General features: G+C 36.6%; 7 protein-coding genes, 2 long non-coding RNA genes, 2 other non-coding genes and 5 pseudogenes across 33 annotated transcripts; 8 read left to right on the top strand and 8 right to left on the bottom strand.

The window, feature by feature from the left end:
• Positions 1 to 57,583: 57,583 nt before the first annotated feature.
• On the bottom strand, positions 57,584 to 57,923 carry LOC100976228 (NADH dehydrogenase [ubiquinone] 1 alpha subcomplex subunit 5-like; annotated as a pseudogene).
• Positions 57,924 to 195,782: 137,859 nt separating this feature from the next.
• CSNKA2IP (casein kinase 2 subunit alpha' interacting protein) lies at positions 195,783 to 334,059 on the bottom strand. 7 transcript variants are annotated; one of them, XM_055110165.1, is made up of 5 exons: positions 333,810 to 334,045; positions 329,172 to 329,305; positions 238,003 to 238,177; positions 237,294 to 237,350; positions 195,783 to 199,071 (listed from the first exon to the last, which is right to left on the bottom strand). In XM_055110165.1, the coding sequence occupies exon 5, from the start codon at positions 198,799 to 198,801 to the stop codon at positions 196,600 to 196,602; it is 2,202 nt and encodes a 733-aa protein (XP_054966140.1). In that variant the 5' UTR covers positions 198,802 to 199,071; positions 237,294 to 237,350; positions 238,003 to 238,177; positions 329,172 to 329,305; positions 333,810 to 334,045; the 3' UTR covers positions 195,783 to 196,599. The 7 variants fall into 7 exon arrangements, 6 of the variants coding, with proteins under 6 accessions (XP_054966140.1, XP_054966139.1, XP_054966137.1 ...); XM_055110164.1 differs by lacking the exon at positions 329,172 to 329,305; XM_055110162.1 differs by lacking the exon at positions 329,172 to 329,305 and having other exon boundaries at positions 237,294 to 237,353; positions 333,810 to 334,040.
• A 19,293-nt stretch (positions 334,060 to 353,352) lies between these two features.
• On the bottom strand, positions 353,353 to 355,219 carry LOC100975426 (ATP-binding cassette sub-family F member 2-like; annotated as a pseudogene).
• Positions 355,220 to 477,264: 122,045 nt separating this feature from the next.
• LOC134730014 (uncharacterized) lies at positions 477,265 to 480,434 on the top strand. Its single transcript, XM_063602865.1, has 2 exons — positions 477,265 to 479,673; positions 479,743 to 480,434. The coding sequence occupies exons 1-2, from the start codon at positions 479,103 to 479,105 to the stop codon at positions 480,207 to 480,209; spliced, it is 1,038 nt and encodes a 345-aa protein (XP_063458935.1). The 5' UTR covers positions 477,265 to 479,102; the 3' UTR covers positions 480,210 to 480,434.
• A 41,028-nt stretch (positions 480,435 to 521,462) lies between these two features.
• On the bottom strand, positions 521,463 to 530,197 carry C2H3orf38 (chromosome 2 C3orf38 homolog). 2 transcript variants are annotated; one of them, XM_008956862.5, is made up of 3 exons: positions 529,276 to 530,197; positions 525,978 to 526,219; positions 521,463 to 523,407 (listed from the first exon to the last, which is right to left on the bottom strand). In XM_008956862.5, exons 1-3 carry the CDS (start codon positions 529,406 to 529,408, stop codon positions 522,796 to 522,798), a joined length of 987 nt encoding a protein of 328 aa, XP_008955110.1. In that variant the 5' UTR covers positions 529,409 to 530,197; the 3' UTR covers positions 521,463 to 522,795. The 2 variants fall into 2 exon arrangements, with proteins under 2 accessions (XP_008955110.1, XP_003831564.1); XM_003831516.5 differs by having other exon boundaries at positions 521,463 to 523,410; positions 529,276 to 529,795.
• On the top strand, positions 529,547 to 538,830 carry LOC129397417 (uncharacterized). Of its 2 annotated transcripts, none has more exons than XR_008624775.2 (2): positions 529,547 to 529,746; positions 538,369 to 538,830. It is a non-coding gene; the product is annotated as an uncharacterized LOC129397417 (long non-coding RNA). The 2 variants fall into 2 exon arrangements; XR_008624774.1 differs by having other exon boundaries at positions 529,587 to 529,889.
• Positions 534,792 to 620,375, bottom strand: ZNF654 (zinc finger protein 654). Of its 8 annotated transcripts, XM_008956863.6 has the most exons (9): positions 619,979 to 620,338; positions 593,056 to 593,201; positions 566,261 to 566,342; positions 553,198 to 553,333; positions 550,460 to 550,662; positions 549,651 to 549,790; positions 544,254 to 544,395; positions 538,399 to 540,742; positions 534,792 to 537,808 (listed from the first exon to the last, which is right to left on the bottom strand). In XM_008956863.6, the coding sequence occupies exons 1-9, from the start codon at positions 620,162 to 620,164 to the stop codon at positions 537,801 to 537,803; spliced, it is 3,387 nt and encodes a 1,128-aa protein (XP_008955111.1). In that variant the 5' UTR covers positions 620,165 to 620,338; the 3' UTR covers positions 534,792 to 537,800. The 8 variants fall into 8 exon arrangements, with proteins under 8 accessions (XP_008955111.1, XP_034812841.1, XP_034812845.1 ...); XM_034956950.4 differs by having other exon boundaries at positions 534,792 to 540,742; XM_034956954.4 differs by lacking the exon at positions 593,056 to 593,201 and having other exon boundaries at positions 619,979 to 620,240.
• Positions 580,225 to 593,045, top strand: LOC117979708 (chromobox protein homolog 5-like; annotated as a pseudogene).
• Positions 620,376 to 620,436: 61 nt separating the features above from the next.
• On the top strand, positions 620,437 to 627,485 carry LOC100974639 (uncharacterized). 2 transcript variants are annotated; one of them, XM_003831519.8, is made up of 4 exons: positions 620,437 to 620,669; positions 621,261 to 621,465; positions 622,190 to 622,291; positions 623,485 to 627,485. In XM_003831519.8, the coding sequence occupies exons 1-2, from the start codon at positions 620,437 to 620,439 to the stop codon at positions 621,343 to 621,345; spliced, it is 318 nt and encodes a 105-aa protein (XP_003831567.2). In that variant the 3' UTR covers positions 621,346 to 621,465; positions 622,190 to 622,291; positions 623,485 to 627,485. The 2 variants fall into 2 exon arrangements, with proteins under 2 accessions (XP_003831567.2, XP_003831565.2); XM_003831517.8 differs by lacking the exon at positions 622,190 to 622,291.
• HTR1F (5-hydroxytryptamine receptor 1F) lies at positions 621,535 to 884,680 on the bottom strand. 7 transcript variants are annotated; one of them, XR_004670617.2, is made up of 4 exons: positions 884,204 to 884,680; positions 855,152 to 855,268; positions 660,061 to 660,119; positions 621,535 to 621,658 (listed from the first exon to the last, which is right to left on the bottom strand). XR_004670617.2 is itself a non-coding variant. In XM_024928309.5 (3 exons), exon 3 carries the CDS (start codon positions 688,749 to 688,751, stop codon positions 687,651 to 687,653), a length of 1,101 nt encoding a protein of 366 aa, XP_024784077.1. In that variant the 5' UTR covers positions 688,752 to 688,793; positions 855,152 to 855,268; positions 883,714 to 884,680; the 3' UTR covers positions 679,433 to 687,650. The 7 variants fall into 7 exon arrangements, 4 of the variants coding, with proteins under 4 accessions (XP_024784077.1, XP_024784076.1, XP_024784075.1 ...); XM_024928309.5 differs by lacking the exons at positions 621,535 to 621,658; positions 660,061 to 660,119 and adding an exon at positions 679,433 to 688,793 and having other exon boundaries at positions 883,714 to 884,680; XM_024928308.4 differs by lacking the exons at positions 621,535 to 621,658; positions 660,061 to 660,119 and adding an exon at positions 679,433 to 688,793 and having other exon boundaries at positions 884,143 to 884,680.
• On the top strand, positions 623,508 to 627,485 carry CGGBP1 (CGG triplet repeat binding protein 1). Its single transcript, XM_057301834.2, has one exon. The coding sequence runs from the start codon at positions 623,508 to 623,510 to the stop codon at positions 624,009 to 624,011; it is 504 nt and encodes a 167-aa protein (XP_057157817.1). The 3' UTR covers positions 624,012 to 627,485.
• On the bottom strand, positions 769,272 to 769,397 carry LOC112439472 (U6atac minor spliceosomal RNA). The gene has a single exon (XR_003027749.1). It is a non-coding gene; the product is annotated as a U6atac minor spliceosomal RNA (small nuclear RNA).
• On the top strand, positions 883,727 to 1,003,250 carry LOC130541339 (uncharacterized). The gene is made up of 4 exons (XR_008955382.2): positions 883,727 to 883,833; positions 915,740 to 915,883; positions 945,956 to 946,264; positions 1,002,697 to 1,003,250. It is a non-coding gene; the product is annotated as an uncharacterized LOC130541339 (long non-coding RNA).
• LOC112439359 (U6 spliceosomal RNA) lies at positions 935,008 to 935,114 on the top strand. Its single transcript, XR_003027657.1, has one exon. It is a non-coding gene; the product is annotated as a U6 spliceosomal RNA (small nuclear RNA).
• A 49,863-nt stretch (positions 1,003,251 to 1,053,113) lies between the features above and the next one.
• Positions 1,053,114 to 1,054,648, top strand: LOC100972935 (26S proteasome regulatory subunit 4-like; annotated as a pseudogene).
• Positions 1,054,649 to 1,089,556: 34,908 nt separating this feature from the next.
• LOC100986209 (MICOS complex subunit MIC26-like) lies at positions 1,089,557 to 1,090,839 on the bottom strand (annotated as a pseudogene).
• Positions 1,090,840 to 1,153,433: the final 62,594 nt, after the last annotated feature.

Below are 1,153,433 nucleotides of genomic sequence, written 5' to 3'. Positions count from 1 at the left end.
TCATAGTGACATTTTAAGAATTAGGCTTTTTTCTTTTTCTCTTTGCCTTTCCTCATTTATTTTCTTCTCTTCCTTTTACAGTGTTTTCAAACTCATGGGTTTTTTGTTTTTTTTTTTTTCTTATAATACATTCTTGTCTACAAAAAAAGTCACTAGGTGTTCCTTAGGGGATAAAAGAATGTTAGTTTAGGCAACACTGACTAGATAAAAGCTCAAAATATTGTTTGCCTCACATTTCTCAGACTGCAATATGTTATGTATTTTTAAATTTCTAAGAGAAAGAATTATGTTGAATTAAACTTCAAGCTTATTTAACTGAAGAATCTTTTAAGAGGAACATGCAGAACAAGATTTAGGACATGATATTTGATGTTATCTGTAGAAGGTAGGTAATATTTACTTTTAAAGTTACACACAAATATACACAAATACATGCATGCAAGATGCAACAAGACACATTGGAAATTTATGAAGTCTTATTTGACCTTTTATACATAGCTACTGATTTCAAGTTGATGAATATTTATACTGCTGCTATGCATTTACATATGTATGCATAAAAAGAGTTTTGTATTAAATTAGTTGTTTTAACATAATTGGTGTCATACACTATGCATATTTGGGTGATTGGTTTCTTTTGTAATTAACAATATGTTAATTATCTATCCATAGCACCACTTGTGGATCAACTTCCTTCTTTTTATTGTTACACAGTATTATATAGTGTACATGTATCCCAATATTTTTAACATACTGATTAGTGAATATATGATTATATCTAATTTTATCCTTTGTGAACAAGCTGCAGGAAATGCCCTTGTCCATTACCTGTGTTATGGATAGGTATCCAGAGAAGCTGAATGGTTCATTACTCAGTTTTTGCTGTGGTTAAAAACAATTCTCCAAAACATGTTGGAAATATTTCAAGACAATGAAAGCTCACTCTTCAAAAAAGCTGCATTAATATACATTCCAACCACCACCAGAAGAAAGTGATACGGGAGGGGTCAGGGAAGTGCTGGGTAGAGAAAGGCAGGTCCCTGGCTAGGGGTCCACCTCCAGGTGAGTGCCCACAGACCTAGGTGAGGACAAGTATTTCTGTTTACATGCCTAAATGTTGCATTTTCCAATACCACCCAGGCCCACCATGCCCTGATCCTGTGCCTATAAAAACCCCAAGACCCTAGTGGGCAGAGACACAAGCAGCTGGACATGGAGAGGAACACACCAGAGGAAGAACACACAAGTAGCTGGACGTCGAGAAGAACACACCAGCAGACACCAGCAGATGCCAGCAGGCCATCTATGGCAGAACAACGTGGTGACAGGAATCCGGGCTGGGCCATGGAGGAGAATCCCGCCATTGAGCAGCCCAACTCCAGGGGAAAACCACCTCCTACTCCATCCCCCTTCTGGCTCCCCATCCATCTCCTGAGAGCTTCAATGGTGGCTGTCAACGATGGCTCATGCCTGTAATCCCAGCACTTTGGGAGGCTGAGACGGGCGGATCACGAGGTCAGGAGATCGAGACCATCCTGGCTAACACAGTGAAACCCCGTCTCTACTAAAAATACAAACAAATTAGCCGGGCTTGATGGCTGGCGCCTGTAGTCCCAGCTACTCTGGAGGCTGAGGCAGGAGAATGGCGTGAACCCGGGAGGCGGAGCTTGCAGTGAGCCGAGATCCAGCCACTGCACTCCAGCCTGGGCGACAGAGCGAGAATCCGTCTCAAAAAAAAAAAAAACACAAACAAAAAAAAACCTTGCACTCATTCTCCAAGCCCACGTGTGATCCGACTTTTCTGGTACACTAAGGCAAGAACCCCAGGATAGAGAAAGCCCTCTCTCCTTATGAGTAAGGCAGAGGGTCTAATTGAACTGATTAACACAAGCCACCTGCAGATGGCTAAACTAAAAGAGCACCCTGTAACACACGCCCACTGGGGCACCAGGAGAGGTAAACACTCAAACCTAGACCCTGCCATGCGGTCACAGCCCCACAGCCGGCCTGTCTGCATGCTCACCCTAGAGGTTTGAGCAGCAGGGCGCTGAAGAAGTGAGCCACACCCCCATCACCCACCCTGCAAGGGAGACAGGAAACTTTTCCCGTTTCAACAGAAGAAAAGAGAGAAGAATCAAATAGAAGCAATAAAAAATGATAAAGGGGATATCACCACCGATCCCACAGAAATACAAACTACCATCAGAGAATACTACAAACACCTCTATGCAAATAAACTAGAAAATCTAGAAGAAATAGATAAATTCCTCGACAACATACACCTTCCCAAGACTAAACCAGGAAGAAGTTGAATCTCTGAATAGACCAATAACAGGCTGTGAAATTGTGGCAATAATCAATATCTTACCAACCAAAAAGAGTCCAGGACCAGATGGATTCACAGCTGAATTCTACCAGAGGTACAAGGAGGAACTGGTACCATTCCTTCTGAAACTATTCCAATCAATAGAAAAAGAGGGAATCCTCCCTAACTCATTTTATGAGGCCAGCATCATCCTGATACCAAAGCTGGGCAGAGAAACAACCAAAAAAGAGAATTTTAGACCAATACCCTTGATGAACATTGATGCAAAAATCCTCAATAAAATACTGGCAAACTGAATCCGGCAGCACATCAAAAAGCTTATCCATCATGATCAAGTGGGCTTCATCCCTGGGATGCAAGGCTGGTTCAATATATGCAAATCAATAAGTGTAATCCAGCATATAAACAGAACCAAAGACAAAAACCACATGATTATCTCAATAGATGCAGAAAAGGCCTTTGACAAAATTCAACAACCGTTCATGCTAAAAACTCTCAATAAATTAGGTATTGATGGGACGTATTTCAAAATAATAAGAGCTATCTATGACAAACCCACAGCCAATATCATACTGAATGGACAAAAACTGGAAGCATTCCCTTTGAAAACTGGCACAAGACAGGGATGCCCTCTCTCACCACTCCTATTCAACATAGTGTTGGAAGTTCTGGCCAGGGCAATCAGGCAGGAGAAGGAAATAAAGGGTATTCAATTAGGAAAAGAGGAAGTCAAATTGTCCCTGTTTGCAGACGACATGATTGTATATCTAGAAAACTCCATTGTCTCAGCCCAAAATCTCCTTAAGCTGATAAGCAAATTCAGCAAAGTCCCAGGATACAAAATCAATGTGCAAAAATCACAAGCATTCTTATACACCAATAACAGACCAACAGAGAGCCAAATCATGAGTGAACTCCCATTCACAATTGCTTCAAAGAGAATAAAATACCTAGGAATCCAACTTACAAGGGACGTGAAGGACCTCTTCAAGGAGAACTAAAAACCACTGCTCAATGAAATAAAAGAGGATACAAACAACTGGAAGAACATTCCATGCTCATGGGTAGGAAGAATCAATATTGTGAAAATGGCCATACTGCCCAAGGTAATTTATGGATTCAATGCCATCCCCATCGAGCTACCAATGACTTTCTTCACAGAATTGGAAAAAACTACTTTAAAGTTCATATGGATCCAAAAATGAGCCCACATCGCCAAGTCAATCCTAAGCCAAAAGAACAAAGCTGGAGGCATCACACTACCTGACTTCAAACTATACTACAAGGCTACAGTAACCAAAACAGCATGGTACTGGTACCAAAACAGAGATATAGATCAATGGAACAGAACAGAGCCCTCAGAAATAACGTTGCATATCTACAACTATCTGATCTTTGACAAACCTGAGAAAAACAAGCAATGGGGAAAGGATTCCCTATTTAATAAATGGTGCTGGGAAAACTGGCTAGCCATATGTAGAAAGCTGAAACTGGATCCCTTCCTTACACCTTATACAAAAATCAATTCAAGATGGATTAAAGATTTAAACGTTAGACCTAAAACCATAAAAACCCTAGAAGAAAACCTAGGCATTACCATTCAGGACATAGGCATGGGCAAGGACTTCATGTCTAAAACACCAAAAGCAATGGCAACCAAAGCCAAAATTGACAAATGGGATCTAATTAAACTAAAGAGCTTCTGCACAGCAAAAGAAACTACCATCGGAGTGAACAGGCAATCTACAAAATGGGAGAAAACTTTTGCCATCTACTCATCTGACAAAGGGCTAATATCCAGAATCTACAATGAACTCAAATTTACAAGAAAAATACAAACAACCCCATCAAAAAGTGGGCAAAGGACATGAACAGACACTTCTCAAAAGAAGACATTTATGCAGCCAAAAAACACATGAAAAAATGCTCACCATCACTCGCTATCAGAGAAATGCAAATCAAAACCACAATGAGATACCATCTCACACCAGTTAGAATGGCAATCATTAAAAAGTCAGGAAACAACAGGTGCTGGAGAGTTTGTGGAGAAATAGGAACACTTTTACACTTTTGGTGGGACTGTAAACTAGTTCAACCATTGTGGAAGTCAGTGTGGCGATTCCTCAGGGATCTAGAACTAGAAATACCATTTGACCCAGCCATCCCATTATTGGGTATATACCCAAATGACTATAAATCATGCTGCTATAAAGACACATGCACACGTATGTTTATTGCGGCACTATTCGCAATAGCAAAGACTTGCAAGCAACCCATATGTCCAACAATGATACACTGGATTAAGAAAATGTGGCACATATACACCATGGAATACTATGCAGCCATAAAAAATGATGCGTTCATGTCCTTTGTAGGGACATGGATGAAATTGGAAATCATGCTTCTCAGTAAACTATCTCAAGAACAAAAAACCAAACACCACATATTCTCACTCATAGGTGGGAATTGAACAATGAGAACACATGGACACAGGAAGGGGAACATCACACTCTGGGGACTGTTGTGGGGTGGGGGTAGGGGGGAGGAATAGCTTTAGGAGATATACCTAATGCTAAATGACGAGTTAATGGGTGCAGCACACCAGCATGGCACATGTATACATATGTAACTAACCTGCACATTATGCACATGTACCCTAAAATTTAAAGTATAATAATATAATAAAATTAAAAAAAAAATTAAAAAAAACAGTAATTTCCTCACACTGTCTTAAGTTCCACATATCATCCGCTCCTCTTAACTTTTGCCATTCTGATAGATAAAAAATTATACGTTGTTTATTTAAGGTTTATTATTACTTCATTTTGGAGAGAAGTAAGATTCAAAGATTTGAGTTAGTCAAGCTTCTTAGTCCATTGTACATCGGTCTGTGTAATTCTTTCTTCTTTCATTTGACTTCACTATTAGTTTTTCCATTATCCCCCTTCATCACTCCCATTTTGCTTCCACCTACAGTCTCTCCCCTCCAAAATAAATGTATTTTAATCTGTCTTTGAATTTGTAACTATCTATGAAAAAAATCATTATTGTGGCTTTAATATGCCGATTCTTTATAAAAATACATTATTACAGAAGATATCTATATTTTATAAGCAATATATTTTAAGATCTATCATTGTTATTTTACGTACACCTAGCTGACTGCTACCAATGGCTGCATAGTATGCAAGGTTAAGCCACCACCACATTTTATTTGCCCATTAACCGCCAGGGCTGCCTCAAGTATTGTGCTTTCACAAACACATTGTGATGAATAGCATTGTACATATCCCCTTGAGGACTTAAATGTGAGCTTCTTGGAGATATATCCACAGGCGCAGAATTGCTGTGCCACACTATATACACATAATTATTTTTGCTATGCACTATCAAATTTCTCTCCAGAAAGCCATGATAGTTCACAATGCAGTAACAATTCTCAATACTCAGTCTCCCACATCCTTGTTAAGACTTTTTAATCTGACATTTGAAAATTTTGCCTTATGATAGATGGAAGACATAGTTCATTTGTTTTAACCTAATTTTCTGTGATTACTAGTGAATATGCACATCTATTCATTTACTCATTTGCCATGTGGATTTCTTTTATAGAACCATTTAAAGTCTTCATAATCTTTTTAATTGAGTTTGCAGCCCTTTACTTGAAGCTAAGGAGCATTTTCTTATGTAGCCTAGGTAATATTCTTTAGAAGTCTTATATGTTATGAATGTGTCTTTAATCTGTCACTTGTTAGGTTTTTTGTTGGTGTGGTGTCCTTTGGAAACTAAAATATCCCAAGTTTAATTTTGTTGAAGTCTACATTTTAAAGTTATATGTTCTATATTTAGATATTTGTATAAGTACCATTCCCTCACTTCCTTGAAGAAGTCACATAGATGTTCTTTTGCATATTTTTTATTATTATTATTCAATATAGAGCCTTTCTCATTTGTATTTTTAATCATGTTTATTTGGATAAGATGTAGGAAGTCAAGCTTATTTTGTTTCTTATAGTAAACTGGTTTTCCTCATATTATGGACTGAGTGATTCATTTTTATTTATAGGTTTATGGTATACCTCTATCATACAACAACTTGTCATACATACATGGATTTATTTCTGAGTTCACTTTTCTCTTCCACAGTTTATTTTTTGTTCCTTACCTATACTCCAGTTTTAACTAAATTCTATCTTTTTAATGTGTTTGCTATCAGTATGCTTCATCGGCTGACAAATTTTGGGAAAACAATCACAGAATTTTTTTAATGGGATACTAAAACTTAGAAACAAAGGTGGGTTTGATATAAGGCCAGTATTACTCACAGACATTGATTTCACAATCCTAAACATTTAACAATGTATAAAAAAGCAGTACTTCATGATCAAGTTGTATTTGTTTTAAAATACAAAGTTGATTTCACACAAAATACGTAATTCACTAAAGGAATAGTGTATGTATAAACATAAAGGATAATCACAATTATGGAAAATGACATACATTTTTTTCTCCCTTTCTACTGATTACTCTGCCTTAATTTACTTTGTTGTTTCAGTGTTATCTCCCCAACTTCATAACATTGAAATATCCTATGATTTATTCCCTGGAAAACTTTTAAAACTATAGTCAATGTTTTAATGATAGCATTGAGTATCATAGTTTTAAAGTAATTTGGAAGTCCAAGATTTCCATATGTATGCTCCAGCCTAGATCTCTGCCTTGCACTCTACGTTTATCTATCCAACTGCTGACATAACATCTTCACTGGGATATAAAATAGAGTTTTCAAATTTAACTTAAAGCAAATCTCCAATATGCAACCCTCCAAAACCTGTACTTTCTACAGTTTTTCTAACCTCTGTAATTATCAACTTCCCCAAAGGTGTTATTTTGGAGGATAGATGTCTGAAATTGCAACGCTATGTCATGTGGTCATTGCCTGTTTCGTTTAATAACAAATTAACCAACTGCTTTTCAGAGTGGCTTTACCACTTTACATTCTCACTAGCAATATGTGATTAATCTAGTTTCTACAAATTCTTACCAGTATTTGGTACTGTCACTATGTTTTTTTTATTTTCATCATTCTGATAAGTTTGTAGTAATATCTTATGGCCTTTCTTTGCATTTCTGTGATGGCTAATGAGGTTGAAGATGTTTTCGTGTGCTATTTGCCATCTTAAATCATCTTCAGTAATATATGTGTTCATGTCTTCTGCTCATTTTTAATTGAATTGATTGGATTTTTATTGTTGAGTTTTGAGAAGTCTTTATCTCTTCTAAATACTAGTCCTTTGTTAGATATATGGCTTGGAAATATCTTCTTCGAGTTTGTAGTCTGCTTTTGCTTCATTTTCGTATGGATGTTCACAGAGCAAGAGTTTCCCAATTTATCAGTTTTTCCTGTCTATGAAGTCATGCTTGTAGAGTCACATCTAGGAACTCTTTGTCAGCTCTAAATCCTGAAGATCATTTCCTAAATTTTTGTAAAAGTTCTCCTGAGACCTTTCATGATTGAAAATTTTACATACTTTACCTTCACACTTAAATAAAGAATATAAATACTGAGGTGTGAAGGTTTTCTTCTCATCATAATTTTAAAAATGTGACTGCATTATCTTCTTGTATGAAGGTTTAACATTGAGAAGTACAATGGCTCTGCTCCTGTTGTTAATTTTCCTAAATGTATTAAGTTGCCATTGGAGAATGCAGCCTGTAAAATTATGGGCACTTTCTAATTTATTGATTTTTCTTTTGGCCCAAAGTTACTGTACAAGATTTCAAATGTCATGTGTTTTTGAAAACAATTGTTTCCTAGCTATGAGCTACAGAACTCATGTGTATCAATTATGACATTTAATCTGTTATATTTTTTCTGTTTTTATTTTGGACTTCTTTTGGAAAAGGCGATCAGCTCTCTCTTTGTGATTATGAAATTTCCAATTATTCTTTGAAGTTCTATCAGCATTTTTATTTTTCTGCATATAATTGATATTTCCTATGGTACACCCACATAGATTTAGGGATTTAGGGATGATAGATATGTTTGTGTACTTTTATCCTTGCTAAAATGAGATAAAACTTTTTGTCCTTTCTTTTTTTTTTTTTTTTTTTTGAGATGGAGTCTTGCTCGGTTGCCCAGGGTAGAGTGAAGTGGTGCAATCTCGGCTCACTGCGACCTCCGCCTCCTGGGTTCAAGCGATTCTCCCGCCTCAGCCTCCCAAGTAGCTGGGACTACAGGCGCCCACCACCACGCCCAGGTGATTTTTTGTATTTTTTTTAGTAGAGATGGGGTTTCACTGTGTTAGCCAGGATGGTCTCGATCTCCTGACCTCGTGATCCGCCTGCCTCAGCCTCCCAAAGTGCTGGGATTACAGGCATGAGCCACCACGCCCGGCCTTGTCCTATTAATATAATAATAAAATTGCTATACCTATCTACTTTTTGCTAGAACTCCCCATCCCCACTATTTTAACTCTTGATTTTAAGCACACTGTTTTAGCATTTTTTTATGTACAGCTATCAATACATAGCTAGGTTTTATCCCTCCATCAAAAAGTATACAGAAATATATTTTCTAAAATAATTTCAACATTTATCTTAGATTCATGGGGTACATGTTCAGGTTTGTTATGTGGGTATATTTTGTGACTTTAAGGTTTGAGGTATCATGTTCCAGTCACCAAGGTAATGAGTATAAAACCCAATAGGTAGCTTTTTAGCCCTTGCACTCCTCCTTTTCTCCCCTCTAGTAGTCCACAGTGTCTATTGTTCCCATCTTTATATTCATGCATAGCCAATGCTTAGGACCCACTTATAAATGAAAGCATGCAGTATTTGGTTTACTGTTCCTGCATTAATTCACTTAGGGTAAAGACTTCCAGCTGCATCCATGTTGCTATGAAAGACATGATTTCATTCTTTGTATGGCTAAATAGTATTTTATGGTGTATATTTACCACATTTTCTTTACCCCATCCATGATGATGGGGGCATCAAGTTTGATTCCCTGTCTTTGCTATTGTGAAGATTGCTGCAATGAACATAAAAGTGCATGCGTCTTTTTGGTAGAATGATTTATTTTCCTCTGGTTATATACCCAGTCAATGAGATTGTTGGGTCAGTTGATAGTTTTGTTTTAAGTTATTTGAGAAACTTCCAAACCACTTTCCACAGCAGCTGAACTAATTTACATTCCCACTAACAATGTAAGGATTCCTTTTGTTCTGTAGCCTCACTAGCATCTGTTGATTTTTGACTTTTTAATTCTGACTACCATGAAATGGTATTTCACCATGGTTTTGATTTACATTTGTCTGTAAATAAGTGATGTTAAGCATTTTTTTCATATGTTTAGTGGCCATTTGTATGTCTTCTTTTGAGAAATGCCTGTTCATGTCTTTTGCTTATTTTGTAATGGGGTTATTTTTTATTTGCTTGTTGAATTGTTTAAGTTCGTTACAGATTTTGGATATTAGATCTTTGTCAGATACATAGTTTGAAAATATATTCTCCCATTCTGTAGATTGTCTGTTTACTCTGTAGATTTTCCTTTTGCTGTACAGAAGCTCTTCAGGTTAATTTGATCCCACTTGTCAATTTGTGTTTTTATTGCAATTGCTTTTGAGGACTTTGTAATAAATTCTTTCCCAAGGCCAACGTACAGAATGCTGTTGCCTAGATTTTCTCCTAGGATTCTGATAATTTGAGGTCTTACATTTAAATCTTTAATTTGTGTTGAGTTAATTTTTATATAAGGTGGAAAGTAGGGGTCCAGTTTCACACTTCTGCATATGATGACCCAGCTATCCCGGCACCTTTTATTGAATAGGCAGTCTTTACCACTGCTTATTTTTGTCTTCTTTGTTGAAGATCAGATGGCAGTAGGTGTGCAGTTTTATTTCCAGTTTCTCTTTTCTGTTCCATTGCTCTATGTGTCTGTTTCTGTTTTTGTACCCATACCATGCTGTTTTGGTTACTGCAGCCTTGCAGTATAGTTTGAAGTCAGGTAATGTGATACGTCAAGCTTTGTATTTTTTGCTTAGAACTGCTTTGGCTGTTTGGGCTCTTTTTTGGTTGCATATGTATTTTAAGGTAGTTATTTTTAATTGTATGAAAAATGACAACAGTAGTTTAGTAGCAATAACATCAAATCTATAGAATGCTTTGGGCAGTTTAGACATTTTAAAGACAATGATTTTTCCAATGGATGAGCATGGAATGTTCTTCCATTTGTTTGTGTCATCTGATTACCTTCAGTAGCATTTTACAGTTCTCGTTGTAGAGATCCTTCGCTTTCTTGGTTGGATGTATTCCTAGTTATTTGTGTGTGGGTGTGGCTGTTATAAATGGGATTGCATTTTTTATTTGGCTCTCAAAGATTGAATGTTACTGAGGTGTAGAAATGATACTGATTTGTGTACATTGATTTTGTACCCTGAAACTTTACTAAAGTCATTAATCAATTCTAGGACTCTTTTGGCAGAGTCTTGGGGTTTTCTACATATAGTGTCATATCATCTACAAAGAGACAATTTGACTTTTACTTTTCTTGCTCAGATGGCTTTTATTTCTTTCTCTTGCCTGATTTCTCTGGCCAGGACTACCAGTACTATGATGAATAGGAGTAGTGAGAGTGGGCATACTTGTCTTGTTCCTGTTTTTAAGGGGAATGCTTCCAGCTTTTGCCCATTTGGTATGATGTTTGCTGGTGTTTGTCATGAATGGCTCTTATTATTTTGAAGTGTATTCCTTTAATGCCTAGTTTGTTGAGGGTTTTTCTCATGAAGGGATATTGGATTTTATTAAAAGCTTTTTCTGCATCTATTGAGATGATCACATTGTTTTACTTTTTAATTCTGTTTATGTGGTGAATTACATTTATTAATTTGCTTATGTTGAACCAACCTTGCATTGTAGGAATGAAGCCTCCTTGATCATGGTGAATTAACTTTTTGATGTGCTGTTGAATTCAATTTGCTAGTATTTTGTTGAGGAATTTTGTATCTATGTTGATCAGGGATGTTGTCCTTTAGTTTTCTTTTTTCATTGTGTCCTTATTAGGTTTTAGTATCCAGGTGAGTCTGGCTTTGTAAAAAGAGCTGGAGGGGAATTTCTCCTCTTCAATATTTTGGAAGAGTTTCAGTGAAATTGGTACCAGTTCTTTGTACATATAGTAGAATTCTCCTACGAATCCACTTAGTTTTGGACGTTTTTTGGTTGGTAGTTTTTTTGTTTTGTTTTGTTTTTAGTTGCTGATTCAGTTTCAGAACTCTTTATTAGTTTATTCAGGGCTTCGAATTTTTTCCTGATTCAATATTGGGAGGCTGTATGTTTCCAGGATTTTATCCATTTCCTCTAGATTTTTTAGTTTGTGTGCATAGAGGTGTTCATAAAACTCTTTGAGGGACTTTTGTATTTCTGTGAGGTTGGTTGTAACAACACCTTTGTTGTTTCTGATTGTGCTTGTTTGTATCTTCTCTCTTTTTTTCTTTGTTAATCTAGCTAGTTGTCTATCAATCCTGTTTATCCTTTCGAATAACTGAGTTTTGGTTTATTGATTCTTTTTATGAATTTTGGGGTCTCAATTTATTCAGTTCCGCCCTAATTTTAGCTATTTATTTTCTTCTGCTAGCTTTGAAGTTAGTCTTTTCTTGTTTTAATATTTCCTCTAGGTATAATGTTAGATAACATCACACACCAAGGCCTGTCGTGGGGTTGGGGTAGGGTGGGAGGGATAGTATCAGGAGATATACCTAGTGTAAATGACAAGTTAATGGGTGCAGCACACCAACATGGCACATGTATACATACATAACAAACCTGCAAGTTGTGCACATGTACCCTAGAACTTAAAGTATAATAAAAAAATAAAAATAAAATAAAAAAAAATTGAGATCTTTCTAATTTTTTGATGTAGGTACATATCACCGTAAACATTCCTCTTAACACTGCTCTAGTTGCATCCCAGAAATTTTGGAATGTTTGGAATCTGTTTTCATTTATTAAATAGTACTTTTAAAATATAGAAATCTATTACATTTACATCAGTTGTGACTTTTTATGTTTGCGTTTGTTTCTTCTTCTTTGTTTCATGAATGCACTATCTTCTTTTATCTCTTTAGTACAGGCATTATATTTTTTTCAAAATTTTTTTGTGTTATAGTAGGTGATACCTCAGACACATAATATTCTGATTCTTGTCTTTTTATGCCTCTCATTTATCATGTTGATTTTCTTCAAATGTTTGAAATAATATTTGTGTTTACCGTACATTCTCCCATAATTTGGGAGATCAGGGTGAACCTGATAGAAGTTTGCCAACATTGTTTTCTAGACATTGGGGAAGTTCATTCCCTCATATGTTACCACCATCAAGGACTGAAGGGTCCTCCCCCTTTCCTTCCATCCCATCTTCCACTGAAAGCCTCAGCCTGAAAACAACACCTAGTGCTGTGCACAAATGGATTTAAAAGGGAGAAATAGGGGGAAAAAGGCCTCCAAGACTGACAGCTTTAAATTTAGTTTCTGAAACAATGATCTGTATCTTTGTCGCTGACTACTAAGCACTCACAAAATCACTTTCACTTTTTTATAAAAATGTTCTTTAATGTGTATTTTTAGATGATCTTCTCCTACTTCATAATCACACTGTTTTCTGTTTTTAAAACACTTCTTAAAGTTTCTGGTTATTGATCCTCTAATTTTGTAATATTTTCAGCATTTTAAAATGTATTTTTTATTATAAAACAAACAAAAGAATACTTTCAGAAGATGAGAGAGGTAGGCACCTATCATTATTTATTCTAATCCTATATGCTGATTTGTATAAAAATTGATTATTTACATGTAATAATTCGATGGTCTTAACTCAGAGAGCTGGAAGACGTCAATGAAAGATTTCAAAGAGATTGTTATGTGTATCTGTCTGTCTGTGCACCACAAGAACTGACTGTGCTTAGTTCTCATTCTTCCAATGTGTGGATTAGAAGGTCTATTTAATTACATTTTGGGTCTGTAAATCTGTCATTACAAATAATGAGCATTCTATGGATCTTTCTGAGACTCTGTGTCTGTAGAGAAATATACATTTTTGTTTACATTGAGAATCATCACATATTAGCTCTAGAAGGAAATGTGAGTAATTGTATAGTCAAATCTTTAATTTTCTACTGAGGACAATGAGTTTCAGTTATAACATGAAGTTTATTTATGGTTCAAGGGATAAGGTGGAACCAAGATTTCTTATCCTTCAGGTAGTTTATTTTTCTTTTATACCAGGTGTATATCCAGTGGTTTGCACTTTTTCTTTTCATAAATTAAAACAACAACAACAAAAAAAACTAACAGGCTAGTTGATCCCATGTCTTAAAATGAAAAAAAAATGCCAAAGACTCGTAATTCAATTGATATATAATCCATGAATTCATAAGTGCTTCTGCTTATTTCTTAAGTGATAATTTCTAGATTAGGCTTTCTTTTTTTTCTCTTTGTTCCTTTTTTGTCTATAAAATAGATTATCTTTTATAATCTATTTTATAGACAAAAAATCTGTTTTATTTGCTTTGCATTTATTTATTTATCAAATATATATACAACTCTTGTTATACGCAAAGTGTTTGTTAGGAATTTATGGATGAATTGTGTGGAGAGGGAGGAATATGACCTAGTCATTTCCCAGCTGTACTAATATTTTTATTTTTATCTTGGTTTACATACTCCATATAAAAACCATATACAAATATAAGATACAGTTTATAATTTTATAATGTAAGTAGTAAAATCTTTCTTTTTTCCTGAAGGGGCTTCTGTTTTATTCTTGATCGTGTCATAGTCAGTGAAGGAACTATAAGTTTGTTTGTTTTTTCAGCCAGTATATGAGCTCTATTTCAGATTAGAATAAATTGCTTAAAATTTCAATTTTAAATCAATTTGAAAAATATTACCTTTTGCTCTGTTTTTGATGTTTTAATTAAAGAAGATGAAAATATGCACAAATTTGTTTGATAGAGATTATGAATTTTTTTCAAAAAAATAAAGATAACTATTCAATGCTTAGAGTATTTGAAATATGGAGATAAGAAAGTTGGCTAAATTTCTTTTTCTGGAAAAAAATGGCAAATCAGATAAAAGAAAGCAAGAAGAGTATTAATATTACTACTACAGTAAAAATCATTCTGAACCAAAGCAAATGTAGTTTTTTGGTTCCATTAATATTTAAAGTTCCAGTTTTTTTCTACTGTCCTATGAGACTTCAAAGACACTAATACTTTAAAAATAATTTTTAAATTATAACAAAAATGTGTATATAAAAATATTGCCTGAGAACTCTTTCATTTATTTTGCTTCAGTTCCTTCCCTTTCTTTGCCTATGTGTCCTTTTTTATTCAACAATGTGGATCTTTATTTAAGGTGCTGGTGACATTAGAACAATAAAATGAAGTCTTGGGAACTATATGCATGGAAATTATTCCTAATGAAACCCTGGAATAGAATAGAACACATAGATACAAATGGATGAAATGTATTCAGAGCAGCAGTTCTGCCTATCCTTAGAGGACATAGCATTATTATACTATTATCTGAAAAGGGTTTAATTATATTCACATTATATCCATCTGCCTTAAAACCCTTATCATACCAGAACATGCTGAGAAATCTACTTTCCAAACACTTAACCTGCAAAATCCCTTGTGTAAATCTGCAAGTTTCAATGGCCTTATGGAATCCAACAATGTCTCTAGAGGCTTTCCTTTGATTTTTCTCTATCTTGCCTACATTGAGTAAACAGAAAGCCCATTGACTCTCAGTTATCTGGAAACCCATTTTCCACTTTATGATTTTTTTTTTTTTTTTTTTTTTTTTGCAGAAAGGCTTTTTAATTCCTTATGTTCCTATGTGTGCATCTGGGCTATTGGTCTCACTTAGATATGTTAACATTGGTACTACTATCTAAACATTGTTTTTGAAGGGCAACCAGCTGCATTTCAAATCATGATAACAAGTCAAAAACACAAAACATCCTAAAATAAAATAGCATTTTAAGAGTGTATTATTAATAACAGTAGAATTTATTTAACTAAAGTAAAATGTTACAAAACTTTTTTTTAAAAAGAGGGTGAACGCTGATGCTATTTGTATAACATGCACGACTAGTTTTTTCAACTTCAAGAATGCATTAGGAACAGAATGGAAAGTGCACTTCACATTAAAAAGTCCCTTAAAAAATTTCCAAACATACTAATTAATAAACCTGAATTCTTTAAAAAAAAAAAAAAAAAGCTTTCTCCCAGTATCAGGAAATCTTTTCTTCTATATAACTTGCTTTTTCATATATAAAATGTATTTTGAGATTTAAAAAATACTTTAAACACTTCAAAATATTTATTTAGACATAAATGTGTATAAGTCTATAGCAAGACTTACTTTTCCAAATAGAGAAATATGTGCAATCAATTCTGTTTTCAATACTCAACAATTTTTTTTAATTTCATCTTCTCTTTGTCTTTTAATTTAGTTTATACACTATATAACACTTGGCTTTAAAAACTAGGCTATCAAGTTTCAAGTGGTAAGAAGTGTTAAAAGAATCAGCCTATGCTTATTTTTGTCTACCTTTTATTCTATATCCTTATGGTTTCCTGTTTCTTGTCATGTCACATGAAGTGGTTAAAATTTTATTTTTATGTTAAAATAGTTTGCTACATATCTTTTGTTTGTTCCTTCAAATCCATTCCCCATTATTCCCCATTCTGTTCTTTGTCCCGGTAGGCTGACTTTGTTGAAATACATCAATAGACTCCCTTAAACTCTGCTGGTTTCCAATTGATTTAAACCAAGGGGAGATTCTACAGGTGATCAGAGGGTGAGAGGATGAGATCATGGAGTTTATTCCTGCAGTTCCATCTCTGTGGGATCACCCTGTACTGTTTCAGTCCTTCAACTGATGGTCAATGCTTGGAAGCCTCCTCTATACTGTCCTCTCATTCTAGGTTTCTGTACCTGGCACTTCCCCATACATATTCTTCCCTGGCTTTGAAGTGGTAACAGATATGCCGATAATAGCCTTCTGGGTATGGCATTATCCTTTGTGATTTCTCTGCACCCTCCCCATATTGTTGTAAATACCCTCTTTCTAACACCACCTTAAAAATAGGATACCATTTTGTGACATCTATTTTCTGGCAGAAACTTGACTTTATACCACTTGGTTTTTATTAACATCTTGGCTTTCTTGATTATAGATTCTCTACCCCACTTCAGACACAGTTCTTCCTATTAAAGGAAACTTGTGTGTGTGCCTCCCAGTAGGCATAACTTTTATCCTTTCCACCAATTTTCTATTTTTCTATATAAAAAATTGTATACATCAGTAAAATAAATTGAACTTCAAGTATTGTTTTGAAATGTATAAAGAAAAGGGCCATGAATAAAACCTTCATCAAGTGAGCAATTTGCAGTTGAACAGCAATTCCAATTACCGATACCCAAGTTCCCAGGCTTCTTTGTGGTGGTATTTATAGCTGATTAAATTTCTCCTAATTTTATGTATGGGTACACAACATGAAAATTAAAACAAAATATATTACCACTTTCAGAAATGAAAATGTATTCCTGAAACAGCATTTTGAATGTGGCCTTCTGCTCCAAATAAGTGAAATCACAGTTAGCATTTTGTGTTTTGAATGAATGAATTCTTACTGGGTTTATACAAAACAGTAAGTGGAAAATTAATTATTATATAGAAGGATAATCCCGTTTAACTATTTATAAAATAGCAGAGTAAAATTTCTGAATTTTATAACATAACCCACCTCTCTTACTTTTCTTCATTTGGAAAAACAATTTTTAAAGAGGTTTTTTCTGTAGTAAGAATGTTAAACATGTTGAAAATGCTTCTGAAACAAAACAAATCAAAAAACCATTTTAGGAATAAACTATGTAATAATCTAGTCAAATGCAAATAAAGAAAATGTAAATAATTCCTATATTTTCCATCAAAGCTATAGGCCTTGCCCAGGTCCGTCAGATCAGCCTTGTGGGTGGTTAGATAGCTACACATTTCAAACATCATCTTGCCACACAACTAAACCCAGATCACTGAGAAGGGAAGAGGGATAATTCTAAATAAAAAAAATGGTCTAACATGTGAAGAAAACATTTCATTCTTTAGAATTTGCTAAATCATTATAAAAAGCATTCAATAATAATTATAGCTAGGATTTGTTGAGCACTTCGTATATTGCTTTATTTAAACTTCTCAACAACCCCTAAAAGGGAGATATTTTTATTATCCCACTTTATTGATCAAGATCTATTCAGAACACAAAAACATATTAGTAATTTAAAGGCAGAAAACTAGATAGGAAGAATTATTAATTAGAAAAACATAGTTAATTACTACAAGAGGTAAGAGAAAGTTCTAAAAAGAACTTTTGCTACGCAAGTAGCAAAGGCGTCAAGTAGCTGTGATCCATAGGGCTTTGAAAGAGCACACATGGAAAGGGCTACCTGAAGGATAAGATTCAGACCTCTTTGAAGAGGATGTGGCTGCAGACCTTTGGATAGCAGAGAAGTTCCCTGCAGTGCCTGGCGTCAAAGCTGGCCAGCAGCAGGCAGGACAGGGCTAGTAATCAGAAAGCTGAGCTAAAGTTGTCTGGGGAGTAGAGCCACTAAAGCTACACCCTGTGGTGCTGGCAAACTCATAGGATGGGGAGTGTCACTGGGTCTCCCCCATAAGATAATCAGCTGTGACATAGAGGTAAGAAGAAAAGTACACCAGAACCAGGAGCAAAAGCCTTCCTTCTGCTTATGTCTTCTGGTGTCCTTTCACTGCCTTCTCCTGGCAAAGTCCAACATTGTTCCAATGGCGAAAGAAAAATGTTCACAGGGTCCAGATCCAGAATCAGGAAGCTGAGCATGAGGGGTGGATTTAGAATTGAGAGTAAATAAATTGATAACTCTACCACCCTCTTTAAGGATGAGAAAACTGAAGCTTATTGAACCTCCATAACTAGTACATGCAAAGGCAAGAGTCAAACCCATTCCGAATTAAACTCTCTTCTTAATCCCTACTCACTGTATTGCTTTAGTAACAAGCTACCCAGCCACAGGAATTCTACTCTATAATAAAATTGTAAATATTTCCAGTTTCTATAACGTTGTAACAATTGTTCAGTTCTAATTGCAGCTATATTTCCTAAGTTGTACATGATTTCAACCATAAAGTAGGTGGCACTGGAATTCAAGTGTACAAGCACATGAAAGCAAAAGTAACCACAGACAACAAAGGAAGTACCTATTAAATGGAAAGCTTTTGGCTGTGTTAGGATCATTAGAAAGTGTCACTCTTCATCTCCAGGCACTGGAGTGAATCACTTGAATAGGGCCTGAAGTGAACCCCCTGCAAACTCCAGCAGTCCTACAAAAGAGGGACCTCACTACTGAAATAAAAACAAACAAGCAGAAAGTGACAACAAAAACATCAACAACAACAACAACAAAAAGGCCCCCACAAAAACCCCATCCCAGGGTGAGAGGCACAAAGACTGAAACTAGACAAACTCACGAAGATGAGAAAGAATCAACAAAAAGAATGCTGAAAACCCAAAAGACTAGAGTGTCTCTTCTCCTCCAAATGATCACAACATCTCTCCATCAAGGATGTAGAACTGGACGGAGGATCAGATGGATGAATTGACAAAAATAAGCTTCAGAAGATGGGTAATTAAAAACTATAATGAGCTAAAGAAGTATGTTCTAGCCCAATGCAAAGAAGCTAAGAATCTTGATTAAAGGTTCAAGGAATGGCTATCTAGAATAACCAGTTTAGAAAGGAACATAAATGACCTGATGGAGCTGAAAAACACAGCACAAGAACTTTGTGAAGCATACACAAGTATTAACGGCCGAATCGACCACGTGGAAGACTACCTTACTGAAATAAGACATGCAGAAAAGTATAGAGAAAAAATAATAACAAGGAATGAACAAAACCTCCAAGAAGTATGGGGCTTCATAAAAAGCCCAAACCTACAATTGATTGGAGTACCAGAAGGAGACAGGGAGAATGAAAACAAGCTGGAAAACACACTTCAGGATATGATGCAGGAGAACTTCCCCAATGAGCAAGACAGGCCAACATTCAAATTCAGGAAATACAGAGAACCATTAAGACACTCCATGAGAAGATCAACCCTGAGACACATAATCATCAGATTCTCCAAGGTCGAAATAAAGGAAAAACTGTTAAGGGCAGCCAGAGAGAAAGATCAGGTCACCTTCAAAGAGAAGCTCAGCAGAATAACAGTAAACCTCTCAGCAGAAATTCTACAAGCCAGAATAGACTGGGGGCCAATAATCAACATTCTTTGAAAAAAGAATTTTCAACCCGAATCACATATCCAGCCAAACTAAGCTTCATAAGCAAAGGAGAAATAAAACCATTTCCAGACAAGCAAATGCTGAGGGATTTCATTACCACCAGGACTGTCCTGCAAGAGATCCTGAAAGAAGCAGTAAATATGGAGCGGAAATACTGGTACAGGCCACTGCAAAAACACACCTAAATGTAAAGTCCAATGACACTATAAAGAAACTGCATCAACTATTGTGCAAAATAACCAGCTAGCATCATGATGACAGGATCAAATTCACACATAACAATACTAACCTTAAATGTAAATGTGCTAAATGCCCCACCTAAAAGACACAAACTGGCAAATTGGATAAGGAGTCAAGACCCATCGGTGTGCTGTATTCAGGATACCCATCTTACATGCAAAGACACACAAAGGCTCAAAATAAAGGTATGGAGGAAAATTTACCAAGCAAATGGAAAGCAAAGAAAAGCAGGGGTTGCAATCCTAGTCTCTGACAAAACAGACTTTAAACCAACAGAGATCAAAAAAGACAAAGAAAGGCATTACATAATGGTAAATGGAACAATTCAACAAGAAGAGCTAACTATTCTAAATATAAATGCACTCAATACAGGAGGACCCAGATTTATAAAACAAGTTCTTAGAGACCTACAAAGAGACCTAGACCCCCACATTATAATAATGGGAGACTTTAACAACCCACTGTCAGTATTAGACAGATCAATGAGACAGAAACTTAACAAGGATATTCAGAACTTGAACTGAGCTCTGGATCAAGTGGGCCTATTAGACATCTACAGAACTTTATACTTCAAAGCAACAGAATATACATCTTCTCAGTGCCACATGGCACTTATTCTAAAATTGACCACAAAATCAGAAGTAAAACACTCCTCAGCAAATGCAAAAGAACTGCAATAATAACAAACAGTCTCTCAGACCACAGTGCGATCAAATTAGAACTTAGGATTATGAAACTCATTAAAAACCACACAATTTAATGGAAATTGAACAACCTGCTCCTGAATGACTCCTGGGTATATAATGAAATTAAGGCAGAAATCAAGAATTTCTTTCAAACCAATGAGAACAAAGAGAAAATGTACCAGAATCTCTGGGACACAGCTAAAGCGGTGTTAAGAGGGAATTTATAGCACTAAATGCCCACATCAGAAAGCTAGAAAGATCTCAAATCAACATCCTAACATTACAATTAAAAGACCTAGAGAGACAAGAGCAAAGTAATCAAAAGCTAGCAGAAGATAAGCAATAACTAAGATTAGAGAAGAACTGAAGGAGATACAGACACGAAAAACCCTCCAAAAAATCAACAAATACAGGAGCAGGTTTTTTGAAAAAATTAACAAAATAGATAGACCACTAGCCGGACTAATAAAGAAGAGAAAGAAGAATTAAATAGACAATAAAAAATGATAAAGAGGATATCAGCACTGACCCCATAGAATTACAAGCTACCATCAGAGAATACTATAAACAACTCTATGCAAACAAACTACAAAATCTAGAAGATATGGAGGAATCCCTGGATGCATACATTCTACAAAGACTAAACCAGGAAGAAGGTGAATCCCTGAATAGACCAATAACAAGCTCTGAAATTGAGGCAGTAATTAATAGCCTACCAACCAAAAAAAAAAGCCCGGGACCAGACAGAATAATAGCTGAATGCTCCCAGAAATACAAAGAGGAGCTGGTACCATTCCTTCTGAAACTATTCCAAACATTTGAAAAGGAGGGACTCCTCCCTAACTCATTTTATGAAGCCAGAATCATCCTGATACAAAAACTGGGAAGAGACATGACAAAAAAAAGAAAACTTCAGGTCATTATCCCTGATGAACATTGATGCAAAAATCCTCAATAAAATATTGCCAAACCAAATCCAACAGCACATCAAAAAACTTATACATCACAATCAAGATGGCTTCATTGCTGGTATGCAAGGCTGGTTCAATATATGCAAATCAATAAACATAATCCATCACATAAACAGAATCAAAGACAGAAACCACATGATTATCTCAATAGATGCAGAAAAGGCCTTTGATAAAATTCAACATCCTTTCGTGTTAAAAACTCTCAATAATCTAGGTATTGATGGGACATATATCAAAATAATAAGAGAGATTTGTGACAAACCCCGACAAATATCATATTGAATGAAGATAAGCTGGAAGCATTCTCTTTGAAAACCAGCACAAGACAAGGATGACCTTTCTCACCACTCATATTCAACAGAGTTTTGGAAGTTCTGTCCAGGGCAACCAGGCAAGAGAAAGAAATAAAGCGTGTTAAAACAGGAAGAGAGGATCTCAAGTTGTGTCTCTTTGCAGACAACATGATTTTATATTTATAAAACCCCACCATCTCAGCCCTAAAAGTTCTTGAACCGATAAGGAACTTCAGCAGTATCAGGGTACAAAATCAATATGCAAAAAATCACAAGCATTCCTTTACACCAACAATAGGCAAGCAGAGAACCAAACCATGAATAAACTCCCATTCACAATTGCTACAAGAGAATAAAATACCTAGGAATAGAGCTAACAAGGGAAGGGAAGGACCTCTTCCTGGAGCACTACAAACCACTGCTCAAGGAAATCAGAGAGGACACAAACAAATGGAAAAACATTTCATCCTCATGGATAGGAAGAATCAATATTGTAAAAATGGCCATACTGCCCAGTGTAATTTATAGATTCAATGCTATTCCCATCAAACTACCATCGAGGTTCTTCAGAGAATTAGAAAAAACAATTTTAAATTTCATATGGAATCAAAGATGACCACATATAGCCAAGACAATTCTATGCAGAAAGAACAAAGCTGGAGGCATCATGCTACCTGACTTCAAACTATACTACAAGTTACAGTAACCAAAACAGCATGGTACTGGTACTAAAACAGACATATAGACCAATGATGCAGAACGGAGACCTCAGAAATAGCACTAAAAATCTACAACCATCTGATCTTTGACAAACCTGACAAAAACAAGCAATGGGGAAAGGATCTCCTATTCAGTAAATGTTGCTGGGAAAACAAGCTAGCCATATGCAGAAAACAGAAACTGGACCCCTTCTTTACACCTTCTACAAAAATTAACTCAAGCTGGATTAAAGACTTAAATGTGAAACCCAAAACCATAAAACACCTAGAAGAAAACCTAGGCAATACCATTCAGGACATAGGCATGGACAAAGACTTCATGACTAAAACACCAAAAGCAATTGCAACAAAAGCCAAAATTGAAAAATAGGATCTAATTAAACAAAAGAGTTTCTGGACAGCAAAAGAAACTATCATCAGAGTGAATAGGCAACCTACAGAATGGGAGAATATTTTTGCAATCTACCCATTTGACAAAGGCCTAATATTGAGAATCTACAAGGAACTTGGGAAATTTACAAGAAAAAAACAAACAACCTCATCAAAAAATGGGCAAAGGATATGAATAGACACTTCTCGAAAGAAGATATTTACGTGGCCAACAAACATGAAAAAAGAAGCTCAACATCACTGATCATCAGATAAACGCAAATCAAAACCACAATGAGATACCATCTCACACCAATTACAATGGCGATTATTAAAAAGTCAGGAAACAATAGATGCTGGTGAGGCTGTGGAGAAATAGGAACACTTTTACACTGTTGGTGGGAATGTAAACTACTTCAACCATTGTGGAAAACAATATGGTGATTCCTCAAGGTTCTAGAACCAGAAATACCATTTGGCCCAGCAATCCCATTACTGGGTATATACCCAAAGGAATATAAATCATTCTACTATAATTACACATGCACATGTATGTTTATTGCAACACTATTTACAATAGCAAAGATATGGAACCAATCCAAATGCCCGTCAATTATAGACTCAATAAAGAAAATGTGGAACACAGACACCATGGAATACTATGCAGCCATGAAAAGGAATGAGACCATATCCTTGGTAGGGACATGGATGAAGCTGGAAGCTATCATCTCAGCAAACTAACACAGGAACAGAAAAGCAAACACCACATGTTCTCACTCCTAAGTGGGACTTGAACATTGAGAACACATGGACACAGACAGGGGAACAAGACACACCAGGGCCTGTTGTGGGGTGGATGGTGAGGGGAGAGAACTAAAAGGATGGGTTAATAGCTGCCGCAAACCACCATGGCACATGTATGTATACCTATGTAACAAACCTGCACTTTCTGCACATGTATCCCTCTGTTTTTTTTAGAAGAAATAAGGAAAAAAAAAAAGAAAGAAAGTGTCACTGTTTGGACTCATGGACTATATTTTCTTCCACTGCATCTAAGTGCCCCATGCATGAAATCCTACTACTGGTTGCCATAACTCCCTAACGCTGATTACTTTGATTTTCTTCAGTTAACTCTATTTGGATATATTTTAAGTTTATGCCTCATCTCTGTCTGGATAGACACTCTGGATTTAGTATTCATCCATTGCCTGACTCATTTGTTTATTTTATTTCTTTTTTAATTTTATATTTTTTAAGTATTCAAATAATTTAAAATGATATTTGCCCAATGAAGTAATTTTCTCTTTTAGAGGTATCTAAATTGAAAATAATAGGCTTCTTCCACTTTTATTTACAAGATGTAAAGAAAGCCTCAATAAGGTAAGTCCTGAAATTGCTACCTCTCTTAAAATGCAGTCAGTATAAATGATGGTACATCACAGAGAAGGAAAGATATAAATTGTGCCCTGTAGACATTTATATTTGGATAAGGCTGCACGTAAAATCCTCTACACTTCAGATTCACACATTTCCTTTTGGGATTTAACCAGTTTGAAATAGGTTCTCTGTCACTCGTCAAATAAATCCTAAATAAATCAAAAGGCAGATCTAGAGTGGATTTTATCTCATCTCCTCCCTGTGATAGGCATCTATCAAGAGTTTTCCTTTTGTTCATGATATTTTATAAATACTCATATCTATATAAACGCTTTCTATATTTTCATGTTTGCTGGGGAAAAATGAATCATTCTTTACACATGCCAGTATTGTAATTTTTTTAATTTACCACTAAATCTTAGACTTTAATATTTTATTAAATGACTATATTTTATTTCCTAATATTTATATACCAAAATGTTGTTAACTATATATTGCTCTATGGTCTGGCTTTTTAAATATTTGAGACAAATTGCAATAAACATCTTTGTTCATTTATATTTAAGCATAAGTATTTAAACATGGTGAAATAGAATCCAAAAATATGATTGTGTACATAAAAAGGGAGTATGGAAATATTTCCTTTTCAGAAAATTATTGTTCAGCCTTTTGACAACCATAACTTAGTTTCTTTCTCAGGAACCATTTGTTGCAGGTATCATGTAGTTTTAGCGGGTCTGATTCTACTCAGATTCAAAGCTGCCATTATTCAGAACACTCTTATCTGATATCATTATCACAGTCACAGAGAGTGGTTAAAACATTGATATGAGAACTTATAGGAATCATGAGATCTTATGAGACTTTTACTAAGGTTTCTGGGAACAGATGCTGGACCTCTATACATAATGAAAGCTCCAGAATGTAAGTTCCAGACGTGCTACTTCATTTTGGGAATTCAATCAAAATCGAAGGTGTAGATAAAAGGACAGAGGGAGAGAGATTAATTGATCACTATTGGCATTTTTTGAGTCCCAGATCAGGTGACCCCAAAACCCTTCACTTTTCAGCCCATGTGCCAATGAGTTTCCTTTAGGAGTTCACCCAATCTGAATTAATTTTTTTCTCACTTGTTCTCAAAGGAATGCTACATGATAAAAAGAGTATTTAAGTACTTTTAAAAATAAAGAGGAACAAATTAACTTTTCAAAAATTTAAGTAATTATAGATCTATAAATTAATAAGAGTCCTTATATTTCCATATATTTGCCAACCAAAGATGCTATTCATTGTGTCAACTTTTGTCAGTACTCTGGGAAGACAGTATCTCACTGGTGTTTTTTTTGATGATGTGGTTTGGCTGTGTCCCCAACCAAATTTCATGTTGAATTGTGATTCCCAGTCTTGGAGGTGGGGCCTGGTGGAAGTGATTGGATCATGGTAGTGGTTCCTAATGGTTTAGCACCATTCCCCTAGTGCTGTCTTGTGATGTGATAGAGATCTCAGGAGATCTGGTTATTTGAAAGTGTGTAGCACCTTCCCTTTCTCTCTCTCTTCCTCCTGCTTCTGCCATGTGAGATGCGCTGGCTTTCCCTTTGTCTTCCACCATAGTTGAAAGTTTCCTGAGGCCTCCCATCCATGCTTCCAGTACAGCCTGTGAAACTGTCAATTAAATGTCTTTTCTTTATAAATTACCCAATCTCAGGGAGTTCTTTATAGCAATGTGAGAATGAACTAATATATTTGAATTTCTTTCTCTGTGAATAAAAGCAAGCATTTTTTCCTATACACTAATTATTAGAATTTCATATTTTTCAATTGTCTGTCCATTTTTTTTTAATCTTCATCCTTGTTTGTAGAACACCCAATGTTATACTGGAGACCTTAAATGTGCTTACATCTATTAAGCAAGCCAGCTATGGTGCTAAACCATTAGAAACCACTACCATATATAAGAATAACGAGCTACTCTTCTTTTCCAACAATTTTTCTCAGGAATGCCCTCACATTCACTTTGTAGACCTACTGATCTCTACTCTCAACTTTCTATTTTTTTTCCTGAGGAATAATTTATAAAATGCTGTGCAACGTCTAACTGACATCCTCTGAAATCTTAATGCAGAAGTGAGAGAAATATGCTATTTTTTGCACATTTTAAGAGTAGAGACTTCTTAAATGCTCTTCCAGTAGACTCAGGAATAACAGAGGACCCAAAGGCATGTTTTGTAGAAATAGAGAAATGGCATATTTAACTAATACAATAATTTATTTTATCATTTCCCAATAAGTCCTTTATAAATCTTCAAAGATTTGTGAATGTATCAAGGGAAACATATTATCCTGAAATCTGTTTTAATGTCTAAACTGAAATCAATACACACAGTAATTTGAGTTGATTATTTTCTGCAAAACAGAGCAATCTGAGCACCTGTCATTAGGCATTTGGTGGGTGGCAGCAGCAGTTAGCACAGCTCAGGTGAGTGTTTGTCATCACTAATTGCCGTTTGATTTCACCATTTCACGTTTTTAACATTTCTATGCTAAATTTAGTCATATGTTATTATTTTAGTGTTTCCAAAATATGAGTCACTTCCATACTGCTTTTATGATTTTTGCCTGAAGCTGAGAAAGAAGCAAGAATAAGCATAAGGAGGCTGAGATAGAAGCATTGGGGGTGGTGAAGACACTGAGGCTGTAGCAGGGTGACCTGAGGACACCAGGAGCGGTTGGGGAGAGAGCCAAGAAACCCATGTCCCCACTCTCTATGGCTGCACAGTGGGTCCTCCTGAAACCTCCTATATGCAGTTAATCTTAATCAAAACTAGATAAATGAACTTGAAGTGTCCTCCAGGTATCACATATCTTCTGAATATACCCAATTTGGCCCATTATCTGTTTTTTGTTTCTGTTTTTAAAAAATTAAGTTTTTGTTACCGTTTTTGTTGTTAACATTGTTTGGATGTTTTATGGTCTATAAGACAAGAATGTTTTTTATATTTGCAAATGCTTACATTGTAGAAGACTATATGGGGACCAACATTATAAAGTCTATTTCACTCCTTGGCCTGCAAAAATGTTAGATTTCTGGTCTTTTATGAAAAAGTTTACCAACCACTGCAATGGATCACAGATGCCAGGAATCATTTCTGTAACTTTACTCAATGTCCAATTAAAATGGGCATTCTGTGCTATCATGCTATAATCAGGTTCTCAAGGCAGACTTGAGTACTATAAAAATGCTATTCATTTTGCTAAAAATCATGTGATTTCCAAATATCAGGAAGAAAGCAATGGGCGTGAGCAATAGTATTGAAAATATTTACACAAATGGGCCCTTTATGGCCTATGTTCTCTAATGCGCCAATCTTCTCAGCACTTCCAATGTTCTCAGCACTTCTTAAGTTTTCTGTTTGACACTAAAAATATTTTTTATTGATTTTTTTGTACTTGGAGTGAGGGGTGGGAAGGGCATTTTATTGAAATAACTATAGCAAGCTGTAAAAGGGAAGGTCAAGGTTAAAGAATATAATGAATGCCTATGAAAGCAGGTTATAAGTCAGTTAATAAATTAGAGGTGACGGATGACATCTATAGGCGCCTGTCTTCTGGATACTCTTGGAAGAATAAGTTCCTACTATGGTTGTCAAAGATTATGCATCACTTGAAGAAGTTCATGCTAATCAGTCTATGACTGACATTCTCCTTGGATCCCTACAAGTCCTTCACGTGAGGCTAAGTCATCACTGAAGAAACATAAATGGAAATAAATTAAATTGATTCTTTCAGCAAATTGGTTTGCAAAGAGCACATCAGCGAGCATCCTTCAGAAGAGTAAATATAAAGGAAAATATTTTGAACATATTTGAATTGTTATAAAAATAGGATCAACATTAGAAAAGTAAACAAAAGTGATGTGTAATATCTCCCAAACTATATTTTATTGTTAGTATTCACTGAACCAGAGCTTCATTGCTGTTGCCGCAACAAAATACACATGCTTTGAATTTGATTAAAAAAATTTCTAACATAGAAAAAAGATATAACAAAAAGTGATTTCCCTGTCAAATAGCTTCACAAAAAGCATTATAAAAATTGTGTACGCTTCCATTAATGGTTAACCCAGTCCCATTCAGATGAAACCACAATCCTGAAAATTTATTTTAGGTCCACTCCCAAGCATATCTCCAAGTTAAATTTCACTTTGTTCCAAATAATATATGATGTTGTTTGCCCTACTTTACATTTTTTATAAATGATATCTCATTGGATATTTCCTACTGCATATTTTTAACTCAATACTATATTTTGGAGATAATAACACAAATTGCTCCAGTTCATTAACTTTTAGTGCTGTATTATACACATAGTATAAAAATTGTTTCCATGAATATCCTGGTACATATCTCCTTATGTACATGTGCAAGAGTTTCTCTTGTGTACATTATAAGAATTTAAATTTCTGAGACAATGGTTATGTCAATCTCATATAAGATATGTTCTGTTAAATTCTCTCCAATATGATCATTCTAGTTAACTTTCTTCCCATTAGTCTTCAGCAAAATACAGTTTTGTTTTATATCACTGCTAACATGTGATATTATTGGACTTTACAATGCTTGCCAGTCTGTGTGATTTGAACTCTCTGATTAAGTATCCCTGTGTGTGTGTGGGGGGGGGGGTGTTATTAATCACTGTTATGTTTCTTCTTCTTTAAATTCCCAGGACACATTTTTTTTGTCAATTGTGTTTTTGGGTAATTATCTTTTTCTTATTTCTATGTTTGATTCTTTATAGCTTCTAAGTACTAAATTTTGAGTTATATATCTAGGCATTCCTCATCATTCTCCCTGTTTAAGGGTATCTTTTGATGGATAGAAGGTTGTAATTCTAATATACTCAGATTTATCATAATTTTCCATTTGCTCCATGCTGTTTGGATTTAAAAATTCTTTTTCCACCCTGACTACAAAAATATCCTTCAATATGTCTTGGAAAAGTTTTAAAGTTGTGCTTTTCACATTTAGATATATATTCTACTTAGATTGATTTATGTGTTTGATATGAGGTAGAAATTTAATTTCTATTTTCCCACTTAGATATTCATATTGCTCAGCCATGTATATGAGATAAATTTTTTAAAATATTTTATCCTGCATGCTTAGTTGCTTTTAGTGGTAACATTAGTCCAGGTACCCATGTACTCCACTACCAGAAACAATTGCTTGCTAAAAATTATTTAACAAATCCTATAACAGTAGTACTCTGTTCTACCTTTAATTACCTATTCTATGTAAACTACCATTGTTGTCTAGCCTTATGATAAATTATTTAAAGACAATCGTCAATATTTTATAATTTTCAATCACTTCTAGATATCAAAATCTCTGTGAAGATTAACCCTCTATGAGTGTTATAATCACGGGTGAGGCAGTTGATTTGTTAGATCTTATAAAATTAAAAAAGTTTTACACCAAGGTAACAGCTGGGCTGTGTTCTGCAACCTAAGTGGACATGAGTGAACTCAGAATGAAGGACCACCCCAGGCAGAAGGAATGTTGCAAGCAGCACAAGTTCACAAAGTCCAGGGAGCGCTCAGCGAAGCAGGAAAAGGCAGGAGGTGAAGATGGGGCAGATTCTCAAGATCTTGAATGTCTTCTTGAGGAGTCTGGACATTATGTTACTGGCAAACAGAATTATGTATGAGTTCTAGGAGGGAACTTACATATTAAGATTTGTATATGAAGAAAAAAGCTCTGATAATAGAGTACATATGCATATGTGCATCTGTCCATGGCAAATCTGGAGAGATTGGAGTCTGGAGGCAGGGAAAACATCTTTTTAATGATGCAGCAGTTCCAGCTAAGAGTTATCAAAGTCTTGGCATTTCTAAGGTAATACCAAAGAGTAGGAGGGGATCTAAATATACTCAAGAACAATATAGAGAAGAGAAGCACCTAAATTTGGTGAAAACTCAATGTGGTGAATGAGAATGAAGGAATATTTAAGAAATCAACCTGGTTTATTCTTTGAATAGATGATTGATAGTAGATAGATAGTTGATAGAGTTGCAAACAGCAGGCCTTATATGATGAGTGAAAGCTGAGATAAATCCAGTTCACCAAATACTTACTGAGGGCCTGTTATTTGTCAGTCTCTAAGAATTAATAGTATATACCTCAGAGAATACAAAGTTAAAATATACATAAACAGTGTTGCTGATGTGTATGAAATAATATTTCCTCAATGCTGTTGTATGGCTCTTCTTTACTAATGAAATCAGAAAAGTAAAAAAAGAACTTTCATTATAGGTGTAATGTAATATTAAATTCTAGATGTTAAATTCTGTAGAGTGCTGTGAATACTTGGAGTTTATTCTTTGAAGCGTAATGGAATCATATACATTTAGTATAAATTCATCATTGTAGGCTGGGTGTGGTGGCTCACTCGTGTAATACCAACACTTTGGGAGGCTGAGGTGGCAGATCACAGGGTCAGGAGTTTGAGACCACCCTGATCAACATGGAGAAACCCCTGTCTCTACTAAAAATACAAATTAGCCGGATGTGGTGGCACATGTCTGTAATCCCAGCTACTCAGGAGGCAAAGGCAGGAGAATCGGTTGAACCCAGGGGGCAGAGGTTGAAGTGAGCCAAGATTTCGCCATTGCACTCCAACCTGGGCAGCAAGAGCAAAAGTCCGTCTCAAAAAAAAAAAAAAAGACAAAAAAATTCATTAATGCAAACAATTTAACCTGAAGGAAATTCACAAAGCACAGTCACTTGTGAATGGTTTGATGTGGGTGATATTGAGCTATACACTATGTTTTATCCATGTCTTCTATTTGTTCTATTACAAATATACACAAATTTTATATTCAGAAAAAAAGTGGCTCACACCTGTAATCTCAACACATTGGGAGGCCGAGGAGGGGAGATCACGAGGTCAGGAGATCAAGTCCAGCCTGACCAATATGGTGAAACCCTGTCTATACTAAAAATAGAAAAACTAGCCAGGCGTGGTGGCATAGCCCCTGCATAGTCCCAGATATGCGGGAGGCTGAGGCAGGAGAATCGCTTGAACCCAGGAGGCAGAGGTTGCATTGAGCCATGATTGCACCACTGCACTCTCCAGCCTGGGCGACAGAGTGAGACTCTGTCTCAAGAAAAAAAAAATTAAATTCTGATTTTTTGAATGACATGGTCTCTCCAAAAATATTCATGCCAGGTCTTTTCGTTAATGAGCGACAGATAATTTTAACTATGTAATACATGCCTGATTCCTATTACATACAATTACTTTTCTGTAGGTTAAAATCATGGCACAATGTTTCTCCTTGCTTCTATCTTGACACAGGGCTTTTTGCAGTAAATTCTCTGTTATTATTTTCATTATTTTTTAAGAAACAATTACAGAATAGACATTCTTTGAGGCAAGAATTGGGCTGCTATTTATCTTCTCTTTATGAAGATATGTTGAATAATTCTATTTTTTCACAAATTCTCATTCACAAAATGCTAGAGACTTGAGTATTTTTAAACAACCTGTTAATCTCCACTTATGAAAAATCTCTAATGCTATCCTGGGAGACCACCATCTGTCAACACCTGATCTCAAATTACTCCTACTGAGAAATAGATGATGCCACATTGTTGTCCAGTAATGCACATGCCTTCCTTCCCTTACCAACCCTGAAACTGACAAAGATGACTGGACTTTGCTCATGCTAACATCCTATTAGCTACACACTGCCTACTTTAATTCGCTCTGCTTGATGGAGAAGTGGCCTCTTAAAAGCCACTCAATGCAAGCTTTATAGTCACAGGAATGGAGCCAAAAATAACTCTTATTTTCCACCTACTGTGCAAGTAATATTAAAGGTGTATCGTCTCATGACTTTGTTGAAGGCAGTCCTGCTGGAGCTGGGAGTTGCATGCTCTCCTTAATCAAGAGCCCACTGTGAGCTGGGCCTATAAAGTCATTGGGTAGCCCCTGCCAGCAATTAACACACAACATGCTGACCATTCTTGGCAAACCTGAAGTAGGATTCTGGTGCCAGAAAGGCAAGATCAATCTTGAAAAGAGTGTGGCCATCTGTTGGCACTGCCCATTCTTCCCACAGGGCTTAGAGATGGCACTAACACCCACAATGCCTGCTTGAATGGATAGCACTGCATTTAAATTTTTAATTGTAAAGAGAAGTTTTTTTTTCTATTTTGAGGCTTTGCTGCTCCCTGGTTCTACAAGACGAAAAGGCCAGACTTAAGTCATTAAACCCCACAAATGAAAGCCTTCTTTCTGCAAAACATTAGCAAGAAGTCTTTTATTTGGCTCATGAGAAACCAATCCATTGGGGTTTGTCTGGTAATGATAGTGGAAGTCAAAGCGATAACACATCTAGTACAGTATCACTTGACCCCAGGCTTCCTCTCAGGCTATCAAACTTAGCAAAGCAAAATACAGGACACCCCATCAAATTTGAATTTTAGATGAACAACAAATGTTTGGAGGTGGGCATACTTACACTAAAATATATTTATTTTTATCTGAACTTCATAATTAATTAAGAGTCATGTGTTTTATCTGCAATCCTATCCTAGGCTCACCTCGTAAGCTCTGTTTAATGGAACATGATATCCCACCCTCTTCCTACCTCACTGTATTTAAAAACTATTCAGGAATTTTTAAAAAAAAATTTTACACACACACAAACACACACTATAAAGTACATAAATGTCATTAATTTTACAGATACAGCTTGATAATTTTTATATACCTACACCATACAGATCAAGATGTAGGACCACTCCATCACTCGATGAAGTTCCCTAGCTCCCCTTTCCAGTCTATACCCTCTCTCTTTCCCCCACTGAGGTAACCCCTATTCTTCTAGTCCTAAAGATTCGTTTTTCTTTCTTTTCTTAAACCTCACTTAGATGGAATCTGATAATATGCACCTTTTGGGTCAGGTTTATTCTATTCAACAAAATATTCATGAAATTCTGCCATCCTGTTGTGTGCAACAATATTTTGCTCTTTTAAATTTATTTAGTTGTATGAGTATAGAAAAATTTATTTGAGCACTCACCTGTTGCTGAGTATTTATGTTGTTTTCAGTCTGGAACTGTTAGGAATACAGCTGCTACAAAGATTCTAATGCATGTGTTTTGGGATATGTGTGTATATATATGTTTATATATGCATGTATGTATATGCATACCTGCAGATGCACATATTTAATGAATAAATATGGTTATTGAATAAAATATCAAAATATAGTTATTGAATAAAATATCAAAATTTAAAGATACTGAGCATTTTACCTTTCATTTAATAGGAAATTATTACTTTTTCTTTCCAAAATACAAATGAATAGTCTTCTTGGGGTAAGAGTGAGTCAGTTAGCTCTCTCTCCACTATTATTTCAAATCAGAGTATTGTTTCAGAAGACGAATTAAATAAAAGTCCTCTTAACTATTGGATTTTATCATTCTAAAATTTTATTAGCAACAGTAGAGCATGAAATACTAGAAGCTCAAAAATTAAGCACTACTATCATCATGCCCACTACAGCCAACATTGGAGAGTATGGTTCTTTGGTTTTGAGTAAATTGAGAAAGAAAAATACATGTCACAGACCAAGCGTGGTCAGAGAGCATCTCACGGCTTGCTCCAACAGCACTTTCCAGAATACCAGATGGGCATTGCTACCTTTTCTGTTGCCATCACCACTTCATTTCACTGCCATTGTTAATGGTATTTCTATCATCCTCTGCTTAGATTGCCAGTCCTGGCCAGGCACAGTGGCTCACATCTGTAATCCCAGCATTTTGGGAGGCCAAGGCAGTGGGGATCACCATAGATCAGGAGTTCAAGACCAGCCTGGCCAACGTGGTGAAACCTCATCTCTACTAAAAATACAAAAATTAGCCGGGCATGGTGGCATACACCTGTAATCCCAGCTACTCTGGAGGTTGAAGCAGGAGAATCACTTGAACCCAGGGAGCAGAAGTTGCAGTGAGCCGAGGTTGCACCACTGCATTCCAGCCTGGGTGACAGAACGAGACTCTGTCACACAAAGAGAAGATATTCAGTCCTATGTGGTAAAGAATATCCTTTTTCTCTCAACAGAAAGTTCTGCAGTAGTTTCCTTATATGTTAACAATGAGATAATTTACTACAAAATAGGAAAGAATTGTTCTTTCACCTCACATGGACACAAATGAATTCTTGTCTTTCAGATTTCTTTGTTTATACTTTAGCATTTCCTACATATTTTGTTGTAATAAAAAAGTTAATGTATTTTTAAAATTTTCAAATAGACAATTATAATTATAATATCAACCACTAATATAACTTTTATGCTGTCCCAGGAACTGATTCCAGTATATATTAAATTATGTTACAAGGATAACAAACTAGAAATAGGTTTTTATTATTCTTATCCACACCTTTCTGATGAAAAATCCAAGGTGTGAGCTGTTAGGTTAAGTTGGTCAACATTACTCAACCAGCTAGTGGTAGATTCAGATTTATAAACCCAGGGTGTTTATCTTCAGATTTTCTACTCTTAAGGTGAACTATGTTTGGTTTACTTGAGGCAGTATTTTTAAAAAATGAAGGAAAAAGAAGACAAACATTCACCACAAAGGGAAACTCTACAGGTACAACACAGACAGCAGAAATGAAGATTCATTTCCTTCAGTCACTGCAAGTGCAATGACAGAGAATCATTTTCTCTTCAATTCCATATATCATTCCTAAGATTTCAGCTAAAATGGCAATTATAATAATGTATATGGAATTATGAATATTTTTTCCTACTAAATTTGACTGAAATGACCAACTATTTCTCAATAATGGGTCTAACATTAATTGCACAGACAGAGCTTTTCCCATCCTTGATGCTTTATGTACATTTTAATGTATTCTTTAAAAAAAGATAATAGATTTTTCAAGGAATCCTATGATTCATGCAATTTTCTAGATGGAAAAATGAAGCCCCAGAACAATGCACTGTAGAGCACAGATAAGCAGTCAGTAGAGCTCTCAAATTTACGGGAATTATTGAGACTACTGAAAATTAAAAGTTCATACACACATAAATTCAAGAAAAGATTAGAAAAATTGTTCTTCATTCATGTTAGTATTTATTTGAAGGCCTATTTTGATAAAACACTATTTTAATATCCTTCCTTTGATTTATTCTCATTTTCTATTTCTTATCATCAGTCTGAGTCCCAAATAGTGCAGCTGCATATCCAGCAGAGATTTCTACCCACCCCATCATCTGGACCAATGGACTTGAGCAGGATCATAAATGCATGTTTTGCTAAGGCGAGAATGCCAGTAGGGCCCACAATTTTGCTTTATTTTTTCTATTATTCAGAAATGATAATAAATATTCTGGGAATGTAAGAAACACCTTAAGCATTTTTCCACAGTAGTATAGATGACCCTTAAGGTACAGGGGTTAGGAGTGCCAACTCCCCTGCACAGTAAACAATCCATGTGTAACTTTTGATTCCCCAATAACTTAACTACTAATACCCTACTGTTGACCGGGATCCTTACTGATAATATAAACAGTCAGTTAACACATATTTTGTACGTTGTCTGTATTATATTGTGTATTCTTACCATAAAGTAAGCTAGAGGGAAGAAAATGTTAATAAGAAAATTATAAGGAAGAGAAAATATATTTACTATTTGTTAAGTGGTGGTGAATCATCACAAACGCCTTCATCCTTGTTTTTTTCACACTGAGCAGGCTGAGAAGGAGCAGGGGAAGAAAAGGCTGATCTTTCTGTCCCAGGGGTGATAGTGACAAAAGAAAATCCAAGTATAAGTGGGCCCACATGGTTAAAACCATGGTGTTCAAAGGTCAACTGTATTTGACATTTATATTATGCAAATACAAGTTTTGTGATATAATGTTATGACATAATGCCCAGCAACCATCAGCTGTTTGGTTCTCGCTCACTTAATTTTGGTTTTATTCAGATGGCACTTGTGCATCAGTGATGCTAAAGAAGATGATCCCCTCTCTGAAATCCAGAGAATAAATCATGATTAGTCTCTAAACCAGTAGTGTCAATTCCATTATTCTTTGCTAAGGATGGCTTTAGTTTAATGAATGCCATTTGGCCCAGTAAGCCATAAGAAGTCTAACGCCAACTTCCGGAAAAGACGTATTTTTCTTATATAAGGACATTAGTGTGACAACTGGTGAAACCTAAATAAAATATAGAGTTCATTCAATAGTAATACAGGATACCAGTGATGTTTTCTCAGTTTTGACAAATATGCCATTGTGATATAAGATGATTAGCTCAGAGAAAATTGAAACTGGGTGTGAGTTTTGGAAAACTTATCTTTGTAACTTTTCTGTAAATCTAAAATTATTCCAAAAACTTTTTATTCAAAAAATCAGACCATGGCCTATAACTAAAGAAAATTAAGAAAGTGGACCTGACAGATTTGGATTTAGGGCAATCCTGGAGCATGATATTCCTGGGTCCAGGAGACCCAGAATACTGGCTGCTACTCGTTAGAAGATAACCCAAAGTACAAGCAAGTAAACAAGACCATCTTTGACCTTATCTGTGAGCCCAACTGATATGATCTTTATTGCTTTTAAATAACTCAGTATGGAGATATATTAGACAAGTTTAATTTTAATTGTAATAATAATTTATTCAAACAAAATGATTGCAAGGGCATTGTCAAAAATGAAGATATTTGTACTACTGAGACAATCTCTTTTCTTTAATGTACTTTAATAGTATTTCTACCACTTGCACATTCTAGACATTGAAGGCACGTAGTAATAACTATTTTTGTTAGTTATGTTGGTTGCCATGGTTACTCTGCAGCTGTGATGTAACAAAGAACATTATTAAGACTTTTTATGAAGTGGCAAATATAGCTTAGCCTTGCAAAAGTGTCATTAATAATTTCAAGGGGGAAATAGATGAATGTATTTATATTGGAAATTCAAAAAACCGTATATAAAGAGGCAAAATTATGTGCCCTTGAGAAATAGGAATTCCTTTCCGAAATGAGAACATTTTCAGAATCATTATGGTAATCACCATTTTGCATTCAGTGGGTGAATATGTTTGCATAGTGTGGTACTTAATAATATATATATATAAAAAGTATAGGGCAGAAGTAACAGATGTATTATACGTGAGGAACAAAAAAAGTTTACCCAAGTGTTGTCTGCGAGGTTGCTGAACATATCAAATTCTTCTGTATACTTCCCAGTGTATATTCACACACTCCAGGATTGAAAAAATGTGGTGTTTTGAGCCACTGTTCTTGCTCTCCAGGGCCCTTAGGTAAATTGCCTTAGGAAGAGCAGGTAACCAACAACATCTGAAAAGTTTGAGTTTTAATAAATCTTTCATTTTGCCCTCCTCAACCTTCATTGAACGTCCCTTTGACATGTGATATGCTAGCATATTAATCACAATAAGCTACTGCACACTAGATGCCAAATGTCAGGACCTTAATATGCAAAATACATTCTTCCTGCGTAAATGGGAACTTGACTCTCTTTGTCCTTAGTTCTTTGAGAGGGCTGATGTCATAACTTGACTATAAAGAAAAAATAATGCAAATACAGCTATTTATTTAATTAGTAACAAGGGTAAAATCCTTCTAATACAACTTCATCAGAGGTCAGTTTGGGGTCCCTATCATAGAACAAGCGGATTTTAGGGACTGGCTTAATACTGATCTCTAGACTTCAATTTCCCACTAATAAAGGGTAATATAATGTAGTGTAAGACTTTGTATTTGTTCAGATATTTTAACTACTGAGGAACTAATATGCAACAACTGAATAAATAACTCTGCACTTAGTGTTACAGCAGCACAGATGACCTCTGATGGAGAAAAGGATCAACCGCAGCCAAATCAAAGGTGGAAATGGGCTATTACCATTCAGAGAATCGAAACTAGAAAGCTTCTTTCTATTTTATTATTAACTAATTTACATATGACTGTAGAAGATATAAACATCACATGTGACCAAATTTTAATCATGAAGTTAGAAGAAAACAGTCTATTAAAAAGAAAAAATAGAACCAATCAAACAAAACATAATGAAAGGGCTTGAAAGGAAGCCAAGTATTTGAAAGTTCTAATCTTCAAAAAAAAAAAAAAATATTAGCAAGTTTTATTTCCTGAAGTGGCTGCTATAAATTAACATATATTACTTTCTAGAATTTTCTACTATAGTTATCAAATGTAACCTTATATTTTCAGTTCTTTTTGTGCCACTATAGCTAGACTCAAAATGGTAGCATTCAGAATCAGATTTCATATAGTCTTGTTTCCCCAGTGCTGAGCAAAGTGTAGGGTATTTAGAAGACATTTTAGCTTATGAGATAAAATGAAGGAGATAGATTGAGCTCATATGAATTGCTTCAGTTTTTTAGTGGCGGTCAGTAATTTGGGAAGCTAACTTTTCACACTAGCGTTTTTTTATTATTCAGAAATTTTCTAAGGTGTTGATCCGCCTGATATGTGCTGGCCTTTAGAACTGTTTTTTCCCTCCTTTCTCAAATGCTGTTATTTGAAGACCTGCACTCATATCCTGGGAAGTTTGGCCTCTGACTTCTTATTTCCCTGAATAAACATCATAATGGCAACTTCCTTTTTCAAATTTAAGCCCTCACTTTCAGAATTTTAATCCAGTTAGTCCTTTCCCTACAGTGTGTAATCAATACTCAGGGATTAGTCTGTCTTTCTCGAAGAGTCTTCATTATAAAACTTAGTAGCTTTGTGATCTCCCCGCCCGAGCTCTACTTCCTAGACAATAGATGAGAAAACCCTCTTTGGTTATTGCCCAATTAATTAGAATTTACTCCTGGGTTTTGATTAATTTCAGTTGATGATAATTATTAAGCCACTTGGCTTTAAGGACTACAAAATGTGACAAAGCTTGAAATTAGGTAAAGGAGCCTAAATTTTCATTTTTGGAGGAGAAATTTAATTGTGCACATACACAACTAGGGGGAAGTTATCAAAATAGCATTTGGAAAAGTGTTCAAATTAAAATTTTCTACACAATTTTTACCAAAACACTTTTGTACATATATTACTTCCACATGCAAGACATTTTCTGTCCAACCGCTAATCAATCTTGGTTTTTGTTTTTCAACTTTACACTGTAACTTATGAAAGCCTTATTTACGATAGATAACACTAAAGGATTATTATATAAAGCTGGCACAATTGACTTCAAATGCACAACATTATCGATTGGTCACTGGACTCATTGAGAGTTCCACCCACAAAGCCTGGTTTCTTTTGCTGTCATAACTAGATGCAGCCATTATTGATGTCACGGTACAACACATCATCCTTTGTGGACTCCTCTTTTCTGGGCGATGAGATCTTTTTTGTCATATTTGTATCACAGCTGAAATGCCCACTATCTCCAGTTTAATCACTTATGGGAAAAAATGAATCAAAAATATTGACTGTGTATTAGTGGCCCAAGGGAAATCTGAGAACTCTCTTTTGACTCCTACAATGAAAACATCTTTCAGTCTTTAACTTCTTATTACTTAAATAGCCATTGATTTGTTTAATATCTTATATTTTCTGTTGGCAAAGAGTAAATTAGCAGGCACTTATGAAAAAATCATGCACACTGTTCATTATTTATTTGAGTTGAGATTGATATGTAGGAAGCATTAGCCAGCTGAGTACACCTATGTAGAATTGTTGATATAAGAAAAAATAATAAGCAAAACAGGATTTCATTAAAACTATGTGGAATTTTATTGTACAGCAAACATTTTTGTTAACTCTACTTTACCATAGTTGACAAATCCAGTGATTTCAAGAAAAAAATAGGTCAGAAAGGGAAGGAAAGTATAGTTATACATAAGCCTTGTCTCTTTAAGCCATTTATTAAGAAAAACAATCCCTTTGAACATAAAAGTCTACTGAATAATCTCCTAAAAATGTGTAATTGGAACATATTCTTAAATTTATAACAAGAAATAAAATTGCTTGAAGAAGGCAAAGAACTCCAGACAGTGTCCCTTCACAGCAACAGAAGAAGCCTCGTCAGCAGCCCAATATTTAAAACTTAAAATCTCCACTGGAGCCAGGCGCTATGCTCACCAAATAACCAATAAAAGGCAGTTGTTAACTGCTGGGAAAATAAATTGCTGAGAGAAGCATGTGACAAAGGCAATTAAAAACTTTCTTTTTCTAACCACAAAATGTCCTGCCCCAGAAAAATGTAGAGAATATAGTAGAAAAGATTGCGCTCATAAATAACTTTTTTTCTTTCTCTGACATCACTCTGAAAAATATCTTTCCTTTTTTCCTAGGGACATATTTATGTTTGCAGTGTTTTAAAGCTTGACTCAAATGTAGCTGCTAACAAAGCATATCTTTGCCTGTCGAGCTCTCATGGACTCTCTCGTCTTCTAATTGCCCAGTGAAAGTGCAGCATCAAGATGCTTGGGCAACAGCTAATCGTTCATAAGTGCTGGAAGCAGGAGAGCTTTTACAGAATGAACAGCAATCAAATATGGTAAGCAGATGGCTGCTCCACACTGTGAGGGCCACCACCAAAGACTCCCTTCATTTAGGATGTGCCAAAAAGCCACGGATGGCTCTATTAACACAATTTTTTTATTAGTTAATTTTTTTTATATTTAACTGGAATTTTAAAAAGCTTGCACAGGCACATTTTGTCCTATAACAATCAGTCTTCCCAATAAAAGATCTTTAATACTGGCTGCATCTCGAATTCCTTTGTCATTCTCAGAAAGTAATCCACTGTATGACTGAGTCTTCATGGTTTAACAGCAGTAAATGAGTGCTAGCAATGGGGGAAAGGGAGCCACATTCCATGAAGTTATTATTGTTTTGAAAGTTTTTACCCTTTTAGAATTTGAATACTCTTGTGAAGTCACAACCACAAAGGTATGCTGTACAAGAAATATATTTTTTCTTGCTTTATTTAATAAAGTAAACATTTTAAAACTACAACATTATTTAAATTATAAGGCTTTATATTTTCTCTATGATTTTCTATACCAATTTATGTGTGGTAGTTGAAGGTGATCTGTTGCTATCCTGACAACTTGCAGCAAAGTGCATCACTACATATTTGTTAATTGAGAGGCAGAGGAAGTGGAATCTTGAAGCAAACTTAAAATAGGAAATACTCTATTGTGTAATAGTCTGGTGGGTTAGCACCAAAAAGTGGAGACAGGAACTTGAATAAGATTAGCTTTGAATACATTATTCCTTGGGCCTAGAATTTATCATTATTAAAACATATATTTAATATTTCAGGTGAAAAATATTTTGGATTATTAGATTCATCACGCCATTTTTTTGCTATTATTATAATTCATAGGAAGAATTCTCTGACTATGTGACTGACTCTTTAAAGAAAAATAGAGATAAACGAAATGTATCCTTTTGTTGTTGGGGCTTGCAAGATCTCATTTTATAGCAGTTTAAGGAATTAAATTGTTAAAAAATAATATGGGTGGTATGCTCAGTAGGCATTCTTTTTTTTTCTATTTTCGCTATAGAGAAGTTCAATAATTTAGAGAAAAAGAATTAGTGTTGCATTTTGGAGAGGTGTACATTTATTCAAGCTTCCTATTGCAAATCCTAGAGTTTGACCATAAATCTTAACACAAAACTGTTCTTTTCAGGTATACATTTGCATAGCTCCTTTCTTTTAACCTCTCATTTCCAGTCCTCAAATAGGTCATCAGTTTGCTAATTGCTCACCACAGCCTAGGTTTTAATCACCTGATCCATCAACTGGCCTTCTCACACTTTCTTTATTCATCTTGTCAGTAAGTGACATTCTTGGTAATGAAAACAACAAATCTATTGATAGCATCCCTCCGTGGAGTGGAAGGCATCCTACATTAGCTCTGTCTTGGAAACCAGTCTATTCTATTACAATTGACCTTCTCTTGCTGATTACCACACAAATCACAGTGCTTTACCCCCCTCCCCATCTATTAGAGTATTTCTCCTGCAGCCTTTCAATTGCCTGACTGCAGTTGGTAATTGGATTCATGTTTGAAGCACAGCACTGTAAGGAAAAGCCTGGAATAATTCAAATGGAACACCCTGGCCTAAGGCTGAGACCATATGTTACACTCAGATTTGTGTCAGTGAAGCTTATTGCTTTAGCAACAAGAAAACCCATTCAAATGTCATGAAATTTTGTTTTATTTTAGTGGTTAATTTATTTAGAGATGTTAATATAATGCAATGTCCACAAAATTGTAATAGTGAAGGGATGGATAAATTACTTGACTTTGTAAAATATTTTTAAAAAATACTCTGTAAATTGTCTTGCCTCTCCTCCTGAATCTCATACTTTGCCACAAGTAGCTTTGAATTATGTAATGCAAAAATTAGAGACCATCGAAAAGCCAACTACTTGGCAGCTGGCCTTCCTCCAGCACTCATCGCGCCGTACACATTTAGAAGCATTGTACCACTTTTGCAATACCTTTTCAAATTGATGAGTTCTTTTTATTCTGTTATTAAAAGGGCAAATATTACCTGACTAAATGTACAGTTAGTGACAAAATAGTGTACACACGTACACACACACACATATATACACATACTATTTGTGAAATAGGTTGCCATTACTTTTAACGGCAAAAACCACAATTGCTTTTGCATCAACCTAGTAGAAATACACGTGAAAGTGACTAAACTCCTTTATTCTTGTGTGTCACTGATAAGTTTGTGGTCACCTATCTATCCAACCTCCCTACCCCTGTCTCATGTTCCCTAATATGTATTCTAAGAAATACTTTGTATAAAATCTGAAATGCTAAAGAGAATTTTCTCTCCAGAGAGAGAGAAAACTGCTCTCTGGAGAAACAGCAGGTTTTTTTTAAGTCTCTAAATTATTCTTTCATGTCATTGGGCTATGACTCCGTTATTAATATAAACCCTAGTGATGTACATGAATTTATATGAATTACTCAATAATAATTGACCTATGAGTGGATCATTCAAATACCCACTGCCTAACGTCTTGGGTGAAGTAACCATGAAATATCTCATCTGTCCCATTTTGCAGATAGACAACTTGAATCATGTAAGCAAGTCCTTGAAATAATTCAATAAAAAGGTTAAAATATGAAATCCTATCTCTTCAGAAATAATTATAAATCACTGGTCCAGTCTTGCCGTAAGTGCAGCCGTGGCAACAATTATCAGTTACCTTACAGATGGAGAGAAGTAAATGAGACATTTCTATTTATATATGACTTTTTAATTGTTTTTGTACATATATTTGAATGTGTATATAACTGACTCTTAGGAAGTCAAAACATCTCAAACAAATAGTGATGCAAGTGTGTACAACTTCACAAAATTTCTAGCTCATATGTCTAGGTGCTAGAAATAAGTGTAATTTTATAAATGTGCTCAAAAATGTAGTCACTACCTGCTACTCGCTTCATTCTGAGAACTAGGAGGCATCAATTTTCAAAGTGCAGAGAGTTTCACTCTTTTTCTAAGTTTTATTTTTTCTGGCTCATAAAATAACTTTTCAGTCAGAAGCTTTTAAGTATCAGAACTTAAAAGGCTTCTGTTTCTAGATTTGGCATCTAGAGAGTAAAATAAGTAGAAATTAATGAAAGTTACACTAATGAAAGACTAAATTAACTAGACGTAGTTATCTCCAAGAGGACTTTTGAAGTAAGAATTGTCAGATAATTATACTACAAATCATTGCTCTCAGAACACAAAGAGGCTACAATGTATGCTTCTAAAGTGACTATCAAGGACAAGAGGTTGGAAATATTTACCTATTTTGAAATTAATATTTTTTTTCTGGTTAATTACTTTCATAAGACAAAAATATTGAGACAAACGATTTGTATCAGTGAAGCTTGGTCACCACCAAGACTTCATATTCATATAATATATAAAATGCTTTCCTACTAGATCCTATAAAATATTGTTGGAGTACATATGTGAAACTATATATATATATATATATATGTCATTTTTCTTTCAAAATAACTAACATAACACAATCAAAATGCAAAAATATCTGTACTGGCCTCAGTAAGAGGTATACGCTTTTCAGTTTCATGCGTAACTTTATGATGATATAATCAGATCATCACATTACTTTTTGAGTTCATTTTGTAATCAGCATCCCCACTTACTCCTCTCTCATGATGTTTAGGAGTTCCAAATTTGTGTTGAACATAAAAAGCTCAATTTCTTATAAATAAATTCAGTCAAATGGCAACTTAAATATACTTTCAATGAGCACATTTATTCCCTCTTTTGTACCAAAAGATATTTTAAACTACTAAAATCCTATATTTAATTTTGCATATCTACTCCAAACTTGATGTTTTGCAGAATCTACTGGGAAAGCAGTTTTTCATTTCTCTCTTTTAAAATTAACTGGTGCGCGTTCAACAAAGTGTAAAGTAATATGAAAGTTTCAAATATGTGTTGGTAGGACTTGAAATTCATAAACAAAGTTAGAGTGAATCTTTAATTTTCCAAAAATACATCTATTGCCTGTGGCTGATTTCTTGACAAGTTAAAAACAAGTTAGGGGAAAAAAGCTTGCAACTGAAATTTGAGTATTCCACAATACCATAAGCTTTGAGGAGCACTTAAAGATTTTGCTTCAAATGTCCAATACTGCTATTCTAAACAATATTGAAGAAATGTTGGCTAATTACTGTCAATACTTTCCACTATATACAGAGCTTAAAATCTGTCTCTAATTCTCTTCTGGGCATCATACTTCACAAATGGCGCCAATTTCCTTTTTTGAGAATCTTCTATCTTTCAAAGTCTAGATTATTATTTTCATTTTCTCCTTTATCTGAAATTCTTCTATTCAAAAACTTATAAAAATTTACAGTGTTTTTTTTTTAGAATTGAAATTCACAACCGTTCTAAATAATTTAAAAATAATGGGCAGGAAAATGAGATGTAACCTGATGAAGAAGCCACAAGTTCTAACTAAAATAGAAACCTGCCTTGAGAATTAGGAGTTTTGATCTCCGTCCTCATTATTTATACTTTCCCTGGACCTGTTACTTGATATCTCTGTCCTTCAAGATACTCATCTGTGAAATGGTACAAAAAGGGAGAAGCATTACTTCACTAGAACATTGTAAACATAGCACAAGATATGTGAAACACAAGGATTTTTGTCTGCTATCTTATGCTTACTGATGAGCAGGAAAACAGAAAGACTGGAGAAGTTTATAGCATCTGTTGTGAGTCAAAATGAGAGTGGGAAAACCTAAAGTGACATTCACAAATTAGACAAACTTCCTTTGGAGTTCCAAACTTCCTTTGGAGAGGAGACTAATTAGGTCATGCTCTGGAGACTTAAGGAAGTGAGCAACTACTGAGGAAAATACAAACAAAATATATGCCTTACTTGAAGTACAGAATACAAAGGTAAGCTATGATTTGCTTTACACAATAAATATCTACATTGAGAAAAATAAAGGGGAAAGCATAATGTAAGAATTGTCTTTATATACAGACCCGGTTTGAATTCTCCATTACAATTGACCAAATATGCAAGAAACATCATCTTAATAACTCAAAATTCTAACGTTATATTCACTGCTCAACTAGTGGCAGCTTACTTAAATTGGAAGGAGAATATTCAGGAAGTAATAAACCATATCTGGAGAGATAGTCCTAAAAGTGAAAACCTACAAAATGATAGTAGATATCACACACATAGTGTGCTATTTGGTCATAGATTATTTCCTCAAATAGTGGCAAATCTACCCTAAATATGGTAAATATATATTATACATTCTGTTAATTTTCATTGTATGTGTTTGTCCCTGAGCAGCAAAACTATGTCTAACACAAACCAGTTAGGGCCAATGTTAGGACAATAATCTTTTACAACTATTCAATAGATATTCATAGATGCTTTAGTATTACAACACTCAAAGAAATGCCTTATTTTTCTGAGTAATACAACAATTATTGAACTCCCCATAAAAAAGTATTTTGTGTTGAATTAACGTTTGAAATAAACAAAAATATCCCATTTCTAAAACTTCCTACAATATTTTGGCATGCATTTTTTAACTCTACAAAACTAGGAATAAGGTTTTATCAATTTTAACTGATATTTACAGTTGAGTATAAACATCCAATCCAGGGACAAGTTTTAAAATGTGCATGTTCTCAAAAAAGACAAATGCCCATTAGAATTGCAGGACAGAGTTACCAAAAGAATTCCAGAGATCTGAGGCATTAGTTTTGCTTCATAATGAGTGATATTTTCAGATTTTAAGGTAGACAAACTATTGTTATAGACTTTCAAGTGGGCAAAGTAAAAGGTTTTAGAATAAAACCACAAAATCATAGTACTTTACAAATCTTCAATGTGGTATCTAGTTTAGCTGAATGTCTACTTCAGAGAAATGTACACATACACGTATACTCATTCCTAGGATGATTTCATAACCTCATTAAATAGAACATTCCAGTGTGTACATTCCTCTCCAATAAGTAAATAAATACATCAATATGACAAAGAGGTCAAACAGTGTTATTAAATTATCTGCCAGTTTGGTTGTATCTCTCCAAAGACCAAGTTGAATAACTCGTGCTCTTTATCTTCTGGCAGAAATCCAAAGATGAAGGAAAAGAAAATAATGCTCTTTGAAGAGTCAGGACAGGAGAATTACTAATGCAATGGGTAGGTTGTCTAAAGATAATGTTTATTTCTATCCTTTGCAATAAGACCAATATTTATTAAAATATGTTTGTTGCTATTCCAGTTTATATGAGGGTATCAAGGCTACAGTTTTATGTTCTTGGCATATAAAAGATGATAAAAATAAAAATATATTTATTCTAGAGGAAATAAACATTTTCACTAAGTTAATTTAGACACATGGGGCCACTGTATAGCACAAATGGACATAAGAATTTATGTTAAAAATTGAAACTGACAAAATTCAAAAACCAGGCTGTTTTTAATCTTTAACTGTAAAATTGTTAAGGAGATATAGTATCCAAGACAAAGTTGAATGTTGAAATTGTAAACAGGCTATGAACATATGTTGCAAATAAATGAGCTATGAGAATAGAAAAAAATATGTAGTTCAATAAAGACACTAGAGTGAAAAAAAAAGATATGTGTATATATAAGCATATGCTTGGCAAAGTGAGCTAGCTGATCACATTGGCTTCCTCAGGCTTTTAGGCGCAAAGCTAGGCTGCATTTTCTAGCCTCACTTGCAGTTAAATGTGACCCAAAGAAATGTTAGTTGAAGCGACATTATTGTTTCCATTCAAGGTGACTGCAGTGGAAATGGCTCCCAAGATATGTGGAGTCACATGGTAAATGTGACAGACATAAAATGGGAGACCGCATCCTGGGAGGACACCCTTTCAGGGAGCAATGCCATTCTTGAGCTCTTACATAAGCAGAAATTTTAACACTCATTGTCTTACACTACTGAGACTGGGCATATGTCTGCTACAGTACCTAGTGTTACCTTAACTCAGTGGTTCTCAAGCTTCAGCATACATCAAAATCACCCGGAGAGCTTGTGAGAATATGTTAAAAGGCCTGGCCCCACCCCAGAGTTTCTGATTCAAGAACTCTAGAGCGACCCAAATGTTTGCATTTCTAACAAGTTCCTGGAACTGCTGCTTTCGTACAATACTTCAGGAACTTCTTCTTTAACTCGTATAATATGCTTAAGGTAAATATGTTATTATTTTAAACTTACTATTAGAACTTTGAGGTATAAAAGAATTTCTTCTCCTTCTTTTTATGACCCCTCCCCACAGTTATTTTGGTAAAACTCATTAAAAAATAATTGAACTAGTGTCAAAAATAGGTAAAATACTTCAGAAATCCAGAACCGATCTTAATTTTCTTACTTCTGCTCTTCATCTAATCAACAGTTATTCCTTTTTTAAGCCAAATGATAGTTCTTCAAAGCACATTAATGAAGAATTATAATTATAAAGTGCTTTGTAAATTCCTAATTGGATAAAAGTTTTCAGGATTTCTGTTCTGTTTTCCTTGACAACCTACACCCTGGTCTTGTCCTGGTTCCTCTAACTCACCCTAAACTTAGGTCAACCTTTTTTAGCATCCACTTTCCTCCTTCCCTTTGATTGTTTTCTCTTTCAACTCCAAGGCCCTTTAAATCTTGTCTGTGCTCTCCTGGGCTTTTGTAAATGACAGTGAACCCAGCTACTGCCTTTCAGAACCTTCAAACCCCCCAGAAACTAAAATTTCCAATCGTCGCTTGAGTTCTTGTTTCTTGCTCTCTCAGAACTTCTTCTACCAGCCCATAAATATTTGAACACAATGAAATCGTTTAAAGATTCAAAATATTTGGTTTGTCACTTTTTTTAGGAGGTTTCAAAAGGAGCGATGTTTTCAACTAAACTATAGAAACAGCAAGAAAGGTATGTATTTCTTTTCCTCAAAGATACTCTGCTACAGGTGATGAAACTAAATTCTAAGAATAGACCCAAATCATTTAGTTAAAAAAAAAAGTACTAATAAGTCTCTCTAGCAACCTATATGTATATATAATATGTATTTAAATATAGAAACTATTACTGTAAACAGAAGTGCCAAATTTCTCTAAAGAAAATTATTGAAAATCAGCCATCTCCTCTGTAAAAGAGGGTCATTAGAGTACTAAATCATAAAGCTTTGTAATAATTGAGAAAAAGTTATAAATTAGTGTCTGACAGATTGCACTCCAGAATGTTGGCTACCACTACTATTATTACTTTGGACTCCTAAATGGGGATTGTAAGGAACAGCGACCACTACTGAAGATTAACAATGACTGTGGCTCTCCTTTACTCTGGAAATCATTGGCTCAATCTTTTGGGTTACTGATGATGTGATCTTCTTTAATGTAGGGGACTCAGGCTTTACAAATCTGAAGGTTGATGAATTCAAGGCTGTCAGACATTCAAAAAATAGAAAAATAATTTCAGAAATAGCAAAAAAGGGCTTTTGCCTAAAAATGTAAGAGCTAACTGGTAGTTGGAATTATTTAAGCAGAAAAATTTTGAAAAGGAGTCTTCATTCCACAAGTTTGCTTAAAGTTTAACAAAAGATGTATGAATAGCAGCAGAGACTTTTTTTTTTTTTTTTTGGAGCTGGCATTAGGAAGGAATAGATAGACGAGAAGAAAGCATGAGCGGCCCAAAAGGGAGTATGGACACCTGGAACCCCTAGGCAGGAAAAGTGAACCAAGAGTGGGCTGGAAAAAAATTTTTTTTGTGATGGTAGTTGTCTTTTTTTTTTTTTGTATTGGTTTTTCCTACATGTCTATGAACTTGGAGCTCTGTAATGGCAAGATTCCATAAGGCTTTGGCTTCTAAAAGCCCAGCAACATTATTATTAAACATTTTCTACAGACACTTTCAGTCTCTAAATTGGTTTTTTGTTGTTTTTGTTTTTGTTGTTTTTTTGTTTTTTTGTTTTTTGAGACGGAGTTTTGCTCTTGTTGCCCAGGCTGGAGTGCAATGGTGTGATCTCGGCTCACTGCAACCTCTGCCTCCCAGGTTCAAGCGATTCTCCTGCCTCAGCCTCACAAGCAGCTGGGATTACAGGCTTGTGCCACCATGCCTGGCTAGTTTTTGTATTTTTAGTAGAGACAGAGTTTTGCCATGTTGGGCAGGCTGGTCTCGAACTCCTGAACTCAGGTGTTCCAACCACCTCGGCCTCCCAAAGTGCTCCGATTACAGACGTGAGCCACCGCTCCCGGTCTCTAAACTGGTTTTGAAGAATGCATTAATTTGTGCCTAGGATAACAAAGATAACCTCATAGAACAAAGAAGTGTGAAGAAACTGTGGTGAAAAAACTAGTTGTCTAACATTAGACCTTACTTACGTTAGCATATAGGCAAAAGTAGACAACCATTTTAAATCTAGATGATTTTTTAAAGTAAAATTGCATTATCACTTTTATTTCCTATATTTAATTGGAATAAAATTAAACACTTCAATTAAATATTTTCCTTAATTTAGTAATGAAAATATTAAGCAAACTTTTAAGAACACACAATTAGAGAAGATAATACAATTTAGAGGGAAAAAGAATAAAGAATATATAAATCAATACATAAAAGGAAGCCAAGAATGAGGCCAATCCTTTGGGTATATACCCAGTAATGAGATGGCTGGGTCAAATGGTATTTCTAATTCTAGATCCTTCACAGGGTCTGGGGGAGAGGGATAGCATTGGGAGAAATACCTAATGTAGATGACGGGTTGATGGGTGCAGCAAACCATCATGGCACATGTATACCTGTGTAACAAGCCTGCACATTCTGCACATGTAGCCCAGAACTTAAACTACAATTTAAAAAAAAAAGAATGAGGCCAGTCAATATGCATACCATAAATAACTGTATACACTACTTTAACAGAGGCACAAATTTGGAAAGATTATAACTGATTTGTATGAGAATTCAAATGTGATACTGTGTAAAAAAAAAGTGCTTTAAATTCTGTATAGCACTATGGAAGTGATTCTTAGTTTTTAATAAAATAGTGCAGAATTATTCAATAAATCCATTATTTCATTTTCTTTCCCAACCCATCTATGATCAATACTTGCATACTTGAGTACTTTTCTAGCTTCTACTCCTCAAAGCAAGTAAGAAAAAGAATAAACTTAATTTCTAGAAGTGGGTGGCATAACTGCAATAAGAACTTGGGCTTTCATAAATCTGAATTACTTAGAAAAATAAGCCATGCCCTTTTTATTTTTTATTTCCTTGACTATCTTAAAGAGGTTCCAAAAGATTTTCAGCTACTGAACAGCACTAATTTTATACATGCACACTACACACACATATATATGTGTGTATATATTCTAATATAAACCTAATTAAATTTTCCATGAAGTATTCACATGGGGATAAAAATATATATGTATTAAAAATCATATTTTACATTATTCCTAATACAAAACATTTGACAAAAATTCAAAGCAATAATTCAAAAAATATTTGCACTCTAATATATGTCTGGGTTCATTGACCCCTTATGCGTGTTCACAGGCATGCAAGAGAAACACCTGGACTATGCCAGAACTGAAATAAAACTCTACCACCTGGAAAAAAAAAACGTATCTCTAATACCCCCACATTCTAGGGAACCTAACAGAATTCATATGTGTAACAAACAAATATTTTTGTAAGCAGGCATTCAACTTTCCATCGATGACAGTTCTAGAATTCATTTTTAGGGTTAGAAACCATAAGCTACTTGGCAGAGGCTGATCATTGTTGTGCCTCACACACTGACAAAATGCACACTTCCATCATTGCCATGGGTTGGTGTGAATACTGTTATCAATGTGGCTCAGCCCAATGCACTATTATCCTTTTCATATTAAATCATCCCTTCCCACAAATGTATAGTTTGAAACATTTTCCTCTCATCATTTTTACAGTAGTACAACTATTTTTCCACATTGTAATACAAATTAAAATTAAAACCCATTTCCTGGAGAAAAAATGTTTAAAAGGAATATCTTTATTCAATATTATTTGTTATGCTTAAAATTAATTGTGCAAATACTCAGTGATTTGAAATCATTTCATCATAATGTATGTTTTCTACTCTCTTCAAGAATCAGAAGAGTCATAGTATTTGACTAGAGTGTTAAAACATTTAAATTTCATGAAACCCTATTGCTCTCAAGTGATGTGTTCACCCCAGAATGTTTATCCACCTCTGAATTTCCCTTGTTGATGTAACTGAGGGTATTTGCAACTATCTCATTACCAACTTAATAAAGACAAAACTGCTCCTTTCTCTTCTGCTATTTTTTTCTTCTAAAGTTCCTCATCCCAGTAACTCATTCTTCCTCAATAAACCATGTTGATGAGATTTTTAACCCTTCACTAGCTATAAATACAGATCTAGATTCTTATTAAATTTTCTGTTAAATAGTTCCTAATCTCTGTCCAATCTACTGTTTACTTCCATTCTTACAGGTTATGTATGGACTGCTGCAGCTGCCTCCCAACTTGATTATCTAATTCAAAATGATTCCTTTTCCTCTTAATTTTCATGTTCCCTTTACAGAGATATATCTTATTCACTCTCAACATTGTCTTTGCTGTACACTTTGTGAACTCCTTCTCCATGTTGTTGGGTTAATTCATCTCTTTTCTTCCCTTCAATTCTCCAGGATTTCTTTATCCTTTCTTTCTTAAAAAATGAATTTCTCTAAGCTTATTTAACACTGGCTTACTGAGACAACTCTTAATCCTGCCTTCTTCCTTAATTCTTTTTTAAGTGGAAGACAAAAGTTATTTCACTTTGGTCTGATTACATGTACACTTGGATCTGTTTTCTCCTTCAAATTTAATTAAATTTCTGCATTTTAAAATTTTATTTACAAGTACGCATTCACTCAGAGCTTTATTTGACTCGTATTTTTATAGATAACCATGATACTATCAAAAGTACTAAGGTATAAAAGATTAGATATGGCTACATCTTTATAGAACCAGTGAAACCTCGTGTCCAGGGAGGAACCTTGGCATTGATTTAATAATTGCCAAGATGGTAGTAATAAATACTAAACCGAAAATGTTTACAAAGTTTTGTGTTTTTTAATTGATTTTATATTTCAATAGGTTTTTAGGGTGCAGGTGGTGTTAGTTACATAAATAAGTCCCTTAGCAGTGATATCTGTGATTTTGGGGCACCCATTACTCAAGCAGTGTACCCTGTACCCAATGTGTAGTCTTTTGTCCGTCATTCCCCTCCCACTCTTTCTCCTGAAACCCCAAAGTTCATTGTTTCATTCTTATGCCTTTGAGTCGTCATAGCTTAGCTCGCACTTATGAGTGAGAATACACGATGTTTGGTTTTCCATTCCCTAGTTACATCACATAGTATAATAGTCTCCAATTCCATCCACGTTGCTGAGAATGCCACTATTTCATTCCTTTTTATGGCTGAATAGTATTCCATGATATCTATATACCAATTTTCTTTATTCACTCATTAATCAATGGTCATTTGGGCTGGTCCCATATTTTTACAATTGCAAATTGGGCTGCTATATATGCATGTAGAAATATATACATTTTTTGTATAGTGACTACTTTTCCTCTGGGTAGATACCGAGTAGAGGGATGCTAGATTAAATGGTAGTTCCACTTTTGGTTTTTTAAAGAATCTCCACACTGGTTTCCATAGTGGTTGTACTAGTTTACATTCCCATCAACAGTGTAAAAGTATTCCCCTTTCACCACATCCAAGGCAAAATTTATTATTTTTTTATTATGGCCATTCTTGCAGGAGTAAGGTGATATCACATTGTGGTTTTGAATTGCATTTCCCTAATAATTAGTGATGTTGAGCAGTTTTCCTTATGCTGCTGGCCATTTGTATACTTTCTTTTGAGAATTGTCTTTTCATGTCCTTAACCCACTTTTTGATGGGATTGCTTTTTTCTTGCTGATTTGTTTGAGTACTTGGTAGATTCTGGACATTAGTCCTTTGTCAGATGTACAGATTTTGAAGACTTTTTCCCATTCTGTGGGTTGTATGTTAACTCTGATGATTATTTCTTTTGTTGTGCAAAAGCATTTTAGTTTAATTAAGTCTCACCTACTTATCTTTGTTTTTGTTGTGTTTGCTTTTGGTTTCTTGGTCATGAAGTGTTTGCCAAAGCCAATGTCTAGAAGGGTTTTTCCAATGTTATCTTCTAGAATCTTTATGGTTTCAGGTCTTAGATTTAAGTCTTTGATCAAACTTGAGTCTATTTTTGTATTAGGTAAGAGATGTGGATCCAGTTTCATTTTTCTACATGTGGCTTGCCAATTATCCCAGCAGCATTTGTTGAATGGGGAGTCCTTTCCCCACTTTATGTTTTTGTTTGCTTTGTCAAAATCAGTTGGCTATAAATATTTGGCTTTATTTCTAGGTTCTCTATCTGTGCCATTGGTCTATGTGCCTACTCTTATAACAGAACCATGCTGTTTTGGTGACTAAGGCCTTAGAGCATAGTTTGAAGTTGAGTAATATGATGCCTCCAGATTTATTCTTTTTTCTTAGTCTTGCTTTGGCTATGTAGGCTTTTTTGGGGCTCCAGGTGAATTTTAGGTTTGTGTTTTCTATTTCTGTGAAGAGTGATGGTGGTAGTTTGATGGGAATTGCATTGAATTTGTAGATTTCTTTTGGCAATGTGGTCATTTTTACAATATTGATTCTACCCATCCACAAGCATGGGATGTGTTTCCATTTGCTTGTGTTTTCTATTAATTCTTTCAGCAGTGTTTTGCAGTTTTCCTTGTAGAGGTCTTTCACATCTTGGGTTAAGTATATTCCTAAGTATTTTATTTTATTTTTTGTAGCTATTGTAAAAGGGGTTGAGTTCTTGATTTGATTCTCAGCTTGATCGCTGCTGATGTACAGTAGAGCTACTGATTTGTGTACGTTAATTTTCTATCCTGAAACTGTTGAATTCATTTGTCAGTTCTAGGAACTTTTTGGATGAGTCTTTAGGGTTTTCTAGGTATACGGTCATATTATCAGCAAACAGCAACAGTTTGACTTCCTCTTTACCAATTTGGAAGCATTTTATTTCTTTCTCTTGTCTGATTGCTCTGGCCAGGATTTCCAGTACTATGTTGAATAGAAGTGGTGAAACTGGGCATGTTGGTCTTGTTCTAGCTCTCAAGAGGAATGCTTCCAACTTTTCCCCATTCAGTACAATATTGGCTGTGGGTTTGTCATAGACAGCTTTTATTACCTTAAGGTATGTTCCTTCTATGCCAATTTTGCTGAGGGTTTTAATCATAAAGTGATGCTGGATTTTGTGAAATGCTTTTTCTGCATCTATTGACATGATCATGTGATTTTCATTTGTAATTCTGTTTATGTGGTGTATCACATTTATTGATTACATATGTTAAACCATCCCTGCATCACTGGTATGAAACCTGCTTGATAATGGTGGCTTATCTTTTTGATGTGCTGTTGGATTCAGTTTCCTAGTATTTTGTTGAGGATTTTTGCATCTATTTTCATCAGGGATATTGGTCTGTTTTTTTTTGTTGTTGTTAGGCCCTTCCCTGGTTTTGGTATTAGGGTGATACTGGCTTCATAGAATGATTTAGGGAGGATGTCTTCTTTCTCTCTATTTTGTGGAATAATGTCGATAGGATTGGTACCAATTCTTTGAATGTCTGACAGAATTCAGGTGAGAATCCATCTGGTCCTGGACTTTTTTTTTTGTTGGCAAATTTTTTATTACCATTCCAATCTCACTGCTTGTTTGGCCTTTTCAGAGATTCTATACCTTCCTTGTTTAATCTAGGAGGGTTATTTATTTCTAGGAGTTTATCCATCTCCTCTAGGCTTTTTAGTTTATGTACATAAAGTTGTTCATAGTAGCCTTGAATAATCTTTTGTATTTCTGTGCTATCTGTTGTAATTTCTCCCATTTTGTTTCTAATTAAATTTATTTAGATCTTCTCTCTTATTTTCTTGGTTAATCTCACCAATGGTCTATCAATTTTATTTCTCTTTTCAAAGAACCAGCTTTTTGATTCATTCATTTTTTATATTTTTTGTTTTGATTTTATTTATAATAGTTCTGCTCTGACCTTGGATGTTTCTTTCCTTCTTTTGGGTTTTGGTTTAACTGGTCTTTGTGTCTCTAGCTCCATAGAGTGTGACCTTAGATTGTCTATTTGTGCTCTTTCAGACTTTTTGATGTAGGCATTTAATGCTATGACTTTTTCTCTTAGCACCACCTTTGCTGTATCCCAGATATTTTGATAGGTTGTGTCACTATTATCATTCAGTTCAAAGAATTTTTAAATTTCCATCTTGATTTTATTGTTGACCCAGTGATTATTCAGGAGTAGGTTATTTAATTTCCATGTATTTGGATGGTTTTTAGGGTCCCTTTGGAATTGATTTCCAATTTTATTCCATTGTAGTCTGAGAGAGTGCTTGCTTATAATTTAGATTTTCTTAAATTTGTTGAGACTTGTTTGTGGCCTATCATGTGGTCTATCTTGGGGAATGTTCCATGTGCTGATTAATAAAATGTATATTCTGCAGTTGTTGGATAGAATGTTCCATAAATATTTGTTAAGTCCATTTGTTGTAGGATATAGTTTAAGTTTATTGTTTCTTTGTTGACTTGCTGTCTTGATGACCTGTCTAGTGCTGTCAGTGGAGTATTAAAGTATTAAAGTCCCCCACTATTATTGTGTTGCCATATTCCACTTTATAGTCATATGACTATGATGTTTTAAACATAAGCCTATTCATATGCCAGATAAACTTCAGAAACTCTTAACGTCTCTACTACAAAAATTCTGCCTCTATCCTTATGTAATTAGGTTGATTTAGAAAATTAAAGGCCACAGGCTAGAAAAGTGATTTCCATAAATGCAACAAAATGAAAAGTTTTTCCAACTACCTCTATGCAATGGGAAATCTTTTTTTTTAAGCACCAAATCCATTTCTTCAATTGTACAATGTATTCTAATTTGATAGTTTTCAAATATAGTAACAACAAAATATAATAAAATTAAGACTATATAAAAACCGAGTAAATGGTATAATTCTAATAATGACTAAAATCAAATGATATTTATTATTAATTTTATAATCAGTATATAATTATATATTTAAATTTTACTTTACATATGTAAGATCAAAGCCAAGGCGGTTAACCACAATTTCGAATTTTATCACCAGCCACTTGTGCTATTTTATCACATTTGAAAATATTCAAATAGTGATCTATAATTTTTTGGACAATAATAATTAAGGACCTTTTCTTCTTCAAGGTAATTTTTAAAATTAAATGATGTATTGAACATACTACCAAAAAACTTTACTTTTTGATTATGGCCTCTACATTGAAGATCTTTCAGAATTATTTAAATTAATTTTAAAATCTTCCCATGACCCCTCTGTTCAAAGAAATATCATCTTTGAAATAATTTGTGTGAATATTTACAAATCAAAAATGGATTCACAAGACCATATTGCCATAATCACTAATTTTAACAGTCTCCTAAACATTTTCTATATCACTTTTCTTGATTGTAAAATGTCAATAATATGGACATACTCTTAATATAACAGAATATTTAAATTACATCAATTTCCCATCAACCCACCAAAGTCATTCAATAATTATATTGGCCATTTCCACTGATGGGCAGGAGGATCTTCCACTAATGGCTTCCATGTTTTCCACTGCATCATTTGTCTTGCCAGACTTAGTTCATTTTTACCCAGGAGAATCATCTCTCCTATTTGGCCACCTTCAAGTTGGTCTTCCAATTTTTGAACATCTGATTCCACTTTGATCATAGCCAGCTTCCCATTAGTAATCTGTTCTGTATACGTTCTATATGCTGCATTTTTAGGGATTTGCTCAAGAACATCAAATATTTGTGTACAATATTCTTGGCTTCTCATGTGGACTCTTGCATACCGCAAGGCCAGTGGTCTTCTTCAGCACACTCGCCATGACAGCCAAAAATGTATATGAAGTTTGATAATCAATCCGGCACCTCTCAAATTACACCATGATAAACTACTTTCTAAAAACCTGAATAATTATAATACTAAGTAATCTTAATAAACAATTAAATGTTAAAATTTAAGAAAATATTCAACTAAACATTATAATCAAAACATTAATATAGAGAAAAAATAGGATATCTAAAGAAATATGCAATAAAATACAGGATAGAACAAAACCAAATTTTTTTAAGTATTAGTAAAATTTGATTTATTTTGGTTCTTAATGTTAATAGCTGTCCAATATTCATGACATGGATCTTATACAACATCAATAGTTTGGAATTATCTTAACAAAGATTTGGTTCAATTATGAGTAGTATAATAGAAAACTCAAAATAACAGTACCTTAAGCAAGATAGAAATTTATATTTCTTATGTAATCCAAACCAGTCTAAATCTAATATGAAAGTTTTATAATCATCAGGGTTTTTCAGATTTCTTTGCTAACATTGTCTTGTGATCCTCCCCATACATCATGTCAAAAGAGCCTACTTGAACTCAACCATCACATATACATTTCAACATATGCATTTTAGCCTAAAAAAAGGAGACAAGGATGAAGAAGAATGTGCATTTCTTTAAAGAATACTTATCAGAAATCACAACATTCTATCGGCTACCACTGAGTCACCTGTACTCACCTAGCCATAAGGGACTCTAAAAATTTTGGTGTTTATTTATTATGTCCAGCAAAAATCAGGATCCTATTACTAAGAAAGAAACTGAAAGTAGTTATTGGGCAACAACTAGCAGTCTCTGCAATAAGGTCATAATCATAAGTTTGATATTTCAACAGAAAATCAATCTTCTAACTTTCTTCAACAAAGGATGGAAATGTCACAATTTAAGCCAAGGTCAGAGAATGACTTCTAGAATTTGAGTGAGATCTACAAGATAGGAACTGGGTTTATCTTCAGAACATAAGAACTGGACTTATGTTCTGGACTTTCGTCATGCTCTTAGCCTGAAGCCAGTAGGGCAACTGGTCAGAGCCTGACAACAGGGCCAATGGAGAACCAACATATTGATCTAGTAATGTCGCCTGAAATTTGAATCAAATTGTGCCTGGAGCCATTTCTATTTATATGTGTCAGTAAATGTGCTTCCTTGGTATCCAAGAAGAGGTTAAGAGAAATAAATACATAAATGCATAATAGAAAGAAAGAAAGAAAGAAAGAAAGAAAGAAAGAAAGAAAGAAAGAAAGGAGAGAAAGAAAGAGAGAAAGAAAAAGAAAAAAGAGAAAGAAAAAAAGAGAGAGAGAAAGAAAGAAAGAAAAAAGAGAAAAAGAAAGAAAGAAAGAAGGGAGGGAGCGAGGGAAGGAGGGAGGGAGGAAGGAAGGAAAGAAGGAAGGAAAGAGTTTGTTTCCATAATGATAAGTCCATTTTTGTCAATATTTTCAAACTACTGCTAGGCACAATACACACAAGATAGTGCCCTATATTCACAAAGGCAATGCATGTCTGCTTGTTTATTTTAAATACTTTCAAAGTTTTATATATTAAGGTGATACATATTTGCACAATCGCATCAGATCACAGAACATTCACATAAAGAAACATATAATTAATAAAGTTTTAACATTTCATTTATATATTCTAGACGAATGCTGTCTGGTATAAACACAATGCACACCACAAATGTGAGCCACATGTATAATGTAAATTTTTTTCATTAGTCATATTTTAAAAGGTAAAAAGAGACATAAAATTAAATAATATATTTTATTTACTCAACCTGTCCAAATATTAACATTTCAATCTGTAATCAATACAAAAGTATTAAAAATATATTACATTCTTTTTTTTCATGTCTGCAAAATCCAGTATGTTCTATATGCTTGCAGTTCATCTCAATTCAGACTAGACACATTGCAAGTGCCCTATCCACATGTAGCTAGTGGCTACCATATGGAATGGCACTGCTCCAGGCCAAGTTAATTCATAGGGATAATCCATTACATAAAGAGTAGAAGTAATTCATCTATAAAGCAATTGGATCTTATAAATTTGTGTGTGAAAGAATGGGTACATGTGAAGAAGTGTGATTATCTTTATACCTCTTTAGGTTTTTGTAAATATATTTTTATAATTTATTTTTTCCTCCATATAGAGCTGAAAATTTATTGGCCAAAAGATCATATAACCTAAAAGATCACTGGAGCTGTTTTGGTTAAAAGTGACTAAAAACCTCATTTTAACTGACTAAGAGGGGAAAAGAAAAGAATGAATTGGATTGTGTAATTATAAAGTCCGTGGGTAGTGTCAGATGCATAAAAGTTAAGATCTAGGAGCTCAACTCTATTATGATCTATGTTGGCTTCACTTTCAATAAAGTAGGCTCTCTTCTTGTGGTAGCTCCACAGAATGCTAGATTTTTGTCCACTTGGTTCAAGTTCAACAGAAAAGAACATGATTTTCCAACTATATCCATAAAACATCCCAGCCTGATCCCTATTGGCCTAAACGGACTCACATGCCCAATTCCTGAAGCAATTATTGGGGCTGACATGGAAATTTGAGTAAATTGAAATGATTTATTATCTTAGGCCCTATGTCAATACCTGGAACTGATGACAGAAACTGTACCACCCTGAACCAAGTGTGGACAATGGGCATTTCTTCAAAGAAAAATTGAAACAGATATAAGAATGAAAAAAACAAGCAGCTGGTATCTGTAGGCTGTTAGCCCTACAGTTCTGGAATCTCAGGGGCAGCCCTACCCCCACAGCTCTACTCTGCATTGCCTTAGTGAGGCTCTTTGTGGTGACTCTGTCCCTGTAGCAAGGGACTGAGCTGTCTAAGATGGACAGCCTCAGGGCCCAGGCAGAGACTTGCTACAGGGAAAACTAGGTGGAGGTAGCATTTGCATTCTGCAAGCCTACATAGTTAGTGCCACATGGACTTTGCCAAAGCTGATAGCTTATGCCCTCTGGAGTGGAGGTTCAAGCTGCACCTGGGTCCATTTGAGCTATTACCAGGGTAGTTAAGAAGCACTACACCAGAAGGCGAGAGCAAATGTTTGAGAAGGCCCTGGGCAGTGAGCATAGATGTTCCTCGTGTGCCCTGGGCCTCTCCCTGGAAATAATTCTGTTCTCTGGAGTCTAGCACTCTGGTCCTGTAATGGGTGGGACAGCCCCAAAAGATCTCTGAAATGCCTTTGGGGTCATTGTCCCATTGTCCTAATAAATAACACGTGGATTCCTTCTATTCATAATAATCTCATTAGCAAATGGTCTCTTGGCCACACCCTTGGCTTTCTCCTCAAAATGCCTTTTTGTTTTCTTTACATGGGTAGGCTGAGAGTTTGACAACATTACATTCTGTTTTCCTCTTAATTTAAAATCTATCTTTAAACTGTTTCTCTCTTCTCGTGTTTCAGAATACACCATTAAGAGAAGACAAGTATGATCCTGATACTTTGCTGCTCCGAAAATTTTTCCACCAAATATCTTAGTTCATGACATTTAAATGCTGCCTTCCACAAAGTCCTGAGATATGGATATAATTGATATAAGTTCCTTGTCACTTTCTAACAAGGGTGGCCTTTCCCCTAGTTTCCAATAAGATATTCCTTATTTCCATCTAAGACCTCATGTCCATATTTCTACTAACATTCTGTTCACAATCACTTAAGTAATCTCTAGGAAGATTCAGCTTTTCCTACAGCTCTCTCCTTCTGAGCCCTCACCATATTCACCCTTAATGTTCATGGCAATACATGCTTTTTCCACTGTTCACTTCAATTTCTACCTATTACAAAGTCTTTACTTATTACCCAGCTCCCAAGCAACTTCCACATATTTAAGTATTTGTCTGGCAATATTCCACTTCTTTGATGCCAGTTCCTATATTAGTCTGTTTGTGCTGCTATAACAGAATACCTAAGACTGGGTAATTTATAAAGAAGCGAAATTTATTTTCTTAGGATTCTGGAGGCTGGGAACTCCAACATAAGGCACCTGCATCTGGTGTCTGGTAAGGGCCTTCTTGCTGTGTCCTCACATGGCAGAAGGGAGAAATATAAGTTAAAAAGCTAGACAAACACCTCATGATGCCTCTCTTAGAAGGGCCTTTTTCCCATTAAGGAAGGGGGAACCCTAATGACCTAATCATCTCTCAAAGGCCCCACTTCTTACTACCATCACATTGGTAATAGTTAAATTTTGGAGAGGACACATTCAAACCATAACACTTGTGGTGTTTTTTTCCAGTTACACCCATAGTTGCCTATAATTTCAGTTGGCAGCAGGAAAGAATTTGAGGACTTTTACTGCTGTGCTGAGTCAGATAATTATTTTTCCCATGTCTGATGTGTCATCCCAAAGTTTGATTTAGCCCTTCTGTTCTGAACATTAACATTAGGATACTGCAATGGCAAATGCTGGAATTAGTTACAAATAGCTATTTTCATGTTTGATTACATTATTTTTATCACATATGTTATTTCTTTGTTCTCTTGATTTTACTAACTTTTTACAATAACCATATATAATGCTATAGCCAGAGAACAGTAAATGTTATTTTTTTAAAAAATTAAGTACATTCTAAAAACATTTTCAGTTATCCAATAATACAGTCTTAGTTTGTAAATATCCTCTTCTAAGTCTATCATGAGCCGTGTAAGATTTTGTTTTTAAAAAGACTGAAACAAAACAGAACTGCTCTGATTTTTCCTAACCCATGTGTCTGGCCAGGTGTTTGTAAAGGAAGCTTTCATGGGTATTCTTTTCTATAGTCTCTTGCCCAAGGATTGAAATCAATGAATTCAGTTGCCTAAGGTCACAACTAGCCTGCAATTACTTGAATTCTTATTACTCCTTATTTTTATCCTAAAGCTGCACTTTTTATGTTTTGTTTGTATGGCTGATTCAACAAAAAAAAATCACACCTAACATTACTGAAACTAATTATCTAATTAGAAGTCTATGTAGCCTTTACTCCTTCAGTAAGCCAAACAGTCCGTTTTCCAACTGACTTTTTTTTTCTAATGCCTTTTAGCTGGAAGAAAAAGAGCTGTACATGCCATCAGTTAATGGGCTTTATTAAAATAATTCTTACTTACACAAGCATAACGTTTTAGGGATTTTTTTATGTGTCTTTCCTCTTGTATTTAGGTATCTTATGTGGCCTCTTTTCCTCTCACAGTTTATCAAAGAAAATCTCTTTAAGATACCCATTTGATTTTATTTTAAACAATAATCTTTCCTCTTCTGTTGCAAACTAGATTGAGTTTGTAGATCTTTTGAAAGAGTCTATAAAATGGGTGTTCATCCCTCCACTCCTTGAAAAGAACCACAGTTCTACCTAGTTTGAGAAATACCCCATTAGAAACTACCTATATTGACACATGTATCTTTAATTATATATTATGCAAACACAAATCTTAGTTTCACACAGAAGTTATTTCATTTTCTGTGGTAAGAGAAGTAATTCTGGTATCCTTACTATTTTATCCAATAGTAAACTAGCTTAATTTGACTGAGAGAATATTGTTTCATTGGAGATAAATGTTCATTTCTTAAAATCTTTTTATTTAATAGAAATATTTATACAGTAATAAATAATTTACACCTGATTCACACAGGTTTTCATAGTGCTAAATTTTTATAATTGTACATTTAAAAACACTTGGCATTTTTGTGCTGATTCACTTAATCAGCCATTTAAAGCACTTGGCATTGTGCCAGGTGCTCCCTTAAGTGCTAAAACTTTGCAGTAAAGAAAGCTTTTTTGTTCCCTGCCCACATGGGGCTTAGGGACATGTGACTGAGAAGGATGTTGACTGTATGATTAAGGCAAATAACTATGTAATTAAATTTCCTGTAAAGAAAACTCCAAGAACTATTTAAAAAGTAATAGGAGGACTAACTTGGAAGTTACACTTAAGCTGAGATCATAAGAATGAGTAGGGATTGTCTAAGATAATGAGAAGCAAGAATATTCTTGATTAAAGGAATGGCACGTGCAAAGGGCATGGGGCAAGAAGAAGCATGACTTGATTGAGAAATTGAAAGAAGGGCCAAGTCACTGAAACTCATTAAGTACTAGGAGAAATGGTATGAAATAAAATAAGATCATACTTCCTAAAGCTAAATGTCTTGCTCCCAAGATTGCCTTCCACAGTTGTATTTTCTTACTGACTCCTGATATCTCAACCTCTAAAGAATCATTAACCAATGTACCTATACATATATAAAGCTCATCTTGCCATCACACCTTCTATCATGTACCTAAGTATTCTCAGTTCTTCCCTTTCCCTCTCATATGACCCTGAGTGCTGTCCATCTTCTAGGGAACAAAATCCTCTGCAAAATCCAGGCCAGACCCACAGCAGGATGAAGAAGTTTTCTGATATCTTATCCCTCTCCTTAGGCCTGCTATTGCTTTATTGCTCTGTCAGGTTTTAAAACTACATAAATTTTTAACTCTATGCAGCTCACTCTCTTCTTATCTTCAGAAAATGATGCCGTTTGTAACAGAAAAGATAACACACACCAGAAATAGTTGTTTTTGGTCTCCAGAAATCAATACAGAAAGTCTCCACATGAAAAGAGTGAGGATGTCACTGAAAAATATAAGCAACTATGTATTGTAAGCATATGCTTCAAAAATCATTTACCTAAATTCTTGGCTTCCACCAGACTAGTTCTTTGGCAATATTTTGGACTGTCTAATCATTCATGGCTTGGAGTAGACATTTTATTCATTGCTCATGATTAAATCTCCCTTGGAATCTGTTCTCATACCCTATTAATTTTTTTTTTTTTTTTTTTTTTTGAGAAGGAGTCTTGCTCTTTTACCCAGGCTGGAGTGCAGTGGTGCAATCTTGGCTCACTGCAACTTCCGCCTCCCAGGTTCAAGCAATTCTCCTGCCTCAGCCTCCCGAGTAGCTGGGATTACAGGCACATGCCACCATGCCCGGCTAAATTTTGTATTTTTTTAGTGGAGACGGGGGTCTCACCAAGTTGGCCAGGCTGGTCTCGAACTCCTGACCTTGTGATCCGCCTGCCTCAGCCTCCCAAAGTGCTGGGATTACAGGTGTGAGCCACCATGCCCGGCCCTCATACTCTATTATTTCTTTCAAATGGGCTGTACCATCTGATTTTACTACTACCCTTTGAAATCTTTCTATTCTCTGATGGACAAACTACCTAGTTCTTTACCCTCCTCCCAGAACATTCTCATTGTCCACTGGCCTTAAGTAAAACCTGGCTCTTCACTGGGGATATAACTTCACCTTGTCAAATACAAACTGCTCACTCTCCACATGCCTTACCCTGCAGTGAGAGTGACGTCGCATCCTCCTCTCTTCCCACTAAGATGGACAGATCCAAATTTCTCCACCCTGTTAACTAGAAGCCCTTTGCCTCCTTTGCGCTGACATGACCTCTCATCAGGCCCCTTCATCTGTCAGCTGCTTTGCACTTGCTCCCAGATTTCCTCACCCTAAATCCTGCAATGATCATGGATTACTCACTGTCCAGAAGGTTGTTGAATTTGACATTCCACTCTCTCACTTTTCTACTTGCTCAACTATGGCTTTCACCACTTCCCACTATCTGCTAATCCCTTTTATGAGCCACTTCTTTGTTCATCCAATTCAAATCCCATTGTCCATAATTTTAAACCATTCTTTTATCTATTTCCACAACTTTTTTCACTCCTCTTTCTGACAAAACCTATCTGGGAAATCTTAACCCTTGATAAATTCAACCTCACCCAGCTTACTGGGTAGAGATGAAAAGAAAAATTTAACTGTGCAGATTAGGGCTACTATAGCTTCATGATCTTCAAATTCATTCATGTCTGGCCATGCTGTGATCTTTGTCTGATCTGCTTACTACCTCACTTTCCAGGGTGATTATTCTAAGTTGCTTTTTTTACTCAAACCTCTGAGTATAACTACTTCTCTATTTTGTCCTATAACTGCTTTCTGCTTCAAAACAAAGTAAAATCTATTAGCAAAGAACTGACAAACTTGCAACTATAACTGTGTCTGCACCTGTTATTTCTTCCTTAGTTTCTCTTGTAATAAAACCTCTATGGCTCTTTCTCTCACCTGTGCTTTGTATCCATTCCCTTCCTACATGCCCCATGAGCTTGTCCAATCAACTACCCTTATGCCTGCATCTTCAACCCTCACAGCTGAAATATGAAAAACTTTCTTCTGTCTCATGTTCCCCACCAGCTTCTCACTGTCTCTCCCCTTCCCTTTACAACAAAAAGTACTCTGTCTTACAACAAAAGTACTCTGTCTTCATTGTCTTTATTGTCTTCAATTCTTAACATATTATTTATTCCTAAAACAGAGTAACCTTATTTTCTCCTACAACACCCAAAATTTCTTAAAATTGTTGTCTCCAAATTCACCTGATGCCCTTGCCCCAGTCAAGTGGAGAATTCTTAGGTCTTAATTTATTCAACTATTCTTTCTTTTTTCTTTTTTTTTTTTTTTTTAGTTTTTTTAATTTAATATGAAAAACATTAAAAGTTCATTCACTGCTTAAGAAACAAACAAACAAACAAACAAAGCCAGTACTAGTCACTATTGCATTTAGAAGTAGCTTGAAATCAGATAAACCCAAGCTTCAGTCCCAGCTCTAGCCTAAGGACTGGGTGGTATGACCAACTTCTGAAATGGGGCAACAGTTCTTCTCTTTGTGGCTTTTTGTTAAGCTTAGTTAAAGTGAATAAAGCATATAGCTCTGTGACCGGAACATAGTAGGGGGCTCAAAAAATGTTAACTATAATATCAACCTTGCCATCATTCATATTCAATTTTCTGCTTTGGGTGGAGAAAAGGAAGAGGCTGAGTGGCAGACACAGGAGAGGATGGGGGTACCAGAAGCCTGGAGGAACAGAGGGAAGGTTTGACTGATGCCACGGATGCTGTTTGCTCATCTTCCTGGCCCAGTTACAGGCCCCATTTCTTCATCATTATTCTTTGACACACCAGCTAACTTTCTGGCAACCCCTTTTTGATCTGTGTTAATAGCTTTCCTGGTATGACTTTCAAAAGTAAAAGTCAATTTTTAAATTTTTAAATTTTTTTAGTGACAGGGTCTTGTTCTGTCTCTCAGGCTGGAGTGCAGTGGCATAAACTCCAGGGCTCATGCAATCCTACCACCTGAGTAGCTGGGACTACAGGTGCATGCCACCATGGCCGGCTAATTTTTTTTTCTTTTTTTTTTTTTTTTAATTATACTTTAAGTTTTAGGGTACATGTGCACATTGTGCAGGTTAGTTACATATGTATACATGTGCCATGCTGGTGCACTGCACCCACTAACTCGTCATCTAGCATTAGGTATATCTCCCAATGCTATCCCTCCCACCTCCCCCCTCCCCACCACAGTCCCCAGAGTATGATATTCCCCTTCCTGTGTCCATGTGATCTCATTGTTCAATTCCCACCTATGAGTGAGAATATGCGGTGTTTGGTTTTTTGTTCTTGCGATAGTTTACGGAGAATGATGGTTTCCAATTTCATCCATGTCCCTACAAAGGATATGAACTCATCATTTTTTATGGCTGCATAGTAGTCCATGGTGTATATGTGCCACATTTTCTTAATCCAGTCTATCATTGTTGGACATTTGGGTTGGTTCCAAGTCTTTGCTATTGTGAATAATGCCGCAATAAACATACGTGTGCATGTGTCTTTATAGCAGCATGATTTATAGTCATTTGGGTATATACCCAGTAATGGGATGGCTGGGTCAAATGGTATTTCTAGTTCTAGATCCCTGAGGAATCGCCACACTGACTTCCACAATGGTTGAACTAGTTTACAGTCCCACCAACAGTGTAAAAGTGTTCCTATTTCTCCACATCCTCTCCAGCACCTGTTGTTTCCTGACTTTTGAATGATTGCCATTCTAACTGGTGTGAGATGATATCTCATAGTGGTTTTGATTTGCATTTCTCTGATGGCCAGTGATGATGAGCATTTTTTCATGTGTTTTTTGGCTGCATAAATGTCTTCTTTTGAGAAGTGCCTGTTCATGTCCTTTGCCCACTTTTTGATGGGGTTGTTTGTTTTTTTCTTGTAAATTTGTTTGAGTTCACTGTAGATTCTGGATATTAGCCCTTTGTCAGATGAGTAGGTTGCGAAAATTTTCTCCCATGTTGTAGGTTGCCTATTCACTCTGATGGTAGTTTCTTTTGCTGTGCAGAAGCTCTTTAGTTTAATTAGATCCCATTTGTCAATTTTGGCTTTTGTTGCCATTGCTTTTGGTGTTTTGGACATGAAGTCCTTGCCCACGCCTATGTCCTGAATGGTAATGCCTAGGTTTTCTTCTAGGGTTTTTATGGTTTTAGGTCTAACGTTTAAATCTTTAATCCATCTTGAATTGATTTTTGTATAAGGTGTAAGGAAGGGATCCAGTTTCAGCTTTCTACATATGGCTAGCTAGTTTTCCCAGCACCATTTATTAAATAGGGAATCCTTTCCCCATTGCTTGTTTTTCTCAGGTTTGTCAAAGATCAGATAGTTGTAGGTAAGCGGCGTTATTTCTGAGGGCTCTGTTCTGTTCCATTGATCTATATTTCTGTTTTGGTACCAGTACCATGCTGTTTTGGTTACTGTAGCCTTGTAGTATAGTTTGAAGTCAGGTAGTGTGATGCCTCCAGCTTTGTTCTTTTGGCTTAGGATTGACTTGGCGATGCGGGCTCTCTTTTGGTTCCATATGAACTTTAAAGTAGTTTTTTCCAATTCTGTGAAGAAAGTCATTGGTAGCTTGATGGGGATGGCATTGAGTCTGTAAATTACCTTGGGCAGTATGGCCATTTTCACAATATTGATTCTTCCTACCCATGAGCAAGGAATGTTCTTCCATTTGTTTGTATCCTCTTTGATTTCCTTGAGCAGTGGTTTGTAGTTCTCCTTGAAGAGGTGCTTCACATCCCTTGTAAGTTGGATTCCTAGGTATTTTATTCTCTTTGAAGCAATTGTGAATGGGAGTTCACTCATGATTTGGCTCTCTGTTTGTCTGTTATTGGTGTATAAGAATGCTTGTGATTTTTGTACATTGATTTTGTATCCTGAGACTTTGCTGAAGTTGCTTATCAGCTTAAGGAGATTTTGGGCTGAGACAATGGGGTTTTCTAGATAAACAATCATGTCGTCTGCAAACAGGGACAATTTGACTTCCTCTTTTCCTAATTGAATACCCTTTATTTCCTTCTCCTGCCTGATTGCCCTGGCCAGAACTTCCAACACTATGTTGAATAGGAGCGGTGAGAGAGGGCATCCCTGTCTTGTGCCAGTTTTCAAAGGGAATGCTTCCAGTTTTTGCCCATTCAGTATGATATTGGCTGTGGGTTTGTCATAGATAGCTCTTATTATTTTGAAATATGTCCCATCAATACTTAATTTATTGAGAGTTTTTAGCATGAAGGGTTGTTGAATTTTGTCAAAGGCTTTTTCTGCATCTATTGAGATAATCATGTGGTTTTTGTCTTTGGCTCTGTTTATATGCTGGATTACATTTATTGATTTGCGTATGTTGAACCAGCCTTGCATCCCAGGGATGAAGCCCACTTGATCATGGTGGATAAGCTTTTTGATGTGCTGCTGGATTCGGTTTGCCAGTATTTTATTGAGGATTTTTGCATCAATGTTCATCAAGGATATTGGTCTAAAATTCTCTTTTTTGGTTGTGTCTCTGCCAGGCTTTGGTATCAGAATGATGCTGGCCTCATAAAATGAGTTAGGGAGGATTCCCTCTTTTTCTATTGATTGGAATAGTTTCAGAAGGAAAGGTACCAGTTCCTCCTTGTACCTCTGGTAGAATTCGGCTGTGAATCCATCTGGTCCTGGACTCTTTTTGGTTGGTAAACTATTGATTATTGCCACAATTTCAGCTCCTGTTATTGGTCTATTCAGAGATTCAACTTCTTCCTGGTTTAGTCTTGGGAGAGTGTATGTGTCGAGGAATGTATCCATTTCTTCTAGATTTTCTAGTTTATTTGCGTAGAGGTGTTTGTAGTATTCTCTGATGGTAGTTTGTATTTCTGTGGGATCGGTGGTGATATCCCCTTTATCATTTTTTATTGCGTCTATTTGATTCTTCTCTCTTTTTTTCTTTATTAGTCTTGCTAGCGGTCTATCAATTTTGTTGATCCTTTCAAAAAACCAGCTCCTGGATTCATTAATTTTTTGAAGGGTTTTTTCTGTCTCTATTTCCTTCAGTTCTGCTCTGATTTTAGTTATTTCTTGCCTTCTGCTAGCTTTTGAATGTGTTTGCTCTTGCTTTTCTAGTTCTTTTAATTGTGATGTTAGGGTGTCAATTTTGGATCTTTCCTGCTTTCTCTTGTGGGCATTTAGTGCTATAAATTTCCCTCTGCACACTGCTTTGAATGTGTCCCAGAGATTCTGGTATGTTGTGTCTTTGTTCTCGTTGGTTTCAAAGAACATCTTTATTTCTGCCTTCATTTCGTTATGTACCCAGTAGTCATTCAGGAGCAGGTTGTTCAGTTTCCATGTAGTTGAGCGGCTTTGAGTGAGATTCTTAATCCTGAGTTCTAGTTTGATTGCACTGTGTTCTGAGAGATAGTTTGTTATAATTTCTGTTCTTTTACATTTGCTGAGGAGAGCTTTACTTCCAACTATGTGGTCAATTTTGGAATAGGTGTGGTGTGGTGCTGAAAAAAATGTATATTCTGTTGATTTGGGGTGGAGAGTTCTGTAGATGTCTATTAGGTCTGCTTGGTGCAGAGCTGAGTTCAATTCCTGGGTATCCTTGTTGACTTTCTGTCTCGTTGATCTGTCTAATGTTGACAGTGGGGTGTTAAAGTCTCCCATTATTAATGTGTGGGAGTCTAAGTCTCTTTGTAGGTCACTCAGGACTTGCTTTATGAATCTGGGTGCTCCTGTATTTGGTGCATAAATATTTAGGATAGTTAGCTCCTCTTGTTGAATTGATCCCTTTACCATTATGTAATGGCCTTCTTTGTCTCTTTTGATCTTTGTTGGTTTAAAGTCTGTTTTATCAGAGACTAGGATTGCAACCCCTGCCTTTTTTTGTTTTCCATTTGCTTGGTAGATCTTCCTCCATCCTTTTATTTTGAGCCTATGTGTGTCTCTGCACGTGAGATGGGTTTCCTGAATACAGCACACTGATGGGTCTTGACTCTTTATCCAACTTGCCAGTCTGTGTCTTTTAATTGGAGAATTTAGTCCATTTACATTTAAAGTTAATATTGTTATGTGTGAATTTGATCCTGTCATTATGATGTTAGCTGGTGATTTTGCTCGTTAGTTGATGCAGTTTCTTCCTAGTCTTGATGGTCTTTACATTTTGGTATGATTTTGCAGCGGCTGGTACCGGTTGTTCCTTTCCATGTTTAGCGCTTCCTTCAGGAGCTCTTTTAGGGCAGGCCTGGTGGTGACAAAATCGGTCAGCATTTGCTTGTCTGTAAAGTATTTTATTTCTCCTTCACTTATGAAGCTTAGTTTGGCTGGATATGAAATTCTGGGTTGAAAATTCTTTTCTTTAAGAATGTTGAATATTGGCCCCCACTCTCTTCTGGCTTGTAGGGTTTCTGCCGAGAGATCCGCTGTTAGTCTGATGGGCTTCCCTTTGAGGGTAACCCGACCTTTCTGTCTGGCTGCCCTTAACATTTTTTCCTTCATTTCAACTTTGGTGAATCTGACAATTATGTGTCTTGGAGTTGCTCTTCTCGAGGAGTATCTTTGTGGCGTTCTCTGTATTTCCTGAATCTGAACGTTGGCCTGCCTTGCTAGATTGGGGAAGTTCTCCTGGATAATATCCTGCAGAGTGTTTTCAAACTTGGTTTCATTCTCTGCATCACTTTCAGGTACACCAATCAGACGTAGATTTGGTCTTTTCACATAGTCCCATATTTCTTGGAGGCTTTGCTCATTTCTTTTTATTCTTTTTTCTCTAGACTTCCCTTCTCGCTTCGTTTCATTCATTTCATCTTCCATTGCTGATACCCTTTCTTCCAGTTGATCGCATCGGCTCCTGAGGCTTCTGCATTCTTCACGTAGTTCTCGAGCCTTGGTTTTCAGCTCCATCAGCTCCTTTAAGCACTTCTCTGTGTTGGTTATTCTAGTTATACATTCTTCTAAATTTTTTTCAAAGTTTTCAACTTCTTTGCCTTTGGTTTGAATGTCCTCCCGTAGCTCAGAGTAATTTGATCGTCTGAAGCCTTCTTCTCTCAGCTCGTCAAAATCATTCTCCATCCAGCTTTGTTCCATTGCTGGTGAGGAACTGCGTTCCTTTGGAGGAGGAGAGGCGCTCTGCATTTTAGAGTTTCCTGTTTTTCTGTTCTGTTTTTTCCCCATCTTTGTGGTTTTATCTACTTTTGGTCTTTGATGATGGTGATGTACAGATGGGTTTTCGGTGTGGATGTCCTTTCTGTTTGTTAGTTTTCCTTCTAACAGACAGGACCCTCAGCTGCAGGTCTGTTGGAATACCCTGCCGTGTGAGGTGTCAGTGTGCCCCTGCTTGGGGGTGCCTCCCAGTTAGGCTGCTCGGGGGTCAGGGGTCAGGGACCCACTTGAGGAGGCAGTCTGCCCGTTCTCAGATCTCCAGCTGCATGCTGGGAGAACCACTGCTCTCTTCAAAGCTGTCAGACAGGGACATTTAAGTCTGCAGAGGTTACTGCTGTCTTTTTGTTTGTCTGTGCCCTGCCCCCAGAGGTGGAGCCTACAGAGGCAGGCAGGCCTCCTTGAGCTGTGGTGGGCTCCGCCCAGTTTGAGCTTCCCGGCTGCTTTGTTTACCTAAGCAAGCCTGGGCAATGGCGGGCGCCCCTCCCCCAGCCTCGCTGCCGCCTTGCAGTTTGATCTCAGACTGCTGTGCTAGCAATCAGCGAGATTCCGAGGGCGTAGGACCCTCCGAGCCAGGTGTGGGATATAGTCTCGTGGTGCGCCGTTTTTTAAGCCGGTCTGAAAAGCGCAATATTCGGGTGGGAGTGACCCGATTTTCCAGGTGCGTCCGTCACCCCTTTCTTTGACTCAGAAAGGGAACTCCCTGACCCCTTGTGTTTCCCAGGTGAGGCAATGCCTCGCCCTGCTTCGGCTCGTGCATGGTGCGCGCACCCTCTGACCTGCGCCCACTGTCTGGCACTCCCTAGTGAGATGAACCCGGTACCTCAGATGGAAATGCAGAAATCACCGTCTTCTGCGTCGCTCACGCTGGGAGCTGTAGACCGGAGCTGTTCCTATTCGGCCATCTTGGCTCCTCCCCCTCAACTATTCTTTCTTATCGCAGTCATTTCCATTGACTTCCATAACATGAAACTTCCCTGGGTGCCTTCAATTTGCTGTTATTGTTGTCTTATTATACAATTGATTAATCTCGGTAAAATTTACCATATTCACTAGGCCTTGTAAATAAAATATCTATATATCAATATTCAATATAATATTTAATAAATAGCAATACATCCATATTATTTATTTTTGATATCTATTTTATTATTAACTTCATTTCTTTTTTCTTTAAGTTTAATTTATTTTACTTATGTCTAGCTTCTTGTATTTAACACACTTGTCATATATATTTTTAGCTGTTCATTTTGTACTTCAACGCTATAGGTTACCCTCAGTTTGCCACCTTTTAATGCATCCTCAGGCTTTGATGACAGATATGTTCATTGTAATTGACATTTTGTAGTAAGTATTCATTATTTTCTTTTTTAAAACGTTTATTTTAAGTTTAATGGTACTAGTGCAGGTTTGTTACACAGGTAGACTTGTGTCATGGACATTTTTTATACAGATTATTTCATTGCCCAGATATTAAACCTAGTACTTATGAGTTATTTTTGCTGATCCTCTCCTTCCTCCTACCCTCCACCCTCCACCCTCCAATAAGCCCCAGTGTGTGTTGTTCCCCTCTATGTGTCCATGTGTTCTCATCATTTAGCTCCAACTTCTAAGTAAGAACAAGCAGTATTTGGTTTTCTGTTCCTGTGTTAGTTTGCTGAGGATAATGGCTTCAAAAAGTCCATAACAGATGCTGGTGAGGTTGTGGAGAAAAAGGAACGTTTATACGCTGTTGGTGGGAGTGTAAATTAGTTCAGGCTTTGTGGAAGACAGTGTGACGATTCCTCAAAGACCTAAAGACAGAAATATCATTCAACCCAGCAATCCCATTTCTGGGTATATACCCAAAGGACTATAAATCATTCTGTTATAAAGACACATATATGTGTATGTTCATTGCAGCACTCTTCACAATATTAAATATTCATTAGTTTCAATCTTATTTTCTTTCTTGCTTAAGGGTTAACTATAACTATGCTTTTTAAGTGTCCCCAATATATGAGGAAAGTAATTATTTTTATTTTTGTGGCTGAAATTAATTTAATTTCAAACGTGTTTTCCTGTTTTCTTCCTATTTCTCTGTTCGCTTCTCTTCAAATGCATCTGAAAACTACTTCTTCATCTTCTCATTTTCATTTATACTCTCTTTGAAATATTGGACTTTGGCATGTGTGTGTTTATCTGTAGACTTCCCCTGAACAATATATTCATTTTCATATCTCCATTAATTATTTCTGAATAAATAAAATCTTTACAATATTAAACTCTGAAATGGTTGAAAAAATCCCTAGACACAGAGAGATTGACAACACTTTAGTCACTGAACTGTTATTTATTCAAGAATTCAAATATTCAAACATTATATTAATTTTAGTCCTTATTTTGATGGCACAATTTTAAAAGTCAGCATAATTATTTCTTAAATATTCAAATTATGGCACCTTAAATTTAAAAAAATGGCAAAATTAATACCCTCAATGAGCTATGGCCGAAAACAAAATTTTGGCTATACCTTTTTGAAATCATATTATACAATTACTCCTAGTCACATAGAGACTTTGATATTTTCATTAACAGGTAAATGAAAAGTTTCAAGGCTCAGTGGTGTTATTTCTAACTATTTACCCACATTTTTTGCCTGAACTACAAAATGCAAAATTGTGGTAACTTAGAACTATGCCATACAGCTCAGGAATGAAAAGAACACATTTGGCATATAAAAAGAATTAGATCATTTGTCTCAAAGTGTTTTCAAGGGAAATCTCACATCATCTGAGGTGATTTTAAAAAACACAGATTCTAGATGCCAACTAGACTAACATAATAGAGACAGCTGGGGATGGGAGATGGATGGTGGAGGATGGGGATGGGGATTGGAATGGGGATGGGGTCCCAAGACTGCATTTTATAAACTCAATGGTTATTCTCATGCATCTTTACTTTAAGAACCAATAAAATAAATAAATGATTATCTGGTGAGACAAATGTGCTCATTTATGTTTCCAGAACACATACACTGTTCAAGTCTTTGATTGCTTTATAGGAGCTCTTTTTATGTTGTAAGGAAAAAATTTAACAGAAAAAGCAAATGTCTACAACTTAATGAATGGTCACTGGTTTCTATATAAGAAGGAATATTATGAAAAAAAATTCTGGTTTCAAAAGCATACTAATTCTAAATACTTAGAGTTTGTTTAAGTATTAGAGAGCAGTGCTCTCCAAACTCAGTAAGTAGAAAATTCATCTATGAAATGTATGAATATGCAGATTCAAAAGGACTGGGACAGGAAGGAGATTTTGAATTTCTAAAATGTTTCCAGGTGAGGACACACTGTGAGTAACAAGATTATAGGAAAGAGCTGGCTCATGATGACAGTCATAACAGTTGGTCAAGTTTCTGTATCATTGCCCTTTCTTTTAAAATATTCTTCAATTATTTCCATTCAGCAAGATTAAAAAAATAGAATCTTTCATTCACACAAAAAATACCAATGAGGTGTTCCTGAAATTCTTCTTGATTTTGAAAACCTCATTGACATCATCTTACTTTTACAAAAAGATGCCCTTCTCTACTTATGATGTAATGCAATATAATTGATTACTCAGCAATGAATATCACTATAATATTACTGAGAACAAAAAATTCAGGAACAAAGTGCAATACACAGAATTGTTTTAAATAATTTTGCCTGTAAGGGGTAATATTTTTTAATAGTGTAATCAGAGAAAATGCACAGCAAAAGTGAATACATTTCTGAGGAGTCAAATGAAAGAAAGCACTTTTTAAAAATGAATCATAAAAAATAATCTTACTGCCTAAGAAGTATTACCCTCACAATATAAAAGTTTAAGATACAAACATAAAAACTGAATAATTTTGGAGTTTGAATTTTATTCCAAATGGACAAAAGTGGCTAACATATGGGAGTGTTCAGATTTGAGAGTAGTTCAGGCTATTTGTGAGAGCTGAAGTCTTAGAGATTCCAACTACAGTAGCTGGGGCTGTGTTTGGAGTAACCAGAGGGATTGGCTATTATTCATACTAATGACACTTTTAAAGGGTAAAGGCCCTGAAAACCCAGTAATGCTGACTCATAAGCATACATTTGTTCTGGGCTTCTAAGGGAATTAGACATGCAATTCCCATTAACATTAACAGGAGACAGAAGTTCTATATCTAATTTCCCTCTCAGCGGGCTGGAAACAAACCCCATAATTTGAAGGATTTGCAGCTTTACGCAAGCTACATTGTGATCAAAAATTGCATATGATGAAATGGAAATGATGGGAAAAAATGCCTTATCCCTAATTTTAAATGACCTTGTGTTTCTCAAAGCATCTCAGGCACAAATTAAAATAAAGAACAGTTGTACTGGAGAGTAGCCTTTATTCTTAAACATGAGAGTTACAGCCCTAGTGCCTTTATCTATTAAAAATGGTGAATTCAGCTTGTTGAAATGCCACTTTGAAAGTCCGTTTTGTGTGAACTGTACAATTTTGTCAGTAAAACCCAGTTCAATCTGGGTTTACTGCCTAGAGTGGAATTTAATGATTAAAAGAATTGCAATGCTTCTCTTAGAAAGGGAAAGGCCATATGTATATAAAAATACTGAAGATTCATTGCTAGCCTTAGTATTTTAATTGACATCTGTGGTCCTACTTTTGCAGTTACATCACAATAGAGGGGAGTTTTTCTTCCTTGTTGACATGGATAACAATTATAAAAAATGCACAGGAGTCATTGAAAAATAGTGTTAAGGCAAAAATTAATATTAGTCTTACATAATTATGTGAGCCGAAAAGAAAGCTTGTCACTGGAAAAAAATTGAGATACTTGTCCCCTTAACTCCATTGTTTAATAATAAATAAATTAATTAAAAGCTATTCATTAGTTTGAAGAATAGTGTGTCGGAAAATTGGAGTTCGATGCCAACTACCTAAGATTACAGAATCAAATGGCACAAATTACAACTGTAACTTAAATGTTTTTCTATGCACAAAAGAATTCCCAACATAATATATTGGAGGAAGGGGTGGAAAGGGATAAGATTAAGAGATACTGACAATAAAACAGTCAAAATCCAAAAAAGGGGTATTTCAAGAAGGGAGTGGTATAACATGTTGACTACTGAGATTTTGCCAAATTCTGGAGTTGTTTTTTTTTTTCTCACTTCTCATCCTTACTAATTTCTTATCTTCCTCTTCACTCACTCATCACTCTTACAAGTAGATATGATTTTTGTTTCTGCGTTTATTTCCCCCCTGTATTTTCTTATTGTTGTTGTTTTCCTTGAAGAAGTGATGAGCCTTCCAGATTGAATCCTAATTGATATGGCTCTTTGGGGCAGTCAAGTGTGTTTCACGTGCTCATTTTCTTTCTCCCACAATCTGATCTGGCAATTACTCAGACAGGAGGTTTTGGAATTATAATTACAAGAACGTCCCAACTAGTTCTCTCTGCCTTCATTTTCTTTCTGTTCCAATATTTTACCTACTAGACTTATTTTTTAAAACAGTACTTTGATCAAGACATTTGCTTTTTCAGAATGCTTCTACTCCTGGCCATTGACTAACGGCATACCATAAACTAATTAACCTGGCCTTTGTGTCATATCACAATGGGATCATCTGTAGCCTTTCTAAGTGAATTTTCCATGATCATGCACACACATCTCCTACTTCAGACAAAGTGGACTATTCCTGCAAAAGTGCTCATGGTTTCTCTCATTCTGAGCTTTTGCCGTTGTCCAAAGCCTTCCCGTTTTCTTGAGTCTGATGTGACTCCTCCTGAATCTTGTTGCACTCAATTTTTACTTTCATTTCAAGGCATATTTTTCATTATATTATGTGTATTAAGTTAACTGCTTTATTCCTCCTGTTAGAGTCTATGTTTACATAAGGCAGAGATGGCTGCCTGGTATTGATATTCTCTGATTTTTCTAATACAAAGCCTGGTAAATCGTATCCACTTAAAGGTACTTTTGATTTTATAAATAAGGCTAAATACTTAAAAGTTATTTATTAGATAGGTTTATGTAAAACTGTATATTTTATGTAAAAATATAATGATTTATATAAAAATATAAATGATGCATTTGGAAAATCATCACTGAACTCTTGGTTCCAAGAAGAGCACCTGGTGTATAGCAGGCATACAATTAAAATTTATTAAATCACTAAATGAATATATGATTAATACCCACTTCATTCCCAATAGACCCTATTTTATATCACTCACAATTTGTGCCTCTTATTTCCAAATACATAATTCTGGCCAGTCTGATTAAAACATCTAAGCATATATGTGAGCCTTCCTGACACATAAAATCTAAACAGCATGAAAAAAACAAAGGATGAGAAAATTTAAAAGGAATGGTATTTCTGTTTGTTACTATGTGGACCATTTGTTAGTAATACTAAAAATTTTGATGATGTTGATAATTATATTATCACCATTTCTAAATTTAATTTTAACTAAAACAGGTTTATCAAAGTGTTCAATAAAAATTTTAATAGTGAGGAGCATGTGAAGAAAGCATTTTTTTAAATCATATCAAATGCTGTAAGACCACCAAATTATAAAGTATATTATTTTCTATGAAAAAAATGTCCATTGTATGAAATGTTTTTATGTAACACATCTGGAGATAAGTATACACTGGGTGGGGTGAAATTTCCTATAACTTCCAGCAGTGAACACCAGTTGACACCATGTCACTGGGACTCTACAGATATTCTGAAGATGACCTCGTGGCTAGAAGCAGTCAAGAGAGAATTTTTTTGTTATCACCCTTTCATGCTTTGAAATGCAACAGATTTATTAAAACTCTTAGATAGAGCCATAAAAGAACTTCATATTATTTTACTAGAGTCACAGAAAAGGAATCTAAAAATAAAATTTCCTCTCTGCTCCTGGGGTCTAGCCACTTCATGTAGCTTTGTGATTTGACATCACAAGAAATTCCAAGGGAGGCTGTGCAAGCAGGGAGGAAGCTGAGGTCAAGGAGCAGCAGGTTCTGGACCTGTGCTTGACTTACTTTGATGATCTTATTTGTTATATCAAATGGAGCAGAGAAAAAGAGGCTCTCCAATGAGCATAAGAAGCTACTCTTGGTTTTAATTCACTCTCTTTGATTTCCCTCAGCAAAACAGATTAAAGATGGGTCTTTCTTTCTCTTGGTGTTTCTCACTGTGGTACTCACTAGGAGAAAGAAAGAGCTGGCTTTAAAGGGTTCTTTGTCCAGCGTGGTCTCTTTAACTACCGAAACATCTTCCAGGATGGAGTGCTGAGGTGTTTGATGTTGGCTGAACTAGAAATCACTTTCTGTCAATCAAATGCAAGCCCAGTAACTGGCAGCCTAGTTATGAAAATCAGTCAAAATGATATAGAAAGAAAAAAAAAAGCTTCGCATTTTAAATTCAATTTTGAACTACCTTACTCCATTCATTTACATAAATATTTAAGTGCCAACTGGAAGAAATCATTAAAACAGCTCAACTGAAATGAAAAGGATTGTTATCAAGGGCTAGTCTCTAGCGCCCGGAGCACACACCTCCCAGGGCGCACAATGCTTAGAGTGCAGAAGTCATGGCCCATTCACCTATTAGTTGATAATGAATGTTATGACTGATGTTTCCAAATCAGCAACCATTGCCAGCCCACAAGGGTAAACATGTTTTAAACATATGTTTTACATGGTACAATCACTCCATAAACAACTAGTGTATCTAATGCCATGTATGTGGTATTAATACAACCTAAGAGTTGTGCTACAGAGAGATAACACATTTCCCAGCTCATTGGAGGCCCTAATTCACCCCTTATGCCTCACAGCACTTTCCAAGGAGTGTGTTATCTGGAAGTAACACACCCTTGGCTTATGCCTTATTGCTTAATTGTAATCCAAAAATGTCAGCTCCAAATAATTACCAACCCAATTTGCCAGTACCCATTGTAGGCTTTCTTACTTAAGTGAGCATTTTTAAAATATGTTATAGTTTTATTGACCTAGAAGAAAGAGATTCCTTTACTCCTTCTTTTTCATGATTATCCATGGTGAGCAGAGAGTACTTGGGAAGAAAAGCAGAGAATCAAGGAATTCGACATTTCTACACTTTTTGTTTTTAATGTAGTCCAGCTTCACATCTTTACCTACATTTCAGAGTTTACATTTTCTGCTATATCAAATGAGGCTAGCAATGCATATCGTTAGCACTATATTTGACAAAGTAGAGTGTTTTTGCCTTTTACTGGCAGATGACAAGACTGAGCCAACTTGATAGGCTATACCCCTAGGAAGCAATTTTGTCTTTCATCTACCCTTTTGTACATATTTGTACTAACTGCTTTGGTACACCTTACAGTGCGATCCTCCCTCACCACCCCCCAAAATGAGTAAGACATCTCTTAATGCCTTGGCTTAGCAGTATTACTTCTCTGTTTTGCCCAAAGCAGAGTTTCGTAACTAGATTCTCTGCTGCAAGTAGTTTTCTCTGCCTCTTATCCTACCTACAACTGCCGGTCATTGTTAGAAGCACAGTTCTGTGTCATTTGGATTCTTAAAAAAAAAAAAAAAAAAAAAAGTCTTAGGCTGCTATTCTTCTTAGAATCAATGTCTTAAGTCTTTATCTAGAATTAGAAGTTCTAAACTATAGGACCTCAATCAATTTCCTCAAATGGCTTCCAGTGCATCACCCTCACTTACCTCATGATTAAACTAAACTCAAAAAACGTGCTGCACTCGCCCTTTGCTTTCCCACATCTGTGTTTTCTTGGGCTGTTTCCACTTGCATGAATTCCTCTCCCCAAGGCTTTGAATCCAAATTGCATTCCATTTCTCATTTTTTAAATCCAGTTTCACGTATTTCTAAGATTTCTAGACTCCTATCTGATTTGTTCTCTACTTCCACACTGTCAGACTCTATTGGATGCTCATGTGAGCAAATGAATTGAAGTAATTTAACATTTCACATGAAAATGTTTACAGTTTGAGAAGTGCTATAATAGCAGTTTGAGAAGTGCTATAATAGAGGCAGCACAGGGGCAATACGTGCCCAGATGAGGGTTACGTAACTCAACCTCTGTAGTCAAGGAAGGCTTCCTAAAGGAGGTAAACCTTGAGCAACAATTGAAGGAAGAGTTTGAAGGAGAAATGGTAAGGGCTTTCCAGGTGGAGTGAACACTGTGCACTGCTGGTCCCAGATTATTTCTGTATGTGGTGTCATTGGTTCTGCTCAGAAACTACCTATCTCTTACCTGGATTCCCTTGACACTCTTCCTAAAGCCATTCCAGCTGCCACATTACAATCAGAGAGCTTTTCATGGAGGTTGAACACAATTACTTTAAGCTCCAGTTCCTGGACCTTTTCAAGCTTCCCTACACCCATTGGAAGCATTCATGCCTCAGTGGCATGTGCATTTTGTTTCATCTGAATGACATATCCTTGCCCCGATTTTTCATCTAATTTTATGTAGCTCCTTCCTGTACTTCACAAAGCAAAATTAGTTGATCCCTACTCTGTGTTCTTATGCAAGCTGTTCATCCTTTGATCATAACTATTCCCATTTTATAGCCAGATGGAAATATTTCTTTATGCACCTCCAGTGGCTGTCAGGTTGTCATTTCATGTGTTGTCTGGCTCACAAAACATTCATTTCCATATTTTCAAACTCTGCTAAGAGAACTCAATTCCATGATTTTTATTTTTCTCTTTTAACAGTGTGGCATGATAGCTAAATAAATTTTTAGATAATATTTCAATTCTTTATCAGTTTAAGGAGAAAAATTATCTGACTTGCAAGCTACTATGATGTCTCCACTTCTCTCTCTCACACACACACATACACACACACATAGACACACATTTGCACACACACATGCACACACACACACCACCACCACTGTCACCACCAACAACAATATTAATAGCAGAGACAAATGCTAAGAGGACATTATTTGACAGATATGGTAAAAGGCATAGGGATTAAGAACCTCATCTAAGGATAAGCAGCTTGTGAAAGATAAAACCAATGTATAAATTCAGGTCTGTCCTTCCCCAAGGCCACTGCCCTTGCCTTACAGCTCACAATATTTTAAAAGTTATTTTTATTAGTGTTCCATTTTATAATATATGTGGCATTCTTATTGTGTCTTACTTTCCTTATTTCAAAAACATATCCACTCCTCCTTACTGTAGACAGGAGAACTTCCATGCCACCCATATTATGAAAGGGAGGGGGAAGCCTCTCTTTGTGTTCTTCAACTTTATCATGAAACTCATCACCTTATAATTAAAGAACAGTTTTATTTCTTGTAAAAGTTTTGGATATTTGAAGTAGTCTGTTTCAAGTTTGATATAGAACAGATTTTTATCCAGTTTGTTTAACTTTGAATGGCAATTTCAGCCCCAACTCAAATCATGACCTCTGTTAGTTAGGGTAACACAAACTCCTATAACACATAAACCCAAAATTTCAAAGGCTTAAAAGAATAGAGATTTACTTCTTGCTCACAAAGGGTGTTCATACTGTCAGTGGAGTAGTGAATCTCTGTGCCATAGAATCATTTAGGCTGATGAATGCCCTAGGCATTAGTATCCATCCAACAGAAAGAATAACAACATGAAGAAGCACAATTTATTTCTTAAAATCCCAGGCTAAAAATTATAAATACACTTTTGTTTGCCATCCTTTGATGAGAACTAGTCATGTACCCTTATCTGGATGTAAAAGGGGGCTGCAATTTTCAAATACTGCAGGTTCTGATGCTTATAAAATACTAGAGCTTCCTTCTGATGTAAAAAAAAAAGATACAAATTATTAATACAAAATGAGATATAAAGCTTTGGAAGAGCGTTTTGCAGTGAGGGACCTTAAGACTTAAGCATTACTAGTATAACAGCTAGTCAGCATCTAGAGGCTAAAAAAGTATAGCCTCTGGCTTGGCACCTACCACCTAATGATAACCCCTCTATAAAAGGAGAGAACAAGAACTTGGTTATTGCACTTGTTATAAGACAGTTATTTTTCTCTGCCTTACAAATTAAGTGACAGTCCCTAGCAAGGTAAGATATGATGTCAAATAATATCTTTTATCATCTATTATTTATTAAGCAAATCTAATAACGTAACAAGTTCTAAACATCTATAATCAAGATTCTAGAATTTCCTAAAGCTAATTGAGCTCTGGTCAATCTGATTTTATTATGTAAAGTAAATTATCTAAACAGAGTGTTCATTCTTTGTTTATTTGTTTGATGCTAACATTATTTTGAGAGCCCAGAGCTTTCTCTGACATATATTCTAAAAAGGAGATTGGATGCTGAATTTTAGTCAGAACTACTATGTCCACAGAAGTACAGTGCACCATCACTTAAATGTATGCTCAGTAAATATTACACACTAAGTAGTCATTCTAACCTGTTTGCATTTATAGCTTATTAAGGGGTGTGTGTGTGTGTGTGAGAGAGAGAGAGAGAGAGACTTAATAAGATATTTCAGATAGTAATTTTACTGCAGTGACACAAGTATTTGAATTATGTAAATCAGACTGGACTGTGAGTGAAAAAAGCCCAGGTTTCTTCTCTGGCTCTGCTTTTCCTTGTGGTGAAATGTTACTTACTTGCCCTCTGTCTGTAAAATGGGAACATTAATATTTACCCTGTTCACTTGAAAGGTTCCTATACAAACCAAACACATTGCTGTGTGAAAAAGCATTTAGTGGTGATAAGGTACTCCACAGATGTGATATATTACTGGTTATGATAGCCATGATCATAAAAATGATAAAATACTAACCTTGTTAGGCAAATTACATACATAATGTACAAGTCAGATATTCGTGTGAAAGTTCTCCACTCACTAATTATGAGATTTTGAACAAGATACATAATTTTTTCATGCCTCAGGCTTCTCTTTAAGAGGATCATTATATATTGTACTATCTGCCCCACAGAGATGATATGAGGATTAAAGGAGAATATAAAGAGTTTAAAACAGTACCTGTATATTCATTAGATCAAAAACTTATTTTGAATACAAACTTGTTTTCTTTCAAAATCACCTAATTTTTTTAAAGACAGGTAAAATCCAAATTTTATGATGCTAACTCTATCGACACATCTACTTTAAACCATCTCTTATTTTCTACTAAATTTGATTCGTTGCTAAGATAAACACTAGCCGTATTTCTTTGGGAGGATGAGTACAATTTGGAATGTGTTTAGTTATATACTGAAGAATGTGGATTCTGTGGTTTTTGAGTGTGAGAGTGAAGTGAATACAACTTCAAAGTATCTTTATTACTAGTCCCGTGTAACTATCTCTCTATATCCATTTATTCTGGTTTCTGAAGCACTGATTTTTTAAAACAAGGCTTTCTCTATCAAACCTCACAAAGTGTTTTTAGAGAGCATTATAAATTCCATAATTGTTTTGAAAGTATGTCAATAATAGCCAAGGCAATTGTCCCACCTATGTTCAAATTCTCTTGCTAGAAAGTTGTTTTCTCGTTTGATTTAGGCTTGTCTTTTGTTATTTCATGTTTTAGAATCTCTAATATCCTCATTATTCTTTGAATCTTTTCAGCATGTTTCTATTATTGGACAGTAGAAATGCCTGAATGTTATTATTTTGTGAATTATTAATTCAGGGTCTTCACATTGCATTTGAGATATAGCAGAGTGATATAGGAGAGTATGTTATCATCTTGTTCCCATATTTACAAGTAGGAACAACTGAGAAAAAATTGCACCTAAACAAATTCAGGTTATGGTTGTAGGAAAAGCTGCAACTCCTTCATTTTGTTTCTATTTATATATTGATATTTTATTAAACACTGACAAATATACATTGTAGTTAATTTGATTTATATTCTGAAACACATTATGAAATGCACTTCAGAGCTCAAGATATTGATTGCTTGTTTTATATTCTTGTCTTTTAAATTACTTTCTAAAAGGTACATTTCATTATCAGTCACAGTAAGTGAATTAAACAATGTGTAAAGGCGTTCCTCTGTGTATTTTTATCTATAAAAATGTTTACACCATTTTAAATTTGAGTCAAGTTCATGGATCTATCTCTTCTATTGCTTCCTTATTGTACAGTCATAAGAACAATACTTTTTTTAGTGTACCGTTGAGGATTACTTGACATAACACCCTTAGCATAGGGAATGGAAGAGTCAATGTTCCATAACTTTTTTTGCGGTGGGGCAAGTGGTGGGGGACAGAGTCTGTCTCTGTTGCCCTGACCGGAGTCCAGTGGTGCCATCTCGGCTCACTGAAATCTTCACCTCCTGGGCTCAAGCAATTCTTGTGCCTCAGCCTCCCGAGTAGCTGAGGCTACAGGTGCACACCACCACACCCAGCTAATTTTTGTATTTTTTGTAAAGATGGAGTTTCACCATGTTGGCCAGGCTGACCTGGAACCCCTGGGCTCAAGGGATCCACCTGCCTCAGCCTCCCAAACTGGCAGGATTACAGGAGTGAGCCACCATACCCAGCCTATTTTTTATTTTAATAATTATCAATACTGTTGTAATTTTAAAACTTCATATTGAGGTAAGTACTCCAGGAATTTTATTTTAGGAGAACCTAAGAACTAAATAAAGAATGTGGTTGCAGCAAACCTTAAATTGTCTTGTTTTTTCTGTGTTCTTTCCATAATAAAAAGTACTAATCTTTGATGTCATAACATATACTAAGAACTCTGTTCAGTGCTTCACTACCTTAGTTTATTTAACCCTTTTGAGAGACTGTGAGGAGGTATTATGCCCATAGAATAAATCTGAAAACTGAGTTACAGACTGGTTTGTAACAATAAGTGACAATTCTTAGTAACAGAAATAACCAGACAAATTATTTGTAATAATTAGCTATACACTTAGCAAATGGTAAAACATGGATTTGCAATCATGTGTACCTAATTTTAATGTTCTACTTACTTCCTCCCCTTTGACTATAGCATAATTATAGCTATTTCTTATATGACCTTCATGTAACTGATTATCAATAATGTATTCATGTCATCTTTTTATATGTGCAACATTCATAAATTATAATCTCTTGGTGGGCAGGCTTCATTTCATGTATTTTCATACACAGCAAATAATTTAACAAAGTGACATAAATATATTTCCAGAGGAATATATAAATTATCATCAAACAAATGAAAATATCCTAAATTTGCTATGGGGGAGAAAGTAGGAATAAATTTTTCATCTTTGTCTTCGATGCTAAAGTATTTCCCTAATCATTATGACTGGCAGTGACAAGACCTTGATAGACCATCAAATTTGGGGCTCCCAGTTGGTCCTATTTAACCAGCTTCCCCGGGGGCAGTTTTTCTCCTTCAGTCTTATTCTCATTAAAGGTAACTCTTAGGCACCTTCTGATACTCAAGCAGTTTATTCTAGCAAGGATCTTACAAGACGGACAGCAGGAACAGGCCCGGTGACCTGGGCCAGACACAGTCAAGGGTCAGTTGACTGACTTACTGGGAGGATCTCCCTTTGGAGACTTTTCTGAGAGTTTGAGGGATTCTTTCCTCTTTCCTATGTCTATATTCAGTCCAGGTCAGTTACTAGGTGCTTCTTTCATAAAGGGACTTTAGCTATTCTTGTAAGGGCAAGCTTTGTTACAAGGTTCATGAAAGTTGCATCTATGCTGAGGTGGCCTTGTCTCTAAGGCAACCAGGGCTTTTAGGTCCCATTGTTAAACAGACTCTGTAGTCCCCAGTCCAGTTTGTATTGTACTGCTAAGTGACACTTAGTGAAAGCTCTGCAAAATGTTTGTGTGGGCCTTATGGCTATTGTTAATCTAACAGGTACAATATGTCTCTTATAATTACTATACTGATTTCAATAGAAACTACACATGATTAAGCCTTGCTAAGCTACAAATATTTTAAGAGTGATCCATATTTACATTTATCCTATTCAGAAACAAGACAAATGATTGAGAGTCCATCTATCTCAAATAAATATATATGACAATAGCTGAAATAGAACTTTGACTCAGGATGCTGTGCAGTTTCCTGAATAAGAAATTTATATATATATATATATAAAATATATATATAATTAGGGATATATATATAAAATTAGGATATATGTATACATATAGATATATATGTATAATTATATATATCCTAATTATATGTATATACATATATATGTATATATAGATTTATATGTATATATAGATATATATGTATATATGTATATATAGATTTATATGTATATATAGATATATATGTATAATTAAATATGTATAATTAGGATATATGTATATATATATGTATAATGATATATGTATATATATAGATATATATGTATAATTATATATATATCCTAATTGTATGTATACACATATATATGTATATATATAGATATGTATGTGTAATTATATATATATCCTAATTTTATATATATATCCCTAATTATATATATATTATATATATATATATATATATATATATAAATTTCTTATTCAGGAAGCTGCACAGCATCCTGAGTCAAAGTTCTATTTCAGCTATTGTCATATATATTTATTTGGGATACATGGACTCTCAATCATTTGTCTTGTTTCTGAATAGGATAAATGTAAATACGGATCACTTTTAAAATATTTGTAGCTTAGCAAGGCTTAATCATGTGTGGTTTCTACTGAAATCAGTATAGTAATTATAAGAGACATATTGTACCTGTAAGATGAACAATAGCCATAAGGCCCACACAAACATACATATATATGTATATATATACCTAATTTAAGCCAAAAAATACAATAGCAGCTGCAAATACAATAGCGTGTACAATGTCAGTTTCTTGATGTCAACATCTGATTTTTTTCTGAAGACATAATAACTACATTTGGTTTATTAAGATCCAGTCTGGCTTTTTCTTCTAGTTTAAGCAGACTCTCCATTTGATCCCATGTTGTTGTTCCTCTTTACTTCTGCTAAAATTGATCAATTTCTTAATCAGTGACCTTTCTTAGTCCTTGTAGATAGCCTGAGATATGGCTAATCTAATTCTCAAAGTTTGCTTCAAATATCAAGTCTTTAATGATGCTTTCTTCAGAGGCTTGCTTTTGTTGATAAATTGCAAAATGCCTACTGTTATTAACCACAAGGTCTTCCCCTGTCTATCCTGAGTGCCCCTAGTAAGATCTATATGCCTTCCTTTTAGGTTCTGTCTGAATTCTGCTGTTTTCTGGAGATACATTGCTTCCCTTAGTGGAAAATTTACTCTAATTCAGATCAGAAAAGCAAATGAATTTCCATTCATTGAACAGAAACATGAGTCTCCAACAACATACTTTTTCCTTTCTAAAGCATGAAGGTTTGGAGTGCATTTTTATTTAATGATATAATGCCTAAGCTTATGCTGGCTACCGCTGGAACACTTAAGTCATGAAAATATTCCTTAACTAGAGCATTTCAGACCAACGAGGGTCCAGAATTTACTCCCCTCCTCAGCTCTGTCAATTGATGTGATTCTGCTAAGAGTATCAGCCTTCTACCAGGAAACTTACAGGAACAATTTGTCAGCAAATGATAGCGACCTTCATGAAAGGTACTAAAATATACCTAATTTGGAAATAGCTCATTAAATATTTCTGATTACCCATAAATATAAGCATCAGGTTTTGGCCAAATAAGACCTTCAAAGATAAAGCAAACGGTACCATTTTTGAATGATTGTTTCTAATCTGTAACACACTATAAGAAATATGTAAAAAAAAAAAAAACTCTGGATTATTATTTTGGAAAATAAAAAGATCTGTTAATATGACTTAATTTGTGAGTATGTCAAAATTTCTCCTTTGCTAAAGCATCAACTCTCTTCAATTTAGCTGCATTGGAAATCTCAATTGAGGAGTTATCACTCGTTTTCTCATTTTTCATTTATAGGCAAGCTGTCAAGTCATGCGGGGTACCATTGTTCCACAATACCCAGACTTTGGATTTTGCATGTGTTGACTAATATTCAAAATGATGACATAATTGTAGTTTTCCTATTCTTTAGAAGAAAGTAAAAACTAAACAAAGGTACAATATTTTGCCAATTATTGGGGCTTATTATATTTTTTGACTTGAAATGATTTCTACTATTTTGTTTCTTTTCATATGAACTATTAAAATAATAACACCATCTGGAGAGTTAACTGAAATAGAACTGAAGTGCTCAGTGTATGAAATTATGTGACTGTGGGTAGTATAGGCCTAAATAATTTATGCTCAAGTACAGCAAAGAAAGCTTCAAAGTGTATTCCTGTGCTCCATCACAAAGTTATACCCCATTTTTGGAACCACCTGAAAACTATTATTCTGTGGAAAAGTTAAAGTACCCCTTTTTCTAAAACATATATCTGAATTGTTTTTAATACATCAGTTGCTTCTCATGGAAAATTAAAGAAACTAAACACTACTCTACAAACGTCAGAGATTATGTAATGGGACCACTTCATTTGATATGAAAACTGAGAAAGATCACTGGTCTCTCCTGCCTCGGGTCCTGGAACTTACTGTTCTCTCTGCTTGGAACATTCTTCCCCTTCTCTCTTTGTAAATCTTGACTTTGACTCTTTCAAATTTTGGCTCAAATGTCGTATGTCAAAGAGGTCTAATATGACCACAGTATTAAAATAGTACCATTTTCTATTCATCCCATCTATCTCTCTATCTTATTGCCCTGCCTTTTTGTCTCTTTGAAGTTCATTCTACTTGATATTTATGTACCTTTCCGTGTACTCATTGATTTCCTGTCTCCCTATACTAAAATATTAATTTCATGAAAAACAAAAACATTATTTTTTATAGTTCTGTGTTTCCAGTGCCTAAAATACATCCTGGCTGATAGTAGGACCTCAACAGATGTTTGTTATTAAAAGAAATAAATAAGTGAATAAATGGATAAATAAATGAATGAACTGAAAAAAATCTTAATTATATATACCATGTTTTATAAGAACCTCTCAGGATAAGTTAATGGTTATTTTTTATTTACCAACTTCACTGCATGGCTCACTTCCCTCCCTACTCTATATACACATAAAACCATAAATAATTTCTAATTTTTTAACTTAACTGGTGTTTAGAACCTCAGCGTTCCTACCAATTTCTCAGTATGGAATACTTTTCCTACCATTCCCCACCCCAATTCCAACTATAGGCATTCTGATCATCTTTCAAAGTCCAGATTAAAAGGTATTTTCTTCACAAAGCTATATTTCTAGTAATAATGAATTAATTATAGTTTTCCCCTCTATTGCCACTGCTGTATTTCTCTTATAATTCTTACTTTAGTTTTGTTTCTGGCTGTGCCCAGGAAGATACTAGAATTTAAATTCTTGATTAGTAAAGGAATTAATTTATCTCTCAATACCATGAGGTATACAACACAGTGCATTGTCTAAGTTACTTAAAATATTTTGTGGTGGAAAAGAAAGAATAAATTAATCTGATTCAATGTGTTTAGTAAATGTCCACAATAATATTGAGGCTTAGAGAGACTGATGCTAAATGTATCTCAAATTCTATTTAATTAATTTGATCTACCATTTAAAACCATGAAGTCAATTTAGTTGATCAGCTTACGTAGAATTTTTTTTTAAATCAGCAAAATTGTCTCTTCCCTCCAAAAAGTATCTATCTATATATGAATTTGGGGAAAGTATGTTTACAGACTGAATGAGGACTACTCTAAACAGCAAAATAAATAAAAAATCTATGTAATCTGCAGAAATTGACAGCCAGATGTTTCTGTAGCTATAGTAATTCATGCGTATTAGAAAATGTTGAAGCTATTACATGTAGTCCTTAGTTTGCCATTGCATTTATTCAAAAATAGACACTCAATATCTAAGACAAGAATACATTTCGACTGTATGTCTAATATATATACACACACATTACAGTTAGTCTGGTGATAATAAAACTTCATGAAAAAAGCTGTGAGGCTGTTCTTTTCATCCAGTCCTTCCAGGTTTCTAAAGATGTTTCCTGATGGGTGGACAGCCAATAAGTATCAGCACTGCCAACAACCTGACAAAGCATCTGATCCTGCTCTTTGTGGCCATTTCTTAGCATTAGTGGGAAGCAGCACATATTGACACTGAAATCTATTTAAAAGCGAGGTTCCTGACAACTGAACTTCAAGAAGGCAGAGACTTAAAAAATGCACATAGACACATTGTGTTGACAGCAGGCGCTATTGACTTTTCCCGCGGTACAATCCCACGCCAAGGGCTCAGTAAAGGCACAGAAGCCCAAGGGAGAAAAGGAGCTGGTTTTTCTTAAAAACTACCTGCTGTCAGTCAGTTTGGCATCATTTGGGACAGCAGGTGCTCTATAGATAAAACGAAAGATTGTTAGAGATTTTTTCTTTTTTTTTTCTGTTTTATGACAACTCATTGATGGTAGGACCTAGTTGTGATAAAAGTTCAGTTTATCTTAACAAGATAGCTTTTTCTCCAGTCTATTAACCCGATCACTGGCCTGTGACAGATTAAGGAGAGGAAAAACATAGAAATTTGACTTTCCCTGTCTCCTTTTTTTTTTTTTTTTTTTTTTTTTTCACACACAAGCTGGATAGAGATAAACCACGCCTGCATTTCAAACACAACTTCCCCAAACCAATTACAATGCAAGTGCCTTATATTTGTTGTGTTTTTAAAATCCGTCCCTTTTGACATCTCTGATCTACAGGAAGATTATATTTTGCACAGTGTTACCAAGCCATACTGTATGAGGTGAATGAACTGATTGTAAGGTCAGTAGATTGAATGCAGGTGACTCCGTGTTATAGGATTGGTCATAATTTATCAACAGGAAATACTAACAGTGTTCAATGTCAAAATTTCAAAACTAGAATTCCTATTCTGTGACGATAATATAAGGCTGCTTTGTGTCTGATTAAGAAGAAAAATTATATGGCTATCTATCGAGAGGGCACAGAAAGGTCTATGGAAGATGCTAAAGCTGATGGAATGTCAAATGTTACAGGAAACAGTGGGCAAACCACGGATGTGTTTGATAAATGCATTTGAACATTATAGATTAAAAAATAAAACAGATGACGGGGGCATTTGTTTTAAGCAATGAATTAATTTTGAGTCAAAGCTGTCACGATTGCAACTGAAGAAAGAAGAGAAAAACTTCAAAATGCTCTTGTAAAAAGTGAATTAACAAAGAAAAGGAAAGCAAGGAACCATATGCAACAAGCACAATTTTAAAAAATTAAATTTAAAATCTAACTTTTATTCATTTAATTAGGTTCACACATAAATATGTAATTAGAATGAGAAAAATGATTTACTGTAAATTATTAAATGTAAAACTGATGGATACTACAAATAAAATTAAAATCAACATGGCATAATATTCTGAACAGTTAATTTCCTAATACTTTTTTCTACACTGTTGGATTACATTGTCCTTGCTTAGCCTCCCCATGACAATGATTTTTGTAATGTCTGCTTCTACAGAGAGAATAGAAAACTAGTTCAGACATTCCTCTAGCAGAGTTGATCAAAACTTGTTCTTTAGAATCAATAGTTTAGAAAAGATTCCTTCAGCTTCACAACTCATTGGTAATGACATGCCAAGACTTGATCTGGCCTGGTGACATGCATAAAACATGCAGCTTCACACGCAGGCATCCTCAGCATTTGTCATGCTGCTGCAAGGTTGTGCTCTGCAAACGGAGGTCCTGCATACTTCCCAGCCTAAAAGAAAGCAAATGTATGGTGCACTTTTAATTCTTTACAATCATAATTAGAAACATTCCTCAGGAACATTTAATGCTAATATTAAATATTAATTTAATATTAAATTATTAAATATGTAATTAATATTAGTCAAATATTCCTGAAGAATATTCCCCACAGGAAAATACCTTTGACCAGGCATTCATGAGTACAAAATTATTCACTAAATTGTCTAATAATTGAAAGAAATTTTTAAAACTTTTGTGGATACGTAGCAGGTGTATATATTTATGAGGTGACATATTTTGATACAGGCATACAGGGTAAATGGAGTATCCATTGCCTCAAGCATTTATCCTTTACTTTGTGCATACAAACAATTCAATTGTACTCTTTAGTTATTTTTGTTTTTTATTTTTTAATTTTTATATATTTTTTGAGATAGAGTCTCACTCTGTCGCCCAGGCTGGAGTGCAGTAACGTAATCTTGGCTCACTGCAACCTCCGCCTCCTGGGTTCAAGTGATTCTCCTGCCTCAGCCTCCCAGGTAGCTGGGATTACAGGCACTTGCCATCACGCCTGTCTAACTTTTGTATTTTTTTAGTAGTGAAGGGGTTTCACCACGTTGGCCAGGCTGGTCTCAAACTACTGGTCTCCAGTGATCCGTTCACCTTGGCCTCCCAAAGTGCTGAGATTACAGGCATGAGCCATCGGGCTGTCTTTCAGTTTTTTTAAATGCACAATAAATCATTGTTGACGGGACTAACCCTTTTGTGCTATTAAATACTATATCTTATTCATTCTAACTATATTTTTAAACCCATTAACCATCTTCATTTCCCCTCCTACCCCCCACCTACCCTCATCATTCTTCTCTATCTCCAAAGGTTCACTTGTTTTAGTTTTCAGCTCTCTCAGATAAGTGAGAATATGGGAAGTTTGTCTTTCTGTGCCTGGCCCAACTTACTTAACATAAAGTCCTCCAGTTCCAGTCATGTTGCAAATGACAGATCTCATTCTTTTTTGTGACTGAATAGTGCTCCATTGTTATATGAATCACATTTTCTTTATGCATTTGTCTGTTGATTGACACCTAGATTGCTTCCTACGTAGGCTATTGTGTATAGTGCTGCAAGAAACATGGGAGTGCAGATATCTCTTTCTATACTCATTTCCTTTATTTTGGGTCTCTACCTGGCAGTGAGATTGCTAGATCATATGGTAGCTCTATTTTTTTAGTTTTTGGAGGAACCTCAGTACCAATTCCCATAGTAATTGCACTAATTTATATCCCCACCAACAGTGTACAAGCATTCTTTTTTCTCCACATCTTCACTAGTATTTGTTATTAGTTGTCTTTTGAATAAAAGCTCTTTTAACTGGGATGAGATGATATCTCATTGTAGTTTGGATTTGTACTTCTCTGACAATCATTGATGTTGAACATCTTTTCATATATCTGCTTGCCATTTGTATGTTTTTGTTGAGAAATGTCTATTCAGATTTTTGCCCATTTTTAATCAAATTATTAGTTTTTTTGCTATTGAGTTTTTGAGTTCCTTGTATGTCCTGGTTATTAATCCCTTATCAGATGGATAGTTTAAAAATATTTCACCCATTTTGTAGGTCATCTCTTAGCTTTGTTGATTGTTTCCTTTACTGTGCAGGAGCTTTTTAAATTAATGTGATCTCATTCACTCATTTTTGCTTTGGTTGCCGGGCTTATGGCATATATATGGCATAAGAAATATTTGTGAAGATTTCTTAGTTTGGGGTTTTAGATTTAAGTTTTTAATCCATTTTGATTTGATTTCTGTATATGGTCAGAAATAAGGAGTCTCATTATTCTGCATATGAATATCCAGTTTCCCCAGCACTGTTTATTGAAGAGACTGTCCTTTTCCCAGTGTATATCTTAGCACTTTTGTCAAAAATGAGTTCACTGTAGATGTATGAATTTGTTTCTGGGTTCTTTATTCTATTCCATTCATTTGTGTGTCTTTTTGTATACCAGTACCATACTGTTTTGGTTACTATAGCTCCATAGTATAATTTGAAATCAGGTAATTTGATTCCTCCAGTTTTGTTCTTTTTGCTCAGCATAGCTTTGGATATTCTGGGTCTTTTGTGGTTTCATATAAATTTTAGGATTTTTTTTATTTCTGTGAAGAATGTAATCACTATTTTAACAGGGATTGCATTGAACCTGTAGATTGCTTTGGGTAGTATGGACATTTTAACAATATTGATTTTTCAAATCCATGAACATGGAATATTTTCTCATTTTTGTATCATCTTCAATTTATTACACCAATGTTTTATAGTTTTTATTGTAGAGAACTTTCACTTCTTTGGTTAAGTTTATTCCTAAGTATTTAATTTTATTTGTAGCTATTATAAATGGGATTACTTTCTTGATTTCTTTTACAGATTGTTTGTTGTTGGCATAAAGAAATGCTAGATTTTTCTATGTTGATTTTATATCCTGCAACTTTAGTGAATTTGTTTATCAGTTCTAATAGTTTTCTGGTGACATCTTTAAGTTATTCCCAATATAAGATTATATCATCTGCAAACAAGGATAATTTGACTTCTTCCTTTACAACTTGGATGCCCTTTATTTCTTTCTCTTGTCTGATTGCTGAATCTAGAACTTCTATTACTCTGGTGAAAGTGGGCTGTTGTGTTCTGGATTTAGAGGAAAGGCTTTCAGTTTTTCCCCATTCAATGTGATATTAGCTGTGGATCTGTCATATACAGCTTTTATTGTGTTGAGGTATGTTCCTTCTCTACCTAGTTTTTTCAGGCTTTTATCATGAAGAAACGTTAAGTTTTATCAAATGATTTTCAGCATCAATTGAAATGACCATATGGCTTTTATCCTTAATTCTGTTGATAGGATGTATCACATTGATTGATTTGCATATGTTGAACCATCCTTGCATCCCTGGGATAAATCCCACTTGGTCATGAAGAATGATATTTTTAATGTGTTGTTGAATTTGGTTTTCTTGCATTTTATTAATGATTTTGCATCAACGTTCCTCATGGATGTTGGTCTGTAGTTTTTTTTTTTTTTTTTTTTTTTTTTTTTTTTTTGATGTGTCTTTGTCTGGTTTGGAGATCAGGATAACACTCGTCTTGTAGAATCAGTTTGGAAGTATTCACTTCTCCTCTGTTTCTTGGAACAGTTTGAGTAAGATTGGGATTATTATAGCTCTTCTTTAAATATTTGGTAAAATTCAGCAGTGAAACCACTGGGTTCTAGGCTTATCTTTGCTGGGAGATTTTTGTTATAGCTTCAATCTCTTTACTTGTTAGTGGTCTGTTCAGGTTTTTTTATTTGTTCATGGCTCAATCTTGGTAGGTTGTATGTGCCTAGGAATGTATCTGTTTCTTCTAGGTTTTCCAATTTATTGGCATATAATTGCTCATAGTAGCCTTTAATGATCCTTTCAGTTTCTCTCTTATCAGTAATAATGTTTCCTTTTTCATCTCTGATTTTGTTTATTTGAGTTTTCTCTCTTTTTATCTCAGTTAGTCTAGCTAAAGGATTGTCATTTATTTATCATTTCAAAAGTCCAACTTTTCATTTTATGGATCTTTTGTATTTTTTATTTTAGTTTTATTTATTTCTACTCTGATTATTTCTTTTCTTCTACTAATTTTGGGTTTGGTTTGCTCTTGCTTTTCTAATTCTTAAAGATGCATCATTAAGTTGTTTATTTGAAGTTTTTTTTTTTTTTTAACTTTTTTGATGTAAGTGCTATTGCTACAAACTTTCCTCTTAGTACAGCTTTCACTTTTTTGGTATGTAGTATTTCCATTTTTATTTGATTCATTTTTTAAAAATTTCCTTCTTAATTTCTTCATTGACCCACTGACTATTCATATGCATATTGTTTAATTTCCATGTCTTTGTAAAGTTTCTAAAGTTTCTCTTGTTATTGATTTCTAGTTTTAGTCTATTGTAGTTAGAAGATACTTGATATAATTTCAATTCTTTTGAAGTTTTTAAGACCTTCAAAACTTTTGTGGCATAATGTATGGTATATCCTTGAGAATGACCCATGTGCTAAAAAGAAGAATGTGTATACTGCAGCTGCTGGATGAAATGTTCTCTAGATATCTGTTAGTTCCATTTGGTCTATAGTGCAGGTTAAATCCAATGTTTCTTTTTTGATTCTCTGTCTGGATGGTCTGTCCAATGTTCAAAGTGGGGTTTTGAAGTCTCCAGCTATTATTATATTGAAGTCTATCTCACTGTTTAGTTCTAATGGTATTTCCTTCATAGAACTGGGTGATCCAGTGTTGGATTCATGTATATTTACAATTGTTACATTCTGTTGCTGAATTAATCTTTTTAGCATTATATAATGACCTTCTTTGTCTGTTTTTATATAGCTTTTGTCCTGAAATCTATTTTACCTTATATAAGTATAGCTATTCCTGCTCTTTTTTAGTTTCCATTTGCGTAGAGTATCTTTTTCCATTCCTTTATTTTCAGTCTCTGTGTCTTCACAGATGAGGTGTGTTTCTTGTAGGCAACACATTGTTCATCCTTGTTTATTCATTCAGCCACTCTATGCCTTTAGATTAGAGAGCTTAGTCCATTTACATTTAATATTATTATTAATAAGTAAAGACTTACTTCTGACATTTTGTTATTTGTTTTCTGGTTGTTTAGAGGTCTTCTGTTCCTTCTCTCCTTCCTTCCTGTCTAATTGGAAGAATTTTTAACAGACCAGTTTCTGTCTCTGTGTATGTGCTGGCAATGTAGAAGCGGCAGGCTGTCCAATTTTCTTGGGCTCCAGACTAGTAGACTCCAAGGTCAAGCTGAGGAGTTGTCCTTATTATAGCAGCAGTAGACTGATTAAAAGGCTGTTTATTTTGTTTTGATCTGTATGTTTTTTAAACAGCTTTATTGAAACATAATTTATATACAATACAGCACACCCATTTAAAGTTTACAATTTCTTGGATTTTTTAATACATTTAGCATTGTGCAATCATCACCACAATTTAGTGTGAAAATATAATATCCCCCCAAAATGTCCATATCTTTTAGGAATCACTCCTAACTTCCCTTCTCCCAGCCACTGACAATCACTAATCTAACTTCTGTCTGTATGTGTCTATTCTAAACATTTCATACAAATAAAGTAATATTATATTATTCTTTTGTGTCTGGCTTCTTTCAATTACAATAATGTTTTCAGGGTCCATTCATGTTGTACTTCATTCTATCTTTTTGCTGAATAATATTCCATTATATGGATATATCCTGTTTCATTCATTCATTCACAATTCATTCACAATTTGCATTGTTTCCATTTTGTGGCTATTATGAATTTTGTGTAGACATGGGTTTTCAGTCATCTTATGTAACTGTTAAGAAGCCAAATTGCTAGCTCGTACGGAAACTTTATATTTAACATTTTAGGGAATTGCCAGATTGTTTTCCAAAGCAGTTATACCATTTTACCTTCTCACCAAAGAACATCGGGTTTACAATTTCTCCACATTCTCCCTGAATGTTTTGTTATCTGTCTTTTTAATTGTAGTCATCCTAATGCATGTGAAATATGGTCTTATTATGGTTTTGATTTGCATTTCCCTAACGACTAATTCTCATTTTTTCATGTGCATATTGATCATTTGTATATCTTCTTTGAAGAAGTGTCTATTCAATATCTTTGCCCATTTTCATAAGTGAATATACACATGTGGTATATAACTTATATATAATATAATGTACAAATCATAAGTGTTATGTTGAGTAAGGATGGGTAATTTTACACATCCATGTTAATACCATGCTAACCAACATATGGAATATTGCCATAATCTCTGAAAATTCAATAATGTTCCTTTCCCATAAATTCCTCTCACCTAACCAGGTAAAACCTCTGATTTCTATCAGCATAGATTGTATACCTTTTCTTGTATTTTACATACATGAATCATCAAATATATGCCCACTTCTCTTTGTACTTTTTCACTCAATATTATGTTTTTGAGACTAATTCATGTTGTTGCAAGCCTCTGAAAATTTGGGGATTTTATTACTAAGTAATATTCCACTGTAAAAATATAGTACAATTTCTATAGTATTCATTCTCCTTTAGTAGACAATGGAGTTATTTACTATGAATAAGACTGTTATGAACATTGTTTGTAGGTCTTTTCATGGGAATATGTTTTCATTTTTCTGGAAATGGAATTGTTTGGTCATTGCACAGATGCATGATTAGCTTTTTCAAAAATTATCAAACAGGTCTCCTAAGCAGTTTTAACACTTTTGCACCTCCATCAGCGATATATGAGCTTTCAGCTGCTCCACATTCTCAACATTTCATGTTTAGTCTTTATGGTTTGAGTCATCGTAGTGATTGTGAGTTAATAATCAAAATAAGCTAGTGGTAGCTTATTGTGATTTCAATATGTATTTTCTCTGAGTACAATGATGTGCTTGTTGAACACCATATATCTTTTTTTTTTTTTTTTTTTGACGGAGTCTCGCTCTGTCATCCAGGCTGGAGTGAAATGGCACTATCTCGGCTTACTGCAAGCTCCGCTTCCTGGGTTCACACCATTCTCCTGCCTCAGCCTCCCAAGTAGCTGGGACTACAGGTGCCCACCACCACGCCAGGCTAATTTTTTTGTATTTTTAGTAGAGACAGGGTTTCACCGTGTTAGCCAGGATGGTCTTGATCTCCTGACCTCAGGATCTGCCCATCTCGGCCTCCCAAAGTGCTGGGATTACAGGTTTGAGCCACCGTGCACAGCCTGTATATCTTTTTTTAATGAAGTGTGTATTAAGTCTCGTGCCCACTTACATTGGGTTCTTTTTTTTCTCTGTGTATTAAGGAAACAAGTATTTTCTCGTGTGTGTGTATGCACATGTGTGTGTAATACTTTCTTCTGGTCTATCATTATCACTAGCCTACAAAGTTTGTCAATGTCTTTTGAGGGGCAGATGTTGTCAATTTGATGAAATCTAATTTATCATATTTTTCTTTTGATGACCAAAGAAATTTATGCAAAAGTAAATGATATTTTTAAAAGAAGCCAAGGAATGCTGGTAATCTTTAAAAACTGGAAAAGGCAAGGAAATGGATTCTCCCTTGGAGCCTCCAAAAGAGAAAACAACCCTGTCAACATCTTGATTTTTAGTCCATCGAGATCTGCATTGAATTGCTAACCTACAGAAACTTAGGTTGATAAATCTGTATTGTTTTAAGTTGCTAAAGTTGTGATAATTTGTTACAGTAGCAATAGGAAATTAACACAATAAGAAAGTGTGTTAAAGTAAATAACAGGTATTATGAAAATGGCGTTGCTAATAGAAGGATTGCTTACCTATTTGAAAAATCAGACACAATATAAATGGTCAAGAATAGGAGATTCCTCAGATAATGGGTTATCCAAATTGTTTAATAATAAACAATCATTTTTAAAAGTAGTCATATAACTACAAGTCTTTAAAACTGGGAAAATACTTTTATAATAGCTTCTGAAGAAAAAACTGAGTTAAGCTCATTATTAGTTTGTTCACTTTTTGTAAAACTGAATTTATTTACATATGTACATATTAGAATGCCTATCAAAATAGTAACTATCACTTTCTTTATCCATGCTATTTAAAGTGACTTTTATTTTTTTTCCTTTTTAGTTATCTGTGTTTTCTAGCTTCCAAGAAGAAAACCTTTGACCAGCCTGTTACCATCAGAGATTCTGTGAGAAGACATTATAAAAGCTACTTCCCGTATGCATAATATTTATTATTTGCCTAAGTATTTCCTCCAAATATTAATGTAATCTGCTTGCCTCATAAAAAGAACAAATGCCAAATACTTCTTTTATTATTTTAGCTTACATCCTATCCTGGCAACAGACATGGTTAACTAGGTTATTTCTATGCCCTTTCCTCTGAGTCCCACCTTGAGCATAATTGACGGCCTTTATGGTGCTACTTGAATTAAAGGATGTCAAAGACAGAACAAATAGCAAGAATGTTGATTCTTTTACTTCTTCCAATGCACTTTGTATATTTTATGACTGTATTGTTCCTTTCAGTAGAGGTATATTTTAATATTAAAATGAAAAATAAGAAAGTTATATAGCCAATTGAGAAAATAACAAATAGAACCCAGGTGTTTGCTCTTCTCTGTACCTTTTTCTAATCTAGTAATCACATACTGAAAAAATAATAATTTGTTTTAGTAGTTTTGTTTTCAAGGAAAGATATGGAAGGTTGTTTTCTGATTCAATTCTGTTTCAATTCAGTTCAAGAAATATGAGAATGTTAATAAGTATTTCCTTGGAAAGATAGAATTTGACATTGATTTATAGAATTGACAGGATTTGAATGAGTGTTCTCACTATTTTCTTCATTTTTTTCTGCCTTCATAACTTTTTGCCGCATTCCTGAATCTAAAGTTATACATCTTGAAAATTTCATATATTTATTGGAGGTAAGTGCAGAGCTTGCAATGTATTTATTCAACTGTATAAAAGGAGTAATTTATTTTGTCTGCTTTATGTATGTTAAAAACCAGAATGTCTACAGCTTTCTTAATTCTAATTCTTTGGTTGTTTGAAAGATAAAAGTATGCAAAATAATGAGAAAAAATGGTGCAGAGGTTTTTAGCACAGAAATTTGCATAAGTAAAAAGAAGCAGAATGTTAATAGCCAAGAGAGTGGGCAAAATATCTCCAGGACACTTCAGAGATCTTCAAGGCAGCCCCTCCAATCACAGGCCCAGAGGCAAAGGAGGGAAAAATGGTTTCATGGGCCAGACCCAGGGCCCTGCTGCTCTATGCAGCCTTAAGACATGGCACCTTGTGTCCCAGCTGCTCCAGATCCAGCCATGGCTAAAAAAGGCCAAGGTACAGCTTGGGCAGCTTCAGAGGGTGCAAGCCCCAAGCCTTGGTGGCTTCCATTTGGTGTTCCCAGAAGACAAGAGCTGAGGTTTGGGAACCTCTAACTAGATTTCAGAGGATGTATGGAAACCCCTGGATGTACAGGCAGAAGTCTGCTGCAGTGATGGAGCCCTCATGGCAAACCTCTACTAGGGCAATGCAGGAGAGAAGTATGGGGATGGATCCCTCACACAGAGTTCCCACTAGGGCACTGCTTTTTGGAGCTGTGAGAAGAGAGCCATCATCCTCCAGCCCCCTAAGTGGTAGAGCCACCTACATCTTGCACCATGCATCTGGAAAAGCTGCAGGCACTCTTTGCTAGCCTGTGAAAGCAGGCTATTACCCTGTAGAGCCACAGGGGCAGAGCTGCCCAAGGCCTTGGGAGCCCACCTCTTGCATCAGCATGCACTGGATGTGAGACATGAAGTCAAAGGAGATTATTTTGGGGCTATTTTGGAGATTATTTAATGAGTGCCTCACTGGGTTTTGGACTTGCATGGGGCCTGCAACCCCTTTGTTTTATGTTTACTTTCAATACTGACACAACACAAAAGCATAATGAAGAAAAAAATTAAGTAGATATTTAATTTATATTACTTTAAGTTTGGCCTCTTCCAGTTGGGTCTCTCTCATAAGCCAGCACAAAAAAGCTATAACTAGTCATTGTTTTAAAAGCACAGTTTTGATCAATACCTTATTGTTACACTGTGGATTTAAACATACTGCAAATTATATCTATCGTCTAATACTATTTGAGATCTGTTTTCTTCAAGTTTTTTTTGCCATTAAAATTTAAGAACTGACAATTATCTAGATCAGGGACTGTCACGCTGTGGCCCATAAGTCAAATTCAGCTGTAAATAAAGTTTTTTTAACACACCTGTGCCCATTCATTTACATATTGTTATGGATGCTTTTGCACTAGATAAAGTTGAGTAGTTGCAACAGAAATTCTATGATGTGCAAAGCCTAAAATATTTATCATCTAGCCTCAAAAAAGAGCTTGTTGATTCCTGCTTTAGCTGGAAAAGAAACATAAATGTTGTAAAAGTATTTTACCAGTGGACATCCATCAACTTAAGTAAGTGGAGACAGCAAAGTGAATAATGAGTGGAGAGTTTTCATTAGGAAAAGTTGTCAATAGCTAGATAGTAAATTGTACTTTATTCAATCATTGGATTATTGACTATTAACAGATTTTGTTGGAATAACATTTTCAAAATACTTAAATTATGTATTTATAATGTAGAGCTATATAATGTAACATCAATCAAAATCAAGTCACCACAATGATAATTAAAATCTGTCACTTGGTTTATTATTCAGCATTATGATGATCACCCTTGTTAATACAGTTGTTTCGAAAGCATGTATTGCCATTTTCTACTCTACCTAAATTGGTGTGTGGTTAGCTTAACACATATTGACTTATTTAAGAAGAAATCAAATATCCTGGGTCAATTCTCTATGAAAATATAATGAACTCATCAAAATTACTGGTGTTTATTTACTCAAATGAAGGATGTGCTTATGCCAAAAAGGGTTCTATTTGCAGGAAAACTGTTATACTAGCTCTTATTTGTTTCTAGCAATCACTACACATACATATTTATGTGGATTTACATTTGACAACTTGTATAGGCTACTCCACTATATATTTGTATGGGCTTCATTTCATTTTATTTTTCAAATTCACTAATGCTTATGAGTTATAGTGGAATATTATTTTACTGCTTCCTTAAAGTAAGTTCCCACCTTTCTTTAGAACTTAATTAGATTTAGTACCATCTTCCAGCTGAGTAAATTTTAATGATTATATTTGCTTCCTAACTTATGGAGATGTTAAAAAAATCAGACTTAACTTTGATCCCAATGAAATTTTGCTAGATAATTACAGGTATATATCTATCTATCATTACAAATCAGTCAATTATTTATCCAGTTGGCATCTTCTGTGCAATTAATTTGAAGTACCAGTGAAGCAGTGGAAAATATTCTTAAATCATAATGCTATACACCTGATAACCTTTTTGGAAACAAAATAGTGACAACAATAAACTTAAAAGCAAATAAATTTATGTTAATTTTAGGTCTAATGCTATCTATCTTCTCTTATTTTGAAAATATATGAATATATATGTTTACCACTATGTGATTATTTGTTTTAACTGTTTTTAGATTTTTGAAATTTTCCTATGATTCTGAATCTCGTGTACAAATGTAGACAGCAATACTTAACTGTCTTAAGGTTGTGGAAACATTAAATCAGATAGTATTTATCAACTATAAAGCAAAAAGAAAAAGCTATTATTTGGGCAGTTTGTGACCTTCACATTACACCCATAATTACTTCTAGTAATGCAGTAGTTGTTAAATTCTAGTACTAAGTTATTATTATTTAATTAAGGAAAGCTTTTACTGTTCATTATATCAGAAAGAAAAAGTATATACATGTAGGAGAATTAACAAGTTTTCTGAATATCTACTCTGCCAGGCATAAGTTTGGTGCAGTATAGAAAAAATTAAAATTTCCTCAATTCTTTTTTTAAAAATATTTATAGCATTAAACATATATATATATATATATATATATACACACACACACATATATATATACACACATATATTTTTTATTATACTTTAAGTTTTAGGGTACATGTGCACAACGTGCAGGTTTGTTACATATGTATACATGTGCCATGTTAGTGCGCTGCACACATTAACTCGTCATTTAACATTAGGTATATCTCCTAATGCTATCCCTCCCCCTTCCCCCCACCCCACAACAGGCCCCAGTGTGTGATATTCCTCTTCCTGGGTCCATGTGTTCTCATTGTTCAATTCCCACCTATGAGTGAGAACATGCAGTGTTTGGTTTTTTGTCCTGCGATAGTTTGCTGAGAACAATGGTTTCCAGCTTCATCCATGTCCCTACAAAGGACATGAACTCATCATTTTTTATGGCTGCATAGTATTCCATGGTGTATATATGACACATTTTCTTAGTTCTTAATAGCTTGTGCCTATACAACTAATGCCATAGTAACCATTAAATCTCAAGTCAAAATGTCCTTCTATGCAGGAACTCCAGACCCATGAAAAATGTTCTATTTGTTTACATAGATATTTTGGCTATTTCCAAGGAGTGTCTTTGTTATGCTTATAAATTCTCCTGACTTGGGAAATTTCATTAGCATCTCTATTGAACAAAGGTTGTGCTGAGCAGAGATTCTGCAAACCCGGGAATCTACAGCCAGGAGTAAAATTCAAGCTACAGATTTGCCAGTGTAATACACTCGACCCTCAGGGGACACAAGCTAAAAAAAGTAGTTTCCTAGGTAAGATGTCTTGAGCCTGGGAAATTTCTGTCAAATCAGATGACACATGGTGACACAAGGATGGGTCAGACCAGCTCCAAAAGTGAGCCTTTTAACTGCAACTGGAACCTCTATATCCTACTGACCTACTGGCCTTCTACCTGAGTCCAGCTCATGAGATAATTAATTCTTGAGACTATGAGGTTTGGGGTGTTCCATATCACACTAAAACTTATCTGTTTGCAAACTTCTTAGCACCACACCATTCCTTCAAACATGTACATGTATATCTTCGTCAACTCTAAGAGTGACCATTATTTTTGTTCCCTGACAAGAATGAAGTTATTCTGATCCACCAAGTAAATCATGACAAAGAAAGAAATGCTTCCAACACTATGTTGAATAGGAGTGGTGAGAGAGGGCATCCCTGTCTTACACCAGTTTTCAAAGGGAATGCTACCAGTTTTTGCCCATTCAGTATGATATTAGCTGTGGGTTTGTCATAAATAGCTCTTATTATTTTGAGATACGTCCCATCAATACCTAATTTATTGAGAGTTTTTAGCATGAAGGGCTGTTGAATTTTGTCAAAGGCCTTTTCTGCATCTATTGAGATAATCATGTGGTTTTTGTTGTTGGTTCTGTTTATGTGCCAGATTACATTTATTGATTTGCATATGTTGAACCAGCCTTGCATCCCAGGGATGAAGCCCACTTGATCATGATGGATAAGCTTTTGGATGTGCTGCTGGATTCAGTTTGCCAGTATTTTATTGAGGATTTTTGCATCAATGTTCATCAGGGATATTGGTCTAAAATTCTCTTTTTTTGTTGTGTCTCTGCCAGGCTTTGGTATCAGGATGATGCTGGCCTCATAAAATGAGTTAGGAAAGATTCCCTCTTCTTCTATTGATTGGACAGTTTCAGAAGGAATGGTACCAGCTCCTCCTTGTACATCTGGTAGAATTCAGCTGTGAATCCATCTGGTCCTGGACTTTTTTCGGTTGGTAAGCTATTAATTATTGCCTCAATTTCAGAGCCTGTTATTGGTCTACTCAGAGATTCAACTTCTTCCTGGTTTAGGCTTGGGAGAGTGTACGTGTCAAGGAATTTATCCATTTCTTCCAGATTTTCTAATTTATTTGCGTAGAGCTGTTTATAGTATTCTCTGATGGTAGTTTGTATTTCTGTGGGATTGGTGGTGATATCCCCTTTATCATTTTTTATTGTGTCTATTTGATTCTTCTCTCTTTTCTTCTTTATTAGTCTTGCTAGGGGTCTATCAATTTTGTTGTTCTTTTCAAAAAACCAGCTCCTGGATTCATTGATTTTTTGAAGGGTTTTTTGTGTCTCTATTTCCTTTAGTTCTGCTCTGATCTTAGTTATTTCTTGCCTTCTGCTAGCTTTTGAATGTGTTTGCTCTTGCTTCTCTAGTTCTTTTAATAATTGTGATGTTAGGGTGTCAATTTTAGATCTTTCCTGCTTTCTCTTGTGTGCATTTAGTGCTATAAATTTCCCTCTATACACTGCTTTAAATGTGTCCCAGAGATTCTGGTATGTTGTGTCTTTGTTCTCACTGGTTTCAAAGAACATCTTTATTTCTTCCTTCATTTCGTTATGTACCCAGTAGTCATTCAGGAGCAGGTTGTTCAGTTTCCATGTAGTTGAGCGGTTTTGAGTGAGTTTCTTAATCCTGAGTTCTAGTTTGGTTGCACCGTGGTCTGAGACACAGTTTGTTATAATTTCTCTCTTTTACATTTGCTGAGGAGAGCTTTACTTCCAACTATGTGGTCAATTTTGGAATAGGTGTGGTGCGGTGCTGAAAAGAATGTATATTCTGTTGATTTGGGGTGGAGAGTTCTGTAGATGTCTATTAGGTCCACTTGGTGCAGAGCTGAGTTCAATTCCTGGATATCCTTGTTAACTTTCTGTCTCGTTGATCTGTCTAACGTTGACAGTGGGGTGTCAAAGTCTCCCGTTATTATTGTGTCGGAGTGTAAGTCTCTTTGTAGGTCTCTAAGGACTTGCTTTATGAATCTGGGTGCTCCTGTATTGGGTGCATATATATTTAGGACATTTAGCTCTTTTGTTGAATTGATCCCTTTACCATTATGTAATGGCCTTCTTTATCTATTTTGATATTTGTTGGTTTAAAGTCTGTTTTATCAGAGACTAGGATTACAACCCCTGCCTTTTTTTGTTTTTCATTTGCTTGGTAGATCTTTCTGCATCCCTTTAATTTGAGCCTGTGTGTGTCACTGCACGTGAGATGGGATTCCTGAATACAGCACACTGATGGGTCTTGACTCTTTATCCAATTTTCCAGTCTGTGCCTTTTAATTGAAGCATTTAGCCCATTTACATTTAAGGTTAATATTGTTATGTATGAATTTGATCCTGCCATTATGATGTCAGCTCGTTACTTGCTCGTTAGTTGATGCAGTTTCTTCCTAGCCTCAATGATCTTTACAATTTGGCATGTTTTTGCAGTGGCTGGTACTACTTGTTCCTTTCCATGTTTAGTGCTTCCTTCAGGAGCTGTTTTAGGGCAGGCCTGGTGGTGACAAAATCTCTCAGCGTTTGCTTGTCTGTAAAGTATTTTATTTCTCCTTCACTTATGAAGCCTGGTTTGTCTGGATATGAAATTTTGGGTTGAAAATTCTTTTTTTAAGAATGTTGAATATTGGCTCCCACTCTCTTTTGGCTTGCAGAGTTTCTGCCGAGAGATCAGCTGTTAGTACAATGGGCTTCCCTTTGTGGATAACCTGACCTTTCTCTCTGGCTGCCTTTAACATTTTTTCCTCCATTTCAACTTTGTTGAATCTGACAATTATGTGTCTTCGAGTTGCTCTTCTCGAGGAGTATCTTTGTGGCATTCTCTGTATTTCCTGCATTTGAATGTTGGCCTGTCTTGCTAGCTTGGGGAAGTTCTCCTGGCTAATATCCTGCAGAGTGTTTTCCAACTAGGTTCCATTCTCCCCGTCGCTTTCAGGTACACCAATCAGACATAGATTTGGTCTTTTCACATAGTCCCATATTTCTAAGAAACCCCATCATCTCAGCCCAAAATCTCCTTAAGCTGATAAGCAACTTCAGCAAAGTCTCAGGATACAAAATCAACGTGCAGAAACAACAAGCATTCTTATACACCAATAACAGAGAAACAGAGAGCCAAATCATGAGTGAACTCCCATTCGCAATTGCTTCAAGATAATAAAATACCTAGGAATCCAACTTACAAGGGATGTGAAGGACCTCTTCAAGGAGCAGTACAAAACACTGCTCAATGAAATAAAAGAGGATACAAAGAAATGGAAGAACATTCCATGCTCATGGGTAGGAAGAATCAACATTGTGAAAATGACCATACTGCCCAAGGTAATTTATAGATTCAATGCCATTCCCATCAAGCTACCAATGAGTTTCCTCACAGAATTGGAAAAAACTTCTTTAAAGTTCATATGGAACCAAAAAAGAGCCCACATCACCAAGTCAATCCTAAGCCAATAGAACAAAGCCAGAGGCATCATGCTACCTGACTTCAAACTATACTACAAGGCTACAGTAAACAAAACAGCATGGTACTGGTACCAAAACAGAGATATAGACCAATGGAACAGAACAGAGCCCTCAGAAATAATGCCACGTATCTACAACTATCTGATCTTTGACAAAACTGACAAAAACAAGAAATGGGGAAAGGATTCCCTATTTAATAAATGGTGCTGGGAAAACTGGCTAGCCATATGTAGAAAGCTGAAACTGGATCCCATCCTTACACCTTATGCAAAAATTAATTCAAGATGAATTAAGGACTTAAATGTTAAACCTAAAACCATCAAAACCCTAGAAAAAAACCTAGGCAATACCATTCAGGACATAGGCATGGGCAAGGACATCATGTCTAAAACACCAAAAGCAATGGCAATAAAAGCCAAAATTGACAAACGGGATCTAATTAAACTAAAGAACTTCTGCACAGCAAAAGAAACTACCATCAGAGTGAACAGGCAACCTAAAGAATGGGAGAAAATTTTTGCCATCTACTCATCTGACAAAGGGCTAATATCCAGAATCTGCAAAGAATTCAAACAAATTTACAAGAAAAAAAAAACAACCCCATCAAAAAGTGGGCGAAGGATATGAACAGACACTTCTCAAAAGAAGACATTGATGCAGCCAAAAGACATATGAGAAAATGCTCATCATCACTGGCCATCAGAGAAATGCAAATCAAAACCACAATGAGATACCATCTCACACCAGTTAGAATGGTGATCATTAAAAAGTCAGGAAACAACAAGTGCTGGAGATGATATGGAGAAATAGGAACACTTTTACACTGTTGGTGGGACTGTAAACTAGTTCAACCATTGTGGAAGTCAGTGTGGTGATTCCTCAGGGATCTAGAACTAGAAATATCATGACCCAGCCATCCCATTACTGGGTATATACCCAAAGGATTATAAATCATGCTGCTATAAAGACACATGCACATGTATGTTTATTGTGGCACTATTCAAAATAGCAAAGACTTGGAACCAACCCAAATGTCCAACAATGATAGACTGGATTAAGAAAATGTGGCACATATACACCATGGAATACTATGCAGCCATAAAAAATGATGAGTTCATGTCCTTTGTAGGGACATGGATGAAGCTGGAAACCATCATTCTCAGCAAACTATCGCAAGGACAAAAAACCGAACACCACATGTTCTCACTCATAGGTGGGAATTGAACAATGAGAACACATGGACCCAGGAAGAGGAACATCACACACCGGGGCCTGTTGTGGGGTGGGAGAAAGGGGGAGGGATAGCATTAGGAGATATACCTAATGTTAAATGATGAGTTAATGGGTGCAGCACACCAACATGGCACATGTATACATATGTAACTAACCTTCATGTTGTGAACATGTACACTAAAACTTAAAGTATAATTAAAAAAAAAGAAAGAAGGAAATTCTTGATCTGTTCTCAAAGGGGTTGGAGAGTGCTTTAGGGAAGAGTATCACCAAAGCAAACATATCAAATATATCTCTGTCTCAAGTCTCATTTAAATATGAATTATGCAGTTTTATCACTATAACACACCCATTAAGTAAGTCCAGTGTAATTGCTATTTTACAGATAATGAAATTGGATCTCAGAAATCTGTAAGTCGAGTTCAATCACATTGCACAGGGGTTAATTAGGATTCTAACTCAGGCCTATGTAAATCTAATATCTCTGCTTATTTTTTTGACAGAAAATTATAACATGCTATATATCATACATATGTATAACATATATAAATACATATAGCATTAGACATACAGTATTTTTATAACATCACTAGCAAACATAGTAAGCACTGAGTCTGTCTGTTCCTTCCCCACTGATTTTCTTGAGTACTTTGAGGTTGGTGAGTGGATGGGTGTGCATATAGCTCTCTCCTTGGCCAGGTGTGTTTATTTGCAGCAAGTGAGACAGGAGAGGGAGAGGGTGCCGAAAGATAGGTGCTAACGTTTCAGGGAAAAAGAGAGTTTATAGAATGCCACAGGGTGGCTCATTCCTAAACTTTACCTCCACCTCTTCAGCCTAATTATATTATGTAGAAGTTCAGGTTAATACCTGAAATCTTCCCTTGAATTGTTCTAATGCTATATATCCAGCATCAAGAATTGACCTTTTTAAGAGTGTCTGGGCTGTGTTATTTTAAGTTTTTATTTCTGTAGGTTTTTGAGGAACAGGTGGTATTTGCCTACACGAGTAAGTTCTTCAGTGGTGATTTGTGAGATTTTCGTGCACCCAACACCCAAGCACTATAAAGGAAACCCAATTTGTAGTCTTTTACCCCTCTCCCCTTCCCACTCTTTACCCCAAGTCCCCAAAGTTCATTATATCATTCTCATGCCTTTGCATCCTCATAGCTTAGCTCCCACTTATAAGTGAGAATGTATGATGTTTGGTTTTCCATTCCTGAGTTACTTCACTTAGAATGATAGTCTCTAATCTTAACCAAGTTGATATGAATGCCGTTAATTCATTTGTTTTTATGTCTCAGTAGTAGTTTTATATATATATATATATATATTTATCTACTCATTGATGGATGGGCATTTGAGTTGGTTCTGTATTTTTGCAATCGCGAATTGTGATGCTATAAACATGCACGTACAAGTACCTTTTTCATATAATAACTTATTTTCCTCTGGATAGATACCGTGTTGTGGGATTGCTGGATCAAATGGGAGAACTACTTTTAGTACTTTAAGGAATCTCCAAACTGTTTTCCATAGTGGTTGTACTATTTTACATTCTCACCAGCAGTGGAGAAATGCTCCCTTTCACCACATCCATGCCAACATCTTTTTTTTTTTATTTTATTTTTTGATTATAGCCATTCTAGCAGGAGTAAGGTGGTATTGCATTGTGGATTTAGTTTGCATTTCCCTGATCGTTAGTGATGTTGAGCATTTTTAATATGTTTATTGGCCATTTGTATATCTACTTTTGAGAATTGTCTATTCATGTCCTTAGCCTACTTTTTGATAGGAGATTGTTTGTTTTCTTTTCTTGCTAATTTGTTTGAGTTCCTTATAGATTCTGAACATTAGTCTTTTGTTGGATGTATAGACAGTGAAGATTTTCTCCCACTCTGTCAATTGTGTATTTACTTGGTTGAGTGTTCCTTTTGCCATGCAAAACTCTTTAATTAATTTTAATTAAGTCCCACTTATTTATCTTTGTTTTTGCTGCATTTGCTTTTGGGTTCTTGGTCATGAAATAGTTGACTAAGCCAATATCTAGAAGGGTTTTTCTGATGTTATCTTCTAGAATTTTTATAGTTTCAAGTCTTAGATTTAAGTCTTTGATCCATCTTAAGTTGATTTTTGTATAAGGTAAGTGATGAGAATCCAGTTTCATTTGCCTACATGTGGCTTGCCAATTATCCCAGCACCACCGATTGAATAGAGTGTCCTTTTCCAACTTTATGTTTTTGTTTGCTTTGTCAAAGTTCAGTTGGCTGTAAGTATTTGGCTTTATTTCTGGGTTCTCTCATCTTTTCCATTAGTCTATGTGCCTATTTTTATACCAGTCCCATGTTGTTTTGTTGGCCTTATAATATAGTTTGATTTTTATGTGATGCCTCCAGATTTGTTCTTTTTGCTTACTTTTGCTTTGGCTATGCAAGCTCTTTTTTGGTTCTATATGAATTTTAGAATTTTTTTTTCTATTTCTATGAAGAATGATGGTGGTATTTTAATGGGAGTTGCATTGAATTTGTAGATTGCTTTTGTCACTATGATCATTTTCACAATATTCTTTCTACCCATCCATGAGCATGGAACGTGTTTCCATTTGTTTGTGTCATCTATGATTTCTTTCAGCAGTGTTTTGAGGTTTTCCTTGTAGAGCTCTTTCACCTCCTTGGTTAGGTATATTCCGAAGTATTTTATTTTTTGCATCTAAAAGTTTGGAAAACATATTTAGGGGAATAATCAAAGAAAACTTTCCCAGCCTTACTAGAGATTAAAGTCAAGATGAAGAAAGAATCTTACTAGCTGTGAGGCAACAGCAACAGGTAATCTATAAAGGAAAATCTATCAGATTAACAGCAGATTACTCAGCAGAAACCCTACAAGTTAGAAGGGATTGAAGCCCTATCTTTAGCCTCCATAAACAAACAATGATAAGCCAAGAATTTTGTATCCAGAAAAACTAAGCTTTATAAATGAAGGAAACATAGTCTTTTCCTGACAAAGACTGAGAGAATTCATCACTAACAAGCCAGCACTATAAGAACTGCTAAAAGGAGCTCTAAATCTTGAAACAATTCCTGGAAACACATCAAAACATAAACCCTTTAAAATCTCATAGGACCTATAAAACAAAAATACAATTAAAAAACCCAAGGTATACAGGCAACAAATAGCACAATGAATGGGACAGTACTTCACATCTCAATACTAACATTGAATGTAAATGGCCTGAATGCTCCACTTAAATGATACAGAATTGCAGAATAGATAAGAGTTCACCAACCAAGTATCTGCTGCCTTCAAGAGACTCACCTAACAAATAAGAACTCACATACACTTAACATAAAGAGGTGGAAAAAGACATTTCATGCAAATGGACATCAAAAGCAAGCAGGAGTAGCTATTCTTATATGAGACAAAACAAACTAAAGCAACAGCAGTTAAAAAGACAAAGAGAAACATTATATAATGATAGAGGGCCTTGTCCAAAGGAACATATCACTCTTAAATATATATGATCTAACACTGGAGCCCCCAAATTTATAAAACAATTACTACTAGGCCTAAGAAATGAGATAGATTGCAACACAATAACAGTGGGGGAGTTCAATATTATGCTAACAGCATTAGACAGGTCATCAAGACAGGAAGTCAACAAATAAACAATGGATTAAATTATACCCTAGAACAAGTGGACTTAACAAATATTTACAGAACATTCTACACAGTAGTCGGGGAATATAAATTCTATTCATCAGTGCATGGAACTTTATCCAAGGTAGACCATATGATAGGCCACAAAACAAGTCTCAGTAAATATAAGAAAATTGAAATTATATCAAGTATCAGACCACAGTGGAATAAAATTGGAAATCAACTCCAAAAGGAACCCTCAAAACCATGCAAATACATGGAAATTAAATAACTTACTCTTGAATTATCATTGGGTCAACAATGAAATCAAGCTAGAAATTAAAAAATTCTTTTGCCAAGTGCCGTGGCTCATGTCTGTAATCCAAGCAGTTTAGGAGGCAGACGTGGGTGGATCACAAGGTCAAGAGATGGAGACCATCCTGCATCCTGGCCAACATGGTGAAATCTGGTCTCTACTAAAAATACAAAAAAATTAGCTGGGTGTGGTGGCACGTGCCTGTAGTCCCAGCTACTCAGGAGGCTGAGGCGCGGTGGCTCATGCCTATAATCCCAGCACTTTGGGAGGCTGAGGTGGGCAGATCATGAGGTCAAGAGATCGAGACCATCCTGGCCAACATGGTGAAACCCCATCTCTTCTAAAACCACAAAAAAATTAGCTGGGCATGGTGGCGTGTGCCTGTAGTCTCAGCTAGTTGGGAGGCTGAGGCAGGAGAATCGCTTGAACCTGGGTGGCAGAAGTTGCAGTGAGCCAAGATCATGCCACTGCACTCCAGCCTGGTGACAGAGTGAGACTCTGTCTAAAAAAAAAAAAAAAAAAATACTATTTTAACTGAATGATAATGGTAACACAATCTATCAAAACCTCTGGGAAACAGTAGAGTTATTGCTAAGAGGAAAATTCATAGCCTTAAGTGCCTACACCTGGACTGTTTTTAATATACAAAGTGCATTATAGCAGAATTTTTTCTGAAAAATATAAATTTGCCCTAAAATAATTTTTTTAAATAGAAAATCAACCTCATAAAGTGTCTGAGATATCTTCAAACCTAAGGAAACTGTCAGGTTATCAACAGGAATTTTATAAATCTTCATTGAATCCTTAGTAACACAACACAAAATTTTACAAATCTTCATCAAATTCTCAGCAGCAAAACACAAAATTGCACAGGGATTACCTACCATGATATACCATAATGTAGGTCAACCACATTATCATAGCTTCTAAGGAAAGCATATGTTATATGTGTGCATGTGGGTGATATCTGTCATAATATTTTGCCACGTTTATTAATAATCAAGTCCTAGACTGACTTCACATATCTAAGTTAAGACAGGCCTGGAATCTAAGCATTCTAGTGGATTATGTGATTTGACCCATGGGCAAATAATATAAATGCTGTCTCCATTCAACTCTCAAGCAAGTAGATTTCATCACTCACAGGACCAGTGACCACTGGGTTAAAATTGGCAAGTGTGCTTTCAAGCCTATTAACATATTGCCATAGGAGCTTTTTGTTTGTTTGTTTGTTTCATTGCAAGAAGCTATGTTGTAAAGGACACTCATTCACCTTCAAGCAGCCCTATTTCCCACAGTGATTTTCAATCTTCCAATTCCTACAATTATACACCACCTCAGAAATATAAAATTAAGTACATCTGTCCTGAAGATGTTTTGCCTATACTTCTTCATTAAAAACAATATAGAACATAAAACAGTCTGCCAAAGATTACCAGTAATAATAAATCTTATTGACTTTGTTATAATAATCAGAGAAAAAAAGGAGAAATTAGAAAAATATAGCTATAGTTAGAATAAATTAAATTACTATAAGATTTTAATTTATATGTTCTGTGTGTGTTGTTTAAACATAAATATTCTTACAAATAAAAATGTATGACACTCCATTGTGTTTTTTCTAATCATGTATTCCTCTTTATTTTTTATAAAAAATGGTATATTAGGGACATATACTTTAAAGTAATACATTCAGAACACCTGGAGAAACTGTCACAACATAGATTCTAATTAAGTTGTGCTGGGTGGGTGCTGATATTTTGCATAATGCTGCTACCTTTAGTCTGGGATCGTATTTTAAGCAGTAAGGTTATAGTAAGGAGCATAGAAATTTGTACCTACTCCAGATAAACAATATCTGTCTGACCAAAAGATCGTAAATATGTGTAAATGAGATAAGTCACTGCAAAGTAGTTCTTAATCTAGAAATATATAATGTAAAAATTTATTTTGATGAACAATTTCATTATGTCATTTATTCAGTAGTGAAATTTCTACCCTATTCAATTAACTAATTTATTTAACAAATTCTTATATAATCCTCAAATGATTATATAATGCATAAGCCCGTCCCTTCTCCACATATTTTGTGGTCATGAACTTTATTCTTTTTTACAGTAACCCTATAATGTTGTTGCCATTTTTATCTTTACTTTCCCAGTGAGGAAACTAAAATGTAGAGTAATTGCATAACTTATGTCACAAAATCCATTAATTGTAGCATTCCAGTGACTAGAATATTTCTAGATTTTCATTACAGGGTTACAAATTACACTATGCTAAGGTTTTCTCATATCATTTGCTAAATTCGTCCAGGATAGTCATATATAACATTATGTATTTATCACCTAATATGTGCCTCATATTCTGTGTAGAGTTTTGTTTGTTCTTATTGAATTTTCTTATTAACCCTATGATACATCTGCTATTATCACCAGTTTGCAGGTAAAGCTGCAAAGACCTAAACAAGTAAAGTAATTTAAGTTGTAAATTCTGGGCAGCCCCAGCATTCATATCTACAGCATTCGAGTTAGCCTTTAAAAAAGTGTTTGTCGGCCGGGCACGGTGGCTTACGCCTGTAATCCCAGCACTTTGGGAGGCCAAGGTGGGCAGATCACGAGGTCAGGAGATTGAGACCATCCTGGCTAACACAGTGAAAGCCCATCTCTACTAAAAATACACAAAATTAGCCAGGCATGGTGGCACACATCTGTAGCTACTCAGGAGGCTGAGGCAGGAGAATCAATTGAACCCGGGAGGCAGAGGTTGCAGTAAGCCGAGGTCAGGCCATTGCACTCCAGCCTGGGCGACAGAGTGAGACTCCATCTCAAAAACAAAAACAAAAACAAAAAAAAACCAAAAAAGTGTTTGTTGGCTGGGCGCAATGGCTCAAGCCTGTTATCCCAGCACTTTGGGAGACCAAGGTGGGTGGATCACGAGGTCAGGAGTTGGAGACCAGCCTGACCAACATGGTGAAACCCCGTCTATACTAAAAATACAAAAATTTAGCCGGGCGTGGTGGTGCATGCCTGTAATCCCAGCTACTCAGGAGGCTGAGGGAGGAGAATCGCTTGAACCCAGGAGGCAGAGGTGACCGTGAGCCAAGATCGTGCCACTGCACTCCAGCCTGGGCGACAGAGCAAGACTCCATCTCAAAAAAAAAAAAAAGTGTCTGTCATGTTGTTTCCCCAAAATAAAAATCACCTGAGAATGATAAAAAAAAAAAAATGAAAAAATAGAATTCCTCCTAAAAATTGGAAATTTCTATAAACTATATGGAACATATAATTTTTGTTTTGAGACAGGATCTTGCTCTGTCATCCAGGCTGCAGTGCAGTGGCACAATTATGGCTTGCTGAAATGTCAACCTCCCATGCTCAAGTGATCCTCCTACCCACCCTTTCCCAGTAGCGAGAATCACAGTCGTGCACCACTGTATTAGTCCGTTTTCACACTGCTAATAAAGACATACCCAAGACTGGGCAATTTACAAAAGAAAGAGGTTTAATGGACTTACAGTTCCATGTGGCTGGAGAAGCCTCACAATCATGGTGGAAGGCAAGGAAGAGCAAGTCATGTCTTACATGGATAGCAACAGGCAAAGTGAGAGAGCATGTGCAGGGGCCTCCCATGTTTAAAACCATCAGATCTCATGACACTTATTCACTATCATGAGAACAGCACAGGAAAGACCTGCCCCCATGATTCAATTACCTCCCACTGGGTACCTCCCACAACACATGGGAATTCAAGATGAGATTTGGGTGGGGGCACAGCCAAACCACATCATTCCACCAGTGGCCCCTCCCAAATCTCATGTCCTCTCATTTCAAAACCTATTATGCCTTCCCTAAAGTCCTCCAAAGTCTTAACTCATTTCAACATTAACTCTAAAGTCCAGAGTCCAAAGACTCATCTGAGACAAGGCAAGAATCTTCCACCTGTGAGCCTGTAAAATCAAAAGCAGTTTAGTTACTTCCCAGATACAATGGGGGTACAGGCATGAGGTAAATACAGCCATTCCAAATGGGAGAAATTGGCCAAAACAAAGAAGCTACAGGACCCATGCAAGTCTGAAATCCAGTGGGGCAGTCAAATCTTAAGGTTTCAAAATGATCTCCTTTGACTCCATGTCTCACATAAGGGTCATGCTGATGCAAGAGGTGGGCTCCCACTGTCTTGGGCAGCTCCACCTGTGGCTTTGCAGGGTACAGCCTTCTTCCTTGTTGCCTTCACAGGCTGGTGTTGAGTGTCTGCAGCTTTTCCAGGTGCATGGTGCAAGCTGTCAGGGATCTACCATTTTGGGGTCTGGAGAATGGTGTCCCTCTTCTCACAACTCCACTAGGCAGTGCCCCACTGGGGACTCTGTGTGGGGGCTCTGACCCCACATTCCCTTCCACACTGCCCTAGCAGAGGTTCTCCATGAGGGTATCACCCCTGCAGCAAACTTCTGCCTGGGCATCCAGCTATTTCCATACCTCTTCTGAAATCTAGGTGGAGGTTCCCTAACCCCAATTCTTGACTTCTGTGCACTCACAGGCTCAACACCACGTGGAAGCTGCCAAAGCTTGGGGCTTGCACCCTCTGAAGTCATAGCCCAAGCTGTACCTTGGCCCCTTTTAGCCAAAGCTAGAGTGGCTGGAACACAGGGCACCAAGTCTCTAGGCTGCACACAGCAGGAAGTCCCTTGACCCTACCCACAAAACTATTTTTACCTCCTAGGCCTCCAGGCCTGTGATAGGAGGGGCTGATGCAAAGGTCTCTGACATGTCCTGGAGACATTTTCCCCATTGTTTTGGTGATTGACATTTGACTTACCATTACTTATGCAAAGTTTTGTAGCCAGCTTTAATTTCTGGTCAGAAAAAGAGATTTTTCTTTTCTATTGCATTGTCAGGCTGCAAATTTTCCTAACTTTTATGCTCTGTTTCCCTTTCCCTTTGGTGCCTTAAACAGCACCAAAGTCACCTCTTGAATGCTTTCTTGCTTAGAAATTTCTTCTGCGAGACACCCCAAATTATCTCTCTCAAGTTCAAAGTTCCACAAATCTCTAGGGCAGGGGCAAAATGCCATCAGTCTCTTTGATAAAACATAAAAAGAATCACCTTGCTCCAGTTCCCAACCAGTTCCTCATTTCCATCTGAGACCACCTCAGCCTAGACTTTATTGTCCACATTGCTATCAGCATTTTGGGCAAAGGCATTCAGCAAGTCTCTAGGAAGTTCCAAACTTTCCCACATTTCCTGTCTTCTGAGCCCTCCAAACTGTTTCAACCACTGCCTGTTAGCCAGTTCCAAAGTCACTTCCACATTTTTGGGTATCTTTTCAGCAACACCCCACTCTACTAGTACCAATTTACTGTATTAGTCCATTTGCATGCTGCTGATAAAGGCATACCCAAGACTGGTCAATTTACAAAAGAAAGAGGTTTAATGGATTCACAGTTCCACATGGCTGGGGAGGCCTCAAAAACATGGCAGAAGGCAGAGAGGAGCAAGTCACATGTTACATGGATGTCAGCAGGCAAAGAGAGAGAGCATGTGCAGGGAAATTCCCATTTTTAAAACCATCAGATCTCATGAGACTTATTCACTATCATGAGAATAGCACTAGAAGGACGGGCCCCGTGATTCAATCATCCCCCACTGGGTCCCTCCCACACATGTGGGAATTCAAGATGATATTTGGGTGGGAACACAGCAAAACCATATCAACCACCATGCCCAACTAAATTTTTATTTTTAGGAACAGTGTCTGCCTACGTTGCCCAGGCTGGTCTCGAACTCCTGAGTTCAAACGATTCTCTCACCTTGGCCTCCCAATGTGCTGGGATTACAGGCATGAGATACGACACCCAGACTATCGTTTCACATTTTTTATTTTGCCCAGTTTAAATAAGCTGACATTTTTTATTTGTACTAGTTAAACAATACATAGCTCAATGTCCAATAATTATTTAATGTATTCTTCTTAAAAAGATAATTATTTGCTGATAATTATATAAGATAAAAACCATAATAATTTTGAAGATAGGGATATTACTTCAAATTAACAAAATGCTTATAAATAACTAAATTAATTGTCAGTTTAATGAAAAAATCATGTTTGGGGGATTAAACTGATGTTTTCTTTTTAGGGGACTATTCAGGATGCTCTTGATATTGATTTAATCAAATACAGTAAAATATAGCTGTGTTGCTCACTACTGATTTAATTATCAAAGTTTTCTGAGAAATATCAGAGGGAAGAGACACTAGGACGCAGCAACTAAAAAAAAATAATGACCATTTCATCCTAAAAATGTAATAGTATAAATAAAATTGTATCCATAAACACAGAAAGTAAGAGGAGACAAAACCCTGGGAAAGCCAGTGACACTAGAGAACAGGCAGAGTGAGTAGGTGCAGCTGCTACATGTCATTTACTCAGAGATGGTATTACTATAGCAGACAAACCAATCTGCAACTGCCAGTCAAAGACATAACCTTCACAGTCACCTTTTGCAAATTATCAGGACCATATCCTCCTAATAACGGGGACACATGCAATGGATATGTATTGGGAGTGACACCTGGCTTAAAAGGTTAACCCACATTTTCAAGTAAATGTCTCCATACTGACAGTGTACAAAAAATTAATCACTTTGGATTTTACTACTTTTTTAATACTTCTTTCCAGCATAAATGTTGGAACATTGATCTCATTCATTGTTTTCTCTCTGTTCCTCCCCTCTTCTTGTCCTTGCCTCTTCCACTTTTTGTTTCCTTTTTCATCTTTTTCACTTCCCACAGGGTCCCAGTTCCCAACCAGTTCCTCATTTCCATCTGAGTCCACCTCAGTTCCAGGTCAGGGTACAGATTAAACAAAAGCCAGAGGACTTCCAACCAAGTTGACAATGTTAGGGCTTTGGCAAACGAATGAATTGTGTATATTTTCCCATTTCTGTGTGAGACTTAGGAGCAATTGACTTTCTCTCTATAAAAACTAAAAGCCTCTTTATTGGTCTCTTCATGTTCTTAACACCTCCTGCTCCCACCACCACCCCAACACACACACACACAAAGCTCCACATCACAAGAACCAGCAGCAATCCATAGAGATTTTACCTAATATATTATAAAAGACCTAAAAGGAATTTACTAACAAAACACACACTTTTGGTTTTGTTTTTTAACGATCCTCTTACTCTCTATTCTTAGCCTACAGCCATCAATCTCTGCTTTCTCTCTTTCTTTCTCCAACACTAAGCCTTCTGGGCTCCCTATTCCTCCTTCTTTGATCTCACCTGCTCTGGGGATTCTCAATTCTTTTCTTTTTGTCCCCATCTTAATCTCTATACTTGAATGTACACATTGTTACTTAATACCATTTTAAAGTATGTCAAAACCAGTAGATCAGGCACCATTTCCCAAGTGTACCAGCCATATACCTGCCTGCAGTTCAATTATAGAGACCTCTTCCATCACAGTCAGAGCACAGATTCACCCTTACTGGAATAGACACACATATTCTATATTTGCATTGTCTTTTCTGCATTTTCTGTCTTTGCAATCGCCAGCATTTGTGGATTTCAAATGCCTCTCATGGCATTCCATGTCACATTTTTTCTCATCAAGAAATTCACTTTACATAAAAGAAAATTCAGCAATGCACTCCTGCCCATGGAATTATCTAGTTTCACCACATACTTCACTACCTGGGAATGTTTTGCCTGAGTTTGGAAAAACTAATTACACACTCTGTATAGGAGTTGTATGTTCAAAAAATGAATATGTTATATTCATGCAAATGATTTTTCAAAGACAAAAATATTACATTGGTTTAAAAGGGTCAGTATTTTAAAATAAAAACAAAATTCAAAAAAAATATGTATTTAAGCCAGGCACAGTGGCTCATGCCTGTAACCGCAGCACTTTGTGAGGCCAAGTGGGGGGTGGATCACCTGAGGTCAGGAGTTCAAGACCAGCCTGGCCAACATGGTGAAATCCCGTCCCTACTAAAAATACGAAAATTAGCCAGTCGTGGTGGTGCGCACCCATAATTACAGCTACTCTGGAGGCTGAGTCAGGAGAATTATTTGAACACCGGAGGTGGAGAGGTTGCACTGAACCAAGATTGCGCCACTGCACTCCAGCCTTGGGCAACAGAGCAAAAAACTCTGTCTCAAAAATAAATAAATAAAAAATAAAAATATATATTTAAAAATCATTATACACCAAATATCTTTGCATTAAGTTACACAAAAAGAAAGTTGGTAGAAATAACAAAAATTGATATAAACTCAGTTTTACTGGGATATATAACATTCTGATTCTAAAAACTTACCAAAGATAAATAGAATAATCAAGAACTTAAAATAATTCAGTTAATCAATAGGTTTTTAATTAGTTATATATTGAACATTAAACAACACACAGGAATTATATATCCTTGTAAGATACCCATGAAATAGTAACCCAAGAATTTCACATTGTAGATCCCAAATACAAACACAATAAATTATCCAAATTAAAAATGAACCAATCGCACACAAATCACAATGCAGTAAAATTAAAAACCCAAAATAAGTCACATCTTTATGTTACTCTGAATTCAAGGCAAGTACATTGATTAAATTCATATACTAAACAATAAAGATTATAAGAAAGTATAAGTTTACCTTATTTCAAGAAGAGCAAAAATGCTTTTTTCCATAATACTAAAATAAGAAACCTTGAAGAAAAGAATAAGATAAATATTCTAGTCAAAAACAAAGGAAAAAACATGAATATGTAATCCATATAGGAAAAAAATGGTCAATACACATACAGAAAAATATCTATCTCAGTGGTGATATTTACAAAAGCAATGAGATATTTCTTTTCAATTTCCATATTGTTCAAGATTTAAAGTTGTGATTATAAACAAGTTGGCAAATACAGGGAAATACGTTCTGATACCTTCTGCCAGAGGGTATGTAAGTTGGTGTAATCTGAAGGCCAATTAAAAAAGTGACCTTTTTGTTTTAATGGTATAGGATGTTCTTTCTAATGGCATGCAGAAGCAGATTGACCGAGAAGCTAATGACGCTGACACCTGATAGCCCTGCACCATCCTGAGCCTCCTCCAAGACTGGGAGGATCCTAACAATGTGTTCACATGGTCCATATGTTTTTCAAAAATTTGCAAAAGTGCGGGGATTTTTGTTTTTACCCATGAAAAATGCCTACTCCAATAAATTAGGTGTCAACGTAGGTTTCTCAAGTGTAAAACTTGTACACATCTGGCAGAGGATATTGATAATGGGAAAGGCTACAAGTGTGTGGAAGCAGGGGCCATAAGGGAAATGTCCGTAGCTTCCTCCTAGTTTTACTGTGAACCTAAAACTGCTCTAAGTAATAAAATGTATTCTTGTAAGTGCCCATCTTGCAAAACTGTATCCGTCTAGGCCCCACAAAACTGAATCTAACCTAAAGGTATATTCTTATTTAAAAAACAAAGTGGAGGGAAAAGAAATAAATATTCAATTAGAAATTTCTCAATGTAATTATGTTTAACAGATTTTATGAATATTTGAGAAGCAGATACAGTACCTTCTGTAAATCTTATAATGTAGTTTTCCTTTTATATAGCTTAACTTTTTTTGCGTTACTTCTACCATATCAGCATTTATTTTTTAAATTCATTTGGCCCCTTCTTTACAATGCAATAGAACTGTTCCTACATATGCTAAATTAAAAAAAGAAAAAGTCAACATGTAAATGATAATCAGGTATCCTGAATTTACATGGAGATTCTTTCTATTCTATGAAGAAAGAGATAGAGGATTTCTCTGGAAATCCAGAATGTTAACAATATCAGTATTCATGGAAGCACATGTGAAGGTATGATGAGAACATAAGGATGCTTTGCCTTCTGTTGGAAAAAAAATGTCACTTAACTATGTCCATAAAACAGATTAATTTAGCACAAACGAGTTTATGAATCGCATGAAAAATCAGTCTTGCTATTCTAAATGGTAGTCTAAACATCTTATGGAATATCAGGCACTACATTAATTTTATAAGATGGTTTTAAAATCTAGCATACAAATTTGTTAAAAGTTTGGTCTCATTTTCTAAATAAATATTCATAACAGTTTCTCATGGGCTTGCTATAAAATCAGTGGCTTCTCATAATTAACAAATGGCCACATGACGTTAAGTTGAACTGCCAAGGCACCCAGCCTTTGGAGACAGCAGATGAACCTGGAGGAGGGTTTCTCCGCATTGCAGGAGATTGTACATCCCAGAATACTGATTCCTCCAGGCTTTTACACTGACCTCTCGGGCTGCAGGCTGGGTTTAGGAAAACAATTCCTTTCTTCTTTTCCCTTCAAGACTGTACCTGATTAAAAAACAAATAAATAAAACTAATTTTACTAGTATAAGGGTAGTAAGCATAAAGGGGGAAAGTATAATCTACACTGGAATCTATATTTCTCAGAAATTGCTTTAGTATCATACAAATAACAGACAACCTTCCCATTCTTTTAAAAATGTGGATTGTATCCCACACTACCAAACCCACGTGGGTAGAAAAATCTTGATAGATTGAGAGGCACATTAATGAAAGTTACTATTTTAAACCAAACTCCTATGTTTAATGTATTTTTCTTTGTGCTGTCCAGTTATATTCTATATTACTTTGGTTTTCTATTATTTACAACATTCAGGTAGATTTTAACAACTACCTAAGATTATTATTTTTGTATATTAAAGCTGTAAATTAATGATACCCAGCCCAGAAGTTTGAGGCGGCAGTGAGTTATGACCGCACCATTGCACCCTAGCCTAAGCGATGGAGTGACACTCTGCCTCTGGAAAAATTTAATTTTAAAAAAAGATAGCAAGAGATCAAAAAGCAATCCATAGAGCAAAAAATAAATGTGTTTTTATTATATGTTTTTTATACAGGTAGCAAATTATTATGAAAGGACATATTTTTCAAAACAGATCCATAATATTTCTAAAAGTGCAACAGAAGTTTTGAATTCTTACAATTCCTGTTTAGGCAAATATTGTACCTTTTGAATAGAAAAAACTAAAAGCAAAAAAAAAAAACTGAGTGTACATATTAAGCCTGTGCCTATTCTAGATATAAAATCTGTAGTTTTGGGAATCTTTCCCAGAATAAAACATGGTAACAACTTATATTAAATTACCACAAAATAAATAATAGAAAGGCAAATCATAATATAGGATAAGAACAGTTATATTGAAAAGGATCAGATGAAAATATAATTATCTCCCAGTGAACACACACATTCACAAAAGAAATACAAATCCACATCACCTGCCAGATCATTTTTCGTTTTTATGAAACAGGAAATTTAAAACACACAATTTATTCTACCTGTTGAAGTAATGTAAATGAAGGTGGGTTTAGTCTGATAACTCCACTCCTCTTTAGGTTTACCAAATGGAAAATAGGCCACTGGAGCATATATGCTATCAAATCAGGTTGACATTCAATCAAAATCTTATAAAATATCATGTGTCATAGGAAGAGAAACATAATTCAGCAACTATAATAGCAAAATAATGAATTATGAAAGTTTGAATGTTTTAACTTTCCTGAAATAAGAAGGAAATATATACACATATAGTTTTAGTGTTTGTGGCAAGCTAGATGACTTAGTCATTCTAAAAGTCAGTTTCTACATCTGCAAAATGGATTTAATAATATTACCTACCTATTTATAAAAATACTATAAGATGATGATTGTAAAGAACTTATCTTGGTCCCTGAAACGAAACGTGATATGCATTTATAAACATTAATTGTTATGGTTTGGTAAATTAGTTTGCTCAAACACAAAGCCAGGTCTTCCTGTCCCCAAATCCATAGTTTTTGTTGCTGCTCTCTGTTCGTATACAACTGATTAAAGATATACCTCATTTTGCTTTCTCTAAATTCAGAAAATGAAAAATAAACCTGAGCCTAATTAGAGTAATCCCGTTATCAATACCTTCTGAAATTGAAATAAACTGCCTCTCCATTAATCCGCATATTTTGGTTTTATCTCCACTGCCTGTGTTTCTACATTTATTGAAATATATAGAGGAAACTTAGAGTTAATAATCCAGAAGTAGCTTGTCCTATCTGAAGCAAATCTTAACAGATATATCTATCAATTTATTCCAAAAAGCACTATTGAGCACCTACTAACTACAAAACACTCTGTGAGGCATTACATGTCAATAATCCTAAAATTTGATAACACACTGTAATTAGTGAATGTGTGGGGAACTATGAGCTCTCATCCTTTACTGAGTATAAGTAGGTATAACTTCCATGAAGGCCAACTTGACCACATCTGTGAAAATTTTAGATGAAAATACCCTTTGAAACAGATTTATCTTTTTTTACACTAGAGATATTGAAAGATTGCAGCATTACTTGTAATAGTAGATGTGGCAACATACTAAATATATATCAAAAAGGAATAAGACGCCAATTTTATTGCAAATATGCAACTCAATATAAGGTAACTGTAAAAAAGAAGGAAAGTATACTGTATGTAGTAATAGAAAAATTTCTCTAAAGTTCAGATTTATTGCTTAAACTAGTGTGATATTTATGCAAAAAATAAATATAAAATATGCCCAAAAAACTACATTTATATTTGCCAATAAATTCAAAAAAAATGTTAAAGAATACATAAGATCTAAGAAGAAGGATACTTACGGGGAAAGGAGTAGGAACTAGGCAAATGAGAGATCAACTTTTCACTATATACCACTTTTCTATTTTCTGCATTTAAAGTGGTAAATATTTTACCATTGCAAAATAATATTTGTGGATACTGACTACTCTGACTTCTACTAGCTGCTACTAGAAAATAAATTGTAAGAGAACAAAGTAGGCAGCAAAGACATCAGTTAGGGTGCTATTGCAAAGATTCAGGCAACAGAGAGTACAGTTGATCCTGGATATATTTCAAAGATATAGCAAAAAAGATTCGGCGAGATTGAATATGGAGTTTAAAACAAAGGGGAGTGTCAAAAAACACATACTAGATGATATCACAGAAGATATGATTTGTGAAAAAAATTTAAAGCATTGCTTTATTAGGGGAACATGTGATGCTAGGAATACAAAGAACTGAAATCAAGATGACATCGGTGTGTAAAAAGGATTAGGTAAGTTAGAGACTAGAGATAGTGGGAGCAATTAAAGACTATTTTATGTTCTATAATTAGTCCATCCTCAATAGTGTGGTAAAAAATGCAATGGAAAGACAAAAATTAGATGAAAGAGACATAAATTTGAAGTTATAGAATTATTTGTTCATCTATCCTTTATGTAATTATTTATTATAGTTGTTTGCTTACTTGTCACAAACTGTGAAGAAAGTATCTCATGCTTCCACAGTTTGAATTTGTCTCGGGGATATTGTCTGTTGGTTGGTTTGGAGTTCTAAAATGCTATTGTAAAATAATTTCAATTTGAATGTCTTTGGATAGGTGTATTAGTTTGTTCTCACACTGCTATAAGGACATATCCAAGACTGGGTAACTTACAAAGAAAAGAGGTTTAATTGACACAGTTCCACATGGCTGGGGAGGCCTCAGGAAACTTACAATTAGGGCAGAAGGCACCTCTTCACAGGGTGGCAGGAAACAGAATGAGTGCCCAGCGAATGGGGAAGCCTTTTATAAAACCATCAGATCTTGTGAGAACTCACTCACTATCATGAGAATAGGATGGAATAGGATGGGAGAGACTGCCCCCATGATTCAATTTTCTCCACCTGGTGCGTCCCATGACACATGAGTATTATGGAAACTACAATCCGAGATGAGATTTGGGTGGGGATACAGCTAAACCATATCAATAGGGAAGTATCCTTTTGTTCCCATGGGGCCTTCCTCTTCTCATTTTCTTATACTGCTAGTGTTTATGCATTGATGTTTCTGTCTTCTGTAGGCCTGAGTTGCCTTTCCCCCAAAATTAAGAACATCATAAAAAGATATATATGCATCTATATATTCTGCAATGAAAAAATAATAAAATTAAGGAAAACTAAAAAGAAGAGTAGGAAAATTTCTATAAAGCCTCCTTCTAAAAATACATTCCATATGGCAGAACACAAATTTGGCTTTGAGCTTTGCCAGCTACCAGTGAGAGGGAGAAATATATGATTCACAGAGCCCAGATGATAAAAACAAATGAATTGCTATGGGAAAAATAATTTAAAAGTAAGGAGAGGAGAGCAGCAGAAGAGATGAAAGCAGAGAGGTGGAAAGAGTAAGGGAGGGAAGGAGGGAGAAGGAGACAAAAATACCTTTTCGTAAGCTATTTAGATCGTTCTCCAATAAGTCTTTATAAATATCTGTAATAACATCTCTGAATTTATCATCAGTCCAATAAAACATTTGGATAAGCTTAGTTCTTAAGATATCTTTTAGTGCAGAGAGATGTTAAAATGAAATCCCCATATGAAATTATGTAAGTAAGTTGCTAGAATAATATGTCATAATAGTTTTTAAAAACATAATATTGTATATACTGAAAAGTCTTTAGAAATGTATTAATAGAAACTATTATTGGAATCACACTTTTATTAAGTTTGGGATTACAAACCCTTTTAAATGTTTCTGAAAACATTTGTAGGTTAAGGGAAGATTTCAAATTTTTTTAAAGGCAGCATGCTAGATGAAAAAAATGCTAGAGACAGGCAAGAAACCTCCTATAAAAGAAGGAAATAACACGTCACCTCTGCAGGAGATGGCTTAGAAAAATAATCTGGATCTGCTTCAATTTGCTGAAAAATCCAATGGATAATTAAGGTTCTCAAATCCCACATGACATAGTGGTATTAATCAAAGTATTGTAACAACATGATGCATTACTGTTAATCTTGCAGTCTGATGTAAGTCATTTGTTAAAAATATAAAGTATGAAAGCTTGTGAATGGTTTATGAGAGAGTAAATTTTTATATAATTTACTTTTTTGTAAATTTAACATTAACACTTCAGTACAGTTAACTAGCTGAAGTTTTCAAACAGCATGATATTTCCATCCCCCCATAGCACCCACCACCCCCAAATTTGCCCTTCGTCATCATGTGTATGTTATTGTTTCTCTTAAAATAGAAAAAATTTAGCTATACCTATGTCTTTATTCTAAAAGAGAAAACAAATGATAGAAATAGAGGGTCATGTGATCCAAGAAAAATAGAGTAGGCATAATTTTTTGTTTAATACACGTGTAATGAAGCACTTTCACCCATTTGCATTGACTACCTGATTCCCAGAGGCATTTGAATTTGTCTACAAAACTTCCTGGGCAAAGGAAGGACATAGCTAAAAAGAATGTCATGTGGCTGGGCACTAGTGGATGAAGGCAAGAAGTGTCAAAAAGGCGAAAAAAAAAAGAAAAGAAAATCTCTAGTTTTATGAACTCATAACCATTAAATTGTATCTTAAATCATCATCACAGCAAAAATGTGATCAACAAATCAGCTTTGATTTAAGATTACACCAAGTCTTTAAGGAAGGCTCCAGAAAATTGTTCTAGAAATTCTTTCTTATAGAGCCTAATGCTTGTAGAATACCCAGCATCAAAATGGCCTTGCAGTGCTAAAGATGGTGAGTGACAATTAAGCAGCTCACATTAATCTGGGTTTTCCAGAGAGGTATTAGTCAGGGTTCTCCAGAGAAACAGAACCAATAGGATATGTGTATATATAGAAAGATATTTATTTCAAGGAATTGGCTTGCATGATTAGGGATGGCAAGTCTAAACTTTGCAGGGTGGGCCTACAGGCCAGAGACCCAGGAAGAGTTGATGTTACAATTCATTTCAAAAGGCCAGTGATGGCAGAAGGCCCTCTTGCCCGTCTTTGTTCCATTTAGGCCTTTGACTGATTAGATGAGGTCCAACCACATTGTGGAAGGCAACCTGCTTTACTCCAAGTCTACAGATTTTTAAAGTTAATCTTATCCAGAAACACCCTTACAGAAACATCCAGAGTAATGTTGGACCACATATCTGGGCACCAAGGCCCAGCTAAGTTGACATTAAATTTAACCATCACATGATTATCTTAGTAAATTCTATGTCAGTCAACAGTTACAATCTAATAGAAATTCACACATATTCCTTTATAAGAAATTCATTTCTTTTTTTTACTAAGCAATATGAAGAAAAACAGTCAACATAGAAAATTGTAAAGCATCCAGAAATAGTTAATCAGGACCTCCCATAGTAAATTTAAAGAAATATAAAAATTTGTTCATTTATTTAGCTCGTTGTGATTTTCAGAGCATGTGCTTAGTGGTTATAAAAGCAGCAAAATGACATCAATTTATGAATTTATCATTTCTATTAATATTTACTTTGCAAGACTATCAGGGAGCAGTAGTTCCAAATTATATCTACATATCTAATTACATCAGTAGTTACAGCCTGTCTTCCTGACCCAGTTCATAACATGTAAAAAATTTGCCAGGTGGTGTGAAATGAGGATTTGTACAAACCAAATCAATTTTACTGTGAGTTTCAGAGATGTTAGCATTACCATCAGTGCCTGTTTTGTTTTAAAGCTAATCATGCTTACAAATATCTCTCATAAAGTTATGCTGTGTGATAATCGTTAGCTGTGCTAACTTTAGACTATGTCACTTGAATAAAATTGTTGCTCTTCTGTTTAGAGACTTGGATCTAGTGGAGTACTTGCTTCTAACTTTCAGAAGTTAGAGAAGTGCTGGCAAGAGTGAGTTTGTTTCCAATTACTTTTGGATATAGTAAACAATGTGTAAAAGTATCTGTATTATTTAGAATAGCAATATTATTGACAAGTAGCATTATCATTCTTTTTAATTTGAGAGATGATGGGATTTCTGAAAGATTATTATGCATAAGTTTTATGGCTGATTCAGTTAACTTTTTGGATAGAAAAAAACCACATGGGTTCTATTTAAACCATTCAGCAGAGAAAGATTATTAAATGAATACATTTTTAAAGCAGGCTAGTGCAAAGGGGATCTCCAAAAGCACTCTAAGAGGGTTATTTAACTTGTCTACCAGGATGTAATATATAATTATTAATAGTAGTTTCCACAAATTTTTTAAAAATTGGAACTGCTATTACTGATTGCTATTTTTCCATGGATGTATTTACCTAAAAGGACTCTAAGAAGGTAAATCACTCAAATATTTTTCTAATATATTTTTTCATGTATTTGCCTCATGTTATGGTTTCCTTGCTATGAGCAATTTTATAGCATATGATAGATTCATGAGCATCACATTCATGAACATCACATCATAAGCTTATTGATATAAGGCTTAAGTTTCCAAAGAATATTCCTTTAAAGAAGAGTTGTTTCCCTTTAATACAATACTAAGCTTTCCTTTTAATTTTTTACATTAAGAATTAGATTTCCCATTTCATTAAAACCGAGTTTCCTTTTGGATCTAATTAGTGTTTCATGTTAAAATATTTATAGAAATATTCTTAACATGGTGTAAGTCAAAATGTCAATTCAGATTTTCATTGCATAAATATTTTGTGGTCTAGAGTGCAGTGGATGCTAAAAAGTTAGAGACATATACTTACCAATTTATCAGTCTCAATTACATTCAAAAAGAGTAAAACTATACTTGAGAAATCTTTTTTTATTCTGCTGATGCCTAATATTTCATTTTTCATTACTTTTGTCAATTAATTATCAATAATAAGTTAATTAATAAATATTCAAAGGCAGAGCATCTGAAAATAAAAAGAATTCGGATAAGTGAAAATGTCCTCAGTCTTTTTAAAGCCAAGGAAAATTCACCACTGTCTGTGAAAGGTATATTAAAGCTCATTGTGTTGCAAATAATAATAATAATAATAGCCATAGTGAATTTTCAATCTAAACAGTCATTTTCATATTTTATTGCCCAATCCAGTGGCTATTTTAAACTGACTTCTAAGTGCATATGCAAGTCTTTGCATATCTGACTCCTAGTAGTGTACATACTTTTTTAGGTAAGGTTTTCTTTGACTTTATTACTTAGCATATAATGATATTTTTGCATGTAATTATTTAAGGCAGTGATTTGATTAACACATCTGGATAGCTTGAATACCTGTCATCTTTTCTATCAATAGTAAACCCAGGGATTTTTTTTTAAGATAAATTAGTACATATATATATTTTTTCTCTTGAAAACTATGTTTATGATTGTATTGTTTAAGTTTATCAAGAATACATTAAAAGGTTTTATTACAAAGACTTGCAAAGAATCTTTTAAAAACTAATATTTCTGTGGTCAAAATGCTCATTGCTTTTAGTGCCTGAACTCCATCTAATTAAAGATTTTCCATATGAGTTACTCAGTTTGTGTCTTCTGAAGCCAATGAGAACTAAATAACAGTATGGAAATTAACAAAGTATTACAGTTTGACTTATGTATGGTTTGAATTGAATATTCAAGGTCATATGAACTACCAATTTGAATAATTTATCTTACACAAATGTAGAGGAAGCTAAATATGCATCAACTTCATATGGATGAAGGAGCAATTCCCACTGAAATTCATGCTAAAACTTTTAAGCCACAACTTTTTCCCTGAAAATGCACCTTGAAACATATGAAAAAATTATTAGAAAATATGAGTCTATATCCAAATCATTTTGAAGCATCTTAAATGGAATGTACCTTTTCCTTGGAGCATAACATATATATTTAAGTAAAGTAAAAATGTATTTACAATAAAAAATAGTTACAATTTCACTTAATGATTCAAATTATATTTTTGATTAGCTGCATTCTTTCATATTCTTCACTAGATGAAGAGCTACATTCAAGTTAGTGGCTTCCTCCCTTGGACTAAATGCAAGAAATTTCAGGAAAATATAACAAATATCAGAAAATAAATATCAAGATTAAGGAGATGAAAGCATGATGATATTGTGTAGTAGGAGGCAAAAATAGTAGTACTTATAACCTTTAACACCTTCATGAGGAAAAATATTAATGCAACAAGTTAGGAATAGATATCAGTTGCAGAGAATAGAGCTCATTTAAGAAACTAGTGTACCAAAGTTTTTGATAGCATTTCAACAAATAAAAATTAATTTTACTTACAAGCCAGACTGTAAAAATTCTAAATGTCTTAGCCAACCAAATCTTCAATGTATTAAAATGTAATTAATCATGTCAAATAGAGTTTATTGCAGAAGCATAAGGATGGTATAACTTTATAAAATTAAATTAATGAAATTTCTCTTATTTTGGCAAATGAAGAGAAGTTGTATCTAGAAATTAAATATAGAGGCAGCAGGAGGTTTTAGGACTATCTACACCATGTGTAATAAAGTATCTTAAAATATTAGAATGAGGCAAGAAATCTCTTAGCCTATAAAGATTATTTCAGAAAAACCTGCAGCAAATATACACTTAATATAATTCTAAACATTAGAAGCATTTCCTTAAGATAAGGACTAAAACAGATATCCACTATATGTGCTACTCTTCAACTTTGAACTAAAGTTCTGGCTAAGAAAATCACACAGGAAAAAATAAGTAACACTCATAGAAACAGTATTTAAATTAACGTGAAGTTCAGAAAGATAACTAGATAAATGGATGAACAAGGGCAAGCAATAGTTTTCCTATAATAGAATAGTCAATTAGGGAATATAATAGATGAGAAGTTACCATTGGATAAAATTTGTAATCATAACAAAAAAATAAAATGCACATAGGTATTTATGGCCACACATGCATAAAAGCTTACATAGATAATTTCAAAATGTCTTTATATGGCACAAAGAAGATGTGCATAAATAATATATTTAGTCTATCAACTGATTTAAAATTTCAGATGATTAATATATTATTTTTGTACTAACTTATAAATTTCATGTATTCTAATAAAAGATCCAGCATTAATTTTGCAGATTTTGATGAAAAACTCTATACTATATAAGAAAAACTTTTGATAGTTAAGATAATTTTAAAATCACAAAAAAGACGTTCAGTGTGTCACCTTATCAATATGAAAAATTAAAAATTATTGCAGTAGATGTAGACACAAGAACAGATAGACTATATATAGTCTATCTATATATAGAACAGATATATATATAAGTTTCTGGCTGTTCTCAGGCTTCTTGAGAGCCTACATAGGAAGCTGTCTATTTTCCAGATTAAGTAATATACTATTACACGCTTCTGAAACTGGAGTAGGCACAGCCTCAATTCTGTGCAGGAAAGATGCACAAGAGCAGAACACCCATGATCCATCTTTTCAGAACATCAATTTTACTGCAGGATTTGGAAAAAACAAATTTAGTTGATTTCCAAACTTTGTTAAAACAAACTTACATAAAGAAATAGAGCAATGTCCCAGAGAAGAGCCAAGATAGCTGAATATATGTAGCCAGGAAGAGCATCTCCCATTGAGAGAACAGACCACTAAGAAGACTAGCATACTCTAGCATCTTTTTGGAGGGAAGGCATTCAGAATGGATGAATGGAGAGACCCTGGCTAAAAGAGGAAAAAGATCAGAGCCCTACACAGGGCTGCCAAGCACCAGGACTCATTCCTGGCCCCAAGCAGCTCCTGGGAAAGGGGTGTGCTAATAGGTAAGGAATGATTTACTCTCACGATAGGTCTCTGGAATCCTAGCTTCAATTAAGACCTCACAACTGCCATGGACATTTGAGTTGACAGTGAGAGCTACTTGGAGAGATGCAAGGAAGGGAGTCCAGCCTGTGTGGAGCCCAGAGGGCTTGGCACAGGAACAGCTGTAATGGAGCATGCCCAGGGATACCCATCCTCCAAGTCTCACCATGCTCCTCTAGGTGGCTTTGGCTTTGATTGACTATTGAACCTAGACAGAGCAAGTCTGTCTTGTCTGTGGGATGGGACCAGTCAGATCAAATTACCCTCCTGTCTGCTGGCCTCTCCTAGGGTCACTACCTTGCTGTACTCACTTGCCATGTAGTCTTGCATGCCCAACCAGGGCCCTCCTAAGCAGCTGCTACCAGAGCTTCACCAGCAAACCCTGCTTATCAGAGAGGTCCAGCAGATGGACCCCTGCTGACACACACCCACCCACCTATGGCCTCCCTCTACCTCTTTGTTATCATGCACTCACCTCCCCCCTCCCCCTACTGCTTTGCTAGTATGCGCATGTAGACCTCACAACCTCACTGCCAACAAGGCAGATGCACATAGAACTTGCCTGCCCCTGCCAGCACATGTGTGTGTACATACCCTGCCATGCCACACCATCAGTGGCACACACTACCCACCATCTCGAATGCCCTGATGCCACTAGCATGTATGCACACACACACAGGCACCACCACACAGTTGCTGCCATGGAACATGTGCATATGGACACTGCCATGCTGCCATCTCACCACCAGTGGCTCATGTGTGGGAGCACAGACCACACTGCCACTGCCCTGACAAAGCACTTTTTTCACCACCATCCATCACAGATTGTTGCCAGCAGGCTAGTGACACCTTGGCCCCTCCAGTAGGTTCTTAACCTCAAGGAGCTAGAGAACAAAGCCGTGGACATGGTCCCAGTACCTCCTCCCCTACCCAGAGTAAGAGCAAACAGTCCAGGAGTGCTGAGCTGAGACTTGGCCCCCTGAAATTATGCAGAATTTAAGCCAGTCAACTGAACCCAATTTACAGCACAGTCAAACCCTCAGGGAGATCAAATAATACAAAAGCAAAAAGCCTCATCCAAAGGACAGCAACTTCAAAGATTAAATGATAATCAGCTCACACAGATGAGAAAGAACAAGTGAAAGTACCTTGGTAACTCAAAAGCCAAGGAATCTTCTTACCTCCAAATGACCTCACTAGCTCTTCAGCAATGATTCTTCACCCAGCTGAAATTATTGAAATTACAGACATAGAACTCAGAATCCAGATAGCAATGGAGATCATTAAGATTCAAAAGAAAGTTGAAATACAAACCAAGCAATCTAAAGAATATGGTAAAATGATACAAGTGTTGAAAGACAAAATAGCCATTTTAGGAAAGAACCAAACTGATCTGATACAGCTGAAAAACTTACCATAATAATTTCATAATACAATCAGAAGTATTAACAGCAGAATAGAACAAGATGAAGAAACAATCTCAGAGCTCAAAGACCAGTTCTTCAAATCATCTGAGTCAGACAAAAATAAAAAAGAACAAAGAAGAATAAACAAAACCTCTGAGAAATATGGAATCATGTAAGAAAACCAAACCTACAACTCATTGGCATTCCTGAAAGAGGGAGAGAGAGCAAGTAATTTGGAAAACACATCTGAGGATACTGTTCATGCAAATTTCCCCAACTTTGCTAGAGTGGTCAACATTCAATTTCAGGAAATTCAGAGAACCCCTGTGAGATACTATACAAGAAGACCATCCTCAAGACACATAGTCATTAGATTCTCATCAACATGAAAGTAAAAATATTGAAGATTAATATTGATATTTGTGCACTTGATTATGTCATCATGTTGTTGGCATGCTACAGAGAAGGGGCAGGTCACCTACAAAGGGAACCCTATTAGGCTAAAAGCAGAACTTTTAGTAGAAACTCTACAACCCAGAAGATATTGGGGGCCTATATTCAGCATCCTTAAAGAAAAGAAAGTCCAACAAAGGACTTCATATCCAGCCAAACCAAATTTCATAAGTGAAGGAGAAATAAACTCCTTTTCAGACAAGCAAATGCTAAGGGAATCTATTACCACCATACCTGCCTTACAAGAGGTCTTTAAAGGAGTGCTAAACATGAAAACAAAAGACCATTATTGGCACCAAAAACAAAACAAAACAAAACAAACCACATTTAAGTACACAGACAATTGACACTATAAAGCAGCCTCACAATCAAGTCTGCATAACAACCAGCTAACAATATGATGATAGAATCAAGAGTGCACATATCAAAATTAACCTTCAACATAAACAGTCTAAATGCTCCACTTCAAAGATACAGAATGGCAAGTTGGTTAAAGAAACAAGATCCAACTGTATGTTGTCTTCAAGAGTCCCATCTCACATTCAAGGACACTCATAGGCTCAAAGTAAGAGAATGGAGAAAAATCTACCAAGTAAATAGAAAACAGAAAAGAGCATCAGTTGCTACTGTAATTTAAGACAAACAAGACTTTAAACAAACAATGATCAAAAAAGACAAAGGATGGCATTACCTAATTATTAAGTGCTCAATTCAACAAGAAGACTTAACCATCTTAAATATATATGTACCCAACACTGAAGCACCTACATTCATAAAACAAGTTCATAGAGACCTACGAAGAGAATTAGGTAACCACACAATTATAGTGGAAGAATTCGATACGCCACTGACACTATTAAGTCATTAAGGCAGAAACCTAACAAAGATATTCAAGACCTAAACCTGACACTTGACCAAATGGACCTAATACATACCTAAGAAATTTCCACCCTACAACAGCAGAATTGTACCTCTTTCTCATCTGCATATGGAACATACCCTAAAGTTGACCACATGCTCAGCCATCAAACAATTCTCAACAAATTCAAGAAAACCAAACTCATGCCAACCATATTCTTTGATCACAGTGCAATAAAAATAGAATTCAATACTAAAAAAACTCTCAAAACCATACAATTACATGGAAATTAAATAATTTGCTCCAGAATGACTTTTAAGTAAACAATAAAATTAGGGCAGAAATCAGTAAGTTATTTAAATCTAATGAAAACAATGCTACAACATACCAGAATTTCTGGGACATAGCTAAGGTACTGTTAAGAGGCAAGTTCTCGTGCTGAATACCCACATCAAAAAGTTAAAAAGGAGAAAGATGGCAGGTAGCAAGGAGGACTAACTTGCAGCTCCCACTTGGACAGACAGAGCAATGTGTGGAGACACATATTGTGAATTTTTGCTCCAAGAACTACCAGAGGAAGATACCAGGAAAGCTGAGAGAATCCACCAACTCTTTAAAGGAGGTTGATTGCCACTTCAGCCTCTGTAGGACAACCAAGGAACTCCAAAGACAAATGACATAACCTTTTTGGAGCTCTACGGCCCCATCCACACCCGATAATCCCTATACTACTGCAGCTAATGTGCTCTTGAAAGTGCCACCTCCTGGCTGGAGGCCAACCAACACAAAACCAGCACACTTAACAAATATAAAACCAAGGACCTTGACAGAGTCCACTTCACTCCTCTGCTACCTTCATTGGTGCAGATGCTGGTATCCACAGCTGAAAGACATGAAGATAGATCACGTCACAGGACTCTGCAGACACTCCCCAAGACCAGAGCCTGGTAGCTCTACCGGGTGGCTAGATCCAGAGAAGAAACAACAGTCACTGCAGTTAGGCTCTCAGGAAGCTCCATGACAAGAGAAAAAGGGAGAGCACCACATCAAAGGAGCACCCTGTGGGATCAAACAATCTGAACAGCAGTTCTTGAGTTCCAGAACTTCTCTCAGACATAGTCTACCCAAATGAGAAGGAATCAGAAAAACAATTCTGGTAACATGACAAAATAAGATTTTTTTAACATGGCCAAAAGATCACACTAGCTCACCAACCATGTATCCAAACCACAACAGAACTCTGAATTGTCAGAAAAAGAATTCATGAAGTCAACTTTTAAGCCTGTTAAGGAGGTACCAGGAAAAGGTGAAGTCCAACTTAAAGAAATTTATACAGGATATGAATGAAGAAATCTTCAGTGAAATAGAAGGCATAAATTTAAAAATAATCACAACTTCTGGAAATGAAGGACACACTTAGAGAAATGCTAAATGCACTGGAAAGTCTCAGCAATACAATTAAACAAGTAGAAGAAAGAACTTCAGAGTTCGAAGACAAGACTTTTATGTTAACCCAATTTGACAAAGACAAAGACAAAAAATATTTTTTAAATGAACAAAGCCTCCAAGAAGTCTGAAATCATGTTAAATGACCAAACCTAAGAAAAATTGGTGTTCCCAAGGAAGAATGTAAACCTAAAAGTTTATATTTATCTACATATTTGAGAGAATAATCAATGAAAACTTCTCTGGTCTTGCTAAAGGTCTAGACATTCAAATACAAGAAGTTCAAAGAACACCTGGGAAATTCACTACAAAAGGATCATCACATCTGCACATAGTTATCTGGTTATCTAAAGTCAAGACAAATGAAAGAATCTTAAGAACTGTGAGGCAAAAGCATCAGGTAATCTATAAAGGAAAACCTATCAGATTAACAGTAGGTTTCTCAGAAGAAACCCTACAATCCCAGAAGAGATTGAGGCCCTATCTTTAACTTCCTTAAACAAAACAATTATCAGCCAAGAATTTTGTATCCAGCAAAACTAAGCTTTATAAATGAAGAAAAAAATACAGTCTTTTTCAGAAAAACAAATCCTGAGAGAATTCACCACTACCAAGCCAGCACTACAAGAACTGCCAAACTGAGCTCCAAATCTTGAAACAAATCCTCAAAATACGCCAAAATAGAATGTTCTTACAGCATAAATCTAACAGGACCTATAGAACGACAACACAATGAAAAAAAAACAAGGTATTCAGACAACAAATGGCACAATGAATAGAATAGTACCTCACATCTCAATACTAATGCTGAATGTAAATGGCCTCAATGCCCTCATATAAAAGATATAGAATGGCAGAATGGAGAAGAATTCACCAACCAAACTGTCTTGAAGAGACTCACTTGACACATAAGGACTCACATAAACTTAAGGTAAAGGGGCCGAAAGAGATAATCCATGCAAATGGACACCAAAAGCAGAGGAGTAGCTATTCCTATACCAGATTAAAAAAAAAAAAAACTTTAAAGCAGCAGTAGCTAAAAAAGACAAAGAGGGACATTATATAATGATAAAAGGACTAGTCCAACAGAAAAATATCACAAACTTAAATATATATGCACCTACCCCTGGAGTTCCCAAATTTATAAAACAATGACTGCTTCTAAGAAATGAGATACATGGCAACACAAAAATGATGGGGAATTTCAATACTCCACTGACAGAACTAGACAGAAAGACAGAAAGTCAACAAAAAAAACTTAATCTATACCCTACAATTAATAGACTGAACAGATATTATATTTACAGAACATTCTACCCAACAACTGCAGAAAATATATTCTATTCATCAGCACATAGAACATTCTCCAAGATGGACCATATGAGAGGCCACAAACCAAGTTTCAACAAATTTAAGAAAACTGAAATTATATCAAGTTCTCTCTTGGACCACAGTGGAATAAAATTGGAAATCAACTCCAAAAGGTACCTTTGTAACCGTGCAAATACATAGAAATTAAATAACCTGATCCTGAATGCTCACTGGGTCAAAAATAAAACCAAGATGGAAATTTAAAAATTCTTTGAACTGAACAAAGTAATTGCACAACTTATCAAATTTTCTGGTATACGACAAAGGCAGTGCTAAGAGAAAAGTTCATAGCATTAAATGCCTACCTCAAAAAGTATGAAAGAGCACAAATAGACAATCTAAGGTCACACTTCATGGAACTGTAGAAGCAAGAACAATCCAAACCCAAACCCAGCAGAAGAAAAGAAATAACGAATGTCAGAGCAGAACTAAATGAAATTGAAATGAAAAAAAAAATACAAAAGAAAAAGGAAACAAAAAACTGCTTCTTTGAAATAGACCGTTAATGAGATTAACCAAGAAAAGAATACAGAAGATCCAAATAAGCTCAATTAGAAACAAAATGGGAAAAACTACAACTGATACCACAGAAATACAAAAGATTATTCAAGGCTACTATGAACACCTTTATGCACATACACTAGCAAACCTAGAAGAGATTAATAAATTTTTAGAAATATACAACTTTGCTAGATTAAACCAAAAAGATAGAGGATCTCTGAACAGACCAATAACAAGCAGAAAGATTAAAATGGTAATTTAAAAAATTATCCACCCCCAAAAAATGTCCAAAACCAGATGGATTCATGGCTGAATTCAATCAGACATTCAAAGAGTTGATTCCAATACTATTGACACTATTCCAAAAGATGGAGAAAGAATGAATTCTCTCTAAATAATTTTATGAAGCCAGTATAACCCTAATATCAAAACCAGAAAAGGATATAACAAAAAAAGAAAACTACAGATCAATATTCCTGATGAGCATAGATGTAAAAATTCTCAACAAAATACTACCAAAACGATTCCAACAGCGTATCAAAAAGATAAGCCACCATGATCAAGTGGGTTTCATACCCAGGACACAGGGATGGTTTAACATATGTAAGTCAATAAATGTGATACACCACATAAACAGAATTAGAAACAAAAATCACATGATCATGTCAATAGATGCAGAACAAGAGTTTGACAAAATCCAGCACCTCTTTATGATTAAAACCCTCAGCAAAATCAGCATAGAAGGGACATACCTTAAGGTAATAAAAGCCATCTATGAAAACCCCACAGCCAGCATTGTACTGAATGGGGAAAAGTTGAAAGCATTCCACCTGAAAACTGAAACAAAACAAGGATGCTCAGTTTCACCACCTCTATTCAACATAGTACTGGAAGTCCTGGCCAGAGCAATCAGATAAGAGAAAGAAATAAAGGTAATCCAAATCGGTAATGAATTCAAACTGTTGCTGTTTGCTGATGATACAATCGTATACCTAGAAAACCCTAAAGACTCATCCAAAAAACCCTTAGAACTGGTAAATCAGTTCAACAAAGTTTCAGGATGCAAAATTAATGTACACAAATCAGTAGCTCTGTTATACACCAACAGCAATGAAACTGAGAATCAAATCAAGAACTCAACCCCAATAGCTGAAACAAAAACAAAAACAAAAACAAAAACACTTAGGAATTTACCTAACCAAGGATGTGAAAGACCTCAACAAGGAAAACTGCTAAACACTGCTGAACAAAATCAGATAACACAAACAAATGGAAACACATCCCATGCTCATAAATGAGTAGAATCAATATTGTGAAAATTACCATGCTGCCAAAAGCAATATACAAGTTCAATGCAATTCACATCAAACTACCACCATCATTCTTGAAAGAACTTGAAAAAAACAGTCCTAAAATTCATATGGAACCAAAAAATAGCTCAAAAAACAACCAAAGCAAGACTACGCAAGAAGAACAAATCTGGAGGCATAACATTATCTGACTTCAAACTATACTATAAGGCCATAGTCATCAACACAGCATGGTTCTGGTATAAAAATAGGCATGTAGACCAATGGCACAGAATAGAGAACCCATAAATAAAACCAAATACAGCCAACTGATCTTCAACAAAGCAAACAAACACATAAAGGTGAGAAAGGACACCCTATTCAACAAATGGTGCTGGGATAATTGGCAAGTCACATGTGGAGGAATGAAACTGGATTCTCATCTCTCACCTTAAACCAAAATCTATGAAAATAGAACAAAGACTTAACTCTAAGACCTGAAACCATAAACATTCTAGAAGACAACAATGGAAAAAACCTTCTACTCGAGAAGATAACATTGGAAAAACCCTTCTGGGCGTTGGCTTAGGCAAAGACTCCATGACCAAGAACCCAAAAGCAAACACAACAAAACAAAGATAAGTAAATGGGACTTAATTAAACTAAAAAGTTTATGCACAGCCAAAGAAATAGTCAGAAGAGCTAACAGACAACTCACAGAGTGGGAGAAAAATCTTCACAATCTATATATCTGACAAAGGACTAATATCCAGAATCTACAAGAACTCAAAGAAATCAGCAATCAAAAAACAAACAATACCATCAAAAAGTGGGCTAAGGACATGAGTAGAAAATTCTAAAAAGAAGATGTACAAGTGGCCAAAAACATATCAAAATGTTTAACTTCACTATTTATCAGGGAAATGCAAATGAAAACCAAAATGCAATACTACTTTACTCCTGCTAGAATGGCTATAATAAAGAAAATAATACACTTTGGCGCAGATGTGGTGAAAAAAGGAAAACTTTTACACTGTTGGAGGGAATGTAAACTAGTATAACCACTATGGAAACCAGTGTAGAGATTCCTTAAAGAACTAAAATAAGATCTACCATTTAATCCAGCATCCCACTCCTGGGTATGTACCCAGAGGAAAGGAAGTCATTATATGAAAACGATACTTGCACATGCATGTTTATAGCAGCACAATTTACAATTGCAAAAATATGGAACCAGCACAAATGTCCATCAATCAAAAAGTAAATAAAGAAAATATGATATATATATACACAATTATATAAATATTTGTGTATATATATATTTGTATATATATACACACACACACACAAACATCATGAAGTCCTACTCAGGCATAAAAAGGAATGAAATAATGGCATTTGTAGCAAGCTTAATAGAATTGGAGACCATTATTCTAAGTGAAGTAACTAGACAATGGAAATCCAAACATGGTAAGTCCTCAGTCATACCTTGGAGCTAAGCTATGAGGACATGAAGGTGTAAGAATGATACAATGGACTTTGGGGACATGGGGGAAAGGGCGGGAGGGGAATGAGGGATAAAATACTACACAATGGGTACAGTATACACTGCTTGGGTGATAGGTGCACCAAAATCTCAGAAATCACTACTAAAGAAGTTATTCATGTAATCAAATACCACCTGATCCCAATAAACCTATTGAAATTTTTAAAAAATATTAAAAAGACCTCAAATTGACAACCTAACATCACACTTAGAGCAACTAAAAAAATAAGGACAAACCAACCACAAAGCTAGCAGAAGAAAAGAAATAACCAAAATCAGAGATTAACTGAATGCAATAGAGAGGTAAAAAAACCACACAAAAAATCAATGAAACCAAAAGCTGGGTTTTTTATGGAAAAATAAATAATATTGATAGGCCACTAGGAGACTAATAAAGAAAAAAAAGGAGAAGCTACATAGAAAGCAATCAGAAATGGCAAAGAGAACATTACCACTGACCCCATAAGAATGCAAAAAATCTGCAGAGACAATTATGAATACCTATATGCACACAAACTAGAAAACCTAGAAGAAACTAATAAATTCCTGGAAACATATGACCTCCCAAGATTGAACCAGGAAGAAACTGAAACTCTGAACAGACCAATAACAAGTTCCAAAATTGAATCAGTAATAAAACCAGAAAAAGCCTACTAACCAGAAAAGCCAGGACTAAACAAATTCACAGCCAAATTCTACCAAATATACAAAGAAGAACTAGTACCAATCCTACTGAAATTATTCCAAAAAATTAAGGAGGAGAGATTTTCCCTAACCCACTCAATGAGGCCAGCATTATCCTGATACCCAAACCTGGCAGAGAAACAACAAATACAGAAAACTTCAGGCCACCATCCCTGATGAACACAGATATGAAAATCCTCAACAAAATACTAGCAAAGGAAATCCAGCAGCACATCAAAAAGCTAATCTACTGTGAACAAATAGGCTTTATTTCTGGGGTGCAAGGTTGGTTCAACATACACAAATAAATGTGATTCATCATGATATGGTTTGGCTCTCTGTCCCCACCCAAATCTCACCTTGAATTGTAATAATCCCCATGTGTCAAGGGCAGGACCAGGTGCAGATAATGGAATCATACATATGGTTTCCTTCATGCTGTTCTGATGATAGTGAGTGAGTTCTCATGAAATCTGATGGTTTTGTAAGGGTTTTATAAGAGTGCCTCCTTTGCAGCCAGCTGTGGTGGCTCATGCCTGTAATTCCAGAACTTTGGGAGGCCAAGGTGGGGGGATCATCTGAGGTCGGGAGTTCGAGACCAGCCTGACCAATATGGAGAAACTTCGTCTCTACTAAAAATACAAAATTAGTCAGGCGTGGTGGCGCATGCCTGTAATCCCAGCCACTGGAGAGGCTGAGAGAGGAGAATCACTTGGAACCAGGAGCCAGACGTTGTGGTGAGCCGAGGTCGTGCCATTGCACTCCAGCCTGGGCAACAAGAGTGAAACTCCATCTCAAAAAAAAAAAAAAAAAAAAAAAAGGAGTGTCCTCTTCACTCGGCACTCACTCTCTCTCTCCTCCTGCTCTGTGAAGAGGTGCCTTCTGCCATGATTGTAAGTTTCCTGAGGGCTCCCTAGGTACACAGATCTGTCAGTCAATTAAACCTCCTTTCTTTATAAATTAGCCAGTCTTGGGTATTTCTTTATAGCAGCATGAGAACAGACACATCACATAAACAGAACTAAAAACAAAAACCACATGATTACCTCAATATATGCAGAAATGGCTTTCAATAAAATTCAATATATCTTTGTGTTAAACCCTCAACAAAACAGTCATCAAAGAAAAATACCTCAACATATTAAGAACTATCTATGATAAACCCACAGCTAATGTTATACTAAATGAGGAAAAACTGGAAGCATTCCCTTGGAACTAGAATAAAACAAGGATGTCCATTACGACTCCTATTCAATATAGTACCAGAAGTCTTAGCCACAGCAATCCAGCAAGAGAAAGAAATAAAAGGCATGTAAATAGGAAGAGAATAGTTATATTATCTCTTTTCACAGAATATTATTTCATACCTAAAAAACACCGTAGCCCTGCCCAAAAGCTCCTAGATCTGATAAACAACTTCAAAATTTCAGAATTCAGTAGCATTTCTGAAAAACCAACAACATCCAAGCTGAGAGATGAATCAAGAACACGGTCCCATTCATGATAGCCAGAAAAAGAATAAAATACCTAGGAATACAGCCAACCAGTAAGGTGAAAAATCTCTACAATGAGAATTATAAAACATGGCTCAAATAAGCACAAATAAATAAATAAATATTCCATGCTCATGGATAGAAAAAAATCAATATTGTTAAAATGGCCATACTACCCAAAGCAGATTCAATGTTGTCTCCATCAAACTACCAAAGACATTTTTCACAGACTTAGAAAAACCTATTCTAAAATTCATAAGAAACCAAAAAAGAGCCTGAATAGCCAAAGCAATCCTAAGAAAAAAGAACAAAGACAGAGACATCACACTACCCAACTTCCAACACTACAAGGCTATAGTAACTAAAACATCATAGTACTGGTACCAAAACAGACACATAGACCAATGGAATGGGTTAGAGAATCCAGAAGTAGAGCCACACACCTATAACATATGATCTTTGACGAAGTAGACAGTAACAACCAATGGGGAAAGAACTCCTTATTCATTAAATGCTGCAGGGATAACTGGTAAGCCACATGCAGAAGATTGAAACTCAACCCTTCCTTTCACCATATACAAAATCAACTCAAGGTGGATTAAGGACTTAAAACCTAAGACTATAAAAACTCTAGAAGGAAACCTAGGAAATGCCATTCTAGACATTGGCCCTGGCAAAGATTTCGTTACACAGACACCAAAAGCAATTGCAACAAAAGCAAAAATTGGAACATGGGACTTAATAAAACTAAAGAGCTTCTGCAGAGCAAAAGAAACTATCAACAAAGTAAACAGACAACCTACAGAATGGGAAAAAATATTCGCAAAGGATGTTCCCACAAAGTTCTATAACCCAGAATCTATAAGGAACTTAAGCAAACTAACAAGCAAAAAAATAACATCAATAAAAAATGGGCAAAGGACCTGAACAGCCACTTCTCAAAAGAAGACATACACATGGCCAAAAAGCATATGAAAACTGTTCAACTTCACTAGCCATTAAAGAAATGCAAATGAACACCACAATGAGATGTACCTCTAACACCAGTGAAGATGCTGGTGAGGTTGTGGAGAAAACTGATTGATTATACACTACTAGTGGTAATGTAAATTAGTTCAGCCACCATGGAAAGTAGTCTGGAGATTTCTCAAAGAACTAAGAGTTGAACTACCATTCAACCCAGCAATCCCATTACTGGGTATAAACCCAAAGGAATGTAAATCATTCTACCATAAAGACATGTGCATGTATATGTTCATTGCAGCACTATTGACAATAGCAGAGACATGGAGTCAACCTAGATGCCCATCAATAGTGTACTGAATAAAGAAAATGTGGTACATAGATCCCATGGAATACTACATAGCCATAAAAAGGAAAGAGGTCATGTCCTTTGGAGGAACATGGATGGAGCTGGAGGCCATTATCCTAAGTGAATTAATGCAGAAGCCAAAAACCAAATACCACATGTTCTCACTTTTAAGTGGGAGCTAAATGATGAAAATACATGGACACAAAGAAGGAAACAATAATTACTGGGTCCTGCTTGAGGGTGGAGGGCAGGAGAAGTGTAAGATTTCAAAATGTTTATTACACAGGTGAGGAAACCCCCCCACACAACACACAATTTACCCATGTAACACACATGCACATGTACCCCTGAGCTTAAAATAAAAGTTAGACAAAAAAAGGAAATAACTATAAATACAAAAGTTAACTCTTTCTCTCTATGTATGTACATATAAAAATATATGTGAATTCCAATACAAATATTTTGAAAGTCAACAATAAAATGCAGAAACACAATAGAAAAATAAAATGAGTATGAAACACATAAAAAGCAAAATTTTAAAAGATAATACAAATATAAAGAGATTATCAGCATCATTTTAAGCAAACAAAAGTAAAAATTCTAAAACATGCTCATTTTTACTGTCTAGTTAGCAAAATTTAATAGTGAATTATTACCAGGAGCTGATGAGGATGTAATGACAAGAATAGCCCCTTAGGCACTGCCAATGATGGCATGGAAACTAGTCAGGCATTTTGTAGTAGTTTGGAGGCATGCATTGGATATGAATAAACAGTACAGTCCTGCAATTCCACCCCCACATTATACTTTTAGAGATTTCTCTCAGCGTTGAATAAGTAGCCATGGGAATGATAATCTTTGCTGCATTATTTTAGTAACAAAGAGTTGGAAACGTCAATGTCAACTCAGCAAAGTGGCTAGATAAATGTGGTAGCTTCAAATAATGAAATTATGAAAGACAATTTAAAATGAATGGTATTTATCATTCTGGAAGAATTTGTAAAACATAATAAAGAAAGAAGAAACAAGAGAATACTTAGCACCTATATAAATTAAATAAGCAAGAGTTGGAAATGGAGGGGAAGATAATAAGATTAGGGAGAAGGAAATAAAAGAAACAAAAGTAAAACAAAATGAAAACACAAAAGAGATAATGCATGGATTCATAGCATGTCCAAACTAAACTATTTCTCATTAAACCTTCTAGAAATATATTTTTCATCTACCAGTACATTATATGTACTTTTTGTGTAAAGAGGATCATATTTTATATAATTTTCTGAGCCTTGTTTTTTTTAACATGTTATAGATAGCTTTCTCTATCTGAGCATAGAGAATTTTGTCGTTTTCTAAGGAACTGTATTTCTTTCCACTATACAGACTAATCAAAATTTACTTAATAATTCCCTTAGTGGTGGACATTTAGATTATTTGTTCCTTTTCAAAACAATGCTATGATGAACATTTTATAATATTTTTGTAAATGTATGAAACATAACTGTACTTTGCTTACTTAAATAAATATAACTGTAGAATAAATGCCTAAACTTTGAATTGCTGAGTTTAAAATTATTTAAATTCTAATTTTGGCAAATTTTACCAAATTATTCCATAAGTTTTATATCACATGGAAAAGATCTTTTTATTTGAAAATTGTGAAGAAACTTTTCTATTTCTTTGGCACATTTATGGTTTCTTTTTTATATTTAAATCTCTGAGCCATCTGGAATTTATTTTAGTATAAAGAAAGAAGTTGAGATATAACTTTATTGGGGTAGCCAGTTGCCCCAGCTAGGACTAAATAAACAACATTTTCCCACATTTTCTATCTATTACATCTTTCTCTGGATTTTAGTCTCTCATTTATTATCCTTCTCTCAACACAGAACTTAATATTATAACTTTATGTTGTGTATCTAAATGTGGTTGTTCTAGTTCTGTCTCATAAATATTATTTGTATAGTTTCCCTTATATTTTTCTCATGACTGTTTTTCCTGATGAATATAGCATAATTGTATCACATTTGAGAAAAACTTTGTTAGTATGTGGATCACATTTTATTTGGATCACATTTTATGTGGAGCACATTTTATTTATTGACTACTACACAAATAATTTAAACAAAAAATACTGAATATTTTCAAACAAGAAAAAGATATGCATTGCATATTTTCATCTTCTTTTATATCCTGAAACAGTTGTAAAATTTCTTCACCTAAATATTTTAAAGTTCTTGTTAGGTTTATTTCTAGATATTTTATCTTTTAATTATTTTTATAAATAACATTGTTCCATTGTATTTCTAAATGGTTGTTGTATAATAAGAAAGATAGTTTTTATATATTTATTTTGAGAACAACTAACTTACCAAATGTTTATAATATCTCATAAATTTTCCAGTCATACAATCATATGTACTAAGAATAATAATTTAACATTTTTCTTCCAATTTTGATATTTATTATATCTTTATTTTGACAATTGACATTGGCAAGAATTTTTAAAACAATGTTAACTAGTAACAGTGGTAGGGAATACTCCAATTATTCATTGTTATATAATAAACCACCTGAAAAGTGTGTATAAAACACCATCATTGGTTTTCCCTCACAGTTGTGTCGGTTTTCTCAGCTTGATGGGAAGTTCTGCTTGTGTTACTTAAGGTTGCTCATGCAGTTGCCCTCAAATTGTAGTTGGAGCTGGAGTTGTCTGGAGACCTGATGGGGATACTATAGCAGTGGGTTTCTCTTGTATCCATGTATTCATAAGCCCTTTCCACTGGCCATATTCTCGCAACATATTCCCTCCTGCAGTGATGTTATACTTCTTACGTGGTGGCTCAAAGCTCTCCAAAGTGCAAAAGTAAAAGTGGCCTAGATCTTCTTAAGACTTAAGCCTGCAACTGGCTAAGAATTACTTCTATCACCTTCTATTAGGTAAACAGTCACTGGGTCACCCAGATTCGATTGACGGTAAAATAAACTTGACCACTCAAGGCAGAAGAATATGCTGTCATCTTTAAACCTATTAGTCAGCCTTTTGCCTACAATTATTTATACTCCTGTCCCATGTAAAGTACACTGACCTCCCTCTAGGACCCTGAACAATTTTATCAGATGTTCTAACTTCAAGAAATCATTAAAATGAGATATGAATGTGGCTCAGGCTCCTGAGAAGGAGTTACTCTTGAACTATGATCCTTAGAATTAAGAGGTACATTTTTATCTTCGTGTACCCAGGATGCAGCTTTCTTGTGCATCAGGTATAATCTACTCAAGCAGACAAAAGTCACACCTACGTAGCTTTTTCATTTAGGCCCCACTCTCCCTTGAACTGAGAGTCGAAGTACTGTAGAACCACACCACTAGGATTCTTAGAAGCCCTATTGTCTAGCAGACAGAGGCTGATAAGCGGCATCTTATATTTCTTATATTATTCTGAAGTACTAATAGAGCCTTATATCTGCAAGCTCCATATCCGAATTCACAGTTTTTTCTTTCCAGTGCCATAAATTTGATCTTTTCTTGAAATTATTTTTGTTTTATTATTATTATACTTTAAGTTCTGGGATACATGTGTAGAACATGCAGGTTTGTTACATAGGTATACACATGCCATTGTGGTTTGCTGCAGCCATCAACTCGTCATCTACATTAGGTATTTCTCCTAATGTTATCCCTCCCCTAGCCCCCGACCCCCAGACAGGCCTCACTGTGTGATGTTCCCCTCCCTGTGTCCATGTGCTCTTGTTGTTCAAGTCCCTTATGAGTGACATGTGGTGTTTCGTTTTCTGTTCCTGTGTTAGTTTGCTGAGAATGATGTCTAGCTTCATCCATGTCCCTGCAAAGGACATGAACTCATCCTTTTTTATGGCTTCATAGTATTCCATGGCGTATCCATGGAATACTATCATTGATGGGCATTTGGGTTGGTTCCAGTCTATCATTGATGGGCATTTGGGTTGGTTCCAAGTCTTTGCTATTGTGAATAGTGCTGCAATAAACATACGTGTGTGTGTCTTTATAGTATATCCTTTGGGTATATGCGAAGTAATGGGATTGCGGGATCAATTGGTATTTCTGGTTCTAGATCCTTGAGGAATTGCCACACTGTTTCCCACAATGGTTGAACTAATTTATACTCCCATGGTAGTTCTATTTTAAACATTTTGAGGAAACTCCATATTGTTTTCCATAATGTCTGTAATAATTTACATTCCTATGATTAGTGTGTAAAATGTTTTCTTTTGTCTGCATCCTCACCAGCACTCATTATTTTTTGTTTTTTAGATAGTAGTCATTCTAACTGGTATGAGGTGATATCTCATTATGGCTTCGATTTGCCTTGCCTAGTGAAATTGAATACTGTTTAATATGCCTGTTGGCTATTTCCAGATTTTTTATTTTGAAAAATATTTATTCAGATTCTTTGCCCGTTTTTTAATTGGGTAGTTTTTTGCTATCATTTGGAGTTCCTTATATAGTTTGGATATTGATCTCTTACCAGATACAAGGCTTGCACATATTTTCTCCCATTCCAAAGGTTCCTTTTTTACTCTGCTAATTGCTTCTTTTGCTGTGCAGAATATTTTTATTTGAGGTAGTTCTATTTAATCTACTTTTACTTTCATTTCCCATGATTTTAGTGGTATAGATAAAAACATCATTGCCCAGACAACCGTTAATAAGCTTTTTCCCTGTGCTATCTTCTAGTAGTTTGCTGTTTCGTGTCTCACATTTAAGTCTTAAATCCATTTTAAGTTTATTTTTGTGCACAGTGTGAGATAAGTATCCAATATCATTCTCTTGTGCATAGTGTGAGATAAGTATCCAATATCATTCCAATATCATGTGAATATCCCATTTTCCCTATACTATTTATTGAAGAGATCATTCTTTCCCCACTGTGTGTTCTTGGCACCTTTGTTAAACATCAGTTGACTATAAGTGTGTGGATTTACTTCTTGTGGTGTTTTATCTGAATTTGGTATCAGAGTGATGATGGTGTCAAATGAGTTTGGAAGGGTTTACTCTTCTGTTTATTTTTGTAATAGTTTAAGAAAAAATGATATTAATTATTCTTTGAAGGTTTGGTAGAATTCACCAGTGAAGCCATCTGGTACTGGGTTTTTATTTGTTGGAATGTTTTTGGTTACTGATTCAATCTTTGCATTTGCTACTTCATTTTTTGAGACAGAGTCTTGCTCTGTCGCCCAGGCTGGAGTGCAGTGGCGCGATCTCGGCTCACTGCAACCTCCGCCTCCCGGGTTCACGCCATTCTCCTGTCTTAGCCTCCCAAGTAGCTGGGACTACAGGCACCCACCACCACGCCTGGCTAACTTTTTGTATTTTTAGTGGAGACGGGTTTTCACCGTGTTAGCCAGGATGGTCTCGATCTCCTGACCTCTTGATCCGCCCGCCTTGACCTCCCAAAGTGCTGGGATTACAGGCGTGAGCCATCGCATCTGGCCTGACTAATTTTTTATATTTTTTTGTGGAGACAGGGTTTCATCATGTTTCCCAGGCTAGTCTTGAACTCCTACTCTCAAGCAATCGGTCCATGTTGGTCTCCCAAAGTGCTGGGATTACAGGGATGTGCCACCATGCCTGTTAGTCTTGAGAGTTTTAAAAAATTCTTTTTGATTTTCTCTTTGACCCAATGGTTGTTAAAAAATGTATTGTTTAGTTTCCATATATTTGTGAAATTTCCTGTTTACTTATTGTTACTGATTTCTAGTTTCATTCAATTGTGGTTGTAAAAGATACTTGAAATGATTTTGATCTTAAATGTTGTTAAGTCTTGTTTTGTAACCTAATTATTAATCTATCCTGAAGAATGTTTTCTGTGTTGTTAGAAGAATGCGTATTCTAATGCTTTTGGGTGGAAAGTTCTGTATATGTCTATTTGTTTTATTTGGCCCATAGTTTTGTTCAAGTTAATGGTTTATTGATTTCTGTCTGGATGTTATATACATTATCTAAAGTAAAGTACTGAGTCTCCCACTAGTCGATTTTTCCCTTTGGATCTTGCTTTATATATTTAGGTTCTCTAATGTTAGGTGTGAATATGATTATAATTATTTTATCTCCCTGTTGAATTGACCCTTTTATCATCATATTATGACCTTATTTGTCTCTATAAAGTTTTTGCTTAAATTCTATTTTGTCTGATATAAAAGTAGATACTCTTGATTTCCTTTGATTACCATTTTCATGGGATATCTTTTTCCATCCTTCACTTTCAGTGTGTGTGTGTCCTTAAATATATAGTGAGTCTTCTGAGACAGCATATCACTGCTTATTGCCTTGTTTTGTTTTCTTAATCCTTTCTGCCACTTTATGCCTTTTGATTGGAGAGTTTTATCCATTTATATTTAAAGTAATTATTTCTCACAGCTCTGAAGGCTGGATAGTCCAAGATTAAGGTGCTGGCAAGATAGGTTCATTTTGAGACATCTTTTGGCTCATAGGCAGGTGTCATCTCTATGTGCTCACATAGCCTTTCCCCTGTGTGTAAATGCATGAAGAGAGAGGGAAACGTCTTTTCCTGTTTCTTCTTACAAACTCACCTACCTTATCAGGTTAGGGTCCCACTTTTATGATCTCATTTAACTTTATTTCCTTATAAACTGCATCCAACTACAGTCATATTGGGAAATTGGGGCTTCAACAAATGAATTTGGAGAGTCGAGAGATTCAGTCCACAGCATATTAAATAATGCACAAAGCTGAAGGTTTGTGCCCTAATATAATAATATAATAAAGAAGACACATCCATATAACTAACAACTTGCCAAAAATTAGAACATTACCAGTTCCTCAGATATCCCTTTGAGCCAATTCTGAAGCTATCCACCATTCTCCCCAAAGGAAACCACCATCTTGATTCTAACACCAAAGATTAGTTTTCTCAATGTTCATATTCTTTCTATCTCGCTTTATTTTTCCTCAATATTATACTGATTTGATAAATTCGTAATGTTGCTGAAACAATATGATGTTATTTTAGTGTTGTTTAGTGATCCATCATTAGAAGAAACAAAATCACAAGATATAATTTTGGATTTATTGTGTGGTCAATATTTGCCATTCACTCTCCCCAAGACTGTTGAATTTTAAGATAGTAATCAAGTCTAACTTTACATATTTTATCTCCAGACCTTTGTATTCTGATTGGTCCACAGTTGACACTGGATGAGTATTTGGTGAATGAAGAATCAATTAACTCTCTTTGGGAGATAGGATAGGATAGACGTCTATGGTTTCAATTGTCAGATCCATGTGTATTTCTATGTGCTTGAATCTTCATTTTGCCAAATGAGAAGGAAACTCCAAGAGGAATAGTACAGGGAATAGGGATGCCTTTAAAGCTGTAGAGTTGCTTTCATTTCCCAGTTGGATGTTTGCTTAGGCAATGGCTTATCAGATCAGACTCTGTGCTACGTGAGCAGGAAGGAAAGGAATTAGGCAGGTGGCGGGGATGAGAGAATGGCATGCAGTGGAGCAGTGCACATTCTCATCATGTGCTGTGATCAGCATGTGAGAGTTTCCTTTTATTCAAGGAACACAACCAAAGATACCCAAACATCAGCTCCGGTAACTATACTTCACAATAGAGTACCAGTCAGTGGGTAGAGGGAACCTGGTGAATCTTGCATAACTAGTCAGGTATAAGTTGAATCCCATTTGAGGTGGGCTTCAGGGCTTTCCAGATAACTCAAAAGTGAAACAACCACCAGCTATTTGATGCTTGACATTCACAGAAGGTACTGATGAACAGGTTAGTGTAGATGCAGCAATACAGTAATGACCAACACTGAAGGTTAAAAAAAAAAAAAATGATCCTGCAGCCCTGAGAAGTAGGTTCTTAAAGAAGGGGTGTTCCTGTGAATCAAAGTAATAGCATGATCACTTTGTCTATATTAAAGCAACCATGGGTCACTGCAAACCTGAAATTGAGATTGAAATTAAAACTTCCAACTGGACTACAGTTTTAATAACTATAAGAATGCAAAACATTATAGATGATTCCAGAGGTGATGGTACAGAAAAAAAATATTCAGCAGTTATGGTTAAAAATCAATCACTAGGGGGAGGAGCCAAGATGGCCGAATAGGAACAGCTCAGGTCTACAGCTCCCAGCGTGAGCAACGCAGAAGACGGGTGATTTCTGCATTTCCATCTGAGGTACCGAGTTCATCTCACTAGGGAGTGCCAGACAGTGGGTGCAGGTCAGTGGGTGCGTGCACCGTGCGCCAGCCGAAGCAGGGCAAGGCATTGCCTCACTTGGGAAGCGCAAGGGGTCAGGGAGTTCCCTTTCTCAAAGAAAGGGGTGACAGACGGCACCTGGAAAATCGGGTCACTCCCACCCGAATACTGCGCTTTTCCGATGGGCTTAAAAAACGGCGCACCACGAGATTATATCCCACACCTGGCTCGGAGGGCCCTACGCCCACAGAGTCTCCCTGATTGCGAGAACAGCAGTCTGAGATCAAACTGCAAGGCCGCAGCGAGGCTGGGGGAGGGGCGTCTGCCATTGCCCAGGCTTGCTTAGGTAAACAAAGCAGCCAGGAAGCTCCAACTGGGTGGAGCCCACCACAGCTCAAGGAGGCCTGCCTGCCTCTGTAGGCTCCACCTCTGGGGGCAGGGCACAGACAAACAAAAAGACAGCAGTAACCTCTGCAGACTTAAATGTCCCAGTCTGACAGCTTTGAAGAGAGCAGTGGTTCTCCCAGCACGCAGCTGGAGATCTGAGAACGGGCAGACTGCCTCCTCAAGTGGGTCCCTGACCCCTGACCCCCAAGCAGCCTAACTGGGAGGCACCCCCCAGCAGGGGCACACTGACACCTCACACGGCAAGGTACTCCAACAGAACTGCAGCTGAGGGTCCTCTCTGTTAGAAGGAAAACTAACAAACAGAAAGGACATCCATGCCAAAAACCCATCTGTACATCACCATCATCAAAGACCAAAAGTAGATAAAACCACAAAGATGGGGAAAAAACAGAACAGAAAAATTGGAAACTCTAAAAAGCAGAGCACCTCTCCTCCTCCAAAGGAATGCAGTTCCTCACCAGCAATGGAACAAAGCTGGATGGAGAATGATTTTGACGAGCTGAGAGAAGAAGGCTTCAGACGATCAAATTACTCTGAGCTACAGGAGGACATTCAAACCAAAGGCAAAGAAGTTGAAAACTTTGAAAAAAATTTAGAAGAATGTATAACTAGAATAACCAATACAGAGAAGCGCTTAAAGGAGCTGATGGAGCTGAAAACCAACACTCGAGAACTATGTGAAGAATGCAGAAGCCTCAGGAGCCGATGCGATCAACTGGAAGAAAGGGTGTCAGCAATGGAAGATGAAATGAATGAAATGAAGCGAGAAGGGAAGTTTAGAGAAAAAAGAATAAAAAGAAATGAGCAAAGCCTCCAAGAAATATGGGACTATGTGAAAAGACCAAATCTACGTCTGATTGGTGTACCTGAAAGTGATGGGGAGAATGGAACCAAGTTGGAAAACACTCTGCAGGATATTATCCAGGAGAACTTCCCCAAACTAGCAAGGCAGGCCAACGTTCAGATTCAGGAAATACAGAGAATGCCACAAAGATACTCTTCAAGAAGAGCAACTCCAAGACACATAATTGTCAGATTCACCAAAGTTGAAATGAAGGAAAAAATGTTAAGGGCAGCCAGAGAGAAAGGTCGGGTTACCCTCAAAGGGAAGCCCATCAGACTAACAGCAGATCTCTCGGCAGAAACCCTACAAGCCAGAAGAGAGTGGGGGCCAATATTCAACATTCTTAAAGAAAAGAATTTTCAACCCAGAATTTCATATCCAGACAAACTAAGCTTCACAAGTGAAGGAGAAATAAAATACTTTACAGACAAGCAAATGCTGAGAGATTTTGTCACTACCAGCCCTGCCTTACAAGAGCTCCTGAAGGAAGCACTAAACATGGAAAGGAACAACTGGTACCAGCAGCTGCAAAATCATGCCAAAATGTAAAGACCATCCAGACTAGGAAGAAACTGCATCAACTAACGAGCAAAATAACCAGCTAACTTCATAATGACAGGATCAAATTCACACATAACAATATTAACTTTAAATGTAAATGGACTAAATGCTCCAATTAAAAGACACAGACTGGAAAATTGGGTAAAGAGTCAAGACCCATCAGTGTGCTGCATTAAGGAAACCCATCTCACATGCAGAGACACACATAGGCTCAAAATAAAAGGATGGAGGAAGATCTACCAAACCAATGGAAAACAAAAAAATGCAGGGGTTGCAATCCTAGTCTCTGATAAAACAGACTTTAAACCAACAAAGATCAAAAGAGACAAAGAAGGCCATTACATAATGGTAAAGGGATCAATTCAGCAAGAAGAGCTAACTATCCTAAATATATATGCACCCAATACAGGAGCACCAAGATTCATAAAGCAAGTCCTGAGTGACCTACAAAGAGACTTAGACTCCCACACATTAATAATGGGAGACTTTAACACCCCACTGTCAACATTAGACAGATCAACGAGACAGAAAGTCAACAAGGATACCCAGGAATTGAACTCAGCTCTGCACCAAGTGGACCTAATAGACATCTACAGAACTCTCCATCCCAAATCAACAGAATATACATCTTTTTCAGCACCACACCACACCTATTCCAAAATTGACCACATACTGGGAAGTAAAGCTCTCCTCAGCAAATGTGAAAGAACAGAAATTATAACAAACTATCTCTCAGACCACAGTGCAATCAAACTAGAACTCAGGATTAAGAATCTCACTCAAAACCGCTCAACTACATGGAAACTGAACAACCTGCTCCTAAATGACTACTGGGTACATAACGAAATGAAGGCAGAAATAAAGATGTTCTTTGAAACCAACGAGAACAAAGACACAACATACCAGAATCTCTGGGACGCATTCAAAGCAGTGTGTAGAGGGAAATTTATAGCACTAAATGCCCACAAGAGAAAGCAGGAAAGATCCAAAACTGACACCTTAACATCACAATTAAAAGAACTAGAAAAGCAAGAGCAAACACATTCAAAAGCTAGCAGAAGGCAAGAAATAACTAAAATCAGAGCAGAACTGAAGGAAATAGAGACACAAAAAGCCTTCAAAAAATTAATGAACCCAGGAGCTGGTTTTTTGAAAGGATCAACAAAATTGATAGACCTCTAGCAAGACTAATGAAGAAAAAAAGAGAGAAGAATCAAATAGACGCAATAAAAAATGATAATGGGGATATCACTACCGATCCCACAGAAATACAAACTACCATCAGAGAATAATACTACAAACACCTCTACGCAAATAAACTAGAAAATCTAGAAGAAATGGATAAATTCCTGGACACATACACTCTCCCAAGACTAAACCAGGAAGAAGTTGAATCTCTGAATAGACCAATAACAGGAGCTGAAATTGTGGCAATAATTAATAGCTTACCAACCAAAAAGAGTCCATGACCAGATGGATTCACAGCCGAATTCTACCAGAGGTACAAGGAGGAACTGGTACCATTCCTTCTGAAACTATTCCAATCAATAGAAAAAGAGTGAATCCTCCCTAACTCATTTTATGAGGCCAGCATCATTCTGATACCAAAGCCAGGCAGAGACACAACCAAAAAAGAGAATTTTAGACCAATATCCTTGATGAACATTGATGCAAAAATCCTCAATAAAATACTGGCAAAATGAATCCAGCAGCAATCAAAAAGCTTATCCACCACGACCAACTGGGCTTCATCCCTGGGATGCAAGGCTGGTTCAATATATGCAAATCAGTAAATGTAATCCAGCATATAAACAGAGCCAAAGACAGAAACCACATGATTATCTCAATAGATGCAGAAAAAGCCTTTGACAAAATTCAACAACCCTTCATGCTAAAAACTCTCAATAAATTAGGTATTGATGGGACGTATTTCAAAATAATAAGAGCTATCTATGACAAACCCACAGCCAATATCATACTGAATGGGCAAAAACTGGAAGCATTCCCTTTGAAAACTGGCACAAGACAGGGATGCCCTCCCTCACCACTCCTATTCAACATAGTGTTGGAAGTTCTGACCAGGGCAATTAGGCAGGAGAAGGAAATAAAGGGTATTCAATTAGGAAAAGAGGAAGTCAAATTGTCCCTGTTTGCAGATGACATGCTTGTATATCTAGAAAACCCCATTGTCTCAGCCCAAAATCTCCTTAAGATGATTAGAAACTTCAGCAAAGTCTCAGGATACAAAATCAATGTACAAAAATCACAGGCATTCTTATACACCAATAACAGACAAACAGAGAGCCAAATCATGAGTGAACTCCCATTCACAATTGCTTCAAAGAGAATAAAATACCTAGGAATCCAACTTACAAGGGATGTGAAGGACCTCTTCAAGGAGAACTACAAACCACTGCTCAAGGAAATCAAAGAGGATACAAACAAATGGAAGAACATTCCATGCTCATGGGTAGGAAGAATCAATATTGTGAAAATGGCCATACTGCCCAAGGTAATTTACAGATTCAATGCCATCCCCATCAAGCTACCAATGACTTTCTTCACAGAATTGGAAAAAACTACTTTAAAGTTCATATGGAACCAAAAAACAGCCCGCATCGCCAAGTCAATCCTAAGCCAAAAGAACAAAGCTGGAGGCATCACACTACCTGACTTCAAACCACACTACAAGGCTACAGTAACCAAAACAGCATGGTACTGGTACCAAAACAGAGATATAGATCAATGGAACACAACAGAGCCCTCAGAAATAACGCCGCATATCTACAACTATCTGATCTTTGACAAACCTGAGAAAAACAAGCAATGGGGAAAAGATTCCTTATTTAATAAATGGTGCTGGGAAAACTGGCTAGCCATATGTAGAAAGCTGAAACTGGATCCCTTCCTTACACCTTATACAAAAATCAATTCAAGATGGATTAAAGACTTAAACGTTAGACCTAAAACCATAAAAACCCTAGAAGAAAACCTAGGCATTACCATTCAGGACATAGGCATGGGCAAGGACTTCATGTATAAAACACCAAAAGCAATGGCAACCAAAGCCAAAATTGACAAATGGGATCTAATTAAACTAAAGAGCTTCTGCACAGCAAAAGAAGCTACCATCAGAGTGAACAGGCAACCTACAAAATGGGAGAAAATTTTTGCAACCTACTCATCTGACAAAGGGCTAATATCCAGAATCTACAATGAACTCAAACAAATTTACAAGAAAAAAACAAACAACCCCATCAAAAAGTGGGCAAAGGACATGAACAGACACTTCTCAAAAGAAGACATTTATGCAGCCAAAAAACACATGAAAAAATGCTCATCATCACTGGCCATCAGAGAAATGCAAATCAAAACCACAATGAGATACCATCTCACACCAGTTAGAATGGCAATCATTCAAAAGTCAGGAAACAACAGGTGCTGGAGAGGATGTGGAGAAATAGGAACACTTTTACACTGTTGGTGGGACGGTAAACTAGTTCAACCATTGTGGAAGTCAGTGTGGCAATTCCTCAGGGATCTAGAACTAGAAATACCATTTGACCCAGCCATCCCATTACTGGGTATATACCTGAAGGACTATAAATCATGCTGCTATAAACAAACATGCACACGTATGTTTATTGCGGCATTATTCACAATAGCAAAGACTTGGAACCAACCCAAGTGTCCAACAATGATAGACTGGATTAAGAAAATGTGGCACGTATACACCATGGAATACTATGCAGCCATAAAAAATGATGAGTTCATGTCCTTTGTAGGGACATGGATGAAATTGGAAATCATCATTCTCAGTAAACTATCGCAAGAACAAAAAACCAAACACCGCATATTCTCACTCACAGGTGGGAATTGAACAATGAGATCACATGGACACAGGAAGGGGAATATCACACTCTGGGGACTGTGGTGGGGTTGGGGGAAGGGGGAGGGATAGCATCAGGAGATATAACTAATGCTAGATGACGAGTTAGTGGGTGCAGTGCACCAGCATGGCACATGTATACATATGTAACTAACCTGCACAATGTGCACATGTACCCTAAAACTTAAAGTATAATAAAAAAATCAATCACTATAAAGATTTTAATATATTATTTTGAGTTGTAATTTTGCAATAACCATTGTCATGTACTTCTGACTTTTAAAAATACTATCATACATGTCTTCCCATTTGATCTTCAAAAGAATCCTGTGAAGTTGGTGGGTACATCAGATTAAATAGTAAGTTTAGGGTCAAATGTCATTGGGCCAGTTATTTGGGTTAAGTAGAGTTTTGTGCTGTTGAGGCTAATGTAAGATGTTAAAATCTCTCAGAGAAAATGTGTTTTTGTCTTAGACTACTATCATAGCCTTTGAGATGATGTGAGATATGGCAAGCATGTGAGTGAAAATATTTTATTGTATTGTATTTCTGCAATTCAGAATAAACATTGTTTGCTTAGTAGCATCTTTATGTCACTGGCAGGAGCTACTTATCTACGAACAGATTATCTAGAAAATGTATAAGACATAAATCTCAATGAAATCATTCCAGCATACATGTACAAGGTAAGTAACTTGGTTTTAAATTGTTCAGTCTAATGGAGAAAGCACTTGTTTTGCCAAAAAGAAGGTGTGCTTTAAAGAAAATAAGATGTTGTATTTATAATGTCCACAGTCATTGTAATTAGTTGTTTCTCTAATCAAGACATTTTTAAGAAAGTTAATCTGATTGTTACACCGAAATAGAATGCAGATTGTTAAGAAATGTTTTATTATTTATGATTCCATTTATTATTTTATCACATGAACCTTACATTTCAAAATAACCTATTCTTACATTTTAAAAATTTTGAATAATTTTTCTCCTTTTCTGTTAATCAAAACACCAAAAATGTACTTTGAAAATGAAGGTCTATAAATCGAAAGTCAGAAATTAGATGTTGGAGTTAGTCTATAAAGCCATATTGCTGGAAAAAATACATATATATGTATATATATGTATGTGTGTATACATATATATATATATTTATTACTACTTTAAAAAAAGCTAGTGGAGTCCTGTGAGTAAATCCATGGACTTGCAAGCTGGGATCCCATTTGGGGAAATAACAATTTTACCACTTTAATAATGTCGTGGTTTTCTTGATTCAACTTTGGCTGATTCTTATTTTTTATCTCTTCATATTAATTTCATTTTATGGGGAAATAATTTTTTAATGTACAAAAAAATAGAGAATTTTCCATGTGCTAAATTCACAATTTATCAGACTTCAAAAATAATGCCTAAACTTGGCCCAGGCAGGCCAGAGATTGAACTAAAGTTAGAACTCTACAGAGAAAATTAACATGGCTCCTATGCAAAGATAAAAATTCATAAACTATTTTTTATTTTTTATTGTTTCTGACTCTCTAATTCTGGATTGGAAGTCCTTTCTAGATGTTATCTTAAAAACTGTACTCTCTATACTGTGGCATTTCCCAAACTATACTGTAAGCTTAAGCTTATTTTATTATAACTTTCCTACTATATTTTAAGTTCCATACAAGGACAGACTGTAATCATCTTACTTAACATTGTATTTCCAGCAAATTAGCACAGACTTTGGCACAACCTGAGTTCTTGTTTACACATAAAGAGCTAAATGAATGAAGAAATAAAATAAGAAGTGTCCTAAGACAATAATGGAAAATGTTAAATGAAAATGAATATATTTTAGGAAATATTTTCTAAAATCCTTTTCTTTTATAATCAAATCCTCTCCTCACTACTAACATAAGTAAATATAGAAATCAATTGGGAAACCAAGGGTGAATACATATGACAGAAGGAAGAGTTTGTACCGTAGTGATTTAAATAAAATCAGCAATAGATTTTGGCATGATTATAGACTGGAGACCAGATGTACATGTTGAACTCTGGGTTTCTCATATTTTTCTTATTTAATTAATGTAGCTAAATTATCATGCTCGTTTTAGTGAATACTCAATTATATACTTTAAATATTGTTAATAATTTTGGAATACGATAGTAAATTTGAAATTTACTTTGTTTATCCCTTTGAGACAGAATTCTAATATAACAATAGCATTTAAAAAGTAAACATTTTACTAAATGGCAGAAATTTCAAAGTTGACTTAAGTTGAACTTTAAAAGTCAAATGTAAAAAATATAATTAGATAATGATCAGAACAAAAATCAGTTACTTTAATTCAAAATATTTGGTTCATTAATATGTATTTACTGATAAAATAAAATGTTAGCTATCACTAAAATAGAAATAATACAATTACATGAAGAATTTGGCTTTAGGTTAAATATTACGGAGTAATGCATTTTAATTCCATTTTTTTCTTCTAAAACTCATAAGAAACAAGAGAAAACAAAAGTAACAGAGAGAAAAATATGGTTTTCAGCGAAACAGAAATACCTGTAACCTCAGATCCTTAACTGAGAATGAATATGTGTCAATTACATATAATTGGGGCCAAATGAGAAAAAGTATTTAGAATCGATTAGATATTAAGATCTTTGGCTAACTTCTGTTTTGTACGTGTGATAGACCTGAAAATTTTCTATATACCATTTCCCCATTCTTCTATATAAATATAGCCTGAAGTGAGCCTGAGTTAGGGTAGAAGGACTTTCTGTTAATTTGATCATACCTCCCTTCTCTCTTTTATAATATGAGCATCTTGGTCCACTGTATGTGATTATGATTCTGTTATTTAAACTTACTTATTTTTCACACAACATAGTCTCTACATTCAAACCCATATTTCATCTGGTGCTCAGGGAAACACAAATCTCTTCCAATGCAGCAAGAAAACTTCGCTTCATTGGATTTACTGAGAAATGGTATGCTGGGCTTCAAGTCGCACATTGCCCCCCAATTTTTTCACAGTAGATTTCCTATTCCAGATTTTTACTCCATGAAATTATGAATGATGAGATTATTTTGTAGATAAACTGTTTCCTAATATAATCAAAAGTGGAAGAAAGCCAACATGTACAAAATTATAGTTTGGAATAGGTAAGTTTTTCAAGCTCAGAGAAATTTAAAGAATATTTGCTCAATTTTCTATAAACTTTTTTGGACGTATGTAATTTTCTTGGGAAATAAAAATTAGGAAATCAATACAGGTGAAAAAAATTAAAACCAATAGAGCAATAACTATAGAATAAAACAAGAAAAATTTTTGGAGAGTTTAAACATGTAAAAAATAACAGGCCATCCCAGATGGGTTCACAGATGATCTGCTTTGCAATTCCATGGAATATTAAGAATGAATTTACACTCTTCCAGACCAGAGGACAAAAAAGGAACTCTTCCAAAATATTTTGCACAAAGCTAGAATTATAGTGGTACCCAAACTTGACATGTATAATACACACTCACATATAACTACACAATGGCCTCGTGTTCAATTACTGATGCAGAAATACTTAAAAAATCAAAAAATCCACAATACACTGAAGAAGTTTATGAATTGACCACAACATTTTACTCTAGAAATTCAAGGATGGTTCAGTATAGGAGCATGCATTTATAACTTTACCATATTCATATATAAAAGGAGAAAAATACAGTGTTATCTTAATAGAAACTAAATAACATTTGTAAAATGTGCAATATCCATTTCTGATAGTAACTCACAACAAGAGGAGAAAAAATAGAATTTCCCATAGCCTGACTTTGAAAAGCCCACAAAACCCTTTAATTCCAAATTTTAAAAAATCCTGCTTAATGCTGAAATATGCAAATTTATACTGAAGTGAAAAATGAGGCAAGGATATACTGTTTGATATAAAATGGCCACAAATTTTGTTTCATTCTGTCATTAAGAGCTAAAGCTTATTTTATTTTTCTTAGTCTTGCTCTGTGACTGTTTATCAGTAGAAGTAGTGGCAGTTTCAAGAGAAACCTTAAAAAAGGCCAGACAGCTTTTGCTTTTGAGGAGCTCTGCCATGTGAGAAATATGACCAGCCTGCTAGAGAGACCACATAAAGAGACCAAGTGGAAAAACTTGGAACTTTTTTTTTGTTTTTGAGACTTGATCTGCCACTGTCACCCAGGTTGGAGTGCATTGGCACAGTCTCAGCTCACTGCATTCTCCGCCACCTGGGTTCAAGCGATTCTCCTGCTTCAGCCTCCCAAGTAGCTGGGATTACAGGTGCGTGCCACCACAGCCAGCTAATTTTTGTATTTTTATGAGTCACGGGGTTTCACCATGTTGGCGTGGTTGGTCTCGAACTCCTGACCTCAGATGGAGTCTTGCTCTGTCGTCCAAGCTCGAGTGCAGTGGTGCGATCTCGGCTCACTGCAACCTCTGCCACCTGGGTTCCAGCAATTCTCCTGTCTCAGCCTCCCAAGTAGCTGGGATTACAGGAGCTCACCAGCATGCACGGCTAATTTTTGTATTTTTATTTTTCATTTTTTTTTCCTTTTTTAACTTTTATTTTGAGTTCAGGAGTATGTATGCAGGTTTGTTACATAGGTAAAATTTTTGTATTTTTAGTAAAGACGAGGTTTCTTCTGTTGGCCAGGCTGGTCTGGAACTCCTAACCTCAGGTGGTCTGCCCATCTTGGCCTCCCAAAGTGCTGGGATTACAGGTATGAGCCACCACACCTGGCCAGTAGAAGCTTTGAGACTACATGGAGCGGCCATCTCAGCAACCCACCTGAACCCCCAACTGTTGCCACCTGGGTGCAACTGCAGGAGAGAACCTAGGCAAGACCAGCACATGAACCCCCAGTTGAGCCAATGTGACCAATGTATCTATAAGACATGGAAAAGAATTTTTGTTTTGAGCCTCTATGAGTTGAAGTAGATCGTTATAGAGTAAACAATAGCTGAAAAAGAACTGTTACTTTGAAGTCGCTCCTGTAATACAACACTAACACACGTGGCATTGGCTTTGGGGTCTAGTGGTGAGCAGAAGCCGGAGGATTCCAAGAGGCACATTAGTACAGATTAGAAGGACAGAGAAACAATTGGTTTCGGAGGCTGGAAAAAGACAACTTGTGCTATGAAGTGCTGGAAAGTTTGGCATCAGGGTTACTGGGGGTTCTGTGAAAATTGTATATATAGTTGATCCTGATTATTCATGGATTCTGTGTTTGTAAGTTTGCCTATTTGGTAAAATATTTGTAATCCCCAAATCAATACTTGTGGCACTATCATTTGTAGACATGTGCATAGCAGTGAGAAATCTGAGTCACCCAACACTACGGTCCAGCTGAGGTGAACAGGGCAGTTCTCCTTGCGTTTCAGCTCCGTTACTGTCTGTGAATGTTCTTTTTGCAGTCTATTTAGTGCCGCAATTTTTACATTTTTGTGCTTTTTATTGGTGATTTCACTGTCTAAAAATGACCCCAAAGCATATTGGCGAAATGCTATCTAATGTTCTAAAGTGCTAAAAGACTGTAATGTGCCTTATGGAGAAAATACATGTTAGATAAGCTTTGTTCAAGCGTGAACATAGGAATGTTGGCTGTGAGGTTTGATGTTAATTAAATCAAAAGTACTTATTAACTAAAGTTGCTTTATACAGAAATGCACATTAAACAAGGTCATGCATTAGTCAATTGACAAAAATACTGTAAATAGAGGCTCATGGGAATCTAACCCTGTATTTCCCTTGGGCCAATGATTCAGTATCCACTAATTCAGTGTTCACCAGAAACTTGTAACATTACTACCTCAAATAAGGAGAAATGACTTACATGTAAATACATACCTGTAGACACTGACAAGGAAATTTCCAGACAGAAGGTTGGTAATGCTAACTGATTTCATCTACATGAGCATAAGAAAGGAAAAAAATAGTATTCAAGTAAAACCTAAAAAAGTATTTCCAACCTGTGGCTTGCAGTTTGGAAAATAAACTCCTTCTTAGTCTCAGATTATCCAGGCATCAAAATACTATTAAAACATAATTTCTTTGTAGCAGTTGAGAATGGGAGTTCACTCATGCTTTGGCTCTCTGTTTGTCTATTATTGATGTATAGGAATGCTTGTGATTTTTGCACATTGATTTTGTATCCTGAGACTTTGCTGAAGTTGCTCATCAGTTTAAGGAATCTGGGGCTGAGACGATGGGGTTTTCAAAATATACAATCATGTCATCTGCAAACAGAGACAATTTGACTTCCTCTCTTCCTATTTGAATACCCTTCATTTCTTCCTCTTGGCTGATTGCCCTGGTCAAAACTTCCAATTTGAAGTTCTGTGTCCTATGTTGAATAGGAGTGGTGAGAGAGGGTATCCTTGTCTTGTGCCGGTTTTTAAAGGGAATGCTTCCAGCTTTTGCCCATTCAGTATGATATTGGCTGTGGGTTTGTCATAAATAGCTCTTATTATTTTGAGATAACGTTCCATCAATACCTAGTTTATTGAGAGTTTTTAGCATGAACAGGTGTCGAATTTTATCAAAGGCCTTTTCTACAACTATTGAGATAATCATGTGGTTTTTGTCATTGGTTCTGTTTATATGATGGGTTATGTTTATTGATTTGCATATGATGAACCAGCCTTGCATCCCAGGGATGAAGCCAACTTCATCATGGTGGAGAAGTTTTTGATGTGCTGCTGGATTCTGTTTGCCAGTGTTTTATTAAGGATTTTCGCTTCGATGCTCATCAGGGATATTGGCCTGAAATTTTCTTTTTTTGTTGTGTCTCTGCCAGGTTTTGGTATCAGGATGATGGCTAGCCTCATAAAATGAGTTAGGGAGGAGTCCCTCTTTTTCTATTGTTTGGAAGAGTTTAAGAAGGAATGGTACAAGCTCCTCTTTGTCTGTCTAGTAGATATTGGTTGGGAATCCATCTGGTCCTGGGCTTTTTTTGGTTGGTAGGCTATTAATTACTGCCTCAATTTCAGAACTTGTTATTGGTCTATTCAGGGAATATAACTTACAAGGGATGTAAAGGACCTCTTCAAAGAGAACTACAAACCACTGCTCAAGGCAAGAAGCGAGGACACAAACAACTGGAAAAGCATTCCATGCTCATGGATAGGAAGAATCAATGTCATGAAAAAGGCCATAACACCCAAAGTAGTTTATAGATTCAATGCTATTCCCATAAAGCTACCACTGACTTTCTTCACGGAATTAGAAAAAAATTACTTTAAATTTCACATGGAACCAAAAAACAGCCCGTATAGCCAAGACAATCCTAAGCAAAAAGAGCAAAGCTGGAGGCGTCAGGCTACCTGACTTCAAACTATACTACAAGGCTACAGTAACCAAATCAGCATGGTACTGGTACCAAAAGAGATATATAGACCAGTGGAACAGAACAGAGGCCTCAGAAATGACATCACACATCTACAACCATCTGATCTTTGACAAACCTGACAAAAACAAGCAATGGGGAAAGGATTCCCTATTTAATAAATGATGTTAGGAAAACTGGCTAGCCATATGCAGAAAACAAACTGGACCCCTCATTTTATCTTATACAAAAGTAACTCAAGATGGATTAAAGACTTAAATGTAAGACCTAAAACCATAAAAACCATAGAAGAAAACCTAGATAATACCATTCAGAAGATAGGCATGGGCAAAGACTTCATGTCCAAAACACCAAAAACAGTGGCAACAAAAGCCAAAATTGACAAATGGGATCTAATTAAACTAAAGAGCTTCTGCACAGCAAAAGATACTATCATCACAGTGAACAGGCAAACCACAGAATGGGGAACATTTTTGCAATCTATCCATCTGAAAAAGGGTTAATATTCAGAATCTACAATGAACTCAAACAAATTTACAAGAAAAAAACAAGCAACCCCATGAAAAAGTGGGTGAAAGATATGAACAGACAGTTCTCAAAAGAAGACATTTATGCAGCCAACAGACACATGAAAAAATGCTCGTCATCACTGGCCATCAGAGAAATGCAAATCAAAACCACAATGAGATACCATCTCACACCAGTTAGAATGGCAATCATTAAAAAGTCAGGAAACAACAGGTGCTGGAGAGGATGTGGAGAAATAGGAATGATTTTACACTGTTGGTGGGAGTGTAAACTAGTTCAACCATTGTGGCGGACAGAGTGGCGATTCCTCAAGGATCTTGAACTAGAAATACCATTTGACTCAGTGATCCCATTACTGCGTATATACCCAAGGATTATAAATCATGCTACTATAAGGACTCATGCTCTCACTCTTAGGTGGGAATTGAACAATGAGAACACTTGGACACAGGAAGGGGAACATCACACACCAGGGCCTGTCCTGGGGTGGGGGGATGGGGGAGGGATAGCATTAGGAGATATGCCTAATGTAAATGACGAGTTAATGGGTGCAGCACACAAACACAGCACATTTATACATATGTAACAAACCTGCACGTGTGCACATGTACCCTAGAACTTAAAGTATAATTTTTAAAAAGACACATGCACATGTATGTTTATTGCAGCACTATTCAAAATAGCAAAGACTTGGAACCAACCCAAATGTCCATCAATGATAGACTGGATTAAGAAAATGTGGCACATATATACCATGGAATACTGCGTAGTCATAAAAAAGGATGAGTTCATGTCCTTTGTAGCAACATGGATGAAGCTGGAAACCATCATTCTGAGCAAACTATCACAAAGACAGAAAACCAAACACCGCGTGTTCTCACTTATAGGTGGGAATTGAACAATGAGAACACTTGGACTGAGGGCAGGGAATATCACACACCAGGGCCTGTTGTGGGGTTGGGGGAGTGGGGAGGGATAGCATTAGGAGATATACCTAATGTAAATGATGAGTTAATGGGAGCAGTAAATCAACACGGCACATGTATACATGTGTAGCAAACCTGTACTTTGTGCCCATGTACCCTAGAACTTAAAGTATAATAATAATAAATAATAATAAAAATAAAGGAAATCCTGCCATTTGCAAAAAACATGGATGAACCTAGAGGACATTATGCTAAGTGAAATAAGTCAGGCAAAGACAAATATTGCATGATATCACTTTTGTGTGGAATGTGAAATAGTCAAACTCATACAAGCAGAAAGTAGAATGGTAGTTGTCAGGGCTGGGGGCAGGGAAAAATGAAGAAGTTTTGGTCACAGGCTACTAAGTTTCAGTTTGCAAGATGATTAAATTCTGAAAATCCAATGAACTATAGTTATCGATACTGTATGGTGTACTTAAAATTTGCAAGGAAGATGGATCTTAAGCGTATTCGTCATATGAAAAAAAAGCAAAAGAAAAAAATGGTAACTTATTGAAGTGATGAATATGTTTATTAGCTTTACTGTGGTGATTATTTCACAGTGCATGTATGTATCAAAACATCAAGTTGTACATCTTAAATATAAACATACAATTTTTATTCAATTATACCTCAATAAAGCTGATGGGGGAAGCTAATATAGTGAAGAGAACAGCAGAAAGATGCCAGTCTGATTAGGTCAATGACTGATCTGGAAGTTAGGAAATAGTGACAGACAGCAGAGACAAATTCTTTCAGGAGTTTAAATTTTAGGAGATTAACAAGAATAATGGAAGTGGAGTGTCCAATGAGACTGTTTTCTTGTTTTCTTATTTGTTTTAATGGGAGAGTACTAAAGGAAACCAAAACAAGATTTATTAAAATGGGAGCTTAATATATAGGAGAAAGAAAGTATAATCTTTTATGTAAATTCCCTGCAGTGAAGTTGACATCCTAAACACCAGTGGTAGCATCCCTCTTATATGAAAGGAGGACATTGCCTTGACATTGTTAGTAGCAGGAAAATATAGGATGTGGACAGATGTAAGTCTGTGTGTATATTTGGTATCATCAGGTTGAGAGAGTTATCCTCTGGCAAATCCTTTTTTTCAGTTAATCAGAAGGTGAATAATTACTGAAACTGATTGAGGACGATGAGAAAATTGAAAATTTCAGTACAGTGGAGAAGGTTTGAAGAGGGCATTCTTTAAATGGAATTATGATCCATTTTTCAAAGTCGTGTACTAATACTTCTGAGCAATGTTGAGGGGCTCATTTAAGATCAGTGATCATACATTTTCAGTGAAACCAGGCCTTAGTAGCTAACTCCTTGCTATACTGCTGGACTACTTGGGTTCAAGTACAAAGAAATTGTATGATAGGTTTCTTTCAGGATAGGGATTTTGTCAAATGGATACAATTGAAAAAGAGAGTCAAGAAAGTTTGTGATATTGGAAAGATAATTCTTGGAAATATGACCCAATTAATCTAAGCTGAATAACAAGAAAATGAAAAAAAGGAGATGGCCAATGTATTAAGATAAAAAATTTCAATAGACTACAGTTTGATTGCAGTGAAAAATTATAGTGGGAGTACTTAAATAAACAAAATATGAGAGAAACCTGTGGACACAGTGGGCTGCTGAAGATAGTAGGGCAGATAAAATGGAGTAGGAAGTTGAAAGAGAATAAATGCGGATGACTCTGGTGATAAGAAGGTCAAGTACTACATGTGAGGTTAAATAAACTACTTGAGCATTGAAGTGACCCAAGAAGACAGCAATGCTTCTGTTCTTAAGGAGAGTCCGTAAAATATATGTTGAAATCTTTTAAAGATTAGAGAGAATTATCTGGAAGCCATCAAATGACAAGAACAAGGAGGGATTAGGTGATATATATGAAGGTCTTAGCTATGTTTTGGTTTCAGTTTTGTGAAACACTGGATGACAATGATCTGGATTTAACAATGAGGTGAGGAATAACATAATTCTCATCTTATGTCCTTGAAGTTTGAAAAAAGAAACAGGCACTTCTTGAAAACATTATGCCTGATAAATTTCCACATGAAAGAGGGGGTTTCACTTAAGATAAGGACATTAAGAAAACATTCTTAGAAAAGTTTGCAAATTGAAGGGATTTTGGTAGTTATGAAACTGTGATTCTGGTGGGCACAGTGAAAGGATTTCTGCAATAAAGCAGCAGATTAAGAGTGGGGGCTGAATCAGTACAACAAAGAATTTAGGTGATGTTTTTGGAGAATTTATGATGCAAGACTTCCATGTTTTTGCTGAAAACAGAGAGGGAAAAGGAAAACATGTATTAATTTAGTCTGAAAATTTGATTTAAGGAGAGTGAACATTAAATGGTTGTTTTCTCTTTTGGCAAAAGTGATGGTAAATACAAGGGTCATGTATTTCTCCTGCTAGCATGCTCACTCTAAGAGGATCCAGAATTCAGACTCACATTCTTCGTAGGTTGGATTGTTAGTGGTGAATGCAAACATTATCAGCAGCATTAGTATGAGTAGTACAACACATACTATGTGCCAAGGCAATACTACCATAGTATATTATAAATACTAAGATTATTTAGACTTATTTCGATCACTCAACAACTCTAGGACGTAGTGCCTACTATCATTACTATTATATGAGGGAGAAAACTGGAGAATGCAGGGATTAAGTCACTTCCTAGGATCCCAAAGCTAATAAATGGTGAAGCTGAGATTTGAAATCTGGCAGTGTGGCTATATTTATTCTTTTTAAAGACAGGATAGGATTCAGAATGCTTAAATATTGATTAAAAGAAGTTAATATAAAAGGTGAGGTTGTAGAGACAGGAGAAAGAAGGCAGATATACAGGAGCCAAGATGGCTAATCACAATCAATATCTGTCCTCTCTTTATTCTTTAAAATAATTCAAATTTTATTCCAGATGATGATGTTACCATTAAAATATTTTATTTCCCAGCCTTCTTTGTATTAGACATTACAACATGACTTTGTTCTCCCCAAGAGTAGAGTGTAGAGTAGTAAGAAGTCAGCTTACTCATTTGAAATGAAGATCACTTTTGCCCTCTTATCTGTCTCCTTCTTCTGACTTTCAATGTAGACATAATAGCTGGAGCTCCAATAGCCACATTGGACCAAAGGTACCTTGAGGGATGGCACTGCAAAGTAGGGTCCTAGATCCTCAATAATACCCTGAGGCTGCCAGATTGCGCTGCACTTCCTAACTTCAGAACTATTTTGTATGAGAACAAAATATGTTTTGTTTTAACCATTGTTTCAATACTTTTCTGTTAAATGCAGTAAATTATTAAGTAAAGCCAAGAAGATGTGGTGTTCTGAAGCCAGTGAAAAATACTATTTTTAAAGTGAGAAAAATGCTGGTACTTTATTAGAGAGGAAGTAAGACAATGACTGAAATATGCTTATTGGATAAGCCCATTTATGCCTAGTGTTCCATTATTGGAACGCTAAGCTTGTGGGAATTATTTATATCCTACTGCTCTAGATAATCACCAAGGTCTGATTTTTCACCAAAAAAGAAAAAATTGCAACCTCAGGCATAAATAGGTTAAACAAAAGGAGGCCATTGATGACTTTAGCAAAAATAGTTTCAGAAGTATATAACTTCAGGTAAAGACAATAGTGATTGTAGAAGTAGTACATAATAGCAAATAGTAGCAAATAGAAGATAAGAAAATAAAGACAATTTGAGTATATAATGTACTAGAAAATTGTCTCTGAAGGAGAATATAGAGATAGGTTGGTAAATGCAGGGAGTATAGGACCTAAAAAGGTCTATGTTTTTGGTTTGTTGGTTTCATTTTGTATTAAGAGAAAGAATAAACGAGGACATAGTTGACTTATTTTCGAAATTAAAATCCAGTGTATTTTCTTTCTGACATGGTAGAAATTACAAATACATATAATTTAAATATATATGGGGGAGCAAGAGAGAGAGAAACAGGGAGAGACAGAGACAAAGTGAGAGGTATTTTTAAATGGTGCAAATTTCTATTATTTGTGATGCTATGGGTGAAATTTCCAAATAAAGTAAAATTAATTTAAGAAGACCTTCAAATGAAATAAATAAACATAGTAATTAAAGAGAGATAAGTGCCACATATTATAGCACAGGATATAAGTTTGCACTTTCATAGCCTTAATTTGCAAACTCTTGCTAGTTATTGCTAATTATGTCAGAATATTTTTAATAAAATATGTTTATCCTTGTGATTCAGCTCACTTTAGTATGTCACTTGATTTCCAACTTCTAAATAAGAGTTATTCTGTGAGAATATTTTAACAGTGAAATATCTGAAATTGAAACAGAATTTCATGCTGCATTTGAGAAGAAAGATTTCAAGATTTCTATAGCAAATAGTTTAGCTGTCACTACATTTTCCAATAGATATTTCACCAGTCTGCTGAAATTTCATCCAAGAAAAATAGTATATGGAATAAATTTATCTCATGTTCTGTTTTCCCTCAAAATAGTAGTTTAAAAAAACCTACAAATTTTTACCATGTGCTCCTTATAACATCTTTATACCTAAGACCCAGAAAAGTATGAAACGTTTGTTTGGAAGAAACAAGCAACCTACACATTAAATTATTTGCAGAATTAAGTTAATATATTTGTATTTTAAACTTATGTAGAAAATACATTATGCATTCTATATTGAGACCCTACTGGGTGCATTATCAGAGTTATAATAAGCAATAACATGATTTCATATGCTTAAAGATTAAAAATGTTTTGAAGTATGAAATAGTTTTGGAGCAAATAAAATCACTCTTTTTTACTGGTCTATCAATCTTCTAACAATGAATCTTCAATAAAGTTTTAGAAGTCTTTCCAAAACACTATATTATCACACTTACACATGGAGGGATGCATGTGAGGCAGAAATTCCGCTATATCCTTGTTATGCTCATTTATCTGTCTTATTAAGCTCATTACAATAAAAATGGACAAGGTAATGTATCTAGTGATGTCCAAAATTAGATATAATTTTAATTTTCCAATATTCAATACACATTCCCACTTCAAACAATATTCCTCCTAAGATAATATTTAGTAAAAAGAAATATATATGTGAAATTATGTCAATTGATTTTTCAAAAGGCATTTTCGTTTATACCCTAAAAATATTTCATGAAAGATACTTCTTTTTATGGCTTATTTATTTATTTTATTTTATTATACTTTAAGTTCTGGGATACATGTGCAGAACATGCAGGTTTGTTACATAGGTATACACGTGCCATGGTGGTTTGTTGCACCCATCAACCCATCATCTACATTAGGTATTTCTCCTAATGCTTTCCCTCCCCTAGTCCCCCACCCCGTGATAGGCCCTTCCTGTTCCCCTCCCTGTGTCCATGTGCTCTCATTGATCCACTCCCACTTACGAGTGAGAACATGCGGTGTTTGATTTTCTGTTCTTGTGTTAGTTTGCTGAGAATGATGGTTTCCAGCGTCATCCATGTCCCTGGAAACATATTTCTTTTTTATTTACCTTGTTAAAATTATTGCCATCTTAAAACTATGCCAAATCATCACCAACATGTAAGAACTGAGGAAAGATAAGAATGTAAGACTTCTATGTATGTATTTATTTATAGTTATTTCAGTAGATAATATGCACAATGTGGTTTCCAAAAATTGTAAACTATACAAATGGGAATATGAAAAATCTGTTTCTTACATCTTAGTCCTTAATTTTCCCAGAGGCAACCACTGTTAGTAGTTTATTATTTATTATTGCAGAGACGATTTGTGAATATATAAATGAATCAATATGGAAAGAGATAGAGAATCTTTCTAACAAATGCAAAAGGTAGCATATTTCTATGAATGGTCGAACTGGCATTTTGCTGTATTTAATGAAACCTTACTCCAAAACCTTAGATAAAACATCACTCCCCACTATTCCCCCGACCCCAGCCAAAGCCAAAGCAGTACCCATAACCACTTTGGGTCACTTTACATTGTTTTATCTTCTCTACAGTAGTTCACTGTATTTTAGATTATCTTCTACAATAATTATTTTGCTTACATTTTTGTTGCCTGTCTTTTACTATTAGAAGATAAGTGACTTAAGGCAAGGGACTCTATCTCATTCACTATTGAAATTGCTAGTGTCTATAACAGGACCTAACAGACACTAAGGACTGAAGTTTTTGTGTTTTGTTTCTTTGACTCAACAATATATCTCAAATATCATTCAATCTCATAGAAAATAATTTTACTTGACTATGTAGCATTTCATTGTACGAATACACTACAGTTTATTTTAATAGCTACCTAATAATAGACATCTACTTTGTTTCTATTATTTTGCTAAGGCAAATAATGCTGCAATAAATACATTGGCATATATATAGTTCACATGTAAAAGTAAAACTCTTGGATAAATTCCTAGAGTAGAATTGCTGAATCAAATTATATGTATTTTTTTATATTGATATAGTTTGCCAAATTACTCTCTCAAGAGATTGTTCCAATTTAAATTCTCTACACAATTTATGACAATGAATGTTTCTCATTCTCAAAGATTCTCATCAATACATTGTGGGTAAATGGTGTTGTTTTCATTGCTATTTTTATTATTATGATTGAATTTGAGCATATTTTTACACATTTAAAAATCAATGTAATGTTTTGTTGTTGAATAGTTCTTTACACATAATTTTATCAGAAGTTTATTGGTTTATGAGCACTCGTTAAGTAAATAAAATATCCTATGTTCTCTTTTGACTACATTTTAGTCTTTTTCTATACACCCACAATTCTAATTTTTGCACATCAGATCTAGCATATTTCTCTTTTATGACTGTTTTTTACTTTTGTGTTTACAGAAGCTATCCCATTTCAAGATCATAAAAAGTATCCATACTTTCTGTTATTTATTTATAGGTTTCATGTTTTATACAATAATTGTGAGTCATCTGAAATTTATTTACTTGTGAGAAATAAACTATAATACAAGTTTTTTCCATATGGCTAGCCAGTAATCCCAGTTCTATTTATTAAATAATACTTCTCTTCCAACCAGTGTGGAACTTCATCTTCATTATGAACTAAACAATTTAGGTTCAATATCTGGATTCTCTATTCTGTTCTGTTTACATGTTGTCTATGTATGCTTTGATTACCACGGAGATAAAATATTTTTTAATTTCTCATGGAGTTGGTCACCTCTCATTACATTGTTTTACAGGTTTTCCAACTATATTTGCAATTTTGGACTTAAAAGGTAATTTGGCTAGGTCCAGGAAAATCTTAACATTTTATTGCATATATTTAAATGTATAATGTAGATATAATTAAAATTATAATTTTAAAACATACTGTACAAGAATAAAGTATACTATTCCATAAAACTTGTCCCCTTAATATTATTTGAAAAAAAGTTATTTTACCCTTTTCTTCCATTTATCTTTACTTTTCATTACTTCCTTTTGCCATTGTGAGACCATTTATTCCATTATACTTTTGAATTGCTTCTCATTTGTATATAGGAAGGTCACCGATTTGTATATATTCATTTATATTCACAAACACTATATTCTTTTATTGTTTAACAGTTTTTTAGTGATCCATATAATTCCTTTTACTTTTTTATCTCAATCTTTTAAAAGGTGTAAAGAAGTAGGAAGTCATGACTGCTAGAACAATTTAAAGATGACATCAAGAAAGATGGTTCTGTCTTCATGCTCTGTCACCCTAATGTGGGATGTTTATCCTTGTGATCTCAAATATGACAGCTCTACCTCCACATATCATGTTACTTATTCAGGGAGAAATAATAGGAATGTCCCCAGGACTTTCTCCTTACAAGGTGTACATGAGCTGAGAAGCTCTCACCCAAAACTAACATTATCATCTCAACGACTAGAAAGGTCACAATGTAGCTCTAAAGGAGTCTGAGAAATTATTTTCTCAATATAATCTGTAGTTAAACAAAAAAAAAAAGCTAAGGGGGGAAAGGTTTTTTTTCTAGTGACTGTTCAATGATCCAGCCTATGATCACTCTGACTCTGTTCTCTCTGGTTCCTTGTTTCACTAAGACTGGATTTATTCTCTTATCTCATACAAGCATTATTATTTCCCATTACCGTGTTTCAGCCATGTAGGCCTATTTCTAGACTAAGAGTTCAGTAGGTCTGTGGCTTCAGACCTCTTAATCACTTTTCTTTTCTATTTCTCATCCATAAGGACATTTTTATATTTTGGAAACCCAGTGTTATGATTTACCATTTCACTTCTAATATTTTACCTATCACTTTAATGGCCTTAGAGTAATGAGAGGGATGACCACAACATATTCTTACAATAATGTCTTGATTGCTAGCATACATCACTGAAATCTTTTATTTTGAGATAATTTAGACATACATAATAGTTTTTAAAATAATGTAACAATTATCAGCTATCATTTAAGTTAATACCATACAAAACCTTAATCAAACATCGATTGAGAAATTAACTTTGAAGCAATACCATTAAACAAAATTTGTTCAGATCCACCTTTTTTCCACTGTGTTCTTTTTCTGTCCCGGGATGCGATTCAAGATCCCACATTGCATTGTCCTATCTCTTTAGTCTCCTCCAAACAGTACCTTAGTCTTTTCTCTTGTCTTTCACAAGGACACTTGTCAGTTACTTGATAGACTGTCTCTCAAATTGTGCTTGTCTGATGTTTTCACATTTTTAGGTTGAAGCAATGTGTAGTTGGGAAGAATACCACAGAGGTGATGTGTTCTCCATGCATCCTTTCAGGACACACGATGTCCATAAGGATTGCTGGTAATGTTAGCCTTAATCACATGGCATCTTAATCATAGTGCTGCCTGCCAGGATTCTCCACTGTAAAGTTAGTTTTCCCCTTAGTAATTATAGAATATTTGGGAAAAGTCTGTGTAAATAGCATGTTTCTGTTTAAACTTTCACCCCCTAATTTTAGTGTCTATCAGTGGATCTTGCCTGCAGCAATTATTACTATGGTGATTTTTTTTATTTTGCTTTTTTTCATCTAAATTTATTAATTGAAATTCTTCTGTAAGGAAAAGCTGCCTCTACTCCCCAGTCACTCTGTTATTTATTTACATATGTATAGATTTATTTTACTTTTTAAATTTTGAGTTATAATCTAATATCATAGTTATTTTTTCTGTTGCTCCAGCTGTTTCAGTTTGGGTCATTGGGACCTCTTCCATAAGGGATCCTGGACTCTTTTTTTCTTCTTTTTAAGCACTTTCTTGTTTCTTGGAATTACAAAATTCTCCAGTGTCAACTGAAAATTCTGCATTTTTATCCAATTTCATTCAGTAATTCCCTATCTCAGATCTGAATTAGCTAGGTCTACAAGAGCCTTATATACTTTCATTGGAGAAAAGTATTTAGAAACCATATTCTGGGTACTGGCTTTGCTAATTGCTACTTGGGTGTCACTGTTTCTATACCTTGTTAGTAGGTATATGTCTGTAGACCAACCCTGAGCATACACATTCACACATACATACACACATCTGTAGCTATCTCTGTATCTATCTGTATTTATAATTATTTTTAAGTGCATATTGATTTCTCTGACTCCCATCCAGCACCATAGACTTTATTCCAGCCTATTTGTAACTTCTCAGACCATGAAAAATCTGGTTCTCATTATCTACTTGTTTAATTCCAGTGTTCAATTAAGTGGCTTCAGAATTACTAACATTTATCCCAGAGAGAAACAAATGTATCAACTAGAGTTCCTTATTTATCTAGTGTCCACTAGTCCTACAGTATCCACTGAAAGCCATTTCAAAGTTATTTCCGACAACTCCCTTTTCCCTCATCCCCTTTAGTGTCATTATGTCATGTATTCGTAACATATTGTCACAAAGCAATGTGGGATCTTGAATTGCATCCTGGAACACAATCAATATTCCATCCATCCTCCACTCCCATATACTGGTTGCATTCTTTAAAAATTCATTCTTTATGATGTGCAGTTCCATGCAGTTTGACAAATGCATAAATTGTCTATCCAAAACCACAGTTTAACACAGAACCGTTTCAATACCCCCAAAATTCGCTCCTACGGTCCCTTTGTGGTAAACCACTGCCACGGCCCCAAGATCCCAGCACCCTATTGTCTGTTTCCTGTCTCTATATGCTTGCATTTTCTTAGTGTCAGATAAATAAAATCATGGTTTATAAGGCTTATGATGTCTGTGAAAGTGCATTTAAGATCCATGTTGCTCTGTGAATCAGTAGTTTTTCCCTTGTTATTGCTGAGTGGTATTCCACCATGGAGTTGAACCACAGTTTATTTACCCATACATCTATTGAATGGTGCCAGAGTTATTCCCAATTTTTGGAGGACATGAATAATGTTATTATAAATATTCAAATACAGATGAATGTGTGAACATATTTTCAGATACCTAGGAGTAGGATTGCTAGATGTGTGATAGATGTATATTTAAATATTTATTACCTTTACCTCCAGCATTGTGTGAGAGTTCTATGTGCTCCACCTCCTAGACAGTTATCAGTATTGCCAGTTTGGAGGTTTGTTTTGTTTTTGTTTTTAGTTTTAGCAGTGTATAGTGATAAACATTGAGTTTGAACTTTGATCCACTACACACTGGCTTTAAAACCTTGGGCAAGTTATGTAATCTCTCTGCTTCAGTCCCCTAAATTGTCAAAAATGGTTAATAATACTGCCTACCTCAAAGGCTTTTGATAATTAAATGAGATAAAGAGCATAAAATCCTTAATGCTGTCTGATACGTATATTTCAAAAATATTAGTTTTTAATTCTTTACCCTCTTTCTCCTCTTATCACCTTTGAATTTACTCCCTAACTCATCAAATGTATTAAACATGTATTTTATAACAAAACAACATTTCCAGGTAAATTTAATAATTTATACCTGGACTCATAAGTTTTAAAGTCTTTATTCGAAATTGTTGGTTTCTTCTTTTTAACTTTAATAACTTCGATAGCACTTCTGTGTCTCTCTGAAATATCTTTTTTTTGCCTTTGATTCAAATTCTAAATTTCATCCAACTCTAGTTGTAAATTCCGCCTTTCCTGTTGCTGACATATTTAAAGCCATTTCAAGCCAAAGACTGTGCCTTTCTCTAACTTTCTATGTATTCTCAAAATTAATGAAAATACTTTCAGAATTATATTGAGAACTTTTTCACGATAGACATGTTTACTTCCAATTACTTGATGTAGTCTCTTGTGATCAGTGTAGGTATTTTGAAAAAGTAATCAAAGTGACTCAAATGCATTCCCTCTCAACTAGCTCACAAACCATGATTTAGGACATAAATACCTTAATAAATATATCATCCTAATTTTTTAGGTATCTAAACATAAGGTGCAATGACCTTTCTCATTCTCAAAACTATTTTTTGCTAGCCTTAACAATTCCAAGAGATGTATTTCCAAGCTGCTTTTCCAAATTCCCAGATGACCTGAAAATTATTTTATGACTCCATTTGGGTTTGAAATGTTCGAATATATGTCCCTTAGTGTTTTCTGGTAGACTCTAATTGATCCAATACTGAGAAAATTAAGGAAAAGAAAATGTTTAGCATACTCTTTAATGCACAGAGGAATAAGATGATTTAAATTCTCTCATTTTTTGAAGATATATTTAAAAACAAATGAGAGATGGGTTCCCTCTATTGAATAGCTTTTCTAAGAAACCTGAGTCACTTAATTTGTTCAACGGAAGTGCTTCTAAATTGTCAGCAATAATAATAATAGTAATTGAGCCAAATTTTTTAAATTTCAATATTACCATTCACAATGACAAAAAGAATTATAATACTGGAAATAATCTTTAAAAGAACCTGTGCTTTTTGATTTTTAAACAAAATTGCAACTCTGCCAATTCTTCACAGCTTAATCTAGGAGAACAGAGTTGCTCTTGGCTGAGACGAGGAAGACATTAGAAGGAGCAAAGTTTAGGGATTGGGCAGTGATATAATAAGAGAGGTAGGAAGATTGTTTTGTAACCTATTGAGTTTGAGATGACAAATGCCACTGGTAGATAATAAGTAAAAAGTTTGGAGTCATAATATCTGGACTAGAGGTTCAAGTTCAGAAATCATCAGTAAGTAAGCAGCATTGAAAGCCACTCTGTGGAAATTGAATTTAACTAGAATTGTGGTTTTGCCAGATAATTTCAACAAAAGGAGAATGTGGCAAGAGATTTGAGGGTGTATGCAATATAATTTTTATAATGGACCAATTTAAGCTACTATAAGAAGCATCTAAGAGGCAAAGGACACTTAAATATTTGTAAAGTGAATGAATTATGGTCCATGGTTGGATCAACATATTGTCAGAATAAGAGAAACTAAAGGAAATGTGTGAGATGCTTTAAAATGAGATTTTAGAGTATTTGACAGTGAGAAGGTCTGGATTATGATCATGGTTTTAAAGTGAAAAGAGACAACTAGGACAAAGAAATTATAAAAATGAGAACTCAGGATGTTAAAAGGATCTTAGTTTTAATACGAGTAGTATTGAGGAGGATGAAAGTAAGCCTGGATCCAAATGAGACTGTCATGAAGTTCAGAAAATGACATAAACCAATAAATAAGATAGTTGGTGACACAATACAGCCTGATAACATGACATCTAAGCCTGGGGAAGGAAGTCAGGGATTAGAGAGGGAGAAACAGCCATAAGAATCAAGGAGGAAAATTCCCTTTATGACAAAAAGACTGGTATATATCACTTTGAAGGAAAAACTTGAGGGTTCCAGTTTCCTCAAAAAAAGCATAGCTGCCAACCAATCAGCTTATTGAGAAGGGAATGATTAGAAAAGAGCTGAACATGTCATATAGGAAATTTTGCTAAAGGCTGGTTACAGTATAAGGCTTAGAGGAAGAATTTCAGTATTTGGGTAGGAGTTAAGATGTAGGGCTAAAAATGGATAAGTGTGCTGGCCAAGGGTGATGATTAAAGTCAAGGACTTTTCTCCACTGCTAACTGAAAGAGCAAATGAGATTAATACTACATATCAAGGCAGATATACACAAAGGACAGGTCCTTTATATGTACAGCATGATCCCACATCCAAAAAAAAAAACGAGTACATGTTTGAATTTGCAAAGGCAAAATATGGGAAAATAATAAAACCTAAGTATTACTTCCTAGGAGGGGAACAATTTTGTATTTCTATAAGATACATTAAGTTATTGTCAGAATTCTTTTAAGTGTGCACTATTTCCATGAGCAAAATTAATAAAAATATAATATGAGCAGAAAACATTAAAGTGTTTTATATAATGCCAATTATGTTTTTTAAAATGCTGGGAGTGGAGTGAAAGCTGTGACTAATTCAAAATGATATGCGAAGTTATTAACAGTAAGTAGTTCTCTCTCAGGAGTGACATCACCAGACAGCTACGAAACTTTCCAACTTTTGAATTTTTCATGACAATCATTTTGATGAGAAAAAAAAGAGAGACTAAGGGGGAGGGAGGAAGGGAGTGGAAGAGAGAGAAACAGGGACATAAAGAGAGAGAAAACGTTTCTCTGCTTACAAATCCCATAAAATTTCTACTAGAAAGAGAGCTAACATGGTGGGGACGTTTCATTTAAGCATATATTTTAGCTACCATATTTTTAACTGCCATATGCCAGGTATATTTCTCTCAGGCCTGGAGAAACAGTAGTTTTCAAGACAGTCAACATCCCTGCCTTATGGGAACTTATATTCTAGAAATCAGTACTTCCCATAGAAATGTACGTAAGCCACATTTGTAGTTTAAAATTTTCTAGAAGCCATACTAAAAAAGTAAAAAAAAAAAAAAGTAAAATTACCACTAGCGACATAGTTTATTTAACCTCATATATCCAATCATGATCCATTATCATTTCAATATATAATTATGCACCCAAAATATTGATGGGACAGTCTGTAGCATAATGCATGATTCATCTAAAGCTAAAGAAAAGTATTTTTAAGTTTTCTAATTTTTTTATAAGTTGATACGTTATTTTGATTGGAAGTTTTTTATTTAGAGTCATTGTTTGGTGGCTTTATTGAAGATTATTTCACTTTAAAAATATGTAGTTTTTAGTATTTCCTCATAATTCTGTAACAAATTTTCTGTAACTGAAATAACTGTTACTATCTCTCCATATAAAACTGGTTTTCTTTATTGTGCTAGAATCCAAGCCATCTTAGAGTCTGCCAATATTATAAATTCAAATTTTTCTAAAAAAAAATGTTTTAAATCTCTGTTAGATATTCCATTTGATTTCAGGCAACTAATGTGCTGACTCTTTTTCATTTTTTGATAGAAATCAAAATCACTACATGGCTGCTGAAAATGTTTCTGAATATTGTCTACTCTATTATACTTAACTTTTAACACAATGCCCAAATAAGTTTTCTGTGTTTCTCTGATGCAGCACATTTCAATTGCCATTTGTCATAAATTTTTGACAAACCTTCCACTTTTTTTGTATCTTTCATCATATTGTAAGCTTTTGCATCTTCATTCCATTCTGCACAGTACTGTGGTTTTGTCTTAAATTTTAAAATGTGTAGATACTTACTTGTAAGCTAAAAATGTCAGTTAATTATATTATAATCAGAACTATCTTATGTATTTTATCTTAATTTCCAACTACAAGCTACATAAATGTTACTATAACTGATGTTTTCTGCATAAAATAGTCAATCACAAATTACATCAGTGTGCAAAGAAAAATCATTCAAAAGGTATGAATCCATTGATATCAACTAGATCTGTGATTTGCTTGTGATAATACTGGAAATGCACACTACAGTAAAACAAAAATATCTTAAAGTGATGCAATATTTAAGGGAAATGTAGTCCTACCAAAACAATAATGATGTTTATCGGAAAAACGTTTACACTGCTTCAGTTTTTAATTTTAAAATGTGGCCTTAACCACATTTCAAGTGTTCAATAGTCACATTTGACTAATGGTCATTGTATTGGAAAGTGCAGTTCTAGCCATTAAAAAAAAATATTTCACCTACATGTAGACTATATAGTATTAGACTAAGCCCTTTTCTGGAAATCCATTTCTTCTTTGGTAAAACTAGAATTATGAAATACTTCCAACTTCATAGAATATTATGCAACTGTAGGGAAGATCACACATTGGAGAAGATAATTGTAAAAATGTTATTTATTTCTTTAACTCTCTAAACAATTTCCTAAAAATCCTTTCAATAGTTTTTCATATCTAAGACAGTGATATGATCTATTCAGAATTATAGATTTATAGTAAATATATCAAGGTATTTTATATGGGACAGAATTTGAAGGTGCAAAATATAATCTCCAGTGAAGGGAAGATTTTTCTCCCCCAAACAAATGGTTTTTGTATTTTATTATTGAAAATAAAGAAATAATAAATGAAATGTTTCCTCTAACAGACAATTCGATGAAATTGCAAATTGTGAAGCAACAAGGGCTAATTTAGAGTTGAGTTATGAATAAGAATACCAAGTACAAATACTATGATGGCACTTCATGTTACAGATTTCAATAGCTTTCTTTTTATCATAAATGATATGCTACGGTCTCAATCTTTTAAAAATTAAATCACTTTCAATTTATTATGTATCTCTGACATGTTATACCTTTTTGATGAAAAGTGTGTTGTTATACTATATTTCATATTCTGAAGTAATGCAATTAACACTTCTTTAGTGAAAGAGTCTAACACTCCAGTGTTACTTTCTCAAACACTTCTTACTTCTTTGTAGTGTAAGCCTGGCACAAATCCCAGAATGTGATTCTAACACACCATTTTCCTCACTGTAGAATTAATACAAGCTTTAGGAAAGCCATTTTCTTAAGTAAAAGAAATTGTTCTTAGCCCAACTCCTTATACTTCCTACCTAGAACCAAATACTCATTTAAATATTTATTGGCAAGGCATTTGATGAGGGCAAGACACTATACAATGTGAAGTAAGAAAGGAAAGAAAATGTGCTACAATTTCTTAGATTTTAGGGCCCTTACAATCTCATAGGTGAAATGGGAATTAATAAATCAAAAGGATTTATTTGTAAATATAATTAAAGAACCCCAGGCCAGATGCATAGAAATGCAAAGCAAGAAGAATCTCTGTCCTAGAGTGATAGACAAGAATGTTGCTATATTGTTAATAGAGTGGAGCTCAAGTAATGGATAACGTATTAAAGTAGTTGGATATGGAAGTGGGGTGTTCTGAATTGGGCTAGGCAACATGAACAAGATCTGAGAGGCAAAAAAAAATTGGGAATATTTGAGAAATTGCAAGATGCAACAATTAAATGGAGTTTGAAGTACACTATAGATGGAGTACACTGAGAGAGTAGTTGTGAGTGAAAGAGAATTTGCTATAGACAAGATTTGGGGGACCCTATGTAGCAGGCTGAGCAGTCTGGACTTTGCTCAATGAACAATAGGCAGCCTTGACCTGGGTAGTGACGGTCAAAGTAGAATATAAAGATTTACAGGTAGAAGAGGGACTGCCAAGGAATCTTGTAATTAATGCTTTGAATATGGATCTCAGGTCATTATTATTCTAAATCATCAAAAAATGGATAAATTGTGTAACCAAACTGTAATTTTTAAAGCCCCATGGATCAATAAATATTTGAAAATGTAACAAAATATTAATAAATTAAAGAATGATGCTATTTATTTCAGAATTACTGTGTGCCAAATTCTCACCATCTATTATCCCTCCTTATTGAGGGAACGGATTTTCACAGTGATTAAATACTTTCCAAAGCTGCGCAGTTAGTGACAGAACCAGAATGTGAGTGTGTCTGAGCCTAAGAGTGCAAAGCGCATGATTGCTATCCCTTAATGTTAAAGTGAACTTCTATGTTTTCAAACTGGAAGAGAAATGATTATGCAGACCTGAGAGATAATATAACTGAGAGATAATATAACATGTGAATGTTTGTGTCCCTCCAAAATGCATATGTCAAAACCTATTCTCCAATGTGACAATTAGGAGGTGGAGTTTGGGGGAGCTGATTAAGTCATGAATGGATTAATACCTTTATAAGCAGCTAAAGAGAGGAGAGCCATGTGAGGACACAATGAGAAGGTTCCTCTAGAACTAAGAAGTGGATCCTGACCGACACTGAATCTGCCAGCACTTTGATCTTGGACTTAGTCTCCTGTAAGAAATAAATTTCTGTTGTCTATAAGCCACTACTTTATGGTATCTTGTTACAGCAGCCCAAATGACTAAGACAATAATTATATCCATTTCTTTTTTTATGAAAGGCGTTAAGGGACAGATAATTTAAATGATTTTCAGAGATTGCAGAGTTTTCTTGGGAAGTGACTTGTATAAAATGAACAATGTATTTTATGTAACTGAAAGAATAGAGAAATGAGCCTAATTCCACTTTCATTCTTTTTTTTTTATCTTATGCATCTCATATGGTTCATTAATTTAAATAATCCTTAATGTGAGTGGCGGTTAAGACCATGTAAATGGGCCAGGTGTGGTGGCTCACGCCGGTAATCCCAGCACTTTGGGAGGCCAAGGCTGGCAGATCACGGGGTCAGGAGATGGAGACCATCCTGGCTAATGTGGTGAAATCGCGTCTCTACTAAAAATACAAAAATTTAGCCGGGTGTGGTGTCAGGCGCTTGTAGTCCCAGCTACTCGGGAGGCTGAGGCAGGAGAATGGAGTGAACCGAGGAGGCGGAGCTTGCAGCGAGCCGAGATCGCTCCACTGCACTCCAACCTGGGCTGCAGAGCGAGACTCCGTCTCAAAAAATAAAAATAAAATAAAATTAAATTAAAAAACCACATGTAAATGGGTCTTATTATATTAACACATGATCAATTAATATAACAGAATAGTCACTAGGCAGAGTTATTACAAGGATATGAAATGATGTAAGCAAAAGCAGGAAGAAAAGAACTTACATACTATGTGATCAAGTGGGATTTAGCTATCATTTTGAATTTAAGGACATTCTACGAAACAGCATGAAAGAATCCTAGAAAATGTAAACTTAAACTCTTTTTCCTTACAGATACATAAACTGAAATTTTCAAAAGGCTAAGTTACTGCCAATGATCCTCTAGCTTGTGAGTGTGAAAAGCAGGTTCAGTGTCTTACACAGGAAATTCACCAATTCACGCGTTCTGTGGGGCCGGGGGTGGGATGGTGGTAGAGAGGGGCTGAAGTTGTTGGGGAGAGACTGGAAAACTAAATGCAGTTTGACGTTGAACCATAATAAAAGATGAATTTGCAAATTTTCCTAAAGAAAGGGAAAAGCCAATAAAAGAGGTTTAAGCTGAGCATTTTTTTCTGAAGCATCTATTTGACAAATAATTTATATAGATTACTCCAGATCGGAAGGAAAATAAGCAAGAGGAGGTAGAGGAAAAGCAGAATGATAAGGTAAGAAAAAAGAGACAAATATCACCTCATTACAATAAATCTCAACAACTTGAAAAATAGTTTTGAACGAAGAAAGTCAATTCAGATGGCAGAGAAGCAAAATTTTAGTATAGAGCCTGAAGAGAGAAAGACAGGGAGACCAAGAATCTAGTCCACTAGCCCGTCCCAAACTCTGCTCCACTCTCATTGAGCGTACTCCCTTGTTCTTTGCTAATCCTCCAGGCACCCAACTGTCAATCATTTCCCTTGGTGAATCATTTTCTTCATCTATATTAAACTAAAAATTGGTAAAATAGTTTAAAAGTTAATCAAATGAATTAATAATCATTTGTATATTTAGAAGTTTTAAATTCAACAGATTTGGAAAACAAAACAAATATATAAATATCACACTAAGATTTACATATTGATACAAGGTTTTTGACCCTATTAACGTTTTTGACTGGATAATTATTTGGTTACGGGATATCCTGTGCATCGTATAATATTTAGCCATATCCCTGGCCTTTACCTACTCATGACCTAGAATATGTAGAATATCTATCCAGTTATAACAATCAAAAATATCTTCAGACGTTACTACATAGCGCTGGAAATAAAATCAACATTGGTTGAGAACCCTCTTAATTACATATTGAAATGGAAAACTGTTTGATATATGGTGTAAAGTAAAATGTATTACTAAAATTAATTTTACCTTTTTTAACTTTTTAATGTAGCTATAAGAAATTTTTTAATTATATATAACTCTTGTTAAATTTGTATTGGGAAGCACTGTGGCAACCATCATTCCTCTCTGTTTTATACTCTAAAGCAGTGTTTCTCAAACTCTTAATGTGCATAAAACTTACCTAAAGATCTTATAAAAATTCAAATTAAAATTCAGTACATTTGAGGTGGGGTGAGATTCTGCATTTATAAGATCCTTGGTGATACTGATACTCCTAACCCATGGATCAAATGTTGCACAGCAGAACTCTTGGGAACTTTCCATATGTATGCAAAACAGGACATAAAAACAAATGTCAATGCAGCACTGTTTGTCATAATAAAAATATGTAAACACTGTTCACTCAAAAGTGAATATATAAATTGTAATAAATTCACACTACAGTTATATAATACATATTTATATGTGTATATGTGTGTGTACACATACATAACCAGTAAAAAATGAACATGAACTATGTCATACCAGGATAAATCTCAAAAACATAATCCAGATCAAAAACCACATATTTCAACATGTTAAGTACATTATGATAAAATATATTCAAAGTTAAAAACTTGCAAAAACATAGATTGTTATGGACTCATTAATATTTACTAAATTTCTTAGACAAATATGATTCACAGCAAGTTCATAACAATGGTTATTTCTGGGGAGTAAAAGATATTGGGATCCTGGATGTTTATACACACTGGAGTTGGCACATGTATCAATAATGTTTTATTTCTTTAACACATGAAGTAAATGAAACCAGTGAGGTTTGGGAACCTCCACCTAGAGGCAGAAAAAATGGAGGAAAAAATGGATGGTTTCATGGGCCAGGCCCATGGCCCTACTGCTGTGTGCAGCCTAGGGAGTTGGTGCCCTGTGTCCCAGCCACTCTAGCCATAGCTAAAAGGGGCCAAGGTACAGCTCAGGCCATAACTTCAGAGGGTGCAAGCCCCAAACTTTGGCAGCTTCCACATGGTGTTGAGCCTGTGGGTGCATATTTTTTCCTCCTAGGCCGTGGAGCCTGTGATGGGAGGGGCTACTGTGAAGGTCTCTGACGTGCCCTGGAGACAGTCTTCCCATTTTCTTGGTGATTAACATTTGGACCCTTGTTCCTTATGCAAATTTCTGCAGCTAGCTTGAATTTCTCCTCAGAAAATGGGATTATCTTTTCTATCGCATAGTCAGGCTGCAAAGTTTCCAAACTTTTATGCTCTGCTTCCCTTTTAAAACTGAATGCTTCTAACAGCATCCAAGTCACCTCTTGAACGCTTTGCTGCTTAGAAATTTCTTCCACCAGATACCCTAAAGCATCTGTCTAAAGTTCAAAGTTCCATAAATCTTAGGCAGGGGCAAAATCCCCCAAGTCTTTTTGCTAAAACATAATAAGACTCACCTTTACTCCAGTTCCCAGCAAGTACCTCATCTCCATTTGAGACCACCTCAGCTTGGATTTCATTGTCCATATCATTATCAGCATTTTAGTCAAAGCCATTCAACAAATCTCTAGGAAGTTCCAAACTTTCCCACACTTTTCTATCTTTTTCTGAGCCCTCCAAACTGTTCCAACCTCTGCCAGTTACCCAGCTCCAAAGTCACTTCCACATTTTCAGGTATCTTTACAGCAGCACCCCACTCTACCAGTGCCAGTTTACTGTGTTAGTCAGTTTTCATGCTGCTGATAAAGACATACCCAAGAGTGGGTAATTTATAAAGAAAAAGAGATTTAATGGATTCCCAGTTTCACATTGCTGAGGAGGCCTCACAATCATGGAGGAAGGTGAAAGGTACATCTTACATAGCAGCAGACAAGAGAAGGAATGAGAACCATCAGATCACTTGAAACTTATTCACTACCACGAGAACAGTATGGGGGAAACTACCCCCATGATTCAATTATCTCACACTGTGTCCCTCCCACAACACATGGGAATTATAAGAGCTATAATTCAAGATGAGATTTGGGTGGGGACACAGCCAAACTATCACCCAGTAATAACCACTTTTTTCAACATTTGGTATTTTACTTCCAGTCATTTCATCTTTGTCATGTATACGAAACAGATATTACACAAGTGCACACATAGACACACATAATTTTAATGTTTTACAAGGTAGGATCATATATAAACTATACTTGATCTATCTTATAATTTGATATTTTCTCACTTAAATCATAAATGATATAACCTCCTTGTTTTTCTCTGCTATCCCTTATCTAAAGCTTCTGTTCAAAACTTAGATACAGTAGTTTAGCTATCTCCTCTTTGTTTCATTTTCTTCTTCCATCACGTGCTCAGGATCACTAGCCAGGCCCGAGCATTCTCACGAAATATTTTCCTAAAATAGATAGTTCTATTCCTAAAATAAATATTGGTGCAATACTTAAAATAACAAATATTTTTACTAGGAAAAATATCACCTGTACAGATTATAGTCTACTTAAATACGTTTCTATAAATGAACAATTTCTCACAATTATAAGCAAACAGTGATGGTTACTTATTTATATAACTCGACATTGTCACAATAATTTCTTTAAAATAAATTCCAAGGAGGAAGACCATATGGAAAATAGTTATGTATATTATAAAATCTTTGATATTATTGTCAAATTATTATCCACATGTTTCCTAACATTTTACCTTAACTGGTATGACTGAATGTGAAAACTCATAGGATCTACTTTCTGTCTCTTGACTGTTATGTAGTGTGTTCTCATGTCCAGCCCTTTCTATTTAAGGCAAAAAGCATTATTAAGGTGCTATTAAATTTTTTCTATTATATTTTAAATAATTTTTCCATCAAATGTAGTAAATTGTGAGTCCTTCTCCCCTTCCTTACATATTTTTCATCTGTAAAACATTTGACAGAAATTTACTGACCTTTCTGGCACTAACACATGTTGTTCCCTATGTTGGAATTTTCCTGGTATCTCAATAGAAGCTGGAGGAGAGACAGTTGAATATGTGTTGCTTGTATAAACATTTTTACCTATAAACTTCATCCAGTTTTATTTACAAATTAAAATATCAGAAAAATATAGGTTAAAGGATTCTCTGGGAAAAAAACTTGAAAGTAGATACTGTTAGAATTAAGAAAAAGATAAATAACTTCCTATAGCATGGAAAAGTTCAGAGCGACAAAATCGTAGTCCGTAAAATAAAGGAAAGAAGTAAAAAGATGCTACAATGAAACACAAAGTTTAGAAAACAAGCTAAAAGGTGAAAAATTAAACAGTAAGTTGCATCAATAAATAAAAATCAGTTGAACTACTCAGTTTAAACTAATTCAACAAATATTTATAGAGTATTTAGTATGATCCAGGTATCACCAAGTCCTGAGGAGTTAGTGGTGAACAAAATACACACAGGACCTCTACTCATGAAATTTAGTCTAGTACAGAAGATATTAAACAATTACAAGTTATGAGCTTCATCAGAGAGTAGTTCAAGATGAATATAATGTGTCAAAATGGTTTTCTAAAGAGGTTGCAGTAAGCCTTGATCTCATACATCAGTTCTTCCTCATCATTAGTGATCTGCTGTACATAAGCTAGCATTATATTTGATACTAAGATGCTATAAAGAAACACCTTTGATGTAAGAAATAAGACAAAGACGATTACCATTATCAGTAATATTCTTGTATAAGTTCTTACCAAGACAACAGGTAGTGAGAATAATTCACATTAATCTTATGAGAAAGATGCAGAACAATAAAACATTATTTATTTCAAAGAATTTAAAAAGAGGGATATCTGGGATACATGTGCAGAGTGTGCAGGTTTGTTACATAGGTATACATGTGCCATGGCTGTTTTCTGCACCTATCAACCTGTCATCTAGGTTTTAAGCCCCACATGCATTTGGTGTGTGTCCTAATGCTCTCCCTCTCCTTGCCCCCTTTCCCTGGACCACCTCCCGCAAAAAGGCCCCGGTGTGTGATGTTCCCCTCCGTGTGTCCATGTGCTCTTCTTGTTCAAGTCCCACTTATGAGTGAGAACAAGTAGTGTTTGGTTTTCTGTTCCTGTGTTAGTTTGCTGAGGATGATGGCTTTCGGCTTCATTCATGTCCCTAGAATGGACATGATCACATTCTTTTTTATGGCTGCATAGTATTCCATGGTGTATATGTGTCACATTTTCTTTATTCAGTCTATCATTGATGAGCATTTGGGTTGGTTCCAAGTCTTTGCTATTGTAAATAATACTGCAATAAACATATATGCCCATGTGTCTTTATAGTAGAATGATTCATATACCTTTGGGTGTATACCCAGCAATGGGATTGCTGAGTCAAATGGTATTTCTGGTTCTAGATCCTTGAAGAATCACCACACTGCCTTCCACAATGGTTGAACTAATTTACACTCCCACCAACAAGTGTAAAGGCATTCCTATTTCTCCACAGCCTCACCAGCATCTATTGTTTCCTGACTTTTTAATAATCACCATTCTTACTTGCTTAAGATGATATCTCATTGTGGTTTTGATTTGCAACTTAAAGTAAAATTGTATTTTATATATATGTGTATATATATATATACACACACACACATATGTGTGTATATATATGTGTGTATATATATATATATATATATATATATACACATACACATTTTTTAAAGGATCCTGAAATAAGAGGGCCAGGTGATGACACATAATCCCACAAGCAAGGTGGGCCCAATTGTCATAATGAACAGCAAAGTTGGAGTAGCAGCCATAAGGTCATGAAAACAAAGGTGCTGAGAAGTTGGTTAAAAGAATGCTGTGGTAAAATACATGAACAGCAAATAAGAGACTTAGTTACCCTACACAATCAAAAGAAATTATGGTCTCCAGATATTTGAAAATTAAATAATATATTTCTAAATAACTAATGGATCAAAGAAGAAATCAAAAAAGAAAGTATAAAATATTTTAACTGAATTAAAATGGAAACACAACTTACTGATAAAAAGAATGAACTGTTGATGGAAGAAACAACATGAATAAATCTCAAAATAATTACTCTATTTTTTCTTTTTTTGTTCAAAATAATTATTCTATGTATAAGAAGAAGATAGAAAAGAATACATACTGCACAATTCCATTTACGTGAAACTCTAGATTATACAGACTAACATATAGTGACAAAATGCAGATCAGCAGTTGTTTGGAGGGCAGGAAGGATAGAAGAGAGATTACAAAGTGGCACAAGAAAATGTTTGAATGTCATCATCAGTTTTTTTATCTTTATGTATAATTATCTTGATTGTGATGATGTTTTCATGGTTGTTTACATTTGTCTAAACTTATAAAATTGCGTATTTTAAACATGTACGGTTTACTGCATGTCAATTATATCTCAGTAAGACTATTAAAAAATAAAGGCTCAATAACTCTAAAAAAAGGAAGAACTTCAATAGCATTAACTCAATATCAATATCAACACACACTTTAGGACATTTACTCTGTTCCCAAAGACTAGGCATAGAAAATAAAAAACAGGTAAAATATGCTGAACAAAGTCTTCAGTCTAGCAAGTGAAGAGAGATAAGAAATGGTTGCAAGATAGCGTGGTTAAGAGCAGTACAACGAGTGAACACAGAATTTCATGGCAAGAGGAAGGCCAACTAACCCCTTTGTAAGTGAATCAGGAAAAGGCTTCCCTTCAGATGTTAACACAAAGCAGAGCCCTAGAGGATAAAAATGGATAAATGGAAAGATCTTTCTAGACAGCAAAATTGTTTATTTAAAATGTTAAGATGTAAGAGAAGGCTTGACACATTCTATGCATTATAAAGAAACCAGCATGCATGAAGCATTGGTAGGAGGCTGGAATAGAAGAGGAAATCCATTTTTATCTTTGTTCAATCAGAAAAGGAATTTAGACTTTTCCCAGAAAACAACAGGCAGTGATTAAAGGATTATAAGCAGCACAGTGGCTGCTTATAACCACAGCCGCACCACAATTGTGCTATGACCACAAGTAGCAGGGTGGCAAAAGGGATGGAAAAAAAGGGCTGGATTCTAGAAACTAATAAGGCCATACAATTCATGAAGTTAGAGAGGGACAAGCAATGAGAAAAACATCATGACACCATGGTGACCAATTTATGTCTCAGAAATATGTTCAAAAGTCAACGTGTATGTTTACAAGTTGTATTAGTTAGAGTTCTTTAAAGGGACAGAACTAATAGGATAGATGAACATATGAAGGGAGTTTATTAGGAGAATTGACTCACACAATCACAAGGTTAAGTCCCACAATAGGCTTTCTGCAAGCTGAGGAGCAAGGAAGCCAGTTGGAGTCTCAAAACCACAAAAGTAGGGAAGCCGACAGTACAGCCTTTAGTCTGTGGCCGAAGATTGGCAAATCACTGATGTAAGTCCAAGATTCCAAAAGCTGAAGAACTTGGAGTCTGATGTTCGAGGGCAGGAAGCATCCAGCACAGGAGAAAGATGGAGACAAGAAGTCTCAGCAAGTCTGCTCTTTCCACCTTCTTCTGCCTGCTGTATTCTAGCCACACCGGCAGCTGATTAGATGATGTCCACCCACATTGAGGGTGAGTATGCCTCTCCCAGTCCACTGACACCCTCACAGACACAACCAGGAACAATACTTTGCATCCTCAATCCAATCAAGTTGGCATTTAATATTAACCATCACACAAGTTATTGCCACATCTAAGTGATAAATGGCTGTGACCACAACTAGCAGGGTGGCAATGAGGATGGAAAAAAAAAAGAGCTGGATTCTAGAAGTAATAATGCCATAGAATTAATGAAGTTAGAGAGGAACAAGCAATGAGAAAAACACCATAACATTATGATGACAAATCACAGGGAATACAGGAGCCGATAATTATAGATTCAAAGATGTAAACTCTAAGTGTAAAGATGATGAATTCTGGCTTGGCCATGTGGAGCTTGAGATGCCTGTATCATGCTCCAACTGGAAATGTCCAATATGCAGTCCAGTGACCAGAAAAGATGTGGAGTGGAGAAGTGGGATTGTAAGTCATTAGTGTATGTAACTGATGCAAATTCTAGCCACTGGAGATAGAAATTAACACTTAAGGTGAGTAAGTAAGGCAACTCCCTCTCTTCCCACTACCAGTAGACCCAGTGGAACAAAAACATTTTTAAAACATTTTTTATTAACTCATTTCATTTGTGTAGATAGCCATGATGAACAGGTGACTTAAGAGCCCATAATTAAAATATCAACACAGTCAGCATTAAGTAGGATTATTTGTAACAGTAGTTATTCTTTCTTCATATTTATTAACTAAAGTTGAATAAATCATTGGACTTCAGAGTGTAGGATATTGACATAGAAGAATTTTCTCTACAAACAAATAATTGAAAGGATTTCTCTTTATAGATTTTCTTACCCATTGAACATGATCTGACTTTTCTTTAAACATAGGGAAACAGATTAGCATAGATTGGCTTCTGAGGAAAGGGAATATTAATGAGCTAGATACATTTAGGGTAAGACAGATGAAGTATTTCTGGTCTATGGCCAACTATGTTAAATTCACTCAACAATAATTACAAAGTGGCTACTATAAGCCAGACATTCAGTCAAAAACATAGGATTCAGTTTTGGGCTTCTAGAAGATCACAGTCCATTATTTAACTAGAAAATAGACCTTAGGATAATAGTTCCCTGGAAATCAAACACTAGTCTCAAAGAACTAAGAGATCAATGCCTTCAAACAGACTAAACGTTAATTTAATCACAATTTCTCATTTTGTCCGGAAAAATTTGAACAGTGTGTTTGCTCCCTTTCTCCATTTTACTGTATTGTTGTTCCTCACAGGCTTTGTTTTAAGAGATGATGATTGGCTTCGATTTGGTTTTCTGGGATGCAGCTGGTAATCTTTGCTATATATAAACTCAAGCCAGGAGACCCCTGCAGGCAACCGATGGTAGCTAAGTACCTTACGGAATACAGGACGTGAGAGAGTGAGGGTCATAAACTCTTTGGAAGGAGAGGAAGAGGATGAGATGGAAAAGGAAGAGGAGGAAGAAGATGAAGAAGAGGAGTCAGAAGAGGCAGAGGCAACAGAGGAGGAGGAGGTGGTGGAGGAGGAGGAAGTGGAGGAGGAGGAGGATGGGAGCAGGGATTGTGGCTGAGAATTATTTTTTTTAACATAAAACAGCCAGTCAATAGCCTGGGGCTGTTGGCCTATAACTTTGTTTTCGGGGGCTACCGCCCACCATATTTGCTTCATATTAAGTCCCTGGATATCCCGTTCAGATGTGGGGAAAAACTGCTGTATCTTCTCTACTCCTTCAAGGTTGTCTTCAGGGGCTTCATTAGGCTGGTTTTCTTTCATAGGGAATGGGAGACAAGATGAGAAAGTCTCTGGTAGAGAAAGGATAAGAACTAATTTCACTTCTATTTTGCCCTCAGAATTGGCCTCAGGTGTTGGTATGACAGAAAGTGTTGCACAATGAGGATTTTTCTTTCCTCTAAGATGGTTACATGGAGATTTTAGGCAGGAAGCACAAGCTAAGCAAACCACATAATTTGATGACAAGCGAGGACCAGGATGAGGATTTGGCCTTCCCCTCATCCTTCTAAACAAAATCTGCCTACAGAGATCCCTCTGTATTCTGGTATTCGAGATAGAATTGACAATTTTATTTACAACATCATCAGGGACAGTTCCACCTTTAACAATGCAGGGCTGACTATACTTTAAAGTCCAAGGAATTTCTTTATTTGATTCTGTCTTTGGAGAAAACTGAAAGCTGCTTTTACTCTGGAGTCTGAAACCTAATGTTGAAGCAGCTGTGTTCCTGGTGCAGTGTTTGGAGCTTGATAATAATTGACCTGAGATGTTTGTTTTTGGATGGGGTGATGGTAGATGTGTGACTCTGTGTTTGCCATTTGGTGAAGTGGTATTCTGAAACTTGGAGTGACAGACAGGTGAATTCGTGGTCTGGAAGTTACAATCAAGCATAAACATTGACTGAGAATTGAGCTGAAACAATGGTAAATTCTCAGATGGGTGGACAAAATATGATGATGCTGATTGCCTTGCTTTTGAATGGGACACTGGTAAGCCTCCAGTAGTGGGGTTAGAGTTCAATATAGGTGTTTTCTGAAGCCTAGAGTCAAGTAATGGAGAGGTAAGAGCCATTTGATTGGGTTTGAAAGAAGGTGATGTCCAAAATAAGTCACTTGTTTGAAGTTTTGTGTTGAGTGATGGTGAACTCAAAGATCTTTGATTGCGCTGCAATGAAGATGTCCAAAGGTAGTCCAATGAGGATGTTTTCTGAGGTTTGGATTGAAGCAATGTCGAGCTAAGGGCTTTTCGTTTGGGTCCCAAGGAAGATGATGTCCAAATGATGTTTATGGAAGGTATTTCTTGATTTTGGAGGCGAAATAATGATGAACTTGAGACTCTTTGATGAGACTTCAATGAAAGTGATCTCCAGCAAACATCTAGGCTTGAAGATGTTGTTTGAGGTTCACAGAAGGGTAGTTGTAAACTCAGGGCTGTTTGTTTGAGCTCCAGTGATGATGTCATGTTGAGGTCAGATGAAGACGTTGTTTGAGCTTTGGAGTGCAACAAATGAGAGTTCAGGGCTCTTTGAGCAGGCCACAATGAACTTCTCCAGTGGAGGCCTATTGAAGGTGTGTTCTGATGCTTGGCATGGAACGATGGTGAATTCAGAATCCTATCACAGAAGCTCTGTGAAATTTTGTCCTGATATTTGGGAGAAGGCAATACTGAGCATCTCTGGACCTTCTTATTGGAGCCCAGTGGAGGTGCTGCAAAGTGATTGCTATGGGATTGCACTTTGGCCATAGGTTGGTTATTGAACTGATTTAGTTTTTCACCTGTATGTTGATGTGTTAATGTATTGGCTGAGGACAGTTGGTAGAAGTAGTCTAATGGCACAAAGTGTTGACCATAATATGCTAGTGGCACCATCTTGTGTTGTAGTAGAGGTCTTTTTAAAAGCAGTTGGCTTGTGGGGATGATTTAGTAACTGTTAGTCTTTTAGCGGGAATCCATGGAAAATGGATACTTTTACATAACAGTTGCTAGCTTTTATCTTGCAATATTTCTGTTAATTCTCAAATATTATAGACTATTCCAAAATTGAAGTGTAGATGAGATTGAAAAAGATTGTCACCATTTGAGATTATCTTCAGTATTTTCTTTAGTTTCCTATACTTTTTTCTCCTGAGTAAATAATGCCTGTTAACAAAATAGTAAGGAGAGATCAGAAGAGGTCCTGATAGAAATATTAATTTTCTTAAGTACTTTCTTGTAGTGACTACAGCACAGGTGTTATGTCAAATTCCAGCCACTACATGTGCTGCAGCCACTCAGTGCATCACTATGCATATCTTTTGAATTAAACTTTCAAAACCCCCATTCATCATCTGTAAAATAGACAAATATGATATTTAACTTATTGGGCTAAAGAATAAACAAACATATATATATTCTAACAGTGCCAAGATATTAGAGATGCTCAATAAAATGCAGTAGTTATCACTGGTGCTCTTTTAATTATTGCATTTGTAAAACAAACAAACAAAAATCTGTGATAAGTTTTTGTGTAAAAAAAAACTCAGAGAAAAATAAAAAGAAAACTTCAAATGTTTCTTTTCAGTTCAGATTCAGTTACCCATGACTATCATCTTTTAGTTTACTTCCAAAAGTCTATCGCATATTTTTAGTTCTTATTTGTCACCACTGCAGCATTGAAACTTTTGACTATACCCTTTTAAAACTCCTGTTTCATTGTTATCCATTATTTCTCCACACTCTGATTCTCTACCCTTATCCTCTTATTTTTTTTCCAAGTCTTCACTGAATTTATTTCTTTTGCTCTCACCCTAATATAGTTCTAAGAGTTATATTACCAGGTCTCTTCTCTTTTCAGTTTATTCTTAAGTAATCACATCCCTGATGTTTAGGATTTTTTTTCTTTATATATATATATATTTTATTATTATTATACCTTACGTTTTAGGGTACATGTGCACAACATGCAGGTTTGTTACATATTTATACATGTGCCATGTTGGTGTGCTGCACCCATTAACTCATCATTTACATTAGGCATATCTCCTAATGCTATCCCTCCCCCCTCCCCCCACCCCACAACAGTCCCCAGTGTGTGATGTTCCCCTTCCTGTGTCCATGTGTTCTCATTGTTCAATTCCCACCTATGAGTGAGAACATGTGGTGTTTGGTTTTTTGTCCTTGCAATAGTTTGCTGAGAATGATGGTTTCCAGCTTCATCCATGTCCCTACAAAGGACATGAACTCATCATTTTTTATGGCTGCATAATATTCCATGGTGTATATGTGCCACATTTTCTTAATCCAGTCTATCATTGTTGGACATTTGGGTTGTTTCCAAGTCTTTGCTATTGTGAATAGTGCCGCAATAAACATACGTGTGCATGTGTCTTTATAGCAGCATGATTTATAATCCTTTGGGTATATACCCAGTAATGGGATGGCTGGGTCAAATGGTATTTCTAGTTCTAGATCCCTGAGGAATCACCACACCAACTTCCACAATGGTTGAACTAGTTTACAGTCCCACCAACAGTGTAAAAGTGTTTCTATTTCTTCACATCCTCTCCAACACCTGTTGTTTCCTGACTTTTTAATGATCGCCATTCTAACTGGTGTGGGATGGTATCTCATTGTGGTTTTGATTTGCATTTCTCTGATGGCCAGTGATGATGAGCATTTTTTCATGTGTTTTTTGGCTGCATAAATGTCTTCTTTTGAGAAGTGTCTGTTATTACAACCCCATCAAAAAGTGGGCGATGTTTACGATTTTTAAATGAACCATAGAAGCTTCCTAAAAAGACAGAACCTTGTAGCTGGCCTAAAGTGATACAAGCATCTATCACTCAACAAAGCGACCTATGCTACTTCTTAAAGGCAATTCATAGAGTGTCATGCCACACAATTTCATTTTTCAGGGTCCAAGGTTGGTTCTTCAGGTTTTAAATAAAGATACATGATACAAAAAAAAAAAAAAAAAACTAAAGTGATCACAACAGATTCTGAAATCAGTCAATTAAGTCGTTGGCCTGAGGCCCTGGAAGAATGAGAAGTTCCATGACTCTTTCTATGTTTCCATGACTTACCAACCCAATTTCTGATGGACAAATTTATTTCTTATACATGCCAACTTACCCAATTAATTTACTATCAACTCTATCATTGCTAGAAATTTCTCTTTATGTCAAGGTGACTTTTCACATAGTAACTTTTTCTTTGCATTTATTTTTAAAGTATATCTTATTAGTACCATAATTCACTTGTTTTTCAAGCCTTACATCATTCTTTTTGGAATTTTCCAGGTACCAACAATATTAGTTACATATCATTAACTTCTTAATTTTTTGCTTCTAGTCCTGGCTTATCTCTTGAGGTTCCAAACAGTATTTCCAAATAATCAAGCTTCATTATCCAAAAGTTCCAAAGACAATTCAAACACAAAACAATAAAAATTTAATAAAGTTATTTCTCTTTCCAGAGAAGTCTTTTTCTATATCTTCTGTCTCAGTTCCAAACACTTAGTCATTTAATTTAGATTCTTTGAAATCATCCCTGGCAGCTTCACCCTCCCAAGCCATTTAGACACCAAGACCTCTTGATTTGATCACTTCCATATCTTAATTCACTGTTTTCTGTAGAATGCCACCATTACAGGCACATCTTATCTAGACTGTATAATTATAGGAATTTCTGTATATCTTTCCAACATGATCTCACTCTCTCTCTTCCCCTTCTTTCCTGTGAGACATATAAAAGCAAACTCTTACTGGTGAGACACCACAGCTGCTCACTCAAATATTTTCCTTGCTTTGCATACGCCTGTGTGAGTAATAAACACTGAGGTTTCTCGTGCTTGTTGGACCTGGGGTGAGGGAAGAAAATGCACATGCTACAATATACTACAGACTATTCTACCAAGCTTCTAGATGGCAAAATGAAATAACTTAATGGATTTGGAGCATGCAAAGATTTCTTAAACAGAGCATACAAACTAGTAGCCATTAAGAGTTGATAAACTTAAGACCTCCCAATAACCAAAAGACATCATATTAGAAAGAATAAAGGCAAATCACAGAATGTAAAAAAATTTACAATACATATATATATATATAAAAACTTATCTCCATGATAATCTGCATATTACTAGGTAAAAAAAAGGCAATGGAATTAGGATGGGCAAAACATGAACAACCACTTCACAAACAAGGATATCCAAATGGCTAACACATATATGAAAAAAAACCTCGGCTTCATTAAAATCAATGGTGTCCAGCCTGGGCAATGTGGCAAAATCCTGTCTCTACAAAAAAAAAACAAATTAGCTGGGCATATTGATTCGCACCTGTAGTCTCAGCTACTCAGAGCCCAGGGAATGGAGGCTGCAGTGAGCCATGACAATGCCATTGCACCCCAGCTTGGGTGACAGAATTGGACACTGTCTCGAAAAATAAAAAATCAATAAAGTGCATATTTAAACAACAGAGAAATATTGCTACACATTATCAGAATGTGACTAACATAAAATTAAAACTAAAAAAAGCAATAATTGGTGAGTATACAGATTAAATAAAATACCAAGAAACTGCTGGTGAAAATGTTAAGTTGATACAACTCCTTTGGAAAATTTCTTAGCTTTACCATTAAATTAGTATTTTTTATTTTATTTTATTTTTGAAAGAGTCTCGCTCTGTCGCCCAGGCTGGAGTGCAGTGGCTTGATCTCGGCTCACTGCAAGCTCCGCCTCCCAGGTTCACCCCATTCTCCTGCTTCAGCCTCCCAATTAGCTGGGACTACAGGCACCCGCCACCACGCCCAGCTAATTTTTTGTATTTTTAGTAGAGACGGGGTTTCACCGTGTTAGCCAGAATGGTCTTGATCTCCTGACCTCATGATCCACCCACCTCGGCCTCCCAAACTGCTGGGATTACAGGCGTGAGCCACTGTACCTGACCTAAATTAGTATTTTTTATACATTTTAAAAAGTTTATATTCCAAACTGTAATCAACTGTCAATCAATAGCAGAATATGTAAATAAATCGTAATATAGTTCTTCAGTAATTACGAAACAACAATGAAAATTAACAGAATATATAGCACAATACAACTACAAAGTAATGTTTCTTTTTTTTTTTTGAGACAGAGTTTCACTCTTGTTGCCCATGTCGGAGTGCAATGGTGCAATCTTGGCTCACTGCAACCTCTGCCACCTGGGTTCCAGCAATTCTCCTGCCTCAGCCTCCCAAGCAGCTGGGATTACAGGCATGCACCACCACGCCCAGCTAATTTTTTGTATTTAGTAGGGATGGGATTTTGCCATGTTGGTCAGGTTGGTCTTGAACTCCTGACTTTGGGTGATCTACCCGCCTTGGCCTCCCAAAGTGCTGGGATTACAGGTGTGAGCCATGGCGTCCAGCCTCAAAATGTTGAATGAAAAGAATCATACACACAAAAAATACTTCCTAATTTTATAGTCAGGATAATAATACACTTGAGGAGGTAGAGAGTTGGAGATACTGGTAATGTTCTGTTTCCTGATCTGGATGAAGATTGCATGGATGAATTCACTTAGTGATAATGGAGCTTTAACACTTACACTATGTGTATTTTTGTTTGTTGCTTTACTTCAATAAAAAGTATAAAAAATGATGATGATGCTAATTTAAAAAGACACATCTGAAACAAAATTGCACTGAAAGGTGAAACATTAAAGAGTAAACCAAGATGTGGTATTCAGATGTGATGAAAACTTAACGAGAGAGAGTTGGAGAGTGAGGTGGGGGCAGGTAGTGAAGAATGTAATGTTTAAATCCTGCTATCATATAAAGAGGAATAATCAAATTCAAAACAAATAGAACTAACAAGAGCCTATTTGAGACAGAAACCAGAGAAAAATAGCATTTCTGAATGTGTCCCAGTTTCAGACTTAGCAAAATGACACTTCCATTTCAAAGAAAGTGTTTCGCTAGAAGCATGTAAATATTACATACAGATAACTAAAAAATGGGAGAAAATTCAATGAGGCTATAAACATGGGAGAAAAAAAATACCACCACAAAAGAATTAACTGAAATAGTCCAAATTATTTTTATAATTGAGTTCCTTCAAACTTTGAATAAACAGATATTTATAATGTTATATGAACATTTTCAGAGTAACATAAATATAGAAAAACTACCCATTTGTTCTATGAAACTGCTGTATGTCATTCGGACATTAAAACATGATAAAAATAGTTCAATGTTTAAAAGGAATAGAGCAATTCACTTAGTTCATTCGCAGAAATTCCCAAATAAAATAAAACACTAAATTTAACAGTATAATAAAATAGTCTATTGTGACCCAAGTTGATCTTAAAAAAAACAATGATGTTATATTATTAGGAAGCACTATACTTTGTCATTTTCATAATTCACAAATAAATCTTAATAGATGTTTTAAACACTCATTTGATAAAATCCAACCTCCATTTCTCATAAGACTCTGTAAACTACTAAGAAAAACTAGTTACTTAATGATAACAAACATATGAAAGCAAAAACAAACTATTCACATGGTAGTTAAATGTGAGCTAATCCCACTACAAGTTGATAAAAGATTAGCCTATTTACTATAACTACTACATTTAACATTGTTTAGGAAAATCTGGCCAATGTATTAAAGAAGAAAACAAAACAAAACAAAACAAAAAATGAGACATAACCTTTGAAAAGGCAGAAATTAAATTCCCTCTACATGCATATTATATTATTAAAACCCCAATTTAGAATATAGAAAACTTAATAGAATCAATAATATATTAAAATTCAGGAAATGAAGTCATTGCTTACTGAGTAAATACGTATGGGTCACAAATTTTCTTCAATACCGATATTTAACAGGATTTATGATAATCATGGATACTTCATATATAATTATCTCTAAAAATTCAATAAAAACACAGGCATCCTATTGCAAATATGAGAGGTTACTTGAAAGTTTTGAGGAGAAGAGATAAATGCCTAGTAATCCAGGAAAGGCCACAGTTTTCTATGTCTAGTTCTTTTGTATTTTTTACTTCCCTGCTAATGCACAGATGATCCTTGCTACTTCATCCTACTTCCTTTTTCAAGACATATTCCTAATAAATAGAAAACTTATCATTGGAAATTGCAATAACTCTTTTTCATTAATAAATAGGAATAAGCAGGAAATCAGTAAGGGTATATAAAATTTCAAAAATGCCATCAACTAACTTGAGCTAACTGATATTCATAGAATATTCAACTCCAAATTGTTCTTTTAAGTGGACATGGAATATTCACAGCAATATTGTAAACCATACAACAAGTGTCAATAAATTTAAGTGAGTTCAAATAATGCACAGTATGGTCTCAGATTTAGCAATGACATTAAATAATAAATTAATACCAGAAATATCTGTGAATATGTTTCATATTTATACTACATATACATTTTATACGGTGTATCAAGAATGTGTGGGATGTTCCTGAAGCTGAACATAGGAAGGGGAGCTATCTGTAGCAATAAATGACAGTATCAAAAAGGCAGGAAGTTCTCAAATTAATGACATTAGCTTCCTCCTTAAGAAAAAAAAAAAAAGAAGAGCACATTAAACTAAAATTAAGTAGAAGAAAGAAAATAGAGATTAAAGGAGAAGCCAATGAGATGGAAACTAGATAATCAAGTATATTGATAGGTGGTTCTTTCAGAAAATAAATAAAATTGAAAACATTTGGCCATACAGATAAAGAATTAAAAACAAAGAGGGCCGGGCATGGTGTCTTACGCCTGTAGTCTCAACATTTTGGAAGGCCAAGGCAAGAGGATCACTTGAGATAAGGAGTTCGAGACCGGCCTGGCCAACATGGCAAAACCCCATCTCTACTAAAAACACAAAAATTAGCCAGGCGTGGTGGCACATGCCTGTAATCCCAGCTACTCAGATGCCTGAGGCAGGAGAATTGCTTGAACTCAAGAGGCAGAGGAGGCAGTGAGCCAAGATCAAGCCACTGCACTCAAGCCTGGGTGACAGAGCAAGACTCCATCTCAAAAAAAAAAAAAAAGATACAATTACAAATATCAGGATTAAGAGAGGTGATGTTACTGAAGACACTACACACTACTGATATTAAAAAGGATAACCAAGAAAACATGAAGAATATTATGCCAATAAATGAGACAACTCATATGAAAGAGAGATATTTCTTGAAAGACACAAATTTCCAAAGCTCACTCAAGAACAAATAGAAAACCTAAAATCCCCTATCTCTAGTAAATAAGTTGAATTTGAGTTTAAAGGCTTCCCATAAAAGAAATTTCAGAGTCTGATGACTTCGTTGATGACCCTATCAAGTCTTTAAGAAAGAAATAATGCCAATTCTACACAAACTATTTCAGAAAATTAAAATGGAGGATTTATTTTCAGCTCAATGTATGTTAAAAACTACTAGATTTTATTTTATTTTATTTTATTTTGAGACTGAGTCTCACTCTTTCACCCAGGCTAGAGTGCAATAGCACGATCTCGGCTCACTGCAACCTCTGCCTCCCAGTTCAAGCGATTCTCCTGCCTCAGCCTCCTGAGTAGCTGGGATCACAGGAGACTGCCACCATGCCCAGCTAATTTTTTATATTTTTAGTAGAGACTGGGTTTCACCATGTTTGCCAGGCTTGTCTCAAATGCCTGACCTCAGGTGATCCATCCACCTCGGCCTCCCAAAGTGCTGGGATTACAGGGGTGAGCCACCATACCCAGTCGATTTTTTAAAAAGCAACTATGCATCAATATTTCTTATAAATATAGATAAAAAAACGGAAGCCAAATTTTAGCCAGTCAAATCCAACAATATGTAAAAGGTAAAATACACTTCCCCCAAATTCATAAACCCAGTCTTTTCATAGGAAAACACCAGACAAGACCAAATTTGACAAAATATTTTAACAGTACTCTTTAAAAGTGTCAAAGTTAGTAAAAATTAAGGAAACAGAATATTCACAGATTGGAGAAATTTAAACCTAATGACTAAATGCAAAATGGTATTCTATATTGAATCCTCGCTCAGTAAAAAGCCTTTCATAGAAAAAAAAAATGGTAAAATGCTATTAAAGTCTGTTAAGGATATTGTACCCCTGTTATTTATTTTTTTTATAAACATACCCTGGTATGTTAGATGTTTAGATGTTAATGTAAGAAAAACCTGGGTGAAGGGTTGGAATGCAAAAAAGTTTGAATATCTATTCAAGAAAACTTTGTAAAGGAAAAAAGCTGAAAGACCAACAATTACCTGATGTCAAGTCTTATTAAAAAACAGCAATAGCCAAAACAGTCTAGTATTAGCATAAAGGTAGACAAACAAGTAAATGGAACAAAATACAAAGTTGGGAAAAAGACACATGTATTAAAACAGCAGATTTTTTGACAAAAGTGTATAAGCAATTCAGTGGAGAAAAAAATCAGTATTTTCAAATGGTTCTATAAGAATTGGATGCACATCTGCAAAAAAAAAAATGGAAAGGAAGAAGTAAAATTGTCTCTGCAGATAACATAATCATACATAGAAAACCCTAAAGCCCACCCCAAAAACTATTAGAACAAGCAAATTCAGTAAAGTTGTAGGATACAAAATAAACATACAAAAATCAGCTGCATTTTTATACATTAACAGCAAACAGTCCAAAAAAGAAATAAAGAAAAACAACAGCATTTACAATAGCATGAAACAGAATAAAATACTTACAAAAAAAATTAACCAAGGAGATGAAAGTTCTACTCACTGAAAAGTATAAAACAACTGATAAAAGAATTGGTGAAAACTCAAATAAGTGGAAAAATATCTCATGTTCATGGATTGAAAGAAGGAATATTGTTAAAATGTTCAAACTACCCAAAAAATCTACAAATCCACTGGAACCCATATCAAAATTCCAATAGTATTGCTTGCAGATATAGAAAAAGCAATTGCAAAATTCATGGAAACATAAAATATCCTGATAGCTAAAGCAATCTTGAACAGAAGTAATTGGAGTAAGCACACTTCCTGATTTCATACTATATTACAAATCTACAGTAATCAAAACAGTATGGTACCAGCATAAAATTAGACACATAAGCCAATGGAACAGATTGGAAAGCCCAGAAATAAACCCATACATATGCAGTCAATCAATTTTCAACAAAGGTACTAAGAATATGGGGAAATAATGGACTCTTCAATAAATAATGTTATGAAAACTGGATATCCACACGCAAAAAAAAAAAAAAATCATTACATAGGACCCTTCTCTTAGACCGTACACAAAAATCAATTAATTCATAATGGATTAAAGACTTAAATGTACCTGAAACCATAAAACTCCTACAAAAATACATAGAAAAAATCTCCATGATGTTAGTTTTAGTAATGATTTTTTTATATGATGCCAAAGGCACAGATGACAAAAGCAAAACTAAATAAGTAGGACTACAGCAAACTGAAAAATTCATGCATAACAAAGGAAATAATCAATAAAATGAAAAGGTAGCTCACAGAATAAGAGAAAATATGTGCAAACCATATATCCGATAAACAGTTAATATCCAAAATACATAAGAAACTTACACAACTCAATAGAAAAAAAATAGCCAATTGAAAAATAGGCAAAGGACCTGAATAAACGTTTCTCAAAAGAAAATATACATATAGTCAGCAGGTATATGAAAAGATGTTCAACATCACTAATCATCAGGGAAATGAAAATCAAAAACTACAATGAGATAACACCTGTCACCTGTTAGAATGGCTTTTATCAAACAGTCAAAAGACAAATGTTGGCAAGGATGTGGGGAAAAAAGAACCTACTGGTATGTATATAAATTGATACAGCCATTGTAGAAAATAGTATGGAGGTTCCTAAAAAATTTAAGAACAGAAATATCATATGATCAAGCAATTCCACTTCTAGGTATATACCAAAATAAATTAAATTGGCATCTCCAAGAGATTGCAGCGTTATGTATAATAGCCAAGATATGAAAACCATTCTGAGTCAGTCAGTAGATGAATGTATAGAGAAAATGTGATGTGTGTGTGTGTACAAACAATGGAATATTATTCAGCCCTAAAAAAGAAGGAAATCCTTCCATTTGCAACAACATGGATAAGGCCAGAAGACATTACACTAAGTGAAATAAGACAGACTCAGCAAGACAAATATGCATGATCTCACTTATATGTGAAACCTAATAAAAGGTCAAACACACAGTAACAGAGTAGAATGACAGATACAAAGGACTAAGGGATAAGGGAAAATGGGAGATATTGGTCAAAGGGTATAAGAGGTTAATAATAATGCACTGTATAGTTGAAATTTGAAAAGAAGTAGTTCTGATGTGTTCTCACCACACACACACAAAATAATGGTAACTATGAGTTGATAGATATGCTAATTAGCTTTGTACTGTAATTACTTCACAATGTATACATATATCAAAATATTACATTGTAGACCCTAAATACATATAACTTTATCAATTATACATCAATAAAACTGGAAAAAAGACACATGTATAAAAAAGAAATGTGATTCATACCTCAAAGTAAATATAAAAATCAATTCATAATGAGATCATGGATCTACTGTAAAACCTAAAACTATATAAGTTCTGGAACAAACATTTTTTTAAAGTTTGTGATTTGGGGTTGAGCATAGATTTTTAGATGTGAAACCAAAAGCTCAATCAGTAAAAGAACAAACAAATAAATTGAACTTTATCAAAATTTAAAACTTCTTCTCTTCATAAGACACTGTTAAGAAAATGAAAAAAACATAAAAATAGAGTAATATTTGCAAAGCATTATCTAATAAAGACTTGTATCAAGCATATATAGAGAAAACTCTCAAAATTCAATAGGAAAGCAAGCAATCAAATAAAAAATTAGCTAAATATTTGAACAGTTCTCCAAAGATGATTTGGAATGGGATGTAAGTACATGAAAAGATGTCAATATCATTATTCTTCAGAGGAATCCAAATTAAAATCACATGAGATACCACTAAATAACTTCTTGAATAACTAAAATTTAAAATGTTGACCAAACTAAGTGTTACAAAGATGTGGAGGAACTGAAACTCTCATACACTGCTGGTGGGAGTACAAAATAGTACTAGAAGTTTGGAAAACACTTTATCTTTTCTTTAAAAGTTAAATATACATGTACCATATAATCTAGCCATTCCACTCCTTGTATTTACCCAAATGAAAGCATATGCTCATATAAAGACTTAAAAAATATGTTCTTCGCAGCTTTTTTGAATGGTCAAAAACTGTAATTAATCTACTATCCATCAGTAGACAAATGAATCAACCAATTGTAGTAGTTCCATGTAAGGGAGTATACCTGCCACTAATTTCAGGAATCCCATCTGCAGTCAAGTGTCTGGGAGCAAAATGCTTACAAATCAATAGACATAAAGCTGGTATAAAACAGAGTCCCACCAGTCAAACTCAGCTAATGTTTCAAAGTAAGACTTTCTGAACAGTACAGGGTACAATGAGGCAAATGCTTTGTTTTCTCAATAAACCATCAAAACAAAAATAGGTGGACCTTCCAAGTTCAAAAGAAATCTAAGATATAGTCCTTCAGGGAACCCATACAATAAAAATACAAATAATGTATAGATGTCTTAAATATCAGTGAAGATGCATTTAGTATTTATATATGTTCAATATTCTTGTTGTATGTACAGATTTAATTTTCTAGCAGCTTCTACTTAATACTCAGAATATGCAATATAAAATTGTTTCTTTTTATTTCAGTCCAGAGAAACCTAGCATTGTTTGTTTTAAACTGTGACCATGTCAACCCCTGCCTGCCAAACTCTCAATATCTAAAATACCATTAGGCCTATATTAATTTTTTATAACTCAAGAGATTTCAATTTAGAGATTTTCTTAGATTTAATTCTTAGTGCACTAAGTTCAGAGATTGATCATTCTAAGAGAATAACTCTCTTTTGGGAACCAACTTCATAAGTTTCTCCAGTTCAGTTATACAGAAGGCTTCAGAAGAAACCTCTGATCTGAGGCTTATCTTGTAGCTTGACTTGAGTACTTGACATAAGTACCCGAAATTTCTACCTCGTCAAGCTCAGGTATTCAGCTCTCACTTTTATACAAATATAAACCCACAAGAATATCTCTCAGATTTATACTTTAAGACTACCTTCTCCAAACCTTTTATCTGTCATACATGCACAAACATGCAAACTAATTGATATGTATTCCTACACATAAAAGAGCCTCTCACCAAGAGAAGTTTTATGAAAACTAAAACACTGGCTATTTCAATGACTGTTAGAGATAGAAATGTGAGCAAATTTAATGCTAACCAATCTTGTAGGCTATGTGCCTTTTTTATTCCCTGAAAAAAAGTAATCCTGAGAGGACTATGTTCTAATGCAGACAAAAACAAAAATAAACATAATTCCTAGGCTACTGTTTCCAGAACTGAGCTCTACAATTCTCTATTCCAAATAAGGGATTTGAGTAAATTCTGCCATTTTCACCTGTAATTGAGTCGTCGACCAAATGTACAGACATGTTACTGTAGTGAACTTGAAGAAACTCTATCCATGAGCTCTGTAGGAATCCATCCAGAAGCCAAACAGCATCACCTTGCAGCTGTACTCAAAAGATGTCTATATTCTCTATCCTCACCTTGACAAGCTCAGTAACTGTGGGCTTAGCATGTGGAGTGCTGAGTCAGCCTAACTTGGCCACGCTTTGAATATGTTCCACATATTGGATTTGTTTAACAAAACTACAGAATATTATGCTTTGTAAAAATCCATTGATTTTCATGCTTCTGTATAATTTTTTCGCTTTTAATTTCAGGAAAATTTTCTCAGAAATAACTTTAAAATAGGAACCTTCCACAGATAAAGCCTCATACCTGCTCTCTTCCCTTATGACAGGGGCATAGGATGCAGAGGAAGTAAAAAAAAAAAAATCTAAACCGAGTTCAAAATATGAGAAAGATTGGAGATTAGGAGCAAGGGGTGGAAACCTGACATGGTATGAAACAGGGTAAATTGTTAGCAATTATTCTTTCCTCTCACAGTATCCCACTGTTGTCACCACTTTTTAGAGAATATTCCAGAGCAGTTGATCCAGAAAAGCAATTTGGAGTCAAAAAAGATAGTTTTCTAAAATCTTAAAGGCACAGGAGAAGGAAGAATAGGAAATTCAGTTCAAAAAATTATTGTAAAGCCAATTATTACAGGTATAAAATTATAAAGATTATTAAGGCATTTGCAGTCCAAACTTAAGGAAGGGAATGAAAGACAAAGAGAAAACTAAACAGACCACAAGAAGCAAAATAAGGAAGAAAGTGTTCTGGAAATTAAGAATAAATATAAATTCAGTAACTGAAGTAGAAAGTGGTAAAAAAAAAAGAGAGAGAGATTAAGAGTGTAATATATAAAAAAATTTTAACTCACAGTTGGAAGGAAGAAGAGAAGGAGGAGAGGGAGAAGAACCAATGAAAGGTACAATACAGGAACAACAAAAGAAACAAAGGTGAAAAAAATTTATAAATGTCTAGGGAACATTTTTAAGGAACATTAGGTAGAATCAAATTATAATTATTTCAAGGGTGATGACTGAGGTTATTGAGTTCATTGCTGTCTTACTCAAGAGGACAGTTCATATTTAAAATTTATAATGAACTCACACAACTCAATAGCAGAAAAAAAAACCCTGATTTTAAAATAGGCAAAACTCTTAATAGACATTTCTCCAAAGAAGACATAAAAATGGCCAATAGGTATATTAAAAGGCAATCAACATCGTTAATCATCAAGAAAATGCAAATTAAAACCACTATAATTTCACATATAACTGAGATCATGCAATATTTGTCTTTCTTGCCTAGCTTATTTCACTTAGCATAATGTTCTCCAGGTTCACTCTATACTGTCAAATATGACATAATTTCCCCCTTTTTTAGGACTGAATACATCAAAACATCACACCACACACTATAAATATATACAATTATTTGTCAATTAAAATAAACTTCAATAAATAATAAATATTTTTCAAAAACCTTCTTTGATATAACACCCTTACATTTGTTAAGATGGATATTATCAAAAAGTCAAAAGATTGAACAAATGTTGGCAAAGCTGGGAAATAAAGGAAATTTTTTTGCACTATTGGAAATGTAGATTGACACAGTCAGTATAAAAAACAATACGGAGATTTCTAAAGAAATTAAAAATAGAACTACAATATAACTGAGCAATTCCTCTTCTGGATGTAAACCCAGAGGAAATGAAATCACTATCTCATAAAGATACCTACCTGCTTATGTTCATTGCAGCATTATTTACAATAGCAAAGCTGTGAAAATGACCTACTCGTTGATGAAGGGATGAATGGATAAAGAAACTGTACTCCACATATACCCTAAAACTTAAAGTATAATAATAATTAAAAACAAAAAAAGAAACTGTACTCTATATATACACAACATAATACTAGTCAGTCCTAAAAAAGGACCCGATCTTGCTATTTGCCACCACAGGGATGAGCCTGAAGGACATTATGCTGAGTGAAATAACCCAAACACAGAAAGAAAATTATTGTATGATCTCCTTTATATGTAGAATGTTTTTTTAAAAAGGTCAACTACGCAGAGATGGAGAACAAAACAGTGGTTACCAGGAGGAGGCAGAAAGGGTGGAGATCAGAAGAGATAAGTATGTTGGATTAGCAAGTCTACAAATCTAATGTACAACATGAGAATTATAAGTAACGAAACTGTGCTGTATGGAGGATTCACGTTAAATGAGTAGATTTTAGCTGCTCTTGCCAAAAAAAAGTAACTATGTGAGATTATAGTCATGTTAATTTGCTCACTATAGTACCTTTCTTATTATCTATATGTTTCCTATAACATCATGTTGTATACCTTAAATATGCACAATAAAATTTATTATTTAAAAAATATTAGGCTGGGTGTGGTGGATCACATCCATAATCCCAGCACTTTGGGAGGCTGAGGCGGGAGGATCACTTGAGGTCAGGAGTTCAAGAACAGCCTGGCCAACATGATGAAACCCTGTCTCTACAAAAATACAAAACAGTTAGCCAGGCGTGGTCATGCGAGCCTGTAGTCCCAGCTACTTGGGAGGCTGAGGCAGGAGAATTGCTTGAACCCAGGAGGTGGAGGTTGCAGTGAGCTGAGATCGTACCACTGCACTCCAGCCTGGGCAACAAGCAAGACTCTCTCTCTCTCTCTCTCTCTCTCTATATATATATATATGTGTGTGTGTGTGTGTGTGTGTGTGTGTGTGTGTGTTGATATAAAAAATAACTTTTTTCCAAATATACCTTTTTTTCTCTTCACGATTGTGAAGAGAAAAAAAGGTATATTTGGAAAAAAGTTATCATTGAGGAAAGTGTGGAGTGTGGTTGATTTCATTAGAATAGAGACACACTTGGGTAGATTGTTTGATGGAAAAGAACCACACAGGACATGGGGGGTTGCAGGGGAAATAGCATGCACCACAATCCAAATAACAGGAGGATTAATTGAGCAAACACATGAAGTGGAAGATATGAAAACAAAGCACTGATAAAAATTCAAGCTTTAGAATAAAGAATTTTTTTCATTTTTCCTAAAACCTATGAGAAAGAAAATGGATAGGAAAGAAGATACAGGGACTTTGAAGTGAAAAAGATTTAAGACTGTTGACAACAACTGGTCTTGTAAATTAGCAAACAAGGTTATTTTCTGAGAGAAGGAATGTTAATAATCTGAAAGCATTTATTTTGCACACTTGTCATGTTTAAAATCATGAGCATTCACAGAAAATAACATGCTAACATATATCTTAGTGAATCAAGAAAATGATCTTGTTACTGTATATGTAAATAAAAGGAAAATGTTTGGTTTTGCCCATGCTTTGAAGAATTGAAATGAAAATAATTCAGGAAGTTAAAACAAAATAAGTTCACCAAATAAAAACAAAAATAGTTTATCTTTTTTCTCATACGTGATGTATGTTAAAAATAAGGAAAGAAGGGAGGCAAGGAGGGAGAGAAGGGAAGGAGGAAGGAGAGAAGAAGAAAGGGAGAGAGAGGGCAAGCCCCAAAGAATATTCTCTTTTTTAGGACATTTTCAGGAAGTATATAGCTTGTCAATGATTAAACGCTACCTACCAGTCAAAGGAGGAGAAAGACCACTACTGCAAAAACATTCATAAACAGAATTTATATATGTCAAAATCATAAACAGTATCATAACAGTTACACAGCCAGCTCAGTTCTCACTCACCTATGAAGTCATGAATAATACCTTATACATTAGAAACTATTTCATGTCATTTGATTTGCCAGGCAAAACCTCAGACTTGCCACAATGACTCTAAATTTACAGATAGGCTGCAGGTTCGCTGTGAGTAGACTAACACCTCCAAGTGGCAAAAGCTGGAGTTTAGTATGTCTGTGTGTGAAAAGAGTTAGGGAGTGGGAAATCCTTAATAATGCTACACAAAACATTTAGGTCCAAATAGGAGTTGCTCCTAAGCTCCATTCAGGAATTTCAGACTATAGCAATACATATGGCCTATCTGCCATAAACAGAAGGGATTCCCTATATACTTTAAAAGAAACTATGGGACATAGGTTTTCCAGACTTGTCTCTTGATAGAGCAACCACAGGCAAACTAGGATCTAGGGGTTACCTACGACAAATTATTAATTGGTTTAGATAGAGATAGAGATAAAGGTATAAATACATAGTTACAGATACACAAATACACATAAAGATATAGATACAGACATTGACCAAGACAGACATTGACATAGACATTCTATTGCAAGACTTTCTGCCAATAAAGCCTCTTTGTTCCTCTTTGCATAGGAATCAAACATTTGTCAAGGTGTAGGATCCAGGATCTCAGGATCACAAATACAAAAGAAGGCTCAAATGTTGTAATGCTCAAAAAGACTGCTTCCATCCTATCCAATTAACATTCTTCCTCTTCAAGTCCAATAATCTTCCAATAAATGCCCTCCACCAGGTTCCTTATTGAGACACTGGTAAGTACTGGAAATGCGGAAAACATACAATTGACCCTAGACAATATTTTAGGTATAAAGAAAATTATTTCAAATATAGTTCTTCTATGTTTTTGAAATTAACGTTTTAGAAATCAAATTAGTTATGCACTATTTTAGCCTATCTACTTAATTAAGAAAATACCAAATACCTCTTCTAATAGAGTTGTGTGGTAATATAAATTCTTAAAATAAAATTGTATATTTTTGTTCTATGAAACATAGAATTAGCTAACCACTTGGGTGATTCATAATTTAAGTATTCTGATGGTAAGTGTAATATTCATAGTAGAAGACATAGAAAATAAAGAAAAATATATCATCAAGAAAACAAAAATAACTCAGTTACTGCCTATGTATCATTCTATTGTTACTATGTATCTGCATTTTTATACAAATACGAGATTGTACTACTAAGTTTTTCTTTATTGAATGAAATAATAGATATGTTCAGGTTATTAAATATATTCTTTTCAAATAACATCATAATCAATGTCCATAGTCCATAATTTTCCATTATTTAAAAGCAAGGCTCTGAAGATTGTTATCATAACCAATATTTTTGTACATTTTCCTTTCTTTGGATTAGTTTCTACAATTAGAATTATTTTTAAAAATTTATATTTTTAAGAGTTTTACACATAATCCTAAATTTCTCTTCAGTAAATTATTAAAACAACCAAACATTCCCATCAGTAATATATGAGTGACATTTAGCTCCCTTGCAAACACTTGCTCTAAAATATTTGTAACATTTATTTCTTCGCTTCCCTCTATCCCATGGCCTCTTGCTTTAACATTCATAACTTGAATATCAGCTAAATTTTGGCCATTTATGTTTCTCTGCTGTTAACTACTTGGTCATTTTTATTTACCCATGTTTCAATAGATGTGTTTATCTCTTTGTTAATGAGTGTAAGTACTCGTTATATATAATAATTTATAGCTTTAGTCACATATACTGCAAGTATTTTCCCTTGGTCATTTACCAAAATAATTCATCATGCCTGAGAAATTGGCTGATTCATCCGATGTGATAATTTTATCAAGATTTATATTTTTAAACAGCTTTTACTTGTGCTGTGTGTGAGAACATATACAGGAGTTCTAATAAAGTTAATAGAGAAATCTACAAGATGCCAGATCCTATGAGTAAATAGAAAACAATGTCTTATAATAATGATTATGTTAATTATAAGGACCATCAACTTTTCAACATAAAAGCACAGTTAAAAAGCTTGAGTCTCTTCTCTGTGTTACTCTCAAATAGCTGAAGTGTATGTGTGCGAATGTGTGTATATCGTCAAATCAAGAATTCATCGCATTCTCACATTCACCATCTCATAAGTGGTGTGACCTTCTCTCTCAACTGACAAGTCCAGAAATGCTTCAAAGAGGAAATGACCAGTGAATTGCTTTGAAGGATCATTTCACCATTAAGTATTAGGGAAAAGTCATCCTATGAAAAACAAAAAAGCATGAAAGAAAAGCATTCACTGTGGCAGTAACTAACTCTGGACCCTAAAAAAGGAAGGGCAGGTGTTGACTATTGGAAAAATTCAGTTGGAAACAAAGAATGGTCTCCTATACAGTTACAGAAAATGTAGAGCTTACCCTGAGGGTAACTGAAGATCTGGGAAAACAGCCAACTAGAAACTGAGATCAGGTCAGGCACGGTGGCTCATGCCTGTAATCCTAGCACTTTGGGAGGCTGAGGTGGGCAGATCACAAGGTCAGGAGTTGGAGACCAGCCTGGCCAACATGGTGAAACTCAATCTCTACTAAAGATACCAAAAATTAGCTGGGCGTGGTGGCATGCGCCTGTAATCCCAGCTACTCGGGAGGCTGAGGCATGAGGCAGAGGTTGCAGTGAGCCAAGATCGTGCCATTGCACTCCAGCCTGGGTAATAGAGTGGGACAAGAAAGAAGAAAGAAAGAAAGAAAGAAAGAAAGAAAGAAAGAAAGAAAGAAAGAAAGAAAGAAAGAAAGAAAGAAAGAAAGAAAGAGAAGAAAGAAAAAAGAAAGAAAGGAAGAAAGAAAGAAAGGAGAAAGAAAGAAAGAAAGAAAGAAAGAAAGAAAGAAAGAAAGAAAGAAAGAAAGGGAGGGAGGGAGGGAGGGAGAAAGAGAGAGAGAAAGAAAGAAAGAGAAAGAAAGAAAGAAAGAAAGAGAAAGAAAGAAAGAAAGAAAGAGAAAGAAAGAAAGAAACCATTAAAATGAACAAGACTGTAAACATCCTAGGTAGAAACCAAGTAGCACAGTGTCTTGCTAATCAGTTTCTTGTGCAGTATGATTGTTTGAGACTGGGAGTTCAAGACCAGGCTAGGGAAGACCCCATCCCTACAAAACAACAAAAACATTTAGCTAGGCATGGCATCGTACACTTGTAATCCCAGTTACTCAGGATGCTGGGACAGGAGGATCAATTGACCCCAGGAGTTCAAGGCTGCAGTGAGCTATCATCACCCCAATGCACTCCAGCCTGGATGACAGAGTGAGACTCTGTCTGTAAAAGAAAAAAATAATAATAAGATATCTTTTCAAAGCCATTAAATCAATCTGCAAATGCATTTGCCCCTTGACATAATAGTTCTAACAAAATGGTTGAAAGAAACTACCTTTTATTTTATTTTATATTTTTTTGATACAGAGTTTCATTTTGTCACCCGGGCTAGAGTGCAGTGATTTGATCTTGGCTCACTATGCCTCCCGAGCTCAAGCAATTCTCCTGCCTTCATCTCCCAAGTAGCTGGGACTACAGGTGCATGTCACCAAGCCTGGCTAATTTTTTATTTTTTTATTTTTACTAGAGACAGGGTTTCACCATGTTGGCCAGGCTGGTCTTGAACTCCTGACCTCAAGTGATTCTCCCGCCTCAGCGTCCCAAAGTGCAGAAACCACATTTTAGAATATTGTAGATTATATTATCTCTGGCTTAAAATTTGCAAATATAACATTTCTTACTTGTTAACGAAGTCACAATTTAACAGCATCTCAGACAATCTAAACATCTTAACTATAGGAAAATGGAAACTATCCATGATAATGAAATAGTGTATCAAATTATCATAAGATCAAACATTTACACAAAGTAACTTTCTTCCAGGAAATGGTCACTAGGTTTAAAACAGCAGTGACAAGAATTTAAGTGAAATGTGATACACAAGTCTCTAGAAAGCAGCTGTGCAAACAAAGGGAAGAACCTTATAGAAAACCATGACATATTAAGGGACCTGTTGATTACACTGCATGTCCAATTCAAGATATTTTGCTTATATAAAATCAAGAACATAGCCTCCAATGGATAATTTGGTAGGTTACACATTGCCTTCATATTGTTTGATTCATGTTTTCCACTTAACAGAACACCCCTAGCCGTCTGAAATGAAAATGATTAGATTTCAGTAATGCAGATTTTGTTCCAAATGCATTAAACTAGTTAACGCATATACATAACATTTCTGGATCACAGTGTATTTGATAATAGCCAAATGCCAATTATTTTAGGATAAGAATGAAATAAAATACCTTAAAATATCATCTTTGGCAAATAACTAGCAATATTAAACTTCTAAATGCAGGATATTAGTTTTCTTGTTATGACAACAAACCAAAATATTGTCATAATGACAGGAAACATTTCAGTTTTCTGCAATTTGCTGAGTATAAGCATTACATAACCTTTCGCTTATTAGAAAATAAGCTTTAGAACTTTTTGACGTAAACTCTTGTTAATATCTTCACCTAAATTTTCACTAGGTTAGGTCATCTTTTAAGAGGTCTTCAATTTTAAAGATAAATGTAATTTTTGTAGCCTTTATTTTATAATTTAAAAGTTTTTTGTTTAAGCTCCAGTGTTGTTCTTTGTAGCACATTTCTTTAAGTCATCCCAAGAAAAAGCAAACTAATTATGAACAGAGGTACATTAACTTTTGGTTATCTTTTTTACCTATTCAGTATTTTCTGTTTTAAAATGTACAAATCGAAAAATCTTTCTATAAAAGACAGCCATGCAATATTTTCTTTTAAAAATATTATCTGTGACTATAAAGAATTTTGCCATATGTTGTTTCTAAAAATTATATTGATAATAAAAAGAAAAAAAATTAAATCTACTTAGATCTTTGCATCACAAATATCTCAAATCAGGATGATTCCATTACACTTTTATTATTTTTTTATTACTCTAATTTCCAAATGCTTTTACTCAGAGAAAACTGGGGAGTGGCAAAGGAAATAATATCAAAATAATAATGATAAAGACATGCATTTATTCAGTCCTTGCTATGTGCATTAATTCCTCTGCTATTCTGCAACAACCCTTTTCAGTAGATATTAACAATAATGACATCTTTGTGAAGAGCAATGAGCTGGCCCTGCAGTCTACACCCACTGAGTGTGTCTTCATGGTTTCTCTCTTCAAAGGTGGATAAGAAGAGTCCTTTTTGGACTTCCCCTCTGGACATAAAAGGCCATCTAATTTCTATTTCTCTATCTTTAAAGAATAAATAACCTTCAGAACCACCATCTCCTCTCCTCAGCTCTCTCCTGACTGTTGCTGGCATCTGTTTTCAGTCATCCTCTACATACCTTCCAAGACTTTCTCTTCATCTACCTGACCTTTACTCTTTGACCCAGATCTCTGCACCTCTTTTCTCAATTTGCACTCCTTTTTCCTAATTCCTACTCCTAAACCTTTCTTCTTTTTCATATCAAGCTCATCGTTTTTGTTTTCTCACTTGTAATACTATCAAAAATTGCAGTCAACAATTTTAAGTATTTGAGGTAAAATCCAGATGTTTATAATGAGCAGCAGTGCCAAACACAAGACAGTTAATATAAACAATATGTTTACAGACTTCCTTGTACTGGCTAGAATATTCTTAACTCATATAACTAAACTGAGTACTGAATGTGCATAAGAAAGAAGAAAGCATTAAAATCATTAAATTTGAAAGCTCATACATCTGTGTTATTTTCATAACTTTTTCAGACTGGAGTACCTAAGGTAGGGAATTTGGATTTTAGCATTTTTCTTTAAAAGCAAACATACATTTTTATTTCAATTTTAACACTATCTAAACACTAATTATTAAAGCAATTAGACTTAAATGTAAAGTTTATATTGTAAAAAATTACAATGAAAATATTTCAATTTTAACTTAATTAATTATAATAATTTTTTATTATAGCCAGTCTTCTTTATATTAAGGGACATAACAAAATTCTATAAGAACTCATTATGATCAGGAAAGGCACTGTAAAACAGGGATGCAAGAATTGTCATATTCTGATTTTTTTTTTAATCTAGATTAGCTAGACCAAAATTACAAGCTCAACTCTGTTGTTTTCTAGCTCTATGATCTTGGGAAGATGATTTAAATTCTGTAAGCCTCAGTTTCCTTATCTGTAAAATAAGGACAACAATAGTATGTGTCTCAAGTTTGCTCTGAGAAATAATTGTAAAAATGTAAATAAAGTGTTTGGTATAATGTTCAATAATGCATACATGATCAGTAAATTACTATTCTTATTATTATAAAACAACTACCACTGCCTCATATAGTACCAACTCTAGTTATGTGGATTCCTCTCTCATAACTCTATTCAGTCTATTTTTGTTTGTATCTTCTTGTCTATGAGAACCTATATTGGCATCCCTTAGTTATGTAATTGTGAGGAAAAAAAAATATTGAGATGTATTTGAGTATTTGATAAAAATTTCAAGCTAGGCGCAGTGGTTTGTGCTCGTGATCCCAGCTCACAAGGAAATTGAGGCAGGAGCATCACTTGAGGCCAGGAGTTGGAGACCAGCCTGAACAACCTAGTGAGACCCTGTCTCTAAAAAGAAAAAATTAAAAAAAATTCATAGGCCAAATAGAAATTAATGGTACCTAATTAGTGTTTGTGTGCATGTGTGTCTTATATATTGAAATTATACACACACACAAATTCTAATCCAGAATGACAAATGTATATGAGATAAATGGATTTTGGCCTTCTAAATCTGGTATTTCCTTTAATGTAAAGCTATTCATTTTTTAAAGTTTCTCAAAAACTATAAAATTTTTTTAAAACCTCCCAAATTACTTTTTTAAAGTTTGTCTAAACTTTGCTTCTGTTTTTAAGTAAGACAGTCCTTTTTCACCAGGATCTCTATCATATTTTATAAAAATGGTAACAAGAAGCAAAACTCTAGCTGGAGAAAATGTCTGTAAAACATAGACACTCATATTTCATTGTGATTAGTTTCTTAAAGAATGCATTTGGATAAAAATATAAGGTGCATGTATAAACAATCAGTTTAAAATGAATAAAAAAGAAGACTTTACATCTAAATCACAACTATTATATCTAGAAATGGCATGATAATTTCACCCTAAGTCTAACACAATTCTACCTAACTACACAAGGAAAAAAATGTATTCTCTGTCTATAAGATTACCTTCTAATTTATATCACATTTTCAAAATGCATAAGAATGTTCAATAAAATACCAAGCTATTGAAACTGAAGACTCTGATAAGAAAACAACTCTACATTTAAGTATTTAAGTATTTAACGCAACATATAATCAATCATGGAAATGTACTGTATAACTTTTTTATTGCCTTTTTTTTCTTGGTACAACAGCTGAAGGAAGGCATAACCTCAAAATCAGTTAATGTAGGAAACTAAGAAATATATTCAATTTAATCCCTATGTTTCTTTATTTTTCTTCCCACAGTAATAAAACTTTCTTCTCTGGAGAAGCTATATTATTTGAGTAGAAATATGCAGTAGGCAAGTTTCAGACACACTTGTCTTCCAGACCCAGACCCTGAATAACAACAAACTTTAATCATTTTCTTGGCAACAGTTAAAAAACAAGCAAATATACCTTAGAAAGGAAAAACAGGTTTACACCTTTCTGATGTTAAGTGATTAGTTAATAGGAGTTACTTTTGCTAATATAGAGTACTATTCCTTCCCTAAAGGACTCATAAACTTCTCCAGGCAACACCTAGTTAAATTAGCCACTTATTAAATTCTACTATCCTTTTAATTCACCTCTGAACTCTTTGAACAGGTTATTAAATGAGGCAGCCAAAGTTTCCTTTTGCACCTGCAAATAACAATTGAATCTACAATTAAGGATCATTTCCTCTTTTTTGAAATTCTAATAATGGCATTAAAACAGAGTGTAATATTTTTATCTGCATCTGGTCAGCCTATTTCCTGGCATTTGTGATGAGATAACCGGATGAATGTATTAAAATGCTACAGAAAGATGCTGAGATAATCTCTAGATGACTTCTGAAATTCAGGCAACTTCTAGACACTGGAGTATACAAGGATGTAAACAGACTACACACCTCAAAAGTCACTTTAAGGGGGGAAAAAAAGCTTTAATTTCTACATGAAAACAGAAACAATTCCAACGTTTAATTTGGATGAAACACATTTAAGAAAATATTATTTCTAGTACTCTTAAAGTTGATTATCCAAAAAGTACTTTTTTCTTTTCCAAAAAGTTTTAAAACATTTAAGACAATTTACCTTTCCCAAAACAGTCACATATCCTTTTCCCATATCCACTTTCCTATATATATTCTTTGGAGCAGTTCCCATTTTTTATCTGCCAGAGTTCTAGACACTTCCAAAGCCTTTCCCACACAACTCCTCTTTGAAGCCTGAAGATTATATTCAATATATGTATTAATCTATAATAAGCTATTGTATGTTACCAATTACTCAATTTGTATTGTTACTCAATTCTTTTTAAATTAATCTAAAAAAAACTCAACTCCAAAAAATAGTTCTAAGTTTTAGCATTTTCTAGAAAAGTTCTTTGCCACTAACATTCTCTGCATTCGTATCCCTAAACTAAAAAATGCAAAATACATGGTAAAATATTTATAAGAAAATTTTACAAATGTTCAATATCATTGTATATTTCATAGCACAAACTATTTAACTTATTTTACAAATTTTAGAGCCAGAAGAAATCACAAATATTTAGTTTAAACTTGCCATCTGTGGATGGGGAAACTGAGTCCCCAAATAATGAAGCATCTTGCCTAACATTACAGTCAGTTAATGGAATGAAGTTCTACCAGGATTGTCCTGGTTTAATTATAGTGAGCCTGTTCTCTCTCAAAACTATCTCAGTTTGGAAAATAAAGCATTAGCTCACCCTAGTTAATGTGACTAATCAGGTGTAAACCGGAGGTCAGCTTCCAGTTTAGAACTTTTTCTCCTCGTCTCCTCAAAACAAAATTTTTTAAAGTACTGAATCCTAATCCCTATGCAATTATTGGTAGAGATAACTCTTCGATGATTTTTTTTTTTTTTTTTTTTTTTTGAGACAGAGTCTCACTCTTTCGCTAGGCTGGAGTGCTGTGGCATGATCTCAGCTCACTGCAACCTCCGACTCCCTGGTTCAAGCAATTCTCCTGCCTCAGCCTCCTGAGTATCTGGGATCACAGGCGCGCACCACCATGCTCAGATAATTTCTGTATTTTTAGTAGAGACAGGGTTTCACCATTTTGGCCAGGATGGTCTCCATCTCCTGACCTCATGATCTGCCTGCCTCAGCCTCCCAAAGTGCCAGGATTACAGGCGTGAGCCACCACGCCTGGCCAACTCTTCCATGATCTTCAAAAGTAACTAAACTGAAACCAAACCAATCCATAAAAAACCTAAAAAGGATTACAGAGGAATACATATTATACATTTTTTTGTTGTTGTTTTATTAGACTGTAAATTTATCTACAAGGGAGATCAAAATAAGTTCTATAGGAAAGGAAGCACCACAGAAACACATGGGGGACAATTTTGAGGCATTTATATTCAACTTATTAACAAGGAATCACATTATTCAAATGAAAGATGTGCAGTAATACTGGTAACAAGGCAGTGGCTGGAAAGTCAATGAAAAGTGAGGCATTTAAATTTTGGAAATTGAGGAAATTTGAAAGGTAGAGGGTGCAGACAGATTAGAAAAGATTTCATGGAAAAGATGTCATATCTCGGAGAGGACTTTGAGGACAGGCATGATTTCGGGAACCACAATGCTAGACACGCAATCAGGCTAGAGAAAAAAGCCTAAGCATGCTCAGGGAATGCAAAGTAGGTGAGACAGGCTGAAGACAATTTGATGGCTTTGGGAGCGGTGATACATTAGTTTGAAGACAATATGGAGATGTAGGGGCAGAAAAAAATGTGGTATCTTTCCCCACCCATCATAAGGTTCATGACCAACACTCTTAATAAGAAAAGACAACTCAACAAGGGAAAAACACAACATATTTATTTAATCAGAGTCTTACGTGACACAGGATCCTTCAGAATGAAGACTGAAGGGAACACTGTGTAGTTTTACTCTTAGATTTGGTAAAGAGTGAACAGTGTGTGGAAATGTGATTGGACACAAAGGGAATGCTCTAACAGTTACAGAATTAGTGGAGAAGCCTGGTGAGGCCTGTCTGGATTCTTGGCTTCTCTGTGTGGTCTTCCTTCATCGTAGATATAAGGCAGAACCCCTTCTGGAATGAGGGTCTTATGATCTACTTTCACACAAGGTAGGTCAGAAAATTTTTTTAGGGGAAGCACTTACACAGAAAGGTGGGGTTAGAGTTATATCCCTAGCTTTTATGGCTGGCTCTATGCCATAAAATGTGACCCACCTCAGGGAAGAGGAATCCTTGTTTCTAAGGCCTAGCTTGGGGGAGAAAGGTAAACAGGAGAAAGAAGGGTCAGAAAAGAGGCTTTGCTTCTAAGGCCCTTCGAGGGTCCTACAGTTCAAAGTTCTCAGCATACCAAACCACCATACTTTAAAGTATTATCTTTTGAGCCCCAACAAATAGGAATATGAATGCATGGATGATTATTTTATGTAATCCAGTAGCCAGTAGGAAACTAGTAAACATTTCAGAGAAGTTGACAATAAGTAAATTATTGTGATAATCTGATAGAAATCTGTAAATTTACAGTATGATTTTAGAAAGTTGTTGCAAATCTTTAGCTGTAAAGAGTAGGATCAATAAGAACATGAACTTGCAAATTAATAAGATTTGAGGTTGAAATACAGTCTCTACCCTTTGTTGAGTGTTTTGAATAATTTTTTCAGCCTTTGTAGATTCCTTTCCAGATTTCTCCTTTGTAATCTAGGATAATAGAGAGTTCAGTATTGTTATGAGGATAAATAAAAATTAACATATTTAACTCTGTAAATATTAAATGAAATTGGTAATAATAAATGAATAATGATGGTGGGAGTAGGAATGGAAAAGCAGAGATAAATTGTGAGAAACACTACAGAGATAGTCTATCCAACTAGGACTCCTGAATAAAACACCTGTTTTTAACACTGGGCTGAGCTAGATGAACAATCAGTCCTTAATGACAGTAATTAAATTTCATTTGCTTTTATGCCAAGATTTTTTTAATTAGTATTTCTCATTTTAGGAAATGATTATGACTTGGAAAAAAAGTTGCTAATTTGTAATTTTTTACAAATATATAGCAGGCATACAACAGGAGATCAGATTAAAAGTGTTTAAGAATAGTTTTACAATAATATGACTGAAGAGTCTCTTCTTGGTCTATAATCATAATGAAGGTATTGCACCATATTCTACTTACTGCTCAACTTTAAGTCAAACTTAAAATACAGTCACTTTCATTTAATTGAGGGCAGTATGCCATGAATTCTGAAACATCTGCCACAAATTGAGCAGGACCATTAATGGGATTTGAATTTGGTCTAACTCTGTTAATGGCCCTCCAGTAAGATAAATTCTTAGGTACCTTCAATGTGGGTTGAGACTGTGGAAGAGGTAAACAGATAGCTGGCTGCAGACATTAGCATCATTAGTATTATGTTAGTCAGACACCAGTGTAAAAATGAAAATGTACATAAGTGTGAAAAACTACACTGGCATTGACTTGAAATTTTGAGAGAGCAGTTATGGCCTGATAATGAAAAGACAACAATTTTTTTCTGTAATTAATAGTACATTTATTGATTTAAGCAGTAGATTTCAGAAAACACCTATAAGAATTTCAAGCATATTGGACTTTATTTTAATGTAGAATAAATTTTTCCTAGTCATGAACACTAAGAATTTTGACTAGAAGACAATGTTGCTCACATTTTCCTATTAAAAATTCAGTAAACACACATATATACAATTATAAACAGGTTTGCCCCCAAATTTTAAATACTGGCCATTTTAGGAAGCTGATTAAGATTTTCAGTTTAGCAACAGTATGAATATCATCAATTCGAGTTTGTTTGTGTTCTTGTGGTTGCAATGCAATAGGTAACTATCCAGCAAACTCAATGCCAACCAAAATTTTATATACTAACAGGATCATATGAAGATCTTCCTCCTTCCTGAATAATCAGATAGCATTTGCTAGAGCTATAGCTCATCAGCTTCAAACAGTCCAGTGCTGCTTTAATGATTTTAATTATGAACTTATGTAGTATTTCTTTCCTTTTAAAAGTCTGTACACTTTTGTATTTTAATTAAATTTAGATTTTGTTTGAATTTCATGAAAAGATTATGCTTAATGAAAAAGACATCCTGTTAGCATGATATAACTCAACCATCAGTTTGACTAAGGAATATGGCCAGAAGTGCCTTATAGGATCAAAAGATATTTCTCACAAAAAAAATTAATTTATATTTCCTTTCAATACCTATCAGCTTTTCTGAATCCTGAAATTATCTTGGTAGTATGTCAATCAACCTGTTCTATTTTGAAATCTCCCTTAATGACTTTGATTTTAAAATTTCACTTAATTCAGCATTACAGTGCAAAAAAATTGATTAATCTTTCATTCTTTCAAATATGTTACCACTTAAAATTCACAAAATATTTGATACTTGGTAATGCATATTATATGAGGTGTTTATAATGTTTAAAATATAATGTATTTCACCTTGTTAATTTGAATAAAGTAATTCAGGTAAAGAACATCATACAGTAAATATGACTGTCTTTTCTTCCTTCTCTTGCATTATGACTGTCCCTTCTCCTTTCTCTTGCATTCTCTTGCCTTCTCCTCTCTGCAGTTTGTTTTCTTCCTGTCTTTCTCTTTACCCTTTTCCTGAAATATATATAATGCACACATAATGTGCATTATATATATAATGCATATATAATGCACATTAAAATTTATCTCAAAACATCTTTCATTAATCATAAGTTTAAAAATATTCTGCTGATTCAGATCTATAATCTATAAGAGACAGATCTTCTTATTTAGCTAAGAGAAAACTCATATTAAGTTACTACAAATCCTCACCATGTAACAATGATTCTGTTTGACTTTAAGCTGTGATCATGTTGTACTCTATGTGCCATTAGAATGTTCAGTTAGGATATTTTTAAAGGCCACAAGTAATAGAAAAGAGGAAATACTTCATACAGCTTTCAATCCAGGAAGATGGTTTAAGTGAAGGTAACCTCTGAATTCCCTTCTCCATAAACCTCGGTATTGGCTCTGCCTCTCTCTTCATCTTGGCTTCAACCTCAGTTTGGTTAACAGATAACTATAGAAATTCTTAGAAGATCATATAGACACACTTGGAAACTTTCAGAGACGGCCAAGAGACCATTTTCTTCTTGTGCCTCTTTCTTAAGAATAATTAAATTTTTCTCAAAAGCCCACCAGTGAACTTCTTCTCATATTTTCCTGGCCATAATCAGTTCACTTGCCCATTCCTAAATGAATTTCTGTGAAGAGTGCTGAGATGACGAAAACAGAAGTAAATATTCAACTTCCAACCCAGGGAGTGGAGGACAAAATAGGTATCCCCAGAGGCATCTGGGAAGGTGGGGGAGGAATGGATACTTCAACAATATGGGGAATATTTCACAATTTACATTTAGAAAGTAGGAAATGGGATGGAATGGTATTTGCAGGCAAACAACAGAAACTGCTTGGTATTTTGCTTTCTCATGTGGACTCTCCTGCCCATCACCCTTCAAAGACCCTGGATTTGTCCTCCTAGGCCACATCTGACATGGGACCAAGGAGCCCTAAGAGCCTTTGCAGGGGCAGGGGAGAGTGAAGCTTGGTGATAAATTCTGATAAAATTTGCCTTAGGTATTGAACTTTTTAGATTATCATCACTCAGCCTTGGGATCTCTTTTTGACAATACAGCAATCCATCAGTACCTTTATCAGTCTTTTGGTCTTCCCCTAATTCCAAGAGCTAGTATGGATGATCAAAGTAATTATCATAGTTTTGAATCTTTAAATGTCCATGCCCCACCATACAGGTACTTCTGTGAGTGGCTTCATTTTCTGACTGTCCTGACTCTACCTTGAAATAACTGTTAAAGTAGCATTGGGTGGGGAAACTATAAATGCAACCTGCTTTGCATTATAACTGGTTTTCATAGCAACCCTGATTTTTGTTTTGGTTTGGTTTGGATTTTTTCTGGGAAGAGAATGATTAAGAGAAGATGCTTGGTCGAGGCCTAGGAATTTAGGGTTGTTTGTTTTTGGTTTTGGTTTTGTTTTCTAGCTAAGTTTCCTATTTTTCTGACTTTGCCTATCCTAATTTTAGCTTGGAATTCAGCTTTCTCCATTTTGGCAGACTGGTGGACACAAAGTTAGCTCAGATGTAGACAATAGGTAGAGAGATCCTCTCTGAGGAAGACAAATATTTTATTTCTTTTTCGGCATTTGGATGGACCACCTCACTTAATCTCTTTACCAGACCTACAAAGACTGAAAAATACTAATACACCATAATACCCTACTTTTTCTTTCTGCTCCAGTATTGTTAGACAGGTATTTTGTATAGCCAAACGCAGCAGGAAACAGTGCACTCAAATACTTCATGTCACTTTGTGATGGCCATCAACTTCCACATTGCAAACAAAGGATCCTTACTACCCAATCTCCTCCATGCCCCCAAGTCTACATTTTAGGTCTGTTATTTGGAACATCTCATTTTTTTATCTACATTTTGTTCCTGTTGAGATATTTTTGGCTTGAAATAACAAAAAATCTGGGCTCAAAAATGACTCAAAAATAACACATTTTTAAACAGCGTGATATATAGTAAGTTCTAGACATGAGTAAATGACCAGTCCTGATCACAAACTAAGATTTTGTACTGAACTAATCCATAGGAACTGGAGAGTACCCAGTCCAGTGGAGACAGCAGCAACAGAAGCAACAATTTCTGTGGGCAGAGGCAACAGCTATAAGTAATCAAGATCAGCATCCAAGCCTAGCAGTGGCAGGTGGTACAGGATGTGTCTGCTCTGTTTTTAGCAACAGAAAGCACAACGTCCCCAAGGGAGAAGTATGTGATATTTTCACTGTGATGCTAGCTGCAGCCACAGCTCTTTTATTCCTGATTCTTTTCCAATTCTAGTTCTGCTGCCTTTTCAGAAATCAATAAATTTATTTCCTGCTCAAATCAATGTATTTTACTTGCTTGCAACCAAGAATAAGACCCTAAAGTTGTGCTATTTAAATTTGACTTTCATATGGATTTAAATTATAAAAATAGAAAAACTGAACACCTCAAAATTAACTAGATATTGAGACAGAAGGAACTTATGTGTACAAAACATGTAAGAAGTAACAAAAATGGTTACTTAAAAATCAAAACTATCTCAGGTTAAAAATATTGTAAATAATATTTAAAACAACTTAGTAATTGAAATTAAATGTCACCAAAAAATTATCTTTGCTATATATAGGATGTACAAATCAAAAAGAAAACCATGCAACTAAATAACAGAAAAAACAGAACAAAGGCATAAATAGCAATTAAAAGAATGCAATTTTTAAAATACTTATTAAGTCGGGATCAGTAAGTAATAAAATAAAAAAGTGACCACTAAATTTATAAAAGAAAACAGCTATCTTTTACCATTTTAAGTTTAACAAATTTACCTTTTCGAAATAATAGTCAATTCTTATGAAGGTCTACAGGGACCAAATCTTTATAACCTTGGATAATAGTATAATTCAGTATACAATTTTTAAAATACTGTCTAGCCAATACATACAGCCTGATATTTGTTTGTACTCAGACTCGTTCTGCTTCCAGGTATTAGCATTAATCAAAAATATGAGGAGAAAGATATATGAGCTGTGAAACAGAACTCTTATTCTTAATAGTATTAAAGTTTTAGAAGCAACCTAAATATGTAATGACCAGGGAATCACTGAATCCAAGCTCATTTACAGGATTTATATTATAATATTATAAAGCAATTAATTATTTTAATATCATTAATATAACACCATATAATATTATAATATCTTTTTAAAATTATTGCTAAGATTTCAAGAGTTTCTTTTTACTTTAAATGTTTTTATTCCTAAATTAGTTTGTATGTATTTTGAAAAAAATTATTCAATTGTTTTTATAGCTATTTTGTTGTATATATTTAAAGTTTGCAGCATGTTTTGATATACTTATCTTCATATATATGCACACAGTGAAGTGATTACTACAGTTAAGCAAGTTAACAGTTGCTTAACATATAGTTGCCTCTCCTTTTTGTGTTAGTAAGAGTACCTAAAATGTACTCTCTTGGCAAATTACCAGTATACAATACAATATTACTAAATATAGTCTTCATGTTGTACATTAGATACTTTATGCCATAGATTTCAGATAGATGATAGATTTCAAATTTTTATTTCTGCTTATATGTATTATATATTTAATAACTCTTTTTGAGTAAAATAGATATCAATTGATATATGGGATTAAATAATTACTGAAACTTAGATAACTGTTTATAATTAAAATTATTTCCTAAAACATTCCTTTCATTAAAACAATTGTGAAAATATTAACTGGTAGGTGTTACTAATATATACTTTTTAATTATTCATTCAGTAAATGAGCATAGTTCAATTTTTCTACAAAAATAACATAGTAAGGAATCTCATAAAAATGAAAAGCCAGCTCAAGTGTCTAAAAAACAAACTACAAGAATAAAATATAGATATTTTAAGGAAACTGAAACAGAAATGTTTTAACACAATCAAAATATCTTATAAAAATAACATACTTTACAGGAAAAAAACAACATTACATCATGGGAAAATGGCTGGAGCCTTATCTATTATAAATCCAAAACCATTTCACATAAATTTAGACTATCAATAGGACCTGTTCTTTTTCCTGAGTCATATAACCAGTATATAGCTGCTTAATTTTTCTAAAAGTATGCCACATTTTTACTTGCTTCACTTTGGGAATATTTTTTACAACTTTATCTTTTCCAGAAGTTCAAATTAGTTTTCTTTTTTGTTGCTGTTGGCAGAAGACCTGTGCCCACAACTCTTCAAGAATTTCTAGATTCTTATCCATGTAATTTATGTAACGGCTTCTAACTTTATTTTAAAACCCCAAACTTAATATTTTTTAATAAATTAGTCTTTTTTCATTTTACTTCCATAGTTTATTGGGGAACAGGTGAAGTTTGGTTACATGAGTAAGTTCCTTAGTGGTGATTTGCGAGATTTTGGTGCACCCATCAGCTGGGTAGTATACACTGTACCCTGTTTGTAGTCTTTTATCCTTCACCCCCTTCCAACCCTTTCCCCATGAATCCCCGAAGTCCATTGTGTCATTCTTATGCCTTTGCATCCTCGTAGCTTAGCTCCCACCTATGAGTGAGAACATACAATGTTTGGTTTTCCATTCCTGAGTTACCTCACTTAAAATAATAGTCTCCAATATTCTTTTTTTAAGACTATCAAGTGCAGTAGTGAGAAGAAGGGAAAAAGGAAAGAGTAGAACAAGGAGCTCAATCTGTAACTGACTGTGAACAATTGACTGAGATAATTCACTACCTTCAGATCAGCCCCAAACTTAATATTCTAACTTGAACCAATTCCCTACAACCTTCTGTATTTGCTGTTATCCTGGAGTTTAATTTTTTATATTCCAGGCTTTCTTCCACTAATTCTGAAGTACAATTGTTCATTTATCTCAAATTTTATGTTGCTTTAGTAGAATGCATCTTAAAATAACTTCCCAAATTTTGAAGTCTTAGTTTTATTATCTTCTGCCATTTAGTATTGCTAATTTGAAGTCTAAACAGACTTTAAATAAAGTCATCCCTATATTTAGAAGACAGCTCATTTGTTTTTGTTTTCTGGAAGTTTTTGGATTTTCTCTTAAGCCTTGAAGATCTGCAATGTCACCATTTCAGTGGATGGGGTGTATGTGGATGAGGAAGGGGGAAGGATGGTGTCTATATGTGTAAGGTTTTTTTTTTTCCATGTTGTTTTTGAACATTGTTGTTACTACTTCATTTTAGTTGTTCCTTTGCATTAGATTGACTCTTCTAAAAATCTGAAAATTTATCTTACATATACTTTCCTCTTCTAGCTTTATTTTCTCCTTCTAAAATTTTTACTAGCCTGATATTGGATACTCCATAACTGGTCTCCAGGTCTCTTACATTTTCTCATTTTCCATTTCTTTGTCTCATCAGTATGCTGGTAAATATTCTCAAATGGATCAATTTATCCTATGGATGACTAATAGATTTTTCAGCCCTCCTACTGAATATGACTCTTCAGCAACTTCCATTTTAACTTTAGGAGCATTATCTTGTTATACGTATAGTATATATAATGAAAATATATAAATGCTCATATATATTTCTATTTTATACAATAAGATAAGCAGCAGCAAAGGCTGCTGTTTATATAATACACATATGTATGTATAGATTTGAGAAGATATTCCATCTATAGAACAAGAAAATGGCAGCCTTTTCTTGTTCTATAGATGCAATATCCTATCAAATCTTTCTTTCAGGAATAATTAACAATATTTAGAAGGTACAGTGCTGAATAGTGAGGAGTCCCTCCATCCTTGGTTGAAACATTCATCATGCATGTAAAGCAATAGCCAAGGAAGCAATAGCCAAGGAAGATGTCAAGCTGCCACCTATTATTTAAAAAGGTCTTAAAAAATGTTCCTACTCGGCTGGGCGCAGTGGCTCACGCCTGTACTCCCAGCACTTTGGGAGGCTGAGGCAGGAGGATCACGAGGTCAGGAGATCGAGACCATCCTGATAACATGGTGAAACCCCTTCTCTACTAAAAATACAAAAGAAAAATTAGCCTGGCGTGGTGGCGGGCGCCTGTAGTCCCAGCTACTCAGAAGGCTGAGGCAGGAGAATGGCGTGAACCCGGGAGGCAGAGCTTGCAGTGAGCTGAGATCAGGGCACTGCCCTCCAGCCTGGGCGACAGAACGAGACTCCGTCTCAAAAAACAAAACAAAACAACAACAACAACAAAAAAATGCTCCTACTCAGGAAAGAGTTTAGAGATCAATTTAGAAGAATACCAAGGTCTAAAGGGTTTCACATATTTCTTGACATCGTCAATAAAAACTTCCTGGAAAAGCTGTAATCCAGGCCCATCTGATAATGAAAGGTATAGAGAACATAGCCTCGATCAGACAGCCAGCTATTTATTTAGCTAGTCTGAATAACAAGTAATTTTGAGGCTTACAAACGATGAATTTTCTGCTCTAAATTAAAGTCAGTGTAGACCACGTTAGAGAGATTAAAAAGCAGAACGTGAGATATGATTTGGGACAGAGAAGAGCCACAGAATTGGGAAAAGGGAAACTCTCCCAGGTACTTCCCAGGCATCCTTTTGGATACCTTAAATATGTGCTGTGGGGCACTGGTTGCCTAATAAAGTAAATAACATCTATATGAAAACTCATTTCTGGGAAAGAGCCTGGAGGCAAATAACCCATTCTCATCTCTAGCTCATTGCGTAGTAGGAAGAAGACACAAGAAGTGAAGGGAAATGCAATGACCAAAGTGCCAAGACTCATGCTGGAAATGCTGGAAATCTTCTAGGTGAAGACTAGATTGGAGAATCATGTTTGGACATGAACTGTGGTATTGGTTAATACCATAATATCCAACAATACAAGTAAATCAATAGCTTACTGAGATTGTTAAAAGAATTGTGTTACCAATGAAACCCCATATCTAAAATCAAGGGCCAATATTTGCTAAAATTTTAACAGATGTTCTGACCCAAGGGGAAATAAGCTGGACCACACTTATTTCAAAGAAGTTAATTGTTTTATAAATCACTTAACTGCACATAAATATTATAAATATCTGTAGATATCATTAGTCAATTATATACCAATTAGAAAAATAAATGCAAGTAAGAAATGGAAACAAGTTAGGAACATCTAGTCTAATTCTCATGTCTTACAAATGAAGATGCTAAGTCTCATTTGGTTATCTTCTTTGCCAAAGAATATACAGCTACTAAATAGTTGCATATTCAGCCCTCAAACTGTTTTCTCAATATCCAGTATAGTTTTAGACCATACTACTTCTAATAAATCCATAATTTATCCTCTTATTACCTATACGGCCTACCACTAGATATCATGAGAACTCACTATCACGAGAACAGCATGAGGGCAAATGCCCCCATGATTAAATTACCTCCAACTGAGTCCCTCCCGCAACATGTGGGGATTATGGGAACTACAATTCAAGGTAAGATCTGGGTGGGGACACAGAGCCAAACCATATCATTCTACCTCTGGCCCCTCCCAAATCTCATGTCCTCACATTTTAAAACACAATCATGCCCTTTTAACAGTCCCCCAAAGTCCTAACTCATTCCAGCATTAACCCAAAAGTCCCAGTCCAAAGTCTCATCTGAGACAAGGCAAGTCCCTTCAACCTATGAGCCTGTAAAATCAAAAGCAAGTTAATTGCTTCCTAGATACACTGGAGGTACAGGCATTGGGTAAATACAGCCATTCCAAATGGGAGAAATTAGCTAAAACAAAGGGGCTATAGGACCCATGCAAGTTTAAAATCCAGCAGGGCAGCCAAATCTTAAAGCTCTGAAATGATCTCCTTTGACTCCATGTCTCACATCCAGGGAATGCTGATGCAAAAGATGGGCTCCCACAGTCTTATGCAGCTCTACCCCTGTGGCTTTGCAACCCACAGCCCCCCTTCTGGCTGCTTTTACAGGCTGGCAGTGAGTGTCTGCAGCTTTTCCAGGCGCATGGTGCAAGCTCTCAGTGAATATACCATTCTGGGGTCTGGGGGATGGTGGCCCTCCTCTCACAGCTCCACTAGGCAGTGACCAAGTGGGTACTCTGTGTGGAGGTTCTGACCCCAGATTTCCCTTCTGCACTGCCCTAGCAGAGGTTCTCCATGAGAGCTCCACCCCTGCACCAAACTTCTGCCTGGACATACAGGTATAAAACCGGACGTCCTCTGAAATCTAGGCGGAGGTTCCCAAACCTCAGTTCTTGACTTCCATGCACCCACAGGCCCAATACCATGTTGAAGGCATCAAGGCTTGGGGCTTGAACCCACTGAAGCAATGCCCTGAGCTGTACATTGGCCCCTTTTGGCCACCACTGGGACACAGAGGACCAAGTCCCAAGACTACGCAAAGCATCAGTGCCCTGAGCATGGCCCACGAAACTATTTTTACCTCTTATGCCCCCAGGCCTGTGATGGGAGGGGCTGCCATAGAAGTCTCTGATACGCCCTGGAGACATTTTCCCCCTTGTCCTGATGACTAACATTTGGCTCCTTGTTACTTATGCAAATTTCTGCAGCCAGCTTGACTTTCTCCTCAGAAAATGGGTTTTTCTTTCCTATTGCATTGTCAGGCTGCAAATTTTCCAAACTTTTTACTCTGCTTCCTCTTGAACGCTTTGCAGCTTAGAAATTGCTTCTGCCAGATATCCTAAATCATCTCTCTTGAGTTCAAATTTCCACAGATCTCTAGGGCAAGCGCAGCCTCTTTGCTAAAGCATAACAAGAGTCACCTTTACTCCAGTTTCCAACAAGTTCTTCATCTCCATCTGAGACCACCTCAGCCTGGACTTCATTGTCCATATCACTATCAGCATTTTAGTCAAAGCCATTCAACAAGTCTCTAAGAAGTTTCAAACTTTCCCACATCTTTCTGTCTTCTGAGCCCTCTAAGTCTCTAGGAATTTCCAAAATTTCCCACATTTTTCTTTCTTCTTCTGAGCCCTCCAAACTGTTCCAATCTCTGCCTGTTACCCAGTTCCAAAGCCGCTTCCACATTTTCAGGTATTTTTACAGTAGCACACCCCACCGCCCCTCCCCATCCCCCGTGGTATCAATTTACTCTATTAGTCTATTCTCACACTGCTAATAAAGCAATACCTGAGATTGGGTAATGTATAAAGGAAAGAGCTTTAATTGAGTCACAGTTCCATAGGACTGGGGAGGCCTCAGGAAACTTACAATCATGGCGAAGGCAAAGCAAACTCATCCTTCTTCACATGATGGCAGGAAGGAAAGCTGCTGAGCAAAAGGGGAGAAAGTCCCTTATAAAGCCACCAGATCTCATGAGAACTCACTCACTATCACAAGATCAACATAAGGGTAATTGCCCCCCCATGATTAAATTACCTCCCACTGGGTCCCTCCTACAACATGTGGGGATTATGGGAACTACAATTCAGGGTGAGATTTGGGTGCGAACACAGAGCCAAACCATAACAGGGCTAGTGCATTATTAGCATAGGAATTATTTTGTTAAAATACAGATTCTGATTCAGTAAGGCTGGAGAAGGACCTGAAAGTCTGCATTTTTATCTAGCACCTACTTGCTATTGATCGCTAGTTCTTGGATCACATATTAACTCCAAAGGCTATGGAGTATTCATTCTTCCTTATATCTAAACAGACACTTGCCATGGACCATTAGAATGTCACTTTTAACTCTTGGCATTAAGGCAATATTTAATAAATTACAATGTCTAACAAATACTCCAGTAACCTTATATCAAAAAAGCAAAAACAAGATTTTAAATATTCATGGTTTTCATAATTTTGCATGAATATCAAAAACAATGTTTTATAAATTCCTTTGGGTTTTTTAATTTTTGTGGAAAAGACTATTTTTACTTAAAATGGGCATTTGTTATGTGAAAATATTTAGAATGCTTACCATGAAACTGTAGCTGATATATTCTTGTTCCTTTGCAGCAACTAGCAAATTGCCACAAATTATGTATGTAGAATAAATGAATTTTAGTGAATGCCTCACTGACTTCCCATGATTTCAGCTTCTTCATTGGATAAAATCAAGACTATTAAACCTTGCCTACTACCGCCAACAACATCTAGCATAATACAAAGAATGTAAATATGAAGGTCAGAAAACTCGTTTGGAGTTCTACCAAATAATCTTGGTGGAAAAGCACACTTTTCATAAATGAGATAAGGAATACGTCAAAATATGTCAATATTTTTGTATAACTTAAAGTTATACCAATGCTTATTACTTGCTACCACTAATACTGCTCCCACTACTACCACTAGTATTACTACCATTTTATAGAAAGTAAAGAACATTCATTATGTCTGGGCATTTACATTATTTAACACAGTTAGAATTATTGCAGAGCAAAGATATTTTCTTCAGTCAAGTTTGTATATTAGTTATACAATTGACAAGAAAACAGAATTCACCAAATAAAGTCCATCTCAATTTATATTTAAGCTATGATAGTAGAGATATAAATATTTAAAAATAGAATTTAAAGGATTAAAGTATAACATGTTAACTAAAACTGATATTTATTTTTATTACTCTTATGTAGGTTAGCAAAAGTCAACTTTTGAAAAGGAAAAATACAATTTGGTTTGCTTTTAAAGCATGCTGATGCAAGAAAGAGAAGCATGGATTATCCAGAATACTAAATGTCACAGAGAGCTAACTACAATTTATTTAAACAACATTTACAAAATATTTTCAAATATAAGTCAACCTTATTATTTATATTGTAATATAGTTGTTGCTCTTCTCTAGAAAATGTGATTTTTCTGATTATGATTGTGTTATATACAATTTTTCTGAATTAATTACATAATAGTTAAGATTATTTAGAAGGATAATTTTAGAAAAAACTAGAGTAACATTTCTAAAATGATATTTTTTTTTTTTTCTTTTTTATTGATCATTCTTGGGTGTTTCTCGCAGAGGGGGATTTGGCAGGGTCACAGGACAATAGTGGAGGGAAGGTCAGCAGATAAACAAGTGAACAAAGTTCTCTGGTTTTCCTAGGCAGAGGACCCTGCGGCCTTCCGCAGTGTTTGTGTCCCTGGGTACTTGAGATTAAGGAGTGGTGATGACTCTTAACGAACATGCTGCCTTCAAGCATCTGTTTAACAAAGCACATCTTGCACCGCCCTTAATCCATTCAACCCTGAGTGGATACAGCACATGTTTCAGAGAGCACAGGGTTGGGGGTAAGGTCACAGATCAACAGGATCCCAAGGCAGAAGAATTTTTCTTAGTACAGAACAAAATGAAAAGTCTCCCATGTCTACCTCTTTCTACACAGACACAGCAACCATCCGATTTCTCAATCTTTTCCCCACCTTTCCCCCCTTTCTATTCCACAAAACCGCCATTGTCTTCATGGCCCGTTCTCAATGAGCTGTTGAGTACACCTCCCAGATGGGGTGGTGGCCGGGCAGAGGAGCTCCTCACTTCCCAGTAGGGGCGGCCGGGCAGAAGCGCCCCTCACCTCCCGGACGGGGCGGCTGGCCGGGCGGGGGGCTGACCCCCCCACCTCCCTCCCGGACGGGGCGGCTGGCCGGGCAGGGGGCTGACCCCCCACCTCCCTCCCGGACAGGGCGGCTGGCCGGGCAGAGGGGCTCCTCACTTCCCAGTAGGGGCGACCAGGCAGAGGTGCCCCTCACTTCCCTGACGGGGCGGCTGGCCCGGCGGGGGGCTGACCCCCCCACCTCCCTCCCGGAGGGGGCGGCTGGCCGGGCAGAGGGGCTCCTCACTTCCCTGTAGGGGCGGCCGGGCAGAGGCGCCCCTCACCTCCCGGACAGGGCGGCTGGCCGGGCGGGGGGCTGATCCCCCCACCTCCCTCCCGGACGGGGCGGCTGGCCGGGCGGGGGGCTGACCCCCCCACCTCCCTCCCGGACGGGGCGGCTGGCCGGGCGGGGGGCTGACCCCCCCACCTCCCTCCCGGACGGGGCGGCTGGCCGGGCAGAGGGGCTCCTCACTTCCCAGAAGGGGCGGCCGGGCAGAGGCGCCCCTCACCTCCCGGATGGGGCGGCTGACCAGGCGGGGGGCTAACCCCCCCACCTCCCTCCCGGACGGGGCGGCTGGCCGGGCCGGGGGCTGACCCCCCCACCTCCCTCCCAGACAGAGCGGCTGGCCGGGCAGAGGGGCTCCTCACTTCCCAGTAGGGGCGGCCAGGCAGAGGCGCCCCCCCCACCTCCTGGACAGGGCGGCTGGCCGGGCAGGGGGCTGATCCCCCCACCTCCCTCCCAGACGGGGCGGCTGGCCAGGCGGGGGGCTGATCCCCCCACCTCCCTCCCGGACGGGGCGGCTGGCCGGGCGGGGGGCTGACCCCCCCCACCTCCCTCCCGGATGGGGCGGCTGGCCGGGAGGGGGGCTGACCCCCCCACCTCCCTCCCGGACGGGGCGGCTGGCCGGGCAGAGGGGCTCCTCACTTCCCGGTAGGGGCAGCCGGGCAGAGGTGCCCCTCACCTCCCGGACGGGGCAGCTGGCCAGGCGGGGGGCTGACCCCCCCACCTCCCTCCCAGATGAGGAGGGAGGACGCTCCTCACTTCTCAGACGGGGTGGCTGCCGGGCGGAGGGGCTCCTCACTTCTCAGACGGGGCGGTTGCCAGGCAGAGGGTCTCCTCACTTCTCAGACAGGGCGGCCGGGCAGAGGCACCCCTCGCCTCCCGGACGGGGCGGCTGGCCAGGCGGGGGGCTGACCCCCCCACCTCCCTCCCGGACGAGGCAGCTGGCCGGGCAGAGGGGCTCCTCACTTCCCGGTAGGGGCAGCCGGGCAGAGGTGCCCCTCACCTCCCGGACGGGGCGGCTGGCCAGGCGGGGGGCTGACCCCCCCACCTCCCTCCCAGATGAGGAGGGAGGACGCTCCTCACTTCTCAGACGGGGTGGCTGCCGGGCGGAGGGGCTCCTCACTTCTCAGACGGGGCGGTTGCCAGGCAGAGGGTCTCCTCACTTCTCAGACAGGGCGGCCGGGCAGAGACACTCCTCACATCCCGGACGGGGCGGCAGGGCAGAGGTGCTCCCCACATCTCAGACGATGGGCGGCCGGGCAGAGACGCTCCTCACTTCCCAGATGTGATGGCGGCCGGGAAGAGGCGCTCCTCACTTCCTAGATGGGATGGCGGCTGGGCAGAGACGCTCCTCACTTTCCAGACTGGGCAGCCAGGCAGAGGGGCTCCTCACATCCCAGACGATGGGCAGTCAGGCGGAGACGCTCCTCACTTCCCAGACGGGGTGGCTGCCAGGCAGAGGCTGCAATCTCGGCACTTAGGGAGGCCAAGGCAGGCGGCTGGGAGGTGGTTGTAGCGAGCCGAGATCACGCCACTGCACTCCAGCCTGGGCGCCATTGAGCACTGAGTTAACGAGACTCCGTCTGCAATCCCGGCACCTCGGGAGGCCGAGGCTGGCGGATCACTCGCGGTTAGGAGCTGGAGACCAGCCCAGCTGACACATCGAAACCCCGTCTCCACCAAAAAAATTCGAAAACCAGTCAGGCGTGGCGGCGCACGCCTGCAATCGCAGGCACTCGGCAGGCTGAGGCAGGAGAATCGGGCAGGGAGGTTGCAGTGAGCTGAGATGGCAGCAGTACCGTCCAGCTTCGGCTCGGCATCAGAGGGAGACCGTGGAAAGAGGGGAGAGGGGAGAGGGGAGAGGGGAGACGGGGGAGGGGGGAGGGGAGAGGGGAGAGGGGAGAGGGGAGAGGGGAGAGGGAGCTCTATCTACCACACAGTCCTTCTCTCTAAAATGATATGTTAATGATGTGACTCATATATACAAATTTTCATAAGTTTGTGTTTGTAATTCTAGATTTATTCCAAAAAGAAATTAAACAAACATGAGCTTGAAACCAAAATCTGCAGTTCTGTCAACCTCTTTAGATTCATTCCTTAGGCTGTCAATATTATTCAATTATCCATTAATAACTTGTTTCTTAAAATATTATATAATTACACTTAGGTTTATGTCACAAGATTTTCACATTCAAAAGAAAAAAAAAAGCTTTGTTAAAAGTTGCTACGGGAAATAATTTATAAAGGCATAACTGGTAAACGGGCAGACATTACTTTTTCACAGACCAAATGTTGCAAGCCATCTTCTGAAATTGTTTGTTCCTGTTTTTACCTTACTTCACTAACAAGAGCTGAATTATCGATATCAGCACTTGATGGGTGGCTTCTTACAGACATAGAAATCTTTCCATGTAAAAGCTGATGACAGAGCCTTGCACAGTTTGCAGTAATTGTGTTAAGGAAATGATTGCTTTTCTTTTTATGTTTTTAAAGCATTTATCACTAGATAAAATTATAAATTTTTAGAACTTATTTAAAACTGTCTATTTCTCCCAAATACCATATCTCTTTTGAGTTGCCCTCAGACACCTTCATAAAGAATAAAATATTGTTTGTACAACGTCACATTATACCGGACCTTGAAACTAGCTTCCTTCTACAGCAGATCTTAACTCAAGCTCATCGATAACAGGCAAAAAGGTAACTAGAGTTGTTTCTATAGAATGTGTCACATGAATACATAGGCCAACTAATGCTATGCCAATTTAACATGAGAAAAATATTTTTTCAGAGCACAACTCTTCTACAAAGATTATGAGTTCAATTAGCAGACATATGTTTATTTTATAGGAAAAATTAGGCCTGGAACTGAGTTTAGAAGTAGGGACAAGTAAGAGTTGAGATTCCCTGAATATCAGATGAGAAATAATTTAAAGGAAGAGTTGGGCAAGTATATCCGAGTTGAAATACGGAGAGAAGAACCATCAAGATGGTGACAGGAGCCAGGTTTGTGTAGCCTAATTTTTAAATATCTCCTATATTAAGTAGACAAAAGGGTTTTAGAGATTTCTAGTATGTGATTTCTAAGTTTGCTCATTTTTTGCTGGAAACATTGTATGCAATCCCTTTTCCTGGGATTACTTCACCAAGATGCTTGTCAGGTTAAAACTCACTTGAAATATCCCAGTAGGAAATTAATTGTGATGCTACTCTTCTACATTCTGGAAGAACAAAATCCACCTTCTATCTAAACTGACTCCTTTTTTAAATCGGCACTTGAAACATCATTTTCTTTGGAGGAGAGGAAACAACGAGTGCAAGGTAAGAGTGGGGACTGAAGGATCAGACTCGTGTTCAGCTCCCTAGGCATGGAAACTTGATCAGGTTTTCTTCACATATTAGTGCCTCAAATTCCTCATCTATGAAATGGGCTTTTTCCATGCTACAAGGACCTGTTCTGCTTCTGGAGTCCATTTCATCTACTCCTCTCTCCCAGACATAGCTCCCTGATCTGTCCCATAGCTTCCAAAGTCTGTGCATTGAGACAGAGGAGACTTCTAACTCCTTGTAATCTTGACGCTTCCTTCATCACAACTTCTAAAAGACCAGAAAAACAGAAGGGAGAAAAAAAAATGTACCCAGCAGTCTCCTTTTCTTCTGCTCCTTAATATAGATGATCAATTTCTCTATTCTATCTGTACAAACATCAATTATGTTTTTGTGCTTGTATTTCCTGTGAATATTACATTATCTGCTACATAGGGACAATGAATGAAAAAAATGATAAATGAAGATGTTCATCAATCTATCACAAATTTACCAACAGTTCTCTTAGGATTGCTCAACTGATGTCAGAAGAATAGAAATCTGGACATAACATCTAAGAAAACCTCAAACACTGTGACACGGTAAGTTGAGCACCTCTCAAGTATTCCATGCTGGACAACATCACAGATTCTCACCAGGCTTCTTCAAGGATCAGGAGGATGAGAATTTAAATAGGTTATCTCAAAAGTTATGTTGTCTTCTTCAAAATTCATTTTTTCAGAAAGCAACAATCTCAGTTACAAAAAAAATAAATATACTAAAACTGTACACAGTAATGTGAAATCACATTTCTGTTTTTAGAGAAAACAACTGAGAAAATAAGATTAAAACATGAAGACATAATAAGAAAAAAGTAAATATTTTTAAAGGGAGTAGGATTCATTCTATAAAAAGGAAACGAGGAGGTAAAACAGAGAAACTCTGCTCACTAGGGCTTCTAGTAATTTACTCAAACACTTTGTGTTTCTATTAGGAGAATGAAAAGAAACCTATTTATTTGAGAAATTTTCAAATTGACAATGAAACTATACCATCAGAAAGGCTTTTAAAAGCTTAGTTACATGTGCCTCCTCTTATTCAATGTCATTTTTATAGTAAACTATATTAAGACCCTACAATAGAAAGCTGAGATATAACTCATAATTGTTTTGGACCACAAGTGTTAGACTTGAGATTATTACTCAAATTCTAAAATTTTTCTGTGGGTGGTATCTTAAAGCTCAAAGAGCAAATCACTTTTTAAATGTCTGAATATATCTAACAAATACTTACTGAGTATTCACTATGTACCAGGCCCTGTGATAGGCACCAGATAATAAGCAGTAAGTCACACAGATGGTATCTCCTCTATCCTCATGAAGTTTGCTGTTTAAACTCATCAAACAGTTCTAATATTTAAACCCAAATCAAATATATTACATTTCCATCCTAGAAGTTAAGGAATAGATGGGATTTTAAATGCATTATTTTATTATTTGTTTTAGAATTTACTTACAAATGGATACACATCATTACAAAGTTACTTACAAAAAAAAGTCTAATAAAAGTTTTTTGCCAATGTTTTCATTTTAAAAGGAACATAGATCAGAATGAGACAGAGAGATCCACAGAAACACATGGACTGTCAGATGTAGCAAAAGATGGACAATATTTTGCTAATTTGACAAGTTAAATAGCACATAGATTCATAGTGTAGCTGTGTTATTAAATTTATATTCAAAATGCTGTGGAAATAATATGAATATTTATTCCAAAAGCATCTAGACCCTTTGAAGAAAATTGTTTCTAGAATAGTTTCTGGTAACAGTCATCCTTATGGATAAGCTTACAACACTGCTAAGAGTAAATCCAGATGGCTTTTGGGAGCTGTACTGTGTTGGTGGAGGTGTTTCTTGATAAAAGGAGGGAAATGCCGTCCTTATGTAAAATAAAAATAATTTAAAAATACTACAAGGCCAGGCACGGTGGCTCATGCCTGTAATCCCAGCACTTTGAGAGGCTGAGGTGGGTGGATCATCTGAGGTCAGGAGTTCGAGACCAGACTGGCCAACATAGTAAAACCCCATCTCCACTAAAAAATACAAAAAGTTAGCCAGGCGTGGTGGCATGCACCTGTAATAACAACTACTCGAGGCTGAGGTAGGAGAATTGCTTGAACCCGGAAGGTGGAGGTTGCAGTGAGCTGAGACCGTGCCACTGCCCTCTAGCCTGGGCAACAGAGTGAGACTCCATCTCAAATAAATAAATTACTATAAATATAAAAGAAAATCATACAAACTAATAGGAAACCTTAATTGTAGCAAGATAATGGTTGCTGCATATGGGAGGCAGTGCTGCCTTGTGGAGTTATGGGGGAACTAGACGGCCTTAGTAGAGAGGTCTCCTATATACATACGTATCTTCAATATATGAAGAAGCCAAGACATGGACATAATAATAATCATAAATCATAAAAGTGCCTTCTCTCAATGATTATCAATATAAGTTATAGAGAAATAAAGTTTGGAAGGGTTTTTTAAAGAATGTTATGCAAACCTGGTGGATCTAATGCTAAAAAAGAAGGTGAAAACAAGAAGCTAAGACATCTCTCTTCGGAGACGGGAGGAGGAAGAAAGGACATGATAGTGAGATAGGTTCTAAATATATCCTGCATGAATTCCCCCTGCATATATTCTCTGTAAATGTATCTCTTAGTGTTTAAATTTGGAAATTTAAATAATAATTTTATTAAATATTTCAATCTATATCTCAGACTGTTAGAGTTTCCCCAACTCCCATTACATGAGTTAGATCGATCCTATGTAAATGAACCCAATATCATTTCTGATTGGACCAAACCAGCATGATTCATCAGCCTCTACAAAGTCATATTGCATTCTTCTTAATTCTTTTTTCCTAGCTGTCATATACTTATATGTCATAAACCAAATAACATACATTCCCAAAGACATAACCCTTAGTCTGAGCCCTGAATATAATTTGAATGTTGATTGGTCTTGCTTTTCCAGAATTTACATTTTACTCATCTTCTAAATTATCTTGTCTTCCTCATGAATGAATCTACTGCCGATTAAACATTTTTATGTTGTAGGATCATATAAATGTTAATCTTAATTTATTTTATAATAAACAACAAAAATATAGCTTATTATACATATTATAATCAGAAAACACATAAGATTTTATAAATCTTATTTAAAAAGTCTTTCTCAAGAGATCCCCCATGCTTTAACTTTTGTGCAAAGATGGGATATTAATATCATTTCACATGACAACAAAGTACTAACATAGGGAAGACAGATTTGCCATTCAGTCTTACTGGCAAGTACTAGCCAGATGCAAGATAAATGGGTATAGTATTAAGCTAACCATTTAGTAGCCAACAATAATATTTTTCTTGGAACTGACAGAGCACCACAACTAGTTAGAAACAGTGAGACACACCTCTATGATAGTTCCTAATTCAAGTGCTAAGCCTGCCAAGTATAAGTTTTACATTTATGCTGTTCTAGAGTAGACCAGCTATTCCGATCCTTAGCTACACACTGGAATCACCTGGAGAGATATTGAAAAATACCAATATCCAAGCCCTATCTCAGACCAATAAAATCATAATTTCTCTGGTAGGGGCCTGGGCATTATCATTTTGTTGCAATATCTTCCCAGGTGATTCTATGTGGTGGGAATAGGAGTGTGAATGTATTGGTTTTTTTCCTCTTTGCTGATTCTTCGTAACTCCCTTAGAGCCTTCTGGATCTAAGAATATCCTTCTCTAAAGGAAATATCAAACAAGACTTTCAAAGGACTGGCTTGACACTTAAAGCAAATGGTTTTTTATAATGTTTGTTTTATAATTGGGATTTATAAATTTATAATTGGGATTCTCTTTGTCATTAAATCTTCGTATTCAAGAGAACAAATTTCAAAGCAGAAAGTGACAATAATAATGAACCAAATGCCTAATCTCAAATAACATTACTCTTAAAATTTTACTTCCTTTTCTCAAAGAACTTGAAACAGAACTACCATTCAACCCAGCAATCCCATTACTGAGTATATACCCAAAGAAATATAAACCATTCTGCTGTAAAGAAACATGCACGTGTATGTTCATCACAGCATGATTCACAATAGCAAACACATGGAATTAACCTAGATGCCCATCAATGGTGAACTGGATAAAGAAAATATGGTACAAATATACCATGGAATACTACACCTCCATAAAAAATAATGAAATCATGTCCTTTGCAGCAGCATGAATGAAGCTGGAGGCCATACTCCTGAGTAAATTAATGCAGGAACAGAAAATCAAATATTGCATGTTCTCATAAGTGGGAGCTAAACATTGAGTACACATGGACACAAAAAAGGGAACAAAGGTGCCCTTTTGGCACCAGGGACAAGTTTTGTAGAAGACAATTTTTCCACAGACCGGGGGGTGGGAGAATAGTTTCAGGATGATTCAAGCACATTACATTTATTGTGCACTTTATGTCTATTATTATTACATTGTAATATATAATGAAATAATTATACAACTCACCTTACTGTAGACTCATGGGAGCCCTGAGCTTGTTTTCCTGAAACTAGACAGTCCCATCTGGGGGTGATGGGAGACAGTGACAGATCATCAGGTATTAGATTCTCATAAAGAACCATGCAACCTAGATCCCCTACATGCGCAGTTCACAATAGGGTTGGCACTGCTAGTAGAATCTAAAGCCACTGCTGATCTGACAGCAGGCAGAGCTCAAGTGATAACGTGAGCCATGATGTGAAAAACTGTAAATACAGATGGCTCTCTTGCCTGTGGCTCACCTCCTGCTGTGTGGCCCAGTTCCTAACAGGCCACAGACCAGTACCAGACAGTGGCCTAGGTGTTGGAGACCCTTGACCTATCAGGTACTATGTTCATTAACTGGATGATGAAATAATCTATACAGCAAAACCCACAACATGCAATTTATCTATATGACAAACCTGCACATGTACCCTCTGAACCAAAAATAAAAGTTGGAAAGAAAAAACTAAATGTATAAATAAAAATAAAATTTTTTTAATAAAAGGGTTTTACTTTTCTTTCCCCTTACCTCCTGTCAATGGCTAAGGCTAATTGTAAGTAGTAAAATATGATTTTATGCCAGGCTAAATGCTGCTGAAGAATAGAGGAGAAAGTCACACCCACAAGAGAGAACACATGCCCACGCGCGTGTGCGTGCACACACACACACTGACATTCAGTTCCCTGTAGACATTTGGAAGTTGTAAGCAGTAGCATAAAGACAGTCCTAATTATTAAAATTACTCTTGTGTGGAGAGTGCTTTAGAATAAGATGCCGGCAGGCATGCAATATGTTCACTGCACCATGATCTTTTTCTTTTTTAAAAAAAAGAAAACTTTTATGAGTATTCCACTGGCTTTCATCAAAATACCTCTCCCCACCTCAGTGACATATACCCTCTCAAACATTCCAATGAAATTACCAATAAATTCTGATTCCATAAGGAATCTAATACCCTAAAGATACCTTTTATTATTGAGTTTGTTCGATGGATTTTCTTATACGTACAACTATAAAATTTACTACAGTCCCAATTCCTCATAATGTTCATACATAATCACATTTTTACCATTACTTGAATACAGTATCATAAAGATGCTGTGATTAAATATACACTTTAAAATATTTTTCAAAGCAGATTTCTTTTAAGTCCCAAGTACAGTTAACTAGCTAGATCTTGCTCTACCAGAAATGATTTTATGGTTTATATTCTAATACACATATGTACATACAGAATTGTCACAGGCAATTCAAGTCAAAATATTACATAGTCTAACATTAACCTCTATGGATCATAGAAAATATCAAATAGGCAGGAGAGCTACAGTGTAGAAAAAAGAAAGAGCTGATTATATTGCTTCAGGAAGAAGAACCAGGACCTACAGTTGACAGTAAATAGAAGCAAATTTGCAATCAATATAAAACAAAATGAGCAATCAGGTCTTACTAAAAAATGTGGGCCACTTTGTTTAGATTGCCTGTCATACTCATAGTTGGTTCTTAGTGGGTCCAACCTGGGAACTCACCATCTTTGAAAATAATAAAGCTACAAAACAGTAGGTTACAGAAAACTGATTAGTTCTCAGCCTGCTTCACAATCCATGAAGGGAGTGTCAAACATTCATTCTCAGACACACTGAACCACCAGCCCAAACACAAGCACCCTTGTCCCTGTAAACTACGGGATGCCTCCTCAACCAGGCCAGGAGAGGTAATTAAATATTTGGGTTTTAAAATGCCTGCCCTTCCAGCTCCCAGGCGACCTTCTGTTGGATCCAGATAAACATGAGGAAAGCACATGCTCAAATCTTTATCTCAAGGCACAGAGGCAGTAAAAAAAGGATGAATAAATAATAAACATTAAATACTAACAAATGTGGATATTGTGTAAATAAACTAAATTGCCTTCCCATTTTTCTCTCATCACATTTTCCCCTGTGTGTCTATCAATGCAGTATATAAACTAAAAGCAGGACATTTTAGTAAAAAAAAAAATTCATGTTATCTCATCAGTGTCTAGTAATCTTATATAATGCTAAGTAGTTTTGATCTCATTTGCAAGAAAAATATTTATTTGATAAAAATATATTGAATAATATATATAATATTTAATAATGCAGTGAACTGGGGATAATTCAGAGAGACACTCATAGTGCTCTAAATTATTTTCATGCCATAATATTGCATATGAGCCTATCCACTAAAAATTGTTAGCACGTGCAATTAAAAGAAAAAGAAATACTATCTAATTTGAAAACTAAACAAATAGACATAAAGGTGCTTTTATTTCAAATGACAAAATCTCAGCCCTTTGGTCAAGCAGCTTGAATTTCAGGAATATTTCTTGAAAAGAAAGTAAATTAATGGGGTAGGATTTATAGATATGTTGTCTTGATCTGAGCATCATTCCATCTATGCTCAGAAGCTTCTGACAATGAGTGAATGTATTAAGGGTGATAAATGTCTATGATTCCGTGGTATGGTATAGCAAGTGTTTCAGGAGCGAAGACTTTGTAGAAGTATAATAATTTCCATTCAGCCTCAAAGCTATAACAATGCATTACTGATCTCTCACTGCCTCTTAATTTTAATGTCATCTGATCTGTTTATCTGAAGGTTCAAAATGCTATTGGGTCTCCTTATCTCAACTATGTGCTAAACTCAGGCCTATGAATCTGTAGGGAACATCCTGACTCTGTAGAAAGATGCAAAAGCTATAAACAAAAAGCAAAGGCAAGTGGCATTTTTGTGAATCCCCTTGATTTCTATTCCTTTGGCTAACTGAAACTTCTATCACCCTTTTCCTTTTCTTTTCTTTTCTTTTTTTTTTTAATAGGGAGTCTCACTCTGTCACCCAGGCTGGAGTGCAGTGGCCGATCTCGGCTCACTGCAACCTCTCCATCTCCCAGGTTCAAGCGTTTCTCCTGCCTCAGCCTCCTGAGTAGCTAGGACTACAGGCGCGTGCCACCACACCAGGCTAATTTTTCTATTTTTAGTAGAGACGGGGTTTCACCATGTTGGCCAGGATGGTCTCCATCTCCTGACCTCAAGTCATCCTCCTGCCTTGGCCTCCCAAAGTGCTGGGATTACAGGTGTGAGCCGCTGCACCTGGCTCACCCTTTTTCATTTAAGCCTTCTAGAGAACAAAGAGGCTAACTTTGGCTTCTTTGTTTCTGAATTTTGACAAAGATTCACTTTAGGACATCTCAATAGAACTTAAGGTCTAATGGAGAAATGTTATATTCTCAGGTCACACTGCCAAAATTATTCTCTTCAGGTTGCAGGGACAAAGAAAACATTACACCTCCAGAATCTGGCTTTAGGGCTTGTAAAGGGGGCTCTGTGCACCAATGTGGTTCTTGAAGTCAGATGGACTTTGCAAGGAATTATACCCAGAACACCTCATTGGTATGTGAGGATTAAATGAGATCATGTATGTAAACTGAATAATTTAAAGTTTGGCACAGCAGATAGTGGCTTCTCTCTCTTTCCCGCCCCCTCCCCACTCTTATAGTTTCATTTAACAATCACAGTACCCTTACTTAGGTGTTATTATTCTCAGTATAAAAATAGGTGGGAAAATGGAAATTTCAAAAGATTAAAAACTTAAATCATACCATGAAGAACGTCAAAATCAGTTTCTACCCAAGCCTATCTGATTCCGCTACACCAGTCTATTTCTATAATGTGTGATATCATCCTCATTGTTTTAACCCTGCAGATTGCTTCTTCTGAATAGGAAGACACCCTCAAATAATTCTAAAGTCCTGCTATATCAGAGCCTTGAATTTATCTTCATTATAAATTTTCTCTTAATACTCTGCATTGTGAAATAAAAATCATATTCTATTTTCAGAGAATAATGTTACTTGCAAAAGTTTGGTTATTTTTTATTTGAGTTTGGGGGTTTTAAGTCAATAAATGAAATACTCGTGAGGAATTTAGGGAGAAAAAGAAAAAAGAACATTACCATTGTTTATGATTCCACCCTCTGAAGAACTGCTATTACTGTTTTGCTATGTGGCTTTTTATGCTCTTACATGAATGTAAATTTAAATATTTGTGTGTGTGTGTGTGTGGTTTTTTTTACATTACTGTCATACTAAAGTTTTTGGTAACCTGACATTTTATTTTAAAATACCAGTTAGAAATCTTTGAGCACATAGCTTTTAATAAATTCATAGTTTTCTGTTGAATAGCATATAATTTATTTACCTAATCCACATTAGACTCTATGCTCATCTTTCCTATTTAACTAACATACCGTACAGTCCTAATCCCCACTGGAGTCTATGTTAGTCATTTCGATTTGATTAACATACTGTACTGTCTACTATGCATTCATCATCTCATTTAATCCTATTAATTTTGCAGTCATTCTGTCATTATTTAGTACTTGCAACACCACCCCACCAAGATGTAGGCATTTTAAAAATTGTATACTCTAAGTACGAGGAAACATACCCTGGAATCTATCATGTTCTGCCTTTTTAAAAATCCTGTTAAAAAATCTTTGTTGGGCTAGGTGCTGTGGCTCATGCCTGTAACCCTAGCACTTTGGGAGGTAAAGGCAGGTGGATCATGAAGTCAGGAGATCGAGAGCAGCCTGGCCAACATGGTGAAACCCTGTCTCTACTAAAATTACTAAAATTAGCTGGGCGTGTTGGGGCACGCCCGTAGTCCCAGCTACTAGGGAGGCTGAGGCAGGAGTATCGCTTGAACCCAGGAGGCGGAGGTTACAGTGAGCAGAGGTCATGGCTTTTCACTCCAGCCTGGCAACAGAGTGAGACTCCATCTCAAAAAAAAAAAAAAAAAAAAAAAAAAAAAAAAAAAAAAAACTTTGTTGGTACAATTTTGCTGATATTTTAGGTTTTCTTAGGATATGTTAATACAAATTTATATATATATATATGTTACTCGTTACAAATTTACAAATAACGTTTGTAAGGTATTGTACTTTTATCAGTAGTTTAAGAGATAGTCTGTTTCCCTAGACTGTAATATTATTTATAATTGTAAAATATTGTACTAAAGAAAATGCAAAATTTCTACCTTGGCATTGTATATAAGTTCCTGCCTGTGATTATCAGTGTTAAATATTTTAATATCTTTATTTACTTAATTTGTCTTTATTCTTTCTTGATAACCTACTCATGTTATTTGGCTATTCTTCTTTTAAGGAAATTATCTTTTTCTTATTGCTCTTAAGATTTTCTAACAAACTGGTTTGATTAACCATTTTTCATGTATGTTGCAAGTATTTGTCACTTATATGTTGGGGTTTTGCATTATTAATTAATCACACTTCTCATCCCCATGCCACATATACATAAAAATACCTATGCATATTTTTTTTATTTTGAAAAATATTAAAAACACTGAAAGTCTGAAAGGGCAGTACAGAAAAACCTATATGATTTTTTAACAGCTCTGCAATACCTATTGCCTATCTACATATGTAAGCATGCACACACACACATACACACACACATACTCACCTTTTGTCAAACCTTCCAAAAGTAGGCGTGAATGTACTTCTAAAAGTATACGTCACTCCTAAATACTTCAGCATGCATCTCCCAAGAAGGAAAATATTATTTCCAATGAAACCACATCATTACCACACCCAAGAATATTAACAATCATAGTATTATTTAATACACAGTTCATATACAAATTCTCCCAATCCTCCTCAAAATGTTTTTTCAAGATTCAAGATTCAATTATGTATAGCATTTGAATCTTTAGTTCTCTTAGTGTATAAGAGTTACACCTTCTCCTAGGTCTTTCTTGATACTGACTCCTCTAAGGGTCCAGGTTAATCAGCCTATACACCATCCTGCTTTCCAGATATATCTGATGTTTTTTCAACATTAGATTCAGGTCAAACATACCTGACAAGAACACAACATAGGCGAGTAGGCATATTTCCCAATGCATTATATCATGAGTTTATGCCTACTGAATTAAAAATTAAATTAAAGTCACAGGAGGCAGATGGCATTAATATACTAATTCAACTTTCACCGGAAAAAATAAAAAACTTAGCAATAAAAAATTTAGCTTCTGAAAGCCAAAATAAGGATACCTACTTCTATCCATTAAAACTTACCATTAACCCTTTCACCATATCATGTGTGTGGCTGAAAAATGACAATTCATATATAGCCACGTGCTGCATAACATTTTAGGCAACAATGGACTGCATATGTAACCGTGGTTCCAAAAAATTATAATTCTGTATTTTTACTGTATCTTTTCTATATTTAGATACAGAAATACCGGTGTGGTACTATCTCCTTACACTATTAAAAACAGTAACATGCTGTACAGATTTGTAGCCTAGGAGTAATAGGCTACACCTTATGCTTTAGGTATGTAATGTGCTCTGCCATCTAGATGTGTGTTAGTACACTCAACGAAGTGCTCCTGACAATGAAAGCACCTAACTACACATTTCTCAAAATGTATCTCTATCACATTTTGTCTAGTGGCACAAGACTGTGCTCCTATTCCCACTAACCACAAAAATTTCACAAATGTGCAGTTTAAAAAGTACATGTGAGTACCCAAGCATACTTAAATCACTCCCAATAACTGAAACTTATTACAAAACAGGAATGAAGAAAAGCAATGTACTCTGTCAAGGAGAGAGAGATCAGGTTTGATACAGTCACAAGAATGGGATGAGCCTCTCCTTGTCCAGGGAAGAAATAAAGGTCCAGAAGAATGATCCCAATGCTATCCACTGCAGAGAATTGAGTAGAAGGCCTTTCCCCTCCATGGAAGGCAAGAGGAGCTTCTGTGGAAACATTGTGAACTGTTGCTTTTTAATTTTACTCATGATGGATTCTTAAAATATACATATAGAAACCCACAAAGTCAGTAATTTTATATAGTCAAAGCTATAAATATATTATATTTATTCCTTTTCCCTAGTACTAATAAAACTATTACCCCTTCAAAAATAAAGTGAGTACCTATCATAGTTGTTTATGACTTATTTTTCACACCAAACTCTCCTAATTCATTTCAAATTTATTTTTATATGTAGGGCATATTATATTACCCTTTCTCTTGGGGTATTCTTCTAACAGTGTTGTCAAATAGAAATACAATGCAAGCCACATAAGTAAGTTCAAACTTTCTAGTCAGCACATTTTAAAAAGTAAAGAGAAACAGGTGAAATTGATTTTAATGACATTTTTTATTCAAGCTGACCTTTCTAAAATATTTTCTTGTTATATGTTGAAATATATTTAATAATATAAAATAAAATATTAATTAGATATTTCACATGTTTATAATATTTGAAATCTGTAATGTATTTCTCACAAAACATCTCAATTCAGACACTAAATTTTCATCAGCAGTATTTAGCATATATTTAGATTTAATAAATGTACCACTGAAAAAGTAGATACCCATATCTAAGTTGTTTCAAACAAACTTAAAAATTTTTCACAAACTGAATTATCAGCTTTAAAATTAAACTTAAATGAATTAAATAACTTTTTTCTACAAAATCCGTATCTGTTTAGTTGCTGATTTAGTGGCTGAGCAGAGATTCAATTAGGTGAGAATCTTTAAAACACTACCATATATTTAATGCAATAAACTTATAATCCAAGCTTATAAGATCTTATTCATTATGTAGGTAGATGAGGCAGAGACAGGTCAGTTAGATGGATGGATGGATAGATAGATAGATAGATAGATAGATAGATAGATAGATAGATAGATAGATGATAGATAGAGTGAGTGAGCTAAATTTATGGTAAATTTTATGTCACGTGTAGACACTGTAGAATGTCTCAAGTAGGAAGAAACAAGATGGCCTCCGTTGCTTCAAAATTAGAAGAAAACAGATTTGTTCTGTGCCCACAAACAACTATACCTTGAAAATGCATTTTAATTTAATCACATTCTTTGATGTTCTCATTAGTGTTAATAAAGAAGAAAATGTTATTCTAATCAAGATAAAGTTATTTTCATATTCACTTTACAATGACTAATATAAAATTCAAATGTATTTATAAGGAAATTTACAGTGCATACTTAATTTAAAGGTAAAAAGCTAATTATCCCACACTACAAAACAAACATTTGTAATTTTAAATACCAAATATTTCTTACTCAATCAGCAGTTAAAATGAGAAATCACTTTATATTTTGGTGACAACATTAACATTGTATTCAATTGGTGTTTGTTTTGCTCCCGCTCTCTATATATATAACAAAAGTCTTTACTTTAAAGAGTAATTTTGGATACCCAACGTCAAGTTTTTATCATCAGAATTCATACAATAAACCACCACTGTGATAAGAACTCACTGTGAAGTTGATTTCTTGTCATTAGAGCAAGGAAGTAATCAAATGGCACCATTTAACAATCGTTAAATTCATATTGGATTTCATGTTACAATAATGAGAATAGAAACTAGAATAAGAAAAAGATGACTAAACTTTAGGAGATTATTTATATTTAACCTGAAAAGACAAGTTTTAAAGATAATAACCAAAGTCTATAATCTTATAAACAATCATTTTGAAGATTTGTTGAACCATTGTCAATCAGATGACCACAAAAGATAAGCTGCTTTAAAAGACTTCCGTGGCAGGAGAGCTTCCGGAGTGGATGAGTGGTTCACATGGCAACAAATGAGAAAAAGAAGCCAGAAGTTTCAGAGATCTTTATAAACATATGAGTCCCAGTGATCTCAAGCATGAATGCAGGTTGTCACATACCTTAAGGAACAGACTCTTTCTATGAATAGCTATAGAAATAAATCACTCTATAAAAAAAGCTCTCCCAATTTTGGAAATATGTGGAGGTGGGTCATCTTCAGGATATTCTAAGCTTTGGGATTTGATTAAAGTTATCGCCCCATGTAGTTTTCATGATTTCATGCACAGAGCCTTCTTTTTGAGCTCAGTGAGCCACATTTTCCTGTAAAATAAAATGAAACCCCCATATGTTTTTAGTCATTTTGTAACAAAATTTGGAATCTTTCTATTGAAGACTTCAGAGTTTTCTGATGTATTGATTTAGTCCAGCTAGGATTTCTCAACTACTGTTGGGTGAAAGGTCTCTTGTAACACACAATGATCCTAATTCAGGCACAGACAATGGCCTTAGAGTAGTTAAAAATATGTCACCCTGATGCATTTGTTACGGAAGTTAAATATTATCATTGCTTTCATAACTGTTCCTGTAGTAAAGCATAATTTGAGTTTTTATTGTTTCATTTTACAAGTCACCAATAAAATAAATCATATATATCCTGATAGAAAATTAAAGACAATATCACTGACTTTACTAGGAGACGGAGCAAAAATAGAAATAGAAAAGAATCTGAAGAAAACAAAATAAACAAAATGATCTTGTGACTAAATAACTTGCTTCTTAAATCATATCCAACTCGCAAATAGTACTGTGCATGTGTGCTATAATTTGTCCTAAGAATATTTTTTGTCCCTATACATTCTGTTAAATAAACTATTTTTTTCTATTTGCCTCACTCTCTATAATTTGATTCTCAGATAATTAAGAAAAAATATTCTATTTACAGCAAAATTTTCTTCTGTACCTGATCACCTAGACATTTTCCCCCCAAACTTTGAAGAAAGAAATCATTTTCGCATGTAACAGAGGCAGCTGGTTTAACAGGGAATGCTATCATGGCTTAGCCCATCCTGATTCTGGGCAGCTAATTTGAATAGCTAGGTAAATTCTGCAAGCAGCCTCTTCCATTTTCTCAGAAAATGTGAGGAAGCTTGGAATAGGACAGAAGACAGAACAGAGGACAGAACAGAAGTAGGGAAAGAGAAGCAAAAACGGAAATAGAAAGTAACTGCTGAGGCATGGCTAATCAGAAAGGACACTTCATGCATATTATAGACCCATTGTGATAATAAAATTGGAATCAAATTGCCTACACAAACCACTTGAGACACTCTGCATCTTTAATTTTTAAAGTTATGAAGACACTTGACACTGAAGGGGATCAATTATCACTAGTTTTCGTGCAAATACTTACTTAAGCAATGCTGTGGGTCAGAGTCAGTAGGAAAATTGCAGGCTTGTAGCCACGTAATAGCAACTAATTACACTATTCCTGGGCCCCTTTTCAATGGTCTCAGTTGGCAATAGTGGTCGTGGCTGACTTATTTTGATTAAATTTCAAGGAGTCTAAAGTTATGATAAATGTGTGTATTTGCTAAAACTGGTTTGGATCATGAAATCACCAAAAAAAAACACATTAAAACAAAAGGGAATCCCCCAGTTAAGTTGTTAGGTACTCAAATCCTTGAGATGCGCAGTGTGGTGCCATTTAATAATGGAATAGAGGTTTTCAGTATGGCATAGAAGCAGCTCCCAGATCACAGTGGCCCCCCTTTCAATGGGCAATCTTGAACATATACATTTAGAAAGATGGGAATTTATACTGCTCCACGCTATATGGGACAGTTAATAGAGTACTTTATGTTAATAAAGTAAATGGAATGCTTTACTTTCTGTTAGTAACAGTTTTGAGAGCCTGGTCAGGCACTGGCTTTATTCTGAATTGTCAAGCCTACTTCAAGTTTTCTTTTTTATTATACTAAGGTTAATCAGCTACTTTAATAGAAACATCTCTACTCTCCTTTTTGGTTCCACCCCACAAAGTATTGAGAGATAAATATTATCTCCATAACGAAAAGTCTGTCAACAAAACAGCTAGTCTAATAGACAAGGAGACTGAACTTCATTTTTGAGTTCAGGAAAACAAACCATTAGAAACTAAATGAGGGTTGTCAGACTTGCGGTAACAATAAAAATAAACAAACCTCATTTATTGCCTCTATTGCCTTCATCTCCTTTACTCTGTCACCTTTATGAAAACTGCCTAAGTAGACATGACATTGAACACTGAGCATTTCTTCCTTTCTTACTTCTATTTCTTTTCTCTGGGCAATTTGCCCTTAATAAGTGAATTAAGTACTGGTGAATAAATTTATTTCTGTTCAACTGAATATACTGCTTTATTGTATATTTTAAAATTAATTTATTACATATAAAAATAAATTGATTGCAGCCAGGCACAGTGGCTTATGCCTGTAATCCTAGCACTTTGGGAGGTCGAGGTGGGTGGATCACCGGAGCTCAGGAGTTCAAGACCAGCCTGGCCAACATGGTGAAACCCCGTCTCTATTAAAAATACAAAAATTAGCCAGACATCATGGCAGGTGTCTGTAATCCCAGCTACTCGGGAGGCTGAGATGGGAGAATTACTTGAACCTGGGAGGCGGAGGTTGCAGTGAGCCGAGATCGCGCCACTGCACTCCACCCTGGGTGGCTGAGCAAGACTCCATTTCAAATAAATAAATAAATAAATAAATTGCATACTATTTTCTTCAATCTCTTCCAAAGAATGTCACCTTTACAGTAAATAAAGCTTTGCTTGTGAAAGAAGCTCTAAGCCATTTAAAAAAGTAAAATGTGTGTTCTCAGCCTATATGGCCACCTGTCACCACTTGCCTGGAGGGTAGGCATGACACACTGACCTCCATTAGATGCAGTGACTATGATTCCAAAAGTGAAAAGAGGTTATTTTCAGCGCTACATATGCCGCCAAGAAGCTGACATTTTGATGTCCACTCCTCATTTTGCTAGCTTGAATCTACTAGCATAATATTGTTTTGTATCAATCCATAAAAACATAAAAACATATTCACACATTTAACATACTAAATGTTACAAGATATGCATAAATATGCAATCAGACCCTCCCTCTCCTTTTTTTTTTTTTTTTGGACTTTTCTGAAGATTTTATTTCTTTCTAAAACATATATTAGGAAAAGAATATTTGCACAATGCCAGGTAATACCTGGTACATGATAGAGTAAGTAATTCCACTCTGGCGCCCCCAAATCCGCACAGAGTCTGAGGAGGTAGGATTGAAAAGCTACTGTTTTCTATTGATACTGAGCCAATATGGTTAGTAGAAGAAGAAGTTTTCTTTCTTCTCTCTGCTTTGTGGTCTACTTGAGGGTGGGAGGCTGTTAGCAGTGTGATAGGAACTAACAGCATTACATGCTACAAAAAGCAATTGCCTGAGCAATTTTCCTAAGCCAGAGCCAAAGCAAAGCAAATGGAATACTCCCCCTCACCTCCGTGTCGGCCACATGAGAGTGGGGCTACACCGTGATATCCACAGGGCAAATTCCATGGCAGAATCTGGATTCTGTGGCCAATTGTATGGCTACATCGGTCTGCCGCAAGAATGGAATTTAAATATTGAATACTACGTACATTTTTTTTCTTTCCAGAGACCAACAAAAATAAAGAATTTTAACTACACAGGTGCATTTGCTTCATTTCATTGAAAGAAAACACCTTCTAGCCAAAGAAAGATGCACAATTTTATTTGGAAACACTAGTATCATGTTTTGGTATTTTAATATGAAGTCCAATGGAACAGTCGCCAAAAATCCCAACTTAAAATCATTCAATCAGTGTTATGCCCTTTAGCTGAAATAGGAACAAAGCATTCCCTAAGATCTGATCATTGAATGTTGAGTGTTTCTTCCCCCGTTTTAGAATGTTATTTATTTCTAAAAATTATCTCCTCACTTCTAGAGAGATAAGAGAAAAACGAAATGAAAAAGCTCAACTGCCAGCTAAGGCTTTTATAGATAACATTTAAAGCAACTGCGCTTCCCGTAGCCCATGCCTAAAAATATAACTGAATTGTATTCATTGAATTCTAAAGGTTCAAAGTACATATAACCATTATGCATTAAGAAAGTAACTACCTGCCCTTAACTTTCTTATTTTGCTTCTAGTTTTGGATAAAATTTTATTGTTTCAATTTCAATTTCAAAGCAACATAATCATGATAGCCATTTATTTTGGTTTTTAATATAAAATTAGCATTTTTATATCTTGAAATCATTCAGGTTTATTTTCTTCTATTTGAATTGTTTATATATAATACAAAAGCATAGGCTAGAGTTGACCAATGAGGTTAGTTAAAAGATTATATATTTTTTATTTTATGAAATTATAGAGTCTTAAAACCAGAAGATAATCTTAGTGATTATCTAATATAGCTCCACTCATTTTTTTTAGATGAAAAAAACTTAGGTTCAGAGGAAATGAATGATTTACTTAGAATCACATGGCTAGTACATGGCAAAGTTGATATTAGAATGCTTAGACTTTTCATCCTAAAATATTTTTGTTCTGCAAGCTCCCTAATGGAATAAAGAATGAAACAGAGTGCTAATCACGTGATAGGCAAGTGGGGGCCTAGGACAAATCAGGGAAAAGTGAAATAAAGGAAAAGTGCCTTAAAATGGTTGTTTTGGTCAGGGTTCCAACAGGAAATATACGACATGCTCAAATTGAAATAATTGGAAGAGAGTTTAATAAATGCACTACTTATCAAGGTAGGGCAGGGTATAAAGAAATCACAAGAGATATTGCTAGAGTCCAGGGCTAGAAATCACTAAGCTATTATTATTCCTAGGCCTAACCCAAAGAAGATAATAGGGTTTCTGAAAGCCAAAGAGAGGGCTCTGTAGAGAACTCTACTTTGACAAGCTTTCTGACTTTCGATCAAGATGCAGAGTTAACATGAGGTGATCCTACAGGGAAGGAGGCAGGGGAATGAACTCAATGACCTTTTTCCCCTTCCTCTGATCTCCTGTAGCAAACATCCTGCCTAAGCTCACCGGAGGTTAAAAGAACCTCTTGATACACAGATCAGTCTCCCTGAATAAGTAGCAGGGTGAAGGGCAAAGGATAGATCCTGTTAAAGAAAAAATTATTCAGGACATATTAAAGATGATAAGACCAACTTTATTCAAAGAGTTGGGGGAACATGGTGATAGGTATAGAGACCACTGCAATGAGATTTTGCATTGCGGGAAAGAGATTGGACTCGACTCCAAATACAGCATGGGCAAGTGGAATTTATAGTGAAAGAACTGGGTGGGGGTTATGGATGGAAAATTACTAAGAGGAAACATTAAGGTAAAGGTGGATTCTAGCTAAACCAACCTAGCAGGACTCTTGTTGAAAGTAGGCTAGGTCAATCAAACGTCACCAAAGAATGGTGGAGGATGAAGAGCCTGATCAGATATTGAGGGTGATCCAAATATCAGGAACAGGGGGTTCTTATTAAACTGACTTAGCAAGGTTCTTGCTAAAACTGGATTTTAGAAAGAAGTAAACAGACTGGTAGAAGGTTCAGAAGCTTTAAGAAACTTTAGTCACACAAAGAATTTTTTTCAATCTAAAGGAATAAATGAAGGCAGAGAGCGGTGATGTTTGGACAAAGGAAGAAATAGAATAAAAGTTCGAAGAGAAAAAGACATCAACTTAAGAATTAGGGGCAAATAAGTATTAACACAGCACAAGAGGAAGAACAACTCAGAATGATGGAGTTGTATGGATAATAATAGGTTATAAAGTCGTGTTTCTACAAAGAGAGAAAAAAAGAGTAAATGGAGAGGAAAAGGAAAGACTGAGGCTTAAAGAGGGCAGGTTGAAGGACTGAGGTGTTAAACAGATTAAAGTTTAAATTAAAAAGTACTATTTTCATGTAAACTTATTCCAATTGGGCCTGGGCTAGAGGAAGAGTTTTCTTGGACAGCACTGATCTAACATGTAACATATATATTGTATTAACCATATAAGCTGCTTGTGAATATTGAGGATTTTCTTATTACCGCAGTCTCTGAAATGTATTCACTTTTAATCTGAAATCCTTTTATTTTGCGGGGTTGGCACAGGAAAATTTTGCAGCATTTCCATTGGTGTTAAGTTATCTGACTTTCCCAACATTTCACTGTGTTTCTGTGTTGACTCTGTCTACTAGCAGCCCCACACCTTTCCTGGACAATTGTCTATGGGCTTCTTCCCCAAAACTATCTGTTACACATGCTGTGCACATTCTAAACCATCCCTCCTTCAACTTTTTTTTTTCTGATATTGCTGTTGCTTGTTTCTAGCTACTTAAAAATTCATTTCTTCCAAAGAGACCCTCAAGTTATATGCAAACCAAGAAAAGAAATATACCAAGTATGTGGAACTTGTCTCCCCCTCTTATCAGAAAAGAATTGAATCTAATTCCATCTGCTAGAAGACTTCATGTATGTCTCAGCCCTTGTGTCATACCCAGCAGCCCTCCCTTTTCACCAGCAAGTATCAATTTCCAGATTTCTTTGCCAAAGCATTGACTTCTTTCACTAGGACATTAACGAAACTCCAAATGAAATAATTTCCTTTAAAACAATTTAGAATTATGCTATCATTTGCCTACAGTTCTTATATTCTTTGAAATTTCATTGATCCCTCTAAGCCTGAGCTCCTTAACCTAGAAAAAGTAAATAACAGCTTCTTTATCATAGGTTGCTAAAATCATACAAGATAATGCATGTAAAGTGCTGATCACAGTGCTGCAAATAATAAAAGCTCTTTAAATGTTAACTATTGTTATTATTGCTTTCTAAATGGCTGTCTGTGATGGGCTGATGATTTATTGTGAAAGATGTTAATGAAGCAAGCTAAGGGGTCAAGGCTGCTCTACCAAGGATGAAAATAAAAGAACAAAGCTGCCCCATTACAATCCCTTGGTATCAATGAGTAAGATATTCTCTAATGACAAGCTGGTCTTTTTCTCAGAAATGGAACATATTTATCTCCATAAATCAAATTAGCCAGTCTAGAATAAAGTTACATTTTTCAATGGTGACCTTATTTTTCTAGAATTTGTATTTAATGAATCATATTTGGGGGCATTTAATTTAATCTTGAACAAAAAACCTAATAAAAATATTGCAGAGTCTAGTTTTATAGGTATTTTGAAATACTTGAGAAATAGTTTTGCAAATGGATCACCAAAATGATGGCCTTGGAAAGCCTTCCTGTGCTATAAGCATACAATCTAGGTAAGAATATAGGTAAATTGTCTGAAGTGAAAAATATGATTCTGAGACTGAACTAGGATTGACAGAACCACAAAAAATAAGCCAAATTAAAACCACTATAGATTATGCATGAGATCATTAGGACATAGGGTTAAATAATTAAAGATGGCCCTTTAATTTTAAATTGGTTTGAATTTGAAAATATGCAGAAGCAATCTCACAAACACCTTGTACCCACCACTCAGATTTAATAAACATTTTAATATATTTTCTTTAGATAATTGTGAGAAGACATCAAAAAATGAAGGTTTGATCAAAGTCCTTTTTGAGCAACCTAATTGATTCTATTCCGTGCAATCATCCCCCTTACATTCTGGATATAATCACTGTTCTGAAGTTGAAGTGCACACTTCCCATCCTTGTTTTTATACTCTTTATGTACAAATATATGGTATACTCTTTACGTGCAAATATATATGTGTGTGTCTACACATAGCATATATTATTTTATGTTTCCAAATTTGAAATAACAGGTAACATATTGTATAAATTCTTAAGAGATTGCCTTTTTCTCTCAACATTTTTGTATTGATTTTCTTTATTCATTGTGACTGCTGTATATAAACATATCCAATTTTAGTAATAGATATTTAGGTTGTTTCTAGGTTTTTACCATAAACAACAATGTAATATTGAATAGTTCTGCATATTTTCTTGTGCACATATGCAAGAGTTTTTCTGAAGTAAATTCTGAAGCACTTAGAATCAGAATGCTGGATCCTGGTCAATTTAACTAGATATTGCCAAATTGCTCTCAAAACTTGCATCAATTTATACAACCACTACCAACATATAAGGGTTCCCTTTATTCTATATTCTCACAAGCACATGGTGCTGCCAGAATTTTCTAAATGTTCATTGTTTTGGTGAACATAAAATCAAATAACATTGTTTAGATTTTATTTAAAAGCCAAAGTTAAAATAAATTTTCAAATAAATGTCTTCCAAGCAGTCAGTTACTGGGTTATGAATGTGATGTAGCTTGCCAAATTTCCATTTAACCTATTTTGTACCTATGTGGAATGTTATGATGTATGATATCTACAAGCTGCCAAAAGAATGGCAAAAGAAAAAAAAAGACATAGCAGATTGCCCCTCTTTCAAAAGCGAGGAAAGACAGTTCCCCCATCCCATTTTTCTCATGGCCAAAAGTAACCAGACACTCAACAAGAGCTCACTTAATAAATCAGATTTTTAAGCTAATTTACACTTTCATAAATATTAGCTTCCTTGGTAATCCTTCTGTTTGCTTCTTCATTCTCTCCTCCTCTCCTGCATATCCTTTTTTTCCCTGTGTTCTTCTTTTTTCCTTCTTAAGAAAAGCCCATTTAAATATACTCAGTTGCAAAGTTGGACTAGTTAGCTACTTAAGGCATGGCAAAGATTATAACTTCCCACTGAGATTTTGCAAGTGAGTCTTTTTCATTAATAGAGCAGCAGGATTTGAGGATTTTATTAACTCTCCATTTAGAGCCTGATAATCCTAATAAACCTATCTTTCTCCTAAAAGACTTGCTTTATCTACTCATTCATATTTCCATGGTAGTAGCAGCACAACCTGTTCCAAATTAAATTTTCTGCAAGGGGTATCTTAGCTTCTAAGGTTAGTCCCTAGAAGGTAAGTTTTTGTTTTATAATTTAATGAAAATTTCTATAAGATACTATACACTTGCTGCATGAACTGAAGACTATTAACTAACAGGCTTCTGTTTCATTGTTATTGTTGCTATTCAAATAATCATAGGTTATGTATGCATATGGTCATAATTTTATCTAAATAATGATAGTTCCCCAGAGTTAATCTTATTTTGAAAATTATAAAGAAGACATAAGATCTTGTGAAATTATCAGAATTAATTCTTTAAGTAAGCACTCTATATTATTATTCATTTTATAAGGCCTTATATTTGACTTTTGTGAATTATGTTTTAATGACTGCTCAAAAAACAAAGAACAATAGTCTGAAATGCTTTGCCTAATATTTGAAGACAAATGATATACTGCTCAATAACATATGATAACTTCATATCATTTTCCGTCATAAAAAATTGCATGTATTTCAAGGCCTTAACCTAAATAACCTAACTCAACCTATTTATACTAATTCATCTTCTGTTATTCTTCTACACACACCCTACACCTCAGTCAAATTTCTTACTGATTCCTTAACTTCTATTCATCACATTGTTCCATGCTTTTCTCCCTCTGCGTCCTGAACCATACTATCTTTATATGAACACTTTTACATTAGTTTCTTGTTGCTTATATAACAATGTGCCACAAATTTAGTGTCTTAGGATAACACAAATTTATTATCTTCCATTTTTGTAGGCTAGAAGTCTAACACAGGTTTCACTGGGCTAAAATCAACGTGTATTTAGAGCTGTGCTCCTTTTTCAGCTTCTAAGGGCCACCTATAATTCCTAGTTTGTGGTTCCATTCTGTCATCGTCAAAGCCTTCAATGTTACAGCTTGCTGACCATTCTTCCATAGTTATATCTCCCTGTCTCTTACCACACTAGAAAATGATCTCCAATTTTAAAGACCTATACAATTAGATTAGGTCCACTATGATAATCCAGGATAATCTTATCTCAAGGTCCTTAATGTAATCACATCTGCAAAGTTCCTTTTGCCATATATGATAATATACTCATGGGTTTGAGAAATTAGCACATGGAAACCTTTGCGGGCCATGATTCTGCCTACCACCCCTTTCTCCTGTTCCTCCCACCTACCAAAATTTCCCGCAGCATTAGATTATGTAGTGGGTGGCTCAAACTAAAAAGGATCATTCAGCTCAACCTTCCATTTTAGAAGTAAGGCCACCAGTCTCATTACTGGCAGGGAGTCAATTCTTGGCAAATATTTGTTAAATACTGAATGAAATAACTTGCCCTTCTCTGCCTGGCTCAGAAACTAACATTTCTCTGAAGTCTCAATTATGCCATCTTGAATAGATTTCTCACTCAAGACTTCTCTAGTATTTATTTACCTTGCCACTAATATGTAATCTACCATTTGTTTTAAACAAGGACAGATGTTACTTTTCTACTCTCAAATATCATACTCATTATATGCTTCATTTTATGATGCTTCTATTATGTGATATTCATTATATGATAATGTTTTATACTTTTTGCTTTTTGATTCCTCAAGTATTCATTCTATTGTGCATTGTCTGTAATTTCTGTGCCATATTTTACTAATCTGGGTCAGTTCTATGCCTCAAGGCAAGATTCAGGTTCCCCGGTTCATTTTTCTTTCTGAACTCGCCTTTGTAATTCGCTTCACTGGAAAACGCATGAGGTTAGGATACCTCATTTAGGGGCAGGTTTTCCATCTCTCCTTTCTTGTTCAGCTTCGCTAATTGTAGTTGGAGTGGCAGCTCAGTTGGATTAGCACCCTGGGGCTCGCTGTCTTTAATTTGCGGAGGAAGAAGTAGGAAGCCATACTCCAGTCTCAGGCCTGTGTGCCTGCCATATTTCTGCCAGGAAGAATCAGTTTTATTTATCACTTCCTGCCCAATGTCCAGCACCTTACCAGCATATAGTAAGCACTTAATAAACATTTATCAAATGAATAAATGTAAGGATGAATGAAAGATTGACATAAAAGTTAAACTCCTATTGGTCTGTATTTTTGAGTCTGACCTTTGGATGCAGGAGCAGAGTGAGTGAGGCGTTTGGCTACCCTAGTTCTTTTCAACTGATCCTGGATAATCACTTCTAAATATTTCTTATATTGGTGACATATATATTTTTTAGAAGGTAGATGATGTATTTTTTAAATGTTTAAGTCAATAAATTGTATTCAAAATGTTAACAATAAAGCCTCAGACAACCATTTTGCTCTAAGAATGAAATAATAAAATCTTTCGTAATAGAATTCACAATAACATAATATTTGCAAACAAATTCCAAAATGCTTTCAGTCTTTATGCTATTGTTGAGGAATGCATCCCTCAAAAATGGCCTCATTAAAAAACACCACCTATATCAATGTTCATGTCCTATTAAGTTAATATTTTATTAAAATTATATCTTTTTGTTTGTCTTTCTACTCTGACAGACCTCCTTATGTGCATCTGATTCATCTTTGTATCCTTAAACCCAAGATAGTTACTATTTCTATAAAAAATCATTTATGAATAAGTGAGTGGATATTTTGTTTAATATTGTTTCTTCCTCAGATATCTATTGAGCATTAATATGTGCAAGAGACTGTGAAAGCTACACAAATTTTAGCACTGAGCAAGACATAAATATTCCCTGCCATCAAAGCGTAAGAATGAAAAACAGCTACAAATAATGAATTATCTGTCTACCTATATAAGGCTCCTGATGAAGATAAATCAAGATATCTTTATAGTATCTCAACACTTCATGGCCAGAATAGCTTTCAACTTGTAATTGTTAAATAAAGCCTCCTCACTTTCATATCTGACATCTATGCTTTCTCTTCACTGTCAAGATGGGACCTTTCTCTATTTCTACAAATAAGCCCAGCAGAGTGGAAAGAGTTTCATTAGTTAAGATGGAACATATACTTTGGTATATACAGCATTTAAGAATTTTTAAGTATATACGCACCCAATTTATTTTAGGATTAATTTATCTAACTGGTGTGTGGATTTAAATGATTTTTGTTAATTACAAAGTTTTTGCGTTCATATTAGTGGGGTCCTTCAGCATTAATATTCTTTATAATTTAAGAGTTCAAAGGCAGAGAGAAAGTATATTTTTCTTTCTTGTTCACATGATAAAACAGAAGCATGGAATTTTTAAGTATCTTATTCTAAGTCATATAATGAGTCTTGATTAAAATCACTGCTAGAAATCAAAGCTTTTTGTTCAATGGGTTCAACAATGGGCCATTCATCTTCCATAGACATTTTGCATAAGTAATAGCAGCTCAAGTTTAAGAACAATTCCAGTGGCCATAACATCTATATTCATTCTACATTAGAGCATTTAATTTTCTGTTTATGAATTCAGCATATTTCTCTGAGTTGGACGTAGTTCAATGTTTTATTATAGGAAATCATATTTTTTCCTGTAGGTTGTCAGGAAACAGTTACCCAATTTTACTTAGTTAGAACAATGGTTCCTATCCAAAAAGCTGCTATAAGTAATGAAAATGAAATCAATTTACTGGCTCAGCTCCCAGATTAAGGATTGCTTTATGAATAAATAAAATAGTAGATGGCACCTAGAAGGGGAATGAACAATTTATGTATTATCAGGACACTTCTTACTGTTCACTTTTAGTAAAATGAAACACTTACTATTTGGACTTAAAATGCCTCAAACTGTGATGTTATTTTGAAAAAAAAAGAGATAGGAGATATCCTAGTGATAACAATAAATAATTTAAAGGCTGATTTTCCACAATAATATTATATATGCTAAACAATTTTAATATTTTATGAATATAAATACTATAACACATCACCCCTATTTCATTTTCAATTTTTCTTCCTCAGTCTATTAAATTAAGGCAAACTCTTTCATATTTTATATCTTTCTAGTGATACACTACAAAGTAAATATGACTGCTCAGATGCTTGTTCAATAAATCTCTGTTATTTGTCAATTTTGTAGTGTTACATGAGGGATTATCAGCATTGTGACAAATTATTCTCTATCATTATTCTTGTTAATAATAGTAATTTTATAGAACTTGACAAAACTAATAAAAGATGAATAATGTTACAAGTGCATCATCTCAAGTATACTATTGTAAAGGTAGCACAAACATAAGAAATCAAAGTAGAAAACTGACAAAACTGGAAACTTCAGGAGGAAAAGACAAGATGCACAGGATAGTCTTGACATACTTCTAGCTGAAATACACTTGAAGTAGAAAGAGGAAGAACAAGAATTGAGAGTGGCCCTTTCTCCCTTTCTGTAATTCTCACTAAAATCATTGTATCTTCACCTAAGATTTCACCTGACAGCTATTCCCTATTGGGCGGTAAATGTTTATCTTCTACTCAGACCTATTTACTGAGCACCAAGCACACTTATCATATATCTATTTCACATGCCCTCTTGTTTTTCTTAAAAATATCACTGTCATAGGTTTGGCATACTGACGCCATCCCTCAACTCCTCCCTTTTCCTTACCTGCCATATTCAAGCTATCACTAACTCTGTTAGTATTTTTTCTCTAAATTACCTCCTGAATATATCCAATTCTCTCCATTTCCAATTCACCATGCTAGTTCAAGCCACCACTTTGGACTATTGCTGTACCCGCTTAACTGTCCTCTCTAATTCGACTATGGCTTTACTCCAATCCACTCTTCACATGGCAGCCATACTGATCTTTTTAAAATGTAACTATTGGTGCGAGGAGGAGCCAAGATGGCCGAATAGGAACAGCTCCGGTCTACAGCTCCCAGCGTGAGCGACGCAGAAGACGGTGATTTCTGCATTTCCATCTGAGGTACCGGGTTCATCTCACTAGGGAGTGCCAGACAGTGGGCGCAGGCCAGTGGGTGCGCGCACCGTGCGTGAGCCGAAGCAGGGCGAGGCATTGCCTCACCTGGGAAACACAAGGGGTCAGGGAGTTCCCTTTCTGAGTCAAAGAAAGGGGTGACGGACGCACCTGGAAAATCGGGTCACTCCCACCCGAATATTGCGCTTTACAGACCGGCTTAAAAAACGGCGCACCACGAGACTATATCCCACACCTGGCTCAGAGGGTCCTACGCCCACGGAATCTCGCTGATTGCTAGCACAGCAGTCAGATCAAACTGCAGGGCGGCAGCGAGGCTGGGGGAGGGGCGCCCGCCATTGCCCAGGCTTGCTTAGGTAAACAAAGCAGCCAGGAAGCTCGAACTGGGTGGAGCCCACCACAGCTCAAGGAGGCCTGCCTGCCTCTGTAGGCTCCACCTCTGGGGGCAGGGCACAGACAAACAAAAAGACAGCAGTAACCTCTGCAGACTTAAATGTCCCTGTCTGACAGCTTTGAAGAGAGCAGTGGTTCTCCCAGCATGCAGCTGGAGATCTGAGAACGGGCAGACTGCCTCCTCAAGTGGGTCCCTGACCCCTGACCCCCGAGCAGCCTAACTGGGAGGCACCCCCCCGCAGGGGCACACTGACACCTCACACGGCAGGGTATTCCAACAGACCTGCAGCTGAGGGTCCTGTCTGTTAGAAGGAAAACTAACAAACAGAAAGGACATCCACACCGAAAACCCATCTGTACATCACCATCATCAAAGACCAAAAGTAGATAAAACCACAAAGATGGGGAAAAAACAGAACAGAAAAACAGGAAACTCTAAAATGCAGAGCGCCTCTCCTCCTCCAAAGGAACGCAGTTCCTCACCAGCAACGGAACAAAGCTGGATGGAGAATGATTTTGACGAGCTGAGAGAAGAAGGCTTCAGACGATCAAATTACTCTGAGCTACGGGAGGACATTCAAACCAAAGGCAAAGAAGTTGAAAACTTTGAAAAAAATTTAGAAGAATGTATAACTAGAATAACCAATACAGAGAAGTGCTTAAAGGAGCTGATGGAGCTGAAAACCAAGGCTCGAGAACTACGTGAAGAATGCAGAAGCCTCAGGAGCCAATGCGATCAACTGGAAGAAAGGGTATCAGCAATGGAAGATGAAATGAATGAAACGAAGCGAGAAGGGAAGTCTAGAGAAAAAAGAATAAAAAGAAATGAGCAAAGCCTCCAAGAAATATGGGACTATGTGAAAAGACCAAATCTACGTCTGATTGGTGTACCTGAAAGTGATGCGGAGAATGAAACCAAGTTGGAAAACACTCTGCAGGATATTATCCAGGAGAACTTCCCCAATCTAGCAAGGCAGGCCAACGTTCAGATTCAGGAAATACAGAGAACACCACAAAGATACTCCTCGAGAAGAGCAACTCCAAGACACATAATTGTCAGATTCACCAAAGTTGAAATGAAGGAAAAAATGTTAAGGGCAGCCAGACAGAAAGGTCGGGTTACCCTCAAAGGGAAGCCCATCAGACTAACAGCAGATCTCTCGGCAGAAACCCTACAAGCCAGAAGAGAGTGGGGGCCAATATTCAACATTCTTAAAGAAAAGAATTTTCAACCCAGAATTTCATATCCAGCCAAACTAAGCTTCATAAGTGAAGGAGAAATAAAATACTTTACAGACAAGCAAATGCTGACCGATTTTGTCACCACCAGGCCTGCCCTAAAAGAGCTCCTGAAGGAAGCGCTAAACATGGAAAGGAACAACCGGTACCAGCCGCTGCAAAATCATGCCAAAATGTAAAGCCCATTGAGACTAGGAAGAAACTGCATCAACTAACGAGCAAAATCACCAGCTAACATCATAATGACAGGATCAAATTCACACATAACAATATTAACTTTAAATGTAAATGGACTAAATTCTCCAATTAAAAGACACAGACTGGCAAGTTGGATAAAGAGCCAAGACCCATCAGTGTGCTGTATTCAGGAAACCCATCTCACGTGCAGAGACACACATAGGCTCAAAATAAAAGGATGGAGGAAGATCTACCAAGCAAATGGAAAACAAAAAAAGGCAGGGGTTGCAACCCTAGTCTCTGATAAAACAGACTTTAAACCAACAAAGATCAAAAGAGACAAAGAAGGCCATTATATAATGGTAAAGGGATCAATTCAACAAGAGGAGCTAACTATCCTAAATATATATGCACCCAATACAGGAGCACCCAGATTCATAAAGCAAGTCCTGAGTGACCTACAAAGAGACTTAGACTCCCACACATTAATAATGGGAGACTTTAACACCCCACTGTCAACATTAGACAGATCAACGAGACAGAAAGTCAACAAGGATACCCAGGAATTGAACTCAGCTCTGCACCAAGCAGACCTAATAGACATCTACAGAACTCTCCACCCCAAATCAACAGAATATACATTTTTTTCAGCACCACACCACACCTATTCCAAAATTGACCACACAGTTGGAAGTAAAGCTCTCCTCAGCAAATGTAAAAGAACAGAAATTATAACAAACTATCTCTCAGACCACAGTGCAATCAAACTAGAACTCAGGATTAAGAATCTCACTCAATGCAGCTCAACTACATGGAAACTGAACAACCTGCTCCTGAATGACTACTGGGTACATAACGAAATGAAGGCAGAAATAAAGATGTTCTTTGAAACCAACGAGAACAAAGACACAACATACCAGAATCTCTGGGACGCATTCAAAGTAGTGTGTAGAGGGAAATTTATAGCACTAAATGCCCACAAGAGAAAGCAGGAAAGATCCAAAATTGACACCCTAACATCACAATTAAAAGAACTAGAAAAGCAAGAGCAAACACATTCAAAAGCTAGCAGAAGGCAAGAAATAACTAAAATCAGAGCAGAACTGAAGGAAATAGAGACACAAAAAACCCTTCAAAAAATCAATGAATCCAGGAGCTGGTTTTTTGAAAGGATCAACAAAATTGATAGACCGCTAGCAAGACTAATAAAGAAAAAAAGAGAGAAGAATCAAATAGACGCAATAAAAAATGATAAAGGGGATATCACCACCGATCCCACAGAATTACAAACTACCATCAGAGAATACTACAAACACCTCTACGCAAATAAACTAGAAAATCTAGAAGAAATGGATGCATTCCTCGACACATACACTCTCCCAAGACTAAACCAGGAAGAAGTTGAATCTCTGAATAGACCAATAACAGGATCTGAAATTGTGGCAATAATCAACAGCCTACCAACCAAAAAGAGTCCAGGACCAGATGGATTCACAGCCGAATTCTACCAGAGGTACAAGGAGGAACTGGTACCATTCCTTCTGAAACTATTCCAATCAATAGAAAAGCGGGAATCCTCCCTAACTCATTTTATGAGGCCAGCATCATTCTGATACCAAAGCCGGGCAGAGACACAACCAAAAAAGAGAATTTTAGACCAATATCCTTGATGAACATTGATGCAAAAATCCTCAATAAAATACTGGCAAACCGAATCCAGCAGCACATCAAAAAGCTTATCCACCATGATCAAGTGGGCTTCATCCCTGGGATGCAAGGCTGGTTCAATATACGCAAATCAATAAATGTAATCCAGCATATAAACAGAGCCAAAGACAAAAACCACATGATTATCTCAATAGATGCAGAAAAAGCCTTTGACAAAATTCAACAACCCTTCATGGTAAAAACTCTCAATAAATTAGGTATTGATGGGACGTATTTCAAAATAATAAGAGCTATCTATGACAAACCCACAGCCAATATCATACTGAATGGGCAAAAACTGGAAGCATTCCCTTTGAAAACTGGCACAAGACAGGGATGCCCTCTCTCACCGCTCCTATTCAACATAGTGTTGGAAGTTCTGGCCAGGGCAATCAGGCAGGAGAAGGAAATAAAGGGCATTCAATTAGGAAAAGAGGAAGTCAAATTGTCCCTGTTTGCAGACGACATGATTGTTTATCTAGAAAACCCCATCGTCTCAGCCCAAAATCTCCTTAAGCTGATAAGCAACTTCAGCAAAGTCTCAGGATACAAAATCAATGCACAAAAATCACAAGCATTCCTATACACCAACAACAGACAAACAGAGAGCCAAATCATGAGTGAACTCCCATTCACAATTGCTTCAAAGAGAATAAAATACCTAGGAATCCAACTTACAAGGGATGTGAAGCACCTCTTCAAGGAGAACTACAAACCACTGCTCAAGGAAATAAAAGAGGATACAAACAAATGGAAGAACATTCCATGCTCATGGGTAGGAAGAATCAATATCGTGAAAATGGCCATACTGCCCAAGGTAATTTACAGATTCAAAGCCATCCCCATCAAGCTACCAATGACTTTCTTCACAGAATTGGAAAAAACTACTTTAAAGTTCATATGGAACCAAAAGAGAGCCCGCATCGCCAAGTCAATCCTAAGCCAAAAGAACAAAGCTGGAGACATCACACTACCTGACTTCAAACTATACTATAAGGCTACAGTAACCAAAACAGCATGGTACTGGTACCAAAACAGAGATATAGATCAATGGAACAGAACAGAGCCCTCAGAAATAATGCCGCTTACCTACAACTATCTGATCTTTGACAAACCTGAGAAAAACAAGCAATGGGGAAAGGATTCCCTATGTAATAAATGGTGCTGGGAAAACTGGCTAGCCATATGTAGAAAGCTGAAACTGGATCCCTTCCTTACACCTTATACAAAAATCAATTCAAGATGGATTAAAGATTTAAACGTTAGACCTAAAACCATAAAAACCCTAGAAGAAAACCTAGGCATTACCATTCAGGACATAGGTGTGGGCAAGGACTTCATGTCCAAAACACCAAAAGCAATGGCAACAAAAGCCAAAATTGACAAATGGGATCTAATTAAACTAAAGAGCTTCTGCACAGCAAAAGAAACTACCATCAGAGTCAATAGGCAACCTACAACATGGGAGAAAATTTTCGCAACCTACTCATCTGACAAAGGGCTAATATCCAGAATCTACAGTGAACTCAAACAAATTTACAAGAAAAAAACAAACAACCCCATCAAAAAGTGGGCGAAGGACATGAACAGACACTTCTCAAAAGAAGACATTTATGCAGCCAAAAAACACATGAAAAAATGCTCATCATCACTGGCCATCAGAGAAATGCAAATCAAAACCACTATGAGATACCATCTCACACCAGTTAGAATGGCAATCATTCAAAAGTCAGGAAACAACAGGTGCTGGAGAGGATGTGGAGAAATAGGAACACTTTTACACTCTTGGTGGGACTGTAAACTAGTTCAACCATTGTGGAAGTCAGTGTGGCGATTCCTCAGGGATTTAGAACTAGAAATACCATTTGACCCAGCCATCCCATTACTGGGTATATATCCAAGTGACTATAAATCATGCTGCTATAAAGACACATGCACACGTATGTTTATTGCGGCATTATTCACAATAGCAAAGACTTGGAACCAACCCAAATGTCCAACAATGATAGACTGGATTAAGAAAATGTGGCACATATACACCATGGAATACTATGCAGCCATAAAAAATGATGAGTTCATGTCCTTTGTAGGGACATGGATGAAATTGGAAACCATCATTCTCAGTAAACTATCGCAAGAACAAAAAACCAAACACCGCATATTCTCACTCATAGGTGGGAATTGAACAATGAGATCACATGGACACAGGAAGGGGAATATCACACTCTGGGGACTGTGGTGGGGAGGGGGGAGGGGGGAGGGATAGCATTGGGAGATATACCTAATGCTAGGTGACGAGTTAGTGGGTGCAGCGCACCAGCATGGCACATGTATACATATGTAACTAACCTGCACAATGTGCACATGTACCCTAAAACTTAAAGTATAATTAAAAAAAAAAAAAGATAAAAATAAATGTCAAAAAGAAAATCGGAAAAAAAATAAAATAAAAAAAATAAATAAATAAAATAAATAAATAAATAAATAAAATTTAACTATTATAATCTTATGCTCCTGCATAAAGCCATTTAGAATAGAGATTTGGCTTCAAGATCATTATCTAGCCACTAAGGTATCTCTCCAGCAAAATCTAACATTGCGCTTCTCCTCGCTCTCTCCTAACTACCATGATCGTCTCTCAGAACCATAACCTCACTGTGTTTCCTCCCACCACAGGTCGTTTCTCATGTTCCTTGTTGTGGATAGAATGTGCTTCACTCCTCGCTAACCTAGTCAATGCTTGTTCCGGCTTCAGACTTCAACACCTTGCATTTTCACAGGAAAACTTTCTGTACTCTCCTCCTAAGGTCAAGTTACTTGATTATATCCCTTAAAGAAGTAGGTAGTCCTCTTTTATTGCACTTAATGTGTGACTCTTTTATCAATGTCTCTTTCTTCCCCTAGATCGTAAACTCATAGTCAGAGAAGGCCTATGATTTTACTAATCATGGTAACTCCAGGATAAAACAAGCAACTACATATAGCAGATACTCAAAAAATATTAGTTCAATATAGCCACCAATTAAAGTAATTAATTGTAATAAATGATTATAAAATAAAAATTGTAAACAATACTATCTTGAATAACATAAAAATGTGAAACAGGAGTATACTTAACAAAATGTGAAAGACATGTACATTGAAAACTCACAGAAAATTTATGAGACAAAAAGAAATAAATAATTCGAGCTATACACCATTTCAGTTTATTGGTAGACTCAGTATTGTTAAAATGTTGATTCTTCCCAAATTTTTCTGCAGTTTCAGTTCAATCCCAATTACAATTCCAGCAAGCTTTTCTTTGTAGAAATGGATAAGCTGATTTTATCATTAATATAAAAATGCAAAAGATTTTAAATAGCTGAAATAATTTTGAAAAAGAAAAAGCAAATTTATGTTATCTGAAAGTGTATCTAGAACACTGGCTGAGAAGAGAGAGTTCTAAATTAGATGTACAGGTAAGATCAGTTTATGTTCACAAATGTAGTAAGGTCATTAAACAAAATGAAAGATAATGTTTTCACCAAATGGTGTTGGAGTAACTGGAAATCATTACAGAAAACATTAAATTTGACCCTTATTTCATATCATTCTCAAAAATTACCTGAAATGGATCATAGAATTAAGTGTAATGCTAACACTATAAACTTTTAGAAAAAAAGGAGAAATTTTTCATGATTATTGGATAAACAAAGATGTCTTAGGAAACACCATAAAAATTGATAATTGGAATTCATAAAAATCTAAAACTTCTACTCTTCAAATTACACCATTAACAAAAACTAGGAGAAAATTTTACGTGTATGTGTATATATGTCTGCATATGAGTATGAGTGTGTATACTTAAACACACATACACACAAATGAGTACATATGCGTAAACAGAACAAAGGACTTTTTTAACTTTTATTTTAGGTTTGAGGGTACATTTGAAGGTTTACTATATAGGTAAACATGTGTCACCGGGGTTTGTAGTTTGTAGTTTATCACCCAGATGTTAAGCCCAGTACTCAATTGCAGTCTTTTCTGCTCCTCTCCCTCCTCCCACCCTCTCCTCTCTCAAGTAGACCCCAGTGTCTGTTGTTTCCTTTTAGAACAAAGGGCTTGTATCCAGAATATATAAACAACAATTACAACTCAATAAGAAAATAATCCAATCAACACTCCGGACAAAGGACTTAAAGTTTTCACGAAAGGCAAATATATAGTCAATAAATGGGTGAAGCAGTGCACAATATCATTAGCCATCTTAGAAATGCAAATTAAGGCTGTGTGTGCTGGCTCAGGCCTGTAATCCCAGTGCTTTGGGAGGCCAAGGTGGGTGGATCACCTAAGGTCAAGAGTTCGAGGCCAGCCTAGCCAAAATGGTGAAACCCCGTTTCTACTAAAAAATATAAAAATTAGCTGGCCGTGGTGGCGGATGCCTGTAATCCCAGCTACTCGGGAGGCTGAGGCAGGATAATCACTTGAACCCAGGAGGCAGAGGTTGCAGTGAACTGAGATCATGCCATTGCACTCCAGTCTGGGCAACAAGAGCAAAACTCCATCTCAAAAAACAAAATTTTTTTAGAAAAGAAATGCAAATTAAAACTGAGACACCCCCATCCATTGCTAAAACTTAAAAACACCAAATATTGGTGATGATATGGATAAAATTAAACTTTCATAAATGTATTTAGTAACAGAATATGGTACATTCACTTTGGAAAATAGCTTAGCAGTTTGCTACAAAGGTGAACATACACATATCATTATATGTACCCAATATCCCAGATAAATAAGATAAGTGTCTGCACTTGTCTTTATACACAGTTTATGTTGTTAAATTTTTACTGAATGCTCTCTACACCTTCTAACTTTAAATGTAAACTACTTATCTACTGAGAACACCATATCCCTCACATTTCTCTCAAGCAAAGGCCACACATTGCCCCTCACACCACACGAAATTATGTAGAATTGGGTCTTTGTCATCATTGTCCCCTAGCGCTGCTTTCAGACCATTACCCTTGCTCATCTGTGGCCTGTCATTTCAGCTCTCCAACCCTCCTCATCCTCTGTACTATCTGCCAGTCTCTTGGTCATTTTTTCTTATTCACTAATAACCTTGGCACCCAGACCACATTGTTCCTTTCTGGTCAAACTGCACTATCAGCTTTAAATTCTACATTTTGAATTTTACATCTCAAATTCTACGTCTCCAGTGACATTCTCCACCATTTTATTTTAACTACACACTTGTCTAACCATAAAGTAAACGAAGCAATCACATAAAACTTGCTTCAGAAATTTCACTGTTTGACCACAATCTCCTAAAATTCTGTATATGTCACTCTGCTATTGCACTTACACTTTGTCTTTAAAATATTGTTGAATCTATGGCACCATTACCCTAAGTACATATATATGTGTATGTGTATGTACACATCCATTTATTTATCTATATCGATCCACTCTGTCTATATTATTTATTTATATCAACTTCACATCTGTTTATATTCCCCCTATTTTGATTCAACAAATTATCTACTACTCTCCTTCCATTCCTAAAATTACTTTTCCCATGCACACATGCCAAATCCCTATCTCTAGGTGAATACACTAAGCACTTTCTCCGTACTTATAGTCTAGGTTGAGAAATATCTAACTATTACACAAGTTGACATCAAAAAATGTAATAGTCTTCAGTTGGGCAGTTTTAAAATTTCTGAAGACTGAGTAAGTTTACCTGAAATGCTTTCTTCCATATTCCACATAATGACTATATCAAACCTTCTCTTATCTGCTTAAACTTAAATCCTTCAACTTACCTCACAGTATCTGCAGATATATGAGAAATGTCCTTCGATTGTCACTACAGAAGATATCATGTCACATACAGCTATACCCATTCTTCCTCCTTTCCTCCTGATACAAAGGGCAAAATCCCTTTTATCCCTTTCAAGGCCAATCCTCCCCTTTATTCTCCAGATAGATTCCAGTTGTTTCACCCTTCCCTAAACCTTGTGCTATTAATTATCTATCTCTCAACTAACACAACTGCATTTTTAACCTCCATCCCACCTGCTTTAAAGTGTGTTCATATTGCCCTATTTTAATAAAATTAAATAAAACAAAAGCATCTTTCCTCAACCCAATAGCCCAGTTAACTATCCTATTTCTCTTCTCTCCACCCAAACTTACGTAATGTGTTGATTGCTCTTTTTTCCAGTCCATCACATTTTTTATTTCCAGTTTATTCCAACCTTGTTTAAACTTACATAAATACAGGGAAACTGCTTTTATCAAAGTCACTAATGTCTTATCCACTCAAAAATTCAATTGCAATGTGTTTATTGTACCTTACTTTAATTTTTGAAAGAATTTGAACTGCTGGCTGCTTCCTCCTTTTTGGAACTCTCTCTTTACTAAATTTTCATGTCACATATTCTCTTAGCTTTTTGAATATTTCTCTGGCCATTCCTTCTTAGTTTTCTTTGCTTGTTCTTTCTTTTCCATCAATGAATTTCTCAACTTTTCTCCTACATCTCCTTGTCTTCTCTAGCTATTCTCTATCCCTATAGATATCTAATTCCTTTCATTGGGCTTTAATAGCTATTTTGGGGTGTGTAAAAATTTACCTACATCCAGACCACATATATCTCCTGAATTCTCTCCTGAATTCTGAACCACATATCCAACTGCCTACTTGATTCTAACACATTCACAAATTCCAGTTGGAAACAATATGTATTATCTTCTATGCTTCAGTTTGCCCTGTACTACCTACTCCTTTTCTGTGTTTTCTATTTGTTAAAATGGCACCCCAGCCTCTGGTGATCCATCCAGAAATCTGGGGCATGTTCCTAGCTATTCCCTGGTTTTCACTCCTTCTCACATCCAACTAACTACAAATTCTTTTGATTCTACATCCTAAAGTTCTTGGTTCTACCTATTTTCTTCCATTAAAGCGCTCATCAATGCACCGTCATTTCTTTAACAAACTTCTGCAATCACCTCCTCACTATTCTCACTGCAACCACTCAGCTGCCTTCCTCCACCTCATTATCTAATTTCAGAGTCATCTTTCCTGAAATGCATATATGATCATGTTACTCTTGCCATAAATTATTACAATGACTTCCCAAGCTACGATCTCCAACAAGGCTTACCAGATTGTACACAGTCTCATGACTTTCTACCTCTACAACATCAAATGCAGTTAGTTCCCCTTTACTGCTTCCACTCCAAAGATGATGAGTTTATTAGTTTCTCAAACAAATTATTATTTTTCTTGCCTCTGGTTCTTGGCCCCTGCTGTACCTTCTGCCTAGAGTATGTTTTCTTTTTTCACTCTTCATCTGGCTATGACCATAATCATGAAGTTATATCTTAAATATAACTTTAAGAACAACAAAGGATGAAACAAAATAACTATTGCAGCTTAGATTTGCCTTGGTATATACACGTTTAGAAACTTATTTCACTTTGCAGGTTTGCATTTGCTTTTCAAATATTCTAACTACTTTTATGTTTTCTATTGTAATATCTATGAATAAAGGTATTATGTCCATTTAGGTTGCAGCTATATGCCTAATACCCAGCACGTTGTGTAGCACAGAGTAGGTTGTTAATATTTGTTGCAGGAATAAATGAGTAAACAGTATAATTCAACAGTGCAAAAAAAAACAAAAATAATAGTTTGAAAAACTATCCTCAAGAATGGCAAAAGCTAACATTTTTAGTTCTTATCATGAATTAGGTATTAATATCAGGGTATCTACAAATCTCTATATCTATATGTACATATCTACACATCACAGAAATAGACATAAACATAGGCTCTTCACTTGGTCTTTGCAGCTCCCTATTAAGTATTATTGTCCTCATTTTGCCTAAGCAGAAATTGAGCATACAAAGACTAAGTAATTTGCCCCAATCACACTGCTAGAAAATAGCTGAAAGTGACCACAGGGAAGTTTGATTCTAGAACACAAATTCTTAATCATATGGGAAGATTTCCTTTTAAATAAGCACCAATGTTTTTAATTTTTATCTTTTAGGTAGGATCTATAAAATAAAATAATTGTATTAATACCATCATAAATATAGTCATCAGATTTCTTCAGTATACTACATATGCAACACTATCAAAAGCAAAATACATGATGCAGAAACCTAAATTTTCCAAGACCTTAAAATAATCCATGGCAAAAATATTTGGATACTTATATTGCTGCACTAATTATTTCAGACTGTTCAAGAACTCCTCAGTTAATACTCCATGAAATAAGTGCAATCTTCACACCTAATAGAATTAATGTACCTACAAAGCATACAACTTTTAATCAGAGAATTAGAGTGAAATTAAGAAATGCCCACTCGATTTAGTTATTTATTCTTTTGCTATATTTTTTCTCATCAAATATTTGTGCCTGGTACATCCTTCAGAGAAGACCTCTCATTGGATGTGACGTTGAGTTATCGGCTTAATGAGGTATGACAAAGCTTCATGACTAACTCTTTTGTTTCCTATACATGCCATCATTTTCTCAACAGTTCCAGGTCAGTGTCACTATGCCAGAGAATGTTCCAGCAGTACCTTTATCCTGGGTTGGATAGAGCTTTTATCTTTAAAATCTCATGACCTGATGTTTAACCTTTACCAAAATTCTTAATGCTTAATCCAAAAATGCTACATGTACGGTTTTCTGTAAGGGAGACTTTTGGTCTGTTTGCCAGCCTCATTTGATTCCAATCAAGTGTATCAGGTCTATTGTAACAATTTTGAGCTTATCCTTATCCAAATTTATCACACCATCCTCCACAGACACAAACCACCCTCCTCCCCAAGAAGCTTTTCAAGCTTCTTGTGTCCATGGCATAGATGAAGGGGCTCTAAAGTCCCGTCCACCTTCAGAGCTAAGCCTATTCTCTGATTCTGATGAGCTGTTTTTACATTCTGTTCCCCAGTGAGGGTACTTGTTTCACACAAGCTATTCTGGTGATTTTCTTGGAAGAAAGGAAGTATACTAACATGGTTTCTTTCCAATGAACAGAACCCAGCCATTACTTTTATAGAACACTTGTGCTGCTTAGGAGAAAAAAAAATGCCTCCCCAATTAAAAAAAAAAAGTACAGGGTTTTTAGTCTCTTTACTTCCACCACCATGCACTCCAATGTGTATTTTTGTAATACATTGCCACTGTTGGCTCTGTCCTTAAAATACATTCAGAATCCGACCTCTCCTTGCCATCTTTACCCCCAATACACTAGTGCAAGCCACGAGAAGCTCCAACCTGGATTATTTCATCTCTGCTAACTGTACTCCTTGCTTCTACCCTGAACCTCCGTGCAGTCTATTCTCAGCAGAGTGTCTTTTTTAAAACTATGTCAGATATTCTTATTTCTCTGCTTACTCATTTCCTATATCAACAAGGAGAAAAGCCAGCGTCCTTACGATGGCCTATAAGTCCCTCCATGAGCTGGCACCCCTGAAGTCTCCAACCTCATTCTCCTCTGCTCTCATCCTGCCTCACTTCTCTCCGTCCACATCAGCTTCCTCAAGCACAGCCAGACAAGGTCCAGCCTTAGGGCTTTTACACCTGCTGCTCCTTCTTCCAGGGATAATCTTCCTCCTGATGAAGCATTGTAATACCTCATCAAGCCAATAACTAACATCCTCATTTTCTCACATTGGCAGAGTTTTTTTTTAAATTAAATGTTACTGTCTCATTGAGCTCCTTCCTGAACCCCCTATTTTAAATTGTAGCTTTACCCAATTACTCCTAATTTTCCTATTTGGTGCTCTCTTATTGTTCTATGGAACACTAATTATCATCTAATATCGTTATATAACTTATTTATTTCATTGTGTATCTCCTCGCAGTAAAATATAAGCAAATGAGGGCACGGCTTTTGGGTGGTTTGGGGTTTACGGTTTTTGTGGAGGTTTTTGGTCTGTTTGGTTCATTGTTATATCCTCATTTTCTAAAGCAGCACAAAGGAGACAATAGATAATTACTGAATATTTGTTAAATGAATGAGTCAATTGGTGCTATTATTTGGTATTAAACCAAGCAGAAGGTGGAAATAATATAATATAGACAGTAGCTATAACTTCCATGGAAGACCTCATTGTGGCTAAACAGGCAGCCTTAATTCGACAGATGTTCAAGTAACCAAAAATTGAAGCAGACAGCTTGACTAACTAGAAAATGTTTGTATCTATACAGGGATATGAAGGTTTTCCAGAACAGCAAAGGGAGGATGAATAAGATGGCAAAGAACTGGACAGCCAATCTTATATCTGACTACTGTTAATAAACCAACTTTTTTCACTTCCTGACTTGGATGCATTTATATTCTCTATCCTAACATTGAATTACAGACTTGCATTTAATTAGATAATAGATTCTGTACATTTGCACTTCCTGTAAAATAAAAAACCCTCATTTTGACCTTTTTAATTGACTTAATCTGCCAAGATTCTGACCAAAGACTGTAACATTTTGACACTACATTTTGCAAAAAAGCTTTTATATATTGAAGCTTGATCAAATTGAATAATATATGTGCAGAAACTGGAAATATGTACTTTGCTCAATATAGTCTAATTAACATAATTGGCCTAGCACCAAAAATGACTAGAAGAGTTATATATTTTTACAGATATTAAACAGACCACTGTTTCATGTAAGACAATAATAGTATGTGAGTGTTTTTGTGTGTATGATGTAATCATAAATTTATATGAAACATAGTAATCAGCAAAGAAGTCATGGAATTGTTAGAAACTAAAATAGAAATGACAACAGAGGAAGTCAAACAATAGAACTGCCATCAGAAAGAAAAAATAAAGAGTTCTGTGCACAAAGAAGCAGGAAAGACTTAATTAAGCAGCCAAATTTGGGGAAACACTATGGGAAAGGAGGATTATAATAATGTTTATTTCCCAGCACTTTGGGAGGCTGAGGCAGGAGGATCATTTGAGGCCAAGAGTTAGAAATCAACCTGGGCAACACAGCGAGACCACGTCTCTACAGACAAATTTTTAAAATTAGTTGGGTGTGGTGTCATGAGCCTGTAGTCCTGGCTATTAGGAGGCTGAGACAGAAGGATCCCTTGGGCTCAGGAGTTCAAGGCTGCAGTGAGCTGTGATCATGCCGCTGCACTCTAGCCTGGGCAAAAGAGCAAGATTCTATCTTTAAATAATAATTGTATGTTTACAGTTTATCTGGAAACATATTATTTTTGATATATGCTAGAAATATACTTAAAATATTTTTAAAGGCAGTTCCAGGTGGAAGAAAAGGAAAAGAAATAAAATTCACATACCAATACCATCCCATAGATTATTATGGTAATGATGAGCTACATACAAAATTGTAACACACTACCATAAAAAATATGGTATAAAAGTTAAAGGCAATCATGCAAGCACATAACTGTAAGGAAGATAGATTAGTAAAAACATGTGTTTGGCCGGGCACAGTAGCTCATGCCTGTAATCCCAGCATTTTGGGAGTCTGAGGTGGGTGGATCACGAGGTCAAGAGACAGAGACCATCCGGGCCAACATGGTGAAACCCCATCTCTACGAAAAATACAAAAATTAGCTGGGTGTGGTGGCACGTGCCTGTAATCCCAGTAATCTTAGCTACTTGGGGGGCTGAGGCAGGAGAATCACTTGAACCCAGGAGGCGGAGGCTGCAATGAGCCAAGATCCTGAAACTGCACTCCAGCCTGGTGACAGAGCAAGACTGCATCTCAAAAAAAAAAAAAAAAAAGCATGTGTTTGCAGTCAGGCATATTTAAAGGATAGTGGTTGTTGCAATGCTGAAATTAACAACAAAAGTATAAAATGACTAGATTGAGAATAGAGTCCATGTTTCCTATTCACTTTCATCTTCATGTTTCCTGTTGACTTGTATCTCCATGTGACTTGTCATCCACTGTTTATTGGTGGAAGATTTCACTTTTGTTTCACTGCATTTCCATCCCAGATCTCCCATCCATCTCAATGCATGACTTTATTAGTGGTGACATCTTTATTCATGTGAATTGCCCATCTAACAACTGATCTCTCAGCTCCTTGACTTCCTCACTTATGACCATCTTTTTCTTCTTCCCCATATCAGCTACCCACTTACATTGTCAAACTCTGGTCTTTGTCATTACCAATAACTATACTGTATTAAAACTCTCCATTTAACATTTCGTTCACTGACCACCACATGTTTTTCTTCTATTCCACTATCAGTTGTATCCCCCCAATAACATCCAACATGCGTATGATTAACCCCACCAATTTGCCTCAATTCTGGTACTCTGTTCTTCCCCACTTTCTATATTTACACTCTGCTTTCCCAGTTTAGAGAACAAGTTTGATCATTATAGTCACTCCCTGAAAATGGCCTCAATTATTTTGTTGCCTCTCTGGCATACTTTCCTGACCAAACCTCAAAGCTGGCTTAACCAAATCATCTGCTTTCTCTGTGGTTTCTTTATGAGAAATTGAGTATTGCGGCTGGGTACGCTGGCTCACGCCGGTAATCCCAGCATTTTGAGAGGCCGAGGCAGGTGGATCACCTGAGGTCAGGTGTTTGAGACTGGCCCAGCCAACATGGTGAAACCCTGTCTCTACTAAAAATACAAAAAATTAGCTGGGCATGGTGGCGGGTGCCTGTAATCCCAGCAACTTGGGAGACTGAGGCGGGAGAATCGCTTGAACCTGGGAGATGGAGGTTGCAGTAAACCGAGATCACGCCATTGCAGTCCAGCCTGGGCAATAAGAGTGAAACTCCGTCTCAAAAAAAGAAAAAAAAAATAGCATAGAAAAGAAATTGAGTATTACTGCAAAAATATTTCACAAATGGACTGCCATATTTCTCAGTTTTACATCTCCCAAATGAATCAATTTTCTTACTCTCTGGCTTATATTTCACATATTTTCCACTATCTTCAAACAAACCCAAATGACCTCAGACTTGCAGAGTCTTCTTGTTTCTTGTTCACTTTCACCTTCCTGTTTCCTATTGACTTTTATATTTATGTGACTTCTCACCCATTGTTTTTTGAGAAAGTAGAAGCCATAAAAGATAATTCCCTCATCCTTTCACCTTCAAGTCTTAAAAAAATCACCTTATAAATTCATCTTGTATTTTTCCTGCTAGAATGGAATAGACATTCCGTGACTCTCTAAAGGTAAGTCAGCTAAAGCCACAGATTTCAACGGTTCTCGTCTTCTTGAGGATTTCATTCCATCAGCTGCATTTCCCTTGCTTGCTTTACCAATTTCTCCCTTTCTTTTTATTTTTTCCCAATAAACCTATAAATATGTTCTAGTAGTATCTATCTTAAAAATAAACATTTTTGAACCTACATTATCTTCCAGGTACTATCTCATTTCAAATCATTTAGAAAAGAAGAAAAACAAAAAAAAAGTTATTTCATAGTTGTTTACTACTGTCATCTTCAGTTTCACTTACTCCAACTACTCTTCTACTTCTTCCGATCTGGTTTCCACCTGCCCAGCATAACTTATATTCCTCATTTCAAGGTCACAAAAGACCTAAATGTTTGCAAAATTCAATTGAATCTCTTTGTTTTATTCTTACATAATGACTCAGCAGCATTAGCTCACCACACCTCCTTCCTGAAACCCTCTCCTCTCTCACCTTCCATATCACTACACACGCCCAGTTTTCCTCCCGCCTCACCACTCTTTCATTTTCAGTCTCCTTTGCTAACTATTCGTCCTGCGACCAATGTGAAGTTACTGGATTGCATCAGGATTCTACCTTGAGTCACTTTTTCTCTTTGTCTTATACTCTCTCCCGAGGTGATTTAATGCTATGGAATATCTTTATGCTATTTCCAAATCTTCATCTCCATCTAACATCTTTCCCCAGTTCTAAACTTCTATATCTAACTGCCCACTTCATATCTCCAACTTGGATGTCTTAGGTTAGTTTCCTCCAACATATGTCATCTCAAAAATAATTTTTGATCCCTCTTCTCATGTCTCCCCAATCTTTGTCATCTCAGAAATTGACAAACTATTTTCTCATTTCCTTCATTTCCCTCACTGCCTTCAACCAGTCTATTGTGCTGCCGTTTCAATTCTACCCCCAAATATATACCAATCTGCCCACTTCTCTTGTTTCTATTGTCTCTGTCTTAGTTAAGCTATCAACATCTTCCACCTGAAAAACAGCATGTCTCTATCTTGACTCCCTCCTTCCATTCTTCTCTCACCCTAGGCCATTTTCTATAGCCACAAAAATTGTTCACTTTTAAAACATAAGTTGAGTAATATCACTTCCTTGTATGAAGTGGTTTCAGGAGTCCCTATTGCTCTTTGGGGAAAAATGGCTCCTGCCAGGATCTTTTCATCCCATAATGCACCACTCTTCCCTTCTATTGCATGTCACTATACAACAGCCACACCAGCTTCCTTTTTTCTCCTCACTCCTGCCATGTTCTTTCCAGCCTCAGAGCCTTTTACTTGCATCCCCATGGCTGGCAAGTCTCTTTCCCTGGCTCTTCAGATGGCTAGTGTTTTTTGTTTTTTTGGTTTTTTTTTTAATTTTGGGTTTCAGAAAAAGAAAGGAGAGAGAGAGAGGGAGAGAGAAAGTCAGTCAGTCCCTTACCACCCAATCAAAAAGTGGCCCTTTTCTACTTTCAGTAATTCTAGATGCATATACTCTTTCTTTCTTAGCATTTTTCACAATGTTTATCTTGTTTTATGTATTTGTTTCCGGGTTTGCTGTGCAAAGTAATTTTCATGGGGGCAGGGACTTATCTATCTTATTTACCATAGTATACCCTATCCAAAGTAGATCCTACACAAGGTAGCCACTCTGGAAAATGTTTCTGTGCAAAATTTATTAATGAATGCACTACTATATAGAGACTAATTAGAAAAAGTTATTATATTCTATATTCTATACCAATCTGCAGGGTCAAAAGCAGAACTAAAGAATAAGAAGAAGCCCGGCGCAGTGGCTTATGCCTGTAATCCCAGCATTTTGGGAGGCCGAGGCAGGCAGATCACAAGGTCAGGAGATCGAGACCATCCTGGCTAACACGGTGAACCCTGTCTCTACTAAAAATACAAAAAAATTAGCGGGGTGTGGTGGCGGGCACCTGTAGTCCCAGCTACTCTGGAGGCTGAAGCAGGAGAATGGCATGAACCGGGGAGGCGGAGGTTGCAGTGAGCTGAGATCGCGCCACTGCGCTCTACACTCAAGCCTGTGTGACAGAGCAAGACTCCGTCCCCCCCCAAAAAAAAAGAAAGAAAAGAAACAGGTTTCCATAGGCTATTCAAAATGATGAATAATTCCCAGGATCTAGCCTATGACTAACAAAGCACAAGAAACGTCACTTAGGCCATATGCTGATGAGTACACAGTAAACTGGCTCCCTGGGTATCCATCTGGAAAGAGAGCTAAAAATAATGAAGACTTGACTCTGCACCAAACATTGTGCTATGTATTTTATGTATATTACCTTTATTAATACTCACATCACTGTGAAGTGTGCATTGTCATCATCATTTTATAGATTAAAAATTCTGACCTCAGAAAGATATAAAATTGCCTAACATTTCACAAACAGTGAACGATGGATTTTAGATTAGAGATTATGTCTGCCCAACTCCAATGTCCATAATGTTTCCACAATGCTGCATAATCTCTTATATTTTTTATTTTAAGAAATTTGTTAGTGCCCATTGGATTTGAGAGTTAAGGGGTAGGCCCAGAAAAGGCCTTTGGGAGCCCTATTTTTAATCTTCTACAGGACCTCCAAAAGAGAAGAAGAAGATGAAGACAAAGACAAAAAAAAAATAAGTAGAGGGAAGAGAGGGGAGGAGGAAGAAAAGGAGAAGGAGAAGAAACCTGAGATTAGTTTGTTGGCCTACAATGTAAACTGTTGTACAATGCCACAGAGTTAACCAGTAGGAAATGTGAGATTAGAAACTGGCTTCCAAATCTTATCCAGTACTTTCGTTCAAACAATTCACTCTAATAGAAAATTGAAACTCAGAGCTAAATAATAATCTACTCAAAAAGGTTAGATTTGCATCGTGCACAAGTGAACCAAGTCAGCAATCAAATTTTTACTTTATTTAAAAATAAGATTGATATCATACTTCCTGGATATGAACTTCCAAAGGCCAGAGTTGCTTCAATCAGGGGGACAGATCTCCTAGGAGCATTGATAAGCCTATGATTAATATCTTCTGCATCTTTCTTATTCAAATCTTTAACACTGGGCCCAATGCCCTGCTTCCAAACAGCTATGGGTTTGTTTTTGTCCAGAAATATTTTCTTGATGGAAAAAGAAGCTGCTAAGGAGGCCTGCAAGATAGAAACCACAACAGCAAAAAATAAGAAAACAAAAATCCTTCATAGGAAAAATCAGAACTCCTTTGGAATTTTGTATATGTATTTTTCAGATTAATATATTTAGATTGCTCATTCAGAAGTACCATAATATTCTCAGTGCTTGAGGTCTCCACAGGTCTTAATTAAGCCCCATCTATTGGCAGCTTCTGCCTAGCCCTCCCCATTCTGTTAGGGAGGAGGCAGTGTCACTCTTCTGACTGTATCACAAACTCATGTCACAGATTTATTGGGACCATCTGCCCTTCATTTCCTCAATACTGATGTCCTGACTATAGAGGATTGTACCAAGGATCACCTTCTATCTCAAAGGTAGCCATTCTTTGTAAAAAGGCAACTCTGAGATGGCTTAGTCTAAGAATCATATTCGGAAGAAATATCCTACACCAAGTAGTGGCTAACTGAACAAGTTAGATTGAAAAGGATATAGAGAAACTCTTCATGCTGCAGGAAAATTGGGTGAAGAATCAGATTGGGAGAGAGCAAAGAATACGCCTACAGTAAAAGTGGTTGCCTGTGGTCACTTTCCTTGGAATGAGTAGAACTCATAGTTGATCTCCTGGTCAGAACAAGTTATCTTCTAAGTTCTTTTTTAGAAAAACAGTTTATTGAGGTATGATTGACACATGAAAAGGTGTGGATATTTAATGTCTATAACTTGATACATTTTTAGATCAGCATATACCCATGAAACCATCATGACAATTAATGCCATAAACATATCCATCACTTCCAAACAGTTCCTCTTGCTCTATTCTGAAACCAATCTTATAGGAATCTCACACCTGGTCTTCCTTTACTGTCATTATCTCTCAGCGTTAAATTGTGTCGCTGCTGAAATTGCTTTTCTCAATCTTGTAAATGTTTATTTTATCTGCCAAGGTAGCCACAGTGGGTCTCCATGCTTGGAGTCTGAAGATACACCCTCTTGAGAACCACTCACTTATTCCAGCAGCTGTTTCCCACATAACAGCATCAAGGCTAGGCCATGAATGCCTTCCCACCATAGCCTCATGCTTTGTTATAACCAGTAAGACCTCACCACCACCTACCTCCAACAGTAACAGTAATAGTTAGTACCTTATATTCAATCTAAAGAGCCAGCCCATGCTATTCCGTTCCTACAGGAAATTTTATTTCAGGAGCCTCATTGCCCCTCCCTGTCTATGGGCTTTGACCAATACCATTCAGAATCATTCTGCTTGATTTTCCAAATTGCAGTTTCAAGGAGGAATATCCAAGTTACTAATTGTCCTCTGCCCTTTGAGAAGACCTCAGGTCTTTATTTACAAACAGATGTTATTTTTCTCTCAAGGAACACATTTTTTGGCTAGGAACATTTAAGAGTGGTAACCTTCATGAACAAACCTTCTGCCACACCCTAATCTCAGGACGGGGACCAGATCCCAGCCCTAACTTGGCATAAGTGCAGGCCACTGAGGTTTTTCCCTGCTTCAGGGGCTTTTTCTCCACTAAACATAAGCAAGAGCCTGGCATTTTAAGTAACCTCTTTCATGGAGAACCCATTTAATCTCCAATTTGACTGGCACCCTGTTTACACATGTATAAAGAATATACATCATCCCAAACTCTCTAATATCTAGGCTCCTTGGCAGGAATAAACTAAACACTTAGCTGGAAGATATTAGTTTTGATAGATCAACATGTGAAAGAAATAAAAATAAACCTATGAATGATTTGCCTCCTAAAAACTTTATCATTAGATAATTGGTCTACACCCTTTACTCTCTTTTTCTGACACAATATTTTCACTTATTTTTTTTTCTGTTTCTTATAGTTATTATGTTCCTTTCTTGTCTTAATTCTGACTCATATTTTAGGTCAGTATTCTACTTTACTCTGTTTTACATGGGGCAATTCCAGTCAACAAAAGTATAATTCTATAGCCTTAATGTCTAAATAGTGCTATCTAGAAATAGCTGTTTTTTTCTATAACAGTTTTATGAATAGGTTTTAGTGTTATTTAAATAAATATTTTCTAAAATTGCTACCAATCTAGTGATCTTAATAAATGATATTCTAAGATAATCAAATACACTATTTAAGAAATATTAAACATAATCTAAGATAATATTTAAGAAAATTAAACATTAAAACATAGTTTGTGCCCTTGAAATAAGATCCTTTTTGTGAGCCACTAATATTTATTGATATAATCTGATATTCTCTTTGGCTAGTTCTTTTGACTCTTAAATTGCAAACACTTGATTTCTTTCAACATTGGTACTTTAGTCATCCTGGCCTATTATCTGTATTTGTGGTTTGGCCTAAATGGAGTGATTTACCTTTTCTAAGTAAAAATTATTTTTGCTTTTTTTTAAATAGTTTTTTAGCCTTATAGTTTATTTCTATTAATTCTTTTCCCAATAAAAATTCATACCTATCACATTTATAACAATGGAGAATTGCATTAGTTTTTAAAGCATGTATGCTTTTGTCAACCTTTTCACAAATTGATATTCTATACATTTACAACATTTTTAGTTTTACTTAAATGTTTTACAGATTGAAATGGAATCTTACAAATATAATATAACGTTTAATATAGTGGCCATAATAAATTATACTTAACATTAAATTAGATGACGAGAATCACTTCTGCGGAAGTTGTTTGATATCTGCATGAGATAGCCTTAGCATGTTAAAAAATAAAATCTTCCTGAAAAATAAAAACAATAGCCTGCACTACAAAGCAATGACAACAAGTGCAACTAAATGCTGAAGAACTTTTAATACACAAAAAATCAAATGTTGTCATGATTGGCCTAACAATGCCAGGACCTGCCCTAACAAATTTAGGGGCAATAATTAAGGTAATCTCATATATGACCTTTTCCCCTGTTTTCTTTAAACTGAGTGGGTTTGTACATTATCTTTTGTATTTTTCAGTCAATATTAATTCACAGGACTAAAGGGGGAAAACCTAGAGGGTGGAGTTGAAGAAGACTCAAATAATTCAGACCCTACAAAAATAAAATTTTATCTGTCAGCTTGAAAGAACTTTCAGGACATTATGATATGAAGCAGAATTATCACTACTATTAATTGCACAAGCATATTAAAAGGACTCCAGAAAGTGACCTCCTCTAAAACAGAGAATGCCTGTAGAAAATATGTCTTAATCTTCTCTTCTGCACTTAGATAAATGTCCAGTATGTCTACCGCCTCAATTAACCATAGAAATAAGCTGTCACAATCTAATTCTTTTTTTGACAAGGCGTTTATTCTGAAACCAGCAGAGGGAGGAACAGGCAGTTCCATTAGAAAGAAACAAATGTCACAAAGGTCTGTGCCACACGGGGAGCTTTCCATGTGCAAAATGCTGATTAGAGCTATGGTGAATCTAGGCTAACACATTCAGGGTTTGTTGACTGAGCTCTAGTAAAACCAGAGCTCTGTGGTCAGATTGACTTTGGAGCGAAGATCATTAACAAAAAAAAAGATGATTTTCGTGTCTAGCAATGCCAAGCAAAACATGAATGAATTAATGAAATGAAAGCATTTTACCTTAAGGTATCATATAGTCATTTGCAAAGATGAGGGCAAGTTTTTATGATAAGCATTTATTTTATGTTTGTTATTATCTTGAAAAAAATTATGGAGCAGCTTTTGAAACCACTAATACTAACACAATCAAACAAAGTTAACAGATGGTCATCCATTCATTCAGTTACATAACACATATTTATTGTATTGTGTACTTTTAAACAAAGATAAATGTGCAAGATGCATTAGGATACACAGAAAAATTATAAAATGCCAATTCTTTCCCTTAGAATATTATAAACAGTAACAAAGAAAAGATAGGTGTATGCTACCGTAATATAAATTTTAAGAATTAGTTGGTCATTCAGCAATACCAATGTATTCATTGATAGTTTAGAGCTGTATTATTCAGTACCGAAGCCATTAGCCATACGTGTCTATTTAAATTTAAATTTTAATTAATTGAAATTAAATTACACTAAAAGTTTAATTCTTTAGTCTCACTAGCCAGATTTCAAGTGCTCAATAACCACATGTGGCCACCAGTTACAGTATCGAACAGTTCATTTTCTTCATTGTGAAGAGTTTTACTGGAAAGCACTGGTTTAGAATATAGAAATCTATCGAGTCACAGCAATATACAACTGAGTTGAGTCTTCGTGAGTGGAAAAGACAGAATTTTGATGTATTCAGAAGTTCAGTTCATGCTATTCAAAAGGAGATAGCATAAACAAAATTGAAAAAAAATCCAGAAGGAGTGAAGTATATAGAGGAAAGAGGAACTGCATTTACTCATCTATAATTTATTCATTTATTTACTTTTACTGATGAGACAATAAAGGGTAAAAGTGGGGGAAAGTTACATATCTAAGTTAAAATTGCATCATTAATAAATCTGAATGACAAAACAATTGCATAGCAGCATAACAATTATAACTGTTCTGCAGGCAAGCATGTCTTGAAATATGGTATGCAATATGATTTTGTCATAAACTGGTAACATTTTTTAGTTTGATGGCTATATATGTAGTTTTGGGGTATGTGAAAAATGGAAAATCATATCTCATTAGCACATAAAATCTATTATATCATTGATATTGCTTAAACAAGGCTGAATTTTTTTCAATTACGAAAGAGTGAATTAAATAAAAGTCACATATGGTCACTGTGTAGACCTTAAGAGTTTTTTCAGGTTTTATGACCAATGCAGTTCTGTGTGTTGGTTAAAATCATCAAATACCAGATGTAACACTGCGCAACTGTGTGATCTTGGGATTATTACTTACACACCTTTTTTATTCTTCAGTTTTCTCTTCCACAAATGAAGATATTAAGAGTGACTGTGTTATAAGATTTGTAGGAGGGCTAATTATAAAGTACTTAAATGAGTGCTTAGCATGCAGTAAACAATAATTTTTCACTATTATTACTATTAATATTTACAACATGATCAATAGTGTGTTTTAAGAAAGTTAAGCCATCAACAGAATGCAACATGGTTGAAAGGAGACATTACAATCTGAAAAAAAAAAGCAATTGTAATACAGATTCAATCATTTATAGGTCAAACAGTACTGTGTCTGAACATAGCAGTACTGATAGAAATGTAGAGAAGCAGATAAATGTTATAGACGTAACAGAGCTAGAATAAACAGGGTTTAACAAATAATTTAATATGAAAATAAAGAAAAGATAGAGATAAAAGAAAATACCAAAGTTCACAAATCTAGGTAGGGGGCACCAGTATATAGTGAGAAGGAGAAGTTTGGGAAGAATGATGATGGGTTTCGTTTCAGAAATATTGACTTTGAGGTTATGCCAAGGACTTCAGGTTAAGAACTTCAGCAGTGGAAATAAGGGTCTGCAGAAAGTCAAACTACAGATTTATAAATCACCAACCCATTGCTAATTGTTAAAACCAAGATAGCAAGTGAGTTGGCCATTGGAAGGAGGGTGGAGAATGGGATTTTTAAGGAACGCCTTCTTTTTGTAGGTAAAATGAGGAAACTGAGACAATGATTGAGATTTAGAGAATTCAGAGATGTGGATGGCAAATCAGAACACTGTATCATAGAAACCAACTTACAAAAGAGTTGCAAAAAAGAAAAGACCAACAAGAGTATTGAGTGCTGCAGAGTGGTTAAAGAGGATAAGAATTCAGAAAAGTCATTGGGTTTAATAACTAGGAATTGCTGGTAACCTTAGAATAAAAAGTTTGGTAAATGCCAGAATCACTGCTTGAGCTTAACATAAAGGTCAAATGTTGAGGCTCTTTCAATAAGTGTAGCCACAAAAAGAATGAGGGAAACTATGATAGCATGAGAAAATGGCAGGAACAAGGGAAAGATCTTGTTTGTTTTTTATTTGAATATATTTGTAGGCTGAAAAAAATAGTGAATGTAAACAGTAACTGAAACTAAGATAGAATATAATTCAAAGAGCTATATCTTGAAGCTAATGAAATAAGAATACATGGAGGAAATACGAGAAGAACTCAGCCTTGGAGTGGGAGGGGAATTTTTCTCTTAGAAGAAAAGAATGATGAAGATAGGTGAAGATCTGTAGCAAGTTAAAGACTGAAATTAGCCATTTTAAGGAACTAAGATCAAAAGTCCTCAGTATTCATTCACCTCACTCAAAAAAAATATATTTGCTGAGTGCCTACAATGTACCAGATATGCACTATTCTAGAGCTGACTATACGGAAATAAATAAGAAAGGCAGGAAATTGATTTGAATAATTAATATATTTTAGAGTGGGAGAGGAGTACAATGAAAAAATAGAAGAAAACTGAGGTCAAATCACAGAGCACACCAATATTTAGAAATATAGAAAAGTGGGGAAAAGAGGAAATAATGTGGCAATGAATGATAAAAATAATTTTAAATAATGAAATGGCTTTGGAGAAAATTAAATCATACAATAGGACAGAGTAAGATGAAAAGAATAGATTTTGGTCAGCCAGGGAGGGAAGGGAAGGCTCTCTGGGTTTGGGTAATACAAGCTGAAATCTGAATAGGATTGAGCACACTGTAAGGAGGTCAGCGGAAGGAACTCCCCAGAAAGAGGAAGTAACAACTAATGGGGATGACACAAAATGGGGTTGATTTTAGCCTGGAGAGATAGGAAAGGGACAGAGTGGCCATTGCACAGTCCAGTTGAAAAAGAGAGCATGGTGTCTTGAGTGAATATGTGGGTCAGGAGTTAGGTTTTGAGTTTTTGTGAGAATAATTTTGGAAAAGTTATTGAGAAATAAAGAATATTGAATATAGAGTAACATCATTTGCTTCCTTCTCTTGTTCATGTAAGCTTCTAAAATACTAGTAGGCTCCCTTTCCCCACTGTTTGCTGTAGTTTGGGTTTTTAGGCCCTTTCTGGGCTATAGAGTTATTTCCAGGTTATTTTACATACATTTGAAGGGGTATCAACACTTTTCCTCTGGGATCCAAAGAACGAGGGAGATGCTTAGAGCTGTGACTAGCTCACTGACAGACCTATCACAAATCTTAACCCAACATTGATCCCAGAGTCTTCACAAGTGCTCACAACCAGAGGCCTCTCATAACTTCTCCTCTAAAATACTAATATAGCTTTGTAATCTGACTCTCAACCCTAGTACCAAATTCCCTTCCCTTCTACCATAAGGTTCACCCAACAACAGGATAGAAGAGAACAAATCTTCCGGGAGATCAGCGATGGCTTGCCTTATAAGAGGAGAGTAGTAAGGACATGTTATCTGTTCAAAAAAGGATGGTAAAACTGAGATACTTTTTATTGAACAGATTTTCTCAGTTTGAAAGAGAACTAACGGACACTGGGCTTACAGAAAGTCATTCAGAATAGAGCAATAAGTGAACCATTCAAATGTGGCTGCAGTTTGTGTATCACAAATGAGATCCTTCTGAGAATACTAGAATAGAGAATTATGAGAGTGAGGTGACTTAGCCTTAAACCTTATTCCTTTACTTTTCTTTCTTGCTGGTAATTTTATGCATGAGGTTGTGGAGGCTACTCTATGATAGTATAGACTATATACTGATAATTTTGATAACCTATGATGTGTTCTGTGATGTCTTTTTCTTCTTGTATCTTTTCCTTCCTACCCTGATACCAGTCGTCATCCATTGGGAATCTGTATAGTTGGAATATATTTGAATAACTTCTATATACTTTAGCTCTACTTTTTATTTGACCCAAAGAAGTAACAGTGGATCCCAAGTGTTTCCCATGTGTTTTAGAAGCCTAAAGTCAGTGAGATGAATTCTAACCTCAAGAATTTAAAGCAAAGTAACTTGTGAGGAAATAATGTAAAGAAAATATTGGGTAGTTTGGCTGTAGCATAATTAATTAAATTTTCTGGGTTTCAAAAATTTCAATTGCAATAAAAGTACATTTGGATATGCCGTTTTTACAATTTTCATTAGCAAATAAATGTATGTAGAGAGAAACAATAAAATGGATATATTGGGAAAAAATACTGGTAGACTTTTAAGAAGGTGTCCATATCAGTATTTACTCTTCCATCTACACCTATTGCCTAGATGATCTCATTCAGTTCCTTGGTAAAATTTGTTTGTATGTTGATGCCCAAATCCATATCTTCAGCCTGGAACTCTCCACTAAAGACAATACCATTCCATCAATCGTCCAGCTGGCAACTCCACTTGATTATCTCAGAAGCATCTCGAATTCAACACGTACAAACTAGAATTCTTCATTACTGCCTCGCACCGAAATATACAGCTCTTCCTCCAAAATATGTCCTTAGTTAAACCACAATGGCCAATTTCACTGCTACAACCTTAATTTAATTCACCATCAACTTAATGTGCACTATTTTAATAGGATCTTAACCAGCCTTCCTGCTTCAACCCTTGCTTCTGTGTAATCTGTTCTCCATCCAACAGCTAAGTGATCCTTTCCTAAAGGAATCTGTATAGAATTGGTATTGTTTATTCCTTAAATATTTGATAGGATTTACCAAAGAAGCCATATATACCTAGAGTTCCTTGATAAAATGGATTTAAATTACAAATTTCAATAATTCACTATTTATTAATACAGGACTATTAGGTTATCTCTTTTATCTCAAATCATTTTTATCTTTCAAGAATTTCATCTTATTAATTTTTGTAATGTATTAGCATAAAGCTGTTCATAAGAGTCTCTAATCTTTCGAATATGTTTATTCTGATAGCTCATCTTTTATTTTTTATATTGGTAATCTGTGTTTTCTTATTTTTGCTTGCTCTGTCAAGTTATCAAGTTTTTTTATTTTTGAAAATAATTAACTTTTGGCTTTATTGCATTTCTCCATTTTATTCATTTCTAAAAAATTAAAATTTCTATTTCAGTAATTTCTGCTCTTAACTTCATTATTTCTTTTTTTTTTTACTTTCATTACATTTAATTTGTTATTCTTTTTCCAGCCTGTGAAAGCAGAAGCTTTGACTTTCAATCTCTCTTCTTTTGTGGGGGAAGAATTTATTGTTACAAATTTTTCTCTAAACACCACTTTACTATATCCCAAAAAAATTGATATTTTAAATTTTGTGATTTCAATTTCATTCACTTCAAAATTTCTTGAATTTTCTTTTATTTCTTCTTTAATCCATTGATTATTTTTAGAGTTTATTAGTTGACTTTCAAACACATGTGATTTTCCATATTTCTTTACTATTAATTTTTAATCTGGTTCCACTGTGGTCAGATAATATACTTTTGGTAAGTTCAATCCTTTTGAATGTATTAATACAGTGTTTTATTGCTCAGAATATAGTTTAATTTGCTAAATGTCCCATGTTCTTCTGAAGAGAAATATATTCTACTGTTGCTGGCTAGAGTATTTTATAAATAACAATTAGCTCAAATCATCTGAGAGTATTGTTTAATTTTTCTATATTTTTACTGAATTTCTGTAAACTTGTTCTATCAATTACTGAAGAGAAACATAATTTACAGCTGTAATTGTTAATTTGTCTATTATTTCTTGTAGTTCCATCCAAGTTTTTCTTCAAGTATTTTGCAGGTCTCTTAGTAGATGAATTCGCATTTATAATTGTTATATCTTTCTGTTGTATCAAAACTTTTATTAGGAAATATCCACCTCTGTCTCTAGTGTTAATCCTTGTGTTAAATCTATTTAATGTGATGTTACTGTAGCCACTTCAGCTCTCATATGCTTACCATTTGCACATTATGGTTTTTCTATTTTTTTACTTTCAACATACTTATATTTAAAATGCAATATAAAAAATTAAACAAAATACATCTCTCGTAGGCAAGATATATGTGGGTCTTGCTTTTTTTATCTATTGTGACAATCTCTATTGATTGAAGTTTGTTTACATTTAAGGTAATTAATCAATATGCCTGGACTTATTTCTGCCATTTTGCTATTCATCATTTGCTTGCCTCACTTGTATTTTGTTCCCTTCTTCCTCCCTTCTTTGGGTTAAACAAATTTTTTGTCATATAACTTAACTTTTCTTGTGTATTATTAGCTAAATTTCTTTACGTTTTTTAATGATTGCTCTAGGATATTAACACTAATCTTTAAATTATTTCAATATATTTAAATATTGACATTTTTGGTGATATATAGGAAGCTTGTAACAATATAGTTTCATTTAATGCCCTCGTCCTTTGTGTTATCATTTTCATACATAATATTAGATTGGTGCAAAGGTAATTGCAGTTTTTGCCATTAAAAGTAATTGCCAAAACTTATGCATAGAAGTAATGGCAAAAAACACAATTACTTTTGCACCAACCTAATACATCAATGTGTGTTATAAACTTAACCATATAGTGTTATAAATTTGGCTTTACATAGCCATAGGTCTTTTAAAAAATTGAAAATTAAGAGATAGCTATAAATATCTATTTATATATTGGCAATAATGTATAATATCTGGCCCTTTTTGTTCTTTCCTTTATGACTGATTACTTTTCAGCCTGAAGGTCTTGTTTTCACTGGTGCAACAAACTATCTCAACTTTTGTTTACTGGAAACTCATTTTGAGAGACAGCTTGGCTGGGTATAGAAATCTCTGTTAATCTTTTTGTCATTGTTGTTCTTTAAGCACTTTGAATATGTCATTCTAATACCTCCTGGCCTCTATTATTTCTGATAAGAAGCCAGCTTATAATTTTATCATAGTCCCCTGTATGTAATTGATTTATTTTTCCTTTGCTGCTTTCAATGTATTCCATTTCATGTTTGATTCTCAACATTTTAACTATAATATGTGTAGATGTGGTTTTCATTATTTTGCAATTTGGGACACACTGAGCCTCCTGTAGGCATAAGTTCATATTTGTCTTCAAATATCAGAAGTTTTCTGCTATCATCTCTGGAAATATTTTTCTGTCCCTTTCTTTCTTTTGTTCCTTTTTGACTCCAATTACGCATGTGTTGAACTAGATGATACTTTTTCACCAGCCTTTGAAGAAGCTTTGTTCATTTTTCTTTATTTTTATTTCTGCCCTTTGTGTTGGATATTGAACTATGTTCATGTTAACTGACTTATTCTCTGCCATCTCCAATCTACTTTTGAACCCATCTAAGGTATTTTTGTTTTCAGTTATGGTAATCTTCAATTTTAAAATTTCCATTTGGTTATATTTTAGTTTTAGTTTTCATTTCTCTATTAAATTCCCTGTTTACTCTGCAATAACTCATTTCCCTTCTATCTTTGAATGTATTTTTCTTTATTGAAAACTTATAATAGCTGCTTTGATGTCTGTGTTAATTTGACATTCTGACCCACTTGCAATCAGTTTGCATTGCTGGATGGGTTTCTTCCTGCATATGCATCACACTTTCCATTTTATTTCATATTTCTTATTTCTATGGCTAGTAATTTCTTGTTGCAAACTTGTCATGACCGTTTGCTCAGGCTGCCATAACCAAATACCACAGAGTGGTTAGTTTAAACAACATAAATTTATTTTCTCATTTCTGAAAGCTAAAAGTCAAAGAGGAAGGTGCTGGCTGATTCAGTATCTAGTGTCTCTTCCTGGCTTTCAGAGGGCTACTTTCTCATTATGTTCTTACCTGTCCTTTTCTCTATGTGCGTGCAAGGAGAAAGAGAGCAAGAATTCTCCAGTGTCTCTTCTCATAAAGAAAATAATCTTATCAAATCAAGGCTCCACTTTTGCAACCTCATTTAAATTTAATTAGTTCCTTGGGACTAATTGGTTCCATCTCCAAATACAGTCACATTGGGGGTTAGGGCTTTAACATATAAATCTGGGGGGACACAAATATTCAATCCATAACAGATGTGAAAGTTGCAGAATCAAAATGGATTTACTTGTGTTTTTTCAAAAAATGAAGAAAGAAAGAAAGAGAAAGAAAGAAAGAAGAGAGAGAGAAAAGAAAGAAAGAAAAGAAAGAAAGAAGAAAGAAAGAAAGAAAGAAAGAAAGAAAGAAAGAAAGAAAAGAAAGAAAGAAGAAAGAAAGGAAAGAAAGAAAGAAGGAAAGAAAGAAAGAAAGAAAGAAAGAAAGAAAAGGAGAAAGAAAGAAAGAAAGACAGAGAAAGAAAGAAAGAAAGTGAGAAAAATGGAGCCAGGGAAGGCCATGAAGTGTCCCTTCATGGAAGGGAGGGTTCTCATGTGTGAATGGTGAATAACAAAAACTATCATGAAAAGCTACAAAAAAACATAACTTTGCACAGAAGTCATTGAGATCTTACGCAAAAATTACTTCTGTGAATATATCTGTCTAGCCACTGCTGGTCCAACCTTTGACTGATGTCACTTTTGTTATTGATCCTTGTATTCAAGGATAATTATCTCAAAATAATCATGTAATGTTTCTAATTTTTCCTTTTAAAACCTCAGTCTTTTCTTTATCTCCCTGAATATGCATATAGTTTACTATGGCACCTGTATCCCATTGCAATGCCCATTCCAAATAAATATTATTTTCTTTCATAGTGTCTTCTGTCGGTTATTTAGGCTGGCACAGCTGGTGTGTTATAGTGGCTCTGAAATCTCCTTTCTTCTTCATAGGATTGCTAGGTTTTGGTTCCATAAGCCACTAACTTGCCTGGAATCAAACTGAAATTTGTCTCCCCCGTGGTGTGAAGAAGCTGATATACTGCCAAGTGTTCTTGGATTCCAGTTGCTGCTTTTTCAGCCTAGGCCCCTGGTGGCCTCTGCCTTGTCTATTTTGTTTAGGAGTCTGCCAAATCTGAGTTTATGCTCAGATTTAAAGGCTCACCGTTTTGGTGGTTTCTTGCCTCTAGGTCCCCCTAGTAAACTTCCAGTTGCTCTTCTTATGCCAGAATTCTACCTTGTAACAAATCAATCTAATAAGGCTTCTGTTTTCTGCCACCCAAACTGTGTGTGGCCAGGGAATGTACTCAATCAAAGACAGGACAAACTCCAGTATCTCACCAGAAGCAATTCTGTCTTTCAGGAACAGGCCCACCTCTACTCTCTCCCTGCTTTGTCAACAAACTCCCTGGGTTCATCCAGAAATTTTGCAAAATTTTTGCTCATTTCAGCTTTTTGGTGGTGCTCCTCCTTCTAGAATTTTCCCTTAGGTATTCAGCAATTCTTCTGCCCTGAAACTGAGTCATGTAGGCTGAGGTTTTGCAATAACAAGCCACAATGTTACACTTTCTACCTGACGCTGTAGCAGTCTTTCAGTAATAAACTCTTCTGAAGTTTTTGTCTTCCTTTGGTTATTTTCCAGTGCCTTCAAATTACTGTTTTTAATGATTTTCCAGTTCCTGTAATTGTTTTCTGCAAGAAAAATAGTCTGAATTTGTCACACAACACACAAACACACACACACAAACTTGCAAATCCAAAAATTTATTTTTCTTTCAACTACAGCAGAATACAAAGTCAATATCCTACAAGGCTGTTCATTCTCTAACCTCTGCCTAAACAGCTTGTCTCATTTCTTTTCACTCTCCTTTTTGTTCACTATGCTATAGCCATAGTAGCTGTAGCTGATAATCAATAGGTTGCCTAACCAGTAATTTCCCCAATCCTTGCCCTCCAAAAATAAATTTTATTTCATGTCCTTCTTTTTGCCATGAAGGTTATGTGTCTCAGGATTGTGGGGAGTATAGGGTTCCTCTTCGCAGTCATACCTAGATGTGGGCCTGATTTACCTAAGGGTAGATCTTTCCCCCACCAGTGATTATTTCAGGATTGATCATTTGGAAGATTTGGGGAACATGTGAGGAGAGGTTTACAGAGCTTGTGAGAAAGTTCCTCCCCACTCTTCTAAGAAACTTTCTGGAATCAACTTTCTTGCCCTCTAAACTTGAATGAGGAAGATCTGTTAGCTACTGGCATCCACCCTAAAATCACAAAGTGAACTGCCCTTCAAGGGGTACAGATCAAAGGTCAATGCAAACACATTGGGAAAGAAAATAAAAGAAGAAATAAACTCTGGATTCCGAATGATGGGATCAAACAATCCTGAAAACAACCTGACCTTTGCAGTTCTAGTTATATGAGTGAAAAAGTATCCTAATTACTTAAACCTATAGGAATTTTTTGTTTGTTTGTTTCTTGTGGAGGAAATCATACTGGCATTCTTTCCACCACAGAAATGCCAAACTTGTTTCTGATTTAAGATATTTTCAATTATTACTACTACTTCTTAAGGTCTCTTTCTCCAAATCTTAATTTGTCTGTCTCTATGGCATTGAAACCTCAATTCAAATGCCTCTTCAGACAGTGTTTTTCCAACCAGCCTAACTAAAATAGTCTCTCGATCACTCTCTAGCCAACTTTTCTATTTTGAACTTATCATTATGTGATATTATATAACTTCAATTTTCCCTTTGTTTTGTCCATCTTTTCCAGCAAAAATGTCACCTGCTTGAAGGCAAACACTCTGTCTTGTTACTACTGTATCCCCAGTGCCTAGAAGAGGACCTGGCAACTAGTAGGCCCTCAATAAATGATTATTAACTGAAAAACATCTCAATTTGGCTGCAAACAGTTTTAACAATGAAACTCATTCCCTATTAGAATAGAATTCCTTCAAACTTATATTATAAAACTAGTTTACTTATAAGAGAAAATGTTAATGACATTGTCTGAAGTCCACATTGTTTAGCTCATACTTTTTGATCCCCATAATTCTTTGGAAATTTATACCTCCAAAATATTGGTATATTCATTTTCACAACAGAACGCTCACTGCTACTTTAAAACTAGGATTAAAGGTCAAATTCCTGATAACAAATATTTTTTCTTGAAAAATAAACCAAATACTATCCTCTTAACCATTACTCAAAAGATTTGCATTTTTAGTAAGTGTGTTCCAAATGAGGTTTAGTTCAACCAGCCTTTGCAAATTAGCAATGGTGCATATGCCCAAAGAACAAATTATTTAGATAACACAGGAGTTCTGTTCAGCAGTATCAGATGGATCATTCCTAAGTGTTGAAAAAGGCCATGTGCGTTTTGTTGGTGTGAACGGCTTGCATTAACCTGTTCAGACTTAGGGATCTGTTTTCCAAAGCACTGTCTTCAACAAAGTTAAAGGCCAGTTTTGAAAACACAGATTTCTGAGTGTTAAGGAAGTGTATATGTACAATGTGGAGACCCCTTATAACTTCTTTTTTGTTGTTGTTCTTATCTCCAAAATCTTTTTTTATCTTAATTACAAATATTGTAGGACAATAATGCATGAAAAATAAAACATCATGTGTTAAGCCACTCTCATAATCTCAAGCATTATCTTTACTGCTTTCTTTCCCCAATTTCCTTGTCTCTGACCCTATGACACCTTCTATACCTCAGCCTTAAATAACCAGTGCCCTCATACATAATTAAGGATTGCTCTGAGAATGACTTTCACAAATGAAGCTTTGGCTTCCCCCAAAACTATTTGACTCTTTTTTTTCACTTTTATTTCATTTTCTATTTGTGTATATCAGGAAGTTCCTTTGATAACAATGAGGGAGCAGGTTCAACCACAAGTTAAGTTTCTGAAAATAAAATTTCAACTTATAATATTGATTATGCCCTGATATGGTTTGGCTGTGTCCCCACCCAAATCTCATCTTAAATTGTAGTTCCCCATAATTCCCATGTATTGTGGGAGGGACCCTGTGGGAGACAATTGAGTCATGGTAGCGGTTTCCCCTATACTCTTCTCATGGTAGTGAATAAGTCTCAAGAGATCGGATGATTTTATAAGTGGCTTTTCCTTTCACTTGGCTCTCATTCTGTCTTGCTGCTGCCATGTAAGAAGTGCCTTTCGCCTTCAGCCATGATTGTGAGGCCTCCCCAGCCATGTGGAACTGTGAGTTCATTAAACCTCTTTTTCTTTATAAATTACCAAGTCTCAGTTAGGTCTTTTTCAGCAGTGTGAAAACAGACTAATACATGCCCCTATTTAAGAAAGATTTCCTTGTCCTTTGCATTCACTCCAATTATATATTTTGCCCTTACTTTGCCTTGCCTTCCCCCTCCTTCAATATAACCACTACCTGTTTCTCTTTCTTAATCCTAGAAATTGGTTGTAACTTTAACACTCCAATTAAAGTTATCCTATATGTATCCATTCTCTGCTAAAATATAAACATGATAGGGGACACAGAATTATAGCTTGAGGATATAAAGTATTCTGTTTTAACTTCAAGAATCATTTGCAAATCAAACTTAAGTATTTGTTGACGTGAAAATTTCAAATCTCTTTTAGAAAAATAAATTTTTCTCTCATAATTTGCCTTATAGGTTGATTTTAAGTCTTCCCAGCTTCATCTGGTTTTCAGTTGACACACTCCAGAATATGATGACAACAAGATACCCACATACAACTGTGGCTTAGCCATTGTACAAACTGCCTAAAGTGGAATGCCAGTGTTGCCTTGTCACTCCTGTGCTCTGAAGCATTTTAATCATGGAACTGGCCACAAATGAAAATCCACGACCTGGCACAAGTCTGTAGGTCTGTGGGATCTCAAAGTGCTGGAGTTTAAAATCCTCTGCCAAGGACCAAATGCTACAGAGCAGGAAAGCCACACTAAACAAAATCAGATGAAAGAGAATATTGCCAAAATGCAGTAACGTTTGGACAGATTTTCACATTATAATCTTGTTGGGTACAGTATACATTGATGATGATCTCCTTTCTTAGTCTGAAATTGGCACCACCTTTTCATTCAATCCTCATCAGAAAATTTAAGTAAATAATAACCCCCTTAAAAGAGTACATCATTAAAATGATAATAATAATATGTTTCCCCGAGTTAAAATGGTATTACAGGGCTGATCTTCCATGAGATTATCACATAAATATTAAATCAACAGCCAAGAAACTTGGGGATTCCACAGGCATTGGCCCTTTGATATAGACTCATTCTCGTACATTCCTCTATTACAAGAAGAAGCTTCAGGTGACCCTATACCTAGAAGGTATTGGAGTTCCTCTCTATCACTGGTGAAGGAACTAGCCAAAGAAGCCAAAAGGGGCACTGCATAAAGATTAAGTTCTAAACAATGATATAAGGATCTTTTCTTGGGAAGGGATACATGACCAAGACCCAGATTACTTTAGGAGTGATGACAAGTAATGAGCTCCAGAAAAGCGAATCCATCCATTTATTAGATTTTCTGATGGCAGGCTGAGGACCTGGGAATGTTTCCTTACCCATAAAATGAGGTGTCCCTCAACTTCTTAAATTTTCCTGAAGGCCCAAAGAAACTCATTCAATATGACAAAGTACAAAAAATTCCCATAGTCTTACCCTCCACCTCCATTTCAGCCAATATCATGGGTGATCTGAATGTTCATAAATATGAATGATCAAAAATCCTGCCTAAAAGTTATTAATTTACCTCAGTTCTAACTACATTCACTTCAATTCTACTTCATTTAGATTTAAAATTACTCAAAGCTGTTCTTTCCCTGGTATTGTTAACAGTAATGTTCTGCTTTCTGACCATATCCTCGAATCCTTCCAGCTGTCTTGTATATTTTGATCTATTTCTATTTTAAACTCGTTGGCAATATAGTCAGTGATTAAGTGTGTGGGCTCTTAAATCAGGCTGCTTGGATCCACATCCTGGATCAGACGCTTCCTAGCTGTGTAAACTTGGGCAAGACCTCAATTTCCTTATCTAAAGAAATTGGAATTATATTTAATCTAGCAGATACTCATAACTGCATACTAAATTTGTTACGAAAATAAAATGAGATAATCTGGAACAGTTAGCAGAGTGTAGGTGTGGCACATTGTAGGTGCTAAATAAATGTTAGCTATTTTTCACTCATTTATTCCTAAATTTGTTAATTTTCTTATAATTTCTTCCATATCCAGTCTAAAATCTGTGCTTCATCGTATTTTCCACATAGATAAACTTAGCCAACTAACTTCTCTGCTCCACAAGTCTGCTGGAAACTGGTGGAAAAATTATATAACTCAGGGAATTAATACAATCATTAATTTCAGACCTTAAAATAGCAACTGTTCTATGGTATGGTTCAGTAAGCCTTTTACAAGTCATCAATCAACAATATCTCTAAATATCGACAACATGTATTACCAGTTTTTAACCCACTCTTCCAACATCCTATATTATCTCTTTTCTATAAAAATTTTAAAAGATAATAATTCTTTATTATTACTTACATTATCTCTCTTTTTCCCTTATATTTTTATACTCCTGTCTCACATTATTTTATGTCTGCCCTAACATTTGTTGAATCCACGGCAATAGTACAAATGGAAGCCCCCATGCAATATTTTTAAATATTTAAAAGTTATATTTTATAATCTCCTGATTTCACCCAAGTTGAAGTAACAATAACTAGATTTACCATCCCACCTGAAGCAATACGCCCTCCAAAAAAAAAAAAACAGACAAAACATATAAAATGATGTTTTTCAGAACACTGGACACAAGTCAACAAATTACAAGGATCCTCGAGAGATGGGAGACATATGAAGTGAAATTTACACTTGATTTCATTTACTACCCTGAGAGAATTCTTGGACCATGGCATGATGAGAGAGAATTCAGGAGGATCCCAGTGAAATCCCCGAGTTGAAGAGACAGAGCTGAGAGTGCAGGGAAGACAGGCTACTAGACTGCAAAAGACAGACTATCAGAGAAGAGAGTATTGCACAGAAGCAGGACCCGGGAAATCCACAAAGGATCTCCCCAAGTATCATGCGGAGAGATGATCAATGTGAGGTAACTATCCAAAGCCAGGGGAAGAAAACCTCAGGAACAATGCCCTAGCACTAACACAGGGTTAGGAAGTATGCCTTTTCCTACCAGCTAGACTCAGAACATTTATTATATACAGGTGATTTGGTGGAATACTCAGAAAGGTCTTGCATCAGTGGTGAGGAAAAATTAACTTATAGCCCTAAACTGAAACCCAGTGAACAAGTCATAAAAGGAAAACCAGAAAGGATATAACTGTTTCCAAGTAACTTAACTGCATCCTGGAATGACATTCAAGAATATTTATAGAAATACAAAACATATCTAGCACTCAGAAAGGTAAAACTAATGATGCATGACATCCCATCAAAGTTTATGAAACATGCAAATCAATGATTATCAAGTATGAAAGCAAAGATACTAAGCAAGAAGAGAAAAATCAGTAAAATGAAACTGATCCCCAAAATTACACAATTATTAGAAGTAGCAGAAAGTAATAAAATGGTTATACTAACTGTATTCAATTAAAATTAAGTAGAGACATGAAAGATACTTTTTAAAGGCCCAAATCTAACTTCCAGAGATGAGAACTTTAAGACTGAAGGGAAATACACTGAATAGGATTAATGGTAGATTAGACATTGCAGAAGAAAAGATTAGTAAATTTGAGAATATAAGTATAGGAAATATTAAAAATGAAATACACAGAGAAAAAATATGAAAAATTAAAGAGCATCTAAATGTTCTAGTTTAACATATAACAAGAAAAGAAGCCTTGAAGAGGATAGCGAGGAAAGTCTTGTATTGCTTATACTGCCCATCCCCGCTCTGCAGGCAGTGTAGCTCAAAGAGAAAATTTTTGTGCTTGAGGGAGGGAGAGTAAAAGTGTTGTGGGACTTTGCTTTGGAACTCATTGCCACCCTGTCAAAATGGAGCATGACTCTGGACAGAATTCCACTGATGCCCACAGAGGGAGCATTTAGACCAGCCTTGGGCCAGAGGGAAAAATGTTAGCTGCAGTGGCCGCAGGAGTGTGGGTGTCACTTCTCCCCCAACTCCAGGTAGTGCAGTGCAGAGAGGAGTCTTAGGGAAAAGAGAGGGAAGAGTACAAAGGACTTTGTCTTGCAACTTTGGTGCCAGCTCAGCCACGTTAAAATAAAGCACTAGGCAGATTCCTGAAGCTCCTTATTCCAGGTCTTTGCTCCTGAACATCATTTCTAGATCCACCTAAACTGAAAGGGAATCTGCCACCTTAGCGTGGTGGAGCCAGCCCCAGTAGGATTTACTACCTGCTGACTTACGTGACCTTTGGCTTTGAATAAACATCAGGAGCAGCCAGGCAGTAGCAGCCATGGGCCTTGGGCAAGCCCCAGTACTGTGCTGGTCTAAGAGGTCACGGGCATTATGTATCAGTGTGGAGTCAGCTGTGGTGGCTACAGGAGTATCTATGCCACCCCTCCCTCAACTCCAGGCTGCTCAGTGCAGGGAAAGTCTCCTTTTCTTTGGGGAAGAGTGAGGGAAGAAAGAGCAAGACTTCACCTGGAAATCCAAGGAATTCTCCCTTATCTTCCCCAAACCCACCAAGGCTTTCTATCTAGAAGTCTGCAAGAATCACAGCATTGCTGGGTTTAGATCACTCCCTAGTGATGAAAAAGCTGCAGTGAGCAAGGGTTTAGATAATAACCCCCAATCTTTATTAAATTCTCTGAAAGCTCTCTTAAGAAGGACAGGTATAAACAAGCCCAGACTGTAAAGATCGGAATAAATGCCTAACTCTTCAATGACCGGATATCAATGAATGTCCAGCACCAAGAACAGCCAGAAAAAACATGACCTCTCCAAACAGACTACATTTGTCACCTATGATCAAGCCTTCAGTGACAGAGATATATGACTTCTCAGGTAAGAAATTTAAAATAGCTGTCAACTGTCTTGAGGAAGCTCAACAGACTTCAAAATAACATAGAAAAGGAATTCAGAGCTCTATCAGAAAAAGTTAAAACAGAGATTGAAATAATTTTTAAAACTTCTTGAGCTGAAAACTTTAATTGACTAACTGAGAAATGCAACAGAGTCTCTGAACAACAGAACTCATCAAGCAGAAGAAAGAATTAGTGAGCTTTGAAGACAGGCTATAAGAAAATACACAGAGGAGAAAAAAAGAAAAATGAAATATGCTTACAAGGTTTAGAAGAAGGGCAAAGTAAAAATTATTGGCCTAACAGAGGAGGTAAAGTAAAAGATCAGAGTAGAAAATTTATTTAAAGAAATATTGACAAAGAACTTTCCAAACCTAGAGAAAAATATAAATATCTAGGCATAAAGAATGTCAAAGAACACCAAGCAGATTTGACTCAAATAAGACTACCTCAAGGCATGTAATAATCAAACTCTTAAAGGGTAAGGACAAAGAAAATATTTTAAAAGCAGCAAGACAAAGGAAGAAAATGACACATAAAATGGTTTCAATCCTATGTTTAGCAGCAGGCTTCTCAGTGGAAAACCTACAGGCCAGAAGTAAGTGGAATGACATATTCAAAGTGTTGAAGAGGAAAAAAAACTTCCAACCCAGAATATTATATCTGGCAAAGTTATTTTTCAAAAAGGAAGGAAAAATAAAGACTTTCCCAGACAAACAAAAGCTGAGGAGTTTCACCAAAACCAGCCCTATCTTAAAAGAAATGCTAAAAGGTGTTCTTCAGTCTGAAAGAAGAGAGCACTAACAAGTAAAAAGAAATTATCTGAAGGTATAACACACTCACTGGTAAAAGTAAATACACAGACGAATACAGAATACTCTATCACTGTAATTTCCATGTCTAAACAACTCATAAGTTTAGTATGAAAACTAAAAGACAAATCTACCAAAAATAATAACTATGACAATTATATTTTAAGAGATAGAAAACATAAAAAGATAAATAAAGACAACAAAATATCAAAAAGTGGAGTGGGGAATGGATTTAAAGTAGAGAGTCTTAGTTTTCTCTTTGCTTGTTTTTTGTTGTTTGTTTGTTTATTGTGATAAGATCTAAGTTGTCATCAGTTTAAAATAATTGGTTATAAGTGTTATTTGTAATTCTCATGGTAACCACAAAGCCAAACCTACAATGAAACGTTAAAAATAAAAAAACAAAAAATTAAAACATACTACCAGAGAAATCCACTTATACACAACAAAAGACATGAAGAAAGGAAGAAGGTAGACAAACAAAACAACCAGAAAGCAAATAGCAAAATGGAAGTAGTAAGTTCTTGCCTATTATTAATAACACTGAATATAAATTGAACTAAATTATCCAATCGAAAGTTTTCTTATTCATTCAGAGTACCTGAATGAATAAGAAAACAAGACCCAACTACATGCTGCCTACAAGTAACTCACTTGACCTGTAAATACATGCATAAACTGAAAATTAAAAGATGGAAAAAGATATTCTATGCAAATGAAAACCAAAAAAAAGAGCATAAGTAACTATACTTACATGAGATAAAATGGATTTCAAGACAAAAACTCTTGGCCGGGCGCGGTGGCTCACACCTATAATCCCAGCACTTTGGGAGGCCAAGGCGGGTGGATCACGAGGTCAGGAGATCAAGACCATCCTGGCTAACACGGTGAAACCCCATCTCTACTAAAAATACAAAAAAAATAGCCGGGCGTCGTGGTGGGCGCCTGTAGTCCCAGCTACTCGGGAGGCTGAGGCAGGAGAATGGCGTGAACCTGGAGGCAGAGTTGCGGTGAGCCGAGATCGCGCCACTGCACTCCAGCCTGGGCAACACAGTGAGACTCCATCTCAAAAAAAAAAAAGACAAAAACTCTTTAAAAAGGCAAAGAAAGTCATTGTGTCATTGCAAAGGGGTCAATTCAAAAGGACATAGCAATTATAAATATATATACACCCAACACTGAAGCACACATATGTATAAAGCAAATTTTATTGGAGATAGAGAGATTCACCCCTAAACAATAATAGTTGGGGACTTCAATACCCAACTTTCAGCAATGGACAGATCATCTAGACAGAAAATCAACAAAGAAACAGACTTAACCTGCACTATAGACCAGTTGGATCTAATAAGTACTTACAGAATATTTCATCCAACAGCCACAGAATACACATTATTCTTCTCAGCACAAGGAACATTCTCAAGGACATACCATAAGATAGGCCACAAAAAACATCTTTAAAAAATTATAAAAATTGAAATCATGCCAAGTATCTTTTCTGATCACAATGGAACAAAACTAGAAATTAATAACAAGAACTTTGGAAACTATACAAACACTTGGAAATTAAACAATATGCTTCTGAATGACCATTGGGTCTTTAAATAGATTAAGAAGAAAACTTAACATTTACTGAAACAAATGAAAATGGAAATACAACATACCAAGCTATTGAATACAGCCAAAGCAGTACTAACAGGAAAGTTTATAGCAATAAATGCCTACCTTAAAAAATAGAAAGACTTCAAAAAAAACAACCAAATGATGTATCTTTAAGAACTAGAAATGCAAAAGCCTACCAAACCCAAAATTAGTAGAAGAAAAAAATAATAAAAGATCAGAGCAGAAATAAATCAAAACCAAAAAAATACAAAAGATAAACAAATGAATTTTGTTTTTTGAAAAGATAAACAAAATCAACAAGCTTTAGCCAGACTAAGAAGAAAAAATAAGCAAATAAAGAAAACTAGAGGTGAAAAAAGAGACATTACAACTGATGCCACAGAAATTAAAAGGAGCAATAGAGACTATTATGAGCAACTACATGCCAATAAACTAGGAAACCTGGAAGAAATGAATGAACTTCTAGATATGAAAAATACGAATCTGAAAAGACTAATAACAAGTAATGAGATAGAAAAGAAGGAAGCATAAGTAACTATACTTACAAAAAAAAGAGCACGAGTAAATGTACTTACATAAGATAAAAATTGATTTTAAGACAAAAAAGTCTCCCAGAAAAAAAAAAAAAAATCCGGGAGCCGACAACCTCACTGCTGAATTCTACCAACGTTTAAAGTGGAACAAATACCAATCCTATTCAAGCTATTCCAAAAAATCCAGGAGGAGGAAATACTTTCAAACTCATTCTACAAAGCTAGAATTACCCTGACACCAAAATCAGACAAAGACACAACAACAACAAAAACTGCTGGCCAGTATTTCTGATGAACGCACGTGCAAAATTTTCAACAAAATCCTAGCAAGTCAAATTCAACAACACAGTAAAAAGATTCATTATCATCAAGTGGGATTCATCACAGAGATGCAAGGATGGTTCAACATGCACAAATCAATGAACACAATGCATCACATCAATAGAATAAAAGATAAAAACCATCTGACAATTTCAACAAATGTTAGAAAAAGCATTCAATATATATCTTTGTTTGCAGATGATATGATTTTATATTTTGAAAATCCTAAGGACTCCACCAAAAAACTATTAGAACTTTTAAATGAATTCAGTAAGGTTCAAAGATACAAAATCAACATACAAAAATCGTAGCATTTCTATATGCCAATAGTAAACAATCTGGAAAGGAAACCAAGAAAGTAATCCCATTTACAATAGCTATAATTAAAGTAAAATACCTGGGAATAAACTTAACCAAAGAAGTGAAAAATCTCTACAATGAAAATTATAAAACACTGATGGACTGGGAGCAGTGGCTCAAGCATTTTGGGAGGCAGAGGTGGGCAGAACACTTGAGCTTAGGAATTTGAATCTAGCCTGGGCAACATGGTGAAACCCCATCTCTACCAAAAATACAAAAAAAATTAGCTAATTGGGTGGCTGAGGTGGGAGGATCGCTTAATCCTGGGAGGTAGAAGTTGCAGTGAGCCAAGATCATGCCACTGCACTCCAGCCTGGGTGACAGAGCCAGACCCCATCTCAAAAAAAAACCATTGATGAAAGAAATTGAACAGGACACAAAACATAAAAGATATTTTATGTTCATTAATTGGAAGAATCAATATTGTTAAATTGTCCATACTACCCAAAGAAATCTACAGATTCAATGCAATCCTTATCAAAATAACAATGATGTTCTTCACATAAATCAAAAAATAATAATCCTAAAATTTATGTGGAACCACAAAAGACCCAGAATAGTCAAAGCAATCTTGAGCAAAAGGAGCAAAGTTGGAGATCACACTATCTGACTTCAAATAATACTACAAAGCTATAGTAAGCAAAACAGCATTATACTGGCACAAAAGCAGACACAAAATAGAACCCAGCAACACTAATGGCACAGAACCCATGAATAAAATAATGCATTTAAAGTCAACTTATTTTTAGCAAAAGTGCCAAGAACATACACTGCTAAGAAAATTGGATATCCATATGCAAGAGAATGAAACTAAACCCCTATCTCACGTCATATAAAAAAATTGAAATGGATTAAATACTTAAATTTAAAATCAAAAACTGTGAAATCCTAGAAGAAAACATTGGAGAAACATTCCAGGACATTCAGCTGGGCAAAGATTTCTCTTAAAACCTCAAAAACACAGGCAAATAAAGAAAAAATAGATAATGAGATCACAAAAAGCTAAAAAGATTTTGCACAACAAAGGAAACAATTAACAAAATTAAGAGACAACCCACAAAACAGGAGAAAATATTTGCAAACTATTCAACTGACAAAGGATTAATAACCAAAATATAAAATAAACTCAAACAACACACTAGAAAAGTAATTATCAGCATCACCATCATCATCTGATTGAAAAATGAATAAAATACCTGAATAGACATTTCTCAAAAGAGGACATACAAAAGGCCAACAGATATAAGAAAAATGCTCAATACCATTAGTCATCAGAGAAATTCACATCAAAAGCACAATGAAATATTATGTCAGCCCAGTTAAAATGGCCTTTATCAAAAAGACAAAAAATAACGAATGTTGGCGAGGATGTGAAAAAAAAGGGGAACACTCCTACACTGTTGATGTGAATGTAAGTTAGTATAGCCACTAGAGAAAACAGTATGGAGGCTCCTCAAAAAAGTAAAAATAGAACTCTCTTATGATCCAGAAATCTCACTGCTAGGTATATATCCAAAATAAAGGAAGCCAGCATATTGAGATATGTACCCTTGCATTTTTATTACAGCTTTATTTACAATAGTCAAGATATGGAATCAACCTAATTGTTCATTAACAGAAGAATAGATAAAGAAAATGTGGTACAAATACACCATGGAATATTATTCAGCCATAAAAAGAATGAAATACTGTCATTTGCAGCAACATGGATGGAACTAGAGGTCATTATGCTAAGTGAAATAAGCCAGGTAGAGAAAAACAAATATCACATATTCTCACTCATATGTGGGAGCTAAAAAATATTGAATCCATGAAAATAGAGAATAAATGATGGTGGTTACCGAAGGCAGGAAATGGTGGTGGGCAGGCAGGGGTTAAAAAAGGATTAATTAATGGGTACAAAAATACAGTTAGATAGACGAAATAAGTTCTAGTGTTCAGTAGTATGATAGGGAGACTATGGTAAACAATAACTTATTGTATATTTCAAAGTAACTAAAAGAGTGCATTGGAACATTCCTAACATAAAGAAATGACAAATGTTTAAGGTGTTAGATTTCCCAATAACCTTTATTTGATCATTATACATTGTACACTTGCATCAAAATATCACATGTATCCCATATGTATGTACAACTACAATATATCATAAAAATTAAAAATTAAAAAAATTAAACAGCATCAGTTAACTATGGGACAATTTCAAGCAACATAATATACAAATATAAAAAGATTATTTTTGAAACACTCCTCCAACATCAGAAATCACATATTTTTCAAGAGCAAACAGACCATTTGCCCACACAAGACCATAGTCTAGGGCCTAAAACAAGTCGTCATTAATTCAAAGGCATTCTAGTCATAAAAAGTATGTTCTCTAACAACAGTGGAACTAAATTAAAAATCATTGAGAAAGATCCCTGGAAATTCCTCAAATATTTAAATAGTAATAACATACTTCTTAATAATTAATGGGTTAAATGGAAAGAGAAATTAGAAAGTATTTTAACTGAATAAAAACAATTTTGAAACTACATATCAGAAAGCAATATTAATGGGAAAATGTACAGAAGTCTGTACAGGTTCTAGAGGTGTGACCAAAGACATTTAGACCCAGCATTCTCAAGTCTTTCAGTAGGATGTGTCCCTTTGGAATGCAGATTTTTTTTGCTTTGGATACATATGTGGCCAAAAGACCAGAGGAGATCATTTTATAGTGCAGACTCTGGGCAGGAGCTCCATTTGCCTGGGTGTAAGAGAAACACTCAGAACATACATAAGTCTCTCCCATTTCAAAACAAAAAAACTTTCTTCATTCTATGTACCCAATTATCCTCTATTATTTATCCAAACTTTTTGAAATTATAGTCTAAACTCAATCTACTCTACTTCCGCACCACCATCACCCTTTCTCATTTATTTCTTGAAATCTGCCTTTAACTTCCACCAGTCTTAAGTTCTTCCATGCAGATCAACGATAGCTTCCTGATTCTCCAATGACATAAAGACTCTTAAGATAGTATCTTACTTTGCATTGCTGGCATGTTTCACAGGGTTGATCATGCCCTGCTCACATTCTCCCCTACCTTGGCATCCATGATAGCCAAGGTTCTTGGTTCCTATCTTTCTTTTCCTCTCTGCCCTTTTTATTCTCCCCAAGAACACTTTGCTTTATGTAGTAGCCCTTTGAATGTTATCAATACCTAGGCTTCCATTCCTAGCCTTGACATCAAGAGATCTCTCTTTGTGAAGTTACACACATCCTTAGTTTTAATTATGATTAGTATAGTATATGCACACATTTCTTACTTGGAAGACTTTAGTATATCTTTAGAGCTATTTCTGTTTCCAATCTCATGGGGTTTCTTTTCTAATCTCTTTTCCATGCTGCAGCTTTCATGATTTTTCTAAAATGTTCATTTGCTATTAAAACATTTAATACTTCTCTACTACCATCAGGGTAATTACTACTTCCAAGCCATGGTGGACAGGTGAATTTTCTTTCAGTTCTTGCCTACTTTTCCAGCTTCACTTGTCACCACTCACCTGTGTACTATGCATAACATCTCTCACCTAAAATATTCACCCATCCTTCTGCCTACAATGCCTGTTTTACAGTTTAGTAACTACACAGTTTCTCAACCTTTATGCTTCTGTTCAGCATTCCTTAAATTTTGTTGTATGAGTACTACCCATTCTATGCCACATACAGATTTAAAAAATAGTAATAGTAATGGCAACTACCTCTTATTGAGTGCTTATCATGCAGCTCATCTAATTACTACAACCACCCTATGAGATAGATTATAGCACTCTTACCCATATTCTATACTATTGAAAGTGGATTGTATTAGTCTATTTTGTGTTGCCATAAAAGAATACCTAAGGCTGGGTATTTATAAAGAAAAGAAGTTTATTTAGTTCACAGTTCTGCAAGATATGCAAGAAGGGTAGCATCAGCAACTGCTTCTGGTGAGGGCCTCAGGAAACTTCCAGTCATCATGAAAGATGGAGAGCAGGATGTCACATGATGAGAGATGGAGCAAGAGAGAGAGATGGAGGTGTCAGGCCTCTTTAACAATCAGATTTCATGGTAACTGATAGAGCAAGGGTTCACTCATTTCTACAAGGACTGCAACAACCTGTGATGAGGTATCCACCCACATGACCCAAACACCTCCCACACTGGGGATCAAATTTTAACATAAGAGTTGGAGGGGATGAATATCCAAACTATATCACAGGCTTAGAAAGTTTAATGACTTACATACAGCTAAATATACAAAAGTCAAGATTTCAGCTCAAGGCTCTCTGACTCCTAAGCCTGATCTCACCAACTTCTTAAAATTCTTTCCTTAGTCCTTCCATCACATAAAGCATATTTTTATAATAGATATGATTAGAGTGTAATTGAAATACTTCATTATTATCTCTACTTCACTGAATTAAGGGGATCTTGAAAGCAAGGATTTTCTGTCAAGAGAAGCTAAGTTAAGCCCCAATAAAACCCCTAAAATCTCAGTAGTTTAATACTCTCATCCTACTTTTCCAACATTGGCCAGGAGAATAGCTGTGTTTATTGCAGTTGCTCAGAGACTCAGGCTCCCTCTTGACATATGCTTCCATGGCAGGGACGTGAAAGGCCTGAAGAGTCAGGCACAAGCAATTAAATTTTAACAAGCAAGTAACAAATTCATATCTAATGGTAAGGAGATGGACAAATCCAATTTAATAATACCATCCACTTATAAACAGAAAATGAGAATATTGTGAATAGCTCTAATGAGTATCACAAATTTTGGTTTTTTATATTCATTTCCTCTGTGACTTGCACAGTTTTAGTGCAAAGTAGCAGTTGACTCAATAAGTACAAGTTTGTTGAATGAATAAATGAGTGAATGCCTTTCCAGAATCCAGTGATATGTGGGGCTGAAAGACTAGGGTAAGTTGGGGGAGTTGAAGCTAAATCATCTGAATAACTTTCCCTAAAAAAAGAAGTATGATACGCAAAGCAGTATTCATCCAGATAACAAAGGGAAGCATTTCTCAAGAGAGTTTGCCCTTATTTTTTTAGAAAACAAGTATTGTAAGATTTCTTAAGAGAAGCTTGAGGGGAATTTATCCTTAGTCTGAGTTTACTAAGCTGGTAGAATTTATTAGAATTGGCCCTTGGCATGTGTCTCTCAATTTCTGAAGGAAGTTTAGGATAAATTTGTTTTACACCTCAATATCATATTGAGTAAAGAGTAATAAACTGTCAAGAAACCTGACTAATTTGAACTCACCCTGTAAATGCCTATGAAACTTGAGAGGGTTGTTTGCCCTCTTAGTCTCACTATTTCTTCATTTTTAAAATACAATAATTAAGCTGGGTGTGATATCACAAGCCTGTGGTCCCGGCTACTCAAGAAGCTGAGGCAGGAGGATCATTAGAGCCTGGGAGGTTGAGGCCGCAGTGAGCTGTGATCATGCCACTGCACTCCATCCTGGGTGATGGAGCGAGACCCTATCTCAATAATAAATTAATTAATTAATTAATCTATAAAATTATTTTCAGATTCAATATTTCTTTTTTTAATCTTCTGATTTTCTAATTGTGGAGTATAAAATGCTTGTATTGAGCATTAAACAAAAACCTCAAATATATATTTCACATGATCTTGCCATTTTCTTTACTATAATTTATATGACCAAAAATAAGATAAATTTCTTTTTCCCAAAATGACACCTCAAAAAATGAGTTAGTTTACAATCAATTTTTTCAAAGGGTGCATTCTCAATTCCTTTGTCTTGAGTAGCATTTCAGGGATTGAACAAACACATTAGCCCAAAATTGCCTTCACCAATGTGAGTTTTATGTCTGCATGTATTCAGAGAGATAGATAGATAGATAGATGAGAGAGAGAGTTAACATGAACTCACTAACAATAAAACATTTAGTAAAAACTAAAACATTTTTATCATTTTAGTTTACATGACTAAAACAGTAAAAAACTGGAATTACAAAAATTAGCATATATTTAATAGTGATTCCTGGAGTCTGACCACACAATATTCAACTGTTGGCTACTGTGGTAAACAAGATTCCTTTAAAAGCAATATGATAAATGGTTGTATTGTGGAGATTAACAAAAATAATAAACGTTTTAATGCTATGTAAATGGATACTTATGGTTTGGGACAAAATTTCCAGTAACAGCATCACAAAATTATAAATGATGAACTCTGAAAATCTGGTGACTTAAAAGAATGTTTCCTTTGATGAAAAACCAATGTTTCATGGAATATGGAATGTTTTAATATTAAAGTTTCAACATAAATTTGATATGAAAATCTGTGGTATTAAATACATCTTTGTAGCTAAATAAATTGGCTTTCTCATAGGAAAATGGGGAGTTATCTTACATTTAGTGTTGCTTTGTGTTGGACATAAAAGATTTAATAGATCATAATATTTTTTCATGGGAAATGACTGCATATCGTTAAGTGAAATTTTTTATTAGACAGTATACGGTGTGATATCATTCTTGTAAAAATGTCTACCTACACAAAGTTACATCTTGGTAAGATGTTCACCAACATATTGACTATGGTTATCACTAGATAGTGGGATGGGATCAAGGATAACTTTTTTGTTTTGGGCTTTTGCCTCTGTCTGAATTTTCTACAATATATATTATAATAATTTTGAATTTAGGAAAAAAAGAAATTGACATCGTCTTTGAAGCCATGTCTACTTCATACCTCATTATTTGATCTACAAAAACAGATGTATTTATCTAACAAGTTGTCATTCATTTGTAGCAGTCCTCTCTGGTATATTATTTTTAATTTCCATCTCTAGTCTATACTTTTTAATATGAATGAGGTTTTCTCTCTCTGAATTTGTTATTAAAGGATAAGAAAAATTATGTATTTATTATATATGTTCAAGTAATAAAATACATTTAGTGAGGCAAGTGAATCCAGTGATGAGTATTTCTTCATTTTCTAATATTAGAGAATTAACTCAGTTTTAGTCCTTGCCTCATTTCTAATTCATCAGTGTTAAAGGTGCTCTTAGTCCTCAAATGAGAATCCAGAATTCTGTGTTGAGGATTAGCAGGAAAAAGTTTCAAATTACATTGTCTATCTTGCTCTTCTGCCTGACAGAAAATCAAGCTCAGCTCTCTTCTTTGGATCCTAAAAATGTGAGTGTGCATGTCTACTGGGGGTAAGAGTTGGGAAAGTGAAGTACAGTGACCAACAGATCATGGGAGCGTAGAGACTTCTAGCAGCAGCAGCCCTCTATAGTAAAGAAACATACTGACAAGGGCTGTCTGGATATGTCTTCTGTTTTGAAATCTGTAGCTTTACCTTTTCACTCAGTGTCCTTTATGGTTTCTTTATGTTTATTTTGGTTATTTGTTGTAATTTTTCCCTTAAAGATGAAAGGTGAAAGATAGTCTGATATGCTTCTCTTTCAACATCTGGTGTTTACTACAGCTCTGTGAAGCTGTTTTTTTTTTTCATCATCTTTGAATTTAGTGTATTTGTTCCCTTAAGACCAACAATTGCACAGACAGTGCAATAAAATAAGCTTCTCATTTTCCAAATTTTCTCTTCTGCCCCTCTCATCTTTTCGCCCCCTTCCCATCCCAATAAACACAGTCCTAGCGATGAATTCCTCAATGAAGGCATGCTAATTAAGCAACCAGATTATACTTATGGTTGAGCCATTCTACAAAAAAGCTTTCCTTCACAAGGAGATTAAGTCTTCATGAGGGGTTAAAACCAGTTTAGGAAACAATTAAGGTATAAACTAAAACTGAATTGGTAACTCAGAGAAAGGGAAAAATGAAAAAGAAGAAAGCACCATGGAGAATCTGGCCTTTCAAGAAAGGAAATGAGTTTCATGAGAAAGGGACAGTTACCAGAATGTCCTTGGCAGAAGAAAGAGCATGGGGAGAGGGTAAACGTACATGTATTGGGATGGAGTGAACAATTCTGCCTAGAAAAGGCTGTGTTTAGATACTGAAAATGAAGGCACTTGATGAAAGGAAAATCATATTATTCATTTTATTGAGCAGTGGTGACAAGAAGGTGCTTAGGGATTATGGATGATCCTGAAGACCAGAAACAAAAGTGCAGCCTTGTATAATAAACTTGAACTACCAAAGTATTGTAAGAAGTGATGCATCAAATTAAATTGCCATTTTCTGCTCAACATCACTAATCATCAGGGAAATGCAAATTAAAACCACAATGAGATATCACTTTACTCCTGCAAGAATGGCTATAATTTAAAACACACACGCAAAAAAAATAGATGTTGGCATGGATGTGGTGAAAAGGGAACATTTTGACACTTCTGGTCGAAACATAAATTAGTAAACCAGTATGGAAAACAGTATGGAGACTCATTAAAGAGTAAGAGTAAATTTACCATTCAATTCAGCAATCCCACTACTGGGCAACTACCCCCCAAAAAAGAAGTCATTATATGAAAATGATACATGCACACACATGTTTATAGCAGCTCAATTTGCAATTGCAAGAATTATGGAACTAACCTAAATGCCCATCAACCAATGAATGGATAAAGAAAATCCAGTATATATACACCATAGAATATTATTCAGCCATAAAAAAGAATGAAATAATGTCTTTTGCGGAAACTTGGATGGAACTGGAAGCCGTTATTCTAAGTGAAGTAAATCAAGAATGGAAAACCAAATGCCATATGTTCTCACTTATAAGTGGGAGCTAAGCTTTGAAGACACAAAGACATACAGAGCAATATAGTGGACTGTGGAGACTCAGGAGGGCAAGTTGGGAGTGGGGAGAAGGACAAAAGACAACATATTGAGTACAGTGCACACTTCTTGGGTGAGGGGTGCACTAAAATCTCAGAACTCACCACTAAAGAACTCATCCGTGTAACCAAAAACCACCTGCACCCCCAAAACTATTGAAATAAGGCAAAAAATAAAATTATTATTTTTATTAGATTGGCAATGAACTGCAAAAAGAATGGAAAGGGGGAGAGAAACATCAAGAAAACTTGGAAAATCGATGCAGTAATCTGGGTTTGAAGAAATAGAGCCTGGATTAGGGTGGTAATGATAATGAAGCAAAAAGAGTATCTCAATAAAACAATTCAGGAATAAAAATAATAATGGTGACATATTGGGAAAGGGCAGAAAGAAAAAAGCATAAAAGAGTTGGATATATCCACAAGCATAAAAGGACTGTGGTACAAGTCACAGCAATAGAAACATTGAGATGGGGCTCATTTCACAGGATTTGTACTTGTCCATATTCTTCTTACTATTTTTTGATTCTCTAAGTAGCTGACAGCTAGTAAAAAGGACTTTGTTGTACTGACTTGAATGTGATGCCCAAAAAAGGGCTTTTCTGGCCACTTACTGATTAAGAGAGTGTTTACACAAAAGAATACAAAAGGGTTTTCAGGAAACCCTAAAATGGTATTTTCCAATACAGAGAGCTGAATGTTCTCACTACTCTTTAGATATATCTGTTAAGTCAAATGTTAGCTTTTCTGTCTTACTTAGATGACATTTAGATTTATCATATGTTTCACTTAACTTAGAATAAAAAACAAATATACATATTTTCTATAGTGTCTTCTGGATTACCTGTACATCCTCTGAGTTTTGACAGCCCTTTTGAAGTCTAAGTAGAATAGGCAATACACTGTGTTCACTGATACCGTTTTGAAACTGTCTGACCCATTATTACATAAAGATGAGTGTCTCACTTGATAAAGCCTTAGAGTAACACAATTTGTTACACCATAATTAAAGATGGACACATCTGTTCTATTTTAATTCAAACCCCTTTGAACATAATTACATAAAGCTGCAAGAGCAGAAATTCTCAGTCTTAGATATTTACAGTAAAAAAAAATCATTCTGTCTACAGAAACTACATGGTCAAAGGACAATTTGTAAAACGAAGTCAAATAGATGTCTCTCAGTCTGTATCAAAGCATGAAATAAAGCGAAGGCCCCAGATTAAAGTACTGTCCCCATATAAAACCTGTAATTAGTTAAGGAAACCCAGGTGAAAGAAAGTCTTTATAGAAAGTATTAGCATTCCATCTTTGTGGAGAGGTACTATTTCTTTATATTCTCTTAGCCCATAGAGAGATAAAAGAGGAACAAAATACTAAAAATAAAGGGAAAAACAAATACAGGAGATACTCAACATGTATCTCCTGTATTTCAACTTCCTAATAAACTCTGTATTTCAACTTCCTAGTAAATTCTAAATTTTCAGTCACATTAAATGGATAGAAGATATACAAAACAGTAAATCATCTTGAAAAGGTCTTTATATCCAAAATACAGGTATACCTTGGAGACACTGCCTATTTTGTTCCTGACCACTGCAACAAAGCAAATATTACAATAAAGTGAGTCAAAATAATGTTTTGGTTTCTCAGTACATACAAAAATTATGTTTACACTGTAGTCTATTAATTGTGCAATAGCATTATGTCTAGAAAAGTGTACATACTTTCATCTAAAACACTTTATTGCTAAAAAATGCTAACAATCATCTGAGCATTCCATGAATGGGAATGTTTTTGCTGATGGAGGCTCTTGCCTCAATGTGAACGGCTGCTGACTGATCAGGGTAATGGTTGCTGAAGTTTGGGATGACTGGCAATTCCTTAAATAAGGCAAACAGTAACGTTTGTTGCATTGATTTCATGAAAGACTTCTCTGTAGCATGCAGTGTTGTTTGATAGCATTTTACCCACATTAGAACTTCTTCCAAAATTAAAATGAATCCTCTCAAACCCTGCTACTGCTTTATCAACTAAGTTAATGTAATATTCTAAATCCTTCATTGTCCTTTCAGCCATGTTCCTAGCATCTTCACCAGAAGTAGACAAGAAACCACTTTCTTTGCTCATCCATAAGAAGCAACTCCTCACCCATTCAAGTTTTATAATGAAATTGCAGCAATTCAGTCATATCTTCAGGCTCCATTTCTATTCTAGTTTCTTGCTATTTCCACTACGTCTGCAATTACTTCTTCCACTGAAGTCTTGAATTTCTCAATGCGGGTTGGAATCAACTCTTTCCATTTCCTGTTAATAGTGATATCTGACCTCTTTCCATAAATCATGAATGTTCTCAATGACATCTAGAATGATGAATCCTTTCAAAAAGGTTTTTAATTTAACTTTCCTAGACCCACCAGAGAAATCACTATCTATGGCAGCTACAGCCTCACAAAATATATTCCTTAAAAAATAAAATTACTCCTTAATCTATGTGCTGCAGAATGGATGTTGTATAAGCAGGCTTAACAACATTAATCTCCTTGTACAGTTCCATCAGAGCTCCTGAGTGACCAGATGCATTGTTAATAAATGGTAATATTTTCAAACATTTTGAAAATATTGTGAAAAATATCAAAATTTTTTTTCTGAGCTGTAGTTCTCAACATTGAGATTAAAATATTCAATAAATCACCCTGTAAACAGATTGTTGTCATCCAGTTCTTTGTTGTTCCATTTCTAGTGCACAGGAAGAGTAAATTTAGCATAATTATTAAGGGCTCTACAATTTTTGAAATGGTAAAGGAGCCCTGGCTTCACCGAAGGTCACCAGCTGCATTCACCTCTAACAAGAGTCAGCCTGTCCTTTGAAGCTTTGAAGCCAGACATTGACTTCTCCTTTGTAGATATGAAAGCCCTGGATGGATTCTTTTTCCACTATGAAGCTGTTTCATTTACATTGAAAATCTGTTTAGTGTAGCCACATTCATCAGTGATCTTAGCCAGATCTAGAAAACTTGCTGCAGCTTCTGCATTGACACTTGCTGCTTAGCCTTGCACTTTCATGTTATGGAGATGGCTTCTTTCCTTGAATCTTATAACCAACCTCTTCTAGCTTTCAACTTTTCTTCTGCAGCTTCCTCACCTCTTCCAGTCTTCGTAGAATTGAAGAGAGTTAGAAGCCTTGCTCTGGATTTGGCTTTGGCTTGAGGGAATGTTGTGACTGCTTTGATAGTCTATCCAGACCACCAAATTTTTCTCCATATCAGCAATAAGGCTGTTTCACTTTATTATTTGTGTAGTCATTGGAGTATCACTTTTAATTTCCTTCAAGAACCTGTTGTTTGCATTCTCCAGTTGGCTGTTTGCTGCAAGAGGCCTAACTTTCAACCTGCCTCAGCTTTCAACATACCTTTCTCTCTAAACTTAATCATTTTTAGTTTTTTATTTAAAGTGAGAGACGTGCAGCTCTTCCTTTCATTTGAACACTTTAGAGGTCATTGTAGGGTTATTAAATGACCTTATTTCAACAATATTCTGTCTTGGGGAATAGGGAGATCTAAAGAAAAAGAGAGAGACGGGGGAATGGCCAGTTGATGGAGAAGTCAAGAACACATACAACATTTATCTAGCTCACTGTCTTATGTGAGTGCAGTTTGTGGCATCCCAAAACAATTATAACAGTAACATCAAAGAGGCCTAATCACACATCACCAGGACATATAATAATAATGGAAAAGTTTGAAATGTTGTGAGAATTACCAAAGTGCCACACAGTGGCATGAAGTGAGCATGTGCTGACGAAAAAATGGCACTGATAGACTTCTCAATGCTGAGTTGCCACAAACCTTCAATTTATAAAAATGTAATATCTGTGAAGGTCAGTAAAGCAAAGCACAATAAACGAGGTATGCCTGTAATTTTTAGATTAATAATAATCAAATGTATAATTAAAGAAAGCAGAGGTAAAGGAAACCCTGTGATTTTAGAATGAATTCTGAGAATTTAATAACATGAATTAAGTGGCAAGCCATGTACACAAATATCCCTGAAATGTAGGTTGTTCATCTGTTTTATTTAAGTTTCCATATCCTGAAGATGGCTTAATGAGGGGATGCAATCAGGATTAGCTAAGCAGTGAGAACTTGGAGAGATCAGGGTGGCAGTTAGATTTATATAAATATTTGCAGAGACTGGGAAGAGCAGATGCTCATATAATCCAGACAATGTGTGTGCACTTGATTTTAAAATAAAAAACAGTTGAAAGCCAAAATATAATTAATCAGAGGAAATGCTTTAATCAACATCTTCCAAATCCTTAAGCACTGCTGAAAAGATTAAAGAAACATAAAAGAAATTAAAACATGATATTCAAAAGGAAACCAGAACTAGTCTATTTCTGGCATTTTTCTTTTATTTCAGATGTGGGATGGAGTACACAATTAATTTGCATTTTCAATTGCTGTCAACTAGTGAAATTTCCTGGGTGTTTAAGGTACTAAATAAATTACCTAAGACTTACTGTATAATTTACAATGTGGTAGTGATATCTGTCCCTTTATTATTAGTTTATTACAAGAAATATGTACACTTGCCCTTATTTCCTGTAGTTCTAAACAGAGATCTTTCCAATGGAATGAGAGACAGCAAATTTAAATGACTGTCAGTTTTATATTAATAGGTTAACTACATAGACTTTTAAAAAGTTGCATATCAAGAAAGAAATTGGTACATCAAATCCATATAGTTATCCAATTTCTATCATGTAAACTCAAAATAAGAGCAATTAGCTTTGAACTCTGTCTGGGGCTCAGTTCTTCTAAAGTCAATAGCTCTTGCTATTATTTCTGTTGTTTTCTCCCAATATTTGATGAGCTTCTCAATATGAACCTGTAGTTATTACTAAAGTTCAGAGAATAACAATATAAATGGAAAATTTTAAAACAATATATGGAGGAAATAAAAGACACATGCCTTCATTGCAAGTCTCAAAAAATATAAACATTTAAAGCTCAAAGCATTCATTTTTTTCTAAAAAGAAAATTTTGTTGGTAATGGAAACGACCACATATGTCTCGCCAGAGTATTATTAACAGTTTGTAAAAGGAAAGTGAGCCTCTACAGATAGTTAACAGCTTGCTACTCTGTTAATTTCAAGAATATCTTTAAGTAGAATGGGAGCCTGTTTGCAATTTCTGGCAGAAATCTTATCAGCATCTACTAAAATTCTACCACAAAGTTTTTAGCACTAAAATCTTTGAAAGTTTATTCCTGCAAAAACATTGTGGAAATATTCTTATTTAAATGATAGGTGTCAGAATTTCTCATTATGTGCCATCCTATAAATAAATCTTAATAGTAGGGAAAACTCTTTGAATAACCTAGATGATTTATTGTGAAATATTGATTGAAAAATAAAAGCAGCTATGTGGCATTTTTTTGTGTTCTACCATAATCAAGTTAACTTTGAAGAGCACATTGCACTAATTTGCTTATATATTAACTGTTTGATATTTTCTGCTAATAAGAGAAACAAATCTGGATTTAAATGAATGAAAGACATACAGATTTTTGTGTCAGTCTCCCAATGACTTTCGTTTAGTGATTTATGTGCAATGGCCCTTTGATCCCCATATCACTAACCTTATGTACTTCATTTATAATAAGTTTACTATTATTAAAATAATTTACATTTTATTATCAGAAAATAATTCTGAAAAGTAGCCCTGTTTGATTCCTATACCAATGTCATTCTTTATCAAACGGCATTGTGTTACTCAAATTAGTGACTTTCACATAACAAGATAACTAATGACTCATAACCACGCCTAGTAATAATGCTGAATAAGAATATGGCCATTTCTGTCAACAGACTCACTGGAGTGATAAGGAGCAAAGACTAGTCATAAGAATGCTCCCTTGTTTCTGTCTCCTTTTTCTCAGTTCTTATCACTGTACTGCAAAAAGGGACATAGTGTTTAATTATTATGGTTGTTGAATACCATTATCACCATCTTACCAAGCTCATCACTTGTCAAAAGGAAATGAAAAATTAAGTTCTGTTGGCGACTCTGAGACAGGGACACAATATCTGGAGATCTGAACATCATCTCTGCCGTTATGTTGCTTTGTACTCTTCTCCTTGGGCCATTTCTGCAAGATGAAGGGGTTGGTTAAGGGATACGCACTCCAAGGCACTTGTGTTCTGGGCATTGTCAGCAGCAACCCATGGCGTAAATGTAACCATATATGAAAATGGCTCATGAATCTGGAAATATGCTGTCCTGGATTATGTCTCCCACCCTTAGGTGGCTATTTAAGTGTAAGAATTAAGAAATTAATAGTAAATATTTAAAATTCAGTTTCTCAGTAATACAAGCCAAATAGCAAGTGCTCATAGCCCCATGTGGCTATTGGCTACCAAGAAAAGAGAAAATTCTACATAAGTAACTATGCTATGTGTATTATTTTCTGGAAGCAGAGGTAATACACACCAAAATTATCAACCTACAAAAGTATTAATTTGTTTCCAAGGAGTAATGGAGGTGGTAGAGTCATGTATATACAGTTTTGCATTTTGGGTTTTTTTTTTTAACCTTGCTCAGATCCTTTTATTTTTTTTTCTGACAATAGAGACATGTGCAAATCCCTTGCTTTCTTTTTGACAAAAAAAGTTCTGAGTATTGCCAAAAGAAAACTTCAGCTGAATTACATTTAAAGGAGTTTAATTGACCAATAAATGATCCGTTAATCGGGCAGACCTCAGAATCACAACAGATTCAAGAGAGACACCAGCAACAGCCACATGGTGGAAGAAGATTTATGGACAGCAAAAGGAAAGTGACCTACAGAAAATGGAAGTGAGACACAGAAACAGATGGATTGGTTACAGCTCAGCATTTGCCTTATTTGAACATGGTTCAAACAGCTGGCTACATTTCATTGGCCAAAACTCAGTGATTGGCACAGGTGTGGGCCATGATAGGTTTACACCCCGACTTGTTATAATTCACGATGTACAGAAAAGCTTTTAGGCCAAACTTAATATGTAAGGAGGTAGCTTTAGGCTAACTTTGATGTAACAGAATATAAAAGTTCCTGAATTCTGAAGCATTTCTTAATAATCATACCGAACTCTGAAGGCATATACCTATACAATATTGTAGCAAAGATTTGTTTTGAATATTATTTACTATACCAGACTACTTGCTAACACTAAAAAAAGACATACACACATACAAATAAAAACCATCAAACAAAAACACTTAAAAAAATTTATACTAGTATATATGTCAGCAATCTGGGAATGATCCGTTTCATGACTTAGATTTAATAATAACTATTGACATTTAATTTTCTATAATCCTCTGCTTATCAAGAGACAAAACACTAAGTAAAAACACATCAATATATGAGTGATTATAGACCATCACCATTGTTTTCAAACATACCAAAATGTATACATTCAAATACATTTTGACTTTCTCAACTAGTTACTTTTCAGAAAAATGAATTCCCTTCAGATTCTCCAAAAGTTTATTTTAAATAGCATTAATGTTATCAGATATTAATACTTCAGGAGCATAATTTTGTGTCTGAAAATAGTTCAAGGTCATCTAAAGCCAAATCTGGATCATAATTCCGGATACAATCAAAGTGACACTAAAAGTAGTAAGACTTTTTTTTTTTCCTGTGGGAATAATAATGAGATAGCATTTATTGAGTATCCATGAACTATCAAGAAATGTTTACTGTTTAACATAATTATTCTTGTCTTCATCATTATTTTCCATCTTACAGATGAGGAAACAGCTGCTCACAGAAGTCTCATAACTTACCTAAAGTTACATGTCAGGCACATTTTAGAACAAGAATTCATACACAGAAATATCTAGCTAGTCTAAATCTAGGATGCTAAGGTAAATTCTCAATGAGACATTTTAAAATTCACTTCTTGTTTATAATCATTTTTACCTTTACAATTTCTATTATAAAAATGCACATATTAATAATGATTCAGGTCAATATTGATTGAACATTTTATGATTTTGGTTTTTGAAAGAAAATAGCCCCGAACCCAATTATTCCTCCAGATATATCTTGATTATTTTTTATATAGAATAGCAATAAAACCCTAAAATGAAAATAAAAGTCTTCAAATACTTATAAATTCAATTATTTTGTAACATTTTCATATTATTTCACATAAAAACTTGAATTTTAATTGAAAAGTAAATATGCATTTGCATAAATTTGAAACGTGGAAAAAATATGAAGCATAATTTGGATGCATATGTTTTAGTATGTTTACAAAAGACTAACAAAATTTGACATAAAATAATATTTGTTCAGTCTGGAACACAAACATTGATTCTAATGTATTTGTTTATGAAGTTGGAATACAGCTTTAAAATATGACTTAGAATGGTTATCTCACATGCAGTTCAGTAAGACAAAGGCTCATATAAATATCATGTACCATTGAACACTATCAATTAAGTATGTAAACCCAAGATAAAGCTGTTCAGGTGGCATACCAGACTAAGTGGAATTATTACAGACAGTTTGTATCAATTAAGAAAGTTCAAGCAGTTATTTAAATACTTGAGGCTATTCATTAGCCCTTAAAGCTCAAAGAAATCACCAAAGTGTAATTATATCCAGCCTAGTGATTGGCACTTAAGTTTATAAGAGGTTAAGAAAGCCCCACAGGTCATGATTGAACAAATAGCTCCCGATCACAGCACCAGTGATATCTTAGAAGAACACAATGACAGGGGAGAGATCTTGGTACTAAAGAATACGCAGTTTCTGAAAAGTGAGGAATTTTAATTAACTATTATTTGAGAAACTTACCAGTGAATTAGCATAAAATACATCATTACGAATAATTCAGTTCATCTCTAACACCGTGTACATAAACTACAGGCAATTTTTAAAAAATTTTAAGTGCTATAAATCCTAAATTCAATCACAGAAGCAGTGTTAACAAGTACATTCCTTCTTGGAGGTTTCCTTTCTCTAGATGTGTCTTAACCAATTTAATCATGCTCCTAAATACTACCTCATGGCAGGCAATTAAGACTCTGTAAGACTCAGAATATACACCTCTGTACCCATTTCTTTTGAAAAAAGGAAAGAAAATTACTTAGCTATAAGCATACTCTCAACGAGTCATAATCACAATGACTCTAAACATTTTAAACCCAAGCTCTTTCTTGGTACGTATAGAAAATATTTTATCCAGGAAGTTTAAAGTCATTCCGTGTCCTTGCAAATAGGCAACTGTACATCCAGTTCTTAAGGACCAATGCATATCTAAAAACATTAGCTTTACAATTTTAGATAGGTAGAAAATTGTGAATGGAGACAGTTATAATAATGACCCAGAAGAACAACAAAGAAAAGAAAACAAAAACTACTTCAATAGGTCTTAAAAAGGTGTCTCTCCACTTGACACAACCATAAGTTCTCACCCCCATAATTGCTGCTCTGGTTAACATTTTTTCACACAAAAATTATATGGTTTGCCAATGTTCAAAGATTTACAAAGAGTACTTATTAAATCTATGCTGAAAATAATTTAACTTTCAATGATTCCGAATTTTCTTCAGAATTCTTTTCCTGTCCCAAGTGTCATCATTACATACATACACCAGTTATCACTGAACAATCTTGTAGTTACAGAATGCATTGGAAATGGACTTTTCCTGTACATACCTTAAAATATATGTGAGTGCTGGGTATAAAGCTTAAAGAAAAGAAATCAACATATCAAAGAGGTATCTGCACTCCCATGTTTATTACAGCACTACTCACAATAGCCAAGGTATGGAAACAACCTATGTGTTCATCAGTGGACAAATAGATCAAGAAAATGTGGCACATATACACAATGGAATGTTATTCAGCCATAAAAAGGAATGAAGTCATGTCGTTTGCAACATGGATAGAACTGGAGGACATTATGTTAAGTGAAATTAGTCAGGCACAGAAAGATATTATCACACAAATATGGGAGCTAAAAAAAAAATGAACTCATGAAGATGGAGTGGAATGATGGTTACCAGAGGCTGGGAAGGGTAATGGGAACTGGGGGATAAAGTGAGGATTGCTAATGGGTACGAAAATGCAGTCAATAGAAGAAATAAGATCTAGTGTTCTATAGCACAATAGAATGACTACAGTTAACACTAATTTAATGTGTATTTTTAAATAATTGAAAGAGTGGAATTAGAATGTTCTAAAATAATAATAATGGTTTGAGATGATGGCTACCCCAATTACCCTGGTTTGAACATTACACATTGTATGCCTGTATCTAAACATCACATGTACCACATACATACAGGCAACTATTATGTACCCATAATAATATATTTTAAAAATTAAATTAAAAAAATAAATAAAACATAACTGGGAATAAATCTGCTTTTAGTTTATTTAAGGCCACCTCTTAATAGCAGATATTTGAACAAAAGTTTATTCACTGACATTTTTTAGATGCTGGGTTTACAGGTTAACAAGACTTCAGCGTATACTGAAAAAAATAGCCCACCAATTTGCTCATACATACATATGCACACATAAGCTTATACAACACAAAAGGACTTTAGCACACTCTTGTACAGAAGCAGCCATGTAGCCAGGAACTCACCACCATACTCTAGCTGCTGAAATGTCCTTCTCATCCCCATAGCTGTAGTGATTCCTGGGTCTTCATTTAATTTTCACTGGTGAGGAAACAAATGTCTAGAGTCTCCATTAATCCATTGCCTTGATCCTGGATGACATGAAAGCCTTAATAGTCTACCCTCACTGCTGGAAGATGAGGGTGTGGAGTGTGAACAAGAGGCTCTGTTTCCACTCCCATCCTGAGGCCCACTTCATAATGGGAGATGTGTTCCAGAATCTTGGGTTGGAAATTAGAATAAGTTTCACCATAGAAATAAAAATCTGAAGACCTGAAACTTCCCAGATAATCAGTAATACAATTCAGCTACTTTATACAATTTTATGAACTAACCAGAATAAACTACTTCATATAATAAAAATATTATTAGAAAAATGCATTCTGAGCTTTTTAAAACTAAAAAAATAGTTTTTGAAATAGATCCTATTCACTGTTTAAAGAATGTTCACAAATTAAAATCACAAAAGAACAAATCAGTTACTACTCTCCAAAATGATAAAATTTTACATAATTTTTAATAGACATACTTTTCAAATATTACCTTAAAAAATGTCCAAGCTGTAAATAGTAAAGGCTAGGAAGCAAAGGACTTTGCGCAATATATAGGGGAAATGATAATTCAAATTACATATTTTTGTGTACAATTTTTTTATTCTAGTTCAACTGGCTGTTTTATCTTTTCTTCTACAGACCTGATAAACTGGGTAATTCTCCCTTTTTATCCTGTATTTTCACTTTTGTCTTGCTGTTTACTGGATTATGCTAATTAGCATGCTAACAAAACAAAATCTTCTCTTGATCCTACTCTCTACATTGACTAGTACTCCATTTCATTTCTCCCTATGAAAAGTAAAACTCTTTGAGTTGCCTTTACTTACTATTTCCAATTTTTTTTCTCATTTTCTCCTAAACTCACTGCAACCAAGCTTTAAGCCACTCCACCAAAACTGTTCCTGCTGCAATTATTATTTACTTCTGCATTGCTCAATCCAATGGTCAGTGTTCTGCCCTTGGTCCAATAGCAGCATTTGACACTTTTGATCATTCTCTCCTTTTAGATACATTTTCCAGGACACCTCCCATTCTTGGTCTTTCTTTTCTCTCTGATCACGTCTATGTAATTGCTCAGTTCTTCTTCTCTATCTCCTCCCTTAGTGATCTTACCTCGTTCCACGACTTATGTTAGCACTTTAAAGACATTATTCCAAAATCTTCGGGTGTCTATGGTTTCTAATTAGAAGTCAGTGTCTTTGTGAATCATTGTTTCCCTGTAGGTAATGAGTCACTTTTCTCTTGCTGCTTTCAAGAATTTCTCTTTACCTTTGGTTTTCAAAAGTTTGACTATAATGTGATCAGGCATAATTTGGGTTATGTTTACCTTGATCTGCGTTTGCTTAGGTCTTTGAATCTGTAATATTGAGTCTTTCACCAAATCAGAGAAATGTTCAGCCATTTTTATTTCAACTAATTTTTCTGGCTCATTCTCTTTCTGCTCTTCTGGACTCCAATTACAGTTGTGTTGGAACTTTTAATGTTAGATTCTTAAATTTCTGTTCAAATTTCTGAATCTTTATTTTCTAGCTTTCCCAGATTGGATAATTTCTTTTGATCTTTCTTAAAGTACACTGACTCTTTCCTATTTATCTCCATGCTACTGTTCAGCCTACCCATTGAATTCTTTAATTCAGATGCTGTGTTTCTTAGTTATAGAAATTTCATTTGATTCTTTTTTATGTTTTCTGTTTTTCTGTTGAGAATTTCTGTATATTCATCCATTATAGGCATCTTTAGTTTTCCTCATTGAGCACTGATATGGTTTAGCTCCAAATCTCACCTTGAGTTGTAATAATCCCCACATGTTGTGGGAGGGACCCAAGGGAGGTAACTGAATCATAAGGGTGGGTTTTTCTTGTGCTCTTCTTGTAATAGTAAATAAGTCTTACGAGATCGGGTGGTTTTATAAAGGGGAGTTCCCCTGCACATACTTTCTTGTCTACTGCCATGCAAGATGTGACTTCACTTTGTGGAAGCGACTTTAGAACTGGGTAGCAGGAAGAAGTTGGAACAGTTTGGAGGGCTCAGAAGAAGATAGAAAAATGTGGGAAAGTTTGGAACTTCCTAAAGACTTGTTGAATGGCTTTGACAAAAGTGCTGATAGTGATATGGAACTTGTTGGGAACTGGAGCAAAGGAGACTCTTGCTGTGCTTTAGCAAAGACTGGTGGCATTTTGCCCCTGCCCTAGAGATATATGGAACTTTGAACTTGAGAGAGATAATTTGGGGTATCTGGCAGGAGAAATTTTTAATCAGCAACATTCAAGAGGAAGCAGAACATAGAAGTTTGGAAAATTTGCAGCCTGATGATATGACAGAAAAAAAAAGCATTTTCTGAGGAGAAATTTAAGCTGGCTGCAGAAATTTGCATAAGTAATGAGGAGTGCAGTGTTAATCACCAAGACAATGAGGAAAATGTCTCCAGGGCACATCAGAGACCTTCATAGCAGACCCTCCCATCACAGGCCTGGAGGCCTAGGAGGAAAAAATAATTTCCTGAGGTTGGGTCCAAGGCCCCCCCACTGGCTGCCCTGCTGTATGCAGCCTACGGACTTGGTGCTCTGTGTCCCAACTGCTCCAGTAATGGCTAGAAATGGCCAAGGCACAGCTCAGGCCATGGCTTCAGAGGGTGCAAGCCCCAAATCTTGGCAGTTCCACATGGTGTTGAGCCTGCAGGTGCACAGAAGTCAAGAATTGAGGTTTGGGAACCTCCACCTAGATTTCAAAGGATGTATGGAAATGCCTGGATGTCCAGGCAGAGGTGTGCTGCAGGGACAGAGCCCCCATGGAGAACCTCTGCTAGTGCAGTGCAGAAGGGAAATGTGGTGGGGCACAGCCCAGTGGAGGTATGAGAAGAAAGCCACCATCCTCCAGACCCCAGAATGATAGATCCACCAACAGCTTGCACTGGGGGCTTGGAAAAGCAACAGACACTCAATGCCAGCCCAAGAAAGCAGCAAGGAGGGAAGCTGTACCCTGCAAAGCCACAGTGGCAGAGCTGACCAAGCCATGGGAGCCCACGTCTCACATCAGCGTGACCTAGATATGAGACATGGAGTCACAGGAGATCATTTTGGAGCTTTAAGATTTGACTGTCCTGCCGGATTTCAGACTTGCATGGGGCCTGTAGCCCCTTCATTTTCGCTAATTTCTCCCATTGGGAACAGCTGTATTTTCTCAATGCCTGTGCCCCCATTGTATCTAGGAAGTAACTAACTTGCTTTTGATTTTTCAGGTTCAAAGTCAGAAGAAACTTGCCTTGTCTCAGATGAAACTTTGGACATGGACTTTTGGGTTAATGCTGGAATGAGTTAAAACTTTGCAGAACTATTGGAAGGCATGATTGATTTTGAAATGTGAAGACATTAGATTTGGGAGGGGCCAGAAGTGGAATGATATGGTTTGCTTCTGTGTACCCATCCAAATCTCACCTTGAGTTGTTATAATCCCCATGTGTCATAGGAGGGACCAAGTGGGAGGTAATTGAATCATGGGGGCGAGTTTTTCCCATGTTGTTCTAGTAATACTGAATAAATCTCATGAGATTGAATGGTTTTATAAAGGGGAGTTCTCCTGCACAAGCTTTCTTGCCTGCCACATGTAAGACATGACTTTGCTCCTCATTTGCCTTCCACCGTGATTGTGAGGCCTCCTCAGCCATCTGGAACTGTGTGTGAATTAAACCTCTTCCTTTTATAAGTTACCCAGTCTCAGCTATGTCTTTATAAGCAGTGTGAGAACAGACTAATACAAGCACAGTTAAAACGGCAACTTTAAAATCCTTGCCCACTAATTCCAACAATGAGTCATCTCAGGGTTGGCCTCCACTGCTTATTTCTCTTGAGAATGGTCACATTTTCCCGATTTTTTCATATGTTAAGATTATATTCAGAACATTGCAAATGTTGTGTTGTAGAGACTCTATATTCTATTTTATTCCTCCAAAGAATGGAATTTTTGTTTTATTAGTTAATTTAATTGGACTCAAACTGCAAAATCGTTCTCTCTAGAGGTAGCTCAAATGTCAGTTCACTTTTGCTGTTCTTAGCCAAAGTCTTTGCCACACATGAATGGTGTGTCAGCTAGAGACTTGATAGAGTTTATTCACAGAGATTAGGCCTCCCTCTTCTGGCTCTCTGTTTCCCATTCACTTTCTACTATCCGTGGTTGCCCCAAACTCTGTCTTCTAATTCTTCAGGCCAAAAAACTTTGAGGTTTTCCACTAGAGTTTAGAGACTCTTTGCAGAAACTACTGAAGATGACGTTCAGGATAAAATCTACAAAATGAGAATCTCACCCAAGCTTTTTACACATTTTAATTTTCCTCCATAATCGGCCTGGCTTATAAACTCCCATAGCCTTTAAGTCATTCTTTTGGTATTTTATCTAGAACTTATGGTTGTTATTTGGAAGATGGTCGGTTATTCAAACATATTAATGGGAAACCAGCCCTCAGTTTGGACCATGACTTTAAATCTCTATGCTGAAAACTTCTTAATTTCCAGTTGGATGTTCCAAAGTTAACATGCTCAAGATTAATCTCCTGATCTTTTCTCCAACCCCAACCTGCCTCACAGCCAACCTTCTTCATCTCAGGGGATCTCAACTACATTCTTTCAGTAACTCCAGACAGAAAACTTTGAAGTTCTCTTGACTCCTCCTTTCTCTCATATCCTTTATCCAGTCCTGTAGGAAAATGTGTTGTCTCCACCTTTAAAATAAACCCAAAATCTGACCACTGTGCTCACTCACACTGTGGCTATTATCACCTCTTGCAAGGGTTGTAGCAATAACCTCCTAACTGATCTCATTGTAACCATTTTGTCCCCTTGGTCTATTACATTCATGGCAGCAGACAGAATCATCCTTTACAAAGGCAAATCAGATCATTCTCCTTTTATTAACACTCAGATGGAGTTGTCTTCTACCCAAAATAACAGCCAAATTCCGTCAAATGAGCTGCAAGCCACAAAGATGTGCCCCCATTACCTCTGTGTCCTCTTCTACTACTACTAATCCCCTAGTCTTCTTTCCCTTAAATGTGCCTAGTGTGCTTTTGCCCTAGGGCTTTGACTCCACCTGTTCCCTCTCACCTGGAATGCTCTTTCTCCAAATCCCAGATTAGCTAACCACCTCACCTCTATCAAGAGTCTGCTTAATCTTACCTCCAAAATGAGGCTGATTTTGACCCTCATATGTAATACTGCAACTTTCCCACTCTCTTTCCTCTGTCGCCCTGCCAGAATACAAGATTCATGAGGTCATAGCCTTCTGTCCTCAGTATTTCTCAAGTATCTATAACAGTGGCTGGCTCATAGCAATTGGTCAATAAATATGTTGAACAAATGAATGGTAAGCCCCATCCTATCTGATCATAGAAAAAAGAATTTTAGTCATTCTGTGCTATTCTTGTTCATTTCAAGTTTAAATGTTTTTCATTCAAAATGTTCCTTTTTCTTTCTCTCAACCTGGTACCTAATTTTTTCAGGGGCTTATATGGAGAGGAAGGAGGCTAGGAGAGGATGTCTGTCGGCGACTTCCCTCTGAAATACATGGTCATTTGTTGAGATGGCTTTTTCCTTTCCTGGCCTCTGTTCTTGCATCTATTCCTATTGCCAGTCTCTGACATGTGTATTATTACTCTGTGATCTGCAACAGCATCAAACAACCAAAACTGAGAAATCAGTTTAGTCTACTGGTTCTTTCCAATTATGCCCCCTCTTTGAAGGCAGCGGAAAGTTTTAGCTATGTTTCTATGTTTCTCTGGAGTCCAAAAACCCCTAACTCTTTTTTTTTGTTCTTAAAGACAGGACCTCACTCTGTCACCCAGGCTGGATTGCAGTGGTACAATCCTAGCTCAGTATAACCTCAAACTCTTGGGCTCAAGCTATCCTCCCACCTCAGCCCTCTGAGTAGCAAGGGCTACAATTGTACATCACCACGTCTAGCAAAATTCTTTTAAATTTTGCTAGAAATGGGGGTCTTGTTATGTCGTGCAGGCTGACTTCCAACTCCTGACCACAAGCGATCCTCTTACCTTGGCCTCCCAAAGCACTAAAATTACAGACTTATGCCACCACGCCCAGCCAAACCTGAAATCTTTATCAGGACTTTATTATCTTGGACATCACAAAATGCCATCAGGACTCACGCCCTTGTCAACATAGGAAATACCTACAAGAATAGAGTTTGAGGAATTCCCAAAACTGGTTTCCTCTGCTTTTGGATATCCCAACATCTCTTGGGATTTTTTTTTTAATCAATACCCCCTTTATCTGCTTTGGGTACAGAATAGAGGCAAACCCCTAAGCAGGTTTAACCATTTTGCTTCCTCTCTTCTTCTATTCCCCTCCACAGTTCAGAAGAGCTCTTGGCAGGAGTGGAGAGTTCAGAACTGGATAACAAATATTCTTTGTAAATATTTTTTTCTTGCATAAGAAGTGAAGATTTTGAGTTTAAAAGCCAAGGATTTGACACTTTTTTCCTTGGGTTTTTTTTCCTCCCCAGTTTTTTGTATACATCTGTGAACCTTGAAAATCTGAGACAAGTCTCAGTTAATTTAGAAAGTTTATTTTGCCAAAGTTGAGGATGCACACCTGTGACACAGACTCAGAAGGTCATGATAACATGTGCCCAAGGTGGTCAGGGCACAGTTTAGTTTTATACATTCTAGGGAGACATGAGACATCAATCAGCATATGCAAGATGAACATTGGTTTGGTCTAGAAAGGCGGGACAACTCGAAGCAAAGTTTGGGAAGACTCCAAGTAGGAAGGGGGCTTCCAGGTCCTAAGTAGAGAAGAGACAAATGGTTGTATTCTTTTGAGTTTCTGATTAGCCTCTCCAAAGGAGGCAGCCAGATATGCATTCATCTCAGTGAACAGAGAGGTGACTTTAAATAGAATGAGAGGCACGTTTGCCCTAAGCAGTTCCTAGCTTGACTTTTCCCTTTAGCCTAGTGATTTGGGGGCCCAAGATATTTTCCTTTCATACATCCCATGACTAATTTCTAGATGCCTGCACTGGAAAGAAGGGTTTCAAGGCCCAGGAAAAGAAAATGAAAGAAGTTTAAATGTGGGGGAATAAAAGCAGGCAAGAAAATGGGGAAGTGACAGTGAGATTTCAGTTGACACTTCAAAATATTCATAATTTTTATCTCTAATCTTTATCACTTGAACAACTTCTTATACCTGACTTAGCTTTCTGTTAAAAAAAAAAAAAGTAACAAGAATAAATGAAGATGAGAAAACTCAATTAATCTTTTCTCACAAGGTAGATTTCCAGAATAATACTAAATTTACCCAGTGCTTTTAAGACACTAAAGAACAAGCCATATGCTGGCTCTTAAGGTCTGATGAATTAAGGGAAAAAAATTCAGATTGGATAAGAGTGTAAATGCCCGCTGAGCCTAAGTATCACTTAGAGATTCAGGCACACATAAGTGAAGAAAGAAAAAGAATTATCCCCTTTGACATAAAGTATTGGGAAACCCAATATTAACGTTCTATAAAGCCAAAATCTAAATGAAGAAATTCTTAGCCTTAATGAAGGTCATATGTAAACATACAGAGAATGCCACACTAGTTTTACAAGGAAACTTGGGAAATTAACTTCCACACATGATGAACTTTGAGGCTTTTAGAGGAAAGTAACTGCCTATATCCCAAATAATATGTAAAATGTAGTTTCTTTTGCAATTAATGAAGTAATTGAAAGTGGTTACCTTTTTATTGCAAAAGAATAATTTTTTTAAAAAAAATTAGATCCTCAGGATGTTTGTACATACTTTTCCTTTGGCCAGGCACAATACCCCTAGCCCGAGTCTCTGCTGCAGCTGAAATAGCACTTACTCAGAGAGGCCTTCCCAGATACACGGAACAAAAAGGTCAATTCCACCTCAGCTGTATTATCCACTGACTCTATAGTCTGTTCATATAATTTTGTAACTGTATGTTTGTTTATGTATTTACTCCTGTATCATTGGCATTCTACATCAAATTATAAACTCTAAAATACAAGCTGTGTCTCTACTGAATCCTTCAAAGTGTATCTATCACTTAGCATCATGTTTAGTAGATAGCAAGTAACATGGTTTTGATCTGTGTCCCTGCCCAAATCTCATATCAAATTGTACTCCCCAGTGTTGGAGGTGGAGCCTAGTGGGAGGTGATTGGATCATGAAGGCGTTTCTCATGAATAGTGTAGCACCATCAACTTGGTGCTATTCTCATGATAGTGAGTGAGTTCTCACAAGATCTGGCAGTTTAAAAGTGTGTGTCACCTCCACCCTCACTCTTGTTTCTTATCCCTCCAAGTAAGAGATGTTGCTCACCATTTGCCTTCCACCATGATTGGAAGCCTGAGGCTTCCAATCCCCAGAAGCAGAAGCCACTATATTTCCTTTACAACCTGCAGAACCATGAGCCCAACCACTTTCTTTATAAATTACTCAGTCTCGGGTATTTATTTATAGCAATGTGAGAATAGACTAATATAGCAAGTAATTGATTAAACATCTATTAAATGAATGAAAGAAAAAATAGATTAAAAATGTGAGTTAATTGCTCTGAGAATTTTTTAACTGATTGATAGTTTTCCAAATGACAAGTATTCTAGTACTTATTAAATGTAACAACCTTTTCCATTTTTACCTTTTTTCAAAACTTCATTAGTTCTGAAACTGTTGTGTAATAGTGTGCTGGTTAACAACCTGCTCTCTAAATAAAAAGAAATGTATGTATATGTGTAACTAAGTTTATGGTAAAGGTACTGACATGAAGGATATGTGTTATACAATTTACCATATTCTTTACTGAAAATTTCGTGTAGCCAATTAGTTCTCACAGAATATTTTTGTGGATTATTTCTAAACTCTTGTATCTATAGTCAATCTATATTTGAAATTGACAAATGAGTTTATTTCTAAGGTAGGTATCAGTTGACATTTTTACTTATGTTATTGAATACAATAAAAATAACAAAACAGAGATATGTCAGAACTTTACATATCTGTCAGTGGTGTGAGCAACATTTGCTGAATCAGGTAATAGTTTTCAAATACTAAAATAATTTTCTCAAATTTTATGGTCTTCACAATGTAACACCTGTACATGGAGCACATTTTTAAGTTTAATCTGCAGTATTAATATGTTTTCCACCACTTTCTTATGTGAGGTCAAGAGTAGAGAAATTTTTCTTCACTCAGATAGTAAATAGTGAGGCCTTACAGGATAGGTAGTCTCTGCTACAATTACTTCTTTCTGCCTTTGTAATCTAAAAGTATTTATGGACAATGTAAACAAATGGGTGTGTCTGTCTTCCAACAAAACTTTATGTACCAAAACAAGCAGTGAGCTGGATTTTGCCCAAGGGCTACAGTTTGTCACCTCTTATACTTAGATAATTAACACAACCACAAATCGGGCCTGATTTTTAGCATATGCCATTTTCATGGTGCAAATATTCTCACCATTACTAATTTTAAGTTAGCAACGTAACATCATCGCATGCCAAATTAGAAAGAGATGGGAAATAAAACACCATTATCTAGTATTTCCACATCATAAATAACATATATAAATAACCTAAGGAGTATGGATAATAGGAACAGGTAGTAAAATAATTAGAAATTGATGAGTTTTTGTGTATTTATTAACTTAGTTGTTAACATGTTTTATTTACTTGGAAACGTATATAATTAATTTAACTTATTTAATTGCTGTGCTTAAAAAGTGATGCATAAAATTCCTAAAAACTTAAGAATCTGTTTTCTTGAGCTGATAATAGGTGTGGGTTCCTGCACATCATAGCCATAGCTGTATCTCTTTCTTGAAACCCTCTCTACTCTCTGCATCTCCTACTTTAATCTGGTTTCTTCTTCCTTCTTTGAATTTCCTTTACTTATTCTCAGGCAACTTATTTTCCTATTCTCATTTTCAATTTGAAGTGTTCAGTGTGACTCTCTTCTTCCACCTTAACATAATCTGCCAGCAAGCTACCCTGGCATAAATTCAATTACTGCTACATTGCTGGTTATGTTGAAAAATATATATTTAGCTCTGCATTACCATTCACACTTCTAAATGGCCTGCTGATTTTTTAAAAATATTTTCATTGCATGTTTTGATTCTTTACTGTTATTTCAAATTTAATGAGATTAAAACAAGACATCAAATTTTCCAAGTTCTTCTCCTTCATGCCTTAATTGTTCAAGGTTATGCCACCAGATCAGCTTGAAATTTTGAATTCAACATCCTCTTTGGCTATGCTTAGTCTCATCAATATATGATCAATATATATGCTAAATATCTTCTATTTACATCTCTCTACATTCACATTTCTACCATATAGCTCACACTGAATTATAGCAACAACCTCCAGTTGATCCCCCTGTCTTCAGCCTTATCATTCAGTGGTTTCTTATAATGGAGTGAGATTCATTTATTCTAAATCCTGAGTTTATCATACTTAAACCCTTGATTAAGACCTAAAATTTCCCAGCATGATGGCTCATGCCTGCAATCTCAACACTTTGGGAGACCGAGGCAGAGGATCGCTTGAGGCCAAGAGTTTGTGAACATCCTGGGCAACATAGTGAGACCCTACCAAACAAAAACAAGAAAACAGTTAGTCCCAGCTACTCAGGAGGGTGAATGGAAGATCACCTGAGCACGGGAGTTGGAGATTGCTGTGAGCTATGATCATGGCACTGCCCTCCAGCCTGGGTGATAGAGCAAGACCCTGTAGCAAAAAAAAAAAACTTAAAATTGATTTTATTGCTTACCTCATGAAACCTAAATTTCATGCCTCGTTTCAAGGGTTTAAGAAATTTAAATGAGTATGTCTTTACTAATCATTGCTATTATTCAATATCTCCTCAAGTAGATAAATTTTTTAGGTTTTGTAACTTGTATTTCATTTTTATATGAGTAGCCAATAAATAACTTCTTGATTAATTTTTTAACTGCTGATGTATTTTTAAACAATTGGACTTGCATTAGGAAACTCAAAAGCTGTGATTCTATTGAGGCAATAAAAATACAATAATTTTAAAAGCTGCAGATATTCTAAAAATGCTTTACATGGAAAAACATATCATTCATTGATTTATTCAACAGATTGGTTAAATAAGCCAAGTCCTAGGAATTCTACTAAGAGCTAAAAATACTAGGATGAATAAGATGTACTTTCTGGCCCCAGAAAGCTGCAATGTACTCAAATAATATTATAATCAATGTACTTTTAAAATAGTGTTGTTTCAGAAAGTTTGCACATTTGGGGAAAAGGGTATTATTAAAAACTAAAAACCCATGTGTCATTTAAAGGGCTATTTAAAGAAAGAATCCTTTGTTGGAGAATATTTTCTTCGTTAGGCTAATTAAATAAACCATTTAGCAATATATTTTTATAACTAACTTTTTAAATATATATTTAATTCTAGGCAATAATAAATGTTGTGAAGATATTTGAAAACAGTTTATCTCATGGGATAAAATAAAAATTTAGATTTTCATGGCTCAAATATTTGATTTAATATACATTTTTAGAAAATAAAAAGATTTACATTTATTGTTCAAAGCAATTTTTGGTTATAATATATTTTACACAGCAAATCAATAACACTATTCCCACAACATAGATTTTTACACATGGCATAATAGAATCTTTAGTTTTACTGATCCAGTAAAAAGTCTTTAGTTAAAACAAAATTGAAGTTTTACCATGAACAACTGTCAAAATTTTAGAACTATTTATTATAAAGCTGTTGGACAGACAATACAAACAGGCTTTTAACTCAGTTATAGGACAGTATAACACAGGCAATATTTCTACATCATAAAAATAATAGCAAAGAACAATGATTAACATCCAGAATATTTAAATCCTTATTTATATGTTTAAATAAAATTAAAACACATTTAGGGAAAGTACATACATACTTTTAAGGATATAATATCGATATCATTTATCCACCTGGATTTTGTGAAATTCTTACTCTTCATTGTCATATTAAGTCTTAAAAATTAGCTTTCTTTATTTCAGGGGGATTAAGTAGAAATCTGTCTTCACTGTTTCATTCGCTCCAGTGGTAGACATTAAATCTCCTTCTTGGAATTAAATGTCTTACGAATATGTAAAAACAGAAAAAAATATTTTTGGTGAACATTTTCTTGAATAACTTTGTGTTTCTAATGTAATAATCTGTATGTTATCTTTAAACCACTTGAAAGTATCTTTGGGCTGAAAAAGGAAGATGGACAAAGATCTGTTTCAGTTCTGAAATGCTATGATATCACACTTCAAGTCTTTTTCTTAAATAGCCTTAAGAGCTCTTAACATACTTTTTTCCCTAAAGTCAATGGAGATGTGATATCTTTTATCCATTGAGAATGTTTTTAAATTACCCACTAGTCATCCAATACCAAACTTTATGCTAATTGTCAGTAACCAATTCATTGTCAATTTTAGACACATATGATGTGAGAAAACATGAAATAAAACTCTTCTTCCAGGCCTCATAATCTGCCTTTAAAGGCAAATGCTGAGGGTGCTCTAAATTTGTTTTGTAAAAAGTAATATTATTGGAATATTCACACAAAGTTACTTCTTTAAAGACAAAAAAAATTAGCATGGTCTATAAATTATGTACATTTGTTAAAATAAATATTGCCGCTGTAGAAAGAAGGTAGAATCACTAGTGGAAACAAGGGTGAGAAAGAACACAGGAGAAAGAAAGAGAGAAATCTGCACTGCATTCAAAACCCAATTCTACAACCTAATAGTTGCCTTACCTCAGAAAGTTCCATACCTTTCAAGCATCATTCTTCTCTCATATATTTGTTGTGAGAATGACAAAGAAACATATGAAAAACACTTATTATTACTGGGTTCTTTTACCTTAACACTGAAATAAACAATAATACTGATCCCATTTTTATTGAAGCTTACTACATACACACATTTTCAGGGTTGTTTGTGTTTTTTTTTTTTTTTCAGTTTTTAAATTCTTTATAAAGAAGCTACATGGACTCATCTGTTTAGCAGCCAGTACCTAGAAAGTTGGTCATGTATCTTGAGTATGGGTTACTTTCTGTGCTAGTGAATCATAAATCTATATTAAAGTGAGTTCAAAGTAAAAACTGTCAGTATAAATGTACTGGTTAAAGATTTACAAAGTTTTGGGGAGAGCCGCCTCCATACGGTTTTGATTCTCCACTTCTTTATGTCTATGCCTCTCCGTGGAGCTTGCCCTCGTCTTCCTTCAAAACTCACCAAAGTGAAAATAAATCTCCCTTCTGAAACTGTAAGATCGCATTGAGCAAAACTCAGCTAGTGACTTTGAAACAAACTGGTACCAAGTCATTTAAGGAGGTAGGTCACAGATTTGTGTTGAGCTATCTCTTGTTTCTGCTGCATGACCCAGCCGGATCTAATAGTTCTGCTGCTTCTAAGCCATGCTTAGGGGCAATAGGAATCTTTGTTGACACTGCTCTTGATCCCTCCTGCCAAGCCATTCTACCCTTTGATCTTGCAAACTCTCCAGCAATGCTAATTGATACAAAGAGTAGATTGTTGCAAATCTCACTACCTTGAAATTTCTTCCTCAGCTCCTTCCCCAAACTTCTAAATAATGGGGAAATTTTTCCAGTGTGGAAGGGAAACACCACTCTACAGTACAATGTGTTCAACATATTTTGTCTATACCCTTGAATCACCTTTTTTTTTTAACTCTTCCATCATTTCTTCAAATTCTTCTAGACTTCAGCTTTCAGAAAACAAAATCCAGACAGACTTGGAGTCTCCTTTGCATTTTGTCCATACCTCGTCTGGTGTCCACAGTAGAAAAATGCCTCCTAAACAGACCAAAGTAAAAGGAAAATAGAACATAGAAAAACATACACAGATTAATATTGTAAAATTGTATTAATCCACAAAGGTATCATTGCACCTTTTTAAAATTTCACTGAAATCATTGGAAGTATATGAAGCCTCTTAAGAACTCCTTACTGTTCTTATCCCAATGTATTGTTTTTGCTTTTGTAAGTAATTATTTTAGAACCAGCTGTGATGCCCTTTATTAAAGTCTGTGATAAAAATGGCCCCTGGCTTAGCTGTTTTTGCTTTACCAAATTCCACATTACAGAAAACTGGGTAGAGAAGCAAATAACATGGTGAGAAAAGCCTGCCTTCTGCCTCAACTAGTCTTACCTCAAATAGAACTGCAAAGGATGCTCAATCCATTCTTTACTTGAAGTTCAAATTGTATATAATTCCTATACTTACAAGCCCATGGGTTTCACCTATTTCCACACCTAAGTATATTACTGTACATTGTGACTGTTCCTCCTGTATCTTCAACCCCTCTTTTTCCCCTGATTCCCTCTGTTTAGTATGTGAACTTGAAGTACAAGTCTTCCCTTCACCCTTAAGCCCTGTATTAGTCCATTTTGACACTGCTATAATGATACTATCTGATACTGTGAAATTTATAAACAAAAGAGGTTTATTTGACTCACAGTTCCACATGACTGGAGAGACCTCAAAAAACTTACAATCATGGTAGAGGCGAAGCAGAAGCAGGCACCTTCTTCACAAGGTGGCAGGAGAGAGAGAGAGTGAAGGCAGAACTGCCAAACACTTTGAAAGCCATCAGCTCTCATGAGAACTCACTTGCTATCATGAGAACAGCATGGGTGAAACCATCCCCATGTTCCAATCACCTCCCACCAGGTTCCCCTTCGACACGTGGGGATTACAATTCAAGATGAGATCTGGGCGTAGATACAGAACCAAACCATATCACACCCCATTCACCTTCAACCTTCACAGCGAAACTTAATGAAAATGTCTATAGTCTGTCTCCAAAATCTCTCCACCCCTCTTTCTTCAAGCCATCACAATAACTAATACTTTAAAGAAGCAGCTCCTACCACAGCAACTTCCTCATTGCTATATCCAGTGTAAGCTCTTCCATTCTTATTTCATTTCTAACTTACTGTTTTCTGGTCTGTGTCCTCTATTCAACTATTGGCTCTACAAGGGCACCTATGTATAGTGACATGTAATGGTACTCCAAAACCCGTTATCTAATGAATGCACAATAGAAAGGAACAGAAAGCAGTATTCCTATATAACTCATAATTTCCAGGAAGAAAAATACATTATCTTGTAGAAAAAAAAATAATTTTGACCTCAGCCTTAAAGTAATTCACATATGACTAGTATTTTAGTTTGTCTTATTTTTGGTTTTGTTTTCTTTTGCTGCTTTGCTATTGCTACTGCTCCTTGTTGATATTGCAAAATAGTTCTTTCTGGACCTTAGGGAGGACTTTTCAAATATTCTCATCAAACTTCCATACCCAATATTCTCGGGAACTAATTCCCCTGTAAGAAGAACAGAACACCCTATCAAATCATTCAAAATATTTAGCTGTAACTACTGTTTGTCAGGCTCATCACAAAACAATCCTGATATTATAAAATTTCAAGCTATTTTTACCTTGGTGATTATATTACTTTTGCTTTTACAGTACAGAATTCGCATGGCATGGTAATGTCTCATGTTCCATTTCATAATACAAGTATTTATTTTTATAATAATTCAATGGATAGTACACATTTAATGGAACCAAACTGGTGCATATACATAGATACATATATATACGTATACTCAAGAAAGGAATCCAAGCTGGCAAAACTTTGTTTTTCATTATCTATGAATATTATTTTTATATTTGTTTTCTGGTTACCCTTTTCATAAATAAAACTTTCACCATGTCACCATTAATTTGATAACATTTCAAAAGTAATTAAAAATAAATGTAATAACATGTATAATATTTAGGAGGAAGGAAGAAGATACTACAACAAAAGAGAAGGAATTTCAAATTCTAAAGAAAGATGCATTTTTTTAACTTTCTTCTGATTTGGAAATATAAGAACCACAATGATCAATTTTGTCTCTCAGATAAAAAGATCACCAAAATAATTTTAAAATAATATTATATTGGCAGTAAATAAATAAATGTTTACAAATAAATTCATTGTTTCGGTTAAACTCTTTAATTCTAATTCCACCATGATCTTCTATTATCTCCCCAAGTTAGTGTTGGGGTGGATAGGGAGTGAGGTGGGAGAGAATTGTCTCCATCTGTGTAATCACTGTTGACCTCACAAAATGTGGAGGGAGAGAGAGAAAGTGAAGGAAGCAGGTTCATATAATTCATGAAATTAATATCATTTATAACTTTCCTTAAACAATTCCTTTTTATGATTTTCAACTCCAAAAAATACATAAATTTGATCATCTCATTTCTATCGCTAGTGCCCCACTGTCTATAGGGAATCACAGCCCGAATTACAGACCCCAGGAGGGTTAGGCTGTACCTCCCTCTCCTATCCATATCCAGGGCTGCAGCAGTTTTAAAACATCTGCCTGGCTGCTTCAGGCCCTCTCACATTTTCCTGTGTCTCCACAGAGTAGAACTATTCAAGACATCTACCTTTCCTAGGAAGGCTTCTAGCCCTCACAAGCACTCCCTCTTCTCTGCATCCTTGCCAGACCTCTGTTATCCCACAGATCATGTTGCAAGACAAATGTTTATTTCCTGTCACTTAATTTCAGACCGCTGAAGGGAAAAAAAAGTGGAAAATGAATCATCTGTGTATCCTTGTGATCAACTGCAGTGTCCTGTATAACCCAATAATACTAAAAGAATGAAGATAGCAAGTTTATGATCTACCTCACTTCACAATTAAGCTGATATGATCTAAACCAAACATTTATTAATAATTGAAATGTCAGTAGTCAAAGATATAAATAACACTCAAATGTGAAGGGTAAATGATAAAAGGAAGCAGGTCATTGATAGAGAGGGCACAACGCTTCTCCTGCCTTTGGTCCCATATCCACTGTGATCTCCCCCTTAGCTTTTTTTCTTCTTTGTTACCCCTCAGAACAGTGTAATACTGTGTTTTCATGTGACCCTGAGCCTTCACTGAGCCACTGGTGAGCACTGTGTTAGAAGCCTCTTCCTAGACTCTATCATCACCTCGCTATGCATTCACCACCACTGAATAAGGCAACTTTTGGAACCAAAACCCCTGAGAAATAAGTCATAATATAACCTTTCAATTGTATTAAATCCTCTTCACACTTTATTCAGATGTTGAAGAAATCAAAAAACCTAGAGTCTGAAAAAGTGACACTAGGACTTAGAGACTTTCATCCCTAGACTTAGAAAGTGATATGGTATCCCCAAGCCTCCTGTGTGATCCAACAAGGCAGATTCATATTCTAGTTCTCCATGCAGGAGGACTCAGCAGGGAGGCTTCATCTGACAGCCTGATACACTTTTGGTTACCTTTGTCCTCTAAATCTTACCTGTAGGTGTAAAAACAAAGGTCTTATACATTTTCTCAGAAGTCTGTATCCACGTGTTCTCTGCCTGAATGTATTTTCTCAGTCTGGCCCTAGATCCTCACCTCTCATTCTGTCTCTTGACTAGCTGGATGGTAGAATAGATTCAGCTTTGTGTGAAGCGCAATGAACAGCCTAACCCTAAACACCCCACTCACATAAGCTCCTCCAATTATGTGGACCAGGGCAATTTCTAAATAATCTCTGGGCTTACACATCACCACCACATCAGTGACCAATCAAGGCTATGCCACGTGTTCCATACAACACATTCTGTAGTTCTCTATTACCTTGTCTCCCCTGATTATCTGTAACATCCACATTGTCTTGGAAGCTCTGTTCCCTTTGCTTTCTATGTCTCTTTCTGCTGAATGTGATTTTATTATTTTGTGCATTTAAGCAACTCTGACCCTTCTTGATTCTCTGTGGGGTGCAGAAGCATCACCGATGCCTCCCTTCACTACCAAGAGCATAGACATCGCACCTTGACTACTCTTGTGATTGTGATTCACCAAACTTTGACGTTTACTCAGTTAACCCTCAATTGTCTGAGCTTAGGGAAAGTGTGGGAGTATGGTAAAGCTGCTCCTTTACATCAGTTCTTTCTTTTCCTGTATACACATACTTTCTTTTTTACTGTGATAAAATACATGTGGCCAGGTGCTGTGGCTCACGCCTGTAATCCCAGGAGTTTGGGAGGCCAAGGCGGGCAGATCACTTGAGGTCAAGACTTCGAGACCAGCCCGGTTAACATGGCAAAACCCTGTCTCTATTAAAAAGACAAAAAAAAATTAGCCAGATGTCGTGGTGCACACCTAAAATCCCAGCTACTTGGGAAGCTGTGGCAGGAGAATCGCTTGAACCCAGGAAGCGGAGGTTGCAGTGAGCTGAGACAGCAGCACCGCACTCCAGCCTGGGCAACAACAACACTCAGCCTAATATATAAATATATATATTTTACATATATATGTGTATATATATATGTATTAACAACATAAAATTGACCATTTTAACCATTGGTAAGTGTACAGTTCAGTGACATTAAGTACATTCACATTGTGCAACCACCACTGCTACCTGCAGGATTCTTTTTATCTTCCCAACTGAAACTCCATACCTGTGAAACAATAATTCCCCATTACCCTCTTTTCCAAACCCATGGCAAATACCATCTGACTTTCTGTTTCTCTGAAGTTCACAACTCTAGGTACCTCATATAAGTGAAATCATACACCATTTATATGATTAATTCACTTAGCCGAATGTCATCAAGTCTCATCCGTGTTGTAATATATACCAGAATTTTCTTTCTCCTTAAGGTTGAATAATATTTTATTGTATGCACAACCCACATTTTGTTTATCCATTTATCCATCTATGGGCACTTGGGTTGTTTCCAGCTTTTAGCTATTATGAATAATGCTGCTATAAATTATAACTATACCTATATCTGTTGGAGTCCCTGATATTTTTTTCTTTTTTAGGGACCATGGCTTCCTCTTTCTTTATTGGGCGCTTTGTAGCTGTCATGCAGGTATAAAAGTTACACTGTTAAATAATTATTTAAAAACTGACCAGTACGAAAGTCCTTGTCCAGAGCTCCAAACCAGAAGCAAAAAGGAATGGGGCAGTGGACTGGGGGGTATTCCTCCCACATCACCAAAACCCAGAAAACGAGGATCCTAAGCTCCTCCCCGGGCCAAATCTAGGGCTTGGGGCCTTGGGCTAACCCGCAGGTGCCTCTGACTGCATCACATTCAGAGTAAGGTAACCAGCAAGCGGATGGAGGGAACGGCCAGCCGAGTCCAGACATGGACAGACGTAACTGGAAGGAGGACAGGAAATGGACAAGTACTGTCCAGCTGTAGGTAAAAGAGTGCAACTAAGGCAGGTTGAGGGGCAGGGGAGAGGCTGGAGGGGCGATATTGCAGCAGTGCAGGATGCATAGCCCTAGGGTCCAGTCCTGAGCAGCTGGTCAGGGTAGCAGCTGTTAGTTCCCAGATGGAGATCCTGACGCGAGCCCAGGTAGAGGTCTCACACACTGTGGGTCCTCTTGGTGAGTTGGGGCTCCTCATCCACCAGCTTGGACTTGAGGAGCAACTTGTAAGCCAGGATGTCTCCAGGCCACTTGGTGATTGTCTGCTTCTCACACACCCAAATTTCCTGTGCAACCTGCTGAATGAGTCTGAAGTCATGGCTGACCAGCATCATACTACCCTCAAACCCATTGATGGCATCTGCCAGGGCGTTGATGGTCTCAATATCCAGGTGATTGGTGGGCTCATCCAGGAAGAGCATGTGGGGGTTCTGCCAGGCCAGCCAGGCCAGACACACTTGGCACTTCTGCCCATCTGACAAGTTCTGGATTGGGCTCACCTGTTGTTTCCCAGTGAGACCATATGGCCCAATGATCTTCCTCATTTATTCCTTCTCCTTGATCTCTGGGTAGCACTTCATGTACTCCAAATTCAAGAGATCTAAGTCCAGCTGCTCTTGTAAATGCTGATGGTAATGCCCTATCTTGACATGAGAGTGTTTTCAGATCATGCCATCTGGGGGTAGTAGCTCTCTAGTTAACAGCTTCAGAACAGTTGACTTCCTTGCTCCATGGGGCCCTACCAGAGCCACTCGTGTGTCAAGGTCAATTCCAAATTCTAGATCATTGCAGATGCAAGGTCCATCTTTTGTATACTTGAAGCTCACATTTTGCACCATAATGACAGGTGGAGGGTTCTTGCCACATGGTGGGAAATAAAATGACAGTGTCTTGTCACTCACGACCCTCTCTGTCAGTCCTGATGACATCATTTTCTGTAGCATCTTCTCCTTGCTCTGGGCCTGCCAGGCCAGCTTGGCACTGCCATGACCAAACCTCGCAATGTAGTTCTTCATGTGTGCAATCTGATCTTGCTCCCAGTGAAACCTCTTCATCTGGTTCTCTCCTCCAGCTCTAGCCACATCTTCACATACTGATCATAATTACCCATATAATACTTCAGTTTCTTGTTGTGCATGTGAATGATGTTGGTACAGACACCATTCAGAAAATCCTGGGAATGCGAGGCAAGGACCAAGATATGCTGAAAAGTTTTTAGTTCTTCTTCCAACCACATGCAATCATCTAGGTCTGGGTGGTTGGTGGTCTCATCCAGGAGGAGCATGAAGGGCCAAATAAAGAGGGCTCTGGCAAGGGGAACCCTCATCCTACAGCCCCCACTGAAGTCTTTTAGCTTCTTGCACTGCATGGCAGGTATGAAACCCAGTCTGTGCAAGATCTGTGAGGCCCTCATCTCTGCCTTATCGGCATCCAGCTCCTCCAGGTGCTCGTAGAGTTCCACGAGCTTCTCACACTCCACATCTTCATGAGCCAGTCACTCTGCCTCCCTCTCCAGCATGGCCGGCTCTCTGTCGACTTCCATCATGCACTGCAAGGGTGTCTTGTCACTAGGGGGCATCTCTCGAGTCAGATGGTAGATGTCGATGTGCTCAGGGATGGGCACTCCACGTTTCCCAACAGCAGAGAGCAGCATGGAATTTTCAGTTCCATTTAAGCCAATGAGGCCATAATGACGGACTGAGTTCAATTCCAGTTTGGTGTCACTGGGCAGCTCTTGACCATGAAAGGTGAGTGAGAGGTTGATAATGTGAACGTCAGTACTGCAGGGATGGGAGGCCAGGATGCCAGTGACAGCTCGAGCAGCAGCTTTCTTCATTTCAAAGTCCTCTAGCTCCTTGGTCAGCAAATCCACTTCTGCGGTGTCTCTGCCATTGGCCTCATTTCTGCCACCTGTGGTTCTGCGACAGCGTCTCCATTTTCTTCATGTCCTTTTCTGGGCTGCTGTAGAGCTTTGGCAGCCTCCTTCTTTTTGACAGCCTTCTTCTTGGCCAGGTCAGAGGGCATGATGATGACCCACAGGGTTAGGTTACTGTTATTTCAGGGAGATGGGCCTCGCTGCTCGGCCTCTGAGTCCCTGATTTTTTTTATTGTTTTAGGTATATATACCCAAAAGTGAAATTCTTGTATCATATTTTAATTCTATGTTTAATTTTTTGAGGAACTGCCATGCTGTTCACATTTCTTCTTGTATCCCCTGTACTCCAAAATGTCTCCTTAGGTCTGGTGTGAACATTTTAATATAAACAATGAGGGCAACTGTATTCATTATTTATGGCTGTGTGTCAAATTACCCTCAAAATGTGGCAGCTTAAAACAATAAACATTTATTATCTCAGTTTCTCTGGGTCAGGTCTGGTTTCAGCTTAGCTGGGTGCCATTGACTCAAGGTATCTTGCAATCAAGGTATTAGCAGAGACAATAATCAACCCAAGGCTCAACTGGGGAAGAATCTACTTCCAAACTCACTCATACATCTAGTTGGGAAGTCTCAGAAGATACGTTTCCATGTTCCCTCAGATGGCCATTGGCATGCACCAGGTTCTCACTGGATGTTGATTAGAGATACCAGTTCCTTGACACATGGACCTCTCCATAGGCAGCTCACAATAAGCCAGATAAGTTGTTTTCTTCAGAGTGAGGACTCCTGGAGAGAAGTAGGGCAGGAGAAAGCTTGAGCAAGGCAGTCTTTTCATAACCTAATCTTGGAATGGCATCGCATTTCTTTTCCTGTATTATAGTCATTAGAAGTGAATCATTAGGTTCAGCAAACACTTGGGGGAGGGTATTATACAAGGATGTAAGTACCAAAAGGCAGAGACCATTGGGGACCATTTTAGAGGCTGCCTACCACAGAAAGAAATGTGTTTTGCTTTTGTTTTCATTGCTGTAATCTAGAACAATTAGGATCTAGAAAATAACAGTTTAATAATGAATGAATATTAGTAGCAATGTAACATCTGAGCTTTCACATTTTTATATGGTATTAGAAATCAGAGAAAACATAATATAGTATACCCTAACTTATGATGCTTTTAAAAACTGAAATATATCTTTATCTTTTTTATTGTTACATTAAAAATCAGAATCAAATTTAGCATCTCTCCCAAAAGACATGAAGAAAACAATACCATGTACTGACTCCTTTTGTGTATTTCCTGGTATTCTGGTGGAAACTTTGTCATTGTATGACCTATGGGAATAGATAATATGGTTGAAGATAATGCAGTCTATTTTAAGAATTTTACATCAGTTACTAAAAGGCTTTTATGCTCCAAGTTAAGGAAAGCAAAGAATATTACACTAAATATATGCATGCTTTTATTCTTGGATTCTTTTTTTCAAATGTCATATTGATCTTTGCAGGAGACTTTTATATTACATCAGTAATAATGAGGAAAAAATATGTCTTTATTATCATAGGCTGCTATATTGGGTACCAAAGGTATATCTAAATATGCCTTTAGCCCCTTAATTTTTTGAAATAATGTTATTTGGTGTTCTTTTCTAAACGAATTACTTCCTATACTCAGAATTTTATAATTGGTGATAATTTATTAGGCTTCCTGAAAGTTGTTAGGTATGTTATACCATGTACTCCCTATAAATATGAAAGATGTTTTATTGTACTTATTCAAGAGCCATGGGCCAGTTTAAGGAGAAAGCTGAAGTGTTTAGCAGCAGTGCATTGGACAATCCCAGAGAAAAAGTTGTACAATACACTTTTCAAATCTTTCCAACAAAAAGGATATAATTCTTAGCCAGACAAGATCATAAGCTATGACACGTATGTTGTACTATGGATACAGAATGGTAAGTTCCACCTATTAGCCAACTCAGATCAAGTGAAAGTGATAATTTTAAGGAATGTATTCAAAGTATTATGAAACCACTCCCAGGTTTTAGCATATATATGTAGGTTTCAGTTAGTAGTGACTGCCAGTGGTGTGGAAAAAGAGAGCAATAGCAAAAGGTTTATTCCTCTTGCTGTATGTTGTATGATAATGACCACAATAAAATGGCATCATATATTTATCTTATACTTCATAGTTCCTAACACAGTTAATGACGAAAAATATTTTTGGATTTTTTATCTCAATATTGAGTACTCCTAAATATTTATTGTACTTAATTTATAATGAAGCAAACTCTAAAATTGCCTCTAACTCTAAAAGTTTACTATAAGATGATAGAAACTTGTACCAATGTTAGTTTCAGTAAATAAAAACATTTCTTTCATTTTAACAATAAAATGATATTATTGTATCTAATAACTTCTCAAATTCTGACTTTGCTACTTATTTTTTAAATAATTCCACAAACACATTTTTTTTAGCTTCTTTGATATTCCTAACTCAATAAGACTTTTAAAAATCTATTGGCACATGCCTGTGGTCCCAGCTACTTGGGAGGCTGAGGTCCTGGGAGCGCTTGAACTCAGGAGGTTGAGGTTGCAGTGAACCATGATTGCGCACTACACTTCAGCCTGGGCAACAGAGCAAGACTCTGTCTCAAAAATAAATAAATAAATAAATAAATAAATAAAGTATTTGATCTCTTAAATCATAAACTGTTCTAAAATTTAGAATTCCAAGTATGTGAGTTATAATCCAAAATTATGCTAATTATTACTAAAATTTCTTTAGAACTTCCCAACTTTGCTATAAGAACACATAGATACACCTAGAAGGGTCCAAATTCAATTTGTTCTGTTCATAGGAAGTAAGTTTTACCTCTGCTTTCTCGGAGGGTTGATAGTCAATATTTCAACTGAAATGCTGTAATTGTTTTTGTTTTAAATTTGGGGGTATTGATTTAAAAGCTGAATCACTCACTTACAAATGATTAAAGATTAAAGCCTTAAAATAAAAACATAATTCCTTAAGAAATAATATTATGAAAGAAATGGAAAAGAGACATGACCAAGAAAATCTACGTCTTTTATTATCGCTTAAAACTTAAAATGATAAGCATAATTCTTGAGCAACAGATAGAATGTCATAGTTCTAAAGTCAGGAACTAAGAATCTCAAGCAAGGGTTTTTCAGACTCAACAAAGTTTATATGATAATAGTGCAATTTCACATTGTATAATAAAAATGTTCTTGGTTGCTGTTGATTAACCTACCAAAGTACGATTCCCAGTGTGAATTTGTTTTAACTTTCTCACATCTTTTTCTTGCATACATGGTAGTGACACTCTTTTCATGTTGCAGCTGTAAATCAGCTTTAAAACCTGGTGAGCTACAGAAGCCCCATCCTTTGGTCATACTATGAATACCCAAGTTCTCTAGAATTGGTTAAGGTAGATCCGTAGTCCCTTGACTGACTCTTAAGTGCTTTCATGACTAATTTTCCACACAAGGCTTTCTTATTACCAATACTTGGAAAGAAAATGAGAAGTGCCAATTAAGGTAACATTTCTATTGATTAAAAGAACCAACTATTAATGTTTCATTTATTTACTAGAAAATAATTATATTTTATTTTATATCATTTTACAATAAAACTTTAAAACACATTGTGATTATAAACTTGGAAGAGGCATTTGATAGAGGTTCTTAAGCTAAATTACATAAAGTTTCTAGGCTTCAAGAACTGAAACTGTAAGATATTTTATGTTAGAGAACATGTTTCTAATAACATCCAGAGAGAGAGAAGAGAAAGACAGAAGTGAAGGATGAATGACTCCAAGGTTAGTAGCGTGAGCAACAAGAAGAATGGAACGTGCCATCAGCTAGGAAAGGATGATTTCAGGTGAGCCATTGTGGAAGGGTGGGTTCAGGTGTTCAGTTTTATATGGACTAACTTTGAGATGTGTATCAGATAAACTAATGCCACATGAACTAACTTCACAGACAGGCACAAGATGGAAAGAAAAATAAAACTCCAAAAAATTATACAGTGTTCACATAAGTAATAATGCTATTGAGGATATGCTACAAAAATGGTAGGACACCTTTCCTGAGATTTGTGTAAATGTTAACCTAATTTCCCTCTCAGGAACATTTAAAGACCAAGAAATCAGTTTTGCCTTTGAAAGAGAAACCACTTTCTTTCTATATGTGTTTTTTATTATACCAATGATACACAGCTATTAAATATGGTTATAAATATTTAACCTATTAATGGTTGTGTTACACATTATAAATAGCTTTATGAGCTCACCAAGCACGGTAAGTGATATACTCTGGTTCCCCAAGGAACCATGGATAAAGTCACTGCCACAGTGGACGACATTATGTGCATTCACCAGTGACAAATGAGTGCTATGTCAGTTACAGATACTATATTGAGTTTATTTTAGTCAGGAAAGTTGGTCACAAAGAGAAGATATTGTGTAAACTGATCTTGTCTAACTGATAGCATACTAAGAAAAAAAAATCATTCTTTTGGAATTAATTTTACACCACAGTAACAAAATAGTGTGGCTTTTTTTTTAAAACTCCTGAAATTAATGTAAAAGAATGTGTCAATGGCGTTGGTTATTCAGGACCCCTACATACCACATTTTGAACTCTTCTACTCTTATCCATTTCTTTCTTCTTTGTCTGCCCTCATTTTTTTTTTCTCTTCCTTTTCGGGGGGATTTCTCTTGCTTATACTTAGGATCACTGCTAAAGGGTAAAATTAATAAGTCATCTCTGCCAACAGCTGTAGCATAACATGCAAAAGGGAAGACAAGCCAACTTGACAGAGGTCCAGGTCTCTAGGCACAAGCTTTGTGGCCTTGGGTTGGGTACTTAATTTTCATGAGTCTTGATTGTGTTACACACAACCATTAATCTCTCTCTGTATCAGTTTTCCCATTCGTAAAATAGAAATAAAGCACCAGCCTAGCATTGTAGTGAAATTAAGTGAATAAATGTAGAGAGTTGTTTAGTGTAAGCTACTATACTAATATAATTAATATAATACACTATGGTAATAATCACCATTTTCTAATTGAGATAAATATGTGTAAAAGCACTGCCAGCTAATTATATTATTTAGCCCTCAATTATTGAGCTCCAAGTCTGGAGCTCTGTATATCAGCCTCTGCACTGTGTATTTATGGTACATTATCTGCAATCTTTACAGCAACCCAGAAAAGCAGGCTTTACTTCTCCATTGTACAAGAAACTAAAACCGAAATGCAGGTAAGTGATGTGCTCAAAGTCACACAAATAGAATGTGGCAAAAACAGAAGTTGGCCCCAAGCCAAGTCTGCCTAATTCCCAAACCTATGCTCAATCCCTCACCCATAGAGTGGCGAGATGATCAGTACACTTGAAGGAGCAGCCCATCAGCTTAGTCTTGTGCCCCAGCAAAATTACAGGAATGTGTTGAAACTCACTGTTCTCATCTATAAGATTACTCTACACAATCTTCAGGAACCCAGAAAAATAAATTCCCAGAATGAGTGGGGATTCTGGGATCTGTACTTTTTTTTAAATGTGGTTTGTTTTTGCAAAGTCAGTTACCTAATTAAATCCTTTGCCATTCTCAGATTATTCTCATGAAAAAATTGACGTCAACACAGAGAAAAAATGTCCTTAGATCTACAAAAGCACGAGAAAGCTGTCTAGGCTACATAAACTCTGTTTGCTCTTTCATTCTGTCCATTATGTGCTTTAAACATTTCCCCAAGAAAGTGAAATTACATGCTATAACAAAGACTGCAATGTATTTTTATGTGAGTTATCTGTTTATGGTACTTTTAAAGAATACTTTATTTGCTATTTTAATAACAAGGAATTATTTTCTAGTTATCATTCCCTCATTTATACATTTAATATGGATGAATAAACTTGATTTAATGTGTCACTTCTGCACAAAGATATGAATGTCCTCTGGAATTTAAAGAAATGAAAAAGAATTTGTGTTTCTTACCTTCATTATCAGTACAACTAGTCTTAGAGTCAATATATCTGGATTACATCAAGCCTCTTTCAGTTGTTCTTAGATTACTTGTACTAGATATAAAAATTGTCTCATAGCACCTAAAATCTATATTACAAAATTCTTGCCACTTATTTTTATTAATGCAAAGCCATTTATTAGATTTTTGTAAAGATACAAGGATAAATTAATTGTAACTCCAGCCCTCTGATGTTCTTTGAAAGATAGCAACAATACCTTTGGAAATTAGATGCTGTATTCACAATTCAGGACAGCTATGGAGACTACATGATACATTATTGTAGGAGCATTCACAATATATAAGATTAAAGTAGAAAGTTAAAATAAGAAATTTTTCTTGTTTTTGGTTAAAGATGAAAATTAATACTGGATACAAACTAAAACACTAAATAGATAAATCAGTATAACTCCCTGATCCCTGCTACATATTTATAATTTACAAAATTTCTGTTAATTTTGTGACAAAGTTTCAATTTCATAAGAACTCTCACATTAACTGAATTACTGTATTTGAAGTAGCAAGAGATTTTGAACTATAAAACATTATGTTGATTGATTGTGATACTCAAAAGTGCTTAACACTTATTTAGTGCTTTACATTCTCAAAGCACTTTACAAACATTAACGAATTAATCACGTCACTGTGATGTCAGGGAGGTGGTGGAATTACCATTCCTGAGATGAAGGAATTAAATAAAGTGGCTTATGACAATGAAAGACTTTAAAAGTCTAAATATTGAAACCTCAGTAAATACCTAAATGACTAGAGCAGTGAGTTGACAGTATATGATATAAAGAAAGCAGTGCAAGTTAATACAATATTGCAATACAATCAAAGCCACCTTTCAACTGTGGCACATAGAGTATATGGCCATTGCTGACTACCCATACATCCCTACTAACCTTTGCTATTCTCAAAGAGCTATTATAGAATTAATTCTGCTAATATTTTAAAATCATAACATCTTCATAAACAAAATGCCCTGTGAATGAAAGCAATTTGTTTATGAATTTTTGATTTTTCATTATTAATCATGTTTTAGAAAAAATATCAACTACTAGAAACATTTTTTTAAAATCATTTTAAAAAGAACAATGGTAGCTAAGAAGTCTAAGTTATTTCTAAGGCAGAATTTGTTACTGACAACTTTCTAAAATACTATCAAAAAGTTTATAGATTCTTAAAATAATGCCAATCAGAAATAATTACTATTTAAGTTTTACAAAATATTTTTATTTATCAAAATCCAAACTGGTCTTCTGAAATCACAGATATATATTTTAGAAAAAAATTTAAGTAGATATAGATATAAATATAGACACATGCATAACACATACATATACAGACACATATGTATGTGTATGTGTGTGTGTGTGTGTGTGTAGACTGGCCTCCAACTAGACAGCCACAATCAGAACATTTTCAGTAGTAAATTACAATTTGTGTGATTCCCTTCTTGTTCAAAAGTTAAATAGTCCTAGCTTTTGAACTTTGAGCCCTTAAGTGTCATCTGAATAAACCCGAAGAGAGGCGTTTACGTCATTAGCACCATCACAAAGTATACCCTCTTATCAATTCAGATGCAAAGTTGTTTCAAATATTTTCTTTTTTAGTTTCAATTGGTTTCATATCCTAGCCAAATAAAGGAAGAGTTCAGATCTTGAAACCAGAGGAAAATAAAAGAAGTATTAAGAGCATTTGATTATTTTATCACAAGATTAGGAAAACCATCTGCATTCAAACCTTATTCTGAATTTGGGGGCTTCATAATGACCACAGAGTTACTGACATTACAGTCTCGTGTGGGTTCATAACACCGAAATAAATAGGAGATTGACAGAAAAGGAAATGCAAATGGACAATATGCAAACATTTGGAAGATATTCTGCCTTATTAGTATTTAAAGACATGTAAAATAACGTTACCGTAGGATTGACAAAAATTGAGAGAATGCCAAAACTTAGGGATGATAAAGGTGCAAGGAAATAGGCCCTCTCACAGACTTTCTTCAACTGAAATGAATCGAAGCCTTCTGTTTAGTGATATAAACAAAAAAGCAAACAAACAAAAAGAAAGAAGCCCTCTAGGAGACAAATGTTTGTCCTAGGATGTTACTAAAGCATCCTTTGTAATGGAAAAGAAAACAAAAACTAATTATACACCAATAAGGAAATAGTTGAACAAATTATGGTATAACCATATTTATCAACACAATTCCATTTTTGAAAAGTGTATTATATTTGTATATATGTGGATACTTTTGAATAAAATTTTTAAAAATTTCAAATATAGGCACAAAATATTACTTATAGTTATCTCTGGGGGTTGAGATTTTAAGAATAGGAGTGGGCAAAGAAGCTTTTCACTTTTATTACTTTAATTATTTTTAAGTCTTAAGTTGTAGGTGGTTTTGGTTTGTTTGTTTTATTAAATAAATAAAACAGGGAAAACATTTTAAGACTAATATAATTTACATTATCTTCATAAGTTTGTGACTTGATTAAAATTTTGGAAATTGATATTACCTTTTATAAGTGGTAGAGAAAAAAATCTAATAATCAAGAAGGTGTAATTTGGGATTCTATTGGCCAGCTGATAGCAACACCTAAAACTAAACTTTTTAATAAGGTAATAGAGAAACAAACCCCTAGTCTATTCATCATATTACCCTATTTCCCACATTAGCTACATTTCGAAGATCCAACCTGGTTTTATTTTAGTTTCTCACTTCTTACAGTAATAATCTGTCACTGAATTTTGGGGGGATGTCAATATGATGACGCAGTGCCAGGCTGTCATGGAGCAAATATACCCCAGAAGACCAACTCTAAACAACAGAGAATGCTGACATGTTCATGCTTCTGTGAATTCCATGTCTATGTCAGCCCTAAATTGTACAAAATTAAGCAACAAAGCTAAAAGTTCGTTAAAAGTACTTTTTAAAAATTGTTCATTTATTTCCTAATGAAATGGAAAGTTCTGTGCCTTTGATTTTTCAAATGCCAAAAATATGGCCCACTTAATTGATGTATCGATCAATGGCAATATTTGTTTTAAATATAGGTACTGTATTTTAAACATATGTACACGTGCATACTACACATTTGGTTAGCTATAGAGACGAAAGATGATAGATAGATAAATAGATAGACGTAGAAAAAAACAGATTCTTGTCATATGACCAGGAAAATCTAGGCACGTGGACACATTGTAGGGTGGGTAGGGCAGGGTTTATTGGGTGAAAGGAAGAAAGGAAAGAGGGACTCTCAGCAAAGCCAGAGTCCCGCTGCAGGACTCCCGCCTCACGGTTTGATTCCCAGGTCACCACCCAGGAACTGACCAGGCCAGGCTCCTTCCCATTGCAAACGCCCGGAACTTCCCGAGGCTCCACCCCGTCCTCCCAGTGCGCAGGTGGGCATTATTCAGAGAGAATCAGTGGGAAAAGGGCCAGCTTCATCCCGGGACCAGCAGTCCGGTTTTTCAGCCTTCAGGCTATTTTAGGCTTTAAGGCGGGGTTTCACCGGGGATCCTTGGCTGTCTCCTGTCTCTATCACAGATACACTGAAGATAGGTAGATACACAGATGAGCTATGGCTCATCTGAAATTTTTCAGCTGCTCCTTACTTTACTTTTCTATACCTTAAAATATCAATTGAGTTTTGACATTTAAAACTTTTTTAAATAAAGAAAAATAATTAATGCATACTACAAATTCTGCTCAATTTTGCTATTTTTTATTCTAAAATTCTAAGATAAATTCTGGAAAGACGTCTACAAACGTGTTAAGATGCACAGATTCTATCACAATGGAAAATAAATCAACAGACATTCTGAAGAAGAAAAATGAAAAGTGGAAGTTTTTTTTTTTTTTATGAAATGCCAGGAGGTTGTGTTTGTGTTAATGAGAAACATTATCTGACCAAAGAATGCTGGTATTCTCATTTCCATTTATATAGGAAATTGATTAATACTTAACTAATTGGCACATGCAAATGGGGATTAACTGAATTCACTTTTCTCCACAACTCAACGACTGTAATTTAGATCCTTACTTAGATTTAAATCTTTTATTATTTTTGAAGGTAATCATCTTCCTGTGGTTAGAAATAAAATATCAAAGCACCATGCTAATTATAGCTCGTGTCTCACAAATTAGCTAATTAACATTACTGAAAAGCAAATGTACAGCGAGCAAAGTTTAAACTCCTGAATTGGAGTCAAGCCTTTATGCAATACAGTGGTGAGATACATGCTATTGAATGCCATTGGGTCAGATATACTTTGGAGCTAATAACTGTAGTCAGGTATTTAGTTTTTCTTCAAATAAATAGCTTATTCTGATGTTTCCATGCAATTCCACCTGCGAACTTCTTGTGATTAACTCTTCTAGACGGAGATGTGAGGTGGGAAAACAGAATGATGCGCACGACTAGGAAAAGCCATCTTTAATAAAATCTCAAAAGTTCTCAAGGCATGCATGACTTGCTTGGGAAATTATAAAACCAGTTGTGTTCATAATTTTGTGTTTGCTAACTAATATATTTCAATACCTAAGATGCTGGCAACAATAATTCTTTAGATTCAGGGCAAAAAAAAAAAAACTGTTTAGCAGTTAATTTAGAGGGAAATGGCTAGAAATTCAAAGTTCCTGAGTGATGTGAACTTAATTCATTTGTGTGCCAATTTAATCTATGGTTGGATAGTCATGTAGAATCAGGGCATGTTTGGAGGAGCAGTTCTAAAGTAAGCAGGGATACGGTCTTCATCAGAAGTATTAGAAACAGGGCTTAACCATGACTATTTGCATATTGAATGTTTATTAAGCAGTTACTATGTGTCCGAGGGTATATTACAATCTTAATACCTGAGAGTGAGAAAGACTGATGAGACTATGACCTCAAAAAGCATACAGACATACAAGAGACAAAACAAATGTGTAAACGGAAAAATAATTAAGTTAATTAACTGTTGGAGTACATGCAACAAACAAAAAACCAGAAGGTTGAAATAACACCAAAGTAAAAAGACTGACAAACAGAAAAATCTAGTCATGGAAGAAACAGAACAAACGTGATTTCAGTCAGATGTTCTAAAATGCAGAAGAGCTTGATGTGACCAAGAGGCTGAAAGAAGTTCATTATGCTGAAGTATAGTGAATAGTGAGCAAGAGAGAGAATAATATAAAATGAAGGTGTAGAAACAGGAGCAGAGCAAGGCCACATCAGGCCTTCTCAACTTTACTAAAAAGGCTGATTTTATTTTAAGTTCAACAGGAAGACATTGAAAGTCTTTAATATGGGGAATGATATGAGCCCAATTTACATTTGGGAAGGTCAGACATGGGACGAAGTGAGAAAGAGATTGTGGAACAGCAAGAGCAGAACTGAGTAGACCTATGAAGACTGTATTCTATAGACTTGGTAAAACATGGCAGTGGTCTTGTCTCTGGTGGTAACAGTAAAGATAGAGAAGAACGAATGACTCCAGATGCAAAGTGTATTAATTAGTCCATTCTAAAAAAAATAAAAAACCACCAGAGACAGGATAATTTCTAAAGAAAAGAGCTTTAATTGACTCATAGTTCTGCATGGCTGGGGCAGTCTCAGGAAACTTACAATCATGGTGGAAGGCAAAGCAGAAGCAGGCACCTTCTTCACAAGGTGGCAGGAGAGAGTGAGCATGAGTAGGGGAAATGCCAGATGCTTATAAAACCATCAGACATCATGAAAACTCACTCACTGTCCTGAGAACAGGATGAGGGAAACACCCCCACAATCCAGTCACTTCCCACTGGGTCGCCCCATGACACCTGGGATTGTGGGGATTACAATTCAAGATGAGATTTGGGTGGGGCACAGCCAAACCATATCACAAAGTTAGCAGAAATCACTGATAGAGAATGAATTAAAGGAAGCATCATACATACGTAGCTTGAGCAACTGGGTACATCATAGTGCCACCTGGTAAGAAAGAAAAATCTGCATCTAGTCAGGGAGACAAAGGAGCATTCAGAGTGAGGAATTAAGGTAGTCATGGCCAGCCCAAGAATAAGGCTTAATTCGAAACCCTAAAGACAAGACAGGAAGCTGAAGTGGCTGCAATTCTCTTTGCCCAGAAATTACACTCAGGTGGAGTGAGAAATGAGGACTGGGCTAAGGAGAGATGGCGGACACCAGTGGAGGCATACATGGGAGGTGACTGAACAGGGGAAAAGCTGGACATACAAGGCAAAGGGCATATGAAACCACAAGTTCTGGACTGTCACATGAGTCTAGCACATTCCCTTCGGAAGAACACTGTGATGGAGCCCTGACATGTATCTTAGTGTACCATAGGCCCAGGCTGTACCTGAAGGGCTCACACTTTAAAGAAGAGCCAACCTTTCTGAAACTCTAAAAGGTGTTCCATATTTTTGCTTATGAGAATACTAAGGTCTTGAACAATTTGCATTACTCCAACTTTGCACAATGTAGTCCTAATGCCACATCTTAATTCTCGGAATCCCTGATGTAGCCCTCTCACAGGCCGAATGTCTGGATGAATCAGACATTAGAGTGAGATTAGAGCCTCACTCTAAGCACAGAAACCCCAGTCAGGGTCTCACTCTAATCAGAGAAAGCCTCAGACATGTTTGTTATATGAACAGTTTGTTTTGGGGGTTCTCATCTCTCACCATCCTCTTTTTCTCATTTGCAGTCTTCTACCCCTTTGTAAGGTGTCCATTCAGCTACCTCCAATACATAGCACCCTGCTATTTTCTGACATCCAACTGGACAATGTACCACACTCCTTATTTGTCCTTTCCCTGTCCCCTATAAAAATGTATGCATCAGTGTTCATCTGTCTACAGCCTTTCTACTTTTTTTTTTTTTTTTTTTTTTTTTTTTTAGTATTTATTGATCATTCTTGGGTGTTTCTTGGAGAGGGGGATGTGGCAGGGTCATAGGATAATAGTGGAGAAAAGGTCAGCAGATAAACACATGAACAAAGGTCTCTGGTTTTCCTAGGCAGAGGTCCTTGCGGCCTTCAGCCCTGTTTGTGTCCCTGGGTACTTGAGATTAGGGAGTGGTGATGACTCTTAAGGAGCATGCTGTCTTCAAACATCTGTTTAACAAAGCACATCTTGCACCGCCCTTAATCCATTTAACCCTGAGTTGACACAGCACGTTTCAGAGAGCAGGGGGTTGGGGGTAAGGTTATAGATTAACAGCATCCCAAGGCAGAAGAATTTTTCTTAGTACAGAACAAAATGGAGTCTCCTATGTCTACTTCTTTCTACACAGACACAGTAACAATCTGATCTCTCTTTCTTTTCCCCACATTTCCCCCTTTTCTTTTCGACAAAACCGCCATGGTCATCATGGCCCGTTCTCGATGGTTGCTGTCTCTTCGGAGCTGTTGGGTACACCTCCCAGACGGGTCGGCGGGGCAGAGGTGCTCCTCACTTCCCAGATGGGACGGCTGGGCAGAGGCGCTCCTCACTTCCTAGACGGGGTGGCGGCTGGGCAGAGGCGCTCCTCACATCCCAGATGATAGGCGGCCGGGCAGAGGTGCTCCTCACATCCCAGACGATGGGCGGCCAGGCAGAGATGCTCCTCACTTCCTAGAAGGGGTAGCGGCCGGGCAGAGGCTGCAATCTTAGCACTTTGGGAGGCCATGGCAGGCGGCTGGGAGGTGGAGGCTGCAGCCAGCCGAGATCATGCCACTGCACTCCAGCCTGGGCAACATTGAGCATTGAGTGAGCGAGGCTCCGTCTGCACCCTGGAAGGCCGAGGCAGGCAGATCACTGCTGGAGACCAGCCCGGCCAGCACAGAGAAACCCTGTCTCCACCAAAAATACAAAAACCAGTCAGGTATGGCGGCACGTGCCTGCAATCCCAGGCACTCGGCAGGCCGAGGCAGGAGAATCACGGGAGCCCAAGGCAGGGAGGTCGCAGTGAGCCCAGATCACGGCAGTACAGTCCAGCCTCGGCAACAGAGGGAGACCGTGGAAAGATAGAGAGAGAGAAGAGAGAAGGGAGAAGAGAGAAGGGAGAAGGGAGAAGAGAGAAGGGAGAAGGGAGAAGGGAGAAGGGAGAGGGCTCTACAGCCTTTCTAGATAATCCAATAAACTAATCTGTGTTCAAGCTGCCAATGGTTTAAATCAGAGGATGTTAGTAGTGGCCCTCTGGAGAAACATGGCTTAACCAAAATGTTAAGGGCTAATTCTGGAAATAGCTCTTTGTAGGAAATTGAACGGTAAGTGGAAAGCAAGCCTTTTACATCCTTAAAATTAACCACATAGAAGGTTGTCTCACCCTGCTTTGGGATGAACTTTAGCCTTAAAAGTAAGCTTCCCAAATTACGGAATGCTTGTTTGAAGAAAGACGGTTTGCCCTAAAAAAAAGAGAAGGGCTTTCAATCATCATGCGAGTGCAAAGAAAAAAAATTGTTACTGGAAAAGGAGCGAAGGCTTTGTCTTTGACCCAGTGTCCCACCGAGTGGAAACGTTTACTTGGGATTCCATGCACAGGTCAATGTACCACAGAAGCCAAAATCAGTTCTTAAAAACAATAACACTAACCACAAGCCACCCAAGAATCAGAGACACTTTTATACAGCCCAGTTTCTTCCCTTGCAGGCTCATTTTCAAGGCCACATGGGTTGGGGGGAAAATTTTGCATCCCTGCTAAAGTGGTTTTTAGTCTATAGTGAATGCATTTTAGTCTTGACATAGTTTCCAATTGGTAAGGGGAAAAAAAGTCAAGCAAATTTAAATGTACAAATAAAATTTGCCATCGTCTTCAAAACGTAAGAGAGAGTGCTTAAAGAGCAAGCTTTATTTTGGCTATTTGCACTTTAATTCTCCTTACCTAAATGATGGGGGTGTTGTTCAAAAAGAATAGAAAATAGCCTTCCTATAAAAGATCCCAGCATAAAAGATTAAATATGCATCCTACCTTTAATAACTGACTGGTTCCTAGCCAATGCACAGCATTCATTTCTTTCAACTTGACTCCAAGAAGACTTCCTGACCACCATAAATCATTTGCTTTTGTTGCACTGTGCTGATATTGCAACTTTATTTTCTAGGTACTCTGTTCATTACATCTCTCCCCAAATCAGTTCCTCAGCCAATCTTCTACTTCTCTTATATATTTTAATACAGTATCATTTTTTAAATATAATGAATAAATGAGCAAATTAATGAATAAAAGAACAAATGAGGCTGGATGAGATGGCTCATGCCTGTAATCCCAGCACTTTGGGAGGCCCAAGCAGGAGGATTGCTTGAGGCAAGGAATTCAAGACCAGCCTGGGCAATGTGGCAAGACCCATTCTCTACAAAATTTTTAAAAAAGGAAACTTAGCAGGGTGTGGTGGCACTTGCCTGTAGTCCCAGCTATTCAGGAGGCTGAGGCAGCAGGAATGCTTGAGCCAGGAGGTTGGAGGCTGCAGTGAGCCATGATTGTGTCACACACTCCAGCCTGGGCAACAGAGCAAACACTAACTCAAAAAAAAAGAAGAAGAAGAAAGCGTAAGTGAATAAATAAATGAATCAAGGCCATTAACTGCCATAAATTCAGATGAACAGCTGTTTACATAAGTGTTACTCTTTGATTTACAAGCTACCTAATTGAAAATAGAAATAAAACATAAGAAGAGTGAGTTACAGAGTTCCATTTTTTTCAAGATTAGTCAGACAACTAACTTCTCTGGGTACATATTAGAAACTTTGGAAAGGTCTTTCAGACCAGTAAAATACCATTTGGTATGCTGAACTAGTCATTTACTGAGTAATACCCTGTATACGTAAAAAGTCATGTAACGTTTACTCTTTTGTAATCATAGAGCAGCTAAGGCTCTCGGAAGTACAAACTGTCTTTCAGAACTACAATCAGCAACAAGCTACATTTCCAATTTTGCAGATTCACAAGAAAAAAAGGATTATCTTTTGTAAAATGTTAATAGTGCCAAATGTACCTGTATGGTTGCACATCCAATGAAGCTTCCAATGTATTCTTATTTTAATAAAATGCTATTTTTAAGGAGATAACATAAATAATTATCTAATACTTTAAGTGACATAAATTGCATTTAATAAATTCTAGAGTATTATTCATATTATTCTCTTCGAAAGCATTAGCTCACTTAATTCCCACAACAGCCCTAAGATGATGATACCATCATTATCCCTAATTTACAGATAGGGAAACTGAAGCGTAGGGAGAAAAACCAAGCTAATTAAAGCTAGAGCTGAACTTTGACCCCAATTCTATTCCATTTTTGAGCTCAAGCTTACAATCATTAAAATATATTCTTTGTTATATGCATGGTTATATACATAACCACAAGAATGTTAAGTTTACTTATCTGTTTGGTACACCAATGGATCACAAGTGTTTATATCAATGCCTATCACACATAGTGGGTACTCAATAAGGATTTGTTAAGTGCAAGAATGATAAATAATGAGGACTAATTTGGATCAATACTATGTCAATAATCTCATATCAGTTCCGGACTCAATTAAGTTAGAAGCAAGATATTAACCTGAAACAAAAAAGTGTTAAGTTGTATGGTAGAATTCCTCCTGTCAATCACATGTTTTGATAGTTGCCTCGTCATCTATATAGAGTAAAACTTTTTAGAACATTCATGGTAGGTTAATTTATGATCTCTGTCCAGCATTTATGATAAATGTTAGAAAAACAAGATTATTTTTGCTTTTGTTGAACACATAATGATTATTATGGTAGGCTTAAAACACATACAAATAATCAATTAAGGACAAAACTCGATATACTGCAAATAGCTATTAAATAGAGAAGGAATTTAATATACTGAAAAAGAAGACTCATGAACATAGTTTCTTTGAGCTAAAATGACACATTTGTTCACATTTCTCTAAATAGTTGTGGTGAAATGTATTGTGCTATGCATATTATCTCAGCTATCTTTTATTATTTCACATAACCAAACTGTTTAAGAAAAAGAGCACACTTTAAATAGCAGAGCTATTAGGTACCAGCAGCCTAAATGGATCTCTATTTTATAGATTATATTCAATTAATCTGCTACTGTTTATGCAAACACATCTTGTTCTTTCTTGCTTCTGTAACATTTCTCATGCTATTCTCCTGCTTAAAACACTCTTTCTTTTCTTCAGGTATCCAGGTGAACTTCAAAGCTCAGCTAGCTCAAACATTATTTCTATGAAAACTTTCCCAAGAAAAATATTGAATTAAAAGTGTGGGAGCAATCTAACAAATAAAATAACCCATCTCCACCAACATGAACTTATGCATAACTTTTCCTTCTACTACTAATTGGTATTGCAGCCTAGACTTACACATCTGAACAGACAAAATTGTGAGACTGTGATCCAGGCAGTGAGACTCCAAAGTCTAGGTATTTATCGCTAAGCGAGATAGATATAGATAGACAGATGATAGGCTGGGTGCTGTGGCTCACGCCTATAATCCCAGCTCTTTGGGAGGCAAAGGTCTGCAGATCACCTGAGGTTAGAAGTTCGAGACCAGCCCGGCTAACATGGCGAAACCCTGTCTCTATTAAAAATACAAAATTAGCTGGGCATGGTGGTGAACGCCTGTAATCCCAGCTGAGGCAGGAGAATTGCTTGAACCCGGGAGGCGGAGGTTGCAGTGAGCTGAGATCAAGCCATTGCACTGAGTGACAAGAGCGAAATTTTGTCTAAAAAAAAAAGATATAGATAGATGATTGATAGATAGATAGATAGATAGATAGATAGATAGATAGATGATAGATAATCACATAAATATAAATAAAGGCATTTAAAATAATGAACACACACAAAGAGCTTGCTTGGCCAGGATTTGTCTGTGAAAGCTTTATCTAGGCTTCAGCAAGGCCTGGAAGAACATGTAAGATTTGAACAGGCAGAAAGCAGAAGAAAACGCATTTTAGGCAGGAGGAAAATCATGTGAAAAGTTTCAGAGGGGAAAAAAACATAAGTTTGGATAAGTACTCGTAGGGAAATAGATTACAAAAAGCAAGAGATAAATAAAGAAATAAAGTTGTTTGTGGATGAAAAAACTGCCTTAGCAAATAAATGAGTTAATACTTTTTGAGATAAGCTTTAAGATATACTTAGTTTTTAACTGTGGGAACACCATGATGAAAGTGATTTTGTTTGTCAGCAACACTTCCTTCTTATCTTTCATCTCCATCTAAACCCTACCTTCTCTTCAATGCAGAAACAAGACCAGTCAGAGGTTATTTGCAGGAATCATTTTGAAGACAAAAATTTCCAAGCAATCAACTCCAACCAATAAATAATCTGAATTTAATTATATGAGAAAAAATCAAAACTTGTATAAAATAAAAATAAATGTTAGAACTGGCACAGAGTAAACGTAGAAAAACTCACTTATGAAAAAAAAAGTACATTTTTTTTCAAGCAATAAAACTTAGCCAGTACTTATGTGGTGGAAAATCTCAACCTACATCCACTTTGTCAGTATTATGGGGTAGTTTTAATTATCAAGACTCCAGAGACTTTCCTCATGTAAGGAAAATATTACTAGAGATATAGGATATCAACTTTCACCCTATATATTATAATACATAGGGGTTATTTTCATGGGTTTTCACCATGGGGGGAAATACTTTCAAACAAATTACTTTCCAGTTTAGAATATTTTCCTGTATATCAGGAGCCAACTCAATAATTTCGAATGTTTTGAGGAGTGAAGCACAGGAAATTCTTTCATCTCTGAGTTGGCATGTTTCCTCTTTCCTCTTCTACACCATAATATTACACTTAGCACTGGCTGGTTAAGCTCAGGCTGGCTGTCCCTCTGCCCTCCACAAACCACATTTACGACCATATTTATCTTATTTGGGACACCAAGTTCAAGCAAAAGGTTCTCGGATCAGGGTCAAAGGCATTAGCAGGTTGGCAAAATTGATTGTGGTGAAGTAGAAATGCCCTTTGTAAAATACCATAGAAGCAAAAATATTGATTTACTTTGTGTTTTGGCTTAAAAATAATTTCCTATGGTAAACCAGTTCCTCACTAAATACCAATATCACATAGTAACTAAATTCACCGAGTCAAACAATATTTGAATGCTTTTATTGTTGTCTGCATTATAGTTCATTTCCAAGCCAATAACCGTTGACTTATTGTAGCTTCTGAATCATATATTCTAAACAACTTTGTAGACCTGAGATTGAGTTTTGTCATCAAGCAATACTGAGATAGAATTATTTCCACAGAGAATTATTTTGTTCTACTAATTAGTAAAATATTAAAATCTATCAGGGTTGTATGAGTACACACTAACTTGTATACATAAAAAGCTTAGTAATTCAAGTGCCAGAACGTCATCATTTTTTTAAAGTTTTATATTACATCTCAGGAAATTGCACTTTACCTCCAAGGATGTAATTATTACACAATATCTTAAACCTAGCACACACTTAATAACTACTTATTCATAGACTTATTGTTTATAACGTTCTAAGAGAAAACAAGGCAAGGAATAAAAGTCAGGCTGATACATATTTTCAGAAATATTTCTAATATTTCTATCTAGTTCAGGAATATGAACAGAAAATGAATCTTATCATTTATGTTAAATAGATATGTTATAAATTCAGAACATATTAGAAATAAAAATATTATAAATAAATAATTTTGGCCCATAATCATTTGGCCATTTGGGGCTTTTTCTAGGCTTAATTGAATTTGTAGTTAACAATAAAAGATGTGTTCTAAAAATAAACTGTCCTCTTCAAAAATAATCTGGAAATGGTCAAGAGTCTTCACCATTTATTCTGACAAAAGTGATCATATTCTTATTTCTCTTTCAGTTTAGCTTCACATTTTGTTTAAAAGTTAAAAAATCTCTCTAGTGTTCCTTGGGAGAATGATTAGCCACCATTAAATAAAGAATCTCAGGAGGCTGGGCTCTCACTTGTAATCCCAGTGCTTTGGGAGGCCAAGGCAGGAGGATCATTAGAGTCCAGGAGTTCGAGACCAGCTGTGGCAACAATGCAAGACCCTGTCTCTACAAAAAATTTTTAAAATTGCCAGATGTGGTAGTAAGTGCCTGTAATCTCAGTGAATTAGGGGACTGAGGTGAAAGCTTCCCTTGAGCCCAGGAGGTCGAGGCTGCAGTAAGCTATGATTGTGCCACTGCACTCTGTTCTAAGGCATCTGTTCCAAGATTTCTCACATGAGATTCTGCTTGCTTTCTGTGTCTAAGATGTCTCAACACAGGCTTCTACTATGGGCAGTCACTTGGGATTTTTGTGGGACCTTAGTTTCAGTTGCTCTCAAGAGTATAAGTACAATATAAACTTCCCAGAGTTTAGAAGATTCTACTGTTCACAGAGAATAGAAGATTCATACACATGAATCTTCTATTACATGTACTTGAAGAAACCCTGGGAAAATTCTAGTTGAAACCACTGCTTTAGCATCTTCAATTAAAACCATTTGAACAAACAGTAAGTTGAAAGCTATGAAAGAATTTTTTTTTTGCAAATAGGCTTCCAAACAGAGCAATATTGGCAAAGGAAACAAAAACACAATTTGTAGTGTTTAAGAACTGCCTAATCCATTTAAAAATAAATAGAGGGACAAGGTTTTCCAGAGAATAGGGTTTATAAAATTTTCGACTGACAGAGAGAGGTTGAGTTGAATAAAGGGAGTAGGGGAGGAGGGATCAAATTTGCCAACCTGAAAGAAAATATTCGTAAAGATTTTCCAAAGGTAAAAATCAACAGATCTTTCTTCCTGGATCTGCAAGCTACCACTGAATGTGCCTACTAAAGAAGCAATGCCAATTTATAAGACATTATAAATAAAAAGTATTTGGTGACAGAATCAAGAGACATTCCCTTGTATTCTTCCTAGAATCATCAGATACCCAATTGTTGAAGCCAGATCCTTAGAATTCCTCCTAGACTCTTTCTGTCTCTCATTCTGTCTATTTAGTAAATTATCAGATTTTAAATTCCTTGAATCTCTGGTAAGATTCAGATGTGAAAAAATAAAAAGAGGAGCTGGTACCATTCCTTCCAAAAAGATTCCAAACAAATGAAAAGGGGGACTCCTCCCTAACTCATTTTATGAAGCCAACATCATCCTGATACCAAAACTGGGAGAGACACAATGACAGCAACAACAAAAAAACTTCAGGCCAATATCCCTGATGAACACCTATGCGAAAATCCTCAATAAAATACTGGCCAACCGAATCCAGCAGCACATCAAAAAACTTATCCACCATGATCAAGTTGGCTTCATCCCTGGGATGCAAGTCTGGTTCAACATACATAAATCAATAAATGTAATCCATCACATAAACAGAACCAAAGACAAAAACCACATGATTATCTCAATAAATGCAGAAAAGGCCTTTGATAAATTTCAACATTCCTTCATGTTAAAAACTCTCAGTAAACTAGCTATTCATGGAACATGTATCAAGATAATAAGAGCTATTTATGACAGACTCATAGCCAATATCATACTGAATGGGCAAAAGCTGGAAGCATTCCTTTTGAAAACCAATACAAGACAAGGATGCCTTCTCTCACCACTCCTATTCAACATAGTATTGGAAGTTCTGGCCAGGGTAATCAGGCAAGAGAAAGAAATAAAGAGTATAGCAAGAGAGAAAGTCAAGTTATCTCTGTTTGCAGATGACATGATTTTATGTTTGCAAAACCCTATTATCTCAGCCCAAAAACTCCTTGAACTGATAAGCAAGTTTAGCAAAGTCTCAGGATACAAAATCAATGTGCAAAAATCACAAGCATTCCTTATACCATCAATAGGCAAGCAGAGAGCCAAATCATGAATGAACTCCCATTCACAATCACTACAAAGACAATAAAATACCGAGGAGTACAACTAACAAGGGAAGTAAAGGACCTCTTCAAGGAGAAAGAACTACAAACCACTGCTCAAGGAAATAAGAGAGTACACAAACAAATGGAAAAACATTCCATCCTTATAGATAGGAAGAATCAATATTGTGAAAATGGCCATACTGCTCAAAGTAATTTAAAGATTCAATCCTATTCCTATCAAACTATCATTGACATTCATCACAGAATTAGAAAAAAAATTTTAAATTTCATATGGAATCAAAGAAGACCCCATATAGCCAAGACAATACTAAGCAAGAAGAACAAAGCTGGAGGTATCATGCAACCTGACTTCAAACTATACTACAAGGCTACAGTAATCAAAACAGCATGGTACTGGTACCAAAACAGACATATAGACCAATGGAGCAGAACAGAGACCTCAGAAATAACACCACACGTCTACAACCATCTGATCTTCGAGAAACCTGACAAAAGCAATGGGGAAAGGATCTCCTATTCAATAAATGGTGCTGGGAAAATTGGCTAGCCATATGTAGAAAGCTGAAACTGGAGGCCTTCCTTACACCTTATACAAAAGTTAACTCAAGATGGATTAACAACTTAAATGTAAAATCCAAAACCATTAAACCCCTAGAAGAAAACCTAGGCAATATCGTTCAGGACATAGACATGGGCAAAGACGTCATGACAAAAACACCAAAAGCAATTGCAACAAAAGCCAAAATTGACAAATGGGATCTAATTAAACTAAAGAGCTTCTGCACAGCAAAAGAAACTATCATCAGAGTAAACAGGCAACCTACAGAATGGGAGAAAATTTTTGCAATCTACCCATTTGACAAAGGTCTAATATCCAGAATTTACAAGCAACTTAAACATATTTACAAGAAAGAAACAAACAACCCCATCAAAAAGTGGGCAAAGGATATGAATAGACACTTCTCAAAAGAAGACATTGATGTGGCCAACAAACGTGTGAAAAAAAGCTCAACATCACTCATCATCAGAGAAATGTAAATCATAACCACAATGAGATACCATCTCACACCAGTCAGAACGATGATTATTAAAAAGTCAGGAAACAAAGTTGATGGCAAGGCTGTGGAGAAATAGGAACGCTTTTATACTGTGAGTGGCAGCATGAATTAGTTCAACCATTGTGGAAGACAGTGTGGTGATTCCTCAAGGATCTAGAACCAGAAATACCATTTGACCTAATAAATCCCATTACTAGGTATATATCCAAAAGAATATAAATCATTCTCCTAAAAAGACACATGCACACATGTTTAATGCAGCAGTATTTACAATAACAAAGATATAGAACCAACCCAAATGCCCATCAATGATAGACTGGATAAAGAAAATGTGGTACATACGCACCATGGAATACTATGCAACCACAAAAAGGACTGAGATGATGTGCTTTGCAGGGAGATGGATGAAGCTGGAAGCCATCATCCTCAGCAAACTAATATAGGAACAGAAAACGAAACACCACATGTTCTTGCTCATAACTGGGAGTTGAACATTGAGAACTCATGGACACAGAGAGGAAATCAACACACACCAGGGCCTGTTGGTGGTTGGGGGGTGAGGGGAGGGGACTTAGAAGACGGGTCAATAGGTGCAGCAAATTGCTGTGGCACACGTATACCTATGTAATAAACTTGCACGCTCTGCACATGTATCCCTTTTTATAGATGAAATAAAGAAAAAAAAAATCTTTTGAATCTATCTCTCATTTCCCACATCCTCAAAAATTATCTCTGCCACTCCTCGTATCATCAGATTACTCACTGCCTCTTATCCTTTTTTTCACTGCACCTCCTCTTTCTCTGGAGTAAGGCTTTTAATATATTTTTAAATTTCAAATAAGCTCATGTCACTGTAGTGTTTAACATCAATCTCATCTTTCATAGCTCTTCCACTTTCTAAACACAATGCACTCACCACAGTTTCTCAAAATCATTATGCTTTTGTGTCTTGGAAAAAAAATAATTTCTTTTGTTTTTCCATTCTTATTGACTAACAACTTTCTAGTAATCAATATGCAGCTCAACTGTCACCTTCTTTCAAAGCCTCCAGCCCCCACCTCTTGCAAGACTTGTTCTTTCTTCTATCATAACACCTCACTTTCTTCTATCATAACACCTCACATCATGTCATGATCTGGCACGTATTCTCACCAGGCTTTGAATGCCTGAAGAGGAATTATTTCTTACTCAATTTTAATATGAATGCACAATGTCTGTAATAGATATATGTTAAATAAGGTTCTAGGATTGAAGGAGTGAAATCAGTGCTGTCTTAGATACAATTGCCTAGAAGCACAGCCTGAGAACTGGATTTCCAAGCAAAGGATTTATTCAGGGAGTGCTCTCAGGAGAAGCCTGCAGGATGGCAAGCAAAGAACAGGTAGAGGAAGAAACTAAGCAAAGGTGTAGTGTTCGTTGATGTCTAGCCTCAGCCTAACCCTATTTGGAGTTCTGAAACAGTAAGGTCATTTCAGAACTGGGTCTCTTTGAGCCAAGAGAGTCAGGTTTTGAGACCTCTATGTCAGTCATTGGTTGCCAAGGGTTGGAGGGTGTTGATGGTGGGAAGTATAGCCTCTCTATATGCTATTAATTGTGCAAAGCCGCACCAAAGACTTCAATGATTTGTCATGCAGTTACATTGTTGTAGGAGTGCAGTGTTTCTTCCAAGGGAACTTCTAAGCAGCTCAAAAAAGAGAAGAATCCTTAGAAATTTGTGTTTTAGTATCTAGTGTTATACTTAGAAAGAGGCACCAAATCCCTAGAAAATGCTAAGAATATCTCTTTAAAATGTGTACTTTTTAAACTTATCATAAATTACTTTTTTATTGGGGTAGTGAATCTTATGTGTTATGTCTGAGATTTGGTCTCTTTAACCTCACCATACATGAGAATAAATAAAGGTTGCTCAGCAAACCTACTAAAGGCCTAATACTGCTGTTAAGTCTGTGTGAGTCTTTGTAATATTTCCTGGACACTTGGAACCAAATAAACGGTATCTTTTCATATTCTAGGCATTTATCTTAGAAGTGTTTTATAAGTATGCATATGCAGGCCATGAAACATTATTTTGAATAGGCATTTATTAATATTCATGCAATATTTATACAGCCTGCCCACATACAGATAGGCAAACAAAACAAATGGAGATTATCTTTCAACCATATTTTAGTATCTTTTCATAAATAGTGCATTATAGTAAACAACTTTTCCAAATATTTTCTAAAATGAACAGTATGAGATGTCAGAGAACACTAGAGATAAAACTAAGTCCCCAAAGCATATTTTTCTTCTTGATTGCTAATAAACAGAGGAATTAAAACTAAGACAAAATTCCTGCTAACGCACATGCAAATTTTAATCAATAACAATACAAAAATATATGTAGCAATAAGAAGCTGCTGACCTTCTAAAATTTCATTCTGCACATTTTCTGTTTATTGTACTGGATTCTAACCACACATTCCCTATTAAGATAATCACATGTTAAATGAAAGAGAATTCTACTTGCTTAAAGCTAATTTTGAGAAGTGTTTGTAAAAGTACAATGGCATCATGTGGCACATTAGTAATGGGTATGAAAATGTACACAAGAAATGTCAATGGCTGTCATGTGTAACTGAGGGCAGAGAAGAGTGCATATTAATTCAGAAAAATTTGGCCCCACTCCAAGGATTTTTACAATCCCAAGACTATTTTTAAGAAGTTCTCAAAATTGAATCACACATTTAAAATGGAAAAAACAACTAACTGCCTCCAACTCAGGTATGAAACTAAAGATAAGGAAATTCAGGCAGCCCTTGGCAGTGTGGTTTGAGCAGATAAAAATGGAAAATGTCCAAACCCTTTGACTGTAGAAAAGTCTCAACATTTGCATTTTGTTCTATTTTATTCTTCAGGCAGTACATTAATGCACAGGGGATTACTATTATAATTTTCACTAACATTGAATGCTCTAGATTCCAGTTGAACACATAATGTATTATTGAAATCTGGATTTCTAATTTTTAATGGTTGAGAAAGCAAGTGATTATACCCTTCTCTGAAACAATTTTTTTAAACAACCTTCTATTAAATCAGTTAAACAAAAAAGAAGTAATTTAGTAATAAGAACCAAATTCAGGCTGTTTCAATACCTATGAGATGAGGAGATGGGTGAAATGAAACAACAGAATGGCTGGAATATTCAAACAAATTTTGTTTAGCTGATATTAAGGTAAATGTAGTGGTGGAGTGAATAGAGCCTAGAAAAGTGTTAATTGGATAAATTAAGTTTCAGACAAGTGGAGACTTGGTACTTCAAATTCAGGAACTTTCATTTTAATCATTTTTATGAAAACATTTCTAAAATATATTACACTCTTTATTATTCTTTTATTTAAAGAAACTGAGCATACTTATCTTTCCTTAATGAGTTAGAATTATTTATAGATGTTAGACATTTTCAAGTACTAAGAGAATTTTTAAATTTGTCCCTAGACTGATCAAATATTGCTATAGCATTCAAATGTGGCAAGGTTACATGCTCAGAATTATTGAAGTAAGTATGATTTTTCTTTTTCCTAAACATCCCCAAAGCTCAATATTTTTCGGGCCAGTGTTTCTTCTTTCACACATGGGCAGCTTTTTCATTCATTTGTATTTTTTATAGTAGCTATCATTGCTCTTAATTTCAGCTGTCATTTCCCTTTCCAAGTAGTTTTTCTTCTACCCACATTGCTTTTTTCTTTATTTTCCTTTATATTTAAAAAAAACTCATATGTCTTTAGTTTTACCCGACAAAAACTGATTTTGAAAGCTAACATCATAAATGTAAATGCTGGTTATTTTTTTCTCCTGTAATTTTTGCATTAGAAAGATTTTTGGCAAATTTTGTTGATGTTTCTACTCAGTGGCCTTATTTTCAAAGTATTACTATTTTTTTTTTTATTAAGGCAATTGAGAATGCCAAACACCTGAGGGGCTCTGTCTACAGTGACTAATTTCTTACCTTTTATAATAATGTAAATGTACTTTCCTCCAAGGGTTTTAAGTATTTCCCAACTCTTTTCCTAGATAATTAAATTTCCTCTTTCATTTTTTATACATGTTTCCATGACACTGTCCTGCATACTCATATTTCATATCAAAACATAAAAATACTTAAAATTTATCTCTTTTAATTATATAGCCTGTTTTAGAAGAAAGTGTCCCTAAAAGACATTTTAGGGGGCATGAATAAGTCAGAATTATCATTTCTTTCTTTTTTTAACTTTTATTTTAAGTTCAGGGGTACATATGCAGACTGTGCAGTCTTGTAAATAGGCAAGCGTGTGTCCAGGGGGTTTGTTGTGCAGATTATTTCATCACCCAGGTATTAAGCCTAGGAAAACTAACTAATGGATACTAGGCAGAAATATCATTTCAATTAATAAGAATTTACTATACACCATTCACACTGTCAGAAATAAATTAGATGTCATTTAAAAGCAAGAAAATAATCTAGAGTCATGCTAAAAATTTTAAGAAATGCCAATATAAGATCATTTCCTTAGAGATAGCTTTTGCTTGAAATAGGTTCTATTTCATTGACTGATATTGATCGATTAATTTATTAATTTTTTCTGAATGTTGTTATATACAGAATCAGTTCATTATAAAAAGAAAATACAGCATTACACTCATAAAGTCTCATTCTTATTTAGACACATAGAGATTTTGATGTCTTATTTCACTTCAGTGACTTTTGTCATAAAATCCAGCTGCATTAGCTCATTTAAAAGGCCCTTTGGCCCGAGTGTGGTGGCTCGCGCTTGTAATCCCAGCACTTTGGGAAGCCAAGGTGAGTGGATCACTTGTGTCCAGAATTTGAGACCAGCCCGGGCAACATGGCAAAATCCTGTCTCCGCTAAAAATACAAAAATTAGCTGGGTGTGGTGGCGCGCGCCTGTAATCCCAGCTGCTTGGCAGGCTGAGGCAGGGGAATCACTTGAACCCTGAAGGCGGAGGTTGCAATGAGTTGAGATCTCGCCACTGCACTCCAGCCTGGGTGAGTGAGATCCTGTCTCCAAATATCAATCAATCAATCAATCACTCAATAGATTAATAGCCCTTTGAAGCGCATCTCTGCTTACCTGTCTGGGCTTCTCTTTCATCTTCACTTCCAGCTCTATGTTCAAGCCTTAGTGAATAACTTTCAGTCACACCAGCCTGTCATATTTATTGTCTCTTGATTTCTTTTTCATTGTACATCCATAATATCCATAATAGATGTACATATTTTCAGGGGTACATGTAATAATTTAATACATTCATACAACCAAATCAGGGTAATTGGGGTATCTTTCACATTATATATTTATCTTCTTATATTTATATAATTTATATAATTATGCTAGGAGCATTTAAATTATTCTCTTCTAGCCGTTTTGAAATGTACAGTAGATTGATGTTAACTACCATCACCCTACTGATCTATGGAATCACAGGTCTTATTTTTTCTATCTAAATGTATATTTGTACTCATGAATTAACCTTTCTTCTTGATTTCTTTCTACAGTCTATTCCCTTTATTATAACTCTCCTACCTCCCACCTTCTCTGACTAACTTTAGTCCTTCAGATCTCAGTCTAGAAATTATTTCTCTAAAAAATCATCCAGATACACCCCCTTCCTCCCCACCCAGTTCAGGCCAGAACACACGTAGCACAAGCAGCATTACAGCTACATCACTATCTTGACTTTCTGTGCAGTGTTTTCATTTCATAGCTAGCACAACCAGCCAAAATTGAGACCTTTCCTAAAAGGCACATTAATGACAATTTACTTAAGATTGGATGATTTTCTTAAAGAAAAATCTAGGCTAATATTTATATAAGCTTTTTATCCATTTTATTGTAAAACAATGAAAAAGGTAAGAGGTATAATTTTGAGCAAGGGGGAAAGCTGTCATTTATGAGTAAAGATCTTGCAAGAGTAGATAACAGAAAAAAGAGAGGTGGGGTGTTAGATGAAGAGAGAGAGATACATGGGAAATGTTCCTAACGAGGTGGCTTTGACCACATTCTGACTAAATGTAGTGGGAATACATTTCATTTTCAACTGAATCATTTATATGTTAATAAGGTATCAAGAGCAGTGATGTGGCTACCAAAGAAATTAATCATATGTTCTCTATTTAATCCAAAGACACTATATGGGATATGCAAATATTTAAATGTAATATTAATTGAAGCAAAATACTATGACCCTGGGAGAGTGGTCAACCAGAAATTAATGTTTATGTATCCTAAAGCTCCATTGTTTGGAAATATTATACCGATGAGGAGAAAGGCAGAGACTTGATTCTACCACACATTTATGGATTAAAATCTAAGAGTCTCCGAAGAAAAATACCCTGAAAAATACCATGATGCCAAATATAAATAAGAAATTTAGAGCTTATAAAAAAGATGGCGAATATAGACTATGATTTCTTTTTTTTTTCAGATGGAGTCTCGCTCTGTCGCCCAGGCTGGAGTGAAGTGGCGCCATCTTGGCTCACTGCAACCCCCGCCTCCTGGGTTCAAGCAATTCTCCTGCCTCAGCCTCCCGAGTAGCTGGGACTGCAGGCGCCTGCCACTACGCCCAGCTAATTTTTTTATTTTTATTTTTTGTATTTTCTGTAGAGATGGGGTTTCACCATGTTAGCCAGGATGGTCTCGATCTCCTGACCTTGTGATCTGCCCGCCTCAGCCTCCCAAAGTGCTGGGATTACAGGCATGAACCACCGTGCCCTGCCTGGACTATGATTTCTTACTAATGAAGTATGGAATACCTAAATGAGGCTGACATCCATAGTGCATTCCATAGAAATAAATGACATGGATAAAGAATAGAAATCTTCAGGGAGAAGGAGTCACTTGCACCCACATGGGCAGTGATCTAAAAAATGAAGGAAGATTAATAGATATATTTATTTATAAATATCCCCGGGTATTTTTAAGCTTTGGATTAAGGTCACTAGAGCTATTTAATAGGCTGTCTGTATAATGTCTGTTTGTCTATGTACGAGTGTAGATAGATAAGTAATAGATATGTACATACATCTGTAGACAAAAAGAAATGTAGATAGGTGATAGATAGGTGATAGATAAATAGATATGAATGCATACATTTTTACATATTTATGCACACACGTATACATATATCTTATACTTTTAAAGATAATTTCTATTAGATGTGATGTAAACTTCTCAGGGCTCAATGAGATAGTAAAATCTACTCATGAGGTCATTATTCAGATTAATTTATGCACGTACGTGAACTCAATCCCAAAGTCATTCCTATCACTTTTGAACTTCATACATAACACAACTCACCTGTAGCCATCAATGTATCTCTGATTCTCAGGCCTATATTCCTCTTGTAAATGTACTAAACTAATAGAAAGCATTATTACCCAAAGTTTATAGATCCACAATAATTTCCTAAGAGCTGTTTTTTAACCTCAATCTTTCCTCTAAGCCATTTGTCACACCTGTTATTATAAGTTTTTTGAAAATAAGAATAATGCCTGGAAGTTTGTTGTATGCTCACCAACCTAACAACAGCTTTGAACTCATAACAGGTGATTTCTAAATACTTACCGACAGACGTAGCTTAAGATTCCTCTTTAAGAATCTAGGCCAGCCAATAAAAGACATCAAAATGATAACATTTAGCTATGACTTTTGAACTAGTAATCCATGGTCATAATATTTTTAGAATTTTATGTTAAACATGAAGCCAATAAAATATCAGTAGCATGGCAAAAGTACTAGGGGTTGGAGAGAAAGGAAGACAGAGAATTGTTTGGGGTGTGATGGAAGGATTGCCTAATAATGAATTTTTAGTCTAAATTGAACTGTATCTTTGTGACAGTTATTTAAAAATTCCAAATTTTTCATGGTTTTCCTAAGTATGGGGTCTGGCAATAAAAAATAATCTGGCATTCCTCTTGTGGAATTCAGGCAGCCACAGAAGCCCAAATAAATCTAATTTCCATGGTTCTTGTAATTTTCATAGCCATTTGTAGCATGGAAACTGTGTGTTTGCTATTGAATTAGGACTATAAATATCATGTAATCCATACTCTATAAATATGTAATAATTCTGAAATGACCATGTGACTTTCATTGTTGCAAATATAATCAGGGTTATGAATTCTCACTCTATTGAGGAATCAATAATTTTAGAGGCTTGAAGTCATATGGGGCAAAGGTAGTAATTTCTCTGCACCCTTCCCTGAGAACCAGCCCACACACTTTTTAAAGTAGAGTAGGAAAATAGAAGAATGTGACCAAGTGTCACTTTCATTAAAAACTTTAGATTGTTCCTATTTCTCCACATCCTCTCCAGCACACTGTTGGTGGGACTGTAAACTAGTTCAACCATTGTGGAAGTCAGTGTGGCGATTCCTCAGGGATCTAGAACTAAAAATACCATTTGACCCAGCCATCCCATTACTGGGTATATACCCAAAGGACTATAAATCATGCTGCTATAAAGACACATGCACACGTGTGATTATTGCAGCATTATTCACAATAGCAAAGACTTGGAACCAACCCAAATGTCCAACAATGATAGACTGGATTAAGAAAATGTGGCACATATACACCATGGAATACTATGCAGCCATAAAAAATGATGAGTTCATGTCCTTTGTAGGGACATGGATGAAATTGGAAATCATCATTCTCAGTAAACTATCGCAAGAACAAAAAACCAAACACTGCATATTCTCACTCATAGGTGGGAATTGAACAATGAGAACACATGGACACAGGAAGGGGAACATCACACTCTGGGGACTGTTGTGCGGTGGGGGGAGGGGGGAGGGATAGCACTGGGAGATATACCTAATGCTAGATGACAATTTAGTGGGTGCAGCGCACCAGCATGGCACATGTATACATACGTAACTAACCTGCACAATGTGCACATATACCCTAAAACTTAGAGTATAAAAAAAAAAAAAACTTTAGATTGTATTTCTATCGACACCAAAATGTTTTAACTAGTGGACAGATAAGTGTTTCTGGAATGGAAACTAGAGCAAAAATTCCAAAATCCCGCCCCTTGTCAAACCCCAGAACTTCCTTGCTGCTCAATACCATTTAAAATTTGCCCAGCAAACTTTTTACACATAATGCAAGCACTGACTTACTATGTTAGCAAGTATCACTCCCAGAGATGAATCAGGACTTTATATCAGGGCACCTGCAACATCTCTGAAGAAAATGGATGAGATAGAGACAGGATGAGAATCCCTGCTCCTATTCACAAATGCTGGGACTCATACAAAGATCTATGCCAATGGGAAAACCCGTGTATAAACATTGATGCTTCACATTAAGCAAAGAAAGCTTCAACTCTTCTTATGAGAGAAATTGTATTTTGCCCCCCTTATTATATCTCTCATTATATCTCCTTATCATATCTCCCCTTATTACATCTCCCCTTATTATGTTTCCATTCTAGCTCAGAAATTTAGATACTATTTGTAAAGCCAAAAAAGGCACAAATATTTCTAAACCTTCATATAGAATCTTAATACTTTAATTCTGGAAGAGACCTTGAGCATTGACTAACAGACCAGCAGAAGCCCGTAGGTGAAGCCTGCATTAGGAAAGGGGAGAGCAGGAAAAATATTCTAACAACAGCCTGACTATTCCAAGCCTATAATCCAGAACTGTCTAAATAAGGATCTGCAGAGCATTTAGCCAAGGAAACAGAACCAATAGGCAGCACAAACCATGTCTACGGTGACTTAAGTGATTTTTAGCCTGGAATTTTCCTCAAGTGATTGTTTAAAAAGCCTAAAATGAAAAAGGTTTCGCTTTCAGAAAAGCAGGATGTGAAGATACTGGGGACTATAACTATTTCATCTCCAGATATAAGCCAATCCTAGAATTTTCTAAGAAAAAGTTAGCTGAAGTCTCAGGTTCAGGATAAACGGTCTCTAGGCCTGAAAAGTAAGCATTGGTTGGAATGTGAATGGTTGAAGAGCCCATGAGGTTTTTTTTTGACAGCAAATGCCCATTTCTTGTAATTTTTTAAAGGAGTCAATGGTGTTTCTTCCTTAATATAGCTCAGGAATTTTATTAATAACAATCTCACTTTAACACCCTCTCAAATTTCTCAATTTTATTATTCACAAATTCTTCTAACCCCAGAGATTTTGACATAGCTGGAAGGGTTACAGTCTTATACTACAAGTTACATAAAGTTATGAAATTAATAACAGTTCTTTATTATCCCTCTTCAGAACTAAAATAACATTTAGAATTTTTTATCTGACTGCGAGCTTCAGAAGAGGCAAGGGGAAAGGACAGCTCCTACCCAGAGAAACATCAGGGACCCCCTAACATAATCTAACTCTCAAAATAAGGAAATACTAAGATTAAGTATTTTGCCCAAGGTCACAGTGCTAGTTAGTAACATAACAAGACGTAGTAACCAGTCTTTCTAAAGTGAAAGCCTCTCTCCTCAAACAAAGCATCTAAAAGCTATTAGATCTATGGTTCAATGATCAATCTCCAAGTTAAAATCCTGCAGATATATACATATGCATAAGAAACTAATCAGATGATCTTCTTACTTTGCCCCACTGCTCATAAAGCTATGAAAGACAAGGTCAGAGTTCTCTTCACCATAGGCTGAAGCACAGTAATTTGCTGCCTGCTAATATTTATCTTCCATCTCATAACTCATCTAAGGAGATAATAAAACCATGATTCATCCAGGTTTTCAGATTTCCTAAAAATTAGTTTCTGTAGAATATTCTACGTATCTTCATTTAATTCACTATCAACTTACTTTGCTGTGGTAACTTTGAAAGAAACTTTTCCTCCTTCCTCATTCACACACAGCCAACCCTGAGAACCCAGAATGTGAAAACGTGACTTTACAAGGCTGCTCCTGGAATGGGCTGTGTTTAATGAATTGAGTGTTGAAACTAATATGTATAGATAAAACATAAGCATACCTAAGTACATATCTCTGAGTCCTTACTCATTCTTCAAGGTCAATTTCAAATCAAAGCTATTTCATGAAGTCTTTCTTAGCAAACCCAACCTTAGCTATTTCTCCCTGCCAGGACATCCTACAGTGCTGAGTTTAAGAACTGCATGTTCAGCACTTAACACACCCTGTATTTAGTTCAGGAACATCTCAAGTGTCCCCTTAACTCTACCACTTCTTACTTTGCTCTACTGCTCATAAGACAAGGTCTGCTGGTCCACTGGGCAACGGGGCAGCTGCAACCCACACACTGACCCTGAAGACACTCAGCTCCCTTTTGTTCTCCAAGTTTAAGTGTGGAGAGAGGAAGAGATTTTTTGATCTTATAGCTCAATCAAGATAACCTGGAATTTTCCAAGGGGTCTCACCAAAAGGAGACTAGAATATTCAAAAGGATCTCTGCTAACGGAAAAACAAAATTAAAAACAAAAAAGTAGCAAAATCAGAGAAACAGTCCTATTTACAGTGCACATTTTTTACTCATAACATAAAGTGGGTTTAACCACAGACTGGTTTGGCTGGTTTCATTTCTGGGCATGCAGGCCCTCCATTCCTATCCTCACCAACCCCATCTACGCTAGATGCCACAAGCCTAATTTGGAGAATATTCACACTGGAGCTTTTGTGCTGGTCATCTTTGTGGGTACTAGGTTACCCTGATGCTTCTCTGAGTTCACACTGCCCTGTCTTTTATCTGGTCAGCTACCTCAGCGTAAAAACCCAAGTTGTAACTTTCTGTGCCTTGAGAAAAAACCTTTACCCTTTGGCAAGTCGCCATGCCTCTGGTCATTCCCCACCAACCTTCCTTCCAGAATTCAAACATATTCACGTACTAGATTCTCAGGGAAATTAAACAGAAAATATTGTAAGCTTTCTCCAGGCCCTCCCAGATTCTTGAAGCTCATTTTCAGAGCCCATATTTGAGAATCCAGTGACCTCGCAGACTAAGATGGGAAGCCCCCCTTCCCAGAGGTATTTTTCCTTATGTGATTCTTTGCCTGCTCTTCCTTTTCTGCATTCTGTTTTTCACCCAACAATAACAGGGGCATATTTCCACCTTCCCCCTTCCATAAACCACCCACCCTGACTTGGCACTTTCATTGAGTTCCCCTCTGGAAAGAATACTCTTAATTTTCTGTTAATTTGTAGAGCAGTTAAGATTGGCATCCTCTCTAGCCCTTTCAAGAAGAGGCTGACAATTCTTCCTGCTCTCTCAGACCCTCCGAGTTGCCTCCTCTCAAGGCTTTGCAAGATTCTACATGTTACAGTTATGCAGTGTTAAAAATGCACTTATAATTCTAAACAGACACGCGCATCCAGTAAAAAACGATCATTCTCTTATGTTTTCTATTGTTTTTTAGCCTTTAATAAAATCAAGTTATTTGAGTTACTAATTTTGGTCTCAGTGTATTTCCGTCTCCCTTCCATTCATTTAAAGAAGGCAGCAGCCTCTGCGGTTCATTGCTTCAGGGGAGGCCGACCAAGAAGTAGCTTGAAAGTCTTTCTTATTGTGATATTTCAAAACCCAAAACCCAATGGAGAACTTACAGAGCTTGCAAACATAAACAGAGTAGCTTTAAGGAAATGTCAAGGGAAAATGATTTGCCCCAGACTAAAGATATATCCTGGGAAAGAACAAAGAGGCAACGTCTGCAATTTTTCAGAGCACGCAGGTCCCTTTAGAATGCAGAAACATCCCAGGAACTCAGAGAGTGTTGCCTGTATGGTATACGTTGCAGATGGGCACAGGAAGTCTTGAAGACACTCTCCGTGTCCCAAACCTGGCAAGGAAGCAGCAGACCATCACAGGATATGAGGAGGCCATCCAAGCTGGGACCCTGAATTTCCTAACGTTAGCTTATATATATACATAACTGGGTACCATAGTCTACCCTTGTTTGGCGTTACATGAGCCCCCAGAACTGTGTATGGCACAATTCTGGAGAAAGGCAGGGAAAAGCCCCAAAGTAACAAGATCACAGCTTTTACACGACATTAAGTTACTTTTTAGAAAACAAAAAACAATCCTTATTTTTCATACAGGTGAGTTTGTGGAATGGAATTTATACGTTCTCATTTATCTCTACACTCCATTTATCCAATTACTTTTATGATATTTGAAGACAAAGATCAATCTTGTATCACTAGAATCTTTAAAGGGCCTTGAATTTAATTAGCACTCAATGTTAATAAATTTTGTTGGATTAATATTACCAAATCATAAAATCTTTGAACTGGAAGCATGAGAAAATCAATTATTCCAATTTCTATTTCACAGATGAGGAAACTAAGCCCAGAGAGTTAAATTTTCCAGGTCCTACATAAAGCTTCAGGTTTGTTTTCCTTCCAGAGTAATGTTTATCTTCTAAAGATTGATGTTCATATTGTCATATCCTTCTTGAAGACTAGAACTCATTAACTGACACACCAATAAAGTCACTTAAATAAATAATGCATGTTTAAAATTGTTCTTCCAAATCCCACCCAAGCATTCAGCAACTTTTAGAAATACTAAGGACATTGGTTTGGATTATCTTTTGCACTTTCCACTCTCCTAAGGATGTTCCTTCCCTCTGGACTACTGATTGATAACCCTTTATATCTGCTTTTATCTCGAAGCCATCACCTCTACCCTCAGAAGAATATCAAGAGCATCACATTTGTTAGGTCTATTCCACTCGGGGAGGTCCCTGGGGAGCAGTAAAACTAGACTGAGAAAGTTCCCAGGCCTGGAGGGAGAAGATGCGGCTTTGCCAGATGATGCTAAATAAAAGCCTGAATTGTTATCTGAACACTTTGATGGGAACCAAATACAAAGATAGACCTATCTCAGTGTTAACTAGTATCATTTTGTCCTCAGAATGCCTGCTGCTTCCTTGCTGCTCTTTTGCATTTTCTTTTCTTCTCAATGTTGTACCCACCTTCATTTTAATCTGATTTAACATACAGGAAATATTTAAGGGGGTCAGAGAAAAAAGTAAGAACTCATGAATTTGGGGCTCTGTTCCTCATATTTTCCCCTTTCCTTGTCCTCTCTCCTCTTGGGTTTATGTCTAATGTGAGCAAGTCTCCCCAAACCTTGCAGTCTTCAAGAGTCATCTTTCATGTCTGGGCGCAGTGGCTCCGCCTGTAATCCCAACACTTTGGGAGGCCAAGGCAGGTAGATCTGTTGAAGACAGGAGTTCCAGACCAGTCTGGCCAGCATGATGAAACTCCATCTCTGCAAAAAATACCAAAAAAAGCCACACGTGATGGCACGCACCTGTAGTCCCAGCTACTCAGGAGGTTGAGGCAGGTGAATTGCTTGAACCCAGGAGACAGAGGTTGCAGTGAGCCAAGATCACGCCACTGCACTCCAGCCTGGGTGACACAGCGAGACTCCATCTCAAAAATTAAAAAAAAAAAAAGGGTCTTCTTTCCGTTTCATATCTATATAAATAACAAGAGCTCTCCTTTGTACACTGCAGTGGGATATCCACCATCTCTTCCTGAAACTTTTGATTCCAGCTCAGAATTTTGAGGCCGCGTTTAGGTCTCAGTCCCATCATCTTGCACACTGCAGCTTCTGTACACTCTACATAGCCCAAGTGAAGATAGAGCTCCAACTCCTCCTGCATCTCCCAGCACATCAGTGACTCAAGTTAATTATATCTTTTTTTTTTTTTTTTGAGACGGAGTCTCGCCCTGTTGCCCAGGCTGGAGTGCAGTGGCACGATCTCGGCTCACTGTAAGCTCCACCTCCCGGGTTCACTCCATTCTCCTGCCTCAGCCTCCCGAGTAGCTGGGACTACAGGCACCCGTCGCCACACCCGGCTAATTTTTTGTATTTTTAGTAGAGACGAGGTTTCACCGTGTTAGCCAGGATGGTCTCGATCTCCTGACCTCGTGATCTGCCCACCTCGGCCTCCCAAAGTGCTGGGATTACAGGCGTGAGCCACTGCGCCTGGCCGATTATATCTATTTTTAATAAAAGTGTAGGGAGATTATGACACAGGACAAAATGAGACAACTTTAAAAGGAATGTTTAGACATCATTTGTCTTTCAATGTTCCTTAGTTATCACTACTACAGGGAATTTCTTATCAGTCATCTGTCTTCTTTGGCCCCTGTCTAGTATTAGGGCCCACTCTCACATGCGTTGGGTCCCACTCTCACCTTCTGTTGCAATACCTGTCTCTGCTCTGCTCCCCACTTCTAGACCCATTCAACCTATTACCCTGTCCAGATGCCCTATTAGAGTCCCCAACTTCTCCTACTTAATTGTACAGCATAATTTATCTCACATTTATGTTATTCTCAACTCCAGACTAAATTGTAAGGCCTACTTTTTTATAACCAAGAAGGCTTGTCAATGACATTCTTAAACAAAAAGCCACATATCCCTAAGATTAATTATGACATTCCTATGAGCATGCATTTATTTTTATAATAGCCACTATTTTCTCCCAGTGTGAAAACATTGAGCCTCTGTGTGTCTAAGAGAAACAAAATCATTCTAAGGCGATTTCCAAGTGAAAACACCTTTAATTCAAGCTTTACATTTCAGCTGAGGAATGAGCAAACCAATCTCCACTGTGGTCTAACTACAACTGTGCCTCCCAAATCAGCCTTGCATGGTGGACCACAATACAAAGCAGATGCCTTAGATCATTCAAATAGCCAACATTTTGACTTAAAACTTTCCTTCATTTTAGAAGTTTTGAGGTAGCTTATCAGAAGTCTGGAACGAAATCTTTAAAATAAGGTGGCATCTCCTTGAGCCAAGGCCCACAGTGGCAGAATAGTGCACTGTGATTGGTATAAGCGAGGCAACACTAGCTCCTCTCTAAGAGGCAGGACTTTGGCATGAAGGACATCGCTGGATGGGAGGCAGGCAATTCCTATCAAGAAGTGGCCTAAAAAATGGTTGTGTGTGTTCAAAGGTGTCCATCATACCCAAGGACAGTTTCAGGCCTTTTCAGCTACCCACAACAATAATCCAAGGAAATCTTTGCCTCAATGATAGGCGGCCAACTCCCAGGCAACTTTAATGCCATAGTGAATGACCGCAGACGAGTGCATTCTGAGTGTGTTTTCACCTCCAATACTTCTTGGTGCTAAGGAAATTATCTGCTGTTCAGCTCACCTCTTTTATGAACAGGCTCTAAAGTAACCGCATTGCAGGCACATAGAAACCAAATAAAGGAATATTTTGAGCAGCATCTTCAAATGAGTTAGCCCTAATGATGGCCTTTCAGTGCACATGCGCATTGACACTTGTGTCTCTTATCTTCCCTCAAGTTGTTGGTTAGTTTGTCTTCTCCCTCCTGGGCACAAGGCCTATCACAGAGTAAGACTGTGTTCACATCAGCAGAATGGCCTACTGAATGGGACTTTATTCTTACCAGCAGAATAACCACTGGAAGGCAGTTTTCCTGAAACTTGTTTACATGTCAAGTGCATACTGTTTAGTTAAAGTATTTCAATACAGTAGTCTCCCCTGATTCACAGAGAATATGTTCCAAGACCCAAGTGGATGCCACAAACCACATATAGCACCAAAACCTATATGTACTATAAAGTTTGAGGTATGACAGAAAAACAAGCATGTATTTCTTTTTTCTTCTCCACAGATAGATTTGTTCTTACCTTAGATCTTAGCAAGCCCAGCACACCATTATTTTTCTTTCTTTATTAAGTCAAGAACTTTCACCATGTTACTTAAAGGAAGCACTTTATGGCTTCTCTTTGGCATATCTGAATTATTAAGATAATTACTCTTGCTTTTCGGAGCATTATTTAGTAAAATAAAGGTGACTTGAACACAAGCATTGTAATACCTCCACCTTAGTCGATCTGATAAGTAAGATGGCTCCTAAGTGACCAACAGGAGGGTGGACTATACAGTGTGGCAATGCTGGACAAAGGGAAGATTTGTTTTCTGGGCAGGATGAAGCAAGACAGTATGAAATTTTATCACATGCCACAGAATAACACACAATTTAAAATTTATGAATTTGTATTTCTGAAATTTTCTATTTAATATTTTCAGATCCTAGTTGATCACAGGTAACTGAGACTGCAGAGAGAGGATCTATGGATAAGGGAAGATTATTGTAATACGTTCTTCATAGAAAAGTTAATTTTAGTTTATTTAATTTTTCAAAAGGCTTATTCATCATGAAAGAAAGTTTTAATTCAAATGACTAAGTCAGCTATTCATTTTATTCTCTGTGATTTAAACTTATATCTAAATCAGTCATGAATATCTCCAAAATAGCCAGTGTTTGAAAGCAGATGGTTTTCTAAATTAAAAATTTCTTAGAACATCTTTTCTAATACCAAAGAAAGAGAGTATTTACTTTTTCTTTCTATTTTAAAAAAAAAAATTTATTCCTCCCAATAGCTAATGGTTGATAAGGCCAGGAATCAATTCTAGCATCTTTGCCATGTTATATTATCTTCCATCCATTCATTTGTTTATTCTGTGAAAGTTGTCAGATTCAAAATGGAGTCATGAATGCTAAGAAAACCCTGACAGATAAAGCCAGGAAAAGGGGGTTCTCACGTTTCTATGCCTCACAGCGAAAAAGACTATACAATAACCACAACCTTGCACAAAGGCCATCACAATCTTACACAAAAAATGCTTCTGCAAAAACTTCTGCCCAGCAACTGTCTGTCCAATCTGAGACTTAATTATTAATCTGTGTAGCCAAGAATAATTATTTCAAAACAGTTATGTAATCCTTCTCATTAAAAAATAAAAAAAAAACCTTTTATCCCTGAGTATACACATAGTTCACTATGGCATACATATTTTCACTGCAATGCTCTATTCCCAAATAAATATATTTTAGCCTCTCTCTGTTTTTTATTTAGGTTGATAATCTATACCTTTGATATCTATTGAGATTCGACTACAAACAGGGTATAGCAAGGTAGTTGTTCCACTGTAACTGGGAAGAACAAGTTACTTTTGCAGTGATGGTCACAAGACTGCTTCTTCCAGGCTTCAAATGATCAATTCTCTGGTTCAAATATAAGCTTTAATGCATTAATTACAGTGATATAACTGGGGTTAGTTATTCAATCAGAGCCGTGGAAAACAAGAGAGTGAAGAAGGAAAAATATTGTTGCTTGTGTCAATCTTACTAATATAAGTCAATAATTAAATTTATAAGCATCAAAATAACTTCCCAATATTTTCACTTCGTCTTCCACTGAAAACCTGAAAGGTTAACTTTTGGGTGTTTTTTTTTTTTTATTTTTGCCTAGGCAAGTGGAAACAATCATGACAGCAAACTTACAAAGTAATGTATTTGTCACTGTGACTCATGGAACTCAGCATTTATGGAATATTGCTCTAGAGAGGACAGAGGAACCAGAGACAGAAAGGACCCAGCATTGAAGTGATAAAAGCTAACATGTTAGCAGGTGATATTTTTATTGCTTCAGTTTGTGAAGTAAAATGACATTTTTTTGAAACATATCAAACACACAATATAAACACATGAGCAAGATTGCACAGCTTAACTAATCCATGTAATTTATAAGCTAGTACTCATTGTTTATGCACTGTGTGAAACATGATTTGGTGCTACTGTTGCTGGATGGCTTTACCCTAATCTGTAATTGCATTTAGACAAGGATTTGTGGTACAAGCATCATGGTTAAGCAAAGTTCTGCTTGAATTAATACTCAATACCTCAAGGTTGGATTGTTATAATAACCTCCTGATTGTCTTCCAGCCTCTCCACTACAACAATGCTCAGACCACTGCCTGACTAATCTAACTAAAACACTGCTTACTCTAAAGGACCCCCATTAAATGGCTCCCCAATGTCTAATAAATAAAGTAAAAAGTCTTTATTCTGGCATTTGAGGTTCTCCACAATATAGCACCGAACTCATTGTCTATTTAATATGCGAGGCCACCACTCCAGCTGCACGGGGTTTCTCATGGTTCCCCATATAAACAACGCTGATTCCTTTCTCCATAATCTTGTTCATGCTGTGGTTCTCCAGATGTAACCATGCCAGGGGTTCCTGGAAAAACAGTTCCTCAATAAAACTTTCCCGATCTTTTCTTGCCATAGTGTTTTTTATCTCTGAATTTTTAGAGCAGTGTTTCTCAGTCTCAACATTATTGACATTTTGGTCCAGGTAATTTTGTGTTGGCAATTTTTTTGTGGGGGCTTTCCTGTGCCTTGCAGGATGGTTGGCAACATTCTTAGCCTCTACTCACTAGATATCAATGGGAGTCACCCCCAAATAGTGATCACCAAAAGTATCTGCAGATATTATTTTCAAATGTCTCCCAGGGAGGCAAAATTAACCCCAATTGTTCCAGAATCTTATCGTATGTATCACTCATATTCACATTTAAAAATATTTCATGTGTATGTCTTGCCTTCATGGCTAGATTATTTTGGTGCAAGTATTAGATCTTATTTTATTTTTGAATCTCCAATAAAGAGTAAAGCACCACATTGAATTCTTAAGAAATATTAAAATTTTAATTTAGTATCTAAAAATCAGAAGAAATATGAATTACATCATTTGATCTAATCTCAATTATTTTAAAGTGTAAATTAAGAACCATAAAAGTAAAGCTATTTGCCCAAAATAAATGTGTGTTGGTGGGATAGTTTTCTTCCCAGTCAGGTAGTATAAACACTCATCTACATTGTAATAAGAGAATTAGTTAACTTCGCATCAGCTGAGTAAACAGTAGCCTGTGGTTTTATTGAGGATTCTTTATATTACTTTGCTTTAATAATGCACATAAGTTTTAGTAATACTCTTATATTTTTACATTTAATTAAAAAATAATTCTGAAATACTGTGGTATAAGACAAGGGACCCTGATCTTAGAGTTAAGAGACTAAGGAGTTAGCACATACCACTGTGTGATCAGCAAGCCACTTAACTTCATGGGGTCTCTGCATCTCGTTTTTAAAATACTTATTCCACTAAAATAAATAAACTCCTTGACAGAGGAAATATTGTCTTGCAGCTACCACATCCCTAGAGTCTACCACAGAGTAGGGCATTTAACAAATATTTGCTGACTGACTGTTCAACTGGGAATAAAAGTGCCAATTTTCACTTATTTTGAGAATAAAATGTAATTTTTTACATCCTGAGAAGTGTAAAGTTTTAGACAAATGCAAGACATTTTTCCACCATAAAATGCTTAAAGAATTTAAATATTTAAAAATAGTGAAGTGGAAAGTTGAAATTAAAATTTGTGAGATGTCACCAAAGCAATAGTTAGGGGGAAATTTTCAGCATTAAATGCCTGTATTAGAAAACATGAATAGTCTTGAATTAATGAATTTAGCTTCCACCTTAAGACCTATAAACAGAAGAACAAATTAAATCCAAAGTAAGGAGAAAGGAAATAATAATAGAGCAGAAGCCAATAAAATAATAAAGGAGAAAAATCAGTAGAGAAAAAATAATGAGGCCGGGCACGGTGGCTCACGCCTGTAATCCCAGCACTCTGGGAAGCCGAGGCGGGCAAATCACTTGAACCCAGGCCTCGAAACTAGCCTGGCCAATATGGCGAAACCCCGTCTCTACTACAACTACAAAAATTAGCCAGGCGTGGTGTAGCACACCTGTAATCCCAGCTATTCGGGTGGCTGAGGCATGAGAATCACTTGAACCCGGGACCTGGAGGTTGCAGTGAGCCATGATTGCGAACGTGCCACTGCACTCCAGCCTGGGTGACAGACTTGGTCTAAAAAAAGAAAGAAAGAAAGAAATCAAAAGCTGATTCTTTGATGTGATCAATAAAATTTTTATAACTCAGATAGACATATTGGGAGAGAAAAGGAGAAATACACAAACCAATATTAAGAATGAGAGATGACATCACTACAGTTTCTATAGATATTAAAATGATAACGGGGGTTATTATAAATGAATTTCTGCCTATAAATTTGACAACTTAAATGAAATTGACAAATTCCTGAATTAATAAAAACTATCAAAGCTTAGTCAAAAAGAAATAGATAACCTGAATAACCCTATGTCTATGACATACATTAGATAAGTAGTTAAAAATCCTCCCACAAAGACAATTTCAGGCCCACTGGCTGTACTGGTGATACCTATCAAACATCAAGGAAGCAATAATTCCAATTCTATACCAATTCTTTCAGGAAATTATAAAAGGGTGAATTCTTCCCAATTCTTACTGTGAAGCCAGTATCACTCTGATACTAAAACCAGGCAAATACATTACAAGAAAAGAAAGCTACAAATCAATATCCCACATGAACACAAATACAAAATTTCTACACAAAATGCTAGCAAATAGATTGCAACAATACATAAAAAGAATAATACGTTATATCCAAGTGGGGTTTATCCCAGGAATGCAAGGCAGTTTTAATATTTGAAAACTAATCAACTTAATTCACCATGTTAACAAACTTAAAAAAGAAAATCCATATGATCAACTCTATAACACAAAAATAGCATTTTATATAATCCAATATCCATTCTTAACTAAAAGTGAAAAGACAACTCTTGGCAAACTCATAATAAAAGAGAATTTCTTCAGTTTGATAAAAGACATCCATGTTAAGCCGTAAGCTAACATCATACTTAATGGTGACACATGGAATGCTTTCCTCTTAAGATCGGGAACAAGACAAGAACATTCACTTCCACATTTCTATTCATTATTGTGCTGGATATTTTGACCAACGTAATTAGGCCAGATAAGGAAATAGCAGGTATCCAGGCTGAAAAAATACAAGTAAAATTTATTTTATTAAAAAAAACCTAGATGTTTACGTAGAAAATCTGATGGAATCAACAAGAACTAGTAAATAAGTTAAGCAATGGTGCAGCATACATTGATGTGGAGAAATCAGTTGTATTTCTGTACACTAGAAATGAACAATAAAAAATTGAAATAAAAAATACCATTTACAATAGTCTCAGCAAATCTGATATACCTCGGGATAAATCCGACCCAAACAAAAGTGCAAGTCCTGTGTATTACAAATTTCAAAATATTGCCAAGAGAAATTAAAGATCTGAAATATCATGTTCATAGTTCAGATGACTCAACAGTGTTAAGATGTTATTTATCTCCAATATCATCTATAAATACAATGCTCTCGGGGTACAAGAAAACTTTTGGAATTGATGGGTATGATTATTTTTTCACCGTAATGATCATTTCACAAGCACGTACATGTCAAAACTTATGAAATTGTGCACCTTAAATATTTACAGTTTGTTGGATATGAATTATACTTCAACAAAACTGTTACAAAATAAATGTTTTTCAAAAATGCCATTATGTATCAACAGTTTTAAATATATTTATGTATTTGACTCAGACTTTATATTTTTGGGATCTATTCCAGTACAACATGGCTGATGGAAGGCACACGTGCTTGTTCCTTTACCACATTTTACTAAAAGAACAGTTATACAATTTTAAATTTCATAAATAAAATTTAAAAAATTAATAGCATCAATATTTTTAATATCCTGAGATACAAAACTACAAAATGGTCATCAAAAATTTGATTAATGAATAAGTTGTTCTCCCATAATATAATACTATATATCCTTGAGAATAAACAATTGACAAACACAACCATATGGATTTATCTCAGAAACATAATATTAAAATTAACAAACCAAACACAGAGTATATATACTGTATGATTCCATAATAAAGTGAGCCTATAGGCAAAACTATTAAAAACATTATTAACAAAGTAAATGAGGCTTTTTTTAAATGCCAATATAAATCAACAGTTTTAAATATATTCACGGTCTTGACCCAGACTTTCTATTTTGGGGATGTATTCCAGTAAAACATGACTGATGAAAGACACATTTACTTTGTTCACTAACCATATTTTACTAAAAGAGCAGATATAAAGTGTTATAAGCATGGCAAGGGAGTGGTAACCCAAAGGAAAAGAAAATTGGAGAAAAGTCAACTAGAAAAATTTGGAAATCTAAGAATAGATTGATTTCCTACACCAGAAAGCAAGAAAGAGAAACCAAAGTCTGCAATGGATGTGGTCTCAGTTGCCAGCTGATTGACTTTACAGAACCCCAGGATATCCCAGGAACTGGAGGCACTGGATACCTCTCAAGGAAAGGATGGAGGGTTTGCTGCACCCATCAGACCTCCCTATCCCCCATATGCAACTGGGTGACTGACTTTCTTCCACCATAGAAATCAAGAGATGTCTCCTCTGAAGAAGCTGAAACCTAGCCCCTGGGACTGTGGGTAGAGCTGAGGGTGGGCTACCACACGGAAACCTAGGTGCTTCAGTGAATGTCTACATATGAAGGGACGACTCCCAAATCACTTTGTTCTTGCACTGAGAACACTAAATGGCAGACTAATACACCTCAGATAGAAGGCTGGAGAACTCCTCCCTCAGGAAACTATCTCAAAAGAAAAAATAAAATAAAAACCTTCTAATAATGAAATATTTCAGTGAAACAGCACAGGCTGAGCGCACTGTAGACTAAATAAATTATTCTAGCACATTCACACCAGAGAGAGAATTTCTAATCAGCTTTTTACTGCCTAACTTTCAAATAGTAGCAGACAGCAAGAAATCACCCAACATTAGAGAAAACTCTCTAACAAATGAAAGAAAAGAAAAAAATTGGAAACAAACAGAAAGCAGAAAAAACTTAAATAAACTATATTTAACATCCTCAGAGATCGAAGAGGCAATCGCTGAAACAGGAGAAAAACATTACAGAAAAAATAAAACCAAATTTTAAAAAATAAACTCTCATAAAAAATAGGATATAATAAATGAAATAGTCAAATGCATTCATAAAGTTTCAGAGATCTCTCAGAAAATGTGGTGGGGGGAAATAAGACACAGGAGGTACATACACTAGAATATCAACATGGATGTATTAGTCTGTGCTCACGCTGCTAGTAAAGACATACCCAAGACTGGTTAATTTCTAAAGGAAAAAGGTTTAATTGACTCACAGTTCAGGATGGCTGGAGGGACTCAGGAAACTTACAATCATAGCAGAAGGGGACACAAACACATCCTTCTTCACATGGCAGTAGCAAGAAGTGCAGAACGAGGTGGGGGGAAAGCCCCTTATAAAACCATCAGTTCTTGTGAGAACTCACTCACTATCACAAGAACATCATGGAGGTAACTGCCCCCATGATTCAATTACTTCGCACCAGGTCCTTCCCAAGACATGTGGGGATTATGGGAACTAGAGTTCAAGATGAGATTTGGGTGGGTACACAGCCAAACCATATCAATGGGGAATTCAATAAATAACAAGAGCTCCAGAAATAGAAAATAAAAAATTGGAGAAAATGAGGTTCAAAAGGTAAGTCAATAAATTTTCCAGAATTAAGAGATTTCAGTTTCCACATTGAAAGGACCTCCACCTAGAGACCAAACCACGGGGTGAAAAAGAAGTCCAATACCAGGTCCTATAACTATGGACTCTCAGCATATGAGAGCATGGTATTGGATGGAGTACATTTTATTGATTTGACCAAGTATTTATAACATAAGGTATTACATTACTTACCATCAGACATATGAAAACAAACTAAAGACCATCCCTATGCACAAAGGTGAAAAAAACTAATATGGGTAGGCAGAAATCTCATTATCTATAATTATGGTAATAAGACTTCAGCCACTAACTCTTCTTCTTATACTGATTCCTTTCTTCCCATTTCTTTTTAAACAAAAGCCACTTTGGAATGTCTTGGCATATGTATTCAGCATGTGCACTGGCTAAGGAAAGCAAGCTCTTTTGTCTTGTGAGTCTTCTTTACACACATATACACACTCATATACACATGTATGCACAAACATGCACACAAACATACACACATTCATATACACAAGTATGCACACAAACTTGTACACACATTCTCACACTCACACACACACTCATTCTCACACTGAACACAGTCATATATGCACATATAAACACATGCACACAAACTTGTACACACATCCTCACAATCACACATTTACGCACACATTCTCTCATATATACACTCACATACACACTTATAGACACACACAAACTTGTACATACATACACTCACATACACTCATATCCACATAGATGCGCACAGACTCATACACACATTCTCACACTCACAGATGCATTTATCACATGTTCACCCGCAGACACACACACACACACACACACAGTCTTAGGTCTTAGGTCTTTAAAGAAAACTCGTTTTGGTTGTCAGGGAAGAAGGCTTAGATTCTTAGTTTTCTAGAATAGAAGAGGATCTGTTTTCCTGAGATTAGAAATGAGATCTATAATTTATACTCCTCTTATATTTTGCTGGACTTTCAATTGTTTATTTGGTATTTAAATAAGCCAATAGTTCCTGTTTGGTACCCTGCCTCTTTAATGTCCTTTAATAGCTTGCAATTTTTCCCCAGTGCTTCTACTACCAGCTTTTCAGCAGCAACCAAAATCAATTCTTCCCCGCTCTGGGGCCAACAAGCTCCCCTCTGCCATCCCACTCCTCACTGTGAGAGCAATTCAATGCCCACAGCCATTTGCAGGTGCAAGAGATGCAGCTCCGAGCACCTCTGAAGTAGGACTTCACAACCTTTCTGTAACGGAAAATGAGTGGACTGAGATCTCAGCAGGCAGCTGCCTCTGGTTTCCTTTCCTGGCTGCAATCTGGTGGATGGGTGCTAGCCAGACTTAGGGGTTACTGCAAAACGGGCTGAAAGGAGTGTTTGAGAAGCCAGGAGTGCCAGCCACACACATGGAATGCTTTACCTAGGGTGAACACACATCGTGTTCTTGCTGTACTGCGTCTTTCTTTGCAATTCAACTTTTCTCTATATAAAAGGAGTGGGGAGAGGAGGCAGTAACTTTTTATTGTTGTTGTTGTTGTTGTCATTCTGCTACTGTGGGGAGATGACTCAAGATCCTTGGGCAGTGGACTATTTTTGTTTTTATTTTTAAACATCAATCAGACATTTACCAAGACAGCATGTGCAATGGACTTGAAGCTTATACAGCCTTCAGTCTATTTCCACAGACATGACCTCTGCATTATAGATAATGCCAAGCTACTTCTCCAGCCCATGAGAATGTTTCAGATATCTTCCACGTTTATGACTACTTTAGACAATCTAAATTTTACCCCTAGGCACTTGTGAAAAGGCACAGCTGTTACCCAGTAAGGTTAACAGAAGAGCCTATCTGTTTGTAGAGAGAGCAGGCCCCTGGCAGCTTGTCACAGTGTTTACCTGTAAGGCAGCTGTGTGTTGTGAAAAGAGGCCCTCACTCGGGCACAAGCAAAGCTATGTTCTGCCCTGATGCAGAACTTGCTTACTGATGATAAGCCTCAGTTTCCTCAGATGCATTTTCCTACCAACAAGAAAGAGAATTTCACTTTACTGACCTCTAAGATTTGGATCCATCTTAAAATTCAGTGATTCTGCATTCTGAACATACTATAGCCCCTGAATCCTCAGCCAACAAGAGCAGGTTTTGGTTTTTTAAAAAGAATAAATATTGTATTTTAAGTATCCATACAACGTATCCACATACGTAATTTCAAAAAATTGTAAATAATTTCAGCTGGATAAATTTAGAATGCTTTTATTAAAACCAGTTCAACAATACTCTCTGGCACTCTTCCCAGAACACTTCCATTTGATTGGGAATTGCTTAAATTTTAATCCATTTTAAGTTCCTCTCTTTCTCAGTTGTGCTCTTCTTAAAATGTCGCATTTGAAATATTCACTGCAATATCACTGACTCTTTTATTAAATCATGTATCTCAGCAGTGATACTGCTAGCCGTTGGATGTTTTGGGGGCCACATGTAGTGTGTGGTGTGGTGGGGAAAATGCATGGATGATTATGGTTGTGGTTCTGTGGATTTCCCTTTTCTCCCAAGAGCATCTGCCGGAGGCCTACATCTCCCCCATATCAGCATTAATACTATTTACTACTCTGGTCTTACTACTCTTATCTTTCCCTTTCTCCTTTAAAACATTTAAGATAATACAAAACTATCTTCCTAAACATGTGTGCCAACATGGGCAAACTCAGAAAAATAAACAAAAAACAAATTGTACATATTCCCTAAGTCAAACAAGCTTCTTTTCTGTAAATTCATCATCACACTGCTTTTCCTTTCCTGACTAGGGCTGCACTGCTATTCCCATTTTTTTTTTTCTTTTTTTTTTTTTGAGACGGAGTCTTGCTCTCTCGCCCAGACGGGAGTGCAGTGGCTCGATCTCGGCTCACTGCAAGCTCCGCCTCCCGGGTTCACGCCATTCTCCCGCCTCAACCTCCGGAGCAGCTGGGACTAGGGGTGCCAGCCACCACGCCCGGCTAATTTTTTGTATTTTTTAGTAGAGACGGGGTTTAACCGTGTTGGCCAGGATGGTCTCGATCTCCTGACCTTCTGATCTGCCCGCCTTGGCCTCCCAAAGTGCTGGGATTACAGGCGTGAGCCACCGCGCCCGACAACTATTCCCAATTTTTTATGCGGGATGGATCCCAAACTTCACTGGCCTTGCAAAGAGAAAATGGAAAAGGCGATAGCTAAGAGTAGGAGAGGGGCTTCTGGCAGGACCCTCAAGGAGGATCAAGCCTTGTCTCCCACCCAGAGCCCTCCTGAGCCTGACATCAAGTTTTCACCACTCAATACAATGACCAGCTACACATTTTCTTAACAACTTTCCCTCCACCCACTCCTTTATTGACTCAAATACTGCTAGAGACCCTGAGATTTACCCTTTCTAATAAGACCTACCACACCTTAAGCAACAACTATGTACAAAGCATACAAGTTACCCACTTCATATAAACTCTATCACTTAATTCTTACAGTCTTATAAGTTAGGTTAGGCATTATCTTGTTTGTTTTAAAACTAGGGGAACTGAGGCACCGGGAGGTTAAATAACTTGCTTAATATCCATGGGCGATAAGAAGTTCAGCCTAGATGTGCACCCACGTCTACTTCATTTTACTGTTTAAAACATATGAACATTTAAAACTAATAACAACCAGAAGGTAGTATTGGATGAGCACAAAAGTAAAGCCTATAGTAGGGTTTGATTACAACTACAGCATCTGTTCTTTTGTACAGGAAAGACTAAGCAATGACTTCCATGAAGCTTTCAGCCATAACCACCAGCCCAAACTTTATTGGCCTAAATATAGCTTTTTTCACCCAAAAAGAAGTGGAGAGAAGTGCTGCCCAATAGAAATATAATGTGAGAAACAAGCACAGGCCATATATAGAAAACATTCTAGCAGACACATTTTAAAAAAGTAAAGGAAACAGGTAAAATTAGTTTTAATAATACCTTTTATTTAACCTAATATATCCAAATATGATCATTTCAACATGCAATCGATATTAAAATTATTAAGGTAATTTTCTTCCTTTTTTTCATACTAAGGCTTTAAAATTCAGTGCACATTTTACACCTGCAGCCCATCCCCGTTCAGACTAGCTGGACTTGAAGGGCTCATTAGCCAGCTGGGGCTAGTGACTACCATATTGGGGCACACAGGTACAGGGAATTGGCTGCTGGGGTTGGATTCCTAGTACTCTGGATCTTTTCCTCATATTTACTACCACAGGTTCACAAAATAGCTTCCAAAGTACCAAACATTATATCAGTATCAACAAAAAGAACAAGGAAGGTGTGCCACCAGTAAAATCTTTCCCAGAATACCTGTACTTGCATCTGTGAACTGTGTCCCATAGTGACTCTTGATCATAGGGGAAGCTAGGAAAGTGAGAATTAAGATTTTTTCTGATTCCTTTTTTTTTTTAAGGGAGTTTCACTTTTGTTGCCCAAGCTGGAGTACAGTGGTGCAATCTTGGCTCATTGCAACCCCTGCCTCCTGGGTTCAAGCGATTCTCCTGCCCCAGCCTCCCAAGTAGCTGGTATTTCAGGTGTCTTCCACCACGCCCAGCTAATTTTTTGTATTTTTAGTAGAGACAGGGTCTCACTACATTGGCCAGGCTGGCCTCGAACTCCTGACCTCAGGTGATCCACCCATCTCAGCCTCCCAAAGTGCTGGGATTACAGGCGTGAACCACCATGCCTGGCCTGATTTTTCTGATTTCTAATGGATGCATAAGAAAGGGGTTGGAGATAGAAATGTATTTGCCAACCAACTAAGATTGCCACGGGCATTGGTTTTCAAACATATATATATATTTAAAACTAACAAAAATTTCCAGAATCATGAAAATGTGCTCTCCTTCATTTTACAATATTTACATAGCATTAAGTAAATAATAAATATATATTTCTTTCAGAATATACCTGTCTATCTCACTTAAGCCATTTTCCCGCTAACATATTTGAAAGAAGAGATAGCAACGAAGCATGAGGAATGGAGCATGTGGGGGGAAAAATGGTTCTCAGGAGACGAGGATACCAATCTAACCTCCCCACAGATCTTTCCACGGTGAGCCCTCTTTGTGCATATACAAGTGAACATATTGGACACCAAATATAACACTATTTACACAAATTCTTATTGAGCAAATCGGTGTTCATTTTAATACATCAAAAAGTAAATATATGCTTCTCTAACAGATTATAATTTTTCCTAGTCAATGCTTTCTAAAACTAAATTATAGCAACAAATAAATCTAAACTAACGCAATCTTATTATCAACAAAATTTCATAGTTGCCTTAATGGAAAGAAAAATGAACTTTGATTTCAGAAATAATAAGTCATATATATCTTTTACATCATAGTTGTGGGAATTTGGTTAGCAAAAAAATGGAAATAAATTATCCAATAATTTATACGGTAGGTAGTATGAATCTCTTCATAAGATTGTACGGGTACTAAATATTATGGTAAAATTGGGCGTTTTATTCTAAAGTATTTCTATCTGTTTTCTCTTCTCTCAACAATCCTAAAAACATTTTCAGTTATCTTAAACCATGATATGACATGACACAGATAGTAGAAAACTAATCTATCATGAAATTATTCAATATAATGTAAATTAAAACTAGCATTTATATTTATTGTTTTAAATACATACACATACATGTATATGCGGGCATTCATGTAACTGATTCTGTAATTATTCATTCAGCCCACTAGGTCATCTAATGGGATGGTATGGAGCTGAGTTGTCATGAACTAGAATATTGAACATACTGCATAAGCTTACAATTATAAGCATAAAATTTTGCAGATAAAAATATAAATGAATTTAAACCATCGGAGAAATTAGGTCAATAACACAGTGTTTAACTGTAATCTCCTGAGATTTGCATTTTGAAATCCAGGGATTCTGCATGTGAAAGAATAATCCCATTATAACTTTACGACACTGTAGCAATTGAGATGAACGCTGTACCACATTACAGGAAGGACACACAGTGACCTCACTACAACTAAGCCCCAGTGTTGAGAGATTACAATTGCTGGTTAATACATTAAAAACCAAATAAAAGAAGAGTCTGTGCAACCTAGTATTACCGCTAATACCATTAATATCACTTGAAATCCTCTTTTCTTTTCAAATGCTCGATGAGGTGTCAAATGGTTGCATACCCACTATATGCAAATGGGTGCCTGACTTCTATATTCTGTGACACAGGGTAATAATAGTGCATACTATAAATCAGTTGGTGACGTAAACTCAGCCTGTGAATTGCCAATGGATCATACTTTCCCATCATTATGGTGTTGTGTAAATGTGCACTCAGAGCTGTTAACACTACTCCAGGCTTTGACTCACACCACCGTGCCGGGTGCTGATGACGAGCTGCATGAACATTGCCATTGCCATGCATTCCTTGGAGACTTAAAACGACCCTTGTGTCACTTGAAAATGATATAAGATTGCTGTGTTCTATTTGTGAATACTGTAATATTAATGTTTATTTCAAAATTTAAGAGGTAAAATGAGAATAATATTTTATTCTAATTACTAAAAAAGAATGAGGAAATGAATGTTAAATTTAAATTACTATGACTTCACCTCTAACCCTTCTCCTTGATCTACACTCACACACAAAAGTCCTTTGTTGTTGCAGACTTTAATAAAAATCTTGGAGAGAGGAAGAAGTTATACTTGAAAGCAGCAAAAAAAAAATTTAAATTCAATGTTAGAGACTTATTCCTAAGAACCCTTCACACACCCCATCACGTGGCTCAGCCCTCCTTTTTACTGTCTACTCTGTCTACTCTTTCCTCTTCCCCTTCCTCCTTTTCCCTGTGCCCACCCTTTCAGAAGAAAAAACAAATTCTGTCTTTTTACAGAGTAATTCAGACATCGGCAACCCCTGAACTCAATTCAACAAAGCAATGTCCACTGTATATCTGAAGTTATATTAATGTGCTCTGCTCTCTTTTACTTCCTATGAATATTTGCAGGAATAAACAAAAAGTATAGTGATTTTATGTCCCCATTGATACAACACCACCTTTTAAAAAGCAGATTTTTTTCTTTTGAGGCAGTGTCTCACTTTGTCACCCAGGCTAGAGTGCAGTAGTGCAAACAGAGCTCACTGCAGCCTCAACCTCCCAGGCTCAAGCGAGCCTTCCACTTCAGCCTCCTGAGAAGCTGGGACCACAGGCACATGCCACCATGCCTGGCTAACTTTTGTATTTTTTGTAGAGTCGGGGTTTCACTATGTTGCCCAGGCTAGTCTCAAACTCCTGGGCTCAGGCAACCCACCCACCTCAGCCTCCCAAAGTGCTGGGATTACAGGCGGGAGGCACCATGCCTGGCCCTAAAAAGCAGAATATTTTTAAATAATCTATTTTTCTATTATAAGTAAATCAAGTGTTTAAATAAACAACTTAAAATCTAATTGCTTGTAGTTTAGGCTTGTGTTCATTTAAAGCATATATTGGTTTAAAATGTAAATCAATAATTGTATCACTTAAAAACAAATCTAAACAAATATAAAAGATAAATTATAATGCCTAGAATATGAGAAATTTCTAAAATTAAAATGAGAATAAGGAAACTAATTTTTCTATTATAATCTTCAGAAGACAGTTTACTCAATTTTTTTCCTATAAGTGAGGTGTCACGATGAAATAACACGGGGTAACAACTGAGAATGGTGATCTATGGACACTGCAAAATCTAAACTGTGTATGACAACTTAAAAGTCCACATGGAGTTTATTATTTTGATTATATAGAAGTAGATAATTTTAGAACTAGCCATACAAGCCCAAACGCTGATAGAATTGTAAATAAATATTTAATATATACTTATTATATATTTAATAAATATATATTTATATATTTAATAAATAAATATTTAGCCAAAAAACATGTCCCTATTAATTTCTAGCTTCTGTCCATAAATGCCTTGTGCTTCCTGATTCAAGACATATCCAGAGGTTTCACCTTGTGTTACAAGAGAAATAAAAATAAATCTCCTAATAGAATTCCACTTCTTCTGATTTCTAAGATTCTGAGAACCAAAGAAATCACTTGCAAAATAAGTTATTTTGAGATAAGTGGTGCTTAATGTATCAATTGTCAATTAGTCACTGTTCTGCAAGGACACAGAAAACATAAGTAATATTATTTTACTTTAAATATTCATACATCTGGTTAACAGAAGGAAATATTGGAACGGAGAGAGGAAGAAAACATATATAATATTTGATGTTCTACAACAAATAAGATCCATTACATACAAAAATTACTATTTATAAAAGTGGCTAAATCTTATTTTTAAATATTATGAATAAGCATTGCACGTACCAGAAGACAATAAGTTATCTTGTGATTTAAGAAATCATAAGATCATTATCAACTAATAGCTGGGCAAAAGTTTAAAAAACTACCTAAAGTGGAAATTATTCCAGTAGTCTAATAATAATTATTGAAATCTTTTGAAAGAAAGACCTAAAACCATAAAAACCCTAGAAGAAAACCTAGGCAATACCATTCAGGACAGAGGCATGGGCAAGGACTTCATGTCTAAAACACCAAAAGCAATGGCAACAAAAGCCAAAATTGACAAATGGGATCTAATTAAACTCAAGAGCTTCTGCACAGCAAAAGAAACTACCATCAGAGTGAACAGGCAACCTACAAAATGGGAGAAAATTTTTGCAATCTACTCATCTGACAAAGGGCTATTATCCAGAACCTACAAAGAACTCAAACAAATTTACAAGAAAAAAACAACCCCATCAAAAAGTGGACAAAGGACATGAACAGACACTTCTCAAAAGAAGACATTTATGCAGCCAAAAGACACATGAAAAAATGCTCATCATCATTGGCCATCAGAGAAATGCAAATCAAAACCACAATGAGATACCATCTCACACCAGTTAGAATGGCAATCATTAAAAAGTCAGGAAACAACAGGTGCTGGAGAGGATGTGGAGAAATAGGAACACTCTTACACTGTTGGTGGGACTGTAAACTAGTTCAACCATTGTGGAAGACAATGTGGCAATTCTTCAAGGATCTAGAACTAGAAATACCATTTGACTCAGCCATCCCATTACTGGGTATATACCCAAAGGATTATAAATCATGCTGCTATAAAGGCACATGCACGTGTATGTTTATTGCGGCACTATTCACAATAGCAAAGACTTGGAACCAAACCAAATGTCCATCAATGATAGACTGGATTAAGAAAATGTGGCACATATACACTATGGAATACTATGCAGCCATAGAAAAGGATGAGTTCATGTCCTTTGTAGCAACATGGATTAAGCTGGAAGCCATCATTCTCAGCAAATTATTGCAAGGACAGAAAACCAAACACCACATGTTCTCACTCATAGGTGGGAATTGAACAATGAGAACACTTGGACACAGGAAGGGGAACATCACACACTGGGGCCTGTCATGGGGTTGGGGGAGCGGGGAGGGATAGCATTAGGAGATATACCTAATGTAAATGACGAGTTAATGGGTGCAGTACACCAACGTGACACATGTATACATATGTAACAAACCTGCACATTGTGCACATGTACCCTAGAACTTAAAGTATAATTTAAAAAATAAAATAAAATAAAAGTAAAGGTTTGACAAAAAAAAAGAAGCTGAGAGATGCCAAACCACCTAAGTACATCCAACTCTAATATGTGCTATTATAAAAGCCTACGTAGCAACCCATAAAAGCAATTATCCATATATTACATGACATTTAACAAGGCTATCAATAAAATCTTCCATATTTCCTTACACTAGATTGTCTATGTTTGAAACTTGGGTTTTATATTTGATTTTGTGACTTGAAAGAGAGTAAACTAAAATGTATCTACCAACTAATGAAACTGAAAGCACAAACTCAAGCATTAAAAATGTCATGAAGTAAATTTCGTAAATAATGAAGTAAATGTGTGTTCTTTATTAGTTACTAAATGTTGGTGAATAAATTTAGCACTTACTCTGTTACAGGCAAATACATGCAATTTTATACAGTTTTTAAAGTAGTCCTATATGTTAATTACCCTTGTATTTCCTTTACAGAGGAGAATACTGAGGCTCAAAAAGTTTAAGTAACTTTTCCACATTCATGTAGCAAACTAAAGTGGCAAGTCAGGTGGCTAACTCCAGCATTTATGTTCTTAGTCACGCCGCTAGAATTCCTCACGTAGGATTTTGAGAAATAGAAGCTTTAAATAGCTGTTGGAAAGATAACACTTTCTGAATATGTACATGTAAGAGCCAGCAGTTCAAGTTCCCAGTAACTTTATGTTACCAAGAGAAATGCATGAATTGAAAAACTAGATCTGTCAGATATCCTTGATTCTACAATATCTATTTTTAAGCTCCAGCATTTTTTGAAATTGAATTTGGTCTTGCAATCAAAGAAAGCTTCTCATTTCCAGGCAGAGCATTTCCTAAGCATTTGAGAACTTAAGAAGTATAAAAGGCATCTAATTCATCTGATTATTATCGTAGTAGCACAACACATGGTTACATTTTAACTAAAATTTGCATGACTAATTATGAGGTAAAATAATCTCTAGAATATTTCATTTGCATTAAAATGCAGCAATGAAACAAAAATAGCCTCAGTTTTCTCACCTATAAAAAGATTATAGGACAGTTTTTATAAATTTCTTGTGAAGATTAAATATAGAGACTGAGATCTGTGCTGGGTACATAACAGGCACTGAAGAAATGATTGCTGTTTTATGACACTGCAAAATATGAGAAAGAGGAGGTGGGTACCGACAAGCACGGAAAACAGTAGCAAGATGTAAACTTGTGAAAGAGAAAGAAGCTTATTTCAACAGAAAAATAATCTGCTTAATTTCTTGCACAGCAATCACCAAGGGCTTTATGAGACCCAGAAATGGATAATACTTTCCAGGAAATAAAATCGTTTCATATTGTCACTGAAACATATGCAGAAATGTCATTTCCAACTCCTGTGGCTTAAAACATGAGTCACATTTCACCCAACCCAAAGATCTCTCACTTACTCTCTTCTCTAATAAGCGTGGGAATGCCTGTATCAAAATATCTCATATACTCCAGAAATATATACACCTACTATGTAGCCCCAAAAATTGAAAATTAAATTTTTTTAGAAAAGAACATGGATGGGAGGCTGAGGCTAGTGGACCACTTGAGCCCAGGAGTTCAGAACCAGCCTGGGCAGTATGGTGAAACCCTGTCTCTACGAAAAATACAAAAAAAAGCTAGCCTGACGTGGCACAAGCCTGTAGTCCCAGCTACTCAGGAGGCTGAGGTGGGAGGATCGATTGAGCCTGGGAGGTCAGGCTGCAGTGATCGGTGATCATGCCACTGCACTCCAGCTTGAGTGACAGAGCAAGACCCTGTCTCAAAAAATAAAAAATAAAAATAAAAGCATGGTAGCTGCACCATTCCACAAAACCCTGGGCTTGTTGCAATTGTACCAGGTTGAATAGCACCCCTTAAAATTAATGCCCATCTCAGAATATGACCTTATTTGGAAATAGGGTCTTTGTAGATATAATTAGTTAAATTAAGATGAGGCCATACTGTATTAGGATGGACTGTAAATCCAATGACTGGTGTCATTCTAAAAAGAGGAGAGGACACACAGAGGCACAGGAAAGAAGGACATGTGAAGACAGAGACAGATTGGAAAGACGCAGCTCCAAGCCAAGGAGCACCGAGGATAGCCGAGGCCACCAGAAGCCAGAAAGGGGCAAGGAAGGCTCTTCCCTAGACGCCACAGGGGGAGTGCATCTTGATTTCAGACTTCTCTCCTCCACAACTATGAGAGAATACATTTCTGTTGTTTTAAGCAACCAAGTTGGTGGTATTTGTTACAGCTGCCATAGGAAACTTACACCACCTCTATATACTCACTCCCATTGGTGCCCTCCTAAACTCTGTCTTCTAGCCCAGTGAATTCCTCCAACTCCTCTCAACGCAAATCTCTCTGACTCTCCCTGATCTCATTAACCGTCTCTTAACAATTGAAGTTTATTAAATCTATCTCTCACAATTTAGCAACAGGCTGTAAGCTCTTCAAGGGCAGATCCATGTCCAATATTTGTATACCCCACAATGTCAAGCACTTAGCAGATGCTCAACAAAAGTGCCTACATGATTAAGTCCAGGGCACAGGCTCTGGATAACAATAAGAGCACAAGCTCTGGATCATATCTTGGCTCTGCCCATTGTGACTCTATAATGTGTAGCCTCTTCTGTCCTCTTTGTGCCTTACTTGCCTCATGTGTAAAATTGAGGTAATGGCAGTATTTATATGCTTGCTCTAAGAAATTGAGTAAATACTGTAAGGCACCTAAAACAGTTCCTAGCATATAGTAAGTGACAGAATAATACTAGATGCTATTATTTTTATTATTATATGTGTTACTATATTCAGAAGAAAATACATATTAAAATATACCTATTTCAGAATGGATCAGACAGATGGATAGAAAGGAGTCATAAATGCACGAAACAAAAAGAATTAGTCAGGTGTTTTGCTCTCAGAAAATATCAATATTTTTCTGTGATAATCAGAAAGGTCATTTTTTTGAAGGCACCATCTAAACTTCTTTTTTATAAATGTAACCCTGTTCTTCTCAGGAGTTATTAGCCAAAATTCCATGTTTCTTCATATGGGTTATTCATGCCAGAATCCAGTGTCTTCAATCGGAATTTTTCTCTCTGTGATATCTTCCTCTCTTCTCAGGCAAATCCTAGTATTTCTTTCAAATCTAAACTTCCACCTGCAGTATGATTGCTTTCCCAGTTACTCAAGCCCACTCTAATCCTTTCTTCCTTGAAGATTTCTAATATACCATAACAAATAACTCAGCAGGCAGTCAAATACTGAGAGTTTATAATTTTTCATGTGCATATATTTTTCTCTAAGACTGAAAGTTTAAGAAGAGAATCATTACTTCACAAATAAACAAAATATTCACTGCAAAGCCCATTTTCTTGATTACACTTACATATTTAAGACTGTATTTCTCATGTAGTTGTAAAAATTTTTAATACAGGTGAAATGTTTCACTCATTATAGTACTTCCCCCAGGTTATTTAAGTAAGCTTTACTTAAAAAAAAATGAGGAGCAGATAATTTACTTCCTGCATCTGGCACAAATGAAAATTCTGTTTTATAATATATACTGTGTGATATTTTGCTATTTCATAGTTATGTTTACAACATAGTAATGAGAAAAATGAAGTTGAGAGAGAAAGTACTTTTTTCTCAAATCTTTCTTTTTAGAAAGTTTCAGAGAAATTAAATTATTTGGGCTGAAGAAAGAAAGTCAGATGAATGAAATCAATAAAGTTAAACTTGTATTTTATGAAGACTTGAGCTTAAATTTCCCCAGAAAACAGCCAGGTAAGATGTAAGAAAGAATTTTATAAAGGTTTAAATTTATAAAATGTGAGGTCAAAAGAGAAAGAGATAAGCGTTCCTCTTTTTTAAAACTGTTGAAAAGAATAATAATCTATCTGAACAGATAGTTTGTGGTTCTGCCTAAAAGGCTAGATATGGGTAACATAGCCTATTCTGTAAGTCCTGAGATCAGCTTGAAATAAACATATATTAAACACATTTGGATTAAAGAAAAATATTATCTGTAATTTTATTCCTGCTGGTTTTCCTCGCAGTGATGATTATAATCAATTCTTTAACCTTTTAAATTACAGGAAAAGGGACAGCTTAATTACACATCATGGGATAAAGTATAGTGAGAAGGCAGCTGCAGTGGTTGGAATTCAGGTAATAAAGACATTGTAAAACAAGAAAAAATACTCATCAAACCAAATAAATATACTATAAGAAAATGCAGTCAGACAAGTAGAAAAGAAAATTATCCACTTGTGTTTGTTTAATTTGGTATTTTAATTAATTAACCAACTTAGGTCCAAAGTACCTCAAATTCTAACTAAATTTTAAATTAAAGTAATTGTTCACTTCACTATAATGCAAACTTTGTGACAACAGGGATACTATCATGTTACCTGTCCTATCCTCATCCCCTAGTACAACCCTTGGAACTTTTGTTTCAACCAAAGAGAATTCATTCAGGCACCGAAAGACAAACTTTTCATGTTCTCCTCATTTGTGTGAGCTAAAAGTTAAAACAACTGAACTCATGGAGATAGAGAGTAGAATGATGGTTACTAGAGGCTGGGAAGGGTAGTGGGGGGTATAGGAGGAGTGAGGATAGTAAATGGGTACAAAAATATAGTTAATATAATAAGATCTATATTTGATAGCACAATAGGGTAATTATAGTCAACAAAAATTCATTATACATTTTAAAATAACTAAAAGACTATAAGTGGAATGTTTGTCACACAAAGAAATGATAAATGCTTGAAATAATAGAAACACCACTTGCCCTCATGTGATTATGTATTATATGCCTGTATCAAATTATCTTATGTTCCCCCATAAATATATGTACCTACAATGTACCCCTAAAAATCTTTTAAAAACTGGCTCGGCATAGTGGCTCATGCCTGTAATCCCAGCACTTTGGGAGGCTGAAGTGGGTCGATCACCTGAGGTCAGAAGTTCAAGACAAGCCTGGCCATCATGGTGAAGCCCGTCTCTACTAAAACTACAAAAAATTGCTGGACATGGTGGCACGCACCTATAATCCCAGCTACTTGGGAGGCTGAGACAGGAAAATCACTTGAACCTGGGGGGTGGAGGTTGCAGTGAGTCGAGATCGTGCCACTGTGCTCTTGGAGCCTGGGTGAAAGAGTGGACTCCATCACACACACACACACACACACACACACACACACAAATATACATATATATAAAATAATTAAACAAAGAGAATTCAGGTATATGGCAACCACATCCAATCTGAACCCAGAGAGAAAGTATAAAAGCTTTCTCTTTTAGTGATGTGAAATGGAAATAACACAAGTCACACTCTTAAGGCTTAGCATTTTACTCACTGGACAGCCTTTGAATCTATGTCAACTAGGACAAGAGTAGTGTTGTCAGTCATTTGTAAGTATTGCATCTCTTCGTATCTGTTATGCACCAAGCATAGCACTAAGTGCTGGAGATACAGTTGTGTACAAGCAGAAAGGCTGGCCTTAGGTGTGAGCACAGTGCATTCATCCATATTAACAAGAGGGATGGCAGAGTTTGTGGATCAGATGCACGTAGGTTAGTTGATCGGGTGATATAGAGATGAGAAAGTTCTCTTTAGCGTCTCTCTACTTCCTTAGTGGAATAAGAAGTGGAATCATTAGCTTGAGAGGATGAGAAGGAATAAAGTACTGGAGGTTTGAGGAGAGGGGAGAAGATGTGAAATAGTTATCTCTGTGGGAGAGTGAATAATGGGGAAATGAAGTCTGTTTTTGTCAACAGAGAAAGGTTCTCTAATGAAAATCTATTTGGGAATAACAAGAATTATAATACAGAATATGTGTGCCATGGTGGACCACGGGCATATCCAAGGAGGTTGAAGCAAGAGGAAGTTTTTAAAGACAAAAAGAGGAGTACATCTAAGTTGTTTTGAAACAAAGAGAACATTGCTTCCAGGAGTTTATCCAGGAATTCAGGTCAGTTCATGAGTGGAGACAACGTTTCAAGCAACTGTTTCTGTACAAGCAGCTATCTGTCTTTGTGATGCTACCTGTTCTGTGGCTCCTGGAGCAAGCTGCAGTTTGGAAAAACTTATTATGATAAGTCCTGTTAATCAGGTAAATCACACATGATAGCCCCACCTTCATGGCCTTCCTCAGCTCCCTCTCGTTAGGGTTTGAGACAAGTGACTCCACTTTGGTTCTGACAACTTTCATAGACTATATTAATTCATATCAATAGATACATAATATAGACAGGTGATAGATAGATGATACAGGTAGACAGACAATAGATAGATAGAGTTGGCACCTTCTGTTGTAAGAGTAAACTAAAAAAAATGCCATTTGAGGAAAAAGACAAGTACAAGAAATAAAATCTCTGCTTTTAAATCAAGTAGGAATTTTGGAACAAAGGAAACAGCTGGGCTGCACTGAACGGCAGGAGTACAGTTTTGTGGGAAAATTAAGAAAAAAATCATTAAGTCCTATGTGATTCAGGAGCACACATGTGAGATGTCAAAGTGATCTCTCGTCCAATTCAGTACTGGCAGGAAGTTGGGGCCAGAAGTAACTTGATAAGGTACAAAAACCATGAGCATACCAATGGTCTTTCTACAAGAGTGAAATGACAGTTTGTGATAATCTTATGTAGATCTTAATACCAGATTGACATTATTTTTCCCTGCGGTTACATGTTTAACATTTATGAGATTCTATTTATGCACAAAATGAATGTTTTTGAACTAGATGATATCTACATCCACTTTCAGCTGTAACATTCTGCGAAACTAAGGTTTCCCAAGAAAAAAAGCACAGGAAATTAACCTCTGACCCCTCCTTCCCAACCTAAAAGCGACAAACTGAATATAACCCAACTTGAGTTTATTGCTTCATCCTTAACTGCTCTCTGTTCCCACTGGGATATGTGTCCTAATGGAGAAAGGGCAACCCTCCAGCTGCCCCCAAAAGCTTGTTTAAAGTGATTACCACTGAGTGAAAAGGGCATCAGGAGGAAATCTCATGCACAGTGGCTCTCCAAAAGATAGGGCTCCTTGAATAAAGTCACATGGCCGTGTGAACAGTGGTCTCTGCTGCCCCTAATGCTTTATTTCTACATTGTAAGTATACTTTCCAAGTTTTGAGTAATTAAATAAATATGAACACTATGTTAATTGTACGGTATGGGAATGAATGTTATATCATTTGTTCTTTGTTTACCTTGGAATGTTAACACCACTTTTTAAAAATATAAAGCTGCATATTTTCTATGACTAATTAACAAAAAAGTTGATTAAAAGCATACATTTCATCTACTAGATACAGCATCTGGCTGAAAGATTTAAGAATTAGGATAGTTTCCAGGTGAAATGAAACAGATCCTTTAAGGAAAGGAATCTTATACAGCTACAATATTTACAACACTTTTATCAAGACATTAAAACAGAAGCAGATGCTTTTCTGTAATGCTAACATATTAGTTACACATGGTATAATGCATTACAGAAAACATAATAATAATAGATGATAGTGGAAAGACAGAGCAGTTTTCTCTTCAAGTTGGATACAAAACAGACCCCAGATATTTTTGAAGTTAAACCTAATACAGATGGGACAATTCTAAATGTGTTGCAAAGTAAATATCACACTAGGAAGTTAAGAGATAGTGTTGATTTTTTGCAAATATCAGTGTTGGAGGGATGGTATAACATGTATACTCATTCTTAATAGGTATGAATTATTTAAAGCATCAATAATGTATGTGTACTTAAAAATTTTTTTGATGTGGTTATACTATGTATAGTTAAAAGCCTACTCTAAATCTGTTTTATGGGTTTATGCAATGGAGCAGCCTTGTAGCTATGACTGAATTGAGTAATGGTAGGCTCCATATTGTAAGCACTTGACTTCAGTATTTATCCATGCAACACAAACTGAGAAACTTTCCTATGCCAGGATCTGGGCTAAGCAGAGGGCATACAAAGAGATGGTTCTGTGTCCTGTCTAACTCAGGAGTGCACACATGAGGGGTCAAGGTGACTTCTCATCAAATTCTGTATGGGCAGGAAATTCGGGCCGGAAGTGAACTTGAGAATTCACAGAAATCTTGGGCACACCAATAGTCTTTCCAAAAATTGTGATATGGAAATTTGTGGAATTAATAATCTAGTGGAGAAAACAGCTGTAAATAGGAAAAAGCACACAATATTGTAATAAGAACCTTGTTTCAGGTATACCCAGGCACCATAGGCGCAGAGACAAAACAAACAAGCACTCTTGGAGCTGGATACAGCTTTCCAAGAAGGAAGTGACATTCAAAGTGTATTTGCGAGGATGAGGAAAAAGGGGACAAATACCACAAGCAGAAGCACAGCTTTAAAAAGCATGATACAGTCTACCTCATAAAACCTTCCAAAGCTATGATTTACCTATCTAAGGCAAAGCAACAAGAGAAAAGGAAAAAAAGCTTACAACGTACGTACCATTTCTAATACATATCAAATATCACACAGAATTTACAAAGAATGCATAAGGTGGGTCCATGATATTTCCCTGTTCTTGCAAAGCTCAGCGTCTGCTTGATTAAATTTTGTTCTAGAAGCAAAGCAAAATAGTGTTTTTCAAAGCAAATATTTTTGTTTTCTGATCTGGAAAGCAAAAAGTGCTTATTTTTTAAATTCAAGAGAAAAAATATATAAAGAAGAAATTAAATCCAACCTCCCAGAAGCACAGTTTACTTATTGCTGTACAATGTTTTCATCTTTGTTCGTTCATGTAAATGTGTGTGCACATTTGAGTGTAGCCTCAAACTTGCACAAAAAGTATGATTTAAGATCATCTACATATCACATATCAGTGTCAGCTAATGCCTCCTCCTTACCCCATCAGATCTAAATAACATTAGCTCAAACCCTCAATCCACATTCTGTGGATGAAGCCTCAAAATTCGCAGTTGTTCTCCTGAACTCCTCTGCTTCAGGCTCCAGGCTCCTTACATTCCTTCCACATTTGATATCAAATTCAGCCTCCTCTTTGATTTATGCAGAAAGTCCCACTTTATACATAGCACCTGGGAGCAGACTTTACTGAAGATTTAGTGGGAAGACAAAAAAGATTACATCATAGCAGTACCAACATTTAAATCAAACATCACACATCTACGGTTCTAAAGGGTCCTTTGGTAAGCCGCCTACTAGGAAATTTGCACTAGCCCTGAATTATAAACAATCCCTTTCTCACAACATCTCGCTGGACCTTCTGTCCTCTGTCCCGTCATTCTCCTCTGCTCCTAGGTTGTCATGCAAAGCAGACAGAATAGTTCCATTGATTCTTCATTTCCCTTCATTCACGCAAGCAGGTTCTCTCTTATCCTAAGTGTTTTCACAAAGACAGTTCCTTTCTAAACAGGAATACTGGTACAATTTATTACATGTTAATTTCATATGTAGACAGGTTTAGCATCCTCTCATGTCATAATTAGAGTTTAACAACACCATTTCTGATGGCTGCATAGTATTTCATAATTATTTATTTAACCAACTATTTTGTAGCTATTTAGGTCCCTTCAATCTATCCCTACTTTTATTAACATATTTACACAAATATTGCAAATATTTTATTAGATTATTTGAAAAGCAGATTAAAATTCTTACTTCATAAATTTCTGTCCTAGAGTAAGTAGAGCTTTGTTTATTCAAATTGTTTATTTAATCAGTTACCTGTGTACCTGATTTAAAAATGTACACCTTCAGCAGGTAAGAAGGGGGAGGATTTATTGGGGAATAAACCTGGGCAATACTGATTATTAAAAAATAGAAAAAAATGTATACTTCTCTCTTCTGTCCATATTTAAATATTTTTGTTAACCCCAAAGCCAGGCCAACTGGCTGGGGTGAAATTAGGATACAAACATCAGGATTGTAACCTACCAATATTTCTATTGAAACATTGGTGATTCATATTTTTATTATTGCTCAATTCATTTTTCAAATAATGAAACTTCAATAATAACAAAAATTTCAATATTGGCCAGGCACAGTGGCTCATGCCTGTAATCCCAGCACTTTGGGAGGCCAAGGCAGGTAGATCCCCTGAAGTCAGGAGTTCAAAACCAACCTGACCAATATAGTAAAACCCCGCCTCTACCAAAAATACAAAAATTAGCCAGGCGTGGTGGCATGTGCCTGTAGTCCCAGCCACTCAGGAGGCTGAAACAGGAGAATTGCTTGAACCCGGGAGGCGGAGGTTGTTGCAGTGAGCCGAGATCCCGCCCCTGCACTCCAGCCTGGATGACAGTGAGACTCCGTCTCCAAAAAGAAAAAAAAAGAAATTCACTATTTACCTTTAAATTTTTTAAATGAAACAGACCCCTTCTTCTCAGAATGGTAAACTGACCTTAAATTTCAACCACTATCAATTGCTGTTTAATCCAATTGCTTGGGTTTTCCAAGGTCTAAGTTGCAAACTTCTCTTTAGTTTTTTTCAAAAACACAGAACTTTCAGGAGCAACCCCAGCACTTCAGCTAAATGACTTGTATTAGTCAAAGTTTTCCAGAGAAAAGAACCTGTATGATGTTTGTATATATGTATGTTTGTCTATACAGGGAAAGAACAAGAGAGAGAGGGAAGGCAAGAGACAGAGAGAGAAAGAGAGAGATTACAAGGAGTTGGCTCACACATTTGTGCAGGCTGGAAAGTCCCAAGACCTGCAGGTAGAGTTGGCAAGCTGGACATCCAGCAGAATCCATAGTTTAGTTTCAGACTGAGTTCTAAGGCCTGAGAACCTAAAAAGCCAATGGTGTAGTTCCAGATCCAAGAGCAGATGTTCAGTTCAAGTCCAAAGATGGGTTAAAAAAAAGTTGATGTCCCAATTTGAAGGCCGTGCAACAGGAAAAATGATCTCTTACTTGTGGGAGGATCCGTTTTTTGTTCTATTCAGGCCTCTACCTGTTTGGATGAGGACCAACCACAGTAAGGAGGACCATCTGCTTTCCTTACTCTACTGACTCAAATGTTAATCTCATCAGAAAACACCCTCACAGACACACTCAGAATAATGTTTAACTAAATAGCTGGGCACCCTGTGGCCCAGTCAAGTTGACACAAAAAATTAACCACCATATAACCTCAATAAGGAACCACTTATCATGACCAGAATAAAAACATAAAACTACCCCATACTTTTTCTAATTTTATTCTAAGAACAAAACATGACTCTCAGTGTTTCCTTTCTGTTTCTGCCCAGAGCAGAAAATTCTTCCAAGCTCACTCCTGGCCCTGGAGGAGTTAGGCTGTCTCTCCACAGCTGTTTAAGTGACTGCTCTGATCACATTTATCATATTGAATTGTAATGGTATGCGGGTCTTCCCCTCCTCACTTAACCCAGAATGCCTTATTTATTTATTTATTTATTTTTGGTATTCTCAGAACCTGGCATTTAACAAGTACTTGATACATGCTTGATGGATGATTGAATAAAAGCAGGCATAAATAATCAGAATCTCAGAGCCAGTTAAGTGATGACTCAAGCTTAGTTCAGAATTCTTTCCTTTATATTATCTTACCTATCTCAGATGATTCCAAGTTCTTCAGAAGTCATTACAGATCCCCTCTACACTTCTTTATAGTTGTTTTTGTTATTTAAGAACGTTCACTTTGCACATTCTTCTTTAAACACAGTACAAATTTAAAATAGGCAAAACATCATATTTCATAAAGTTTCTGATATAGAAGTTGTACAGAAAACTAAGGTTTGGTTAATGTAATCGGTTTATTTCTTGCTTCTTCTACATTTTAGATTTTGGTTCAGTCTGACATCAGTATTGTCCTAGCTGGCCTCCCAATTCTTTCTGATTTTGAAACATGTTTATTACATACAGGGACTTGGCAGAAAAATATTGAATCTGTTTTAAATCTTTGCAGTTTTTATAGACCAAATGTCTCAAAGAAGTTTGTTTAAAACTGTTTATGTAATTATGATTTTTCTAGTTACTATGCCCCAAAAGTCAAAAGAAGCATCCCTTTTCCAATTACTCATAATTAGCTCCAGAATTCACAATAATCCCAAATTCAACATGGCTGAATTTGAATCAGTCCCACCCCTCCTTATTCTAACTCCTTTTCCTTCTTTCTGTGTACCCATTTCTATGAAGTTCATGACCACGTGCCTTTGACCAAGACAGAAAACTAAAAATTGCCCTGAATTCTGCTTCTTCCTAAACACCGTATTCAATCACTCACCTGTACATAAGTGCTTGAAGAGTCTAAATCTGTTCTTCTCTGTCTCTCTCTTTCTCTCTTCCCCCCACCCGCCCCCCGTTACTGTCTTAATTCAGGTATCCATTACCTTTCAACTGTATTTTAACACCAGCTACCTGGCCTCCTCATCTCTAATACTCATGTACATCTCCCATTGCACCCCCAATACATTCTCCATTCAATAACGAAGAAAATTTTTCAAAAAATAAAAAAGTAGTCAGATCATGCCATTCTGTTTAAAATTCTTGAATTGTTCTCCATTTTCCACAGGATCAATCCAAGTTCCACAGCATAGAAACTTCCTCATAACTTTCCCCTGCAACATCTTTAGACTCAATATTCATTGTTAGTCCACTTTTATTTTATTTTATTATTTTATTTTATTTTATTTTATTTTATTTTATTTTATTTTATGTTTTGAGATAGACTCTCACTCTATCACTAGGGTGGAGTGCAGTGACACGATCTCAGCTCACTGCAATCTCCGCCTCTCAGGTTCAAGTACTTCTCTTGCCTCAGCCTCCTGAGTATCCGGGACTACAGGTGTGCACCACCACATCCAGCTAATTTTTGTATTTTTAGTAAAGATGGGGTTTCACCATGTTGGCCAGCATGGCCTCGAGATCTTGACCTCATGATCCACCCACCTCAGCCTCCCAAAGTGCTGGGATTACAGGCGTGAGCCACCAAGCCCGGCCATTAGTCCACTATTCTTAATCCACTAATGAAAGGGAAATTTGTGACCAAAGACGACAGGTAACCCCTTTAATTTTTTAGGATCTAAAATAATCATCTGACCCCTTTAATAGGCAAAACATTTTAAATGTGTATCTCAATAAAAAATTTTGCCAACTAGGTTAGCCCTTTTGTCATTGCTATAAAAGAATACCTAAAGCTTGGTAATTTATAAAGAAGACAGGTTTATTCGGCTGCTGGTTCTGCAGGCTGTACAAGCATGGCACCAGCATCTGCTCAGCTTCTGGTGAGGCTTTGGGAAGCTTTTAGTCATGACAGAAGGGAAGGGGAGCAGGTGAGTCACATAGCAAAAAAGAGCAAGAGAAAGAAGAGGAGACGCCAAGCTCCTTTAAACAACCGGCTCTCACATGAACTAGCAGAGCAAGAACACACTCATTACCATGTGGAGGGCACCAAACCATTCATGAAAAATCCACTGTTTTGATCCAAATACCTCCCACCTATTCTCACCTCCAACACTGGGTATCACATTTCAACATGCAATTGGGAGAGGACAAATATCCACACCATATCACCAACTGGGTCCCTTTTACTTTCTAGTGAATATAGCCTTAAGTAAGATTCAAGTTTTATATTACTATGTTCTTAGTCTATTTATATATAGTAATCTCTTTTCCTTAAATTATTTCAAAAGTCAAAAATTGAAGCTATCACCCCCTCTTGTATTCTCTTAAAAGAGAAATAAATGGATATTCTTCTTCTAATTGACCCCCAAAAAATCTGAATTAATGTTCTTTTCTCCATGTAGTACCCCAGTTCTCTTAAGCAAGTATATGACCCCAGAACTAAGATGTGAAAAAGAAATTTCTCTAAGGCTTTCTCAGGGTGGTGCTACCTCTTTGGATTATTTTATCTTGATAAGAAAAACATTTAATTTGCACTTGAGAATTACAATATGAACTCTACTAAAGTGCTCTCCAAATTGTGGGCATCTGGAAACTTCTATAGGAAATTGACAGAGTATTTGATGTCTATTGAATCCATAAAAAATGGAGCTTTGTATTTAAGTTTTCTAGTACTTCATTTATATTACAAAAGTGTCCATCCAAGGCAGAAGAGATATATGGACATAAAACTTTTTTGAAAGCAAAGTGTATTAGTCTGTCTTCACACTGCTGATAGATACATACCTGAGACTGGGCAATTAAAAAAAAGAGGTTTAATGGACTTACAGTTTCACATGGCTGGGGACACCTCACAATTATGGCAGAAGGCAAGGAGGAGCAAGCCACATCTTATGTGGATGACAGCAGGCAAAGAGGGAGCTTGTGCAGGGAAACTCCCATTTTTTAAAACCATCAGATCTCATGAGACTTATTCACTATCACAAGAACAGCATGGGGAAAGACTCATTCCCATGATTCAATTACCTCCCACTGGGTCCCTCCCATGACACATGGGATTGTGGGAATTACAATTCAAGATGAGATTTGGGTGGGGACACAGCCAAACCATATCATTCCTCCCCTGGCCCCTCTCAAATCTCATGTTTCAAAACCAATCATGCCTTCCAAACAGTCCCCCAAAGTCTTAACTCATTTCAGCAGTAACTCAAAAGGCCACAGTCCAAAGTCTCATCAAAGACAAGGCATGTCCCTTCCGCCTATAAGCCTGTAAAACCAAAAGCAAATTAGTACAGCCTTTTGAGGGTACAGGCTTTGGGTAAATAGAGCTGTTTCAAATGGGAAAAACTGTCCAGAACAAAGGAACTACAGCCCCATGCAAGTCCTAAATCCAGCGGGGTAGTCAAATCTTAAAGCTTTAAAATGATTTCCTTTGACTCCATGTCTTACACCCAGGTCATGCTGATGCAAGAGGTAGGTTCCCATGATATTGGGCAGCTTTGACCCTGTGGCTTTGCAGGGTACAGCCTCCCTCCTGGCTGCTTTGACATGCTGGTGTTGAGTGTCTGTGGTTTTTCCAGGCACACAGTGCAAGCTGTCAGTGGATCTACCATTCTGGGGTCTGGAGGACAGTCACCCTCTTCTCACAGCTCCACCAGGTGGTGCCCCAGCAAGGACTCTGTGTGGGGGCTTTGACCCCACATTTCCCTTCTACGCTGCCCTACCAGAGGTTATCCATGAGAACCCTGACCCTGCAGCAAACTTCTACCTGGACATACAAGCATTTCCATACATCCTCTGAAATCTAGGTGGATGTTTCCAAACCTCAAGTCTTGACTTCTATGCACCCGCAGGCTCAACACCATGTGGAGGCTGCCAAGGCTTGGGGCTTCCACCCTCTGAAGCAACAGCCCAAGCTGTACCTTGGCCCCTTTTAGCCTTGGCTGGAGCAGCTGGGACGCAGGGCACCAAATCCCTAGGCTGTACACAGCACAGGGACCCTGGGCCCAGCCCATGAAACCATTTTTTCTTTCTAGGCCTCCAAGCCTGTGATGGGAGGGGCTACCATGAAGACCTCTGACATGCCCTGAAGACATTTTCCCCATTGTCTTGGGTATTAACATTCAGCTCCTCATTACTTATGCAAATTTCCGTAGCTTGCTTGAATTTCTCCTCAGAAAATGAGATTTTCTTTTCTATCACATTGTCAGGCTGCAAGCTTTTCAAACTTTTATGTTCTGCTTCTCTTATAAAACTGAATGCTTTTAGCAGCACCCAAGTCACCTCTTGAATTCTTTGCTGCTTAGAAATTTCTTCCCCCAGATACCCTAAACCATCTCTCTCAAGTTCAAAGTTCTGCAAGTCTCTAGGACAGGGGCAAAATGCCACCAGTCTCTTTGCTAAAACATAACAAGGGTCACCTTTGCTACAGTTCCCAACAAGTTTCTCGTCTCCATCTGAGACCACCTAAGCCGGGACCTTATTGTTCATATCATTATCAGTATTTTTCTCAAAGCCATTCAACAAGTCTCTAGGAAGTTCCAAACTTTCCCACATTTTCCTGTCTTAGTCTGAGCCCTCCAAACTGTTTCAACCTCTGCCTGTTAACCAGTTCCAAAGTCACTTCCACATTTTCAGGTATTTTTCAGCAACATCCCACTATACTGGTATTAATTTACTGTATTAGTCTGTTTTCACATTCCTGATAAAGATATACCCAAGACTGGGCAATTACAAAAAAAAAAAAAAGAAAAAGAAGTTTAATGAACTTACAGCTCCACATGGCTGGGGAGGCCTCACAATCATGGCAGAAGGCAGAGGAGCAAATCATATCTTAAGTAGATGACGGCAGGCAAAGAGAGAGAGCGCTTGTGCAGGGAAACTCCCTTTCTTTTAAAACCAACAGATCTCATAAGACTTATTTACTATCAGGAGAACAGCATGGGAAAGACCCGCCGCCATGATTCAATTACCCTCTGGGTCCATCTCATAACATGTGGGAATTGTGGGAGTTACAGTTCAAGATGAGATTTGGGTGGTGACACAGCCAAACCATATCAAAAAAACCTGGACTTTTACCACAGATCATTTGAGAAGCTCAGTTCTAGCATATTTTTTTAACTCTGTCAACACACCAAACACCTGGAGTCTGGCTTTGTGTCTATTCAATATCATCTGCATTTGTTTCAATCTACTGGTAAACTTCTCCAGTATGATGTCTCCCATAGGTGAGTGGTATCCCATATGGCCCAGAGTTTACACAAACACAGTTCAAGGTGCTTTGAGTTACCAGAATCCAGTCTTCTTACATGCTTTGAGTTATTAGAATCTAGTCTTGGTTTCCACGCATAACCCCCTTTGGCATGGGTGATAAGCATTGCTCAGGTTGCCCCCCAGCTATGGAAGGGCTTTCCAAACACATGGTAAAGTGCGTCAGTTTCCACCAAGAGGAATGGTATTACATTCCAAGTGCAAGATTCTAGCAAAAGGAACAATTTGGTAAAATGAAGTTGTAACTCTAGCCCTGAAAAGCAATAGTCATGATCAGAAATAATAGGATTAGGGGAACTATTCTTTAAAAGATATTAAAAAATCAGTGAAAGGTATTTTAATTCTAAATGACTGCTGAGTCTTAAAGTTCTCACTTACCCACTCAACTACCTATTTCATACTCACTAGGTTCTTGGGTGTTTTGCCTCTACCTCTCCCATTTCTGGCCTTGTTCTCAAGTGGTTAAACCTCTCAGCTGGATTTAAAGGAATTCTTATTTAACTAATTCTTAAAGTTATGAATTCCTGAGCTGCTTTAGGTAATAATGTCACATCAAATTGTTGCCCCAGATTTTCTTAACAAGAATGTATATGGAAATTTAGTTTTATGTTATTTTTTTAATTCATAGTTCTTTCCAAATCCGATAAATAAAGCAAATTCCATCACTTAGTGTTTTAACAAATTAAAGTAATTCTAGAATTTCTAATGTGCATTTTATGGGATGACATCATGACACACATTTGTTATGACTAAATACACTAAGAGAGCTGGTCCATTTATTGGCTAAAAGTCACCTGAGTCTCATCTGTTTTTCTATAATGTGAATTCTCTTTCATGGACGATTATAATAGGACAAATAGCACCATTAATTTAATTCTAAGCAAAAGTCCACATATTTACTCTAGTTGAACCAGTGTAGCTCCCATGCTCACAACTAAACCAGAGAGACAAAATGTGGTGGTTAGTTTAACAACAGCTTCACCAAACATCATAGTTTTCCAAACCCGTGTTGAGAAAAAGGAAGTAACAACTAGATGCCAGGAAGGCAATCAAATAATGTCTGCTACCCAAACATTTCCTAAATATAGACTATAAGCATCTTGAGAGTAGGTACCTGTCTTATTCACTATCATATTTTCAGATCATAAAGCAGAGCACGTAACACTGCAGGCATGTCATAATGTTTTACATTATGTAAGTATGTAAGTGTGTATGGATGAGTAGATGGATAATGAAATGATGGGGTTAATCATTTCTATGTCTGGCCAAAATGCTTTTCAGAAACCTGAGAATTAAAAGACTTGATAAATTATGTTTTGTTTTCATAATTAAGTGTTATGAAATGCTAATAAATTGCTAGTAAACAATAATCAAAATGATGTATTTTCCACAAGTAAATTTAGGCATAACTAAAGTTAGACTTAATGTCCCAGCTCCATGGCTTATATAGGTTAACATTATCTGAGGTCAGAGTGCATGCTCCCATTTATACCTTACCTCATTGATGGATTATCAGTCAAATTGATTATCATTCAAATGCTTCACTAAACAAGAGACATGAACCATACCTTAAAAAATGTTGTGGTGCATTAAGCAGTTTCCTATGTGAGTACTATCAATAGAAAATATCCTGCCTTTGTGAAAACGTACGGGTCCTATCTGAGGAAGATTGATGATGTATTCTGTTTGGTTTCAACTGTTAAAGATTATGCAATATAGAAGTAGGCAATTTAGTTTTCACTAGAGAGCAAACTTCAGTTAGATAACTAGGTAATTGACAAAACAGACTTCTTTGGGCCCCATTCAAGACCCCAATTGTCCTCCCATAATTTTAGAACACTGGATAAGCAGACGAAACACACCTTTGTCATATGACGCTATTTTCTCCTTAAATTCTCACTAAAACTGAGAACCTTGTGAATGGTGTGCTAACCTTCACAGCCACAGCATTAGATAAGTAGATACCTGGTATAGAAACAAGATGTCAAGCTATTAGTTTTAATATATTAGTTAAGATATCAGGATCTTGCCTGGATAGCAACAGCTGTAGAATTTAACCCAATGTAAAACAGACATAGTAAGCATTCCTTCTAATCTCACTTTATTAGACATAAGCTGATTACAAGGACATTTGTTTTCTAGAGAAACCATACACATTAAAAAGTATATTTCCATATATTAAAATATTTTCTTTTTAGCTTTATCTTTGATATTCCATTGAAACAGAAGATTTAAGATTAGGATGAATAAACTATATGGTTAGTTCTGAGCTCTAATATTAAGAGTAGGTTTAAGATCTAGTTCCCACCTGAGGCACTGGTTTGGAAAATTTCTCTGTGTACAGCAAATGGAATAAACACTGCGATGTGAATGTGGGGATTTTACATCCATTTTTAACTATTTTGGTGCTCTCATAGGTTCAGAATGTGGATTTATTTCACATAATCAACATTTGTAGAAATTGTGTGACCCTGAGAGCCTTAAGGTAGACAAAGAGGTTACAGAAGAGATTTACAAGACCCCAAAGATCCTCTTTAGGTGAGAAAATTCTTCTTAGGCCTCACGGCAATAGGGTTTAAATAGGTAGCTGACAAAATAATTTACAACAGTCCTGAAATTATTCTATCTTCCTCCTTGACAAATCATTTGCATTTAAGATTCATCTTCGTGAATCAACTAACAAAATGCTATTATCTCTGAACAGTTTACATTTTGTTAACTTAATTTATACCTTTAGGCTTGATCCAGTCCCCCCATAAGAAAGAGAAAACAGTGTAGAGCTCTGTCTGGGATGGAAACAAGGGAAATTCCTACACTTTTGTTTTGACCTCCAGGGGCGGGGCAGTGTTAGCTGAGAATAGGAAGGTGGAGGTCAGAAGCCCCGCTAGCTTCTGGGCATCAGAGTCCTTTTGTCCTCACTCTGCTTCATCCTAAAACTCAGTGCTAGTGCTATAGACTCTGAAGCTCAAACAATGGCCAAGTTTGCCTTTCATTTTCTTACCCTGTAGTTTGACACCTCTTCCTAGTTTTTTGTATGTTTATTTATTATGGATACATAATAGTCCACAGTAAGTATCATCCTGAACTGGGAAAAGCTGAAAACCTTTCCACTAAGATCTGGAATAAGACAAGGATGCCCACTTTCACCTTAGTTATTTTACCTAACTTTGTCTCTGGCATTCATTTCAGTGTCTTCCCCGTTACTCTTATTGGCGGAAATCAAACAGCCCATTCCAGAGGGCAAAAGGCAAATGAGTTTTATTGCCTGTTAACTACCAATGCCTTGAAGTTCATCATCAGCATAACTGGAACTCCACTCGATTCATTTTGTAGGAGGCAGACCAAGGAACTAAACCACTCTTATGATTACATGATATTTAGTCATGTAATTCATTTATTCAAATTGATTATTAGCATATGATATGCTTCAGAAAATTAAATCTCTTTTGGTATTGTACTGGTGTTATTTCTGTTCCTAAGAAATAAATACATAATTTTCTTATATGTCACTTTGTAAATACATTCTATACGTGAAAATGTTAAACTAGTAATATGTTTTATAAGATTTTGATATTTAACAAATAAACAAACATAAAAATCTATAATACCCATATATAGCAAATAACATACTGTCCTAACATATAATGCTAACCTCTAACATTATCCTTCTTAATATTTAGGGAAAAAAACATATTGAATATGAGTTGTAAAATGCTAAATAGAATAGTAGCTCTGACTGTGAGAAAATATTTAAAATCATTCATTTCAGTTGGTTTGAAATGTCATGAAAAAGCTTTCCATAACTACTTAATCTGAGCCTGAGGAATAGTAAAGTCAATCATCCTTATTAAAATAGTTTATTGTTAATCTCTCTGTGTGTGTGAATGCATATATATATATATAATGAATAACCCAAGAAAAATTGGTACAATAATTGTGACAAAATATGTAACCCCTATGCCTCTTCCCTATCCAATATAACAGAATAAAGGTAGTTATACTAAATCCATTGCTTTTGATCAAAGAATAAAACTGCCTTTTTTTTTTTTTTTTTTTTTTGAGACAGAGTTTCACTCTTGTTGCCCAGGCTGGAGTGCAATGCATGATCTCAGCTCACCGCAACCTCCACCTCCCGGGTTCAAGAGATTCCCCTGCCTCAGCCTCCTGAGTAGCTGGGATTACAGGCATGCGCTACTACGCCCGGCTAAGTTTGTATTTTTACTAGAGACGGGGTTTCTTCATGTTGGTCAGCTGGTCTCAAACTCCTGACCTCAGGTGATCCACCCGCCTCAGCCTCCAAAAGTGCTGGGATTACAGGCGTAAGCCACCGCACCTGGCCTAAAATTGGCTTTTTAAATAAATATCAACATCTTGAAATTCTACAGTGATCTGTTGCTTGTCTTAATTTTAATTAAAAAAAAGAATAGCATAATTGAAATAAAGAATCAGCATTAATCTTTAAATCAAAAGGATTTACAATGAGATTATAATTAATTACATGCCAAAACTATCTCATTGAATAGGGTAGTGACCTCAGTTACTTTGTTTAATCACTAAAACAATTCAATTCCCAAATAAGAATTTGGATCAATTCCAATTATACCCAATTAAGATTATCAATTCACTAAGAACAGTGACAATAACCGTCAAAAATAAACTCCTTAAAACTTTTCTTTTTGATTAATGCGTCTGCACCACTTTTTATTAGTACTTAGGTCCTTGAGGAAAACAATCTTGGCAGGAGGGCCGTGCTGGCCCCAGGATGCCTGTGGGTGAATATTTCCATAAATTGTTTTCTGTTCTGTTGCTGAACACATCAGTTGTCACCTATTAGCCCCATTTGCAGCAGACCAAAGTCAAAGAATGTTATTCTTGTTATCTTGAATACATCCTGGAAAGCCACAGATTAATAGATTTTTCTCTTAGGAGCTACAAAAAACCCTCTACAATTTTTATGCATTTCTAACTTAGACAACTTTTATTTCTCAAGTTTCACAACAATATGATGAGTATGCTAGACCATAGCTACATTGCCAAAAGATTGTAATTCATTTCCTTTCATATGTACAGGACAGTTACATAGAGATGATTCAGAAACAGAAAATAAGAACAAATCATTTCTGGCTTCTTACAAATGAAAATGTATTTTACTAATGCAAACTTCTACTTACCATGGCGTGTCCTCTAAACTATGAGAAGACATTTTATTTTTTCAAATATACCTTTTTGTTTTCCATATGAAATAACTGGTGCTTCCTTAGTATTCTAATTGGTGCAAAATGCTGAGCCAATTATGAAAGTTCTCAAGCAGCTCCTTTCAGTGAACTTCAGAGGGAAACTAAAACAAGTCTTCTCTAAACAAGACTGGGATTTAAAAAGTCAGGTAATTTTTTTTAATTTTATATTTGCTGATACATGTTCTGTATCTTTGACACTGCACGTTTTTTGTAAAGCATAATTAATATCCTCAATTAGTTGGAAAGTGAGTATTTCTTGAGTTATCTGCACACAGCACTCTCACAATGCACTGACATTCAGATTTTGCCCAGCTTTCTGCCAAAATCTTCTCTTTAACTTTAGCTTCAGCCTTGCAATGGACCATCATACAGCTAAAGAACTATTGGCACGCTGATGCTGTGTGTAATTAATGACAAGTGTTGATAAGTTACCAACATATCTAATCAGCATAACAATGTAATATAAATAAGATGTGTCATTCAGATTTATTGCCAAGCTCTGGAAATTTACATTCAAATATAGATAAAAGCATTCTATATATAACCTGAAGAGAAAAATCTTATGTGTTTTACATGTTGAAATTCTGTCACTCAGCTGATGTATGATACATCATTATTCTCTGAATTAATTACAGAAACAATCAATGACAGTAAAAGCTTCCAAACTGGTCAAAAATATTGAGAAATTTCCAAAGGTTAAATAGAAAATACATTGACAGTTAAATTAATATTAGGAGAGAGTACAAGAACTAAATAACTTCAGGAAGACCACATTACTTTGGAGACAAGAGATGAGTATAAAAATGTAAATAATAATACAAGGTTTATCAACAGAGATTAGAATAAAGCTGAATCAGTCTAGGTTTGATCACAAAGAGAGAATCACTATACGAATTATGAAAACAAGGAATGTAATATGGAATTAGGGCTTACATTATTGTGACAGGAGATGGGATGAGTAAAGGTCTCGAAAGATAAAGCCAGGAAATCAGGAAAACGGTTAACTATTGACCTCAAGGTGAAGTACTGGAGGATGAAGCATCTACAGCTTGTAGGGAGGGTGGAGTAACCACAACTGTGAGAGCTCATGAAGCAGTCTGCAAAGCTACCATGTCTGACCACCATGATTTCTTAAGAACATGGCTTCCATTTTCCAAATACCATGTAAATTACTTTCAATAGGAAACTCTAACCAGAACCATACAGCCAAGGGGATTCTGAGAAGCACGGTTCTCCGCCTTAGGAGAGAGGCTGTTCTCCTAAGAAATGCTGTTGTCTGGTTCATAGACAACCCACCAGTATCATAACTCTAATCAAGTAGAATTGTTTATTGAGCTAGAAATTAAAATATGAAAGAAAAAAATCGTTAAGAATTGTATTTAATTAGCAGTTACCTAATTCCACGGAAGCCTTAAAACTTTCATGAAAATTACTCTCCTGAGGAATTTTTATAGTTTATGATGATAAATTAAAATCAAATATCAATTTTGCCACATCAACATTTCTTGAAGAAGAAAAAATCAGAAATCCTGTATAACAACTTTCATAATAAACCATCTTCAAGCTACACATAATTAAGAATCTGAGTATAAACAAAAGAAGAAAGTAAAAGCGTTAAAGAAAAATAAGTTTCCCAAATTACATTTTGTTCTCACTAACTAAACTTTAAAATAATAATTTCATAAAACTGCTTTAAGCAGATTTGCATCTGTGGGCTCAAAAGTTAAACAAAAACTAATCTGGCCAGGCATGGTGGCTCATGCCTGTAATCCCAGCACTTTGGCCAAGGTTGCTGGATCACCATAGGTCAGGAGTTAGAGACCAGCCTGGCCAACAGGGTGAAACCCCATCTCTACTAAAAATACAAAAATTAGCCAGTACATGTTGTGGTGCATGCGTGTAATCCCAGCTACTCAGAAGGCTGAACCACAAGAATTGCTTGAACCCAGGAGGCGGAGGTTGCAGTGAGCCTAGATGGGCAACAGAGTGAGACTCTGTCTTAGGAAAAAAAAAAAAAAACAATTTAAATGACTGCTATACAAATATTGAGGACAATGACTCTTTTATGACTTGCCTTAAGTTCATTTTAGAAAACATGTAACTAAAAGACATTTTCCTGAATTATATTCTGGTGGATATAAAAAGATTAATGGCATTACTAAATATACTAGATGAAAGAGAACATGCATTTAGTACCTTAAACATGTGGCCAGAGTGACAATGAGACATCCAGTAGTGGGGAGGTTGGAGAAATTATTATTCTGGATCTACAAGGTCAAATTTCTCAAATTTTACTCCTCAAAATTTGAATAATCATAAATTAAACAATGTTTAAATAAAACCTTAGATCTATGCTAGTATTTCACAAGTTCATCGTATTGTGGTGATATTTGGATTTGGCTTTGGTTTTGAGATAAAAGTAATATTGATCTTATGACTCCATAATTTGGCATTTGGTAAAAAATCACATTAGGGTACATCTCTAAAAATCACATCAACAGAGTTTGACTAGGATGTTTTCATACTTTATGTAAGTATAAATGCCCTCCTCTCTTCTTAAAACCAAATAACTATTCGAGGCCACCACATTCACACACTTTCTCTGTGAAGTGGGCCAGCGCTTCCTACTTTCAGAATTCTTCCTTTTGTTGTAATAATTTATGTATGTTTCTCATCTTTCCTACTAATCTGAAGGTGAGTCATAGCAAGAATATTTGGTTTTGTCTTTTTTCCACCACTAACAGCAGTCATGAATCAGTGACCTGTATGGCAAATTCAATCTGCAAATACATTTGGTTTGGTTGATTTGTGTTTGTGTGTCTGTGCCTGTGTGTATATGTATGTTTCCTACGCAATTGTCTTTTAAGTATGTTCACATAATTGTACAACTATCACCACAATCTAATTTTAGAATAATTTCATCATCCCCCCAAAAAACCCATACCCATTAACATTCCTTACTCCTCTCCCATAGCCCTAGGCAACCATTAATCTGCTTTCTGCGTCTATAGAGATGACCATTTAATATAATGGAATCCCACCATATAGATTAATCTGTTACCGGCTTTTGTCACTTAGCTAAATGTTTCCAAGGTCCACCCATGGTGGACCATAGATTAGTACTTCATTCCTTTATATTGCAAAATAATATTTCACTTATTGATAGACCGCATTTGACTTACCATTTCATCAGTTAATGGACATTTGTTTCTATTTTTTGGCTATAATAAATAATGCTGCTATGAACATCTTTGTACAAATTCTTGTGTGGACATATGTTTTCATTTCTCTTAGGTATATACCTAACGGTGGATCAGCTGGGTTATATGGTAAGACTATGTTTAACTTTTTCAGAAAGTGCTAGACTGTTTTACAAAATGACCTTATCATTTTATATCCCCAGGAGCAGTGTATAAGTGTTACAGTTTCTCAGAATCCTGACCAATATTTATTATCTGAGTTATTTATTTTAGGCATCCTGGTGGTATGAATGGTATCCCATTGTGGTTTTGATTTTCATCTCCCTAATGATTAATAATAGGCCTTATTATTAAGATGTTTATTAAGCATGTTAAGCATCTTTTCCTGTGTTTATTGGGTGTTTATCTTCTTTAGGAAAATGTCTAATTTTTAATTGGGTTGTTTGTCCAATTTTTAATTGGATTGTTTGTCTTTTGGTTTGTTTTTTGGTTGTTGGTTTTTGGTTTTTTGGTTTTCCGTTTTTTGAGATGGAGTCTCCCTCTGTTGCCTAGGCTAGGGTGCAGTGGTGCGATCTCCCTCACTGCAACCTCTGCCTCCAGGGTTCAAGCGATTCTTGTGCCTCAGCCTCCCGAATAGCTGGGATTACAGGTGTGTGCCACCACACCCAGCTAATTTTTGCATTTTTAGTAGAGACAGGTTTCACCATGTTGGCCAAGCTGGTCTCAAACTCCTGACTTTAAGTAATCTGCCCCCAGTTCAGCTTCCCAAAGTGCTGGGATTACAAGTATGAGCCACCTCGCCTGGCCAGATTGTTTGTCTTTTTAATATTGAGTTGCAGGGCCAGGAGTGGTGGCTTACACCTGTAATCCCAGCACTTCGGGAGGCCGTGGCAAAAGGACTGCTTAAGGCCAAGAGTTGGAGACCATACTGGGTAACATAGTGAGACCAGGTCTCCACAAAAAAAAAAAAAAAATGTAATAGCTGGGTGGGTAGCATGCACCTGAAGTCCCAGCCACTCAGGAGGCCAAGGCAAGAGGATCACTTGCTTGAGCCCAGATGTTTGAGGTTGCAGTGAGCTGGGATTGCACCACTGCAGTCCAGCCTAGGTGACAGAGCAAGACCCAGTCTCTATCCAAAAAAAAAAAAAATTGAGTTGTAAGCACGCATCATGTATTCTGTATTCAGGTCTCTTATCAGCTATATGATTTACAAGTGTATCTTCCCATTTTGCGGTTTGTCCTTTCACTTTCTTGACGGTATTGTTTACAACACTTCTTTAAAATTTTTTGATGAAGTCCAGTGTATCTATTTGTTTTCTTTTGTCACTTATGCTTCTGGTGTCATATGTAGGAATGTATTGACTAAAGATACAAAGATTAATCTATAATCCATTTCAAGTTAATTTTTGTGTACAATGTGAGACAGAAGTATTTTTGCATGTAAATACCCAATTGTTCCAGCACCATTTGTTGAAAGACTATTATTTTCCACACTGAATTGTTTTGGCACCCTAGCCAAAAATCAATTGGCCAAAATGTATGGGTTTATTTCTGCACTCTTAATTCTATTCCACTGATTTATGTCTATCCTATGCGAGTACCACCACTGTCTTGAGTACTGAAGCTTTGTGGTAAGTTTTGAAATCAGAAGTGTGAGTTCTTAAACTTTGCTATTCTTTTTCAAGATTTTTTGGGCTATTTTGAGTCTCTTTATTTCCATGGTAATTTTAGGATTCGCTTGTCAATTTTGCAAAGAAGTCAGCTAGAATTTTGATAAAGGATTGTGTTGTTTACAAAACAATTTATGGAATATTACCATCTTAAGAATATTAAGTCATCTAATATATTAATATTTGATATTTTCCATTATTGAGTTATTTAATTTCTTTCAATTACGTGTTTCAGTTCTCAGAGTACAAGTCTTGTACTCCCTTTGTTAAATGTATTCCTATTTTATTCTTTTTGATGTTATTATAAATAGAATCATTTTCTTAATTTTAACTTCAGATTATCCATTACAAATGTATATAAATACAACTGATTTTTGTATGTTGAACTAGCATTCTGCAACTTTGCTGGACTCATCTATGAGTCCTAGTAGTTTTATTTTTAGTGGTTTTCTTGGGAATTTTTGTATAAAAGATGATGTCATCTGCAACTAGGGATGATTTTACTCCTTTCTTTCTAATCTGGCTACCTTTTATCTCTTTTCTTGCCTAATTGCCCTGGCTGGAACCGCCAGCACAATATTGACTAAAATGGCATCGTATTTTAAAATTAAGAAATTTCATACACACACAAAAATAGCCTGAGTATATTATTTTGAAAAAACAGGAAATCTGGAAAATACTGGACTTAACATGAGCTGGGTAGTGGTTGCCCCATTTAGGTGGGACATGTGCTCTCCACCTGACCAATTCCCCACTATTCTCTATGGCATAATACTTGGTCAGCTTCACCAACGTGTTCACTAATTCTGTAGACATTGAATTTACTAATTTTTCATTATAGAGATTAATAATAGTACCATATTCATATTAAACATTTTGCATGTATTTATTAACTGATGCATAGGATGACTGCCACAAATGAATGAACAACTGGACAAACAAATTTTTACCTCAGATCTTAAGAAGTCCTATTTCTCCTAACCTCAGTCTCCTAAGCAACAGTCTCCTAAGCAACAGGATCCCACTGTAACTCCATATTTCTCATTCTACCATCCATCGCTTATCAGATTCATAGATTAGTGCCTGTCTAAGATATTAATTTTCATTAATATCTTCTTTCTTTGTATTTATTAGCAAACTTATTGAAACAATATCTCTTTTTTAATATATTTCCTTTTATATTCAAATAGAAACAGCAGAATGAAGTGGTTTGTGGCTGAAACAACCTTCCTGGGAAGAACACTGGAGTGCTCATCTATCAAAAAACAAACTCCAATGTCTGAGCCCCATCTCCCCCTAGACAAAGTAAAGAACAGATTAGAGGGGGAGAGGAAGGGCAAAATCAGAACAGAGGTGGTGGAGGCTGGCAGATTTCTAGTAAAGTACAATGTTCAAAGTTGCTGCAATTATGGAGTAGAATAGTACTCAACTTTAAAGCAATCACAAGCAGGAGTTTCCCCTCCAGCACTTACCCTGATTTGCGTTCATAAAAATACATTTTTCTCTCTCCTGAGTAAGTGATGTACCAGGACTGGGTACCAATCTACTTTACCACAGCAAAGGGGACTCTTTTTATTCATTCAGGTTTCTGGGACCAGAGTCAAGATTCTAGAGAAAGGGGAAAATCTCTATGGTTTTAAGGGATGTTTGTTTATATGCTAACTCGCTACCTGCTGAAATTCATTTTAAACTCCTTCATGTAGCTATGGGTTAGGTAAAATTTGCACAGAAATGTTACAAGTGGCCTCGCAACCCCCACCCGAGGAAATGGTGAGTCAAGACTTAAGCACTCTCAACACACATAAAAAAACCCTTTGTTCTTGGTGGGAATGAGTGAAGTCACCTGGCTAGGAGGGTGAAATGGTGAGAAGCACAAGTAGAACTCACTGCAGGAAAAGGGCTGAGGCAAGGCGGACCAAGGTACACACTCTGAAAACTTTACCTGCTAGAACAGTCAGCATGTTATCCTAAACAAGAAAAGAAAATCACCAAAGTGTGAAACTTAATTTATGAACAGAAAAAGACCAAGGCTTGGGCAATTGAAACAATCCAGCCTCCCTTTCTTTTTTAATTTGTTTCATGTATTTTTAAGGTAATTTTCTTTTCTTTTGGAAAAAGAAATACATTTTGCCACCTAACCTAAGCAAATGGAGTTGCCATTGCCCAATTTATCTCTATTTTGCTAAGAGGTGAAAAAACAAAAGTAGAAATGGACTCCTAATAGGAAGTCCATTAGCGGGTGGGGAGGAGCTGGGGAATGCCCCAGCTACTAGGACAGCCCGAGTGAATCTAGGGGACCAGGCCCTTGACTGTCTCAGGGCAAATCCTGCTCTACCTCTTCTTCTATGGTCACCGCCCCCTGTAGACTGAGAAGGGGGCATGATGTAAGTAGAGCATCTCAGAGAAATCCAGTGGAGCAGGTCTCAGCGCTGGCTTTCCCAGGCTTTCCGACTTTGGGTCTGAGTGGTGGTTTCCAGGCCAAGTCCCAGATCTCACCTGTAGCCAGCACCCTCTGGGAGATGAAAAGAGGCCAATCCTTTCCTCAACATCTGTTCCTCCACAGTTACGGCTCATGAGAGAGGAATGAGCTGGAGGAAATGGCGTGAAAAATGGGACTGCACGTTAAGGAAGGCAGAAAGGGGGGACCTACTGGCCAGCCCTCCCAATCCAACTGATGAGAGTGGGGAATCCTGTCAGGACTGCCTAGTGTCTAAGGACAACCTTTTGTGGCACAAGCCTTAACTCTCTTCTGCTGGCTGGGACTCATCCTTATGCACCAGTCCCTGCCCTGGATTCCAATGTTATTTCAAGGATATAGGTGGTTAATTAATACTCATAGCAACTATCGCTTGTGGTTGCTCAAAACCCATGCCGCTAAGGAGCTTGGTGCTATCATTTAAAAAAAAATTATTTTCTTTTGTCTTATCTGTTTGGATTAAACAGAAATGGTACCATCAGACTGTGCCCCAAGGAGGTGCACAGAGCCTCCTAATCAGGATTGGGGATATCATCCTCACCCGCTAAGTCCACCCTCAGTCATGAGGCCCCCTCCCTGTCTTGTTCCCCAATAGAGAAGCCTTATATAGTCAAAGGAAAGAACCTGAAGTTTTCAGCTGTTGTTATTCTAAGTCTAAATACAAGAGAAATGTTCTGTATCTAAATCATTGAGCTATTCGGAGGGGAAATAGTTTTATGTCCCCTGGCATTGATGAAGATTTTTCTTCAATCTTCCTGCAATTACTGGGTCAGGCTGTGCCGTTTTCCTTCTACCAGTTTTCAACAAACAGGCAAAAACTGTTCTGTGGTTTGAATGGCAAAGCCACTAAGATCTCCTCATAAACACTTCAGGGGAAGAAAGGAGGAGATCCTCCATCCCTCGATAAACAGAAAGAAGAAAGAGTTGACTAGAGCATCAGTTTCTCTAGTGCAGCAAGAAGGTTCACATGGTCCCTCTGGAGCTCTGTGAGATAGATTCAGAGCACTGCTGGTTCCCAGTTTGGCTGATGGTATGTCAGGAAGGGGAGGAGGAGAGGACAACCTAAGATCTAACGGATGCCCCTTATCATTTTTATCTGAGTAGAATCTTTCTGGTTTAACTACAAATGGATACTGTTTTCTTAAATAAGCTACCATGGCAATCCTCACATTGTCTCTACTGTCCAGTTATCCAAACATGTGTTTGAAATTATCATTTCATTCCTCAGGGATAGGACAAATTGTTCACTATAGATTAGATACTTAAAACACATTTGTCTTACCTGAGTCACATCTTTATGGAAACTTTCCCAAGATAGAATCTGTGAGAATCCATGACTGGTATTTATCATAGTTATTAAGGATAATGAAATCCAAAGCAATATGAGTTCATCTACTATACCAGCCTCAAGGGCTTCGTTTCATATCTGAAGGTCCACATTGTGAATACTGCTTTTAGCTGAGACCCAGTTACTATCGGTCAGAAATTCAGGTTCAAGGAAGTCAGTTTAGTCTATTTCAAAGCCATTTCAATTTCACTTGGTCAGTTTCTACTTCATTTAAAATAAATTTCTTCAACAACATTTAACTTTAAATCTTTAAAGATTTTACTTTCAAGAAATAAAATTATCAGTGCTATATTTAATAAAATTATTGTCATTCTAAGATATTTAAAAATTATATTGCATTCTTTAGGCAGAATCCTATAAAGGAATGGAAACCCAAAATCTGAGCCAAGCCAATATTAAATATACCCTAAAGTGGGATTTCTCAACAGTGCTACTATTGACATTTGGGGCCAGACAACTCTTTGTTGTGAGGGACTATTCTGTGCGGGCTGAGAGAATTGTGGAAAATGGGGCTGGAAACTTAGAAATTAAAAAAAAAAGTCAAGACTTAAAAAAAAAAAGTATTACTCTGGCAAGAGTGTAAAGAGTGGATTGTAGAAAAACAAATTTTTTCTGTAATGACCATGTTACTCACCTTCCTAAAGAGAGTCACATAAAGACTCTTACAGCAGATGGATCAGAATTTCAACAGCATCTAAATAGATATAATTTCTCATTTACATATGAAAGAGGTAACTGCACAAAACCAGATCTAATGCCAAGAGCTAAGTGTAAGGGTAGTGCTAATCAAGAAGATGATGAAGATGATAACAGATGAAGATGATAACAGATAACATTTATTTGGAACTCTTACTATATGCTAGTCATTAATTCTAAGTCTTACTTAGAATTTACTACTTTGTTACTCTCAGCACTCCCAATTCATCTCACACCTTATATGGCAGATTTCAAAAAGCCCATAAATTCCACCCATCCTGGAATGTATGCTCCTTGGCAATGTGAATTTCCACTCCTCCTATCGGGGTGGAGTCTATCTCTCCACGCATTCACTCTGGGTTTGATCATGGACTTTGTTTTAGTCGAGGACACAGCAAACATGAGACGAGCAGAAGGTTGAAAATGGACTTGCCCTCTTTTGCTGCCTGATATCACCATGTGAAGAAGCCTGGGCTAACCTATTGGATGGTGAGAGGCATACGCCATCACCACAGATTACATCTGGCCACTGGGCAGACACGAGAGTGAGGGGTCCCTAGACCACGGCATACCAACCACCAGACTATAAATGAAACCATCCTAAATCGTCCATCTAAGTCAAATATCTCCAGAGCAGAAGAAGCTCCTAGCCAAAGCATAGAGTTATGAGAAATAATAAATGTTTATTAAGACATTAAGTTTGGGTTAGTTTGTTATAGTGCAGAAGATTACCAATTAGCCTCACTGGAATTCAAGGGTATGGGTATTGTAACATTATTAATGCTATTTTAGGGAAAAGTTGAGGCATGCAAAGTTAAAGTAACTTGCCCATGGTTATCGAGCTAATGAATGATTTAAACTCAGGATGTGAACCCAGGCTCCAGATTAATGCATAATTTTTAGTGTTTGGTCTGCTTAGCTAGAAGAATTTGTGTAGTGTTTTCTCAATTAAGGAAACTAAGATTCTGCTATTACTGTTAAAAGAAAATGGGAGTAGGGAAGACATACAAGAATAAGAAATCCTGGAAAAAAAATATCTCACTAGGTTGTCACCAAGGAATATATAAGTTAAAGAGAAGAATGACAACTGTATTGCAGTGATTGTCAAAACCAGTAACTCACAGCCCATCCATCAACTACAAGATTCAGTAGTCTTTAGGGGCTTCTAGGTGGTCCACTTGCCCATCCATGGAACTATTATCATGTATGATATTACAATCTGGCATGGATGTACTTATGATATACCTCCATGAAATGTTATCAAAATACCTCCTAGTTCGTTATATTTCCTCTTTCTTTCTTTCTTATTTGGTGGAAGCAAGTGAGAGGGATTTATTACCATGCAACTATCCCTAGACCCAAAATGTTTGAGACCCACAGCAACCAAACATATAGTCCTCTCCAAAAATCCCAGCCTGCTGGAACAGGAAGCAAGAAATGTCACAATAATTAAAAAGATAGCAATGGGAATGTTATAAAGCATAGGCACCAAATAGAATGCAGAGTTATACTGTAAAGGTAAAAAGGAGCAAATTTTGATTTATTGAGCTGTAATTCCATTGAGGGTTTCTGGTGACTCCAGCTTCGCACTTGTGGTTATAGTATTCCCAGAACCCCTCAATGGAGTGATTTCCTGAAATGCACAGCTGCCTCTTATTTATTTTATTAACTTTACATAAAAACCATGGGAGCACAGCTTTTATGGTATTTGACTATGATTGGCCTTGTCTTTTCAAGTTTGGGATGGAAGGAGAAGAAAACATAAAATGCAATGAGAATATCATTTAAAAGCTAAAACTTTCAAAGGAAGGATAAGAAAAAAGACTTTTTGCTTGGGGTTGTGATTTAGCAATGAAATTCCCTTAGAATAATATATGATACTTGATTATATTGCAAAACAGATCAAAATCCAGATTTTATACCATGAAGGACAGTTGTGCACTATGCAAACACCTAGTCTAAAAGACAGGGAAATTGCTGAATTTCGTGGTTATAACCTCACTAATAAGGAGTAAGGTAATTTAATTTGTTATAGAATATATTATGACCCATTCTTAATTTTGTTCAAGTGTCTAGATTACATCTAAAAAGATCCTTTGAAGTTATCATCATTATTCAAAACAGCATTGCAAAGACTATTATTGTCTTTAAAGTATGAATAGGCTCGTAGAGTCTTATTTCATATTCTAGTGCTATAATAGGACTAGAATGGAAAAAGCGTCCGCTGAGAAGAAAAAATTAAGTTAAAAGTATATACCTCTTTTCTAAACTAGTGACACTTTTTTAGTTTTGGGATAAATATACATCTTTTAATTGATACTAGAGGCTGAGAAGGATGGGTGGGTGGGAGAGGGGGATGAAGAGAGGTAGGTTAACTGGTAAGAACACACAGTTAGATAAAAGGTGTAAGTCCTATTGTTCATCAGCAGAGCAGAGTGACTTTAGTTAGCAACAATGTATTGTATATTTCAAAGTAGCTAGAAGAGAGGATTTGAACTGTATATAACACATAGAAATGATAAATACTCAAAGTGGTGGATACTTCAAATATTCTGACTTGATCATTACACATTGTATGCATGTAACAAAATATCACATGTACCCCATAAATATGTACAGTATTATGTATCAATAAAAAAATTCCTAAAGAAACTCTCTTGCATGAATGCTTTAACCATTCAATATGATCACAAAATGGTAAGCGCAAGTAAACCATGAAATAATGTTAATGCCAAAACATTCTCTTACTCAGCTGAACAAGGGTATGATCAGAAATTCCTCAGGAAGTCCAACATATGGAGTTTATAGCTCTTCAATTATGTCAACATTTATTAGTTAAATAGAAATCACAAATCTTCTTTAAGGAAGTGAGCCCAGATGCCTGCAATTAATATTTCTCAGCCCTGCAGAAGATATCATAACTTAATTCCCAATGTCTTTACTTTCAGGGGCTAAAAACTCACAAATTATGTCATTAGAAACAGCAATGGCTAACCAGAGGTTTGTTGTAATGTATTTTCGTTAGCTGAAGCTAATTGGAGCCAAATGAGTAGAACAATGTTGTAAGGGCACTCAGAGAAATCCTAGGTCTTTAGGAACTGAAATGAATGAGGGTAATCAGCAGTGTATGCAGAATACACTGCATTCAATTACTATAAATAGGATGGCAGTCAGCTGCAAAGTGCCACACATCATGATGAGTTTTGCGGAACAGCAGATGTCGTATAACATTGTATAAATACAAACAACACGCCAGACTGAACCAGGTCAAATAACGGGGAAGCAAGGAACAAGGACCTCAAACGGCGGGACTTTGTAAAATTTTTCTGGTGCAGTTTTACTGCGCATGGTCTGATCGAGAGTGTCAATTTGTGTGTGTGTTGAGTAGTAGGAGATGAGCTGCCCAGAACTTCCCTTTTCGATGCCTAAAAACGTAGCTGAACAAGATAAAGCTACTACCGTATTTCAAACACGGCAGCAATTATTGTCACCCATACACACATATAATAAGCATAAGAATTATTTTAACCTTGTATGTGATTTTTCACAATAAATTTTTATCTAAAATATAACAACTGCTGGCAGGGCGCGGTGACTCATGCCTGTAATCCCAGCACTTTGGGAGGCCGAGGTGGGCAGATCACTTGAGTCTAGGAGTTCAAGACCAGCCTGGCCAACATGGTGAAACCCCGTCTCTACTAAAAATACAAAAATTAGCCCGGTGTGGTGGCACGTGCCTGTAATCCCAGCTTACACAGGAGGATGAGGCTCTAGAATCCCTTGAACCAGGAAGGTGGAGATTGCAGTGAGCTAAGTTCACACCACTGCACGCCAGCCTGGGCAACAAAGAAAGACTCTGTCTCAGAAATAAATAAATAAGTAAAAATAAATAAAATATAACAACTGCTGAGAAGAATGTCTTGGTATATTGACATTCCGTTCTTAAGGTGTAAAGTCTGCAGCTTGACTTTTGTTAGCATGCTGTCTTCAGGATGACACTCTGAATAAAGGACATTTTTTGATGAGTTCTTCTTTCAAAATGAAGGAACATAAAACTCATAATTTGAAGCTATTTTGAGTACCGCATGTCTATGTTTCTTATGCTTATATTAGAATAATAACTTTTCATTCTACTTTAAATATTCTGATTTAAAGATGCCAGCCCTACTGTCATGAAGCATGTATATGTGAGGTATGCTTGTTTTCCAACAGCCACTGAAATAAAACAATGGAATTTCGAACAAGTTTCTATTGTAGTCATAAATGTCATTGTATAGTGAGAATCCTGGATTCGCCACCAACTCTGTGACTTCTTATGCTGACGTGATTGAGTGTCCAGCCTCTCTGGGTTTCAGTTTACTCCCCTTAAGATGAGAACTGGTTTGGATAACCTCTAAGGTTTTTCCAGCTCTCAGGGTCTGTGTAAACTGAGAACCAGTCGAGCCATATGAAACCACTAATAATTCAGGCAGAATGGCCTTTTTTATTGTAAATCTATATAGCTAAGAATATTTCTGAGGCTTCTGAAATTCTAATCACGAGTCATTATAGGTAGTGATGTAGGAGTCACAGAGCAAGCCAAATTACATACAATTATTGTTTAAAAAATACAAAACACAGGCAAGAGAAAGATGAAAATATAAACCATCCATAATCTTAGCTTCCAAATGTCAATATTCTTAAGATTTTAGTGAGTAAAAGAATGAGGAGGTAGAAGAGTGCTTGAGAAGATGGTGGAGAGAAGAGACAGACAGAGTGGGTGATGAAGCTAATAAACAATATAGCCAGCAGAGATGCGGCTGTATATACTGTATATATAGATGTAAATGATGTAAGATGGTATAGATACAGCATATTATTCTCATTTTTAAACTTTATTTAGTACTTAAAAATAAATATTTTCTAAGGTTAAATTTTTTAGAAGCATCATGATTAAGGATGGCTATACATAAAAGTTCTATATATGCTATAGATATATGTATTCTATATATGTGTATATCTAGATACATATTTATCGATTTTTTTTAAATTGTATAGTAAATATCCTAAAGCTAAATGTTTATATGCATCCATAATTTTAGGTTAAATTCCTATACACAAAAAATCATACGGGAATGCTATGCAACAGTTTATGACTTCTGCTCACAATTGACAAGTCAAGAATAAATTAATACTTTGTTAAAGACCTGAGCCACAATTAGGATAAAGTTATGTTGTCGCTAATACAAAGGGAAGGCAGAAGTGAGGAAGCCTCTTGTCCTATCTTGACCTTCATGGTTTCACAATTAGAATTCTGTCTCCTGAAGAGAGATTCAGGTTGGTCCTGCTGAGATGTGAGAAGTCAGGATTATTTGTGAAGTGTCCTGATATAAGGTGACAGAAGCTGTCCTCATTTAATTCAACACCATTCAGTTCTGGATGGAATGGAGGCAGGAGAAGTAGCACATCAGAGGCCAATCTTCAATATTGCTTTCAGGAGTTCTTCATTTCCGTCCAAAGAAGAAAGCAAAAAAGATAACAGAAGCAAGAACTCTGCAAGAGCGTAGACAGGCCTTTCAATAAATTCACAAAAGAAAGCTACACTCTCGATTTTTAATTTTCAGCCTCCTTGCCCCAATTGTAAAATAAATAACTTATCCAAGCCACCTCTTGAGTTCAGTGTTTCATCTTTGAAGGCTTCTATGAGTTTCAAAGAAGTACATTCACAGACTTTATTTTTCTGATTATTAAAAGTGAAATATCAAGACTTTTCTGATCAGAAGGTCATCTGTTATGATGATTTTGCACTACATTTTTGGGCACACAAATGTTGAGGACACTCCCCTGGGGTGGCTTCTTGAAGAGTTTCAGATTCTGGGATTCGCAATCCCATCTTGATGGCTTCTTCCTCTCACAGTCCACTAAATACTCAGGATCTTACCCTTCATTTTCTTAGACTAGCAGGTCTCCTTAAGCATTGCAAGGGAGGAGCACTGCAGGTGAAAAAAAAAAAGCAGCCCTATTTTTTTCTCCTTTTCTCCTGCTCCTCTAACTATCTAAGTCCTGAATTTTATTTTTTTCGAGGCAAACACCAGTTAACTTTCTACATTCAAGGAGTCTGAACCTCCCTTTCCTGTGAGTAAGGCACTGATGAACTTTAAGAGCAGCCTAACTGCCTAGGTAGCTCCATAGAAAGCATGCATGTCATCATTCTCCAGAATATGTATGCAAGATGGAAGTATATTTATGCAGGCCACCAGGTCTGTCTGGGAAGGGATTCAGGGACATCTGTTCCCTTAGTGCCCAGAATAAAAGCAGTGGTTTTTGTTTTTGTTTTTGTTTTTGTTTTGAGACGGGGTCTTGCTCTGTCACCCAGGCTGGAGTGCAGTGGTGCGATCTCAGCTCACTGCAAGCTCCGCCTCCTGGGTTCGAGCGATTCTCCTGCCTCAGCCTCCTGAGTAGCTGGGATTACAGGCACGTGCCACCATGCCCCCGCTAATTTTTGTATTTTCAGTAGAGACGGGGTTTCACTTTAAGGAGTGTGGAGTGAGCTGCTCTGTGAAGAAGAGGAAGGAAGGAAGGAAGGAAGGAAGGAAGGAAGGAAGGAAGGAAGGAAGGAAGGAAAGAAGGAAGGAAGGAAAGAAAGAAGGGAGGGAGGGATGGAGGGAGGGGCTCATGGATAAGATTCTGGCATTAAGAGACAGGAGAACCAATAATCAGATGCACTATCCTAAGCAGGGGAGGGGGCTTAAGGAGGATGACTGAGTAGAGTGAAATGGGAAGAATTATTTTAAGACCTTTGTTTTTCCAAGAAAGAATTTGCAGTCACCAGCTCCAACAGGGAGGGACTGGTGATACTTAGAGTGCTGGAAATGTTTCTGGAGGAAGCCTCAGGAAGTCACAGAAAGCAAAGGAAACTGCAGTAACTACATACTGTAAACAAGGAGCAAAGTGGCCATGCCATGACAATATGATGAGCAGACGACACCTGTAAAAGCCATATGGCAGATTTCTTCTCTGTAGCCCACTCCACTGTGGAAAGATTTTATTTTAATCAAGGATGTAAATTATAAGTACTCATCATGGGACACAGGTGGTGTGAGACAATAGGCCTTGGAGTGCTGTATTTCTCTTTTTATTAACTTGTGTGTGTATAGTATTCATTCTAAGCAGAGCCTTATATTGAAGCATTATACCCAGTTGTGTGAAAGTAGAGAAGTTAGAAAGTGAGTGAAGTGTCTGTTTCCTGGAAGAGAGGCCATTCCAGGTTTCTGAGGAAGAATTGACATGTAACATGTTTTATCCTCCAAAGAAATAACTCACAGGGCTTTCCTGTCAATGGCTTTTTTTTTTTTTTGGCCATGAAATTCAACATAATCAGAAAGGAGGCTGGGCACAGTGGCTCACATCTGTAATCCTAGAACTTCAAGAGGCTGATGCAAGTGGATCACCTGAGGTCAGGAGTTTGAGACCAACTTGGCCAACATGGCAAAATCCCATCTCTATTAAAAGTTCAAAAATTAAATAATTAGCAGGGCATGGTGGTGGCACCTATAATCCCAGCTACTTGGGAGAGTGAGGCAGGAGAATCGCTTGAACCTGGGGGGTGGAGGTTTCAGTGAGCCAAGATGGCGCCAATTCACTCCAGCCTGGGTGACAGAGCAAAACTCTGTCACACACAAAAAAAAAAAAAAAAAAGAAAAGAAAAAGAAAACTAACCTGAAAGAATAAAAGAAATGCTGATGTAACTTTGTGATATGAGGAACTTGAATATTTGTGACAATGAAAGGAAACTAGAGCTCTTCTGGAATTTGTTAAGCAAGATGGGTAATATAATCTAATGAATGAAAAGGGTAACAACTGATGTTCTCACCAGGCTTGCCAAGAGACAATGTGACTGCTTTAAAGAAAGTAAGATTGGGCCAGGCACAGTTGCTCACGCCTGTAATCCCAGCACTTTGGGAGGCCGAGGCGGGAGGATCACGAAGTCAGGGGTTCAAGACCACCCTGGCCAAGATGATGAAACCCTGTCTCTACTAAAAATACAAAAATTAGCTGAGCATGGTGGCAGTCACCCGTCCTCCCAGCTACTCAGGAGGCTGCGGCAGGAGAATCACTTGAACCTGGGAGGTGGAGGTTACAGTGAGCTGAGACTGCACCACTGCACTCCAGCCTGGGTGACAGAGCGAGACTCCAACTCAAAAAAAAAGAAAGTAAGACTAATGATGACTTTAAACAAGAGAATATTTTACATTTTTGTTGGAGTGCTTTGTCCTGCAAGCAAGTGAAATCACAACCCCAAGTAGCCTAAATATAAGGGTGTGTGCTTCTCCCCACCCTCACCCCTCATAACCTCATTTGAGGACCACAGCAGGGTTGGTCAAATCAAGGGCATGATGATGTCATCAAAAATCCAGTTTCTGACTGAGCGCAGTGGCTTATACCCATAATCCCAGCACTTTGGGTGGCCAAAATGGGCGGATCACTTGAGCCCAGACGTTTGAGACCAGCCTAGGCAACATAGCAAGACCCTCATATCTACTTAAAATTAAAAAAAGAAATCCAGGTTCTTTCCTTGGCTTTTCCCATTGGCTAAAAATGAACCCTGTAGTTCCGGGGGTTACATGTATGGTATTAACATTCAGAGTCAGAAAAGGGAAGACTCATTCATTCACTGCTTTTTATGACTAATGAGCTGTTTCCCAGGAACCCCCTGTAGCAATCTGAATCTAATCAGGAGATAGAAATCACACAGTAGGTTAAATATAGAAAGTTGAAAATAAAAATTATTAGCTATAATAAAAGTGACTTTAAGACATGGACAATCTGAGGAATCCAGGCCTTGTTGGAAAAGGTGTGCTTCAGCCACTGGATAGCAAGAAAGTTAGCTAGTTTAGCCAGACCTGCACTGATCTAGAGTTGCTAGGCAAACAGGCAGCCCCAACCCCACCCCCACCCACCCAGTGGAGGGCAAAGACCTTCAGCAGCCCCAACCCCACCCCCACCCACCCAGTGGAGGGCAAAGACCTTCAGCAGCCCCAACCCCACCCCCACCCACCCAGTGGAGGGCAAAGACCTTCAGCAGCCCCAACCCCACCCCCACCCACCCAGTGGAGGGCAAAGACCTTCAGAGCTTGTGGGCTGGTGGGAATGGGCTTGCACAGGGGGCTACCCCTTGGGTCCCAGGCAGCTGCATGCAGACCAGCCAGCTCATCTCCAGGCCAAGACGACAAGGTCACAGAGAAATCGTGTTCTGAACCTGTGGCTCAGGCAGGTTCCACTCCAAGTACCCACAACCACACAGTCGCTCCTCAGCTCAGGCTGCAATTGCATGAAGCCTCTGCCTCCTACGATGTTTCTCCAGCGCCCTCTACTGAGAATGCTTAGTGTCATACTTACTTGAAAGAGAAAATCTTAAAGGAATTCTGTTATTGATCATAGAGCATGTATCGAAGGATGCATTCAGAGCTGAGGCAATAAATTAAGAGCTGACACATCCCCAGATGACTTTTCCTTCTATCTCATTGGCCAGAACACATGACATGCACATGCTCAAACCAATAACTGGGTGAACTGAATCACCATTACTTAAGACACATCCCCCAGGGCTGAAAAGGAGCTCTCTTTCAGAAGCACATGGCCCACGATGACATTCAGGGCTCTGTCCTTAGGAGGAAGCCTGAGAACGACACGGGTCCACAGCTGAGAGTGTGTGCCACCATGCACCTTCTGTTCGAATGGTTTTGGATACCACAGTCAGAAAATGAATGGCAGAAACCCAGAGGCCATTGTATCCTAAAAATAAGAAAATGATGCCTGAAGCATCACTATAGCAAAAGTATCTGAAAACAGATGATACCTGAAAATAGAACCTTACAATACTTAAGTAACTGAGGTTAGTCAGGAGACTGTGTAACATTTTCATGCTGTGAAAATTATCACTGTCTGGAAACTAAAGTTTTCTTATAAGAAGCAAGAATATTAATCTGCTTCATTTGAAAATAGAGTAGGAGAAAAATTCAGGTACCCATCAATAAAAATATCTAATCCTCACTTACAGAAGCCTTCAGAAACTATTTTGTCCGCTAACTAGGATCACCATCCTAGTCCCTTGTTACAACCTGACTTTTCCTTTTATTATTTACTGATCTCCCTCTTCTTTTGCACCTCTACGCTTACTCCCCCAGCACAGACGCCTATATGAGTGTCTTTTATGGCCTCATCTTCCCCTTCTTTGCCCTGCTTCCTCCATATGATAAATTCACATGTGCCTACATACACATATACAATGATACTTTCTTCCCTATTCAAAGGGAGTTACAGCAAAGATATGCTTGATGGTGAGAGTGTTGCTGATCACACCTGCTTTATCCAAAATGTAATCTAATGAATGTATTAGTCCATTCTCACGCTGATAATAAAGACATACCACAGACTTGGTAATTTCTAGAGAAAAGAGGTTTAATTGACTCACAGTTCAGCATGGCTGGGGAAGTCTCAGGAAACTTACAATCATGGCGGAAGGGGAAGAAAACACGTCCTTCTTCACATGGTAACAGCAAGGAGAGGTGCAGAACAAAAGGAGGAAAAACCCCTTATAAAACCATCAGATCTCAGGAGAACTCACTCATTATCACAAGAACAGTATGAGGGTAACCACCCCCATGATTCAATTACCTCCTACTGGGTCCCTCCCATGACACGTGAGGATTATGGGAACCAGAATTCACGATGAGATTGGGTTGGGGACACCACCAAATCATATCAATAAATGTGTAGAAAAAGAGACATTTTATTCTTTATACAATTCCATTTTTAAGATATTTTTATTTCACATACTATCCTTTCACTAGGATAAAGTCAATTTGACATTAAAAAAAAACTGCAAGTTGCTTTCCCTGCTATGGAATTATCTCCTGCCACCTCTATCAGTAGTCACCTTTAACACATACTGCTTCTCCTGATGGGAATAATCCATTTAGAGAAAGTTACAAGAATTCACCACTGAGAGTCATATTTCTGGGTAACACATAACAAAGCTTTGGTAGCAGTCCAGTGTCATTTCCTTGAAGGTTGATGTGGGATAATGTTGCTGAGGAGTATTTGAAAGCTGCCAAGAACTTCCTGAAGAACAGTATAGTGCCTGTATTTCAGTGATTATGCCACTTTGGGAGAAAGGGGAGGTTGTACTTATCACAAATTTGACTGTGAATATTGAGTTGTATGTATGTAAGACTGCGAAGCTTAACAATTAAATTGTATTTGGACGTGTGACCTAACATTCAGGCCTTATGTAGCATAGCCAAAATGTATAGGAAGCTCTAAGTAAAATGAGACTAAAAGATTTTACTTTGGAGGAGATTTTATGTTGGAGACTAAAAGATTTTATGTTGGAGCATATCTTAAATACATTTTGGAACTGACTTAGGCTCAGTTGATCAATCATTTCAGCACAGGAGGGATACGGATAAGACCTGGGCTGAGATACAAAAGAGGAAGCTTCTTTGACTTCATCTTTCTGAGCAACCATCTCCTTTTCCTTAACCTATCACTGTTATATTTAGCCTGGGAAGTGCCCCCAGTTCCAAAGTTTTCCTTCACTTTCCTTCAATCTTGCTACTCAAGGACTTCCATCAACTATACGTTTTCTCACCCAGATGCTGAGAAAAAAGGACTCAAACAACATGCATATGTTGGGGAAGGAGCGGGTGCCAGGACTGTCATCTAGCAAGACCAGAAGCTGCGGAGCCCAAGTACCCGGATTCAAATCCCTGTTTGATCAGGCATTAGCTGTACAACTTTGACAATATTATTTAACTTCTTAGTGCTTCCATTTATTCTTCTGTAAAATCCGGATTAAAATAATACCTTCCTGGTATGGTTGTTCTTAGGTTAAATGATTTGATACACATCAAGCCTTTAGAATAATTCTTGGAACAAGGTAAGTATAGATCAAGTCAATATCAAACGTTTTCCAAAATTTGGGGATATAAAAGTTGCTTTAAAAATACAGAAACTTTCAATAACTTGAGTGTAAATTAAGAATATAAAAATGTTCACCAATTTTGACTAGTAGGGCAAATGACCAATTAAATGTTTGGAATGCTGGATTACACATTCATCTTAAGAAAATTTCATGTTATATGTATGTCCAACTTAAGCATGTGCTCCATTTAATAAATCAAATAAATTGAATTTTTGTGAATATACTATTAAATTAAATAAATATTTGTTGAACAGCTACTATGTGTAAGGTTTTTCCAGTTATTTATCATTGTGGAAGAAACCCTCCTCAACATTTAAAGACATAAAACAACAACTATTTTATTATGTTCATCATACTGTAGATCAGGAATTTGAGCAGAGCACAGTGGTAATGATTTTTCTCTGCTCCGTAATAATGGATGTTTCAGCAGAGTCAAGATGGTTGGTATAGCTCAACTGGGGCCATATGTCCGGAGCCTCATTTGGCCTGGTGAGCTGAGTTTGTCAGTTCTTCACATCACTTCTGCTGAGGCTGCGATCACAATGACTTCTCCATTCAAGACCTGTTGCCTGCACTAGGATGGCTGGAACAGATGGAGCTATCCAGGTACCTCTCTCTGTGTAGCCTCTTCATGTGTCTAGCCCAGGCTTCCTCAGAACACAATCTCAGTTCTCAGACTTTTTACATGGTGGTTCATGGCTCCAAGAGCAAAAACTCCAAGAAGTCCAGGTGGATGCTGCAAAGTTTTTAATGACTTATCCTCTGAAGCCAAGAAACATCATTTTGCCACATTCTATTGGTCAGCAAGTCACTAAGGCCAGCCCAAAATCTAGGGGAGGATAAGTAAAAGAATTCTTCTCAAAGGGAGAAAAAGCAAATAATTTGGGTCCTTTAATGTACTTCTAAAATCATTGACTATATATTCCTTCTGAGGTACTGCCCTTGAGAGTCAAGTTTCTCGAAAGAATTGTTTACCCAGGCTGTCTCCACTCACTTCTTAATGGCCTTTAATCTGGCTTTAGTTCTTATTATTCCATTAAAACTATTCTTGCAAATCCACTAATGACCTCCACATTAGCAAATATAATGAAAAATGTTCAGTATCCTTTTTCTTAATTCCTTCAGAGTTTTTGACACAGTTAAACACTTTTTAAAAATACTCTCAGACCAGGCGCAGTGGCTCACACCTGTAATCCCACCTGATGCCCACCTGAGTTCAGGAGTTTGAGACCAGCTTGGGCAACATGGTGAAACCCTGTCTCTACTAAAAATACAAAAATTAGGCAGGGGTTGCAGTGAGCCAAGATAGCGCCACTGCACTCCAGCGATGGAGTGACACTCCTTCTAAAAAAAAAAAAAAAAAGAACTCCCTCTCTTAGGGCTTTTTGACACCATATTCCAGTTCCCTGGTCTCTCTGGCTGTTTCTTCTGGTTTTCTTTACTTCCTTGCTTTCTTCTACCTGTGTGCCTCTTCCTCATCACCACCACCATCTATTATTATCATCTCCTGCACAGTGCCTGGTACATAGTTGATGCTCAATAAGTATTTAGTGATTGAACAAATGAATGATGAAAGCTTAACATTGCTTTAGAGAAAGGTGATATATTTCTATGTGATGTTCTATATTTTATAAACATATATTTTAAAAGATAAGCTAGTAGTAAATGAAAGAACTAAGGAAAAATTATTACTTTTATATTAAACTAAATATTTTCCTTGCCTCAATGCCTATTTAGTATTTTTTAATGTGAAATCTCCATTATTTCTCCACAACTCCAGTCAATTCCAGTTAGTTAAGTTGAATATTTATAAATTATGAACTAATGACACTCTGATTAATGAGTTTTTTTGTACTCAGCTTATTCTAAACTAGAAGTAAATTATACATGCTGATAAATCATTAAATTTGACTCATATAAGCATTTTTAAATGAGATAATTGAATAAAATTTCTCCTGAATAAGAGTATGTTTATGGTATTATATTTTAACTGTGAAATTAAAAGAAAAAAGTTGTCTTTTTAAGGATAAAAGGGGAAAAGAAGGAAAAGTTCCTCCTGACATAACTACTTTTGCCAGTGTATAATATAATTTAGCTTTAATATTATATAGGAAAAGAGTCACGAATAAAAATAAGACTGAATTTGTAGTAACCAATATAATAACACTACTAAATTTTGAAAAACAAAAATTACTAATGCTTACAGAATATTTCTTAAAAATAATAAATCAAATGTCATTAAAATTAGTTTGTTTTTAAATTACAATCACATATGACACATATACGGCTCTTCCAAAAGTTTATAATTTCCAAGCTTCCCCTTTTATTATCTGACCAACAAATTCTTATGAGAAAACAGAAATGGAAACTCACTCAGGTTTCGCTCAGTATATTCAAAATTTTTAAATCAATTATTTATCCACTGCTAAGCAGGAACAAATAATGTTTGTGTTTAGGTTGAATCCAGAAATAGATTTACTTTCTTTTAGTAATTCAATTTCATATTTTCTCTCAGAATGGAACGTCCATTCAATTCCCAAAGAACATAATCATAGAATCAAGTCATTGTGTGTCCATTCGAATGGGTCTTATATGGAATTTTGTTAAATTATAATGGTTTATATAATTAACTTAAATCTGCTCCAGTGTTTTTTGGAAAAAAAAAATTCCTATGAGAGCTTTTTAATAACACTCATAAGAACATGATGTGCATGTTGGATGGGGTGGGAATCCAAGGAAGCAAGGAAATCTTAGAGAAGACCTGGTAATTTTATTAGGAAATGTTTTCTTAAGAAAGCAGTATTTTCCAATTTACTGTTTTCTTTTAAACCATGGAAAATCATGGCAATTCAAGATTTTATTCTTATGTTTCCCCTTGACAATATCTAAGAATTGATATTTTATTTCACTACAGTCTTTTGGCCAACATGTATGCAATTTATTGGCATCATGAAAATAGTTGTATAAAATGTGGGTAACTTCATTGTCTTCAAATTTACCAAAAATGTCTCCATATTCATTTTTTAAACATCACCTTAGGTAAATTTTACTGTAAATCTCTGAAAGATATTAATTCCTGCATTATTAACTCTCATTTAATCAGAGCATTCTGGTCTTGGAAATAGAATTTATTTTGTTTTTTAGCAGCAATTTGTTTTTTATCTAAGTCAACTTAAAATGAAATATGATGGTACCCACAATCCCAATAAGAAGAACAATTCCATTTTCGCTTTTTTTCCTAGGTCATGTTGTGAACCACAACCACTGTCCAGTTGCTGATATCACACAGGTATGGTAGACAAAATTTCTAAAATCCCCTCACTAAAGATATCTCCTCCAACTCCCAGAGCTTGTGCATATAGTATTATTCCCGTGATTATGTTTACCTTAAGATAGGGAGAATATCTAGGTGGGCCTAATCTGATCGATGACATGAGCCCTGAAAAGTGAAGAGTTTTCTCCAGCTCATGGCAAAAGATGAAGTCAGAGAGGGCTGAAGCATGAGAAGGACTTCATGACATTCCATGGCTACTCTGAGAACAGAGGGAGCCCCTTAATAAAACTACAGATGGCCTTCAGGAGAGAGGAGCAGTGGCCCACTGATGCCCAGCTGGGAAATGGGTACTTCTCTCTGACAACAGCCAGGGACTAAATTCTGCCAGTAATAGAAAATATGAGGATATGCCCATTTTTTATGAAAACACAACCAGCTGATACCTTTCATTCAGCCTTGTGTACCCAGTCACACCATGCTGTATTTATCACTTAGGGATCTATGAAATAAAAAGTGGGTTTTGTTTTAAGCTGCTAAGTTTGTGGTAATTTTTTACACAGCAACGGAAAACTAATACAACCCTAGCAGCCATCAAGTCACTGAACTTAACAGTTGTGACTTAGGTCTCAACAAAGTATATAAATGTATATCACCTGTTGATATCCAAACCACTGACCCAGCATGCACTATAAATTACATTAGTCTTTTAAACTTCCCTTTTGATAAAAATAAACATTTTTACCATTATGTGAGAAAAAAAAATTTGAACAAAATTTCAACATTATTTTCACAACTAAACAATTTACTAAAAATATGTCTGAAGATTGAAGAAGCGTTGATTGAAACTACTTTCCTAAAAGGGGAATTCATTTCCACCCCAGACCCATATTTGGAATCATATTTTATAGTTTGATAATACTACTTGTCAGCAGCAGCATAAAGTCTTGTTTTAAAATGCACCTCTTCCATCCAATGTACTATTCATGATTACCTGATTACTCACATCTGCCTGCCACACATAGGTTTTTAGCTCTCTCTCCTTACCCCTGGATTCCACTCTAACTTTCAAGGCATTGATCTTTTAAAATTTCATCAACCACAAATTAACTAGCCTACTATCACCTCCTCCCATTTCCAAGTGATTATCTATACCTGAAGACATTACAGTTTCACAGAACTTTTCTGCTTGCCTGGTATTTCTTTGAAAACTATTTTCAATGAATCCAGTGTGTTAATATAATTTATTAAATAAAAATGGGTGTGAATGGCTCATTAGCAGTAGAATTAAAAGAAATTAACAATTGATTTCATATGGAAGGTGAGTAGAGGGAAAATTTTAAAATAATGCTAAAATTTCAAGATTAGGTGCCTTGAAGAAAGAAACATGTAACAACAACAAAATATGTAGAAGAAGAAGTCAAATCTGGAAGGAAATGATGAGTTGGTTTTGTGTACATTGAGATGTTTATTCAAATACTAAAAAGAAAGATGTGTATCACAAGATTTCAAGTGTAACCTTGTTTTACATCTTTATACTGACTCTTCATCTCCTCTCCTGCATTTTGGATTCTTCAACCTTTGTTGTTAAATAAGTCTATATTTTTCTTTACACCTTGCAACTTACTTTCATTTGTATATAATACAACTTTTTCTAAAGTATCAATTAGCCCATACTGTCACTTAAGAAATCATCTATTATGTTTCTCTTTGTAATTCAGGGAGTAAAATCTTCTTTAGGGAATATTCTTACTAAACTTTATAGTTTGCTATTATGACCAAGCAAGAAAATTTCACTTCCAAGTGTAACCACAAACCCAGCTACTTTCCTCTGTAAACTATTGTTCCAACATATTTCAGCCTGAAATTTTCCAGCTGTGCTCAAGGGCTTTTCACAACCACATGGAAACTATTTCTTGGGACTTATTTTTAATTATAGCCTTTATTCTCCTTTGGTTCTTTAGATATTTCTGCTCTCAAGGTTACATGATGCTCCAGAGACATAACATTTGTGACACCACCACTGTATGATATTCTACAATAATGAATATCATAGGACAGATGGAAGCATTACCACAGAATTTGGATTTGTTTTTGTAGTTTATTCAAAAAGATGTCCACATTACCATTAATGTGTGTGCTTTGAATTCATCAGATGTTATTCATCCAGTTAGATGCCTATAAATACCACACAACTAGGATCCCACAAAATGTCATGCTAAGCAAGATCCATACCCTTAATGACAGAAGTGGTAAGATACATTACAGAACCTTCCAGCAGGAAAACATGGTAGAGAATACTGTGGGACTCATCTGTCTTGAGAAGCAACCTCCTAATAACTGACGTGTCTTACTGGCAAAAGCTTTCAACTGAATTCTTAAGTGAAGTCACGTTCATTTCTCATAAATGACCACAAAATAAACCAGAAAGTCCAATAAGGTAGACATAAATGTTTTCAGTGTGGTCTGAAATAATCACAATGGATATATTCATAATTCTGCCTCAGAGTATTAGAATCTCAAAAGTTTTGGTTAATTAAAAAGTAAATCCTGAATTTGTGTATTTCAAGAAGGGGTTAAACCAATCTAAGATATAATCTATCCAATAAGAACTCAAGGCCCACTGTACTTCTCACAGCCTATTTTAGAATTGACCAAGAAGATCAGTGTGATTATTAAGTTTCAATTCCCCTGATAAACGGTCCTCCAGTGACTTTTGCTTTACTTGTGTAGAGCCTTTTTAGACAAAAGGAGTCCATACACTATAGTCAATATGATTTCTTTTTTGTGAAGTGCATATGAGGAAAACTGTGGAGTAAAAGTGGTGTTTATTATTGAATATCAATTAATTTAATGTTATCTAGGCAAGATAGCTAATTACATATTATAATTCAGGTAATGAATCAGAGATCGGAGATGCAAAATGACTTTCCAGTAAGGGCTGAGCAAGGCTGGAACCAAGGTGGGACTTTTTGTTTTGTTTTCATTTTAATTCGTTTTCATACTTCTTTGATTATGCGACATGGTCATCTCATAGTTTTCACGCTATCAATACAATACCTTGTTTGCAAGAAGACTATTGCCGAATTAGACAACACAAATAACTATGCTACATACAGTGATTCTCAAGTTATTCTTCCAGCACTGCTGCAGCAGTATCACCTGGGAAGTTTTAGAAATGCACATTTTTAAAGCCCAGACAGACTTAATGAATCAAAGTCTCAAAGAGTGGGCCTTGGCAATCTGTACTTCAACACAGCCTCCAGCTGACTCTGACGCACACCTGAGCTCTAGAAAACTAATTCTCAACATTTGATGTGCATCAGTATCAACTGTACAACTTTTTAAACTCAAACGCACTTCCCCCCCCTTGCATTTATGTAATTCTCACTTGCACAAAAGGTTAAGTGGCATTACTGTAGAATACTCACAAGATCAGTGAAGTTCAGTTGTTTAACAAAAAAACTTCATGCTTGATCAATCTAATGATGCATTATAGCATTGTTTCTCTATAGGGGGATGAGTTTACCACTCAGGGGATATGTGGCAATGTCTGAAATCATTTGTGTTATTCACAACTAGAGGAGGAGTGCTACTACTGGCATATAGCGGGAAAAAGACTAGGGATATGGCTAAACATCCTACAATATCCAGAAAAATCCCCCCACAACAAAACATTTTTCAACCATAAATGTAAATAATACTGAGGGGGAGAAACCGTGCATTGTAGGATGAATAATTCAAAGATGTAATAAATATTGGAAACAGAATGCATAATATCTACATTCTTCACTAAAACATTTGTACCTGATTCAAGAGTTGGTAAATGTTCTCCATAAAGAATAATATAGTCAATATTTTAGGCTTTGTAGACCATAATATCTCTGTCCAACAGTTCAACTCTGCTATTAAAGTACAAGAGAAGTCACAGACAATAGAAAACAAATGTGTTCCAATACAAAAACTGGTAGCTGGTGGGATTTGGCCTCTGAGCAATAGTTTGCCATCCCCTGAAACAGATCATTCATTTGCTGCTTAAATACTGTGTAAGAGACATAGTAAGCATGCTGTGATGTTCAGAAGAAGACATTATAGATAACATATCTGAGAAAGTCTCACAGTGGAGGATTTTAAGCTGAATCTTAAATGATAGAGGAATGTAATACTAACAGCTATAGAAAATTTGCCTTATTATTTTATTTGATTCTCACAATAGTCCTGTAGCACTAATAGGACAGCAGATGAATTGGGTTTGGGAGATAAAACTGATTAGAGGGACTGGACAGGGAGAGGGTCACCCTAAAAGGACCTGAATGCCACACTAAAAAAAAAAGAAGAAAGAAAGAAACGGAACTTCACCTCATAAGTCACTCCGGATCCTTTAAAAGATTTTAAGTAAGGAAGTATTCTTTTTAATCTGTGATAATCCATAATTGAATGGGATTGGTTTCCTTACCAGAAAAAGATGAGACACTGTAGTTTTTTCTCTCTCTCTCTTCATCTTTCTCTCTCCCTCAGAGTGCACAGAGAGAAGGCTGTGTGAGGACATAGCGAAAGGCTTCATCAGAAACCAACCTTGCCAGCACCTTGTTCTTCCAGACTCCAGAACTACAAGAAAATAAATCTTTGTTGCCTAAGCCATCTAGTCTATGGTATTTTTTAATGGCAGCTTGAATAGACTAATATACTAGGCATTCTTTAGCATCCCCAGAAAAGACTGTTCTTTATAATGGGGATAAACTAGTCCTAGAGAATAGCTACATTTACCCACCACAATTTGGCTTAAAAACAAGCCTTTAAAGGACCACACTTATTTGTAAGTAATGTAACTGCCTGCCAGAACAAAGCACAGAACCTATTTAAGGAATACAACAAAATTCAGCACTCAGCAATGAGAAATTTACAATATCTAGCATCTAATAAAAAATTACTAAACATGCGAAAAATATAAACCTTAACCCAGAAAAAATAATCAATATAAAGTGACCAAGGAATGACAGAGATGATTAAATTACTAGACAAAAACTTTAAAACAGCTATAATGAATATTATAAATATGCTCAGAATTGGCTGGGCACAGTGGCTCACGTCTGTAATCTCAGCACTTTGGGAGGCCAAGGCGGGTGGATCACGAGGTCAGGAGATGGAGACCATCCGGGCTAACACAGTGAAACCCCGTCTCTACTAAAAATACAAAAATTAGCCGGGCATGGTGGCGGGCGCCTGTGGTTCCCAGCTGCTCAGGAGGCTGAGGCAGGAGAATGGCCTGAACCCGGGAGGCCAAGCTTGCAGTGAGCCCATATCGTGCCACTGCACCCCAGCCTGGGCAACAGAGAGAGACTCTGTCTCAAAAAAAAAAAAAAAATGCTCAGAGTTTAAAAGAACATAACTATAATAAGGAAAGAAAAGGGAGATGTAAAAAGTAATCAAATGAGATGGAAATGAAAAGTACATTATTTGTAATAAAAATTTCACTGGTAGCGTTGACAGCAGATTAAACTGGAAAAAAACAATGAATAGAGCGTCACTTTCCTGTGGTACAATATCAAGCAGTCGAAGCTACATGTTACTGGAGTCTCAAAAAAAGGAAGTGTGGAAAGAGGTGTGGAATGAAAATAATATTTGAAGAAATAATTGGAGAATTTTTCTCAAATTTGATTTTAAAAAAACTATAAACCCAGAGATTCAAAAAGCTTAGGCCCAACACAGTGGCTCACACCTGTAATCCTAGCAATTTGGGAGGCCAAGGCAGGTGGATCACCTGAAGTCAGGAGTTCAAAACCAGCCTGGCCAGCATGGTGTGACCCCAATCTCTACTAAAAATACAAAATTAGCCAGACTTGGTGGCGCATGCCTGTAATCCCAGCTACTCGGGAGGCTGAGGCAGAAGAATTGCTTGAACCTGGGAGGTGGAGGTTGCAGTGAGCCAAGTTCTTGCCATTGCACGCCAGGCTGGGCAACAAGAGTGAAACTCCGCCTCAAAAAAAAAAAAAAAAAAAAAAAAAGGCTTAACAAATCCCAAGCAAAAAAAATTTTTTTGAAGAAAACTACTCTGAGATTATTATAATTAAATTGCTGAAAACAAGTGATAAAGGGAAAACCTTAAAAGCAGCCAAAGATGGGGAAAAGACATGATGGCAGAGGGAAGATAAGAATTACCAGAAATAAGAGAATGATGCTACATCTTTAAAATGCCAAAAGAAAAAACAATCAACGTAGAATTCTATACTTACAATAAATATCTTTCAAAATTAAAAGTGAAATGAAGAACTTCTTTTAAAGAATAGCTGAGAAAATTCATAGCGAACAGACATGAAGTAGGAAAAAATGATAAAGGAAGCTCTACAGACAGAAAAAAAATTATACTAGATGAAAACTTGAATCTACGCTAAGGCAAGAAGAGCATCGAAAGTGATTAGTGCAACAGTTTGGATGTTTGTCCCCTCCAAATCTCATGTTGAAATCTGATCCCCAATGCCGGAGGTGGGGCCTAAGGAGAGGTGTTTAGGGAATGGGATGATTTCTTCATGAATAAATTAAGTCCCCTCCCTGCTGGGGAGAAAGGAGTGAGTGAGTTCTGGCTCTATTAGTTCCTAAAGAGCTCGTTGTTAAAAAGAGCCTCCTAGGTTGGGCGCGGTGGCTCACGTCTGTAATCCCAGCACTTTGGGAGGGATTACACAAGGCGGGTGGATCACCTGAGGTCGCGAATTCAAGACCAGCCTGACCAAAATGGAGAAACCCCGTCTCTACTAAAAATACAAAAATTAGCCGGGCGTGGTGGCTCATGCCTGTAACCCCAGCTACTCCGGAGGCTAGGCGGAGAATGGCAGGAACTCGGGAGGCGGAGGTTGCACTGAGCCGATATAGCTCCATTGCACTCCAGCCTCGGCAACAGGAGCGAAACGCCGTCTCAAAAAAAAAAAAAAAAAAAAAAAAGAGCCTCGTGCCTTCCTCCCCTCTCTCCTGCTTCCTCTCTCACCATACGATCTGCACACACCAGCTTCCCTTCTCTTTCCACCATGAGTGGAAGCAGCCTGAGGTCCTCACCACATGCAGATGCTGGCGCCATGCTTCTTGTACAGCCTGAAGAACCATGAGCCAAATAAACTTCTTTTCTTTGTAACAATGACCCAGTCTTAGAGATACCTTCATAGAAATACTAAACGGGCTAAGACAGTAAATATGTGGGTAAATACAAAACACCTTTATCTCAAATTTAATTTCTTTAAAATATAGTTTTAAAAAACGTTAATCAATTAATCACCCTAAACCTGTTTGTTTGTTTGTTTTTGAGACAAGGTCTAGCTCTGTCAGGCAGGCTGGAGTGCAGTGGCCCAATCTCAGCTCACAGTAACCTCTGCTTCCTGGGCTCAAATGATTCTCCCTCAGCCTCACAAGTAGCTGGGATTACGGCCACCACCCCCGGCTAATATTTTTGCAGAGACAGGGTTTTACCCTGTTGCCAAGGCTGGTCTCGAACTCATGTTCTCAAGTGATCCATGGCCTTGGCCTCCCAAAGTGCTGTGATTACAAGCATGACCTACCCCATCCAGCCAGACCTGTTTATTTTAAACAAATTTCTCACGCATCTATTTCTGTAAATGATCTACTTTCTCTCCTGATGGTAGATTGCAAGTGGAGTCATTTTATTCTTATCATTAATATCTACTATACATTATTCTCTTTGTTGTTCATTTAAGTTCTAGCTCTGCAGCAGATTAGTGTAGATGGTATTTAGCTCACCAAAAAGACATGTAACCAATTCTGATGAACCCTCAGTCACTTCAACACGTAACCATCACTCTACAAGACACACTGTGTGGTAAGAAATGTACTGGAATTCTCGGACACTGCGTAAGCCTGGGAAATAGTCTGCGCAGTGATGTAGCAAATTCATTCGATAAGGGAGGGGCCTAGGCTTCCTCACTGTGCCAAAAGATATTCCGTTGAGCTTAAGGGACCTATATTCCTTCCAATTATATATTGAACACAATGTTTGAGGGGTTTTTGGTTCTTTTTTCCTCGTGAATGGTAAATATAATAAACATTGAAAAAATACAGTTTAATACTATACTAATTCTCTTTTTTTAGAAAAAGGTAAATTCTTTTCAACTATCAAATTACACAAACTCAACGGTGAATGGCGAGTGATGTTGCAATATAAAAGTAGAACATTATCACCAGAATCAAATACATTTTCAAGGGAGTGAGTGTGTGTGTGTTTGTGTGTATCTGTGTGTGTGCGCTTTAACTGAAAAGCTCTATACCTTACACTTCAAGCATCCCATGTCCAAGGTTTTCTTGGGAAAGAAATATAAAACCAAAGAAAAAATAAAGCTCATAAAAAATCCTTAAAGATTTTAATGTTAGGATTGGAATTGACATAGTTTATAGTACGACGAAAAAACCTGATCTTCTTGCTCTCCTTCTCATAAACCTTCCAACAGCTTCCCACAGGACTAGGAATAAAATCTGTGATCCTTGTCATTTCACTCATGGATGGGCCTGGTTGTTTTGGCCCCTGCTAATCCAGTAAGTCGTCTTCTGCTACTCTCCTTCCACCCTTCTCAGAAACGTTTAAGCCCTATTAACTTGGTAACATTGTTTCAGTTTCTTGATTTGGCCAAACTCCCCTCAGAACCTACTCAAATGCTGTTCTTTCTGCCTGGAAACATTCTTTACCTGGTTAGCCTTCTGTTCATCTCCCTCTCTCCTCTCTTCCCATCTGAATCAGCTTATACTATTTCAATGTATCTTCATTAAGTTAACCACAGGTAGTAATTATGGATTTGTTATTATAGCTTTTTAATGTCACTCTTCTCCACTACGCAAGTATCAAGTATATTTTGTCTATCTCTGCATATCCAGAAAGAGTGTCTGGCACAGAGTAGGCACTTCACATTTGTGGAGTGAATGAACAGCTAGCTTTGCACATGAATTCATGAATGCTGTTTACAACAAGTGTCATTTCATTCTTGGATGAAACTCATGAACTGTGGTGGTATTTGCTATTATTCCATATGTCCAAGTGGATCCTTCAAAAGCATTATATATTGAAATTGGTTTATTTAGCATTACATAAATTCCTTGTTTGTTTTTCAAACTTTTTTATTTTTAATTTTTGTGATTACATAGTAGATGTATATATTTATGGGGTACATACAATGTTTTGATACAGGCATGCAATGTAAAATAAGCACACCATGGAGAATGGGGTATCCATCCTCTCAAGCATTTATCTTGTGTGTTACAAACACTCCAATTATGCTCTTTTAGTTATTTTTAAATGTACCATTAAACTATTAATGACTACAGTCACCCTGTTGTGCTATCAAATGGTAGGGCTTATTCATTCTTTTTAACTATTTTTTGTACCCATTAATCATCCCCACCACCCTCTCAGCCCCCCACTACCCTTCCCAGTCTCTGGTAACCATCCTTCTACTCTCTATGTCCATAAGTTTAATTGTTTTGAATTTTAGATCCCACAAATGAGTGAGAAACTGCGATGGTACATGGATTCCCTGTTAGAGTATGGAGGAGACAACGGTTAAAAGTATCATGTTACATGTGAACATTTAGAGGTGCCAGATGCATACAAATTCTAAAGTTCTCTACCAACAACAGAAGTGTGCCACACACACTTATGAAATTATGCTAGAAAATAAAAACCCTAGTTTATCATAAGGTATTATTAAATGGAAAGGAAAGTCAGCGCAGGCAGTGGAAATTCATGTTTCAAGTGTGAGAACTCAGCAGCACTTCAGCAGGGAAAGGTGAATCTGTGCTGCAACATCGCCACACTGTGGCCAGATCCAGAATCGTTTACTACTCTGTGGGAACACATGGTTTTCAGGCCATAAGGGTAAATGTCCAAGCATTTACTCAACACTAAACAGAACTAATTTAAATAGTCCCCTGAAAATTAATCTTAGTCCAAAACTGTATTCGTGTCCCTCAATCATGGTGGCTTAATATAATGTTGGCACAGTTTACTGTGGTTTCTTTTCTAATGGTCCATACCTTTTATCCCACACATAACCAAAAGCAATTTTTCAATTAAAATAAATTATTTAGAAGGAAAAAAATGAAAACTACACTGTACAACGGGAAACTATACTACATCTCTCTTCCGCTATTCTAGCACTAAGTTCCTTTATTAACCATTACTTATTTCCCCCCAAATTTATCTGATCTTCAATAACCTAAGATGCTAATCTGAGTTAAGCTTAAATCATATGCAGTATTTTTCAAAACCTTGTGCCATTAGATTGAATATCTAAGATTTACTGTTTTCATATATACTAGCTTCAAGGTGCCTTTGTAGATAACCCTCTTTTTCTGGCATTGAGTGAGAAGTATAGTCATTTCCTAAATGAAGAAAAAAGGGGGGAAAACAGCTGAATTTTCCAATCCTCCTATCATGCCTTTTTGACAATAAAATGGCAGCAATTTATTTTGTTTGAAGTGAACTCTCACAGCAACTGGCACTTGATGATGGGTTTAACTGCTTTATTTCAAATATATTAATCTATAAAATCCCTTGATTGGCTTTTCTGTTGCTAATCTTATCATGTAATGAAGAAAAGGCATTTCATTGATGAAAATCATTTAATCATTTTTCCTTCATCCAGCACTGACAACTTTCTATGTTAGATTCTTTTTGTTGTTGTTGTTGTTGTTGTTGAGACAAAGTCTCTCTGTCACCCATGCTGGAGTATAGTGGTGCCATCTCGGCTCACTGCAGCCTCTGCCTCCTGGGTTCAAGCAATTCTCCTGCCTCAGTGTCTCAAGTAGCTGGGGTTACAGGTGTGCTCCACCACGCCTGGCTCATTTTTGTATTTTTAGTAGAGACACGGTTTCACCATGTTGGCCAGACTGGTCTCAAACTCCTGGCCTCAAGAGATCCACGCATCTCAGCCTTCCAAAGTGCTGGGATTACAGATGTGAGCCACCATGCCCAGTCTCTATGTTAGATTCTACAGATGGCACAGCAAAGATTTTCCCCAGGTATGTGTGTTCTAGAGGACAAGAACAATGTTATCGCTTGATGATTTCTCATCAGTTCCTAATATGATGTCCATAATGAAAATCTAGTATTTAGAATGACTGAAATAGGCAAGTAACTTATGTGTTTGTCCTTGTAACTATATAACATTCAATCATGTACCATGTGTTAACATGCCATGTGACTTTTACTTAGTCTCCTAATGTTTCTGAGATTCTTATTCCTCCTGTGTCAAATGATGTGCATTAATTTTCTCCAAAGCCTCTTCTAGATTTAAGATTTTATGATTATTCTGCATGTGAACATCGTAATTGAGCAAATATATACTTTCATCTTTTATTTTATTTATTTATTTGAGACAAGGTCTCACTTTGTCATCCAAGCTGGGGCAAAGTCGTGCCATCATAGCTCACTGCAGCCTTGACCTCCCAGGCTCAAGCGATCCTCCCACCTCAGCCTCCTGAGTAGCTGGAACTACAGATGCACACCACCACACCCAGCTAATATTTTAATATTTTGTAGAGACTAGTTCTTGCTATGTTGACAAAGCTGGTCTCAAACTCTTGGGCTTAAGTGATCCTCCTGCCTCAGCCTCCCTAAGTGCTGGGATTATAGGGGTCAGCTGCTGCACCTGGCCTATAACTGAGCAAATAAAAATGTTTAAACTAAATGCCAAATATTTAGGATTCATTACGACAATTTTAGAGCACTACTTTAAGGAGAAAGCATGTCTGTAAAGACATGAATTAGATCATATAAATGTTCCAGATAAAGGACTTCAGTACATGAAATACCAAGTGATATTGTTGTATCTGCGGGACTAGCTACATTATGTGCTTGAAAGACTGATGACTAGTTAAAAAGAAAAAAGTAAACTAATTCCATTAATTCAATGGACGTAGCTAAAATAAATAAACATATTAGGCATTATCACTAAAATCACTGTAGCAAAGTCGTATCTAAAACCCAGAAACTTTGGAAGATGCCTCTGTCAATGGAAAAAATGAAACTAGACTGTTTGAATACAGTTCATTCATCCTGTGACTATTTCTGGAAACAATTGTTTGGTAAATGCCCAGGAGGTGAGAAAAATCTCTGAAAGAGTGATAAATAGGAAGGGAAGTAAAAAACAATCAAAAATTGGAACCAAATGTCACAATTAATTAAAATAGCCTTAGAAATACTGTTTCGAAACTAAGTTATACCTAGAACTTGAGTACTTTTTAACAGCACACCACGTTTTTAGCCATTCTGTTAAAACCACTCTCTCAGGAAGTACCAGCAACCTACAAATCATTAAAGATAATCATTCCAGAAGGTTCTATTCCCACCAGTATTTTCATCATTTTTCCTTTGGATGGAATTATAACTATATGACTTCTAATATCACCATTGAGCAGATACATGGTTCTCAGTTACTTTCTCAGTATCTCTGTTGGGATTGTACCAAGCTCATGTTTAAAACTTAACTCATTATCTTTCTTTTCAAAACCAGTGTATCCAGATATTTGTTTCTATTAACACTGTAACTATTCCACCATTTCACCTCAAAAGCTTAGAGTTATCTATGAATCTTATATGCTGTTATAGTTTGGATGTATGTCCCCTCCAAATCTCATGTTGAAATGAGATCCCCAGTGTTGAAAGTGGGGCCTGGTGGGAGATATTTGGGTTATGGGACTGGATTGTTCATGAATGGCTTGGTGCCTTCCCATGGTAATGAACGAGTTCTCACTCTGTTAGTTCACAAGAGAGCTGATTGTTTTGAGACTGGGACCTCCCTCCTTTCTCTCTTGTGTTCTCTCTTGCCAAGTAATACACTCGCTGCCCCTTTGACTTCAGCTATGACTGGAAACTTCCTGAGGCTCTCACCAGAAACAGATGCCAGCACTGTGTTTCCTGTATAGGCTGCAGAACTATGAGCCAAAGAACTCTTTTTTTAATATATAGAGTACCCAGCCTCGGGTATTCCTGCATGGCACTGCAAAACAGACTAACACTCATGTCTTTCCCACACCCTGATCTTTCTCGTTCTTATCTCAATACTATTTCTATTTCTCACTCCCATCTTTTCTTTCCCGCTTTTTGGTGCCATCATTCTAGCCATGGTTACCTCTCCATTGTCTCTTGCCTGGAATATTGTAGTAGTTCCCTAAGTGTGCATCATACCAGACTCAGCATTGTTATATCTCAAGGCTTGACTTACTTGATATCATTTAAGTATTTTTAAATCACAAACCAATTCATGTAATTCTATGCTAAAAATCCCTAAGTGTCTTCCCATTGTATACGAACAAAACAGAAAACCCTAATACTTAAAGGCTTTTCTGAAAGCTTATTCTCTACCAGTCTCCATGTTCCAGTGGAACTGGGCCATTCTCGCATTCTTTGAGTTTACTCAAAGGCAGAAGCTCATGGTGCCTCTTTACCATGTCGTGCCTCTTCACGCCCATCTCTGCATGAAGGCAGCTTCATCTCTTTGCTTCCTTGACCAGCCTGTTGTCTTCCTTGATTCCCTCCAGCCAAAGTTGGCCTCCCTATCCACCACCCAACTCTAATTGTCACTAATAAAACATATTTTGAAATATTTTACAGAGAGGAATATAACTAACAAATAAAGAATTTAAAACATAGTTGGGGATCTCAGTGTACCCTTCCCCAAAATAATCTCTCCCTCTTTCATAGAGGTAAACATGACCATAATTTTGATATTTTCCATTCATGTGAATTCTTTATAATTTTGCTGTTTACATATATACCCTAAATAATATATTTTAATATATTATTTTTAATTTATAAATTTAAAAACTAAAATTTATAAATAATAAAAATTATAAATATAATTTTTTTAACTTGTTGAAATGATGTCATGTTATCTATGTTACCTTACAGCTTAGGAGGATTTTAGGAGGGATGGGGCAGGGAGATGATTAACTCAACATTAAACCTTGCTGATACACGTAATCCTAACTCTTTTATTTTTACTAATAGAGAGTATTCCACTGTCATAGTATACAATTTAAATTCTTTATTTGCTACACAAATTCCTCTTCATACTTCTTATACACAACTACACAGAGAAACTTTGTTGATGGATATTTCAATTACTTCCGCTTTTTTTTATTACAAACAATATCACTAAAATTATTTCTTTGTGCATCATTCCAGAGTTTTTTCTGAGTTTATATAACTAGATGATAAATTACTGAGTTGTAAGATGTCTTTCAGTATTCATTTCTAACATCAGAAAACTGTTCCCATTGCTTCCCTTTTCACCAAAACTTGGTATTTTCCTGGCTTCTGAATTTTTGTTTATCTGAGTGATACAACTTGTTTCTCACTGTAGTTTTAATTTATACTTTACAGATTATATTGTTATGCCCAGACCGTTAGTTCCCCAAAGAAGACCACCAGAGTCCAGAGTCAAAGCCAAGCGGCAAGGATCTTTACTACAAGTTCGAACCTGGTCCCTCCATTCCACAGCATACAAGAGGGCCCTGAACAATGCGAGTGTTTGCTTTTTATAGCCTGAAAGTTACAGGGGAACAAAGGAATTCTTTTGGTTCCCACTCTTTCAGTAAAACTTTGAACGGCTGTCCCCTTATCGGAGACTTTCCTGGTGGTGTTTGTACTGGGCTCAGGAAGTTTGAGAGATATATGGCGATATGTGGTGGGATGGAAGGATGGGATGTGTTTGTACTGGGCTTGTTTGTTTTGAGCCCTGGGCTCAGGAAGTTTGAGAGATATATGGCGATATGTGGTGGGATGGAAGGATGGGATGTGTTTGTACTGGGCTTGTTTGTTTTGAGCCCGGGGCTGAGGAATGTGCCCGGCTCCTTTCATTCCCCCCTTTCTTTTCAGGTATTTTTTAGAGCCAATCTTGGGTCTTATAAGTCTGATTCTGTTTCAGCCTTTACAGGTTGGTATTGGGCTCTGAGGACCATGAGTTGTACAGTGTTAAACCTTTCTTTAACGAACCACAAAATTCTGTTAACAACACAAGGTCCTACGGTAAGCAGAAATAGTAGACTCAGCAGGGGTCCAAGGAAGGGGGCTAACAGAGAAAACATAGATGAGTTCCACCATTGTTCTGCAGCTGAAGCAAACTGCCGTGTTCTTACTTCTGTGCTTAACTTGCGTAACTGTTGGACCCGGTCTTTCACAAGCCCTGATTCATTTATGTAGAAACAACAGTCTTCCTTTAAAAACATACACGTTCCCCCTTTTTAGCAGTGAGTAGGTCTAAGGCCCTCCGGTTCTGCAAGGTTACCTGTGCTAGGGACGTGAGCTGCCGCTGGAGGGAGGCAAGGGACTCAGTTGACTCCTCCATAGCAACGGCAAATTGTTGGTACAGCTTGTTACTTTCTATGAGGGTGTGACCTAGGGCTCCCCCAGCCAGTCCGGCCGCCATGAAGGATGCGGTGAGGGAGATTCCTGCAATGAGGGGGAGAAATATGGCTCGTGCAGGTCTCAGTCCAGAGTCTGGGTGAATAACAGCACTAGTCCAGTTACCGGTATACCCTAGGAACTCGCCGGCAGTAAGTAGAGTTAACCGGGGAACTAATGTGACAGGAAGATACAGTAGGTTGGTAACAGAGGGGCTTGATAGGTTTTTAGATAATGTTCCATTACACCAGAAGAATATGCCTGACGGAGCCCTTAAGGTGATATTAGGGGGCGTTGCAGTGATGCTGCAGAGGCTGGAATTAGTTCCTGAGAAACATTAGGGAAACTTTTCTTGACTGGGGTTTAGGTATAGTGGCACGTTAGGGATAGGGGCATATGAGAGGTTTCGGTGGTTGTTAGCTTGGGCAGAGGTGGAGGATCCCCATGGCAGGGGGACAGCGGTTAGCGGTGGACGCCCTAGAGTGGCACACAGAAAGCAGCCAGACAGGCTGTGAAGTCCTGTAAGGTTAGCAAGTTCTAATCCTTCTTGTAATAATTTTAACCAGGAAAAAGGACGTAAATCTTGTGTCAGGCGATTTTCTTGTCGCTGGATATTTCCATGGACCAGGGGCCGTACCTGCACTAGACCCCGCCACAGATAGAGGTGACTGCTAGGCCATGTGGAGGCGGAGGAGTAGTATACAGCCCCGTGTTGAGGCGTGGTCCAGCGGGAGTTCCAGGGGTCTCTAACTATCCATGTATATGAAAGGTCTCTATCTCGTCTGCGATGGAAGGGCCATCTGGGATCTATCTGTTGTTTTCCACCCCACCATTGGTATTTATGGATGTTACAATAGTTATAAGGGCAGCCGGCACTTTGGTGCCACCAATAGTGCTTACAATTGTATTCAGTCTGATCATACTCGAAGCATATTATTGGTGCCACTGGTTTGGCTACTGGGAAATCGGTGAAATTTAGTAAAATTGGGCTATTGCACCCTGAGGAGGGGCAATCTGCACTGGCCACTAATTTCCTGGGCTTATGAGGTTGCCCAGGGTGGGTTTGGTTTTCATAAAGCCAGAATCTCCAGACAAAGGGATTAGGAGCTGGCTTTATGTTTTCCCCAGCGGCCACTAGGGCGACTAATGTTAGAGTTAGACTACCTAACTGCATGTTTGCAGTGAGCTATGCTGCTGGTGCAGGGTGAGTTTTAAGGGGTTGTTCTTAGTTCTGTCCACAGTCCACGTGTCCGGTGCTTCAGCCGCCGCCGTGATTGGCCCCAGAAGGTCAGAGGTTGGGTCCACTGGCTTGACGTGGGTGTAGTGGATCCACGACGCAATGCCTTCTACCTTCAGGGCGGTGGGTGTGGTCAGGAGTACTTGGAGTGGTCCTTTCCACCTGGGCTCTAGGGTCTCTTGTCGGTGTCGCTTAACCAGGACCCAGTCTCCCGGCTGGTACGGATGGGGTGTCGGTGGGGGACTGGTCTCATATAGCTCTTTCAGCTTGGGCCAGATTTCTTGGTGAATTTTCTGTAAGGCTTGTAAGGAAAATAAGACTTCAGAGACATTTTCTGTTTCAGACTTAAGCAGGTCATCTTTTAAGCTAGGAACCAGGGGTGGAGGTCGGCCATACATGATTTCGTAAGGGGTAAGGCCCAGTTTGTAAGGGGTATTACGGGCCCGGAACAGAGCATAGGGGAGAAGGACTACCCAATTAGCGCCAGTCTCTATAGTCAATTTAGTTAAGGTCTCTTTTAAGGTCCGATTCATCCTTTCTACCTGTCCTGAACTCTGAGGCCTGCAAGCGCAATGTAGTTTCCAATTTGCCCCAAGGATGGAAGCCAAGTCCTGACTTACCTTAGCGACGAAAGCGGGCCCATTATCTGACCCTATCTGGATGGGGAAGCCATACCTGGGAAGGATATCTTCCAGAATTTTCTTTGCTACGACCTGAGCAGTTTCTCTTTTGGTTGGGAATGCTTCAGTCCACCCTGAAAAAGTATCTACAAAGACAAGTAAGTACCGGTACCCATACTTTCCTGGCTTTATTTCAGTAAAATCTACTTCCCAGTAGATACCGGGCCTGGTTCCCCTGAGCCTTGTTCCTGTTGCAGCTCGAGATTGGGGGTATGCGTTGTTAAGCTGGCAGACTTTGCAACTTGTCACGATACTGCTGGCCATCTCAGCTATATGTCTGATTTTGAGCTTGGAGCGTCTGATCAGGTCTATCATCCGCCGGGCCCCCAGGTGGGTGGTTCGGTGGATGTGTTCTAACACCTGTTGTCCTAATTTTTCTGGTAGGATGGTTTGGTCATTAGTATCAGTCCACCACCCATTCTGGATTTGTTTCAGGGGAAGTTTGTCAATCCACTGGAGATCTTGTTCTGAATATTCAGGGAAATATGGCAAGTCCCGGGGGCCCGGGTCAGGGAGCTGGAGTGCAAGGAGTTGGCTGGGAGCCTTCGCCACATTCCTTGCAGTTTGGTCTGCCAGAAAGTTGCCTTGAGCAGTTGGAGTAGTTAGTTTCTGATGCCCTGGGCAATGTACAATGGCTAATTTTTCTGGCCTCCATAGGGCTGTTAGCAGGGCTAGGATCTCTTGCTTGTTTTTTATCTCTTTTCCTTTAGCCGTCAGTACCCCTCGCTCCCTGTAAATGGCCCCATGTATATGCGCCGTTGCAAAAGCATATCGGCTGTCTGTATATACTGTCAGCTTTTTCCCCGCCCCTAAGGTAAGAGCTCGGGTGAGCGCTATCAGTTCGGCCTTCTGGGCCGATGTCCCCGGGGGCAGGGGTTCCACCCAGATTACCTCAGTCTCTGAAGTTACTGCCGCTCCAGCGTACCTCTGGCCTTGATGCATGAAGCTACTCCCATCAGTGAACCAGACGAGGTCGGCGTCAGGAAGTGGGCGGTCCTGCAGGTCTTCTCGAACTCCGTGCACCTGAGCTAGTATCTTGGTGCAGTCATGGAGTGGGGCGTCCAGGTCCGGGTTGGGCAGCAGCGAGGCAGGGTTTAAAGTTGTTGGGGGCAGGAAAATTATCCTGAGAGGATTTAGTAGTAGTCCTTGGTAGTGGGTGAGCCGGGCGTTACTCATCCATCGATTAGGTGGCTGTTTGAGTACACCTTTGATGGCATGTGGAGTAACGACCCGCAATTCTTGCCCCATGACAAGTTTATGAGCATCTTGCACCATCAGAGCCGTGGCCGCAATCATTCGGAGACAAGGGGGCCACCCGGCAGCCACTGGGCTCTCCCTAATAGGGGACAGGGGCTTTCAGGGATGACCAGGAAAGAATGGGTTACATTTTTGGCTCCGAGGTTTACTGTTCTTTGTGTTGTCCATGGGTATTTCTTAACTCCTGTGGCCCCTTGTACCCACGAGGATTTGGAGGATAATTTCCCATTAGTTTTAACTAAGACCGAGTGTTGTGCTCCCATATCGAGCAAGAACTGGACTGGGGACCCCTCCACTTGCAAAGTTACCCTAGGTTCGGGGAGGGGGTCCGAACCCCGTCTTTCCTAGTCTTCGTCTTGAGTGACTAGTACGGGTGTAGACCTAGGGGGTCCCTGTCCTTGTGGTTTCTTTTTGGGGCAGTCTCTTACCCAGTGGCCAGCCCCCTTACAGTAGGCACATTGGTCTTTGCTCAGATTATCATGCCGGGGGGGCCGCCTAGGTTCGGTGTACTCTGGCTGTGGATGCTCTTTCTGTACCACTGCTGCCAGGACCTTGGTCATTTTTTCAGTGGCCTTAAATTGCTTTTCCTCTGGAGTATCTCTGTTATTGTAAACCCACTGGGCTATCTGAAGGAGGTCCTGAATCCGCTTTCCTTTCAAGTCTTCTAATTTCTGGAGTTTTCTCTTAATATCTGGGGCTGCCTGATTTATGAAAGACATTACAATAGCTGCCTGACTTCCTGGAGCCTCTGGATCTATGGGGGTGTACTGTCTAAAAGCTTCCATTAATTTTTTAAGTAGGTAGCTGGGCTCTCTGTCTTTCCCTGCAGAATAGAATATACTTTAGCCAAATTAGTGGGCTTGCGAGCAGCTGCCCGGAGACCTGCCATTAGAGTCTGGCGATAAAGGTGTAGCCGTCCCCTACCTTCTGCCGTGTTGTAGTCCACGCCGGCCTGGTCAGAGGAAAGGTTGCGTTTATGAGGTCAGGGTTGGCAGTCGGTTGACCATCGTCCCCCGGGACCAGCTTTCTAGCTTCTATCTGTATTCTCTCTCGCTCTTCCATGGTGAACAAGATTCGGAGGAGCTGCTGACAGTCATCCCAAGTGGGCTGGTGGGTGAACATGACACTATCCAGTAAAGCCAGTAAATCTTTGGGGTTGTCTGAAAACCGAGCACTCTGAGTCTTCCAGTTATACAGATCACTGGTGGAGAATTGCCAGTACAGGAGCCTGGGGATTCCTGTGTCATCTGGGGGTCCTATTTCCCGAAGGGGTAAAGCCACCGTGGAGTCAGGTGGCTGAGGGGGGCTAGTCCGCGAAGTGCGCCCTCACGTCCACCCCGCCGGCCCTTTAAAGTTACTTTCCCTTTCAGCGGGCCCGTGTGTGCCGGCCGCCTCCCGTCCGCCTGCTCCCTCCCGCAGCTCAGCCAGCGGGGCTGGGGCCTGGGGCCCGGAGGGGTACGGAGGGGGTTCTGTGAACAGTGGGTCCCCGCTGTCAGGTAGAACAGGATAGGGGGGGCAGTTGGTTGCTTGCATTTTAGTGGTCGAGCAACCAGTGCCTTACAGGGTTCAGAGGCTAATTGGAAAGGGGACGGCCAAGGAGGCGGGTTCTCAACAAGGTCCTGCCATATGAGGATATATGGGATTTGATCTAAGTGGCCCGCACGCCCAGGTAGGAAAATCTTGGACTTTACCCTAGTGATGACAGCAAGTCGGAAGGTCCCTTCGGGTGGCCACCCCACATCAAAGGCAGGCCATTCGGAGCGACACAGAGTAATTAGCTTTCCTTTCCTGATTTCTATACCAAGATCATGGCCCCTTGCTCTAACTTCTTTGAAATTACTCGTAAGGAGAGATAGGGGAGTGCTCTGGGTATTACCCATCCTGTAATAATTTGTAGTCTCTTCCTGTAAAGGAATGTGGGTTTGAATCCCTGTAAAGGAAATCTGATCTGACTTATTAATGATATCTAATCGCAGGCGCACTTTGGCAGCCCTGGTCAGAGTTAGCTGCCTGGATCGCGGTCGCGCTGGGGCAGCCCAGATCAGAGACAGCTGCTGCCCGCCAAACCGGGGCAGTTCAGATCGCAAGCACGCACCAGAAGCCCGGGTCAGAGTTAGCTGCCTGGATCGCGGTCGCGCTGGGGCAGCCCAGATCAGAGACAGCTGCTGCCCGCCAAACCGGGGCAGTTCAGATCACAAGCGCGCACCGGAAGCCCAGGTCAGAGTTAGCTGCCTGGATCGCGGTCGCGCTGGGGCAGCCCAGATCAGAGACAGCTGCTGCCCGCCAAACCGGGGCAGTTCAGATCGCAAGCGCGCACCGGAAGCCCGGGTCAGAGTTAGCTGCCTGGATCGCGGTCGCGCTGGGGCAGCCCAGATCAGAGACAGCTGCTGCCCGCCAAACCGGGGCAGTTCAGATCGCAAGCGCGCACCGGAAGCCCGGGTCAGAGTTAGCTGCCTGGATCGCGGTCGCGCTGGGGCAGCCCAGATCAGAGACAGCTGCTGCCCGCCAAACCGGGCAGTTCAGATCGCAAGTGCGCACCGGAAGCCCGGGTCAGAGTTAGCTGCCTGGATCGCGATCGCGCTGGGGCAGCTCAGATTAGAGACAGCTGCTGCCCGCCAAACCGGGGCAGCTCAGATCAGAGACAGCTGCTGCCCGCCAAACCGGGGCAGCTCAGATTGCAATATAGATCAGATGAGAGCCAGGGGACGTCTCCCACCGGTCTCCGCTGGCTGTCCTATAGCGCGTCTGCCAGGACTGTGCCAGCTCCAGTTTCAGACCTCGCGAGGCACAGATTCGGATTCAGAACAGACACAGACAGACAAACGGAGACAAGCCAGCTCACCTATCAGTAGATCGATCCTAGCAGATCCGTTGACCAGGGGTCTGGTGGGCTTGGGGAATCCCGGACGGGCCCCCAGATGTTATGCCCAGACCGTTAGTTCCCCAAAGAAGACCACCAGAGTCAAAGCCAAGCGGCAAGGATCTTTACTACAAGTTCGAACCTGGTCCCTCCATTCCACAGCATACAAGAGGGCCCTGAACAATGCGAGTGTTTGCTTTTTATAGCCTGAAAGTTACAGGGGAACAAAGGAATTCTTTTGGTTCCCGCTCTTTCAGTAAAACTTTGAACGGCTGTCCCCTTATCGGAGACTTTCCTGGTGGTGTTTGTACTGGGCTCAGGAAGTTTGAGAGATATATGGCGATATGTGGTGGGATGGGAGGATGGGATGTGTTTGTACTGGGCTTGTTTGTTTTGAGCCCGGGGCTGAGGAATGTGCCCGGCTCCTGTCAATATATATAGTCAAACGAGCTTATTAGTCACTTGTCTTTCTTCTTCTATATACTCTTGTTCATATATTTTACCAACTTTTCCATTGTGTTGTCTTTTTCTTACACATATTTTAAGAGGTTTTTAAAGTTATGGATGCTATCACTTTTATACTTTCAAATATCTTCATTTAATCTTGGCTTATCTTTGTAATTATTTTATTATGTTTCCTTCAGATACATACAATTTTTTAAAATAATACTATTATTGCTGTTAAAAGGTAAACTGAAGTGCAATAATGTTAAAGAATCGGGCGGGCAGGGTTGCTCAACCCTGTAATCCCAGCACTTCGGGAGTCCGAGGCGGGTGGATCACGAGGTCAGGAGCTCGAGACCAGCCTGGTCAGTATGGTGAAACCCCGTTTCTACTAAAAATACAAAAATTAACTGGGCGTGGTGGCGCGTGCCTGTAGTCCCAGCTGCTTGGGAGACTGAGGCAGGAGAATCACTTGAACCTGGGAGGCATAGGTTGCAGTGAGCCGAGATCGTGCCACTGCACTCCAGCCTGGGCGACAGAGCAAGAATCTGTCTCAAAAAAAAAAAAAAAAATTAAGAGTCTATTTTGGCAAACAGTTATTTATGAATCAGGCAGCTCCAAACTGAAAGAAGTGTTGTGCTCTGTTGAAGAAGTGTTCGAGACAAGATTTTAAAGTCTTTATTAAGGATTTTAAAGGATTTATTAAGTTTATAAAGAATATAGACTTAAAGAAACTTTTGATGAGTTACAGTTACAAAGTTTCCTTATTTGTTCTATCCCGTTGGAAAGTCCCTAGTAACATAAGCTAGTTGGCTGCTTCTGGTTGGTTAAGCTTAAGTTTTGTTTTTCCTAATAAAAGCAATTACAATAAATAGCCCAAGTTAAGTTTCTCTTACATTTGCAAAGCAGGCAAAGTTCAGGTCAATTATGAGAACTTGGGCTTTGTTTGTTCAGGGATTCTTTGGACCTGGTCTTTGTTTTAATTTACTTTAAGATAGTTAATATTTATTGAGTGTCTAATTATCCTTCATACAAATTGAATCATTTTACACATGTGTTGTAAATTTAACAATATTTCCCTTTTGATTTATGCTTCTTTGTCTAATTTTTAAAATGCTGATTTTTCTTGTGATTATGCTGTTTTGCCTAATTTTAAAAATACTTATATTTCTTGTCTTTTATTTACTCCTTTATTTTCTTCTAAGAGATTAAAAATTTTATTTTTCACATTTAGTTTGTTAAACCATATATATATTGAAGTGTTTGCTATAGGAGTTGTTATTTTTTTTTCATATGGATCATGGTACTAACAGCTAAAATTTTTTCTATTAAGTCTGACAATCTCTTTTTGTTAACTTGAAATTCAGTCTATTTATCTTATCATAACTAACAATATATTTAAACTTATTGCTAACAATTTACTTTGTGCTTTCTGACAATTTACTTCCCACTTCCTTCATGAATTTTAACCCCATTTTCTGTTAATTTCATATTTCCTCTTTTCTTTTATGTTCTAGAAATTTTAAGTTCCATTTATTTTTGAGACCATTCTTAAATTATAACATGCATAAAGATAAATCAATACTCTTGAAAGAGTAAAGGATTTTAAATGTCTTGTTGGTCATATTTGCAGAAAAGAAAACCTAAATAGCACTTGATTTTTTTTTTTTTTTTTTTTTTTTTTTTGTAATAGAGACAGGGTTTTGCTCTGTTGCCCAGGCTGGACTGCAGCATTACCATCATAGCTCACTGCAGCCTCAACCTCCTGGACTCAAGTGATCCTCCCACCTCAACCTTTTGAGTAGCTGAGACTACAGGTACACACTATGACACCCAGTTAATTTTTTTATTTCTGTAGAGACAGGGTTTCACCATATTGCCCATGCTGGTCTTGAACTCCTGGGCTCAAACAATCTCCCCACCTTAGCATCCCCAGAGTATTGCTACTTCTTTTACAGAATGTACTTTAAATTTCCTAATTGCATGGTTATTTGATTACATATTATCCAAAAGACTGTAAGCTCCTTTAGCATGTAAATCCTCCTACATTCTCCTCATTTTTTCTTTCCCGTAATGTCTTTTAAAAATATCTACATAAGGAAAACAACCAGAATTCATTTTCTCTTTAAGTCTCATTGCCGACTGTCCTAATTTCTCCTGGAGGACATCAAACCTGTACTGTACTAAACTTTCAGTGATATAAAAATAAAATAGTTTCAACAGATTAGGTTACTGCCATTACTTACCATAGTTACTTTAGAATGAAGGAAGTAGGAGAGTAGGGTGCCATTGACTTCAAAGAAATGAAAAGTTTTGAGAAAATCTGCCAACCCTACCAAGTTAGTAAAAATCTAGAAATATAAAATTCTCTAAAGTTTATTTTTTTAATTTTCAGTTAAAATGTTCACTAATAACCTTGTTGGGAAGAATTTTCAGCGGAGTTGTTGGAACAGAAGCCAAATTGCAGTAAGTTGAGAAGTAAATGGGAGATAAGGAAGAAAAGGAAACAAATACTGAGTACACCTTCCAGAAGCTTAGGTGTGACACGAAAGAAATGAGGATGTAGATTTGAGAATATCCAAAAGCTTTATTTTCAGATGTTGAGTACTTTTAAATTCAGTAACCAGAATCTTTTACAGAACTCTCTGGGTATGGAAAGTAATCTGAAGCTACTTATATACATATTATGTCTTGCTTACTAACTGGTACCAGGTGAAAAGCACCATATCTCTTTGTGTTTGCATACATACTCCATATGTCAGAGGCATTTGAACCAGAGCAGCTCCCTTTTGAGTAGGGGCTGGGTAAAATAAGGCTGAGACCTACTGGGCTGCATTCCCAGGAGGCATTCTAAGTCACAGGATGAGACAGAAGGTTGGTACAAGATATAGGTCATAAAGACCTTGCTGATAAAAACAGGTTGTAGTAAAGAAGCCAGCTAAACCCACCAAAACCAAGACGGTGGCAAGAGTGACCTTAGGCCGTCCTCACTGCTACACTCCTACCAGCACCATGGCAGTTTACAGATGCCATAGCAACATCAGGAAATCACCCTATATGGTCTAACAAGGGGAGGAACCCTCAGTTCTGGGAACCGCCCACCCCTTTCCTGGAACACTTATGAATCATCCACCCCTTGTTTAGCATATAATCAAGAAATTACCACAAAAATGGGCAACCAGCAGTCCTTGGGGCTAATCTGCCTGTGGAGTAGCCATTCTTTTATTCTTTTACTTTCTTAATCAACTTGCTTTCGCTTTACAGACTCGTCCTAAATACTTTTTTGGATGAAATCCAAGAACCCTCTTTTGGGGTCTGGATCGGACCCCTTTCCGGTAACACATATGCCTAACACAGTATCTTACACATAAAAAGAGCTCAGGCTGGGCGCGGTGGCTCTTGCCTGTAATCCCAGCACTTTGGGAGGCCGAGGCGGGCGGATCACCTGAGGTCGGGAGTTTGAGACCAGCCTGACCAACATGGAGAAACCCCGTCTCTACAAAAAATGCAAAATTAGCCAGGTGTGGTGGTGCATGCCTGTAATCCCAGCTACTTGGGGGGCTGAGGCAAGAGAATCACTTGAACCCGGGAGGCAGAGGTTGCAGTGAGCCGCGATCGCACCATAGCACTCCAGCCTGGCCACAGAATAAGACTCCGTCTCAAAAAAAAAAAAAAAAAAAAGAGCTCAATACATATTTGATGAGGGAACCAAATTCTCTTCAAGATGTCCTTAACCCAAATGATTCCTAAGATCAGTGTCTTACATACTTTGCCAAATATTAGTAAAGTCAATTCTTTCTGGATTTTGATTTGAGGCTACCATAAAGAGAAAATGCCCTTCAAATCTTTGAGCAATTGAAAAGTTAAAAACTTACATGTTATTTCTAAATTTTATTATTATCTACATCTTCCAGGCTAGTAAATGAGTTTCTAGGAGTAAAAGTGCATAGCAAATATAGGTGCTAAAATATTACTGGGCCTAGAGAGATGTCAACCTTGTCAATCCAGGAAGAGTTACCACCCTACCACAATTATGGTATCTATCCCTGCTGAATTCAGATACCAGAATAATTGGGTTTTACTATACCAACAAAAGTATTTTCAATTCCCATTTCCTATGGTAGAAGTCACTAGTTCATGTATGAAATCTGTACTTACACCTAGTCAAAAGCTCACATCAGGTGGGCAGGTGGTGTAAAGTTCCTGTGTATCTGTATTTGGAAATGTAAAGCGATGCATGAGCGGATGGAATAAGACCTGACTTGTTGCTCATTTCTTGTTTGATCACCTCAAGCCTTGTCATTACCTACCCCTGATGGCACTCAGTAATTTTTTTCAGGTACTTGGGTTTGCACAGTGTTTTTGTCCATAGAGTGACATGAGCCAGTGGTTCTCAAAGTGAGTTCCTAGACAGTAGCATTATATTAATGCTGGAACTAAGAAATGCAAGTTTCTTGGGAGGTGGGGGCAGTCAGAAATCTGTTACAATAAGCCCTCTGGGTGACCTCAATGCACATTAAGCTTGAGAACCACTTTCCGAGTGGATGGAATGTGTTTGAATTACAAAATGGCAGATTTTCACTCCACAAAAGATTGTTTTATATGAAATATATACACTTTCTTCTGGCTATTTCTAGTGTAAACTCAAAATATCTGAGACAGGTGTCAGTCAATTTAGGAAGTTTACTTTGTCAAAGCTAAGGATGCATGCCCATGACACAGCCTCAGGAGGTCCTGATGACATGTGCTGAAGGTGGTCGGGGCATAGCTTGGTTTTATACATTTTTGGGAGACATGAGACATCGATTAATATATGTAAGATATACATTAGTTTAGTCCAGAAAAGTGGGACAACTTGAAGCGGGGAGGGGGCTTCCAAGTCATAGGTAGGTAAGAAACAAATGGTTGCATTCTTTTGAATTTCTGATTGGCCTTTACTGAATACACAATTTACAAGAATAGTCACTTATGCCTTAGTCTGGCTTAATGCAGCAATAAGGCAAAGGAAGTATGAACTCAAAATATCTGAGACAGGTCTCAATTTAGCAAGTGTATTTTGCCAAGGTTAAGGACGTGCCCATGATACAGTCTCAGGAGGTCTTGACATGTCCTCAAGGTGGTCATGGTACAGCTTGCTTTTATAGATTTTTAGGGAGACATGAGATATCAATCAATATGTGTAAGATGAACATTGGTTTAGGCTGGTAAGACCAGACAACTTGAAGTGGGGGCTTCTGGGTCAGAAGTAGGTAAGAGAGGAAAGGTTGCATTCTTTTGAGTCTTTGATCAGCCTTCCACTGAATACATGATTTAGTCTGGCTCAGTGAATCTATAGTTTTACATAAGCAATAGGGCAGAGGAAGCAATCAGAAATGCTTCTGTCTTAGGTGAGCCTCAGAGGGATGACTCTGAGTTCTATCTGTCCTTTGTCCACAAGGAATTTTCTTGTGAGCAAATTGTGAAGGATTATGTAGCTTCTTACCTTTGTAGCTTGTTTAGGAATAAAATGGGAACCAGGTTTGCCGGATGCAGATCCCAGCTTGACTTTTCCCTTGACTTGGTGATTTTGGGGTCCCTAGATTTATTTTTCTTTCACAGGAAAATATGCATTTATCTCAGTGAGCAGAGGGATGACTTTTGAGTTCTGTCTGTCCTTTGTCCACAAGGAATTTCCTTGTGGATAAATTGCGAGGGAGGTATGTAGCTTTCTTAAAAAATCTTTGTAGCTATTATATTTAGGAACAGAATGGGAGGCCGGTTTGCCCGACAGCACAGTTTCCAGAATTTTTCACTTTGGCTTAGTGATTTGGGGGTGCCAAGATTTATTTTCCTTTTCCACTGGTAATACTTTATTTTCCTTTCACACTGGTAATAAAATATCATTTTATTGGGAAACTTTCCAAACAAATTAAAAAATAAAGAATATAACGTTCCCCTTTTACCACTCATCCAACCAAAACAACCATAATTTTCTCAACAATTACTTAATCTATGTCTCCCTTTTTAATTGTGTTAGATGTAACAAAAGTATAATTGTTTTGCTAGGAAATCCCTTCTCTATTAAAAATAAAAAATATATATATATACTTTACTTAAGGGTCCAATAAACTCAATCAGAGATTTGTTTTAAAAATAAAGAACTTTTAATAATTATACTTGCTCCCAAATTAAATGAACTACTTAGAGAGATAGTGAAACTCTTACCCTATATGTTCTAAAAAATGTGGTAAATTTTGTAAGTCAATTTGAATGGGCTACAGGGTGCCCAGATTAAACATGGTTTCTGGATATTCCTGGGAGGGTGTTTCCCGTTGAGATTAGCATTTGAATGAGTGAACTCAGTAAAGCAGATGACCCTCCGCAATGTAGCTGAGCATCATTCTGTCTGTTAAGAGGCTGAATACAACAAAAGGCAGAGGATGGAGAAATTTCACCCTTTCACACTTTTTTTTCTACCTCACTATTTGAACTGACGCATTTCATTTCATCTTACCCTGCCCTGGAACTGAATTACACCACCAGCTTTTCTGTTTCCAGGTTGCAGATGGCAGGTCATGGGACTTCTCAACCTTCATGGGCCAATTCCCCATAATAAATCTCCTTTTGTCAGAGGTGTTTAAAGCAGAGCAACTCCATCTTGAATAGGGGCTGGGTAAAATGAGTCCGAGACCTACTGGGCTGCATTCCCATGAGGTTAGGCATCCTTAGTCACAGGATGAAATAGGAGGTCAGCACAAGATACAGGTCACGAAGACCTTGCTGATAAAACACCTTGCAGTAAAGAAGCTGGCCAAATCCCACCAAAACCAAAATGGCCATGAGAATGACCTCTGGTCATCCTACTGCTCAATATGCACTAATTATAATACATTAGCATGCAAAAAGACACTCCCTCCAGTGCCATGACAGTTTACAAATGCCATGGCAACATCAGGAAGTTACCTTATATGGTCTAAAAGGTGAGGAACCTTCAGTTCCTGGAATTGCTCATCCCTTTCCCGGAAAACTCATGAATAATCCACCCCTTGTTTAGCATATAACTAAGAAATAACCATAAAATAGTCAACCTGCAGCCCTGAGGGCTGCTGCCTATGCAGTATGCTCTGCCTATGCTCTGCCTATGGAGTAGCCATGCTTTTATTCCTTTATTTTCTTAATAAACTTGCTTTCACTTTACGAATTCATCTCTAATTATTTCTTGTGTAAGATTCAAGAAAAAGAACCCTCCCTTGGGGTCCGGATCAGGACTCCTTCCTGGTAACACTTTTATATACATATGTAAATATCTATATTATAAATATTCTATTGGTTCTGTTTCTCTGGAGAACCTTGAATTCAATGACTATCCATAAGAAATGCTGTACAAGGAATTTCTGCATTACTTTTTAGGGAGGAATTGAGAATCTCTGAAATCTCTCTAAACTATAATTACATGATGAAATGCATTATTTATATTAAGTAAACTTTTTAATTTAAAATATTTAAGTGACCAAGATAGTTTTCTCACTGAAATTTCAAATGTCTATTTGTGTGTAAGTTTAGACATCATGTCATTAACTAAAAAGGTATATCTATATATCATAATTGTATTAGAAATACAAGTTTCACATTATTAAACTGTGAAAGGAAAATAAATCTTGAGGCCCCAAAATCACTAAGCTAAAGGGAAAAGTCAAGCTGGGAACTGCTTAGGGCAAACCGGCCTCCCATTCTATTCAGTCATCCCTCTGCTCACTGTGATAAATGCATATCTGACTGCCTCCTTTGGAGAGGCTAATCAGAAACTCAAAAGGATGTATTTGTTTGTCTCTCACCTACCTGTGATCTGGAAGCCCCCGACCCTGCTTGACTTGTCCCACTTTTCCGGACAAAACCAGTGTACATCTTACGTATATTGATTGATGTCTCATGTCCCCCTAAAATGTATAAAACTAAACTGTGCTCTGACCACCTTGGGCACATGTCGCCAGGACCTCCTGAGGCTGTGTCACGGGCGCGCATCCTCAACCTTGGCAAAATAAACTTTCTAAATTAACTGAGACTGTCTCAGATATTTGGGGTTCACAAAACCAATTTTGTTTTTCTTTCTTTTTTTCTTGTTCTTGTCACCCAAGCTGGAGTGCAATGGTGCAATTTCAGCTCACTGCAAGCTCTGCCTCCTGGGTTCAAGCGATTCTCCTGCCTCAGCCTACCGAGTAGCTGGGATTACAAGCAGCCACCACCACACCCAGCTAATTTTGGTATTTTTAGTAGAGATGGGGTTTCACCATGTTGGCAGGCTGGTCTCGAACTCCTGACCTCAGGTGATCCACCCGCTAAGGCCTCCCAAAGTGCTGGGGTTACAGGCATGAGCCACTGCCCCTGGCCCACAAAACCAAATTTTAAATAGAATCACTATAATTACTGTGGAGCATTTGCTGCACTACTAATCATCTCCCAATACCAGAGGCACTATATAAATATATCTACATTACGAACTATTGAAGGCTACATCCCATACTCATGGAACACAATAAAATTTATAATCAGAATACAAAATAAATGTTATTGAGTAATTTATTGCAACAGCCTCATTGTCTGGGGTGATACCTGAGGTTCACTGTCTCATAGTCTAGGAAATCAAGGACACAGACACACAAGGAGTGAGGTTAAAAGCGGAAGTTTAATAGGTAAAAAAAAAAAAGAGACTAGCTCTCTGCTGGAGAGAGGGGTCCCAGAGAAATGGGTTGCTGGATCCGTGGTGAAATGCAGGGGGTTTTATAGATACCTGGTGAGGTGGCAATGTCTGATTTACATAGGGCGCAAAAGATTGGTTGAACCAGGTGTGCCATTTGCATAGGGCCTGAAAAACTGGTTAGGACCAAGTGTGCAGAGCACGCATTTCTGACCACCCTCACCCTAATCTTTTATTATGCAAGCTGGTGCTGTGCTTGGCCTGAGCCATGTTGCCTATTCCTTTACTGTGCACATGGTAACAACAAAAAAAAAGGAAGATGGAGCCTCCATAATGGATATGCCCAACCCCCAAGTAGCCCTTTTTTATTGACACAGCTGCCAGCATTCACCCATGCAAGCTTCCAGTTTGCTTCTCCATGTTTGCAGCTCGAGTTTTCAGGCTGCTGTTTGTTAGAAACAAAAATAATTTCTAGGTCTGCTTTTTGTTAAAAGGGAAGCTCTTTAGAGGACTCTTTTTCTAAACTCACTATCTGCCTGGTTTCTTTCTACCTCCTGTAACAGTATCATATTAACAAAAGCCAACATTGTGGCTTCAAAGGACATGTCTTTTTGAAGAACATAACAAGAACATTATTTTCCATGAAACACAGAAGACATCTAGACCTCAGATTGAGGGACTAAGTGGCTAAGTTGGCTGGACTTCCTGGGTCAACAGGGACTTCCCTAAGGTGACTCTCCCCTAAGCCAAAATGAGTCACAGCTGCAAACTGAGGGATTGAAACTTCAACCAATCATATAGGAAGTTTAAGCTCTAGCTGCAGGCTGATGTTTTTAACCAATCAGGCACGCCAACCCACAAGGGGATAGAAAATAAGCTAATTCTACAGGACAGAAAAAGGAAGAGGGGAGGGGTCATAACCAGATAGAAGCCTAAAACACCCAAGCCAGAAACGGCAAACCTTCCAGGTCTCCTTCCACCGCGTGGAAGCTTTACTTTCACTTTTGCTTTAATAAATCTTGCCCCCACACACTCTTTGGGTCCGCGCGTTTCTCTAATGGAGCTGTAACACTCACCACTGCGGTCGCAACTTCATTCCTTGAAGCCCGTGAGACCACGAATCCTTGGATCAAGAAAAACCTTTGATCGTGAGAAGACTTCTTGTCTCAAGATGACGATTGGATTTTACCTCTTTATCTAATACCAGTTGATTCGGAATGATGCCTGGAAAAATGTATTCAAGAATGTGTGACCTCCTTTGAGTTCAGTGGAAAAGAATGAGAACATTGATTACTGGTGTCCTTTATGGGTTGAAGGTGAAGGAGGGAGGAGGAGTTTTGGAATCAAGTCTTTGCCAACCTTACTGTAGACCATTAAACATTTACATTCTACAAACCTTTCCCTCTCCACTTCCACCACCTTGTCTAGCTATAAAAGCTTTCCTCATTCACATTTAATTTTTCACAGTTCCTCCAGAATACCCTCTTCCAGCAAAGTAATGGTTATATTTGGTGAGTAAAATAACTTTCTTTTAGATTTGCAACAGACAGAGTGGCATTCCAGAGCTTCATAGCCATCATCCATCATTGCTATACTATTAATGAAGAAGAACTGAGAGGCCAATCCAAAGAACATCAATTTGGAAAAGAGAAACCAGGATTTAGATAACAACAGGGAGAAAAAAAAATTGCGAATTCAGTGTCCCTCCTTGTGTCTGCGTCCAGTACTGTCCCTTGACTCCTCCTGAGTCATGAGTAAAATTCCCCTTGCTGCAGCCATCACCACAGCTGTGCACTCTGACGGCTGGCGTCTGCCCCAAGGCTTTCCCTCGAGTCCTCCCAGAGCCAGCCCCTCCTGGCAAAGATGATTCCTTTCATCCCAGTCATAGATGTCTCTTGTGGTGGATCTGTCAGTCAAAAGAGAACATGAGAAGCGTGATTCAGGAACAAAAGGAACTTCACAGAAAGATTTAGCCTGGTGCTTCTTAGATTCCTCTATTGCACTAAACATCTTTTTATTTACCAGATTCCAAATATACACAATTCCCAGGTAGTTTGCTTGACTGTATTAATGTTATATATATATATGTATGTATGTATAAAAGCATCATGTTGCACATCTTCAGTATATACAATAAATAAATAAAAATAATAGATAAAATATAACTAATGTTGAATTTTCTACTCATCAGTATCTATTTACATATTTACATATAAGTTCCTTTTTCACGATTAGAAATTTTATTTGTACTCCTTCAATACGTGCTTTTATTCCAAGTGCCTCATATAATATTATCCCAGTGTGACACATTTTGTGCTCTTTTTTAATTATTATACTGTAAGTTCTAGGGTACATGTGCACAACGTGCAGGTTTGTTACATAGGTATACATGTGCCATGTTGGTTTGCTGCACCCATCAACTCATCATTTACATTAGTTATTTCTCCTAATGCTATCCCTCCCGCAGCCCTCCACCCACCCCCAAAAGGCCCCAGTGTGTGATGCTCCCCTCCCTGTGTCCATGTGTTCTCATTGTTCAACTCCCACCTATGAGTGAGAACATGCGGTGTTTGGTTTTTTGTCCTTGTGACAGTTTGCTGACAATGATGGTTTCCAGCTTCATCCATGTCCCTACAAAGCACATGAACTCATCATTTTTTATGGCTGCATAGTATTCCATGGTGTATATGTGCCACATTTTCTTAATCCAGTCTATCATTGTTGGACATTTGGGTTGGTTCCAAGTCTTTGCTATTGTGAATAGTACTGCAATAAACATACACGTGCATGTGTCTTTATAGTAGCAGGATTTATAATCCTTTGGGTATATACCCAGTAATGGGATGGCTGGGTCAAATGGTATTTCTAGTTCTAGATGCTTGAAGAATCGCCACACTGTCTTCCACAATGGTTGAACTAATTTACAGTCCCACCAACAGTGTAAAAACATTCCTATTTCTCCACATCCTCTCCAGCACCTGTTGTTTCCTGACTTTTTAATGATTGCCATTCTAACTGGTGTGAGATGGTATCTCATTGTGGTTTTGATTTGCATTTCACTGATGACCAGCGATGATGAGCATTTTCTCATGTGTCTGAGGCCGGCATAAATGTCTTTTTTTGAGAAGTGTCTGTTCATATCCATTGCCCACTTTTTGATGGTGTTGTTTGTTTTTTTCTTGTAAATTTCTTTAAGTTCTTTGTAGATTTTGGATATTAGCCCTTTGTCAGATGGGTAGATGGCAAAAATTTTCTCCCATTCTGTAGGTTGCCTGTTCACTCTGATGGTAGTTTCTTTTGCTGTGCAGAAGCTTTTTAGTTTAATTACATCCCATTTGTCAATTTTGGCTTTTGTTGCCATTGCTTTTGGTGTTTTAATCATGAAGTCTTTACCCATGCCTATGTCCTGAATGGTATTGCCTAGGTTTTCTTCTAGGGTTTTTATGGTTTTAGGTCTTACATTTAAGTCTTTAATCCATCTTGAGTTAATTTTTGTATAAGGTGTAAGGAAGAGATCCAGTTTCAGCTTTCTACATATAGCCAGTTTTCTCAGCACCATTTATCAAATAGGGAATCCTTTCCCCATTTCTTGTTTTTGTCAGGTTTGTCAAAGATCAGATGGTTGTAGATGTGTGGTGTTATTTCTGAGGCCTCTGTTCTGTTCCATTGGTCTATATCTCTGTTTTGGTACCATTACCATGCTGTTTTTGTTACTGTAGCCTTGTAGTATAGTTTGAAGTCAGGTAGCATGATGCCTCCAGCTTTGTTCTTTTTGCTTAGGATTGTCTTGGCAATGCAGACTCTTTTTTGGTTCCGTATGAACTTTAAAGTAGTTTTTTCCAATTCTGTGAAGAAAGTCATTGGTAGCTTGATGGGGATGGCATTGAATCTATAAATTACTTTGGGCAGTATGGCCATTTTCATGATATTGATTCTTCCTATCCATAAGCATGGAATATTCTTCCATTTGTTTGTGTCCTCTCTTATTTTGTTGAGCAGTGGTTTGTAGTTTTCCTTGAAGAGGTCCTTCACATCCCTTGTAAGTTGGATTCCTAGGTATTTTATTCTCTTTGTAGCAATTGTGAATGGGAGTTCACTCATGATTTGGCTCTCTGTTTGTCTGTTATTGGTGTATAGGAATGCTTATGATTTTTGCACATTGATTTTGTATCCTGAGACTTTGTTGAAGTTGCTTATCAGGTTAAGGATTTTTGGGATGAGATGACGGGGTTTTCTAGATATACAATCATGTCATCTTCAAATAGGAAGAGTTTGACTTCCTCTTTTCCTAATTGAACACCCTTTATTTCTTTCTCTTCCCTGATTGCCCTGGCCAGAACTTCCAACACTATGTTGACTAGGTGTGGTGAGAGAGGGCATCCTTGTCTTGTGCCAGTTTCAAAGGGAATGCTTCCAGTTTTTGCCCATTCGGTATGATATTGGCTATGGGTTTTGTCATAAATAGCTCTTATTATTTTGAGATAGGTTCCATCAATACCTAGTTTATTGAGAGTTTTTAGCATGAAGGGCTGTTGAATTTTTTCAAAGGCCTTTTCTGCATCTATTGAGATAACCATGTGCTTTTTGTTGTTAGTTCTGTTTATGTGACGGGTTACTTTTATTGATTTGCATATGTTGAGCCAGCCTTGCATCCCAGGAATGAAACTGACTTGATCGTGGTGGATAAGCTTTTTGATGTGCTGCTGGATTCGTTTTGCCAGTATTTTATTGATGATTTTTGCATCCATGTTCATCAGGGATATTGGTCTAAAATTCTCTTTTTTTTTGTTGTGTCTCTTCCAGGCTTTGGTATCAGGATGATGGTGGCCTCATAAAATGAGTTAGGGAGGATTCCCTCTTTTTCTATAGATTGGAATAGTTTCAGAAGGAATGGTACCAGCTCCTCCTTGTACCTCTGGTAGAATTCAGCTGTGAATCCATCTGGTCCTGGACTTTTTTTGGTTGGTAAGCTATTAATTATTGCCTCAATTTTAGAACCTGTTATTGGTCTATTCAGAGATTCAACTTCATCCTGGTTTAGTCTTTGCAGGGTGTATGTGTCCAGGAATTTATCCATTTCTTCTAGATTTTCTAGTTTATTTGTGTAGAGGTGTTTATAGTATTCTCTGATGGTAGTTTGTATTTCTGTGGGATCAGTGGTGATATCCCCTTTATCATTTTTTATTGTGTCTATTTGATTCTTCTCTCTTTTCTTCTTTATTAGTCTTGCTAGCAGTCTTCTATTTTGTTGATCTTTTCAAAAAGTCAGCTCCTGCATTCATTGATTTTTTTGAAGGGTTTTTTGTGTCTCTATCTTCTTCAGTTGTGCTCTGATTTTAGTTATTTCCTGCCTTCTGCTAGCTTTTGAATTTGTTTGCTCTTGCTTCTCTAGTTCTTTTAATTGCGATGTTAAGGTGTCAATTTTAGATCTTTCCTGCTTTCTCTTGTGGGCATTTAGTGCTATAAATTTCCCTCTACACACTGCTTTAAATGTGTCCCAGAGATTCTGGTACGTTGTGTCCTGGTTCTCACTGGTTTCAAAGAACATCTTTATTTCTGTATTCATTTCATTATTTACCTGGTAGTCATTCGGGAGCAGGTTGTTCAGTTTCCATGTAGTTGAACGGTTTTGTGTGAGTTTCTTAATCTTAAATTCTAATTTGATTGCACTGTGGTCTGAGAGACAGTTTGTTGTGATTTCTGTTCTTTTACATTTGCTGAGGAGTGTTTTACTTCCAATTATGTGGTCAATTTTAGAATAAGTGCGATGTGGTGCTGAGAAGAATGTATATTCTGTGGATTTGGGGTGGAGAGTTCTATAGATGTCTATTAGGTCTGCTTGGTACAGAGCTGAGTTCAAGTGCTGAATATCCTTGTTAACCTTCTGTCTCATTGATCTGTCTGACAGTGGGGTGTTAAAGTCTCCCATTATTATTGTGTGGGAGTCTAAGTCTTTTTGTAGGTCTCTAAGGACTTGCTTTATGAATCTGGGTGCTCCTGTATTGGGTGCATATATATTTAGGATAGTTAGCTTTTGTTGTTGAATTGATCCCTTTACCATTATGTAATGGCCTTCTTTGTCTCTTTTGATCTTTGTTGGCTTAAAGTCTGTTTGATCAGAGACTAGGATTGCAACCCCTGCTTTTTTTTTTTTTGCTTTCCATTTGCCTGGTAGATCTTCCTCCATCCTTTTATTTTGAGCCTATGTGTGTCTCTGCATGTGAGAGGTGTCTCCTGAACACAGCACACTGATGGGTCTTGACTCTATCCAATTTGCCAGTCTGTGTCTTTTAATTGGGGTATTTAGCCCATTTACTTTAAGATTCATATTGTTATGTGTGAATTTGATCCTGTCATTATGATGTTAGCTGGTTATTCTGCTCGTTAGTTGATGCACTTTCTTCCTAGCATCAATGGTCTTTACAATTTGGCATGTTTTTGCAGTGGCTGGTACCAGTTGTTTCTTTCCATGTTTAGTGCTTCCTTCAGGAGCTCTTGTAAGGCAGGCTTGGTGGTGACAAAAATCTCTCAGCATTTGCTTGTCTGTAAAGTATTTTATTTCTCCTTCACTTATGAAGCTTAGTTTGGCTGGATATGAAATTCTGGGTTGAAAAGTCTTTTCTTTAAGAATGTTGAATATTGGCTCCCACTCTCTTCTCGCTTGATGGGTTTCTGCTGAGAGATCCGCTATTAGTCTGATGGGCTTCCCTTTGTAGGTAACCTGACCTTTCTCTCTGGCTGCCCTTAACATTTTTTCCTTCATTTCAACCTTGGTGCATCTGACAACTATGTGTCTTGGGGTTGCTCTTCTCAAGGAGTATCTTTGTGGTGTTCGCTGTATTCCCTGAATTTGAATGTTGGCCTGCTTTGCTAGGTTGGGGAAGTTCTCCTGGATAATATCCTGAAGAGTGTTTTCTGACTTGGTTCCATTCTCCCCATCACTTTCAGATACACCAGTCAAACGTAGATTTGATCTTTTCACATAGTCCCATATTTCTTGGAGGCTTCGTTTGTTTCTTCTCACTCTTTTTTCTCTAATCTTGTCTTCTTGCTTTATTTCATTAATTTGATCTTCAATCACTGATATCTTTTGTTCCACTTGATCAAATTGGCTATTGAAGCTTGTGCATGTGTCACGACGTTCTTGTGCTGTGGTTTTCAGCTCTGTCAGGTCATTTAAGGTCTTCTCTACACTGGTTATTCTAGTTAGCCATTTGTCTAACCTTTTTTTTCAAGGTTTTTAGCTTCCTTGTGATGGGTTAGAACATGCTCCTTTAGCTCGGAGAACTTTGTTATTACCAACCTTCTGAAACCTACTTCTGTCAAATTGTGAAACTCATTCTCCATCCAGTTTTGTTCCATTGCTGGCAAGGAGCTGCAATCCTTTGGAGGAGAAGAGGTGCTCTGGTTTTTGGAATTTTCAGCTTTTCTGCTCTGGTTTCCCCCATCTTTGTGGTTTTATCTACCTTTGATCTTTGATGTTGGTGACCTACATATGGGGTTTTGATGTGGTTGTCCTTTTTGTTGATGTTGATGCTATTCCTTTGTTTTTTAGTTTTCCTTCTAACAGGCTCCTCAGCTGCAGTTCTGTTGAAATTTGCTGGAGGTCCACTCCAGACGCTGTTTGCCTGGGTATCACCAGTGGAGGCAGCAGAACAGCAAATATTGCAGAAGAGCAAATATTGCTGCCTGATCCTTCCTCTGGAAGCTTCGTTCCAGAGGGGCACCTGCCTGTATGAGGTGTCTGTCGGCCCCTACTGGGAGGTGTCTCCCAGTCCGGCTACGCTGGGGTCAGGAACCCACTTGAGGAGGCAGTCTGTCCATTCTCAGAGCTCGAACGCCATGCTGGGAGAACCACTGCTCTCTTCAGAGCTATCAGACAGGGACATTTAAGTCTGCAGAAGTTGTCTGCTGCCTTTTGTTCAGCTATGCCCTGCCCACAGAGGTGGAGTCTAGAGAGGCAGTAGGCCTTGCTAAGCTGTGGTGGGCTCTGCCCAGTTTGAGCTTCCCGGCCACTTTGTTTACCTACTCAAGCCTCAGCAATGGCAGATGCCCCTCCCCACTCCAGCCTGCAGCCTTGCTGGCCGATCTCAGACTGCTGTGCTATCAGTAAGCAAGGCTCTGTGGGTGTGGGACCTGCCGAACCAGGCATGGGAGGAAATCTCCTGGTCTGCTGGTTGCTAAGACTGGGAAAAGTGCAGTATTTGGGCAAGAGTGTACCTTTCCTCCAGGTACAGTCTGTCATGGCTTCCCTTGGCTAGGAAAGGAAAATTCCCTGACCCTCTGCGCTTCCCAGGTGAGACGATGCCCCGCTCTGCTTCGGCTCACCTTCCGTGGGCTGCACCCACTGTCCAACCAGTCCCAATGAGATGAACCAGGTACCTCAGTTGGAAATGCAGAAATCACCCATTTTCTGTGTTGATCTCACCGGGAGCTACAGACTGGAGCTGTTCCTATTTGGCCATCTTGGAAGTGACCTCACCATTTTGTGCTTTTAAAAGACTTATTGATCATTGTACAATATTTCTATGCAACAACAATGTGATCATAAGTTTTAGAAACTTCCCCACAATATTTTGTGGTAAAAAATGTCTTCCAGATTGAATTATTACAATTGTTATTGTCATATAATTGATCAAAACAACCTAACTAGTTCACATATTTTACTGGAAATCCATAATTTACTGAGATGAATTAATATTCTTACTGCTTGACTAAGTCAGGGTTTGTTATCAATTCCATTCCAATTTTTTGTTGTTGTTGGTTTTGGGTATAAGCATGATTTATACCCAAATTATGGTTATAAGTAGAGACAAAATTACAATATCATCCAAATTTAAATGCATTCCTAATCTACTTGTCCATTTTAATGTATGCAAATTTTAGATCAAAAGGAAAATAATCAGATAGTAATTTATTGTCAAGATTTACTTTTAGTAAGCAGAGCATCAGATGAAAACTTATTTCAATTTGTTTGTTTGTTTGTTTTGAGACACAGCTTCTGTTGCTCATCCTGGAGTAGAGTGGTATAATCACAGCTCATTGCAGCCTTGGCCTCTACGCTCAAGTCATCCTCTCATCTCAGCTCTCCAAGTACCTGGGACTACAGTCAGGTGTTCCAGGCCTTGCTAATTTTTTTCTTTTCTTTCCTTTTTTTTTTTTTTTTTTTTAAGAGATGGGATCTTGCTATGTTACCTAGGCTCGTCCTGAACTCCTGGGCTCGAGATATCCTCCCACCTTGGCCTCCCAAAGCATAGTTTTTCTTTAATTTTGTTAGAATGAAATAATTTAAAAGATAGTTTAGCAACCACTTGACTTAACAAAACTTTTGTTGAACAATCATTATAGTGATTTCCTTTCTCTTTACAAACACTAATAATTGAAAATTCTCTTTGACTAGCATCCAGAGGTTTTTAATACCACAGGGCAATGCACTATAGTGAGACTCAGAAGGGATGAGAAGTAGGTGTTTATTTTGTAAAATGGAAGAACAGCAATTGTGAAAAAAAAAAGAAAGGAAAGAAAGAAAGAAAGAAAAAAGAAAGAGAGAAGAGAAGAGAAGAGAAAAGAAAAGAAAAAAGAGAAAAGAAAAAAGAAATAAGGCTGGAAACATGGTATAGCACGTAAACCAAGTTTGTTGGGGAAAATGCAAAGGACACTGAGGATCAGAAAACTGATTGCCTTAACACTCTTTAGATCAGCCAAATTTTCCAGAAAGTCTCCAAGTACCCTCAGAAGCGTAAGTTTACCAGTTGGAATTGCATTACTACAAAGCCAATTCTAAGACATAGACATGAAACACTCTGAGAAAAGCCTTGGCCACAAGATGTCACCAAATTTCCACTTTCTACTTTAAGGTGCTGTTATAAGCTTCCTTCCTTCAAAATGATCCGCAGCAGCATTTGGATTTTGAACAAGAAGAGGACAGATAAAGTACTCTGATTCTTTCTTAATTTTAAAAGAAAAAAAAAATCAATGGGTAAGAAGGGAGGATGAAGAAAAATAAATTAGTTTTGCAGTATTATCACATGTTATCTGGGCCTTAACAAATTAGTTTCTAGTAAAATGTGATCCAATGAACACATTTAAATAAAATTAAAATTAAACAATTTAAAGTAGGTACTCTAAAGTGGAAAAAATCTTGTGTTAATTTGCTTAGGAATCTATTTTGTTTTAAATAAAAAGTAAATAAAATGAAAAAATATTGTAAAAATGAACATTTTATTAAAATCCTGAGAAAATTGATAACTTGTCAATAAAAATAAGCCTATCCCTCAGAGCAAATTTGTGTTAGAATAAAAGGCATCTGTTTATCCATATACATAGCTCTATGCAGCCCCTAAAACATTTTATTATTCAAGTTTACTTAGTGTTGAAAATGTTACCTATTGCTTAGTTATTCAAGACTGTTATATATTTATAGTATTTATTGTACTGTATGTATGTTGAGAAGTTAATTATTGATATGCTAAACTTGTTATAGTTGGGAGTTAACTTCATACAGATTAATATGGATTAAAAATCCAAATTTCTCACAATTCTAGATTTTTAAAACATATAGACATTCAAATTACATGTCAAGTTGTGAGTATTAGCATATTCCTCAGTTTTCAGTGTGAATATTAGCATATTCGTCAGTTTTGAGATTATTGTTTCATAAATGTTTCAAACCACATTATTATGTATGTTAAGGGTATTTTAATTAATCATTCCAACTCTGGCATAAGTAGACAAACTACTTAGTAATGTCAAACCAAAATAATATTCTGGCAGTCTCTGTCAGTAAAATGTCATTTTACCTGAAACATGAACAAACTAATTTCTGTTGTTGTTTTTGATATTTTTCTTTGAACATTATAAAAATTTTCAAACATAAAGCAAAATTGAAAGAATTTTAAATGAGTACCTGTATATCTTCCACAAGGTCCTACTATTAACAGTTTAGTATACTTGCTTTATCATATCCATCCATCAATCCATCCCCCATCCATTAAATCTCTTTTATTTATGTAAGCACTTTAGAGTTCAATATTTGTGTGTGTTTATGTGAAATGTACATATACTACAATGTACAACTCTTAAGTGTATATTCACTGAGTTTTGACAAATACATACATCTGTACACAGTCAAACCCATATCACGATACAGAACCTGACCTTCCTGTAAGAAAGTTCTCATAACCTTCACAGTAAATTCCTACCCCAACAACTCTCCAGAGGCAACCAATGTTATTTTTTTTCCCACTGCAGATTGGTTTTGTTTGTTCTAGGCTTTCTTATAAGTGGAGTCACAAAGTATGTACCCTTTTGTTTAAATCTTCTTTCACTAAGCCTTCATGTTGAATGCAATGTATAATTCATTTATTTGTATTATAGAGGAGTATTTCACTATATATGCCATAGTTTGTTTATCCAATCTCTAACTGAACATGTGAGCTATTTCCTTTTTGAGGCTTTTCTGAACAAAGCTGCTATGAATATTCTTGGATATGTCTTTTTGTGAATATATGCTTTTATTTCCCTTTAGTAGATGCTTATTAGTGAAAATGCTGGGCCATAGTGTAGGGATATCTTTAGTTTTAGCATTTAGCATTTAGTTGTGGCATTATACAATCCTTAAAAAAAATGTATGAGAGGTCCAGTTTTTCTATAACATCACTAGCATTTGGTAATGTTTATCTTTCTAAATTATAGTCATTCTGGTGGTAGTGTCTTGTCTCCTGGTTTTAATATGTATTTCCATAGTGACGGTTGACATCGTATACTCTTTAATGATTTTATTGGCAATTTGTACTTCTTTTTTTATAAATTGTCTATTCAAATACTTTGCCCAGTTTTAATTAGGTTATTTGACTTTCTATTGCTGAGTTGTAGGAGTACTCTATGTATTCTGCATACCCGTCCTTTGTCAGGTGTGAATATTTCTTCCAGTCTTAGCTTTATTTGTGAATATTTCTTTGTGAATATTTCTTCCAGTCTTAGCTTATTTATTTCTTAATGTTCATTTTAATTAGCAGAAACTTTAAATTTTGAAGAAATATAATTTATCAATTTTTTCTTAAATGATTTTACTTTCTGTACCTGATGGTACCTTTGCTTATCCCCAAGTCATAAAAATATTCTATTTCCCTTTAAAGGTTTTATGGTTTTAGCTTTTATGTTTAGGTCTATGATCCAAAATTGATTTTTCTGTATAGTATGAGGTGTGAGTCAAGGGGTTTTGTTAAAATATGGATATTTAGTATTCCAAGGGACTTTTCTTTCCTCATTGGCTTTGTTAAAAAGCAAATGTCTATGTAAGTGCAAGTGTATATCTACGTTCTTTATTCTATTCCATTCATCTGTGGATCCTTATTTTTACCACACTGTCTGGATTACTACAGCTTGATAGTAACTTTTGCCTCCAACTTTGTCTTTATTTATATACTTTTTGGATAATAGCTACTGAAGATAGGTGCATATTTTAATATTACGTAAGTCTTATGAAAAATGACAACAAATTGCTTTTGGGGGCTTATGAGTTTCAGTCTTAATTTGGGACATAGAGAAAAGGAAGCTTTTTGTTCTTATCAACAACATAAAAGCACTTGAAATTAGCCAGAGGATTGTCTAAATTATCCCCAAAATTTTACTTTGAGATATTTAATTTAGATATTTAAGAATTTGTACCAAATTCATTTTATAAAATATAAGCAATATGCTTAGGGTGTCTAGCTAGAATATTTTAGGCTAAACACTGCAACATCAGCTCAGGCTTCCCACTTTATAGCCATATCTATTTGCCTTTTTACCTCATTTAAATGAAATGAGGCTTGCACACAGTTTAAGTGCAGACCAAAATCCTTTATTCAGATTTCTACTTTATGCTCCCAGCCAAATTCCTTTATCTTTACTCTCCCACTTGCTTTAAACCTTCCTGCATGGTGTTCTTGGTTTTATTTTCAAAGTCGTACATTGTGTCAGCTGGCTATAAAGCCCACATTTGCATCTGGATCCTAATTTGTAGCAGTTTCATTCAACTTGACTCAAGGATATTACCACAGCAGTCTATCTAAACAAAAGGGGAAGTTTTCCAAAATGTCAAAAATCAAGTCTTTTTTTTTGTTTACAGACGGGTGTTTTGCATTGAATCCTTGGGAGTTATTGATGATCGTTATGGTACAGACTATTTTGACTTGAATAAATTTAGGCATAACAAAATCTAATTTAACACCCTATGGCAAAATAGCTAGATCCAACCAAGTGCCATGAAGAGATTCTATTATATATATATATGTTATATATATATAAAATATATTATATATATATATTTTATATATTTATATAAAAATTACATATTTATATATATAAAAAATAATGTATGCCAGGGAGAAAATCTTTCCACTTTTTAAGCAATTTTCAACTATCTTCAACACAAATGTGTGGTGTGTGTGCATACATGTATAATTACAAACATAATAGGTAAAATATTCACTATTTTAATGGTTAGGGACTTTTTTTTTTTTGAGACGGAGTCTTGCTCTGTTGCCCAGGCTGGAGTGAGGTGGTGCGATCGCAGTTCACTACAATCTATGCCTCCTGGATTCATGCGATTCTCCTGCCTCTCAGCCTCCTGACTACCTGGGATTACCGGTGTGAGCCACCACACCTGGCTAATCTTTGTATTTTTAGTAGAGATGGAGTTTTACCATGTTGGCCAGGATAGTGGCTCATGCCTGTAATCCCAGCACTTTGGAAGGCTGAGGCGGGTGGATCACTTGAGGTTAGGTTAGGGACTTTCATGACCTGAATTATGCCTCTCCAAACTTTATGTATTATACCACTCAGAATGCTATGGTATTTAAAGTGAGGTCTTTAAGTGATAACTAAGGTGACATTCGGTCATTGGGGTGAGCTCCAATCCAATGTGACTAGTGTCCTTATAGGAAGAGGAGCTTAGGACACATGTGTGTGCACAGAGGAAAAACCATGTTAGGACAAAATGAAGACACAGCCTTCTGCAAGCTGAGGAGACAGGTATTTGAATGAAACCAACCCTGTCAACACTTTGATCTTGTTTTTGTTTGTTAGTTTTTAGAGATGGTCTCACTCTGTAGGCCAGGCCACATCAAAGCTCACTACAACCTCAAATTCCTGGGCTTGGCCAGGCATGGTGGCTCACGCCTGTAATCCCAGCAGTTTGGGAGGCCAACGTGGGCAGATCACTTGAGGTCAGGAGTTCGAGACCAGCCTGGCCATTATGGTGAAACCCCTTCTCTACTAAATATACAGAAATTAGCCAGGTGTGCTGGCACATGCCTGTAATCCCAGTTACTTGGGAGGCTGAGGCAGGAGAATTGCTTGAACCCAGGAAGCAGAGGTTGCAGTGAGCTGAGATCATGCCATTGCACTCCAGCCTGGACAAAGAAGTGAGACTCCATCTCAACACACACACACACACACACACACACACACACACACAACAAAAAAAACACAAAACCTCCTCAGCTCAAGCAACACTCCCGCCTCAACCTTCTGAGTAGCTGGGACTACAGGCGTTACCACGCCTGGCTAACACGTTGATCTTGAACATCTACCCTTCAGAACTGTGAGAAATAAATGTCTGCTATTTAAGCCACCCAGTTTGTGGTACTTTATTATGGGAGCCCTAGCAAACTAATATGGGGGTACAGATTCCAGAGCTAAGCCACTTGGGTATAAACCAAAGCTATGCCACTTGCCTGCTGTGTGACTTTGAGTATGTCACTTGACATCTCTATGCCTGAGTTTATCTATAAAATCAGTAAAATAAGAGTACCTACTTCATACTGTTGTTATAAAGAGTAAATGAGTTAGTACCTAAAAAGTACTTAAGCCAAAAGCTTTGCACATATTATCTTACATCGATCTTAGCTATTATCATTTATATAGTAGTATGTCAAAGTATACTAGATTTTAAATAATTGAGCCACATTTCAAAAACTATGTCTCAACATCTGATTTTTATGTTCTTCAATGAGTTTTACTAAGAGGCATAGTGGAATGCACTTTTATTTATTTATTTTAAAATTTTTTAAATTATAGTTTAAGTTCTGGGATACATATGCAGAATGTGCAGGTTTGTTACATAGGTATACACGTGCCATGGTGGTTTGCTGCACCCAGGAACCCAGCATCTACATTAGGTATTTCTCCTAATGCTATCCCTCCTCTAGCCCCGCACCCCCCAACCGGCCCTGGTGTGTGATGTTCCCTCCCTGTGTCCATGTGTTCTCATTGTTCAACTCCCACTTATGAGTGAGAAATGCAGTGTTTGGTTTTCTGTTCTTGCGTTAGTTTGCTGAGAATGATGGTTTCCAGCTTCATCCATGTCCCTGCAAAGGACATGAAGTCATCATTTTTTATGGCTGCATAGTATTCCATGGTGTATATGTGCCACATTTTCTTTATCCAGTCTATCATTGATGGGCATTTGGGTTGGTTCCAAGTCTTTGCTATTGTGAGCAGTGCTGAAAGGAATGCACTTTTAGATTTAGATTTCGATTGACAGGGCTCAGTCTTATGCATTCATGTAAGATATATACTGCAGTGGTTTGGCATGAAGTTTATCATTGATAGTTTTTGCTCCACACTACGCCATAGGACTGAAATAATTTTGACACATTCTTAAATATTTGTCTGGAGGCCTAGAATTGCTCATGATGAAAAGCTGCCTCCCAGTTACCAGGAGCTATGTTAATTTGCTTAAGGAATGAAACCACATCTAGTATAGCAGCTGCAACTGGAGTCACCATTTGGTTAAGCTTCCAATAATCCACTGTCATTCTCTATCTGTCTTCTGCACAGAATAAGAGAATTGAATGTTGATGTAATGAAAATCACCAACCCTGCCTCCTTCAAGTTCTTGATGATAACACCAATTTCTGCAATCCCTCCGGGAATGCAGTATTGCCTTTGATTTTCTATTTTCCTAGGTAGAGACAGCTCTAATGGCTTCCATTTGGCCTCTCCCATCATAGTAGCCCTCCCTCCACAGGAGAGAAAACCAATGAGAAGATTCTGCCAGTCGCTAAGTACGTCTATTCCAATTATGCATTCCACAACAGGGAAATAACATAGGATGGATGGGGACCCAGTGGATCCACTGTGAGTTGGACCTGAGCTAAAACTCCACTGATCACCTGACCTCCATAAGACCCTACTCTGACTGGAGAGCCACAGTGATGCTTTTGGTCTCATGGAAAAAGGAAATAATCAGACCTTTCAGGGACTACTGGAACACTGGCCAGTAGTTCCTGAAAGGTCTGATTATTTCCTTTTTACCAATGCACAGTTACCTTGATAAAAGACCATAGGTCTCTTTGGGGAAGGGTGAAAGAAAGATTAAAATTATAAATTTTTGGTATTGTACTAGGGTCCTTCCTTAATGGGACCTGGCTTTCCCTCATTCAAGGAGTTCCGGGTCTGTAAATCTGCTCAAGACTGGGAACTGATTGAGGGGTTATGATGATGTTTTTATGATTCAGGTTAAATGTTTGTTTGTTCATTTGACCTATAATTTTTCTCCTCATACAGATCAAGTAAAAATTTAGTAGGCTTCTTATCTATATCACTTCTAGGAACATCATGATCAAACAACCACTTTCATAGGTTGCATAAATCAGTTTATCCTGATTGCTACTTTGATGCTACTGTACGTAACAGTACCACACCCGTCTTGCTTTTCACAGTTGAGTGTCAGCATTTGGCCCTTGCCATCTGGGATCCAATGACTTCCATTGCATTTAGGTTTTCTAATTGAGTGGCTGTGACTCCCATTGTAAAGACTGGCCTGCAGAGAAGAACAATCACAGAGCTCTTCAAGGATGCTGGCACTCCCCTCACAAGTCTATTTCTCAGTGTATTGGTAAGGTATGTTTTCCAGACCCTCCCAGTGTGGGTAAGTAGGTCTTAGGTGACCAATCCACTCTAGCATTCCAATCTCCCTAAGACTTTGAATTCCCTCCTCTGCATTAAGCCAAGGGAGATCAGGCATCTTCAACTTGCTCATGGTGAGCCACCTTTTGATTAATATTTCAGCCAATCAACCAACCAGTTTGTATGCTTTCTAACTCTCTAAGCTGCAACATTAAATTCAGAATTACTATTTAGTGGGCCCATATTAATAAATTTGGCCTTATCAAACTTTATGTTCCTTCCACCATTATCCCACACACTTAATATTCATTCCCACACATGTTCCCTGGATTTCTGCTTGTGCGAACTAGAAAATTCAAATAGTCCTTTTGGAGTGTAGCATACCTCCTCATTGGTCAGACTTTGTACCTCACCTTTAGGATCCTGCTGGGATTTGAGTCTAGTTATAAGCCTAAAAGCAAAAAGGTGACAGAAGTGGGTATGGGGAGAATCAGCATTGTCTTTCTCGGCAAATGCCTCAGGGGGCCATTATTATTTCCTTAGACAATGCAGGGTTAAGGGTAGAAAGGCCACTACCACTGTGGGTAAGAATGCCACTGCTTCTGGGGGTGGGAAGGCAACTTCTGCTCACAAAAAAGGCTCATCAAAATTTAAGTGCTCAATGTCCCCAGCTTCATCATGTCTCCCCACATGTCTTCAAGTCAACTTACAGGATCCCATTCTTTCCCAATCAATGCCCTCACTTTAACAGTAGATGCCCTACGAGGCTAGGGATTCAACTTTCATTTAATTCAGCCAATCGCATGATGAGGACTTGTGTTTGATTTTTAGCAATTTTAGCCCTATGGCTCCAGTAGAGAAAATTTTTCCACAGGGTACATCTAGAAGCTCTGAGGTCACGTATGCATTGCTTGAGCTGGGAATTTGAATCCCTTAACTCATTCTTTTCTTTCATTACTTTGTGCAGTAACATTAGGAACAACCAAGAAATATCATTATATTCCTTAGCACTATGGTAAATATTTGTCTCCTCCGAACCTCATGTTGAAGTTTGACCCCCAATGTTGGAAGTGGATCCCAATGGGAGGTGTTTGGGTCCTTGGGGTGGATCCCCCATGAATAGATTAATGTCCTCCCTGTGGGTGGAAAAGGGTAAGTGAGTTCTCACTCTATTCGTTCCCAAGAAATAGCTGTGGTTAAAAAAAAGCCCAGCACTGCCCCCCTTTCTCTTTTGTCATATGAGGTACAGATGCTGGCTCCTCTTCACCTTCTGCCTTGAGTGGAAGCAACCTGAAGCCCTTAGATGCAGATGCTCAAAGCTGAACTTTCTAGCTCTCCAGAACTGCAAGCCAAATAAATCCTTTTTCTTTATAAATTACCCAGCCTCCGGTATTCCTTTATAGTAACACAACACAGACTAATAGACTCAGTTTTTCGTAAACATTCAGAAGTATTATATACAGAGTCATTGATTTCCTGCCTCTTATAAGTGGTTGATTAGAAGTATCTAATGCAGATATTTTGATATCTGTATAACAGTTCATGCCATGGACAACCAGTGCTCTCTGTACTATTGGAAACAGAGTCCTTAGCATTTTTAAATATAATCACACTAGAGAGCCAATTCCAGAAGTCCCAAAACCAATTTAGGAAGCTCATCCTTACAGTTCTGTTCCTCTAGAATCACTCCTGGTATTAGGATTCTTCAGAGAAACAGGACCAATAGGATAGATAAATGATAGATAAATATGACAGAGGATTTGTTAGAGGAATTAGCTTACATGATTATGGAGGCTGAGAAATCCCAAGCTGGAGAATGAGGGAAGTTGGTAGCATGGCTTGGTTCAAATCCAAAAAGCCTGAGAACCAAGGGGCACTAGTGCACATCCTGATGACAAAAGGCTGGAGAACTTGGAGTTCTGATGTCCAAGAGCAAGAGAAGCTGGGTGTCTCAACTCCAGATGAGACAAAGTGAGCAAATTGCCTTTCTTCTGCCTTTTTGATCTATCCAGGCCCTCAGCCAATTGGATGGTGCCTGCCCACATTAGATCAGGGTAGATCTTCCATACTCAGTCCACTGATTCAAATGCCAGTCTCTTCTGGAAACACCCTTACAAACATACCCAGAAATAATGCTTCACCAGCTATCTGGGTATCCCTGAATCCAGTCAAGTTGACTCCTAAAATTAAGCATCACAGGAATATAGGACAGAGTCTAGCAGGGGTCCAATGTGGAGCTTCCAGTCCCTCTCCCATGGAGTCATAGATGGCTTTATCTCTTTCCAGTCACAATGTGGGACAATACTTATCCCAGCCTTTGGTGTTTAGAGTTTTTATTAGGGCTTGATCACCTATTTATTGTTTGTGTGGCTGACCTTTAGTCTACAGTTCCTCCCAGAAGTTGGGCTAATAGCTTTGAACTCAAGTTCCTCTGGAGGTAGGTAAAAATTGATATGGCACAGCCCAAAACCTATCATAAATCACATTGTTAGACTGTCCCACAGCCAAAGCCCTGAGGAGTGACACTCTTATGTTGCAGAACATTACAAGAGCCTAGAGCTAGGGGCAAAGGTCAGACCTCTCATTGGGTAAGGTTGATTATACACTAACAACTGCCTTCATTATTTGTTTATACTTGTATCTGTTTTGACCAGATAATATATGCACATAGCACAAAATTCAAAATATATATGTGTGTGTGTATGCGTGTGTACATGTGTAAATATATACGTACATTCTCACATCTGCAAATAGTAATTTTTTTTTTTTTTTTTGAGACTGAGTCTCGCCCAGTCACCCAGGCTGGAGTTCACTGGCGCGATCTCAGCTCATTGCAACCTCCACCTCCCGGGTTCAAGCAATTCTCCTGCCTCAGCCTCCCGAGTAGCTGGAATTACAGGTGTCTGCCACCATGCCAGATAATTTTTTGTATCTTTAGTAGAGACGGGGTTTCACCATGTTGGCCAGGCTGGTCTCGAACTCCTGACCTCATGATCCACCGCCCCCCCGCCCCCCCAGCCTCCCAAAGTGCTGGGATTACAGGTGTGAGCCACCACACCCGGCTACAAATAGTAATTTTTTAAACAATCATAGTTATTATTAAAATTTGCACTATACAGAATTTTCTGAAAACACTCTGAATGCTCTTAAATATGAACTTATAAAAAGAAAAATACATTTAATGGAAAAACATGTTAATCTCTTTAACTTCACCATTACTCTGCGAAATCTAACAATCGAGTCCAGAAGGCTATTTTAAAGGTATTTATGTACATCTCTTGGGACTTTCCCTAATGTGCAAGTCCAAGAGCTTCAAAAGTGTCAGCCTTAGAAAGACTAACCTATAAAATGAAGAAAGACATTGCAGCAAGCCATCTCAATTTAGGTATAGAAGAAATATATTTATACATTTACTAATTATGATAGTGAATACAAAAAATACAAACATTATTTGATGAAAATCTCCCCTTCTCCCAAAATATATTGTGCAAAAACATGTCTTTACACACTTCTAGAAGACTGACCACTGACAGATGACATGGCATTTTAAAAATGTTAGCAATTGTAATTCATAGAAAGTAAACAAAAGAAAATATTTAAAAAAAAATTTTTTTATTCCAGTACTGAAAATGTTTCAAACGGATTCTTGTTTGGGTGGAAAGTAAAAGGAGACAGTGATCACTGACTAAATTGCCATAGCACAGTAGTGATGAAAAGACATAAAATATGGGGCACTGAATGGTTTCTTTTTTTTTTTTGAGATGGAGTCTCATTCCATCACCCGGGCTGGAGTGCAGTGGCGCGATCTTGGCTTACTGCAAGTTCCGCCTCCCAGGTTCACGCCATTCTCCTGCCTCAGCCTCCCGAGTAGCTGGGAATACAGGCGCCCGCCACCACACCCGGCTAATTTTTTTTGTATTTTTAGTACAAACAGGGTGTCACCATGTTAGCCAGGATGGTCTAGATCTCCTGACCTTGTGATCCACCAGCCTCGGCCTCCTGAAGTGTTGGGATTACAGGCGTGAGCCACCTCGCCCGGCCGAATGGTTTCTAAAAAGCAGAAGTACACAACTCCACTTCAATTGCTTGTGTAAAAAGGTGATTATTGTTTTTTTTTTTTTAAAGAAGTCATATAAAATATAAAGTCAGGTCAGCATTAAGCTTTTAGTGTACAACTTGCTTGAACCTTTATAAAAATGGTAAACTAGCAGCTTTACTTTTCCTACAATGTCGTTCTATATTACAGTAATATATTCATAAAGAAAGGAAGTTTGCACCAGGCGCAGCGGCTCATGCCTGTAATCCTAGCACTTTGGGAGGCTGAGGCGAGTGGATCACCTGAGGTCAGGAGTTTGAGACCAGCCTGGCCAACACGGCAAAACCCAATTTCTACTAAAAATACAAAAAAAAAAAAAAATTAGCTGGGCATGGTGGCAGGCACCTGTAATCCCAGCTACTTGGGAGGCTGAGGCAGGAGAATCACTTGAACCCAGGGGGTGGAGGTTGCAGTGAGACGAGATCGTGCCCCTTCACTCCAGCCTGGGCAGAAGAGTGAGACTCCGTCTCAAAACAACAACAACAAACAAAAAAACAAAAAAAGGAAGCTTGCCACTCTTCTGATATTCTAAGAATAAACGTGGTTTACATTCTTGTTTTCATTGATCCACATGTACATTTTTTTTTTTTTGGTTACATACTTTCTCTCAAAATAAACTTTTCACTCAGGTCACCAAAAAATCTACCTGTAGATGATGTTAAATGGGTTCCCAATCTGTCCTTTGCATTCAACTCAGGGAAGCATTCTTTCATGTTATTATATTGTTTTTATGCTGTATTTAGATACAGTTTTAAATAAGCCCCCACATACCTTATGTTTCTGTGGTAAGCAAAAATAATGAGACAATGGGGGAAAAAATGAAGCTGTATAAGACTGAGCCTTTGCACGAGAGTTGTGTAATCTTAAAATAATCAGATCTCTTTGCCACTAAAATTCACATAAGACTTGGAGTGATGGCTCTTCAAGACACTGGATTAGCTGATAGACCACTTGAGCAAGGTATCTACAATCAAGGAAAAGCCCTTTACTAACATTAACACCATCTCAAGGAAATGTTTTAAATTTATGTCCTTATCTCAAAAATTTCACGTGAATACTTTTCCTCTATATAGGCAGTATTGTAGGAAGAAGTTTTGTAACTTCCTGCCCAGTTTTTCATATGGCATTATAAAACTGGACTCAAGAGATCAAAATTTGTGTTTTCTAGCCCCTTCAACACTGAATCACCATTAGAATGGTTTACAGTTGATAATTAACTGCTGTGTTTTAAGAAAGGGATGTGTTGATTGGCTTTCTTGTATAGTCCTTTCATTTACAATCACCTTCGCTACTGCTCAAATAGCTGGTGCTCCATCATTAAAAGTCATGATTCACCCTTTCTAGTCCACATCAAAACTTACTTCCCAGCATAGCCTCATTGTCTATATTCAAAGGTTTCCAGGGATAAACAGCGTAAGTTGTTACGGACTTCTCACTGATATATGTAACACACATCATATGATTCATACACTGTACAGCAGTGGTTTTGTCTGAATAATACCATCTAGAAGGCAAATCATAGGAATTGTTCTTCCACATTGTCACTGAATTATGTAATTTATCAACAATACTTTTCCAATAGCATTTGTTCCCCCTGATTATATTTGTTATTACTGCTAACACTTTTTACAAGCTTCTCAGCAACAATGTCTTATTTTGTACTTGGTTTAAAGGAATACAACTCTGGGTGATGTTTCTGTAATTTTGGATTCATCCATAATATTGCACGACAAATTTTAAACTGAGACGTGAAGTAATTACCTAACTAAATGCATTACCAGAGAAATTAATGTACTTTAAAAATGATGTGATAACTTTGATGGTGACATGTAGATATTTGACAGGCAATGTACTGACCAATGGTGAATGGAATGCAGGCCAAAAAAAAAATAAGTTCAGATAGTCATTATCCTTCCTTATCTGTATCAGCTGATGTCTGAAAACATCATACACACAGAATCTCTTCTAAAGCACATACTTTCTTTTTTTTTTTTTTTTTTTTTTGCGAGACAGAGTCTCACTCTGTTGCTCACGCTGGAGTGCAGTGGCGCGATCTCTGCTCACTGCAATCTCCGCCCTCCGGGTTCAAGAGATTCTCCTGTCTCAGCCTCCCCAATAGCTGGGACTACAGGAGACTGCCACCATGCCTGACTAATTTTCGTATTTTTAGTAGAGATGGGTTTTCACCATATTGGCCAGGCTGATCTTGAACTCCTGACCTTAGGTGATCCACTCACCTAGGCCTCCCCAAGTGCTGGGATTACAGGTGTGAGCCACATGCCCGGCCAAAAGCACATACATTTTCTCATTCTGTATTCACACTGAAGTTATTTCCATTGGAGCATTTTTACGAATGATATTTGTTACTATTTTCATCATTTTTCAATAAGCCAATTTTGTGAATTGGGAAAATGAGTATCAAATATAAAATGTAAATTTAACAAGCATTAAAATTAATACGAAAGAACATTAGTAAGGTGAACATCCGGTTAACCTCATGTTGGCTGAGGTTAAAACTGACCTACGCAGTCTTCACTGTGTACATATGCATCTACAATAAACTAACACTTAAAAACTTAAGGGGATTGTCATGCAAATCATCTTACATTTAAAATGTGCAAAATATGTGAATTATGTGCATAAGATTTGCAAAATATATGTGAAAGATGCGGGAAAAAGTTGCATTTTTTTCTTTTTGAAATTGCAAATCTGTTGAACAGACTATCAACAATCATTATTTTGTAAGCAGCATTGCTCTCTACTCCAATGGTTAAGGTCTTACCCACAATTCAGACAGATGTCCAAAGATGACAATGGTTAAAATAGTAAGAAGGGCATCAATGAGACATCAGAGAAGTATTTTCTAATAAAATATTTATTAAACAATAAAAAGTACTTATACAAGTTAAGCAAAGTGCAAATGATATATGAACTAGAACAAGCTACTTTTCATACCAGTGCCTCCTGTTGAAACGCCCAACACAAGTGCTCAATAAATGTCCACCATATTGAAACACATTTAAGAGAGAACACTGGCCTGGGCACGGAGGCTCACAGCTGTAATCACAGCACTCTGGGAGGCCAAGGCGGGTGGATCACAAGGTCAGGAGTTTGCGACCAGCCTGGCCAACATGGTGAAACCCTGTCTCTACTAAAAATACAAAAATTAGCCGGGCATGGTGGAGCATGCCTGTAATCCCAGCTACTCAGGAGGCTGAGGCAGGAGAATCGCTTGATCCTGGGAGGCGGAGGTTGCAGTGAGCCGAGCTTGTGCCACTGCACTCCAGCCTGGGTGACGGAACAAGAATCCGTCTCAAAAAAAAAAAAAAAGAGAGAGAGAGAACACCAATGCAATCTTAAAAATCAACTCTTTTGCCCAATCCTAAACTTGTGCTCTAGCATAATGTTCCTAAAATGACAATTATGGCTTATATTCTGCAATTTCTCTTAATTCTTAGGAGTCTATTGATGCCCAGTAATTTTGTGGTTGCTGTGACAATTCCAGCATTAGAGTTCTTGACATGCTTAAATTTTCTATTGTTATCTTATTTCTGTATTCCGGGCTCTTTCTTTCATAAATCTGAACTAATACAATCAATGCAGTCAAAATAGCAAAATCTGTTGTCTTTGCTAAACAAACACTTCTATTAAACTATCTGGAATAACTTTCAATGACTTTATGAGCAGCACTCATCCAGAACCATGCCTCCTACAGAAACAGCCTATCCTGAATCTGCCATTTGTCTCCAATACCACTCTTAAATATTTGCCAACTCCTATTACTAAGTCTCTTCAAAGGATTACCAGCAGTCTTAATTTTTCTGTCAAGCCACTTTGTACTTTTCTTCACTAAAACATGGAAATATATTTTGAACATAAGCAACAAGACAAATTTTACAGAACAGTTTGAAACAACTACAGGACTTCCAGTGATTAGGACATAGAAAAATATTTAAAGAATTCACACTTTTTTCCCTTTTATATTCTAGGTATGACAGAACAGTTTCATCATTTTATAATTTTGTAGACAGAAATATACATACTACTCATACATACACTTAAAAATGTATATGTATTTCTTTGAAAAGATGAGCATCACTTATGAGGAAGCAAAATAATAGAAAATTTTCCCAACAAAGAACTACAAATTCCTTTAAAAGCAATATTCTTGAACTGCTGTGAAGACATACAACCACAATGCTACATAACTTTAAAATCACAGCAGACCTTAGAAACCATCTAATCTAGATGGTCCATTTTTTCATGTGAAGAAATTGAGGATTCAAGTTGAAATTCTTTGAAATTAAGGAAATGACAGTAGTCAGACTGTAAACAAAGCGCAAGAAAAACACATGGGCTTTGCTGTTAAAAACAAAACAGGCCAGGTCACCACAACAAAACTATGTGACCTTCAGCATGTTACTAAGCTTTTTTCGGGGTTGGGGAGTCAGGGGAGCACTTCACCTTCTTTGTCTTTCATAAAAGTATAAGAACTAGGGGCCAGGCGTGGTGGCTCACGCCTGTGATCCCAGCACTTTGGGAAGCTGAGCGGGCAGATCACGAGGTCAGGAGATCGAGACCATCCTGGCTAAGATGGCGAAACCCCATCTCTACTAAAAAATAGAAAAAATTAGCCGGGCATGGTGGCAGGCGCCTGTAGTCCCAGCTACTCGGAAGGCTGAGGCAGGAGAATGGCGGGGACCTGGGAGGCAGAGCTTGCAGTGAGCCGAGATCGCACTACTGCACGCCAGCCTGGGTGACAGAGCGAGACTTGGTCTCAAAAAAAAAAAAAAAGTATAAGAACTAGGACAGGCGTGGTGGCTCACGCCTGTAATCCCAGCACTTTGGGAGGCCGAGGCGGGTGAAACACCTGAGATCAGGAGTTCAAGACCAGCCTGGCTGATATGTTGAAACCCCATCTCTACTAAAAATACAAAAAATTAGCCGGGCGTTGTGGTGGGCGCCTGTAATCCCAGCTACTCGGGAGGCTGAGGCAGGAGAATCACTTGAACCCAGGAGTGAGCTGAGGTCGTGTCACTGCACTCCAGCCTGGGCAACAAGAGTGAAACTCCATCTCAACAACAAAAAAAAGTATAAGAACTAGATAATTCTATCTACCAGGGTGTATTAGAACTCATGTATTATGATTCCAGAAGATAACTTTGGTTTTATTCATTAAACATATTTACTGAGCATCTAATATATGTTATATGCTAGGTCTTGTTTTTAACAGATAAGCAAAGGTCTAGGAATATATAAAGCTTTGAATACAAAGTAGCATCACTTCCTTATTTCTATCTTTAATAAATATTTAATATCTAGTCTCTGTGCAAAGCAATACAAATATAATATGAGTAAAACAGTTACAGTCCCTGTTCTCAGCTTAAAATTTACTGGGGGAGATACACAATAAATTAGTAAATTACCAAATAATATCTAAAGTGCTAGACTCAAACAAACAAGGTGCTCTGCTAAATATTGAGAATTTAGATAAGAGAATACATTTAATCCAAGATAAAAGGCAGGCAGCCTCAAAGGTGAAAATGAAGCAGCCATGCAAAAAGCTTGGGAAAGATTATTCTAGACAATGTACACAAAACTCCTGCAGAGGAACAATGCTTGATTTATTGAAGAAATTTCATTATTAAACTGTTTGAATCATAGTTCTTTTCTTTCTACAATATATTATCCAACTGCCTGTAATAAAAAATAAATTTTTTTTTTTTTTTTTGAGACTGAGTCTCACTCTGTAGCCCCGGCTGGAGTGCAATGGCACAATCTCAGCTCACTGCAACCTCTGCCTCCTGGGTGCCAGTTCAAGCAATTGTCCTGCCTCAGCCTACGGAGTAGCTGGGACTTCAGGAACATGCCACCACGCCCAGTTAATTTTTGTTTTTGTAGAGACGGGGTTTCACCATGTTGGCCAGGCTGGTCTTGAACTCCTGACCTTGTGATCCGCCCGCCTCGGCCTCCCAAAGTGCTGGGACTACAGGAGTTAGCCACTGCGCCTGGCCAAAAATTAAGTTTGGATACGTGGGCATAAAACAGAGGTCTAAGTAAGTACAGGATAAAGAGAAAGCCTACTTAGTAGATGATTGTACCAAACAATGTGTGAAAGTGAGTGGATCAAACTAGGTGGCGATGAATGGCAGATTATGAAATCTGGATTTTATTTTGGAGGTAATGCAACACCACTGAAAGTTCTGCACATGAAAGTTGTACTTTAAGAAAATTTTAATGTCATAAATAGGCAACAAATATTAAAGCAGAGAAATAGGATTAAAATTAGTGAAAGATTAGGTAAAGAGGACCTAACAGCAGCAGCAGCTGAAACAGAAAACACAGATACGCTACATCCAGATGTGGCAAGAAATTGAACATATGAAACAAAGACTGTCTCTGACACTAAAAGCACAATGGTGTCATAAACAGGAGGGAAAAAAGACTAGAGATTGTGGTGAGTTCAAGATATTTGATATAAATTGTTACATATGTTACCCAATTATCTTTATGAAATATTGTTTTACATGAATATTCTGTATTTTTCTCCAAGATGTTATAAATCACTAAATAAGCAATTCGAGATATAATTACAAGTAGAATACAATATGAAATAATACTCCTACTCTGCATTTAGACAAGCAATATAGATTAAAGGAATCTTTGTTTTGGAAATAAATGCCAGCAAATGAAAACCTTCACATTGAAGATAATCAGTCAAAAAGTATTCCTCAAAACCCTACTACATATGAGGAAACATAGTGCAGTCACAGTATTTATCGCATACTTTGATAGCCTAGGAAGTTATTCAATCCTGTTTTCAGGTAAAAGAGGGATAATCGCATCTATCTCATGTAGCTGCTCACAAGATTGAATGAGTAAATACATGCAATGTATATGGAATAGTAACTGGCATGTAATAAGCACCCCAAATTTGACTTATCCTGTGCAAGGCACTGGGAAAAAGCAGACTGCAAAATAAGTAAGAATCACCGGTTCTAATAATTTACAATTTAGGGAGGCAAAGGTAACTTACATGTAACAATTTGAGAATTAAGTGTGATACTAATGATTAGTATAGTAAAAGATGAGACATGGAAAAGATGCAAACTTATAAACTAAATGTTTTAAGGAAAAGGCTTTCCTGGTTGGTTTGTTTTTTTCAGAAAACACTGAATCAGACAAGTAACAGCTGGCAGTGGCTGATTTTTCCTTCAATCCTTAAATTTATTAATTCAAGTATAACTAATTGCATACCTGAGACTTAGGATATCTACAAACTGAAGATGAAAATTACTAATCAAGAGCCTCACCAAATGACTCACAAAAAAAAAAGAAAAAGAAAAAAAAAGAAGATTTAGCAGTACTGGCAATAGAAGTTAGAAGCTACCAAACTCTAGGCCAGTGATTTCATGACTAACACAAGTAGTTCTGGAGTTTCTGGTTTTATATACCACAGTAAATATTACATTTAATTTCAATATTTACATCTTACTGAAAGGCTACTGGAAAGGTTCAGACTAGAAAAATAAAGCTAAAAGCATTTAGCACATTCAAACAATTTGGAAACTTTTGTTTCCAATTCTAAATAAAGTGGCCTGTCAAAATATCCTGTATTTTGTATTGATAAAATCTATATGGCGCCAGGCATGGTGGCTCACACCTGTAATCCCAGAAATTTGGGAGGCCAAGGCGGGCAGAACACGAGGTCAGGAAATCGAGACCATCCTGGCTAACACGGTGAAACCCCGTCTCTATTAAAAATACAAAAAAAATTAGCCGGGCATGGCGGCACGCACCTGTAGACCCAGCTACTCGGGAGCCTGAGGCAGGAGAATCACTTGAACCCGGGAGACAGAGGTTGTAGTGAGCCGAGATTGTGCCACTGCACTCCAGCCTGGGTGACAGAGCGACACTCCGTCTCAAAAAAAAAAAAAAAAAAAAAAAAGGCAGGGCGTGGTGGCTCACGCCTGTAATCCCAGCACTTTGGGAGCCCGAGGCGGGCGGATCACGAGGTCAGGAGGTCGAGACCATCCTGGCTAGCACGGTGAAACCCCGTCTCTACTTAAAAAAATACAAAAAATTAGCCAGGCGTGGTGGCGGGCGCCTGTAGTCCCAGCTACTCAGCAGGCTGAGGCAGGAGAATGGCGTGAACCCGGGAGGCGGAGCTTGCAGTGAGCAGAGATCGCGCCACTGCACTCCAGCCTGGGTGACAGAGCAAGACTCTGTCTCAAAAAAAAAAAAAAAAAAAAAAAAAAAAAAAAAAATCTATATGGCTTAGCTCGAGTCATATTTTTATTTAAAATTTCAATTAAAAATTTTTCCAGACCATATAAAAGGATCTGAATCCTTTGACAAAGGGCCTAAAGAAGTTTCCACCTTAAGAAAACTTAAACCCAGAGACTGAGATCTGAATCCAATGTAAGTTTATGTAAATAATCTACTGATGTATTTTGTCTTGCACTTGATTCGGTGACTTACCAATAGATGCCCAATAAATATATGCCAAATAAACTTGAAGAGAATCCCAATCCAGAAAGTGTTGTTTCCTAGCATGGACGCTGTGCTATCTGCATCAAAACTGGGTAAATAACAAAGGTTATGAATAGGATTTTGGGGGTGAGAGGAGAGGCAGGAAGAAGAGGTATAAGGTGAGATCACATACATAGATAGGCCCGGAAGAAGAAATGTTCCTGTTTTCAAAATCCTTCATCAGAATTAGCAATATACAATTATTTCTAAATAATTTCTTAGGAAAAGTTTTTGTAAAGGTCTTTTCTTAGGAAAAGTTTTGTAAAGAAGAAATGTTCCTGTTTTCAAAATCTTTCATCAGAATTAGCAATATACAATTATTTCTAAATAATTTCTTAGGAAAAGTTTTTGTAAAGGTCTGGAGAATCATTTCTAAATTTTTTTTTCATGTTTTTATCACTTTCTCCAAAGCATGTTAATTATTCTTCATTAAATTTATCTTGCCAAAATAAAATGAATTCTGAATTAATATTTTTACGTTCCACTTGACAGTATTTTGGTTGGTTTTGTCTCCATATTTGAAAACCAAAATTCACAAGTTACAACTATCATAAACTAACATTTCCTAGAGATTACCCTTTCATTCATAAAAAAGGTTTAGTCCTCTAACTTAAGGACTTAAAAATACCACAAAATCTTTTATAAATATTTTCACTTTTTAACACAGTAGAGTAGTCGTCTGGGGTAAATGTAATTATTACGGCAGGATTTTCCAAACATGGAGAATAAGACACACAGCTGTTTTAGTGAAACCCACTGACTCAATGAAATATGTAAAAACTCTAAAAATTCATGCAAACATTTTTCATGAGCAAGAACACAACACTCAACTTGTATGACCAACTTCCACAACCCAAATGAAGCAGTGAAGAAAAGGTCATCTAAGTTTGTAAAAACAGAGATATCCTAAGGATAACATTACAGTGGGATTTGCATTCATTTTTATGATCTACTTAGCCGTATAACCTATTTTGTTAAAACGCAGTTTTTTACTTTTTTCTAAGCCACTGTTTTTTAAATGTTTTTTCAGACACTATTACCATTTCTTTTTTTTTTTTTTTTTTTTTGAGACAGAGTCTCGCTCCGTCACCCAGGCTGCAGTGCAGTGGTGCAATCTCAGCTCACTGCAATCTCCGCCTCCCAGGTTCACGCCATTCTCCTGCCTCAGCCTCCGAGTAGCTGGGACTACAGGCACCTGCCACAGCTACAGGTGTCCGCCACCACGCCTGGCTAATTTTTTGTATTTTTAGTAGAGACAGGGTTTCACCGTGTTAGCCAGGATGGTCTTGATCTCCTGAACTGGTGATCTGCCCACCTCGGCCTCCCAAAGTGCTGGGATTACAGGCGTGAGCCACCGCGCCCAGCCCACTATTACAATTTCTTATTGGTACTAGGTAACTAACCTTCTTTTAGTATGTTACCTTTCTGAAAACCCAGGAACATTTCCTGATCTGCTATCTTGTTTGCCATTTTCAAGTTGATTTAATAAATTAAAGATGGCTTTTCCCCTTATCATTGGTATTTTTGGTAAGAAGACACATGAAGTACGTTATTTCACATTCTAGATTCTAACAAAGTATCCTAACATAACTATTACAATTTTTTAAAAATTTTAACAAAAAAGGATATTTACTATGTATGCCCTGTTATTAGGCTATGGCAAATTAGCCTACAAAAAGTAAAGGTCCAGATGGTCTCCCCAGTTTGACCACCCAATTATGATGAATTATCTGTATTGTATTCTTCTTTACAACTGACTCCAGACTTTCCAAATACCAGTTGGGTATATCAAAACAGAGAACTACATCTGGTTTCTTTCTCCACCATTCCCTGGCATAAAAAGACTAATGGGGTTCAATCCTGCACAAGTAGAGTTCAATCCTGGCACTGTGCTTTTGGCTGTTCTCACAAAAGGCTGATCAAGCTTCAAGCTTCACTAACAGACTTCAATTCCTCTAGGTCTTTCTCCTCCAAATACTGTTTCTTCATACACTTCCCCTGTAATGTTTTCCAGGTAGCCTCAGGAATCTCAGGGTCTCTTACTGACCCTAGGCTTTTAAAGTCAGTATCTTTCTCCTCACAAATCTGAGTTATTTTGGGGGCCTAAAAGTTTCTGCGTATTCAAGTATGAAATTCAAAGAAACTATGTGACTGAAAAAGTAACACTGATGAGAAGAACCAAAGATAAACTCTAGAAGCGGAAAAGCCTTTGGTACACAGTATATAAATTGTTTTTGCTCATTCGTTAATGCATTCACTCCAATATTAGGCTGTAGTGTGCCCACATCTAGGGATTCATGAAATAAACATGAAATAAAACAGCATTAATCCTCAAGAATCTCAAGACTATCAAAAAGATTTTACATTTTTAAGGTTGATTCAAAACTATGTGCAGAAATTGCAGCCTTATTTGTGCTTTACACGAACTCAAAAGTTTAATACTAAAGGTACCTAGAGGAAATCCCTGCCCTTTTTGAGTATCTGTAGTAACAAGAATGGTTTTTAATTTTATCCTTTACTTAGGATGTTTACCTATTACACTTTATAATGATATTTCAAACTTCAAACTAAGAAATAAAAGGTAACCTAGTTTTCAAAACTCAAGCAGAGGTATAGGATGGATAAAGATGGACTTGTGACCTGATTGTGTACCTTTATAAAAATATGAGAGGAAATTATTTTGCACACTATTTTGTTTATACTTAATTATATTACAATAACAGTGTAACTAGCAGTTATAAAATTTTCTTTGTTCTCGTTAAATGCCTAAAACTTTAAGAGCAACACAACTATAAATTAAATCTGAACGATACACTATTCTTATAGCAGACAAAAGGGATTTCCCTCCTTTATTAAGTTCTTATTTTAGGACATACCAATTCGCATTCCTCGTAAGAGGCATAGCAGTAAAAAAACAAAGATGAGTTTCCAGGCTCCCATTTCCAAAATTCTTATCAGTCTCCCTAGATGATTATAGCAAAGGAAAAAGTAACATGTACAATACGTCATCACATTTCCCAATTGAGTTCTTTTCCAAATGGTAATTTTATAAATTAAAGTAACTAAGTAAATCCATGATCAGCAAACAGTTGCTAGGTGATGAAGAATTTAAACAAAGCATGTAAATAATTTGGCAACTCAACCATGTAACTCAAACCTAGTAACAGGTAAAAAACTAAACATTCTAAGTTATAATGTGGGAGTATATGTATACTTCTGTATATGTGTATACACACATTATACATGCATGGGTTGTTTTGGGGTTTTTTTGTCATCTCTGCCAAGATCAGCCAAGAGGAAGAACGGTAATTCGTTTAAAAGTTAGGAACTGGGCATACCTTTAAAATTTCAACAGCATATTTCCTTTATATTGTATTACAGTAACTGCTCTATAAAACTGTTGGCTGAAGCCTAGGTAAGAATAAAGTCTGTTTCGAGAACAGCATTTATCACTGCCCAAAAACAGTAAGGAAAATGTTGCAGATTACAAAAGATATTTAGCTTGGACTACAGCTGATAACTTTGAAAAATGTTTCTCAAATATTTAAAGAGGTAGTAAGTTTTTCTTCAACTGTTAAATTATTGGACTTTTTTTGCAAAAAGAATGTTATTTAAATTTTCTAAAATGACAACTTTGAGTTTACATTAAACATCTCTAAAATATTTAATAGTTTTAAAAATATACTACAGTGAGATGCATTTGTAAAATACAATTATCCAGAGTTAGACAAAAGTAAACATGAAACTTAAAGAGGGGAAGCCTGGACCATTATTAATCCTTTCCCACATGAAAAGTGCAGATATTAGCAGAATATTCACTAAGTAAAAGGAAAATATTACCTGGTTTCTAAGGCACACAGTTAGCTGTAAGATCTAAAGTGGGATTTATTTGCATTAAGCTTTCAGAATACTTGCTGCAACTCGGGTAGAAATAGGTAAGTATTCACATGATATGTAAGTCTGTAGTCCAGAAAGGTATTTCAACTAAAATATGTCAATTTTCACATCTGAAATCATTCAGACATTACTGATATAGTATTTGGAAGAGTTTCTGTATAGAAGATTTTTTTCAGGCGGACAGTACTTAGCGCTTTAGAGGGCCAGGTAAACCCAGTTCTCTTTTGTTCAGCAATGTCTCATTTCCACTACCTCAAACTTGGTCCCCAGTTCCACTATCCGAAGCCTGCTTTACATTATGTCGTACTTCGTTGGTACCACATACAGTGATTACATTATAAAAGGCCTCTAGATCACTTTGTTCAAATTTAACAGCTGGTTTCGGTAATGCTCCAGGAGCAAGGGAACTCTCTCCCATAATTTTCAGGTTGATAAATTTGATTTTCCAAGTATTCTCCACAAAAGGGCAGCGGATGAGTCCAAAAATTTGTTCAAAAATGCCCAAACAAGTGTTTCCTCGATGGACAGTCCCAGCAACTCCAACCATAACCAGCCCATGAGGAGAAGATGCACATTTCAGTCCATGTGAATCTAGGTTGGGGCTGAGAAAAAGAAATTCTTCTTTTACTAGTGACAGCAAACGAAGGCTCACGATTTCTGCTCCATGGTAGTCCATAACATTTTGTTCTGATGTGTTGTAATAAAACCTAAGCTTCACATCATGCCAGAAGTGCTGTGGTCCCCATTCATCTTGAGGTGGTCCTAGAAAAGGATTCTGAGAATTAAGAAGTCCAAAGAACCAATGACAGAATTCTTCTCCTAGGCGACGAAAATCAACTTTTTCAGCTTTTTTATCTTCTTTCACCTGCTGATTGAAACAAATAAAATAAATACAAAATAACACTAAGGTTTAACTTTCATATCTATTTTTCTATCTAGCCTATTAAGTTTGAATGAACCCATTACACCAGAGAGAAATGAACTATATGTGAACTTGCTGAACCCATTATGCATAGTAAAAATCTTTTTTCAAGAGGAGAAAAATCATTTTAGAAATTTCCAGCTTAAATTGCTGAAAATTCAGCTAAGAGAGTAAGGTTTAGTAAGGCCAATTTAAAAATCAGTATGAACTTGGCGGGCGTGGTGGCTCACGCCTGTAATCCCAGCACTTTGGGAGGACGAGGCAGGCGGATGGTGAGGTCAGGAGTTTGAGACCAGCCTGGCCAATACAGTGAAACTCCGTCTCTACTAAAAATACAAAAATTAGCCGGGCATGGTGGCGTGTACCTGTATTCCCAGCTACTCGGGAGGCTGAGGCAGGAGAATCACTTGAACTTGGGAGGTGGAGGTTGCAGTGAGCCAAGATAGCATCACTGCACTCCAGCCCGTACAACAGAGCGAGACTCCGTGTAAAAAAAAAAAAAAATCAGTATGAACAGTCATATATATAAATATATAATATATAAAAATATATAAATTATATGATGATTTATGTAAGTGTTTCCTCAGATTGTGGCAGTGTTTTCACAGGTATATATGTATATCACAGGTATATATGTGAAAACCTTCAAAATGTTCACTTTAAATGGATGCATTTTGCATATAAATGACATAAAGTTAATATAAGCAAGCATTTTCATTGTCTTTAAATAGATACTCTTACGGTGATTGAAACAGGTTATTTTCTATAACTGGGATTAATTTTATTCTATTATTTCTCTTTTTTCACAGAAAATGTTACTGTAAGCTGGGCGTGGTGGTTCATGCCTGTAATCCCGGCACTTTGGGTGGCTGAGGCAGGCAGATCACTTGAGGTTAGGAGTTCAAGACCAGCCTTGACAACATGGTGAAACCCCGTCTCTACTAAAAACACAAAAATTAGCTGAGTGTAGCGGAGCATGCCTGTAATTCCAGCTACTTGGGAGGCTGAGGCAGGAGAAGTGCTTGAACCCAGAGGGTGGAGGCTGCAGTGAGCTGAGATCACGCCAACTGTACTCCAGTCTGGGTGACAGGGCAGACTTTGTCTCAAAAAAAAAAAAAAAAAAGTTACTGTAAAAATCTACCTGATACACTAGATCTCATTCATCCATGTGTTCCACAACACAGTACTTTACTGAGATGTATGAGATCTTAGGTTTACTAAGCATCTGCTATTTAATACACTCGGCACTGTGCGTGGCACTGGTTATTTGCCTAATTTAACTACACACCTAGTATATTGCAGACCCTAATTTGAAGTTGTATTTGTATGATTTCAAAGTCAATGCTCTTATCAGTACATAAAGTAAGAAAGCTCTTAAAGATTCTTTCCTAGTATGAAGGCAAAGCTTTCTCACTGTGAAACCTCATTAATTCAAAAAATGTGGTATGTAGTTTAAAAATCTGCAAATTACATAGAGGTTAATTCAAGCGACACTTAAATATTTGTGCAATATCTAAAATGTACAGTGGAGATAATATAAAGAACAGAAATAGCCAATGTCCGCTGGAGAAAATTTCTACAATAGGACTTTTTCTAGTTAAAAAAAAAAGTATAAAAAATATTTAGGTTCCAATGTGGGGGCGGGGGCATCAAGAAAAACAGCTAACGCATGCTGGGCTTCATACCTAGGTGATAGGTTGATAGGTGCAGCAAACCACCATGGCACATGTTTACCTATCTAACAAACCTGCACAAGTACCCTGGAACTTAAAAGAAAATTTTTTTTAAAGTAAAATTTTAAGTTCCTTTCATGACATTTTTGCAATACCAAAAACGTCTTAAAAGTGAGAAAGAATTTGCAATAAAATTCTTCTAAAGTGAAAAAAAATTACACAGAGCTAAAGTTAAAATTAACCTTGCAGTTTACTCTCTAAAAATCCAATAGTCCTCATTTGATGATGCTGATATTGAAAAATACTTTCTCACATATCAATAGATGATTATATATGTATCACTATATGTCAGAAATATTTTTGCTCTTAGTTGCTTTACTGGTCTCTTCCTTCCTTCAGGATTGATAGGATATGAAATAAAGTTAAAATTATAAAATATAAAAAAAATAGGCTGGGCATGGTGGCTCATGCCTGTAATTCCAGCTGAGGCGGAAGGACCACTTGAGGTCAGGAGTTCAAGACCAGCCTGGGCAACATAGTTGGGACCCTATCCCTACCAAAAAATTTTAAAAATTAGCCAGGCATGGTGGTGCATGCCTGTAGCCCTAGCTACTCAGGAGACAGAGGTGGGCAGAACACTTGAGCCCAGAAGTTCAAGGCTGCAGTGAGCTATGATTACACCACTGCACTCCAGCCTGGGCAACAGAGCAAGAATCTCTTAAAAAATAAAAATAAAAAAACCCCACAAACATTATTAACCATGTTCCCCACGATCTAGGATTACCAACAAAGTTTCAGACAGAACAAAGGTTCAGAATACAACCATAAGATTTATTTTACCTGTTGAAATAGGTGGATGTCCTCTGTCTTTGTAACTGGCTCTGGCGTTTCCTTCAATTTCAGTTGTGGTTGCTTTTGCCAGTAATCTTTTGCATGCTGAATAAGATTGTGTTTTTCAGTAGCTGGAGGTATAACAATCCCCTGTGTTGCCAAGTACTTAAATATAACTTCTCGGTGGACTTTTCTACGCCTCAGAAGTTCTTCTGCACTTTGACTGTATGCTAATATTGCATGAACAGCATCTAGAAAGAAATTGCAAAGATTAATAAAAAATCATGAGGCACTTACAAATTTGTGCCAGGTGGGCAGAAACTCTATCAAATAATGTTTATAAACTCTCGTCACAGCATTATTGCTGTTACATGATAGTCATCATTTTTAAAAAATAGGAAGTCCGTTGTCAGTTTTCTTTTAACATCTTTATGCTTTAAACTTCCCTTACCTAAAATCTCTTCTTTTCACTTCCCATAAGTGATAGTGAAAGTTTAGCATTTCCTCTTAAAGAATTACATTTTAAGAAAACATTTAAGCGAGAAAAAATATTTTTTCTAATAAGGCCAACAGTCCTAAATTCATGTACAACCTCTAAAAATAGGGACAATTACAACAATATTTTAGATGTCAAGGAATTTTAGTCCTATCTCCTCACTCTACAGATAATGAAAGTTGAGGCCATATTAGGTATCAATGATTGTATTTGTTTTTTTTGTTTTTTTTTTTGAGATGGAGTCTCGCTCTGTCGCCCAGGCTGGAACACAGGGGTGCGATCTGGGATCACTGCAAGCTCCGCCTCCCGGGTTCACGCCATTCTCCTGCCTCAGCCTCCCAGGTAGCTGGGACTACAGGCGCCTGCCACGATGCCCAGCTAATTTTTTTAGTAGAGACAGGGTTTCACCGTGTTAGCCAGGATGGTCTCGATCTCCTGACCTCATGATCCGCCCGCCTCGGCCTCCCAAAGTGCTGGGATTACAGGTGTGAGTCACCGAGCCCGGCCCAATTATTGTATTTCTAGAAAGTGGCAGAACCAGGGCTTGTATCTTTATATATTTTAATTTTTATTCTTTTGAGACAGAGTCTCACTCTGTCACCCAGGCTGGAGTGCAGTGGCGCGATCTCAGCTGACTGCAACCTCCACCTCCTGGGTTCAAGGGATTCTCCTGCCTCAGTCTCCCAAGGGGTTACAGGTGTGTGCCACCACACCCAGCTAATTTTTCTATTTTTAGTAGAGACAGGGTTTCACCATGTTGGCCAGGCTGGTCTTGAACTCCTGACCTCAGATGATCCGCTTGCCTTGGCCTCCCAAAGTGCTGGGATTACAGGCGTGAGCCACCACACCTGGCCCACTTGTATTTTAAAATACAAGACCAAAGAATATTTCTGACATGTGTGAGTCATACAGAATGGCAATAAAACGACCTCCCATATGCATACCCCCTAGCTTAGGACATAAGAAATTACTATCTTTGAGGCCCCCATTTCATCTCTTCCCTAATGCTATTCCTCTTTATTTGCATCCACCTCAGAGTAGCTACTATCCTAAATGTTGCTTTAAAATTACCCTTCTTTTATAGTTGTACAGCATAAGTATGTACCCCTGAACTATATTTAGTTTGGTATGTTTTAAATTGTGCTATAAATTCAATCCATCCATATACAGTATATAGTTTTCTGTAATCAGCTTTTCATTCAATATTTTCTGGATTAATTTGATATACATAGCTAACTCATTTTCACTGCTATATCATAATTAGTTATATGACTGTACACAAGGTATCCAACTATTCTTCTGTTTACAGACTTCTATTCTGCGTCCAATTACAAACGCTGTTACTTTGAACATTCTCATACATACCTCCCAGTGCTCAAAAAGGGGCAAGCAGTATGAGCATCAACCTGGAGCTTGTTAGAAGCAGAATTTCTGGGCCTCCCCTAAAACTAATGAGTCAGAACCTGCATTTTAACAAGATCCCTGAGAGATTCAAAAGCATATTCAAGTTTGAGAAGACTAGGTCTCGAGTATGTGTCTAATCTGCCATTTTAGGAGATGTCAAATTTGTTTTTTCAAAGTGGCAGTTTTAACTTAAACTCCTTCACTAGTTGTCAACGAGTTGCTTCACCTGATCATGAACACTTGAAGTTTATAGTTTTTATATATATATATATATATATTTTTTTTTTTCCAATCTGGTACACAGAAAAGACAACTTTTGTTTCTGGTTTTCATTTCATTAGTTTCCAAAGATGCTGAGTATACTTTCATATGCTTAAGGGTTATTCCACACCCCCTGCCCCAGGAATGTTTCTTCAAGTCATTTAAACGTTTTTGAACTGGGGATTTTTTTCTTATTTGCTTTTAGATACCCTATAATTAAATGCAGCATTTTATCCATTATAATTTTAAATTCACACTCACCATGATTGTAAGAAGGTGAAAGCCATGTAAAATAAACGCTGAAGAACCATATTAAGTCTAAAGCTATTTTCGGTCTTAATTCTTTGGAACTTCCTCTTTTAGTGTCCATGGTTCGAAGTGACAAATGACTTTCTTCAATGCCAAAAATGAAATCCGACTTAAGCAGAAAAACCCAGTTTTATAAGGGCAGAATCTTTTAAAGATAATCATATACTAATACGGGAATCTGGAATTTTTCACGTTTTGAAGTAAAATTCAGCAAATTAAAAATAAAACTAGCTACCCGACACACAAAATGAACAAACGCTTTACATTTTTATATGGACTAGTCACAATCAGACTTAGCACTAATACCCCTTAAAAATCCACCGGTATATGTATTTAGCTCGCTTGTGTGTATTCCTAGTACGAAAATCATCTCAGAAAAATTTTGCCTCCAAAAGGAGACATGGATTCAAGGTGTCTGCCATTTAATTACAGTAGTTGCTTTTTACCAGAGACATACAAAATGTTTGCCATCCTCCTCCCACTCAAACTTGAAAAAAGTCCGAGCAGCAGCTGACTCTTCAGCTGATCGAAACTGAAAATGCAAAACATTCTGGCTCCCCAGAAAATTTTTTAAAATTTTTAAAAATTTAAATGACTTATTCCGAATCCTTGAATCAACAAGCGCAGCCCATAATATTCAACGGATAAAACCTGGAAGCCGTGCCATTATCACCGCCACCACCTCCCCGCCTTGACCCGGCAGCCCAAGTCGGCGTAGTGGTTCCAGAGCTGTGGATCTGCGGCTGCGGCCAACATTCCCGAGGATTCTGCCTAAGCGGGGTAGGCGTGAGGCCGGGGAAGGGGCGGCAGCCTTCTAGGTGAAGGGTCCGCCCTTACCTTGGCGGTCCTGAGGCTGCACCAGGCGGTTGGTGACGGTGTCGCATAGGGCCATGATCTCGTCGTTGTCCAGTAGGCCAAGTAGGTTACGGCAGCCCTCCATCTCTGAAAAGCTGAGTCCCGACATCTCCATCCCCGGGACTGGGGGGAAAGACGACGGCAACAATGTCGCCCCTACGGCCCACTGGGCCCGCGCCTGGCAACAGACACCGGAAGTGCCTTTCTTGTTCTCCGTCGAAGGGCCTCCAGTATTCCAGGCCCCTGGGCGGAAGTAATCGCCAAAGAGGTCAATCAGGAAACGCAGTGCTCTCACTTGTGGTTCCGGGCTGGGGACGGAGTGAAGTCCCACGTATCTCAATTAAGGGAAGTGCTGGGTTTATATGGAGAACATAGACTATCCGCAAGGGAGCTGGTTACCGAAAGAGAAGTCCCTCCTCCAAAAGAGCGCCTTGGAGGGCTGCGCAGGTGCAGGTGCGTGGAAAGCAGCCCGCCACCCGGGCGCACCGCGAGCTCCCGTGATGCCGCGGGGCCGGCCAATGGAGGCGGCTCCTCCCCGCCCGCTGGCCGGGCCCCCGGGAGCGCTTGAATGTCTTCTGCGGCCACTTCTGAGTTGGGTGAGCCGGTAGTTTGGTTCCTTAAATTAAGTAAATTAAAATAATTTAGTTTTGTTTAACATTACAGTATGAAAAGTTAAAAATAGATAATCCACTGTGCCTGGCCGCCTTCCAGCGGACTTTCCTCTCAAACACGCCGGGACCGTCTCTTGCCTCCATTTCCCTCGTTGTCGGCTCAGCCTTAGAAGAGGCGATGTCGCGCGCAATTTAAGGTTGGGGGTTCTGGACGCCAGATTGCCAGGGTTTTACTCCGCCATTTACCCTGACTGTAAGCAAGCTCCTTAGCCTTTTCCCCTTCAGTTTCCAATGGAAGTGGATCTAGTGGAGATGCCTACCTCTTGGGGCTGTGGGGGCGGGGTGAACAGTGCATGGGGCTCTTACTAAAGAGCTCTTACTAAACTTTAGCTGTTATTACTATTGGCATGGTAGCAACACACATTTACGAGAGAAATAGTCATGCTCTGCTAAACAGGAATCAGACTAAATGCATTGTCACTTGCCTTTTTCCATTTTTAAGTCCTATTTTTGATCAGTTGACATTTAATTGGGGTATTGCCATTTAGTAGCTGAAATGTACACATCTGCAGATCCTGGTGAGCAAATTTAACTTTGTTTAAAATATAGCTTGGCCGGGCGCGGTGGCTCACGCCTGTAATCTCAGCACTTTGGGATGCTGAGGCGGGCAGATCACAAGAGGCCAGGAGTTCGAGACCAGCCCGGCCAACATAAAGAAGCCCCGTCTCCACTAAAAATACAAAAAATTAGCCTGGCATGGTGGCGGACGCCTGTAATCCCAGCTACTCGGAGGCTGAGGCAGGAGAATCGCTTGAACTCTGGAGGCAGAGGTTGTAGTTAGCCGAGATCGTGCCACACTCACTGCACCCCAACCTGGGTGACAGAGCGAGACCCTGTCTCAAAAATAAATAATAGCTAAATATCAGTCATATATTGTACATGTAGTCCTTAAAGCATTCAAAATATGGTGAAATTGTCAGTGGATGTTATTTGGGGTACCATTTACTCAACACAGGAATTCTTCTTATTTTAAATTAAGTATTAATGAATGCCTGCTATGTTAGCTATTGAAGGTTCAGCGACATGACCCTGACCTTTCTTCAAGGAGCTTTTGGGAGTGTTGTTAGTAAAGAGATGACAAGATAAGTGCTAAAATATGTTGGTATGGGACCACGTGGAGGGCATGTCCAACTTATTTCATTCGTTCATTAAAAATGTATTATAATTGAGCACCTACTTGCCAGTTATTGTTCTTTGTACTGGGGACAAAAAACAATGCTTGCATTTTGTTGGGAGGAAATAGACAGTAAACATGTAAGAAACTATAGTCGGCCAGGAGATGCTATGGAAAAAAATAAATCCAGAAGACAGGGATGGGAGAGGATGTTAGTACTTTATACAGGTTGAAAGGAAAGCTTCTTTAAGTGACTGAAGATCAGAAGAAAGTGAGTGAGCCGCAGGAGAAGCATGGTAGGAAGAAGCAACAGTAGAGATTTTGAGGAAGGAGTCCAGGAGACTGGAGCCCGTTTGAGCAAGGAGGAGGCAATGAGCAATGTGTTAGAGTTGCAGTCAAGACTGATCTAACGCAGGGCTTCTTAATCATAGAACTGTTGACATTTTGGGCAGGATAATCTTTTGTCGAGGGGATTGTCCTGTGCATTGTGGGATGCTTAACGCATCCCCATCCTCTACCCACTGGGTGCCAGTAGCACCTCCTTCCCTCACTGTGCCAACCAAAATTACCTCCAGACATTGTTACATGTCCCCTGCAGGGCAAAATCACCCACAATTAAGAGCCATGGATGTAAAACCTGTCAAGATGCTTTTCGAGATGGTGAAAATGTTTTTTGCTGTCCAATACAGTAACTATCAGACACATGTGGTTCTTGAGCTTCTTGTACTGTTTAGTGCAACTAAGGAACTGAATTTTATGTTTTATTTGAATTTAAATTTTAATAGCCACACATGGCTAGTGACTACTGTCTTGGATAGTGTAGATATACAACCTTGTAGACCATTATATGGACTTTAGCTTTCATTTTTTATCTCTGACTTCCTTATTATTCTGTCAATCTCTCCAGACTAATCAGTGGTTCCCTTATAATCTGCTCCTTCAACTTGCCATAGGTTCTTGCCTCAAAGCTTTTGCTCTTGCCCCTGGCATATTCTTCCCTTGGATATCTGAATGGCTCTTTCCCATACTTTAGTCAGGTTCCTGCTCAAAAGTCACCTTATCAGAGAGGCCTTACCTCATCATCTTGCTTAAAATCACCACCAACACCATGCTTATTTATGCATTTGCTACCCACTTTATTTTTCTGCATAGCACTCATACTCAAAAAACATACTCTATGTTTGTTGTCCCCCAGTAGAATATGAGCTCTGTGATGCCAGGATTTTTGTCTTTCATTGCCTGTTACAGAGGCCCGCACATGGTAGGTATCCAATGAATATTTGTTGAATAAATGAGCTTTGAAGGCACTGGCAGGTTTTAAACAGGAATGGCATTGTCTGACTTGTCTCAGAACAGGATTACTTTCGTTGCTGGTGTGAAGATTGAAGGGGAGGGTAAGGGTAGAAGCAGGGAACCCAGTTAGGAGACTATTAAAATAGTCCAGGTTAGAGAAAATGGTGGCTTGAAGGGCATGATAGAGTCAGGGATGATTACAAGGTTTTGGTTTGGGCAACTAGTTGCCATTTATTGAGAGGAGGAATGCTGGGGGAGTAATCAAGAGATCTGGCTTTCTGACAAAGTGGTTATGCTTAGGAAGGATTAAATCAAAGAATGAGATGGGACAGGCAAAAAGGTGAACAACCAGTAAAAAGGGAATAGTAGTGACAAATGCATGAACTAAAATAACATGATGAGGGTAGGTGGGGGGGTTAAATATGACTGGAGCCAAAGACAGGGTATGGGAGCCATACCTAATATGAAGAGAAATTTAGCAAAATTCTGTATCAATGGGATGTATAACTCTCCACAACGATAAAACTAGCATGCTAGAATTTGAGTATAACTGATCCCCACATCTTTTTGCACTGTTTCCATCAAATTCTGTTCTGGTAGTTTCATTTACTGAATACAACTTGAGCAAAAAACAACAAAAAACCCTCCCAATTAGAGCGGTTTGGGATATTAGATCTTACTACTAAAGTATCCATTCACCCAACCATTTAAGGAGCTATTAATAGGGGACTTGTTTAAATGTCTTGGAAACTAATTTTTGAGAGGGTTCTATAAATTTAAGGGGGAACAGTTTATCTTGTAGGGAAATACAAAGAACTTTATTGCTTTAGATCTGTGATTTTCAAACCTTAGCTTGTATCAGAATCACCTGGAGGATTTGTTAAGCCAGATGGCCTCCAACCTGACCACAATTTAGCATTTCTAACAAATTTCAGGTGATGCTGATTCTGCTGCTCTATAAACCACGCTTTAAGAATCACTGCTAGAAGATACCACTACATCAACCAGATATATCTCTACCAGGCTTCATCCTTTGACTTTGAAATCACTGATCCTCAGGCAAATCTGACCCCATTTGGATTATTAGATCCACTCATGGTCTACATTTGTAGGGAAAAGTGTGTGGCACAATGGAAACATGGTTTTAGGACACATCTGATTTTTCAGTCACCCTCTGCATTTATTAGCTGTATGATTTTAATCAGGTTAACCTTTCTGAGCTTTGGTGTCTAAAGAGCAGTGTTCATATTTACCCTTGAGTTGTGACAATTAGAGGCAGCACACATAAACAAGCCATTTCTTCCCCCCAATGTGCAGTACCCATCAATAAGGCATGAAACTTTCTATCATTTACAATTTTTATTCCAAGTATTAGTGGATTGACTCTATTTCAAATCTTGATGTAGTTAAAACATCTGTCCCTGTTTTATCAATTGATTCTTGATATCAGTACAGATATTATGCTGTGAAAATCAGCTTAATTTGGTTATCTTGGAAGCCTATTTAGTAGTAGTTGCTTCCCAGAATTCTTCAAATTTCAGAAAAGGAAAATGAAGTTATCTAAACCCCAATAACTTTGTCCAAATACCTCACTACATTCATTATTTTGAATATGGAATATATTGAGTCTAAGATCTTATGACCATAAATCAGACTGATCATTTTAGATCTCAGCTCTAGAATGTTTCAATAACACTCTCAGTGTTTCAAGGCATAATGCTTGTAACATGCACAAATCATTTTATCCCATTTATCTATTTGCAGTGTGGTCTCATCACATCAAAAAAGTTTTTTTCCTACTTAAAGCCCCATTTTTTCCAATTGCAAGTTATAGCAAATAGTTTGGAGGGTTTTCCTTTGTTAGTGAACCAAAAAAGTAGGAGCCTTCATGCTCAAAGACATCATTTTGGGTTACAGCTTACTGACTTCATTTCCCCAGTGAAATTCTTTCCTAGGAAGTAATTTTCATCATCATTTATATTGTAATATTTCAAAATGATTTCAGTCTTTGTTTTTTTAAGTTCCACCAGAAGCTCTTCATTTTTGAAGAATTACCAGTGTAGACAAATTTATCTACTGTCTTGCCTTCGGAGAGTTCTGACACCTACTAAGTTTGCAGAACGTACTATATCACACTGAACCCACTTACCTGAAGTGACTTTAGTAAAAACAGAATTCTATCAACTTTTATTCCTCCATATAGGCATTCGTTAAAATGTCCAAAAATGCCTATCTTGGGTAAAATTTTAGATACTTCTATTTTCTATGTTTAGAAAAATCACTCAATCCAAATATGGTAATATACTAACTGAAATATGCCATTCCTTTATGAGACATAATAGACATTTTCATTTAATATATACCTTATATAAGTCTAATTCCTTTTGAAAGCAATGTACTACATAAAATTGAACACTTGATTACCAACAAGGACGTTTTATTGAACAAATCTATGTACAGTACAAAAAATTTCTTGAAATGAGACACTATTGTTGATTTATTGCAGTTCAATGGCTCAGTTTTAATTTGTACTCTTATAAAATGCAAAGTAAAATAATTTAACATTCAACAAGGAAGCACAAATTTCCTTTCTTGCTGAATCTGTAATATCTTTCACATATTAACAACTCCAAAATGCATATGCAGCATTTACTCATTCTGAAAAGGTGTTTTACAGTACCAAATAAATTAAAAAATAAACACTATCATCCCTTTTAGGTTTTTCATCCATACAACAGTATTAAACCAAACATGAAAGAAGTACGGCTGAACCTTCAGTGTGATTTGAAAAGAATCACAAGTTCAATGATATAAATTATTTAAGTATTATATAATTGGTGGTTTCAAAAAAATGAATATGGCTGAAGCCCAAAGTACCAGTGTCCTTGTCCACGGAGATTCCCCTTTTTACCTCCTCCATAATATCTGAGCAGCAAAAATTCAGATTTGCTATTTTCTTCACCTTACTGACACACAGCAGAAATTTAACATTTAATTTTTTGAAGGAAATTTTTATTTAAAAACAAAGATTTGAAACTTGGTCCATGTAGGATGAATACATCCTCAAAACAGAAAAAAAGAAGAATCTGAGGAATAAGAAGCAAGCTTCCTTTTCTTCTGAAGCACTCAAATTAGAACTGTTGGAAGTTTATGCACCCTATAAAAGCAAAATGATGTAGGTTTATGTTTTAAAAGACAGATGTAATAAAATGAACACATTCTTTCAATAGCTATTTGAGAAGTATATAAACCGAGGTTAAGACAGTGTGGTCAAATAGAATTTTATAAAACATTCCTTGATTTAGTTATATATAAACCAGTTTGATCTCAGTCTTTCAGAAATAATTTTAGCAACACAAAAGTAGAAATAAACCTCAAGTTAAAGATAGATTACAAATGGAATATATTTGAAACATCTTGGCATGAACATAAAAGTAATGAAAATGGAATACTTTGTGGGCATGGATTTATATCAATTGTTACAACTTGTGGAAAATGTGATAAAATATTAAACTTCTGGAAAATGTACAAAGCAGAAATATTTCAAAAGACTTCACTGTCCAAATGAACCAGTTTCCAAACAGACTTTTTATTACAAGACATACTTTTAGAATGAACTAAAATAAAAATCATTACATTTTTAGTATCAAGAAATACAGAAAACATTTTTTTTAGCTGACCTTAAAGAACAGATTTTAATTATGAGCTGTGTTTAGTTACCTAAATGTAAATTCCACAGCCTAATGTAGGCTACATAACAGAAACAAATTTAAATTTGGAATGGACTTATGACCATCATTGCATAGTAGTGAATGCTGATGATAAACCAATAAAACTGGGTAATTAAAAAAAATCATCGGATCTATCATGATCTGGAAATCCTAATTTAATAAAATATGGATGCTACCTGGAAGAAATTCCCCACTTCCGTAATAGCCTCATTCAAGAAGCTCTAATAGGGTCTGATGAGATTATCTGCCTTGAACAAAGATTTTATTATTTAGAATAACTGGAATATTTGACATTGGGACATTAGGAGATCTGTTTTGAAACACTGCCTTTTTGTTATTTTTATCCCTGTTTTAGATTTACACACTATTAGGTAAAAGGAAGTCTTTAAGCATCTTCCTTTCAATAATGGACAAATGGAAAACATCTGAGAGGGTATTTTTAAAAATATTTATTGTTTTAACACTTATTAAGTTAAAATCTTCTTAGGAAAATAACATCACTAAGGAAAACAATGCTTGAATGTATCTCTTACTGTGTTCTTGTGCAAATGTTTTGTGTAAATACTTCCTTTTACATATAAAAATTACTATTCAGACCAGAGTCATCACTAATGAATTAAAAAAACAGGAATAGTATGGCTTATTTTGGAATTACCTCTCCTAATAGAATAAAATGAATGATTTCTCAACCTGATTCTTAGCTGATTTTTTGAGCCAGTTATTTTAATAGGACTGTACTTAGATAACTCACATTAATGTCTAAAGGACCTTACTATGAATCATCAAGCAATGTCCCAACATATACACAAACAGAAGTATCCCAGTGTGCTTTTACCATTATTCACATTGAATAATTTGCAATTCAGTGTTTTCCTTCAACTACAAAGCCCGTAAAGTCTTAGATTCCTTTCATCTCTCCCCAGAGTACTGATCGGTTTTTTTTCTATTTTATTGACACTGCTGCCCTTTAAATGTAACTAATTTGTACCACAAAAGTGGTTAGTGAGAGGTTCTATCAAGAGCTTATTAGCAAAGCACTGTGGTTTTTTTTGTTTTGTTTTTTAATTTTCAATGCTGGCGTGCCATTCATTGAACTTTGACCTAATTAATCATCTGGAAACCAGTTACAATCTTTAATTGATAGCACTGTGGTAAGTTAATATATAAGTTTCTAAATCAATCACAAACCAAACAGCAGCGGTTCCTTAAACCATGTTTAACCAGAAGGGAGGGGACATAATCTGATTATGCATGACAAGAAAACAAACCCCATTTGTAAAATAAAATACTTTAAATGGTTTATTATTGTAAACCAGCCCCCCTCCCCACACACACTTTTTAATAATGGGTTAACTCTTCCCTTTCTGTAAGGCCATAGCTGGTTTTCTGACTAGTTGCCTAAACATGTTTCTCATATAAGCGAAACTGAACATGCTGCTGCTATTAATCATCATAAACTGTAAAATGTGGTTTTCTGGAAAACTGGTACTTTGGGAGTTTTATAATAACCCTTTTGGAGTCTAAGCCAGCACATCTCTGTGAGTTCATTCTAGAAAATGTGCTTTGTCTTTATCTTTAGTAATCCGAGACCACTCTAAAATTAAGGCCATCAGGGAAATAGCAAACTGATGATGCATTTTCTTATAGTGCTTTTTTCACACTACTGCTTGATTGACAGATCTTTCTGAAACATTTTCATCAGGCACCTGTAAAACAGAACCCATCTGTTAATTCAAGTTTTATTGACATTCGACCGGAATTCCAAGTCAGATTCCTGTTTAATTTATACCCTGTCATTTTAAAGGATATTGATATTAGTAGACAGACAAGCTCTTTTTCTGATTTTGTTTCTCAATTATTTTCTGTTCTTTTTCTACTTCTATTTTTGTAACAGAGACACAGATTCACTTGATTTATATTCTGGAATGCATATGAAAAATAATTCCCATCAAAATTACAACTTTTATTATATGAAACTTGGAATGAAGAATAACCTTTGATACAGTGGAAGAAGTATAATCAAAGAATATGAAAAACCTGTGTTCAGGTTCTGCCTTGCACAAGTTCATAGGCAAAGCCCTATGCAAATTACTTGTGAATTTCAGTTGCTTGATACAGGAATATTAGTATCACCTCATAGTGGTTGTATGTATTAAAGGAAATAATGTATGGAGTAATGCTTCACTACCTGTGCTACACAAATATCAATTTTTTAAATCTCAAAGATCTATAATAGTTTTATTTATGCCATTTTCTCTTTCTACAGATACCTCTACTAAGAAGACAGAAGACTTACTTTCATCATCTGAATCAAATCCAAAGAGTGTCTGACATTTCTTTTGTGCAAGATGAGCCTCAAGTGCTTCTGCATTACAGTAGGTGGTCAGGCATTTGCCACATCTTAATCTTTTCACTGATTTTTTATACACGTTATCTTGATCAGAACAGGCATCTACTCTATCAGTCAGAAATTTTCTGCGTTTTGGCATACTAAGATACCGTTCATCAAGGTAACTGGGAGGCAATGGTCTGACGTATGGTTTTGTTAAAATTAAGCCATATGAAGTATGTTCACTTGTCAGATTTGGTTTGGAAGGTGCCTGAGATACTGGCAAGGTGTTGTGTTCTTGTGGTACAACACTGGGTAAAATGGAACCATTTTCTGTCCTGATTCTGTTTGTATCAATTTTCAAAGCAGGATCTGATGAAACTAAAGGTGTTTGCTCTATTTCACTGTGTCCATTGATTATATCACTACTACTACAATTATTTTCAGAATTTGGCTCTATGTCAGGCATCTTTTGGTCTATCAAGCTTATATTTGAAACAGTGTCATCAGAACGTTCGTTTCCATTCTGAACTAAACTGTCTGTTTTCTTTTCCATACTTTCTATACATGTCTTTGGTTCTGTAGACTCTTTCCTTGATTTGCTAGTAGAAACTGGCAGACTAATAGTTTGTTTCTCATTACTAGATGAGTCTTTTTCCTGATTAGGATTTGAGTCTGTCTGAACATCCCAAAGAATTGTTTCACTTGGTTGTGCAGATGACTCTGGTGTTTTACTTAAATAGTGTTGAGCTTCATGTTCATATAGCAGAGGAAGATCTTCAAAAAGCTCATGGCATTCTGGAAAACTACACTGAGCCTGAAATATCCTGTGACTTTTTGTGTGCTGGGCAAGCTGGAACGGCAGCTTAAACGACTCGTTGCAATTAAAATGCAAACAAAAATACACATTTGGATAGCTATGTCTATTAAGGTGGTCTATAAAATGTTGAGAATCTTCAAATTGCCTTTGACAAAATTTGCATTTTCCTTTGCTCCACTTCATTACTGTTTGTCGCACATTTAAATCGGTTGGATGTACGGTCATTGCATGTTTATTTAGAAACCCAATTCTTTTAAATATCCGGACACAGCCAAGAGCAGGACACTTAAAGTTTCCTTCTTGATCTGTGGCATATATGTCTTTTGGATGGCACACAGTTCCATTGATTTTATGAATTACTGAAGTTTCTTGATTCAGGTCATAATCATCTTCTTCATAATCACCTTCTTCATCCTCTTCCTCCTCATAATCATCCCCACATTCAGTTAAAGGCTTGAAAACATTATTTAAAGAATTATTAGGACTGCCATTTTCAATAACATTTTCAATAACATCTTCTGGTACACTTATGGGAATTTCAATGAATTCAGCCACATGCTCAGGGATGACTTCTTTGTTTCCTTCACTAGAAGCAGTAAGTGTCTCCACTTCCAAATCCTTACTATCAGAATTCCCACTTTCAAATGAAATGGAAGAACTAGAACAATTTATTTCTTCCAAAGCAGTGACTTCCTGATCATCCTGTTGAGCTGCAGCAATTTGCTGTCTCTGTATCTTCTTAACATGATTCTTCAAATGCTTCTGCATAAGTCCTCTGTTTCTAAATTTCCTACCGCATATTACACATGCAAAACTGCCTTTTTTCTGATGAGCCTGGGCATGCCTTACAATGTGACCACCTAAAAATTCCTTGTTACATAACATACAACGATGCCTTGGGACATTGTGATCTACTTTGGAAGTATTAAGAGCTGTAAGATTTTTCTTTGTATTAATATGACCTTTAGGCTGCACTCCAGATACATCATCAGGATCAGTCTCTCCAGTGCTCTGATCTGTAAGAGAGTCAAACCCTTCATCCAAACCTTGCTGTTCCTCCGTCCTTTTCAGATTACCTGCATTATTTTCCAGTGTGCTTTCATTTAGAAATCTAACTGCTGATTTATCACTCAATAATGCTACACAGTTTTTCTTAATCATTACGAAGTTCCAAAATTCAGGGTCAAAAAACAATCCCTTTTTCAAAATTGGAAGCAATTCAAAACGAACACGATTTTGAACACTACTTGTGCCTTCATTATATTCTTCATCTGGACGTTTGTAAAGCTCTTCAACAGTACGATATGCTTCTAAGGAGCGCTCCAGAAAAAATATTGAGAGTGCACAAATCCTGAGGATCTCCAAATCATTTGGCAAAAAATGTGCAATTGTTTTATAAATTAGACATTTAGTTTTGGGATCATCATGAAGGTCGAGTTGTAGAGCACAACCACATATTTCAACACAAATTTGCAAGCCTTCTTCTTCAACCTGTAAAAAGAAAAATATTAGTGCTAAATACTTTTTTTCCAAAAAAATGGTTATACTAGTCTATCTTTAAAAAACACAACTCTTAAAATGAAAGCTGAATAAACATAGTATTCCAATGTGAAATTTTCCATATTTAGTAGCCTTGTTTAACTCTTTTAAATATATACCTTTCTCTTTTTCTTAAACTTGAAAATAATCTGGAATAGATAGCATTTTAGCTTCTAATTTATTTAATTTTCACATTTGACAAGCCCCACTATCCATAATATAAAATGGACTTATGGTGATTCATAAACTTATGGTGATTAAGATTTCTTACAATTCTAGACCCCCATTTATTATTTTAGGTACAAATCTCATATTCTTTGAGAGAAGGGTCAAAATTATGTGTATTTTAACAGATTTATCAATTTTCCACATCAAGAAATAAACTAGGCTTAAAAAAACTGCTTATGGGAACTTTTATTATAGTGCTATATGAAAAAATATTACTTATTTTGCTTATTAAGTAATGTTATTTATCCAAATAAGGGGGGAAATGTGGCACACATAAAGAAGGCAGTTATAATCTTTCCAAATCTAATAAGGTATATAAGCCTCAGAATAATGAGCCCCCTGGAAGTTATCTGAATAGTACTCAAGCTTTGAAACATTCACTGATGACTCAAGGATAATTGCATCAGCTTTTACTTGGGAATCTATTGTCGACCCATCTTAGTTATAATAGTGTCTCTAGTGGTTTGGAATAATCTAAAGGCTTATTTTGATTGGAGGAGATACCATAATAATGTCTTTAACATCATATATATGTATATGTATATATATCATACTGCCTATATATGGTATAGTATAGATTACAGGGAGGAATACTACCTTGCCAGCCTCACGTTTTCTTAGTCCTTTACATGCTGTGTAACCCTGAAGAACTACTTACAGTTCCCACAGGCAGACTTTAACTTGGCACATCCGATTTTCACTTTATCCAGCTAGTAAATTCCTACTGATCCTCCTATTCATTCTTTGAGAATCAGTTCTAATCTGAAGGTTTTTCTCCCCACTTATCCTGGTCTCTGCCCTGAGGTACAGTTAAAATTCCCCATTCTTTCCACCAAGAATAACTTATCTTTAAAAACATTTCAATTTTGTTTTAGTATGTGTATGTCCTCACCCCCCAACTGTGAATTCCTAAATTACAGGTGACAGTGTCTCATTTTTTATGTCTCCCTATGGTTAGCATAAAAGTTGGTACATAGTAACCTCTGAATAAATGTTTGCAGAATGAGTGAAAATCAGACCTATTCCATTTACTTAGTTTGCTCCTATAAATCCATCATTTACAACTTGGAATCCTTTCTGAATTCCAACTACTGATTTCTAAATGTCAATTATAATTAGACTTTACTACCTAGATTTTTCACATACAGCAAATCAAAATCCATTCATTCAAAACAGAATTCGTTTTCTTTCTCCATACTTCTATCTACATCCTTTTTTTTTTTTTTTTTTTTTTTTTGAGACAGAGTCTCACACTGTCACCCAGGCTGGAGTAGAATGGCACGATCTCAGCTCACTGCAACCTCTGCCTCCCGGGTTCAAGCAATTCTTCTGCCTCAGCCTCCCCAGTAGCTGGGACTACAGGCGTGAGCCACCACACTTGGCTAATTTTTGTATTTTTAGTAGAGATGGGGTTTCACCATGTTGGCCAGACTGGTCTCGAACTTCTGGCCTCAAGTGATCTGCCCACCTCGGCATCCCATAGTACTGGGATTACTGGTGTAAGCCATCGCGCCCAGCCTACATCCTCTATCTTGGCTCATAAAATTATAATGTATACAGATGCTCAAGTTTAAAAATGTTACGATCATCCAAAAAGAGAACAGGCTGCTTCCTTACCTGAAATCTTTTGATGGTTCCAGGATATTTATGAATTTTCAATTTGTTCAATGAAATGAATGAATTGTTGCATTCAAATCCCTTTAAGTATCTCCGACAACCACTCCTCCTACCACACACACAGTCTCTGCCATTAGTCTCATCCCCCACCCACTTCCCCATATTTCTCTGCTACCCTTTAATGTCACCAGATGGTTGTGGAAAACAAATAATAAAATGAGGAAAAAGTGCTCTGTAAACTATAAAATTCTCTACAAATGTTAGTACTACCCTCATGTCATTGAAAACTCAGCTGAAATTATTTCCTCTGTGAACCCTTTTTAGATATGCCATCTATGTCTCCTGAACTCACACAGTATTTATGACTCTTCACAGTACTGAGGCAATTGAATGATTTATTCCAACAAATAAAAGTATTTTTAGTAGAGTATAAACTATTAAGCATCATATTTTTAATACTTATTTCATCTTTGAATTTTCCTTTTATAATATATTTGCAGGTTTACCCCACATATGAAAATAAGAAAGCTCTGTGATGACTGGCAAAACCTCACTTACACTGTAAACTTTCTATAATAATATATCTCAATTTTTGGTACCAATAAGATTCATATGTACAAAAATATGGATACATCTTTATTGTTTAAAATTAAGTTTTACAGGTGATTCTGATGCACATCAAATGTTAAGACGTGTTCTGTAACATAGTTTTCCTCTTTTGCTGGAAGGAGTTTACTTTGAGAATGCATTTGAATGATATTTCACTATTTAATAAGCATACCATAAATGCAGTTAGCGAAATTATCATGGGAATATGATCACTACATGATCATACATCTAATGAGTGATGTGATAATGAATGTAATAAATGCATAAATACATAAAAAAATTAAAATGTATTATTTAATAGACGCCTCCTTATATATTTAAAAGTAACCAACATAGAGATTCAGTTTAATGGTGCTACCTAAAATGTAAAGTGGCTTTAATCTTTATACTCGAAGTCTTATTGATATTTTGGGGGAAAAACTAAAAGATCTGCAGGATCCACTTTCATGTCTGCGTAAGACTCATGTAGGATTGTACTCACTTGCAAGTGGCCCAAGTAAAACTTGACTCAGGACTATTTTTAGAAAGAGGTAACACATTTTTACAATTACTTCAAATAAACAATTTAAAAACTTTGTCCTTAAGTTTCAAAAACACCTCAGAATTCATTGTTCCCTTACACGTAAACAGCAGACCTAAAACTGGAACTAAGTTTCTCTGTGACAGTGAAGTGGTATTATCGATAGATACACCAAGTTTATTTGCAAATTAGTTAAGATTCTATAAATGGGATTTAGGATAATATTGAAAGTAACAAATATTTAATTATAAGAAAAAAGGTTGTAATGGAAGCAATTGCTTCCATGTTAAATTTTAAGTAACAATAAATCAGCCTCCCATGTTGACAGTTTGGAGTTAGGGCAGAGGAGAATGTAATGTATGGAGAATGTGGCCTTAAAATCCTCCTTTCCTTCAGTTTTAAAATCAAATAAATTTTATCAAAAGAGATTCAAGTTTCAGTGAACTGTCACTCAATTTTTAATTTAAGGGACAAATATATCCTATTTACCTCATCTTTGATGATTTTCATGAAAGGAAATATGACTCTCACATTAGTTGCTGTTCTTAAAAGCTGGTAGCATTGATCTACAAAAACTTGTTTTGAAGGATTAGATTTAAGCTGTAGTTTACTCCATATGAAAATCAACTCCCTGTAAATGAGAAAAAGAATTATCAAAAATACAGTTTATTCAAATACAGACATTAGCTATCTTTCCCTGATTCTATAGTGCCCTGGCTGGGATGTATATGAGTGTAAATATGTATTACGTTCACCCCCAAACTACTTCTTCTACCTATATGAGACTAAAACAAGTTGGGAGAGGAAGAAATATCAGAAATCACAAATATACAGTAGTAAGGAATGAATTCCAACAATATGTTGGCATACCTAAGATGTCTCCAGTATCAGATCAAAACAGAAATTCTAATCCTAATGTGCCAATACTGATATTACTTAAAAATAATAAACTTTGGCCTTTAATTTTTTACTTGTAAATTTAGAAACCAATGTTGTAGACTCTATAAAGAAATGGTTCATACTTTTCATTTTCAATTTATTAAGATATCAAAAGTACTAACGATTAAAACTGTAAGTATAGTATTGATTCTGAAATAGTATGTTTCAGATATCGTACTTTTAAAACAGACAGGTTATGGACCATTTGAACTATTTCATAGGTAGATTCTTTTCTCAAATATGGCCACTGTTATTTGATGCACAAGGCTAGGAGCAGTGGGTTTTTAGGCAAAGGCAAATCATATGATAGAGCTGATATATTTGGATGTCACATTTTAGCAAATTAGAATTCTTTAAAACATCTCATAAAAGTGTACAAAGCATCATAATCTAAAAGTATTAAAATAATTAATGAAAATATTTTTTAAAAGTGATGAGCATATACTTTGAACTCAGCACATACAGGTATTAAATCTAAGGACAGCTTGATTACCATCATGAGGGTGCACATAGTGTACTCAGACAAAAACAGAAAATGACAGCAAGCAACATATGAGAAGTAAAACCAAAATTCCAATTCCATTTCATACTAGCTATTTATTAAGTTTCAGTCCACTACCCCCCACCTTTTTTTTTTTTTAACTCACACTCTTTTAGAACTCTCACAAGGTTTCATACTTTCCTACCACATCTCTAGCTTTTACTGCTTTCCAGTTTTCATGCCTGGGTGTTTCAATTTATATTGCTTTCCATCACCTGAACCCACTCAGAACTAATCATATTCCTGCAAAACTGATAATCTTTTCCTAGATCAGGCAGTGACACTAAACATTCCTCTATTCTGGTCTGGTTCTAATCTGTTTATCTTGCAGTGTCTTTACATTTCAAGTATACTTTTGCTCTCAGCTTTATCATTCTTTCTCAATGTTACCCTTTTAGGCCCTTTAATTTTACACATGTATTTCTATAGTGGTTTCTAACCTGATCTGTTTTCAGCCTCCCTGATCATATTTCATTTAGTGCTTATGCTATAAAGTTAACAGCAATAGAAATGTGGGTTGTAGAGTTAGGAGTTTCAGGATTTGAATCTCAGGAACTCCTAACTCTCAGCTAAACTGCTTCATTTATTCTCACTTTTGTTTATGCTGACTGCTATATTTGGAAAGTACTTCATTCCTAAGATGAGCTTATCTTTCAAAGGCCCTATCAAGTACCTCTTCAGGAAAGCCTTCATGAATACCCCAAACTAAAGTGATACCTACACTTCAGAAAAGATCCCTCTTACTGATTTCATGCCTATCATATGCTTCCTTGTTATATCTTATCGATCCTACCTATTTCCCCAACCATTAATATATTGTAAGTATACACAATGACACATTGTTTAGTGGATGCAGTGGCAAGAACATGGAATTGGAAATAAGAGAGACCTAAATCTCAATACAGCATTATACACTGATTGGAGTGGCACACCCAGTTCAATGAGCCATGCTTTTCTAGGAAAAGCCCTAAAACACAAAGGTAGAAAACCAGTGGCCATGTCTCCTATGTGACCCTCCTCTGCATTCCCCTTCAGATATTAATTCAGGGGTGGGAAAGTGATCCCAGTCAGGCTAGTCAGAATCTCTGGAATGTTCTCAACTCTAAACTATTAAGCTTGGGGTTTGTTGATGTTCCTGCTGGTCTACAGCAAGAGAGGCTGAAGCCAAATGACAGAAAAGAAACAGATTTTGAAAAACATTAGCAGTATCAGTGTCCCTGGTAGCAGTTATCTTTGAGAACTACCTGTGGCCTTCCATGTAGCTTTCATGTAGCGCATACTGCACCCTAAATGTTTTCCTATTTAGGCACAGATGCTATCACTTGCAAACTAACTAGTACAAATTCCAACTCCATTTCTTACTAGCTGTATGACTGTTATCTATTTTATATACAGTTTTCTTACACATAAAGGTTGGGATTATTCCTATTCAGCATCTTTATTAAAAGAATTAAGAGAGATAATTGAAACACCTAGGTGAAGTGTCTGGCATATACTTCCCCTAAATGTTGAAAGCCTGTAATAGGTACACTGCAATATCCTAATAAGTTTGCCAAGAGAAGACTACCACTATGGATTTTTGCTTTAAAGCAGGCAAAGCAGAAATCTTAGGATAGTGTTATGAAGCTCCATTTTGATTGGATTTAAAACATGGGATCTGAGGTTTTAGTTGTACAGTGGATTCTGAAGGAAAACAAAAACCAACAACAAAAAAATCCTGAAAACCATTGACAGTCTTCTTTTAGAAGACCAAAAGGGCAGGTTTAATGAAGCTTATATACGTTTTCCTTTATTCAATGTGTGCATTAGAAAACACAGCACTCATTCAGTGTACAAACGCATTTCCCAGGTAACTAGCTAATAAAAGACCCTATTAACTACTAATATTACCATTAAGTCATCTACTTTCTGAAAAAAGCCTATATAATGACGTCAATCACCCTTACAATACAGAATTTTTTTTTTTCAAACTTGACCCATTTATTTTAAGTAATTTTAATATAGCAGAGGCTGGAAGACTGCCTAAGTTTGAATCCTGGCTTCACTACTTACTAGCTGAATGGCTTGAACACAATATTGAATGGCTTGAACACAGTATTATTTCCATAAGCTTGTTGGGTTAAATGACATGTGCATATATAAAGCAAAGAATATAGGAAGCACTCAGCAAACATTTGCAGCTATTATTATTATTAATGATTGTGAAGGAGAAAGGGGCTTAGCAACTTGCCCCATTGGTTTGGGATACAGCAAAACTGTGGATCTGGTTCTATTCACACAGAGGGGAGATAAATGACAAGCTGACTCATAGGCTAGGCCAGGATGAAACGGACAGCACAGACTTTGGAGGCTGAAAAAAAATCCTGCTCATCAAATTACAGTAAAAATTAACTTTTAATAGGAAGAAAAGGGACCGTAACATTCAGAAATATAGAAAAGAGGTAGAAGAAATAAGAGGGTAGGCCATCATAACCCACGCTATTTAGAAGGAAGGGACAAAAAGAAGGCTAAAGACTCCTTTTTGGTTAGGCAGCTGGAGACACTGAGCCTCTATTCTTAGAAGGTTTCTGTGGCCAGGAGCCGGAAGACAGGCATTATAATATTTAGGTCCTTCCCTAAAGAGTAGAAATGGGTTACCAAGAGAATAAGAAAATAAAATGTGTTTTTCTGGGTTTGTGTGTGTGTGTGTGTGTGTGTGTGTGTGTGTGTGTGTGTGTGTGTATACTTGTTTCTAGTTTATTTATGAGTATATTACAATGAAAGAACTAAAGATACCCTGTTTAAATAGTGTGATATAGCTCAGGGCAGAGAACATTTCTATTCCCATAGGAAAAGATCTATTATAACTGTCATGACTATTTTCAGTTTCCAAATAACCACATATCAAAAAATGATAATACTTCAAAAACTACAGTTATATGCAGTGTAACAACATTTCAGTGAACAGAAGACTGCGTATACAACAGTGGTCACACAAGATTATAATATCATTTTTACTGTACTTTTTCTATATTTAGATATGTCTGCATAGACAAATACTTACCACTGTGTTGTAATTGCCTACAGCATTCAGTACAGTAACACTGCCATACAGGTTTGTAGCCTAGGAGCAACAGGCTACATCATATAGCCCAGATGTGCAGTAGGATATACCATCTAGGTTTGTATCTCTACAATATTCACACAAGGAAACTGCCTATTGACATATTACTTAGAATATATCCCCATCATTAAGTGCTGCATAACTGTATATAATGGTGTGTGTATGTCTTACCACTACCTCCTAATCCCTTTCTCTTTTTGAAATTCCAATTTACATGGTATAATTTTAAATAAAAATTAGCATAATCTAACTAAAGGTATACTGTAACCCCTAGAAAACAAATTTACCTGTTTCCAGATCCAGGTATCCTGCTAACTAGCTATTTGACTCTTATCTCTGAGTTTGAAGATTTTAATCTATAAAACAAGAATAGGGCCAGGCACAGTGGCTCATGCCTATAATCCCAGCACTTTGGGAGGCTGAGGAGGGCAGATTTACTTGAGCCCAAAGAGTTCCAAACCAGCCTGGGCAAAACAGTGAATCCCCATCTCTACAAAAAAAAAAAAAAAAAAATTAGCTGGGCATGGTTGCACACATCTGTAGTCCCAGCTACTGAGGAGGCTGAGGCGGGAAAATCACTTGAGCCCAGGAAGTTGAGGCTGCAGTGAGCCGTGATCGCACCACTGTATTCTAGCCTGAGAGACACAGTGAAACCCTGTCTCCAAAAAACAAAAACAAAAAATAACCAAGAATATTGAAGTATTATGATTTGCAGCTATATGCCTTCAAGCTATTGTTTTAATTTAATTGAGAATTTAAAAAAATGTTTATAGCCCATGATCATTTCAGATTATGTTTAGCAAATAAAACCTAGTTTTCTGTTAAGAATTAATGAAACAGCAAAGTGGTAAGAGTTTTGTGTGTGTATGTGTGTATATGGGTGTACTGGAGCTGAGGAAACAGAAATTCTTAATAGCCCCTGAAGAGTGTTTTTATTTTAGCTACCTAAAAACACTCATATTACATTTTAAATTACATGATTGCTAGGTAAACCTGCTGCTTCATATATTCTACTAGCAACTTTTAAATGTTTTAAAAACTCAGACTCCAAATTAAAATTTAATTTCAAACCACTGTTTCATTATAGCACATCCCTTAAACATTTACACTATCAGTTTAGTGGCACATTATCATTTCTTTTTAAAGTCTCTAGTTCTTAGAATCTACTATTGTTCCTTGCACAATCAATTTTTTTTAAAAGTAGCTTGACATTTTCATACAATGTAAAAAACAAAGTTCAAACTGCAATTTCCTTTCTGTTGCCCATCTTACCATTTCAATTTCTTTATTTACAAACACTTACCAGATACAGTACATATCCCCATTCTGGAGCTGTGGAATAAGAAAGGATTCACAGAGTTGCAAGGCTAACATAGTTTTGCCTTCTTTTTCAGCATTACAGATGATATCAATTCCACTCTTACAATCAGTTTTCAATAAATGCTGTAAGAAGAAAAGAGAAATCAGTTCATATAATTAAAAATATCTAAGAAGCTAGTTGCAATAAATGTTTAAACATTCAAGAGAAATTGCTTAGATTTCTAGTTTTCTTCTACAAAGACAATGATGACTTGTACAGAAATATTTTCATGGTTTCATAGTTTCACTGTACAGCACCTACATTTTACAATGACTACTTTTAATCTCATTAATGTCCACAACCTGTAGGTACATATGATCCATATTAGGAAAAGATTAATTCCTTCACCTTAAGAAACAAAATAAACATGAGCATTTTACCTCTAGTACTTTATTTTCAAGGCAAGATCATAATGCTTCTTGGGTTTTTTTTTTTTTTTTTTTACTCCTGGCAAGCTGTGAGCTTGTTGACTTTTATTTGACCTCTTCTCCATCACATCAAAAGTGCAATGTGAATAATACTTATTAATGAGTATATTTTATTGATTTCATCATTTGTTAATATCAGATTTTGACTAATTCAACATGACCTTAAGTTATGGTGCCAAAAGAAAACACATCCAGATAATGTAATCCTTAAATCTTTGGCATTACTGTAAAAGGAATTTAACAACAACAGTGGGCTACTTTTTTTTTTGGTTTTTTTTTGGTAGGGTTAAAATGGTAATAGGCAAAAATAGTCTCAAACAATACCTCCCGGAATAGCTGATCTTCTACAGGTGACATAAACAGACATGTGAAGAGTGCTTGATGGAAGTATAAGTCTTTACTGATTTCTGGGTGATTTATACAAGATTTAATAAGAGCCATTGCTTCGGGTATGCGTTCACAAGCAATTAGGTATCTGGCACGTAGTTCAAAGAACAGTGGATTTTCAGAACTTAAATATTTGTTCACTATATTAAAAAGAAAACAGACTCTATTACTCTCAAGAAAAGATTCTCTCAAACTTTGTTCTTTGAAACTTTACCACTAAAATATGGTTTCTAATTAGATTTAACTACTTAAATAGCATTTTCCTTAGTAGGAGTTTATTTGTGAAAATATTCAGTTATATGGTTGGAAAAAGGAAAATAAGAGTGACACCAAAACAGTGCTCAAGAAATATTTGTTGATTTCTTCTCAGTCTAAAAAGTAAATAACAGAAACAAAATTAAAAAAAAATTTTTTTTCTTCTTTCAGTTCATTAATATGTTAAAATATGTTCCAAGTAACATGGGTCTTTGTCTTTTTAGTCTAAGATTACATACTTTATCTTCTTACTGCTCAATATTTTCTTTAAGATTAAAAGGCTGAATCCTAATCTGTCACATTAAAACCATGTTAGTTCACATTAATTATAGATGTAATCTGAATTAATGAAAAAGTTGAATCACAAGAAAAATATATTTTATTTAAAGATAAAATTAATCCAAAAGTAGCGCCAAATAGGACTGCTTATTAATATACATTTATGTATTACTAAGGATAATTACTAATTAATACTTTACACAATTTTAAAATATATAAACACCATTAGCTAAATAAATTTATTTAGACCTAACAACAACCTTATGATGGGTATTATGATACTAGCTTTATAGATTGCAAAACTGAGTCTCAGAGAGGTCAAATGACTTGCCCAAGGACAAATAATTAAGTGGCAGAGCAGGAACTGGAACCCGTATTTTTATGATTTTGAATCCAGAAGTATTTTAATTACTTATATTTAATCAGTAGCTTCTAAAGTGCTTACAAATGTTTTATTTTGACTTAAAAATTTGTCTTGCAATTCTGTTTACAATATATGATATGCAAACACTGATTTGTATAGTTAATGCAAAGATAACTTCACTCTGGTCTTTCCCCTAATGATCACCAACTAGAGAAAAGTCATCCATATCAATGAGGCTCTAGAGCAGCTTTTCCCAAAGTGTGAAGTATGCTAGTATAGGTATCAAAGGAGTATTTATTATTTTAATGTAATTCCCAGCCTAAAAGGCCATCAGCCCTCAGACGAACCAACAACAGGTTTATTCTAGATCCTACGAGTGAAGCCTAAATCTATCCCTTAAAAGCTCAAACTTTCTTCTCCCCTGTCCTCACTTCTCTTGAAACTCTGTCTTTGTCTAGCTTCTTCCCCTCTGGGCACATGCAGTCTCCTCATAATTTCCTCCAGTCTGTCACCCTTGCCTTCCCTATATTTGACTCTTCATACTTCTTCAGTAATCCAACTCTTCCTCCTCAGCAACAACTCTCTCCCTTTTAGTTTTTTTTTTTTTAACTCCCTTTCCAAGATCCACACATCAAACACCAGTGTCCTTTTTACCCCTTGGGTTCTTCATAACACTGTCACATATACCTTAGCCCTATCCTCCTAGTCTTGTCCCACCTCCCATCCCTTCACAGCTCCTCCTCCACTTAACTGCATTCACAACCCACCCTAACCCCTTAGCCTGTGACTAACAGAAATAACCTGCTCAACAAAATTTGTGGTATGAAATGTCTTTTTCACAAAACCAAGGTCTAACTGGTTCCAGGGTTGGGAGGTCTTGTTTTTTTCCTCTTGGCTGTCTCATAACTAAACTCCATTGGCTCTCTCCACACTTTTAAATGTTTTCTACACTTTAGTGCTTATTCACTGTTACTGAGCTTACATTCTACAGTTTTGGTGATCCAAAATGTTCTGGGGTTCAGGAATGATATGGGGAACATTTTAAAAAAGAATTAACAGCAGTTGACAAAGCCTCCTGCCTTGAAAGGAAATTTTGGCCTACAAAGGACCGCTGTTAAATCAGATTGGACAGGAGGTGATATCAAAGAAATATGCAGGTAGTAAGGGTATAAGACAAAACTTCTAATGCATGAAGTTTGGGAAATACTGCTCTAGAATTCAAATTTATTCATTCAGTTAGTCACTTATTCACTCACACATTCATCATGTGGTCATTCATTCAATCAACAAATACTTATATTAATCATCTACTCTGTACCAAGCACTGGGCTAGCTATAGGATATGCAGTAGTAGTGACAAAAATTCAGAGTTCCAGCCCTCATTAAGTTTCCTGTGTAAGGGAAGTGAGATTCCATGTGCTTTCATGAAAAGCAGACTTTTTGTTTCTTAAAAAAAAAAAAAAAAAAAAAAGATGTTTCTACTTAAATTTTAATAATATAACTGAAGTGACAAAAATACACTCTCTGTAAATAAATAACATCTAGTAGATGTGTTACCACTGAGAATTTCCATTACGAGAAATAAATGTACCGATCCGGGTGTCAGAAGTCACTTTGGGCCAGTTTAGAAAAACAAACACTTTTCATGTGAAAATACATCACTCCCATTATTCAGTATTATAAAATGAAGAAAAATTACTATTACTGCTCTAGTTAGTAAATGAAAGTGTATTTGCTTCTCACAAATGTTGGTTTGATTTTGAATCTCCTGAAGTACCTATCTCCTGAGATGCTGGCTGAGCTTTAAGGACAGCTTGCAACACTGGATCTTCCCATGGGCCACCATCTCTAATGATTCGAGTCACCAGTTCCAGATTCACATTTCCATATCTGCGGAGGTGATTCTGGCATTCCTAGGAGAGAAAAATCATTTTGGCTCTGTGAATTTAAAGGGGTTAAAAACTAAACTTGATCATCATTGTCAATAAAATGACTGATGGCCAGTGAGGCAGCTATTAAATTATAAAAGAGAAAGGGTTACTATTGTAACCTAAGTAGGGTGTCGAAACCCCATGAACACAAATAGGCTTTAATGCCAAAGGTTATACAGCAGTATCTGTATAATTGGACTTAGAAAATCCCAAATAGGGATGACGTGTAACCTAAAGGACACATCATTTCTAGGAAAAGAACCAGGTTGCAAAAAACTGAAACTTAAATGTTGAGTTAAATTTATATAAAAGTTCATAAAATTTCTCTTAACAATGGCAGGCAAGAGCCTGACAAGAAAAAGAGAGCGTGGTAGGGCAGGGGGCATGGGGTGTCTGCTAAATGTAAAGTCTCTCTCTGGCTGGCAGGTAGACAAAAGTCTCCTGTCCTGATCCCAAATATATAATCTAAATCGTGGTAGAAGGCTGGAAGATGGAGATTCTGTTTCCCTTTGTTGGATAATTAGATTTGCAGTTCTGGGATTAAAAAAATGACAGGTTAAAGAAATAAATCTATAAATAAGTAAATCCAACCTCTACTTTGCTTTAGATTTAAGATAAAGATGTATTGTTAAGTTGGGCAATAGTTGTGAATTTGTCCATACATTTTCTAGGTTTTTAAAAAAAGATATTTGAAATGTTTTTCAGAGAATCTGCTTGGACTTGTCATTATAACATGAAATTTGTAACAAGTTTGTAAGCAATGAATCTTAGTTTACTGAATATATAAATCTCATTTATTAGATCTAGATTTATAAGATCTGTATAGTTTGATTATGCTTTTTGGTTCATTACATACTTTATTAGATATTGTTGGTTTTTTTTGTTTTTTTTGTTTTTTTTTTTGAGATGGAGTCTTAACTTTGATGCCCAGGCTGGAGTGCAGTGGCACGATCTTGGCTCGCTGAAACCTCTGCCTCCCAGGTTCAAGCGATTCTCCTGCCTCAGCCTCCCAAGTAGCTGGGACTACAGGCGCGTGTCCCCATGCCCAGCTAATTTTTTGTATTTTTAGTAGAGACAGAGTTTCACCGTGTTAGCCAGGATAGTCTCAATCTCTTGACCTCATGATCCGCCTGCCTCGGCCTCCCAAAGTGCTGGGATTACAGGCGTGAGCCACCGTGTCCAGCCAAGGTATTGTTTTTTAAAATGGTTCAGAGAATCGAATTTGACAATTTAAAAAGATTAACTGAATATCTAGTAAAAGTATTATTTTCAAAAATGCATAAATAGAGCTTAAAGCGTTAAGAAAAAACTAGATGTAGAAACTGGCAATGTTGAAAAAAAAAAACTGAGTATTGTACATCAATCAAAACACAAGCAATTGCCAGAATTTAATTCTGTGCTCACAAAATCTCTGATATTAAAAACGTAGTAGCAGTTATAAAGCAAAGCTTCAGAATTTAAAAAACATATTTTCAGAAATGTTACTTATTAGATGAATCAAAGCTACATATTCAAAGTGGCTACAAACACTTTGCTTTTATTAAACTGTCATATTCTTTCATAATTTGCTGAGATTATAAAGTGATTTATATATGCCACGTTGCATTCCTGGTTAAAATATACAAAAGAGGTTTTACTTGTTTTATGAGAGAAGAAAGTAGTAGAAGAAACCAAGTTTTAAAATAATCATTCAGTCCAGTCAAAACATCACTTATAAATAGTCAAACATTATGAAAATAAATATCTTCTAAGTTATTTAAGGTTGGTCCCAAATTAAGCAATCAAGCAAACAAAAATCCTACCAACAATGGGCAAGTTACTTAACCTCTCTGCTCTATCAGTCAATTCCTCTGTAAAATGGATACTAAAACACCTACTTCATAGGATTGTTGTGAGGATGAAGTAATAATATACAGTACTAGAAAGTGCTTGGAACAGTGCCTAGCACCTAGTAAGCGCTCAAAAGACATTAGCTATTATTTCTTCTAGTATTTTAACAGTTTGAATAAATATTTTATTTTAGGGCATCTAATTTCCTTGGCATGAAATTTCTGCATTTCCACATGTCAGCATGTTAAAGCATTCATTAAATATGGGGTAAATATAAAGGTATTGATCAGCCATGAATTTAACATACATGGAAGACTGTAATGATTCTTGGGAACAGCTTCATGGGTAAAAACAATGATCAACTGAAACCTCCCAAGGTAAGCAAGGTAGCAAGCTCCCAAATTACTCTAGACATACAGATGACTGCCCCGAAAATTCAACTACTCTAAGCTAGCTTTTGGTCCAATCAAAGCATGAGAAATAAGGTAAGTTGGACACCAGTCCCTGAGTCATTGGTGAGCTTAGTTCTGCTGCTCAGTCCTGGGACAATCCATCTTTCTAGTTGTCTAAGGATAGGTGAGGCATCAGTCAGTACTATGGGACTTAGAACTGGACTTACGACTAAGTCAAGATGTATTTCCAACTTCCTGAAGTTGGCTGAAAATAAGAAACACTTAGAGCTCTTTTTAAAAAACAGATTCCTAGGACCTAATTTAGACCTACTGAATCAGAACTTCTAGGGGAAAGCCCTGATAATTTGAATATTTAACAACTCCCACCCACAGGCAACTCTGGGACACTTTTAATATTACACCTCCCACATTTAGTGTCTACTCCCATAAATGATTACATTATGAATTATATACTTGACTCTTGCCGATCTTTGTTAAAAATTAGTAAACTAGCTTCCATTCATTTTTCTAAGATAAAAATTAATTATAAATGGTGTTTTTGTGTATGTACACTTCGTGGGTCAAAAATACCATATTTTGGAGACCACTCTTATGGAAAATAGCTCAGGATAGGAAACAGATGAAATAAAGATTTCATTTTGGTCTACTTAAAAAGACGAAGAAAGAACAATAAGCTTACAAGTATTTTTTGGCTCCTCGTTTCTTAAATAGAATAGTGGCTTTTTTGGATGATATTCAATTTAAAACCTCGAAGTGAATAAGGAAGCACTTAAATTACTGTAGAATGCACAACTTATTCTCTCCTAGGGTATATATACACATTGTATTTTTCTTTCTTTTTTTCTTTTCTTTTTTTTGAGACTCAGAGCCTCACTCTGTCACCCAGGCAGGAGTGCAGTGGTGCAACCTTGGCTTACTGCAACCACGGCCTCCCAGGTTCAAGTGTTTCTCCTGCCTCACCCTCCTGAGTAGCTGAGATTACAGGCGCCCACCACCATGCCTAGCTAATTTTTGTATTATTAGTGGAGACAGTGTTTCACCATGCTGGCCAGGCTGGTATCGAACTCCTCACCTCAGGTGATCTGCCCACCTCCGTCTCCCAAAGTGCTGGGATTACAGGTGTGAGCCACCGTACCCAGCCATACATATTGTATTTTTCTAGAATATTTACTTAAATAATAAATTGTGCCTCTATATCAACTTAATCCTTTATTAAGTCATCAGTCTACTATTATTGATACCCACATTACACTGTGCTAAATATAATCCCCTTAATTACTTCCATTCAACTTTGTGTGTTGGCCAAAGGTAGAGCGAAAATACAACTCCCTCACTTCTTTCAGAATACATTTCTTAATATTTTACCCCAAAAGGAAGATTCTTTTCCCTGAACTGGTTGCCATTTTAGAGAAGGCACCTACAACATGTGTCTGTGAAGCTATGGATCAGTGTTCTGGCCATTCTACATAATTGGTCTGGATCCGTCAGCAGTTTATCATAGGATGAAAGTCTTACAACTTTAATCTCAAATTTAAGGACTTCTGGACTTACCTGCCTACTCATTCACCTATTGCACATCATGAATTCTTTTCTTCAGCCTGGTCTCTTCCACATCTCCCAAAATTCACCTTGTCTTTTCTTACCTATGCCATTTCTCATGTCATTCTCCTACAACTTCCATGAACGTATCTAAATCCTATCTTTACACAATCCCACTTTCCCCAAGAAGCTTCTACTAGCTACCTTAATCCATAATAAACTTAATTTCTTCTCCTGCCATATTGAACATTTGTGCTACATTATTATGTAAGAGGAAGGCCTTGCATTACTATCTTAAGTGTTGACATCTTCTTAGGTGGTTAAAAGTTTTTTCAAACAGACAGGAAGGGAAAGGTGTGCCAGAGAAGATACATTCTCAATAATAAGTAACTTTTTAATCAAAATAGGGTTTTATGGAAATCTGTGTAAATGGAAGCACTATGGAGTCTGAACGAAATGAAGATTCCAGAATAAAGCTACAGAACACCACCTATCCAATTCACTCATAAGCAAGTTACTGCAGCAAATTAAGACAAAAATGTAAAAGGTCTTCAATATGGTTAATATTATAAAAACATAATCTTTGAAATACAGTAGTCTTTATAATACTTTGAAATGAGATGAGAATAATCATAAATCTTATTACACATTCATTGGTTATCTCATAGCAAAGCACTTCATAAAGTTATAAAATTTAAGGATGTTATGCATTTTTCCTTTACAAAAAGGCAATCATGTTTAATTTGCCATTCTTTTTTTATGATAGGTTCCTGAGGAATATTTACCTGGTATTTTCAAAAATTAATCATTCTGAGATAAGGGGACAGTTATAACAATGAAAGAAGTTACTGTTTTTCAATAGAAAGTTTTTACAAAGAAAATGATTTAAAATGAACATTTGGAAGTATCTGCATTTATTACATGATTGCTGTTGCCAAAAATCAGTATGTCATGTATAATGCTTCTATTATGCCATTAAAAAACTTAAGAATTTTCTGTTGAAAAAATTTTCAACTGGAACATTTTAATGAGTTTTTAATTCATTGTTAAAAGTGGTTAGTATTAAAGAAAACATGGATTGACTTTAGGAATACAAATTTGGTAGTCAAATTTTGCATAATTCACGGAAGGCATTTTAAACTGAGCATCATGATTCAGAAAGGAAAATTTTCCTTTTTTTTATTTTGCTCATCTTTGTTTGGATTTATTATTTATTTTACTTTAAGTTCTTGGATACATGTGCTGAATATACAGGTTTGTTACATAGGTATACACGTACCATGGTGGTTTTCTGCACCTATCAACCCATCACCTAGGTTTTAAGCACCACATGCATTAGGTACTTGTCCTAATGCTCAGACAAGAAAATTTTCTATCAAAAGTATCCTTTCAACTTATGACCAAACATCAAAGTAAACTGAACCTAAAATCAGACTTTGAATTACTATATCACTGTGATACAGTAATTTTGAAAATTTTTCAAAAATACGCTATAATCACACTAATGTCACTGACTTTATACTGTTGAATTTAAAACATTATTTTAGTTTCATCCTTTTTAAATGTACTTTTGTTTTATAATGTATATAGTATGAGTACATGTGCGTAAGTAATATACGCATAAAGGGGATATGTGCTCAAACTGTATTTTAAAAACTGTATAGTATATCAGAAGTCTGGAGACCCTGGTCTTAGGTATTATTTGTTTTTATATTTGTGTTTGGGGCTGAATGTAAAAATCATGTTTGTCTTCTATTGATTATCATGTCAATTTTCTTCACCATCTCCTGATTTGCTTCTTCCTTGCCATTTCTACAATTACCATTCTAGTCTAGGCCTCTATCGACTACCACTCAGATCACCAAACTAAAGTTTCTTCATCCCTCCCCATTCCTAATAAGGCAGTCTTTAGAAGGTTTTAAAAGCTTAGACAATAAAGCTCTCAAGATAGCAGTATAAATAAAACATTTAAACCTATTCTTTTGCCATATACATTACTGTAAACATATAAGCATATCTTTATAATAGATTAGGGAATATGGCATAGAAATAATTAGAATGCTGGGTTAAGAGTAAGACTTAGGCCCTCATTCTGCTTTTATAAACCTCAACTCTGTTGCAACTTAATTTTCAGATATGTAAAATAAGGGAATTGGATTAATAATTTTTAAGATGACTCTCAGTCTCAAAATTATAAAAATGTATGAATGCCTGTAAGTTACATTATTTGATTTTTTTAAAAATAAGTAGAATTATGTATTTATTGAGCTATTTAAGGATATCCTTTTTGGGACTTGAAAAAAAGAATATTTAAAATATGAATAATTATTCCTTGTTTAATAAGTAAAAAGTAATAAATGTACATGCTACTTTTAATTAGCAGAGTTTTATCTGAAGAGGAAGCCAATCATAACTACAGTAAAACCATCAACTAACAGCATAGTCATATTTCAAAATTAGTTGGTAGTTGCCATGCTAATGGAAGTACAACCCTATCATTAGCATTTTAAAATAAGTAATGAATTAATATGGCTACCATATTAATTGTCACTGTTCTAACTACTGTCATCATCCTAACACAGGCCTTGAAGCAGAATTAAGGTGCATGCAAGATTTTTTGAGCACAGGTTTGCATACAAAGAAATAAATATAAAATTTGATTTAGCAGAAAGAACACTGGAGTCAGTCAAGGCAGCAGGTCACAGTGCTGCCTAAGCTACAAAGTGGGCTAGTTAGTCTCCAATAATTATTGTTTTTTTTTTAAATTTATTATTATACTTTAAGTTTTAGGGTACATGTGCACATTATGCAGGTTAGTTACATATGTATACATGTGCCATGCTGGTGCGCGCACCCACTAACTCGTCATCTTGCATTAGGTATATCTCCCAATGCTATCCCTCCCCCCTCCCCCCACCCCACAACAGTCCCCAGAGTGTGATGTTCCCCTTCCTGTGTCCATGTGTTCTCATTGTTCAATTCCCACCTATGAGTGAGAATATGCAGCGTTTGGTTTTTTGTTCTTGCGATAGTTTACTGAGAATGATGATTTCCAATTTCATCCATGTCCCTACAAAGGACATGAACTCATCATTTTTTATGGCTGCATAGTATTCCATGGTGTATATGTGCCACATTTTCTTAATCCAGTCTATCATTGTTGGACATTTGGGTTGGTTCCAAGTCTTTGCTATTGTGAATAATGCCGCAATAAACATATGTGTGCATGTGTCTTTATAGCAGCATGATTTATAGTCCTTTGGGTATATACCCAGTAATGGGATGGCTGGGTCAAATGGTATTTCCAGTTCTAGATCCCTGAGGAATCGCCACACTGACTTCCACAATGGTTGAACTAGTTTACAGTCCCACCAACAGTGTAAAAGTGTTCCTATTTCTCCACATCCTCTCCAGCACCTGTTGTTTCCTGACTTTTTAATGATTGCCATTCTAACTGGTGTGAGATGGTATCTCATTGTGGTTTTGATTTGTCACACAGTCAAAGTGCAGTTGAGTAGACCCAAGAGAGAACTATTTGAGCAGAAAATATGGTAGCACAGTTTTGAAAATTCGCCTCAAAAAATGCTTTGCTATTAAGCTGATATGGTTGTTTTCTTTTAAAGCCTTTTAGCTAGCATTACAAAGGTTGTTGTGACTACCAAGATTAGGACCTTCCCAAATTAAGTCTTTGGGAAACTTATTCCAAGTACTCTAGAGAAGGGCCATGGTCCAGGTTTTGAGGTTTTAGTGGAAAGTCAGTAGTTCTAAACGTCTTCATCTTAGCTAAAAATAATAAAATCTGGGAGGTTTGCTGGTTTATGATGACTATACACTCATTTCTTAGGGGAGATCAACACTTGCCCCACAAAGGAGGGTGGGCTTTCAACTCCTTTCATGTGGCTGGCTCTTTTACTTTTGATGATTTTTTCCACTTCTCCTATGGTATATTACGCAGTGAGATAGCCTTGAGCCTCCTGCTTGGGACATGATATCCCATACCACTTCCTAACTCCCTTTCCTGACTGACCCAAAGGACAAGCAAATAAAAAACAGGTTGTGTCTCAGGGAAAGAAGGCTTTATTAAGTCCTACTTCTAGCCTGAACAAAAAAGATCTTTGCGACTTATATACTGGCTTCACGGGATAAGGACAGACTTTTCTCTAACGTCAGGGCAGGCTCATTAAAACACTTGCAGAGCTTTGGTAGTAAGACTTTTAGATTACTGGTTTAGTTGGCATTTCAGTTACTACCCCACAGTTGCTTTTTTCCCTTATTATTAAAACAACAACAACAACAACTAAAACATCTATGTTTCTCTTAATTTATAAAAGTAGTAAATGTTCTTGGTTGTTTTTTTTTTTACACTAACCATCTATTGGGCAATAGTACTGATAAGTTCCAGACATTTAAAACTCAGTGTGTCTAGAATGAAACTTAACATCTTTCTCTATGCTGCACTTCCCCTTATATAATCACTGCTCCCTTAACAAATGTCACCACCCTGTAGTTATTTCCGCATAGATGCCCAAAAATACATTTGATTCTATCTTCCTTATCTCCATCCAATCAATACCATAATCTGAGATTCTAGTTCCAGATTATTGTGTGTGCTTTTTACAATTTGTATTTTCCTTTTCTGGAATCATTAGACATTAATGGATTCTTCATGATAACCATAATAAAAATGCCTTATTTTTTCCTCAGGTCAGTCCTATTTCTTTTATTCTGTAATGACCCCATTTGTAAATTCTTTATTTTGATCACCTGGCATACTACTTTGTTGTCCTGATAAAAGACCTGTCATCGGTTTGTTTCCAAGTATTTAGACTATTTATTTCTGTTGCTCTATCTTATAAACTATAGGGCTTGACAACTATATTATTAAATCATATTTTTCCTCTTAAAAAAATCCAGACATTATTTATGCTGGCATTTGTTACTATAGAGAATTTTATTGCCAGCCTGATTTGATTTTTTCCTTTGTGGGAATCCTGTTTGTTCTACATGAGTCCTACATTTTCAGGAACTTTCCTTTATGCCCAAAATTAAAAAGTAGAATCAAGTTATGTCTGTAAGTAATTATGAGTTGAAAATTAAATTACATTTTAGATATTATTTCCTTCATTAATTTGGTTTTTACTGGAGTTAATCTGCTAATTGCCTTCACTGTACTTTCAATTTGATAGTTCCATCTCTATATAATATTTTACCTCTGTATGTTCTTTCGGGTTGTCCCTTCTTTGCAATTTCACTTATATTCATGGAAGATATTATAAACTCAACCTCAGCAAAAACGTAACAGATCCTTTACGAAAAAATTTTTTTAAACTGTCTTATCTTTCCAGTTAACTGATGATAACTGAGGTATTTATCCTCTTTAGTTGTCTTTACCTAGAACATCTAGAACAGAGAACTGTTTTACTAGCAGGTGAATAAGTCTCTGTCAAATCCTTCATGCCCAAACAAAGAGAGAAGAAGAAAGTTTACATGTACTACAGTTTAATTTGGTAGATCATGGCCTATGAGAGAGTAAAGAGGATGCTTCAGTGAAAGACAACCACACCTCTCTTATAAGACTTTCTTACCTCTGGGTAATGGGGCTGGCTGCATTTAGTTTGGATCATACCCTCATTCTCTCAGTGGGAAGAATGCTCTCATGAAAAGCCATATATATACATATATACACACACACACACAACATATATACATACATATATATAATATATGTGCATATGTGTGTGTGTGTGTGTGTATATATATATATATATATATGTATGTATGTATGTGTTTTTTTTTCTTTTGAGACAGAGTTTCGCTCTTGTTGCCCTGGCTGGAGTGCGATGGTGTGATCTCAGCTCACTGCAACCTCTGCCTCTCAGGTTCAAGCGATTCTCCTGCCTCGGCCTCCCAAGTAGCTGGGATTACAGGCATGAGCCGCCACGACCTGCTAATTTTGTATTTTTATAGTAGGGACGAGATTTCTCCATGTTGGTCAGGCTGGTCTCGAGTTCCCATCCTCAGGTGATCTGCCCGCCTCGGCCTCCCAAAGTGCTGGGATTACAGGGGTGAACCACTGTGCCTGGCCCATATATCTTATTTTTAATGTGGGTATAAAAGTCACTCAGGGTTTCTGTCCTTTAGGCTCTGCTGCATGCCTGATGCACTTCTGAGAAGCAGCAACAAGAATGAGATTGACCACACCCCAAATCCCTACCACCTGCTATTTCCTCCAGCCCTTGTTGTTACAAGCAGGGGATAGAGGGGGACATGACTGGATACCAGTGGAAGTTCTCTCTTTCTCTCTATATTATCTTTTCCTCTCTCACACATTTCCCTGTTTCATCGCATTCAGTCAATCAAGTATTGTTTGGCCCATCTGTCAATCTGGCTTCATCCCTGAGCAACTGACATAAAGTTCCCATCCTAATTTCCAGCATGTATCATTATTATTTTCCCTCATTTTACATTATTTTTGTCACTTCATTGGGAATCTCGAAAACTGCTAGATATAATGATGATGATGAGGCAGATGCATCATATGAGAAATGTAAACAAAAACTACTGGAAGTAAAAGGCTAAGAAGAAAACTTTCGGAAGCCAGTAAATGGAACATTTGGCTCTAAGAATGAAGTTTCTTCTAGAAATAACGGAGAGGAAAAATTATAGGTAAGAAGAGTTAAAAATTTCTACTTGAACAACTCAGATTTTAGGAGATCAGAAATTCATGGAAGAAAATAATAAATCTAATAGCTTGGTTTTGGTATTATTGTAAAAATAAAAATCCAGGTAGTAAGACTTGAGAACCCATACCCTTCACCAGACAGGCTCTACTGCCTACCTTAAAAACAGTGACATGATCATTTTGCCAGGAATTATGCCAAGCACTTTACTCATTTAACCCATAAAGTGACTATGCAGTAAGTATAGTTATTGCCTCCATTTTACAAATAAAGAAACTGGTACAGAAATTATGAAACTCGCCCAGGATGACACAGTGTAAGCAGCAAAGCTGGTAAACTCACAGTTGAAATACAGCGGGGGGAAAGAGAAGTTAACTCAAATCCAACAAAGAATACCTTGGGATTCAAAGTGTGGTTCAGGGACTAGCAGCATTAATATCACCTTGGAGCTTATCAGAAATGCAGACTATCAGGCCCCCTCCCACAACTACTGATTCATAATCTAAATTTTAACAAGATCCCCAGGTGATCTTTATGTACATTAAAATATGAGTAGGACTGTGTTTGTCCTACTTATGGGAGACGAGAAAGAACACCATCTTACGCTGGTATGAATCTGTATGAAAGATGTATGGAGATGAACCACCACGGAGCTAGGGTTTGCACTTAACTTGCACAGTACAATTTATTAAAAATATTTCAAAAAGTTACATTTGGGGTTGTCACTGAATTAGTCACTTATCACTATTGGTCACTATTATCAGTGTCAGTCAAAAGCCTGGAGAATTCATAAGCTTGGAAAATACAAGGTTTTAGAGAGGTATACATGATGGACTACATGTTGGCCCTTCCTGAGTTCCTAAGGGCACAGGCCTGGGAAGCACCTACAGCATAAGCTCAGGTCAGCAAATGAAGGATGTTTCTCTAGGTAAAGATAACATGACAGCAAAAGGTAAAACCTATCCTAGAAGATAGGAGTTAGAGGCTCAAGGAAATTCAGAGTAGGAAGAAGCCACAGTAACAAAAGTGGCAGAAATGGCAGAGATTTTTAAAAGGTTGGGGGAGGGGGGTAGTATATGGGCTTTAGAATCAGCCAGGATTAGAGAGTGTCAAAGGATCAGAGCAGGAGATAGAAAAGTATGCAAAACCATTAACTTTTCCTTGAGAAATTCATTATTTTGATAACTGAATGGGCACCCTGCTTACAAGGGAAAAAATAAAGGATATATCCCTTCACAAATGTTATGTTTTTCATACATTTAAAGTGGAAGTTAAATATTGTCCCTCATCTACTCCAAACATTTCAGTGGTTCCCATTATCAGTGGTCAGCCAACATCTCTATGAGGTATTTCTTTACCTCCCCATTTAATACTGAAATATCCTTCCCCAATATCACCATGCCAGCACTATCCCCGTCCTCCTTTATTTTTCTCTAAGGAATCTGTCAATTTTTCATTTATAAAGGTTTGATTGTCTTTCTGTCCCTATACCAGAATCATTAATAACTCCACAATAGGAAGATTTTTTCTGTTTTGCTTACTACTGTTTTTCTTAGACCTTAGTGCATTAGCACACTGTGGGGACTCAATAAACATTTGCCAAGTAAAAGTTTAAGAATAGATTACGGAGAATGGAAAATTAGTAAGTTTTAAATACTTGAATATATACTCTAATTGGAACATAAGTTCCATGAAAACAAGTATTTTTACCTCTTCTGCTGAAGGTAAGAATGGTTAAAGAAGAATGTTCAATATAACGTACCTAATACAGCAGTACTGGTTGTCTATAAGCCTTTAACACCATGGTTAACAAATATAAGATATGTTGTCTGTATATTTCAGTTCTAAATGGGTGATCAGGGACACTTCACCCCTAGGGGGAGCTCAAAGTACATCTTCCTTTACTTCACCGAGTGGGTCAGGGTTGCTTCCCAGTAAGTAGTAAAAAGATCAAATGTCTTTCATCTACAGGAGAGGTCTTGACTCTTTTGTCATTCCCATCTGAATTTACTCTCTTCTCTCCTATACCAGGTGCCCGAAAATAAAAAAAAATCTTCTGTCTCCTAGCTTGGGAAAGCTATTATGAGAGAGAAAATCAAGGTACAGCCAAGGGAAAAAGTGGCATGGGATAGACAGCTTGCTTCAAGTCTGGCAAAGAAGAATCGTTTTTCACCAGGGCTAAGTTCTAGGAATCCACAAGGGTGGTAGCAGGCTCTTTTCTTACAAATGTAGAATAGGAATTCCAGCTATGAACTGCTTGGAAATACAGTTAAAAATTAATTGTATGAATTTTCTTTATCAGCCAGTAATAATAGGATCTTAAACACTGTCACCTTAGCAATCATTAAAAACGTACAAGCAATAATAACCAATAAGCTATATTTAGGGGGAGCATAATGGTCTATTTTAAGTGTAGACAAAGTGTGAAGTAGTAAACTGTTTTTTACCTGGAATGATCCAAGAATATCCTTTAAGGGCTCTTCATAAAACTCATCTCTTCCAAAGAACAGCAGCAACTCAAAGAAACTCCTAGAAAGAATAAGTGAATAACTTTCATTGCTTCTTTGAGTTTTGCTCCAATTAAAAGATTATCAAACAGTATCAGCTATCTAATATCAATATTTGACTTAAAATATTTTGGTTTAAAAAATTGTACTGATCACTAGAATTCATATTATGTTTTCTGTAAGATTTTAAAAGAAGTGCCTTCAAGGAAAATACAAAGAAATATACTTAAGTTTTAGAACTATAGAATGAAACAATTATACTACTCATGCCTACTAATGACCACAATGCAATACAATTTAATGGCATACAAGGTCACAACAATGATAGCTATATACACAAGGATCATCTAAAATGAACCCAAAGTCCGGCTTCACCCAAATATAATGGGACTCCAGAGAAAATCCAAAATCTCATTTTTTTCAGGGTGATACAAGAGTTGAATAAAATTAACACAAAAACATAAGTTAGAAAATCACCATAAAACTCTCGGCCAACATTTATATTATAGCATATACTAACAACCATATCTAATAAATGACACATGGTTCCTCACACTAAGCTTACCTTGATTATCCCACTCATAACGGGATGGCTCAAATTCTGTAGTTCCTCCTTTTTAAATAAATTATTTGGAAATACTGTTACTAAATACTTTATGTGCTCTTAATAATTTATGATTCATAAAGAAAGGAACATGAATGATTTCCTAATCATGAGCATGGAAAATTATAAAATTATTTATTATTTAGCAATCCTAAAGTAGTACAAGTGACAAATCCCTCTACATCTTAGATCTTAATTCATCTAGCAGATCCTCAAGTGAAACTACCTAGTTATTTTTTTAATAGTTTTTGCTTTTAATCAAAACAAATCACTAATAGACTAAAATTATAAAATGTAAACATGAGAATATATATGCTTTTAAAATTATATAAAAGACCTAAATATTAAAAAATTACACATTTATAGCACAATCACCATACTCCATAACCTGACGTTTTTATAAATTTGACTACTACAAATTTTAAAATATCAACAGACCAAAAAACGTAAAACCAATCAAAAGCAAACTGATACACTGAAAAATATTCTTTGATGATTTCCTTAATTTAAATGCTTCTAGAAGTTAGGTTAAAAAAAAAAGTCAATAACCTAGTAGAAAACTGCAAGAGAATATTTCGCAGAAAGTAAATGCAAGTGGATTTGTTTTCCAATAGAAAAACATGCTCTTATTCATTATTAGGCCAAAATTATAAAGATTAAATGCCATTTCTCCTCTCATATTTATGAAAATAAAAGAGATGATGTATTCTATGATGGCTTTGGTGTATAGAAACAGGACCTGATAATCTTGTTGGAGGGAATGTAAATGTTCCTATACTCATCACAATTTAAAATGTACACATACCATTTGACCTAGCAGTTCTACTTATAGAAATTTCATCCTTGAAATATACATATATAAGCTCAAAGACAGAAACAACAATATACATTACAAATGGTTTATAGAAGCAAAAAACTGGAAATATTCCGAATGTCTACCATAGGGTACTAGGTAAATTAAATATATCCATACAATGAAATATAATACAAATATTAATGGAACATTAGTGAGAATATAGCTACATCTATATGAATTAAAAAATTCCAAGATATATTGTTAAGCAAAGACCCAGAGATATATATTCATTACATTATCTTTGTGTAAATGGGAATGGAGGTGAGGGGTCAGGGGGTGGGGGACATATATACCAATACATAAAGTTTGTACATTGTCAGACTATCTAGCAGGATATCCAACAAAGCAACTGACTCTGCAAAGGGTAAATAAGAACTAGGGGTCAGAAATGAAAGGGAGAATTATTTCTCGTTATTAATCGTTTTGTAATTTTTCATTTTTACTATTAATAAGTATAAAACAAGCCCAACAAAAAGCATCTCTGGAATCTTCTCTATTCCTAGTAACAAAGCACTAATTCACATCTATCTCATCTTTAAACATCTAATGGACCTCCACTCTTGACATTCCATACTTACTCAAAATCCATGTTCAACACAGCAGTTATTATCTTCCTAAAACACAGAAATGAACCCACTACTTACCAACTTTACAAACTGCTGTTTGGACTGTACTATCTAAAGCACAGATGGTAGTGTGCATGCCCCACTACCAGTTACCTAAATAACATGGTTCAACTCCATGATAATGATATAAAAAGAGAAAAACCACATGCAAAGTAACAGCAAATAAAGGCAAAACACATCAAACCTTTTCCTTAGAGGAAGTTTTAAGGAAGTCAGCAAGTATTTATGAAGAAAAGTCTGAAATTACTATAAGAATCTGAAATACATGTAGAATTAGAAACCTCTTGTTTCCAACCTGTTGTATTTCCTATTGACTGTATAAATAGTCAACTAAATGTTTAGAGATCAACTTGTATAGCTCTCCTTATGGAAGAAAACTCTGTAGGGTGCAGAATGAATGAGTCCAAAATAGTATAAAGTAGAAGCCCAAAATATGAGTAACAGCCTACAGCAAGGCTGGTAAACTACTGCTCACAGGCCAAATCTGGCCCGAGGAAGGCCAGTTTTTGTATAGTACATGAGAAATGAATGGTTAGCCATATTTAAATTTTTTTAAGTCAAAAGAACAGTATTTCATGGTGGGTGAAAATTACATGAAATTCAATGATCAGTGCCAATATATAAGGTATTACTGGAACACAGTCATATGCATTTATTTACATATTGACTACAGCTGCTTTCATACCACAGTGGTAGAGTTGACCAGTGACAACACAGACCTATTATAGGCAGACAGCGTATAATATTTAGTATCTGGTCCTTTACAGACCCATGGTCTAGCTGTTTGGGTTTGAATCTCAGCTCCACTACTTAATTGATGAGTAACCCTGAGCAAGTTACTTAATATCTCAATGCTTCAGTTTATTTATAAAACACAATAATAGTAACTACCTCTTGAAAAGCACTTGGCACAATTCCTGGCACTTAGTGCATAGGTATTTGCTGATTAATAACATAGTACAACCATTATTTATTAACGTGTCACCATCCAGATTTTCTTCAACAATCTATAAGGAAACACAAGATCTTCAGAGGTTTGTTCTGCTCAGCTATGCATATGTCAATTTTGTTGAAATGTAACAGGCTAATTATTCTTAAATTATGAAGATTTTTTTTAAAATCTGATTAAACTCATCAAAAGATTTCTTTCCAAAAATGTATTATTGTATCATAATATTTAGCAGTTTTTCCCGTTGAACATGTTTAATATGTTTCTACAATAAATGTGTTTAATATATTATTTTTTACCATGTTTAATATGTTCAGTTTATACATTTATAAAAAAATTTTAGTCCAAATTATAAGTTATGTACAGTTCACTTACCTAAATTGAAATAATTATCCGGGATATTCCCAAACAAAATGATTTACAGTTCCCCCTTGAATAACGCAGATTTAAACTGTGCAGGTCTACTTATAAACAAACTCTTAGACTTCTGCTAACCCTTACTCTTTTTTGGATTTCTGTAGCATATTAGTAATTTTTACACTAAAATACAAGAAAGATTTGTGCATTTATCTACCATAGGAAAATTCCACTAAATATGATACTTAATTGTCCAAATAAAATAAATCCACTTACCAATTTAAGTAAAGGAAAATTAGGTCTACTCTATGTGAGTCAAACAATAATATAATAAACTCTTACCCACATTTTATTTAAAACACTCAACTTTTAAGAACTCTTTCTATATATACTAACTGAAGGTTTGGTATCTTACAGAAATTTCTATTCAGTGCTACTTAGTAACAAAGAGCATTTGATTGTGGGTAACGTTGACATACTCAACTATTCTAATGCACTTAATCTTCAAAATATTTTCTTCAGTAATATCTTTACTAAGGGAGGAAATAGTTAACAGTTTTCTTCATACATACATACACACACATACACACACACACACACTAGTGCCCACTTATCCACAGGGGATACATTACCAGACCCCTTCCCTCCCACTGGATGCTTGAAACCACGGATAGCACCTAACCCAATTTTCATCAATTTGAACATGTTTCTGTTCATGTCTCCCACTCACAAATGTAACACCTTTTCCATCTTAACTAAGCACCTTAACATGCACCATGTGGCTTTAAATTTTGCGGTTTGAGGTGTGACAGTAAAACTAGCATGAATTTCTTTGTCCCTCACAATTTCAGAGATAGGAAATTTGTTCTCACTGTGAGATTTTAGCAACCTCAGCATGCAATTTTTGTTTTTTCTGAGGTTGAGAACTTTAACCTTTTCAACTGAAGCACTTTACAGCTTTTCTTTGGCATATATGAATTACTGGCATCACTACTCTTGGCTTTGGGGCCATTATTAAGTAAAATAAGGGTTACCTGAACACAAGCACTGTGATACTCATGATAGTTGATCTGATAACCTAGAGAGCTACGAAATGACTAATGGGCAGGTAGCGTATACAGTGTAGATACACTGAACAAAGGGATAATGCACATCCTAGTTGGGATGGTGTGAGATTTCATCATGCTACTCAGAATAGCTTGCAATTTTAAAATGTATTATTTCTGGAATATTCTATTTAACATTTTTGGACCATGGTAACAAACCGCAGAAAGTGAATCCACAGATGAGGGGAGACTATTGTACAGACAAAACTAAAGAAAACTGTACACTGTATTTTCCATAGTATAGAGTCACTAGGTACCTTTAATGATTCTCCCTCTGAAAACAATTAAAATGCTAGATAAAATAGCTTGCCTTGACTAAAAATTCAAATAGCTACACCAGTATATTCTTCCCCACATTTCTAGACTGGAAGGAAAACTGCCAGTGTGAACTTGGAGCTAAGTAGAAAAAGGAAAAAAAAAAAAAAAAACTACTTTGAAAATCTTCTCATGTAGGTCGTGACCTGAATTCATATACCTACATGGTCAAAGAATTCTCAAGCCAAGAATTTAACTAATATTGGTCCCAAGCTAGTAATATCTCCAGGCACCTGACAAAAACAAATGCAAATTCTTTCAATCCAGGCTTCAATTACCACAAATAAATGTATTCTAGAAAATACAAACACAATATAAACAAAAAAAATAATGATAAGAACAGTAAAAACCACAACATACAAGGAAACACAGCACTATGAACAAGGCCAAAAGAACATTAGTCACAGAGACTTTATTAAAATCATACAGAATATAAAATATGGGTATTATATAGTTTAAGAAATGATGACATTGAAAATATAAAGAACAAGATAAAATTATCAGTAGTCAAAATGCTTCCAGAAATAATAAAATCACTGAAATTAAAAGTCAACAGGCAGATCTTATGGAAGATTAGATACACCTGAAGAAAAAATTGGTACACTGAAAAAATCTGAAAAATTATCCAGAGTACTTACAGAAAGACAAAGAAATGGAAAACACAAGAAGCAAGAGTTAAGGAACACAGAGGTGGAGTATACATATTTAATCATAGTTCTAAAAGGGAAATAAGAAATGTGGCAAAGACATTAACTGGACAAGAATTTTTCGCAACTGACGAAAAATCCAAATCCATAAATTCAGGAGAGCCCAGAAAATGCCAATAGAGATAAATAAAACAATTATACATCTAGCTAATCATAATAAACTATAAAATACCAATAAAGAGCAGTGGATAAACAGAGAAAGATATAGATTGTTTACAAAAACATGGGAAATTAAATTGGAAAGAAAGGTCTAAGATGCAAATCAGTAAATATATAGGCTAACGAATTTTGACAATTTGAAGTACTAATAAAAATAATCTCATCTAGGCTTTAAAAATAGAGCAAAAACACATGACATCAATAACATATAAGCATTCCTTCAGCGTTAAGTGTTCCAATGCCATTTTACTGGAGGAAGATAAAGTATATAAAGTGTATACCTCAATAAGTTAAGAGCTAAATTCCCCTTAACTAATTTACACATTTACATACAGTAAAAGTATCTTCAAGTTTTTCTGGGGTAGACAATTTCATTACAAAATTGTGTATCTGGGAAACATGAAACAAGAGAAATGAAAAGGGACCCGCCAATTTTGTAAAGCCTCTATAATTAAATCAACATTGTGTTGGCACACGAACAGACAAATAGGCTAATGAAACAATAGAAAATCCAAAAAGAGACCACAATAGTATGTGAAAATTTAGTATACGATAAAAACAGCATCTCAAATCAGGGAAAAATTCACTTCTTCATACTGGACAGCCAAATGTTAAAAATTATACAGGACAAATATCAGAAAAAAAAATCCTCATATAACTTGGTTACTGAGAAATGTTTAACTATGATAAGAAACTCAGAAGCAATAGGGGAACATTAACATATTTTAATTACATTTTAAAAATCTACACAGCTTAAAAAAGCATTAAACAAATTAACACCACATGCAAAGCAAAAGATAAATGAAAAAAAGGGCCGAGGCCAGTGGCTCACACCTGTAATCCCAGCACTCTGGGAGGCCGAGGTGGGTGGATCAATTGAGGTCAGGAGTTTGAGACCAGCCTGGCCAACATGGCGAACGAAACCTTGTCTCTACAAAAAATACAAACAATTAGCTGGGGGTGGCTGCACACATGTGTAATCTCAGCTACTCCTGAGGCTGAGGCAGGAGAATTGCTTGAACCCAGGAGGGAGAGGCTGCAGTGAGCCGAGATCACACCACTGCAATCCAGCCTGGGTGACAGAGTGAGACTCTGTCTTCCAAAAAAACAAAAAGATAAATGAAAAAAATATACATTTTCAACTTACACCACAGGAAGGGCTTAACATCCCTATAACAATAATGAAAAGAAAAAGTCCAACTAATTTATAGAAAGTAGGATTGACATATCATCAGACAGCTCAGGAAAAATCAAACACAGATGGGCTTCAAGAACATCTTAGTCCATTGTACAGCTGTAACAGAGTACCTGAGACTGAGTAATTTATAATGAAGAGAAACTTATTTGGCTCCCAGTTCTGGCAGCTCATCAGAGCGCCAACAGGTTTGGTGTCTGGTGAGGCCCTTCTCTTCTGAGAAGATGGCACGGTGAATGCCACATCCTCTGGAGAGGAAGAAGGCTAGATCATTACACGGTAGAAGGTAAAAGGGCCAAGCGGCAAAAAGAGGCCAAATTCACCCTTTTATAACAGCACTAATCCCACCTGTGAGGGCAGGCCCTCATGGCCTAATCACCTCTCAAAGGTCCCACCTCTTAATACTGTTACAATTCCAATTAAATTGCAATATGAGTTTTGGGGGGATAAAGCATACCAAAGGATATGAAAAAAAGATATTCAAACTTCAGTCACAAGAAGAAAAATACAAATTAAAAATATACCAAGATGCCATTTCTCATTTATTAGTTTAGTCAAAAAAAAATCAGAAGATTGACAGAATAAATTGTGATGAGGTCAGAGATATACAAGGCCAGATTTTGTGGGTAGGTATACAAAATGGTACAAGCTCTATGGAAGGAACACTGGGCATATTTAGCAACATTACAATGTGTTCATCCTTTGACCCAGATTCTAGGAACCTACCCCCAAAATCTGGCAAAAATTCAAAAAGAGGTATCCAAAAGGATATTAATCATAGCACTATTTATAACAGGAAAAGAATGGAAACAACCCAAATGCATACCAGTAGAGGACAAATTGACTGACTATGCTACATCAACACAACAAAATTCATAGAATTCACAGAATACCATAAATTGTAAAAAATGAATTTGGAATAGTCTGTATCACTGTGGAATGATCTCCAAGATATAATACTAAGTAAAAAAAGCAGGGTGGAAAAATTTATGTATCTGTTTATCTAAAAAAGGGCATGGATATGTTATTTGTTAGTTGGACCTTGCTTTTCTATCAATCGAATTCCTGTCTTTAATAGGCATAGACCATTTGAATTTTATGTAATTTATGTTTGTTTTCTGAGATGGAGTCTTGCTCTCTTGCTCAGGCTGGAGTGCAGTGGTGCAACTCAGCTCATTGCTACCTCCACCTCCTGGGTTCAAGTGATTCTTCTGCCTCAGTCTCCCGAGTAGCTGGGATTACAGGCACGCGCCACCACACCTGACTAATTTTTGGTATTTTTAGTAGAGACAGGGTTTCACTATGTTGGCCAGGCTGGTCTCAAACTTCTGGCCTGAAGTAATCTGCCCACCTTGGCCTTCCAAAGTGCTGGGATTACAGGCATAAGCCACCGTGCCTGGATGAATTTTATGTAATTTTTAATATGCTTAGATTAAACCCTATCATCTTAATAGTTTTCTTTGTTCTGTCTATTCATTGTTCTGTTTGACCTCTTCTTCCTCCTTCTTTGGGATTGAGCAATTTTAAGATTCCATTTAGTGTCCACTTTGGCTTAACACATTCACCTGTTTTTAGCGGTTACTCTAGAGTTTACAAATATACATATCTTTAAAAATCCCGCCTAATCTCAAATAATATTATGGTGCTTTAGGTAAAATAACCTATGTACTATTTTTGTCATTCATTTGGTTTTAAACATGCTACAAACCAATAATATTTCACTACAATTTTTGCTTTATTCCTGGCATCTGGAATATATGGCCCATAGGCTGCCTGCCAGTTTGTATAAAAATTGTGTTGAAACACAACGCTATCCATTAATTTATGTAGTGTTTATGGCTGCTTTCTTGCTACAAGAGCAAAGTTGAGTAGTTACAGAGACACTACGGTCCATGAGTCTAAAATATCTAGCCCTTTTAAAAACTGTTTTGTCAACCCCTGCTTTAGATGATGAGTTATGTTTTACAGTGTTTAAAAATAAGAAAAATTTAATTTGATATTTATCTTCGGTTTTTATTTACCATTTTCCACTCTATTTCCTTAGATACATCCAAATTTCTGTCCAGCATCTGGTGCTGCTTATGGAACTCCCTTTAACATTTTTCTGTAGTTCAGGCCTGCCAGAAATGAATTACCTCAGTTTTTGATTACATACATCTCTTTTACTTTAGAAATATATTTTCTCGAACTGGAAGTTTGACCAGGTGTGGTGGCTCATGCCTGTAATCCCAGCAGAGGCTGAGGCAGGTGGATTGCCTGAGGTAAGGAGTTCGAGACCAGCTGGGCCAACATGACAAAACCCCGTCTAAAAATATAAAAATCAGCCAGGCATAGAGGCGGGCACCTGTAATCCCAGCTACTTGGGAGACTGAGGCAGAAGAATCGCTTGAACCCGAGAGGCAGAGGTTGCAGTGAGCCAAGATGGTGCCAATGCACTCTACCCTGGGAGACAGAGCAAGACTCCATCTCAAAAAAAAAAAAAAAAAAAAAAAAAAAAAAAAAAAAAAGTTAATACATCTCTTTCTTTCATCACTTTAAAGTTGTCACTTCATTGTGTTTTAACTTGCAATTTCTGAAGAGATGTCCGCTACACATTATCTTCATTCTTCTTTGGATCATGTCTTTTTTTCTCTTGTTACTTTCACCTACTTGTGTTCTAGTTTCTGTAGCTGGATCCTTTACATTATTTTAAGAAAATTCATGGCCATTATTTTGTCAATATTTATTCTGCCTCATTTTATCTTCTTCTGACATTCTAGTAGACATGTTATACAGTTTTAGATTTTCCTAAATTCTTAGACACTCTGTTCTGTTTCTCCTTGCCTTTTAGTTTGGGTATTTCTATGAATCTACATTCAAGGTTCATTCATTCTTTCTTTAGCTGCATTAAGTCTACTAAAGAATCTGAAGGGCTTAGCCATTCTTCATCTGTTAATGTGTCTATTTCCAGAATTTCCATTTGAATCTTTCTTAACGTTTCTGTGCCGAAATTTCCAATCTGCTCAAACGTATTATCTGTCTTTTTCACTATAGCCTTTATATCGGGATCTGGTTCTACTGATTGCTTTATCTCTTAATAGTGGGTCTCTTTTTTAAAAAAAAATGTGTCTGTAATTTCTGGTTTTTGAAAGCTGGGCTTCATTATATAAGGCCATTATCCTAAGTGAATTAACGCATGAACAGAAAACCAAATAACACATGTTCTCACTTATAAGTGGGAGCTAAACATTTCATACTCATGGACATAAAGATGGCACAACAGACACTGGAGACTACTAGTGGGGCAGAGGGTAGGATTTAAAAACTATCTAGTGGTTACTATGCTTACCATCTGGGTTATGGGACCATTCATATCCCAAACCTCAGCAATATACCCATGCAACAAACTGGCATACATACTCCCAGAATCTAAACTACAAGTTGAAATTATTAAAAAAAAAAAAAAAAAAAAAGACAGTAGAGGTTGAGGTAAACAGCATTTATGCCTAGAAAGAGGCATGTCTTTTCTTCTGCTAGGGCTTTATTGTGGAGCATATGAGTAAAACCGGTTAGAAGTTAAACTGAATATGGGTTTTGTTGTTGGTATCATGACCTTCAGTGCACCACTGGCTTCAAATTCTTGCACTATTCTATTGGATTTACAGTAGAGACTGAATTGCCAGATACTATTTTAGGATTTGGCCCATGGGCCATAATTTGTGAATCCCAGTGCTAGAGAAAAGATTAACCATGTTAAGTAAAGAAATGGAAGACACAAAAAGACCTTCATCACGCTTTTGCCCATAAAAAATAAAATGTCTGAAATGAAAAATACACTGTATGGGATTAACAGCAAATTTGACATTATAGAAGATAACAGTATAATGGGAAAATAAAGGTATAGCAATAGAAAACTATTTAAAATAAAAGAGAAAGACAAAAAACGACTAGAGCTATTAATGAGCTGCAAGACAGCTGTTGTAACCCCTTCAGGTAGCATCCCTGAAGAAAACACAATAGTGGTTTCTAAAAAAAGTTTTTTGAGGACATTTCCAAAAGCTGACAAAAATCGTAAGCCCACAGATCCAAGAAGCTTAAAATCAAGAAACATGAAGAAAACTACACAAAACACATTACAACCAAATTTCTTTAAACCAGCAATAAACTTCAAAAGACACCAATGAGAAAATGAAAAGACAAGATATAGCATGGGATAAATCACAAATCACATATCTGATAAAGAGTGTATATCCAGAATACATAAAGAATTCTTAGAACTCAGTAAGATGACAAATAATACAATTTAAAAATGTGCAAAAAAATTTGATAGATTTTGCCAAAGAAAATATAAAATAGCAAAGCATACAAAAAGATGCTTACCAACGACAGGACTGAGGAAATGCAAATTAAAAACAAAATGACATACTACTGTATAACCATTAAAATGGCTATTACGAAAAAGATAAAAAGTATTAGTGAAGATGTAAAGAAACTGCTACCCCCATAAGAAATTGGTTAGAATTTTAATCGTACAGTCACTTTGGTTAGCAGTTTTACAAAACGCTAAACATAAACTAATCATACATCTAACAATTCTATGCCTAGGTATCTACCTAGGAGAAATGAAAAGATGTGGCCACATAAGACACATACAGAAATGTTTATAGCCCAAAACTGGAAGTAATCTGAATAGCCATCAATTGCTGAATGCATAAGTAAAATATAATACATCCATATACTGAAATCTATGAAGCACAAAAAGAAATGAGCTACTGATAAATGCTAACATAGGTAAACCTCAAGAATATTATTCTAAGTGAAAAATAGTCATTTAAAAGACTATTTTACATGACTATTTCGCAAGACTATTTTTAAATATTTTCACTTGCTCTAAGTGAAAGTATCCAAAATACTACATATTCTATGATATCATTTATATGAAATGTCTAGAAATAGCAACTCTATATAGATAGAAAGCAGAGCAGTAGTTGCCTTGAGCTGGGTAGGCACTGGGGACTGAATGCAAATGAGCATGAGGGAGCTTTCTGGGGTAATGAAAATGAAAAACTGGATTGTGGTAATGGTTGCACAACTCTATAAAACTTACCAAAAAATCACTGAATTATAAACTGACAATGGGTGAATTATATGGAATTTATACTTTTTAATAAAGCTTTACATAAAAAAAGATAACTAGCAATGGGTAAGGAGTGGGGAAATACAGCTGAAACAAGATTGACAATATACTGATAACTGTTGAAGCTAGGTGATAGTTGCTTCTACTACTTTTACTTTCAAGTATACTTGAAAATTGTCATAATAAAGTTTTCTTTTATTATACTTTAAGTTCTAGGGTACATGTGCACAACGTGCAGGTTTGTTACATATGTATACATGTGCCATGTTGGTGTGCTGCACACATTAACTTGTCATTTACATTAGGTATATCTCCTGATGCTATCCCTCCCCCCTTTCCCCACCCCATGACAGGCCCCGCTGTGTGATGTTCCCCTTCCTGTGTCCAAGTGTTCTCATTGTTCAATTCCCACCTATGAGTGAGAACATGGCGGTGTTTGGTTTTCTTTCCTTGTGATAGTTTGCTGAGAATGATGGTTTCCAGCTTCATCCATGTCCCTACAAAGGACATGAACTCATCCTTTTTATGGCTGCATTGTATTCCATGGTGTATATGTGCCACATTTTCTTAATCCAGTCTATCATTGATGGACATTTGAGTTGGTTCAAAGTCTCTGCTATTGTGAATAGTGTTGCAATAAACATACGTGTGCGCAGCATGATTTATAATCCTCTGGGTATATACCCAGTAATGGGATGGCTGGGTCAAATGGTATTTCTAGTTCTACATCCCTGAGGAATTGCCACACTGACTTCCACAATGGTTGAACTAGTTTACAGTCCCACCAACAGTGTAAAAGTGTTCCTATTTCTCCATATCCTCTCCAGCACCTGTTGTTTCCTGACTTTTTAATGATTGTCATTCTAACTGGTGTGAGATGGTATCTCATTGTGGTTTTGATTTGCATTTCTCTGATAGCCAGTGATGATGAGCATTTTTTCATGTCTGTTGGCTGCATAAATGTCTTCTTTTGAGAAGTGTCTGTTCATATCCGGCACCCACTTTCTGATGGGGTTGTTTAATTTTTTCTTGTAAATTTGTTTAAGTTCTTTGTAGATTCTGGATATTAGCCCTTTGTCAGATGGGTAGATTGTAAAAATTTTCTCCCATTCTGCAGGTTGCCTGTTCACTCTGATGGTAGTTTCTTTTGCTGTGCAGAAGCTCTTTAGTTAAATTAGATCCTATTTGTCAATTTTGCCTTTTGTTGCCATTGCCTTTGGTGTTTTAGTCATGAAGTCCTTGCCCATGCCTATGTCCTCAATGGTATTGCCTACGTTTTCTTCTAGGGTTTTTATGGTTTTAGGTCTAACATTTAAGTCTTTAATCCATCTTGAATTTTTGTATAAGGTGTAAGGAAGGGACCCATTTTCAGCTTTCTACATATGGCTAGCCAGTTTTCCTGGCACCATTTATTAAATAGGGAATCCTTTCTCCATTTCTTGTTTTTGTCAGGATTGTCAAAATCAGATGGTTGTAGATGTGTGGTGTTATTTCTGAGGCCTCTGTTCTGTTCCATTGGTCTATATCTCTGTTTTGGTACCAGTACCATGCTGTTTTGGTTACTGTAGCCTTGTAGTATAGTTTGAAGTCAGGTAGTGTGATGCCTCCAGCTTTGTTCTTTGGCTTAGGATTGTCTTGGCAATGCGGGCTCTTTTTTGGTTCCATATGAACTTTAAAGTAGTTTTTTCCAATTCTGTGAAGAAAGGCATTGGTAGCTTGATGGGAATGGCATTGAATCTATAAATTACCTTGGGCAGTATGGCCGTTTTCACGATATTGATTCTTCCTATCCATGAGCATGGAATATTCTTCCATTTGTTTGTGTCCTCTTTTGTTGAGCAGTGTTTTGCAGTTCTCCTTGAAGAGGTCCTTCACATCCCTTGTAAGTTGGATTCCTAGGTATTTTATTCTCTTTGTAGCAATTGTGAATGGGAGTTCACTCATGATTTGGCTCTCTGTCTGTTATTGGTGTAGAGGAATGCTTGTGATTTTTGCACATTGATTTTTTATCCTGAGACTTTGCTGAAGTTGCCTATCAGCTTAAGGAGATTTTGGGCTGAGACAATGGGGTTTTCTAAATATATAATCATGTCATCTGCAAACAGGGACAATTTGACTTCCTCTTTTCCTAACTGAATACCCTTTATTTCTTTCTCTCGCCTGATTGCCCCGGCCAGAACTTCCAACATTATGATGAATAGAAGTAGTGACAGAGGGCATCCCTGCTTGTGCCAGCTTTCAAAGGGAATACTTCCAGTTTTTGCCCATTCAGTATGATACTGGCTGTGGGTTTGTCATAGATAGCTCTTATTATTTTGAGATACGTCCAATCAATACCTAATTTATTGAGAGTTTTTAGCATGAAGTGTTGTTGAATTTTGTCAAAGGCCTTTTCTGCATCTATTGAGATAATCATGTGGTTTTTGTCTTTGGTTCTGTTTATATGCTGGATTACGTTTATTGATTTTCGTATGTTGAACCAGCCTTGCATCCCAGGGATGAAGCCCACTTGATCATGGTGGATAAGCTTTTTGCTGTGCTGCTGGATTTGGTTTGCCAGTATTTTATTGAGGATTTTTGCATCAATGTTCATCAAGGGTATTGGTCTAAAATTCTCATTTTTTGTTGTGTCTCTGCCAGGCTTTGGTATCAGGATGATGCTGGCCTCATAATAAGAGTTAGGGAGGATTCCCTCTTTTTCTATTGATTGGAATAGTTTGAGAACAAATGATACCAGCTCCTCTTTCTAACTCTGGTAGAATTTGGCTGTGAATCCATCTGGTCCTGGACCCTTTTTGGTTGGTAAGCTATTAATTATTGCCTCAATTTCAGAGCCTGTTATTGGTGTATTCAGGGATTCAACTTCTTCCTGGTTTAGTCTTTGGAGGGTGTATGTGTGCAGGAATTTATCCATTTCTTCTAGATTTTCTAGTTTATTTGTGTAGAGGTGTTTATAGTATTCTCTGATGGCAGTTTGTATTTTTGTGGGATCGGTGATGATATCCCCTTTATCATTTTTTATTGCATCTATTTGATTCTTCTCTCTTTTCTTCTTTATTAGTCTTGCTAACGGTCTGTCAATTTTGTTGATCGTTTCAAAAACCCAGCTCCTGGATTCACTGATTGTTTTTGAAGGGTTTTTTATGTCTCTATCTCCTTCAGTTCTGCTCTGATCTTAGTTATTTCTTGCCTTCTGCTAGCTTTTGAATGTGTTTGCTCTTGCTTCTCTAGTACTTTTAATTGTGATATTAGGGTGTCAATTTTAGATCTTTCCTGCTTTCTCTTGTGGGCATTTAGTGCTATAAATTTCCCTCTACACACTGCTTTAAATGTGTCGCAGATATTCTGTTATGTTGTGTCTTTGTTCTCATTGGTTTCAAAGAACATCTTTATTTCTGCATTCATCTCGTTATGTACCCAGTAGTCATTCAGGAGCCGGTTGTTCAGTTCCCATGTAGTTGAGCGGTTTTGAGTGAGTTTCTTAATCCTAAGTTCTAATTTGATTGCACTGTGGTCTGAGAGACAGTATCTTGTGATTTCTGTTCTTTTACATTTGCTGAGGAGTGTTTTACTTCCAATTATGTGGTCAATTTTGGAATAAGTTTGATGTGGTGTTGAGAAGAATGTATATTCTGTCGATTTGGGGTGGAGAGTTCTGTAGATGTCTGTTAGGTCTGCTTGGTGCAGAGCTGAGTTCAAGTCCCAGATATCCTTGTTAACCTTCTGTCTCATTGATCTGTCTAATATTGACAGTGGGGGTGTTAAAGTCTCCCATTATTTAAAAAAATAAAAAACTGTTGACAAAGGTGTGAGAAAACTGGTTCTCTCTTACCTTGCTGTCAAGAATGTAAACTGGTTCAACTTTTACAGAGGAAATTTGGCAGCATCTACCAAAATGAAAAATTACATTCCTTGTATAAATGTATGATAAGTGATAAATTACACTCTTTGATCTAGCAATTAACTCTACTCCTAGGATACATCTAAGATATACAAATACCCTTGTACATATTCCGGTCATACATGGTAATTCATTAAAGGGTTGTTGATAACAGCAAAAGATTGAAACAAAAACTATCCATTAGTAAGGGGCTGGTTAATTACATTTTGATATACACATAAGAGTGAAATACTCTACAGCCAATGTGATGACCAGTGTTCTTTCTATGCTGATGGGGAAAGATATCTAAGTGAAAAACAGAGATACAAAACAGTGTGTATAGTATACTAGCATTTGTCTAAAATGATAATATGAGGTTTTTTTCTTATATATGCATTATATATCTGAAAGGAAAACTCATGAAAATAAGTACACTGGATGGCTACAGATACAGAAACTAGGAAACTAGGGGACAGGTAAATGTAAATGGCAAGGGTATCTCATTGTATACGCCATACTTTTTGAATTTTGAACCATGAACATGTATTACCTACTCAAAAATTAAAAGTGATAAAGATGAAATCTTAAAAGCAAGCCCCTAAAAGGGTACATTATATACATGGTACCAGATAAAAAGCAGATTTTTCATCAGAAGAAAATGTGGCCAGAAGACACTGGATGGACTTCTTTAAAGTATGGGAAGAAAAAAATTGCCAATCTAAAATTCAATAATCAGTGGAAATGTCTTCCAAAACAAAGGTCTTTGGGTTCTGGTTAGTTTTGGCTAAAGGGAGTCAATGGCAGAAGTCAGAAGTCAGGAGGAAGGAGAAATGAGGGTCTTTCTCCCCTTACCCCTCTGCTTCAAGATCCTCTATAGCAGTAGTTATATCTCTTCAGAAGTACCCTCTCACACAAATCGGTGCTGCTTCCTCTCATCAACCATCTCTTGTCTGTGGGCTCTAGTAATACTTTCTTTTTCCTTTGTCCCTCCATTTCTAGAGTTAACAGCAACTTGCCACAATTGCCAATGTTCAGGTTCACCATCTCCTGTCTATTCTCTCAGACCATCTAACACCTTTAAAAGTGATTCTATGAATAAGTTCCTTCTACTTAATTATCTAGGATGGTTGACATTTACCTAATTGAATCTTGACTGAAATAGATCTTAATCAAAAAGAAAATGAAGGTCAGTCTGCCAAGCCCTAGACCCGGGAGGGGAGGCCACTACTGATAGCCCAGAGGGAAAGAACAAACAAACTGGGGGTATCTGGGATGCAGTGGCCTTAGTCCTTCAGGTAGAACAGTGCAACATGGGAAAGAAAACCAAGCACACAGCTAACAGTTCATCAGAGAACGAAGAGGAGTACACTGTGGAGAAGGTGCTAGACAGGCATGTGGTTAAGGGGCAAGTGGAGTATCTGCTGAAGTGGAAAGGCTTTTCTGAGGAGCACAATACTTGGGAATCTGAGAAAAACTTGGATTGCCTTTAGCTCATTTCTTAGTTTACAAAAAAGTTTAAGATGATGAAGGAGGGTTAAAACAACAAGCCTGGGGAGAAGTCAGAAAGTAGCAAAGAAATCCAATTTCTCAAACTGTGCTGACAGTATCAAGTCCAAAAAAGAGAACAGAGTGATGATATTGCTTGGGGCTTCGAGATAAGACTAGAACCAGAAAAGATCATTGGGGCAACAGATTCCTGTGGCAATTTATGTTTTTAATGAAATGGAAAGACAGATGAAGCAGACCTGGTTCTTGCAAAAGAAGCTAATGTGAACTGTCTACAAATTATGACAGCATTTTATGAAGAGAGACTGATGTTGCATGCATACCTTGAGGATACAGAAACCAAAGAGGAAAAAACAGCAAAGGGCTAAAAGGGGGTGATCCCTGTCACTTCTCTTAGTACATAATACATTCACATTCCTGTCTCTTCCTTTCTCCCCACCCCTTTCTATCCTAAACATATCCTTGAAAAAATATGCTTATCACTGTGCTCCACAGGAGAAAAGATGGTATTGGTTCTCTTTAACATAACTGATAGTCCTATTCATAGGGGGAAAAAATAAAAAAGGAAACAAAAGTGAATTCATTGAAAATTATTCCCTACAAAACAAGGAGCAAATTTTTTCTTATAAAGGGAAAACCTTTTCAAGATACCAAAGCTTAAGAAAACTATAGCTAATAAGCTTCAACCAATAAATTACTAAAAATATATGATTTGCTTAAATATTTTGAATTCTATAATTCTGTTCATTGCTTCTTATATAGCAAACTTGGAAGAAATTCTTCCAGTGCCTTAATCCTGGGATAATTTCTCATAAGTTTTCTTTGTAAGAAGCAGTGAGCAAAATTTTGTCAATTTTATAATTACAGAAGCATTTCATGTAATTTTTTTCTTTTTTCTTCATTCCACAGTAAAAGCTGCCAGTATAATATTGTAGTCTAGTTCTATAAATCAAAAATATTAGTGGGAAGGAAGTTAAAAAGAAAAAAAAGTTCAGCTCTGTAGTTTTTTAATGATCTGACTTAGCACAAGATTAAGCCATTCAAAATAAAAAAATTCAAATGTACTTACACCATTCATAATGACTATATACATCTTTTAAAGAATAACTTTTAAAGAATAAAGATCTTCCTAATAGTAGCTTGTAGTCAACTGCTGTTTTGCTCTAATTTTTGTATATCCACACTGACCAAGAGAACTATCAAGCTTTCCTTCCTTTAGAATAGAAAAACAATAAATACCATTTTCCAAAACTACACATCTACAGCCCTCTAGATTCTGATATAAATACTAATGTGGGTGGGAACAGGGTATTTCTTTTCCCCTGATCACTTTCCATCCCTACCAACACAAATATACCAATTAGTAATCTATCTCTTTGCTCATAAAACAACTATAGTCCCAACCACTTTACTCCAAAATCAATAAAAGGAGCAATAAAGACCAAAATTACCGGGGAAAAGATGCTAGTCACAACTAAGACCAAATGCAATACTAAGTTTCTAACGATGGCCAATACAAACAAATGCACTAAGAGTTTTTTAATATTGACTTTAGCTACAACAAATCCTATAAACAAAATATTCTAGTGTAATAGGGAAGAACAAAACCATCTCATGAAGTTTAGTAAGAGAAAAGAATTGAGACCACCAACTGCCTCAAAAAAAAAAAAGAATATTATCTCTTCCTCAGAGAAGACAAAGAAATAGAAGGCTAGACGACCTAGATTTTTCTCTCAAATGACTAAGTTCACATGTCACAAATGATTAGTGAAGACAATAGATACAAAATTGGTTAAGGTGTTGAATAATTGTTCGTCAATATAAAGAGTCAGGAGTAAGAGTACTAGATGCTGTGGAGATGGGCAATACTCATTGGGACCTACAAGACAAACACCTTTTGTGGGGCCCAGCCCCCGCAAAAAACAAATGTACCTTTATAATTAGCCTTTCTTCCTTTATTTCCAAGTCATTTCCTAAGTTGAAAGCCTAGACTTAAATTATAAATGCAATCAAGTAAAACTTGATTATAGAGTAGAGACTGAAGTTAGGCTAGGCATAAATGCTGTATGAAATACAGTACAATTTAGCAACATAATCAGAAAGGATCAGTGATCTAACATTACATGTGTAGTCTAGTCCAAGAAGATCTAGCCACTCAAAATAAGAGACTGATTATACCCACTTAGCTCCATGAAGACAAGACCCTTTGGTCTTTTCTCTTAGACAGCTTGCCAATACACCATTTAGTCTTTGCCAGTGCACACACCATATACAACTAGCTGAACTAGTTCCTCCTCCAGTGATTCTTGTGGACCTAGTGGCTGTCAGGCAAATGCCTGCTGTCCCATAACTCACCTCTACCTGGAATGCTGAAATCTATGAACATTTACTTTCTGTTGGGTAAAAGGAGGCTGTGAAGGCAGCATTACAATTTGCTTTTCTTTTATGTAAAACTTATAAAGTCTATATTTTCTGCCTGAAAGTCCACTTAGTTTCAGGGTGTTTGGCTTTGTTTCACCTGTGAAACTTAACTTAGGAATCAGTATTTAACCAATCTAAAACAAGGCAAAAGGAAAAAAACAGTAAGAACTTAATTAACTCAATTTGCAAAAGTCCCCCAACTTTTCAGGCTTCAGTTTTCTTATCTACAAAGAATGAATTTGAGGTCCATATGCACAAAGCAAAATCTCTGTTTCTTCAGAAAATACATCTTATAAGGATAGTCAACCCAGGTAAAGTTAGACAGAATTATAATTAGCTGATTTAAGACAATTCACTACATGACTTTTTATTTCTGTAACACCTGAAATAACACTCAAGTATAAATAGAAGCAGAATCCACTTTCCTTCCCTGTAGACAACACTAGCAAAACTCTAATTTTCGAGTGTCCCAGCTGATAGAAGGCAGATCAATACATATGTATAATTACAAAGTAGATAAAGGCTTTTATTAAGGTGGACATATATACCAGACAATACTGCCAGAGAATATAGTAACTTACAATTTTTCCATATAACATATTTTATTTGTAAATGTTATACATATATAAAAGACATAATCTCCTTATTTTATAACATTATTTAATAAACTTCATATGTCAAGCAAATAAAAAATTTAAAGTCATGATGTAAATCAAAAGAACTGTAAAAACAGACAATAAATATATTGAAATCTGTTAATATCCAGGTGCCTTTAACATTCTGTTTGCCATCCCTAAGAGGCTCTTCTGCTCCTTCATCTAAGTTATTCCTGTCATTCCTTCAGAGTACAGCAAGTTAGCTCACCCAGCACATTTTTACTGACCTCCAAGACAGGTCAAGTCCCTGTTATGCCCTCTCATTGCATTCTGTAATTCTCAGGATCCTAACTACAATTATATAAAAGTATAACTGCTTGTTTAATATAATATCTCTTAGCTCTGTAACATCTTTGAGAATGAGAATTTGTCTATCTTATATTCTATTTTATCCCTAGAAGCAAGCAGAGCTTTACAGAATAAATGACCAAATAATTATGCAGTAATTGTTAGAAAAATTTTTTGATTAAATATTTAAATAAAATAACATACTATTGTAGATTTACTACTCTTTTAGTAGGACCAACATGTTGCTATTTCCCCATTTTTCTTCTGGTATGGAAAATATAATTAACTTCTCTGTAAAGTAAATACAAATAATGCAAAAAGTTTTCCTTCTAAGAAATCTTACTATTTAGTAAGTCATCAAGATAACATATTTCTTTTGCCTTACATTGAACATCTTAGATAAGATTTGCTTCTGCTTAACACATTATTTTTTACATGGGCAGTAGTAGAAAAGCTAGTGTTTTAGTCCATTTTCATACTGCTATGAAGAAATACCCGAGACTGGGTCATTTATGAAGAAAAAGAGGTTTAATGGACTCACAGTTCTACATGGCTGAGGAGGCCTCACAATCACAGCAGAAGGCGAAGGAGGAACAAAGGCATGTCTTACATGGCGGCAGGCAAGAGAGCATGTACAGGGGAACTGTCCTTTATAAAACCATCAGATCTCATGAGACTTATTCACTATCATGAGAACAGCACAGGAAAAACCCGACCCCATGATTCAATTACCTCCCATTGGGTCCCTTCCATGACATGTGGAGATTATGGAAGCTACAATTCAAGATGAGATTTGGGTGGGGACACAGTGAAACCATATCAGCTAGCAGGCAATGCAAGAGAAGTCAATAAATGACATTTTAAACCAAAGAACTTTTGGAAGTTGTATAAGAATTTTCACATAACACTAAAGTTAACAAAGATTATATAGATGAAAGAGGGAAAAAATTCCAATAGGCACTGAAACAGTAATACTTCTTCCTTACGAATAATTTATTTTAATACATACTTTCCTCAAAAATCAGTAGAGAATAACTGAAACAGTTTTGGTAATCTGCAAAATAATGTAAACATTTTCCTTGTAGTGTGATTATTTATTATTTTTTATTATTTTTGTCTACGTAGCCAGTTCTTTAAGGAAATTGCTCCTCTCTCCAACACTTCTGTGGTTCTGATGGGGCAGCCAACATAGTACAGTCATTATGTTGCTTAACGACGGGGATATGTTCTGAGAAATGCATCATTAGGTGATTTTGTCCTTGTGTGAACATCACTGAATGTACATACACAAAGCTAAATAGTATAGTCTACTACACACCTGGGCTACAAACCTGTATAGCATGTTACCGTACTGAATACCATAGGCAACTGTAACAATAGTATTTGTGTATCTAAACAGACAAAAGTAAGTAAAAATACAGCATAAAACAAGCTTGTGCAACTCGCAGCCTGCATGCAGCCCAAGATGGCTTTGAATGAGGCCCAACACAAATTCGTAAACTTTCATAAAACATTACGTAATCTTTTTGCAATTTTTTTTTCTTAGCTTATCAGATGTCGTCAGTGTTACTGTATTTTATGTATGGGCCAAGACAATCCCTATTCTTCCAATGTGGCCAGGGAAGCCATAAGATTGGACACCCCTGGTGTAAAAGATAAAAGCTGTTTATGTGTACAGGGCACTTACCATGAATGGAGTTGCAAGAATGATGTTGTTATAGGTGTGTCAGTGAGTGAATGGTGAATGAATGTAAAGACCTATGACATGACTACACACTAATGTAGAAATATAAACACTGTATATGTAGGCTATACCACACTTATAAAAAATTTTTTCTTTAATAATAAATTAACCTTATTATAACCTTTATAAACTTTTTATTTTTAACTTTTTGACTATTTTGTAACATTTAGCTCAAAACACACATTTGTACAGCTGTATAAAAATATTTTCTCTTTATATCCTTATTCTTTAAATTTTTTCCATTTTTAAAAATTTTTTCATTTTTGTATTTTACATTTTTCTTGTTGTTGTTAAAAACTAAGTCACATACTGATCAGCCTAGTTCTACATAGAATCGGGGTCATCAATATAATTTTCTTTCACCTCCAAATCTTGTCACAATGGAAGTTCTTCAGGGGCAATAACATGCATGAAGCTGTTACCTTATATGATAACAATGTCTTTTTCTGGAATGCCTTCAGAAGAACCTGCCTGTGGCTGTTTTACAGTTAACCTTTTTTTAATAGGTAGAAGGGGTACACTCTAACAATAAAAAGTAGAGCATATACATAAATCATTAATTATCACTGTCAAGTATTATGTATTATATGTATAATTCTATGTGCTATACTTTTATATAACTGGCAGAGCCGTAGGTTTGTTTACACCAGCATCACCACAAGCATGAATAATGTGTTGCACTACATTATGGCAGCTATGACTTCACTAGGCAATAGGAATTTTTCAGCTCCATTATAATCTCATGGTACCACCATCTCATATGAAACATCTTTATGCAGCGCATGACTTATTCTCCTTTTCCCTAGCCATGGACTAGCCCAAAATCTTATGACATTCTCAACACAGTGATTAATCTAAGCAGTAGGAACATAACTCAGGTCTGACCAGAGTTCTTCTCAAGATATTTTTGGGATCTGTAGTAGGCAGAAGGGGTTTCTTCCTCCTTGGTTAATAAAGTGAGCTTAATCCTAGAACTGTCAACAGCCCCGAAAGAATAAAGCCCAAAGAGGAAAGATGGAAAGAAACAGTTTCTAGATGACATTAGCTCATCTAGCAACGGTTTATTTTATTCTCTAGATTCAGAAAATCCTGAAACTAGTCCCAGTTCTTGCTTTTCTATGGCTTAGTTATCTAATAAAACATTTCTTTTTTTTTTTTTTTTTTTAAACAGAGTTTTGCTCTTTTTGCCCAGGCTAGAGTGCAATGGCATGATCTTGGCTCACTGCAACCTCCGCCTCCTGGGTTCAAGTGATTCTTCTGCCTCCGCCTCCCAAGTAGCTGGGATTACAGGTGCTTGCCACCACGCCTGGCTAATTTTTTGTATTTTTAGTAGAGACAGGGTTTCACCATGTTGGCCAGGATGGTCTCGATCTCTTGACCTTGTGATCCACCCGCCTCGGCCTCCCAAAGTGCTGGGATTACAGGCGTGAGCCACCACACCCGGCCTTTTTTTTTTTTTTTTTAAATACGTAAGCTTGAGTAACACTTGCCAGGTATAATCAAAAAGTTCAAATACAAATAAATTCACATATTCCTTCCGGCATCACAAAATAAATATAATTTTTTTAATACAGTTTTTTTTTAGGTCAGGCGTGGTAGCTCATGCCTGTAATCCCAGCACTTTGGGAGCCTGAGGTGGGCAGATCATCTGAGGTCAGGAGTTCAAAACCAGCCTGGCCAACATGGTGAAATCCCATCTCTACTAAAAATACAAAAATTAGCCAGGCATGGTGGCGGGTGCCTGTCATCCCAGCTACTTGGGAGGCTGAGGCAGGAGAATTGCTTGAACCCAGGAGATGTAGGTTGCAGTGAGCCGAGATCATGCCACTGTACTCCAGCCTAGGCGACAGAGCCAGACTCCATCCTTCCATACGTACGTACATAAATAAATAAATAAATAAATAAATAAAGGGTTTTTTTTTAAACTGCCTCACTCTTACAAATCTAAATAATATATTCTAAACTCTTTCCCTCCTACAATTTTAAATATATACAAATCCATTTTTAAAGACGCACAGTGTACACACACACACACATTTAAATTTCTCTTTGGTTTTGTTTTACATTCTGGATTTCTTCTTCAGCTTTACATCTTCCAACCTTCCTACAGAACTTTAAATTTTAACCATCATATTTTCTTAATTTCAAATTCATTTTTCATATCTCATTATTCCTTTCACACAGCATGATACTGATGTTTTTAATGTTGTACGTAACTTCTCAATTCTCTCTAAAAATGCTAATTATAGATTTTATATTTCATTTTTATTTTCAACATTAACACTTTCTTTCAAAATTATTTTTCACTTTTTCATTGCATTTTTTCATATTGAAGGCATTTTTAAATATCTGATGATTCTTAGATATTCATTAATATGTAAAAACCAGGCCATATGTAAATAATTGGGAGCCCTATGAGCATGAGTCTGGAGTTTCTTGACTGATGAATTTTTCTTTAGCGTAATTAAGTAATTAGCTAGTAGTCTCACTGAGAAATCTGTAAATGCCAGAATGCAAAGGTCATTGCTCCAAGGTTATTTAATTTATATAGAGGAAATAAAAAAGTAGTATAGGTTGAGTGTCCCTTATCTGAAATGCTCAGAATTAGAAATGTTTCAGGTTTTGGATTTTGTAGTATTTGTATTTATACTTACTGATTGAGCACCCCTAATCCAGAAATCTGAAATCTGTAACGTTCCAGTGAGCGTTTCCTTTGAGTATCATGTTAGCACTCAAAGAGTTTCGAATTTTGGAGCATTTCAGATGTCAGATTTTGGATTATCAGATTAGGGATACTCAACCTCTAATGCTGTTTCCCCACCCCAACCTGTCCGTAAGGCCTGGTGATTGAACTACATTAAAAAATTGTAATTAATTTATCTGCATTCTCCCCTAAATAAATGTTTCACATAATAATACTTATCCTATGAGACATACTCTGATATTTTCTATTGCAATTTGTAATGATAAGTGTTTTTATAAGCCACTGTTGTGGTGTGAGTACAATTTGAGGTATAAATAAATAACAGATGAAGCTGTGACTTGCTCCGCTGTGTTGCAATGACCATTCCTCTATCTGCTTTCTGTCCCCCAGAAAACTGTAGAAATCGTTCATTCACTGATAATCTTTCTCTATTTATTTTCATTCTCTTCTCTCTTTTACTTCTTTACTATAATTTTAGTGGGTTCTTAGGAGGGCAGAAGGCATAATCACAAATGTTCAGTTTTTAATCTTTAATTTGAAGTTCTCTATAAGCATTTTTTAAAACCAGGATTTTCAGCCAGGCGTGGTGGCTCACGCCTGTAATCCCAGCACTTTGGAAGGCCAAGGTGGGCAGATCACCTGTCAGGAGTTCAAGACCAGCCTGGCCAACACGGTGAAACCCTGTCTCTACTAAAAATACAAAAATTATCCGGGCATGGTGGTGCACACCTGTGGTCCCAAGTACTCTGGGGCTGAGGCACGAGAATCACTTGAACCTGGGAGGTAGAGGTTGTGGTGAACCAAGATCACACCACTGCACTCCGGCCTGGGTGACAGAGAGACTCTGTCTCAAAAAAACAAAACAATGGGCTGGGCACAGTGGCTCAAGCCTGTAATCCCAGCACTTTGGGAGGCCAAGGTAGGCAGATCACGAGGTCAGGAGATCGAGACCATCCTGGCTAACATGGTGAAACCCTGTCTCTACTAAAAATACAAAAAATTAGCCAGGCGTGGTGGCAGGCGCCTGTAGTCCCAGCTACTCGGGAGGCTGAGGCAGGAGAATGGCGTGAACCCAGGAGGCGGAGCTTGCAGTGAGATGAGACAGCGCCACTGCACTCCAGCCTGGGCGACAGAGCGAGACTCCTTCTCAAAAAGAACAAAACAACAAAACAAACAAACAGGATTTTCCTAACCTCTTTCTGACCTGATTTAAGGTCTCTCTGGTAACTATCATAGCCTAAACTGCTGTATTCTGGGACTTACCATTAGAGCTTCCCAAGGCAATCTGGAGAATTAAAAAGGAAAGTAAAGTGCTTGTAGTAACTAGAAGAATCTGTATATCAAAATTCCATTTAACTATTAAAACTTAAAGTAAAATTATGGTTACATGTTCAAAATTAAACCTGAATACTTCAGTGAAAAAATAAACATTTCTTTTTGAGGGAATACTTTAGGAAAGGTTTCTTCTTCAGAAGAAATTATCAAAAACAAATTCTCAAACACATCAAGAAAAATAATGCATTTATAAGAAGTAAAAAGTACTTACACAGCAAGGCTACTCAAAACATATTGTACGTGCTCACATTCATCTGGGAATGATGCACTGGCTGTTGTAAAACAACAAAGGGCAGTCTGAAGAACCTGAAGCTGTGGCAAAGGGACCTGCCATCTTCCAGCATAATCTTCAACCACCTGACAGGGAAGCAATCCAGACATTACTATAGAAAATGTTCTCAACATCTCGAGTTTAAAAATTTGCATAAAAGTTACTGGATAAATTAAAATATTAGATCGGCATGAACACAGGTGACTGGAGGGAGGGATCTTCTATACTGTTTATTTTGACGATATACATCTGAAAATAAAATCAATTATTATCTTTGAAAAGATGGAAAATATAGTGTATGAATGTCTGTACTATTCAACTACCAATGTTTTACCAAATTTTGTTAACTAATGCCCTTTACCTCCTATATCCAGCTTTTGTGAAAATAACAATTATTCAATATTAAAATAGCTGGAGAGTAGAATATAGTAATAAAGAAAATTAGAAACGATCATGCATTATTATTATCATTATTATTTATAAGACTCTAAGCATTCTGGCAATAAATGAATATTCTGACAACAAAAGATATATGACATGATACTGATTATGAATATTTAACCTGTACATACTATGGGGAAAAGAGTCCAGAATACAGTCAGTCTTGGCTCTGTCACTTAACTAGTTTTATGAATCTGGGTAGGTCAACAGGTCATCTTCCTTCTCAATGCATTAGTTTCCTTACCATAAAATGGAGATGACAATGCTCTCTGAAGCCAAATTGGGGTAATTTATGAGAAAACATTTTAGAAGCATCAATTGCTATGTTGCAAGAATGCTGTATTAAAACAATATATTATATTAACAAAATCCATCATCTAAAACTACTGCCTGCACGCCTGATTTGGCCTGCCACTTGTTTTGTACATCCATGAGGTAAAAGTGATTTTACATTTTTAAGTGGTTGGAAAAAAAAATCACTTTGTGATATGTGAAAATTACATGAAATTCAAATTTCAATATCTATAAATAAAGTTTTATTGGAACACAACCAGGTTCATCCATTTATGTATTGTCTGTGGCTGCTTTCCTGCTACAACAACTGAGTTCAGTAGTTGTGACAGAAAGAATATGGCTTACAAAGCCTTAAATATTTAATGTCTGTCCTTTTACAGAAAAAGTTTGCTGACTCCTGATACATAAGCTAAGAAAACTAGAATACAAAAGCAAAGAACACTCAGAGCCCAAAAGACTTTTCACACTAATCACTTCCTACTGGGAGACAATTTTCCATGGGTCTCTCACATTTCTACAATTTTTCAAAAAGTCCTAGCTGACTTTATCTTTTCAAAGATATTTATAGGAAGCAGCCTTGAAAAACAGAAATGTTGTCTCCCTCCAGAGCAGAGAACCTGTTTATAGCCAGTATAATAAAGATATTTTCTCCCTCTAGGGCAGAGGTCAGGCAGATGTGCTTGTAGACCATTATAAAAGATTAGCGTTCCTTAAACTTGAGGTTCCTCAACTGTGATGAAAACCTACTAAGTGTAGCATCCACTTGGGCTACCATGTCAACTGTATGAGATTTGAGGTAGCAAGGGGCATCATCATAAACACGAAACTCATGCTGCTTGCTGTGTTATGATTAATAAAGTCCATTATCTCTGACTCAAGAGTTTCGTGTAATTGCCAGCACCTGTAAAACTGTGGCAGGCAAACTTGGATAAAATCTCACTCTTCACAGTTCTTGACAATTCCAAATGGCAGTACCAGGTACTCTCACATCTTTCCAATGTTTCTGGGAACACATACAGATAAAAAAGAAAAGCTAAAGGAGATTGTCTCTGAACTTGTATCTCGTCTGGCTCTTGCAGTTCTCACTAGCTGGAAAGTAAAAACTACTACTAACTATGCGGTCATCACTACAGACTAAAAAAGAGGAATGTTAGAAAAAACACTGGTTCCCTGGCTCTAAATTTTCTCTTCCCTGAAGTCTTTGACCAGCTTTATTGCCTTTCTCTGGTTACCAAACCCCTACTCCGGTGCCACATAAAAAATAGGTACCTGACAGCCTCACATTTTTCTTGTTCCCAGTCCATGTTTACTTGCAACCTTATCTGCTCCCTATTTATGGGTTGCGTTTATCTCCTTAGAAGAGAAGCTTTCTACTTTCTCAGGTTCTGTTCTCATTATAGCTTCCTTCATTCATCCAGGTTCAGCTACCAATGCATTACCAAACCTAACACAATAAAAGTCCTTGTGGGCAACACCTCCATTAGGTTTGCTACAATACCCTGAAAGGGACATAAACAAAATCAACTGAAATTTAGATACCGTTTTACATTGTTTAATGTCATGTCAGGCACTGTAATTCATTATAACACTATTTCAACACTATTTCTCTTTGAAATATTTTCTCTCTCTCTCTCTATATATATATAAAATAAGTACATTACATTGTCCTATTAAAATGAAATTTTTCTCCTATGCTGTGAGTGCTGTCATACGCACTCAGCTAATCTGTGTGTTCTACAAGGCCACAAGGCAGTAAGCACCACATCTTTCACTTTTTTTCTTTTTTGGTATTCTAGTAGGTTGCCATTAACATAATGGTGGCCAGGATAACGCTGAAGCTGCTACAAACAAATAAGAATAGTGTTTTCCTGGATCTTAAAAACCCACTCTTACTACAGTTCTAAACTTTTAAAGAAAATGGTCTAAGAAGCAGAAGATTAAGGCCAGCAATCTTTTATGGATCGTGGAAACCCTTTTCTCATTTTGAAGAGCATAACAAACATTACTGTAGTGAATATTTACAGAAATTATAGGAACACTGATGACAGAAGCAATAGCCAAGGCCAGAAGCATGCTATGATATAAAGGGAGTTGAAGAGGACAAAGCTGATGCCAAAGACAGATGTTAGACTATTCTAATAATCCAGCAGCACTTTCAAGAGCATATACTCTGCTCTAAATGGGATATAGTATATACTATAAAATGTCATATCTTAATTAACCAAGGTAAATTAATGTGAGAATAAGAAAAGACTCATCAGTCAAAACTGTCAAAATGTAAACAACATAAAACTATTTAGTTAAAATTACATTAAATCATTTAGGAACACTAAAATATATCATCTAAATTGTTAAGGACTGAATTTTGTCCTCCTAAAGTTCATTTGTTGAAGCCCTAACCCCCCGATGGGACTGTATTTGAAGACAGGGCTTTGAGGAAGTAATTAAGTTTAAATGAGGTCATAAAGGTGAAGTCCTATGCCAGTAGGATTGGTGGTGAGGAGGAGGAAGAGTGAGGAAGAAGAGGGAGGAAGAGGGAGGAAGAGGGAGGAAGAGGGAGGAAGAGGGAGGAAGAGGGAGGAAGAGGGAGGAAGAGGGAGGAGGAGTGAGGAGGAGTGAGGAGGGGGAGGGAGGAAAAGGAGAAGGAGGCGGAAAGACCTCTCTCTTTCTCTATGCACATGCACCAAAGAATGGCCATGTGAGCACACAGGTCATCTGCAAGCCATGAAAAGAGCCCTCACCAGAACATGACCACGCTGGCATCCTGATCTGGGACTTCCAGCCTCCAGAACTGTGAGAAAATAAATTTCTGTTGTTTAAGCCACCAAGCATTTTCCTATGGCAGCCTAAGTAATACACAACTATTTAAACATATAAAGTGATCAACTAAAATATGAGTATCTGTTTCTTAATTGAGCTCTCCTTTTTTGTAATGTAACAAAGAAAACTACCAAACATTAGTTTGTCACTGAGCAAACAATGATCTTCATATCTAAACCCCTATTAACAGACTAGATCAATAACACAGCATCAAGCATGTCTTTATTTCTATTAGTTGGCTATTCACGTCCGTATTATTCTTTCCTCCTTGAAGACTCCCATTGTCATCAACTTTCATTACCTCAAACACCTCACAGTTCATAGGTGTCATTCAAGCTGTTCACTAATATTAAGTTCATCATTTGTTTACAGCAAATCCAGCCACTTTTAAAATCTGATTCACAGGCCAGGTGTGGTGGCTCACGCCTGTAATCCCAACACTTTGGGAGGCCGAGGCGGGCTGATCACAAGGTCAAGAGATCGAGACCATCCTAGCCAACATGGTGAAACCCCGTCACTACTAAAAATACAAAAATTAGCTGGGCGTGGTGGCACGCGCCTGTAGTCCTAGCTACTTGGGAGGCTGAGGCAGGAGAATCACTTGAACCCGGGAGGCAGAGGTTGCAGTGAGCCGAGATTGCACCACTGCACTCCAGCCTGGCAACAAAGCGAGACTCCATCTCAAAAAAAAAAAAAAATTGATTAACAAACCAGAAGACGTGTCACAATTACCCTCCATTTTAGGGGCGTCAAAGAATGGCTGTGATACACTCCTGTATGAATTTGTTGAACGCAGACTAATACAATCTGTGCATTGATAAGTTTGCTAATTTTCTAAATACCTAAAATGTTTTAAAACACATTAGGTTAGTCTTACCCCCTTCAGTATGCTTATGTTATTCATTTGTAATGTAGTTGTATATATAAAAGTATTTCCTAGCTATCCATTGAGAGATCCTAGAAGCAATGACTCTACGGTAACAGTAAACACACTTAGTGCCCAAATCTTGGCCTCTAAATACCATTCTCCAATAAAAGGAACAAAGCAGTTGATTCCAGAGGTGGAACAGGGAAAACACAAGATGAGCCTGGAACATGTTGTGGTGCCAGAAAGTAGAGAAATGCTGTGAAAAACAACAGGATATGAGAATATGGAAGCCAACCTGAAGGAGCTCCTAAAGGCTAAAGCTGGCACAACTTGAACAACAAAATAATGATAGCATTGGACTTTAATCCATACAATAAATTAAATATATGTAAGTCCATATTGATACAAATAATTAAATAAATGTTAGCAATGAGACAGCTGTTTCTTACAGTGAAAGAAGGAAAAAGACAAACAGAGAAGCACCATTAGGCAGACACCACAATGACAAATGTTGCAGACAACATCCATGCATCGATGCTCATAGTGAGTGAAAATTTGAGGAGAAGCAGGATTTGCAGTCTCAAGGTATCTCCCCCAAGACATTTATCAACAGATATAAAGACAGTACAGATATAAAGACAGTAACATTACAGTGGAAAACCCCCACATACATAAACTTAAAGCCATCAAGGTAAATATCACCTGTGAACTATATAATAAAATACATTATCATCATGAATCTCTTCATAACAATACATTGAGAAAGACACAATGCCATTTTTGTGGCACTTCTGCCAAAAATGCATAGATTGATTCCCATCACGAGAAAACAAACATCAGACAAACCCAAACTGAGGGATATTCTACAAAATATTAATAACTGATCAGTGCTCTTCAAAAATGGCAAGCAAAGACAAGGAAAGGATGAGGAACTGTTACAGGCTGGAAGAGACTAAGGAGAAACAACTAAATACAACGTGAGATCACGGATAACATCCTGGAATGGGAAAAGAACATTAGTGGAAAAATTTGAAAAGGTCTACAATTTTGTGACTATTGTACCAATGTTACTTTCCTGTTCTTGATAGCTGTACTGCATTCTGTAAGTCTAAAATTAGTTCAGTTTTAAAAAATTTAAAAACAAATCTGTCTGTTCCAACCTTTTCCCTCAAATTTCAATGTTGTTATAGATTTTCTGGATGTTATTTGATAACATAAGCAGATTTCTACATTTACTTTTTCTACTTTATTACCTATTTGCACCTCAAGATTTGCCCTTGCCTGTAGGTATTATGGTTAAGAGTCAGATGGAAAAATAAAGCAGGTAAATTGGCAGCAGAATGGAAAGAGTATAGGCTTTGGAAGCAGACAGACCTAGGTTTGAATTCCAGCTCTGTCACTTATTAGCTGGTAACCTTAGCAAAATCATTAAACTTCTATTCTAAATTACCTATAAAATGAATTTAATATCACTTTAATCACAGGCCTATTGAAAATTTAAATAAGACATATATTAAAATATAGGATAATTCCTGGCATGTAACAAACGAGCTATCAGATATAAAGACAGTACAGATATAAAGTGCACCATTACTAGTGCACCTTGTTTTAAGAAAAGAAAACAACAAAATTGAGCTTGCTTTAGTGACAATTTCATTACATCAGTATGAACTGGTTCATTATTTGTTTCCAAGTATGATTAATTACAACAAATTTTACTCACTTTTAGCAAGCAAACAGTTCACTCCTAAATAAAATCTGAAAACGACTGCTGAGTTTCAGCTATTTAGTTCGATGCTCATCTGACAAACAATGCATATCCTACATACAGCAATATAAATAAAATGCTACATGCCTGAACAGATACCTGAAGATTCACTGTTTTTACAATTCTCCCTGGAGAATGAAAAAGATAAATTGTTTGGAAAAAAAAAGAGTCACTTGTCAATTTGACCTTTTCTATCAGTATAATCATGTAATGGAAATCTAAAAGTCATGTTTTAAAAAAAAACACCAAAATGGTTTAGAAATACATTCTAAGTTAAAACTTGTGTGAAATCTGCAAAGAACATAATCTACAGTAGCAAGCAACCTAAAACCTGGTATTTCTGGGGGCTTAGTAAAGCACACTGTTCAACTCACTACTCCTTAAAAGTTGATATTTATACAACATTAATGTATTTGATAGGTTCTGTAAATGTAATAAGACAGAATCTTTTCAAAATGGAAAATGGAGTAAGCATCTCTAAATATTAATATTCCATACAATCATACTGTTAAAAGGAATCTTGAAGATTATCTAGTCCAACCTACCAACCAGAGCAAAAATACCCATTACAGTATCACTCCCAGAGAGTTAACCAACATGAATACTGTTACTGATGGGTAATTCACAATCTCAAATGACAATTTACTTAACTTTACAGATATCTTTATTAGAAAATTCTTCATTATGAAACAAAAATAGATAGATGTGACATCCATCTATCAGTTCCAGTTTGAAGTTTTAAAATTATATAAACAAAACATGCAATGTCCCATCAAATATTATAAGGCAGCTATCACATACATCTTTATTATAGTCTCTTCCTAGATTAAATATCTGCTATCCTTTCATCCATTTTAACTATTTCTCCATAGTCTACAAAATTTTCAGTTCTCATTAGCATATCTGTTTGTGCTCCAAAATGTGGATGTTCCTCTTAAACAAAACACAGCTCCCAATATGGAACATAAGACTTCAGTCAACTCTAGTCAGAATTAGTTGGACTATCATCTCCCTGTTTTTGACTCGATGATAATATTAATATAGCCTGAAGTTACTTTAGGTTGAGTCAGCAAAAATGCTCTTTTTCATATAGATCCAATAACTTTTTATAGTTGATTTTTTACGGTATAACTGTACGTTAATCCTCTCACTTTTCCCATTCTTAGTTTCAGCCCAAACGTTCAACACTGACTTTTCAGCCAATACATTAGCTTTTCCTCCCAGTTTGTGTCACCTATAAATCTGAAAAGTTAGTTTTTTATCATCAAAGTTGTATACAAAAAAAAATTCACAGAGAATTTATAATAGAACCAAGTTCAGTTCCTTAGCTATCCTTAGAACCATTAATCAGTATTCTTTAGTCAACAGTGTTAAGTCAGTTAGTAATACTAATCCATCCCCATCTCCCTATCTATCTATAAGAATACCATGAGAAATTCTGTATACAAAACCATGCTGAAATCCATATATGATGAGTCTGTCATATCTCTCATATCCATTACCAAAATTTGGAATGACCTGATTTAATGAACCAATAGTGATGGCTAGAGATGAAGAGCTCCTTTTCTAACCATTCAATAATTTTGCTCAACATTATACTACTTTTAGTGGCCATCTGTTCCCATAACCTACCTTTTTGGAAAACAGAATATTTGCCCCTATCTAAACTAACAGCATCTCTTCAGTTATTTGTATCTTCAAATCTTAAAGTGCTTCCTGTCCCACCCCCTACCCCAGTATCCTGGGATGAGATTTAAATTTATTTAAAAATACCCTACCAGCTTTCCCTACCTGTTTTGGGCTTTAATACGTTTAACCACATTTAGTTACCAATTTGAAAATCATTCACCTTGTTAGAAGTTCCAAAAATAAAATGAAGTAGTTTTATTTTTCTATGCAAAGCAGAGGGTCTACCCCCTTCATTCATACCAGTTGATTTAATAGAAGATAATGAACATGCGCAAGAAGGAATGAAATTAAATAATGTTATAGGAATTAATTCCATCCAAGAGGAAAGAATATATATCAAAACCCTACTAACTAGTTTAACAAAGAAATCAGTCCGATATTCACAATAGTTTGAAATGTAAAGAGTATTATACTTGCTAATATAGGGATTCCAGAATTAAAATATTAAGCATGTTTTATATTAGATACAAAGAAATTTCACAACATTTCACAAAGGAATTCAACCTATGAAGTAGTTTTATTTACATTCATAATAGTCACCTAAAATTCAACATATATACAAAACAAGGGGCTTTGGTGACTCATGAAATACAGTGAAGCTACAACACAGAGTATACAGAATTACTTCTACACTAAAAAACAACCTTGGTTTTGAGAAATGATTTCCATTAAACACACAGTAAATAACTCTTTGAACCAAGATATTTGACATTAATATTTAAAATCAATTGTGACTTCTTCAGTTTTTAAAATATTCTGTTAAATTGCATTCTGTCAGTTTATATAAAAATAGTAAGTATTACAGCATGTTTCATTTATCTTTCCTATGGGTTATTTTGAAAAGTTTTCCCTATCTCAGAAGCAGTATAATTTTTCTGACATTCCCACAAATGCAAGTTTTTCATAGGTATATTTCATAAATTAAATGAAGAACAATGATTCCCCATACACAGGGAAACCCCGTCTCTACTAAAAAAAATCACAAAAAATTAGCTGGGCGTGGTGGCAGGCGTCTGTAGTCCCACCTCCTCGGGAGGCTGAGGCAGGAGAGTGGAGTGAACCCGGGGGCGCAGCTTGCAGTGAGCCGAGATCGCGCCACTGCACTCCAGCCTGGGCGACAGAGTGAGCCTCCGTCTCAAAAAAAAAAAAAAAAAAAAAATTTAAGTCTGTAACTTTTTCTCTTTTTTGTAACTACCAACATAAGCCAGGGCAAAGAAATGGAAAGCACACTGCCTATATTGGTGAGTGAAACAGAGATGAGTTGAGAAGGCTAAACAACAAAAATTCATTCACAATCCTCCTCCTTCTATTCTGATTCTTATATTTTTATCTTCTTCCCAAATTCTGGACATGGTAAGTTTGGGGCAAACATTTTCTCTTTTCCTCTACATTCCTGTTTATAAAATAAGAACTCACTCTATCTCAAAAAATACCAGTGAGAGGATGATTTTCCTCCTTCCCTAAAATTATTTTACTCCAGGGAAGTAAAATCAACAGTACTAATAAGAGTCTATCAGCTCCTGGCCAAGGTTAATGTATTGGTCTGGTTCTCATATCCCTCTTGAGTTATCTACTTGCACCACCTTTGAGGCAGGTCAGAGTCCTCCATGTGGCAGCTTAGGTATCTGCCTAAAGATCCAACTTTCCTCTTATGAATAGTAGGTCATTTTAAAGGCTTTAGATGAATTTTGATCTCTGCCAATTTTTCATCTGATTCCAAAATCAGAGCTGAGAGTAATATATTAAATGCTTCCTTCATAAATATTAAAATTGGTGCATGGACAAGGGAACCCCAAAATATACGCACAAGAAGTACATGAAGATCAAATTAAAATAAGGGATGAACAAACACCAACTCTAGGATGAGGTATGCTCGGTTTCAAGAACTAAATTTGTTTAAAACAAAACAAAACAAAACAGATGATGCACTCACAATTAACAGTGGAAGAATTAAAGAAAAATAAAAGGAGGGCATACTGATTAAGATAAAAGAAAAGAGGGACTTCCTTAGGAATAAAAGTTCACTCTTAGAGGCTAGACTAGACAGATATCAAAAAAGAAAAAGGAGATATATATCAGAAGTAACTGTACTTAAAAGATGAAATTGGGGAAAAAACATTATAGATGTTACTCATAATAAAGGAAGGGTGACTGGTTACAAAAGTACCTAACTGAGGGACAGAAGGTAACTATGGGATGGAAATGTCAAGAGTGAACCAGACTGGAGATCCAACTATGGCAATATGGCAAAAGCTTGCTTTTTAAAAGGCAGAAAGTCTATAATAAAAGCAACTGAAAAACCACACCTTGAAGACTGAGACTACTATACAAGTAATATAAAATCTGTACAGATTTGATAAATTAAAAAGCAGGGAGATTACCTTAAAATATCTGAAGCATTTCAGGTGAATAGTTACCACAAACGACAACATACAGTATGGCATGGTGCCATAAAGAAAAGTGCTCCAGAAAGTCAAAGTTAGGTCTCAGGGAAGTAAATGGGAAAAGCTATGCTGAAGAGAAACAAAGTTAAGAGGTCAGTCTTGGGTTTGATGTTGTGCTGGTAAGATTTTTTTCTTAAGTCAGATACGGGAGTGAGCAAAATTTGCTTGATATTGAATGCTTTTTGATGCACTTGGAACTCCTTGACTTTCCTTCTCTAACATTACGGAAGACACTACAAGAGATAACTGAAGGAACAAAAAAACCAAGAGAAAAGAAAAGGAAGATAGGCGAGGCAAATTTAATAACAGGCTCAAATGTAAACAAACACAAAAACCAGCTGCTTATCTGAAATGACATATCCTACTATTGCTGAAAGAAATGTGACAAAAAGGAATGTTTATTCTGCCAATAAAGTAGAACAAATTATGCAAGGCCTAGAATAATTAAAAGCAGAGCAAAGAAAAGGTCTAAAAGAGCAAGCAGCAGAAGAGATATTGTCTTTACTGGGCTCCTAAAAGCACAGACTTCAGAAACACAAAAGTAGTTCCACTTTAGGTACCTGTTCCATGGTTATTATCCAAATAATACAAATATGAGGGCACAAAAAGAGTGTTTTTATGATAGGCCTAGAACTTTCAGGGGGCATGGCAACAGCCCAGGTAGCACAAGACTAAAAATGCCTTGGCACATGTTTGGGGCTAGAGAAATACAGATAGATGCAAGAGCAGAACACAGGTTGTGGAGGCTGCAAGGAAATGACTATGCTTGAAGCTTTACAAACTACAAGTAAGTGATATGCTCTTTATAACAGCTAGTAGAAGTGGTGCCACTCAACAGATTCCACACTTAGTTCAGCACAAGGAGTACCAGGAAAACACAGAAGAAATAGAAATTAAAAGCTTTTAATATGATGGAAATATAAAGTAGGAAACATCAATTAAGATGAGGTACCTGGGGCTACCGTCCATGGAAATTTGTAAACTTTGCAAAAAGACAGAAATTAGGATACTACTTTCAGGAAGGAGGAAATGGTCAGGGTAAGAGCACCCTCCACAAAATATGGCAAACAGACAGTAGCACAATTAACCACTTGATGAGTTTTCCTAGTAAAATATAAGCACAAGTTATGGACACTGGCAGTTGGCACAACTAACTGGCACACTGGTGAGCCTGGTGAGGTTTAAACCAAAATTCACTTGGTATCCTGTTTTCTGTACATCCATCGTCCTTCTGATATCACTAATTTTTACTGGCAAAAGTAATTCCCTGAATTTAGTACATAGTATAGTTGACAGAAATATTAGTATATTTCTAAATTTAATGGGTATTGGGTTGGGTGCAGTAATAAACGTTTGCCCTACTGATCTTCAAGACTCTTAAGACAGTAAGACACAGGCCGGGCGCGGTGGCTCACGCTTATAATCCAGCACTTTGGAAGGCCGAGGCAGGCAGATCACTTGAGGTCAGGAGTTCAAGGCCAGCCTGGCCAACATGGTGAAATCCTGTCTCTACTAAAAATATAAAAATTAGCCAGGCATGGAGGCAGATGCCTGTAATCCCAGCTACTTGGGAGGTTGAGGCAGGAGAATTGCTTCAACCCAGGAGGCAGAGATTGCAGTGAGCTGAGATCAAGCCACTGCACTCCAGCCTGGGCGATAAAGCAAGACTCAGTCTCAAAAAAAAAAAAAAAGTAAGATACAAAAAGAGCCTGGAAGTTAAAGAATTCTCCTTTAGAGGGCTAAAAGAAGCCACTCCCAATCAGAGGAAGAAAACCCAAGCTGCAGCTCCTGAAAAATACCCATCTCTAAATCACAAGGGCACATGAGAAACCCACTGGCTCTGATTAAGTAATACTCTAGAAGGGGAAGAATTTGGGATCTTAATGTCTTTAGACTCTAGACTTTAATTTTTCTTTGTGAACTCAAAAATGGGAGACAAATGATCAAATCTGGTAGATTCTTATTTTTGTGGACATTTGATCCCCTGTACCAAAGCTCAAATTAAAACCTCAAATTAAAACTGGAAAGGAAATTTTAAACTAAAAAACGATCACAGGTTAATTAGCTTTCTCAAACACAGAAACTGCCTCTCTTAAAAAGCCGTATACTCTTAAGTACTGAGACATTACTAAAAGGAGAAAATAAATTATGAGTTTTATATTTACCATAAGGTACTAGAAAATCCACTGCTCTCTTCTTAAATAGGGATAAATATACTCAAGATTAATAAAAATGTACATTGTAGCTACTGATTAACAATTTTTATTCTTCCTTTTTTTAAGAAGAATGCACTAACTCTTCAAACCCAATAGAACCAAAACTATACTGTTCATTTAGATACCTTAATTATTCCTCCCACCATTTATTGTTAATACCATCACTATACTCTCAGATATTTAGATTAGAAACCCAGTATAATTTCATAGAATTCTTTGGTGCCTTGTCTCCACTTTTAGCAAAATGCTAAGTACTTTATTATACATAATATTCCTTGAAACTGTTCCAGCCACTCCATTTTCATTGCCGTTATTCAGCCAGGCCCTCAATTCCTTTTCTGGGATACTTTGATAGCTTACTTTTTTTATGTAGACTTTCATTCTTTACCTCCTGTGGTATCTTAAAACAGTATTTTAAGATTAATAACGGCATGACTTTGCCTTTAATGCTATATTATCCCACAGAATTCAAACCCCTAAGCCAAGCCTCAATCTATTTTTCCAATCTTATTATCTACCAATTCTTTTTTGAGTTTATGTTCTAGTCCAGTGGCTCTCAAACTTTAGCATGCATTAGACTCATTGGGAAAATGTGACAATCAGATTGCTGGACCCTAGTCCCACAGTTCCGGATTCTGTACGTCTGGGTGGAGTCAATAATTTGTACTGCTAATACTTTGCAGGTGATGCTCATACTGCTGGTCTGGAGATCCACACATTAGGAACCATATTTCTAATCAATTAACTACTGCCATTCATAAATGTGCCATGCCATCCATCTTTTCACAAGTTATCTCCTCTACTTAAAATGTCCACCTACCCCATACTATTTCCTTTCTTCATGCCTACATTTTAAAACTAACAATTTTTTAAGAGTCAAGTCAAATCCTATTTCATCCATTAAAATTTTCCAAATTATCTCTATCAGAAATGGTCTCTCCATGTGAACGTGCATAGGAATTCAAATAGTGGCACTAATCACACTTTCCCTATTTTAGGGTTTATTTATTCATTAATTTATTCAAACCTTAGAGTGCCTACTGTGTACCAAGTTCACTGATGCTTTCATTTTTTTGTGGAGGGATAAGAGGTAAATGAATATATATTAGATGGTGTTAAGTACCTTTAAATATAATATTAATAAAACACAGGTAAGAGGGAAAAAGAATACTAGAGATGGGATGCTGCTTTACATGGGGTGTTCAGGAACGGCCTCTCTCTCTCTAATAAGAGTCTATCTGAGCAGGATCCCACAGCAAACTATATAATATCCAAATGAAACATGTTTCTGGCAGACAAAACAAAAGCCAAGAAGCAGATACGTACAAGGAGTGGCAAAGACACTAGTGTTGGTGAGTGTATAGTAATAAAAGAAAAAGTCACAGAGCTAGATGGGGCAGGATTATGGAGCCCTGCAGTACACTATAAGGATTTTGGCTTTGACTCTGAGATACAGAAGTATGGAAGGTTTGGAAGAGGCCTCACTCATACCTTTAAAAGGATCACATTGACTGCTGTGTAAAAAATAAACTGAAAGTGAGGAAAGGTGGCGACAGGGAAATAAAATAATCCAGGAGAAAGATAACTATAGTTTGGATCAGGGTCATAATAGACAGAAATAATAGTTAGATATGCCTTTTCTCCCTTACTAGATAATTCAGTTCCTTTAGAGCAAGGATGGTTTTTCCTTTAAATTCCCTATAATCACTAAAATGAAGCTTTTCACATAGTACCTATTATTTTCTTAAAGGAATACCCTCTACAATACTCAATTATTGTACTTTATATATGTAGATTTATGCCTAAGATATCTAAGGATATTCAACTGATTGATAGTAAGAAAAAGTATGTACTGTCTGACAAGAAAAATACAGCATTTTATGAGCACTTACAAGTTATGAGCATTTAATAGTTGTTGAAGTTAACTTCAAAATATAAGAGAGAAGATAAAAAGTCTTAAAAGTTAAGTACAAAATGGCTCCACAAGTGAAGTTTGATACGGAAGTGTTTTTGATTTTTTTTTTGAGACGGAGTCTCACTCTTGTCGCCCAGGCTGGAGTGCAATGGTGCGATCTCAGCTCACTGCAACCTCTGCTTCCTGGGTTCAAGTGATTCTCTTGCCTCATCCTCCTGAATAGCTGAGATTAAAGGCACCCACCACCACGCCCGGCTAATTTTTGTTTGTTTGTTTGTTTGTTTTTGAGATGGAGTCTCGCTCTGTCACCCAGGCTGGAGTGCAGTGGCGCGATCTCAGCTCACTGCAAGCTCCGCCTCCCAGGTTCACGCCATTCTCCTGCCTCAGCCTGCCAAGTAGCTGGGACTACAGGCGCCGGCCACCGCGCCCAGCTAAATTTTTTTGTATTTTTAGTAGAGATGGGGTTTCACCGTGTTAGCCAGGATGGTCTCGATCTCCTAACTTTGTGATCCGCCTCGGCCTCCCAAAGTGCTGGGATTACAGGCGTGAGCCACTGCACCCGGCCAATTTTTGTGTCTTTAGTAGGGACAGGGTTTCACCATGTTGGCCAGGCTGGTCTCAAACTCCTGACCTCAGGTGATCCGCCCACCTTGGCCTCCCAAAGTGCTGGGATTACAGCCGCGAGCCACCAGGACTGGCCCAATACAGAAGTTTTTAAGAAATGAGATAATAATTTCTTACTTTTTAAATAAAATCAAGAATTGGGGAACTGCATAATACAGTTTTAGGTGCCAGGAAGGAAAGCAAAAATTGAATATCTACTCTAAGTTTATAAACACAGGATGACAGGATATGCAGGAAATCAAAGTAATAAATTGAGAACCGATGAATGAGTTTTAACATTCTCACAACTCTCTATGTTTTATATCTTTCCCTCAGCTTGATTATGTTTTATGTTATGTACACTCACTATATTAAATTTGGATAATATATGAGAAAAAAAGTATCCATCATTGCACTGCCCACAGATAACCACTATTAACATCTTGATTCCTTTTCTAGCTGTGTGTCTTAAGGTAGTTGCTTAATCTCTCTGAGTCTCAGCTGCATCATTCATAAAATGACGATAAAAACAGTACTTATTTCACAGAGTTTTTGCAAAGGATAAACGAGAATCTAGGACAGGAACTGACATACTTTTTTTCTTAAGGGGCCAAAAAGTAGCTTATGGGCCATACTTTCTCCAACCCAATTATTCAGCCCTGCTGTTGTATCATGAAAGCAATCACAGAGTATATAAAATTAAATGGGCAAACACCAATATGATTTGCAAAAAAAAAAAAAAAAAAAAAACAGGCAGTGTTGCCTTTGCCACAGTGGCGTATAGCAAAGGTTCATAACTTTTTTTGGTGTGTCTGAATTATTGTTGGGTTGTATTTGTTTGGCAAGTTTTGAAATTCTTAAAAGAATCTGATTTAAAAAAAAAGAAATTTGGATCTGCTCACCAAGAAAATGCAAATAAAACTTTACCTCAATCATTACGTGGACACTGAAAAGATCATTTTTTATGGCTGCATAAAATTTTAATTTATGGGAGATGAAAAGATATTCACCTATTTTAGAAGTTCTGGTTGGTTTCCTATTTTCATTCATTACATTAATTATAATTAATGCTATGAAGAATAGTATTGTGTCCAAATTTATAATTCCTCAGAAGTGAATGCTATAAGAAAAATGACTAAGTCAAAAGGTACAAATTATTTTAAGGTTTCTAATATCTTGGTAAATTGTAGTCCAGAAAAGTCGTGGTGATCTGTACTCCCATCAGCTGAAAAAGAGATCTTCATACTCTCATGAGCATGGAATATATGTAAATTTTAGACTTTAAAAATAAATTCTGTAATTTGAGAGATTTGTCAAATGACAGTACGACAGATAAAGGCCAAAAAAACATATCCATTGTATTTGGGACTGGTAGGATTTCCAGATATTCAAGGTTAAATCTAAATATGGAGAGACCGACAAACTTTAATCATTTAGGATAAACATTTAAAACACATCCCATACTCTCCTGCTTTCAAAACACAAGATAATAAACATAAAATAACTTCTACTGGTTTGCAGTCACCATAACTTTGGTATTTTGAGAACTGCTATAATTTGTGTAATATATTACACGAGATACTAAAGTCCAGTACATTAACACTCTATAATGTCAACTTTCCAAAGCAGTGGTGAATACAAAAATAACTGAAAGACTCTCCATCTAAGTAACAGAAAAGTCCTGATGTGAATGTTGAAGCTTGCCAATTATATAAGGCACTGGGGATATAGTGGTAAGCAAACATTGTCCTGTTTTGTGTAGTTATAACTTCGATAAGTGCTATGAAGAAAAGTTATAACTGAGCCATTGTTACTATCTCATCTAAGCATATCCCATTCAAGTGGGTTGGGGGGTAGACTAAGAGTTGAGAATCACTTTCTTTTTTTTTTGAAACAGAGTCTCACTCTGTCACCCAGGCTGAAGTGCAGCGGCGCGATCTAGACTCACTGCAACCTCCGCCTCCAGAGTTCAAGTGATTCTCCTGCCTCAGCCTCCCAAGTAACTGGGAATACAGGCATGCACCACCATGCCCGACTCATTTTTCTATTTTTAGTAGAGATGGGGTTTCACCACGTTGGCCAGGCTGGTCTTGAGCTCCTGGACTCAGGTAATCTACCTGCCTCGGCCTCCCAAAGTACAGGGATTACAGGTGTAAGCCACCGCACCTGGCCTGAGAATCACTTCTGATGGGGAACTTCTGCTAGATTGAATTTGATTTTTTTCTTCTGTTTCACATTTATGAACATCTTTAGTTTCTGCTGCCTTGAGTCTTTTTAACAGTGTCCATTCCACTGCTTCCACTCAATCAAAACTGCTTTAGTAAGCTACAGTATATATCAAATATATATGCATAGATGGTACAATAGATACCAAATGCTTATTCCTAGATACAATACAATGTATTGTATTGCACTGCAGAGGCTAAGTGCACGGGCTGGCTTTTGGCTGTCAAACTGGCTAGGTTACAGTCTGATTATCACATACTAGGTACAGGACGTGGTCAAGCCATCTCTTCTGGTCTTAGTTTCCTGACCTATAAAAATGAGAATAATGGCACATAGCTTGTAGGGTAGTGGATTAAATGAGCTAAAACAGGTAAACAACTTATCACAATCCCTGATTCATGGAAAGCATTCAAAATGAGTTATATACATATATACAGCATATACATATATAAAGCATTCCAATAATAGCTTTCAGATATTAAAAACATTAACATACACACATCAAATCACTGGGAAGAGTATTTATAATATTTCAACTTTAGAGTAACCAAAACATACTGGTTGATGTCAATAAACTCTAGTTGTAGAAATACATATTAACAACCTGTACATGTTTTATTATGACATTATATATGCACACTTATTTTCACAGTACACAGAACAATTTTGTGCACCTATTAATATGTACTGATACAACCACTTTTCTTCTCCCTTCACTTCTCTGTGCTATGTTTTGCCACAAGTGGAGCCCGAAAATGAACCTGTCCCTTTCTTTCTCAAAGTTAATTAACTGATTTATCATAGTCTACACCTAATCCTGAATGAATGTAACTCATTTTTCACACCTTCACCGAGACAAATAAGCACTGATGAACAAAGGTACATACTAATGGTCACTCTGCATTCACAATGATCAAATTCAAATGGTTCTGTGGGTCAATTCAACATACCTCTCTAATCAGCTACCAACCACCTCCATGTACTCTTAATAGATGAACTTTACTCCTACCACAAAACTCCTATATAAAGCAACACCCCTCCACTTGTGCTTTGAGTGTTGTCCTTCCTCCCCTTCAGGGGTCTTATAATATAGATAATCCCTTCTTTTGTAGATTTGTATCTTCCTTTCAAATGGATCATTCTCACCAGATTTTAAGTGTACACAGTTCACACCAATTTACTAAAAAAAAAAAAGAAAGAAAAGAAAATTTTACCTTCAATCCACAATGCCTCCAGTTACCACCATATCTTTCCTTCTCCTTTATAGGTTATGTGTACTTACTGTCTATTCCTTCACCTCCCACTCTTGGAACTACTCCAACCTGACTACTGATCCCATCACTACACCAAAACAGCTCTGTTTAGAGTCACCCAAGACTCCATGTTAATTCAACGATTGGATCTCAACAGTTTGCAATGCCAGTTACCATTCACCCCATCCTAAAACATTCTCTTTCCTTGCCTTTTGTGACACCACAGTTCTCTGGGTTTCTGAAACCTCTTTAATCCTTCTCAAACTTTATTTGAAGACTCATCCTTTCCTACTGAGACATTTAATTTTGAGGCTCCTCAAGCTATAGTTTTAAGGTCCTCCTTTTCCTAGTCTACTTTCTCTCCCTATGTGAGCTCATTCACACATATGACTTCGAATACCATCCACACGGCTATGATAACCGGACCTCCCTTTTGAGCTCTGGCTTCTGTTAAGTCCAGCTATCTCTAAGATCTCTCCTTGGATGAGGCAAAAGCACCTTAAATTCAACATATGAAACCAAACGAAAGGATCTCAGTAGAGCAGAACTTGCCCAGGTATCCAAATATACATAGTCAAGCTATTAGTTCCCGTTTATAGTATTGCGTATCTTTTCTTCATAGCACTTACCAAAGTTATAACTGCACACAAAATTGGGCAATGTCTGTTTGCTTACCACTGTATCCCCAGTGCCTTATATAACTGACAAGCTTCAACCTTCACATTAGTGACTTTTTTACTGTTTAGATGGAGTCTTTCAGTTTTTGTATTCACCACTGCTTTGAAAAGTTGACAGTAGAGAGTGTTAATGTACTAGACTTTAGGATTTCATAAATTATACAATTCAACCTCCTCCCAAATTTAGTTTGCCACAATGTCCCACCATCTCCTAATATCTTTAACATTACATATTAATATACAATTAATGTGTCATTCAATGGGCCAGATTTAATTGATCGTATTTTATTTCTTCACATATCTTACCAGACACATATTTTACTACAGGTTTCGTAAAGTTCTTGTTTTTGTTTTTGTTTGTAATTTTTAAGGTGTAGTTTAGCACATTTTGGCAGGAAAGCAAGAAAATTCAGTGCCAGTAACAACAGTACAAATGGTGCCTTACTTGTGTTTGGCAGAACTGTGAAAAGATGATATAACTAAAAAACTTAAAAGCAATGACTCCATTTAAATATATTTCCTCCTGCCATTTTATCTACAAAATTAAAATTGAGGTTTTTTTGGTTTTTTTGTTTGTTTGTTTGTTTGTTTTACACAGTCTCGCTCTGTCAGCCAGGCTGGAGATCTCAGCTGACTGCAAACTCCACCTCCTGGGCTTAAGCCATCCTCCCACCTCAGCCTCCCAAGTAGCTGGGACTACAGGTGTGTGCCACCACACCCAGCTAAATTTTTGTTTTTTTGTAGAGATAGGGTTTCACCATGTTGCCCAGGCTGGTATCGAACTCCTGAGCTCAAGCAATTTGCCTGCCTTGGACTCCCAAAGTGCTGGGATTACAGGTGTGAGCCACCACACCCTGGCAGGGATAGATTTTCTGAAGCAATGTAATGAGTGGTTATTTGGAAAGCAATAATAGTCATGTATCTAATGAAAGACTGTGTATAAAAAAGTCACTGAAGTTTAGAACCTCATTGGTCATTCTAAAATGATTTTCATAAGTTTATTTAACCAATTCATTTTTTTAAAAAAGCATCTCACATGCTTTGGGGAAACAAAGAATTAAAATTTCATCATACTCAAAATAATCTTGTATCTATTTGTACAAAATAACCAATCTAGGGCTAGGCGCGGTAGCTCATGCCTGTAATCCTAGCATCATGGGAGGCCACAGTGGGTGAATCGCTTGACCTCAGGAGTTAAGACCAGCCTGCAGATCATGGTAAAACCTCGTCTCTACTAAAAGTACAAAAATTTAGCCGGGCATGGTGGTGCACACCTGAAGTCCCAGCTACTGGGGGTGGGGGCTGATGGGTGCTGAGAACCGCTTTAGCCCCGGACAGGGAGGTTGCAGTAAGCCTAGATGGCAGACACTGCACTCCAGCCTGAGCGACACAGCCAGCCAGACCCTGTCTCAAAAAAATAATAATAATAAACAATCTGTGAGGTAGGAAAAGAAAATGAAATTTATTTTATATACTTTATTTTTTCTTTGATTATAAAATAGGTTTAATTTTTAAAAAACTAAAAAATAAATGTAAAAAATAAAATTCAGCCATAAGCATACCACCACAAAGTTAACAACATTTTGGTATATTTCAGTCTTTTTATTTACAAAGGTGAACTCACCTGTGTCCTGTGTCTTTTCAGTAGTTATACTATAAACAGTTTCTCGTATGAATAAATATTCTTTAAATACATGATTATTTAGGGAAAAGGGACATAGGATTACATTATATGTACTAACTCCCCTAATAATAGTCATTTAGGTAGTTTTCAATGATTTACTATTACAAACAACGTCATTATGAACAATCAGTTCAACTCAACTCTGAAAGTCAACCTATAAAGGCATTAAGGAGCAACAATAACAAAAAAAAAAGGATTTAGCTCCCCAAATACAGCCATCAACATCTAAGGTTCATTTGTTTTGTTTTTTCCTAATTATAATAAACGAGTTAATGTCTTTCCAGGGAATTCACCTTTTATGAAGACTTGAAATATCCCAAATGTGCCAAAATTTGAAAACTTTTTAAAAAGCTAAAATTTTCATTTGCAATTGAGAAATAAAAATAATTTTGCATCAATGCAATTAAATTTATCAATGCAATTATCGATGCAATTAAAAAATTATTATCAATGCAATTAAAAAGTTATCAATGCACTTAAATTATTTCTAGCTCTGGATATTCACCACAGAATAGATAAGAAAATAGGATACTCTTTTTCAAAAGTAAATAAGTGACTGCAAATTATTCTCAATACTTTCCTTTTCATCTTTCATACTATTATTTACTGAGCTAGAAAACTAATTTGAGACTTCTAGTTAAATGTGACAGATTGAACCACATTTACGTCTGATCCTACTTGAAAACTCCACTAAAATAACAGTAAAAATATTTGTGTTTTAAAAGAGCTAAACCCACTGGACAAAGCAATGAAAAAGGAGAGATATCTACAGATGGGTAGTTGGAAATTAGATGGATGGGTGGTAACTGGCTTAACAGACCCAAGAAACTGAAAGCCAAGCCATCAGTAGAGGGAGTTTGGGAACAAGCTCATGTGTGCTTGAATCAACCCCAGAACCCCAGAACATCTCAGGAATTTGAGGTACCACATACCTCCAAAAGATGTGAAAACAGAGTCAGAAACAAAAAGATCAAAATCTCCCCCAGATCCCTCCCCTAACAAAACAATGGCAACTAACTCCTAATTCTCTGAAGACACTGAACATTTGGACACAAAGAGGGTAGCAGGAAGGAAAGGGATAAACAAAAACGGGGTATAATCAAAGTGTACATAGTGAACATGCTCAATAGTGAGATCAATAGTGAGATAGTAAGATAGTCCCTATCTCCTTCCTGTACTAGGCCAACTGATTCCATCTAAAACAACTAGGGAAAAAATTACTTATAAATATAGAGGTAAATATCAAAACTGAAAGAGTTGCCAGTGATAGCCTCTGGAGAATAAGAAGTAGGAAAGGAAGAGGACAGGGCATGACTGCAATTTTTTGTTATAAGCTGTGGCAAAAAAAAAAAAAAAAAGAAGCTGGTTGTTCAATAATATCCATTCTTGTTTTCTTCCATACTGACAGAATCGTAGGCATGTGTTGATCAAAGAAACAAAAACCTAGAAAAATTTCCTAACATTCTTTTCAGATGGGGATAACTCACAAGATGAAAGTGGGTCATTAAGTAGGATTTAGGACAAGTTGTTTTGGTTTACACCACAGAGACAACCAGCTCCTGCCACTGGGAAGTCAGATGTGATAGTTGGGACTCAAGCAACTACCCTGGATCATGACACAAACTCGGGATGCTAAGACAAGGATGACTAGTAAGAAAGAGCAAATGATAGTATGGCCACTGTACCATCCCTACACTATCTATTCAAGATTTTTTTACATAAGAAATAAATGCCCACCTTGTTTGAACCACTTAAGTCAGGTCTCCATTAGCACCAAAATGCAATTCCTGATACTTAGGCCTTATATGACTTCTTAAAACTAAGTACATTAATAAAAATTAAAGATAAATTAAAAATAATCCCAATTAATAGCAAGAATTAGTAAAAATGTATTATACCCTAGAAAACTATTCATAGAGCTATAATAAGTATTATGTAAATCCTATATCAAGACCAAGAAATAAGGATTGTTTCTTCCTGAGACAAATTTTAATTTCTCTAAATTAAGAGACATTAGAATGTATTTTATAATACTATGGGACACTCTCTTTTCTGTGAATACCATCTCTTAAGGCACCTATTACAGTGCCTGGACCACAGTCGTTACTTAAAAACTATTTGAGGATCATTAAAAACTTTACTGCCATTTATATCAGCATTACGCATATAAGGTACCCACTAAGAGTCCCAAAGTAAGGGTACAGCCAAGTTTCTCAACCTCGGCATTACTGATATTCCGGACCAGATAATTCTTTGTTGTTAGAGCTATCCTGTGCATTGCAGGATGTTCAGTAGCATCTCTAGCCTCCATGCACTAGATGTCAGCAGCAAACCTCAATCATGACAATCAAAACTATCTCCTGACATTGCCAAATGTCTCCTAAGGGAAACGAAATCTCTGAGAACCCCTGCCATAGTTGTTTTACAAATCATTGTGTTTCACCAGGAGCATTCGGCTTTTCTAATTAAATAACAGAATTTAAGAATTGTAACATTTCTAAATTTTCTCTCAAGTTTACTGCGAAACACAAATTATAAGCTACCTACAGATTATCTCTAATGTCCCTCATAAATCCTCAGAGGATTTTACAAGAGAAATATTAATAGCATCTACCTATTTAAGTCTATCTGTGTGCTAGGTACAATACTAAGTACTTTATATTCTTCTCTCTTTTTATATTCATGACATCCTCGTGGCATGACTATTAACCCCACTGTAGTATGAAATAATTTTAAATTATATTTCAATCAACATATCAAAGTGGTTCCAGAAATCCTTTTTTATTACTCATTATATTCATTCTGGCACTGAACTAAGAAGAAAGTATCTTAACTTCCTTAGTTTACAATCAATTTATGACAAAAAATTCAGTGTATTTGGTGACAAAATAAATTGAATTATTAAAACTTTCAGGAATTAGAAAAGTGTTTACAGCACTTAACAAGTCAGACAATAACAGTCTGCTTCTTGAAGTATTTCTTACTACTGTGTCATAATGAAAGAGTACTTTCTAAACTTTTCATCCATAATACCAAGTTATTTCCAATAACTTCTTTTTCCTTTCACATCACTTGCAACAACAACAACAAAAAACTCCCATCTATAATTGAGGATTTACTTACTGCTTTTCAGCAGAAACTGAAGACTGAGTTCAAATCCCAGCATGTCTACATAATGGAAACTAAGACACCTTAACTTGTTCATGCCTCAATTTCAACTATGCTACTTGCTGTCTGAAGCTTAAGAGTTAGTAGGCCTTCCATAAAAGTTACTTTCCCCTACCTTTCATCCTCAAAGGAAATTAAGTATCAGTTAAGGGCCAGTTTTATTTAAGCATTTATTGAGTCAGCTAACAAGAGCCAAGGGAGAATGTGATAGGGCCAGTCCAACATTATTACACTGTATCTTCTGTTTTACTTTTCCTTATGGTAAAAGACACAAAAACCCCTCTGGAAAAGAAGTGTTCCTTCCTCTCTCCCTTTGCCCACACAACTAACTGCCAAGAAATTTTGATTCATATTTCCCTCTAAAAAGAGGAAGATAAACCAGAGCCTTTCTTTGAAACACCACTAACCTGTCTGTATAATTCATGTATTTAGTTAACTGTCACATACCCCAACTGCACAATATCCATTGCATTACTCACGATTAAGTCATTCACTAATAAAAACAAATTATTATACTTAATATTAGCCTCAGTGTCAGAAAACCAAATTTTTAAAAAGAAATCTTCGACTAGGAATTAGATTAAATAATCCCCCTGCTTCCCTTACTGACGAATGAAGCAATTACTATGGTAGAATTTTATTTCTCAGTTGATAAAATTCAACTTAATAAAGGAATATTTTATTCCATCTAAAAGCTTTAATATAAAAAAGGACTTCACAAAGCTCACCTGCAAAGTAAAACCAGGACAAAACCTCAGAGCAGATCTCTCAGTAACCTAGAGTATTATAAAATATGTAAAGTTTCAGGTAATAAACTATGTTTCAGGTAAAAGTTGGTAACATGAAAGTATGTCAGTCTAACATAATTTAGCAATAGAAAATAAACGTTCATTAAGTTCTTCCTGTTTTATTTCCTTGGATATACAGGAGGTAGCGAAGTCATAAAGTAGTCAACTTCATTTGTTCTTAAAATATTGTACTGTCACTATTAAGACACTGTGTTTTGCAGGCTAAATTTGTCATTTGTTCTAAAATTTTAGTAGCTGGTTGTTGATATAAAAAGCAAAACAAACAAATTAAATAGATTTTCAGCCCCTGAATATATTAAAAATATAAATTGTATCCTAATTTTCAGAAGTTTACAATTCCTATAGATACAAAATCTACCAATAGCGTGGTTTCTAGATGTAAAAGGTATAGTTAGAAAACAAGTGCTCTGAAAACAAGACACTGAACCTCTAAATTCAGTGAATGCCAATTATCAAAATAAAAGTGAATGCCAATTATCAAAATAAAAATACATTTTCAAGAAAGTCATTAAATAGCAATGCCAAAGAAACTGACATACTCTTCAAACCAACTTCTTTATGACACTGGGGGAAAACATGAAATCAAAAGGCAATTTAAACTAAAGCATTAAAAACTTACCTGAAAAATGTCAACTCCATCCTTTTTCTTTCAATGCTTGTAAGGGAATTCTTACAAGCTTTCCCTTACAAGCATTGAAAGAAATTCCTTACAAGCATTGAAAAAATTCCTTACAAGCATTGAAAGAAATGTCAGCAAACATGATGCCCATTTCTCATTAACTTTATTTCCTACTTGTTATCAGAATGAAATTAATAGCTACCTGATTCAAACCCTTCACATATTTAACTATTACTCCTCTTTGACAGAAGGGGAAACTGAGACACAGAGTAACTTGTCCAAGGTAATAATTTCTGCCAGGAGATGGTGGAGCCAGAATCTGAACCCTATACACCCAAATTAATGGACGCATTTTAAAAGGGATGGGAAGGAAAAGGAGCAGTTAGTTTTTTTCCCCAAAATAGCTTGCAAAAAAAGACTGTTGTGAATGGGAACAAACCGTTTAAATTACAAATGCAAGTAGATGAGAATGCAGAGTACACACATTTTACCCCTAAAAAAGTAGGGGCATATTTGTTATATTTGATTACAAACACTTTGAACAACATCAAACCCCTGTGACGGTCGACTGAGTAAATAATTTAATGTCACCGTTCAGACACTGTATTTTACAGGCTAAATAAAATACATTATATATTGAAGGATGAGGGGGGTTGGTGATGTTAACCGGAGCAAGAGTTTAAGGAAAATTACTTTCATTATGAGCAGTTAATTAGAAAAGAGTGCGTGTGTCAACCGAAGGAGGTTAAAAAAAATGACAATCACATTGCCTTAACGCACTCTCTGTCCGAAAAAAGTAACTAAATCACCGTGGGTCAGCGTCTACGCCAACTGGAGAACCGGCCCAGCGGGATCTTGTGAGGGGATGACAGGAGACCCTAGAAGAGGGGGAACAGTGGCAGTGACAGGAAAGATGGCATGTCTCCCATCCCGGAAAAAAAGGGGAGAACACGGGGGGCAATCGGCGGAGAGGGGAAGGCAGAAAATGTTACCAGAGGTGCCAAATGAGGTGAGAAAGACCAGGGTAGGAAACATAAGAAAGGCGGGACTCTCGGGCAGGAAGGTCTGTTTGGGGTAGGGAAGGCATGTCAGGACAGAGCTTTCCGGACAGCCGACCTTCCTTCTTTCCAGCCCCTCCATCCCCGACAAACTCACTTTCTCAGCAACCCTAAGCCCGTGGGTCACCCTCGCCCTGCTCCCCGCCCCCCACCCCAAGCCGGATAAGTGGAGGAGGGAGCTTCAGCCTCACCCTCCTTGTTGGGGAGGAGCGGGCACTGGACATAGACCAGATTCATGGACGAGAAGGCCAGGAGACGCAGAGAGGCCCAGGACCCGGGTGACAAGTCGGGGCGGCCAACGGACGCCTCACCTGACAGAAGCGTCGGCAGTAATCCCGACTGCTGATTCCGACGCCGCTGCCGCAGTTGCCGCTGCCAGCACCGCCTCTACCGTCGCCCGCAGCTCTAAGCCCCACAGGGCCCAGCGGGGACTCCACAATGGCCACAAGCTCTTCTCCGAGGCGTTCGGCCTCTTGGTCGCTCTCTTCCTCCGCCATGAGGCTCTCGCCGCCCAGCGCGTACCAGCCCCTGCGCCGCCGCCGCCGCCGTAGATGCCTAGGCTAACCTCCTCCTCCTCTCTAGTTCCCTCCCCCTTCCCTCCTCCCTAGCCGGACAGGGGCCTCTCGGCTGGGCTCTACTTCCGGCTCCGCCCACCCACGCCCCCAGTTTTTATTGGAAGACGCAAGCTGCCAATCATGCTCATGCCCGCCTTTCCACTACTATTGGTGAAATCGGCAGTCTGTTTGATAAACCGGCCGTCTGTTGGTCAATGCTGCTCGGCGGTTGCTGGGGACCGCCTACGGGCTCTGCCATAGGCGGTGCAGGCGGACGGGGCGCGGCGGGGGACACGGCGGCCGCCGCGGGGCTCGATCGGGCAACGGCGGCGACGGCGGCAGCGACGGATCCTCCTCCTCCCTTATTCCCTTGCTCCTCTTTCTTCCTTCTCTTTTCCTTTCCGGCTGGGCCTCGTCCACTTTCCCTAACGGCGGCCTCGATCCTACGGTACCAAGGAGCTAGGGAGGCCGAGGGTGGGCCCGACCGTTGGTGCGGGCTCTGGGCCCGGGGCCTTCCGTCCAGAAGCTGGAACCGGGGGCGGGGCCGGGGCACAGTTGTCGGCGGGAGGAAGAGGGAGGAGACGGGAAGCTTGACAGCGGCCGCCTCCGCCAGGCGCCTGCCGCCGCCTCCCTTGAGACTGCCGCCAAGTCGGCTGTCGAGTTCCCGGGCCCACAGCTGGCACCTGGGACTCGGCCTTGCCCAGCTAGCGGGGTCGGGACGGCTGGGCGCCGGCGTGCTGGGCTTGGCGCCGGAGGAGAGAGCCCAGACGCCGGGAACGTCCTGGGCCCCGCCTCTCCCCCGCCCCCGCCCGAACCCCCGGGCCTGGGTTGCTGGAGGAGGTGCCAAGCGGGCGGACCACCGAGGAGGACCTGGGAGGGGAAGTGTTAGGGTAAACGTTGGGATCGGGTTTGTAGTTACCTATAAAGTGATTTTAGAAACACCTGCGTGGTGGCAGTTGTTGACGTTCTTGTTCATCTTTTCAGTCACCCTCCTTCCGTCCCCCATTTTTTCCTTCCATTTGTTTTTCGTGTTTTACAGTAAAGGCATGACTTCCTGGCACCGCAGGGAAAATCGGGTGCAAGCCCAGAAACTATTTCCCCACCACCACTTGTTGAAAAACTGATTTGAAGGCATCTCCGGGGTTGAACAAACGGAAAGTGCCAGGATTTGATGCGTCTCTGGTTTCTCTCTGGAGACCATTCCCTGCTAAGTATCAAGACGAAAAAAACTGGAAACTAATCCGGTAAACATTTAAATTTGAAAACTTATGATGAGTTTTATTTTGATCTAGCAAACGATATGCTTTTTCTCTTTTGTTGGCTAATTCCTGCACTTCTTAATTTCTTCATTTGTTGAAAATGTTTTCTTCTATTGAAAACACTTTTGTTCTTCGGGTATGTAAACTCGAGCATCCTCTACTGGGTGGAAATTTGCCTCTGCAGTAACACAAACAGACTTCTTGAAATTACGAAAACATTGGAAAGTATAGGCCTTTCACATTAGCACAAATGATTGAGCATTTTATGCTATAAAGAATTACATGCTTATTGTTTTTGAAATCCAAATATTTAAAGATACAAGACTTTTTACATAGAAAGTAAGACTTACGCATTACGGGGCACAAATATTTAATATTTACCACAACTAGGTTAGAACCATTAACCATATTTGGTATAGTTACCTCATATTTACCACAACTAGGTTATATTTGGTATATTTACCACAACTAGGTTACAACCATTAATCATAATTGGTACTGATTTGTGAGGGAGTGTAAAACACATACCATTTACTTAAAGTATAAACGTGTAATGGTAAGTACTAGATAGGAATCATAACTGTCTTCTCTGCCGTTGCAAACCTGTAGCCTAACACAATATTTGGCAAATGAGAGCTGTGCACTTTAAAAAAAAAAAAAGCGGAAAAAATAAAATTTATTAAAACCTAGACTTTATCGTACTTTTCAGAATTTCTGTGGAATGTTTAATCTTCTGGATCCATGACTGTCTGATACGTTGGCAATTTAAAGTCCTTTTGAAAGAGAGTTCATGTTACCCAGCTATTCTCTAGTATGTATTCATGGAATATTCCATCGTTTCTTGATTACACTTATGAGACATAATTCTTCAGAGCACACTTAGAATTATTTCTCTAACATATTTATGCAGACAGAATTCCATCTTGAATTTTATCAAATTCACTTTAACTTCTTAAGTCTTGGTTATTGTAAGAGCCCAAAGGTATGGCCCCAGGGAACAATTAAGACTTGATGATTTGTCACCTACCAAAATATGTTCATTATCTAAAGGTTTCAATGCCCATAAGGCTGTCATTTGGTATTTAGTGCAGTGCTCATAAAAGTGTGTTATTAGGATAAATTGAGAAATTAATTAAGCTGCTTCTAGATTAAATAAATATAAATATTTGGACAAATAGTGAAGATACGTACTTTTTCCATCAAATTTTAATTGAGGTTCTGCTGTATACTAGACTCTGTGTTCTTGATTTTGTTCTTACTAGTTAAGTGAAGTAAGTATTAACAAATGTAATTATTAATTTTAATGGGAAAAGGAAACAAGTATTAGAGAAGTAAGACTGCATATCTTAACACCTTTTGGAAAACGGAGGTATACATGCATTACAAAATAACTTTGAACTGTATATTTTGGCTTTACAATTTAATGTCATTGTTGCTTTTAGTTGTATTTGGTCTGGTTTTTTTTTTTTGTGGTTTTTCCTCAGAAGAATTTTGGAAACTATATTCATCTTCATATAGAATTATGGCAGTTTATAGGCCCACCTGTTTGAAAAAACTTTATCCACAGTTGTGTTCCTAAAATCAGTTGTCCCAGAATTGTGACAGGAAAGAAGCTCTTTTGAACTTGAATGCATATCTAAATTAGAAAAGATTAATACAATTTATATCCTGAATGTAATTTATATGCTAAATATTGAACTGTGATTAGGTTTCCCTAAATAATAGTGACATCTGGGATAGTTTGAGTTCTTTCTTTATAGTCTAATTTACTTGAATTTCGTAAAAATCAAGGAATGGACCTGATTGCGACTGGTTAGTAACTTGTTCTAGTTTTGCCTTCCCTTATATATTTCAGGTAAGTTAAGATTAATAGACACACAGTCTACTAATTTGAATTAAGTTTTTTGAAGTATTTAAAGTGTTTATATACTGCCTTTTATTGTTCATTACTTCCAGAATGAACTGTTGTTATAATACTCATCTTTGTTTCTTTTGTCTTGAAAGAACCATATTTATTTAGAATCAGAATGGAGCGATTTGTAGTAACAGCACCACCTGCTCGAAACCGTTCTAAGACTGCTTTGTATGTGACTCCCCTGGATCGAGTCACTGAGTTTGGAGGTGAGCTGCATGAAGATGGAGGAAAACTCTTCTGCACTTCTTGCAATGTGGTTCTGAATCATGTTCGCAAGTCTGCCATTAGTGACCACCTCAAGTCAAAGACTCATACCAAGAGGAAGGCAGAATTTGAAGAGCAGAATGTGAGAAAGAAGCAGAGGCCCCTAACTGCATCTCTTCAGTGCAACAGTACTGCGCAAACAGAGAAAGTCAGTGTTATCCAGGACTTTGTGAAAATGTGCCTGGAAGCCAACATCCCACTTGAGAAGGCTGATCACCCAGCAGTCCGTGCTTTCCTATCTCGCCATGTGAAGAATGGAGGCTCCATACCTAAGTCAGACCAGCTACGGAGGGCATATCTTCCTGATGGATATGAGAATGAGAATCAACTCCTCAACTCACAAGATTGTTGACTAGGAGGTTACCACCATTGTGATCAAGATAAATGTGGAGTATTAAAGTTATGTGTTGATTGTGTGGTTCATTTTTGTATTTATTTCATTTAAAATCATGTGACGCAGAATAGTTTTGCAATGTGTATATAGTTGCAGGCAAAAAAAAAAACCACCTCGCTGCAAAACTTATTGTTATTTTAGTCACCAATGGTATAAAGCAAAACCTAGGTTTAGAGTGTGCTAGGATACCTGAAACCTGATGGTTATCTTTAAAATTAATGGTTTTTCTCCTGAAATGTTTGTGCATGGAAGAACTGCCCTGCTTTTTTACCCTGTTGCCATGTATGATTATTCCTTGTGAGATTACTTAATTACTTGGATTGAAGACTAGCCTATTGAAGCTGCTGCCAGGCAACACCACTTAACAGTAACTTAAAGGAATTATTTTCTTTAGAGGATCCTCTTCAAAAAGGAAGGGATAGTGGAAAACTGTTCTTATGTCTTCAGATCCCTAGCAGAAATGACTGTTTATTTCAAACTATGTTTTACTTGTATATGATGTAGTCACCTTAACTATCTTTCAATTCCATACTTCCCCCGCCCCCATTTTAAAGGCTTATTGTTGTATTTTGTAGCAGCTTCAAGTGACCAAAAGACTAAAATCTTTCAATGTCAATGCCAAAAGCCAAGGGGAATTTTGCAGTGACAGGATTTTAGTCTCTTACTATGAATACTAATTTCAAACCATAGCTTTCATTTTAAGCATCATCTTGAATTTCTAAACTTTTTTCTATGTCTTGGTGTTAAAAGACTTCAAGATTGGCATTTTTACTTAAACAGACATTTTATGGTTGAGTTTTCTCTTTATTATAGAGAATTAGTAATTTTTTTTGGCTGACAGATCAGATAAAATTACTTTCTATTCATTAATTTTTCTCTACAACTTTATGAGTTTATTTAGGTGAATAGTCTAGACTAGAAACAAGTTTACTTTATCTGCTTTTCCTCTGGTGGTACAAGGTTTTTAACATGGATGGTAAACAATTGTCTAGAAATTCTGGCAGGTTTTTTGTAGTGGAGATCTGGCAGTATCCTGCATAACTTTGGGTGAGGAAATTGTTCTCTTAAAGATCAGCCATGTTCAGGAAATGATCTCTGTTTGAACCTCACTATCCTGTAAGGTTATCCAAGTAGCTTAGCCCGGCTAAGTTCTATCAGAGACCCAAATTATATTTTTTAAAAATTTAACAGCTGGAAACTTGGACTAGAGCTTTAATAAAAAATCTTAAATTCTTTGAAATTCAAGTTAAAAATACTTATAAGATGTATTTCTATTACAAAGCAGTGACAAATGATGCCCTGTGTGACTTGGAGTTATCTTTGACTTTTACCACAAATCTTCATTTATAAAAGAAAAGGCCAAAGTGAAAAAAAGTTAGACTGTGTATTTTTCAGTAACAGCTTTCCATGTCTTAAGATTTTTTTACAGACTTAAGTTTCTAATTCAGGTTGTCAAACTGGCCATTTGACTTCAGAGATTTGTTTTGTTTTCATTAAAAAATAAGCCTGCCGCCAAAATAAATCACCTATCAAAATGTGAACTGTTTTCCTCATGTTCAGTTACGTTAAAGTATTATGATAAATGCATGCCTAGAGTAGTGCTCTCGTTGATGAAGCACATGTATGAGGAGACCAGCAGCAAAACATAACCATATGTGTTTTGCGTTTACTTCCTCTAGAAAAGAATTTGCAGGCAACCATGTTTAATTTGAACTATCTAAGATGGTAGATTTTAGAAGCTAGGAATAATTGAGTTTTATAGCACTATTTTCAGAATACAAAAAGATACACAATCATTCTGTTTTTTGAAATTCCATGTGATTCAAACTGCTCCCTATTATTTGGGTATTAATTTGTACTAATGGCAAAATGTAATGGCAGATCAGCTTTGAGAGTGGTCCTAAGCAGTAAACTGGATGATGTTGCATTAGAAAAACATCAATAATTCATATTTAAGTTTTAGTAGTTACTACTGATTTGATAATCACTTAAATTTTATATATCTTAATGTATTTTTTCAGACTCCTAATTAATTCCCACATTCACTGTAACTAGGGGCATAGTCCATTCTGTTAGGATTATATCCTCTCCTTAGAAATGTTTTCCATCCTGTTGTGGGGATTTGGTATTAATGTTTCTTCATTGATTATGGAACTTTTGTTCCCTGAAGCTAGTTAACTGTGTCTAAAGTTAAATAAATACAGCAGAATGATTGTTTTAGCCTGCTCGAACTGATACAAATCCCTGAAACCATGATTGGCATATGTTAGATAACAAATGAGGATGTCTAAGAGGCATATGCTGCTTTGGAGGTGTAGTGAACGTGTGTACAGAAGTTTTCAATCTTAACTATATAGTGTTAGTGTGATGCTATACTATTGGAAAAATAGCAGCTTTTTTCTATTTTGTAAGTTGTATGCATAAACATAAGATTTGTCATGTTTCATTTATAAACTGCCTTCTTCAACACATGTTAATAGTGTTTTCTCAAAGTATTGATAGTATGTCTTCCAGAATTTCACAATATGCTTACAGTAAATATTTCCTAGCTTGTTGAAATGTTCAATTCTTTGTTGGCTTTCTTTTTGATTCTGTGGGGGTGTATAACAAGCCTGAAGGACATTGTAATCATTTCTTACAGGGTGAAAATTAAGAAAGATTGTGTATGAGAGCCTATATAGTTGTTTTATCCATTATCATCTTTGATTAAGACTTTTAAAAAATGCTATTTCCAGTTAATGCATTTGGCCCTATTGAATTTTCAGGGACCAGAAAACATTAAAAAGTTCTGCATCTTAATAATGGTAACCAATTAAGCTTGAGATTGTTCTGAAAGTATCAATTGCTTTAAAACTGTTGTAAGTACAGTTGGCAAGATCTCCAAGCTGAAACTTCCATGTTAAAACTTTTGCCTGTAAGAATTTGCACATGAATGTTAATGGAAAACACAAAATAAAACTTAAGATGGCCCAAAACAAAAGCCACAAACAGTTCATCATTTGGTGCTTAGTCTTTGTAAGGGCTCTCTGTGGTTTGACTTACCCCAGCTACCGTTAAATGAGGACAAATCACCTTAAAACATGTTCTTTTGATTCATAACAAGGAAAATTGGGTCTATGATTTTTTGCCAATCTTAGCCTAAAAGAAATTGCTTTAGCTTTTGGTCAGCACTGATTAAAATGTGAATAGTGAAGTGGCTATCCTAAACTGGTTTATCTCCACCCACACTATCATAGATTTCTTAGGTAAATACAATTCTTATCTAGTGGTATTCTACTTGTATTCAGAATACTGTATTAAAATTTTACTATTTCATTTTTGTATTCCGTGCTTATTTTTTTTGCTCACGCATGTATGCTTAGTATAAATGTGTCACTTCTAAAGTTTTGTCTCTGACTTCTAGAAATAAATTTCAGAAAAATTGTTTCAAAAGATTTTGAAAGCACATTTTGTTTTGTGAGTCAATGACAAATATATTTCCTGATTACAAAACAGCAGAATCTTACTGAGTTATTTTTCTACTAGTTATAGCTCCCTTTTATAATACTAGTCATTATACTCAATGTAAAAGTATATAATCTGTCAAATCAGATTCACATCATAGCTACAGATATCCCTTTTGCTCCCAAGTTGTATAGATAGTATTTAAGTTTAATCATTGCTTTTAATTGGAAATATTTTAGTTTTTTTACTTTTGGAAGTATTAGTTATTAAAGGACCTAATTTATAAGTTTCTCTGCTATATTCTCATTACCACTTGTAACAAAAAACGCATACAAATCAAAAATATTTCAGTTTTACATAATTTTGAGGGAAAATAATCCTGCTACTAATCCCTTCTGTTTGGCAAAAAATTAATCAGGCAGTTTTTGTTTTTTCTAGAATCAAAATGGCAGAAAGGGCCTTAAGTCAATACTTCTGCTTCCAGTTATTTATTTATTTATTTATTTATTTATGAGACGAAGTCTCGCTCTTGTCCCCCAGGCTGGAGTGCAATGGCACGATCTCAGCTCACTGCAACCTCCGCCTCCCGGGTTCAAGTGATTCTCCTGCCACAGCCTCCCAAGTAGCTGGGATTGATTACAAGTGTGTGCCACAATGCCCGGCTAATTTTTGTATTTTTAGTAGAGACGGGTTTCACCATGTAGGCCAGGCTGGTCTCGAACTCCTGACCTCGGATGATCCGCCCACCTCCACCTCCCAAAGTGCTGGGCTTACAAGTGTGAGCCACTGCACCCGGCCCTGCTTCCAGTTTAATATTGCCAAACCAAGAGAGTTCTGTCTTCAGTTTTCCTAAAGTGTCTCACCACAGCCTTTATTAAATGTAAACCTATTGAATGTGCCTCTGAGTCTCGTAAGTTTCTCTTTTTTTTTCCCCATTTATGTGTGAATTGAGTTGAATTATGTACCTGTGATATGTCATGATGCAAGCATACTTCTGGGATCAGACGAGCCAACCTAGCACTGTGAAAGCTAAAAAGCTAAAACTAGGAAGTAGAACAAGACTTTGATGTGATGTGTGATTTGCATCATATGTATAACATCACTTCTAAGGAATTAATTACCCTTCCCATATGTTACTTGCTTTCAATTGTTTTTATGTATACTATTTAGAGTGAATGCTTCTTAGCTCTTCCTGGCTTAAATGTTGGAATCAGATAATTTGAAAGACCATGTCCTCAAGTTCTTGGCCAAATTTGAATACTATGCAATCAACTAGTATTTATTGAATCTCTATCTCTGACACTAGCCACTGGGGGATACAGCAGAAAAAATAAAAATCCCAGCCCTCAATGAGCATGCATTCTAGTTAAGAGTCATTGTTATCTTATAGTGACCCTGGGGGTTGGGTGTGATTAGGGGGAGGTCTTTGTTTTTTCTAGGCAACTCCTTTAAGTATTCATCAGACTTGTTGCCAGTAAATAGTTAATCACTGGTTCATCTGGATTCTCATTTTGTATAGGAAGAGCAATAAAAGTTCAAAATTTGCAGATTTTTTAAAAGGTCTGCCTATCCTTTGAAAGTCTGGTAGTCTATATAATCCATAAAATATCAATTTCAGAATCTATTAGGTGATGGAGCTGACCAATTTAAATGCCTGTAAAGTAAGAACCTGCCACAGACATTTTACTGAAAAGACAGGAACTTCATTGAATATTTGATATCAAGATAGTCACTAGTTTATCTATTCACACATTAATGATTATCATAATTCAGTCTTCTGGGTTAGTATGTATATTAGATGATATATTCTCCAAACTTTTTTTTGAGACGAAGTCTCGCTCTCTCGCCCAGGCTGGAGTGCAATGGCGTGATCTCGGCCCACTGCAAGTTCTGCCTCCCGGGTTCACGCCGTTCTCCTGCCTCAGCCTCCCAAGTAGCTGGGACTACAGGCGCCCGCCACCACGCCCGGCTAATTTTTTGTATTTTTAGTAGAGACGGGGTTTCACCGTGTTAGCCAGGATGGTCTCGATCTCCTGACCTCGTGATCCGCCCGCCTCGGCCTCCCAAAGTGCTGGGATTACAGGCGTGAGCCACCGCGCCCTGCCTCTCCAAACTTTTTAAACATAACAGGAATCAGTGTGTAATAGACTTTGTTTTTATATCCCTTTTTCCTTTTTGAATGTTTTTCTGTTTGCCGTGCTTATGTAGTACCTATTCAATACTAATAATGATGATAATAATGACGATTTTATGTATTTTTAATCTAGCAAAAAAAATTTTTTTTTCAGACGAAGTCTCTGTCGCACAGGCTGGAGTGCAGTGGCGCGATCTCGGCTCACTGCAACTTCTGCCTATGCCTCCTGAGTAGCTGGGACTACAGGCTGTGCCACCACGCCCGGCTAATTTTTTGTATTTTTAGTAGAGATGAGGTCTCACTGTGTTAGCCAGGATAGTCTCCATCTCCTGACCTCATGATCTGCCCACCTCGGTCTCCCAAAGTGCAAATTCTACTTTTATGAATATATCCTACAGAAATGAAATAGCAATATATAAAGATATATGTAAAAGGAGGTTCATTTTAATATAGTAGTAAACAACTACAAATATTCTGAATGTCCCTCAGTAGGGCAATGGTCAAAACATTATAACACATCTATGTTATGAGCTGTTTAAGTGACCTAAAAGTATGGATCAGAAGAGATGTCTACAGTAATTGCTAGTTTAAAAAATTACAGTGTATTTTCTCACTTTTGAAAAAAACAGAATAATGCTATATAAGTGCAATATATTTGTACTGGATGAGCAGACACACACCTAATGTTAAAATCACAGACAAGTTGTGACATTGAATGGGGCAAGGGGGAGAATATTTATCTGCCTTTTTATACATTCTTGTATGGTTGACTTATTTAAACCAATTATATATTATTTTTGTCACACACAAAATATAAGGTAGACTTTTATTGAAACCTGTTCACACAATAGTTATATCCAAACTGTAAAGAATAGCAATATGACATAATTCATCTACCTTATTAGTGAAAATATTAAATCATTTTAATTCTTTAATTTTCATTTAATAATTTTAATTGATGAGCAAATTTTTATTTTTTTCTAATTATTATTATTTTTTTGAGACGGAGTCTCACTGTTGCCAGGCTGGAGTGCAGTGGTGCAACCTTGGCTCACTGCAACCTCCTTCTCCCAGGTTCAAGCAATTCTCTTGCCTCAGCCTCCTGAGTAGCTGGGATTACAGGCACGCACCACCATGTCCAGCTAATTTTTGTATTTTTAGTAGAGACGGGGTTTCACCATGTTGGCCAGGATGGTCTCGATCTGACCTCATGATCTGCCCACTTTGGTGTCCCAAAGTGCTGGGATTACAGGCGTGAGCCACTGCACCTGGCCTAGCAAATATTTTTAATATCTTTTTTGAATTATTTTATAAAATTAAGTCGCACATTTATAAAGTTAAGTCATCATTGTGTTTTCCAAGTCATTCATTACCAAGCAGGTAATTGGGGAGGGGGGTCAGTTTCAAAGCTGTGACTTTATTATCCCTGCATTTTTACTCTAAAAATAGCTTATGCCTTCTAGATGTTTACAGTAATTGTATCAATTACTCCACTGTGCTTTAATAATGCCTATAACAAACATAAATTTAATCACTACTAAAACCCCGTAGACAGGTTTCAAAATCTGCTAGTTAATGGGAATAAGATCAGTGGCATGCATATCATCAGGTAATTCTTTACAACTTATGACAATTTCTATATGCCACCTTAATTTCCTTTTTCAGAAAACCGGTATTAGATAAGGATTGGAACTTCGTGCCTGGTAATCATTTTTCATCTTCCTCTCCAAGAAGTTTGCTAATTCAGAATTTACAGTCCTTTGAGTGTTGTTTCCTGCCAAGGGATCACCTAGCATCTCCTTGCTTAATGAAAAAATACTAGTTCCTTTACTACTCAGTGTAGTAGTAGTAATATAACACAGTCAAGGTGCCTTCTTTCCTTATACTAATGGCCATCTGTTCTTAATCTTTCTTTCCTATATTCCTTTCTTCTTTCTCTCCTAATGTCTCCTCCTCTCCCTTGCAGATTCTAAATGCTCCACCTTTGGCCTGAAGTTTTAGGTACATCCATGAAATGAAGCAGATTTTTGTAATTCAGTCTTCAAATACTACCAGAATGCTGCATCTAGTATCTTCATCAAGACATACATGCTCATGTCTCTGGATTCTACATGTCTATAGAAATAGATTTTACAATAAAATTTTTTGCCACTATTGTTAGTCAATTAACCTTAAACTCATGAGGTGAATAGTAATGTCTGTCAGCTTGACTTTTGTGTCTGTTAACTGCTATTAACCATGAAGCTAATGCTATACATATATATGTATATATATGTGATCAATTTATTTGTTTCCTTAAGGCTATATAAAGTATCAATGTATTAGCATTAGCTTGTTTTAGTCTGTTTTTACACTGCTATAAATAACTGCCCGAAACTGGGTAATTTATAAAGAAAAGAGGTTTAATCGACTCAGAGTTCGGCATGGCTGGGGAGGCCTCAAGAAACGTACAATTATGGCAGAAGGGGAAGCAGGCACATCTTACATGGCAGCAGGCAAGAGAGAGCATATGAAGGAGGAACCGTCAAACCATCAGATCTTGTGAGAACTCACTCATTGTCACGAGAACAGCATGGGGAAAACCACTCCCATGATCCAAGCACCTCCCTCCCTCAACATGTGGGGATTACAAGTCCCTCCTTTGATATGTGGGGATTATAATTTGACATGAGATTTGGGTGGGGATGCAGAGCCAAACCATATCAATGCCACATTTAGGAAAGAACTAACATTTACAAATATGTTTTAAAATTATATTCATTATATTTTGGTATCATTTTATTTGCATCTGTATTCTTTTTAGATTTGATATTTTTGCTAAAACAATACATGCACACAGTTTAAAAAATCAGATAATGCTAAATGACTTATAATCAGTAATCCCTGCCTCACCATTCACCTATTTTAAACTCATTTTCCTATTTCTTCTGATACTTACTTTCACTTTTTATTTCCTTCTTTTTAGAGATGGGTCCTTGTGCTCTGTCACCCAAGCTGGAATACAGTGGCGCAATGATAGTTCACTGTAGCCTTGAGCTCCTGGGCTCAAGGGATCCTCCCGTCTCGGCCTCTGAAGTAGCTGGGGCTACAGTTGGATGCCACCATGCTCAGCTAATTTTTAAAATTTCGTGTAGATATAGGCAGGGTATTGGGGCGGGAGGTCTTGGTTTGTTGCCCGGGCTTGTCTCAAACTTCTGGCTTCAAGCTGTCCTTCTGCCTCTGTCTCCAAAAGTGCTGGGATTACAGGCATGGGCCACTGCACCTGGACTTACTTTCATAGTTTTAAATAATATGCTTATACTACCATTTTTGAATTGTCAGTTTTACACATGATGCTTAAAATGAAGATTTTGTTCTTTTTCTATTATCATCCCACATTTTCCTCACTATGGGATTTTTATGTAGTTAAAATCAATAGACAGTATTTCAGTTTTTTTGGCCATGTAAATGATTGTTCACCATCAAACCAAGTAGTTGACTGTGATTCTTTCCCTTCTTATATAATTTTTCTTAAAGCTAATAATTTTATCTTTTTTCTTTGCTTTGCATTCTATTTTTTTCCAAATACACCAACAGATATGGCAAATACCTATAAATAATCTTTCCAAATGCTAATATATGTCAAATAAACTATAAATTCATTTTTGTTTTTTGTTTTTGTTTTTGTTTTTCTGAGGCCCCCTGTCCCAGCCTTCTTTCCTTCTGCTTAAATCTGAACTTATCTTTCTCTAGGTCCAATAAAGTGGTTATCCTGGGATGTCTTTTGCTTTACTGCTTTACTGGCTAGATCCTTCCTTTTCTGTATCCCAGATCCTATGCTTTGCTTAATCCATTGCTTGGCATAAGCATATCCTCCAAAAGCTTCCTGAGGCAGACGGTGTTGAAGGGATATTTCTCAATATCTTGTGTGACTGAAAATAACTTCATTATTCCCTCATGATTAATTAAAAGTTTGGCTAAGTAGACTGAAAATAATTTTCTTTAATAATATGAAGGCATTGCTCCATAAATATAAATCACAGTGCACTATTTGGTGTTTTGGTATCTAGAGTTTTATTAAGAAGTACAGTGCTTTTCTCAATATTGATTTTAAATATAAAATGTGATTTTATATTATTTTATATTACATTTATAATATAAATATTAACCACCTCAGAAAGAGCAAAGCAAAGAGATATCACAGGATGACTGCTGTATTAGACCTGAAGAAATATAAGTTCAGATTGGAGAAAGAGAAAAGAGGCCGGAGAAGAGAGACCTTCAGAAAAATAAATGTAATATATATTATGTTATATTGTATTATTGCTTTGATAATATACTCTCCTACACTAACTTTATCCTGCTTTGAATTTCTAAGACACCTTTATTCTTTTCAGAACATTTACTTTTAATAGGATCCCATTTGAGGTCTATGATTACAATATATTCTGTTATCTCTCTGTGACTATTATAATTTTTTTTTTTTTGAGACAGAGTTTCACCCTTCCACCCAGGCTGGAGTGCAGTGGCATGATCTCGGCTCACTGCAAACTCCGCCTTCGGTTTTAAGCAATTCTCTTGCCTCAGCCTCCCAAGTAGCTGGGATTACAGGCGCCTACCACCACACCTGGCTAATTTTTGTATTTTTAGTAGAGATGGGGTTTCACCATGTTGGCCAGGCTGGTCTACAACTCCTGACCTCATGATCTGCCCACTTCAGCCTCCCAAAGTGCTGGGATTACAGGCATGAGCCACTGTGCCCAGCCAACTATTATAATTTGTTAAAGCTTTCTTCTATTTCTGCATCATCTCTGTTTCCTCTATTTCTGACTGCTTGTTTAGTCTGTCTCTTTCCTATTAGAAACATATTTTCCACACACATCCTCATTACAACTTTTCCTGTGTACCAAATACCTTAATAACTGAGAAGAAATTCATAGTAGCCTTAAAAGGAAAGAAAGGAAACTATGAGCAGATAAGATATCTTGAGGAATTTCTGGACAAGGGACAGGTTGATTTATGAATGATGAAAAGTAGACTGTATTAAATTGATTGAGAAGCAAGAGAACAGAGAAAATCCAAAGCTCAAAATGCTTCAAAGAAAAACACTTTCTGAAAAAAACCACTTCTGAATTCAGAGCAGATTCAGAAAAATGGCAAGTGAAAGTGAACAAAAATGAAGAGCGGGAGATGTTGTCTCTAAATAATCATCAGGGTAAATGATTATACAGTGTCTTACTATAATTCTTACATATGCTAAACACAAGGTAGCACTGTTTAATGGTTTAAGAGTAGAATATAAAACCTATAAACAACATTATAATAAAATGAACTGCTTATTATCACTAGTATGGCTTGTGTTATAACATAGAAAGGCCTAGAAAACATTATTCCAAAGAGGAATTTGTGATGTTTAGACTACTGTCAATGAAAGAAAGGAGGCAATTATCTGCCCAGCTCCTAAGTGCAGCAAACTTCTTTACTATCTCTGATGGTTAATTTTATGTGTCAACTTGCCATGGGTGTCTGGATATTGGTCAAACATTATTTAGGAGTATGTCTATGAGCGTGTTTTGGATGAGATTAACACTTGAATCAGAAGACTGAGAAAAGCAGATTGCCCTCCCTAATGTGGGGTGTGGGGGGCCCATCCAATCAGATGAAGGCTTGAATAGAATAAAAAGGCTGACTCTTCCAAAAGTAAGGGACAGTCTTCTACCGCCTGACTGCCTTGTGCTGGGACATTGGTTTCTTTCTGCCTTCAAAATCAAGCTGAAACATTGGCTCTTCCTGGGTCTTGAGCCTATCAGTAATTGGAATGAAGCCACGTGATTGGTTTGCCTGGTTTTCAGGCCTTCAGACTCACTGAAATGATACCACCAACTCTTCTGTGTCTCCAGCTTGCTGACTGCACCTCTCGGGACTTGTCATTCTGTATAATCGTGTGAGGTAATTCTTTATAATAAATCTCTCTCTCACCCAGATAAATAGATCTTTTTCTCTGTGAATATATACATCCTATTGGTTCTATTTGTTTATATAGGATGGTAACTAATACAAATTTTGGCACTAAGAGTGATTCCAGAAGAACAGAATTTTAAGGATGAGTTTTAGGAATTAATTCTGGGATATCTGGAATTGGATCTCTAAGCTGATTAAATTTATAAACACTAATGATTTTATTTTCAGTAGTAAAAAGAGCACTAATAGTTCATGGCATGATGTAACAATGGAGAAACACAAAATATCACCATTGGATGCTCAACTACTTACAAGAAGCAAGAATCTGTTTAACTATGTATAAGATACTTTGAAATATTTTTGGCAAACTAATGAGTATAATGAGATGGGCTGGTTGCTTCTAATGTCACTGAATATAGTGGAGAAAGAAAAGAAAAGAAAACGACGAGCTCAGGCATTTGAGTTTCCAACTCAAGTGCTGCACAAATGACCTAAAAGCTTCTATGTGTGCCCTGAAGAAGACCCTTAGCTCTGGTAGCTGCAGGGCTGAGATTGCTGAGAATCAAATCCAGATTCTCATTCTGTGACTTGCTGAATTACAATGCAAGTTGAACTCTCAGCCTTGTTAAGTATTAACTGTTAAAGTGAGGATATTCATTGGGAAGGAATGGTAACCTGAAAGTTGGCATGGGCCCGTGTGGGAAGGCCCTGATGAACCTCAGTGTCATTGAACCCCTAAATGTCAATGGGATCCCTCGTGAACCCCAGTAGGAGAAGCCACTCCACCTTGACTGAGAGCTGCCTCTCCATTCCCATCTGAGGAGATTCACTGCATTAGCTGAGGAAATTGCAATGGCCTCCACTAAAGCAGTTGCAATTGCCATGCAAGACAACCATGAGTCTTCTCAGGATTCACTCCCACCACCTTTCCTTGCTTCTTGACCCTTAAATAGACTTAAGACCCTAGAAGTTCCTAGAGGTGAGGTACAAAGTGTGGTCCATAAGTTGGAGTGCTACACTCCAAAAGAATTACTTGAGTTTTTAATTTACACAAGAAGAAATCCAGGGGCAACATATGTGGGAATAGTTACTAAAGGTGTGGGATAATAGTGGAAGAAATATAAAGTTGGGTAAGGCCAAATTTATTAATATGAGCCCACTAAGCAGAGATTCTGCATTTAATGTTGCAGCTTAGAATCAGGCCTATGGAGGTCAGGTAATCAATGGAGTTTTAGTTGAGGTCCATCTCACAGTAAGTCCAGTGAGTCCCTAAGCCTAGCCCATGGTTATTCCTTCAGTTCCAGAAAGCGTCATTGGCATAAATATACTTAACAGCTGACAGAATCCCCACATTGGTGCCCTGACCTGTGGAGTGTGGGCTATTCTGGTGGCAAAGGCCAAGTAGAATTACCTCTACCTAGGGATACAATAAAACAAAAGCCAGAGCACATTCCTAAAGGGATTGCAGAGATCAGTGCCCCCATTCAAGGACTTGAAAGATGTAGAGGTGGTGATTCCCACCACATCACCATTCAACTTATCTATTTGGCCTGTGCAGAGGACAGATGGACCTTTCAAAATGACAGTGGATTATTGTAAGCTTCACCAGGTGGTTACTCCAATTGCAACTGCTATACCAGATGTGGTTTAATTTCTTGAGCAAATGAACACATCCCCTGGTACTTGATCTGAAAAGTGCTTTTTCCTTCATACCTGTCAATAAAGACCATTTGAAGCAGTTTGCTTTTAGCTGCCAAAGCCAGAAATATATCTTCATGATCCTACCTCTCGGGTCTCTCAGCTCTCCAGCCATATGTCATAATTTTGTTCACAGACATTTTATTGTCTTGCCCTTTTATAAGGGATCACACTGGTCCATGATAGTATGTTAATTGGACCTAGTGGACAAGAAGTAGCCACCACCCTAGAAGTATTGGTAAGACATTTGTATGTCAGAGAAATAAATCGGACACAAATTGAAGGCCCATAAAGTCAAGAAAACAAAAGACAAACAAAATAGGGGAAAAATAGTGATCTTCCACCTCAATGATATTCCTCAGGGTCTATTGGTGTGGAACATGCCAAGATATTCCTTCTAAGATAGAGGATAAGTTGTTGCTTATGGCCCCTCCTACAAAAAAAAAAAAAAAAAAAAGCCACAGTGCTTCGTGGGCCTCTTTGGATATTGAAAGCAATACATTCCTTATTTCGATATGTTACTCCAGCCCATCTAGTGAATGATCGGAAAAACAGCCAGTTTTGTCTGAGACTCAGAACAAAAGGAGGTTCTGCCACAGATCCAGGCTGCCTTGCAACTTCTTTGCCAGGGCCATATGATCCTGCAATCCAGTGGTGTTGGAAGTGTCAGCAGCAGATAGGGAAGCCATTTGGAGCCCTTGGCAGGCCCCTAGAGGTGAGTCACAGTGTAGGCCCTTAGGATTTAGAGCAAAGCACTGCTATCCTTTGCAGGTAACTACTCTGTTTTTGAGAAATAGCTCTTGGCTTGCTATTAAGTCTTAGCAGAGGCTGACTGTTTAGCCATGGGCAACCACTAAGTTACCATATGAGCTGAGTGGCCCATCATGAATGGAGTGATATCTGATCTACTTAGCCATAAAGTTAGATGTGAACAGTAGCACTCTATCATCCAATAGAAGTGATAAATATTTAAATCAGGTATAAGTATCTTACATGAATAAGTGGTCCAAATGCTCATGGTCTCCCTACCTGCTACATTACCTTCTTTCTCCCAGCCTGCACCTATGGCCTCACTGGAAGTTCTCTACATTCACTTGGTGGAGGAAGATAAGATTCAGGTATGGTTTACAGATAGTTTCACATAATATGCAGGTACTAGCCCAAAGTGAACAGCTGCAGCAATACAGCCCTTTCCTGAAGGCTATGAAGGACCAAGATGAAGGGAAATCTTAATGTGCGGAATGTTGAGCAGTGCACCTGGTTGTTCACTTTGAATGGATGGAGAAATGGCCAGACATGCAATTATATGCTGATTCATGGGCTACGGCCTGTGATTTGGCTAAATGGTGAGGGACTTGGAAGGAACATGATTAGAAAATTGGTGACAAGGAAATCTGAGGAAAGGATATGTGGATAGACCACTTTAAATAGGCAAAAAATGTGGAGATATTTGTATCCCATGGGAATGTTCACCAACATGCGACCTCAGCAGAGGAGGATTTTAGGAGTTAAGCAGACAGGATGGCCTGTTCTGTGGATACTAATCAGCCTCTCCCCAACCATCCCTGTCATTGTCCAGTGGGCTCATGAAAAAAGCGGCCATGGTGGCAGTGATACAGGCAGGTGGGAGGAGGGCAGGGTCCCTGGCAAGGGCCACACCCTCAAGCCTAGACCTGTGGCCCTAAATAAGAACAGGCATTCCTGTTTTTGCCCCAGACATTGCCTTTGGCCCACCACAGCCCCCTATCCTCTGCCCATATAAACCCCAAACCCCAGGATCCATGAGCAGAAAGCAGCAGAGTGGTGTGGCAGAGAAGTAGAGAAGAGAGAAAGCATCTGAACATCAAGAGGAGTTTGGCTGGGGGCAGTTGGAGAGGGGATTGGCCAGGGGACGGCCAAACTCCAAGGGAAGATCATCTTCCCACTCCATTCCCTCTCCAGTTCCCCACCTCCATCACTCAATAAAATCCCCACATTTACCATCCTTCAAGTCCAAGTGATCTGATTCTTTCTGGATGCAAGACAAGAATTTGGGATGTATTGGGTGTGGGAACCCAAAACACACTGCCTTTTTACTGAGCTGTTTAACACTTAAACTGTCCCCAATGGCAGGGCTAAAAGACCACTGTAACACCCCTAAACACTGCTGTGAGGTCGGATCCCAAAAACACTTGCCCTGGCCTCTGTACCTGCTCACCTGCATGCTCCTCCTCCCATAAGGGGTTTGAGTGCATGGTGGCCGAACAAATGAACCACACCTCTGTCGCACGTCCCATGAGGGGTTCAGGGAACTCTCCTGTTTCAGCAGGATGGAGGTTATGTATGGGTTCAGTAGCATAAAATCCCACCAACCAACGCCAACGTGGCTATAGCCACCACTGAGTTCGCAGTCTGCCAGTGGCAGAGACTAACACTAACAGGCACAATTGCCTGGGGTGGTCACCCAGCTATCTAGTGGCAGGTTACATTGGACCTCTTCCATCATAGAAGGGGCAACATCTTGTTCTTACCGGAATAGACACTCTTGAAATGGATTTGCCTTCCCTGCACACACTGTTTCTACCCAATCTATCATCTGTGAACTTACAGCATGTCTTATACACCATAATAGTATTCTATACAGCATTTGTTTTCATCAAGGAACTCAACTTACAGCAAATAAAGTATGGCAATTGGCGCATGCTCATGCGTTCCCTAGTATTACCATATTTTTCATCATCTGCAAGAAGCTGTCTTAGCAGAGTGGTGAAATGACCTTCTAAAGACAGAGTTCCAGAACCAGCTAGGTGGCATTATCTTTCAAGGCTAGGACAAGGCTCTTCAGAAGGCTTTGTGTGCTTTGGATCAGCATTCAATACATGGTGCTGTTTCTCCCATGGCCAGGATTCATGAGTCCCAGAATCAAGGGCTGAAAATGGGAGAAGCACCATTCACTGGTACCCCTAATGACCCACTAGCAAAATTTTTGCTTCCTGATTCCTCAGCCTTATCTTCTGCTGGTCTAGAAGTCTTAGTTCCAAAGAAAGGAATGCTTCCACCACAAGACACAGTGAGTCCATTTAACTGGAAGTTAAGACTGCCTCTTGGGTCCTTTGGGCTCCTCATGCCTATGAATCACCAGGCAAAGAAGGGAGTTAGTGTTCTGATGGGGGTGACTGATCCTGACTACCAAGGGGAATAGAACCATTACACAACAATGGTGGTAAGGATGAGTATGTCTAGTCTACAAGAGGTCCCTTAGGGTGTCTGTTATTACTGCTATGCTCTGTGATTAAGGCCAATGTAAAACTGCAACGATCCAATTCAGGCAGGGCTATTAGTAGCTCAGACTTTTCAGGAAGGAAAACTTGGGCTACCCACTATGTAAAGAATTATGGCTGCTTAAGTTTTTGCTGAAGGCAAAGGGAATACAGATTAGGTAGTGAAAGAAGGTAGTCAAAAATACCAGCTATAGCCAAATGGCCAGTTACAGAAATGCAAAATGAGGACTATAATTGTAATGAATATTTTCTCCTTATTTTGTTACAAATGTGTGTGTGTGTGTGTGTGTAGATAGATGGATAAAGCAAATATTTTTGTTTTCTTCCCTCGTACCCCCTCATCATGTAAAATAAGATGTGTTGACTTTACATCATTGTATGTAAGTTACAGGACATCAGGGAGAAGAGTTAACATCATTTCAGGACTTTGTCTCCTCTTCTAAAATGTTAGTGTGTTTCTGGTTGTACACAGAATAGTTTTATTATGATAGGAGGAAATACGACCTTGTTGTCTTTTTTGAGATTGAGCATGGTTTAAGGACACGTATATGGGTACCAAGTTGACAAGGGGTAGGTTTATGATAGTTTTATGTGTGAATTGAGTAGGTCATGGGGTGGCCAGCTATTTGGTCAAACTTTATTCTGGGTGTGTCTATGCAGGTGTTTTAGGATGAAATTCACACTTGAATTGGTGGACTGGGAAAAGAAGATTGCCCTCCCTAATGCGAGTGAGCCCTGAATAAAACCCTGACTCATGCATCACTCAAGTAAAGCCTTCCTTCTGGAGGATGGGGAGGCATAGCCTTGTTTTTTTTGTTGTTTGTTTGTTTGTTTGTTTTAGTTTGTTTGCTCTTCACCTATGTAGACTTTTGAGTACTGCCTCACTTATAAAGTTCTTCTATTCAGGGGAGAAGATTGGGAGGAAAAGGACTCACACAGCTGCAAATGAAACCCAGGAAATCCACTTGTATCAGTTTCCCAGGGCTGCTGTAACAGGGCACTACAAACTAGGTGGCTTAAAGCAACACAAATATATTTTCCCACTGTTCTAAAGATTATAAGTTTGAAATCAAGGTGCAGCAGGGTCATTCTTCTCTGAAGCCTGTAGGGCAGAATCCTTCCTTGCCTCTTCCTAGCTTCTGGTGGTTTGTGGGCAATCTTTGATGTTCCTTGGTTTCTAGTTGCAGGAATTCAATCTCAGCCTCTGTTGGCACGTGGCATTCTCCCTCTGTATGTGGATCTAAATCTCCCTTTTTATAGGGGACCCCAGTCATATAGAATTAGGGCCACCCTAATGACCTCATCTTAACTTGATTACATCTGCAAAGACTGTATTTCCAAATAAAGTCACTTTCTCTGGGATGGGGTCTAGGATTTCAAAGTATCTTTTAGGGTGACACAATTCAATCCATAACAGAACCTTCACTCATCAACTTAGAGCATCAGTCAAATAGTTTACCACATGTTTGACAAAACCAAAGGCATTCACTAACATGGGCAATTAGATGATCCAAGTAACCATAAGAGAACATTTAAAAACTGAATTGACTATCTTCAGAGAAGGTGTCATACAGTAGGGTAAAATATACACAAAATAAGAACAGACAGCAATGACAAGGTGGCAATCAGAGGAAAACATAGTTCTTACAAATTAAAAAAAGTAAAATTTAAGAAACAGTCAATACCAGTGGAAGATTTGGAAAATAAAGTTACAGAACTCCCCCAAACTATAGAGCAAATGACAAAGAGATGGTTACCATAAGAAAAAAAAAGTAAAAAAAAAGAAGGAACAACTCTCCATACATAACGCTATCAGTTAGTAGTACCAAGAAGACAAAAAAAAAAAAAAAAGAGGAAATGAGGGGGATAGATAAACAAATATGTAACTGAGAAAAATTTCCCATAATCCCCTAAACCACAAGTATTGAGATTTCAGAGAGCTCTAAATGTTAAGACAAAAACAAACAAAAGAAACTTTTGCCTTAGACAATTATTTGTGAAATTTCAGAACTATTAGGACTCAAATAAATTTATAAAAGCTTCCAGAAAGAAAGAACACTGTCTGCACAGTAACTGGCTGTTGCAAACTCCAGGCAGCCCCATGTGCACGATATTCCCTGGCTTTGTGTCCCAGGGTCCAGAAAATGTTCCCTGAAGCTGAGCGGTGACGTAGCATTGGATGGGTATTATACTGCAGAAGTCAATAGACAAATGCTTGAAATGCTGAGTGTGAATTATTTTGAAACCGCAAGTATATAAAGTATATATTTATCCAAACTAGAATTTAGATGTGAGATCAAAATAAATAAATATTTTGGCCTGCAAAGCCTCTAAAGGTTATCACCTACAGAACCTCTCTGAAATAATTGAGAATACATAATAGAAATAAATAAATAGGCCGGGCATGGTGGCTCATGCCTGTAATCCCAGCACTTTGGGAGGCCGAGGTGGGTGGATCACTTACGTCAGGAGTTCAAAGCCAGCCTGGTGAAACCGCATCTACTGAAAATACCAAAATTAGCTGGGCGCGGTGGCAGGCACCTGTAGTCCCAGCTACTTGGAGAGGCTGAGGCAGGAGAATCGTTTGAAACCAGGAGGCGGAGGTTGCAGTGAGCTGAGATTGTGCCACTGCACTCCACCTTGGGTGACAGAGTGGGAATCCATCAAAAAAAAAAAAAAAAAAAAAAAAAGAAAGGAACCACATTAAAAAAATTCCAAATTAAGTATTTTTACTGATTTAGATTGATCTTTCACCAACTAGTCCCAAATAAAGTTCTGTTTTTATACTTATGAGAGATTAAATTTCTTCTTAATGTTATTTATGTGTGAATTGTTCTGTTGTATATTTGTGTGTATATGTGTGTGTAACCGATTCCTTATGATGGCTGACCCACTCTATCTATTATATTTCTTATCTGATTTTTTTCTGATGCCATTTTTGTGTCTTTCTAGGAATTTTTCAATTTCATCTACTTTTTCTAATCTGTTGGCATAAAGTTGTTCATGATTTGCCTGTATAAAGTTAATTTTTATGGGGTCTGAGTGATGTCCTTATTTCTGATTTTAATAAATTATGTCTTGTCTGTTTTGTTCTTGGCAGGTCTTGCTAAAAATTTATCAATTTGTTAATATTTGCAAAGAACCAACTTTTCACTTTATTGAGATCCTCTATTGTCTTTTTTGTTTTTTATTTTCTATTATTTATTTTTAAATTGACAGGTAAAATTTTTATACATTTATGGTGTACAAAAAAAGAAGCAGCAGCAAGATCAGCTGAGGAAGGAAAGTTAGTTTAAAAAAGTAAGAGTCGGCTGGGCACGGTGGTTCACACCTGTAATGCTAGCACTTTAGGAGGCTGAGGCGGGCAGATCACGAGGTCAAGAGATGGAGACCATTCTGGCCAACATGGTGAAACCCTGCCTCTACTAAAAATAGAAGAATTAGCTGGGTGTGGTGGCGCATGCCTGAGTCCCAGCTACTCGGGAGGGAGGCTAAGGCAGGAGAATTGCTTGAACCCAGGAGGTGGAGGTGGATGTTGCAGTGAGCTGAGATGGCGCCACTGCACTCCAACCCTGGAAACAGGGCGAAACTCCGTCTCAAAAAAAAAAAAAGGAGTCATGAATACTAATCAGACTGAGCCATGAGACAGGCATTGACTGATGATTAATAGTTTTAATTAAGTTTTTTTAAAAACTTGCTGTCAGGAAATTTAATAGTTTCTATGATTTGGTATTCTGGATTTAGTTAATTTGTCATTTTTTGATAGTTTATTAGTTTCCTAATAAAATTTCCAACACAAAATGCATATGCTGTAAATACAACTGAAGATGTTCAACAAGTCCTGGATGTTAGTTCTGGCTTGTGCATACACTATTTGCATAATTTGGGTGAGTTCGTATCAATTTCTCTGAATCTGTTTTAACTTCTGTGAAACGGCAAGTTTGGTCTATCTGGTCCCCAAAGTACTTTTCGGCTTAACAACAGTGAGAGAAGTTCTGGTGTATGCTGAGGTGCTGATATGGAAGAACACTCAGCCTGCTCTTCAAAGAGCAGAGTCTGGAGGTATTTAAACAGTCAGAGGCCAAGAAGGAAAGAGTGCAGACGGCTGTAGGTATTATGAAATTTCTTCCTGAACTACTCATTTATATTGGTGTATAAATAACTTAAGCATAAATGTAAAAATATCTTAGTGTCTACTTTAGTTGTGGTGACAAAATACATACAGTGGCCATAATATAAGGTAGAATGGTATACAGCTATAAGAGTAGTACTCTGAGAACAGAGAGGAACACAAAGCTTTCTTTCTTCATTTTTGGTTTTGCAAAAAAAAAAATTTCTAAAAATATCATCTACAAGCAAGAAATGTTAAAAGTTAATTGGGCTGTGTGGTGGATTAAATATTACCCCAAATTCCTTGACATTCCTCTCATCCTAACTTGAAGATCTATGTCCCCTCACTTTAAATCATAGTGGGCTCAATGACTACTTTGACAAATAGATTATGGCAGAAATGATGCTATGCCAGTGTCTGGGAATAGGCTTTAAGAAACTCACAGCTTTTACTAACTGTTACTTACAAAACTCTTTCTGGGAGCTGTAGCTTGTCATATAAGAAATATTATCTTGCAACTGCCGTGATGGTAAGGTCACATGTTGGTGCTCTGTTTAGTAGTTTCAACTGAAGTCAGCCTTTTAGACTTTTTAACAAAGGTGCCAGTGATGATCTCAATCAATCCCACACGGAGCAGAAGAGTCTCTCAGCTCAGATCTGTTCAACTTCTTTACCCACAAAATTGTGAGATATAATGTAATGAAAATTGTTGTTTGACACTGCTAAATCTTGGGGTAATTTGTTATGTAGCAATAGATAACCAGAATAAAATGATAAAATGCAATAGATAACCAGAAAGTAGACCCTTTTTTCCCTGAAGTTTTATTTGGTTTGTGGTATACTGTAAAGACAGTTTGTAAAATCAGACCTTCTAATCTTGGGTCTTTTTTGATGACTTCTTGAATGTTAAATATAGACAGAATTGCCTATACTCTTTTTTGCTCCTTCTCCTTTCTATTTCTGGGTGGGTGGGTTGGTATAGAATTCCTTTAGGTCTGTTTGAATGGTAATCCAAGCCCTATTAGGTAAGATCCAACAGCCTCTTACTTATTTTTTAAAACTTATTTATTTATTATTCATTTGATTTTTCTTTTCTTTCTTTTTTTTTTTTTTTTTTTGTAGAGATGAGGTCTGATATGGTTTGGCTCTGTGTCGCCACCCAATCTCATCTCTAATTGTAATCCCCACATCTCTAGGAAAGGACCTGTAATACCCATGTGTGGAGGGAAAAGGTGATTGGATCACGGGGGTGGTTTCCTTATGCTGTTCTCATGACAGTGAGTGAGTTCTCACGAGATCTGTTGGTTTTATAAGTGTTTGGAAGTTCTTCCTCCACTTCTCTGTCTCCTGCTGCCTTGTGAAGAAGATGCCTGCTTCCCCTTCTGCATGATTGTAAGTTTCCTCAGGCCTTCCCAGCCAAGTGGAACTGTGAGACAATAAAATCCCTTTCCTTTATAAATTAGCCAGTCTCAGGGAAGTTCTTTTTAGCAGTGTGAAAATGAACTAATACTAGGTCTTACTATGTTGCCCAGGCTGCTCTTGAATTCCTGGCCTTGAGTGAGCCTCCCGCCTCCGTCTCCCAAAATGCTGATATTAGGAATGTGAGCCATCTTGCCCAGCCAAACTCCTATTCTAAACAGGCAATTTCCCCCCATATATTTCTGCTTCCATGGTTGATAACATGTTGGAATTGGGAGAAATTCTATATCTATTTTTTAATCAGTTGAATTGGGATAGAAGAGCTAAGACTTTTAAAATGTAATTAAATTTTTCTACTTAAACTAATCCTGTTTCACCTCAGGCAAACTACTAGCTTTACTATTTTATTTTTTTTAATAAAATGAGGATAGTAATTTCTACTTTGTTGTGCGGTTGGTAGCAAGTATATACATGAAAAAAAAGTGCTATAAAACAACTTGGCAATAAATATGACATACAGAATTAAAAAATTTGGTCATTAGAATAAACTTCTTCCAAGTTCAAGTCCCATTCTGCTTCTCTTTCTGTTCATTTCAGCTATTACTGAATGCCTGAAACACTTCAGGCTGTAATCTAGATACTGGACATACAAAGATGGATAAGTCACAGCTCTGGCCTTGAGGAGCTCACAGATCAAAGAGGGATTTGGAAATTAAATCATATATGTAAAATCATATAGCTCAACAACTGAGGCATTGGAAGGGCTCATTTATACATCACGGCTGCCCTAAGAACAAAACACAAAATCTAGGGAAGTTATTAAGATGTAGAACTCAACAGGAGAGATTCCCCAAAAGCACCGAGTGTGACAGGAGCCAAATCATGTTCTGAAAATCACAGTGAGAGGAGATACTGAGAACAAGAAAATTATTGTCAAATAAACCCTGGGCAAAAAAACCCCAGGTGAATTAAACATGCAGAATTAGCAAAAGCTTCTGATCGGCACAGATCAGAAAAAGGTTTGGTAAAAGGTTGTAAAAGTTTAGTATAGGATGCTAGTCCTTTGTTAAACAGGTTTAAAGGGAGCTAAATTGAACAGCTGATGCCAGTAAGGCTGCAGTGCCCGTTAAGGCAACACTGCCAAACTAGACCCTTTCACTCTGAGAAACTGAAAGTGAAACTAATTGCAATAAAATCTCAGTAGCCTACGAAATAACATGAATGTATGCATATGCATGTTTACATCTGATCTACAACTGTTCTAAAAGTCACCTACTCTCATGTTCAAGGACATATAAAACCTCCCCACCCATACTCAGCCAGAGGCCTTTTATAGACAAAACTCACACTCAGCCCCATCTGCACTACCTTCCAGGCCCTATCTCCTGTCTCCTGAACTTTCCTATTACTATTCCAGACAGAAGAGTTCAATGAAGGCTATTTAAATAAAAATGGTATGCTATAATTGTATATGTGGGCTCTTCATTCCTTCAAAAGTATTACTTGAGTACCAGCTATATTCCCAGTATACCAAATCATGTAAATTATATTTTCAACACAAATGATTTATTTAGCAAATGGTTTTTATGGACTATCATAGGACCTCTGACAGCCTTGATAACTTGAGGTTCTGAAGCCAAGATTTCTTTGGGACAATTATTTTTGCATAAAGGAGAGTTCTATTCTCTCTGGATTCCAAAATTGATCACCAAATTTAAGTATGTCTGTTTCTGTACAAAACTATGTTTGGCTTAAGACAAAGCTATCACCAGTTTCAATACAATGGAAAATGCATGAATAGATAATTTGGTTGTTATGTTCTGTAAGTATCTAAAACAGAGATAAACAATATCTCCATTAAGGATAGTCAGTTGTTGGAGCATAAGTAAATAAGCATTTAGATACTAATCTAAAAATGCCTTAAGGTACAGCTACTTTAAAGATCATTAAAATATTTTAAAGTAAAAAAGAGAATTAAAACATTAAAATGTGATAAAAGCTAAGACTTTAGGATTAGATAATAAAATAAGTTATTTTTAGAATAGTTTAATGTTTGGCTAACTACATTTTTCCATGATTCCTAGCTTTCCTATTTAAATATAAAATTAAAAAAAATTTATAATTATAAAATTGATTATGATGCAATAAAATTTTTTATTTTGCTGAATACCTGTTTTTAGAATTTTATTTTGCTGTTTACTAGAAAAACATTTCTTATTGGATTATGAGAATTTCAAAATCTAGAACTATCGGCCTAATACACTTGACATAAGAATAAATACATTTTGTTTAGATAACTTTAAGTACAAGACGCTTTCTGTATTTTCTATTTACAAATTATACTAGTGACTTTTTTCATTGCATGTTATTATTTTAATTGACTCATTTGGAATGATAATAATCTAAAGGTTTAAATTGGATAAACATTTATTCAATTTAAATTGATAATATTGGATTATCAAATAGGGGATTCAGAATGTTATGGCTAAAGTTTGCTCAGAGATAAAGCAAAATGAAACCCAAGGGGAAACCTGATTCAGAAAGCAAATCCCAAAATCTTTCCAAGAGAGATGTCCATTAACTGGGCTCTATGAAAGAGTGTGATCTTTTTATTATGTGAAATACAATTTCCATTTCACGTGATTAATAGTAAATAGTAACATAACACTATTTTTTTAACCTCTGGCAAAAGTAGTTGTTAGTTTCACTTTTGGATCATGTTGTGCTGTGATTATTTGTACAGCCCTCTCGTTTGATTTTTGTCACATTTAACTTTATTATATTTCCTCTTCAGATTCTATTCCCTTTCATATCTAGTCCCTTCTCCCCAGGATATATTCTAGGAGATTTTTTGTATCTTTAAAAAACTCATAATATTTCTTTTGTATTCACTTGTTTTTAATTTACACAAATGATATTCCACTAGGGTTTTCTTGTTTGTTTTGTTTGTTTGTTTTTACTTAACAGCATGTTTTCAAGATCTACCCATTGGCTTTGATTACGTCTAATTCATTATTTTTGACTATTTCATAACATTCTGCAACATGCATCATCACATTTAACCTATCTACTATCTAGGTAACGAACAACTAAGATGTCTTCAAGTCCTCACTTTCATAAGTAATAATGTGAGAAACTTGTATCTGTTCCTTTATGGGCCTGTATAAGATTGTCTCTGGGCATTTTACCTAGAAGAGGTTCTAAGTCATCAATATTTATATGTCCATCTTATATGTCTTCCCAAAGAACCTGGTTTTGTTTTGTTGATTTTCAAAAATTTTTTATTTTGTTTTGTTGCTGTTCTCTATTTTATGATGTCTCTATCTTTTTTATTTCTGTCCTTTCTAGCTTCTTGAACCCTTAGCTCATTTATTTTTAATTGTTCCAGTTCTCTGATGTATTCAAAACTATACTGTTTCCATTAAGCATTACTTGAGTAATGTTCCATAGATTTGATGTATAATACCAAGTATACCATAAGTTCCCCTCCACTTTTTTTTTGTTACCCAAAGGGTCATTTAGTAGTATGCTATTTAAAATCTCCAAACATATGGGATTATTAAAGGCATTCTTTTATGTTTAGTTCTATAGATGAGCTGGCTTAATATGTTGGAATGAGCTAAAAATGAACTGCTGCTCTACTATAGACCTACTCAGGTGTGGCCCTGAAAAACAATGATGAAGGAAAATCCTCCAGGGCTGGGGTTCAAGCAGCACACTAGGTCGGCACCTTTGTGGATAGAAAAGTGGTCTGAAAGAAGACTATACATAATATTTTGGAAAGTGCCATGTAGGTTGTCTGGTGGGTCAGGAGCTCAGAATAAGATTGGAAGATCAGATTCAAAAAAGACTGGGGAAGAATCTTGTAGATACATCTTTGGGATGAGCATGAAATAAAGCGAAGGATTCAAACAATCAAGTGTACAGAATAACTCATCTAAGTTAGCTAGCCTCTGTTATCTTGGCCATGCCAATGCCCACAATGAACCCACAAAGAATGGTCATGATGGTGGAGATGGAGGCTAAACATGGGCTCAACAGTACAGATTCCTCCTACCAACATTAATCTAACTACTGCAGCTATTGATTACATGAAATCTGCCAGCAGCAGAAACTGATGCTGAGTCCTCAAATAGAGATCAACTTTGTGGCAAGTTGGTTGCATTGGGCCCCTTTATGTCAAAGGAGGGATGAAAATAGCAGGTGACCAGGATCCACTGGTCCTACCATATACCACATTACCCTAATCTGTAAGTCTGATAGTGAAACAGAATTGTTCCCTAGACCTCTTCACAGGACTTGCAAAGGGGTTGGCTTGTTTACTCAGCCCACACTGCTCAACCCCTCGTGGAATGGGGAGCACACAGATGAGCAGGTGCAGGGCCTGGGATGAGTGCTTTTGGGTGCCGGCAGGAGCAGAACTCTGTGTGGCCCTGCGGCAGCATCTAGGGGGATATCCATGACCCCTGGATATATGCCAGAGGGCATGTGTTACAATGCTCTTTTAGCTTTGCCATCCACAGATGGCTTAAGTGTTTAACAACTCAGTTTGACAGCCCTCTGTATCCCGAGCTCTTGTTGGGCATCCAGGAAGAATCAGGACACATGAACAAATTGAAGATGGTAAATGTGGGGGATTTTATTGCTGATGAAAGTGGCTCTCAGCAGGATGGAGAACTGGAAAGGGGATGGAGTGGGAAGGTGGTCTTCCCCTGGAATTCAACCATTACTAGCTGAACTCTTCTCTAATGTATAGCCGTTAAGCTGTCCCTCTGAAGACAAGCTGCTACTTGCTGGTGTCATGCTGCTTCTTCTCTGTTTCTCTGCCAATCTGCTGCTTTGCTAGTGGGGCCTGGGGGGTTTTATGAGTACAAGATGGGGGGCTGGGGTGAGCCCACGTGGTTTTGGAAAAGGCAACATTTGGGTGGGAGAACAGGAATGCATGTTCTCACTTTGGGCCATGGGTCCAGGCTTGAGGGTGGGGCTTTGCTAGGCACCCCGCCCCTTTCTGCCTAGTGTTTCCCTGCCTCTTGTCTGTTTCAACAGAATGTTGAAATGGCCTCTTAACAATAAGGCTTGTGGATGACATTGTGGCTTTTGAGTGCTGTTTTTTAGGATATGATATATATTTTGAACCAATGGCCATTATATATCCTATCACTGTGACAGCTAGAACATACGGTTTCAGGAATCAAAGGATAGAAGTAGGAGTGGGTCTTATTATTACTCACAATGCACCACCTTGGAGGTTTGTGCTTTCATCTGCAAAACTTGTGTTATACTGGACTAAAAGGGATCAGTAACGTTCCACTAAATTTGAAGCTCTGGCAGCCACTGGCTATTTTTGGCTCCTTAGGCCAATAGGCCAGCAAACAAAGACCGGAATTACTATGCAGAAGGTGTAATTGATCCTTAATGTCGTGGAGAGATAAAGTTACTACTACTTAATGGCAGCAAGGAGAATTATACCTTGAATTTAGGGGACTCACCAGGTTCCTCTAGGTGCTTCTATGTCTAATGATCACAGTGAACAGGCAATTGCAGAAACCATGAACTGATTAGAGAACAACAAAAAGGGGATCAGATCCCGCAGGGATGTGGGTCTGAGTTTCATTAAAGTGAAGCAACTTAGACTAGAAGTGCTGGCCAAGGTTGAGTGAAATGTAAAATGTCTGCTAAAAAGGTAAGATGATGAATAGCAGTCATAGCCTCAGGCCAACTGCAGCAGCAGAGGCTGCAGTTTGTCCCATTGGCCTCCTATTGTTAGTATTTAATTTCATTTTATTTTAAAATTGTGACTAGCCACTACATTGAAAAATAGTGACTAGACGCAGGGAATTTAATTCAAAGCATGAGTGAATCTGTGCAGTACAGTGGGTACAGTAGAGCAGTTACAGCCATATCCCCTATGCAATTATGTTTCCCATACATGCCAATAACTTCTTTACTTGAGGTACCTGCATCCCTTAGTCAGAGGGTTTCCTGGGTGGAGGGTGCTTGGCCTCTGTAATCTCCAGGGAGTTACTGTCCATGAGCAGAGCTTTTAAACAATGAGGAGTAGAAATTGGTCTTCTCCTGGAGTTTGGCCATCCAGAAGCCAATCTCCACCTTTCTTGCCCCTTGAATGGAACAACTCTGAGGCGAATTCTACATCTACTGGAGGGGCCCAGTGAGACCTAATCCAATTTCACCAAGTGGTAATCTGCTTGTTAAGGTATCCTGAATTCAGATTCGTTTTCTGTTATTCTCTATTTCACTTCTGCAGTCCTGTATTGGTGCTTTTTGAGATCACCACACGCATGCAAAAATTTGCACTAAAATCCTTGGCTCAGGGTCTGATTCTGGGAAAATCCAGCCTAACACTATATGGATATGTTCCCTTCCAAGATCAGTATCTTAGCCCACTTTTAACTCCCACCAATCATTCTATCATCCTTCAACTACATTGACATTATTATTAGTTTAATCTCAGAATCCTTATGATACAAACAGGGGTCAGGGAAATACTGGGTGGAAGAGGACAGTTCCCTGACAAAGGCCCCACCCTCAAGCCTGGAAACCCAAGGACCTAAATGGGAACAGGCATTCCTGTTTTTGTGCCCCAAAGCTGTCTTTTGGCCTGCCACCCCCCACTATCCTGTACACATAAACACTATAAACCACAGGCACCATGAGCAGATGAGCAGACAACCAGACAAAGAGAAGAGCAGAAGAGTGGCAGAATGGCATGGCAGAGAAGGAGAGAAGAGAAGGAGTGCCTGAATATCAAGAGGAGTTTGGCTGGGGATGGTCAGAGGGGAGATCAGCTGCTGGACGGCCAAACTCCAGGGGAAGATCACCTTCCCACTCCATCCCCTTTCCAGCTCCCTATCCATCCCATTGAGAGCCACCTCCATTACCCAGTAAAATCCCTGCATTCACCATCCTTCACGTCCATGTGTAACCTTTTTCTTCCTGGATGCCAGACAAGAACTGTGTACCAAGAGGGCACTAAGCTGGTTAACACTTAAGCTGTCTGTGGATGGCAGAGCTAAAAGAGCACAGTAGCACACCCGTGGGGGCTTTGAGAGTCACAGGCACACATCCCTAGACATCACTGTCGGGTCAAAGCCCAAAAGCACATACCCTGGCTCTTGCACCTGCCCGTCTATGTGCTCTCCCTCCCATGAAAGCTTTGAGCAGTGGCAGCGGCCAAACAGATGAGCCACATCCTTGTCATGTGTCCTGTGAGGAGGGTTAGAGAACTCTCCCATTTCACTTATTGATGCATTGTTTTCATTTCTTTCTGTTTTTATTGTTTTTTTTTTCTATTTTTGATAGTGGTTAAATAAAAAGTGTTATTATTTCCAAAAGTCTTTTCAATAATGGTTTTAGTTTTAGTGTGATAAAATTTCTGAGACTTCGTATGCTTGAGAACATCTTCAACTTACCTTACATTTAAATGATTATCTAGACATAAAATCCTAATTTAAAGTTTCTTCAGCACTTAAAAAATACTGATTTGTTTTCCCCTTGCTTCTGCTGTTGCTGTTGAGAAGGCTTATGTCATTTTAATTCTTTCTCCATTGTATATGGTCTTGTTGCATTTTCTTGGAAACTTTTCTTGTATATAATTTACTTTCACAGTAAGTGCAAGATCAAATTGTCCACATGACATATTGCTAAGATAGTATATATTACATTTGGCATTCAAAAGCTATGTTATCATTATGGGGAAAGAAAACTTCAAGGGCCACTATAATTTGAATAGGAAATGTGACAGTCACGGAGGTGTATTAGATCTTTCCTTGAGAGAGCCTGCCACAAAGAGTGTAGTGAGCTGACAGCCTCCAACTCTCTCCAGTCAGCTCCCTGGAGACACTAAGCACATCAGGGGTGCTAGATAACTAAACAAAGCAGCGATATTAGGGCATGGCAATTTCCTCTTAATCTGAAACTCCTCTGTTAGGAATCTGTGCACTAGAGCTCCCCATTGGGCTCACTGAGATTTTCTGCACCACAAAGATTTTCTACACCACAGTGTGAGGCGCTTCCCCCTCTATCTTTCTTCCTTATGGCATTTCTTTCTCAGGTGTCAGACTTGCATGGTGGACTGTAGGCTATCTCTGCCTACTCTTTCTCCCCCTACTCCTTATCTTGCACAAGTGCATTATACCTCTTGAATTTCTGACTACATCTTAGTGTCTGCTTCCGGGGGACCAGGACTAACAAGAATAAATGAGTGTATGTTGTGTATTTAAGTAGAAAGCCCAGCCCAGAGAACTTGCAATCTGATAATTTTCCACATGATGCCATGGAGTTGTACCACCATCATCCAGCATCCTCTACTTTTCCTATTCTTGGCCCCATCAGGGCTTGCCGTGAAATGAATTTGGGGCTATCAAAAATAGATATGTTTTTATTATAGATTATTTTTACTATAGCCTTTGCTGGATTGACATGACACATTTTATATTTATAGTATGACAAGAATGCAAATGCTTACCATTATCTCTTTAAGCCATTCACAATTTACCAAACCGACTAATGTTACCACAGTAGATTACAACTTGGATATACATTTGATGGTACTTATTACATTGTTCCTGTTTACTTTCTTGGCTTTAAAAAATCTGTGAGTGGTTTCTGACTCAGAGTTAACATTTTCTACCTTTAGTGTGTTACGCTTTACAAAACACTAAAATTTAAGAATTTAGACATCAATAATTCAGAATATTTTTGTAAATTATACAAGCAAGTTCATAAAGACAGAATAATTCATGTTCAAAACATAAATGTTTTTACTCATTTAAAACATGTTTATAGATATATAATAGTTACACAAATTTATGGGGTATATGTGATATTTTGATACAAGCATGTAATGTGTAATGATCAAGTCAGGGTAACTGGGATACCTCAAACAATTATCATTCTTTTATGTTGAAAACATTAAAGTTCTTCTAGCTATTTCAAAATATACAATACACTATTCTTAACTATAATTTTCCTATTGTACTATTGAATACTAGAACTTATTCCTTTTATCTAATGGTATTTTTTCAAACATTAACCAACTTCTCTTTCTCCTCCCCTACTCCCACTTACCTTTACAGCCTCTGGTAATTACCATTATTATCTTCTACCTCCATGGGATCAACTTTTCTATTTCTCACATATGAGTGAGAACATGTGGTAATTGGTATTTCTGTGCCTGGCTTATTTCATGTAACACAATGACCTCCAGTTCCACCCAGTTGCTGCAAATGACAGGATTTCATTCTTTTTTATGGCTGAATACTAGTTCATTGTGTATATGTACCCCATTTTCTTTATCCTATCATCTGTTGATGGAGATGTAGGTTGATTCCATATCTTGGCTATTGTAAATAGTGCTGCAATAAACACAAGGGTGCAGATGTCTCTTTGATACACCGATTTCCTTGTCGTGGTAGTGGGGGTGGTATATATCCAGCAGTGAGATTGCTGGACTGTATGGTAGGCCTATTGCTAGTTTTGTGAGGATTTCTACACCGTTTTCCATACTAGTTGTACTATTTTACATTCTTACCAATAGTGTATACATTTTCCTTTTTCTTTACATCCTTGCCAGTATTTATTATTTTTTGTCTTTTTGGTAATAGCCATTTTAACTGGGTAAGATGATACCTAATTGTGGTTTTGATTTTCACGTCCCTGATAATTATTGATGTTGAGCATCTTTTTGTATACCTGTTGGCCATTTGTATGTCTTTTGAGAGATGTTTATTCAGATCCTTTGCCCATTTTTAAAGTGGATTTTTGTTTTTTGCTATTGAGTTGTTTGAGTTCCTTATATATTCTGGTTACTAGTCTCTTGTCAGATGAATAGTTTGCAAATATTTTCTCTCATTCTGTAGGATGTATATTCGCTATTTAAAATTGTTTCTTTTGCTGTGCAGAAGCATTTTAGCTTCATGTAATATCATTTGTCTATTTTTGTTTTTATTGCCTATGCTGTAGAGTTCTTACCTCCAAAATCTTTGCCCAGATCAAAGTTCTGCAGCATTTACTCTATGTTTTCTCCTAGTAGTTTCATAGTTTCAGGTTTTACATTTCAATCTTTAATCCAGTTTGCGTTGATTTTTGTATATAGTGAAAGATGGGGATGTAGTTTCATTCTTCCACATTAGGATGTCCAGTTTTCCCATGCCATTTATTAAAGAGAGTGTCCTTCTCCCAGTGTGTGTACTAGTCATCTATGTCAAGAATGAACTGGCTGTAAGTGTGTGGATTTGTTTCTAGGTTCTCTCTTCTGTTCCATTGGTTGATGTCTGTTCTTAGGCCAGTAGTATGCTGTTTTGGTTACTATACCTTTGTAGTGTAATTTGAAATTAGGTAGTGTGATACCTCCAGTTTTATTCTTTTTTTGCTTAGGATTACTTTAGCCATTTGTGTTTCTTTTTGGTTTCATGTAAATTTTAGAATTGTTTTGTTCTGTTTCTGTGTAAAATGTCATTTATATTTTGATAGAAATTTTATTGAATCTGTAGATTGCTTTAGGTAGTGATATGGTTTGGTTGTGTCCCTACTCAAATCTCATTCTTGAACTGCAGTTCCCATCATACCCACATGTTGTGGGAGGGACTCAGTGGGAGCTCATTGAATCATGGGGACAGCTACCCCCATGCCGTTCTTGTGACAGTAAATGAATTCTCATGATATATCATGGTTTTATAAGGGGTTTTTCCCCCTTTGCTCAGCATTCATTCTCTCTCCTGCTGCCCTGTGAAGAGGTGCCTTCCGCCATGATTGTGAGTTTACTGAGGCTTCCACAGCCATGGGGAACTGTGAGTCAATTAAACTCTTTCTTTTATAAATTACCCAGTCTCAGGTATTTCTTCATAGCAGTGTGAGAACTAATACAGGTAGTATAGACATTTTAGCAATATTAATTATTCTAATCCATGAGAATGAGATATTGTGTTAGTCTTTTCTTGCATTGCTATTGTGAAAGGAAAATCTTGGGGCCCCAAAATTACTAAGCTAAGGGAAAAGTCAAGCTGGAAACTGCTCAGGACAAACCTGCCTCCCATTCTCTTCAAAGTCATCCCTCTGCTCACTGAGATAGAGGAATATTCTGATTGCCTCCTTTGGAAAGGTTTATCAGAAACTGAAAGAATGCAACTATTTGTCTGTCACCTACCTGTGACCTGGAAGCCCCCTCCCTGCTTTGAATTGGTCCCACCTCTCTGGACGAAACCAATGCACTTCTTACCTATATTGATTGATGTCTCATGTCTCCCTAAAATGTATAAAACCAGGCTGTGCCCTGACCACCTTGGGCACATGTTGTCAGAACCTCCTGAGGCCGTGTCATGGGTTCCTGTCCTTAGCTTTGGCAAACAAACCTTAGCTTTGGCAAACAAACCTAAAATGATTGAGACTTGTCTCATAATTTTTCTTGATTGACACTATAAAGAAATACCTGAGATTGGGTAAGAAAATAAGTTTAATTGGCTCATACTTCTGCAGACTGTACAAGCTTGGCACTGGCATCTGTTCAGCTTCTGGGGAGGCCTCAGGGAGCTTTTACTCATGGCAGAAGGTGAAATGGGAGCAAGCATGACACATAGTGAAAGCAGGTGCAAGGTGGGGGAAGTGGCACTTTGAAAAAAATCAGATCTTGCAAGAACTCACTATTGAGAGGACAGCACCAATAGGAAGGCGCTAAATCACTCCTGAGAAATCTGCCTCCATGATACAATCACCTCCCACCAGGCACCACCTCCAACACCAGGGATTACAACTCATCATGAGATTTACAGGAGACACATGTCCAAACTATTGCAGATATCTGTTCTATTTTTTTGGTCTCTTCACTCTCTTTCTTCAGTCTTTTGTTGATTTCTTTGTAGAGATATTTCATGTCTTGGTTAAATTTATTCCTAGGCATTTTATTATTATTATTTTTTAGTAGCTGTTGTAAATGGAATTTCTTGATTTCCCTTTCAGATGATGTTTGTATGTTGGTTTTATATCCTGCAATTTAAATAAATTGGCTGATCAGCTCTAAGAGTAGTTTGGTGGAGTCTTTTGGTTTCCCTAAATATAAGATCTTGTCATCTGCAAACAAGGATAATTTGACTTCTTTCTTTTCAATGTGGATGCACTTAATTTTTTTCTATTGTATAATTGCTCCGGTTAGAACATTTAGTGTTATGCTGAATAAAAGTGGTGAAAGTGGGCATCCTTGTCTTGTTCCAGGTCTTAGTGGATAAGATTTCAATTTTTCCCCCTTCAAAATGGTATTAGCTGTGGGCTTGTCATATATGGCTTTTATTGTGTTATGTTCCTTCTATACCCAAATTGTTGAGGGTTTTTATCATATAGAGAACTGGTTTTTTAAACCCTTTGTATTTGGAAACATTCTTTATACAATTTCAATGTTTGTTTATTAATTCTAATTTATAAACTGTTTATTTTTAAAATTTACTTTTAAGCCAGGTGCAGTGGCTTACACCTGTAATCCCAGCACTTTGGGAGGCCGAGGCGGGCGGATCACCTGAGGTCTGGAGTTCAAGACCAGTCTGACCAACATGGAGAAACCTCGTCTCTACAAAAAATAGAAAATTAGCTGGGTGTGGTGGCACATGCCTGTAATCCCAGCTACTTGGGAGGCTGAGGTAGGAGAATAGCTTGAACCTGGGAGGCAGAGGTTGTGGTGATCTGAGATCACTACATTGTACTCTAGCCTGGGCAACAAGAGTGAAACTCCATCTCAAAAAATAAATAAATAAATAAATAAATAAATAAAAATTTCTTTTAATTGATTAATGGTAATTATATTTATAGGATACAATGTGATCTTTTGATCTATGTATACATTATAGAAACATTAACATATCCACCACCTGACCAACTTAGCATTTTTTTTGTGGTGAGAAAGTTAAATATCTATTCTTTCAGCAATTGTGAAGTATACAATACATTATTATTAACTGTGCTCACCATATAGTGCAACAGATTACTAAAACTTATTTCTTCAGTCTAACTGAAACTTTGTAGCTTTTGTTTACCATCTTCCTTTTCCCGATCTCTCCTCTTTCTCCTAGTCTCTGTTTCCATGCGATCATCTTTCTTAGATTCATCATGTAATTAAGATTATATAGTATTTGTCTTTTTGTGCCTAGCTTTTTTCACTTTGCATAGTGTCCTCCAGTTTCATTCAATATGTGTATTTTTATATTAAAGCATACTGATTCAGTAAAGCATAAAGGCCCTCCCTGGCTACACTTTTTAAATTTAGCTGTGGTAATATTTTTTTCTTTTTTTGAGATGGAGTCTCACTCTACCACCCAGGCTGGAGTGCAGTGGTGTGATCTTGGCTCACTGCAACCTCTGCCTCCCAGGTTCAAGCAATTCTCGTGTCTTAGCCTCCGAAGTAGCTGGGATTACAGGAGTGTGCCATCATGCCCAGCTAATTTTTGTATTTTTAGTAGAGATGGGGTTTCACCATGTTGGCCAGGCTGGTTTCAAACTCCTGACCTCAAGTGATCTGCCCACCGCAGCCTCCCAAAGTGCTGGAATTACAGGCATGAGCCACCATGCCCGGCCTTAGCTGTGGTAATTTGGATTTGATAAAATATCAAATAATTTATAGCTACTCCCCTATCCCAATCAATTCAAATCATTTATGTTTATAATAGATTATATTTATTTAGTTTGAAGGCTTTCTCCAATTACAAGTGATCAACCTGCCAATTTGAAAACTAAGATATTTTATGAAAAACATGTGGTTTGTAGTGATGTGATTATGATTATTTACATATCAATTTTTATTTATATATTTATATGCATGCTGCCTTTTTCACTCTGTGGTTAGCCTTAAATGTCTGGCACCAGTGTACTTATGTAAAATAGACTACTGTGGAAATGCTTTTCAGAGTTCAGCAGATTTTACGTGTCCACAAAAACCACAGAGCTACTAGGTGTCACATAACAGCTATACTGAAGCAAACTTTTGTTCAAAGCCACACTTACTTTTGCTGCAGTGAAGTGCATTCTTACTATATGTACTCCAAAAATTTTCAAGGCTTTTCCTGCAAGAAAAATATTCTATATTATACCATCTTCTTGTTATGTGTGTGTGTGTGTCTCAGTCATCTTAAATTCATTTGAAATTCTTTGAGTGCAAGGTCTGATATTTTTGTTTTCAATTTGCATTTTAATACTCCATAATACTTAGAAGTTAAATAATATATGGCTTACAAGCATACCTGTTAAAAGTTAAAAATAGGAGCAAAAATGAGTACTTTTCAAACAATTTAAAAATTATTAGTTATTATTAATGATTAAATCTCTTGGTGCTATGTAATAACTTCAGCCTAAATTTAACTCTTTCTTCATATTCTTTTTTTTTTTTTTTGAGACAGAGTATCACCCTGTCGCCCAGCCTGGAGTGGAGTGCAGTGGCACCATCTCGGCTCACTGCAACATCTGCCTCCCAGGTTCAAGCGATTCTCATGCCTCAGCCTCCTGAGTAGCTAGGACTAAAGGTGTGCACCACCTCACCTGACTAATTTTTGTATTTTTAATAGCGACAAGGTTTCACTATGTTGGCCAGGCTGGTCTCAAACTCCTGACCGCAGGTGATCCACCTACTTTGGCCTCCCAAAATGCTGCATTTACAGGTGTGAGCCACCACACCTGGTATTCTTCGTAATCCTTTCTCTCTCTCTTTCCTTCCTTCCTTTCTTTCCTTCCTTCCTTCTTTAACTTTTGGTATTGGCTGCACTTTCAAACAATAAATACAGATGTTAATGAAAAGGTCCTTTCAATCTAAGAATTATGAATATGCTGGGTGAATCTAGATCTTCTAGTCTTTCCACAGTGATCATTTGTAGTCATGGTGGAATTTTCCTGACCTTGGTAAGCTTACTCAAATATGAGGATGAAATCTCTAACTTTGGCTAGTTACCACTCTGCTTTTTCTATCCATATGCTATGTCATTAACTCTCTTCAGTCTCTTTTCCCCCCAAATGCATGGTGAAAATTCAAAGGTGATATCAACCATACAGGCACATTCTGGGGAAAGTGGTAGCAAGGATGTCAGTCCATGACCTCAGTCTTTTTCAGGCTCATTACAAAGACATTGGGAGGAGGTGTTAAGGTGTTAGTGGGCCTTTTTATAAAGACTTGTGTGGAAATACTAGTAGCTTGGGTTTCAGTTTGCAGTAGTTCCCGTAATATTGTTTCAATATAATACTCTATTAAATAAAAACATCTCTCAGCTATCTATAAATCTGTTCATCCTTCTGTAATCATTTATCAAGCTTTACAATATTTGTCCCAGAACTTTGCTAGGCTACAAGCTAAGGAAACAGGAAAAAATATGTATGGCTTTCGATGTCAAGGAGCTAAGAGGTTTGGAGAAGATGAAAATGAAAACAAGAACCATAGAGAAAATAGGTGTTCAAAATAATACAGGATAATACAGCAAGAGAAGAAGTTGAATGCTAATCTGGAGTGGAGAAAACTAAGAGAAGTTTTAGGAAAGAGGTATTACCTGAGCTGAGTTTAAAAGAATGAATAAGGCCGGGCACGGTGGCTCATGCCGGTAATCCCAGCACTTTGGGAGGCCGAGGTGGGCGGATCACGAGGTCAGATCAAGACCATCCTGGCTAACACGGTAAAAACCCCGTCTCTACTAAAAATACAAAAAATTAGCAGGGCGCCGTAGCAGGCGCCATAGCGGGCGCCTGTAGTCCCACATACTTGGGAGGCTGAGGCAGGAGAATGGCGTGAACCCGGGAGGCGGAGCTTGCAGTGAGCCGAGATGGCGCCACTGCACTCCAGCCTGGGCAAAAGAGCCAGACTCCATCTCAAAAAAAAAAAAAAAAAAAAAAAAAAAGAATAAAATTGATCACGGGCTTTAATTTACAAGCAAGTTAAGTGTAAGAGCTTGGGGCAGAGTATAAAATACAGTTGGAGAGGAGGGTGGGGACCAGTCTTCTCCATCTTGCTAAGGAGCATGGGCTTGATCCCACATAGGTAGTGGCAAACCACTGAAGGATGTAAACAAGAGAAAACCTGGACCACCCTTGAGATGTAAAAAGGTGACTTCAAAAATTTTTATAGAGGACAGATTGCACTTGGATGGAGTTGGATGTAGAGATACCAAAGGAGAGACAATGAAATCTTAAACTTGAGACACAATAATGAGAAAAGAAGGGGATGAATAGGACACCAATTGTGTCCGGAATTGATGGGTTCTTGGTCTCACTGACTTCAAGAATGAAGCCACGGACCCTCGCGGTGAGTGTTACAGTTCTTAAAGGCAGCGTGTCTGTTGTTTGTTCTTTCTGATGTTCGGATGTGTTCGGAGTTTCTTCCTTCTGGTGGGGTTCCTGGTCTCGCTGGCTCAGGAGTGAAGCTGGGGACCTTCGCCTTGGGTGTCGCAGCTCTTAAGGCAGCGCGTCTGGAGTTGTTCGTTCCTCCCGGTGGGTTCGTGGTCTCGCTGGCTTCAGGAGTGAAGCTGCAGACCTTTGCGGTGAGTGTTACAGCTCATAAAGACAGTGTGGACCCAAAGAGTGAGCAGCAGCAAGATTTATTACAAAGAGCGAAAGAACAACGCTTCCACAGTGTGGAAGGGGACCCCAGCGGGTTGCCATTTGGGGCTTGGGCAGCCTGCTTTTATTCTCTTATCTGGCCGCACCCACATCCTGCTGATTGGTAGAGCCCAGTGGTCTGTTTTGACAGGGTGCTGATTGGGGCGGTTACAATCCCTGAGCTATGCACAAAGGTTCTCCACCTCCCCACCAGATTAGCTAGATACAGAGTGTCTTTTGCTGCATTCACAAACCCTGAGCTAGACACAGGGTGCTGATTGGTGTGTTTACAAACCTTGAGCTAGATACAGAGTGCCGATTGGTGCGTTTACAATCCCTGAGCTAGACATAAAGGTTCTCCGTCCCCACCAGACTCAGGAGCCCAGCTGGCTTCACCGAGTGGTTCCCGCACGGGGGCTGCAGGTGGAGCTGCCTGCCAGTCCCGCGCCAGGCGCCTGAACTCCTCAGCCCTTGGGTGGTTGATAGGACTGGGCGCCCGGGAGCGGGGGGCGGCGCTCGTAGGGGAGGCTCGGCCGCATAGGAGCCCACGGAGGGGGTGGGAGGCTCAGGCATGGCGGGCTGCAGGTCCCGAGCCCTGTCCCGCGGGAAGGCAGCTAAGGCCCGGCGAGAAATTGAGCGCAGCGCCGGTGGGCTGGCACTGCTGGGGGACCCAGTACACCCTCCGCAGCCGCTGGCCCGGGTGCTAAGCCCCTCATTGCCCCGGGCCAGCAGGGCCGGCCCGCTGCTCCGAGTGCCGGCCCGCCAAGCCCACGCCCACCCGGAACTCCAGCTGGCCCGAAAGCGCCGCGCCCAGCCCGGGTTCCCGCTCGCGCCTCTCCGTGCACACCTCCCCGCAAGCTGAGGGAGCCGGCTCCGGCCTTGGCCAAACCAGAAAGGGGCTCCCACAATGCAGCGGTGGGCTAAAGGGCTGCTCAAGTGCCGCCAAAGTGGGAGCCCAGGCAGATGAGGCGCCCAGAGCGAGCGAGGGCTGTGAGGACTGCCAGCACGCTGTCACCTCTTACTATCAAGGTACACACTAACTTGTGCTCATAAGGGAAAGGGGGATTGAGGAAGCTTCTCAGGTTTCTGGTTTAGTTTGGTCTCTTGGGAGTATAATGGAACTATTAAAACAGAGATAGGGAAGCTTAGAAGAGGAGAATGGGGCAATAAATAATAGTAATGAAATAAGATTTTTTTATGTTGAGTTTCAAATGCCTGTGGGCATTCAGTTAGAGATGTCTATTAAGCTGGTCGCAGGGCTGCTGTGAATTGTTATTGAGGTTGTCCACCATCCTAGGGTGCCATTTTCATTAACTGCAATGTGAATGTTGCTCCCTACTTTGTGCAGAGCATTGTTTGTGCAGAGTATTGTTATAAGTGGTGGCCATGTCATTGGTCTAAAATGGCAGAAAACGATATGAACTAGGAACAAACATTTCATTTAATCTTTAACAAATTTTTGAGTGTGTGTGATGTGCCAGGCACTTTTCTAGACACTAGGGATACAGTGGTGAGCAAATCAATATCCTTGATCTCACTGGACTTACATTCTAGTCGAGAAAATACTTATTTGCTCATTTTACTTGCTTGTTATTTATTTGCTCATTTTATTTGCTTATTTTCTGTTGTCTCCATTAGAATATAAGTGCAATGAGAGGATTTAATGGCAGAGAGTACTATAGGCTATTATTAATACATCTATAATTAATAAATAAGTAGTCAGATGGAGAAGAACTATTCCAAGTAACTTAAAAAACAGGGAGTCCCTGAAGAAATAGCTGGTTCTAGATTTTAGACAGGAATACAAGAAGATAACCTTATAGTATATTCTTACTCCAGAAAGCAAGTGAGTTACCAAAAACTACAATATTGTGTATATCCAAAGGACTCAGGAGCCAACTTGAAGAAACTCTTTATCAACTCAGATTCAGACAAGAGAGGAGCCATGACAACTATTATGGAAACAGAAGGGTTTATGATAAGAATTTGAATTTATATGAGTGTGGAAAGGCTGGGAAGGAAGCCAGAGGATCACATCATTAATGTTTTCAGCTTGAAGCGTCAAGTGGCTTGAAAGGCAAGAATTTGAGAAGAGTGTGAGAAGCTTTTAGTCTTCCTCCCACAGGCAAAATGGTAGCTCATGGAGAGGTCTGTGAAGCCACTGAATATCTGCTTCCACTTCCAACTTCCAAATTTTGCATAAGTTACATCTGACTCAAAGCCACATAGGGAAGGTAATTCTGGGAAATATAGTTTCCAGCCACAGAAGATGTGTCAGGAAATTCTCAAGTAAACACAGGACCCCACTCTCCAAATATGGACAACTTGAATATCAATGAAGATAATAACCGCAATTGACAAATACATCATACAATCAAATGCATGAGTTAATAATGATCTTAGAATAATGATCTGATAATTGGAAGAATGACCTTAAGTTACGCTGACTGCAAAAATGGCCTAAAGTATTCTCTTCCCTGTATTCATGTTTGTTATCATATGTTGGCAGCTCCTTCCATAAAGAGGTATTTTTCCCCATCCCTTGAACCTGGACTAGCCTTATAACTTGCTTTGATGAATAGAAGGCAGCAGAAAAAACACTATACCAGTTCTGAGTATGGTCCTCAAGAAGCCTTGTGTGCTTTCTGCTTACTCTTTTATACAATGTTGCTTTCTCATTTTTGCAACACTGCCACCACAGTGTGACAAAGTTCAGGCTAGCTTGTTGGCCAATAATAGATTACACGGAACAGAATTAAGTCATCTCAGCTGAGGCCATCCTAGACCAGCCAGCTGCCAGCTGACCAACAAAGCTCAGCCCAGAAAAGCCAAACCACCCAGCTTATTTTTAATGCCTATTAAAAAAAGTTTTATTGAAGTATAACAGATGCACAATAAACTATATGTATGTAACATGTACAGTCTGCTAAGCTTTGATGTATGTGTGCACGCATGAGACCATGAACATGATGAACATACGTATCCATCATCCACAAAAATTTTCTGAAGCCCCTTGGTAATCCTTCCTGCTGGTCCCTACTGGTCCCCAACCCCAGGAGACCACTTCCATGCTGTTACCACACGTTAGTTTTCATTTTCTAAATTTTGTATGTATGAATAAAATAGTATGTACTCTTCTTCTGGCTTTTACTCAGAATAATTATATTGAGATTCAACCATATGGGAGTGCTTATCAATAGTTCATTCCATTTTAGTGCAAATTTACCTATTGATGGAATTTGGTTGTTTCCACTTTTTGGCTTTTTCAAATAAAACTGCTATCAACATTCATGTACCAGTGTTTGTATGTATATATGCTTTTATTTCTCTTGGGTGGAATGTGGAGCGTTTGGATCATAGAGTAGGTGTATGACAAACTTTTAAAGAAACTGAACTGCCTAAACTGTTTGCAAAGTGTATGTACTATCCCACATTCCCACTATTATTATTCCCACCAGTATTAAGAGCATTCCAGTTCATCCACATTCTCTCCTACACTTGATATGATCAGTTTTTAATTTTATTTAAAATATAGCCATTCTAATAGATGGAGAGTTGTATCTCAATGATTCTAGTTTGTGTTTCCCTGATAACTAATGATGCTGACCATCTTTTCATATGCTTATTTTCCATTTGCTATTTTCTTTGATAAAGTATCTGGTCAAATCATTTGCCAATTTTTACTGAGTTGTTCATTTTCTTACTATTGAGTTTCTTTATACTGTCTGAATACAAGTTTTTTATTCTATATATAATTGGCAAATGTGTTATGCCCGTCTGTGGTTTAGAGATTATAGAAATATCAGTTTTTGTGTATTGTTTCTCTGTCCCATGGTCTTGATAAGTTATTTGTTCTATAAATTTTTTGAAGATTTTATTGGGTTTCTATTAATTTATAATCTACTCAACTGCTAATAAAGAGAATTTTGCTTCTTTCTTTTCAAACCAGGTGCCTCTTATTTATTTTTTCTTGCCTATTCACACTGACTACAACCTCTAGCACAATGGTGAATAGAAGTAGAAATATTTGTGATTTTTTTTCCCAATCCTAGGAGGAAGGCATTCAATCTTTCACCATTAAGTATGATGTTAGTTATAGATTTTTAATAAATGCTCTATATCTGATTGAAGATTTCTATTTCTGTTTTACCAAGATTTTAAAAAATTTTAATCTGATTACTATTTATTATTTATTTAATTTTATTTTATTTTTTGAGACAAGGTCTCACTATTGCCCAGGCTGGAGTGAAATGGTACAGCCTCAGCTCACTGAGCCTCCTGGGCTCAAGTAATTCTTCCACCTCAGCCTCCCTAGTAGCTGGGACTACAGGTGTGTGCCACCATGACAGGCTAATATTTTGAATTTCTTGTAGAGACTGGGTTTCGTCATGCTGCCCAGGCTGATCTCAAATTCCTGGGTTCAAGCAATCTGTCTGCTTTGGTTTCCCAAAGTGCTGGGATTATAGGCGTGAGCCACTGGGCTAAGACTAAGATTTATCTATTTATTTTTAAATCAGAAATGGGTGTTGTCAAATCTATTGAGATGAACATACAATTCTTAAAACTTTGATTGATTCTTTAATGTTAAACTAACCTTGCATTTCTGGGATAAATACCACACTTGAAAAACAATGGTGAGTCAGGTGCGGTGGCTCACACCTGTAATCCCAGCACTTTGGGAGGCTGAGGTGGGAGGATCACTTGAGTCCAGGAGTTTGAGACCAGCCTGGCCAACATGGTGAAACCCTGTCTCTACTAAAAATACAAAAATTAGCTGGGTGTGGTGGCACGTGCCTGTAACCCCAGCTACTCGGGAGGCTGAGGCAGGAAAATCACTTGAATCTGGGAGGCAGAGGTTGCAGTGAGCTGAGATTGCACCACTGCACTCCATCCTGGGCAACAGAAAACAAACAAACAATCCAAAAAACAATGGTGCATTTTCTGTTATATATTGTTGGGTTAATTTGATAAAATTTTGTTCAGAATTTTAAATCTATGTGCAAAATATTAGCACATAGTTTTTTTCCTTGTAATGTCTTTTTTTTTTTTTTTTGTCATAGTAATGCTAGCATCATAGAATGAATTGGTATGCATTCCCATATACTGTGAGGCCTGAGATTCCATGGGTTGCCCTGACATCTTTGAGCCTCCGGGGCTTCCAAGGCCTAGGTGTGTGTTCCCATGCTCTTATCAGATTTGCCCCCCACCAGTGTGAAAGGTTCTCTGCCCAGCTAGTTCTTCTATTAGCTGGACCAATTGCACTCTACCTAGTCTTCAACCTAAGATGTTTTATTTCCCTGTCAGCTTGTAAAATTATTCAAAGAAGCCAATCACATCCTCCCATAGGAACCAGTGGTCACCCCACCCCGTTTAACCTACATGGCCTGCCTCCCACAGTTCCTGCTTTACTCTGTTGCTGAGTGCAAGCTTCATGTGGCCATGTGGCTTGCAGTATCATCTTCCCTGGCCTGTGAGTACTGTATATGTGACTAAGCTTAATCTCTTAATCTCTTAGTCTCATCGGTACAGTGTTAGGTGTTGTGTGTTTGGCTATCTTGTTCTACTCAGGGTGGGGACTCCTCCTTAACGAACAGGGTGAGTAGGAAGTGATTAGAACATCTCTTCATTTCAGTTCTCTAGAAGAGCTTGTGAGGAATTCGTATTGTTTCTTCCTTTAATGTTCGGTAGTATTGACAGTGAAGCAAAGTGGCTTGGGGTTTTCTTTATGGGAAGATTTTAAACTATAGATTCAAATTTATCAATAGATATAGGGTTATTAGGTTGTGTATTTCTTCTTGAGTGAGCTTTGGTAGTTTCTGTCTTTCAAGATTTTTTTTTTCACTTCATCTAAGGTGTGAATTTATAGGCATAAAGTTGTTCATATTTCCTTATTATTCTTTAGTAACTGTAGATTCTTTTATGAGGTCCCCTCTCTCACTGTATCTTCTCTCTTTTTCATGATCTATCTGGCTAGTGGTTTATCAAGTTTATTGATCTTCTGAAATAACCAACTTCTGGTTTCATTGATGTTTCTCTTTCTTATGTCATTAGTTTGTGCTCTGGTATTTATGATTTCCTTTCTTCTATTACTTTGAATTAATTTAATCTTTTAAAATAGTTTCTTAAGGTGGAAGCTAAAGTAATTTATTTGAGACCTTTTTCTCTTTAATACTGGCTCTTATAATAAATTTCCTCTTAAGTAATACTTTACTGGCATTTCACCAAATTTGATATGTTCTGTTTTCACATTCAATACAAAATAATTTCTGACTTCTCTTTAGTTTTCTTCTTTAACCTCTAAGTTATTTAGAGTTGTATCAATTAGTTTCCAAATGTTTGAGAATATTCCAGATAACTTTTTGATATTAGATTTTATCATGACTAGTGAACACATTTTGTGTGGCTTTAATCCGTTTGAATTGAGACTTGTTTTATGGCTCAGAATACAGTCACTCTTGATAAGTGTTCCATGTGCACTTAAAAAGAATGTGTATTATGCTATTGTTGGATGGCACACTATAAATATCTATTAGGTCAAATTCTAATATTCTATATCATGCATCAGTAAACTTTTTTTTAAAGAGAAGATAGTAAATATTTTAGGCTTTGTGGGCCCTAGAGGCTGTGTCAAGTTATACTACTCCTAAAGTGCAAGCTGAAATCGTTTATTCAAGATGTTTTTCTTTTTCTTTCTTTTATTTTTTTTTGAGACAGTCACGCTCGCTCTATCGCCCGGGTTGGAGTGCAATGGCACAATCTCAGCTCACTGCAACCTCCGCCTCTTGGGTTCAGGCCAGTCTTCTGCCTCAGCCTCCCGAGTAGCTGGGATTATGGGTGCCTGCTGCCACGATCGACTAATTTTTCTATTTTTAGTAGAGATGGAGTTTCACCATGTTGGCCAGGCTGGTCTCAAACTCTGACCTCAAGTGATCCACCCATCTTGGCCTCCCAAAGAGCTGGGATTACAGGCGTGAGCCACTGCGCTCCGCCCTCTTTTTTTTTTATAATGGCACTTAGTACTATCGATTTTCCTCTAAGTACTGCTTTAGTGGTGTTTTTATATTCATTTGTTAGAAAATATTGGCATCTAGTGCCAATTTCCTTCTAAATCCTACTCTTCTGTTATAATGTGAAAGCAGCCATAGACACTATCTAAGTGAATGAACTTAGACACTATTTAAGTGATTGCTGGGTCAAATGGTAGTTCTGTTTTTAGCTCTTTGAGGAACTGCCACACTACTTTCCACAATGGTTGAACTAGTTTACACCCCCCAGCAACAGTGTATAAGAGTTCCCTTTTCTCTGCAACCTTGATAGTATCTGTTATTTTTTGACTTTTTAATAATAGTTATTCTGAGTGGTGTGAGATGGTATCTCATCGTGGTTTTAATTTGCATTTCTCTAATGATCAGTGATGTTGAGCTTTTTTACATATGCTTGTTGGCTGCTTGTATGTCTTCTTTCGAAATGTGCCTCTTCACGTCCTTTGCTCACTTTTTAGTGGGGTTGTTTGATTTTCTCTTGTAAATTTTTGTACATTCCTTATAGATGTTGGGTATTAGGGCATTGTTAGATGCATAGTTTGCAAATATTTTCTCCCATCCTGTAGGTTGTCTGTTTACTCTGTTGATAGTTTCTTTTGCTGTGCAGAAGCTCTTAAGTTTAATTAGATCCCATTTGCCATTTGTCAGTTTTTGCTTTTGTTGTGATTGCTTTTGGCATCTCTGTCATGAAATCTTTGTCTGTTCCTATGCCCAGGAGGGTATTGGCTAGGTTGTCTTCCAGGTCTTTTACAGTTTTGGGTTTTACATTTAAGTCTTTAACTCATCTTGAGTTGATTTTTGTGTATGTTGTAAGGTGGAGGTCCAGTTTTAATCTTCTGCCTATGGCTAGCCAGTTATCCCAGCACTGTTTATTGAATAGGGAATCCTTTCTCCATTGCTTATTTTTGTCAGCTTTGTTGAAGATCAGATGGTCGTAGGTGTGTGGCCTCATTTTGGGACTCTCTATTCTGTTCCACTGGTCTATGTGTCTGCTTTGGTATCAATACTATGCTGTTTTGGTTACTGTAGCCTTGTAGTATAGCTTGAAGTCAAGTACTGTGATGCCTCCAGCTTTGTTCTTTTTGCTTGGGATTGCCTTGCAGACACTGGCACCTACTTGAAGGTAGAGGGTGAGAGGAGGGAGAGGGGCAGAGAAAATAACTATTAGGTACTAGGCTTAGTACCTGGGTGATGAGATCATCTGTAAATGAACCCCTGTGACACGAGTTCACCTGTATAAAAAACCTGCAAGTGTACACCCGAACCTAAAATAAGTTTTTTTTTTGAAAGGAACTCACAGAATAAAAGAATAAAATGTGGTTGGTTGAATCCATCATTAAGAATTTATCTTAATGAAACAGAATTTTATCTCTAATTGATTCACTGACTTTTTATAGACCCTTAATTTTTACAGTTACACTCATGTCTCCAAAGACTTGCAGGTGTGGCCTGCCATGATACATTCACATTGTATCATGAATGAACAGATGCTTGATAAATGTTGTTCAATTGACTCACTGACTGAGGAATGGATGTTTCTTCATTTGTAAAAATATAAAGAATAATAAAGCCTACTCTCCTCTCAAAAAAAAAAAAAAAAAAAAGGATTACCCTGGTTTTGAGCAATTTGTAATGTACCTTGGTGTATTTTCCTTTATGATTCTTGTGCTTGGGGTTTGTTGAACTTCCTGGCTCTGTGGCTTTATAGTTTTCATCAAATTTAGAAAAATTTCAGTTGTATTTCTTCAAATAATTTTTCTTTCTCCCCATTTTGAAACGTCCTCTAGGCACTTATAGATATGTGTACATTAGTCTGTTTCAATTGTGTGATGGCTCACAGATCTGTTCATTACAAAAAAATTCCCTGTTCTCTGTGGTTTTATTTTGGATAGTTTCTATTGCTGTATATTCAAACTTACTAACCTTCCAATCTGTTCTTCTGAAATGCTAATCTGCCATTAACTACATTCAGCATTTTCATTTTACACATTGTAGTTTTAACCTCTAAAACTTTGGTTTGGGTCTTATAAATATATTTTACATCTCTATTGAACTTTTCAAATGTATAGAATACAGCTATAACTTTTAAAATATTGTTGGTTGCTAATTCTAACATGTGCTGACCATTCTAGCTTGGTTTTGATTGAGTGACTTATTTTCCCACTTCTCACCAGGCCTAATAATTATTTATGGGTTGCCAGATGATGTAAATTTTACCTCGTTGGGTGTTGAATATTTTTGCATTCCTATAAGAATTTTTAAGCTTTGTTCTGAGTTATGGCTATGTTACTTGAAAACAGTTTGACCTTTTGGGTCTCGAATATAAGATTTCTTTGATGAGAGAAGCTCAGTACTTAGACTAGTGCTAATTAATCCCTTTCATTGAGACAAGACCTTTCCATGTACTATTCCCAATGATTTATGAATCATAGGGTTTTCTAGTCTGACTGGTGGGCATAAGCACTATTCTTGACCACGCGTGAATGACTGGCATTGTTGGCTCTCTATAATTGAAATTCTCTATGATAGAAGTAAAAAAGGGATAATGTCAGGGAAAGCAACAGAGCCATAATGAGTACTGTTTTAGTTAGGGTGGTCAGGGAAAGCCTGTCTTAGGAAATGAGTTTTGAGAAGAGGCTTGATTGAAATTAATTAGCAACATGAAGATTAAAATAAGTTAAGTCTATATTGTGCTTCAGTTAGAAAGCCATTGATGGCTTTATATTCTATTTTACTGTTTTCAGTGGGGAGTAGGGGATGAAGTTTGAGTGAATTGGCTGAAAATGAGGAAGGGAAGACAGTATTCTTTTTTTTTTTTTTTGAGACATAGCCTTGCTTTTTTATCCAGGCTGGAGTGCAGTGCAGTGGTGGGATCTCAGTTCACTGCAACCTCTGCCTCCCAGGTTCAAGCCATTCCCCTGCCCCAGCCTCCCGAGTAGGTGGTACTACAAGCATGCACCACCATACCCAGCTAATTTTTGCATTTTTACTAGAGATGGGGTTTTGTCATGTTGGCCAGGCTGGTCTCGAACTCCTGACCTCAAGTGATCTGCCTGTCTCAGCCTCCCAAACTGTTGGGATTAAAGGTGTGAGCCACTGTGCATGACTAGTATTATTCTTTCTAATAGTTTACTGGGAAGGGAAGAGGAGAGAGTTGTTTCTCTTCTCTCAGGTGGGAAGGACACTAAGCATATCTGATACAGTACAGAATTTTCCACGTCTCTGCTTCGAATTGTCATCTGACTGCAGCTTTCTTTCTGGGGCAACTTTTTCTGATCCTATTTCCTTTTAATTTCAGGTAGTTTTTTTTTTCTGCCTAGCTATCCTCTTCAGCTCTGCATAATTCCTTTAGGGAGCCACCTTCAAATCTCTCGTCAATATCAGGTACCACATAGAGAAGACTGCCAGAATCCTGTGCTGTTGGAGGCTTTTATTTCCTCAGCTTTTGCACACATCGATTCTTCAATTGTTTGTCTTTTTGCCTGTTTTCTCTCTACTAACTTTTGAGTTCATCGTTCATTTTCCATTTCAACCTTGTCTTGCCTTTTAGACTAGATTTTCAGCATCGTTTTCTTATCTATAATCTTGTCTACCTGTTAGCCAAAAATTAGGTCCTTCGTATACACTTTCTTGGGATACACTGTCTTGGGATTATTTCAACACAGTCCCAGGATCTATATGCTGTTTACTGAAGTTAAGCTACTAAAAACCACACATTAGGTTGTTATCCTATAGTTCTGGATACCTTCTTGGTAAAGCTAAGGCCATTTTGCGCTCAAATTAAAGTCCCCCATGGCTAGCTAACCTATCATGAGAAGCAAAAAAACATCACTCTTATAACCAGAATCCCTGGGCCCAATAACCAGTAATAGAGACCAGGGCAGAACTGCTGTTTCTGCATCCAAAGGCCCAACTCCACAGTTCTGGAAACTCTCAGAACACTGGTTTATTCTAAAGCACCCACTAAGGCATTTTCCAGCAGTTCAGTCCTGCCCTTTTCTAATGTTCTGTGTGATGACATGGGAAGTGTGCATGAAGCACTTTTGCTGAACAATGAGTACGATGATGGTTATTTTGAGAAAATCACTAGGGATCTAGTTTGAATTGCAACTGAATTATCTGCTTCTTACCATGGAATGTTTTTTTTTTTTAACTTGAAAGAGTGACTGCCAGACAGACCATGGTTATTCAGATGTGTGCATTTGGAAAATACTTTCTCCAAAATGAATGAAATGAACTTTTTACTTCAAGAAAGCAACTGATAGTATTTGTTGTCAATGATAAATTTCAAGTTTTCAAGCAAGGGAGGATGCCTTTATATATATGAGGTTTACTTTAATATCTTTTTCTACTTAACTTTTCTGTAAATTATCCAAGAGATGGCCTGAAAATGGCCTCTATTAAGCAACTCCTCCCATACGGTGTTCTGTTATTTGACACAACCAACTGGTACAATTCTTGTTGTGGTAAAAGAGCTACTTCCTGCAAAATAGGATTTTAGTGGCCAAAGACTACACTTTTAAAATGTGATTTAGCAATTGTATTATCTTACCAGTAAGGGGCAGCAAATAACAATGTTTGTTTGAAATACTAATCTATTACCGTATGGTAATTTGGAATCTGTCCTTTTCTTCTTCTGTTTAATGAATAAATCTCTGACTCCTTTCTCACTCTTCCTAGTGATGATAAAGTCAGAGAGATTGAGGATAAAAGGGACATTCTAAAGGGAAAACAGTAAATTATGACATTTAAACTACAATACTAAGAAAAGGATAAAATCTGCCCGTCCTTTATGCTGACAAATGGTGACTTTCTTTTCTAAGTTGGGTCCTAGTAACTGCCATAAACCAAGTATCCACAAAATGTATTCAGTCCACTAATGAGAAAGAGAAGGTAAAAGTAATATCTTGCCTTAATTCAATATTTCTATCAAAAGATTGGTTTCTCATCTGTGCTTTAGGAATCTAGTTTTAAAAAAACTTTTATGTCATTTTAATAAGTATTTATCAAGCATGTACCATAAGCCAGGGCCATTCTAGGTATTTGAGACAAATGATAAGCAAAATAGATATAATACCTGTTCTTGTGGTACTTTGCTTTGGAGGGGAAAGTTATCCAAACTAAGGGAGGGGCTAGGTAGAACAGAAGAAATTATGAACACCAGACATAAACAGAGAGTAAGATGCTAGTGAAAGGATGGACAAAAGCCAAGTGATTGTGCTGGCAAAATTTCTTCAGAAACTTCTTTTGAATCTTTCACTATTTTTTTCCCGTCAAAAATGCTGATGTGAAAAATGTAATGTTTTTCTTTCATCTGGATAAAATCTCTATCTCAATACCCTTTTCTGTCTGAAGGATAAAGCTTAATTATTTTCAAGTAAACTTCATTGCTCCGTGGATTTCTGAGTGTTTCACTTTGCTGAAATTCAGAATCTGCTCTCCATAACACTCTTTCACCTTAGGTTTAGGTAACAACTTTTGTTGTTTGAGCTGTCTCAATGCTGTGTTGTAATCTTTGAAATATAACTCATTGCATATGGTACTCATGAGTTCTCTTTCCATGCTGACATCAATATCAAGATGTGATTACAACCAGGATGTGATCTGCTGTTGTGACTTCTGGCACTCCAGAGGGCCTCTGCAGGACAGCTAGTGGGCGTGCACACACGTGCTCTCTCTCTCTCTCCGTCTCTCCAACTTTTACATTGTTTCTGGAATCTTTCAGAATTCCCAAGCCAAACCAGGCCACAGGATGCTCACTGGGGCTGCATCAGATCTTTTACTGCCCCTATATCCTATGTGGCTATATTTAAGAAATTGAACCTATATTCACCTAGAAAAGAAAATTATGTGGAAATATTCTGTGGAATAGAACATTTCAGTTGCTCAGGGTCCCATAAGTAAAGTAGGCTCAGAAACCGTTCACTTTTACAGTCCTTAATATATTCTGGGGGTTTCTATTATCCATACCTACACTTTGATACTTAATAGTTGGAGGAATTAAATGAGATATACAATCTTTTACAAGGCTTTTGAACTTGAAGGCTGATATTTGCACTTATTCCAGAAGAGTTTCCTTGAATGAGGGGTAGTCAATTAATGAAAAGGAATTTAAAGGAAAAAATGATTCGATACCAATCAAGTAATAATTTACAATTTGACCTATATGTTCAACTACACCATTATTTAAGAATGAAAATCAAACCAACACATAACTTCTATCTTAAACATGTTTCTCTTCTTTTTACTGCTAACCTTCTCAAAAGAGAAATACCTACTTCTGAATCATCCAACATGTAAAATTTCCCAGTTATATGGCATATATGAAATGGACATAGAAATACTTTGCAATTTCATGCAATTTCATGAACGGTCTTGTTTCAAGTTCACTAATGCACATCTGCATTAGAATATGGAAGTTTTTGTTTTTTCCGGAATTCCAATATTGTCTGTGAGTTTTAGATTCACCTGCAGAGGGCAGCAAATAGTAGTGCAAATCCCTGTTCTTTAAATGCTTAGGCCTCAGGTTTGGTGGTAGCAATTGATTATGCAATAAACATGAATGCTTGTTTACGTTACTTAAAATCAATACTGAAAGGTTGTTTTCATGTAAGAAAGATTTTTTGTGGCTACTTAAAAAAAAAGTAAATGCTGGGCTGACAGTGAAAAAGAAGTAGTTAAATTTATTTTTGGTAGCTCCTTATTCTTCTGGTACTTCTAGAGCTTTTTTTCTAGACAGCTACGACCTGCTTACTTAAATAAGTTTAAGGCAGAAACCGTGAGAGATAAGTAAAGCACTGACATTGGTTTTTTGCTTTAGTGGCATTTGCTGAGCACAGAAGGTCTCAAGCATTAGTTGTTAAGGTTTCATGGATGGAAGACAAAGCCTATGACCCACTCAAGTTCAAGATTATATCAGGAGATTCCTTCTAAACAAAACTGGGACCCCAAAGTGTTATACTCCCAGTTTAAGAATGCATTAGAAATAAACTCTGACATTAATCTGGAACAGAACAAAAAATTTCCTATCTTGAAACTTGATTATTCAACCTTTATTCTCATGAGAGGTGGAAAGAATTTCTCCTGAAGAGTCAAAACCACAATTTGGCTTCTATTCAAGTTTGTATCCAGAATTCACACCACCTGGTGTTATGAAACACACACACTCAAGCAGAAAACCTGAAGCCAGTGATATAGTTTAAATTGATACAGACTGATAATGTCCACAAATACCTGACAGAAGCAAATGCTAATCCTCCCATGAAGAAATCTACTTTCATCTCAGGCCTCAAATAATTTCCACATATAAATTCAAATGAAAATGAGAAAATTGAGGCCAGGTGCAGTGGCTCACGCCTGTAATCCCAGCACTTCGGGAGGCCGAGGTGGGTGGATCACCTGAGGTCAGGAGCTTGAGACCAGCCTGGCCAACATGGTAAAACCCCGTCTCTACTAAAAATACAAAAATTAGCTGGGCATGGTGGCGGACGCCTGTAATCCTAGCTGCTCAGGAGGCTGAGGCGTGAGAATCGCTTGAACCAGGGAGGTGGAGGTTGCAGTGAGCCAAGATCATGCCACCGCACTCCAGCCTGGGCAACAGAGTGAGACTTTGTCAAAAAAAAAAAAAAAATGAGAAAGATCAAAGTAAAAAGAAAAAAATCAATAAATATATAGGGAAACAAGACACTGTGAATGAGAGCAAGTATAAACAATATTAAGGCTCAAAAGTCTTCATATGTAGGAACTGTAAAACTGAAAAAATAAAAACAAGCTTGTTTAAAATGTTTCAAACAAATATATAGAATGGTGAGTAAAGAGTTAATAGATGTGTAAAACCCAACAGTTCTAGAAATGAAAAATATAATGAAAATGTAAAACTCAACAGACGATTTTACACAAAATTGTCTGTAATTGAAACCCAGAGTTATAAAGAAATAGAAAATACAAAAGATACACGAAGGAAAGAATAAGACGGTCTAATATTTATCCAGTTGGGATTATAGAAGAAGAGAGATAGAGATAGAACATGAGGTAGAAGCTGTATTTGAAGACATTAACTGAGAACTTTTTAGAACTTGTGGAATAAAACAAGCATTAGATCCAGGAACTCCAGTGAACGAGGATAACTTGAAGTGAAAGTTTGAGGTTCACCAAATTACAAATCATTACACAAGAAAAAGAAAAAAAAATAGAAAAAAAGAGGAAAATATTCTTAAAAGTTTGATGGAATTTTTTCTGAGTAAGAAATTTATCCAAATCCTGTTTCCTGCCATGTCCCTAAGAAATCATTTGTCTTATTCTTTTCTCCGAATACTTGGACAAAAGCTAGAAAAACCTGTACTGTAAATCCTATTCCTGAATAAAAGAAAAAGAGAGGTTTTTCTGGGGGGTATAGGTCAACTAGAAAGCTTCTATCTTAGTTGACACCTGTTGGATGTTTCTGGAGCAGTGTCAAGACGTGATATGGACACCTCTATCTTTAAACAGGTAAAGTGGTATTACATTTGTGCTAGTATCACAAAATTAAATTCAGCTGAGCTAAGCTGACAACGTACAAGATACAATTCGCTCTGAAGATTCAACAAAGAGAACCACTGTACGGCATAATGGTTACCAGCAAGCTGAGTAATAGGCAATAAACAGTCCAGTTATTCTACAGTCAGTTTACTTCTGCATGAACCCAGTCGCTGATGTGAAGGGTAGGGGTCAGCGCAGTTAGGGAATCCGTGAGGCTCCTGTTACTGCGCATGCTCTAAGCTCCAATCCCACAACCTCCTTGGAAAGAACACTACCGCCAACGCTAGCGCTACGGGGCAGATGTGGTTGTGGGTTTTGTGCCTGCAGAGGTAAATAGTCCATTTAACATCTCAGCAATCAAGTCGCAAGAACCTTCCAAAGCGCCACCCTCTAAATCGCAGCTGTATATACTAGAGTGATACTGTAATCAAAAAGGAGGAGGAGGAGAGAGGAGAAAAGGGGGATACAAAGAAACATAAAAGCAAAAAGAACTCACTTTTCTCGAGGAAGTACAATTACCTGTTCACAAATATTTGGGAATAGGTGCAAAGATTTGCTTTAAAATAGTTTTTTTTAAACATAGTTCCCTTAATAATTAATGAAGGTATAACTTTCTGTATTGAATACCTGCAAACATACCTATTCAAAGAGCATTCATTATAACCTTTTCTTCTCATTCTCTTAAATGCCAACAATTTTTTTCGTTTTGTCTCTGTCAAGATTTATTTTGGGAAGGAAAAGTTGAAGGAAAAACTATTTCTCAAAATTTAATACATAATTCTAGGTGATTACATTCAAAACTTCTTCAAGATTTGAACCCAGAATATTATTTAATAACAATATTTCAGTAACCATGTCTACTTATTTTTTAAAAATTAAAAAAAGGAATTGTCTAGAATCTTATTAATAATGATATTTCAGTAACTACATTTACTGAATTTTAATTTCAGAAAAATAAAAGGAATTGTCTTTGTTCTATGTTGAGTTTTAAAAATGAGAATGCTAACTCTTTTGATTTTAGTGAAGTGAGGTGAAGGACCAGAGGTGAAGTTATGGTAGGTTTCATGGTCAAATGAAGGAGACTCCTTTTAAAGTTCAGGCTGCCACAAACACTTTGGACAAACACGTGGACACTTAAAATTCATGTCTACTGCACACCATTATTCTTCCTTTGTAGTTTTCTTAATAGGATGCTATAGGATGTTTTGAAATCATTAAGTTAAAGCCAACACTCGTTATTTGAAGAACATGGTTTATTTCATATTATACTATATTTTTGGGCTAAGCAACATTAAATTCCCCCATACATTTATTTTTTTCCACCCTCAACAACAGCAACAAACTGAGCAGATTATACTTCATAAGACTACTAAAATTCATGTTTGAACATTTTCTATAGTTTGGGCAATTGGTATTAAAATTGTTAAACTTGACTGTTTTTTCTTGTCTTTTTTTAAATAAAAAAACAACTACTACATATTATTTTTCACTAATGGGAAGATTTTGAGAAAGAAAATGCATTTAAATTTTGGCTCAGGTTTAATAGCATACATACACAAGTCTCGTTCAGACAATACTCAATAGAAAATACAAATATAAGAAATCTATTCTTCAACCTGAGCCTCTAAATATTTTGCATATGATATACTAATAAGAACAGGGAAAAGGATAGTCGATTCCTAATATATGCATGCATTTATAATTGAAGTTATTTTTGTGTAAGTATGGCAAGCAGAATAGATAGTATTTAAACCTTTAGATTGATAGGATGATAAAATAGGAAAAAACCCCACAGCTTAACACAAAAAGTCATTGTTGAGTTCAGTTTCATATTTTGAAACACTGAAGTGAATAGAAACATAATAAATAAATCTATGAACTTGCAATTTACCTTTTGGTCCCTTTTTTTTGTAGGATATGTAATGACAGCACAAGTTTGTGGACAGAGGGACAACCATGACAAACAGGCTTCTTGGAGAACAAGGGGAGTCCAGTTCAGTTGCTAGAGTCAACATATAGTGTGCTTCCTGTGATTGGTGTGGTTCTCAGGTGCTTGCTGTAAATTTGGGCAGTGTTAAAGGGATGGCATTTCTATGTTTGGTCAACCTGATAGTGCTTGTACCATAATCATCCATAATCATATAAGATGGTGAAATGGGTGTGGGCCTTAAGTCCTTAAGAAATTTAAGATCTAATTTTTTTAAAATGTAAAAGATCTAATCTTTTATATCTTTAAGATTTGATCTTTTAAGATGCTTGGGTTAAGTGAAACTGATAAGAAACTGATAAGTTGTTTCTCTAGCTTTTAAAAATACATGGAGTGAGTTCTATAATTCCTCAGGAAGTAAGAGCTGTTCCTTTTGAGCTGAAGAACATATTGCATTTCCTATTTCATTGCAGAGATATTTCCCTACTTTAAAATGCTACCTGCTTTTCATCCACACAAAAATTGTGAAACAGAGGGGGCTGGGGCCAGTAAGAAAGTTATGAAGAAAAGTAATTTCACATTAGGTGAGCTGGAAGCCAATAGCTTAATTTTAATATGACCAAGTGGATTATTTATTATTTATATCTGTTTTAAAATAATAACCAAAATATTGTCTTTAAAATAGGTGATTTAAAGCATATTCATATATTGTATAAATGATTAATAATGTATAATTAGCAAACAGATCTTTGAAATTTATCGTTATACATAGACATTTCCAGAAAATTAGTGTCCTATGAGTTTTATGTATTTCATTATCAGTAAGGTATTCTCTAATCATTGAAAAATAAGCACTGCTTTTTTATTTTTAGCAACCTCTCAGTTTCCTTTTTGATATCGACACATTTGTATTTCTTTTATTACATATAGAAGTGAAGATAAATATTTGGGATAAATGTGGAAGGGACAGAAATAAACACATGTCCTTTAAGTAACTTACAGTACTCTTTATAGTTGGTATAAAAACCAAACACTCATGAAGAAATTAGAGATACTTAAAACAAATAAGGAATTATTGGAAATAATATTGAGGGATACTGACTTCAAGCACAGTATGGATTCAGTTTCAAGGAGGAAGTGAAATTGAATTTGTACTTTGAAGGATAAGTTGCTTAACATCAAGGAGGTAGAGGGCATTTCACATGGGAGAAGAAAACAAAAAGTCTAAAGGGCAATAGAGACAAGAATGAGGAAGGCACATAGTGAGGACAGTGGAGAGAGGGACCAGATTGGAGAAGATAGCATTTGTTGGGACCAAGGAGGACAGTGGGAAGTAAGATTTTCCAGAGAGTGGTACTTTGGTTATGAAGACCCTAAAAGCCAGCAAGAGTCTGGATGCAGTGAAATAAGCAACAGGGAGACAATGATATTGAGTAGTTTCTTAAGTATTAATTTTTGCATATAAATTAGTAGTATTTTTTCTAATACTTAATAGACCCTACAATTACACCTCTAGTCTTGTTGTCATCAACTTAGAATTTTCATTTCAAATGAAAGTTTCACCTTTATTGTTTAAAGGATTGAAATAATACCCTATCTAGAATATATGGAAAAAGGTCTCTGAATACATCAATAGAAGAAATTACTCCTGGAATAATTGCAGTTATGAATTTAATAGGGTAGAAGAATTGCATTACATTTTTCTAGAAAGCTAAACAAGCTTTGAGCATGCCAGTCTTTTAGTAATAAGGATGGCAGTATAGAGCAAAGGGAAAGACTGTGAGTACCCACAGGGTGGTATTTGTGGCTGTGGCTGGGGTTACTGGGAGTTACTGTTCTACCATGGAGAGCCAGGAGCGGAAGGCCATCGATGACTTACTGGCTCTTCTCCACATTCAGCAACAGGAAACCCACAATGCAGAACACCAGGTTGCGTGTCAGATGCCCTCTGACTCACTCCTTAGTATGAAGAATAATGATAAATAATGCAAATTTCTATTTTGTAGTCTTTTAGCATTTTTTCAAGAGCATTTGCTTTATTTCACTCTATCTCCGTAGTCTTTCATCTCTAATCTGAAGAAAGCAGGTTAGATGAAATTTGCTTAGCATCAAGTTAATGATTAGCAGAAGAACCAGGATTTAACTTCAACCTTTTCTGATTTCAAATCTGGAATTTGTCTTTGTAACAAGCATCTTTAGTGATTCTTATGCACATTGCTTTGGTTTTCTATGTCTACATAAATCAACAGGTAATTTTAGTGTCCTTGCAGAGGAAGAAACTCTGTGATAAAAATTGGAACTGAAACTAAAAACAAGTTTTGATGAAAGATTGCTTTGACAAGATTTATTGTTGTTACTGTTGGTAAAATAATATCTTTTTTACTCAAACAAAATGTTTATAGTTTCTGCCCTAACCAGAGTGTGTAAATTCTTTGAAAAAATTCTTTTCTTCCAAGATCGACTTCAAGCATGCCACATTTTGTACAGAGAAGATATTCTGTATGAATAACTCAGTATTTATTATAATGTTAGAAAATATTTCTCTCAACAGTAAGTTCCTCATTTTAAATAATGAGAGAAAGCATATTGATTCAAAAGAACAAGAAAAATTATCAAAATATCATAAGAAAATATTTACTTTATTCATGACAAAAATATTAGTTTGCTTTTAGAAATATTTTCAGCAAAATAAAGGTCTGAATATAATCATTTTAGTTAATCTAGTTATTAGAGTCTAGAAACACATTTTCTGAAACAAATTAATATGGACACATTTTGAATTGAGCAGGATTACTTTTGAAGGACTTCAGGATATGTTAAGGAAATATTTTTCTTGCTTCCTTTGTACTGTAAAGCAGTAAACCTAATTCTTTGACCTATGAGTTAAAAATAGTCTGGTATAAAGTCATGAGAAAATGGCTTCTTCCTTGAAGTAGAGGAATGCATTTCAGCAATAAGCTTATGATAATCTCGACTTTCATGCTATTTGGTGGAGCAAATCAATGCATTGCCTAGTAATTGGCTTCCAATTAATTCTCCATTTAGTTTTGACACAGGACTCTCTGGGTACAGAGGGACAAGCTTAACTTTGAGCCTGTGAATATGGGGATTATGCTGTGCTAAGGAATTTTAAAATTTGGAACTGACATAACTGATATAAACAAGGGACATACCACTTAGGGCAAGCTGGGGATGGGTGGGTGGGGAATCAAAATTACTACAAAAGGGAAAGGAAACTGGTTTTGGAGATTCAAAATGGAAATTGGCCCTACTTAAGGATGGACCCATCGACTGCCAGGACTTGGATAAACTGTGCTGTAGATTTGACCCTGTGGGTTTACTGTAAAACAGAACAAAACCAAAACCAAAAAAATTCAGTTAACCCAGACAATCCATATACTTAAACCAGTTCTACAATTAAGACCATGTTTCACAAGCAGAAGTGAATTTTCAAGCATAATTTTTACATAGGTATGTCTAATGGTAGAGTATTGGAGTGAATTTAGTTTTTAGTAGTGTGACTTTCTATCTTTCTTTGGTCTTTTTTCCATGCCTTTCATCACTTGATAAGTTTTAGAGGAGTGGAGCAAAAATAAAATTTTCATTTAATTTTCTAGTGCCAGTATGTTTGAAATTCTAGCAGGAGGTAACTCCTCCTTATCTGGTATTTAACTATTTCTATAATATTTATATTTTCTTTTTCTACCTTATCGGTTAAATACATAAATCCTTATATTGCTACATTTGTTATAGGTGCCAAATATATATATATATTTCTGTAAAAATGCTTAGCTATTAGTAACTTGGAGGATTTTTCAATGAGAGAAAAATCTCATTGAAATCCTATGTATTCAGAGAAATATATCATGTTAATTGTAATCTGTCCTTCATAAGTTTCAAAGAAAGCACAAATTGTAGATGATTAATCTCTACATAACCTACCTGACCCTACCACTTTAAAGATATTAAAGAGAGGCCAGGTGTGGTGGATAAGCCTGTAATCCAAATGCTTTGGGAGGACAAGGTGGGAGGATCACTTGAGGCCAGGAGTTTGAGACCAGCCTGGGCAACATAGCAAGACGTCATCTCTTCGAAAAGTAAGAAATAAAAAAAATTATCCGAGGGTGGTGGTGCATGCCTGTAGTTCCAGCTACTTGGGAGACTGAGGTGAGAGGATTACTTGAGCCCCAGGAGTTCAAGATTGCAGTGAGCAGTGATTGTACAACTGCACTCCAGCCTGGGCAACAGAATGAGATTTTGTCTCTAGAAAAATGAAATAGGCCGGTTGCAGTGGCTCACAACTATAATCCCACCACTTTTGGAGGCTGAGGTGGGAGGATCACTTGAGCTCTGGAGTTCAAGACCAACCTGGACAATGTGGTAAAACCCCGTCTCTACAAAAGACAAATAACTTAGCCGGGTGCAGTGATGCATGCCTGTAATCCCAGTTACTCAGGAGGCTGAGGTGGGAGAATGGCTTTAGCCCAGGAGGTGGAGGTTGCAGTGAGCCAAGATCACACCATTGCACTCCAGCCTGGGCAACAGAATGAGACCCTGACTCAATAAAATAAAATAACTAAATATTCATATTCATATTTTTTCAGGAAGGAAGGCATGCTCTGTACCCTCAGCATGTAGGGGAAACACATAGATGAAGTGATAATAATTGGAATTTGTTGTGGTTCTTTGGATCATACACAGTAATGATAAACTTGATTCTCCTCTGAGCTCTGAAGGGATCTATGACTTTGTCACTTACAGCGTTATTTTCCTAGATTTGGGTCTCAGTCCAACTCAGATCAGAGGGCAGTGTCTGTATCTGGGTGAGCCTCACTCTCCTTGGGTTGTTCATTGGTTGTGTCTCTTAGTTTCCCAATACAAATATATAAATTTCTGAGATAAGTATAAATAAATTAACTCAACAGATAATTTTAACTTTAGCAAAGTCATTGAATGAAGAAATCACAGAATTAAATTTTGGTAAGTGAGAAGAGAAGGGAAAGAGAAGTAAGCAGAGAATGACAGGGACTATGGCCGGCTTTGGCCTGTCAACACAGCATAAGGGCCCTTGGGCAGTCAAGTGAAGTGAGGACAAAAGAGATGGCTGGGACACTCGTTTACTTGTCAGTTTTGAGGTCAGAGAGAAACCTCATCTACCTGTCAGTGTGGCTTGAGCAAGACATGGTCATTAGTATCTATGAGCTCTGACATATCTTTATGTGTTTAACATACCCAAAAAAGAAGTAACCGTTTCACCAATAGGCCCTTTCTGTTGGGTTCTTCATTTTGGTTAAGGATGTTATCTCATAGACTCATGTCTCTCCCACTGCTTGCTTATTAAATAATTTATTATAACCTGAGGATTGTACTTCTTCGTACCATCTTTCATCTGTTTCTTTCTTTTTATTCCCATTGCTAGAATCAAGTTCAGGACTTCATCACCTCTTGCCTGGATTACTGATTTGCTTTCTAACGGGAAGTCATCATCTCAATAATAACTCTGCTTTCTCTCTGATGGCATTGAGACAGATCCATTTTTTTTCTTTCTTTTTTGTTTAGATTTGCTCTAAACTTGTAATATTTTTGCTAAAAGTATCAGTGATTACCCATCGTCAGCAATAAAATTGACTGTAGACTTTTTTCTGACGTTCAAAGTCAGCCACAAAAATGCCCAATTTTTCTTTTAATATCCTTTTCCTCTATTGCTCTAAATAGTTGCCAAACTCATTGCTATTTCATGAACATGCCCCACCAAATACTTGCATGGTGCAGTTTGTATCCTGATGTTGTCACAACCTGGAGTGTGCTCTTCCATTTTTCTTGCCCCAGTGCTGTGTATTTGACATGTGTTCTAGATACATTCTTTGTGAAATATTTCTGATTTTTCTAAACAAGATGCTATCAGTTTTTCCTCTGCACCATCATAACTGTGTAAACAACTTCCATGCCAGATTTTAGTTTGCTTTTTTCTATTATAGTTTTATTTTTTCTTGTTTCTCCTTTTACACTGTAAACATATTCAGGAAAAAAAACTGTATTTTATTATTTCCTATATCTTCTATCTAGTGTATGTCTCAATGCCTTGTATAAAATGGGAACTCTGTAAATGTTTGTTAGATTGAGAGTAATTTGTCACAGATCTATATATACATAAAATTGATGTACTCTTAACCACACCATCAGGAAGGAATATTTACAATGCACATAAATGTACAACTTAAAAAAAGGTATATATTGTTTTTCAAACGATCTTGGTTGATGATAGGTCTTCCCAAAGGTAGTCTATGACCTCGCTGGTTCAAATAAAATAAAATCCTCTCAAACTCATGGTTCTATTGTTTTCAAATCCTTTTATAAATATGGAAGAAAAACTTATGGAATTGCTTTGGCTCACTGAACTAGTAGAGTGACTAATTACAAAAATATGTATAAGTGTGTACATTTATTAATTAGTGTAATATGAGTCTTTTTGCCTGTTCATTTCTACCAATTGGAAAAGTAGAAATATTTTAAAGTCAAGAGAAAGTTCTAAAAATTTCCATTATATTCTGTCTAGTAAACGGGAAATAATGTTCAAATCAAAGGTATGGAAAATACTGAAGTGCAAAATACCACAGACAATTTAGTTAATAACTGAGCTTATTAACAGAAATGAAATACATTTTATACTTTTAAAAAGATGTTAAGAGTATAACTGTGGTGAGTAATCTATGATATTTAGTGCTTTAAATTTGATTCCTAAGTAAACAGAGAGCAATTATAACAACGTCACCCGTGCCCCTTTGTTGAGTTATTGTTACTAAGGTAAGGCTTTGATTTCAAATGCTGATAATATAAGGATAAGATAATATTATTCTAGAAGTTTATATCAAACAAACATAATATATTAAATATGCACAAGTTCAGTATTGAATTATTTTGCTGTACCTAACCCACTTTATGATTACTCTTTGCTACCTAAACACAAGGACAATTTCAAGCTCTGACTTTTTTACATTTTCTGCAGTCACACTAAGTAAGAGTTGCTCCTTCCCCCTCCCTTTTGCTCAGGGTAAGATGGAGAAGGGACAAGAATGGAGACAGGAGAAATGTGTACTTTGTGGTGAATTATATTTTCTTATACAAAATAATAGAATTATATTATAAAACAATAGGACTAGATAGAAATTATGGAGGGAGGTATGTTGTTAATTGAAAACTCCTCTATAATTATTGTAAGATGTAAACATGGAAAATCACTGTCATTACTATTGTATATATATATATTTTTTTCCAGTTAGCTTTTTAGGAACATTGCATAGGCAAAATATTGTTTATAACCTACATAAATTATTTTCTAATTTTGAATACCCTAGAATAGTGGTGATCAATAACTTTTATATTCACATTGCTATTAAAATATAAATTATAGCCTTATCAATTTAGCAGTTTTCATGTATTTCCCTCTAAAAGCTTAAGTGTTTTATTATTTGGCATTCATCTAGTTATTCCTCCCCTCAAAAACCCCCATCCTTCAATAATAAACATTTTTAAAACTAACATCGACATCGCACAAGTTTTTGGAATGCTTTCTTGAAGTCTTCATTAAAGATTGTGTAAATCAGTGGATTTATAAGGGAATTGAGATACCCAAGCCATGCCAAAAAATTGGACATTTCTTCAGAAATTTTACATTTGTCACAGACATTAACAACTAATTCTTTTACAAAAAAAGGAAGCCAACATATTACAAATGCACCCAAGATTAATCCCAGGGTAGTGGCTGCTTTCCGTTCTCTTGTACCTGAGATCTTTTGCCTTCTCCAAGATTTCTCATGCTTGAATTCAGACCTGAGACTTCTCACTGTGCTATGAATTTTATCAAAGTCTGTTGATGGGTCAGATAAAGACTTTTCTAGTACATAGGATGTGGAAACCGATTTAGTGCTTTTCTCACCACTCTCCAAAAGGACTTGGCCATTCACCTCCTCCTTTGCAATCCTACTTGCTTGTCTCTTGTGGTATAATGTCTTTGCTGCTCTATATATTTTGTAGTAAAGGATCAAAATCAATGCCAGTGGGATGTAGAAAGCTCCAAATGTTGAGTAAATGGTGGAAACAATGTGGTCGTGCTTGATGATGCATTCATCATCTCTGCTAGTTCCTTGGTGCCTCCAGAATAGAGGAGGCATAGAGATAAAAACAGATATAATCCAAACTATTGTAATCATAATGCCAGCATGCTTTGGAGTCCTTTTCCTGGCATACTCAACAGCATCTGTGATTGCTCGATACCGATCCAAAGCTATAGCTGAGAGATGCAAGATGGAGCACGTGCAGCAGGTAATGTCAACACTCAGCCAAATGTCACAGACCACTTGCCCCATAATCCAGCTCTCTCTCACAATATACACAATGCTGAAGGGCATCACCAGGACAGCCACAAGAAAATCTGTGACTGCAAGGGAACAAATTAAATAATTGGCTGGATGGTGCAGCTTCCGGGTCACAATAATTGCAGCGATCACAAGGGAGTTGATAGTTGTTGTCATCAGTGCCAGCCCAGACAGAGTGAGGGACACCAGAATTTTGGATGGCATTCTGTTTAACAGTTCCTCTGAGGTCAAGTTTTGATCAGATGAATTTAAGAAATCCATTTTCTTTGTTTTAAAAGATTAATATAGCTGAAAAATGGATACCTGTAACAAGGGAAGAGAAAAAACAGTTCAGAGAAGGCTTCAAGAACTTTTCTCTTCCTTTCAGAATAATTTTTAAAAAGTATATGTTATGTTTTCCCAGAATATTCTATAGATTAAAAAAATGAGGTTCAGATTGAAGGTTTTAGTTTTCCTTTTTATTTAAGAAATTTAATGAGAACAGTAAAAAAAGCCAGTAACTTCCAAAACATTTCTTAAAATATAGGTTAAATACAAAAATTTTTAATCAATACTCTAGCTTGTTACTCAGTGAAATCTCTGCCATTATAGAATTGGTTTTTCTCTTTGTCCATGTCAGAAAAAGTTTAAAAGTGTGGCAGGCCCGATCTCACTAACGCAGGCCTCCGTAACAACTGTCTCAGTACTACTGACTGACTAGTTGAGTTATATATTCAAAGCTGATAGAGCCAGTGCCCTTATTCAAAGGCTGGAATGTAACAAAGAGCCCACCAAGAGTTTTGCTTAGGCTTTTCCTAGGCTTGAAGCATGACAAAATAACAAAGGAATTCTTAACAGGATCCATTTAGGATGAACAAGTTTTATTGGGGGTCTGAAGAAACTCCACAAACAAGTTTATTGGGGTCTAAAGGAACTCCCCAAACCTTTACGATTTAGCAGGAGACAAGAAAAGGGTAATCACCCCAGCACCTAGACTCATTTAGATTAAGTAAACTTACTGAGGCTCCAGAAGAAGGCCTTCAGGACTCAGACCTCAGTTATAAATTAAAATAAGTTAATCTTCTTTGTCTTTAGATGAATGCACACTTACACGAAGACATATAGCTTAGAAGGTATTTAAGCTCTGGAAAACTTTGTAATTTCCAGGCCTTCTCCCTGTAACTGGTTACAGAAATTAAAAACTCTCTTTCTCCCCAGTTCATCTGTATCTCGTTATTGGGCTGTGAAAAATAGCAGCCTGACCCTCGGTTTGGTCTGGGAACAAAAGCACACACCATATGTGCACTGTATGATGCAATATAAGAAAATATTATATTAAAAACAGTATTCAAAATAATAATTTTGTACTTAATTGAAAGTTACATTGAGAACATTATCATTAGGCTTGTGGAGACTAAAGGAACTTTTAATATATTTTATGTCAAGCTATGGAGGTTATATAAAGAGAAATAGCAAAAAAAATTAGTATATCCTTAGCATTCCATGATCATTGTATGAAATTAGGAAAATGTCAGAGTGCTGACTTGTCTTTGTGGATATAAGTAGTTAATTTGGTTTAAAAAGATTTAATAAGATTAGTTGGAATCAAATAATCGTACAACACTGCCCATTATAATAATGACAGCTATGACCAAACAAGTCAGTTACCAAAGAAACTTACTAGTAAGGACAGCCCCTAATGGCACTCACTCTGAAATGGAAATTATTATTCTGTATAAGTCACCATTGTAATGACCGGGTTACCTTGCTTCTGAAAAAGGACTCTCCATTCATGGCTTATAAGTTTTGCTTTAGTCCATTATATTAATTACCAGTCAATTAAGAACATTGGAGTATAATAAAATAGAATTAATATCTTTGATAAATAGCACTTTTTTAAAATCAATCCTCTTCTCTCTAATAACTTTTTAGTAGTTACTAATATTTTAGGAAAGGACAATATGGAGACCTGATATTCTATTCTTAGAGCTATTACTATATTTTCATATTCCTTAAATTAATGTTAAAGTAGTTCTGTTTTATTTGTTGGAAATGATAAATTAATACTTTAAAATACTTAATTTTTATATCAAGTACTTCATAAGAATATGAGTAATCATACATATAATGTGGTTAGGTATATTATAAAACACCTTGAACCAGGCCCGGTAGCTCATTCCTGTAATACCAGCACTTTGGGAGGCTGAGGCAGGGGGATCACTTGAGGTCAGGAGTTCAAGACCATCCTGGCCAACATGGTGAAACCCTGTCTCTACTAAAAATACAAAAAAAAAAAAAATTACTGGGGCGTGGTGGCACATGCCTGTAGTCCCAGCTACTTCGGAGGCGCTTGAACTCGGGAAGTGGAGGTTGCAGTGAGCCAAAATCGTGCCACTGCACTTCAGCCTGGGCAACAGAGCGATACCCCATCTCAAACAACAACAACAACAACAACGACAACAACAACAACAACCCAAAACAAAAAACTTTGAAATGCAGCATATTTTCTATTCTGTTCTACTTTGGGTACCAGTACTAAATTTAATTTTTAGTAACTGTTTGGGTTAACAGTACTCAATTTGATTTTTCTCTTCAGACATTCACTGAAGGCAAGTGCTGTTAAGCAAATTGAGTGGCAGAAGAAATTTGAATACCTTTCTGGTATTTGAATACCTGAAAAAGAGTGATTGTCTATTGTGTATTTGAGAAGTAATTGCCTTTCTGTTTTTTTTTTTTATGTCAACATTTAGCCAGTTATAAAGGGCAACTAAGGCAACTCCTTGTAAAGAATGGAGGCTAAAGTCTTAGAAACTCTAAAAAAGTGGTTCTTGAATTTGGAGTGCCTCAGAATCACTTGGATGGCTTGTTAAAGCAGATTGCTGTGTCCCACCCTCTCCAGCTGGTGACTCAGCAAGTCTGGTGAGCTTGGGGCTCTAAAATCTGCATTCCTAGCAAGTTCCCGGGTGATATTGATGCTGTTGGTCCAGGGAGTTAGGTTTCTGGGCATAATCAACAGGCTGTTTCTCATCTGTCTAATTTTTTTTTCAATGCTGCCACATCTATGAGTTTCTCTCTCTTGACTTTTGTCCTCTGAATTTCGTGCTATACAATTTTTTCAGTGTCTCTCATTTTTACATTCTTATTTCTTGGAGTTTCTTAAATTATCTTACAATGGCATATATATATAAAATACATATGTTATATATATAAAATACATATATATAAAATACATATATTATATATATAAAATACATGTATTTTCTATATATAAAATACATGTATTTTCTATATATAGAAAATACATGTATTTTCTATATATATAAAATACATGTATTTTCTATATATATAAAATACATGTATTTTCTATATATATAAAATACATGTATTTTCTATATATATAAAATACATGTATTTTCTATATATAGAAAATACATGTATTTTCTATATATATAAAATGCATGTATTTTCTATATATAAAATGCATGTATTTTATATATATAAAATGCATGTATTTTATATATATAAAATACATGCATATATAATACATATATTATATATATAATACATGTATTTTATATATATAGAATACATGTATTGTATATATATATACTTCCCTATTTTTATTGCTATCTTCATCCAGCTCTTGGACTTTGTGTTCTGGGTCTTTTAACTCCCCTTCTCTCATATTGTTTCTATTCTTTTCAGTTGATATGAAAGTTATGCTATGACCATATTTCCTAGAATCAGTATTGGATCACAGGACCTATGATGTAATGGTGTGCTTAGGCACCATCAGGACTGCCATTAAAATTCTTGATATATGTTTTTAGTATCAGTGAACCTCACAGTCTTTAGCTATTTTCCTTTGAAACATTTGTAGAAGGTCAATGATTACAGGTAAAATGCTTACTTCAAAACCAACAAGATGTATTAGTAACATGGTAAATTAATTAATTTCTACTTTACTTCCAATATTTCCCTATTCCCTTATCATAAAATTTGCACTAAATATTAAATTTAAAAAACTGAATAATTTCTTAATGGGTTAATTCCTTTGGAATGGTGTTTATTTGCTTATCTATTTTATTTTATTTTATTTTATTTTTATTTTTTTTTTTGAGACAGAGTCTCACTCTGTACCCCAGGCTGGAGTACAGTGGCATGATCTTGGCTCACTGAAACCTCTGCCTCCCAGGTTCAAGCAATTCTTGTGCCTCAGCCTCCCAAGTAGCTGGAATTACAGGCACGTGTCACCACACCCGGCTAATTTTCTATATTTTTAGTAGAGATGGAGTTTCACCATGTTGGCCAGGGTGGTTCAGAACTCCTGGCCTCTGGTGATCTGCTCACCACGGCCTCCCAACGTGCTGGGATTACAGGTGTGAGCCACCATGCCCGGCCTGCAATGGTGTTTATTTAGTGTTATGGGAATTCATTTAAAAGTGCTGACAGTTTTCATAATATGAGCAAAAATAGCTTTCCATTTTAATTTGCCTGATAAACAATTTTGGCATAAGAGCTCTTCCAGAGATTATTCTGAAATTACCTTTTGAATACAATTTTAAACAAGAGAAAGTGTCAGAAAGAGTTATGTGGGTTTCCATAATAAAAGTTAATTATGTAGCAAAATTGACAAGCTTAAAATTAGAAGGTGAATTGGTTGATAATTCAATGGATTTCCCTAAGCATCAAGTTGTAGCATTTAAATTAAGCTCAATAAAATGGTACCTAATGCCAAGAAAAAAATAAAAATTTTGGGTTATATTCTAGAATTATATGACAAAATTTATCTGTCACATAACTTATATTGCAGCTTTCCAGAAATCTTTTTAATGTTAAATTTAGAACTGTAATTAATCTTCTGCTAGTTGTATTTATAGACAACAAAGAAAATAGAAAAACAAAGGCAACCAATGGCGTTGGGTTTTATTTTTATTTTTCTCCTATTTCTCTTGCTATTTACAATGAGAAATGTAATAAACCATCTACCTTTATTAATTTAGACATGGCCTCTGACCAGGTGTTTTTCTGTTCCTTTATATCTTAAGTTCCTACTGTGCATCTTCATGGTGCACTGGACATAGAGTATGCTACATATGTCCCTCCTACTCTTAGAACATAGACTGCATTCTGTATTTGAATGTCTTCACTGGGAAAAAAATCAAGATTAGTCTGTAAGTAGAGCCTGCAGTCTCATGTGTTATATACAGCCTTCTTGATAATAACAGAGAAAGAAAACTTCCCCAGGTTTTATTCAACATGAATGTTTGCCAATTTGTTGATTTAGCGGCATGAAGCATTTACTTCTCTGCTTACTCAGTTTTTAAAATCTAATGCTTATTTATATTCAGGTGTTTGATCTTGATATCCAATTATATTGTCCTCAAGATTAAATTATTAGCTCCTAGCCACGTAGTTTAATTCATTTTATATTGTAAATAGCCTGGGACGGTTGTCATACACAAGTAGTTTTTATAATAACATTGTGAAGTAAAATTCAATTCTATCGAGACCTCATGAATACCTACAAGTTGGCTGTTTTAATTAGAATAACAATAACATTCATCTTTTCTGAGTGTTTACTTCTGCATGCAATGTACTAAGTGCTTTCCATGCATTAACATGCTTAATCCTCATAGCTAACCTTTGAGGTAGGTACAATTATTGTCTTTCTTTTCATAGATAAGATAACTGAAGCACAGATGTTTAATAATCTCTACAATGACAACACAACAAATAATTGGTAGAACAAATCTATTCTTTTAACCACCATTTTTCTCTCTGTAGGAGATGTATTACTGAATAGTTGTATTTCAGTCGTGAGGCTTATCAAGTAACTACTTTTTCTTTTCTTTTTTTTTTGAGATGGAGGTTTGCTCTTGTTGCCCAGGCTGGAATACAATGGTGTGATCTCTGGCTCACCGCAACCTCTGCCTCCTTGGGTTCAAGCGATTCATCAGCCTCAGCCCCCCGAGTAGCTGCGATTACAGGCATGCGCCACCACACCCAGCTAATTTTGTATTTTTAGTAGAGAGGGGGTTTCTCCATGTTGGTCAGGGTGGTCTCAAACTCCCAACTGGAGGTGATCTGCCTGCCTCGGCCTCCCAAAGTGCTGGTATTACAGGTGTGAGCCATTGTGCCCGGCCCTCAAGTAACTATTTTTTCTATAAAATAAAAATTATGTTATAAAATGAGAAGGGTGTTCAAATGTAAGCAAATATCCAATAAAATTAATGTTTAAGGTAGCAACCAGGTCTACATGTGTTGATTATAACAGTAGGAATGTATTCATAGCGCTTTCCAATTTTTTTACTGCCTTTTCAACTCTGAGACTTCCCTTTTACTCTTATATTTCTTTGCTTTCATTTATTCCTTTAAGAACTTTTTTAGTGAGTGTTATTTTTGTGCTAATAAATCTGAGAGTTATAAAAATACCTCTTTTGGCTGGGTGTGGTGGCACACGCCTGTAATCCCAGCACTTTGGGAGGCCAAGGTGGGTGGATCACCTGAAGTCAGGAGTTTGCGACCAGCTTGACTAACATGGTGAAACCCCGTCTCTTCTGAATACAAATAATTAGCTGGGTGTGGTGGCACATGCATGTAATCTGAGCTACTTGGGAGGCTGAGAGAGGAGAATCACTTGTACCTGGGAGGTAGAGGTTGTAGTGAGCCAAAATCATGCCATGCGCTCCAGCCTGGGCAACAGAAGCGAAAGAGCAAAACTCTGTCTCAAAACAAATAAACAAAAACAAAAACAAACAAACAAAAAAACCTCTTTCCTACCACCACCAAGAAAAATCTATCCCTGGACAAAACAAAACAAATCAAAACAGCAAAACAAAACAACTTTGTACTTGTCATTAAGAAGCTAGCATTGGCTATGAAAACTCTTAACATATAATACAATTATACAATGCAATAAGGGCATTATGGAGATATGTATAAAGTATCCTGGAAATACTGGTGAGGGATAATTAATTAATCATAGCATGGTTAAACAGGGAAAGCCTTTGCAGGTACAGGAAAAAGTATGAGCAAAAGCAGAGGCATAAAAATGCAGGATGCATCAGACATGTGAAATAAGCAGTCTGATGTGCTACCTACTTACTGCAAAGGCACTTTAGGGCTAGAGTTGGGGGTGAGAGATGAAAATTAACTGAGGAAGACAAAGAGGAGGCTTGCATGCCAGGATAAGGACACCAGGTTTTATTCTGTAGGCAGTTAGAAGTCTTAGAAATGTTTAAGAAGGTAAGTGAAAGGATATCTGAGTTTTGGCAGAGTGAGGTGTGCAGGTGGCAAGGTACAGCTTGAAGAGAGTAGTGCTGCTGCTCCAGGGAAAAGGCGTAAGCAAAAAGATTAAAGAATGCTTTTGAGAATATAGCTGAAATTATAACCTTCAAAAGGTAACTGGAATAAAAATGGTCTATGTTTTTTTACTCTTCCATTAGTGCTTGAAATTTAGGGTTTATATTGCTAAGTAAAAGATAATTCAATTTATTCAGGATTGGATCAGGAATTGGGATGCAGATTGGGGACAGAGGCCAAGGGAAAATGTTGTTGGGTGTGCTGGATCAGTACTAGTTTCATAAAACAGCAGGCCAGAGAGGGCAACAAGCTGAGAAAATAGGCCAGCATTGAGTAATTTGAGGTCCTGATGAGGTTCAGGAGCAGGTGTAAAGTGGGCTCAGGTAATGCCCAAGGATGACAAAAAGATGAGATTGCAGTCAGGTGCCGAGCCTGGGATTGTAGAGTTTTGAATTTAGGGAGTGATTCCAGGGCTGGAGTATGAAAATGTATAGGATTGCTCCATAACTCTTCTGTATCAGTGAAGACCTGCTTGCTGAGAGAGATGGGAAACTATGCAAGGCTTTTACAGCACTTCAGTCAATGGAACCTTGCCTATATTTGCCATGTATATGTATACATTTTCTTTTCCCTATTGTTTTAAATCACTGCCTGCTGGATTTGGCCTCTAGGATCCTGATATACACTTCTCAGATTTGTACACTTAACTTTTTGGCTTTGAATACTCATCCCTCCCCACCATGTCTTGCTTTAACTGTCCATGTCCAACTTAGGGGTGTGCTTGTGTTTCCTAGATGTCTGACCTATTCTTTCTTAGTTTATGAATTATGTTCCCGTTAGTTTGTCTGTTGGCTCCAATGACTTCCATCCATTTCATAAGCAAAATATATTCACGTGCTCCCCAAGCTCCCCCAGATCTCATTTAATCATGGCACCGGTCTTGAAGTCCATGATCTCATGTATTGTATCAAGTCAAGAAACAGATGAGGCTCCTTGAGGCTGCAGTGCATCTTGACTCAGAGAGCTGTGAACTAAACAGGCAGTTTATCTGTTCTCCAATCCTTTATATGTAATGGTGAGTTGAGGGCAGGATAATTGCAATAGACACCCCCATTCAAAAAGATAAGGAAATGGGAAACACATAGTGGCCACTGACCTGAAATTCACCCAGAAAAATGTTATCAGAGTGCTCTCCTCTGAGGGTTAGCAATTTACCTTCATTAGGACCCACTTCCACCTCTGATTTGGTTCTCTAATTCACTGCACTCCACGGCTCTTGAAACCCCCTCCAGGCTCTTGACTCTGCTCTTGAAGAGATCCTGTCTGGTCTCTGGAAAGTAGTCTGGATTATAGCTAAGTAGCCTTCTTAGCCTGCTTTCTGCCTATAGAAAGTCTTTTCATTTTGAGCTCTTTCCCTTTTAGTCCAAGTTAGTATAGTTTTCTTCAAAACTTTGTGTCTCCCTATGAATCGGATTGACAGTCACTACATGCCCCAAATGTCATATGCATAATTCTTTCCAAGACAGACTTTCTTCTTTTTCAGACTATTTCAGACTATTCTTAGACTATTAGGGCTGTGGGGCAACACCCTTAAGATTTTTAGAAGTCCCTTTCTCTAGCTTAGATATGTAGAAAATATCTGAGATATTTAAAAATATCTCGATATTTGAAAATATTTAGAAAGGGCAGGGCACAGTGGCTTATGCCTGTAATCCCAGTATTTTGGGAGGCCAAGGTGGGTGGATCACTTGAGGTCAGGAATTTGAGACCCGTCTGGTCAAAAAGGTGAAACCCCATCTCTATTAAAAATACAAAAATTAGCCAGGTGTGGTGGCAGGTGCCTGTAATCCCAGCTACTCGGAAAGCTTGGACATGAGAACTGCTTGAGGTGGAGTTGTAGTGAGCTGAGATCTGCCACTGAACTCTAGCCTGGGTGACAGGCCAGAGTGAGACATAAAAAAAAAAAAGAAAGAAGAAGGCATTCTTATTTTAAATGGAATTTACATATACGCACACCTCATTGCTTAAATGGATCTGGTTATTGTTTTCAAGAGACATCTGCTTCTTAGTCTGCCACGCTTGAGAAAATAATTAAATTGCAACAATGACAATCTTAGAGAAAATGACACCACATTCAATGAACACACTGAAACCAGCTACAGGAGCACCTGCTATGGAAAAGAGAGGGAATACACATGTACAAACTCAGTAGGTTGTAGTATTTGCTTTGTTTGACTGTTGCTGAAACCTAAAGAGAAAAGAAGTTGAGTGTGTGGGGTGGAATGTAAAGGAAGGGTGGGGAGATACGGCAGAAGTGGAGTTGTGAAGGTAATAGAAACTGATGTTTATTCCTGAGATTATGACTTCAACTAATTAAGAGACTACCAACTACTGTGAATAAAACCCACAATTGCAGCCAGGCATGGTGGCTCACACCTGTAATCCTGGCACTTTGGGAGGCTGAGGTGGGCAGATTGCTTGAGCTCAAGAGTTCAAGACTAGCCTGGGCAACACGGCGAAACCCTGTCTTTACTAAAATACAAAAAATTAGCCGGGTATGGCGGTGTGTGGCTGTAGTCCCAGCTACTCAGGAGGCTGAGGCAGGTGAATTGCTTGAACCTGGGAGGTGGAGGTTGCAGTAAGCTGAGATTGCACCACTGCACTCCAGCCTGGGTGACAGAGTAAGACTCCATCTCCAAAAAACAAACAAAAAAACCCAAAACATAAAACAAACCCGTAAGTGCTAGTGATGGTAGTGGTGGCCCATCTGGAGAGGTTGCTGCAAACAGACCAGCTGTGGCAGGTGAGGTGAAGGCTGGGCTGTGCACTTCAGGGAGCTGGTGGGAGCTGGGAACAGGTGAGAACCCTGCACCCTTCTGAGTTGGTGGGGTGGGAGCCCCACCCCCCCAGGTGCAGCAGCAGCCCCCCAGCTACAGCTGTGGACCTGGACATTCCTATGCTCTCAGGGTCATGTGAACCCTCCCTGCCCCCGCAGGGTCAGAAGTGCCTACTCTTGCTGCCTGATCTCTCCCCACTCCCAGCACCCACTCTCATTTAGGAGCAAAGTTGAAGCTGAGCCCGAGTGTTGTGTGTGTGCTTGAAGCACTGATGATATGTCAGCCCCCTGCCACCTTGGCATCCTCTGGACTTTGGGCACTGACAAGAATGGGAGAGAGGCCGAGGGGGGACTGAGGGCAGCTAGGTGCAGGCCTGCAGATGCCCCTCAGCATGAACAGCCTGAGCACCATGGATGATGTAATTGATGGTGGCAGGAGGCAGACGGGCTCCTGGGTGGAAAGTAGCAAGCCCCCAGTGAAACCCCACGTTCAAGCCAGGGATGGTCTGAAGCCTGGAGCCTGGGCTGCCTGTTCCATAGCCAGGCGTGAAAACTTATGGTGCTTTTTCCAGGCCCATCCATGGCTGCTCATGGACCAGTCGGCATGCACTTCCTCCCTTCTGAAGCCCATAAAAACCCTGGACTTTGCCAGATTTGGAAAGATGACAAGATGACCTGCCCATGGATAGGAGCTCCCCACTCTGGGTCTCCTCTCCACTGAGGGCTGCACAGATGTTGGGATGACCTGCCTACAGGTAGAAGCTACCCACTCCAGGTCTCCGCTCTGCTGAGGGGTGGAGAGATGTTATCAGGATGACTATCTGCAGTTAGGAGCTACCCACTCCAGGTAGCCTGAGAGCTGTAATATTGCTCAATATAGCATTCCTTTGCCTTGTTCACTCTCCAGTTGTCCATGTACCTCACTCTTCCTTGAAGCAGGACAAGAATTTGGGACCCACTGAATGGCAGAACTGAAAGAGCTGTAACACAAACAGGGCTAAAACACACCCTGCTGCTTGCCACAGTGTGGGCAATGAGGAGAGAAGAGTTGTGGCCTTTCCAGGAACCCAGATCTAAGGGCTCCCTGAACCAGGGCTGAGGCACTCTCTTCGGGGCTCTGCAGTTCCTGGCATCTTCACGCTTCCGGGTGCTACTGCATTCTCCTCATTTAGATATGGGCGCCCACAGCAGAAGCTGCTTGCAGAGCATCTGATTCAGCTGCAGGGTTGCACAGAGGTGGCACCTGGGGCTGCCTGACCTGCCACAGCAGCCAGTGTGCCTGGCTATGTGCAGTAACTGGATCCCATGCTCACTTGCACATGCACCCCTTGCTGCTCCACTCCATGCCTTGGAAGGCATGGGGTTTTGGCTGGCAGCCAAACTGAGAGCAGCCTGCCAGGCTGAGTGGGCAGAACAAGCCCAGTGGGCCGAGTAAAATTCAGGCAAAGGTGCTACTGGCCACAGAGGCTTCTGACTGGAAAAGCGACAACCTAAGGATCCTGTGACATTTTGGGGGGCTCATCCAGGATCTGTGGAAGGGTGAGTACTAGTGGATTTGCTGCTTTCTGTTCATTTTTCAGAGTCCCTAAACTCCACAGTCACCAGAATGAAAGGAAAATACTGGGTCTCTGTCGGCTGACTAGAAATGACTATCATGGCTGCCGGACTTAGGACACAGAGGACAGGCTTGCCAGGGAGAACACTGTCAATCCCCCATCATCCTCTGGTGTTGGGAATGTGGGCTTTGTTCCAATCCAGTTTCCCTTCATGGAGGTCTAGTGGTTGTGTGGATTGGAAGGAGGTCCTGGGGCAACTGAAGGTATCTGGCTGAGGCTACTCCTTGGTGTTATCCAAAGGCCCCTGGACTAACTCCAGTCCCTGACTGCCCATTAGGGTGTAGCACTAAGACCCTCAGTCTTTCCCATCTCCCTCCCTCCCTCCCTCCCTCCCTCCCTCCCTCCCTCCCTCCCTCCCTCCCTTCCTTCCTTCCTTCCTTCCTTCCTTCCTTCCCTTCCTCCCACCCCCCCTCCTTCCCTCCCTTCCTTCCCCTCCAGTCCCTGATTGCCCACTAGGGTGTAGCACTAGGACCCTCAGTCTTTCCCATCTCTTTCTTTTCCTTCCTTCCTTCCTTCCTTCCTTCCTTCCTTCCTTCCTTCCTTCCTTCCTTCCTTCCTTCCTCCCTCCCTCCCTCCCTCCCTTCCTTCCATCCTTCTTTCCACTCCAGTCCCTGATTGCCCATTAGGGTGCAGCAATAGGACCTTCAGTCTTTCCCATCTCTCTCTTTCTTTCCCTCGCTCCCTCCCTCCTTCCAGGCCCACCGATAAACCAATCAGCACTCACTTCTTCCCTTCTGAAGCCTATAAAAATCCTGGACTCAGCCAGACTCACAGAGACATTGGGACGACCTGCCTGCGGAAAGGAGCTATCCATTCCTGGACTCCTCTCTGCTGAGGGCTCCACAAATGTCAGGATGACCTGCCTGCAAATAGGAGGTACTGGGTCTCTTCTCCTCTGAGAGCCACAGACAACCTGCCTGTGGATGGGAGCTAAGCACTCTGGGTCTCCTGAGAGCTGTACTGTTGCTGTACTGTACTGAGAGCTGTACTGTTGCTCAATAAAGCAGCCCTTCACCTTGCTCACTTTCTAGTTATCATTCTTCCTGAACTTCCAAGAACTCAGGACCCATCAAATGAAAGAGCTGTAACACAAACAGGACTGAAACACAGCTCCCTGACTCATCAAGTTGTGGGTGATGAGAAGGAAAGAAGAGCTGTGGCCCTTCTGGGAGCTCAGGGAGTGGTGCACTTGAGATGACACCCTCTTTGGAGTCTCTGCGATTTCTGGAGTCTTCAACCTTCTGAGTGCCACCATGTTCCCCTCGTCCAGAGGTGGGTGCCCACAGTGGAACCTGCTTGTGGTGCATCTAATCCAGCTGTAGACTTTCATGAAGCTGGCACCTATGCCAGCTCCTGGAGCTGCCCGCCCCTTTGCAGCTGCCAGCTTGCCTGGCTGTGTGCAATGGCTGGACCCTGCACTCACTCACTCACATACCTCTTGCCTCTATGCATCTAGCTCGCCCTTGGCAAGCATGGGATCTGGGCCAGTAGCATGAGCTAAGTGCAGACTTCCAGGATGAGTGGGAAGAACAAGTCCAGTGGGTCTGAGTAAAACTAAGGCAAAGGCGCCACTAGCCACATTGGCTTGTGGCTGGAAAAGTGACACCTTAAGGATCCTGTGACACTAGATTTCAAGAAAAATTCATTTAAAGTGACTCCCCCACATAATAGTGTGAGCTCAGGAAAGTCATTTCAGCTTTAAAAGACTCAGCTTTGGTGGGGCGCAGTGGCTCATGCCTGTAATCCCAGCACTTTGGGAGGCCAAGGTGGGCGGATCACGAGGTCAGGAGATCGAGACCATCCTGGCTAACAAGGTGAACCTTGTCTCTACTAAAAATACAGAAAAAAAAAAAAGAAAAAAATTAGCTGGGCATGCTGGCGGGTGCCTGTAGTCCCAGCTACTCAGGAGGCTGAGGCAGGAGAATGGTGTGAACCCGGGAGGTGGAGTTTGCAGTGAGCTGAGATCACGCCACTGCACTCCAGCCTGGGCGTCAGAGTGAGACTCCGTCTCAAAAAAAAAAAAAAAAAAAAAAAAAAAAGTCTCAGCTTCATTATCTGTAGAGGGAAAAAATAAATGTCAAACATTATGAAGGGTTGTTGAAGATTACATATAAATCTGTTAGGTACCTGGCTTCTAAAAAACTTATTATTTGTCATCTGGAGTATAGGGCTAGCAACTCTACCTTTAGGATTGTGGTTAATGTTGATAATAGTTATGAAATAAGTCTAGCTGGGTAAAAAGCATTTCAATTTTTACCCCAGTCTTCCTTTGATGGGATCCATAGTACCATCACTGTCTAATATCAAGTTTTCTAATTCTACAATATGTAAGGGGATGGTGGGAGGAAATAATGTACAATTACCATACATGAGGAATTGTATACTCTCCTATTATGTAAGTTGAAATGAAAAACAGGTAATATGTTAGCAAGCTAGAGATGGAAATTTTGAAAGATTATGGTCATGATCTTTTCCTCTGCCTTGACTACCATTCCCTCTCCTTGAGTAATAAGCAAGGCAAATAGTTCACACCATAGTGACATTGGATATAATAATATATTATGTAAGTGGTTATCACCAGGAACTAGACAAAGAATCTGGATATTCTGTGCCCTTACTGGAAAGTTACTAAAAAGTTGATATTTAACTATGTGCAAGATATGAAAAATATTTTAAAACTTTTGTTTGTAAAGTTAGCTATCTGATAAATATCTTAATCTAGGGAAAAATATTGGGTTGGACAAGGTCTATCTCAAAATCGGGGGTGACAATAGCTATTTTTCTTAAACATGAATAAAAACATTATGTTAAATTATTTGGAAAAATATAACATGCTTAGGGTGTGTTAAAAGTTGTTGAAAGCTGTTGTGATGTTCAAAAGAAAATTAATTTTAGTGATGATATTTGATTTAACAACTTCAGTTTTTTTTAAGAGATGGGGGTCTTGCTATGTTGCCCAAACTTGACTTGAACTCCTCAGCCTCCTGAATAACTGGGATTATAGGTGTGTGCCATGGTGTCCAGCTAGATTTTTTTTGATCCATAATAATTAGTTAATCAAGCTAAGCTGGCACAGTTTAAGCAATTTCAAGGACAACATATTTATTTCCCTCTCTTTTATTTTTGTTTTTTACTAGCACCAGGAACTAGACTGTTACTTATATTTTATACAAATGTAATTAATGGAATAAAAGGTATTTCACCTGATCATAATGTATGCTCTTCCATTGTATTCTATTTTTCTTTTGTAAATATGTTAAATTAAAAGTATTCATTCTCTTTTTTAATCTTTAATCTACTTTTCTCTTTTGATTCTCTTAAGCTTTATACTTAAAGTACATTTTACATCAGGTAGGCTTAATAAGTACTAGCTGATTAACTGATAGCATAAACAAGACAAATGATTAATACTGACATTTATTGGGCACTCATGGCTTGGTGGGGCTGGTACATAAAGCAGAAGTCTAGTAACATAGTGTGAGTGCTAATTGCTGTCAGTTGAAATTGGGCAGTTGATTTGTCATCTTCAATTAATGGTATTACAGAATGTTCAGCAGTCAACACAAGGCAGATGTTATATGGCCATGATTTGGAGCTCTGCTCAAATGCAATCTGGTCTTCCAGTTTGCTCACTAACCAAGGCTATCAACTAAAATATGAGGAAAAACTTACCTTTTAAACTTGGATAAGGCAGGCAGTGATTGGCTGAGACCTGTTTAGTATGTTTAGTAGCAACGTACACTGACTTTATCTAAAGTTTAAAAAGTCCATGATTTTAAATAAGAAGGGTATCTATTTTTATTTTATTTTATTGGCTTTACTTAATGCTGTAGAATAAAATATCTTGTTTCTTCCTGTTTTAGACAGTAAATTATCATGGAATGCAAAGATACACACTGAAGAACGGGACATAATTAACATCCTAACACTGAGATTCAGCTCCAAGATAATTAGGACACATTTGTCTGTATTTGAATGATAAGAAAGGAAAACTTAAAGTACTTTGACTTAACATTCTTTTTACCATTTGAGAATACTGAAATTGATACCAAATAGTATCAATTCTCCAAGATTTTTTCAGAAAAATCCAAATCTTGGATTCCAAAATTTGGATTTTTGCAAGATTTGGATTTCTTTTTTGAGATTTGGATTTTTTCTCCTTTTTGGAGATTTTTGAAGCATTCATTTTCTCCAAGATTTTTGGACTAGCATTTTAAACATAAGAAGTTCTTATTTAGTTACTCTGATTAAGTTACTCTGATTACTTCTAGACTTCGTTGACTTTGGTTACTCCTATAAGAGTAGCAATTATTATTTCGAGGTTGAAAGTATTTTAATAAATAAGTACACTTGAGACAGATACTAATAAAATTCATATGTTTTAGATAAAATTATAAAATAGAGTATGTTGGATATTTCAGAAATGACATGGTTAAAGGATGATGGATTTATATATTCCCTAGTTGTGACTTAGCACAGAACAAATCTGAACTGTCATCTGAATGGAATTAAAAAATACTGGAGAACATAAATGCTAAACCTCCAAACTTGTTTCCTAAGTTTTGAGCATCAATCAATCAATGTTTATTAAGCAATACAGTGTGTATTGGTTTCTATATGTAGTACATATGCATAAAAGATGCAGCTCATGCAATCAGGAAGAATATTGCTTATCAGTAGTTCAGGAAAAGACACATACACCTACTCTGCAAACATTTATTTAGTTCCAGCATTATAGTTGGCACTCTGGATATAAAAATGAATATGCCATAAAACATTTTCTCAAATAGCTCACTATTACATATAGGAATCACTGCAATATGATGAGATAAATGCATTCTGGTAGTCATTTTTTAAAAAAAGATTGCCAGGCATCTAAACCTTTTTTTTCTTATACTAGTAGAGATACTAGCAGCCATATTTGTTGATAAAAATATAGAAATGCTTCTATACCAGCTGGTAAATAAAATATTAAGACTATAACAAGCAGTAAATTTAATAACATGCACTCTGAAATAGACTCATTAGTATGAGCCAGTCAAAACAACTATGGAAAAATTGTTCTCTTACTTTAACGTGCATTGATAATAGAAATACTGAATATGGAAAAATCTTGGCGGATTTTAAAATATTCTGCTGAGATATCAGCAGAAGCTGAGGGAGGATTCAACATGATGAATAATACAGTTGTTGTTAAGACATTTTCTCTACTTGAGGCCACAAATTCTGCAAAGATGTTGCCCGTTGGCAACAATGAGGTGGGTAATAGGATCTGGGCATGGCTTCTGCATGGAAATTAGTTTCCCTGGTTGCCTGCTGAGCAGACGAGGTTTCAGCAGTGGCATAAGCAATTATCATCTGCTGCTCGAGAGTTGTCTCTCACACCAAATTGGCACTGGTGGCTCATTGGGACTTGTCTCTGGGTGCTGGTCATGTGTAATTCTGACATCTAAGTTCATACCTGGCCATGGTGAACAGGCAGCCTGCCTAGACTATTGATTAAGCTCCCTTCCCCACACCACATCTTTATAAATAGTTCTTATATCAATACGTTCTTTCTGCGTTATCCTAATTTAAGCGTGCCGTCGGTATTTCCCATTATGAACCTGATGGATAATAAAAATCATAACTCCCTGGCAATGATTGTTAACTAATAATAATGATTAGTTTAGTAGGGCATGTGTCCAAAGGCAAGTGAATCCTAGTAATTTTACAGGAGTTTCCGGGAAGTAATTTTTATTTTTATTTTCTTACTGGACAGGCGGCAGTGAGTATTTAAGCCTGGATCTCTTGAAATCCCTTGCATCCACATGAGATACAAAGCACAATTTATACTCTAAAGTAGCCTATGCATTATATTTATTAGTGAATGTGTTTTTTAAAAGCCATTATTATGCATAGACGGTTATAGCAGTTTTGCCTGGGAGGAGTAGAAAAGATGTTACACTGGAGTTTTAAATTTAAGCTAGGCTTGAATAATGAGTTTATTGAGTCAATAGATAGTTGGAGGGAGCAGGCTGCAGAGAGAGCATTTTTGGGAGAAGAAATAGAATTTGCAAAGTTATAATACCAGGAAGAGTATGGTAGGAGAATAATTTGAATAGGTTATGGCAGTTGAGGATTGAAAAGTTGAATGGAAAGGAAGCTCTTTACATACCACAATCCTGGAGGCAATGGAGAGTGACTGAAGATGAAGCAGAATAGGTAAAGATTAGAGACCATGATAGGGATTATTATTACTTATTTTTTTGATATGGAGTTTTGCTCTTGTCACCCAGGCTGGAGTGCAATGGTGCAATCTCGGTTCACTGCAACCTCCGCCTCCTGGGTTCAAGCGATTCTCCTGCCTCAGCTTCCCGAGTAGCTGGGATTACAGGTGCACACCACCATGCCTGGGTAAATTTTTTTTTTTTTTTTGTATTTTAGTAGAGATGGAATTGGCCAGGTTGGTCTTGAACTCCTAACCTCAGGTGATCCACCTGCCTCGGCCTCCCAAAGTGCTGGGAGTACAGGTGTGAGTCACTGCTCCAGGCCAGGTATTATTAAGCAGCTGAGATGTGAGACAATGAGACTCTAGCCAAAAAAATGAAACAAGGTGATGGAGAGAAAGAAAACAGGTTTAAGCTTCTTTAGCGTATGACATGATTCTATAGCTTATTTTTGGAGGGGAGGAGGTGAGACTTGAGGAAGAAGGAGGTTTGATTCCTCTGTTACTTGATGGGCAACTAGTGGATGATAATGTCATTTACATGATTGGGAACACAAGAAAAGGAGGTTTAGAAGGGATTGAAAAGGATATAGGGTCAGGGGAAAGTAATAAGTAGTTTCAAACACATTGAGACTAAGGTATCATGAGATAGCCCACATGGAGTTGTCTAGTTGTCTAGAAGGCAGATCTGGATTGAAATGTAATTTAAAATACATAGATGATTAATCACAACCTTGTGCATCTGTAGTCACCAGAGATTGGTGAAGACAATATATTCAAGGATGAATAAAAGATGAAGAAATTGGGAAAATGTATGTGAAGTATTCATTTAAAAGATTTGGTTACTAATAAAACACTTCAAATTTAGAAATTTTAAAAAAGGCAAGCAATAGATGGAAACTTTAAGTTGAGAAAATTGATTATTGTAAAACACAAACATACTTTGATATATGTATATGGTAGTGGGACTAAATCTGGCAAAGTAAAAATTTGAATTACAAATTTAACCACCATTTATAATTTATTATATGTCTTCCCTCATTAGAATGTAAGATCTAGAAGGGCGCAGACTTTAATCCCTGGGCCTAGAACAAAATTTGGTTCCTGCTAGTCACGCAAACATTATTTAATAAATGAATGAGCGAATGAAAAACACTGTGTGTTAATTGAGGGTGAGGAAAAGCATGCACACTTACACACTGCTGACATAGATTGGTAAGCCCATGGAGACAATATGGCAATCATTTTTATCCAGTCATTCTATTTCTAAGAACTTCCCCTATAAGTATATTTGCATGTGGTAGAAATGAATATGTATATCAGTAGAAGTAGGCAAATAAATTATTGTATATACATAAAATGAACAAAGCAGCTCTTTATATTTTGATATGAAAGAATTTCCAAAACATATTTTAAAGTGAAAATGAGTGCTGAAAAGTGTACATGGCAGGTTACTATTTATGTAAAAACAATTTATAAATGTACTTGCTTATTTGTATATGGAATATTTCTAGAAAGATACACAAGAGGTGGTTAACTGTGATTATCTCCAGGGAATGTGTGTCTAAGGAAACAGTTTGGAGAGACTCTAAAATTTTGCACCCATTATGCATTTGTTACTTACTTTTTAATATTTTATTTTATTTTATTTTTGAGATAGGGTCTCATTCTGTCACCCAGGCTGTAGTGCAGTGGCATGACCACAGCACATGTCAGAGTCAACCTCCTGGGCTCTGGTGATCCTCCCACCTCAGACTCCCTAGTAGCTGAGATTACAGGCACTCCCCAGCACACCTGGCTAATTTTTGTAGAAACGGGGTTTTGTCATGTTGCCCAGGCTAATCTCAAGCTCCTGGGCTTCAAGTGATCCTCCTGCCTCGGCCTCTCAAAGTGGCTAGGATTACAGGTGTGAGTCACCATGCCCGGCCATTGTTACCTATTAAAAAAAAAAAAAAGACTGAAACGAACCAATCAAATTTATTGAATACTTCAGTTGATGTCAAATACTTTTCCAAGTATCTTGCCTTGTCTTATTTGAGGCCAGAAAGAAGAAGGTAAGTGAAGGAAGTAAATTTACAGCTGGTGAATATGTGAGCATGTATGTGTTAAGGTGTTGGTAGAAAATGGCAGAAACTTCATGTGTCATAATTTCTATTTTCTCTTTGGATGGAAGGTAGTGTCATCTGTGGAAGGGGAGGAGGCAGGGATCATGAAGGTAAGAGGAACATTTGGCAGAGTTGCTATAGGAAGGAAGGTGAACAAAGGCAGATAAACAAATTCTGTGTATCATTTAAAGTTGAATAGGCATCAATCTATACTACTGTGAAATTTTTCTTTGGAAATGCTCAGTAGCCATATAAGAGTGGAAACGAAACATTGTTGCATTATATATCTTGCTGTGGGGAAGCACATGGTAACTAGGGAGCTGAAGATATTATAACAGAAAAGTAGCTAAAGTCAAATGTAAATAAAGACACCAATAGGGAAATAAGTTTAGATTATAAGGGAAGGAATCCGTGTCTTGAAAACAAGGGTGAATTTCATTAGTTGAGAGAAAGTGAGAATTTCAAGGCAGAGCTCTTATCTTTTCCAATTGATCACAGAAATTCTGCCCTTAGTACACACAATTTTTTGGTTCTCAGCCCACAGGCTCTGAAGGGAGCCCTCTTGAGTAAAATTATTTTAGAATAGCTCCAGCTATTCCCTGTGTGGCCCTTGCTCAGGGAAACATTTGTATTTCTCATGTACATTCCCACTTTGGGCTTTTCCTCTACCTCAGCAATTTTCAAAGTGTAGTTTCTGGATCAACAGCAACAGCATCACTTAGGAACTTTAAGAAATGTAAATTCTTGTCCCCATCCTTGATACTGAATCAGAAACTTTGGGAATGAAACTCGTAAATGTGTTTTAAACCCTGCCCCCACCAGAGGATTCAGTTGCATGCTTAACTTAGAACTATTGTTCTAGCTGTTCCCCTGTATCTTACCTGAGATAACCACTTGGTTAATTAACTCCAACTCCTTCAAATCTTTGCTCAAATTCCCACTACTCTGCTTAATGTTGCAACCTACATTTACCTCTCATCCTCCATGAATTAGTCTGTTCTCACACTGCTGATAAAGACATACCTGAGACTGGGTAATTTATAAAGAAAGAGAAGTTTAAAAGACTCACAGTTCCACATGGCCGGGGAGGCCTCACAATCATGGCAGAAGGCAAAGGCCATGTCTGCATAGCAGCAGGCAAGAGAGAGAGAGCATGTGCAGGGGAACTCCCCTTTATAAAACCATCAGATCTCTTGACATTTATTTACTACCATGAGAACAGAATGAGAAAGATGTGCCCCCATGATTCAAATACCTCCCTCTGGGTCCCTCCCACAACACTTGGGAAATATAGAAGCTACAATTTGACATGTGGGTGGGGACACAGCCAAACCATATTATTCCACCCCGGCCCCTCCCAATCTCATGTCCTCACATTTAAAAACCAATCATGCCTTCTCAACAGTTCCCCTGAATCTTAACTCATTTCAGCATTAACTCAAAAGTGCACAGTCCAAAGTCTCATCTGAGACAAGGCAAGTCCCTTCCGCCTGTGAGCCCATATAATAAAAAGCAAGTTAGTTACTTCCTAGATACAGTAGGGGTAAAGGCACTGGGTAAATACACCCATTCAAAATGGGAGAAATTGGCCAAAACAAAGGGACTACAGGCCCCGTGCAAGTCCAAAATCCAGCAGGGCAGTCAAATCTTAAAGCTCTGAAATGATCTCCTTTGACTCCCTGTCTCACATCCAGGTCATGCTGATGCAAGAGGTGGGTTCCCATGGTCTTGGGCAGCTCTGCTCCTGTGGCTTTGCAGGGTACAGCCTCCCTCCTGGCTGCTTTCACAGGCTGACATTGAGTGTCTGTGGCTTTTCCTGGCACACAGGTGCAAGCTGTCAGTGGACCTACCATTCCAGGGTCTGGAGGATAGCGGTCCTCTTTTCACAGCTCCACTAGGCAGTGCCCCAGTGGGGAATCTGTGTGAGAGCTTCAATCACACAGTTCCCTTCCACACTGCCCTAGCAGAGGTTCTTCATGAGGGCTTCATTCCTGCAGCAAACTTCTGGGTGGACATCCATCTAGGCAGAGGTTTCCAAACCTCAATTTTTGACTGCTGTGCACTTGCAGACTCAATACCACGTGGGAGCTGCCAAGGCTTGGTGCTTGCACCATCTGAATCCATGGCCCAAGCTGTACCTTGGTCCCTTTTAGCCATGGCTAGAGTGGCTGGGATGCCGAGTACCAAGTCCCCAGGCTGCACACAACAGGGGGGCCCTTGGCCTAGCCCAGGAAACTGTTTTTGCCTTCTAGGCCTCTGGGCCTGTGAAGGGAGGGGCTGCCACAAAGGTCTCTTATATGCCCTGGAGACATTTTTCCCATTGTCTTGGAGAGTAATATTTGGCTCTACATTAGTTATTTTAAATTTCTGTAGCCAGCTTAAATTTCTCCTAAGAAAATGGGTTTTTCTTTCCTACCGCTTTGTCAGGCTGCAAATTTTCCAAACTTTTAATGCTCTGCTTCCCTTTTAAACTTAAGTTCCAATTCCAAACCATATCCTGTGAATACATAAAACTGAATCCTTTTAACATTTAAGTCACCTCTTGAATTCTTTGCTGCTTAGAAATTTCTTCTGCCTGGCCAGGTGCGGTGGTTCATGCTTGTAATCCCAGCACTTTGGGAGGCTGAGGTGGGTGATCACCTGAGATCAGGGGTTTGAGACCAGCCTGACAAACATGGTGAAACCCTGTCTCTACTAAAAATACAAAAATTAGCTGGGCGTGATGTCAGGAGTCTGTAATCGCAGCTACTTGGGAGGCTGAGGCAGGAGAATTGCTTGAACCTGGGAGCTGGAGGTTGCAGTGAGCCAAGATCGTGCCATTGCACTCCAGCCTGGGCTACAAGAGTGAAACTCCGTCTCAAAAAAAAAAAATTTCTTCTGCTAGATGCCCTAAATCATCTCTCTCAGGTTCAAAATTCCACAAATCTCTAGGGCAGGGGCAAAATGTCACCAGTCTCTTTGTTAAAACATAGCAAGAGTCACCTGTATTCCAGCTTCCAACAAGTTTCTCATCTCCATCTGAGACTACGTCAGCCTGGACTTTATTGTCTAAATTACTATCAGCATTTTGGTCAAAGCCATTCAACAAGTCTACAGGAAGTTCCAAACTTTCCCACATTTTCCTGTCTTCTGAGCCCTCCAAACTGTTCAAACCTTTGCCTGTTGCCCAGTTCCAAAGTTGCTTCCACATTTTCAGGTATCTTTACAGCTGCGCCCTACTATACTGGTACAAATTTGCTGTATTAGTCTGTTCTCATGCTGCTGATACACATACCTGAGACTGGGCAATTTATAAAGAAAAAGAGGTTTAATAGACTTACAGTTCCACATGGCTTGGGAGGCCACTCAATCATGGCAGAAGGTGAAAGGCATGTCTTCCATGGTGCCAGGCAAGAGAGAAAGCATGAGCAGGGGAACTCCCCTTTATAAAACTATCAGATCTTGTGACATTTTTTCACTATCATGAGAACAGCACAGGAAAGACCTACCCCCCCCCCCCAAGATTCAATTACCTCCCACCGGATCTCTCTAATGACACATGGGAATTATGGGAGCTCTAATTTGAGGTTTGGGTGGGCACAGCCAAGCCGTATCACTCCTTGAGGTACCACTTTCCCTGTATTCTATTTTTTTTTTTGAGACAGAGTTTCACTCTGTCACCCAGGCTGGAGTGTAGTGGCACAATCTCAGCTCATTGTAACCTCCGCCTCCCTGGTTCAAGTGATTCTCCTGCCTCAGCCTCCTGAGTAGCGGGGATTACAGGAGTGTGCCACCATGCCCGGCTAATTTTTGTATTTTTAGTGGAGACAGAGTTTCAAAATGTTGGCAAGGCTGATCTCAAACTCCTGACCTCAAGTGATCTGCCCACCTTGGCCTCCCAAAGTGCTGGGATTACAGATGTGAGCCACTGTGCCTGGCTGAGGTATTGATGTTTTCATTCAGAAGAGGTACTATAAGCAAAAGAGTTAAACAAATGTCATTCAACCAATTTCTATTTAAATTTCTTTACTATTAGGATAGACAATATTTTCATTGTACGTAGTAGAACTTTTCAAAGTCAATAAATTATGTAAATAATTCTGTAAGCAAATTTCATTTGTAGGTTTAATTTATTTGCATTAACTCATATACTCTTAACTAATTAAGAGTATAAAGTTGGAGTATATGAGTTAATGCAAATTATTTCTTGGAAATCCTCCGTAGCCATATGAGAGTAGAAAAGGAACATTGTTGGATTATATGTCTTGTTGTGGGGAAGCACAAGGTATTTTTGTAAAATGTGTGATGGAATTCTACTCTTAACTAATTAAGAGTATATGAGTTAATGTACTTAAGAAATTTTCCATGCCCTGACAAAGGTGTTATCTTTTATCTTATGAGTCTTAAGAAGTATGTAAAATAATGTAATTAATCAGCAAGTATTTATTTTAATTCTTAGATCACTAATGAAGATGAAAAAAATCACTTGAATTGAGTCATCAACTTAAAATTTAACTAATATATCATTTTCTGCCTAATATTAATTGTCATAAAACGAGGTTAAGAAATCACAATGCAAAGAGTGTCCATGTGACAGACCATTATTTTTCTATCAAAGGTGAAGTTTAACATGCAACAGACATAAGACATCGCATTTAGCCATCAATTTTCTTCTTTGGATAGAAAAAGCTCACAAAAATGGGAAAGACTGATCCAGAAGTTAGTTATGTAACAGTTCTGATATCTTTCTGCCACGGTGTAATTGTTTATGGCTACCCAAATTTATACATTAAAATCCTTACTCCCAAGGTTATGGTATTAGGAGGGGAGGTCTTTGGGAGGTGATTAGGTCATGGGGGCAAAGCCCTCGTGAATGGGATTAGTGTCTTTATAAAAGAGGCTTGAGAAAGGTCCTTGGCTTCTTCCACTACATGAGGTTAGAGTGAGAAGACGGCTGTCTATGAGGAACATAGACACCGAATCTGCTGGTGACTTGCTCTTGGACTTCCCAGCCTGCAAACTGTCAGAAATAGATTTCTGTTGTTTATAAGCCACTCAGTTTATGGAATTTTGTTATAGTAGTCTGAATGCAATAAGAGACTCTTCTAATGTCCTATTATGTCTAGGAGGAGGAAGACATAATATGAAGTCCCTAAAGGACATTTTAGTAAAGAATTTAATAGGCCATCTGAGATGCAAGGGAACTAAGGGAAGAGGGTGGAGTGTTAGTTTCAGCTGATGTGGCTCTAATCCGGGTATAAACAGCCTTAGTCAATAAGCTTTTGGCATTGACTTGAAGAAGAATTCACAGGCACATTCCTTGCCTTAATACTCCTTGCTAAATTTTGTATTGTGTAAGCTATCTAAAATTAGTGCTTTGTGGATATAATCTCAGGCATTTGTGTTAATTCTGTGGTTGTTTAGTATCTCCTTGCAAAAGTTGTTCCAAATAAGGTGTGTCGCCAGTTATTATCCTAAAGACATTATTATCTAGTGTCCCTGGAATATGTCTATTGACTTTATTTTTAAGAAGCCAGCATACTATCAAAAGGCTTTTTAACCGTATGGAAGGTCCAAAAGGAAATGATGTGCCATTTTCAAATCTTGCTTTAGTCCAATTTAATCTCACAATTTTCATCCTCCTATTTCATAATTTGACAATACTTATATCCTTTGGATTGATATTTAGTTTTGCAATATATATGAAAAGTATGTGAATTGTGCAAAAAATGATAGGAGATGTGTATCAGATTTTGAAACATCTTTTTAGACTCCATAATGTAGAATATTACTTGCTTAGAAATGTATGTCACCAATTCAGACTTTCTGCAAGTTCATATTATTAACTGAATTAATCTGGGTTTATGAAGGGCATGACTGTTTATAAAAAATGAAATCCAATTAAATCAGCTTAAGAAAAAGAGGTCATCAACAAGTGACTTCACATCACACAGGGGCAGTATATTAGTCTGTTCTCATGCTGCTAACAAAGACGTAGCTGAGACTGGATAATTTATTTTAAAAAAGAGGTTTAATGGACTCACAGTTCCACATGGCTGAGACCTCACAATCATGGCAGAAGGCAAAGGAGGAGCAAAGGCACATCTTACATGGGAGCAGGCAAGAGAGCTTGTGTAGGGGAACCCTTTATGAAACCATCAGATCTCATGACTTATTCACTATCATGAGAACAGCCTGGGAAAGATCCACACTCATGATTCAATTGCCTCCTACAAGCCCCTCCCGTGACACCTGGGAAATATGGGAGCTACAGTGAAGATGAGATTTGCGTAAGGACACAGCCATATCATATCAGGCAGGAAACAAATTATAGCTGGGCTACTCAGAGGACTGGAAAGGAAACTGGAAAGGAACATCTCTTACTATCTTTCCAGATCCTAGTGGTCTCTCCCATCTACATTTTTCTTTGCTCTTCTTTCCCTTTACTAACCCTCTGTTTTCAGTCCTGGCCCCAGTGTTGTATAATCTTCCTGTTCAACTGCCTGGCTTCATACAGCAGTTAATTTACTCAATAGCACTCTGTCCTATTGGTAAACTCTGAGAAGAGGGTTTGGATTGGTTTCAGAGTATGGTGCTATCAGATGTCATCTGGAGAGTGGAGTCAGGAGTTGTGGCTCAGGGAGGAGGAGGGCAGCAAAAGGAATTTCAAAAAAGGAGCGATTACTCCAAACTACGTTGATTAACTCTAAATATCAAATAGTATTTTAGAATTTTATTACTAATTACTCCATGTTGCTTATTTTTATTGGTATGCTTATGGGTAAATACATGACATCAGAGCTGTAGGAGTGATTTACTTTGGCGTCATGTATACCCAGAAGGAAATAATTCAGATTAAGGGTGAGGAATATATTATAGTTTTATATTCTAATATTCAAGGACAATTATATAGCAGTTTTATAGTTAATCCAAATCCTTAAGTGGAAGTCAGTGGAGACCTGTGATAATTGAGTTAAAGCACCCGGCAGCCAATTTTAGGGAAAAAGAGCCTCAAGGGGCTTGTGAGGGTGTTAGAGGAAAAAGACACTAGTTTGGGTTCCTGAGTCCTGCTGCAAGGAATGCAAGGAAAGCTGGCTTGGACTGGAGAAAGTTCCTGGAGATAAATGAAAGAAAGATGCATTTGACTCCTTAGTATTAATTTCTGAATTATTAATGAACTCCCACCAAGTATGAACCTGGTGCTCTGGGGCTCTGAAGAGTAAGAATGAAGTATAGACCTTGCTTCCAAAGGGTTTACAACTCAGTTGGAAAGACAAAGCACATATGTTGCTAGATAGGTTGGGATAACCATGACATAAATTTACAGAAAGTTAAGATCTCTAACCCTCAGGTGCCAGCATAGATGTTTTCTCTCAAATCCTTTCACCTCCATTGAGAAGTTGAGGGATCATAAACTCAGAGCTTCTTGGTTCTGAACTATAAAATCATGGATTTCCTGCAAAGACCTAATATTGTAGAAAACATTTGAGGCCCACAGAAATGTCAAAAGGCATAGAATCTGGAGGTTGCCGCGTTGGAGGAGAGAGGATAGTTATTGTCATCTTGGAGGACAATACACAGCAAATGGCTCATTGTTTTATTCCTTGTGGGGCTTCACTTTTGGGACAAATAAAGATTTAGTGAAAGTAAGTCTGAGTTTTAAAAGTTCTTCATGTTTAGGCAATTAGGCACATCAGGATAACTCAGCTTCTTCTTCTTGACTAATATAAGAAGCTTTCCTAGAGATAGTTGTGGCAGGAACTGCTCTACTGATAGTGCAATACTTTTTCAGAAATAGTATAACTGTTTCTGATTATTGTCCAGAAGCACAGGAAAATATTCTTAGGATAGATTTGGCTTGTACATTAAATTATCAACTGTGAAAAACAAATCAAGAAAACAAGGATGCTTCAATAAAGAAGAAGTCCAATAACTGACATTCGGTAGATTTATTTGACCAGAAGGTTAAAAATGTCACTAACCCTTGCCCAAGACCATTAATTTTCCATGTATTAACAAATTTTGTAAAATATCATTATCAGAGTATAAATCAGTATTTTTAATCTTAGCAAATTACTGAAGAGGATTAAATTACACATGATTATTTGCTCTATTAAGAATTTATCAAGAAAGTAAAAAAATACATAATTTTCAGGGTTGTTAAAATGGTATTTATTGTCTATTAGTATCACTAGATTAAACTACAACCAAAGAGAGAATATCTGGTGAGGGGAAGGTTGTCTGCATTTGCTTAAGAGTTATATTGGAAATAATTTAATTTTCATTATTTTAAAATGTTCTTTCCAAGCAAGGACAAAGTAAATTGTCAGTTGTATTCTGTGTTTACATTTTTTCCCATTAGTTAGATACTTCAGAGATTCTGTATATATAAAACTGAAGAGTACAAATATTAAAATAAAATACAAATCAATACCATTTGTATAATTTAGTTTTCAAATGAATTTCTGATTACTTCATATCCTGCTAATATAAACATAAAAGGAAAACATCTCATATTTATAATGAATGAATTCATAACACTGGCATACATTTAACTTCCTTTTTTATATTTAGAAATAGTTCTCTGACAGCACAATTCTCACATGTTGACTTAAGTATAATGAAGTTCATGTCGTCTCTTTTGTGCATAAATTTCTCTCGGCTTATCTTTAGTTTTATGCTAAAGGAGTTTTACATTTATTCAAATAAAAGCTATTTATTGATTCATAACACAAATAAATTGCAGTTTGAAATAGCTTTTGTACCTATTTTTCACACTGTCAATCTTTATTTCTCTATGCAGTTCATGCAAAATTTAATTAAGATTTGCTTTTTAGTTTTCCATTTTCCCCCTTGAATATTACTATCCTAAGTAGTAGCCAAATCAGCTATTCTGAATTCTCAGGCTGGTCCTAATTTTTATCATTTGTTTGCAACAAATCCAAGTTGTCTGTCTTTCTTTATTACTTTTGGCATGCCAGTGTTTGAAAACTAAAAAAAATCTTTATTTTTGCTTATATTCAATGTACGTCATTTTTGATGCAATGTAGATAGCACATTGAGGTTGCCTGGTTTAGCAAATGAAAGAATAAGAATGCTCAGTTAAATCTGAATTTCAGATATACAATGAATCATTTTTTAGTATGTCTATGATATTGCATGCTTATACTGACAAAAATATGTATTGTTTATCTGAAATTCAAATTTAGCCTGCTGTCCTATATTTTATCTGACAACCCTTACACATTTTGTCATATTTGGTAGAATTTCTGTAAACCTTTTATTCTTTTTTTTAGATCTTATCACCTCTCTTTTATACTACCTCCATTACTTTCCATTTTTCAGGTTACAAAATAAGAAAACAATGGATTTGAGTATAATTTTTTGTCACACAGTGAAGTTGTCTCGCTGGGCGAGATATTAGATACTATGTTCACATGTAATATATTAAAGTTCAAAAAAATTTTAAAGTTATGTTTCATTCATTCATTCATTTAGAATAGAGATGGGTCTCACTATGTTGCCCAGGCTGGTCTCAAGCTCCAGCCTTCAAGTGATCCTCCCATCTAGGCCTCCCAACATGCTGGGATTATAAATGTGAGCCACGAAGCCCAGCTGAAGTTATAAAAAAATTTAACAGCACAAGTAGCCAGGATACTGATGAAACTTTCTACTTTAAATCTCTAATTTAACATTTCATCTCAAAATTTAAAACCTCTCCCACACTTTTTGGCTTCCTCCTTTGATTAGAGTTGGCTCGGAATGGGGTCTCTTCCAATGACAAGGAGGAGCATATCAAATTAATTTTCTTGCTTTTGACTAGTCATCAATAATATCATTCATTAGTATTCTCGATCTATGCTCTTTGGACTTGGACTACTATAATTGTTGATTGGTGCTTGTAGTGGGGAAGGGTGGTCAAATAAAATTGGGAAATCCTGGGTAAAAAGGCATCTCAACTGAAGAACTTCTCTGAAACTTCAGTATTTTACTTTCCACTGGACATCTCTCATAGGGGAACCCCAGTATACTGCTTTTCCCTAATTTATTTGACATCAGAAAGTTTGTGTGTGTGTGTGTGTGTGTGTGTGTGTGCACCATACCAAGTACATTTTTTGCGACATTCAGAGTTTTAGAAAACACAGTTAGGAAATTCTAAAGAGGGTTCCAGCTACTTTTCATCTGATTTCCAGGTCACAGGTGGCTTAAAGAGTAAAGTAGCATGATAGTCATTAGTAAGCAGTCTACCACCATATAAGTCAGGCTGCATCCAACATGACAGATTTCAAACGACTCACTCTGATTACAGATGAGTTAATTTAAGTTTAATAAACCCAAGTCCAAGTAACAGAGAATAGGAAAGGCATAGAGGTAGGAGAAATTTGGAACTAATCTTTGTTGTGCACTTACCATGGTACTTGAATCCATGCAAGATGCTTCTAAATAATTTATATAAATTATGACTTCATAATACCCTCACAACAAAAATATAGCCTTATGTAGATGAGGGAACTCAGAATGGTCTAGTGATTTGTTTATTGTCACATAATCAGTTAAAACAGCACAACTGAAATTCAATACAGGTTCTGTTGGCTTCAAACCCATATTCTTCCCCTACTCACAAAAATCCACTTAAAGTCAATTTCCTTTGGCTTTTGCTATTCCTAGAAGGACCCAGACTACTCCTTGAGTTTTGAGAATTACTGTCTAAGGAAGCAATGATTCTTCCCTTTATAAACCATCTGGGCAGCTACTATTTTCTGATACTTACAATGACCACTTCTTTTTGTGATTTATTTAGGATGTTTTCCAAATTGCATATTAGTAACCACTCACAGGGGTAAATGAAGGCTCATCAAGTAGTGAAAAGGCAGCTGTTCTCAATTTGCTGGCTGCCACTGGAATCATCTACTGACCTTTAAAAATGTTGATGCCTGCTTTTCAGCCCCACAGATTCCAATTTAATTGATTGGGGTATGGCAGAGGCGTTGGGATTTTTAAACACTACCTAGGTGATTTTAATGTGTAGCTAGGCTGAGAATTATTGTTTTTTAAGGATCAAGATGAGAATATAAGTATTTCCATAAAGAAGTAAAAGAAATAATGTTACTATTTATTCAACAAGCCCAACTTTTTGAATAGCTGCTGAATTTAAGGATTTTTTCAGATGGAAAATAAACAATTTAAAGTTTGATATCTTTTTCTATATAAATGACATTTGTATTCATTTGGGGAACCTGTTTAAATATGTGCTTATTTCACTAGTTAGGTTACTGATTCATGCTTATTTAATCTGTAAAACACATAATTCTCAAAAAAAAAAAAACCCATGGTGGTCTCACATCGTATCCCAGTGTAGATTTAATTATTACACTAAGAAATTCATATTATCAGAACAGCATGAGCTATCCCTAAGTCAACATCTTAAATCCTTTCAACAATGCACTTTTTACATTTCATATTTGTCTCTCTGATATTGACATTGTTGGAGGTTTAACAAAGCAAATTTAAGTAAAGTACCACTTTCTTGATGTAACTACAGTATTTTTCAAACCATTCTTTAATTTTGGTTGTTACTTTTTTCTAATTGGCAAAATTGAAGTAAAAGAGGCTCTATTAGATTTCTACTAGAAATAATACATTAAAATATTAAAGTAACAAAGTGACCATACAATGGGTTGAAAACAAAGCGCTCTCAATTGCCAGAATTTGGCAATGAATACATGTAGGAAGCAAGGGAGAATTTGGATATTATAAGGAGGGCAAAAATTTATGGTGTACTAATTGCCTTATACATCACAGTCTCATTAAACTCCTAATAATACTAGCATTTAGGTACTATTCCAACCATAAAAATGCAAGAATTGAGTCTCAGAGAGTAGGTTTTGAACTCACTCTATTTCTAGAGCTGTTGGTACTAACCATTATATGCTATTATCTTCCTCAGAATGGTAATATTTTCTGCTTGAGTGACTAAGAGATTAAGTACATCAAACAACATAGATATGTAACTCAAGTAAATTAAAAGTTTCAGAGTAAGATATCAAGGCAATAAGTTTATACTTAGACATATTTAATTTGGGTGCAGGGATTTTACCCTGACAAAATATTCATTAGTCAGTTGACAATATGGATCTGACAATCAGTTGAAAGTTCAGAGATGAGGAAGATGGAGTACCAAATGCATGGTGGTGGTGGTGGTGGTTGAGAAAGTGGCAGTGGAAAAAATAAGGGAGGAAATATAAAGTAAAAAGTTTCAACATATGATCCTGTGGGAACACCTCTAATTGTGAAGGAGATAAGGCACAATCAGATTGGCAAGAGAGATGGCAAAATAACAGAGACTACATCACAGAAACCAAAGGAAGAGACATTTTTAAGAAAGAAATGGTGATAGCAGTGTCAAATGCAGCAGAACTGGACTAGATAAAGTGTGGGTAAAGGGATACTGGATTTGGCTGTTAGAAAGTCATTAGCAATCTTCTAAAGAATGATTTTAATATCCTTGTAGGGCTAAAATGGAGACTAGGTTAGCTTCCTGAGTAAACAAAGAGTGTTTGTTTAGAATTAATGTTTGTGGAGTGCTTCCTATAAACCATGCATTGTTCAAGGGTTTTACATGTTTTTAATGAGCTAACAACCCTACTTGGGGAGTCAGTGTACTCAAGGGCACACAGAATTAAAGAGAGACAGACAGTCACTCCAACATATTAGAAGTTTTAAAAAACTCTTCTCTAAGCTAATGATGGAACAATTAGACCAGAAAATAAAACAAAACAAAACAAAAAACAACCACCCAAACAGTAAGGATATAAAGGATCTAAACAACACAATTTTCCACCTTGGTCTAATTTATATTTAGAATACCCAACAACTGCAGAATACACATAAGATATTTAACAAAATTTAAGTATTTGAAAATTGAACAGCATACATCTAAATAATCCATGACTCCAATAAAAAATTACAAGGGGAATTTAAAATAATTTTAACTGAATGTTAATTAAAATACTGCATGTCAAAATTTTGGGAGACAACTAAACTATTTTTAGAGGGGATTTAGAGCTTATTTTTATATTATAAATCAGTGACCTATGGTTTTATCCTAATAAACTAGAAGGAGGAGCACAAACTAAATCCAAGTAGAAGAAATAAAATAATAAAATAAGAGCTGACATCAAAGACATAAAAAACAGACAAATGAAAAAAGCCAAAAGATGTTTCTTTAAAAAGATCAACAAAAGTAATGGAATTACTTTTAATTTTAATTACTTTTAATCAATAATTAGACTGATTAAAAAAAGCCAAATCAGCAATATCAGAAATGAAAAATGGGTTTTCTACACAAATCATATGAATATTAAAAGGATAAAAAAAGAGTATTAAGAACACTAATGTCAACAAATTAGGCAACTTAGATTAAATGGACAAATTCCTTGAAAGATGCAAAGTACTAAAGTTTACTGAAAAATAAATAGATAAGCTGGAGAACCTTATTTAATTAGTCATTAAATACCTATCCAAAAGGAAAACTCTGATTCCATATGGTTTCTTTGGTAAATTCTATCAAATAGTTAAAAAAGAAGCAATATAAATTTAATACAAATGCCTTGAGTAAATAGAAGAGAAAGAAACATTTTCATCTGATTTTCTGATTTCATAATTATCCTGAGACCAAAACCAGAGAAAGACACAAAAAACAAAAACAGAAAAAGACTCACTCTCTCCGTGAAATTAAATGTTAAAATCCTTACCAAAATGTTAGCAGTTGAATCCTGCAATATTTATAAAAGATAACATATCCTGACCAAGTGAGATTTATCTCAGGAATGCAGAGTTACCTTAAGATTAAGAAATCAATCAATATAATTTAACATATTAAGAGAATGAAAGAGATATACCATGATATCATTTCACTGGAATCAGAAAAAAAGTCCATCTGATTGAATTTAACATCTATTCCTGATAAAAACTCTTAGAAAAGTAGGAATAGAAAGGAACTGCCTCCATCTGATAAGAGGCATTTATAAAAAATCTGCACCTAACGTCCTGTTTCCTTGTGAAAGTCTTAATGGTACTCTCCTAAGACTGGGAACAAAGATGCTTACTTTTACCATTTCTATTCAGCATTGTATGTCATAGACCTGGCTACAAATGCAAGAGAAAATAATTCATGAGGATCAGAAAAAAAAGATAACACTGTCTCCATTTGGAAATGATGAATCTATTTACTTTGAAAATCTACAGGAATCTAAAAATCAACTATTAAAGTAAGCGAATTTTACCAAGTTGCAGGATACAACGTTAATAAAAATCAATTGTAGTTTTATATAATAGCAGCAAATAATTGGTAAATGAATTTTTAAAAAGTCATATCTAAGAACACTAAAATCATAAAGTACTTGGGAATTAATTTTTCAAAGATATACAAACCATCTGCTCTGAAAATTATGGAACATGGTTGAGAGAAATTTAAAGAAGACCTAAATAAATGGAAGGCATATATTTAAAGATTCAGTATAATTAAAATGTTAATTATTCCCAAATTTATCTATAGATTCCACATAGTCCCAGTCAAAATTCAAGTGGGGTTGTATTTAGAAGCTGGCAAGCTGGTTCCAAAATTTACATGGAAAGGTAAACATATTTTAAGAAAGAACATAGTTTAAGATGCACAATTCTTGATTTCAAGACTTACTCTAAAGTTATAATACAGACAGTGTGGTATTGGTGAACAGTAGAGATATACGTCATAGCAATATTTTAAAGAGTCCTCAAATAGACTCACAAATATATGTTCAATTGATATTTGAAGACGGTGCCAAGATAATCCACTGGAGTGAAGGAAAGTCTATTAAATACCTAGTTATCCATATTAAAAATAATGATTATCAATTTTTACAGATACACAAAAATTAACTTGAAATGAATCATAGACATAAAAGTCAAAACAATAAAACATACAACACTGGAGAAAATTTTAGCTACTTTAGATTAAGCAAAGGTCTCTTAGTATAAAGGAATACAAATTATAGTGGAAGAAAAATCATTAAATTTGATTTTACCAAAGTGTAATAAAGCTTCTGATTTCTAAAAAACTGTTAAAAAATAAAGTCAAGCCACAGAATGGGAGACAATACCCATAAGACTTGGGAATTAATTACATGATAAAATATTTGTATCCAGACCATATACAGATCTCTTGTAAGTTAATAATAAGACTAATAACTCATTTAAAAAAACTCACTTAAAAATAGACACAAAATTTAAACAGATACCTCACAAAAGAAGATATTTGAATAGCCCAAATCTCAGGGAATATGGTCAACATCACTGTCTTCAGGGAAATTTTAAATGATAATGAAATTCCAGTTTATACTCATTAGAATGGCTGATGATAAAACGATGAAAAATACCTACATTGGTGGAAATATGGAGCATACAGAATCTTCATGCATTATTAATACTAATACAAAATGGTACAACTACTTTGGAAAACTATTTGGCATTTATAAAAAAAGGCTAAACAAATATGGCTGACAATATGACCCAGCCATTCCATTGCAAGGACTTTACCCATGAGGAATAGATGCATATGTCCATAAAATATCCTATATATGAATGTTCATTGTATTCATAATAGCCTCAAACTAGAAACAACCCAATTCATCAATGGTGAATGGATAAAAAAGATGTGCCATTCATACAATTGAATGCTACTTATCAGTTAGTACAAAGCAGGAAACTACTGATACATGCAACATGGATGAATCTCAAAATCATTATGCTGAGTTAAAGAAGCCGGACATAAAAAGGGTCCATTTTGTATTATACTACTTACATAAAAACGAAACTAATATAGGTGCGAAAAAGCAGATGAATGGTTGCCAGAGTCCAGAGACAAAGGCAGGGAAGGACTGCAAAGAAACCTGAGGAATCTTTTAAAGGTGGTTTGAATGTCTATTTTGATTATGGTGGTGGCTTCAGGATATACACAACTATTAAAATTCGTAGAATTTTGCATTTTAAATTGATATAATTTATCTCATGCAAATTATTCCTCAATAAAGTAGGTGAGGCAAAAAGCAAAACAGATGGACACCAAATAACTGAGACAATAAAGCAGGGGTAGCTACAGTCCAGAACATTCTCCAAGCAGAATATAGCATAAAGTAGAGCAAGTTTATCTTGGAGACACCAGAAGATGTACAAACACTACTTGCGATGTTGAACGGGGTTGAAAACAGGAAAATGAGTTGAAAGTTTAATAAGTTCTTTCACTACTTTAAAAAAGTTTGTGTCAGAAATAACCTATTGAATTTTTGCTGTGATAGATGATGACTTAGTTTATTACTTCCATTATTCCACCTGCTAAGCCCCATTCTCCTTACATGTTTATATCAGTATTTAAAATGTTTTAATTGGTTATCTTCGTGGCTTTCAGTAACACTCTATCAATTTTCTCTTTGTTTTCATTAACAACAAATGTAGTTTTTGACTCTGTACTGTGTGAAATGATATTCATCAACCCCTGTTGATCCCTTAAATTTTCTTTTGCTTTATACTATAGAATTTCTACTTTTACATTGTTGAAGTTCATAATATTTCTCTATTTTCTTATCATTACTAAGTTTACATAGCTTAGAACAGGTTTAATCTAAAAGTTACAAATCAAATACACAATCGTGGCTATGTATATTTATTGCAGAAGCAGTGGCTACTAATATTATACATCTCTTTATCAGCTTTTGCTTTTCTTAGAGCTTCTAGTTTTCCTACTTTTTAATTGATACATAATATTTACAAATATTTATAGGGTACAAGTGATATTTTGATAAATGTATATAATGTGTAATGATCAAGTCAAGTGATTTAGGATATACATCACCTCAAACATTTATCATTTATTTTTGTTGTGAACATTCATGTCTTCTCTTCTAGCTATTTTGAAATATACAATATATTGCTGTTAACTATAGTCATCTCACTGTGCTATCAAACACTACAACTTACTACTTCTAGCTGACTGTTCATTTGTATCTATTAACCTACCTCTCTATGCTGTCTCCACCTGCCCACCACCTCGCCACCCATTCCCTGTCTCTGGTAACTATCATTCTATTCTTTACCTCCATGAGATTAACTTTTTAAACTTCCACATGTAAGTTAGAACATTGACATTTGTCTTTCTATGTCTGTCTTATTTTACTTACCATAATGACCGCTATTTTCATCCATGTTGCTGCAAATGACAGGATTTCCTTCTTTTAATGACTGAATAATGGTCCATTATGTATATTTACCACATTTTCTTTATCTATTTAGCCATCGATGGGCACTTAGGTTGATTCCATATCTTGGCTATTGTGAATAGCGTTGCATTAATCATGGGGGTGTGGGTATCCTTTTGATATACTGATTTTCTTTGCTTTTGATAAATACCTAGTAGTGAGATTGCTAGCTTATATAGTAGTTACATTTTTAGTTTTTGAAGAAATCTCCCACTGCTTTCCATAATGGCTGTACTAATTTACATTCCCACCAACAACATATAAGTATGCCCTTTTCTCTGCATCCTTGCTGGCATTTTTTTTTTTTGTCCTTTTGGTAATAGCCATTCTAACTGGGGTTAGATGATATTTAATTGACTTGCATTTCCCTCACGATTAGTAAAGTTGAGCAGTTTTTCATATACCTGTTGGCCATTTGTATGTCTTTTTTTGTAAGATATCTATGCAGATCCTTTGCTCACTATTTTCTTTTCTTTTTTTTTGCCGTTAAATCGAGTTCTTTATATTTTCTGGTATTAATCTCGTCGCATAAATAGTTTGCAAACATTTTCTCCCATTCAACAGGTTGTCTCTTCAATCTGGTGATTGTTTTCTTTGCTGTGCAGAAACTTTTTAGTTTAATATACCCTCATTTTTCTCTATTTTTGTTTTTGTTGCCTGTGCTTTTGAAGTCTTAGTTATAATATCTTTGCTTAGACTAATGTCCTGAAATGTTTTCCCTATATTTATTCTAGTAGTTTAATAGTTTCATGTCTTATGTTTTAAGTCTTTAATACATTAATACATTTTGAGTTGACTTTTATACATGTTGAGATATATAAAGATTGGTTACATGATTTCTGTAAAACTGTATACTCATTTTTTTAGTTATTACTTATTTTGATGAAAAACATACTCAAGTAATTGTAGAAAATATACATGAGGTAACTTTTATGTGTCCTTGTATGGCTGAAAATGTAATTAGTGTGAGGAAAAAAACAAGTAAAAAGGCATAGAAGTAGCTGCCTCTGGAGAAAGCAATTGGGATTTAGAAGGGATGTGGTGGGTGACCATTGCTTTTCACCATCCCAAAGCTTGCATTATATTGATTATAAATATTTTTAAAAAGTTCCTGGTGACTTGCTTTATTCTATGCATTAATGATTTTCAGAATTTTGTCAGAAATTACACGTATAAATTGCAAATGATGCAAAACAATTTGAGAAACAGGTTTTTAAATTTCTACATGAAGATATCATTTCCTTTATTGCCCTTAGGGCTGATCGCAATTTATTGATGCTGATAATGTTTTAGCACTTTTTGTACTTGTCTTTAAATCTTAAAATACTTTTATGAGGAAGACAGTGTTTTTAATCCCCATTTTATAGATGAGAAAAGTGAGGCTCAAAGAGGTTTCCCCAAGTCTGCCTGTTTCCATATCAACATCTGTATTGTATTGTATTGTATTAATGAGATTCTGAAATTCTGGTAGCCTCAGTTGCTCTTTGGGGATGAATTAAATGCTTTAGAAACTATAAGCCCAGGTATAAAAACTGATAAATATTAAAAAGGTCTAATTATTGCTGTTGTTAAAAATAAATTTTAAAATAGTTACATTTTATTGTTGCAAATTAGTAAAATATAAAAATGTTTCATTCAAGTCTTACCTGAGTCAATGTAGAATGTGACCTTGTCTACTTTAAATATTGATATCAGGACTCAACTTGAGAGGATATGAGTTAATGCCACTTTGAAAAAAAATCTCAACCAAGATTTCCTTGAGTAGGTCAATAGATTAACTGTGGTACATCCAGACAATGGACAATTATTCAGTGCTAAGAGGAAATAAGCTATCAAGTCATGAAAAGACATGGAAGAAATGTACATGCATATTACTAAATGAAAGAAGCCAATCCAAAAATACTACATGCCGCATTATTCCAACTACATGACATTCTGGAAAAGGCAAAACTATGGAGTCAGTACAAAGATCACTGATTGCCAGGAAACAGGAGGAGATGAACAGGCAGAGTATAGAGGATTTTTAGGCCAGTGAAACTACTCTGTATGATACTAAAATGATGGATATATATATCCATCATATATATATGCATATAACTATATATTTGCCTACATCTACAGAATATACAACATCAAGAGTGAACCCTAATGTAAACTATGGACTCTTGATGATGATGTGTCAATGTAGGTTCATCAGTTGTAGCAAATATCCTACTCTTGTGGGGGATTTTGATAATGGAAGAGGCTATACATGTATGGGGCAGGTAGTATGTGAGAAATTTCTGTAACTTCCAATCAATTTTTCTGTGAATCTAAAACTGCTCTAAAAATAAAGTCTATTAAAACAATTCTGGGGTAATGTACCAACACACTTCAATTTCTTTAGCAAGTATTTATTGAATGGTGTCAACTTCCTCATGCTTATTTTACTTATTTTTATTATGAGAAGGGTAATGGTATTGACCTCATAGGATTGCTAAGAAGATGAACTAAAATGATACATCTAAACTGTACAGTGTCTAGCACATAGTAAACTTTAATATATAACTATTGTTCTTCGTGGTCATGCTGTTATAAATAATATGTTTTAGACATTATGCTTGATATCTTTGATAGAATGGTATGCAAAAACTTACAGTCTGAAATCACAGAGATCATATATAACATGAATCCACTTGCACTTAGCAGTATTGGAGTGGGAGTAAAACAGTTGTTAGGGTTTTCCAAGTTTCGGAGGTTGGCTGTTGGATGGGGAAATTTGAGACAGTGGAGGCTTCTGAAAGCAGAACTAATGTGAAAGTTGCAGATACCAGGATGAAATCACTTTTGTTAGACCCAGACAAAATAGGGCCAGGAAGGACAGAAGGAGAGGAGATGCATTTATATCTGAGATAAGAACTTGTTTCCAAGGACTGTCTAAATACCCTTAATGCATTTCCTGCTTTGATAAGGCTTATCACTAGACATTATTTAGGACTGTATTAATTCAGACAGTGTTCTTAAAGAACACTTGACCAGTAATGACATCTCCACCAATGAATTGACAACAACTCTGACTTCGAACCTCTGAAACCAATGAACTCTGTTTCTAAGCAGCATATATACATTTTGTTCTGTTTGCAGTAGAAGCTCCCCTTTCTTCTTCCCATACCAAATGCACTGATGACTTGCCATTCCATGTATTATTCCAGATTATAATCATTCTTTTTATTCTCAAGTAAACTCAATATATTTAGAAATAATTCTCTTTACTCCTCCCCTTTTTTTTTTAAAGTTGACACTATCATTATTGAGGTCTAAGATAAATCTGTAAAAAAATAACATCAGGGCATCCTGATCAACTGAAGGACCAGAAGGAGTCAAGACTTGGTTATGTATGAATGAAGCGTTGAAAGAAAAAAAGAAAAGATGGTTTTAGAGTACCAGATTTTGGAATTAAGTTTTCAATGGATTAGACTGATGTAATAAGGAAGTCCAAGACAGAACTTGTGAGAGGATAAAATAGAATATATACAAAAGTTGTTTGCTATGGTTTGCATATTGTTTGTTTACACCAAATCTCATGTTGAAATTTTATTTTCAGTTTGGCAGTATTGGGAGGTGGGGCCCAGTGGGATGTGTTTGGGTCATGTGGGCAGATCTCTTATAAATTGCTTGGTGCCGTTCTTGAAGTAGTGAAAGAGTTCTTGCTTTTGCAAGAGTACATTGGTTCTCAAGTGAATGAATTAGTTCCTGGGAGAGAAGACTGTTACAAAGGTAGGGTGTGCCTCAAGTTTGGTTCCTCCTCATAGATGCCTGCTTCCGCTTTGACTTTCTCTGCTGTGTTTTGAGGTAGCACAAAAGCCCTCATCAGAAGCTGAGCAGATACCAGCCCATGCTTCTCGTCCAGCCTGCAGAACCATCAGCTAAATAAACCTCTTTCCTTTATAGGTTGCCAAGCCTCAGATACTCCTTTCTAGCAACATAAAGTAGACCAAGACATTGTTCAAACTGGGAACGGTGACAATTGTCTTATGTTTTGAATTCCCAAGGGCTCTCACAGAAAATGAAAGAAAATGAAGACTTACTTGAAAACTATGGCCTCTGATATTTAGGTCAGTAGATGGTAATTAGAGTGGTTACAGGAAGGGTGATGTAAAAGGAGATGGTGTGGGTTTCAAGAGGGAGGGGATTTTGGAGTCATGGTGAGAAGGCAAAGATCTGAAAGTGGCAATAAGAAACAAAAAGACTGTCAGCCATCCCTTCTGGATTCAAGAAATAAAAAAGAGAGATAATTGTGGCTTTTCTTTGAACTTGATAACCTGCTATTAAACTGTTTGCTTTCTCAATGTCACTTGTTTCCCTAACGCATACATCAGACTTGAAGGAAATTTGTATTCCTTTAAAGGAGGCTGCCTTTCTGAAGGAGTCCTCTTCTAAGGACTGAGTAGAAGCAGCTGTGATTTATACCTTACAAAGACCTTTTCTAGATATGCAGTGTCAGACTTTTAAGCTGCTGCTATTAGAAACTGACTGAGCTGCCAGAAGTAGAGGTACTTAAGTAATTAATAAATGCCTAAGTAGTTAAAATGAAATTATTTGTAAGACAGTGTTAGAAACTACCCTAAAGGATCTTTGCTCTTCTTGGCAATACAATTAACTTCTATCATTGTGTGTGTGTGTGTTTGTCTGTGTATATACAAACTATTTTGGCTTTGAAGAACAAATTTACATACACACTTTATCAAATTCAAGTCTAGTTTGAGACTTTTTTTTAAACGGTCATTTCCAAAATCTAAGCAGAGCTAAACATTGATAGAATATAAATAGATAAGCAATTTGGTTTACAACAGGATGGTTTATGAAACTGATCTGAAAATAAATATACTGCTGAATAAGATTTTAGTGTTTAACAGATTCAAGAGGGTTGTTATTGTGCTTTATTCAGTACTCCTAAAGCAAGGTTCTATAATATGGCTATTGGTACTACAAACATGGCATAACATTAAAAATTAAGTCTCCTCAGAATAGTTCCCAAATAGTAATATTAAAATAATAGTACATAAAAAAGACTGGGCACGATGGCTCATGCTTGGAATCCCAAAGCTGGGAGGCCGAGGTGGGCAAATCACTTGAACCCCAGAGTTGGAGACCAGCCTGGGCAACATGGCAGAACCTTCTCTACAAAAAATAAGCAAAATTAGCTTATTTTGGTGTGAGCCTGTAGTCCCAGCTACTTGGGAGGCTGATGAGGCAGGAAGACTGCTTGCACCCAGGAGGTCAAGGTTGCAGTGAGCTGTGACTATGCGACTGCACTCCAGCCTGGGCAACAGAGTGAGGTCCTGTCTTAAAAAAAAAAAGTATATAAAAAAGAATTCTAGCTGCCAGGAGAATTGAAATGTGACTTTCCTCTTACTTGAGAGTTTCAATTTATGCATAAATAAATGTTATGAAGAAGTAATTTAACAGGATAAATACATTTTTAGATACAATAAAATACAATGTCTTGGAGCCTCTTTATTCTAGTGACCTCTGCCTTTCTAATTAACTATATAGCTACCTTTTGGTCTTTCAAGTTCATTTAGTTCACAGAAGGTATTATAATAATTAATTAGGATGCTCTGAAAATTGGGGGCAGGCCAGCCAAAGTGAATGAGGCACTGAAAATAGTCAAACTTATGATTCAGAATCTTTAAAATTGGAGGCTAAATACTTTATTTTACTTTACTTTTCTATGATGATAGGATAAGCCTTAATGTTTTATAACATTTTTCAGAATGTATTTTTTTCAATGGAATAAACATCCAAGATTAGTAATATTAGATAGGATTTTTTTTCACTCTTTGACAAAAACATACATATGAGTGGTTTAATAGATTTTTAAAAATAGCAGAAAATTTCAGCCTGACAAACTCAAATGTTGATTTTGCACTATTAAGACAAATTTAAAGTAACATATCAACATTATTCGATTTGAGTGTGTTTAGAAAGATATATTAGCATTTCATTAATCAAATTTAATAACTGCTTATCAATAAACATAATAGTTATGATATAATAAATATAAAGATGATTAATATTTTTGAGCAGTTACTTTGTGTCAAACATTTTAGTTTTTACATATATTATGTCAATTAATCTTCACCCCAAAATCCTACACAGTGGATGTTATTATTATCTTATTTTACTCAATGGATTACAACTAGGAAGTGGCTATTGCTGGCCTTTTGGGGTCGAGTACTCAAGCCTTTACATACCACGCTATAGACGCTCTCTCATATTTTTTGTACCTTTGACATGTGTGGTTATAACTAACAGTAACATTTCTATGTTTCCAAATGTTATGACTTTATATAATACTGTATATGAAAATAGTTCTCTTAAAGTTCATTAAAAAAAGGAAATTATCAATTCCCCCCTACATTTACACAATTACAACTTCAGACTTTGAGAGGAAAAACTTATTTTCACTTGTTTGTTAAGAGAGAACTATTCTAGTATTCCACATATAATCATGTCATCTTATCTGCCCAAACCACTTTTTTTCCTGTACTTTAACATTTCAGTTAATAAGATGTGAATGTAAAAGACTTCTATTTAGCATAGTCCTTCCAGTAATAAAAATTTCAAATTTCTCTGAGTGAATGATGAGAAGAAAATATTATGATAGCATTAATATTACTTTAAAGGCAAAAATATGTTAAAACACTACAAATTGCTGAGTTTAAAATGTTTTCTTTTAATAAGAATTCAGATACTCATTGAAAGACACACTTGAAAAGAAAGGCAAAATTTATTCTTAGATTCAAAATATTCACAACCATTTCAACACAACGATTAAATAATAAAATTAACTCTTCAGAGTATTTAGGGACAGACCTATTGCTCCTTCCTCATTCCTTTCTCTGATTTAATAATATATATGGGCTGGGCGTGGTGGCTCATGCCTGTAATCCCAGCACTTTGGGAGGCTAAGGCGGGCAGATCATGAGGTCAGGAGATCAAGACCATCCTGGCTAACACAATGAAACCCTGACTCTACTAAAAATACAAAAAATTAGCTGGGCGTGGTGGCACGCGCCTGTAACCCCAGCTTCTCAGGAGGCTGAGGCAGGAGAATAGCTTGGACCTGGGAGGCAGAGGTTACAGTGAGCCCGAGATTGTGCCACTGCACTCCAGCCTGGGTGACAAAGGGAGACTCTGTTTCAAAAAAAAAATATATATATACATATATATATATATACACACACACACACACATATATGTAAATTACCTCTATCTTTTCATCTATATGTATTAGGTACATTAAATTTTCTTTAGTGTAGATAAGCATTTGATTTTAGAAAAGTTAGAAAAACTTGTATTTGTTTTATTCTTATAAATAAAAATAAATGATTTTTGCCTATTAGAAAATGTTATGTTCTTTGGGTACAAGACTTCAGGTTCTTTTATTTGATTATATTTTTAAATTATTTTTCAGGCTACCCTCTTTGGGGCCCCTCCCTTTGTATGGGAGCTCTGTTTTCAGGCTATTAAATCTTGCAACTGCACTCTCTTCTGGTCCGTGTTTGTTACGGCTTGAGCTGAGCTTTCGCTGGAAGTCCACCACTGCCGTTTGCCGCCGTCGCATACTGCCGCTGACTTCCACCCCTCTGGATCCGGCAGGGCGTCCGCTGTGCTCCTGATCCAGCGAGGCACCCATTGCCGCTCCCGATTGGGCTAAAGGCTTGCCATTGTTCCTGCATGGCTAAGTGCCTGGGTTCATCCTAATCAAGCTGAACACTAGTCACTGGGTTCCACGGTTCTCTTCCATGACCCACGGCTTCTAATAGAGCTATAACACTCACTGCATGGCCCAAGGTTCCATTCCTTGTAATCCGTGAGGCCAAGAACCCAAAATCAGAGAACCCGAGGCTTGCCACCATCTTGGAAGTGGCCCGCCGCCATTTTGGAAGCAGCCCGCCACCATCTTGGGAGTACTGGGAGCAAGGACCCCCCGGTAACATTTTGGCGACCACGAAGGGACCTCTAAAGCGGTGAGTAATATTTGACCACTTTCGCTTGCTATTCTGTCCTATCCTTCCTTAGAATTTGAGGAAAATATCGGGCACCCTTCAGCCAGTTAAAAACGATTAGCGTGGCTGCTGGACTTAAGACTCAGGTATGAGTCTTAAGGGTTTCCAACAACCCCCAGCCCTTCTGGGTTGGGAGCATTCATCTGCCTAGAACCAGCTTCTGCTTTCAGTTTTCTTGGGGGAAGCCAACGGCCAACTAGAGGCAGAAAGCTGTCATCCTGAACTCCCAGCATTAGCCGGTTGACATCATGGCGCAACCAGAAGTCTCTACTCAATAGTCGCCCATGCGTGCGCCCCTACCTTTCCTTCTGACCTGTACCTCCTAGGTCCCAAACCACGACTTTCTTGAAAGTGTAGCCCCAAAATTCTCCTTGCCTCTGAATCGACTTCCTCTGATCCCTGCCTCCTAGGTACTAGTGGTTCAGACTTTCATTTCCTCTAGCAAGTTGTATCTCCAAAGGGATCTAAGGAAGCTCTACGCTGTGTCCTTAGGCATCTAGGCTATAAACGCAGGGAGTCTTATCCCTGGTGTCCCTCTTGATTTAGGTGTACAGCTCTGGACATGGGCAGTTATGTGGGACCCGTTCCCCACCATCCTTGCCAGGGCCCCAAGTTTGTAATGGCTAAGAGAAGGAGAGAGAGAGAGAGAGATGGAGGAGAGAGAGAGAGAGAGAGAGATGGAGGAGACAGAGAGAGAGATGGAGGAGAGAGAGAGACGGAGAAGAGAGAGAGAAAACGAGAAAGATAGAAATAAATAAATAATAAACAAATAAAAAAACAAAACAAAACAAAACAACCAGTGTGCCCTATTTCTTTAAAAGCCAGGGTAAACTTAAAACCTACAATTGATAATTGAAGGTCTTCTCCGTGACCCTGTAACACTCCAATACTACCTTGTTGTCAATGTAAACAACGGCGTAGCCTGAAAACACTGAGACCACTGACAACCTGTAGCCTTCCTATTAAAATCTTTAACCCAGTAACCCGCGGATGGCCCAAATGCATTGAATCTGTAGCGGCAACTGCTTTGCTAACAGAAGAAAGTAGAGAAGTAACTTTTAGAGGAAACCTCATTGTGAGCACACCTCACCACTTCAGAATTATTCTAAGTCAAAAAAAGCACAAAGGTAGCTTACTAACTCAAACATCTTAAAGTATGGGGCTATTCTGTTAGAAAAAGGTAATTTAACACCAACCACTGATAATTCCCTTAACCCAGCAGATTTCCTAATAGGGGATTTAAATCTTAATTACCATACAAAGGTCCGACCAGACCTAGGAGGAACTCCCTTCAGGACAGGATGATAGATGGTTCTTCCCAGGTGATTGAGGAAAAAACCACAATGGGTATTCAGTAATTGATAGGAGACTCTTGTGGAAGCAGAGTTAGAAAAATTGCCTAATAATTGTTCTCCTCAAAAGTGGGAGCTGTTTGCACTCAGCCAAGCCTTAAAGTACTTACAGAATCAAAAAAGACTATCTCAATCCTGACTCAAAAGGTTACCTACATCCTCTCTGAAATGAATTTGCATAAGAACTGTTGCTTATGGGAATGCATCTTGATGGGGAGCTGGGTTATGAAATACTCTGGAACCCAGTCCAGCTCTAGGACTCACCCCTGATCACAAAGGCAATGTTGGGCACACTAGTAAAGGACCACTAGAATCCAGCAGCCCAGACCCCTTTCTTTGTGGTCAAGGAAGATGGGAAAACAGGTGCAGGACTACTACATTGGTGAGCGTAACTAATCCGATAAGCAGAGGTCCATGGGTGGTTACGCACCCTGGAAAGGAATAAGCATTAGGACCACAGAGGGGGCTCTAGTACTAATGCTCATCGGAAAATGACTAGGGCTGCTGGCATCCCTATGTTCTTTTTTCAGATGGGAAACGTTCCCCTCAAGGCAAAAACGCCCCTAAGATGTATTCTGGAGAACTGGGATCAATTTGACCCTCACACGCTAAGAAAGAAACGATTTATATTCTTCTGCAGTACCGCCTGGCCATGATATCCTCTTCAAGGGGGAGAAACCCGGCCTCCTGAGGGAAGTATAAATTATAACACCATCTTCAGCTAGACCTCTTTTGTAGAAAAGAAGGCAAATGGATTGAAGTGCCATATGTACAAACTTTCTTTTCATTAAGAGACAACTCGCAATTATGTAAAAAGTGTGATTTATGCCCTATAGGAAGCCCTCAGAGTCTACCTCCCTACCCCAGCATCCCCCCAACTCCTTCCCCAACTAATAAGGACCCCCCTTCAACCCAAATGGTCCAAAAAGAGATAGACAAAGGGGTAACCAAAGAGTGCCAATATTCCCCGATTATGCCCCCTCCAAGCAGTGGGAGGAGGACAATTTGGCCCAGGCAGAGTGCATGTACCTTTTTCTCTCTCGAACTTAAAGCAAATTAAAATAGACCTAGGTAAATTCTCAGATAACCCTGATGGCTATATTGATGTTTTACAAGGGTTAGGACAATCCTTTGATCTGACATGGAGAGATATAATGTTACTGCTAAATCAGGCACTAACCCCAAATGAGAGAAGTGTCGCCATAACTGCAGCCTGAGAGTTTGGCGATCTCTGGTATCTCACTCAGTCAGGTCAATGATAGGATGACAACAGAAGAAAGAGAACGATTCCCCACAGGCCAGCAGGCAGTTGCCAGTGTAAACCCTCACTGAGACACAGAATCAGAACATGGAGATTCGTGCTGCAGACATTTGCTAACTTGCGTGCTAGAAGGACTAAGGAAAACTAGGAAGAAGCCTATGAATTATTCAATGATGTCCACTATAACACAGGGAAAGGAAGAAAATCCTACTGCCTTTCTGGAGAGACTAAGGGAGGCATTGAGGAAGCATACCTCTCTGTCACCTGATTCTATTGAAGGCCAACTAATCTTAAAGGATAAGTTTATCACTCAGTCAGCTGCAGACATTAAAAACTTCAAAAGTCTGCCTTAGGCCCAGAGCAAAACTTAGAAACCCTACTGAACTTGGTAACCTGGGTTTTTTGTAATAGAGATCAGGAGGAGCAGGTGGAACAGGACAAACGGGATTTAAAAAAAAAAAAAAAGGCCACTGCTTTAGTCATGGCCCTCAGGCAAGCGGACTTTGGAGGCCCTGGTAAAGAGAAAAGCGGGGCAAATTGAATGCCTAATAGGGCTTGCTTCCAGTGCGGTCTACAAGGCCACTTTAAAAAAGATTGTCCAAGTAGAAATAAGCCACCCCCTCATCCAAGCCCCTTATGTCAAGGGAGTCACTGGAAGGCCCACTGCCCCAGGGGACAAAAGTTCTCTGAGTCAGAAGCCATTAACCAGATGATCCAGCAGCAGGACTGAGGGTGCCCAGGGCAAGCGGCAGCCCATGCCGTCACCCTCACAGAGCCCCAGGTATGCTTGACCATTGAGGGCCAGGAGGTTAACTGTCTCCTGGACACTGGTGTGGCCTTCTCAGTCTTACTCTCCTGTCCCGGACAACTGTCCTCCAGATCTGTCACTATCTGAGAGGTCCTAGGACAGCCAGTCACTAGATACTTCCCCCAGCCACTAAGTTGTGACTGGGGAACTTTACTCTTTTCAAATGCTTTTCTAATTATGCCTGAAAGCCCCACTCCCTTGTTAGGGAGAGACATTCTAGCAAAAGCAGGGGCTGTAATACACCTGAACATAGGAGAAGGAACACCCATTTGTTGTCCCCTGCTTGAGGAAGGAATTAATCCTGAAGTCTGGGCAACAGGAGGACAATATGGATTAGCAAAGAATGCCCATCTTGTTCAAGTTAAACTAAAGGATTCTGCCTCCTTTCCCTACCAAAGGCAGTACCCCCTTAGACCTGAGGCCCAACAAGGACTCCAAAAGATTAAGGACCTAAAAGCCCAAGGCCTAGTAAAAACATGCAATAGCCCCTGCAATACTCCAATTTTAAGAGTACAGAAACCCAATGGACGGTGGAGGTTAGTGCAAGATCTCAGGATTATCAGTGAGGCCATTGTCCCTCTATACCCAGCTATACCTAACCCTTGTACTCTGCTTTCCCAAATAGCAGAGGAAGCAGAGTGGTTTACAGTCCTGAACCTTAAAGATGCCTTTTTCTGCATCCCTGTACATCCTGACTGTCAATTCTTGTTTACCTTTGAAGATCCTTCAAACCCAACGTCTCAACTCACCTGCACGGTTTTACTCCAAGGGTCAGGGATAGCCTCCATCTATTTGGCCAGGCATTAGCCCAAGACTTGAGCCAGTTCTCATACCTGGACACTCTTGTCCTTCGGTACGGGGATAAGTTACTTTTAGCCACCTGTTCAGAAACCTTGTGCCATCAAGCCACCCAAGCGCTCTTAAACTTCCTCTCTACCTGTGGCTACAAGGTTTCCAAACCAAAGGCTCAGCTCTGCTTACAGCAGGTTAAATACTTAGGGCCAAAATTACCCAAAGGCACCAGGGCCCTCAGTGAGGATCGTATCCAGCCTATACTGGCTTATCTTCATCCCAAAACCCTAAAGCAACTAAGAGGGTTCCTTGGCATAACAGGCTTCTGCCCAATATGGATTCCCAGGTATGGTAAAATAACCAGACCATTATATACACTAATTAAGGAAACTCAGAAAGCCAATACCCATTTAGTAAGATGGACACCTGAAGCAGAAGAAGCAGCTTTCCAGGCCCTAAAGAAGGCCCTAACCCAAGCCCCAGTGTTAAACTTGCCAACAAGGCAAGACTTCTTTATATGTCACAGAAAAAAGCAGGAATAGCTCTAGGAGTCCTTACACAGGTCCAAAGGACAAGCTTGCAACCCATGGCATACCTGAGTAAGGAAATTGATGTAGTGGCAAAGGGTTGGCCTCATTGTTTACAGGTAGTGGCGGCAGTAGCAGTCTTAGTGTCTGAAGCAGTTAAAATAATACAGGGAAGAGATCTTACTGTGTGGACATCTCATGATATGAATGGCATACTCACTGCTAAAGGAGACTTGTGGCTGTCAGACAACCATGAGGAAAGTAACTAAAATCATAAATACCCATGTTCCATTGGTCCATATGTCTGTTTTGGTACCAGTACCATGCTGTTTTGGTTACTGCAGCCTTGTAGTACAGTTTGAAGGTAGCATGATGCCTCCAGCTTTGTTGTTTTTGCTTACAAGTGTCTTGGCTATATGGGCTCTTTTTTGGTTCCATATGAAATTTAAAGTAGTTTTTCCTAATTCTGTGAAGAAAGTCAATGGTAGCTTGATGGGGATGGCATTGATTCTATATTTTCGTGATATTGATTCTTCCCATCCATGAGCATGGAGTATTCTTCCAATTGTTTGTGTCCTCTCTTATTTCCTTGAGCAAGGATTTGTGGTTCTCTTCAAAGAGGTCCTTCACATCCCTTGTAAGTTGTATTCCTAGGTATTTTATTCTCTTTTTAGCAACTGTGAATGGGAATGCACTTATGATTTGGCTCCCTGTTTGTCTATTATTTGTGTATAGGAATGCTTGTGATTTTTGCACATTGATTTTGGCATAAAGGGGTGTTGAGTTTTGTCGAAGGCCTTTAAAACACTCCTCAGCAAATGGCAAAAGAATGGAAATCATAACAAACAGTCTTGCAGACCACAGTGCAATCAAATTAGAACTCAGAATTAAGAGACTTTCTCAAAACTGCACAACTACATGGAAACTGAACAACCTGCTCCTGAATGACTACTGGGTAAATAACAAAATTAAGGCAGAAATAAATAAGTTCTTTGAAACCAATGAGAACAAAGACACAATGTACCACAATCTCTGGGACACAGCTAAAGCAGTGTTTAGAGGGAAATTTATAGCACTACATGCTCACAGGAGAATGCAGGAAAGATCTAAAATCATCACCCTAACATTACAATTAAAAGAACTAGAGAAGCAAGAGCAGACAAATTCAAAAGCTAGCAGAAGACAAGAAATAACTAAGATCAGAGAAGAACTGAAGGAGATAGAGACATGAAAAACCCTTCAAAAAAGTCAATGAATCCAGGAGCTGGTTTTTTGAAAAGATTGTCAAAATAGATAGACTGTTAGCAGACTAATCAAGAAGAAAAGAGAGAAGAATCAATTAGACACAATAAAAAATGACAAAGGGGATATGACCACTGATCCCACAGAAATACAAACTACCATCCGAGAATACCTCTATGCAAATAAACTAGAAAATCTAGAAGAAATAGATAAATTCCTGGACACATACACTCTCCCAAGACTAAAGCAGGAAGAAGTCGAATCCTGAACAGACCAATATCAAGTTCTGAAATTGAGGCAGTAATTAATAGCCTATCAACCAAAAAAAGCCCAGGGCCAGATGGATTTACAGCTGGATTCTACTAGAGGTACAAAGAGGAGCTGGTACCATTCCTGCTGAAATTATTCCAAACAATAGAGAAAGAGGGACTCCTCCCTAACTCATTTTATGAGGCCAGCATCGTCCTGATATCAAAACCTGGCAGAGACACAACAAAAAACAGAAAATTTCAGGCCAATATCCCTGATGAACATCAATGCAAAAATCCTTAATAAAATACTGGCCAACCAAATCCAGTAGCACATCAAAAAGCTTATCCACCACAATCAAGTCAGCTTCATCCCTACGATGCAAGGCTGGTTCAACATACACAAACCAATAAATGTAATCCATCACATAAAGAGAACCAATGACAAAAACTACATAATTATCTCAATAGATGCAGAAATGCCCACTTTTTGATGGGGTTGTTTTTCTCTTGTAAATTTGTTTAAGTTCCTTATGGATGCTGGATATTAGATCTTTGTCAGATGCATAGTTTGCAAATATTTTCTGTAGGTTATTTGCTTACTCTGTTGACAGTTTATTTTGCTGTGCAGAAGCTCTTAAGTTTAGATCCATTTGTCAAGTTTTGCTTTTGTTGTGATTGCTTTTGGTGTCTTTGTAGTGAAATCTTTGCCTGTCCCTATGTCTAGGATAATATTGTCTAGGTTGTCTTCCAGGTTTTTATAGTTTTAGGTTTTATATTTAAGTCTTTAATCCATCTTGAGTTGATTTTTGTACATGGTGTAAGGAAGGGGTCCAGTTTCAATCTTCTGCATATGGCTAGCCAGTTGTCCCAGCATCATTTATTGAATAGGGAGTCCTTTCCCCATTTCTTGTTTTTGTCACCTTTGTTAAATATTAGATGGTCGTAGGTGTGCAGCCTTACTTCTAGGCTCTCTATTTTCTTCCATTTGTCTATGTGTCAGTTTTTGTACCAGTACCATGCTATTTTAATTACTGTAGCCTTGTAGTATAGTTTGAAGTCAGGTAAAGTGATGCTGCTTGCTTTGGTCTTTTTGCTTAGGATTCTCTTGGCTATTAAGGTGCTTTTTAGGCTCCATATGAATTTTAAAATAGTTTCTTCTAGTTCCATGAAGAATGTCATTGGTAGATTGATAGGAATAGCATTGGATCTATAAATTGCTTTGAGCAGTATGGCCAGTTTAATGATACTGATTTTTTATACCCATGAGCGTGGAATATTTTTCCATTTGTTTATATCATCTCCGATTTCTTTGAGCAGTTTTGTAGTTCTGCTTAGATAGAGATCTTTTACCTCCCTAGTTAGCTGTATTCCTAGGTACTTTATCCTTTTTGCCAATTGTGAATGGGACTGTCTTCCTGATTTGGCTCTCTGCTTGCCTGTTGTTGGTGTATAGGAACGTTAGTAACTTTTTTCACATTGATTTTTGTGTACTGAGACTTTGGTGAAGTTGTTTATCAGCTTAAGAAGCTTTGGGCTTACACTGTGGGACTGTCTACATATAGAATCATGTCATCTGCAAACAGTGATAGTCTGACTTCCTCTCTTCCTATTTGATGCCTTCTATTTCTTTCTTTCTTTCTTCTTCTTTTTTATTTTTTTTTTCTTTAGAGATGGAGTATCGCTCTATCGCCCAAACTGGAGTGCAGTGGCACGATCTTGGCTCACTGCAACCTCTGCCTCCTGGGTTCAAGCAATTCTCCTGCCTCAGTCTCCTGAGTAGCTGAGACTACAGGCACCCACCACCATGCCCAGCTGATTTTTTTGTATTTTTAGTAGAGATGGGGTTTCACTGTGTTAGCCAGGATGGTCTTGATCTCCTGACCTTGTGATCCTCCTGCCTCAGCCTCCCGAAGTGCTGGGATTACAGGCGTGAGCCACTGCGCCTGGCCCTATTTCTTTCTTTTACCTGATTGCTCTGGTGAGGACTTCCAGTACTATGTTGAATAGCAGTGGTGTGAGAGGTCATCTTTGTCTTGTGCTGGTTTTCAGGGGGAACACTTCCAGCTTTTGCCCATTTGGTATGATGTTGGCTGTGGGTTTGTCATAGATGGCTGTTATTATTTTGAAATATGTTCCTTCAATACCCAGTTTAGAGATTTTCACATGGAGGAATGTCGAATTTTATCGAAAGCCTTTTCTGCATCTACTGAGACAATCATGTCGTTTTGTTTTTAGTTCTGTTTACCTAATGGATCATATTTATTGATTTGTGTATATTGTACCAAACTTGCATCCCTGGGATGAAGGCTACTTGATCACAGTGTTTAATGTGTTGCTGGATTCAGTTTGCAAGTATTTTGTTGAGGATTTTTGCATCAATGTTTACCAAGGATATTGGCTTGAAGTTTTCTCTTTTTGTTGGTCTCTGGCAGGTTTTGGTATCAGGATGATGCTGGCCTCATAGAATGAGTTGGGGAGGAGTCCCTCCTCTTTTTTTTTTGGGGGGGTAGTTTCAACAGGGATGGTACCAGCTCTTCTTTGTACATCTAGTAGAATTTGGCTATGGATCTATCTGGTTCTGGGATTTTTTTGGTTGGTAGGCTATTTATTTTTATTCAGTTTTGGAGCTCATTATTGGTCTGTTCAGGGAATCAATTTCTTCTTGGTTCAGTCTTGAGAGGGTGTAGAGTCTAGGAATTTCTTTGTCTCTTCTAGATTTTCTAGTTTGTGTGCATAGAGGTTTTAGAGATGAAATGAGTATCTCAGTCAAATGAATGGACTTGTGTGTGTAAATCTCCTAGTGGGTAGTAAACAGGCTTGCTACTAACAGCTCTGGCTGTCCTGAATCCCCAAACAAAATATTTCAGTTGTTGATGCTCCGTGATTTAATGTATGAAATCAACTAAATTATAGATTGTTGTGCTCCAAAGTTCACTCTAGCTCTTATTTTATATTTTATAATTTACCATCTTATAGATCTTTTGCTGAAACCGTGGTCAGAAACATCACAGATTTTACCTCGAGTCTGTGGTATCTTATTGGAGTGTTATAAAAATTATCTTTTTCTAATTTATTTATTCATTTATTAAAAAATTAAATGTTTATTGTATTCTGCAATGTGGTTAATAACTAGATGATAAAGTTTTTAAAAAGATAAATCCTAAAGCAGTCATGGAGACTCAAGTGGCTCAGAGGAAGAAAGCAAAATTATTAATCTTTCAGTTGAACACAATTGTATTCTATAGTGCCATTTACAAATCTTTGCTTAACTTCCTATATTTAAAAAGTTACAATACAAGACAAAAACTTAATTTTAGCATACTGAATGCACAATTGTATTCTTTTAGAAAATTATTCTTGTGTAAAACTTCTCAAAGTATAAATATATTATTTGGGGTGTGTGATAGACTGAAGGCATCAGCAAATATTAAAAAATCCTAAAAATAGGCTAGGTGCAGTGGCTTACACCTGTAATCCCAGCACTTTGGGAGGCCAAGGTGGGAGGATCACTTGAGGTCAGGAGTTTGAGACCAGCCTGGCCAACATGGTGAAATCCCATCTCTACAAATATAGAAAACTTAGCCAGACGTAGTGGTGGGCACCTGTAGTCCCAGCTACTCAGGAGGCTGAGGCAGGAGGATCGCTTGAACCCAGAAGGTGGAGGTTGCAGTGAGCCGAGATCATGCCACTGCACTCCAGCCTGGGTGACAGAGCGAGACTCCATCTAAAAAAAAAAATCCTAAAAATGTGGGGAAATGTTATTAAGCCAAATTTTTTTTTCAGACAAAATAATTTCTTTTTCCAAAGCATTTCACTTGCAGCCCATTAAATAAACTTCTAACACAGAGATGTTAAATAAAACCTCTCATAATTTTATGATTTCAGAATATTTTTCAACAAAATGGAAAATTAATGAAACAGTGAAGTGGTTTGTTTTTAGATTATTCTCAACTTTAAATTTTAATTTGAGTACATTAGATAGAAAATTTAATCCAGTTAGAATTTTCAAGTAGTTGATTTCCAATTTTGGAAGTAGGTCTTTCAGCTGAGTGAAGCAGTTTCATTTAGCGGAAGACCTTTTTTTTTTCCTTTGTTTCTCATTTAGTGGAAGATCTTTAATGAGGATAAGACACTTGCAGAAGCCTCACCCTGGTGGAATTATTTAGGTAAAAACTGGGGAAAAAAATGTTGTCTTCTCTCCTTTGAGAGGAAAGAAGAGTGAAATTGACTCTTAAAGAGCAGTGAATGCAATGCAGAGTCACCAACAATGGAACCTGTTGGTGAGAGACAATGATGGGAGTATGGAGGAGGTAGCATGCTACCCACACTCCCTCTCCTTTTTCTCTTAATTTTTGGGGCCTTGTTAGTACTTCTCACGTTGTTGTCTCTGCCTTTAGAGTCCAGCTTTTGTGAAGTAACAGTTAAGAACCAGAGATGGTGGTTCACGCCTGTAATCCCAGCACTTTGGGAGGCCAAGTCAGGAGGATCACTTGATTCCAGGGATTCAAGACCAGCCTGGGCAATGTAGTGAGACTTGTTTCTACAAACAAATGAAGAAAATTAGTTGGGTCTGGTGGAACGGGGCTTTGGTCCCAGCTACTTGTGAGGCTGGGGTGGGTGGATCACTTGAGCCCAGAAGGTCAAGGCTGCAGTGAGCTGTGATGATACCACTGCACTCTAGCTTGGGTGACAAAGTGAGACTCTGTCTCAAAATGAAAATCAAAAACAGTTAAGAGTATGAGCTTTAAATTCAGACATTCTGAATTTTTAATGCAACTCCGTACTTCTTAGGCTGTGAGGTAAATTGCTTAACTTCCCTCTTGGGGGTGATGTGAAGATTACAAGAGATACAGCATTGCAAAATGCTTCAGTCTTATGTTTGATTGCTCAGAGACAGATCCTGGAATGAAGATTTGCCTGGAAGTGATTGTTGAAGTCATCTTGGGAGAAATCAACAAAGGAGTCAGAGATGAAGTCAAGCAAAGGAGTGACTTCTTGTAAAGTCCCACTGAAGATAGTTTCTGCATGACCCTAAATAGCACCTTAGAATAGTCATGACTGATGCACAGGAGCTGGGGTTTCATGACTGCACTAGCCAGTCATTAGATTTTGCCTTGATATCAGGGAATAAAAACTCCCAAGCACTTCTGGTTCTTTTTACAGAGACAAAGCAGTTCCAGGTGGTCAAGGGCAGTCCTCCATGGAGAGTCATAGATATGGACTGTTGGAATGGGGACAGAGGGTGGGTATTAGTGATATGACAGGATTAAGGTGGAACACCAACAGTGTATGCTACAACTTTGCACAGTGCTTGGCAATGTTAAACTCTCAGCATGTGTTAACCCTTACTGTTATTTTTCACACCATCTTTCTCTTTCATTCATTCTCTGTTACTGTTACTTCACTAGTGTTTTCTTGATATGCTTTGATTAACAGTTACTGTACAGGGGTTCGAGTAGGTCAAGATAGCTCACTGATGAATAGCTTGCAAATTAGAAGGAAGTATGGGGAGGAAGACTAGGAATGTGGGCCAAAGACGAACCAGATATTATGAAGTGACATACAGCAGGAACAGTTTTCCTAGTGACTGGAAAAGCTGACCAATAGAAATTTAAGGTGGCAATATAGAAAATGATGCCAGTGGAATACATGTATAGGCTGATCCCAGGGAGTCTTATCTTCTCATTATAGGCTGGAAAGTATCTTGGCAGAGCATGCTACTGCCCATGACTTTCAAAAACCTGGAATGGAATTAATCTCTTTATGTGTTAGTTTAAAGAAAGACTATGGCATTGAATGTATATATTACTTTGGGCAGTATGGCCATTTTCACAATATTGATTCTTCCTACCCATGAGCATGGAATGTTCTTCCATTTCTTTGTATCCTCTTTTATTTCATTGAGCAGTGGTTTGTAGTTCTCCTTGAAGAGGTCCTTCATGTCCCTTGCAAGTTGGATTCCTAAGTATTTTATTCTCTTTGAAGCAATTGTGAATGGGAGTTCACTCATGATTTGGCTCTCTGTTTGTCTGTTATTGGTGTATAATAATGCTTGTGATTTTTGTACACTGATTTTATATCCTGAGACTTTGCTGAAGTTGCTTATCAGCTTAAGGAGATTTTGAGCTTAGACAATGGGGTTTTCTAGATATACAATCATGACGTCTGCAAAGAGGGACGATTTGACTTCCTCTTTTCCTAATTGAATACCCTTTATTTCCTTCTCCTGCCTAATGGCCCTGGCCAGAACTTGCAACACTATGTTGAATAGGAGTGGTGAGAGAGGGCATCCCTGTCTTGTGCCAGTTTTCAAAGGGAATGCTTCCAGTTTTTGCCCATTCAGTATGATATTGGCTGTGGGTTTGTCATAGATAGCTCTTATTATTTTGAGATACATCCCATCAATAACTAATTTATTGAGAGTTTTTAGCATGAAGGGTTGTTGAATTTTGTCAAAGGCCTTTTCTGCATCTATTGAGATAATCATGTGGGTTTTGTCTTTGGTTCTGTTTATATGCTGGATTACATTTATTGATTTGCATATATTGAACCAGCCTTGCATCCCAGGGATGAAGCCCACTTGATCATGGTGGATAAGCTTTTTGATGTGCTGCTGGATTTGGTTTGCCAGTATTTTATTGAGGATTTTTGCATCAATGTTCATCAAGGATGTTGGTCTAAAATACTCTTTTTTGGTTGTGTCTCTGCCAGGCTTTGGTATCAGGATGATGCTGGCCTCATAAAATGAGTTAGGGAGGATTCCTTCTTTTTCTATTGATTGGAATAGCTTTAGAAGGAATGGTACCAGCTCCTCCTTGTACCTCTGGTAGAATTCGGCTGTGAATCCATCTGGTCCTGGACTCTTTTTGGTTGGTAAGCTATTGATTATTGCCACAATTTCAGCTCCTGTTATTGGTCTATTCAGAGATTCAACTTCTTCCTGGTTTAGTCTTGGGAGAGTGTATGTGTCGAGGAATTTTTTGCCATCCCCATCAAGCTACCAATGAGTTTCTTCACAGAATTGGAAAAAACTACTTTAAAGTTCATATGGAACCAAAAAAGAGCCTGCATGACCAAGTCAATCCTAAGCCAAAAGAATAAAGATGGAGGCATCACACTACCTGACTTCAAACTATACTACAAGGCTACAGTAACCCAAACAGCATGGTACTGGTACCAAAACAGAGATATAGATCAATGGAACAGAACAGATCCCTCAGAAATAACGCCACATATCTACAACCATCTGATCTTTGACAAACCTGAGAAAAACAAGAAATAGGGAAAGGATTCCCTATTTAATAAATGGTGCTGGGAAAACTGGCTAGCCATATGTAGAAAGCTGAAACTGGATCCCTTCCTTACACCTTATACAAAAATTAATTCAAGATGAATTAAAGACTTAAATGTTAGACCTAAAACCATAAAAACCCTAGAAGAAAACCTAGGCGTTACCATTCAGGACATAGGCATGGGCAAGGACTTCATGTCTAAAACACCAAAAGCAATGGCAACAAAAGCCAAAATTGACAAATGGGATCTAGTTAAACTAGAGAGCTTCTGCACAGCAAAAGAAACTACCATCAGAGTGAACAGGCAACCTACAGAATGGGAGAAAGTTTTTGCAACCTACTCATCTGACAAAGGGCTAATATCCAGAATCTACAATGAACTCAAACAAATTTACAAGAAAAAAACAACCCCATCAAAAAGTGGGCAAAGGATATGAACAGACACTTCTCAAAAGAAGACATTTATGCAGCCAAAAGACACATGAAAAAATGCTCATCATCACTGGCCATCAGAGAAATGCAAATCAAAACCACAATGAGATACCATCTCATGCCAGTTAGAATGGTGATCATTAAAAAGTCAGGAAACAACAGGTGCTGGAGAGGATGTGGAGAAATAGGAACACTTTTACACTGTTGGTGGGACTGTAAACTAGTTCAACCATTGTGGAAGTCTGTGTGGCGATTCCTCAGGGATCTAGAACTAGAAATACCATTTGATCCAGCCATCCCATTACTGGGTATATACCCAACGGACTATAAATCATGCTGCTATAAAGACACATGCACACGTATGCTTATTGCAGCACTATTCACAATAGCAAAGACTTGGAACCAACCCAAATGTCCAACAATGATAGACTGGATTAAGAAAATGTGGCACATATACACCATGGAATACTATGCAGCCATAAAAAATGATGAGTTCACATCCTTTGTAGGGACATGGATGAAATTGGAAATCATCATTCTAAGTAAACTATCACAAGGACAAAAAACCAAACACCGCATGTTCTCACTCATAGATGGGAATTGAACAATGAGAACACATGGACACAGGAAGGGGAACATCACCCTCTGGGGACTGTTGTGGGGTTGTGGGAGGGGGGAGTGATAGCATTAGGGGATATACCTAATGCTAAATGATGAGTTAATGGGTGCAGCACACCAGCATGGCACATGTATACATATGTAACTAACCTGCACATTGTGCACATGTATGCTAAAACTTAAAGTATAATAATAACAATAAAGAAAGTAAAAAAAAAAAAAGGAAAGACTATGGCACAGTATGCTGTTGTTAAAAAGAATGACATAGAGTTATTTGAGCTGGAGGAATTTCCAGAAGGTTTTATTCACTTATTGAGTGAAAAACTGAGATGTGTAAAAGTGTGTAATATAATTCTGTTCTTGTAAAACATCAACAATATGTGTAGGTGTGTATGTAAATAAATGTATATGTATAGGTATGTATGTAAACAAATAGTAGTAGTAGCTCATATGTATATAGTGATAATTATGTGTTAGGCACTGTTCATATTTTACATATATGATTGATTCATTTAATCCTCACCAAGTCTATAAAGTGCAAAAATCCTCAACAAAATACTGGCAAGCTGAATCCAGAAGCACATAGAAAAGTTTATTCACCATAATCAAGTAGGCGTCACCCCAGGGATGCAAGGTTGGTACAACATACATAAATCAATAAATGGGATTCATCACATACACAGAACTAAAAACAGAAACCATATGATTGTCTCTCAGTAGATGCAGAAAAGGCTTTTGATAAAATTCAACATCGTTTCACATTAAAAACTCTCAATAGACTGGGTATTGCAAGAACTTACCTCAAAACATTAAGAGCCGCCTATGACAAACCCACAGCCAACATCTTACCAAATGGGCAAAAGCTGGAAGCATTTCCCTTGAAAACCAGCACAAGACAAGGATGCCCTCTCTCACCACTCATATTCAACATAGTATTGGAAGTCCTGGACAGAGCAATCAGGCAAAAGAAAGAAACAGAGGGCATCAAATAGGAAGACAGGAAGTCAAACTATCACTGTTTGCAGATGACACGATTCTATATCTAGAAAACACCATAGTCCAAGCCCAAAAGCTTCTTAAGGTGATAAACAACTTCAGCAAAGTCTCAGCATACAAAATCAATGTCTAAAAATCACTAGCATTCCTATACAACAGCAACAGCCAAGCTGAGAGCCAAATCAGAAAGGCACTCCCAAAAGGATAAAATACCTAGGATTACAGCTAACCAGGGAGGTGAAAGATCTCTGCAAGTAGAACTACAAAACACTGCTCAAAGAAATCAGAGACGATAGAAACAAATGGAAAAACATTTCATGCTCATGGGTAGAAAGAATCAGTATTATTAAACTGGCCATATTGCTCAAAGCAATCTGTAGATCCAATGCTACTCCTATCAATCTAGCAAGGACATTCTTCAAAGAACTAGAAAAAACTATTTTAAAATTCATATGGAGCCCAAAAAGAGCCCAAATAGCCAAGACAATCCTAAGCAAAAAGAGCAAAGCTGGAGGCATGATGTTACCTGATATCAAACTATCTTACAAGGCTACAGTAACCAAAACAGCATGGTCCTGCTACAAGAACAGACACATAGACCAATGGAACTGAGTAGAGAGCCCAGAAATAGGTCTACACATTTACAACCATCTGATCTTCCACAAAGTTGACAAAAACAATTAATGGGGACACAACCCCTTATTCAATAAATGATGCTGGGATAACTGGCTACCCATATGCAGAAACTTGAATGTATAAATTATATCCTATTATTACTATTCCCAATACAGAGAAGTTAAGTGAATTGTTCAAGGTTAAACAGCTAGTAAATTTTGAAGCTGATTTTCATCTGAAAATAGGTAAAACCAGATATAAGTAATCTGGTTGCCATATACGTTGTATGGTGCTTGTATACAATTATATTACTATGGAGCCAGCAACGGAAAGAGGCTCTGCCCTGATGAAGAACTTCATAACTGTTTTGCTGAGAACCACTGCATTTTCTCTACTAGTGACATGCCAGGTGCCATGTGCTTTCTGTTCTTGGCTGTTGGTTACTTTTACACTCACTGCAGTTACCAACATCATGTAAGGGGGGAACATCTTAACTGTTGATATTTGTTTCCAGACAATAGCTAATTCCTGTTAGACTTAATTTCTTACTCATCAAATGTAAATCTGTCATACTTTATATCCTTTTTTACCTCCAGCTGACAGGTGATGTGAAGAGAAAAATGTCTCATTTCTCCAAACTAACACACTACCTTCTTGAAAATAAAAATGGATATGCCCTTATCACATTATCACCAGTTGAGTTGCTTAGACTAGCTTTTAGACTCAGACAGCTCTTTTTCACTGATGGCTTTCTTGGTACCTGGATTACACTGGAACTGAAATGTTGTACCCTTACACACAAAATGTATATTTCTTTTTCTCTCTTTAAAAGTTAGTGTTTTCCTTTTCTTCTCCTGTTTATCAGTGGTCTTGCTTAGTTTCTGTGTTATCTTGTAGAAATAAAAGTAAGCTAATAAAAGACAAATGGATACATAATAGAATGAATGGTCCAAAACCAAAATGTAAAGTAGGAGAATCAAAAGCTGTGGAAGGTGGTTCATTTCAGCATTGATAGTAATGTTTCACATAATTATGTATGCACCATGGCAAATAGCAGGACTTGGGTCTGCTACATAGATTGTGCAAATGAATGTGTCTGTGTAAGTGAACATATTCATTTTTAGGGACACAGAAAATCATATATAGTCATGAAATAAAAAATATAAAATAGTATATGAACAAGTGATACAAAATCACCTATACTATTACTTAGAAATGCTAGAGCTGTCCAAATAAAATGTTCAATTCACAAATTTCATTTGTGAAATATTTTTCAGTTGAAAGTAAATTAAGGGCCTAGAGTGGTGGCTCATGCCTGTAATCCAGCACTTTGAGAGGCTAAGGCAGGTGGATCACTTGAGGCCAGGAGTTTGAGACCAGCCTGGCCAATGTGGTGAAACCCCATCTCTACTAAAAATACAAAAATTAGCCAGGTGTGGTGGTGCATGCCTGTAGTCCCAGCTACTTCGGAGGTTGAGGCATGAGAGTCACTTGAACCTGGGAAGCAGAGGTTGCAGTGAGCTGAGATTGCACCACTGCACTCCAGCCTGGGTGACAGAGCAAGACTGTGTCTCAAAAAAAAAAAAAAAAAGCAAAGATATTGAACTATTGATATTAGTACAGGTAATTTAAGGCACAGAGAGTGATTTATGAAATCATTTTTTAAGTTTATTAAGCCACCAATGGAGTTTATTTACACATTTCTTGATTACCATTGATATAAAAATTTTTAAAAGCTTTAAAATTAATGCACTGTAGAATCATCCTCTGTAAAATTATTTAACTAGTATTAATATTTATGTACTGTTCCCTGTGAGAAGAATGATAGCATCTGTCTTATTTACTTGTGTATCTCCAGTAACTAACACTATGCTTTGTACAGGTAGGCATGAAAAAGTATGTGTTGCATAAATAAATAAATGCAATAATTTAGTTGAGATATTTGATTGGTATTTGTAGAGGTGGTACAAATGATTAGAAAGATATGCCAGAATAAATTTGTATTACAAAGGTTCATATTCATTTTATTCTTTCATTTTTCAAATAAAGGTAGCTCTATAAAATGTGATTATTTAGATTTCTAAATATAATATACCATTTAGGAAACCCAAATAATATAATATACATTTTTTTGGTGTGACTATAGAGATCAATTGAAGCCTGATTTTTCTAAGACACATTTTCTGGATCTGTATTACATGCACTTTTCACTGGGAACATTCAAAATATGGACTGCTGAGCATATTTTTAAAATATTAAGAAGTTATCTTTACATTTAAAACTAAGATGAATAAATATTTTTCTGTAATCAACATGAAACAATGTGTGATCAACATTAAGGGTATTGTTTTTCCCTTTCTTTCACAGTCTTCCCTAGTGCTCCAGGACATAACTGTCTTTTAATCCATCAGCTATTTTTCAGGCACTTATTGTAACTACATCTTTTGCAGACTCACTGGTGATCATCTACACTTAAGTTGTGGCATATACCCATGGTACTAGTTTTTTGTTTGACAGGTCGGAATCTCTGAGTGTGGGCAAGTCTTCTGAGAGTCCTCTACAAAGCCTCGACTGTGGCTTTCCACCACTCCCCTGTCATTTTTTTCTCTTTTCATCAAAGCAGTGACAGCAGATTCTACCAAAGCAGCAATTGTTGCCCTTCTTGTCACCTGTCCCAATTCTCAGACTTAATTCTGGGCCATTTTAACTAACTAACATTTCTCAGTAGATCCTGAGGAGAAATATGTTACTGATTAATCTTCAGAAGAGAAGACAGCAGGATACCTTACCTATCACCGTGTCGTCCTGATTGTTGAACATGTGTGGGTAGCAACTCTTCCTAAGTGAAACAATATTTTTTTCATTTTATAAAATTTAGTAATATGAACCCAAGTGAGTATAGTGACAATAAATCTTACCAGTAGAGGTCAATGATTTTTTTCTAGCTTGAAGATCTTTCAGTATAAAACGATCTTTCAGTATACACTATATGAGGGCAGTATTTTTCCCAGGGACTAAAAGAGAAGAAATCAATGTTATTTAATAATACTTTTTCATTTACTGATCTCTTTGAAATTTACTAGTTATTAGGCATTGATGCTTTGTCTAAAATACAAAGATTAATGAACAATATCTCATCAAAATAGGCTCACAGATTAGGGGACATGTAAATAAATGAATCTTTAGACTATTAGTGTTCTGATAAAAAGAAAAATGGAATGCTGTGGGAGCATATAGGAGAGTCATCTACATGATGCTGTGCTGACAAGTGTGAAATAATAAAGATATGTTCCAAGTGGAGTTTTATCTCTGTGCATATCCTACTGTCTAATCTAAAATATTTAGTTAATCTAAAGTCCCTATTAAACTTGAGAGTCAACACTGAATGAACTGCAATGAGTATTTTTTAAAAGGACCTTGTATATAACTTAAGGTAGAAGACTTATTAATACAAGCTTTATCCACTGACATACTTTCACTTCAGTAATGTCAAAAGCATGTGAATATGTAAATACAATTACATTTCTGTAAAAAAGATTGATTTAAGCCTATGACTTAAAATATGAAATAAATGTATCTGCTTTTAGGAAAAGCAAAGTGTAAGTAATGGATGTCATCAAGATAGCTGACTGGAGGTGTCCAGTGCTCATCTTTCTTCACTAAAAAATGACAAAAACAACAAATACATAACTACATTTCAAGTAAAGTATCTAAGGGAGAACACTGGAATTCAGCAAGAAGTAACACAGCCTTCTGAAGTACAAAAACTTGATATGGCAGCATAGAGAGAGAAGTAAAGCACCAAGCCAAGATTGTAGAGAAATGGTAAAGGGGAGATCTCTAGCAGTGTCCATTACCACTACCAATACCTGCAATCATAGCTACAGAAAAAGATCACACTCCATGCAGGCCCTGAGCCATATAAGAAGATCCCTGGAGTCCAAGTGGCTGCATTACTCCAAAGAAGAAACCCATGCAGGGTCCTGCTTATTCTCCAAGATGCAAACTACTATGGCATGACTTTATTTTGAGAACAGAGACACTGTTATGGGGCATTGTAACCTGGGAGCCCCTGCATCTCCACATTCCCAAGACCCTCCTTTTATTTCACTATGCCCATGCCAAAGGCCAGAACACTATGACCCCAGCTAGATCAGTGGTACAAATGTGACCACAGCACTTAAGGCCACACAATGCCCTGCATCCCCAAAAAGAAGTGGTCCAGTACAGCTGGGAGGTCATTTCCAAGACCCAAGTAACTGACATGACATCCCCTAGAACCCAAGAACTGACCACCCAGCACCCACAACAGCCTCCACAACCAGAAAAGCTGTTGTATGTGCCCCCTAGAGTCCAAGGACTGTTCTGCCCAGCATCTGCCACCATTGGTCGCCCCACTCCCTTGACCAGGGTGTCTTCCAGAGCCAAAGAACTGGCTTGCTCAGCAGTCCTATTCCTTAGCAAGCCACACTGCTGCCTCAACAAACACCCACAATCTAGGTCACTGAAGTATTTACAGTTACCACTGATGTTGATTACAGCTGAAGAAATCATGAAGAGACAAAAAAAAAAAAGAATGAATAAAACCTTTGGGACTTAGGGATCACCATATTCGCATTATAAGAGTTCCAAGGAGAAGAGAGTAAAAATAAAAAAAAAATTTAAGAAAGCATAGTAAACCTATTTAATAACATAATAGCTGAAAATTTCCTAAGTCTTGAGAGAGTTAAAAACATCCAGATCCAAGAAGCTAATAAATTCTGCAATAGATTGAACCCCAAAATGTCCTCTCTGAGGCACACTGTAGTCAAATTGTCAAGTAAAAGACAAAAGAGAGAATTCTAGAAATAGCAACAGAAAAGCATCAAATCACGTATGAAGGAACCCTCATTAGACTGACAGCAGATTTCTCAGCAGAAACCATACATACCAGGAGACAATGGATAATATGTTCAAAGTGCTGAAAGAAAAATACTGACAGCCAAGAATGGTGTACCCAGCAATGCTATCCTTCAGAAACTAAGGAGAAATAGTCTTTTCCAGACAAGAAAAAACAGGGAATTTGTCACCACTAGGCCAGCCTTACAAGAAATACTTAAGAAACTCTTAGATCTGGAAGCAAAAGGACAATAACTACCATCATGAAAACACATGAGAATATAAAATTCACTGGTAGAACAGACATACAACTGAGAAAGAAAAGAATCAAACCTTGTCACTACAGAAAGTCACAAAACTGCAAAGATAAGCAATAAGAAAACTATGCAAAACAAACTAAAAATAATTAATGAAATTATACAAGTCTTAACCTATCAATAAGAACCTTACAAGTAAACATTAAATTCCCCGTGCATCAACAAATTGGTAAACCTAGTTGAAATGAGTAAGTTCCTGGACACATACAATTTTACCATCACTTAACAGGAAGAAAGAGAAAACCTGAAGAGACCAAGAACACGTAATGAGATTGAATCATTAATAAAAAGTCTTCCAAAAAAGAAAAGCCCAGGACCAAATGGCTTTATTGCTGAATCCTACCAAAATTTTAAAGGAGAACTACTACCACCAATATTTCTCAAACTATTTCAAAAAATCAAACAGTTGAGAATGCTTCCAAACTGATTCTACAAGGCCAGCATTACCCTGATACCAAAACTAGACAAGGACATAAAATAAAAAGAAAACTAAAGGCCAATATCCTCAATGAACAGAGATGCAAACATCCTCAACAAAATACTAGCAAGCCAAATGCAACAGCACTTCAAAAATGGTATACACCATGATCAAGTTGGATATATCCCAAAGATGCAAGATTGGTTCAACACATGCAAATCAATAAATGTGATATATCACATAAATAGAAGGAAGGAGAAAAATGAGTCTTCTCAACAGATGCAGAAAAAACATTTGCTAACATTTAATATCTTTTTATTATAAAAACTCTTAACAAAGTAGGTATGAAAGAAACATACTTCAAAACAATGAAGATCATATATGATTCCATCAATAAACTCTTATAACTGAGAAAAAATCAGTAACATTGCAGGGTACAAGATCAACATTCAAAAATCAGTAACATTTCTAGAAACCACTAACAAGCTAGTTAAAAAAAACAAGAAAGCAATTTCATTTATAATAGCTACAAAAATATCTAGCAATGAATTTAATCAAGGAGCAAAAAAATCTCTGATAAAAACTATGAAACACTGATGAAAGAAATTGATGAAGACCCCAAAATGGAAAAACATCTTGTGTTTATGGATTGTTAAAATGATCATGTCCCCCAAGAGACCTGCAGATTCAATGTGATCCCTCTTAAAATACCAATAACATGATTCACAGAAATAAAAAAACATTCTAAAATTCATATGGAAACCACAAAAGACTTCAAATGGCTAATGGGATCCTGAGCAAAAGAACAAAGCTGGAGGCATCATACCATCTGACTTTAAAATATTCTAAAAAGCTATAGTAACCAAAACAACATAGCACTAACATAATAAAAGATACATAGACCAATGGAACAGAATAGGGAACACAGAAATAAATCCACAGATTTACAGCCAACAGACTGATAAATACTCCAAGAACATGCACTGGGGATGGGACAGTCTTAATAAATGTTGCTGGAAAAACGGGATATCCACATGAAGAAGAATGAAACTAGACCCCATCTCTCCCTATTTGTAAAAATTAACTCGAAATGGGTTGAAGACTTACATGTAAGACCCTAAACTGTGAAATGACTAGAAGAAAACATAGACCAATATAACAGACTAGAGAACACAGAAATAAATCCACAGATTTACAGCCAACGGACAGATAAATACTCCAAGAACATGCACTGGGGAAGGGACAGTCTTAATAAACGTTGCTGGAAAAACGGGATATTCACATGAAGAAGAATGAAACTACACCCCATCTCTCCCTATATATAAAAATTAACTCAAAATGCATTGAGGACTTACATGTAAGACCCAAAACTGTGACATGACAAGAAGAAAACATAAAGTAAATGCTGCAGGACATTGGCCTGGGCAAAAACTTTATAAATTTTATAAATAAGATCTTAAAAGTACAGGTAACAAAAGCAAAAACAGAGAAATGGGATTACACAAACTAAAAAACATCTGCACAGCAAAGGTAACAATCACCGGAGTGAAGAGGAAATCTGCAGAATGGGAGAAAATATTTGCAAACAATTCATCTGACAGGGGCTTAATATTTACCATATAGAAGAAACCTAAACAACTCAAAAGAAAAAAATCTGATTTCAAAATGGGCACTGATATAAATAAAATTTCTGAAAAAAAACCTATAAATGGCCAAGAAGTATATGAAAAAAATGCTCAACATCATTAATCAGGAAAATGCAAATGAAAACCAAAATGACATATCATTTCATCCTAGTTAGAATGGCTATTATACAAAAAACAAAAATAACAGATTTTAAGTAGGATGGAGAGAAAGGGAAACTCTTATACATTGCTGGTAGAAATGTAAATTAGTATGCCCATTATGGAAAACAGTATGAACTTTCTTCAAGAAACTAAAAGTAGAACTACCATATGATCCAGCAATCCCACTACTGGGTATGCATCCAAAGAAAGGAAATCAGTATGTCAAACAGATATCTGCACTCCCATGTTAATTGCAACACTATTCACAACAGCAAAGATGGAATCAACCTCAGTGTCCATCAAAAGATGAATGGATAAATAAAATTCATTAAAAAGTGGATTATATCACTGTTGGCAACATGGATAAACCTTGAAGGCTTTCTGTTAAGTAAAATAAGGCAGAGAAAGACAAATGCCATGTTTTCACTTAATATTTCTATGGTAAACAAGTTGATCATGGAAGTAGAGATTCGAATAGTTGTTACTATAGCCTGGGAAGTGTAGCGAGGAGAGTGGATAAGGAGATGTTGGTTAACAAATAAAAAAATACAGCTAGATAGGATTCTAGTGTTCTATATCACTATAGAATGATGATAGTTAACAATTATTATATAGTTTCAAATAGCTAAAGAGATGGTTTTGAATCTTCACAACAAAAAGAAATGATAATGGTTTGAGGTTATGGGTATGTTAATTACCTTGATTTGATCATTACACATTGTATATGTGTATGGATATATCTATCACACTGTACTCCATAAACATGTACAATTATATCGTGTATAAAAAAAGCATGTTATATTTTAAGTTAAAATGTTCATGACATTCTGGAACTTGCCTTGCACATAAACTATACAATAATCCATTAGTTAATATTTTGCTTTTGTGGCTAATATCAAACAGAAACTAAATTCTTATGATAAATCATAATCTACTTCTCACATGAAAGACTGTAAGGTAAATCCAATCAATATATTTAAACACTAGATGCCCTGTCATTTTCAATTATGATATAGGCTGTTAACACAAGAATCAGAATTATGTTCTGATATGTTAAATGGTTTAATCTGAATTTTAATGATTCACCCCCAACCTCTAGCAATATACATTTATTTGTAGATGTTTGACAAATATGAAAGATAAGCTAATTTCTCCAGTTATAATGAAACACTGACTCATGTATATAATATGTAGAATTACATTAAAGACCAAGTATTGAGCTTTAGGGGGATATGTGAGATAGTAAGATAGTAAATTAAAACCTAAGGAAAGGATAGTCAGAAAGAAAGAGGAGAAGCAAGAGGACATAGTATCATCTTAGTTAGAAAAAGTATATTTTTTAAAAAAACTTTTATTTTAGGTTCAGGGGCAGATGTTCAGGGTTTGTTATATAGGTACTCACATCATGTGGGTTTGTTGTACAGATTATTTTGTCGCTGAGATACTAAGCCTAGTACTCAATAGTTCTTTTTTCAGTTCCTCTCCCTCCTCCCACTCTCCACCTTCAAGCAGGCCCCATTGTGTGTTCTTACTCTTGTTGTGTCCATGTGTGCAATCATTTAGCTCCCATTTATAAGTGAGAACATGTGATATTTGGTTTTCTTTTTTTAAAATCTTTCAGAAACACCTTTTATGTTCCTTTCCAATAACTACTCCCCTCAAAAGCTACCTTATTGTTTTACATGTCATGATTTATTCCGTATCATTTCTTTTTTTAAAAATATAGGTGCCATGTCCTATATCCTGGGAGGCATGCAGAATATTTTTCTTAAATTTTCTCCAGGGTCTTGCAGTAGCTTATCTTCAGAGATATGCTTGTTTTTTTATTTCCATAGGTTATTGGGGGAACAGGTGGTGTTTGGTTACATGAGTAAGTTCTTTAGTGGTGATTTGTGAAATTTTGGTGCACCCATCACCTGAGCAGTACACACTTTACCCTATTTGTAGTCTTTTATCCCTCACCCCCTTCCCACCCTTTCCCCTGAGTCCCCAAAGTCCATCGTGTCATTCTTATGCCTTTGCATCCTCATAGCTTAGCTCCCACTTATGAGTGAGAATGTAGGATGTTTGCTTTTCCATTCCTGAGTTACTTCACTTAGAATAATAGTCTCCAACCTCATTCAGGTCACTGTAAATGCAGTTAATTCATTCCTTTTTATGGCTGAGTAGTATTCCATCATATATATATATAAAATATTACATATATATCTCTCCCACACAGTTTCTTTATCCACTCATTGATTGATGGGCATTTGGGTTGGCTCCACATTATCGCAATTGCAAATTGTGCTGCTATAAACATGCATGTACGAGTATTTTTTTCGTGTAATGACTCCCTTTCCTATGGGTAGATACCCAGTAGTGGGATTGCTGGATCAAATGGTGGTTCTACTTTTAGTTCTTTAAGGAATCTCCACACTGTACTCCATAGTGGTTGTAATAGTTTATATTCCCACCAGCAGTGTAGAAGTGTGCCCTGTTCACTGCATCCATGCCAACATCTACTATTTACTGATTTTTTTATTATGGCCATTCTTGCTGGAGTAAGGTGGTATCATATCGTGGTTTGATTTGCATTTCCCTGATTATTAGTGATGTTGAACATTTTTTCATATGTTTGTTGGTCATTTGTATATCTTCTTTTGAGAATTGTTTATTCATGTCCTTAGCCCATTTTTTGATGGAATTTTTTTTTCTTGCTGATTTGTTTGAGTTCGTTGTAGATTCTGGATGTTAGCCCTCTGTCAGATGTATAGATTGTGAAGACTTTTTCCCACTCTGTGGGTTGTCTGTTAACTCTGCTGACTATTCCTTTTGCCGTGCAAAAGCTCTTTAGTTTAATTAAGTCCCAGGATTTTATCTTTGTTGTTATTGCATTTGCTTTTGAGTTCTTGGTCATAAAATCTTTGCCTAAGCCATTGTCTAGAAGGGGTTTTCCAGTGTTATCTTCTAGGATTTTTATAGTTTCAAGTCTTAGATTTAAGTCCTTAATCCATCTTGAATTGATTTTTATATAAGGTGAGAGATGAGGATCCAGTTTCATTCTCCTACATGTGGCTAGCCAGTTATCCCAGCATCATTTTTTGAAAAGGGTGTCCTTTCTCCACTTTATGTTTTTGTTTGCTTTGTCAAAGATCAGTTGGCTGTAAGCATTTGAATTTATTTGGGTTCTCTGTTCTGTTCCATTGGTCTATGTGCCTATTTTTATACCAGTACCATGCTGTTTTGGTGACTACAGCCTTACAATATAGTTTAAAATCAGGTAATGTGATGCCTCCAGATTTGTACTTTTTGCTTAGTCTTCCTTTGGCTATGCGGGCTCTTTGTTGGTTCCATATGAATTTTAGAATTGTTTTTTTCTAATTCTGTGAAGAATGATGGTGGTATTCTGATGGAGACTGCATTGAATTTGTAGATTGCTTTTATCAATATGGTCATTTTCACAATATTGATTCTACTCATCCATGAGCAAGGGATGTGTTTTCATTTGTTTGAAAGAAATCTACAATTTCTTTCAGCAGTGTTTCGTAGTTTTCCTTTAGAGGTTTTTAGACTCCTTGGTTAGGTACATTCCTAAGTATTTTATGTTTTTTGCAGCTATTGTAAAAGGGGTTGAGTTCTTGATTGATTTTCAGCTTGGTCAGTCTTGGTGTATAGAAGAGCTATTGATTTGTGTACACTAATTTTGTATCTGGAAACTTTGCTAAATTCTTTTATCAGTTCTAGGAGCTTTCTGGAGCAGTCTTTAGGGTTTTCTAGGTAAATGATCAAATCATCAGCAAACAGCAACAGTTTGACTTCCTCTTTACTAATTTGGATGCCCTTTCTTTATTCCTTTCTCTTGTCTGATTGCTCTGGCTAGGACTTCCAGTACTGTGTTGAAGAGGAGTAGTGAGAGTAAACATCCTTGTCTTCTTCCAGTTCTCAGAGGGAATGCTTTCCTTTTTTCCTCTTTCAGTATATGTTGACTGTGGGTTTGTCATAGATGGCTTTTATTATATTGACGTATGTCCCTTGTATGTCAATTTTGCTGAGAGTTTTAATCATAAAGGGATGCTGGATTTTTGTCAAATGCTTTTTTCTGCATTTATGGAGATAATCATGTGATTTTTGTTTTTAATGCTGTTTATGTGGTATATCATATTTATTGACTTGTGTATGTTAAATCATCCTTTCATCCCTGTATAAAACCCTCTTGTTCGTGATGAATTATCTTTTTGATATGTTGTTGGATTTGTTAGACAGTATTTTGTCAAGGATTTTAGCATCTACGTTCATCAGGGATATTGGTCTGTAATTTTCTTTTTTGGTTATGTCCTTTACTGGTTTTGGTATTAGGGTGATACTGGCTTCATAGAATGATTTAGGGAGGGGTTCCGTCTTTCTCTATCTTGTGGAATAGTGTCAATAGGATTGGTACCAATTTATCTTTGAATGTCTGGTAGAATTTAGCTGTGAATCCATCTGGTCCTGGACATATTTTTTTTATTGTTGTTAATTCTTGAATTACCATTTCAATCTCTCTGCTTGTTTTTCATCTGTTCAGGGTATCTAATTCTTCCTGATTTAAGCTAAGAAGGTTGTATCTTTCCAAGAATTTATTCATCTGTTCTTGGTTTTCTAGTTTATGCACATAAAGTTGTTCATTGTAGCCTTGTATGATCTTTTGCATTTCTGTGGTGTCAGTTGTAATATCTCCTGTTTCATTTCTTATTGACCTTATTTAGATTTTCTCTCTTCTTTTCTTGGTTAGTCTTGCTAACAATCTATCAATTTTACTTACCTTTCCAAAGAACCAGCTTCTAGTTTCATTTAACTTTTGTATTTTTTTTTTTGCTTCAATTTCATTTAGTTCTGCTCTGATCTTGGTTATTTCCATTCTTCTGCTGGGTATGGGTTTGGTTTGTTCTTGTTTCTCTATTTTCTTGATGTGTGACCTTAGATTGTCTGTGCTCTTTCAGACTTTTTGATGTAGGCATTTAGGGCTATGAACTTTCCTTTTAGCACTGCCTTGACTGTGTCCCAGAGGTTTTGATAGGTTCTCTCACTACTTTCATTTGGTTTGAAGAATTTTTTAATTTTAATTTTGATATATTTTTAACTCAATGATCATTAAGGAGTAGGTTATTTAATTTCCATGTATTTGCATGGTTTTGGAGGTTCCTTTTGGAGTTTATTTCCAGTTTTATTCCACTGTAGTCTGAGAGAGTGCTTGATATAATTTCAGTTTTCTTAAAATTATTGAGAATTGTTTTGTGGTCTATCATGTGGTCTATCTTGGAGAAAGTTCCATGTGCTGTTGAATAGAATGTGTATTTATGGTTGTTGGATGGAATGCTCTGCATATAGCTGTTAAGTCCATTTGTTCCAGGGTATAGTTTAAATACATTGTTTCTTTGTTGACTTTCTGTCTTGATGACCTGTCTAGTGCTGTCAGTGGAGTATTGAAGTATTACTGTGCTGCTATCTCATTGCTTAGGTCTATTAGTAATTGCTTTGTAAAATTGGGAGCTCCAGTGTTAGGTGCATATATGTTTAGGATTGTGATATTTTCCTGTTGGACAAGACCTTTTACCATCATAGACTGTCCCTCTTTGTCTCTTTTAACCATTGTTGTTTTAAAATTTGTTTTGTCTGATATAAGAATAGCTATCCTGGCTTGCTTTTCGTGTCCATGAAATGTGTTTTTCCACCCCTTTACTTTAAGATTATGTGAGTCTTTATGTGTTAGGTGAGTCTCCCGAAGGTAGCAGACAGTTGGTTGATGAGTTCTTATCCATTCTGAAGTTCTGTATCTTTTAAGAGGAGCCTTTAGGCCATTTACATTCAATGTTAGTATTGAGATTGAGGTACCATTCCATTCATCATGCTATTTGTTTATTTGTTGCCTGTGTACCTTGTTTTGTTTTTTTTTTCTTTTTTGCTTTTTAACTTGTATTTTTGTTTTATAGGTCCTGTGTGATTTATGCTTTAAAGAGGTCCTTTTTTGATGTGTTTCCAGGATTTATTTCAAGATTTAGAGCCCCCTTTAGCAGTTCTTGTAGTGGTGGCTTGGTAATGGCGAATTCTCTTGTCATTTGTCTGAAAAAGACTGTATCTTTTCTTCATGTATGATGCTTAGTTTAGCTGGATACAAATTTCTTGCCTGATAATTGTTTTGTTTGAGGAGGCTGAAGATAGGGCCCCAATTCCTTCTAGCTTATAAGGATTCTGCTGAGAAATCTGCTGTTAATCTGATAGGTTTTCCTTTATAGGTTACCTGATGCTTTTGTCTCACAGCTCTTAAGATGCTTTCCTTTATCTTAACTTTAGATAACCTGATGACAGTGTGGCTAGGCGATAATATTTTTGCGATGAGTTTTCCAGGTGTTCTGTGTGCTTCTTGTATTTGGATTTCTAGGTCTCTAGCATGGCTGGGGAAGTTTTCCTTGATTAGTTCCCCAAATATGTTTTCCAAACTTTTAGATCTCTCTTCTTCCTCAGGAACACCAATTATTCTTAGGTTTGATTGTTTAACATAATCCCAGACTTCTTGGAGGCTTTGTTCATATTTTCTCATTCTTTTTTCTTTGTCTTTGTTGGATTGGTTTAATTCAAAGGCCTTGTCTTTAAGCTCTGAATTGCTTTTACTTGTTCAATTCTATTGGTCTTCCGATTTTCCAGAGCATTTTGCATTTCTGTAAGTGTGTCCAATGTTTCCTGAAGCTTTTATTGTTTTTTTCTTTATGCTGTCTATTTCTTTGAATATTTCTCCCTTCACTTCTTGTATCGTTTTTTTGGGTTTCCTTGCATTGGGCTTCGCCTTTCTCTGGTGCTTCCCTGATTAGCTTAATAACTAACCTCCTGAATTCTTTTTCAGGTAAATCAGGGGTTTCTTCCTGGTTTGGATTCACTGCTGGTGAGCTAGTGTGATTTTTTGGGGGGTGTTATAGAACCTTGTTTTGTCATATTACCAGAGTTGGTTTTCTGGTTCCTTCTCATTTGGGTAGGCTCTGTCAGAGGGGAAGTCTAGGCCTGAAGGCTGTTATTTAGATTCTTTTGTCCCACAGTATGTTCCTTTGATGTTGCACTCTCTTCCTTTTCCTATGGATGTGGCTTCCTGACAGACGAGCTGCAGTGATTGTTGTCTCTCTTCTGGGTCTAACTACCCACCAAATTTACCTGGCTCTGGGCTGGTACTGCGGGTTGGTCATCTGCACAGCAGAGTCCTGTGATGTGAACCATCCTTGGGTCTCTCAGCCATGGATACCAGCACCTGTTTTAGTGGAGGTGGTAGGGGGGTGAAATAGACTCTGTGAGGGTTCTTAGCTTACGTGGTTTAATGTTCTATTTTTGTGCTGGCTGGCCTCCTGCCAGGGGGTGGTGCTTTCCAGAGAGCATCAGCTGTGGTAGTATGGGGAGGAAACAGTGGTGGGTGGGGCCCTAGAACTCCCAAGAGTATATTCCCCTTGTCTTCAGCTACCAGGGTGGGTAGGGAAGGTGCATCAGGTAGGGGCAGGGCTAGGCATGTTTAAACTTAGACTCTCCTTGGACGGTCTTACTGGGGCTGCTGTGGAGGATGGGGGTGAGGTTCCCGGGTCAATGGAATTGTGTACCTAGGAGGATTATGGCTGCCTCTGCTGAGTCATGCAGGTTGTCAGGGAAGTGGGGGGAAAGCTGGCAGTTACAGGCCTCACCTGTCTCCTAAACATTCAGAAAGGCTGGTCTGACCTGCACCGTGCCCCCTCTAACAGCACTGTGTGTTTCTGGGCCGTGTGTGAGCAGGGTTTGAGAACTTTCCCCAGGATACCCACCTCAGCTGTGAAAGAAAAGGGATTTGATTCTTCCCCTGCCCGTGGAATCTGCAATATCGGATTCATGCCCTCTGCCGAGTTCTGGCCAGGAGGCTTCTCGATGAGTTCAAATTGTTAAAAGATTCAGCTAGAGATTTCTTTCTCCCTGTGGCCTTTTCCCAGTGCCTCTGGCCACCCTCCTGAAGGTCTTCTCTGAGATCAGGCAAAAACGGCTTGGTAGGGGACCCAGCGAGATTCCAGGGGTTTTCCTGCTGCCACCTCTACCCCTGTATTATGCTGGGCTCTCTAAATTGACTCAGCTCCAGGTAAGGTAAAAATCTTCCCTTGTAATCTAGGCCTTCAGCTTCCTGGACCATCTCCCTTTCCCACTTCCACAGTTTGGGCATCACAGTATTTGGGGTGTCTGCCGGGTCCTGCAGGAGCAATCTGCTTCCTTCAGGGGGTCTGTGGATCCTCTCAGGTTTCCTGATTTATTCCTTCAGTTATTGTGGAGCAAAAACTCATGATGCGAGCCTCCACATGCTGCTCTGTCTGTCCAAGTCAGAGCTGCAATCTAGTCCTGCCTCCTGTCTGCCATGATCCCTGTGATATTTGGTTTTCTGTTCCTGTGTTAGTTTCCTAATAATGGTCTCCAGCTCTACCCATGTTGCTGCAAAGGACATGATCTCATTCTTTTGTATGGCTGCATAGTATTCCATGGTGTATTTATTGTACCACATTTATTTTATCCAATCTGCCATTGATGGGCACTTAGGTTGATTCCATTTTTTTTGTTATTGTGAATAGTGGTGCAATGAACGTATGGATACATGTGTCTTTATAACAGAACAATTTATATTTCTTTGGGTATATATCCAGTAATGGGATTGCTGGGTCAAATGGTATTTCTATTTTTAGGTCTTTGAGGAATTGCCACATGGTCTTTCACAATGGTTGAACTAATTTACACTCCCAGTGTATAAGTGCTCCTTTTTCTCTGCAACCTCAACAGCATCTGTTATTTTTTCACTTTTTATTAATAGCCATTCTGACTGGTGCTACTGGGTCTCTCATGGTGCTTTTGATTTGCATTTCTGTAATGACCAGTGATGTTGAGCTTTTTTTGGTATCACTGTTGGCAACATGTATGTCTTCTTTTGAAAGGTGTCTGTTCATGCCCTTTGTCATCTTTTTAATGGGGCTATTTTCTTTCTTTTAATGTTTCTTAGGTTCCTTATAGATGCTTAATATTAGACCTTTGTCAGATGCATGGTTTGCAAAAATTTTCATCCATTCTGTAGACACTCTGTTCACTCTGTGGATAGTTTCTTTTGTTGTGCAGAAGCTCTTAAATTTAATTAGGTCCCATTTGTTAATTTTTGCTTTTGTTGCAATTGTTTTGAGGTCTTCATCATAAAATATTTGCCTATTGCTCTGTCCTGAATCATATTGCCTAGGTTGTCTTCCAGGACTTTTATAGTTTTGGGTTTTACATTTAAGTCTTCAATCCATCTTGAGTTGATTTTTGTATGTGGCATAAGGAAGGGGTCCAATTTCAATTTTCTGCATATGACTAGCCACTTATTCCAGCACAATTTATTGAATAGGGAGTCCTTTCCTCATTGCTCGTTTTTGTCAGCTTTGTCAAAGATCAGATGATTGTAGGTGTGGAGCCTTATTTCTCGGCTCTCCACTCTGTTCCATTGGTCTATGTGTCTGTGTTTGTACTAGTACCATGCTGTTTTGTTACTGTAGCCCTGTAGTGTAGCTTGAAGTTTAGTGGCATGATGCTTCCTGCTTTGTTTTTTTTTTTTTTTTTGCTTAGGATTGCCTGGGCTATTCAGACTTTTTTTTTTTTTTAAACTTTATACGAACTTTTAAATAGTTTATTCTTCTAGTTCTGTGAAGAATGTCATAGGTGGTTTGACAGGAATAGCATTGAATCTGTAAATTGCTTTGATCAGTATGGCCAGTTTAATGATATTGGTTCTTTCTATCCATGAGCATGGAATGTTTTTCCATTTGTTTGTATCATCTCTGATTTCTTTGAGCAGTGCTTTGTAGTTCTACTTGTAGAGATCTTTCACCTCCATGGTTAGCTGTATTCCTGGGTATTTTATCCTTTTTTTAGCAATTGTGAATGAGACTGCCTTCCTGATTTGACTTTCGTCTTGGCTGTCGTTGGTTTATAACAATACTAGTGATTTCTGCACATTAATTTTGTATCCTGAAACTTTGCTAAAGTTTTTTTTTTTATTATCTTAAGGAGCTTTTGTGCTTAGACTATGGGGTTTTCTAGATATAGAATCATGTCATCTGCAAACAGGGATAATTTGACTTCCTCTCTTCCTATTTGGATGCCTTTTATTCTTTCTCTTGTCTGATTGCTCTGGCCAGGACTTACAATACTATGTTGAATAGGAGTGGTGATTGAGGACATTCTTGTCATGCTGATTTTCAAGGGGAATGCTTCCAGCTTTTGCCCATTCGGTATGATGTTGGCTGTCAGTTTGTTATAGATCGCTCTTATTATTTTGAGGTATATTTCTTCGATACCCAGTTTATTGAGGGTTTTTGAACATGAAAGGAAGTTGAATTTTATTGAAAGCCTCTGCATCTACTGAGAGACAATCACAGTTTTCATCTTTAATTCTGTTTATGTGGTTAATCACATTTATTGATTTGTGTATGTTGAACAAATCTTGCATTCCAGGGATAAAACCTACTTGAGAATTTTTGCATCAATATTCATCAAGGATAATGCCTTTTTTGTTGTGTCTCTGCCACATTTTGGTATTAGGATAATGCTGGCCACATATCCCTTCTCAATTTTCTGAAATAGTTTCAGTAGAAATGTTAACCAGCTCTTTGTACAACTGGTGCAGTTCTGCTGTGAAACTGTCCGGTCCTGATAGGCTATTTATTACTGATTCAGTTTTGGAGCCTGTTAATTGTCTATTCAAGGAATCAATTTCTTTTTGGTTCTGTCTTGGGAGGGTATATGTGTCCACAAATTTATCCATCTCTTCTAGGTTTTCTAGATTGTGTGCACAGAGGTGTTCATAGTAGTCTCTGATGGTTGTTTGTATTTCTGTGTGGTCAGCGGTAACATCCCCTTTGCCATTTCTAACTGTGTTTATTTGGATCTTCTCTTTTTTCTTCTTTATTAGTCTAGCTAGTGGCCTATCTTGTTATTTTTTGCAGAAAACAAACTCCTAGATTTGTGGATCTTTTGAGTGTTTTTTTTTGTGTCTTGATCTCTTTTGATTAAGCTCTGATTTTGTTTTTTTCCTGTCTTCTGCTAGCTTTTTGGTTTGCTTTTGCTTCTCTAGTTCTTTTAGTTGTGATCTTAGGTTGTTAATTTGAGATTATTCTCACTTTTTTGATGTAGGCATTTAGTGCTATAAATTTCCATCTTAATATTGCCTTCGCTGTGTCCCAGAGATTCTGGTATGTTATATCTTTGTTCTCATTAGTTTCAAAGAACTTCTTGATTTCTGCCTTAATCTCACTATTTACTCAAATGTCATTCAGGAGCAGGTTGTTTAATTTCCATGTATTTGGATGGTTTTAAGCAATTTTTAAAGTATTGATTTCAATTTTTATTGCACTGGAGTCCAAGAGTATGTTTAGCATGATTTCTGTTCTTTTGAATTTGCTGAGGATTATTTTATGTCTGACTGTGTGTTCAATTTTAGAGTATGGGCCATGTAGTGATGGGAAGAATTTATATTCTGTTGTTTTTGGGTGCAGAGTTCTGTAGAGGTCTATAAGATCCATTTGGTCCAACGTTGAGTTTAGATCCTAAATATCTCTGTTAATTTTCTGCCTCAGTGATCTGTCTAATACTGTCAGTGGAGTGTTGAAGTCTCCCAGTATTATTGTGTGGGAGTGTAAGTCTCTTTGTAGATCTCTAAGAACTTGCTTTAGGAATCTGGGTGCTTCTGTGTTGGGTGCATACATATTTACGATAGTTAGGTTTCCTTGTTGAATTGAACCCTTTACTATTATGTAATTGTCCTTTTCGATCTTTGCTGGTTTCAAGTCTGAAAAAAATGATGGTTAGATGCCACAAAATAGGTGGCAATGTCTTAACCATATGTGTCTTGTCATGCCCGAGGGCCTCTTCCATCCTTGTCAAGGAGTATGGTAACCTTTTCTCCTTTCATACAACACAGGAAAAGTTTCAAATTGTAATTGGTGCCAAAGAATTTGGGATAAAAAGCTTCCTTAAATTTATCAAGAAAAGAGAGAAGGTATACTTAAGAGAGTAATATCAATATGTATATGAAGAATAAGAAGGGATAAGATTAGATATTTAAACAGTTAAAAGAATATTTAATATAGAAAATTATTATAGACAACATAGGATAGAATTTTGGCAGGAAGTATGGTACAGATTGTAGTTAGTCTGTATTAAGAATAGATTAATCTGTTAATCGGTTAATATGTATTAATCAAATAAGAAGAATAAAAGACCATGAAGTATGCTTAAAGAAAACTGGATAGTACACTCTTTTGTCATTTTCCTCTTTCTTCCGCTAAAGACCTGCATGCCAGTGTAATGGCTGGAGTATCAGCAGTTCTTAGACCAACTGAGAGACCTTGAAAATAAAGTCGTGAATGGAGGAATATAGCAGAAATGTAGAAGCCTGGATTTCTAAAGACACTGTGGTGCTGTCAGTTTAGACCTAGGTTTCAAGCTTAGCTTCTTTACGTAAATGAAAAAATAAACTTCTATGATGGTTTAGAAAATCTTATTTTTTATTTCTGTTTTATGCAGCTGAACTTATTCTTTCTGGTAAAATTGATTTTGTATCTCGAAGCCCCTTGAATTTCTACAAAGTGTTTGTTACTAGTAGACTTCTAAAGGGAAAGAGAATGGGAAGCTGATTTGATGCACTGTCTTCTCAATGCATATCAGTGAGTTTTTCTGCTTTTATATTAAGCAGAGGAAACATATCGTGAGCACTTAACGAGTTGACTTTTTTCACCATTAATGGAAGTATGTGTGGTCATGAAGAAAGATTTTGTAATTAGATACTGACCAGAGGTATACTGAAGCATATTGGCTAGGTTTTACTGTGGTGACAAACCACCAAAATTTCAGTAGCTTAAAGCAACACAACTTATTTCTTGCTCACTGTACATGTTCAACATGATTTGACGGGGGATTCTTTTCCATATAGCCACTCCACACCATATGCTATCTCCTTTGCACAGCAGGGGAAGAATGGGCTAGAGAGTTGGGCACTAGTATTTACCACTGGTGACTCTCATATTCCCTCACATCTCATTTGCTAGAATTAGTTACATGACCATGACTAACTCCAAGAAATGAAGCAGTATAGGCTTCCTCATACACAGAAGTGGGAAAGAACTGGATATTTAAGAACATTAGTTATATCTACTACTCTACTAAAACATAAAATAACCTGTGCAAACACTTTCAATGCACAAATATGTTTTTATCTTTTGTTAAATTATTTTTTTTAGAAAGGTTTTCCTCTAAAAAGAACAAAATAAACCATTGCCAGATGAGAATTTCTACAAGACTAATCTCTCTTCGGCAGGTGAAAGACACTTTCACTGAGAAATAGCAAGTTTCTTTAAGAAACAGATAAGCACTAAGTCTTAAAGATTCACAAATACCCACACAAGTTTATTCATCCATTCATTCTGTAGACAATGATTAAGCATCTGCTAAGTGCGGTTCTGATGAAACCTATTGAAATTAGAATGTAGGTTGCCAGATTTAAAAAGGGGAAATGGACATGACTCTAAATATTTCTAAAATTCTTTCTCTAAGTAGAATTTTATTCAAAATACAGAAACTACATTATAATCTCCAAATACATTTACGTTACCAGATAGTTCTTGGAACTAATTACATTACTATGATTAAAAATACCACAGTGACATTTATCCCAGTTGGGAAACATTTAACAGAATATATTTAAGAAAACACATCAGAATCTCTGGGAATAAGGTACTGAGAAGACTTTCCTACCAGCTGACTCTAGCTAGCTGCACACACATTTCATAATAATAACTTAGCAATATGGTTATTTTCCACAAAATAGAAAATTCACTGGTTTTTAATTTACGTGATATCAATCTACTTCTTTTTGTTTTCTTACATGGTATTTATTGAACTGTTCTACATAAAGTATCACTGTATCAGAATCTCTTATGATAGATTAATAGTAATATAAGGCAACATTTCAAATATCAACTTGAATAAAATCTCTGATGGGAAACTTCTCAACAGATAGGTTGCCAATTATACTTTTATGTTCTATATGTGTTGGTATAACACTTATGGAAAGGTTCGAGAAAGTATTTTTCCAAATTCTGATTATTTTCTTAGGATAGATGACTTGAAATGGAAATATTAGTTCAAATTTATTAGAACATAAATTTAAAAGAATAAATTCAACACATACTTTCAAATTGTTTCCAGACAGAAACTTATACTAATTTGTATTCCAACATACAATCAGTCTGCTGATGGCTCTTTATTTTGGTTAAAAATGTTATCAAAAATTATTCTTTCTTTGCTATTCCATTGCTTTCATCTTGAGAAGGTACTTCTCAATTCAGAAACCATGTTATTACTTACCTATATTTAATTCTAGTATTATGATTTTGTTTTACTCTATTGCCTCCAGTCTATTTAAGTAATATTTACTTTATTCCTTTAAGCTGTAGGTTTTTGAGAGCAACGACTTTCCTATATACCTTTTAAACAAGAGTCTGTCTTGTGGTGGATATGGTGTGAATATTTCTAGGATAAATGGGGACTATGGTGGCTTTTACCTTTAGAACATCTCATGAATTTTCTATGCCTGAACATGATTTTTCAAATCAATTTTGTTTTAGACAAAATGAGATTTTTATTTTTTAATTATGAAAACATAGCTATGTTAATTTCATATTTTTTGGTGTGTTTAAATATACATCCAACAACGGACTAATATCCAGAATCCACAAGGAACTAAAAAAAATCAGCAAGAAAAAAACAATCCCTTCAAAAAGTGGGCTAAGAACATGAATAGACAGTTCTGAAAAGAAGATATACAAATGGCCAATGAACATGAAAAAACACTCAACATCACTAATTATCAGGGAAATACAAATCAAAACCATAATGCAATACCACCTTACTTTTGCAAGAATGACCAATAATAAAAAAAAAATAAATGTTGGCATAGATGTGGTAAAAACTAGTACAACCACTATGAAAAACAGTATGGAGATTCCTTAAAGAGCCAAAAGTAGAACTGCCATTTGACCCAGCAATCCCACTCCTAGGTATCTACCCAGGGGAAAAGAAGTCATTATATAAAAAAAGATAGTTGCACATGCATATTTATAGTGGCACAATTGGCAATTGCAAAAATATGGAAGCAGCTCAAATGCCCATCAATCAACGAGTGGCTAAAGAAAATGTGGTGTATATATACCATGGAATACTACTCAGCCATAAGAAGTAACAAAATAATGGCATTTGCAGCAACCTGGATGGAACTGGAGACCATTATTCCAAGTGAAGTAACTCAGGAATGAAAAAACCAAACATCATATGTTCTCACTCACAAGTGGGGGCTAAGCTATGAGGATGCAAAGGCATAAGAATGATACAATGAACTTTGGGGACCCGGGGGAATGAGTGAGAGGGGGGCGAGGAATAAAAGACTACACATTGGGTACAGTGTACCCTGCTTGGTTGATGGGTGCGCCAAAATCTCAGAGATCACCACGGAAGAACTTATTCATGTAACCAAATACCACCTGTTACCAAAAGCCTATTGAAATAAAGAAAAAGAAAGAAAAAAGTAAAAAAAAAATTTTCATTAACTACAGTTTAGTTTGGTAGGCAGCATTATTTATCAGGAGACTGTCAACAAGAAAAGATTTTTATTTCAAAATTGAACGTGAGAAAACATTATAAAAATTATTCTCTTTCTTTGTTCTATAGGAATTACAGAAATATTTATCAAAATAGTCATATAATGACTTGTTCAGTCATATTATTTCCACTTTCTTGAAAGTGCTTGCTTTTTACAACACATACAGTTTGATATCAATACAGATAAAGAAGGGCAGGCAAGTTTCACATAAGGCCTTATACATAATAAACTTCAATTGAAGTTAGTTTCAGAAGACCAGTTTTCAAAAGTTACTCTATAGCCTTAACCTTTGGTATTTTTACCCTGAGTTATATATTGGAACACTTTTTTTCCCAAGTGACAATTTAGCGTTTTATTGTATTTTTTTCTCTTTTTACTGTAAAATAATGCACAACACAATAATGTATAGTTCAATTAATCCTTATAAGGTGAACATTCTTGTAACAATCATCCAGGTCAAGAAATTGAGCCTTGCCAGCCATCCTAAAGTCCCCCTTTTTTCCTGTTCCCAGTTGCCTTCATTTTTCCTCCTATGGGAATCATTGTCTTGACTTAAATCAATATCGTATCTCTATATTTCCTTGCAGTTTATCACCCAAATGCTCATTCATAGGCACCACATTTTAGTCTTCAAACATTCTACTTCAAAGCTTTAAAAAATGCTATCTTTGTGCCTATTTCTCCGAAGAAAGATTAGAATGATAGTTTCCATTTATTTTATTTTTTTTGCTAAATACAGTCTTTAGAGAAGGTTACACCTTTGAGTCCTCCTTGAATGGAATTTACATTGCTCTCACATTCACACAAAACATAGACAAATTGTAATAACATTCTGTAGAAGAAATTCATTTCAAAAAGTACGTCTCAATGACTGTCAGTATTGTCAAAGGGAGCATCCCAACGTTCTGCAATTATGTCTTTGTGCAGGCTGCACAAAGTTTCTGTTGCTCCTAACCAACCTATATACTCATGAGGAAAAAGAAAATGTATACATTTTAAAAATTAAGGGGCAGCGAAAATGTCAGTGAAAAAAGTCAGGTTTTGAGTAGAGAATTTGGATGAGTCAATTAATGTAAATGGCACCAATTTCTTTTTCTTGGTGTTTTTTTTTTTTACACAAACTTTTTTTTTGTTTGTTTGAGATGGGTTCTCACTCCGTTGCCCAAGCTAGAGTGGCACTGGCGTGATCATAGCTCACTGCAGCCTTGAACTCCTGGGCTCAAGAAATCCTCCTGCTTCAGCTTCCTGAGTAGCTGGGACTACAGACATATACCACCAAACTCAACTAATTTTTAATTTTTTTTTTCAGAGACAGGGTTTTGCTATGTTGCTCAGGCTGGTTTCAAACTCCTGGCCTCAAGCTATCCTCCCACCTCAGCCTCCCAAGTAGTTGGGGTAATAGGTGTGAGCCACCATACCAGTCCTGGACAAATACTTTCATTGAGGAACAAAACTATATTGAAGAATACATAATTCATCACTGCACAGCTTTTGTGAATTTTTATAAAGGAAAGATATTATAAACCACCCCTCAGATCAGGCTGTAGGACACTATGAGCAGTCAAAATAATAAGTATCCCTATGTCTCCTCCAAAACATTATCACTCCAACCTCTCCACAAAATGTAACCACTATACTAACTTCCATCAATCTAGATTAGCTTACTGGTATTTGAAAAATGGAATAATGTGGTATAATGTGTATGCATTCTATTGTGCTTGGCTTCTTTTGCTCAACATTATGATAGTGAGTTTCATATTGTTGCATGCAGTAGTAGTTAGTGCTTCTACTTCTTGTGTAGTATTGTATGATATGACCATACCACAGTTTATTTATTCATTTTATTACTGAAGAACATCTGGGTTGTGAGTTTCATATTGTTGCATGCAATAATAGTGTTTCTTCTTGCTGTGTAGTATTGTATGCTATGACTATACCACAGTTTATTTATTCATTTTATTACTGATGGACACTTCGGTTGTTTTCAGTTTTTGCTTCATTAAAAATAATGCTGTTAGGAGCCTTCTTCTATATTTCTTTTGGAGAATATATATTTGTACACATTTCTATTAAGTAAATAGAAAGCAATGAAATTGCTTAATCAAAGCGTATTGAGTGTCCCAATTAGCAGATACTGCTAAACAGTTTTCCAATGAATTTAAACCTTTTTACACTCTCGTCAGCAAAGTGTAAGATTTCCACTTCCTTGTCATTGTCACAAACACTTGGAACTGTCAGCCTCCTAAATTTTAGCTATTTTGTTAGGTGTGCAGTGATATCTCATTGTGGTTTTAACTTGTCTTTTTCTGAGGATTAATGATGTTGTAAACCTTTTTTTATGCTTATTAGCTACTGCCTATCCTTTTTTGTGAATTATTGGTTCAAGTCTTTTCTTCATTTTTGTTTAACTGGATATTCTTTTTAGTTTTAGAGCTTTTTGATATATTCTGGATACAAGCGTTTCATCAGCTAGATGTATTGCAACCATCTTGTAACTATGGCTTTACTTTAACATTCTTAAATAATCGTTTGGTTATTAGAAATTCTTAGCAGTGTATCATTGCTGGACATTTGGGTTGGTTCCAAGTCTTTGCTATTGTGAATAGTGCCACAATAAACATATGTGTGCATGTGTCTTTATAGCAGCATGATTTATATTCCTTTGGGTATATACCCAGTAATGGGATGGCTCGGTCAAATGGTATTTCTAGTTCTAGATCCCTGAGGAATCGCCACACTGACTTCCACAAGGGTTGAACTAGTTTACAGTCCCACCAACAGTGTAAAAGTGTTCCTATTTCTCCACATCCTCTCCAGCACCTGTTGTTTCCTGACTTTTTAATGATTGCCATTCTAACTGGTGTGAGATGGTATCTCATTGTGGTTTTGATTTGCATTTCTCTGATGGCCAGTGATGGTGAGCATTTTTTCATGTGTTTTTTGGCTGCATAAATGTCTTCTTTTGAGAAGTGTCTGTTCATGTCCTTTGCCCACTTTTTGATGGGGTTGTTTGTTTTTTTCTGTAACTTTGTTTGAGTTCATTGTAGATTCTGGATATTAGCCCTTTGTCAGATGAGTAGGTTGCGAAAATTTTCTCCCATTCTGTAGGTTGCCTGTTCACTCTGATGGTAGTTTCTTTTGCTGTGCAGAAGCTCTTTAGTTTAATTAGATCCCGTTTGTCAATTTTGTCTTTTGTTGCCATTGCTTTTGGTGTTTTAGACATGAAGTCCTTGCCCATGCCTATGTCCTGAATGGTAATGCCTAGGTTTTCTTCTAGGGTTTTTACGGTTTTAGGTCTAACATTTAAGTCTTTAATCCATCTTGAGTTAGTTTTTGTATAAGGTGTAAGGAAGGGATCCAGTTTCAGCTTTCTACATATGGCTAGCCAGTTTTCCCAGCACCATTTATTAAATAGGGAATCCTTTCCCCATTCCTTGTTTTTCTCAGGTTTGTCAAAGATCAGATAGTTGTAGATATGCGGCATTATTTCGGAGGGCTCTGTTCTGTTCCATTGATCTATATCTCTGTTTTGGTACCAGTACATGGATGAAATTGGAAATCATCATTCTCAGTAAACTGTTGCAAGAACAAAAAACCAAACACCGCATATTCTCACTCATAGGTGGGAATTGAACAATGAGAACACATGGACACAGGAAGGGGAGCATCACACTCTGGGGACTGTTGTGGGGTGGGAGGAGGGGGGGGATAGCTTTAGGAGATATACCTAATGCTAAATGACGAGTTAATGGGTGCAGCACACCAGCATGGCACATGTATACATATGTAACTAACCTGCACATTGTGCACATGTACCCTAAAACTTAAAGTATAATAATAATAAAATAAAAAAAAGAAACAAACAAAAAAAAGAAATTCTTAGCTGTATTCAAGTCCATCTTTATCTTTTTTTCCCTCTTTTGGTCCTGTTTAAAAAACTTTGGCCTACCCCAAGGTCATGAAGTACATTACCTTCTAGATGCTTTATTCCTATCTTCTCACATTTAGGATTACGATCTACTTGGAATTGACTTTTTTCCCCCATGCTGTGGGGTAGGAATCAAGATTCATATTTCTCCCCAATGAAATTAAATTTTTCTGGAGCAATTCATGAAAAGAATAACTTCCCCCTTTGCATAGTGGTGGCATATTGATTATAAATCAGGTGATTATTTCTGCATGAGTATCTTTTTAGGGTCTCTGTTTTATTCTATTGTGCTACTTTCCTGTCCTTACACCACCACTAATCTTAACTACTACAGTGTTATATATTTGATATGTGATCATTTAAGATGTCTGGTTTTTATTGTTTTAGGTACTGAAGAGTATGTTATATATAAATTTTAGAATCCAATTTCCACCTAAATTCAACTGAAATATTTTTGATCAATTTGTGAAAAATTCATATATTTATAATATTGAGGCTAACTATGGTTTATAAAAATTAATATATTTATAATATTGAGGCTTTCTAACTATGGTTTATCACTGCATTTATTCAGATCTTTAGCTCAGAAATGTTTGGCAATTATTTTATAGAGGTCGTGCTGATCTTTTGTTAGATTTAATCCTAAGCATTGGCTATTTTTGAAGCTAGTGAACCAGAGCCTAAATAAAATATGTCACTAGAAAAGCCATTCCTGACTGGAAACAGATGATGGAGGAAACTAGATATCCTCCTACATAAATAGTTATTATCACAGAATACTAAGTAGATACCATTTTTTTTTCATTTTTGGTGAGTGTATATGTAAATTGTTAATATTAAGGAACAATTATATCTAACACATAATCGCTTAAGCAGTTGGCTTAATTTCATTCTCTACATTTGTCTTAATATTACAAATAGTAGTAATAATAATAGAAATTTGAAGCCAGAAGTAAGCCCCTTAAGAAGTCTAGAAAATCTCAGGCCACTACTACTTACTGGGTGGCTTGTACAACAGAAATGTATTTTTCTCACTCCTGGAGGCTCGAAGTCCCAGATCAAGGTGTCAGCATGGTTATTTCTTCTAAGAGCTCTCTCCTTGGCTTGCAGATGGCTGTTTTTTTCTCATCTCTTCATGTGATCTTTCTTCTCTGTGTTGGTGTCCTAATCTCTTCTGATAAGGGTGCCATTCCTACTGGTTTGAGGCCCAATCTCATGAGTTCAATTTATCTTAGTTACCTCTTTAAAGCCCTTATCTCGAATACAGTCACATCCTGAGGCCCTGGATGTTGGAATAGGTTTCTTGCCATAATTTCAACAAATGATGGGGTATGAAAACAAACTACAGCAACAGAATCTTTTTGAGATGTTTAATTGAGCCAGTATAATTGTACTCTAAAACAATGGTGTTATTATAAAATAATTGCACTGTTGCAAAGTCAAACTTGATACTGTGCTTTTTCTCTTTCCTTCTGGTGGAGTGTCTATCCTAGACCCAGTCCTTGGATGTCTTTCTCCTCTATGTGTACTACCATGGCATTTCTCACTATGTATGTATATATCCTCATGACTTCCAAACTTATCTATTCTGGGATCCTATACATATAAACACAACTATCTACTTAAAATTTCTGCATGGATGTCTAATACGCATCTCAAATGTAACATGTCCAAAAACAAATTTCTGCTCCTTCTTCCAAACCTGCTTCTCTTGCTGTCTTGGTTAGTAGCAACTCTTCCAGATGCTCGGTATAAAACCCTTGGGGACTCTCCTTAACTCCTCTTCTTCTCTTTTGCCTTATGTATTTAACACATCAGCAAATTTTATTGGCTCTAACTTTAAAATATATTCAGAAACAAATTCTCACTGCCACCTCTAGAATCTCTCAAGTCTACTCCCCATTAATCTCTTGCACCCAGGCTTATGTTATATTCTGCTCATTTTTTCCCCTGCTTCCACCCTTACCACCTTCGTGATGGAGCAGTCAGTCACCCTGCTGAAATGTAAGTCAGATCATGCCCCTCCATTGCTGCAGATCCTCCAATTACTTACCATCTTATTTAAATTAAAGGTTTCTACAATACCTGATTTCCCCAAACTTGTCTGAGTTAATTTCTGACAACTCTTTCCTTTATCCACTCAGCTCCAGCTACATGGGCCTCCTTGCTATTCTCTGAACAGAGACAGAGTGCACTTTTTGATTCTGCTGCCTTAAAAGTTCATTCCAATATATCCCAATATATCTTTCTATTGCCCCCTTCAGGTCTTTGTTTAAATGGCATCCCATCCACGAGACTTTATCTGACTGTGTTGTTTAAAATTATAACATTATTCTACTCCCTTGCCTCCTTACTTCCTTTTCTTTATATTAATACTACTTATCCCATTGAAAATACTATAAAATGAACTTAATTATTTTGGTTTATATCTGCCTTTCTGCATACATGCCTCCTTACTTCCTTTTCTTTATATTAATACTACTTATCCCATTGAAAATACTATAAAATGAACTTAATTATTTTGGTTTATATCTGCCTTTCTGCACACATGTGTAGAGCCTATGTAGATAGTAATTTTTATTTATTTGACTCATTGATGCATTCCCCACACATAAAATGATAGACTGCGATTTTTGTTTGTTTGTTTGTTTTGAGACAGAATCTCGCTCTGCCACCCAGGCTGGAGTGCAGTGGCGCAATCTTGGCTCACTGCAACCTCCATCTCTGGTTCAAGCGATTCTCCTGCCTCAGCCTCCCGAGTAGCTGGGATTACAGGCACAAGCCATTATGCCTGTCTAAATTTTTTGTATTTTTAATACGGACGGGGTTTCACTATGTTGGCCAGGCTGGTCTCGAACTCCTCACCCCAAGTGATCAGCCCGCCTCAGCCTCCCACAGCTGGATTACAGGCGTGAGTCACCGCACTCGGCCATGATATACTGCCTTAATGCAATAATTATATTAGGCTATTTAAAATTACTATGTAAATTATAGAAATTATAAAAGGATTTAGCTTTCCTACAGAGCTTTAATGTTTATAAACATATAAAAGTAACTTCTACATAAATTAAAAGGTATTTAGCTGGTTTCCATATTATGACAAGTAAAAACAAAAATGAACAAACTAGCTACCAGGAATAGGAAAGTGTGGGAATTTCTAAAAAGCTGTTTTAATGAAAGAATTCTGGTAGTATTTATGATGGCTAAAGAAAAGTGAACCTAAAATATACCACAGTGTATAAACAAGGCTGATGACATAAAAATACTGAGGATTGTCGCCTTTGTGTCTGAGACTGAGGATATCAGTTGCTTTGGTTTCCTTAATACATTATTTGGCTTGCCTAGCGTTGTCAAAGGACAGTATTTACTTAAGTTATTTAAATTAATTTTGAGAATGAAAAATTCATAAGGCTGAAAGAGGGCCATAGAAGATAAAAATTAGTTCACAGAAAATTTAATGTCAATGCTTACTTCCTGGAGCATGTTAATATATTCTGTGTTTTGCTCCTCATAGCAGAATCTTGTTAAAATTTCAGAACAAAAAAGGAAATAGATTCCTTGTAAAGAGACTGACTGTGTAACTTAGGTAGGAAAAACATACACAAAAGTAAATGTTTTGCCTCAGAAATAACTTGAATAACACTTTCACTATCCAAACATTTACTTTTAAAATACAATTTAGATTTCTCTGAGTTGCTTATAAATAAGCAACATTTCTTATAGGAATAATTTCAGCAAGAAATAACTAAGATGAATAAATAAAATATCATATGTATGTAAATCAAAAGCATTAACAAAAACAAATACCCCTTAAGAAAAAAAAATATTGGTCAGCTACTATATCTAACTAGTTATATCTGCTAGCCTAGTATATGGTAGTTACTGAATTTATATTTCTAAATGAAAAAATAAATTCATCTTTCATATAAAATTATTTTTTCTAATTAAACTACAATGTTAGAGAAGAATTGAATCACATTACAGTAACATTATACCTTTATCTTATTAATAGCTAATCTGTTGAGGCATGAATTATGATGATTTGGTTATATGACATATGCCAATTTCTTCCTACCCATTCTGTCTTTGCTTAGAAAAAAACATCAGCATGAGCTAAAACAACTTTTAAAGACTAAATGACCTACCCAAGGCCTCAAGAGATTTCATAATTCTGGGCCTTATCTTCTGTATCTGTAAAATAAAAGGCTAGGACTAGAAGACCTAAGATGAATTCCAGGCTCTATCATCCCACAACTCTAAGATTGCACAAATAACTCACCTGATATAGATCTGTAGTAATCTTACTCAGAGCTCTTATCACACTGTATTGTAATCTGGGTTATTATTTTTAGCCCATCTTGTTCCTTGGTAATACTGTAAGGGGATTTCCACTCTGTCTTACCTACACCCATCCAACTATCCATCTAGTTGTACATGCATCTATTTTTCATCCACCTATTCATTCACCTAACAATCCACTCATCATCCATCCTTTGATCTATTCATCTGCTTGTTCATTCATCAACTAATTATTGATCACTGAATCTGTGCCAGGCTTACACTGTTGGGAGACATGTATATAATCCAATTATAACATAGTGAGATAAGTATAATAAACAGGTTGCATAAAATTATATGCATCCCAAAGTTGGTTGGAGATAGATAAGAAAAATTTCCTACAGGAGGTACTGGGAAGAATTTCAGGACACTGTGGGAAGATAGGATGGAAGTGAACAAATGACGTATGCAGGAGTGTGAAAGAACATGAAAAGTGGATAAAACAAAATGGTTGCTTCTGGGAAAGTCCACATGTGTGCTTTCAAGGAGAGGCAGGAAAGAGGGAGGTCATAAGAATTTAGGCTGGAGAAATGGGTGTCATCAGATCATGAAGGGTTTTATATGCCATAGTGGGTACTATTAAGTTAATGTAAAATCTTCATAGGACAGATGTAAGTTAATAAGCTCAAAACGAATAAGCTAATATTTTCATGGATCACTATATCCATTAAGAAATTAAAAATGGTTTTTGGTTTTTATTTTCAAACAAAACTGAATAAGCCCTCTTATCTGACAAGGTTGCACTGATATGTGGCCCGTTTATTGAAGAAGTATATTTGACCTTTTTTTTGGATTTCACATATAAATGAGATCATGCAATATTTTCCTTTTTTGTGTGTCTGGCTTATTTCACTTAGCATTATGTTTTTTATGTCTATCCATGTTGTAGCAAATGGTATAATCTTCTCCATTTTAAAGGCTGAATTATATATATATATATATATATAACATTTATATATATATGTTTATATATTATATAAACAGTTTCTGTAACCATTTGCTCACAGCTCATTGATGGGCACCAGCGTTGGTTCCATATTTTGGCTATTGTGAATAATGTTGCAATGAACACGGGAGCGCAATATCTTTAACAGGTGATAATTTTATTTCCTTTGAATATATATCCAGAAGAGGGATTTCTGGGTCATATGGTAATTCTATTTTTAATATTTTTGAGGAACATTCATATTATTTTGCATAAGGGCTGCAATAAGCTACATTCCCACCAACAGCGTACAAGGGTTCCCTTTTCTCCACACTCTCACCGACATGTATCTCTTGTCTTTTTGATAACAGCTATCCTAATGGGTATAGTGGCTTTGGCTTTGATTTATGCTTTCCTGATGATTAGCGATGTACAGCATCTTTTCACATACCTGCTGGCCATTTTCCCATCTTTGGAGAAATGTCTGTTTAAGTCCTTTGTCCATTTTTAATTAGGTTACATATTTTCTTGCTATTGAGTTGCTATATGCATTCTTTATAAATTTTGGATATTAATCCCTTTTCAGATATATGATTTGCAAATACTTTTTCCCAATCTATTGGTCACCTTTTCACTTTGTTGATTGTTTCCTTTGCTGTGGAGAAGCATTTTAGTTTGATGTTGTCTCATTTATTTATTTTTGCTCATATACCCTGAGCTTTTTTAACTTGCTATTAATCTGGTAAAATCCGAAGATGTATTTTGTATCATGAGGAAATTGTTCCTAATAGTCAAATTCTTTTGAAGAGAAAGATAATTAAGTATAATATATTCATATAATATAATACCCAACAGAGAGTTGGTATCCCATCAATATTATTTGTGTGTATATATTTGTGTATACACAAATAATATGTGTGTATATATGTATATATAATACAGGTATATGAGCATCTTTTCATATACCTGTTGGCCATTTTTGCATCTTCAGAGAAATGTCTATTCAAGTCCTTTGTCCATTTTTATTGTGTATATTTAATGTGTATTAAATGTGTATTTAATCTGTATAAAGTGTATATATACATATTTACACACATATTATTTCATCTAGTTTTCACAAGAATTCATGAGATAGGGGATCCACTTCATGCTATTAAGAGAGAAATCAAATAGCTTGGTCAGTGTTATCCACCTAGTAAAAGGCAAACCTACATCTGTGACTTCAAGTCTGTGCTCTTTTCATCACCACTGTCTGAGTAGATACTCTTTCAGTTTTTGAATTTTGCAAACTGGTTAACCCCCTTTAATCCTTTAGGACTAATACCCAATTTACTATTTTGACTTTACAATAGTGATAGTAGTAATAATACCATTCACTAAGCCTTAATCATGAGCCAGGCATCACGCTAACAGTGCTGTATACACTATTATATCCTTTCAAAAACTCCTTGAGGTATTTAAAATGACCAACATTTGTGTAGCCATTCTTATTTGCTAGTGGCTTTTCTCAGCAGTTTTCTCAGCATATTAACTCTCTTAATCCTCATGTGATTGGTATTATTTTATCCCCATTTTACAGTAAAGGAAACTGAGGTATAAGGAGACTAAGTTATCTTTGTTAAGATAGCCCAACAGGTAAATGCAGAGATGAAATTCACATCTACATATTCTGGCTCCAGAGTCCTTGCTTTTTACTTTTATTTTGAAAATGAGGCTGGGCACTCTAGCCTGGGTGACAGAGAGAGACTCCGTCTCAAAAAAAAAAAAAAAAAAAAGAGGCTGGGCACCATGGCTCACATCTGTAATCCCAGCACTCTGGGAGGCCAAGTTGGGCAGATCACTTGAGGTCAGGAGTTTGAGGCCAGCCTGGCTAATATAGTGAAACCCTGTCTCTGTAAGAAAATACAAAAATTACCCAGGCATGGTGGTGCGTGCCCATAATCCCAGCTACTCGGGAGGCTGAGGCTTGAGAATGGCTTGAATCCTGTAGGCAGAGGTTGCAGTGAGCAGTGATCGTGCCACTGCACTCCAGCCTGGATGACAGAGTGAGACTCTGTCATTGTATGTTCTTACTCGTAAGTGGGAGCTAAGCTATGAGGATGCAAAGGCATAAGAATGACACAACAGACTTTGGGGATTCAGGGGGAAAGGGTGGGAAGAGGATGAGGGATAAAGACTACCATCCAGGTTCGGTGCATACTGCTCAGCTGATAGGTGCAGCAAAATCTCACAAATCACCACTAAAGAACTTACTTATTTGGTGGTATATGGGGAACCAAATACCACCTGTTCCCCCCAAAACCTATGGAAATAAAAAAAAAAGAAAAATAAAAAAAAAGCTATCCAAAGCAGAAAGGAAAAAAAATGAGTAAACAACTCACAAAATTTAGGTAAACGGAGGAAGATGATTTGGATAAAATTGACCAGGTAAGGACTGTAATACAATGTGTATGGACAAGTGGCCAATCTCAAGGAAGCATATGCACCTTTACTTATGTAGCATTATAATGAAATTAATGACACAACTTGCAATCATTTTAGATGGATATTTGCTTTGTCTTCTCAGAGAAGAATGCTGAGCATAACTTTCTGAGATGACTTAGGAAGAGTCTTATGAAAGAACACCAGTTATTGTCACGGATTGCAAAGCAAAGATGCTGTCAAGAGCCATTGGCATGGATAAGGTTATTTGCACTAGCATTAAATAGTCCCAGGCCATTGCACTTAAACACTTCTTCTTCGTGGTCAGGCATTCTGGCCAGCCACTTGCTGCTGTTGAGATTGTGCCTACCTCTAGCAGTCTTTTAATTTGGTATGTTGAAATAAAGTATCAAATAGATGAGTCAATGGATTGATATTTCTAATAATAATCTGCAAAATTGTGGAATCTAAGGATGTATTAGGATTCTTTGACTTTTTAAAAAAATTAGTTAATATATTGCTCAATTTAGCATTGTAAATTAAGCACATAACTGTAGGTGGAATCATTTTTAGGAATGATAAACAATGTGAACAGACTCATACATGTACTAGAATTAATGCTTGGGGTTGATACCAACAATTTTGGCTATTCAGAAATTTACTTATTTTGTTTAATTATAGTTGATAGGTTTGAGTTTCCAAATAAGTGACTTACAGATAAAAAATACCAGTAATGTTTGTGTATTTATCGCTCAGTCTTCAGATGTACTGTCACTGGACTAGAAATTAAAGTGCATCAGGACCAAATCCCTTTATATTTTTAGCCAGTTGTCCCTTACAATTAAAAAAATTTATCAACTGTATAACAAACTTTAAAGATCTACACTGTAAAACATTCTTCTATAATATATCATACTTAACTTACATATATATATTTTTTTCTTTTTTTGGTATGTTAGTTCCCTTCTCCTTTCAGGAATTTAATTAATTATTCATAGGAAACTTTGACAAAGGTAGGCCTGACAGATGATGGTAGCAAACTGTTTTTTATTTAACAATTGTGATATTAGCTACATCATACAAATATTTGCAACTATGCCCAAGAGATCCAGATGCAAACTAAATGACCTTTATTACAGTATAGATTTTTAAAAAAGCCCCAAAAGGGCGCACGATAATATAATTAATTGTGTTTTATGCATTTGAACATGCAGTATTCTCTAGATAATTAAAACCACAAGTGAATCTAAGTTGAAAAGTAATGCCATGAAAATTAACATTTCGGGAACACCTACCATGTGCCTAAAAGTATACTGGGTAGCTTTATAGATGTTGTCTCCTTTCAAGCCTGATTTTATCCCCTTGTTCAAGATGAGAAAACTGAAGGTCAGAGAAGTTATATAAAAATATCTTGATTTTGAATTCAGGTCTCTGATTTTGTAGCTCAAATTCTTTCCACTATGTCTTGCCGCCTTTATGGTAATTGTAAAGCAAACAAACATAACAATGAATCTGGATATTAAACTGAAAAATTTTAATAATCAATGAAAATAAAAATGTTAAGGAGATAGAGGCTTTAACATCTTCTAGGGAAAGTGCCAGTAACAGAATTAAACTAACTTTTGCTGTTTTGCAGCGTACTCCATTTTATAGCTTTCAAAATTTTATCTATGCCTTTATTGTATCATAACAATATTTCCCTGATTACAAATCTTTGGCTTATTATCTAAATTAAATAAAATTACACCAGTGATACACTTTATCCCCAATAATAAGAACAGAAGTCACAGAGCTATTGATAGGTTCTAAAAAGGAATAAAGGGGCTGATACCAAAGATGGTGTTAAAACACTCATGTGAGTTTGATTTTTCCCCTTTAGGTTTCTGCAAGATCCAGGGAAGAAGAGAAGATACTACTATGTGGAAGGGTGAAAATGTGTCTTGAGTTGGCAGCTCAACAGGAACATGAGCTTGCCTTAAGTCATCTGTGTTTCTCCCACTCCTGGCATTGTACAGTAGTCAGAGACTAATTACAGTGGTGATTATGAAGTTAATGAAGTTGAAAAATTCACGGAAATAATTATGTCTGAATGAATGGGATAAAGAATGTGACATACAAGACATAATGACTAATTGGACACTGAAAGAGCTGATTTTGTGGACATTCCTTCATGAAAAAGAGTTCAGTGAGAGAAACAACGAAGTATCAATCACTTGACCTGAAATAATGATGGGTCTGGCAAACAAGAAAGTAAAACATAAAGAGGGTTTAGAAGACAACTGGATAATAAGCAGATTCTTTGAGGTGAGTTAGGGGATACTGAATCTCAATTCTTTTCAGGCAAAGAAAAGCAACGTAAGGGTTTTGCAGGAAAAGTTCCATTGTTATAAGAAAGGAACTTAGATTAGATTTGTAAATCATTCTTGTTAGGTGTTTTTGAAATGCTTGAGGGATTTAGGTGTTAAAATTTGTAAGTGAAATTTAAAATGTCTAAAGAAATTGAATTAATGAGGTTCATAAGTGGTGTTAAATGTTTAGGGAAAATTAATCTGTCAACTTTATGTCAATTAAGCACTGATCAAAGAAAAATGGAGAATGGCATTTTTTTTATTTTAACAAAAACACTCAATTTATATGTATATTTATTAGATATCTCTTTGAAGATTTGAAAAGAATTAATTTAAATTATAATTTTAACAAATTGAATTCAAATTAAAATGAGTAACTGTAAGTACATATGCATAAAATGTTCTTGGACATTAAGAAATAAGTGAGCTGGGTGCGGTGGCTCATGTCTGTAATCCCAGCACTTTGGGAGGCCGAGGCAGGGGGATCACCTGAGGTCAGGAGTTCAAGACCAGGCTGGCCAACATGGTGAAACCCCCTTTCTACAAAAATACAAAAATTAGCTGGGCATGGTGGCAGGTGCCTGTAATCCCAGCTACTTGGGAGGCTGAGGTGGGAGAATCGCTTGAACCCGGGAGGCACAGGTTGCAGTGAGCCGAGACCGTGCCATTGCACTCCAGCCTGGGCAACAGAGCAAGACTCTGTCTCAAAAAAAAAAAAAAGAAGTAATTGATTTGTAGTCAAATCAGGGAATGCTTTCAGCTGGAACTTTAGTCCTAACATCAATATTTGTGTACTTTTAAAAATAATAAACTCTATTTTGGAATAATTTGAAACAACAAGACTTGCCTTTCTCATCCCATAATATCAGTGGGTACATGATATTCATATGACATTACTGGCGGTGTTTATCTTGATTACTAAGTTAAGGTGGTTTTACAAGTTTCTCCACCGTACAGTTAATATTTTTCCCATCTAATACTCTATTCTAAATCTAGCCCATACTCAAAAAAAAAAAAAAAAAAGGCATCAGGAGCTAAATTTCACCTTCTGGAGAGGATAGTTATTTACATACATTGTTCAGAATTCTTCTGGAATAAAATATTTGTTTCCTGTTTTGCAATTGTTTACTAAACCTCTTAGAACCTTAATCTCTAACATTACTCATGCTTCACTCCGCAAAGGATTGCTCTGAGGACCCATAATAGAGATAAAAATTTTATAAAAGCTGCAAAAGTTGCAAGTGATTATATTCCCTCAGGTATATTGCTGAGATTAAGTACAAACATATATATGCAAAAATAAGAGTAACTTGTATTTCAGTGTGTTCATGCACTGAATATCATTTTGAATTATTTTTGCTCCCTTCAGATGACACAAAGAGCAAACCCTTCATCAATGACGTGCAGCTTGTGGATTTGGATGACACGGTTCTTTAAAAGAAGCACACTGCATAGGTATTATATACATTTATCTTATATTACCTGGGTACATACAAGGTATATATCTGGGTACACAAGTACACAACACAGGGTTCTAAACTTTCCATTGAAATCCTAAGATCACTTTTGTGTCTTTTGACAATTTTATACCAGGAAATATTTATAAAGCATTTTTATGACACTTCAGAATGTGTTATTACTTTCGTAAAATCCAAATTATGTTTTCAATGGAGGTGCCTGGTGCAAGACTTGTGATCTAAACTCAAAAGCTATCATGTCTAAATGACAGTTAAATTATTAATCTCATAAATTATAAATTCATATCAGGATTTCACTTGTCAGATTCAGCAAGTTGGCAATTACTTAGTGCAATAGGTTTCCAGACATTAAATAATAAAATGGTAAATGTTAAATTACCAAACATGGCTCATTTAAAGGACACACAAAAAAATCAAATTTTATATAGTTTGGATTATCAGGCAAAACGGCCTTGTTTTCAAAGGATCTTTTAACTGCCTAACATTTTCCTTGTAGCATCTCAAACCCAGATATGCAAGTTTTTTTCACCTCCAAATCTTCTTAGTCAGAACACTTGTCCTAATTTGGAGGAAAAAAGAGATGTTCTCTATGCTTAAATTGATAAAATTAGATCTTCTGTGTTTTAGAAACAGTGAAGAGACTTGTTTGAACATACTAAAATCTAAAAATGAAATAATATATTATAATTAGGGAATGGCAGGTGATAAGATGAAATATATAAATATTTTGTATTGCAAATTTAGTCATTCACAATTTTATGAATATAATTGCTGTCTTAGTCTGTTTAGTGTTGCTATAAAGGAATACATGAGGCTGGGTAATTTATAAATAAGAGAGGTTTATTTAACTTATGGTTCTGCTGGCTGGAAAGTTTAAGACCGGGCATCTGATGAGGACATCAGGCTGCTTCCACTCATGATAGAAGGTGAAAGGGAGCTGGGGTGTGCAGAGATTACATGGCCAGAGAGGCAGCAAAAGAGAGCTGGGGAGATGCCAGGCTCTTTATAACAACCAGCTCTCATGAGGACTAAGAGTAAGAATTCACTGTCTTCCCCACCAGGAAGAGCATTAATCTATTTGTGAAGGATATTCCCCCATGACCCAAACACCTCCCATTAGGTCCCACCTCCAACAATGGGGATCAGATTTCAACACAAGAATTGGAAGAGACAAACATCCAAACTATGGCACTTTCTGTTCTTCCTAAAATAGAGTAATTACAGATGCTAATATTTTTTGAGTGCTTATTTTGAAGTAAGTACTGTGCTAAATACTTTCAGCTCATTATCTCACTTAATCTTTACAAAAACCTTGAGGTAGGTACTTTTAGGCTCCCCATTTTACATATAAGGTCAGTCAGTTTAAAGGAAGTTAGATAGCAAGGAATCAAGAAGAAAGAGATTGCAGAGCTTATGCTTATAGCCACTAATTATTTAGTGTTATACTTCTACAATATAATTCAATAACCAGATTTCCCAATATAAACATTTGTGACATCAGATGGAATTTTTATGAAAATCCATAAAGTCCATATTCTTTGTCTCACAATGTTTTTTTCCTCATACTCAATGTATTTAGTAATTTCATACTTCTATTTTATTTTATTTTATTTTTTATTATACTTTAAGTTCTAGAGTACATGTGTACAATGTGCAGGTTTGGTATTTAGGTATACATGTGCCATGTTGATTTTCTGCACCCATTAACTAGTCATTTACATTAGATATTTCTCCTAATGCTATCCCTCCTCCAGACCCCATCCTACAACAGGCCCCGGTGTGTGATGTTCCCTTTCCTGTATCCAAGTGTTCTCATTGTTCAATTCCCACCTATGAGTGAAAGAATGCAGTGTTTGGTTTTCTGTACTTGTGATAGTTTGTTGAGAATGATGGTTTCCAGCTTCATCCACATCCATGCAAAGGACATGAACTCATCTTTTTTTATGTCTGCATAGTATTCCATGGTGTATATATGCCACATTTTCTTAATCCAGTCTATCATTGATGGACATCTGGGTTGGTTCCAAGTCTTTGCTATTGTGAACAGTGCCACAGTAAACATACATGTGTGCGTGTCTTTATAGTAGCATGATTTATAATCCTTTGGGTATATACCCAGTAATGGGATCGCTGGGTCAAATGGTATTTCTAGTTCTGGATCCCTGAGGAATCGCCACACTGACTTCCACAAGGGTTGAACTAGTTTACAGTCCCACCAACAGTGTAAAAGTGTTCCATTTCTCCACATCCTCTCCAGCATCTGTTGTTTCCTGACTTTTTAATGATCGCCGTTCTAACTGGTGTGAGATGGTATCTCATTGTGGTTTTGATTTGCATTTCTCTGATGACCAGTGATGATGAGCAATTTCATGTGTCTTTTGGCTGCATAAATGTCTTCTTTGGAGAAGTGTCTGTTCATATCCATTGCCCACTTTTTGATTGGGTTGTTTTCTTCTTGTAAATTTGTTTAAGTTCTTCGTAGATTCTGGATATTAGACCTTTGTCAGATGGATAGATTGCAAAAATTTTCTCCCATTCTGTAGGTTGCCTGTTCACTCTGATGGTAGTTTCTTTTGCTGTGCAGAAGCTCTTTAGTTTAATTAGATCCCATTTGTCAATTTTGTCTTTTGTTGCCATTGCTTTTGGTGTTTTAGTCATGAAGTCCTTGCCCATGCCTATGTCATGAATGGTATTGCCTAGGTTTTCTTCTAGGGTTTTTATGGTTTTAGGTCTAACATTTAAGTCTTTAATCCATCTTGAATTAATTTTTGTATAAGGTGTAAGGAAGGGATCCAGTTTCAGCTTTCTACATATGGCTAGCCAGTTTTCCCAGCACCATTTATTAAATAGGGAATCCTTTCCCCATTGCTTGTTTTTGTCAGGTTTGTCAAAGGCCAGATGGTTGTAGATGTGTGGTGTTATTTCTGAGGCCTCTGTTCTGTTCCATTGGTCTGTATGTTTGTTTTGGTATCAGTCCCATGCTGTTTTGGTTACTGTAGCCTTGTAGTATAATTTGAAGTCAGGTAGTGTGATGCCTCCAGCTTTGTTCTTTTTGCTTAGGGTTGTCTTGGCAATGTGGGCTCTTTTACGGTTCCATGTGAACTTTAAAGTAGTTTTTTCCAATTCTGGAAGAAAGTCATTGGTAGCTTGATGGGGATGGCATTGAATCTATAAATTACCTTGGGCAGTATGGCCATTTTCACGATATTGATTCTTCCTATCCATGAGCATGGAAGGTTATTTGTTTGTGTCCTCCTTTATTTCATTGAGCAGTGGTTTGTAGTTCTCCTTGAAGAGGTCCTTCACATCCCTTGTAAGTTGGATTCCTAGGTGTTTTATTCTCTGTAGCAATTGTGAATGGGCGTTCAGTCATGATTTGGCTGTCTTTTATTGGTGTAGATGAATGCTTGTGATTTTTGCACATTGATTTTGTATCCTGAGACTTTGCTGAGTTGCTTATCAGGTTAAGGAGTTTTTGGGCTGAGACGATGGGGCTTTCTAAATATACAGTCATGTCATCTGCAAACAGGGACAATTTGACTTACTCTTTTCCTAACTGAATACCCTTTATTTCTTTCTCTTGCCTGATTGCCCTGGCCAGAACTTCCAACACTGTGTTGCATAGGAGTGGTGAGAGAGGGCATCTCTGTCTTGTGCCAGTTTTCAAAGGGAATGCTTCCAGTTTTTGCCCATTCAGTATGATACTGGCTGTGGGTTTGTCATAAATAGCTCTTATTATTTTGAGATAGGTTCCATCAATACCTAGTTTATTGAGAGTTTTTAGCATGAAGGGCTGTTGAATTTTGTCGAAGGCCTTTTCTGCATCTATTGAGATAATCATGTGGTTTTTGTCCTTGGTTCTGTTTATGTGATGGATTATGTTTATTGATTTGTGAATGTTGAACCAGCCTTGCATCACAGGGATGAAGACAACTTGATTGTGGTGGATGAGCTTTTTGATGTGATGCTAGATTCAGTTTGCCAGTATTTTATTGAGGATTTTAGCATCGATGTGCATCAGGGATACTGCTCTAAAATTGTCTTTTTTTGTCGTGTCTCTGCCAGGCCTTGGTATCAGGATGATGCTGGCCTCATAAAATGAGTTAGGGAGGATTCCCTCTTTTTCTATTGATTGGAATAGTTTCAGAAGGAATGGTACCAGTTCCCCCTTTATACCTCTGGTAGAATTCGGCTGTGAATCCGTCTGGTCCTGGGCTTTTTTTTGGTTGGTAGGCTATTGATTATTGCCTCAATTTCAGAGCCTGTTATTGGTCTATTCAGAGATTCAACTTCTTCCTGGTTTAGTCTTGGGAGGGTGTATGTGTCCAGGAATTTATCCATTTATTCTAGATTTTCTAGTTTATTTGCATAGAGGTGTTCATAGTATTCTCTGATGGTAGTTTGTATTTTTGTGGGATTGGTAGTGATATCCCCTTTATCATTTTTTATTGCGTCTATTTGATTCTTCTCTCTTTTCTTCTTTATTAGTCTTGCTAGCGATCTATCAATTTTGTTGATTGTTTCAAAAAACCAGCTCCTGGATTCACTGATTTTTTGAAGGGTTTTTTGTGTCTCTATCTCCTTTAGTTCTGCTCTGATCTTAGTTATTTCTTGCCTTCTGCTCGCTTTTGAATTTGTTTGCTGTTGCTTCTCTAGTTCTTTTAATTGTGATGTTAGGGTGTCAATTTTAGATCTTTCCTGCTTTCTCTTGTGGGCATTTAGTGCTATAAATTTCCCTCTACACACTGCTTTAGATGTGTCCCAGAGATTCTGGTTCGTTGTGTCTTTTTTTCTCATTGGTTTCAAAGAACATCTTTATCTCTGCCTTCATTTCATTATCTACCCAGTAGTCATTCAAGAGCAGGTTGTTCAGTTTCCATGTAGTTGTGTGGTTTTCAGTGAGTTTCTTAATCCTGAGTTCTAATTTGATTGCACTGTGGTCTGAGAGATAGTTTGTTGTGATTTCTATTCTTTTACATTTGCTGAGGAGTGTTTTACTTCCAACTATGTAGTCAATTTTGGAATAAGTGTGATGTGGTGCTGAGGAGAATGTATATTCTGTCGATTTGGGGAGGAGAGTTCTGTAGATGTTTGTTAGGTCTGCTTGATGCAGAGCTGAGTTCAAGTCCTGGATATCCTTGTTAACCTTCTGACTCATTGATCTGTCTGACAGTGGGGTGTTAAAGTCTCCCATTATTATTGTGTGGGAGTATAAGTCTTTTTGTAGGTCTCTAAGAACTTGCTTTATGAATCTGAGTGCTCCTATATTGGGTGCATATGTATTTAGGATAGTTAGCTCTTCTTGTTGAATTGATCCCTTTACCATTATGTAATGGCCTTCTTTGTCCCTTTTGATCTTTGTTGGTTTAAAGTCTGTTTTATCAGACTACGATTGCAATCTCTGCTTTTTTTTTTTTGCTTTCCATTTGCTTGGTAGATCTTCCTCCATCACTTTATTTTGAGCCTATGTGTGTCTCTGCATGTGAGACGGGTCTCCTGAATATAGCACAGTGATGAGTCTTGACTCTTTATCCAATTTGCCAGTCTATGTCTTTTAATTGAGGCATTTAGCCCATTTACATTTAAGGTTGATCTTGTTATGTGTGTATTTGATCTTGTCATTATGATGTTAGCTGGTTCTTTTGCCCATTAGTTGATGCAGTTCCTTCCTAGCATTGATGGTCTTTACAATTTGGCATGTTTTGCAGTGGCTGATAACCTGTTGTTCCTTTCCATGTTTAGTGCTTCCTTCAGCAGCTCTTGTAAGGCAGGACAAAATCGGGTGGTGACAAAATTTCTCAGCATTTGCTTGTCCGTAAAGGATTTTATTTCTCCTTCACTTATGAAGCTGAGTTTGGCTGGGTATAAAATTCTGGGTGAAAATTCTTTTCTTTAAGAATGTTGAATATTGGCCCCCACTCCCTTGTGGCTTGTAGAGTTTCTGCCAAGAGATCCACTGTTAGTCTGATGGGCTTCCCTTTGTGAGTAACCCAACCTTTCTTCCTGGCTGCCCTTAACATTTTTTCCTTCATTTCAACCTTGGTGAATCTGAAAATTATGTGTCTTGGGGTAGCTTTTCTTGAGGAGTACCTTTGTGGTTTTCTCTGTATTTCCTGAATTTGAATGTTGGCTTGCCTTGCTAGGTTGGGGAAGTTCTCCTGGATAATATCCTGAAGAGTGTTTTCCAACTTGGTTCCATTCTCCCCATCACTTTCAGGTGCACCAATCAAACATAGATTTGGTCTTTTCATATAGTCCCATATTTCTTGGAGGCTTTGTTCATTTCTTTTTACTCTTTTTTCTCTAAACTTGTCTTCTTGCTTTATTTCATTGATTTGATATTCAATCACTGATATCCTTTCTTCCACTTGATCGAATTGGCTACTGAAGCTTGTGCATGCATCACGTAGTTCTCGTGCCATGGTTTTCAGCTCCATCAGGTCAAGGTCTTCTCTACACTGTTTATTCTAGTTAGCCATTTGTCTAATCTTTTTTCTAGTTTTTAGTTTCTTTTTAGTTGCTAGTTTTTAGTTTCTTTGCGATGGGTTCAAACATCCTCCTTTAGCTTGGAGAAGTTTGTTATTACTGACCTTCTGAAGCCTTCTTCTGTCACCTCGTTAAAGTCTTTCTCCATCCAGCTTTGTTCTGTTGCTGGCAAGGAGCTGTAATCCTTTGGAGGAGAAGAGGTGCCCTGGTTTTTAGAATTTTCAGCTTTTCTGCTCTGGTTTCTCCCCATCTTTGTGGCTCTATCTACCTTTGGTCTTTGAGGTTGATGACCTACAGATGGGGTTTTAGTGTGCGTGTCCTTTTTGTTGATGTTGATGCTATTCCTTTCTGTTTGTTAGTTTTCCTTTCAACAGTCAGGTCCCTCAGCTGCAGGTCTGTTGGAGTTTGCTGGAGGTCCACTCCAGACCCTGTTTGCCTGGGTAGCACTAGTGAAGGCTGCAGAACAGCAAATATTGCAGCACAGCAAATATTGCTGCATGATCCTTCCTCTGGAAGCTTCATCCCAGAGGGGCACCCACCTGTATGAGGTGTCCGCCCCTACTGGGATGTGTCTCCCCGTTAGGCTACATGGAGGTCAGGAACCCACTTGAGGAGGCAGTCTGTCCGTCCTCAGAGCTCAAACGCCATCCTGGGAGGACCACTGCTCTCTTCAGAGCAGTCAGACAGGGACATTTAAGTCTGCAGAAGTTGTCTGCTGCCTTTTTTTAAATTTATTTTTTATTTTTTTATTATTATACTTTAAGTTTTAGGGTACATGTGCACAATGTGCAGGTTACTTACATATGTATACATGTGCCATGCTGGTGCGCTGCACCCACTAACTTGTCATCTAGCATTAGGTATATCTCCCAGTGCTATCCCTCCCCCCTCCCCCGACCCCACAACAGTCCCCAGAGTGTGATGTTCCCCTTCCTGTGTCCATATGTTCTCATTGTTCAATTCCCACCTATGAGTGAGAATATGCGGTGTTTGGTTTTTTGTTCTTGATAGTTTACTGAGAATGATGATTTCCAATTTCATCCATGTCCCTACAAAGGACATGAACTCATCATTCTTTATGGCTGCATAGTATTCCATGGTGTATATGTGCCACATTTTCTTAATCCAGTCTATCATTGTTGGACATTTGGGTTGGTTCCAAGTCTTTGCTATTGTGAATAGTGCCGCAATAAACATACTTGTGCATATGTCTTTATAGCAGCATGATTTATAGTCCTTTGGGTATATACCCAGTAATGGGATGGCTGAGTCAAATGGTATTTCTTGTTCTAGATCCCTGAGGAATCACCACACTGACTTCCACAGTGGTTGAAGTTTACAGTCCCACCAACAGTGTAAAAGTGTTCCTATTTCTCCACATCCTCTCCAGCACCTGTTGTTTCCTGACTTTTTAGTGATTGCCATTCTAACTGGTGTGAGATGATATCTCATTGTGGTTTTGATTTGCATTTCTCTGATGGACAGTGATGTGAGCATTTTTTCATGTGTTTTTTTGGCTGCATAAATGTCTTCTTTTGAGAAGTGTCTGTTCATGTCTTTCACCCACTTTTTGATGGGGTTGTTTGTTTTTTTCTTGTAAATTTGTTTGAGTTCATTGTAGATTCTGGATATTAGCCCTTTGTCAGATGAGTAGGTTGCGAAAATTTTCTCCCATTTTGTGGGTTGCCTGTTCACTCTGATAGTAGTTTCTTTTGCTGTGCAGAAGCTCTTTAGTTTAATTAGATCCCATTTGTCAATTTTGGCTTTTGTTGCCATTGCTTTTGGTGTTTTAGACATGAAGTCCTTGCCCATGCCTATGTCCTGAATGGTATTGCCTAGGTTTTCTTCTAGGGTTTTTATGGTTTTAGGTCTAACGTTTAAGTCTTTAATCCATCTTGAATTGATTTTTGTATAAGGTGTAAGGAAGGGATCCAGTTTCAGCTTTTTACATATGGCTAGCCAGTTTTCCCAGCACCATTTATTAAATAGGGAATCCTTTCCCCATTGCTTGTTTTTCTCAAGTTTGTCAAAGATCAGATAGTTGTAGATATACGGCGTTATTTCTGAGGGCTCTGTTCTGTCTGCTGCCTTTTTTTCAGCCATTCCCTGCCCCCAGAGGTGGAGTCAACAGAGGCAGTAGGCCTTGCTGAGCTGCAGTGGGCTCTGCCTGGTTCGAGCTTCCCAGGCTGCTTTGTTTACCTACTCAAGCCTCAGCAATGGCAGACTCCCTCCGCCAGCCAGGCTGCTGCCTTGCGGGTGGATCTCAGACTGCTGTGCTAGCAGTGAGCAAGGCTCTGTTGGTGTGGGACCCGCCAAGCCATGCATGAGACATAATCTCCTGGTGTGCCGTTTGCTAAGACCATTGGAAAAGCTCAGTATTTAGGTGGGAGTGTCCTGTTTTTTCCAGGTACAGTCTGTCACGGCTTCCATTGGCTAGGAAAGGGAAATCTCCTGACCCCTTGCACTTCCCAGGTGAGGCAATGCCCCGCCCTGCTTAGGCTCACCCTCCGTGGGCTGCACCCACTATGTCCAACCAGTCTCAGTGAGATGAACCCAGTACCTCAGTTGGAAATGCAGAAATCACCCGTATTCTGTGTCGCTTACACTGGGAACTGCAGACTGGAGCTGTTCCTGTTTGGCCATCTTGGAACCACTCATACTTCTATTTTAATGGCTTATAAAATATGTTCTCATACCAAGTATTATCTTTTCCTGAGCAGGCTCATTAAGATGAATTCGATAAGTCTCCAATTACAGTTTACAACTGTTTACGTTGAAAATCCCAAAACTAGAGAAAAACTGAAAAGAGTAGTAAAGTGAGACCTCATGTAAGCTTACCTATTATTGCTACTTTGCTTTCTATTTTGTCTCTCTTTGTCAGCTTCTGTCTCTCTCTCCCCGCCCCGCCATATATGGACATACTCATCAATACACACACACACACACACACACACACACACACAAAGAAACACACACGCACAAACAAACACACACATTTTGTAGCTGAACAATTTAAAGAGTTAGTTGCAAGTTTTAATTTTAGGTATCAATGAATAAATTGAAGAAATATTTTTTGAAAAGAATTTATTCCTGTAAATAGAGTAATCCAGTTAATTTATTTCTAAAAACAATCCTTTATACCAGGTTTCTAATACTCACTATGTATCCTAAGAAAGTAAGTTTTCCTTTATTCAGTTTAGATTTTTGGCATTTTCTGTATGCCTTTTTGTTGATGATGTCTTTTAAAGAGTTGATTAATTTTGGTGAAAATTATCTTTAAAAAATTTTATTGAGATGTAATCTATGTACAATGAATTACATCCATTTAAAGTGTACAATTTGTTACTTTTAAAAGACATATACAACTGAAAACCACACCACAATTAAGATATGAGACTTTTCTATTACTCCCCAAAGTTTTCTCATGCCCCTTTTCAGTCCATTATTCTCGTTGTCCTGCACCCAGCCTATCACTTATCTGTTTTTATGTCACTGTAGATTAGTTTGCATTTCTTAAAATTTTGTAAACTGAATCACAGTCTTTCAACTTTTTTTGTGCCTGGCTTTTTGCACTCAGTAAGAAAAGTTCATTTTATTGAGCCTTAACTCTCAGATTTTCATTTTATATGAAAAATACTGTTTAGATGTTAAATTTTATATTTCTTTTAAATAGGAGGAAATATATTAGAATCAACAGACAGGAAATTCCTAATTTTCTGTTTGTACATTTTAGAGTTATGAATAGATAACAGAAAAAAATATGCTATCATTACAATTTATGTATTATTAATGGTGTGAGAAATAAGATAGGCTGATGTTGTAAGTATAGAAGCTAAACAAATCTTGTTTAACTAAACTTTATTTACAAATTAATGTGTTGGTTAACTCCATAAAATGAAATATTCATTTTATGGAAATATGGGTGATACTTTACAATGTATTAGAATAAAATCATGAAAAATTTGCTTCTTGAACTAAAAATTTAAGAATTTTAGAAACTGGCATATTTTTCTTTAATGAACAATTCTACATATCCTAGAATGTTCTTATGATGCCATTACAGTTAAATATAATTAAAAATACCATTCAAGGGTGTGTGGGGGGAGGGGAGAGAGGGTTTTGTGCTAGGGCAGATTCTTGGCTAATGCACTGCCAGGTTGGCATTGCAATGAAGTGATTTCACACATAAGGAACCTCTGTAAAGTTATGGAGGGTAATGGGTTAATATCCTGTAAGTTAAAAAACATTAATGACATTTAATATCTTCATATACATCAGTACTAAGACTTATATTGTACAAGCAAAAATAGGAAGTTAAAATATGATTAAATGCATTATACTCTCAGGGTGAATATTTTAATTGGGAATTTAAAATTTTTATTGCAATAAATCAAATTTTAATTCTGTTTAACAATTACTAATGCTATACAACATGATTCCACTTAGATTGGAGATTATGTTACCTCTTTTGACTTTTAGCATTCTTTTAAACTAAATAAAAAGAAATTACTTAGTTGAAATCTTCAGGTAGCCAAGAAGAAATTCACAGCATATACTGTTTCAAAAAGTTCTGTATGATTACTGTGCAAATACTTAAATAGCACAAATCAAAATTCATTTTCTACTTAGAAATATTTCTGTCTATATTTACATATACATAACAGTTATTTTAGGTGTTAATTACATAATTTCTGCTGAAAGATGAAAAGAATAACAGACTTCCTACTGTGTTTCAGAACATTAACAAAGTGAATATTGCTTTTCTTAACTACAATATGACACCTATGAGATGAACTCAAGTTCAAGCAAAGATCTAAGGCAAGACATAAACCAACCAGCAACATATAACTTTTACTTAGTGGAGGAAAACAGCCTAAACGTAGTTTTTTTGTTTTTATTTTTCTCTTTACTTTCCTCCATTTCAACAAAAAAAAATCTGTGTGTGTGTGTTTGTGTGTGTATGGTGTGCTTGTGGCGTCTGCATGTGTATACTTACAAAGAGCAAGATCAATACAACAGAGTAGATCTGAGAGCACAATGCCTCCTAATTTCTACTTAGAGATATGATGGGCATTTTTTGAAAGCTTACTGCTTCTGCCTCATCCTACAATTTTAGGTGAAACAAAGCTATGAGCAAAAGTAAGAGTCTGATTCATTTGAGGATGGGCAGAAATTCTCTTTTATTCTATCTTTGTCCTGCTGGAAATCATTTTTGTCGATATTTCTGTTTCAATTGGACATTTCACACATACATAAAATGATTTAGCGTTTACTTCCTGGGTCTACCAGGCTTCTTCTGGGATTGCTGCTCTGGACACTGTTGCAGTCCAACAGTCCTAAGTAACATCTATTTTTCTTCAAGATGATTTAATACTCAGTGATCTGGTTCATAAATGGTCTGAAGTTGTGTACTGGACACCTTATGTGTTTCAGCTGAACTTTTTCAAAGCAAAACCTCTGCTCTAGAATGACTAATTTTGTTATTGGTTACAAAAGTCCTCTTATTTCTACCTCAGAGCCAATTCCTAGATTCTCAATCTATTTAAACTTAATCCATTCTCAAGATCCTGTCCATTCTCCCTTTTTCATTAAAACCACTATCAATCATTCAAGTCTGCACTTATTTCCTATTTGTAAAGCATTTTAGAATAACTTAATAATAAGATATTAAAACTGAGAGAGAAATTGGATAAACTTTATACAATTCATTGTGTGGGAGGTCTGGAAAGAGGTGGAAATTTAGAAGTGGACAGGAAGGGAAGGAGCTTTGCTACACATTTCCCCGTTCTCTTATCCTTACCCAAAGACAAACAGTGTTCACATTTGTATTGATTTCTTCTTCTGTGCAAGCCTGCTTTACACATTTGAGCTCATCCTCCATGTACAGTATAGTACAGCAGCAGCTGGGAGCTTGAGCTTTAGAGTTAACTCAGAGTCAGTTGAAGCTCTGCTCTTACTATTGATAGTTGGGGTCTTGGATATCACTTAGATCCTTGAAGCCTCAGGTTCTTTACTGGTAATGGGAATAATAACAGTGCCCTTTTCATGTTTGTTGTCAAAATGATATGATATAAAGCTATAATGCATATAAAGTGCTTAGCACATTGTAATAACTTAATCATCATTAACTTTTACATAAAAATTGACAATTTCTTAAGTAATTTCTCATGTAACTAGTAATCCCCCATTTATAGTTTTGGAATGTTTTTTCTTTCAATTCACTAAAAATTGAGTGGGTGCCTAATCAATTTTTAGTGAATTGAAAGCAAAAGAGAAAGGGCAAATAAAATTCATTGTCTCCTATGATCAGACACAGGCTAGACAACTCAGGCACATTACTCCATTTAATCCTTATACTAAGTAGTGAATAACATTATCCTATTTTCTTTTATTACAAACAAAAAAACTGGCTTGGAGAGGTAATATCATTTGGCTTATGTCCTAGAACTTGTATGTGGTGAAATTATGGTTTTTTTCCAGAGATTTCAACTCACTACAAATCTTGTATGCTTCTATATCTGTTTGCTCTTCTATTTTAGCTGAAATAAATAGAATGACCCTATGAAAATAAGATGATGCATTCTAAATAACTTTGTAGACTGCATATTTAATATCCTAGGCCTAAAATTACTTTTTGAAATCTTTATTTCTTTTTTTATTTTAGTAAAAAGCACATATCATAAAATTTACCATCTTAACCAAAATTTACCACCTTAGTGATTTTTAAGTGAACAGTACAGTAGTTTTATATATATGAACTTTATATGGCTTTAATGAAAAGGAGGGGAATGAATAGGGCCTTAAGAAATAAGTTAAGTTTGAATAGACTGAGAATCTAGGATAGACATAGGAACAATATGTATATGTTGTGCTTCGGTAGCTCTACAGACAATTTTCACCTTGAAAAAAACTGTATCCACCGAACAATAAATCCTATCTTACCCCTTTCCCTGGTCCCTAGCACCATCTACTTTACTTTTAGTTTCTGAGAGTTTGACTATTTTTTATGTCACCTATAAGTGGAACCATGCAGTCTTTGTCATTTTGTGACTGGCTTATTTCACTTAGCATTTTGTGGCTTATTTCATTTAGCATTTGTCATTTTGTGATTGGCTTATTTCACCTGTAATGAAGTATAACGTCTTCAAGATTCATCTGTGTTTTTACTATGTGACAAGATGTCTTTCTTTTTTAAGGCTGAATAATATTCCCTTGTATGAATATACCACATTTTCTTTTCATTTTCACATTTTCTTTGTCCATCAATGGACATTTAGGTTACTTCCACTTCTTAGCTATTGTGAATAATGCTGCAATGATCATAGGTGTGGGAACAGCTCTTCAAGATCCTGTTTTCAATTATTTTGGAGATATATACCCAGAAGTGGTATTGCTGGATCATGTGGTAATTCTATTTTTAATTTTTTGAGGAATGTTCATACTGCTTTCCAGAGCAGCTACACTGTTTTATATGCCCATGATCAGCACACAAAGTCTCCAATTCTCCACATCCTTCCCAACACTTGTTATTTTATGTGTTTTTTTAAGTAGTGGACATATAAATTTGAAGCGATATTTTATTGTGTTTTGATTTGCATTTCACTGGTGACTAATGATGTTGAGCATCTTTTTATATGCTTATTGGTTATTTGTATTACTTAGGAGAAATGTCTATTTGAGTCTTGCCCTTTTTTTTTTTTTGAGACGGAGCCTTGCTCTTCTGCCCAGGCTGGAGTGCAGTAGGGTGATCTTGGCTCACTGCAAGCTCCACCTCCTGGGTTCAAGCCATTCTCCTGCCTCAGCCTCCTGAGTAGCTGGGACTACAGGCACCCACCACCATGCCCGGCTAATTTTTTGTATTTTTAGTAGAGACGGGGTTTCACCGTGTTAGCCAGGATGGTCTCAATCTCCTGACCTTGTGATCTGCCCGCCTCGGCCTCCCAAAGTGATGAGATTACAGGTGTGAGCCACTGCACCTGGCTGAGTCTTGCCCATTCTTAATTAGGTTATTTGATTTTTTGCTGTTGTGTCCTATGAGTTCTGTACATATTTTGGATATTAACTCCTTATCAAATATATGTTTTACAAGTGTTTTCTCCCATTTCATAGGTTGCCTTTTCACTCTGTAGGTTGATACCTTTGCTGTGCAGAAGTTTGTTTTTTTTTTTCTTTTTTTGAGATGGAGTCTTGTTCTGTAGCTCAGGCTGGAGTGCAGTGGTATGATCTCGGCTCACTGCAACCTCTGTCTCCCTGGGTTCAAGTGATTCTGCTGCCTCAGTCTCCGAGTAGCTGGGATTACAGGCAGCCACCACCATGCCTGGCTAGTTTTTGTGTTTTTAGTAGAGACAGGTTGCACCATGTTGGCCAGGCTGGTCTCAAACTCCTGACCTCAAGTGATCCACCTGCCTCAGCCTCCCAAAGCGCTGAGACTACAGGCCTGAGCCATCACACCTGGCCTACTGTGTAGAAGTTTTTAAGTTTGATGTGGTTCCATTGTTCTATTTTTGCTTTTGTTAACTTGTGCTTTTGTGTCATATCCAAAAAATTATTGCCCAGACCAGTATCAAGATGCTTCTTTCCTATGTTTTCTTCTAATAGTTTTACAGTTTCAGGTCTTCCACTTAAGTCTTTAATCCATTTTAAGTTGATTTTTGTATATGGTGTAAAGTAAGGATCTAATCTCATTCTTTTCATGTGGATATTCAGTTTTTGCAACATCATTTGTTGAGGAGACTACCCTTTCCACATGGTGTAGTCTTCACACCATTATTGGAGATTATTTAACCAGATACTTCTGGGCTTTCTATTACGTTCCACTGGTCTATATGTCTGCCTTTATGCCAGTGCCATAATGTTTTGATTACTGTAGCTTTGTAATATGTTTTGAAGACAGGAAGTGTAAGATTTCTAGCTTTGTTTTTCTTTCTCAAGTTTGTTTCAGCTATTTGGTGTCCTTTGAGATTCCATATTAATTTTAGGGTTTTTTTTTTCTATTTTTGCAAAAAAATGCTTTGAGATTTTGGTAGGGATTGTATTGAATCTGTATATTCGTTTGGGTAATACAGGCACTTTCACAATATTAATAATTCTTTTAATTCATGAGTGTGAGATATCTTTGCATTTGTTTTTGTCGTCCTTCAATTCTTTCAGTGATGCTTTGTAGTTTTCCATGTACAAGTCTTTTCCCTTCTTAGTTAAGTTATTCCCAAGTATTTTATTCTCTGTGATGCTATGGTAAGTGGGACTGTTTTCTTAATTTCATTTTCAGATTGTTCATTGTTAGTGTATGAAAATAAAACTGATTTCTCTGTGTAGGCTTTGTATCCTGCAACTTTGCTGAATTATTCCACTAGTTCTAACAGATTTTTTTTTTGTATGTGTGTGTGGAATCTTTAGGGTTTTCTACATAAAAGATCATGGTATTTGTGAACAGTGATACATTTATTTATTTTTGCCAATTTGGTCACCTTTTTTTCTTTTTCTTGCCTAATTGCTCTGGCTAGGAACTCCATTATCATGTTGGATAGAAGTCATGAAAGTGGACATCTCCTTGTCTTGTTCCTAATCTTACAGGAAAAGGTTTTACGTTTTCACCAATGAGTATGATGTTAGCTGTGGGCTTCTCATATATGGCTTTTATTATATTGAGGTAATTTCTTCTACTCCTATTTTGTTGAGTGTTTTAATCATGAATGGGTGTTAAATTTTGTCATGCACATTTTCTGTATCTATTGAGATAATCATATGGTTTTTGTCCTTACTGTTAATGTGGTAGATCACATTGACTGATTTTTGTAAGTTGAGCCATGCTTGCCTTTTAACGGTGTATCACATTGATTGATTTTTGTAAGTTGAGCCATGCTTGCATTTTAGGAATAAATCCCATTTGGTCATGATGTATAATCTTTTTAATCTGCTGTTGAATTCAGTTTGCTAGTATTTGGTGGAGGATTTTTGCATCAATATTTGTGATGGTTAATTATATATGTCAATGTGACTGTGCTAAAGGATGCCCAGATAGTTGGTAAAACATTATTTCTGGGTATGTCTTTGAGGGTGGTTCTGAAATAGATTAGCATCTGAATCAGCAGCCTGAGTAGAGATGATTGCCCTTATCAATTGAGGTGGGCATCATCTAATACATTATATCTTGAAGAAAAGAAAAAGACAAAGGGGTATTTTCTTCCTGTTTGAAGTGGAGCATTCATCTTCTCTGCTCTCAGACATTAGTGCTTCTGCTTCTTGGGCCTTCAGACTCTGACTCATGTTTACATCATTCATCTCCTCCTTCCACTCCCATGGTTATTAAGCCTTTGGACTTGGACTAGGACTTACACCATCAGCTCCTCTGGTTCTCAGACTTTTGGACTTGGACTAAATTATACTACTGGCGTTTCTAGTTCTCCAGCTTGCAGATGGCAGATAATGGCACTTTTTGGCCTCATAAGCATATGAATCAATTCCTATAATAAATCTCATAAATCTCTCTCTCTCTCTGTGTGTGTGTGTGTGTGTGTGTGTGTGTGTGTGTGTGTGTGTATGTATGCATGTATGTATCCATCCATTGCATTGATTCTGTTTCTCTGAAGAACCTTGACTAATGAAATATTCATTAGGGATATTGGTTACTGGTCTGTAGTCTTCTTTTCTTGTAGTATCTTTGTGTGGCTTTTGTATCAGCATATTCCTTGACTCATAAAATAAGTTTCAAAGCATTCCTCCCTCCCAATTTTTTGGAGAGTTAGAGAAGGATTGGTGTTAATTTTTCTTTAAAAGTTTGGCGGAGTTGTCCTGTGAAGCCATCTAGTGTTGGGCTTTTCTTTGTTGGGAGGTTTTTGATTACTGATTTAATCTTAATAATTATAGGTCTATTCAAATTTTCTATTTATTCATGATTCAATCTTGATAGGTTGTATATTTCTAGGACTTTATCCATTTCATCTAGGCTATCCAATTTGTTGGCAATGTAATTGTTCATAGTAGTCTCTTATAATCCTTTTTATTTCTGTGGCATTAGCTGTAGTGTCTCCTCGTTCATTTTTAAAATTTATTTTATTTTATTTTTATAATTCAGTTTTTGTTATTTAGTCTCTTTTAGTTAGACAAGTTAAGGGTTTGCCAAATATATTGATCTTTTCAAGAATCCAACTCTTAGTTCTGTTTATTTTGTATCATTTTTTCTATTCTGTTTCACCTTTTTCTGCTTTAATTTCTATTATTTACTTTCTTCAGTTAACTGTGAGTTTAGTTTGTTCTTATTTTCTTCTTACTTGCATAGTAACAAGAAGCTTGCATAGAAAATAAGTCAGGTTGTTGATTTGAGAGCTTTCTTTTTATTTAATGTCGGTGTTTACCACTATAAACTTTTCTTTTAGTATTGTTTTTCCTTCATACATAACTTTGGCATGTTGAGTTCTCCATTTCATTTGTCTCAAAATAGCATTTAACTTTCTTAGCGATTTTTTTCTTTGACTTATTGGTTGTTCAAGAGTATTTTTTTTAATTTCCACATATTTGTGTATTTTACAATGTTTCTTTTGTTATTGATTCTATGTCCATTTAATTGTGGTCTGAAAAAACATTTTATATGATTTCAATCTTTTCAAGTGTGTTAAGACTTGCTTTGTGACCTAACATCTTACCTATCCTGGAGAATGTTCTGTCAGCTCTTGAAATAGTTCATTGACTGTTGTTGGGTAGAATATTCTCTATATGTTTGTTAGGTCCAATAAGTCTGTAGTGTTGTTCAAGTTCTCTGTTTCTTTATTGATCTTCTGCCTGGTTGTTTGACCTATTGTTGTAAGTGAGGTATTGAAATCACCTACTGTTAATGTGCTGCTGCCTATTCTCCCTTCCATTCAATATTTGCTTCATATAGTTGGGTGCTCCCTTCTGGCCTATAGAATTTCTGCTGAATAAGTCACTGATAATCTTATGGGAGCTCCATTATATGTCATGAGTTGCTTTCTTCTTGTGGCTTTCAAGATAATTTTTTTTGCTTTTGACTTTCAACATTTTGATTATAATGTGTCTAGCTGTGGGCCTCTGTGGATTCACCCTAGTTTGAACCATTAAGCTTACTGCATTTAGATGTCCATTTTCTTCCTCAGATTTGGAAAGATGTCAGATATTGTTTCTTCACATAAGCTCTTTGTACCCTTTCTCTTTCTCTTTTCCTCCTGGGACTTCTGTAATTATATATTTTCCCACTTGACAGTACCCCATAAGTCCCATAGGCTTTTCTTCATTCTTTTTTCTTTTTGCTTTTCTGATGTGATATTATCAAATGAGGTCTTTTCAAATTCACTGATTTTTTTTCTTTTGCTTGACCATGTCTGCTGTTGAACTCCTCTAGTCAATTTTTTCATTTATTTGTCGTATTCTTCAGCTCCAGAATTTCTGTCTGGTTCTTTTTAATTGTTTCTATCTCTTTATTGATATTCTCATTTTGTGCATTATTTTCCTGATTTTTAAGGTTTCTATCTATCTGTGTTTACTTGTAGCTTGCTGAGTTTTAAAGATATTTATTTTAAATTCTTTTTCAGGTAATGCATTGATCTCCATTTTAAGTGTTGGTTTCTGAATATTTATTTTGCTTCCATGATTGAGCCATACTTCCCTGTTTCTTCCATGATTTTTTTTTTTTTTTTTTTTTTTTTTTTTTTTTTTTTTTGCTGAGATTTGGGTATTTGATAAAGTAGCCATCTCTCCCAGTCTTCATGGACTGGTTTCATACAAGAGAAGACTTTCACCTATCATCCCAGCTAATGATTCTGGGTACCTTTCAAACTTTTTGGGGGCATGCATTTTCTCTGGAATTGTGCATATACATTTCCAATTAGAGATGTATGTTTGGTCCTTTTTCAGAATCTTGTAATAACTTGCTTCTTCTAGCATCTATCTGTGGTACTGTGGTTTCTCTGGTGCTGCCACAAACTCCAGAGCTCTCCTTTGTTCTTAGTGACCCCTAGGCATCCAAAGTATGCTGTATCTCCATCACTGCTCGAGTCAGGTGAGACAGAAACCAATTCCTCAGGCAGCCCCATGAAAAGCCAGAACGTTGGATGTGTGTTCCCCTTTCTTTCTCTCTCCCAAGACAGAGGCATTTTTTCTTTATTGCACCAAGCTGTGCTGGTTTGGGGAGGGCTATCATGAATGAAATACAGTAGCTTTTCTTAATTGTTTCATTTCAGTTGTTCTTGGCTTGGTGCATGCCTGGGGTATGGCAACTTCTAAGCTGGTTTCTGAAGTCCTGGTAAAGCTTTTTGGCTAATATATTGTTATTAAGTTACTGTCTTAGTTGGAGAATTGTTCCATCTTACTACTGTTGCTCTGAAAGTTTGATTTCTTTACACAAAATCTGGACCATCCTGAGAATATTCCTTGAGATATAATGATAACTTGTGGGGAAAGTTTTGACAATGAATCTTACATACTCCTCACTTGGAATACAGACCTCACTTTTATTACTAAAATAATTATGGAAAACTCACTTATAGTTTTTAGTTATGAAGTATGTACAATACCTGTTACATAGATGGTGCTCAGTAAATATTTGATTCCTTCCCCTTTAAGAATAAAATGTTTCAATGTAAACATAATTTCATTGCATTTTATATGTAGCAATCATTGAAAATATATAATTTAGAAATAATTTTTACTATAGTTTACTAATGATAGGTTAGCAAACTGAGAATTGTATCTTATTTTATCAAATGTGATAATGAATTAGAATGGGAAATTTTCATTCGCAACTATGATGGTTAATTTATGTGTCAATTTGGGCCACGTGTATCCAGATATTTAAACAAACATTATTTTAAGTTTTTCTGAGAGGTTGTTTTGGGTGAGATTAACATTTAAATCAATAGACTGAGCCAAGCAGATTGCCCTTCCTAACATGGGTAGGCCTCATCTAATCAGTTAAAATCCTAAATAGGACCGAAAGGCTTCTCCCGCAAGTAATAAAATTTCTTCTGCCTAACATCAGTTTTTCTTGTGTCTTGATTCTGGCAACCTTTGAAGCAGAACTCTGCTGTTTCTTAGGCCTTTGAACCTGAACTGGAAGTACATCATCAGCTCTCTTGGGTCTCCAGTTTATCGACTCACCCTGAACATCTTAGGACTTTTCGGCCTCCATAATTGTATAAAACAGTTCTTTAGAATATCTATCTATCTATCTATCTATCTATCTATCTATCTATCCTATTGGTTCTGTTTTTTCTGGAGAACCCTGACTAAAGCACTCACCTAACATGCTGTGGTATGGAGAGCTTTCAAATAATGTTCATGATAATTAAACTAGGAGATATCTTACAAGGACCTATTTGAATTAGCTGGACATATTAATATATACTTAGGATAAGTGCTATGTGTTTCAGTAGTCTATTGGCATTATAAAGCTTTTCTATTATATATGTTTGTTGTTGTATGCAGAAAAATTTAAGACTATTTTTTAGGTTGTGATAACAATAAAGTTCAAGGATTGAGGGAAGTCACTTTCTTCCTTGTTATCTTATTATTATTTATACGTATATGAACGCACATGTATAATAGCAACATTTGAAAAAAATTCAAAGGTTGATGCTATTTCAATTTTTCTTTCTTTTACATTGTTAATCCTTATATTAAAAAATCAGCATCTTATATTTATTATTTTTCATGGATTACCAATAATTTAAAAAGTCAAGACTGCATAATGTTCAGATAATTGACTAGAATGTTTGTTGTAAGTAAATGTACATTGATACCCAGTGCAATTAAGCTAACTTCATGCCCTTGCTAGATTCTTAAGAGGATTTAACTGAACTATGCTCTATACAGAGAAAAAAATGGAAATAATAAACATCATTGTTTGCATTATAGACACAGGCTTAATAGTAGACAGAGGTTTTTCTCTAATTCTCTGGTAAGGCTATCTGTTTTGGAGTTTCATTTTATTTAATTCTTATCTAAAATATATACTTTAATTTTTTCCTGAAGTTTTGAAAATTTCTAAATTTTATAATAATTTAAACAGGCAATATTTTACCTAAAAACAGAATATATTCAAAGATACTAAATGTCAACAAAGACAAAAAATACTTTAAGAAAACCTGCTACTAATATTTGTGTTGCATTCATTCTTCTATCTAATTATATGCTTCTCAACCATTTCTTTCTCTAAGAAAATCCTTTAACAAGTGAAAGTAGCTACCATATAAAAAGTGAAATCACATCTAATTCAAATTTCAATCAGAGAAAAAAATCACATAATTAATCTGATTAGTTCTTTATAGGTTTTCATGAATTGGTTAATTGTTAATCTGAGTGACAGTCATTGATTTTATTATCCAATAAAAAATTAAAAGGGCTAGAAGAAACAATGAGATCCAACTAATGTCAGAAATCTCCAAGCTAAAAGCCACCATGGCAACAAAATCATCTTCTAAAGAAAATGTCAGAGGCTGTACATATTTTATTTGATGAATTAATATGGTTAACTAATATGGAAGAGAGAGACAACTGTTAGTAGTGCATTAAGAAATAACAGGGAGGAAAACACAAAAACCCAAAATAAGGAATGGAATTTTTAAGGCAAACTGGATCATAAGCCATAGTTAAATCATTTCTGTTTACTTAGTGCTACAGTTTATTCCATTTGCACAGCAGAATCACCATTTAAATATAAACTTCTAATTAATGATTTAGACAACAAGAAAGAGAAGCTATGAAATCAAATCCAGATATGAAGTTTTCTGATGGAATTATTATAGATCAAGACCCCTACTATTTTGTACAATGTGGTACCATTTTAAACCTCAACCATAGTGTATTTCTCCAGTGAAGAAAATTAGAACACTTTTAGTAATATGATTTAAGTAGAATTTGATATTATTTAAACAAAGAAACTCCAAGTTGCACAGAAGAATTGACAGATTTTCACTGAATAGCAGACATCTAGTTTCCTGTAGTGAGGACTGCATACATCTTGCACATATATACATTGATTTTCTGGGGGAGGTCACTCAGAGATAAAATATGTAACTCATTTTCCTGGAGTATTTATTTTACTTTGATATTTTGGAATAAATGTTCAATTTTTGCCACTTAAAAGTTTTTGTCCCATGCCTGAGCGAATAAAAATTGAGTCTTGTTTTTTCCCCCCATTTTAACTCTTCTGAAGAGATCTGCTTGGGTGTGTGAAAAAAAGAAAACATATGAGAGAGAGAGAGAGAGACAAAAAGAGAAAGGTAAGATAGAACATTTCGATGTACAATGAGAGATTTAAAAGTTTGATGCCTCTATGTTCTGTAAGAACTTGCTGTTATTACTACTGCATTCTTATCAAGGGTGAAAATGCCAAAGAATTTGAAGCCAACACCACTGACTCACACAAAAAGTGCAAATGTGCTGCCCTAGGAAGCAATGAGGTTGAAGAGGGAATTTCCTACCGTGTTCTGGAAGATTTCATGGCTTGGTGTTTGAAAAAATACTTTGACACATTACAAGCTAGTATTAATTTTTTAAATTCTGTAATACTTCTCATAAATCAGTTCAATTTTCTGAAACCATCATATTGCATCAATATTTTGTTTATAAACTTAATTATCTAAGCTGGCTATTACTTCAGGTTCAAACTGATGTTTTTAATAGAAATACTGCTCAGGGGAGACCATAAAGAAATGTAAAAAAGTGGTACTACACACCTTTTCTTCCACCTTAACAACTGCTCCCTGAACACACACACACACACACACACACACATACACACACGCACACTTGTGCTCATGTACACCTCTAATAAATTCTAACCCGAACAATTTTCCTGCTCATTAGAAATCACTAGGTTAAGAGAAACTGTAGTCAATAACTGTAAGAAAACAAACATCCAATTTTGCAGGAAATGCACTTGAAGTCTTTCAGTTTGGGGTTTCTTTTTTGCAAGTATGAGAGAAAAATTGGCTACAAGAAACAATATAGTGGAAAGTGTAATCAAACTAGCAAACTGCTTGTTTTCTGAAGTGTCCCTCTAGGTTAGTTGAATTCTCTTACAATGTAAAGGTCATAGTGTCAGGTAAAATCTGGCGATGGCTTGTAGTACAGATAAAGACATATTTTAATATTTTCCAAAAGCCTTCTAAAGGAGCTAGTTGTTTTTCGGTCAAAGGATTTATAACTTTGCTTATGGGTGCATTAGAGCGAAGATAATTGCCTTGACTAGTCTCTCTCCATCAGGACTCTGAATCCAAAGTCATGCTCTGACTAGCAGCTCTAAATCCTACCTGAGCAGACATTCAGACCCTACCTCTGATGGGGCATATGTTCGTAGCACCTCAATACAAAATATTTGCTTTTGCATTTGAGTCCCTTATTTTAAGTATTCTAGTTGGTAATATTGAACAATTATTTGACACTTTCTTAGGACACTGGATTATTGATTTATGGAAATTATTTTACAAAATGTTTTTCATTTTCCTCATGGTCCTCACTGGTCCTTCTATTAGAGAGAAAATGTCTGGGTTAAGGAGGCTAGGACAGAAAAACTTAGGACAGGAAAAATTTTCTGGCATTGCATCATAAAACAACTAAGTATTGGGAAGGATGTGGAGCAAATGAAACCCTCATTCATTGCTGGTGATTCATATCAACTTTTTGGTAAGCTGTTTGTCAGTATCAACTAAATCTGAACATATGCAAGCCCCATGTGCCAGCAGTTCCACTGGTAGATATACATGCAACATGAATTTATATAACACTAAGAGGCATGCACCAGAATGTTCACAGTAGTCTATCTGTAATAGTCCCATACCAGAAACAATCAAAATATCCACCAAGAGTAGAACAGATAAATAAATTATAATTTTTTATACTAGAGAATATTATACACTTGGGAGAAATGGGAGTAGTGTTAAAATGAATAAAGTTAAATGAATAAGCCATTGCTACATACAAACAATTTTTATGATTCTCACAAATACAATGCTGGGAGAAAGAAACTAGACACACAAAAAATTCATATTTATTGTGTATTTATATATAGTTCTAGAATGAGGAAAATTAAGTAGTGATGGTAACAGTCAAGATAATTATTAGCTTTAGGGAAGAGGGTTTATGGTGACTGGGAGATGGCATAAGGTGATTGTCGGTGGCACTGATAATATTCTATTTCCTGATCTGGATGCTGGCTACTATGGTCTGTTTATCTTGAGAAAAATTCATCAAGTGGTACACTTGTTATCTGTGCATTTTTAATAATATATTTTAAATTTCAATAAAAATATTTTCCTAAAAATATCTGATAGCAAGAGAGACTGCATTAGGTACTAAGAGAGTTATTATGAAATAAAATGAGTGATAGAGGCGATGATGTAAGGCAAAAAAAACTACATTGTTCTATTGGAGTTTGACATATTGAAGCAAGTAAATAAAGTCACCAATAAGTTTTAAAATGAATATCAAGGCTTCTGTATGACTAAATAACTCAGATCAACCCTTAGACTAACCTTCATGCAGATGACAATTATATTTTATCTTTGAAGAAAGACAAAACTTCCTGAAGGCAGTAGACAGTGTCAAAAAGCAGACAGATGCTGGAAAAAAATCAAAACTTTGTAGAAGGGAATTATGCTAAATGAGTTTTCCAGATATATTGCTTTTCTTTTCTTTTTTTTTTTTTTTTTGAGATGAAGTCTTGCTCACCCAGGCTGGAATGCAGTGGCTCAACCTCAGCTCACTGCAACCTTTGCCTCCCAGGTTCAAGCGATTCTCCTGCCTCAGGCTCCCAAGTAGCAGGGATTACAGGTGCTCACCACCGCAACCAGCTAATTTTTGTATTTTTAGTAGAGACGGTGTTTCACCATGTTGGCCAGGCTGGTCTTGAACTCGTGACCTCAGGTGATCTGCCCTCCTGGGCCTCCCAAATTGCTGGGATTACAGGCATGATCCACCATGCCTGACTGATATATTGCTTTTCAACTGATGACAGGCACCAGTCTTCATCTTGTAGGGGAGCTAAAACTCCAGTAGAATACCTACAGTCTTTCTAGATTGAAGAACCTGAGGACAGAGTTTGGGTCAACCATAGTCGCTGAATAATGTCAGATGAGATCCTGGAAATAAGAGAACCTGTAAGGTAGGGCCCTGAATTCTATGTATAAATTCTAACAGTTTTCTGGCTGACCAGAACAACCCATATGTGGTGCAGACTCCTAGAAGCGTTATCTCACGCTAAAGGAGTGAACTGAGATTTGGGCTGCCACCATTGCAAGGAAGGTAGTTTGAACTTTAAACTGGCTATGGTAGGCCAAATAACGGCCTCCCAAACTGTCCATGTTCTAATGCCCAGAAACTGTGAATATGTTAAATTACATGAAAAAATGGAATTAAGGAAGCAGATGGAGTTCAGGTTGCTAATCATTTGACCCAGAAAAAGGGAGATTTTTCTGGAATACATGAGTGAGCCCAATGTAATCATAAGGGTCTTTAAATGTGGAGGATGGAGGCAGAAGTATCAGAGTGATACAGTATGAGAAAGACTAGACTAGCCATTGTCAGCTTTGAAGATGGAAGGTGGCATGAGTCAAGGAATGTGGGCAGCTTCTAGACATTAGAAAAGACAAAAAAGAATATATTCTGGGTTGAAGGTCTTCAGAAAAGAATGCAGTGTTGCCAGTGCATTGGCTTTAGCCCAGTGATAACCATTTCAAACTTCTGATGTCTAGAACTGTAAGATAAATATGCATTATTTTAATCCACTTAATTTGAAGTAATTTGTTACAAAACCCATAGAAAAGAATACACATTTTTGTACTGGCAGTGGGCTGCTACTGTTACAAATACCTAAAGTGTAGAAGTGGCCTTGGAATTGGGCAATATATGAAAGATGGAAGAATTTTAAGGAGCATTATAGAAAAATTGATTTCCTTGAAAAGGCTGTTAGTAAAAATATGGATGTTAATAACTGCTAGGGAAAACTCAGAAGGAAATAAGGAACATGTTATTGGAAACTGGAAAAAAATAAATCCCTGATATATAGTGGCTGAAAATCTAGCAAAATTGTATTCTGCAGGTATATGGGAAGTAGAATTTGTAAGTAATTAATGTGGATATTTAGCTGAGGCTATCTCATCCAAGCAAATATCAAAACTGGGTTCTGATTTCTTCCTGCTTCTTACAGTAAATTGTGAGTGGAAATAAATAAAATGTTTGAAAAATCATTAAACAAAAAGGACTAGGGTTGGATCACTTTGGAAATTCTCAGCCTATCCAGATTGCAAGACACTAAAATTAAAAGATTAACTGTCAGGAAAACGTGCTCTGGAAACAAACCAACAAAACCCCCCCAAACTCAAAGCAAGTGAGGGTATGGTTGGACGACCTTTTGCTAATCCTTCAGAAAGATCATTAGGTCATAAAATTCATTCCTATAAAAGGCTTTTTGAAAAAAGTAAGTATGTGGCCAGGCGCAGTGGCTCACGCCTGTAATCCCAACACTTTGGGAGGCCAAGGTGGGTGGATCACTTGAGGTCAGGAGTTTGAGACAGCCTGGCCGAAATGGTGAAACCCCATCTCTACTAAAAATACAAAAATTAGCCAGTGGTGGTGGCACATGTCTGTAATCCCAGCTACTCTGGAGGCTGAAGCAGGAGAATCGGTTGAATCTAGGAGGCAGAGGTTGCAGTGAACCAAGATCCTATGACTGCACTCTAGCCTGGGTGACAGAGTGAGTGACTGTGTCTCAAAAAGAAAAGAAAAGAAAAAAAAAGAGTAAGTATGTGAGTTAGATTAGCCATTTCATCAGAAGTCAAAAATAGAAAAATTAAAGAAAAATGATCCATTATATATAGAAGAACACACAATTTCAATGATTGCAGACTTTTCATTAGAGACAGTGGAAGTCAGGAGAAACTAGACCATAAAGAGTGGGTTTCTAGAAAAGATCCATGGAAAAGACACGTGTCTAATGGAGTAAATTTGTGTGACATATATTGGAGATCCATGCATTGGTCTTGAAAACTTTGTATCAGCAGAAACACTGCCAGTTTGAATTAAAAAGTACAGAAAGAATACAAAATAAAGGAATGCTGTTTGTCTCCCAAAATTCTGTAGGTAAGATACAAGATGGTAAAACTACTCAGCTTCAAACACTGTATTATCTTTCACAATAGGGAAGGATTGTTCATGAGGGTTCACTGATCCCAGAGGGTGGATTGTTAAATTATAGACAACTGTTTTCAGCTGTTAAAAACAAATGAAGTTTACTTGGTTGGATTTCAAAATTGCTTGAGACTGGTAACTTATCAACCAAGAATTCTATATCCATTGAAAATGTTCTTAAAGAGTGAAGGTAAATTAAAGCCATTTTCAGGTAAATGAAAACCAGTACATTTGCACTTCAGAAAAATGCAAAAGAACATTATTCTGGAAGATGGCAACTCATACCAGATGATTCTTCAGGAAGGGATAAAGCACACTGGAAATGGTAAATATGTGGTTAAATATAAGAGGTTATTTTTCCTCCTTATAATTTGTTTAAAATATAAATAATTGCTTAGAGAAAAGTTATAACATTTGATTGTGGGATTTATAACATATTTAAATGTGATATACATGAATGGAATAAAGGATAAAGAAATAAATGGACCTACATGGCTATATGGTTTTGATATTTTATGTGCAGTGGTATAATATTAATTGTAACTAGAATGTGAAAAGTTAGGAATGTAATCCCTAGAGCACTTGTCTAACAATATTTCAAAGAATTATACCTAAAAAATAATAAAAATTAATATCAGCAAAAGCTTAGAAAAACACAAATTTATGTAAGTAGAAGAGCTATGGAAAGGAATTGGCCATCTAATTTTCATCATGCGATGAAAAAGAGCTATTTATGTGTTTTCTAAAATATTTATGAGCTCCAAGGCCTCAAACTTCAGCAAGAGAAATTTAAGTCATGTATAATAAGGACTGTAAGGCATGTTAAATATTGCTACTCTATACAAGCACAGAAAATGGCTTGTGTGTCTATTCTGGTAAAAGTCAATAATAATTGTTAGTATAATATATTTATGGAAATACAGTCCTTGTAAAAGCATAAAATGAATGTGGCAATAATTTTGATTTTGTTCTTCTAATTGAAGATTAGGGAAAATTGTCATTTTCAGGAGGTAAAGCTCTTCATCCTTACTTGTGGGGCCTCATTTTATAATTTAATTATTTAGGCTGTATTCAAAATGGATTTAGTATTCACAGTGATAGGAAGAGTGAACAAAATGTTCTTAGTGAGTAAATTTAATTCCTAGTAAAACAAGTGGAATCACCATCTCAACTTTTTACCGATGAACAAAATCCAAAATTGCATACTTTCTTAGATATAATTGTTTCCTATTTGATAATAATATTTTATTACATTTTTTTGAGATGGGGTCTCACTGTGTGGCCCAGGCTGGAGTGCAGTGGTGCGATCTTGGCTCACAGCAAACTCTGCTTCTCGGGTTCAAGCAATTCTCATGCCTCAGCTTCCCGTGTAGCTGGGACTACAGGCACCTGCCACCATGCCTGGCTTATTTTTGTATTATTAGTAGAGATGGTGTTTTGCCATGTTGGCCAGGCTAGTCTCAGACTCATGGCCTCAAGTGACCTGCCCGCCTCGTTTCCCAAGGTGCTGGGATTACAGGCATGAGCCACTGCACCTGGCCTGTTGTTAATATTTTATATGTAAGTCAAAGTAAGTCACTTTGGCATTCTCTTTTGCAGTTATTTATTTGACTTCTCACCTACTAACAATGAGTCTAAGGATTTCTGAACACAAAATTTAAATATTCTAGTCATTATGCCATGTCCTTATGCAAGCAAATGAATGCTGAACTATGACTGAGATGAATTCAATATACTTTTCTGATTCTAAGCCTCAACCTTAATAAAATAGAAAAAAAAATGGATCTCTCACTATGTGTATTACTTCACTGATGACGAGAGGGAAAAATTTAATATAAAATTCAATATACACGTTAGTTTTTCAAATCAACTAAGAATGACTTTGAACCTAGAAAATAATAACAATTCATAGGGAAAAAATGTGAATGCCGAAGGAAGCATGTCTGAATAAAGATGTGGCCTAGTGTCAGAGTTCTATTGAAAAAGGACAGCGAAATAATTCCCAACCCAACATAATGTTCTCTGCAAAAATACAATCCAGTGTATGTTATGCCTCAAACAGCAACAAAAACTACAACTCAGTGTGTCATGGTACAATGTGTTTACATATTATATTTATCAATTGCTATAGTAAGTTTTAAAGTATGGTTATTGCTTCCGATCTAGAAAAGAGAGTTGATTTTATAGTGACTTAATTTCATTTAAAACTTTCAATTTTCCACGTTAAAAATGCATATGCCACCTAGAATGTTATTAAGGTAAAATGGTATATGCAGATTATGATACAGATTTCTCAGCAAAATTCTATATCTATGCAGAGTATTTTGAAATTTTCTAAGTAACCTTCAATGCCAAGGTGTATACTTTTCATAACTGGCCACTTTACATTTGTAGTGCAAATTAAATGCTCATGTTTCTGCCTTTTTGTTATTATTGTTGTTTTTTATTTTTGTTTTGGAGTCTATTGGATTTCTAATAAGATATCAATTTAGATCAAGGCATCAATATTCATGATTTTGATCTCTGGATGAAAATGCAGAGTGAAATATCTACTTTTTTTCCCCAGCTTTATTGAGGACTAGACTCGCAACCTGAAAGGAGACTGAACTTGCCTCAGTTATGATTCGGAATTTATTGGCTTTCATCAAGACATGGCCTAGGCTGAATGAATTAAGTTAAAACTTAGTGGTGTATGCCTTGTGAATGCAGCAAGAGGGAGGCTGAGCCACTGTGGAGAGCACACAGGCTCTGCCTAGGAAACCTCATGCTTCTCATGTGCTTGCCACACCAGATGTTGCACCTTCAGCAGCTTTTTAAGTTCATTGAGCATTGCTGAATCACAAGCAGTATGCCAGGCTGCTCCAAGGACACATAGGTAATATAAGTTCACTTCCTGAAATGATTACAATTTTGTTAATATGCTTTCATTGTGTGATCGTTCCTACAAAATTTGATTTGGTAAATCTTAAGTGCCTTATTACGGGCAAAGAATGCTGAAGTACTTAGCTTCCAAAGCAATGAGAACTGTTATTCAAGGTAGTATTAAAGCACTATCTACAGTAGAATTTTAAAACCAGGATAAATTTACATGCAAGACAACCTCGATCACCTAATCAATGATATGTAAAATATTACTTTTGGTACTACCAGCAGATACAAATGACATCAGTAGAAACAACAGAACAGTATGTGATTTACTTGCAAAATTAATTGTGCAGAAAATAATTATTGGAATTTAGAAAAAGAGGAACACCTATTAAGCTGGGCTGGTATAAAACAAAGGCAAGAAAAGAAAGGTCTGGCTTCTCTGATAGAACTACATACATGGCAAAACTACTCTCTAGAGCAGTGCTTGTCAAATTCTAATGTATTGAATGAATCTTCTGGGGATATTTTAAAATATAGATATCAGATTCAGATTGGGACAAGGTTCTAAATGCTTCGTAAGCTCCTAGGTAATGCCAATGTTGTCTATTAAGTTCCTAAGTAATGTCAATGTGTCAGAGACCACACTTTAGAGCAATTTATATAGCGACTTTTCTCCAGCATATCCCCTTCCTCAGAAATTAGATTTATATTGCTATCTGGCATATTGATAGTGACATTGTTTTAGGCAAGAACTTAATCCTTAGGAATAAATATCAAAGTAGTAGATGATACGGTTCCTTAGCTACAGGAGATGGGAGAAAGAATGTTTGCTTCCTTTAATTTATGGCTTCAGTGTTTCCTTAGGATTTTATCTAGAAAAAAACAATATCATATGGCTCTAAAGGTGACATTGTTTTGTGGTTCTACTGTAGAAGCAGCATTCTATTAGTACCTCATTCCTGTTGTTGTCTGCAGAGTGGCAAACTACATATTAGTAAACCAGCTGGTCTTCTTGTCCTATCCCCAGAACCCTGAGTCAGGACAATTTAGTAGCATGAAGTATTTTTTTAGACTGAGTGACTGTTACTTGAGACCAACACACTATAGTGATGAACAGCAACAATAAATTCCTGTGCCAAAACTTCTCTTTTTTAGTTTGTTTTAACTTCCTTTTTTGACACAGAGTTTCACTCTTGTTGCCGAGGCTGGAGTGCAGTGGCACGATCTTGGCTCACTGCAACCTCCACCTCCCGGGTTCAAGCAATTCTCCTGCCTCAGCCTCCCAAGTAGGCTGGGATTACAGGCATCTGCCACCAAGTCTGGCTAATTTTCTGTATTTTTAGTAGAGACAGGGTTTCATCATATTGGCCAGGCTGGTCTCGAACTCCAGACCTCAGAGGATCTACCCTCCTTGGCCTCCCAAAGTGCTGGGATTACAGGCATGAGCCAACACACCCAGCCCAAAATTTCTTAAACTCAACAAAGGAAATGCACTGGTGAAAAAGAAAACCATTTGTCTCAGATCTGTAATTTCTGCAGCCGGATTTGTAAAGGAACTAGAAACAATTTGACCCATTACAGAGGATGTGCTCACTTTCATGGTAAAGCATTTCTTTATCATTCTTAGTAAAGGTATCACACTTGCTTTTAGGCAAAAAGGAGGCTATGAGTGAAGGTTACACAAAAGATTCCATGGTAAAACAAAAAAAAACCCAGAATATCCATTTATTTCAGATAAAATTAATTTTACAAGCAACTACAGGTGCTTGCAAGAATTGAATCAACCACATCCATAAATATAGTACTTTAGTCCCCCAAAATATAGGTACTGATTCTCAAGAAAGAGTTCATGTTGGACATGGGATTAGGATGAATCTATAAAAAGTAAACCATGGATAGGAAAAAGGTGAACTGATGTGCATACCACGTTGACAGACAAGCTCAAAATAACAGGTCTGTCTTCTTGGGCAAAACAATGTAACACGGTGGCTGAGGGTGAAGTTTTTCTTGACCCAGTCCTAATACAGACAGGCTTCTGCAGACGTTCACAGGAAATCACAGGTCATGATGACATAGAACTATTCAGTCTTGGTCACACTTTGTACCCCTGAGTTATATAAAATTTTACAGTGCTCTATACATGCCTTTGCTCAGTAAAACTGTAGACTTTCACTCAACAGATTGGGAGTATTTATCAAGCCATAAACTCCTTTGTCTACAACAAATCACTTAAGATTTACTGAAAATAATTAGACCAGGGCCTGAGTTTGTGGGACTAGGGTAGAGAATAGATTATAATTCGCTTTCTCCTTTTACTGTTGCAATCCTTACCAAAGGACTGATAGAGTAATAATGCACTTTATCATTTTTCTTTATTATTATTATTTTTAACTTTACAGTGTAAGAATACTGAAGCAATTTAGTTGAAAAATAAAAATAATAGTGTTATTATTATCATATCTTGCCGTAGGCAGAATAAAACCTCCCCAAAAGTTCCATACTCGAATCCCCAGAGCCTGTGAATATGTTACCTTACATGGTGAAAGGGACTTTGCAGATGTGCCTTAATCCATAGAATGTACAACACCAAGAGTGAACCCTAATGTAAACTATGGACTCTGGGTAGTGATGTGTCAATGCAAGTTCATCAGTTGTAACAAATGTACTACTTCGGTGGGGAATGTTGCTAATGGGGGAGGCTATGCATATGTGGGGATATATGTGAAATCTCTGTACCTTCCTTTTCATTTTTCTGTGAGCTTAAAATTACTCTAAAAAAAAAAGTCTTTAAAAAGACTTGGAATAGAGATCACGGACATTTAGAAGACATACTAAAATATCTTCTTTAAAATGAGCTATTTCCTGTTTTTCTATTTTGGGTCTATTTATTATGGAAAAATAATACTAGAACTATTCTTTCTTTTGGAAGGTATTTGTCATATGTCATAAATCTGCATGACTGGCTTTAGATGGAAATATTAATTTTAAAAACATCTATTTCCTATTTTATATTCTTCCTATTCATTATTCTCTATACTTGGAATGCAAATTATAATGATTTAGTAATCTGTATTCTACTTTTTTTTTTACCATAATCAGATGTTTGGTAAGAATTTTTTTCTCTTAATTGGAAAATATTTTAATTTACTACAACATAAAAATATTTGTCAAGTTGTAGTTCTGAAAAACTGAGACAGTTTTCTCTGCTTGTCTCCATTCCGCCTGATACTCATTGTGCTCTTCAAGCAGAAAAATAAAATAATAATAAATAATAAAATAATTTCTTGGTTTCACAGAACAGTCCTAGGTAGAGCCATATCATAAAGAAATACAACAAGAAATAAAAACACTAATAAGTCTGGGGAAATAACAGGATAACATAAGCTGTAACTCTGAAAGCATTGGCAGAATCAGTGGCAGCTGGTACACGTCATTTTTGCTAATAATGCCCAAGGACTGTGTTTTGAGATCTTCAGAAGGTAAACATTTAATGTGGGGCTCTACAGATTAGATTATATAAAAACAGGTTATATGCCTTTTATTTCATTCTTAGAGGTATGGATACAGGTTGTGCCATTTTCTGTAATACAAGATTTGTCTGAATGCACATATTTACATGGGCATACATTTAGGAAAAAAGTGGTTAGTTGTATATTCTGAAAAATTTTTTTAAATTTTATCTTTTTGGTTTAATAATTTTGCATTAGTGACTAACTGAAAGTTTGTCTTCCTCTGTACTGTTGGAAGAAATTCTTTACAAAAAGCAGTTGTGTTTTGTGCATGCCATAAAGAACAAGTAGGTATAAATGTCAAGTCAATATTACACAAGACAAGTAAGTATAAGCTATTCATGGGACACTTTAAACTTTCAAATTATGTTCAAATATATTTACTTCTACGTTCCTCATTTTTTAAAAAAGAAATAGACCATTTTTAGAGCAGTTTTGGGTTCACTGTAAAATTGAGTGTAAAGTGCAGAAATTTCCCATATGCTCTCTGGGAGTAAGTATACCTAATTTTAAAATGTTACTTTATTCTGATTACACAATAAGGATTCTGTCATCTCTTACTCATGAGGGATACATTTCAGTACTCCCAATGGATTCCTGAAACCCTGGATAGTACTAAACCCTAAAAATACTGTTTTTTTCTATAAATAAATATCTATAATAAACTTGAATTTATAAATTAGGACCAGTAAGAGATTAATAGTAACTAATAATAAAATTAAAAAATTATAACAATATATTATAATAAAGGTTATGTGAATGTGTTTTCTCTCTCAAAATATCTTTTTACTATACATCTTAGCAACCCTGAAATATAATTTTTTTCTTAAATCAAGAACTTTCACCTTTTTACTTAAAGGAAGCACTTCCTGGCTTCTCTTTGGTGAATCCCAATTGCCAACATCATTAATGTTGTGCTTTAGGGCCATTATAAAGAAAAATAAGTGTTACTTGAACACAAGCACTGTGATACTGCGAGAGTTAATCTAATACTGAGAGGGTTTGTGACTAATAGGCAGAAAGTGTGGACAGTGTGGATACGCTGGACAAAGGGATGATTCACATTCCTGAGAGGGACACAGCAGAATGGAGAGAGATTTTATCATGCTACTCAGAATGATGCACAACTTAAATCTTATGAATTGTTTGTTTCTGGGATTTTCCACTTAATATTTTCAGACCATGTTAGGTTATGGGTAATTCACACCAGGCACAACAAAAACTGCAGATAAGACAGAACAACTGTATAAGTAATACAATGGACAGAGAAAAAAAATTCTAAAAATGTGGCCCCCTAATGCATCCCACTTTTCTCCCACTATCAATATCAAATTAAATTCATTCTCTTTGCTGAGTCTACCATTGAGACTTGCTGGGGGAGTTACAGAAAAAGCGACTGGAGGGTTCTCACCCTCTGTTTTGGAGAAAGGTGTGGAAAGCAGCCTTGGAGGCCTCTGGGGTAAAGATGTGAACAAAGCTTTTTCTAGGAAGAGCTTGATCCATGAGGATCCCTGGATTATCAGGAAGAGGAAAAGATTAATATTATGGTAAAAGTTCCTCAGGTCTTCATGTTCTGTCTTTAGCAGGCCAAAGAGTAGTTAAAGAGGTGAGAACTAAATTGTATCCCCACTTAAGCCTTCAAGAGCACAAGGGAACAGAGGAGCAGAGAGCTGCCTCCAGATGCTTTGGAAGGCTGACAAGTTGATGCTAATGTACCACTGCATACAAGAGAAGATGCCATTGCACCATCCATTATTGACTGGGCAAGTGGAGCAAAAGCCCATTGAATATATGAAGAAATGTATATCATGTCTAAGTGGGGAGAAGATAACAATGAGAGAGAGACAGAGAACACACAACTAGGAAAGATGCTCTAATGAATAGATCTGCTTGAGGAGACATAAAGCAACCTGACCAAAAAACAGCAACAACAACAACAACAAAAAATATTTAAAACATTCAGGAACAAAACAATAACATTTCTAGAATGACAAACATAATTTTTGAACAAAAAGTTAATAGATATGAATGTCAAGACGAGTCTTAAATTAGTGGGCTGGAATGGAAGAGGAAGAATGTCTCAAACCACAAAACAAAAATGCAAAAAGAGTATACCAGTAGATTCAATTTCATCTGTTGCAAATAAATTTTTATGTTTTCTGACTATAATCAGTAATAATGAAAATACATTATTTTCAAATATGTTTTTCCAAATATTTCACTACATAGAATTTAAGAAGTACCACTGGCAATAACTCAGACAAAGGAGGATATCAAAACTGGCATTACATTTTTAAGAAATTAAGCACTTAATCTTTCACATCAGAATGAATGGAAAGCAACAAAAACTGTACTCAGAAACAAATATATAGCCACGCCTACCCTAAGTATTAAAGAAGTCAGACTAAGAAATAATAAGTATTAGGAATAAAGATAGACAAAAAGGAATCAATGAAGATAAAAACTAAAATCAGTTATTTAGAAAAAAATCTTGGAAATAAAAACAGGTCTCAAATCTGATTCTTATAACTCAAAACAACTAATGAGGTAGATAAGACACAAATAAATACATTCAAGAAAATAGAAAATCAAAAATATAAAAAAAGAGAAAGGAGTCCTAAAACTGTAATTCTTTTAAATAGAAACACTAAAAGAATTTTCAGGGAATGCTACATGTAATATATTGGAAATGGGGTTTAAATTCTACATAAATCATTTTCTGTAAAAATAGAAATTACTAAGATGAACATAAGAAACGAACAAAGTGAACAATTACTATAGAAATAAATGTAAAGATATTAAAATGATGACATTAAAAAGGTACCAGGATAACATAGATTTATAGCCAAATTTTACTGGCTTTTAAAAAGCAGTCATTCATGCATCTGACAAAGGTCTAATATCCAGCATCTAAAAGTAACTTAAACAATTTACAAGAAAAAAATAAATAACCTCATTAAAAAGTGGACAAAGAACATGAACAGACACTCGTTAAAAGAAGCATACGTGTGGCCAACAACCATATGAGAAAAAGCTCAATATCCCTGATCACTAGAGAAATGCAAATCAAACCTACAATGAGATACCATCTCACACCAGTCAGAAAGGCTATTATTAGAAAGTCAAAAAATAACAGACGTTGGCAACGTTGCAGAGGAAAAGAAACGCTTATACACTGTTGGTGGGAGTGTAAATTAGTTCAACCCTTGTGGAAAGCAAAGACCTCAAAGACCTAAAAACAGAAATACCATTCGACTCAGCAATCTCATGACTGGGTATATACCTAAAGGAATATGAATTGTTCTACTATGAAGACACATGCAGGCGAATGTTCATTGCAGCACTATTAACAATAGCAATGACATGGAATCAACCTAAATGCCAATCAATGATAGACTGGATAAAGAAAATATGATACATATATACCATGGAATACTATGCAGCTATAAAATGAAAAGATCATGTCCTTTGCAGGAACATGGATGGAGCTGGAGGTCATTATCCTTAGCAAACTAACGCAGGAACAGAAAACCAAATACTGCGTGTTCTCACTTATAAGTGAGAGCTAAATGATGAGAACACACGGACAAATAGGAACAACACACACTGGGCCCTACTTGAGGGTGGAGGGTGGGAGTGGGAGTGGGGAGAGGATCTGGAAAAATAACTAATGGGTACTAGGCTTAATACCTGTGTGACAAAATAATCTGTACAACACACTCGCATGACATGAGTTTATAACAAACAAAGAAACTAGCGGAGTGGGAGTCTATAGAGTGAGAATCTGAAGTCTAAGCACATATTATAAAATCTATCGAGTGGAATTGATCTGAATATTTAAAAAGCCTAATGAAATAAAATAGAAAACATTACAGCAAAAAAAAGCAGCCACTACAATGTTAGTTAAACCATGTCAGATTATAGAAAACTATAAAACTTTATTGAAGAACATAAAAATATGAACAATGAAATATTCTGATTTTTTGAGGGAAGTTTATTGCAATTAGAATCACAATAAGTTTTAATATTTTGTGGTTTAAAACACATAAAACAAATTTCTCAAGGAAGAATAGATGTCTAAGAATAGCCAAGTGAACACTGAAAAGAAGATTAATAAGGGAGGATTTGTTTTAGCAAATAGCCCATATTAAAAACAGATCATACAGCTGTAGCAGAAAAACACCAACATGGCACATGTATACATATGTAACAAACCTGCACGTTGTGCACATGTACCCTAAAACTTAAAATATAATAATAATAAATTTTAAAAATCTACAAATTGCTTGCAGAATACATGAAAACTTAATGTATGACACAGGCAATAAGAATTTGGTAGGAGAAAATGTGATTTATTTGATAAATATATCTGGGTATTATTTCAGGATAAAACTAAGTTGAACCTCTACTTCATATTATATGCAAAATAAATTCCAAATGAATTAAGAAATAGCAATTTTAGAAATAAGCCATGGAGACTACATCTAAAATCTGGGAATGAACAAGATTTTCTAAAACAGGAACAGAAATGCATAAACTATAAAACAGATATAAAGAATTCTTGATACAAAATTTGTAATGAAGATGGTAAAGACTAAAATCCAATAAAAAATAGTTAACAAACTGACAAGAAGATAAAATGCAATGAAAACTTGGGCAAAAAACTATGGGTAATCATTTTATTCTAGAGAAAGTTCAAAGGCCAATAAACATAAAAATATAATGAAATTCATATTAATCAGGGAAATGCCCATGAAAGTATCAATAAAATACTATTTCATAGTCATCAGACTGGCAATAATCCTTACTGCTAGTGGGGATGTTTGGAAAAATAGAGTCTCAGCTATTGCTGGTAGAAATGTACATTCTTTTTTTTTTTTGGCTTGGATGTTATATTTATTTTTCAAAATAGCAAAGTAAATTAAACTGTTATTTTCATTTAACCCATTTCCTGTTTGCTCTGAGAATACTTTTACTTCTAATCCTAATGTAACATCATATATAAGAAATGTACATTCTTATAGGTTTTTTGACAGGAAGAAAAACTTAGCACTATTTTATTTCAAAAAATACATATGGTTAGGCCTGGTAATGCTAATCTTGTAAACCTATACCATAGAAATTAAAAGCATCAATTCATTAGGATAGATGTTCAGGGATGTTGACTGCCTCATTGTAAAAATAATGTCATAGAGGAATAGTTGGATTTATTATGGCACATCAACAGCATGGAATATTAGACTGTCATTAAAAAGACTGAGTTAGCATAGTTGGCCTGAAAAGTCCCATGAAATAGCATTAAGCAATAAAAGTAAGATGCAAACAGATGCATATAAATATATTTTCAAAAAGCTAATAAAACCCCTATATATGTAAGAAATTATATAAACAAATTTTTATAGATTACCATCTGGGAGTGAAAATAAAATGGCTAAATGGTTATCAGATTGAATGAAAGTTTAAAAAAATAGTAGTTAAAAAAATACACATGACTTGCTTCCATTTCAGTAAAATGGAAGCAAAGTCTGTGTAAATAATACATACATAAACAATTTGAATAGTTATACAGAATCAGATCTATCTGCTTCTTAGGTGATCATGATAAACTGTTAAGTGAAAAAAGAGAATTGCAAAATAAAGAGCATAATAAAATTTTGGTAAAAGAAGCTAGAAACTAATGTTTAAATATGTATAGTTTTGTAGCACCCAGAAGAAAAATGTGGAAAGATGGACCCAGGCTTGTAAATATTTTTACTTCAGTGGGACAAAAACAGATATAGGTGGTGGGATGGCAGGTAGCAATGGTTAACTCTGCATTTAAACATACTGTCTTGTTATTCTTATTATAAAACAACCAAATAATAACGATTTTTAGAAAGATAGTACTTATATATTACAGTATAGACAACTATAGAAAATTTAGGTAAATAGAAAACTGTGATGAAGAAAACAAAAATCACCTAATTCCAGAAGAGAGCAATACCTGTTGCTAGCATTATTTTTGGTAAACTTTCCCTAGGTTTTTTTTTTGTTGTTGTTCCTAAATACAATTAAATCTGCATACAAACTTTATATATTCCATTTTCATGATCAGAGTTCATATGTTTTTCTTTATGATTTGTGCTTAATAAAATATTATAAATTTTTCTATATTAAGTAATTTTTGAAAATATTTCTATTGACATACTTAATTTTTGAATATATCATAATTTTTAATTTGCTAAATAACTTTCTCACTTTTTTTATTATTATACTTTGAGTTTTAGGGTACATGTGCACAACGTGCAGGTTTGTTACATATCTATACATGTGCCATGTTGGTGTGCTGCACCCATTAACTCATCATTTACATTAGGTATATCTCCTAATGTTATCCCTCTCCACTCCCCCCACCCCACAACAGGCCCCGGTGTGTGATGTTCCCCTTCCTGTGTTCATGTGTTCTCATTGTTCAATTCCCACCTATGAGTGAGAACATGCTGTGTTTGGTTTTTTGTCCTTGTGATAGTTTGCTGAGAATGATGGTTTCCGGCTTCATCCATGTCCCTACAAAGGACATGAACTCATCATTTTTTATGGCTGCATAGTATTCCATGGTGTATATGTGCCACATTTTCTTAGTCCAGTCTATCATTGTTGGACATTTGGGCTGGTTCCACGTCTTTGCTATTGTGAATAGTGCCTCAATAAACTTACGTGTGCATGTGTCTTTATAGCAGCATGATTTATAGTCCTTTGGGTATATACCCAGTAATGGGATGGCTGGGTCAAATGGTATTTCTAGTTCTAGATCCCTGAGGAATCGCCACACTGACTTCCACAATGGTTGAACTAGTTTACAGTCCCACCAACAGTGTCAAAGTGTTCCTATTTCTCCACATCGTCTCCAGCACCTGTTGTTTCCTGACTTTTTAATGATCATCATTCTAACTGGTGTGAGATGGTATCTCATTGTGGTTTTGATTTGCATTTCTCTGATGGCCAGTGATGATGAGCATTTTTTCATGTGTCTTTTGGCTGCATAAATGTCTTCTTTGGAGAAGTGTCTGTTCATATCTTTCGCCCACTTTTTGATGGGGTTGTTTTTTCTTGTAAATTTGTTTGAGTTCATTGTAGATTCTGGATATTAGCCCTTTGTCAGATGAGTAGATTGCAAAAATTTTCTCCCATTCTGTAGGTTGCCTGTTCACTCTGATAGTAGTTTCTTTTGCTGTACAGAAGCTCTTTAGTTGAATTAGATCCCATTTGTCAATTTTGGCTTTTGCTGCCATTGCTTTTGGTGTTTTAGACATGAAGTCCTTGCCCATGCCTATGTCCTGAATGGTATTGCCTAGATTTTCTTATAGGGTTTTTATGGTTTTAGATCTAACATGTAAGTCTTTAATCCATCTTGAATTAATTTTTGTAGAAGGTGTAAGAAAGGGATCCAGTTTCAGCTTTCTACATATGGCTAGCCAGTTTTCCCAGCACCATTTATTAAATAGGGAATCCTTTCCCCATTGCTTGTTTTTCTCAGGTTTGTCAAAGATCAGATAGTTGTAGATATGCGGCATTATTTCTGAGGGCTCTGTTCTGTTCCATTGATCTATATCTCTGTTTTGGTACCAGTACCATGCTGTTTTGGTTACTGTAGCCTTGTAGTATAGCTTGAAGTCAGGTAGCGTGATGCCTCCAGCTTTGTTCTTGTGGCTTAGGATTGACTTGGCGATGCGGGCTCTTTTTTGGTTCCATATGAACTTTAAAGTAGTTTTTTCCAATTTTGTGAAGAAAGTCATTGGTAGCTTGATGGGGATGGCAGTGAATCCATAAATTACCTTGGGCAGTATGGCCATTTTCATGATATTGATTCTTCCTACCCATGAGCATGGAATGTTCTTCCATTTGTTTGTATCCTCTTTTATTTCATTGAGCAGTGGTTTGTAGTTCTCCTTGAAGAGGTCCTTCACATCCCTTGTAAGTTGGATTCCTAGGTATTTTATTCTCTTTGAAGCAATTGTGAATGGGAGTTCACTCATGATTTGGCTCTCTGTTTGTCTCTTATTGGTGTATAAGAATGCTTGTGATTTTTGCACATTGGTTTTGTATCCTGAGACTTTGCTGAAGTTGCTTATCAGCTTAAGGAGATTTTGGGCTGAGATGATGGGGTTTTCTAGATACACAATCATGTCATCTGCAAACAGGTAAAATTTGACTTCCTCTTTTCCTAATTGAATGCCACTCATTTTTAAACATTTAGATTATTTTATTGTTTTTGTAATTCTAAACATCTTGTACCTAACATTTATATGAAGAAAATGCATCCTATATATATTATTTCAAATGCTAGACATATAAAGCTCAATAACCTAAAAAGCTTCTGCACAGCAAATGAAACAATAGAGTGAAGAGACAACCTCTTGAAGGGGAAAAAAATTTGCAAATTACTTGTTCCGCATGGAATATCCAAAATGTACAAGGAATTCCAACAACTCAAGAGAAAAAAAATCCCACTAAAAAATGGGCAAAAGGGCAAAAGACATGAATAGACATTTCTCAAAGAAGACATACAAACGGCCAGCAGGTATATGAAAAAATGCTCAGCATCAATAATCTCCAGGGAAATGCAAATCAAAACCTCAATGAGCTATCATCTCACCCCAGTTCGAATGGCTATTATCAAAAAGACAAAATTTAACAGATGATGGCAAGGATGTGCTGAAAAGGGAACTCATACACTGTTAGTGAGAATGTAAACTAGTATAGCCACTGTGGAAAACAGTATTAAGATTTCTCAAAAAACTAAAAAGAGGACTACCATACAGTCCAGTAATCTCACTGCTAGGTATTGATTATCCAAAGGAAAATAAATCAGTATATCAAAGAGATGTCTGTACTCACATGCTTATTGCAAAGATATGGAATCAACGTGTCATCAGTGAACAAATGCATTTAAAACGTGGTATATACGCACAATGAAATATTCAGCCATAAAGAGCGCAGTCATGTCATGTGCAGCAATATGAATAGAACTGAAGGTCATTATGTGTAAGTGGAATAACCTAAGCACGGAAAGACAAATACTGCCTGCCTTCCCTCACATGTGGGGACTAAAAATCTTGATCTTATGGATACAGAGAATAGAATGATGGGTACCAGAGACTTGGAAGGGTGGGTGAGGGCAAGAGGAGAATAAAGAGAGGTTGGTTACAGGCATAAACATATCATTAGATAGAAGAAATAAGTTCTAGTGTTTTGATAGCAGACTAGAATGACTATACTTAGCAATAATATTATGTATATTTCAAAGTAACTAGAAGAGAGGAACTTGCAATGATATCAATGTAAAAAAATAATAAACACCCAAGTTAATGGATACCCCAAATACCTTGATTTGGTCATTACATATTCTATGCGTGTAACAAACACTCACATGTACTCCCATAAATATGTAAAATATTGTCTATCAATACAATAGAAAATATAGATATATAAAATTTTCAAAAATAATTCCTGGAGGTGTAAGTCTTCAGTTCAAGCTGTAGAATTTTTAAATGTAATTGATATATATTGTCAAATAGAACCCTAGTAAATTTGTGACAATTAACCCATGTGCAAAAATATAAGATTAAAGTGCCTCTCTCAAAGCATCACCATTATTATTCACAAATCTTTGCTAATTTGGAAGGCTAAATTTAAAAAATAGTTCATCAATCTTTTAATTTGCATTTATTTGATTTTTAGTGAAGCTGTACATTTTTATATGTTGAATGATCATTTATGTATATTTTATTTTATGAATTTTTTATTTTCCCCATTTTGTATTTAAATGTTTGGGCTATTTTTCTTTTTATTTTTCCCCAATATATCTTAAAAATAGCAATAATATATTTATCTACAAAAATGGATACTTCTGAATATACTTGCCATAAAATTATTTTAATTTTAATTAAAGCTAATTAAGGGTAATTGACCATAAAGCAACATTTCACTGTCTGCTAGAAAATTTCTATAAAACTATAAAATTCAACTCCAGCAGGAAAAACTTGAAATTTTCTTTCAAAAGCTATAAATCTTATGTAACTAAAATACAATGACTATCTTTAAAGAATTTGTACTTAAACAAGAAGTTGTTAATTCAAACTTTATTCTCAACAGAAGCAACTTATTACATTACCGAATAGTGTCCTCTTCCCAGTTCCAGCATTGCAAGCCATTACTCAATTGTGGAAATAACATTGAATTTGTAGCTCAAAACAAACAAACAAACAAAAAAATTGAAATGCTGACTATGTTGCTATCTAGCTGGGTGATTTGGAAAAGTCTTTTGTCTTTTTATGAGCCTTATTTTTCTCATTTATTAAATGATAAAGTTGTATAAAGTTGGTATTCTATTTCAGTTATCCGCTTTGTGTTCATAATATTTTTTTTTTTTTGAGATGGAGTCTTGCTCTGTCACCCAGGGTGGAGTGCAGTGGCACAATCTTGGCTCACTGCAACCTCTGCCTCCCAGGTTCAAACGATTCTTCTGCCTCAGCCTCCGAAGTAGCTGGGTTTACAGGTGCTTGCCATCACACCTGGCTAATTTTTTGTATTTTTAGTAGAGACAGGGTTTGCCATGTTGGCCAGGTTGGTCTTGAACTGCTGGCCTCAGGTGATCCACCTGTCTCAGCCTCCCAAAGTGCTGGGATTACAGGCGTGAGCCACCGCACCCGGCCCATACTACTTTTATAGTTTTATATAACTATGTGTTTTTTTAATTATCTGTTTACTCTCTTCCCTACAAGAATCTCAGATCTACATGAGTAGGAAATTTGGTTTACTGCTTATCCCTAGCCCTAGAAGATGGCTAGCACATAGTGAGTGTGCCATCAAAAAATTTCTAAAGAATTGCCTGTCTGTTGTGTGCTAAGTACTAGGATTTGATGGTAACTAAAATCCATGCTCCTAAGGAATTTACAATCCAATGGACAAATTTGTGAGTGAAAACACCAAAATAATATTTGCAGAGGAAAATATATATTCCATAAAATATATTGACTCAAATAATGACAACTTGAGCAATGCATGGTAATAGCAAGTTTTTGTTGTTGTTTTGTCAGTTTGTTTACTTTGGTGTGGTAAGACAGAACTTGTGCCATGTCTTGTATTTGAAAAAGAAAGTCAGGATGGTGAAGGGCCAGTGGTAGGTTTATGTGGTATCTATGGCAAGAAATTTATGTTTGCTCTCAAGTTACTTCAAAACAACATGTATGATATAAACATCTGACATAATTATAAAGTGCACTCAGGAAGAACACCGCTCACATTTAATATCTTAGAATGCAAAATATAAAATATTTAATAACATCATGAACAGAATCCAGCTAAGCATATCAATGTTGTCTTTGCTAAAATACAGTTAAAATAATTTGAGCCTATATTATTAAGACCACTAGCATAAATAAAAAGATTTTACAGATTACCTTCATTTTGCTTTTATTAATATTTTTGTTTCTGAGATTGTTTTTGAGTGGGTTTAGGTTACAATGTCTTATAGGAAATGTGTAGCATCATTCCAGATGCAGAGGTACAGATAAAACCTCAGCGGCTTCAATTGCACGGGTCCACTTGAAAAATGGACTTTGCATGCTTTGAAGATAGAGGTCACACAAACTTGTCCGAACTGGGAAACCTTTATCACAACACTGTCCTTTACCGAGACCTATCTACAGCATGTATAAAGTGTGTCCTTTCAAAGCTGTAGTTGAATGTGTGTCTGTTGTTTTATCGTTCTTAATGGCATTTTACAGCTTTTAACAATTACTTGATTCTGATCTCTGATCGAGGAAAATCTGTTTTTTCCTGGGGCAGAGTTCCTCACATACTAGAAATGAAGTGCCAAAAGGTTGTTTTATAAAAAGCAAGTCTTAAACAGTTTTCTGGTTTGTAATCTGTAGAGATTTCTAGTCTCTTGTTTCTCCTCCAGAAATTTGGATACTGTTTTACATTAGAAATTGTAAAGCCATCATATATGTGGTAATATTTCATTATAATTTCTATGACTTTAACAATTTAGTACTTGTCATTATTTAAGACGGTTTTTTTCCCCAGGAAATTATTTTATTGAAACTTAATCCTAGATATTTGAAAATCTAATATAGCTCATGAGATGTTTCATAACTCATCTCAATGTGTTGAGTCTCTTTATAAAAACTGTTGTTTTGGCCGGGTGCGGTGGCTCATACCTGTAATCGCAGCACTTTGGGAGGCCAAGGTGGGTGGATCACTAGGTCAGAAGTTCAAGATCAGCCTGGCCAAGACAGTGAAACCACGTCTCTACTAAAAATACAAAAAAAATTAGCCGGGCATGGTGATAATCCCAGCTACTCGGGAGGCTGAGGCAGAGAATTGCTTAAACCCGGGAGGTGGAGAATGCAGTGAGCTGAGATCAAGCCACTGCACTCCAGCCTGGGCAACAGAATGAAACTCTGTCTCAAAAAAACAAAACAAAACAAAAAAAGCCTATTGTTTTGAGTTGCTGAATTGCTAATGTTCAGAGATTTTTCATTTTCCAGAAGAATAAGTATACAATGTAACCTTAATGGGAATGAAGAAATTCTTTTCCAATCTAATCAACTTTTAATTTCAGGAAGAGAGGGGAAAAACGTTACTAGGAGTGAAGTCTAAGCAGAAGCTCTTGGGAAATCTTCAAAAGACGAAATTTATGTTAGTTTAGTTTTTTTTTCTTTCTTTTTCTTTTCTTTTTTTTTTTTTTGAGACAGAATCTCGCTCTTGTTGCCCAGGCAGGAGTGGAGTGGCATGATCTCAGCTCACTGCAATCTCTGCCTCCAGGGTTCAAGGGATTTTTCTGCCTCAGCCTCCTGAGTAGCTGGGATTACAGGAGCGCGCCACCACGTCTGGCTAATTTTTGTATTTTTAGTAGAGATGGGGTTTCACCATGTTGGCCAGGCTGGTCTCGAACTCTTGACCCCAGGTGATCTGCCTGCCTCAGCCTCCCAAAGTGCTGGGATTACAGACGTGAGCCACTGCACCCAGCCCTATGTTAGTTTAGTTTTTAAGGTCATTGAGCTTCACAGAAATCTAGAATTTCAAATAACATATAGAAGATGCATTTTCTTTAAACTAGTTGCTCCACTGACTAGAGTTCCCAACCCCCTTGCACTTTCATATATTTGTTAATACAATTAGTGGGAGAATGGATTAATATTTTAGTTCCTGTTAAACATATAATGCAATCGTAAGTAAAAAAGAATATTCGCTGCCAGATTTGATTAAAAGGATTGATTAATGGGAATTTCAGGGACTAAGAAAATCCTAGAGAAGTTTTGCTTTAATGTTTACAAGAGACTCTATTTTTTATTTATTAAATTTTTAAGAGTTTTATTTTTAATTGACAAATAATTTTGTCATATAATAATTTTGTTAATACTTGACAAATAACAATTGATAAATAATTATATATTTATGGGGTACAGTGTAATGTTTTGCTATGAGTGTATGATGTAGAATGATTAAATCCGGCTAATAAGCATATGTATGATCTCAAATATTTATCATTTCTCTGTGCCAAGAATATTTAAAATCCTTTCTTTAAAATAAACAATACAAAATTATTAATTATATTTTCTTTGCTGTGCAATGAAACGTCAGAACTGTGTCTCTTATCTAACTGTAGCTTTGTACCCACTGACCAACATCTCCTCTTTTCCCAACCACACTCTCTTCAGAGCCACTGGTAATTGTCTTTCTATTTTCTACTTCTATGAGTTCAATGTTTTTATATTCCACATACAAGTGAGATAATACAGTATTTGTCTCTCTGTGCCTGGTGAATTTAACTTAACATAATATCCTCTAGGTTCAGCCATGTTGTTGCAAATGACAGAATTTCCTGTGTTTTTAAAGCTGAATAATATTTTATTGCATATATACACCACATTTAAAAAATATTCATCTAATGATGAACAATATTGAGCTATTGAGAATAATGCTGCAGTAAATATGGGGGTGTGGATATCTTTTCAGCATATTAATTTCAAGTACTTTGGGTATACTCCAGTAGTGGGATTGCTGGATCATATGTTATTATTATTATTATTATTATTGTGGGAAGCTTTGTACTGTTTTCCAGAATGGCTGTGCTAATTTACAATACCACCAACCCTGTATAAGTGTTCCCTTTTCTCTACAGTATAAATCTTCCCTTTTCTCCACATTCTCACCAACATTTATTTTCATGTTTTTTATAATAGCCAATCTTACAGATGTGAAGTGATGTCTCACTTTGCATTTCTCTGATAATTGCAGTTGAGCATTTTTCCATATATCTGTTGCCCATTTACATGACTTCTATAGAAAATATTCACAAACTATGCATCTGACAAAGGTCTAATATCCAGGATCTATAAGGATCTTAAACAAGTCAACAAGCAAAAAAGAAATAACCCTATTAAAAAGTGAACAAAGGACATGAACAAACACTTCTGAAAAGAAGACTCAGCAACCCTGTTACTGGGTATACACTCAAAGGAAAATATATCATTCTACCAAAAAGACATATGCACCTATTTATTCATCACAGTGCTAATCACAATAGTGAAGGCATGGAATCAACCTAAGTTTCCATCTGTCCATCGGTGGTAGGTTAGATAAAGAAAACGTGGTAGATATACACTATGGAATACTATGCAGCCATGAAAAAGAATGAAATCATGTCCTTTGCAGCAACATGGATGCAGCTGGAAACCATTATCCTAAGCAAACTAATGCAGAAATAGGAAACCAAATACTGCATGTTTTCACTTACAAGTGGGAGCTAAACGTTGAGCACACATGGTCATAAAAATAGGAACAACAGACACTGGAGAATACAAGATGGGGGAGAGTTGAAAAAAACTACCTATTGGTTACTATGCTAACTACCTGGGTGACAGATTCATTTATACTCCAAACCTCAGCATCACACAATATACTTTTGTAACAATCCTGTACATGTACTTCCTGATTCTAAAATAAAAGTTAAAAGTAAAAAAAAAACAAACAAAAAATTCCAATGACTTTTTTAAAGAAAAATATCCTAAAATTTGCTTACAATCACAAAAGACCCCAAATCATCAAAGCAATCCTGAGTGAAAAGAGTGAAGTAGGAAGCATCACACTATCCAACATGAAAATATATTACAAGGCTATAATAATCAAAACAGCATGGTACTGGCATAAAAACAGACACACAGAACAATGGGACAGAATACAGAACTCAGGTGTAAATCCATACATTTTTGATAAAGTTGCCAAGAATACAAACTGAGAAAAGGGAAGTCTTTTCAGTAGATGGTGTTGGTAAAACTTGACATCTACATGCAGATGAATGAAATTAGGCCCTTATCTTACACTATCTACAATGAGCAACTCAAAATGAATTAGTGACTTAAACATAAAACCTAAATTGTAAAACTATTGGAAATAAACATAAAAAACATACAGAAAAGCTCCATGACATTGATCTAGGCAATGATTTTTTTGAGTATGAACCCAAATGCACAAGCAATCAAAGCACAAGCAAAAGAAAATAAAAAGATTAAATCAAACTAAAAGGCTTCTAGAAAGCAAAAAAAAAAAAAAAAAAAAAACCCACAAAAAACAAATAAAAAGAACAATCAATAGAATAAAGAGACAATTCATGGATCGGGAGAAAATATTTGCAAATTATACAGCAGGTAAGCAATTAATATCAAAAGTATACAAGAAACTCAAACTACTCAACAACAAGGAAACAGCCTTACTTAAAAATGGGCAAATAATTTGAGAATTTTTTTTTTTTTTTAGGAAGGAAGTTTTCAGACTCAGATTATAGCATTAGGGAAGCTATTCATTCCTTCTAGATTTTGTCATTAGATTTGAAGAAAGTGTAGTTATTCCAATTGTGTTTTCTTATCTACTGTTTTCACAATGCATGTGCACAGTTCAATTGGTTTTCATTTCAGTCCATTATTGAGTGGATATTGCAACAATTTAAATGTAAAACTCTTCAGCTACAATGCAACGAAAGGTAATCACAGCAATCAAGGAAAAATTATTGCTGTATACAATAACTTGGATGGATCTCAAGGGTATTACGTTAAGTAATATAAAAAAACAAACTCAAAATTTCACATACTATATTATTCGATTCATATAGCTTCTCAAAATGACAAAATTATAGAGATGGAAAACAGAGTGGTGATTATGAGCAGAAAAGAAAGAATTATGGAGAGAGGTTGAAGATAGATGGCGGCAGGGGATAGTTGGTAGATTAGGGTCCCTGGAGTGGCTGGCAAGGGTGGAATACAGGACAACAAGAAAATGTTTATTCTGACACTGGTAGGGTACCTCTACCATTGACAGGAGATAGAACATCGTAGGAATGGTATTTTGACTACCAGCCACTTCCTCCATCAATTCCTCCAGATAATCAGCCCTTAACTAAATCTTTCTTCCCTAATGGTCAATTTCTATTAGCAATTATTATATCATTAAGATTCTTTTTCTTTATTATTTAATGAGTGTAGCTTTATTGAAATTCGACTCTGGTTTCTCTCAAGAGAACTTAAAGTAAATAAGCATTTTATGTTCTGAAAGAAATCGTTCCATAATCTCAGTTATTATTTCCATATAGTATCCACGTGGATAAAATAAATTCTAAAAATATTTGAGTAAGAAATAAGAAATTCTAAAAATATAAGAAAATAGAAATGAAACACATTGATTATGGATAAGAGATAAAATATTTTTCAATAATAATTATACTGTAACAATAATATTTTATTGTCTAAAGTCAAGGAGGAGCTGTAATACATTCAATGCCACTTAATGCCAGAAAATGGGCTAAGTACCTTTCACTTAAAATATATGTGATATTTCCTATAGAAAATATGAGGTGAAAAATTAGAAAATTGTCACACATTATATAGTATGTGTTTAATAATAATAAATTATCCAATGTATTTAGAATTCTGTATATTCATCTATTTCTACTGTTAAACTGTGGAGGACATTTTTTGTTTTCCTTTGTGGAGAATCCAGTTTCCTCTCTCTGAGTAATGGTGCCCTGATTTTCCTGAGGGAAATATCCTTTCTATTTTTTTCCCTTGTGATTTGTGTGAAGTTGGACACATATTCAGCTTCCGGATTGTGAACTTGCCTCAGGTTGGCTTTTCAAATAATTACAATGACGCTCAATTTCAGATTTTTGCTGGAACTGTAAGAAAAGAGGTTCTCTGTCCTGTTGGCACTGTTAAACTAGTAAGATATAATTCTGGAGTTGTTGACGACTGCTTTATTTCTATAAAAATAATTCATAAAAAAGTGAACACAGAGAAAAGCAGAACTGAGAATATGGAGAAAGAATTATGACACTGTGAGATTCTGATTCCTTGGCTTGTTCAGTTATGTAAGCTACATTCCTTTTCTTCTTTATTAACTGAAGATTGTTTAATTGGTTTGATAATAATCGCAACTAAAAAAAAGCCTATTTAATCGTACTGAAAATGAATATCCATGAAATTTAGAAAATTAATATTGACGAGCAAACAATGTTAAGGAAAAAAGTCCTTCTGAATTCTTTGCAAACATAATAAGTCTGTGAAAAAATTTGATGTTTCTTATCACAAAAAACTAACAATATATCACTGATATGAAATGTTCTTCCCATAATCTACAAAGTATTATTTTATTTTAATGATACTATATTAATAACTTAAAGATAAAAGTTATCATAATTAATTTATAATTGTGGAACTAAGGATAGGAATAAGTAAATACTGAAGTACAAAAAGAAAAAATGGGCTCCAAGATTTTATCTTGTTTTTTGTTTTTCTCTAATGTTTCACCCAAACTCTCTGACCCTTAGTTTCAGAAGATGTAGGAGAGAGTTGATACATATATTTTAAAACTTTTTCCTCAGGGAGGTATCTGGAAGATCATTGAATTGCTTCTCTTCAGTGCTGTGAGCTTTTCTGAGATTGGGACATTCGGAATATAATATAATCTGATGGCAGATGTCAACATTCTAAGAAATACTAGTCTTTAATAAATTGCAAACTAATGAAATTTAGAACATTAAGAAATTCTGCAGCTTCCCCTTTATTCAACACTTACTGGATGACTGTATTATTCATAACAAATTGAAAAACCACTTATGGATATTAAAATTATTTTCCAAACAAAAATTGAGTGTGACTCAACGTGAAACAAAAATAAAATCTTCTGAGATATTATTGTTTACTAGGACACATTATTATATGACTTTTAGCACAAAAAACAAAAGCTAAAAGAAAAAATATCCTTTTTCATATCAAAAAAACTCAACATCTCAATGAATGAGACTATTCTCTCGCTAATGGTAATTTTATGACTACATTAACTTTACTGACAACCTCAGATCTCTAAAGTAACAGAATAGAAGTATTGTCTTTCCTAAATCAGTGAATTGGTTGACCAGAATCACAAATATTCCCTGAAGGAAGCTGAACACTAGCATGGAATCCATCTGGCCAAGTGGGTACATGTTCACCACTTTGCAGATAATAAAATAAATGGATGATATCTCCTTTTCTGCTGGGTAGAATCCTGGAGAATAATATCTAGAATTATTATAGGTTTAGTGTAGTTTTAGTGTTGGTTTGGTGTAGGCTTAGTTCTTGTGACCATAAAATTATCAAGTTAGGGTCCTTTGCACTGGCACACTACAGCTAATGCAAGGGTCTGAAAATGCCCCAACGAAAGTTCCTCATTTGCTTTATAATGTGCAGACCCAGAGGGTACAGACAGCTGATAAGTGCCCAGGGAAAGCCTTATTCACAAAGAACAAAAATGGCTCTAAATAATGGCTCAATTTATCTGTAATTTGGACATCTCTTTAGGATAATGTATGATCCAACCATTGATGAAGTTCATGCTAAAAAGGAATTTGGTCTCAAAAATATGGAAATGACATTTAGTCTTTTACGATAGGAATGCTACTTCTTGATTTAATACTAGAAAGGAAGTACAGGAAATTGAAAAATAATCAGCCAAGAACATTGCTAACTGCTTTATATGCATGGTCTATTGTGACTTCTAAAGTTTTTGAGACAGATATCATCAACTACATGGCATCACTATGAAAATAGGGGTTCAGATAGATTTTTTGACTTGTGACGGCATCATATTTCATTATGTTGTAATCTGGCTTCATCGAAGTATAACCATTGTGACCAGGCTCAGAAAAGTCCCCCAATTGGGGTTTAATGCTCTGTGGTTGCTGTCTTGAGATTCTTAGTCATTTTAGTTTTGTATTTATATGCCATCTCCATATTTAGCTCCTGTCTGCCCTGGGGGTGGGGTTGGGTTTGCGGGGGTTCTTGGGGGTAAGGGTCCTTTGCCATTGCCAGGCATTTTCCTTTTGCCTTGAGCCCCACAAGTTATGTAGCCAGCCCTGAGCAAAGTTACGATTCAAATCCAGTTCTGCCTAACACCAAGAACCTCTGGAGCAGGAATCAAGATGTTTGGTCCAGAACGAAAATCAATTTTCTAGGCTTAGAGAAGTACGGAGAAAATGGCATTGAATTCGGAGTTCAAACACCTATCGATAATTCCAGATACATAATTTACATTTTGTAGCTCTCTGGGCAAGACACTTAATCTTTCTAAACTGAGGCATCCATAGACTTTCTGTAAAGGGTCAGATATTAAATATTTTCAACTTTGCAGGCCATATCGTCTCTGTTGCAACTACTTAACTCTACCATTGCAGCATAAAAGCAACCACACAAAATACCTAAACAAATGAGCATGGCTGTTTTCTAGTAAAACCTTATTCATGGACACTGAAATTTGAATTTCCTATAATTTTTGTGTGTCATAAAATATTACCAACCTTTTGATTTTTATAACAATTTTGAAATGTAAAAACCCTTCCTAGCACCAGGGATATAGAAAAATAGGCAGCAGGATGGATTTGGTCCTGCAGGTTATACTTTGCAGACTTCTGGTCTAAGCTATTGTTTTTCATTCACTCATATATCCATTCATCACTGTTCAAAGTGTGTTTATAACTGGACTAGGCATTAGGGATCAAAAGACATGGATTTGTATGATCTAGACCTTGAAGTTCTTAAGCGCCACCTCATGTTGACTTTCCCAGGCCTAAACAAACAAGTGAAAACAGACTAATGGGAAATAGCTTGGGAAAAAAAGAGAACTAAGTCTTTCCTAAAATAACATCTGCTTTTTAAGTCCCAAATTGTTTTCATTTTTAATATATGTATATATTCACATTTATATGAGTATTTATATGAGTATTTGTGTGCATATATACACATATACACACACATAAACATACACATATACATGTATTATGCATACCTTATGTGTATATATACATATATGAATACACACACAGTATCTTACAATTCTGAATTAGAGATCCAATCACATTGCATGTATAGTATAGTGATTAGAGGAATCCAACTTGGGTTTTATATCCAAATATATCATCCCTGTCCTAGAAATACAAGCACTGAAATAAATTACAAACAGTACTATCAGATAGTTTGCAACAGTTAGGAATACTCACCCTATTAAGTAGTTTCTTGCCATGTATAACACAAAATGTGCACCTGAGTTGAGCAGCCAATCTATATATTTTTTGAAGATACAACAAGATAATTTTTCTTTAAAGACAATCAGAAGTGAACTTGTAAGCTCTGATTACAAAGTTATTAAAAATGGAAGTCAATACTTTTCCAGAGTAAAAAGCTAAGAATCTTCGTGCAAGTCTCAATTACGTAAAAATATAAGAAGGACTTAAAAAAAAAAGGGCTTTATAGGCCGGGCACGTGGTGGCTTATGCCTGTAAACCCAGCAGTTTGGGAGGCCAAGCTAGGAGGATTGCTTGAGGGTGGGAGGACTGCTTGAGGCCAGGAGTTTGAGACCAGCCTAGGCAATATAGTGAAACCCTAGCTCTACATAAAATTTTTAAAAAATTAGCCAGGTGTGGTAGCTACTTGGGAGGCTGAGTCAGGAGGATCCCTTGAGCCCAGGAATTTGAGGCTGCAGCTAGCTACAATCATGCCACTACACTCCAGCTGGGCAATACAGCAAGACCCTGTCCCTATTTTTTTAAGTGCTTTATAAATACGGTATGGGGTCAACTGAGTTTCTTGTTGAAACAGTATACTGTTTCCCTGGTTCCAGCTCACAGGTTCTGACCCAAAAGGTCAGGAATGAGGCCAAGAAATCTGCATTTTTTTAAACAAGTAGATTGAGTTATTTTGATATAGCAAGCTCAAGGACAACACTTGGGAAATGGCTTTAAAAGAAAAATAGTTAAGGTTTTTAATTTTTATATTTCCCTAGTTCCAGTTTGGAGACATTCTGGATACTTAAGGGAAGCAGAAGTCTCTTCACCCTATATGCCTTTATCTAGAAACACCTCCCAAAGGAAGCAGAGTCTGCCAGTGGAAACAATGACAATATTGCAAGCAGATTTGGGGCCAGAAGAAAACACTGCTGAGAAAAACAGAGTGTTATCCTTTGCAGCTTAAAAATTCTAAACAAGAGGCAAAAATCTCTCATATGCAGCTTTTCCTTGACAGCTGGAGAAAGGTGTTGTTAAGACCCTCAGACCTTAAAGAACCTTTGAGTAAGGAAAAGGTGATTTCCAGACACGTAAGTCCTGTTACACCAATCTGAATACAAAAGCAAACAAAACAACAGACGGAACAAAACTTGGCAAATATTTTCTCTATCTATCTACTTACTATCCAGAGGCTTTTCATTCCTGGAACTCTTGATAAAAGTTTCAAATAACTCAAATATAACTTTCAAACATTATTTTGTTAGTAATATGTAATCTTGATAATGTGAAATGTGAAAGAAACTCTGTGGCTGTCTGACAATGACACAGCTTGATTCTCTCCAAGAGGCCAAAGTTTTGGTCTGTATTCACGAATTCATTTGTGAACTAGTTACTCTGATGAACAATTCTTACAAGAAGGGGTATTCTGGCTGGGCGCGGTGGCTCACGCCTGTAATCCCTGCACTTTGGGAGGCTGAGGTGGGCGGACTGCCTGAGCTCAGGAGTTTGCGACCAGCCTGGGCAACAGGGTGAAACCCCGTCTCTACTAAAATACAAAAAATTAGCCGGGTGTGGCGGCGTGCGCCTGTAGTCCCAGCTACTCGGGAGGCTGAGGCAAGAGAATTGCTTCAACCCGGGAGGTTGCAGTGAGCCGAGATCGCGCCACTGCACTCCAGCCTGGGCGACAGAGCGAGACTCCGTCTCGAAAAAAAAAAAAAAGAAGGGATATTCTTATGTGTGTGTTTGTGTGTATAATACATATTATACATTACATATAATTAATTATTTCTACTATCACATTAATTTAGTGACGAAGTACTTTTATAAATTCTCTTTGCCTTTGACAATACTTTCAAGACACATGGAAGATACGGATTTTAGCTTTAGTTACTCAATACGAGTTCTCTTTTAGCTTCTAGGCAGGTGGCACAGTATAGTGGTTATGAACACAGGCTCTTGGCATTAGAGAGCTTGAAATTCTTACCACCTGTGTGATAAGTAATTTAATCTTACTAATTCTGTTTCCTTACGGGGATGAAACTAGTACCTATCGTACTGTTAATAGTAATAATAGTGCATGGTGATGATTTTAGTACCTACTTCATGCAGTTGTGAAGATTACAATAATCCATTAAGTTTCCAAAAGTTAGCAATGTGGCTCATAAAAATATAAAATAAACATGTGTCAAAGATATTATTCAATTTCTTAATTAATGAATAAACCAATCAGACGGCAAGGCTGATTCAAAGGGCATTTTGAAGATCTGAATATTTATAGGCCTTTTGAGACAATATTAGTATAAGATTTCTGGGATAATAATCTATAGCACTGAAGTTTGTTTTTCTTCTGGATAGAAATAATTTGTATCTGTGGGCCGGGCACGGTGGCTCACGCCTGTAATCCCAGCACTTTGGGAGGCTGAAGCAGGCGGATCACGAGATTAGGAAATCGAGACCATCCTGGCTAACACGGTGAAACCCCGTCTCTACTAAAAATACAAAAAATTAGCCGGGCGTGGTGGCCGGCGCCTGTAATCCCAGCTACTCGGGAGGCTGAGGTAGGAGAATGGCGTGAAGCCGGGAGGCTGAGCTTGCGGTGAGCCGAGATGGCGCCACTGCACTCCAGCCTGGGCGACAGAGTGAGACTCCATCTCAAAATAATAATAATAATAATAATAATAATTTCTTAATATCTTTTAAAGTACAAAGACCCTACTAAAGTTAGTTACTAATATTTGCATTGTTATTTATTTTGTAGACCAAAATATTTTGTTCACCTTGATTAGATTATTACTTCATTGGAGCATGATGTTTGTCCATCATATTAGCAAATTCTTCTCATATATATAAGAATATTTCAAGAGTTATTTAGGGTATACTTAGACCCCACACTACCAGGAGACAGAAAAATAGCTATGAATTTACCACATCCATATATTGATTCATTGATTATTTTTTCATTTATCAACTATTAATTCAGTGTAGGACACAGTCCCTTCTTTCATGGAACTCCACGTAATATTATTTATATGTCGTATTTACTTAAAACTAATTTCTACTTCAAATATCAATACATGTGCCATAAACATTGCTTAGAGAAAGAACTCATTGTAAAATATTTTTCAGTAATACTGATTTTCACCCAGGAACTTCTTTATTTGACTTTAAATCTCTGGCGCAAGTCCATCTGTCTCTTAATGCAAGATACAGGTGGCGAAACAATGTTGGTGTTCACAGTTAGAGCTCTCTAATTCTACACATTTTTTTTCTAAAACATCCAAAATATTTTTCTGTGTGTAAAAATATAAAGTAACCAAGATTCAGTGAGATGTTGCTAAATACACTTTAATGAGATCTTCCCAAATCCATTTTGCTGCCACTAATTTCAAGATACTTATTTTTTCAATAAAGGATTATTTCCATAGATAGCATGAGAAATCATGAGAAATTAATGTCTTCATGATGATAAACCAGAGCATAGGAAAATGAGATAGTGAATAATGAAGTTATATCATTATAATACATAGTTTTATGACATGACCAAGAATATTCCTATTATTCTGAAAATATATCAGTGTGCATATGCTGATGGACTTACCACTACTTCATTTACTTCAGTGAGTCCACACACATGAGTATTTTTTCAGTATTAAAAATATACTGCTTGGAGGAATTTACACACAATGCATAGATTTCATTTTACGTCATGGTTCTGAGGAAAACTGTTCTACCTTTTACACCAGAATGATATAATACCAGGACACATATATTTTTGCACACAATTTCAAGGGGCTCATAGACTCTCTAGAATCATATCCAGGTGAAGCAAATATGTCACAAAAAGACTGTGTCAACATTAAATATTTAACTACCCAAGAAGATTTTGTTTTATGTTCTACCAAATTATTTTCAAAATAAAAATTCATTTCAAATGAAATAATAGGACTCAATTTATTTTGTAAATAAGACTAGAAAATGCTTAAATTAGGGAAATACTATTGTATATATCACACTAAAGACTATTTAAGGATAAAAAATATAAAAAACAAGCAAAAGTGATTAGTCAGTTTTTAAAGATCATATTTATGCTTCTGTTGCAAATATTAATTACTGGCTCTAATTGAGCATATCAGTAATCTATGATGTACTTACAAATTGTATATACCTTTGATTACATAACAGGGTAAATTACAAGAATAAATTATGTTTTTTATTTTATTAAGTAACATCGTTATTTTTGCAAATTTCCTTTTCTAAAGGAAGACCTATATATTACCTCCATGAGCATAAAAGTGTGTTTTACATGAGTGGCTGGTTCACTTGAACCAAAAAAGAGTAGTTAATAACATGTTTGGTGAGTGGAACACAAGTGCGCAAACATAGATGAAAAGCTCCTTAAGTCCCTCAGGACAGTGTGAATGTGCAAATGCAGTCAGAGAGATCCCTAAGGAAGGGGGGAATCCCAGAGGAATGACCGTGAAGGTTAGTGGTCCGACTGCCTTCTCATGAACAGGGAGGCTTTCTCCTCTGCCAAATTTGGAGGACTTGGATTTCAGTGTTTTAAGGAAGATCACAGCTTTTTAGGCATATTCTGCATATCGCATATGCTTCATTTGATAGTCTCAATACTGGATTTCAGATTCTGCTTGTTACATACAAATGTAGAATATTACTTATCTTTAAATGATAATAAATGAAACTGATTTTTTAAAGAAATTGGTGGATAATTTTCATGAAGCCACCCAACAATATCAGAGTCTGGAGACCAAACTGAGGTGCAGCAAACAGGCAGAAGGACATGTCTTTGGTTCTTTTCTCTTTGAAAAGGCTCATCACTCAACTAGGAGGTAAAATAAAGATAACCCAACGCAGCAACAGCCATAGAAGTCTCCTTCACAGCCTCACAAATAAAGCATAGGACAGATCTTTTTTTTTAACTTTTTTTTTTTTTGGTATGCTGACTTTGCCACAATAAATTTTTAAAAATTACTTGTCCACCCTAGAAATGAACCACATGTCAGCAAGTGGTTTTCTGTTGATGAAAAGCACCTGAAGAAAACAGGAAGGAAAGGGAAACATTTCTTTGTTTTGTTATTGGGAAGGGATGGATTTGGTAAAGTATGACATAGTTCTAGCACTGTTTCATCCAGAAGGTTGAATTAAATACATTAATGTACATTTTCAAGTAACAATAGAACAGGTGATCTTTTTCAGAAAATCTACGCACTCAAAAAATGTTCTGTATTTAGTTCCGTCTTAGAATGTCTATTGCTATTATAAAACTAAAATGAAGATATATTTCATTTAAAATGTTCAAGGGTTAGATATGAAATTTGTGGTTGATTCAAGTGCTCAGGTTTCTGATTTCACTCTTTCTGGCTACTCTACTCAGTGCCTAATTCACAGCTGATCAGCATTCTTCCTTGGGTGAGGTGTCAAATAAAAAGTGATAAAATCCACACAAATTAATTCTTAGCTCTAAGCAATGTTAAGAGCTCATGGGGAACAAAGGTTGAATGTGCTCTTTAAAGTAAAATTTTGAATTATCTGTAGATCCCAATTTTCCATTCCCTGTTGTTGTGGATAATGAAGAGTTGTATTTACACTTAAACTGAATTTGTTAGAAAAATTCCTTTTAAAGTAAGAAAAAGAGGCTAAAAACATGAGCCTAATTTTTTTTAGTGCTTAACTAATCGAACTTGAATGACACTCCCAGTTCATGTTATGCCAGGAAATATAAGTTCCTCATTTCGTCAGTTACAAAGTGGGTTTTTGAAAGTTCTCATCTACCAACTGAAGAATGCAGAGACATGCTATAAATTACCAGACTTTTTGAGAAATGGAACAGAATTTATAAAACAATCTTATAACAAAATAAATAATATAAACACATCACAGATATGGGAGAGATCTAGGATAAGCTCATGGGATTGAGTAACTGAGGTAGGATGAGGAACAAGATCATTGGAAGAGAGATTTTCCAAGGAACTGAGAGGCCAATGTGTTGGAAGGGTCATCTAGATGGTATACCAAAAGTATCAAGAGTTATACAATTACCCTCCCCTACCCAGATGGAACTGTAGAACTCTTCAAACCTAGTGTAGATCTACCATAGAGTAGGCTTACTTGCTACATATTTAAATATTTTGCTCTCTCTGGCCCTTAACTGAGTGATGAAGATCTTGTGCAGGTAGCCAGAGAAGTTCATTAAGTTACCCCAGGAGAGAAGGGTACAGTTCCTGTGAATGTGTGGTGCCATTTTTCCAAGTTGTACTGAAACTACGATACAACAGCTGAATGCCAGTTATTCCTAGATCACCTCACCCTTTTCCAATCAATGAGGTTTTCTCTCAGGACCATCATGATAGGGCTATGTTTTTTGGCACCAACTTGCAATATAAAAGAACTTAGGAGTAGAATGTGAGTGTGTATTTTGAAGGTTGTTAAATTTTGCTTCATTGCTTTCCAATTCATTTATTTACAAAACTGGAAAAATATGATTAATTTTTCAAAGGATTTTTTAAATAAAGGCTTTAGAATTTCTCAACTTTGAAATCTCAATTACAGAATGCTATTTTCATGCAAATGAGAGAAGCATACATACTGCAGTTTTCTTCTAGGTTTTAAAGTCTTGGTGTTTAGAATTATATAAAAATAGTGCTTGCATAACAATTACACTTGTTTACGACACAGGATACAAAATGGTAGCACAGTTTGACAAAGAAAATTCAGGTAAGAATGTGACTGCCTAGGAAAGGAAAAAAAAATTAAGTTGATAAGGGCAATGAAAATAATTATAGTATAAGTGGGAGCTGAACAATGACAACACATGGACACAGGGAGGGGAATAACACATACCAGGGCCTGTTGGGGGTTGCGGGGAGAGGGGAGGAAACTTAGAGGATGGGTCAATAGGTGCAGGAAATCACCATGGCACACATATACCTATGTAATGAACCTGCATGTTCTGCACATGTATCCTGGGACTTAAAGTAAAATAAAGAAAGAAAGAAAGAAAATAATGATAGTGGTGGCTCAAACCTGTAATTCCCACACTTTGGGAGGCTGAGGCTGGCAGATGACTTGAGCTCAGGAGTTTGAGACCAGCCTGGGCAACATGGCGAAAGCCTGTCTCTACAAAAACACAAATTAGCCGGGCATGGTGGCCCATGCTTGCAGTCCCAGCTACTTCGGAGGCTGAGGTGGGAGGATCTATTGAGACCAGGAGGCAGAGGTTGCAGTGATCCAAGAGCACACCACTGCACTCCAGCCTGGGTGACAGAGTGAGACCTTGTCTCCAAAATAATAATAATAATAATGATAGCAACACCTTCCATTATCTACTATTTGTGGACTTTCAAGCACATTCTAGGTGCTGTGGTACTGTTCTCCATTCAAGGAATTTACACGGTAGTAGGTAAGACAAATAGTACCAATATGGCAAGATACAGGCTTAAAGAGACCTTATCGAAGTGCACTGCAGGGATAGGAACACTAAGCTGGAAAACACCTACTTTCTGAGATGAAGCAAAGGTTGGCAATGCTTTATAGAGAAGCTGATCTGAGAATAATGGGCGTTTACGGGATGTATAAGCAGGGAAAAGCATTCTAACTGGAGAGGCTGGCTATGGAAAGTACACAGGATTAAAAAGACATGGAGTTTATGAGAAAACCAAGCAGGTAAAAAGAACGAGTGGCAGAGCTGATTTCATAAAAATATGCAAGGGTAGAGTAGAAAAAGCTATGAAATATTTATTTTTGCTTGTAACCTAGGGGAAATCAATCATTGATGTATGAGCAAGAAAATAGCATGAAGAGAAACAGTTTCCAGCTATTATAGAAAGAGCATTTGCAGAAGCATTGATCAAACAGGTTCCCTGAGACAGAATATGGTCTCACCCAGGTTCTCTAATACTGTTTGAGAAATAAAGATATCCTTGGTCCCCAAATGATAGCAGGACAGGAGAACGAGGAAAGCATGCAGAGTTTCTGCAGACAGGTTCTGGTACCATCGATGGTGCCTAGAAGTGGTAGGAGAATGCAGGAAGGAAATTATCCTCTAGTGAGCATTCAATACATTACAGCAAATATTTTTTAATACACATGATCTTATTTAGTCTTCACAACAATCCTATGAAATATGAATTATTATTTCAAAGTAAAACATAGTTAAACTAAGTTCCAGAGAGGTGAACTTATCCAGTATTACACCACTGATAGAGGTGGTGGTATGTCCCTACAATGGGATCTAAAACCCTGCCTGTCTGTCTGGTATCACAACTTACACTCTTCCTGTAGAATCTCCTGTCTCAAGTGTTACCTCTGTCATTGGGTATATAGCAGCAAGGCAACCATTTTGCTTTCAGGGAGAAGGCTTTGTGACATGATTCTAAGTTAATTCCTCTCTGGTTTTATGGGAAAGTGGTGGTAGCGTTAGAAGCCAGGCAAGTGCGACTCTGAGACTAAAATGGGTCAATTTTTAAAGGAAGCCATGGTACTAATGAAAAGAGCATAAATCCCAGAAATATTTTGTATGATGAATTGAGAAGATACAGTGATCAATTGGATATATGAAATGAAGGAGAGCCAGGCATTAAGGAATGACTCTTCTGGCATGAGAGACTGGAGAAAGAACCATCAAACAACATACAGAATATAGAAGGGGAAACAAGCACCAGGTAAATGTGACATGAAAGCAATAGTACATATTTTAGTGATTATTAGACTTAGAAGAGAGAAGTCAGGGATTTTACAACCACACATTTCATATATTTGTGGTAATTAATATATTTCAGGCTCAGGCAAACTACAATATAAAGGGCTATAAAACTTATTATCGGTAAGGTCAGGACAGCTCTGAGGACGATTATTCGGGATCATTTAAATATATCATACACAACTGTGAGTTCTGAAACAGACACTACTCTTGTGATGGGAGAGATGCAAATCATACTTGAGAGTCCATTTATTATAGCTGTTGTCTGAAAAGTTGTTAAGGCAAATAAGACATTACAAAGAGTAGGAAAACAGATTTATTGCTATGACATATTTTTATGTGCTTTGACCATTGCACAATTTGAAATAATTGGCATAATAATACTTCTTATAATCACTATTATTAAGTCTGAATATCATTTTTAGCTATGGGAAGAAAGACACAAAATCTGTTCGTCAGTGTAAAAATTCAGAAGCTAGAGAGGGGTGGCTGGAAAAATGAAAAATTCAAAATGGAAACAAAAACATTTTCTTTTGCCTTGTTTTGGGAGCTTTCATACTTATAGAATTATCTTGAGTTGAAAACAGAATTTTATTATTTATTTGAATTAATTTGGTAATTTTTGACTCTTTGAAGTCAAAAGTAATTCCAAGAATGTATTTCGTAAAGAAATAATGTGCTTATGAAAGTACACCTATACACATGTCCCAGTCCAGGACACTGATGGTTATGTGCAGCTGTCAATCTCATTCCCATCACTTCTAGGTCTGTTTCATTCAGGGATTCATATTATGGGTATCAATTCGTTCTTTCATTCACAAGGTTTATTGAGTGCTTACAGTAATTGTGCTAGGCACTATTCCAGTCCACTATACTGACTTGAGAATAAAACGGAAAAAAATGTTTTCCTAATAGAGAGAGAAACATAAATTAACAGAGAAATAGAATTTATAGGAGGGATAATGCACTATGAAGAGTGATAAGTAAAAAGGCCTGTTTTACATAAACAAGCTTGAAATACTGGCCAGGGATCCAATCATGTCGCATTTTAAAGGGCATCATTAGGGATATGTATTGGAGTAGGATGCATAGGACTTTCTGATGGGTTGGACAAAGGTAAGACCCCCACATTTTTGGTCTAAGCAACCAAGGGTATAGTAGGACTATAATAGGAAAGATTTGTGGAGGAACAAGTTTAGATGGAACATCAAAAAGTTAATTTAGTACATATCTATTTTGAATCATTGAGTAGACATACAGGGAGAGATTTATAGCTCTTTGATATCTAAGTAAGAAATCATAGGGGATTCAGGGCTGGGATAAAGATCTGGGAGACTTCTGCATATGTTAGCTTTTTTTTTTTTTTTTTAGGCGGAGTCTCACCCTGTCGCCAGGCTGGCGCGATCTTGGCTCACTGCAAACTCCGCCTCCCGGGTTCAAGCGATTCTCCTGCCTCAGCCTCCCGAGTAGCTTGGACTACAGGCGCGCCACCATGCCCAGCTAATTTTTGTATTTTTAGTAGAGACAGGGTTTCACCATGTTAGCCAGGATGGTCTCCATCTCTTGAACTCGTGATCCGCCCGCATCGGCCTCCCAAAAGTGCTGAAGTTACAGGCGTGAACCACTGTGCCTGGCCTGTTTTTGTTTTTTTTAAAGCCTGTAATCCCAGCACTTTGGGAGGCTGAGGAGGATGGATCACTAGAGCTCAGGAGTTCAAGACCAGCCTTGGCCGGGCATGGTGGTGCACGCCTGATGCCTGTAGTCCCAGCTACTAGGGAGGCTGAGGTGGGAGGATCACTTGATCCTGGGATGTGGAAGCTGCAATGAGCTGTGACTGTGCCACTGCAGCCCAGCCTGGGTAAAAGCATGAGACCATGTCTCAAAATATATATATATATATATATGGGACCAGTTGAGAAAACCTGAGTGGAGATATGGATAAAGAAGGGAAGAGAGCTGAAGATGTATTCCTAAAGTGTTCCAACATCTAGAGGTCTTGAAAAGGAAGATGAACTACGAAGTAGACTTTGCAGGGGCAAGAGCATCTTGAATCAGTAACTGTTGATATTCTCCATCATAACTGAGAATCAGTATACTTGGAAAATAAAAACTTTTAAAAATTAATACTAAGGAGAATGGGTACCATTGAGATTTTCAAAATCTAATGTATAGAATTATAAATTAATATAAACTGTTACAACATTTGCAATAGACAGTACATTACTGCCATCCATTTAATTAAAAAATCATTTATTAAATATATACGTTTAGCTTTGTGACAGTAGCTTACATGATATATGTCATGCTGTCTCTTAAAAATATTAAAATCCATATATATGACAAGTGACTATCCTATGGTTGCATTAATCTTCTAAATAATAATGTGCATTTATATAAAACTTAAAATTTTACAAAACATTCTTTGACTAACTCAGACAACTGTGTAAGATTGGGAAGGTAAATATTATTGTCACCATTTTCCTAACAAGCACTCTGGATTCAGAGAGGCTAATTGATATGAATAATATTATCCGGCTAGGAGCCAGCAGATCAGTGACCTGAATAAAGATATTAGGGCTCTTAATCCATTGCTGTTCCCAAGAGTAACATTTATTATGTTGTTTCATTTCTTATGTACACATATAATCAGAGGTAACACGTATGGCTTGTGCAGGTTGTGTATCACATGGATAAGCTATGAATGGTCCCCTCAGACTGGGCAATAAGCAACCTGAGCAAAATAAGCAGTAGCTGTTCTTAAAAATCATACTTTGCCTCAAATAAACTCTGAAACGTGGAGATGTAAGAGTTAAAACTAGTCTGTTATCCCACTGAGGATAGTTATCACCCTGCCAAATTATATAAAAGAAAACATTAAATTTTCCAAATCATTATTATAATTGAGAAGATGGTTAAATATAAAATCTGCAGGTTTTTATCTGATTTAGTATTTTATGTCTACCTTTCATTTTCTATAAGCATTTTTCTTAATTTAGTTTTTCTTTGATTTATGTTCACTCACCCAAATGTTCTCTTAACACCATCTCCAAGTCTCCACCCTATTTTCCTCCAATAGGCTCCTGGACCCATCCTTCCTTTCACCTTGAAACACTATTGGCCATTAGTGAACCAATGATCAGTGGCTCTGGCCTTTCCTGGAAGCAGGAGTCATATGGATTTTCATCCCTCCAGTGTCCATTTTGCATTACGTTCTTTGATTTACCACATTTTTTTTTCACTAATTGTCAATTTATTTTTCTTCATGGTTTAAAGCTGGGAATGCTTACCATACTGTGGTAGATTGAATTGTGGGTTTTCATCACCATTTCGTCTCCTCATGTTCCTGTTCTTTTGAGAAGTTCATGAAAGGTTCACAGTCCAATTCATTCTCTCCCAAACTCCTCCTTAAAAAAGCAAAGAATAAAACAAATCATTTCTTTTCTCTTCTCCTGAAATTTTCCCAGCCATAATATACCCTGGCTGATCTGCTCAAACAATTGTTACCTTTCTTTTCCCCTCTCTGACCACTAACCACTTTTGAAATAAAATATCCGGTTTAGAAGTCAATAAAAGAAAAAACGTCTTTTTTGAGGGGAGATGAAGATCAGCTGTAATAGCTGCATTATAAAATGCATACTAAAGGGGAATATTTGGCTTATTCCTTTTGTAATTAACGTTTATTACTATCTACTAGATATTTGATTAGAGAATAAATTAGATAATTGGAATTAAACTTAACTATGACATTTGGGACAGTGGTTTCGCTGACAAGCTCCTTATGACACTATCATCCCCGACACCAGGGAGCATGAACAGTGTTATCAAATAACTAAAAAGTCAATCCCTAATATTTTGGGATTTGAGGGATGATGGAAATATATCTAGAAGGTAAGGGTCATCACAATATCAACATCATGAACATTTTAATATAAAATAAGCTAATGGCATGCTACTTTCTATGCTTTGTGGGATTAAAAGTAGGGTATCATAAGGTGAAGACTGGATGTATAAGATAGGCTCAGTTTCTCATGAGAAGACAAAAACAAAAGCAAACAGATGACGCTGGCCTTTTCTATTTCATAGAGTAGATATGAGTGTCAATGCAGATAAGGTACTTGGAAGTACTTTGGAAAATAAAAGATTCACACAAAAATGTAACTTATGGGTTTCTGAAATTCTTTACAGGGGCTTTCAATTAAAAAACAGTGCAGAAAAACTTATGGATCTTAGAATCTAAACAACGTATTTAATTTAATTTAAACAATCTCTGTGCACCAAAAATATACATCATTCATTATTTAGTATTTTTAGGTAGAAGTAAAATCTTGAATAAAGCACAACTCGTATGAAATATCAAATATTACCAAAGGGTTGGTTTATTCATTGGCAATTCTATTATTTGTTGTCCAAATCAGTGAGAAAATCAATTATTACCTTCAGTTGAAAGATAGTTGATTTGACATATTCAAGAATACTTACTGACTGACTTTTGATTTAGTCATATTTAGTACCACTCAAGATAAATTTTAATTTGATTTACCTGAGTTAATAGTCATGCAGAACTTAACAAAACATAAATAAGGTTATAAATGCCATTGTTACATGAATCTGTAAATCTTAGCCACTTTATTTTATGTTTATTCCTTCCCCATTAAGAAAGAAAACTGGTAATGCTAATCATAATAAATTTATTTAATTAATTTTAATATATACTCTCAAGTATTTGAGAGCATATCAACTCTCAAATTTATTACAATTTACCTTTTAAATTTAAAGAATGTGAAGATATTTTATGAAGTGCTATTGAATAATTATTCTAAAACTTTTTAGCATATATCCAAACGACTAATTACATCTTTGATGGTATGTAACTATCCTGTTTCATATTTCTTGACATCTTGATGTCATATTGGGCATAAATCATGTTAAAATGGGTCATGATTCCAGGAAACCAAGTTATTGGAATCTTTACTCATATCTGTTCTTTTATCTTTGCTCATCATGTTTTAGGATTTAGACTTGTTCATTATTATTATCTTTTGAAGTTGGATTAAAGTGTTTCTATTCCTCCAAAAGGAATTCACATATCTACACAGAAATATAAAAAGCAGAATATTAAAATTAAGAATTAACTTATATATAGCATTGTAATAACCTTGAAAACAGGCCCAATAATTTTAAGAGTTAAATTGTTCTCATTTACTATTTAACTTTTTTCTCATTGTACTTAAAGAGTTTGTAGTTTGTCAACAGTAATCATAAATTTTTGGTTGAAAAACTAATTAATATTGAGTCTCATTTTGGGAAATTTATAATATATAAAAATATTTTTGCTTCTATTAGCTAATATTCTTTTATCTTATATGCATTTTAAACCTTTATAACCTTATATATTGGCATGATGGAGATACTGGTCAGTTATAAAGTTTGTTCATTAATAAATAATTCACATATTCCAATTTCAATTCTTTATACAACTTGCTGAATTTCAGCATATGTATGAATGTGGAAAATAAGCAGAAAAATTATTTTTTAAAAAGGCATAGCATAATGATGATATCCAAAGACTTTTTAAAAAAAAGGCAAGAGAGAAAATAAAACTGAGAATTTAGTTAACATGAGATAATTTACTAGTATTCTTCCAGGATCCCAGAAGATTCAAACATGAAAACTAGATGAAAAATAAAACTGCCCTCTAAAAATAAGTCTACAGATAAAACAACCAGTATAAATATGTAAAATATTCAAAGTTAAGCAAAAAAAAAAAAAATCTTATTGTATAACAATGAGATTTGTATACCAAAAACACAAATGCCTATATGTGTGTCTGGTTGTGGGGAAATGAAAACAACCATGAAAATTCATAGTGACAATTGGTAAAATTATTTTAAATAGAACCTTGGCAGTATCCAATGCATCCCCCCAAATTACTGATAATTTGATCAGTAATTAAATTACTGATAAACAACCAGTATAAATATGTAAAATATTCAAAGTTAAGCAAAAAAAAAAAATCTTATTGTATAACAATGAGATTTGTATACCAAAAACACAAATGCCTATATGTGTGTCTGGTTGTGGGGAAATGAAAACAACCATGAAAATTCATAGTGACAATTGGTAAAATTATTTTAAATAGAACCTTGGCAGTATCCAATGCATCCCCCCAAATTACTGATAATTTGATCAGTAATCTTACTGCTGATACTAAACATGCAGAGATAATTTAAATGAAGTAAAACAGTGTGCACATGAGATAAGTCACTGAACTGTGTTTCACAGTGAAAAACTGGGAGTAAGCTTTCTCTGTTGTTCTGTATATAATAGGATATTGCAGGGTATTTTTTCTATTTCCTGGAATTTTAGGCCAAAGCTGAAGACAGAGGGGAACAGGTATGCAATATACGTTTATTAAACCAGCAATAAGGTGCTAGTTGTTGAGGATGGTCAAATTCCTGCAGAGCTTAAGGAGTAGATTCTAAGTTACCCAGCTATACCATACTCTACTTCCAACACCTGGGACTAGGATGAGGCAAATGAGGGGTCTAGGGTGCAAAGTTAAAGAAGCACTTGCCCAACCCTGAGTGAGTGCCTTCATAAATTTTGTGCTCTACGCTTCTTTCCCATTGGACAAGGGTTTGGCCTCTAGACTTGATAAGATATACCTGTGGATGGGTAAACAGGGGAAAGCATAATTTGAGAGAAGCAAGGCTAAGGAAATAGAGGACAGGGGTCTGAGAAGAGAGGGGCAGTGGAGGAGCCTATCCACCTACTGTTTGGCATGGCAGGACTGCAGGTCTCTTGTGGATCAAGTGCACACCTAGGATGACATTTCGGTTTGAGCCATCATCTTCCATCATTTCTACTGCTCCCCAGATTTTTCTGCTGCTGGAGATGCCTCACTTTGCAAGTAGCTTTCTTGGTGCAGTACTTGGCAGGATGGCTTAAATAGAGGTATGTTTTAGGTTTTTCAATTGACATAGGAAATATGCAACCCTGCTGTGCCAAACAGTGGGCCTGAAGCTGCTCCACTGTCACCCTTCCTTTATGCCCATTCCCTTGTGCACCTATTATTTTTAAAACTCTCTGGTCTCTATGTTGATTTGTATCAATAATGTAAATGCTAGAAAAAACTTGAAGCTTTTGTCATATATATGGATGTATTTAGCACAGCTCTTTGCAGGTTGTATGATTCATTCTGAGGGCTGCTTTACATCTTAGCCAAAGTCTCTTTGCTGAGAGCTTCTTCAACAAGATGCAAATAGTATGTGCAGAATCCCCAAAGTTAAACTGTTTGTATAATTCATTAAAACAACCAAGGATAAATTACAATAACTCTTATTTTTATTAAATCTTAAAATTGTAGAGTACCATTTCTGAAGGTTATCAGTTTCCACAGAATTTGTACTTGTCAATTCCATCTTTGATGAAAAATATTTTTCTACTGACTCTCCTGAATTTGATAGAGCTGTGCTTTATATAGCATAATTTCGTCAGTAACATGAGCAATAGTACTGAGGTGGCATCGGCAAACCAATAAATGATGAAAACTTTGCCATACAGTTACATCATCTCAGTAGTCTTACCATTTGTCTACTTTAACTTCTTAAATTTAAACTTCCTTTATGTCACTTGGAGTAAAGGCATCTAAAAGATTGCTCACAACAGCAATAAAGTCACATTTCAGCTATGCATCTCATTTGTAAAATTTAAGTTTGCAGTATTGCCAAAAGTGTTGGTTAGTTCATATTCAAAACAACGACAAAATGCCAGAGCACTCGGTAATGCAACAAGTGTAGTATTCCCGACTGTTTTAATGTTTTGCTAGCTAAAATGCATACCATTCTATGTAGGAATTTTGCAATGGGGATGTTAAGAACTGTTGCCTGACTTTTCTAATTGAATATCAACTTTGTATTGCTTCTGATCATGTTTATTACCATTCAGAAAGTTATTATCACTATCAAAGATGCATGGTATTGACTGTTTTTGTATAATGATATATTGCACACTATATAGAGATGTACTTATCATCTTTCAAGAATTTAAAATCTAAGAAAACAATAATGATGTCAACTAAGATGGTTTAAAATGCATTGCCAAACGGAGTATCTGTCTCCCCATGATAGCATTCAAGTGTGGGGCTACCAAATCAGCAAAGTTGATACTTTTTCCACACATTGATAAATACAAGAATTAATAAAGATAGGAAATCCAGTAACATTTCATTTTATTTGTGGGATATCTTGTGTGTGCACTCACACGTGCATGTGTGGCTATCTGAAACTTTAGTAAAACTATAAGCTCATAACATTCAAATTGGTCTGTTTTTCTATACATAATACCTTACATTTATAAATACCTTTGTAACCAGTATTCTTATTTTGATACCAAAATATTCTGAGATTTTAAAGTGGGGGGCCATAATTACTATATCAATTTTTCAGGTAAGTAAACAAAAACACAAAGAAGTTTAGAGACTTGACCAAGATGGTATTACTAATAAGAAAATCAGGTATTATTAGTTCATTGAACTTTCATTTGCTAGTTAAACATGCATTTACTGATTCTGTTAACCTTATTTTAGTCACTAGTCACTACATACAGAAGGATTAAAGGCATGTTCTATGCTCATTCAGACTGAAGGTGGGGGAGATATTTTTTAGACATAAACTATACGTACATATAGTAAGTTCAATTACAAATTTATACAAATAAGAGCTGTAAAATCCCAGTAAATTAAATAGCAATTTCTACAGACATTCTAGGTAGATTTTAATGAGAATGTGATTGTTAAGTACTTCTGAGTTGAGAAAATCAGAATGGTAAATTAATCTGGTCTAGAGGTAAAGTTGGAAATGCACATGGGGCTAGATTGTAAAGAATGTTTACATCAGGTTAAGAATATTTGATTTTTTACTCTTTTATCCATTTGCTTTTTGCCACTTCCGGTTGACCACCAAGTACTACCAAAACAAAAAACAAACAAACTAACAAATCCTATAAAACACAGAAAGAATGCTTAAAATGTAAAAAAAGTCAGGAGAGCATTGCTATAGAAACTAATTAAAAATATTTCAAGAAATAGTTTCTGTAAGTCATGGTCAAATGCTGCCAAGTGATAAGACAGGATGAGGGCTGAAGATTGTTTTGTGGATTTATCAATTTGGAGGTTACTGAAGATTTCAGTAAGAACACTCCGAAGAGAGTGATATTTAGCCGCTCAATTAAGCCCCTCTTCTTGCATAGAATTGTGTTTGGAAACTTAGTTCTTTCCTTAATCACATTTTCCTGCCATGTTTCAAATTTGCTCAAGGTTCACTTCTCTGCAAATGAAACTGGAAAATGAATCTAAACTAGTGCATTTCATGAGAATAGATGGATTAATTTATCCCTCAATGAAAACTTGCATTGAATAATTGCCTAGATAACTTTTGTTTTATATACCAGAAAAGGCAAAAGCCCCTTCACTGATATGCTGCAAAGAGGGAGATGAGTGAAATGCTGGGAGCTGGGTGTCACTTTTGTTTTTAGAAGGAATGCTACTAAGACATTACCATATGCTATATGAAGAATAAGCTGTTGGCATCTATAGTAATCAAGAGCTTCTAAATTTGCCTTCAGTGTAAAGTAAGGCAGGAATTTTAATTTGCTAATGTCAAATAACTGCAGGAACTTACACTTTCCATCATGTTACTTCCCTTGTCAAAAACTTTCAATGTTTCTTGAATGATAAATTGTATAATCTTAGATCATCAAGGTAAACTGGTCATCAGTTCCCTCTTCTATAAAAATGTCATGATGCTTTTTTTTTAGTATCATTTGGGAATTAAATAAAAACATAAATAAAGCCGTCAATACAGTGTATGCATCTTCAAATATGGTAATTACATAGGAAATAAAAGACAAATCCATAGGCTCATTTGCTAACCTAGTACCAAGCTAGTACACTTCCTGATACTACCATAAGCTTACTTTGCATTTGGAATATATTAAGTTGCTTACCTTTTAATTAAACATTAATCTTTTCTACTTCTGTATCAGTTCATATATATATATATTTGATTCACCCACAATGTTCTAAATCTGACCATATTCATCCATTAAAACACTGCAGACACTATTTTTAATGTCAGGGTTTTAAATTACCCCTGTTTATTATAGCCCAAAATTATTTTCTTTCATGAATTCCCATGACACATCATTCCTGCCTTTTACAGAATTGTATTTTTGTAGCAAATACCATAGGTTGGTCCACTCAATACCCCTTCCACATTCCTTGACTTCCTTTTCCTGAACCATAGAGGCTACAAAATAATAAGTGACAAAATTGAGTCCTGAAGATTATCCATGTGTCATTGCCCATAGCTTTTTAAATTTTGTCAAAGATGGAAAGGAAAATGAATGTTGGTACTGACTTCCTCCTTTGGTGCCTGCATTTCTCATGAACTCTCCCTCCTATATAAGAGTAATTTTCAAGTAGCTATGTAGGTATATTAACAACTAGAGCCATATCATTCCCTTACTAATTATAATTCATATTCTGACTTCAATTTAGTATTTTCTATTGAGTAAGGACAGCTAGAAGGAAACAAGTAGTATAGAAGCTGGAAGAAAAATAATAATTCCTAATCTATTTATATACCACATACATTCATGTTTATTATCTTTATTGTCTTTTAATCATTTTAAGATGTTTGCTGAATAGTTCCAATTTTGCAGAATTTTACAGATGGATAATTGAAGTCTTAATATTTGGAATCTAAAAAGATTGAACTCAAAGGAGCAGAGTAGAATGTTGGTTACCAGGGGCTGGAGAATGATAGTTGGTCATAGATTACAAAAATATGAGTTGGATAAGAGGAATAAGTTCAAGAGCTCTATTGTATAACATGGTGACAATAGATAATAACAATGTATTCTATACTTGAAAATTGCTAAGAGAGATTTTAAGAGTTCTTAACACAAATGAATATTATATGAGGTAATACATATGTTAATTAGCTTGATGTAGCCATTCCATAATGTATACATATTTCATGTTCCACACCATATATATATACAATTTTTGTCCATTAAAAATAAATAAATGAAATAAATTAAGACAGATTAGGTAATTTTGTTAAAATCATACACTAGGTTATGATGCTGGGATTCAAATCTGTGAGTTTTTGATTTTATGGTCTCAGTCATTTTCAATTTTACCATATTGCGTCATTCGTTACTTTAAATGTGAAAGTGCATACCACCCGGCACAAGGCACCCTTTACCTTTACCAGTTAGGTCTTATACAGCCTTATATAGCCTAGTAACCACTTTTAAAAATGCTAAAAAGATTATCCCAATGGCTTCTGGTGTTTTAGTCTGTTTAGCGCTGCTGTAAAAATCTGCACAAGACTGGGTAATTTGTTAAAAAGAAAAAAAAAGAGGTTTAATTGATTCATAGTTCCACATGGCTGGGGAGGCCTCAGGAAACTTAAAATCGTGGCAGAAGGGGAAGCAGGTATATCCTATATGGTGACAGGCGAGAGAGCATATGAAGGAGGAACTGTCAAACACGTATAAAACCATCAGATCTGATAAGAACTCACTATCATGTGAACAGCATGGGGGAACGACCCCCATAATCCAATCACCTCCCTTTCTCGACATGTGAGTATTACTGGTCCCTCTCGACATGTGGAGATTACAATTTGAGATGAGATTTGAGTGGGGACACAGAGCCAAACAATATCATTCTGCCCCTGGCCCTTCCCAAATCTCATGTCTTTTCACAGTTCAAAACCAATCATGCCTTCCCAACGGTCCCCCAAAGTCTTAACTCATTTCAGCATTAACTCACAAGTCCACAGTCCAAAGTCTCACCTGAGACAAGGCAAGTCTCTTCTACCTATGAACTTGTAAAATCAAAAGCAAGTTAGTTACTTTCAAGATATAATGGGGATACAGGCATTGGATAAATGCTCCCATTCCAAATGGTGAAATTGGCCAAAACAAAGGGCCTACAGGCCCCATAAAAGTCCAAAATCCAGTAGGGCAGTCATTAAATCTTAAAGCTCCAAAATAATGTCTTTTGACTCCATGTCTCAAATACAGGGCACGCTGATGCAAGGGATGGGCTTCCACAGCCTTAGGTAGCTCTTTCACAGGCTGATATTGAATATCTGTGGCTTTTCCAGGCACACAGTGCAAGTTGTTAGTAGATCTACCATTTTGGGGTCTGCAGGATGGTGACCCTCTTCTCACAACTTCACTAGGCAGTGATCAATGGGGACTCTGTGTGGGGGCTCTGACCCCACATTTCCCTTCTACATTGCCCTAGCAAAGATTCCCCATGAGGGCCCTATCCCTGCAGCAGACTTCTGCCTGGACAACCAGGCATTGCTATAAATCCTCTGAAATATAGGTGGAGGTTCCCAAACCTCAATTCTTGACTCTGCACATGCAGACCCAGCACCATGTAGAAGCCACCAAGGCTTGGGGCTTGCACCCTCTGAAGCAATTGGGACACAGGACACCAAGTCCTGAGTCTGCAAAGAGCAGAGTGGCCCTGGGCCAGGCCCAAGAAACCATTTTTCCCTCCTAGGTTTCTAGACCTGTGATTGTAGGGGCTGCCACCAAGACCTCTGACATGGAGATATTTTCCCCATTGTCTTGCTGATTAACATTCAGCTCCTCATTACTTATGCAAATTTCTGCAGCAGGTTGAATTTATTCTCAGAAAATGGGTTTTTCTTTTCTATTGCATCACCAGGCTGCAAATTTTCCAAACGTTTATGCTCTGCTTCCCTTTTAAACATAAGTTCCTATTTCAGATCCTCTCTCTCAAATTCAAAGTCCCACAGATCCCGAGGGCAAGGGGCAAAATTCCACTAGTCTCTTTGCTAAAGCATAGTAAGCGTGACCTTTGCTCCACTTCCCAAGAAGTTCCTCATCTTCATCTCAGACCACCTCAGCCTGGACTTCATTGTCCATATCACTATCAGCATGTTAGTCAAAACCATTAAATAACCCTAGGACGATCGAATTTTCCCCTCATCTTCCTGTCTTCTGAGCCCTCCAAACTCTATCAACCTCTGCCCATTACCCAGTTCCAAAGTTGCTTCCATATTTTCTGTATCTTTCTAGCAGTACCCCACTCTTTGTACTAATTAACTGTATTAGTCCATTTTCATATTGCTATAAAGGACTGCCCAAGACTGGGTAATTTATAGGTTTAATTGACTCACAGTTCTGCATGGCTGGGAGGCCTCAGGAAACGTACAATCATGGCAGAAGGGGAAGCAAGCATTTCTTACATGGTGGCAGGTGAGAGTGCATATGAAAGATGAACTATCAAATACTTATAAAGCCATCAGATCTCATCAGCACTCACTCACTATCATGAGAACAACATGGGGGAAACTACCCCCATGATCCAAACACCTCCCTCTCTCCACACATGGGCATTACAATTCAAGATGAGATTTGAGTAGGGCAACAGAGCCAAACCATATCGTTTGGAGATGACTTTCAATGGCTCATGAGAATCACTGGGCACATTTCTTCCTGACTCTGTGTTCAGTGACTTCATGAAGATAGCTTGAAATTGATCATGTTGGGAATATTTACACTATGGAAATTGGCAAACTTCATGAATCAGGGCTTTTCCTCTTTCTCCTCAAGCTGTTTTTTCAAACATTTACCAGAACACCACTAGTCAAAACACTTTCATTTGGAATCTTTAAAAACATCTTTCCATAATTTTAACATTAATACTTTTCTTTTCCTATTATATACATTTCAGGGCTGTTTCATCTATTGACATTTGAGAAATCATTGTCATATCCTTTATGTTTCAAAGACTTCCCACTATTAAAAATAAAGCCCATTAATTTCGACTTTTTCCCTATTTACTCCTAGATCTTCTTTGCTCTTTTTTAAAATTGCAATTTCAATGTGCAGTCTTGCCAGGAACTATCACATTGAAGTAGTTTGAGTGTTTGTCTGTAGGAAGGCTTTTTTTTTTTAACAATAGAATTCCACTGAATGACCTGGAAATAAATGAACTGCAAGGGCAGATCTATGGTAAATCATTCAGAGGAACTAGTGAGCCAGACTATTGGAGAATCTCCAATTTTGCCACTATGGTTCATATATAATTTTAAGTGTTTCCTATATGAGAATCCAAGAAGTATGAATTAAAGAGCCTTTCTGAACTAAGGGAAGAAACAAATTAATAAAGTATCTGAAATCAGGATTACTTACTAGTACTTACTATATGGCCTATTGGCATATAAAAACAAAGTCAAGTTATCTGGGGGATAGCAATAGGAAGTTTTAATATTCTAAGCTTATATGAGCTGATATAAGATCTATCTCAGATGAGTTCCATGTCAGTGTATACACATACTGGTCAGATGCTTCTTAAAATTAACTCCTGTGCAAAGTAACTGTGGTTTCTTCTTCACATGAAATATAAACTGTGTCAAAGCCACAAGTTGGGGAACATACATATTTTCAAGATTGCATGTAGTTCCTCATCTACCTGAGTTCATATTGAAATAATTTATACACCAGTAAAAGAGGAAACAACTGAGCCATTTTTAGAAAATGACTAGTGATACCAACATCTTCCTGGCCAAAGTTTCAGGAATTTCCATTGAAATAGTGTGATTCAGTTTGATGGAAGCCACAGAGGATGGAAATATAACAATATTAAATTTCACCTCCTTCAAAAAAGCTATCTATCTAGAAGGCAAATAAAGATAATGCTGGCTGATTCAGTCTGCCACATCCTGAGTGAATGGGTCAAAGAAAGGCATCAAAAGAAAGTATGGGGAGAAATGGAAGTCATTTCTAGGCCTACTGTCTGCTTGGAACCTTGGGAAAAACGCCGACATCCAGAAATGTGTGATTTGGCCAAGCATAAAATTAGGCACTGCTAAAGTTTATTATAGTAAAGACAGCAACATCAAATGGAATGAACAATGACATTTCCGATGAAGGAAGTTTCTTTTGGGACTGTTTGTTCCTTCCACTTCCTGTCAGGCTATAAGATCTGGAAAGGATAAGGAATTCAAAGCATGACCTACATCAGTTTCTAGCAGAATCCATATAAACTCCATTTGGCTATAAGTTTAAATTGAATAAACATATATTTTCTCCAAAAGAAGAAATAAATCAAGAAATTATTTGTCAATAAAAAAGACAATGACAAAAGAGAAAGGAATGACAAAAGAAAAAATAAAACACTGAAACTTGTTTGATCAGGTAAAATGGAACCTGATATTTATGGTAGCTAATTAAAAAATAAGGTGAGTTCATCTACTGAAAGGAAAAAAAATAACCAGATTGTGTATCCAGATTGGGTAAAAACAATTTAATAATATTTTGCTTTTAAGAAAAATTCAATAAAATGACTCAGGCCCACAAACTTTAGGCAAACTTAAAGAAAGGAAAAATAATAAGGCTAACATTAGACAAGATGAATTTAATAAAATAAAATAAATTTCACATAGAAAGATTGGACAATCATATGTTTTTAAGTGCCCCCAAATCAAACACCATAACATACAAATAAGCATAAGATGGTTAAGTCCAATGGAAGATAGACAAATGTGATTATAGAGGGAGACTTTAGTGCATCTCTAGCAATCAGATACAATAACATAAGAATATGGAATGCTGAATATAATGCTGTATTATTAGTGTAGTATCCAGTATGTAATTTGCTGTTTGTCAAATGTACAGTGGAACTTATCTCAAATTAAATGCATGTAAATCAAAAAAGAAAAGCTTAGTTAAGTTTGTCAATTAGAAATCATGCTAGCTACATTTTCTAGACAAAATGTAATATTAAAACTATGCATCAACTGAAAATATTTAAACACAAAAACTCCAAATATTCCTGTTTGAAATAGCTTCTTAAAAATAATTTTTGAGTCGAAAAAGGACGCTTAATTGAATGATACACTATTTGGTTTGCATGATTAAGAGTGATTTATAATAATTCAAATGGACTATCTCTCTAAATATAATTATATGCTATTATTTAGTACATGAAGCAGAAAAAATATTGCTGAGGAAAAATTTTTAGATTCAAAATATTTTCTATTATTTTTAACTCCATCTTCTATGTGATGATATATTGACTATTTTAAATAGTCAAGAAAATCAAATAAAAATCTATTCATATAAGAATTAAGTAAATTAAATGGATAAAAGGAAAATGAATAAAAATATGTGACTTTTCTGTAAACTAGCCAAAATCAAAAGGAAATGTAATAATATGTTAGGAACCAAAACAAGTCTCAATGAACTTTTAAAAATAGAAACCACATAAAATATTTTCTCAGACTACAATAAAACTAGAAGTCTATAAAAAGAGAAACTCTGTAAACTATACAAATTAAACAACATGCTCCTGAAAGACCACTGGGTCAAGGAAGAAATTACGGTTAAATCAAAACAATTCTAGAAACAAACAAAAATTCAAACACAGCATATCAAAATCTATGGGATATGGCAAAAGCAGTGCTAAGAACAAAGCTGATAGAATAAATGCCCACATAAAAAAGTAGAAAGATTTCAAATAGACAATTTAAAAATGCACTTTGAAGAACTAGAAATGCAAGAACAAATCAAACCCCAAATAAGTAGAAAGAAAGAAATAATAAAGATCAGAGCAGAATTAAAGTAGAAGCAAATGAAAAAATGCAAAGGATAAATGAAATGAAAAGTTTGTGTTTTGTAAAGATAATCAAAATAAATAAACCACTTGATGGATTAACCAAAAAATAAAAGAAAGAAGGCCCAAGCAAAATCAGATATGAAAAAAAAGACATTACAACTGATATCACAGATACACAAAGGATCATCAGGCACAATTATGAACAACTAACTATACATTAAAAAATTAGAAAACCTAGAGGAAACAGATAAATTCCTGGACTCATACAACTGACCAAGATTGAATCAGGAAGAAATTAAGAATCTGAACAGATCAATAACAAATAATAAGATTTAATAAGTAATAAACAGTCTCCCAACAACAGAAGTACAGGACCTAATGGTTTCACTGCCAAATTCTATCAAACTGTCAAAAAAGAACTAACTCCAATTCTCCTCAAACTATTCCAAAAAATTGGAGAGGAGAAAATTCTACCTAACTTATTCCATGATGCCAGCATTATCCTGATACCAAAACCAGACAAGGGCACAACAAAAGAAAACTACAGGCCAATATACCTGATGAACATAGGTACAGAAATTCTCAAAAAAATACTAGAAAACCAAATCCAACAGCACATTAAAAAAATAATATACCACTATCAAATGGGATTTATCCCAGTGATGCAAGAATGGTTCAAGGCATGCAAATCAATAAACAATATACATCACATCAACAGAATGAAGTACAAAAACCATATGATGATCTCAATAGACACGGAAGAAGCATTTAATAAAATTCATCATCCTTTCATGGTAAAAATTCTCAACAAACTAGGCATAGGAGGAACATACTTCAACATAATAAAGGTCAAATGTAATAAACCCACAGGTAACACCATGCTGAATGAAGAAAGCCTGAAAGCCTTTCCCCTAATAACTAGAACAAGATGAGGATGACAACTTTCCCCACTCCTATTTAGTATATTACTGGAAGTCCTAGCCAGAGCAATCAGGCAAGAGAAAGAAATAAAAGGCAATCAAATTGGAAAAGAAGTCAAATTGTCCCTGTTTGCTGACGATATGATCTTATATATTAAAAAAACTAAAGATTCAACCAAAAAACTCTTAGACCTGATAAATTCAATGAAGTTGCGGAATACAAAGTCAGCATACAAAAATCAGAATCATTTCTATATGCTAATTAATGTACTAACTAATTAATGTACTAATAAATCAAGAAGGCAATCCCATTTACAATAGCTACAAAAATAAAAAATACCTAGGAATAAATGTAACAAGGAAATGAAAGATTTCTAAAAGAAAAACTACAAAACACTGTTGAAATAAATTAAAAACGACACGAAGGGAAAGATACTCCATGCTCATGGATCAGTAGAGTTAATATCCTTCAAATGACCATACTGCCCCTTGTGATCTACAGATTCAATGTAATCTCTATCAAAATACCAATGAGATTTTTTACAGAAATAGAAAAAATAATCCTAAAATTTGTGTGGAAACTAAAAGGGCCCAAATAGCCAAAGCAATCCTGAGCAAAAAGGACAAAACTGGAGACACCACGCTACTTGAAACTCAATATATTGCAAGGCTATGGTAACTAAGATCGCATGGTACTGGTACAAAAACAGACACAGAGACCAGTGGAATCGAATACAGAACCCAGAAATAAATCTACATATTTACAGCCAACTGATTTTTGACGAGGGTTCCAAGAACATACATTGGGGAGTCTCTTCAATAAATGATCTAGGAAAACCGAATGTATACAGAAAATGAAACTAAATTCATATCTCTCACCATAAACAAAAATCAACTCAAAGTGGATTAAAGACTTAAATGTAAGATTCAAAACAATAAAACTCTTAGAAGAAAACAGGGAAAACACTTCAGGACATTGGTTTAGGAAAAGATTATGGCTGAGTCTTCAAAAGCATAGACAACAGAAACAAAATTGGACTATATTAAACTAAAAATCTTCTTCACAGCAAAGCAATAATCAGCAGAGTGAAGAGACAACCTGTTGAATAGGAGAAAATATTTGCAAACTATTCATCTGACAAGGGACTAATATCTAGAATATACGATGAACTCAACAGAAAAAATAAAACAAATAATTCCATTAAAAAGTGGGCAAAGGACAAGGGGAATGCAAATCATAACCACAGTGAGTTATCGTTTTACCCCAGTTAAAATGGCTATTTTTAAAAAGACAAAAAATTACAGATGCTGGTAAGGAAACAGAGAAAGAGAACTTTTATACACATTGACAGGAATGTAAATTAGTATAGCCACTATGGAAAACAGTATGGAGATTTCCCAAAAAACTAAAAATACAATCCAGCAACTCTACTACCAGATATTTATCCAAAGGAAATTAGTATATCAAAGCATACTTGTACTTAAATGTTTATTGCAGCATTATTCATAATAGCAAAGACATGGAATCAACCTAAGTGTTCATCAGTGGATGAATAAAGAAAATGTGGGATTTATACACAATGGAATACTATTTTCCAATAAAAAAGAATGAAATCATGTCATTTGCAGTCATGTGCATGGAACTGGCGGTCATTATGTTGAGTGAAATAAGCCAGACACAGAGACAAATTTCACATGTTCTTACTCATATTTGTGAGCTAAAAAAAGTTGATCTCATGCAAGTAATGAATGTGTGTGTAAATGGGGCAAAAAAAAGTGTTTGGTTAATGAGTACAAACATGCGGTTAGTTAGAAGGCATAAGTTCTAATGTTTGATAGCAGAGTATGGTAACTATAATTAGCAACAGTGTATTGCATATTTCATTTTCTTTTCTTTTTTTAAGTTCCAGGGTACACATGCAGGATATGCAGATTTGTTACCCGGGTAAACGTGTGCCATAGTGGTTTGCTGCATTTATCAACCCATCACCTAGGTATTAAGCCCAGCATGCATTAGCTCTTTTCCCTAATGCATATTTCAAAGTAGTTAGAAGAATTTGAAATGTTCCCAACACATGGAAATGATAAATACCCAAGCTGATAGATGCTCTAAATATCCTGACTTGATAATTACACATTGTATCCATGCAACAAAATATTACATGTACTCTCTATATATGTAAAATATTATACATCAATTTTAAAATAAAAAAAGATATGAAATACACAGGAAAAACCCAAATAAGAAATGCATGGAACTCATAGGAAGTCAGTTATAAAACTTATTGACAAACATGAAATATCTAAATTAATTCAGAGACACTGTATTTCCCTGTGGAAAATCCAGTCAGTCATTTCACATTAATCTATACTCAAACTGCTATTCTAAGAAATATCTTAACTTTTTTGCTATCTCACAAAATTGCCCATGCTCGCTAAGGAGGAAAAAATAGGTGGGAATAAAGAAAATTTTGGAGAAGAGTGGTAAAAAAAAAAAAACCTTGCTCTACAAGTTGTTAACATATTACAAAATTTATAATAACTAAAAGCAATGTAGGCTTGCTGCCACAATCAAATAAGGGAGCAACTAAATAGAACTCATCACTTTAAACAGAAGCACCCAGTAGATGGTAAAATTAATATTTCATAACAGTGGGGATAGAATGACTTTCAAAGACATGGCATTAGTATCAAAAGGTTGACTCTAGAAAAAAAGATTATGATAACAACTCATCACACTTGATATATAAATATGAATTTCAGCTTGATCAAAAGTCTAAATTAAAATAAATAAGGTAATCAAAATTAGAAGATATAAAGAAATGTCCAACAGATCTTTAGATGGAAAGTTGCAAGCTTACTGTTGGTTTCATAAAACCAAAACCAAACCAAAGTAAAAAAGTTGAATTGTTAAACTACATAAAATTAAAAATTACATATTATCAATAATTTCTATGAAACAAGTTCAAAGGCATCAACAGAGGGGAAAATTTGCAGCATACAACAGACAAAGCTTTGGAAAAATAAACATCTATAGTAATATGAGCACAAAGAACTGCCAGACAACTCAAAAAGGAGAAATTCATAAAAATAAGAAAAATACTGATATTCAAATTTCTAGATAATAAAATGGGAAATATACCAAAATCAAGAATTGAGATATATAATTTTGGCTATCAACTCAGCAAAACTTTTTAAAAAGCTAAGATATACTATTCAGTTATACTCAATTTTTTTTTGAGAATGCTGTTATACAATTTTAGAGAATTTTTTTTCCTTTTTGAGCAATGAGCTCTTGCTGTGTTTCCCAGGCCGTCTCAGCACCTGGGCTCAAGCATTACTCTCATTTCAGCCTCCTGAATAGCTAGGACCACAGGCATGCACCACCAAGCCTTGCTTTTATTTTATTCTTTAAAAAGTTTTATAAATATATTCATGTTTTCAACAATGAAGAAAATGTTATTAAAATAAAATCACATTTTTGTATGTCAGAAACACCTGGATGGTGAGAAATATGAAACAAAATACTTTTTAGTTTTAAGTATAAATATTGCAATTCATTATTATTTTAAACCTGACAAATAATAAAAAGATAAAACATATTAAAAATGAAATCAAAGGAGGATACAGTTTTTTTCTCTAATAACTTAGGGTCAAAGAGCAACAAAATCTATAGCTGGAAAATGATAGGACTGAGTTGTAATGTGGATTTGTATGCCCAGTTTCACCATTTATCTGCTCTTGGCTATAAAACAAACCATCTCTGGGAATCACTTCCCTCTTCTGTAAAATGGGGATAATCCTTCTTGTCCACCCTTGAAGATAACGTGTAATAAAATATCTGAATGAAACTGTAAAAATGATCAGTTTATTCTCAAGTTACTATGATTGTACTCATGGAATTATATGTAGTTCTATATTATTCTTCTACCTACTCCATTGTTTGTACACTGGGTAGAAGTATTCCTTCTACTTTTCAGTTTGGAAGATCTGATCTGACTTTTATATGCTTTAGAATTCATTCACTGAGAAAGCATTTCCCTACTGTAACACGAATTGTACATATTTTGTATCTTATGTCAAATTAGATGCTGCTTCTGAGTAATGTTCCAATATATGACACTGGTTTTACTGTAATCTTTCTGAATATCACTGCAGAAGTGAAACTGTCTACTTACAATTTCACAGTAGTATGATGCTTTCATACTTTTTAAAAAGTGCATCAATCTGGATAGATTTTCCCCCCTTAGATCCTGAGGATAGCAATGATGTTCAATGAGATGTTGCACCTGCTTTTAGTGAGAGGGTAAATCTGGGAGAATATATGTAGAAAGGAAGTTTGCATAGAATTGAGCTAAATCTTGGTAAACTTCTTTAAGACGAAAATGAAGTTTGTCAGGATTTTAATCCTTACACTTGAAGGCCCTTTCCAGGATTATGACTAAGATAAAATAAATAATATTTTCTCTCTTCTGATATCTTATAAAATTGATGGTGGCTGAGTGAACTTAATCAGAAGAGAGAGGGGAAAGGAAAATTCACAGATGAATTTGAGAGAAAATGGTTTTTGGAGCATTTGAAATCCAGGTTCCTTTTCTCAAAACAGAAAGGCTCCAAATCATACAATCTAGACTCCATTTAGGAAAGGTAAGAATAGACAGCTCCATTGCTTTTATTTCAACCAGAATTACTAAGATTGAAGGGTCCTCCTTGGCTTGTCAAGCAGCTGCCAAGATTCTAAAGAACCTGCTAAAAGATGCCTTGAATTATTAGTGCTGTGTTGTGCACTGGATGAAATGTAAACAGAATGTTGCAATGGGCACCTTCCAAATCTGTGACTTATTATTTCAAACATTATTTAATAAAAAGGCATGAAAATATGCAACTAACCTATTTACTTTTACGTGTACCATAAAACTGAGCTACCCTTGCTTGTAAGCATGTGCCAAATTAGTCTTTTTCTGATGTTACTTAGCTATTAATACACTGGTCAGGAATTTTGCTTCCTATGATAATTAGAAAACAAAATCAAGCCAGGAGCGGTGGCTCATGCCTGTAATCCCAGCAGTTTGAGCGGGTGCTGAGGCAGGAGGACTGCTAGAAGCCAGGAATTTAAGACTAGCCTAGGCAATATAGTAACATACTGTCTCCACAAGGAAAACAGAAAAACTAGCCTGGCGTGGTGGTGCAGGCCTGTAGTTCTAGCTGCTTGGGAGGTTGAGGTGGGAAGATCACTTGGCCCCCAAATTTCACGGCTGCTGTGAGCTGTGATCATCCTACTATTGCACTCTAGCCTGGATGACAAAATAAGACCATGTCTCAAAAAAAAGAAGAAAGAGAGAAAGAGGGAAAGAAGGAAGGGAGGAAGGAAGGAAGGGAGGGAGGGAGGGAAGAAGGGAAGGAAAGAAAGAAAAAGAAGGAAGGAAGGGAGGGAGGGAGAGAGGGAGGGAGGGAAGAAGGGAGGGAAAGAAAGAAAAAGAAGGAAGGAAGGGAGGGAGGGAGGGAGAGAGGGAGGGAGGGAAGGAGGGAGGGAAAGAAAGAAAAGGAAAGAAGGAAGGGAGGGAGGGAGAGAGGGAGGGAGGGAAGAAGGAAGGGAAAGAAAGAAAAAGAAGGAAGAAAGGAAGGAAGGAAAGAAAGAAAGCAAAGCCATGCTTTATATATTTTTCTAAATATCACAAATGACTTAAAAACAAAGTATTAAAGGATCAAAACATAATTATAAAATAAGGGCTTTTCATGTCTAGGTATTTGGATATAACCTTGACTATTTTAATGTATATACTTCTTTTTACTTCTATAAACTATCTATCTCCAATACAAAAGGAAAATATCTTAGGCCTCCAAAATCACTAAGGAAAACTCAAGCTGCAAGCTGCTTAGGGCAAATCTGCCTCCCCTCCCATTCTATTCAAAGTTATCCCTCTGCTCACTGAGATAGCCTCCTTTGGAAAAGCTAATCAGAAACTCAAAGGAATGCAACTGTGTGTGTCTCACCTATCTGTGATCTGGAAGCTCCCTCCCGGCAAGTCCTCCTGCCCTTGCTTCAAGATGCCCCACCTTTCCAGACTGAATTAACGTACTTCTTACATATATTGATTGACATCTCATGTCTCCCTAAAATGTATAAAACCTAGCTGTGCCCCGACCACCTTGGGCACATGTCGTCAGGACTTCCTGAGTCTGTGTCACAGGTGCACTCTCAACCTTGGCAAAATCAACTTTCTAAATTTATTGAGACCTGTTTCAGATATTCTGGGTTCACACAAACAAGATTTTACTCCACTAATTTTCACTATAAGTGTGCTACTACACTGGTATACTATAAGGTATAAGATGAGGAGATAATACAAAAAGAAAGGAAAGACTGAAGCTAAATTAGCACCAAAGAGCTTTGAATCCTAGATAAGCTAGAAAGTTAAGCCTCTGCAAAAGATGAGCGCTTATTAATAACTCCAGATTTAATTCAGATATTTTTGTTCAATGTTAGTTGGCATTGTTTTGAAATAGATGAAAGTTTGACATAAGGAAAATGTAACTCCATATTCATTTCAAGAAAAAAGAATAGAAATAACTATAGTAATGTCAATTTATATTGTATACGAAAAATAAAGGCAGCTTAACACTAAAGTGGGTTATTGAGTGAGACTATATACTTTTCTTGATATTTTGTTAAATAAGAGAAATAGCCATCTGTCTTAAAGACTGTAGATACAGAAGATTACATTAGGAAGCTTCTCTGGGGTTTTATTTTATCTTTTAATTTTATGAAACAGTTTGAAAGAGAGAAATGCCATAGACAGAGTACCAATGAACCGAGAAAGACAATTTTTTGAGGTGATTTCCAGAAAATCACTCCTACTCAAGGGTAGTTGTAAAGTATTACATAACATGGCTTGTTTACAGTTGCTCTTAACTCAGGCAACACAAGAGTCACAGAAGTTTCCCTTTGATGCTGTTTGTGCTGAGCACTACAGTTCATTCAGTCTGAAGATACAGAGATGGAAAAGACTCCATTTCTGCCTCCAGGTACTCACTAGCCTAACTGGAGAGAAGAGACATGTAAATAAATAAAATACAAACAGCATGGTGAATGCACTATGGATATTTACAAAAGGATCACAGCTAGTTTAGAGGAGTGAATTACTTTTTAGCAAAGGAAGAAGTCTGGGAAGAAAAACAAATCCATGTAAATTTTGGCAAATGACTAAGAATTTGCCAGGTGGAAGGAAGGATATTCAGAGCTGAGAGAAGAAAGGAAAACCTATGTCAGAGAAGTGTGAGTAGTTCCCTGTTGCTGAGCATAGCTAGTGGGCTGGCAAGGAAGGGTGGCTGAAAGTAAAGTTGGAGCAGAAATTCAGAGGAAGAAGGACTTGGAAGGATGAGCTACAGGGCTTGGCTTGTTCCCAGAATGACATGAGGAGCCACTAAAGGATTTTAAGCATGAGACAGAACTAATACCTAAAGTTAATTTGGTGACAATATGGGAAAAACGACAAACGAGGGCAAGGCTAGATTCAGGGAGATGAGTTTGGAAGGTATTGAAAGAGTCTAGACTAAGCATATTGAATAAGTAAGTAATGAATGATCAGGAAAGTATAGTATATTCGAGAGACCCATCTAAGAGTAGTCTGACTGTATTTGGCTGAGTCTGGAGAAAAACTTTAAAAAAGAAATTTGGAGAGTCTCTCTGATAGAATATGGACTATATGAGTCTTAAACATTTAGGGGAGAAAGATGAGTTTAATTATGAACCTGTTAACTGAGCATGGAGGTCATCCATCTGTCCATGTTACCATCTTGAGGGCTTTTAGTTTAATAGGGAGGATTGGGCTAGATATGCAGAAGAGAGGGGAATTTACCCCAATGCCAGGATGTATCCTACTGGTGCTACTCAGGGGACTACTTGTACCAGCTCATGGAATTACATAACGTTGTATCAGATAGTGAGGGTTTTATTCTCCTTTCAATTTCCTTTCCCTTTGGATTAACCACTTCCAAGACTTCTAGCTTGGTGGAAGTTTGTTCTTAACTTTTGCTCATCTACTTTTTACTTCAACAGAATATCAGCCTCGGGCTCAAGTCTTTTAGCTGAGAATAAATACCTAATTAAAATGTAATAATATCACTATGTTGTTTGCTAGATTCTTTTTATCATTTCATCTTATTTGTGGCAGTAGTATCAATTTTCCATTAACAATATTGATAAGGATTTTATTTTTATTTATTGCTATTTTAAAATATGATTCAACTTAAAGAAATGATATAAATAAGAAATACTGTTGTATGCAGGTATGAAAAAAATCATGAAGGCAGTATGTATAACGACTTGGATATACCAAAAGGGGACTATTATTGGGTAGTGCTAGAACTGAGAGTCACCTTCACATTTGGACAAACTAGGATTCATCATCTCATTTGGTGTTGCTGAAATTACAGTAGCTGATGAAATTTTTTTATAAGAAAGCCTAGGAAAGATTCCCAACTCTCATTGATGGACTTAAATGAGTCTGCTAATTGTCTAAAATTATCTGCAAATATTTGTATCTATGTGCATTTTTCCCTTGGGGAGAAATGACATAGTTTGTTTTTATTTTCATTTTTTCCTATTTTTGTTTTGAGACTCTCAAAAGGATCTTTGACCAAAACATAAAATGGAAGTGAATGAACAAGAGAGCTAAGAATGGGCAATGGAAGAGGATCACCAAACGAATGGAGAAGTAAAAATCAAAAATATAATAAGGGGACCAAGAGAGTGCTGTCAGAGACTTCACAGGAAAGACAAGTGTCTCTGAGCCTCAGGAAAAATAAGGCATGGATGATTAATGGTTAGCTTTGTCCAATGTTACTGAGTCGTTTGGTGAGCTGAGGTTTCAGTGATCAGTAGCTTCTGATTTAATAATATAGTGACTATTGCCAAAGTAGTTTCATGGGATGGTGGGAGTGGAATCCGGCCTGTGGTGGGAGAGGAGTTAATGGGAGTGGAGGAGCTGGTGACAGGAAATAAAAATTAGGTTTTTTTTTTTTGAGGGAAGATAGCTGAGAAAAGATCAAATGGGACTCTAGCTACGGCGGGTGGAGGGGGGTCAGGGTCATGAGAGTTTTGCTGTTTTTCTGCTGGTTTTATGGATGGATGGGAGTGATATAATCTTAATACCTTTAAATAACGAAGTCATGAAATACAGAAGAGGCTCAAGTTGCAGGTGGTTAAAAGAATTGTTTATGAAGCAAAATTCAGATTGGAGTGGGGGCAGTTGTGGGACCCAGAGCAGAGAGGGTGGTCAGCTTGACAATCGGCCTAGAGGGAAGCAGAGGAGCTGAGCAGATAGACATACAGGAGTTGGAACTGGTGAGGGAGATTCATTCTTGAGAACCTCTGAAGTCCCGGTGAAGAACTGTCCTGAGACTGAAGGGGGAGGGGGCAGAGACAGTGTTAGTTTGGAGCAGGTGGGAAACTGGAGGGAGTGGCAACCAATGGTAAGAAAGATTTGATGAGAGTGATGATCCAAATGACATTAAGACCTGAGACTTTATGATGCCATCAACTGCAATTGTACATGCAACTGTCCCAAGCACACTTAGCTTTAGGAATGTAGGATGCTGGCCAAAGGACAGATCCAAATCTGGGAGTTTCTGGGAAATGGCACTGTCCCTGTTCCTCATCCTGCTAGTTCCCTCTCTTACTAGCACCAGTCATGCCATCCCCTACCACTTATTAAAGGGTTTGCTCCCACAGTAGTCCTTTTTGTCCCACCATCAGCTTTGCCTTCTGTGTAGTTTATCCTCATTGGTCTACTTCCGACATTAGTAACTCCCATTTTAAAAACAAGTCTCCATGGCCCACTCCAGCTACTTTTAATCTTCTTTTTGAAACTTTTTCAGAGTTGTGTGATACATAGTATTAATTTCCTCATCACCCATTCTTTATTTTCTTTCATATTTTAAGCTACATATTTTTTCAGATTCATGTGTGAAGTTTTATTTAGGGTTTTGAATAGCTAATCTATGTGCACATGATTCAAAGGTATTAAAGTATATAAAAACAGAGTTTATCTTCCTTCTATCATTTTACCCTACCATCCAGTTTCCTTCCTTGTAGGAAACTACTATTGTCTACTGTTTTTAAAATATGTTTTCATATAAAGGCTCATTTTGATTTGTTCTGTAATAAATGATAGCATTTCGAACATACTGCATTGCAACTTTTTCTGCTAGCTTAGCAGACTTTGCAAATCTTTTAATTTTAACATATGGAAAGCTGCCTAATAATTTTAACACCCAGATAGTATTCCATTGAATGTACATACAGTAGTTCCTAGTTATCTATTAGGCATAGGCCCAAGACCCCCCAGTGAATGCCTGAAACCATGAATAACTCCAAACTCTCTGTATACACACTATGTTTTTCCCTATCCATACATACCTATGATAAACTTTAATTCATAAATTAGGCACAGTAAGAGATTACCAACAATAACTAATAACAAAGAACAATTATAACAATACTCAGAATGACATGCTATTTAAAACATGATTTTTGTATGTCTGAAATTTTCCATTTAACATTTTTAGACTGCGGTTGACTGCCGGTAACTGAAACTAGGGAAAGTGAAACTGAATAAGGAGGGACTACTATATATAGATTATTTGGCTTGTTTTCTATGTATACGTATTTATGTTGTTTTCAATTGTTTGCTTATGTACAAAACTGCAAAGAGTAACTGTGAACATCTATTATTATTTTTACTTAAGTGCAAGCATATCTGTAAGATAAATTCCTAGAACTGGAATCACTAGGTCACCAATCTATGTTCAATTCTTAAAGATCAATCTTGTCACCACCATTTTGACTGAAATAGCTTAATTCCAAGGTAATTCTTTGCCTTTACATAATTTTGTACTTTAGCAACATTGGACACAGCTGATCAGCACTTCCTTTTTTCTTAAAAAAAGTACTTTCTTCTTTTGGCTTCCATAATATCACACCCTTCTGGATTTTTCCCTATTCCACTAACTGCTCCTTCTCAGTTTCCTTTTATGGCTCCTACCCTCTTCAATATCCATATTTTGGACTGCTCTAGAACTCTTTTCTCAGCTTGATCCTTTAAATACATTCTCCCCTGAAATTATTTCATAAAATCCCGTTCTTCTAAATGCCATTTATATAATGATGACTCACACATTCTTATCTCCAACTCTGGGTTTTTCCTTGAGCTCTGTCCCATCTACCCCTGTTATGCCTGCACCTGGATATCTAGTAAGCTGCTCAAAATGTAACTGTTCCTTCGTCTTCTCATATCAGTTGGTGACAACTGCATTTTTTCCTGTTGCTCTGGTCATAAATCTAGACATGAGCCTCGATTCCTTTCCTTCCAACACCCACCATATCTAATCTATCATCAAGTCTTGTCACCTTTGCCTCCAAATACATGCAGAATTCACACACTTCTCACCATCTCTACAATACATCCTGGTTAAAGACTAGGCTGGCAAACACTAGTGACTGCCTGACAGCCTTCTTGCTTCCCCTCTTGTCTTCCAACAGAAACTCTCCACAGAATAGCAAGAAGTTATTGGGGAAACAGTTTCCTGCTGAAATGCTTTCATGTCTTCCCACTGTACATAGAAGAAAATAGGAGCTCTGTACCCTGGGTTAAATGGACACATATTACTTCTGAGAGAAGGAAATAACACAAAGAAATTGGAAAGATTATGAAATTAATAGAGTTTCCCCTTTTTCATACTCATTGATGTAATTTTTGCCTATTTCTGTTCATTTCTAGGCTCTAAAATATGTCTCTTTTGTTCCTTTTCAAAGGGAAGGATCATGTCTGTTTCAGATGTCAATTTTGAGTTTTCCTACTGCACTTCAAGGTTCTTCACTTTTAGATCAGAAATTAGTATTTCTTCTCTGTCTAATTTAAGGCTGAGGGAATGGAAAAGTAAGGTTTCCACTTACAGGGCACGGGAACTGTGGTTCTAGGTTGCATCACTACCTATGTTTCCCTAGGGGTTTCTGGACCTGGCCACTGAAAGATTAATAGTGCTTTCAGCTAACAACCAGAAGGCAACACACAGCATCTTGTTTACCCTGCCTCAAACAGCATCCCGTCCACCTTTCATATTGGAAAAAAAAGAGAATCCTGCCATGGTATATCGTTATGTCCATGTTGTTTTACATTACCCAGTTATTACTAACGTACTAGAGAGAGAGTGCCCTTCAAACATCTTTAAAATGATTTCAGTAAAAGTTAATCAAATTCAAAAAAGACCACATTTGCTAGATAAGAAAATTTAAACTATCACTCCTTTTATTTCTGATTAAGAAGTAAGTTGGCCGGGCGCTGTGGCTCACGCCTGTAATCCCAACACTTTGAAAGGCCAAAGCGGGCAGATCACGAGGTCAGGAGATCGAGACCATCCTGGCCAACATGGTGAAACCTCGTTTCTACTAAAAATACAAATTAGCTGGGTGTGGTGGCATGTGCCTGCAATCCCAGCTACTCAGGAGGCTGAGGCAGGAGAATCGCTTGAACCAGGGAGTCAGAGGTTGCAGTGAGCCGAGATTGTGCAACTGCACTCCAGCCTGGAGACAGAGACTCCATCTCAAAAAAAAAAAAAAAAAAAAAAGTCATAATTTTGAAAGTCTTTGGGAAAAATATGCGCCCAACTTTAATTAAAAACAAAATATTTTCTAAGAAAAGTATGTGTATAATTTTAATTAACAGCTTTATAGCAGTCTTTATAAGAACAATAAAAACAATATAACTAGTTAATATATTCATTTTTAAAAAGTGAACAAGTTGACTTTACAAATGTGCTGTTGCTCAATCCCACCCATTTATATAATAAAATTTGGCTAATGCGGCAAGATGGCAGAAAGTGCATTATTCTTTAAAGTCCTCATTCCAACAAATAAGTTATTTGTATGCTGTTGAAAGGGAACAATCCCTTAATATAACTTAAGCTCATTAGCTCTGTAATAAGCCCACTTGGATGAAGCGTGAATAAATGATTCATACTAACTGAGAGACGTGTGGAAAAATATACTGAACTTCCTTGGATTAAAAATTAGTAAAATAAGTTATTTTCATAGGAACTCCTAAGTTAATAGCAGGCAAGTGTAAAATTTGTTCTAGAAACATCTGAGTTTGTTCCTTTATTGAACCACCTCTCCCAAAGCTTAGAAAACCCGTTTTGATTGGAAACAGTGAATACATACTCTCATTCTCAAGACTGACTTTGAAACAAAGATTAGAATGGGGTGGGGGGAAGCAAGAACGACTCTTTCCTTAGGGAAGGCACGAAGTGGTGATGCTTGGACCTGTTTATGAGTTTGGGGAGGGGAAAATGGAGAGGAAGAAGAGGAAGAGACTGCAAGCCCAGAGGCGATGGCAGAGTCTTCCTCGGGTTTGCTTCTGCGTGGATACCCTCACTTTATCAGCGAAATGTAGCCCAGAGTTCATTCCACCTCTCACAAGAAACACACAGACAAATGGGGCACACCAAACTTAAGCATCATTAGACTGTTGATCATCAAATCAAATTTCAAAGACTTGTATGTAAATAGAACTAGAGCGAAACCCATTTTAAAATTTGTACTGTTTTCCTGTTTTCTCTCTCTTTTTTTTTTTTGGCATAGCATATCCACTAAAATTTAATCAAATTGTAATAATTATATATCTGTTCCAGAATATGGGGGAGAGGTTAATGCCACCTGCTTATGTCATCTTAAATATTCACCTAACAAATCATCTTAACTATATTACGATCGTCAAGGTGCCTGGGAAGTAATTAACATGCAGGAAAAACAAAATCTACTCCTTAAGGCTTCTTCCAAAGTGCCTGTCCTTAGGAAAGGCTCTCTCATCCAGGGCCACCTCTTTCATGCAAACTGAAATAACCTCAACATCACATCCAGCATTGGAACCTCCCCAAATGCCCATCTCCGTTTGCATTTTTTCTACTCATCCCTGAGCTCTCACAGCCCCTTAAGGGGCAGGACCCCTGAGGATGAACCCTCATTCCGCCGGCCTCTCGGATCCCCCTTTCTCTTTTGCTTGATTGCCCCTCCAAACAGGAAGGCGCCAACAACCCTACCTTGAGTCAGACCTGCGGCAACTAGGCAAGCTGCAGCCGCGAGGTAGAAGCTCTCTCTGACCCTTTTACCTTAATGGTTCGTACCCGCGGGAAATTAAGTTGGAAAACTGCAAGCGATTTCCGATCTACGGCTTCTTCCAGCTCCTCAGATTTATCTTACCGTCCCCCCCGCGAATCCTCCCAAGATCCCACCGAGAGATGGATTCGAAGACTCTCCCCTCCTTCCGCTGCTGGATTCTGGCCCGTGCCCCGTCTCTCTCCACCCCAGCGGCTCCCCGAGGTAGGAGCGCCAGGAGCCTGCGCCCTAAGTGGGGTCTCGCCGGCTTGGACCGCCACCCCTCGCCCTTGGGCCCGGGTCAGACCCCTCTCTTCCTCCCAGCCTTGACCACTATCTCCGCCTAGCACCACGGAACTTCGCCCCCAGGGAGCAGAGGTTGCGGGCAGAAAAGGGAAAGGGCAATTCTTGAATTCCTGCGCTGTTAGATCAAAGTAGTGTGGGAAAGGACTTGGCGCCGGCTTCCCAGCGTTTCCGCCGAGAGCAAGCGCTGTCCAGCCTCCCACTCCCCATGTCCCCACGCCCCTTCCCCACCTGCGCGCCAGCTGCGGGCGTGACGCGCACTCCCGGGCTCAGCGCTGATCCGCACACTCACCCCTGGCGCTCCCTGCAGCAGTCGGAGCTGGCAAGGTGGCGCCCCCAGCCCCGGGGCGCGGGAGGGCAGAGGCGACCCCACGGGGCGGGAAGACAGCAGCGCCTGTCGCCAGCTTTCGGGGCCGCGACGCTGACTGCGCGCTGGGGAAGTCTTGCGCCGCCCTTGCTGGTCCGGGGCGCCTGCGGGCGGGCGGACGCCCCAGGCTCTCCAGCACGCCTAGCACCCCTCTCCTCTTGCCTTCCTCCCTTCCTTCCTTCAACACCCCTCTCTCCCTTTCTCTCTTGCTTCTGTCACTTTTTCGCCTCCCTGCCTCTTCTCTCCTCCGTCTCCTCCCTCCCCTTTCACTGATGCGTGGAAAAGGGCGGGGGAGAAAAAAGTCCCGTCTCTTAAACTTGAGTGATACCTTCGAGATAATCTGTTCATGGAATCCGAAAAATGACGTGAATCACTTTTCCGAAAACCTTTAAAATAAAATGATTTTTGCCTCACATTTTTTCATCTTTGCGTCTTCTTCCCAGTGACTCTTTTTATCCAGCTGGGTGGCTAGCAATGAGAGAGGTCAGATAAAGAAAGCAAAACGGGAATTATAGGTAGCGGACTTAGGAAGTGGGATCGTGAACAGCCATTGGGTGGGCCCAGGGATTAATTTACCCACAATTTCATGAAGAATGCATTTTCTGAAAAAGAAGTGGTGTTGGAGCATGAGAAGGAAGATAGGCAAGGTAATAGGGTCAGGATTTATTCACAATTTTATTCTCAGGCATGCCTGGTGGTTTATCCAGGAGATGCCTTAGCATATGTTTGTAGTGCTTTGACCTGGAGAGAATACGTGACCTTTTCCGTTCATGGCCTTAAATCGTTTTCGACTAATGTTTGGTAGCCTGCAAAGAGTCCAGTTAGCCTGCCAGGAATTCCCCAAACCTGCTTTAAAAGACCTTAGAAACTTGTATGCTTCTTGGAAGGTGGCAATTTTTCACCACTGAAACAGGTCTCCAATGCTGAGAAAGGTGGGACAGATATATATTTATTTATTTATTTATTTATTTATTTATTTATTTATTTTGTACGGAGCACCGCCTTTGTAGTCCACAGATGCACCTACCCAAGACTGAGTTTTACTCTGAGCCTGACTGTCTTAGATTCATATTCCCAGAAAGGAGCTACTGTTAACGAGAGATCCTTTCTGTTCTCCCATTTCCCAACACTAAGTTGATCTTAGATGAATCTTTCTTATAGACCAAGCCTGTGCTTTCCAGCCCACCTTCCTTCCATTGGTGAAGTCATCCATGCTATTCTTCTGGTATCATATATTTAAATGAGATAGTGTATATAAAATAATGCTAAACATAATGCTTGGCACTTAGTAGTCAAAAATGTTAGCAGAATTATGGGTAATGACATCAGATTATCATTAGCATTTATTTTATGTTTTAATTCTCTCACGTAGTTTTTTAGCCTCAATTTCCTATGCCATGACTTGCACAGTTCTTGTCTTTGTCCCTTATAAATATATGACAGCGTGTTTATGGCTACTCTTAGCAGAGTACAGTGAAAATAATTTCAGAGGAAGTCCAGATTTATAACTTTCCTAATAGGACACAGTAATTTCTCTAAAAGATATGATATTGACAGCCTTGACTTTACACTTGTAACTGAAAGTAATTTGTAACAAATCTTGTAGATGACAGCCATGGATAAAGTCCAAAGTTATATTTCCTCAACAAGCAGATTAAGAATATCTCCACTTTATACACAGAGTTTCTGCAATGATAGTGCAAACAGCAAGTTGTCCATAGGAACCAACCTGCAATCTGGAGAGCTGAAGACCTCAACTTTAAGGTGTTTCCAGATGACATATTTGGACTTACATAGCCGGAGTTTACAATTTAATGATCTATCTTGGGAGTAGTTATGTTAAGTGAAGGTGTGGAAAATACCCCATCTGTGATGCAAGAGGAATATACAGTTTCAGATGCTTCTGCTATTGCTACTGCAGCAAACAAATTGGTTAGGTATCAGTGATGAAAATGCACCTTGCATGCTGCAACAGGACATTGTGCCCTAGAGGTATTCCATTTGCTATTCAGTGCACAGATACTTAACCTGGCAGGCAGGACACAGTCACAGCACTCAGCAAGGGTTTCTCTGAGTAGCGGATGCCATAGAATTAACACTGTAGGCTGCTTCTTTAGATAGACTACATTTTAGAGGCCTTGCTCTCAGTGAGAAAGAGGCCAGAATCTCAGTTAGTTTTTAAATTCACTGCTTTTAAGTTGTTTAAAGTGAATTAAAGTTCAGACCAGTTCTTTCTGAATGCTTAGGAGAAAGATCCTGAAAACACTGGTGCTTTTAAGGTCTTGTTTATTTTTAATCTTAGATATGCAGAATGAGGGACATGTCTTAACAGACAACACACTTATTGTCTGTTCTTTGAGCTTTTGGCAGAAAGAATATTTTATTAAGGACAAATTGCACTAATTTGGTGATACCGATCTCAGTTTAAGACGAAGTTGAATCTCTCTTGTTCTTTTCAATTAAGCTGACTGTGAACTGTAAAAAACAGCCACAAAGTGCAAAATTAAGGGAAAAAAATCCAAGAAGTTGTAAAAGGATGTAAGTAGTGTAGGCAAAACTAGTACAAATAGTGCAGGCCTAAATAACATAACCCTTAATAGTTTATGATTTTCTTGAGTTATTTGGTTAACTGAGGAAGACTAACCTCATTTCATATATCTTATAAGATATACTGACTCATCCCATGACATCAAAAAGTCGATTTTTAGGTGCATTATTTTAAGTACCTTTTAACTGTATTTTGAAAAAAATACTGCAGAGTAAAATAAAAATTCGCAATGCAAATAAAAGCAATCAAATAAGCAACTGTTTCCTGGCTTATGGGAAAAACATTTTAGTTTTTTTTATAATTATTCAGATGACTGTATGCAATCATTAAATTCATCAGGTAATTGCTTAGTTCTCCTTTTGGAAGGAAGTCAAATAGAAAGATGTGAGAATGTTAAATAAATATAATTATAATTTAACATTTCCATAATATGTAGGTGAAGACTGGGTTGGAAATAATCTGTTATAAAATAATGTTTATTTGCTTGTAAATAGAAAATATCCCTAGGCTCTTCTCTAGAAAATATTATCATATCTAAAGCACTGACCAAAAATTGGGTTTATAGTTTAAATTCATTTTTATAGAATTTTTTTTTAATTTTTAAAGTTTTTATTTTATTTTTTTTCTTCAAGTCTTATTTTAAGTTCTGGGGTACATGTGCAGGATGTGCAGGTTTGTTACACAGGTAAACATGTGCCACGGTGGTTTGCTGCACAGATCAACCCATTGCCTACATATTGAGCCCAACACCTATTAGCTGTTCTTCCTGATGCTCTTCCTCCCCGTGCATACCCCCCAAAAACGACAGGCCCCAGTGTGTGTTGTTCTCCCACATGTGTCCATGTGTTCTCATCATTCAGCTCCCACTTACAAGTGGGAACATTCAGTATTTGGTTTTCTGTTTCTGCGTTAGTTTGCCGAGGACAAGAGCTTCCAGCTCCATTCATGTCCCTGCAAAGGACATAATCTTGTTCCTTTTTATGGTTGCATAGTATTCCATGATATATATGTACCACATTTTCTTTATCCAGTCTGTAATTGCTAGGCATTTGGGTTGATTCCATGTCTTTGCTATTGTGAATAGGGCTTCAATGAACATATGTGTGCATCTATCTACATAATAAAATGATTGCTAGGTCAAATGGTATTGCTTCTAGGTCTTTGAGGAATCACCACAGTCTTCCACAATGGTTGAACTAATTTACACTCTCACCAACAATGTAAACACATTCATTTTTCTTTACAACCTCGCCAGCATCTGTTATTTCTTGACTTTTTAATAATTGCCATTCTGACTGGCATGAGATGGTATCTCACTGTGGTTTTGATTTGCATTTCCCTAATGATCAGTGATGTTCAAAATCATTGACATTCCCATTCTAGTTAGCTAAATTTATGAGTTATTTTCCAGACATATGCAATATGTCTGGAATGTGACAGATAGTGAAGGAGACGACTGAATGAGAAGGTTCCAGGTCGGTCACTATGCAACTATCTTGCCTTAGGCTGTAGTTAGCTCATCTCTAATATTGGGTGGGTGAGTAGTGAACAAAATGAACACAAGCGTCAAAATGATTTCTTATCTGTTGCCACAGTGTTCCTTGGCTCCACAATGAAAAGAATTATAGTACAATGTTTTGCACATGATAATGAGTGATATGGCTGGGCAAAAATGTTGAAGACTACGTGATTTGCATCTACTATGATAGAAAAATACCAGTTGATCAAATTTACTTTAAATAGATACTAATGACACTAAACTACTATATAATCAAACTCTCCAGCTAAAAACCGAATATCTCAAGAGATAGTCAATGTCAGTATATCCATGCCTCTTGAAAAATTTAATGTTATCCTCAGTTATATCATAGTTGTATTTTACCTAGAGCCATTGTTTGTATTAGTCTTAATACTTTCAATACCATTTCATAATTTCTCATTTATCCTGTATTTGGTAAGGCAATAAGAAAACTTCAGTTATATCTCTGCATTCATAATAAATCTGGTCATAAATGTCACAAAGGACCCTTGCAGTAGACTTGAATTAAATTGGCTGTTAATTTCATCTAACCATTAACCTGCTTGATGACTTAAAAAGGTATTAAATTGCTTTCAATTTCAACTTCCTAAAATTTAATATGAGAATAAGGCAATTCTATCTATCTCCAGAAGTTACCTTGAGTATACCAGAATGTAGTATATGGACTTTCGTAAAAAGGGTAATGTATTACACAATATAAGACCAAATTTATGTGATGAATCTAGCAATAAAATCAAAACAAAACCATCAGGCTTTTGTTGGGTATCAACAAACACCTGATGGAATATCTTAGGATCTGCTAATCTTTGGGTTAAAATTTTGTCCTGTCAACACAAAGCAAATTTTAAAGGGAAAAGATTTCATGGAAATGTAAATTGCAACTATCAACCTTCAGGACAACCAGATAGGGTGACTTGTATGCATTTCTACCAGTGACTACTCCACCAATTGTAGTACCCTATGATAACATTCAAAAAAGTTGTATGTATATATAAGGTAAACAGGCTTTTCCTTCTTCTCTTCACAATTGCTACTGGTCATTTCTATGTAGTTATATAGATGATACCAAAACAAAATAAAGATGCTTTTGAAAAATCAGGATAAAACCCATACTGGGTAATTGCCAGTTCTTCATAGTATATGTAAAATAGTGTAATTAATGTCTACTCTTGGAGTTTTACTAGAACAAAGGAGTAGACCCTGAGTGTTTGACATGGAACCAAATTATCCCAAAATATTAGCATTTAGGAGATTGTTTAATATGTGTCCTTGATGGAGAAAAAATTATGATTATTTAGAAAATACTATTTGTTACATCTTTATATGTATTCTTCTGGTGAATGTGAAATGAGACAAATTAACTAACAGCTTGCTAAAGCCGTTGATGTATTTTTATTGCTTAATTAAATGCAATACTTGAAGGGTCTTAATACAATTTGTTCAAAGCTCATTGCCAATTCTTTAACCATTTAAAATTCCTTTATCATAATAGCACAAAGTTGGAAACAGCCCAATCCAGCTGTAGATTAACATGAATATGCTCCACTGTTACAACTGCAGTCCTACTAAGATCACCTGATGAAGTAGAACATTTCTTTGAAATAGAGTTTACATATAAGTCTTAGTTTTCAAAGGGAGAAAAGCTTTCAATATTTTTAAATTATAAAATTTTGCTTATATGAACTTGAAAAGTGCATATTTATATGCGTAATTGCATTAGTGAGTTTGTTTTAAAGTATGTCTTAATCCTGCTTTGGGAAGCAGACTCTCCCAAACATTTAATTATTTTTTCCATACGATGCCTCAAACTGTGCCTATCTTATTCTTTTACCATTTATCATACTTTATTATATTTTCTCTCCATGTGTATGTTTGTGCATGTCTCTTTTCCTCCAGAGTTTTAGCTGTACTAACGAGAAACTGTTTTTTTCATCTTTGTTTACCCTTAGTAATTTGCCTAGTACCTAGAAATGAGAAGACACTCAGTAATATTTGAAATGCATGGGTAAATGAAGGTATCAGGTACATGTCTTTAACCTTTACATTAAGTGAGACATAGCAGCTGCTATTTTCCACAAAATTAGTATTTAATGAATGGTACGAGTTATCAAGAGTCTTTTCCAATATCACCCAATGATGTTACGTAAGATAGCCCTTTCCTCCTACTCAGCTATCCACTTTCTGCTTTTTATGTTGGAAGTATCTTCAAATGTCAAAAGTATCTTTGGATGTCCATTAATATTCGACAGCGGGACACAGAAGCTCTGTGTGCCAAGGTGTATCTTCTTAAGACCAGGCTTCATTAAATTTGGTTGGTTAGTGAGCTGGTTATTCCATGAACAAAAGAGAGGCTATTCTCTGCGGCTGTTCAATTACCATAGTTAAGAATCTTCTAGTTTTTTTCTTGGAGATATTCTGGGATTAGTAAGGGGTAATGGAACTGGAGATTCCACTCTTTATTACTATGTAGATCTTTACTTAATCCACCTATGGTATGCCTTGTACCTGGTAAATCTCCAATCTCTCTCCTGGAATGAGAGTAGAGAAAATACTGCCCAGCTACGAAGCATGATCTTGGGACCCAACCATGGTTTTCCATTAGCATAAAAGACTTATAACCTGTTTTCAGCTCTGTGCTACACCTCACCTTCTAAGATGCTGTGTGTTTTTTAGTGCTAAGCCTTTCATGAGTACTAAGTGGTGTGCCACCACTCATTTATCTGCTCTCTTTCATTATCTACCAATTTTTCCATCTCCTAGTAAAATATAGAACTATCTTTTCTGTTTTCATGTTATTTCATTCCTGTGGCTTAATGTCATTTCATTTCTTTACTGCCATTTTAGCAGGGGTGTTATGGATGAATGCACAAAAACATGATGTTTAAATAACCTTTCAAAGTTAAAGGAGAAACTCTCTGTAAAATGGATAGGCAAATATTTGGCCCTAAGTATTATGAATTATTGTATACTATGCTGTGTCACAGAATATTACAACATATATAGTTTATATGTGTTTTTCCTATGTTATTGTCATAACTATAAATCTCCATTTAAAATATTGACAGAATAATAATTATTTGCTTTCAGTTGCTTTTTTTTCTTGCTCTTCCTCTCCTTTTTGAAACTTCAATTTCTATTAGTCTCCTATTTTCTATACATCAAGCTTTATTTTCTTTTCTAAATGGTGACAGAACCGTGAGAGACTTATGTCACCTTGTAATGATTTACCATTGGCTTAAATACAGTTATTTATGTTTACTTGCTCCCATATTTTATATAAAATAAAAAATATTTGCCATTTCATAACTGTTTGATATGAAATAGAAAGGAAAAGCTTTTTTAGCTGCATCATCTGGTAGGGGCTAGAAACTATCCTATTAAGTAATGCAGTTTGAATTATCCTATTGGCAGAACTTCAGTGGGGTATGGCAAACTGGCAGTAATCATCACTCTGAATGATAATGATTATTACTACTACTTCTAGTAAGAGCTACCATTTGAGTCCAACACCATGCCAGCTACAGGAACCTCTTATGTATTGTGAGAGTAAGAGAGAAGTATTAGTGTCCCCATTTCACACACTACAAATGGTTTTTCTTAGGGTCAACCAGCTAGTAAGTGGGATATATTGGATTGAAACCATCTTATGACTGATTTCAAAGTATGCTTTTCCCCTAAAATACCATTAATAAAAAACAAGTATGCATAATTATGTAATTTTAAAGTCAAGGATACTGATAAGAATAGTTATGTGGACAATTAATATTTTAAAGTTTGAGTTGTTTTTATAAAATCTCTAGCACAATTCTACCAGCTCCAGTTCCAGCCCCTTACCTTGGTGCTCAGCTTTGCTGCAGGACTGTTCTTTTCCTTCTGCTCATTCTCTGCTTCTTTACTGTTTCACTAGTAGAAGCTCATAGCCCAGGTATAGTCTTTTTTGTATAACAGCTTTACTGAACTGTAATTTATATACTATAAAATACACCCACTTAAAGTCTGCAACTCAATGCCTTTTAATATGTTCAGAATTGTACAGCCAACATCACAATCAATTCTTAGATAATATTTGTCATCCCCACAAGAAACTCCATACCATTAGCAGTCACTCTCCATGTTCTGTCCCCTCTTCCCTTGTACTAGGCAACCACTAATCTACCTCCTATCTCTATAGACTTGCCTATTTTGGACATTTTATGTAACTGAAACTATATAATATGTAGTCTTTTGAAACCTTGCTACTTTCACTTAGCATATTTTCAAGGTTCATCTATGTTGTAGCATGTGTCAGAACTTTGTTCCATTTTATTGCAGAATTGTATGGATATCCCATATTTTTGTAGGAATAACACATATTTTTATTTATCCACTCATTAGGTGGAGGGCATTTGAGTTATTTCCAGTTTTTGACTGTTATGAATAATGATGCCATGCACACTTGTGCACAGTTTTTGCATAGCCATATATTTTTATTTAATTTATCTCTATCCTTAGGAGTAGAATTGGTGATCATATGGTAACTCTATATTTAACCTGTTCAGGGACTGCCAGATTGTTTTCCAAAGCATCTGTACCATTTAACATTCAATGTGAGGGTTTCAGTTTCTCCATATCCTTGACAAATGTGTCTTTTTAATTATAGATTTCCTACTGGGTATACATGGTACCTCACTGGTGTTTTGATTTGTATTTCCCTAATGAATAATGATGCCGAGCATATTTTCATGTGCTTATTGGCCATTTGTATAGCTTTTGAGAAATATCTATTCAAATACTTTGCCTATCTTTAGTTGTATTATTTGATAGTAAGAGTTTTTAATATATTCCAAATACAAGTCCTTCATTTGACATATGATTTGCAGACATTTTTCTTCAATTCTATGGGTTGTCTTTAAAATTTTTTTTAATTATAAATTGACAAATTATAGTAGTATATATTTATGGGGTATGAAGTGATGTTATGATTTATGAATACAATGTAGAATAATTAAATCAAGCTAATTAACATATCCAACACCTTAAATACTTAATTGTTTTTTGTGGTGAAAACATTTGAAATTTATTCTCTTAGTGATTTTGAAATATACAATACACTATTATTAACTATATTCACCATGCTGTGCAATAGAACTCAAAAACAAAAACAAGGAAAGAAAGAAAACCCAAAACTTTTTTTTTTTTGAGACGGAGTCTCGATCTGTCACCCAGGCCGGACTGCAGTGGCCTATCTCGGCTCACTGCATGCTCCGCCTCCCGGGTTCACGCCATTCTCCTGCCTCAGCCTCCTGAGTAGCTGGGACTACAGGCGCCCACCACCGTGCTCGGCTAATTTTTTGTATTTTTAGTAGAGATGGGGTTTCACCATGTTAGCCAGGATGGTCTTGATCTCCTGACCTTGTGATCTGCGCATCTTGGCCTCCTAAAGTGCTGGAATTACAGGCGTGAGCCACCGTGCCCGGCCAACCTTTTTTTCTGTCTGAGGCTTTGTATTACCCCCAGCCCTCAGCCTCTGGTAACCACCATTATACTCACTACTTCTATGAGTTCAATTCTTTTAGATTCCACATATAAGTGAGAACATGTAGTATTTGTTCTTTTGTGTCTATCTTATCTTATTTAGTGTAATCTTCTCTAATTCTGACTATATTGTTGTAAATTACAGAATTTCCTTCTTTTGTAAGACTAAATAATGTTCCATTGTGTATATATACCACATTTTCTTTACCCAGTCGTCTACTGATACTTAGTTTGATTCTATATCTTGGCTGTTGTGTATATTGCTACAATAAACATGAGAGAACAAATATATCTTCAACACGCTGATTTCAAATCTTATGGGTAAATATTCAGACATGTGAGTGCTGCATCATATAATAATTCTGTTTTTAGTTTTTAAGGGAATCTCCATACAGTTTTCCTTAACAACTCTACTAATTTACATTCCCACCAACAGTGTATAAGGGTTCCCTTTTCCTCACATCCTCACCAACACTTGTTATCTTTAGTCTTTTTGATAATAATCATTCTGAATAGGTTGGAGGTGATATCTCATTGTGATTTTAATATACATTTCCCTAATGATTGGTGATATTGAGCATGTTTTTACATATACACTGGCCATTTGTATGTCTGCTTTTGAGAAATGTCTATTCAGGGTCCTTGTCCACTTTTTAATCAGATTATTTATTTTCCTTCTACAGAGTTGTTTGAGTTGCTTATATATTTTAGGTATTAGATGCTTATCAGATATATTTTGCCAACATTTTCTCCCAATCTATAGGTTGTCTCTTCATTCTGTTGTTTCCTTTGTTATGCAGACGCTTTTTATTTTGATGTGATCCATTTTATCTATTTTTTTGCTTTTGTTTCCTGTGCTTTTGGGGTCAAATCTAAAAAATCACTGTCCTGACCAGTGTTGTGAGGTTTTTCTGCTATGTTTTCTTCTAGTAGTTTTACAGCCTCAGGTCTTACGTTTAAGTATTTAATATCTTTTGAGTTGATTTTTGTGTATGGTATAAGATATTTTTGGAATATTTTGGAATATTTTGGAAGTTAAGAAAAACAATACCAGATTTATTCTTTTGCATTTAAATAATCAGTTTTTCCAGCACTGTTTATTAAAGAGACTGTCATTTTCCAATTGTTTATTCTGGGCACTGTTGTTGAAAATCAATTGGCAGTACATCCCTGGGTTCATTTCTGGGTTCTTTGTTCTTCTGTTCCACTGGTCAATGTGTCTATTTTTATGCCAGTACCATGCTGTTATAATTACTATATTTTTGTAGTGTAGTTTGAAATTAGATAGTGTGATGCCTCCAGCTTTGTTCTTTTGGTTCATAGTTGTCTTTACTATTCAGATTTTTTTGTGGTTCTTACAAATTTTAAGATTGTTTTTTCTGTTTCTAAGAAAAGTGACATTGGAATTTTGATAGGCATTGCGTTGAATTTGTGGATTGCTTTCGGTAGTATAGACATTTCACAATTCATATTTTCACCATATGAATTCTTCCAATTCATGAGCATGAGATATCTTTTCATTTATTTGTGTTTTCTTAAATTGCTCTTAACATTTTATATTTTTCAGTGCATAGGTCTCTCACCTTTTTGGTTAAATTTATTTCTAAGTATTTTATTTTATATAGCTTTTTAAAATTGGATTATTTTCTTGATTTCTTTTTTGGAAAATATGTTGTTAGTGTATAGAAATGCTACTGATTTGGGTATGTCAGTTGAGTATCCTGCAACTTTACTGAACTCCCTTATTAGAGTTTTAACAGTTTTTTGGTCGAATCTTTAGGGTTTTCTATGCACAGTCATGAAGTGCATGAGGACATTTTCGTCAACAATGGATCACATATATGATGGGGGTTCCATAAGATTGTAATACTGTATTCTTATTACACCTTTTCTGTCTATGGATACATGAATGCTTCTCATTGTGTTACCATTGCCAATAGTATTTAGTATAGTAACATTCTGTACAGGTTTGTAGTTTAAGAGAAATAAGCTATAACATATAGCCTAGGTGTTTAGCATACTATACCGTATAGGTTTGTGTACATACACACCATGATGTTCACACAGTGACAAAATTGCCTAAGGATGCATTTCTTAGAACACATTCCCATCATTATGCAATGTTTGCTGACTAAGATCATATAATCAGCAAACTGAAAATTTCACTTCTTCTTTTTCTGTTTAGATGCCTTATTTCTTTCTCTTGCCTAATTGCTCTGGCAAGAACTTTCAATGCTATGTTGAATAGAAGTGGCAAAAATGGGCATTCTTTTACTTGTTTCACATGTCAGAGGAAAGGATTTCAATTTTTCCCCATTGAGTGTAATGTTACCTGTAGTTTTATCATATATGATCTTTATTGTGTTGAGGTATGTTCCTTCTGTAACTAATTTGTTGAGAGTTTTCATCATGAAAAGATGTTGAATTTTGTCAAATGATTTTTCTGCATCTAATGAGATGCTCATATGGTTTTTGTCCTTCATTCTGTTAATGTGATAACCGTAATGAGTTAAACCATATTTGTGTCCTAGGTATAAATTCCACTTGATCATGGTGAATGGTCCTTTTAATGTGTTGTCTAATTCCATTTCCTAGTATTTTGCTAGTATTTTGTTGAGAAATTTTTCATCTATGTTCATCAAAGATATTGGCCTGTGATTTTCTTTTTTTATGATACCCTTGTCTGGCTGTGGTAAGACAGGGTAATGTTGGCCTCATAAATAAAGTTTGAAATAATTCCCTCTTCATCAATTTTTTGGAAGTTAAGAAGGATTGGTATTAATTCTTTAAATGTGTGGTGGAATTCGGCAATGAAGCCATCAGGCCTGAGGCTTTTCTTTGATAGGAGACTTCCTATTACTGATTAAATCTTCCTACTCATTATTATTCTGGTCATATTTTCCATGGGTTGCCTTTTAACCTTCTTAGATAGTGTATTGTGAAGTTTTGAAATTTGATGAAGTTCAATTTATCTATTTTCATGGTGTTGTGCTTTTGTGTCATATCTAACAAGGCTTTGCCTAAGCCACGGTCATGAAGTTTACTCCTATATGTTCTTCTAAGAGATTTAGAGTTTTAGCTTTTACACTTATGTATTTGACCCATTTTGATTAGTTTGTGTATATAATGTGAAGAAGAAATCCAGCTTTAATGTGAGTATTCAGTTCTCCCAGCATCATTTGCTCAAAAGATGATTCTCTCTCTGAATTGTTTTATACCTGTTGAAAATCCATTTATCATAAATGTAAGGGTTTATTGTTGGACCCTCAATATTATTCCATTGAGCTATATATTTATCCTTATGCCAGTAGTACCCTTCCCTGATTGCTGTAGCTTTGCGGTTAGTTTTGAAATTGAAAAGTGGGAGTTGTCCAAATTTGTTCTTCTTTTTCAAGAAGAATTATTTTTCAAGATTATTTTTACTATTCTCAGTCTCTTGAATTTGGAGACTGAGAATAGTAAAATTTTCAAATAAATTTTGGAATTAGCTTTACAACTGGGGTTTTGATAGAGATAGTGATAAATTTGTAGATCAATTTAGAGAGTATTGCCATTTTAACCATTTTCGTCTTCCAATCCTTGAACATGGAATGGCTTTCCAATTATTTAGGTCTTCTTTAATTTCTTTCAACACTGTTTTGTGGTTTTCAGACTATAAATTTTACAGTTCTTTAATTAAGTTTATTTCCAAGTATTTTATTATTTTTCATACTACTGGAAGTGAAATTGTTTTTCGTTTTTTTTTTTTGGATTATTTATTGCCAGTGTGTAGAAATATAGATGAATTTTATAGACTGATCTTGTAACCTGTAACCTTGCTGAACTTCTTCAATAATTTTAGTAAATTTTAAGTGGAATCCTAGAAATTTATATAAGGTTATATAACTCTGCAATTATAGATTTACCATTTTCTTTTCGATTTGCCTACTTTTTACTTCATTTTCTTGTCTAATTGTCCTGCATAGCACCTCTAGTATGACATTGAAAAGATGTGGTAAGGAGAATATCTCTTTTTTTTCCCTGATCTTAGGGAAAATCCTGTAAGTTTTCACCATTAAGTATGATGCTAGCCATAAGCTTTTCATAGATCCTTTTTCTTATCATATTGAGGAAGTTCAACTTTATTCCTAGTTTTCTGAATGTTTTTCACTAATGAGTGTTGCTTTTGTGGCTTTTGTCCTTTATTATATTATTAAGGTGTATTGTAATAATGAATTTTTGAATGTAAAACTAACCTTACATTTTTGGGATAAATCCAACTCAGTAATGATATGTTTCCATATGTTGTGGGTTCTGTGTTTCTAGTATTTTGTTGTGGACTTTTGTATCTATATTTATAGGAGATGTTAGTATGTAGGTTTGTGTGTGTGTGTGCACGCGTGTGTGTGTGTGTTGCTCATAAGGTCTTCTTAATTAAGAACACTGTCCTCATAGAATAAGTTAGGATGCGTTACCTTTTTTAGGTTGTGGAGAAGTTTGTACACAGTGGTATTAATTCTTAAATGCATGGTAAAAATCACCAGTTAAACCATTTGAGTTCTGCTTTTCTTTATGGGAAGTATTTTAATTACAAATTCAATCTCTTTACTTCTTATAGATTAATCAAATTTTCTATTTCACCTTGAGTCAGTTTTAAAATTTTTTTATATATAATTTTTATTATACTTTATGTTCTAGGATACATGTGCAGAACATGCAGGTTTGTTACATAAGCATATGTGTACCATGGTGGTTTGCTGCACCCATCAACCCGTCATCTACATTAGGTATTTCTTCTAATGCTGTCTCTCCCCTAGCCCCACACCCCCTGACAGGCCCCAGTATGTGATGTTCCCCACCCTGTGTCCATGTGTTCTCATTGTTCAAATCTCACTCATGAGAGAGAACATGCAGTGTTTGGTTTTCTGTTCCTGTGTGGGTTTGCTGAGAATGATGGTTTCCAGCTTCATCCATGTCCCTGTAAAGGACATGAACTCATCCTTTTTTATGGCTGTGTTGTATTCCATGGTGTATATGTGCCACATTTTCTTTATCCAGTCTATCATTGATGGACATTTGGGTTGGTTCCAAGTCTTTGCTATTGTGAATAGTGCCGCAATAAACATACATGTGCATGTGTCTTCATAGTAGCATGATTTATAATCCTTTGAGTATATACCCAGTAGTGGGATTGTTGGGTCAAATGGTATTTCTGGTTCTAGATCCTTGAGGAATTGCCACACTGTCTTCCACAATGGTTGAACTAATTTACACTCCCACAAATAGTGTAAAAGCATTCCTATTCTCCACATTCTCTCCAGCATCTGTTGTTTCCTGACTTTTTAATGATCACCATTCTAACTGTTGTGAGATGGTATCTCATTGTGGTTTGATTTGCAATTCTCTAATGACCAGTGATGAGCTTTTTTTCATATATTTGTGGGCTGCATAAATGTCTTCTTTTGAGAACTGTCTGTTCATATCCTTTGCCCACTTTTTGATGGGGTTGTTTGTTTTTTTCTTGTAAACTTGTTTAAATTCCTTATAGATTCTGGATATTAGCCCTTTGTCAGATGGATAGATTGAAACCATTCTGTAGGTTGCCTGTTCACTCTGATGATAGTTTCTTTTGCTGTGCAGAAGCTCTTTAGTTTAATTAGATCCCATTTGTCAATTTTGGCTTTTGTTGCCATTGCTTTTGGTGTTTCAGTCATGAGGTCTTTGTCTATAGAAATGAATAAGTAGAAGAAAGAAATGCAGAGCTCAAAGACGAGGTCTTCAAATTAACCCAATCCAACAAAGACAAAGAAAAAAGAATAAGAAAATATGAACAAAGCCTCCAAGAAGTCTGGGATTATGTTAAAAGACCAAACCTAAGAATAACCAGTGTTCATGAGAAAGAAAAGAATTCTAAAACTTGGAAAACATATTCAGGAGAATATTGGAGGAAATCTTTTCTGGCCTTGCTAGAGACCTAGACATCCAAATACAAGAAGCACAAAGAACACCTGGGAAATTCATTTCAAAAAGATTTTCACCTAGGCACATGGTCATCAGGTTATCCAAAGTTAAGGTGGAGGAAAGGCTTCTAAGAGCTGTGAGACAGAAGCACCAGGTAATCAACAAAGGAAAACCTATCAGATTAATAGCAGATTTATCAGCCAGAAACCTTACAAGCTATAAGGGACTGGGGCTGTATCTTCAGCTTCCTCAAACAAAACAATTATCAGCCAAGAATTTTATATCCAGCAAATCTAAGCATTATATATGAAGGAAAGATACAGTCTTTTTCAGACAAACAAATGGTGAGAGAATTTGCCATTACCAACCCACCACTACTAAAAGGAGCTCTAAATCTTGAAATAATCCTGGAAACACATCAAAATAGAATCTCTTTAAAGCATAAATCACACAGGACCTGTAAAACAAAAATACAAGTTAAAAAGCAAAAACACAAAAACAGAAAAAGCACACAGGCAGCAAAGAGCACAATGAATGCAATGGTACCTCATATTGCAATACTAACATTTAATGTAAACGGCCTAAATCCTCTGCTTAAAAGATACAGAACCACAGAATGGATAAGAACTCACCAACCAACTATCTGCTGCCTTCGGGAAGCTCATCTAACACATAAGGACTCAGATAAACTTAAAGTAAAGGGGTAGAACAAGGCATTTCATGCAAATGGACACCAAAAGAGTATGCTTTTATTAGATAAAAAAACTTTTAAAGCAACAGCAGTTAAAAGAGAGAATGAGGGACATTATATAATGGTAAAAGGCCTTGTCCAACAGGAAAATATCACAATCCTAAACATATATGCACCTAACACTGCAGATCCCAAGTTTATAAAAGAATTACTAATAGACCTAAGAAATTAGATAGACAGCAACACAGTAATAGTTGGGGACTTCAATACTCCACTGACAGCACTAGGCAGCTCATCAAGACAGAAAGTCAATAAAGAAATAATGGATTTAAACTATACCTTGGAACAAATGGACTTCACAGATGTATACAAAACATTTTTATCCAACAACTGCAGAATACATATTCTACTCAACAGTGCATAGAACTTTCTCCGAGATAGTCCATATGATAGACCATAAAACAAGCCTCAAGAAGCTTAAGAAAATTGAAATTGTATCAAGCACTCTTTCAGACTGCAGTGGAATAAAACTGGAGAAATTCACTCCAAAAGGAACCTTCAGAACCATGCAAACCAGAAATCTGCTATTAATCTGATTAATCTATTAAATAACCTGTTCCTGAATGAGCACTGGGCCAAAAACGAAATCAAGATGGAAATTTAAAAATTCTTTGAACTGAATGACAGTAGTGATATAACCTATCAAAACCCCCGGGATACAGCAAAGGTGATACTAAGAGGGAAGTTCATAGCCCTAAGCACCTACATCTTGAAGACTGGAAAAGCAAAAACTGACATTCTAAGGTCACACCTCAAGGAACTAGAGAAACGAGAACAAAGCAAACCCAAACCCAGCAGCAGAAAGGGAATTACCAAGATCGGAGTAGAACTAAATGAAATTGAAACAAAAAAGACAATACAAAATATAAATGAAAAAAAGCTGGTTATTTGAAAATATAAATAAAATTGATAGACTATTAGCAAGATTAATTAAGCAAAGAAGAGAGAAAATCCAAATAACCTCACTAAGAAGCGAAATGGGATATTACAACTGACATCACTGAAATACAAAAGATCATTCAAAGCTACTATGAGCACCTTTATGCACATAAACTACAAAACTTAGAAGAGATGGATAAATTCCTGGAAAAATATAACCTTCCTAGCTTAGATTAGGAAGAGTTAGATACTCCGAACAGACCAATAACAAGCAATGAGATTGAAATAATGGTATTTGAAAAATTACCAAAAAAAAAAAAAAAAAAAAGAAAGTCCAGGGCAGATGGATTCACAGCAGAATTTTACCAGACATTCAAAAAATTGGCACCATTCTTTTTGACACTATTCCACAAGATAGAGAAAGAAGGAACCCTCCCGAATATATTTTATGAAGCCAGCATCACTCTAATACCAAAACCAGGAAAGGACATAACCGAAAAAGAAAACTACAGACTGATATTTTTGATGACCATTGATGCTAAAATTCTTAACAAAATACTAACTAACTTAACAAAATACTAACTAACAACATATCAAAAAGATAATCCACCATGACAAAGTGGGTTTCATACCAGGGATTTAGGGATGGTTTAACATACACAAGTCAATAAATGTGATACACCACATAAACAGAATTAAAACCAAAAATCACATGATCATTTCAATAGATGCAGAAAAAGCATTTGACAAAATTCAGCCTCCCTTTATAATTAAATCTCTCAGCAAAATAGGCATACAAGGGACATATCTTAATTAATAAAAGCCATCTATGACAAAAACCACAGCCAACATAATACCGAAAGAGGAAAAATTGAAAGCATTCCCTATGAGAACTGGAACAGGACAAGGATGTGCACTCTCAGCAACCCTTTTCAACATAGTACTGGAAGTTCTAGCCAGAGCAATCAGACAAGAGAAAGAAATAAAGGGCATCCAAATTGGTAAAGAGGAAGTCAAATTATCACTGTTTGCTGAAGATCTGACTGTTACCTTGAAAACCCTAAGAACTTCTCCAGAAAGCTCCTAGAACTGAGAAAAAATTCAGCAAAGTTTATGGATATAAGATTAATGTACACAAATCAGTAGCTCTTCTATACATCAACAGCGAACAAGTGGAAAATCAAATCAAGAACTCAACCCCTTTTACAATAGCTGCAAAAAGAATGCTTAGGAGTATACCCAACCAAGGAGTGAAAAGACCTCTACAAGGAAAACTATGAAACATTACTGAAAGAAATCATAGACGAGACAAAAAAATGAAAACACATCCCATGCGCATAGACGGGTAGAATCAATATTGTGAAAATGACCATATGGCCAAAAGCAATCTATAAATTCAATGCAGTCCCCATCAAAATACCACTGTCTTTCTTCACAAAATTAGAAAAAAAATTCTAAAATTCATATGGAACCAAAAAAGAGCCCACATAGCAAAAGTAGGACTAAGCAAAAAAAAAAAAAAAAAAAAAAACAAATCTGGAGGCATCATGCTACCTGATTTCAAATTATACTTTAAGATCATACTCACCAAAACAGTGTGGTACTGATACAAAAATGGGCACATAGGTCAGTGGAACAGGATAGAGAACACAGAAATAAACCCAAATACTTACAGACAACTGATCTTTGACAAAGCAAACAAAAATATAAAGTGGGGAAACGACACCGTTTTCAAAAAATGGTGCTGGGTTAATTGGCTAGCCACCTGTGGGAGAATGAAACCGGACCCTCTTCTCTCACCTTATACAAAAATCAACCCAAAGTGGATTAAGGACTTAAACTTAAGACCTGAAACTATAAAAATTCTAGAAGATAACATTGAAACAACCCTTCTAGACATTGGCTTAGACAAGGATTTCATGACCAAGAACCCAAAAGCAAATGCAACAAAAACAAAGATAGATAGCTGGGACCTAATTAAACTAAAGAGCTTTTGCACAGCAAAAGGAACAGTCAGCAGAGTAAACAGACAACCCACAGAGTAGGAGAAAATGTTTACAACTGTACAGCTGACAAAGGACTAATATCCAGTTTGTTGTAGAAGCAAACTCAAAACAAACCAGTAGGAAAAAAACAAAAATCCTCTTAGAAAGTAGGCTAATGAATAGACAATTCTCAAAAGAAGATATATGAGTGGCCAATAAACATATGAAAAAATGCTCAACATCACTAAGGATCAGGGAAATGCAACTGAAAACCACAATGTGATACCACTTTACTCCTGCAAGAATGGTCGTAATGAAAAAAAAATAAAAAAACAGTAGATGCTGACATGGATGCGGCGAACAGGGATCACTTCTACACTGCTGGTGGGAATGTAAACTAGTACAGCCACTGTGGAAAACAGTTTGGAGATTCCTTAAAGAACCAAGAAAGTAGTACTACCATTTGATCCAGCAATCCCACTATTGGGTATCTACCCAGAGGAAAAGAAGTCATTGTTCAAAAAAGATACTTGCACATCCATGTTTTTAGTGGCACAATTCACAATAGCAAAATCATGGAACCAACCCAAATGCCCATCAATCAATGAATGAATACAGAAACTGTGATATATATATATATGATGGAATACTATGCAGCCATAAAAAGAAATAAATTAACAGCATTTGCAATGGCCTGAATGAGAATGGAGACTATTATTCTAAGTGAAGTAACTCAGGAATGTATAACCAAACATCGTATGTTCTCACTGATACGTTGGAGCTAAGCTATGAGGACACAAAGGCATAAGAATGCTACAGTGGACTTTGGGGAATTGGGGGGAAGAGAGGTAGGGGGGCGATGGATAAAAGACAGCAAATATGGTGTGGTGTATACTGCTCGGGGTGAATGATGCACCAAAAGCTCACAAATCACCCCTAAAGAACTTACTCATGTAACCAAATGTCACCTGTACTCCAATAACTTATAGAAAAATAAATAAATGAAAATAAATTTAAAAACAGCTGTAAAAATAAAAAAAATTATCGAGGCGTGTTTTTATGGCCCAGCATATTGTTTATCCTAAAGAATATTCCTTGTGTGCTTCAGAAGAACATGTACTCTGCTATTGTTAATGGACTGTGCTATAGATGTGGGTAGGTCTAGTTGGTATATAGTGTTGTTCAAGCCTTTCTTATTGATATTTTTCCAGTTGTTCCATACCTTATTGAACTTGGGGGTAATATATTCTCCAAATCTTATTGTTGAATTGTTTTTCTGCTATGTCAGGTTTTACTTCATATAGTTTTGGGACTATGTTGAATCTGCATTTATCTTAGCTGGATTTCATTTCACTTTTGAATATGTAGATTTATGTTTTTAATAAAATTTGGGGAGTGGGCTGAGAGGAACCTGCCAGCCAGGATAGGAGGCAGTCACTGATTTGGATGGTCTCCAGATGGGTATTTGCAATCTATTCTTGAGCAGGGAGGAGACTCCACACCCAGACTTGAGAGGTGAGTGTGGTGTGTGCTCCAGCTGTAAGTGTGGTTGTTGGGTGCCCCCCTTTCAGAGGACTGGATTGGGAGGCATTTGGCCTGGGAGCTATGGTTTTATCCTGGGCAGGGAGTTTAATGGCATTAGCAGTCTTATGATATGAAGACAAATTGCTTGTGACTTGCCTGGCTGTCTCAGCTTGCTACCAGTAACAGGCCACAGGAGGGAGCCCACCAAGTTGAGAGCATGGAATGGAGGCGGTTCCCACTATCGCATGCTAGCATTTGGAGCCCAAGCTGCCCCTCCTTCCCTATATTAACTCATAGAACGTCATCAATTGCTCCATTTCTTCCTGGAGAGTTCTCCAGGGGCTTAAGAACTGCCTTCTAACCCCCATCAGGACCAGCACTTGCACCTGCCATTGCATGACCCAAGTGCAGACTTGCTTGTCCTAGTCCTGCCAAGCTTTGCAACCCCACCCCCATCTTGGAAGCAGAGCACAGGGTTGGAAACATTGGAAGTTCCAAGGCCCAGCCCATCACCTGTGACACCCAAGTATATCTCCTGGTTATCAAAGATCAAGCATAAACTCGACTGCTACCACTGCAGCTGGCTTTCACTGACAAGTGCCACCTACTGGCTGGCAGTTCAACATGCAGTCCATTACAACATCTGCTGACACAAGTGCATGGTGCTCATAGTGTCCCATAAAACAATTACACAAAGGAGAAAAGAGAAAGAAACAACATGGCAACACACTTGAACACCAAACCACAAAGACAAAAAGAAAAAAAAAAGAAACAATCTACAAAGCAACTAGATAACAGTTAAGATTATGACAGGAAAAAAAAAAACTTCACATATCAATGTCAAACTTGTATATAAATAGGTTAGATGCTCCATCTAGAAGATATAGATTGTAGAAATGGATAAAGAAACAGGAACCAACTATATACTGCTTATAAGAAACTTGCCTTACTTTTAAAAACACTTACAGATGGAATGTAAGGAGGTGGAAAAAGATATTTCATGAAAATGGAAAGCAAAAGTGAGCAGTAGTGGCTATACTTATGTAGATAAAGCAGACCTCAAATAAACAATAGTTTAAAAAAAGACAAAGAAGGTCATTATATATTAATAAAAGCATCAATTCACCAAGAAGATACAATCATCCTAAATACATATGCACCAGCACTGGAGCACCCAGATTCATAAAACAATTACTAGACCTAAAGAAGAGATAAACAGCAATGCAATAATAGTGGATGACTTCAATGCCCCACTGACAGCATAAGACAAATCATCAAGACAGAAAATCAACAAAAGGAACACTGGACCTAAATCGGACTTTAGAACAAATGGACCTAACATATATTTGTAGAATATACAATTGTAGAATATACATTCTTCTCATCTGCACATGAAACATTCTCCAAGATAGACCATATGTTAGGCCAGAAAACAAGTCTCAAAAAATTTAAAAATTTAAACTCATGCCAAGTATCTTTTTGGACCATAGTGGAATAAAAATAGAAATCAATGTCTACAGGGACTCGCAAAATGATACAAATATATGGAAATTAAACAGCATAAACTTGAACCATCTTTGGGTCAATGGCTAAATTAATATGAAAAATTTAAAATATTTTTAAATGATTGAAAATCAAGATATAACGTACCAGAACTTTTGGGATACAGCAAAAGCAGTGCTAAGAAGGAATTTTATAGCATTAAATGCCTACATCAAAATAATAACAACATCACAAGTTAACAACCAAAAATTTCACCTCAAATAACTAGAAGAACAAGAAAAAAATTAAGCCAAAAGCTAGCAGAAGAAAAGAAACAACAAAGATTAGAGCAGAACTAAGTGAAATTGAGAACAAGAGAACAATACAAAAGATCCATGAAATGAAAAGTTTCTTTGAAAAGATAAATAAGGTTGATAGACCACTAGCAAGATGAACCAGGAAAAGAGAAGATCCAAAATACACGTATTCAGAAATGAAAAAAGGAGACATTACAACTGATACCACAGAAATAAAAAACAATCATTAGAGACATATGAAAAACCATACATGCACAAACTTGAAACCTGAGGAAATGGATAAATTCCTGGGAACATACATCCTCCCAAGATTGAATGATAAAGAAACAGAAATCCTGAACAGACTAATAAAAGTAGTGAAATTGAATCAGTAATTAAAAAAATCTCCCTCCTCAAAAAAGCACAGGAGCAGATGGATTCACAGCCAAATTCTATAAAACATTCAAAGAAGAGATGGTACCCATCCTCCTAAAACTCTTCCAAATAATCAAGGAGGAGGTATTCCTCCCTAACTCATTCTATGAAGCCAGTATTACCCTGATACCAAAGCCAGGCAAGAACACAACAGAAAAGACTACAGACCAATATTCCTGATGAACATAGATGCAAAAATCCTAGCAAACCTAATACTAACAAACCAAGTCCAACAACATATCAAAAAGATAATTCATCATGACCAAGTGGATTTTATTCCAGAGATGCAAGGATGGTTTAACATATGCATATCAATAAATGTGATTTGCCACATAAACAGAAAACAAAAATCATACGATCATCTCAATAGATGCAAAAGAAGCATTTGATAAGATTCAGAATCCTCTTATGATATAAACCCTCAACAAACTAGGCATAGAAGAAACATACTTCAAAATAAAAACATTCATATAAGACAAACCCTCAGCAAACATCATATTGAATGGGGAAAAATTGAAAGTATTTCCCTTAAGAACTAGAGCAAGACAGGAATGCTCATATTCACCACCCCTATTCAACATAGCACCAGAAGTACTATGATTGCCAGAGCAATCAGGCAAGAATAATTCAAGGATAATTATATGAATGTTCAAAATAATAACATTCATATAAGACAAACCCTCAGCAAACATCATATTGAATGGGGAAAAATTGAAAGCATTTCCCTTAAGAACTAGAGCAAGACAGGGATGCTCATATTCACTACTCCTATTCAACATAGTACTGGAAGAACCTGATTGCCAGAGCAATCAGGCAAGAAAAAAAAAAGGTACCAAATTGAAAAAGAGGAAGTCAAATTATCTGTTTGCTGATGATATAATCTTACATATGGAAAACACTAAAGTGTCCTCCAGAAGACTCCTAGATTTGATAAATTGGTTCAGTAAAGTTTCAGGATACAAAATCAATGTACAAAAATCAGTGGAACTTCTACACACTAGTAACAATCAAACTGAGAACAAAATCAAGAAGCCAATCCCATTCGCAATCACTACAAAAATAAAATACTTAGGAATATATTTAACCGAGAAGATGAAAGATCTCTACAAGGAAAACAACAAACATTGAGGAAGGAAATCATAGATGACACAAGCAAATGTAAAAACATCCCATGTTCATGCATCAAAAGAATCAATATCATTAAAATGACCATACTTCCCAAAGCAATCTACAGAATCAATGTAATTTCTATAAAAATATCAATATCATTTTTCTCACAATTAGAAAAAAGAATCCTAAAATTCATATGGAACCAAAAAGGACCCTAAATAGCAAAGCATACCTAAGCAAAAAGAACAAAGCTAGAGGCATTACATTACATGACTTCAAATTACCTCAAGGCTATAGTAACCAAAATAGTATAGTTCTGGTATAAAAATAGACAAATAGATGTATGGAACAGAATGGAAAACCCAGAAATAAAGCCACATACCTAAAGCCAACTAATCTTTGATAAAGTCAACAAAAACATACATTGGGGAAAAGACATCTTATTCAATAAATAGTACTGGAAAAAATGGTTTGCCATATGAAGAAGAATGAAACTGGATTTTAAGTCTCACCATACATAAAATTAATTCAAAATGAATTAATGACTTAAATACAAAACCTAAAACTATAAAAAAAAGAATACCTCGGAAAAACTCTTCTGAACATATGTTTAGGCAAAAAAATTCATGACTAACACCTCAAAAATAAAGTTAACAAAAACAAAAATAGACAAATGAGATTTAATTAAATTAAAAAGCTTCTGCATAGCCAAAGAAATAACAGAGTGAACAGACAACCTACAGAATAAGAGAAAATTTTTGCAAAACTTGCATTCAACAAGGGAATAATATCCAGAATCTATAAGAAATCCAAACAGTTAAACAACAACAATTTTAAAAATCAAATAACCTCATTAAAAAGTGGGCAAATTATATGAACAAACATTTCTCAAAAGACATAGAAATTATCAATAAGCATATGAAAAAAACTCAACATCACTAATCAGAAAAATAAAAACTCAAACCACAATGAGATATGATCTTATACCAGTCAGAATGGATATTATTAAAAAGTCAAAGTACAACAGAGGTTGTGAGGCTGCAGAGACAAGAGAACACTTCTACATTGTTGGTGGGAAAGTTAATTAGTACAATCTCTACGCAAATACCTAGATTAGGTTATTAGTACAATCAAAAACTATATGTTGTCAATTATAAGTGGGAGCTAAATAATGTATACAAATGAACATAGAATGCGGAATAATGGGCACTGGAGACCTGGAAGGTTGGGACAGTGGGAGAAGGGTAAAGGATGAGGAATTATTTATGTACATTATTTGGATGATGATTATACTAAAAGGCTAGATTTTACCACTACACAATATATCTATGTTACAAAACTGCATTTGAATGTCCTACATTCATACAAATTAAAAAATAAGTCAAAAAATAAAATAAAATATGTTTTAGCCATTATTTCTTTGGATATTTTTCTGCTTTTTTTTAAAATTTGATACTCTTTGCCAGGGTAGTCTTTGAGACTCATTTTTGGTTTTCATTCCAACCCAAGAGGACCCTCCTACTACCCGTCTCTGTCTCTAGCTCTCTTTGTTAGATTTCTATATTTTCTATATTGGAAATGGTGTAGCTCACCACACTCATGGAGCTCCCATTATCCTCTTATTTGTTTTCAAGATTGTCCCCAAGCTTGAACTTTCCCCATACTCTTTTCCAAATAAAGTCAGGTCTTTTGGGGAGTGTTTCAGAGCTCTCTCTTCTTATTGTCTTCTCTGCCCCTGAACAAAATCTGTGCATGACTGCTCTAAAGCTGAGTGTAGGGATATTGTTTCACTTGTCTTTGAGTGACACACTGTTTTACAAGCAGGAAACTGGTTGGAACTGCATACCTTTGTTCTTCTTAGTTTATTCCTCCCAGCATGGAAGGGACAAGCTCACTCAGACTTATAAGTGAGCTGGGATGAAGGTTAACAAGGTCTCAGCATTCTACAACTCCTGTGCCTGGGGTTTAGCTTCTGTCCTAGAATGGGGGCTAGGTCAGTTATTCTTGCCTTGGAATAGGGCTACTGTAACAGAGAGCTGGGTGGCATGAGAAACGCCGATAGCCTGCCTCTCCTGGGAGATATTCTAGATTTTAATTGACCTTAATTCTCCTGAAAGATATTGCAGCTGGAGGGAGAGGGAGTCTATGTTCTTGGTTGCTTCTGACTAGATTGAAGTTTCTACTATGCTAAGATGGAAGGGAAAGGAAAGAAATGGGTCATGGTTCAAACGCCACAAATGCTCCTTGTTCTTATTGTGTGATTATTTAGATTGTCTTGAATAAATGTTTCTTTATTTGCTGTATGCTTTTAGGATAATTTGCAGTTTTTAAACATATGCAGACACACACACAAACACATACACACACTTTTCTTTCTTTAAAAGGTATGCTTTCTTCACTGGAGACAGGATCTGTGGAGTTTCTTACACCAACATTTGGAAGATAGGCTTAGGTTTGGCAGGGAGGGGTTTGCCTCCTTGCAAACTATAACTTCTAGACAGCGGTTCTTAAAGTGATCTGTGGACACACAGTAGTCCCTGTGACCTTTTCAAGTTTACCACAGGCTAAAATAATAAAAATGATAATAATCATTATGATAATAATGTGTTATGTTATTTTACTTTTTTCACTGTGTTGATGTTTGCAACCACAGTGGAACAGCAATGGGGGATAAAACTATGGTGTCCTGGCATGGATCAAAGTAATGGAACTGAACTCAACTAATAGTCACTGTTCATCACCACCACTCAGTCACAGGAAAAAAAAAATACAAGTTTTAATTAAGAATATCTTTCATGAAGCAATAAATATTATTAATTTTACTAAATCTCTAGCATTGACCATGTCATCACTTTTGTTACATACCAAAATATGACAGTTGTTCTGAGAGAAAGCATGTGTGCCATTGTTTAAATTGCAAGCTAGAATAAGTCTTTCATGAAATAAAAGTTTTTTTTACTTGGAAAAATTAGGGACAAAGTTCGTTTATTCTGATTTGAAGTTTTGATGCATTTTTTGTCAAAAATGATGAAATGGGCTTGTCACTTCAAGGCCATTAAATGTCGGTATTTTCTCAACAATAAAATGTGAGATATCAACCTAAAATTAAAATTAGAATGTCTATCACTTTGTTATTCTAATACTTAAAGACTTTTATCACACAACTGGTGGTGATATTAATTAACACGCTTGTTAAAAATTTAGACTAATAAAAGAGTCAACATTTTGTAGGTATGCATAGCTTAGTAAACCAATATTTTCCAAATGACCAATGCTTATAAAGTTATGACTGGGTAAAGAACTATTCAGTCAAAGACAGGCATATAAATTTTAGTGTAACAGAGTTTATAAAGTTCATTGACATGGTTTCCTATTCTACATTGCAACTACCTTTTGAGAAACTATGACATGATGAGTATTGATGTAGCATTTAAAAATAATATTCACAATCATCTGAAACGCCTATTAAAATGTTCTTATCTTTTCCTACTACATACCTGTATAAGACTGTCTTGTCTACATATGTTTAAACCAAAACAATGTATACCTTGAATGCAGAAGTATATATGAGAATCCATTCATCTTCTAGTACTTGACATTAAATAAATCTACAAAAATGTAAAATACTTGCTTCTCATTTTGTTTTGAAAAAATATATTTTCATAAATACATATTAATTATATCTCACATAATGAATTAACTTTGGTTTTTGGAAAAGGAATTAATGTTTTAGAACTTTCTCTGCTTTAATTTTGAATACAATAAATATGGATATTATATATGTCAATATTATATCACTCATATAAACAGTAGCTCTTTGGGTCCTCAAAAACTTTTAAGAGTGTAAGGGGAGAGAGCTAGGGCAGGGGTTGGCAAATTTTGGCCAGCCTGCAGGCTAAATTCTGCCCTCTGCCTGTAGCCTGTTTTTGTACGCCCCCAGAACTAAGTATGGTTTTCCCATTTTTAAAGGGTTAAAAATAAGACAAAACAAACAAGATAGCAAAAACAAAACAAAACAAAACAAAAAACCAGAAAAATATATAACAGAGACCGTGTGTGGCCTGCAAAGTCTAAAAATACTTTAGAGAAAAATTTGTCAATCCCTTTTCTAGGTCTTCAAAATTTTTTTACAACATCATTTTCCAACAGTGTTTCAAATTATTCAAATATCAAATAAAACATTTTCATTCTCTTTAGAGGAAACTTCTGACAGCTAAATGGGTTTTTTTTTGCAATTTATTAGTAATTTTCACAAAAATCAAGTTTTCTAGATGAGGATAGTTCCAGTCTTCAGAGTTTCTATTTTTTTTAAATTGGTTTTTTTTTTTTTTTCGACATTCTATTCACTGGGAAGGAGAGAGGCACCACTAGAATTCCAAATGGAATATATTTGGGATTCTAGATGTTCTACAATTAGCAGAACCATCTCACACCAGAAAAAATGCTCCCATGCCTTGTAACTTTTTAATCTCTCTCATCAGACACTTACTTAGATTTGGGCACATTTTATTTCAGTGAGCCTATAGACTAAATCCAGAGTACTTATTAAACAAGTCTTTGTACACAGGTTTAATGTACACTGAATTGTTAAGGAATATAATATTATTAATATATGGATACCATTCACTCATTTATTTATTTATTCAGTCATTCAACAAATATTTAGCAACTATGTGTTAGTAGTTGTCTGATGTTATGGGAATACATACATTAACAAAAATGAAAAAGAAAAAATATTATTGCTTTCACAGAGGGAATGTATTGTCAAGATCAAGATAGTTTAAATTATGCTGTGGTGACAAGCAACCCTCTAAGCTCAGTGGCTTAACACAACAAAAGTTCATTTCTCACTCACGGATACACTGCAAGTCCATCATGGTTTCTAGAGGTGATGATATTCGTGAGTCACTCAGGAATCCAGGTTGATGGAAACTCCTTTATTCAGTAATTGTGCCTTTCAGAACATGTAGCCTCCTCCTTGAATACTTCAGCATGGAAAGAGACCCTACTTTTAATGTTTAGCCTGGACATGGTGCATGTCATTTGGACTAGAAGAACTAGTCACATGAATATAGGCCATATAAACAACTGGCCTTGCCTAACTTCAAATGATCTGCAAAATAAGGGGGGCACATTAATGTTTGCTGAGCAATAGTATCTCTGGCACAGGATACAAAAAATAAATCACATTTTTAAAAAACCTATACAGCATACTATAGAAAAAAAAGGTCAGAGGAGAGTAGACAGTACAGACTATGATGGGAAAAGCTGGAATTTTAAATAGACAGTAGGATAAGGCCTCACTCAAAAGGTAACATAAGCAAAGTTTTAAATAAAGTAAGGGAATAATCCACGTGTCTATCTGGGAAAAAAGCATTCCAATCAAGTGGACAGCAAGTGCAAAGATGATGGACTAGAAGAGTCCTGGTATGTTAGAGGAATAGCAATGAGGACAGTCTTGCTGAAGAGAACTGAAAGGAGGAAAGGTTAGGTGAGATGAGGTCAGAGAGGTAAAGTCTGGGGATGTAGTGATTAACTTTAGTGTGTCAGGCCATTTTAGGACTTTGGCTTTTATTCTAAGCTGGGAATACACTGAATGTTGTTAGGTAGATGAATGTCATATTTTAACAGGATCACAGCTACTGTGTTGAGAACAGACTCTGGAGAGACAAGGGTAGAAGCAGTGAGATCAAGTAGGAGATCATGGCATAATCTATGTGAACATGAACATTGTTGGTATCTTTTATTAATGTGCAATAGGTGGTGAGAAGTAACTGAATTCTGAATATGTTTTGAAAATAGAGTTTAGATTTGCTAAAGGTAGGATATGAGAGAAAGGAATAAGTCAAGACTGAATGGAAGGTTTTAGCATGAACAACTAGAAGAAGATTTCGGGTCTGGATAGAATAAATTTGAGATACTTATTGAATATTTAACTGATAATGTTTAGTAGGCATTAGATCTAAGATTTTGAAGTTCAGGGAAAAAGTGCAGAATGGGGATAATGTTCTGAGCAACAGGCAAATAGATGGTGTTAAAGCCGTGATACTAGAAAGAAGATGCCCAAGAATCAACACATGGGGCAGATACTATAGTAATATGAAACAATGGGAGGGAGGAAATCTAGATAAGGAAATGAGAACAATTTTTGTAAAAGAATAAAGAGGAGCACTTCTCATTTCTTTGCATAGAAAGTTTCTAGTACTGGCTGGGGGCAGTGGCTCACACCTGTAATCCCAGCACTTTGGGAGACTGAGGTGGGCGGATCACCTGAGGTCAGGAGCTGGAGACCAGCCTGGCCAACATGACAAAACCCCGTCTCTACTAAAAACACAAAAAATTAGCCATGTGTGGTGGCGCACGCCTGTAGTCCCAGCTACCTGGGGGGCTGAGGCAGGAGAATCGCTTGAACTTGGGAGGCAGAGGTTGCAGTGAGCCGAGATAGCGCCACTGTACTCCAGCCTGGGGGACAAGAGCGAAACTCCCTCTCAAAAAAAAAAAAAAAAATTCTAGCGCGGATATGGGAGGGGGGCAGGGAAGTGCTGGGTAGAGAAGGGCAGGGTCCCCGGCAAGGGCTCCACTCTCGAGCTTGTGCCCATGGATCTAAGTGAGAACAGGACTTCTGTTTTCACAACCAAATGTTGCATTTTCCGAGAGCATTCTGGCCCACCACACCCCCTATCCTATGGCCATATACACCCGAGAGACCGTAGCGGGTACACACACAAGCACTAGATGTCAAGAGGCGCAAAGGAGCAGAAGAACACACCGACAGACACCACAGACGCCCGCAGCCCATCGACGGTGGGACAACATGGAATTCGGCCAGGGATAGTCAGAAGAGAGTCCGGCCGCTGAGTGGCCCAGCTCCACCCTCAAGACCACCTGCCCACTCCATCCCCCTTCTGGCTCCCCATCTACCTCGCTGAGAGCAACTTCCACCACTCGATAAAACCTTTCACCCATCCTCCAAGCCCACGTGTGATCCGACTTTTCCAGTACACTAGGGCAAGAACCCAGGATACAGAAAGCCCTCTGTCTTTGCCATAAGGTGGAGGGTCTAACTGAGCTGATTAACACAAGCCGCCTGCAGACAGCAAAACTGAAAGAGCACACTGTAACACAGGCCCAGTGGGGCTTCGAGAGCTGTAAACATTCGCCCCTAGACACTGCCGTGGGGTCGGAGCCCCCAAACGCTCCCCACAACCCACCCATCTGCATTCTCCCCCCTAGATGTGAACCACACCGTGCACCCTGCGAGGGAGCTAAGGGAACTCCTCCCGTTTCAGCGCCATATTACTTCTATCTGAATAACTTTGTTTCACATTTTTTGTGACATACTTCTGCTGGCAATGAATTATGTGTTTTTGTTTATGTGTAAAATATCTTCTCCATTTTTATGAAATCATTCTTGCTGGGTTTAGATTATGAGTTGAGAGATTTCTCTTTTTTTTTAGACACAGGGTCTTGCTGTGTCACCCAGGCTGGAGTGCAGCGGTGCAATCATAGCTCACTGTAACCTCAAATTTCTGGTCTCAAACAATCTTCCCGCCTCAGCCTCTGGAGTGGCCAGGACTACAGGCATGTGCCATCACACCCAGGTAATTAAAAAAAAAAGTATATGGTGTTGCTATGTTGCCCACGCTGGTCTTGGCCTCCAGTAATCCTCCTCCCTTGATCTCTCAAAGAACTGGGATGCTGAGATTTTAGGTGTGAGCCATCATGCCTAGCCAAGAAGTTTCTTTGTTTAAAAACTATTTTTTTCCAGCAGTTTCTTATTCATAGCAATATTAAGAGGAAGTTTCTGAGATTTCCATTTATCTCCTGCTCCCATGCAGTTAACATAATTTACACTAGGGTTCATTCCATAGTTTATGCAAGAGTTCATTCATGGTGTTGCATGTTCTAAGGATTTGGAAAAGTGTATAATGACATATGGCTGTTATTATACTATCATACAGTGAAGTTTCACTGCCCTAAAAATCCTTTGTGTTCCACCAATTTATCATCCCTCTCCTTCCTCCTAACTCCTGGACATCTCTGATCTTTTTACTGACTCTGTTGTTTTGCCTTTTCCAGAATGTCATATAGTTGGAATCATACTGTATGTAGACTTTTCAGATTAGCTTTTTTCACTTAGTAATATGCATTTAAGTTTCCTTTGTATCTTTTCATGGCTTCATAGCTGATTTCTTCTTAGTCCTGAGTAATATTCTATTGTCTGTATGTACCACAGTTTATTTATCCATTCACCTACTGAAGGACTGCTTGTTTGCTTCCAAGTTATGGAATTATGAGAAAAGCTGCTATAAACATCTATGTGAAGGTTTTTGCATACACATAAGTTTTTAACTCCTTTGGGCAAATATTAAAGAGAACAATTGCTGGATCTTATGGGAAGAGTATGTTTAGTTTTATAAGAAACTACTATACTGTCTTCCAAAGTAGCTGTCCTACCAGTAATGAATGAGAATTTCTGTTGCTCCACATCCTCAACAGATTTGTTTTTAGTGTTCTGGATTTGGCCATACTAATACATGTGTGGTGGTATCTCATTGTTGTTTTAATTTGCATTTTCCTGATAACGTAAGATGTGAAACATCTTTACATGTGCTTGTTTGCCATCTGTGTATCTTCTTTGGTGCGGTGTCTGTTAAGGTCTTTGGACCGTTTTTCAATTGTGTTTTTGTTTTCCTTACTGTTGAGTTTTAAGAGTTCTTTGTATATTTTGGATAATACTTATTTATCAGGTGTGTCTTTTGCAAATATTTTCTCCCAGTTTATGGCTTGTCTTCTCATTCTTTTGACATTATCTTTTCACACAGCAGATATTTTTAATTTTGGTGAAATCCAGCTTAGAAATTCTTTCTTTCATGAATCATGCCTTTAGGGTCATGTAAAAAGTCACCGCCATTCCCAAAGTCATCTAGATTTTCTCCTATTCTATCATCTAGGAAGTTTATAGTTTTGTGTTTTTCATATAGGTCTGTGATACATTTGAATTAATTTTTGTAAATGGTGTAAGGTTGGTATCTAGATTTATTTATTTATTTTTGCATGTGGATATCCAATTGTTCCAGTATCATTTGTTGAAAAGGCTATCTTTGCTCTATTATATTGCTTTCTTCTTTCATCAAAGATCAGTTGACTGTATGTGGGTCTCTATTTCAGGAATCTCATTCTGTTCCATTGATCTATTGTTCTATTCTTTTGCCAATGCTATAGTATATTGATTAGATAGCTTTACAGTAAGTCTTGAAGTTGAGTAATATTAGTCCTCCCACTTTGTTCTTCTCTTTCAATATTGTGTTGGCTGTTATGGGTCTTTTCCCTCTTTATATAAGCTTTAGAATCAGTTTGTTGATATCCACAGAATAATTTGATGGGATTTTGATTGGAATTTCATTGAATCTATAGATCAAGTTGGGGAGAATTGAAATCATGACAACATGGAGTCTTCCTATCCACAAACATAAAATATCTCTCTATTTATTTAGTTCTTATTTGATTTCTTTTATCAGAGTTTTGTGGTTTTTCTCATATAAGTCTTGTAATATTTTGTTAGACATGTTTGTTAGTATTTTAGTTTTGGGGTGCTAATATTAATGGTATTTTATTAATTGTTGTTATATAGGAAAGCAATTGACTTTTGTATGTTAACCTTGTGTCTTGCCACCTTACTATAATTGCTTAGTTGTTCCAGGAGCATTTTGTCAATTCTTTCAGAGTTGATAAATAAAAAATAGTGTCACCTGTGGAATAAAGGTGGTTTTATTTCTTTCCTTTTAAACAATATACTTTTTATTTCCTTTTATTGTTTTATTTCATTATCTAGAACTTCCAGTACAATGTTGAAAAGGAGTAGTGAGAGGGGATGTCTTGCCTTGTGTTTGATATTGGTAAAAAAGCTTCTAGTTTCTCACCATTATGTAAGATGTTAGCTGTAAGTTTTTTATATATATTCTTTATCAAATGGAGGAAGTTGTTCGCTACTGTTCCTAGTTTACTCAGAGTTTTTATCATGAATTAGTTAGATTTTTTCAAATGTTTTTTCTGAATCTATCGATATGATCACATGATTTTTCTTCTTTAGTCTGTTGATGTTATAGAATACATTAATTGACTTTCAAATACTGAACCAGCCATGCATACCTGAGATAAATCCCATTTGTTATGGTGTATAATTCTTTTTATTCATTGATGGATTTGATTTGCTAATATTTTGTTGAGCATTTTTGCATATGTGTTTATGAGAGGTATTGGTCTGTAGTTTTATTTTTGTACAATATCTGTCTGGTTGTGGTGTTAGGCTGATGCTGGCTTCAAAGTATAAGTTAGGACTTTCATCCCCTGAAAGAGATTATGAAGAATTGGTATAATTTATTCCTTAAATTTTTTATGGAATTTATCAGCAGACCCATCTGGGACTGATATTTTCTATTTGGAAGGTTATTAATCATTGATTTGATTTCTTTGATAGTTATAGGCTTATTCAAATTGTCTATTTTTTCTTGTGTAAGTTTTGGCAGATTGTGTCTATTAAGCAATCGGTCCCTGTCATCTAGATTATTAGTGGTTCATAATATTCATTTACTGCCTTTCAATGTCCGTTGGATCTGTGGTTACCTCCCCTCTTTCATATCTGATGTTAGTAATTACTGACCTCTTTCTTTTTTTCTTTGTTAGCCTGGCTAGAGAATTATCAAACTTATTTATCTTTTCAAAGAATCAGCTTTTGTTTTTATTTATTTTCTCCATTGATTACCTTCTTTGAATTGCATTGATTTCTGCTCTAATTTTTATTTATTTCTTTTTGTGCCTTACTTTGGATTTAATTAAACTTGGTATCAATCTAGTTAGGAGTTTAGCTTGATTTGAGTTTTTTTGTTGCTATAGTTATCCTGCTTTACATCTTGCTGTAGTTATCTTTCGTTTATCCCAGAATTCAACTTCCCCTATCATTCTTCTTTCCTTAGATTATAGTTTCCTAGAAAGTTTTATCTTTTTTATTCTCTAGCATTAGACTATTTTTATTTTTATTTATTACTCAACTTTTACTGGAGTGCGTGGGAAGCATTTTATGTTTTTTGATTGAGACTAATTATTAGGCAGGTGGTATGTCCCTGGATCTCAGAGGTGAGACCTCCTAAATTCTTTTTTTTTAATTTATTTTTATTTTTATTTTTTATTGGAGACAGAGTCTTGCTCTGTCACTCGGGCTGGAGTGCAGTGTTGCAATCTCGGCTCACTGCAATCACTGCCTCCTGGGTTCAAGCATTTCTCGTGCCTCAGCTTCCCAAGTAGCTGGGCTTATAGGCATGCAGCACCATGCCTGACTAATTTTTGTATTTTTAGTAGAGATGGGATTTCACCATGTTGGCTAGGCTGGTCTCGAACCACTGGCCTCAAGTGAACTGCCAAAGTGCTGGGATTACAGGCGTGAGCCACTGTGCCCAGTTGCTTCTAAACTATTCTGTCATTTCCTCAGCTGTAGGATAATTCTAATAGTCTGGGCCCAGAATGTATCTCTTCTCCATTCCAGGAGTAATATTAATTTTCCTGTTTCATCCCCTTATTTGCAATTATACATTCATCCTTCTATGTTTCTTTCATAGGAGAAATTAGGTAGGATGATCTGTGTGAAGTTTTGTGCCTTTCTTAAATTAGCTGCTCTTCCTTTCCCCAGGCTTGTACCACTAGGAAGATTTTCTTAGGGCTTTCCTCCTCCAGTCTTTTTCATCTGCATGTGGTAAGGTGTGTAGAAAAGAGACAAAGTGAGTATAAATTTCCTCGTATCTGTGGCTCCTAAGGGTTCTATTCTCTTATGCTACCCCACAATCAGCTTTCAGATATTCCTTGACATTTTTGACTAAATTCTTATTTGCTTATTAGGGTTTGGTGTCTGGCATCTGCTCCAGATAAGCAAGTACTTGGGTCCTGTTTGTCCTTGGCTCTATTCGTGTTTGCATAGATTCTGAGTTTGTTGTTTGCTCTGTGACATCAGCTATCCATTGTATCCCAGTAAAGTTATAATTTTAAAGATTGTCTGAGCTTTTTGTTGTTGTTGTAAGAGCGAGCATAATACTCTTTTCAGCATTCTATACCATAAATCGAAGATCTCAATTAATATAAAATGTTTAAATGTCTTCTGATCCCACAGAATTCTATTAGAAATCAATAATACTTGAGTCTTGTAATTGATAATTGACAGTAAAAATAATTAAATTATAACATCAAAATTTGTTCCACATCAAAAATTGTGTGGTATAGCTAATGCTTTTTTTGGAGAAAAATCCTGTAAGTTTAAATGTTTATATAAAAAATAAAAAAGATCAAATATCAATAATCTGAGGTTTTATATCAGGCAGCTAAATCCAAAGAAAGTAGAAGGAAGGATATATGTAAGGTAAGAAGAGAAGAAAGAAAAATAAGTAAGAAAGAAAAGAAGGCAAACAATGGAGGAAAGTAAGAATATATTTAAAACTTATTAAACCTCTAGCTAAACTGATCAAAGAAATAAAAAGAGATAACACAAATCACAAATATCAGGAATGAAATAGGAGTTATCACCACATATTCTAGAATATTAAAAGGATACTAAGACAATGTTTGAAATTCCATTATATACTTAGAGCATACTGCATCATAAGCAAGTGATGTTTATTGCAACAATGCAAGGTTGGTTTGACATGCTGATATGAAATAATGTCATCCATCATAGTAACAGGATATAGGAGAAGATCATATGATCATTTCAGTAAATGCAGAAAAGCTTTTGATAAAAATAAATCTTCATTTGTGATTGAAAGTCCCAGTAAACTAAGTTGAGATCCCTTTTATTAGGTTCAGGAAGTTCTTTCTATTCCTAGTTTGCTTATTTGGTGTAATTTCACAATGGCTGCCTTGATTCTACTGTCTCCTAATCTGTTAACTCCCAGAGAAACCTGTGGGACTCACTGGATATGAGCACATATGGGGTGGTGAGGGCTACTCACAAACCGTCTCTTCTATAGATGTTGCTTTACAGGATTTTAAACAAATTAAAGATAATAATACATGTCCATTCTATAAGTTTCAAGAAACATAGGTTTTAAAAAGTCAGATGCTAAAAATCCCCACAAATTCTTCTATAAATATGAGATATTTTCTATACGTTTTGTCTTCAATGAACTTTTTCTGACATTTTAGTTTTTAATAAATTTACATGTAAACACACATAGAATTACTACATATTTTAAACATTTCCTGGTTTTATAGTTTTTTACATATTCATCTTTGTAGGCTAAAAATTTTATAATGTAGAAATAACATAATTTACATAAGAACTTATCATTAGAAATTTAGGCTGTTTCTAATTTTTTGCTGTTATAAACAAACCTGAAATGAATATTCATATAATATATATGGCTTTTTCATTATCTAATATACAATTTTCTAATATGTTTCTTGGAGTTATTGCCCAGATATTTGTAAATTATATTTTTAAATTTACATAGTTCACTTCTTCCTCATTTTTTAGTTTTTAGAAATCTTTCCCTTTTAATATGCTTCCTAAATGATTATTTATAGTTTTCTAATGTTTTTTATTTTAGGTTTCCTTAATACCATAAGATGTAATTTATCTGTGTCTCATTTATATATTTTAAATTTGAATATGAACATGTTTTTTAGAATATGTTTTAAATCATTTAGAATATGTTTTTAAATCTTTCACCTATCGTGAGTTTATATGCCTTTCTAAGAATACCTGTTCTACTGTTTTCATTGCTAAGATTATTGCCAGTGTCAGAGAAAAAACAAAATAACAATTGAGGAGTTTTACTGTTTTATTTATTCATCAGCAATTATACCTTTGGTCCCAAATACTGAGACTATCTTTCTTTATCTTCTTCCATTTAAACTCATTTCAAAAGAAAATAAAAGAAAGAAAAATAATAGTTTTTTCTTATACGTAGACTTGTAGTAAGTCTCATTTTTGTCTTAAGACTATGAAATGCTATAGTTAGAAGTCAGTTCCATTGTTTCATAACTGGTAGAGAAGTGGTATTTTGGATTTTGAAATATTGCCTTCACAACTTATCTACTGTTTAAATTTGGACTATTAAACTTCTTTTTGCCTCAGCGTTTGCATCTATGCAATGGAGACAACATTCCTCCTATTGCATGGGTTTTGCATAATTAATTAAACAAATTAATTTATATAAAGAGCCAAGAATAGTGTCTGGTATACAGAAAATTCGTTAAATATTAACTATTATACTTATTTTAAAAACCCACACTTGCAGAGAACTCCTTGTCCAACACCATTTTGGTACTTTTGCTTGTTTGTTTGTTGTTAAGAACCGCACTTCTTACTCAACATTTGGATTATGTATACAATCAGATTTTATTTCCTAGAGCTTCCTAATTTTCTTTTGTTTTTATGTAGTGTCTTCCACCCCAGAGGCTCATTTCATAAAATTATGCCTATTATTTTTGCTGGACTTTAAAAAGTCTGCCTGCTTTAAGTCTGGAGGACATGCAAAATATAGCCCAATGCTTCTTTAAAATGCATAGGAATCATTTGGGAGATTTTTAAAAAATGTAGTTTCTGATCTGGTCAGTTTTAGATGAAGCTTGAGATTGTGAATTTCTAGCAAGCAGGAAGGAGATGGCAATGTTGCTGCTGGTTTCAGGACCACACTTTGTATAACAAGGTACTAACCTATTCTTTTGTGATTAACACACATTTACTTACTCACTTAGTCATCCACAAAACATTAAGAAGCAACTCTTTGCCAGTCATTGAACACCTGATTAGGGACACAATGTTGAACAGAGTCTGAGGAAAGGAAGATTAATCAAATCATCACAAAAATACAAACAAAATTACCTTCTCTCCCTGTCCCTTCTTCCCTGCACACAGTGCTGAGAGCTGAAATGTATGGGTCTTTGTCACAAAGCTCACCTTCTCTGTGGAGACAAGGTGACTGGGTCTCCCACTTGGGTGCCACTTTCTGCATCTTTTTTTCCCCCACTCATATTTTCTCATTTTCCTCTCCTACTATGTGCTTTCTTTTCACCCCCTTGATAACAATGATATGGATCTACTCAATGTACCTCTAGGTTGCAGCTTTGCTCTACCAAATGCCCCGGCCGTCTGTTTTTCTCTTTGTACAATGGAGACTGCTGAATGTAGAGTATAGCTTCCTATCTCTTCATTCAAAATTAATATTTTAACTATGTTTGAAGCATAAAAGAGTTTAAAAGAAGTATATTATTGCCATTGACACTAATAATTTAAGAAATTTTAGAGTGGCGTACAAGCTAATATAAGTATCTAATGTCGAATTTTTAGAAAACATGGCTATAACTTTGCACACAAAAAACAGCTATGATTTTGTTAAACTGTATGAGACTTGCTTTGATAAGTTTCATAAGATAATGTTCAGCTAATTTTCATTAGAATAAACTATATGAGACTTGTTTTAATATGTTCAATAAAATATTGCTCAGCTAATTTTTTAAATAAAACCTACAGAGATACCCTTCCAAAGAATAACAGTAAAATCTCCACTCAATTTCTAGTAAATTGCATATTACTAATTAAAGAAAACATTCCATGATATTTACTGTGTCACCCCACATATAGTACCATATAATTAAGAAAATATTTGATACTCAAATTTGGAAGTTGGCATGGTAGGACAATGTTTGTTATTAACACATATCATTTTACATGATTAGCCCATAACATTTCAATGGAAATATTAAATATTTTTTCTAGTCTGTGGCAACCACACATGCAATTTGGAATAATTTAAAATGACTGTAAAACTGCAGCAATGCTATCCAGTTTCAGAAAAAAGTGATTTGCAATTAACTTGAAGATAAATAGCCATATCTTTGATATTAACCAGCTGCAGTATAGCTCTGACAGACTTCACCCCGGGTTAAATGTCTACAGTAGGCATATTAGAATTTAATAGGTGAGTATATATATAAACTTCCACCATTAATTTTTATATGAATAATAATGTATGCATAATAAAAGCCAACAACACCCATTTAATATGGGCAGTTTTAATATTCATAACCCTGTTTGCCATTTGGCAAGTCAAAGTAGTCAATGAAAGTCAGTCAAGCTGGTTTTGGATTAACTTACATTTTTATGCATAAATTTGCTTATATAGCTGATGGACATAATGATAAACTCAGTCAAAAACAATTGTGTACTTTCCAAAATTTTACAGTGTGATGAAATGGATTAAACACATGCCATTGAATATGTGGGTTTAGTTTGACTGCCATCTGGTTATATAGGTTTAGACATTAGTTTATTTTTCATTAAAGTGAAGAGATTAGATTAATTGTTCTCTAAGGTCCAATACCGCTTTACATTTTTATGGTACTATTGAATTTTCCATTACTTTTATGGTTTGTATTTGCAAAGAATCATGAAATTTATGGTGTTTTGTTTCCTCCTACGGATTTGCCTTGCAATTAAAACAAACTCACACCAGGAGGGCATTGTCCTATCAGTTTGACAAGTCTTTTCATGTGTAGTTAAGAGTAATAGCTTATAGAATACTTTAAAACTTTATTTTCTGTAAACATTTAAATCTCTGAAAAGATAACTACAAATAAAATGTAGCTCCTCATTTGTATCATCTACAAAGTCATACAAGTATATGGTTTCCAGAAATAAAATATTCTTATTATTAGCTTATCCAAGACCCACATAGCGACTAGAAAATGGCGTGAAATTTTATTTACGGTTCCTATTGAGAATCTCTTAGCTTGGTGCTGGGCAATCTAGGAGCCTCTTCTCAGTCTAATTAAGGGGTTTTCTTAATTTCTAAAGAGTTGAGAGGGTTGGGCAATGGGGAAAAAGAGTAACAGAAAAGAAAATTCTGGCCTGACTCATACTGTTTAAATAGCAGAAATTCTGTTTAAAAGGGTGGAAATATCATTCTGATTATTATTTAAGGAGCTTAGAATGTCGGTATAATCAATAGCCTTTTCCATTATATTTTCATTATATCAAAGACTAATCTAATCCTCGTTTTATTTTTTCTTCAGAAGACACAGCTAAATCAACCTATACCGTTTCTCCCCCCCAGGACTTTGGATGATGCTTACATTTTAGTCTTAGACCTCTAGCTACCATCCAAACTCAGGAAATCTTTTGATAGCTTGAGTGCTCTTCTCTCTTCTCCCCTCCCTGCCCGTCGCCTCCTCTCCCTTCCACTTCTCTCCTTCCCTCTCCACACCTCTCATCTCTCCCTACTTCCCTACCTCCTTGCTTCCAATGACCAAAAAACTTTACTCTATTGTTCATACTTAATATATTTAACAGCTTAACAACTCAGCATCTTTTCTTTGAGAGAAACCTGCCTTTAAATTTCATATGGCCTTGCAGAGGTTAAAAGCATGACAGTATCATGACTACATAGTATGTCATAAAATATTATCTATATTCAATGTAATTTTAGTACTGAGTGACATTATGGCATTCCAGCTTTTCAAAATCAGTAATTCACATAGGGATTTATCCATCCATCCATCCTTCCATCTGTCTATTTTTCTATCCATTCACAAATGTTATTGCATATCCACTTTATGTTGGTGTCAGTAATTCGCATATGGATTTATCCATCCATCCATTTGTCCATTTTTCTATCCATTCACAAATGTTATTGCATATCCACTTCATGTTGGTTATTGTATCTTTGTTGTAACAAAGTAATGAGGAAATCACAGTCCTTGCTCTTGAGAGGCTTATAGTAGAGTTGTTACTACCTAAACTTTTTTGTTCACCAGAAAAAGTATGACAAAGTAAGATTGCATTTTCTAAACATGCTAGGCAATAGAGACTTTATTATGTGCTGTTCCAGATGGTAGTTACCTACCCCAAATCCATGTCTTCCCTTCTTTTTTATTATTGTACTTCTATTCTGAATTTGGGAGAACAATGATCACAGCCCTGAGTAATGCATGTTTGGTTTAATCCAATTGCTAGAATCCTCTTCTTTGCTTTCCTAATCTTTTTTGAAGTTAAGAATGGCCATTGAGACCTAAAAACTTGTATATTTAGAAGTTTCCTTTCTTAAATAAGGAACGGTGGTGGCCAACATCATTCCTCCTAATATTTTTTAGTCTTGAAAGCAGATAGGATATCTGAAACTGCAGTAGACATATTTTGATCATAATCTGGTATTCATAGGAAAAGATCACATGATAAAGATGTCACAACAGAAGAGACAGAAAAAACAATTATTTGATGATGTTATAGAGCTGCTGAGCCAACTACAGCTATCTCCTACTTTCAGATTTCTTACTATGTGAGAAAAATAAACCTCTATTAGCGAGTCATTATAAATTTGGTTTTCTGTTACTTATAGTGGAACACATTTCTAATACATAACATATACAAAAAGATCAATGGAGGGTGTAATATGGTAACATAATGGCAACTCTTGCAGAACAAATTTTGTATTTCTAACAAACACATACATTAAATGGATCATTGGTATGAGCTTGGATATAATTACTTATCACATTAATTTTTGTTTGTATTTGGATTTGAAATGCGGTACAAAATATTAGTAATTTATTCTTAATAGACGGTATAATCTCTTCTGTAGGGATCAGTGGTGGTGGCTGCATATTTATATATTTTTTTCTACTGTCCTTTCCTTCAGAACTAAGAGCAAGTTTATTAACTAAGGATGAGAAAAGTTCAGTAACTTGAACTTCAAAGGTACTCAAGGTCTCTCTACAATATGAGTTTTTTTTTCTTTTTTTTGAGACAGAGTCTCGCTCTGTCGCCCAGGCTGGAGTGCAGTGGCATGATCTCCACTCACCACAACCTCCAAGGTTCAAGCAATTCTTCTGCCTCAGCCTCCTGAGTAGCTGGGACTACAGGTGTGCACCACCATGCCTGGCTATGTATTTTAGTTTTAGTAGAGATGGGGTTTCACTATGTTGACCAGGCTGGTCTCAAACTCCTGACCTCGTGATCCACCCACCTCGGCCTCCCAAAGTGCTGGGATTACAGGCATGAGCCACCGTGCCCAGCCTGCAATATGATTTTTTTTTTTTTTTTGAGATGGAGTCTCGCTCTGTCACCCAGGCTGGAGTGCAGTGGCGCGATCTCTGCTCACTGCAAGCTCCACCTCCCGGGTTCACGCCATTCTCCTGCCTCAGCCTCCTGAGTAGCTGGGAATACAGGTGCCCACCACCACGCCCAGCTAATTTTTTGTATTTTTTTTTTTTTTTTTTTTTTTTAGTAGTGATGGGGTTTCACCGTGTTAGCCAGGATGGTCTTGATCTCTTGACCTTGTGATCCGCCCGCCTCGGCCTCCCAAAGTGCTGGTATGATTTTTAAAAGTAAGACATTTTATCACTCTTGTTCTGGGTCATGAACTGTTTTTCTTTATTTATATGATTATTTATGTGATTTATATGATTATGAGACATTTGAGGAAGAGACAGGGCAAGAATGGTGATTGCTATTTTGCACTTATGAAAAGGGACTCAATTTGTGTTTTAAATTCCATTCCTTCATGGAAAATATTGATGAAGTGAGTCATTAGAGAAATCTTGCTTAACTGAAAGGCAGTTCCAACTTTATTATCAATACAAAGGACTCTATGGGATTTCTATATCTATTTATGATCTGGAAAAGCTAATGCTATATGTACTAAAAGTAGTAGTGTTAAACTTGAGATCTCATTAATGAGCACTTTTCACACTTATTAAAGAGTTAACTACAAAAAATACTTCATATTTGAAGGAACTTTATTCAGTTAAAGCAGATGATAATTGCCATGGTTGCAAGTTGAGGGAATATGGAGTTGTTGGTATATGTTATTTATATAACAGCTATAATGCTAAGAAAACCCAATAAAAGCTAGAAAGATAACCCTACTATAACTCTGAAGTGTTTTATTTATGGTATAGGCTCTTGAGATCTCATGGAAATAAACCAAGAACTATTTGAAGTTATTTGGAAGTTATTTTACCTTTATTTAGAATATCGTCCTTTAAGTTGGGAATGTTCAGTTCTCCCCTGGGAGCACTTGTAAGCACATATTTGTTAAGCATGTAGTGTGTTTCAGCCACTGCTTGTGTTATTGGAGAAACACAGGTGATACACACCGCTGCTGGTTGCTCAGTGCTTACAGTTCATATGGGAGAAAAACACTTTAAAAATCACATGACTCAGTAAGACAGTGGAGCAGAACTCCTATGTCTGATTGGGAAGGTCAGAAATAGTCAACCACGGCCAGGTGCTGTGGCTCATGCCTGTAATCCCAGCACTTTGGGAGGCCGAGGCGGGCAGATCACCTGAGGTAAGGTGATACAAAAATTAGCTGGGCGTGGTGGCCTACACCTGCAGTCCCAGCTACTTGGGAGGCTGAGGCAGGAGAATTGCTTGAACCTGGGAGGTGGAGGTTGCAGCGAGCCAAGATCGCACCACTGCACTCCAGCCTGGGCGACAGAGTGAGATTCTGTCTCAAAAAAAAAAAAAAAAAAAAAAAAAAAAGTCAACCACCTCTTTCATATCTTATTCAGAACACAATTCTCCATTTGTGCTCTTGATTCAAACTTATCCCATGTCCACTAGAACCCTCTGAGCCAAATTTGTTGTTGTGTTTCTTATCTGTATTTTGAAATGTTTTTTCTCTAGTGTTCTTTTGTCCCACAGCCTAAACATGATCATTCTCACCTCAAAAATATAAGATGTCTTGAGATGGGCCTCTCCAGAACAACTTACTTTTTCTTATCCTCTGCTTTAGGGCCATGATTCTCAATGTTTCAGGCTACAATTGAGGTCTTTACTTCCTTTCATTCCACTCCCACTACCATATTGCTGAGACTTTCCCCTCATCACTGCACTGAAACTGCTTTGTTCAATGTGAGAAATGGCCCACACAGATTGTGAGCTCTGTTAGAATATGAGCTTTTCCTGTTGTACTATGTATTCTCAGCCCCCAGAACAGCACCTCGTACAACGTCAGACCTTAATAAACATTTGTAAATAAATGGCTGATATCTTTTCTTACTTTCTGTTTATTGGTAATATCTTACTCATTCTCTCCTGGTCATTCTTTCTCTCCTTGACTTCTGTTACAGCATCCTCTTAGTTCTCCTATTACTTTCCAGGGAATTTCCTGTATTTCATTTATTGGATAATTTTTCCTCTGCCCATACATAAAATATTAGTTCTCTTCTGAATTTTATTCTTTTTTTATTATGACTCTCTAGGTGTTTGTGGTTCTCAAATTCATGGTTCTAACCCCCCAAAGTTACTTTGAGTATATCCAGTGATTATTTGACATCTCCATTTATATTTTTTACACTTGCTTCAAAATTGCCTCAGCCAAATCTTCTTGAAAGTTATTTGACCCCTAGAATTTCCTGTCTAATGAAAGACATTATATCCAAAGCCCTGTAATCTATTGATAACCGTATAATAATCTCCTTTTTGGCTGAACCCTCCTCCCCAGGCCAAAAATCATTAAGTCTTATAGGTTTCATTTTCTCATTATGTCTGATATCTGACTCTTCAATCAATTGCCCGCAAGAGGCCTTCCTCATCTCTCATGTGGGCTACTGCAGTAGGTTTTTGAGAGTCATCTGACTATAACCTTGTTCTTTTCAAATTCTTTCTATATCTGTGACTTGAATGGCCTTTCTAAAGCATAAGACGTAATAATACATCTCTAAAATATTTCAATGGCTTCTATGGGGTGCTGTATTAGAAAATTTAACATAGACTATATCTAAATGATAAAGAAAATGGACTGAATCTTCTCACTAAAATACAGGATGAGACTTCTACACTTTTTTCCTGCTTTTCTTTTGATTATCTCTTTTCTCTATTAGCTTCATCCTTAGGCTAATTTTGTTTAGCTAAACATGGGACAAGAAGCTTTCTTTTTCAGAAGAAGAGGAGTTTCAATCAATTGCCACAACTATGTAAAAAGTCCTTAGCTGCATACTGACTGGACCTTCTTCTTTAAACAAATCCCTTGTGTTTCTCTCTGGACCCTCTACTATGGCAAGGAGAGTGGTGGCCTCTACCTTTGAACTTGGAGTAAGTAAATATCACATGAACATTTTTCAGCAAAATGATAAGAAAATACCTGAGCTTCTGGAATCAGATTAGTTACTTTTTATGGGTGTAATGGAAAAATGGGCAAATTATTTCACTACTTTGCTTTAGATGAAGAAATTGTTCTAATTTATACAGCTGGGGAGCTGGGAAGGGACAGTGATAGTTCTCAATATATAGAACCAAGAAGACTACTTAAGTAGGTGATTCCTTCAGTGACTCTACCTAAGTGACCTGGAGATGTGAGCAATGGAATGCCTTGAACTCTGTAAAAAGGACACAGTATAAATAGAGATTATTAATAGGCATGTATCTTGCCTCAAATGCCTAATAAAATAGTATTTGTTACCACTTTTACATTTAATTTTTCTCTTTCAAAACAGTCTTTCTTGTGCTGGTCAGACATTTCCATCTAGGGAGTATAATTCAAATCATAATGCACCAAGTCCACTTTCTTTAACAATTCAAAGGCTTACTCCTACCACAAGCCATTAAAGTAGGAAATAAAAAGAGGGTTTAGCTCATTGTGATCTGGAAAAGATTTTGCCACAGCCGCTCAAATGCCACACTCGTGGCAATTAGATGTTTCGTTTTAGGAAATGTGATTATCTCCTTCTGAATAAATCTGAATAACAACTAAGTAAACAATGTGATAATAGACTCAAATGAAATAGCATACAATGCCCATCTTTTCTTCCCCTAGAAGCTCTAACGTAGCTCCTAGAAATTAATTTCACTCTTTGGCTGTGTATCTGAAAAGAACTTCCAGAATATACTTCATGATTGGAGGAATTAATATGTGAAAATCTACATATGGAGTCTGAGCTGGGCCAGTGCTTACAGCACATTCACTTCACTTCACTTCACTGACAGGGACCTAACACCTTTCAGAAGCTCATATAGTGCTCATGTCTTAGAGCTTGAGATGGAGCAGAAACCCTCTTATGGGCCTACCAGGCATCCCCCCACCAGACACAGAAATAAAGAAAAATCTTGAATTCCTCCTAGGGAAATTGCAGACATCTAGCTAGCCCTAGGAAGTAAATGAGCAACTTGATAAACAAGATGGTAATAGCAACTTAAAACAATAGCCAAGGAAGTTAGAGTCAAGAGATGTTTTCTTCTCTATAGAAACTAAAGACAACATCTTAACACATTTCCTTGAGTTGTTTTTTAGAAATCCAGATCCCCACCAAATTGGTCCACTGGCACACAGACCTCAGGTAAGGAGGAACAGAAGACTAAACTCTGACCACCATTCTTTGTTATGAATTTCTTCCTGAGGGACCTTGAGAAGGCTCACCCACCCACAAGCCAGAGCTATTCTTTTCTGCTGATCCCAAATTTTAGACAAAGCATCAACTTTTTAACCAATTACAAATCAGAAAATATTTGAATCTACCTATGAACTGTGCCACTCTACCCTATGAGATGTCCTGCCTTTTCAAGTCAAACCAATGTGTAGTCTCCATGTCTTGATTTATGACTTTGCCTATAACCTCTGCCTCTCTGCCTTTTAAAACCTCCACCTGAAAGCCATTTGGGAGGTTGGGACTTAAGCATTAGCTGCCTGATCCTCCTTGCTTGATGGCCTGCAAATAAAGGCCTTCTTTTCTCCCACTGCAAATCCTAGGGTGGATATCTAGTCTTAGCGTGTTGGGCAAACAGACTCCAGTTCAGTTTGATAACAAACTTTGTCCAGAAGAATCCCACTGCCTTCTCTATATTTGTAAAAATACCAAGTTTAGCATTTGATAATAATTTGTAATGTGCATCATTTCTATAAGTAATTGTAAAAATGTAAGAAATCTTATCAAAGATACATAGTCTTTTACCTAACATAAACATAAACAAACTCTCAGTTATTTTTCAGAATAAAAAAATAAAATTTGACAACTATTTTTCTAACTTAATTTTAACAGTGAGAGAGTTATGTTTTTCAGGTTTTGGAAGGGGTTGTTACATTTCTATAGCTTTAAATCTAAAAATAATGAGGCATAAATTAATATTATACCACATTATAATTTTTAATGACTAAAATGATAATCCTGGTTTACCAACACATGGTTAAATTTATTCCAAATACTTTGTTTAAGAAGTCAAGAACATAGGCAATGTATTTTTAAAAGATACCCTTTCCAAATATTTTAAAATATAATAAATTTCAATGCTTTTAAAGATACTTCAGTAATCTCTTACACAGTATTCAAAAAGATATTTATTCTCTTAGAAATAGCACTAGTACAGTATTGATCATTTAGTTCAAATCCCTAAGTTTTTTTAGATTCAGGAATTTAAGTAACATGGTTACTTAACCTTATACTGATAAAGGGTTTTGAATGCCCAATTTATATCTATGATTGTAGATTTCAAAGTCCAATTTATTTTCAGTACATAAGGTAGCATAGGCAAGATTCTCCTTTTTATCCCATCTTAAGGACAGTTAGAAGCTTAAAATTTCAAATAATAAATGACCAAAGAAAAATAATGAACAAACTTACAATTGTATCGTCCAAAATTTTAAGTAAAGCCCGAAAAATGAACTTTATTTATAAGAGCTTTTATAATATGCCAGGAACTGTGACAGAGATGTTTGTTTCATTTGTGAGTTTCAGTAACATTATCCACATTTTCAGAGAAGTAAAAAAAAAAAAACCTGTAACACTGAAGGGTTCTGATTTTCCCAAGGTCATTCCTTTCCTAAGTGGCGTATCTGAAATTTGTACCCACGTCTTTCAAATATACTCTATATGATTGCCAAGACCATGGTAATGACAGAAACAAACTATGGTGACTTGTATCAGATCATGCTGGCCGGTTATGAAAATATGAACAATCCTACACACATTAGTTTAATTTCACAAATTTGTACCACTTTTTCTAAGTGAATGACTTCCACTGTAGGTAAAAATTCCCACATAATACTTGTGAATAATGGGTCAGTTATCTCCCCAGGAAGTTCCCCTAAGGAATTGAGAGTGACCATTTTGAGTAGATTTCCGCAGTCATCACTTACAGGTTACATCAATTAAAGATTGAGTTCCCTTAAAACACTTTAAAGCCTCATAACCACTCCTAAGTTGCACATCACCATAGTTTCTGTAAGGACTGGGCAGAGACAAAGTACCATGCAATTTGGTTTCTTCCATCTTTGGATAATGGCCCAACTTTTGGCAAGAGTCCCAAGTCTGGCATGTGTTGGTTGGCCTCTGCCTCAAGAACAGAATTCTTTCCTTTATGTTCAGCTTGTGATCATGGATGTGTCATGAATTAGTAAGGCGGTGAATCCATGTAGTGATTGTGGCAACCTGGACAATGCAGTCTTGATCAGCAGTGTAATTCCAGCTGGTTTCATCAGAGAATGTACACTTGGCATGGCCATCTACAAAAATGGCTGCAATAGTTCAATTAGCTGCCTGAATTTGTTTTCACACTACATGGCACCAAAGAAATGTGTCTTTAATCTGACAGTCCATAGTTTTTCAAGTGGCTGGTTAAACCTCTAGCCTTTTGCAACAGGTCAAAAGTCAGTAAAAGTATAGCAAGGTTTATCAAGGGCAGTATTTGACTGATCCTGGGAATGGCTTCAGATCTGCTCACTGAGTTGACCAACCACATCTCTTTTGAGTTTGGAACAGGTGACAGTGAGGTTGAACACCTGCAGAAGCCTTGTGCACACCATCAGCTTTCAGTTTAGCAGTGCCAGTAAATCAGGTCAGGTGTTTTGGGAAATCTCAGCTACCTGAGGACTCATTGGGCAGTTAAGTAAACAGCTTTTCTTCTGGCAGTGGAATGGGGAATCAAGTATCCCCTTTGCCTTTTGCCATGATTGTACATTTCCTGTGGCTTCCCCAGCCATGTGGAACTGTGAGTCAATTAAACCTATTTCCTTTGTAAATTGCCCAGACTCAGATACTCTTTATGGCAGTGGGAAAATGGACTAATACAGAGTCTATGGCTAAAAAGACAAGGTGAACTCAACAAGCTTCTCTTGTCAAGTGGAAATGGCATATTTATCCTGTTCCCAGTAGAATTTTGGCTTTCCATGAGAAAGTGGCAACTGTACCATAGTTTCAGGAGGGGCTAAAGTTAATAATGGCATAAAAATACCATCCCAAGAGTGGATATAGATTCTTGAAAAGAAAGTGTTGTTTACAATTTCAAGAATCCCCCATGTGGGACCTATATTAGTCAGGAGATACTAATTGACAATGTCCCTCACAGGGTCTCCCCACAATCTGCTCTAATTCCTACTTCATTCCGAAGAGCTGAGTCTAATTCTTATTCTTGGAGAAACTGCCTTGAGGCAATTTGACCAATTTTTCTGGTTCTGCAAGGCCACCATTGGCTCCATAGAGCATCAGAGATATAGCTATAAGCATGGGTGTGGGAAAGATGACCAGAAGTATTGACAAATATTGTATGAGAGAGCTGTGGGAGATGGAGCCTTCCTCTAGTATTTCCAATAGACTTATTGGTATGGGTAAGAGAAATGGTGATCAAATCATCATCAGAACCCTCTCAGGAGGATAGAAAACCAACCAGTTTGGAGTTACAACAGAGCATTTTCTTTCACAGGGAAGACTCACAGGGCAATTCTGAAAGGCAAAATATTCATATCTCATGCTCACTTTGGCAGCACATGTACTAAAACTGGAACAATATTGAGAAGATTAACATGGCTCCTGTGCAAGGATGACACAAAAATTCATGAAGCATTCCATATTTTTACTGCGACAGGATCAAATCTGCACATATCAGTATTAATCTTGAATGTAAATGGGCTACATGCCCAAATTAAAAGGCATAGAGTGGCAAGCTGGATAAAGAAGCAAGACCTAATGGTATGCTGTTTTCAAGAAACCATCTCGTATGCAATGACACCCATAAGCTCACAGTAAAGAGATGGAGAAAAATCTACCAAGCAATTTGAAAACAAAACACAGCAGGAGTTGCTATTCTGATTTCAGGCAAAATAGAATTTAAACCAACAAAGATTAAAAAAAGACAAAGATGGGCATTACTTAATGGTAAAGGGTTCAGTTATTTCACTGCAGATTATGCTCTCAAGGTTCATCCATGTTGTGGCATTTGTCAGAATTTTCTTCCTTCTTAAGGCTGAATAATATGTCATTGTATGAATGGACCACATTTTGCATATCCATCTATCCATCCACCCATCCATCCATCCATCCATCAGTGAGCATTTGGGCTGCTTCCAAGTTTTAGCTGTTGTGAATAATGTTGATTTGCAGCATTTTAGATAGCAGAAGTTACAGAAGGGATGAGAGAATTTTGATTCACTGGCCCTCTCTTCCATGGACATTCTAGGCTCAGAAAATTTGGTTACTAATAGGCAAAAGCTGAGAAAACACTTTTAAGTGTGTCTTGAGATGCCTGTTGACTTCTCACCATTTTACTGAACCTGCAATTTAAAATGGCTTCTTCTACCTGCTGATGCTAACAGATGCTCAAAAAGTAGAATAGAACAAATTCACCTGTTTTTTCATGGCTGAGATTCAAGCTGTGTATTTTTAAGCACAAGCACAGGCAGATGCACCCTTGCTACAAGATAAACCAGAATTCTTCATGGCCAGGTAGCTTGGACCTCATTTAAAGGTACCTACAGTAAGTGAAATACGAAAGGGACTTTCTCCTAGGAGTTGTACTCTACAAGGTGGTTCTGGAGGACAGGATTATAGGGGGGCTCTGCTGCTTATGTTATACTTTACCTACAGAAACCTGTGCAATTTCAGAAACAGTGGCCTGCCAGGGGTGGGCCTTCTGGGATCAGCGAACTCTTATCAGGGCACTTATATCAAGGATCACTTGGAATTCCTTGGGAAGGACAGTAGGGAGAAAATTTTCAGGGATGCAGACCTGAAGTTACCTGTGCTTCTCCTCTGTGTAGTGAAAACAGTGAAGTGCATAGGAGGATGTCTGTGAGTAGTCCAGCTTAGATAATTTGACTTTGGTGGATTGGAAAGGCAAAACCAGAAATAATTAGTGGTAGTGAGGAAGGAAACCACCCCCATATTGCCCTATGCCCAATTTCTGCCTCAAAGAAAAAGTAGGAGTTAAAGAAAAGACAAGAAATAAAATCTGTCAGACAGCCCCATGCTGCATTCCAAGCCCAGTAGCTGAAGATCTAACCTAACTGGTTATGTTAATAGATTCCAGACAGCCTGGCGCTGCATTCCAGGCCTGGTAACTGAAGATCAACCCCCTTAGAGTTGTGAGCCCTTAAAATGGACAGGAATTGTGCACTTGGGGAGCTTGGCTCTTGAGACAGGAGTCTTGCTGATGCTCCCGGCCGAATAAACCCCTTCCTTCTTTAACTCGGTGTCTGAGGGTTTTTTTCTGAGGCTCTTCATGCTATATTTCTTGGTTCTCTGACTGGGAAGTGAGGTTATTGGCTGATGGTTAAGGCAGCTCCTTAGGTGGCTTAAGCTTGCCCTGTGGAACAACCCTGAGGGGGACTCTGACCAGCCCGAGCAATGTGGATCCTGAGAGGACTCCCGGGTAGGCATTTGCCCTGGTGGGATGCCTCACCAGAGCAGTGTGTGGCAGGCCCCTATGGAGGATCAACACAGTGGCTGAACACCAGGAAGGAACTGGCACTTGGAGTCCGGACATCTAAAACGTGGTAAGACTGGTCTTGGGAACTTGCCCAGTCCATTTGAGTGGAAGCATGACCTGACACCCACGATGTGCCAGTGCCAGCACTTTGGTTTTTGTTTTTGACTTGACTTGGATTGCTTGATAGTTTGGTTTTGGTTTTGACCTGGCTTGGATTTCTTGATACTCGGATTCTGGTTTTGATTCTGGTTTGGTGTAAACTGTAAAAGTGTGTGTATGTGTGTGTGGCATTTTTACCCATTCTTTGTTTTGTGGTGTGCGTGTGGTGTGAGTGTGGTGTTTTGTCTCGAAGAAACATGGGTGAGGCACAAAGAAAGCCCACCCCACTAGGAACTATGTTGAAAAATTTCAAAAAGGGATTTAAGGGCTATGGAGTTACTATTACACCAGGAAAACTTAGAACTTTATGTAAAATAGACTGGCCAGCATTAGAGGTGGGTTGACCATCAGAAGGAAGCCTGGACAGGTCCCTTGTTTCAAAGGTATGGCACAAGGTAACCTGTAAAGCCAGGGCACCCAGACCAGTTTCCGTACATATATGCTTGGTTACAGATGGTTTTAGATCCCTCCACAGTGGTTGAAAGAACTGCAGCATAAGTGGCTGAGAGAGGCAGAGAAGAGAGAGAGAGGCAGAGAGGAGAGAGAGAGGCAAAGAGGAGAGAGAGAGAGACAGAGAGAAAGAGAGAGATAGGCAGAGGGGAGAGAGAGAGAGACAGAGGGGAGAGAGAGAGAGACAGAGGGGAGAGAGAGAGGCAAAGAGAAGAGAGAGACAGAGAGAGGCAGAGGGTAGAGAGAGGCAGAGGGGAGAGAGAGAGAGACAGAGGAGAGAGAGAGAGGCAGAAAGGAGAGAGAGACAGAGAGAGAAGCAGAGAGAGAGGCAGAGAGAAGAGAAAGAGAGGCAGGGAGAGAGAGAGAGGCAGAGAGGGGCACAGAGGCAGAGAGGGGCCAGATGAGGCCACTGACAACCTGTAGCCTTCTATCAAAAATCCTTAACTCAGTAATCCACGGATGGCCCAAATACATTCAACCTGTAGCGGCAACTGCTTTGCTAACAGAAGATAGTAGAAAAATAACTTTTGGAGGAAACCTCACTGTGAGCACACCTCACTAGTTCAGTTCAGAACTACTCTAAATCAAAAAAGCAAAAAAGTAGCTTACTAACTCAAAAATCTTAAAGTATGGGGCTATTCTGTTAGAAAAAAAAGAAAATCCCCTTAACCCAGCAGGTTTCCTAACAAGGGATTTAAATCTTAATTACCATAAAAAGGCCCGGCCAGACCTAGAAGGAACTCCCTTCAGGACAGGACCATCGATGTTTCCTCCCACGTAATTGAAGAAAAAAAAAAAGGCCATCTATACCAATTCTAAGCTAATTTAGACAAAACAAGGTCTTATTAATAGCAAAGGATAATTAAAATCCCAAACTTACAAGGTTTTCAACAAAAGTAAAGTTTGCTAAAAGTTAACGGTGTAACATGTATTATAGTAACTTGTAATCTTGTGGCCTTAAGACAGTCTAGTCCACAGACATAAAAGAAGTTTGCTTTGGAAAAGAATGGTTATCATCTTCGAAAAAAAAAAGAGGGGGAAAAAATGGGGGGCAGAATTTATGTAAAAAGAGTGGTATATAGTAAATTCTCATCCTGAAATAAATTAACTGGTTGTTTAAAGAAAGAAACGTTTGTAATAAGTCAGAAAGTTGAGACGTGTTGAAGAATTGTCTGCGAAAGTTGTGAAAGAGAAAAATGTTATAAAGAAAGAATTTATGCAAGAAATGTTGTATAATTTAAAAGTTACTAGGCCTCCTGAATGTAAAACTATTGAAAGAAAAAAACAGTTTATGTGCAAGGTGTATAAGGAAAGTAAAATATACCTTTGATAAAAGGATTATAAGGAGGCAAAAGAATGTAAATTTTTACCTAAATTAAAAGGTTAAAAATATGTATATTTTGTTTTAAAGATGTAATCAAGTTTTAAAATGTTAATTGGAAAGAAAATTCTGTGTGTAAACATTGGTTAAAGAGGTATCATCCAGTTTTTCTGTAAACTGGACATTAAAATAAAAGCATAACAGGTTTTTCTTAAAGCACCAACCTGCTCTTTAGCAAAAATTATAAAAGGTTAAAAAGAGTCTATAAAATCTTATCTTATAGTCAAACATTAAAAATTGAGTAAATATGTATACAAAGTTTTATTAAAACTAAGTTTAACATTAATAGCACATTAATATAAAGGTGAAATTTAGCTTATCTGGTATAAAAATCATACAAGAAGCATTATTAAATATAAAAATGGTGTTTGGCTTTCTTTGGTCTAAAAGCTAATAAAAATAGGTGCTAATGGAAATTTCTCAGTAAGAAGGCACCAAAGACTATAAAGTCCACTGCTGATGTCCCCACATTTAAAACAAAAAGTCAATTTCTTAGAAATTACATACTTGGTTTATCTTCCACTTTCCTTTCCCTTAAAACTAAAAGTCTTTTAGCACATGTACCACACCTAGAATTTCCAGTAAACCAACACCAGCCTGAAGATCACCTTCTTATCAAAGTGTAGAAAGAAGAAAAACTCAAGCCAGCCTAGGAAGGACCCTACCTTGTGCTGCTAACCACCGAGACTGCTGTTCCTACAGTGGAAAAGGGATGGACTCATCACATCCGAGTCAAACTGCCACCCCCTCCAGAGTTGTGGGCCACAGTCCCAGGCGAAAATCCTACCAAACTAAAGCTAAGAAAAATTTAACCCTTTCATCTATTCTATTACTCTTCCTTCTTTCTTCGCTCTATTGCTGACCATCTAGTTATTAACACAACCAAGTCAATTTTGCCTCAAACTATTGCATTTAATGCTTGCCTTGTTATACCCTGTGGGGACTTGCCAAGTCAGAGACAGCTTTCTACTTCAGAAAAGTATTTCTGTCCCTCCTGACTCTCCTCAGACTGGGCATTAGTAAACTAGGACCATTTAATCTGGGGAGATTTTGATAAAGACCCCAGTGCCAACCGGGAGTCTTGCCCCCCGATGTAGAGCTTTCATGCCATAATTGGTCCAACGTTCTGTGGACCACTAAAGAGCAAGCATGGACTGCCCCAACCTGTTTTTATAATTTCCTAAAACCATACATTCATTTTACTAGAGGATGATAGAAGTTAAAGACTTAAAACAAACTTTAGCAATTAAGACAGGATACCAAGATGCAAACGCCTGGTTAAAATGGATCAAATATTCCATCTGCACGTTAAAAGCAATTGTTATGCTTGTGCACATGGCAGGCCGGAGGCCCAGATTGTCCCCCTTCCATTAAGATGGTCTTCCAGTTGGCCAGGCATAGGCTGCATGGTAGCTCTTTTCCAGGATTCTACAGCCTGGAGTAATAAGTCACCCCAAGCTCTCTCTGCTATATCCCAAAGTCCGGCACCCTGTGGGTCAGCCCCGGAGGGCCATCCAGCCTCCCTCTCCCAACACTAAGTTCACTTCGTGTCTCTCACGACAGGGAGGAAACTTAGCATTCCTTGGAGACCTGAAAGGACGCCATGAGCTTAAAAATTTTCAAGAGCTTATCAGTCAGTCAGCCTTTGTTCATCCCCAAGCAGATGTGTGGTGGTATTTTGGTGGACCTTTACTGGGCAATCTGCCGAATAACTGGAGTGGCACTTGTACTTTAGTCCAACTGGCTATCGCTTTCACCCTGGCATTTCATCAACCAGAGGGAGGAAAAATAAGACATCATAAAGTAAGAGAAGCCCCTTATGGGTCTTTCGACTCTCACATCCATTTAGACACAATTGGAGTCTCACAGGGAATACCAGATCAATTTAAAGCTTGAAATCAAATAGCTACAGGATTTGAGTCAATATTTTGGTAGGTGTCAGTTAACAAAAATGTAAATTGGATAAACTACATCTGTAACAACCAACAGCAAAGAGCTTTTCATGAGTTAAAAGAAAAACTCATGTTGGCCCCAGCCCTGAGGCTACCTGACCTGACAAAACCCTTTACACCCTATGTGTCAGAAAGAAGAAAAATGGCAGTTGGAGTTTTAACCCACACTGTGGGGTCCTGGCCAAGGCCAGTGGCCTATCTCTCAAAACAACTAGACGTGGTTTCCAAAGGCTGGCCCCCATGTCTAAGGGCCCTGGTAGCAATGACCCCATTAGCACAAGAAGCAGATAAGCTAACACTTGGGCAAAACCTAAACATAAAGTCCCCCTATGCTGTGGTGACTTTAATAAATACCAAAAGACATCATTAGCTAACGAATGCCAGACTAACTGGATACCAAAGCTTGCTCTGTGAAAATCCCTGCATAACCATTGAAGTTTGCAATACCCTAAACCCCGCCAACTTGCTCCCGGTATCAGAGGGCCCAGTTGAACATAACTGTATAGAGGTATTGGACTCATTTTAGTCTGGTGGGTCCAACCTCCAAGACCATCCTTAAACATCAGTAGACTAGGAGCTGTATGTGGATGGGAGCAGCTTCGCCTTGCAAAATGACTCTGAAGAAGATGACAAGCCCTGCTCCAGTCACACCCGGAAGCTGACTGGTCCATGCATGGCCAAAGCATGAGGAAACTCATCGCGGGACTCATTTTCCTTAAAATTTGGACTCGTATAGTAAGGACTTCAACTGACCTCCCTCAGATTGAGGACTGTTCCCAGTGTATACATCAAGTCACTGAGGTGGGACAAAAAGTTGCTATAGTCCTATTATTTTATGATTATTATAAGTGTACCGGGACTCTAAAGAAAATTGTTTGTATAATGCTATTCTATGCAAGGTATGTTGCCCAAGAAATGACCAACCTGATGTGTGTTATGACCCATCTGAGCCTCCCATGACCACAGTTTTTGAAATAAGATTAAGGACTGAGGACTCGTAGAGGCTCATAAATGATATGAGTAAAGTGTTAGCCAAAACAAAAGAAAAAGGGGTGCCCAAACAAGTCATCTTAAAGTTTGATGCCTGTGCTGTCATTAATAGTAATAAGTTAGAAATAGGATGTGCTTCTCTTAATTAGGAAAGAGGCTATATGGCAGAAAATAAGCACATTTGTCATGAATTAAGACTGTGTAGAAATGAATGTGGATGCTGCTCTTGTGTCATTTAGGCTACTTAGATAAAAAAGTAAAAAGGATCCTGTCACCTTTAGAAAGGGAAAAGTGGCCCTTCTTGTACCAGTGGTCAGTGTAACCCCTTAGAATGAGTAATAACCAACCCCCTTGATCCTCGCTGGAAAAAAAGGGAACGTGTAACCCTAGGAATCAATAGGGCTGGACTGAATCCTCGAGTAAATATCATGGTTTGAGGAGAAGTTTATAAACGCTCTCCTGAGCCAGTATTTCAAAACTTCTATGATAAACTGAATGTGCCAGTACCAGAAATTCCAGGAAAAACAAGAAATTTGTTTTTGCGGTTAGCCGAGCATGTAGCCCAGTCTCTAAATGTCACTTCAAGTTATGTTTGTGGAGGAACTGTAATGGAAGGTCAATGGCCATGGGAAGACTGAGAATTAGTGCCTATAGACCCAGTTCTTGATGAATTCCCAGCCCAAAAGAATCACCCTGATCATTTCTGTGTTCTAAAAGTCTCAATTATTGGACACTATTGTATAGCTAGAGAAGGAAAAGAATTCACTCATCCTGTAGGACGACTTAGTTGCCTGGGACAAAAACTGTATAATGGTACCACAAAAACAGTTACACAGTGGAGTTCAAACCACACAGAGAAAAATCCATTCAATAAATTTCCAAAGTTGCAGACCGTTTGGGCCCACCCAGAATCCCACTGGGACTGGACGGCCCCCACTGGGCTATACTGGATATGTGGACATAGAGCCTACACTAAGCTGCCTGACGAGTGGACAGGAAGTTGTGTTACTGGCACTATTAAACCATCTTTCTTCCTACTGCCCATAAAAACAGGTGAACTCCTGGGCTTCCCTCTCTATGCTTCCTGCGAAAAGTGAAACATAACCATAGGTAATTGAAAAGATGATGAATGGCCTCCTGAAAAAATTATACAATACTATGGGCCTGCCACTTGGGCACAAGATGGCTCATGGGGATACCGGACCCCCATTTACATGCTCAACCGAATCATATTGTGGCAAGCTGTCTTGGAGATCGTTGGTAAAGCCTTGACTGTTCTGGCCTGGCAAGAAACTCAGATGAGAAATGCTATCTATCAAAATAGATTAAATCTCGACTACTTGCTAGCAACTGAAGGAGAAGTCTGTGGAAAATTTAACCTTACCAATTGCTGCCTGCAGGTAGATGACCAGGGGCAAGTAGTCAAAGATCTAGTTAAAGATATGATGAAACTGGCACATGTGCCTGTACAAGTATGACACGGATTTGACCCTGAGGCCATGTTCGAAAATGTTTCCCAGTGCTAGGAGGATTTAAAAGTCTTATAATAGGAATTATAGTAGTAATAGGAACCTGCTTACTGATCCCTTGTTTACTACCTGTACTCATTCAAATAGGTGAAAGGTTTCAACACTACTCTAGTTCACCAGAATGCTTCAGCACAAGTGTACTACATGAATCACTATCGATCTGTCATACAGGAAGACGCAGGTAGTGAGGATACAGATGAGAACTCCCACTAATAAAATAAGTGAGAGTCTCAAAGTGGGGAATAAGGAAGGAGACCACCCCCCATATTGCCCTATGCTCAATTTCTGCCTCAAAGAAAAAGTAGGAGTTAAAGAAAAGACAAGAAATAAAATCAGTCAGACAGCCCTGAGCTGCATTCCAAGCCTGGTAGCTGAAGATCTAACCTAACCGGTTATGTTAATAGATTCCAGACAACCTGGCACTGCATTCCAGGCCTGATAACTGAAGATCAAACTGCTTAGAGTTGTGAGCCCTTAAAAGGGACAGGAATTGTGCAGTCAGAGAGCTCGGCTCTTGAGACAGGAGTCTTGCTGATGCTCCTAGCCGAATAAACTCTGTCCTTCTTTAACTCGGTTTCTGAGGGGTTTTGTCTGTGGCTCTTCCAGCTCCAGTATATTTAACATATTTATTAGGAACCAAAGCCAAGAATCCTAGTGATGCTAAATGGCCCTCAGTGGTGTTTGGTTTTGCATTGGGACAGGAAATGTTCCTCATGTCTAGCGATTATTCATTTTATTATTTATATCAGGTTTACATGTTTAATGTTACATCACTTTTTGAGATCATTTTTACTAAATCTAAATATTTTTTGTTGTTTTCTGTAAACATTATATACAAAATCAATGTCACACTTGGCAAAAATGAACAAATTTTATTATTTAAATAACTTCAAACTGATATTCTATATAGGCATTTTCTTATCACTGTTAAACACTATATGTTGCTGTTTATTCAGTTTTCTTTCAGTTCTAATAAATGCACCTGCTCCTTTTTGTATGCAAGTGACACATTTAATGTTCTTTTAATCAAGAATGATTAAGTGAAATTGCAGGATTTTCATCTGAACTGTTCAAGTTCTGAATTTGAGGCGATACTTTTTTTTTCTCATTTTCATTGTTTTGATTAAAAAATAAATCTTCATTAAATTAATCATTTGTAGTATCCTGTATGCTAAACTTAGGTTGGTCATGTTTAAGTAAAATCTAGTTTCTTTCTTTTTTTTCACTTAAATAAAAATAAACAAGCTACCATTCTAAAGAGTTTTTTTTATTGTTTTCAACTTCTTTGGCTCTTCACGTTTATGTATACTATGATGTAAACGTGAAGTTACTTTCAATCATCTACAAGACTGTATTTGCTTTCCCAGTATAAGAAATTAAATACATTTTCACCAAAATATAGTAATGTAAAAATAACTAAAACTTATTTTCCAAAAAGTTTTATCTTGAAATTAAAATGCAAAATATAACTTCTAAATAATAATTTCAAAAATTAATTCAAATAATTGTATTAAACTGAACATTTTAATTTAATATTCTCAAACATTTAGTTAAATCCTATTAAACATTTAATAAAATAATGTTCTTTTACATACTACATGAAAATGAAGTAGTCATATGATAAGTCTAGACCTAGTAATGAGAATTGTGTAATATAGTAAATTTGTCATGTCTACCTTCTATGACTGTTAGGGTTTATGTACTAATGGGAAATTTTTTGCTCTGTGAGAATGTATTGTGTTCATGCTGACAGGAAGGAATTGACTAGGTAATTATATTGGTTTTTCTCCTATTTAAGCACCTCTGCCATTCATATCCTCCTCCTTCTCAAGCTGTGTTTGTGTCAGATAGGGAAGCTATAGAATTCACACACTTTCCTGGCGACTGGATGCAATCATCTTTTGTTTTGCAGGACATAGGCAAGAAATGTTTCAAAGCTTTCTCTTGGGGCCTGAACAATTGTTAGGCATAAGAGTTGATGCTGATGTTTAGGGTTATAGATTCTGCTATCAGCACTGAGTGTTGAATTCTGAGAGTCAGAACCCATATGTTTTTTAATAAATGATATTTATGATATGTGAGACTCTTAAAAACTTATGACCCTGACCAAGGATTTCCTTTTGCCTAGGTCTATGGGCAACAATGGGGAAAATGTCAATTTTATTTTTCCTAGTATATAAGTGAATAAATTGATCTATTCATTTTGTCATTCTATTTTTTTAATTGTTCAATATTACCTGTACCATGGAGAACATAGTCACACTTATAAAGGCTTTATTTTCAGAGAAATAGTTGAGATTCATTTCAAAGAGTGTGAAGTTAAGCAGAATTTGATGATAAAATCTGATTTTTCCCTCCTCATTTCCATTTCAAAAATAAAATCCTGCAAATTTTGGCTAATGTAAAATATTTTAAATATATTGTATGACGTTCAATTAAGTTACTGTATTCAATTTAGTTGAATAAATGTTCAATTCAATTTTTAAAATGAGTTAAAAATATTTCAGAATGTGTTTTTTTTTCCTTGATAGTGATTCTCCAAGGGCAAATGAATTTTGACAAGGAAGACAGTGAAGAAATTTCATAAAAGTGAAATACTAACTGGAAGCTCCTATCGGCATTGGTTGATCTGACAAGTTGTGTGTATAGAAACCAGCCTATATGGAGACACGAATATCAAAAGAAGTTTTACCGATGATAGAAATATGAGAGGATCATTATGTATTCTTCAAGAAAAAGAAATATGGCAAAGGATAGTAAAGGTAATACTGCCAAAAATATCCAGATTGTATTGAAGAAAATTGTGAAAAAAAGGACCAGAGTCAAAGTTATTTTTCTAGGTAAGTACACTTGTTAAAACATAATCATGGCCGGGCATAGTAGCTCACACCTGTAATCCCAGCACTTTGGGAGGCCGAGGCAGGTGGATCACAAGGTCAGGAGATCGAGACCATCCTGGCTAACATGGTGAAACCCCATTGCTACTAAAAATAAAAAAATTAGCCGGCTGTGGTGACATGCACCTGTAGTCCCAGCTACTCAGGAGGCTGAGGCAGGAGAATTGCTTGAACCCAGGAGGTGGAGGTTGCAGTGAGCTGAGATTGTGCCACTGCACTCCAGCCTGAGTGACAGAGTGATACTCCATCTCAAACAAAACAAAATAAAACATAGTCATATTGGCCGGGTGCAGTGTTTCACTCCTGTAATCCCAGCACTTTGGGAGGCCCAGGTGAGTGGATCACCTGAGGTCATGAGTTCGAGACCAGTCTGGACAACATGGTGAATACTAAAAATACAAAAATTAGCTGGGCATGGTGGCAGGTGCCTGTAATCCCAGCTACTCAAGAGGCTGAGGCAGGAGAATTGCTTGAACCCGGGAGGTGGAGGTTGCAGTAAGCTGAGATTGTGCCACTGCACTCCAGCCTGGGTGAAAGGGCAAGACTTCATCTCAAAAAAAACAAACAAACAAAGAAACCAAATAAAACTATAATTATATAAAGGGATGAGCCCACCAACCAATAATGCAAATAAAATGCAAAGCTAAATTTATTGCTTACTTAGGTAAACAATAGTTATGAGAGTCCAGCAAAGTCTTCTCAAGCAAAGCAGATAATTGATCTTACACAGGACTTTGGGGGATGCATGGTGTGGAGGGAATGGTAAATTTTCAAAGGTAGGAGTGGGCTAATGCCAGCTTTAGAAATGTGATACCTCAGAAGAGAATGTTGTTAATTGGCTGCTTTCAGATTCAGGTTTATTGGAGTATGACTGTCGCTGATTTATTAAACACACTTAAGATGTGTTCTTCTGGTTATTTGTGATTCTAGAAAAAGATTAATTTTTCTATGATGAAGGAAATGAAAATATTTCATTCCAAAATATAGTTCTTTGACATATTTTGAGATGGTTATTCAGAGAACCAGCATACAGAGGTAATCCTGCAGAGCTGTCTTTTGTGAGGGATGTTTGCATCTGAAGAGAATCTGGGCCAGGTGCAGTGGCTCACGCCTGTAATCCCAGCACTCTGGGAGGCTGAGGCGGGCAGATCACAAGGTCAAGAGATTGAGACCAGCCTGGACAACATGGTGAAACCCCATTTCTACCAAAAATACAAAAATTAGCTGGGCATGGTGGTGTGTGCCTGTAATCCCAGCTACTCGGGAGGCTGAGGTAGGCGAATCACTTGAACCTGGGAGGCAGAGGTTGCAGTGAGCCGAGATCGCGCCATTGCACTCCAGCCTGGGTGGCAAGAGCGAAGCTCCATCTCAAAAAAAAAAAAAAAAAAAAAAGAGAGAATATGGCATTGATGCAATTGGGTTTTCTCTGAGACCCTCCCTTGTCCAGATTTAGGAAAGATTAATTGAAAGACTGGCACCTTAAAGGTCTGAAATAAATATTTACCATCTCTTCTCTCTGAAGGCTGCTACTTGTGAGGTTTCATCTATTTAAGAAGACCCCTTTGCTAGCCATGCCTCCTTGTTTCTCTCTCTTATAACCTGTTGTTACTATTACTATAACCTGACTTACTTCCATAACCTGGTTTTGGCCAAGATCCAAGCCCCTATTCTTTCTATAACCTCAAGGTGGTATACAAGCTTCTGTACTCCATTGGGGGATGGAGTAATCACTCTGAGGTTCTTTCTATGCACAATAATTAATTTGTATGTCATTTCTCCTATTAATCTGCCTTTTGTGAGTTTTTTTTTTTTTCAGTGAAACTTCAGAGGATGAAGAGAAAGCTTTCCCTTGGCCGCTAGAGTAGCCATATTAACAAATAATCACCAGAACCAATCTTAAATCTATGTCATTATTATTTTAATAGAAATAACAACTGGCTGGTCACAGTGGCTCACACCTGTAGTCTCAGCACTTTGGGTGGCTGAGACAGGAGGATTGTTTGAGTTTAGGAGTTCAAGACCAGGGGTAACATGGCAGGAACATATCACTACAAAACATAAAAACAAACAAACAAACAAACAAAAAAACTAGCCAGGCATGGTGTCACACACTTGCTGTCCTAGCTTCTTAGGAGGCTGAGGCAGGAGGATCATTGAGCCCAGGAGCTCAAGGTTATGGTGAGCCGTAATCATGCCACAGCACTCCAACCTGGGACAGTGAGACCTTGTTGTTTTTTTTTAAAAAAAAAGAAAGAAAAAAATAACAACTTATCAGTGACTTACAGAACACTATGGGTTAACTAACTGATTCAGGATAAGGAGTTTTGCATGAAGATGCATTCAAAATATTTTATAACAGATAAAAAAAGTTTTAACTTTTTGATTAAGGTTGAGTAAACAAAGTAAAAAAATCTACGTATCTTAGGACTAGAGGAGAAGAGGCTATGGAGAAGGAATTAAGAAATACTTTCCTTGTTCATGGGAAATAAGAGAGTTTATTACTTTTTCTAATGCACAAAGAATTTTTTTTTTTAATCACAAAGAAGTGAGTTTCTGAAGATATAATTGATTTTCCTTTTGGAACCAAAAACTTTAAGGCTGTTCTATATGAAAAAATAAGCAGCTTTGACAAGTGTAAATTAAAGATATCATTAATTCAAAAACCACAAGAAAGTGATCTTTCTTGCTCCTATGTCTTAAGGGCCTTTTTAAAGAAATGTTATGATAAGATTGATTTGATTTCAGTTTGAGCATATATCCAGTGATGTACCATAATTTATATACTGAAGATAGAAATCTGTGTTTCCTTTTTAAGCCTGTCTTTATTCTGATTGCAGAAGTAATTTTTTCTATTTAATTCTATCTTCATCTTATTGGTGGCTTTTTATTATGAAAGGAGCCGGGCACATTCCTCAGCCCCGGGCTCAAAACAAACAAGCCCAGTACAAACACATCCCATCCTCCCATCCCACCACATATCGCCATATATCTCTCAAACTTCCTGAGCCCAGTACAAACACCACCAGGAAAGTCTCCGATAAGGGGACAGCTGTTCAAAGTTTTACTGAAATAGCAGGAACCAAAAGAATTCCTTTGTTCCCCTGTAACTTTCAGGCTATAAAAAGCAAACACTCACATTGTTCAGGGCCCTCTTGTATGCTGTGGAATGGAGGGACCAGGTTCGAACTTGTAGTAAAGATCCTTGCCGCTTGGCTTTGACTCTGGACTCTGGTGGTCTTCTTTGGGGAACTAACGGTCTGGGCATAACATCTGGGGGCCCGTCCGGGATTCCCCAAGCCCACCAGACCCCTGGTCAACGGATCTGCTAGGATCGATCTACTGATAGGTGAGCTGGCTTGTCTCCGTTTGTCTGTCTGTGTCTGTTCTGAATCTGAATCTGTGACTCGCGAGGTCTGAAACTGGAGCTGGCACAGTCCTGGTGGACGCGCTATATGACGGCCAGCGGAGACCGGTGGGAGACGTCCCCTGGCTCTCATCTGATCTATATTGCGATCTGAGCTGCCCCAGTTTGGCGGGCAGCAGCCGTATCTGAGCTGCCCGGTTGGGTGGGCAGCAGCTGTCTCTGATCTGAGCTGCCCCGGTTTGGTGGGCAGCAGCTGTCTCTGATCTGACCTGCCCCGGTTTGGCGGGCAGCAGCCGTATCTGAGCTGCCCGGTTGGGCAGGCAGCAGCTGTCTCTGATCTGAGCTGCCCCGGTTTGGTGGGCAGCATCTGTCTCTGATCTGAGCTGCCCCGGTTTGGTGGGCAGCAGCCGTATCTGAGCTGCCCGGTTGGGCAGGCAGCAGCTGTCTCTGATCTGAGCTGCCCCGGTTTGGCGGGCAGCCGGTGCGTGCTTGCGATCTGAACTGCTCCAGTTTGGCGGGCAGCAGCTGTCTCTAATCTGGGCTGCCCCAGCGCGACCGTGATCCAGGCAGCTAACTCTGACCCGGGCTTCCGGTGCGCGCTTGCGATCTGAACTGCCCCGGTTTGGCGGGCAGCAGCTGTCTCTGATCTGGGCTGCCCCAGCGCGACCGCGATCCAGGCAGCTAACTCTGACCCGGGCTTCCGGTGCGCGCTTGCTATCTGAACTGCCCCGGTTTGGCAGGCAGCAGCTGTTTCTAATCTGGGCTGCCCCAGCGCGACCGCGATCCAGGCAGCTAACTCTGACCCGGGCTTCCGGTGTGCGCTTGCGATCTGAACTGCCCGGGTTTGGTGGGCAGCAGCTGTCCCTAATCTGGGCTGCCCCAGCACGACCGTGATCCAGGCAGCTAACTCTGACCCGGGCTTCCGGTGCGCGCTTGCGATCTGAACTGCCCCGGTTTGGCGGGCAGCAGCTGCCTCTGACCAGGGCTGCCAAAGTGCGCATGTGATTAGATATCATTAATAAGTCAGATCAGATTTCCTTTACAGGGATTCAAACCCACTTTCCTTTACAGGAAGAGACTACAAATTATTACAGGATGGGTAATACCCAGAGCACTCCTCTATCTCTCCTTACGAGTAATTTCAAAGAAGTTAGAGCAAGGGGCCATGATCTTGGTATAGAAATCAGGAACGGAAAGCTAATTACTCTGTGTCGCTCCGAATGGCCTGCCTTTGATGTGGGGTGGCCACCCGAAGGGACCTTCCGACTTGCTGTCATCACTAGGGTAAAGTCCAAGATTTTCCTACCTGGGCGTGCGGGCCACTTAGATCAAATCCCATATATCCTCATATGGCAGGACCTTGTTGAGAACCCGCCTCCTTGGCTGTCCCCTTTCCAATTGGCCTCTGAACCCTGTAAGGCACTGGTTGCTCGACCACTAAAATCCAAGCAACCAACTGCCCCCCCCATCCTGTTCTACCTGACAGCGGGGACCCACTGTTCACAGAACCCCCTCCGTACCCCTCCGGGCCCCAGGCCCCAGCCCCCCTGGCTGAGCTGCAGGAGGGAGCAGGCGGACGGGAGGCGGCCGGCACACACGGGCCCGCTGAAAGGGAAAGTAACTTTGAAGGGCCGCTGGGGAGGATGCGAGGGCGCACTTTGCGGACTAGCCCCCCTCAGCCGCCTGACTCCACGGTGGCTTTACCCCTTCGGGAAATAGGACCCCCAGATGACACAGGAATCCCCAGGCTCCAGTACTGGCCATTCTCCACCAGTGATCTGTATAACTGGAAAACTCAGAGTGCTCGGTTTTCAGACAATCCCAAAGATTTACTGGCTTTACTAGATAGTGTCATGTTCACCCACCAGCCCACTTGGGATGATTGTCAGCAGCTCCTCCGAATTTTGTTCACCACGGAAGAGCGAGAGAGAATACAGATAGAAGCTAGAAAGCTGGTCCCGGGGGACGACGGTCAACCGACTGCCAACCCCGACCTCATAAACGCAACCTTTCCTCTGACCAGGCTGGCGTGGGACTACAACACGGCAGAAGGTAGGGGACGGCTACACCTTTATCGCCAGACTCTAATGGCAGGTCTCCGGGCAGCTGCTCGCAAGCCCACTAATTTGGCTAAAGTATATTCTATTCTGCAGGGAAAGACAGAGAGCCCAGCTACCTACTTAGAAAGATTAATGGAAGCTTTTAGACAGTACACCCCCATAGATCCAGAGGCTCCAGGAAGTCAGGCAGCTATTGTAATGTCTTTCGTAAATCAGGCAGCCCCAGATATTAAGAGAAAACTCCAGAAATTAGAAGACTTGGAGGGAAAGCGGATTCAGGACCTCCTTCAGATAGCCCAGCGGGTTTACAATAACAGAGATACTCCAGAGGAAAAGCAATTTAAGGCCACTAAAAAAAAATGACCAAGGTCCTGGCAGCAGTGGTACAGAAAGAGCATCTACAGCCAGAGGTAACATATCTAGGGTACCTGCTTAAGGGAGGGCAGCGCTGGCTAACAGACACCCGGAAACAAACTGTTCTGCAGATCCCCAGGCCACAATCCACCCGACAAGTGAGAGAATTCCTGCGGTCAGCGGGATTTTGCAGACTATGGATACCTGGGTTCGCAGAACTGGCTAAACCCTTGTATCAGGCAACACGGGGGCAACAGCCATTTAATTGGACAGACGAAGCCGAGTTGGCCTTCCAACAGATTAAAACCGCCCCACTCTCCGCGCCTGCACTAGGACTACCTGATGTTACCAAGCCCTTCCACTTATACGTGGATGGGAATAAGGGTGTCGCCAAGGCGGTAATAACTCAGAACTTAGGCCCCTGGCGGAGGCCAGTTGCCTACCTGTCAAAGAAGTTAGACCCAGTAGCTGCCGGGTGGCCCCCTTGTCTCCGAATGATTGCGGCCACGGCTCTGATGGTGCAAGATGCTCATAAACTTGTCATGGGGCAAGAATTGCGGGTCGTTACTCCACATGCCATCGAAGGTGTACTCAAACAGCCACCTAATTGATGGATGAGTAACGCCCAGCTCACCCACTACAAAGGACTACTACTAAATCCTCTCAGGATAATTTTCCTGCCCCCAACGACCTTAAACCCTGCCTCGCTGCTGCCCAACCCGGACCTGGATGCCCCACTCCATGACTGCACCAAGATACTAGCTCAGGTGCACGGAGTTCGAGAAGACCTGCAGGACCGCCCATTTCCTGACGCCGACCTCGTCTGGTTCACTGATGGGAGCAGCTTCATGCATCAAGGCCAGAGGTACGCTGGAGCGGCAGTAACTTCAGAGACTGAGGTAATCTGGGCGGAACCCCTGCCCCCGGGGACATCGGCCCAGAAGGCCGAACTGATAGCGCTCACCCAAGCTCTTACCTTAGGGGCGGGGAAAAAGCTGACAGTATATACAGACAGCCGATATGCTTTTGCAAGGGCGCATATACATGGGGCCATTTACAGGGAGCGAGGGTTACTGACGGCTGAAGGAAAAGAGATAAAAAACAAGCAAGAGATCCTAGCCCTGCTAACAGCCCTATGGAGGCCAGAAAAATTAGCCATTGTACATTGCCCAGGGCATCAGAAGCTAACTACTCCAACTGCTCAAGGCAACTTTCTGGCAGACCAAACTGCAAGGAATGTGGCGAAGGCTCCCAGCCAACTCCTTGCACTCCAGCTCCCTGACCCGGGCCCCCGGGACTTGCCATATTTCCCTGAATATTCAGAACAAGATCTCCAGTGGATTGACAAACTTCCCCTGAAACAAATCCAGAATGGGTGGTGGACTGATACTAATGACCAAACCATCCTACCAGAAAAATTAGGACAACAGGTGTTAGAACACATCCACCGAACCACCCACCTGGGGGCCCGGCGGATGATAGACCTGATCAGACGCTCCAAGCTCAAAATCAGACATATAGCTGAGACGGCCAGCAGTATCGTGACAAGTTGCAAAGTCTGCCAGCTTAACAACGCATACCCCCAATCTCAAGCTGCAGCAGGAACAAGGCTCAGGGGAACCAGGCCCGGTATCTACTGGGAGGTAGATTTTACTGAAATAAAGCCAGGAAAGTACGGGTACCGGTACTTACTTGTCTTTGTAGATACTTTTTCAGGGTGGACTGAAGCATTCCCAACCAAAAGAGAAACTGCTCAGGTCGTAGCAAAGAAAATTCTGGAAGATATCCTTCCCAGGTATGGCTTCCCCATCCAGATAGGGTCAGATAATGGGCCCGCTTTCGTCGCTAAGGTAAGTCAGGACTTGGCTTCCATCCTTGGGGCAAATTGGAAACTACATTGCGCTTACAGGCCCCAGAGTTCAGGATAGGTAGAAAGGATGAATCGGACCTTAAAAGAGACCTTAACTAAATTGACTATAGAGACTGGCACTAATTGGGTAGTCCTTCTCCCCTATGCTCTGTTCCAGGCCCGTAATACCCCTTACAAACTGGGCCTTACCCCTTACGAAATCATGTATGGCCGACCTCCACCCCTGGTTCCTAGGTTAAAAGATGACCTGCTTAAGTCTGAAACAGAAAATGTCTCTGAGTTCTTATTTTCCCTACAAGCCTTACAGAAAATTCACCAAGAAATCTGGCCCAAGCTGAAAGAGCTATATGAGACCAGTCCCCCACCGACACCCCATCCGTACCAGCCGGGAGACTGGGTCCTGGTTAAGCGACACCGACAAGAGACCTTAGAGCCCAGGTGGAAAGGACCACTCCAAGTACTCCTGACCACACCCACCGCCCTGAAGGTAGAAGGCATTGCGTCGTGGATCCACTACACCCACGTCAAGCCAGTGGACCCAACCTCTGACCTTCTGGGGCCAATCACAGCGGCGGCTGAAGCACCGGACACGTGGACTGTGGACAGAGCTAAGAACAACCCCTTAAAACTCACCCTGCGCCGGCAGCATAGCTCACTGCAAACATGCAGTTAGGTAGTCTAACTCTAACATTAGTCGCCCTAGTGGCCGCTGGGAAAAACATAAAGCCAGCTCCTAATCCCTTTGTCTGGAAATTCTGGCTTTATGAAAACCAAACCCACCCTGGGCAACCTCATGAGCCCGGGAAATTAGTGGCCAGTGCAGATTGCCCCTCCTCAGGGTGCAATAGCCCAATTTTACTAAATTTTACCGATTTCCCAGTAGCCAAACCAGTGGCACCAATAATATGCTTCGAGTATGATCAGACTGAATACAATTGTAAGCACTATTGGTGGCACCAAAGTGCCGGCTGCCCTTATAACTATTGTAACATCCATAAATACCAATGGTGGGGTGGAAAACAACAGATAGATCCCAGATGGCCCTTCCATCGCAGACGAGATAGAGACCTTTCATATACATGGATAGTTAGAGACCCCTGGAACTCCCGCTGGACCACGCCTCAACACGGGGCTGTATACTACTCCTCCGCCTCCACATGGCCTAGCAGTCACCTCTATCTGTGGCGGGGTCTAGTGCAGGTACGGCCCCTGGTCTATGGAAATATCCAGCGACAAGAAAACCGCCTGACACAAGATTTACGTCCTTTTTCCTGGTTAAAATTATTGCAAGAAGGATTAGAACTTGCCAACCTTACAGGACTTCACAGCCTGTCTGGCTGCTTTCTGTGTGCCACTCTAGGGCGTCCACCACTAACCGCTGTCCCCCTGCCATGGGGATCCTCCACCTCTGCCCAAGCTAACAACCACCGAAACCTCTCATATGCCCCTATCCCTAACATGCCACTATACCTAAACCCCAGTCAAGAAAAGTTTCCCTACTGTTTCTCAGGAACTAATTCCAGCCTCTGCAACATCACTGCAACGCCCCCTAACATCACCTTAAGGGCTCCGTCAGGGATATTCTTCTGGTGTAATGGAACATTATCTAAAAACCTATCAAGCCCCTCCGTTACCAACCTACTGTGTCTTCCTGTCACATTAGTTCCCCGGTTAACTCTACTTACTGCCGGTGAGTTCCTAGGGTATACCAGTAACTGGACTAGTGCTGTTATTCACCCAGACCCTAGACCGAGACCTGCATGAGCCATATTTCTCCCCCTCATTGCAGGAATCTCCCTCACCGCATCCTTCATGGCGGCCGGACTGGCTGGGGGAGCCCTAGGTCACACCCTCATAGAAAGTAACAAGCTGTACCAACAATTTGCCGTTACTATGGAGGAGTCAGCTGAGTCCCTTGCCTCCCTCCAGCGGCAACTCACGTCCCTAGACAGGTAACCTTGCAGAACCGGAGGGCCTTAGACCTACTCACTGCTGAAAAAGGGGGAACGTGTATGTTTCTAAAGGAAGACTGTTGTTTCTACATAAATGAATCAGGGCTCGTGGAAGACCGGGTCCAACAGTTACGCAAGTTAAGCACAGAAGTAAGAACACGGCAGTTTGCTTCAGCTGCAGAACAATGGTGGAACTCATCTATGTTTTCTCTGTTAGCCCCCTTCCTTGGACCCCTGCTGAGTCTACTATTTCTGCTTACCGTAGGACCTTGTGTTGTTAACAGAATTTTGCGGTTCGTTAAAGAAAGGTTTAACACTGTACAACTCATGGTCCTCAGAGCCCAATACCAACCTGTAAACACGGAAACAGAATCAGACTTATAAGACCCAAGATTGGCTCTAAAAAAATACCTGAAAAGAAAGGGGGGAATGAAAGGAGCCAGGCACATTCCTCAGCCCCGGGCTCAAAACAAACAAGCCCAGTACAAACACATCCCATCCTCCCATCCCACCACATATCGCCATATATCTCTCAAACTTCCTGAGCCCAGTACAAACACCACCAGGAAAGTCTCCGATAAGGGGACAGCTGTTCAAAGTTTTACTGAAATAGCGGGAACCAAAAGCATTCCTTTGTTCCCCTGTAACTTTCAGGCTATAAAAAGCAAACACTCGCATTGTTCAGGGCCCTCTTGTATGCTGTGGAATGGAGGGACCAGGTTCGAACTTGTAGTAAAGATCCTTGCCGCTTGGCTTTGACTCTGGACTCTGGTGGTCTTCTTTGGGGAACTAACGGTCTGGGCATAACAATTACTATGTGATATTCTAAAGTAATTTATATTTTTATCAGTATTTAACCATTTATTAATTTATTTAAACAACCTGGTGTTGATGAAAAGACTTAAACTCCATGAAACACTTAAAGATTATTTATTCTGAGCCAAATATGAGTGACCAATGGCCCATGACACAGATCCCAACAGGTCCTGAGAACATGCGCCCAAGGCAGTTGGGTGACAGCTTGGTTTTACACATTTTAGGGAGACATAAGGCATCAATTAATACATGTAAGATGTACATGGGTTTTGTCTGGAAAGGTAGGACAACTGGAAGCAGGGGTTTCCAGGTCATAGGTGGATTCAAAGATTTTCTGAATGATAATTGGTTGAAAGAGTTACTATCTAAAGACCTGGAATCAATAGAGAGGAATGTCTGAATTAAGATAAGGAGTTGTGGAAACCAAGGTTTTATCATGCAGATGAAGCCTCCAGGTAGCAGGCTTCAGAGAGAATAGATTGTAAATATTTCCTATCAGACTTAAAGAGTCTGTTCTATCAGTCTTAAGGTTCCTGTTTTAATGTTAATGCTGGTCAGCCGTTTCTAAATTCCAAAGGGAGGAGGGCATAATAACGCATGTTCGACCCCTACTTCCCATCATGGCCTCAACTAATTTTTCAGGTTAACTTTGGAATGCTCTTGGCTAAGGGGAGGGTTCTTTAGTTGGTTGAGGGATTTATAATTCTATTTTGGTTTACACTGGTGAAGTAGGTCACTATATTTTGCAAGAATTTATTATTTATTTTGGTTTGGGAAATTTGAGCAGACAATTTAGACATTTTTTTCTAGGATGCAAATAAGATAAAATGTTTTGGCATTTTCTCCCTAAGCCTCTAAAAGGTTTTCATATGTAAGATAGTCTACAATTTGTTAGCTTATATTTCTATAAATATAATGAGCTCTTTATTCATAAAATTATTTGGTATATTAGAAATTGATCTAACAATATTCCCCCATGGCAGCTCTCATGTGTTGGAGTCACCTGCCTGTAGCTCTCTCAGACTGGAATCACACACTAGGATCCTCTGTTGGTTTGGAGTCTCAGGGGTGGCCTCATTCTCATGGCTCCATCAGCATTGCACTAGTGGGGTCTTTCTGTGGTAGCTCTGCTCTCATGGTGGCTATGCACCCAAGGCTTCTGGTGCCTCTATCCTTGGAAATGTAGGTGAAGGTAGGGTAGCTACATCCCCATGGCTAATGTACTCTGTGTGCCATCAGAGAAGTGGCCAGTGATGTTGCTGCTGTATGTGGGCCAGCTGGAGCAAAACCTGGGGTAGGTGAGTAGTGCTGTGTCAAAATGTGGGGATCAGAGTCTTGAGACAGCATTGGGTAGTGTGTGCTAAAGTCCCTCAAGTGCCTCTGGGCCCTCTTTTGAAATCATTTTGTCCCTTAAACCCTGACTTCCTGTGCTTGTGATGGAAGGGGCTACCCTGATATCTCCAAAATGCCCTCAGAGTCATTCTTCCATTATCTCAATGATAAATACATGTTCATTCTTCCATTATCTCAATGAGAAACACCTCTTCACCATGGATGCTGCCATCCCTCGCTTGGAAACCCCACCTGGGGTTTAAGGACTGCCCCACTCCCACACACCATGAATGATTCCTACTTTCACCATTGTGGGGCTTGAGTACGAGCCCACCTGGACCATCTTTGCCCTTTCCTTTGAGACCGAGCACATAGTCCAGGGTCTTGGGGATTGCCCAACATAATTCTCTACCTTGGGCACTTGAGCACACTTCCTGGGGATCTGAGTTTGTGTCTAAACTCCTACCACTAACACCTCAGCTGTAAGAGCCACCTATGGGCCTGAAGACTGGGCTGCCCAGCCGATCACAGCTACTGCCAATGTTAATGCACACTGCTTGAGACCAAGAGAATCATCTCACCATTGCTACTGCCATCACCCATCACCCAGAGGCCTGACAACCCTCCCAGCCACCTGATCCACCACTGCCACTATTGGCATCTGAGCAAACCACCTAGAGGGCCAAGAATCAACTCACCAATAACTGCCAACACAAGTCGTAGCATGCACTTTCCTGGGGCACAAAGGTAGGCATGGTCAGTCCACCAATGCTCCCACTGGGTTCTAAAGACTGGCCAACCTGCCATCCTAGTCTCTTAGCACAATTTCACCACAGTTTCTGCTAATTACCATAGCCTCACCCACCCAGGAAATAGTAGATATCATTAAAGCTTTTTATAGCCAAAGAAATTATACAGAGACTACACTACTGCATGCACCCAGAATCAAAGCCAAAGTACCCTATCCAACCAAAACCATAGATACATCTGCAGGAAAATGTTCTCCCCTATAAAAGGAAGTTCAAAAATAGGAGGAAGTGACTGTTACACCAGATAAACAGATATCTTCTACATACACAGCAATCATGAAAAAGCAAGGAAATATGACACCTCCAAAGGAACACAATAAATCTCTAGTAATAGATCAAAATCAAAAAGAAATTTTTGAAATCTCAGCTAAATAATTCAAAATGTTAATTTTAAAGAAGCTCAGTGAGATACAATCAAATTCAAAAACAAAAAATCAGAAAAATGATTCAGGATATAAATGAGAAACTTACCAAAAGGATAGATTTTTTTTTAAAGAACCAAATAGAAGTTCTAGAACTGGAGAAGTCATTAAAGGAAATACAAAATACATTTGACAATTTCAACAATACACGAGATCAGGCAGAAGGAATATTCTCAGGTCTTTTCAAATTATCTAGTAAGACAACAATAAATAAAAACAAAAAAGAATGACTTTTGGGATGACATAAAGTGACTGAACTTATGAATTATTGGTATACTGCAGGGCAAAAAAACAAAGAAATGATTAGAAAACCTATTTAACATAATGATAAATAAAAACTACCCAACTTTAGCAAGAGATTTGCTCATTCATATGCAAGAGGCTCAACGATCCCCAGGAAGATACAACGCCAAAAGGTTTTCTCCACAGCACATTATAATCAGATTATCTAAAATCAATGTTAAACAACAAATACTAAAAACAGTAAGAGAAAGCATTTAGCCCCCTATAAAGAAAACCCCATCAGACTAACAGTGGATTTCTCAGCTGAAACCTTAAAGACCAGAAGATAATGGGATAATATACTTAGAGTGCCAAAAGAAGAAAACTGCCACCCAAGTACATTATAGTTAGCAAAATTTTCCTTCATAAATGATGAAGAAATAAAGTAATTTCTAGGCAAACAGAGGCTGTGAGAATTTGTTACCATGGGACCAGTCCTACAAGAAATCAAGGCAGTCCTAAACCTGGAAGTGAAAGGACAATATTTACAATAAGGAAAAAATACATGAAATTATAAAACTCACCAGTAAAGCAATTATACAAAGGAGAATGAGAAAGGACTCAAGTGGTACCATTACAGAAATCCACCAAACCACAATGACAAACTATAAGAGAAAAAGAGAGAAACAAAGAATATATACAGCAACCAGAAAACAACAATGTGACAGGAAGAAAGCCTGACATATCAACAATAACCTTAAGTACAAATGGATTAAATTCTCCTTTTAAGAGATATAGAATGAGTAAATGGATGTTTAAAAATATGATTGAAGTATATGCTGCTAATGAGAAACTCATGTGACCAGTAAAGACACATATAAACTGAAAATAAAGGGAGGAAAAAAATATTCTATGCAAACAGAAATGAAAAGTGAGCAGAAGTAGCTGTATTTGTATCAGATAAAACACACTTTAAGTCAAGGACAGTAAAAATGACAAAGAAGGTCAATTATATAATGATAAATGGATTAATCTAAGAAAAGGATATAAGAATTCTAAATATATATGTGCCTAACACCAGAGCACTTAGATTCATAAAGCATTTATTGCATTGCTATATCTAAATTAAGAGATTGACTGCAATACCATAATAGTGAGAGAATTCAACATCCTACTCTCAGCATTAGATAGACCCTCTAGAAAGAAAATCAGAAAAGAAACATTGGGTTTAAGTTGGAGTTTAGACCAAATGATCCTAACAGACACTTATAGAACACTGTATCCAACAACTGTAGTATATACATTCTTTTAATCAGCAATTGAAACCATCTCCAGGACAGAACACATGTTAGGCCACAAAACAAGTTTCAAATATATATATCTTTAAATGAAATAATATAGGCTGGGTGTGGTGGCTCACGCCTGTAATCCCAGCACTCTGGGAGGCTGAGGTGGGTGGATCACAATGTCAGGAGTTTGAGACCAGCCTGACCAGCATGGTAAAACCCCATCTCTACTAAAAATACAAAAATTAGCCGGGGGTGGTGGCGTGCACCTGTAATCCCAGCTACACAGAAGGCTGAGGAAGGAGAATGGCTTGAACCCAGGAGGTGGAGGTTGCAGTGAGCTGAGATCACACCACTGCACTCCAGCCTGGGTGACAGAGTGAAACTCTGTCTCAAAAAATAAACTAAACTGAACTAAAATAAAATAATAATACATAATATAAAGTATCTTCTCAGTCCACAATAAAATTAAACTAGAAATTGGAATCAAGAGAAACTCAGAAAATGATATAAATACAAGGAAATTAAACAACAAAATCTTGAATGATTATTGGGTCAAAAAAATTAAGTCGCAGATTTAAGAATTTCTTGAAAAAAGTCAAAATGAATACACAACGTACCTAAAATCTGTGGGATACAGCAAAAGCAGTGCTAAGAGAGAAGGTTATAGCAATAAGTGTCTATACCAGAAAAGTAGAAAGTTTACAAATCAACAATCTAACAGTGTATCTCAAGGAACTAGAAAAGCAAGAATAGACCAAAACCAAAATTAGCAGCAGCAAAAAATCACGAAGATTCGAGCAGAGCTAAATGAAATAGAGACAAAAATTAAAAGGGTCAACTAAACAGAAAGCTTGTTCTTTGAAACGATAAACAAAATTGATAAATCACTAGCCAAGAATAGAAGAGAGAAGACACAAATAACTAAAATTAGAAATGAAAAAGGAGATATTACAACTAATATCACAGAAATACCAATGTTTGTGAGAGATTATTATGAGCAACTATATGCTGAAAACTGGAGAAATTGGATAATGGATAAATTTCTGGAAATATAAAACCTGCCAAGATTAAGTCAGGAAAAACCAAAACCCTAAATATACCAATAACAAGTATCAAGATCGAAACAGTAATAAAAATCCTCCTATGAAAGAAAAGCCTAGGACTGGATGGATGCATAGCCAAATTCTAGCAAAGATACAAAAACTAACACTAATCCTCCTGAAACTATTCAAAAAAATTGAAGAGGAGAGAATTCTTCCTAACCCATTCTGTCAGCATTATTACCCTGATACCAAAACCAAGGATACAACAACAACAGCAACAAAAACTACAGGCTGATTACCCTGATAAACATAGATGCAAACATCTTCAACAAAATACTAAAAAACAGCATTCCAGCATATTAAAAAGACAATACATCACCATCAGGTGGGATTTATACCAGGGATGGTTCAACATATGCAAATCAATAAATGTGATACATCACATTAACATAATGAGAGACAAAAACCATATGATCATCTCAATAGATGGGGAAAAAGAATTTGATAAAATTCAACATCCTTTCACGTTCAAAACTCTCAATAAAGTAGGCACATAAGGAACATAACTAACAGTAATAAAGACCATATATGGAAAACCCATAGCAAATGTCATACTGAATGGGAAAAAGTTGAAAGCCTTTTCTGTCAGAACTAGAACAAGACAAGAATACCCACTTTCACCACTCCAATTTAACATAGTACTAAAAGTCTTAGGCAGAGCTATCAGGAAAAAGAAAGCATAAAAACGTATTCAAGGTCGGGCGTGGTGGCTCACACCTGTAATCTCAGCACTTTGGGAGGCCAAGGCGGGCAGATCACGAGGTCAGGAGATCGAGACCATCCTGGCTAACATGGTGAAACCCCGTCTCTACTAAAAATACAAAAATTAGCTGGGCATGATGGCGGGTGCTTGTGGTTCCAGCTACTCGGGAGGCTGAGGCAGGAGAATGGCGTGAACCCAGGAGGCGGAGCTTGCAGTAAGCCGAGATCATGCCCCTGCACTCCAGCCTGGTGACAGAGCAAGACTCCATCTCAAACAAACAAACAAACAAAAAATTATTCAAACTGGAAAAGAAGTCAAATTGTTCCTCTTTGCTGATAATATGTTCTTATGTCTAGTAAAACAGATTTGATAAAGTCAGTAATGTTGCAGGATACAATATCAACATACAAAAATCAGTAGTGTTTCTATACACCATTAATGATCTAGCCAAGAAAGAAATTCAAGAATGCAGTCTCATTTATAATACCTACCTAAAAAAATAAAATATTTAGGAATAAATTTAACCAAAGAGGTAAAAGATCTCTGCAAGGAAAATTACAAAACACTGATGAAAAAAATTGAAGAGAATACAAACAAATGAAAAAAATCCCATACTTCTGAATTAGAAGAATTAGTATTGTTAAAATGACTATACTGACCAAAGCTATTTACAGATCAAATGCAATCCCTATTAAAATACCAATGTCATTTTCCACAGAATTGGAAAATTATAATCCTAAGATTCATATGGAACCAGAAAAGAGCCCAAATAGCCAAAGCAATCATAAACAAAAAGAGCGAAGCTGTAGGCATTATATTACCTGACTTCAAATTATATTACAAAGCTATGGTAAACAGCACACCTGGTTCTGGTATAGAAATAGACACACAGATGAATGGAACAGAACAGAGAGACCAGAAATAAAGCCACATATCCACAGCTAACTGATCTTTGACAAGGTTAAGAAGAACATAGACAGGGAAAGGACAACCTTTTCAATGAATAGTGCTGGGAAAATTGGATTGGCACAAGCAGAAAAATGAAACTGGACCTAAATCTCTCACCATGTACAATAATCAACTCAAGTTCTATTAAAGAATTAAATGTATTTATCAAATCTGTTTTACTAGACATAAGAACATATTATCAGCAAAGAGGAACAATTTGACTTCTTTTCCAGTTTGAATAATTTTTTGTTTGTTTGTTTGTTTGAGATGGAGTCTTGCTCTGTCACCAGGCTGGAGTGCAGGGGCATGATCTCGGCTTACTGCAAGCTCCGCCTCCCGGGTTCACACCATTCTCCTGCCTCAGCCTCCCGAGTAGCTGGGACCACAAGCGCCCGCCACCATGCCCAGCTAATTTTTGTATTTTTAGTAGAGACGGGGTTTCACCATGTTAGCCAGGATGGTGAAAATATAAAAATCCTAGAAGAAAATTTAGGAAAAATTCTTCCAGATATTTGTCTAGGGAAATAATTCTTGACTAAGACATCAGAAGTATAAGCAAGAAAAACAAAAATAGACAAATGTGATTTAATTAAACTAAAAAGCGTCTGCACAGCAAAAGAAATATTCAACTAAGTGAACAGACAACCTGCAAATGGGAGAAAATATTCACAAACTATAAATCTGACAGGATGTTTTCTTTTTTTTCAGATTGTTCACTGTTGGAGTGTATAAATGCTACTAATTTTGTACATTTTGTGTGTGTGTGTTCTGCATCTTCACTGAACTCATTTATCAGCTCTAACAGTTCTTTGATGGAATCTTTAGGTTAGAATCCTGTCTGAGAACCAGAATAATTTGACTTCTTCCTTTCCAATTTCTTTCTCTTCCCTAATTGTTTTGGCTAGAACTTCCAGTACTATGATGAATAAAAGTGGAGAACGTGAACGTCCTTGCCATCTTCTAGATCTCAGAGAAAAAGCTTTCAGTTTTTCCCAATTCAGTATGATGATACCTGTGGGCTTATCATATATGGCCTTTATTGTTTTGAGATATATTCCTTCTAGAGCCAGTTTGTTGGGAGTCTTTATCACAAAGAGATATTAAATTTTATTGAATTATTTTCAGCATCAATTGAAATGACTTTATGGCTTTTATTGCTGGCTCTGTTAATATGATGTAAAAAGTTTATTTTTTGCATATGTTGAATCATTCTTGAATCCCATTTGATCATAATAATTAGACTTTTTAATATGCTGTTAAATTTGGTTTGCTAGTATTTTGTTGAGGACTTTTGCATCTGTTTTTATCAGGAATATTGGCTTGCAGTTTTTTGTTTGTTTGCTTTTTGTGTGTTTATGTCTTGTTTTGGTGTCAGGGTACTGCTGGCCTCATAGAATATATTTGGAAGTATTCTCTCTTCTTCAATTTTTTGAAATAGTTTGAGTAGAATTGGTATTAGTATAAACATAAGAATAGAAAAGTTTGGTAAAAGTCCTCAGTGATGCTGTAAGATCCTGGGCTTTTCTTTGATGGAAGACACAATTACTGATAAATCTCATTACTCATTATTATCTGCTCAGGTTTTCTATTTCTTCATAATTGAATCTTGGCAGGTTGCATATGTCCAAAAATTTATCCATTTCATCTAGGTTTCCCAATTCGTTTGTGTATAGCTATTCTTAATTGTCTCATTATTCTTTGTATTTCTGTGGTATCTGTTCTAATGCTTCCTTTTTTGCTCTGATTGTATTTATTTGGGTCTTCTGTCCTTTTTTCTTTAGTCTAACTTAAGATTTGTTAATTTTGTTTTTTTCTTTAGAAAACAGACTTTTTGTTTTTTGATTTTTTTTTTTTAGTTTCAATTTCATTTACTTTTGATCTGATCTCGTTATTTCTTTCCTTCTACTAATTTGGGGTTTGTTCTGTTTATGCTTTTCTACTTACTAGAGGTGCAACATTAGGTATTTATTTGAAGTCTTTCTACTTTTTTGATGTAGGCATTTAAACTTTCCTTCTGGAACTGTTTTCACTGTATTCCATAAGTTTCGCTATGTTGTATATCTATTTATGTTTGTCTCAAGAAATTTTAAAATTTATTTTAATTTCTTCATTGGCCCATTTGTTATTCAGGAACATGTTGTTTATTATCCATGAATTTGTACAGTTTTTAATGTTGTTTCTGACATTGATTTCTTGATTTATTTCATTGTGATCAGAAAAGATACTTGCTATAATTTCAGTTTTTAAAAAATGTGTTGACTTTTTTGTGCTGTAATATGTAGTCTATCCTAGAAAATGTTTTATGTGCAGTTGAGAAAAATATGTGTATTCTGCAGCTGTTCAACAGAATGTTCTGTTAATGTCTGTTAAGTTCATTTGGTCTAAAGTTCAGTTTAACTCTAATGTTTTTTGTTGACTTTCTGTTTGGATGATCTTCCCATTGTTGGAAGAGGAGTGTTGAAGTTCCCTATTATTATTGTACTGGATCAATTTCTCCCTTAATTTCATTAATATTTGTTTTATACACTTGGGTGCTCCATTGTTGGGTGCCTGTGTATTTATAATTATAAATTATGCATGTATGTATGTATCCTCTTATATTATGTTTAAGAGGGTATCTCTTGCTTTTGATCCCCTTATTATTGTAGAATGGACTTTTAAAAACCATTATTGTGTTAAACTGCATTTTATCTAAGTATGGCTACTCTTGCTCTATTCTGGTTACCACTTGCATGAATATATTTTTCCTTCTCTTCACTTACAGTTTGTACTTGTCTTTATAGGTAAAGTGAGTTTCTTGTAGACAGAATATTTTTGGGTCTTAGTTTTTATCCATTCAGCCACTTTATGTCTTTTAATTGGAATATTTCATCCATTTATATTCAAGCTTATTATTGATAGATAAGGATTTACTACTGCCATATTGTTTCTTATTTTCTGTTTGTTGTATAGATCCTTTTTTCCTCTTTTCCTCTCTTACTGTCTTCCTTTGTGGTTAAGTGATTTTCTCTAGTAGTATGTTTTGATCTTGTGTTATTTATTTTTAGTGCATCTATTATAGGTTTTTGCTTTGTGGTTACCATGAGGGTTGCAAATAACCTTAAAACAGATTATTTTAAACTGATTATGACTTAACTAATTGCAAAGAAAAGTAACAAAAACAAACTCTACACTTTAACACAAATCCTCCCTCCCATATTTTGACTTTTTGAAGGTTATGATGCTACAATTTACACCTTTTAATATTGTTTATCTATTAATCAATTTTTGTAGTTATAATCATTTATAATAGTTTTGTCTTTTAATCTTCTTACTTAAGATATAAGTGGTTTTCTTACCTTAATTATAGTATTAGAGTATTCTGAATTGCCTTTTTTCAATTTTATTTTGCTTTTAGCTAGGGATAGGGTCTCATTCTGTTACCCAGGGTAGAGTACAATGGTGTGATTGTGGCTTACTGCAGCTTCAACCTCCTGGGCTCAAGTGATCCTCTTACGTCAGCCTTCCAAGTAGCTGGGACTACAGGCTTACACCACTATGCCTGGCCAATTTTTGTATTTTTTGTTGCTTTCACCATATTGCTCTGGCTGGTCTTGAACTCCTAAGCTCAAGCAATCCTTTGATCTCAGCCTCCCAAAGTGCTGGAATTATAAGCATGAGCCGCCGTGCCTGCCTGTATTTTTTTTCCCCCAGTTAATTTAATATGGTCAGATGTTTTCTTGTTACACAGTAACCTCCATTTCTTTCAGTTTGAAAACCTAGTTTAGCATTTCTGGTAAGATAGATCTGGTGTTGGTGAATTCTTTCAGCGTTTGTTTGTCTGAGAATGACTATCTTTCCTTCATGTTTGAAGGATAGCTTTTTTAGTACACTGTTTTTGGCTGGTAGTTTTTCCTTCAGCACTTTAAATACAGCATCCCACTCTCTCCTGGCCTGCGGAGTTTCTGCTGAGAAATCTGCAGAAAGCTGTACTGGGGCTCTATTGAATGTAATATATTTATTTTTTCTTGCTGTTTTGAGTATTTATTCTTTTTGTCCTTGATTTTTGCTAATTTGATTATGATGTGCCATAGGAATTTCCTGTTCAGGTTGAATTTGATTGGTGTCCTCTGAGCTTTATGTACCTGGATGGTGTCATTTTTCTCTAGATTTGGAAATTCTTCAGCCATTATTTCCTTAAATATGTTTTCTAGGACTTTTCATCTCTTTCAGAAATTTCTATTATCTGTTGGTTAGTTTGTTTGATCATGTCACATCAAGGCCAATTCTCATAGGCCTTCTTCCCCTCTCTTTTTAATTCTTTTTTTCCCTCTTTTGACTATATAATTTCACATATTCTATCTTCAAACTTGCTAATTCTTTTATCTGTTTGACCAAGTGTGGTGTTAGAGCATTGGAATAAATATTTTCATTAGTTATTGTATTTTTTATGTCTGGGATTTCTATTTTTTGGTCAAATTTCTCATTTTGTTCCCAGATTATTTTCTAAATTGTATTAATTTTCTGTTTGCATTTTCTTATTTTTTTCTGAACTTATTTAAGATCCTTATTCTGAATTCTATGTCTAACATTTCATAGATCTTCAGTTCTTCGGGGCCAATTGCTGGAGCTTTGTTGGTTTCTTTTGATGATACCATGTTTCCACGAGCTTTCATGATCCTTGCATCTTTACATCGATGCCTGTGCGTTAGAGGAGGCAACCACCTCTTTCATTTTATGCAGTGTTCTTTGCTGGTGTTAGAACTTTACTCCTTACTATTGGAACTTAAACATTGGCCCATTGTTTCTTTCCATTCTGAAGAATACGCATAGTGAGTAGCAGAACTAAAACACTGCCTTGGAACTAACTTACTGCCTTGTCATTGTTTTCTGGTCTGGAAAAAAACTCACAATGAATACCAAACCTTAAACTCTGCTCTGGAACTAAATCGCTGCCCTGGTATCTTTTCCCAGTCTGGAGGAGACTTGTGGTGAGCACTGGAATATAAATGTCTCCCCAGAATTGTACTGATGCCCTTTCATTGTTTACCAGTCTGGGGAAACCTTAAGCAGGAATTGGAACTTAATCCTGATCTTTTAGTAGTTCCAAGCCAGAAAACGGCTCCCTAGGAGCATTTGGGCTTTGTCGAACGTCTGGCCAGGGATCTGGGCCTTCTTGTGGACTGTGCCTCATACAGTGGCATAGAACTAGCCAGTCGCTTCCACATGATGTCTGTCCTGCTGATAAGAGCACAGAGTAGCTGCCAAGATCGGCATGCTCTTCACTACTATCAGTGTCCTCTCTGTCCCCAGTTTACTCCATGTGGGTTATCCCTCATGGCACTCTCAGTGTTTCCCATGTATGCAACTGGAGTTGGCTTTCTATAAAAATTCCCAAACTGCTGGGGAGATCAAATGTCCACCTCCATTTTCCTCCTCTTCCCTTGGAAACTATGGTTCTAGGGAAATTCTCTGTGAGTGGTGTTATGTGGGCATGGCTGATGCTCCAAAGTGACTGTTTCTCTTACCAGTTGTGGGTTCTCTCCATTCTGTTGGCCTGGGGGTGGTTTTCCACTTCTCTCAACTGAGTTCTGGTGAACTCAGAATGGTATTCTTGCCTTGGAATAATTTTTAGTTGTATTTTTGTTTGAAAAGAGATGCTGGGGGATTTAACATTCTGCCATTTTGCCAATGTCCTAAAATATCTTATTAATAATGTTTCATTGATTGCATATTGAGATATTTTTGAGATACTGGGTTAATAAAAAATAGAAATAAAAATCAATTTCACCTGTTTCATTTCTACTATTTAAAATGTGACTACTAGAAAATTTAGAAATGCATATGTGACTCATATTTGTGGTTCAAGTTCTATTACTTAGCACTGGTTTTTTACAATAGGGATTGGCAAACTTTATCTAAAAAGGCACATAGTAAATATGTTAGGCTTTGCAGGCCACATATAGCCTCTGTAATATATTCATTTTTTCACAACCTTTAAAAATATAAAAACCATTTTAGCTTGTGAGCAAAAAACAACAGGCCACATGGCATATAAGGTCCATGAGTCATTGTTTTCCAACCCATGGTTTGGAATATCATGTCTTCCACAAGGCAAGAAAATTGGGCTGACAAAACTAAAGAGAAAGTTTCATGTTAATAAAAACCATATCATTCAGACTTTATTATTTTAAAAGTTTTGAATTATAGTAAGTAACAATTATATTTCCCAGTTCACACAATTCGTAACTGGTGGTGAAGGGATTTGAACTTGGGTAGTCTCTCTTCAGATGCCATGCTCTTATCTAAAACCATATATACTTTGTGGTGGCTTTTTAATGTGTCAAACTGGCTGAGCTGAATTATGTTTCCTAGAATTCCCTTTTGTATATTTCCATTTAGGTGACTTACAAGGGATATTCTTGGGAAATTTAGAGGACAGAAAGGAAATGGCAGACATTCTGTAGCTCATACCAATTGTTGCTGATTTGTAGACTCTCCTTGGTGGCCTGAATCAACTGCTGGACTTGCAACTGCTTTGTTATCTCCTGAATCTCTCAGCTTCTCTGACAACTAGTCATGGTATATTGTGTTTAGCTCCATGAGGATGGTCCTCAATTTCTGCAGGATACTCAGACCATGCTCTTAGAAGAAACTGCTGGTTTCAAATCTTACTGATGGAATTCCACCTCATGTGTGTGGTTTTCAACCTTGTGAATTCCCTTGTTTTACATCCATCTCACTTTCTGGCTATGAGCTCTATGGACTAGCATCAGGTGTGAAGACAGCAGCCTTGCAGAGATTGCTTAACCACATATATGGATTTACTAAAGGGATTTGCCTTATAGAAGTTTTTTAACTATAGTATAAAATATGCAAAAAAGTATAGTTTTAATAATATACAATTATATATTCCAGTATATAATATATATTATATATAACATATCAGAGTATTTTATATATATATACACCCACACCAACACCCACACCCCCACACACACGTATAGTTTGTTTTTCCTTAGTGTATTTACTTTTCTTATTGAATTCTGAATGATACACTTTCTATGAAACAAAAAAGAGCTATATTAATACAAATTAATTAAAATTGAAGTCACTATTCAATTTGTTCTAAAAGTTTGCAATGATTGAAATAGCTTGCTGTAAGGAGAGAGAGCCATTTACAGTTGAGATCTAATTCAGCCCTGTGAAGTCACAGGATTATTTTGCATTTGTCCATGTTTCAGTTATTAGCAAGCAGCATTTAAAAAGAAAGTTATAATAAGAATATATTTATTAATTAAGTAGTCAAATATATTGAACTCCAAAGATTGTGCATTTTAAGATGTTTATACCTTGATTACTACAGATATTTGAAATCTCTTATATTTTTAAAATTTCTCTTGAAATTTCTCAAAAATAATGTATGTCTAAACTTGTAATATCCATTTTCATGCTTACATTGTGATATTTTATTAACAGCTTTTGTGTATTCTTTCATATTTCCACTGTCATATAAAAATGCACATATGAAGGAGTTTTTTAAGAATATGTGGGCCTATTATTTGATTTTACAGAAATAGGATCAACATTATATAACATTAATCAGCAACTTGTTTCTCCTATTCAACAATTCATCATCAATATTCCTTTAAATCAAAAGAAACACTTCTTTTCCAAAGTTATCTTGTTATAATTGCATAGTATTGCATAGAATAAATGTAACACAACTAATTTTTTTATTCTGTTCTTAATGGGTTTTTCAGATATTCCTTGGTCTTTTATTGTCACAGAAATACTTCCAGAAATCTTTAAAATATAATCTTAAGTATTTATTTCAATTTCTGATATAGAGTTGTTTCTAAACATGGTTAAAGGATACTATATATTTTTCACAAAAGTGTATTAGTTTGTAGTTCCGACAGTAAAGTATGAGAAAGCAATTTTCATCCTGTTATTCCTCAGCATTGAATGTATTGCACTTTCTTTTTTAAAATTAATATCTAAAATATGGTATGTATTTATTGCTTTAATTTGCTTTTCCCTGAAATATACCAAGGTTGAGCATCTTGCTTTGTGTTTATTAGGTTTCTGCTTCTTGAGTGGATGATTCTCTTTCTGGATAAATCACAATATCAGTTTTGGTTTTGCCATTTTATCATGGATTTTTAAGAGGGTGTCCCTCAGTGTCTTTATAATTAATATTTGGTTAATACTTTGCTTATTTTTCAAGGTTTCTTATATCACAATCGAGCAGGAAATATTGCCCACCAAATATGTATTTTATTGAAATCTTATTAAATTTTCCTTTGTAGATACAGAATAACAATACATAACATGAAGAACAATACTATTTTTATGGGTATGCTAAATTGAGCTTGTTTATTGTGTCTTCTGTATTTATTCATGGTTTGATGGACCTGTCAAATTCTGAAAGTGGTGTATTAAAACCTCACACTATAATTGTGCTTTTATTGCATTGACCTTTTATTTCTAGGGGTGTTTGCTTGATATATATATAACTGCAATATAATTTGATGCTTAAAAGAATATTGCTATACTTTCTATGTAGATTACACAGTTTATTCTTAAATACTTTTTTTCTCTATTTTTGATGCTTTTGACCTTGAAATCCTCTTTCTGGTAATATGTTTTTACTTCTTCTTGTACTCGTTTGAAATTTCTTTATCTGTGTTTATTCTTTTCATTTTCAACTTTTTTTTTTACTGCTTAATTTGTTACCTGTAAACAAATATAACTGGGGTTAGTTTTTAGAACCCTATTTAACAGTCTAGGATTTTTATAGTATAACTCAGCATGTTTGGATATTGCATCAATACAGATTTAATTGGTTTTATTGAAAGCACTCTTTTTAAGCTTATGTTTTCCTTTGTTTATGTTTATTGTTGTTTTTGCTTTTTTCTCCCTCATTTTACTTTTTCTGGCTTCTTCAAGCTCCAATTTATTCCTTTATTCCATTTTCATTTGAACATGCTACTGTAATTTTCAGTTCTGTAAGTAGTTCCTTTTACTTTTCTAATTAAACAATATTTCTCCATTATAATATTAAAAGAAAATAGTAAGTTTATTTCAGTTTTCTCTTCTGTCTCCCCAGATAAGACCTTTAAATTATCTTACTTTCCCACATTCATTGTTTCTTGCCTCCACTCCTCTTCTCTTTCTCTCCTACCTCCACATCTGTTCCAGGTTTTGCTGAGACGATTTAGAACACTAAGTACTAGGCCATTATTAGGTGTCCATTTAGAGTATATCAGTTTCAAGAAATAGTACTATATTGGTGAGAGAAATCCAGGTTATACTACAGTCAACGAAGCTTTATTTATTTATTTCTCAAGTGATATGCTTGGTTCTGTGTCCCCACTCAAATCTCATCTCGACTTGTAATCCCCGTAATCCCCATGTGTCAAGGGAGGAACCCAGTGGGATGTGACTGGATCACGAGGGCAGTTTTCCCCACGCTGTTCTCATGATAGTGGCTGAGTTCTCACAGGATCTGATGGTTTTGTAAGGGGCTCTTCCCCTTTCACTCACACGCTTCTCTCTCTTGCCACCAAGTGAAAAAGGTCCAAACTTGCTTCCCCTTCGCCTTCCACCATGATTGCAAGTTTTCTGAGGCCTCTCCAGCCATGCAGAGCTGAGTCAATTAAACCTCTTCCTTTTATAAATTACCCAGTCTCTAGATATTTCTTTACAGCAATGTGAAAGTGGACTAATACACCAGGTGTAGGGTGAGTCTCAGGGTAGTTGCCCTTTATGTGAGATTCTGCATCACCACATCAATACATGTTTTCATTTTGCAGGAGGAGAAGAACACATTGCAGAACAGACGATGGCAAATAAATGCTTTTCCATGAAAGAGGCACAGATTGCTTCTACTTACCAAAGCAAGTCACATGGCCATGCCTCACCAAGGAGTTAAGAAAGCAGAGTCCTCCCAAGGAAGCATGTGTCCAGGAAAGAACTGTATATTGTTGACTAGCAACAATGTCTGACACCTTGACTTAAACTTTACATTACAAATTTCTGATCACATTAGCTATAACCTTTTGAAACTTACCAATAGGCTGGGCACAGTGGCCCATACCTGTAATCCCAGCACTTTGGGAGGCTGAGGAGGGCAGATCATGAGGTGAGGAGATTGAGACCATCCTGGCTAACACTGTGAAATCCCGTCTCTACTAAAAATACAAAAAAATTTCTGGGCGTGGTGGCGCGCGCCTGTAGTTCCAGCTACTTGGGAGGCTGAAGCAGAAGAATCACTTGAACCTGGGAGGCAGAGGTTGCAGTGACCCGAGGCTGCACCACTGCACTCCAGCCTGGGTGACAGAGCGAGACTCCTTCTCAAAAAAAAAAAAAAAAAAAAAAAATCGGAAAAAAAAAAGAAACAACAATATACACCAATATTCTTTTTTTATTATGTTTATTTCATTTATTTTTCCCAGTAAAACAAATTATTTAATTTTTATTTGGTAACAGCACTTCACCTATAATTTTCTTCAGAATAAGCATATGAGCCACATAATTTCTGAATCTTCACATGTCTTTGGGATGATTAATATTTTGATTGGGCATAGGCTCTTTGGAATGCAATCTTCTTTCTTTCAGTAGTCTATAGATATTATTTCAGGTTTTTTAGCTTTCAGTGTGGCAGATATTGAGCCATCCTATGACAGATTCTTTTAGTTTTTAAAATAATCCATTCTTTCTATTAACCTGTAAGTTTTTCTCTTTATCATTAGTATGTAAATTTTACCCAAATATGTCGAGTTTACTTCTTTCCTTATCAATCTGTTTTAGTGTTTTCTATTGCTTATAACAGAATACCTGGCACTGAATAATTTATATTAAAAAGAATTAATTTTTTACAGTGATGGAGGCTGAGAAGTTCAAGGTATAGGAGCTGCATCAGTTGGGAGCCTACTTGCTGCTGGGGACTCTGTAGGGTCCTGAGGGGGTGCAGGGTTTCACATGGCAAGGAGGCTGAAAGTGCTTATTCTGGTGTCTCTTCCTCTTTTTATAAAGCTACCAGTTCCACTCTCATAGTAAACCAATACTTTGTTAACCCAATGGATTAATCCCTTAAGATCTGATCACATTTTAAAGGCCTTATTTCTCAATACTGTCAAATTGGGGATTAAGTTTCAACATGAGTTTTGGAGGGAAATTCAAACCATAGCACAATCCTTATTAAGATTTGGCGACATTCTTTTGTCCTGAAGGCAACAAAGATTTTTTCTTTTCAAGTCAAGAAAAAATATCTTATGTTTTGAATTTTGTTTCTTTTTTTTATATGTTATTATCAGTACTGTAAGGCTTTTGGAACTGTACTCTAATGCTTTTTTAAAATTTCATTTTCTGTCTTTGTGCGCTGATGTGTGTGAGTGATGATGTTCCCCTCTGGTTGTGATATTTCTTACACTAATTCTTACCACAAATCTGGTTATTAGTGGTGAATACATGCCAATTTGTTTATGTAATTTTTAATTTAAAAAGTCAAATGTTTCAGTTGCTAAGCTAGTCTCTCTGGAGATCCCCTTGGGGGTCTTGTTATGTTTTCTTCTGAATTCTCAGTTCCCACATGAAAACCACTTGTTACAAATTGGGGTTGGTGGGGAGCAGGGGTAAATTTTGTTCCTCATTTGCTAAAATTCCCTTAAGTGACTTTTTTTTTTTTTAAATTTGATCATGAATGTTGCGACCTGCTAGTTATGTGGTAGAAAACCAATATGGTGGTTAACGAGTAGTAGATGGCAGGATATATATGGCTTTTGTGGGCTGTAGTAAGTAAATTGAAAGGGTCTTTGATCCATTTTTCCACTCAATACATTCTTATTTATTTATTTATTTATTTATTATACTTGAAGTTTTAGGGTACATGTGCACAAGGTGCAGGTTTGTTACATATGTATACATGTGCCATGTAGGTTTGCTGCACCCATTAGCTTGTCAAGTACATTGGGTATTTCTCCTAATGCTATCCCTCCCCCATACCCCCACCCCATGACAGGCCCTGCTGTGTGATGTTCCCCGCCCTGTGTCCAAGTGTTCTCATTGTTCAATTCCCACCTATGAGTGAGAACATGCGGTGTTTGGTTTTTCTGTCCTTGCGATAGTTTGCTCAGAATGATGGTTTCCAGCTTCATCCATGTCCCTGTAAAGGACATGAACTTATCCTTTTTTACGGTTGCATAGTATTCCATGGTGTATATGTGCCACATTTTCTTAATCCAGTCTATCATTGATGGACATTTGGGTTGGTTCCAAGTCTTTGCTATTGTGAATAGTGCCACAATAAACATATGTGTGCATGTGTCTTTATAGTAGAATGATTTATAATCCTTTGGGTATATACCCAGTAATGGGATGGACATTTGGGTTGGTTCCAAGTCTTTGCTATTGTGAATAGTGCCACAATAAACATATGTGTGCATGTGTCTTTATAGTAGAATGATTTATAATCCTTTGGGTATATACCCAGTAATGGGATGGTGGGGTCAAATGGTGTTTCTAGTTCTAGATCCTTGAGGAATGACCACACTGTCTTCCACAATGGTTGAAATAGTTTACAGTCCCACCAACAGTGTAAAAGCGTTCCTATTTCTCCACATCCTTCCAGCATCTGTTGTTTCCTGACTTTTTAATGATCGCCATTCTAACTGTTGTGAGATGGTATCTCATTATAGTTTTGATTTGCATTTCTCTGATGTCCAGTGATGATGAGCATTTTTTCATGTTTCTGTTGCCTGCATAAATGTCTTCTTTTGAGAAGTGTCTGTTCATATCCTTTGCCCATTTTTTGATGGGGTTGTTTGTTTTTTTCTTATAAATTTGTTTGAGTTCATTATAGATTCTGGATATTAGCCCTTTGTCAGATGCGTAGATTGCAAAAATTTTCTCCCATTCTGTAGGTTGCCTGTTCAGTCTGATGGTAGTTTCTTTTACTGTGCAGAAGCTCTTCAGTTTGATTAGATCCCATTTGTCAATTTTGGCTTTTGTTGCCATTGCTTTTGGTGTTTTAGACATGAAGTCCTTGCCCATGCCTATGTCCTGAATGATATTGCCTAGGTTTTCTTCTAGGGTTTTTATGGTTTTAGGTCTAACATTTAAGTCTTTAATCCATCTTGAATTAATTTTTGCATAAGGTGTAAGGAAGGGATCCAGTTTCAGCTTTCTACATATGGCTAGCGAGTTTTCCCAGCACCATTTATTAAATAGGGAATCGTTTCCCCATTTCTTGTTTTTGTCAGGTTTGTCAAAGATCAGATGGTTGTAGATGTGTGGTGTTATTTCTGAGGGCTATGTTCTGTTCCATTGGTCTATATCTCTATTTTGGTACAAGTACCATGCTGTTTTTATTACTGTAGCCTTGTAGTATAGTTTGAAGTCAGGGAGTGTGATGCCTCCAGCTTTGTTCTTTTTGCTTAGGATTGTCTTGGCAATGTGGGCCGTTTTTTGGTTCCATATGGACTTTAGTGTTTTTTTTTTTCCAATTCTGTGAAGAAAGTAATTGGTAACTTGAAGGGGATGGCATTGAATCTGTAAATTACCTTGGGCAGTATGGCCATTTTCACGATATTGATTCTTCCTATCCATGAGCATGGAATGTTCTTCCATTTGTTTGTGTCCTCTTTTATTGTGTTGAGCAGTGGTTTGTATTTCTCCTTGAAGAGGTCCTTCACATCCCTTGTAAGTTGGATTCCTAGGTATTTTATTCTCTTTGTAGCAATTATGAATAGGAGTTCACTCATGATTTGGCTCTCTGTTTGTCTGTTATTGGTGTATAAGAATGCTTGTGATTTTTGCACATTGATTTTGTATCCTGAGACTTTGCTGAAGTTGCTTATCAGCTTAAGGAGATTTTGGGCTAAGACGATGGGGTTTTCTAAATATACTCAATACATTCTTTAAAGTGATGATAACATTTTAGGTTGGAAGTTATTATTCTTCAGAGTTTGGAAGGTACTTTGCTTTTGTATTTCAGTTCCCCATATGTTATTGACTGAATTATGTCCGCCGCAGTTTCATATGTTGAAGCCCTAACTCCCAATGTAACCATATTTGGAGATAGGGCTTTTAATGAGGTATAAGGTTAAATGAGATAACCATAGGGCTTTAATTTAATATGACTGACCATGAGAATGCAGTGAGAAAGCAGCCACCTGCAAGCCATGGAGATTAGCCTTGGGAGACAGTAAACCTACCAACACTTATATCTTGGACACCTAACTGTCAGGCTGTAAGAAAAGAAATTTCTCTTGTTTAAGCTACTGTATTAGTCCATTTACATAGCTGTAAAGGAATTTCTCAGGCTGGGTAAGTTATAAAGAAAAGAGGTTTATTTGGCTCATGGTTCTGCAGGCTGTACGAGCATGGCATCAGCATCTGCTTGACTTCTGGTCAAGCCCAGGAAGCTTTTGGTCATGGTGGAAGGGAAGGGGAGCTGGCATATCACAAGATGAGACAGGGAGCAAGAGAGATGCCAGGCTCTTCTAAACAGCCAGCTCCTGCGTGAATTCATTACTGTGGGGAGGGCACCAAGCCATTCATGAAGGACTGCCCCTGTGACTCGAACACTCCCCACTCTGACATCAGGGATCACATTTCAACATGAGATATGGAGGAGACAAACATCCAAACCATCTCAGCTACCTGATCTGTGGAATTTTGTCATGGGAGCCCTGGCAGCCATGTTACTGTGGAGAATATGAAGTCACTCTGGTCTCTTTTATTTTGCACTGATTGTCGTATGTCTCTGACACAGGTGTTCAGAGAGTTGTGACATGCCTTGGCTTGGAACTATCTTCATGCATTTTGCGGGGATCAATCAGGAGGCTCGTGTCCTTTAATACTAGATGTTCTCGATGTTTTCTCAAAAATTATCTTCTAATATTTATTTTATCCTTTGTCCTCCTGAGTTTTTTATCTTTTTGAAGAGCCCTTATTTAGAGGTTGTGCCTCAAAAACTACTTTTCTGGATTTAGTATCTTTTCTCTACTATTTTCTCTTTGCTTTATTTTTTTAATATATTAAACTTTGTCTTCTAATCCATCTATTTTTTCCTTCAATTTGTCTTATTTTTAATTTTCAGGAGAGTGGGAGATGTGGGAAGATGGTTAAAGTGTCACTCTAAGGCACTGATTCTTAACGAGGTGTAATTTTGCCTCTCACAGGATATTTGGCAATGCCTGAAGACATTTTTCATCATCATGAATCAGAGAGGGGAGGTGCTACTGGTATCTAAAGGGAAGAGGCCAAGGGTGTTACTAAACATCCTGCAATGCCCAGGACAGCCCCATACAACAAAGAATTATCCAGTCTAAAATGTTAATAATGCCACTGTTAAGAAACATTGTTCTAGGATAATCTAGGTGATAACTTTATTGGAAACTCTTAGGTCTGTATGTGTAGGTTGTTTCTCTTGGGCTTGACAGATTCCCCAGAGAATTTTTTTCTGTATTTTACATGGAGACTAACAGTTGGGCTATCAGCTTTCTGAAAGTTGTTTTAGAAGGTGTGTTAGTCAGTTCTCGTATTGATATATAGAAATACCTGAAACTGGGTAATTTATAAAGAAATGAGGTTTAATTGTCTCAGTTCTACGGGCTATACAGGAAAGCACAGCATCAGCATCTGCCCCTGGGGAGGCCTCTGGGAGCTTACAATCGTGGAAGGCCAAGTGGGAGCTTGCATATCCCACAGTAAAAGCAGGAGTGAGAGTGAGGTGGGGAGGTGCTACACACTTTTAAACAACCCGATCTTGTGAGAACTCACTATCATGAGAACAGCATCAAGGAGATAGTGCTAAACCATTCATGAAAAATTCACCCCCCATGACCTAATCACCTCCCACCAGGCTGCACCCCCAACACTGGGGATTATAACTGGACATGAGATTTGGGCAGAGACACAAATCCAAACTATAAAAGAAGGGGTCTGGGGTCTTTGGCATTTGGCATTCTGAATTCATATGTTCACTAATCCCTCTGTTTTAGGTTAGAGCCCGTCTACCATAATCCACTGCAAAGACTTTTCATTACATCCTTTCTAATGAATGCATCTTCAGAAAAAGTAATGATGATGAGGCAATGGGGAGGGAGACTTTTCTCAAGAAATATAAAATGGCAAGTTTAATGCTTCTCAAACAACGTTAACCTAACCCTCCTTACATTTATGCTTCCCTTACTTCCCAGTTAGAGAGGTATCTGATGTATAACTCCATAAAACTTAAGCATTCTTTGATATAAACTAAATTATTTCTCAGCTTTCTTCACTAGCTGAACTAAGGTTTGGTTTTCTTGGATATTCTCTATCAATCACCTTTTCTGCCACTTGTCTTCTGCTGTATCATTTGCTGTTCCTCCATGCTTCTCAGGTTATGCTTTAAAAAAATTCTTTACTGGCCGGGCGCGGTGGCTCACGCCTGTAATCCCAGCACTTTGGGAGGCCGAGGCGGGTGGATCACGAGGTCAGGAGATCGAGACCATCCTGGCTAACACGGTGAAACCCCGTCTCTACTAAAAATACAAAAAATTAGCCGGGCGTGGTAGCGGGCGCCTGTAGTCCCAGCTACTCGGGAGGCTGAGGCAGGAGAATGGCGTGGACCCGGGAGGCGGAGCTTGCAGTGAGCCGAGATCGCGCCACTGCACTCCAGCCTGGGCGACAGAGCGAGACTCCGTCTCAAAAAAAAAAAAAAAAAAAAAAAAATTCTTTACTGTAGATTTATTGGATTTTCAGGAGAAAGTGACATTATATGTGCCATTTAGTGCAGAAATCAAAGTTCAATTTAAATGCCAGAGTTTTGTCAGAAGAAATCTATAGGGCATTTTTTCCCTCCAATTTGCTGTGAAAAATGCTGCACATTTCACAGAGTTGACTTTATCTCTGTTTATGTACATCAAGAGCGTTCTCGGCCGGGCACGGTGGCTCATGCCTGTAATCCCAGCACTTTGGGAGGCCGAGACGGGCGGATCACAAGGTCAGGAGATCGAGACCATCCTGGCTAACACGGTGAAACCCCGTCTCTACTAAAAATACAAAAAAATTAGCCGGGCGTGGTGGCGGGCGCCTGCAGTCCCAGCTACTCGGGAGGCTGAGGCAGGAGAACGGCGTGAACCCGAGAGGCAGAGCTTGTAGTGAGCCGAGATCACGCCACTGCACTCCAGCCTGGGCAACAGAGTGAGACTCCGTCTCAAAAAAAAAAAAAAAAAAAGAGTGTTCTCTTTTCATTTGATCTAAGTGCTCTGTGATCCCTGGCCACTGCTCCTGCATTCTGCCCATGCTGTGGAGTTGGGCAGGAGTGTTTTCTACCCGCTTACAGGAAGAGTATCTTCCTGACTCAGATTTGCTGGACAAAGGAACTTCTTTGAGCTAATGGATGGCTGATACCACACTTCTTCCCTAAGTGTTTTATGTGTCTTTCCTGGCCGTGGTGCTCTGGATACACCTAATCAATAATTTCATACTCAATGTAAAACGAGTTGTAAAAACTTGAGACAGATGAATCTAAATGTTTAGAACTTTTGACTTCGGTTTTAGGAAAATTGTGAGATAAATGTCTCATCAATATCTCTCAAATTATGGAATATGAATGACAGCCAACTCTCTCTTTTTATGTGTTTTGCATGCATGTGTGTGTCTGTGTCTGTGCAGGTGTATACATTTCTACCTAAGTGGGAAGCTTTCCCCTTTCTCCTTATATGAACTTTTGGATAGCAATAGAACTTTCTGTTCTTTTTAAAAAAATTCTGCTTATGTTACTCTCATGTTATGTGAGACTAATATAATGTTTCCCTCCATCTTTCTCTCTTTCTCTCTCTCTCACACGCACACACACACACACCATATATAATGTCAAATATATTTACACAAATCTGCCTGTGGGTTTGGAAAATTGTAAAGAAAATTATGTAAAATTATTAAGATATATTTCAGTAGTTAATAATTGGTAATATTATAGGTTCTAACATTTAGATTTGTCTTCTGACTCCCTCCTTTCCCCACTGGATCCTATACAATGTAGAGGAGTTATAAATAAAGTTGTCTAAAATTTTGATGCATAAGCATCAAGGTTTTTAAATCCTCTTAGCAGAGTGGAAAAGACAGGTCACAGAGGAATTCTCCCAGGATTCACCACCACATCCTCCTGCACAAAAACAGTCTTTGGTGGTATCTGGTGAGCAGCAGCTATCCTCGCAGAATTGTGGCAGACCTGGGTGGGTAATGGAAGCACCTCACAGGAACTGACCAGATAGTGTACCAATTGTCAGCGATTTTCTGGTCACTCACAGGATAATTAAGCAGGGAGAAGGAATATGGGGCAAGCATTTTCAAATTACTGAAATTCTTATATGACTAGATGTGGGTGAGAACCAGCAAAATTTGAATTACTGTTAGAAATGTGATTTCATTTATATGAATAGGTTGAGGAAATCCCAGTTATGCTAAAATAACTTATGGTTATTAGATATGAATAACTTTTTCCTTGGGTGATAGTAATTCTTTCAATAGAGAAGCATTTATATAGGAAGGGATCATTTTAGGAGGCCAATGCCCTATCCATTAGGCCACTGGGTCTTCCAGAAGGTATTATTCTATAGGGTTTTAAATAAACATCTTTTTTCTATTGAGGGGGAAATATTTTGTTTTTTTAAAATTTCATCATCACTTATGAATATTTGTTAGAAGCTTCTTTCTAGAATTTTAGTATTAACAAAATACTGGGGTATGTAATCTAATTGAAAGCTGTTTCTCCAGCTCATTCCCTTTAAACGTTCAAAATATAATGTTGAAAGATATTATTTAGAGTAACATTAAAAAACGTTCCAACTGCCTAAGAGAAAATCAAATAAAATATTAGCAAAAGTTGTATAGAGAAACTATTATTAAGAGAAACTAAAGAGATCTCAATGCTTACATTAGAAAATAAGAAAGGTCTAAAGTCAGAAGTTTTAAACCAACACCTTAAAAAGATAGAAAAGGAAGGGCCAAATAAACTCCAAGACTTTTCCCTGAGCAGCTGCTCTATGCTGCTATGGTATTTGAACATTGTGCGCATATTTGGATTTAAAAATTCTCTTCACGTAGTAGCCACCATTCCTTTTTCACCTGCGTCAACTGCCATGGTGTCCTTGAAATATTTCTCTCTGGAATGCAACTCTAAAACAGTATTGTGACATTTGCTGTGTGTGTGTAGTAACACAGCTGTTTATGCTAGATATATATTTGCTCACAATATTCTTTAAATGGTAAATATTTTCATTTTTATAAGTTATAATATAATTCAGAAATAAGTAATTTTTCATGATTTACCTACCTGGAACCCCCATCACTAGAAATTATGAACTCTACATCTGACTAATAATTTGAAAAATTTTGTAGAGATTGTCTAATTCTATATGTAATCAGACAATATGAATATCTTGTGCATTAATTTAAAATATGATTTTTAATAACCAGACAAATTATTTGCTCAAAAACTCAGTTCTTCAGTCTAATAAACACCTCTTTCCCCAGCAAACTTTTCAGACTCCAAACTTTTCAGGGACTCCAATTTTTCACTTAAAAATTGCAAAAAATAATACTCTGTAATGTTCCATATGTACAAAAAGAGTGAGACTTTATCTCTGTTTGTGTACATCAAGAGTGTTCTCTTTTCATGTTATCTAAGTGCTCTGTGATCCCTGGCCTCTGTCCTGTGGTAGGACAGAGGTGATTAAGCAATTGTTTTCTGTTTTTGCAGAACTGAGTATTTTCTTCATTTACTTATGCAAATATTAAGTTTACTTACTCTTTATGCTTTGCACCTAGCTTTTTCAAAGATGTATATATATTACCTTTAGAATGAGAAAAGTCATTTTAAAAAGAACAAAATGATTGAAAATTTCATCATTATTAATTAAGTTCATAATGTATAATTTCTTTGAGTAGATAAGATTCTGGAACTTTCATTTGACTTTAGGAATACTTTATCAATGATAAAGAGAATACTATTTGAAAGGTACTGGTTCATTACTCAAACCTGAAAAACACAACACAAAAGGAAACAGAAAAATATTACTATATTACTATAGCATTGCAGTACTTTTACTTGGTACATATTTCATATTCTTACTAGTTCATTTAGATGACTAACCATGCCGTACTGTTATATTATTAGCATCAACATCTGTGGCCATTGTAAGCCCACAAGACAAATTCAGCATCCGGATATGTCTAGGTCCCACAATATGCCAATAGTGAGGATTGCAAATTGTCATAATAGTCATGACTCCAATATGTGAAGAAAGTTTCATAATTGAAACAACAACAAAAATATGTTCTTTGAGAGCAAAAATTTGGTTGAGCAGATGTTTTTCAAAGATAATTATATTGGAAAGGCAATTACATAATTTTTGTTATAGATAGGTATACCAATTGAAAACAAGTATTAAAGAATCTGATTTTGTGTGGGTATAAAGCCACAAAAGCGTGCTATGTATATTGTAAATCTCACAGTTGGTGAGTGCATGATTAACAAGTCTTAACTTTAAAAACTATGAAATACTTACATAGAAGACATTGTTTTCAACCTTCTACATAGCCAAATGATAGATCCTAAATATACTATTTGTGTTTTTATTATAACTTATTTGCAGAATAGTAAGGTCAAATTGATATCTATTAAACTTTCTGACAAATGTACGTTAATCCAGGTTTATGTAGCAAACACCTGAGTATACACAAAGAGTCATGTTTTTACTCTGTTTCCAGCTCAGGCCTTCATTTTCTGAGGACCTTATTGTTTTAAACTTACCAACACATTCTGGACAAAGACTGTAGGACCAGCTCTGATAAACCCAAACTCTCTCTTATGCAAATCAATCCTCCCATTTCCAAAAACAATATGAGAAAGTGGTTCTTGCCTCAAAGCAAGATGGAGGAAGTCCCAGATAATTTGGATTATCTGTATTTGGTAAATTTAAGTGTTTTAGGATCATGTAGTTCTGCCATAAGTGAACGTCACAGAATAACCAAATGAAAAGTATCTGCATCTGACCATGAAACTTCATAGAATTACTTACTTATCTCAATTATTTATACCCAATGAAGCTTTTCTGTCAGTTTTTGGCACCTTGTCTTTGACCCAATCTTAGTCTGTCTCTCATTAGATCATTAGAATGCTCACTTGGTTTCTATCACTATCTGACACTTCCAAACTATAATTCCCAGCTGTCTAGTTGTCTACCTCAGTCACGACACCAATTTAAATTTTACTTTGCTGCTCTCTCTGGGGTTCTCCCCTAAGATAATTCATTAGCGAATGCATTTTGGTACTTGTTTATGTTTTTTTCCAGTTAGTTTGATGTGGCTGGCAAAGATATTGTCTGTGGTGGCAATGTAGATGATTTGGAAAGCTGTTACAGCATTTATTTTGAACAGCAAAGCAATACTTCATTGGCAGAGGATTCTAATAAAACTCTCAATATGCGTTATGTGAGGTCGTGGAAACCTATTTCTGATTTCCACATATTAGGCTAATATTTTTATTTTCATTTAGTTTGATTTTTTCTTTTGTTATGGAACATTACAGAGTATTATTTTTTGCAATTTTTAAGTGAAAAATTGGAGTCCCTGCACAAATTTTCCTTAAACAGAACCAGGTAATATGTAGAGATAAGTGATGCTTGTCTCCATGTTAATGCAATAAGAGCAGTTGTGTTCAACCCTTCAATTGTCAGTTCTTAGCTAATGGAGATGACTGCAATTTAGAGAAAATTAAATTATTTTCTAATAAAAAGAATAGATTTGAAGAAATTTCATTTTAAGTATTTATCTACAGTGGGCTAAATGTGGAGTAAAGGCTTTTAGAATCATTGTCTTTCAAAATTGGAAGATAACTCAGTAATAAAACAGTCTAAGCCCTACTTTTTTGATGTACAAATTCTGTCTTCCATAAACTCTAATTTTGTCCTGAGTCCCTCCAGTGGAGGGATACTTGTAAAATATAAACTTTCCATAGAATATTATTCATGTATACAGGCATCTTCTTCCAATACATGTTTCATCTACATTGAAAGTTTGTTGTTTAGTGTGCCACCTTCATCAATAATCTTAACTAGATCTTCTAGATAACTTGCTGTAGCTTCTCCATCATTACTTGCTGCTTCATCTTGCACTTTCATTTTATGGATAGAGCTTCTTTTCTTAAACCTCATGAACCAACCTCTGCTGGCTTCAAATTTTTCTTTTGCAGCTTTCTTACCTCTCAGCCTTCATAGAATTGAAGAGTTGGGGCCTTGCTTTGGATTAGGCTTTGGCTTAAGGGTGTGTTGTGGCTGGTTTGATCTTCTATCCAGACCACTAAAACTTTCTCCATGTAAGCAATATGATGATTTTGCTTTCTTATCACTTGTGTATTCACTGGAGCAGCACTTTTCATTTCCTTAAACTTTTCCTTTGCATTCACAACTTGGCCAAGAGTTTGGTGCAAGAGGCTTAGCTGTCAGCCTATCTCTGCCTTTGACACACCTTCCTCACTAAGCTTCATCCTTTCTAGCTTTTTTTGTGGGGGATGGAGTCTCACTCTGGCATCCAGGCTGGAGTGCAGTGGCACGATCTCTGCTTATGGCAACCTCCGCCTCTTGGGTTCAAGCAATTCTCCTGCCTCCGCCTCCCTAGTAGCTGGGATTACAGGTGCATGCCACCACACCTGGAAAGCTAGAGACAGGAAACTCTTCTTTTCATTCCAAAAATTAGAGACCATTGTAGGATTTTCATTGGCCCAATTTTAATATTGTTGCATTTCGGGGAAGAGGGTGACTCTATGAGAGGGAGAGAGATGGGGGCATGACTGGTCAGTGGAGCAGTCAGAACACACACAGTATTTATTTGTTAAGTTTGGCATCTTATATGTGTGCATTTTTGGCACCCCAAAACAATTACGATAGTAACATTGAAGATCACTGGTCACAGATCACCATAACAGATATAATAATAATAATAATTTGAAATATTACTGGAATGACCAAAATGTGACATGGAGACACAAAATGAGCACATGCTGTTGGAAAAATGATACCCATTGACTTGCCTGATGCAGGGTTGCCACAAACCTCCAATTTGTGAAAAATGCAATATATGCAAAAAGCAATAAAGTGAAATGCCATAAAACAAGGTATGCCTATCCTCACTGCCAAAGCAGTGGTTCTCAAATTTCACCTGGCTTAGAAGCAGCTGAACGGCTTGTTAAAATACACTGAGCCCCGGTGTCTCGGATTCAGTATTTCTCAGGTGGGGATGAAAATTTGAATTTCTTACAATTGTCCAGGTGATGTTGATCCTGCTGAACCTGGACCACACTTTGAGAATCATTTCTCAAGATGTAACTTTCATATCTATTCTCTCACCTAACTTTACTTCAGTATTTTGCTTCTAGGGTTCCTAGCTGGCTAAATCTAGCACCTACATCAGGCAGTTCTATGATGTATCTCTTGTACTCTGAATAACCACTTTTTGTTTCGCTTTTAAATTTTATCCACACTATTATGCCACTCTCTAGATCTCGGTTATTCATATCTCCAACTTGAGTATGCTTTACTGGAATTGCTGAATTATGTGGCAAAGTCATAAAGTAGTATTCCTTCAACAACTATTGTTTGGGCTCATAGCCCCTACCAGACATTGTTCTAGACAATGGGGATATGCAGTAGGAAAGATAGGCAAGGTATCTACTCTTCTGGATTTTATAAATTAAGGATGGTAGGGAGGTAGGAAATGAGCATGTAAATAAGCAAGATAATTTTAAATACAGGGTGTGATAAAACAGGATGATGTGAATTGGGGAGACAAGGTGGTGGGTATTTTACAAGGAAATATGGAATGGCCCTATTAGAAGGTAATATTTTAATGTAATGTCTGATTTATAGGAACAAAACTCCTCATTTGGAATACAAAAATAATGTGAATGAATCCTAGTAGGACTCTTCTATTGAAAACATCTCTATTCTAAACTCTCCAAATTCCTCCATCTTTTAATCTTGACACTTTCCTACATACCCTTTCTAAAAATCCTTCTGTTCTGTTATACTTTATTGGGAAGAAGCTCTTTCAGATAAACACTCTTATAGGAAGTTTATGTGTACCTTTTTGCTCTATATCTTCACTTAACTCTTCTGCTTTTCCATCTATTACAGTGGGGGAATAAGCAACATTTCTTCCCATAGATCAGCTGGCCACTTGTGGCACTGATTTTCTTTCCTTCCTTTTAAAAATATTGTATACCATCAAGTTTCCCTCTTTCATTTTTCCTTTTCATTTTCTCTCCTTCAAACTTAATCTTCTTTTCTATCTCCTTTTTAATCTTTCTATCTCTATTGATCTATCCATATGTATATATATGCCCATCTCCACATTTATCCATCTACCTACATATCCATTCATTCATCCATCTCTTCATCCTGCTTTACTGCTATTTTATCATTTTTCCCCTTTCCTAAAACATTTTCAAAATGGAGGAATGGAAATAATAAATTTGGAGAAATAATAAAACATCACTGCTTAAAACCCTACCTCTATCACAAACTAGCTGCAGGAATTTAGCTATGATAATTTGCAGATAAAACTTCCTAAAATCCAGAACTGATTACAGCTCTGCTCTGTTAAAATATTTAACTAGCATCTCATTATTTATAATAAATGCCCAGTGTACTTAATTTCACCCTGTACTATTTCCAACCTTAGTTTCTATTTTCCAGTTCTCGAACATTGCTAGATCAAGCAGCTGTCAATCTTAATTTTTTGTTTCTGTATCTTAATTTATATTCAGTGATTCTTAATCCAAAGAATGCCTTGCCTATAAAATTCTAAAAGTCCAGATTGTATCCAGTTTGTTACAAGCACAACATTGACTCCTCCCCAAATTTCAAATCATGTTTTTCATTTTTCTTCCATTATTATTTGAAATTTCACTTGAATCTTGTAGCTAGAAATAATGTATCTGCATTTTGAATACCTGTAGTATTAATTTTGTACCCTTTTTGATGATCATTTTCTAACTCACACATATTTACGTAGTTATAAAGAACATGGCTGTGCTTTGGTCAAGGATAGGCCAAGGTAGATGTTTACATCCTGTGTGACTCAGCAAGTTTAGAGTGCAGGTGTATGACTCCATTTGTTATCATAGCCATCCAGACATAACATAGAGAAGCTCACCACCATAGCCATAACATAGGGAAGGCCATCACTTGACTCTAAGCCACTATTGTCTATGAAAGCTCTAATTGCCCTGTTGACACTGTGTAGGCTGCTGGCGCCCAGAGAAAGAGAGAGAAAGCCAGAGATGTCCATATTTGCAGACAGACAATGGAGAGCTAGGACAAGCTCGGCTTGTTCGTGCTCAGAGAGAAAAAGAGTTAAGCTGCTGACCCCGAAGGCAAGGGAGAGCCAACTGCACAGCTGTGTGTGGAGGCCACCAGACTAAGCAGCCGAGACAAGGCAGACAGAGTGAGAGAAAGCTGTTGATGAGAGCTGCTGCTGAATAAAATCATCTTTCACCTGCCTGCGTCCCTCGAGTGTTCATTCTGCTCATTCACTCACTCCCTCTGGACCTCAGCTTGACCTTCGGTGTGGCCGTGAACTTGACAGTAGTCATTGTAGTTGCCCAACAGTATGTAAGTTTCTAGGGAAAAAAATACTATCAAATTCATTATAGTTTCCAAAATAGTATAATGGCTAGTATATTCAGAGTCAGTGGCTTTCAAGAGTAGTGCCTGGAGTAGTATCATTAGCACAGTCTGCATACTTGTTAGAAATTCACAGAATCAGAAGCTCTGGGGTGGGGGGCCTAACAATTTGTGGTCGAACAAGCCCTCCTGGTACTTCTGATGCCAGCTAGAATTTGCGAACAACTCTGTAAACATTCAGCAAATTCTCATTAAATGGTTGAGTGAATAAACAAATGATAAATTTAATTGATTTTTAAATAAAACATGACAGTTACTATAATTATTTTTGCTAAGAAAACAATATGGTTGTGATACTAAATTATGAAATATCTTTGAATTTGGTTAGGACAAATCCGATATCCTTTACTTCCTAGCAATGCTTTCCGGAATGCTGCTTTTCTCAAGCCCTCCTTCTTAGTTTGCATATTACTGAAAGTGAATGGTATGTTTGTATATGTTTGCAAGTAGGTCACTGATTTTAATTCACTGGCAGGATACAGAAGCTCCATAAGGGTCATTTAAATTGCTTTCAATGAAATAGTGTTGTGCAGCACTTTTTTTTTTTTTTTTTTTTTGAGACAGGGTCTCACTCTGTCACCTAGACTGGAGTGCAGTCTGGTGACACCACAACCTCTGCCTCCCAGGCTCAAGCAATTCTCCTGCCTCAGCCTCCTGAGTAGCTGGGATTACAGGTACATGCCACTACCAGCTGCCTAATTTTTGTATTTTTAGTAGAGACATGGTTTCACCACATTGGCCAGGCTGGTCTTGAACTCCTGACCTCAAATGATCCAGCCACCTTGGCCTCCCAAAGTGCTGGGATTACAGGCATGAGCCACCGCTCCAGCCTGCAGTACTTCTTTAGTGGCATGAGCATATGGCTCATGTGAGGATCTTGTTAAAGTGCAGATTTCGTCCATTTTACCTCGGGTAATACCTGAGTTTCTGCATTTCTAAAAGGTCTCAAGTGATGCCATTGCTGCTGTTCTGAGGGAGCATCTTATGAGGAGAGGGTTACAGCATAATGTGGTTTCAAATCAACCAGGCCAATTCAAATCACTGTGTAGCTGGAAAGGTGGGCAGACTATCTCTTGTGAGCTTCAGTTTATCTGTGAATCATAAATAATATATAAAAATCTGGTAAGATGCCTGACATATAATAAGTACTTAATTAAAGATAGCTATTATAATTCAAATAAAAATTAATGTCAAATATTAAAAGGAGTGTCAAAAAGATTATGTCTCTCTATAAAGCAGCAGTGTCTACAGTCTGGAATGCAACTGGTTAACCCTATTCCTGATGTACTCACTTGGAATGTCAGGACAATAAAATTGAGTTCTGCTGTCAACAGTTTTATAGCTTCTGTAATTTCAGCTTGAGTGTCTGCCATTGACCTGCAGCAGCTGAAATCACAGGTGCAACTTCTTGAAAATTGAACCCTTCTTCTGGCACTATCCTGATTATCAGTTATTCTTGACAGAAACAAGCTGCAAACCATTGAAATAACACATTTTGATTTCTTTATTGACTACTTAAGGGTATTTTTTCATACTGGTCTCTATCTTGTCAGCATGAATGTTAGTAACTGATATTGAAATAAGAAATTTATTGTTAAGTGATTTCTCATTAACATCACATATTAGCTGAAAGTTTTGTGCATCTATTACATACTATTAGCATTATGCAAATAACTGGCATTTAGAAAACTAGTTATTTAAATTGTATAGCTTATAGGACAGCCTTTGTTTTCAGTTTACAAAATCAAACGCAATAAATTCAGTAGGCTATTTTATTGTTAACTGAAGGAGAGTTACCACTCACAGAGATTAATTTCTGAGTGAATGTCAAATTAGATCATTTCCTAAGGAGCTCTTTGGAACTTATTTTGGGAATTATGGACATTTAACTGTAATAGCTAGATGCACAATTTAAACTATAATGATTCGTCTGAAAAAATGTGCTTAAAATGCAAAGGAGAATAGATTTACCCCCCAAAATTATTATAATAAATTTTAGGAAAGATATACAATATATCTTTGTATGTTGATATGTACAAATGTAATATGTAACAGATAGTTATTACATTTTATTCCTTTATGAAAATTGAAGAACAGAAAAACAAATGCAATTTTCTGGATTTGGGGTGGCAGTGGTGTTTGGAACATAAAGGATAAATAAAAATTTAAAAATAATTTTAAGTGTAATACCCATAGTTAAAGATCTAATTATTATAGAATGCCTTGATTGCTTTGAATATTCCATAGGCTTTTATTATGATATTTTGAATTTGTTTATTTATTAAAATCTATTGGTAATTAATTACTAGTGCTAGGTTTAATTAACACAAGTTTTTATAAGTATTTGGTTGAAGTTATGTAATAATTCTATAAGTAGTCAGAACCCACCATATCTAGACTGAGTAATAAGGGCTAACTTATCACCTGGTGATAAATTGATTTATTATCACCTTCAGATATTAAGTGAGCAGATAATGGTTTTCTGATAAGAGGACATTTGATGTCATTAAAAAAAAATAAGGCAGATTTTAATCTTTGCTTTAACTTACTGAAATGAAAAAAAGTAAAATCAAACAAGATAGGGATTTTTTTTTCATTTTTGATGGCCTCACTCAACTTTAAGAACATTAGACTTGAGTATTAAAATGGAAATTCAAATTTTTTTCTTTTGTCGTTGCCTTAAATTCTTTGGTCATCTCCTTAATTTTATGTCATTCATATGTAGGATTTTTCATATCTTAGTCTTCACATATTTCTAATATGTTTTAAAATTAATTATTTAAGCTTTTCAGAAAGGGAATATCTTTTAAAAGACATTGGCAATCACATTTTAAAAGCCCATTGTGATTTCCCTAAGATGAACTTTATTTTCATACATCGATTGATTTCTCCGTATAAATAGTCTTATTCAAAATTATTTTCTTAGGCTGGACACATTGGCTCACACCTGTAATCTCAGCACTTTGGGAGGCAAAGGTGGGTGGATTGCCTGAGGCCAGCCTGGACAACACAGGGAGACTGTCTCTTAAAAAAAATACAAAAATTTAGCTGAGTGTGGTGGTGCATGCCTGTGGTCCCAGCTACACAGGAGGCTGAGGTGCAAGGATCACCTGACCCCAGGGAGATCAAGGCTGCAGTGAGCCCTGGTCATGCCATTGCACTCCAGCCTGGGTGACAAAGTGAGATCCTCTCTCTCTCTCTCAAGGAAAAAAAAAATATTTTCTAGTCTACCTTTATTCTCTCCTCTCCTGTCCCCCAATCCATTGTCTCCACCACTTTGATTTTTCTGACTTAACGCTTCCTGTATAGCAGGAGTCAAGATGGCAATATCAATGGCTAAATAACTAAGGAAAAGAGTACATGGCCTAGTATGAGATAACCGTCAATGGTGACGTAGAAAGCACATTATCAGTTTCTGGGGCCATGCTGAATTGGCCTTGTTGTCTGGGGTGACACCCAAATTTCGTTGTCTCATGGCCACGGAGATCAAGGACATGGACACACACACAGTGAAGTTAAGAGCAGAAATTTAATACGTGAAAGAATGAGAATAGCTCTTTGCTACAGAGAGGGGTAATGGAAAAGTGTGTTGCCATTCTGTTGTGAAATGCAGGGGGTTTTATAGATGAGCTACTGGGGAGGCGGTGTCTGATCTACACATGGTGTGAAAAACAAGTTAGGACCAGGTGTGCCATCTGCATACGGCACGAATCTCTGGCAGCCCCCACCCCAATCTTTTATTTTGCAGGTGGTTTCTCTGCCTGAGTTTCTCCATGTTGCCCATTTCTTTCTTACTGTACATGTGCTAACAAAAACAGGGAAGATGGAACTTTCATGGTGGACATGCCTGGCTCCAGGTAGCCGTTTTCTATCAGTGCAGCTGCAGGCATCCCCCATTGCAAGCTTCTGGCTTCCTTATTTATGCTTTCAGCTCGATCTTTCAGGCTGCTTTTTGTTAGGAAAAAAAAAATGATTTATTGGGCTGCCTTTTATTAGAAGAGAAGTTCTGCTGAGGACTCTTTTGCCCTCACTATCTACCTAAATAATTACTTTCTATCTCCTTTATCAGTTCTTGAAAAATTGGCACTTCTAGCCTCTTTACCCATGAGTGAGCCCATCAGCTGTTAAATGGGGCCATAAGCCCAGTTAGGTCCTGCACCTTCATTCTCCTGAAGACATAGGCAGAGAGCATCAAGCTCTCACATTTCTGAATGTTGCTGTTAGAAAGATGAGTGGATTCAGAAATTTGTTGAATTTCGAGGGCCTTCTTTAAGAAAAAAGAATACATTTTTTCCCCAAAAGTATTACAAAAACCATTTGACCATGGGAACATGTTGCTAGGGCCTCTCCTAAGGGGCTAATGCAAAAAAGGAGCACTGAATCACATGCCTTGTTAACTTCATTGTAAATGGCTTTTTTTTTTTTTTTTTTTTGGCAGAGAGTAAAAAAGGATCAGAATTTCTGATTCTATCTCAGAGAAAAAACCCAAATATATTCTGATGGTCCATGATTGGCCAGCCTGATACCATAAATATGTTATTTTATTTTATTTTATTTTAATTTTTATTTTTTGAGATGGGGTCTCACTCGGTCACCCAGGGTGGAGTGCAGTAGCGTGATCTCAGCTCACTACAACCTCCACCTCCTGGGCTCAAGAGATCCTCCCACCTCAGCCTCCCAAGTAGTTGGCACTACGGGCACACGCCACCATGCCCAGCTAATTTTTTGGTGTGTGTATTTTTGGTAGAGATGGGGTTTCGTCATGTTGCCCAAGCTGGTCTTGAACTTCTGGGCTCAGGAGTTCCACCCGCCTCAGCCTCCGAAAGTGCTGGGATTATAGGAGTGAGCCACCATGTCTGGCATGATTCCACAAATATGTTTTATAGATAGGTATTTATTTAGTCATCTGTTACTCACCCGTTAGTTCAATGTTCAGTCAATTAGTAGGCAAATACCTTTTCTAAGAGTAGGTTGAGTTATTGCATAAATTCCCCACAACCAGTTACAATTATTCTCTTTGAAAATGCTCATCAAAAGCCTGTAGAAAGGCAATGTGCCTGTGAAATTTGCTTTTCCTTTTCTCTTGTCCCAGAATGCACACTTACTAATTAGATCTCAAGAGTGTTTTCAGTGGCATTAAGGCAAGATGGGAGGTTGAAAGTGGGGCAAAGGAGTACCTAAATCCAAAATCTCTTAGTTTTATAGTTTCAAAGTTGTGACTTTACCATATTGTATTTATAAACTAACATTATAATCTATAGGAAGAGAAACTAGAGTCATCAGGAATTAATAGTCCCTGTTTTGAACCATTGAGAAACTTCGTGCATAACTTCAAACTTCCATGGCATTCTCCCTATGTCTTTTTCTGTCCCCAAATTTCTCCTGTTTATAAAGATGCCAGTCATATTAGATTAGAGGTCTACCCTACACCAGTATAACCTCATCTCAATTTAACTAATAACATCTGAAATTATCCTATTTTCAAATAAGATTACCTTCTCGGTACTGAAGATTAAGACTTCTACAAATGAATTCTGGTGAGGAAGGTGTACAATTCAACCTATAACTGTGAAGCTAAGATGCTTTTCAGGAGCTTCACTTATTTAATATCTTTTATTTGAGCACCTTGACTAATTTGATATAGATCTGTTGGAAAGGTAACTTAGATGGCATATTAGTTTGCTGGGCCTGCCATAACAAAGTACCAGGGACTGGCTGGCTTCAACAATAGAAACTTGTCTTCTCACATTTCTGGAAGCTAGAAATCCAAGATTAAAGTGCCAACAAGTTTGGTTTTCTCTGAGGCCTCTTTCCTTAGCTTTCAGACAGCTGCCCTCTTGCTGCTTTGCCTTCATGTGGTCCTGTCTTTGTATGCACACATCCCTGGGGTTTCTTTCTGTTCTTATGAGAATGCCAGCCATATTGGATTTAGGACCCACGCATATGACCTCATTTAGCTTTAATTACCCCTATAAAGACACTTTATACAAATATGATTACATTCTGAGGTACTAGTGATTGAGATTTCAACATACAAAATTGGGACAATAGATAGCCCACAATAGATGACTTGACATATTTTATTCTTATTAAAACCTGCCCCTACCAGTGAAAACTTACTCCTGCTATTGCCATTTCCAGTTACTACTTCTCATGTTAATTGTGTTAATTCTACTAAGCATGCAACAGTCTTACTGAGCACTCTTAGTGTACAGGTTTTCTCCACTCATTAAGAAAAACCAAAATAGAATAAGAGATAATCCTTGATTTTTAAAATCAAAAGAGCGCACAAAACTGAGTAAGATCAGTGAATGAACAGACTTTTTCCCAATGGGACAGGAATTATGTCATGTTACTGGAGTTAGTTGGGGGTAGACAGAATTGGGGGTTGGCGGCAAAAAATACTTCATTGAAAAGATATGTTTAGGTGCACATTGAAGGGTATGTGGAATTTAAATAGGCAATGACCATGTCTCAAAGAAACCAAAGTATCATAGAAATACTCACAGAATGAAAAACAACGCTAAAAACTTTGTCTCTGATATCCATCAATCACAAAATAATTGCAAATGTTTAATGAAAAGTCTATGCAATTGCTTCTATCATAATGTGAACATTGGGATCCATTGGATAAACATTTAGAACACCATCACGATAGCTAAACACCATCATAATAACAACTAAAGTTTATTGAAAAATTATTACGTGTCTGACACTGTTCTGAGAACTTTACAGTTATTAACTTATTTAATCCTCACAATAAATACGTGAAGTAGATACTACTATTATCCGCATTTTGCACAAACACACAAAAACCCAATTTCTTTTGGATCTCATTAAGTATCTTCTGAATATAGAGTGGTATTTTTAACTTAACAGGTTAGGTAAATAATTCTTAATTTATGACTTGTGAAGAAAATAAATGGTTGTCTGTGAGCTGAAATTCAAGATAGTTTCATTATTTTGTTTTGGATTTGAGTATGATACCAACGACTTTTTTTCCTTCTTCTTTTCTTTTTCTTTAGGCCATTTTGAAACATTATAACTTGATGTTACTTTACTAACTATGTTGGTAGTTAAAGTCTGTTTAAGAAAGAATTCCAATCTATTGAATTAACAAACTTGTTCTATAGTGTGTTTTAGCCACAACAGAATGATCTCTGTTCCTTAACCCAAAACCTTTCCATCTTTCAAAATGATTTCTTAGGTTTTTCCACACATCTGGAACACTCTCTCTCAAATTTAACATCCTACAGCTTCTATGCTATGCCAGAAACTGTCCTAGGGACCAAAAGTCTAGGTGGTGAGTTATGCACTCTACAGATATTATCTTGTTTCATACTTAAATTTATGATGTGGATATTATCATCTCCACTTTATGAAGTCAATAATTTAAACAGTATTCACACTTCTGTTATTAAATGCTCCATTTATTAGTTACCTATTTCATGAAGCTTTTCTAACATTTCCTTTTTTAAAAAAAATCATGGCCGGGCGCGGTGGCTCACGCCTGTAATCCCAGCACTCTGGGAGGCCGAGGCGGGCGGATCACGAGGTCAGGAGATCGAGACCATCCTGGCCAACACGGTGAAACCCCGTCTCTACTAAAAATACAAAAAATTAGCCGGGCGTGGTGGAAGGCGACTGTAGTCCCAGCTACTCGGGAGGCTGAGGCAGGAGAATGGCGTGAACCCAGGAGGCGGAGCTTGCAGTTAGCGTACATCGCGCCACTGCACTCCAGCCTGGGCGACAGAGCGAGAATCCGCCTCAAACAAACAAACAAACAAAATCACTTTATTGAGGTATGACTGACATATATGAAGTGGTATATATTTAGTGTGTACATCTCTATGACTTTGGGATAAGTATTTATTTACAAAACCATCACCACCATCAAAGCCATAAACGTATCTATCACCTCCCAAAGTTTTCTGGACACCCGGTTTATTGGCGTAATTATTGTTGTTGTAAGAAGAATTAACATAAGACGTACCCTTTTAGCAACTTTAAGTATAAAATGCAGTATTGTTACCTATAACGGTAAACAGACATGGTTGTTACCTTTAACCATCACATCCTCATTTTCCTCTCCGCACTGCCCCTGGCAACAACCATTCTACTCTCTGCTTCCATAAGTTTGACTATTTTAGATTGCACATTTAAGTGAAATCATGCAGCATTTTTCTTTCAGTGTCTAACTTATTTTACCTAAGATAATGCCCTCCAAGTCTATCCATGTTGTTGGAAATGGCAGAATTTCTTTCTCTTTTAAGGCTGCCTAATATTCCATCATATATATATATATATATACACACACACATATATAATGCAATGTCTTTTTTTTTTTTTTTTTTTGAGACGGAGTCTCACTCTGTCACCCAGGCTGGAGTAAAGTGGCGCGATCTCGGCTCACTGCAAACTCTGCCTCCTGGGTTCAAGCAATTCTCTGCCTCAACCTCCCAAGTAGCTGGGATTACAGGTGCTCGCCACTACGCCCAGCTAATTTTTGTATTTTTTTTTAGTAGAGATGGGGTTTCACCATCTTGGCCAGGCTGGTCTTGAACTCCTGACCTTTTGATCCACCCGCCTCAGCCTCCCAAAGTTCTGGAATTACAGGCATGAGCCACCACACCCGACCAATACAATTTCTTTATTTATCCATCTGTAGACATTTAGGTGGTATTCATATCTTGGCTATTGTGAATAATACTGCAATGAAACATGGGAGTGGAGATATCTCTTTGAGGTCCCGATTACAATATCTTTGGATATATACAGAGAAATGGAATTGCTAGGTTGTGTATTCCATACTGGCAGTATCAATTTACATTCCACAAATGGTGTGCAAGGGTTACATTTTCTGTACATTCTCACCAACACTTGCTATCTTTTGACTTTTTAATCATAGCCATTCTAACAGGTGTGAGGTGATATCTTATTGTGGTTTTGATTTACATTTCCATGATGACTAGTGATGTTCAGCATTTTTTAATATACAAGTAGGCCATTTGTTTATCTTCTTTTGAGAAATATCTATTCAGGTCCTTTGCCCATTTTTGAATTAGATTTTTTTTTTTTTTTTTTGCTACTCAGTTATCTGAGATTCTTATACATTTTGGATATTAGCCACTTATCAGATCTATGGTTTATAAATATTTTCTCCCATTTCATAGGCTTCCCTTTCATTTTATTAATTATTTCCTTGCTATGCAGAAGCTTTTTAGTTTTATGGAATTTAATTTGTTTATATTTGCTTTTGTTGCCTGTACTTTTGGTGTCATATTCAAATAATATCTAATCATTGCCAAGTCAAGATGCTTTTCCCCTATGTTTTCTCCTTGGAGTTTTACAATTTCAGGTTTCATGTTTGTCTTTAATTTTTAGTTAATTTTTGAATATGGAATAAAAAAGAGTTTAATTTCATTATTTGCATGTATACAGTTTTTCAGTACCATTAATTGCCAGTACCATCATTACTTTCCATTCATTGAAGTGACTGTCCTTTCCCCATTGTGTTTTCTTGGAGCCTTATAGAAAGTTGGTTGACCATACACACGTGAATTTATATGTCAGCTCTTTATTCTGTCCAATTGCTCTATGTGTCTGTTTTTATATAAATACCATACTCTCTTGACTTGTAATATAAGTTGAAATCAAGAGGTGTGTTGCTCCAGCTTTGTTGTTTCTCAAGATTGCTTTGACTATTTGAGATCATTTGTGGTTCCATATGAATTTTAGAATTGATTTTTCTGTATCTGCGAAAAACGCCATTAAAGTTTTGCTGGTGATTGCATTTGGGTGTTATGAACATTTTAATAATATTAATTATTCCAACACATGAACATGAGATATATTTCCATTTATTTGTGTCTTCAATGTTTTTTCATCAATGTTTTATAGTTTTCAGTGCACAAATCTTTCATCTCCTTGGTTAAACTTTTGCCTGAGTAATTTACTTTTTTGATGCTAATATAATGAGATTGTTTTCTTAATTTCTTTTTCAGATAGTTCATTATTAGTGTATAGACATGCAACCGATTTTAGTATATTGATTTTGTATTCTGCAACTTTACTGAATTTGTTAGCTCTTACATATTTTTGGTGGAATGTTTAGAATTTTCCCAATATAAGATAATGTTATCAGTAAACAGAGACAATTTTACTACTTCCTTTTAGATTTGGATGCCTTTTTTTTAAATTGCTCTAAATAGGATGTCCAGTACTATGTTGAATAGTAGTGGCAAGAATAAGCATCCTTACTGTGTTCCTGATCCTAGAGGCAGAGCTTTTAACTTTTCACCAGTGAGTATGACATCTGTAGGCTTGTCATAGATTATTATGTTGAGGTACATTTCTTCTCTATCTAGCTGTTTTTTATAATGAGAGGATGTTGAATTCTGTCCTATGCTTTTTCTGCTATTGAGATAATCATATAATTTTTATCCTTCACTCTGTTAATGTAGTATATAATATTAATTGATTTGCTTATGTTAAGCTACCTGTGCATCCTAGGGATAAATCCCATTGAACATGGTGTATAATGTGCCGTTAAATTCAGTTTGCTAGTATTGTGTTGAGGATTTTTCTTTTTATGGTTATCGGGAATATTGGCCTGTAATTTTCTTTCCTTGCCATTTCTTTTTCTGGCTTTGGTATCAGGGTAATGCTGGCCTATAAAATGAGTTTGGAAGTATTTCCTCTTTTTCAATTTTCTAGAAGGATTTGAGAAGAATTGCTATTAGTTCTTCTTTAAATGTTTGGCAGAATTCTGCCATGAAGCTATCTGGACCTAGGCTTTTTCTGTTGTTGTTGAGAGAACTTTGATTACTGATTCAATCTCCTTACTCATTATTGAGTTGTTCAGATTTTATATTTTTTTGATGATTCAGTCTTGGTAGGTTGTATTTGTCTAGGAAGTTGTTCATTTCTTCTAGGTTATCCAATCTGTTAGTGTATGATTGTTCATAGTTGTCTTTTGTGATCTTTTGTATTTCTGTGGTACCAGTTGTAATGCTTTGTCTTTCATTTGTAATTTTATTTACTTGAGACTTCTTTTTTTCTTAGTCTAGCTAATGGTTTGTGTAGAGACTGTCTCCTAGATCGTTATTCTGAAGCTCAAGCAAAGTTTGATCTATCAGAGTAAAAACTTGCTAATCACAAGGTCAGGAGATCGAGACCACCCTGGCCAACACGGTGAAACCCCATCTCTACTGAAAATACAAAAAATTAGTCAGGTGTGGTGGCGGGCTCCTGTAGTCCCAGTTACTCAGGAGGCTGAGGCAGGAGAATGGCGTGAACCCGAGAGGCGGAGCTTGCAGTGAGTAGAGATTGTGCCACTGCACTACAGCCTGGGCGACAGAGCCAGACTCCTTCTCAAACAAACAAACAAAAAAACACTTACAAAGCTTCACATGATAAATAAATATCAAAGTAAAGTGGATTTTCTAGTATCAGGTAGGTACATAAACAGATACTTTTGTCCTTGGTACAGTTCTAGAAAGGGGCAGATGACTTGGATACAAATTCTTGTCTTCGAGCAAGTTTTCTATTTGGGGAAGGAGATGGCCAGAGTTTCAGACAGCTTCAGGATATAGTGTATCGCTGTATTTCCTTTGAGATGCTCTAACCTTCCCTACAATAGCATGGGGGAATGTATGCAGCTGGGCTTTCTGCACATTTATTGATAAGAACAGGGATGTGAAATACCTTACTGTACATCATTTTAAACATTTCAACCTATTTCAGGTTTTAACTCCAAAGGCATATGATGATATCACAGAGATGATTATAAAAAATGAACATCAATCACAATCAGTGAAAACATTCTGCTGTCATCCTGCAGTTATTCAAGGGAAGATTTATAAAGACTTTAATGAAATTATCTTATATTTAAGTTACTATAGCCAGTGTCTTCTCTTCATTTTGATTATTTCTAGTAAAGTATCCTATGATTAGATTCATGCAGAATGTGAAACAAAAGTAGTAGCAAAACTTACAGTGCTGTCACTAGAACCAACTATTAAATCCCATAAGAGAAAAATACCGCTCATTCCAGCAATCTAAAATACAACTTAAGGGCAAGTTGTTGGCACACTTCTGTCACTGCTGTCAGCTCACTAGTACTCAAGGTCCATGGAAATACTTCTATTAAAAATAATCATCTGTTCATGGGAGAGCAACATCCAGATTATAGCCCCCTTTATGTCACGAGTGAACAAATTTTAGAATTACTTATTACCTTGACCCACTTATAGCCTCAAACAATGGTGAGCTACTTGCATTATGATTGAGGTCATGTCTGGATATTTAGGACAAGACTGTTCTAAATTCATAAATACTCGGCATTTTTGAAACTCTTTTTGGTAATTACCTAAATCTATGAACAATCTTCTGAAAATGTTACAGCTAAATCCAAAAATAGTATCCTGTTTGAAGAGTTAATCCAAACATAAAGTGATTTTTTTGATATAGAAAAGATAGATTATTTGAATAATATTCAATATTCCTAACAGTGCTATTTTATTTATTTATGGCATTTCTTAAACATAACGTAAATGGCTTGTCATTATATTTTTTAATGTATATGTGTATAGCTTATATTTTCTGAGTTTACATGTTGTTATATGATGTCTGGACCTCTTTAAGTGTGACAGATAGGATGTCAATAGAAAATAAGTTATGTCACTGCAAGATAGTGCCTTGGTTCAAGCCATCAAATATTCAGTAGGCTTCATAACTGTAGAAAAACAAAAGACATAAAATACATGTTTTAGTCTTTTTCTTGAGGCCTATAGACAGGCATATGACTAACCACTAACCACCTAATATTACGTTCAATCTGAGACTTTAATTTTACTGCAGACATTCACACTTGAGGCTTAACATCTCAGTTTCCTCAATCACAACCCACTGATCACCAAAACAATAAAAATAACTGAATACACATTACAACTTTTGGTGTTGACTAACAAGATAAAACAAGCCTAAGGAAAATTGTGGGCACAGTGTCAGGAAGCAACAGAAATTTGCAGGATAAATTTCAAACTACTTTTACCTTCTGCTGGAAATTGACAGCATTCCTTTTATACATGGTTCTTATCACTAGGAAGCAAGATCCTGTATTTATAAAAAAAAATTTTGTGCCATTTCAGTATATTTCTTGCCAATGTCATAAAAATGGTTATGTCTTATATCTAGGACAATTGATCTTTAAGTGCAGAGAAAGGATAGATCATAGATTAATTTTAGGTACATAATTAAGATTTTTTTAATCCATAGTATAAAAAATATAAATAATTTTTTTTTTTTTGGTCAAGCTATTTGAAATTCAGGTTAAAATTCTCCCAGTGCTAAGATTTGGTTGTTCTTTATCATTTGGTGCTAAAACAACCTTTTTTTTTTGTTTTTTTTCAGATGGAGTTTCGCTCTTGTTGCCCAAGCTGGAGTGCAATGGCATGATCTCAGCTCACTGCAACCTCCGTCTCCCGGGTTTGAGCGACTCTCCTGCCACAGCCTCCAGAGTAGCTGGGATTACAGTCATGTGTCACCACGTCTGGCTAATTTTGTATTTTCAGTAGAGATGGGGTTTCTCCATGTTGGTCAGGCTGGTCTCAAACTCAGGTGATCCGCTGGCCTCGGCCTCCCAAAGTGCTGGGGTTACAGGGTGAGCCACAGCGGGCCAGCCTAAAACGACCTTTTTAAAGCAATTGAGAGTATTCACTCAGTGAGACAAAGTAGTGAACATAGTAAGTCACGTTGTTTCTTTATTTTTCTTTGTCATTATAATTTTAGAAGCCTCTGGCTCTGTGATGGCTGACACACAGCTCTCTGGAGAGACGTTTTGAAGACAAAACAGAATAGAGCATATAGTGCACCCACCACCCCCTGTTAAATATTTTCCAAGTTCACATGACTGAAATACATCTTTAATAAATAAGCAGGTTTTTAAAATTATTGATGAAATAAACGTTTCTTCAAAATTCTCAATGTACATTTTTGCCTGCACTTACTGGTCAAATTTATATTTGTATCTGATATATAATTTACAGTGTCCAGGTTTGAAACAAAGATTATAAAACTATAAACCAAGCCAAAACCAAAATAATCTTTATAAAATTTTAGAATTAATGATTAATTTAATATTATTGGTTTAATAAAAACAGCTATATCTTTGGAGTTATCTACAAAATATTGATATATTTAACTTTAAGATTAAATGGTTACCAGGAAAATAACTTAAAATGATGACTAGCTTTGATTAATATCTCAGTGCTCATAAATAATCTAGATAAACTATTAAAGTTAGATAACAGTGAATGAGATAAACACATAAGTAAACTTTTAATATAATTTTTAAAAAGTTATGTTAAATTAAATAATAAATACTCACTAAATGTCTAGGTTATTTCTAATTTTAAAAATTATAAAAAAACCTATTTCTAAGACTCACAAAATAGTTTTTATGTGTAAAATACTATGTGATGGACAATTCAAAATTTCCTGCTTTCTAGGGTTTCACTAAAATTTAAGTTAACAAAATATTTAAAATGTTTAACATGTAACTCTATATATGCAATATACAAAATTCATAAATATACAAATATCTCTTTAATAAAAATAATTTGGTCTGATTCAGAGGTTATTTAAAGGTTATTTACAAGAAAAAACAGTAAATGAGATGAAAATATAAAAATTTATGGATCTATACATATATTTCAATTAAAAGTTTAAAATTTATATATAAAAAATGTTATATAATAATTTTTTTCCTAAAATAAAATGACTGTTTTTTTAAAGACAAAGCAGAAAGCTCAAACATGTCATAAATGGACATAATAAAGTTTGTAAAAAAAATTTATAAAATAAATTTTATATACAATTGTTAGCTATAATTTAAAAAACTATGTCTTTATAATTTTTAAAGGTTAACATTTAATATTAAAAATAAACTAATACAAAACTAAAAATTTTTGTTTCCCATGTTAGAACAAGGTCTTCTTAAAATATTAATTTACCCCTAATGAAATCACAACAGATTTTAATTTCTAATTTTAAAACCAGTTTCTTTTAAAAGCTTCTTATATTTATATCTCAAAAGTTTAATTTCTGGTATACCTCACTACACATAATTTAGAGGACAAAAATCATTACCTTCTGTTCCTTTTCCTCTAGAAATAGTGTACCTTTTTACTTCGCTAAGATAACAACTTTCTCCTTGAAACTTTTTTCTACTCCTGTTGTTTTTTTTTCTCCATTTCTCACTACTGTTGTGGTCTGATGCTATAATGTTTATTTTGAAAGTGTAAAATATATATATTTTTTTTCCATTATAAATTAATTCAGTACTTTTGGCTCCTTATGTCTAAATTGAAGAATATAACCAAAAACCTTTTCATGCTATTACTGAGAACAATATATTCCCCTACTCAACGTTTCCTCAATACTTATTTAATAAATTATATAAATATATTATCAAATAATACCATATATTCTTTCAGTTATGTTTATAAATATGCAATTAATATAGTCTAAAAATTACATAAATTAATAAAATTCTAACATAGTTTTGATTGACATTAAATATTTCTAGTTATATTTATATGAATATATCATTAGTATAAATATTCTAAAAATTATATAAAGTTTATAAAAGTCTAAGCCTCCTTATATGATACTGTTGTGTCCGGAATTGGTGGGTTCTTGGTCTCACTGACTTCAAGAATGAAGCCGTGGACCCTCGCGGTGAGTGTTACAGCTCTTAAGGTGGCGTGTCTGGAGTCTGTCCCTTCTGATGTTCAGATGTGTTCGGAGTTTCTTTCTTCTGGTGGGTTCGTGGTCTCGCTGGCTCAGGAATGAAGCTGCAGACCTTCGCGGTGAGTGTTACGGCTCTTAAGGCAGCACATCTGGAGTTGTTTGTTCCTCCTGGTGGGCTCGTGGTCTCGCTGGGCTCAGGAGTAAGCTGCAGATCTTCGCAGTGAGTGTTACAGCTCACAAAAGCAGCGTGCACCCAAAGAGTGAGCAGTAGCAAGATTTATTGCAAAGAGCAAAAAAACAAAGCTTCCACAGTGTGGAAGAGGACCCGAGCGGGTTGCCAATGCTGGCTCGGGCAGCCTGCTTTTATTCTCTTATCTGGCCCCACCCACATCCTGCTGATTGGTAGAGCCGAGTGGCCTGTTTTGTCAGGGCGCTGATTAGTGTGTTTACAATCCCTGAGCTAGATACAAAGGTTCTCCACGTCCCCATCAGATTAGTTAGACACAGTGTTTCCACACACAGGTTCTCCAAGGCCCCACCAGAGCAGCTAGATACAGAGTGTCAATTGGTGCACTCACAAACCTTGAGCTAAACACAGGGTGCTGATTGGTGTGTTTACAAACCTTGAGCTAGATACAGAGTGCCGATTGGTGTATTTACAATCCTTGAGCTAGACATAAAGGTTCTCCATGTCCTCATCAGAGCAGCTAGATACAGAGTGTCGACTGGTGCACTCACAAACCTTGAGCTAAACACAGGGTGCTGATTGGTGTATTTACAATCCCTGAGCTAGATATAAAGACTCCACGTCCCCACCAGACTCAGGAGCCAAGCTGGCTTCACCTAGTGGATCCCCCACCGGGACTGCAGGTGGAGCTGCCTGCCAGTCCTGCACCATGCGCTCGCATTCCTCAGCCCTTGGGTGGTCGATGGGACTGGGCGCTGTGGAGCAGGAGGTGGTGCTCGTCGGGGAGGCTCGGGCCGCACAGGAGCCCACGGAGGGGGTGGGAGGCTCAGGCATGGCGGGCTGCAGGTCCCGAGCCCCGCCCCGTGGGAAGGCAGCCAAGGCCCGGCGAGAAATCGAGTGCAGCGCCGGTGGGCCGGCACTGCTGGGGGACACAGTACACCCTCCACAGCCGCTGGCCTGGGTGCTAAGTCCCCCATTGCCCGGGGCCAGCAGGGCTGACTGGCTGCTCCGAGTGTGGGGCCCACCAAGCCCACGCCCACCTGGAACTCCAGCTGGCCCGCAAGTGCCGCACACAGTCCCAGTTCCCGCTCGTGTCTCTCCCTCCACACCTCCCTGCAAGCTGAGGGAGTGGGCTCCGGCCTTGGCCAGCCCAGAAAGGGGCTCCCACAGTGCAGTGGGGGACTGAAGGGCTCCTCAAATGCCACCAAAGTGGGAGCCCAGGCAGGGGAGGTGCCGAGAGCAAGCGAGGGCTCTGAGGACTGCCAGCACGCTGTCACCTCTCACTGTCAGTCATAATTCTAATTATCTTAAAATACTGCATATAATAAAAATAACTAAATTTCCCTGTCAACTAAAAACTTTTGTTAAATTTTAACTGTAACTATTGTAAATTTTTGTCATCCATAGTTTCTAAAAGCATTTACTATCAACTCTATCCTAAAATATCTTTTCATAAAAGACTTTAATAATATAGATACCAAAATGTAATTAATAGAAATGATACAAATATATGTTCAAATTTTGTTAAATATTTATCTTGTATTTTTCCAATCTATAACTTACTTTGATACTATTAAAGATATACTGCTATATATAATCTACAATATTCTTATAACAGTTTGGTTAAGGTGTTAAATTGGTAGAAAAATAAGACGTCTAAAAAACAGATTAATTAAAAAATAGATACAATCCAAAACATATTTTTCAATAAATAGAAGAATATACATGTTGGGCCTAATACTCATTCCTTACAACTACAGCTAACGATTACCGACCTTGCTAAAAAAGAGTCTTCTTAGCTACCTGAGACAAAGTTGGTCTTATAAATACAACCAGAAGGTTAATTTCTGACCAAAAGGAAAAACTTGTGAGACAAAGTAGCAAACATAGGAAGCCATGTTTGCTTATTTCTGCTTGCCAGCATAATTTTACAAGTCCCTGCCTCTGTGACTATGTACAGCTCACCAGAAAGGTACTTTGAAGACAAAACAGAATAGAGCACAAGGCCCCTGACCTCTCTTGCTTGAGTTACTATACTCCTTAAAAGATAAATGACCCATGTTTTTGTTTCTTCCTACACATAAGATAATGTCTGTCTGATGGTGTTAGTGATTACGGTTCTGTAAGCTAATGCCAAGTATACTTTTACATCCCAATTCCGATATAATTCAACTTTAACATAAGTTCTACACAAGTTTGATATGACTTTATGCTTTCTAAACTCCCACTATCTATACATAAACAGTGGGCTAAAATACTGTGTCAGAACAGTGACAAAACCTCTCTAAAAGACTCCTTCTCGGCTGTAGGCCTCAGTCTATAGTTCTAAATAAGACTTCTAAATAAAACTAATTTTAATTCTTTAAAAGCTTATTTTTTTTTCTTTAGCCAACAACTAATCCAATCATTTAACAACTGTTATTCTTAGTACTTACCCTATATAAATTATCTCCAAGATAAAAGACAAAAGAAATACAACAATGACACTATCAGCTTTGATTTATTATTTCATAGAGCTTATAATTCAAAGTCAGAAAAATATTTATCCAATAATCCATCATGCACATGTATACACATACCACACTGTGCTAAATGCTATGAAGGAAAAGTAGTTTGTGCTATCAGAACATGTAACAGAGGAAGCCTGTCTAATGTGGAGAGGAATGGGGTGATGTCTAGGTAGAGATGATAATTGAGCTCAATAAAGAAGTGGTATCTAAACTGAACCCTGGAGAATGTGTAAGAGTTAACTAGGCAAAAGGAGAAAAGAATACCTTTATGTGGAGGGCTCTGTGTGTGCACAGATCAGACTTGCAGATAACAAGGAGGGATATGGATTGAGATGGCCTGAGAGGTCAGCTAGGGACCAGATCCTACAAAGCCTATGAAACCATGTTAAAAGAAGGGTCTTAAATAGGAGGGTTAAATGACACATTTACATTCTTCAAAAGAAAATATCTTACTTGGGAAAATAAAAAGTTGACAAAATCTATGCTTACTCTCCACAGTTTCTCCTTCCAGCAATCTCATTTCCAGTCTGTGCAATCCAAACATCTTAACTGTATTCTAGTACCGTAAGTAATTTTCAGAAACTAAGAACCAGCCATCAAGGGTGACCCATATGATCAAGGATTCATTCACGATAGAAAGGTCCCTATAGGGGCCTGCTACTCTCAACAGGTCACTTATATCAGAAAGAGACAATGATAGCACAACATTCTCTAAAGTCAATTTTATAAACTGCGGGTGGTAGCAGAGACAGTGGAGTGGTGGTTTCCAGTGTCACAATACTTGGGGTTACAACAAATAAAAGACAGAGAGGGTCAGTTTGGCCCTTGTGCTTGACAAATCATCATCAGTGGATAGCAGATGAACAAGTTTGACAAAACTGGCAGCTGGGAATAAGGGAGTGTCAGGAAAGCTGTTAGAATTGGGAACTGAAAGAATAAGGATGTTGCTGGGTTCTGTGACAGGGAAATTAGACTTCTTTGGTGGACCAGGGCAAGGAAATCACTAGCTCCTGTTGTATCTATAAACCTGCCCTGATTTGAGCACGAAGGGACGTTCTGTTATTTTCTGGCAGTAGTGTTCATTTTTCTCTTTTAGAATATGTTTCCTCCCCTGCCAAAAACCTCTATCTCTTTTCCCTTCCATTCTTCTGATTATTTCTCTTCTCTCATTTTCTTTACTCTCTGTTGCTTTTAATCACCAACACCTCATTTTTTAATTTAATCTCCTTCTCTTTCTCATTACCCCTTTCCTTTAATTTTTCTAACTGATTATAATATACAACAGAGGCAAGTGCTTTAAAATATTTCCTATATTTATCAAAATAAGTTGTATAATTGTATCCATCATTTATAATTTTTCTAAAGATACAACCACCACATAATTGGCATCAGTTATCCATTGCTGTATTTTGGTAAAATGCACTTTTCTTGTAAGTCAGGAGTACTTGATAGAAAAGAATAGAAGATCCTTCTTGGCATCAAGTGATATTCTGTCAAAATCTAAGGAACAGGAGATGCACTGTTTTGCCATATCGCAATAACCAAAAACTCAGATTGACACTGTCTCCTATTTACAGTGGATAATTTCAGTACCTATCCAAGTAGTAGGTGGACAATAATACTGATTGATGCATCTTTAGGAAAAAAATGTCAGAGAGTTATTTGGGAAATTACACTGATGATATTAACAGGAGCTCTCATCAAAAAAAGTGCTGGGCTTAGGGTTTTGCATGGGTTATCTTACTAAATCTTCACAACAATCTTACAAGGGAGGGGCTGGTATGTTACAGTTTCATAAACTGTGAGGCCAAAGTTAAAAAGTTAAATAAATAGCCTAAGGTTTTGAGCAAGCAGGTGGAAAGTGGTCTTATTCCAGAGCTACAGCCAAACCTCTATGCAACTCTGGTGCAACGGCCTCTTGTCATTGCTATCTCTGTAATGTTGAGTCAACTCTGTAAAATAATGAGTGTTAGTAATTTGCAGGTTAAAAATTATTCTAAAATATATATAATATATATTTAGCATAATATAATAATCAATTATATTGCATTTTTTGGGTAATGATAATATTTATTCCTAAATAATCTTTCTTTACTTCACTTAATTTTTAGCAATAAAATAATGTATTCATACATTGGGATGAAAATTACAAAACATAAAAGCAGCCCCAGACATCTTTTCTTAGTAAAAAATTAATTTGATAATAAATGATGAAAGCAAAGAAACATTTAAATTTGATTTCTCATTGTCAAGTCTTTGGAACTTCCTAAAAGATACAAAGTGGTTCTAAATGTTTTTTGTACATATTTGTTGTAAGCATAACACATATTGCAGTAAGCAGAACCTGTTCTAAGTAATATATTTGCTCATTTATTATATATTGTCCTGCTGTTAGCATAAGATTGTGCTATAAGTTTACATGATTGATAAATCATCAGGCGTGAGCCTGCTCTCATTGCCCAATCTTCTAAACTGGCAATGGAGTTTTCAGGTTTCTAAAAGCTTCAATAACTTGAGTATTGGCTGCTGTCTAATGCCCCTGCAGAGTTTGAATTAGAATAACCAATATGCCTGAAAAGAAACTAAGGTTCTGTTGTGGAGAAATCTTATAATCGTCAGGCAAAAAAGATAGGGTGATCTTTGATCTCTTGCTCCTAAGCAGCTAGTGGGCCGGATCACGCTGCTGGGTGAAAGTGAACTCTCAGTTTTCAATTCTGCTTTTTTTCACATCTGTGGGTAGCATTTAATTTGTGGTTTTTCACACATCTACCACAATGTGGACGCATCAAGAGGTAAAGAGAAATCCTTAAATTTGAGGTAAGAGTATCTGGGTTTTAATTCTACTTCATGAGTTTACTAACAGCATCATTGAGCTAGTCCTGCAATCACTTTAATTCTCAGTTTCCACGTTTTAAAAATAGGGCTTGTAAGTGGAGCTTCAGGGAAAAAAAAATAAAAAAAATATGCCTTATTACAAATCCCTCTTACCACCTAAAAATGATTGGAGAATTATACAATTAAAACATAGTAGATCAGCGTTTGAATCTAGAAGCGCGAGGCTGCGGTGAACTGTGATCACACCACTGCACTCCAACCCAGGTGACAGAGAGACCCTGTCCCAAAAAAGAAAAAGAAAGTAGATCAAAATAGCAATTGACAAAATCATCTCACTAAAATAGACTATGGCTAGAAAAGCCAACTCCAAACTCTTTATAGCAGTGGGTTTTCCTAAGGTGAGACAAGGTATTATATTTCAAGGTATTTTAGAATGATTTCAGAGTACAAGGCATTTTGTTAACAAGCTCAGAATATCAACACATTAAAACAATGGAAATGACAATTTCTGCCTAAATAACGTATTTTAGTAATAGAAGGAAAAAAGTCACAATCTAATTACTAAAGTAATAAAATCATAAGTTGCTTATTATGTTTCTGTTATCTAATGAGGCATAGGAGTTAAATAAAACTATTTTATTATTTATTGTGTTCTAACAAGAATAAGCAGATAACTGGTTGACACTCATAGTTTATGTGGCAGGCCAGAATTTTTATTTCACTTTTCATCTGGACACTAACCAAGTGAGGATAAAAGAAGGGAATTGTCTTAAATTGAACTCAAAGTGAGGAATGAGAAGCCATTTTAGCATAATCATTTATAATAATCATGTAAGAAAGAATCAACTTATACAAGTAATACAGACTCCATAGATCAACAATTTTTAAATTTTATTTTAATTAACAAATACTAACTGTACATATTCATGGGGTACATAGTAATGTTTCCATACATATAATGTACAGTGCTCAGATCACGGTAATTCTGTAGATATTGACCCTGAAGCCAGGCTGGTGAATATGGTCAATGCTCCTTTTCCTCATCTCTTAGGCCACCAACTGGAAACTCATGGAGTGGAGGTGGGAGGTAAAGACAGAGGAACCCTTGGGAAGGAGACAAAGGGCAGGGACGTTCAACAGATGAACTTGGCTTTCTGAGAACCTGGATAGTGAAGATTGTACTGCTAGATGCCTGGATTTTATTAGGGAAAATAGCCTGTGTGCCTGTGAGGAGTGGATGACAATTCCCCATCTAAACCAGATCTAAACAGGTTGAAATAGGCCATTTGATCTTGAAGAGCAGGATGTTCTGAATATAGCTCTGATCTCTTAAGTGTCACTGATGGACAAACAGAATTTGTTTTCATAACGGGCAGATTCTCTCACATTTCAACTAATAAGGAAGTTGTAAAAATTATATTTTTGAATAAGTTAAAATTTATTGGCATATAGTAAATTTCCTTATATAAAGAAATGAAACTTTGGACTTGGGCAGGATCATCAGGATCTAGCATAAGACACCCCCGCCCTTACTCTCACAAATGAGGAAACTCAATTTCAAATATAGAGGCTGTGACTTGTTCCGTTCCACAGTAGGCAGTTTTAGAGCCTGGACTAGAATTAAAAATTTCTCAGTATCTATTTTTATACTACGTATTCATTATATCTTGATTTTTCTTTTTTGGTTTTTGTGAAACAAGATGATAATAAATTCTTTTTTTCACCTAAAATATTCTCTATATATATGCTCCAATATGTATACAGACAAATCTATAATTAAGTTAAATGTTAAAGACTAAGCCTGTAAAATATATATTTTTTCCCCCAGGGAATAATATGATGTGAAGATGTACTCCCTACAGACCTACCTACAGGTAAAAGAACCACAAAACTAAAAGTGTCTTTAATGTTTTAGGGTCTTAAATTGGGCAATTTCTTATGGAATCTCAAACGTGGTACCAATTTTTAAATACTTCTTATTTATTTTTGAGTCCTCAAGGAAAGAACAGACTTAGAGACATGTTCAGGGTATCAGGAGATTGGACTCTTTTTTTTTTTTTTTGAGACAGAGTTTTACTCTGTCACCAGGCTGGAGTGCAGTGGCACGATCTTGGCCCACTGCAACCTCCGCCTCCCAGGTTCAAGTGATTCTCTTGCCTCAGCCTCCCGAGTAGCTGGGACTACATACAGGCAGGCACCACCAAGCCCAGCTAACTTTTGTATTTTTTAGTAGAGATGGGGTTTCACCATATTGGCCAGGATGGTCTTGATCTCTTGACCTCGTGATCCACCCACCTCGGCCTCCCAAAGTGCTGGGATAATAGGCATGAGCCATGGCACCCAGCCAAAATTAGACTCTTTATACCACTTAAGTCCTCAGTTATTGTTGAGTTTTAAAACTTCAGTTATGTAAAAATAACAGAAAGCCCATCTACTATTTCCTCCATTTTACAGATAAGGAATAAGTCAAAGATCATTTAAATTATCCAAACTAGCAGCTCTGGGAAGCAAACTCAGATATCTGGGTTCCAGAGATTGCACTGTTAGGTTCTACAATACTCTGATTCGTATATGAGTAAACCTAGAAAAAAGTCAAGATGACTTTTGTAGTGGCATTCTCCCTCTCTAGATTTTGTTCCAATTTTGGATTCCTTCCCTGAGACAATGCCTTATTCTGATTAACACTGCTGCTAAGTCCAACACCTCCCTGATTACTCTGAAGGCCTGTTTTAGCAACCCTTCTCTGCTGAAACGAATTCCTGGGACCCAGCATTTGTTTTGTGTAGCCCTGGTAGCTTGGCATTTGCTATGCATACACATTATTTCTATAATCAATTTTCTATTTGGAATTCCAGACACTATGCTGAATGTCCCAGCTTTTTACTCCATATCCTTGTGCTCTTTTGCTGCAAGATCTCATCCTATTGTCTTATATCCTTGCTACCAAACATCTACTTGGAGAATCTTGGATCTTGCACTGTGGCCAAATTCCTTGAAATTGGCCCATACTTGCCTGGTTGGACTCCCCACTGTATTCTAAACCAAACCTGAGGTATCATTCTGTGTCATCTGCCCTGCAGTGTTCATTAATGGCCCATAGCTTTTCTAACTGGTGGATTCAGAGATATTATAGTATCCTCTCTTACTAGTTTTGATTTCAGAAAAACACTAGAAAAATATACTCAGGAAATTGGATGGTAAAAGCATATGCTAAAAGTGGATCTTCTGTTTTTTAAAGGGGTAAAATGCAGTATTGTGTAGACAGTTGAAATATTCGGAAGATGATAGCCAAGTTCACATTAGAACAATTAAAAGAGCCCCAAGTGGCACCTCCAAGTCAAAGTTTACTTCTTTGAAAGGCAAGCCGATCATGATCTAAAGAAATGAGAAGGTAAAATTCTTCAAATTTTCTAGGAGCCACTGTCAATTGTTGCACCTAAATCTCTCAAGGACAAATCTCTGAGAGCAATGTGACCAGAATTGAGCTCAAGAGTTCTTAAGCCAAACTGCAATTTACATTCACCAGAGGAGCTTTGAAAAATGCTGATGGCTGAGCTTCACTTCCAGAAGCTTGATTTAATTGGTCTGAGATGCAACAGAATTATTGGCACTTTTTACAAAGCTTTCCAGGTGATTTTATTTTACAAGTAGGGTTGAGAAATGTTAAGCCCTCAGCAAAATGGTTGAAAAAGGCCAGTATGATTTTGAGCCATCGCCTTTCCCCACTAGTGCACCTCTTTAGGTGTGTGGCAATCTGCCCTCTGGGGTCTAGGAGCTCTGAGAGTCCCTGACATCCACATCCTTCCTACCTCCGGTCACTTTTGACTCTGGGCCTTTCTCATGTAATGAACTTGATTCTGCACTATAAAATAACAAAAAAATCACTTTTAAGTTAAGATGGCTATGATTTAAATTAATTATGATTTAACATGACTGATAGTTTTATAGGATATTTTTCTCTCTGCTCCAAAAGAAAGAACATTTTCTTTTTGGAATTGAATAGATTTAGAGGAAGAAGTGGTTATCTCATGTTTCTCTATTCTTATGTCAAAGCTGCTTCTCTGTCTTTTCAAAATATGATACCATATGCTGGAAATAGATTGGCTTGTTCACTCTAAAGGGCACAATTATTTCTCCTGATATTAATAATTGTGAAAAATAGACATATTGCCAGTGTGGTTGAATTATCTGTGATTACCTACACTAGGAAGAAACATAAAAACAACAATGAAACAATTCAACTATGATTTGAAAAAATGCTGACTGGAAATATACTTATTCTCCTTATAAAATTTTTCTCCTTCATTAAGGAAGGCAAGATAATACTTGCAATTTCTAAGATATTAGATGATTTTTAAGGTATGTGTCATTAGATAAAAGGCTTCTTTGTGACCCTAAAAAGTTAGACAGTATTTATTATTTTATTCTAACCATACTTAGGAATCTTTGAAAACTAATTATCTTGGGATTTAGTGGAGGATCTTTGTTAACACTCATAGCTATTGAAATATTATGAGAAAATAACATCCGAGGGAAGGGTTCTTTGATTGTTTATTTTTAAGCAAATAGGTTTAGTTTTGGTAAAGCCTTAGTGATCTTGGAATGAATCCGCCATTATTGAGTGTGGGCGTGTGTCCATGATTGCACAGGAAATATCTTTTTAAAAGTATCAACTATTTCAAAATCGATCTCCTGGGAGACAATTGTAATATCGATATTTGGGAAATAGTATTCATAAAATAGGCATTTAACTAAGAAAATTAAAAGCAGGCACAGTATAGCTATTAAGAATAGGTGCTGTAAGAAACAGAAAAATACAGTGCAGTTAGGTGGAAAATAAAAAACCCAAAAAATTCAAAGGTTTGGCAGGAGCTAGCTGCATGACATTTAGCAAAGTGACTTCTCTGGACTCTGTTCCTTTAAAAGTGGTGTGTTGGAAGAAATCATGTGTTGAAAAATTTAAATCTAAGATAATCAAAGATATATAAATGATTTGAAGAATTATAAAAACTTTCATAACTTTTTGCCAAACACAAACTCAAAACTGAAAAGACGATATATATAGAAATCTGCAGTATTTATCCTAAGCAATAATCTGAGACCACAGGCTCAATCACTTCCTATAATTAAACAAAAAATTAAAACATAAATGATTTCAATTCAAGATTAGAAAAAAGAAAACTGTAAAATCAACCAGAGACATAAGAAATTAATCTAAAAACAAAACTAATGGAATATAATTGTTAACAACACAAAACAACAAAATAGTCACACCCCTACCTACTTCAGTGGAATCTGTGAAAACTTTGATCACAGAGAAGAGGAAATATCATAAATGTTAAGAAGAAGGAAGGGGATATTTTCCTAGATACAGAGGAGAGCAAAGCAACAAAATAATGAAACAAAATTAAATTAAGTAAAAATATATTTTGAAAATTAAAAAATATATTTGGAAATGAATGACAAGGGCAATAATGCATATCAAAATTTATAGGATGGGGCCAAAATAATATTAATAAAGAAATCAATAACTTTAATACCTGTGGTAAATCTCATCCTAAAACAAAGAAGAGAAACAGGCAAATAATTATAAGAGCAAGGAAGAAAATATGCCCACAGACAGAAAGTATATCAAACTAACAAGAATGTATCATGCTTAGCTATTCATACACATGCAAATTTAAATATCTAGGAAGAATGAGAGTTTTTATATGAAAATGTAATATTAAAGTGAGTGAAGAGCGTGATGGAAAATTGATTAAATGGAACTGAAAGAACTGAAGTTATACTCTTCATGCCTCATTTTAACTGGGACAATGAAGGGGTACCCCATGGTAACACCATTACTATGAGAAAGAACATGTAAATGAAGCTAAACTGAAATTGGAAGATGAACTAGCTTTAGTCTAATTAACTCCACTTTTAGGGAGAAATTATGATGAATTTTGGGAGGGGTTTATAATTCTGATCAAGGAAAAGAATGTCAACCATACAGTAGAGGGTTAGCTTGAATCTATTTAATATCACCTTATAACTACTGGGCTCTGCAGTTCTGTTTCTCTAATAGGGTCTCTGATCGGCTATTGGGCTCTGCAGTTCTGTTTCTCTGATAGGGTCTCTGATCAGGGTGGGTTTTGGAAATACATTGTGTAGTTGCATGGGCATAATGTTTTACTCACTGCATTATCAGAAGTACTACTTTCAAGAAAACCCAGAAACCATGATTGTAGAACTTGGAAATAGAAGTTTTCATTTATGGTATCCTGTGTAAGAACGGTTTCAGAGAATTCTAAACTATTTGAGGTAGGAATTGCTCTCTGTGTTTTACCATCACTCCAGATGGTGACACGAGTAATTGAAATCTCTCAAAAAATGTGGTATTGCTATTGGTTTAATATTTGTTAGGTACAATCAGTTCTGGGTGCCTCATCTGATCTTTCATGGTCAGGAAGCCAACATGGGGATTCTATTAGAAGCTGAGTCTGTCTATTCCAATTCTGCATTCTGAAGTAGAGGAAATAACCACACAATGGTTTCAAAGATATATTGGGCTTATTAAACCAAAATTCTGCTCATTAGCTGACCTCCATACACCCCTGTTCTGACTATTGGACCACAGAAGCGTTTTGAGTCTCCAGGAGTTAGTGTCAGTCTAGTGAGTGACCAACAAACTGAAAATTTTGGTTAATCCATCTCTCTGATGCACAGATATCTTAGTGACCTTGGGAGACCAAAAGAGGAATCGCTTATTTTTTTTTAGTATTGGAGCAGTATATCCTTAAGAGAATGTTGGCTCCTTTTTATATAAAGGCTCTGGGCTGTAAACTCCTAACTGAGTTAGTGAAAGAATTGTTACTTTCTAGTGGGGTGACACAAGTCAGACTTATGTTCACCAGACCTAGCACTTTTCTAGTAATATAAATTGAATAAAACTTTATTAGATTTTCTATCTAGTTCACCTCTAGAAACATTAAGATTAATTGGCCTAAATTGGCCAAAATGTAGGCAGGCCAAAATATTACAATGCTGGCTTCAGTTTTGTTGGCCATGATGGTAACCATCTTTCTTTGGCAATTAAGTGTTGCTGTTCGTGTGTGGTCACTGCCACTCTGGATTCTTATCATCCCCACTGAATTCAGGGAGCCTATTCTAATAACAGCGGTTCTCTTTGTCATTCCTGCTGTACAGAAAATAAATAGCTACCACATAGCTTCTCAAGGATACTGGAGTTCCTCTCACAAACATATTTCTCACAACTGTAGTAAAGAGAGTTTCCTCTGAACCATTCTAGGACATAGAGTCAGTGAATCGGTGAACACGTCTTCCTTGATAAATGTATTTTGAGATTCTGACCTTTTTAATTCTTAGGATAACTTCCACTGTGGAAGAAGTTCGGGCCAGCCATTCCTTTTTTGGGGAAATTTATCTGCAAGAAGACTCGTAAGTTCTTTCCTATGGAAGCTGTGCTTTTGGGAAACAATATTGAGAAAGAATAAAGTGGAATAGTTTCCTACGTGAAACTAGTTCCTAAACTTAAAATGTTAGTCTGAATTATATTTCCAAAGTGCTGGCCTAGTAGAATGAATTTTTAAAAATTTTAGTTTTTAATTTTATGTAAATAGAATAACATTAATTCACATTTCACTATTACTACTTAATGTGCATATAGAGCTTCAAAGGAGAGTTCTTGGGCAATGTTTGAATACCAGAATTCTACAAATATCTGTGGGATAGTTCTAGGTATTTTACAGGTATTTGTATCTGTTTATAATTGCGAACAAATATTTTCTATAAATAAACTGAATAATACTAAATACTGCTCATAATTTTAAGCATCCATAACTTATCTTACACAAAAATATCATCAAGGAATGAAAAAGCTGAGAGTAACAACTTGGTGCAAAGGAAGGTAGAAATTTTCAGTTTCAAAATTCAGTAGTATTAAACAAGTAAAATATATAATTTCTATTTTCTATTTTTAAAATGTATATTTGCATTTCAAAAATAATCTTCAATATGTTCATGTTATCTTATTGATTTCTGCTTTTACATATGAAGGGGTTTTCATGACTCCTTATGGGACTGTGATGGTTAATTTTGTGTATCAACCTAACTGGACGAAGGGATGCCCAGATAGATGCTAAAATATTATTTTTCAGTGCATCTGTGAGGATGCTTGTAGAAGAGGTTAGCACTTGGATCAGCTGACTGAGTAAAGAAAACTGCTGTCACCAAAATGGGCAGGCATCATTCAGTCCATTGAAGGATTGAATAGAAGAGTGAATTAACTCTCTCTTCTTGAGGTGGGATACTCATTTTCTCTTGCCCTAAGACATTGGCTGTCCTGGTTCTCAGGTGTTTGTGCTTTAACTCAACTACATGAAGAAATTTCCTGGGCCTCCAGCTTACAGACAGCAGATTTTGGGATGTCTCAGCCTGCATAATTGCATGAGTCAATACCTCATAATAAATCTCTGTCTATGTATGTATCACTATTTACCCCATTTGTTCTGTTTCACTGGAGAACCCAGTGTTAGTAAGTGTTCTCTCCCACTGTAAACAACAACCAAACAGATAGGGAACATCATCTGAAACAACTGTCTTCAGACATTGGATTACTTGAAACACAAATTCAATGATAAAATTATTTAAGGATTTCAAGATAGTGATAGTAGAGCCAAGGGCAGAGCCTCTCTTAGTTCAGGCCCTTATGCAACTAAACAGTTTGTACGATATGAAGCTGGCTCAAGGTATTAGTCATGGGGCCAAACTAGCTCTAGAATAAAGGTTAATCTAGATCCACCCTTGAAAAGCATAGAAACCAACCTTAAAATAATCAAATGGCTCTGTAAGTGGCTTAAAACAACATCCAACACAATTCAAAGGAAGAAAATAAATCTAACAGTAATAATAAAAAATTAATAATATTTCACAAGCAAACCCCACAATATCTAGATTTTTAAAGAAGGAAAATGTGGTCTATAATCAGGAGAAATATTAGTTAATAGAACAGAAACAAAAATGACAGAGAAATGGAAGCAGCAAACAAGGACATTAAAACAACTGTTTAACATATAAATATGCTCAAGGATTTAAAGCAGATATATGGAAGACATAAAAAGGAATCCATAGATATAGAAAAAGAAAAGACAACAGAGAAAATTGACATAACCAAATGTTGATTTTTTTTGAAAAGTTTTATAAAACTGATAAGCTTCCAGTAAGACTGTTAAGAAAAAATAAAGAGAAGATATAAATTTTCAATATCAGAAATTTTTAAAAATATATTTTAAAAAATTATACACATGTTAAAATCATATAAGGCAATATTATGAATAACTAAAATTCCTTGATAGATAAAACATTAAAATACCAATACCTTTATATCTATCAAATGAATTGAATTAAAAAATATCAACCTTTTTATTGTGAAAACTCTAGGCACAGATGTATACACCAATAAATTCTCTTAAGCATTTCAGGAATCAATGCAGTAGTCCTCCCTTAGCCACAGTTAAACTTTCCTGAGTTTCAGTTATCCACAGTCAGTCACATAAGTTTGCACATTGTTCTGAGCAGTGCGATGAAATCTTATGCTGTCCATTTCCCTTCCACCTGGGATGTGAATCATCCGTTTTTTCAGTGTCTTTATGCTGTCTATGTTACTTGCCTGTTTGTTAGTCACTTAGCCTTCTTGTAATCGGATCTACTGTCATTGTATCACAGTGCTTGTGTTCAAGTAATGTTTATTTCACTTAATAATGGTGCCAAAGAGCAAGAGTATTGATGCTGATAATCCACATTGCCAAAGAGAAAGCGTAAATCGCTTCCTTTATGTGAAAAGGTGACCCTTCTTGACTTAAGGAAAGAAAAAATAGTGGTACAATGAATTTGCTAAGATCTATGGTAAGAACAAATCTTCTATTCGTGGAATTGTGTAGAAAGAAAAATAAATTCATGCTAGTTCTGCTGTCCTACCTTAAACTGCAAAACTCTGGCTACAATGCTTGATAAGTACTTAGTTAACATAGGAAAGATTAAATTTGTGAGTGGAAGACATGAACAGAAATGTGTTCCAATAGACGGCAATTGGGTTCGGTACTATCCATGGTTTCTGGCATTTGTTGGGGGTTGAAATGTATCCCCTGATGATAAGGGGAAACTACTGTAACAATTTTGCAATTTTATGCTAAATCTGACTGAAAATGGAGGAGAGATGTTTTCCAATTCATTTTATTAGGCCAGCATTATCCTGATAGCAAAAACTGACAAAAACATTACAAGAGAAGAAAATTATGTACAGAATCTCTCGTGAATATAGATTATAAATTCCTAAGCAAAATACTCTTAAGCAAATAATCCAGAAATATATAAAAAGAGATGAAACACTATGACCAAGTGGAATTCATTCCAGAATATAAGGATGTTTTCTATTCCAAAATCATTCAATGCAATTCACCACATTGACAAAATAAAGTAGAAAAACCATATGAGTACTCAATACATGCAGAAAAAGCATTTGACATAATTCAGCACCTTCATTAAAACTTTCAGCTAAATAAGAAAAAACTTTCTAAAAACCAAGAAACGTTAGACTTCCAAGTATCATCATACTTCAGTGATGAAGACTGAATGTGGTCACTATAAGATCAGAAGCAAGTCAACGATGTCTCCTATGACCATTTCTATGTAATGTGCTACTGGATAACCCATCTAGGGAAACAAGGAATAGTGAAAAATAAAAATAAATAAGGCACATACAAATTTAAAAGAAAATTATCTCTATCACATATGATAAGATTGAGACATGGGAATTATATAGAATCAGCTACAATTTTTAGAATTAATAAATGAATTTAGCAAGGTCTCAAGATACAAAGTGAATGTTTAAAATAATTGTATTTCTATATACTGGAGGTAAACAACTGGAACATGAAAAAAATGTAATAACATTAAATTCACAACTTACTAAGCAACGAATGTTACATAAGATGTGCAAAACCTTTAAACCAAAACCTGTAAAACATTGCTAAGAGACATTAAAAAAAGAAATCTAAATATAGAGAAAAATATGCCATTTTCATGGTGGGCAAGACCCAATATATTTAAGATATAAGTTCTTTCCAAATTAATTCACTGATTCAAGTAATCTCTACCATAAACAACATAAATGTAGAAATTGATAAATTGATTAAAAAAATTTTTTTTGAAACGACAAGGGGTTAGAATAGCAAAATTGATCTTGAAAAAGAACAAAGCTGGAGGACTCACATTTCTTGAGTTAAGACTCAATAATTGAGTAATCAAGACAATATGGTATTGTCCCTTTCCCTGCCCCTGGTAACCACCATTCTACTCTTTTTCTTTGCAGTTGACATTTTTTACATCCCATATATAGGTGAGATCACGTGGCATTTTTCTTTCTGTTTGGCTTATTTCTCTCAGCATAATGTTGTTCAGGTTTATTCATGTTGTCACAAATGGCAATCACTGTTTTTTAAAGACTAAACAACATTCCACTAGATATTACCTATAATAATCCTATTTATACTCTACACTCCCCCCTACACATCACAATTTATTTACTGTACATCCCTTGATGAACACTTAGGTTATTTCAAAAACTTGGCTATTGTGATTATGGGAGCACAGAAATCTCTATTAATTGCTGATTTGTTTTATTTTTTCTATTTCTTAACTTTTTTTTAGGTTCAAGGATACATTACAGGTTTGTTATGTAGGTAAACTCATGTCACAGTGGTTTGTTATACAGATTATTTTGTCACCCAGGTACTAAGCCTAATACTCAATAGTTATGTTTTTCTGCTCCTCTCCCTCCTCTCACCCTCTACTCTCAAGTAGGCCCCAGTGTCTGTTATTCTCCTTTTGTGTGTCCATAAGTTCTCATCATTGAGCTCCCAATTATAAGTGAGAACATGTGATATTTTGTTTTCTATTCTTGCATTAGTTTGCTAAAGGTAATGTCCTCTAGCTCCATCCATGTTCCTGCAAACGACATGATCTCTCATTCCTTTTTATGGCTGCATAGTATTCTATGGTATATATGTACCACATTTTCTTTATTCAACCTGTCATTGATAGGCGTTTAAGTTGATTCCATGTCTTGGCTATTGTGAAGAGTGCTGCAATGAACATTCACATGAATGTGTCTTTGTGGTAGAATGTTTTATATCCTTCTGGATATATACCCAGTAATAGGATTCCTGGGTCAAATGGTAGTTCTGTTTTTAGTTTTCTGAGGAATTGCCACACTGCTTTCCACAATGGTTGAACTAATTTACACTCCCACCAACAGTGCATAAGCTTTCCCTCTTCTCTGCACAAGGTGCTGTTTAAAAATTTTTTGGATATATACCCAGCAGAAGTAATGCTGTGTCATATGGTAGTTCTATTTTTAATTTTTTGAGGAACCTCCATAGTGTTTTCCATAAAGTCTGTACTAATAATTTACATTTTCACCAACAGCGTATAAGGGTTTTCTTTTCTCCACACACTCACCAATGTGTTATTTTGTTCTCTTTTTGATAATAGCCATCCTAACAGGAGTGAGATAAGATCTCATTATGGGCTTGAATTGCATGTACCTGATGATTTGGTGATGTTGAGCACCTTTGCATATATACTTTTTGGCCATTTTTATGTCTTCTTTGGAAAAATATCTATTTAGGTCCTTTGCCCATTTTTAAATTGTGCTATTTGATCTTTTGCTATTGTTTTGTGAGTTTTGTTAGTTTGCTATTTTGGCTATTAACCCCTTAACAGATATATGGTTTGGAAATATTTTCTCCCATTCTGAGTTGCCTTTCCATTTTGTTAATTGTTTCCTTTGCTGCACATAAACTTTTTGGCTTAATATAGGTCCCACTAGTTTATTTTTGCATTTGTTGCCTGAACTTCTGGTGTGATGTTCAAAAATTCATTGCCAAAGCCAATATCAAGGAGGTTATTCCCTATGTTTTCTTCTAAGAATTTTATGGTTTCAGGTCTTACATTTATGTCTTTAACCTATTTTGAATTTATGTTTGTGTATAATGTAAGACATTTATTCTTTTGCATGTGAATATCCAGTTTTCCCAACATTGTTTATTAAAGAGTCTACCCTTTCTTCACTGCGTCTTCTTGGTGGTCTTGTTGAAATGTAGGTCAAAAAGGTTATAAATTTAAAGCTGTGTAGGATGAATCTAGAGATCTGATAAGGACTATAGTTAATAATAGTGTATCTTTATATAACATATATAGTTAACTATAATGTCACATAGTTAATAATATTATATTATATACTGAAAGCTTTTTTTTTTTGAGACAGAGTCTGGCTCTGTTGCCCAGGCTGGAGTGCAGTGGCGTGATCTCGGCTCACTGCAACCTCTGCCTCCCGGGTTCATGCCATTCTCCTGCCTCAGCCTCCCAAGTAGCTGGGACTACAGGAGCCCGCCACCAAGCCCAGCTAATTTTTTGTATTTTTAGTAGAAACGGGGTTTCACAGTGTTAGCCAGGATGGTCTCGATCTCCTGACCTCATGATCCGCCCGCCTCGGCCTCCCAAAGTTGTGGGATTATAGGCTTGAGCCACCGCACCTGGCCGAAAACTTTTAGGAGAGTAGATTCTAGGTGCTCCTGCCCCACAAAAAGTAATTATGTAAGATGATGGATATGTTAATTTGCTTGATTGTACTAATAATCTTTCTCTATATATATGTATGGCAAAACATCATGTTATATACCTTAAATATATACAGTAAAGACAGTATGGTTATTGACATAATTATAGCATTATCAATGTCAGAATAGAGATTACAGAAGTAACACCACAATTATATGGTCAGTTGGTTGCTGATAAAGGCTCCAAAGCAATGCAAGGGGAAAAAGACAAGTTATTTAAATAAATAGAACTTCAACACTGGCTCTCCATATGAATAAAATGAACATTCTCTTCTACTATATGCAAAACTTAGTTTGAAATAAATGATACATATTTTTAAAAACTAAGATTATAAAGCTCTTAAAAGGAAATGCAGAATTTTTTTTGTAATTTAGTGAAGATTTCTTAAACAGGACACAGAAACATAAAAAATAAAATAAATTAGATTTTTAAAAGTTAAAATGTCCAGTCATCAGAAACCACCATTAAGACAAAAGTGAATAAGTTAGGTAAAAACTGAAAGAATATGTTTGCAAAACATCCTACAAAAGACTTGTACCCAGGATATATATTAGAAATTCCTTTAATCAATGACAGTATAATAAAAGTAAATAAAAAGAAATGAACATTTCTTATAGGAAGATAAAAATGGCCAAAAAGCACAAGAAAAAGTTAAGAAAATGCAAATTACAATCACAATGAAATACCACTCATTATAAATTTTATCAGAATGGTTAAAAGTACAAAGACTAACAACAATAAATGGTAATGAAAATTTGTAGAAACCAGTATCTCACAAATTAAAAATAAAATAACATAATTATTTCAATAAAAGTTTTGGCAGTTTCATAATAAGTTAAATATACATCTATTTTTTGACCCAACAATTCCGCTTGTGGGTATCTACAAAGAGAAATAAAAACATATTTCCATAAAAAGACTTTTCCAAGAATGTTTATAAGTTTTATATATAGCCCTAAACTGGAAACATCCCAAATTCCAACAAAGGAAAAAAATAAATACATTTTGTGTATTTATAGAATGAAATATCTCTCATTAATAACAAGGAATTAACCACTGATACACACATAAACATAGATTAATCTCATAAACAAAATGCTGAGAGAAAAAAGACAGACATTAAAGAACACATACCATATAGTTCCATTTATGTGACATCCCATAACAGGCAATGATAATTTGATTTGAAACAATTAGAAGGGTGGTTGCCTCAGAAGACTAAATTTTCTGGGAAGGGATACAAGGGGAATTTCTAGGAAGATAGATAATAGAAGTGTGCCTTTCAGGGGGAAGATAATTCATTTTGCAAAATTGTACATTTAATATTAGTACATTTCAATGTATGTAAATGCTGCCTCCAAAAATTGCTTCAATCATCATCATAAGCATCATCATCCTTATCATTGCCATGTTAGGGAGTGGGATTGTATTAGTCTGTTCTCACACAGCTAATAAAGATAAACCCCAAACTGTGTAATTTTATAAAGGAAAGAGGTTTAATGGACTCACAGTTTCACATGGCTTGGGAGGCCTCACAATCATGGCTGAAAGCAAATGAGGAGCAAAGGCATGTCTTACATGGGAGCAGACAACAGAGAGAGAGCATTTGGAGGTGATCTCCCCTTTATAAAACCATCAGTTCTTGTGAGACTTATTTACTATCATGACAACAGCACAGGAAAGACCTGCCCTCATGATTCGATTACCTCCAACCCTCCCACTATACATGGGAATTATGGGAGCTAAAATTTGAGATTTGAGCGGAGACACAGCCAAACCATATCAGGGATGAATGGTAGAATGTAGACACAATTTTCAATTGAGGGCAGAATACACAGGAATTTGTTATCTTATTTAATTTGCTCCACACATGTTTAAATTTTCTATAATAAAATATGAAGCTCAAAAGTTTAAAATCCTTAACAGGGGACAAAGGATATGAAGCCAGTCTCAATTGTGAAAGAAAATATGCCTGAAGAAATGATAGAAAAATGCCAGTGTAAGACATTAAAGTGAAAAATAATTTTGAATGTCTTCTTTCATTCTCCTTGTCTTTCAGAAAGTCAAATATTATATTCATTCATATAATCAAGAACTTGTCCCTGAGGCATACGTTGTTAGTATAGGTATTTACTGCAAAATGAAGTTTCTTTCCTAACTGCTGAGTCAAAAAGCTACCATGTATTGTCTAAAATATAGTGGAATTTTCCCAAAACTTGCATTCATGTTTCACAGAAAATATTGGGGTTGATGCTAAAAACAAATTGCTAATAATCTCTTGTAAGATTAGTAAAGTTGAGAAATGAGGCAAACAGATCAATTGAATTGTATTTTGAAAAAAATTTAATGATCAATAGATCTTATCTTTTTAATTTGTAGGGCATCTAGATCTTACCTAGTGTTTAAATTTTGGTAGTCAATGCTTTCTTTAAAGAAGATCAAGACATTTTACACATTTTTTGTAGCCTTCACACAAGCTAAAATCAAACTGTGAGAATCAATGGTCTGGGGATTCAAATTTACATAATGAGTATCATATAATAAAATATATTGACAATACTCTTTGAAGAAATTGTCCTGAACATTATCACAACTTACCTAGGTAATATTAATTGCCAAAGTAAGATACAGAACTATGTTCATTTTATGATATCATACAGGGAAGTAATCACTTCAATATAAAAATCAATACAATAAAATTAGTTAAATCACATCTCATATCTTTTTGAAAAATTCATCCCCAAAAGACAACAATAAAATCATGTTATGCACTCTACATGTTGATAGAAATATTTTATTTTTGGCTGTCTTATGCAGTTGTGCTATATAGATATTTTAATAATTTATATAATTTTAAACTTTTTAATTATAATGTCATACATTTTATAAGCAGAAGTTTGGGGCACTATGCTTTCCCTACTGTATTTATACCATGGTTCATTTCTCCCTACAAATATTATATGTTATTTAAGTGCTAATTTCTTTAGAATAACTAATGCCATGAAGGCACTTCAGCAAGAAAGCATGGCTCCCTCTATCAATGTATTTATCATATTTATCTATATAAATAAAACTAATTTTTAATTTAATGGAGAGATGGAAAATTACAAGGTAAAATACGTGCTAAGAGCATGTCCCTGAGCTACTGACATGCCTGGTTTTTAGTTCTGCCTCTTCTGTGAGACAAACCTATTTATTGCTTAATCTATTTAATATGTGAATTTATTATCTATAAAATTACTATCTGCTTCAAAGAATCATGGCACAGAATAAAGAAATAATAAAAGTAGAATATTTTATGTGCCCTATATATACAAGTATTCAATAAATAACAGCTAAAATTTTTATATGCCATGCAAATTAATATCCATGTATAATATACAATATAAATGTGTACAGGTCCATTTACCCGTGAGTAAATCTACTCTTTCATTGATTAACTGAAATAAATTTTCACACTTAGGAAGGTCCAAATAGTTAATATTTCTTGGTAGATTTTTGTTAATCTAGTATGATTTTGGAGTTAACATTCTATTGTTGGTGTTAATGCTTTGTATGTATATGTGTGTGTATATATATATATATATAGTGTTTAGACTATATATATTTTGCATTTATTTGTACAGTCCTTCAAGAAGTATTTCTTGAGCACCATATAGCATGAGCTATACTGAATAATCCATACATTTAAGTATGTATAACAAGTATGTATGTGAAAAAACATACATATATGTTTCTTGAGGTTTTGTGAATTATTTGTGTTTGAGTCTATTGCATGAACCATTTTGGAAGCTTGCATTTTTTATTATTGATGAAGAAGGAATATTGAGAAATGATACTTGTTCTGCACTTTCCTTAGAACAGTGTTTTTAGAAATGATTGCTTGATAATCCCTTGATTGAAGTTTTTCCACCTGAATTCAAAAAATCATTTGGTGGCGTTAGAATTCTGTAAAAATATAATGGGGGAAGTTTTCATAGTTTGTCATTTCTCTTTAGGAGACATCTTGCATCTATTATGTTTGTGAGGGCAATTCTGCTCATGATCAACTAGTTTATCTGCTTTCTGTGTCAGTTCCCAGGACATGCGCACATGAATGTAAATACAGTTTTTAAAAGGCCAGGGTTAAATATAAAGGTCTTATATAGTTCTCCGTACAGCTTAAAATAATTTTCAATCCTGCAACCTGTCCAATAACTTAATTCAAACTAAAGGCATTTCATATCATCAAAGCACAAATAAATCAGAGATCAGAAACACACTGAAATAGTGAATTTAGTGTTTAACTTATATTTTGAACACTTATTAAAACTTTTTCCTGTGTAATGTAACTCTATTCTAGATTAGATTTAAATTATGCAAATCTAATAGCATTAGTAAGGCTTTTAATTTTAATACTTGCTGAAGAATTGGTATTTATTACATTTTTTACAAGGTTTTGATTTGAGGTAGCCTACCAGTATATCAGTGGGGTAGTGTTATTATAAATTTAAATTTTGTAAAAGCAATATAGATGCTTTAATGACCACTTTAAAACATTTTAAAATATGACAAATGAGTGTTAAGGAGAGAATGACTAGAATATCAGATATAATTCCTTTAATAAGAAGATAAACTGCAGCAACAATAAACATAACTTGTTACCACATTCCATTTCTACAGAGAGATTTTAATTCATTTCTTTATATGTCAGCCTCATAAGAGCAAACTAACTTACATTTCTAAGTCAAGGGAAGTGTTCTCATTAGGGAATGTGCTAAATTAGAAACATTTATTTTTAGGTAATAAATATGAAGTAGATAATTTATTTTCTTAGCAACTCAATCTTGCAGAAACTTTTCTCATGTCTTTCTAAAGCTCAAGCCTTTGTTTAAATGCTAAGACACAGAATAAATTAGAGTGATTAAATAATGAAAAATACAATGATTGTACAAATTTCTGACACATTTTATTTTTATCTTTCAATGCAGTCATTTTTGAGTCCAAACATTCATTATTTAAATTACTGAAAACCTGTTACAATGACAGATTTAAAAGTATTCCTCATAAAGGTAGTCCCACAGCATTTGCAAATTTAAAATAAAGCTAAGATGCTCGAATGACATTTACTGGAATGGAGATCTGATTTTATTGGTACAGGCATATGGACTGTAGCATTGGGGTTTTCCTCTTAGCAACATTTTTTTCTTGAATTATGTTTCTATTTCTTATTTTATTATTATTCATTATAGCTTTTCATATTTTACTGAAATCATGGAATTAACTTCCAGAGAAATTATTCTACTCTTGGCCCTACTCTCAGGTACTTTTCATTCAAATCAATTTAATTCAATTTAATACACACATACATATCATAAAGTAGACATTGCACTGTGTACAGAAAACTGTGATGAATATTTTAGATATCATACCTTACTTTAGAAGCTTACAGTCTTGTAGAGAAGACAAATATCAAAATAGTAATTAAATATTTGTTGCAAAAATAAAATAATAGCATGCTGCAAAAGAAGTGAATAAATTGAATGGAGTAGGGATGCTCTTTGTAAAAAGTATAACTCAAAGTGATTTGGAATTAGCAATTAAGAATGACTAGTACGGCTTGTTCTAATCGAAGGGTACAATAATTTTGAAGAGTCTCAGACTAGATGAGGTCCTCAATATTAAAGAACAGGGATAGAGCAAATAGATTATTAGCAGTGTGATTTTCTATGATAGAGAACGTGGAGGAGGAGGGGCAAGTAGATTGAGTGAGGTATAGAAAGTGAGCAATGAGTTAAATGTAAGACCAGTTTGCTCCTAATTTTTGTAGCAGTTGTGAAGAGTACAAATTGGGGCTCACTTATTATGGGTCTAACTAAATAGTATAAGTCAAGCTAGTAATATTACATCATATATGATCTACCACCCTACTTCAACAAACACGACCTTACTAAAAATATCAAATAATGTAAAATTATGGTTTTTATATTAATGAAAGTTTGCAAAATATCAAAGGTAAGAGAATTTAATTATTGCACATATCTTGGTATTCTATGGCTAAACAACAATGTTTGAATACATAGTAAAATAGAAACATGTAATTACTAATTATATTTCTATTACTTAAATTTATTTTTCTTGCTTTTAATTCAGCAAATCCACCAAATACATTGTAACAATCATGGTTTTCTCACAGTCGGGTTATATTAACATTAATACCAATTGACATTAATGCTAGTCAAGACCTTCCTTGAATCATCGTAATTTCAAGATAACTTCCTAAAATTGATTTCTTATCAAAATTTCTCTCTTGAATGATTAGAAAGTAACTGTCAAAAATCTCTTAAAACAACACTCAGACTTCAAATAAACCAAGTTGAAACATTGCAAGGGAAATTTGTAAGATAAATTATTATTATCACAGAAAAATATTGTAAAATTTTTGAATTTATTTACATAAATTACTATCACTTATAATCTTAATAATCTCTTGAAGTGATATCTAGTTCCATAAGGAAATACAAAGAACATGATTCTTATATATTATATTTAGACATATTTATAAGCAACCAAAGTTTCAAGATTTAAATAACACTGTAAAATTGTTTTTTATTTCCCATGTGCATCACTTGTGAATACCATGCTAAACCTTGAAAATCTCCAAAACTACAAGTTAGAAGATGAAGAGAAACAAATAATGCATAGTCGGCAATATAGGCAAACAGTACTTTGCTAAGAAAGAACACATTTCCTTGAGTCCAGAAGATGGCCGAATAGGAACAGCTCTGGTCTGCAGCTCCCAGCAAGACCAATGCAGAAGGCAGGTGATTTCTGCATTTACAACTGAGGTACCCAGTTCATCTCATTGGGATGGTTAGATATTGGGTGCAGCCCACGGAGGGCAAGCAGAAGCAGGGTGGGGTGTCGCCTCACCCAGGAAGTGCAGGGGGTTGGGGAACTCCCTCCCCCAGCCAAGGGAAGCCTTGAGGGATAGTGCTATCCAGCCAGATACTATACTTTTCCCCACAGTCCTCACAACCCACAGACCAGGAGATTCCTTTGGGTGCCTATACCACAAGGGTCCTGGGTTTTAAGCACAAAAGTGAGCGGCCTTTTGGGCAGACACTGAGCTAGCTGCAGGAGGTGTTTTTTGTTTTTTGTTTTTTCTGTACCCCAGTGGTGTCTGGAACATCAGCGAGACAGAACCGTTCACCTGCCCGAAAGGTGGCTGAAGCCAGGGGGCCGAGTAGTCTTGCTCAGCAGATGTCACCTCCATGGAGCCCAGCAAGCTAAGTTCCCTTGGCATGCAATTCTCGCGGTCAGCGCAGCAGTCTGAAGTTGACCTGGGACACTCGAGCTTGGTGTGGGGAGGGGCATCCACCATTACTGAGGCTTCAGTAGACAGTTTTCCCCTCACAGTGTAAACAAAGCCACCGGGAAGGTCGAACTGGGAGGAGCCCACCACAGTGCCACAAAGCCGCTATAGCCAGACTGCCTCTCTAGCTTTCTCCTCTCTGGGCAGGGCATCTCTGAAAGAAAGGCAGCCAGCCCGAGTCAGGGGATTATAGATAAAACTTCCATCTCCCTGGGACAGAATACCTGGGGGAAGGAGTGGCTGTGGCCACAGCTTCAGCCGACTTAAATGTTCCTGCCTGCCCGCTCTGAAGAGAGGAGCAGATCTCCAAGCACAGCAATCAGGCTCTGCTAAGGCACAGACTGTCTCTTCAAGTAGGTCCCTGACCACCGTGCCTCCTGACTGGGAGACACCTCCCTGCAGGGGTTGACAGACACCTCATACAGGGAAGCTCCACCTGGCACCTGGCGGGTACCCCTCTGGGATGAAGCTTCCAGAGGAAGGAGCAGGCAGCAATCTTTGCTGTTCTGCAGCCTCTGCTGGTGATACCCATGCAAACAGGATCTGGAGTGGACACCGAGTAACCTCCAGCAGACATGCAAAAGACGGGCCTGACTGTTAGAAGGAAAACTAACAAACAAAAAGCAATAGCAAAAACATCAACAAAAAGGATGACTATGCAAAAACTCCATCCGAAGGCCACTAACAGCAAAGCCCAAAGGTAGATAAATCTACGAAGATGAGGAAAAACCAGTGCAAAAGGCTGAAAATTCCATAAACCAGAGTGCAACTTCTCCTCCAAAGGAACACAACTCCTCACCAGCAAGGGAACAAAACTGGACTGAGAATGAGTTTGACGAATTGGCAGAAGAAAGCTTCAGAAGGTGGGTAATAACAAACTCCTCTGAGCTTAAGGAGCATGTTCTAACCCAATGCAAGGAAGCTAAGAACCTGGATAAAAGGTTAGAGGAATTGCTAACTAGAATAACCAGTTTAGAGAAGAACATAAATGACCCGATGGAACTGAAAAACACAGCACAAGAACTTTGTGAAGCATATGCAAATATCAACAGCCGCATCGATCAAGCAGAAGAAAGGATATCAGAGATTGAAGATCGACTTAATGAAATAAAGCGTGAAGACGAGATTAGAGAAAAAAGAATGAAAAGGAATGAACAAAGCCTCCATGAAACATGGGACTACGTGAAAAGACCAAACCTACATTTGTTTGGTGTGCCTGAAAGTGACAAGCAGAATGGAACCAAGTTGGAAAACACACTTCAGGATATAATCCCAGAGAACTTCCCCAAACTAGCAGACAGGCCAACATTCATATTCTGGAAATACAGAGAACATCACAAAGATACACCTTGAGAAGAACAACCCCATGACACATAATCACCAGATTCACCAAGGTTGAAATGAAGGAGAAAATGTTAAGGGCAGCCACAGAGGGAGGTCAGATTACCCACAAAGGGAAGCCCATCAGACTAAGAGCAGATCACTCTGCAGAAACCCTACAAGCCAGAAGAGAGTGGGGGCCAATATTCACCATTCTTAAAGAATTTTCAACCCAGAATTTCATATCCAGCCAAACTTAGCTTCATAAGCAAAGGAGAAATAAAATCCTTTACAGACAAGCAAATGCTGAGGGACTTTGTCACCACCAGGCCTGCCTTACAAGAGCTCCTGAAGGAAGCACTAAATATGGAAAGGAAAAACTGGGACCAGCCACGACAAAAACAAACCAAAATATAATGACCATCTACACTATGAAGAAATTGCATCAACTAATGGGCAAAATAACCAGCTAGCATCATAATGACAGGATCACATTCACACATAAAAATATTAACTTTAAATGTAAACAGGCTAAATGCCCCAGTTAAAAGGTACAGACTGGCAAATTGGATAAAGAGTCAAGACACGTCAGTGTGCTATATTCAGGAGACCCATCTCATGTGCAAAGACACACACAGGCTCAAAATAAAGGGATGGAGGAAGATTCACCAAGTAAATGGAAAGCGAAAAAAAAAAAAAGTTGTAATTGTAGTCTCTGATAAAACAGACTTTAAGCCAACAAAAATTAAAAAAAAGACAAAGAATGGCATTACATAATGGTAAAGGGATCGATGCAACAAGAAGAGCTAACTATCCTAAACATATATGCACCCAATACAGGAACACCCAGATTCATAAAGCAAGTTCTTAGAGACCTACAAAGCGACTTAGACTCCCACACAATAATTGTGGGAGACTTTAACACCCCACTGTCAATATTAGACAGGTCAATGAGACAGAAAATTAACAAGGATATTCAGTACTCAGACTCAGTTCGTACCAAGCAAACCTAATAGACATCTACGGAAATCTCCACCCCAAAATAACAGAATATACTTTCTTCTCAGCACCACATAGCACTTAGTCTAAAATCAACCACATAATTGAAAGAAAAACACTCCTCAGCAGATGCAAAAGAATGGAAATCAAAACAAATAGTCTCTTAGACCACAGTGCAATCAAATTAGAACTCAGGATTAAGAAACTCACTCAAAACCGCACAACTACGTGGAAACTGAACAACTTCCTCCTGAATAACTACTGCGTAAATAATGAAATTAAGGCAGAAATAAATAAGTTCTTTGAAACCAATGAGAACAAAGACACAACACACCAGAATTTCTGGGACACAGCTAAAGCAGTGTTTAGAGGGAAATTTATAACACTAAATGCCCACAGGAGAAAGGGGGAAAGATCTAAAAATCGACACTGTAACATCACACTTAAACTACAGAAGAAAGAGCAAACAAATTCAAAGCTGTTAGAAAACAAGAAATAACTAAGATCAGAGCAGAACTGAAGGAGATAGAGACACAAGAAACACTTCAAAAAATCAATGAATCCAGGAGCTGGTTTTTTGAAACCATTAACAAAATAGATAGACTGCTAGCCAGATTACTAAAGAAGAAAAGAGAGAAGAATTAAATAGACAATAAAAAGTGATAAAGGGGAGATCACCACTGATCCCACAGAAATACACACTACCATCGGAGAATATTACACTTATATGCAAATAAACTAGAAAATCTAGAAAAAATGGATAAATTATGTGCACATACACTCTCCCAAGACTAAACCAGGAAAAGGCCAATCCCTGAATAGACCAATAACAGGTTATGAAATTGAGGCAGTAATTAATAGACTACCAACTAAAAACAGCCCAGGATCAGATAGATTCACAGCTGAATTCTACCAGAGGTACAAAGAGCAGCTGGTATCATTCCTTCTGAAACTATTCCAAACAATAGAAAAAGAGAGAATCCTCTCTATCTCATTTTATGAGGCCAGCATCATCCTGATACCAAAACCTGGCAGAGACAGAGGAAAAAAACAAAATTTCAGGCCAATATCCCTGATGAACATCGATGCAAAAATCCTCAAGAAAATACTGGGAAACTGAATCCAGCAGAACTTTAAAAAGCTTATCCACCATGATCAAGTGGGCTTCATTCCTGGGATGCAAGGCTGGTTCAACATACACAAATCAATAAACGTAATCCATCACATAAACAGAACCAATGACAAAAACCACGTGATTATCTCAATAGAGGCAGAAACGACCTTCGATAACATTCAACACTGCTTTATGCTAAAAACACTCTATAAACTAGGTATTGATGGAACATATTTCAAAATAATAAGAGCTATTTATGACAAACCCACAGGCAATATAATACTGAATGGGCAAAAACTGGAACCATTCCCTTTGAAAACGGGCAAAAGACAAGGATGCCCTCTCTCACCACTCCTGTTCAACATAGTATTGGAAATTCTGGCCACAGCAATCAGGCAAGAGAAAGAAATAAAGAGTATTCAAATAGGAAGAGAGGAAGTCAGAATGTCTCTGTTTGCAGATGACATGATTGTATATGTAAAAAACCCCATCCTCTTAGCTCAAAAACTCCTTAAGCTGATGAGCAACTTCAGCAAAGTCTCAGAATACAAAATCAATGTGAAAAATCACAAGCATTTCTCTACACCAATAATAGAGAGCCAAATGATAAGCAAACTCCCATTCACAATTGCTACAAAGAGAATGAAATACCTAGGAATACAACTTACAAGGGATGTGAAGGACCTCTTCAAGGAGAACTACAAACTGCTGCTCAAGGAAAAAGAGAGGACACAAACAAATGGAAAAACATTCCATGCTCATGGATAGGAAGAATCAATATTGTGAAAATGGCCATACTCCCCAAAGTAATTTATAGATTCAATGCCATCCCCATCAAGCTACCACTGACTTTCTTCCCCAAGTTAGAAAAAAAAACTATTATAAATTTCATATGGAACCAAAAAAGGGCTCACATATTGAACACAATCATAAGCAAAAAGAACAAAGCTGGAGGCATCACGCTACCTGACTTCAAACTATGCAAGACTGCAGTAACCAAAACAGCATGGTACTGATACCAAAACAGATATATAGAGCAAGGGAACAGAACAGAGGCCTCAGAAATAACACCACACATCTACAACCACCTGATCTGTGACGAACCTGACAAAAACAAGCAGTAGGGAAAGGATTCCCTATTTAATAAAGGGTGTTGGGAAAACTGGCTAGCCATATGCAAAAAACTGAAACTGGACCCCTTCCTTACACCTTGTACAAAAATTAACTCAAGATGGTTTAAAGATTTAAACGTAAGACCTAAAACCATAAAAACCCTAGAAGAAAATGTAGGCAATGCCATTCAGGACATAGGCATGGGCAGAGACTTCATGACTAAAGTACCAAAAGCAATTGCAACAAAAGCCAAAATTGACAAATGGGATCTAATTAAACTAAAGAGCTTCCACACAGCAAAAGAAACTATCATCAGAGTGAACAGGCGTCCTACAGAATGGGAGAAAATTTTTGCAATCTATCCATTTGACAAAGGGCTAATATCCAGAATCTACAAGGAACTTAAACAAATTTACAAGAAAAAACAACCCCATCAAAAAGTGGGCAAAGGATATGAACAGCTGCTTTTCAAAAGAAGACTTTTATGCGGCTAACAAACGTATGAAAATAAGCTCAACATCACTGATCATTAGAGAAATGCAAATCAAAAACACAATGAGATACCATCTCACGCCAGTTAGAATGGCGATCATTAAAAAGTCAGGAAACAGCAGATGCTGGAGAGGATGTGGAGAAATAGGAATGCTTTTACACTGTTAGTGGGAGTGTAAATTAGTTCAACCGTTGTGTTGTGGAAGACAGTGTGGCGACTCCTCAAGGATCTAGAACTAGAAATACCATTTGACCCAGCAATCCCATTACTGGGTATATACCCAAAGAATTATCAATCATGCTGCTATAAAGACACATGCACACATATGTTTATTGTGGCACTATTCACAATAGCAAAGATTTGGAGCCAACCCAAATGCCCATCAGTGTTAGACTGGATAAAGAAAATGTGGCACATATACATCATGGAATACTGTGCAGCCATAAAAAAGAATGAGTTCACACCCTTTAAAGGGACATGGATGAAGCTGGAAACCAGCATTCTCAGCAAACTAACACAGGAACAGAAAACCAAACACCTCATGTTCCCACTCATAAGTGGGAGTTGAACGATGAGAACATATGGGCACGGGGAAAGGAACATCACACACTGGGGCCTGTCAGGAGTGGGGGACTAGGGGAGGGATAGCATTAGGAGAAATACCTAATGTAGATGATGGGTTGATGGGTGCAGCAAATCCACCATGGCACGCGTATACACATGTACACATGTAACAAACCTGCATGTTTTGCACATGTGTCCCAGAACTTAAAGTATAATAAAAAAAGAAAGAGAAAGAAAGAAGAAAGAAGAAAGAAAGAAAAAGAAAGAAAGAAAGAAAAAGAAAGAAAGAAAAAGAAAGACAAAGAAAGAAACAAAGACTTTTCCATCCTACTGAGAGAAAGGATTGGACAAATCAATTTATTTGCCATTTCTCTTACCAAAGATCTACCACTGTTCAAAATTGGACCCATCCTCTGAAGTAGTGTCAATCTCAGATGTTGGCAGCAGCAAAGTCCTCAAGCTGTCATTGCATTTGGCCACAGTCACATTTTGTTTCAAGGACATAGGTAAAAAGTTGCAGAGAGCCTACTATCATGCTCCTATACCTAGCAGATCAATACATATACTTCTGATTAAATATGTTTCACTTTTATTCACAATACACACAAAATAATCCCCAAATATTACACCCTGGCTTCACTTACAAACATAGTTAATAGCTGAACCTAACAATTTCTACTTATTTTACTACTTTTTCTTTCTGATTAGCCCTAGCCATTATAGACAGTATTAGAAAAACTACCGAAATGGTTAAAAGACCTAGGAGAGTTAAAAGTCATTAATTTCAGTTTTTAAGAAAATTAATGCTACTTAATATTTTATTTACTTGAAAAAAAGGATTAAAATGATACTCTGCTTAGAAGGATGAAATAATAAGTTACTCATTCATTAAACAATTAGGTGACAGATTTAGCACTCACGATGTAATGATTTGCTGAATGACTTTTTCTAATATGTTTAAGTCTCTTAGAAAATTCTTTTCACTATTTTTCTATGTCACAGAAGGTAGTCATTTTGTGTCTAATAAAGAGGGAGAAATTATATTGTTGTAAGACTCAATGCTGTTATTATCTATTTTTAAGTTCCAGCCAAACCAGCTGAAAGATATTAAAAATAAATTACCAGCATGCAGTTATCATAGGTAGATATTGTGCTGTCACCAAAAAATAATGGACAAATGGCAGATGAAATGCACAGTAGATGAGGTGCTATTCGTAACACTGAACATGCTTCCCAATAAATCATATACTGTCTAATTAAGACAACAGAAATGTGCACACTGAGACACAAGCTTGTCTAGTATCTATCATGTGAGGATGGGTATTATTTAATTTATTATGCCTTTACTAAATAATTAAGCTATTTTAGTTTTAAATAACTTGTATATTTTAATCAAGGCAATGGGATATGTTGTTATAATTCTGGTTGTGAAAGCAGCCATGGATTGTGTGCAGTAGATATTCATTAAGGCTTTATTGGTTTATCAGCCCAATTTCTCTGATATGTCAGCCACCTCTGTCTTTACCTTTCTAGTCATGTGTGTCATATTCCTTTTTCAGACATCGTTTCTGTACCTCTGTAAGAGTCACCCTGGAAGTTCTTAATTTTCTACCCAATTTCTGATATTAAAATGTTATATTTTAGTAAAAGAAAAAATGCTCATACTTTTTAGTAAGCGTTTAAAATGTTTGTATGGTTTGCATCGTTATTAATTCAATAAACATTGGTAAAGTACACACCAGGTAGCATTCCTACTGCTAGGGATTCATTGACAAAAGAGGAAGACCCCCATGTAAATAATCTTCACCAGGGGGCAGGTGGTAACTGATGTGAATTCAAGGATCAGTTTTCAAAGATCAGGCTGATCTTTTTAACTGATCAGAATTTAAAGTGACAGTGAAAGGAGTTTTAATAGGGGAGGGACTTTATAGATAGAGGCAGTTTAATGATCCAGAGGTGCAAGAATGTGGTACAGGTGAGTTTTGCATGTAGTTCAGTAGGCCTGCCTGGCCAAGAGTGGGCAAGTGACACAGGATGGGGCTAGAGAGGCCACTGTGTAATAGATTATAAGAGGACTGTTGGTAACTCCACACTTCTTGTATACAGACTACAGAAAGGTAAACATTGCATATGCTCCTTGAACATCAAGTTAAATTAAAGTATTAAAAGAGAAATATTTAAATGAGCTTTGAAGAAGTTTGGCCACATACACTAAAAATCAAAAGAAGAGACTCATTTTCCATGTTAGTCAATCTGTGTCTGCTTATGTATCTTTTTGTGATTGTGTGTATATGAAGGTAATTGCTTAGAATAGAAAATCTAATGAAATATCTACCTACATGTTGATGTGATTTGGGGTTTTTACTATATTGTGACAAATGTAACACTTAAGTTATGATTATATATATATCAGGCACTGCTCTAAGTCTTTTGCAAATATTAACTCTTTAATCTTTGTAACAACCCTCTCAAGTAAGGACTATTATTATTTGATTTTATTCTTTAGGAAACATAGCCTCAGGGGAGTTAGTAACTTGCCTATGTGACCACACAGTGTAACTTTACATAAGAATTATCAGAATGCACATTTAAATGGCAGTTCCTTGGATCCCACCAGCAGGGATTCTTACTCATGAAGTCAGATATAGAGCTCAGGAAATGTCATACTTAAGAACCCAAAACGATTGTGATGGATGTAATCCAAGAATATTATTTTGACAAATAGTGTTGTGAAACTTTTAACAATATCAGTGGTCCCCAACATTTCTGGCACCAGAAAGACAATTTTTCCTTGCATGATGGGGATGGGGGATGGTTTCAGGATGATTCAAGCACAGTACTTTTTTTGTGCACTTTGTTTCTATTATTATTACATTGTAATTTATAGTGAAATAATTATACAACACACCATCAGGCAGCCTCAGTGGGAGCCCTGAGCTTGTTTTCTTGCAACTAGTTGCTCCCATCTAGGGGTGATGGGAGACAGTGACAGATCATCAGTTATTAGATTCTCATAAGGAGCGTGCAACCTAGATCCATCACATGCGCAGATCAAAATAGGGTTCCCATTCCTATGAGAATCTAATGCTGCAGGAGATCTGACAGGAGGTGGAGCTCAGACAGTAAAGCCACTGGTGGGGAGTGACTGTAAATACGGATGAAGCTTCAGTCGCCTGTCTGCTGCTCACCTCCTGCTGTGTGGCCCAGTTCCTAACAGGCCATAGACTTGTACTAGTCCACAGCCCAGGTGTTGGGAACCCCTGCTCTATATGATATCAGGCTGTCTAATCATAACTAACAGAATTTCTACGAAGAGAAAACCTATAGAGAATTTGCAATGTATTTAATAAAAACTCAGGACATCTTCCAGTCTGGAGGGATAAAACAGTTTTCTAATTAAAAGGGTCCAACAAGTATTGTGTAAGGAGACTGTAAAAAGACATAGATTTATGAAATTCTCACTTTTATTATGCTCGCAGATATCAGGTTGGCTCAGGCTTATATCTTTATAATTTCTATGTTTTCTTCTAGGATGTGATTCCAATAAATAAACCAGGGCACCTGCTGGTTCTCAATACATACCTGAGATCCTAACAACTTGGAAGAAGAAACAAAAATGTCTTCAAAGGAACAAGAATTTGGCATTTCATTGACAACTCTGGAACACGGAATACAACAAGACATGTCTTCAGAATTCTTAGATGTATTTTCAACTTTGAATTCTATACTGAAACTATCAATCCTGAGGGCAGAAAAAGTATTCAAGAACTCAGGAAGTATCTCCAAAAACCCACACAAAATATTACTCAAAGATCTGCTGGTGGCAGATGATGGCATAAACCAAGAAAGAAGAAGCACTGAGTCCAAAATGGTAGTGACAGAAATGAGTGCAGCTGATCTTGAGTGTGGTTAGCCAGGTTAAAGTAGGCAAAAGGAAAATTCTGGAAAGAGATATCTAAGAGAGACATGTCCAGGAAAAAGAGAACTTGACGTATAAATAATTTTAAAAACCGAAAAAAATGAGGAAAACAAATGCAAGTAATGGGACAGATAAAAGACTGGCAATAAGTAATTCCAGGGAGAGTATAACCCAGTGTACCAATTGGTAAATAATATTAAATTATATAATACAAACACTGCTTACAGATGTTTCACTTTTAAAATCAATCCATTGGCAGATTTAATAATGGATGCAGAAGAATTAAATGGCTTCACATTTATTTTAACAAAGTGAAAGTAAGACTTTTGGAGGTAGAAGAAGGAGAGCTGATGTGGAAAGGTATTTTCTCATTTCATAGAAAAAGGCTTCAGAACATGCCCACGCGATGGACAATATATAAAGGTAAATGTTTATTATTTAAATAATAATGCTATATTAGGCAGTGTGAACTAAATACTTACTATAATAATAATGTGAGTTACTAGTGTAAAAATCAAGAATAAATAAAAAGTGATAAAACATAATTTAGAAATGTGAATATAATCATCAGATATAAATCATAATTAAAATAATTAAATAGATTTCCTTTAGGTTGCAGGACTGCAAATTGGGAATGGTGAGGGTTTTTTTTCCCCTACAAATCCTTTATTAATTGCATTTTATATGTGTGAGTATATTAAAAATTTAAAAACTAAATTAAACAACGTAAGTAGTAAAATAATATATAGCTTATAGAAATAAAAATAAAAATTTAATGCCAATTTAATGTAAAAGTAGAATTTCCAGGCATTTCGAAGATGCTTATAGCTTGCTTTTTCTGTATTCTCTTATTATCAAGTCTCCCTAGACATAATATAGTTAAACAGTTTTCATCTCTTTTCTCAAAGCTGGATTCTTAGGAGCAATTTGTACAAAATGATCCTGGGTATCCCAGTCTTCTTATGTACGTTGTCTTTTTAAAGATACAATGCAGGTCAATTCAGGCTTTTGATTTACAATGCCCACGTCTCTGCTAGTTTGAGTTTCCAACTTAGTAGTACAGGACAACTGTCAGTTCCTAGAAAATATAAGCCTTACATTTTGTTCTAAGGCCTGAATTTTTCTCTTAACTATTAAAATTTATTTTAAACATAACAGCTTAGAGTAACTTAAATTCATGCTAACTGTTAAACATACACACACAGTCAAAATCTGATAAGGCACATGTATTTAATTTCAGTGACTCTGACATCTACTCTGTTCTTCATGAAGATGATGAATGGTACATTATAGCTCTTTTGTACAAATATTTGGTTTGGTCATCTTGAAAATGACCTTAAAATCACCTGGGGCATGCACACATGCCCACTGCATCCTCAGTCTTACTAAATCAAGAATAGCAATCTCGATTAGTAATTCGATTAGTGATCTCGATTAGTAATTCCTGCAGAGCACAGGAATCAATTTCGATGAAAAATTTTCTCTGTGATTTTTCAATATTTTTAAATGTTTCCAAATCTTTAGTGCCCCCTCTGCAAAGTCCAGACTTGTCTCTTAGTTTGAACTTTAGTAAAATGTAAAGCTTAAGAACAGCATTAGAATTGTTCCCATTTGTTCAATTGATCCACTCAACACATATAATATGCATCTTCTAACTGTGGGCACTGTACTGAGTCCTGGACACATGAACTAACAAAAGAGCTCACCTTAGGAGTGAGGCAGGGTCTTAGGCATATCAGAGAGGACATTCATGACTTATGTTGGCAAGTTTAATATGACATATAAGTGAATATTAATTTCTCCATTGCACCCTTTGTGAGTTTCTGAGAAAATAAATAACATATATATGTGTGAATTACAAATACAAATATATATCCCTTGAATGGCCTAGGGTAAACAGATAAAAGTTGTTGTTTGTTAGAGTAAAATCCTAACTGAATAAATGGGGTAATTTTATATGCATTGTACAATTCCAGATCAACTCTGGTAAACCTCACCAGGAGTAAGGATTTTTGTTGTTTATGTGTAAGATTGCCGATACATTTTATTTTATTTTGATGACAAAGCAACTTGGTTTTGACTACTGAATTGTTAAGTTTGCCTCTGCTGTTTTCAATTCCTCTGTAATTTAGGGATTGTGAATATCAGTCAGAGAAAAACTGCAGTGGGACTTGAAGCCCTGATGTGCTGTTCGGTCAGACTTCTTTTTTTCCTGAATTTTAAAGGTAGAGTTTCTCTATTGTAGGAAAACATATCTTAGTTATTTTTTATTTTAAATACATTCCTCTGGAGGAAGAACAAAAAGCAAAGCAAAGAAAAACAAAACGTAGCTTTTTCTATGTTGTTTTATACTTAATATCTAAAGCTCTTCATGAAAGCAAGAAATTTTGACCTTAAGACTATTCCTGAATATATGTATTCTTGAATATAATATCATATATATTACACATATCTGTTATGAAAGCCCAAATAAACTGCACATCTATATCTATTCATACTGCCACTTGAATGAAAGCACATTCAAGGTAAAATGTTTCTTTGAATAAAAAAGCTTGGCAAATTCCATTGACTTTCAAGTTCTTTTTTTCTTTTCTTTCTCACCTTAACTCTTAAATAGCCATTTGCTTTGGTGATCATTTTATATTTAGCTCAGTATTGTCCATTTACTACCAGCCAATCAGCCATCCCATGACTATCAAGGGAAGTAAATGTCTTTTTATATATGTACTACCTGACACTAATACCTGATATTTGTATGCAGTGAATGTTTTCTTAAAAAAGAATCAAACTAAATTAAATGGAACTCCCCACATAATGCTCCTTACCTCTACATTTTAATTTATCTCTTTCAAAAATGGTTTTGGGAAGAAAAACCATATGATCATCTCAATAGATGAAAAAAAAGCTTTTGATAAAATCTAAGATCGCTTCATGATTAAAAACCATCAACAAACTAGGCATTGAAAGAAAATACCTCAAAATAATGAGTCACCTATGACGAACAGCCAACGTCACACTGAACAGGCAAAAATTGGAAGCATTTCCCTTGAGAACTGGAATAAGAAAAGGATGGCCACTCTCATGACTCTTATTCAACATATTTCTGGAAGGAACAGCCAGAGAAATCAGGCAAGATAAAGAAATAAAAGGCATCCATCTAGAGAAAGAAGTCAAACTGTCTTCACAGGCAATATGATTCTATACCTACAGAAACCTACAGACTCTGCCCAAAGGCTCCTGTAACTGACAAATGACTTCAGTGAAGTTTCAGGATACAAACTTAGTGTACAAAAATCAGCATTTCAATGCATCAATAATATTCCAGCCAAATCAAGAATGCAATCCCATTTACAATAGCACAAAAAAGTAAAACACCTAGGAATATATCTAAAAAAGGAATTGAAACACCTCTACAAGGAGAACTACACTGCTAAAAGAAATCATAGATGACACAAATAAATAGAAAAACATTCCATACACATGGATTGGAACATCAATATCATTAAAATGACCATACTGTTGAAAGCAATCTATAGATTGAACACTATTTCTACCAAACCACCAATGTCATTTTTCACAGAATTGGAAAAAGTGTTCTAAAATGCCCATGGAACTAAAAAAGAGCCCAAATGACCAAAGCAATTCTAAGCAAAAAGAATGAAGCCGGAAGCATCACACTAAGTGACTTAAACTATACTATTAGGCTGCAATAACCCAAGCAGCATGGTACTGGTTTAAAAACAGACATATGGACCAATGGAACAGAATAAGCAGCCCAGAAATAAAGCTGCACATCTACAGCCTTCTGATCTTCCACAAAGTTGACAAAAATAAGCAATGGATAAAGGACTCCCTACTCAATAAATGGTGCTGGGAAAGCTGGCTAGCCCATATGTAGAAGAATGAAACTGGACCCCTACATTTCACCATATACAAAAATTAACTCAAGTTAGATTAAAAATTTAAATGTAGGACCTCAAACTATAAGAATCCTAGGAGAAAACCTAGGAAACACCATTCTGGACATCAATCTTGGCAAAGAATTTATGATTAAGTCCTCAAAAGCAGCTGTAACAAAAACAAAAATTAACAAGTGGGACCTAATTAAAGAGCTGCATAGCAAAAGAAACTGTCAAAAGAGTAAATGGGCAACCTATAAAATAAGAGAAATATTTGCAAACTATGCATCCCAGGGAGGTCTAATAGCTAGAATTTATAAGGAACTTAATGAACTAGCAAAAAACAAATAACCTCATTAAAAAATGGGCAGAAGACATGAAGTGACATTTTAAAAAATAAGACGTGCAATTGGCCAACAAACCCATGAAAAATGCTGCACATCACTAATCAGGGAAATGTAAATCAAAATCTCAATGAGATACTATCTCACACTAGGCTATGATTAAAAAGTCAGAAAACAACAGATGCTGGCAAGGCTGCAGATAAAAGGGAACATTATACACTGTTGGTGGAAATGTAAATTCAGCCATTGTGGACAGCAGTTTGAGGACTTCTCAAAGAACTTAAAACAGGACAACCATTTAATCCAGCAATCCCATTACTGGCTATATAGCCAAAAGAAAGCAGAACATTCTACCAAAAAGACATGTGCACTTGCATGTTCATCGCAGCACTATTCACAATGGCAAAGAAATAGAATCATCCCAGGTGCCCATCAGTGGTGGATTGCATAAAGAAAATGTGGTATCTGTATACCATGGAATACTATAGATTCACAAAAAAGAACCAAGTCATGTCCTTTCCAGCAACATGGATGCAGCTAGAAGCCACTGTCCTAAGTAAATTAATGCAGGAACAGAAAACTAAATACTGCATGTTCTCACTAATAAGTGAGAACTAAACATTGGGTACTCATGGACATAAAGATGGCAATAATAGACACTGGGAACCACTAGATGGGGAAAGGAATCGGGGCAAAGGTTGAAAAACTAAATGTTGGATACTATGCTCAGTACCTGTGTGATGGGATCATTTGTATCCCAAACCTCAGCATCATGTCATATACACAGGTAACAAACTTGCATATATACCCCCTGAATCTAAAATAAAAGCTGAAAAAATAAAAGCAAAATATTGGTGGGGGGGTATGAAGACTTCACTCCTGGTCACACATTTAATATTGTAACATTTGATAGCATCAACAAGGAATTGACAACTTGCTTTTTCAAATGATCTGCTTTTATCACGACACCTCCTACAAGGAGAGCTGCATATTTTATAATGTTAAGAGTTTGAACATTGTAGATTTCATGAAAATAAGTTTCTAAAGCAAATTCAGTAATTTGGTCTCATTAGAACATTTTAGCTTACATAAACCAATCATTGTTTTTATAAATCATCAAATGTATCTATGTATATAAATATATGTATATTTGTGTCATATATATCTATGTCTTGTGTAACTATATAAATGTAATTAGACATATAATATACATTGTTATGTTTAACCCAAAGGTAAATTCTTCTTTTATTTTTAAATATGCCAGGCTAGTCTTTTGAGATTCCACAAAATAATGTAAGGGTAATTGAATCATAACATTGAACACAGCTGACTGGTTTTAGAATATATGAGCATATCTTTCTCATTATTCTAATTTCATTATTTCTTAATTGACCACATAAGAAAAAAGAACTGGCTTTGTTTCTTTTAAGTGATGAAATGTTAAATTTAAAGTTTTCTAGGACCTTACTGAGTTTAATTGCCTTTAGTTTCTTGTTCAAACTCAAAGTCAAAAAATAAAATATTTTCAAAAAAAATATTTGTTCAGTGTACCAACTTGGTATACTTTTGAAGTACTCTCCATGTCTACAGGCTGGTACAAATTACTCAGTAGCAGTCCCCACTTGCCTTAACAGGTAGCAGCAATTTGGCAAGAACTTTGAGGAAAAGGGGAAAAAAATTTATATTGAAAATAGTCTTGAATAAAACAACAAAATGCACCAAGTAATTCTGTATAGATCTTGACGTCAAAAGATACCTCCTTCTCCCGTTTTCATCCAATAAGTGTTATTAGTGGAGAAGGGGACAATGAAGTTAATTTTAATCTTTCTTTTTCATCCACAAAAGTCCCCCTCAAATCTTTTTTGTGGAATCATATATTCTTTTAAATGAAGTCCACAGGCATGCATTAAAGAAACAGCCCAATTTGTGGCATAGATAATACAGAAGGATATTTTTATTTTCAAATGTTTCTTGCAGAGATGCCTTATTTGATCACTGGAGGCTTATTTAGCACATTCTTTGCATTCAGGTTTTGAAGAGTTGTTCCCTTTGGGAAACAAACAATTGCAAAGCACAGTAATTGTGTGTTGTTTAGAACAGTTTAAGAGAAAGCCACTGAACAATTTTTGAGTAATCAGGAAACATCTACATCTACACTTACAAATTTGGTTTCTGTCTTCGAAAATCAACATCAGTGGAAAAAAACTTTTTCTGTAAAAATTGAAATAAAAAAATTACACTCTAATACTAAAGTTAATAAAAAATAAACACTTCTCAAATTTTGAAAATTCTTCCATGTCTTAAGGATTAAAAATAATTTTCCCCACAAAACAGTTTCTATCATATTATTCCCATGCTTAAATATCTTCAATGCCTCTGTTAAATAATATTCTTATGAAGCATAACATTTATAAAATCCTATTAAATGGTGGGTATAGTTTTCTATATAAGCTTTCTTATATATTCTATATAAGCTTTCTTATTAGTTTTCTATATAAGCTTTCAAAATTCTTCAAATAAGTTACAGGTACTGTTTTTTGATTAAAAGAAGGGAGAGGGTGAGAAACAGAGCTAGAGAGAGTGCACTGACTCGGACTTGCTTTTATAAGTTAGTTTGTCATAGTGGTTTCTGTCAATAAATATGGATCTACCCCGTTTTTAAAAAATTCCGTTGTATGAATGTATCATAACTGTTTTAACCATTGCTTTATTAACAATTACCTGCTCTTTTTTCCCCACAATTTTAAATAATATTGTCAAAAAAAAACCACTGCCCATTGAACAAATGCCCACTCCTTAGTCTTCCTTGTCATGCTTCCCATCATATATTTATTGGCTTAATTTTTCCTGTTTACTTATGTACATCAAATGTTTGGGTCAAACTGATTTAACCACTATCATTGTGCACATACTATTGATGCAGGATTTTTTTCTTCTTAGTTCAGCTAAAATTCAGGTTCTTGCCTCATGACCAGGAAAAGTGCGGGACGCAGACACACTGAAAGGCGAGGAGGGCGGAATTTATTAAGCAAAAGGAAAGCTCTCAACAAAAAGAGGGGTCCTGGACGCAGGTTTTCTACCTCACAAAAATTGAATACCAGCCACCCATCATGTGCTGAAGAGGCTCGGCTCTTCCCCTGGATAAGGCACCAATTCCTCCTGGCTCCACCCCATTCTTCCAGTGCACACGTGGGCCCCTAGTCTGAGCCACTCCACATTGATTTATTTCCCTCACTGCGCAAGTGTTAAGGGACGGGATTTTTCACCATGGGCACGTTTAGGAAAACCACCTGTGCACAATGACCGGGACAGCATTTGTCTGTCTCTTGCCTCTATCACTATTATCTTAGTCATTGCTTGCACCAAATATTCAGTTCATCTGGGAATTGCCTTCCTGATGTACCTTTCTACCTTTACTAAAATTGTGTGCATTTGTCAGGTTTCATTTCTATTTCATCTGGCCAGCAGTGATTGCTTCCTCTTCTGTAACACATAGTTCTTTGCACTATGCATGACTCAGTTATATGATATAAGATATATTAGTTTATGTACATAAATATATCATTTTTTTTTTTGCTAACTATAGATCCTTTAAGGGCATATGATTAACTGTTGAGTTTCTAGCATAATTGAATAGTTTCTACTCATGGAAGATGCTCTAAATTATAAAATTGAGAGAGTATTAACTCTCTGATTTCCTTCTTAGTCAGAGGTAATATTTAAAAATCTTAAAAATTATAACAACATACAGGCATTGACAAATCAGAATCATTGTTAGCCATAGTATTGCAACAAGTTCCTGCAGCCTCCTTGGAGAATCAAGTATTTCTCTTTTAGTGTTTGATGATGGGGAGATTTGAGGTTCCAGAGAAGGACCTGGCAGCCATGATCATTGGGAAGATAGTTTAGGACTCTGACTAATAATAAAGGCAGAATGAAACTATTTCAACATTTTAACAATAGGCCTTACAGGTGAGTAATATATAAATGTTAAGCCTTTTTTTTTTTTTTTTTTTTTTTTGAGACGGAGTCTCGCTCTGTCGCCCAGGCTGGAGTGCGGTGGCGAGATCTTGGCTCACTGCAAGCTCCGCCTTCCGGGTTCACGCCATTCTCCTGCCTCAGCCTCCCGAGTAGTTGGGACTACAGGCGCCTGCCATCACGCCTGGTTAATATTTTGGGTTTTTAATAGAGATGAGGTTTCACCGTGTTGGCCAGGATGGTCTCGATCTCCTGACCTCGTGATCCACCCGCCTGGCCTCCCAAAGTGTTGGGATTACAGGCGTGAGCCACCGAGCCCGGCCAATCCTATTTTTTATATGTAAAAATATCACCGTGATCAATAAGAACTTTTGGAGGCAGATGTCACAGAATGAGAGATATTTGAATTGTTTATTGAAAGATAAATAGGAATGTGTCATTAAACAAGGATAAAGAGTAGTTATTACTGAGCTTTCCAAGTAAAACACTCAAGAGCAAAATAATTAGAAAATTCTTAAAGAATAGTGTAAACTTCAATTTAGCTGGAATGTGGGGGGAGTTGGAGGTGATTGGAAGAGATTCTAGATAGGTTTGTATGTCATAAAGCATAATTCAGACTTTAGCATGTGAGCATGGAACTCTAGGAGTTTTCTAAGTCAGAGAATGAAGTGAGTGGGTTTGTGTTTTGGAAAGAGACCAGTAATCAAAGGCAGTGTGCGGGAAGTCATGGGTGGGGCTTTACGGGAACTAGGAATATTACATTACTATTTACATTGATCAAATAAGAGTTGATAAGTGTCTGAACCAAGACAATGGGGGAAATAGGGAAGACAGGTGGAGAGAATTAATGCATTAAAAGATGTTTAGAAGGTAAGATCCATAGGACTTTATCAGTGACTGGCTGTGGAACAGGTGAAAGAAGGAGAAGAATGCAATGGCACATTTCCAGCTTTTAGTGGATGATGATGTCATTAACAGAGATAAGGCATATGAAAAGAGAAGGTTTGAACCGAGCAGCATTCACTACTATTTGAAGAAGGAATAGAAGAAACTGATATGATCTAACTGTAGAATAAAGTGACCCAATACAAGTTAAAATAGAAAAAGTATTCTGTTAATATAAATGGAAATGCATGAATAATTTCATCTATATGTTCCTTTGTAGATTTTTGTACTTTGAGAGTGTGTTAATTTTAGTTGCTCAAGACTTTCTGTGTAAATAACATTCAGAGTGTGATTGCAATGCTGAAGATTTTATGCAGTCTCAATTATTTATTTGCCTGATATTTGTTATATGTGCCTCTTTTCTAATTAGAGTTGAAAAATAAAACAATTTGTATTAGTCTGTTCTCATACTGCTAATAAAGACCTACCTGAGACTGGGTAATTTACAAAGGAAAGAGGTTTAATTGACTCACAGTTCCACATGGCTGGGGAGGCCTCACGATCATGGCGGAAGGGAGAAGGGAGTAAAGGCACATCTTACATGCTGGCAGGTGAGAGAGAGAGAGAGAGAGAAGAGAAGAGGAGAAGAGAAGAGGAGAGGAGGAGAGGAGAGGAGAAGAGAAGAGAGAGAGAGAGAGGAGAGAGAGAGAGAGAGAGAGGAGAGAGAGAGAGAGAGAGAGAGAGAGAGAGAGAGTGTAGGGGAACTCCCCTTCATAAAACCATCTAATCTCGTGAGACTTATTCAGAGAACAGCACGGGAAAACCCACCCCTGTGATTTGATTGCCTCCCACTGGGTCTCTCCCATGACACGTAGGGATTGTGGGAGCTACAATCTGGGTGGGGACACAGCCAAACCACATCGCAATTCTTGCAATTGCGTATGCCACAAATGATACAGGTACAAAGTATTTTCATCCAGCATTAACATCCTAAAGATGAATAAAGCGGTACTATGTCTGATTGGTAAATTAAAGAGGAACTCATGAGTAAAACTTAATCAAAGTCTAGTGGGCTGATTGGTGGCCTCGCTGAAAATACATCCATGTCCTAACTTCTGGAATGTGTAATTGACGGGTGTTTGCAGTTGTAATTAAGTTAGAGATTTTGAAATGAAGATGTGAGGAGATGCTAGATTATCCAGATAGATTCTAAATCCAGTGACAAGGGTCCTTACAAAAGAAACACACAAGGGAGGGAAGCGATGTGACTCTGAGGCAGAAACTGGAGTGATGTGGACACAAATTAAAGAATACGACAAACCACCAGAAGCTGAAAGAGGCAAGGAATGGATTCTCCCATACATCCCCCAGAGGTAGTGGAGCTCTGCCAATAGCTAAATTTCAGACTTCTGGCCTCCAAAACAGTGAGAGAATAACTTTCTGTTGTTTTAAGTGACCAAGTTTGTAGTAATTTGTTACAGCAATCACTAGAAAATAAATACTAAGCTTTTTGGGTTAAAGTCTAAATATCTAGGGCCAAGATAGGTGTTAAATAATTATTCTGTGGGCAGTAGAAAAAAACAGAGTTATTTGAACCAAATAGGACTAATTTGCATGTAATCTAAAGAATTAATATTACAATGTATAATTGTCCTGTTATCTCACTTTGCTTAGGAAGGGATTGAATGAAAACTCACTTCTATTACTTGAGGTTATCCTTTTGTGCCCTAAGAACATGTTTTTTTTTAATGCTCAGGGATGAGGCTCAGGGGTGATAAGGGATTTTCATGAGCAGGATTTCTCTAGAAACAAACAAAAGATTATGCTGAAATATTCATGAAAGGTTGGCATGAAAAAGCACAAAAACAAGCAGAAAATAGAAATAATCTACAATTCAAAGCAAATAAAAATACATTTTGCATGTGATGCCATTTTTTATGAAATCATATTTGTGAATATCATAACACAGAGGATACAGCCTAATGAGTTACACACCACTGGACTTGATCTTTTTAGTTCAAAGATTTAGCTCCATTCCTTTTTTCAGTATTAATTTTTTTAATTTGTAACTGACACATAATAATTATACATATTTACAGTATACATGTAATGTTTCAGTGCATGAATACATTATATAACGATCACATTAGGGTAATTATCATATCCATCACTTTACATTTTTATCATTTCTTTGTGGTGATAACATTGGAACTCTTCTCTTCTGGCTATCTTAAAATATGTATCACATTTTTATTTGCTATAGTCACTCTACTGGGTAATAGAACACCAGAACGAATTCTTCCTAATTGTAACTTTGTACCTGTTGAGTAATCTCTCCTTGCTCCCTTTCCCCACTACCTTTCCCAGCCTCTGGTAACAACTATTGTACTATTTCTATGAAATCAACTTTTTTTAGATTCCACACACAAGTAAGATTATGTGGTGTTTCGTGTTTGTTTTTCTGTGTTTAGATTATATAACACGATGTCCTCTGGGTTCATTCATGTTATTGCAAATGACAGGATTTCATTTTTTTATGGCTGAATAGTATTCCATTGTGTGTATATATATATCATATACACATATATATCATATATGTAACATTTTCTTCTTTTTAATTTTACTTTAAGTTCTGGGATATATGTGCTGAATGTGCAGGTTTGTTACATAGGTATACATGTGCCATGGTGGTTTGCTGCACCTATCAACCCGTCATCTAGGTTTTAAGCCCCGCATGCCTTAGGTATTTGTCCTAATGCTCTCCCTCCCCCTTTCCCCCAACCCCCAATATATCACATTTTCTTTATCCATCCATCTATTGATGGACACTTAGGTTGCTTTCACATCTTGACTATTGTGAATAGCATGGCAATAAGCATGGGAGTGAAGATATCTCTTCAGCATACTGATTTCCTTTTTTTGGATATATACCCAATGATGGGATTATTGAATCATATGGTAATTCTATTTTTTATTTTTTGGGGAACATCCACACTGTTTATTTACAGTATAATTTACATTCCCACCAACAGTGTATAAGAGTTCTCCTTTCTGGTGGAGGTACTTCTGGCTGCAGAAACTCGAGTTGCCAAGGCAAGATGGGTCAAAGTCAGAGTGGTGGTTATGGCCCTAGAGGTGGCAAGAAGGATGACAAGGACAATAAAAAGAAATATGAACCTCTTGTACCAATTGTAGGGGGAGAAAAGAAGGAGAAAACAAAGAGACCAGATGCTGCCAGCAAACTGCCACTGGTGATACCTCACATTCAATGCCAGTTAAAATTATTGAAATTAGTGAGAATGAAAGACTCTATTCTCATGGAGGAAGAAGCCATTAGAAATCAGGAACAGATAAAACCATTAGAAGAAAAGCATTAGGAGGGAAAAGCAAAAGCGGATGACCTGAGGGGGACCACTATGACACTAGAAACCTTGGAAGAGATCATTGATGGCAGTCACACCATTGTGTCTAGATATGCGGGGTCAGAACACTACATCAGCTTTCTTTTATTTGTAGACAAGGATCTGCTGGAACTGGCTTCTTGGTCCTGCTCAACCACAAGTTGAATACCATGAAAAGGGTGCTGATGAATGACACAGATTCCTTAGTCACAGTGATGAAGGTGGAAATGGTCCCCAGGAGACCTATGTCAGTATTGGTGGTTGGACAACCAAATCCAGGAAATTAAGTAAGAGATCTGTGGAGCTTCCTCTCACTCATCCTGAATATTATGAAGAGATGGGTTTAAAGCCAGATAAGGGGGTCATTCTCTATGGTCCATATGCCACAGGTAAAACCTTGTTAGCCAAAGCAGTAGCATGTCAAACCTCAGCCACTTTCTTGAGGGTGGTTGGTTCTGAACTTATTCAGAAGTACCTTGGTGATGGGCCCAAACTCACATGGGAATTGTTTTGAGCTGCTGAAGAATATGCACCTTTCATCATGTTTATTGATGAAATTGATGCCATTGGGAAAAACTATGACTCAAATTTTGGTGGTGAGAGAGAAATTTAGTGAACAATGTTGGAACTGTTGAACCAGTTGCATGGATCTGACTCAAGGGGAGATACTAAAGTTATCATAGCCACAAACCAAATAGAAACTTAGGATCCAACACTTACCAGGCCAGGCTACATTGATAGGAAGACTGAGTTCCCCCTGCCTGATAAAAGGATGAAGAAGTACATTTTTCAGATTCACACGAACAACACGACTTTGGCCAGTGATGTAACCCTGGACAACTTGATTACGGCTAAAGATGACCTCTTTGGTGCTGACATCAAGGCAGTCTGTACAGAAGGTGATCTGATGACCTTAAGAGAAAGTAGAATGAAAGTAACAAATGAAGACTTCAAAAAAATCATAAGAAAATATTCTTTATAAAAAATAGGGGCACCCCTGAGGGGCTCTATCTCTAGTAAACCACAGTTGCCATCAGAAAAATAGTTGGGAGATATCCTGACCCCTAAAACGGATGAGGTTGAAGAAGTTGCCTAGAAGAATCCATTTTCTAGTTGATTTTTATTAGCAAAACCCCCTGTGTGTCTTTCGGAGTATGATGTAAAAAATGCCTACTGGGCAGCCTTCATCTGTTGCTCACTGTATAGCCCTCTGCTTCCCAATAAAGTGTGCTCTTACACACACACACACACACACACACACACAAAGTTTCCCTGTGTCCAAATCCTAGTCAGCATTTGTTATTTTTTGTCTTTTTGATAGTAGACATTCTGACTAAGGTGAGATGATGTTTTGTTGTGGCTTTGATTTGCATTTCCCTGACCATTAGTACTGTTGAGCATTTGTTTATATACCTGTTGGTCATTTGTATGTTTTATTTTAGGAAATATCTATTCAGGTCTTTTGAGTATTTTTATATCAGAGTATTTGATTTTTTGCTATTGAGTTTTTTAGTTTCTTATATATTCTGAATTTTAAATCCTTGTCAGATGCCTAGTTTGCAGATATTATCTCCCATTCTATAGGTTGTCTCCTCACTCTACTGATTGTTTTCTTTGTTGTGTAGAAGCTTGTTAGTTTGATGTAATCCCATTAGTCTATTTTTGCTTTTGTTATGTGGTCTTTTGAGATCTGAGTAAAAAAATTTTTGCTCAAATTTCAAGGAGAATTTACCCTATGTTTTCTTCTTGTAGTTTCATAGTTTTACTTCTGACATTTAAGTCATTAATCTACTTTGAGTTGATTTTTGTATACGGTGAGAGGTAGAGGTCTTGTTTCATTCTTCTGCAAATAATTATTCAGTTTTCCCAACATTATTTATTGAAGAGACTGTTCTTTCTTCAGTGTGTGTTCTTGGCACTTTTTTGAAAATCAATTGGCTATAAATGCATGGAATTATTTCTGGATTCTCTATTCTATTCCATTGGTCTATGCATCTGTTTTTATGCCAGTAGCATGCTGTTTTGGTTACTATAGCTTTGTAGTATGTTTTAAAGTCAGGTAGTATGATGTCTCTAACTTTATTTTTTTTGCTCAAGATTATTTTTGCTATCTGGGGTATTTTGCATTTTATATACATTTTAAGATTGTTTTTTCTATTTCTGTAAAGAATGCCATTAGTATTTTGATAGGGATTGTATTGACTCTGTAGATTGTTTTGGGTAATATGGACATTTTAGCAATATTAATTCTTTCAATCCATGAACATGGGGTATCTCACCATTTATTTGTATTCTCTTCAATTCGTTTTATCAATGTCTTATAGTTTTTGTTGTAGAGCTCTTTCACTTCCTTGGTTATGTTTATTTCTAGGTATTTTATCTTATTTTTTACACTATTTTAAATGAATTTTTATTTTTTTCAAATAGTACTATTATTGGTGTATTGAAATACTACTGAGTTTTGTGTATTGATTTCGTATCCTGCAACTTTACTTAATTCATGTATTAGTTCTCACAGCTTTTTGGTGGAGTCTTCAGGGTGTTTTATATATATGATTATGCCATCTGCAAACAGGGACAATTTTACTTGCATAAATTCAATGATGTGCTGATGCTTTAAAATAAGATAATAGCAATAGAAATATTTGGTCATATTAAGTTGATTAAAATGTAGAGGAAAGAACTCAGATTCGGATAGGTAAAAGCAAGTCTCTTTCCACAATGAACTCTCTATAAAATTAATTACACATCAACTGTAAATCTTTTTGGACTACCAATTACAGACTATGCTTAACCTATTGAAAGGATAAAAGTGTGCCTAACGTAGGAAGTAATCATTTGCATATCAATGTATAATTATTAAATGCCATTTGCTAAATATTTAAAATATAGGTTTAATTAAAAATGTAGTTGGAGCTAATTTTATATAGAAAAATTGTAATAAAATTTGTAATTTATCCTAAAGGACATGGTTAGAGTAATGATTTTATTTTCCCAAGTGTCAATTTGAACAATAATTATTTAAGCCCAGATGTAGCCCAGTAGTGAAACAGGAGAGGCTCCCTTGTCCCCCTCGCAGGCCATGTGATGGGGGTGTGGCTTGCTTTTTTAGTGCCCTGCTGCTTAAACCTCTAGAAGAGCATACAGATGGGCAGGCTAAGGGGCTCTGACCCAATGGCAGTGACTAGGGGTGAATGTTTACAACTGAAGCTCCAGTGGGCATGTGCTACAGGGTACTCTTTTAGTTTGCAGTGTATAGGCAGCTTGTGTGAACCAGCTCAGTTAGGCCCTCTACCTTGTCTCAATGACAGAGGGCTTTCTGTATCCTGGGTTTTTGCCTTGGTGTATGGAAAGAATAGGATCACACATGCACTTGGAGAACCAGGGCAAAGTTTAACTGAGTGGAAGTAGCTCTCCGCTGACTGGGGAGCCAGAAGGGAGATAATTTCTCCTGGAATTGGGCAGCTCAGCGGCCCCAGGTCTCCTCCAACTGCCCTCGCCAAACTGCCTTGCTCCCTGGGTTATGGCCTGCCAGGCTGCTAGTGCCTGTTGGCATGCTCTTTTGCCAGCATGCTCTTGATGACCACCAGTTGTGTCTTCTTCTGCCAATGTATTTTTCACGACATTCAGCTGCTTGTGTGTTTGCCCGCTAGGGTCTCAGGATTTTATAGGCACAGGATGGGAGTGTGGCAGGCCAGAGTGGTCTTGGGAAAGGCAACATTTGGGCATGAAGGCAGGAGTGACTGTCCTTATCTCGGTCCGTGGGGGTGGAGCCCTAGCCAGGGACTACACCCTTCCTCTACCCAGCACTTCCCTTCCCCCTTTCTGTGTCATTTAAAGGGACCACAGTCTTCCATTCCCAGCACTCCTTTATCAGTAGGTTGGATACAAACTGCTTGAAATGTAAAGGTGTTAGTTTAGAACATTTTTACCTTTCCCAAATGTCCTTTCTGCTGCTGTGGATTTTAACCCATTTTCTCTTGAGAGAAACTGACAGAATTATAAGTTTCTTAGAATATAAAATTGAGTGTAGGGTATTCTTTTCATGAATGTTTTTGGATAGGTAAATATTCCATTTTCCCCAATCCTACTGGGGGGGAATGCTTCCATGAATGCAATGGAAGCATTTGCAGTAACTATGCATATTAGAGGTCATTAGTTTATATAGTTTTTACTTTACTAGTTAATAGAAACCATTAAGAAGCGTTGTTTGCTGATTGATTTAGTAGGATTAATAATTCATCTAAGTGAAAAAAAGTTTTAGAACTTTAAAAAGTCATCATTTGTTTTCCAGTTAGTATTGTTGCCTAACAAATTACTCTAAAATTTAGCCTCTTAAAACAACAACTTTATTTTGCTCACAGACTCAGTAGTTCGAACAGAGTACAACAGGAAAGGCTTGACTTTGCCTTACTTTGTTGGGTCTGAGTAGACTCAAAGTCTAAGAATGAATGTATGAGCACAAGTGGAATCATCTAAAGACTTGCTCATTTTCTTGTCTGGCACCTGGCCTGGGATGACTGGAAGTCTAGTACTACTGTGCAGAGCACATGGATATATTCTTTTTTCATAGCTTGTTTTTCTCACAGCTGGGTGGTGTTGTAAATGCAAAAACTGGTATGAGCCAGCCTTGGGAAGGAACACACTATCACTTCTACCCAATTCTATTTGTCAAAGCATCACAAATCTTTCCAGATTGTTATTAGTCATTGTCATTATAAGAGAAAAGAGAGAGGAAATAGATTATAGAGACATCTCATTATGCTGTGTGTCTCAGCCTTGTTCTCCTAAAACAGAGCTTCTCAAAGAGTAACCCACAGACTGTTAGCTGATAAACAGTTTTTTATCAGTCTACAATGGGATAAGGAACTTCTACAAGAATATAAGTCAACTATGACACTGAGCACCCTGTTTATTTCAGTAGATTTTTTTAAGGTAAGAATTTCTCAATGAAAGAAGCAGTGTATTGATTTCCATTGTGAAACTGATTGTGAAGCAACACTTGGAATAGCAGAAAAAGAAACCAGAATTTGAAGCAAGGATAAAATTTTTATTCTTTATTTGAGAAGAGCACCCCCGCTGCAGTAAGGATAAGGATAAAAGGAAAGTGAGGCAAAGAAAGTATTAAAAAGCAATGTAATGTGATGCATTACCACATTTGGCATGGTTTCACAAGGATCCCCAGAGAGACCCAGCAAGTGACTCAGCAGGCATGCTTACTTGGCCCACAGTACTTTCCTGGGGGTACAAGGAAGTAATGTCCATTAATATGGCCCACTAAAATAAGAGTGAAAAGATTTATGTTCCTAGGCTGTTCCCATCTTACTTTGAACAAAGGTTAGCCCACAGAGCCTAAACTTTGATCAATGCAAGATGGGAAGAGCCTCGGAACATAAATTCTCCCTGGCCCTTCCATCTTGCTTTACTGACTCTCTTGATGGCCATGCAGGAAACCCCAAAATGTTTGTGTCCAAACCAGCTTGTGTGTACATGTGCTTGTTTGGACATCTGTATATGCATGCATCTGGTCTGCATTTGAGTGCATTAAATAATGGTTACCTGCTAAAAATCAGAATTCAGAGAGTAAATTATTCTATCACATCTAAAATATCGTTAAAATTATTTATGGTTGTAGTTGATAATTGTATACATATTATAACAGTGAAATAGATTTTATAAATATTTATTGAAATGTAATTTGTGAATATACTAGGAAGAATATTTGGAGAAATGGCCTTTAACATCATTACTAATCCTCTCAGAATTTCTCCAATATCAGTAAAGGGCAAAGTTCTGAGTAAAATATATGATAGTATAACCAAAATTTGACTTGAGTACACTGTTGGTGCTCCTTCGAGATCCACCTTAGAGGACTGGAATACTCATCCTCCAGCTCCTGTGAGTGTTGGCACAAAAGACTCATAGCTGCTGCCTTTTATAGATGATTGCTCTTGAAAAAATGGGAGCTTCTTTGCCCAGGAGGTTACATGCCTTTCCACAGAACCAATGACTGATGTGGAAATACAGAAGGCAGGCCCCTTGCCTCAGGATGGGGCCAACTCTGCCACAATTTATGCTCCAGAGGCCCCCATGGGATCTTCCCCTGCTGTATCTGCTTCCCTCACTCCCTATCTCATGACAACACTGCCACCATGAATATGAGGAATTGTTGCCTCATATTCCATTTCTAGGAAAATCAACCTAAGACAGGTACTTAGAAGAAGTGATTGATAGACCTTTTGAAAGAGGAATCACCAGAAATCATTTATTGACTAGATACTGAGAAGTGGATTGATATCTGGATAACGCTGAAGTTTAAAGTTTTGGCATCAAGAGACTGTTTACGAGACTTCTATGGATAGAGACATTAGGAGAGGAAGTAGATGACAATTTTAGGCATGTTTCATTGGAGGTAATAATGAGGCACCAAATAAAGAAGATTGAACAAAATAATTAGCATTTAAATTTCTAGAACCACAGTTTAAATAGGCCTGAGAGTCATAAGTAAGGAAATAACAGTTATAGAGATAATAATGCACAATTGCTAAGAAGAAAAATCTTAAAGAAAGAATAAAGGACAAATGAATGTTTTTATTGGAGGAATTCTTGTGACATCCATTCTGTCCTCCTTGAGTATTATTTGAACTATTGAATTGAAAATCAGTGTACTTATATAAACTTCTCTTTCTATTGTAAAATACATCTGAGTTTAAGTTTGAGTCTACTTTCTCTTTGTAAACTAAACTTGAATTTAGCTTTTAAATCTATGTGACACCATGGGGCTGGGCCCGCTATTGTTCATTGAGCCTTAAAATATCTAAAACATAAGATTTAAAATATTTATGATAAGTTGTTTAATTTCAGCTTACCACTTAATATGGTATTCCAATGGTGAGTACAACTGTTGGTAAGAAAACACTATTGTATTTATATGAAATTCTTATTTGATTTTATAATAAATTCATGAAAGCCAATGAGTAATTAGATACTTATTGAGAATTACTGTTAGATAACTAAGAGGAAGAGAAATCTGAATTCTGAAAAATTCAAATCTAAAACCTTCATATTTTCCTTATATTTTTTTGACTCTTACTGTTTGTTAGTGAGCCAAGAAAAGCTTCCCAGTAGAATAAAAAGTCTTTAAGTAAATAATTTACATAAAATTCCTCTCTCTCTCTCTAGTATTAAAAGAAAATCAGGCACAAGTTGTTATAGCTGTTTTTTCTGAGGACTAAGAGGGCAGAGCAGCAGTTAGATGAGAGGATATATAATGATCTCTTGGACCAGAAAAAATTCTTAAAAGGAAATGTGATATAGTGAAGGTATATAGGTTCTATTTTTCCAGAATCATCATGTCTGATTACATAACAAATAAAATAACAAGCAAAAATTTTAACTTAAGAATAAAATATATTCTGGAATCATAATATATATGCCATCAAAAATCTCATCTTCTCTCAGAGAAATAGACCTGGAAGGAGAAAAATGTTCAATATAAGTCCTGCAAACTAACCTGAGCATTGGCTTCTTTACCTTAGCTTACTGGGAAAAAGACATCAACAAGTTGGCACCACTGCATCTTTTCCTTTGAGAAGCATTTTGCCTTTTATTATGCTTCCCTACTTTCCTCAACCAAAAAGAATTTTCAGATTACATCTACATGAAAGAAGACTTTTGACAAAGAAGAATTCACATGCCCAAAGAAACTAATATCTCATTATCAGTAAATATTAACAAATAGATTGTCAATTTATTATAGTCCAAATCATGAGTAAACATTCGCTTGGGTTGTGAATATATCTTTTGTTATGCATTGTTTCTCTATATATTAAAAAATTTACTTGTTCATTTTTAAAATGAACAGAAGGAATCTAGTAAATAGTTTGAATAGTTAAAAGAAGAAATCTAGTAAATAGTTTGAATAGCAACTTTTAAATACTCTTTTAGACTAAATGTAATTGTGTGCTTAGCACATTTTGAACTTAATTAAATATTGTGTATATGAATCCACATATACATTTCATTTTTCTTTTCTTTTTGAGACAAGGTCTCACTCTGTTGCCTGGGCTGGAGTGCAGTGGCATAATCTTGACTCACTGCAGCCTCTACTCCCCAGGCTCAGGTTATTCTCCCACCTCAGCCTCCCCAACAACTGGGACTACAAGCACGTGCCGCCATGCCTGGCTAATTTTTGTATTTTTAGAAGAGACAGGGTTTCATCACATTGCCCAGGCTGGTCTCGAACTCCTGACGTCAAGTGATCTGCTCACTTCCGCCTCATGAGACACTGCCCTGACCCCATTTCATTTTTTTTTAATACACATGAATTACTGTATTTTATTTAAAATGACATTCAGCATTGACTTTCAAATGCGCTCTCTGAAGAACCAATTATTCTTATTTATTGCTTTCCCTAATTTGATTGCTATCCCTATATTGCTATCCCTAATTTGATTGATAAATACGAAAAATATTTCACATATGACATAAAAATCAAATTATTCTATATCAAGATTCATGTTAATTCTTTTTATAGAATGTTTTAAAAACCTAATTTTTGAGGCATGTGTAAGATAGCAATGATTAGGCAGAAATAAATACTGAAACAGACTTTTTATTGCTAAATATAGTAAAGTAAATAGAATGGAAATCAAAGGCTTTCTACATATTAGAAACTGCTTTACAGTGTTCAAACTGGTGTTTATTAGGTTTACTAAAATACAAAACAAAAAAGCAAAACTGTCATCTGAGAAATAGCGTAGGAATAATAGGAAGTTTTCTGAACTACATGCGAGGAATCACTTTTCTATTTGCAGTCAGTTTGTTTGTTTGTTTTTGAGACAGATTCTCACTCTGTCACCCAGGCTAGACTGCAGTGGCTCAATCTTGGCTCACTGCAACCTCCACATCCCGGGTTCAAGCGATTCTCGTGTGTCAGCCTCCTGAGTAGCTGACATTAAAGGCACGCACCACCTCACCTGCTAATTTTTGTATTTTTAGTAGAGACAGGGTTTCACCATGTTGGCCAGGCTGGTCTCAAACTCCTGACTTCAAGAGATCTGCCCAACTCAGCCTTCCAAAGTGCTGGGATTACAGGTGCGAGCCACCGAACCTGGCCTCTATTTGCAATTTTAACTAGCCATGTATCCCGAGGTAAGTCACAGTGCCTCTGAATTTAATTATTTATAAAAATCAAGGGGTTGGACAAGATAAGATCCCACAGACACTTCCAGCTCTTAAAAGTAATGAATTTACCATGTGGGCAAGTAGTTTTTAAGAAGTTCTTTCTAAATTCTCTCTGGTTTTCTTTCTTTATGACTTAATAAAGCCAAATCAAAAGTACTCCATAAACTAACCTACAGCAACCACAGCAAAGAAAAACAAAACAAGAACTGAAACTAACCCTTGACAACCACAATGGGGCATTTCAGAGATACAGGAAGGTCATCTGCACATAATTAGCCATTCACAAATGAAAAGTCAGTTCAAGTCAATACAAGTATTTGAAGAAGTTTTAGATATTTTAAAGGTGAGAGAAGTAGAAATATATATAGTCTTTCCCCTAAGAAGATAATAGAATCAGGTTTTAATTGTTTTTTTTTTTTTTTTGGGTGGGGGGACTGAATCTTGCTGTATAGTCCAGGCTGGAGTGCAGTGGAGCAATCTTGGCTCACTGCAACCACTGCCTTCTGGGTTCAAGCGATTCTTGTGCCTCAGCCTCCTGAGTAGCTGGGATTACAGGTGCCCACCACGACGCCTGGCTAATTTTTGTATTTTTAGTAGAGATGGGGTTTTACCATGTTGGCCAGGCTGGTCTCAGACTCCTGACCTTAAATGATCTGCCCGCCTCAGCTTCCCAAAGTGCTGGGATTACAGGCATGAGCCACTGCACCCAACTATTTCTAGAGAAAGACATGCACATTAGGTGATTTCAGTATACTTCTTTCTTACAAGTTAAATTTTGTTTATCAGTATTGCTGGAGATTAAGGTGCTGTTTCTCCCAGTGTTAAATATCTAAACATATTGAAGCATGCAGCTTTCAACATATATCTTTGGGGTAGGATGTTTTTACTCAAAATTTCGTTGTCCTTGAATAAGAAATGGTGCTCCAATAAAATATTCTGTGTATTTCAGAAATAAATCTTTTTGACCTCCATTAGTAAATGTGATGAATGTAATCAATGGTTTCAATATCTGATTTTGCCTTAATGTTAAAAGTTTGTTAGTTTTTACTTAGAAGAAAAGAAATGAGGAATGAAAAATTTGTTAGCAAAATTAGTAATTTTATTAACTTTTGCTTTTGATATATTAAAATTCTGAAGAATGAAATCAAACTACTGAATTATCAAGTCATACAAGAAAACAATAATCATAGGATAAAGACTAAGTTTTAATCAAAGTTGAAGTCAGGAATGACAAACATTTTAGAAAGGAAAACCCTGGGACTGAGTCAGAGAAATAGGAAGAATGGGAGCTTGAAGGCTGATGAAAATGAAGTTTCTCCATTTGATTCTAATTCCCAGCTTACTTGGTTGTTCAGTTTGCCTTCCTTGGCCATTGGCAAGAAAAGCAAATATCACAAAAAGCAAAGACCAGGAGCTAGTCCCAAGATGCATCTTTTGACTGAACCTCCTTATTGCTTTCAATTCTACTCTGGCCCAACCAGAAACTGCACCTGAGAGGTTTTTCTAAGTGTTTTTTTTTGAGATGGATTCTCGCTCTGTCACCCAGGCTGGAGTGCAGTGGCTCAATCTCGGCTCACAGCAACCTCCGCCTTCCAGGTTCAAGCAATTCTCTTGCCTCAGACTCCCTAGTAGCTGGGATCACAGGCATGTGCCACCACACCAGGCTAATTTTTGTATTTTTAGTAGAGACGAGGTTTTGCCATGTTGGCCAGGGTGGTCTTGAACTCCTGACCTCAGGTAATCCTCCCCCTTTGGCTTCCCAAAGTGCTGGGATTACAGGCTGGGCCCCTGTGCCCAGCCTTTTCCTATATGCTTTCGATGAGGTCAAGATCAGCTAGCTATCTTCTTGATGTCTGACAGAATTGCACACTTCAGAAGAAATTTTTCATCATGTACATTTTTGGCTTTTGACACAGACAGAAACTCATCACGGACCATAGAATCAACATAAATTATTTGCTTGCCTAAAAAAATGTGGTTTACTAAAGCATTGAAAAAAAAGGGGTTAAAAGCTGTTTTTATTGTCTTGGGTGAGATAACCTATAGTTAGGAGTTCCCTAATTAGACAGTGAAGTAGAATATGAGCAGAAAGGATTTATATGAGTCATTGAATAATTTTTAGGATGGAATTACAAGTTAACTAAGGTCATAGCATGTGTGGTATAATTTTTTGTTGTTGTTTAAATGAAATACCTAAAATTCTTAAACTCAAGAATTTTGTAATACTTAGAAATTAACATCTTGCAATCAGGAAAGCTGAATTTTAATGTCATAAAATATGAATCCAAATTTCACTCAGCATGCATTTTACATGCCCCTACAATGTCATGTAATGAATCAGTGGCGCGGTATAACATATGAGATTATAAAAGTTTTTTTCTCTAAATGAAGAGCACTATATGCACCAGTAAAATGATTTATTATGCTCATTTTATAGACAGTGTTACTAAGTATATGACTGGTAAGACTGCAGTTATTCTAGCTTCATATTCAAAAGTGCCAAGAGCATGTTGGATGAATGTCTTCCACCTTAAATTCTATTTCCACATTTAATTAGAAAATGTTATCTAGAAGGCCACTCTTCAAGTTTTCTCTGATACTTTTTAAAGTGAATATATGTCACGTATAAATAAAGGTATAATGAGGAGAAAAGAGAGGTGAGCTCATTGGCAAGCAGGAAGAAATCTTGAAATGTCTAAACTCAAAAAGAAAAAAAAAAATACCCACAGTTTTACAAGACCATGACAGCCTATCTCAGGCAGAAACGGAGTCTCAAAATTCAGATATATAGTTCCCCCAAAAAACTAAATATAAGGAAGTTATCAAAGGAAAGGCTATTTGACCATCTTGCCTTTTCCTGCTTCCCAGTGATGATTTTGTGTTTTCTTTAAATTTCTTCAAGGCCGTCTTGAATGAGGCTCCAATATTTCTGTTAGGAATCTCTTAGTTTTAGTAGAGATCATGAGAGTGTCCACCAATTATTTATTCTCATGGCATTTAGGGGGAAAGTTTTTGTACATTTTCAAATTCCTCTCTTTTATTCTTTATATTAACACTAAACAGAGAAAACAACCAATTAAATGTAAAAAATAGTAGCAAATTGAGTGGCTAATGCCTTTTGGTTTTTCTTTTGCTTTTGTGAACTCTCTGATCTCAGCCCAGCAATTATAATTGCAAGAGGAGCTCATAGCTGTGTTTACAACTGAGTCTAGTTAATCTCTTATCTGTAGACCCCAAGAAACCTGTGCAGTTCTGGTTTTGTATTTATAATTTGTTAGTGCATTCTCTTATGAGACTAAAGTAATAATAACTCAAGAATATTTTCTGCTTCATGAGGTGATGTTTCTAAAAGTTATTGGTTGCATAAGATAGTATAAATATTTATAATTTTCTCCATTCCAATGAACAACTCTATAGATCCCAAAGTATGTAATATGAATATGTAAATTAAGTTATATAAATTAATAGTGTAGCATCAAAAGGAAAATTAATTTTTTTCATCAGCATTTTTTTGAGCAACTGATATATGCCAGGCACTCACTGTTATAGGCACTGGAGATAAAGTTGTAAACAAAATAGATAAAAAAATCATGTACTCATGAAGCTTGCAATCATTGTTACATGTAGTTTGGGGTGCGTACACTCACAGTGGGCCTTGTTCAACCTTACCTGCCCCAATATACATACACTGGAGTGCAGACACTTTTCCTTGCTTTCAAGACATCTTGAATTCTCCTATTCATTGCACTTATCAAATTGGACTGAAATTGTTGTTCTCCACAGTAGACTATTATATTTATGGGTTAAAAATCATTTGTATTCATCTCTATGTTCCCAATGCTTAGGGTAGCACCTGGAAGAGAGTAGAGAGTTCCTGGAACAGAGAAGAGGGTTCCATAATTTTTTAATTGAAGACACAATTCCACTTGTTTCAACTGCTCATGATTATTGTTCAATTATGTAACCTTCTAAAAGAACTAAAATTCCAATTCTTCCTTGAGAAACTTTATCATCCTCAATCACTGCTGCCAGCCTAGCTTAATATTCCTTCTTTCAACTTAGGGAAAATTCTTGTTGTGAAATTAATATGAGATTTCATCTCTGTGATTTTCCAGAGAATCATATTGATACATACTGAGACAGCCAGGTGGGAGGGATTCCTGGAGAAAATCCAGACAGCCTGCCCGCTAAAGTAGAGACTTGGGAAGTTCATGCGGTTAGCAGTAGGGCGGAGCCTGGCCCCTCCTCTTCCTGTGTGGAAGCTGGGATTCAAGCTGCAAGCGAAAAGTGATGTAGCAGGGTCTCTTGCCTAGTGAGAGTCCTTGTTTCCCCCCTTTTTTCCTTTTCATCCAATAAAACCCTGCTTTACACACCCTTCGCGGTTGTCTGCAAGCCTAAATTTTCGTGGTGTGGGACGGACAAGGACCCCATCTTCAACTGAACTAAGAAAAGGTTCTGCAACAATACCATTACCCACAAACACATATTTATGGGCTATTAGGGGCAGCTAATCTTTATGTAAACTAGATTTGAATACCAAAACAGTTCAAATCTACCTTATTATATGTTTGATGTTGAAAATATAAAAAATTAAGTATGCTAAATAAAACTTAGGTAACATAAACTTGAAATGGCTTTTGTAGTATTTACCTGTTATTTTCAAGTAGGAAAATCACTAAGTGATAGTATTTTTTTGCTATGGTTCACATTTTCATGTAACAAGAGCCTCCGATTCTCTTATAATTTTACACTAACCAGAAAAGATAAAAAACAAATTAGTAAAATACCTTCAGGCATTAAGGTAAAGAACATAAAACTGAACAAACAGGACAATCTTTCAGACATTAAGACTGAGAAGAATAAAGCTCATTTGAACTTCCTTTTCAAGAGCCTTTGCTAACTTCAGATCAAACCAGATAAAGAATTATATTCTGATCAGGACTCAGGGATCAACAAATGGAAACATAAAACTAATTTTAGGTATCATTGGCTGGACCAGCACTAAGCCAAAATTCGAAGGGTATTTTTTGTTAGTAATCTCCTTTCTTCTTCTATTAAGCCCTTATTTTTATTCTTTTTTCTTTTTTATTGACATCCACCTCATCCCAAGGTCTTGTGTTCTTTAATTGATCTTTATGCCTTTAATGTTTCCTACCTTTAACTCTCTTATTGCCTCATTTTAAAGACATTAGCAAACAAACGCACGAGAAGCAGACTTCCTAAAGAGTGAAAGAGTGAGAAACCACATTCTATGAAAATAATGGGGATGACTAGTCCCAACAAGAGGGAGGACTTAAAAACTGCCTACAAATAAACAAGTTTTCACGTAGAAGGAAAGTCAGTGTGTTCAAGAGGTCCCTATAAGACTGAACTAGAACCACAGTCAACAGTGGAGGAGAAAAACCTACAGGTGATTATATCATATGTTCACACCAGGTGTGACTTTAGACTAAATATCTGATTATTTCTTGGAATTTTATTTTTGAACATTTGAATCAAAAGTTCTATGCTGAAAATACTACTATAACCTTACCTTTGACTCTTAGAGTTATTGTCTGGGTCTCTGCAAAGGAACTTTGAATAACTTTAAATTAAAATCTCATTTTCCCTATTTGTAAAATGGTGCAATAATAGTGGCTGTATTATAAGATTGTTCTGAGGAGTAAATGAGATATATGTACACTTCATTGCACAGAGCCGGTTATAGAGTGCTTACTCTATTAAGTATTTTATTTATGATGAAGGAGTTCAGGAAATGCCACCTCAAACTATGACACTTTGGTGTGCTGATTACTTTAAACTGAGGATGACACTTGGGGAGCAGTAGATGCAGGCAGAGGCTTTCTCGCAGTCCCCACATGTGCCTAAGGAGGTGTCAGATACAGTAAGTACCTCTTCAAAGGTGTAATTTCTGACTTCCTTGTTCTTTGTTCTCAAGATCAACTTTCTGTCCCTTCTCCTAAGCTACCTGCTCTGTAAACAACTTCTCCCACAGGTCCCAATCTGTAACTCACACCTCTTCCTTATTTGGAAAGAGCCCTCTTTACTCCTGGCTATCCACTCGGTAAACTGACCCTCCCTCTGAAAGAGCTATTCCTGCTGAAACTACCCTTCCCAGCTTTGCCACGCCTTGACATGCCCAAACATAAGCCTTGTACCATAACAGACAGGCTCTCCCTTCCTGCCTAATTAACTATATTCAATTTTAAACAGTAGCCAATTGGGTCAGTTTAGATTGTGCAGTCTGATTCCAGCCAATGGGGACAGGTCACAGAAGCAGGGACTAACTGCATTAGGGATAAAAACTCCTTCCATCCTTTATTTGGTGTGCTCTCACAGTGGCCAGAAGTGCAAAGAGCACCCTTCTGCAGAAGTAAATTTGCCTTGCTGAGAAATCATTCATCTGAGTGCTCGTTTTCCTTGCAACTCCGAGCTCTTGTTTCTAACAACTTTGGGGCTTGTCTGGGATTGCCTTTCTCCTCTGGGGAGAGGTTCTCAACCATCTCTCGTGAGGAGATGTGTCCCATTGCCTCGCTGTGGTTGTCTCAGGGATGAGGGATTGAGACCTCCCCAGCATGGCGAATAAACCTGGACTCTCTGCAATGGGGGTGAAAAGGATCCTCACATACTGCAGCAACCAGGTAACTCTGTGCACAGACCAAGGTAAGAAAAGTTGCGGGGGTGACAAAGTATTTCCTCAGTGGTTGGGACATCTTGAAGGTTGAATGTGTGTGGTGTGTGAATGAGATGCACAATTAAACACAAAGTGAGTGCAGAGTCTGGGTCTGTGGTTCCGTAGTCACCTCATACGGCTTATGGTGGATTCCTGCTGTGGGGCTTATACTGACATGCCAATGCTAAGAGAGACCTGAATTCCTGTGAGGGAAGAGGCCAGAGAAGGATGAAGTGAAAGGAAAGGAGTGCAAGAGAACTCCAGCGGGGGGGCTTAAATCTCTAGAGAAGGGAAGGCAAGAAATCTCTAATATGAGGGATTAAGCCTCAGCAAGCCTCTAGAGAAGGGAAGGCATGAAATATCTAACATGAGGGATTGAGCCTCACACCAAACCTCCAGGATGGGAAACATCCCAACTAAGACAGGAAATAAAAGGGATAAAGCTAGTGATAATAATAACATTCCCTCTGATATTCCCTTAGGTCTCATGTTAAAATATTGGAGGGATAATGAAAAGACTAAACATAAGAAAAAACAACAAATGATAAAATATTGTTGTTTCATTTGCACCACAGAGCCCATCCTCAAATGCTCAGTTTTCTGGCCAACATTTGGGTCAAATGAGGATTGGATTTGTCAACTTCTAATAGAGTATGTCAATGACAAGAGTCCCATCTCCCAGGAGGAAACAGATTATGCCCTGTGTTGGTGGCAGGGATGCGTCCTTCTTTACCCCCTAAAAGCTATAGGAAGTAAGCCAGAAACCAGCTCCTCTGAGGAAAGTAAGACCTCTACCCCAAAACAACCCACCAATGTATGGGACCCACTAGACTACCCACCTCCACCAAATTCCACACCCCAAGCAGACACACAGGACCCTCCTCACTCAATTCCTCCTCCATATAACTCCAAGTCAATGCCTGCCTCTATGCCCCCTGCCTTCCCTAACCACACGCCTGTGTCTATATCTTCTCCAGGAAGGCTCCAGCATGAGATAGAACAGTGTAAAAAGGATATTCAGAACTTCCCTTTCCCCTCCACCTCTAAGAAATCAGCCCCAACTCTCTTCCCCTTAAGGGAAGTGCCCCTTGGAGGAGGAGGCATCGGCTTCGTAAATGCTCCCTTAACTATCTCAGAAGTTTGAAATTTAAAAAAGGAGCTCAAGTCATTGTTAGATGACACTTGTGGGGTAGCAGATAAAATTGATCAATTCTTAGGGTCACAGCTGTATACTTGGGCCAAGTTAATGTCCATCCTGGGCATCCTCTTTTCAGGGGAAGAAGGAAGCATGATCCATAGGGCGACTATGGTAGTCTGAGAAAATGAACATCCTCCAGGCCAAAATGTTCCTGCGGCAGACCACAAATTTCCAGCCCAAGATCCTCAATGGGACAATAACAATGCACATCACTGAGAGAATATGAGAGATCTCAGGGAAATGGTAATAAAAGGAATTTGGGAATCAGTACCCCAAACCTAAAATATTTCCTAAGTGTTCGATATACAACAAAGAAAGGATGAAGGACCTATGGAATTCCTAGATAGGCTGAAAGAGCAAATGAGAAAATACGCAGGCCTAGATTTAGAAGACCCTCTTGGGCAGGGAATGCTGAAGTTACATTTTGTTACAAACAGTTGGCCAGATATTGCTAAGAAATTACAAACGATAAAGAATTGGAAATACTGGACTATTGAAGAGCTTTTAAGAGAAGCTCAAAAAGTATATGTGAGAAGAGATGAAGAAAAGCAGAAACAAAAAGCAAAAATTATGTTATCCACCTTCTAACAGGGGTTCCAAAAGACGAGGTCCACTGATACTACTCTCTGTTACCAAGGGACCCACACCCCCTAAACAAGGCCTATGGGGGGCTAAAACTTACAAAGGGTTTAAGTCCTCACATGCTAGACAATATAAAGGACATAGAGAGATGAGACCAGGGAACCTCAGAACTGGAAGGGAGGGAGAAAAAAATAAATGCTTCAAATGTGAAGTAGTAGGTCATTTTAAGAGAGAATATCCCAAATGGGAGAAGAATAAAGAATTCATTCCACTTACGGCTTTTGAAGGAGAATAGGGAGGTCAGGAGCTCTGCTCTTTTTATCTTGAATCCCACCAAGAGCCCTTGATAAATTCAGAGATGGGACCCAAACATGAAGTTATAACCTTTTTAAATAGATTTAGGAGCATCTATTTGTTTCTCTTTACCTAATGTCCCTTGCTCCTCAGAAGAACTTTTTGTCTCGGGGGTGAAGGGAGAAGGGTTTAAAGGAAGATTCTTAGAAGACACAGAGGTCAAATATAAAAATTGATCAACCCACATTCAATATCTGTTAACCCCTGAGGCAGGAACTAACCTATTAGGAAGAGATTTGATGCTAAAACTAGATATAGGCCTACATGTCTGTCCAAATGGATTTCTTACTTCATTAAATCTAGTCACCACTGGAGTTGAAAAATATATTCATCCTGATGTATGGGCGAGAGAAGGAAATTGAGGAAGACTTCAAGTAGCCCCAGTACTTATAAAGTTAAAAAACCCCAAGGGAAATAGAAGAAAGCAATATCCCATTCCTCTAGAGGGCAGAATAGGCCTAAAACCTGTAGTAGAAGGTCTCATTCAAGATAAGCTTCTTGAACCCTGTATGTCCCCTTATAACACTCTAATATCGCCTGTAAAGGAATCAGATGGGTCATAGCAACTAGTGCAAGACCTCAGAGCTATTAACCAAATAGTCCAGACTACCCACCCTCTTGTTCCCAACACTTACACTATCCTTAGCAAAATACCATATGACCATCAATGGTTTATAGTGATAGACTTAAAAGACACCTTCTGGGCATGCCCCTTGGCTGAGGACAGCAGGGACATATTTGCTTTTGAATGGGAAGATCCTCATTCTGGACGAAAGCAACAATACCGATGGGCAGTCTTGACCCAAGTGTTCACAGATTCACCTAACCTCTTTGGTCAAATCCTAGAACAGGTTCTAGAAAAAATTTGTATCCTGAAACACATATGCTTGCTCCAATACGTGGAAGACCTGCTTTTATCTGGTGAGGCTATAGAGCAGCTGGCTGCTTTCTCCACCCACCTTCTTAACTATTTACAAGAGAAGGGAATATGAGCTTTCAAAAGGAAAGCTCCAATTCGTGGAACCTGAGGTTAAATATTTAGGACACTTAATAAGTAAAGACGAGCAAAGGATAGGGCTCGAACGAGTCGAAGGAATCATGTCTTTACCTTTGCCTAAAACCAAGCAAGAGCTCAGAAAATTTTGGGGATTAGTTGGGTATTGCCAACAATGGATTGATTCTTATGCCCTAAAGACAAAACCCTTGTACCTGAAGGTCACCCTGAACCCTTATACCTGAAGGTCACCCAGGAAAAGGCTGACCCTCTCCTATGGGCTTCTGATGAAACCCACCAGGGTGAGGAGTTAAAACACCTACTCATCACTGCTCCCGTCTTAGCCCTGCCTTCCCTAGAAAAACCACTTCACCTTTTCATTAATGCAAACAAGGGGGTAGCTTTAGGGCTGCTTCTCAAGAGCATGGGGGCCACAGACAACCACAGTTTTAGACCCAGTAACCTGTGGGCGGCTTGAATACATTCAATCTATCATGGCTACCACCTTGTTAATTGAAGAAAGCAGGAAGCTAATCTTTGGGGGAAACTTGGTGGTGAGCACACCCCATCAGGTTAGGACAATCTTAAATCAAAAGGCAGGAAGATGGCTCACCGAATCAAGGATTTTAATGTATGAAGCTATCTTACTAGAAAGAGATGGCTTAATATTAACCACTGATAATTCACTTAGCCCAGCAGGTTTCCTGACAGGGAACCCAAATCCAAAAGGACCTGAGCATAAATGTTTAGATTTAATTGATTATCACACAAAGGTCAGGCCCAATTTAAGAGAGAGCCCTTTCAAAACAGGACAACATCTATTCATAGATGGCTCCTCCTGGGTAACTGGGGGAAAAAGGCGTAATGGGTATTCAGTGGTCTATGGGGACGCTCTTGCAGAAGTAGAGTCAGGAAGATAGCCCAATAATTGGTCAGCCCAAACATGTGAATTGTTTGCATTAAATCAGGCTTTAAAACATTTACAAAACCAAGAAGAAACTATTTATACTGATTATAAGTATGCCTTCAGGGTAGCCCATACCTTCGGGAAAATTTGGACTGAATGAGGTCTCATTAATAGCAAAAACCAAGACTTCATCCACAAAGAATTAATCACCCAGGTATTACATAACCTTCAGTTGCCAGAAGAAATAGCTATTGTCCATGTTTCCGGACACCAGACAAATCTTTCTTTTGAAAGCTGAGGGAATAACCTCACAGACCAAATAGCCAAACGAGCCACCGTTTTCTCTGAAACATCTGTTTTTCACCTCACCCTTGCCTTTCTCCCCCAACTGCCATTCCCACCTTCTCCCCTCTTGAAAAGGAGAAATTAATAAGAATAGGAGCCAAGGAAAACTCAAAAGGAAAATGGATGTTACCAGATCAAAGAGAAATGCTACCCTAATCTCTCATGAGGGAGGTTTTATCTCAGCTGCATCGAGGAACCCACTGGGGACCTCAAGCTATGTGTGATGCAGTTCTTAGAGTCTATGGATGTATAGGAATTTATGCTGTAGCAAAACAAGTTACAGATAGTTGTTTAATATGCATAAAAACTAGTAAGCACGTTGGGCATGGTGGCTCATGCCTGTCATCCCAGCACTTTGGGAGGCCGAGGCGGGCGGATCACGAGGTCAGGAGATCAAGACCATCCTGGCTAACATGGCGAAAACCCATCTCTACTAAAAATACAAAAAATTAGCTGGGTGTGGTGGTGGGCACCTGTAGTCCCAGCTACTCAGGAGGCTGCAGCAGGAGAATGGCATGAACCCAGGAGACAGAGCTTGCAGTGAGCCGAGATCGCGCCACTGCACTCCAGCCCGGGCGACACAGTTAGACTCCATCTCAAAAAAAAAAAAACAAAAAAAAAAAACAAAAAAAAACTAGTAAGCAAACCCTAAGAAAACCACCCCTTGGAGGAGGAAACCCAGGATTAAGGCCATTCCAAAGCATCCAAATAGATTACACTGAAATGCCCCCAATAGTTCGCCTAAAGTATCTACTAGTAATAGTGGATCACCTTACTCACTGGGCAGAAGCTATTCTCTTTTCAAGTGCAGCTGCCTGTAATGTAGTTAAGGCATTCATCAAAAATATTATACCTGGTTTGGATTAATAGAAAATATTGATTCGGATAATGGAACCCATTTCACTGCACCTGTCATTAAAAAGCTAGCCCAAGTATTAAAAGTAAGGTGGGAATAGCATACCCTCTGGCATCCACCTTCATCAGGAAAAATAGAAAGAATGAACCAAGCCCTAAAATGCCACCTAACCAAATGAGTTTTAGAGACTCGACTATCATGGACCTAATGCCTTCCTAATGCCTTATTGAGGGTCCGAACTGCCCCTTGGAATGATATTGGCTTATCTCCTTATGAAATGCTATATGGGTTGCCTTATTTACACTCCACTGCTGACATTCTTATGACTGAAACTAAAGAACAGTTTCTCAGGATCTATATACTTGGTCTGTCTTCCACTTTCTCTTCTCTCAGAACAAAAGGCCTTTTAGCACAGATGCCACCCTTGGAGCTCCCAGCACATCAGCGTCAGCCTGGGCATCACGTTCTCATCAAAAACTGGAAAGAAGGAAAACTTGAACTGGCTTGGGAAGTACCCTATCTAGTGCTTCTAACTGCAGAAACCACGGTCTGCATGGCCGAAAGGGGATAGACACAACACACGTGGGTGAAAGGAGTGACTTCTCTAGCCAGAGAAAAATGGGCCATCACCCCAGTGCCCACCCCACCAAATTAACTCTAAAAAGGGCTTAATAATCACTTGTTTATTTTCCCTTTCTTTCCAATAGAAAGTCACCTCATCATCAGTGTGACTCAAACTAACCATCCCTTAACCCTTCAGTTCGATGCTTGTTCAGTCATCTAATGTGGAGACGAACAAGCTCAAAGGCAGCTATAAAATGTAGATCAGTATCTATGTCCATACCGTAGTGAGTCAACTAAGTATAAGTATGGAGACTTAAAAAGTCCCTGTGGTAACTGGACGGATGTTTGGTGGACCACCCAATATGGAGGGTGGACAGCCAGGCCCCCTTCTTCAAACAAGTTGTGAAGACTGAAACAGAAACTCCAACTTATTCATGGTCCCACCCCAACAAATTGTAAGTCATTGCAGTGTAACCCCTTGTTGCTAATTATAGATAATCCCCGAACAATGGCCCAAGAACCCTCCATATTTGAATGGTATGGGTTAGGAGCAGATGATAGAGGACAGGACCCCATAGGAATCTTCTCTTTGAGGTTGGCTAGACCATTAGCTAAAAACAATAAAGAAATCCAGACCCAGAGTCTGGGGAAACATATGGCACCCAATGCTCTCCCCAAACAATGGGAGGCCCATTGTTCTCCCCCATCTCCAGAAGACCCAACTCAGGGTGGAGGTAAAAGATTTAAGGCAGACTATAGCTTTAGAGACAGGATACAAAGATGCAAATGCCTGCCTGGAATGGATTAAATATTCCATCTACACTCTAAGCAGAAGTGAGCGTTACACTTGTTCGCACAGCAGGCCAGAGGCCCAGATTGTCCCCTTTCCACTCGGATGGTCCTCCAGCCAATCACGCATGAACTGTATGGTAGGTCTCATCCACAGCCTGGGGTAATGAATTATGCCGAGCTCTCTCTCTGCTATTCCCTGAAGTCCTGCACCCTGCTGGTCAGCCCCCGAAGGCCATCCAGCTTCTGTCTCCTGATGCCAATTTTACCTCGTGTCTTTCACAACAAGGGGAAAACTTAACATTTCTTGGAAATCTAAAGGGATGCAGTGAGCTTACGCCATTCCAAGAGCTGACCAATCAGTCTGTCCTGATCCATCCCCAAGCAGATGTATGGTGATATTGTGGCGGACCATTACTGGACACTCTGCCAAGTAACTGGAGTGGCACTTGTGCTCTCATCCAATTGGCCATTTCTTTCACCCTAGCATTTCATCAACCAAAAAGGATAAAGAGAAACCATTGTGAAATAAGAGATGCCCCTCATGGGTCCTTTGTCCCTCATGTTTACATAGATGCCACTGGAATCCCGAGAGGAGTGCCAGATGAATTTAAGGCCCAAAATCAGATAGCTACAGGGTTTGAGTTTGTACTATTCTGGTGGTTAACTGTAAATAAAAATGTAGATTGGATAAATTACATCTATTAAAATTAACAATGATTTGTTAACTATACTAGAGATGCTATTAAAGGGATAACTAAACAATTAGGACCCATCAGCCAAATGACTTGGGAAAATAGAATGGCATTAGACATGACACTAGCAGAGAAAGGTGGAGTTTGTGTCATGATTGGAACTCAATGTTGTCCTTTTATACCTAATAATACTGCTTCTGATGGAACCATAACAAAAGCATTACAAGGTCTTACTGCTTTATCCAATGAACTAGCTAAAAATTCAGGAATAAACAATCCCTTCACTAATTTAATGGAAAAATGGTTCGACAAATGAAAGGACTTATGTCCTCAATCCTTACTTATCTTGCCATTGTAATAGGTGTGCTATGACATTTTGGTGTGCTGATTACTTTAAACTGAGGATGACACTTGGGGAGCAGTAGATGCAGGCAGAGGCTTTCTCTCAGTCCCCATATGTGCCTAAGGAGGTGTCAGATACAGTAAGTACCTCTTCAAAGGTGTAATTTCTGACTTCCTTGTTCTTTGTTCTCAAGATCAACTTTCTGTCCCTTCTCCTAAGCTACTTGCTCTGTAAACAACTTCTCCCGCCAGTCCCAAACAAATGGGTTTTGTTCATTTTCAGTGTACAATGGGTACAATGGGTTTTGTTCCCCTCCCACTGAAACAGCTCTTCCCGCCAAAACTACCCTTCCTGCTTCTGCCATGCCCTGACATGCCCAAACACACTTGTACATAATGGACAGCCTTTCCCTTCCTGTCTAATTAGCCATACTCAATTTTAAACGGTAGCCAATTGGGTCAGTTTAGATTGTGCAGTCTGAGTCTAGCCAATGGGGACAGGACACAGAGGCAAGGATTAACCACCTTAGGGATAAAAACCCTTTCCCTCCTTTGTTCGGTGTGCTCTCGCATTGGGCAGAAGTGTGAACAGTACCACATTGCAGAAGTAAATTTGCCTTGCTGAGAAATCCTTCATCTGAGTGCTCATTTTCCTTGTGACTCTGAACTCTTGTTTCTAACAGAGGGATCCTAAAAAAGGAAGTCAAATGTCCTGAATCTTCTCCCCAGGAACCTTATCAACCAGGGAGGATTAACTCAGATCATAGGAGAGGAGACTGAAGGTGGACAGCACCTCCAGACAGACCTATTTTTTGAGAGCTGCTCAGAGACAACTTTTCTTATATGAGACTTTTTATCTGCATAACAAGACAACCTTTATTCACCATGCATGTTCTCCCTTCACCCTCCCATAAAGTGTGTCACCATCACCCTCCAGAAGTCCCAATCCCCTCTTTGGTTCTGTAGCCCAGGATGCTATATAAGCTTCCTTCATCTGGCCATCCTGTGGGTCTCATATTTTGTGAGACTCTCTTGCATATATATGGAGTAAATATGGTTTTTCTTCTTTTAATCTATACCAATTTAATACATAGTTCGTCCAAAGAACCTAGAAGGGTGAAAGAAAGACATTTTTGCTCCCCTACAATGATTATTATTATATAGTGTCTAAGGAAAAATCCTTTTATACACTTCTAACAGCTACATATGATGACTAAGATTCCTTAAGGCACCACATTACACAATGCCTATTAGGCTAAGCCTTCAAATGTGCTGATCCAGGAGACCAGAGCTTACAAAGATTTCACTTAAAATCTTTGTTTCCTGGATCTTAGTCTGGAAGGTTCAAGACATCTTTCCACATGTTACAAATTGTTTAACATCAGATCCTGCCTAAACCCAGAAACCTATATGCATACAATTTACTATTTTTTAGGTCTTTTATTAAAATAAAATGTTAATTTTAATATTCCAACTATTACACATATGGAATTTAAAAGACAAACATACGTTATTTTTTCATTATTATATTTGTATATCAACAACAGAAATTAGAAAATTGAAAATTACAATTAATTAAATATATGTGGGTATGCAAAAGTTTATACATAAGAGTGGTGAAAATACAGGAAAGATTTATAACATAGTATGTATACAAGAAAACCAAAATCAAAGTAGTAAGTCGTCCCAGTAGGTACTAGTTCCTTTAAATAAGGTCATATTATTGAAGAAAGACTTTCACTGAAACTTGTGCTACTGGGCACATACTCTCAGGTGGGTTTTTGCCTTATCTTGGATGGGTCACCATCGTCAGCAGGCAACTAAGTTAAAGGAAGAAATACAATATTCCGAAAAAGTTGTATGTTTGGAAAGGGCTCTTTCACATGAACACAGAATTTGTTCTATAATTTCTCTAAAACTGATTTAGGTTTTAATAACATATGGGAAACTAAAAATATTGAGGACAACAAAAAATATTGAGAACATGTAATGTGAACCATTTCTCTTAAATGTGGTATCCATCTTTCAAATAGACCTAATTTAGAATTATAATTTTATAACTGAAAATAACATAATAAACAAAATTGAGTTTGTATTTAGCCAAAATCTTCATGGCACAGGTGGAACTTAGACAACTCTTTGATAGAATGTTTATAATTAGTATCCCTGACTCTGTGTAGAAATTGTTAATTTTTATGAATGTTTTAGATATTTCATTTTAAATTATCTGATAGGCCTATGGCATTATTTTTTAAAAATATATAGTTTCAAATAGCTAGAAAGGAATATTGAATGTTCCCAAGACAAATAAATAACTGTCTGAGATAATGGATATACTAATTACCCTGATCTGATCACTACACATTATATGTATCAAAACATCACTATGTACCCCATAAATATGTACAAATATTATTTGTCAGGTAAAAATAAAATAAAATAAAAAATAAAATAAAACTTAACTATCAAGTTTTAAATTAATAGCTTTTCTATTGTTAAATAAATACCATTCTTAATTGCTGGTTACCAAGTGCATTAATCAACACTTGCTGTAGTAATAATTCCCAAATTGCAGTAGATTACAACAATAAACATTTATTTATTGCTCATGGTACATGATGGTTATGGGCCAAGTGTAGCTCTACTTAATATGCTTTCTCATTCCTGAGCCCAGGTTAACATACCAACCTCTGTACTGGACATTCTAGTCCCTCTGCAGAGGGTAAAAAAATTCTAGAGCTGTGCCGGGTGTGGTGGTTCAAGCCTGTAATCCCAGCACTTTGGGAGGCCGAGGCGGGCGGATCATAAGGTCAGGAGATCGAGACCATCCTGGCTAACATGGTGAAACCCCGTCTCTACTAAAAATACAAAAAATTAGCCAGGAGTGGTGGCAGGCACCTGTAGTCCCAGCTACTCGGGAGGCTGAGGCAGGAGAATGGCGTGAACCTGAGAGGTGGAGCTTGCAGTGAGCTGAGATCGCGCCACTGCACTCTAGCCTAGGTGACAGAGCAAGACTCCATCTCAAAATACATAAATAAATAAATAAAAATAAAAATAAAATTCTAGAAGATGAGCCAACTCTGTATTTAAGCTATTTGACTGGACATATATCCCATCTGCTCATTTATATTGGCCAAAGCTAAGCTAGTATAAGGAAAATTGATTAAGCGGGAAAATTGGGTGAGCTGGAAGAGTGAACAAAATTTATACTCTTATTAAGCATGTATTCACTTCCCTCCTGCACACACACACACACACACGCACACACATACATAGTAATACTCCAGGATGTCTACTTCAGATCTGGATACAGCTTCCCAAGTAATTAAGAAAACAAGTTACCTGGATCCATACTACCAATAAATGCAACCAACATATAATGAGGGCACAAAGACAGAACAATGGTAATAAACCCATCCATTCACAAAGGGGAAGAATGGCAATGCCACTGGGTAAATAATATAAGAACTTTTAATCCTGACAATGGCACATGTTCTTTCATTAGGCCATATTTTCTTTCTCAGAATTCTTCCCTAGTTCATTATTTTTTATAGCTACTGGATCCACTCTGAAAATGACTTATTTTTCATTTTCTGTCTTGACGACAGCTGATACAGTCATTGGAAAAGAGACCTTCATTGGAAAAAATAAGCATCTTTACCAGCCTGCTTTCTTTCTTATAAAGTGGGGTGCCCAAAGTCATTTTACAATTCTACTAGTAAGTTTGTTTTCATCGAGGTTAATGGCGTGTTTCACCATATCAATCTCTGAAAAACTAAAAAAAAAAAAAAAAAAAAAAAAAAAAAATTTGATTCTTTCAAAGTCTGTGTGCCAATAGCCATAATTATTATTTTTAAGAATTGCCTCACTCTCAAAGCACAATTAAATGTACTTTGAATTTATCCAGCTCCTAACTTTTGACTTCTCTGGGACCAGGTCATTGGTCTTTCTTTTCGGAACTACTTTATGCAACTGACAGCATTCACGTGGGGCCACCTTAAAACAATCAGAGTTTTTGGCAAAATACCTTTTTCCTGAGCCTAAGTCATATTTAGGATGAGTCTTAATCACCTTTAATAGCCCAAAGCATTTCTTTTTAAAATATTTTTCTCTGGTGCTAGATGAGAAATAGTCTCAATTTTTAAATGATACTACTCTCAGAATGTCTAGACTTGTTATTTTTTCTTTCACACCTATTTTAAATAAGGTGATTCTTTTCTCAGTTCATCAAATGCAGAAAACATCCAATCAACGCTAGTAACATTCTGTCTCAAATTTTTTTTCCCGAAATTGAAAGTCCATGAAGTTTATTTTTTGTGTTTCAAATTATTATAGGCAGGAGTTTCCTGCACTGCATGACAATGGTTGCCATTTTTTTTCTAGGCTCTGAATATAGTCCACAGCCCAGCACCAGTTTGTTTGTTTTGTTTTGTTTATTCAGTAGCGAAAGTCCAGCGTTGAGTACCAATGATATTCTATGGTTTCTGTTGTGGTAATAAAAACCTCCAATATCTTAACGGCTTATAAGAACAAACATTTATTTCTTGCTCTTCTTATACATTATTTCTGGCTGACTGCACTCAGCTCCACATGTCTTATCAATCAAAAACCCATGCTGGAGCAACAGCTTCTATTCGGTTTAACTTGTTTTCATAGAAGAGGGTAGAAGCTAAAGAGGCTGATCCTAAAATATGAAGTTATTTCTAAAGGTTACCTTTGGAAGTGTGTAACATGTATTATTCACTCACATTTCATTGGTCAAAGCAATTTATGTGGCCAAGCCTGAAGGTGGGTAGGGGAAGTTTACCCAAAGGCACGAGGGGGTGTGAATATTTGGGATTAGGAGTACAATTTTATTTCATTGTGTTAACCTCCTGCATGATAAGAAATGTTTTTGTAATCGAGACCATCCTGGCTAACACGGTGAAACCCCGTCTCTACTAAAAAATAGAAAAAAATTGCCGGGCGTGGTGGCGGGCGCCTGTAGTCCTAGCTACTCGGGGTGGCTGAGGCAGGAGAATGGCATGAGCCCGGGAGGCGGAGCTTGCAGTGAGCTGAGATCGCGCCACTGCACTCCAGCCTGGGCGACAGAGCGAGACTCCGTCTCAAAAAAAAAAAAAAAAATGTTTTTGTAGACCTCCAGACAGGAATACAAAAGTGGGACAATCAGATCTATAATATCTGGGTTAAAACATTTTTTATTGATAATTGTCCGCAGAGTATATTAGGTAGTTTAAGCATGACAGAGACCTCAGTGCTATTTTTTTTCACTTTGCTAAGATTGAGAATAGGAAAACATCTTTCTTTTTAAGTAATTTCACTGCCTTCCAAAACCTTGGTGATTAAAAGAGTATGACTAGAGAATTTTTTTTCTTTCTCAAAAGTTAAAACATATTAAGGAAAAAAGGGAAAAAAGAAGCAGTGAAGCAGCCTAACTGTAGTCTTTCCAGAACAAAACAAAAAAAAAGGAGATAGAGAATAAAATACTCTAATAATAACTCCAAATGATCTGTTAAATGGACCAAAATAATTACTGCTACTGTATCAATAGCCATATGCGTGTTACAATAGTGCAATACTTTGTAACATGAAAATCTGTTCTCGTGGATGAATTAAAGAGAATTTTATGAGATTTCGCTAACACGTACAGGAAGAAAATAGAATATACTTGGACTTGCTTCCCAGGGATATTGAGAAAGCTAAAAAAATCTCTGCAATCCTTTTCGTTCTTTCCAATTCCTAGTTAGTAGCGTTTTCATTTCATTAGAAGAATGGCATTTTTCCTTCTTGATTTGGGAATAGTTAATGGTCAATACTTCCTATGTAAACATCATGTTTATTCTGAAAGTAGATTAAGAAGATAAATGAAATGTATGCATACAATAAGTTCAGTGATATTAAATGCCTTTTCCCAGGAAAATGAATAAATGTGCTGCCTGCTTAATAATATTTTGATTGAAAAACATTCTGATCACCAGTTATCTCTTTTGAGTTAGACGGACTGATTTTATGTTAGTAATTAAGATATTTTATACACTTTATACTCTTTATGGTTTCTATACTATGTTCTTCCTCTCTGTTTTAATAATTATTTGTGGAGTAATATGAAAAAAACTTCTAAAATAAATGGCAGATTTTTCACAAACTTCTTTGAGATCAGCTATTTCTTTTTAAAATCTTACTCCTTTCCTCTCTTTTATTGATATTGAGTCAATATCTTCAGTAATAACTGAATAACCTTTTAATTTTCTTAAAATATAATAATATATAAGATAACATAGCTGGAATAAATGAGAAATACTATTGTTAAAAGAGATATTATTTCCAGTATGTGTATAATTTCTGGTTGAAGGCATTTATATCTTAGGAAGAAATGAAAGGAAATGCCAAACTATGATGCACGTTGCACTTCACAGCCAATATGGTTGGAGGATTTATTAAATGAAGGTCAAGAAAAAAATTAAAACCAAATATAGACATGAGCTAGAATTCAAATTAGATCACAGAAAATGTAATTATTTCTTAATTAGCCAGATTCTGTCTCCTTAGTAGAAAATACGAAAGTATGGGCCAACTGCAATAATTCTCTGAGACTTCTGAGGGCTCATTTCAAAACTCATGACTTGGGTTCAATTCAGAAAACAACAACATTAAGAATCTGGAACGCCTGTTATTCAGAGTGAGCCTGCCCTTTGCAGTTTTGCTTCCTATAATGCCAGTGGGAACTCTAAATGTAATTTTATCTCCATGACTGACCCAGTCCATAATTTATTTGGAACCAAACTGGAGTACTGTATTTAACTTACACCGACTTTACAGAAAAATTCTTTGAAAATACTGTCTTCAGAATGTCACAATAATAGCCTTTTGACATCATACACACGACTTATAATTATCCCACGCCTATTGTTTCTCCTCATATATAATGCTTCATAGAAAGCCAAGTGGAGTGAGGAAAATATTTAGTGTTAATTGGGCCTCTGTAAAAGCACTGCTTTTTACCAATATTGCATCAGATATTCAGATAACTAAAAGCCAGAAGCCCAGTTGAAATACTGTTTATTGAGGCCTATGCAAAAAATAGGCTGTAAAACTTTGGCATAGTGAGATATGATCTAGTTACCACAATGAGCTCAGTGCCTCAATTTGAGTCACTTTTGTCAGACATGGGACACAGTGAAGACACTGAATTGAATTTAACTTTGTGATTTCTTTAAATAACTTGAAGTTAATATTCTAATTTTGTGATTTTGTCATGAACCTAAAGTTGTGACTATTAATATAATTCTGATAAAATAGCTTATTTTATGGAGTATATTTGGTTAATTCTTATAGTCACCTTACGAGATATTTGAAGAAACAAGAGGTTCAGAGGGGTCAGATGTTTGAGATTCCACTGATGGTAAGTGAGCAAGCCATGATTCAAGTCAAATGTAGTATAGTTGCGAAGCAGACTTCCCTTATTGTTTTATTACCTGCTTTTCTCTTATTTACCCAAATCTGAATACCAATTTGTTACTCATGATGTTAAGAACAACACTACATAATTGTTAGTACCCCAAATTTACTCATGTTATTCTGTCGTGAATACATGCAAACATTTCATGCCCATGCAAACACATCCACTCTCCTCCACTCCAGGAAAAAGTCTCAGCTCTCCTTGGGCACATGGATAAACTGCCTCATTACTCAGTTTTTAATCTGTAAATTGTCAATAAAATAAAAAATACTTATTCCATGCTAAGGATGTGATGATAATTGAGTTAACATAAAGTTCTCATAGGAGGGCTTAGTGTGTAGTAAATGCTCGTATTATAGTAGTATAAGCGATTATTATTATCACCAATAGATATATCTTAGCTTCTGTGCCCCTGTATTGAGAAGTACCTGCTAAGCATGTATTAGTAATTCCTACTGTTATTCTGTTCATGTAGCAATAAATGATTTCTTCTTCTGAACTCAAACAGCTTATTATTATTATAATTTATTTTCTACTTGGAGCCTTCTTTTTTGTTATTGCTGCTCTATAGTACTAAACGTTTTTCACTGTCTAAATTTTAACATATTTGTCATAGGATTAAATGTATAGTTCTTAATTCTTAATTCAAGTATAAACTTCTCTGTACATCTTAATATTCTTTTAAAATGACGCCTCATTTTGGCACCCAAAGCCTAGCATAATATATTGCTCATTTTAAGTTCTCAGGATGCATTTTCTTAACCTTGAACTAAATACAGTTAAAATGTAAACTTTCAAAACATGACTATTTCTTAGAATATTAAAGTGAAAGTTGAAGATAATCCATCAATTAATTCATTCATTCTTTCTTTGAGCAAATGCTATTGAGTTTCCACTGGGTGTTAGTATCTGAGGTAAAGATATTGAATAGCTAAAAATATTTTTCTCATGGAATTTAGAATAAGGCTTCTTGAATGTAATCACATATCACCAGGGAAGCTTGTCAAGATGCAGGTTCTGATTCACTTCTTCTGGGATAGAGCCTGAGCATCTGCATTCCTACAAGCTCCCAGGTGGTCCTCATGTCCTTGGCCCTATGAACACATAATGAGCAGCAAGCACCTTCTAGAATACTCCATATTGCATATTTATCTCTCTTTCTATTTCTCCTCGGAGCAAGAGGAAGCTTCGTTTGCCACACCCTTACACATACTCCCCAACCCGGAATAAGTAAACACATGAAACTGAACAGTGGCCAGGTAAGCCCTGTATAAGAAAAAGGCTTGTAACTTGATTTCAACTACTAATAAGCTTGTGGTGTCATAGGAAAAACTCCTCTGTCATACACTATTATTAATTATGTTTGCCCAAAAGATTTTACCTAGAAGCTTAGAGAATACCACAGTGTGGTCTCTCAACCAAAAGAGTATTTTCCATTGGTAAGTTGTAGCTCTAGTTCTAGAATTTACTACATTTTGATTGTGTGGTAAAAACCTGTTCTACAGTCATGCCAGCTTCTGACATTTCTAGGTCTTGGGGCCTGACAAAGTAAATATAATAATACTTTAAAATTCTAGCCCAGCTTTCATTTTTTCTCACCATTCAAGAAATGCAAGAATGTGAGTCATAAATAGAATTACAATAAGTGATTTTCTAATTATGTCAAACTTTATATAATTCTACTAATCTCTAATTTATAATGGTCATAGCACCCCAATAATTTTATTGAGTAATTTACATTAATCATGCACAAAACTATATTTAACATATACGGTGTTCATGTCTAAACTTTTATTAGGAAAAGACTATCTTCTCTCAAGCGTTTGCTTTGAAATTTGATGTGAAGTCAAAGCCACATACAATCTCTTAAATCTTGCCCATGTGATATGGTTTGGCTGTGTTCCCACCCAAATCTCAGTTGGAATTGCATCTCCCAGATTTCCCATGTGTTGTGGGAGGGATCCAGGGAGAGGTAATTGAGTCATGGGGGCTGATGTTTCCTATGATATTCTTATGATAGTGAACAAGTCTCAAGAGATTTGATGGGTTTTTCAGGGGTTCCTTCTTTTGCTTCTTCCCCATTTTCCCTTACTGCCATCATGGAAGAAGTGCCTTTCACCTCCTGCCATAATTCTGAGACTTCCCAAGCCATATGAAACTGTAAGTTCAATTAAACCTCTTTCTTTTGTAAATTGCCCAGTCTCAGGTGTGTCTTTATCAGCAGTGTGAAAATTGACTAATTTAGTAAATTGGTACCAGTAGAGTGGGGTATTACTGAAAAGATACCCAAAAATGTGGAAGCAATTTTGGAACTGGGTAACAGGCAGAGATTGGAACAGTTTGGAGGGCTCAGAAGAAGACAGGAAAATGTGGGGAAGTTTGGAACTTCCTGGAGACTTGTTGAATGGCATTGCCCAAAATGCTGTTAGTGATATGGACAATAAGGTCCAGGCTGAGGTGGTCTCAGAAGGAAATGAGGAACCTGTTGAGAACTGGAGAAAAGGTGACTCTTGTTATGTTTTAGTAAAGAGATTGGTGGTATTTTGTCTCTGCCCTATGGATTTATGAAATTTGAACTGGAGACAGATAATTCAGATTATCTGGCAGAAGACATTTCTAAGCAGCAAAGCATTCAAGAGGTGACTTGGGTGCTGTTAAAGGCATTCAGTTTTCTAAGGGAAGCAGAGCAAAAAGTGGAAAATTTGCAGCCTGACAATGCAATAGAAATGAAAAAACCATTTCTGGAAAGAAATTCTAGCTGGCTGAAGAAATTTTCATAAGTAAGGAGGAGCCAAATGTTAATCCCCAAGACTGTGAGGAAAATGTCTCCAGGCCATGTCAGAGACCTTCACAATAGCCCCTCCCATCACAGGCCAAGAGGCCCAGGAGGAAAAAGTGATTTTGTGGGCCAGGCCCAGATCCCCTGAGCTACGTGCAGCCGAAGGACTTGGTGCCCTGTGTCCCAGCCACACCAGCCATGGCTGAAAAGGGCCAACATACACCTCAGGCTGTGGCTTCAGAGGATGGAAGCCCCAAGCCTTGGCAACTTCCACTTAGTGTTGAGGCTGCACATGTGTAGAAGTCAAGAACTGAGGTTTGGGAACCTCTGCCTAGTTTTCAGATGTATGGAAACACCTGGATGCCCAGGCAAAAGTTTGCTGCAGGGGTGGGGCTGCATGGCAAGCCAGTGCACAAGGCAAATGTGGGGTTGGAGCTCCCAGAGTTCCTACTGGGGCACTGCCTAGTGGAGCTGTGAGAAGAGGACTACCATCTCCAGACCCCAGAATGGTAGATCCACCGACAACTTGCATGCACCATGCCCCTAGAAAATCCACAGACACTCAATGCCAGCCCATGAAAACAGCCAGAAGGGAGGCTGTACCCCACAAAGCCACAGGGGTGGTGCTTCCCAAGACCATGGGAACCCACCTCTTGCATCAGCATGACCTAAAAGTGAGACCTGGAGTCAAAGGTGATCATTTTGGAGCTTTAAAATTTGACTGCCCCACTGGATTATGGACTTGCATGGGTACTGTAACCCCTTTGTTTTGGCCAATTTCTCCCATTTTGAATGGCTGTATTTACCCAATACATGTACTCACATTGTGTCTAGGAAGTAAGTAACTTGCTTTTGATTTTACAGGCTCATAGGTGGAAGGGACTTGCCTTGTCTCAGATGAGACTTTGGACTGTGGACTTTAGGGTTAATGCTGAAATGAGTTAAGACTTTGGAGGACTGTTGGGAAGATATGATTGGTTTTGAAATGTGAGGACATGAGATTTTGAGGGGCTGGGGCAGAATGATATGGCTTGGTTGTATCTCCACCCAAATCTCAACTTGAATTGTATCTCCCATAATTCCCACGTGTTGTGGTAGGGACCGAGGGGTGGGTAATTGAATCATGGGGTCCGGTGTTTCCTGTACTATTCTTGTGATAGTGAGTAAGTCTCATGAGATCTGATAGGTTTATCAGGGGTTTCTACTTTGGCTTCTTCCTCATTTTCTCTTGCCACCACCATGTAAGAAGTCCCTTTCACCTCCTGTCATGATTCTGAGGCCTCCCCAGTCACATAGAACTATAAGTCCAATTAAATCTCTTTCTTTTGTAGATTACCCAGTCTGGGGTATGTCTTTATCAGCAGTGTGAAAATGGACTAATACACCATGTTACTAGCTTTGGAATATTCCTTAAATTCTTTTCCGTCTCTCATTTATTATATGGGAACATATCAGTAAGATTTTCAAAGCAACACTTGTTGATCTTTGCCAATGTTTTATTGCACCTGCCCTAATTCTGCCCTTGAGAACGTTCAGTTCTAGAGCAGTTTCCTCTATATATATGTGTGTATGCACACATGCCAGTTTTACAATATCCTTCATATCAATATCAAATGAAAAATTATATTGTTGTCATAGTCTGGAGGCAATTTTGGCAGCCAGCTCCTAGTGACTCATGCTCGGTAAGTATCACCATGACCATGAAATATGCAAGATCCATTGTTCTAATGCAGAATAAGATTTCAATTTTTATAATGCATAATAATTTTTCAGTTTTGTGCCATGTGAGTGCAAAAAACATATAACAATGGTGATGCTCTGAATGAGATTCTAAATTACCATAGTTGGGCTCCTCATAGGGTTGTAAAACAAAAAAAAAAGAAGATTGAGGCAAGTCTAAATTGATTTTGAGGTTTATTTTGCCAAGGTTGAGCAAAGAAGAAGAAAAAAACACAAATAACAGGAGCATCTGTGGTCTGTGCCTTTTCCAAAGAGGGTTTTGATGACTTCAGTATTTAAAGAAGAAAGAGCTAGAGGGAGAGGAAGAAGAAAAAAAATGGTTGGTGAGGGTAGGCAATGAGACAAGTGGTTACATTCTTATGGGGCTTTGAATAGTACTGACAGAATATGCATTTTACTTGTAAAAGCAGAGTGTAGAGAAACAGTCAATTACACATTATATTTTACATACGATAAGTTCTCCTACAAATCTTCTGGGACTATGTATCTTCATAAACCCCAACCATGTAAACTCTCCCCATTGACCTGGGCAAATGCAATGAATTGTTGTAGATAATAGATAGAGGCAGCTAATCCCATGAAACCAGAAGGCTATACCAGCTTCTTTATTTTTGTAACTTTTGCCAAAAAGAGTCCAAAAAGGCCAGCAAAACCAATAACACCAAGTCTTGGAAAATATCCTGGAGGTGCATTTGGAGATATTCATAGCTGTCTAACCCTCATTGACCCAAACTTTGCATCTTGGGATTAGTTTGGGAGTATGTTTCCTGACACCAACTTGTACATGGCCTACAATAATGTTGGAGCTGAGAGATGCTTTCTTCAAACTGGGTCCTCCACTCCTCCACATATTCAAATTCATCCTTAGGAACTGAGTAGAGTGAAAGCTCATCAAGCTTCATGGGATATTTGAAAGGTGAGTCCTTTCTTGGTGCTGCATAGAGTTTGAAGATGAGCAAACACATGCCAGCTTGCTCCATGGACCTCTGAGTTGCCTTGAACGTGTTACTAGCAGCAGTGGCTCCATCAGGGTTGAGCAGGAGTTTAACTCTTGGTTTGCACTTCTTGAGAGTGTCATGTTTAGAGACATGATGGATGTGAGCATCAGTAAAGTGTATAGTTGGTAACTAAATCTATGTGAATTTTGATTTGGAATTTGTATGTGTTCTTCTCTGTTGCATGTATGGCAAGTCTATCTAATTGGTAATTGCAACCACTTCCTCCATTCTCCTGGGGTATATGATGACTGTCTATCATGTTTATATGCCTTCTGTCCCCACAACTTCATCAAGAGTACTTTATAACTTTGCTTACTCCACTGTTATGGTCAATTTTGTGTGTCATCTTGCCTGGTCTAAGGAATTCCCAGACAGCTGGTAAAATAGTATTTCTGGGTTCATCTGTGAGAGTGTTTTCAAAAGCAATTAACATTTGAATCAGTAGACTGGGTGAAGAAGACTACATTGACCTTTCCCAATGTGGGGGGGCATCGTTCCATCTATTGAGGGCCTGAATAGAATGAAAAGGCAGAAAAAGGGCAAATTCCCTTTATTTGAGCTGAGACATCCATCTTCTCCTGCGCTTGGACATAATTGCTCCTGGTTCTCCAGATTTCAGCCTCAGATGGGAGCTTATACTATCAGCTCCCTGATTCTTAGGCCTTTAGAGTTGAGCTGAATTATACAATTGCCTTTCCTGGTTCTCTGGCTTGCAGAAAGCAGATCACAGGACATCTCAGCCTCCATTTCCACGTATATTCCTTTAAGTCTCTTACATATATTCTATTGGTTCTGTTTCTCCATATAACCCTGATTAATTGATATGGTTTGGTTCTGTGTCCCCATCTAAATCTCATCTTTAACTTTAATCCCCATGTGTCTAGGAACCTGTGATCTCCACAAGTCGACGAAGGAAAATGATTGGATTATGGGGGAAGTTTCCCTCATGCTGTTCTCATCCTTCCCATGAGATCTGATGGTTTTATAAATGGGAGATTTCCCTGCGCTCTCACTCCTTCTCCTGCCACCTTGTGAATAAGGTGCCAGTTTCCCCTTCCACCATGATTGTAAGTTTCCTGGGTCATCCCCAGTCATGCGGAACTGAGTCAATTAAAACTCTTCTTTATAAATTATCCAGTCTCAAGTAGTTCTTCATAGAAGTGTGAAAATGGACTAATACACTAATATACCCACAAAACCCTTATTTAAGTCAGACTAAGCCAAACAAATTATAAAAATGTTTGTGCATAGCGTTTTTGTGTGTGTAATGTATACAAAGTTTTATACTTGTGTTCAAAAGTGAGCTTGAGCTTCTTTCCTGTGTTCTTCTTTTCTATTTGGGGAATCAGTATAATAAAGCTTTCCGACTTTTTCCATGCCATCTGGGAATCAAAATTACAATAAAAATGTCAGGTAAACAGGAATGTTTTCTACCGTTTTACAATACTCTAAAAAATATTTAGAAAACATTATTTCTGTTAATTAGACATTTGGTAAAATTAATTGATAAACCTATTATGTGCCTATTTTCTTGATTAATGTTTACATTTAGTTTATTTTTACTGAGTTCCTCCAGATTTTTTTCACTGCTCGAGTGAATTTTGGCAATTTTTATTTTAATAGAAAAATTATCTTGGCATCAAGACTTTAAAATTTATTGTATGACATTTACGTATCTGTAGTTATGTATCCTTTTTCCTCCTTGTGCTATTGATTTGTCAGAATTTGCAAAGGTTGTGCATATCATTGATCTTTTCAAGGATCCAGATTCTTTAATTTACTTTTTATATTGCTATTTTATTAACTTCTACTTTGTATTTAATTCTTTATTATTTCCTTTAAAATAGTTTTTGCCTTTTTTCCCCAGGTAATAAGAGTCTCATACTTTCCCCCCAATCTTTCTAATAAATGTACTAATTTTAAAAATTCTTATTTTCACATAAGTATACTCTATGCTAATCATTCTCCTTTTAATGCTGTGTTAGCAGCATTCTATTCAGGTTTAACTTATAGCATGCTCATTATTATTAATTTGTAGATAATTTCTGTGTTTGTTTGTGAGAGCTGCCATGACAAAGTACCACAAACTAGGTGGGTTAAACAACAAAAATTATTGTCTCACAGTTCTGGAGGTTGGAAGTCTGAAATGCAGGTGTGGATAGGGTTGATTCCTTCTGAGGGCTATGAGAACAGGACGCATTCCAGCCCTCTGTTCTTGGCTTTAAATGGCAATCTTCTCCCTGTGTTTTCAGATTGTCTTTTCTCTGTACATGTCTGTGTCAAAATTTGACCTTTTCATACGGACTTCAGTCAGATTGCATTAGGGGCATAACTTACTTCAGTATTATCTTATCTTAGTTTAAGTAATTATAGTCATGCCTCACTTAACTGTGAGGATACGTTCTAAGAAATGTGTCCTTAGGTGATTCTGTCACTGTGCAAACATTATAGCCTATACTTATAAAACCTAGATGGTACGGTTTTCTACACACCTTGGCTATATGATATGTCCTATTGCTCTTAGGCTACAAAACTGTACAGCATATTACTGTACTGAATACTGTAGGCAATTGTAACACAATAAGTATCTGTGTAACTAAATATATCTTAACATAGAAAAGGTGCAGTAAAGCCATGATATTATAATCTTATGGGACCACTGTCATATTTGTAGTCTGTCATTGACCAAAACTTTATTTGCATATGACTACATCTGCAAAGACCCTGATTTCAACATGTACATTTTGTGAGGTCACAATTAGACCCATAACAATAAGAAATTGAAGCTTTTTTCATTGTTTCATGATAAACAAATGTAGTATGAATATTTATTCTTTTTGGAATTGATTAAAATTATTTATTTGGAATTTCTTTTTAAAAGTCTAATTGGTTTTTACTTAAATACCTTAAATATTTATTGTTTCATCCAGAAAAGCTCATGGTGATGAAATCTTTTTGATAAATTGTTCTCAGAAAGTGAATACTTTTATATTTCCATACAGTTAGGACTTTCTGAGGAAAGGGAACTAGAACCTAGATTTAAGGACTAACCTTGAAAGCTAAAAACCAATTAAAGAGCCAAAAAATCAATAGAGATTATTTCAAATGTGTTTACATTTCAAAGGAATATAAAATCCCTGAGCTATGGAGACATTTACATTCTGAAGGATTATACACCATTAGAGAACAAGAGTTTCTCTCTGTCTCTGTCAGGAGGGGAGAGGGACAGCAAGTAAAGAGACTCCAAGATTCATAACTTCAAGGTTCCTCCTCTGAAGTGCAAGAAACCAACTACTATGGTTTGGCTGTGTCCCTACTTTAATCTTATCTTGAACTGTAGTTCCTATAATGCCCATGTGTTGTGGGAGAGACCTGGTGGGAGGTAATTGAATCATGGGGGCAGTTACTTCCATGCTGTTCTCATGAAAGTGAGTGAGTTCCACAACAACTTATGGTTTTATAAGGGGCTTTCCCCACTTTTGCTCATTCTTCTCCTTGCTGCCGCCATGTGAAGAAGAACATGTTTGCTTCTCCTTCTGCCATGATTGTAAGTTTCCTGAGGCCTCCCCAGTCATACTGAGCTGTGAGTCAACTAAACCTCTTTCCTTTATAAATTACTGAGTCTCTGGTATATCTTTATTAGCAGCATGAGAATTATTTAATACAGTAAACTGGTAATGGGTCATGGGGTGCTGGTGTAAAGATACCCAAAAATGTCAAAGTGACTTTGGAACTGGGTAACAGGCAGAGGTTTTAACAGTTTTGGGGCCTCAGAAGAAGACATAAAAATGTAGGAAAGTTTGTAACTTCCTAGAGATGTGGAGGGCTCAGAAGACAGGAAGATGTGGGAAAGTTTGGAACTTTCTAGAGACTCGTTGAATGGCTTTGACCAAAATGCTGATAGCAATATGGACAATGAAGTTTAGGCTGAGGTGGTCTCAGATGGAGATGAGAAACTTGTTGGGAACTGGAACAAAAGTGACTCTTGCTATGCTTTAGCAAAAAGACTGGCAGCATTTTACCCCTGCCCTAAAGATACGTGGAACTTTGAACTTGAGAGATGAGTTAGGGTATCTGGCAAAAGAAATTTCTAAGCAGCAAAGTGTACAAGAGCTGACTTGGGTGCTCTTAAAAGCATTCAGTTTTATTCATTCACAAAGATATGGTTTGGAATTGGAACTTACATTTAAAAGGGAAGCAGAGCATAAAAGTTTGGAAAATTTGCAGACTGATGATACAATAGAAAAGAAAAACCCATTTTCTGAGGAGAAACTCAATCTGGCTGCAGAAATTTGCTTAAGTAATGAGGAGCCAAACATTAATTGACAAGATAATGGGGAAAATTTCTCAAGGGAATATCAGAGATCTTCATGGCAGCCCCTCCCATCACAGGCCCAGAGGCCTAGGAGGAAAAAATTGTTTCATGGGCTGGGCCCAGAGCCCCTCTGCTGTGTGCAGCCTAGTGACTTGGTGCCCTATCTTCCAGCTGCTCCAGCTTGGGCCATGGCTTCATAGGGTGGAAACCCCAAGTGTTTGCAGCTTCCATGTGGTATTGGTCCTGCAGGTGCACAGAAGTTAAGAATTGAGGTTTGGGAACCTCTGCCTAGATTTCAGAGGATCTATAGAAACATCTGAACATCCAGGCAGAGGTGTGCTGTAGGGACAGAGCCTTCATGGAGACCATCTGCTAGGGCAGTGTGGAAGGGAAATGTAGGATTGGAGCCCCCACACAGAGTCCCCACTGGGTCACTACCTAGTGGAGCTGTGAGAAGAAGACCATGGTCACCCAGGCCCCAGGCTCCTAGATCCACTGACAGCTTGAATCATGTGCGTGGAAAAGCTGCAGACACTCAATGCCAGCCTGTGAAAGCAGCCAGGAGGGGGGCTGTACCCTGTAAAGCCATAGAGATGGAGCTTCCCAAGGATGTGGGAGCCCACCTTTTGCATCAGCATTACCTGGATGTGAGACATGGAGTCAAAGGAGATCATTTTGGAACATTAGGATTTAATGACTGCCCTACTGGATTTTGGACTTTCATGGGGCCTGTAGCCCCTTTGTTTTGGCCAATTTCTCCCAGTTGGAATGGGTGTATTTACCCAGTGCCTGTACCCCCATTGTATCTAGAAAGTAACTGACTTGCTTTCAATTTTACAGGCTCATAAGGAGAAGGGACTTCAGATAAGATTTTGGGCTTAGACTTTTGCATTAATGCTGGGATGAGTTAAGACTTGGGGGACTGTTGGGAAGGTATGATTGTTTTGAAATGTGAGGACGTGAGATGTGGGAGAGGAAAGGGATGGAATGATATGGTTTGGTTGTGTCCTCACACAAATCTCATCTTGAATTATAGTTCCCATAATCCCTATGTGTGGTGGGATGATCCCTGTAGTAGGTAATTCAGTCATGGGGGTGGTTTTGCCTATCCTGTTCTCATGATATTGAGTGAGTTCTCATGAGATCTAATGGTTTTATAAGGGGTTTTCCGTCCCTTTTTTTTTTATTATTCTCTTTGCTGCTGCCATGTGAAGAAGGACTTGTTTCCTTACCCTTTCACCATGATTGTAAGTTTCCTGAGGCCTCTCAAGTCATGCTGAACTGTGAGTCAATTAAACCTCTTCCCTTTATGGATTGCCCAGTCTTGGGTATGTCTTTATCAGCAGCATGAAAAAGGACAAATACACCAACTTTTGCAGAGTCCCTTTGACTTAAATGTCATATCTACTAAAAAGGAAAGAAATAGAGCATCAGGAATTGAAGTTTTTCATGCTGTGAATAAATTTGCCTTGGCTTAGAAACTTTACGTTGGCATTCCGGCTAATATAAGTAAACATTAATATTAAAAACTTAATGATAACATATTTTATGAATTCTGCTTTGTATAGGTTTCTTAGAGGAATATATGATCAACTAGGTTTTTCATATTCAAAATTTTAAGTCCCATTTTCTTGAGAAAAACCTAGATGTTCTAAATATACCTTTTCATAATTTTGCATACTTTGCTGTGTTGTCCTATTAAGCAGTTCCCTGCTGACCTATTTTCTTTTTTTTAAAATTATACTTTAAGTTTTAGGGTACATGTGCACAACGTGCAGGTTTGTTACATAGGTATACATGTGCCATATTGGTGTGCTGCACCAATTAACTTGTCAGTTAACATTAGGAATATCTCCTAATGCTATCCCTCCTGCTCCCCTCCACCCCACAACAGACCCCAGTGTGTGATGTTCCCCTTTCTGTGTCCATGTGTTCTCATTGTTCAATTCCCATCTATGAGTGAGAACATGTGGTGTTTGGTTTTTTGTCCTTGCAATAGTTTGCTGAGAATGATGGTTTCCAGCTTCATCCATGTCCCTACAAAGGACATGAACTCATCATTTTTTATGGCTGCATAGTATTTTATGGTGTATATGTTGTATATGTGCCACATTTTCTTAATCCAGTCTATCATGGTTGGACATTTGGCTTGGTTCCAAGTCTTTGTTATTGTGAATAGTGCCGCAATAAACATATGTGTGCATGTGTCTTCATAGCAACATGATTTATAATCCTTTGGGTATGGTATTTCTAGTTCTAGATCCCTGAGGAATTGCCACACTGGCTTCCACAATGCTTGAACTAGTTTACAGTCCCACCAACAGTGTAAAAGTGTTCCTATTTCTCCACATCCTCTCCAGCACCTATTGTTTCCTGACTTTTTAATGATAGCCATTCTAACTGGTGTTAGATGGTATCTAATTGTGGTTTTGATTTGCATTTCTCTGATGGCCAGTGATGGTGAGCATTTTTTCATGTGTCTTTTGGTTGCATAAATGTCTTCTTTTGAGAAGCTGTTCATATCCTTCACCCACTTTTTGATGGGGTTGTTTGTTTTTTTCTTGTAAATTTGTTGGAGTTGATCGTAGATTCTGGATACTAGCCCTTTGTCAGATGAGTAGATTGCAAAAATTTTCTCCCATTCTGTAGGTTGCCTGTTCACTCTGATGGTAGTTTCTTTTGCTGTGCAGAAGCTCTTTAATTTAATTAGATCCCATTTGTCAATTTTGGCTTTTGTTGCCATTGCTTTTGGTGTTTTAGAGATGAAGTCCTTGCCCATGCCTATGTCCTGAATGGTATTGCCTAGGTTTTCCTCTAGGGTTTTTATAGTTTTAAGTCTAACATGTAAGTCTTTAATCCATCTTGAATTAATTTTTGTATAAGGTGTAAGGAAAGGATCCAGTTTCAGCTTTCTACATATGGCTAGCCAGTTTTCCCAGCACCATTTATTCAATAGGGAATTGTTTCCCCATTTCTTGTTTTTGTCAGATTTGTCAAAGATCAGATGGTTGTAGATATGTGGCATTATTTCTGAGGGCTCTGTTCTGTTCCATTGGTCTATATCTCTGTTTTGGTACCATTACTACGCTGTTGTGGTTACTGTAGCTTCGTAGTATAGTTTGAAGTCAGGTAGCGTGATGCCTCCAGCTTTGTTCTTTTGGCTTAGGATTGACTTGGCAATGCAGGCTCTTTTTTATATTTTCTTGAAATTTTTTTGCTTTCTGCCCTCTGCTACCAACTCCACACATATTTTGTCTTAACTCTGTCAAAAGGCAAACATACAAATAGGTAGTTTATGCTTTGGAATATTGAGTGCTGTCAATTCTGGCTTGACAAGGGGATCTACATCTTTTTTTTAATGCTATTTTTTCTATGTTTAAATAGTTGCAGTGTTTTAGATGAAGAGCAAATCTTTAATAAATACTTTTCTACATAAGCTCAGAGTCACACCACCATTTCAGGACCCAAAGAACTAATGGGGTATTGGTATCATCTTTAGGAGAAAAGGGAGAAGGCACAAAACAAGTTAGAAGACTGAAATGTGTGGAAAACTGAGAGAATGAGATACTCCTTCATTTGCTGGATACTTGTTTGACAAAACAAAAGTTACCTACAGAAATGGTTTGGGCTGGGCATGGTGGCTCATGACTGTAATCCCAGCACTTTGGGAGGCTGCAGCTGGAGGATCACTGGAGCCCAAGGGTAGTGATGCATGCCTGTAGTCCCAGCTACTCAGGGCCCTGAGGTGGGAGGATTACCTGAACCCAGGAGATTGAGGCTGCAGTGAGCCTCATGTCACTACACTGCATCCTGGGCAAGAGAGTGAGACCTTGTTTCAAAAAAAGAAAGAAAGAAAGAAAGAAAGAAAGATATGGTTTGAAGACATTTTGAAAGCTGCTCCTTTGTTTAGAAAAGAGTTCTTTCTGATGTTTCTAATTCTATATTGTCTAGTAACAATTGGAGGCATCAAGCCTAAATACTGCCATTATGTATTATATGTAGTGGCCTCACTGAGGTACACTCAGAGTTTGAGATCCTGCACTTTTCAAGACCTACTGATAGAAGACTTTCCACACAAGTGAATATATTATTGTTGAGAACAGAAAATCCTGGATGCTAAAAGACTGAATATGACTTCTGTGTGATTTGTAGTTTTACAGTGAAAGTCAAGCACATTACTGAGTATAAACGAGAAACCATGAGGAATTAGCAAAATAGAATGCTCCATATGTATTCAAAAGGATTTGGTTGCTTGAAATATTAAACTTTAAAAGCATGGAATTGTATTTTATTCATTTATTACATGTCACTGGAAATTTGACCTTATATTGGTAAATGTAGAAAATATAGTTGAGTCAGTAGACTGAGGTGCAAAAGGGTATAGTTCTTTGAAGTGAGATACAGTCCAATCTTAGTTTTTTCAAGTGAGATACAATCCAGTCTTTACCATTTACTTATTCTGTGACCTTTGACAAATCACTCAATCTTCCTAAACTTCTCACGTTCTTCTTCTTTAACATAGAAATAATGTCTATACTCACCTCAGGGAATTTGTTATGTTTAAATGAATTAATACATGTAAATTTTTTAGCTCAGTACTTGGCACCTAGTAAGCATTCAATGAATTATTTATTATTGTTACTAATCTTAAACTAGAAAAATAGTCATCCTAAAGATATGAAAAAGTTCTTTAAGCATCCATCACTATTGGCTGTGGGCCAGGCATTGTTACAGGTGCTCCAGAAAATGTGGTAAGCAAGACAGAGAGATCCCTGTCTTCAAGGAGTTTATCTATCAGTGGATGTGAGGACTTTGGGCATAGGAAAACAAACAACAAACATGTAAATGAATATAGAGCAAAGTAAAATTATTTATATTTGGACAAACATACAATTGTAAAGAAGCAGAAGAGGACTAGGGTGGTGAGTATGTCTTTAGACATGATATTTGAGTTGAGGATGACAAGGAGAAGGAACAATGAGTGCAAAATGAAAAGGCTAATGAGCTTGTTATCGTCAAGAATTAGCAAGAAGGCCAGTTACCTGGAACAGAGTAATGTGAACTGTGGTATGTGCTGACAGGCAGGCATATTACAGAAATTTACATTAGAGGATTTTGGAGACCACATAGTTAAGAAATTTGGAACTTGTCGATTTTGCAATGGGAAATCATTGGCAAGTTTTGAGGAGGAAGTGACATGACCTGGTTTTCATTTTAGAAAGATTTTTCTGGCTACTCTGTGGGGGATGGATTTAGAGGAGCAAGAGCTAAAGCAAGCACAGCAATCAGGAGGTTATTGAAATAGTTGTCTTGGAGCATGAGGCTGACTTGAACTAGGATTTGCATTGAGGGACTGAAAAGTTGTTAGATTTGGAATATATTTTTTCAGTTAATATGGGTGAGTTGGATGCGAGGTGTGAGCAAAAGAAAGAAATGATAAAGACCTTAGAGTTCTGCCTGTCTGCTCAGGCAAGCCAACAGAGAGGCTCATTTTTTGTGTTTTTGTTTTGTTTTTTGACTGAATAGAATTAACTACAGGCTATAGAATAAGGATATGATAATGAGACAGAGAAAAACAAACAACAAGAACAAAACTCCAAAACAAAACAAAAACAAATCAACCACATATTATGAAGTCAATATTTTAATGCAAAAGTTCTGCATTTTAAGAAACCATCTAAAAATGCTTGGTTTGACACTTTCTCTCTTACTATTTTGAGTGGCTTCCTCAAGAAAAATGCATCTTCATTTATTGGCATTCTAGATAGCATTCCTGTCTCCTCTTGAAAAATGAAGAGGATAAAGGATATTTTTGACTGATCCACTCTGCTCAGGAAATGCTTGCCTTAGTTATTCATGTAACATGTGTTAAAAATTGTTTAAATCATAGTGAAAAATTAGAAATGTACAGTAGAAGTAGATCTAAGCCATCTTTATAGCACTGAATTTCAGAACATTATTTTGAAAATCTGTCACCCTACTATTTGGTGTTTATTTATGAACTTTCTCATAATTAAAAAATAGGCTTTTTATTTACAAAAAAAATTGAAAAAGATGTTAGGAAAAGTCTCCTAAAGTTAAAAACAAACTCAGTAAACAAAAAGGGCAAAAACTACAAAGTGCCATATTTCCTTTGGCATCCAGTGAAAATATATTATTACTGATATGGTAGGCAGAATGCTACCATATCCAGAATGCTACCATTGTCTGGGTGGGGCCAATCTAATCACATGAGCCTCTAAAAGCAGAGAACTTTTTTGGCTGGAGTCAGAGAGATGTGGTTAAAGATGAATTGAGAGAGACCTGAACTATCAGAGCAACTCAACTCAGATTGCTGGAGAGGTGGCCACATGGAAAACATGAGAAGAAATGAAGGAAAACCCAGAAGAAAGATTATCCTCCTGCTGCAGTCTGAGTGTGTCCCTCAGAATTCACCTGCTGGAAATTTAATCTCCAATGCAACAGTGTTGGGAGGGAGGACTCTGCCCTCACGAATGGATTAATGCCTCTGTAAAATGGGCTTGTGGGAGTGAGTTCACTCTCTTTTGTTCTTTTGCCATGTGAGGTCCCAGCAAGAAGGCCCTCACAAAATGCTAGCTTCATGATCTTGGACTTACCAGTCTCTAGAGCTGTGAGGAAGTAAATTTTTGTTCTTTATAAATTATCCAGTCTGAGATATTCTTTTATAGCAGCATAAAGGAACTAAGATCACCCTCTTCTGCACTCCCAGTCAGCAAGTTTTTTTTTTTTCACAAAAAAACTGAATCCAGGAAAAATATAAATAAACTTGGAAGTGGCTGTATTCCCAGAGCATCCAGCAAAGAATGCATCCTTGATTTTGGCTTTGTGAGCCTCTAAACTGAGGACAAAACAGCATTATTTTGTAGCTTTATTTCTGATAATAAATAGGTGTTATTTTAAGCTGCTAAATTTGTGGTAATTTGTTATGGTAGCAACATAAAATTAACACAAATAATTGAAAGAGACCATAAACAGTAAGACACAAGACAGAAAAGACAATCCTTTTCTAAATATTTGTTAATATAAAATTAATATTCATAATGTACACTATCAACTGTAAAGTGGATTGCCTTCATTTTGATTTTAAAAGATATTAGTTTGAAATTTAAAAAGATATTAACTTTGGGGAAGAATTATGCTTTACTTTAAGTTGATTCCCTGCTTAATTTTCACTTGAAAAGTTTAATAATTTCTTCTAGCTATATTGTGTCATTCAATAAAGCTGAAAGCTAGTAAAACTAAAAGAATCTTAATAATTAGTAAGAAATCAAGGAAACATTGGAAATTGTTTTACTGATCTTTGAAGATTATACAATTTTTACCCAAGTAAATAGGAGAAGTTCTTGGACTACTTCAGTGACATCATTTTGTATGACTTTGGGCGGGGCACTTAGCTTCCCTGTGACATATTTTCCTTAGCTGCTAGTGTCAATATTAATAAAACCTACCTCAGAAAGTTGTTATAAGGGTTAAATAAGTAGGTAGTTAGGAGTTAGAGACTCACAGAACAAAGTTTTGTATTGTATTGTTTTATCTGAAGGTATTTCTGCATGAAAGGTGGGATATTAGATATAAGTGTAGAGCTATAGATGCAAATCCCTACAGCCTAACTGCATGAGAGAAACTCACCTTGATTATATGTAGCCATGATTCAAGATAAGTGGACCTGCCTTTCCTGTTCTCTTCAGATCTATCATTAACCCAGTGTATCTTAGAAATTCTTATTGTCTCTATCTCCAATTGTTATATTAAATTATTAACCTTCACAAATAAAGCTGTGGTATTTCAAGATGACCAGCAAAACCTATAAAAAAATTGTATTCCATAGTTTGATTATATTATAGAAGAAATGCCCGCATTGAAATAAAATATCCTGCTAGCTGGGGTGCAAATGTTGTAGGACTTTTTCCTTAGTTCAGCTAAAGATGGGGTTCTTGTTACACAACCATGAAAAATTAGGCTGGCGGACAATCTGAAGGGTGAGGAGGGCAAGGTTTATTGGGTGAAAGGAAAAAAAGACTCAGCAAAGCAAGAGAAGTTTCTGTTAACAAGTCCCCATCTCACAGATTGAATCCCCAGGTTACCACACACTGGATGTGGAAAGGCCAGGCTCCTACCCTGCAGCAAATGGTGCAAACTTCCTGAGGCTCCACCCCAGTGTGCACTCCTCCCAGAGAGCAGGGTGGTTGGAGTTTCCTTGGGGACCCCTTTATACTTGGCTGTCTCACAAAGACTGCATGGTATTCTTTTTAATAAGATACTGACAGCAGTTCCTAGCTTGTCATAACTACTTAATAAATGCTCGAGAAATACTTAATGGTAGGCCTCCTTGACTTTAAAATTCATTATTATCAATTGCATTTAACTTATCCCATTCTCACATTGTTAGATTTTTCCAGTCCTTCTCCCTGGCTTTAGGTATCTAAATATAGGTACTCTTTATTGGCTCTTTAACACCTTTCTCTTAATTCTGAGTACCTTCTTATCTAACTGTGTACTAAAATATCCAAACTGTTTACATTGTAGCCTTAAAAATATATTTTTTAAAATATTTCTTTTGTAGCCTTAAAATATTCCCCACTTTGCATTGTTTTGCTAAGATGACACAGCTTCTAAGATGGAAGCTTCTTAATCATGAACCAAGGAGTTCATGATCTGCTTGGACCTCTCATTTCTGCTTTAGCGTCTAATGTCAGCAAATATGTTAGCCTTATAATAATGTTTCATCTATTAGAGGAGAAAGAATTTGACTAATTCCTTCCCTTTATCTAGGAGTGAATTTAAGAGAGGAGAAAATGAGAAGCTAAGTAAAGAAATATGATGTCATCAACATCATTGTCTAGCTGAAGAGATATTTCTGCAGTCAAATGTCTTCCTACATGTGATTCAAAGATGAAGAGCTGGTCAGGAAGTTCTCTATAACACTAAGAATTGTCTGCTCAAAGTACTAAATCACTGCCTTTTGGCAAACGAGGAAAGTTGAAACAGTTGACCCCAGTACCCTAGACAATTACCACCCTCATCTCTGTTATTCAGCAATTTTGTTGAAATTGCCAAGGAAGGGAGTGTTAAATTATCAGCTTGAGGCAGCTGCCCTCCCTACTGGCTTCATAGCAAGGTAATATGTATCCTCAGTTATAGCAAATCATATTCTGGGTCTATAAAGTGAGTTAAAATGTTGCGCAGAACAGCCGGTTTAAATTACAGTTATGGTTCATTAAAATGGGCTCTATTACTCATCTAAATCAATTTGGCTGCACAAACAGATGCCATCTATGATGTATACGTTTTCTTTTCACTCTTTTTTTTAAAAGACTTTTCTTGGGGAATTAAGCAGAGGTATTTTTAATACTTGGTATTGAGTTTCTTAGGCAGTAGAAACTGGGCCACTGCTCAACAAAATAATGTCACCAAATTCTTTACATTGAATACTTCATTGCTTTTGATAACTTTGTCCTTGCAATAACAAATCTGACCTCATTATTTACCTAAACTCCTGGTCTCTTTTCTAAGACCAAGCAAAGGTAAATAATAGCTCCCAGTGTGGCAGAGATGACTAATTGCCTCCTTCTCTGGTATCATAATTCCCTTCTTTCTGAATCGTTAGAACTATCCCACACTCAACCAGAGTTCAAACTGGGCAGGTGGCTGTCCAGCTAGAAATCATGTTTTGCTGCATCCCCTGGAGCCAAGGGTCTTTTTTTGGATTTAGTGAATGTGATGTAAACAAAAATAATTTGGCCACTTCCAGTTCTTGGCCTGAAAATATTGAACATGTAGACTTCTGTCTCTCTTTCTGCTCTCTGAAGGCTAGAATACAGATGTGGCAACCTCTAGGCATCATCTAAGGTCACACTATACTTGGCAGTGTGACGAGATACAGGAACTTAAGTTTCTGAACAATAGAATATAGGCATAGCCTTCCCAGCACCATGGGCTCTTCGTGAGAAATAAATAAATTTCTATCTTAATTAAACCACCGTATTTGGGGGAATATTTTTGTTGTAGCAACTTAAAATTTACCTTTACATATACAGCCTGCTGCTCAATTGCTACCTCGAATAGTAATTTCAGTTTAGTTCATAAAAACTGTAGTTTTTGTAGGGACAAAATGTAATTATTAGTTAACGCAACATTGGATTGAGACATACGGGAACAGAACTAAGACACAGGAGACCATGGCTCAAGTTCAGCTCTGCAACCTGTGTGAACTTGAGTTAATTCTATATAGCATGATAAATATTTTAGAAAAAATTACTGTGGCAGTCGGAGTTCTGTAAGTAGGAAAGGGGAGGCGGGAAGAATAACAGACTTGGGGTACGAAGAGGATCCTGTAGGGAATTAGGCAGTGTTGGTCATTGAAATGCAAATTATTACATATATAAAAATAGTCATAAATTGATCACATTCTTGAAAATAGTTTACAGAGCTGTCACACTCTACAAGATTAAGTCATAAAATATCTAACTTCCATATATATATATATATATAAAACTTCCATACATATATAAGTTCCATATGTATATAACTTCCGTGTATATAGTATATATATATAACTTCCATATATATAATTTATATATATATATAACTTCCATATATATATTATATATATATATAAGGCAGTGTCTTGCTCTGTCACCCAGGCTGGAGTGCAGTGGCATGATCTAGGCTCACTGCAACCTCCACCTCCTGGGTTCAATTGATCCTCCTACCTCAGCCTCCCAAATAGCTGGGACTATGGGTGCACACCACAACACCCAGCTAAGTTTTGTGTTTTTTTTTTGTAGAGATGGAGTTTCATCATGTTGCCCAGGCTTGTCTCGAAATCTGGGCTCAAGTGATCCACCTACCTCAGCCTCCCAAATTGCTGAGACTACAGGGGTGAGCCACCATGCCCAGCCTCTAACTTCCAAATGTTAGACATTCAGATGCAGTTTATATTGATGTTGCTATGTGACCTTAATTAAATAGCCTCAGTTTCATCAGCTATACATATAAGGGGTTTCTATTAAATGAATTCCATTTTCATTTCTAAACTATATGATTCATAATATTGGATTGGTTCTCTTCCTCCTTGAGATCCCATAATAGTATGTAATTCCCAAGTTTAATGAAGTGATTTTTCCCAACATTTCTGTATATCTATATATTTGAAATTTGCTATGCAGGACTGGATAAATGTGCTCCATGTAGTAAAAAAATTCATGCATATTAAAATATTTTAATTAAAATCTCTAAAAAGTCATTTAAATGTATTAACCATGAAGTGCATGGGAATAAGGAAAGGAGACACAGTATTTTATTTAGATGTTTTCTCTTTTGTTTCTTCATCTTCCCCCAATCTACCTAGGCTTTCATCAAGAAGGGAAATTTGTCCCAACAACTAATTTTTTCAGTTCAATGTGTCTAGACATGTCAAGAAACCCCAGAGAAAAATTGATTATTTGAGGAAGGCAAAATGAGAACATGCTGTTTTAATTTCTTCTAATATTTTCCTCCAGATGCTTAGATTGGCCCGGGAAGATTACAGAATTCTTCCCCAGAGATCACTGCAATGAAATATCTTCCCATAGAGGAAAGAAAAATATAAAGTAACTACTCTTGGTACATGGGAAACCAGAAACAATTAGCAAGGTCATGATTTTTCCAAATTAAAAGACAATAATATGGCTTAGAACGGATTCTTCCTTTATGAATCTGAATTATTTTCATTTTCAGGTCTGGGTGTTTGGAGAAAATAGGAAGGGATTCTAATCGTTTACAATTTAGCTCCTTAAAGGTATTGAAACCTATTTAATAGATTGGTAAAGGAAAAGTCAATATTTCCACATTGTCTGTTTTATGTCTGTGTTATAGTAAACAACATTTTTTCACCTTCTCAATACAGCTCTCTGAATATTAGGAGGAGAAAAACATTGCCTTTGAAATGAGGTGATTTTTTAAAATTTATTTTATTTTATTTTATTTTTATTTATTTATTTATTATTTATTTTTATTTTTGCAGCTAAGAACCAATTATTTTGGCAACACTCTATGGTTAAGTTACTAACAGAAAGGTTGGTATTAAAACAATACTCTTCTCAAAAAAAATCACTTGGTCAGTAACAATTTTCAAAGTCTTCAGCTAAAAAAAAACATCAAGAGCAGCTGATTTAATGTTATAAAGAAAAGATAAACTTTGATACTTTTAGCATTTAGTATTTTGACACATCATACTTGAATAGTAGGGCAGTAGATGATATTTATATCCAACAGTTTCAAAACACAACTGCTACTTTGTCAGATCGCAGAGTTGCAAAAGTGTTACAGTGTCTGTGTATGCCTTCTTAACAGCCTAACCCTATCTGTACCTATAACTGTCCCATGGTTTCCTTATGAAGTGTTTTCAACCTATGCATAAGTGGCTTTCAGTATTCAGGGCCTCATCAAATTCCCAAATGCAGGCTCTTAGAAACTTCTCTTTATTTTAGTTCACAGTATGCTTTCTGATAATTACATCCAAGTCTTTTTATGGCATTTTGATCATGCAGTGTAATTATCTTTCCACTTTTCTTTCAACTTTTCACGTGTAGTGTGTTTGGTTACTTCCTGCTGGATTCATTGTTTGATTACTGTTATCTAACACAATGACGTGTTTACTGATACAATGAAGTATTTTTTAGAACTTAACACTGCAAGTTTGATTTGGTAAGAAATGTATGGAGCAGAGTGATTATCTCCTCATTTCTCTAGAGACTAAAATTAAATTCACTTTAATACAGGTTATATATTTATATATGTTCTATTCAACCAAAAACTGACGCATTTTCTTGTTAGTGATTATAAACCAGTCCCTACCCCGTCCTTTACCTAATTTCTTTCTGATAATTATATGGCTGTTTAAGCAACCTAAAAGGAGGATGTGAGTGCACTGTTGTATTTTACTTTGTCACATTATCTCTTCTAATCTTTCTGCATTTATGTAAACTGAAATATAAAACTTCAAAGTTCAAAATGCACTTACATCATGCTACTAGCTATAGTCATTTTTAAGCTTTAAGTAGAATAAACTAAAGGTCACTTGAAAATAATTCTGGCTTAGATATAAATCAGAAGAAACAGCAAGTGATTTAGAGGCCCTCTTTAAAAAAATTAGCAATAATGCTTCTGGGAACTTCACTAAGTTGTAAAGATCATCCACTGTGTTAATAATAGTCCAAAATACAGTGTGTGGGTGGTTAATGTTAGATCACTCAAATACCCTTTAGAAAGCTTCAAATATAAGAAAAGCTTGAAAGAAATGGATGAAAGGGAAAACTATGTAATTGTTGTTAGACTAATGGGAGATGCTGGTTTGAATCTTTTACTCTTGGAAACTAAATTACTATCATAGAAGCAATTACGATTTGTGCCTTCATCTTTGTGCATGTGTTCCTTCCTGAAATAATTGCATCCATCATACAGCTGGGACTGGGATGGTAACCCAATTTCACACATAGCCTCTCCTCTCTTTCTGCCTTAGGCACACTCAGAAACAGTCAAAAACACCCGAAAGGTGTTTAACTCACAAAACTGAAAGTTCATGCTCTCTAATTAGTTAATGAGACTATGAGTAAGTAAACTTGTTTCTATCTGTATGTGGTTTGAAATGTCTAATAGGTATCTAGTATCTCACAAAAAGTTAGAAAAATTGCAAAATGTTAGAGCTGGGAGGAGCATTATTCTATTTTTACGTCCTATGGTTGTGCATTGGCATAACCTGGGGAATTAACATGCATTGGAATCCCTGGGTAATTAAAACATACCATTGCCCAGGTTCTTCCTTACACCAATTAACTCATACTGTCCAGGGCAGTGGGTGTCATCCTTGAATGCAAGGAGCTTTTAAAAATCGCAATGCCAAGGCCACATTTGAAACAAGTGAAATCAATTAAGTCAGAATCTCTAGAGAATGGGGTCGAGAGAGCATTATTTTTAAATTTGACCGATGATTCTAATGTCCAAGCAAGTTTGAAAACCAAGTGGAGTAGGTCGCAGATGCTTGTCTGTTTAAAAACTCCCTGGGATATTTTAATTGATTTAATGCTTGTGAATCACTGATACCAGTGAAGAATTACGTCCCCAATGGAGCAGATGGTTCAACTTCAGACAACTAGATAGCCTTAAGCAGGACCACTAATTTAGTCTGATTTCTGGGTCCAGTGTTCTTTTCTCTCCACTGTCTTGTCTCACACAGTTCCTATATTTTACCAGTATTCCAAAATATCTGGTGCCAACATTTCAGATTATTAGAGTGGAAGACTCAGATTCAAGAGTATTTACCAAGATTCTGGCAAAACAAAAAGAAAAAACAAAAACATACACACTAACAGAAAAAAAAAAAAAAAACAACCCAGACACCTGAGGGTGATCGAAATGCTTGCTGAATGAGCAGAATTAAGTATGCCAATGGAAAGAGGATGCCGCAGGTGTCTTGCTCTTGACATTGCAGTGTGGAATGTCATCTGCTGGTTTAGTCATCTATTTCACATTCCGGTCAATTGGTGTGGGTTATCGCAAGTTACACAATATATGAAAAGATAGATTTACATAGGAAAAAAAACAGGAGACAGTAATTTACTTCCAAAGGTATTATTTTGCAATGAGGCACTGTATTAGTTTTTCAAGGTTGCCATAGCAAAGGACCACACACTGGGGAGCTTAAACAACAAACATTTGTGTTCTCACAGTCCAGGAAGCTGGAAGTCTGAGGTCGAGGTGGTTGTCACACACGTCCATGTGAAGAGACCACAAAACAGGCTTTGTGTCAGCAATAAAGCTTTTTAATCACCTGGGTGCAGGCGGGCTGAGTCCGAAAAGAGAGTCAGCCAAGGGATATAGGGGTGGGGCCGTTTTATAGGATTTGGGTAGGTAATGGAAAATTACAGTCAAAGGGGGTTGTTCTCGGGAAGGCAGGGGTGGGGGTTACAAAGTGCTCAATGGGGGAGCTTCTGAGCCAGGAGAAGGAATTTCACAAGGCAATTTCATCAGTTAAGGCAGGAACCGGACATTTTCACTTCTTTCATTATTTTTCACTTGCTTCAGGCCATCTGGATGTATATGTGCAGGCTTGGGCTCAGAGGCCTGACATTCCTGTCTTCTTATATTAATAGGAAAAATAAAACAAAATAGTGTTGAGGAGTTGGGGCGGCGAAAAGTTTTGGCAACGGTATGGAGAGATAATGGGCGATGTTTCTCAGGGCTGCTTCAAGTGGGATTAGTGGCGGCGTGGGAATCTAGAGTGGGTGAGAGTAAACTGAAGAAAGATTTTGTGGTAAGGGGTGACATTGTGGGGTTGTTAGAAGAAACATTTGTCATACAGAATGATTGGTAATGGTCTGGATATGGTTTTGTATGGGTTGAGAAACTAAATGGAAGACACAAGGTCCAAATAAGAGAAGGAGAAAAACAGGTATTAAAAGACTAAGAATTGGGAGGACCTAGGACATCCATTAGAGAGTGCCCAAGGGGGTTCAGTGTAATTACTTGCTTGGTTGGTGAGTTTTTTGGGCTCTATCCTTTAGTTTTTCATGTTGTTATACACAAGGCCAAATTGATTTAGGTAAAAACCAACACTGTTTATTTAAAAATATACAGAGTCTTCTTTTTTTAGCAGTAAGTCGAGGCCTCGGCGATTTTGGAGGAAAGAGAAATGCAAGGCCAGCAATTGTTTGTTAAAGAAGGATTTGAAATAGCTAGGAGAGAGTCAGTGAGATTGATAGTGTGGTGGAGATAGCTGGAGAGAGGTAGCGCATGGCATAAGAAAGGGAACGGGAATAAGAGTAAGTATAAAAGTAAAGAACAGGACTTCATCAGGGTGAAAGTATTGGAGTGTACCCTGTCAGCAAAGATCATCTATCCACTTTCAGAGAGACTGAAGTGTGGCGGTTTGAGGTAATACCAGGAGATATCAGTTATGATGGTTTGAAGGAAAAGTGTAAACCAGCAGTGTAAACAAGAGCAGGGCATTTATGAGTAGTTGAGAATGGTGAATAGAAGTATGACTAGACAGAAGATAGCAGGGATGACAAGTTTTGGGGTGCAGTTCAAGTTGGGCTGGTGTCTGAAATAAGACTGGGGCCTAATAAAAACGAGCGTCCATACAGGAGCTCAAATGGGCTGTACCCTGTAGCATCCCAAGGACAGGCCCACATTCTGAGAAGGGTAAGTGGTAAAAGTATTGTCCAATCTTTTTTAAGTTGGAGGCTGAGGTTAGTGAGGTGGGTTTTTAAAAGACCATTAGTCCGTTCTACCTTTCCTGAAGATTGAGGACGGTAAGGGGTATGAAGTTTCCACTGAATACCAAGAGCCTAAGAAACTGCTTGGATGATTTGACTAGCAAAGGCCGGTCTGTTATCGGACTGTATAGAGGTGGGAAGGTCAAACTGAGGAATTATGTCTGACAGAAGGGAAGAAATGACTGTGGTGGGCTTCTCAGACCCTGCGGGAAAGGTCTCTACCCATCCAGTGAAAGCATCTACCCAGACCAGGAGGTATTTTAGTTTCCTGACTCGGGGCATGTGAGTAAAGTCAATTTGCCAGTCCTGGGCAGGGGCAAATCCCCGATCTTGATGGGGAGGGAGGGGGCCTGAGAAAATCCCTGAGGAGTAGTAGAATAGCAGATGGAACACTAAGAAGTTATTTTCTTGAGGATAGATTTCCACGATGGAAAGGAAATGAGAGGTTCTAAGAGGTGGGCTAGCGGCTTGTAACCTACATGGAAGAGGTTATGAAATGATGTAGAAGATACTATAGCATAGCCTGCCTTTGCTGGTGAATGACAATCAGGCCTGGTGGAACTGCCATCAATAAACCAAGTGTGTTCAGGGTGAGGAACAGGAAAGAAGGAAATATGGGGAAATGGAGTGAATGTCAGGTGGATCATAGAGATATAGTCATGGGGGTCAGATGTGGTATCCGGAATAATGTGGGAGGCCGGATTGAAGTCCAGGCCAGGAATAACATTAATTGTGGGAGACTCAACAAAGAGTGAGTACAGCTGAAGGAGCCGGGGTGCAGAAAGTATATGCAGCAGGTGTGAGGAAGAAAATAGATTTTGGAAGTTATGAGAACTGTGGAGAGTGAGTTGAGCATAGTTTGTGATTTTTAGGGCCTCTAAAAGTATTAGGGTGGTGGCAGCCGCTGCATGGAGACATGATGGCCAGCCTAAAACGTTAAGGTCAAGTTGTTTGGATAAAAAGGCTACAGGGCACGGTCCCGGTCCCTGTGTAAGAATTCCAACCACATAGCCCTGCACTTTGGCTGTGTGTAATGAAAAAAGTGTTGGGATGAATTAGGGAGAGTTAGTGTGGGAACAGCTTCTAGGGCTGTTTTTTAAGGAATGGAAAGGGGAGTGGGGAAAGGATTTAGGATTTATGGGGTCAGCTAGGCTTTTTGTGTGTGTGTGAGTTTATATAACGGTTTAGTCAGAATGGTAAAATTAGGTATCTAAAGGTGGAAGTACCTAACCATGCCTAGGAAGGAAAGGAGTTGTTGCTTTGTAGAAGGGGTTGGGGTTTGGGAGATTAGCCAGACACAATCAGCAGGGAAAGCACATGTGTTTTTATGAAGACTTATGCCGAGATAGGTAACAGATGAGGAAGAAATTTGGGCTTTGGAGGGGGATACAAGATGTCTTTTTGAGAACAGCTGTTGGAGGAGCAGGAGGGTGTCCTGCTGGGAAGATTTGTAGGAGGGGCTATAAAGTAGAAAGTTGTCAAAATATTTAATAAGGTGAGAAGCAGTTAGATGGAAAGAAAGTAAATTATGAGAAAGGGCTTGAGTGAAGTAATGGGAACTGTCCATTAAGGCTTGAGGCCGTACAGTCCAGGTAAGTTGCTGAGACTGATGGGTGTCAGGGTCAGTCCACGTGAAAGTGAAGAGAGGCTGGGATGAAGGGTGCAAAGGAATAGTAAAGAAAGCATGTTTGAGATCCAGAACAGAATAATGGGTTGTGGAGGGAGGTATTGAAGATAGGAGAGTATACGAGTTTGGCACCACGGGGTGGATAAGCAAAATAATTTGGTTGATAAGGTGCAGATCCTGAACTAACTTGTAAAACTTGTCTGCTTTTTGGACAGGTAAAATGGGGGCATTGTAAGGAGAGTTTATAGGCTTTAAAAGGCTATGCTGTAACAGGTGAGGGAATATTGGAATGGGATATTGGCATTGAGTGGGGTAAGGGTGATTAGGTTTTAATGAGATAGTAATGGGCATGTGATTGGTTCCCAGGGAGGGAGTAGAGATGTCCCATACCTGTGGATTAAGGTGGGGAGATACAAGGGGAGGATGTGAAGGAGGCTTTGAACTGGGGAAAAGGGCAGCAATGAGGCGTGGCTGTAGCCCAGGAATAGTCAGGGAAGCAGATAATTTAGTTAAAATGTCTTGACCTAATAAGGGAGCTGGGCAGGTGGGGATAATTAAAAAGGAGTGCATAAAAGAATGTTGTCCAAGTTGGCATCAGAGTTGGGGAGTTTTAAGAGGTTTAGAAGCCTGGCCGTCAATACCCACAACAGTTATGGAGGCAAGGGAAACACGCCCTTGGAAAGAAGGTAATGTGGAGTGGGTAGCCTCCGTATTGATTAAGAAGGGGAAGGACTTACCCTCCACTGTAAGAGTTACCCAAAGCATCTGTGATGGTCCTGTAGGCTTCCAAGGGGATCAGGCAGAATCAGTCTTCAGCCACTAAGCTGAGAAGATCTGGGAAGGAGTCAGAGAGCCTTGGGCCAGAGTTCCAGGGGCTCTGGGCGAGTTGGACAGTCAGATTTCCAGTGGGGTCCCACACAGATGGGACATGGCTTAGGAGGAATCCCAGGCTGCGGGCATTCCTTGGCCCAGTGGCCAGATTTCTGGCACTTGAAGCAAGATCCTGGGGAAGGAGGAGTAAGATCCTGAAGGAACACCTGACTGCAGTGGCTAGGCATTTTGAAGTTCTTCTGTGCTGGAGATGTGGCTGGGGTTTCTCTCACAGCAGAGGCAAATAATTGCAACTCTTCTCTATTATTGTACACCTTGAAGGAGAGGTTAATTAAGTCCTGTTGTGGGATTTGAGGGCTGAAATTTAATTTTTGGAGCTTTATTTAATATCGGGAGCAGATTGGGTAATAAAATGCATATTGAGAATAAGACAGCCTTCTGACCTTTCAGAGTCTAGGACTGTAAAGCGTCTCAGGATTGCTGCCAAACAAGCCATGAGCTCGGCTGGGTTTTTATATTTGATGAAAAAGAGCCTAAATGCTAACTGATTTGGGAGAGGTTGGATAAAGAAAAAGGAGCATTAACCTTGACTATGCCTTTAGCTCCAGCCACCTCTTTAAGAGGAAATTGCTGGGCAGGTGGGAGAGGGCTAGTCGCAGAACAAAACTGTAAGCTGGACTGGATGTGGGGAGAGGAGGTGATAGAAGGATCATAGGGTCGGGGAGCAGAGGCTGAGGAAGAATTGGAGCCTGATTCAGCCTGGTGGGGAGCGACCTGAGGAGGAGCAGTCTGGGGAGGAGGGGAGAGGTCAGATAGGTTGGTAGAAAAGGAAGATTGAAAAGACTCAGCAACGCTGGGGGTTGGGACTGAGGGGACAGGCAGGAGGGAAAGAAGGAAGATTTGGGATGAGCCACATTGGGAACAGTGACTAGGGAGGGACTGATGTGTAAAAGAATGCCTGGATGTCAGGCACCTCAGACCGTTTGCCCATTTTATGACAAGAATTATCTAGATCTTGTGAGATGGAAAAATTGAAAGTGCCATTTTCTGGTTATTTGGAACCATTGTTGAGTTTGTTTTGGGGTCAAGCAGCATTGCAGAATAAAATAAGGCATTTAGGTTTTAGGTCAGGGGTGAGTTGAAGAGGTTTTAAGTTCTTGAGAACACAGGCTAAGGGAGAAGAGGAAGGAATGGAGGGTGGAAGGTTGCCCATAGAGAAGGAGGCACGCTCAGAGAAAAGAGAGTGTAGAGACACGGAGAAAAGGGGTTGGGGGTACTTCCCCTCCAGGAAAGTGGTGCTTGCCACTAAGATGAAGGATCAAGGTAGGTGTCCCTGTGGTGATCAGACACCTCTGAAACATGGGTGAATAATCAGGCAGGTGTCCCTGCAGCGATTAAACATCAAAAGAAGACTGTCTTTCCGAGTCCGGCACCAGAGTTTTGAGTTCATGGATAAAACGCGTCTCTTCTGTCTCTACCAGAAAAGGAAAGGAACTGAAAGTAAGAGAAGGGAGAGATTGAAGGGTGGCACCAAGATTGAAAGGAGAAAGAGGTTGAGGGATAGTGATAGAGGCTGGTGAAGAGAGCAAAGAGAGGCCGCTTACCTGATTTAAAATTGGTGAGATGTTCCTTGGGCTGGTTGTTCTGAGGACCTGAGGTCATAGGTGGATCTTTCTCATGGAGCAAAGAGCAGGAGGACAGGGGATTGATCTCGCAAGGGAGCTTCCCCGATCTGAGTCACGGCACCAAATGTCACACACGTCCATGTGAAGAGACCACCAAACAGGCTTCATGTGAGGAATAAAACTTTTTAATCACCTGGGTGCTGGCGGTCTAAGTCCGAAAAGAGAGTCAGTGAAGGGAGAAGGGGTGGGGCCATTTTATAGGATTTGGGTAGGTAGTGGAAAATTACAGTCAAAGGGGGTTGTTCTCTGGCAGGCAAGGACGGGGGTCACAAGGTGCTCAGTGGGGGAGCTTCTGAACCAGGAGAAGGAATTTCACAAGGTAACGTCATCAGTTAAGGCAGGAACTGGACATTTTCACTTCTTTCATGATTCTTCACTTGCTTCAGGCCATCTGGATGTATATGTGCAGGCTTGGACTCAGAGAACTGACAGTGGTGGCAGGTTTCATTTCTCTGGGGCCTCTCTCCTTGGTTTGGCCATCTTCTTGTGTCTTCCTAAGGACTTTCCTCGTTACATATACAAGCCTGTGTCCTAATTTCCTCTTTTTATAAGGGCAGAAATCATAGTGAATTACAGACACATTTATGCTCTCATTTGGACTTAATTATGCCTTAATGACCCTATTTCCAAATACAGTTCACATTCTGAGGTACTAGGTGTTAAGGCTTCAACATATGAATTTGCAGGTGTGAGGCACAACTCAGCCCATAACAGGTGGAAAGAACTCTCTTCAGAATGCTCAGATGTATATTGTTTAAAAATATATAGGGAAAGCCTGGTGTGGTGGCTCATGCCTGTAATCCCAGCACTTTGGGAGACCAAGGTGGATGGATCACTTGAGTCCGGGAGTTCAAGACCAGCCTGGGAAACATGACAAAACCCTGTCTCTACAAAAAATACAAAAATTAGCTGGGCATGATGTCACATGCCTGTAGTCCCAGCTACTTGAGAGGCTGAGGTAGAAGGATCACTTGAGCCCAGGGAGGTCAAGGCTGCAGTAAGCTGAGAGCTAAGATCATACTACTGCACTGCAGTCTGGGTAACAGAGTGAGACCCCATCTCAAAAAAAAAAAAAAAAGAGAGAGGAAATATAGGGAATACTGTTATTAGCTACATCTGGGCTGTATATTTTGATCATAGAATGATCATAAAAAAATAAAAATCCATTCAAGTTTAGGGGTCTTATTAATGGAAGGACGTTTGTGCCATCTTTCTACATGAAAAACTGCACATGTACATGTGCATCACAATATATGTTTCAAAGTCTAATGTGATGTTTTCCAATTATCTTAACTTCCTTGCCTAGATTATTATCTGTCAATCCACTATACCCTGACACTTGAAGTCTTTTTTGATGTCTTTGATTGCATCAGCCTTTTTAATTTGATGTAAAATCTTGACGTTTTACATAAAAAGCTCAAACTTAAAATAACGACAAGAAATTTTGACTAAGAATTTATTTATGATTGTTATTATTGACATGATTCACATACGTTTGTTGCAGACACAAGCTTTCTCAGCATTCTAATATTTAAAAAGTATAGAGAACATGGATAATTCAAGGAGTTGATGGCACGACACTGAGATAAATGAAAAATCGCAATGTAATTTTTATGAACTAGAGCTGTTGTGGGTCTCATGTTATTTGAAAATGGTAACAACTGGGTGTAGTGGGTCATGCCTGTAATCCCTACACTTTGGGAAGCAAAGGCAGGAGGATTGCTTGAGCCCAGGAGTTTGAGACCAGCCTGGGCAACATAGCAAGACCTTGTTTCTACAAAAAATTAAATCAATTAGCTGGGCATGTTGGTGCTCACCTGTAGTCCCAGCTACTCAGGAGGCTGAGGTCGGTGGATTGCTTGACCCCGGGATTTTGAGACTATGGTGAGCTGTGATCGCACCACTGCACTCTAGCATGAGTGACAGGGTGAGACCATGTCTCAAAAAAGAAAAAAAAAAGAAAAAGAAAACAATAACATATGGCAAAAACTGTAAATGCTTTGTTTTTACACAACTTTTAAACTATAACACATACCAGTAGTATGCATTAAAGATAATTTTGTCTTTTTAGTACATTTTTATCTTGTTGTTAATTGAAGTATAAATGATCTGTAACAGCAAGTGCTGATCATCAATACAGTTCTAATAAATGTTTACACCAAGGTAACCATACCTCTATAAAAATATAGACTATTCCTTTTAAGCCCCCTCTCCAGTGAATCGCTCCCCACCCCTACTAATGCAACCGCTCTCTACAGCCCATGTTATTTCAGGCCAGAGTTTTGCTAATTGCTTTGCCAGTACATAAATCAAATTGCATTTTCTCTCATTTCCAATAAAATTGTCTTCATTGTCTTTCCAGCCATCACTAACAATTTCTTAAGACCCTTTTTCCTTCTGTCTGCTGCCCAGTGCCAAGACCAGTGATGCCACATGCTTTGGTTTTCTTATACATCAGCATCCCATTGCAGTAATAATTTTGACTACGATCACCAAGGAGAGTTTTGCTTGCTTTTTTTTTTTTTTAACTTTCTCTAAATAGAATCACACAGTATGGATGCTTTTGTGGCTGGCTTCTTTTATCCAGGATAATTTCTGTGAGCTTCATCCACATTTTTACATGTATCAGAATTTTGTTCTTCCTTGATTGCAGTGTAGTATTCCATTTTAGAACCTCAATTGTCTATTTTTATGATGAACATTTAGTCTGTTTCGAGTTTTGAGCAATCATGAATATTGTTTCTATGAATACATTTCTTGATGTGTCTTTTGGTGAACATGTGCCCTCCTTTCTCTTGGATATATACTTAGGAGTGGAATTGCTGGCTCATAAGGAAGACATATGTTTAATTTTGGTAGATACTTGCAGACAGTTTTCCAAAGTGGCTGAACCAATTTCTTTTTACTCCAGCAATGTACAAGAGTTACAGTTGATTTCTTATCTAAATGTTCATGGAGCCGCACAAGAAGCCCAGCCGTTGGGTTTTAAACTGCCAAATGTGTGGTGTTTGAAAAAAATGCAAGATTTGGTGAATAAAGCATGAGTCAAATCATTTTAGATAAAGTTAATAGTAAACAGACTTCATGTATTCTTTTATATTTCAATTAAGGTATTTTCTGTTTTTATGTCCATAATTAGAATCACTAAACTTCAATTTATGAAAACATATGGCAGGAGTTTTTCAATAATATGGTAATATAACAATTTATGACTCTCTTCTCTGTTATGTATGCCTAACTGGACTTTTTGACTAAAAGAGTCTTAAAAGCTACATTAATTTAAACCTTTCTTTTTTTTTTTTGAGATGAAGTTTTGCTCTTGTCCCCCAGGCTGGAGTACAGTGGCACGATCTCAGCTCACTGCAACCTCCGTCTCCCAGGTTCAAGCAATTCTCCTGCCTCCTGCCTTAGCCTCCAGAGTAGCTGGGATTACAGGTACCCACAACCACACCTGACTAATTTTTGTATTTTTGGTTGAGATGGGGTTTCACCATGTTGGCCGGGCTGGTCTCGAACTCCTGACCTCAGGTGATCCACCCTCCTCGGCGTCCCAAAGTACTGGGATTACAGGCCTGATAAGCGCTTCTGTTTACAGATAACATAAGCTAATAATTTATATTGAAAAAGAATGGAGACTTAAACTTGTTGTATTATTTTTCAACAAACTTTTATGGACAACTTTTATTTTAAGTTTACAATGCCCCTGAAGATATTATCTCCTTTTTGCAGAAGACAAAACCAAGAAAGCAAATTTTACAGTGATTTAAGTTGTCAAATTTCATAGAAATTCAATGACATATGTGGAATTTAGATCTAGCTTTTAGGGCTACAGACAAAGCTTTCAGGTCCAAAACCATTTTCAAGTCCAAAGTCTTCTCATCTATCTCTCTGTAAACAATAAGCACATATTTAAAGTGTGAAGTCAATTATTTTCAAAGCAGAGTATAATAATTTCAGAATTTAAATTAATCATATTCATGATAGTACATTAAATATTTAAAAATAATACAGAATATAGTTTTACTCTTAAAGTAAGATTCTTGAATAAATTTAATATTATATTTTAAAACATTAAAGTACAATGAATTTGTCTATAGTTACTGTAGTGTCTTATAATACAAATAATTTTTAAAAATTTGTTTGACATTACCAAAGTGAAGTAATTTTTCAGATATATTTTTATTTTACTTTGGCTGCCAAGAAAACATATTGTAGACATCAGGCTAACTCATCAATTTTCTGTGGGTGTCTGTGGGTTTTAGGAATATTCTTTAGAACCTTTGAAAGAACAATGAAGCATTTAGAGGTAATTTCTTCCTGTTACTATACTAAATTGCTTTGTTTTAATAGAATGCTCACTTGGTCTGTAGACAAGATTCTAGATTAGAAAATTTACTGTTACTTTCCTTATGCTTGGATACACCAAACTGATGGTATACGTTAGATTTTTTCATAAATATCTGTGAAAATATATAAGTATCACATCATTGAAGTGAGAACAAATGTTTTTATTTAATTTATTTGATATATTTTATGTTTTGAAAGGGATCCTGTCAAAGTAAACTGACAGTAAAAAAAAACAAAACAAAACTGGATTTCAGGTTTATATCTGAAGCTGATTAATAGCAAATCTCATTTTCTCAATTATAAAATAAGAGGTTGGACTAAATGAAGCTCAAAAACCCTTAAAGCTTTAAAAATACATGTAATCTTTTATGTGTAATTCCTTTGGCTTTTTAAGTCATCCTCCCTCTTCTTTCTATTACAGCTCTTGTTTTGAAACAGAGATTTTATTTCTCTTTTGTAAACGAGGGAAAAATACCTCTTGCCAGATTATGATTAAAAAGGTGATTCTGGGGCTGTATATTATTATATTAATATTGGAGTTTTTGTTTCAGGTCTTTCTGGGCCAAAAACATTATATTGCTTTTGAATAGAATGTCATTCTTACAGAAAACTTGCTATAACCCTTATCCTTTTGAAGAACAGACTATTTATAGATCTCAAGTCTTTTCATTTCCTCCAAATACATTCAATGGAATTTTATTTTGTACCTCAATTGACTTCCATATTTGAATAATGCACGTTGTTAAGGTGATTTCACCAAAATGGGCTTTATTGAGGGTTTTTCATTCCATATCTTTCAGAATTTATTAAAATTTCCTATCACACTTGCAACTTATAAGCAATTTCTGGCATTTAGTAGGAGTTCAAAAATGTGTCTTTTAGTTGAATTGGCCTTAGTGGAATTACCAAGACATAAGGTCTTCCAAGTAAATGGAACCTAATCATACTTTTCAAACTTACAAAATTAATCATTATACAAGTAATACAATTCTTTCTAATATATAATTCTTATTTCTCTGAGTTTGTAATGATGGTATTGAATAGAATTGATTGCCTTGCTCCTCATCCCCAAGGACAATTTCACCATTTGTTCACCAATGTTGCAAGGCTTCCTAAATAATGTATTCTACCAAATGTCCTCAGAAGCTCTGTATTTTATAATTTTCCAGACTTTCTCTTGTGTCCATTTTTTACATTTGATCCTTTACATATTAAATAAATATGATAGCTGTGTAGCTAAACTTAGTAGAATAATGAGTTAAGGATTTGCTTTTTATTGTTGTTGTTTTTAATCATGTAAACCAATACTTTCTGTTTCACAAAACTTTCAAAACCTCTTTTACTTGGTTTAGAGGTCTTTTTATGCTGGTTCCTAACTCTGTTCTTTGTAGTTGATGTCATATGTTATCTCTAGATTAGTGACATGTTGCTATGTTGTTTTAAAAAAAATAATGATTAAGGCTGGGTGCAGTGGTTCCTGCCTGTTATCCCATCCCAGCACTTTGGGAGGCCAAGGTGGGTGGATCACCTGAGGTCAGGAGTTTGAGACCAGCCTGGGCAACATGGTGAAACCCCATCTCTACTAAAAACACAAAAAATTAGCTAAGCATGGTGGCATTCGCCTGTAGTCCCAGCTACTCGGGAGGCTGAGGCATGAGAATCGCTTGAACCCAGGAGGTGGGGGTTGCAGTGAGCTGAGATTACACCACTGCACTCCAGCCTGGGCAACAGAGCAAGACTCCATCTCATATATGTATATATATATATATATATATATATATATATATATATATCACAATCTCTTGATAGGTTTTTAAAGAAATAACACAGATATAATGAAGGTATAATGTTCATTTCTAGTCTAATCATTTTTAAAAGATGTCTTACTATTGGGATTGACTTTCATCCTTTATTTGTTTTATTTCAACCAGAACATTTATCTACTCACCCATTTGTTTAAGCAAGAAACACTTAATACTATTGAGTAGGTACTATGCAGCACTTTAAAGATTTAAGGAACAGTAATGATGATTCTTGTCCTAAAGGATCAAACAAGATAACTAGGGATGGGATAAGGTCAGATAACAAAAATTCACAAATCACTATAGTACAATGATAACGACAAATATCATAAAAATGTCCAAATGAACTATGGGTTTGACACAAGACAGAGAATATCTAATTGGAAACATCAGTTAATGCTTTATGAAAGAGGTATAACTCGACCTGAAAATTAAGGTTTGAATTTTGTTTTCTAAAGATAATTTTATGGTTCTCATCTATCACTTGATAAAAGATGTTCTATCAAATGGCTGTATAGGTTTCAGCTAGTGTTTATCTCATTGCAAGTATTATAAAGTGGAGTAATTGGTTATCTGTGAATGCTAGCCTTCAAGTGATCTTTTCATGAGCTAAGCAGGAGTGCCACTCACATGTTGAAGCTGACACTTCTGAAAGCAGAGACTCAGAACTTTCTTATCAGAATGAATCGGCAAAGTCATATGGTGGAGATTACAGCAGTTTAGGTTTAAGGCTACCAAAATTCTCATTTTGTCTTTGTGACTATCTATAACATTTTTAGGAACTTGCTGTGGTTTTTTAATTCCCTTTTTTCTCACTCAATTCATCCCAGAAAGTTGGACACAATTTCATATCTTAAATGCCATAATCTGTTAGATCCTGACCTATAGCTGCCTTTTACAATTTCTTTGTAGGTACTCATCTTTCTTAATGTTCATTTTATAGATAGAGTTTATATAATATAATCTTTGTACTACATTGAAATGGAATTTGAAAGAGTTGCATAATTTTTTGGAAAATATTTCAGGATGGGTGTTTAGGTATGCAGCTACAGTTTAGAAATGAAAAATACTCATGCTTATTCCTAAAATAACAAGTTATGTTTTAGATTCAAAATTTATAAATATGAACAGTTTTACTGTCTGGCATGATTCCTGTCTTGGTGTCTTGCTTTGATACTTTTTTCGTATGTGGCAATTTATCTTTTCATCTTAAAGAGTGAGTGTTTCATACATAAAAATTTTCTCAGGCACTGTAGTCATGTTTAAATCAGTTTTACTATTTTACCTAACTTTAACTGTCTGTACCAATATTTACTGAAGCTATGGAATATCTTACATAAAATCCACCACTCTCATGTTTACAAATGAGCCAAGTGACACATGGGAATGTAAACACCTCCTCCAAGTTCACCCGGAAACACAGATCACACTAGAACTCAGGTCTCCTAACTCAGAATACATTCGGTTTTCTGTTTGTTTGTTTTTCTATTACATTAAGGCAAATAACAATATTTAGCAATTTTGAAAAGAATAACAAGTTACAAATAACTAAGTCAAAAGTAGTTTGATTTGGGGAATTTTTTTTTCTCTAAGAACCAAACTATTTTCAGGTTGAGAACTGTATGGCTAGACTGTAGCTGATGAGTAAAATTTGGTCATAGAAAATTGTAAATAATAATGCCTTTTATATTAAAAGTGATCATCCATGAAAAAATATGACCATCTAGAGCACAGAATTAGCTTATCTGAAACCTATTCAAGTATATTAATTAATTAAAAAATTATATACCTCATTAAAATATATTTTAATATAAAGCATAGGACAAAGAAAACTAGAGTTCTTGAAGATTCATTACACTATCCTTTGCTAGACTTAAAGATAGATGAATGTTATGGTATGTCTCCAGATAACTTAGCTTAATATTATGTACTTGTATTTATGGCTATTGATACTTAATTAAAAGCAAAATTTATTACCTTTCAAAAGAGAGAGGAAGAAACAAAAAGTGACATACTTCTAAATTAGATTTTGTTAATTAGTAATTTTTAAAAATACACTTTTTAATTGGAATATAATAAACAACTTTTAATTGGAAATAAAAATATGTATATAAAATATATATACAAAATAAGCTTTTAATTAGAAAAGTGAAAAGATCTCTGTGTCCAATTAATATATTTTTATGAATTGAATACAACCATGTAGACACCAGATATAAATTACATTATTAATACCCCAGAAGACTCCTAGTTATTATCCCGACTTCTAAAATTAACCACTATTTTGACTTCTTTCATGTACATTCTTTCTACCTGTTTAAAGCTTTAAACAAATGGAATTTTATGGATATACTCTTTTGAGTCTGACTTTTACTCAATATTATATCTCCAGGGTCTATCTATATTGTTGAATGTGAAACTGGAGAGTTCCCTAACCCCTGTGGAAGGACATGTGACAAGGGTGTGGCTTGTCTGGCCGCCATGCGCTCAAAGCCCCTCATGGGAGGGGGAGCACCCAGACAGGCAGGTGCAGGAGCTAGGGTGAGTACTTTTGGGCTCCAGCCTTATGGTAGCATCTAAGGGTGGGTGCCTGCAACTCCCAAAGCCCCAGTGGGTGTGTTACAGTGCTCTTTAGATGGCTTAAGTGTTAACCAGCTTAGTGCCTTCTTGGTACCCAGGTGTTTGTCCAGCATCTGGGAAGAATCAGGTCACAAACGGACTTGAAGGATGGTGGATGCTGGGATTTTATTGCTGGATAGAGGTGACTCTCAGCGGGATGGATGGGGAGCTGGAAAGGGGATGGAGTGGGAACATGATCTTTCCCTGGAGTGTGGCCATCCAGCGGCCGATCTCCTCTCTGACAGTCTGTGACATTCAGATGCCCCTTCTCTTCTCTCCTCTGATACACTGCTCTTCTGCTCCTCTGCTCTTCTTATCTTCTGCTCATGGAGCCGGGGGTTTGGAATTTATATGGCTATTGAGCAGGGTGGCATGGCAGGCTGAAAGGCAACATTTGGGCAAGAAACAGGAGTGCCTGCTCTGATTTAGGGGCCATGGGTTTCCAGGCTTGAGGGTGGGGCCTTTGTCAGGGAACCGCCCTCTTCTACCCAGTATCTCCCTGCCTCTTGCCTGTATCAAACGCAGCTTGTAGTTCTTTTTATTGCTGTGTCACATTACATGTTTCAATATAACAACATTTATTTATTCATGGTACTGTTGATGGACTTTTAGGGCTTTTAGTTATTTCAAATTTCTGGCTATTAAAATAGTGCTAAGATGAAAATTCTTATATATGTGTATCTATATGCACATACAGTTATATATACACACACATATATAGATATATAGGAATGAAATTGATGAATTATGTAATATACATATGTTGAGCTTTTGTACATACTGGAAAGTGTTTTCCAACTGGATTTTACCAAGGTACAATTCTGCCAGCAGTAGTTAAATGTTACTTGTTCTAGTAGGTTTGTATTGGTGTTTCATTTAATTAACATTTCTCTAATGATTTTGATGTTGCAAAACTTTTCATATGCTTATTTGTCATCCATGTATCTTCTTTTGTCACACATTTTGCCCATATTTTTAAATTAAGTTTGCCTTTTTACTATTGGCATGTAAGAGTTCTTTATATGTCCTGAATAGAGATATGTGTCTTATAAATACTTTTTCCCACTTTGTGGCTTGTCTTTACATATTTATAAGTGTTTTTTGAAGAGAAGTTTTAAATTTTTATGGAATCTAATTTCTGAAATTTATCTTTTATGACTTATGTTTTGAGAGATTTATCTAAGAAAGTTTTGCTGAATCCAAGGTTAGAAATGTTGGATTTTTTCCCCAAAACTCTAATAATTAGGTTTTAATGAAGTCATTAACATTTGGAGTTAATTTTCTTTATATCATATATGATAAAATTTGATTTTTTTGCATATAGATGTTCACTTGTTTTACCACCACTTATCAAAGAGACTATTCTTTCTCTAGTCAGTTATTTAGGTTATTTTCTCAAAAGTTCTCTGACCATATATATATATATATATATGTTCTTTTTTTGAAGTGCTTCTTCCATTTGTGTTTAACTACTTCATCTCTTCTTAGTGTTTTGTAGAAATTCTTTATATATTATGCATAGAAATCCTTCATTAGAAATATGAGATGAAAACATTTTCTCTCATTTTGTGGCTTTATTTTTTAATATCTTAATAGTGCCTTCTGATGAAAAAGTCCTTATTTCTAATAAAGTGCAACTTATCATTTGTGTTAAAAGAAAACCTTTAAACTTAACAGAGTTTATTTGAACAAAAACCCATTAGCAAATCAGGCAGCTCCCAGAGCCAGAATAGGTTCAGAGTGACTCTGGGCTGCCACATGATCAGAGTTTTTTTTTTGTTTTTTTGTTTTTTTTGAGATTGAGTCTTGCTCTGTCACCCAGGCTTGAGTGCAGTGGCAAAATCTCGGCTCACTGTAACCTCCACCTTGCAGGTTCAAGCAATTCTCCTGCCTCAGCCTTCCAAGTAGCTGGGACTACAGGGGCACGCCATCATGCCTGGCTAATTTTTGTATTTTTTTAGTAGAGACAGGGTTTCACTATATTGGCCAGGCTGGTCTTGAACTCCTGATCTCGTGATCCACCCACCTGGGCCTCCCAAAGTGCTGCGATTACAGGCGTGAGCCACCGTGCCTGGGCAGAAAATATTTATGAACAGAAAAAGGAACATGATATACAGAAAACATAAGTTAGGTACAGACAGTTGGATTGGTTATGGCTGGGTGTTTGCCTTATTTGAACACAGTTTGAGCAATTGGCTGCTGTGATTGGTTGAGACTGTAATTGGTACTACAGGAGGTGACAGTCCATCCTGCACATGTACTCCTGAGCTTAAAAGTTGAAAAAACAAAGATGAGGTGATGGTCAGTTTACACATCCAGTTAGGTTATAGTTCACTATGTATGGTGGAACCTTTAGTCTGAACTTAAAATACGTAGGGAGGCAGCTTTACGCTAAACTTAACCTTTGTATTCTTTGCATTTAATGTTTTTGTTGCCTGTTTAAGATAATCTCTGCTCATCCCAAACTTAAGAGATGTCCTTTTATGCTATTTTCCAAAAGCTTTATTGTTTTACTTTCACAAAGCTAAACATATACCATTTATAATCCATATGGAATTGCTTTCTGTGTCATCTAGGCGCCAATATCTATTTTCCCTCACATGGATATATGATAGTTCAAATAGAATTTGTTACTAAGACCATCGCTTTCTCACTTTAGTGCTCTCACACATTTGTGATGAATTAGGTAAACATATCTCTGTGGATCATTTTGGACTCTCAATTCTGCTCCAGAATTGACACTTGATAGGATAAACACTCTAATTTTGTTCTTCAAGATTATCTGGGCAATTTTTGGCCCATTGAATTTCTGTGTGAATTCTGAAATCAGATAGTCTATTTTACATATCATACATTTTGATACTAATTTTCACAATCAGTCATCTGATTTTTTAAAAGTCTTTAGGTTAAAAAGTTTATTTGTGAACCAAATTATTTTTAAACATCAACATGAAATATTCCAATAATTTGAATCCAGAGTCCTTTAAAAATATCATTAATAAAAGTGAATTTTATGTTTTTTAGTCATTTGAAAATGGCACTACATTTGCCAAGCTCTCCTGACATAAAATTTGTAAAGATTAATCATCAGCAACAATCTTGGAGCAAAAAAAACAAAAAACAAAAAAAAGAAAAAGAAAACACAGTTTCAGTGAAAACAAATCATCTCAATGATTCCAATAGGTATAGTTCAAGCACCTTTGCTGCTTGAGAAAGCCCCTCAGTGGATGGGGCATATAGGAAAATATGTTTTCCAGAGCAGAAGGCTGCTATAGCCCATTTGTGAGGGAGACAGATTAGGGCGGATGGCCCTCTACAAATTATTATTAACAAGTTAACAAGCTTGAGCCTCTTTGATAATTTTGTATATGTTTGTGGTCCTTCTCGGGGACAGAGGATTTTCATCTTACCTATCACCATTTAAGCTTTAGGTAATTGCTTTCAGTTTTTTGCAATTAGTACTTCTTTTTTTTTTTTGTCTTATAAGTTCTAGAGAAACATTTTTCAAAGGAATCTGTCCTGAACCTCGCCTTAACATAGGCTTCGTTCTGGAAGATAAACATATGTTTTTATCAATCTTGAAAGAGGTGGAACTTTAAAAAATATGACCAAAAATGCAGATTCTGCAAATAATTTTCAAGAGGTTGTTAATAAAGAGAAATAGTCTGATGAAATTTCATATCCAACTGCTACTTTATTACAGAAGAAAGAAACTGTTGGCACCCAAGAATTTTGTAAATTCTGTTGAAGGAAACCAAAATATTTTATCCCCAAATATACTTCTTTGACATATTTTGAGACGGATGTTCACAGGGATTGCAGACAGAGTAGTCCTACGAAGCTGCCTGTTGTGGAGGAGATTTCCATCTGTAGAGAAAATCTGTGTTGACACAGCCGGCCTTTCTCTAAGGTTCTCTCTTGTCTGGATCTAGAGAAGATGAACTGAGAGGCTGAGAGTCTGACACCTTTAAAAGTCTGAAAGAAAGATTTACCATCTATTCTCTCTAAGGGCTGCTACCTGTGAGAAACCTTCAAAGGGCAAAGAAGAAATTTTCCCTTGGCCAAACAATGTGTCTGACAAAGGTCTAATATTCAGAATCTATAAGGAACTTAAACAAATTTACAAGAAACTAACAAACCCATTAAAAAGTGAGCAAAGAACATGAGCAGACATTTCCAAAAGAAGACATACATGTGGCCAACAAGCATATGAAAAAATGCTCAACATCACTGATCATTAGAGGAATGAAAGTCAAAACCACAGCGTGGTACCATCTCATACCAGTCAGTATGGCTAAAACGTCAGTATGGCTATGATTAAAAAGTCAAAAAAATAACATGCTGGTGAGGTTGTGGAGAAAAAGGAATGCTTATATGCTGCTGGCGGGCATGTAAATTAATTCAGCCACTGTGGAAAGCAGTTTGGTGATTTCTCAAAGAACTTAAAACAGAATTACCATTTGACCCAGCAATCCCATTATTGGGTATATACCCAAAGGAATATAAATCGCTGTCCCATAAGGACACATGCATGCATAGGTTCATCACAAGCACTATTCACAGTAGCAAAGACATGGAATCAACCTAAATGTCTACCAATGGTAAACTGGATTTAAAAAACGTGGTAAACATAAGTAATAGAATGGTATGCAACCACAAAAAAGAACAAGGTCATATCCTTTGCAGCAACATGCATGGAACTGGAGGCCATTACCTTAAGCAAACTAACACAAGGAGAGAAAAACCAAATACTGCATGCCCTCACTTATAAGTGGGAGCTAAACATCAACTACATATAGACCCAAAGAAGGGAACGACAGACACTGGGGCCTATTTGATGGTAAGGATTGAAAAATTACCAGTACAGGACTATACTTATTACTTGGGTGGCAAAATAACCTGCACACCAAACCCCTACAACATTTAATTTACCTATATAACAAACCTGCACATACATGTATCCCAGAATCTAAAACAAAAGTTAAAAATAAAATGAAATAAAAATAAGTCTTGGAACCATGCAAATCTAAGTGAAAAAATATTCTAAAGTTATTTTTACAATTAAAAAAAAATAAAGCCTGAAAGAAATATTTACCATCTATTCTCTCTGTGTCCTGCTACGTGTGAGGAACCTTCAGAAGGCAAAAAAGTTTTCCCTAATCACCTACACTATCAAACTAAAAATGCCCGGATTATTTCAAATTTGAAAACATTGGATTTTCCACATCAAATATTAGCTAATGTCTTTAACACTGTGTTTGAGATCCGTTTAATGTGGGTTTTTTCCTCTATATTTCTCTTCACCTTTATTTGTTGACCTTTATTATCCCTCTGTGGCTGCACTGGCTGGTGTGGGTTTGTGCTTCATTTCAAGTTCTCAGCTTGATGATTCCTGAATCTGACCATGACTGACTCCAAATCAGATTGTCAAGAGGCTGCTTTGAATTGTGAAAGTAGTAGTTTCCCCCTGGCAATTAGATGTTTCTCTTATAAAGAAGTGGGTGAATTTATTTTTTATCTACTTTGGGGTTATCACAGTGAGTGGGTCAATTAGGCTGTCAAGTAAAAATATCTGTAAAAAGAACAAAATAAAAGAATGTCACAGCTTCATTTCTGCTGTAATGTCACCTTTTTTGGTGAGGGGAGATACATCAGAGCTGTAATCACATCTACCTTAGCTTTAGAGGCTCTAAAGGTAACCAGTTGGCAATTTCAGATGCTGTTCCCACATATACCTTTGGATTGACTAGTTGCAATTTCATATCTTTTTTTTTTTTGCCACTTTCAAACATTCATTTTTTTTTTCCAAAAAAGAGGTATAGTAGTTTCGAGTCACTGCCAGCTATTAATTGTGGGTGTATTTTTTTCATTAAAAAATTTGCTTTTGTCATTATTTATCTGGTGAGTCACAAAGAATATCATACAAATTTGATTTCTATTGAGGTTGATAATTTGTTACTTAACATTTTAAAAAATTTCCAATTTTTTTATTCAGACTTTTTTTGTCATTTTTGTTTTGTTATTATAAGTGCAATATTTACACTTTATTTATTGTACTGTAATGTAATTACAGTACAATCTTTTAAATTATATTTGCCAAAGAGTTCAGCCTCTGTCTTTCCCCTGTTGCTAGCTACTCAAATCCCAGCAGAGATAGCCATCACTTTCTGTGATTTCTAGAGATATTATGCACACTTATACATAAATAAATGGATGTTGTAAAATTAAATAATTCAAACAAAATAATTCAGACTTAACACTGTTGGAACTTTACATTCTTCTGAGCCTTGAGGGGAATATGTCTGTGCAGCCTGAGTCTTGTGGCATTCAGCTGCAACTTCTGCCTTTTTCTTCTTGTAAATAATTAAGAGTAAATGGCACCAGAGATAAGATGCCTCCCTCAAATCACTACCCTTCCTCATGAAGTAATAACATAATCCAATCTGTAATCAACAGAATCATGGTAACATATACACTGGTCTCATATGAAAAATGTAATTCTGCTAAAATTTCTCTGTATCTGCCTAAGTAAGTGAAACCTTAACTTTTCCACTTTGGAACATTGACCCCATTCATTTGGAGTTGATATTTCCCAAATGGCTATCCTAGAGCTTTGCACTCAAACCATATACTTAATCATATTTTCTGAATCTCATTTTGTAAGGTTGACAATGTATATTTTTCTCACCAGTGGTTACATGGTATACATGCTGCTCTTCACCTTGCCTTATTTCATCTAATGATCTATCTTGAATTATATACCTATAGAGTTTCTTTTTGAATATTTTTGATGATGGCATAATGTTCTCTTGTATAAAGGTACATTAAATATTTTTACTCAGTTCTTTATAGTTGGGCATTAAGGTGATTCCCCATATTTGCATAACAAATTGGGTTGCAATGAAAACATTTCTATAATAGTTTATACATGTGCCAGTTTATATGTAGGAAACATTACTGAAAGCAGTTTTGATTGTAAATGAATATATGCATTTAAAATTTTCATAAATATTTGTCCTCCATAGCTCCAATTTACCCACCTATCATTAATATGTAACTGTTCCTGTTTTCACATGTCCTCTCCAGCACAGTGTCACAAATGTTTTGTCTTTGCCAATTTAATAAGTAAAAAGTAAAATTCTACTCTGGTCTTAATTTGCATTTGGGTTAATCTGAATAAGACTAGCTTTCTTTTTCTACATTTAGGAGTTACAAATATTGCTTTTTTTTGTAAATATGCTAGTTATTCTTACATTATGCTAGAAATTCAATGTAATATCAAATTTTTTTTTCTGCAGAATTTCAGCATTCCACTTAAAGATTATTTAGAAGATAATAGGCAATTTTATAAATAAAATGGGACTTGCAATTTTAGGTTAAAAATGTATCACAGGCTAATAGAAACAGTATGTTACAAGCACTGATATACAGCCCAATGAAAAAGATTACAGATAAGAGACACAGACCCAGGATAAACTATTATTTCACTATTCATTATCTGAGACCATAATGCATCTGCTTAGCAGACTGAAACTTATCATTGTTGATCACGTATAAGCATTTCTTTTCACTTAAAAATAGTGCTGCCCTTGTTCTTAATATAATTTCAGATCTTTGAATAGTTTTAAAATATGGGTTTATACAGAGATAATCATAAAGTGTAACTGTGATGCAAAATGATTGCAGAGTGAAACTGAAAATCTTGTGAAAGGTAAAGAATTTGATGAAGTCAAGTATAATGATATTTTAGAGTTGTTTGAATCATATTCAAAATCATGGATAAATGACAGGAAGAAATTTGTGTTTTATCAAAAAAACCTAAGCTTCACATTGTGCTCAGATTAGATCTGTGGAAGGTAACATTAATCTCCACTGATAAAGAAGCAGCACAGGTAAAATTATTTCAAAAATATTAAATAATATTGGTGGGTTAAGAACAATAAACAAGTCTGTTTAATTCCTGCTCTTTAATAACTTAAAATACATTTTCCTATAATAAATATGTTTTACAACCATGTAGTTAAACTATCACAAGTTTGTAGTTAAAAAACACATGTACAAGAGTTGGTGGCAAACATTTGTATTTTTGCTTCTTCTCACTAACTATGAGTAAACACGGGGAGATGATGTGTAAACATGATAAACAGCAGTGGAGGAGCACACGTGTCTCTAACCTTCACTGAGGCCTTTAAGCCAACTGGCTAAACTCCAATAGGATCATTGGTTTCCAGTCCATTTATCTATGTACAAATGTAAATATCTTACAAGCATTTTTTTCCCTTCACATATTAAGAAAGGCCATTTCACAAAGCATCTTAATTTTCCATCTACTCATGTCCACCATACTTCTTAAAAAATATGATTGCAATTTATGTTTTATGATAAAGGTCAATCACACAAAAGTCTACAAATGATGATTCCAATAATTGAAGACAAGAAACTTGGCAATAATGTTGAAATAATAGGTGCTTTAAATCAGACTTATTTGAATATCAAATGATTCAAAAAGGAGAAAATACGTGAAGAAATTAGAAAGTTTTTGCAAAATGTCTCGCTTTAAATTTGTGCTATAATGCAAGTTAAAAGCAATTAAATCACAGTGTAATACAATTTTCTAGAATTATGATAAACAGTCAACACTTGCTTTATTCTTTGTTCTTTCTAATAATTAGTATAGTTGAAAAATTCTAAATTATTTTAGCTCAATGCTATAAATGTATTTGCATGAAGTAGAAAAGTACACAAAAGCTAGGTACAAGCAAAATTATAACTGAGTTATCCCTTTAAAAAACTAAAAGAAGAAATGTAAAGAAAATAGGTAGATAACTGAGTATATAAATTTTGTTAAATCTAGCCAGGAAATACCATTTAGCCACAAATAGTAAATAGAGAACTAATTTTATTGAGAAATCATATCACTATTGTATGTTGTTTAGTGGGTCAATGATCCTGATAATATAACAGGCTGGAGTATTCATACTTCCACACCTGTTGAAAAAAACTGAAAATGCTGGCTAAAAGTTTGAAAAGTAGATACTTAAATGCATCAAACATAGAGAAGATAGTGAGAAATTACCAGAAGAAAATGAAGCAGAAGCAAGAGTATAAACATTTAGATAGAGTGCAAAGACCATTTTTTTCCCCAAGGCACTTACACACTAGGTAAGTGCTAACTCTGCCTCTGAAAGCCTGGTTGGGAGTAGAAGAAAAAGTCCAAAGTTCAAATTTGCCACAGTTTGGGACCGAGAGTTAATACTCCCATAAAAATCCCATAAAAATGGGACTACAAAGGGCTACATAATCAAGGTAATGGTGAATCAAAAACAAACAAACAAAATACATCAAACCACCTGCTTGGTAAAAAGACCTATGAATAAAGTAGTTTTGTTACTAAGCAGAACATGACAAGCAAAACAACAAAAGATTTACTGAGGCCCATTTTTTTGCTGAGCAAAGGGTCTATCTTGGTGATTGTTACATGTGTATTTGGAAAGAACTGGAGTGCAGTGGTCTGTATATGTCAATTAAGCCCAGGTGATTTACAGTGTTGTTTAATAATTCTGTATCTTTACTAATTCACTCTCTGTTCTAGCAATTACTGAGACAAGGGCTTTAACGTCTCCAAATTTAATTGTGGGTTTGTCGGTTTCTTTTATCAGTTCTGTCAGATTTCGTTTATGTATTTTGAAGCTTTATCATTGGGTGCACCCATATTTAAGGTTTTTATGACTTTTGGATGAATTATTCTTTTATCATTATAAAATGTCTTTTTAACCCTGGCAATGGTTCCTTTTCTTAAGACTTCTTAGTCTGATAGTACTATAGACATTCCAGTTTTCTTTGATTAGAATTTGCATAAGTAAATCTTTAGGCATTTTCTTACTCTTAACCTATTTGAATTGTTATTTTAAAGTGAGTTTCTTATAAGCAACAAATAGTTAAGCCTTTCTTTTTTACCCAGTTTAACAATCTCTTCATTGGATTGTATAGATAATAATGATCAATGTGGCTAGGCTTAAGCTAGAGTCTTGCTATTTGTACTGTATTTTTAAAACAGACTAATAAAGTTAATAATTCTGTAATGCAAAGAATCCAGACAGAAAAGTCAATAATAACCAATATCAGTAAGAGAAAGCATTATAATTACAAGTATTATAGGCTCTTAAATGGTAATATTTTTAAAACAACTTTAGGCCACAGTTTGACCTAAGCCATTTTTGTATAATACTTAAGCCAAAAATGGTTTTCACATTATTAAAAGATTATAAAAACAAAGGTAAAAACAAAGAAACAAAAAATATTTGGCAGAGGCCATTTGTGTTCTACAAAGCCTAAAATATTTACTATCTGTCCCATTTCAAAAAAAGTTTTCTGACCCCTGCTTTAAACCAATAAATTTAAAAATTTAGGCATAAAGGAAAACAATTGTAGGAAAATATTCCCTACCCAACTAAGAAGAAAGAGAATATCCAGCTATCCTAAAATTAAGACAATTTAGTTAGATTTTGTGATATTGTGGAATGTACATTTGGTCTTCCTCTAGTTTCCTGATATACATGTCCTAAAATCCTTGGAATCTCTAGAGTGATGAGTGTCTTTTGTACCATGATGAAATGACTGTGGCTGAGGCCCCCGGATTGTTTCAGGATGGGGGCTCTTCACTGAAAGACCAAGGCAGAATTAGAGGAGTGAGACTTTTAGTTTCACCCCGCAACCTCTGAGGAGGAGAGAGGGGCTGAAGGTTAAGTTGATCATCAGTACTTACCAATGATTTAATCAATCATGCCTAAGTAATAAAGCCTCAGTAAAGACCCAGAAGAACTGGATTGGGAGAGCTTCTGGATACTGAATATATGGAAGTTCCTGGAGGGAGGCTTTCACCTGGAGAGGCAGGGAAGCTCTGCTCTCCTTCCCACATAACCTCACCCTGTGCATCTTGTGATCTGAGATGCTCTCTTAACAACTAAGGCGGATCTGAAGGTTAAGGAAACAAAAGTTACGTATAGGTTGAGGGTCCAGGTACCAGCTGATATAGCAAATATCTAAATTCCTACAACTGCAAGAGAAACCACACTCTTGCAAAACTGTCTAACGATAGAAGCTATCAGGGAAATTGTCAGACCTCTCCTAACTCTGATTTACAACCCAGACTATTACAACCCTGGTTGGATAGAGGACTGGCCTTACAATCATTCTCTTCTTATAAGTAACTGCAGACTTTAAGCCAGTTTCAGCCACCTTATATAGGCTGTGCACAAACAATCTTTGTGTCCGAGAGTTCACTTTTTGGTATAAAGAGCCAATTTCCATTTGCCTTTAATGCTAAAACCCCACCCCAAAGTGAACATGGGGTGTATGTTACACATATGTTTACCCATTACGCGTGTGCTTTACCCCTCTCATAAATATGTGCAACTTTTCTTCCAAACTTTCTGAATATGTATGACATTATTGAGTCATACAGGCCCTGTGAGATATAAAATCCAATCTGCTCTTCCTCTCTTTGAAGAGAGAACATCTTTGGTCCTTGATGGAGACTTTCCATTATTGGTTTGCAAACTGATATCACCAGTAAAGTTCTCTTTTCTACTATTTAGCCATCTTGGTGGTCTTTTGGATTACAGTCTCTTTATCTGTATTCTTTGTAATATCTTCATAATAAAACAGTAAATAGAAGTAACTGTTTCCCTGAGTTTAGTGAGGCATTCTAGCAACAAATTAATCAAACTCAAGAAGGGATTTGGGAGGGACCCCCAATTTATAGCTCATGGGTCAGAAGTATAGGTAACACTCCACTATTTGCAACTAGTGTCTAACTAGGAGGTGGCAGTCCTGTGGGTCTGAGCTGTCAACCTGTGGGGTCTGATGCTACCTCCAGGTAGATAGTGACAAAACTTAACTGAATTAGAGGACACCCAGCTGGTGTCCACTGCAGAAAACATTGCTTCCTTGATGTGTTGGGAAACTGTCCCCCACCTCTTGCAATAACTGGGGTCACAGAAGTATTCTGTGTTGTGTTGTGACAGTACAGTGAAAAAAAGTGAGTTTTTTTCCCATATCTTTACAGATGTTAAAAATCTTCCCCAAGAGAAAATTCCTAGCCCAGACTGCCTCACCAATGAGTTCCACCAAAAAAATTATTGAAAAACTTTTTCAGAAAACAGAAACAATAAAGAAAATATTCTTCATTTCATTTTATGAGGCTAGCATAACCTTGATACCCAAACTGATATACACAATAAAAGAAAGAAACAAACATTATTGGCTAGTCTCATGTAAAAATGTAGACACAAAATTAGAAACAAAAGAAAAGACTAAATCTAGCAGTGTATTAAAAATGCATCGTAAACAAGTTAAATGTATCCTAGGGAAACACGGAAAGTTTATCATCGAAAGTCTATACATTTGACAATAATACTTTAAAGGATTTAAAACAATTTAATGAATTTTAAAGATTCATATAATCTCAATAAATGCACTAAAAATATTGGTTTAAATTCACGAAATATTCATGATTTAAAAAAGACAACTTTGAAAATTATAAAGTGAAAGAGTTTCTTTGATACTTACAACAAAACTTATACTATTTAAGGGTCAGAGACCTTTCCTTTAAAATAGAAATGACGGGTTCTGTACTAATAGTGCTTCTATTCAACACTTTGAGAATCTAGCCAGCACAGTAAGACCAAAATAAATAAAACAGAATTGCAAACAATGGCACAAATGAACCTTATTAACTGATAATGATAAGTCTGCTCAAAACTTAGAGAATTTACATGTACATATTCAGGGACTTCTCCTTTAAGTATGGCAGGATAGTTTATTCGGATCAACTTCAAGCCTTAGGGGGAAAAAAAACAGTCTTTGTAAAAGACTGACTAATGAACTGGCAATATTGGAAACAATATCAGGCCAAAACCTAAATGAAAAAGTAAACCTAGGGTGAATATACAGTTAATAGATGCAATAAAACTAACATAAAAAACTGTGCTATGAGTTTGACGTCTGCCCTTCAGAGTGAGGCTTTTGAAATAATAGGCTACTGTCTTATTTTTACTTCCTAGACGTCCATTTCTCCCAGATAATTTCAGTCTAACTCCCACTCAAACAATTTCAGTGAAATTACTCTCAAATGATCCAGTCAATCTAACTGCCTGTTAGAATATGCTCACATCTCCTCCTTTTCATTTTTCCTTTCTTTTTCTTTCTTTTGTCGTCCTTTCTTTCTCTCCTCCTATCACTAATTTTCCCTGTTTTTGGTAAGTAAAAATAATCAATTATAATTTGCTAAACGTGTGCAAAAGTAAAAAAGAAAATTATTATGTAATACATCTTATTTTTTGGAACAATAATTTGAAGTGTCTAGTTATTTAGACATAAACAAGTCAGGCTAAATGATCTGTAGATCATATCTTCATGGATTTAATTTTGAACCTAATGATATTTTATTGTGAGTTAATGAATGCATATCTTAATATCAGAATTAGAACAATATTGGTGCATTTTCATCAGAAAAAATATTTTTGAAATAAGCTATATTAAGCAAATTTAGTTGCTTACTTCATTTTCTATATAGTTAAACTATTTCCCATTTCTTAATTTTAATTTTACTACAATTATTTTTATAAAATAAATTATTTTGGTGTAGTTGTTTTTTTGACATTCATCAGTTTTGCTCTTATCAAATTTTATTGTTTATTGTTTCTGCCACTAGAAGCTTTCTTTGTGTTCATTATTTTCATAAAGTCCAACAATATTGGGCCAATCTTGTGAGGACTAAGCTTTGATATTTTTTATCTCACCCAAATTCATACCTAGGGGGTCTAGAGAGTCATGCCCTACAAACCATAAATTCTCATCAGATGGGTTTTATTGGCCCTATTTATTGTGACTTAGTTTTCAATCTGACTCTGGCATAACATTATGAGACAGGAAAAAAAAAATTTAACCCCAAAGCATATTTCTTTGCCATGCCTCGAAATTGCCCTACAAAGTCTCTTGTGGGAAAAGCCATATTCTATAGAGAATCCCCTTCCCCCTTTGTCTTCCTTCCTTCCCTCCTTCCTTCCTTCCTTCCTTCCTTCCTTCCTTCCTTCCTTCCTATATCCAGGAGATAATCAACGAAGAGCCAGGCACCCTTTTAAGTACGATAAAAAACAGTTTACCACCTGCTCTCTCTAAAGTCAGCTATCTAAGAGCTTCCTCTGAACAATAAAACGTAGTCTCCACAGTTCTTTATCTTTAGCCTGAACATTCCTTTCTATCAATTCCAGGTTTTAGACAAACTCAACCAATTGTCACCCGGAAAATGTTTAAATTTACCTATAGCCTGGAATTCACCCTCTTTGAGTTGTCCCACATTCCTAAAGCAAACCAGTGTATTTCTTAAATGTATTTGGTTGATGTCTCCTACCTTCCTGAAATATATAAAGCCAAGCTGCACCCCGACCACCTTAGGCACATGTTCTCAGGACCTCCTGAGGGCTGTATCATGGGCCACAGCCACTCATATTTGGCTCAGAATAAATCTCTTCAAATATCTTACAGAGTTTGACTCTTTTTGTCAACACTGGCAAACGTAAAATATGTCAAAATGTTAGATTTTTCTTTCAGTTTTTAGGCAGTTACAAATTTGCTATGTGCAACTTTAGGTATTGGTAATTTTATATTTCACCGATAGTTCTACAACATATAAACTATAAAAATGTCCATTAACAGACATAGGTGCACAAGAAAGATCACTTTCTTTTCTATAAATCAAATTAATTTCTAAATCCAAGACCTGTCACTCTAGGCTAGTGGAAAACTCCAGTTCTTCCTGAGTCTGTGACCCCTTTGCAAAATTTTATCAGGATAATACAATGCCAGTGCACTGGGTGGGATTTATTTTATTCTCAGTATCATCAGATCTCAACTTGATATAGATGTGAGATTTATTTCTGCATACCCCTTCAGTATTAGCACATTTCTTTGATTTCTTGCTGTAATAAAGATAATCTGCAAGGCCTCCTACCTTAAGTTTCCCTCTGCTATGCACAATGCAAACCTTCCTCTTAGGTATCTAATAATCATCCCTGAGGTGCTTCCAGCCAGCAGGGCACAGGTTTCCTTTGCTCTTCTGGCATAAGAACATCTCTCTGCTCCACCACTTGAAGTATTTCCTTTTAATCTTTTAATAGGGCAGATAGTCCCACTTTCTTTCCTTTATTTTTTTATCTTTCAATTTTTCTAAGAGCTTAAAATGTATGAAAATTCAAACTTAAGTCTACCTCTATGTACTAGCCCCGTAAAAATGTTCCCTGTAGCATTAAAATAAGGGATAGGCTGCTTGCTTGAGTGAGATACAGGAACAGAGGAAAGTAGAGGAAAGAAAATTATTTCACAATATTATAAAGCCATGTTAGTGTAATTTTTATATAAGCAGTGGTCACGTGTCCTAACACAATCAATAAAATATGATTCTTCACTTACGTTGCTTTTTAGATACATAGTAAATTTTCCCTTCAAACATTTTAGTTGCTGTATTAGTTTGTGTTTATTTCTCTACCAATAATACTAAATTAATTCTTCTAAAAGAGTCAAAGTGTGTATTTGGCAAGAAGCTGAGGACATTCATAGGGCAGAGGTTTGCTAGCTAAATTTTAGGCAGACAAGGTTGAAATTGTTGGCTTCTGGCAAATTTGCACTCATTGTAATGGGAAAAAATTATATATAACAAGACACATTTTGACTTGATAAAAGCTTCTCCTAGTTTTGTTCCATGTTCTGCGTTTTAATTTTTGCTAGGGGGAAGAAGAACAAATTTTCATGGGTGAAAACGTATTGCAGGAAGGTGTAACCACCTGATGGGTTCTTCCTGCCCCCTGCACAGATGAAAACAATTTACTGAGACCACAGCATTGCTGTAAAGATTAACTGACATGAGGCCAGCCATGCCATGTGGGAGACAGAATTATCATTACTCAAATTAATCTCCCCAAAAATTAGGAGGCTAGGGTTTTTCGAGGATAGTTTGGAGGGCCGGGGAGTCCACTTCTCGGTAAAACCATCCATCCATTAGTCATCAGAAATGCAAAAGTCTGCCCAGGCTTGTCTTGAAATCCTGCCTCGGCCTCCTGAGCAGCTAGAATTTCAGGCACTAGCCATTGTGTGTGGCCGGACGAAACTTTATGTTACTGCCTGATAGGAGATGGAATTAACACTCAAATCAATCTCTCTGAAAATTCGGGGATCAGGGATTTTAAGGACAATTTGGTGGGTAGGGGATCAGAAAGTAGAGTGTGCTGATTGGTAAAGTCGAAGATGAAATTACAGTGTTGAAGCTGTCCTCTTGCACTGAGTCAGTTCCTGGGTTGGGGTCACAAGACCAGATGAGGTAGTTTATCAATCTTGGTGGTATCAGCTGGTGCATCAGAACGTAGAGTCAGCAAAATATCTCAAGCACACTGATCTCAGGTTTTACAACTGTGACTCCTAAATTGAAATTTCTAATCTTATGGCTAATTTGTTAGTCCTGCAATGGCAGTACAGTTCCCAAGGAAGAGGGAGTTTTCTTTTGGGAAAGGACGGTTATCACCTTAATTTCAAAGTTAAATGATAAACTAAGTTCCTCTCAAAGTTAGTTTGGCCTATACCCAGGCATGAACAAGGACAGCTTGGAGGTTAGAAGCAAGATGAAGTTGGTTAGGTCAGATCTTTTTCACTGTCATAATTTTCTCACTGTTATAATTTTTGCAAAGATGGTTCCATTTAGAAGTCAGATTTATAAAACCTTCAAATAACAAAGTATTATAATACTTAGATAATATACTGATGAGAATATTAGCAATCAAAATTATTTTAAAATCTTAGACTATTGTGTCTTAAGCAAAATAATAATATAAAACTGAATGTAAATTTCTAAATTGAACTAATACAGCAAGGAGATAGCCTGAAAGTAGTTCCTATTAACAAAAATGTCTTCACAATATTATTTAATTACAAGCTCTGTACAAAAATAATGTGATTTTCTTGACAATCAAAATGAATAAATGGTATCTTAGAGTGCAATAATAATCACATAAAATTCAGAATAAGTCCCACTCCACCCAAAACAAAGGTGGTTACCATATTTTGAAGATAAAATTTCCTTCACAGCTGAGAAATAAAGAGAGTAAGAATCATGTTCTGTCTTTTAAGAATTCCCAAGCTAACATAACTCACACAGACATATAGTCTAAGATCCTTAATCCTAGTGATAGTGGACTATTAGAGTGATGAGAAAACAGAAAACATAAATATGAACCTAAGAGAATAAGTACCTTCATAAGACAGGATTTTATTCTCAAAGTGATCACAAATGTACATTTTGACCCACATGTATATAGCCCACAAAAAGGCTTTTCTTTTTTTTTCTTTTGAAATGGAGTTTTGCTCTCGTTGCCCAGGCTGGAGTGCAATCTTGGCTTACTGCAACCTCTGCCTCCCAGGTACAATCAATTCTCCTGTCTCTGCCTCCCAAGTAGCTTGGATTACAGGCATGTGCCACCATGCCTGGCTAATTTTTTTGTATTTAGTAGAGATGGAGTTTCACCATGTTAGTTAGGCTGGTTGCAAACTCCTGACCTCAGGTCAGTCTTTGGACTCCGGAAGTGCTGGGATTAAAAGCCCTTTCTTATCAGAGGCCAACAAGATACGAGGATTTTGGCATCTTATATTTTTGTGACATCCATACAAACCGCACCTCTGGATGTTTTCTAACCATTTTATACTTTTGGGAACCAAAACAGCATTTTACTTTTGAAGATCCTAAATTATCCAATGTTAATGTATACCAATATGTAGCTTCCCCACAATACAGGGGAAGGGGAAGAAGGTACCAAACTTACAGAGATGACCTAGAATAATTAGCGAGACCAGAATCAGACTCGGGATGGATCAGAATCACTTGGAACAGCTTGTTAATAAACAGATGACAAGATCCCATCTGCTGAGATTCTATTTTGGTAAGCCTATGATGGACGAGGTATTTGCATTTTAACAAGATCTTCAGATGGTCCTGAAGCCCAGGGCAATTTGAGCTTCACTGAACACTAGTGGAAGGAACAAAACAAAGATCTACAAGTAATTATCTGAACGATCAAGTCTTAAGATCAAATCCCTAGGTGTGTTGGGTGGGACATTGGGGAAGAGTTTCTTCATTGGTACTTTAGTTTACTTGATTTTAGTATTCGTTTCTGTGATCTTATATATATTAATATTTTGATTAATTAAAGAATATTAAAGTTGGTTCTTTCAAAGTGGCTACTAATCTATTGTCTATCTAAATGAAATAAACGATAATTTTGACTTTTTTTTATCTTTACCTACAAAATGATTAGGTAGATTAAAAAGAAGAAAACAGCAACTATGCAAACTGAATGTCTACCTTATATTCAAAGACATTGTTATCTTTCATTCTTTTGTGCTGATTCTTATCATACTACAAAATGGTAAAAGCGAAAAAAAAAAACAGAGAGTAAAACAAAGAACACTGGCTTTTTCAGAAATTAAAATTCCTAATATTTCTTTTGTTACATTCCACAATTAAAGACATGTTCTCCCTCTAAATACCAGTCTTCTATTTTTCAGTACACATAAGTTTATTTTTTGTAAGAGTTAAAGAAAGAGGCTTTCTTTCTTTAACTCTTTAATGAAAAGTGGCTCAAAAGTCAAAGACAGGTTTATTTTGGAGAATAAACCTGAGAGGGCTTCTGGCTGATTTTAGTCAGGAGCATTCTCTCTTACAGGCTAAGAGCATTTATTGGCTTTTTAGGGTGAGAGAGCTTATCACAAGCTTGGAATGTTTCTGTGTAAGGGAGAAGCTTATAGTGGGGTTGGATTGCCTCTGGTGGGAGGGGAGGCTATCTTGGGGCTGACATCTCTCCGGCCAGAGGGGAGGTTATCTCAGGGCTGGCATGTCTCTGGTGGGGGAGGAGTTTATCTTATGGTTGGAATGTTTCTGGTCGGAGATGTTATTTGTGGTTTATGGTCATGCTGACCTTAGCCATTAGACTGATGCCCTTTGGATTTAGGCAGTTTTTGATCAAGGGGAACTTTAGAATGGCAGTGCTTGTCCAAGATGGCAATGCTTCAGCTCTGTCATTTTTTAAAAATTATAAATGTACTCAATCTATGCACATATATATATATACACACACACATACATGTATATAAGGCAATAATATAAGACAATATTATTTAAATCTTCAATTTTTAGTTTAAAAAAATAAAAGCAAGCAACAGTGTACTTCACATATGTTAGAAAAAAAAGCAAAGTGGGCCGGGCGCGGTGGCTCATGCCTGTAATCCCAGCACTTTGGGAGGCCGAGGCGGGCGGATCACGAGGTCAGGAGGTCGAGACCATCCTGGCTAACACGGTGAAACCCCGTCTCTACTAAAAATACAAAAAATTAGCCGGGCGTGGTGGCAGGCGCCTGTAGTCCCAGCTACTCGGGAGGCTGAGGCAGGAGAATGGCGTGAACCCGGGAGGCGGAGCTTGCAGTGAGCCGAGATCGCGCCACTGCACTCCAGCCTGGGCGACAGAGCGAGACTCCGTCTCAAAAAAAAAAAAAAAAAAAAAAAAGAAAAAGAAAAAAAGCAAAGTGTTTCTAAAGTTAATGTTTTTCTAAGACTCTTTCTCAAGCAATTGCTTTTCATTTATTTTTAAATTTTGTTCTGCAGTAGGCCAAGTTTCCTCTATTTTTTTTTTCAGACTCTCTGTCTCTCTGCATTCTCATTCTTGGGTTAACATAATAATTCATCTAAGTGTGAAAGGAAAATAAATCTTGGGACCCCAAAATCACTAAGCTGAAAAAAAAACAGTCAAGCTGGGAACTGCTTAGGGCAAACCTGCCTCACATTCTATTCAAAATCATCCTTCTGCTCACTGAGATAAATACAGATCTGATTGCTTCCTTTGGAGAGGCTAATCAGAAACTCAAAAGAATGCAACTGTTTATCTCTTATCTTCCTATGACCTGGAAGCCCCCTCCCTGCTTTGAGTTGTTCTGCCTTTCTGGACCCAACCAATATACATCTTACATATATTGATTAATGTCCCTAAAATGTACAAAATCAAGCTGTGCCCCGACCACCTTGGGCATATGTCATCAGGACCTCCTGAGGCTGTGTCATGGGTGTGTCCTTAACTCTGGTAAAATAAACTTTCCAAATTGACTGAGACCTGTCTTGGGTATTTGGAGTTAACATGAGTTATGCTTTCAGAATTATCTTACTCTGCAAGAGAGAGATATATCTGTTTTATTATTTTTCCACCTAAACAAACAAACAATAAATAAATAAAGCTTAACATTTAGCTCTGTATAGAGGCATCCAGAACAGTCTCAGACACAAGAGGGGGGGATGGAAAAATAAGTCTTCAGGTCTCTCACTCTCACAGAGGTAGGTGGAGTTAGAAAACTGGGGAATGTGGCTTGAAGCTACATCTCCAGAATAGTCAGACCTCTGATACTCACTGTCACCTGTTAACCTAAAGGAAGACACTGAGATATAAGTAGAGAGTTTATTCGGACCAAGATTGAGGAATGCAGCCTCTCAGCACTTACAAGTGGGTTTTTATAGAAAAAAAAAAGAGTGCAGTTCCTAAGATTTTTAAACCAAGAATTTACATTGGTTCATTAATATAATCTATCTATAGGCTATATGTTGTTCTTTTTATCACGCATGTCAGGGACATGAAGATAATGAGTGGGTCACATTTGAGGTAATTTATCAGCTAGTCTGAAACTAGGAGGAAAGAAAGAAAAAAAAATACCATTAAACAATTACTCCCTGGCATGAATATGGGAAAAGGGGTGAGTGGGTGGGGCTGATTGAAGTCTTGTTCTCGTCTAAGCTTGATAAATTGTGCACACCCCACATTCCTCAGACTACTCTGAGCCACTTTGCTTTCTCATACTAAAACCCTCAGGTAACATGAAGTGGCAAGGGAGGGTCATTCACTGCATGTGCAGTTCTGGAGCCTGAGTCTCATTTCCAAGTTGGTGGCAAGGGATAAACCTGAATAACAATATTCAGATGAGCGAAAGAGGCTGTACCTCCTTGTTCATCTTTGTTTGGTTAGAGGAAGGTTTCCCATCAAAACCATTGTCCTCCCAACTCACACTGGTCTTACTTTCTGAAATTCCTTCAAGGCTGATTTTTGAGCCAGTGACTAACAAGAATGAAATTGGATTCATCAGGCTCATTTCTAATGAGCCCCTGATGAGTTGAATGTGGACTCGGATTTTTCTGAGTGGCATGGGAGTACGGCAATAGAGGTGGGGGTAAGGGAGGAGTACCTAAATAAAACTGGAGTTCTGTTTGAATTGGCGAAGAACGAATAAATGCTGAATAAACATCCAACCATGTTCACAATGTGAACAAATGAAGAACATATTCTTTAGAGCAGTTTTTATTTTCATTCTTTAGGTTAACTCCAGTAATGTTCAAACAACCAGGATTTCCAATATCAAGTTTCAAAGAATGATAAAAAGCTAGTCAGTGTGTCTCTGGAAACTTGGGCTACATTTTACAATTTTCATATATATAATTCTAACTACATTTGGTAAAAATAGGCTATCAATGTATTACAATAAACTACAACTGCTGGTGAGCTTAAGGGACTGCTAGATAAACACCATTAAAGTGATTGATTATGGATTTAGTTGAATTGACCCAATTCAGTAACAGTGTAGCATATCTGTATACATCAAATCAAATCATTAGAACTATAAACTATATGTGCAGTTTTATGAATGCTTCAAAATATTGGATAGCAATATTTTTATATTCCAGATAAAAGTATGCCACCTAGTAAGGAAATACACTGAGGGTGATACAAAATAATAGCTACAATTATTTGAGTCAGAAACAGTACCACACCTCTCTTAAATAATTTTTCTGATGACAAACATTTACCATTTTTTTAATAGGATACATGTTGTACATGACTACATGTATTAATAGCACATTTTGATGGAATCTTGTTAATTTCTATTAGACATGATGTTTTAAATTTAAAAATATAATTTAAGTCACATCTCCTATCTTAATCCCATAAGTGGTTAGTGAAATACATATAAAACCTAACATGGTAATGCAAGCTTTTCAAAACAAAGCAACAAGAACAGATTAACATATATTTAATAGTAACAGAAAATTATTACTATATCCCTTAATACTATATATGGAAGTAAACTCCTATAAAAGCTATAAAATTTTTATAGCTTTTAAATAACATATAAAAGCTATAAAAATCTAAGATTATTTTATGAGATTAGATAATAAATATCTTTGTTTTATGAAATGAAGCAGAAACAATGTAAAAGGAAAAATTATAACTATATACATACATAATTTTTAAAATGTATGAAGTGATATATAATGCTAAAAATTGAAGTACTACAACAGCTTGGAAAAATTACGTTTTCTTTCCTAGATAATAATTAAATCACTCTAATAAATAAATATATAAATCATATTTAAAAGAAGGAAAATAAAAATTCTAATAGATAAATGGTCTAAGTGTATAAAAGAAATTGACACCAGATAAAACATTTGAAAAACCAATTTTATTCATTTTTATTTGTATTCTGCTTTATTCTGAAAAAAAGATTTTTAGAAGAAAAAACAAATAGGAAATGTTCATTCTTTTTAGTAATAAAATATTGTAAGTTAAACTTAAATTAAGATTTTAAATCTGTTAAGTTACATTAACAGTTTTCTTTAAAAAAATCTGTCACCAAGTATATATCTAGTTTGCAATTACTGGGTATAGTTCTATAGAGCTAATGGTATTAAAATTGATACAGACTTTTGGAAAGCAACATGACAAATACATAACATGAACTATAAATATTGGCACAACATTGGAATAATTAGTAATTCTAGTTATTCATTTAATAATATAATTTCAAAAAACATAAAATAATATTTGCAGATGGACTTTCATCACAATATAACCTATAATGTACACAAATTATATGTCTTGATTTCTTAGTTTTATTTGATCATTTTTATTCACAATAGTAGAAATAATATAGTATATTTCAACAAATACAATAATATCCTGAAGTCTCTAACGAAATATTTATTGACACTATGGAGAAACATTAAAAAATTATGTAACAATGTCAAATATAACAGTATATGTTGGAATGTGTATCTATTACACTTGTTGTGTGAAGCCGTTATATTTGTGGTAATTTGCTGTAACAGTCTTAGGATGCTAACGTGGGCCATGGAAAAAAAAAACTGGGGAGTGAGAGACCCATTTCAGGTTTTGCTACAGTGTTCATTACACAACCATATGCATGTGTCAAAATTCATAGAATGTGCACACAAAAAAGTGAGTTTTCCTGATAGAAATAAAAAAAGAACTTTAAAAACAGACTGTAAGACAAAATAAAATGTGTGAGTGTAGAACAATTATTTGCCATTTTTGGCTAACTTGAGAAGAATAAAGGAACAGCTACCAGGACAAATAAAAATTAAAAATTTGATATGGAGTAGAGTCTTGCTATCAAAAATTGGGAATAAACAGGGTGGGGAAAAAAGAAAACGCTGTAAACGATCTTTTTGGTGGCTTTTACATGACTGAGTAAAATAGGGTTCCAAGTTGGTGAATAAAGGTCTCAAATGGTCAGCGGTATATTTATGTTACCAGTGCCCTGGGTTCTTGCAATCTCCCAGGATAGAAATCAAAAGAAAATATCAAGTATAGCAGCAAAGAAGCACGAGCGAGCCAGCACCAAGAAAGGAAAAGGAATAGGCTGCTCCCGGAGCGTAGTGTGTGGGTTAGTTTTATAGTGTCTTTCTATAGGGAAGGGTTACATTGGGGCATGTGTAAGAGGGTTTTTTTCTAGTGCTTGCACAATGGCTCAGCATGCTTCTTCATATATTATATGTAGCGTCAGCATTTTATTTATTTATTTATTTATTTATTTAAGATGGAGTCTTGCTCTGCCACCCAGGCTAGAGTGCAGTGGCACCATCTTGGCTCACAGCAACCTCCACCTCCTGAGTTGAAGCAATTCTCCTGCCTCAGCCTCCCGAGTAACTGGGATTACAGGCATGCCACACCACGCCTGGCTAATTTTTTGTATTTTTAGTAGAGACGGGGTTTCACCATGTTGGTCAGGCTGGTCTCGAACTCCTGACCTCAAGTGATCCACCCGCTTCGGCCTCCCAAGGTGCTGGGATTTCAGCGTGAGTCACTGCACCTGGCCTACATTAGCATTTTAAATCTCCTCCCCTGAGCATGATTTTTTAGCATTAAACTGAGGAAGGGGTCACCATAGGTTGGAGTTTAAGTCTAAACATGCAAGCAGATGCTCCGGGACAGTCCCTAGCCCCCTGAAATAGAAACATGCACTTGATAGCTTCCGAGTCTCTTCACTGATTGGCTGAGAGTTACATAAGCCAGAGCTTGAGTGAGGGGCTTTTACTATTTCCCTCCAGACCACATTGAATAGAAAACCAGCTCACGCCTGTAATCCCAGCACTATGGGAGGCCAAAGCGGGCGGATCACGAGGTCAGGAGATCGAGACCATCCTGGCCAACATGGTGAAACCCCGTCTCTACTAAAAATACAAAAAAATGGCAGGGCGTGGTGGCACACGTCTGTAGTCCTACCTACTCGGGAGGATGAGGCAGGAGAATCGCTTGAACCAGGGAGTCAGAGGTTGCAGTGAGCCGAGGTCGCGCCACAGCGTCTGGCGACAGAGCTAGACTCCATCTCAACAACAACAACAACAACAAAAACAACAACAGAAAACCAACCAGCCTGTCTGTCTCACTTATGGTACTTGGAAAAAAAGGGGAACTTCAAAGAAATACAAGGTTGATCTATCTGGAAACAGGGGAAAAGCATCAAGAAAGGAAATTAGGCATAAGATTCAGGTAACTTGAGTAAACTGTGCTTAGAGCCATGGATGAGATGTGTCTATGGGCTTGTTTTACAGCTAGTAGTTGTTAATGGTCAATTGTTTAATGAGAAAATGTGGATGCAAATCTCATATTTGTATCATTCCCCAAGCACTATGAGAAATTTTTGGTTTGTAAACCGTTAATGTAAAATATAAAATTAAATTAAGCTGCTTCTTAACAATGAATCCTAATTCCCTTACAGCTTTTAAAAAACTTTTGAGTAAATAAATAAACGTTAATAAGTTGAATCCTGTGATGCAGTTTTAAAAGTCTATTTTTTTTTTCTTTATGGAGAAAATCCTGTCTTATAAGACATTAAAAGAAATAAAACATAGAGTAAATCATAGCTTATGACCATATTGGCATGACTCTTGACTCAATAAGATCTTGCCTTTCCATTTAAATGGCTACTAAGTTTCAAATAATGTATTTTTTTTGCATTAAAGTGCAATGCCAGTGAAAGTAACTACCTGTAAGGAATCTTTTAAAGAACTCTATCTTATAATCCAAGAAAAACATTCTAAGCCCTTTGTGCCATCTGTTGAGATGGAATAGCATCATGGACAGCTGGAACCTTTGAGGTTGAAATGTACTTTATCAAAAATATCTCCTGGTCTCATTGGCTGTTGCTTTAGACAGATGCCTGGTGCATTAGGAAGAAATTGCAGAAATGGCAGACCTGTGTGTGTATGTGTGTATGTATTTTAATGACTCTAAAAAAGTTGCTGTGCAGTTTAGATATAAAAGTGAATAATATACATTCTGCTGGTCAAGCTTTGGCTCTCTGTTCTCTGTGTATATTCCTCTTCCACAAATAACTCATCTGCTCTTAGGTGATGACTATCTTTGCGAGGATCACTGAAGAGACTCTATCTTTAGCCTAAATGTCTTGAGTTCAAGTATCTTATCTTATTGTATTTAAAGCAAGTTGGCCATTCAAAGAAAAGTCCAGCCATCGTCTTCCACCTAATATGGCTAAATTAAGACATATTAAATTGCAAAATTGTCATCTTATAATTCTTTGTGTCTCCCTCTCCTGTCACTGACTCTGTTTTGACTTATTCTTTCTGCTCTTTTTTATCCCACCACGGAGAATCATGTGTGTAGTTTTATCACTTGTTTTTTGTTTCTACCATTCATAGCTTGCTTTATTTATTTATTTATTTATTTATTTATTTTTTATTGATCATTCTTGGGTGTTTCTCGCAGAGGGGGATTTGGCAGGACCACAGGACAATAGTGGAGGGAAGGTCAGCAGATAAACAAGTGAACAAAGGTCTCTGGTTTTCCTAGGCAGAGAACCCTGCGGCCTTCCGCAGTGTTTGTGTCCCTGGGTACTTGAGATTAGGGAGTGGTGATGACTCTTAACGAGCATGCTGCCTTCAAGCATCTGTTTAACAAAGCACATCTTGCACCACCCTTAATCCATTCAACCCTGAGTGGACACAGCACATGTTTCAGAGAGCACAGGGTTGGGAGTAAGGTCACAGATCAACAGGATCCCAAGGCAGAAGAATTTTTCTTAGTACAGAACAAAATGAAAAGTCTCCCATGTCTACCTCTTTCTACACAGACATGGCAACCATCCGATTTCTCAATCTTTTCCCCACCTTTCCCCCCTTTCTATTCCACAAAACCGCCATTGTCATCATGGCCCGTTCTCAATGAGCTGTTGGGTACACCTCCCAGACGGGGCGGTGGCCGGGCAGAGGGGCGCCTCACTTCCCAGTAGGGGCGGCCGGGCAGAGGCACCCCTCACCTCCCGGACGGGGCGGCTGGCCGGGCAGGGAGCTGACCCCCCCACCTCCCTCCCGGACGGGGCGGCTGGCCGGGTGGGGGGCTGACCCCCCCACCTCCCTCCCGGACGGGGCGGCTGGCTGGGCAGAGGGGCTCCTCTCTTCCCAGTAGGGGCGGCCGGGCAGAGGCACCCCTCACCTCCTGGACGGGGCGGCTGGCCGGGCAGGGAGCTGACCCCCCCACCTCCCTCCCGGACGGGGCGGCTGGCCGGGTGGGGGGCTGACCCCCCCACCTCCCTCCCGGACGGGGCGGCTGGCTGGGCAGAGGGGCTCCTCTCTTCCCAGTAGGGGCGGCCGGGCAGAGGCACCCCTCACCTCCTGGACGGGGCGGCTGGCCGGGCGGGGGACTGAGCCCCCCCACCTCCTTCCCGGACGGGGCGGCTGGCCGGGCAGAGGGGCTCCTCACTTCCCAGTAAGGCGGCCGGGCAGAGGGGCTCCTCACTTCCCAGTAAGGCGGCCGGGCAGAGGGGCTCCTCACTTCCCAGTAAGGCGGCCGGGCAGAGGTGCCCCTCACCTCCTGGATGGGGCAGCTGGCCGGGCGTGGGGCTGACCCCTCCCCACCTCCCTCCCGGACGGGGTGACTGGCCGGGCGGGGGGCTGACCCCCCAACCTCCCTCCCGGATGGGGCGGCTGGCCGGGTGGGGGGCTGACCCCCCACCTCCCTCCCGGACGGGGTGGCTGCCGGGCGGAGACGCTCCTCACTTCCCAGATGGGGTGGATGCCGGGCGGAGGCGCTCCTCACTTCTCAGACGGTGCGGCTGCCGGGCGGAGGGGCTCCTCACTTCTCAGATGGGGCGGTTGCCAGGCAGAGGGTCTCCTCACTTCTCAGACGGGGCGGCCGGGCAGAGACGCTCCTCACTTCCTAGATGGGATGGCAGCCGGGAAGAGGCGCTCCTCACTTCCTAGATGGGATGGTGGCCGGGCAGAGACGCTCCTCACTTTCCAGACTGGGCAGCCAGGCAGAGGGGCTCCTCACATCCCAGACGATGGGCGGCCAGGCAGAGATGCTCCTCACTTCCCAGACGGGGTGGCGGCCGGGCAGAGGCTGCAATCTCGACACTTTGGGAGGCCAAGGCAGGCGGCTGGGAGGTGGAGGTTGTAGCGAGCCGAGATCACGCCACTGCACTCCAGCCTGGGCACCATTGAGCACTGAGTGAACGAGACTCCGTCGGCAATCCTGGCACCTCGGGAGGCCGAGGCTGGCGGATCACTCGCGGTTAAGAGCTGGAGACCAGCCCGGCCAACACAGCGAAACCCCGTCTCCACCAAAAAAATACGAAAACCAGTCAGGTGTGGTGGCGCGCGCCTGCAATTGCAGGCACTCGGCAGGCTGAGGCAGGAGAATCAGGCAGGGAGTTTGCAGTGAGCCGAGATGGCAGCAGTACAGTCCAGCTTCGGCTCGGCATCAGAGGGAGACCATGGAAAGAGAGGGAGAGGGAGACCATGGAGAGGGAGAGGGAGAGGCAGAGGGAGAGGGAGAGGGGCTTGCGTTCTTTTAGTACTGCAACCAAACTAACTCTATTCTTTATCCTTCTATTATGATCCAATAACAAGGACCTGTCTTTGCTCTTATTTTACTCCCATTCCTACTGTCTTATTTTCTCCAATCTATTGTGACATGGGGATAATTATTTAAATTGAATACGCACAGAAATAGATGCAACTGATTAAACAGCCATGCTAATTGTCTCTACTAAAAAATACAAAAAATTAGCCGGGCGTGGTGGCGGGCGCCAGTAGTCCCAGCTACTTGGGAGGCTGAGGCAGGAGAATGGCATGAACTCGGGAGGCGGAGCTTGCAGTGAGCCGAGATCATGCCACTGCACTCCAGCCTGGGCGACAGAGCGAGACTCCGTCTCAAAAATAAATAAATGAATAAATAAATAAATAAATAAATAACGTATATTTGAGTTTGTAATAAGAATATTAGCATTTTAAATAGATATATGTTTAAAAATAATAACATTAAAAATCTCTCAAATATGATTGTTTTAGTCTCTTGGGCTGAATTTATTTTAATTAGGCAAAATATGGCAAATTCTAGTTATAAGACAGTTTTATTTCATAATTTTACATAAGCAGATGGGAAAATTTAATAACAACATATAACACTATACAAAGAAGATAGATGGCACTGGAAGAGCCAGTAGGAGGTGAAAGAAAGAGAGACGTTTATTTCTCAGCCTTAAACTTTTCTGCTACATTTATTTACAACTAAAGAGCTACACGGTCATCCCAGAAGATGCTACATTCTAGTCGTCAAAACAAATCACAAGGCATGCCTAGATTCAAAAGACGCAAAAATAGATTCCATATTTTGTGGGAGAAACTTCGAATAATATGTGGCCATTTATTTGTCTACCATATTATTTTTTCCACAATGTTGTTTGTTTTTTATTTCTGGTTTGTAGAAAGCTCTCTATGTTTATTTATATATATCCAATCTGCAACTACTAATATGAGTGCTGTATACAGATATTTTTGCCGTAACAGGATATGAACTTTGCTACAAATCACCATGGTATGTAAAATCTTGCAATAAAAATCACAGGGTTTATAAAGAAGATAAAATCGGGGCACACACTGAAAAACTTCATTAGTAACAAATTTAAAACAATGGAAACTTAAAAATTATGGCACAGTTTTCCATTTGTTAAATGGTTAAGAAATACATAAATACTACAATAAATATAACACTTCATCTTATCCAAGAGCAGATATGTGCTTTTGGAATTGGGCCTTAGACAGGTTGCAGCCCATTCACTAATGTGAAGTGGTGGGAAATAAGGTTGTCTGAAATCAAACAAAGTTATAACACCAGATGTCGGTGGATGTGGCTTATCACACACGCAGTGAATTGAGGGAGCTGGTAGATGTTTGTGGTGTCTACAGAGGAGCATTTTGTGTACTATTACACTGCTTGGTTCAGCTCGGTGCAGTGCTTTTTCTCCACCTAGTTTTTTTTTTTTTTCCCCAGATATAATCACATATAAGCAAACATGAAATCTTCATTATGCTTAAATTATTTCAATTGAGTTGGAACGAATTTGCGTTTTCAAAGACCATTACAGCAGAATTGACTGTACAAACATG

The sequence above is a fragment of the Pan paniscus genome, chromosome 2, assembly GCF_029289425.2.
Source record: "Pan paniscus chromosome 2, NHGRI_mPanPan1-v2.0_pri, whole genome shotgun sequence".
NCBI lineage: Eukaryota > Metazoa > Chordata > Mammalia > Primates > Hominidae > Pan > Pan paniscus.
The sequence above is the reverse complement of the archived record's forward strand: the minus strand, read 5'-3'. Positions and strand labels throughout refer to the sequence as shown.

Excerpts from the sequence above, each read along its gene's own strand:
- ZNF654 (XM_034956950.4), bottom strand. The coding sequence starts at position 620,164 with ATGGCGGAGGAAGAGAGCGACCAAGAGGCCGAACGCCTCGGAGAAGAG. Across the intron at positions 593,202-619,978 it reads ACTGCCGACGCTTCTGTCAG|GTGGTTGAAGATTATGCTGG; the intron begins GTGAGGCGTCCG and ends CTTCCCTGTCAG. Across the intron at positions 540,743-544,253 it reads TGAAAATCATCAAAGATGAG|GTTGAAGAAGAAGGCTTGCA; the intron begins GTAAATAGGATA and ends TTCTTTTTACAG.
- LOC134730014 (XM_063602865.1), top strand. The coding sequence starts at position 479,103 with ATGATATCTAATCGCAGGCGCACTTTGGCAGCCCTGGTCAGAGTTAGC. Across the intron at positions 479,674-479,742 it reads CCGGGCAGTTCAGATCGCAA|AGACAGCTGCTGCCCGCCAA; the intron begins GTGCGCACCGGA and ends AGCTCAGATTAG.
- CSNKA2IP (XM_034956965.2), bottom strand. The coding sequence starts at position 198,801 with ATGGTGCCACTAGCATATTATGGTCAACACTTTGTGCCATTAGACTAC.
- HTR1F (XM_024928309.5), bottom strand. The coding sequence starts at position 688,751 with ATGGATTTCTTAAATTCATCTGATCAAAACTTGACCTCAGAGGAACTG.
- CGGBP1 (XM_057301834.2), top strand. The coding sequence starts at position 623,508 with ATGGAGCGATTTGTAGTAACAGCACCACCTGCTCGAAACCGTTCTAAG.
- LOC100974639 (XM_003831517.8), top strand. The coding sequence starts at position 620,437 with ATGCTGCTCGGCGGTTGCTGGGGACCGCCTACGGGCTCTGCCATAGGC. Across the intron at positions 620,670-621,260 it reads ACGGCGGCCTCGATCCTACG|TAAAGGCATGACTTCCTGGC; the intron begins GTACCAAGGAGC and ends CGTGTTTTACAG.
- C2H3orf38 (XM_003831516.5), bottom strand. The coding sequence starts at position 529,408 with ATGGAGATGTCGGGACTCAGCTTTTCAGAGATGGAGGGCTGCCGTAAC. Across the intron at positions 526,220-529,275 it reads GCAGCCTCAGGACCGCCAAG|ATGCTGTTCATGCAATATTA; the intron begins GTAAGGGCGGAC and ends ATTTCTTTCTAG. Across the intron at positions 523,411-525,977 it reads ACATCCACCTATTTCAACAG|CAGGTGAAAGAAGATAAAAA; the intron begins GTAAAATAAATC and ends TGTTTCAATCAG.